The 1,122,631-nt window shown below is 47.5% G+C and overlaps 1 protein-coding gene across 1 annotated transcript; it reads right to left on the bottom strand.

Moving 5' to 3' along the window:
• Window positions 1-147,825: 147,825 nt before the first annotated feature.
• On the bottom strand, window positions 147,826-711,412 carry STRN4 (striatin 4). Its single transcript, XM_069644583.1, has 17 exons — window positions 711,186-711,412; window positions 616,136-616,239; window positions 615,228-615,301; window positions 595,339-595,417; window positions 593,619-593,822; window positions 561,884-562,028; window positions 561,343-561,487; window positions 487,251-487,364; window positions 409,561-409,682; window positions 409,150-409,325; window positions 351,562-351,609; window positions 351,201-351,322; window positions 344,179-344,346; window positions 316,924-317,064; window positions 316,160-316,258; window positions 315,779-315,865; window positions 147,826-152,155 (listed from the first exon to the last, which is right to left on the bottom strand). The coding sequence occupies exons 1-17, from the start codon at window positions 711,357-711,359 to the stop codon at window positions 151,986-151,988; spliced, it is 2,172 nt and encodes a 723-aa protein (XP_069500684.1). The 5' UTR covers window positions 711,360-711,412; the 3' UTR covers window positions 147,826-151,985.
• Window positions 711,413-1,122,631: the final 411,219 nt, after the last annotated feature.

Here is a 1,122,631-nt window from a genome sequence, read left to right as displayed (position 1 = left end):
TCAGGCATGGCTGGAGTCTTCCCCTTGTCTTGCAATGTGGGTCTAGTGCATGCAATTGCCACATTCGCCGCACAGGCCTTACACCTATGATTACTAATATCTAAGCAAAGTAGCAATATTGCTCACGCCCTGCGCTACACTATGTGGGTTGATTATATTGAAGTGGGGTCCTTTATAATGGGAGCTGGTCCCTTTCACCATCCCCCTACTGGCCCACCATAGTGCTTAGAATGCATCTCGCCTCACTCTAAAGCACTGAGGGTGGTGGGATGGGGCTGCCCTCTTTCCAACACAGTTTCAGCTGACGTCAATATGATTTGTGTGGCACAAGTAAACATTCCAGCAAAAGGAAGGGTTAATATCAGGGCTAGGCTAGAGGTTCAGTTACCTCCAAGATCATATGGGAGGAGCTGCCCAAAATTCAGTCCATCGCTACTCAATTCAGTGGATGCAAAAGCCAGGGCTAGGGATGATTCTAGTGGGTTGATGCAAATCATCCAGGCTAAAGATGGATAGGCCAACTAGATCATACAGGTCTGAAACCCTACAGCGCGGTTAAGATGTTAAATTAACCCAAAACCCTGCGATAGCGGAGAAGATCCTAAACCCTGAGAGCCTTGCATCTCAGACCACAGACCCTCCAGTATACAAGAATAGCTTTAATAATGGAGACCCCTTTTGCTGTTTTACATTGCACTGGTCGTATCTGTAATTGAAGGGGCACAGAAAAATCAGGTCCCTATTTTGTGGAATGGAATGACTTCTACATAGGTCAGAAAATAATGTGAAAGGAGTTGGGAAATAAAGACACCAACTGCTGGTCAACTCCCCTTTCCAGGAAGTCATGACGTTCGCATCGCAAGACTCCATGTTCTCGCCTGATTTTACTGGCCTGGATTACATAGCTGTATTAATACGTATGTAACATCGTGCCAGATCTTCCAGAAAACTGCGGCTGGTCTGTCCAAAATGTTCCCCTTGAACTGCTACCCATAATCAAATTTCTATTAAGTATTTTAATTAATATTAAATGTGGTTATAGCTCAAAGAGCTTTAACATGATATATTTAAAATCAAAATCTTAAAACAAACTGAATAGCAAATGAGCAGACAAAACAAGAAGAATTCATACACTACAAGGAGTGTTATTTACATTAATTTCATAGATGAGTGATTTCTTCACATTTAAAATAGTTGCTACAATGTACTTACAAGTTATAAAATGTATCTGAATGTAGTCTCATCAATACATTGCACAAAACATTAATAAAAATGGCATTCATAAAATGTCATACTTCGTATCATAGTTTTGTTGTGGTTTCATAAAATTACATTAAGGTTAGTACTAACTGCTAAATCTAATAATAGATTAAAGATTTATAGATTTGTGTAAATTGTAAGCTGGTTGTGCTGTCCGTGTCATATATTAGCAAAGTCCTCAAATGCCAAGGGCACAAGTGTTAGATTTTATAGAGGGTACTACTTTGCCCAGTTGATTCAGCAATGGGCAAGTCGGGAGCTTACAGGACTTTAGATACAATAGGCAACTTTTTTTTTATTACCAGAGTCGACAGGGAAAGTAGTCCCAATTTAACGCGCAAGATCTCTATTGGGACACCAGGCATAAGACGCAGCATTTTTCTCCAGAATCTTCCCTACAAAGGTTTCAACCATGTTAAATCCTCCATACTCGGTGCCTCCAGACCATAGAGCAGTGAGGTACTAAAGCATTGATCATAAAGGGTCAAAATGCCTTTAGGCTAAAGCCCAAAGCGGAACGTACACATCTAGAAATCATATTTAGTTTGGAGATAGCCTTGCACTTTCTTACCTGCCTCAGCACTGCATAGTCAGGCTTCGTGGTAAACTCCACTCCCAGGTACTTATAGCAATGGACTCGCTCTATGACTTTTCCACCAATAACCAAGGTGGGGATAGTCGCGGGTTTATATGGAAAGTGCATTAACTTATTCTCTAAATTAATTTGGAGTTCATGCTCTGCAGCATATTTTAGCAATACATCCTAACTCTTTTTATCCCTGAGATGGTATTGTCAAAGATGATGAGGTCATCAGGGTATGATAAACAGCAGATGCTGACCCCCATGATCTTTAGCGTGCAGGTGTATGCGGCATGTAATGCCCTAGGGAGCTCTGAAAGATATATATTGAAAAGAACCGGGGCAAGGCAGCAGCCCTGTTTTACTCCACGATTAATGCTCATCAGTGCCGAGATTAGGCCCTTATTATCTAATCTAATCTGGAGAGAAGTATTCTCATGAAGGCCCATAATGGCCAATAAGAGGTCGTTTGGGCAGCCCAAATGTGTCTTTTTTGCCAAAGTTTCCCCCTATTGACCGTGTCAAACGCGGCCTTGAAATCAATCATTACCACATAAAGGCCAGGTTGATCTATAGTTTTAGCTGCCGTAATCAAAGAGTCGGGTGTCCATCGACATTGGGCAGTCCCTGAGACAGAGCAGAAGCCCATTTGGAAGTTACTAAGCAAACAATTGGATTTCACCCAGGTTATCTGTCTTTCCAGCAATAGAGACGCGCAAATGTTTCCAGTTGCGTCTAACATTGCTAGTAGCCTGAAATTCTCTGTGGCAGTTCTTGGGTCCTTTCTTATGAATAGGCTCCAAAATGGACTTCCACCACGGATATGGGAGTCGGGCCTTCCTGGCTTACTTTGTTAAATAAGTGGTAAAGTATATCTCCCCTGAAAGATGTATTCCTCTTCAATAAAACATTAGTAAGTCCATTAGGGCCGGGGGCTCTGGAATCTTTCAGGGAAGTGATTTTTTTCGGCTGATTTCCTCGCAGGTGAAATTAATAGAGAATTTCTCTACCACAGCAATGTAATGCAAACTCGGGACTGTGGGATCATAGAAGTTTTTCTTAATATGGTTTGACCACTCATTTTCCCCAATTGCACAGATCTCTTGGGAGGGAATGTCAGAGTTAAACCCCTTAAGTAATTTCCAAAATTTACGGGAGTCCCCATTATTCACAATTGCAACCAAGCATTGTGACTGTGCAGTTCTGCTTGAAGCTAGCCAATCCTTCACCCACCTTCGATATCTATTTTTGGCTTTCTTTAGTTCCACCAATGTAGCTGCCCGATCGCAGTGCAGCTTCCTGATCTTGTTTGAGGGATTTTTTTGCCTCTTTAATAGTCCTACAAATCGGTATTTCTTGTTACAGATCAACAAAGGATTGATTTTATATACCGCTAAAGGTAGGGTGGTAGCTTTAATCTTTGCTTTGATTCCATCAGCCATTAAGTCGACAACAGCATGTAGCCAATCTTCACTCTGGGAAGAAAGAAATCTTCCTGCAATCTAAATGCTCGAGTCTGTCCAGCGGATTCTGCATCCTGCATGATTTTTTTCCAGTTCCCCAACTGGCCCCAGGTATGGGTCAGTGTTAGTTCCCGCTATGTGGAGTGATAGCATTGCATGATCGCTGAAGTTAGTGTGAGAGATGTCCATCTTTCGAACATAGGGTATTGCCAGCAAATTACAAAACACATAATCCAGAGTGGAGGACTTCGTCCCAACCCTCTAGGTACTATTTCCTGGGATATCAGCCTTAACTCTTCCGTTCATGAGGAAACAATACCAAATCATACAAGAAGTCAACCCAGGAGTTACCGTTACGATTACTTTTAGCAACCAAATTAATAACCGACTTGCTTTCAACAAAATCCGTTTAATTTATTGCATGGGAGCAATTGCAACGGGATTTCAAATCCCCTCCTATATAAATCTGTGCAGAAATGTCCCGTTTTGGATGTCACTGATGTCAAGAACCAAGTCTAGATCGTAAACAGTTATGACATTAATATCCCCTGCTTTGCCGTTTCCTCTCACACAAACCGCCAAAACATAAAGGACTATCAATTCTTCTCTGTATTTTTGTGGCTGTCAAATGATTTCAAGCCCCCACAACGAGGCCTCCACAGGGACAGCCCGAAGGCCCTTCTTAGCCTGTACTTTCAATATTTGAAAACCATCGATCAGCAGTTCAGACATTAGCCGCACTTCTTGGGAGTAGAAAAATGTCCTTTATCAAAAGGTCTTTGAACCCCTCAGGCTCAATGAGATGGGAGAAGCCTCTTGTATTCAAAGTACAGGGCCTCATTACGACTTTTGCGTAATGGGTTAACGGGCTCCGCTAATGGAGGCAGACCCGTTAAACCCATTATGCAAAATTACGAGGTCCCCTCGTGGGACCCGGTAATTTTGCATAATGGGTTTAACGGGTCCGCCTACCGGGTCCCGCGAGGGGACCAGGGAGCTAACAACGGGCCGGTCGTAATCGGCCCGTTGTTAGCTCCCTCTCCCATTCCCATTGAGCCCTATGGGGGCTCAGATGGGGAAGGGCCGGGCCCGTGCTCCCAGAGAGGAATTACCGGGCCCTCCAAACTCGGAATGGCCCGGTAATTCCCCATTCTGGGGACCCGGTTTTGGTGGCAGCCATGCCGCCAAAGCCGTAATGAGGCCCACAGATTACCATATCACAGTTTACAGCTCGTAGGCTTTTGCCACTATTTCTGATCAGCCAGTTGAGGATGCCCAAAATGTTGGCTTGCAAGGCAGAACTGGTGTTAGGCATATTTGCAGAGTTGTTAATAGTGGTGATTTTGTGTTTTAGAGTTCTAATTTCAAACTGCTGAGAAGGTTTGATAATGGTCACCTCAGCCGCATCCAGCTCATACCCCAACTCTGCATTTCGGGTGCTATATGTTCTAATCATTTGGGCAGTTTCATCACAGCCACAATAGAGTTTGCTGGATTGAAATTTAGGGTCCTTGATTGGGTCAACAAAGTCAAAATATTTAGTATCCAAGATACTAAATGGTAGTATTTTGTGAGTTAGGGAGAGGAAATCCGCTCCATTAATGTGAGGGTGTAGTTTAGATTTACTGGGGGATTTTTTCCGAATAGTGATGGTACGAGGCAGGTTATCTGCTACTAAATCCAAAGTATTGTCGGAGATGTTTTCATCATTTCCAAAGTCTATTGGTTGTAGCTGTATATTATTATTGGAGCTAAGGTTTTGAGCAGACATAAGATTATCCTGTGAGGACGGGGGTAAATTCGGAGACGCAAGCTGTATTCCCAACTTGGCTTGTAGAATCTTTTTTGGGGTTTTGTTGATTATCATTCAGTAACCAGCTAGTAAGTGTGCCGATGGACACAGCGGGATTCTTCTTTTTCCTGGTGATCTTTTTTGCTCTTTTAGTGAGGGGGGCTGTCTTAGGGGCCTCTTGTGAGTCATCTAACTGAATTTGTGTGGGGTGTAGATTGATTATTGCCACCTTTCGATTTAGTTGCTTTCTTTTCCTCTGCTGTTTGCGGGTCAGGTAAATAGTGGCGGATTCACTGGGGAGTTCAGCCACCTCCTCCCCCTCAATCACAATGGAATCAGTGTTTACTGCAATCCCTATTTTTCTTATGGAGGCATAAAGATGAACCCGATTTTCAGAAGCATAAGGTGTTGCTGCAGCAATCCATTCATCTAATGCTCAGTCATCCTCATAATCTGGGGTACTGCGGCTGGTCAAGAGCATGACCTCCCCCAAAATCTTGCCACACAACTTCAAGAGCGCCTCCATGGCATACTGCAGTACAGAGATCTGAATGGGCCGTGCAGTGGTTATTACAATTGCCACTAGAGGATACATTTGAGTCCACTTGGTCGACAGGGCACATGTTGGGTGATGCTGAAAGTTTGACACCTGTCCTATGCTGTTTCCAACACTGGGTTCTCCAAGGTAGGCAAATAGTCCTCAACCCCCTTTATATGGTCTTGTTGCTCCCCAAAACCAGGTAACTGTTGAAGTTGTAGGTCGTTGGGTGCAAGAGAATTCCTAAGAGCGTAGCATTGGGCCAACTAGGAGTCGTTATTGTCCATAGCCGTAAAAAAGATGTCTGAGTGAGTAGAATTAGTAGTTCCACTACGTGGTTCATCATTAATTGGTTGCTGTGTAAATACGGTCGGTACCGTAGGAGGCAGGTTATATTTAGGGGCAGAGGAAAAATGTACATCAATGGTGCCCGATATACCTTCTCTGTTAGACTAGTTGCATGTGCAGAAGAGCCATTTGCTTTGGATCCTTTAGCTCAATTTTGCACCCCCGAACATTAGGGGTTCTTAAGATTTGGCATGCTTTTTTTCTGTTTATAGTTGTTCGATCTTAAGCCCATTTTCCCGTGCATGTTCAGGCTAGATTTAAATGGATTGGGGAAATCCCAAAAGTTAGTATCTGTTTGGACACTGCCACCAGCATGGAGGGGACAGATATCTCGCACTGGGCAGTGTAGAAAGCTGCGCTTAAAGCAAGTCACACAACAGAAGGGAATAGTTTACCTGTAACTCCATTTCTCCAGCATTGGTATCTTTCATGGATTCACATGCTTAGAATATTCCCTGTCGTCAGGCTGGGAATCCCCGGTACATTATATAGACCCTTTCCCGTAGGAAAATTTTTTCGACGCTTATGCGTCCTATCCACCTCGTTTTGTATCATGCGTGCCCGTACCGTCAGGACGTCATGATATAAATACAGGACCCGCCCCCGCGCTCCCTCAGATTTCGGCCCCCAAAGTAGAGGGGGAACCGGTTTGCATGTGCAGGGGAGGCAGGCGGGCGCATGTGAATCCATGAAAGATACCAATGCTGGAGAAATGGAGTTACAGGTAAGAAACTATTCCCTTCTCCAGCATTGGATCTTTCATGGATTCACATGCTTAGAATAGATTACATAGCAGTATCACCCCCAAAGAGGAGACGTGCATGCAAACCCATATACTTTCTTCACAAAGCCCGTTCCTTATCATCATGTATACATTAGAAAACGTTAACATAGGAGAATGAACCACATACAGTCTTAAATTCCACAGGATGCGACCCCTCAGCCGGGGCTTACCTTATTGGAATAGGTGTCGGAGCACCGCCTGTCCCATCCGGGTATCTTCGGCATGTTGCTGCGACAGGCAGTAATGGCGGGTAAAGGTGTGTGTAGCCGCCCAGGTAGCCGCCATGCAGATGTCCCCCAGAGGGACTCCGGCCCACAGTGCCGTCGACGATGCCGCTGCTCTAGTTGAATGAGCTCTTGGCCGTCGTAGAAGAGGTTTCCCTGCCTTGGAATGGCAGTACGAAATGGTAGATGACACCCATCTTGACAGTCCTTGCTTTGAAATGGCTTTTCCTCTAGCACCAAGACCATAGGCCACGAACAGCTGTCTCGTTTCTCTGAACGGTTGCGTACGATGAAGATAAAACTTGAGAGCCCTTTTTACATCCAATGTGTGCAACATGCGCTCCGCTCCCGAGCATGGCTCCGGAAAAAACGTAGGCAACACAATAGAGGAGTGTTTATGGAACACCGAAGGAGCTTTTGGTATGAACTGTGGGTTAGTGGCTAGGACTACCTTGTTCTTGAAAAATCGTAAGTATGGTGGGTCTACCATTAGAGCCTGAACTTCTGAAATACGTCGGGCTGAGGTGATGGCCACCAGGAAGGCCAATTTCCACGACAAAAACTTTAGAGACGATGATGACATTGGCTCAAAAGGAGCCTTCATAAGAGAGGTTAAGACCAGATTGAGGCTCCACTCCGGCGGAAACTTCTTCTCTGGAGGGAAACTCCGAAAGAGGCCTTTAAGGAAGTGTTTAATCAGGCGGTCGCTGAACAATGGTGCCGAATGCCGTTGACGAGTAAACCTGGAAATGGCTGCTAGGTGTACTTTTATTGACGATACCGACAGGCCCTTTTGAGCTAAGAACAGCAAGTATGGAAGAAGCTGTTCCGGCTTAATCGATTGCGGGGCCAAACCTGGTTGATCTTCGCACCATTGACAGAAACTTCTCCATTTGTACGCGTATGAGGCGTTTGTGGAAGGTGCTCTTGCCGCTTGCAGGATACGCCGACAGTCCTCCGGAATCGTTAGCCGACCAAATTCGGCAAAGTCAGGAGCCAGGTCGTCAACTTGAGGCTGTCCGGGTCGTGATGCCAAACGACACCCTCATGTCGAGACAGAAGGTCGGGGGTCTTCTGGAATCTTATCGGTTCCGCCACCGCGAAGTGTAGCAGGTCTGAAAACCACACCTGTCTGGCCCAATACGGGGCCACCAGAATTACCCGACATGGGTACCTGAGGATCCATTGCAACGTCCTCCGGACAAGGGGAAATGGAGGGAATGCGTACAGGAATTTGTTCGTCCATGGGAAGGAGAACGCATCCCCCAGCGAGCCCTGCTGCGGCCATCTGCTTGCGTACTGATGGCATTTCCTGTTGTTCTTCATCGCAAACAAGTCTATGGAAGGGTGTCCCCATTTCTTGAATACTTGTTGTAGTAGTTGGTCGTTCAGCACCCATTCGTGAACTTCGTTCATTTCTCTGCTGAGGGCATCGGCTTCCACGTTTCTCACTCCTGGCAGGTGGAACGCTAAGATTTGCATGTTGTGTTGCAGGGCCCAGTGCCAGATTTTCTGTGCCTCCGTCGATAGGGACCTGGAACGTGTCCCTTCTTGTTTCCTCAAGTAGAACATCGTAGTGGTGTTGTCCGTCATGACACGCACCACCGAGTCCCTCAGTTGGGGAAGAAAAGATTTCAGAGCCCATCGTACTGCTCTCAGTTCTAGCAGGTTGATATGCAGGGAGGACTCCTCCAGCGACCACTGGCCTTGTACCTGTAACGTATCCAGATGGACTCCCCATCCGCTCAGCGATGCATCCGTCACCACCGTCTTTTGGAACTCTGGTTCCAGTAGAGGCATTCCTTTCGTTAGATGAGTAGACACCCTCCACCAGCAGAGTGCTTGAACTAGTTGTTCGTCAACGACCAGTCTGTCGGACCAGCGTCCTCGGCTCTGCCCCCTAGCGGTCCGCTAGAAATTCCTGGCAGGGTCTCATAAACAGACGGCAATTGTTTATCAACGGAATGCAGGACGACATGGTCCCTAGCAGAGACATGTACTTGCGCACTGAAACCTTGGTACCGCCTTTCCATTCCGACGCCTTGCTTTGAAGTTTCTGAATTCTTTCGCTGGATGGTCTCACCAGGCTTGTGTGTGTATGAAACTCCGCTCCTAGAAAGACCAAGGTCCTCGAAGGCTCTACGGAGGACTTGTTGAAGTTTATTGCGAAGCCCAGTTCCTGTAAGAGGGACATTGTGGCCCTTAGACTGTCTCGTGTTTGTTCCCTGGACGAACCTCTGACCAGCCAGTCGTCTAGATATGGATAGACATGGTGACCATCCTTCCTTAAATGGGCCGGTATAGGGGCCAAGCACTTGGTGAACGTCCTGGGGGAGGACTTGAGCCCAAACGGGAGGACCTTGAACTGAAAATGCTTCCTCCCGACGACGAACCTTAAATATCTCCTGTGTCGTGGGCGTATTGGGATGTGAAAATAAGCATCTTGAAGGTCTAGTGACGATAGATAATCCATGGGTTGCACCGACCTGATAACCTCTTGGAGCTTTAGCATTTTGAATTTTAGGCTCTTTAGCGCCACTTGTCGAGTACCCTCAGGTCGAGAATGGGCCTCCATTTGCCGTTTGGCTTCTTGACAACGAAGAACCGGGAATAAACCCCTTGTCCTTCCTGTGCCACAGGAACTCTCTCTACCGCCCCTTTTCGCAACATAAGCGCCGCCTCTTGTCGTAGGATTAGGAGGTGGGGCTGTGTCGAGAATATAGGCGGAAGACGCGGAGGCTTGTCTTTGAATTGTAGCGCATGACCCATGCGAATCGTGTCTAGAACCCATCGATCTGTGGTGATGCATTTCCATCGGTCGAAGTGATGAGAGACTCGACCCCCCAGGACGTTCCGAAGGCCGTCATTGGTTGCTGGTTTGCTTGTTCTTCGTCGACGACGGACCCGAGCCTCACCGCCTGGAGGCTTGATAGTCCCTGTTTCTACGTGCCGACTGGGACGCTCGTCTGAACCCTTGTGAAGAGTACGAGGGCCTGTTAAAACCACGGTCCCTCGAGGCTCCGAAGCGGGAGTTTCCAGAAGCACGCCTAAAGGGGCGAAAAGAGCGAAAGTTTCTACCCGTTTGAAGGGCGCCGAGGGACCTAGCAGTATCCGTGTCTTCTTTCATCCCCTTCAACGCTTCATCAACCTTTTCGCCAAACAGGTGTTCCCCTTCACATGGCATGTCAAGGACTTTGTACTGGACTTCAGGACGGAAAGTAGTACATTTGAGCCACGCTTGTCGACGAAGCACTACTCCATGGTTGATTTGTTTGAAGCCAGACTCTGCTAGGTCAACTGCAATATTAATTGCGTGGTTCGAGGCCTCTTCGCCATCCCTCACCAGTAACATAGCTGCTTTCCGGTGTTCGTCTGGCAGGTGTTCTAGGATAGGGGCCAGTTTGTGCCACATTTCTCTATCGTATCGTGACACGATCGCTAAGGAATTGGCTGCTCTTACTGTCGTCGCTCCGACCGAGAGCACCTTTTTTCCAAAGGCGTCCTGCCTCCTAGCCTCGCTTTCCGGTGGCGTTGAACATTTTTGCTGTACCCTGGCCTTCCTAGCCGCTGCCGCCGACACCGAGTCAGACAGAGGCTGTGATGTTAGACATTTTGGAGTGGACTCCGGAGCTTTAAACTTTTTCTCAATCCGTCCCTTTATAGCTGGCTCCGAGAACGGATGGCGCATCGTCTTGAGACCTTCTTGCCACACGTGGTCCAGAATTGGGATGGCAAAAACCGATTTTCTCCTTTGACCCATATGGTCAAAAAGGAAACAGTCTTTCTTCTGCTCCTCAGGAATCAAGCCGAACTCGGAACAAGCTTTTCCCATCATTGCATGGAAGGCTCCCACATCATCCGGGGGAGATGGCTGTGTCTGGCTCCTCGTAGACTCTACCTCTACATCCGAACTCCATGTTGTGTCCCTCGACGGTGACAGGGAGATGTCTGACCCTGAGTCACCCAGTATCGAGTCGGACTCCGACAACTCACCCTCCTCCTGAGCTCGAGGACGATCTTTTACCGCCTGGGGAGCCGATGGGTGTTTAGTCGTCGAGCGAGCCGTACAAGTTCGCTCGTCGACGGAAGGTACAGAAAAAAGAGACGATGACGTCCCAGGTTGAGGGATCTGCGTATCCAGCCGCTGCAGGAGCTTCTGAAGAGTATTAAGCACATCCAGAGACAAAACCGTCTGAGGGGTCAGTAACGTGGATGACATAGGTACCATACCCCCACTCGCACTCGTCGTCGTGGAAGGCCGTAAGCCTAAATCCGATGGCTGCAGAACCGTGTCACCTTCAGCTTCCGCCGAGCAGGCCGTGTCTGGCTGCAGTAAGACCTCAGGGGGGATCGGGTCATAGACCTCTGGCAGCCAAGCCATAGACTGAGTCTCCGTCGACGAAGGAATCCCAACCGCTGCTGCCTGAGTGGTAATAGGCATCGTCAATGACACCGGGGTCGACGAGCAAGTCGTCGTCGTCGAGCCCTTAGACTTCGTCGCCAATTTCGATGCCGACTTCCCGGCTGAAGCATCTCGACTCATGGAAGACCTGGGACAGTCCCTTGAGGAGGATTTTGACAGCGCCTGCCTCTCCGTCTTAGATGATGAGGAGGAGGAGGGCTTTTTATGTGATGAGGAAGATCCAGCGTGCTTCCCCTTATGCTTGTCCTCAGTGCGACTTTCCGCTGGCCGTACCTTTTTCGATGGAGGCTCCGACTTGCTCCTGGAGGCCGTGGAGCCAACTTCCGAAGCCGGGTAGGCACCCGCTCCGTCATTAAGCCAGTCGACCAGCCTTCTTTTACGGTCCTTAAGGGTTTTTTGGGAGAAACCCTGGCATATCTCACATGTATCCGCCGTGTGGTGCGGGTGGAGACAGTAGATACAGTCCATGTGGCCATCTCCTTCATAAACTTTTTTGAGGCCACATGTCGCACAAGGGCGAAATAACGCTTTTCCAGACATAATTCACCAGAATTTGAGCGTCGCCGAAGCGAAACAGAAAAAAAAACAACCTAGTTTCCACTAGTAGTAATCACGAGGATCCCACTACTTTGAAAGACGGTTGAAATCTGAGGGAGCGCGGGGGCGGGTCCTGTATTTATATCATGACGTCCTGACGGTACGGGCACGCATGATACAAAACGAGGTGGATAGGACGCATAAGCGTCGAAAAAAGTTTCCTACGGGAAAGGGTCTATATAATGTACCGGGGATTCCCAGCCTGACGACGGGGAATATTCTAAGCATGTGAATCCATGAAAGATCCAATGCTGGAGAATACCAAGTGTTCGTAACGAACTAGATGAGGTAGAAGAGCAAAGGTAGCTGAGCAGTCCGGCCCTGGATTCTTATTATGGGCGTTCAGGTACTGTGAACAATCACTGAGGTGAATTACACAGGCTGCGCCAGATTATGGCTCTCGGTTCTCCTTGAGAGGTACACTTCTGGAAACGCACTCCCGCAGAAACAGAATAATCAGGGACTTACCTGGATGTGATTCGGTGAATTAGTAACACCTCCTGCTTCCGCTCCATAATTATTCCAAGAAGTGTAGTTGGAAGCCCCCACTTCAAGTGAGATGTTCAATCACAGTTGCCAGGCTCTCCAGCGCAGTCCAGCTTTCCCACGTAGACTACGGCAACTGCAGCACAACTCTACCACAGCTCCACTTGTAGCTGAGATTATGTAATGGGTTCCCCCCTCAGTCAGCTGGGCAGGCAGGCGAGGAAAGAGAAAAAACAGACCGCAGCGACTGCAGCACAACTCGACCACAGCTCCTCCATGGTCCTCTTGGAGCAGAGATTCTGTAGGGGCAGGTGACGAAAGAGGACAACAAAACACAGGCTGTAGCGACAGTAGCACAACTCGACCACAACTCCCAAGTATTATAATGGACATCGCTGGCCCCATGAAGCCATTTTTTTATTGGTTATATGTCTAACTAAAATAACCTTCAACCTATACAAAAAAGAACAATTCCTAAAAACAAGAGTTCAAACAAAGTTGCTTAACACATCAATATAAAACTAGCATCAGAACAATTCATTCATGATACATACAATAAAGTAAAAGAAAGAGGGAAAACAATTAATTTAAAAAGATTTCATAAGGAAACTGAGATTGCATAATCATTTTGCATCATACTTTGTCTCCAGGTTCAGGCTTTTCAATAAACCCCATCACTGAGAAGACCAGTGTAGTGGTACGACCGGCTAAGCAGGTCTTCCAGAACTCGCCTCCCTTTTCACAATATGAGATGTCCCAATCAGTATGTTTCTTAAAGACAACCATCATTTTCGCATGTTGCAAGGTACACTCACTCAAATGATAGAGTTTCCTTTGCGGCACTTTCCTCACAAAAACAACAAACCACATTTCCCCTTGGTATTTGTTTATACTTAACCAATACCGCCTTTTTTAAATAGGGGTTCCATTTGAATTTCAGCAAAGCTCCCTAATTTATCTGTTCGGATATTTCAACAGATACGGGCGAGCATTCACATCTTCTTATATACATTTCTTGACCATTTGATATGAGAGGATAGGTAAAGTTCTCACATTGTTCTTGCCCAGTCATTTTTGTAAAGTTTAATTTTGACCCTGACCAGATGCTCACCAAGATCCATCTCACTCATACCTTGGTTATTTAACACCTTAGAGCAGAATGACAAACTCTAAGATAACCTGGCCTATTCTCCTTCAACAAACTATTCAAATTACAGAATAGAGATTATTGCAACAGAACGATTATCTTTCTGTAAAATGAGAGAAGCCTGCATAGCGCTCTACTTCAGGAGAGTTAAATCCCAGTTTGTAGCGGATCAGTGGGAGTGGGATAGATTAGGGAGCATGCAGCACTCTTCCCAAAATCAATCCCTCCAGATGCTTTAGAACTGTCAATACCCATAAAAATGAATTCTCTATTCCATAAAGGAGTCTTGTCTTCATAATATCCTATCATAGGAATGACTGAGAATTTACCATTTTTTTTGTCCACACTTCCCAGTATGTTAGCCATTGCTACAGTACGAGATTTCAACCACTTTTATATGCGACTTAAGGGGATTGGACAATGCCAAGAAACCAGAGTAAATGAAATGATCTACCCTCTCCAGCAGGTCATCGCCTGCTTTCCACTGAGGCCGTTTCCTTCCTCTTCATGGAGCAATGCATATTTTGTTTTTTTGGCATTTATTTCAAGAGAATTAGAACTTGCATAATTCTCAAAAGCATTTAAAAAATACTGCAGACCCATTTTGGTACCGTCGAATATAAGGAAATCAGCCGCATAGCTTAAGCAAGTGACCTTTAGATCTAACAGTCTGGGAGAAGCAAAAGCCGCAGATATCAGATCTCCTATATCCATACCTTGACATGTGCAAATTAAAGAGGCTATGTGCCAGAATACAGCCTTGTTTTACCCCCTCTTAGTTGGTATGCGGTGAGAGAGCAACCCTTCTTGGTTCAACCTAACCTGCATTAGGACTGCTCATGTATCCAATTATTAACCTTAATAGGCCAGAAGAAATCCCCCATCCTTGTAATTTACTCCAAAACAGGCCCCTATTTATTATACCAAAAGCAGAGGAGATTGATCATTGCCAATTTGAATCAGAGCATCTAGACCATTCAAGAGATTGTACACATTTTAGCATAAATCCATTGATCGATGTTCCCGGGGATTTCTGAAACTGTTTGCAATCGACCAGTCCCAAACACCCAAGTCTCAAGATGGCCCAACAGCAAAGTCAAACACCTTGCTGTCAGCATCAACGATGGATATTGGCCAGTAATTCTTTGGGTCAGATCTTGGGCCCTTTTTATTATATTGGCACAACAGGTGCAATCTGCCAAGACGCTGGAAAGACTCCGCTCTCCAGAAAATCCTTGAGTAGATAGGTTAGAATCTAGTACCATACCTACAGCGTTGCTCTTAAGCAGAAGAGCAGACAATTTGTTAGGACCTGGGGCCCAAGAGGTATTCATCTTACTCAACATTCCGAAAATGATCTCTTGACTGAAAATGTTTCCAGTCATCCGATATCTCTCTACAAAGGATGGTTCACTATTATCATTGGAAAAGAGATTTTCTAAATGATTTGCCCAGTCAGATTCCTGGACTACATTAGTCTGCATTACTGCTTGTGAAAGGGCACTACCATTTATTAGTTTCCAAAATATTGAGGAGTTGTTACTGCCCAAAGTCTTCAGCAGAGTTCGACTGTCATTCTGAAGCACGAGAGCTCTCCTACACTCAAAACCCAGTTTTTATAGAGAAGTGTAAAGCTCCTTTTTGGCTAGCACAACTGACTCGCAGTTACCACCACCCCTGCACCTCAAAGCCCTAATTTCTGCTCTCAACGTGGACTTCCAGTCAGCAACTGGTTTGTCAAATCTATGTAGATGTTCATTCTGCTGACCCTGGGGCTTCAAAGTCTGTTTCAATACATATTGTACAAATCGATTGAATATTTCAACAGTGAATGCGCTAAACTTAAAATCCAGGGAGGTCCCCCTCAGCCACTCGTCAAACTCTGTGTTAACTTCATGGATCCGGCGAGAATTCCGGGATATATGATCGCCTGCCTTATTAACCCTGTCATCACAGGGAAATACTGAAGATTCATATCCACTTTCTATGCTGATTTCAGTTGTCAGCATACAGTGTTCACTATGTGGGGAGGGCTTAATTTGTAAATCCTTACATCTATCTAACAAATCCTCCTCCACGAAGAAATAATCAATCACTGAGGCAGACCACCCATTATTCTACGTAATGTACCCTTCTTGGACATTCCGAAATGAATGAAAACATTCGGACCCAAACCCTCCAAACATGTTAGCCATTAATGTGCATTCAGACCTTTAACATTATTGATGTTCGGGATGGTGCTGCTGAAAGTATCTCTAGCCGCTTTAAGACGGGGGGCATTTAGATAGCCAACAAGAATAACAAAACCACCTGGTACCATATATCACCATTAACACAAGTGGTTACAGAATTCAACATATCCTCCAGAACGCAAATGCCCTTATGCCAATACATGTTAAGCAATGGTACATTCAAGGTCATCATTAATTTTGACCTGCACAGCTAATAGACCTCTCCTTACATCATCACAATTTACCATCTTCATTTCCTCAGAGAATTTCAATAATACCATAAGCCCCCGGATGGTCGCCCCAGCAAATTCTTCCATGCATGGTGGGAAACTGAGGCAAACCCATCCACATATGCGTCAACAAGCCATGTTTCGTGTAGACATAGGATACTATATTCTTTTAGCACAGCCCCTAACGTGGGGTCAGTAAACATTGTGTCCCCTGGTATTCCATGACAATACTGATAACACTTTTTCCACTAAAGATTCTGATCGCCTCCTTGATCAAACCTCGGACAATTCAGAGGACCAACTATCCAGGACCAATCCCCATAAACTAACCCACCTTTTAGGAGATCTTTTGATAGAACAACCTTGCATGCTGTATCCACATGAACATTTGTAGAGACGACAATCTCCCTAGATATAGGTCTTGTGGCAAAGTCCTGCTTTTCCATTCCCCTTGACTCACTATACGAAGTATATGGGTAAGCTCAAATCCCACCTGATGGAGTGACTGCTCTTCCTGAATAATATGTTCATACACTGGTCTTGATTCGGTGTACATAGGTGCATGATCAGTACAATGTAAATCAAAATCAACCCTAGCAATATCCTTGAACGATAACACGTATGTTTAAGACTGAATCAAAAAGTCTATGAATATTAGTCCTATTGAGTATCAGCTCTCAATATTCCGGCAGAAGACACTATCAAAATCTGATGAGATGATACAGTAGAATGCCTAGGAGCTTTGCGCTACTGAAAGCCACCAAAAGTTGGGTGGGAGCCCACTGACCCATTTATCACAGGGTACATGGGAATCTCCTCCTCACCCTTGGCACTTTAAGATTTGGTTGCCCTACTAACTCCTTTTTCTCTTTCAACACCTTGAGAGAAGTGTGGGTGACCAATTTCCTCAGTACCCTTTACGGTACAAATGTCCAATACAGGAGGAGACCAAGTCATTACTGATGCAGAGGATTCTGGTAACTTATTTCTAATCTTAGAATGCCTTATGCCATTTATTCCGTCTGCACTTGCGTAACTTTTCATAGAATTGAACGAAGCAAAGGTAATCAGATTGGTTAACACAGCTGGATGCGCATCCCTCTGAACCACAAATGAGAAAACATTTCTCACGATAGTCAATGAGTTGAGATGATTTAGTCTGGGAGCAAAAGTCCTGTATATTCCCTGCTCTTACATCAGAACGGGGTAGGTGCTGAGAACTTTCGGTCTCTGTTCCTAATACCATACTTCTACTCACAATCTGATCAACCTCTGTGACTGGTCTTCAATCAACAAATGCACCGTTATTCGCCTTGGGACGATGCAACTGCTGATTCCTCCACACCGTCCTTACTGACTCTGATTTGACAACCTCCTCAAGAATTACTTTCATAATTGACTCAATTGCTTTTTTGGGGGATTCCCTTTATTCAGAGCTTCCACCTGGTGTTTGCTTTTACCCTTTTTACATTTCTTGTTCTTTTTGTCCCTTGGAGCAAACAATGTTCGTCAAATTGAAAAATTGACCTGTTCAACCAGTTCTTTATTCCTAATTGGTGAAGTCAGAGAAGATGGAAATTAATGAATGAAGTCAAGAAAAGACATTATCATTAACCATTTCCTCCCCAGTGTGAACCACTACAGCATAAAGCTCCATCTCTTGTCTGAGCTCCACAGTTTGTGTTCTTATCTGAACATTTTAAACCAGCCGGTTTGTGCTAGAGGTTGTCTTCCGATAGCTTGTCCAATGTTTTTATAGAATAATCTAGCAATCGTGTCTGTTGGTCGCGGGACACGGCAATGGTTAACCTCTGTTGTAATCTGTTAACGATTACAACATGGTCGAATGGTTCTTAGATTCAACTTTTAACCCTTCATACAGAGCTACCAAAATTGACAACACTTGATACATTTCATCCAGTACTGGGCTAATAGCCTCATCTGGATCCTCCAAGATTCTTTGGTCCTCATGTCTCATCATAAGAGAGCCTTCTAGGTGGGCAGGTGTGGATGCATAAGCAGAATTAAATGAGTCTGAACCGTAGACTAAGCTTAAGTATGGGTACTGCAGAGGTTTGTTGGCTGCCACCCTTGCATTCTCCCACTGCTCAGTAGTTATTTCACTTATTATTTCCTTGTTACCCTGTTGCACTCCCTCCCTCAGAATTTGGTCCTAAGATTCCTTAGATCTGTCGATTTATTACCTCATCTTCCTCACCCGGATCCAAACAAGTGGAGAGAGCACTCCAATACCAGCAAGGAAACACAACCGGGTGCTGGGGAAAGGTATGCTATCTGATCAGTGTCTTTATTTGTGTTTTTCTCCCCAAGATGCTCTTAGTACCCTCCCCGTCACCCACAGGAGCCAACTGTATTGTATTTTTCCCCACTTTCTTTTCACTTTTGTACCTTCCATGGGACTTTCTACCATGGAAATTGAATATGAAGGGACCCGGATGTACCTTCCCGGGGTGGGAAGGGGAATGGGAGGTATAGGGACATTTGTAACAGGTCTTGATCCGATACAAAACAGTCTTGTGACATATTATCCAGTGGTATCAATTTTGATGCACTACGAAGGTCGTAAATGTGCAAGTGTTCTGGAACAAACACTAGTAGGATAAGAGAAGTTTGCCATTGACTTCTATATTACTTAACTCAGAGGGTGTCTCACTCCGCTCACCTAACTTGCTGCAACAGTCCTTTTGCAGTGCTTTGCTCCAGAACGTGGCTTTTAAGCACACCCACTGCCTCAAAGTTTCCACACTGCTGTCGATGCACTCCTCGTAGTTTTCGGTTACATTTTGGTAGCTTCTTTCAGATTGTAATGCAAGTGTCCACAGCTCAATCCGATCAAATCTCGTCACAAGAATCAGAACACTGCTTTTTACAGGTGCAGCAACTCCTGCCGCAACTGTCCTTCCATGTCCTAGGGAAATAAGGAAACGCATACATCCTTGTCATAGCAGATTAAGACACTAGATATGCTGAAGATTTTCCATGAAGGGCCAACACTACACAAATTGTGCAGCACCTTTTACCAGTTAGGGTTCCCATGGGAGTTTCTTAAAGTCTTACGTCCAAGCTTACGTGCGAAACAGAAACAAACACTGTTCCGATTAAGACCCTGAGAACATCTGTATACCACCCACAGACTGCCAGCTTGGAGGAGAGATTTAATAAAACACTCAAGACGCTCTTGAAGAGGTTTGTCAATGAATACTGGAAGAATTGTGACTTCTTGCTTCCATGGGCCCTATTCTCCATGTGACTAACTCCGCAAAGTACTCCTGGCTTTGCAAGATTTAAATTTTGTGCATGGAAGACAACCGAAGGATATATTAGTACTAGACATGCTTCAGGAAAGGTGGGAAGGCCAAAGAGATCATGTGGCGAATTTAGCCCAGTTCACTCAGACCAGTATGAACCTCATACAAGTTAGTTAAGAACCACCTGACCCCTGCCCAAGAGAAGCAAAAGAACATACATGACCAGAGTCCCCCACTCCATAACATTGTGGGAAACATGGTTCTAGTTTTGCTAAATACTTCCAAAAATCAGCTCCTAGCAAAATGGCATGTACCTTATGAAGTCAGAAGTAGTAGGGCAATTGAATAGGACTAAATCAACCCAACACGACATAAAAAGACCAAGTCTATTTTGCAAATCTGAGTGTAAAGAACCTGAGATCACCACGACCTATGTGGTAAGTCCCCAAAAGAAAAGAAAACTCCAGGATATATTAGAACAGTCTCCTGATGTATTTTCTGCAGATCCTAGGAGTCAGTGGTTTTTCCATCACATTCAGACAATGCTAGATACACCTATTCTTGTCCAAAAAGAGAAGAGTGGGCACCTCTTGTTAATTGTTGAGGTAATCTATACTTAGTAAGATATTTAGTCCTGTCGCCAGATTCCTCCCCGTTGCTTAGGGAGGTAGGAAATACTAATATGCTATTGACTGGTTAATTGTCACCAGTCTGCTGGATAGACTTGCGTGGGTAACCCACTAAATTTCTTTTGAAAGTGTTTTGTATTTTGCAATAATTCTTGAAAAAGTACTAATAATTTCGATGAATTTGTAGTAAAAGATATTTTTATTTGACAATATACATCTTTCTGAGGCCTTTGGCATACGTTATATTGTTCAATGCATTTCGGTCAATATTAGACCTTCATCAGGAACTGTTGATAATGAAGAAATGAAAAATGAAAATGAACTAAGGTATTTGTATAACCTTACATTCACAAATAAACTAATCCTGTATTTTAAATTGTGCTTAGAATCAGCTCGGTTATACATATTACAAAAAGTTACCTGTGTAAAACGTTGCTTTTAGTCTTTGGCCTTATTTATTGTATTTCCTTGTTGGATATTTATCCAATTCTTCACTCAAGCATGCTAGTTTATGTTAGCTGTTGCGTGTCCTTAATATGGCTTCTTCTACTTCCTAGTAATGAAAACATTAACCAATAAGAGTTTTAATTCTGACAAATGTTATTTACAAATTACTCTGTGAGCTAGAGTTTCATTGAAGAAAATGGCGCCGGCATGCAACGTGGTGACGTCATCAACGTGATGACATCATCACGCGCCTGCCGCCATTTTGGATTGGTAAAAAACGTCAATTGAACATTACCTGATCTCATATGTACTTGTGCTCATGCATTGTTTACACATATGTTAAACATCTTAGATAAGAACTTCTCATTATTGAACTGGAGAACCAGCTGAAAATATCTTTGACAATTCGGTATATGAATAAACTCAAATTAAGAATATGATCTGATAATAATGTTGACTGTTATAACTCTACTTAAAGTTATACATGTGTTTTCTAAATCATTAAAGCACACCAGTATACTTTTGACGTTCTTCAATATACACTCCTGGTAATACAAACCAATTACGTACTTGTTCCAACTCTATTGCCATATGGCTCAACCTTCTACACATATTGTTAGACATTCAATAGTTAACAGCATACTCACGTTCCAGCATGCAACATATAATTTCAACTTAATCTTTTTAAATGTACTTTAAAGAAAGCACGCAAAATTGCATTCCTCATCGAGACCATCCGGCTGCAAGAAGTTAAGCTTTTCAATCCAGAAGGTTTCTTTCTGGTTTAAGAGTCTGTTAATGTCCACTCTCTGTCCTTGTGAAACTTCAAGTACATCCAAAATTTGGAATTTCATTTGCGCTATCTGGTGCTGGGCTTCTTTGAAATGTCTCGCTACCGGAGATTTGAGGTTGCCTTAACGAATGTTCGAACGATGTTCGTTCCATCTGATTTTCGCTTTGCAAACAGTTTGTCCCACGTAGAATTTGCCACATGGGCATTTAATGCTGTATATAACATTCGTGGTATCGCATGTTGCAAATATTTTCAAATAGATTTTACGACCTGTGTTTGGATGAAACACAACATCCCCCTTCTGAACCATGTTGCAATTTGAACAATTTAAACATGGATAAATTCCCTTTTTCTTTGATCTTTGTCTTCGTTCTTGGGCATCGCTACGTATGAGCGTATCTTTAATGTTCTGACTTCTGGTGTAAGCAAACATTGCTGGAGTAGTGTAGAGATATCCCAATGTCCTGTCTTCAGATAAAAAATACCAATGTTTCAAAATAATTTTCTTGACTTTATTGCTTTCTATAGAATATTTAGTCACATAGATAAGCGGAGTTTCTTTAATTACTGGGGATTTTTCAAGGATCTCTTGTCTATCCATTGTTGCCACTTTAGAAATGGATTAATTGATCTCTTGTGTTGGATATCCTCTTTGTGAAAATCTCATTGCCATCTCCTGTATTTGTTTTCCACATTCTACTTCGTCTTGTACCATTTTCTTAACCCTTAGCATTTGACTGTAAGGGAGACTAGTAAGGGTGTTCTGAGGGTGAAAGCTCAAACGATGTAGCAAATTGTTACGATCACTGGGTTTACGATACAAAGTGGTAACAAGCTTGGAATCTCGATGTGACACGGTAACATCCAAAAAACTAACTTCCTTTTTACTGTGAGTTGTCGTAAATTGTATATGTGTATCGATGGTGTTAAGAAATCCTGTAAATTGTATAAACTGTTCTTCACTTTCCTGCCAAATTCCGAATACATCGTCGATGTATCTTCCCCAATATTGAAGGTGTTGTTTCCAAGTATCATGATTTAGGATGTGCTCTGTTTCGAATTTGTACATGAAGCTATTAGCATAACTTGGCGCCATTGTGGCTCCCATGGAGGTGCCACTTGTCTGCAAATAATATTGATCACGGTATCTAAAGTATGAGTTTTGTGAAATGAAATCCAAAAGAATCATTAAGAATTCTTTCGATGCTTCTACCCCTCTGGTGTTTAATAAGAGCCATCCTAATCTTAACATAAAAAACTGAACTTGAGCCTTTCTTAGGGATATATCGGATATTGTTCATCCATTCATCCATTTCTAGCATAGTGACCCCTTTAATAGATTTAATAACCAGCAGCCAACAAGGCTAATTTGGAGAAAATATCAAAAAGCTTTTGAAAAACAGATGGTCTCTGCAACAGATCACCCTCATTATGAATGCCAGACTTCTCTGGACTATTTTACTACAAACAGATGCATCTAAGATTGCCTTGACAGCATTCTTATCCCAGAGTTAGGATGACAAGGACCAGATATTATACACCAGTCGCATGATCTTCCCAAGAGAAGAAAGAATGATGCAACAATCGAACTGGAAACCCTTGCCATCATGTGAATCATCAAAACCCTATGCTATCTGGCGAGAAGGAAGTTTACCCTCACCACAAACTACACACCATTCTCCTGGAAAAGGTACATCGACGATGTGCTCCTCATCTGGCAGGGGAACCAACAAGACCTAACTGCATTCCAGGAATGGCTCAATCTATGCAATCCTCACATCAACTTCAAGATGCACTGGGACTTCCACGGGATTGACTTCCTAGACCTCCACATCTACAGGTCAGGAGACTATCTACACGGAACTATTTCGGAAACCTACACACCGGAACACCTTACTACACTTTGGAAGCCATCACCCTCAAGGTCTGAAATATAACCTGCCCTACGGACAGTTCTTGAGGATTAGGAGGAATTGCACCAACCATGAAACACATGAGAAACACCACAGATCTACAAAACCGCCTTCTCAACAGAGGCTACCCGAGGAAATCCGTGAAACACGCATGCAAACGAGCAGCAAACACGGACTGTACTATCTGCCTCACCAAAACCACCAAAAAAGAACTGGACAGACTGGTATGCGTGACAACCTACAGTCCCCTCAGCAAATTGATAAAAAAAACAGACAATCAAGCAGCACTGGCCACTGATCAAGAACACTGGATCTCTCCAAAAAGTGCCCCTTTTTGCCTTCAAGAAAAACCGCAACATCAAAGAGTCACTGGCCATACGTTTCTTGAAACTCCAAAACAACCCAATACTCTATGGAACTTACCACCTGTCCAAGGACACTACCCATGTGGCAAATGCATGGCCTGTCAGTTCACCGAGACAACCAAAGTATTCACACACAAAGATCTCTTGGACCTTACAGGATCACACGAACTGTAATACCAAACAAGTTATTTACACCATTGAATGCCCATGTGGACTTCTATACGCTGGGAAAACCATGAGAGCTGTGAAGACCCGAATTGGCGAGCACCGGTCTTGTATAAAAAACAAGGTACCGGACAAACCACTAGTGGAAGACTATGTTAAGAAGAACCACACCAACATGGATATAAAGTGGTGTGTCTTACAGAAAGTGAACACCACCCGTAGAGGTGGAGACATTGACAAAACCCTGACCAGACTAGAACAGAAATGGGTCCACAAACTATGAACTATCAAAGAGGGTTTGAACATAACTGTAGAGTGGAAGCATTTCCTGTACAATATGGTATGTATGTCCTATGACAGAACACCAGTCTACAGCAATGGCTTTTATACAATATGGCTGCAGATGCTCTCTGAGAAACCACATCCACCTTGCATCTGGCCAGACTTTCATACAGATCCTTTTCATTTTCTAAGAACAAGAATTTGCACTGTGTAACAATTTGTTTTTTGATTTTGTGTCAAATCTTTTTCTTTGTTAAAGTAATTACATCTGTAAATTGATATAAACCATTGATGTCATATACCTGTCATGAACAACATGTGGGAATGAAGTAACAGGCCTGATTCTATACTACGTGACAGCTGACACCCAAAGGGATTGACAGTGGCTGACGACATGCGCCACGCCTTGCATGACTTGCATTTTGGCCCTACTGACTGCCTGCATTAACTCCAAACAGGCATCTAGGTAGTCACCCCACCACAGGGCCCTTGTTCTTCAACACGGCCCTAGCCCCAGACACCCAATGGGATTGACAGTGGCTGACGACATGCGCCACGCCTTGCATTTTGGCCCGACTGACTGCCTGCATCAACTCCAAACCGGCATCTAGGTAGTCACCCCACCACAGGGCCCTTGTTCTCTAACATGGCCCTAGCCTGCATTCTACACACTTGCATCCTCAACATCCGAGATGACACTGCTGCTTCAACGATCTTGGCAGCTGAATGCACTGGCAATAGGTAAACTCTACTGCATGTGGCTTTATGCACAGAAACTGGTAGGCCTACCCTCACTGTAAGGAATCTCTAAACAGTATGACTCTGCACATTTAAACGCCCATAGCCCTTCGTGCCACCTACACCATAGGCTCAATGACACGTGTTGTGGCACCGTAATCTAGAACTGGCACGGCCCACATAGATCACGGTCCACCCTTCCCCCAGGACTGTTAAGTGGTACTCTTTTTAATCACATTATATTAAATACAGATTTGCACTAATTTCTCCGTGCACTTGATAAATGGCATTTGTGATTCCACAGAAGCCCTTTTTATTCCATTTAAGCACACTCCACGTTTAGTGGGACCACCACGAGGTCTACTCTCATCAAATCTGTTAAGACCTACACCACCACCTCCCTAGTCACACACTAACTATGGGCTAGAGAGGAACCGCATTTTTGGGGCACCGTTTAGTAATCCTACCTCCTTATCCCCTGACAGGCGTGACAAGATGACTGCATCCTAAAGAAGTGGATCCTTCCACCTCTTAATCTGAGCCACTAAGCTCCTCGGATTCGGTAAGCACCGGCATCTGCCTTATACAGTATTCATAACTTCTCTCTGCTAGATCTTTTGCTGACCACGTACATCCTGACACGTTCTTTGTCTGTTGTCCTACAGACCACATAGGACCCTCCACTCGTAAAGACACTCCTGTCCTGATGAAGGCCTACACCATTAGAGCTCACCTAGCTCCACGCAAAATGGTTGAAACACTGTTGTGTTGACATGTATTATATGTTGTTGTTCAACTCTTGATTGTGCCCACACTGTATGGGCCCCATACATGTCTATGATTCCACTGAATTCTCTAAGCTTCCTTCCCAAGAAACCTATAAAGAATGAACAAACTGTACAAGTAGATGTCTCAAATATTGACTACTTGATCATTCGTACTTAGGTACTTCACCTTGTATGTCCTCAAATGTGAATGTCCTATGTTTTTGGAAAAATACCAGTGTATTACTACACCACTGCACTTCAAAATAAACCCTTTTGTGCAGAAGAACAGTTTCATGAGAATTCTGTGACCACCCACACAAGGGGTTATCCACTCAGGGTGTAGCAGTGGTTACTCTTCAGCAGAGATTGACCTGACCTTGCTCATTCGTTTGTTGATATTATGGCTCAAAATAAAGACGTTAACACCAGAGTAATGGACTGGTTGCTCGCTCGCTCGACAGCCAAATTCCTTTAAGGTGGAGCATTGATGAAACAAAGACGAGGGTAACTTGGACTATGTAAGTAGTTCCCATTAGAAAACATAAGTGAGAGTCAGAGAGAAAGAGTAGGGATGTGGTGGGTTAGAGGCAGTTCCCTATTCTTTGGTAACAGCGGGTTAAGCCACAGAGGACTGTTAGGGTGAGGCTGCTACCAGTTTAGTTTTCATTTTTTCTTGCCCACATCCTGCTTTACTGAAGGATCCTGCGCACCATCTAAGAGTCCTGCCTGCAGAACGAAGCCCCCTCGGCCTATAGCATACAAGACTATGCATGGAAGCCATCTGGAGAACAGGGATTGGCTCCCAGAGGGACATTTGACACTGCACACTTTAGTTCGTCCTGGGAGTCTAGCCAAGGGCCAAAAGCAGCAACGGGCAGCTCCCTGTTTTAGCCCAGAAAGGACCTAGAGTAAGAATCCTTGCTCACACCAGGACTTCACAAAACTCACCCTTTACCTGACTTCTGCTTGCACACATTGACTATCCACTCACCGCAGAGCTTCGATTACTTCAAAGGACTAATGAACAATACTGTTTTGGGCCTGCTGTCTTTTGGTTATCTTTAACTCCAATCTAGCCCAACCTTGTTCTCAGCCAACCATTCACCACTACCCACTCATGGGCTACCTTTCATCATGCATCTCGACTTCACTCCATTCCTCCTTCAACTCTTCTTCCCTTCTCTCATATCCTTCAGCTGCCTCCATGTGATGTAACTTCTGCATCACCAAGTCCTTCCCATCTTTCTCCTTCCATCTGCACCCCTCAAATTAGACGCACCTGTTTTCCAAGGATCTCAAACCTCATCTATCCCCCTCGCATACCTCAACACGTGCTCCTCTACCGAACCCATCACTCACTTGGGCTCTGGAATGCACAATCCCTTTGCAACAAGTCTTCCTGCATCCCTCATCACTTCAAGTCTCATCACCCTCACTGCTATCACAGAGATCTGAATCTCCTTTCCTGACTGCTACATGTATAGCTCTCCATACTGACTGCTACCTCCTCCCACTGTCTCCAAACTGTTGGGAAGGATGCAGGTGTCGTAAGGTCCAGAAACTGCCACCCTAACCCAGTCTGACATCAACACTGCTTCTTTCGAATTAGCTTTTATTCAACTCCTCCTATATTTCTGGCTCGCTATCAAGCCCCTAGCCCTCATCTCCTTACATGGCCGGACCCATCCTCTTGAGTCACTTCCTACAGACACCCCCTTTGTCATGCTCTGGGACTAACCTCCAAGCGCTCTGCAGCTACCTGGCTTGAACGTAACTCCCTCCTATCGGACCACTCCCTCTATCTTAACGACCAGCCTATCCACTCTGGTGATAACTGTCTTGACCAGGTCTTTCTCTCCAATTCATTCCACTCTTCTCAGCTCCCCTTTGATCACTCCATTGTTCCCCAACATCTTGAGTCCCTCCACCTACTTTTCCGCCCCCTCTTCAATGAATAATTGAACATTGAGGTAGAACTCTTGTCCCTTAACTTAATGCAAGGACCTCTCACCTGCCTCTTTCCCCAATTGATGCCTCTTTCATTTACAGTGCTTTCTCCAACTTTAACTATGCACTTATGACTCCATTTGACCAACACTATTCTGCTTGCACAGTCACACATACCCATCCCGGTCCTCAGTCTTGGAACACCTCTGAAATGTAGACCCTCAAAACAAACGTGCACCATGACCTACAGCCCTGATACACATTACAGACACCTACCTTACTCCCGGCTTACAAAAATGCTCTTGCTGTCCTAATCTCTGCACTGGACTGCCAAATCCTCCCACTTCACAAATCTGATCTCATCCCTTCACAATCACCTCCACAAACTCATATACACTCCAATCTTTGTGCACACCTACCAGGCAAATATTCGAAGTCTCCTTTTCTGAAAATTACTTGGCACACTACTTTTCCTCTAAAATTGGTGACTCAGCCTTTCTTCTCTCCCTCTCCCCAACCATCCTTCTGTACACCAACTCTCCACCCTACCTCTTCTACTCTCCACTTCATATCCCCTACCTCTCCAATTAAAATCCCATCCATCCTTCACAGTGCCAACCCATCTTGCACCATCAACCCTTTTGCTCTCCAAATGGTTAAAAACTTAGTTTCAATCACTTGACCTTTTCTATGGGCTCCTTAACACCTAATCCACTGGACCGTTACCTGCCTCCTTCAGACACACAACATGCTTATCCCTATTGAAGAAACCCTCTGCTGACCCAAATGTCCCAGCATTCTATTGTTCACTTTCTCTCTTTCCCCGTTATTCAAAAGTCCTTGAGCGGGTGGTCTTTGACCAGATACCCAGGTACCTTGAGGATAATGGCCTTGGAGATTCACCAGAGTGTTCGCCAACTTTCTCTCTAATACTCAACACCCCAATCTCTCCTATACTCATCCTTTTGGACCTTTATGGTGCATGCGGCACGGTCAACCACTCCTCTCTCCTCCTCACTCTCCAGGGCCTTGGTTTTCACACATCTGCTCTTGCCTGGAGAGCCTCCTACCTGGAAGGTCAATCCTTTAAAATCTCTAGGAACTCAAACCTCCGACACCAAGCCTCTCCCTGTGGGCATCCCATTCTCCACACTCCCTCCACCCCCAAGAATTAGATTTTGGACATCTGAATATCTCTGCCTTTGTAAGTCTTCTCTCATCCTTTGGCTTTCACAATCACCTTTTTGCTGTTAAATATTTTCTCCTTTCTTTCTCAGATTACAAACTGTCTCACTGGATGGCTCTCTGCCATCTCATACTGCTCTCATCCAAAACAAAAGTCCTCTTTCTACCAGTTTCCAATGCCATGCCTAGCACCCCCTCTCTTATCTCCTTCTTGCCTGACCGTCTTTATCTCTCACACAAGGCTTGTAATCTTAGGGTCCTCTGATAATGTCGTAGGACTGTAACAAGTCATGACTGCAACATTTCATCACTACAACTGCCTCTGCTGCTCGCATTAACCTCTTTGACATTCCGAAAATGTGCCCTTTTCTTACTAACCACTCTACAAATACTTTAACCTCCACTCTTGTGCTCAGCAAACCTGACTACTTTACAAGCCTACTCCTTGGCCTTCCGCTCTACTTCTTCCTCCTTCTAGAAAGAGTCCTCAATTTTGCTACCTGCACTATCTACAAACTACCCAGATCCTCCCCCACTCTCAGATGGTTGACATGCTGGTTGGCTCTCCATGCACAACCGCTCTATTTTTAAGTTGCTTCTACTAGTGTACAAAGCCATCAATGGTCTTGCTCCTAAGAACCTGTCTGATTGTATCTTAGTTTACTCACCATCTTGTTTCCTCCTCGGCACTCAACCACACCGCCCCATACCATTTTTGTGCCACCACTCTTTCTCCCTTCTTGCTCTGCTCTGCTGGGATCCACTGCCCATAACAACCAACTGCACACCTCTTCAAATCTCTGCTTAAACTTCACTTTAAAAAAGTGATCCCCTTGCTTCTCCCTAATCCTCCCTACCTGACCCCACCACTGTTTACAGTGACGTTTAACAATGTAATTTAGTATATTTAAATAGCACTCTTCTTGTCCACTGTTACCTTTGCAAGTCACCCGTTTTCAAATATACAGAGATATATAGAGATATATGATGATAGTCCATTTGAGCCAAGTCACATTCCACAACAACGCGTTGGCTCAAATGGACTATCCTACTTTCAGATGAAAAGTTTTTTTCAAATCTTTTTAAACCCACCATAACTTACTTGGTGTTGTGTATATATCAGAAAAATGCACACAAAAAAGGTACCAAAGTACCCAGAGTCTCGCTCCAACCCAGCAAGGACTTCAAATAAACTTCTCTGGAGTCTGTGTTCAATCAGAAGATATTCTTTAATTTCAAATCCTCATCCTAGAACCATAGGGATAAGCAGTATGATGCGTTTTGCAACAGCCTTGTTGCTTGTTCACATGACATATACAAAGTGAAAAGGTGTGGCTTTTAAAGAGATAGTGATTTGATAGCCCCATCTTAATGTTCACATTCAAATGATAATCAGCTACTTTGGTGGCTGGTTAGTGCTTTCCTGGCGGCCATCTTTGAAGGGATAGAAGAAAACCATTTAGTAAGGTACATCTATAGGACAACCTTCGTTTCCTTCTCTCAACAGCGATTTGCAAAATTAAATATATCTATGATGCAAGTTAGGCAAGAATTTATGTGGTAACCCTGTGAGAGACAACACAACCCTTGTCCTCTTGGTATATGCTAACCCACCTTTTGATATACACCTGTACTACACAAGTTGGTAGTTTGAGCAGCCAGGCTAATCTCGAGAGGGGTAAATGTGAGCTGTAGAGCTGCAGCAATGAAATTTGCAAATACAAGTAACACTTACACTCAAGGTTTTAGTTATAAATTGTTATTTATTTAACATCAGAATAAGCATTCTTTAAAAAAGGGCAATATATGTAACAATAAAATATACTTTAGAATACTTTGCCAGAATCAACACAAAGCTAGTAGATACGATTTAGAGGTGCTTTTTACACACTTCCTACACCCTGAGGTGACTTCACTAACAAGGACAGTAATGGCATTTATAGATCACCAGTACACTTTGTAGATTCTGAGGTTTGCAGAAAGGAACGGTTAAGGGAAGGAAAAAAGGCTAAACTGGTCCTCAGAGCATGTGAGTACTCAAACTCTTCCAATTAAGTCTAGACAGAAACCTTTCCCAGCAATAATAGTTAGAAACCAAGCTATCACCTCTGAGGGACAGTAAATATCAAAGTCAAATGGACTAGAAGAGTCTGCAGGGAGCCAGGACAGCCAAAGTCAATTGGAGCACAGTCTATGGAGCAGAGGCACTTCTTAGATAAAGTCTTGAACAAAGTTAGAGAGTTTCTAAAGAAAAATCACTGTAGGGTCACAAGCTGTTACACTTGTGGAGGTTAGAGCTGAAATCAACTCTAGCAAAAGTAATTACTGCAAGTCTCAACTGAGAAGAGCAAAGCTAAAGACATGGAGGCAAGTACTCTAAATCGGAACAGTACCTTTGGTTAGAAGAAGAGTGGTCTAGCTGGCTTCCGTCTGGTTGCAGCGATGCAGATCCTGGGTTCCTGGGCCTCATTTGTGGGCACAAGAGGGAGGACGTCTGGAGAACTCTGCAGCAACAATTCAGAGATCGGCAGCAGCTACGGGCACTTTGCGGTTTCAGCCTTCGGTAAACAGCACCACCACAGATCTTGGATACCCGTTGGGCTTCCTTTACTCCTTGAGTCCTGCACTCTGGTGAGGGGCTCCAGCTCTGGTTGTCCTGCTTCTGGAGGGTCTTTAGAAGACTCCTGGAGCTTCTGGCTGGATTGCAGACGTTGCACTCTACGGTGGATTTCTCGACCCCTGGGACTGCAGTAGTGAAGAAGTACAGCCAGTCTGGGAAGATGGTCCAGTGGAGTTAGTCTCAGGGTTAGTTGGTCCCACTAACGCAAGGGAAGAAGTCGTCCCTTCCAGAGCTTCTCTTGTCGATCAGAAGAACAAGTTACTTTCTTACCTGGTAACGTTCTTTCGATGGGATGGTCCGACGACGTATTCCATATCTATGACATGTAATCACCACAGCTGTGCTGCTTCGGAAACTTTTCCGGCGTCTGCGTCCTGCGTCGATGACGTCGATGCGCCAACGTCGAGGACCACGTCCGACGTCCGACGTCATCCGATGTGATAAGTAGGATGCACGACGCCCGTAGCCTCAGTTGTAGTTTTTTCCCCCCAGAACGTGTGACATAAGTCAACTGCCAGTCAGACACAAAGCCTTGCTGAACGTAAGCTGCAATCGCAAAAGAAATTCTGCAGCGGGGAAGGCAGGGCGGGAGCGATATGGAATACGTCGTCGGACCATCCCATTGAAAGAACGTTACCAGGTAAGAAAGTAACTTGTTCTTCGAGGGGATTGGGTCCTCCGACGTATTCCATATCTATGACAGACTCCCAAAGCAGTACCAAAACAAGGAGGAGGGAAAGAATTTAGAAGCAAAATTTTAGAATAGCCAATCAAATAGCCGAGCAAAGGACCGCCTTGCCAAAGGCCAGATCCTGCCCTCTGATGGAATCGAGGGAATAATGCCGTACAAATGTATGTACTGTAGCCCAGGTGGCTGCATCACAGATGTTGCGAATAGGAACACCCCTCTGCAGGGCAGTAGATGCAGCCACACCCCTGGTAGAATGGGCCCGCAAGCCAGCCGGTGGGTCCTTACCCGCCAAGCGGTAACACTCTGAGATGGCCAAAATAATCCAGCGGGACAAAGTCTGTTTCGTCACAGCTTGCCCCAAACGCTTTCCAGCGTAACCAATAAAGAGTTGATCGTCCACTCTGACCCGGGACATGCGTGAAACATAAAAGCTTAAAGCTCTCCTAGGATCAAGCCTATGGAGCCTCTCCTCTTCCTTACCAGGATGCGGAGGAGGATAGAATGCCGGAAGAACAACCTTCTGGGCTAAATGAAATTCCGTCACTACCTTCGGAAGAAAAGAAGGACGAACTCGAAGGACAACCCTGTCCTTGTGAAAAACAGTGAAGGGTGGCTTAACTGAAAGTGCCTGTAACTCACTCACTCTGCGAGCGGAAGTAACCGCAACTAAAAACACAGTTTTCAGAGTTAACAGCCTCAAAGGGCAAGAATGTAAAGGCTCAAACGGAGCACCCATAAGAAACCTAAGAACAAGGTTTAAATCCCAACCGGGCACCAGGAAAGGTGACGGAGGAAACACATTAGTGAGCCCTTTCAGAAACTGTGAAATTAAAGGGATTTTAAAGTAAGAACACTCTTCAGACGAGCGCTTAAAGATGGACAGCGCCGCCAGGTAACCTTTAATGGTACCCACTTGCAAGCCCCTGTGGGCCAGAGAAAGCAAAAAGGACAGAACCATGGGGATGTCACATGCAAAAGGATCCACATTCCGAACTCTGCACCAGTCGCAGAACTTACGCCAACGGCAACAGTACAGAGACTTCGTTGCTGGCCTACGGGCCGAAAGCAACACCTCCATCACGTCTTCAGGGAGGTCCCAATCCATATACCTCAACCTTTCAGAAGCCAAGCGTGAAGGTTGAGGGATCCGACCTCTGGATGGAGAACCTGACCCCCCTCCCGTGAGAGCAGATCGTCTCGGTAGGGAAGACGACGTGGAGGGCAGATGGACAAGTCGAGAAGGTCCGGGTACCATGTCCTCCGAGCCCACGCCGGAGCAATGAGGATCATCCGGGAACCGAACTTCCGTAACCTCCGCAGCACTTGCGGGATGACGGGGACTGGAGGAAACGCGTACAGCAGCGGGAATGACCACTCCACCACGAACGCGTCTCCCAAGGCTCCTTTCGGAGGAAATTCCCGCGAGCAAAACCTTTCGCACTTCCGGTTGACACTGGAGGCGAAGAGATCCACTTGAGGGGTCCCCCAAAGGGCGAAGATCTCCAAGAGAATCTCCTGAGCCAACTCCCACTCGTGAGAGATCGCGCTCTGCCTGCTCAGAGCGTCCGCCGTCACGTTTTCGTCTCCGGCCAGATGAACTGCCGAGATCGAAACTTCCTGCTGGATGGCCCAGAACCCGAGCTGCATCGCCTCCCTGCACAGAGGAAGTGACCCTGCCCCCCCCCTTTTTGTTGAGGTAGTGCATGGCCACTGTGTTGTCCGTCAGGATCAGGACATTCTTTCCTCTCACAGTCGGCAGAAAAGCCTTCAGGGCTAGCCTGACGGCCCTCAGCTCCAACAGATTGATATGGAGTCTGGACTCCGACGGAGACCAACGACCGCTGACTGTCAGCCCGTTGGCATGAGCTCCCCATCCCGTGAGGGATGCATCCGTCACGATTGTCACCTCCGGCCAGGGAAGCCAAAATGGAGCCCCCTTCATCAAGTTGCCTTCGACGGCCCACCACAGAAGGTCCTGGGCAACCAAGGGCGGCACCTGAACCGGGTCCGACATCCTGCCGGAGGACTGCGACCATTGCGTCTTGAGTGCCCACTGCAAAGATCTCATTCGCAGGCGAGCCTCTGGCACCTTAAGAATGCAGGATGCCATGAGGCCGAGCAACCTCAAGAACTCGATCGCTGGGAGCGTCTGGGCCTGCTGAAACTTGTGCACCAACTGCTGAATGTGAAGAGCCCTCACCTGGGGAGGAAAACACTGCCCCAGGGAAGTGTCGAGCACTGCTCCGATGTACTGGAGCCTCTGTGTTGGCGTCAAATGGGACTTCTTTAAATTGAGGGAGAAGCCCAGCCTGTGAAGGGAGTGGCAGGTGACGGACAGATGATCCAGGACTTGCTCGGGAGAGCTCCCCCTGATCAACCAATCGTCCAGGTAGGGGTAGACGTGAATCCCCCCTTGCCTGAGATGCGCTGCCACCACCACCATGAGCTTGGTGAAAACCCTCGGGGCGGAGGTCAATCCGAACGGCAGGACCCGAAACTGAAAGTGCGAGTCGCCAACCGCGAACCTCAGGTACTTCTTGTGCTTGGGATGGATCGGCACATGGAAGTAAGCATCCTTGAGGTCGAGTGACACCAACCAGTCCTGAAGCTGAAGGGCCTGGAGGACTTGAGAGAGAGTAACCATCTTGAACTTGTCCTTCCTGAGGAGTTTGTTCAAACCGCGCAAGTCCATGATGGGTCTCAATCCCCAGTCTTTCTTGGAAATCAAAAAATAAGGGGAATACCATCCCTTGTTCCTCTCCGCTACAGGCACCAGTTCTATAGCGCCCTTCTCCAGCAGGGCTTGAATTTCCTGCGCAAGGAGCGGATCCGGACACTTCAAAGAGAGGTTCCCCGGTGGATTGTCGCGAGGCCTGTGCCGAAAGGGAAGACAGTAGCCGTGGGTTATGATCTCCAGAACCCACACATCCGAAGTAATGGCTTGCCACTCTACAAGATGCTGCGCCAGCCTTCCCCCAACCGGCGAACCATGGGACCTGGCCTCATGACTGAGTAGGAGCGGCTGCGGCGTTACCGGAGGGCAAAGAGGCAACTGCCCGAGCGGCCCTGGCACCACGGGTACCCTGTCGTCCACCTCTGGTACCCCTGCGTTGGCCTCTTTGACTGCCAGCTCCCCTCGCTTTACTGAAGGACGAGTAATAGCGAAAGGAACCACCCCTCCACTGCTGTCCCCTAGGACGAAAAGGCGGAGGTTGGCGAACTGCAGCGCCCAACGACTTCGCTGCAGCTTTTGAGGTCTGCAACCTCTCAAGGCTCTCGTCAGCCTTGCTGCCAAAAAGGTGTTCACCGTCAAAGGGCATGTTGAGGAGCCGGGACTGCACATCAGGAGCAAACCCCGACTTCCGCAACCACGCAAACCTGCGTATCACGGTGCTCGCCACCATGGACCTACTGACGCATTCAGCCAAGTCCAGACCCGACTGAACGGACTCACACATGGCATCCTTACCATCCTGGACCATAGCAAGGAAACCATCCCGTTCATCCCCTTCGCGAATATGTTCAGCCGCTAACGCAACACAGTTCCACAGAGTGTGCGTGAAACGTGACAAGGCACAAATGGAGTTGGCCGCCTGAAGCGCCATACCACCAGAAGAAAACACTTTCTTCGCCCAGCCATCAAAACGTTTGTCGTCCCTATCAGGAGGGATGGTAGGGTATGACGCCTGCTTTGCCGGGGCCGTGGCCGCCTGCACCACCAAACTTTCCGGAGTGGGGTGCCTGGTCAAGTAGCAGGGGTCGCTACTGGCTGGACGGTATTTACGCGACAAGGATCTGCCCACCGCCGGGAGACTCTCCGGAGCAGTCCAAGCCGCCGCCACCCTTCTCTGTAAAGCCATATGGAACGGCAGTACCGGGTCAGTTGGGGGACCAACATCAAGGATGTCCGTCAGATCATCCTGCACAAACTCCCCTGGGGGAGCAGACCATCCCAGATACTCAGACACCCTAGCCATAAGGCGCCGGTACGAGGAATCGGCATGGGAGCCAGGCTCAGGCCTACAAAATTCCACCTCCGGAGAGGTGTCCAGTCCACTGGCATCATGCAGTGACTGCCTCAAATCGTCAAACTGACTATGGCCCGAGACAATTTCATCTGGCACCTGACTAGGAACCAGGCCATCAGAATCCTCATCCGCCTCTGAAATATATTCCAGGTGGCAAAAAGGCACCCGAGAGTGCTTGCTCTTAACCAGAGCCTTCCTAGGGGGTACACCCATGACACGGGGCACCTCCGACACGAAAGGCGTCGATGGCGTCGAGCGAATCAGCGTCGAGGAAATCGGCGTCGACGTCAGATGCAGCGCCTCCAGTATCGGCGGCGTCGACACAGCCCTCGAAGCCGGAGCCCCGAGCGTGTCCCTCGACGACCTGATCGTCGACGGCGTCGACGACTTCCTCGAAGCCGGAGCCTCGAGAAAGCCTGTCGACGCCCTCGACGCCTCAGACGTCGATGTCTTCCTCGAAGACTTCACAGGAGCACACGGTCTCGAACGCGTCGAGGACCGGGACCTGGAACGGGTACGGCGAGAACGAGCCTCCTTGTCCGAACGGGACCGCTCCCGTGACTCGTGCCGACCACTCTTGCGAGCGGTGTCTCTCGACCTCTCACGGCCGACCCCACTCGGGGGCGCGGACGGCTGAGTACCCTGCAACTCAAGAATCGCCAACATTTTCTTCCCGAAGGAAGCCCATTCCTCCGGCGTCGCACGGCTGGTGGGGTAACCGACGTGCCGTGCAGAATCCTCGGAAGAGGACCTGGAAGGCGACCGGTGACGGCGCTTCCGAGAATGCCTCGAAAAGGCTGAGGAGTGGCGAGACCCACTCCTAGAAGAAGACCGACGAGACTTCCGACGATGACGCGGAGAGTCACCCCTCGAATCATCCGTCGAAAGCCCCGCCGACTTCGACTTCCGGGGCTTGGACACCCGACCTACCGACAACTTCTTCTTACGTTCGCGTAAGGCTTTGGACGTGAGCGACTGGCAGTCGATAGTCATCCGTGTCGTGGGCCTCCCCGAGGCACCAGAGGCAGGCGTCGTGCGAGTCAGTCACCGACATCTTGGACCCACACTCCCCGCACTTCTTAAAGCCCGGACGCGGGGTTGAAGACAAAGTGGAAGACATCGCCGAAGGAAATTCACAAACGAACAGGTTCGAAGAACCAGAAAGAACAGAACTCCAAAGAGTCGAGGCTTAGAACCGAGAAACACGAAGCAACACGTTCGCGGAAAAAACGGAACTGAGGCTACGGGCGTCGTGCGTCCTACTTATCACATCGGATGACGTCGGACATCGGAGGAGGTCCTCGACGTCGGCGCATCGACGTCATCGACGCAGGACGCAGACGCCGGAAAAGTTTCCGAAGCAGCACAGCTGTGGTGATTACATGTCATAGATATGGAATACGTAGGAGGACCCAATCCCCTCGAAAAAGGAGTTTTAGCCTAGCAGCAGGACTTCACTGGGCAATTCAAAGGTCCAGGAGGATGCAGCAAGCTTCGTTCATGGTTTCTTCATCGGGTGTATTTCCCACTGATCAACTCTGTCTCTAGGACAAAAACCCTCGCCTTTTAGGCAGGTTTCTCCCATTCATGCACAGCCTAGCTGTCACTCGGACAGCAGGGTGGGTGTCCTGAAAGGACCACCAGCCAATCAGGACTGGGTGCATTCAGGCATTCCTAAAGACAAAGGACAGGGGAGTTTTGGCAACCTCCCTCCCATCCTGCCCTTCCAGTCACACTGGAGCCAGAGGCGGGTTTCAGAACTGAATCCAGCCAAAGGCAAAACAAACAAAGGGCTCAAACCTGGCTTGGTGCGCAGAGTAAAACCCAGGAAAGACCCCACCAACAGAAAATGATGAAAAAAGAAGACAGGCCATTTTGACAAAATGGTCAACCATCAGTGCTATACTGCAGCTGAAGATTCAGCCTGCAGTAGAAATGCACAATGGTAGTAAAATTCAACCACTGCCACCAGCCATTTAAAGTAGTGTGTAACAAAAAATGTTACATGAGTAGGTAGGATAAGGGACTACTAAGTAGCCCCCCAGCACTCCACATAATGTGTGCTGGACCTACAAAGAGAAAAGGTAAGAAGTCAATTTCACTTAACTATTCTTGGGAATAGTAGTTCACACAAGAAAAGGTATTTAAGGCACTGAAGGTGCTGTGTGTTACCATTCAAAGATTATATGCCTATGGAGTTTTGTCAGACTCCACAACAAAGGAAACACAGAATCCAAATCAGGTCAGAACACACGAGAGAGTGAGAAAAAGGGCCCACTCACTCCAGAGTTAAAATTAAAAGTCCTAAAGACCAGCAAAAGAGTTGGGGTCTCTAAAGAGGAAGGGAATTAGCACAGAAATGAGAATTCTCCCTAACAGTGCGCACCAACCAATTACATGAACCTCTGAAAACAGTGAAGTGCCTCATACGCGATCCACATGTTCTATTGAACATAATATCCCAATTAAAAAATATGTATGGTGGGTATCCATTGTGGAATGACAGATCTAAAGGGCATTGTGCCATGTATGATCAGAACAATGGGACTGACCCCATGATACAGTACATATAGGGAGAAATGCTTAGTACAGTGTAACATAAAGTGCCTAGCACAGTAGATTTTATGATCAGCAAAAAATAAAATATGGTAAGTCCATGTTTGGGGACACCAAATCTAAAGTGCACAGTGCAGTATGCAATAATGGCATGGGGGACAGGCCCCTAATACAGTACATGAGAGATCAAAATACCTTGTGCAAAGTACAATAACGTGCCTAGTGCTAATATGGTCTCTGATCACAAATGTATGTGTTCAAATATATGAACTCCCCATTTCGAAATTTAAATCAAATGTCTTCTTCCTAATACAAAGTGCAATCCTACAATACAAACTGAGCTCATCATGAGATACTCTACCATTCTAATGCCTACTGCAAATCGATCTGTGCGTACGCTGATTTTACATTCCAGGTTAAAAAATTTAATTTAAAGTGCAGAGTAAAATGTGCAATCTTGGCATGCATACTCAAACTAAAGTGCAAAGTCAGGGTAGAAGTATCTAATGCCCTATATACCATGAAGTGTCTAATGCAGTTTACATATTGAAAGGAAGCGCCCCCAATTTCAGCACGATCCTCCCCGCAATGAGAGACAATAAGGGACTCTCCCGTAGTGGGAATAAGACCAAGACAGAGTGCGGGTGAGCGTAAGTAGGAGTTTATCCAAAGATTAGGGCATGCAAAGAACTCTGCAACCTCCGAGAGCGCTCTGTCTGACAATAGCAAAGACAGGCGTATTTCTAATACAAAAAACGTCATCAGAACCTACACACTATAGGGGGCACAAGTTAATTGGGATTGGGTGGCGTCGACTAACTATAGGTGTTGCTGCAGCGTGGTTGGTCTTGGCGTGAGGACGTCACTGGTCAGCCTCGTGGGTTGGGTTGGGCCTGGCAGGCCAGCTTGAGGTCATCCGAGCGGTGTTGGTATGCTGGGGCAGCCTGTGACAAAGATGAATACCTTTCCTGACTCGTTTGCCCTAGGCCATGCACACTGCAGTTATTCAAGAAACGACATCTAAGTTCATCAATAAATCGCTCAGTAGTTTGTCTTACAAGATAAACGCAACACATGAGGAATGCACCTCGTGAGAGGTCCGGTGGTTGTCGGTTGGGGTGAGATTTACCTGTGTCATACTGACCGGTATTTTAGGTCGAGGGGCTGGGCTCTGGGGCCTGAGCCGAATGATACATGTCTGTCTGCCGCGTTAGAAGTTATTATATAAATGGGTCTCTGTGTCTTGTCCCAGTGATGGGGGTCGTCTTTGCACAGGGTCATGATTCTTGGGGTGGTCTAGGGGGAGGGTTGTGGAATTTACGAGAGGGTGCTGGTAGATCAGTGGATTCAAACGTGGGTTTATTACCGTGCTGTAAATAACACAGGTGGCGGGCTGTGGCCTTGGGTGCGGTACCGGGGCCTCTGACTCTCTGAAGCGGCTCCAGCTTGGTTGGGGGAGGTGAGGGAGCGCGGCACAGGCCTTAGCTTCCTTATCTGGCAGGCTTGGTAGGGTGGGAGGGAGAATGGCCTTGCATATATTCACAAAGGTTTTTTCCTCGTGCGTTGCTAACTTTTGAATGCGGAACTTTTATAATGTTCCGCCTTATTTTGATGTTTTTTAAACACACATATATATATTTCAATTTCGTTACACATTTCTTTAATACAGTCGGTCCGAGTACCTTTTCGTTACCTAACATTATATTTACTACATGGTGTGATTATTTTATGTACATTAAACGTTACACGAGGTAGTTCTAGGTTATGGCCTACAGAAATTTGATGCTCGCTGCTTTAGGTGATTGAGAAAACATATATGAGTTCAGGTTTCTACATAAAATTGTAAGAACACTTATACAGATAAAGGCTATACATTTGGTCGACATCTTTCTCTGTGGTTATAGCAGCACTAGTCCAGACCTGGGGTGGTATCATGTAACGTTGCATCTTTATAGTTCATTCACAGTTTGCAGGATCTGTTTAAACAGAGGTAGTTCATTAATACCAATACTTGAATTATTTTCTACTTTCTTCAGCTAACAATGCTTCAGCTTGTTTTTTCATCACCCTGGCCTCGCGGACCAGGTCGTGCGGGGTGCAATATTACATGGTGAACGATGAAATGTTACAGTGTTAACATCTCGGGTTAGCTCATACCCGGCTTTCTCATGGGAACGCGCTCGCAGCGGATCTACCAGGGCTACTGCGGCGGCAGGGATGCATGAAAGGCCCTCCAAAGGTGGGGGCCTCGTTACAGTGTGCTGAACTCACGCCATGTTTGCTAGACAAGATGGCTTCTAGGCCTAACTGAATTTTGGTATATGCAGGGAACGGATACGTGTGGGCAATGTCGTCGGCGGGTGAACCCTCCTCCACCTGGGCCCGGGTGGCATGAGGGGACAGCCACCGAGTCATGGTCCTCACCTGGGGAGAAGGCTGCAGGTGAGGAGGGCCTCGCGGCCAGTCCTCCCCTACATTTCCCCCCTTTCGTTACTAAAGTAACGAATTCTTTAGCTCTTCTAATCTTCTACATTCTTGCTCCTCTATCACTGCCTCATCCCATGCAGGTGTTCCTTTTCTAGGCATCCAAGCTCTGCATACCCCCCTCAAGCTCTCACCTCTTCTAGCATACTCATCTGGGGTACAGGTTAAATATATACAGTCACCAGTCCCTTCCAAGTCTACCCAGACCTCCTCATACCATTCCAGTTCCACATCTCGGGGCTCTTTGATAGTGGTGTGCCATAGTTTATCTACTATGTACTTATCACGGCACATAGGCACTAACTGGTATCTGGGAGTGTTATCTGTTCCTGTCTGTACATGTACCTCTTGTGTCGCCTTAATTGTACCACCAGAGTTGCCCATTGTCACCATCATCATCGCACCGTTAGGGACTGCATTAGCACAACATCGGAGGCCCACCTGGCATAGGCAGAACACCACGAGGAGGACCACCACAACTGGTATCAAGAACTTCATCGCCAGTCCAAGCCATGAGGGAACCCAGGAGAAGAGATTGTCGAACCATGAGCTATCTTCGGCCCCACCTTCCATCTTCATCTTCTCTCCCAGGTTATGTACCGCTTCAATGACGTGGGACAGGGACCCATTTTCTGCATCTTCAGAAGGTACGAACGTGCAGCACGCACTTCCTATTTTTCGGCAAACACCTCCATCGATCGCTGTTAGCAGGTCCAGAACATACCTGTTCTGCATGGTCATTAGTCGCAGAGCTCGTAGTTCCACCTTTATTATGTTGAACCCCTCTTCAGTGTCATTGGCCAGCTGAATCAGTTCCCACCGTGTGATCTGGAGCCATTTTGCATTTGCTCTTGCTTGGACACTTGAAACTAGTGAGGCAAAAAATGTTTCCACGGAGCTAAACAGGCGATACCTGTCTGGGATCTGTGCCAATAAATCGGATGATGCTTGTGATATGTAGTTTGATGTTCGCTTGTTCCGTAATAGCTCCTTTTCTTTCCCTCCGGAGGACAGGACATAGAGGTGCGCTTCTGCAGTGGGAGATGTGGCATCCTTGTTCACGTTTCCTTGCGTCCGCTTATTCTTGTCGACGTGACTTTCTGGAATCACCATTAAGGCCGAATGCAAAGTGGCCATTGAGCAGCTGCCACTCCATGCCTGGGGAAGGTGCAAGTAAGCCTGATTCCCGCATACCCAGTATGTGTCCATTAGTGCTGCTGTTCCTTTTTTCATGTCTGGGATGGTGAGAGTTTTGTTAAAGTTTTTATTCGTTCCCATTGCCACTTTTCCTTCTCCCTTGAAACATAGTTCGTTTTGTATTTCACTTTGTAGCTTGAAGGGTTTCTCCATCGCTGTTACCCATGTTAGTTTAGAGATGTGTTCTTTCCATATTGGTAAGCACGTTTTTTCCATCCACCGCAGCTTGTCTGGTTGGACACCTTTCAGTGCTTCCGCTTTGCACAGTACTTCTTCATCTTTCCATTTGTTTTCGGAAAACAGCGTCCCTTGTATTGCAAAGAAAGGTTCTTTAAGACAGACCACTCCAGACGCTTTTGAATAGCACGTTTTGCTGTCCTGTATCATTTTGAAAGAGACATCGTGTGCTTGAAAGGTGTTCTTTATTCTACACAGTGTGAGATGAAGGAGACATTGGGCATCCACAATGGGCAATTCTCTTGGCAACAACACTTTGGGCGTACCTGATGCATGGGGGATAAGCGAACAGACATAGCAGCTTTCATTGGTTGTCTGTTTAGCTGTTGTACTCATATCTGCATACCATTTATTTGCTTGGTGGGGGTGTCGTGGGTCTTCCATCTTATCTAATCCTAACCCATAATACTCATCATACCCCTTCCTGCTTGTCTCTCTTCTTCGCCTACTTCTCTCCCCTCTCCTATACCTTTTAGTTTCGATAGGTGAAAGAATAGGCCCCCCTTTCTCATTCCCTCCCCCCTTTTCCAATTCCTCATATATGAATTTGTGTTCTGTCATCGTAATTACTTTTCCATTTTCCTCAATAAACAACAAGTCGCTGTTCTGTATCGGGGCGGGAAGGGTAGTGGGGCTGTTATATATTTCAGGTAGGACCATTGTGTCATTTTTCATATCTTTATCTCTTGATTGTAACGGGGCAGCAGTGGATGGTGTAGTGTAGTAACCCCAAACAAGACGTGATCCATCCCAGACCAAAAAATCACCTTCTTTGATATTCATACTTGTAATTGAATTCGTGCCAGGGGCAAGGGTGGTGTTGCTCCCCCCTCCCCCCTCGTTCATCTCGGTAGAGATGAACGCTATGACCCAATATGTTACTAGGCAAAACATTGAGATGAAAAACACAATAACACACATTGATAAACCACATTCGTATGAATATGTCAATCTATCCACTAACATTTCTCTAAACCTAACAAATCTATTAGTTGCAGGCTGCCCATTCGATGCCATAGTAAATCCTGTTTGAAACATAAAAGTGCATTAAGTACAACAAGCATGTAAACATTTATAACGTTGTGACATTTTTTTTTTTTTGTCCGACAAAGTATGGGAGTGGGTGAGGGAGGGGGTGTGTCCACAGACAAGGTAGCTTTGCAATCATTATTATTCGTACATTATTTCTCATATGAAGAGGAAAGTTGAGAGAAAAACTTTTCTAAAACAAAAAACCCTACAAAACCCTTTAAAAAGTTGTAAAAAATTACATATATATATATATATACATATTCATTTCAGTACACTTGTCGTGTGCCAGTCGCGGCCAATGTTCATCACTTAATGCACACAAAATTTCCATCATTCATTCTGCACCACTTCATTGTCCGCAGTTGCCTGTGCCTCGTCCTGTACCTCACCTTCCACGGCGCTATAGGCTCTGCGTACGTCTGTCAAATGTACCCAATATCGTAGGCCCTTCACCTTTACTGCTGTGGGTGTACAAAACACTACTTCGTAAGGGCCATGGAAACGTGGGTGGCGCATTCCACCTTCGCACAAAACTTCTGACATATATGTGGTCACCAGGCATTAGTTGTAATGGGTTTTCAGGCAGTCTCTCTGTTTCTGTTGTGTTCCCCTCCTCTCTTGTAGAGGGGGGGGGCTAGTTGCTTTGCAATTACGCGCGCTGCCCGTGTCAGTTTTTTCAAATACTCTGTGAACTCCTCCCCCAATAACGCTGCATTTCTGTGTGCATCAGAACGTTCACGGAGAGGCGAATGCGCTGTGTGCATTCTCCTTCCCGTGACGATCTCATGCGGGGACAAATGGTGGTCTTTGCTGGGCTGGTTTCGTAACTCGAACAGGGCCAAGGGCAGGCAGTACATCCAGGTCTTTTTAAGGGAAAAACACAGTTTTGACAATCTGCTTTTTAACAGACCGTTCATCTTTTCCACTACGCCATTACTTTGAGGATGATAAATCGAACATAATTTGTGCTTTATTCCCAATAGCGTAGTCACTTCCTTGAATAGTTCATTAACAAAATGTGTGCCGTTGTCTGAGCGAATAACGTCGCAAATCCCCCAGCGCGGGAACACTTCCCGCACTAGGAACTTCGCGGCGCCCTTCGCGTCTGGGCGCGCACAGGGGCCTGCCTCCACCCACCTCGAAAATGGACATACAACCACAATCATGTAGCGAGCCCCGTTACATCTTTCTCCCATGTCTACATAATCAATGTGGAGCTCCCTGAATGGACCATTTGGTTTTGGTATCGTTCCTCTCAGTGTGCGCAATGTCATACCTGAGTTGTAAATTTGACATGTCGTGCATTCTAAAGCCAGCCTGGTGATGTGTTCATGGAGGCAAGGTGCAAACCAATCTTCTTGTATGTCTGCCATTATGTGTTGCTTTGCGTTATGTGCGGGAAAGTGTAGTTGTTGAAATGCTATTTCTAACAATGTAACTGGCATTACCGCTTTTCCTGAACTTTTTTGTCGCCACAATAAATCAGTCGGCGATTTGCTGCATCCCCTTTTAGTCCACAGCAATTTTTCTTCTGCACTAGCTCCCTCTTGCAGCTCTATAATTTCCTGCGTGGGCATCATGTTGTATCCTGTGGGGACCTCTTGGCTTGCTGTGTGGTGCAACATGTACTCTCCTACTGCACCTTTATGTAAATACGAAGCTTCTTTGGCAGCGGCGTCTGCTGCCGCGTTCCCCAAAGATATAAAATCTGTATTTGTGGTGTGGGCTTGGCATTTTACGATGGCCACTGCCGTGGGCTCTTGCAGGGCCTCAATCAGTTCTTTTAATAATTCTGCATGTTGAACTGGTGTTCCATCTGCTCGTCGAAACCCTCTCCGCCCCCACCGTGCCAACCCGCCGTGTACTGTTGTTGTCATGTATGCTGAGTCGGTATATATTGTCACTGCGCACCCCTTGGCGGCATGCAAGGCTTCTATTAGCGCTATTAGTTCTGCTGCTTGGGCTGAATAGTGTGATGGGAGGCGGTGTTGCACTAGTGTCTCGTATTCATCTTCTTCTAATCGTACAACTGCCATACCCACATGTTTCTCTCCTGTCTCCATGTCTATTGATGCTGACCCGTCCACGAAATACACCTCTCCCTCGTTCAGGGCATTCTCAGAAATTACTTGATCCTGACCTTCGTCACCTGTGTATGTAGCGCAATTGTGGTTCTGCATGTCCTCTACGGTGCACGCCTCTGTGATGAATGTGGCCGGGTTCACTGTTTTACATCTTACTATATGGATGTTTGCGCTGGACAGTATTATTTCATATGCTGTGGCTCGTTGTGTCGTCAATGTGCTCTTTGATCGCTCTAATATTGTAAATAGTGAGTGTTCCACAAACAGTGTCAGAGGACAGCCCATCACTATTGTGGCACTTTTCTCAATTGCGAACGCGGCTGCAGCTAGGGATTGTTCGCACGCGAAATGACCTTGCATAACTGCGTCTAGGGTGCCACTATAGTAAGCCAGTGGTTTGTGCCCTAACGATGTCTTTTGTGTCAGTACTGCTGTCATCAGTGTTCCTTTGCAGTGTGAAAATAAGAAGAATTCGCGCCCATAATCTGGATTTGCCAGTACTGGAGCGCTTGATATCAGCTCTTTTAGTGAGTTAAATGCTGTGTTCATCTCTTCTGTCCATTCTATGTGTTTGTTTTCCTGCTGTGCCTCTTTTAGTGCCTGTAACAAGGGCCTTGTGTATGCTGCGTAATCCAATATCCATGCTCGGCAATAGTTGCACATACCCAGAAATTTCTGCATCTCTTTTACTGTTTTGGGTACCCCCACTGCTCTAATCGCCTGTGCCCTGTCTGGTATGATCCGCTTGCCATCCTTTGATATCAGCTGTCCCAAGTATAGGACCTCTGTCAGACAGTATTGTAACTTCCCTTTGTCCACCTTGTACCCTTTATTGGCCAATAATGTCAGGAGTGTTATTGAGTCCTTTCTACACTCCTCCTCAGTTTGTGCACAAACCAATAAATCATCAACGTACTGAATCACTGTGCTTTCTACAGACAAATTCCCCAGATCTTCATGTAGTACTCTGTTGAATATGCTTGGGCTCTCGCAATATCCTTGTGGTAGTCTGCAGTGTTCGAACCTCCTCCCCCCTAGTGTAAACGCTGTTAAGTACCTGCTCTCTTCTGCTAAGGGAATCGAGAAAAATGCATTTTTTAAGTCAATAACTGTGAAGTGGGATGCCGTTTTCGGAATGTTGCACAGTATTGTCGCCGGGTTCGGGACTAAAGGGAACTCCTTCTGAATCACATCATTGAGTGGGCGTAAATCTTGTATCATCCTCCATGAACCTCCCTTCGCCTTTTTAATCGGGTAAATGCATGTGTTGCATGGGGAGTTTGAGGGCACTATTATTCCTTGTGCTAGCAGTGCATCTAGTGTCTCTCTGATCCCTTCTTCTGCTTCGCGTGACAATGGATATTGTTTTACCCGGGGTAGAATTGCTCCCTGTTTCAGTTTTATTACCACATGCTGAACCCCATGTAATAACCCCACATCATGGGGGCCATTTGTCCATATGTTAGTGGGTACTAACCTCATGTCGTCATCAAAAAATGCATGTGGTGCTCCTACTACTGCCATTAATTCAACTTGAGTTTTTCTGGCTGTAACTACAATGTCGCACGGCATTGCTAGTTCCATCACTATTTCGCCATCTGTCTCAGTGTCAGAAAATAGCTCCTCGTCCGAGAGCTCCCTCAGTGGGATATTTGCATTTGTACACAGTACTGTCCGCCACTCACATCCTTCCATGTCAACGCCAATCACACATATTCTGTTTGCTGACACGTGTACTGCGTGTAAATCCAACGATAGCACTGACCCGGGAGCAGTGTCGGGGCTTGCTATGGGGCGGAAAAGGAATTCGGCTGGAATCCTCCAATCCATCCTTTTTAGTTCTGGTACTATGAGAGCCAATGTTCTCATGCCCTCAACAAACATCTCCTCGTTTCTTGGTAACCCTCTGATCTCTTGCATGATTGTGTGGCCGTGTATTACTGTTAATATGCGGAGGGGGCATATTCCTGGCGTCGAACATACAATACCGCTCCCTGTGAATGATATTGTCATATTTAGTTTGCTTAAGAGATCTCTCCCCAGCAAATTAATGGGAGAGTGTTCATAGTACAGTAAGGGTGCTTTCACTGTTTTACCCCCCACTGTCACATCCAATGCCTCTGTGTAAGGAACTTCAATTACAGCCCCAGAGAACCCCTGCGTCTCTAACGTTCTATTAGATAACGGGAACCGGCCCTCTCTAATGCATGATTTCTCCGCTCCCGAATCCACCATGAATATGAACTGCTTGTCTCCTATCTGCGCCCCTATCAATGGTTCCTCTGATGCATTGTGGGTCGTAGATAGTACTGGACACGCAAGTGCTCTCTGTGGGCTGTCCTATGCGGGGTGTCTCATTGCCCCCCCTTGATCAAAAATGTTCCCCGAAACTACTGACACCCCGCTGTAAGGTGCGGGAGCAGGAGCTCCGTTAGCTACTGTGGCGAAAGTGTTACCTGGCGTGTATTGCATATTGTCATTATTCTGTGGGTGGTTTTGTGTTCTGTACTGATGTCCGTGTAGTTGTGCGTTACTTCTTTGTCCTACATTTTCCGGTTGTTGGTATTGTCCCATGGGGAGGCCATAGGGGCTTCCTGGGTGGGGGTGACCGTACTGTTCTATCTCCTGGAACCCGTTGTTTTGTCTGCTCCTGCACTCTCTTGAGTAGTGCCCCCATCTCCCACAATTCCAGCAGCTCCCCTGTGGGCCTCTGGGACCCTGCCACCCATTTCCTCCCATTCCTCCATACCCTTGTCCTCCTCTTCGGCCCCTGTACCCACCTCTTCCCCCTCTTGGGGCCCACTCTTGCCACGTTGGACCTCCGTTCTGCTCCTGCTCAGCCCACTGTCGTTGTCCTTGTCCTGCCCAATTTGCTGCTATTCTTCCTTGTATTGCTATTTGCCCCTCCTCTCCTTCTTCTCCCTCCCTCATGAGTGGGAGCCCTGCTACCGCTGCTGCAACCTTCACCAGTTTTGATTGTACCAACTTTGCCTCGTCTGCCAACCTTCTCTGTGCTACTTCCTTCTCTCTCTCTTTAATTCTTTTGCAATGGTGCACTATTATACTTTGGATCTCTGGCCACCCCTTTGCCTCAACGCCCGCTATTTTATCGAGTGCCTTCTGCACCTCTTTTGGGAGCCCTCTCTTAATGATGAAATAAAATAGAGATGTGGATTGGTGCCAGGGCGTGCCCGTTTCCGCTCTCCACATCTCCTGCACCCGGAGAATGTAATCCATAGCATCTTCCCCGTCATTCATTGTACATTGCATCACTGACTGTAAGTCACGGGTATCTGGGAATGTCTCCCTCAGTGCGTCCCACACCCTTGCTCGCACTGTATTAAAGGAAGCCCCATCATGGCGATCACAGTCCAACGTCACTGCCGGGAAACCAGCCTTAGCCCATACTCTGTCCGCTTGATCTCCTACTGCTGTTACTAGTAGGCTTTTCACATCGCCTACTGCCAACGGTATGCCAGCGGTATGTTTCTCAAATGCATATATCCACTTGCTCGCCCCTCCTGACAGCTGGGGCAATAATTTCATTAAATTAGCCTTATCCATCTGAGCCCATGGTATATAGTTTGGTCTTCCCCCCCCCCCCTGTGTATCAATGGAAGTTGTAGCTTCCCTTTTGAGGTTGCACCCTCCCTTTCCTTAGTCGCTGCGGACTCTAACGACGCCATCTTTCCCACCCTATTTCTTAGTCGTCCCATCCATTCGTCGTCTATAGTCCCTAGCGAACATGCACCGTCCACCTCCTCGCTTTCCCCCCCTACTGCCATACTCAACCTATCACTCTCATCCAATCCTCCTCTGACATCACATAACAAGTCCTCTCTGATCCCTCTCTCTCGTGATACATCACCAATGCTCCCTTCTACTGCTCCTATCTCTATTATTCGCGTCGGCTCTTCCTCAATTCTGAACAGTATTTCTCCCTTTTTCCATCCTTCCTCGATGTGCCTACTTTCGCTCGACGCTCTAGACGTGCGTCCCGATTGTATAGGGGTGCACGCCGTGCGCTCACATATGTCTTTTATTCTTGAGAGCTCATCCCTTGCCACAGTAAGCCTTGACTCTAAGTCACTTGTTAGCTTCTCTATATCCACCCTCTGTGTGCTTCCCTGGGCGCGCTCTCTGGTGTTTTCGTATGGTGGGGGGGCTGTTGGTCTTTGTAGTGTACCAGTTGTGGGGGGAGGCACATAAGTAGGGTCGCTATATCCTGCTGCGGGGGCTGGTTTAGGTAATATCGGGTACAAACTAATCACCTCTGTAGGTTGTTCCGTACTTAGCTGTTCCTTTTCCTCTCTTGGGATCATCAGTGGATTATCTGTGGTGGGAGGGAGATCACTATTTGGTGCCGGAGCTTTGGGTGGTGGTACTTCCTCAAACAATCTCCAGAGGTCTAATATCTCCTTCCTATTTTGCCACTGCTTCCCCTTATACTTGAGGCTGATGCATGCTCGTACCATATCAAGAACGCTTTTGTCAAAAGACCCTCCCTCGGGCCAAATCTGGGGCAGACCCTCCCCTTTCAATTCTGTCACCCATTGATCGTGATATTTATTTATTCGTTCAGCGTATCCCGGTAAGCTTTTACAAATATGTGACAGGGGAGTTTCGGCCCCCATATTCTAAATCTCTAACACAGTCGTGTCCGCCTTTTTTACTTTTAGTTAGGTGTAGATATGTATATGTATACCTGTATGGCACAGACAAGGGCGGACCTCTCAAAAATTATCACCCAGTTTTATTCACTGCGCAAGTCCTTTCTCACTTACCATAGCTCATCTCCTTCTCATTCCCATACACTCATGTGATTTCACTCGCAACTGATCAAATACCAGTTTTGGTCAACACTCTCTGGCGCCACCTCGCGGTCAACCGTTCGTCTCCAACACTCACACGGTGCGCGCACCCTTCGCAATGCTTTCCACTCACACCTCGTCTTTTTTCCTCCCTTTCCTCCCTGGCCAGCTGTCCCTGTTTTTCTGCTAAAGTTACTATGTTCACGTCTGTACGTGCCACTACTTAATCCCCACTCCTACAAATGTGCTCCCTATTTTATAGTTCTTCTACAAGTATATTCACCTTATACCCTTTTCGCTTTCTCCCCCTGCCCCGTGGAATGGAAAAAAGAAATAGAGAGTAGCTATCACTAAAAAAAAATATTCCCGGTGTCTCCCTCTGCCAGACACCAATAACTTATGTCTTACTTCTTCATATATTCCCAGTACTAGTTTAGATAGCACTATGCGGCGCCGCCTTCCATCCCCTTTCGGAGCTAGGTTTCCGTCACTTCTACCACTTCACTTATTTCTTACTCCTAATGGCCATATGCAAAGAAAAGATAAAGAAAGTTTCAAGACCCGTCTTTAGTAGACCCCCGTTATTCTTCTCCTCTACCTGTCCCCGTTCCTCTGTTCACAATTTCCCCTCCCTTCCCCTTTACGATCGCTCGCACTCAGTACTCACGTGCCCGTCTTGAACCGATAGTCTCCGAAACTGGGTCCGTCCAGGCGGTGTCACCGGTAACTCAACGGTCAGCCCCTGGCTCCGGCGAGCGGCACTCAAAGGGGATTTTTTTCCAATCGGGATCCCGTACCCTTTCTCATTGAGTGCGCACTTCTTATTGTGCCAGTCGCCGTTGGCGGGCAGCCTCCCGGAGCCGGCTCACCGTGCGTATCCCTTCTCGACCGGAGATTCTCGTGCTACAAGGGGGTCGTTAAAAGGGAGTTAGGAAAAATAATTTGGAGATATCACGCTATCGGGGTCACCACTGAAAGGAAGCGCCCCCAATTTCAGCACGATCCTCCCCGCAATGAGAGACAATAAGGGACTCTCCCGTAGTGGGAATAAGACCAAGACAGAGTGCGGGTGAGCGTAAGTAGGAGTTTATCCAAAGATTAGGGCATGCAAAGAACTCTGCAACCTCCGAGAGCGCTCTGTCTGACAATAGCAAAGACAGGCGTATTTCTAATACAAAAAACGTCATCAGAACCTACACACTATAGGGGGCACAAGTTAATTGGGATTGGGTGGCGTCGACTAACTATAGGTGTTGCTGCAGCGTGGTTGGTCTTGGCGTGAGGACGTCACTGGTCAGCCTCGTGGGTTGGGTTGGGCCTGGCAGGCCAGCTTGAGGTCATCCGAGCGGTGTTGGTATGCTGGGGCAGCCTGTGACAAAGATGAATACCTTTCCTGACTCGTTTGCCCTAGGCCATGCACACTGCAGTTATTCAAGAAACGACATCTAAGTTCATCAATAAATCGCTCAGTAGTTTGTCTTACAAGATAAACGCAACACATGAGGAATGCACCTCGTGAGAGGTCCGGTGGTTGTCGGTTGGGGTGAGATTTACCTGTGTCATACTGACCGGTATTTTAGGTCGAGGGGCTGGGCTCTGGGGCCTGAGCCGAATGATACATGTCTGTCTGCCGCGTTAGAAGTTATTATATAAATGGGTCTCTGTGTCTTGTCCCAGTGATGGGGGTCGTCTTTGCACGGGGTCATGATTCTTGGGGTGGTCTAGGGGGAGGGTTGTGGAATTTACGAGAGGGTGCTGGTAGATCAGTGGATTCAAACGTGGGTTTATTACCGTGCTGTAAATAACACAGGTGGCGGGCTGTGGCCTTGGGTGCGGTACCGGGGCCTCTGACTCTCTGAAGCGGCTCCAGCTTGGTTGGGGGAGGTGAGGGAGCGCGGCACAGGCCTTAGCTTCCTTATCTGGCAGGCTTGGTAGGGTGGGAGGGAGAATGGCCTTGCATATATTCACAAAGGTTTTTTCCTCGTGCGTTGCTAACTTTTGAATGCGGAACTTTTATAATGTTCCGCCTTATTTTGATGTTTTTTAAACACACATATATATATTTCAATTTCGTTACACATTTCTTTAATACAGTCGGTCCGAGTACCTTTTCGTTACCTAACATTATATTTACTACATGGTGTGATTATTTTATGTACATTAAACGTTACACGAGGTAGTTCTAGGTTATGGCCTACAGAAATTGATGCTCGCTGCTTTAGGTGATTGAGAAAACATATATGAGTTCAGGTTTCTACATAAAATTGTAAGAACACTTATACAGATAAAGGCTATACATTTGGTCGACATCTTTCTCTGTGGTTATAGCAGCACTAGTCCAGACCTGGGGTGGTATCATGTAACGTTGCATCTTTATAGTTCATTCACAGTTTGCAGGATCTGTTTAAACAGAGGTAGTTCATTAATACCAATACTTGAATTATTTTCTACTTTCTTCAGCTAACAATGCTTCAGCTTGTTTTTTCATCACCCTGGCCTCGCGGACCAGGTCGTGCGGGGTGCAATATTACATGGTGAACGATGAAATGTTACAGTGTTAACATCTCGGGTTAGCTCATACCCGGCTTTCTCATGGGAACGCGCTCGCAGCGGATCTACCAGGGCTACTGCGGCGGCAGGGATGCATGAAAGGCCCTCCAAAGGTGGGGGCCTCGTTACAGTGTGCTGAACTCACGCCATGTTTGCTAGACAAGATGGCTTCTAGGCCTAACTGAATTTTGGTATATGCAGGGAACGGATACGTGTGGGCAATGTCGTCGGCGGGTGAACCCTCCTCCACCTGGGCCCGGGTGGCATGAGGGGACAGCCACCGAGTCATGGTCCTCACCTGGGGAGAAGGCTGCAGGTGAGGAGGGCCTCGCGGCCAGTCCTCCCCTACAATATTAACGCCTACACATGGTAAAAAGTCTGAATGTATATATATTCTGTTTTGTCCCTGGCATATTTTCCACTTTTAAATTATTATTTTTTTACACCCTCAAACTGGTTCACCACTTGTTCTCATCTTTGTGCTATTCAACAGGAACACACTTCCCTTGCTTCTGGATCTCGTTTTTCAGTTGCCCCTCACCTTCTCTAGGGCAGGAGCCCCCTTGTCATCCTCTAGCTGCTGGAGCAGCTGAATACATGGAGCCGAGATCGATGCTGCAGGAGAAGCTGTACCTGCGAGCACTACTCCGACACAGGAGCAGAGATCACCGCCACTGCAGGAGCAGCATTCCCAGTAAGCATCTGCACTTTCTGCCACCATTTAGAGCTGTCCCCCACACTCATTGCCATTGCTGCCCACATGGAGTGCCCATTTTGTGGCATGAAGGCTGTCCTGAAATTAAGATAGCCACCGCTTTTCGATCCGTTATTCCGGACCTTTGTCGTCATTGTGGTTGCCTAGCAACCTGACCAGGCGGGTTATTTAGCCAATCCTGGCTAACTGGAGGCGGAAGCCGCCCTCCGCCAACAAAGGCCTACCTACTAAGGCCACTTACCTGTCTGCGCCTGTCCGTGCCGTAACGGCGGGGCTCTCTGCCGACCCATACGGTACGACCTATAATACTCATCCCGACTCCTTTGATAACTACCATACCACCTCTACAACATTTGGACTATTACCTGATTTTACATTGCGGTAAGCGACCTGTATCTGACACTAAAGCTCACTGGCATATCTACTTGTCGACCGTTCTGATTAATTCCTGCTTCAATACATCCTGATTCGTTGTTCCACCTAATTATGCAACCCTCCTCCCATTGCCACGCAACGATTCCGTGCCAGCCCACTGCATTAGGTCACTAACGTAGGCTAATGTAGGAGATTGCTGCAAGGTTTAAGCTCACCCAAGTTTATATACCTCATTTAGAACTACTGCAATTTTGAGCTCTATATCTGGCGTAACTGTTGTATGCTGTCACTATATGCCGCATCGAGACTGCCGCAACACTACACTCTGTAGCGAGCTTGCCTTCTAAACTCCTAACCTGCTTGCTACTATATTCGGCCTGTCCGAGTACCGTGTGACATACCAAGCCGCCTGTAATACTGTGTGATGTTCCTGATGGCCATACTCAGCTGGCAACACTACTGTATGCTGTCCAGAAATGCCCATCTAGTCTATAACATTACTGTATGCTATATCTGTTTTTCGTAGCTACTGTGATCCGGATTTAGCCTGTACACCACATCTAGACTGCCCGAATATTGTGTGCTGTTCCCGATTGCCTATCTAGATCATGGTGTATTGTGACCCACATCTAACCTTGCATCAATATTGTGCTTCCCTCACAATTTGCCTAGTCGGTGTACTGCATCCTGTCTGCCAGCTTTGTATGCCCCACACTCATCTACTTATTAAGTCAATGGCCTGCCACCAATTGCATATTTCTGCATATGTTGTTACTTATATATGTTGCTTGGATTAGACCCGCTCACCCTGCTAGTGTCAAATTAGTTTCTGCATGGACTGCCCTTGCTATAATGCTTGCTCAGCCACTTGTGCCTAACTGACTGAAAATCGTATAGCCTACTGCGGACACCCACATTGGTGCTATTTTAGTCCACTGTGCCTACTTTTGAACGAGCCTACTATCAGCCTACTGTGCCTAACCTGGAACGCCCCATTGCCATTATGCACTCTCTATGTCCTAATAGACTCCTACTAGGTGCTATATTTAAGTTAGTGTGGCTAACATTGCACATTGCCTTTCCTATTATCTTAGTAATACAGGCTAGTATCCTGACTACTATGTCCCCCTCTACAACGACTTTAAACAGTACTCCTACTCCTCCCACCATGACAGCCACACTACCACACAAGTCTAGCCCACAGCAAGAACCCTCCATCATACAGGTACCATGTAGTACTACTGACAGAAATATTAGACCGAGTGCACGCTTATCCAAATTGCATGAAATACCAGCAAAAAAATTAGATGGACTTAACTACCTCAAAAGGAACTTACCCCACAAAGTATCTATAGAGCCCAATACCGGCCTGATTTACACCAAAAGACTTAAACCAAACTCTGCTAGGCGCATTAGTACATACAATCTTGGATCCAATTTACCATATGCGTCAGAAACCCCTCTACCTAATCTTAAAGGGGCCCTAATAAATGCAAGATTCTTAGTTGCACATGCACCAGAGATATCTGACATCATCCTAACAGATAACCTTGACTTCTTGGCCATTACAGAATCTTGGATGCATGATGCTGCAGGCCCCGCCCTGTCCCAGGTAGTCCCTGACAACTACACCATCTTGAGGGTGGACAGACATGGCTCTTGAGGAGGTGGAATAGCAATTATTGCCAAAACTAACCTCTTCATGAGACTACCCATTTCACCTATTTTGAAATCCTGCAAATGCCTAACTGTCAAAATACCAACTGCCAACTCCCAAACGTTGAATATCCATCTTATCCTTAGACCACCAGGCCCAATTGGAACCTTCCTTGAAGATATCTAGATGTATTTGTCAAATAACTTAAAAAATACTTCTCAAACCCTAGTGCTAGGAGACTTTAACTTGGGATATAACTACACCAAGGATCCCCAATCCTCTGCCGTTGTAAATACACTGGAAGAACTAGGCTTTACCCAGAAAGTTAACTCACCCACACATGACAAAGGTCGAACCCTTGATTGGATCGCAGATTAAAACTGTAATGTCCATCACTACCATAGCTCCTCAAATCTGGACCGACCATTACCTTCTGTCATTTACATTGGTAACTAAATCGGCTATAGTTCAGACCACCTAGCCTGCCCCATCTACTCTCACGAGGAACAAACAAAATATTACAGCAGACAAATTACTTCCCTACATACTACCTAACCTCAACTCTTTACCTGACAACATGGACCCTAATTCTCTAGTTGAAGAATACAACAAAGCTATGACTACTGCCCTTGACGATATCGCCCCTCTCAAACTAAGGAAGAGCAAACCCAAAAAACATCTCAATACTTGGTTCACTCCACACTTAAAAAAATCTAAGGCTAGTCAAAAGAAAATGTGAAACTGCCTGGAGATACTCACCTTCAGCAGAAAACAAAACTAATCTCATCAACAGCTCAACCCAATATAAGAAAGCCATCATCCTGGCTAAACGGGAGACGTACAACAGAATATCACAGTCTAAATCTATTACTAAAGAACTGTTCATAATCCTAAAAACTAGAAACACATCTTACCGCAAGAAAATTTCTCCAAAGACAAAACTTGGTGTACTGACATTCAGCTTGCAGTAATAAGGTCTGTAGTTTACAAACTAAAATTGCCTTAAAGAAAGCTTCACTAGCACCGCTGTCCACGTCGAACAAAAGGCAGTTGCCACAATGCAAAGAAACACGCTTCAGCTTCTCTAAAGTCTCTGTTATTGAGGTGGAGAATATCATACTCTGTCTCAAAACATCCAATTGTAAGGGTGACCAATGCCCGGCACAACTTATCAAGGATGCTGCGAGAGAACTTGCACCCTTCATATCAAAACTTATAAATTCCTCTTTCACATCAGGTACTGTCCCTAATAACTTGAAAATCTTGGGTACTACCCCTCCTTAAAAAGCAAACCCTTGACCCAACCATACCCACAAACTACAGACCTATAACGACGGTGCCATTTCTCTTAGAAATCTTAGATAAAGTGGCATATACTCAAATTCAGAATTTCCTGGAATCCAACCTTTTACTAGGATCTTGCCAATCTGGTTTCTGTCCTCAACATGGCTAGGAAACCGCTCCAATTGATCTTAAGGCCCAAATAGATGAACTCAGAGATAAGGGTCAACTAGCCTTACTTCTCCTCCTAGAACTCTCGGCTGCATTCGACTTGGTAGACCATAAAGTCTTATGTAGCCACCTGGACTCTACAGCCCATTTTTCGAAGGAAGCCATAATATGGATAGTCTCATTCCTGAGCAATAGGACTATGGGAGTCTTTTCACCTTCGGCATCAGCAGATCCGATCCAGATTACCTGCGGTGTACCCCAGGGATCCTGCATCTCGCTGACTCTCTACAATGTATTCACCAAGCCCCTCTGACGAAATGGACTATTTGGGTATTGCCTACACGAATTATGCAGATGATACACAAATCCTCCTACCTCTTACCGGAGATTACATCATGGATCTGGCTCTGGTGAACAGAATCTATGACATTGTTCAGGCATGGATGGCCACCCATGGACTATGCCTGAACGATGATAAAACAGATCATCCTAGGCACCACGGCCCATTTATCCAAATTAAGTCCGGACTATGCATATCTCAACATTGATGGCAATTACATCAAAGTAGCAAAGGAGGTGAAGACCTTAGGCCTCTACCTAGATGCCACCCTTAACTTTACAAAACAAGTTAATTCTCTGGCATCCTCTTCTGCATACACGTGCAAACTAATCAGAGCAGGCAAAACATTTCTATCCAGGAACAGTTGTCTAATTCTATCCAGAGCTCTCATACTGTCCAAACTGGACTATTGTAATGCCCTATACACTGGTGCGAGCAAACAAAAAACTTTAGGTACTCCAGAACAATGCTCTGAGAGCAGCACTTAATATAAAAAGAAAGGAACACATCTCCGCCACCAGGAGAAAATACAAATGGCTATCTACTTTTGACAGAATTAGACTCAAAATTGCCACCCTCACCCACAAATGTCTAAATAATAAAGCACCACGTTACTTAACTGACAGGATTATCAGAAAAACTTCCCACAGACCGACCAGATCAGTCAATTCCAACTATATCCTTGTACCACGCTTTAAACTCTCTACCATTGGGGATCTAGCTTCCCAGTTAAGGCAGCTCAACTGTGGAACTCCTTGCCTCCTTTCCTAAGAGGACACCAAACCTTTGCCAAATTCAAACAGAACATGACTGATTGGATGAAAGATAATGACAAGTAAGTCAACATGCCTCAACGACCTTCAGTATTAGATGCTAGTTTAAATATTGTTGCTATACTGTGTACATGATTTTTCATGCTCTTTCTCACTGTATACTTCTTTGTATATTGACTCCTATTACTCTGTAATTAGACCTGTATGTAAATTGCGTGTGTTATATGATCCTCAATGTATACCTTGTACCCATGTAACCAAGCTGAACGTATTCTTACGTCTTGCGCCCTGATATCCTAGGGTCTGGTGCGCACTATAAATTAATAAACAAACTTGTTTTGAATATTTAGGATTTATCATAAGCACAACAATTCTCCCCCCCCCCTACAACGCCTTGTTTTTTATTAGAGGACTTGATACAACAAATGGCCATATTCGAGACATACACTCAATTAAGACGAACAAAGTTACTTACCATATCTGGTAACGTTGTTTCGATGGGATGTTCAAACAGACGTATTCCACATCTATGACAGGTAATGTCCGCAGCATACGTCGGAGGACACAATCCCCTCGAAGTGACAATACTGATCAGTCAGGACTTTTTTTTTATTTTGTTTAGAGACAAGCACATTGCACTTTAAATAAACAATGCCTACCCATTGTTAAGATATAAACAGTTTACATAGCATGCAGCACTTTAGTACCATAATGGATTTTGGCGCTTATGTAGTATTATCCACTGTTTAATATTCTCTCCCCGCTTCTTTGTGGGGTAATGCAATTGAATGTTTAATCATACATTTTACTTATTATGACAACATGTTGTATCAGTGGTGATACGCATAAACAAATCAGACTCAAAGCCCGTCGGGGTCAATTGCCAATATGTTCTTTCAGACACACATGTACAAAGCGTCTGCACAAGCCAAATAGTTTTAGATCTTGCTGTTGTGCACAGTGCACTTTACTCATTAGATTTAGGCGCCCGCAAGGGTTAACTTCTAGTATATTACTGCAGATATAAATTAATTAGTCAACATTATTTCTAATGTATACAAAGTGGGTATATGTTGCCTACAAAACTTTTATACATGTTCATGCAGGAGACAATATATTTGCACCGTATCATCTCTGCAGATTGCATATTGCACTTTATTCATTAATCACCCACTTGGGTAGATGTTTGAAAAAGATATCTTTTTATATAAATTGCACATTGCACTTTATTTATCAGTCACTCAATTGGCTAGATGTTTAAGATGTATGGGAATAGTTTCTTACCTGTAACTCCATTTGTCCAACATTGGTATCTTTCATGGATTCACATGCTTAGAATATTCCCCGTGGACAGACTGGGAACCCTCGGTAAGCTTATAAAGCCGTTTCCCATAGGAAAACGTTCGACACCTTCGTGTCCCATCTATGTTGTTTTGGGCCGCGCACGTATTCCCCACTAGGATGTAGCGGTATAAATGCTCCGCCCCCTGTGGCTCCCTTCAGATTTCGACCCCTCCAAAGCAGAATGGGGTGAAACCAAGAACTACAAGACAATTGCATTTAGGGGAGGCCGGCGGGCGCATGTGAATCCATGAAAGATACCAATGCATGAGAAATGGAGTTAGGTAAGAAACTATTCCCTTCTCCACCATTGGATCTTTCATGGATTCACATGCTTAGAATAAAATGCACAGCAGTGATCCTGAAAAAAGAAGGAGGTGTGAATGCAATCCGGCACCCACCCAATCCTGCGTATAGTGAACCACGCTTACATAAGATTTGAATTTAAAGTGTGCCATAGTAACTGCACAGAGCAATATCCATATAAAGCTATAACAGTATACATAAACATATATATGTCCAAATCAGCATAGACCCTTCTTGAAAAAGGGCTTACCTTATTGAAATAGATGTCACAAGACTGCTCTTCCCATTTGTATTTCGTCCGCATGCTGTCGTTCGAGGCAGTAGTGGCGTGTAAATGTGTGAGGCACTGACCATGCTGCTGCCTGGCAAATGTCTGTCAGTGGTACCCCTGCCCACAACGCCGTCGACGACGAAGTCGTCCTGGTTGAATGAGCTCTCGGACGTCCTTGTAGCGGTTTTCCCGCTTTTGAATGACAGAAGGCAATCGTCGACGAGACCCATCGGGCCAGTCCCTGATTTGAAATTACCTTCCCTTTTGCCGAAGGGCCATGTGCAACGAAGAGTTGCTGCGTAGATCGAAGTTGTTGAGTTCGATGAAGGTAAAATTTTAGAGCTCTCTTGACATCCAAGGTATGTAGGACTTTTTCCGCAGCCGATGAGGGGGTCGCAAAGAAGGTGGGCAGGACAATGGATGAGTGCTTATGATCAGTTGTAGGAACTTTTGGGATGAAAAGAGGACTTGTTGACAGATTCACTTTGTCCTTGAAAAATCTTCGGTACGGAGGGTCTATGACCAACGCTTGCAACTCCGAGATCCATCTAGCTGATGTTATAGCTATAAGAAAAGCCACTTTCCATGACAAGAACTTCATCGACGATGTGGCCATTGGCTCAAAGGGCGGTTTCATTAACCCTGCTAGCACTATATTCAGGCTCCACGTTGGTGGAAAACGTTTAACCGGAGGGAATGTCCGGAACAAACCTCTCATGAAGTGTTTCACTAACCTGTCGCTGAACAAGGGAGAGGACTTCCTTCTTCTTGTGAACCTAGAGATGGCCGCCAGGTGAACCTTTAGTGATGAAAAGGACAATCCGCTTTTTGCTAGGTGTAGCAGATACGGAAGAAGCTGTTCCGGAGTAACCCTCAGAGGTTGCACGCACAGAATTTTCTCCACTTGCACCTGTAGGACTTGTTGTTGGAAGGGGCTCGCGCAGCTTGTAAGATCCTCCGACAGTCCAAGGAAATGTTCAAGGCACCAAATTCTGAAAAGTCAGGAGCCAAGCTGTGAGCTTGAGACTGTCTGGATTGTGATGCCACACTGTTCCCTCGTCCCGGGACAGGAGGTTGGGAACCTTCAGGAACGTTATCGGATGATCCGCCGACAGGTGAAGCAGGTCGGAAAACCACGGCGGCCTCGGCCAACACAGTGCCACCAGGATGACTCGGCACTTGTACCTGCGTATCCACTGCAGAGTTCTCCGTATCAGAGGAAACGGAGGGAAGGTGCAGAGAAACTTGTCCGTCCACGGGAAGGAGAACGCTTCCCCCAGCGAACCTTCCTGTGGCCACCTGCTGGCATACATCTCGCACTTCTTGTTCCTCTTCGTGGCGAAGAGATCCAGCGGAGGCCGCCCCCATTTCTCGAAGACCTTTGACAATTGACTGGTGTCTATTTCCCACTCGTAAATCTGGTCCATATTTCTGCTGAGCGAGTCCGCCTGTTCGTTCCTTACTCCTGGAAGGTGATGAGCTATGATGGATATATCGGGTTTCAGAGCCACACCTTCTTAGCCTCGATGGAAAGGGTTCTGGATCGTGTGCCGCCTTGCTTCCTCAAGTAAAACATTGCTGTGGTGTTGTCCGTCAAAACTCACTGTGGACCCTCTGATGTGAGGCAGGAACGCCCTCAGGGCCCAGCGCACTGCCTTGTGTTTGCAGAGTGCCCATGTGTGCCCCCCAGCCAGTTAGGGACGCGCCCGTCACTATGGTTAACCGAAACTCCGGCTCCTGTAGGGGTACTCCTTTGGATAGATTCTGGATGCTTTTCCACCACTGAAGAGCTAGTAGGAGCTTGTCGTCGTAGACGGTCAGTTTGTCTGACCAGAGGCCTTGAACCTGCGTCCATCGGTCCACCAGAAACTGTTGCACTGGCCTCATGAACAGGCAGCAGTTGCCCACCAGAGGAATGCAGGACGCCATAGCGCCCAGGATCGACGTATATTTTCTCACCGACAGTCTGGTATTGATTTTCAACTGACCTGCCAATCGACTGAGTTTGGTGATCCTGTCGAGGGATGGCCTCACTAACCCCGACTGGGTCTCGAACTGTGCGCCCAGGAACACCAAGCTTCATGACGGTGTTAACAAGGATTTCTCGAAGTTTATCGCACACCCCAGCCGTTGTAAGAGGTTCATGGTGGCCTGCAGACTTCTGTGCATCGACATAGGGGAGGACCCCCTCACCAACCAGTCGTCGAGATACGGGTATACATGATGGCCTTGCCTTCTCAGCCAGGCTGCCACCGGGGCCAAACATTTTGTGAACGTTCTGGAAGAAGATTTCAGTCCAAAGGGAAGTACTGTGAACTGGTAGTGAGTCCGCCCTACCACAAACCTTAGGAACTTCTTGTGTCGACGACACATCGGTATGTGGAAGTACGCGTCCTGCAGGTCCAGAGACGCCAGAAAATCTCCTTGAACTGACCGGATCACTTCTTGGAGCGTGAGCATCTTGAACTTTATGCTTTTGAACAATTTGTTTAGCTTGCGCAGGTCTAGGATGGGACGCCACTTTCCGTTTGGCTTTTTCACCACAAAGTATCGGGAATAAACCCCTTGACCCCTTTGTGACGACGGAACCAATTCTATAGCACCTTTTTGTAGCATAAGTACTACTTCCTGCTGCAACACGCTCAGATGTGATTGAGCTACAAACGCCGGTGGAATGTGCAGAGGGTTGCTTTTGAATTGCAGGGAATGTCCGTATCTTACAGTGTCCAACACCCATAGATCCGTTATTTGCTCCCATTCGTTGATGTAACATGATACTCTGCCCCCCAGAACGTTCCGATGGCCGTCATTGCTGGTCCTTGGTCTGCTTATCCCTCGTCGATGACGAGTAACCTGCTCTCTTCTTGGGGGCCTGGTAGTCCCGGCGATGTTTAGCCACTTGTGAAGACCGTCTGTATCCCTGGGAGGGGTATGCTGACCTACTGAAGGATCTGTCCCTCGATGCCGAGAATCTGAAATTTCCCGATGCTCCCCTGAAGGGACGAAAAGACCGGAAACTCTGACCACTCTGGAGGGCCCCCAAGGAATGCGCTGTGTCAGAGTCCTCTTTCATGCCCTTCAGGGCTTCGTCCACCTTCTCGCCGAAGAGGAGGTCTCCTTCAAAAGGCATATCCAGTACCTTGTACTGCACCTCCGGTCGGAAGTTGGTGCATTTTAGCCATGCCTGCCGTCGGAGAACCACACCGTTATTCACCTGCTTAAACCCAGACTCCACGAGGTCCACTGCGATGTTTATGGCATGATTGGAAGCCTCTTTACCTTCCCTGACCAACAATGTTCCTTCCCTTCCACTTGCGATGTTCATCCGGAAGGTGTTCCAGTATAGGAGCCAGCCAGTGCCACATCTCCCTGTCGTATCTGGCAACTATGGCTAGAGAATAGAGCAAGTTTTCTGAAGGGTGGAATCTTAAGAAATCTTATAGGGTGCTGCACCGGGGCGACATATGCCCTACTTTGGAGTGCCTCACTGTAGGCTACTCCCCCCCCCCCATTCCCCACTTAAGGGATTGGGTGTGAGTTTGTTCCTTGCTAACCTGATGATTACAGCTACCAGAAGTCCTTGCAGCAGAATCATCACTGATTGTTAACACCTGCACTTGCTGTGAGCTGCAAGTTAAGACTGCCTCCTTGACGATGTGAAGAGCACAGAAACCGGAAGGAGGAGAACACCAGTGGTTGAGAAGGTTAACTGTGCAGGGCACTGGAGTGCGCCCCTCTCCTCTTTCATCATATATAAAAGTCTCCTCATCAGGCGGGCTCAGTCCCAAGAAAAACTATAATTCATACGAGACTCACCTAGCTACAAACAAAATAAGCAAATTGACTGGGGTAACCCAGGAAAACTGTGCATCATTTTCCACGGCACGATCTCAGACTCAGAATGGGCGATTATACTGAAGACTCTGAAGGGCCTCATGTTAGCGGTATGCGTGTGAGTCAAGTGATAGAGGATGGATGGTCCCAGTAGACCCTATGGAGAAGGAAGTGGCATAATTGGCTGCTGTGTCTCGGAGCTTTTCGGAAATGAACAAAGCATGCAGGGACAGAGGGGGAAGAAAGAGAAAGACCTGCAGGGATTGTAGCTCCCAGACCCCCTCCCCACCGGGTTCACCGCGCAAGAACAAAGTGCATAAGAGGAAGGTGAGGTCTTGTGAGAGACATAACTACAGTTCGGATGAATCATCAGAGGAATACTCCAGAAGCAGTCAAGTCTGACGGATATAGTGTGTCAGGAAACCAGACCTCCTCAGAAAGCGACGTGCGTGAGCCCAAGAACAAGAAGTCAGGAAGGAAGATGAGGAAACGCACAAGGGTGAATTTGACCCAGATGAACTGGTGCACCCGAGGTCCAATGAGTGGGAACTCCACCCTCGAGAATAGTACAGAATACATTTTTAAAAAAGAGACGGAGGACTGCCCTCAGCAAACAAGCTAGAAACAAGTTGAGAGTGGAATGCCCCAGGCCTAGAGTGCCGGAGGAGTGGCTGACACTCCAGAAATCGATGAGAATAATCACGTTCCTGGGGAGATACGGCAGAGACGTGAAGAAAGGAAATGACAGGTCATGGAGGGCTTGTCAAGACAAACTGCTAGACATGCTAGGCCCTATCACCAGGATATGGGAACTGGCTGAAGAAGCTAAGTCCAAGAAAGAGCCCATTGATCCTGAGATCATTGCGGGATGGGCGCAAAGGACCGTATGCTTGATGGGAAATGCCAACACAGCGTTGGAAAGGAGATCCATCCTAATGAAGATGGATTCAAGGCTAGGGGAACTGGCTTCTTCGGAACAAGCAGCGGCAGCAAAGTGTAAACTGTTTGGTGACCTATTCATTAAGGACATGGCAAAATTTGCCAACACGTACGCTTCCACGGAGAAGGCACAAGCATCACTAAAGAAAATCTTCAGAAGGAAGTTTTTTGACAAGGCTGGAAGAGGAATGGCCCGCTCGTCTAGCTGTTATCAATATAACAGGTCCTACAATGATAGATCCCACTGGAAAGAAAAAGAGGACCGGAGATCCAACCCTTTCTTCCCGTCCAGAGGAAGAAGTAGAGGTAGAGGCTGAAGAGGCAGCAGTAGACACGAGAATAACACAGGTGAAACAAAAAAAGCGCCTGCGAAAGGAATAGAAGAACAAGTTACTTCTTACCTTGTAACGTTCTTTCGACGGGATGTTCCTCCGACGTATTCCTTCTCTTTGATAATACGTTTCCAGCTTGCTGGCCTTGGAAATTTGTTCTGTAGAGTGCGCTGCTCGTCGACGTCCGCCGAGTCGATGTCCCTCGATGGCCACCGTATCGGCGCCGACGTCATCATGCCCATAAATAGCCATGCACTGCGTCCGTTGCTCAGTTCCGTTTTGTAGCATAAGAAAAGTCATGCCTGAATTGGTTTTTGACCTTGAAGGAGCATAAGCTGCAACCACAAGGGAAGTATCACTGCAGGGATGGATGGGAGGGGCGATAAGGAATACGTCGGAGGAACATCCCATCAAAAGAACGTTACAAGGTAAGAAGTAACTTGTTCTTCGAAGGGATTGTGTCCTCCGACGAATTCCTAATCTTTGATAGACTCCCATAGCAGTGGCATGTAATTGGAGGTGGGAGTGAGAATGTTATGTATCCCTTTAAGGCTGGACTGAATGTAATACGGCCTTGCCAAATCTGGTCTCTTGAGTAGTGGAGGAATCCAGATTGTAAAATTTTGTGAATGTATGTGCGGACGACCATGTGGCAGCCGCACATTTGTCTCGGACCGCTACCCCTCTTTGGAGAGCCGAAGAGGATGCGATAACCCTGGTTGAATAAGCCCTGAGATTTTGGGGTGGCTCTTTCCCTGCCAGTTTGTAACATTCCAGAATGGCCAAAATAATCCACCTGGAGATGGTTTGTTTTGTTATGGGTAGTCCCAACTTGTGACCCGAGTATCCTACAAACAGTTGGTCTGCTTGCCTGATCCTAGCCTTTCTGCTGATGTAAAAGCTGAGAGCTTGCCTTGGGTCCAGCCTATGTAGCCTTTCCTCCTCTTTGACCGGATGGGGAGGAGGGTAGAATGAAGGTAAGGTAATTTTCTGAGTAATATGAAATTCAGAAACCACCTTTGGGAGGAAATTAGGCTTCACCTGTAGGACAACTTTGTCCTTGTGGAAGATTGTACGTGGGGGTTTACAGGAGAGAGCTTGTAGCTCGCTCACCCTCCTAGCAGATGTTAGTGCCAACAATAGGACAGTTTTAAGCGTGAGAAATCTCAGCGCACTAGAGTGAAGTGGTTCGAATGGAGTGCCCATTAGGAAGTTTAAGACTAAATTTAAGTCCCATAAGGGAACCTGGAATGGTTTTGGAGGATAAACATTAGTTAATCCCTTGAGAAATTGTACCACTAGAGGAAGTTTGAAATACGATGGTTCCTCCGCAGTGCGCTTGAAGATAGAAAGCGCTGCGAGATAGCCTTTTACAGTGCCAACTTGAAGGCCTGAGTTTGCCAAGTAGAGTAGAAACGATAACACTGTTGGTGTACCACATGAAAAAGGGTTGATATTCTCTTCCCTACACCAGCTGCAAAATTTGTTCCAACGGCAGCGGTATAAAGACTTTATTGCTGGCATTCTGGCCGAAAGCAACACCTCCAAGACATCATCAGGGAGATCCCAATCCTTGTATCTCACCCTTTCAGAAGCCAAGCGTGAAGGTTGAGGGTTCTGGAGTCTGGATGGAGAACCTGACCTCCCTTCTGCGAGAAGATTCTCTTTAAGTGGAAGACGGATTGGAGGACAGACGGACATATCTAGAAGGTCCGGGTACCACGTTCTCTTGGCCCAATCCGGGGCAATTAGGATCATGGTTTTCCGGAATCTTCTCAACCTCCTGATCATTTGAGGAATAACATGGACTGGTGGGAACGCGTAAAGGAGTGGAAACTCCCAATCCACTACGAACGCGTCTCCTAGCGCTTCTCTCGGGGGAAATTCCCTTGAACAGAACAGATCGCACTTCCTGTTGGTGCTTGTGGCGAACAGATCCACCCGAGGGGTCCCCCAAAGGGCGAAGATCTCTTGAAGGACTTCCTGAGCTAGCTCCCACTCGTGGGAGACTCTGCTCTGCCTGCTCAGAGCATCCGCTGTCAAGTTCTTCTCTCTGGCTAGGTGGACCGCCGATAGAGAGATTCCTTCTTGGATTGCCCAAAACCAGAGCTGCATCGCCTCTCTGCACAGTGGCAGTGATCCTACGCCTCCTCTTTTGTTGAGGTAGTGCATGGCCACCGTGTTGTCCGTCATTATCAGGACATTTCTCCCCTGTACTGATGGCAGGAAAGCTTTCAGCGCTAGTCTGATCGCTCTCAGCTCCAATAGGTTGATGTGTAGTCTGGACTCTGATGGAGACCAACGACCGTTGATGGTCAAGTCATTGGCATGGGCTCCCCACTCCGTGAGTGAGGTGTCTGACTACTGTTATCTCCGGCCATGGTTGCCAAAACAGTTCTCCTTTCAAGATGTTCTCTGGATAGGCCCACCATTGAAGGTCGCGAGCTACCTTATCCGGAATCCGGAGGAGATCTGTCATTCTCCCTGAGAATTGCGACCACTGACTTCTCAGTGCCCACTGAAGAGATCTCCTTCTCAGGCGAGCCTCTGGCACAAGGACGATGCAGGATGCCATGAGGCCTAGCAACCTCAAAAAGTCGAAGGCTGGGAGACGTTGGGCATTTTGAAACTTGGTGACCATCTGTAGAATACCTTGAGCCCTCACCTCTGGTGGCGAGGCTTTTCCCAGGGAAGTGTCCAGGACCGCTCCAATGAACTGGAGTCTCTGTGATGGTATCATCTGAGACTTCTTTAAATTGAGGGAGAAACCCAGTTTGTGAAGGAAGTGGCAGACATAATCTAGCTGGGCCTGGGCCTGTTTCGAAGATACAGCCCTGATCAGCCAATCGTCCAGGTAGGGGTAGACATGGATCCTTTCCCTCCTTAGACTCGCTGCCACTACCGACATCAGCTTGGTGAAGACCCTCGGGGCGGAGGTCAGCCCAAATGGCAGAACTCGAAATTGATAATGAGAGTCGCCAATTGCGAACCTCAGGTATTTCCTGTGTTTGAGATGGATTGGCACATGGAAATAAGCATCCTGAAGGTCCAGAGATACCAGCCAGTCCTGGAGCTGGAGGGCCTGAAGGATCTGAGAGAGAGTTACCATCTTGAACTTGTCCTTCCTGAGGAACTTGTTCAATTCTCGTAAGTCCAGGATGGGTCTCAGTCCTCCGTCCTTCTTTGGTATGAGAAAGTAGGGGGGAGTACCAGCCCTTGTTCCTGTCCGCTACAGTTACCGGTTCTATGGCACCTTTCTCTAGCAGGTCTACAATTTCCTGCAAGAGGAGCGGATCTGGAACTCTTAGAGAGCTGTTCCCCAGTGGATGACTCTGAGGGATGTGTAGAAAGGGTAGGCAGTAACCCTGGGCAACTGTCTCCAATGCCCAAGCATCTGACGTTATAGCCTGCCATTCCGTCAGATGGTGAGTTAATCTGCCCCCTACAGGTGTATTGTGTGGAAAGGCCTCAGAGTGGTTTGGGGGCGGCTGATGCAGATGCCGAGGGTAAAGAGGCACCTGCTGCGGCCTTAGTACTTTTGACCCGTCCACCTCGGGTGGATCTCCTTTGGCCTCTGAGCCGGCTGTCCTCTGCCTTTCCCGAATGCGGAATAATAGCCAAAGGACTTTCCTCTCCCAGAGGTTCCTGAGGGGCGAAAAGGAGTTTGGCGGATAGCAGCTCCTAAAGATTTTGCTGCTGCTTTAGAAGTCTGCAACTTTTCCAGACTCTCATCAGCCTTTTTCCCAAATATTGAAGAGCCGTCAAAGGGCATATTCAAAAGTCAGGCCTGTACATCAGGAGCAAAGCCAGACTTTCGCAACCACGCATGCCTGCGGATTGTTGTACTTGCCGCCATGGCCCTGCTGATACTGTCAGCGGAATCGATGCCAGTTTGAAGTGATTCGCACATGGCATCTTTGGCATCTTTAATAATGTTAAGCAAGGCTTCCTTTTCCTCTCCTTCAGGTATGCAGTCAGCCGCTGATGAAGCACACTCCCATAGTGTGTGACTTAACCTGGCGAGCGTACAGGTGGCGTTGATGGACTTCAACGCCATACTACAAGCAGAGAAGACTTTCTTTGCCATAGAATCGTACCTCTTGTCATCTCTATCCTGTGGGACAGTAGGGTAAGCAGTCCTACTGCTAGATGAAGTTGCCGCTTGAACCACCAGGCTCTCTGGAGTCTGGTGTTTTGATAAGTATTCAGGGTCAGCAGCCGCTACCCTATACTTGGCTGACAATCTTTTATTGACCGCAGGGATAACTTCAGGAGTTTCCCAATTAGATGTAATTTTCCTTTGTAAGGCTGCATGGAAGGGGACCACAGGTTCCTCCTGAGGACCTTTGTCTAATATGTCTGTTAGGTCATCCTGTTGAAAAACAGGTGAAGGCGCAGACCAACCCATAAATTCAATAATCCTTGCCATAAGGGTTCTATAGGGTGTTTCGGCATGTTCTCCTGGGTCTGGTTTAACAAATTCCATTTCTGGGGAAGTGTCCAGCCCACTTGCCTCATGTAGTGACTCCTGTAGGTCCTTCAGTCTTCTTTCCTCAGAGGTGAAATCCTCTGAAATAGGCCGTGTGCTCCTCTGTAACCCAAATGTTTCCTGGTCAGAATCTTCCCCCTCTTCATAAATTGAAGATAGTCCAGGGTACTCTGACCTCTGAAATGGTGTAAAACCCATCTCTAAGGCAGAAGGAGCCAAACTCGTCATTATTGGGTGAGAAAACGTCAATGCCGATGTGACAGGCTTCGAAGGCACCGAGAACAGCGTCGAAAAAACTGGAAGGGGTCTCGAAGAACTTGAGAGGATCGGGATCCTACTCGAGGACATCGACGACGGTCTCTGCCTCGTGCCGGAGGCCCTTGGAATCATCGTTGGCTTTGGAGTAGCCTTGGTCTTCTCTTTCATCGGCGTCGATGTCGGCGTCGACGATGGCGTCGAGTCGATCGACCGATGCGTCGAGGAACCCTTCGACAACGGCGTCGATGGCGCCGATCCGTGCGTCGAATGCGAAGATGGTGCCTTCTTACCCAATGGCTCGTGGCGCTCTCGGGTGGAATGTTTCGCCGGGTGCTGCGACTCGCTGCGTTTTGATTTTTTGGGTTTTTCACCCAAGGTATCACCCTCAGCTGTCTTCGAGGGGGTCGAGACCACGTTCTCGAAGACGCTTAACATTTCTTTCTGAATTCCTCCCACTCAGCTTGAGACCTGTGTTTTGTGGGACAGGAGACCCTTTCTGGGGACACCGAAGACGAGGAAGGGGATCTTCGACGTCTTTTTTGAGTGTCTTGATCTCGACGAATGGTGGGAGCTACTTCGAGATCTAGAATGGGAATGTTTGACGGCGAGGAGACTAATGCCTCAACTCAGCCGAAGAAACCTTCAAGGAGGTTTTGACTGACTTACCTCTCTCGAGCTTCCCCTTGCGCTCCTTCAAGGCTTTCGCCATCATGGACATGCAGTCCTCACACTCCGAACAATGGTGCTCGGATCCCAAGCACCACAAGCAGATCCTGTGTGGATCCGTTATCGTAATTTTTTACCGCAGTCTTGACATTTCTTGAAGCCGGATCGCAGCGTTGTCCGTTCCGATGAAGATGCCATCGAGAACGAGTAGGTATTATTCAAGTAGATCTAGAGTTATCCTGACTGAACTGAGCAACGACGTTCCGAGGCCCCACGAAGCACAGAAAAACAGAACTGAGCAACGGACGCAGCGCGTGGCTATTTATGGGCATGATGACATCGGCGCCGATACGGTGGCCGTCGAGGGACATCGACGCGGAGGACGTCAACACGCAGCGCCCTCTACAGAAACAATTTCCGAGGCCAGCAAGCTGGAAACGTATTATCAAAGATAAGGAATACGTCGGAGGACACAATCCCTTCGAAACATGCATTCCTCCTGTAGGGGGAAGAGCAAGATTACATTTAGGAAAGTGGGAAGAGTTATCAGCAGACGTATGGGTGAGACAGACAGTGCAGGGTTTCCAATTGTAATTTTGTGAAGAACCGTCACAAAGATGCATTCCACAGCAGATAAAGTTCAGCAAACTAGACGAGGATCTGCTAGACAGAGGTAGAACTACTCAAACTAAAAAAGGCAATCGGTCCTGCCTCAGAAGGACTGGGAGCTTTCATAAGCAACTGCTCTTGGTAAAAGGCAAACACAAGGCAAGGCCAGTGATGAATCTTAAAGATCTGAATTATTTTCTAATATACATGCATTTCAAGATGTAAGGGATTCACCTGTTAAGGGACATCCTGCAGAGAGGGGATTGGTTAGCAAGAATAGATCTCAGAGACGCCTACCTTACAATCCCAATTCAACAGAATCAGAGGAAGCTACTACAATTCCTCTGTAAGGGAGAGAAATGGGCGTTCACAGGTCTTCTGTTTGGTCTAGCATCAGCCCCATGGTGCTTCACCAAACTGTTGAAACCAGTAGTAAATCACCTCAGGGGACAAGGAATCAGGGCGATTATTTACCTGGATGACATTTGTCTGATGTGCCAGGGGAGAGATTCTTGTAGAACAGATTCGGAAGACTTCAGACTTACTGCAACAGCTGGGATTTCTAATAAACTGGGAGAAGTCAGAATTAGAACCAGCATAGGAGATGGAATTTCTGGGTTTCATATTAGAGACACCGCAGGGCACTCTCAGATTGCCCTTAGAGAAGGTGAATTCCATAAAGAAGGAAATAAAGAGTATGACGAGACAGGTGATTTCTTTGAGAGAGATAGCGAGGCTGGTAGGTTGTCTCATCTTCAATACAGGCAATCTTTCCAGGACCTGCACTACAGAGCGTTGCAGAGGTTGAAGATAGATCATCTGAGGAAAGGTCTATCTTACGAGCAGAGAGTGCCTATATCTCAAGAAGCGAGAACTGAACTAGAATGGTGGTATTACCACATGAAGGTGTGGAATGGCAGGGCGATATTTGGCTCATCCCCGGACCTGGTAACAGAATCGGACGCCAGTCGATGGGGATGGGTGCCAGATGTGGCGATCAATCAACCGGGGGGAGATGGTCGAGTGAGGAATTGGGACTACACATCAATTGCCTCGAACTTCTGGCGGGATCCTTCGCTGTACGTTGTTGGACACAAGGAGCAAAATGTGCCATTCTACTGAAGATGTTCAACGTTTCGGCAGTCAGATACATAAATCAACTGGGCGGGACAAGATCCAAGAGACTGACAGATAGCTAAAGAGTTTTGGCAACTATGCCTCCAGAGAGGAGTCAGTGTGAAAGCAGAACACCTCCCAGGAGAACTCAATCAGGTGGCAGACTGGAATTCGAGATACATGAGGGACTCCAGCGATTGGCAGCTGGACAACTCAGTATTTCAGGATTTTACAGCTGGAGACCAGATCCAGAAGCGACAGATACGAGAATACGCTTTGCCTCCGTTCGCCATGATAGCGCGCACAGTGGTGCAAGTCAGGAGACAGGAAGCGACAGTAATTTTAGTGACACCAGATTGGAGGGGTTAAGCATGGTTCACGGACTTTCTGGAGATGTCGTACGATGTTCCAATTCTGTTACCACACATAGAGGACATAAATCCAACAGGAGAAATTCACCCATTGGTACAATCAGGGAACTTGAACCTGATAGCATAGGCAATTTGAGGAAGACCTGGGCCAAGCCAGGACTTTCGGGGGCAGCTCAAGAATTGATTAAAGCGTCATGGGCCCAAGCAACCGGGAAAGCATACAGAGTGGCATGTTATGTTACTTTGCATTTATATAGCGCCTTATGTACCATTGGTATGATCTCAAGGGACTGGTAGGTTGAACGCCCTCGGGAACCGAAGTTCAAGTCAGTAGAGAGAAGAGAGTCATAAGGTGCGTGTGAGCACCGGATGTGTGCAGCAGGTGTGGCATTCGTGTGATAGCTGCTTCTTAGAAGTAGGTGTGGTGGTTGGGAGATCAAGAGTATGTGTTCGTTCTGGCAGGTTGTTATCCAGACTGATTCTGGCTGCGTTAGGCCTGAGGAGAACACCTAGGCTGGAGGGTGTGTAACCAGCTGTGTTTAGTTAGGATGATGGGGGGCATGAGGCAACTGATGGCATGAGAACAGCTATACCGAATGGTGTCATAGTATCGCTGTGTTCTAATTGAGTGGTGGTGTAAAGACGAGAGTAAGCGTGGAGATGTGATATGGAGGTATACCTTAGGGGCTGGAGATCGAGCACACCCCAATAGTTCCATGCACTCCAAACCGTTCCATGCACTCCGTTTTATGCACTCCAACCATTCTATGTGCTTCGATCGTTTTATGCACTTTAGATCGTTCCATGCACTCCAATCATTTTTTGTACAGTGTCCATTTCATGCCCTCTATCTGTTGCATGCATTTGATCCGTTGCATGTACTCGCTCAGTTCTATGTACACTATCAGTTCGATCAGTTCTATGTATTCCTTCTGATCAATGCACTTCGTCCTATCTATGCATGTTATCCCTTCATCATCCAGTCTGATCATTTCATTCATTCTACCCACGTTCTGTTCTCCAGGCATCATCCATCCACATACTTGAACCGTTCCACACACCCTGTTTTACCTGTTCCATTCGTCCACCTCCTTCATCCGTTCCACCCACTTCACCTGTTCCATCCAGTTAATCCTTTCCACCCCATACTTCACCCGTTCCATCCACATACTTCAACCGTTCCATCCACATACTTCAACCGTTCCATACACCCACTTTCTCCGTTCCATCTACCTACTTCTCTCGTTCCTTCCACATACTTCACCTGTTCCATTCACCCACTTCCCCAGATTCCATCCACCGATTTTGCTCCATCCATTGACCTACTTCATCCTTTCCATCCACATACTTCATCCGTTCCACCCACTTCACCTGTTCCATCCAACATACTTTACCCGTTCCATCAATATACTTCACCAGTTCCATACACCCACTTCTTCCGTTCCATCCATCCATTTCGCCTGATCCATCGACATACTTCATGCTTTCCATCCACATACTTAATCTGTTCCACCCAGTTCACCCGTTCCATCCAACATACTTCACCCGTTCCATCCAACATACTTCACCCGTTTGCTCCACACTCTACACCTGCTCCACACTCTACACCCGCTCCATGGCGAAGATGGAATAATTGGTGTATGGAAAGAGAAGTTAATCCCATATGAATTGATGTAATCCACATAGTGAATTTTCTGGCAGCACAAGCAGCTCAGGCTAAAGCTTACAGAACCATTTACAACTACAGATCTGCAATATCGGCAGGTCACAAGTACATTGAGGAAAGACCAGCAGGTGAACATCCTCCAATATGCAGATTACTGAAGGGTGTCAGCTGCATGAGACCACCCACTCCTAGATATTCACATCTTTGGGACGCGAGTGTGGTGTTGAGGATGTTTGCGGCCTGGCCGGACAATGAGAACCTTACTAGGAAAGCTCTGTGGGCTAAGTCAACTACTCTATTATGTTTAATTTCATGCAAAAGAGTGTCAGATGCGAAGGCTTTAGAGACAAACAGGAAATATTTCTCACCTTCAGGGGTAATATTTTATATTGAGAAGAGGACAAAAACAAATATTAAATCCGTAGAGTACAAGGCATTCCTGGAAAAGCCCAGGTTATGTCCTGTTAGGTGTTTGAAAGTTTATGAAGCTAGGGCAAATATGGTAAGGTCCAATGGGAAATATCAATTACTGATAGTTATCAGGAAACCTTTTAAAGCGGTAGATTTGGCCATATTGGCGAGATGGGTAAGATGGTGCATGGCAGAGGTAGGCATCGATGGAGGACAGTTCGGAGCTCATTCGACGAGAGGTGCTATGGCGTCGTCAGCATTTATGTCTGGAGCCCGCCTGGAAGATATTTTGAGGGCGGCAGACTGGTCTAATTATTTTAGACCAATGGATCAAATTGCGTCGCCGGTGGTAAGTAAGCTTTAAATTAGCATAATCTGAACCTCCAAGTCTTGACATAGAATGGCGCAGCCAGAGGAGATTGCGCTCGGCCACCCTTGTTTGTCTAAGATTCAACTGCCCTCTCACTGCCCTATAGTCCCTTTTAATGGCTGCTGACTGTTTACTGCCCATCAGAGCCATAATATCTTTGAGTTTGGCTTCCAATTGTTGCTCCTCCAGTCTCAACTCTTGTTCTCTTCTGGCCTTGATAGCCATGATCCTCCCTCTGATCATTGCCTTGAGGGCATCCCACCAAAGTTGCGGGCCGAGCCTTCCCACTTGTGTTTAGCGAACTATGCTCCTTAAAAAGGATTGTATCTTTGAAAAGCGAGACCGGGTATTTCCACTGCCATAGACCGGTGGGTCCCTGTGGTCTACCTAGTGAAAGGGTAAGTGGACCATGATCGGGAAGGGTAATTGCACCTATATCCATGTCTGCAGCTCTCCCCACCCCAGTGGTTTTGAAAGCCATACGTAGTCAATACGCAAGTGCGTCCTGTGTGCGTGTGAGTAAAAAGTGTAGCCCTCTAAGTCACCATGGAGTTCCCGCCATGCATCGACTAAGGCCAGATCCTGCATCTTCTTTACCAGATCCCCGGTGGGTCACCCTTGCGTGGCCCATGAGGTAGCACTCCTATCCTTCGAGGGGTCTCATGCCAAATTAAAGTCTCCTGTTAGCAGAATGTTAGCCCTGGCAAATTTCTCTATGCAGGTGAGAATGTTTTGAATAAACGGGTCCTGGGCCTGATTTGGTGCATAGAGGGTCGCTACTGTAAAGGTCTCTGCCATTCCCTCAAGGATCACTGCCAAATACCCCCCCTGGTTAGCCTTCTGCATCCCCTTAATGGCCAAGTCGAGCCAGTCTTTCAGAGCAATCAAAATTCCCCCTTTTTGCTTGCTTGTGTGGCCTGTACCACTCTCGAGCACCCCCAGAATTTTATCCTCTGCGTGTCCCTAGAATGAACATGGGTCTCCCTGTAGAGTTACTATATGGTGTTCCCTCTCCACCTTCTTCCTTTTAACCTGCGAGTTGAGCCCGTTTTACATTTAATGAAAGTAACTTCAATGAGTCTCTGCTAGCCATATGAGGAGAATATAAATTCACTATTTTGCCTCGACGAGCGCCAATCCCCCCAACTCATCAACCCTGGGATGTCGCATCTTGTCATGCACCCTACTGGATGAACTTCTGTCTTGGGACCCTTGGCTCTTCCCTTCCCCACCCCCCCTTTCCCCTCAGCCCACCCCCCACTTCCAGGCGAATCCGGCCGGCGTAATGCTCCCCTCGTGATACAAAGACGAGAGCTGGACTCTAACTAACCCAGAACCACCCCACAGAGGATTTCCCAATCCCATTCCAAGACCCCAGCCCGTCCCGCCTCCCTGCTGCACATAAACTGATGAACCACCAGAAACAAAGCACACATCTTCATTGGCGAGCACCCTCCCTGGGCTCGGTCTTAGGCCTCAAAAAACTTCGATGCATCAGGATCTGTTGGGGGACCCACCTGCCACGCCTGGGGGGTCTGCATCGGCATTATTAGTAGATTTCCTGGGTGCAGTTCCCAGTTCCCCCTTTCTCCCTCGCTTGGGCCTGACCGTAGACCATTGCCATGGTTTGCGCACACTGGGTTGAGCCTCCACTGCTGCAGGTGGCCCTGAGGGCTGCTCCTCCAGGCCCAGCAGGGCCAGCCCTTGGTCGCAGGTTGTAATCTTGTGGTGAGAGCCATGCCAGGCAAAGGTCCAACCGAACGGGTGGGACCATCTGTAGCGGATTTGTTGTGAACGCAAATAGGACAATACAGGTCCCATTTGCCTTGTTTTGATTAGCATTATCTGGGCCAAGTCCTGATACAGGAGGATTTCGTGGTCGTTGTAGGTGATGTGTGCGGCCTTTCTAGCCTTTTCCAGAACTTTCTCTTTTATAGCGTAGTTGTGGAAGGCCACCAACACATCTCTCGGCCTCGAGCCTGGTTCCGGTCTGCGCGGACCCACCCTGTGGATTTTGTCGAATTGCATCTCAGGTTCGGACGTTGACTCGAGAAGGTCAGCAAATATTGATTCGAGTGTTTGAGTCAGCTCCTGATCTGGAATGTCCTCAGGCAAGGATTTGAGTCCAATATTCGCTCTTCTTGACCTGTTCTCCAGATCTTCAGCCTGTAACTCAAGATTTTGTGTAGCAGCGGCCAGCGTTTCCAGAAGATTGTCGACTTTCCTTGCATCCTCTGTCAGCTCTTGGATGGCACGCTCATTAGTGTCCACTCGCTCTTCCATTTTGTTGATATCCCTTTTGATTTCTCTTAGGCTTTCTGTCAGTCAGATGCTCTCGCAGCTTGTCTATCTGCTTCTGCCCCGCTGCTGTAATCTTGTCAACTAGTTTGCCCATGAATTGTGAGAGCATTGCCTGGGACACTGGCCTGTCTTGCTCCTCCTGGGAGGAAGGTGCGGCTCTATCTTGTGATCCGTTTCCCATCTCTTGGCACTCCAACGCCTCAGTTTCTTTTGCCCAGACCTTCGTGAGAGCATTCCATCCCTTTTTTGAAGCCTTTCCCGGAAGCTGGCATGTCTCACTTTATTTCTCCACATTTCAGACTGGTTTCTTGGGCAGGCTGGTGGCTGACTTTTGGGGAAGCAGCTTGTCTGGCGACGTGACTTCAGGTGAGGGTAGGGGGCCGACTTACCACTGCGGGGGACCCCCAGGGGCCATGAGGCATTGCTACTGTACTTCGCAGCCTGCCCGGGTGCTATCCCACTGCAGGACCGCTTGTAGTTACAGGATCTGTTTATGTCGGTGCGTGGACCAGTTTGCTGACTCACCTGAGGTGCCCCCAGGCGTGTGGTCCCCTAAGGTCGCTATGCCCTCCACCCTGCCGAGAGCCGCCTGGCCCCAGGTGTTGAGTTCTGCTGTGTGGACTGCCGTGGGGTGATACCTCTCCCAAAGTACACCTGGGAGGCGTGATGAGTATTCCTATGCAGGCCCAGGGACTGCTGCTTGAACCCTCGCTATAGTGGTGGGGCTCCCATTGCTGCCACTGCTTGTCTGCCTAGGCCCGCCTTCCGAGGGTGCGCTGTTTCACCAGTTATCCCCTGATCCCCATTGCGGGGATGGAAGTGTGTTCGGGGCTCGGTGTCCTTTCTTAGGCCAGATGGCCTGCCTGCGCAGCTCAGGGGCCCCGATTCAAATGGGAGTCGCACGCTCCCTATGGTCTGTGCTCTCCTCAACGGAGAGCACGGTTCGCACTGGCTGCTGCTGCCTGGCTAGTGGCACCAGTTCTTCTGGGCCAGGGGGGACCCCACCTCATCAGGGCAACCTCACCATGCGGGCGCGGAAGTCCGAGCCGGCACACAGCGCCTCCCCTGCCCGCCCGCTGCATCCTCCTCTCTACTTCCACACATCCAGGATCCGCCGGGGCAGCGCCAGGTGACTGCACCGCTGCAGGGATGGGCGGGTTCTCTCTGCTGTACCTCCGATCCAACCCAGCGGTGTCCGCCAACAGAGGCCCCCTCGGGGGTCCGACACCGGTGACCAAGTGCCATACGTGGGGCTTCTGGAGGGTCCCACGCCAGTCCCGGAGTTTTCCTCATGCACTCCGCCTCAGGGAGGTATGGTGAGGGCCGCAACGCGCAGTGATGCAGCTGGCGCCGACCCGCCATCCTCCGCTGCCCCACTCCAAGGTGCCGACTGTGGGAGGCTGGGCGTTCCTTCCCGCTCCGGGGGCCAACTCCGCAAGCTGCCAGTGCCGGGGCAGGCAAAAGCTGCTTCAGGTGGTGTTGCTGAGTTTAGTAGGTCGGGAGCCTGGGAAACGCTGACCTCACCAGAACGCGGCCATCTTGTTTACATATATTTTCTAATCGAAATGGACATCCCTAATCTTCAAATACAAAAAAATACAAGCGAGTTGGTGAGGAGAGTTGAGTCTGCTGGAGTCGTGCTCACAGTCTCTCTCCCCTGTCAACTACAGTGTGTGGGAGGGCTTAAAAACCCATACCCAGAGCGGAGCGGTGAGCGGAGTTGGTGAGGAGAGTTGAGTCTGCTGGAGTCCGCTGGGAGTCGCTGGAGTCCGAGGGAGAATGGACTCGACTCAAAGCCGATAAACGTCCCCCCAGGGCGAAATGGCACCAGAAACAAAAGACTGGAAGAGGCAGTGGGGGATTCAGATGCAGACCAAACCTGGAGGTGTCTAAGGAGTGTCAAGTCCCCAATTAGGAGGCTGAAAACAAAGTCGACTATCAGCGAAGAATGTGCCCAGGAAATAAAAAAAAGAGCAGCGGAAGATCACGAACATCGAGCTCAGGGAGAAGGCATGGAAGACGACAACCCTCCCAGGGCAAATGCAAGCTGAAACCACCCAAGATGCACAGGAAACACAAGACCTTCAAGAAGAACCAAGCGGGGTAAAGAAAAAGGACTTACCCGGACTCGAAGCGAGCAGCGCCTCGCGTACCGCCGGTGAGGCGAGTGGGTCTCCGGCAGCGGCAGCCGAAGGGCAGCCACTGACGGACCCTTAGCGGGCACGGGAGGAGACGAGTCGATCAGAGCCGTTGGAGAACCGCGGAGCAGGCACGTCAGGCTCACCTGACCAGGGGTGGTCCAGGAAAAGCTTGACCGCGGACGGAGTGTGAGGAGGGGCGTGTCCGCATCGAGAAATGCCGAGGACTGTCAGGCAACACCAAAGAACGAGAGGAAGGGGGGTTGACAGAGCAACATATGGAAAGCCTGACAAGGGAGCAGGAAAGGGCAGCTGCAGAAAGAGATAAAGTAACCGATGAAAAGGACAAAGGAAATGACCCAGTACCTCCTCAGGGGACGCATTCAGAAACATCTGTACAAGCAATGGTCCATAGGGGGCCAGTGTCCCCAAAAGCGGCAGTGGAGCAAGACACTAAGGAAAGTGCCATAGAAGAACACAAAGGTCAAAAGGAAAAATACCTGAACCAGGAGCAAAAAATCAACCCGAACAGAAATGACACGAAAGAGTGGAAGAGACAAAAGCACGAGAGAAAGTGAAATTATAACAGAGTCAGAGTCGGAGTCTGGGTCGGAGAGAAAAGCGTCACCACTGAAACAAAAACAAAGAAAAACCGTTAACAAAATAACAATTCAAAGAAAAAACCAAGATAGGATAAAAAAAACACGAAAACAACGAAAAACACTAAAGATCAAGGCGGCATGCACCGAGGAAAAGCGAAAATGGTAGGAGAAAATAGAAAAGTGCAATTACAAAAAAGAAATGAAGGAACACAAAAATGGGTGACATCAGTATCTCTGTCAGGTACGCTAAAAGCATTCTTTTTCAACCAAAAGAAGCGCAAATTGAATTCGAAAAATGAACTGTCGGATGGGGATATCCTAGAAGCAGTCCAGGAGAAATCAGCAGATAACAGAACGGTCCCCAGGCTTAAATGTCGCGCAAGAAGGACTGCCCAACGTAGGTCTGTTTCAGATCCTATTGGAAAAAAGAAATGCGGCTAAGGCAATCAGACGCCAAATAGAGGAAAGAGAAGAAAGTCGAAGGCTAAGCACTTTAAAAGAACAACAGGAGGTGCCCTCAGAAGGGCGGGAGAACACAATAAGAACCGAAGATGACCAGCGAAGACCGGAGCCGGCCCGAGAAAAGCCCCCCCATAATATGATGAAGCCGACAACTAATTTGCAACCGAAGCCTTCTGAAGAAGGCTCGGATCAGCAAAAACAGATGACACAACTAAAAGAGCTCCGCCTAAACCTCTCGCCCAGATGGGTTAAAAAGCCATCTGAATTTAGGCCACGTATTACGGACCCCTGAGAAAGTAAGATCTTCACGGAGTGAGCCTTCAAAGAGAAGGCCTGAAAGAACAACACAAATGGTCAGGGACAGAGGGAGAGCCATATAGGACCAGGCTGAGTGACAGCTTGTTTATGGAAGCAATGGCAACCCCGGGAAAATAGCAAGTACACCAAAATCTCCTAAAAACAGACGATTAAGTGAAATAGCCACGCCAACGCAAAAGGAGTCACCAAGCAAAAAAACTGACTTACTATTATGTCGGCCATAACGATCGCATTAGCTCCTTATTGCAAATTGTACGAAGCAATAAAAGAGGGAATACAGGACAACACATCAATCCTGGCTTCTATGTCAACAAAAATCATCCAAATAGAAGGCTACATCACTGCATCAGAAGAAAGGAATATCGGACATCAAAGGCTGGGAAAAAAGTGGAGGACCTTAAAAAACAAATTGAGTTTTTACAAAGGGAGAGAGGCCAAAAGGAGTTGAGAACCATGAGGAATCAATCAGAAAGACAGAACGACGAAATCATGGACAACGTGAAGAAAAAGCAAGAGATAAAGGAAGCAAATGAAGAAAGTCCAAAAATCCAACACTTATACCCAATTAAATCGGGACTAATTAACCACCCTCAAAGAAAAGTCCCAGTGGTACTAAAAATAGCGAATAATGACAAGATTCAGAAATCGCCACCGGGAGAGAGGGCGAAGCAGCCGGAACCATCAAAGGCAAAAAAAAAGTAAAGAAAAACAAGGAAAGCCAAGAAGATACACAGAGTGTGACAAACAGAGATAAAATGAGGAGCTCCCCACGATCGGTAGAAGATTTCATGTGCGATACGAACTTGATGAATCTATCCCAACACTGGGAGACCGCCTCAAACAACTCAGTGATTGAGGTGAATATGGACCAACAAACAAAAGAACAGAAAGAACCAGAGAAAGAAATCGAGAACATAGAAACCCCAAAAGCACAAACAAGTAAAGGATTACAAGAGGAACTTGAGGGACAAAAGAGACCAGTAGTAGGGGAACAAAAAAAGAAGAGGGAAGAGGGACTTCGGTCTCCTAGAGACCAAAGAATGAGACGACAAAGTCGACCACAGCGAATAGAGGCCTCTAAAAGCTCAGAGGATCATCGAAGAACAGATTCGCCCAAAGTAAAAAAACAGGGACATATTTTCAAAGTCGAACAACTTGATACAAAAAAAGGATACATGGTTCTGAACAGGAAGACCATCTTGAAATTAATGAGCAGAATGAATTCGCTGAAAAAGATAAAAACAGAAGAAATCTTGTAAGTAGAGCCATATCATAGAGGAAAGATCGCAAAGGCTTGCATCCATGTTAAAGAAACTAGCCTGCAACACACGGATGATAACACAATCAGAGAAATGGAACAAAACGGGTTTGGGCTGACAGAAATAAAGAGAGAAACGCCAAGTGATCAGAAAGACCACCTCTACAACCAGAAAGGAGAGAGAGAATACGACCATACATCACGAACAGAAGAGCGTTATCGAGACAATAGAATCGGTAAAGGCTTAGAAAAAAAGGGTTATGACTCGGAGAGGGAGTATGTACGACTAGAGGATAAAAAACACAATAAAAGATGGTATGGTGAGGAGAAAAGCAAAGATAATAACCAATCAAGGAATGAACATAAGGAAATGGTACCAGATAAATACAGCGCACGACCAAGAGCTGAAGCGCGACACTTCTATCGCCAACATAGCATAGAACGAACCACGTACCACAACCGAAACGAGAGGTCAGGCAAACCAGCCCCGGTGGAAGCAAGCAGCATGTCAGAAGGCACAGGTTCATTGGCATGGAGGAAGCAGCACTGAATTTTAAAAAAGAGAACTAGCAATCAAAGATGTTAGCGGCAGCTACGGTGGGTGAACAGAATGATGGAAAGCAAGATGAAAGTAAGAAGTGCTTTGTTTTGGGATCATGGAACACAAGGGGGCATGTTCATTTAACCAGACCTGGTGACGTCGATTTAGGTTCACTAGACATTATATGTCTACAAGAGACTTGGCTGCAAGAAAAACCCTGCCTTGACGGCTTTGTAGTTGAAATATCGTCAGCAAGCAAGGGTGCGCTAGGCCGCCCATCGTCAGGCCTGTTGACAGCCACAAAAACGGGAGTAGGCTTGGCAACACCGACTAAGCTACACGAATCGTATGAGATGTTAGTTACACTGACCTTGTGGACCGACCAATCTGAATCGGGGAAGAAGGTGGACAGAAATCAACTCATCATAATAAACACATATTGGAATCCACAGAAAATGACAACCAAAATCTATTGCGCCAAAATGGCGGAAGTAATAGACTCACTCGACGCGGAGTACAAGAATGCGGACATCATTGTCTGTGGAGATTTAAACGCGGATTGTAGTGATGGGAGTAAAGAAAAGAAGTTGGAGAAAGCACAAGGAGCGACCCGTGAAAGAGGTATTGCATGGGGGGCGTTGGTTAAACCAAGAAACCTTCATAACATCGCAGCGGTATTCCCGAACCAAAAGAATATTCCAACGTGGGAGAACAAACTGCAAAGCAACACTGGACTATATTTTTGTGTCAACTGAGTTCTTACCTATGATCGAAGAGTACGAAGTCCATAGAACCATGCACAGTGATCATAATCTCCTGACATGCAAATGCCGAGAAGCACAAATGCAGAAGCATGCATACAACTATAACCTGGAGTCTAATACCCAACAATCGAGAGTCCGTTTGTCGGAAGAAGACATTAGAAGAATAACAGAACAATACATACTCCCAGACGCAGCCAAGGTACAAGTGCCTGTAAATCGACCAAATTATCTTCCGCTGTTAATGCCATACAGAAAACCAGCGGGAAGTCAGGCGAGGAAAAAGCCAAGTGCAACACATGTCTATGACAAACAGGTGGTGGAAAAAAGAAAAGTGGTCAGGAGACTAAGAAAAATAGCTAAAAAAGAAGACCACAAGGAAGCCTGGGAAAATTGGCGTATAGAGACTAAGAGGTACAAACACTGGATAAAACACCACAGGCCACAGTTGTACCAACAAGACGCCGAAAGTATGTTGAAAAGTCTCAGTTCCAAGAAATTAGTGACTTCTGGTCAATAATCAAAGCAGCAAATCCTTCAAAGCCACCAGAATTGGTAAATGCGGTTTCTGAGAAAAGCTGGAAAATATACCTAACGGCCGAATTTGAGCGCCCCAAGCCGAAAACAACTATAGAAATTGTAAATCCAAAAGTCCCATGGATGGACGTGGCGAAGGTTACCGATATCTAAAGGACAATCAAAAACTTAAAAACATCGAGGGTGCCCGGGCCCGATGGATTGACCAACGTGGACCTGAAACAAGCTTCGAGCGCTTGGGCAGTCATAATAAGCAAAATCTTCACGCATTGCGCTCAAACAAAAATGGTCCCGGAAACATGGTTAAAGGCTATAATTGTGCCAGTGTATAAAAAAGGTGGAAGAGATAACCCGGAAAGTTATAGGCCCATAGCCTTGTTAGATATTGTGGGCAAAATCTACGCAACGCAACTGCTGGTCCACTTTAGAATGTGGGCTAAAAGCGCACCCTGCTTTGACACCTTCCAGACAGGGTTTCAGAAAAATGGAAGTACGACAATAAACATCTTGATGCTACATATTCTGAAAGCAAAAGTAAGAGAAGGTGCTCCTAAAGTTTACCTGGCGTTTGTAGACTTATCGAAAGCATTCGATAAAGTGGACCGAGAAAAACTATGGTCAAAACTAAGCGACTGGAAATGCCCAGCGTCCATAATGGGCCCGTTAAAAGCTTTACATGACAACACAAACATCAGGGTGAAACTGAGCAAGCAAGGCATCTTGTCGGAAGAGATTGCAGTCCAACGAGGTGTTAAAGAGGGCTGCCCATTAGCCCCGGCCTTGCTCATCGCTTTCTTGGGGGACTACCAGAAGGAGGAGGAAAAGATAAGAGCTTTCCCACCGAAAATTGGCAATAGTAACATCTCACGTCTGCTTTATGCAGATGATGCCATCATTATCGACCAAAGGCCTATCGGGCTGCAACGAAAATTGACAAATCTGGCAAGCTATATGAGAACAAATAATTTGGAAATCAATACATCAAAAACAAGAGTGCTGGTTCTCGAGGAAACCAGAAAGAAGATATTGAAGGAGCAGAAATGGCATTTGGAGGATACAAAGCTATAAGTAGTCAACAAGTTCAAATATCTAGGGGTGACCATGGACGGGTCACCGGCTGATAAAGCCATGCAAGACCAGCTCTGGGACAAAGTGAAAAGACTCACAGCTCAAGTAAGATTGATTGACCAAAAATGTGGGAAATTCTCCATAGTGCCAGCGATAAAGTTTTACAAGGCGAAGGTGGTGCCAGCTATTATATATGGTATGGAAGCTTCTCTCAACATGCCAAACTCCATATGGCAAAAACTGGAAGGCCATGTGTGGAAGTCAGTACTAGATCTACCTAAATCGACCTCCATGTCAGCAATTAGAAGGGAACTAGGCCTGGTCTCCCTCGCATCATCAGTGGAACAAAGCAAGATGAGACTTCACAGAAAAATCATAATGGCTGATTCTTTACCAATATATGCTATGATCGCGGAAGAACTCAAAAACGGAACCTGTAAGGCACTTAATAACTGGGCAACAACAATCAAAGAAGCTCTGAATGAAATATCTTGCTCAGAAGAAGATCTAAGAATAAATCTGAATCGAGTAAAAACAAAAGTCGAGCTAATGGATTGGATTCGGACAATTGATACTGCGAGGGAAAATAAGTTACTCACATCTCCCGCCGACGTTCAATAAGGTGAAAACGCCTTTGAATTACTGCATGAAATTTCTGAACAAAAAGATGCGAGGAACATTTTTGAGAGCCAGATTAAACCTGCTGATGACCCACCAAATCCTAGCAATTCGGTCACCGAAGATGGATAATAGATGTCGCTTATGTAAGGACAAAGGAAGTGGAAACACTGAAACATCTAGTCCTAAGATGCCCCAAGACGAGGACAACAGACATATCTTCAATCCTGCCTGCAAGGGGCAATCACGCTAGATGAAGAGGCGGTGTGGAATAGGTTAATCTCAGGAGAAACAACGAGATGGACAATCACAACAGTGAAATTGATAGATCTGGCATTCGAAAGGATAGCCAGCACACAGACTAATATAGTAGAAGGAGAGGAGGTGATGTCATCGGCATCTTCAGCCACCTTGTCTCTCTCTGGAACCAGCTAAGAGGAAACAGAGCCCAGACATTGAGGGTTTGTGTTACTCGAACTGTAACCCAAGATTGTTAACCCTGCAACCCCAGCATTGGAGCGCACAAGCGCATCTGTAGAAGAAAGGTTCTTGTAAAAATCGTTAAACTCTTTGATTAAATTCAAGTAAAAAAAAAAAAGAAAAAATAATACAAATGAGCCACCACTCAAATCCTCTTGGCAAAAACCACCCCTCGACTACTTGACGAGAACTAGACGTTCCAGCAGCCTGTGGCTTTGAGGGAAACCAACCACAAACTAATGCTTTGCCTGAACCAGGACTATTCAGCAGATAAAACCTATTTACATGTTTAGACAGAAGGAAGAATCCTGACTGCATTGCTGTGTCAGGTGAAACCACCATGTCGGCTCTCATCTAGCCCCCACCCCACCATACGCTGCGCGCATGTTTGTGTATGCATACTCCGGTAGATAGACCCCATAGCACTACGAACAAGTACGCTGGTTCCAAGACGGTGCTGAAGTCACGGCACATATTTAAAGGTCTCAAAGAGGTAATTGAGAAAAGTGGTCAAAGTGGACAGGACCATTTCTATATTTTTATTTTTAAAATAAACCGTTCCATAATGGTTTCATTTTAAAATAAATGTGTAGGAAATTGTTGAAACCTCCACTTCAAATGCACTGCGTCTCCGTCACAGCATTCCCTTAAGCAGCAAAACACATTTGTCTTTTGCTTTCGGCCTACTGGGGTTTTGTACCTGGGACCTGCTGGATCAGCTCCACCATCTCATCACAGATTGGAAATCCTGGATTGTGGTTATTTTTTCAGTGGCATGCTTGGGACAAAACCCATTCCCAAGTCCCCCTCATAGTCCTGCTCCTGCAAAATTTAGAAATGTTCTTTTGCATTTAAGCAACTTAATGTGAAAATGCTGCAGGCACAGCAGCACGTGCAGTTAATGGGTAGGTGGCAAGGTTGGATTTAATCTTTATTATACCCCTTGCGAATGGTGAGCGATTAGAATGGGGAGGGTGCATAAAGCTGCATGCGGTGGGTGACACAGAATAAAGGTAATATGGGTCGTTTAAAATACATTTATAAGTGGTGGGAGTGGAATGGTGGAAAGGCAGGACCCAGGACTTGGGTTCGTATTTTGCGTGGGATGGGGCGTGGCAATGGGTTTTGTGGCTGGATGGTGCATGCCTGCAATGAACATAGTTTCATTACTTCTTTTCGTACACTTCGATCACTGATGGAGAAAAATAGGCCAGTTAAAATCCACCCAATAAGAAGTGGGTAACAATAAGAGCAGTATGTAGTTCATAGGATGAAAATACTGAAGTCTACATGCTTTGAATGTTAAAGGATCTTTTTTCACTTCGCACACAATAAAATACGCTCTGTGTAAATAATTCTATTACTCAAGATTCTGATTTTCTTTTCAGCAGCTCTTATGTCAGAGTAATTGACAATGCGCCTTAATTAAAGTGAGGTCTATAACAAATAAAGCTCACATTATTTTGAATGTAATTAGTGACTTTAAATTAGACATTGTATGCATTACTGAAACATGGTTGTTGGATGATGCAGTAGCTACTTTTCACACCTTGGTCCCTGATAACTATTCTGTGAAATGGATCAATAGACAGCATAGGATTGGTAAGGGAATTGTTTATTTTTCGTTCAAAGTTTATGATTTCTCATTTTACTGAACCATCATGGGATGAGGTTCACAAATTAGCATTATAACCTTAATGTTGACCCCGGCAGATTTTTTAAAATGTTACTTGTTTATCGTCCCCTGGGGTCCGAGATCCAATTCTTAATTGGTCTGGACCAATTTTTAGCTACCACTACATTGAGCTATAGCACGTTTTTGATTCTTGGTGATTTTAACATATGCTTTAGTCAACTGACTCATCCAAACTGGAAGTTACTATTCAGACGTGCACTTTCTTCTGTCGTTCAAACCGCCTCCCATGTTGCGGGATCTTTAGACAGCTTAGGGTCCTTGAAGTTAACTTGCCTGTGTCTTCAAACGATCATGTTAAGTTCTTTACTTTAGCCAGGAAAACCCAAGGCCCTATAAGGGGTCAAGTGTAAGACTCGGACACAGTTGCATGTTTGTTGGTTGCTATAGACTTATTTCCCAAAAAATAATAGGAAGAGTTGGGGGAAATCCTATATTCCTAATCCTAAGAGGTGTTTCACTGCCTTAACAAAACTAAGTACCGTCTGTGTCCGGACGTTAAACAAGAGTGTCCTCCGTCCTGTGTCCAAAAATCGTAATCTAAACCTTAACATTCTAAACTCAATATAATGTGTACAAGGAGGCTCTGGTAAGCTATATACTCGTAGCTTGCTTCACAAGTTCTCAAAACAAAAGGTGCAGAACATAAAAGAAATACCAGGTTCTGCCGGGAAAGGGGTCTCCCTTCTCCTAGAGTTCTCCTGGCAGTTGAAAGTGTCTTTGTCACATTTAACAGTGTTCACAAGGGCATGAGTCTTCCTTTGAATTTCCTTCAAGCATGGGGTTTACAATGTTACACTGTGTCCACTTTCTACCCTTGGTGTACTCTCCTGCCAGGGTATTTAGGACTTTCTCTTCAATCCTTAATTATGGGTACAAGTCTTCCCTTTTGTTTCCACAACGTCAAGTTTATCTGCCTTTTCGCTCCTTGTTCACTCCCTTGCCATGATAAAACTTGACTTCTCCTCTCACTCCTGGTTTACATTCCTGCAAGGATATTGCTCCACTTCTCACTGCTCCGGGGCAAGAGTGACTCCCTGTTTGCCTGGTGCCCTAAACTGCCAGGGCTTTTTCCTTTATTCACTCCCTTTCATCTAGGACACAATAGCTTTCCACAGTTGGGTCACACACCCCTTTCTAATAGAGTTCATATTTACTTTGTCTCCTCTTTCCAAGGGTTGGGGAACTGTCAGTATGTTTAACAGTTCCTGTTAGTTTTGGGATGCTGTCTCACTTTCAACAATGTTCACATACACATAATCCCCTCCTTTCGAATACTGGCTTTAACATCAGTTCCTTTACTAGTTTCAACAGTTTTCTCTCGCATGCTCTGCAGGACGCGGAATTTGCCGTTAGGTGCTCCACTAACTCATCTCCCTGAGCTTACTGGGCATCTCTGGCAGTCCTCAAGTCTCCTCTTTGGCTCCTCGTTCGGTCTGCTGACGAGGCATACATTCTGTCAGCCAGTCAGTTTTCGCTCTGGTTTCTCTCACTCTGGGCAGCTCCTGCTGCTCCCCTTCACCAGGCGGCACGCTTCTTTCAGCTCAGTTCCTCCTCACACTGTCCGTTTGGGACTCCATGCTGTGATTCAATTTCCTTGTTTCTGGCATCTTTGTCACCGTTCGCCGAAGGCCTCGGACTCTGCCACACACTCCGCTGCTTCACTCTCTCATTGCTAATGTGTGGATGGACCGCGGACAACTATAACTCAAAGTAGGCCCACCTCTTAAGGAGTGAGTGCACATTTGTCCGTAAAGCAAGTTTATTGTACAGTCGGGAGGAGCTAGATAACTGAGTCGTCAAACTAATGAGTATTCTCAAAACACCCAAACTTAGACATTTTGCAACAGTTAAAACATTCCCACATATTTTATTACAAATCATCCTCCCACACATGATTTGCAAAACATTAACAAAAATGTAATCTCTTAAAGGAAAAGCGATCATTGGACATGCATTTAACTACAATGCTCTTTCAACATCTGCATCAGCTAATATTTACAGCACACTCCTTCTTGGGATCTTTCTGGGTAGGTCAGGACGTTCTCCCATAGTTACGCATTCACATAAACATAATTCATTACAAGTTCCAATTGGGCAGTGACCTCTAACCCCAATCGTGATCCACCCGGTCTTTGCAGGGACACTTCAAAGGGAATTTGTTTGTTCCTCCCCTTCCTCATATTGTTGAACTAGCGATGAAGATCTTATCCGTCCAGACTTGCTGGCGTCCTTATTTCACACTAATTTATACGACTACCAATTCAGCACACATGGCCTATGTGCACATCCTGAGAACCTGATCAAAACCCATAAACCATTCGTCAACTCTGCCCTTAAGCATCCCTTGCACCGGGTTTATTACTCAGTCCCAAAATGACTCTACCAGATGGTCATACTTCACTGGAAAAGGAATAACATGCTCCCATGCATTTAAAAAGATTGCATCTCCTCTCCACAATAGTACCAAGTCGTGAAAACACAAGCCTAGCTCTAACTGACCATCTGATATTATTGCAGCTGTGCGCTGCCTTTCCTCAACCTTCATCCTTGCTCAACCAGTTTTCCTAGACACAGAGTTAATCTCCCAACCCCAGGTTTCTGGGCCTGCACAATCTCTAGTGGTGAGAGGACTTGCAGCATACAGATTTGTATATTTACCATGTACCCAAACAGCTGCCCTAAAGACCTCCTATGTATGTATGTTTGTGCATGTATGTACAAGATTACCGTGGTGTCCTTTCACAGTGGTTTCTCCATTACAAATCTATCTGACGTGCAGATATTAATCTCCTCAATGCCCAACTTTAGCCACTACGTGGAACACCACACATTGTGATTATATTGCATTGGCACATTTGACATCTTGCGTGCGCAAATACAAAATGTATCAACTTAAACACAAAGTAATACTAATAGTAACACTTATCCCTTCCGTACCTACACTAGATACATGCTAAATCGCAACATCGTCGTCACTCCATTCACCAATATGGTGCACGCAACTTAAACCCCTTTCTCATTGGGACATTTATCGACCACCGCAACAATATCAGCTGTTGCAGTTTTAAACTTCCCGGTCTCGGTCAAAGGTTTCCAAAGACTAGAATGCAGCATTGCTTAATGCTTCTAGGCATCTTCATTGCTCCATCTCTCGTCCTCGTTTCAGTACTTAAATGGTAGTGCGGGAAAAGGAATTTGGCTAGAAAAACCTAGGATTTCTACCTCCATTTTAGAATAAGCCATACAGGTATTTTATACAGTTGTAGAAGTGTCCTCTGGAATTAAGATTGCCAGGTTATTTTGCTGTATGGTTTTCCTACCTCCCTGGAGTTGGTCTTCCCCTATGTGGCACTCCCGCAGATAGCCACCACCAGGGTCATTCAGACAGCTTCTGCCTTTCCCTGCCCACATAAGAGAAGCTTCCCTCCAGAGAATCAGTGGTGATATACCTAGGTTCGTCACAGCGCATAAAGCTACAGAAGCTTCTAAAGTTAGATCTAAAAATACCTTAATCAGTGCTCGTTAGTCCTGCAGGAGAGACCGATATCTTCTTAAATCAAAGCCTTGCATATCTATTGCAGGTAATTAATCATTCTGCTGCACTAAAACATGTAGCTCCCAAAGGAAATTACAACCCCTGGAAAGAAAAAAACAAGAACTTAATATAATTACAAATCTGATGGAGGGGGGGGGGCGCTGTTGAGCAGCCGACAAAACAGCTGCCTAGCTTAATAGCTCCTTGCACCGCCGCTCTTTATCTGTTGACATCTGCGGCAATCTACACCTCCCTGCGTTTGCACCGGTTCCCCTGCACTGCTGTTATACTAGGGGTCCCTGCGTGTGCAATCTGAGCCAAAATCGGTGCCCTGGGTCTGTTTTTCGGCCCATCCTGCCCTCCCCTGGTGCCGCCGAGGGGGCACGCGGCGGGCTGCTGGGGGCCGCCCCCTACATGGACAGAGACTCCTGCCAGGCTGACTCGCATTGGAGCCGGGGCCGAGCGCCTGCTGCTGCTGCCTACCGGCTCCAAGCTCCAACCCTGGTGGAGGTTGCGCTTTCAGGGGTGGGACGCGGCACCCCAGCCCTCCTGAGCCCCGCTGCGGTGTCCGCAAGGTCCCGGCGGGCCCCCTGTGGGCGATCCACGCTCGTGCGGCCGGACGGGCCGAACACACACCAGGTGAGGAGTTGGTGGGGGGGGAGTGAGCACACAGAGGGCCCTTCGCCGCCCTCCCGCACTACGTCTGCGCCGCCCTATGGCACCTAGCCCCCGTGTCCTCCAGGCCCTCAACACTTCTACCCACGTTGTGCCGTGTTTGCTGCAACACTGTATTAGAGCCAGCTGGACTGCTGCCTTCCCTGGCCTGCCTGCACTGGTCATCTGACACACACCACCACCATTGGCAACCTACATCCGAGGAGCTGTGGGGCCCCATTAACAACTGCATTGACAGCACTCATCGTCACTTTGAGACGCCCCTCTAAGCATTAGTTGCCTGCCTCACTATCTGCAACTTAACTGTGACACTGGAGAGGGCCCCTCACCCACTTGAATGATCAGTGGTCCTGTCTTGCTTTCATTTCCCTGTGCCACACATCCACTCCGCTGCTTGACACCTCACCCTTGCAGCGAAAGGACCAGTCTTGCGCGATGTGAAACAGATCCAGGAATGTAAATAAGTCCGGCGCAATGGACAAATTCTCCAAGGCGACCCAGAGGCTGGATGCAGCCCAAACATCTGGTGAACATACGGACGAGGCGGTCCCTGCTGAGGCATCAACCTTCGGAGTTAACTGTAATGATGGAGTCCATGGCCAGAAATTTTGCTTCCTTCCATGAGAAATTGGACATTAATGCCAATGTTGCATCACTCAAAGCCAAACTGGACCATCATGGCTCGAGAATCACCGAGGCTGAAACCAGGATAGGCGCCAACGAGGACAGCATAGCCACGTTGCAGGACATGGTGACCACGCTGGCACAGGATATGAAGTCAGTCAAAGCCAAATGCGATGATCTCGAATCTAGATCTCACAGAAAATGCACTTAAGGACCGGCTCGAACTGGCAACCGAAGATCTTCTAAAGGAACTCCTGGGCAATCCCGACCTATCCCCCTTTTTTACTGACGAGAGAGCTCAAAGTACTTGCTCCACGCCCCAAACTGGGGTATTTCCTGTGGCCCATCATCGTGAAAATTCTAAGCTTTAGAGACCGAGATCAGATCCTCCGGCTGGCGCGAGAGAAGGGTGAGCTTAGACGGGAGTCGCAGGTGATCAGGATATTCCTGGACTTTTCTACTGGAGTGCAGCAGGAGCGCAGCCAATTGCTTGGGGTCAAACAATTGCTCAGAGAAAGGAATATTCCTTACGCCATACTGTTCCTGGCACGATTGAAGCTTACGTTCAACAACAAACTATACTTTTTTACGGTACCTGCAGGGACGGTAAAATTTATAGAGGCACATATACCCTTGCATGCCCCTACTGACGACCGCATGGACAATGATTGAGCTCCTCTCTGTCCTCATACTTTGAATCTTCTGCTCACGTGGTGACCGGACATCATTTTTTTCACTGGCATTCAACCAGCGGCTGGGCTCAGCCACGCTAGGGACCTCGCTTCCCTGATCCTGCTGTTCATACCGCACAAATCCCTTGGGGTGCTGGCTGCTGGGTTTACGCTGCATTGGCCTATACCCTGAGTATCCCTACAGTTCACTAATGGCTAAGCTGCACTACCTTGTGTTCCATGTCTCCCAGGTGCCCTACTTACTTGCGTACTGGGAGTCTGTCCGAACATTGGCCTCACTCACTTGACTTTTCTGCCTCAATTGCAAACAAGAACGTGGGATCTAACCCTTTAAATGGTAAACTTTGTTTCCAGACTACACAATTTACGTGTCAAAATTATTGGAATGTGATAGCATCCTGCTATACAAAGAGATTTTTTACAAGAAACTTAATCATTAAAAGCTGAAATTTCTTATATAGATCTGAAAATAGAAGTGACAACTCAAGACCAAGCAAACTGAGTGATTCTTTATATTTCAAACTTGTGAATTCTAGTGATTTATATATGGGCCTTGAGAACGACCCAAGGTCGAAACACGTGTCGGCTGTTTTTCTTGGACAAATTAAAAAACATCTTTTGTTGGGAATCATTGCATTGATGGACTCTCTAAATTGAAATTGTTTCATTACATTAATATTATTGGACCAAAATTGATTAGAAACTTTGTTAAAGTATAGGTGTGAGCGCGAGATATCTTCCCGAATCAGGTTTTATTTGCATTGCTACACGGCCTTGGCTATGCACGTCACTTGCCATATTTGGAACACACACTACTGTATCTGTGCAGTGCTGAATTGTTTACCCTGATCATATTTCTGTTTATCTGTGTTTAAACTGCTGAGCTCCAATTCCATATTTAGATCCCCGTTTCCCACCTAAAAATGCAGGGACATGCACTAAATGACCGCTGACACTGCTTGTTTTGTAACGGAACCATTCGGTTCCAGGCGTGCTGGTGCACTGCAATGGCGCACCCCACTGCGATGCACTGTTTTTGGATACACCTTTGTTATGGGTTAGCCCCAGTTGGGCTTTCGTACAGGTTGGTCCAAGTTGGGGGCAGCTCAGCTGTGTACAGTTAAGGGTGGGTGATGTTCACACTGCTACTTTCGGGCTAGAGATGAGGGAGGTGGGAGGGAATGGGGTGTTACTAAAAATTGGCACACAAGGTTGCATGGCACACGCATTGAATGGCCACAAGCTCATCCTCAACTCCAATGCTGGGAGCTCACACTATTGCCTGATCTGGGACATTCACTAAACATATATTATGGGATTAGATTTCTGTTACTGAAATGTCTACCAACATAATGTCCTGGAACTTCCGGGGATTAAGCAATCACACCAAGGCCCGCAAGATTATGACCCACGCTAATAGGCATAACTGTAAGGTACCATTTCTACAGGAAACCCACTCAAGGATATATGCCAAGGACAATGGCCCCAGCATGGGGCCCCGCTAGATACTTCACTTCCTATTTCACCCAATCCAGGGGCGTCCTCACGATGGTCCATAAATCTATTAAATTTGTGCTTCACAAAAGCTACATAGACACTGAAGGACGCTATGTTATATTACATTGCATGCTGGTCAATAAGAAATATCTATGTTAATACCTACTGTCCCAACGTTGATTTCCCCTTCCCCAAGTTCTTTGACACTGTAACCACCGCTACATTGGAGTTCAGGTTATATGGGGGGTCTGGGGGGGGGAAGACTTGAATCTTATCCTGGATACTGTCCTGGACAGAACTGGTACTGCTTCCCGAGCCCTGTCCAGTGCTGCACGTAGGTTACATGGCCACATCAAGGCACTTAATATCTCTGATGTCGGGAGAGCGCTACACCCCCAGCGGCGAGAGTATATTTAATACTCATCTGTGCATGACAGCTCATCCAGGATAGACCTGTTCTTGGTGTCAAGCGAGATCATGGACAGGGTGGAGGAGTCCCGGATCCTACCCCGCACACTGTCAGACCATTCCCCAATTACATTAGCTGTTGGCCTGGGAATACCTATTCCGACATTCAGCACCTGGCGCTTTAAATCTGAGGCCCTCAAAGATATTGTGTTTAAGGCTGAAATACTGGCTGACATCGAATCCTTTTTTGAGCATAATTCCCTCCAGGACACGTCAGCTGCGGTTAGGTGAGACGCCTTCAAGGCGTTTATCAGGTGAATGTCTATCTCCCGCGAGGCTGGGGTGCTGAAAGCAATAAGCCGCCCTCGATCGCTCCAAAGCCAAACTGAAGCAACTGGAGCTGCAGTGCTCCACTGGTGCGGATCCCGCCACACTCGCCCAAATTCACGAACTCCAGTCGTACAATACACTTGCTACTAATGAAGTCCAGTGCTTTAGCCGTCCACAGGCCGCCAGGAAATACAGTGAGGGGGACAGACCGGGAAAACATTAGCAACACTTGTGAGAAGAGAATCTGGCCGGACCCATATTGCCTCTATCAAAGACGAGCACAGCGATGCACAGTGGGCGGACCAACAAATCCTAAATATATTCGCAGAGTTCTACAAATCCCTTTACTCCCAGCCTGCTGAGCACACCGAACACCACAAGCGTGAGCTTCTTGACCAGATCACCACCACAGAAATGTCCCCCTCTACATGGGACCAGCTGGACTCCCCAATAACATTAGATGAAATCTTAACGGCCATCTCAGATCTGCCCAAAGGTAAAGCGCCGGGCCCTGACGGGCTCACCACCGAAGTCTACCAGGAACACATCGCCATCTTAGCCCCCAGATTGCTTGAGGTGTGGGACGAATCACTCCGAGTCTCTATCCTCCCCCCCTCCATGCATGAAGCTGTCATCACAGTTCTGCTCAAGCCTGGTAAACCCGACGTCGAATACAGGTCCTATAGACCTCTCTCCCTCATGAACCTTGATACAAAAATCTTTGCTAAAATTATAGCGAATCGTTTCCTGCCTATTATGACATACTTAGTCCATGGGGACCAGGCAGGTTTCGTCCCAGGAAGATCCACCTCCCACAATATTAGAAGATTATTTGATGTGATGTCCCGTATAGATCAGGATGTGCAAGCTGTGGCGGTCACACTGGACGCTCAAAAGGCCTTCGATATGGTCTCTTGGAGATGTATGTGGTTGGTACTGGAGACAATGGGCGTTGGTCCAAACATGATTAGGTTCATTAAACTACTATACACCTCACCTGTGGTGCGAGTAAGAGCTAATTCATTGACATCTGATCTCTTCACACTCTTTAGGGGTACTCGACAAGGATGCCCCTTCTCACTGATCCTGTTTGCCCTAGCAATAGAGCCGATGGCGGATCATGTCCGTGCACGCCACGCCTGCAAGGGAATTAGACTGAAAGATAACCCTGAAATCATATCCCTATATGCGGACGATGTACTTCAATACATCAGAGATCCTGCAACCCATCTTGACCCTATACTGAGAGACATCACTCGCATCGGCACCCACTCCGGATTCACAATTAAACTACTCAAAATCTGAGATCTTCCCGCTTACCAAATCTACCCAACAACCCGCCACAGAATACCCTCTCTGCTGGTCCCCGGACGGTGTCAGATATCTGGCCCTCGGATATCCCCAACCAAATCCACCTTGCTTGCTGATAACTACTCTGTGGTGGCACAAATAGTCGAGACTAAAATCTCACAGTGTGGTACTCCTCCATTATCCATGGCTGGTCAGCTGTCCCTCATTAAAATGATTCTACTTCCCAAGCTCCTTTACACTTTCAGTAACATACGCGTATGACCTGGGAGGGAATACTTCGTCAAACTACATAAACTATGTGCACAGTTCCTATGGCACTCAGGCGCAGTGCGCAAGAAGTGGACTGACAGAGCTTTCATACAAACAAGGGGGACTCATCTATCATATTACTGGACCGCGGCCCAAGCCCAACATGCCACTCATTGGTACCCCAGCTCCCCAGCGCGTCCGCATGTTAAATTGGAGTGACTGACAGCCGCTGGCACCAACATAATGTCCCTTATACTGCATCAACATTATACACCCAACTCTATTGATCCCATTACCACGACCCTTCATGTCTGGTCACGCCTGCTATACCCGACAGCTGAATCCTCCCCATACTATAAATGGCTCCCGGTGTGGGCCTTCCCCGGTCTGGAACCTACGCATGACACCGCTCTGGCCCGACATGGGGGGGCGCTGGGATGCCGGGCACTATCTGACTTCTACCCCGAAGGCAGGTTCCTCGACCCCCAAACATGGAAACAAGGGCACACCGGATCCGCCCTGGAGACCCTCCAATATTATAGACTCCGGGCCGCATTTCGCACTAAATGGCCCTCCTTTCCAGATGAGCCCCCAGATAATCCAGCTATTGCATACATTGCTAATTCTGGCGGCGCCCGGGGCGTCATCTCCTCACTGTATAAGATCATACAGGACACTACCCCGATACAAGCTCTTAAAGCACGCAATGAATGGCCTGCAATAAACTGTTTGAATTTTGGGAAAGTGTTTTAGAAACACTCACTACAATTACTGAAACTGTGGTTGATCCCGATCCTTTAGCAGTTCTGTTTGGAGCCTGGAGAACAGATGACACTAGACGTTTGGCTAAATTCTTGAACATAAGTTGTATGATAGCTAAAAAATGCATACTCCAGAATTGGAAAAGCTCTTCCCCACCGGCCCATCAGAAATGGCTGCGCTTGCTCACCTGGTCGCGTAACTGTGAGGAGGAATACCTGGCCATGCTTCTGCCCCGATCCCAAGAACATATGGGTTGAATTCAACACTTATCTTAACAATCAAAGTGAAGGTACACCTGGGTCTGGCTTGTCCCCCGCCCCATCAGGAACTACTCCTACACCATGAACTTTGGTATCCTCTCCTCTCATGGGACGTTCTGTTGATATTGTTGTGATTGATGTATTATGATTGTTGTACTGCTCCACAACATCTGTTATATACAATGGTTGCCATGATGTATGTGCCTATTGCAAACCTCTGCCACCAAAAATAAAAAAAATAAAAAATAAAAAAAACACAAATCTGAGGTCTCTGGACTGTATTCAGCAATCAGCGTCAGTCACACTGGTGATGTTGAAAGTGGAGGCATGCAGTGATTCCACCACGTTTAGACCAGTACGTTTACCGGTGTAGAGTTTCTCAAGATGGCGCCGGCACTACCCATTCAGGCTTTGATTTATTTATTTATATAGCGCGCAAGCAGCCCAGGGGAATTGAGGCACTGTTACTTGCAATAACTTATTTACATGGTACAGGCATGATAGCGATTGTTGACACATTATGAATACTACAAGACATCATACTGTTACAGATATTGCATTTGGTCGTATATTACAACATATATGCTAAGTATTCGTGCTGATGTGTCAGGCCGTATGTGAAGAGGGTAGTTTTCAGAGTTTTGCGGAAGGTGGTGAGGGAGGCCTCACCTCGGATAGTGGGGCATTCCAGTGAGTGGGCGCGAGATGGGGGAAGCTGGATCCGCCCGCTTTTACTCTTTTTACTAGCGGCACAGAGAGCATGTTGGTTTACGGTGATCTGGTTGGCCTGGTAGTGGAGACGGGGTGGGTCCTTTGTGAGAGGTATGCAGGAGCAGTGAGGTGAATGCACTTGTGGGTCAGTGTCAGGGCTTTGAATACAATCCTTTCCTTTATTGGGAGCCAGTGGGCTAGTTTTCTGGCTTCAGAGATGTGTTCTCTTTTAGCAATGCCTTGGGCTGCCCGGAGAGCATTGTTCTGTATTATTTGTAGTCCCTCTAAGTTTTTGTTGGAGGTTCCTAGAAAGAGTATGTTGCAGTAGTCTAGCCTAGAGCCGGTGATGGCTCTGGCTATGTTGGTGCAGTTCTCTTTGGAGAGAAAGGGTCTGACTGCGTTGATAAGTTTGGCATGATATGCAGCTGTGGAGGCTATTGCGTTGACTTGTCTATCCATGGATAGGCTGGAATCGTGGCATGCCGATGCATTGCAAACCCCTGCCTCCCTGGCTAAGACGCTCGTTCTCCTTCTCCCTCTTGCTGGTTTCCCATTTGGACCCTCTCTGCTGTTTGCATTCCCTGTGTTCGCTCTGCTGCTCGCATTCCCCTTGTCATCTTGCTGCTTTGGCTTCTGTACCTTGTCCTCTTTCTCTTGCGCTCGCTCCGTTCCTGTTCATACCTGCTAGATCCTCATTTGCAATACTTGCTGGATTCTAGTTACTGCAGGGGTATCCCTACCTGTGCATAGTTTTATTTTTTTTAGCTTTGGCTTTTTCCCCAAAAGGACTTACCTTCCAGTTTTACTTTGGCCCTGCCTGTATCTTCAGGCATGCATTGTGGCTACAAGGATGGACCGTCCTTTCTCTTCAAGGAGAGTTCTTTTACAAAGAGGAAGACTGGAAGGAGGACTTCTAAGGATGCTGTTCAGAAATGAAAACTGGAAAGGAGGGTTTTCACCTTAGTGTTGATCCTTCATCTGGGGAGTTACATTTTTTCCTGGCAAAAGTAGCCGATATTCAAGACAATTTCAAGAAGAAAAAAACCTACCCTGCCTAGTTTGCTTACTATAGGCTCTTCGATTCACCCAGAGGAGAATTTTAAATGTTCCATGGTCACCCCAGAAAGTGTCAGACACCATCCCTGCTTTACTTCACAGTGTGGTTATTTTGAAATTTGTCGCCGATGTCGTAAACCTTTCCTTTAATCAAGGGAGTGTGCCTGACATTTTAAATCAGTACAGGTTGTGCCATTGTTGGGAAAAAAAATATAACCTTGACCCTACCCTTATGAAAAACTATCACACAATAGCTCAAACTCCTTGGCTTGCCAGGGTATTGAAAAAGTTGGTAACCACTCAGCACCTAAAATTTATCGAGCTTAGTGGTATCTGGGATGAACTCCAGTCTGTTCTCCATCCCAATCATTGCACTGGTCACGGTTTAGTACGATATTCTCTGAATGGCCGATGCTGGTCAATTAACTCGGTTGGTAATGCTGGATCTTTCCGTGGTATTTGATACTGTGGATCATGCTATTTTGGTATCTCTGCTGGAAGCCCCGAATGGAATGCTAGGTTCCACTTTAGCATGCTTTAAACACTTTCTTGCAAGGAGCCAGCAAGTGGTTAAGTTGGGACTGAATACATCTGGACCGCTATTCACTAATTGCGGGGTACAGCCATCTTCTCTTTCGCCTTTTGCAGTTCATGTGCAGCCTCTGACGGCCCAGATGCCTTTGGGCTTGGTGCACTATACAAATAAACTAAAACACAGATGACATGCAGCTCTATCTGAAAGCAGCCAGCTCTTCCTATTCTTGTGTGGCCCTTGAGTGTTTGAGAGCCCTAAAACAATGGGTGACCATTAAATGTCTCTAGATGAATCCATCTGAAACCGAGGTGATGTTGCTAGGCCCTTACTACCTTCTTAAAAATCCTCCGATTCCCCAATCTTTCGGGATGTACCCATTTCCTAAGTCAGCAAAGTTAAGAATCTGGGGTTTCTGTGCCTCCCTGTGCAGATCAAGGTAGATGTTAAGAGTATTTTGTTTAGTTTATGGCTCCTATATAAGACTCTCCAATTAGTTTCTGCAGTGTTACATGCCCAAGTGGTAGGACCACTTATAAATCCCCCATCTAGATTATGTGAACAGTCTCTACACAGGTATCGCTATGAACTTGTTACACAAGATGCAACTGTCAAGTAATTCAGAACGTGAAGGATGCGTACTTGATGTTGGTGGCCGCTCAGCAGGAAATGCCACGATGCAGTCTGAAGCAAGAGTAACACAGGAGTACTACCATATGCCTGTCCCCTGAAAAAGTAACCTCTCAGGGGAAGAAGGTAGGGTAGCTCTCACTACAGCTCTCACTACACCATGGGAGGTTACACCAAAATAACGCAGTGCAAGGAAGGTGCAGAGCACCAGACTGGGGCACCGCAAGAGATTGAAAAATATCAAGAAAAAGGAGCCAAAACTATGCTGGTAACAGAGCAAGGGAAGAAGAGGCAAAAAGTTAGCAGGCAGAACAAGAAAACACAGGGCAAGACACACCCAGAAAGGATGCAGAGAGAAAAGGAACAGGAGTGTGTCGTAACAAGAGGGTTGAGACGCACAGAGTCCATCTCGTCTGGTAATTTATGGCCGTGAATGAGGCCGTTGCTCATTGGTTTCTAGGTAACATTGTTCCAAGGTCCTGATCATGTGCGACATGCATTACTTACCGTAATAGCATTTCTGATGATTGTATCTGCTTGGATTCACATGCTGTGCATATAGTCCGACATCTACTGACAACCGCAGAGTATTGCATCTTGTCTTTCGAGGAAGGATCGAGAGGGGACATCGACATGGGGGTGCCTTTAACACTATCCATGAAGTGTAGTGTACCCAAAATCCCTCACGCATCGAGGTCCCTCCGATTGCATTTGTTCTGCCGAGAGGGAGCCTTACGACTATCGTGAGTGAGTACAGAAAAGAGAGAAGTAGTAAGATGTCTATGTTCCGTCCATCCGAGCAGGGAGTAAGTGTGGGCGCATATGAATCTAAGCAGATACAACCATCAGAAATGCTATTACGCTAAGTAATGCATGTCTTCTGATGCTTGTTAATCGGCTTAGAATCACATGCTGTGCATAGACTAGCGAGCATTAGCCGGAGTTGTAGGTGGGATGTGAGAAGGAACAGCAGTGAAAATATGTCTTGGTACCGCTTGTCCCACCTGAGAATCAGACCTAGAAGGAGTGTCTAGGCAATAGTGTTTTGTAAAGGTGTGTACAGAACTCCAGGTTGCCGCTTTGCAAATCGAGAGGAACATTTGAAATGAATGCTATAGAAGCCCCAGTGCCCTGAGTAGAGTGTGCTCTAAGCTTGAAGGGCAGATCTCTCTTGGCAGGAGTGTAGCAGAGTAAATTGACAATCCACTTTGAGATGGCTGATTTAGAGACAGGATCCCCTTCTCTACCAGCTGCCACTGAAACGAGAAACTGGTTTGTCTTCCTTAGTGGTTTAATTCTTTTCCAGGTAGTACATGACTGCCCTGCGCACATCCAGTGTGTGTAGGCTTCTTTGTGCCAAGTTAGTGGGGTTCTGGAAGAAAAGTTGGTAGTTCTATTGACTGGTTCACCTAATAAATTTGTAAAAATAAATAATAAATTTGCCCGCAAACCCGAGGGTGAGTGCGCAGAACCACCTGATCTCCGAGTTGTAACAAAAGGGTCTAGAATTGAAAGGGCTTGTAGCTCACTGACTCTCCTTATCAAAGTGACTGCCACTAGGATTGCGGTCTTGTAAGTGTAAGTGAGAGCTTTGAGACTTGCTTCATGCATAGGTTCAAAGGGAGACCCCATAAGTCTCCTTAACACCACATTAATAACTGGGATCTTCCACCACAACACTTTTAGTTGAGATGTGGTATAGGCTGAGAGTGCAGCTAAGTGAACCTTCAGGGAATTAAAAACATAACCCGAGTCTAGTAAGTGAGTCAGATATGACAAAATATGAGTAGGAGAGCAGTCAATGGGATTGATGCTCTTAGAATTGTACCAGATGATGAAGCGTTTCCATTTATTGGAGTAGCAATATCTGGTGTTAGGCTTTCTTGCTTCCCTAAGTATATCCATGCATCTGTGAGGAAGTTGGAGATGACCGAACTCTATGACCTCAGGAGCCACACTGCTAAATTGAGAGTCTACGGGCATGGATGAAGGGTTTCCTCCCTGTCTTGAGATAGCATGTTGTATGGGCAAGGCAGTTTGATTGGAGGAGAGAGACATCTCCATCAAATGGCGTGCCCACATCAGGGCCACCAATATCATGGTGACTGGTTCCTAGTCAGACCTTCCAGAATTTTGCGGCATGAAATGGCAAATTTTGCGGCACAAACCTTTATTTATTGCAGCATTTTTGCGGGACATTTTGTATTAACTGGAGGGAGTAAGATTGCCACATTGCAGGAAATGGGCAGAGTCAAGGCTACAAGAGAGCAAGTGTATCATTATTTATTTTAATTTAATAGCAAGAGTCCCAGATGTCTCTGTCTTGGCAGAACAGTGTTTGATTTGGTTACATTGTTGGTTTAATGTGCATGCCTATTTAATAGTATTAACTAAATTGATCATTATCAGTTGTAATGCTGAAAATATTCCCCTTCTATGTTCTCCAATCCCCCAAACACCCACACACCTCACTAACTCCTCATCACAACTTGCATTCCTGAACCTCTCACTCTGTCATACAAATACTCACGTGCTATGTCACACTATCAAGTCACAATTTACACTGCCCAGCCCCTGCCACACTCCAAATCATACTCCCAACTCACACGTTACACTCTACAATTCCTCCCGCAATATATCGTCCTTCATTCTTTTGTGCAGCTTCTGCATCTTGCATCCCTTCTCCCATTCCTTCGCACTCTTCCCTCATCCTTTTCCCCAATCTGCAGCTCACTGCCTCTTTGCGGCCAACTGCTTCCTCTCTGCTTTCTGGCTCACTGACCACACTCTCCCTCTAATTTCTGTACCTCTGCTCGCTCTCAGATTTCTGGCCCACTGCATCACTGCTTACTCTGCTCTATTGTGCACCACCTCCTCCTCTGACCCACTGCTCTCCCTCTGCTTTCTTGCCTATCACTTCACATCTCACCCATAACTCTCCCATCTCTCCTTTCCCTCTCATAGTAACCATTTTTTTAATGTAGATTTTGAGGCAGATCCTCAAAAAACGGGGCATTTTACAATAGAGCCGAGGATATGCCATTTTTAGACAACCCATTTTTGGAAATGAGCAGGTCACCTTATTCTCAAAGGTGACCGGTGCATTTCCACAGGTTTGCGCTGTAGGGCAAATTGTGCGCTGGCCAGCTGCCTTGAATGGTGTTCTGGGTTGTTTGACCGAAGTGTAATTATTTGCAGCAAAATTGACCGTAGTCAATTTTGCCGCAAATTAATTTGCACTTCAGAAAAACAACCAAAAATGTACCTTTCACCACCACCCCCCCCTCCCCTACTTAACTGCTTGGTCACTGCCGCTTCCCCTGCAACCTTGCGGTGTCAGATCCGTCGCTCTAACGGGGGTCGGATCAGAGTCCGCAGGGTCCCTTTTTCGTTAATTTCTTTTTTTTTCTGTCCCCGCCTCCAATTTTGAGGAAGCGGGGGACACCCCTGCAACCCCCTAATCCAAAAATACTGAACTTAGGGAGCGGTTGACACCCCTGCAACACATGTTCGGTATTTATAAAAATCGATCGAATAGTACTGGGCGAAATAGGTCAAATTGTACCATTCGATCGATTTTTGTCATCAAAATGGGTAGTACCTTTAATAGAATATCTCTCCCGACATTGTTCTGCAAGCTCCCAGCGCCTTTCACAGGGACAGGCCCTTCAGGGGCCTGCCACTGTAAAATGCGTCCCAAAAAATGCCTTTTTATCCTGTTTGAGCAACAGAAATGCAAGTAACAGCAGCGGTTCATACCTTAAAAGAAATGCATGACAGGGTCAGGAAAGACCCTGTCATGCAGTGGCACCCCCACATCCTGTGCGCGTAGGGTTGCCTACAATTTCTGCACATTTAAAAATGCATCTTGCTTGGAAATGAGGGATGTCGCTTTTAAATTGGCAGAAACGCCACTTTATTTGATCAAGGAGGTGAAAAAGGCCATTTGAATGGGCGTGCAAATAAAATGGCCTATTCATGTGTCCCTTGTGGATTGGGCTGCTCTTTTTTTGGGCGTAAGTGATGAGATGTGTTGATGCATTTAATTTCTTGCGTAAAAAAAAAGTAGAGAACCTGGCACCCCGAGTATTTTGTTTTTAAACTAATTTTAGCAGATTTGTTTAAAATTATTATTTTTTTTAAAGATGCTGTTTTTGCACAAAACGGCCGTTTTTGCGGCATTATGCGCAAAACAGCAGTTTTCGCTGCATTTTGCGGGATCGCAAAATCGCTATAAGCTGGAGGGTCTGCCTGGTGCATCTTAATAATAAGAATTTAGCATTTATATAGCGCTACGAACCCTCCGGTATCTGAGCGCTGCTTATTATTACCCACCGTGTGTGGTGCTCATTTATCGCCCTCAGAAGGATGAAAGGCTGAGTTTGGCCCTGCCGGAATTCGAAACCTGCGTCAGCAGGTTCTGCACAGATGTCAAAGCGAGCCCTCTACTCGCTGTGCTATCGGACTATCTTGTGAACAATCTTGTAGAATAAGGAGTCGGGGGTGGGAGGGGGAGTGCGTAAACAAGTTTCCCTGACCATGTTATCCAGAGACCGTTACCTTACATTGTGACCCCCAGAGTGCTTTGTAACTGCCCGCTGGCCAAGTCCAGGGATCTTAACCTCAGAAATGAGAAACAAAGTAACATTAAAGAGGAGGAAACTTTTTGAACAACAAACTAATGTAAAAGCAAAAGGATGCGATTATAACATAGTGGGTTATATTAAAAGCCAACAAGAAAGGGCAATAACCCAAGAGGAAAATACAAACCACTATTGCCAGAGCCAAAAGAGATAAAAGGTATTCAGGAGGAGCATAGCCTCTATTGCATGTGGCAATCACATGTGTAACAAACACCAGTGTGGTTCTTGTTTCCCTTGAAGAAATGATTAAACTTGATGTTTTGAAGCAAGCGGACCGTTACCATAGAAGTACTTGTAGTTAGTAGTTTGTTCTGGCCTGGCAGGCGAGTACACCAGGTCAGAGGACTTGGTGGTGGTAGTAGTAGGCATAGCAAGTGAGTGGACCAGGTGGAAGTACTGTGGTGTGGTTAAAATTCTTGAAGAAGCAGTTGAAGAACTACTAAAGTGTCTTTGAGGATTAATACAGAATTATGACAAATTTTGTATCACTGAAGCAAGTTTTGTATGAACCGCTGCAGAATTATTTGATATTGTCAAACAAGTGGTTTTGTGAACTGGTACAGAACTATCCTGACAGACATTTTGGTTGAAACTAAGGAAGTACGGAAATATGCTTTGCTGATGAAAACAAGTTGTTTCAAGACCATGGTTACAAGTGAAAAGAGGAAAACTTTGTTGAACATTTGTGAACTGTTGGCTGAATTCCAGTTGGAACTTTGTGTTAGCAAGTTGGAACAAAAAGATAACTGAAGTGGAACTTTTTGTTATGAGACAGCATTTCCTTATTTTTTTGGAACAGTTAAAATAAATCCTGCTTGAATCTGGGGAAGGGGAGTTCATAAGGAGAAAGTTACCATGCTGTGAACTTAACTGTTATATTTGTTGCTTTTGAACTGCCATATATTACCTTGCTGAGTTGGCGCATGTACAAGTGTGAGGGACAGAAACCTTTTGTTAGAGTGTTTCCTTTAGTTTATTTTTCAGTCAGGGAAATCCTCGTCAGGGTAGGGATAGTGAATAAAAAGAGCATCTTCTGAAAAACCTTTGCAAAGTTTACCGCTTCACATTTGACCACTCGCAGAAGCCAGTGAAATCCGCTGGAGCCCTGGTCGAAAAAAGGCAGGACACCCTTTTCTGCAGGCGAGGTCGGAAATGTACCACTGCCTCACCTGGGTGCACCTCGATGAGGCAGGCGGCAAAGATAGTAGAGCCGCCAGGCTCCCGATGTCCATGTGAGGCACCAGAGCCTGTGCGGGTGCATGACAGCAATCTGTCCAAAATGCAATGGTGCGTAAACTTGGTTTCCATCTGTCACAGGCAACTCCACTGGCTACCTGCCCAGCATCGGATCAAGTTTAAATTGATCTGCCTTATGTTTAAGTGCTTGCATGGTCTGGCTCCTCCCTTATCTATGTAAGATCATTTTCTGATACTGTCCAAACCCTTCGCTTCAATCTGGGGAGAAGAATCTGTTGGTGGTGCCTCGTTCTCGATTCCACTCTCGTGGTGATAGATTTGCAGTGGCAGGGTCAAATTTTTAGAACTTGCTTGTGCTGGATCTCTGCAACACCAATTCCCTTATAAAGTTTAGAAAACAATTTTTAAAAAGTTCCCTTTTCAGTGAGTCTTTCCCCTGGAGTAATTTGTAGTATCATCTGCACCCAGATACAGGTTTCCTGTGTGGTCCTCTCCCAGGAGGTATGCAGGTTACAAAAAGCAGACCTACAGACCAATTAAGGATCAATGGACAAAGGGCCAATCAAAAGATCATGGAAAAGAACGATTTTGAGCTGCTTTAAACACGGTAACCTTGAGGAAGGTGTAAAAAGGGCTGGGGAAAAGCCTTAAAGGGGAAAAAGCACAGGTGATGTCCACAGCTCACTGGGGAACAGTGAGACAGCTACCTGGACCAAGGCAGATCATCTGCTAGTAGTATTGGAATAAGTGGGCTACGAGATACAAGGCAGAAACACCACTATTAATAGCAGTGGTGGGTGGGACATGGTATCCACAGTAGGTGCTGTCACAGACACCAAAAGCATTGGGGAAAGCTGGAGGACCAAGCCCTCACAAAAAGAAAATGTGAGGCACCTGGCAGGAGGGTTTAAACAGACTCTTTGAAAAAGACCCAGATTGAGGGGCAAGAAACACTTCCTAATAAAGACAAGAGACACACATTACTCTCCTCAGCACCAAGACTATGAAACTGTCTTGGGAAGGAACAGAGCAAGAGGAAGGTCTCAAGCAATTAGAAGAAGCAAGACGACCCTGGAAAGATCAGCACTCTGTGGACTACCCTGGTCACAGTTTGATGTGCATGTTTGCAGAGTAGGTTGCAACATCGATAGACTACGATTTTGAACAGCTTTGTTGGCCAAGTTTGGAACACATTTCTGTTGGAAAGAATAGGGTGAGCCAGGAGGATAAAGAACTTGAATAAGAGTAGTTTGGCCTTATGTTGGGCACCACCTTGTAATGTTGGTTATTGAAATAGGGTATACTTGGAGGGATAGACTTATACAGTTAGGATTTGAGACTTTGAGCTGATGGAAAAAAATCCCCACTTTGATGTCCTATCTTTGAAACTGGTTTAGAGAACAAGCATTTGTTATTTACAGATTATTGCCTTAGTTTTTTTTTTAACTCCAGAGTGAAACTATGGATACTAAATAAAAGATCAGTTAACTTACAAGTTGGCCTGCTTTGCATCATTGTTAGATCTTCCCACACTTCACAAGAATTTCTTCTGAAGCCTTTAGACGCAGAAACATTTGCATTGGCTTCATGGTCTGTATTGTGTGAAGTGCTACCTTGACAGGACAAAACCCTTTAGTGTTTGTCACGTATGAGAATAACCAAGCCCTGAGACCTCAAACTGTCACAATTGCATGCCAGCAGGTTTGCTGCATACTAAACGCTTACAAAGTAAAGACATGGCACCTCTTAAAAGTCTCTGCACTCACGCTACAGCAGCATAAAAAGACTTAGTTGCATACACCAATTTTGTGATGATGGCCACTTGGCGCTAAACATCATCCTTTGGTAAACACTGCTAATTGGCGCCTGGGAACACTTGTGTGCCATACAAATGTCCAATAAAAAAATGATAAATGGATGACCTTTCAGATTGGTGGTCTGCTTGACTAAGGTGTGCTATATTTGGTTGAGTGTCAGAATTCCAACCTCCATTAAATTATTACTTCTTTAGGAATTTCACACTAATATGAGCCAGACGTAAACGTATACAAGTTATTCACCACGGCAACTACTCTACTCATAATCCACAGTCCCCTTTCCTCCTTAGCCCCTCCCCCAACACTTTTCACTGATCTTGTCTACAAATAGCCCCAGTCTAGCCAAATAAAAGGACTGGTCTTTGGTTACAGAGGACGTGTCATCGAAGAAGTTGGTGCAGGTGCATGCATGTCTGCATAGTAGCTCTACATGAATACTTGGGTTTGCTGTGTATTGAGATGGATTTCTATAATCCGTCCCTGGGAGGAGGATTTTAGGAGGCCATCCTATTTATAGTAAACAGGGAAGAGCGAGGTTAGCAAAAACCCAATCAAGGGAAGTGAACAAGCGGTCTATGCTTAGTATCAGCAAAGGTGTGAGAGTGGTCTAGGGTTACGAGTCCACGCAGAACACCACCAATAATTTGAGTTAGTCAGTATATAAAATACAGTTATTTATTTAGGCCTTTAGGAATACACAGCAAGTACTGTAGATTAAAACCATATACATTATAGTGCAGGGGTTGCTGCACTATAGTGAAGTATCAAGATACAAAGGAAAGCCGACACTTCAGAAATAACTTTTGTCCTGCATGACTGATTTCACAGAGATTTTGCAAACAAAAAAGTTTAAACCCCTGGTTCCCCAGCCCCTCAAACCCCCCCCCCCAAACCCCTTCACCTGATGCCCCTTCTCCCAAAATGAGGGCAATAGCCCCCATGGTGCTTTTGCAGGAGAGACGATTTTCAGAATCAAAAAGCTGCCATATTTTTTCCGATGCGAGAGATAACCGTGGTTATAACTAGAATAACCATATCTAGCTGAAAACGAAAAGAGGTAACAATTCCATTTGGAGGAGGAAAAAAGATGCAATGACATCAGGCTAGAGGTGGGGAGGGAGAAGAGGACACCATGTGAAATTGGGGAGCTGTGTGTGTGTGGGGGTCTAGAGAGAAGAGGACACCATGTGAAATTGGGGAGCTGGGGGGTGTGTGTGTGGGGGGGCTAGAGGTGGGGAGAGAGATGACACCATTTGAAATTGGGGAACTCGGTGTGTGTGTGGGGGAGGAGGGAGGGGGGCTGGGGTCCAAGTCAAGAGCTCTAACGTTTTTGCATAACTGCGGCTATTCAGCGGGATAACCACGGTTGTAATAGAAAAAACGATCAGGAATCAAAGTATGTCACACGAAACAAGTGTTTGGGGGGAATGGGAAAGGGCTAGGGAGGAGAAAAGGACTTGAGAACTTGTTGGAGTGGAGGGACATGGCAAGAGGAGAGAGGAACTTGTTGAGTGCCTGAGGCAGGGAAAAGTTTTGAATTTTGTGCACTTTTTAGGAATATCCGTAAGGAGTACACAAGGCTGGATGAAAAGAGGCACTCAGTGTTTTTTAATGTGGCACCTGCAGTATGTGCAAATATTCTCTTACTAAATGTAAAGAATTTGTCTGTGAAAATTGGTTAAATTCTAGCAATACAAGATCTAATTAACTGTAGATCCAAATTTGTGGTCTAGTCGATTGTGTCTGTTTAAAAAAGAAATGTGGGCAGCACAATATTTGAGTCACGCATTAGGATACGAGAATATATGGCGAGCCTTAACACTCAGGATATAAGATTACCACTGGCAGGAATTCCATCAAATAGACAATAAGAGTGATATCAGATTCATTGGACTAGTGAAAACGAAATGCAATATACAGGGAGGTGATCAAAAACGTCAGCAAGAAAACTTGAATCAAGAATGATTTGTAAACATCAATGTGTAACTACAGGTTTAAATTGTGAGCATGAGATGAACGTTTTCTTGTGAAGCCGCAATTATAAAAACACCTATTATGATTATAAACATCCTTTAGGAGTACAAGCAATTTAAATGCAGGCACAGTCATTTTGGAGCTTCGACCATATGACATCTAATTTGATACACATAATACATCCATTGTTTTTGAAGATTCCCATGTGAGGGGGTAGTTGCACACTCAAATCAAGAGTGTTGATCCATGAGGGTCACGTAATATTATGGGATATTAAGCATTCATTTATCATGTATCTTTACGTCTTGATATAGGTTTTGTCAAATCAATACGTAACTTCAGGAGACAAAACTGTCAAACAACAATGTAAATATTAATTGGGGCAACACTGTCACTCGCTGATAACCCAGGAGCGCTAGAGCGACAAAAAAACAATGCAAAAATGCACGATGTCACACGCAACGTGCATGTGACGCTATATTTTTAGAATTCAAAATGGCGACAGCGAGTTACAGAAAGGTGATTCCTGACAGGACACCAACGGTTCTAATAGCTTTAAAGAGGAAAGATCCTCTATCAGGTAAGAAGCAAAGTGATAATATTTTAAGTTTAGACATAATTTATAACTATATCTCAGTTTTACAAATATAGGAATAGCATTAAACATGCAGCTTTCATTTTTTTCCAGAGATAATAAACATCAAATCTAATCAAAGGTGCAAAAGCCTATAGATTAAGAAAACTGCCCCCACAAGAGACCTTACAGAAAAAGCCAGGGGTGAGAAGAACGAGTTACTTACCAACTGGTAACGTTCTTTGGACTGGATGTTCCTCCAAAGCATTCCACATCTTTGACATGTAATGTCCACAGCTGTGTACTTCGGAAATTTTTTCGGCAGAGGGCGTCCTGCGTCGATGGGGTCGGGCGATGTCCCTGGAAGTGCTCCGTCAAGGGTGACATCATCGGATTTTATAAATAGGACGTACAGCACCCGTAGCCTGTTTGTTTTTTTCCTCCATAACCTGTGACCTGCACATATCCAATGTCTGCTTGACTGCACATAGCCTTGAGGGAACGTAAGCTGCAATAGCATAGGAAATTCTCCAGAGTGGAAGGCTGTGAGGGCGATGTGGAATACGTTGGAGGAACATCCAGTCGAAAGAAGGTTACCAGTTGGTAAGTAACTTGTTCTTCAAATGGATTGTGTCCGCCAACGTACTCCACACCTTTGACAGACTGCCAAAGCAGTACCAGAAAATGGAGGAGGGAATAGAATTTAGAATACCCAATCAGAAGGCAGAATAAAGAACCGCCTTACCAAAGGCCATATCTTGACCATGGAGCGTATCCAAGGAGTAATGTTTGACAAAAATGGGGATAGAAGCCCATGTGGCTGCGTCACAAATATTGATAATAGGAACTCCCCGCTGTAGGGCTGTGGATGTAGCCACGCCCCTAGTGGAATGAGCTTTGTAAGAGGATTCAATTCAACACTACAGCTAAGTCAACGCCTAGTCTAGAATACTGAATGAAAACCCTTATTGATATATCCTTATGTCCAGTTCATGCGTTCTGGATGACTACCCCTATATAACACCCCTCTTGGAATCCCCCTGACCCCGCTGAGCCAAGAAGTAGTTCTGTTTTGCAAGTTTAAAAGGTTTATTTGATAATTTAAACAATATATATGTATCACACTTTATAATAAATTAATAATTGAATATCACACTTAATCTGAGCAGTAATCAATAATGGATAGTCCGGCATTAGCACACTTCTTTATAATCAATGATGAGTGGTTATAGGATGGATAAGATAGCAACAATACTTTGATGGTTTCAAATGGATGCAATGTGGAATGAAATGCAGTACAGAAAATAACTTGATAGGATTTCAGCAAAAGACAATGTAATCACTTTCTTGGACAATTCACCCCCCCCTTTTATGCAATGCAAGGAAATGGAAGGAAAGCACACAGTTCTCAGAAATGCAATCAAATGTAATTCAGTTCACCCCAGCAAGCTTAGACTAGAGAAGTTTGAAACACAGGCCCAAAATGCTTTTATATGTGCTGGCAATGAAGTGAAAAATATGCTAAAATGCTTTTAATTCCCTCTAGAGGTTCAGGGTGAGTGGTATCAAGTTAATATTAGTCCAGGCTCACTCTAGCAATGATTCAGGGATGGTTCTTAAGAAGCAAACGAATTTTTAGCAAGGAAAGCAAGGAAGCTGCTGTTTTCACACGTGGAGAAATTTGCAAATCGCGGTAAAATTCGCGAGTGCATTTTTCGCGATTGCGGCAAATGTATAGGGGGTAGGAATGCGGTTCTAGGTTCGTTGAAAAGCCAAGATTTCTCTAAGACAAGATGTCTCTAAGACAAACGGTCACTGAGATATGAGCGATATGGTAAAGGTCGTTTTTCAGATTTGAAAATCTGTTCAAAGTGACAAGTGACAGCTAGCAACTAGGAATGACAGGTGACAGCTTTGCAAATGACCAGTGACAGTTAGGAGACAGGAGACAGTTCTACTTAGATTAAAATAGCTTGGATTAGATTATTTTAACTAAGAGATTGGTTCTGCGCAGTTCTGCTAGGTACTCACAATATATTTAGAAATAGAATGGGCCTCGACACGGATCTGGTCAGGTTTTCTTCACTCGCCACGGACGGTCTCTGCGCACAGCGTCTGGGTCAGCGCTCTAGTTCTGCGAACAGCGGTCTCCGGTTCAGCTGGTCTCTCTCTGGATACAACACTGCTCTCTGGCAAATGGCAAGAGTTCTTGCAAAGAATTCAAACAACTCGCCTGGCTGTGATAATGGCAATGATTTGAGGCCTGCTAAAGAGGGATTTAGCTTGTAGTTGACCTCTCTGCTACAAATTCTGAAGTAAAGTCTTGGTCTCTGAAGGTGGATAGATTGAAGTCTCTATGTTGGCTCTCTGGAGGTTGATGGAGGTAAAGTATGGATTTTCCCAGCAGAGCGTCCCGCAGCAGATGGAATAGAATGTCCCTCTCTGTCCTGACTGTCTGCTTTTATGTGTTTTGAAAATGGGTGGAAAGGCTAGCTTCCTAGGCCCTACCCCTCTCCACTTGTCATTGGCCACTTCATCCTCTTCCCCTTGATTGGGGGAATGAAATGAAGTGTCATCGTGATGAGGTCTGTTTATGGTACAGAGAACCCACCCCTGTCAAATTACACACAATCTATATTTTGACCCAAAAGACATATTTGCACAGGTACACATTTGTTTAAAATTACATGCACCCATCACATATCACAGGAGGTATACCCTGTCCAAATCTGCTCTTCCTGGGAGCTTGCATTCAGAAATGGCAACATTTGCACTTTTTAACTGGTTTCGTAATATCGGACATTACCCCAAATTTATACACATGTGCGCAAGGAGTATGGACATTACTTGATGAAGTGTCAGATTTTTAACATGCATACATTTTAAGTAATACCCTCTTAACTGCTGGCTTGCCCCCAGATCATGCCACCGGTTCTAAAAACCTCTTAAAATGTGGGCAGAAAAATCACAAGAATTATGGTATCATTTAAATAATTATGACAAGTCCGTAATATGAGTTATTCATCTTTTTCTAAAACCATATTCTGGCTACAGGGGTGTGTCTTTTCAGGTCACATGGTACAGAAACCAGTTTTTCCACTTTCTTCAAGCTCAGCCTCTGTCTCTAGTTTCTCCCCCTCCCAGTTTCTGCCAAGAGGAAGCCATTTTTATGACCCCTGCAATAAACCATCTGCCTGGGCCCTGGACGGCCCATTGTTCAAGAGGAAGCCATTTATGGCCACTTCAATAAACCCTCTGCCTGGGTCCTATGTTTAGTCTCTAGCAGTCCCTTGGTAATTCAATCAGAGAAGTGTCATATCCCTTTTGGTGGGAACAGCAAAAGGCAGCTAGGCCTGGGAACACAGCTGTTGTGCAAGTCTCAACTCCTGTCGGGGGTAGCTGGTGGGCAGAATTCAGTTCCTTAAGCCAGGCCCCAGCTAATGTCACTTTTAGTTACCCAGTTTTCTGCATTCAAATAAAACTAACCATTTTTACACATGCAGCTAGAATGCTGATTCTAAGTTTAAAACTATGACATTTAAACAATTGCAACCTATGTGACACTCAAAAGTAGGTCACTCATTTCTTTTAAACATTTAGATTTTTAGTGTCTTTCAGTCCAAATTTACTTAAACTGCTGAAATCCACAGCTCAGCCAGTCTTGTTATAAACCTTCAAGTCATTTCAGAATATAACTTTACATTGTATCCACCTCTCAGTAAGTCTTTCTTTGGCCTGCTTTGGGTTCATTTATTCAGTTTTACACAAAAAAAAAGTCTGGTGTTTTAAAACGCCGGCTTTCTGATAGTGGTGAGTACTGGTAATGCACCCATTTTTGGGATTTTTCTTGGATTAATGCATTCCAAACAGGAATGGTTCTTACATGGTAGTAAATCCTTGCTTAACATTGTTTTGATGGGGCTCCTTACAGTAAGATGGTTATGTGGAACCCCACAAAAGGGTTGAATCTTTAAAGTGGTCCAATGAGTCACGATTTCAGCAACTTTTTGACATCAATAACAGTGGATTTTGTTAACAAAGATCTTTCTTTACACTGGTGGGTGGCAAGTGATGTAACCATGTTGGTGTGCGCACAAACTGCGTGGTTCTCCTGGATTCTGGCGCACTTGTGGGCTTTTTGGCCATCTTGGATTTTCTAAGCCCACAGCACCAAATGTTGCAGCATGATAGCTCAAACGTGGGTCAGGACACCCAACAGCTTGCAACCCTTCAGGAGGGTCCTTTCCCGCCAATCGGTAACATTCAGTAATGGTGAGGCTAATACACCTGGACAAGGTCAGTTTAGTAACAGCCCGGCCCAAACAGTGTTCAGCATACCCCACAAAGAGTTGATAATCCACTCTGACCCTGGACATCCTAGAAATATAAAAGCTCAGAGCTCTTCTAGGGTCCAACCTATGGAGTCGCTCCTCTTCCTTACCAGTATGAGGAGGATAGAAAGACGGAAGAACCATCTTCTGGCTTAAATGAAATTCAGACACTACCTTAGGTAGGAAGGACATACCCTCAGGACAACCCTATCCTTGTGTAACACAGTAAAGGGCGGCTTAGATGAAAGTTCCTGCAATTCACTCACTCTGCGAGCGGATGTAACCACAACCAAGAACACGGTCTTGAAAGACAACAGTTGCAAAGGCGAGAAAACATTAGTGAGCCGTTTAAGAAATTGGTAAATCAAAGGAATCTTAAAATAAGAACATTCTTCAGACAAGCGCTTGAAGATATATAGCGCCGCCAGGTAACCTTCAATGGTACCCACTTGAAGGCCCCTCTGGGCCAAGGAAAGCAAGAAAGATAGAACCATGGGAATGCAACACTGAAAAAGATCAACATTGTGTCCTCTGCACCAGTCTCAAAACTTACGTCAACGGTACAGGGATTTTGTTGTTGGCCGTCTGGCCGAAAGCAACACCACCATCACGTCATCCAGGAGGTCCCAATCCTTAAACCTCAACCTTTCAGATACCAAGCGTGAAGGTTGAGAGTCTTGACATCTGGATTGACTGTCTTGATCAGGACACTTCCCCCGCACAGACTGCAGAAAAGCCTTCAGGGCCAGCCTGATGGCCCTCAGCTCTAACAGGTTGATGTAGAGTTTGGAGACCAACGACCGCTGGTGGGCAAATCTTCGGCACAAGCTCCCCATCCTGTGAGGGAAGCGTCCGTCACCACAATCACCTCCGGCCACAGTTGGCAAAACGGCTCCCCCTTCATCAGCTTCCCCTAGTTGGCCAACCACAACAGATCCTGTGAGAGAGTGGAAACTGAAAGGGATCTGTCATCTTGCCTGAGAATTGTGACCACTTTATCTTGATGACTCATTGCAGGGATCTCATCCTCAGTCTGGCCTCTGGCACCAGAAAAATGCAGGATGCCATGAGGCCGAGCAACCTTAAGAATTCGAAAGCCATGAGACTGGGCACGTTGAAACTTGTCAACCATCTGCACAATGTGATGAGCCCTCACCTTGGGAGGCAAGCACTTCCCCAAGGAAGAGTCCAACACAGCCCCAATGTATTGGAGCTGTTGGGAAGGTGTCAGATGAGACTTCTTGAAATTGAGGGAGAAGCCCAGCTTGTGGAGGGAGCGGCAGGTGAGACTGAGATGATCCATCGCTTGCTCAGGAGCACGCACGCGGATCAGCCAGTCATCCAGGTAGGGGTAGACGTGAATCCTCCCCCCCCCCCCCTCGCCTGAGGTACGCTGCCACCACCATTAGCTGCAGGCTAAAAGACCCTCGGGGCGGAGGTCAATCCGAATGGCAGGACCCGAAACTGAAAGTGCGAGTCACCAGCCGCAAACCTCAGGTTCTTTCTGTGCTTTGGATGAATCGGCACATGAAAGTAAGCATCCTGTAGGTCCAGAGACACCAACCAATCCTGAAGTCGAAGGGCCTGGAGGACCTGAGAAAGAGTGACAATCTTGAACTTTTCCTTCCCCAGAAGTTTGTTCAACCAAGTCCAAGAGGAGTCTCAATCCCATCTTCCTTTGGAAAGAAAAAATATGGGGAATACTATCCTTTGTTCCTCTGCGCTACAGGCACCAATTCTATAACGCCTTTCTCCAGCAGGGTCAAGATTTCCTGCACAAGGAGTGGATCTGGAAGCTTGAAAGACTGATTCCCCAGTAGATTGTCGTGAGCCGCTTTAGGAAGGGAAGGCAGTAGCCGTGGGCTATTGTCTCCAGAACCCATGCATCCGAAGTAATAGCTTGCCATTCTTCGAGATGCTGAGACAGTCTGCCCTGAACCGGCAAACAATGGAACATGGCCTCATGCTTGTTTTGGAGCGGCTGCGGCAGTGCCTGAAGGCAAAGAGGGAGCTGCCTGAGCAATTGGCACCCCTTTTCCCCCTGACCACCATGGGTACTTTTAAGCTGACCCCTTTGACTGGCGGCTCCTCTCGTTCTACCAAAGGAGGAGAAGTAACAAAAAGAACCTCCCCCTCCACTGCTGTCTCCTAGGACGAAAAGGCAGAGGTTGATGCACAGCTGGGCTCAAAGATTTCACCAGAGCTTTTGAGGTCTGCAACCTCTCAAGGCTCTCGTCAGCCTTGCTGCCAAACAAATGCACGCCATCAAAGGGCATGTTCAAAAGACGGGCCAAAGGGCATGTTCAAAAGACGGGCTTGCACATCCGGAGCAAAACCAGACTTCTGCAACCATGCACATCTGCATATAAAAGGTGCTCGCAGCCATGGACCGGCTAACACTGTCGGCCGTGTCCAAACCAGACTGAAGGGATTCACACATGGCATCCTTGCCATCCTGCATGAGAGCAAGGAACCCATCACTTTCTTCCCCTTCGGGAATATGTTCAGCCGCTAGAGAAAATTCCACAGTGTGTGTGAAAATCTTGCTAAGGCACAAGTGGAGTTGGCTCACTTCAGCGCCACACTCCCCGCAGAAAACACCTTGCGTGTCCAACCATCGAAGCGTTTGACATCCCCATCAGGAGGGATGGTAGGGTACGCCGCCTGCCTCGAGATGGCCATAGCCACCCGAACCACCAAACTCTCGGGAGTGGGGTGAGATGAAAGGTAGCTGGGGTCGCTACCTCAAGGACAGTATTTTTTAGTTAATTTGTTAACTGCTAGAAGAGATTCCGGTGTCCGACAAGCAGCCACCACCCTTTTCTGCAGGGTTAGATGAAAAGGTAACACCGGGTCAGAGGATGGACTTTGATCCAATATATCTGTTAAGTCATACTGAACAAAAGCTTCTGGAGGACTAGCCCTACCAAGAAACTCAGTGACCCTAGCCATCAGTCTCCTGTAGGATGACTCTGCATGAGCCCCAGGTGAAATGTCCAAACCACTCATGAAAAGATTGTCGTAACTCTTCTGACAGTCCCGGAAAAGACAGAAGCCACATCAGGCTCAACAGGATCAGATTCAAAATCTGACCTATCCTCATAGATGTCATCCAGAGGAAGGAAAAACTCCTGCCTCGGGACAGAAGAGGGTGTCGAGTCCCTAAGAGGCCACACAGACTTGGAAGTAGCCTTCTTTGGAGGAACCACTGTACCAGGGACCTCCATCAGCAAAAGGCCCTGAAGGCAAAGCTTCGACATCCGTATCCGATGGACACAGCGTCAGAGTCGACCTCGAGCCATTACCAGACTTCTGCAGTCTCGCCAGGGACGAGCACCGGAATCTGGAAGCACGTCTCTGGCGATCACCCTGAACCTTGTCCGAACGGGACCTCGAAGGTTCCTGATGAATCGCGCCGAGGACCCGAGCCCGAAGGCGCACAAGCCACAGATCGAGACTGCTCCTTGCCAGCTTCTTGCGAAGGCGCGGATGGAACTGTGCCCTGGGAATGGAAAACCGCCAGCATCTGATTCCCTGAAGGCTGCCCACTCCTCCGGAGTCTAGGACTACATAGAACAAGCCACTTTCCTCGCGTAGCCATCCTCCGAGGATGACGGGGAAGGCAACCGTTGACGGCACTTCCTGGAATGCCGAGATGAGGACGACGAATGGCGGGAACCACTCCGGGACCGAGATCCCTGGGACTCCTGCCGACGAGGAGAGTCGCCCATCGAATAGTCATTGGACATCCCCTTAGGTTTACGAGACTTACTGGGTTTAGAACCCCTACCTACCTGTAGCTTTCTCTTACGCCCCTGCAAGACCTTAGCAGTCAGCGACTGCCGTTTGGAACAGTAGTCTGTGTCATGACTCTTGCCCAAGCACCACAAACAAATGTGATGCAGGTCCGTAATCGACATCTTAGACTTGCAGTCCCGGCAAGTCTTAAAGCCAGACCGCAGAGTCAGAGGGGTCGAAGAAGATGACATTCACGAGGAATACACGAGGCGTGCCGAGACTCTGAAGCAAACACGTTTGCAGATTAAACGGAACTGAGGCTACAGGCACTGTGTGCCTTATTTATAACATCTGGTGATGTCGCCCTCGGAGGACTTCAACCTAACTCCATCGACACAGGACGCCCTCTGCCGAAAAAGTTTCCGAAGGACACAGCTGTGGACATTACATGTCAAAGATGTGGAATACGTTGAAGGACAATATCCATTCAAGATATATATTAGAATCCTCTACAAGGAGATATGTAACGGCTAAAGTATGCCTCAACTACTGTAGTGTAGAGGAGGAGCCAAGTACCCCCCAACTCAACCATTCCGCACCTATTGCATGTATGTTAGAAACCAGAGTATGTGACATACATGGAGCAGTTGAAAAGACAAAGGCCAAAAGGAATCCTAGAGGCAAGATTCCCATTGAGGAAATCATACTTGCATACAAGGAAATACGATGGTTGTTTAAATGAGATTCCTGAAGAAGCAGAGCAAATAAATGGTAAGGAAGAATGGGGACGTCACCAACCATCACTCAGTCACACAGAGCTGAACTGACATACCTCGAAGAGATGCAGAGCCCAGAGAATGCAGATAATTCTATAAGGTATCAAGGATAAGTGACATCTTGGGATCAAGGTGAAGAAACCTATGCCACAGAAACAGATGAAGACATCAAGCTATATTACAAGTGTACAGATGCAAAACAGATGCAAGCAGACAAAGCATGGACAAGCAAAGGGTGGATGTTTCCACTACGCATTATAGCAGTGCTGGACCTTGTGTGTCGCAGTTGAAAAGCAAATTGAATTACAAAATGAAACTCAGCAGACAAGGCTGGATGAGCCAAAGAAGCCAAGGTCTTATCAGGCCTGAGTGAGCAGACATTGGATACAAATCGTGTGAAAGAACAGAACTCCAGTTCAGAAGGCATGAACAAAACAAGGAAGACGTCAGATGTCTATTAAATAAATAGTATCAAAAAGCACTAGAAGCTTGATTCCATGGTCTCCAGTTACGTGGAAGCATTAAGTTGGACGAACGAGACGGTCACACCTACGCACGAGGGTAGAGCATGCTTTCACTCCCTGAATTTCTCAGAGCTAGGAACACTCAAGGCCGAGCTTCAAAGCCTAATTGACAGTAGATCACTGAGGTGATGATGGATTGATATGCTAATTGATGGGAAGCAATGGTTAAAGCGAGCTCACCAGCAGCTGGATGGCCAGCCTGCATGCTGCTAGATGTAGGTGGAAAAGTACTGACGGAGGTTAGAGTGGCAACCAATTGTAGAGGACTGCGTAATTAGGGGTCCTATAGTTGTGTAAATCAATGGGACTTTGTGCATTTAGTGACCTTCATAGTGGTAACTTTTTAGGGGAGGCTTAGTTGCCCCACCTAATGTTAAGTAACCAATCACATTCACACTTCTTTAGACTAGTATGGATCGTATACTTAGATTTTCACTCAGAGCCAATCACCCATACTCATAGGTTTTTGTAGTTTGCCACATAGGATGACGTTAGTAAAAACGTAGGTGAACATCATTGATGACGAGTTTTGTGTATAAAATCTGTTTTTTCTAGAATACTTTAAGAGGATCGAGTGAATTAGTTTATGTTCGTTGTACTCCCCGTTTTAGATAATTGATATTAAAACAGTTTTCCCTTGGCCCACTACCCGAGTAGTCTTGATTATTGATGTATGAATGAATATCTATATCCCGTCCATCTCCAGGGTAATTGCAACTCATCTTAAAGGGCTGGGTTATCCAGTTCACTTGGTAGCGGAGAGGATGGTTCAGACCCATCGACATAAGTAAACTTAGTCCCGGCAATATCGAAGGACTTTTGCCATTCGGCTGAAAGGACAGGAATCTTCCCGTAGAAAGTGGTTAGGGTAATTTGAAAAAGCTTACAAGCGCGGAGAGACAGGTCCCCTGGTTTCCACAGAATCCCCTCCCATGTCTACAAAAAGCTGATCGAACAGAAGGTTGAAGAGGCGGTAAAAGAGGCATACGATCCCGAGAGTCGAAGAAGAAAAAAAAAAAAAAGAGTAATGGAGGGAAGCGGGATAAACAAAGTGAGAAGAAGAGTGTTTTATATATATAGTGAGTAGATATTGACTTGAGTGTGGCCAAGCAAGAGAGGCATCTTGAGAGGCCACGATAGAAGAATACGCCCCGGCCTGCGTTTTAAAGAACGTATTTGAACCTAGAGTCCTGTAGCGGATGATGTATAAGACTGATTCTATTAAAGACAAATTTAAAGAGGTTCATTTAAACTCTGTATGGAGTATCTTAGAGAAGAATACATGTGACCGGTCGAGCTTATCTGTTTTATGTGATTATAAAAATGATGTCATTAGCAGAAAAAACAAATTGATTGTTTTAAATTGAACTTGGTGGTTGTTATTTTAGCAAGATTAAATTAAAAAGAGTGATTAAAGGGATTGGAGCCTGCGACTATTAGTGCATGCTCATATTGTGTTATTTTTCTGAAACATACTTTTTAAATCTGTGATTAATGCAAGTGAGGGTTAAACAAGTTAAGAGTAACAAGTTGAGAATGGAGGATGTTACTCCACTTGTGCATCTCTGCAAGCAATTGCCGAGACAGGCACCCAAGCTCTGACAGTATAGTGCAGAAATGGGTTACAGGAACCGCAAACAAAATGTTTATGCCATGGCCAAAAGGAAGGTCACTATCAAAGGCAGTCCTGCAGCATATGACTACATATTTGCATGCAGTTTATACAGGGAAAAAGCTAGACAAGCGACTGGCGAGCTTTGGAAAATGTACCAGGAGGAACGAGATGAGCCACCAAATGCAGATTGGATACTTAATGTATGCAAAGATGGGGTGAGGAACCCTTTGCTCCTCTGCCCCAGCTGAAATAGAAGACAAAAATAAGAAAGATGATGGGTTATACCCATTAAGGGAGCTTATGGCAACGACAGGGTATAGCAATCCGGCATATGAGTCGCATACGCAAAGCAGCGACGAGGGTCCAGAGAAAAATACTGAGAGAGATGTAATCTCCAAGGTCCTGAGGGACAATGAAAGATGCGATAAAGAGAAAAGTGATTAAGCAAGCACATCTCTAGATATAGGAAGAGAAATAAAGAGATGGAAGGGAGAAAGAGCTAAAGCTGATGAGTTAGCACTTCTAAAGAACAAATGGATGGGTGGCCAGATTTTGCTTAAACTTGATGTAAGGCAAAGGGAAGATCAAGATAAAAAGGATAAAGCAAGAGGAACGATTGAAGGACGAAGAAGCGAAAAGGATAGACAAAGCAGTTATATCAAGAGGAGCAATTAAGGAAACGAGAGCAGAAGAGCAAAGAAAACGTGATAACAGACAAAGAGCAACTAATGAGCAGGGAAGTCTAGAACAAAAAAGAATAGGCGGAACAGAAGTTAAGTGACAAGAGAATACAGAGACAAAAGGATGAGGAAATACGTAGGGCAAACGAGAGAAGGGATATGAAGAAAAAGGAGGAAGACCGGGTAAGAGGAAGCAAGGAAGCAGAGAGAATTTGACGATCATATAGAACGTAAAAAAAAAAGCACACAATCTCGATCACTTGGAGAAGGAGATAAGGGATCCTGAACCTGAAGTAGCATGGGAGGACATAGAGGAGCATTGAAGAAGAGATTGATAAAGTATCCCATGAAATGAAAGCCCAGAAAGAATCAAAGGGGGGGTGGAATTGATCAACTTGAGAGTACGCAGTTATACGACACAGAGGGAGCCTCATGCAATACGAGGCATAAGGAGTTGTCTTTAGATAGACTGACTCTGAACAAAAGACAAAGAGGAGAGAAGTTGCATGAGTTGAGCACAAGAAATGTCAGACGAAGACAGATGCCTTTCCCGTGGGGCAGAGAAAGGGGATGTATGTGGTCCTGAGGGATGTTTTAAGATGGTCATATTTAAACCCACCTATATCTAGGGCATCAGACCCATTGACAAAGTCAGACCTACCTAAAGGGCAACTCCATGGTGAGAGGGGGCGGAGTCGCCACCATATATGAGAGCAAAGATCGCTGCCAGGGAGAAGGCGGTGCAGAATCTTGTCCCTGCGGTGGACAGACATGATGAGAAATGAGAATGAGTTTGGAGGTTCACAGTTTCCTTTGCTAGAGAAAGGGGGGCCAGACCACAGTATATACAGTGGCCCCTGATGGAGAAGGATAATTTAAAGGTGTAAACTTCTGAGTTTAACCTCTGGTGCTGGGAAATGGATACAAGAGTTAGAGAAAATGACGGGGGGAAACACATTGGCTATATGGGACATTAAGGGTCTCCTGATTGCCATACTTGGTGAGAGAGCTGATGAGGTTTGGTCAAGGGCAGGATATGCTGGTGTTACTACAGTTAACACTGTTCACGATGAAGCACCGTTCAATAACTGTAGAGCGGAGGTCTGGAAAGTATGAGTACTGTATCCAGACACGTCCTATATGGGAGCTACATTGACGAAAAAGATTCAGAAAGGGGAAGGCCCACTTGCTTACAGTCAGAATTTCCAAGAGCAGTGGAGCTTAGAGACACGCGAATCTTGGGGAAAATCTATACCTGTGTTTTATCATATATTGTGCCAAGGGCTGCCAGACCCTGTACAGAAGCATGCTCAAGAAGTTGGTGGGTATGGATGCCAAACCGTGGTCAAGAGATTCAGCTGACCATCGCGCATTATTGTAGACTCTTGCAGGAAAACAATTGTAAGAAAGATGATACTAGGAAAGGCAAAGAGGCAAAGGTAGCACCGAATAAATTGCCCCTTCAATGGCATATTTGGACAATGTTGACTAGTGTAGACGGATCCAATTCACAGCAGACTGAATATCCTGCAGGTGAATAACCAAAGGCAGTTTGATCAGGGCAATAAAGGATTTGCTCCGCGAGGAAGGGGAGGATTTCAAGAAAGAGGTTTTCAGAATAATCAAGGGAATTGGCAGAATAATCAGGGAAGGAAGCATCCAGAATAATCAAGGTGCGTTTCAAAATATGCAGAATGACAGTCAAAATATGCAGGATGGGCAGGTTAGGAGACCTCCTACATGTTGGATATGTGGTAGGCCAGGGCACTTTGCTCGTATTTGTAGAAGTGAAGCGCCCGTGCAAAACAGCCAATTTTTAAGAGGGGGGACTTCAAACCCGCCTGCGTATTCACAGCAGAGTGGAAATGGGTTTGCTCAGAACCAAACGATACAGCAGCAACAAGAGCTGAGTGCAGCAAGGCTTGCAAACACAGCAGGTAGCAGTTAATCCACCACAAGGGCATTCACAGCATTCGCCTATGCAGATTCAGCAGAGTACAAGCACAGGACAATTAATGACTCCTAGAGTAGGGGGTGTCACTGTCGATGGAGGGAATCCTTTTACAGGTAACGGAATGAGGCTGTACCCGCAATAGAACAGCTCACTGGGAGACATGATGTGCTCAATACTATCCGTGATGCCAAATCCTCACGAGGAACCAAGGGTAGACGTCAGTATAGGAGGCAAATCTTTGTTTTTAGTAGACACAGGTCCAATACGCTCATGTATACGAGAGGGAAAATCTTCGATGTCTGGAAATGCCATAAATACTCCAGGTTTTACAGGAACTACAAGTAGAGTTCCTTTCACTGAAGAATTATCATTCTCTATAGCAAAATGTGACATGTCGGTGCCATTGCTATATTAAAGACAGACACCTGTCAACATTGGGTCGAGATCTAAGGACCAAGTTGAACATGCCAATTTTGTTTACTGATGAAGGCATAGTGTGTTCAACACCAGGAATGCATTATTAAACGTGAGCAAATTTATTATGGCATTTGCAGGACAAATGGCCATGCAGGCAACGCCTTTAGAACCAGATGTTTTTCATTATGGAGTACGCATTCTATTGACATTGCTACCAGGCTTGGTAGGCAAAACTATGAGAATACCTGATGATTTTATGTTTAGACCAAAAATACCTATGCTTGAAGAAGAGGGATGAGTGTTTCCTTTAGAGCTACAAGCAGCCATAGTGCGGGGTGAAATGGCTTTGCTTGATGGGAATGATGAGGACAGACGGTGTGCAGTAATTGCCATCAGGGAAGGTTACAGATTGACGTCACTGATGAGGATCTATTTGGAGATAATCCATCTGATGACAAAGTAATATTTGAAATGAGCATCACTTATTGGGTGAGAGCAATCAAACAAGAAGTTCATCAGAAAATGATTTTAGCACAAAAACGTCCTGAGTATTTTGACGACGATATGGCAAAAGTGCCATATGGCAAAAGTGCCAGTGTCATTGTGGACCACAGGCCCCTATGACACAGGCCTGTTGAAGGGGGTTGTAGAAGGATTAAATTGAAACCAGGAGCAATTTTACCTCGAGTACGCCAGTATCCCATTTCTCGAGAGGCAGATGAAGGTATTTTTAAGACAATTTCCGCCATGATGGATCAGGTTATCTTAGTGACGTCAGAGTCACCCTGTAATAAGGCGATTTATCCTCTGAAAAAGGGGGGGGGTCGTGGAGGCCAATTTAAGATTTCAGGCAGATAAACCAGATTGTAGAGGCAGAGTTCCTTCTAGTTCCTAATCCTGCTACAATCTTATGTAATATACCTGTTGAAGCACAATATTTCACTGCGATTGATTTGAAAAATGCGATTTTCAATAAAGTCCTCCAGATGGACTTAAGCTATATTGATTTAGAAAGTGTTGTGTTGCAATACGTAGATGACATTTTAGTTTACAGCCCATCAGAGGAAGAGTGCACACGCGATTCTGTTCAGCTGATTACACTTGTTGACAAAGTGTATGAGGTTGACAAAGGGAAGTTACAGTATTGTCAACAGGAGCTGAAATTGATTTCACATGAAGGAAAGAAGGTTACTCCTGAGAGCGGAGGCTATTTTGAAAACAACAAAGCCACACACGATATAAAAAACATGCAAATATTTTTGGGTCTATGTAAGTATGTCAGAGCATGGGTCTTTGACTACAGTTCATATAGAAGGCCTTTATTACAGGCTTTAAAAAAAATCACAGGCAACAAGAGAAAATTGTGTGGACTGAGGAAATGGAAGAAGGGTTTGAAGAATTGAAAAAAGCTATCTGCACAGCTCCAGTATTAGGGATTCCCAATTATGCTGAGGAATTATTTTTGTTTTCGCACACGGACGGCACTGTTATGACAGCAGGCCTTATGCAGAGAAACACATTGGGGTACAAGCCTCTTGCATATTACAGTGGGATTTTTGACCCAGAGATGAGGTCATTTTCCGTGCGAACAATCTTTGACAGCTGCCGCGTTCGCCATAGAGAAAGCTGCAAGCATAGTGATGGGGTGTTGTATGATGTTATTTTTTGAACATGCACTGTTTGCCATTTTATGGAAACCAAAAGGCAGTTGACTTCTCAAAGGGCTTCTGCCTATGAAGTAGTCATATCAAATCCAGTGACAAAATAGTTTGATGCAGAAGTGTGAATCCTGACATGTTTGTAGCTGAACCACTGGAAAAGGATGAGCATGTGCATGACTGTTCGAACTATGAAGAGTTCTATGATGAAATCCCTAGGATAAAAGAAAATGCTTTAGCAGGAGGAGAACACATTACTTACCAAATGTAACGTTCTTTCGATTGGATGTTCCTCCCACGTATTCCTCATGTTAGATATATCATTACCTACAACTTTGCTTCTTCAGAATTTTTTTTCTTTCTCCACCAGAGGGTGCTCCACTCGAAGCCACGGCGTCGATGTCCCTCGGCGGCATCCGTCGAACACCGACATCATCCGCTGTATAAATGTCTCAAGTGCGCCCGTTGGCCTCAGTTCTGTTTTTTCAGGTCTCATAGCCCATACATTATAGTTGAAGGACATGCCTCTTGACCCAAGCCTTAAAAGAATTTAGAGTGTAAATCACGTAACCTGTACTGTGAGGTTGGCTCGGATGGTCGATGAGGAATACGTGGGAGGAACATCCAATCGAAAGAACGTTACAGTTGGTAAGTAACTTGTTCTTCGAATGGATTGTGTCCTCCCATGTATTCCTCATCTTAGATAGACTCCCAAAGCAGTTTTGTATTGGAGGTGGGAGTACAGAAATGTTCTAGTCATGTACAGAATGAAGTACAGATTTAGAAAAGAGACCTCCTTGAGAATAGGTAGAATCTAGAGCATAATGTTTTATAAACTTATGCATGGATGACAATGTGGCTGCTGCACAAATCTTGTACAGGGACAGCCGTTTTTAGTGCTGTCGAAGTTGCCATGCCCCTGGTTAAATGAGCCCTCAGCCCATCTGGTGGTTCTTTCCCAGCCAATCTATAACATTCTGTTCTAGCCAAAATTATTAATCTAGATAAGATTTGTTTAGTTACAGCAAGTCCTAATTTGCGGCCAGTGTATCCCACAAAAAGTTGATCACACTGACATATTTTTGACAATCTTGAAATATAGAAGCTAAGAGCTCTTCTGGGATCTAGTCTATGTAGCCGTTCTTCCTTACTTGCGTGAGGAGGGGCGTAGAAAGTAGGCAGTGTTATTTTTTGTGACAGGTGAAAATCTGAAACAATTTTTGGCAAAAAAGATGGTTTTACTTTAAGGACTACTGTGTCTTTACAAAAGATGGTGTTAGGAGGTCCGCTAGAAAGCACCTGTGACTCACTTAACCTGCGAGCTGATGTCAATTCTACAAGAAGTATTGTTTTTAAAGTAAGAAGCTTTGGTGGACAAGAATGTAAAAGCTCAAATGGAATGCATGGGAGGAATTTCAGGACTAAGTTTAAATCCCACACAGGAATTTGGAAAGGTATTGGAGGAAACATTAAGACGTTTTAAGAATTGAATTATTAAAAAGGTATCTTCAAATAAGATTCTTCCTCTGAGGAGCGCTTAAAAATGGAAAGCGCTGCCAAGTATCCTTTTATCGTACCAACCTGGAGCCCCAGATTAGCCAAGTGTAATAGAAAAGATAATATTGTGGGAATATTACATTCAAATGGGTCCACATTCTTTTCTCTGCACCGGTTACTGAAATTGTTCCAACGACACCGATACAGAGATTTGGTTGCTGGCCTTCTGGCCGAAAGCAAAATCTCCATCACGTCATCTGAAAGGTCCCAATCCTTATATCTCAACCTCTCAGAAGCCATGCGTGAAGGTTGATTGTGTTGACCTCTGGATGGAGAAAATGACCTTCCTCTCACGAGAGAAGATCCTCTCTTTTTGGAAGACGGATTGGAGGGCAGATGGACATGTCCGGAAGGTCTGGGTACCACGTTCTCCTGGCCCAATCTGGTGCAATTAGGATCATGGTTTTCCTGAACTTTCTCAACCTCCTGATTACTTGAGGGATCTCAGGGACTGGAGGGAATGCGTACAGAAGTGGAAATTCCCAATCCACCACGAACGTGTCCCCTAGAGCTCCTCTCAGGGGAAATTCTCTTGAGCAGTACAGTTCGCACTTCCGGTTGGCACCAGTCACGAACAGATCCACTTGGGGGGTTCCCCAAAGGGCGAAGATCTCTTGAATGACTTCCTGAGCTAGCTCCCACTCGTGGGAGACTGCTCTGCCTGCTCAGAGCGCCTGCCGCTGTGTTTTGCTCTCCGGCTAGATGAACTGCCGATAGAGAGATCCCTTCTTGTATTGCCCAGAACCAGAGTTGCATTGCCTATATGCACAGTGGTAGTGACCCTACTCCTCTCTTGTTGAGGTAGTACATGGCCACTGTGTTGTCCATTATCAGGTCATTCGTTCCCCGTAGAGGGAAGGAATGACCTCCGCGCTAGTCTGATCGCCCTTAGCTCCAAAAAGGTAGATGTGTAGTTTGGACTCCGATGGAGACCAACGACTGCTGATTGTCAACTCGTTGGTATGAGCTCACCACCCTGTGAGTGAGGCGTCCATTACTACTGTTATCTCCGAGGATATGTTGTCTGCAAGCCCACCATTATAGATCCTGTGCTACTTTGGCTGGAACCTGCAATACATCTGACATTTCCCCTGAGAATTGGGACCATCGAGTCCTGAGAGCCCATTGAAGGGATCTCATTCTCAATCTGGCTTCTGGCACCAGAAAAATGCAGGATGCCATAAGGCCGAGCAACCTGAGAAAAATCGAAGGCTGGTAGATACTGGGCATTCTGGAATGTTATTACCATCTGCAGAATGTGGTGAGCTCTCTTCGGGAGGCGAGGCTTTGCCCGAGCAAGTATCCAGGACTGCCCAGATAAACTGGAGTTTCTGTGATGGCATCATGTTTGACTTTTTTAAATTCAGAGAAAACAATAGTTTGTGAAGGAAGGGACAAGTCTTGGACAGATGATCCTGGGCTTGTCCTGGAGAACGTGCCCTGATCATCCAATTGTCCAGATATGGGTTGACATGAATCCCACCTCTTCTGAGACTCGCTGCCACCACCGCCATCAACTTGGTGAAAACTCTTGGGGCGGAGGTCAACCCGAATGGCAGAACTCGAAACCAATGATACTGACCACGCCTGGAGTTGGAGAGCCTGAAGGATCTGAGAAAGTGTGACCATCTTGAACTTGTCCTTCCTTAGGAACTTGTTCAAGTTTCTCAAGTCCAAGATGGGTCTCAGTGCTCCGTCTTTCTTTGGAATGAGGAAATATGGGGAATACCAGCCCTTGTTCCTCTCCGCTACAGGTACATGCTCTATTGCACCTTTCTGTAGCAGGGTTAAGACTTCCTGCAACAGGAGTGGATCTGGATGTTTGACTGAGTTTTATCCCGGTGGGTGATTGAGGTTTCTTTTGAAAAGGAAGACAGTGGCCTTGGGATACTGTTTCCAGTGCCGAGCATCTGAAGTAATGCCCCGCCATTCTTCCAGATGTGGCGAGATCCTGCCTCCCACTGGGGTCTTGTGGGTCGAAACCTCAGATTGGTTTTGCAGCGGCTGAAGGGATAGATGCTGCTGCTGGGGCAGGTCTAGCACCTTTTCCTCACCCCAGAGGAAATTTTCTTTGACCTCTCTGACTGGCCTGTCCTCTTCCAAATGAGGAATAAAATCGAAAGGGACGACCTCTCCAGGAAGATGAGCCTGTGTAGGGGCATTGTTGAGGTTGTCTTATAGCGGCACTGAGTGATTTTGCCGCCGCTTTGGAGGTCTGCAGCTTCTCCAAACTTTCATCCGCCTTGCTGCCAAACAACCTTGAGCCATCAAATGGCATATTAAGAAGCCTGGAGTGCAAAACCTGACTTTCTTAGCCACGCAAATCTACATAGCACCTTGCCAGATGCCATGGACCTACTGATACGGTCAGCTGTGTCCAAACCTGATTGAAGGCATTCTCCCGAAGCCTCCTTCCCATCCCTTATTATGGATAGGAACCCATCACGTTCCTCACCTTCTGGGATGTGTTCAGCTGCCGCTGACATGCAGTCCCACAGGGTATATGTAACCCTTGCAAGGGTGCAAGTTACATTAGTGGAATTTAAAGCCATGCTCCCCGACGTAAAAATCTTCCTGGACCATGCATCAACCTTTTTATCATCCCTATCTGGGGGAATTGTGTGGTATGCAGCATTTCTAGTAGAAGTAGTTGCTTGAACTACTAGACTGTCTGGAGATGGGTGTTTACTTAAGCATTCTCGGTCAGAATTACAGGGTCTGTATTTTGACACAAACTTTTTATTAACTGCTGGAATGGCTTCAGGATGTTGCCATGCAGTATTAACCCGCCTTTGTAAGGCTACATGAAAGGGAAGTATGGGGTCTTGCTGAGGTCCTCCTGAAACGATATCAGTCATGTCATCATCTTGATAGACAGGTGAATTTCTACCTCATCCCATGAATTCAGTAACTCTACTCAATTTTCTATAGCCCGCATCAGCATGTTCTGCTGGGTCAGGTTTTTCAAATTTGTATTCTGGAGAGGTATCCAGACCACTTGCTGATTGCAAGCATTCATGTAGGTCTTGTATTTTAGATTGTGGGTCAACTAACTCCTCAGTGAATAGTCTTGTGCCAAATTTAACACCAGCAGGAGAAACCTCTTCATCTGCTGAGGACTCTCCTTCATATATGGATGGCATGGTCCTAAAGAAATCAGGTCCACTCTCCGGATGAAAAACCTTTTCAGATAGTATAGGTTTTAACACTGGTATAGGCATGGGCGTCGACAAAAATGTTGATGGCGTCGAAGTTGTAGCAACAACCTTTGTTATTGTCGAGGTAGCTTTCGATGCCCTCGAAGGAATCTTCAAAGGAATTGTCGAGACCATCGACACTTTCGAAGGAGCCTTCGATATTGTTGATTGTATACTCAACGTGACCTTTTTAGGTTGAGTCGTCGACGTATTGTGCTAGACTGTCTTCGATGGCATTTTCGATACAGACCTCGATGACGCATGACTGACACCATTTTCTTTCCTTCTACCTATGGTTTATGCACCGGTAGGCCTCCTGGATGATACCCTAGACAATTTTTTGTCGGATTTTCTTGTTTTAGATCTTCCCCAGTCACCTTTCTTGTGAGCAGGGGTATGGTCTTGGTTAGACTTTGAGGGGGTCTGGGAACCATTCCCAATAATGTTTAACATAGAAGCTCTAAATGCTTCCCATTTTCTCGGGGAGTTATGTCTTGTAGGAAATGTTATTACTTCCTCAGATGGCATCGAGGAAGAAGGAGACCGTCCTCCAAAAAGGCGAAAAAAGAGACACAGAAGAAGAGGACTTCCCGGATCTGCTCCTCGACCTATATTTTTTATGGTGTTTTACTGAAGACTCAGCGGAGTCTTTTCTCCCCTTCGAAGAAGACTTACATGAACCCTCCCCCATCGCAAGTTTACCTCTTTGTTCTTTTAAGGCCTTATGGGTCATCGACTGACAAGAACCGCAGTCATCAATACAGTGGTCGGAACCGAGGCACCAGAGGCAATTTTTATGGGGATCAGTCAACGACATCGTCCCACATTTGTGGCATTTCTTGAATCCAGTCTTCGGTGTGGAAGGGTTCGATGAAGACATTTTCTCACGAAACTGAAGTGCCGTCTGTAACGATCCGAAGCGAAGCTAACGGAAAAACGAAACTGAGGCCAGCGGGCGCGTTTGAGGCATTTATACAGTGGATGACTGTTCGACGGATGCCGCCGAGGGACACAGACGCCGTAGCGTGGAGAGGAGCACCCTCTGGTGGAGAGAGAGAAACATTTTTCCGAAATAGCAAAGCTGAAGGTAAGCATATATCTAAGAGGAGGAATACATGGGAGGACACAATCCATTCGAAATTTTTTTTATTGAATGTTCAAGAATCGATCAGAATGGACAGATACACAGGTGCCGCTGTAGCAAAGCACACGGCCAATGGGGAGTTTCAGAAGATGGTAAGTGCTCGACTACCGTCTCATTATTCAGCACAGGCTGCAGAGCTAGTGGCGCCGATTGTCGCGCTCGAGATTCATGCAGACCAGGAAGTAACAGTGTACAGCGACTTCGCCTATGTAACGTCAGGGTTAGCACATTGGAAAAGGAGAGGCTACCTCCGAGCGGATGGCGGGCCAGTGCAGCATGCCGCCTTATTGGATAGGCCTATTAAGGCACTGCGACTCCCAGTAGCCATCGCAGTCATTAAATGGACAGCACATACTAAAAGGGCAGACTCTCTCACGGGGAAACCAACCAGCAGACGAGGCAAAACACGCTGCATGTTCAGAAAATGTCATTTGATTCGCCCGATGTAAATGAGAAAATGGTTGTAATGATGAACGTGTCTGAAGGATACAGTCATTTGTCAAAGACACAATAGAGGTCCAGGGGGAAGCACCTCAAGATGAGAAGGATTTGTGGACACGGAGAGGTTGTTTTTAAACCCCCCTGAAGCATTGTAATGACAAGACAGCACTGGTAAACCAGTGATGCCTGCAGCCTTAATAAGGGTGGCGCTGGAACAGCTACACTACCCTGCGCAAACAACTAGAGAGAACCTCGCTGCAACGATTGCAGAGAATTGGTTTGTACCAAATTTGTTAGAACATGTAGCGTTCTATGTAGTGAACTGCATCGTATGTCAAAAATTAACGGCTGGGCATACACTGCATGCAATTAGGGGATTTATTCCGAGACCCACTGGACCCTTTTAGCATTTGCATATCGACTATGTCGACATGCTGCATGTATGTAATGGGTATAGATACATGATTGTAGTAGTTTGTCCCTTTTCAAAATGGATTGAGGCAGGTCTGTGTACACACCCAGACTACCTGTGCAGAAAAATTCTTAGCACGAAAAGTGTTTCCTAGATGGGGAGCATGTGAAGTAATGGTCAGACAATGGCCCACATTTTGTGAATCATACATTTCAGCAGATCAGCTTGTTACGCTCACCTGATATCCCCAGGGGCGTCTGGAAGACTCAGATCTGGAACCCTCGACGCGTAGTTGCCCAGTGCTGAATAATGAATCTTAGTTATTTGAAGGGTGAGCTATCCGTCCTGCGTTTCTTGTGCAGGGGCGCTTGACGTTTGTTGGTGAGCTGCCCGAGTTGCTTCACTGGTGCAGTTAGCCTTCCTTGGGCCCAGGCATGCGGTGACCCAGAATCTGCTTCTAGGCAGGTAGGTTTGTCAATTGTAAGTCTTTGTTCTGTTTATGGTAGGAATTCGTTAATGTCTTTATCTCCTTTTCAGGTGTGAAGGTCTTGTTGCTGGCGTGCCGGATGGAGAGGCACGTTTTCTAGGTAAGAGAAAGCACGAAGCACAGCGCCTTTGTCTTTTAAAGCTAACCTGTATTTTCTTCTCCTCACAGGCTGCTGTGGTGCTACGAGTTGATGAGAGCGCAATGAAAAAAACAGGCCTCAGGAATCTGTTAAGGTAAGTACAGCGCTGTGCAGTTATTTAATATTGAAAGCGAACCTGAATAGATCTCTTTTCCGTTGCAGATGTTGCTGTGGTGCTCCGGATGGAAGCGTGGTGTAGCGCGATGGAATTCAGGTAAGACTGATGCAATTCGATGTTTTGGAAGCATGCGTTCTAATATTGTTTTTTCCCTTTCTCGCTATTCCAGGTCGCAATGTTCAAACAGCAGCTGTGGTAGCAGTTCGCTGGAAGTCCTTAAGCTAGTACTCATAGGTGAGATGTTTCTTCTCTCGGTTTCCACAGATGGAAGCCCAGTTGAGATGCTGAGTGCTGGATCGTGTTTTCTCAGGTAAGAGAATAATCTTGTTCTTGCAGGATTCCAGGAAGATGCTGAAGACCAGGAGCTGGACACAGTGAGCGTCACGCTGCGGGTTGCAGAATAACATTGCAGTCAGGGTGTGGTTTATATAGCCCAGGTAAAGTAGTACCAAGGAAAGTAGTTCCAGGCCTGCCACACCCAAAACACTAGACTGCATGGCTTGGTTCTTAGAACTAGACTGTGTGGGTACTTCCATGTTGGGTTTAAAGGCCCATGTAAATAAACGGGACCTAGTTTGAACAGCCCTTCCTTCCTACATATGCGCCTGGTGCCAAAGGCGCCAGGACTGGCTCCAGGAGCATTTTGCGAGTGGTTTTAAGGCCCTCTCTGGTGAGAACCTGCTTGTGGCACAACTTGTGCCTCCTCACAGTGGGCATGACACTTGTTGCTTGATATAAAGCACAAGTTTTCTTTGGCCTATCATCCACAAGGAAATGGGATCTGTGAACAGCTCAACGCCTTGCTTAAAGAAAGGATAGCCAAGTTGAAGCAAGGGTGGTTGCATTGCCTACCATTGGCATATGCATGGAGGAACCAACCAGGTTCGGACCACCATCTCACCCCCCATGAGATAGTGACAGGAAGACGGATGAGGACACCCTTCATGCCAGAGTTAGAAGTGATGCTCAGCCTACATCTGAACTGTTAGGAAAGGACTCTGTGATTATCTTGTGTATGACTTCAAGTATCTGTCATTTCAGGTCAGCTGCGGCAAAAAGGGTGTGGGGCAGTACAGAATACAGAAGGAGATGCTTCAACAAGCAGCGTTCAAGAATTATGTCTTCACAAACTATTCCCCAGAGATCCGGTCCTAATCCGTAATTTCACAAGGAAGTGGTACGAGCCCAGATTTAACAGCCCTTTCATTGTCGAAGACGCCACGCTGCCTCCAGTCAGAGTGCAAGGCCGACGCGCTTGGACTTTTCTAGGTGACATAAAAATCTATGCTGGAGTGACCCCTGCATACTTTGGAAGCAAGCATCGGGAAAGAACCTCAGCAAATACAGACAAGGTCTACGACTAGGAAGAAGGACGCAGAGGCTGTCGGATAAAAGAAAAGGATTTAATTGGACTGTGGCTTCGTTTGGGACCCTCTTTTGGCCACTTATGAAAGAGTTAAGGGAAGCTGATTTGAACAATCTGTGCAGTCATTTCAGGGTTAAGGGAAGACCTTTTGTTCTCAAAGCCACAGGAGTTGGTTGACTTTGGACTGAGGCATGTTTAAGCCTTGATAAGAAGAAAAATATGCCAAGTCGTGGGCTCATTTTCGACAATTGGAAGAGGGTGCAGTACCCAGATTCATTTCTCACCGAGTTCTTGTTTGGATTTGCCTATGGCGATTCCCAATGACAATGTTTCACGGATTATATTAGAAGTTTTTCACTTTATATTGCACACATATCCTGCAATTGTGGGGAGAACTACTAGTGTTTGTTTTTCTGCAAGATCCTAAGAATGGTCCAATTGTAAAGAGGTTACTCAAAGTAATCATTGAACAAATTCTGCAGCTACCAGAGTATAGTGGGGAAAGGACAAATGCCCCCATCAGCTAATGACGCACACAGACTGGTCAGTGTGGTCTTCTATCGTCCGATTGAAGAATACCTACATCTTGTTGGAAGACACATTGATGTGCGTAGATTCCTAAGGGATCCGAGAAACAATGCAGCACTAAACGAAATCTTGATAGGCATCATATCACAAGTGAGTACCTATTCCAAGTGAACTCCGAGATCAGAGTGAAACTTTCCTTCAAGGGACATATCGAGAGGTTTCTGGTCAGACAGAACTTTTGTTTCGTGCTGAAAGAAATTCATCATGTCATCTGGTCCAAGACAGATTCGAGGAATCGAATGGGAACTGGTGTATGCCGTTGAATTTATCTAGACTTACTGAAGTCCGTTTTCTTCTTGCTGGAGAGGAATCCACATTTCATCTGGTTAAAGACTGGTTCCAGGGATACATTGAGTGTTTGTTTTGGTATCCATTAAGCAGACAGCTGATCGAGGATAGGTTGTCAAGCCAGGATAGCAGCTTCAAGGAGCAGTACTTAATGCTGCTATATTAAAGTTATATTTTTCCTTCCCTATGCAATAAAGATGAGAAATGTTAGTAGCAACATCATTATGCCAGATGCAGAGAGACATCCACGTTGTCCGCAAGGTCAATGCCGCAACATATCCTATCTGTATTATTTACGCTTGCATTTTGTTCATAATTATACTGCTTTCACTCACAGTACGTACATCGTACTACATGGATGCGCATGGAGCCAAGACTCCTGTGAATCTTCCTGAGCAGAAGGAAGGTGCAATCATGGCAACTACAAGGCAGCCATGACCGTATGTAGTTATTCCTGTCCCAAAGAAAGATGACAAGTTGCCCGACTGAGATAAATGTCACTAACAATCATTCACATGCAAGAAGTTTCTTAGAGACTATTTTTGGATGCAAGAGACAGGCTTGGCAAGATAGGCAGGAGAAATGGTTGATGGAAGGTTAACCTACACAGGTAATGCATGCAATTACACCTGGTCCTGTGATAAATGACTCAAGGGTGATTCCTAAAAGAAAGTCACATTGAGATTCTGAAAGACATTTTCATGCCTAAAAGGTAGGATGCAAGAACAAACATTTCTGAACTTTCTCCTACTCAGATAACAGATGTATACATTTCCCTCATAAATGTACCTATGATTAGCCCAATTAGAAGGAGTTATGCTAAACACTTCATGAAATGATTATGGAAGGTCACATGAGAAGAATGAGGCCTAAAAGAAGCACCAAAGAGGATGATTTTGAACTGAATGATTACCTGGACAGTACAGCTCACCTGGGAAATAACATATGGTATCAACATATGAAGGAAGTGAGAAGAACCTCCAAGGAGGAATGCTTTGTGTGTGCACTCCTGCCTTACAGTATGGGAAAATCCAAGATCTTCATAGCTATCGAAATAGATGTCCAGACAGCTCATTGTCTTTCGCACATAGCACTTTGCATGTCAGGAATCAGGGCTGGCAAAGGTGTGGAGTGTGTAAAACGCCTATTGAGATTTATGGGCTGAAATGGATGTGAAAACTACAATTCCCAGCATCCTTGGTGGTTCTGGTAGTTCGGCCTGTGCGCGCCTTGTCAGCTGCAATGCATTAAGAATCAACGCAGCTTAAAGGCAGGCAACGGCTACCGGCAGGTGTGGCTTATTGTTTTTTCATTGTGAGGCGGAAGGCAGACGGCCGCATTTAGCCTCAAGGAGTTGGAATTCGCGTGCTACTGAGGCAAGGCACGCTCGGGAGTTTACGCGTTCACTGTGCAGCATGAAGCAGGAGGGGCGCTGAGTTACCGGCAATACAATGCTTGAAGTTCTTCGTCTGGGAAATTCCTCTGGGTTTCCCAGACTCCAGATAAGTACTCATGAGGGCAATACGGGGCACCATTGGCAAAACGGCTTGAAGCGATTGTTCAGCTATTTTCATTTGTGTCTGGGAGGTCACGAGGGGCCCCAAGATCTAAAATAAGTAACGACCGCATTTCTTGCATTTTACATGTTGGGAACAAAGCTAAGTGTCTTGGATATGCATGTGGCACACGAACATTCTAAAGTGTTTATTTGGGTCATTCCGGACTTATTGCAAATGGACCCTAGCTTTTCACTAGTGAATGAAACTAAGGGAAGTGCATTTTTGTGGTATGTTGCTAACGCTGCCCTAAGGGCCATGTGTGCTGTGTAATCATTCTGGGAAGTTTTCCCTTATGTGTTCATATTGCTTGCTTATGTGTTGTTTCAGTCAGAGTCTGATGTAAGCATGGTATAGTACACGTATTAAGGTGTACTATTCGGGAGTTAAACACATGTCAGGAGTACTGGTGAAAGTAATGTTTGTTGTATGTTAAACAGAGTAGGGTTTTTTCCTGGTGCTTCCCTGATCCCATCCACTGTAGGATTTCCTCATCCTCGTTCCGGTTTACCTAAATTCCCCTCCCTATCCACCTCTCCCTAACCCCCATTGGCTGACACGTGGTGACCTGTTATCAAAATCAGGCGCCTGTGCCATCCACGGTGGGAGGGTCGAGTTCATTCGGCTTCCGTGGTTTGGGGAGTGTCGATCTCTCTTCCCTCCAGTGACTGATTGTGACATAGCAAAACAAGAGGCCAGCGCATGGCCCGAGATGCCTAGCTCAAATGGGCAACTGAATGGACAGATCAAGATGAAGAGGACTACATCCAAGATACAAAGACAAGAAACAAAGCCCATACTAAGAATCATGTGATCAGATACGAGAAGCCTGGAGTGAAAGAAGCTGGAATTAGATGGGAGGTAAACAAAAAAACTGGAGAGTCCAGGAAAATCTGCAGAAGAAATTCGTAGATGGAAGAACAGAGGCCAAATGCAGATCTGGGGATCAGTGTTATCACCAGATGCATGGGAAGAAGTGGTAATTTGAGAGCCTGGGTGTCATTGGTTGTTACAAACCTGCTATTTATATTGTACAGAATGGTTGCAAGCCATTATGGCCAAGTCTTGCTAAGCTACTGACGTGGGTTGAAGACAGGAGGACCCTTGCAGATAGTGCCTCTGGAAAGTGCAAAACTGTGCTTCAGAAATAATGGCCTAAGAAAAGTTGGATATAATCAGAACTGCAGTCGAAACTTTGATGTACCAGGAATGATACATGGAATAGCAGTGATCATGGATGATTATTGTGCTTGTAATAATAAACAGGCTTATTATCTTCATCAGTATATATATATATATACACATGGAAGGATGAAGTTGGACCAACAAGATGGTCACACCTACGCACAAGGGCAGAACATGCTTTCACTCCCTGAATTTCTCAGAGCCAAAAACACTCTCAATGCCGAGCTTCAAAGCCGAATTGACAGACCACTGAGGTGATGATGGATTGATATGTTAATTGGTGGGAAGCAATGGTTAAAGCAAGCTCACCAGCACCTGGATGGCCAGCCTGCATGCTGCTAGACGTAGGTGGAAAAGTACCGACGGAGGTTAGAGTGCCAACCAATTGTAGAGGACCACGTAATTAGGGGTCCTATAGTTGTGTAAACCAATGGGACGTCGTGCATCTAGTGACATTCATAGTGGTCATTTTTTTAGGGGAGGGCTTCGTTTCCCCACCTGATGTTAACTAACCAATCACATATTCACACTTTTTTAGACTAGTATGGATCGTATACTTAGATGTTCACTCAGAGCCAACCACCCATACGCGTAGGTTTTTGTAGTTTGCTACGTAGGATGATGTTAGTAAAAATATAGGTTACCGTCATTGATGACGAGGTTTGTGAATACAATCTCAGTTTTTTCTAGAATACATTGAGTAAGAAGATTGAGCAAATTTGTTGATGTTCGTTTTACTCCCCGTTTTAGATAATTGATATTAAACCCGTTTTCCTTTTGCTAACTACCTGAGTCAGCTTGATTGTTTTATTATTTATAATGCATGATCATACTCTCAGGTAACAGGGCGCAGCAGTTACAAATATATGCAAAGCTTAGTTACAACAGCGAGATTATATACATACACCCAGTTATAGCATGGTTATATACATATATACACACATGTGGGTACCATATATGTAATAAGAGGGAGTACTGGAACAGGCAGACTACATACTGGCTTGGAATTGTGAGCAAGTAAAAGTTAGATAAAGTATGTACATGTAGGCAGTAGGGTGGAGTGCTATGCTCCTTGCGGCAAGACTTAACACCATGTAGCGTTAAGAGCCTACGTTTTCAACTATAGGACAACCTTAAACCTAAAGTTATGGTAGGGCAGGCCCATTCTGAGAGTGGGAGGTAGGGAATTCCACAGTTTAGCTGCTTTCACGGGGAAGCTGTTGCCCCCTATGGTGGAACGATTGAAGTTAGGGACAGAGAGGCAATCTTTGTAAGCTGTTCTTGTGGGTCTCAGGGAGGTCTGTCTGTGGAATCTGTCTACCAAGTAAATAGGAGCAGCGTTGTTGAGAGATTTAGGAGTAAGTGACAAGGTTTTTAGGAGAATTTTGTCTTTGATAGGGAGCCAGTTATTCTGTTGGCTATGTGTAGAAATGTGGTCTCTTCTAGAGATGCCCAACGGCGCTCTGAGGGCGCTATTTTTAAGAGTTTGTATTTTACTGGTGGTAGCTTTGGTAGACCCAAGATAAAGAGCATTAAAATAGTCCAGGCGGAACAGGATAAGGGCTCTGGAAAGGGTCGTGCAACTAGTATCGGGGAAAAAAAAAAGGCTTGGCTGCACGGATCAGTTTACACGTGTAGGCCGTGGAGGATGCTAAGGAGTTCACCTGTTTGAAAAGAGGTTTGAATCCAGGTAAAAACCCAACGTTTTGACCTCTTGCCCTACTTTGATACTGTTGCCATCAATTATAAATGAGGAATAGACAGGGCCTAGTTTCTTTAGGCAAGAGGTGGTGCCCAGGATGATCAATTCAGTTTTATCATCATTCAGGCATAGCCCATGTGTGGCCATCCATGCCTGGACGATGTACACTGTTCACCAAGGCCAAATCCTTTCCACAATCCCCAGAAAGCGGAAGGAGGCTCTGGGTATCATCTGCGCAGTTAGTGTAGGTGATACAGAGATGATCCAGATCATCGAAAAGGGGCTTGGTAAATATATTGTACAGAGTGGGCGAGGCACAGGATTATTGATGTATGAATACAAATCTGCATCCCCGTCCATCTCCAGGATAATTGCTACTCATCTTAAAGGGCTGGGTTATCCAGTTCATTACCCCGAGAGGGCTTCTACAATAAACTATTCAGGTTGCTGCAAGGAGAAGAATTTGGTAACTATAGCAAAGTTCCATTCTTATATGCATCACATAAGACCATTCATGGCCAGAATCCAAATATTGGATGCATATACTTTCAGTCAGAACACTTTTGAACAGCATGCATACACTGGGATGTAAACTATTTTCACTTACACAATTTAAACAAGGATCTAGTCATACATTGCGTGAAAACACTGGGATGTAAGTGGCCAACTACCCTCAAAGGCTTTGGTACAATAAGATGTAGTCACAAGCAGAGATGTAACAGATGGATCATTTAAGATACATATACTTTTAATGAAGTCACTTATAATTGTTCTTGTGTTTTTCTTTTGTCTTCCTTTTCTCAAAAGTTATTAATTTTTCAAAAATGTGTGTATACAATTAATTCTTTGTTCTTGATAACACGCGATTGAACATTCGTGAAACTGGGTACAATGAGTTTTGTTCTTACGTAAATGGATATAATTACTGCACATATCTCCAACTGTTCCACAAAATTCATTCAACATGTACAATTTGAACGATGGGTAGAATATCAACAACCTTTTTGTATGTATGATCACAAATTGTTTATGTATTTTTGGGTTATTTAATAATTAATGTGATGCAACATTTATTGAGATAGTGATTCTGCAAGCGCAATTGTAGCCTTCAGAACGACCCATGGTTGAAACACGTGTCGGCTTAGCAAGCAAATTGAATAAAGAACCACCATATGTTGACTTTTCGACTAGCGCCACAGACCCGAGAGCAATCAGTTTACATTTTTTATTTAGCATTTTTAAAGCGCTCACACAGCCCGCAGGCATCGAGGCGCTGTTACAGGAATTGTTTGTTTTTTAGTTGTGTAGCACATCACTGCAATCTTGCACTTTTCCAGCCTCCACCCACTAACCCACCTCTCCCTCCCTCTTTCAGAGCCGCCAGAGCGCCAGGGGACCACTCTGGTGGTGATAGTGCGCGGTACAAATATCCTTTAACATTAGTTGCATATTTATAACGCGCTTAAATACCCAGAGGTTTCTATGCGCGGACCCGGGGATCGAACCTGCGTTGCTTCGTGTCGTTTTGCTTTCAAAGCGAGCATGTTGCCGCTGAGCTATCCTCACATAGTTATTGTGTGGAGACAAGGGGGAGAAACTCAGCTCCCAAAGGTCAGGCAACTGTCTATTTTTTCCTTAAACACAGCCGATTGAAGATTCTTTAAAACTGTCCTAAGCACTTGATCAGTTCAGCCAGCCCCCAATTGTGTATTATCTTTAAAGATGATATATGGGTCATATTGGGCTTACAAATAGGTGTAGTCACCATCTTGGTTGGGATCCTCCTGGTCCTCCACCCACATTATCCTGGTCTGCTTGATTAGGCTCCAGATCCCCCAGCTGAGATCTTCACGAGCGTTCCCTGGGTATAATGGTTTTAGGAGGAGTTGGTGGCACTGGAGGCTGCTCCACATGTTTTAGCGGAGTGGGCAACCTGCTCATGAAGTGTACAAAAAAAAAAATATTTTCCCCATGGTTTCTTCCAACTGTTTGGGTGCAAGGAGTTTGATGAGATGGTTTTAGTTGCCTCAGGAGTAACCATAGAGGTTACTGGAGGTGCATCAGTAGGACAGTCTGCTGTGGGTGTCCCCTTGGGGCTATCACTGGGGTGTTTCTTGTTGAGGGCAGAGGATAAAGCAGAAGAATCCTGATAGTCCTCAAGGTCGCACGGGCCCGTTTACCATGAGCCTGATGCACCTTGGGGGGTTTTTCTGCAAGCAAGTAAGATTTGTGCTTTTGACAGCCATTTCTGCTTTTCCGGCTCAGCCGTTGAGCAGTGTTAGTCACGTCTTTTGCTGCAGTGTGAGCACGGGCGCCTTGTGGTAAATGCGGTGGCGGAATCACAGCTGGCTTGGTCAGCGGGCCTTTTGACATCTACCGCCGGCATGCGGCTGTCCGTCAACAGGTCCATCAAGGAGCGGCTGGGGGGTTTGGGCTTAAGTAAAAAGATGGTGTGTGTGTAGGCAGTCGTTGCCAGAGGTCGTCCTCGTAGCAGCGCACTGCAACTGACTTTCGAGGATGGGGTCAGGCGTGCAGGAACTAGTTTGTTCCTCTGCAACTTCATCGAGCTCTGATCGGGAGTCTCGGCTGCCTCTGCCTTTGTGATCTGACTCGAAGAACCCAGCGGCAGTCAGACTCCGTCGACATGGTGTATGCTGCCCAAGGTTTAGTCTGGCGCTCCATTAGGATTTTGGGCCTAAAGAATTTGAATAATCACGTGGAAGGCAGTGGTTAAACATTGTGTGCGTCTTTCCACAGCAATAATTATTACACATGGGGCAAAGCTTAAAAAGGAATGTGCTCCATAGTGGAAGGTGGACACACATAGGCAGCAGGACAAAGGCAGTAGGGGCAGGAAGTGGGGGTAGGCATTCTCTAAAAGAACAGATCAGTCCCCCCGCTCTCCCTAGTGATTAGGCCAAAGCCAGTTGTAGGCCGAAGAAAGTCGTTCGAACAGACGTCTGTTTCGGTGTTTGGAATCAGGCGTCGAGAAGCTCCAGAAAACAGCCGTCGAAGATGAAGGATCGGTCACCAACAAGAGGTTAGGATGCAATTTACTCTTAAAGTGTTTTATGCTACGGACTCTGAAAATACAACTAACCACAATGGCGGAACAAAATAATCTGAGGGACCTGAACAAGTGAGCGATCATGGGTACAGGATACGTCACACTAGGGATAGTACTACAGTCACGGCTTGTCAACATCCCTTTTTGAACTTCAAAAAACGTACTGTGCAATACTCTGCAACTTCCACCAGATGTCAGCCTATGCAAAGCATGTGATTCTAAGCAGATCCACAATCCTCAAATAGACATACATTACTTACAGTAATCGTAAGTCTGATGCTTGTATCTGCTTAGATTCACATGCTGTGCATACAATTTGACATCTAATGGAAAACAGGGTATTTTGATCTACAATACTTATGAATTTTTACATGCTTCCTGTATTCCTAAAGGCCTAAATAAATAACTTTTTATATACTTACTGGCTAACTCAAATTATTGCTGTTATTCTGTGAACACATACACATTCACCCTTAGAAATAGAAATTAGATACCAGTGCAATAGAGGGGATTAATCAGATGCAGGAAAACCAGAATAGCTAGAAAAGGCACAGAACTAGTTGTCTCTATTTTATGAAGTTCAGCCCTAAGATGTATGGTGCCTTGAACCCAAGAGTCACAAGTTCCAAACTAAAGTTTCTTCAGGGAAGGTATTTTAACGGACTGCTGCAGTGGGCTGTGGTGGTGCTGTGAAAGTTATTTAAAGTAAGGTTAAATATTTACCCCAAATCAGGTAAGTACCCCAACTCTAGCCTATTGCCAAGTTGAGCCCTAGGAAAGGCTCCTTAACCAAGGTTCGATGACCAGAGGCCAGGCCAGAGGGTGTTTAGTAACAATGGCTCCACACCCAATCTTAAATTATGGAGGACGGTGGGCGGGAGAAACAGGCATGTTCACTTAAAGTCATCCTCCCACCCCCGATTCAGATTTTTACAGGTGACCCTGCAGGTCTTCCAGAAGTAATGTGTGGACACAATCCTCTATCCTTTGTTCAACTGAGGGGTTCCGAGGGGTCGTGGAGTAGGTCGTTTTTTCTTGTTGGGACCTGGTCATGGTGCTCACCAGATGGTCCCAGTCGGCTTTAACGAGAAAATCCATCACCCCTCCTGCCAAGCCCCGAAATGAAGAAAAGGTGAAGACTTCAGTAGTGCAGACCCCTCAGGACACCTCACAGGAGTGCAGAAAGATTGTTCCAGCGGAGGTCACCACGGTCAGGCAGCGATAGGCAATCATCTAGCAGTGACCACAGAAGCAGTCCCAGTGCAGCTTACCGTGTAGTGAGATGGCTGAAATTGTGAGGACAGGCAATTTATGGCATAAGCTGAAGATCTTTCAAGTCCCAATGCTCTGCTCGGAATGACGAACTGCAGAGAGGTAGCCCAAAAGGGTGCTGGCCCACCGGGTGGTCCAGGGACACTTCCGAAGGCTTCCAAGCAGGGATCAAGACTGGTTGTTTGCATCAGTCCAAGTGTTGAAGCACCAAAGGCTGAGGAGTAGGGCTTCACCGGGAGGCATATCGCTGGAGTCCATGCTGGGCTGCTGCAGGAGTGGTTCTCGGGTCATCAGTGGGCTTCTCTTCTTCGTAGAAGTCTTGATGCCAACGGTGATCTGTCGAGTAGCTGTAGGAGCCCTCCTTTGATCCAAGATTCAGGCTGGGTGCTAAGTTAAGCCCACCAATGGTAAGGATCTGCAACATTCAAATACCCCAGGGTTGTGCAAACCTGGACAACCAACTTGTCTTCACATCCGTCCAGCATTAAACTTTAGTGTGTGGGAGGATTTGGACTGTGACCAGACAATCGCAGTTCCCTCCTCTGACTCACACACACATGGAAAGGGGTTACCATAGATGGCATTTCCTGACCCGAGAAAGCAGGAAGAAGGCCAAAGAACAAGATGGCCAAAGAAAAAGCAAAAATCTCGTGGCATGGTCATTTTAGGGAGCTAGCCACCATTAGTAGCCATTTGCGGTAAATGCAAAAGTGTATGAGAAAATGATCACACAAACTGTAAAACTCACAGCTGCCACCGGCTTGCCTTAAGCACATAAAAAGCCATTAGGTAAAATGTTCTAAGGATACAAAGTATCCTTACTGCGCTTCACCCTAAGATGAAGCGTGCAATTGTAAAAATACACAAATCCCAAAAGAGAAGCCTCCGAGTACTGCCCGTCTTAGGCACTAGTCAGTTTCCACATAAGAATGAGCAAAACAGGCAAAGGAAGTAAAGCAGAAGGATTTACAGACGTCCAAAAGTCAGGACTATGCAATCATCACTCCAGTCAGACAGATATACCACAAATATGGAGGAAAGAAAACGGGAAAGAAATACATGAGCAGCACCAGGCATAAAACCGAATGTGCAAAGGAAATCGCAGAGAGGAGCCCTGAAAAAGTTGACAAAGAAGAAACATCACACAAATGGACAGTCATGTTAAACTTTAGAAAACGACAGCTGTGAAGAACCAAATCGATGAGGTAGAAGAGGATGTAGACATAGCCCCAAAGTCAGTATACAACACAACTGAATAGTCACATCTAGAACCAAAACACTGCAATCGTGCAATGGCATTCCTCAGTTCACTTTGACCTACAGCACACACTGCTCAATTCAGCTATATAAAAGAGCACGTAGTCCGGACACCCAAGACGTAAGGGTCTTCGTTTCTTTGGACTATTAGTTTAAATGGATGTGATCCTAGAAAAGCTTATCCCTAGATAAACATGCAGCCCCCAGGAAAACCACGCCAATGTACCTCACATCATTCAGAGTCACTAAACCTATGAACGCACCACACAAGACAAACTCACTTCCCATTCATTGCCAGTCAACAACCCTGTCCACCAACCATACTCCTCCAGTTCCCTCTAAACCACTTCAGCCTGCTCACATGCAACACTTTATGACCAGCCAAGTACATAAACACAGAAAAGCATAACCGTCCACACACACCACTACCTCTCCTACAAGCAGAGCAGTGTCCCATGTTTGCCGTGCACCAGCTGCAGCTGTACTAAAAAACGTTAATCCAGCCCTCACACGGGGCCTGGCCTCGTTGGTACACAGACAGACCAGCAGGCCATCACAGCTTACCAGGGAAAATACTCACACAGCCCCCCACATGCACATAACTAAACTACAGCCAGCAAATCTATCCGGAAATGTCCCTACACATCGTTAACACCAAACAAATTATGTATACACATGCGCATTTACACACACACAAACACTTCCATGCAAGCAACAGCAAATCCCAACCTGCCATACTCCACCTAAATCAATCACATAGAGGTCAGGCAGAGAATACATTTCATGCCTCGAGTGCCAACACTCCTCGATCACAGGCGCCAGGTTCACCTGCGTTGCTTTTCCATGCCTCTTCGTGGGTGGAAGATCTTTGAACATCCCTGCCAGTGCCAAAATATCACCATGCAAACAATGACCTAATCTTATTTCAAAAAGTTTATTGAAGCAAAACTTTTCTGTCACATACAATTCAGTCTCATTGATTTTAAAGGACCAAAAAAAGATTAAATAAATATATCATAAAAGTGAAATTGCATTTAGAACTCCAAAACTGGTGACCCCTAAGCATTTGCTAAGCACAGCAAAGAGAATTATCACACAGTGATAAGATGTGGCCTCTGCATTTTCGCAATGGCAGCTCTCGGCTGTGCGAGGGGCGCTTGCTTTCTTTTCTTATCAGACGCTCCAATTTTACATAATGTACATTTTGAATTATAAAACAAAACATGAGGTTAAAAACTGTTTGTGGGTGGGGCCAAGTGTTTCTAGAAGGGGAGTCAAAAGTGCAGATTTTGTCTGGCTTTTGACCACAGAAGGTCTCAAGCCTGGTGACATGTCCCTTTATCTCCTTAGCTCACAAAACAGAACGTCATATGGAATGGGGTGGGAGGAAAGGGAGAGAGCAGAGGATGGGGACAAAACAAATACCAGGAGTCTACCACAATTCCACAACAAACGTTAGTGTCAAAATATAATGTATACAATGAATACCCCACTCGTGCGCATATCGATCAGTGAGAGACCATCGGTAACATGGGAAAACGAAAGCAATATTTTTCTTTTATACTGTAGCTCAGACTAAAGCCTCTAAACGCACTCAATCCATCTTATATTTAAACACCCCCCTCCAATGTGTCAAGTAGTAACACCCCACAATCGGTCTATATCCTAGCTCTTCGACCACTTTTCATCACAAACACAAAACCAACTCCATCAGCCGAACGCATTTTACTGAAAATGATTAATGCCTTCACTAAACTCTCACCCCGGCACCCGCTCATCCCATCATCCCATAAACACCCACAGATGACATCAGTGTACTTCCTATGTGTTGCTCTTACTTTAGACACATCTCTGGTGATCATATGCCATCAAGCGGTTCTGCCTTCGGTAACTAGAGCTGGGCTCACTGCCCTCCCAACAGTAACCATCGGGGTCAGGTTTTCAGAATGAACAGATTTGCAGATAAATGCCAATGAAACGAATGTGTAAAACATTGACTATTCATTCAGGATATTCCCCCAAAACCGATAGTTTGAAGAGACCAGCCCATGCGTCTTGTACCCCAGCAAACCTCCCTGATCTAAATGCTCACTGAAACCATAAATAAAATGCATTTCATTATGATCGATAACTCCTTCCCCAACATTGCACTCCCTACCTCCACTAACATTTGCTTTACTGTGCCCCTGTCTGCCACATTTACTCAAGCTCAGCAACAATCACCCCACACCCAATGGGAGCATGCTCTTTGCTAACTTGCGAATTTAACCGTAATCATGTTGACACTTCAACCCCAAGACTTCTATGAATGTCACAAGATTCTTTCTCTTCGATGTGCACTTAAGAAATTCACTGAGATAATCCAACTACAAGCATCCCTTTAATGCCAACAATCCCAAATCACTGAAGCACGCCGCTAAATGAACTCCCTTGATAACAGCAACTAATTTCTAATGTTGTGGTCTCCTCCCAATGCAGAGTATACTGGCATAATGCGCTGAAATGCTATGCCAAATAAGGCAAGTACCCTAGTGCAGCATCTTCAGGCGACCTGTTGCTTCATTGTCTCTTGTGCAATAAAAACTGCCTCCTGGAACATTACACTACCATCTTCTCGCTCTCATTCGGCAATTTTTTACCCCCGAAACTTACCTCTGCCTTTTACAGTGCTTCCAAACAGCCCTTCTAATGTCGGTCATCTGCTCTTGAACCTCTTTGGCCACACAGTGCCCTTTCCCTTCTTTTTCATCCTGGTCACTGGTACTCGCCTCAAACCAGTCCATCAATGACGGACCCATGCACTCAGTCAGTGCCAGGGACTCCACTCATACTGCCGTAGTTATTTCAAGGCAGTGTGCGCACACATCCCCTTTTTCAGTCAGTGACGGTTTCTCCTCGATCCTTCGCATCTATTGCATCCCTTGCACAAGTATCCCGATCCTGGCCAGTGATACTTTTCCGCGCTGTAGGGCTCCACAGACCACTGATACAGCAATGCTCTTTGGAGGGGGTTGGGGGTGCTCTACCCCCAATGTTCAGCTAGTTAAAATGCCCCCATTTCTGTTACTACTATTAGACTGTCACTTTTTGCTCCTTCAGCTTGTGACGCACTTCCGAGCTGTAACATTGCTTAATCCCTCTCCTGCTTGGAGGGACTAACTCTTAGACCCATGTTATGAACCCCTTTGTTTGGCCATTGACCATGCTCCCTCTTTGCATACCTTTGGCATAGCTCCTTTATCTTTCAAACACTGGTAACCCCCTCCTCTTCTAGATTTGACGATTGCCAACCCCCTTGGCAAATTACTATTCCACACTCTTCCCCTTTGGCTACTTACCATGCATTCCTCGGACCACCGAATACAACCATTTGAGTTTTCCTACTGAACAATTACACCCGCAGCCCAAACTCTCCTTCACCTATGGCCACTTTCAGTACACTGAAAAATTAGCAATACCTAATGTGCCCACTGCTAAGCCCCTCCACCCTCTAATAACGCCCCCCCCCTCGTTTCTCTTTATACCTCTGGCACCTCTTTCCCACCACCAGGGACCTCCCTTCCCCTTCCTGTGGCCAGCAACAATTGACATCTTTACATGGACACCGATTGCCAATCCCCCAATTTCTCTTTTTGCTTTGGTTACTATTTGCAACCTCTCTTTTTTTACCCCTTTTCATGCCCAGTCAGTATTTCCCCCTCTTAGCAATGGACACTGCCCACTCTTTCTTGGGCAGTGACTCGGCCATGCTCGTTTCTATTAACACCTCCCCCATTTCTCCTTTGGCAAGCCCCAAATTTTTCCTCGTAGAGCATCAAAAGTGCCACTTCTCTACTCTTTAGCCACCAGCATGGCACAATGATTTCGGGCCATACAGCATGCCCACTCTTTCACCTTTGGCCAATGGCACGTCTTTTGGCCACTGACTGGTTTACTACTGCACTGTGCACCCTTTGACCATTGATAGCATCTCACACTATGCTTTCCTTATTGATCATAAGGATTCACCAAACCCCTTCGGCACTTCAGTCAGAAACCATGCTGCACTCTCCTTCAGACAGTGACCATGAACCACACCCCTCTCCACACCATCTTACTTCCTCTCCATCTACCGTTTCCTCTGTTACAGAGCTGTAGTCACTATTTTTCTCACACTCTTTGGCCAGTAACGTGGCTCTCAACATATTAATTTAGCCAGCCAGACTTGCTTTCCAGAACCTTCGTCGACCAACAAGTGTGCCCTTGCTGTGTATCCGCATGTCTGGTTAGTGACACAATCTCCTCAACCCCTTCTAGTAATGCTACTTCTGTAGCCAGCAACATTTTCCACTCTCAGGTATCAAAGTTCGTGACATGAGCAGCTCATGGATATTACTACAAACCCTGTTGCCTATGACCTCTAAAATCTGCAGCACCGATTGTCTTCGGAGAATTAAAAGTCTATCGGACAGGAGCAAATCTATCCACTTACAGGTCACGGGTGGGTGCAGATATCGGAAGGCCCTGTGGTACACATCCGTGGCATCACGGAATTCTTTTTCCATTGCTTTGTTCTTCCCATCACAGGACGTCAGCAGTCCAATCACATTTAAATGTTAATAGCAGAAAAACATTTTCCAACCACCCCTCGTTCCCCTTCACTCAAGCAAACCACCTCCAAATGACCTAGGCAGTGGAAAGTCTCACTGTGCTAGTGGGAGGTTGGGACTGAGGCTCTACAGTTCCATACGAAGCAAAACACTGGCACACCTCGCAAACCAAGATCCCTAAAGACATGTAACGCCTTAGGACTCCATTTCATTACTTAACCCAGCAAGCCCTTCTTGATTAGCTTTGAGGGCAGGTGGTCAGGTCTGTTGTGTGCACTGAATCCAAGACTCTATAAAAGGGGACAGACATCCTCCGCTGTGCAGAGGAAATAGCACCACTGAGTGAGCACCATCAGCCGCTTCAGCAAAACGAACAGGCGCTCCAAGACTTTACAGTAGTGGTCAGGTCAACCGTAAGCAGGATGAAGAAAAGGGTGGGCACTGTTCTCCGCCACCCCAACCTCCTGTAGGTTCTCCTGCCCAGGATCATACAAAGACCTTTGCTAGGGCATCTGCTCCTGCGCTGGCTATGAGAGCTTTGCTAGGGTGAAATGCCACGTCATGGATGGCCTCCTCATGCTTCTTGCGGTGCGCAGTGATCTCCTGGACACACGTCCTGTTCTCTAGGTTCCACAAGCGCAGGGAGCAGTCATGACCTGAAAGTAAAGAAAGTGAGATGTGCCGGTAAACTACCATGTGAAATTGGAGTATAGCACTTTGAAATGCCACACACTGTAGAAAACCAACATACGGAGGCAAGAGTCCAGCGAGTGACTGCTTCTAATAATGGCTTCACATGCTCCAGAATCCCAGCAAACCTCTGAATAGCAAATCTAGTGACTTTCAAATCTCCCAGGTGGCCTCTGCCTACCCAGGATGAACGATGTACATGGGTGAAGGGCAGTCGCCCGCATTCCAAAGCACCCAGGACATTATTTTAGCCATCATTATATCTGTTCAACATTAGTCGTTTATTCAAAACCCACAAATACAATGCACACACAGCAAACATATTCAAGAGCACTAAAACCAGAGTACCAAATAAAACAAGTGAATACGGGGAGGAGCAACAATAAAATACCCTAAACAACGTAGCTAGTCATTAAAGGAAAAAGGATCTTCATTGCGATACACCCCCACACCAGTCACAACCCGGTTGAGTTATGCGCGCAATGCCAAGCAGGCCCAGGTTCTTCTTCCAATGGCTCAACTATCCATACAAATAAAGCTGCCATACACAACCCTTCTTTGCCCTTGCACCCAGATAAATTGGATTACGGCACATCGATCAGGCGAGGTGCGACAGAGAAATAACTAAAAGAACGTAAAAATCAGGAAGGTAATTTTTCTTCTCTGCCATTCTGGTATCCCTCCTTTTAAACCTGGTTGGGAATTAATTCAAACATTTATTCTCTAGACAGCAGTGGGGAGGCTTATGCGAGTCAGCATATGGAGGGCAGGTTCAAGCAAACGGGTTTCATGGACATTGGCAAAAGGCATGAGAGGTGGCAGATTCCCTAAAAATTTCAGAGGACATGCCAGTCTCTAGGAAGTAACCAATACTCCTCCAGCTCTTTTGGAGTATACCTGGAGTCATGGGGGCATCGAAATCGCATAGGTTTGAGAAACGCATACATAAGCTTTGCGAACCAGGATTTAAGTAGCACTCAACATACACTTTGTGGTACACCCACTCTCCCATGCATGGATCATCAGTAGCATGATCAAACTTAAATACATAGATCATGTGCTTGCACATTCAATATGAGAATTCAAAGCACATGTAATTGGTTTTCTCAACTTGCATACAGTACATAGAATTAGCATAGTTTTACCCGGTCGCATTTGTTTGCAATGGACTAGGCTTTCACTTGCACACGCCCTAACCTCAGAATTGCAATAGAGGCAAGTGTAGTAAATATTTTGGTGCTTGCTACTACTTGGCTGATAGTGTATTCAACTGTACATGGGCCTAACTACCCTCACTCACTTTAGCAACAGCGTCAAAGTATCATGACTGGTAGGCTGCTTTCAGAAATAGTAACCAACAATCAACCCACACACAAGGCAGCATGTATTCACATTGCCTCCTGCAGAGAAAATGTACTAAAAAACCAGGGTTAAGGTATACCCCTCTATGGTACGTCAGCTATATATCAACGCATTGCTTGATGATGCCATGTAACCATTTTAGTCTACAATGGATATATGAAATGCGATTTTTAAATCGATGTCGGACGGGCCAGGATTCTTTTGATTGAAACTCGCAGTCCCCAGCTCTACAGGACCATATAAATATGGCAAAAAACACATTACAGATGACTGCAATACTGACAGAAAGCCCCTACAGTTCAATATTAAGGTTAATTGACAAACATTTTCCAATGCCGCTATCCTTTAATGGGCAAGTCATTCTTTTACAATTTCATCTTGTGCAAATGGGACGGTAATCTCTCAGACTACTTACTACAAACATAATTTTGAAGAAGTGTTATGTCAGAAAAATTGAGGTATTATTGCCTGCATTTTCCGTGCTTTTGCCGTTAAGTACTCATTAGCCATCTCCACCGAAGTAGAAGAGCTTTCACCTTTCAATTAAGTCTCATGTCAACCCATGTGAGTACCCACACTGTGCAAAAAACAGAACTATTTGTGCATCCGACAAACTACAGCTTTGTGCAAACATGAACAACTGAAAAGCAGAATAGGCACCTTGGATCCAAATCTGTATTTGATCACTCTGCACATTTCTGGAGTTTAATTGATTTAATACACATTTAGCAACACGCTTTGTCTATACAACATAAAAGCAACAATATATGACATTATTCCCAAATTAAAATATTGCATACAAAAATACATGATATAGTTAAGCACATAATTCTAATCATTTTAAAAAAAGTTTAAAAAAACACATCTGTAGATAATACCACATTTTCAAGTTAGAGTCTTCATAATTTCAGCACACTGCCAATGACATTTTACTATATAAAATATCAAATTTAAATCACACCCTTTAATAAATGCAGGCCATATTTTAGTAAGATCATCTGTGCTGAATCTGTTACATTCTTTTAGATGTTTCCAACACAAGTCTGCTAGGCTTTCACAATCGAGTAAAAGATGTTCCAAACTCAAGAATATCAATTCAACACAGCCTGCAGTAACGTTCCTCGCGCGGAATCCCCAACTGGCCACCCTGAGTCAATAGAGCAATACTTACATTACATTTGAGCCTTACATATTGCTTTGCTATTGCTCTATTTGGGTATGCTGTTATATATTGAGGCTCATCTTTATTTGAGATATATTCACAGAAAAAGGTATGATTTTTAGTAGGAACAGATCGATTATATACTGTTCTTTACTATGCTCATACATCTTTTGTGAGCAAACCCTCTAGTATTCCATGACAATTATATTAGCGTCATCGAGACATTTGCACAACATGGGTTTTAAAGATTGTGGTAAGTCATTGCCAATACCTGCACTCTGCGTTGTTGCGGTCTACATGTTCTAAATTGGTCTGCCTCATATCTGCGTTAGGCTGGGGATTGTTGGGTAGTCTGTCACAATTGGAAGTTCTGTCTATCAAGGGACCATTAGGACAAGTTTTGTTTCTACAATTGCATTGATACATATTGTTTGTGTTAACCATCGCAGTCTGTCCAGCTGTATTCCTGCCATCTCGAGTCTTTGTCAAGGTATCTATCGAGGTTTGACTAATTTTAGGGTCAGCTATATTACATGTTAATTATAATTTACTCACAGGGATTTGTGAGATTATACTAGTATATCCCATTGTAAATAGTGCATCTTGATATGACATTACGTAGTCCAAAATGGCAACAGATTTGAAGCACACATTTGTAATATTTTTACCATGATCTACTTGATCAACTAGATGTATATCGTCCGATACACTTACACGCATGACCTAGGCAATATTATGGAATAAACTAAGTAATGCTGTCCTATTCAAAATGGGGGGGGGCAAATCCATTTGATGGTAAGGCTTATAGTTGTGCTACCTTTAACAATTCATCAATTTGCAGTTGCTCATCGTCTTGTGGGTTAGCCAAATTAGTTGTGGCTTGCTTATTTGTGACAGCCCATAAATCTGTAAAACAAATCTGAGGTTTGTCCAGCTTTATTATTCTTCACAGTTGTTATTCACCCACAAATCCTGAATGCTTGATGTCGCAGCCTCGTCATTTACCACAGAATTATTTTTTCCTGTACCTTTACTTTGTGATCTCTGTGTGGTCACTTTATATAAAACCTCAGCACCACTAGCTTGTTGGCAATGTATTCGTTTTCTGTCTGTCTCATGGTCTTTTAGAGCACATTGCCCCCTGTGATACCACTTTTTTTCCTTTCCATATTTTTTGTTTTAAGTTAATTCTTTTAGGCATTTGGTAGTACCTTTCCCCAACACGATTGCCTTCGCCAAAAAAATAAGGGGAACTTGGTGCTCTTTTTGGGGTACACAGGCAATATATATATATTAGTGGATTGATCTTGCATCATTTTCCTGCCTCTGTTTATGCTCTGATGCAACATTAGGGATTGTAGATCGATCTTAATTTCTAGTTTATTGCATTTATCAAAAAGAGTTGCTAGTAATCGCTCAAATGCTTGAAACATTTCATCCGATGTCATGCTGTCCATACTTGATGTGCTAGCTGATCTTGCTATTGTGGTATGCATTCACTCATTTAATATAATACCACTCACAGCCTCAGTGTTAGCTACTTTAGGTACTTCCTCATTAACAGGGCTGTTTCCCCACATTTTCGGTATCTCAACAACAGTCACAGTTGGCCCAGTACTAAGTTACCTAGAGCAGCAAGATTACCAGCGTTAATTTAATGCTAGGGTCACTTATAGGTTGGGATACTTCATGTATTGAGGGTTCATGTTTCAGGGCGCATAATCTAATATCAGGATCACAATGGCGGAAAGGAATTTTCCAGCAGAGCTCCCATATACTCCAGCTCCACCTCAATCATACTTATACTGAGATCAATTTGCTCACTCGGGGGATGCGTGTATTTGGGCATCCGTGATGACAATGCGTGTTGGTATGGTACCCATGGGGATATCTGCAGTTAATGCTACCATCTCCTGGTCCTGTTCACCCTCATGCATAAGTAGTGAGAGGTGTATCAAGTTTTGAACCAGGTTCTGTTCGTGGTCCGAGATTTACTTCATTACTCGGCTCACCACTCCACTCTAAATTCCCAACATGTACAGGATTCGATACTCCGATATTAGGTACCACAAGTACCGCTTTCGGTCCAACATCTTTCACATCGTCATTAACATTTGTACAGACACCAACAGGTATCACCAGATCTAATTTCGATCCAAGACAGCCGAGAGATAATTGGAGCTCGTTAGTCACATCTAGTGCAGCCTGCTCTGACTCGGCAGAATTGGGTGTGCTAATTTTGGAAAAGTAATTGGTAATTTTCAGTTTCCGGTCTACCATTTGTTTATCAGTGTGTGTAATAATTTGGGTAGGGTATACGCGCGACAGCGCTGTTTTGATTTAGTCTCTTAACTAGTATTTGTAACCGACATGTCACTTCTCCAATTAGTCTCGGCCATCTTCTAATATCAGCAGAGTATCAATGTGTAACAAGCAGAAGTAATAATTAAAATGTTTTTGCTATAGCTGAGTCCACTTTCTAATGATAACACCCAGCGTACTGTTTGCTATTAAGGCATGAGCTTTTTTTTTAGCTATCGCGCTATTTCACTGTCTTACACTGCGCCATGTATAGCTAGCAGTGACTTGGTCGACTTATTAACTTAGATCAACTAATTTGCTTCTGTCATGGAACGTATACCTCCTTTAGCAGCGTACAATTAACAAATATCAGTTGTCGTTGCTGAGGGTTTTAAAATCTCAATCAGATGGTCGTGCAGAACAAAAACATCGGGTTCAGCTCACTCCAAACACCCGGCTTACAACCTCTGGTTACCTTTTAACACAGCATGGTATCGGTTAGTCAATTCAGGTGATTTGATGGCAAACAGCAACTCGCTTACTGAGCACAGACAGCTCTTATTCAGCACAGCACAGCAATCACTCGTTTGTTTATTTAGTAATGCGAACCAATCCCTTAGGTAGCTGGGCACAGCAGTTCACTTAATACTGCATATCATTGTCTCCTACGTTCGAGCAACTCAATTAGTGTAAATGAATACAGTACCGTCAGATACCACAGCACACAGGCAATTCCGCGCACGCCTGTTTTTAATGGGAAGTCGGGATGAGGTGGGTGGAGCCTTCGTTAAAAGTGAAAAGAACACATTTTTAGTATTTTAAAAATCGCTGTTATGGCAATACAATATTGCCTTAAATCACCTAGAAGTATATTAATCCAAAAGTTTTTATGCAGACATTGATAGCGCGTACCATTCATTCACTGGTCTTCGTGTAGCAGTAGAAGGGCAGTCTTCCACCCAGACAGACACTTTTACGGACACTTCCAGCAGTGCGCGCCCTTGTTTTTCTGAGAAGTTGGGATGAGGTGGGTGGAGCCACACATTCACTTGTCCTTTTGTAGCAGTAGAAGGGCCGTCTTCAGTCTAGACACAGACACTTCACAGGTCTTTGAAACCATCCTGATTGCCAATCGAAATGAAGGTCCCCAGTATCTATTGTGCAAGTAAAAGTGTTCGGATAACGAAAAACCCACGCACCACTAAGATGTGGTGTCAAGCCGAGCTTTAAAAGATAATTTAGAAAGTGTCCCATGTTCTCTTCACAGAATGAAGAGAAGACAATTTATTCACAGGTTTTACCCGAGAACTACTTACATAAGCAGATTCAAGAACGACCTGCCTCCACACTTACAGATCAGAATTGAAAGAAAAAGGTCACCTGCCAACATAGTTTCGTAGTTTGAAAGCTGTTTAAGTTTCATTCTTTGCAATAGTCTGCCGCTGCAGACCGCTCAAATCCCAGAAACTATAGGCCAATTGCCTTGCTGGATTCGATTGGCAAACTATTTTCCTCCATTCTCTTTAGGGAACTTGAAAGTTGGGCAATAAAGGAAGGAATCCTGGACAAGCGCGAAATTGCCTTTATGCCTGGAGTTGGGACCTCATTGAATCTACTTCTCCTAAATTTGGAGAAGCTGCGTGCGCTGGAATCTAAAAGAAACATCTACCTAGGCTTTATTGACCTAGAACAAGCCTTTGACTGAATTAGCAGACAACGACTTTGGGATAAATAAAAAAAAAAAAATTGCACTGTCCGGAAGATCTCCTTGAAGCCATTCAGGCATTGTATTCCAACACCTCAATACAAATTGTGGTTTCTAAAGGAGGCGATGTCACCATAAAGATTCTGACCTTGAAGGGCATCAAACAGGGATGTGCCCTGGCTCCTTTTTTCTTTGCCTTAGATCTAGCGGACATTAAGGAGTCCCAGGGCAAAATACAGGCCTTTCCACCAATATTTGAAGATTCAGCATTGCCGTGGATACTCTATGCAGACAATGTTGTATTCTTGGACCAAACAGCGATAGGTCTACAGAGAAGAAGCACAGAATTCAAGATCTACCTTGATAACAGCATGAAGAAATCAATGGTCATGATCGTGCAGTCTGCAAGAGGTCCAAAGAGGAAAAAGAACCCATTTGTTTGGACAATTGATAATCAGGCTCTGGAAATAGTGGATACAACATATCTGGGGGTCAGGATCAACAAAAACATCAATGAACAGGCTCAACATAGTTGTATTAGGGAGAGGCTCATTAAGCTCTCAAATCAAGGGCGTGCTCTCCATCGGAGATATGGAGCCTACTCGATGATCCCAGTGATTACATTCTACAAACAAAAGGTGGTGGCCGTTTGGACCTATGGTGCTGAATCTCTGTTAAACCTGCCATGGGAAATATGGGATACACTTGAGGCTTTCTTTTGGTGCAAGGTCCTGAGGCTCCCGAATTGTCTACCTGTGAAGACATGAATTGAGGCCGAAATCCTTGGAAGTGATACTTCTTTGGAAAACCATCTCCCTATACCGTAAATGTATACTGGACAATCCACCGATTCCGTTTGAAATTCTGGCAAAGACAGAAGTGAGAAAGAAGGACAACATCTTCCAGGCAAAGAAGAAGAAGAAATGTGAAGAGGCTCTGCTACACTATAACATCAAAACGGAGCTGCTCAAGGGAAATCCTGACAAAGCGAAGAGCACTCTTCGCGAAAAAGACTGGGAGGCAACATCTACCTCAAAGAGCCTGAACAAACATTGTCATAACATCGTTTGGGAATGGAAATCATTGAATGACCTTCCATCATATTTGAGAACGTTCCGTCGTCCCGATATATGGACCCATTGATGCGATGTAGGCTAAACATTCTTCCATCCTTAGAGGTCCAATATCTGAGGAAACAGATTACACTTCAAAAAGCTTAATGCCGCTTATGCGGTAAACTGGAAACAAGACATCTGATGTTGTCTTGCCCAAGACTCTAAAGAAGGTTTTTGAGTGGGTGGAACGAATTAACCAATCTACGGAAGAGGAATACTGGGAAAGACTGGTGACAGACCGGATTGGGCGCTCTTTGGACGCCCTCAAATTTGTAGAATGGATTTTCACGGTAATAAACGATGGGCAATGACAAATTAAACAGACCGGAGTAGCTGTACAGTTACTTAAGGATCAGATGAGCCCCAATTTAAGGGTCATGAAAAAGGACTGTTAAAGGTTGAAAATAGTTTTTCTTTAACCAATAAAACATTAAAATAAAAAATAAAATAGTCTGCCACCTAGTGGCGGTATTTGGAATCGTGTGAATTATCAAAAGTAATAGGCAAATGGCACTGGATACTCTGCAGCTCGACCGACCAATAAAGACAACACAAAAAATATATATGTTTTGGGAAGGCCAGGAGGGCAACACACACGTATACATAAAAAAAAGACAGTATAAACAAATGTATTCCTTTGGCACCAGGAATAAGTTTGTATTCGTTTATATTGAGATGTATATAGCACTTTCACCTAAGTGCTTATCATAGAAAAAAACGGTACAAGCAATTAATGAAAGGGATAGATGAAATGAGGGAATGACCCTGTCAAGTTATGATCAGCAGGAGAGTTCAGGGTCATGATGGGGTTAGGATGTCCCAAAGTCTGTTTATTCAAAAGGAAATGCACCTCTCCAACAGAAATAAATGCAGACTATGCAAACGCTTGAAGTTGTAGGAAAGCAACTGCGATTATCAAAAAGTTTAGAAAGTTCTGAAAGTCAAATGTCACTGCTGTCAAAGATGGTCTTGGGTTAAGCAACAATGATTCCAGTGATGAAGAATCACCCGCCAGAAGGGAGCCTTTTGAATTACATGAGATGATGTTGGGTTGGAGACCAACATGATCCGACACTGGGGTACATTGCAGTTGCCCAGGGAGTGCTGACAATGACAAGAGATGTAGATCATAGAAGTCTGGGGTTCCGCAGAGTCAGAGGGCTTGAAGATTACAATTTCTCGATTTCTGATATTTTTTTTAACAGTGGGTCACGGGTTATACTTGATACCCGCCCTCTAGGACAAGTAGCAAGGGTTCATCTAGGAGCATAGGGTCTTGGAGGCTTTAACCCAGCTGGTGCTGCTGAGTTACTCGAGGGACGGTGGTTCTTGTTGGTCCATTCGGAAGGTTATTTGCAAACCACAAACCACATTTTATTTTCAGAGTGTAATCCTGGAAAGAATGCGACAGCAGGGCGTGTACACTTTGGAATTTGTGGTAATGTTCATTCTCAGTGCAATGGGATTTGTTCCAAGGATGTCAAAGGACTGGATGCAGCTATCCCAATCTTAGCAAACGGAGTACAAACTCCGCTTCAAAATCAAAACCCTGCATTCCTTCCAAGCATTTGGCAGCCAATCATTGGAGGGGGGGGGGGTTATCACATTCAAACATTACCAGGTTTGCTTTCAGCCAAACACTGATCCAGTCGTGCTTCCAAACATCCTAAATTAAATACTCCCCACGTCTGGTCTTGGCTGCACAGGCCATCATCGCCCTGCTCTTAAGGTAGCCCATACTACACCAGTTTCATTTTATACAAAAGTAGTACAGTTTAGTTCTGAAACTCCTTCAAAATGACTAATGAAAGAGTGCCACCTAGAGGCCTGGTGGCAGCAATGGCTAAACTCCCCAATTTGAAATGACTGGCAAGCGCTTGGGGGACTTGCTACAGATTCTCAGAGCGACCATGTTCGGTGGTTTATACAGAGAACTAGGCCAGGTTACAGGCCCAGAAAAACATGGGATAGCATTTGGGCTCTCCCACTCAGAGGCTTTACTCATCTCCAATAAATGTAGCTGTATGATTGAGACCTTGGTTGAGGACTTCTGAACTCAAAATGTGGTTACTATACAAAGTGATTACAAGTGAGACATTTGTTCTAGAAAAGAAAGTGGTTGCATGGGAAAGTTACAACTGCTTTGCTGCTGCTGAACCATCATTGCATCCTTTCCACCAATGTAATTATCGTTTTCTCTGGACCATCCTCATCCCAACACTACCCATCAGAACCAGACCCTGTTTCTTTCTTCAGCCGCCCTTTGATGGCCTTTCTCGGTCCTGCAGCTCGGGGGACCATACATGCCACTGGAACTGCCAGAAGAATCCAAATGACAGATTTTTCCACATCATCTATTTTAGTGGTGTGAAAGCATTTATCTTAAAGGCAAGACAGGTTTCAAACCAAAAGGTAGACCAAACTCTTTGGGAGCAATGGCAGACCAGTCATGGCTTCTCAAGGCAGCGGCAAATGCTAGGGATAGGCACAATAATGACCAATAGAGGACAAAGAGGCCACTAGACATGTAGATTAAAAAATATCTAAGCTAATAATTTGAAATGTGATTCATGTGCAACCCTATGAGTACACTAGAACAGTAATATATATTGTCTTGCCTGTGCTTGTACCGGTTTATAATCAAATGTTGAGCATGTTTCACTATCAAGTGGTAGGTCCGGAGATTTACTAGCTCTTTTTTTCCCCCACAAAGTGAAAGTATCCCTACCCTAGCTCTGTAGGTATCCATAATGCCCGTCGATGCCTACACCCTTCGAATGTTCACTGTGCACTTGAAGTACGGGAACAATTAGGTGAATGATGTGGGGAGTTTTGCATTGCTGATTTTTGTACCAATCTCTGGGGGTGCATGTAGTTCTAAAAAGATACAAACACATCAATGACTATTACTGGGTAGGTAACGTTTGGCGTTTGTTAAATCTGTTTAGTCATATGCTGAAACACAAAAAAAAAGAGGACGACCCAAAGTTTAATCTGTGCAGGTGTTCAACGGGTCAGCATAAACATGCAACTTAACAGAAACAAGGAACCTTAGCTTATTTAGCAAAGCCAATTTTTTGCAAACCACAATTAAGAGAAATTCATAGGCAGGCAAAGCGTCAATAGAAAAATAGAGTCGAGTTTATTCTCACAATTGCTCGAAGTCATTGATTCAAAATAGAAACAATTCATACAGCAATGAGGCACAATACAAATCTGAAGGACTTGTGTAATCCTCAAACTACCAGGTACAGAAAATAAAAAAATAAAAAACACCTATAGTGACCTATCAACACACACTATTCAAACAAAGAAACGTATGTTATTCTTTACAAACATTCTGCTAGCGGCACCTCTAGATATAGCTAAGGTGCAGCCTGTATTCACATCACTTAGTGTTATGATATACATCTTTGAATGGAGAAACAGACACATACTGACCCAACCAACCATTTAGTGATTTTGTATGCAACACCCTCCTGGTTAACAATTTTACTCTGCAAAGAAGTAAACTTAAGTTTTAGCTGGAGATGCAAAGGCAATTCGGATCAGACTTCATCAGGGCTAAACAGTTCAGTTCTTTAGGTGTTTCCTGTGTAGTGTACCAGAGGAGGTAGCTGCATATGTTAAATATCGTACAACAGGTGTTGCAAACTCTCCACGTATGCCACCAACTGCTATATTGAGCCAGAACTTGTAGAAACAAGTGATCAACCACTGGGTCATTCACAAATATGAACAGTCTGAGCGTGAGTCATTGCACTCGCAAGCTGTTAGTCAGGAGGTGAAAATCACTCGGAAAGTGCTTAGTAGGCGAGGTACCAGCGGTTGCCCGGTGCTCTGTCCCTTGACACCTTTCTGCCATCTTCAGAGACGGCCACCAACAGACAGATTCACATGTTGTGCATAAGTCAGTGAGCAGAGTTACTTTGAAGGTGGTATTTTGCTGGTAAGAAACCAAATGGATTGCGTAATACTGCGTGTGCCACCTGAACGTCTGTTCTGGTTTGAGAATGTATACAGTAAATTAGTTTAAGCCTGGGTACATAGCTCCATGAAGCTGCTTAACAGAGAAACTAGCTTAGCAGTAGGTAAGAAATCCAGAGAGGTGCTCCTCTCACATGTTCAGTGTGTCCTCGAAGTGTTGGCAAGACCTTTTGCACGTGTACTCCTGTATAAAGTGCACAATCCACTGACCAATACTTTATTTTAAGACTGTCCCAGTCCAAGAAGGCAATCCAAAGTGAACAAAAAATGCACTGGTCTTGGGTTTGGACACTACCGACCTAAAATCCAGGGTTTGATGTCCTTTTTCACTACTGTAGTCTCTGGAAGAAAGCAGGTAGTTCAATGAACGGAGTTACATGACATTTAGAAATGCATGTAAATGAGAACTTCTAATGTGTTCTGAATACCACTACATCCTTGTGAATTGCAACAAATCTTTGTCAACCGAGAGTTCTTGCAATTCACTCACTCGCTCTTCTGATGCAATTGACACCCACTAGAAATGTTGTCTGATATGCAAGATGTTTGATGGAGCTTCTATGTAAAGGATCAAATGTTTGAAGCAGGAATCTGCAGTACAACACTGAGATCCCGCATAGAGGATGTCTTTGCAATTTGTGGGTGTACTCTTTACACCATGAGATTTTGTTTTGTGTAGTGGTGTAAGCTGACGGGCGAACCAGATGGACATTTAATGAGTTAATACCAGCCCTGAGTCTAGGAGGTTTAAGAGGTAAGTCACCACGTTTGTGGGTGGCACTCAATGGGATCGATGGTAGGTTTGTTGCTGTGTACATTTTGGCTTACGTGCCTCCATTGGATGTCCATACAACAAGGTGGTACAAATCTCCACTCTAACTTCAGGTGCCAAGCTGCCAAGTTCATAGTTTCCTGCTGTAGGCATGTTATCAGGGTATCCAGTGATAAAGTCGACTGGGAAAAGAACGCCAAGGGGCGATATTTCCCAAGATTGGGACTTCCATGAAATCAAGCAATTTCCCCAAATATTCTAGGACTGGAGTAGAGTACGAATAGAAAACCCATCCTAGAATGTCAGTGGGGGAGGGGGGATGCTTTTAGGGATGCAGGTTAACAAAAAATAAAATACAAAATTCCCAATCTGGCAACTTTTTCCCAGGGGACATTTTCACATAGAACAGTCATCAGCTGGGATTTAGCATTAGCATGTTGTGTATTGAGCTTCATTGGTGGTTAGACATTTTGTAGCGGTGTGGGGATCATACCTGTCTGGCCCATGTTGGCGCTAATATTAGTGTCATGCTTTCTTGTCCTAGTTTGTGAACTACCATAAGTGTCAATGGCTTCAAGGGGAGGGCATGCAAACATCCATGACCAATATATGGACCACTGGTCCTGGTTGTATCTTAAAGTGAAGGTTTGGCATTCTGTGTTTGTATTTGTGGCAAATAAATCTATAGTTTGCATACCCCACCTGCGAGAAATCTGTTTTTGTACATCTGTTCAACTCATTCACGTTCCTGGTGCTCCCATCTGTTAGGGAGATTATCAATATTATGCGTCATCCCTTCTCCTGGTGAGGCCGCCCAGCATCTTTTGCTGGACTTCTGGCCCCTTTTCCTTTAATCCCAAATAAGTGGAGTCTTTTTTCCAGTCACTCATTCTTTTAAGATCGGTCTTTTGGAACTTCATTCTCGGTCTGTCTGGTCCATAGTTCTTAAAGGCATCTGTGTTGTACTACTGCAGCACACAGCTCCCTATGGGCAGTGTTGCTAGGGACCCTCAGGGTCCTCCATTAAGATTCTTTAATATCTTAAAGTAACGACAGTTCTCGGGGATATCTCTCCCAAAACTCTATAATCTGAGAGATTGGCACGCACACACCACCTTCAGTGGAGTGCCAAAGGGATACCAAGCATCCCCCTTCTCCTGTGGCTTTTTAGTCACAGGCAATCACCTAGTTATGTCTGGTGGCAGAGGATCTGTTCTACCAACTATTGTGTATTTTTTGGTACCCACAGGCTATGCCCATAGCCTTGGTGGTGCTCAAAAGGGGCACTAAAGTACCAACTTGGGATCCTCCTTTTCTCGCCATTACTAGCGTGGTTCTTTGTCAGCCCTTCTTCTACCACTCTGGGAGGGGGAGGCACGCGTGCGTTTTGCCTTTGGCAGGAACCTTTGGGTATCCTGTGAGAACCTGAAGGCTACGGAACAAGTTACTTACCTGTAACCTTTGTTCTCCAGCATGGGTCTGGCATGGATTCACAAGCTAATGAATATTCCCTGTCAGGCCTGGAATCCTTGGTAAAAGAAAAAACACTTCACTTACAAACTGTCTCTCTTATAAACCAATCACGAGCTCTGGGTCATACTGCCCCCAGCCAATGCCTGCCCTCCCCAAGCCCCTCTGGCAGCCATCTTCAGATTTGGTTGCACATAAAGTGGGAGTATGACCAAGAAGAGCCGCAGAGTGGCAGTAGGGAGGGCTCGCATGTGAATCCATGCCGGAGAACAATAGTTACAGATAGGTAATTTGTTCCATCTCCATGGGGTCTGCCATGGATTCACATGCACATGAATAATGAATACATAGCAGTAAAACATTACACACAACGGGAGGTGGCAAGGATCAACAGCAGTAAATACTCTTACCTCCGGAACAGGATCACCTTAAAGCAAACAGGTTGCGTAGCACTGCTTGGCCAACCCTGTACTCCTCTCTGGAATCCCTATCGACGCAATAGAATCTTGTGAAGGTGTACATGGACCACCACGTAGCAGCCCTGCAGATATCATCAGGGGCACACGAGACAGGAACGCCGTTGTTGCAGCGATCGCTCTGGTGAAATGGGCTCTGGGACGGGCGGGCAGTGGTCAGTTTGCCAAGCGGCGACAGTGTGCGATGCAGCCGGAGAGCCACCTGGAGATGGAAGCCTTTGACACGGCCTTCCCATGGTTCACAGGACCAAACTTCACAAACAGTTGAGATGTCTTCCCGAAACTCTTTTTGCGTGCCACATAGAACTTCAACGCTAGTGCCACATCCAGCAAGTGCAAAGTCCTCTCAGCCGGCGATAAAGGTTTTGGAAAAAAACAGGCAACGCCAAAGGCTTGTTGAGGTGGAATTCCGACGGAACCTTTGGCATGAAGGAGGGGTGCGTCTGCATCACCACTCTCGTGTAGTGATAAGTCAGATAAGGCCTTTTGCAGGAAAGGGTCTGGATATGACCTAGCCCCATAAGATAAATAAGTTTTCCACGAATAACTCGAGAGGGTCCTGATGCATAGGGTCAAAAGGGAGCCCCCATAAGCCTCATCAGCACCACATTGAGTTTTCACGCTAGGGCAGGGGCCTTCACCGGTGGGAATGATTGAACAGTCCATTGAGGAACTCCTCGACTAGACCGTGGGACCAAAGAGAAGCCCATCCTGGAGACCTTGTGTAGCGGGAGATTGCCGCTAGATGCTCCTTGATGGAGGCGTGCGCCAGCCCCGCCTTGTCCAAGGACAACAAGCATGGAAGAATCTCAGGAGGGTTGATCTTCTGCATCCGGCACCATGTCGCGAAACGTTTTCCCTTGTGCCCGTAGCACTTCAGAGTCGACGACGTTCGGGCAAGGACCTCCCTGCAGTCCGCCCGGGCGCTCGAACCCGCCGAACTCTATGGTTGCAGGAGCCAGGTGCAGCGATCCTGGGTCGTAGTGCAGGATTGCGCCTCCTTCTCTGGTTAGCAGATCTGCGACCGTCGGCAGCTTGACTGGAGGCGACGACAGGCTGAGAAGGTCTCCCACATTTCCCGGCTGGTCGAACCTGCTGGCGAATCGCTGGCATTTGGAGTTTGTTGCAAGCAGATCAATCTGGGGTCTTCCCCAACTGAGGTAGAGGCGGTCTGTTAGGGAGAATTCTCCTCAGAAATGTGCCAATTCCTCTCTACCTTAGAGACCCCCAGCAACCTTGCTGGATTTTGATGATTTTTAACCTGGAGAGAGAGAGAGACCAACTCTTGTTTCTTTTGGTTATGGAGTGTAGCAAACTCCATAGACCTTTTTTACATTGTGTCACACAGCACCTTCAGTGCAGTGGAACAGGGAAGTCTTTCAGATTTCCCAAAGGTTTAAATACCTTCTCTTGGATAAACTACTGTTTCCAAGAGCAGTAAAGTGAAATTGACTTTACTTACATTTGTAACTTTCTAGACCCAGCACACATCTTAAAATAGGGTGCTGGAGAGGTTACCTAGTATCCCCTTTGTCTAGCTTCTCATTTATGTTACCCTTTCCTCGATGAATGGCTAGTGGCAGCGATTTATTTTTTAACTACTGTGGTGTCTTTACCACAGACTGTTTGCATCCGCAGTAAAGCACCCATGGGTGCCATTTTTGGCAAAATGGTCCAGTCATTTTTCGCCATTTCTTTGTGGAAAGGTCCTTGAGATTAGGCCTTGGACCTCGATGATTCTTGGGCCTTTCCGGGGGCCTCGGCGCATCCCGGGCCTGCCACTCCTGAGAATCGGAGGCGACAATCCTGGCTAAGCCGCCAGCGACGTCCTCCAAGGTGGGGAGGTGCGTAGCTTCAGCCTGCGAGAAAGTTCTTTTCGCCGGTGTTGGGATCTTGTGCTCAACGGTTGCCTTTTTCGGCAGTGCTAGGGCCTTGTCTTTTGTAACCGCTTTCTTCAGCGGAACCGGAACCCTATCGTCGCCGGACGCCTTCTTGCGATGCGTGTCGGCGGAACCTGATATATTGGGGGTAGCGGCCATTGTTTTCGTTTGCCCAGTCGCTAGGCGCAATTGCGTCTGCGGGGAGGGTTGCCAAACCTGACAGTTGGTGGGTGTCGCTGGGGCTTCCGGTGCACCCGTTGGCACTGAAGTCTTCTTTGACCTGGCTGAAGACTGACTTGGGATTGTGTGCTTTGTGCTGTGTACATGTTCGTCTAGGTCACCAGGGTGCGATTTCCACATAGTGCCTAAGCTGTGCCTATCTGGGCCGGGGACAGACGAGCGTTCCGTCGAAAGGTCAACAACCTCCAGATCGGAGGTATGATCGTCACTCCCACCGTCACATTCAGTGGCTGCGGCAGAACATTCGGCCTTCAACATACCGTAGGCCGCCCACTGCTTGACTCTACGCTTCGTTAATGTCTTAGGACAGAGGAGTTTACAAGCCGGGCATCCTCCTTCCTTGTGATCGAGCAGTAAGCACCGGTTGCACCATCTGTGCCGGTCTTTCGTAGGGAATTTGCTCCTACAATTAAGGCAAAACCTAAAATGGAGCCCTTTCCACAGCTGAGGAAGGTTAGAGTGACAAAGACCAAAAGGGAAAGAGGAAGGAAAGGGAAAGGCATTCTCAATTTGTATAGAAATGTCCACCCCGACCTCACCCTCCCTACTGTATAGCCCGGCGGAAGGCCCAGCCACGCCGACTGGATCACCTTCCGTCGAGTTCTTGAAGGTTTTCAGCAGAGGTCTGTAACAGCCATTGAAACAAGGAACGGATAGGGTGATATTGATATTTTATATAATTATTCGTCCAAAGGTCTATCGGACAAAAAGCAAAGTCTTTAACGAGCTCTGCACCAAGGCGACCAGTATGCTGGGTGGAAAAAACAATCTGAAGGACCTCGACGCGTGAGGGATTTTGGGTACACTACACGTCACGTGGGGATAGTGTTACAGGCACGCCCATGTCGACGTCCCCTTTCGATTTCTCAAAAGACAAGATGCAATACAGTTACCACTGGATGTCGGACCATATGCACAGCATGCGATTCTAAGCAGATTAACAAACATCAGAAACTACGGTTTCCAAGAGCAGTGAGTGAAATTGACTTTACATTTCTAACTTTCTAGACCCAGCACATACTATCTTACAATAGGATGCTGGAGGGGTTACTTGGTATCCCCTTTGTCTAGCTTCTCATGTAATATTTTTATGTTACCCTTTCTCCGATTAATGGCTGGTGGCAGTGGTTTACTTTTAACTACCATTGGAAGTTTTTACCGCAGGCTGCATTCACAGCTGCAGTAAAGCACCCATGGGTGCACATTCTGTCAAAATGGCTCGTCTTCTTTTCTCACCATTTCTTGTTGGCCAGGTCCTTCTTGAGATTTACTCAGTGCGCCAAACCAGGTTTGGTCCCTTTGTTTTGTCTTTGGTGGGATTCACGAGTGACGCCCGCCTCTAGCTCCAGTATGACTGGCAAGGGCAGGAAGTGAGTGAGGTGCGCGAAACTCCCTGTGCTTAATCCCCTTGGTTACAGGAATGCACCCAAAAGTGATTGGCTGGCTGTCCGGCAAGGTCAGCCCCCCTGCTGTGTGATTGACAGCTAGGCTGGAATGAATGGGAGAAACCTGCATAAAGGGCGTGGCTTTTTGGCTTGGAAGGCAGAGTCGATCACCGGACAAAGGAATTCGAAGAAGAACTTGGAAGAGATGCCTGCTGCAACTCCTGGACCGTTGGTTTGCCCAGTGAAGCCCTGCTGCTGTGCTGAAGCTCCGAATTCGCCTAGACTAGAGAAGCCCTGCAAGGACGACTTCTCCCCTTGAGTTGGTGGGACCAATCAACTTCAAAGTGAACTCGTTTGGACACCCTCTTGAAGCTGGCTGTACTTCCACTGCTGCGGCTGCTGGAACCGAAGTGCCAGGGAACACCAAATGGTTTGCATTTAAGCCGGACCCGAGCGCTAGGAAGATCCTCCGGACTTCCCTGAGGCAGGACTGACCAAGCCTGAGCCACCTCAGAGGGCTGGACTCCAGAAGCAAGGAAAGTCTGACGTGGTATCTGAGAACCGTTGTGTTACTATTTGCTGTCAGACGCGAGGAGCTGAAATGCCGAAGTACCACTGAATTGAAGTTTGCCCTTTGCTGTCGCCGACTGCCCCGTTGCAGGAGTCCCCAAAAGTCCTCCCTCTTGTCCCCAAGACTGAGGCTCAGGAACAAAACGATCTGCCACACAGGAACAGACGCCAGCTGGAACCATTTCTTCTAACCAAAGGTACTGTACAGTCTAAGAACCTACCTCTTGTCTTGTAGCCTTACTTGTTCTCAGTTGAGAATAGTCTTGGTTGCTCCTGTAGAGTGGCTTGCCTCTTCTACACCTCACAAGCCTCCCAGCTTGAGGCCCTACTTTGATTCTACTTTTTCTACAAAGACTTCTAAAACGTTGTGCAAGACTTTTTACTTACCTGCAAGAAGTGCTTCAGCTCACCTAGACTTTTTCCCAATTGACATTGGCTGACCTGGCTTCTTGAATGACCTCGGTCATTATCTTCCTTACAGGAAATGGTTAACTCACTTTGCATTGGGGGTTCAAAAGTACTTACCTGCTTCAGAATATTTGTGTGATCTCTTGTCTTATTCTGAAACCTCTTTTCCTTGATACCAACTTTAGTATTGCTCTAAGTACCAGTGATCTGATAGGTTATTTATAACATGCTTAATACCCAGAGGTTTCTAAGCACGGACCCAGGGATCGAGCCTGTGATGCTCCGTGTCGTCTTGTATCCAAGGCAAGCACGTTGCCCTGGAGCTATCCTCCAGAGACTGGATATATTACTGTCCACAGTGTCCCACCTATTTAAGTCACCTGAGTGTGTAGGAAGTGTGTGTGCCATCACAAATGGGTACTTGCTGATCTAGAGAAACTAAGTGTGTATTTTGTAATGTATTTGTGCGGTACAATCATATTGCCACTTCTGAAGAAGGCTTACTCAAACTGACTGTTAAATTAACAATTGTTTAATCAAGAAACCTTGAGTGTGTTTATTTGGATACTTGTCACTGTTAATCTCCGTGGAACTCCCCTGCTGCTAACATTGACCCCTCTTGAGAAAAGCCTAGCTGCTCAGCCACACTACCAACCCGCGTGGTACAGAAGTATACCAAAGGTTGGGTTCCTATTGCCAGGAGGTCAGGGTTGTTTTAGTGCATCCAAAGGGTATTGCATACAATCTTGCCCAACATCCCTCATCTCCACACCCCACCTCTCACTGTGTCACTCTGCTCATACTGCCAGTCCGCTATTCAGACCATGCTGTTCCGCTTCCACCCCCCCCTCCCAACCCTACCCACAAAGGCATCCACCTAATACCTTGCACCCTCATCAACGCCAGGTCAGTTTCCAAAAATAAACTCCACATCTATGACCTCTTCACACAATAAAACCCAGACGTACTATTCATTAATGAGACCTGGTTCTCTGATGACTATGAACCCATAGCGCACAAGATCTTCCCACCTGGCTACATCCTCACCGCCCCAGATCACAAAGGGGAGGGTGGATTGCAATATTACACAAAGACTTATTCAAGCTAATAACCAAGGACACCTCCACCAGCACCACAGACTACTAATCTCTCCTGGTAAAACTCCAACTCGCACCCTCCACCTCACACAGCTTCCTTCTCATCTACAGACTCCCCCGCCCCTCCAGTTATAACAAAAACTTCAGACACCTTTGGTGAAGCACTGGCGGCCAACCTCCTCCTACACCCATCTCTCACCATCCTAGGAGACTTCAACATATGGTTTGACTCCCCATCAAACTCTATGATCAGGTCACTCACAGTCTAGAATGACTTAACCTGAAACACCACACCTCCACTCCCACCTACAGGAGAGGCCACACCCTCTACGCAATATTCAAAACTGCATATACCCTGCGCCCCGTCATGGACCGATCACTCAGCACTGCGTTTCACCATACCACTGAACACTGGTCAGTGGCCACGGACCCACACCAACCCCCCCCCCCTCTACTTTTTCACAATGGAACAAAGTGGTAATCACCCCAGACCTGGAGCGCTTACTCCGCAACTCCTTCAACCCACTCTTCCTCATGGTAGGACCCCCCCCAGTAATGGATTCTTTCAACCTTTGGCTTACAAATGCCCTCACAACATACCTCGCAGAGATATGGACCAACGCCGAGGTGGTTCACTCCTAATCTCAAACCACTAAAAACTCAAGCACCATCTGGAACGGGCCTGGAGAGCCGACCAGTCTGCCAAAAACAAAACCGCCTTACCAAGGACAACCAGAATTTACAGATCGGACATCAGAAAAAGCAAGCAATCATTCTATGGGAACCAAATCCAACATGTTTGCAACCCAAGTAAGGAACTGCATAAAATTATAGCAGAATTCAAATCCCCCTCATGCGCACGCCTGTCCACTCCAAGCTCCCAAGCCTTATGCGACACCCTCGCGCCCCATTTCTACAACGCAGCCAACGAAGGACACCTCTGTCATGGCTAAACTAAAACTCTTACCGCCACCTCCCAATCGCCCACAGTGCTCCGTCCAATCCCCCCTCCCCCGCAACACTCACAACTTTCTTTTCACTCATTTTCTCCCATCACACACCAAGAATTCCAGTCGTTTGTAGCAGTCAGAGGTAGCAGTCAGCCACCCGTCAGGCTCTCCTGAAGACCCGTGCCCACCCTCAAAGCTAAAAAAAATACTAACCTCGACTTGTGGAGGTAATGTCGCACATGGAAACCTTAATCACTCGCATCAGGATCTTTCCCGAAAGCCCTAAAAACATTCTACATCAAACCCGGTCTCAAAAAACCAATCCTTAACCCACTCCTCCACCAAAACTACTGTCCTATTTCCAATACACATTTCATTGCCAAACTGATTCAACACACAGCTTACCAAGAGCTTGGCCAATATGCCGAAGCCATCAACCTTCTAGACCCACAGCGCAATCAGGCTTCAGGCCGCTAAGGAGAACAGAATCTTCCCTAGTCTCTATCTGGGACGACCTAAAAAGAACAGCCGACGCAGACGGCTGTGCGGTTCTCTTCCTGCTACACCTCTCGGCAGCCTTCGATACCATAAATCACTCGATTCTATGAGTCAGACTACAAACATTAGAAATCAAAAGCACAGCCCTTTCGTGGATCCATCCTTTAGCTCTATTCGGTCGCAAATCATGCACCCGACCAGTTCACATCCATATCACGACCAGTATGTAAAGGTGTCCCCCCAAATAGCATCCACATCGCCCCTAATCTTAAACTTATACATACAACCCATTGCTGCAATCATCTGCTCGTACAACCTTACCTGCTACAACTATGCAGATGATACCCCAATCATCCTCAAAATCCCAAAGGCTCAGGCAGCCCAGAACTGTCATCTTGCCTCTCCGACATTGACAACTGGATGACGACCAACCACCTTATCCTCAACCCCGGGAAAACCAAAATCCTAGTCTGCAAAACTAAATTGCTCCTCTCCAACTAATCCTGTGGCCCAAACCACTAGGCACCCTTTAACGTGGTAAAAAAAAAAAAAAACCTTGGCTGCAAGTTGAACACAGATTTATCCCTCAGCCGTCACACCACCAGTGTATCAAAAAACTGCTTCCACCTACGGATTCTCAGGCGTATTTTCCCCGACATCACATTTCCCCACCGTTTCTCGGCCATCAAGTCCATCATCCTGTCCCGCCTTGACTACGCAATCTGCCTCTACCTAGGAGCCCGGCATCCCAACTAAGGAAACTTCAAAGAATCCAAAATGCGGCAGCATGCCTGCTCATTAATCTGCCCACCATAGAATCCATCAGCTCTACCCAGAAACCTCCACTTGCTCGACACACCACCTTTAAAGCCATGTATATCACCCACTGCACAGTCCACAGAACCTGCCCATAATTCCAGAGACAAAATTGTCACCTACCAACCTTCCAGGCACCTCAGATGTCGCACAGCGATTTGTCTAGTGATCCCACCACACAGCTCCACAAGACTTGGCAGTTCCTCCTTCTCAGTTCAAGCGCCAATCATCTGGAATTCCCTACCCCTAGACATTCGATACACTGAAAGCCACCTGAAATAAAGGAAGGCCCCTAAACCCTGGCTTTTGCCAACACACTCCTAATCCATTGCACCCCGAGAACACACCACTAATAATCTCCCTTTCATCAATTACAAAACAGGGGCCGGCAGCTCTCACAGCAGTTTCACCCGACACCACCTCCATTTGCTCAACACCACTGCCAGCCAACAAGTACCCCAGGTAAGCCAGCAGCTTTCGTTGTGGGACACCTGAACCACTTTCAACCCACCAGCAACAACACTCCCAGCTGACAAGCACTCCAGGTAAGCCAGCCATTTTCGCTATGGCACACCCTCAACTTTCTCTCCGTGCCCCCGGCCCACCAGTTCACATGAGACCATGAACATTGAGATAATTATCCCTGGGTAGTGTTAAGCAAAGTTTGTATGCAGTACCCTTTGGGACCACTACACACAACTAGGACTACAGGTGTAAGCAAAACCAACCTTTGGTACAAGTCTGTACTATACAGTTGTGGTAGTGTTGCTGAGCAGCCAGGCTTATCGCAAGAGGGAATGTGAGCTGTAAGGATGTTAGAGAGGTCTACAATCACAAGTACTCAAACTCTTAAACTCAAGGTTTGATAAAACATTTCACAGTCAGTAATAAAACATTCACTAGAAGGAGGCAATCTATATCTCAAAAATATACTTCAGAACTTCACACTATCAAGTAGTTCTGATGCATTTACACTACTTTGAAGGAGGAGCAAAAAGGCATAGGTTAATAAGAATAATACAGTTACTCTTAGACAGTGCAAATAGCTTGAGTTTGCCAGAGGGGTCAATTCAATGCAATAGTTTAGGCCAAATCAATGGGCTATGTCTTGTCCTATCCTAATAGGCAGTTCTAGTAGTTAAACGGAAAAGTCTTTGCCACGGTTCTCAGAAGTAGTTCGTAAAAGATTCACAAGCTGACTAGGCCTGCAAGTTGTCAAAGTTTCAAGCACTTTCGCAGTGAGGTACGTTCTTTCGGTCAGGTTTTCACAGTACCTTTACAATGAAGAAAAAGATGCAGCTGAAGACATCTGTTCCTGGCAGTTCCTGCAGATCTCACTGTTCCTGAGCCTCAGTCGTGGGGGCAAGAGGGAGGACGTTGGAGGAATTCCTGCACAGCACTGACTGGTCGCAAAGCTGGCAAAGACAAATCTTCAATTCTGGTAGCTGTAGACAAGCACACAAACTGGTGCCCCTCTCCCTGGTTATTCGGTTTCCTGCAGCACTCTGAGGAAAATACAACCAGCTCTGAGACTGGTATCCAGGTGGCTTACGGGTCGAGGTGATTGGTCCCACCAACTCAAAGGGAGAAGTCCTTGAAGGTCTTCTCGGTCGAGATGAACGTGGCAATTCGGACCTGCAGCAGGGGTTCACTTGGCAAACCAACGGTCCAGGAGTTGCAACAGCCGTCCTCTTCCAGCTTGTCTTCAGTTCTTTCATTCCAGTGGTCAACTCTGCCTTCCAAGCCAAGAGACTCGTCTTTATCCAGTTTCCTCCCATTCATTCCAGCCTAGCTACCATTCACCCAGCAGGGTGGCTGTCCTTGCCGGTAAGCCAGTCAATCACGCCAGAGTGCCTTTGGGTCTCCTAGGAGACTAAGCACAGGGAGTTTCGGGCACCTCCCTCGCTTCCTACCCACCCCAGACACTCGGGCGCCAGAGGCGGTCTTAAGTCCTGAAGCCTGGCATAGGAACAAAGTGACCCAACCTGGTTTGGCACGCAGAGACAAACTCTAGAAGGACATTTCCAAAATGAAATGGTGAAAAAAGAAGACTGGGACCTGTTTAAAGAAAGGGGGCTCAGATGCCATCTTGAAAGACATGGCTCCCGCGATTTTATGATACCGGTGTTCGCGGTCGGGAAAGATCATGGTAGTTTGTTGCACAACCACTGCCACCAGCCATTATGAGAGGAAAGGGTAGCATTTGACTGCCACATGAGTTTCTAGACATAGGGGATACCAAGTAACTGCTCCAGCACTCTATTGTAAAATAGGGTGTGCTGGGTCTAGGAATTTGAAAAGACTAGTAAAGTCAATTTCACTTTACTTTCTCTGGGAAACAGTAGTTTATCCCAAAGAAGGTATTTAAACCTTGGAACAGCCTAAAAGGGAAAAAAGGCTCACACTCAGTAAAAAAAATAAAGTCCTCAAAATCCAGCAAAGTTTCTGGGGGTCCCTACGGTGAAGGGAATTAGCACATTTATGAGAATTCTCCCCAACAGGTAGCACACGCCCATCACTAAGGAATCACTGATTGTTAACCTGCACCGCTCACTGAGGGAATTCTCAATACTAGCAATCTCCCACTACAAATGTACTCCCAAATCTAGGTATAACAAACCATTGATGAATGTTCCATTACAGAAACCCACTGTACTACATGCTGAAACTTATGGTGTGAAACCTAGGACTCTCTCCCACCATACAACTCTCTCCCACCATACAGGATTGTCGAATCTAGGCGTAGCCTCCATCTTTGTTTAATATACGCTAAAACCTGCTACATTGTGAAACCTAGGCTCATTGGTATAGGACTCCATTCTAGACCTGGACAAATAATGCCCCATCTGAAATATGTCAGAGCTTATGGTACGTATATCTCACACCACTACTGCGGACACAGGCCGCAGGCACGGCCAAGCATCCATGCACAATAGAATATGGCAATGGCTATGCACATCCGGTCTAGCATCACACAGCCAGCCAGACTTAAACACTCAACGTACCTCAACACCTCTGCCACTTGCATACAGTAACTACCACTCAAAAGGAACCTAGTATAGCTAGCCTCACAGACTCAACAATAGCAATCTCAAACCCTCAAAAGCACCCACCCACGGATCAGAACTCTTGGGGCTGTTTAGTCGAGCCTTGCCAGCCACCCAAGTCTTAGAACGGCAACATGCACACATGCATCTCCTAAACTAAACTCCCTAGAATTTCCCACCACATCGACTACGGTCACCAAGGGCGTTCCAACCGAGAAAAAAGCGCATTGAGGCCACACAAGTGGGGCAAGAGCGCTATATAAATAACGAAATACAATACAGACCCCCTCATCAGAGCATGGGACAGGACGAAGTGAAGAAGATTGACCAGGCGATCCGAGTCCTTTTTGGTGCTGCTGAAAAGGCTCCAAAACCGCAGAGGTAACCAAGAAGTTGCTCAAAGTCGTGCCACGGTCCTCCCTCGAGACTGCTGCCAAGAGATTGCATCCATTGTCCTGCTTTTAGTCATCAGACCAAGGAATCTGAGGTCTAGTCCAGAGCCGCAACATCACAAGGCATCCAGCACCAACATTTTCTTCTAAACTAAAGGTACTGTGGGGAAAAAGGTATTGCTTACCCAATTCCAAGAAGTCGCTCCAGAGTGTTGGAGTGCACGTAGAGGTATCCAGGGCAGCCCCCTCTTAACTCAGACCCAAGACGCTGCTTGTGCCCCTTCTTCGAAAGCATTTTAAAGCCTCTGTTCGTTGATAATTTGCTGCTTCAGTAACACTAGAGTGTGGAAGAAATCCACAGAAACTCCATAATTCGCTGCTTGTCAAGACTTCAAGTCCTCTCCGAACCTCTCTAGACCCTTGAACCAAAGTTATGTTACACTAACCATTTTCCTCCCTTTAAGTGACTTTACTATGTGTTAGCAGAGTAAATGCATTACCATATAAACCTGCATGAGTGTGCAATAACCGATAATACAATAATATTGTCTTTTCCCTTTCACTTTTGTGTTTGCGGTTACATTTGTAGCAACGTTAGAAAGTGCCTTTTGATGTGTATTATCAAATATTCCTAAGTGTTCTAGTGTAAACATCTAAAGTATTTAAAGTGATTGTAGTTTAAATGTAATAAGCATGACATGCATTACTTACCGTAAAAGCATTTCTGATGATTGTATCTGCTTAGATTAACATTGTGTGCATATAGTTGACATCTAGTGATAATCACGGAATATTTCATCTGGTCTTTCGAGGATCGAAAGGGGGACGTCGACATGGGCGTGCTTGTAACACTATCCTAACGTGACGTGTAGTGTAACCAAAATCCCTCACACGCCGAGGTCAGTCTGGTTGGGTTTTTTATGCCTTGAGGGAGCCTTATGATTATTGTGAGTGAGTACAGAGAGAGAAAGGAGTAAGATGTCTAAGTTCATTCTACTCATAGCAGGCAGGCAGGGTGGGTGCATGTGAATCGAAGCGAAAACAATCAGAAATGCTATTACGGTAAGTAATGCATATCTTCTGATGCTTGTGAATCTGCTTAGAATCTCATGCTGTGCTTAGACTAGCGAGCAATAGTAGTACCCTGAGAAGGTGGGATGTGTGAAGAAACAGTAGTAAAGATGTCTTCGTACCACTTTTCCCACCTGAGAATCAGACCTACAGTGTGTATCTAGGCAGTAGTGTTTTGTAAAGGTGTACAGAACTCCGGGTTGCTGCTATACAAATGGACTCAAGAGGAACATTTGCAATGAATACTATGGAAGCCCCAGTGCCCAGAGTAGTGCGTGCTCTAGGTTTGAAGTGTGATGCAGTTTACAATCCACTTTGAGATGGTTCATTTAGAGACAGGGTAACCCTTCTCTACCAGATGTCACTGAAACGAAAAACTGGTTAGTTTCTCTTAGTGGTTTTGTTTTTTCCAGATAATATAGGACTGTTCTCCTCACATCAAGTGTGTGGAGGCTTCTTTGTGCCACGTTAGCGGGGGGCTGGAAGAAGGGGAGGTAGTTCTATTGATGGGTTTATATGGAACTTTGAAATGAATTTTGACGCAAACCGTGGGCGAGTACGCAGAACCACCTTATCTGAATTGTGACAAATGGGTCTTGAACTGAAAGGGCCTGTAGTTCACCAACTCTTATTATTGATGGGACTGCCATGTTAGGGAGAATTCTCAGAGATGTACTCATTTACCTTCACCTTAGAAACCCCTAGCAACTTTTTTGGATTTTGAGGACCTTTTTCCCCTGGAGAGAGGAAGCCTTTTTCCCACTCTCTCAGGTATTTTGATGCGTTTTACTCTTGTGTTCTTTGATTATGGAGTTTTAGCAAACCCCTTAAGGTATCATCATTTTATTGTTGTGTAACAGCACCTTTAGTGCAATGGCACAAGGGTGTCCTTTGGACTCCCTAAGGTATAAATACCTTCTCTGAGATGAACTACTGTTCCCCAGAGAAGGACAATTTACTTACCAACTGGTAACGTTCTCTCGACTGGATGTTCCTCCAACGTATTCCACATCATTGACATGGAATGTTCACAGCTGCGCACTTCGGAAAGTTTTTCGGAAGAGGTTGTCCTGCTCGATGACGTCAGGTCGATGTCCCTCAAAGGCCTCCGTTGAGGGCGACGTCCCTGGATGTTATAAATAGGATGCACGGCTCCTGTAGCCTCAGTTTAAGTTTTTTACCCCAGAAAGTGTGGCACCAGTCCAATGCCTGCTTGACTGCACCTAGCCTTGCGGAAACTTAAGCTGCAACCTCATAGGAAATTCTCCAGAGGGGTAGGCTGGGAGGGCGATGTGCAATACGTTGGAGGAACATCCAGTCGAAAGAAAGTTACCAGTTGGTAAGTAACTTGTTCTTCGAATGGATTGTGTCCTCCAACGTATTCCACATCTTTGACAGACTCCCAAAACAGTACCAGAAAATGGAGGAGGGAAAAGAATTGAGTACCCAATCAGATGGCGGAATAAAGAACCACCTTACCAAAGGCCAAATCCTGACCATGGATCATATCCAGGCAGTAATGTTTAACATAGGTGCGGAGCAAAGCCCATGTAGCGGGATCACAAATATTCCCAATAGTAACTCCCCACTGGAGGGCGGTGGAAGTAACCACGCCCCTAGTGTAATGATCTCGCAACCCTTCAGAAGGGTCCTTACCTGCCAATTGGTAACACTTCGTAATGGTGAGGATAATCCACCTGGACAAGGTCTGTTTGTTAACAGCCTAGCCCAATCGGTGTCCAGCATATCCTACAAAGAGTTGATAGTCCACTCTGACACTGGACATCCTAGAAATATAAAAGCTCAGAGCGCTCCTAGGATCCAACCTATGGAGTCACTCCTCTTCATTGCCAGGATGAGGACGACAGAAAGAAGGGAGAACCACCCGACTCAAATGTAATTCAGATACTACCTTAAGTAGAAAGGAAGGATGTACCCACAGTACTACCCTGTCCTTGTGGAACACAGTAAAGGGCGGCTTGGAGGAAAGTGCCTGCAATTCACTCACTCTACAAGCAGAAATGACCGCAACTAAGAACAGTCTTGAAGGACAATCTCAAGGACAAGAGTGCAAAGGTTCAAACTGAGCACCCATGAGAAATTTCAAAACCAAATTCAAATCCCAAACCGGCACCGAGAAAGGGGACGGCGGGAACACATTAGTCAGTCCTTTAAGAAATTGAGAAAAAGGAATCTTGAAGTAAGAACATTCTTAAAAGATAGACAGCGCCGCCAGGTAACCCTTAATGGCACCTACTTGAAGGCCCCTGTGGGCCAAAGAAAGTAAGAAAGACAAAATCATAGGAATGGAGCACTGAAAAGGATCAACATTTTGCCCTCTGACCCAGTCGCAGAACTTACAACGGTACAGGGATTTTGTTGCTGGCCGCCTGGCCGAAAGCAACACCTCCATCACATCATACAGGAAGTCCCAATCCTTATATCTCAACCTTTCAGATACCAAGCGTGAAGGTTGACAGTCCTGACCTCTGGATGGAGAACCTGACCACCCCCGTCTCGCTAGAGCAGGTCCTCTCGGAAGGGAAGATGGCGTGGAGGACAGATGGACATTTCTAGAAGGTCTGGGTACCATGCTCTCCTGGCCAAATCCGGAGCAATGAGGATCATGTTGGAACAGAACCTCCGTAACCTCTGCAACACTTGAGGAATGACTCGAGGAAACACGTATAGCAGTGGGAATGACCAATCCACTACGAACGTGTCTCCCAGGGCTCCTCTCAGAGCAAATTTTGTTGAGCAGAATCTCTTGCACTTCCGGTTGGTACTGGTGGCGAAGAGAACCACTTGAGGGGTTCCCCAAAAAGTGAATATCTCCTGAAGGACTTCCTAAGCCAACTCTCACTCCTGAGACCGTGCTCTGCCTGCTCAGAACGTCTGCCGCCGCATTTTCTTCTCCGGCCAGATGAACTGCCAAGATCGAAATTCCCTGCTGGATGGCCCAGAACCAGAGCTTCATTGCCTCTCGGCACAACGGGAGTGACCCTACCCCCCACCCCCTTTTTTGTTGAGGTAATGCATGGCCACTGTGTTGTCCGTCATGTTCCGGACGCTCTTCCCCCGTACAGACGGCAGAAAAGCCTTCAGGTCTAGTCTGATGGCCCTCAGCTCTAACAGGTTGATGTGGAGTTTGGACTTCGATAGAGACCAACGACCAGTGGCAGTCAAGTCGTCGGCATGAGCGCCCCATCCTGTGAGGGGAAGCATCTGTCACTAAAGTCACCTCCGGCCATGGTTGCCAAAACGGCTCCCCCCTCATCAGGTTGCCTTCGTTGGCCCACCACAGAAGATCCTGTGAGACAGAGTGGAATCTGAACGGGATCAGACATTCCGCTTGATAACTGCGACCACTGCATCCCGAGGACCCATTGCAGGGATCTCATCCTCAGCCTGGCCTCTGACACCAGAAAAATGCAGGATGTCATGAGGCAGAGCAACCTTAAGAATTGGAAAGCCGAGACACTCTGGGCATGTTGAAATTTGTCAACCATCTGCACAATGTGATGAGCCCTTACCTTAGGAGGCGAGCACCTCCAAGGATGTATCTAATACAGCCCCAATGTACTGGAGCCGTTGGGAAGGTGTCAAATGCAACTTCTTGAAATTGAGGTAGAAGCCCAGCCTTTGGAGGGAGTGGTAGGTGAGACCGAGGTGATCCAAAGATTGCTCAGGACAGCGCGCCCAGATCAGCCAGTCGTCCAGGTAGGGGTAGACGTGAATTCCCAACCCCCACCCCCCCTACCCCCTCGACCTGATGTACGCTGCCACCACCACCATTAGCTTGGTGAAGACCCACGGGTGGAGGTCAATCCGAATGGGAGGACCCGAAACTGAAAGTGCGAGTCTCCAGCCGCAAACCTCAGGTACTTTCTGTGCTTGGCGTGAATCAGCACATGAAAGTAAGCATCCTGTAGGTCCAGAGACACCAACCAATCCTAAAGTTGAAGGGACTGGAGGACGAGAGTAACCATCTTGAACTTGTCCTTCCTGAGAAGTTTGTTCAACCAACGCAAGTCCAGGATGGGTCTCAATCCCCAGTCTTTGTTTGGGATCAAAAAGATATGGGGAATACCATCCCTTGTTCCTCTCCGCCATAGGCACCAGTTCTATAGAACCTTTCTCCAGCAGGGTTAAGATTTCCTGCACAAGGAGCGTATCAGGAAGCTTCAAAGAGAGTTTCCCCAGTGGATTGTCGGGAGGCCGCTTTAGGAAGGGAAGGCAGTAGCCGTGGGCTATAGTATCCAGAACCCATGCATTCGAAGTAATGGCTCGCCACTCTTCGAGATGCTGACAGTCTGCCCCCAACCGGCAAACCATGCAACATGGCCTCATGACTGTTTTGGGGCAGCTGCGGCTGAAGGAAAAGAGGAAGTTGCCTGAGCGGCTTTGGCACCTCCATTTCCCCGACCACCAGGGGTACTTTTCCGCTGACCCCTTTGACTGGCGGCCCCTCTCGTTCTAACAAAGGAGGAGTAGTAACGAAAAGAAACTCCCTTCCACTGCTGTCCCCTAGGATGAAAAGGCAGAGGTTGACACAGCTGTGCTCAAAGATTTAGCAGTAGCTTTCGAGGTATGCAACTCAAGGCTCTCGTCAGCCTTTTGACAAACAAATGTGCGTCAAAGGGCATGCTTAAAAGACGGGCTTGCACATAATGGGCAAAACCTGACTTCCACAACCACGCAAACCTGCTTATAACAGTGCTTACAACCATGGACTGGCTAACACTGTCGGCCGTATCCAAACCGGACTGAAGGGATTCGCACATGGCATCCTTACCATCCTGCACGAGAGCAAGGAACCCATCCCTTTCTTCCCCCTCGGGAATATGCTCAGCCGCTAGAGAAACAGTTCCACACAGTGTGTGAAAACCGTGCTAAGGCACAAGTGGAGTTGGTGGATTTAAAAATGCCATACTCCCCACAGAAAATACCTTGCGAGCCCAACCATTGAAGCATTTGTCGTCCCTATCCGGAGGGATGGTAGGGTACGCCGCCTGCCTCGAGGTGCCTGTAGCCGCCTGAACCACCAAACTCTCGGGAGTGGCGTGAGTCGATAAATAGCTGCGGTCGCTACCGGAAGGGCAGTATTTGTCAAATACTTGTTAACAGCCAGAAGAGATTCTGGTGACTGCCAAGCAGCTGCCCCCCTTTTCTGTAAAGTGAGATGAAAAGGTAACACAGAGTCAGAGGACGGACCTTGATAATGTGCATTAGATCATCTTGCACAAAATCTTCAGGAGGACTGGACCAGCCCAGGTACTCCGAGACCCTAGCCATGAGCCACCTCTACGATGACTCGGCATGAGCCCCAGGCTACGGCCTGCAAAATTCCACTTCCGGAGAAGTGTTCAACCCACTGGCATCATGAAGGGTTTGCCTCAACTCCCCCAATTGACTGTCTCCAGAAAAGACTGGAGCCACATGTTCAACAGGGTCCTCAAATTCAGACCTTTTTCTTCATAAATGTCATCTAGAGGGAGGTGAAAACATGGCCTGGGAACAGAAGAGGGCCTGGAGTCAAATACTGGCCTCACAGACTTAGCAGAGCCTTCCTTGGAAGATCCACCACATCCGGGTACTCCAATGGCAAATTACGGTCAAAAATCCCCAAAAACTTCAAAGCTGAGAGTGTTAACTTCGGCGTTGTGAGTGCCGAAGGCTTTGACGTCGACACTGGTGCCGACGGCACTGTGGGCTGATAAGACAGCAAAGTGCCGAAGTCCGAGTCGGACAGACAGTGCCGACCAAGTCGACGCCGGCTTCGAGTCCTTAGCAGGTTGCAGTGGTCTCGGCGGAGACTAGGACCGAGACCTGGAAGCACGTCTCTTGCAACTATCCAAAGCCTTGTCCGAACAGGACCTTGAAGGTTCCTGGTGCGAGTCGCGTCATGGACCCGAGCCCGAAGGCGTGCGAGCCACGGTATGAGACCGTTCCTTGCCGGCTTTATTAGAAGGCGCAACCTGAACCGTGCCCTGCGATTGAAATATCGCCAACATCTGTTCCTTCAAGGCAGCCCATTCCTTTGGAGTCGAGGACTTCGTCGGGCATGCCACTTTCCTTGCAGCTCCATCCTCCGAGGATGACGGGGAAGGCAACCAGTGACGGCGCTTCCGAGAATGCCAAAACGAGGATAGAGAATGGCAGGAACCACTCCGGGACCGAGAACCCCGGGCCTTTTCCTGACGCGGAGAGTCATCCCTCGAGTAGTCGGTGGACACCCCTTTGGATTTTGATTTACGGGACTTACTGGGCTTAGAACCCCTACCTACCTGGAACTTCCCTTTACGCTCCTGCAAGGTCAGCGACTGGCATTTTGAACAGTTGTCGTGTCTCTCGCCCAAGCACCACAAATGCGATGTGGGTCAGTTATCGACATTTTCGACTTGGAGTCCCCCTTGAAGCCAAACTGCGGAGTCAGAGGGGTTGAAGAAAAAGAAATCTCTGCGATGAAACACGCGAGGCGTGCCGAGTTCTCAAAGCAAACACGTTTGCGGAAAAAACAGAACTGAGGCTACTGTCGCCATGCGTCCTATTTATAACATCCGGTGACGTCGCCCTCGACGGAGGCCTTCAACCCGACGTCATCGACGCAGGATGCCCTTTGCCGAAAAGGTTTCTGAAGTGCACAGCTGTGGACATTACATGTCAAAGATGTGGAATACGTTAGAGGACACAATCCATTTGATGCAACGTTAAATTGACTTTACTAGTCTTTTTAAAATTCATACACCCAGCACAAACAATCTTCCTATAGAGTGCTGGAGGGGTTACTTAGTATCCCCTAAGTCGAAACACTCTTGTAACTGTCAAAAGCTACACTTTTCTATTGAAATGGCTGGTGGCAGTGGTTTTATAACTACCATGATTTTTCCCCCGGTAACTAGAAATCGGGGGCGCCATGTTTTTCAATATGGTGCCCAAGATCCCTATGTAAAAACAGACATCTTTTTTTCGTTGTTTCTTTGTGGAAAGGTCCTCGTGGTGCTTAACTAGGTTTGGTCCCTTTGTTCTTGAGCCTTTTGGCGGGCTTCAGAACTGAAGTCCGCCCATGGCGTCCGAGTGTGTGGGGTGGGCAGGGAGTGAGGGAGATGCCCGAAATTCCCTGTGCTTGGTCTCCTAGGAGACCCAAATGCACTCTGGTGTGATTGGCTGGCTGACTGTCTGGCAAGGACAGCCACCCTGCGGGGTGAGTGACAGCTAGGCTGGAATGAATGGGAAAAAAACTATTTAAAAAGGCGAGTCTCCAGGACTGGAAGGAAGAGTCGACCACTGGAACAAAAGAACCGAAGACGAGCTGGAAGAGGACAGCTGCTGCAACCACTGCACCGTTTGTTTGCCCGATGAAGCCCTGCTGCAACCCCGAATTGCCAGATCGCCAAAAGCTTCTTCAAGGACGGCTTCTCCCTCTGAGTTGATGGGACCAATCAACTCAGCAAACACCTGGATACAATTCTTGGAGCTGGTTAAGGTTTACGAGGGGGAAGGACACCAGTTTGTGTTTGGAAGCCACAGATACTTGAGCTGAAGTGATGCCATTTTCTTTGCTTGGACGACGATCCCGGGCAGTGCAGGAGTTCCCAGACGTCCTCCCTCCTGTCCTCACAACTGGGGCTCAGGAACACAGACCTGCAGGACCTGCCAGGAACCAATGTCTTCAGCTGCATCTTTTTGCTGCACTTTAAGGTACAGTGCCGTACGGTTGAGAGATCCCAACTCTCGAAGTTCGTGAAACTTTCCCAACTCACAGGCCTAATCAGCTTGTGACCCAGCAAATATTTCTTTATCATCTGAACTACTTCTAAAAATGTTCACAAAGACTTCTCCATTTGTACCAGAACTGTGCTGTCCCAAGAACACTAGACTATTGACTTTGGCCGGGCCTATTGAATTGAACTGACCCTCCTGGTACATTGAACCTTTACATTATCTAAAAGAAGTGTTTTCTAACCCTTTGTACCAACGTATGCTTTTTATTCCTATTTAAAAGTACTGAAGTGCCATTTGGATCCTTTTTCAGGGGAGTGCAAATTGTCTTTATAACTTAGAGATTGATACTGTAGTATATTGGTGTTTAATATTGAGTTGATTTCTACTAGTGATGGTTTTCTAAATGACTGTAAATAAATGTTTAAGTATTTTCTACCAAGAACGCTTGAGTGTCTACTTGAGCACACTGTGATTGTGATACTTATGTGTAACTTCTACTGCTCACATTCCCTCTTAAAATAAGCCTGGCTGCTCAGCTCGCTACCAAAAGTGTGCGGTACAGACTTATACCAAAGGTTGGTTTTTGCTTACACATTTAGTCCTAATTGTGTGTGGTGTTCCCAGAGAGTACTGCCTGCAATTCTGCTTAACACACCACCAGGAAGGCAGTCTTGTAAGAGAGTGCTTTAAGGCTAGCCTTATGCATAGGTTCAAAAGGGAGGTCCCATCAGTCTAGTTAATACCACATTCAGGTCCCATCCAGGAGCTGGGTTTGAAATAGTGGGATGAAGTCTTTTAACCCCTTCCATAAAAGCCTTGACTATTAGGATTTTCGACCACAAAACCTTTTTCCGGGACGCAGTATAAGCTGAAAGTGCCGCTAAGTAGACCTTCAGGGAATTCAAAACCAGACCCGAGTCTAGTAGGAGAGTCAGTAACAAGACAATATGTGACGGTGTGCAGTCTATGGGATTGATGCTTTTGGAATTGCACCAGATGACTACGCGCTTCCATTTGTTGGAGTAGCAATGTCTGGTGTTAGGTTTTTTTGCTTCTCTAAGTATGTCCATGCATCTTTGAGGAAGCTAGAGGTGTCCAAACTCTGCGACTTCAGGAGCCAGGCCGCTAAATTGCAAGTTTGCAGAGCACGGATGGAGTGTTTCCTCCCCTGTCTTGTGATAGCATGTTGTATGGGTATGGTAGCTTCCTTGCAGGGGAGACTGGCATTGCCATGAGATGAGAACCAGGGTTGGCGGGCCCACATAGGGGCCACCAGAATCATTGTGACTGGTTCTTGGTGCATATTGTGCACCATCTTGTTGAGTAAGGGAGTCGGGGGGGGGGGGGGGGAGGGGGTGGGAGTCTCCCTGACCATGTTCTCCAGAGACGTTCCCCTTGGAGCGAGTCTGCTGGAACCTGGACGCTTTATCTGTGCATTTTGCGTTCTCCAGAGTTGCGAAAAAGTCCATCTCTGGGAAGCCATATTCTGCAAAGACGTTGGAGATGATGCCTCCGTATAATCGTCATTTTTACTTTTACTCTGTGGGTAGCAGGAAATGTCTGCTGACCAAATCTGCCAGACGATCGACTTCCCCTGGAACGTTTTGAGACTGGAACATCTTGTGTTTGAGAGCCCACTTCCGTATGGTGCGAGACAGTTTGGATATCCCTAGAGAGTGCGTGCCCCCTGTTTGCTCAGGTAATACATGGCTGTGGTGCTTTCTGAGAGGATCAGTACCGTCTTTCCCTGTAGTTGTGTCTGAAAATCCTTCAGAGCTTTCAACACTGCTAACAATTCCAATAGGTTTATGCTGGGAACTAAACTCAGTGTGCCGTGTGAAGGAGGTGAGCCAGCCACCCCATCAGACATGGGTCCCTGTGGCTTCTACTACGGAGGTGGTGAAGGTTTTCCCCTGCAAGAGGTTTTCCCTCGATCACCACTGGAAAGAGCGAGAGCTGCCGAGATAACCACTAGATCGTCCCATTGTCCACTGGCCTGACACCATTGGCTGGAGAGCCACTCTTGCATGGGGCACAAACGCAAACATGCATGTGGGACTAGATAAATGCAGGACGCCATCATCCCCAACAGTCGAAAGGCTTTGCGTACGGCTACCTTGCAATTGGCTACACAGTGAGGGATCTAGAACAGCATCTTTTGAACCCTCTCGTTGGAGGGGAAGACGAGGCCGTCCTTGATCCGAATTAGAGCCCCAGAAACTGTTCGACTTGGCTGAGGTCCAAGGCTGGACTTTTTCACTGATCAAGAATCCCAGACTGAAGAGGAGCTCTACTGGCTTCTGGGCATTTGATAAATATAATCCATACAAATCCCCTGTTATTAGTCAGTCGTCGAGGTATGGATAGACTGGGATGGACTGTCTGCGCAGGTGAGCCACTACTATCGCCAATACCTTCGTAAACACCTTTGGGGCTGAGGCAATGCCGAAGGGAAGGACCTTGAACCGATAGTGCTTGTCCTCTATCATGAACCTTAGGTACTCTGTGCACTGGCAACATTGAAATATGAAAGTATGCATCTTTCATGTCCAGTGTTGCCATGTAATCCCCCTGTGGTAGCAGTGGGATTACTTACTGCAATGTTGCCATTCTGAACTTTTGTGGCTTGACAGACATGTTCGCTGGGCGCAAGTCTACCACAGGGTGCATGGTGAGATCCTTTCTGGGTACAAGGAAGCACACTGAATAAATACCCTTGTTTTCCTTAAGAAAGGGGACGACTTCGATGGCGCCTTTTTCTTGAAGGATCTCCACCTCGTGTAGCAGAATCTTCAGGTGTTCTGGCGATGGGCGTCAGGATGTTGGTGGATGGTACCGAGGTGGCCGGTTGAACTCGACAATAATGGTGGGCGACGGGCTTGAACACCCACTGCTCTTAAGTGGCCCCCTCCCATGCAAGAAGGAAAGAGGGTTTTCGTCCCCTGACCGGGGTGGGATGGGAGGGGACCCGGAATGGAGTGTCATTTTTGAGCAGAGGCCGGGTAGCCTCTTCGGGTGGAGGTCCTACTCCAGCCCGTGCCTCTCGCTGACACCTCTGTTGGTATGGTCATGTGGCAGTTATGCCCTGTCCAGAGATCCATGGTGCACTCCCTCTCCCATGCTGGTTTTGGGGGGAACGTGAGAAGGATTTCCCGAAAGGAACGGCAAGAGTTACCTCCTCGCTGTTGGTAGGGTCTTGCTGTTATTTGATTTTGAGACCGAGTCTCATGCTCCTTTTTTGCTGTTTCTAAGGCATCATCTACTGCCTTCCCAAACAAATTAGCTTCCTCCACTGGTTTGCTTATAAGTAGGCTTTCCTGTTTTCAGCGAAATCCGATTAACACTGGAAAAACACCCCTGGGCGAAAGTGTCTCCTAGGTTTAAACTGAAAAACACTGTTTCCCCTATCCCAGCGGTACCCTAGTGTGAGCAGGGATGGAACGAAGTTTGGTGGTGAAGGGCTGGCTGGAGAGGGTGCTTGGCAGACAATAGGAAAAGGGTGCTATTCTTTCCCCCCCCCGCCCCCATGTATCCTTGTTTGCTTTCTCCCATTGCTTCCCCTCCTGTCCTGTCCTCAAAAACACTGCACAATGTTACGTTATCTTTGTAAAACAAAATATTTGTATGTGGTCAGAGCTATTTTGAGGAATTGTAGACACTTTAGCCATTTTTGTGGTTGCCGATTCGCATCGTAAAATTGGTTAAAATTCCTCAAAATTACATTGACAAATATTTGTTTACAAAAAATTGTTTAACATGGATTTTTCAGCGTCTGTGGCCACACAGATCCTCTGTGTATGTGTATCTGTCTGGAGGAGAGCTGAAAAGTTTCAGCTGCCTGCCTGCTTTAAAAGAAAAGCTATGTGAGGCTTCCATGTACGATGCTCATGTGAGGCCACAGTGTCACGGTCACCTCCCAACCTCATGTGGCTCTCTAGAGCACCCTCACACAGTGGCCCATCAGAAGCTGCAGGGCCCCTTAATTGCTGCTTGGCACTTTCTTTCAAGGAGAGTTTTTAAATTAGGAGCGATATTTGAATGATGGTTCATTTAAGGGCCATTGTTTTGGACAAGACGTTCTTAACCTTTGTGTGAAGAAATGCAAATGGAAATTTCATTCTGAAAGCACAAGTTAGTTGCCAAAATCTACAACGTCATGAGGCCAATATGACAGAACAGTTTTAAACTAACTACATTATTTTCAGGTGTTCATATTCAACACCAAAATGTGTTTATTTTTGTTAGAATGTACTATTTTCACCACACCTTAGATGAACCCTGAATTTGTCAAACAGTTATCCCTTTCACACATTACATTTTGTTATAAGCCTTTCAAAACCCAAAGGCCATTTTTTGCCTTTTGCAGAGTTATTTTTTTCTTGATTGTGGCTGCTTTTCAGAGCACAAGTAAAGGTTACATGTGGGTGGAAAGCGTAACTTTTTTTCAGAGGGCGGACGCAACCCATTGTTTTTTTTTGTTGAGGTTGGCAAGCTTGCTCAAGTATTTGGTTGCCAGGATTTTACTGAGGTGGTCATGTTCTCAGTGCAGACGTGTACCCACAAGAAAACGAGCACTTGTCTCGTATTGGATTTTTGTTTTCCAGGGATATTTCACTAAAGATTGTTGGGTTTAAAAAGGTAAGCACCTTTTACACTTTGCCAGCATATTTATTGGAACATTTCCTCTCAGGTTGTTTTTCTGGTGTTCATTACTTTTCTTTAAAGTCCAATGCTCTTTTGTCTTGCTCACTTTCTTCTAAGAGAATGGTCAATTGAACTATATTTGCATAATTCACTTTAAGATATGTTCACTTACTGCGCGTGTATTCATCAGTGCCAGCTTTTGATTTTGGCTATGGGGACAAAGGTACCCACAGAGTGAAGCGAGAGAGCTGTGCTCATCCCCAGTCAAAACACATTTTACAGCACATGTTCAGCAGGAATAGGAAAAAAGCAACAATCACCCAACCTGATGAGTTTCCTTTGCAACCTGCTGCTATAGGATCCCCTAATATTTCTACACCAGGCAAACAGTTTGGACTTGCTCACCCCCTCCAGTTGAGCCTCAGGGGGTACATTGAGACTCCCTTCTCATTTTGTAGTGAGGAGCACTTGATAAACAGTTATTATACGCTTGGAGTTTATTTCGTTGACAGTCAAAATTATCCTCATCCCCACCAAACTGAGTGCTCTCAGGCAAATCCTTATATCACACTATGCCTTATCTGCGCAAATTAGAAGTCTCTACAAGGCGAAGCTCATTTTCACAAATCAAAGTCTTCATGGGAAGAAAAGAAAGGGCAAAGATGGGCAGAGTCCCTGAAACTGAATTGGAGGATTTAGTACAATAATTTTGACTTGTAGAAATGTTAGATATTACTGGATTAACACATTCATCTTTATTCTCCTAAAAGTGTTCATAATATCGTACTCTGAGAGACATTACCCTACAATGAAACAATATTTGTATGTTTACACACTGGAAAAAACATTTCTGTAATTTTTTTGAAGTGGGCAAACTGGAAAACGCTGATAACACAGACTCTGAACATTTTTCAAGACACTGGAAAAACACCACCGGAAGTAAAATAAACCCCTAAAACAGGAAACCCTACTTTATAAGGGATGCCTTTGTGTCGGGCTTAAAGCCCGACTTCTTGATCCCGGCGTGCCTCTTATGAAGGGTACCCTGGGCCAGGCCTGCTTTTTTGCTGCATCCAAGGTGTTCAAGATATTTGGGTTGACTTGTCTCTCTTCCGATAGAACCTCTTGAAATAGGTTCCATTGTACGTCATACCTTGTCAGCAGTGTAGTGTTGGCAATCCTGGTGGAATATGCGAACGACAGTGATGCGCTTTCTGAGGGCGTATAACTTTACAGTCTATCTGGTGGTGCCTGTGAAGTGGCCATCAGCACTCCGGCCCCCTTTCTTGTAGTAGGGACTACAAGGGAGTCTGGATTGGCATGGCCCCAGATGTACAGCGGGTCTGAAGGGGAGAGGAGAAAAAGCTGCTCTACCCTAGGGTTGACCACTCTTGTAAGAAAAAAGGACAACAATGAGGGTGCGAGTCACTTTTTGATAGTGTTTTGGAGGACAGGGGTCCTTAGGAGGTCTAGATTTGTCAGTCATTGCTGTGACCCTTCTGACTATTCCTCTCGACATTTGGACGTATCTTTAGACTTATTTGCCACCGAAATAATGGCTGGGAGACTCTCGCGGCGAACCTGTGGATCGGGGAGTGATTACAATGTGCCTGTAGGCCTGGTCAAGGTTTGCGGCTCTGCCAAAAAATTTGGCGCCGAAGCGGTATTATGAAGCGTCTCAGCGCTCGTGTTTGGTAGAGATGCCCTTATGGGTATGCCCGGACACATGCTGTGACAACAGTTGCAGGGAGGGTGGCCGGTCATGGGGGATCGGTGGGCACCGTGGAAAAATGTGACTTGCCCGTTGGCGCCTGTAGTTTCCTCGTCCATCATAGGGGCTTGTGGGGTTGTGCGCTTTACCTTTTGTGGTGCCGTTGTGTCCCTGTCGCCGGGATGTCGTCTCCCCATAGCAGAACCGGTGGCCTGCCTTTTGGGGCCAGGGATGGACACTTCGGAACCTGCTGGTTCTGCAGAGGTCAATGGCCTCCACACCAGAGCAATGGCTGCCGCTTGCATCCTCAAAATCGAGGCACCTGCGCAGACGGGGCGGGAGGGGGGGGGGGAACCACTCGCGGCCTGCTTGTTGTAGGCCGCCCACAGTTTCGTCCGCCGTTCTTTTAGCGTCTTTGGACAGATCCATAGACTGTGTCCCAAACGACTTTGGCTGTCTTGGCTACCTGCAGACTCTTCTAGTCCATTGACTGATACCGTTTATCCCTCATAGGTGGTAGCTTATGTACGGTTACTGTTGCGAAAGGCTTCTCGATTTCACTGCAAGATTTAGTTGTCCTCACATACTGAGAAAACGTCTATCCTCTTTCCTTCCCCAACCTTCCTTTCTGCAACCTCAGAATCTGCAAAGTATACTAGTGAGATATATAAATGCCATTATTGTCCTTGTGACTGAAGTCACCTCAGGGTGTAGGAATTGTGTAAGAAGCATATCCAAAGGTTCTCCACTAATCGATTTTGAAAATTTTAACCGTTTAAGTGCCAAGGGCGAGGTATCTCGTCCTTGGCAGTGCACACGCAGTGCCAAGGATAAGATAGCTCGTCCTTTTCGGCACCTTGTTTTGAGCGATCCCTGCAAAGCAGGGATCGCTCAAAACTGTAATCAACCCCCAGGCTATGTGAGGGGGAGGTCCCCCCTCACTGCCAGGGGGCTGGATTACCTTCAGTTTCACGTCGGCGTGCGTCACGCACGTTGCCGTGAAACAAAGTAAATTCCCTGCAGCAGCCATTTTCGGCTGCTGCGGGGAAGAGAAGGTAAGAGACCACCTTGTTCCGCCTCGATCTCCGGCTGTATTTCAAGCCGGAGATCGAGGCGGGTATCGTTGGAAAGCGGAGATTCTCCCCTTTACAACGATACCCATTGTGTGGCATTGCTGCCCGCTGATCGGGCGCAGGGCGCGCGATCCGCAGGCAGCAATGCCACCGGATCAATACAGATCCGTTTGTGACGCAGGGGAAGGGGGGGCTGCTTACTAGGTAAGCGGCCCCCCTCCCCCCGTGGCCCCAAGGCATGGGGCCACAGCACCAGAGACCCCCGGGGGAAGATGATCACTGCCCCCAGGGGTGAAAAGGGAAAAAAAAATGAATAAAAATTGAGGGAAGGGGGAGGTGGAAGGGGGTTTGGGGTCCTGGGGCCCACTAGACCACCAGGGATTTGGCAAAAAGTGGTGTCCTTGGAAAGGGGAGTTTCTCCCCTTTCCAAGGGGACCACATATATGAGGCATTGCTGGTCACGGATCGGCACAGAGCGCTCGATCCGTGACCAGCAACCCACTAGACCACCATGGATCTGTTTGTGAGGTGGGGGGGAAGGGGGATGCTTGAAGTAAGCAGCCCTCTCCAACCTCCCGGCCCCCAAAGCATGGGGGCACATGCATGTGAACCCTGGGGCAGATTGATGACCATCTGCCCCAAGGGAAGGAAAAAAAAAATGTGAAATGATGGGAAAAGGGGGTGGGGGAAAGGGTGGGGGGCCACTAGTCACCATGGTTTTTTTACTGAATGAAAGGGGGGTACCCCCCCCACTGAAGTAGAAAGGGGGCACCCCTTGCTGCCCCCCCCCAGGGAGGGTTGCATGAGGTGGGGCCCTCCATTTGGGGTTGGGGTGGGGGGTTGAGGGCCACCCCCCGGTTGCAGTACATCATTTGCTGCCAATTTAGGGTGGCCCTCAGCCCCCCCTAAAAAGCAGCCTATGAATTTGTATTCTTTTTGTTTACCCAACTTTGCTTGGTGCAGATGGCCACATTAGTGTGGCAATCTGCCCCCCAGGGTGCCCAAACCCTACTGCCCATCTATTGGGGGTCCTGCCCCCCTTTTGTGGTGGCCCTCTCCCCCCTACCCCACATGGCTGGGGGGACACCTCATGCTGCCCTCCCTGAGCCTCCTAGGAAGGGCTGCATGATGTGCCCCCCCCCATCCGTTCGGTGTGGGTGAGGAGAGGGCCACCACAAATGGTGGGACAGGCCACCCAATACATAGGGCCATAGGGTTTGGGCACCCTGGGGGCAGATTGGCACACTAATGTGGCCATTAGTTGGTCTGGAGGAGCGAGATCTGACTAGGGTGTCAGACAGGTAGGAGGGTGCGGTCAGGTTGATACACTTGTGTGCAGTGGTGAGTATTTTGAAAGTGATGCGATCTTTGACAGGTAGCCAGTGTGCTGCCTTTCTGGCTTGTGCAATGTGGTTCCTTTTTGGTATATTGAGAGCTGCTCTTAGAGCATTATTTTGTGTTTGGAGTTTAATGAGATTGGAATTGGAGGTGCCAGCTAGTAACGCATTACAGTAATCTAGTTTAGCTCCAATGGTGGCTCTGGCGATAGAGAGGCAATTGTCTTTGGTTAGGAAAGGTTTGATGGCATTGATGAGCTTAGTGCTCAGAGCGGAGGCAGAGACAATGGAGTTGACTTGTTTGTCCATGGAGAGTGTAGCGTCAATGTGTACTCCTAGTGTTTTTACAGAGGGTAGAACTGGGATGATGCAATTGTCTATGGAGAAGTTGGTGTATAGTGGGTCTAGGTTAGTGAGTGAGGATTTTTGACCAAGGATGAGAATTTCGGTCTTGTCTCCGTTAAGACATAGGCCGTTTGTGGCCATCCAAGCTTGGATGGTGGCGTAAATGTTCTGGAGGGTGGCTGTGTCCTGATGGTAGAGTCCTGTGAGTGGGAGGAGTACTTGGGTATCGTCGGCGTAATTGGTGTATGTGATCCCGAGGGCATCCAGTTTGTCAAAGAGGGGTTTGGTGAACAGGTTATATAGGGTAGGCGCCGTGCATGAGCCCTGCGGGACTCCGTGCTTGATGGTAGTAGGATCTGCATTAGCTATATTGGAGAACACTTTCATTACTCTTCCTTCGAGGAAGGAGGTGATCCAGTTGGTAGCTTGTATGGAGAAATGTGCGGCCTGAATGAGATGGTTCGTGAGGATGGCATGATCAACTAGGTCAAATGCCGCAGAGAGGTCTAAGAGGAGCAGAAGGGCCAATTTCCCATTGTCTAGTGTAAGGGTAATTTGGTTCTTCAGATCTAGTAGGGCGGTTTCAGTGCCATGGCCTTTGCGAAATCCGGACTGCCTTTTACCTAGGACAGAGTTGTTTTCCAGGTAAGTCTGTATCTGCATGTGAGCCGCTTTATCTAAGATTTTCAGAAGAAATGGGACCGTTGTGATGGGTCGGTAGTTGTTGGGTTGGGCAGGGTCCAGGGTTGGTTTCTTTAAGAGCGGACGCACCCAGGCCTCTTTAAGGCTATGAGGGACTATGCCCGTCTTGAATGAGGCGTTGATGAATGCTGTGATGATCGGTGTGAGGGGTGCTGCGCATTCTTTAATGATGTTAGGGTGGCATATATCGCCTTTGCATTGAGATGGTTTAATCTGTTTAAGGATTAGGAGAACATCTGCTTCGCTGATTGGCGAGAAATTGAATTTGGAGGCGTGCTGGTCGTTAGTGGGATTGGCGACAGGGGTCTGTTGGGGGTGCAAAGCCTTGAAATGTTCTGCTATTTTATTTTGAAGGTCTATTTTATTTAACATCGCTGTTTGGATGCTATTGCACCAGGCTTCATCCTTAACAGTCTCATCTGTGCAGATTGGGGGGATAGTGAGCTCTTTAAAGATGGTGAAAAGTTCTTTTGAGTGGGAGTTGGCTTCCAGAATACGTTTATTGTATGTTTCAGACTTAGCCTGAAATATAGCACATTTGTACTTTTTAGTAATATGCAGAAAGTCTTTTTTGGTGGCGTCACAGGGATTGGCCTGCCATGTTTTGAGGGCTTGGCGCTTGCACTGGCGTATGTTTAATAGGTCCTCTGTGTACCATGAGTTGGAATGAAATGATTTTTTTTCCTTTTTGCTTTCAAGAGGAGCTGCGGTGTTGATGGCATGAGAGAGTGTATCTTTGAAAATTTCTGCTAGAATGTTGGGGTCAGAGGAGAAGGGCGGTGCTAGGCATGGGTTGTTGAGAAAGGGGCGTATATTGTCTGCTGTAAGCTTTTTGGCACTTCTGGTCATCTTAGCTGGTGCAGGTATAAGTGGTTTGGAGTATGATGATATGGGGAGTGTGACCAACTAGGCAATGCCACTCCAACCAGCTCAGGGTCCCACGCATCAAACGAGCTAGAGCAGGAGGAATAAGCTTCCCCTACATTGCCCCTAAACTATGGAACGCACTACCTAGCACACTCAGAGCAGAAACTTCTCTCATTGCCTTCCGAAAAGAGCTGAAAACTATCTTGTTTAACTAATTCCTCTTCTAGTTCGCCTCGCTCTCCTCTTTGATCTCCTCTCCCTCTTCCTCCCTGTAGCTATTTCTCGCTTTCCTGCAACTAAGTAATGATTTCAATGTATGCACAACTAGCCATTTCTCATAGCTGCAATCTTCTCATGCAACTAATAAATGACTTCAATGTATGTACAACAAATCATATCTGTAACAAGCGCCACGATGCCTCTGGGCTGCATGTGCGCTAAACAAATGCGAATAAATAAATAAAATAAATAAATAAAGAGCTATCTACCTTGTCCGATTGGGACCTCAACGGCTCCAGATCGTGCTGAAAGCGTGTGAGCGGTGGCCCTAGCGCGTTCCTTGCTGGTGTCTCTTGAAGGAGCGGACGGAACGGAGCCCTGCGATTTGAAATCGCCATCATCTCCTTACGAAATGCGTCCCATTCCGCCGGAGATGAATGCTTGTTGGGACAAGCTGTCTGGCGGAGTCCTCGGACGAGGAAGGCGACCGGTGACGGCGCTTCCGTGAGTGCCTAGAAGAGGCAGAGGAATGACGGGAACCACTGCGGGACCAAGACTCCGTGGACTTACACCAACGCAGAGAGTCGCCCCTCAAAACGTCGGTCGAAAGCCCCGCGGATTTCGACTTACAGGGTTCGGAAACTCTACCTACAGATAGCTTCTTCCGCACCCGCAAGGCCATCGACGTCAAAGACTGGCATTCGTCACAGTCATCGGTAGCGTGGTCCTCGCCGAGGCACCACAGGCAGCTGTTGTGCAGGTCCGTAACCGTCATCTTGGAACCGGAGCCGCGGCACTTCTTGAAGCCCAACCTCGGGGTAGAAGACGAAGACATAATTCTCACAAGAACCGATTCAACAGTAGAAGAACCGAGGTGCGCCAAGATTTCGAAGCAAACACATTCGCGGAAAAAACGGAACTGAGGCTACAGGCATCGTGCGTCCTACATATAACATCCAGTGGCGTCGGAGGAGGTTCTCAAGGAGGTGTATCAACGTAGACATTTTTTCAGAGCAGCACAGCTGTGGACATTACCCGTCAGATGTGGAATACGTCGGAGGACACAATCCCTTCGAATAAGTGTTACTTGGCCACTTGTATTTACGGATTTCATTTGTACAGCTCTGAAGCTCACATTGACTCCTCTTGATATAGGCCTTGCTGCTCAGTCATACTACAAACGTGTGTATTACAGATTTATACGAAAAGGTGGATTACCCAATACCAAGCAGATACGGGTTGTGTAGTCTCACACAGTGTGACTGCATCAATTCTTACCTAAAACACGGTACAACTGATAGGGTCACTAAGCTCTCCTCCCCCCCCCCCCAAGATTAATCTGGGCATGCTTGTACACCATTTTTACAATACATAGTGGTTCAGTGTTCCTTTGGACCATATGTATAATACAATTTCTTTGTATTGATTCTACAGCCCTCTCTCCCTCCCAAAACAAGATAATCCTGGCTGTTCGGTCTATTCTACAAACATGGTATAGCCTTAAACTAAGAGTGGAGTCTTGTACTGCCTCAGCTGAATGGTTTTACTAAGCCCTTAGTTGGACTTCAGAAAAACTGTCCCAATACAAGGGCAAGTCAGTCCTGATTTGTATGTGGAATTTCAGAAGGTGTTTTCATACGGAGGAGTTTGAAGGTTGGCCTATGGATCTTGGGAAAAGGATTTCAATACCCTTCATAGGTGGATGAGGAGAATTATGACAATATGCCATGAGGGTATCAGGTAAGGGAGGGTTATCCTCAAGGGAAAACTGGGGATACCATGTCTCATCCAACAAAGTCATGCTATATCCCAAGGTTGACTCCCTCCCCGCCCCCACATGAACCTCCCTCATATAGCCACCCCCAGAGTCAAGATCAGGTAGCAACTGCCATCCCCATATCACATGGGAGGAGGTCACCGCCGGGAAAACAGTGATGACTTCATCTTATTCATCACATACCCTTCCAATCAAGCTCCACTGCACCGCTGGACCCCCCTCCCCAGTGGTATTTTGGCGTTTGTCTGGTTCCCTCTACATACGGGGGAATAAGAAACGTCAGAGTTGCTGACATTCCCTATGGTGTTCATTTCTCCAAGGAAATAAAGTAGGGGTTAGTTGATGCTTTCAAACAGAGGTTCACCCCTATGGGTTCTTATTTGGGCCACCTGTGAGACCCACTGGTCAAACTGGGGTACGCCACTCCCTATAACTATTTGGACTGACTAGCTGGAGATTAGTCACTGTCAAATATGCTTTTCGCACGATGGTAACAGGAAGTTGGGTCCGTTAGTGTTTTTTTTTTACATGGCCATGGAGACAGCCTCTTTCTTCTCCCATCCTTTTCCACCCGTGAGAAGTAATTCTGCCCGTATGGCACACCCTTTGCTTCCACTATACAGTTGGCCAGGATGAGTTTCCCCTCTAGAGCAACCGGGACTCTGTAGGTTTTCTTTCCTGTATAGAGGAAGGAACAAGTTACTTACCTGTAACTTTTCTCCAGCATGGGTCTGGCATGGATTCACATGCTCATGAATATTCCCCGTCAGGCTGGGAATCCTCGGTAAAGAAAAAAAATCAGTATCACTTTCGTTTCTGATCTGTCTTTCTTAGTAGTAACCAATCACTGATCTCTGGGTCATACTGCCCCCAGCCAATGACTGCCCTCTTCCTAAGCCCCGCCTCTTGCAGCCATCCTCAGATTTGATAGCACGCCAAGTGGCAATATGACCAGGTGAAGAGCCGCAGAAGGGTAGGTGGGAGGGTTCGCATGTGAATCCATGCCAGACCCATGCTGGAGAACAACAGTTACAGGTAAGTAACTTGTTCCTTTCTCCAGCATGGGGTCTGGCATGGATTCACATGCTCATGAATAAAAGAATACATAGCAGTATACACATGCACAACCACAGGAGGTGGCAACAGGCTCAACATTAAGCAATACAACCACTCAACATTAAGCATCTCTTACCTCCTCATTAGGCTCACCTTAAGCGAACAGGTTGCGCAGCACTGCTTGGCCGACCCTGGAGTCCCGATCGACGCAGTAGAATCTTGTGAAGGTGTGCGTCAACCTCCACGTAGCAGCCCTGCAGATGTCCAGCAGGGGCACACCAGACAGTAACGCCATGGTAGCAGCGATCGCTCTGGTCGAATGGGCTCTCGGACGGCCGGGCAGCGGTCGGTTTGCCAACTGGTGACAATGCATAATGCAGCCGGAGAGCCATCTGGAAATGGAAGTCTTCGAGAGAGCCTTCCCTTGATTCAGACCCAAAGTTCACAAATAGCTGTGACGTCTTCCGAAAACTCTTTGTGCGGTCCACGTAGAACTTCAGCGCTCTAGCTACATCCAGCGAGTCTAAAGTCCTCTCGGCCGGTGTCGAAGGCGACGGGAAGAAAACTGGTAGCACCAAGGGCTCGTTGAGGTGGAAGTCCGACGGCACCTTCGTCATGAAGGAGGGGTGCGTCCTCAGCGCCACCCTTGTGTCATGAACAGTCAAGTATGGAGGCTTGCAAGATAGGGCCTGAATCTCTCCCACTCGTGCAGAGGTGATAGCTACGAGGAACGCTGTCTTCCATGACAGGAACTTCAAAGGCACCGAATGCATAGGCTCGAATGGGGCTCCCATGAGCCTGGTCAGCACCACATTAAGTTCCCACGCCGGGGCAGGGGCCTTCACCGGCGGGAATTATCGTAATAGTCCCTTCATAAATTCCTTTACCAGGCGATGAGACCACAAGGACGCCCGTCCCGTAGTCCTGGTATATCGGGAGATGGCAGCCAGATGAATTTTTATGGCGGCGTGAGCCAGTCCAGCTTTGGCCAGCGACAGTAAGTACGGCAGCACTTGAGGGGCCGTAATCCGCAGAGGGTTAATCTTCTGTGCACGGCACCAGACAGAGAACCTCTTCCATTTATGACCGTAACACTTGAGAGTTGAGGACGCCCTGGCTTTTGCAAGAACCTCTCTGCAATCAGCCGGGATATCGTACCCTCCAAACTCTAGTGCTGCAGGAGCTAGGCCTGCAAGTTCAGCGACTGTGGGTCGTGGTGTAGAATGGCGCCTCCTCCTCTGGAGAGAAGATCCGCGTCCGCCGGCAGCCTGACTGGCGGGGATGTTGACAAGTCCAGACGGTCCGGGATCCAGACCAGCCTCGGCCACGCCGGTGTGACGAGGATCATCCTGCACCTGGACTTCTTGAGCTGGCTGATGAGGCAGAGCAGCAACGGCAATGGAGGGAACGCGTATAGAAACAGGCCGTCCCAAGGGAATGAGAAAGCATCGCCCATGGGAATCTGCTGGCGAACCTCTGGCACTTGGGAGTTTGTCGCCGTCGCGAACCGGTCAATCTGGGGTTTGCCCCATCGTTGGAAGAGTCGATCCACTTGATCCTGGTGCAGTTCCCACTCGTGGCACGAGCGCAGCTCCCTGCTGAGTGAGTCGGCGATGGTTTTTTTTTATTCCTGCCAGGTGGAAGGGAACCAGAAACATCCCCTGGGCGACGGTCCAGTGCCACAGATCCTGTGCCTCCTTGGATAGGGCTGGGGATCTGGTGCCCCCCTGCTTCCGTATGTAGAACATCGTGGTGGTGTTGTCGGTGAAGATCCTCACCACTTTGTCCGTGAGGGATGGGAGGAACGACTTGAGCGCCCAGAACACTGCACTGAGCTCCAAGATGTTGATGTGATGAGACCTCTCCTCCGGGAGCCAATGGCCTCTTGCGTGGAGATCTCCGGTGTGGGCCCCCAACCCTCCAGCCAGGCGTCCGTAGTGACCGTCTCCTGAAACGCCGGGGTTTGAAAGTCCGTGCCCATCGTGAGGTGAGCCCGGGTGCCCCACCATAGGATCGCCCGACGGAACTCCTCGTTGAGGGGGATCCTGTCCTCGAAGCAGCCCCCCGCCTGAAACTAGCGGGCATCGAGGATCTCCTGTAACGGACGCATCCGAAGTCTGCAAAGGGGCACAAGGTAGATGCATGAGGACATCATCCCGAGAAGGGACTTGATGGACCTCCCCCTGGCCACGTCTGTGGCTAACAGTCGCCGTACCTTGCCCAGGATGGTTTTGGTCCTCTCCTCTGAAGGGGAGGCCAATTGCTCCACTGTATCGAGCTTTGCCCCCAAAAACAGTGCTACTTGCGATGGAAGCAGGTGGGATTTGGGGTAGTTGGAGAACCCCAGCTCCGTGAGCAACCGGACGGTCCTCGCCGTATGATCGACGGCGAGTTCCTTTGACCTTGCCCGGATTAGCCAGTCATCCAGGTAGGGGTAAACGTGGATCCCCTGCAGGCGCAGCCGCGCCGCCACTGGTGCCAGGCACTTGGTGAAAACCCTGGGTGCCGACTTTAATCCGAACGGTAGGGCTCTGAATTGGTAGTGGCGTCCTTGAACCACGAACCTGAGGGACTTCCTGTGCCTTTCTAGAATGGGGATGTGGAAGTAAGCATCCTCCAGGTCCAGCGACGATAGGGGTGCTTCGGTGGGAGCCCAACCATCCGGCCGGGTCAGTCTTGCTTGTAAATGGTCTTGTCGCCTTGGCCTCCTTGGCGACGACGGCGGGAACCCCCTTGCTTGTCGCGACCTCTGTAGGCCTCCTGGGAAGAGGAGTGGGCCGCCTGGCGGTAGGTTGAAGAGCCACCGCTGGATCCTTTGGAGGCACCCTGTCTGCCTCCAGAGCTCCGAAAGGGCCGTCGCTGCTGAAGCACCCCAAGGGCCCGGGCCGTCTCCGAGTCAGTCTTGGCCTGTAGAGACTCATCCACCGCCTTACCAAAGAGGTTGTTGCCGTCGAACGGCATGTCCAACACTCTGGTCTGGACGCCCTGGGGAAAGTCTGTCGCCTTGAGCCATCCTAGTCATCGGAGGCAAACTCCGTTGCCCAGTTGGCGAAATTCGGTATCGGCAATGTCCGTTGCCACCGTAATGGCCTGATCCGACGCCACCTCGCCCTCCTGCAGAATTTCTAGGGCCTCTGCCCTTTTGTCATCAGGCAGGAAATCTAGCAGGGGAGCTATCTTGAACCAGAGCTCCCTGTTGTAGCGGGCCGCGATCGCTAAGGCATTGGCCGCCTTAATAGTCGTCGCCGCCGACCAGATGACTCGTCGTCCCATAGAGTCCAACTTCTTACCCTCGCTGTCTGGCGGGGAAGTGGAAGTTGAGGCCGTCGCGCCCGCTGCCTTCTTCTTAGCCGCTGCCGAGATGACCGAGTCCGGCGTGGGCTGGGCCCTGAGGCACAAGGGGGCGGTATCAGGGACTCGGTACTTCTTCTCGTACCTGTCCCTCTTGGCGGGTGTCATGGCAGGGTTCTTGAGGACAGCAAGCCCCTCGTCCCAGTTGTCGAGTAAAGGCACCGCGAGGACCGTCTTCCTCTTAGCCTCTCGTCGTTGGTACAGAAACCCCTCCTTTTTCTGTTTTTCAGGGCAGAGCTGGAAGAGCTCAGATGCCCTGGTTATGGCGTGGAAAGAGCCAACCTCGTCGGCTGGCGACGCCCGTGGGGGGGGGGGGGGCTGGTGAAGGACAGACGACGGGATGTCTACTGTGTCATTGCCGCCGTCATCGGCCGTCCCCGTATCCATCACGTATCCTCTCCCGGCGAGGGGGGATGAGGGGTCCACCGGTCTCGCAGGCACGAAGGGCGGAGCGGGGTGGACTCTACTCTGCTTGTTCGGAGGGCTTCCCGACGGGCCTGGTTCTGGCTCCTCCGTCGGGGTGCATGGTAATCTCGTCCTTATCTCTGTACATAAGGATTGGATTGCCAACAAAATGGCCGCCGAGCTATTCTGGGGCTCGGGCAATGGCTGCGACGGACGGGATGGCCGCTCCAGTGGGCCCTGTTCGTCGTCGCCATCCTCGTTGAGGTTTATGAACCTCTCGTTGAGGCCCCTCTCGGTCTCCACCAGTTCCTCCTCAGAGGCTGATTCCGAGTCTGTAACGGCCACCACCCCCCCCCCCCTCTTTTTCAGCCGGGGGCTTCACGGGGGTCTTAGCGATGGGCTGGAAAGAGTATTCCCTCCGCGGCGGCAGGGATACTCTGGGCCCAGAGGCCGTTTCCATTGGCGTAGTCTCAGCCGGCTCCGCCAGGGTCGCAGAGACCACTTCAGTAGAGGACATAGCCGGGTGGATCAAGGCCCTCACCACCTTAGGTGCGTCCTGGGCCTTCACCTTGGGGAGGGTCAACGCCTCGCTCCCCCTTCGAGATTGACCGGGTCCGCTCCAGCTGCCTACCCGGGTTCTCGGACTTCCTCTACCCCGACCCAGAGCGCTGGCTCGTGGTCTAACGTGCCGGGGAAGTAGAACCCTGCTTGGCAACCAAAGAGCCCGACCTTTCGGCGCTCCCGGAGCCAGCGGACTCGCGGTGCTTGGCCTTCTGTTGGGCCCCTGTCGCCGGGGCACCCTCAAAGGACTTAGAAGCCCGCTCAGACTTCTTCTTTGCCTTCTCACTTACTGTGCGCTTCTCCAGCCAGGTGGCGAGGCGGGAACGACGATCTTGTTTGGTCCGTTCAGAAAGGTTCTTGCAGAACGCACAGTCCTTCTCCACGTGCGTCTTGTCCCCATGGAGGCAGTAGAGACATCACGAATGCTCGTCCTCCTTGAAAACGTTACATAATCCGCATCCAGGGCAGTTCCTGAACAGCTTGTATCCGGGCGTCGAGCTCCCTTTGTCCTGGGCCATGTCCTTGAGGTAGGCCGCAGATCTTCCGGAATCCTCCGAGAACGTAAACTTCACCCTTGAGGGGCGTAGAAGAATTCCGAAACGGGTCCCCATTATCGGAAGTAGAAACGGTGGAGCTTGAGACTCGATCAAACGTAAAAATGAGAAATTCTCCTGGAAAAAACGTGAAAACGCAGTAAAAAAGCCTTAGAGCTAAACACAAGGACTCCCAACACTTGAGCGTGCGGTAAAAATCTGAGGATGGCTGCCAGAGGCGGGGCTTAGGGAGAGGGCAATCATTGGCTGGGGGCAGTATGACCCAGAGATCAGTGATTGGTTACTACTAAGAAAGACCGATCAGAAGCGAAACCGATACTGATTTTTTCTTCACCGAGGATTCCCAGCCTGACGACTGGGAATATTCATGAGCATGTGAATCCATGCCAGACCTCATGCTGGAGAAAGTATTGAATCTTCTCCTGTTCTTATTGTGCCAACCTTTAGGTAGGTATTTCTCTGGCCGCTTTTCCCAGTTTGCTAGTGTTAGGGAGAATTCTCAAAATGTGCCAATTCCTCCCACCTTAGAGCCCTCCAGCTCTTTTGCTAAACATTGGGACTTTGTGTTTTCTTTGGTTATGGAGTCTAACTCCATAGGTATCATCTTTTCATTTGTGTCACACAGCACCCTCAGTGCAGTGGCACAGGGAAGTCTTTCAGGCTTTCCCAACATTTGAAAACCTTCTCTAGGATAAACTGTTTCCCAGAGTAAGTAAAGTGAAATTGACTTTACTAGTCTTTTTAATTCCTAGACCCAGCACACCTTATCTTACAAGAGAGTGCTGGAGGGGTTACTTCGTATCCCCTGCGTCTAGATACTCATGTAGCAGTCAAATGCTACCCTTTACTCTCAGAATGGCGGTGGTAGTGGTTTCACAACAAACTACCACGATTTTCCCTGACCGCAAACTATTTGCAGCTCCGGCAATGTTAAATCAAGGGAGCCATGTTTTTCAAGATGGCGTCTGAGCCCCGTCTGTAAAACAGGTTCCGGTCTTTTTTCGCCATTTGTTTTTTGAAAAGGTCCTTCTAGAGATTGTTTCTGCACACCAAACCAGGTTTGGTCCCTCTGTTCATTCGCCTTTGGTGGGCTTCAGGAAGACTGCCTCTGGCGCCTGAGTGTCAGGGGGGGCGGGGGGTGGAATTGGTCAGGAAATGAGGGAGGTGTCCGAAACGCCCTGTGCTTAGTCTCCTAGGAGACCCAAATGCATGTGGTGATTGTCCAGCTAGGACAGCCACCCTGCTGGGTGAGTGACAGCTAGGCTGGAATAAATGGAAGAGAACTGAATAAAAGTGAGTCTCTTGGCTTGGAAGGCAGAGTCGACCACTGGAACGAAAGAACCGAAGACGAAATTGAAGAGGACGGCTGCTGCAACTCCTGGACCGCTAGTTTGCCCGGTGAAGACCTGCTGCCGCAAGCTTTTTGACTAGTCCCAGTGCAATGCAGGAGATCTGCAGGAACTGCCAGGAACAGAGGTCCTCAGCTGCATCTTTTACTTCATTGAAAGTTACCGTGAAACGAGACAGAGTACTTACCTCTCGCGGTGAAAGTGCTTGAAACTTTTGCAACTCGCAGGCCTAACATAGGATTCTTCTTTTTACAAACTACTTCTGAGAACTTGTGCAGAGACTTTACCGTTTACTTACCAGAACCGCTTTATGCTATCCAAGACTTTAGCCCATTGACTTTGGCCTAGCCTATTGAAGTGAATTGACTCTTCTGGTGAACTCAAAGTATTTGCACTGTCTAAGAATATTTGTAACCTTTCATGTTCTAATAATATTTGCCTTTTACTCCTCTTGAAAAGTATTCCGAAATAGTATCGAAGTATGTGTGTGTTATATAATTGCCTCCTTTTATAACTGACAGATAAATTAATAAGTATTTATCAAAGAAACCTTGAGTATAATTTTATTTGAACCCTTGTGATTGTAGACCTCTGTGTAACTCATTACTGCTCACATTCCCTCTTGATATAATCCTGGCTGCTCAGCTACGCTACCAAAACTGTGTAGTACAGACTTATACCAAAGGTTGGTTAGCTTACACCTGTAGGTAGTTGTGTGTAGTGGTCCCAGAGGCTACTGCATACAAACACGGCCCAACAGCTAGTATCTCACTAGGTTTGCTGCAAAGGATACTCTAAGATGGATCAGACTTCGATTCCTTACTTTGCCCATCCTGATTTACAAGAGGGCATGGTGGGGTGATCAATCCTATTCAGGGGGCAATGGTTCGTTGGATGACCATACTTCACAAGAAAAACCACCTCTGATCTTAAGTAGGATATGGGGGTATAATAGATGGTATGATAAGGGATGAAAACAGAGGTATACCAGTATACCAACAGAACCAGGTTCACTAACCTTTAGGTTTATTGGGTGTCTCAGATGCCTGTGAACCATTGATGGAAGTCCCCGAGGTGGCTGGCTTTTTTTGTTCTTGGTCAAAAGGGCAATACCCAGCAGGGAATCCACATTCTTCCCATGAGGGAAACGGCTCATCTTTTATAGGAGAGGATGGCCTCGGGGATAGTATCTTTTCATCCCCTTCTACTTCGAGGATCTCTTGCTTTTAAGGGGGAGTGGATAAGCCTAATAGGATATTTTCTTCTAGGGAAAACCTCTCATCCCCAGCTATAATGGACTGTTGGCCAAAGCGGAGAACAGGATATTTTGAGACATGGAAGCTGCAGTTTTCGGTCTCTAAAGGGCAAGATAGCTCACAATAAGGTGGAAAATTGGAAGACTGACATCGTTCCTAGGTATTTTGGAGGGCTGGGCAAGATAACAATACCAGTTGCACGGGTGTTTCCCAGTCCTCTGAGCATAGAGTGGTAGTCTAGTAGAATTTGGTACCTATTTCTCAGAGGGAGAAACATTTCAAAGATTAAGGTATTGGGAGGTTTGATCTTTTCTTTAAGGAGTCACCCTTGGTTAGTTCACAGTCCACCACCCCTTCTAAGGGAAAATCATTTTCTGGGGTTCCGCTCTCCCTGGATGAACTTTCAGGGTCATCTTTCTTTCGGTCCTTCATGGATCTCAGAGGGAGGTTCCCATAGGTTTTTGTACACTAAACTTGCCACCAACTCGCCCCTTTTGATTTTAATTGGGGTTGAAGAATGTAGAAGAGCAAACCTTAGTCTCCACAGGAGACGGGGGTAAATATTTTTATCTTTCTTTATGGGACATAATCGATAAAGCTGGTGGGGAAGCTCATCTGCAAATCAAAGGGATCATTGCCTTGTACCTCCCCTGCACCAGACCATCCCGGGGACAAAGGAGATAATACATGTTCCCTCCACGGCCTTCCTCATTGGGAGAATGGCCTATGAGTTCAAAGGATGGAAGGTGACCCCTATCCTAAGTCAATGGGAAAATGCAGTTGAAGTCCACCTGCAGGGATCTTCTACCACAGACCACAGGAATCCACGAGGGTGTGTATCAGGAACCAACCAACCCAGCAAGTAAAAGTTTTTTTTTTTTATTTTTTAAAAAGGGATGAAATGAAGGATACGGTCACCCAGGGACTCCAATCCTGAGCCAAAGATGACCCCAAAAGAAGAACAATTGTCCTTTGCAGGAAAGGGACTGTTGAGATGGATTTCTAAAATCAACCCTCGTGGGCAGATTTTAGGAGGCCACCTAGAACAGCGAGATTCAGAATTTAGCCAAAACGTAATCAAGGTAGTGTGGAAAGCAGTCAAGGCTTGTGGCCAAGGGCCCCAACAAATCCACACAGAATAACACACAATGATTCAGCTTCGTCAGTGATAAAGTTATTTTTTATGCCCATGCATGTTTACTTAAAGAACTGCACCAAACAGCCAGTAGTTGTCCAATCAGGGATAACTACTTGTTTCACACTCGCCCCAGCAGCAGACTTTCTGGTATCAGGTATGTGGACTGGGACTGGACATTCCCAGCCCCCTTCTTGTGGCACATACATGCAAAGTCTCACAAGCCCACGAAAGCAGCAGCTTTCCAGGGCAAGTACGTGACCGTACATGGGATTTTCTGACCCTGAGAAGGGTGGGTCGCATGTGAATCTAAGCAGATACAAGCATCAGAAATACTATTACGGTGAGTAATGTACCCCTTCTGAGACTTGTGGAATCTGCATAGATTAGCAAGCAGTGGAAGTAGGTGGGACGTGAGAAGGTTCATGAGCAAATGTGTGTTTTAGAACCACTTGTCCCACTTGTGTATCTGTCTTGGAATGGGTGTCAATGCAGTAGTGCTGAGTGAAAGTATGTATAGAGCTCCATGTAGCTGCTTTGCAAATACTGTCTTAAGGAACATTTGCAATGAAAGCCAGCACGGCTCCAGTACCTCTTGTGGAGTGGGCCCTGGGCGTAAAAGGCAGTGTCTTATTTTAAAGGGAATAGCGCAGTTGGATACACCAGACTATCCACCTTGAGATGGCGTTCTTAGAGACTGTCTGGCGCTAGGGAGACAAACAGTTGATCTGTTTTTCTTAGCGGTCTGGTCTTGTCCACGTAGTAGAGGACCGTTCTCCTCACATTTAGTGTGTGGAGTTCCACCTCAGCAGAGCTCTTGGGTTCTTGGAAGAAGGCCGGTAGCTCGATGGACTGGTTAACATGGAATTTTGAAATAAACTTAGGTGAGAACCTAGGGTGAGCGCGTAAAACCACTTTATCCTTATGAACAGTACTAAGAAGGCTGTTGTATAAGTCAGGTGTTTGAGACTAGCTTTATGCATGGGTTCGAAGGAAGGTCCCATGAGTTTAGCAAGCACCACATTAAGGTCCCAACCTGGTGGAGGGTTAGAAATTGGAGGGTGGAGTCTCTTCACCCCTTCCATAAAGGCTTTGACTACTGGCATTTTCCACCATGACACCTTGTTATCAGAGGTGGTGTAGGCTGACAGCAACGCCAAGTGAACCTTGAGTGAATTAAATACTAACCCTGCATCCAGTAGGTGGAGTATATAGGTGACAATATTGGAAGTACAATCAATTGGGTTGATTTGTTTATTCCGGCACCAAATAACGAATCTTTTCCACTTATCAAAGTAACAGTGTCCTGTGTTCGGTTTTCTAGACTCATAAAATGTCCATGCATCTCTGGGGTAAATTGAGATGCCCAAACTGACTTCAGGAGCCATGCTGCCAAGTTCGAGTTGGGTTGAGGGTGCACTGTCTGTCCTTCGTGCTGTGAGAGTAGAGATTGTACCAGCACGTGAGTTTGATGGGGTCGCAAACCGCCAGTTTGCATAGGTGTGGAAACCATGGTTGTCTCGCCCACATAGGAGAGACTAGGATGAGCGTCATAGATTCCCTGTGCATCTTGTTGACCACCTTCCTCATCAGAGGGGTTGGTGGAAAAGCATAGGCAAACATCCCTGACCAATTCATCCATAGAGCCTTCCCCTTGGAGCCTGGCTGGGGGAACCTGGATGCGAAATCTGGGCATTGTCTGCTTTTGCTTGTGGCGAACAGGTCTATAGTAGGGAAACACCACTGAGAGAAGAGATCTACGACTTCTTCGTGTAGTCGCCATTCGTGTTCCTCTGGGAGGGGATCTCTGCTCAAAGCATCCGCTAGTGAATTGAGATCCCCTGAAACATATTGGGATGACAGGTAAATGTTCCGTCTGAGTGCCCATTTCCAAATTTTCTGCGCAAGCTTGGACAGATTTGGTGAACAAGTGCCCCCTTGTTTGTTTAGGTAAAACATCGCCGTCGTGCTATCTGTTAGGATCTGCACTACAGGTTGGATAGGAGGAGTTTGAATGCCCGAAGCGCTCTGAAAACTGCCAGAAGTTCTAGCAAGTTGATGTGATTCTGAGCCACTGTGTGAGACCAGAGACACTGAGTGTGTGGTGAAGGTGGTGAGCTCCCCACCCTGACAGGGATGCGTCTTGTGACAACGGCTTGTATTTCTGGATTGTAAAAGGGTGTTCCCTTTGAAAGAATCTCTTGTTCACCAGCGAAGACTCTGTACGAGTGTTGGCGAAACGACCACTAGATCGTCCCACTGTCCACTTGCCTGAGACCACTGTTTTGCCAACCATTCCTGCATGGGTTGCATGCGCAGGCACGCGCGGGGAACCAGGTAAATGCATGATGCCATCATGCCTAGCAAACACATCGCCTTGTGCACCCTTATATGGCGACCGGACCGATATTGAGGAATTTGCAGCAACAGATTCCAAATTTTTTCCTCCGACGGAAAGGCCAACCGCTCTTGGATGTCTAGAACAGCTCCTAGGAACTGTTTTGAGGTGCTTGGCACCAGGCTTGATTTTTTCTCATTGTTTGAGAAGCCGAATTGGAAGGGGAGATAGATTTTTCTTTGAATGTTGGATCTGCAAATTACGGGGGTTTCCCCTGTGATGAGCCAGTTGTCCAGGTAAGGGTACACCGGGATAGCCTCCCTGCATAGGTGCGCCGCCACCGCCGCCTGTACCTTGGTGAATACCCTTGGAGCCGAGGCTATTCCAAAGGGCAGCACCGTGAACTCGTAGTGCTGGCAAGAATCTTCTGTGCGCTGTGAACATGGAAATCTGAAAATAGGCATCTTTCATATCCAATGTTGCAACGTAATCTCTTTTTAGTAGGGGGATTACTTCCTGGAGTGTAGTCATGCAGAATTTTTGTAGCTTGACATACTTGTTTGCAGGGTACAAATCTAATACTGGGCGCATCGTTAGATATTTTTTTGGTACAAGGAAGTAGGTTGAATAAGTACCCTTATTTACTTTACGTTACCCGGGACGAGTTATATTGCGTCCTTTGCAAGAAGAACGACGATCTCCTCGAGGAGGATTCTTTGGTGCTCCAAAGAGTGTATCTTCTGACTTGGAGGATGGTTGCGGGGGCATTCTAGTAGTTCTATACAGTATCCCGCGGACACTGTGGACATCACCCATCTGTCCGAAGTGATCACTTCCCATGAGTGGGTGAAGGTGGAAATGCGCCCCCCTACTGGGGATGCATGGGAAGGGACCCAGAGCGGAACGTCACTGTTTACTGGGTGGCATAGTGTCTCTACCTGGGCTGCCTCCCCCTCTACCGCGGCCCCTCTTTTGACCTCTGGTGAAACCTTTGCTAGCCTGTTGATTGCCGCCCCATGAGGTTCCTGGACTTTGATATTAATTGGAGTTTTGGCCGCAAAAGCGGCAAAAATGGTTATTTCCCCTTTGACCTGAGGGCTTATTTCATATTCGTCCATAGCAGTCTTCAGTGCTTCCTCCACTGCTTTCCCAAATATATTGGTTCTACCGGCATGTCTGAGGGTGGCTTGGGTCTCGGGCTAAACCCCTGATTGTCTTAGCCAAGTATGGCATTTAATGACTGTGCCTTCTGCTATTAGTCTCCCTGCATTATCTGCTGCATCGAAGTTTGCCTTAAGAATGCATCCAGAGACTGATCTTCCGTCTGATGCAATTTGGGCCAACTGGCTCTTTAGAGGTTCCAGTGCAGAGGCAATGAGGGCAGCTACCTGTTCCCATTGGTGGCAGTTGTAGCTTGCTAACAGTGGTGGTGTTGCCAATGCATGCTTGGTATGTGGATGCCACCTTTCTCCCCAGAGCATATATTCTCTTGCTCTTTGTCCGGGGGTGCTTCAGAAGAAGCTAATGTGTTCCCGCCCTCTTTCTGGTGGTAGCAACCACCAGTGAGTCGGGTTTTAACTGATCCCTTATGAATAGTGGATCGGAGGGAGCAGCTCTAAATTTTTCGACTCGTGGATTAACCGCCCGAGAATGATTAGGGGTTACCAGAGAAGGATCGATTCTGCACTGAATTGATTTTAAAATGGGGATAGTTTGGTCAATGGATTTCCTGTCCCCTAGAATTTCTTCTGCAAAATCTCTTTTTGGACACCCTGTGTGTCAATTTGAAAATGGGCTGCAACTTTAGCTAATATCTCATTAAGTAAAGGCTGATTGTCAACCGGTGAGTCATTCACAGGGGGATCCTTGGTAATGGGGGAGTCAAGACTATAGGTCTCTGCCTCGTCTTCCTCTTCCTGGTCCTCATCGTCCCCATAGTAAATCAACCCCTGCCTGTTCTTCCAGCATTTGTACTTCTGACTCCCCTGGCTGGTAAGGCTCAATTATAGAAGGGTCTGAAATCAAACCCTGAACTGGAGTCTCAGAACGGAGCCTCTTAGTAGGAGGTTGAGGGTCTTTGGATCCCGAAGGGGCAGAGGTAGCTGGAGTACTAGGACAGCTATGAAAGTAATTTGGGTCCTTTTCGTAGAAATCTACAAAAAAGGACATCCTCCTAATTACTCTATCAATGTCCTCAGAGTTCCATTGCTTGGAACTGGTGATAACCCTCTCCTGCTGTGGTTCTTCAATTATCTCTGTTTCCTGAGAAGTGGGAGGAGCTGATTTTTCCTTGGTGGCAGGGTCAGGGACCTTGGATTTTTCCTTGTGTTTTTCCATCTGAACCTTATGTGAACAGAAGTAGACGAACGTGCTACTTGGTGGAAGAGGTCGGATTAGTCTGACGACCGGGCCTCCGTGACTTTTGATAGTGTGGCACCCTTAGCAACCATGGATGGTTGCTGTGTGTCATGAGGCGACCGTGACCTGGAACGCCCAGAGGACACCGAATCGGCGGACCGCTTTCTTGGTGCCTTCTTCTGCAGTTCACCGGACATGCGTGTCGAATCTCGGAAGAGGTTAGTGTGTTTGGTGGAAGAGGTGCGTTGCGCTCTTGCCGCCGGGTGTTGTCACCATAACTGAAGCACCGGTCAGTCCTCTGAGGCCGGGGGCTTGCGCGTGGGTGCCCGACGACACCCTTGTGCCCTCGCCATCCGATAAGGCGGCGTCGCTACCATTGCTGAAGGAACCCACTGCGTCCATGGCCTCTAGCTGCCTGGCGTAGTGGGCCCAGCGCTTGGTCAAGCAGTCCTCTAGTCTCTTGGCTTTGAAACTTACAAGCCAAGAATTAGCCTCGGGATGGTCCCGCGGGAGACACAAGTTACACAGTGTTTGTTTACCCAGAGAAACTTACGGTTACACTTTGGGCAGAATATGTCACCATTTGGCAGCGGGCGGGTATATGTAGGAAATGTGTGCGACCCCCCCCCCACCCCGTCATTCTCCCTACTTGTACAGGGCAGAGGCCAGAGGCCTTCCGAGGCCCAAAGTCTGTCGTGTAGTCTCGACGGCTGTTCTTCCTCAGTCTCAAGTATCGATGTCGATCTTCAGCGATCTTTCGATGTAGGGTTGGAGAACGGGGAATATTTGTAATTATAAAGATAAATGGCTAAAGTCAAGGGAACTCTGCAATATGCTTCCGACAAGTATGCCGGAAAAAAACAATCTGAGGTTTCCTACACACGGGAGGGATCATGGGTACAGTGGACATCACACTAGGGATAGTATTACTGGCACACCCTGTTTCAACACCACTTTTCGATTCCACAAGCCTCAGAATATGAATATATAAATGTACGATATATATATATAGAAACCCCACCTTACACCTATACATTTTTATCAACCCCAACATTTACATATGTAAATAAATGGGGGGTCAGACTTTTGGTGGTCGAACTTTTCTACCTCAGTAATTTCGTCCTATTCCATGGCAAGCCGGCCCCAAGCAAATGAGGTAAACAGCAGGACAACAAAGACCCAGGAAGAATGTCCATCACCAGAAAATGGAAACTGGAGCACATGTAAAATGTCAGTCCCATCAGCATGGCCAGATTCAGTCTCAAAATTGGCTACAATGCTTTTCGGTGGCAACATCAACCCAGTAGGTTTACCTTCCAAAAATACAGCTAAACTGTGTAGGAACAGGGTTTCCCCAATATGTACTTTCACTCGCAGGGCTGCCTTCTACCAGCCCACCAATCCCATTAGGGAATTTAAAATCAAGTTTTTGGCAGCCAGACAATCAGGTTGGCCTCAAAAAACCACCAAGCACACAGGCCTCCCCTCAAACCCCATGTTCAAGGCCAGGGGCTAGTCAAACCACTACGGAGGTCCCCACATATACCACATATGCACAATGGACATTGCTGGACTGACTTGTGAAATTCCTAAACAAAGAGCCCCTAAACTAAAATGGAAGGACCCCAATGACTACCATAAATGTATATTGGGCCACTAATGTGGTAAATAGTCTTTCTCCCCTGATAAAGTCAAAAATATATTTTAGCTGCAACCAGCCTACTCCCTAAGGCAGGACCAGGAGAGTGAAGAGAATCCGACCGGCAATATTCGGTCATCAGGCTCCTGTAAAAGGGTTCCAAATCCACAGTGCTGTGGGAAACTGAAAAGAGTCCTTTGTTGGAAGCCATCCCCCGTTGACTGCTGCCAGTTTTCATTCAGTGGCCATTTATTCAGTCTCCAGACCAAGAACCGGATCCTGTGCTGCTTGTTAGGCAGAATTGCATACAGTACCCCCTGGGACCATCATATACAATTAGGGCTACAAATGTAAGCAAAACCAACCTTTGGTACAAGTCTGTACTACACAGTTTTGTGGTAGCGAGCTGAGCAGCCAGGCTTATCTCAAGAGGGAATGTGAGCAATACAAGAGGTTACACAGAGGTCTTACAATCACAGTGGTTCTAGTAGACACTCAAGGTTTCTTGGTAAAACTTATTAATTTATTACACAATCATTTAAAAAACATTTCACTAGAAGGAGGCAACTTAATATACACAAATACACTTCAGTAGCAAACCAATAACTTTCTGAACAAATTAGGCTCCCCTGAAATAGGAGTAAAATGACATTTGTTACTTTCAATGGGAGTAAAAAGGCACAAGTTAGCAGAATAGATCACACATACTTTCTTAGGCAGTGCAAGGGTTTTTGTTCACTAGAGGACTCGATTCAGTTCAACAGGCCTAGGCCAAAGTCAATGGACTAGTGTCTTGGATATGAAAGAGCACTTTTTGAAGTAAACGGTAAAGTCCTTGCCAAAGTTCTCTGAAGTAGTTTGTCCGAAAAATAATCATATGTTGGGTCACAAGCTGATTAGGCCTGCAAGTTGGGAAAGTACCACAAACTTTCACCACCAGAGAAGCTTGCTCTAAATCGGATTGGCACAGTACACGTAGTATGAAGCAAAAGATGCAGTTGAAGACGTTGGTTCCTGGAAGTTCCTGCAGATCTCACCGTTCGAGTCTCAGTCGTGGGGACAAGACGGAGGACGTCGGGGGGGGGGGGGGGGGGGGGGGACTCCTCACCAGGTTTGTCGGCAAATGCTCACGAAATGGAGTCACTTTAGTTCGAGTAGCTGTTCATCAAGCACACAAGCTGGTGTCCTTCCCCCTGGTTAATCCTAATCAGCGCCGAGAATGGTATCCAGGTGGCTTATGAGTCGATTGGTCCCATCAACTCAAAAGGAAGAAGTCGTCCTTGAACGGGCTTCTCTGTCGAAAGGAGCTTTGGCGATTCGGACCTGCAGCAGGGCTTCACTGGGCAAACCAACAGTCCAGGAATTGAAGCAGCCATCCTCTTCCAGCTCGTCTTCGGGTGGTCGACTCTGCCTTTCAAGCCAAGAGACTCGCCTTTAATCCAGTTTCTTCCCATTCATTCCAGCCTAGCGGTCACTCACCCAGCAGGGTGGCTGCCCTTGCCGGACAGTCAGCCAGCCAATCACACCAGAGTGCATTTGGGTCTCCTAGAAGGCTAAGCACAGGGAGTTCCGGGGCACCTCCCTCACTTCCTGCCCACCCCAGACACTCAGGCGCCAGAGGCGGTCTTCTGTCCTGAAGCCCACCAAAGGCGTACAAACAAAGGGACCAAACCTGGTTTGGCGCGCAGAGACAAACACTAGAAGGATATTTCCAAAAAGAAATGGCGAAAAAAGAAGACCGGGCCTGTTTAAACAAAGAGGGCTCAGACGCCATCTTGAAAAACATGGCTCCCGCAATTTAACACTATTGGTGTTCGCGGTCGGGAAAAATCATGGTAGTTTGTTGTAAAACCACTGCCACCTGACATTGAGAGGAAAGGGTAGCATTTGACTGCTACATGAGTTTCTAGACATACTAAGTAACCCCTCCAGCTCTCTAGGGTGTGCTGGTCTAGGAATTTGAAAAGACTAGTAAAGTCAATTTCACTTTACTTTCTCTGGGAAACAGTTTATCCCAGAGGAGGTATTTAAACCTTGGGACAGCCTAAAAACACTTCCCCTGTGTCACTGCACGGAGGGTGCTGTGTGACACATGAAAAGATGTTGAAAACTCCATAACCAAAAGAAAAACAAAGAAAACAAACAGAATTAAAATGTTCAAAGTCCCAAAGTTTAGCAAAAGAGCTGGAGGTCTCTAAGGTGGGAGGAATTGGCACATTTATGAGAATTCTTCCTAACAGGTGTTGACGGGGCGTGCAGGTAATACTAGCCCTAGTGTGACGTCCACTGTACCTATGGTCCTTCACGCGTCGAGGTCCCTCAGATTGTTTTGGTCTGACATGAGGTTGCATGAAGTGTAATGGGAGTACAGTTGTATCCAAGCAGATATAGACAAAGCTCATAACATCTATGCACCTTCTCCCATGGGAGGAAGGGTGGGTGCATGTGAATCCAAGCAGATACAAGCATCAGAAATACGATTATGATGAGTAACGGATCCTTCTGAGGCTTGTGGAATCTGCTTAGATCACATGCTATGCATAGATTAGCGAGCAGATTCATGAGAAGGTGGTGGGTCATGAGAAGGAGCAGCGGCAAATAGAGGTTTTAGAACCGTTTATCACACCTGTGTATCTGCTTTGGAATGTGTGTCAATACAGTAATGCTGAGTGAAAGTATGTACTGAGCTCCATGTAGCTGCTTTGCAAATGCTGTCTAGGGGGACATTTGCAATAAAGGCCAAAGTAGCTCCAGTGCTCCTTGTGGAGTGAGCTCTTGGTGTAAAAGGCAGTGTTTTATTAGATAATGAATAGCATAATTAGATACATCTTACTATCCATCTGGATATGGCATTTTTGGAAATGCGGTCTCCTTCTCTGCCTGGTGCTATGGAGACAAACCGTTGATCTGTTTTACTAAGTGGTCTGGTCTTGTTTACGTAGTAAAGGACCGCTCTCAACTCTAAATTGTGCAGTTTCACCTCAGCTGAGCTAGCTGGTTTCTGAAAGAAAGCTGGAAGCTCAATGGATTGGTTCACATAGAATTTAGAAATTAGTTTAGGGGAGAACCTAGGAGGATCTCTATGTGATAAAGAAAGGGTTCTGCACGGACAATGCTTGCAATTTACTAACTCTTCTTATGGCAGTGACAGCCACTAAGAAGGTAGTCTTGTATGTCAGGTGTTTAAAGCTCGATTTATGCATAGGTTCGAATGGGGGCCCCATGAGCTTTGCTAACACTACACTGAGGTTCCATTCAGGTGGTGGGTTTGAAATAGAAGTGTGGATTCTTTGGACTCCATCCATGAACGCTTTAATGACTGGAATTTTCCACCACAATACCTCGCTTTGAGAGGTGGTATAAGCTGATAAAGCAACCAGGTGGACCTTTATAGAGTTGAACACTAACCCTGAGTCTAACAAGTGGAGCATATAGTTGAGAATGTGAGAAGGAGCACATTCTATGGGATTTATTTGTTTGGACTGGCACCACCTTACAAATCTCTTCCACTTGTTGAAATAACTGTCTAGTGTTAAGTTTCCTTGCCTCCTTGAGGATATCCATACACTGCTGTGGTAGATTAAGGTGTCCGAATTCTATGACTTCAGGAGCCATGCTGCCAAGTTCATTGAGTGTGGCTGAGGGTGCACCCTTGTTCCTCAGTGTGGGGTTAACAGGTTGGTTAGGTACGGGAGCTTGATGGGATCACACATTGCCTGTTTGCGCAGATGCAGATACCATGGTTGTCTCGCCCACATAGGAGCAACTAGGACAAGCATCATCTGTTCTGTGCATTTTGTTCACAATCCTGCTCATTAATCGTGTCGGCGAGGTGGGACCGGCTTGATACTGGTGTATTTGCCAAAGCATGTTTAGCACTCTTATCATGGGCGGAAAAGCTAAGCCTGTTTGGGTATCTAACGCAGCTCCTAGGAACAGTTTCAATGTACTTGGTACACGACTTGACTTTCTCGTTTATACAGAAACCCAATTGATGGAGAAGATTTATGGTTCTTTGAGTGTTTAGTTTGCAAAGACGGGGAGTTTCTCCATCAGCCAGTCTTGCAGGCAGTGGTACACTGGGATTGCCTCCCTGTGTAGGTGCGCTGCCACCACCACCAGTACTTTGGTGAATACCCTTGGAGCAGAGGCTATTCCAAAGGGTAGCACCTTGAATTGGTAGTGCTGGTTCGCTACTTTTAAACGGAAAGTCTTCTGTGCGCTGGGAGCATTGAAATATGAAAATAAGCATCTTTCATATCCAATGTTGCCATGCAATTTCCCCCCTCCCACCCGCTTTAGCAGAGGGATTACTTGTAGCATAGTCATGCAGAACTTTCGTGGCTTTACATATTTGTTCGCAGGGCGCAAGTCTAATACTGGACGCCTTGTCAGATCTTTCTTTGGTACAAGGAAGTAAGTTGAATAGATACGCTCGTTTACCTCGCTGGACGGCACGATCTCGACGGCGTCTTTGAGTAGCGCGTTGACTTCCTCCATCAAGATGAGTTGTTCTTTTCGATTTTTTCCATTGGCGCGGGGGGAGGTTTGATGGCGATTCTAGGAGCTCCACACAATAACCTCCCGCTACTGTTGATAACACCCACTTGCCCGTGGTTATGCCCTCCCATGTGTGAGTGAAGTTTGAAATTCATCCCCCGACTGGGGAGGCATGGAAGGGGACCTGTAGCGGGTTGTCAGTTTGGGAGGCGTTCCTCCACCTCTGCCAGTGGAGGGTCTCCCCCAACCACGACCTCTGCACTGGCCTCTAGGATAACCTTGGGACGCTTGTCCTTAGTTGTAACTCCAAGATGTATTGTGGTTTTGGCTGTAACTGGAGCCTCTGATTTTGTCAGCAAAAGTAGTGAAAATTGTTTCCACCCCTTTGTGTGGTTTGTTAATTAGTGAGTTGGTTCTATTGGCATATTGAGCAAGGCTGCCCGAGTCTTTTAAAACCAGTGTCGAAGCCAGGAATGGAGCTTAAGGATAGTGCCTTCTGCGATAACACGTCCGGCATTATCCGCCGCATGCAGGTTGTTAAGCAGGCTGCTGGCAGTGGCCCTGCCTTCAGCTGCGACAAGGGTAAGTTTGGATTTCAGCGGTTCAGGAGCAGCGTCAGCTAGGGCAGTAACCTCGTCCTATTTAGTGCAGTCATAGCTTGCCAACAGTGTGGAAATGTTGGAGATTCTTGCTTGGTAAACTGCGGAAGTAGCCACCTTCCTACCCATGGCGTAGAGTTTTTTGCTCTTTGTCTGGTGGAGCTTCAGAGGAAGCCAAGGGTGTACCAGCTCTCTTTTGGGTTGTTGTGACCACCAGCGAGTCTGGCTTAAGCTGTCCTCATATATAAGGGGTCAGATGGGGCTGGGCGGAATAACTTTTCTATTCTTGGGTTAACTGCCCTTGTTTGGTTGGGCGTTTCCAGAGAAGGTTGGATCGTCCATTGGACGGACTCCAAAATGGGTATAAAATGGGTGGCAGCCTTCTTGTCCCCCAGGATGTTTACAAAATCTTTGTCTTGCTGAGTCTCACGAGTCTCAATACCGAAGTGCTCAGCTGCTTTGACCAAAATGTCATTAAACATGGGTTGATTATGCACTGGAGAATCGGGTAACAGTGAATCCTGTGGAAGGAACAAGTTACTTACCTGTTCTCCAGCATGGGTCTGGCATGGATTCACATGCTCATGAATATTCCCCGTCGCCAGGCTGGGAATCCTCAGTAAAGAAAAAACCAGTATCAGTTTCGTTTCTGATCTGTCTTTCTTAGTAGTAACCAATCACTGATCTCTGGGTCATACTGACCCCAGCCAATGACTGCCCTCTCCCTAAGCCACGCCTCTGGCAGCCATCCTCAGATTTGGTAGCACACGGTGGCAGTATGACCAAGTGAAGAGCCGCAGAGGGGTAGGCGGGAGGGTTCGCATGTGAATCCATGCCAGACCCATGCTGGAGAACAACAGTTACAGGTAAGTAACTTGTTCCTTCTCCAGCATGGTGTCTGGCATGGATTCACATGCTCATGAGTCTAATAATACATAGCAGTACACACATGCACAACCACGGGAGGTGGCAAGGCTCAACATTAAGCATTAAGTCCAAGACTCAACATTAAGCAATTCTTGGCTCTGCACCAGGCTCACCTTAGGCGAACAGGTTGTGCAGCACTGCTTGGCCGACCCTAGATTCCTCCCTGGAGTCCCAATTGACACAGTAGAATCTTGTGAAGGTGTGCGTCAACCTCCACGTAGCAGCCCTGCAGATGTCCAGCAGAGGCACACCAGACAGGAACACCGTGGTAGCAGCGATCGCTCTGGTCGAATGGGCTCTCGGACGGCCGGGCAGCGGTCGGTTCGCCAACCGGTGGCAGTGTATGATGCAGCCGGAGAGCCATCTGGAAATGGAAGTCTTCGAGAGAGCCTTCCCTTGATTCACAGACCCAAAGTTCACAAACAGCTGTGACGTCTTCCGAAAACTTCGTGCGGTCCACGTAGAACTTCACCGCTCTAGCTACATCCAGTGAGTCTAAAGTCCTCTCGGCCGGTGTCGAAGGCGACGGGAAGAAAACTGGTAGCACCAAGGGCTCGTTGAGGTGGAAGTCCGACGGCACCTTGGGCATGAAGGAGGGGTGCGTCCTCAGCACCACCCTTGTGTCCTGAAAAGTCAAGTATGGAGGCTTGCACGATAGGGCCTGGATCTCTCCCACTCGTCGTGTGGAGGTGATGGCCACGAGGAACGCCGTCTTCCATGACAGGAACTTCAAAGGCACTGAATGCATAGACTCGAATGGGGACCCCCATGAGCCTGGTCAGCACGACATTAAGCTCCCACGCCGGGGCAAGAGCCTTCACCGGTGGGAACGATCAAAATAGTCCCTTCATAAATTCCTTCACCAGGCGATGAGACCACAAGGACGCCCGGTCCATAGTCCTGGTATATCTGGAGAAGGCAGCCAGATGTATTTTGATGGAGGTGTGAGCCAGTCCAGCTTTGGCCAGCGAAGGTAGGTACGGCAGTACTTGAGGGACCGTAATCCGCAGAGGGTTAATCTTCTGTGCATGGCACCAGACAGAGAACCTCTTCCACTTATGACCGCAACACGAGAGTTGAGGACGCCCTGGCTTTTGCAAGAACTTCTCTGCAGTCAGCCTGGATATCGTACCCTCCAAACTCTAGTGCTGCAGGAGCCAGGCCTGCAAGTTCAGCGACTCCAGGTCGTGATGAAGAATGGCGCCTCCTTCTCTGCAGAGAAGATCCGTGTCCGCCGGCAGCTTGACTGGTGGGGACGTTGACAAGTCAAGAAGGTCCGGGAACCAGATCTGCCTCGGCCACGCCGGTGCGACGAGGATCATTCTGCACCTGGATTTCTTGAGCTGGTTGATGAGACGGAGCAGCAACGGCAACGGAGGGAACGCGTATAGAAACAGGCCGTCCCAAGGGAACGAGAAAGCATAGCCCATGCTCCTCGGCTGCGGGAACCTGCTGGCGAACCTCTGGCACTTGGAGTTCGTCACTGTCACGAAAAGGTAGATCCGGGGTTTGCACCATCGTCGAAAGAGCCGATCCACCTCGTCCTGACGTAGTTCCCACTCGTGGCACGAGCGCAGCTCCCTGCTGAGTGAGTCGGCGATGGGGTTTTCTATTCCTGCCAAGTGGAAGGGAACCAGAAATATCCCCTGAGCGACGGCCCAGTGCCACAGATCCTGGGCCTTCTTGGATAGGGCTGGGGATCTGGTGCCTCCCTGCTTCCGTATGTAGAACATCGTGGTGGTGTTGTCAGTGAAGATACTCACCACCTTGTCCTTGAAGGATGGAAGGAACGACTTGAGCGCCCAGAACACTGCTCGAAGCTCCAGAATGTTGATGTGGAGGGACCTCCCCTCTGGGAGCCAAATGCCTCTTCCGTGGAGATCTCCGGTGTGGGCCCCCCCCAACCCTCCAGAGAGGCGTCTGTCGTCACCTTCTCCTGAAACGCCGGGGTCTGAAAGTCCGTGCCTGTAGTGAGGTGCGCATGGGTACCCCACCATAGGATCGCCCCACAGAACTCCTCGTCGAGAGGGATTCCGTCTTCGAAGCAGCCCGCCGCCCGAAACCAGCGGGCGTCGAGGAACTCCTGTAGCGGACGCATCCGAAGTTTGCAAAGGGGTACAAGGTAGATGCATGAGGACATCATCCCGAGGAGGGACTTGATGGACCTCACCCTGGCCACGTCCGTGGCTAGCAGGCGCCGCACCTTGCCCAGAATGGCCTTCGTCCTCTCCTCCGACAGGCAGGCCAATTGCCCCACTGTATCGATCTTCACTCCCAGAAACAGTGCTACTTGCGACGGAACCAGATGGGATTTGGGGTAGTTGATGGTGAATCCCAGTTCAGTGAGCAGCCGGACGGTCCTCGCTGTGTGCTCGACGGCAAGTTCTCTTGTCCTGGCCCAGATTAGCCAGTCATCCAGGTAGGGGTAGACGTGGATCCCCTGCAGGCGCAGCCGCGCCGCCACTGGTGCCAGGCACTTGGTGAATACCCTGGGTGCCGACTTTAATCCTAACGGCAGGGCTCTGAATTGGTAGTGGCGTCCCTGAACCATGAACCTGAGAAACTGTGTCCTTTTAGAATGGGGATGTGGAAGTAAGCATCCTCCAGGTCCAACGACGATAGGAAGTCGCCCTCCTTCAGCTGTCCCAGCACGTGCTGGAGGGTGACCATCCTGAATTTCTGTGCCTTGATGTACTTGTTTAACCGACGCAGGTCCAGGATGGGGCGCCAGCCGCCCGTCTTCTTTCTGACGAGGAAGAACCTTGAGTACACTCGAGCCCCGGAGCCTCCTGGGGATGAGCTCGATGGCACCTTTCCTGATCATCGCCCTTACGTCCAACAGCAGTTGAGGGACGTGATTCTCCTTCCTGGCCACGGGAGGTATGCGAGGACACTTCTTTTGGAATTCCAACGAGTGCCCGTTGGCCAGGGTGTTCAGCACCCAACGGTCGGAGATGGACTCCCACACGCTCATGAACTTAGTCAGCCGCCCCCCCCACCGGGGTGGTTCGGTGGGGGCCCGCCGCCACGGCCGGTTCAGTCTTGCTTGGAGGCCTTGCCGCCTTGGCCTCCTTGACGACGACGGGATCCCCTTGCTTGCCGCGACCTCTGTAGGCCTTCTGGGACGAGGAGCGGGCCACCTGGCGGTATGTAGAAGAGCCACCGCTGGATCCCTTGGAGGCACCCAGTCTTTATGGCCTGGAGCGACTCGTCCACCGTCTACCCAAAAAGGTTGTTGCCGTCAAACGGCATATCCAACACTGTGGTCTGGACGTCCTGGCGAAAGTCTGTTGCCTTGAGCCATCCTCGCCGTCGGAGGCAAACACTGTTGCCCAGTTGGCAAAATCCGGTATCGGCAATGTCCGTTGCCACCGTTATGGCGTGATCTGACGCCACCTCTCCTTCATGCAGAATTTGTAGGGCCTCCGCCCTCTTGTCGTCCGGTAGGAAGTCTAGCAGGGGAGCCATCTTGAACCAAAGATCCCTGTCGTAGCGGGCCACGATCGCCAAGGAATTGGCCGCCTTAATCGTCGTCGCCGCCGCCGGCAAGATGACTCGTCGTCCCATGGAGTCCAACTTATTGCCCTCGCTGTCCGGCGGGGAAGTGGAAGTTGAAGCCGCCGCACCCGCTGCTTTCTTTTTGGCCGCTGCCGAGACGACAGAGTCTGGCATGGGCTGGACCCTGAGGCACAAGGGGGCGGCATCGGGGACTCGGTACTTCTTCTCGTACCTGTCCCTCTTGGCGGGTGTCGTGGAAGGATTCTTGAGGATAGCCAGCCCCTCGTCCCAGATGTCGTCGAGCAATGGCACCGTGAGGGTCATCTTCCTCTTGGCCTCTCGACATTGGTAAAGAAACCCTTCCTTTTTCTGTTCCTCAGGGCAGAGCTGAAAGAGCTTGGATGCCCTGGCTATCATGGCGTGAAAGGAGCCAATTTCGTCGGGTGTAGAAGGCCGAGGGGGGGGGGGGGTGAGGGGGAGGGGTTAGGGGGCATCGGTGAAGACGGGATGTCCGTTGTGTCATCGCCACTGTCGTTGTCCATCCCCGTCGCCGTATCCTCTCTAGGGACCGGCGAGGGGGAGGAGGGGTCCACAGGCCTCACGGGCACGAAGGGAGGAGCGGGGTGGACTCTACTCTGCTTGTTCGGCGGGCTTCCCGATGGGCCTGGTTCTGGATCCTCCGTCGGGGTCCGTGGTAACCTCGTCCTTATCTCAGTACATAAGGATTGGATCGCCAACAAAATGGCCGCCGAGATTTCCCAGGGGCTGGGTAATGGCTGTGATGGACGGGATGGCTGCCCCACTGGGCCCTCTTCGTCGCCATCTTCGATCACATCAGCGGGAACCGTCCCCTGGGATCGAACCTTCTCGAACTTCTCGTTGAGGCCTATGAACCTCTCGTTGAGGCCCTTCCCGGTTTCTATCAGATCCTCCTCAGAGGCGGATTCCGAGTCTAATGGCCACCGGCACCCCCCCTCCTCCCTTTTTCTGCCGGGGTCTTCATGGGGGTCCTAACGATGGGCTGGAAAGAGGATTCTCTCTCCGGTGGCAGGGATACTCTGGGCCCAGAGGCCGTTTCCACTGGCGTAGTCTCAGCCGGCTTCGCCAGGGTTGCAGTGACCACTTCAATAGAGGCCTTTGCCGGCTGGATCAAAGCCCTCACCACCTTAGGTGAGTCCTGGGCCTTCGGCTTTGGTGGGGAGGTTGCGGGGGGGGGGGGGGGGGGGGGTCATCGCCTCGCCCCCCCTTGGGTCCCTTCAAGATCGACCGGGGCCGCTCCAGCAGCTTACCCGGGTTCTCGGACTTCCTCTTCCCCGAACCAGAGCACTGGCTCGTGGTTGAACGTGCCGGGGAAGTCGCGCCCTGCCTGGCAGCTGAAGCCGACCTTTCGGCACTCCCGGTGCTCGCAGACTCGCGGTGCTTGGCCTTCTGTTGGGCCCCTGTCGCCGGGGCGCCCTCACAGGACTTAGAAGCCCACTCAGACTTTCTTCGCCTTCTCACCTGCTGTGCCCTTCTCCAGCCAGGCAGCGAGGCGGGAACGACAATCTTGTTTGGTCCGTTCCGAAAGGTTCTTGCAGAATGCACAGTCCTTCTCCACGTGCGTCTTGTCCTCATGAAGGCAGTAGAGACATCGCAAATGCTCGTCCTCCTTGAAAACATTTTGTAATCCGCATCCAGGGCAGCACCTGAACAGCTTGGATCCGGGCGTCGAGCTTCCCTTGTCCTGGGCCATGTCCGTTGAGGTAGGCCGCAGATCTTCCAGAATCCTCCAAGAAGCATAAACTCGACGTAAACTTCACCCTTGAGGGGCGTAGAAGAATTCCAAAACGGGTCCCCGTTATCGGAAGTAGAAACGGTGGAGCTTGAGGATCGATTAAACCGAAAAAAGAGAAAATCTCCTGAAAAAGCGTGAAAACGCAGCAAAAAAACTCGAGAGCTAAGCACAAGGACTCCAAACACTCGAACGTGCGGTAAAAATCTGAGGATGGCTGCCAGAGGCGGGGCTTAGGGAGAGGGCAGTCATTGGCTGGGGGCAGTATGACCCAGAGATCAGTGATTGGTTACTACTAAGAAAGACAGATCAGAAACAAAACTGATACTGATTTTTTCTTCAACGAGGATTCCCAGCCTGACGGGGAATATTCATGAGCATGTGAATCCATGCCAGACCCCATGCTGGAGAACTGAGGCATCCATAGCATAAACCTCTGCCTCATCGTCATCATTATCCCCCTCATCCTCTTCGTCATAGTACTTAGTATCTTCTCGATATTCATCTGTATCTACATGAATGTCAAAGATATGCAGGGATGCGCAATTTTTTTGGCAGTGGACGGATCATAAGGATCAGAAGAGATGAGAGATCTTTTCCTGGATGGCTGGGATGATTGACCGGGCTTAGCTGAGAAGTGGTAGCCTGATCAGTGGGAGGTGTATTTTGTGAGCTCTCAAAGTCTTGAGGGTACTCTTCAAAGAAGTTAGCAAAGAAAGTAATTCTGGACATTACTCTATGTCCTGAGCTGACCATTTGGATGAATTGGGAATAATGCCTGGGCTAGGAACAGCAGATGTAGGCAGGCCTTCAATAATTAGGGCTTGACTTAAAGTGCCCTCACTAGCCTCCTGTAGGGTATCTTCAATTTCCTTTAAGGTATCTGTCAGGGGTAGGCCTTTCACTCTGAGGTTTGTCCTTAGAGGACTTGTCCTTGCGGGACTTATCCTGGTCTTTGTTTATCCCTATGATCAAAGCTCTTAGAGGAGGATTTTTTCGAACTAGGAGTAGTTTGACGACACAGGTCGAGTTTTGGTATTGGGAAGGGCCTTCGCCGTGTCCTTTGACGTTCGGCGGTCAGGATGGTGTTCCGCCGCGTCTTGCAATGCTCGGTAGACGATAATTTATGGACAGAGTCTTCAGTCTTTTGGGGCCTGTCATGAGGCGACCGACCTAGAGTGCCCAGAGGACAGCGAATCTGCAGATCTGCCCCTAGACGCCGAATCGCGGCGTGTGCTTGACACATCACCGCTGGGTATGTGTTTAGTGTGGGGAGATGGGTGCCCTTGCCCCCGGTCGTAGTCCCCACAACAGAGCCGCTGGCCTGTCTTCCAGGGTTGGGGCTAGCACTGGGGAATGTGGAAGTTCCCCCGTTACCCTCGCCGTCCGAAAGGACAGCGTGGTCTTTCAGATCGATCGACGTCCATGGCGGCCTCAGCCTGCATGGCGTAATGGGCCCAGAGTTTTGTCCTACGGTCTTTAAGGGTCGAAAGAGTTTGCACGCCAGACAGTGCCCTTCGTCATGGTCCCGATTAAGACACAGGTTACACTCCTTGTGCTGATCGATCCATGGAATTTAGCAACAGGATGGGAAAAATTTGAAAGGTGTCCGATCCATGTATGGGGCAGGCAGCAGGGCAACAAAGGGAAGGGGAGGAGAAATACATTGTGATATGAGCTCCCCTCCCCCACTCTCCCTACTGTAAGGTCTTTCCAAGGCCGAAGAAATCTGTCGAAGTTTCTTCATCCGACTGTTGTTCTTGTCCTCGATTGTTGATTTTTCACTGCGGCAGTCGAAAAAGGACAGGAAGAGTAACTATTTTGATAAAGTCAATGGCATTAGCCGAAATTGCACGCTGCGATAAGCGACCGCTCACGATGGCAGGAAAAAAACAATCTAAGGGACCTCAACGTGTGAATGACCATGGTATAGTGGATGTCACACTAGGGATGGTATTACTGGCACGCCCCGTCAACGCCCCTTTGTACATTAAGATTGTAAATATTTTGGAAAATGTGTTTAAACGTTTGCAGATGATTTAACGCAGTTAGGGCTATTGGTTATTTTCTCTGAGCCATTTAATGGTATTAGATCTGAAGTTAGGAAATGTTTGATTCACCCTCAAGGTGGGGGCTAAGGAGTTCCATAACTGCGCTGCTTTGACAGGGAAACTCATCCCACCAGCTTTAGTCAATTTGAATCTAGGTAGTATTAAACAGTCTGAGTTGGCAGTCCTAGTGGGACGGCTGGTGTTTCTTCTGTTGATTTTCTCCACGAGATAACGGGGGGAGGGGGGGTGGGGGCAGCATTGTTCTGGCATTTGTGAGTTAGCGATGCAGTTTTAAGCAGGATTTTGTCTTTGATAGACAACCATTTGTTCTGCCTTCTTACCTCAGACATGTTCCCTTCTCGCAATGCCCTGTGCCGTTATCAGGCTGTTATTTTGTAAGATTTGGATCTTATTGATGTTTGCTGGCGCCCACATATAGTGAGTTACAGTAGTCTAACTTGGGGAGAATAAGTGCGCTGGCAAGTATGGTGCAACTGTCTTTGGATAAGAATGGTTTGCCAGCTCTGATCAGCTTATAGGTGTAAGCTGAGATTGAGGCCATGGCACCGATTTGTTTGACAAGGTTAAGGGAGGAGTCAAGGTAAAAACAGAGTTTTTACCTCTTTGGCAACTTTGATAAGGTTACCGTCTTTGTTGAAGGAGGCATATTTTGGGACAGGTTTGTTGAGGTTGAGAGCTGTCCCTAGAATGAGGAGCTCTGTTTTGTCGTCATCATTCAAGCACAGACCATGGGAGGCCATCCATGCTTGGATGATAAAGTATATTTCATTTACCAAGGCCACATCCTTGTCATAATCTCCAGTAAGTGGTATGAGGATCTGAGTATCATCTGCTTAATTAGTGTAAGTGACACCCAGATGGTCTAGATCAAATAATGGCTTGGTAAATAGATTTTACATTGTGGGTGAGACACACAAGCCCTGCGGCACACCAAAAGTAATAGGGATGGGATCTGCTGCTGCAGATGTCGAGAAGACTAATGGTCCTGTTACTCAAGAATGATTGAATCCATATAATGGCATCCTGAGCGAAGAGAGTCGCTGAGTCGAGGGGATTACAAAGTACTTTATGGTCCACCAGATCGAAGGCGGCCAAAAGGTCAAGGAGTAGCAAGGCTGTTTTCCCCTCGTCCTTCAGTTCGTCGATCTGGGTTTTAAGATCCATCAGTGCCGTGTTGGGGCCTGAAGCTAGATTTTATGATTCCTAGGAGCTCCAAGTACTCCTGTATCTGCAAGTAGGCCACACAGTCTAGAACTTTAAGTAAGAAAGGTACAGTTGTGATGGACCTGGAGTTTGTGACTATAGATGGGTTTAGAGTTTGTTTTTGAGGAGTGGAAGGAGCCACGATTTTTGGTAGCTGGGATGGTGCCTGATCAAAAGGAGGCATTCATTCGTTTGGTTATGAAGGATGAAAGGTCTCTTGCTGCATCTTTGATCATTTGCACTGGGCATATGTCTGACAGTTTGAAGGTTTTGGAGAAAGGATCATTTTTTCCACCTCGCGTTCTGAATGTTGGAACACCCGAGTGTGTCCTTCACATAGTTGGCTGTGGGGAGGGGTTTATTTCGTACCAGAGTTAGCTTGAAGAATCCGGTTATTGTACGTTTCCTGTTTGGTTTGTATTTCTTTATTTACCCGAAACAAGTTGAGCATCCACTACAACTTTTCCTAGATAATATACTGTTTCAATCAAGAAGAATACCAATATGGTTAACTAAGTATATATGATATGTATTTTTTTCTAACAAAGTTTAGATAGATGCATTTAGCCAGTGATGTGGCATTATGGTGTTCAGGGGACGGGAGGGCTCCTAGATTGGGCTCCTTCTCTATACATTTATATTGACTGCTTCGTGTCAGGGTCGTTATTCCCCCTCCACCCCGCACCCAAATTTTGTTATACTTTGCCTACTGAATATTTTTGATAAGGAACAAGTTACTTACTGTAACGGTTGTTCTCCGGCATGTGTCTGGCATAGATTCGCATGCTCATGTATATTCACGGTTAGGCTGGGAATTCTCGGTTATAGGAAAACAGTTTCATTTTAGTTTCCAAACTGTCTGTCTCCCATTAACCAATCACTGAGCTCTGGGTCATACTGCCCCCAGCCAATGACTGCCTTCTACCCAAGCCCCTCCTCTGGCAGCCATCTTCAGATTTGGTAGCACGTAAAGTGGCAGTAGGACCAAGAGTAGAGCCGCAGAGGTTCAGGCGGGAGGGCTCGCATGTGAATCTATGCCAGACTGTTAAGCAAAGTTTGTACGCAGTACCCTCTGGGACCACTACACACAACTGACTACAGGTATAGGCAACACAACCTTTGGTATAAACTTGTACTACACGTTTTTGGTAGCGTGTTGAGCAGCCAGGTTCATCTCAAGATGGATAAATGTGAGCTGTAGTGGAGGTACACAGATACACACTCTTGCACTCAAGGTTTCTTGCATAAACAATTATTAATGTATCAGTTATAAAGCCTTCTTTAGAAGGGAGCAATATAATAGTAACACACATACACTTCAATACTGTACACTCTTAATTTCTAAATCAGTAACAACCCTTTAAGGATGGCCCACAGACAACCTACACCCACAGGTGACTTCAATAACAAGGGTGCTGGGGACATTAATATCTTATGTTGGCATTTAGAATACTTTTAGGAATGGGCAAAAGGCAAAGGTTATTCAAACACAAGAGACCACAAATATTCTTAAGCAGGCAAATACTTTTGGATCCTCCAAGAAGAGTCATACAATTCAATAGGCTAAGCCAAAGTCAATGGGCATAAGTCTGGTATAGGTAGTATATGATGAAGCACTTCTGGTAAGTAAATGGAAAAGTCTTTGCACAAGTTCTTAGGAGTCTGATGAAAAGAATCAAATGTAGGGCCACAAGCTGATTAGACTTGTGAGTTGTAGACGTTTCAAGCAATTCTACAGTAAGAGGCACGTTCTTAGACTTGTTTTGCAGTACCTTAGAAATGAAGAAAAGATGCAGCTGATGACTTCTGTTCCTGTGCAGCTCTGCATATCTCACTGTTCCTGGGCCTCCATCCTGGGGACAAGAGGAAGGACATCTGGGATTCCTGCAATGCACTGGGACGGTCTAACCTTGCAACCGGCAAACTTCACTTTCAGTGGCTGTTCAGTGTTTCAGTTCCTCGCGTCTAACGCAAATCGCAACACTGCGATTCCTGGATGGTGAGGTGGACTTTCCTTACTTCTGGGGTCCCGCACTCTGTTGAGGGGGCTCAGGCTTGGTCAGTCCTGCTTCTTGGGAGGCCGGAGAATCTTCCAAAAGCTCTAGGCCTGATTAAAAGCAACGCACACAATCTGGTGTCCCTCTCCCTGGTTATACGGTTTCCAGCAGCAACTCTGTGGCAATTCAACCGGCTCCAAGATGGATGTCCAGGTGGCTTACTTTGGAGTTGATTGGTTCCACCAACTCAAAAAGGGAGAAGTCGTCCTTGTAGGGGCTTCTCTGTCGATGCAAACATGGCGTTTCGGCACTGCAGCAGGGCTTCACGGGGCAACCAAACGGTCCAGGAGTTGCAGCAGGCGTCCTCTTCAAGCTCTTCTTCGGTTTCTTCGTCCAGTGGTTGACTCTGCCTTCCAAGCCTATAGACTACTTTTATTCAGTTCTCACCCTTTCATTCCAGCCTAGCTGTCAATCACCCAGCAGGGTGGCTGTCCGTGCCAGACAGTCAGCTGGCCAATCACCACAGAGTGCATTTAAGTCTCCTAGGAGACTAAACACAGAGTTCCGGGCACATCCCTCACTTCCTGCCTACCCCAAACACTCTAGAGCCAGAGGTGGGTTTCACTTGGAAACCCTGCCAAAGGCGAAATAAACAAAGACCAAACCTGGTTTGGCACGCAGAGAAAATCTCTAGAAAGACCTTTCCACAAAGAAATGGCGAAAAAAAAAGGCTGGGTGCTATTTTGACAACGATGACTCCCGCAGTTGCTTTACAGCGGCTGTGAACGCAGCCTGCGGTAAATGCAAACCATGGTAGTTCAAACAAAACACTGTCACCAGCCATTCTATGAGAAAAGGGTAACAATGTTACATGAGAAGCTAGACAAAGGGGATACTAAGTAACCCTTCCAGCACTCTATTGTAAGATAGTGTGTGATGGGTCTATCAAGTTACAATGGTAAGTAAAGTCAATTTCACTTTACTGCTCTGGGAAACAGTAGTTCAGAGAAGGTAGTTAAACCTTTGGGAAATCTGGAAGACTTCCCTGTGTCACTGCACTGAAGGTACAGTGTGACGCAATGTTAAAGATTATGCCTATGGAGTTTGTCAGACTCCACAACCAAAAGAAACAGAGGTAAAATGCACATTAAAATACGAGAGTGGGAAAAAGGGTCTCACTCTCTCCAGGTTAAAAATCAAGTCCTTAAAATCCAGCAAAGTTGCTGGGGGTCTCTAGGGTGGAGTGAATTGGCACATTTGAGAATTTTCCCCAACACAGGCCGATGCTGGAGAACAGTTACAGGTAAGTAACTTGTTTCTTCTCCAGCATGGGGTCTGGCATGGATTCACATGATCATGAATGAGAAATACATAGCAGTACACACATGCACAAACATGGGAGGTGGCAACGCTAAACAGAAGCAATCTCTTACCTCCTCACCAGGTTCATGTTCAAGCAAAACAGGTTGCGCAACACTGCTTGGCTGACTCTGGACTCCTCCCTGGAAACCCTGTCAACGCAGTAGAATCTCGTGAAGGTATGCGCCGACCTCCATGTAGCAGCCCTGCAGCTGTCCAGCAGGGGCACACCACACATTAACACCATAGCAGCAGCGATCGCTCTGGTAGAATGGACTATCGGGCGGCCAGCCAACAGTCGGTTTGCCAAACGGTGACTGATACAGCCGGAAAGCTACCTGGAAATGGAAGCCTTGGACAGGGCCTTCCCATAGTTCACAGGACCAAAGTTCACAAACAGCTGAGAAGTTTCCCGGAAACTCTTTGTGCGGGCCACATTAAACTTCAGCGCTCTAGCCACATCCAGCGAGTGCAAAGTCCTTTCAGCCGGTGACAAAGGCGCCGGCAAAAACACAGGTAACACCAAGGGCTTGTTTAGATGAAAGTCCGACAGCACCTTGAGTGTGAAGGAGGGGTGCATCCGCAGCACCACCCTAGTCTCGTGTAAAGTCAAATGAGGAGGTTTACAGGATAGGGCCTGGATCTCACCCACTCGTCGTGCAGGAGGTGATGGCCACGAGAAAATGGGTCTTCCACAACAGAAACTTGAGTGGAACAGAATGCATAGGCTCGAATGGGGCACCCATGAGCCTAGTAAGTACCCTGAGCCCCCACGCCAGGGCTGGAGACTTCAGCGGCGGGAACAAGCAGAATAGTCCCTTGACGTATTCCTTGACCAACAGGTGCGACCACAAAGAGGGTCATCCTGGGGATCTGGTGTAGCAGGAGATAGCCACCAGATGAACTATGATCGAGGCGTGAGCCAGTCCCGATTTAGCCAACGACAGCAAATATGGAATTACCTGAGGGGCTGTGACCGTCAGAGGGTCGATCTTCTGTGAACGGGACCAAATTGTGAATCTCTTCCATTTAAGTCTGTAGCATTTCAAAGTAGATGACGCTCTGTCTTTGGCAAGTACCTCCTTGCAGTCTGCCAGAAGATCGTAACCCCCTAACTCTAATGCTGCAGGAGCCAGGCCTTCAGGTTCAGCGATCCTGGGTCGTGGTGCAGAATTGCACCCCTTTCCCTGGCGAGAAGGTCTACGACCACCAGCAGCTTCACAGGAGGTGACGCCGACATGCTGAGAAGGTGCGGGTACCAGATCTGCCTCTGCCACACCGGTGCGAAGGAGGATCATCCTGCCCGAGTTGATTGATGACTCGAAGAAGCAACGGTAACTAGGCAAAGCATACAGAAACAGACCATCCCAGGGGAATGAGAATGCATCCCCATGCTCCCTGGTTGATGAAACCTGCTGGCGAACCTCCGGCATACGACGTTCGTCGCCGCCGCAAACAGATCGATCTGGGGATTTCCCCATCTATCCAACAGGTTGTCCTTCTGGTCCTGCTGAAGTTCCCACTTGTGGCAAGAGCATAGCTCCCTGCTGAGAGTCGGCGACGGTGCTCCGGCTAGGTGGAATAGAATGAGTACCATCCCCTGGGTGACGGGCCAGTGCCACAAGTCCTGCGCCTCACTGGAGAGCGCTGGGGATCCGGTTCCCACCTGCTTTTGGATGTAAAACATTGTGGTGGCATTGACCGTGAAGACCCTCACCACCTTGCCCTTGAGGGACGGCAGGAATGAAATTGAGGGCCCAAAACACTGCCACTAGTTCCAGGATGTTGATGTGCAACGTATTATCCACCAGCCACAGGTCTCTGGCGTGAAGACATCCGGTGTGGGCTCCCCATCCTTCCAGGAACGCGTCCATCGTGACAGTCTACTGGTACAGGGGGCTCTGGAAATCCATGCCCCCCGGCGATATTGGAGCGCACGCCCCACCACCTTATTGCCTGACTGAACTCCTCGTCGAGCGCGATTGTGTCCTGGAAGCCTCCGGACACCTGAACCTAGTGGGCGCTGAGGAACTCCAATAGAGGCTGCATCCGTAACCTGCAGAGCCTAATCAGGTAAATGCATGACAACATCATACCGAGAAGCGACTTGATTGTTCTCGCCGTGGCGACCTTTAGTGCCAACAGCCGTTGCACCTTGCCCAATATGGCCGATATCCTTTCCTCCAATGGAGACACCAGGCCGGACACCGTGTTGAGCTTGGATCCCAGGAACAGAGCGTCCTGCAATGTAGTTCACCAGATCTTTGCATAGTTCAGCGAGAACCCCAGATCCGTTAGAAGACAAACGGTCCGTTCCCTGTGTTCGACGGCAGTGTCCCTTGACTTGGCCCGTATGAGCCAGTTGTCCAGGTAGGAGTAAACGTGGATCCCTTGCAGTCGCAGATGGGCCGCCACCAGCACCAAGCACTTGACTCTGGGTGCCGACTTCAGCCCGAATGGAAGGGCTTTGAACTGATAATGCCTCCCCTAAACGACAGTGCAGAAGCTTGCAATGTCCTTTGTGTATGGAGACGTGGAAGTATGTGTCCTCCAGATCCAACAACGACAGAAAGTCCCCCTGCCCCCAGCTGGCCGAGCACGTGCTGCCGCGTGACCATCTGGAACTTCTGGGACTATGCATTTGTTGAGCCGTCGTAGGTTGAGAATAGGCTGCCAGCCCCCCTCCCACACTCCCGTCTGACTTCGTACGAGGAAGTGCCTTGAATAAACAAGAGAGCCCAAGATCTGCTTTGGAACTAGCTCTATCATCCCCTTCTGTAACAGAGCCTGCACCTCCAGCAGCAGCTGAGGGATGCTGTTTTCCTGCCGGGCCACCGGTGATATTCGCAGACACTTTCATTGGAACTCTAAGGTTTGTCCGTGGGCGAGTGTGTCCATCACCCATCTGTCGGTGGAGATGTCTCCCACACACCGAAGTTCACCAGACGGCCTCCCACCGGGGTGCACGGGTGGGGGCCCGATGTTCTGGTCGGTTTCATCCTGGGTGGAGGTTGACTGGCCATTCTGTGGTCCCAAACGACGTCTGCTCCCGAAGGACTTGGGGCGACCCCCCATTGGCTTCCTGGGTCGAGGAGCGGGAAGGTTGGCGGCAAGAGGACGAACCCCCGCCAAAACACTTCAACGACCAGAAAGACTTCCCTCCTGGGGAACGAAAGGACGCCAGTCATTGCTGCAGGGTGGCTAGGGCACATGCTGTTTCCGTGTGAGCCTTGATGTTCTGAAGGGACTCATCCATTGTCTTCCCGAACAGGTTGTTCCAGTAAAAGGGCATGTCGAAAACCCTTGTCTGGATCTCCTGCCTAAAGTTGGTGGCTTTGAGCCAGCCACAATGAAGACTGACTCCATTGCCCATCTGGTGGAAACCAGTGTACGCGATATCCAGGGCCTTCGTAATGGCGTGGTCCGACGCTACCTTGCCTGCTTGAAGGATCTCCAAAGCTTCCACCCGTTTGTCATCAGGGAGTAAGACCTGCAGTGGGGCCATCTTGAACCACAGCTCCCGGTCGTATCTGGCCACGATTGAGAGGGCATTGGCACCTTGATCGTTGTCGCCGCAGAGTAAATAACCTTCCTACCCATTGAATCCAGCTTTTTTCCCCTTGTTGTCTGGAGGGGTGGAGGAAGAAGGGGTCTCCGAGCAAGACTTCTTCCTGGCAGCTGCAGAGACCAACGAGAGATGACAGCTGAGACCGCAAACACTTCGGTGCAGAGTCCGGCACCCTGTAGTTTTCCAGCCAGTCTCTTTTCGCTGGGGCTGTAGAGGGGTTCTTCATCAACGCCATCCACTCGTCCCAAACGTTGTCCAGGAGGGTGACCCAAAGCATGGTCTTTCTCTTCACCGCCCGGCTCTGATACAAGAAGCCTTCATTCTCCTCTGTCATGTGCTGAACAGCTCTGAAGCTCGGGCGATCATTGCTTGGAAAGACCCCACCTCGTCCGGTGGAGAGGCTCTAGGCGGAGGTGATGGGAGGTCCCCCATCCGGCTGTCATCCATGCCAGTTCTCACTGTGTCCCTCGGGTAGAGGGGCGATGGAGGTGGTGAAGGGTGGCATGGAGGCGTAGGAGCCTCCTTTTTGGCTGGTGGTTCCACTGGTGTCAACAGGGCAGCCAGAACTGGTGCCACGGGAGGAGAGGGAGCTGGTGTCGTCGGGATCCTCCTCTGCATCTCCGACACCAGAGAGTGGAGAGAATGCCCAGTGAGATGACTAGGCAGTACTTGGGGTGTAGGGATGTAGGCGATGGGGCCTAGTAGTCTTGGGGCCCCTCGTCATCGCCTCTGTGGACTGTATCCCTGTCACCGCCCCAGTCGTGGGGCGAATTTCCGGCATTACCATAGTCATCACCCTCTTGGACAGAGATAATATCTTCCTCCGCTGAAGAAATGTCTGCATCCTGCAGACCTTCGACACCTCACCCTCTTTCTTCAGGTCCAGAGGGGTTGGTTTAGGGATGAGGCCTGGCATCTTTTTTCCAGTGTCTTTTCCACAGGGATGCTAAACGCCTCCCTCCAGGGAGGAAGAGACACCCTGGCTGTCGCCTGGGCACCCTGCAGGTCCGCCCGACTGACATCGAAAGTGACGCCACCACCACCTCGAGGGAGGGCGACGGCTTTGCATGGTGCACCGGGGCCTTTCACAGAGGCTGGATTAGCCTTCTCCTTCCTGGCCGCAGACGCCTTGTCCTGCTTGGCCTTCTCCTTCGGGACATTGTCAAACCCCTGGTCTACCTTGGCCTTCTCTGTCGGGGGTGGGTCGGACACTGCACCCTGCCTTGCCTTCTCCTTGGCTTTCTCCGGATTCTCCATCAACTTCCCTAGAGTGTGACTTTCTCTTGGACGACAATCCAGAGTGGTGGATGGAGACCAATTCTGATGAGATCGTGCCCTGACCTTTCGAGGGACCCACAGCAGCGATGACACAGACGGAAGTGGACTTGCGGTGCTTGGCCTTGTGTTGGGCTACTACGTGTGGTGCGCCCTCAAAGGATTTAGAAGCCTGCTCAGGTTTCCCGGATTTGGGAGAGGCATGCCCCTGGGTGGCAACCAGGGTAGAGGCCTTGGACTGCAACAACGCTTCCAAACGTTGGTGACCATCCCTCAACGTGCGCTTCGAGAAGTCATGGCAAAACGCACAATCCTCCTTGTGCATCTGGTGCAAGCAATACAGGCACAGGGAATTATTGTCGTCCATGTACACATTCCGCAACCGCAGTCGGAGCAAAGAGTGAAGACCCGTCCTTCTCGTCCGACATGGTCCACACGGTGTAGGCCTGAAGAATCTTCTGGAAGCATCCAATAAAAACACTCGACGAAAATGGCCCTTGAGGGGCTGAAAGAAATCCAAAAACGGGTCCTGTTAGTCTGATGATCGATTGGGCACATGGGCACACTGAGTAACTCTCAAAAAAGCTCGACGAGCAAAGCATGAGGACTCCCAAAATGTGAACGTGCGGTAAAAATCTGAAGATGGCTGCCAGAGGAGGGGGCTTGGGTAGAGGCCAGTCATTGGCAAAGGGCAGTATGACCCAGAGCTCAGTGATTGGTTAATGGGAGAAAGAAAATTTGGAAAGAAAACTGAAACTGTTTTTTCTATTACCGAGGATTCCCAGCCTGACAGGGAATATTCATGAGCATGTGAATTCATGCCAGACCCCATGCTGGAGAAAGTGGATTACATTTTGGGTACAGTTTAACTTTCGATAGATACAGGGATACAATGTATCCCCTTTCTCACTTACCTGTAAACATTTTTGTTACTTCAATGGCTGGTGATATTGGTTTTAACTTAGTGACTTTAGTCTTATTACTTGCAGGCTGCTAAATCAGTCTCGATAAGGCACAGAAGGGCCACCATTTTGCTACAATGGTGGGCTCATTTTCTCACCATTTCTCATTTGCATGTAGTTTCAGAGGTCTCCCCCCCCCCTGCCATTCTAGGCGGGAACAACATCTGTTGAAGTTGTCTTCGGCGGGAATCCTTTGTATTCCCCGTAGAGGCTCCAGTACTCCACAGCCCTTTGTCTTCCATCTTGCCTGAAAGGAATCAGTTCCCAATGAGGGGAAGGTGAAGGGGGGGGGGGGGACTAGTTGGACAGCCAGACCACCCTGTTCTGTAAACTGCAGGGAGAGTTTATAGAAGTTGTGGTGTAGTTCCTGTTAAATACTCCAATCCTAGAAGCTACTGTTAGGAAAGAATGTGTAGAGTCCAACTGGAGTGGGACTTTCCAATACTTTTCTCTTGGTATTAGATAGCCCATCTTTTAATAAAGGCCTGTACCACACAAGTTGGTTGAGTGACTGAGCAGCCAGGCTCATCTTAAGAGGGGCAATGTGAGCTGTGGAGCTGTACAATGCAATTAGTAACTACAGGTATCCAAGTAAACACTTACACACTTAAAGTTATAGTATAAACATGCATGGGATACATCACACACCGTAATCATATTTCTGATGCTTGTATCTGCTTAGATTCACATGCTATGCATAGGAAGCACAAAGTACTGGATTGATTTTGTCGGAAGCGGCCTCAGAAACGAGGAAGAGGTGTGGCTTGACACGTCAGTGGGAGATCAGAGTGAGGTCCTTTACTCTAGCACGCGAGGCTAGGCTGTGTCGAACGGTCGGGAGCGGCTTGCGAGCATTGTTGGCTTTCCCGGTGCTTCCTCACGTCCTCGCTGTATCGGGGAGGTGGGCCCCAAGGAAGCCGCATTCACAGGCGTACGGTGCGGCGGCCCCCGTGCGACGGTGTCCCTGGAGAAACGATCGCACTCCTAAGCATAGTCGGAAGAGTGGAAGGGCTGCGGTGTACCGACTGGGCTGCGCCGGGCTGCACCAAGCGTGGCATAACGCCGGATTAAACCGGCGGTCTAAGTAAGTAGAGGGGGGCCCAGGGCACGGGGTCTGGGCACTGCCCCGGCTCTCTCCCCATAGCAGGCTTGATTTCTTTGCTCTGCCCAGGTTGCCCCTTGTTTTTCTTTTTTCTTTTCTCTGGGGCGCTTTATTAAGCAGGGCTTGAAGCCCAAGAAGCATTGGGAGCTCACCTTAGAGAAGGGCTGGCCCAGGACAAGTCTGTGGTGGCCTTGGGGGTCCCTTTAACAGTGTAACTGCCCTGTGTCCCAAGGGAGAAGGTAATTAAGAAGCTCTTCCCCGGACGTGGGGAAAGTTGCCCGGCACTGGGTCCTTGCAGCACATTGGATACCCTGTAGAAGAAATAACACTGTACTCTGAGGAGGAAGAGACTTGGGAGATCACCCCGGGGACTGCGGGCTAAGGCCTTTGACCCAGACTTCATAGCCTACGTTTCCCCCTCTGTGTGGTCTGGAAGACACAGAGTAAGCGTTAGGCAGCCCTCCCGGATCCCCCAATCTTTTCCCAAGAACTATTCCACGCGGAGATGCAGCGGGGGAAGAGAGCTCCTCATTCAATTTATAATCTGAGGAATAACAAGCCGCAAGCAATGAAGGAGATAAAGGAGTCCTATAGAAAAGGGGGCAAACGTAAGAAGAATGCTAAACATGATCTACCTGTAGCACAAGGAGCCATTACGGAGTTCTTCCCGGTGAACCCTCCCCCTGAGATCAATTCCACCATAATTGACGAAAGGGCAATACCGGTGAACAGGGATGGCCGGTCTATTAATTCTTCTAACTTTGATGATATTGATAACAATTCCCTCTTGGACCGGTTTCTGACAATACAGAGAGGAATGCAGCCTTACACCCCACAGACTATGGCAAGCGGCTTACCGTGTCAGAAAGAAAACGGCACGATTGCTGATGCAGGGGAGCATAACGCTGCGGGATATTCTGAACGTTTATCTACATCTCCGAACCTTGCTATGGCTTCGATGGAGGATGAGCCGGATCATGAGATAACGGGGGGCATGGGATCCCATCCCAGTACTACTCAATTAGCTGATCTCCAAACGTCGGTAGGTGCCCTCCAATTTGCTCTGAAAATACAGATGACGGGTCGTATCCTGGCAAACTCCAATTCCATTTCATTAGCATTGGAACGGAAGGATATACCGCATGAGGATGCGGAAGATAATTTATTAGTCGCTTTGCAAATAGCCGAAGAGATGGAAGGTCAAGTATCCGAGAGGGAGGAGAGTGTGGCCCAAGAGGCACCAGACAGTATCATCGCGATTGAAGAAGTCCCTATAGAGGCAGCAAACCAAGATCTGGAGCACAGTCCTCGGGGGCCCCCTCTCACGGAAACAGCGTAGACTGGCAAAGAAGGCCTCTAAACATAAGCCTGTTAAAATTGCCCTGCAACTCCCTACTATAGGAACCGACCCGTCAAATGAAACACGTTCTAAAAAAGTTCGGAAAAGAATGATGAGAGCGGCATCACGGTTGGCGATGAAAAAAGGCCAACTTTCAGACTGGCTGATGCCCGAAGAGAAGCCACATGAAGGGGACATCGACATAACAATTGGGGAGGGCTCAGAACCAGAGCTTGAATCAAGCATGTTCATTCAGCCAGAGTCTACACCTGAGGGACGGTTATCGGTGGAACTACTTGAGCATACACCGCCAGAGGAAAAGAAGGATGCGCAGGAAATCCATATAAACCGTATGTGTTTCATCAAGAATTTATATCCTAGGAATAACAACTCCTGGCTGGCACGCTCGGAGCTACTGACTAGGCTATATCATATCCCTCAACTCCGAGTGTTAAAATCTGAGGATTTTCTGTTTATTGAACCCGTCGGGCCCTAATCCCAATGTCTCTGCTCTACATTGTGTGTTTCTGAACACGGCACAACTGCTTAGGAACCACAAAGAAGAGTTGAGAGCGGTAGATATTGCCATTGATGTGGACCCGCAGGAGAAAGATCTTTCTGTAAACCCTGAAGTACCAGTCTTACCATCTAATTCGGCAAATGACCCCAAGATGGTGACAGGGGAGAGCCCTCTATTGGCTGAAGTACAACAGGCACTTAAGTCCTTATTGGAGTCTCTTCCCCAGTTGCTACAGAAGCACTGAAGCCTATCATTATTTTCCTGGAACTGCAGAGGCTTCTCCCATCTATTGAGGACGGAGGGCTCTGCAGGTCTTTTATTCCATCATAGCTGTATTTGTCTGCAAGAGACTTGGGCAGTGGACTCTCTCTTTCTGGATGGCTATGTTACATACCAATCACCTGCACAACGGGGAAGCAAGGGACGCCCCTATGGCGGCCTACTTACGGGGGTAGTTAACACCATGATGTCTCGTAAAATTCAATGCAGAGCGGAGGATCAATTATTGGCAGTGGAAGTTGCATACCCCCATGGGGAGGGAAGAGTCAAGTTTCTTCTTATCAACCTTTATAACCCTCCTGGAGCAGTAGCAAGAGACTCTCTACAAGACGCTTTACAGGATTTATTGACCTCTTGGTCATTGGGAACTAGAAATGCCGCAGTCATGGTAGTGGGTGACTTCAATTGTCACATGTCCGATGAAACTCCTATAGCTTCTAATCCCGGCCTCAGTTCCAGATGTCTGATGACGCATGGAAAGAGGGAGAAGGAAGGCCTGGGGTGGATGCAACTGTTTGAAACTTGTGACCTGGCAATGATCAATGGCCGCACCTCGGGTGACAGGCCAGGAAAACATACTTGGTCAAACGGATCATCCTGGAGTACATTAGACTATATACTGATGTCCCCCGAGATGCAGTCAAGAGTGGCTGATATGTGGGTAGAGCCCAACAGTTGGAGCGACCATGCGGCACTGCTATGTACATTCCAGACCCCGATTCCCGATACCCCTAAGCTAAACATCGGTAGTATTCTAACCAACTGTTCAGGAACTAGAATAGTTTGGACGGAGAAGAATGTAAGAGCGGCCTCTGATGCACTTAATCTGGATGTGGCTGATGGCTTGAGAGATTTCCAGTGTATGTCTGTAAATGAAATTGAAGGGTGGATATCAGGGTTCTCAGGCCATTACGCCGCCATCAAAAAGGGGTATATTATGAAAGAGGGAAGTGCTCCTCTCCCGTATAATGGGGAAATTAGAGATGCCAAGAGAGGGTTTAGAAGGACGATACGTAGCTGAAAAGGTCAGAACCTCTCTGGAGTCTCATATCGTGAGAAATTAAGAACGGCCAAAAATCGATATAGAGCTAAGATAAAGGGCATTAAGAGAATAGAGAGGAATAATTGTTACCAGCGACTTGTTAAAACTATCTGTTCGAGAAATTCCCGAAGTATATGGGCACTCTTAAATGAGAATAGAGCGAAGGTCATAGGATCTGTCACTAATCCAATCAACGAGAAAATATGGGAACAATTCCGCCTAAATCGCAATGCTGGGGAAGATGGGCCCGAGAGTAGCTCTATGGGGAAGCCTCCTATCCTTCCCCCTTTTGACGTTTCGCCTGGGGCAATATTTAACAAAATAGTCATCCTCAAGTCTTCTAGAGCTCCCGGGCCTAATGGTCTTGCGAATGTAGTGATAAAAAAAAATCCGTCCTTTTGGGCGGACCTATTCTCTTTACTTTTTAATAAGATCTTTGTACTGGGGAAAATTCCCCGATCTTGGCAAACTGCTATTCTGATCCCGGTGTTTAAAAAAGGTAATCGCACAGATCCAACCAATTACAGGCTTTTATCCATGCTGGATGTCACGGGGAAACTTTTTGCCTCTCTTTTGCTCAGTGAAATGCAAAAATGGATAGAGAACACTGGTATACTCAGTAGATTCCAATGCGGTTTCAGGCGGGATTTTTCTACTTCGCATAACCTTTTGGTAATGGACATATTGCGTACGAGGGCGCTAAGTAGGGGCCAGCCCCCGTTGTACGCACTCTTTATTGATTTCAAGGCCGCTTTTGATTCTATTCCGAGAGCGAGGCTTTGGAACAAGCTAGAAGTGTTGGGTAGCCCTTCAGGTTTGTTATATTACCTTAGATTGCTCCACCAAGATACATCTGTGTGCCTCAGACTCAATCAGGAGGGCAACACGACCCGAAATGTGATGCAAAATAGAGGGGTCAAGCAGGGCTGCGTCACAGCGCCTCTCATATATAACCCGTATGTACATGATATCCCTGCGACACTTGCTGAGGTAAATAATTGCCCTCCAAAAATAGGCGAGGTCTTATGTGTGGTCTTGGCGTATGCCGACGATTTGGTAGTCCTCGATAACACCATTGGTGGTCTCAGGCGTTCTGCCCATACTCTTTGGGAATACGCTAAGATCAACGGCCTGACCATCAATTTGGAGAAGACCAATGTGATGAGATTCACTAGGAAAAGAGTAACCCGTGTGAATTTAATAGTCCATAAACATTCTATTCTGTACGCCCCGTCCTATCGCTACCTAGGAGTCGAAATGGAGCCCCTAGGTGATTATGCTCTATGCAGACAGGGCCGTGTTACTAGGGCTCTTCAAGTGATCTCACTTATTGCATCCTTTACTAATAAACAAGGGGGTTTTACTTTGTGGGGGACCCGCCACCTTTACATGCAAGTTTTTGCACCCATGGTCATATATGGCCTAGAGTCGCTGCTGACGGCAAATCCGGCGTGGCTACAAGTGTTGGAGGGAAAGTTCTGGCGACGCATACTGGGGCTTCCCCCGGGTGTGCCGATGGCCCTGATAAGATTAGATCTGGGCCTCCCTTCACTTAGGGCTATGGTTTTGAAAAGAAGATCTGGGTTCTACCTTAAGATGACTAGTGGATCATCCAATCCTCTATTAGTAGTTTTACATCAGGAATTAAGCAAAAAATATACCACCTCGTCTTTTTATAAAGTCATGGGTAAATTCCTTAAAGAAATTGGCTGGACTCAAGGAGGGACAAGTGTTACTAAGGAAATGTTAAATGCACTTGGGAAAAAGGTGGACCTGTGGGACTGGCTGGAGAATTTTGCCCATTTAGACACCCTTAAATCATATCACTTTGTGAATTACAGAGTTTATAGGTTCATGAAACCGCAGGCCTACTTTTTTCTCTGTCCCACTAGAAGACTCCGCCGCTTCATCATTTTGTTCCGAATAGAACAATTACCGACCTTATCCATCACAGGAGCACGGGAAAACATTCATGCAGCAGAACGAACATGCCGGATTTGTAAATCCCCCTTGTGCTCAGAGACAGCCAGGCATCTACTAACTCAATGCCCGGCACTAAAGAAGACAATTGTCCATTTCCTGGGTGAATTTGTGCATGATCCGCTCACTATACATGAATTTTCATTCTGGCAGTATTGTACTAACACTTGCAACATGCACTTATTCATAGCACTTTATAATATCTGGCAACAGATAGAATCGGGATTGGGGCTTTAAGCATGCCCAATTAACATTTCACATGGAAGAGGCTAAGGATCCAGCAGGGCTCTCTTAAGTGTACAGGACGAGCGTAGTCACAGGTTTTGCTGTGACCTCCCAGGACTAACAGTAGTAAGATCCATCTAGTCATATTATGATTGAGAGCTGAACTTAGGCTCGGGGTGGAATTGGATTGTTAAAGCAAACAGAAGTGGCTTGTATTTGGGAATGTTACGGGTCATGGTGGGACTGCAACATACTGTTTAAAGGGTCTCGGAGGATAACATGCAAGTTTGTAAAAGTATCTACAAACAATATTAGGAATGCATCTAATTATTGTTTTCTCCAGCTTGGATCTCCTTTTTGTTTGTGATTTTTAATTTATGTACTATAAGTTATATGGAGTTTTTGATTTACGATTGATGATTTTATGAGTATGATCTTATGTGTATGATTTTATGCTTATGTTTATTATTATATGTGTAAAGTTTGAATTTATTTTCAACCTATAGCACATTAAAGAATTTGATTTGGTAGGCCGACATCTAGTGGAAGCTGCAGAGTATTACAGTTATTTTTGAAACTCGAAAAGGGACGTCGACAGGGCGTGCCAGTAATACTATCCCTAGTGTGACGTCCACTGTACCCATGATCCCTCACGCGTCAAGGTCCTTCAGATTGTTATTTTTCTGACATGAGGTAGCATGCAGTGTAGCTGGAGTACAGTTGTATCCAGGCAGATGCGCATCAGGCAAGCTCATAAGCATCCATGCGCCTTCCCTCTGAGGGAAGGGTGGGCGCATGTGAATCTAAGCAGATACAAACATCAAAAATACGATTACTGTGAGTAATGTATCCCTTCTGAGGCTTGTGGAATCTGCTTAGATCACATGCTGTGCATAGATTAACGAGTAATGTTAGGAGGTGGGTGTAAGAAGGTTCATGAGCGAATACATGTCTTAGAACCGCTTGTCCCACTTGTGCATCTGTCTTGGAATGCGTGCCAATGCAGTAGTGCTGAGTGAAAGCATGCATTGAGCTCCATGTAGCTGCTTTGCAAATACTGTCTAAGGGGACATCTGCAATGAAAGCCAGGGTGGCTCCTGTGTCTCTTATGGAGTGAGCCCTGGGTGTAAAAGGCAGTGTCTTATCTGATAGGGAATAGCACAGTTGGATACAACAGACTATCCACCTAGAGATGGCATTCTTTGAAATGCGGAAGACCAGGTAACAAACCTGGCCACACAGCCGCTCTCTGTATAAGCCCTACCAAGGGCAGTGCAATTTGCAAAATTAGAGTCAACTAGTAAATGTTCACTGTATTTACAGAATGTAACTCATCCAAATAAATCTCTTAGTCGGATCCAAAAGTAATATGCGTTTATCAAAAAGAAAATTCCAAGTTGGTCACTAATAAAATCTTAGTGAGGCCGCGGCTAACTCATCCCATAATTGTTATAGACATAAAGTGCCAATGCATTTCGGAGCATACAGCTCCTTCATCAGGGCAGGTCTAATTTACACAAACTGTGGAACATTTATACCAAAAGCATCAAGTTTTGAAAAACAAACAAAATCGTGATTGTGTTACAAAATATAACCATGCGTGAAATCAATATAAAAATAACATACCAATTTTCGATGAGTTGCAAGGTAAATGGAAAAGGTGAATTAAGCCACACAGTAGGGGGAAAAAAAAGAGATGCCAAAATAAATAATGTGTAGATGAAATAACAGTTAATTTGAACATGATCTGAAAACCAAGGAAAGTTACCTCAAGGGATCGAGGTAGCCCGTGGAAAAAATGTGCGGGGAGTTGACAACAACTTCACGCAAGATCAAAGGTCTGGAAACCAGACCAAATCAATTCTTCAATCTGTAGGTACAACAACCTGTGTTTTAGTGGGTTGTCTCAGAATTTGTCAGACACTAGTTGTAGAGGTCTGCAGACTTACCTGTACTCGTAAAACTACGAGTGTACTGAGGCTGGGATTGCGGTCAAGCAGGGGACGCCATTCCGCATTGCCAGGGAACAGCGTTCCCAAGGTTACTCATACTAATATAAACACGTGACCCAAATGTGTCCATTGATCGACACGATGCCGATAGGCAGTTGCACTCTATGCAATCAGGCAAAGAAGGATAAGAATCATAGAAATAAAGAATTTGCAGTAGAGCTGATAATAATTACGGAATTATAGAAGGAAAAAAATCGAAAATTAAATATGAGAAAAACGGCTGATAGACATAGAAAACATACTGCCGATTGCACTCCATGCAATCAGGCAATTCAAGCCAGGAATCCAGATAAAAAAGAATTTACAGTAAAGCTACTGAAATGTAGAATTATAGAAGGAAAATAACAGAAAATTGAATATGAGAAAAAAGGCTAATAGACATAGAAAACATACTGACAATTGTGTATAAATGAGTGAAAATGTCATAGATAAAATAAACAAACATTGTGATAATAATAATAATGATAATAATAAGCATATTAGACACACTGCGATATATGGAAAAGGTAGCGCCTTCCGGGGGCTACCGCATGCGACTGGTGTATTTATGATAAATGTACATGATATATCCACGATTACCCCCATTAGTTGTTTATGTAATGGTTTAGATACACATGCTACCCTTGCATGATTTTTTCCATATATCGCAGTGTGTCTAATATGCTTATTATTATCATTATTATTATTATCACAATGTTTGTTTATTTTATCTATGACATTTTCACTCATTTATACACAATTGTCAGTATGTTTTCTATGTCTATTAGCCTTTTTTCTCATTCAATTTTCTGTTATTTTCCTTCTACAATTCTACATTTATCAGTAGCTTTACTGTAAATTCTTTTTTATCTGGATTCCTGGCTTGAATTGCCTGATTGCATGGAGTGCAATCGTCAGTATGTTTTCTATGTCTATCAGCCGTTTTTCTCATATTTAATTTTCGATTTTTTTCCTTCTATAATTCCGTAATTATTATCAGCTCTACTGCAAATTCTTTATTTCTATGATTCTTAGCCTTCTTTGCCTGATTGCATAGAGTGCAACTGCCTATCGGCATCGTGTCGATCAATGGACACATTTGGGTCACGTGTTTATATTAGTATGAGTAACCTTGGGAACGCTGTTCCCTGGCAATGCGGAATGGCGTCCCCTGCTTGACCGCAATCCCAGCCTCAGTACACTCGTAGTTTTACGAGTACAGGTAAGTCTGCAGACCTCTACAACTAGTGTCTATGACAAATTCTGAGACAACCCACTAAAACACATGTTGTTGTACCTACAGATTGAAGAATTGATTTGGTCTGGTTTCCAGACCTTTGATCTTGCGTGAAGTTGTTGTCAACTCCCCGCACATTTTTTCCACGGGCTACCTCGATCCCTTGAGGTAACTTTCCTTGGTTTTCAGATCATGTTCAAATTAACTGTGTTATTTCATCTACACATTATTTATTTTGGCATCTCTTTTTTTTCCCTACTGTGTGGCTTAATTCACCTTTTCCATTTACCTTGCAACTCATCGAAAATTGATATGTTATTTTTATATTGATTTCACGCATGGTTATATTTTGTAACACAATCACGATTTTGTTTGTTTTTCAAAACTTGATGCTTTTGGTATAAATGTTCCACAGTTTGTGTAAATTAGACCTGCCCTGATGAAGGAGCTGTATGCTCCGAAATGCATTGGCACTTTATGTCTATAACAATTATGGGATGAGTTAGCCGCGGCCTCACTAAGATTTTATTAGTGACCAACTTGGAATTTTCTTTTTGATAAACGCATATTACTTTTGGATCCGACTAAGATTTATTTGGATGAGTTACATTCTGTAAATACAGTGAACATTTACTAGTTGACTCTAATTTTGCAAATTGCACTGCCCTTGGTAGGGCTTATACAGAGAGCAGCTGTGTGGCCAGGTTTGTTACCTGGTCTTCTGTATATTTTTGTGTTCCACGAGTCAGGGTGTCTCCAGACTCATCGTAGCCAGCTCCTGTGAATTTTTTTGAAAGATGATTTATAACCTCAACCTTTTTTGATCTGTTTGAAAGTGAATTTAAACAAGTGGTGCCCACTTACTTACCTTCCTGCTCTTGTTTTTCCTTTTTGAGACACACGTGAGCGGAGGCACACAGTGATAGAGATTGTAATTTATACTCATACGACAATTTTAAACAACATAATGTCCTTTGAAGACATCGAAGGTCTTTCATCCAAATGCGCAGAAACCCTAGGGTTTTCCACAGAGGAGGCGGCAGCCATTCTAGAACTGATTAGTGAAACAAGCATTGGCACATACTCCACCACAACTAAAGACCCGGCTAAACGCATTAAACAACTTGAATACTTGATACGGAAGGAGATAAACCGCAAACTACATGCGATCACTCTAGGCCGCTATTTCAAGAATCAACGTATACCAAGAGGGTTACGGATCCAACTTCGCCCAACACTTTGCAAGGAAAGCAAAGAATTTGTACGGAAATGGGAGGCTATTTTGAATAAGTGTTCCCTTGACCTGATTTTATTAACCATACAGGAATTATCAAAAAATTTGGTTACACTAAACACTGAAATTCAGGAAATTGAGAAAGAACTTGTAGGTTCACTAGGAAAAGAAGAATACGATATCATTCTAACTGACATCAATGCGAAACTGGAAGACTACAAGAACGAGTTGGAACAAAAGAAGGTGAAGAAGTTTAAAAGGGACACATATGATTATATCCATGAAGAGGTTTATACATGGATGGAGAAGTATGGCCCGATAGCACCAAAGAAACTCCACAGGTATCCATCAGATAACACTTCCAGCTCCGATTCAGACGCACAGAGGGAGACCGAGGTCCCGACAGAACAAGCATCGAGCGATCCCAACCAAACGGCCAGCCCGTCCACACGCACATCTACGACTGGACCTTTTTTAGGAGCTCGCCCAAAAGAACCCGCAGGGGGAGGAGGAAATCTAAAAAACAAACCACAAACAAGATTACAACTGAGGAAAACCTAGTCATAAATATATCTCATAAAACTCTGAATAAAACTGAAGAGGATACCCTACAAAAGGGGTTGAGTTTTGTACCCACTTACAGTACCACTCTATTTAATACCAAGATTGAGTTGTACAAATTCATAAGAAAAGTTAAATTGAAAGTATTCTTTGAGGAGTTAGAACCATACGAGAACACCTCGGATGCCCCAGATTTTCAAGAATTCAGAACTAAGAGTGGCTTCATACCACCAATCTCAGTACCATCAATTGATATTTTTCAAAAACTTGTTACTCGAGACATTGAACGGATCAGTTATAAAACTCCACCGCATAGAAACATGAAACCTCATGAAATGAAAATCATCAGAGATTTATATTGTGATAAGGATATCACCATACGCCCAGCTGATAAGGGAGGCGCCCTAGTCATCATGAACACTACAGATTATAACATTGAATGCATCAGACAACTGCAAGATCGGACCATTTATGCACCTTTAGACCAAGACCCCACTCTTTCTATCAAATTGAACCTTGAGATGTTGGATCAAGCCATGGAATTAGACTGGATAAATGAACACACCTATAAATTCCTCAACAACCCACACCCAAGGGTTCCCAATTTCTATACGTTGCCCAAAATTCATAAGGATCTTGTTAAACCACCGGGGAGACCTATTGTTGCTGGAATGAGTAGCATCAATCAACCATTGGGTGTGTATATTGACTTTTTTCTGCAACCTCTAATACAACAAACTTCCACATACGTTAGATATACCATACACTTCTTACAGCAACTATCACCTGATGTTTACCATTGATGTGAAGAGTCTATACACATCTATACCTCATGACCTTGGGATAGAATCAGTTGAATGGCTGCTGTTAAAAGCACCAGGAATTCGAGCACAGAAGGAATTTATACTATCTCTCCTTCACTTTATTTCAGAGAACTCATATTTTCAATTTCAGGACAAATTCTTCCTTCAAGTGTCTGGTACATCAATGGGGGCCACTATGGCACCATCCTATGCGAACTGTTTTATGCATAAGTATGAAATGGACCATATACTGAATAACCAGGAATGGAACAAAAATATACACCTCTGGTTACGGTTCATCGATGATATTTTTGGAATATGGACAGGCACGGATGAGAGCTTCAGTGACTTTTTCACATATCTTAACAACATCGACCAGCGCATCCAGTTCACCAAAGAGACCTCCAGAGACAGAATCACATTCCTTGATGTTCAGATTGAGAAAAAAGACGCCAACTATTCTACTACATTATTTCGAAAAATCACAGATCGCAATAACTTACTTCACCGCCTGAGTTTCCATCAGTCCAGTTTACTCAAAAATCTTCCTTACAGTCAATTGTTGAGAGTTAAAAAGATCGTGAGCGATCCTGAAGACTACTTAGCACAGCAATTGAACATGAGAGAGAAATTTGAAGCACGTGGATACAGAAAGGATGAATTGGATTTGGCAGTCCAGAGGGTTAATTCCCTTGATCGTGACAGCCTATTGAAAAGTACTACTAAACCCAAGAAAGAACTCAAAACTCCAGTATATGTTTCTAAATTTTCCATTCAGAGTAACAAAATAAAGAATTCCATTAAGAAACATTGGAGCATTTTTAAGAATGATGTAAGGGTCCAGAATCTATTTGAACAACTTCCAGTCTTTGCTTATCAAAGGAGCAAAAACCTACGAGATGAACTTGTCCACACGAGGCCACCGATGAAAGAACCCATTACTTCACGCACAGGAACATATCCGTGCTTACATTGCATCAATTGTAATTTGGTGATCAAGGGTGACACGATATACCATCCCAGAACAGGCAACAAGATTTTCCTGAAGACATTTGGTACGTGTGATAGTGTGAACATTATATATGGTATAAAATGCCCCTGTGGTAAGTATTATGTAGGACAGTCCACGAGATCAGCAAAGGCACGTTGGAACGAGCACCGTTCGTGCATACGTACATGTAACACCAACTCGGCGGTGGCACGCCACTGGCGTGATGAGAGCCACAACCTGACTCAAATTAGATTTGTCATTCTTGAAGTGTTAAAGAAATCGAATCCCCATGAGGATTTGGGCCTGCGACTCAACCAAAGAGAAACCTTTTGGATAGACAAACTTGGGAGCCTCTACCCAAATGGCCTAAATGAAGAGATTAACTATCACTGTTACATTTGAATCATTGTTTTCCATGCTTGACTTAAGAGGATTATGTTGATACATGAGTGACTGGTACATGATTCCCTTCCTCTACCAATGTACATTTATACCGGGACACTTTGGATGACCTCTCTCTTTAAGGGGGTCATTCATGTCTTTTATTTTAGGATTCAATATGAATTGTTATCACATTAGGATCCAATCACCAACGTTTACACACCATTTTTGCCCTTCCCGAACTTAGGTTTGGGACCCAAGGTAGCGCCTTCCGGGGGCTACCGCATGCGACTGGTGTATTTATGATAAATGTACATGATATATCCACGATTACACCCATTAGTTGTTTATGTAATGGTTTAGATACACATGCTACCCTTGCATGATTTTTTCCATATATCGCAGTGTCTAATATGCTTATTATTATCATTATTATTATTATCACAATGTTTATTTTATCTATGACATTTTCACTCATTTATACACAATTGTCAGTATGTTTTCTATGTCTATTAGCCTTTTTTCTCATATTCAATTTTCTGTTATTTTCCTTCTACAATTCTACATTTATCAGTAGCTTTACTGTAAATTCTTTTTTATCTGGATTCCTGGCTTGAATTGCCTGATTGCATGGAGTGCAATCGTCAGTATGTTTTCTATGTCTATCAGCCTTTTTTCTCATATTTAATTTTTGATTTTTTTCCTTCTATAATTCCGTAATTATCATCAGCTCTACTGCAAATTCTTTTTTATTTGAATTCTTGGCTTGAATTGTCTGATTACACAGAGTGTAATCGGCAGTATGTTTTCTATGTCTATCAGCCGTTTTTCTCATATTTAATTTTCGATTTTTTTCCTTCTATAATTCCGTAATTATTATCAGCTCTACTGCAAATTCTTTATTTCTATGATTCTTAGCCTTCTTTGCCTGATTGCATAGAGTGCAACTGCCTATCGGCATCGTGTCGATCAATGGACACATTTGGGTCACGCGTTTATATTAGTATGAGTAACCTTGGGAACGCTGTTCCCTGGCAATGCGGAATGGCGTCCCCTGCTTGACCGCAATCCCAGCCTCAGTACACTCGTAGTTTTACGAGTACAGGTAAGTCTGCAGACCTCTACAACCAGTGTCTATGACAAATTCTGAGACAACCCACTAAAACACATGTTGTTGTACCTACAGATTGAAGAATTGATTTGGTCTGGTTTCCAGACCTTTGATCTTGCGTGAAGTTGTTGTCAACTCCCCGCACATTTTTTCCACGGGCTACCTCGATCCCTTGAGGTAACTTTCCTTGGTTTTCAGATCATGTTCAAATTAACTGTTATTTCATCTACACATTATTTATTTTGGCATCTCTTTTTTTCCCCTACTGTGTGGCTTAATTCACCTTTTCCATTTACCTTGCAACTCATCGAAAATTGGTATGTTATTTTTATATTGATTTCACGCATGGTTATATTTTGTAACACAATCACGATTTTGTTTATGTTTTTCAAAACTTGATGCTTTTGGTATAAATGTTCCACAGTTTGTGTAAATTAGACCTGCCCTGATGAAGGAGCTGTATGCTCCGAAATGCATTGGCACTTTATGTCTATAACAATTATGGGATGAGTTAGCCGCGGCCTCACTAAGATTTTATTAGTGACCAACTTGGAATTTTCTTTTTGATAAACGCACATTACTTTTGGATCCGACTAAGATTTATTTGGATGAGTTACATTCTGTAAATACAGTGAACATTTACTAGTTGACTCTAATTTTGCAAATTGCACTGCCCTTGGTAGGGCTTATACAGAGAGCGGCTGTGTGGCCAGGTTTGTTACCTGGTCTTCTGTATATTTTTGTGTTCCACGAGTCAGGGTGTCTCCAGACTCATCGTAGCCAGCTCCTGTGAATTTTTTTGAAAGATGATTTATAACCTCAACCTTTTTTGATCTGTTTGAAAGTGAATTTAAACAAGTGGTGCCCACTTACTTACCTTCCTTCCCATTCTTTGAAATGCGGTCACCTTCTCTGCCTGGCGCTATGGAGCCAAACAATTGATCTGTTTTTCTTAGCGGTCTGGTCTACACAGTAGAGGAACGCCCTCCTCAAATCTAGTGTGTGGAGTTTTACCTCAGCTTAGCTGTTGGGTTCCTGGAAGAAAGCCGGTAGCTCAATTGACTGGTTTACATGAAATTTGGAAATTAATTTAGTGGAGAACCTAGGGTGAGTAGTAAAACCAGCTTGTCCTTTTGTACAACCAAGAAAGGATCCTGCACTAACAATGCTTGTATTTCACTCACTCTTCTTATGGATGTGATAGCCACTAAGAAGGCGGTTTTGCAAGTCAGGTGTTTTAGACTAGACTTGTGCATTGGCTCGAAAGGGGGTACTATGAGCTTAGCGAGTACCACGTTGAGATCCCATCTTGGCAGTGGGTTAGAAATAGGAGGGTGGAGTCTCTTTGCTTCTTCCATGAATGCCTTGATGACAGGTACCTTCCACCAAAAAACCTTTTTTTTAAAGCAATTTTTATTTTTAAACCACAAACACACCAAACATAACGTTTTAGGACGTACATAATCAATGACCAAGTATCACATTATACAGTGTCGCCCTCCGTCCTCCCCTCGAACTCGAGCCATCTCAGCTACATCATCTACATGAGCATTTCCGGGAGTCTCAGTGCTTGTTGCCCCATCTAAGTCTTCTATATCATGATTGACCTGGTGGGGGGTCAGCCATCGAGGTCACCAGCTGCCTCCAGGCTATCAGGGGACCCATTTCCTCCTCTCCCCCTTTGGTGACAGCTTCAAACCATACCGCGGTTTCTGTTTCCGCCCATCTCAAGAGATCCGCTCACCATATCTCCACCCTGTGCCTGTGGGCCGCTTTCCAACACATTGCAATTCTGCGTTTGGCCAAAATATAGGCCAGGTCCTTCATCTTACTGATATGCTTTGAATGACGCGGCCTGGGGAAGTTCCCAATTATGCAAGCCCAGGCAGACACTATGTCCAGTGCCACTGCCCCACCTGCCATTTTCATCTTTATTTCCTCCCAGAATCTATGTACCTCAGGGCAAGCCCAGAACATGTGTAATAGCCCTGCCACCTCTCCACACCTGTGGCATTTTTGTACAGCCGGGCCTCCAAACCTAGCTATTCTACTGGGAGTCAGATAAGCTCTATGGGTGACATACAACTGAATCTGTTGGAGTCTCGCATTCTGGGATACTTTTTTATGGTACCTCTGGGCTCTATCCCATTGTCCTTCCGTCATAGGTTCCCCCACCTCTTCCTCCCAGTCTTGCCTCGAATGAAACAGCTCCTTCCCCTCCTTTGCCTTCAGGAGCTCATATTCTAGATATTTCATGCCCACACTCATACATCGTTTCTAGGGAGGCATCAGGTTCTTCCTCTAGCACAGTCTCAAGCCATCTCTCTCGCACCTGTTTCATGAGCCTAGTATAAGTAATGAATTGACCTCTAGGCACCCCTGTCTCCTCCTGCAGCCTCTGAAATCCCAGCGCCTCCCCCTCCTGCCATATGTCTCCAAGGGTGGCCAATCCCACTGGTTCCCAGTATCTGCGGATTGCTTCAGAGTCGTCCCCGCACAGCGCCGCCAGCGGGGCCTGCAGAGAAAGCAGATCTGGGTCACCCACCGTTTTCCCTCTCCTGCGCCAGACTTCCCAGCCCAGCCTCAGTAATCTCCCCATCCTTGCTATTCTAGTTTTCTGCAGCCATACTGTCTCCCTCAAAAAGTAAGGTGCCAATTCACCTTGCAAAAGCCTAGTTTCCGCCGAGTCTTCCGCAGACAACCACCGAGACACATACAACAGCTGTCCTGCTAGGTAATACAGCTCGAAATTTGGTAGGTTTATGCCCCCCTTATCACATGTGTTCTGTAGTTTCCACTGGGCCACCCTATTTCTGGAATTGCCCCATATGAAGCCCCTGCACATGCTATGAAGTTTCACAAAAAAGCGTTTAGGGATCAAGTACGGGACATTAACAAAAAAGTGCAAGAGTCGGGGCAGGACCACCATTTTGAGCAAAGCTGCTCTCCCCATCATGGCTAGGGGTAATCTGGACCAGAACACCATGCTATTCTTAACTCTCTCCATCGCTTTCTCTGTGTTACGTTTGTGTTCCGTCTCTATTTTATCCACCAAAAAACCTTATTATGGGAAGTGATGTAGGCTGATAAAGCCACCAGATGGACCTTTAGGGAGTTGAATACTAATCCTGCATCTAGCAAATGGAGCATATAAATTAGAATGTGGGAAGGAGTAGATTCTATGGGGTTGATTTGTTTAGACAGGCACCAAATTATGAATCTTCTCCATTTGTCAAAGTAACAGTGTCTAGTATTTGGTTTTCTTGATTCTTTCAAGATATCCATGCATTTCTGTAGCAGGTTACGATGTCCCAACTATGACTTCAGGAGCCATGTAGCCTAGTTCATTGAGTGAGGCTGCAGATGCACTGTTCGCCCCTCGTGTTGAGTGAGTAGATTGTACGGGCACAGGAGTTTGATAGGATCTGCGCAAACCGACGATGTGGATACCAGGGTTGTCTTGCCCACATAGGAGCAACTAGGATACGCCTCATCGGTTCCTTGTGGATCTTGTTCACCACCTTCCTCATGAGAGGTGTTAGGGGGGAAAAGCATAAGCAAAATTCCCTGACCGGTTCATCCATAGGGCATTCAACCTTGGAGCCTGGGTGGGGGAACCTGGACACGAAGTCTGGGAATTGACTGTTTTTGCTTGTAGTGAAAAAGTCCATTGTGGGGAACCCCATAGAGGGGTGTTCTAAGACTCTTTCGGGTAGATGCCACTCGTGCTCCTCTGGTAGGGGATCCCTGCTCAATTAGTCTGCTAGAGAGTCGAGTTCCCCTGGAACATGCTGTGACGATATGAACATCTTCCGTTTGAGTGCCCATTTTCCAATTTGCTGCGCAAGCCTGGACAGAGTTGGAGTGTGCCCCCCCCTTTGTTGATATAGAACATTGCTGTAATCCTGTCAGGACTTGCACAGATTGATTCCTTAAATGGCATTCGAATGCCCGAAGGGCTCTGAATACTGCCAGAAGTTCTAGCATATTGATGTGGTTTTGGGCTGCTGTGCAAGACCACAGACCCTGAGCTGTGTGATAAAGGTAATGAGCACCCCCACCCCGCTAGAGAGGCGTCCGTCATGACAATTCCCTCCATTTCTGGATCATAGAAGGGTTTCCCCTTCAGCAGATTTTCCCTTGTCCACCAGCTAAGATTTTTCTACAAGTGTTGGCGAAACGACCACTAGATTGTTCTACTGACCACTTGCGCGAGACCACGGTTTCGCCAACCACTTCTGCATGGGTCGCAGGCGCGTATGAGGAACTAGGTAAATGCAAGATGCCATCATGCCTAGCAAACGCATAGCTTTGCACACCCTTAATCTGGCGGCCGGCCTGATAATGCAGTATTTGCAGTAACACATTTTTGACTCTTTCCTCTGATGGAACGACCAGCCCCTCATGTGTTTAAGACAGCTCCTACGAACTGTTTGGAAGTGCTTGGCACTAGGCTTGACTTTCTCGATGGAGAAGCCCAATTGAAAAAGGAGGTTGATTGTCCTATGAAAGTTGTGTCTGCAAATTAGGGGGGACTCCCCTGTAATGAGCCAGTCGCCCAGGTAAGGGCACACTGGGATTGCCTCCCTGCGTAGGTGCGCTGCCACCACCGCCAGTAACTTTGTGAATACCCTTGGAGCAGAGGCTATTCCAAAGGGCAGCACTTTGAATTGGTAGTGCTGGTTAGCTATGTTGAAACGTAATCTTCTGTGCGTTGGAACATTGAAATATGAAAATAGGAATCTTTCATATCCAATGTTGCCACGTAATCCCCTTTTTTAGTAGAGGGATTACCTCTTGTAGCGTAGTCATGCTGAACTTTTGTGGCTTGACAAACTAGTTTCCATGGTGCAAATCTAATACTGGGCGCATTGTTACAGTGTTAAGAGTGGCTAGCTCCTCGATGAGGATACACTGGTGTTCTCTTGAGTGGATCTTCAGTCGTGGGGGGGAGGGTGGTTGTGGGGTCGTTGGAGGAGTTCTATACAGTATCTGCCTGCTACTGTGGACAGCACCCATCTGTCTGAGGCGATTCCCTCCCATACGTGGGTGAAGCTAGAAACGCACCCTCCTACTGGAGAGGCATGGGAGGGCGCCTGAAGCGGAATGTCACTGCTTCTGAGGTGGGGTGCCACCTCTAGAGGTGTTGCCCCTCCCACGACCTCTGCGTTATCCTCTAGGATAGCCCTCGGAGGACTGACCTTGATTATTTCCCCAGGAGGAACCTTAGTTTTTACTGCAATTGGACCCCCGTTGAGAACCTTGGCTGCGAACACAGCAAAAATTGCCATTACCCCTTAGGCCAACTCACCAACAAGCCACGCGGCCACACGATTTAAGTGCGTCATACTCGCCTTTGGCTGTCTTAATGGCATCCTCAACACCCTTGCCCAAGAGCACATTTTGTTAAATAGGCATGTTTTAGTGTGGCCTGCGTTTCTGGCCTGAAACCCGATTGCCGCAGACATGCATGACATTTGATAACAGTACCCTGAGCAATGATTCTTCCGGCATTGTCCGCCGCGTCAAGGTTGGTCTTAAGTAAGCAGCTTGACACTGCCCTCCCGTCAGCGGCCACCTGTGCTAGCTGGGACTTCACTGGTTCTGGGGCAGACTATAGTAGAGCAAACACTTACTTACTTACTGTGGCAGTTATAACTGGCCAAAAGGGTAGCATTGTTTGCAATTTTGGTTTAATACGCCGCAGAGGAGGCGACTTTCCTACCCATGGTGTAAATCTTTTTGCTTTCCTTGTCAGGTGGGGCCTCAGAGGAAGCAAGGGGGTACCCGCTCTTCCTAGTTGTTACAACTAAAAAGCCTGGCTTCAGCTGCCCTCTAATAAACAGTGGGTCTGAAGGTGCAGATTAAAAAAAGATTCTTTACACATGGGTTCACAGCCCGTGTGAGGTTAGGGGCTTCTAATGACTGTTCTATCCTGCGCTGTACTGACTTGAGTAAAGGACTAAACTGCGCCATCATCTTCTTGTCCCCAAGGATCTTTTCTACAAAGTTGTTATCCTCCTGCACTGCTTGGGTGTCAATTTGAAAGTGCTCTGCCACCTTGGCTAGCACCTCATTAAGAAGGGGTTGTTGTCAATAGGAGAATCAACTATAGGAGGATCCTGATCGATAGGTGAGTCTATCAGGTACATGTTAGCCTCTGGGTCAGCCTTTTGGTCATCGTCCCCATAGTAAGGGTTTGCTGCCTCGTCGTACTGCGGGTCAGCTGCCTCTACAATTGAGAGGTCCTCGTTTTCGGCGTCCGGGTCATAGAGCTCCATGACTGCTATGCACTGGAGTTTCTGTACGAGACCTTTTAGAAGGGGGTTGAGAAGGCTGAGCAGAGACTTCAGACCCAGAGGGAGCTGTGGAGTATTGAAAACTCGAAGTATGCAGGGTCTTTTTCCTAGAAATTGGCCATAAAGGACATTCTCCTCATGACACTGTCTTGTGAAGACAATTCTACTGAACTTGGGATTACCAAGTCCTAAATCTTCATCTGTGGGAGGAATAACCCCAGATTTGTTAGGCCTAGTCTCTACCGGTTTGTCCTTATTAGGGATGGGCCTAGTTTCCTTAAACCTCTCTTTGAGAAGTTTTTTCCCTATGAGGGTTTTTATCCCTACAAGGGGTCTTTGAGGACTGTCCCCCCACACCCCTCACCAACCCCCTGGCGCCCAGAGCCATGTGTATCCAACTGTTAGGGCTGTTTGGTGCCTACTACCTGAATTGATGCAGAGCGTTGACTTTCGGGAGTGGGAAGGGTTGAAGACTCGTCTGCGGACTACTGGCCTTCGGGGAGAGTTTTGCGCACGGCACCCTCAGTCTTTCGACGGTTGTGTCCTGTCGTGCGGCGAGCTCGAATGAGAACATCCTGAGCAAAAAGGGACTCGACTGACCTTTCCCTGGGTGCCGTGCGTTGTCGAACACTCGACCCATGGGTCGAGTCTCGGCCTGGGGTTATACGTTTAGTGGTGTGTGATTTTGCTGTGCTTCCGCCGCCGGGTGTAGTCCCCACAACATGGCTGCCGGCCTGTGCTTCGGGGTTGGGGGCCTGCGCTTGGGTAGCCGGAGCTACACAGTCGCCCTCCGAAACAGCAGCGTTGCTGCCATCACTGAAAACGCTCTCCAACGCCATGGCCTCGAGTTGCCTGATGTAGTGGGCACAGAGTTTTGTGGAGCAGTCCTTTAAGGTCTTGGGCTTGAAGAGCCTACACATTCGACAAGACGTTTCGACGTGGTCTCTTGGGAGACAAGTTGCAGACTCAATGCTTGTCGACCCACTGGAATTTGGATTGCACTTGGGGCAGAATTTAAACAGGGTCTTGTCCATAACTACAAACTAAGGCAGCTGTGCGAAAGTAGTGTAGGAAAAAGTGGCATATACATCCTAAAATTACACCCCTCCCTCTCCGTACTGTCTGGGCCGAGACCAGGGGTGGCCTTCCAAGGCCGAACAGTCCGTTGCGATAGTCTTTCGACAGGCAGTTTGTCTTCACCGGCGTGATGTTTCGATGGTCGGTGAAGTAAAGGACAGAAAGAATGAACTACCGATAACTGAAATAAGTCAATGGCTCTACGCCGAAAGAGGAACTCCGCTATATGCGTACGTCTAGAATGGCGGAAAAAAAACAATCCGAGGGACCTCGACGCGCAAGGGATCATGGGTACAGTGGACGTCACACTAGGGATAGTATTACTGGCACCCCCTGTCGACGTTCCTTTTCAAGTTTACACAAGGATAATAGTAACATTAATATAGCAGTTTGGATTCAGTTCAACAAGAGCAATAAAGTAGGTGAATAAACCTCTTATGCTAAACCTATTCCAGCACACTGAGTCACGTCATTTGAGGTCCGTATTAGCATTTGTGATTGTTAGATAAGGATTGGTGCAGTCACACTGTGTGAGACTACACAACACTTGGTATTCGATAATCTACCCTTTGGTATAGGTTATTACTACACGAGTTGGTAGTGTGATGAGCAGCCAGGCCCATCTCAAGAGGGGTAAATGTGAGCTGTGCAAATGAAATTCATAAATACAAGTAGCCAAGTAACACTTACACTCAAGGTTTCAGTTATAGTTATTTAACCTCAGTTTTTAAATTAAGCATTCTTTAAAAGGGCAATTCATGTAAGAATGTAAATATACTTTAAAAATACTTTTCAGAATCAAGTTAGTGGATAATCTTTGGATATGCTTCTTACACAATTTCTACATCCGGAAGCGACTCCAATCACAAGGACAGTAATGGCATTTAGATTTGCAGATTATGAGGTTGCAGAAAGGAAAGGTTTAAGGACGGAAAAACGTTAAACAGGTTCCCAGTATATGTCAGGACACTTACATCTTCCAATGAAATCTAGACAAGCCTTTCCCAGCACTAACAGTCTAATACAAGTTGCCACCTATGAGGGACAAACAATATAAAAGTCAATGGGCTAGAAGATTCTGCAGGGAACCAGGACAGCCAAAGTCAATTTGAAACAGGCTATGGAGCTGAGGCACTTAGAATCAAAGTCTTGCACAAGGTTAGAGTGTTTGTTACCCTTCTAAGGTCACAAGCGGTTATGTCAGTGTAAAGAGTTGGAATCGACTCCAAAAGTAAGCCACTGCAATTCCCAACTGAGAAAAGCACAGCTAAAACGGTGAGGTAAGTACCCCAAGCCTAAACAGTACCTCTGGTTCAAAGAAGAGCGGTCCAGCTGGATTCTGTCCTGTTAGTGGTGCAGACCCTGTGTTCCTGAGCCTCAGTCATGGGGACATGCAGGGGGACGTCTGGAGGGCTCCTGCAGCAGTACTTGGGAGGGCATCAGCAGCTATGGACTCTTTTCAGTTCAGATGCACTTTGCGGTTTCAGCGCTTAGTAAACAGCACTGTTGCGGATCTTGGATACCTGATACCGGTTGGGCTTCTTTCACACCTTGGGTCCTGCACTCTGGTGAGGGGGCTCGTGCTCTGGTCGTCCTGCTTCTGGAAGGTCCATTGGAGACTCCTGGAGCTTCTAGCCGGATTTCAGATGTTTCACTCTACTACGGATTACTCAACCGCAGGCACCCGGTTCTTGCAGTAGCGAAGTAGTACAGCCAGTCGGGGAAGATGGACCAGTGGAGTTTGTCTCAGGCTTAGTTGGTCCCACTAACCCAAGGGAAGAAGTCCTTTCCGGAGCAGCTCTGTTGAAAAAGTAGTTTCAGCACAGCAGCAGGGCTTAACCGTGCATTTCAAAGGTCCAGGAGGATGTAGCAAGCTTCGTTCAAGGTTTCCAAGAGGACCCAGGGCCCGAACCACTGCCCAGATAACAGGTAAGCATGCACTAACATGTGTTCACTCCCTCTGTCCCCACAGGCATCAGGGGAGGAAAGGTGCTCCGTGGCACAGTAAGTTGAGAATATGTAAACCGGTATTCTCGTGCTGCAGCATGTGTGCCCCCGCTCCAACCCATCCCACTCCCATTACTTGGTAGGTCCTTTGAATCATCCAACCAAGTCAACCCCTGCTGTGACAGGCCCCTCAGCCAAGGACCAGAGGCTTTGCCCTTCCCTGCATTTCATCTCGCATTCCTTGATCGCGTACCCATCCGCGCCCCTCTATCCCCACTTCCTACACGCACACCCTTGCCAGCTCTATCCTAGCATCGCTCGCGCTTCGCCTCCCTTACCTGCATGGTGCCTCACAATCCTGCAATCGCTGGTGCTCTAGCTCCCTCTCCATCCTCAGCCACGCTCGCTCCTGCACGCCTTTAGCCCACGCAATCCTAGACCGTGTTTCCTTACAACTAGTGTGCTTCGTGCCCCCCTTCTCCAGCAACCTTCACACACGCTCTTCCACACCGACTGCCCTGTATTGTATTGCTTTGTGTTCTGCTGCATTCTTCCTTCTTCTAGGTGTACATTTATCTGCTTTGTTCTTCTGTATATTGTTCTGCTTTGCTCCACCATCCTCTAGGCTCTCTTTTTAATGACTGCTCTGTTCCAGTGACTTTCCTACTCTCCTCACTAAGTCTGGTAGGAAGAAGTTCAAAAAGGATATGCTGGTCTCCAACCCAGGCCTCCCTATCGCAGACACCTATACCAGTGCTTCCTCCAGACAGACGGTTAGGGAGAATTCTCATAAATGTGCTAATTCCCTTCACTTAGAGACCCCCAGCAACTTTGCTGGATTTTGAGGACTTGATTTATTTTTTTAAGCTGGAAAGTGAGCCTTTTTTAACCCCACTCATGTATTTTGATGTGCGTTTTACATTTGTGTTCTTTGACTTTGGAGCTTTAAGATAACTCCATAGGCATCTTTTCATGTGCGTTACACAGCACCCTCAGTGCAGTGACACAGGGATGTCTTTAGACTTCCCAAAGGATTAATACCTTCTCTGGGATAAACTACTGTTTCCCAGAGAATGTAAAGTGAAATTGACTTTACTAGTCTTTCCAAATTCCTAGACCCAGCACACACCATCTTACAATGGCGTGCTGGAGGGGTTACATGGTATCCCGTGTCTTAATACTCATGTATCAGTCAAATGCTTCCCTTTCCTATTGAAAATGCTGGTGGCAGTGGTTTTACAACTACCATGATTTTTCCGACAGCGAACACCGGTAGCTAAAAATCACGGGAGCCATGTTTTTCAAGATGGCGCCTTAAGCTCCTTTGTTTAAACGGGTCGCGGCCTTTTTTTGCTGTTTCTTTTTGAAAAGGTTCTTCTAGTGTGGTCTCTGCACGCCAAACCAGGTTTGGTCCCTTTATTCGTATGCCTTTGGCAGGCTTCAGGACTGAAGACTGCCTCTGGTGTCTGGGGTGGGCAGGAAGTGAGGGAGGCGCCCAAAACTACGTGTGCTTTGTCTCCTAGGAGACCCAAATGCACTCTGGTGTGATTGGCTGGCTGTTCGGCAAGGACAGCCACCCTGCCGGGTGAGTGACAGCTAGGCTGGAATGAAAGGGAGAGAAATGTTTAAAAGGCGAGTCTAAAGGACTGGAAAGCAAAGTCGACCACTGGAACTAAAGAACCGAAGAAGCGGTGGAAGAGGACAGCTGCTGCAACTCCTGGACGGTTTGCCAGGTGAAGCCCGGCTGCAGGTCCGAATTTGCCAAATTGTCCGAGTTTATCTCGACAGAGAAGCCCCTTCAAGGACGACTTCTTCCAATCAACTCACAAGCCACCTGAATACCATTCTCAAGGCTGGTTAGGATTAACCAGAGAGAGGGACACCAGTTTGTGCGCTTTAATTTACAGCTACTGGAACTGTTGTGACTCCATCTGGTTTGCTTTTTTTCAACGATCCCGTGCAGTGCAGGAGTCCACCGACATCCTCCCTCTTGTCCCCACGACTGAGGCTCAGAACAGCGAGATCTGCAGGACCTGGCAGGAACCAACATCTTCAGCTGCATTTTTTTCTTCATACTAAGGTACTGTGCCAACCAGATTGAGAGAATGCCACTCTTGCGGTGAAAGTTTGTGAAACTTTCCCAACTTGCAGGCCTAATCAGCTTGTGACCCGACGTATGATTCTTTTTCGCCTAAACTACTTCTAAGAACTTTCACAAAGACTTTACCGTTTGATACCAGAACTGCTCTTTCCTATCCAGAACACTAACCCATTGACTTTGGCCTGGCCTATTGACTTGAATTGAACTCTTCTGGTGTACTGAAACTATTTGCACCGTCTAAAAAGTATATATGATCTATTCTACTTACCTTGTGCCTTTTGCTCCCTTCTAAGTACTGAACTGCTATTTGGCTCCTATTTCAGGGGAACTCAAACTGTCTCAAAACCTTAGAATTTTGCATTGACGTGTATTGGTTTATAATATTAAGTTGCCTTCTTCTAGTGAAATGTTTTCTAAATAATTGTGTAATAAATTAATAAGTGATTTTACCAAGAAACCTTGAGTAGAAGTGTTTACTTGAACCACTGTGATTAAAAGTCCTCTGTGTAACTACTTGTACTGCTCACATTCCCTCTTGAGATGAGCCTGGCTGCTCGGCTCGCTACCAAAAACTGTGTGGTACAGACTTATACCAAAGGTTGGTTTGGCTAACACCTGTAGTCCCAATTGTGTATAGTGGTCCCAGAGGGTACTGCCTTCAATTCGGCCTAACAGACCCTCATCGACATCCTCTTTGTTGTTCCCTCGCCAGACCTATGGACTCTCCACATGGTCTCTGTGCGCTCTCCTTTCTCTTCTCCCATTAAAGGTGGCACCCGGTGGGAGGCCCTCCTGGCCCTCTTCCACTACACTAAGGTCATCATTAATGTTTACCTGAATGGCATAGTCTTTGTCCAAGGCCCTCAGGCCAACCTCCTCTTTGATAGACACTTCCCCGCACCTCATCAATTTCCTTGCTTCTCCTGTCCCTTCTCTCCCTTAATCAGCTTTCTTGCCCCCCACCTCTGCCTCCTTTGCTACCTTGCCCTCTCCCCCTTCCTCTTCTGTGCCCCCACTCCCCTTGGGCTCCTTCTACACCTCTGCAGGGCGTACCTCTGATTTGTAACCCTCTCCGGAAGTCTTTCAAGGTTGGCAACCTTCTCCATATTGCCACTCTCAACTCTTGCTCAGCTGTCAAACACTCCTCTGACATCTGCCGCCTCCTGGAAGAACTTTATCTCGATGTCCTCTGTCTCACCGAGACATGGTTCACGGCCAGCTCTGTCACAAGCTTTGACACTCTCCTCCCTGATGGCTACAAGATCCTCCCTGATGGCTACAAGATCCTCTGAGCCCAGAGCCAACTGTTCCAGAGGGGGTGTAGCCTTGATCTTCCTAGAGTGGATTCCTGCCTCATTTGCTATGCAGGCCTACTCTTTTGAATGCCTTGTCTGCAGGCTCTCCCTCTCCTGGCCACTGTTACCGTGGCTATCCATCGGCCACCTGGTCCAATCACCCCCTTCCTCTCCGAGTGGGCGGATAGTTCCTCCTCCCTCCTGAGCGCGACCACTCAACTCCCTGGGAGACTTTAACATCCACCTGAATTCTTCCTGTCCCTCCGCAACTCTCTCCTCCTATTCTCCCCTGTGGCCCGACTCACTCTGCAGGGCACACTCTGGATTTTCTGATCTCCTCAGACCTTCCCCCTTAGAACACCTCTCTCCTGGCCTCCCATCTCTCCCGCTCTACCCCTCAGGCCAAGGCAACTCTTGCACTGCCACCTACCTTCTCGGTCATCGGACCCATTAAGCGTGTCAGTTGAGGACAACTCTCATACTCTTGCCCCCATCATGAGGATTCACTTGAAGCCCAAGGCCAAGGGCAACTCCTGGTATGACTCGCACCTAGTCACCCTTAAACCCAAGTGCAGGGTGGCTGAGAGGAAAGGACTAGCTTCTTGTGCATCCTCTGACAAACTGGCCCGCCGCCTGCTCGAAAGGCAATATGGCTCTGTCAGCACTAAGAGCCCAGATTCAAAAATGCGTCACTGCGGCATCTAACAACTCGGCCGAAATCTTTCAAATCTGCAAGGAGCTGCCCAATCCGGCTGCAGTCTCTACCTCTCCTGCCCCCCCCTCCCAAACCCTCTGCATGGTCCTGGCTTCTCATTTCATCTCTAAAACATAGGACAACCTGTCCACCCACTCGTCCTTTCCTCTTCCCCCCCCCCCTACACTCTCCTCTACCTCTGGCCCCCCTGTGACCACCTCTCCTCCCACTTTCTCTTCCTTTCCTCTGTTCTCCCCAGACAAGGTTTCTAGACAAGTTTGATCTATGAAAATCCCATTAAAACAGGTTCTTCCCTGTTCTTCAAAACCCATCAAGGACCACACAGATACTCTCGCTCCTGCCCTGGCTGTTGTCTCCAACCACGCCATCAGTGTAGCCTTCCCTTCACTCCTGTAGCACTTGTGCAACCTCTTCAAGAAATCCTCAGCCGACCCCTCCTACCCAGCTAACTATTGCCCAATCTCCATCACTCCTTTCCTGGGCAAACTCCTGGAAAAGCTGGCCATCTCCCAGCGGTTTATATTCACACTGAATCGGTAGGTTGTCTCTATGACCATCAGTCTGGCTCCAGAGCAGCCAGAAGCACGGAAACTCTGCTCTTCTGAAAATCTGAAAACCTGCCCTCGAGCCTTGATTCTAATCTACCCTCTGTCCTCATCTTGCTCAATCTCTCTTCTGCCTTTGTCACGGTCAACCATTTCATCCTGCTCAATCGTCTTCGTGATAACCTGGGTATCACCGATCAGGCCCTGGTCTGGCTGATTTTGTTCCCCTGGTCGACCCTCCCAGGTCCAACTTGGGTCCTTCATTTCCTCCATCTCACCCTCTACCTGTGGTGTTCCCTTGGGGTCTAACCTCTGTCCCCGTCTGTTCAACCAATACCTGGAACCTCTCGCCCACCGCATTGCATTTCAGCGCTATGCGGATGACTCTACTTGTTTTCAGGCTCCCCTCTGCCACTTCTTCTCCCATCTCTTCTCCCATCTCGGAGTGGTGTGCCGCCAACGATCTCTGCCTTAATGCCAGTAAGGCAGATTCTCCTCATCGGCACACCTGCACCCTCCTTTCCTGTCACTCTCTGGCCAGCCTCCCTTGGCCCTCTTCCTGCTCCCACCTGTAAGGCCAAGAAGCCTAGGGATCACTCTAGCACTGAAATCTCTGCATTGGCTCCAAGTGGCAGCAAGGATTAAGTTCAAGACCCTATGCAGTGTCCACAATGCCTTCTGGGGCCCGGGTCCTCAATACCTCCAACTTTTCGTAAATACCCTTCTACTCTAGCTCTTCGCTCCTCCACCTCTAAATCCCTCCGGGTCAGTTGCTTGTAGATCTCTCTTCGACTGGGGCCTCCCTCTGGAACAGCCTCTCTGAAATTTAAGAACTATCTCCGGTTCCAGAAGCACCTCAAGACGTTCCTTTTTGCTTCTGCCTTCTCTTCCTCTCCCCTGCTGATTTACAGTCTGATACTGCACTGGTCACTGGGCTACCCTCTGATTTCAGGCCCAGGTCCCTGCCCAGTGTCACATCTGCACTGCCTACCGGCAACCCTTACAGCTGGGTTTGTATCTGTAACCCTACAGTCCCCCTACCTGCACTTTCGGATACCTGATGTTTGCAATTACCCTTGCACCTGCCACTTGCTGGCCACACTTCTTGCAATTGTTTTGATCCCATGTTCAGCACTGCCCCCTCCCCTTTCCCCTGGCACTTCTCCCCTCCCCCATCCCCTGCAATTTCACTTGGCCTAGTAAGATCGTTCTGTCCTCCCTCTGTTCCCCCTTCCTTGCCTCGTTGTGCCTTGAAACACTTATGTATAGGCGCGTTACAAATGCTATCATTTCTTCCAGCGGTCGACCCTGCTTCTAGTCCCAAAGCCCTCACCTTTTAAGCAGGTTTCTGCCATTCATGCACAGCGTAGGCTGTCAATCATGCAGAAGCGTGGCTGAAAGGACAGCCAGCCAATCAGGACCGGTTGCATTCAGGCACTCCTAGAGACAATGGACAGGAGAGTTTCGAGAAACTCCCTCACACTCTGCCTTGCTAGACAAACTGGAGCCAGAGGCGGGCTTCAGTGCTGAAGCACCACCAAAGGCAAAACTAACAAAAGGCTCAAATCTGCCTCGCCACACAGAGTAAAACCCAAGAAAGACCTCACAAACAGAAAATGGTGAAAAAAACGTCAGAATGGTCACCCTTGGGTGCGGTACTGCAGCTGAGAAGCCAGCCTGCGGTAGGAAAATTAAACCACCGCCACCAGCCATTTAGAGTAGTGAGGGTAACATAAAAATGCTATATGAGAAAGTAGGATAAGGGGCAACTAGGTAACCCCCTCACCCCCCCAGCACTCTACTTCCCTTTTTACTGTCTTATCTTATGTGAAATCAATTTCACTTTACTGTTATTGGGAACTGTAGTTCACACAAGAAAAGGTAGTTAAACCTTAGGAGAAATCTGAAGGATTTCTCTGTGACACTGCACTGAAGGAGCTGTGTGTCACCATATACAAAGTAGATGCCTGTGGAGTTTGTTAGACTACAAAGAAAACAAAATCCAAATCAGATCAAACCACGTGAGAGTGAAAAAAGGGCTCACTCTTAAAATTGAAAAGTCCTAAAGTCCAGCAAACGAGCTGCGGGTCTCTAAGGTGGGATGAATTCAGCACGGAAATTAAAATTCTGCCCAACAGTGACCACCATTACAATATTGAGTTAGATCAGAACATACTTTGTAAGTAGTAAAACAGTTAGATTCTCCCAGAGGGATTGTAGGCATTGTTTTATCCCAGCAATAACAATATTCAACAATTAAAACTTGTAAGGGAACAAGCACTGGCAAAGCCAATTGGTTTAGAAGGGGGCCTTCAGGGAGCCAGGACAGCCAAAGTCAATGGGCCAGTTCAAAGTTCTGATGCACTCTTCTTAGAACAATGTTTTTAAATAGTCAGTAGTTCAGTACAAAAATCACAGAAGCTCAAGAGGAGTCACCTTGAAGAAGCACAAGCTGGGAGGCCTATGCATGTGAGTTGGCGTCAAATCAAAAGGGTTAAAAAAATAGTACTCCCCCAAGCTAAGAAGCACCAAAATTGGCAAAAGGTACATGTACTCCAACCCGACAGTACCTGAGAATTGTACAATTGGATCCAGCTGGATGCCTTCCTGTTGCAGTCTAGCAGACCCTAGTTCCTGGTCCTTGGTCGTAATGACAAAAGGGAGGACGTCTCATGGGCTTCTGCGGCAGCAGTCGAGAGAGTGACTCTGCAGCAATGGATTTTCCTTGATTCAGCAGCCTTTTGTGGTTTCTGCGCCTTTCTCTACACCAAAGAACGAACAGCTCTGGTCGAACGTTACTTAATCCATCAGTCCTGGACTTTGCTGAGGTGACTCTGGATGAAGATTTCCTGCTTCTGTATGGTCCTCTGGATGCCCACGAAGTTTTGTCCGGATTCATACTTTAGAAGACAGTGCACTCATTGATGGTCCGGGGTCCCCGGGCATTGGGATTCTGAAGCCTTGGAAAGTCACAGCAAGTTGCGCCAAAATTAAGCTTGTCTCAAGGCTAGTTGTCTAACCAGCCCAAGGGAGGAAGTCAGCCCCTGCAGGTCTTCCCAGTCGAAACACAAACGGGTTCAGCACAGCTGCAGGGCTCGACAGGGCACTTCGCTGTACAGGAGGATGCTGCTGGCATCTTCACATCTTCATCAGATGATGCCCTCCAGTGATAGAGTGCCTCTAGTCCCAAACACCTTGCCTTTTAAGCAATTTCCCATTCATTCACAGCCCTAGAAGCAGGGTGGCTGTTCTCCCAGACAGCCAGCTGGCCAACCAGAACTCATTTCACTCAGGCACACCTAGAGACAAATGACAGGGAGGTTTTGGGACCCTTCCTCACTTCCTGCCTTTCCAGACACACTGGAGCCTGGCTGGGCTTCAGGACTAACGCCTGCCAAAGGCAAAATGCACAAAGGACTCAAACCTGATTCAGAATAAAAGCCCAGAAAGAATTTACAAGAAATGGTGAAAAAAGACGGGCCATTTTTGGAAAATGGACACCAGTGTGTACTCTATTGCAGCTGAGAAATCAGCCTGCAGATACATGGCACAAAGGTAGTAAAAAAAGAAACCACTACCACCAGCCATTGAAGTAGTTTATGTAACAAAATGTTACATGAGAAGTGGGATAAGGAGTTACTATGTAAACCCACCAGCACTCCACATAGGGTGGGGTGCGCTGGACCCACAAAAGAAAAAAGGTAAGTAAGGCAAAAGTCAATTTACTATTCCTGGGAACAATAGTTCACCCAATAAAACTCTCAGTGGCAACGCACAGAAGGTGCAGTGTGTTGCCATGCAAAAAGCAGATGCCTATGGAGTTCACTAGACTCCATTAAACAGTAAGAAACCAAAAATTCTAGTCAGAAAAACACACGAGGGAGTGGGGGGTGGACTCGACTCACAGGAGTAAAAATTAAAAAGCCCCGAGTCCAGCAAAAGAGCTGGGGGTATCTAAGGTTAAAGGGAATTGGCACAGAAATGAAAATTCCCGCGAACAGCTGCTGACAAGTCGACCACTGGAGCCAAATCCATTAAGGAAGATAGAGAAAAGACATCCATAGCGATTTCCAGTGACCGGAGAGCCTGCTGTGTAACCAGAGCCTGATGCAACCCTTGCTACCAATTGAACTGGGGTTCCCGAAAAAGATGACTCCTCCCAAGAGGCTGCTGAGACTCACTAGTCTTAAGACCACCTGCATTTTGAGCCATCCCACACCATGCTGCGCTGCAAACTGCCAATTTTATTAATTTATTTTATTGCTTATAGTGAAACCAGGGCCAGGACAGCCAAAGTCAATTGAACAATGTCTAGGGAGCTGAAGCACTTCTACAGATAGCAAAAAAGTCTTGCACAAAGTTATTCAGAAAGTTTGTAGCAAAAGAATCACTGTAGGGCCACAAGCTGTTAGGCATGTGAAGGGCAAAGCTGTAAGCAACTCAGCAGAAAAAGCAGCTACTGTAAATCTCCAGTGAGAACAAGCTACAGACCAAAAAGGTAAGTACCCCTTTAGTCAAGACAGTACCTTAGGTTGTAAGAATTGGATTCAGCCGGCTTCTGTTCCGGTTTCAGTCCTGCGAATCCTGTGTTCTTGGCCTTCAGTCGCGGGGACAAGAGGGAGGATGTCTGGGGACTCCTGCACTGCGGTTTGATGGTTGGCGACAGCAATGGGCTCTTTCCAAATCAGCAGCACTTCGCAGTTTCAGCTACCAGTCAATAGCACCATCGTGTTTCTTGGACACTTGGAGGTCTCCCCTTGCTTCTGGTGTACAACACTGTTGAGGTGGCCCAGGCTTGGGTCATCCTGCTTCGGAAGGCTCCAGAGGATCTTCCTGGAGCCCGGGTCCAGCTTAAAGACGATTTACTCGTTTCTGGTGTTCCTGACCACTGGCCCTCTGTTCCAGCAGCAGCAAGGAATTGCAGTCAGCAAGGAGAGGGGTTCCAGCAAAGTTAGTCTTGGGGTCAGTTGGTACCACCAACCCAATGGAAGTAGTAGCCCATTCCGGGCTTCTCTAGTCGATGCGAAATTTGAAGATTCAGCACTGCAGCAGGGCTTCAACGGGCACTTCAAGGGTCGAGGAGGGTACAGCAAGCTTCTCTTCCAGTTTCTGTGTCGGATGTTTCCTTCCAGTGGTCGACTCTGACCTCTGTTCAAGAGACCTCACCTTTTATGCAGGTTTCTCCCATTCATTTGCAGCCTGGCTGACACTCGCATAGGAGGGTGGCTGTTAGGGAAAGTTTGAATGAAGTACCCCTTGGGAACACTACAACAACTATGACTACAGGTATAGGCAATCCAACCTTTGGTTTAAGCTTGTACCACAGTTTTTGGTAGCGTGTTGAGCAGCCAGGCTTATCTCAAGAGGGGAAATGTGAGCTGTAGTTGAGTTACAAAGATTCACAGTTACAGGTATTCAAATAAACTTACACTCAAGGTTTATTGCATGAACAATTAATGTATCAGCCAGTTCTAAAGCCTTCTTCAAAAGAGAGCAATAGAATAGTAACACACAAATACACTTCAATAATGTACACTCGGTGTAGGTTGTGTGTGGGCCATCCCAAAAGGCCTTGTCTGATCCAGAAACTAACAGGTGACTACATTAATAAGGGTGCTGGGGACATTAATGCCTTACTGTTGGCACACAGAATAGTCCTTAAAACGTTTTTTTTTTTTTTTAAAAGGCAAAAGTTATTACAAGACAAGAAATACAAATAGTCCTAAGCAGGGCAAATACTTTCAGAGAGCTCTGAGAAGAGTCATTCAATTCAATAGGCTAAACCAAAGTCAACAGGCCAAAGTCTTTATAGGATGCAGCACTGCAGGTAAGTAAATGGAAAAGTCTTTGCACAAGTTCTTAGGAGTCTTCGGTAAAAAGAATAATCAAATGTAGGGCCAAAAGCTGATTAGACTTGCGAGTTGCAGAAGTTATGAGCACCTCCACAGTAAGAGGTACGTTCGCTTAGGCTAGTTGTACAGTACTTTAGTAAAGAAAAAGATGCAGCTGAAGACTTGTTTCTGTACAGCTCTGCAGATCACACGGTTACTGGGCATCAGTCGTGGGGACAAGAGGGAGGAAGTCGGGGGACTCCTGCACTGTACTGGCACCGTCAAAGTAGGCAACCGGCAAACTTTACTTTTCGTGGCCGTTTCGCTTTTCAGCTCCTTGCAGTTCAGCAAATAGCAATAAGCACGGTTCCTGGCTGTCAAGGTGGACTTTCCACACATCTGAGGTCCCGCACTCAACTGAGGGGGGGTCAGGCTTGGTCAGTCCTGCTTCGTGGGTGTCCAGAGGATCTTCCAAAAGCTTTAGGCCAGCTTACAAGCAACGCACACACTCTGGTGTCCCTCTCTCTGGTTCTACAGTTTCCTGCAGCAACTCTGAGGAAATTCAGCCAGCTCTGAGATAAGTGTCCAGGTGGCTTACTTGGGAGTTGACTGGTCCTACCAACTCAAAAGGGAGAAGTCTGTCGATGCGAACTTGACTATTCAGACCTGCAGGAGGGCTTCACCGGGCAAACCAGCGGTCCAGGAGTTGCAGCAGCCATCCTCTTCTAGCTCTTCTTCGGTTCCTTCATCCAGTGGTCGACTGCCTTCCAAGCCAAGAGACTCCTTTCATTCAGTTCGCTCCCATTCTTTCAAGCCTAGCTGCCACTCACCCAGAAGGGTGGCTTCCCTTGCCGGACAGTCAGCCGGCCAATCATCACAGAGTGCATTTGGGTCTCCTAGGAGACTAAACACAGGGAGTTCGGGCACCTCCCCCACTTCCTGCCTACCCCAGACACTCTGGAGCCAGAAGCGGTTTCACTCCTGAGGCCCGCCAAAGGCGATTGAACGAAGAGACCAAACCTGTTTTGGTGTGCAGAGAAAAAACTTGAGTAGGACCTTTCCACAAAGAAATGGCAAAAAAAGAAGCCTGACCAGTTTTAACAAAGGAGGCTCAGGCGCCATTTTGAAAAACATGTCTGCTGCGATTTAACATTACCGGAGCTGTGAACCGTTCACGGTCGGGGCAAATCATGGTAGTTCACTGTAAAACCACTGCCGCCAGCCATTCTGAGAGGAAAGGGTAACATTTGACCGTTACATGAGTAACTAGACCTACTACTAAGTAACCCCTCCAGCACTCTATTATAAGATATATGATCTGGCATTTATAACGCGCATATACAAAAGTGTTTGAAGGCGCGACGAGGCAAGGGAGGGGAACAAAAGGAGAACGGACAGCGATCCTACTAGGCCAAGTGTTATTCAGATCACGCAAGTGCGTGGGAAGGGGGAAGGGAAAGTGCAGTACATGGCAAGATGATAGCAATAAGTGGCTACTAGCGTGTGGCAAGTGCATGAGTAAGTGCAGACATCAGGTGTCAAGGGCTGGGAGGGGGACTGTAGGGATACAGAGACAGTCCAAGTGCGGGGGTTGCCAGGTGGGCAGTGCAGGTGTGATACACTGGCGAGGGAGGACCTGGTCCTGAGATCAGAGGGTGTCCAGGTGGCCAGTGCAGTTTCCAGTTACACTAGGTCAGCAGGATAGGTAGCCAGTGCAGTTTCCAGTTACATTAGGTCAGCAGAGGAGGGGAGGATAAAAAGCAGAAGCAAAGAAAGGTTTTGAGGAGCTTCAGGAACTGGAGATGGTTCTCCTCAAGTTTAAGGGAGGCAGGGAGGCACCAGCCGAGGAAAGATCTACCACAAACTTGTTGCTTGGAGAAGCAACTGACCCTGAGGGAGATGGAGGCGGATGAGCGAAGAGCTCGAGAAGGGAGATATTTAGGAAGAGAGAGTTGAAGGTATTGAGGCCCCAGAAGGCCTTGTGGATGATGCAGAGGGTTTTGAACTTCATCCTCGCAGCCACTGGGAGCCAGTGCAGAGATTTCAGTCCTGGAGAAATACGATCCCTGGGCTTGAGGCTAAGGACAAGTCTTGCAGTTCTGTTCTGGATAAGTTGCAGAGGTTGGAGAGTAGAAGCAGGCAGATTTAGAAAGAGGCTGTTGCAATAGGCCAGCCTAAAGAGAACCAGAGCTCTGGAGTCCGTGAGCTTCTGGGGGAAGGAGAATAAAGTAATACCTCTAAGGAGGTGCAGCTGGTAGTGTGACTTCTTAGAGACATCAGAGATGTGAGAAGAGAAGTAGTGTGGGGAGTCGAAGATGACCCCAAGGTTCTTAGCCTTGCAGGTGGGAGCAGGAAGAGGGCCAAGAGGCCAGCTAGAGAGCTGCAGGAAGGAGGGAGCGGGTGTGCCGATGAGGAGAATCTCAGTCTTACTGGCATTAAGGCAGAGGTCATTGGCGGCACACCACTCCTGGAGCAGACAGATTTGAGAGAGGGAGAGGAGGCCAAGGGTAGCCTGAAAAGGAGCAGGACGTCATCCGCATAGTACTGAAAGTTGGGGCAGAGCGCGGCGATGCAGTGGGCGAGGAGTGCCAGGTATGGGTTGAACAGCCAGGGATAGGTTAGACCCCTGAGGGACACCACAGGTAGAGAAAAAGATAGCAGAGGGGAAGGACCCAAGTTGGACCTGGGAGGATCAGTCAGAGAGGAAAGAAGTCAGCCAAGCAAGAGCCTGACCAGTGATACCCAGGTTATCACGTAGACGGTTGAGCAGGATGGCATGGTTGACAGTGTCAAAGGCAGAAGAGAGATCAAGCAAGATGAGGACACAGGGGGTGTTAGAGTCAAGGTTGGAGAGCAGGTCTTCACAGATGTTCAGGAGAGCAGTTTCCGTGCTTCTGGCAGCTCTGAAGCCAGACTGATGGTCATGAAGACAACCAACAGATTCAGTGTGGAGATTAAGCTAGGAGATGGGCAGTTTCTCCAGGAGCTTGCCCAAGAAGGGAATGATGGAGATTGGGCGATAGTTGGCTGGGCAGGCGGGGTCGGCAAAGGGTTTTTTAAGAAGAGGGTGCACAAGGGAGTGCTTCAGGGGGGATGGGAAGACTCCAATGGCGAAGGAGTGATTGCAGAAATCAGCCAGAGAAGGAGACTTCCTGTCTATGTGGTCCTTGATAGTTTGAGGAACAGGGGTGAACCCGTTTCGACAAGACTTTCATAGATTGGACTTGTATAGAAACTTTGTCTGCAGAGAAAAGGGGAAAAGGCAGAGGAGGGAGGTGAGGTGGCTGCAGAAGGGCCAGAGGAAGAGCAGGGAGTTGGTGGTTTGGGGGTTGGTGGCGGGGGGGGGGGGGTCAATAGGAGTAGAGTGAGGACAGGATGTCCTGTGAGAAGCCAGTGCCGTGTGGAGGGCATGGGAAGCAACAGGAGAGGTAGAGACTGCGGCAGGATTGGCCAATTACTTGCAGATTTTAAAGAGTTCAGCTGAGTTTTTAGATGCCGCAGAGACGCAGGCTTGGATAGGAGCTCTCTTCTTGGTGAGGACGGAGAGCCGGTGTTGGCTTTGCTGCAGGCGATAGGCCAGTTTATCAGAGGATGTACATGAAGCATGCCATTTCCTCTCGGCCACCCTGCACTTGCGTTTTAGGGTGACGAGGTCGGAGTCGTACCAAGAGTGAACTTGGCTTTTGGCTTCAGGCGGATTCTCATGACAGGGGCAAGGATAATCAAGAGTAGCAGACACAGCTGAGTGGAGAGGGCTGTGTCAGGGTGAGAGTCAGCCAAAGGGGGGGGGGGGAGAGGGGAGAGGAGGTGGCGGTGAAAGCCTCAGCTGACACACGCTTGATGAGTCGGATGACCGAGAAGGTGGGTGGCAGTGATGGAGGAGGCTTGGGCTGAGGGGTAGAGAGGGCGAGATTGGAGGAAAGGAGAAAGTGATCACTCCAGGAGAGGAGTGGTGAGGGACAGAAAGGGGGAAGGAAGATCTGAGGAGATCAGAACATCCAGAGTGTGCCCTGCAGAGTGAGTCTGGCCAGAGGAAACAATAGTGAGTGAGAGAAAGTCAGAGGTTGCGGAAGAGTCCAGGTGGATGTTGAAGTCTCCAAGGAGGAGTTGAGTGGTTGAGGGCAGGAGTGAGGAGGAGAGGTCAGCCCACTCGGAGAGGCAGGAGATCATCTGACCAGGTGGCCGATAGATAGTAGCCACAGTAAGGGAATGGCTAGGTGAGAGCCTGCAGACGAGGCATTCAAAAGAGGAGTAGGCCTGCGTAGGAGTCAGAGGCAGGAATCCACTCGGGGAAGATCAGGGCTACCCCCCACCAAAGCAGTAGGGTCTGGACGCGGAGAGGATCGTGTAGCCGTCAGGTAGGAGCGCGTCAAAGCTGGCCGTGAACCATGTCTGTGAGACCGAGGACATTGAGGTCAAGTTCTTCCAGAAGGCGACAGATAGAGGAGTGTTTGACAGCAGAGCGAGAGTTGAGTGGCAATGTGGAGAAGGTTCCCATCCTTGAAGGACTTCCGGGGAGGGGTACAGATCAGAGGTATGCCCTGCAAAGGAGTAGAAGGAGCCTGAGAGGGGGCAGAGAGGGGGGGGGAGGCAAGGTAGCCAAGGAAAGGGGAAAGGGGACAGCCGAACAAGAAAGGAAGTTGATGAGGTGTGGCAAGTGTCCAAAGAGGTGAAGGTTGGCCCGAGAGCCTTGGACCAAGAAGGTCCCATTAGAGTAGATATTAATGATTACCTTAGAGGAATGGAAGGAGGCCAGGAGGGAGTCCCAACGGGTGCTTCCATTAATGGCAGAAGAGGAGAGAGAACAGAGACCATATGAAGGGTCCATAGGTCAGGCGAAGGAACGACAAAGAGGATGTCGGTGAGAGTTTCCTTGGAGGCGGCAGTGGTGTAGGTGTCAGCGATCGGGAGGCCTGGGTTGGAGACGAGGATGTCCATTTGAAACTTCTTCCTACTACATTTAGTGAGGAGAGCAGGATAGTCAATAGAGAAGCAGTTAGAAAAGATAGGAGACAGAGCACCATAGAGTAGGTGGGAGAGGAAGGGTGGAAGGAGAGGAGGAGACACTAGCGAGGGACACTAGAGTAGGCGGAGAGGACAGCGAGAGGCAAGCAAGTTGAGCAATAGGGAGAACACACCTAAGTTTGAGAATCCTGAAAGGGGAGAAAAGGCCTAGTTTTCACAATGCAATTTTTTTTAAATAAATACTGATAGTGCATATTATAGCAACATGAGGAGAACCACAGCAGTGTTTAGGAGTCAGAAGGTGGAAGGGGGGTAAGCCAGGAAGCTAGTGGGACTATCTTGGAGGGCAGAATAGCGTCCCCTGCGAACACCTACAGACACAACAGGAGCCGCTACCGTGGGAGCAGCCCTTTGCCTTAAGGGCCCTTGGCCATGTGGCTGCCAGGCAGGGGCTGCCCTGGTAACGCCTTTTATGAGGGAAAAGGACGTGCCAATCAGGTTGGGTAGGAGGCGGAAGGGAGGGAACACATGGTGAAAGGAAGTAACCAACAATTTCACAAGAAACACGGACCACAGAGGGTCACAATACCTTGATAAGCAGCCTGCAGTCACCCGCTCGGCCCAGGATGGAAGTGGTGAGCATGGTGAACTGCTGGCTACCTAATCTGGCCTGGGAAGGCACACCAGCCAATCAGGGTGTGTAGGAGGGTTGGGAGATGGGTTGGGAGGTGGGAGGGAGGGAACAGCAACAAGGATCACGGAAGGGGGAGAGGGGGCAGGGGTGCACACAGGGTGAAAAGAAGTAACCAACAATTTCACAAGAAGAAACACGGAGGGTCACAATACCTTGTTTAGCAGCCTGTAGTCATGAAGTCAGGGTGTGCTGGATCTAGAAGTTTATAGGACTAAGAGAAGTCAATTTCACTCCACTGTTCTGGGAAACAGTAGTTGATCCCAGAGAAGGTATTCAAACCTTGGGAAATCTGAAAGACTTCCCTGTGGCACTGCACTGAAGGTGCTTTGACAATTGTAAAAGACAATGCCTATGGAGTTTGTTAGACTCCATAACCAAAAGAAACAAACACAGAAAACACATTGAATTGAAACGTTCAAAGTCCCAAAGTTTATCAAAAGAGCTGGAGGGCTCTAAGGTGGGAGGAGTTGGCACATTTTTGAGAATTCTTCCCAACAGCTGTCCTCAAAGACAGCCATCCAGCCTGTTAGGCAAGACTGTATGCAGTACCCTTTGGATACACTACAATAAACCTTGACCTCCTGGCAATAGAGACCCAACCTTTGGTAAAGTCTGAACTACACAGGTTGGTAGTCTGGCTGAGCAGCCAGGCTCATCTCAAGAGGGGTCAATGTGCGCAGTGACGTAGAGTTTCACAGTAGCAGTTATTCAAATAAACACTTACACTCGAGGTTTCTTGATTAAACAATTAATTAATTTTTTTCACAGGGAGTTGTACAAGCCTTCTTCAGAAGGGAGCAATATATGTAACAATTAAAATACACTTCAAAACACACTTAGTATCCCTAAATCAGACGATACCCATGGGGATGGCACACAGACGCTTCCTAAACCCTTAAGTGACTCAAATAGATAGGACACTGGACATTGATTTATCACTGGGACACTTAGAGCAATACTGAGTTTGGTGTAAAAGATAGAAGAGGAATAAAACAAAAAGTTTAACAAATAATTGACAAACCGGTAAGCACTTTTTAAAAACTTCTAATGTGTTAAGGAGAATTCTCAGAAATGTGCTCATTTTCCTTCACCTTAGAGACCCCCAGCAACTTTGATGGATTTTAAGGACTTGTTTCTTTCCCCTGGAGAGAGTTTGAGCCTTTTTCCCCACACTCGGGTATTTTGATGTGTGTTTTACTCTTGTGTTCTTTGGTTATGGAGTTTCAGATAACCCCATAAGGCATCTTTATTGTTGTGTCACACAGCACCTTCAGTTCAGTGGCACAGGGGTGTCCTCTGGACCCCAAGGTTTAAATACCTTCTCTGGGATGAACTACTGTTCCCCAGAGAATGTAAAGTTAAATTGACTTCACTAGTCTTTTTAAATTCGTAGACACAGCACAAACTATCTTGCTATAGAGTGCTGGAAGGGTTACTTAGTTACTTAGTATCCCCTATGTCTAAAAACTCTTGTAGCTGTCAAAAGCTACCCTTTCCTATTTTTTTATTTTATTTATTTTATTGTGTTCCACAGTACAAAAGTACTTTTTTTTAAAATTTGACTTTTATTGATTTTAACATGGAATGTGAACATACAGGTGGGTACACGTTATGCATTGCGAGCTGCTTCATTAGAATATCCCAGTCCACCTTAACAACAGTTATCAACATTAATGCTCATTATTCCAGGAAAAAGCAAAGAGAAAGAAAACCAGCAAGGGGGAAAAAAAAAAGGGAAAAGAAAAGCCCCGCCCCCCTCCCCCCTCTCTACCCCCATCTTTCAAGTTCACTTCCTTCGGGGCATTGACATTCTGAATCGTAGTAGGCTGCGTGGCGCGCATCTTGAAACGTCCTATGATCATTGACCTCCTATATGGTCTGTGACATGCAAGGGTTGCCAACAAAGGGACTTTCGGTTTTCCAGTCATTGGTAGCATGGGTCAGGAGCTAGTTTCCTTGCTGTGTCGAGCCTTCCATGGTTGAACGCGAGATGTATTGCGTAGTGAAATCGAACCACGCTTCCTCTTGTCGCGCGGCTTTGTCATGGAGTATTGCTGTTATTTTTTCCATAGTGTAAATATTTGTAGCGATATGTATCCAGTCCCTCTTATCAGGTAGGCGAGGGGCTTTCCATTTTATCACGAGGGCAGCTCTTGCCGCAAGTAAGAGGGGAGATATCAGACCTTTTACCCTTATTTCATCCTCTTCTTCTTCGAGGCCAAATATGATCAGGAGGGGTGACAATTCCCCATCTATGCCATCCAGCTGTTTGATCCATCCCAGGACCTCCGGTCAGTAAATGCGGACCTTGGGGCAGGCCGACCACATGTGCCAGTAATCGGCGTTCATCCCACAATGTCGCCAGCATCTCGGGCTGGAGGTCTGGAACATTTTGGACAGTCTTTGTGGGTCATATTGCCATCTATGTAATAATTTTATGGCATGCAATTTATACTGGCCGCGATTGATATTTTGGATGGTGTCTCACATATTTTGTTCCAGGCTTGCTGGTCGAACTCTCTGGCGAAGTCTCGTTCCCATCTTGCTTTGAGACGATGGTTTGGTGCGTCGTCTTTGGTAATTAAGGGTCTGTACATTCTCGCTATGAGGCATTTAGAGGTAGTAGTGTCTAGGATCGTCTCAAAGGGCGTTAGTTCTCTCTGCGTGGTCTCTTTCCATTACTTTCTGGATATGACGCCTTTCAGACGTAGGTACAGGAAGACTGGTATCGGGTGGATTTGGAGGGCCTCCTCCAGTTCCGTTATCGATATGAATTTCCCCTTTCTCCAAAGCGGACCGACCCTCTCAAGGCCGGCATCAAACCAGGATTGGTATCTGGCATGTTCCGGGATTTTCTGTGATTCCAGGGGACCAAAGATGGCTCAGTGGCGAAGGCCACGTGGTGACTCCCGACATTGCTCTCCCCTTCCTCCATATGTTCCACAACGTGCCCAGTATCGGGTGGTTGCGCAGTTTCCTCGATAACTTCGATCTGGGGACCCATAACCACTCTGCCAGAGTCACATTGTATAGAACGTTGTTGTCTAGCTGGACCCATTGAGGTCCTTCTTATCCCGCAGATGTGGGATTAAAATTCTGAGCTGTGTGGCCTGATAATAGCGTTCTATGTCCGGTAGGCCAACCCCTCCTAGCTCTTTTGGTAGTATTAAGACATCGTAGGGGATTCTGGGTTTCTTCCCATTCCACAAAAAGTCTAGGATGGCCTTTCTGACTTGCTTGAAGAATTGGTCCGGAATTGTGATAGGCAAGACCTGAAAGGGGTAGAGAAACCGTGGGAGGGACACCATTTTGATTGCATTCAAGCGTCCCATCCAGTATATTGTTAGCGGTTTCCATTTCTTGAGATCGGTCTTGAGGGCCTCGAGGAGGTGGGGAAAGTTGGCTTCGTAGAGGCCGTCAAGATGTCGCGTTAAGTTAATTCCCAAGTATCTCAGTGTCGGGCCTCCGATGATCAGTCCGAGATGTTCAAGGGCGCTTTGGTGTTCCAACGATGGTTCATGGAGTGGAAAAAGAGTAGATTTGGATTTGTTGATTTTAAATCCCATCAGTGCGCCGTACTCCTCTATCAGCTGGATCGCTCTCGGAACGGAAGACGTTGGGTTTGACAGGTGAAGCAGAATGTCGTCTGCATATAAGGCTAGCTTATATTCTTTACCATTCACCTGGATTCCTTCCACTGCAGGATCAGCTCGCAGCATCACAGCGAGAGGTTCTAGGGACAGTGCGAACAGTATTGCCGACAGGGGGCAACCTTGTCTTGTACCTCTGCTGAGGGGGAACCACCGGGAGAATTGGGCGTTCACCGAGACCGATGCTCTTGGGGACTTATAGATTGCTTTGATCCCTCGGCGGAGTGTAGGGCCTAGGCCCATCTTTTGCAATGTGGCCTCGAGGAAGTGCCATTCGACTATCGAATGCCTTCTCGGCATCAATTGAGAGTAGCGCTGGGTTGCTCAGCGAAGTTTGGGGCGCGTGGATTAAGTGAAGAGTTTTCTGGGTAGAGTCCGCTCCTTGTCTCCCTAAAAAGAAACCTACTTGGTCGTTGTGGATTATTGCAGGCATGTGTGACTCCAATCTTGCAGCCAGGATTCTCGTATAAATTTTGGCGTCGATATTTAATAGAGATATTGGGCGGTAGGAGGTACACAACTTTGGGTCCTTGCCCTCCTTGGGGAGGACTTATCAGCTCTTCAGGGAAGGAGTCGGGTGCCACGCCGGAATTTAGGATATTGTTAAATAGGGTGACCATGAATGGGAGAAGGGCATCTTTAAAAGTTTTATAGAACCCTGCCGTGTATCCATCGTTTCCAGGGGCTTTCCCCGTTGGAAGCCTTTTGATAGCTTCTTCAATTTCTTCTCCTGTGATGGGGGCTTCTAATGTAAGTGCTGTGTCAGTTGGGAGAGTGGGCAAGGGTACCCGATCCAGATATTCATTTATAGCTTGTGTGTGCAAGGGGGCGCTCGCTGAATATAATTTTTTGTAAAAGTCGGCAAAAGCTTCAGGGACACGGGGGGGGGGGGGGGGGAGAAGTGGTTCACAAGAGTTCTCTTCTGTTTGAATCGTGGGCACCCACCTCTCTTGGCGTTGGCCTTGCAGTCTTGCGGCAAGCAGGGCGCCCGCTTTGTCCCCGTGTTCATAGTGTTTCTGCTTCAGATGCTGTAGCATGCGCGCTATGCTTCCCGCCTCTAGTTGTCTTAATTCCTCTCTCTTATCGTTCGCCTCTTTAATCTTTTGTGGTCTATCTTGATCTGCCGTTTGTGCCATGAGGTCCAGTTGGGCGATTTCGTTCCAGATCCTATTTTCTGTTAGTCGTCTCTCTTTTTTTGGCTGCTCCTTCTCCAATAAGTAGCCCTCTCCAGGTCGCCTTGCCTGCCTCCCAAACTCTGTTCACGGAAGTTTCCCCTGTGTTATTGATCTCAAAGTATCGGGTAATGTCCTGTTCTAGTTGTTCTCGAAAGATGGGGTCCTTAAAGAGGGTTTCATTACAGCGCCATTTGGAACATCTTCGAGGCAGGGCCATTTGGTCAAGGGTGACCGTGACCATGTCATGGTCCGACCATGAGACAGGGTTTATAACGGCTTTGGTCATTGCCGTGATGAGGTCTGCGGTTAAGTATATATAGTCTATTCTGGAGAAGGTTGCATGTGGCGCTGAGAAAAAGGTAAAGCCAGTTCGGTTGGGGTTGGCATGTCTCCATGCGTCGGTGAGGTTGTAGGCGGCCATCATGTCTGCGGCTAGTGGGCGTCTAGCACCGGCGATCGGGGGCGTAGAGGGGCGGCCCGATTGTCTATCCTGTTCCGGGTCCATCCACGTGTTCAGATCACCTCCGAGAATTACTTCGCCTTCTGCTTCGCACATGATTTTAGGTATTATCCTCTGTAGGAATCTGTCTTGTCCTGTATTGGGGGCATATATTGCCACAAGAGTAACAACCGTGCCCTGTATCCTGCCCACCAGAGCTAGTGCTCTGCCACTGACGTCCGTCCATGACTTCAAGAGTTCAAATTGGATCTCCGTTGATTAATATGCCAACGCCTGCCTTCTTTAGCGGGCCAGAGCCCCAGTATTCCGACCCCAGCTTGGCTTAGAGAACCTTCCTCTCTTCTCCCTTGCTATATCGAGTTTCTTGTATGAAAAGTATGTCCAATTCAGCCCTCCTGAACTCTCTCGTCACCAGCGATCTTTTGGTGGGGGAGTTAAGACCCTTAACATTCAGCGTGCCAATTTTAAGTTTATCCTGCGTGTCATTTGATTCATCATGTCTGTGTGACATCAGTGCGTCTGTGGAGATCCTACGCAGAGTCTTGGAGCCCATTGTAAGAAATTGCCATGTTGGAAGTAGTATTGTAGCTGCCTCTATTTAACAGAGGCTTTGTCTGAGGCTGTGCCATTCCCCATTTCCCTCCCCTCACCCGTCCCCGTAGGGTATTGAACTTCATACCCTTCACCCTCTGATCTATCGCGTTGATCTTTAGTTCTACGATGAGGGTTTGTGACTGTTCGTGGTGGCGTCCTAGTTCTAGTTGGACTGGATGTAAACAACCCGTCTACTGTCGGACCACCAGTAAGGAATATCTGCCAAATTTACCATCAAATATTCGCAGCTTCACAAGTGCCCCTAGGAATTTTACCATAAGGTCCTCCTGCGGTTCTAGCCCTGAAGGTAGTGTTTTACAGCTTTTCCTGCCCCCCTTAAGTACAAGCACCTTTGATTTTGCTGTATTTAATGTAGAGTCCAGGCTCCCCAGGAACACCCCCACAGCTGATAATGCTCTCTGCAGACCAATAGCTGTTAAATCGCATAAAACAATATCGGCCACAGAGTAAATATTGGATAACGATAGAGCCCAGCCAGTCTTGGAGTGCGGGGGGGGGGGGAGAGGTATTTAATGTTCCTAAATGGCCTCCCAACCCCAGCAAACAGAAGCAAAAAAAGGAAGGGGGCCAAAACACAACCCTGTTTTAGGCCCCTATTTGTCTGTATCCAGGGTGAATAATTTCCAAGGTCAGCCTAAACAACCTGATCCTCATCTTTATGTAGGGCCACCAGAATGCCCAATAAAGCAGCCAGACACCCCCTTTCATATAGTTTTTTTCCAAAGGAAAGACCTATTCACCAAGTCAAAAGCTTTGCTAATGTCTAGAAAAGCAAAAAATATGGGCCGAGATTTAATCTTGGCTTGGTGCGCTAGTAGGTCTAGAACAAGGCAATTTGTAGCTGTACTCAAACCTTGGTGAAAGCCTGATTGAAAGACATCCAAAGATTCAGATTCCAGTGCCCATTTTTGCAAAACTTTCAATAAATTTCCGCAAATATTTTGTTAGAGGCGTCCAACAAGGATATTGGTCTATAATATAAGGGTGAAGACCTGTCGCCCCCTTTAAAAAATCAAAATTAAAGTAGCTGCAGACCAAGTGGAGGGAAACTATTTGTTTACAAATATGTCAGCAAAGAGGTCCGAAAGCACCCTTGACCATACCATCAAATTGTCTTTCCAACCCATCTACCCTGTACAAATCATAGAAGTGCTTGACCCAAGTAGTATCGCTAACCGCCTGTACCTGTAAGAAATCTTGGGTTCCTCTCGGTTTAATCAAGTCCCAAAATGTTTCAGTCTTATTCCCAGACATACATTCCAGCATTCTCTCAGCATCTTTAATGTACAGCAAAAATTGCCTTCCTTTCACCCAATTCCTGCAGGTTTGTCTTAGACGCTGCACTTCTTCCTTATAACCAACAGCTAGGGACTTCTTGAGCTGCCTCACTTCTTGATGTAATTCCTTTTTATGTACCTGTATTGCACTTCAAAGGAGTGAGTGCCCTTCATCTTAGTTGTCCCCGGAATTAAGCCTCCATCTTTGGTTAACCTACCCAACAACTCTCACAGTCCCCGGGAATCCCTCTGCTGTGCATAAAAGAGCCATCTTATCTAATGGTAGATTTACTATCTCACCCAAAAATGCCTTTGCTATTCTTGGGACCCATTTTACCTAATTGCTTCCCAAATTTATTTCCACCCTCAAAGAATCATATTCTCCTTTCCTTACCAAACCAAACAATTTAAATAACTCCAAATCAGGGGTTTTACTTCCAGGGTTTCCCCTCATGACTAAATCTTGCGAAACAAAAACATAATCAAATGTCGTCTTCCACAACCCATTCTGCCATGTGAAGGCTGGAGGAATATCCATTTGCATATTGCCATTCACAATTATTAAATTCCATGCCTCAAATTCTTGGATAATTCTTTTTCCCCTCTCCCGGGTCTCCTTACCAACAGACTTCCTATTTTGCTCCAAATACCACTTTTCTTCTAAACATTCTGCATTAAAGTCTCCAACAATTATCACTGAGGCCCCATCCACGGGAAACTCACCCAGTAATTTGAAGGACATGGCTGTCAAGGCCTCCTCCAGTTGACCTTTATCGGACAGAGGTAGACATTCACCAAAGAATATTTACTTGGTGGTCCCCACCCATACTCCTGCCATTCTAACACCCAAAATATCCGGCCTGTCTGTTACAATTGTCTGCATGGTAGCTCCAAAGGACCATTTAACGGCCGTTATAAACCCACCATACGGCCTTCCTTGACTCCCCATTGGGCCTTAATGTATGCAGTGTCAAAGCCATCTATTATTGGTGTATTCTGCAGGAAAATTTCCTGTAAGCAAATTATGTCGAATGTGGAAAAGGGGTCATGATTATTCATAATATTCTTGTAACCTCTGGAATTCCACGTAATCAGTGACCAGTTAGACCATCATGTGCATTAAGTGTGTGTCTTCCCTCCCACCCCCCTGGCCCCAGGACATTCCCTCTCCTAATTGGATCTAGAGTGTAACCTCAAGAGCTATATATCATCTTATTGTATCTGTTACTTTCGTCGGGCCCTTCTTCGCTTGATAAATTGGCGCCCGTCTTGACAATATCGAAGGCCCTGTGTTGGTTACCTCAAAACCCAAAGCCAGAAAACACTCCCTCAGCCATAATTATTTCTCTTGTTAAAAGTGACCTCAGGTGGAGCTTTACTGTGTCTAGGCAATCATACAAATTCAACCATTCTAATGTCCCCTGAAGACATCAATCTCAATTTGGGAATTTCCTGCATTAGGGCCAGAATGTAATGTCTGTTCAAGGGGTACCTGAGAGAAATTTCAAAAAGCCGATTCAAAAAGATGCATAAGTGGGCATCTCCCACAACAGATTTTTGTGAGGTGTTAGCCTGTTGCTGAGATGGCAATTTTTTAGGTGACCTTTGTGTATCCTCCCTGCAGGAATGGAATGGGAATGAAGAACAGTGGAAGAAGTAGGCATGGGGGAACCAAAAAGCAAGTTTGTGGAAGCACGGGGAGGTGGGGCAGGTGGGGGAGGGGGGGGAACTGTTGCTATTTCAGATTCATCGACTTCCGGGGGTTGAGCTGGGCCCCCCTCCCCTGGGCACCTCATTCACAACCAAAGCTTCCATGCTTTTTGACACTGCCCCCCTTCTTGAGGTATATCTGCCCCTTCCGTTCCATTCCTTTTTAAATTCAAAGTATTCAAGACTGATACTGCCATTATGTAGCCTTCTAGTAAATGTACTTTATTCAGAACTTCCTTCACTGACTTCCTAAGGTCCCGAATTTCAAAGTTCACTGTATCATAACCTCTGTCCATAGAATCCATAATTCTGGACAGAACTGGAAATGATAGCTCGTCTATTGGTGGCAATTGGTCCCGTCTCTACCCCTAGTAGTTACGTTATCTTTCACTCCCCCATCTCCTTGTTCACCCTGGTCTGGTTCTAGAGAACCATAGCCCTGATATCCGTCTGTTACAGCTTTCCTGACGGATTCCCCAACCCCACTTAGGCATGCCTCTATACACGCTGTATTATTCAACCAGGACACCCCCAAACATGGAAGAGCCGGGAACTTTCCGCAGCGCTCTAGCGTTTCTCGCTTCTCAGTACAAGCAGGTAGCCACGCCCCCGAATTCTGGGATCATATATCCGGATACCCGGACATCGGATTGGCGCGTTTCTTCTCTACTCAGTCGCGCTGTGCTATGTAAGTTCGCTTACTCTCCTCCTTCCTGACAATTGCTTGAATTGTAGTCCCCTAGGCTTTCTTTCTTGTAATTATTGACATCTACTTCTCTGTCCCCTTTTTTATTTGTGTGATTAGACTCTTCTGAGCACTGCCTCTACACGCGTGACTCATAGGCACGTCAATCAACAATCAGCCTTTCTTCAAGACCCATCCGGTGTGTAGTCTTATGTAGATAGTCGTTATTTAGTACGCTTCCCTAACTTAGCGGGCGTTCTATTTACCTTGTTATTCTCTTGCCAAGCGTTAGGAATCAGCCACAGGAATACTCTGCAGTTTTCCGCTCGAAGCCTCCTGAACTGTTTCTCTTCATGTCAACAGAGTGACGAATATCTCGGTAGGCTAAGCCTTCCCTTGCCTCACGGTCGTCCGCTCTTATTTTGACTGTATCGAACACATTTGGGTACAATTGTTTCACCGTCGACTCCATTAGGTCCCCCATTCTTTAGTTCTGCTGTCACCATCGACTTGGCTGATAATAATCAGGGAACTATTGTCAACTCTAGGGTAAGCCCTTCTTTCTACCAGATGATATACAATATCTCTACATTTCCCCTTTCACCTATAATTTCATTCTGCTTCATTAGAATTCTTCACGAGAAGTCTTCAATAAAGGACCCGCTTAACATAACGGAAACACCACTGCTGCCTACAGGAGTCCACAAACCCTAGCAGCTCACCACAGGGGCCCCCGCCCCCTCTTTGGGGTTTTTCCCTGGAGGCTTCACTACTTCCTAGCCTTTTCGGCTGAGCGGGAGAGGGGTTTCTAGGTGAGACTCACTATTATCCTTCTACAGACTACTGGATCAGTGAAAACCCATGTAGCGGTGGGTGCCATTTATGAATGAAAAACGTATATTGAAAATTGCATTTAAAACCATAAAATTTAACACCGTCCTCCCTACCTTGATTACAACTAAAGTGGTGATTGAGTGGGTTCCCTTTATAACCCAATTCTCTTGCTGGAGATTCAGGAAAAAGCCATTCCTTCGATTTAAAGTCCCTTGACCCATACACTTTTCTGGCCAACTCGTGTGAAAGCAGTGGTGCCAGAATTGAATTGTCTGAAACTAAATCTCTCTCCACCACCCCTGTCTCATCCACCATAAAATTCACCTTTGATTCAATGTTGGAAAGGGCCCGATTTATAACCCCCACCACCTCAGCCATTGAATCCACTTGTTTTGTTGGGTCCTGGCTGATAATCTGCAGGACCTCCCTCTGTTTTAGGGGTTCTTAACAGAGACCCCGATGAAATATCCTCTACCATAGTTGGTAATAAACCCCCTCCACCCCCATCTGATAAAATCATTGGAGGGGGGGTGGCGGGAGAGTAATTACCACCTGGGGGGTGGGGCCTCCTCTGGAATACTTCCCATACTTCTAAGTGTACCTCCCATTTGCGAAGCCTTACAGAACCCCAGTCCTTAGGTACTTAAATCAGGGAGTCAATGTATGCCCTTGAGCAAAGTAAATGCCGGGGGAAAACAAACTCACAACCCCAGTCACTGAGACCTAATCTTTTTTTCCTAAATTTCAAAACACCCTCTTTAACACACCTCCAATATTTGTATGGCAACTGCCAGAATGAGTCTTTCAATCAGAAAGTAGCCACCGAATTGGGGAGAAACTAGCTCGCAACCCCAAACAGCAGACTGTTGCCACACAAAGAATATCCGGAGTATCAAACAATTTACCCAAGAACGTTGCAGAAAATAACGAGTAAATGTGTAAATGGGCATATAAAGGCACCTACGGAGAAATCAAGGTAAAAACTTTAACTGTATGAGTGCCTGGCGGACACAAGCTCAGAGCCCCAGTCACCAGTACTTCGACCACTGACAAATACTTAAAAGTAATTATGCTGTGTTGTATTGCACATTTCCTAGATCTTAAAAGCATTTAATTTCCCAGACCCACGATATGTGTAGTGAATGCGGGAATACCTCTTTGAATCAAGACTAACGGTCCCGTAGATGGGGGGAGACTTGCTCGCAACCCCAATCAACAGACCAGAACCCACAAATAACGGTATTATAAATAACAATTTTCGTGCTACAGGTCACACAGGCAAAAAAACACGTGGGGAGAACCTTGCTCACAGCCCCGGTGCCGGAAAGCAAATCAATGTCTGCACTTAAGCAAGCACAAACAGCAGCATTACGGCTCAGAAAATAGTCAGAACCTGGGGAGAACATACTCGCAACCCCAGTGCCGAAAAACAAGTTAATCAAACAGCAATGCTGTTCGGAAAGTAATCGGGGGATAAATGTTGTCTCACAGGCATGGGGAATGCCCGACAGCTCAAGGAGCCGCCCGAGTCCGACCTCCCCCCGCCCCTCCCCCAACCTGGAGAACACGATGTAGCAAGGCAGTCTATATCCACTGAATCACAGTACCTGCCTCCTTTATTTCCTTCTTTCTTTCTTCTTCCGTCATGCTGGAAGCCGGGAAGCAACGAAAGCCTTATGTCTGTAAATCCAAATCCAGCTCAGTTTGTGTTACCGTATCATGAACAGGGAGCCCAACCACTTTACTGAGTTTATGGACTCCACGTAACACTCAAAACACGAGCCCCCAGCACGGCCAAACACTTGTTCAACACTTCTGCCCGGGCAATTTAAACACCCCCTTCTCAGCGTTCAGTGTTCCTTAAAAGAGCCCAATTTTAGCAGACAGCTAACAGGCAATCCAGCAGTATTTCTCCAACGTTGCAAGGGATCACACTTGCTCAACATTTCCGCCACCCTTTCCTATTGAAATGGCTGGTGGCAGTGGTTTTATAATGAACTACCATGATTTTCCCGACTGAACACTGGTAGCTAAAAATCGGGGCCGCCATGTTTTTTCAATATGGTGCCCAAGACCCCTCTGTAAAAACAGACTCTGGTCATCTTTTTTCGCCGTTTTTGTGGAAAGGTCCTTCTGGTGTTCAACTCTGCGTGCCAAAGCAGGTTTGGTCTCTTTGTTCGTCAGCCTTTGGCGGGCTTCAGGACTGAAGTCCGCCCATGGCGTCTGAGTGTCTGGGGTGGGCAAGAAGTGAGGGAGGTGCCCGAAACTCCCTGTGCTTTGTCTCCTAGGAGACCCAAATGCACTCTGGCGGGATTGACTGGATGACTGTCTGGCAACGACAGCCAACCTGCTGGTTTAGTGGCAGCTAGGCTGGAATGAATGGGAGAAAACTTAAAAGGCAAGTCTCCAGGACTGGAAGGCAGAGTCGACCATTGGAACGAAAGAACCGAAGATGAGCTGGAAGAGGACAGCTGCTGCAACCATTGGTTTTTCCGATGAAGCCCTGCTGCAACCACGAATTGCCAGATCTCCAATCAACAGAAGCTCCTTCAAGGATGGTTTCTCCCTTTGAGTTGGTGGGACCAATCAACTCAGCTAATGCCTGGTTGACATGCATTACTCACCGTAATAGCATTTCTGATGATTGAATCTGCTTAGATTCATTCACATGCTGTGCATATGGTCCGACATCCAGTGGTAACCGCAGAGTATTGCATCTTGTCTTTCGGGGGCCGAAAGGAGACGTTGGCATAGGCGTGTCTGTAACACTATCCCTATTGTGACGTGTAGTGTACCCAAAATCACACGCGCCGTTGTCCCTCCGATTGGATTTTCTCTACCATGAGGGAGCCCAAGGCTATTGTGAGTGAGTAAATGAAGAGGGAAAGTAGTAAGACGTCCATGTTCCTTCCACCCCGAGCGGGGAGTTAGGGAGGGCGCATGTGAATCTAAGCAAATACAATCATCAGAAATGCTATTACGGTGAGTAATGCATGTCTTCTGATGCTTGTTAATATGATTAGAATCACATGCTGTGCATAGACTAGTGAGCAGTACCCGGAGTTGGAGGTGGGTTGCGAGAAGGAACAGTAGAGAAAAGATGTCTTAGTACCGCTTGTCCCAACTGAGAATCAGACATAGAATGAGTGTTTAAGCAATAGTGTTTTGTAAAGGTGTGTACAGAACTCCAGGTTGCCGCTTTGCAAATGGACTCTAGGGGAACATTTGCAATGAATGCTATGGAAGCCCCAGTGACCAGAGTAGAGTGCGCTGGGCTTGAGGGGCAGTTCTCTTAGCAAGAGCGCAACAGTGATGCATTTGACAATCCACCTTGAGATAGCCAATTTAGAGACAGGATCCCCCTTTTCTACCAGCTGCCACTGAAACGAAAAATTGGTTTGTTTTCCTCAGTCGTTTCGTTCTTTCCAGGTAAAACAGGACTGCCCTGCGCACATCTAGTGTGTGTAGGCTTCTTTCGGCCATGCTAGTGGGATTCTGCAAAAAAGGTAGGTAGTTCGATCGACTGGTTCACATGGAACTTGAGATGAATTTAGGCGCAAATCTGGGATGCGTGCGCAGAACTACCTTATCCCTGTCGACCGTAACAAAAGGGACTAGAACAGAAAGGACCTGTAGTTCGCTAACCATTCTAATAGAATTGATAGCCACTAGGAAGGAAGTCTTGTACATAAGGTCTTTTAGACTTGCGTTATGCATTGGCTCAAAGGGAGGTCCATGAGTCTGGTTAAAACCACATTTAGATCCCATCCAGGAGCTGGGTGGGAAATGGTGGGATGAATTCTCTTAACCCCTTCCATAAAAGCCTTAACAGGTATCTTCCACCACAACACCTGTTGTGACGTGGTGTAGGCTGAGAGAGCAGCAAGATGAACCTTTAGGGAATTGAAGACCAACCCTGTGTCTAACAAATGGGTTAGGTACAGCACAATGTGTGTGGGTGAGCAATCTATGGGATTGACGCCCTTGGTATTACTCCAGATGACAAAACGTTTCCATTTGCTGGAATAGCAAAAGCGGGTGTTCGGTTTCCTAGCTTCCCTGAGAATGTCCATACATCTGAGGGAGTTGAAGGTGTCCAAACTATGACCTCAGGAGCCAGGCTGCTAAGTTCAGAGTTTGTGGGCATGGGTGTAGGCCCCACCCACTGTCCCGAGACATGTTGTACGGACAAGGTAGTTTTACTGGTGGGAGAGGGACATTTCCATTAGATGAGCGAACCAGGTTTGGCGGGCCCACATGGGGGCTACCAATATCATGGTGACTGGTTCCTGGTGCATCTTGTGTACTCTCTTGTTGAGTAGGTGAGTCAGGGGGAGGGGGTTGTGGGGGAGGGGTATGCATAAACTAATTTCCCTGACCATGTTATCCAGAGTTCATTCCCCTTGGAGCGGTTCTGGGGGTACCTGGAGGCATAGTCTTGGCATTGGGCGTTCTCCTGAGTTGCGAACAGGTCGATCTCTGGGAGGCCCCATTCTGCGAAAACATTGGACATGATGTCTTCATGCAGACGCCATTTGTATTCTATGGGAAGTGGGAAATCTCTGCTAAGCACATCTGCCAGAAGATTGAGTTCCCCTGGAACGTGTTGGGACAACAGAAACTGTGTCTGTGTGTCTGTCCTTGTTTGCTCAGGTAATACATGGCTGTGGTGCTGTCTGTCAGAACCAGCACCGTCTTCCCTTGTAGTTGTGCCTGAAAGGCTTTCAGTGCTTTGAACACCGCTAATAGCTCTAGCAGATTTATATGATTGGATGCTACTTGTTGGGACCACACTCCATGCACTGTATGCTGAAGCAGGTGAGCCCCCTTGCACCATCCCCCCCCTGTGAAAGAAGAGTCTGTCGTGAGAGTGGCTTCCACTGCAGGGGTGGTGAAGGTTTTCCCCTTCAGGAGGTTTTCCCCTCGACTACCACTGCAGAGAGAACGAGGGCTGGCAAGACAACTACCAGTTCTTCCCATGGTCTGCTGGCCTGACACCACTGGCTGTTGAGCCATGGGGAACCAAGTATAGGCATGACGCCATCACACCTAGCAAGCGCATGGCTTTGCGTACCGTCACCTCCCGACTGGCAACAAACTGAGGGATCTGAAAAAGCATGTTCTGAACCCTCTTGTTGGAAGGGAAGACGGGGCCGTCCTTCGTCCAGATTAGAGCCCCCCAGAAATTGTTTTCCCTGACTGGGGACTAAACTGGATTTTTTCTCATTGATGAAGAATCCCAGACTGACCAGTAGGTCTAGGTCTTCTGGGTGTTCAAAAAGCATGAGTCGTAAGAGTCTGCTGTTATGAGCCAGTCGAGGTAAGGGTAAACCACAACAGTCTGCGCAGGTGTGCTGTTGCTACTGCCAGGACCTTTTCAAACACCCTTGGTGCCGAGGCAATACCGAAGGGGAGCACTTTGAATTGGTAAGGCCTGTCCTCCATCATGAACCTTAGATACTTCCTGTGCGCTGGCAACATTGAAATATTAAAGTATGCATCTTTCATGTCCAATGTTGCCATGTGGTCCCCCTGTTTCTAAAGTGGGATCACCTCCTGTAACGTTGCCATACGAAACTTTTGAGCTTTTATACATTTGTTCGCTGGGCACAGGTCTAGAACAGGGCACATGGTGAGGTCCTTTTTGGGTACAAGGACATACACTGAAAAAATACCCTTGTTTACCTGAAGAATAGGGACTGCTTCTATGGCGTCTTTTCCCAGCAGCGCTTACACCTCTTGATTCAGGATCTGCAGATGGTCCGGTGAGAGGCACCGTGAGCGTGGCGGTCTGAACTGTGGTGGTCGGGCGAATTCCACACAGTACCTGTGGGCGACCGTCTTTATCACCCACTGGTCTGAAGTTATCCCCTCCCATACTATGAGGAAAGATGTTCAACGCCCTCTGACCAGCGTGACATGGGAGGGGAACTGGATCTGTTGGTCATTTCTGACCAGAGGCTGCGGCTCCTCTGGGATTGGGGCTCTACCTCTGCCACATCGCTGACCCATAGGTGGGTAGTAGGCGGGGCTTCCTGATGTTTGTCCAGAGTTATAGTTTCCCATGCTGTAGTTCTGACTTGCATGGGACTGCGCTCGAAAAGACCGACGAGAACCACTTCCCCTTTGGGGCGAAGGTTTCGGAGTTATTTGTTGCAAGGATTTAAGAGTCTCAAGCTCTTTCTTGCCCGTCTCCAGGGCATCGTTGACCCTTTCCCGAAGAGATTGGTATCTATGGGTTTGTTAAGAGCTGCCTGTGTTTCAGGCTTGAACCCTGAGTTGCGAAGCCAAGCGTGCCGCTTGAGTAGAGTGCCCTGGGCCAGAGACCTGGCTGCTGTCTCAGCAGTGTCCAGAGTGTTCTCGATTATATTCAAATTTACCTGCCTTCCCTCGGCCATGATGGTGAAAAGCCTGGCCCTAACGGGTTCAGGAACCAGCTGGAGACGTTCTTGTACAAGGTTCCATTGTGCATCTGCATAACTGGCCAGCAGCGTCGTGTTATTCACTATGCGTGTGGTGTATGCAGCTGCAGAGGTAACACGCTTGCCTAGGGCGTCCAACCTCTTGGCTTCCTTATCCGGAGGTGCCTCCCCCACAGCAAGGGGTACTCCTGCCCGTTTCCGGGTGGTAGTCACTACCAAGGAGTCAGGGGTGGCGTGGCCTTTAATATATTGAGGGTCCAAAAGGAGCTGGTCGAAATAGTTTTTCCACTCTTGGTTTCACTGCCCGGGTCTGAGCTGGCGACACCAGTGAGGGGGCCAATAATCTTATCAGAATTTAGGAGGGGAATGGCTTGGCTTGAGGGGGGTTTCCCCCAGGGAATGTTCTCCACAAAGTCTTGTTCGGGTACCGCCTCCTGAGTAGTGATATGAAAGTGGTCTGCTGCCTTCCTTAAGATGGCATTGAAGGCCATTTGGTAGTCTAGAGCGAGGACTGGGTGGATGGAGGAGAAACCAGGCATAGAACAGTGTCCTGATCGTGCCTGGGGAGCGTCCATGGCTCTGTTTCCTCTTGCTGGGTTTCCTCCCAGTTGTCCATGGTATCCACCTGGTCCTCAGTGTAGTCCTGCAGGAAGGAAGGAAGGGTCTTCTTCGCTGTAGATGTCCTGGTAAGTGTCCTCTTCATGGTGGACAGAAAGAGGGCTGAGAGTCAAGATTTTCTTGGAAACGTGAAGCTGATCTTAAAAGAGGGTCCTCACAAGATCTTTTAGGGGAAGGATTCTCAGAAAGCGAGACAATCCTTTCAAGACGAGCCATGCACAAAAAAGTGGTTTTCTGCCCTTTGTCTCCAAGGGTGTTGGACGGAGGGCTGCTGACTGTCCTCCTAGGTTTCGCGCGTATCGGGGCACCATGGCGCGTCTTTAGACTTGTCCGTGGCCTGCTCCATGCGTTTCGACGGTGTAGGTACTAGCCCAATTGCTTAAGTAATTCTTGCAATACTGTCTTCAATCTCCGCCGAATCGGGTTAGAAGGCCTATCAGTAGATTTATAACCTATCGCAGCGTTAAAGGGCCTAGCAGTAGATTTTTGCTGGAGGCCTAGTAGTATGTTTCGGGCCTACCGGGCCTTTAGGGACCGTCGGAGAGACAAATGACCACGATTCGACATGTAAACACTATTTAGGGGTAGCGCCCTTGTTTTTGGAGTGCCCAGTCGTAAGACGCTGCTGTGGGGGAAGGCTGCGGATCTACCCAATCAGAGTAATCTGCTGAAATTTGACAGCCCTGTTGGCGCTTTCACCATTTGACAGAACCGTCGAAATTGGTGGTGGGTTGTGTGCTTAGTGTGATGTGGTCTTTGTACGCCCCTGTCGCCAGGTGTTGTCCCTGAAGCGAGACTTGCGTCATGCCTTGAATGGTGGGGGACGGGCGTGGCGGACCTAGAGTGTCCGCCTCAAGGTCTATGACATCCGATACGGATGTTTGTCATCGGAGGTGCCCCCGTCACTTTCGGCGGATGTGGGGGTGGGGGGGGGAAGAGTTCTGCCCGCGACATACCCTACGCGGCCCACCGATTTACACAGCACTCCTTAAGGGTCTTAGGCCGAAGGAGCATACAAGCCACACACTGCTTATCGTCATGATCTAAGGGGAGACAAGAATTGCACGTTCTGTGCTCGTTTTTCCATGGGTATCTCACCCTACACTTAGGGCAGAACCTAAATAGAGTCCTTTCCATAGCGAAAGGTATAAACAAAGAGGACCAGACCTAGAGGGCAAAGAGGGGAAAAGAGGAAAGACATAACTAAAGCTGTGGCCACCCTGACCCCCACTCTCCCTACTGTGTAGGCCGGCCAGAGGGCCCGGCCACATGGATGCCTCAGCCGCCGGATCTTAGTCGGCGAAATCCACCGCCATATAAACTTCATGCAGTCTTCGAAGTTCTTAATCGCCGAAGGGGGGGAATAACCGACAAAGTAGGTATAAAGATAAACAATGTCTCTTATGCAAGAACTCCTCTATAGGGCGACCATTTATCTGGGCGGAAAAAAAACATAATCTGAGGGACCTTGGCGCATGAGGGATTTTGGGTACACTCCATGTCACGATAGGGATAGTGTTACAGACACGCCTATGCAGATGTCCCCTTTCGGTCCCCGAAATACCAGATGCAATACTCTATGGTTACCACTGGAACTCGGACCATATGCACAGCATGTGATTCTAAGTAGATTAACAAGCATCAGAAACCATTCTCGGAGCTGGTTAAGGTTAACCAGGGGAAGGACACCAGTTTGTGTTCGGAAGCCAGTTACTTGAGCTTAAGTGACACCATTTTGTTTGCTCCAAAGACGATCCTGTGCAGTGCAGGAGTCTGACGTCCTCCCTCTTGTGCCCACGACTGAGGCTCAGCAAGATCTGCAGGACCTGCCAGGAACCAACGTCTTCAGCTGCATCTTTTTTGCTCCACTTTAAGGAACTGTGCCATACGGCTGAGAGATCCAAACTCTCGCGGTCGAAGTTTGCGAAACTTTCCCATCTCGCAGGCCTCATCAGCTTGTGACCCAGCATACCTTTCTTTATTGTCTGAACTACTTCTAAAAACTTTTACAAAGACTTCCCCATTTGTACCAGAACTGTGCTGTGCTGTCCTATCCTATCCAAGAGCACTAGACTATTGAGTTTGGCCTGGCCTATAGAATTAAACTGAACCTCCTGGGTATATTGAACCTTTGCATTGTCTAATACAAGTGTTTTATAACCCTTTTTACAAACCTGTGGTTTGTATTCCTATTTAAAAGTAATGAAGTGCCATTTGGCTCCTTTTTCAGGGGAGCGCATACTGTCTTTATAACTTAGAGATTGATACTGTAGTATATTGGCGTTTAATGAGTTGATTTCTACTAGTGAAGGTTTTCTAAATGACTAAATAAATGTTTAAGTATTTTATACCAAGCAACCTTGAGTGTAATTGTCTACTTGAACCACAGCGATTGTGATACTTCTATGTAACTACTTCTACTGCTCACATTCCCTCTTGAGATAAACTTGCCTGCTCGGCTCGCTATCAAAAGTGTGTGGTGAAGACTTATACCAAAGGTTGTTTTTTCCTTACACCTGTAGCCCTAACTGTTTGTGCTGTTCCCAGAGGGTACTGGCTGCAATTCTGCCTAACAATGCAGAGCAAAATTAACCCTTTCCTGGGGGAAAGGGCAAAGCACAAATTCAGAGGTAAAGAGGAGTCACTCAAGGAGCCAGGACAGCCAATGTTAATTGCACAATGTCTAGGGAAGCTGAATATCCTTGTAGGTAGGTAAAAAGTCTTGCAATGTTTTTAGAAATGACCCCAGGTGAAATTACAACTTTGCAGAAAGGACTAAGTTTTGTCCCGACATACAACAGCACCTTGTTTGACTCTAAAATCGAACTATACAAACTGGTTCGGAAAATGAAATTGAAGGTGTACTTCAGTGAACTAGAAGAAAACCCGAGAGAGGTAGAGGACTCTGACCTTAAAGAATTCAGAGGGAAGAGCAATTTTATTCCTCCGATTTCAGTTCCTTACGTAGACATCTTCCAAAAACCTGTCACAAGAGACCTAGAGAAGATCAAATTCAAACAGCCTAGGAATTCCAACATGAAACCACATGAGCTTCAACTCATAAGAAACCTGTATGGAGATGACACTATAACCATTAGGGCTGCAGACAAGGGAGGAGGTTTGGTTCTACTAAACACAAGTGATTACGAAGAAGAATCTATGAGACAGCTTAGCGATATTAACACCTATGCTATACTTGATTCAAATCCCACAGAAGAAATTCGATGCAATCTTGAAAAACTTCTAGAAAGGGCAGAGGAACTCAAATGGATTAATCAGAACACAAAGAAATTTCTAACCAATGAACATCCGAAGATAACTAATTTTTACACTCTCCCGAAGATACATAAGGACATGCAAAAGCCTCCGGGAAGACCTATAGTAGCAGGGATCAATAGTATTCTTGAACCACTTGGCAAATGCATAGATTATTTTTTACAGCCATTGATTCAAAAGACAAGTACTTACATCAAGGACTCCACACATTTTTTGCAACCTCTCAGAACCATTCCCTTCAACAATAATAACATCTGCTTCACGGTAGATGTTAAAAGCCTATACACATCTATTCCTCACGATCTAGGCAGAGAAGCGGTGGAGTGGATGCTTCTGAAGGAAGGAGAAATAACGGCACAAAAAGAATTCATGGGACTTTTTGAATTTATTAGCAACAACTCATACTTCCAGTTTAAGGACTCCTATTATTTACAAGTTGCTGGCACTGCGATGGGGCAACCATTGCCCCATCATATGCAAATTCATTTATGCACAAATTCGAAACGGAACATATCCTTATGAACAATCTGTGGAACCAAGACCTCATGATTTGGATATGATACATAGACTATATTTGTCATTTGGAAAAGTTAATAATCTCATCTTCTAGAATTCTTTGGCTACATCAACAGCATAGATCCTCGGATACACTTCACATACGAATATTCATGCAAGTCCATCCATTTTTTAGATGTGGAGATTAAGGTCACAGAAGAACAAGTTACTTACCAACGGGTAACGTTCTTTCGATTGGATGTTCCTCCAACGTATTCCTCATCTTAGATGTATTCCATCCAGCTGTGCCGCTCTTCAGAAATGTTTTCGGCAGATGGCGCCGTGCATCGATGTCGTCAAGTCGATGGTCCCTCGAAGGCCTCCGTCGAGGGTGACGTCATCGGGTGTATAAGTAGCACGCGCAGCGCCTGTTGGCCTCAGTTCTGTTTTTTCCCCCTTTTTTTGCCTCTGATCTTGTACTGTGAAGATTGTGCCGGCAGACAGGTATCAGCCTTGCGAGATTTGAGATGGCAATACCCCGGAAAAAATCTACAGAGGGGTAGGTTGGGAGGGCGATGAGAAGTACGTTGGAGGAACATCCAATCGAAAGAAAGTTACCAGTTGGTAAGTAACTTGTTCTTCGAGTGGATTGTGTCCTCCAACGTATTCCTCATCTTAGATAGACTCCCAAAGCAGTATTTTGTTACTTTCTCTAGAGGAGGGGGTCAGATTATTTTTTTTATCAATGCCTTTAGATGGCGGAATAAAGCACTGCTTTTCCAAAAGTCAGCTCCCTAGACTGGGAAGCATCCAGGCTATAGAATTTTGAGGTGGTGTGAAGTGAAGACCAAGTTGCTGCTTCGCAAATGGACCTTATTGGGACACCTCTTTGAAGGGCCGCGGAAGAGGCAATGCCTCTGGTGGAATGAGCCCTCAACCCTTCTGGTAGGTCTTTTTGTGCTAGTCTAGCATTCTGAAATGCAAAGTACAATCCAGCGTGAAATTGTCTGTTTTGTTACCGATTGACCCAGTTGCCTTCCTGTGTAGCCTATAAACAACTGCTTGTCCACTCTAAGCCTAGAAAGTCTAGAGCTGTAAAAGCTTAAAGCTCTTTTCGGATCCAGTCTCTAATCTTTCTTCCTCCTTAGGGGGATAGAATGAGGGTAAACATTTTTCTGACTTAAATGAAAATCAGATATTAAGTTTGGTAAAAATTATGGTTTAACCCTCAATACAACCCTGTCCTTATGGAACACAGTATAGGGTGGCCCAGAAGACAGTGCCTACAATTCGCTCACTTCTTGCCGATGTTAGAGCAACTAAAAAGGCAGTTTTCGATCCATGTTAGTAATCTTAATGGACACGTGTGCATAGGCTCAAAAGGGGCACACATTAACAATTTTAGGACTAAATTTAGATCCCAAAATCGGTACTTGAAATGGGCGAGGAGGAAACATTAGTGAGATCCTTTAAGAATTGTGTTATCAAAGGAATTTTCAAGTAGGAGCATTCTTCTGATGAGCGCTTGAAAATGGAAAGCGCTGCAAGGTAACCTTTTATTGTTCCGATATTCAGACCTCTATGTGCTAGGGTCAGAAGGAAAGATAGTACTTCCGGAATAGAACATAGAAAAGGATCGACATTCTTTTCCCTGCACCAGTTGCAAAACTTTTTCCAACGGCAACAGTATAGAGACTTTGTTGCTGGCCTTCTTGCCGAAAGCAACACCTCCATAACATCTGGAAGGTTCCAATCCCTGTATCTCAGCCTTTCAGATAACAAGCATTAAGGTTGAGTGTTCTGACCTCTGGGTGGAGAACCTGACCTTCCATTTGGAAAAGAAGTTTCTCTCTGAGGAAGACGTACTGGAGGACATATGGACATATCTAGAAGGTCCGGATACCACGTTCTCCTGGCCCAATCTGGGGTAATTAGGATCATGCGGTTTCCGTAGCGTCTCAGCCTCCTGATGACCTGAGGAATGACGGGAATCGGAGGGAATGCGTACAATAGTGGGAAATTCCAATCCACCACAAACGCGTCCCCCAGGGCTCCTCTTGGGGGAAATTTCCTTGAATACCTTTCGCATTTTCGGTTGGTACTGGCTGTGAATAGTTCTACCTGAGGGGTTCTCCAAAGGGCGAAGATCTCTTGAATGACTTCCTAAGCCAGTTCCCATTTGTGGGACACCGTGCTCTGCCTGCTCAGAGCATCTGCCGTCATTTTCTTCCCTGGCTAGATGAATTGCTGTTAGAGATTCCGTCTTGAATCGCCCAATACCAGAGCTGCATTGCCTCTGCACAGGGGTAGGGCCCCACACCACCTCTTTGTTTAGGTAGTGCATGGCCACTGTGTTGTCCGGCATTATCAGGACATTCTTTCCCTGACAGATGGGAGGAAGGCCTTCAGCGCTAGTCTTATTGCCCTCAGCTCGAAAAGGTTGATATGTAGTTTGGACTCCGACAGAGACCAACGACCGTTGATTGTCAAATCGTTGGCATGAGCTCCCCACCACAGGAGTGAGGCGTCCGTCACTGTGATCTCCGGCCATGGTTGCCAAAAAGGTTCTCCTTTTAGGATGTTCTCTGTACAGGTCCACCATAGAAGGTGGTCTTGTCTGACCTTGTTCGGAATCTGAAGATCGGTCATTTGACCCGAGAACTGGGACCATTGAGTCTTTAGGGCCCATTGAAGGGATCTCATCCTCAAGCGTGCCTCTGGCACCAGAAAGATGCAGGATGCCATGAGGCCGAGCAACCTTAAAAAGTCATAAGCCTGGAGATTTTGGGCATTTTGGAATTTCGAAACCATCTGAAGAATGTCTTGAGCCCTCGTCTTGGGAGGCAAGCTCTTTCCCAAGGATGTGTCTAGTACAGCTCCTATGTACTGAAGCGGTTGGGAAGGTGTCATTTGAGACTTCTTGAAATTGAGGGAGAAGCCCAGTTTGTGGAGGAAGTGGCAGGTGACTTTCAGATGATCCAGTGCTTGCTCGGCAGAGCGCGCTTTGATCAACCAATCGTCCAGGTAGGGGTAGACATGAATCCCCCCTCTCCTGAGGTGCGCTGCCACCACTACCATTAACTTGGTGAAGACCCTCGGGGCGGAGGTCAACCCGAATGGCAGGACTCGAAACTGATGTTGAGTCGCCAACTACGAACCTCAGGTATCTTCTTGTGTTTGAGATGAATCGGCACATGAAAATAAGCATCTTGGAGGTCCAATGACACCAACCAGTCCTGGAGTTGAAGGGCCTGAAGAATCTGAGAAAGGGTAACCATCTTGAATTCGTCTTTCCTGAGGAACTTGTTCAAGTTTCTTAAGTCCAAGATGGGTCTCAGTCCTCCGTCCTTTTTGGGGATCAAAACATACGGGGAGTACCATCCCTTGTTCCTCACAGCTGCAGGTACTGGTTCTATAGCACCTTTCTCCAGCAGGGTTAGAAATTCCTGCTGTAGGAGCGGGTTTGAAGACTTCCAACGGGTGTCTCCCTGGTGGATTGCTTTGAGGTTGCTTTAGAAAAGTAAGGCAGTAGCCTTGGGCTATTATTTCTAGAGCCCAAACATCTGAAGTAATGGCTCACCATTCTTGCAGATGCTGCGACAGCCTGCCTCCTACAGGTGTTTTGTGGTGGAAGTCCTCAAAGTGGTTTTGTGGCGGATGTTGCAGCTGCTGATGGCAAAGAGGCTGCAGCTGGCTTAGTACGTTTGCCTCGTCCACCACAAGTGGCCTTTCTTTGGCCCCTTTGACTGGCCATTCCTCAAGTCTTTCCATATGAGGTGTAATAACGATATGATCGTCCTCTCCATGATTGCCCTTGCGCACGAAAAGGCTGAGGTTGCCTAATAGCAGCGCCTAAAGATTTGGCCGCTGATTTTGAGGTCTGCAACCTCTAAAGGCTCTCGTCAGCCTTGTTGCCAAAAAGGTGAGACCCGTCAAAAGGCATGTTCAGAAGGCAGTTCTGTACATCCGGTGCAAAACCAGACTTCTGTAACCACGCAAACCTGCGCATTACTGTGCTAGTGCCCATGGACCTGCTTACACTATCCGCAGTGTCCAATCCAGATTGAAGGGATTCCTGCATGGCCTCCTTTCCATCTCCAACGATGGCTAGGAAACCTTCTCTTTCTTCCCCTTCTGGTATGTGCTCCGCCGCCATTGCGATGCACTCCCACAGAGTGTACGAACATTTTGCCAAGGCACATGTGGAGTTGGCAGATTTTAATGCCATGCTCCCGGCTGAAAATACCTTCCGTGCCAAACCATCCATATGCTTATCGTCCCTGTCTGGAGGGATAGACGGGTACGCAAGTTTGTTGGAAGCTGTGGCTGCCTGTATGACCAGACTCTCGGGAGTTGGATGTTTTGACAGATAGCCGGGTGTCGCTACTAGCTGGGCGGTATTTTGATGCGAGGGACTTATTTACCGGAGGAATAGAATCCGGAGTTTCCCAATTCTTGGCCACCCTGTTTTGTAAGGCTACATGAAAAGGTAGTACTGGGTCTTCAGTGGGACCATGGTCCAATATGTCTTAAATCGTCTTGGACGAATTGGGCTGGTGGTCTAGACCATCCCAAGTAATCTACCACCTTGGTCATTAACTGACGGTAAGATGGACTGGCATGCTCTCTTGGATCTGGTCTACCAAAGTCATTCTCAGGAGAAGTGTCAATGCCACTTGCATTATGTAAAGACTCCAAATCCCTCATTCTGCTTTCCTCTGAGATCAAGCATTCTGGGACATTTGGGGTGCCATATTCCAATCCAAAAGGTACATTTTCCTCCTCGAATCTCTCCTGTTCCTCAACAATGGAGGTCAAGGATTTAAAACATCTTTCCTAGGGAGAGGCTTGAAAACCTTCTCTGGGAGAGGAGGAGGAAGAGGTGTAGTACCAGGCTCTGAAGAAACTACATGTTTAGTAACTTTCTCCTTCTCTTTTTCTGGCTGCCCTGGCTTGGTTGGAGCCTTTGGCACCGAGGGTTTCGACATCGACGACAGTGGTCGACAGGGTCTGCTTCGAGGCAGTCTTCAACGATTTTCCCTTCGAGGTGTGACAGGTCTCGGACGGCGTCTGAGACCTCGAGTAGTCGACTCGAGCGTTTATCGCTCAGCGTCCTGGAAGGTTCCCTATCCTTCCTTTTACGATCACCCGGGCTTGAGGGTGCGCGAGTGTCAGAGCGATGATGCTCCCGCCCGGCTTCCGAAGAAGGCGTGGACCGAGGCTTCGCCTTCTCAAACACCTCCATCATTTTGACCATGAATGCTTCCCACTCTTCGGAAGACGAATGTTTCGTGGGGCATTTCATTTTTTTCAGAGATTCGTCTGATGAGGTGGAGGGAGACCTGTGGCATCGTTTCTTCTATTTTTTTTGACGAGCGATGGGAATCGCTTCGGGATCTAGATCGATGCCTTTCGCGTCGAGGAGATTTCTCCTCATGGGGTCTCGACTCAACGCTATAGGCTTTTCGATCGTTCCGACCTACCTGTAGCTTTCCTCTTTCTCACAAGGCCTTCCCTGTCATCGCCTGACACTTAAAACAGGCCTCCATGCCGTGGCCTTCTCCGAGGCACCACAAACACTTGCGGTGCGGGTCCGTGATCGATATTCTTTCACAGAACTCGAGGCGTGCCGAATGTCCGAAGCAACGTTAATTGTGGAAAAACAGAACTGAGGCCAACGGTGCCGCACGTGTTATTTATACACCCGATGACGTCACCCTCGACGGAGGCCTTCAAGTGACCATCGACGCACGGCGCCCTCTGCCGAAAAAATTTACAAAGAGCAGCAAAGCTGGATGGAATACATCTAAGATGAGGAATACGTTGGAGGACACAAACCACTCGAAACAGGATACCAAACTACGATTTATCGGAAAAGCACAGAGAGAAATAGTTTGTTACAAAGGTTGAGCTTCCACCAACCGAGTGATTAAAAATGTACCCTATGGCCAAATGCTCAGAGTAAAAAGCATCGTCAGCACCCAGAGTGAATATGAAGCAGCAGTAAAAGAAATGGGCAAGACATTTCTTGCACAAGGCTATTCAGAAGAAGAAATCACATTGGTTGAGACACGTACAGCTACACAAGACAGAAGAATTTCTTAGACCAAGAGCAACTAAACAGGATACCTCACCTCCATTAGTCTTTGTATCAAAATACTCACGCCAAAGCAATCAAAGAAAAATCGGAACACTAACATGTGACAAAAGGGTAGAACACTTGTTCAAAGAAACTACATTTGCTTACCAAAGAAGCTCCAAACTGAAAGACAGATTAATTAAAAAAAAACACAGAAGAAGAAAAGAACTGAACGTATAGGCACATTTCTGTGCTTGAACTGCAGTAACTGCGGTTACATTATGAAAGGACAAACAATAAATCATCCCCACACTGGAGAAAAGATCAAGATTAAATGTTATGCTACATGTGACACAGCTGGTATATATGGGATCAAATGCCCATGTGGGTTGTATTATGTCGGCCAAACAACGCACAGCAAAGATGAGGTGGAATGAGCATAGATCCTGCATCAGGAACAAGACAGAAAGCTTGGCGGTGGCAAGACACTGGCAGAAGAAACATAGCTTGGCCCAAATTAAGTTTGTATTTCTTGTAAAAGTCCAAAGAAGGGAGAAACACGAGAATCTACAAAAAAGAATGGATCAACATGAAACATTTTGGATAGACAGACTTAATTCTCTGGCTCCCAAGGGAATCAATGAAGTGATTCATTTTATGTGTTTCTTTTAATAACAGTGAAAATACTAAATTGAGCTGAGATGAGTCTCACCTTCAGTGGGACTCTTGCATAGATTATGCTTTGTGATGCTTCCTCTAACATAGCCATAATCATTTGTGGTGCTACAAGGAGTTATCAGTAGTGAGACCCTAGCACAATAATGCTCCGTGAACGATATAACACTAACGAGGACATGCTGAGTATAAGCAATTGATTCCTAACTTATTTTGAATAATCTGGACATGTGTAATGTTTTCCTCGCAATGTTTTCCTTGCAAATCAGTTTTCCGATTACTTATTGGCACTGCCGTTTGTATTTTAGTTTGTATTGCAGTTAACAGAACGTAAATCGCACAGTAAGCTATTAGAGTTCTTACTCGAGTAAGACATACCCTGAATAGACACATGTATCTGAATAGATGCCCAGTTAATTCATAACACGCTTCTACGTTGTCGCCATGGTAACAGTCCCGCCCGCCCTGCATTTATACTGGGCGGTGGGGCCGGAGGTGTACGCGCCGTTGCGCAACGCCCCGCCCACGTTCCCATGGTGATTTAAACTAGCATCGGCGTTCACGCGCGATTTACTTTGAGCGAACGGTTCTGCGCATGAGCGACCGCAAGCAGGTAAGAGCTCTCTGAATATGATCACACAAATGTGCTACCGTAGTTTATGCTATAGTTACTTACACATTCACTCACTGTTATTAACAGGAATGTTGGAGAATTTTCTCCAAGAGCACTTACAAGAGGAGAACTCGAACCAGCAGGTACAGGGTATTGAACATAAGGGTGACACACGATCAAGTATAGGTATGGTGAAATGACTATGTTGATAAACTTTTCTTTACATCTCTCCCTTATTTCCTCCACTGATTCGAATCCACTTGGGGTATGTGCATTTCAAATTATTTCTGAATAATGGTCTACATTGATGTTTTGTATTGACACTGCACAGTTGATTTAAGTTTCACTTAAGAACGGCCCTGAAGATGGTCAAGGACCGAAAAGCATTGGCATATGTACTTCTGAATGAAGGACCTAGATTTTGTTGAGTTGCCTCATGATACAAGAACTAATAAACCAAGGGACATGGGTCCTAGAAATGTGAATTGAACATTTCTTTTTGAAAATCAAGTACCATCATTTGTTTTATAATATGATCACTTTATGATAAGATTGGACCGAATTGTGCAACCCTGTTTAGGGTCAACTGAGAGCACCAGTCTTAAGTAGGGCATACACACCCTAATTTTTATTTCTGTACAGTGAGATCTGGATGCCATAGGATCTCTTCCAGACTGGGAGCACCAGGTTAAAATATTTTGTATGAACATACAATGAACAATTTCAGCAATTAAATATCAACCACTGTGGTGCCCACCTACACTTCGTACTTTTAGAAATGAAGGGCCACAAGCTGGGAGGCTTGTGAGGGGCAAAGCTTTGGCAACTCAGCAAGGTAACCAAGACAGGTCTCAACTGAGAGCAAGTAAGGTTACACAACAAGAGGTAAGTTCTTAGACTTTACAGTACCTCTGGTTATAAATGGTTCCAGCTGGCTTTTGTTCCTGTACAGCTCTACAGATACTGTTCTTGAACCTCAGTCGCGGGGACAAGAGGGTGGACGTCTGGGGACTCCGGCTCTGCAATGGGAAGGTCAGCGGCTGCAATGGGCAAACTTCAATTCAGCGGTTCTTCAGTGTTTCAGCTCCTCGCATCTGAGAGCAAATATCAACATTGTGGTTCTTGGATACCACTCTGGACTTTCCTCGCATCTGGGGTCGGACACTCTGTTGAGGTGGCTCAGGCTTTGTCAGTCCGGTTGCAGGGGATTCTGGAGGATCTTCCTGGCGCTCAGGTCCGACTTAAGAGATCCACTCGGTTTGGAGTTCCTCTCCCTGGCACTTCCGTTCCAGCAGCAGAGGTACAGCCAGCTCCGAGAGAATGTCCAAATGAGTTCACTTTGGGGTGGATTGGTCCCACCAACCCAAGGGGAGAAGTCGTCCTTGCAGGGCTTCTCTATTTGAGGTGAATTCAGAGCTTCAGCACAGCAGCGGTGGCTCAGGCTTGGTCAGTCCTGCTTCAGGGAAGTCCAGAGGATCTTCCTGGCGCTTGGGTCAGACTTATAACCAAAGAACAAAATCTGGTGTTCTTCTCCCTGGCACTTCGGTTCTGTTAGTTAAGATTTTCACAGAACTGGTAAATTTTCCTGACCTGGTTCAACCCCAGAAATGTTTGCTTTATTAGTGGGATATTTTTCCATAATACCTCAGGGAGTGCGAACCTTTGTCCACACTCACAATCTTTAATTCTTTATGGGTGTCATTTTTAAGACTATCCATAGTGTCTTTTTAAAGTTATCCTCTTTAACAACTTATTGGCAATAAGTGCATGTTGTTGCTGGGTTGACCTAGGGGCTCCCCTCTTAACTTTTTCTCACCTTGAGAGAACTATAGTTCCCAAGGGTAGAAAGGATCTTTGGATCCCTTTTACATTTTGTTAAGTGAAACCAGCACACCTTATGTGGAGTGCTGGGGCAATACAGTTTTAATGTGAAAGGGGATACATTGTACCAATTCTGTTACAGTGACAAGCTTACCTTCAATGGCTGCTGGCAGTGATAACATGTATTAATTTGGTGCACCTTTACTGCGGGCTGTGTTTACAGCTGCAGCAAATGCAGCAAAGGGTGCTCATTTTACCAAAATGGCACGGGTCTTTTTTTCGCCATTTTAGTGTTTGTCGTTTCTTGTTCCTTTCCCCGACATCCAGGGTGGGAAATTCTTGTGTGAATTTTGTCTTCGACGGGAGTCCCCTGGACTCCCTGCCCAGGCCCCAGTCTGTCTATGAAAGCAAGAAGTGAGTGAGGAGTCCAAAGCTCCCCAGCCCTTTGTCTTACGCCTTGCTTGACTATGACAAATCCCAGTGGGGGAGCTGGCTGTCCTGATTGGACCACCAGACCGCCCCTTCTTTTAAAATGCGGGGAGAGAATGCAGTGGTTGTGCTGTAATTCCTGATAAATACTGCAAACCTGGAAGCTGAAGAAAAGTCGACCACTGGAACCGAAACCGAAGAGTAAGATGAAGGGAACTTGGATGGAATGATTTCCAGCGACTGGAAAGAGCCTGCTGTGTAACCGGAGCCTGCTGTAGCCCTTCCTTCCAATTGACCTGGGGACTCCAAAAAACGACGACCCAGAGCCTGGTGAGAACCATTAGTCTCAAGAACACCAGCATTCTGAGCCATCCCATGCATTGCTGCGACCTTGCGTTGTTGCAATACCCCAATACCCTGGGACCTCAAGTCATTGTGCGGTGCACGGTCTTCCAAATTTCGAATCTCGAAGAATCTTCGTGGGCATCCTGGTGGATCTCCAGAGACACGAATCAAGCCTGAAAAGTCACATCACCAGTGCTGGACCTTTGTAACAATGAGAATTCAACTGCGATTTTCTGTCTTCTTCTATGCTCCTTGAAAAGGCGCCAAATCCTTCATCGATCCCTGCAGCAAAGTCCCTTCTGAGGTCTTTACAGTCTCCACGAAAAGGAATCCACTGACCAGGTATTTGGCTGCAGCCTTCTGAAGTTCTCCTGCTACAAAATCCACAATGCTGAGGTACTGTGTTGGCTTGGATATGTACTTACCTCAAGCCCTTTAGGATTTCTGTGTAGCTGTGGGTTGTTTTGTAATGTGGAGGCCTCTAATCCAGTGCACCCAGTCCCACTGCTAGAATACTGTTAGGGTGTCTTCTGCGAAGCCCCTGGACCTTCTTCTAACCCTAGAAGTAAAGTACTCACCTGTTTGCCCAGTTTTCCTAAGGAACTCTGACTTTTGCTACTGAAGAACCTAGTCTGACACTGCCTGTTGGTCACTAGTCCTAGTGACCCCTCCCCCCCCTTCTGCCATTGAGAACACTCATCCTCCAAGAATAAGTGAAAGACTTTCAAGGGATTGGGACTTCTGCCTAGAAAAGTGTTTAAAGTTACTTACTTGTGAAGAGTTGGTTGGTAACTGTAATTCCAAGAGTGAACAGTTACAAATGTTCTTACTGATCTTGAATGTGTGATGCACTAGTCTTAAAAATATGGTTCACATCTTTTCTTCCTTAGCCACTGTTTTGCCAGCCTAATAGAAAGTAGATGTGAACGTATTTTACTCTCCTGTGATTAGGTTGTGCCTCTTCCCAAAAGTAAAGTGTTGGTTTCATTAGATTAGTCCTTTGAGTATAATTGTATGAGTGTCCCCCCAACTGGGTCTTGCTTATATTGACTTGCTGCTAGTCTGTCCAGATTACATCTGCATTAGGTTGTTGCCTACCTAGAATAACTGAGTCATTCAGTAAAGTGCGACATTGGGTTTTACTTTCCCCTTCATTGTGAGGTTAAAAAAGTATGTGGGTTTTACTTACCTTGTGTTAGCTGTGTGCCATCCAAAAATAATTTACAAGAGTTACTGCTTACCTGATTTCAAAAGCATCTGTAATTGTACATTACATCCTTCGGTTTTACTCACGTAGTACAAGTGTGTGAACACAAAACTAGTTGTAGGATTTTACTGGAAGTAGAGTGTGTTTTTATATTGCGATTTCATATAATGTGTTAGTACTTACTCTAGATTTATCTGGGCCTACTTGTATTTAAATAAATCCTTTATTTTTACAATACAAAGTGTTTTTGGACCATTTGTATGACAATTACAGCCCTCTCTCCCTCCTAAAATAAGCCTGGCTGCTCCGACTACGCTACCATGAACTCAGGTGGTACAGCCTTCTAAGAGTTGAGTCTTGTACTGCCTCAATTGAATGGTTTTACTAAGCCCTTAGTTTGACTTCAGAAAAACTGTCCTAACAGGTTCCAACAGCAGCAGCAGAAGTACAGCCAGCTCCGAGAAGATGTCCAGACGGGTTTACTTTGGAGTTTATTGGTCCCACCAACTCAAAGGGAGAAGTCGTCCTTCCATGGCTTCTCTAGTCGAGGCGAATTCGGATCTTCAGTGCAACACAGCAGCAAGGCTTAATAGGGGAAACCAACGGACCAGTAGTTGCAGCAGGTGTCTCTTGCAAGTTCTTCAGATTCCTTCATCCATGGTCGACTTTGCCTTCCAAGCCAAAAATTCTCGCCTTTTATGCAGGTTTCTCCCATTCATTCCAGCCTAGCCGTCAGTCACCCAGCAGGGTGGCTGTCCTTGCCGGGCAGCCAGCCGGTCAATCAACATTGGGTGCATTCCTGTAACCAAGGGGATTAAGCACAGGGAGTTTCGGGCACCTCCCTAACTTTCCTGCCAGACATACTGGAGCCAGAGGCGGGCTTCACTCAAGAATCCCGCGAAAGACAAAACAAAGGGTGTCTTGTTAGGGAGAATTCTCAGAAACGTGCTAATTCCCTCCACCTTAGAGACCCCCAGCAACGTTGCCGGATTTTGAGGACTTGGTTTTTTTAACCTGGAGAGAGCGAGACCTCTCCCACTCCGCCCCCCTCCCCCACGCTCATGTATTTTTAAATGTGATTTTGTACACTTTCTTTTGGTTGTGGAGTCTGACAAACTTCATAGGCATCATCTTTTACATTGGGTCACACAGCACCTTCACTGCAGTGCCCCAGAGTAGTCTTTTAAAAATTACCAAAGGTTTAAATATCTTCTCTTGGATAAACTACTGTTTCCAAGAGTAGTAAAGTGAAATTGACTTTACTTACATTTGTAACTTTCTAGACCCAGAACACACTATCTTACACTTAGGTGCTGGAGGGGTTACATAGTATCCCCTTTGTCTAGCTTCTCATGTAACAATTTTATGTTACCCTTTCCTCACTGAATGGCTGGTGGCAGTGGTTTAGTTTTAACTACCGGGGTGTGCATTTACCGCGGGCTGCGTTCGCCACTGTAGTAAAGCACCCAAGTGTGCCATTTTTGTCAAAATGGCCCTGGTCTTTTTTTCCATTTCTTTGTGGAAAGGTCCTTCTTGAGATTTACTCTGCGCGCCAAGCCAGGGTTGGTCCCATTGTTGGCTTTGCCGGGTTTCCAGAGTGAAGCCCGTGTCTGGGTTTGGCAGGGAGGGAGGGAGGGAGGGAGGTGCCCAAAACTCCCTGTGCTTATTCTCCTAGGAGACCCAAATGCACTTGTGTGATTGGCCAGCTGACTGTCCAGCAAGAACAGCCACCCTGCTGGGTGACTGACAGCTAGGCTGGAATGAATGGGAGAGAACTGACTAAAAGGCAAGGTTTTTGGCTTGGAAGGCAGAGTTGACCACTGGACGAAGGAACCGAATAAGAACTTGAAGGACGCCTGCTCCAACTCCTGGACCGTTGGTTTGCCCGGTGAAGCCCAGCTGCAGTGCCGAAATGCCAAGTTCGCATCGACAGAAGCCCCTGCAAAGACAACTTCTCCCCTTGAGTTGGGGGGACCAATCAACTGCAAAGTAAGCCACCTGGATATCCTCTCGAAGCTGGTTGAGTTTCCACTGCTAGAACCGGATCGCCAGGGAGAGGAACACCATTTCGTGTCCGTTGTTTTTAAACTGGCCAAGAGCTCCCCCCGGAACTCCCAGGAAACGGGGCTGGCCGATCCAGAGTCCCCTCAACAGAGTGCGGGACCCCAGATGTAAGGAAAGCCCATCTCGACAGCCACGAACCGCAGTGTTGCTATTTGCGGTAGACACGAGGAGCTGAAAAACCAAAGTGCCACTTATTTGAACATTTCCGGTTGCGATAGCTGACCGTCCCATTGCAGTGCAGGAGTCTCCAGAAGTCCTCCCTCTTGGCCCCACGGCTGAGGCCAAGGAACAGTGAGCTCTGCAGGAAGAGAAGTCATCTGCTGCACTTTTTCTTCAACCTAAAGGTACTGTAAAGCCTAAGAGAACTTACCTCTTGTTGTGTAGCCACTTGTCCTCGTTGGTGACTTGCTTGGTTGCATCTGTAGAGTTGCTATCAGCTTCTTCAATTCACTAGCCTAATCAGCTTGTGGCCCTACTTTGATTTTCTTCTATTCTACAAAGACTTTAAGCATTGGAAAAGACTTTCTACTTACCTGCAAGAAGTGAGGCCCGGAACTCGGGGGATCTTCAGCTTGTGCAATAAGACTTACCGAGCATCAAGGGGACCTGAGATAGGAGGCGGAGTCTGACCACGGCAAGTGAATCCCTTTGCGTCACTGTGCATCGTTGGTCGTCCGAAACTGCTTACCTGCATCCAGTCCTGAGGGGCCCTGCATCGAGTTCCAGTTGATAAATGCAGCAGAAGACCTTGCACGAGCATTAGTCGTCAACCTGAGAAGGGCTCAAACGTGCAACTCCTGGGGGCTGAGGCTGACAGCGGGAAAAGTGACCTTGGACCCTCTTCAGCAAACCTGCCAAGTCCCATGAAGAATCGAAGTACAGGGGTGAGTTGTAGCAATACTTACTTGCACCCCCATCTCCGTCTTAAAAGTTTTGATGACTTATTAATTTTAACTACTTTGGCTTTGTCTTTGTTTGTTCACACAAGCACTCAAAGTTGAGGACATGTTTGTAAGATTAACTTGTCCCCCAACACTTTGAACTGTTCATGGGAACCCAGAGACCCTACCTTAATTGTTTCCAGCTTCACAAAACTGTATGGAACTTTGCTGAACTTTTGGGCACAAGGCCCCATACATCGGAAGAATGGACTTCTGAAGTTAAGATTTTATCTCTGTGGACCTGTAGTGCTTATACTAATCTGTAGATTCCTTTTCCAGGGGTTGATATGCATTTTGCCCTTCTCCAGTGATTGTGCATATGCATCTATTAGTGTTGTGTCATAGTATTACCTGTTAGTAGTCATTTTTCACTGTCATTTGGCCATAAGTAAAGAAGTATTTGTATACCAGTTTGTCCAAGTGTGTTCCTTGACGGTTTCACTGGGTGTGCTCATTGTGGACCCCTTACAAGCTCACCACCTCTTGAGACTTAGTCTAGACCACTCTCCTTGCTACCTTTAACTGGTTTGGCTACAGCTCGAGAGTTGTCCCCGTCACAATACTAGGTTGGCCTTCAATACACAGGTCAGGGTATAGAAAATCATTCCTAACAAATGTCAGACAGTAACTTGTGTAAAACTCCCCAACATGGATCCAGGAAAACTAGAAGGGAAAAAGCAACACGTTTATGTAGGGGTTCCAAAATATGGGACAGGAAAACACCAATCGAGGAATTCAGCCCTAGCAGAAGCCTTAAGTGCTATGCTGGCGAGCACAGAGTGTCAGGAAAAAGTAGGAAAGGGAAACTCTGTCTAGCACCTACATGTTCATCTTCTAACGTTCTCACAAGACCTTTGGTTTACTGTACATGCATTAAAAGGAACACAAACCTACACGCAGAATTGCTCACAGACCTCTGGATAGAGATCAGCCACTAAATATCAAAAGCTGGGAACTCAACCTAAAAACAGTCAAGCAAGGTGTGTTTACTCATTCAAAAAAATAAGGTTCCCCTAGAGGCACCATATTTACACAACCGTTGACTCTTCCAACCCCCTCTGCGTGCCAACATTTCAAGACAAATAAATACACTTACTTCCTGAAATAAGGAACGTTGCATTGGGGTCTACAGCAAGGCAAGTGACTGCATCCAAGTGTGCAACCATCGAGTGAGCCACTTTACCTGGTTAGGAAAGGAAAAAAAAAAGATTAAATTTACTTTAAAAAAGCACCAACTCCAGACCTTTAGATATGAAGTCTAAACAGAAAGCCATCAAATAGACCTTTTCCTACTTACATACTGCATCGGAAAGCAGGTAACAAAGGACAGAATGCACATCTTTTCATAGAGGATGCAACAACTACATTTTAAAGCAAAGCTTCAAAATATCAGTCAACTCTATTGTGTGCAGCTGCCTATGCTACCACTTTCTGCAAATCCATAACTCTTCCACACCCCTTGAGAAGCCAAACCTACCTGTTCGGTTGTCGAGAAAGCGGATGCCTCGATCTTCGTGTGCAGTAATGGTGATGGGTTCGGATGGATGGCTCACTAGACTATTGATTGGATTCAATCCTGCAAGGAAAAGAAATCTAGTCTATGAACTAGCAATATTATATTCTATGGCAAGTTGGAGTTGCTATAAGTACCATGCAAAACTGTTATATCTTCCACCAGAGGCCTCATCTTAGAAAGTACCCTCTCCCCGGCCTCCTCAAACTATACTTTATTCCTCTCCTTGCCTGCCCCCTCTGTCACTCTATGCCAGGATGCAGGTCTGGGCCACAAAACACGTGTCCAGACTCCCCGTGTTGAATCCAAATGTTTGCCTGATCCTTGGTTCTCAGGTTGTCACCAGAGCTTGCACCCAGTCTCTTCACATTCAGATTTCTAGTTTTGCAAGGCCTGCTGCCACCAGTGCCATCAGTTATCCCAGGTGCGTTCCACATATTACTTTTCTGAAAACCAGGCCCCTCACAGCATCCAAACTTTAATGCTCCAACTAACCACCAAATCCAGACCCCGCACGCCTGTCCCAGTTCCCCAAAGGGCCTCAGTACATGCCCTCCAACATCCCTCATTGTGTTCAATCACAGACCCTCAATATGCTGAAGCTACTCATGTCCAATTCTACACTCTTCAGTATGCAGTCAATTGCTTTTTCAGCCCCTACATTAGAAAATAAGACTATGCTAATTCAACAGCTGTAAACATATGCAAGAATCCCAACACCAGCTCACCACCACCACAGCGTGCATCCAGTGCTAAAAGAGCAGTTGAAGTTTGCATGTCATAAACCAATGCATCTCCAGTGTGAAATGATACCACAACCTGTTCAGGAACAGTGCTGCCAAAAGCGACTGCAGTGGGAACCCCATGTTCTATGGAGAAAAAAAAAGTGATCAATATGGACAGCATTGAAAACATTCTTATATACAAACAAAAGGTGCAAACCCAGCAACTCAGTTTATATGATGTGGAAAGTGATGGCTAAATATAACTAGCGGGTGGCTATATGAACGCAGTAGGCACGTGTTCATGGAGAGATTCTGCTCCTATTTCAGTGTACCTGCACAACCAGTCAGGGCCGTGTTAGGTTTAACTCCCCCAACCCTCTTATTCAATGTATATTTTATTTCCTTGAATCTTAACCAGAGATCCAACACTTTGCCCCCACCTCCTCCTCCATTTACTGCAATGTAATCACAAGCAGATGTGCGATCTGATTAGGATTATTTCGAGGAAGATGTCGGTACTTGTGAATCAGGTCAGGTACCACACTCTTTTGGGCTCTCTTCTGGCTTTTTGAGGTCAAGTGAAGACCTTGAGTAAAAGAAGAAAGCCCTTGATCATGCAGCAACTGAGGGTTTTGGAAGGATACAAGAGTCTCTGGTACAGACACAGCTGGGTAATAAGTGTAGGTGTGTTAGGGAGATTTATCATTGTTACGCTTCATCCCCTCTCCTGGTGAGACTCCCAGCACTTTTTGCTGGACATCTGGACCTTTTTCTTTCATTCCTAAATGAGAAGCCTTTTTCCGCTCATACATTGTGGGCTCTGTCTTCTGGGGCTCTATTCTTTGTATTGAACCTACACTATGGAGCCTGCTCCATAGCTCTTAAAGGCATCTGTGGTTTTACCATTGCAGCACAAAGCTTCTTATGGGCAGTGTTTCTGGGGACCCTTGCCGTGCCCTCTATGGTCTACACAGGAACAACATGCCAGGTCCCATTTGGGCTTTAACTAAATACAATGGCCTTGAAAATGACCCTAGAGGTCAAAAACCCATCGGCTGACCACACAAGGCTATACGTCTTTATCTTAAATAAAAACAAAAATTGGGTTTCACTCGAACAATTGTGTGGATATTCATACTTCTTATAGATACAAGGGCAAGTTATTTACCTGCTATTACTCCTCACAAAAGGACGTAAGGGCACCACCTCCACCAACCCGTGACTTACCAGCTAACTAACCAATTCACCACATCTCAGAGCGAAGCACTGGAAGTGTTCCATACTAGGGCCCACCTATTTCCTTGTACTCCTGTAAGACTTTCTGTATGATATGATAGGTTATTTATAACGAGCTTAATAACCAGAGATTCCTAAGTGTGGACCCGGGGATCGAACCTGTGTTGCTCTGTGTCGTCTTGCTTCCAAGGTGAGCATGTTGCTGCTGAGCTATCCTCCCGGGACTTCAGCAACTACAGTTCTTAAGGATAATTAATCTCTTCCAAAATTCTATAGTCTAAGATTGGCACACACCACCGTCAGTGAAGTGCCAAAGGGATACCTCTTGGGAGGATAGCTAAGGGGCAACGTGCTCGCCAGGGAAGCAAGATAACAAGGAGAAACACAGGTTCAACCCCCGGGTCCGCGCTTAGAAATCTCTGGGTATTATAAGCGTTATAAATAACCTAACATATCGTATCCCCTTTTCTCTGCTCATGTGACTTTTTAGTCACAAAGACAGTTACCTAGTTATGGCTGGTGGCAGTGGACGTGCTCTACCAACTGTTGTGTATTTTCTATACAACAGGCTATGTCCATAGCCACGGCAGGGGTCAAGAGGGGCACCCAAGTACCAACTTGGGACCTACCTTCTTTCTTCGCCATTACTAGCATGATTGTTCTTTGTTTGACCTCCCCCTCCCAGAATGGTAGAAGGGCTGTGTGTGTGTTTTGCCTTTGGCGGGAACCAGTAGGTATCCCTGCATAGGCTCCAGAGTGTCTGGGCAGGCAGGAAGTAGGGAAGGCGTCAGCCCCTCCACCCCCACCAACACCCTGCCTCTGTCTGCCCGAGTGCCTGAATAGGTCCAGCTACCACAACCAAACGCTCATTTCTGTAAAACGCTGAGAGATTGTAGAAGAGTGTGTGCTGGAACTGTATAAAAAGGCGAGGCTTCTGGAGTGTAAATCAAATCGACCACTGGAAACCAAAGTAACCGAAAGAGACTACTGTTAGGACAGTTTTTCTACAGCTTAGTAAAACCATTCAACTGAGGCATCACAAGACTCCACTGTTAGTATGAAGCTGTACCACCCGAGTGCAGGGTAGCATAGACAGAGCAGCCAGGCTTATCTTAGGAGGGAGAGAGGACAGTACACATGAAATAGTAATATAAATGGTCCAAAGAAACACTACGTATTGTAAACCTAAATGGTTTAACTACAAGTAGGCCCAGATAAATCTTCGGGTAAATAAGTACTATTACATTAAAGAAAAGCACAACACTATGCTTCAAGGTACACAGACCAAAGCATATAACCTTATTTGGCACACCATAGCGCATATAACCTTATTTGGCACACCATAGCCGGTCAGATAACAGCGAGCTAAGCGCTCGACTCCGATACCTGTGTGCAGCCTGCTGTGTCAAGTTCGAATCCCGCCTGGGTCAACTCAGCCTTTCATCCTTCCAAGATCGATAAAATGAGTACCACTCTGTGGGGTAATAAGGTCTTCTGTTATTTGAGCGCTCTGAGACTACCTTCAGTAATATCAGGATAGTAGACCCTGTTAGGCAGAATTGCATGCAGTACCCTCTGGGACCACCACATACAATTAGGACTACAGGTGTAAGCAAAACCAACCTTTGGTATACATCTATACTACACAGTTTTGTGGTGGCGAGCCAAGTAGCCAGACTCCTCTCAAGAGGGAATGTGAGCAGTACAAGAATGTTACACAGAGGTCTTGCAATCGCAGTGTTTCAAGTAGACACTTGCACTCAAGGTTTCTTGGTAAAAACACAATTACACAATCATTTAGAAAACATTCACTAGAAGGAGGCAACTTATTATACACAAATATACTTCAATACCAAACCAATACGTTTGAAATGCCATTTTGCTCCCATTTTAGGGGAGCCTAATTTACTCAGTTTGAATTGGAGTAAAAAGGCACAAGTTAATAGAATAGATCAAATATTTTTCTTAGGGAGTGCACATAGTTTCAGTGCACTAGAGGACTTGATTCAGTTCAATAGGCGTAAGCCAAAGTCAATGGGCTAGTGTGTTGAACAGGAAAGAGCAGTTCTTGTAGTAAAAGGTGCAGTCTTTGCCAATGTTCTCAGAAGTAGTTTGTACGAAAAAGAATCATATGTTGGGTCACAAGCGGATTAGGCCTGAAAGTTGGAAAAGTTTCACAAACTTTCACAGTGAGAGGTAAGTTCTCTCAATCGGGTTGGCACAGTACCTTAATATGAAGAAAAGATGCAGCTGAAGACGTTGCTTCTGGGCAGTTCCTGCAGATCTCACCGTTCCTGAGCCTCAGTCGTGGGGACAAGAGGGAGGACGTCGGAGGACTCCTGCACTGCACGGGAATGGGTCAAACAAACTGGCAAAATGGAAGCTCTTCAGTTTGAGTAGCTGTTGTCGAGCACACAAGCTGGTGTCCTCCCCCCACCCCCTTGTCAATCCTAACCAGCTACGAGAATGGTAACCAGGTGGCTTACGAGTTGATTGGTCCCACCAACTCAAAAGGAAGAAGTCGTCCTTGAAGGAGCTTCTCTTGAGATGAACTTTGCGATTCGGACCTGGAGCAGGGCTTCACCGGGCAAACCAACGGTCCAGGAGTTGAAGCCGCCATCCTCTTCCAGCTCGTCTTCGGTTCTTTCGTTCCAGTGGTCGACTCTGCATTCCAGTCCAAGAGACTCGCCTTTTAAGCAGTTCTCCCTTTCATTCCAGCCTAGCCCGCACTCACCCAGCAGGGTGGCTGACCTTGCTGGACAGTCAGCCAGCCAATCACGCCAGACTGTATTTGGGTTTCCTAGGAGACCAAGCACAGGGAGTTTCGGGCACCTCCCTCACTTCCTGCCCACCCCAGACACTCAGGCGCCAGCGGCGGTCTTCAGTCCTAAAGCCCGCTAAGGCATGGAATGGAAAAAAAGGGACAAAACCTAGTTTGGCGCACACAGAAACTCTAGAAGGACCTTTCCAAAATGAAATGGCGAAAAAAAAGAGTGGGACCAGTTTAAACAAAGGGGCTTAAGGCGCCATCTTGTAAAACATGGCTCCTGCGATTTTTAGCTACCGGTGTTCACGGTCGGGGAAAATCATGGTAGTTTGTTGTAAAACCACTACTAACAGTCATTTCGATGGGAAAGGGTAGCATTTGACTGCTACATGAGTTTCTAGACATAGGGGTTACTCACCCCGCCAGCACTCTACAGTAAAATAGAGTGTGCTGGATCTAGGAATTTAAAAAGACTAGTAAAGTCAATTTAACCTTACATTCTCTGGGAAACAGTAGTTTATCCCGGAGAAGGAATTTAAACCTTTGGGAAGTCTAAAGAGACACCCCAGTGTTACTGCACTGAGGTTGCTGTGTATCAAACATGAAAAGATGCATATGGAGTTATCTTAAAACGCCATAATCAAAGAACACAAGAGTAAAACACACATCAAAATACATGAGTGTGGGGGGAAAAAAAGGCTCACACTCTTTCCAGGTAAAAAAAAAAAAATCTAATCCTCAAAGAACAGCAAAGTTGCTGCGGGTCTCTAAGGTGAAAGGAATTAGCACATTTATGAGAATTCTCCCTAACAGACCCCTACAGTTGTACCGGATGCTCAGAAAGTAATCCCATACTAATATCAACTGGACAATATACTTTTCTGATCCAGTGAAACAGATTCTAGGAACAGTATAAAAACCTACACCTCCGATTCAGGATTACAGTTATTCTATGGGAGTTGGACCTTGGGGTATAATATTCAATTACGGTTGCTTTTCAGTTCACAGACTAAGGGAAACCATAACAAACTTATTTTACAATAAGTTATACCCAAGGTAAGTAAAACATACACTTTACAGGAGCTATAAGCAACTTAAACGAGGGTATAAACCAAAGACTGTTTTTGTGTCGGTCTACAACAGACTAGGTAAAGCAAACCCCAGTGTTAAGCAAGATTGTGTGCAATACCCTTCGGGTGACTGCAGCAACCTGGTCCTCCTGGCAATAGGTAACCCAACCTTTGGTCTAAGTCTGTACTACACAGGTTGGTAGTGTGGCTGAGCAGCCAGGCTTATCGCAAGAGGGGTCAATGTGAGCAGTAGGGCTCTTAGACAGAGATTCACAATGACAAGTATTAAAATAAACTCTTACACTCAACGTTTCTTGATTAAACAATTCTTATTATATAAGCCTTCTTCAGAAGGGAGCAAAACATGTAACTTCAAAATATACTTCAAAACACACTTAGTTTCTCTAATCAGATGATACCCTTTGGGGGATGACACACAGACACTTCCTATACCCTCAGGTGACAAATAGCTAGGACACTGGACATTGATTTATCACTGGTACATTTAGAACAATACTGAGTTTGCTCTAAAGGTTAGTGGGGAATAAAACAAAAGGTTATCAAATAATTCATAAACTGGTAAGTACTTTTTGAACCCTCCAATGCAAAGTAAATTTAACCCTTTCCTGGGGAAAAGGTAAAGCACAGAGTTAGGGCAGAAGAGCAAAGTCCAGGGGAGCTGAAGATAGTCTTTGCAGGTAAGTCAGAGTCTAGCACAATGTTTTTAGAAATGTTTAGAAATAAAAATCATTCGAAGTCCTACAAGCTAGGCGGCACAATGCTGCAAGCAATTCTGCAATGGCACCAAGACAAGTCTCAACTGAGAACAAGATAAGTTACGCAAAAAGAGGCAAGTCTTCTTAGGTTCACAGTACTTTGGTTAGAAGAACAAGTTACTTTCTTACCTGGTAATGTTCTTTCGATGGGATGTTCCTCCAACGTTTTCCACATCTATGACAGGTAATGTCCACAGCTGTGCTGCTTTGGAAATTTTTTGGCATCTGCGTCCTGCGTCGATGACGTCGATGCACCCCCTCGAGAACCTCCTCCGACGGCCGATGTCACCGGATGTTATATGTAGGACGCACAACGCCATAGCCTCAGTTGTAGTTTTTTCCCCAGGGCGTGTGGCACCAATTTTCTGCCAGTATGACTACAGAAAGCCTTGTGGAAACAGAAGCTGCAATCACATAAGAAATTCTGTAGAGGCTGGGAGGGTGCGATGTGGAATACGTCAGAGGAACATCCCATCGAAAGAACGTTACCAGGTAAGAAAGTAACTTGTTCTTCGAAGGGATTGTGTCCTCTGACATATTCCACATCTATGACAGACTCCCAAAGCAGTACCAACGTATGGAGGTGGGAAAAGAATTTAGAATGCCCAATCAAATTGCAGAATAGAGGACCACCTTACCAAAGGCTAAATCTTGCCCATAGATAGAATCCAGGGAGTAGTGTCTTACAAAAATATGAACCTAGGCCCATGTGGCTGCCTCACAGATATTATGAATGGGAACACCCCTCTGCAGAGCAGTAGAGGCACCCACACCTTTAGTAGAATGGGCCTGTAAGCCTACCAGAGGGTCCTTACCTACCAGACGGTAGCATTCAGAGGTTGTCAAGATGATCCAACGGGACAAGGTCTGCTTAGAAACAGCTTGACCTAAACGTCTTCCAGCGTATCCAACAAAAAGCTGATAATCCACTCTGACCCAGGACATCTGTGAGATGTAGAAACTTAAATCTCTCCTAGGATCCAACCTATGGAGCCTCTCCTCTTCCTTACCAGGACGTGGAGGATAGAATGCCGGAAGATTTACCTTCTGGCTCAGATGGAATTCCGACACAACCTTCGGAAGAAAGAAAGGCCGTACCCTAAGGACAACCCTGTCCTTACGGAACACAGTGATGGGTGGTTCGGCGTAAAGTGCCTGCAACTCATTCACTCTGCGTGCGGAAGTAAATCGCAACTTAAAATACAGTTTTAAAGGACAACAGTCTCAATGGACAAGAATGTAAGGGCTCAAACGGAGCTCCCATCAGGAACTTTAAAACCAAATTCAAATCCCATTCCAGCACCTGGAAAGGAAACACAGTTAGCCCCTTCAGGAACTGAGAAATCAAAGGAATCTTAAAATAAGAACACTCCTCAGACGAGCGCTTAAATATGGACAGCACCGCCAGGTAACCCTTAATAGTACACTTAATTGCAGGCCCGTGTGGGCTAAAGAAAGCAAAAAAGACAAAACCAAACGAATAAAACATTGGAAAGGATCCACATTCTGTACCCTGCACCAGTCGCAGAACTTCTTCCAACGGCAACGGTACAGGGATTTTGTTGCAGGCCTTCTGGCCGAAAGCAACACCTCCATCACGTCTTCAGGGAGGTCCCAATCCTTATATCTCAGCCTTTCAGATACCAAGCCTGAAGGCTGGGAGACTGGACCTCTGGATGAAGAACTCGACCCCCCCTCCTGTGAGAGCAGATTGCCTCGGTAGGGAAGACGGCGTGGAGGGGAGATGGACATGTCTAGACTGTCCAGGTACCACGCTCTCCTGGCCCATGCCAGAGCAATGAGGATCATTCGGGAACCGAACCTCCGTAACCTCTGCAACACTTGCGGAATGACGGGGACTGGAGGAAGCGCGTACAGCAGTGGTAAGGACCACTCCACTATGAACGCGTCCCCTAAGGCTCCTCTTGGAGGAAATTCCCGCAAGCAGAATCTTTCACACTTCCTGTTGACACTGGTGGCAAAGAGATCCACTTGTGGGGTCCCCCAAAGGGCGAAGATCTCCAAAAGAACTTCCTGAGCCAGCTCCCACTCGTGAGAGACCGTGCTCTGCCTGGTCAGAGCATCCACCACCTTTTTTCGTCTCCGACCAGATGAACTGCCGAGATCGAAATTTCTTGCTGGATGGCCCAGAACCAGAGCTGCATTGCCTCTGCACAGTGGGAGAGAGTCTGCCCCCCCCCCTTTTTTGTTGAGGTAGTGCATGGCCACTATATTGTCCATCAGAATCAGGACATTCTTCCCCCTCACAGACGGCAGCCTGACGGCCCTCAGCACCAACAGATTGATGTGGAGTCTGGACTCCGACGGAGGCCAACGACCGCTGACTGTCAAATCGTTGGCATGAGCTCCCCATCCCGTGAAGGATGCGTCCGTCACAATCGTCACTCCCGGTAAAGGTTGCCAAAACTGAGCCCCTCTGAATAGATTTCCTTCGACGGCCCACCACAGAAGGTCCTGGGCGACCAAGTGAGACTCTGAACAGGGTCCAACATCCTGCCGGAGAACTGCTACCACTGCATCTCGAGTGCCCACTGTAGAGATCTCATCCGCAGCTTAGCTTCTGGCACCAGTAGAATGCAGGATGCCATGAGGCCGAGCTATCTCAAGAACTCGAACGGCGGAAGACTGGGCATGTTGAAATTTGTCCACCAGCTGCAGAATGTGGTGAGCCCTCACCTGCGGAGGCGAACACTGCCCCAGGGATGTGTCGAGCACTGCTCAGATGTACTGGAGCCGCTCGGTAGGTGTCAAGTGGGACTTCAAGTTGACGGAGAAGCCCAGCCTGTGAAGGGAGTGGCAGGTGACTGACAGATGATCCAGGACTAGCTTGGGAGAGCGCGCCCTTATCAACCAATCGTCCAGGTAGGGGTAGACGTGAATCCCCCTTTCCTGAGATACGCTACCACCACCATTAGCTTGGTGAAGACCCTCGGGCGGAAGTCCATCCGAAGCAGCAGGACCCAAAATTGAAAATGCGAGTCGCCAACCGCAGGTACTTCCTGTGCTTGGGATGAATCGGCACATGAAAGTAAGCATCCTTGAGGTTGAGAGACACCAACCAGTCCTGAAGTTGAAGGGCCTGGAGGACTTGAGAGGAACCATCTTGAACTTGTCCTTCCTGAGGACCTTTTTCAAACCACGCAAGTCTATGATGGGTCTCATCCCCTGTCTTTTTTGGGGATAAAAAAATGGGCAATACCATCCCTTGTTCCTCTCCGCTACAGGCACCAGTTCTACGGCGCCTGGACGCTTCAAAGAGAGCTTCCCCGGTGGATTCTCGTGAGGCCTCTGCCGGAAAGGAAGACAGTAGCCGTGGGCTATGATCTCCCGAACCCACATATCTGAAGTAATGGCACACCATTCTACAAGCTGCTGCGCCAGCCTTCCCCCAACCGGCGAACCATGGGACATGGCCTCATGACTGAATGGGAGCGGCTGCGGCAGTGCCTGAAGGCAAAGAGGCAACTGCCTGAATAGCTTTGACACCTCGAGTACCTTGTTTTCCACCTCTGGTACTCCTACGTTGGCCCCATTTGACTGGCAGCTCCCCTAAATCTACCAAAGGAAGAGTAGTATCGCAAGGAACCTCCCTTCCATTGCTGTCCCCAAGGACGAAAAGGCGGAGGTCGACGTACTGTAGCGCTCAACGACTTTGCTGCAGCTTTGGAGGTCTGCAACCTCTTAAGGCTCTCGTCAGCCTTGCGGCCAAAAAGATGGACACCATCAAAGGGCATGTTGAGAAGCATGTTGACTGTACATCAGGAGCAAACCCCTACTTCTGCAACTTAGCAAATCTGCGCATCACGGTGCTCGCAGCCATGGATCGGCTGACACAGTCTGCCACGTCCAGACCCGACTGAACGGATTCACACATGGCATCCTTACCATCCTGAACGAGGGCCAAGAAAAACATCCCGTTCCTCCCCTTCGGGAATATGTTCAGTTGCCAAAGATACACAATTCCACAGAGTGTGCGTGAAATTTGCAAGGGCACAAACAGAGTTGGCTGCTTTTAAAGCCATACCCCCCAGAAGAAAATACCTTCTTTGCCCAACCGTCAAAGCGTTTGTCGTCCCTATCAGAAGGGATTGAAGGGTACGCCGCCTGCTTTGGACGTGCCGTAGCCACCTGTACCACCAAATGCTCCGGAGTGGGGTGCGTGGACATATAGCAGGGGTTGCCACTGGCTGGACAGTATTTTTTCAGCAACAACTAATTTCCCGTCGGAAGACTCTCTGGAGCAGTCCAAGCCGCCGCCACCCTTCTTTGTAAGGCCATATGAAATGCCAACACCGGGTCAGTGGGTGGACCTTGGTCAACGATATCCGTCAGGTCATCCTGCAAAGAATCCGGAGGTGGAGCAGATCACCCCAAGTACTCTGTCACCTCGACATAAGACGCCTGTACGAAGACTCGGCGTGTGTACCAGGCTCAGGCCTGCCAAACTCCACCTCCGGGGAGGTGTCCAGACCACTGGGTCATGCAAGGATTGATGCAGGTCTACCATCTGGCTATGACCAGACAACAGTTAGTCAGGAACCTCATGAGGAACAACCCCCTCAACCTCTGACCCTTCATCCACCTCTGAGATATAATCCAAAGGCTGGAATAAATCCCTGGATGAGGGCAAAGAAAAAAGGCTCAAACACAGGCCTAACTGATTTACTCAGGGCCTTCCTCGGAGTTTCCACTGTCCTCCGGGGTACCTCCACAAAAGGCGTAGACTGAATCGGCGTCGAGCAAGGTGCCGATGACCGTCAACGGCTTTGAGGCCAGAGCCCCGAGCGAGTCCTTAGACGGCCTCTGCGCCGATGACTTCCTCGTAGCCTCGAGAGAGTCCTTCGACTGACATGGCGCCGACGCCTTCTTAGAAGGCCTCACAAGCTCCAACAGTCTCGATGGCGTCGATAACCGGGACCTGGAGCGGGCATGGCTAGAGCGTTCTACCTTGTCCGATCGGGACCTCAACGGCTCCCGAGGATCACGCCGACCGCCCGAGCCCAAAAGCGTGCGAGCTGTGGCCCTAGCGCGTCGCTTGCCGGCTTCTCTCAAAGGCGCGGACGGAACGCAGCCCTGCAATTCGAAAATCGCCATCATCTCCTTACGAAATGCCTCCCATTCCGCCAGAGATTAATGCTTGTTGGGACAAGCTACCCGCAGTCTGGCGGAGTCCGAGGACGGGGAAGGCGACTGCTGACTGCGCTTCCGCAAGTGCCTAGAAGAGGCAGAGGAATGGCGGGAACCACTCCGGGACAGAGACCCCCTGGACTTACGCCGACATGGAGTCACCCCTCGAATCGTCAGTCGAAAGCCCAGCAGATTTCGACTTACAGGGTTTGGAAACCCTACCTACAGAGCTTCTTCGGCTCCCGCAAGGCTTTCGACGTCAGAGTGGCATTCAGTCATCGGTAGCATGGTCCTCACCAAGGCACCACAGGCAGACGTCAGGCGGGTCCGTAAGCAACATCTTGGAACCGCAGCCGCGGCACTTCTTGAAGCCCCGACCTCGGGGTAGAAGAAGAAGACATAATTCTCACAAGAACTGATTCAACAGTAGAAGAACCGAGGCGCGCCGAGATTCCGAAGCGAACACGTTTGCGGAAAAAACGGAACTGAGGCTACGGGCATCGTGCGTCCTACATATAACATCAGGTGATGTCGGCCATCGGAGGTTCGAGGGGCGTATGGACACAGAACATTTTCCGAAGCAGCACAGCTGTGGACATTACCGGTCATAGATGTGGAATGCGTCGGAGGACACAATCCCTTCGAAAAAATGGTTCCAGCTGGCTTCTGTTCCTGTACAGCTCTGCAGAGCCTGGTGTTCCTGGGCCTCAGTCGTGGGGACGAGAGGGAGGACGTCTCGAGACTCCTGCACTGCAATGGGAAGGTCAACGGCAGCAATGGCCAAACTTCAATTCAGCGGCACTTCGCGGTTTCAGCTCCTCGCGTCTACATCAAATAGCAACACAGCGGTTCTCGGATACCACTGGTCTTTCCTCGCATCTGGGGTTGGGCACTCTGTTGAGGTGGCTCAGGCTTGGTCAGTCCTGTTGCAGGGGAGTCCGAGGATCTTCCTGGCGCTTGGTTCCGACTTAAGAGATCCACTCGGTTTGGAGTTCCTCTCCCTGGCACTTCAGTTCCAGCAGCAGAAGTACAGCCAGCTCTGAGAGAATGTCCAAATAAGTTCACTTTGGGGTTGATTGGTCCCACCAACCCAAGGGGAGAAGTCGTCCTTGCAGGGCTTATCTAGTCGAGGTGAATTCAAAGCTTCAGCACAGCAGCAGGGCTTCACCGGGTAAACCAATGGTCCAGGAGTTGCAGCAGGTGTCTCTTCCAAGTTCTTTGGATTCCTTCGTCCGGTGGTCGACTTGCCTTTGTTAGGGAGAATTCCCAGAAATGTGCTCATTTCCCTTCACCTTAGAGAGCCCCAGCAACTTTGCTGGATTTTGAGGACTTGTTTTTTCCCCTGGAGGAAGGGTGAGCCTTTTTCCCCACCCTCTCAGGTATTTTGATGTGCGTTTTACTCTTGTGTTCTTTGGTTATGGAGTTTTAGATAACCCCATAGGCATCATCTTTTTATTGTTGTGTCACAGCAACTTTAGTGCAGTGGCATAGGGGTGTCCTTTGGACTCCAAGGTTTAAATACCTTCTTTGGGATGAACTACTGTTCCCCAGAGAATGTAAAGTTAAATTGACTTTACTAGTCTTTAAATTCATAGATCCAGCACAAACTCTCTTACTAGAGAGTGCTGGAGGGGTTACTTAGTATCTCCTATGTCTAAACACTCTTGTAGCTGTCAAAATCTACCCTTTCCAATTGAAATGGCTGGTGGCAGTGGTTTTATAAATCGGGGCCGCCATGTTTTTCAACATGGCGCCCAAGACCTCTCTGTAAAAACAGACACCAGTCATCTTTTTTCGCTGTCTTTGTGGAAAGGTCCTTCTGGTGTAGTGCCAAACCAGGTTTGGTCCCTTTGTTCGACCGGCAGTTTACGCTCCCCTGAAAAAGGAGCCAAATAGCACTTCAATACTATTCAATGGGAATATAAGGCATAGGTTTGTACAAAGGGTTATAAAACACTTTTAGGTAATGCAAAGGTTCAATGTACCAGGAGAGTCAATTTGATTCAATTGGCTAGGCCAAAGTCAATAGACTAGTGTTCTTAGATAGGATAGCACAGTTCTGGTACAAATGGAGAAGTCTTTGTAAAGGTCTTTAGAAGTAGTTTTGACAAAGAACGATATGTCGGGTCACAAGCTGATTAGGCCTGCGAGTTGGGAAAGTTTCATAAACTTCCACCGCAAGAGTTGGGATCCCTCAACCATATGACAGTACCTTTAAGTGAAGCAAAAAGATGCAGCCAAAGACGTTGGTTCCTGGCATGCCCTGCAGGTCTTGCTGTTCCGGAGCCTCAGTTGTGGGGACAAGAGGGAGGACGGCGGGGGAACGTGATCGTCTGAGTAAACAAAATGGTGTCACTTCAGTTCAAGTAGCTGTGGCTTCCAAACCAAACTGGTGTCCCCCCCCCCCCTGGTTAATTTTAACCAGCTCCGAGAATGGTATCCAGGCGTTTGCTGCGTTGATTGGTCCCACCAACTCAAAGGGAGAAGCTGTCCTTGAAGGAGCTTCTCTGTCGATTGGCGATCTGGCAATTCGGGGCTGAAACAGGGCTTCACCGGGCAAACCAACAGTCCAGTGGTTGCAGCAGCCGTTTTCTTCCAGCTCGTCTTTGGTTCTTTCATTCCAGTGGTAGACTGCCTTCCAGTCCTGGAGACTCGCCTTTTAAACAGTTTTCTCCCTTTCATTCCAGCCTAGCTGCCATTCACTCAGCAGCGTGGCTGTTCTTGCCGGACAGTCAGCCAGCCAATTACGCCAGAGTACATTTGGTCTCCTAGGAGACTAAGCACAGGGCGTTTCAGGCACCTCCCTCGCGTCTGAGGGTGGGAATGAACTCAGAGGCGGTCTTCACTCCTGAAGCCCACCAAAGGCTCACGAACAAAGGGACCAACCCTGGTTTGGCGTGAGGAGTTCAACCCAAGAAGGACCTTTCCACAAAGAAACAGCAAAACATGATGACCGTTGTCTGTTTTAACAGAGGGGTCTTGGGTGCCATATTGGAAAACATGGCTACCCCGATTTTTAGCTACTGGTTTTCGCGGTCAGGAAAAATCATGGTAGTTGGTTATAAAAATCACTGCCACCAGCCATTTCCATAGAAAAGGGTAACATTTGACTGTTACAAGAGTGTTTAGACATAGGGGATGCTAGGCAACCCCTCCAGCACTCTATACGAAGATAGGGTGTGCTGGGTCTATGAATTTAAAAAGACTAGTAAAGGAAATGTAACATTACATTCTCTGGGATACAGTAGTCTGTCACAGAGAATGCATTTAAACCTTGGGGAGTCTAAAGGACACCCCTGTGCCACTGCACTAAAGGTGCTGTGTAGCAAAAATATGATACCTTATGGGGTTTGCTATAAATCCATAGTCAAAGAAAACGAGAGTAAAACGCACATCAAAAAGTTGCTGGGGGTCTCTAAGGTAAAGGGACATGAGCACATTGCTGAGAACTCTCCCCAACACTCGTCTCCCCAAAACTAAGGGACAGGAGGATTTAATCCACCCGTGGACGAATCTCCTTACGCCAGGCGGTCAAATATTCTGGAAAGACCATCAGCATTTTGGCGATTCCACCCAGACCTGTGTTCAATGGTAAAATCAAACCCTTGGAGGCTGATTGACCATCTCAATAGTTGTGGGTTCGCCCCTTTCATCTGCATTAACCATCTCAAGGTTTGGTGGTCAGTCTGAATACAAACGTAGATCCATACAAGTATGGTCTAAACTTCTTCAGTGACCAAACAATAGCAAAAAACATTCCCTTTCAATGGTTGCCCACCTTGTTCCTTGAGCTCCCTGCTAATGAAGCAGATGGGGTGCTCCCTACCCTTCTCATCCAGCTGACTCAAAACTGCACCTATACCTGTATTGGAGGCATCTGTCTGCACAATGGTTTGGCTATAGTCAGTAGCTCTTGTGAGTGGAGCATGACAAAGGGCTTTCTTATGTCCTTCAAATGCCTCACTGCAATCCTTATTCCATCTGACCTTTTTTAGGAGGTTTGGGTGAGTAGACTACATTTAAGGGAGAAGCTATGGACCCATAGTTTTCAATGAAGTTCTTATAATAACCAGTGAGACCTAAGAAGGCTCTCACTTGGTTTTGAGTAGTAGGGGTGGCCCAGTCTTGTACAGCTTGTACTTTGCTAGGCAATGGCCTTATTTCACCACCTCCTACCTCATGTCTAAGGTAGGCCACTTTACTCTGACCAATTTGACATTTACTTGCTTTTATGGTCAGATGAGCCAGCAAAACATATCCTAAGTGGTGAATATGTTATTTCCAAGTAGGGCTGAACACTGCAATGTCATCCAAGTATGCCATGCAGAAGTCCTCCATCCCATTCAGAACTTGATTAACCATCCTTTGGAATGTTGCATGTGCATTCTTTAGTCCAAAAGGCATTACCTTAAACTGGTAGAGGCCTGCTGGAGTTGAAGATGCAGTTTTCTCCTTGGCATGGTCTGTCAGGGCTATTTGCCAATAGCCTGACGTTAGGTCAAATGTACTGAGGTACTTGGCTGAACCACGACTATCCACCAGATCATCTGTCCTAGGTAAAGGATGGGCATCAGTCTTTGTGACTGCATTAAGAGCTCTATATCCCACATAGAATCTCAACTCCTTGGATCCTGCCTTTGGTACTAGCACAACTAGACTAGACCATGGACTTGTAGTGGCCTCTATTACCCCGAGATCAAGCATCTTGTTGACCCCTAACCTTTATGTAGGTTCTTACATTATCTGACATCCTGTAACTTCTGCTTTTAACAGGTAAATCGTCACCAGTGAGAATATCACGCTGGCGTCAAGCCTGGTGATAGTGAAAACAGTGAAGCAAACTGATTTAACAGAAACCTGCACTCCTGTTCAGTGTCAGATTAGAAGAGATTAACTCCTATTTTCTCATCTAAAGGCTGTTCTCCGAGTATGTCAGGTAGAGGTTCACTATCCTCCTCCTCTTGAGGTGAAGCTAGAAGCAAAGCTCTTACTTCTGGTCTTGAGGCATAAGCTTTTAGACTGTTGGTGTGAAAGACTCTGGGAGCCTCCTTAGGATTGCCTAAATCCACCAGATAGTTGACCTCTCCAAGTTCCCCCCACAAGGGTCCTATCTATTTGTCCTGTAAGGCCCTCTGACTTGTAGGAACCATAACTAAAACTAGCTGGTCTTGAATAAATTCAACCATGTTGGCCTTCTGGTCATACCAATGCTTCAGCAGAGCCTGACCTGCTTTTAAGTTATGACGTCATGTGTGTCATTCTCCTCTGGAGACCTAACACATAGTCAGTGACTCACTGGCTTGGGGGAAGGAGCACTCTCCAACCCCTCTTAAATTAGGGCCAATTGACCTCCAACTGGATGACCATAGAGAAGCTCAAAGGGACTAAATCCAACTCCCTCCTGAGGGACTTCTACTGTCATGCCTTCACTTTGCTTATAGAGAAGGTCCCACTTTCTTCTAAGGGGTTCCACTAAAGCACCCATCATGCTCTTCATAGTACGGTTAAACCTCTCTACCAATCCATTCGTCTGAGTCACTCCACAGTTCTTCCACATGGCCTGCATGTAGTGGGACATAAAATTAGATCCCCGGTCAGATGACCTCCTTAGGAAAACCTACTATGGTAAAAATACCAAGTAGGGCCTTAGCAACAGCCTGAGCTGTAACAGTCCTCATTGGTATGGCTTCAGGATACCTAGTAGCATGGTCTACTAAAACCAATATAAATCTGTTGCCTGAAGAGGTTGGAGGGTGTAAGGGACCGACCATGTCAATTCCTACCCTTCCACCACTGGGAGAGGCATCAAGGGTGCCACATTCTTGGCTCTATTCTTGCCAGATGTCTGACAAGTGTGACAGCTCCTACAGAATTTATCTACATCAGACCCCAACTTAGGCCAGTAGAAATGAAGAGAAAGCCTTTCCTTGGTCTTCTTGAAACTCAAGTGATCAGCCAAAGGAATCTCATGGGCTAACTTTAAAAACGGTTTGCTTTCCAGAGACACTATAAGTCTTCCGTAGTCACCTTGAATAGACTCAGTAGGTTCACTGTAGAAGAGGCAATCTTCCCAGTACAACCTATGCTTCCCTGGCTCTTGCCCTTCCAGCTGGGAAGCTGCCTGTTGGCGATGACCTTCAAGAGTAGGACACTCTCTGACCTCTGCCCTACCGGGGCCACCTTCTGCCAGTAAAGACTGCAGTTCAGTATGGTCTTTAGGCTCCAGATCTCCAACAGGGGCAAGGTTTTCTTCCAGCGCCGATTACTCAGCAGCTGATTCAACCTTTCCTGGTTGGTTCTCCCACTCAGCTTCAGCTGGTGGAGTAGTCACATGTGTTACTTTGGACAGTCTCGGTGATGCCCTGGTTGGTAGCACAAGAGTGCTTTCTGGTTTCTTCGACACCTTGGGTTTCCCCTTTGGCTCTTTCTTTTTTGAAATTGCAGTCACTAACTCCTGTGGGCTGGGCGTTACAGTTTCCTCTACAACAACCTCTGGAGAAACATCTAATGTACTCTCCCTGGCGCTCCTTGTCTGCTCCCGTTTCCTTTTGCTCGGAGGCCTGGGGGTGCTTGATACAACTCCTAGAGTTTTTAAGTCATTCCCCAACAGGACTCTCCCAGGGCACCTCACTCTGCACACTAACAGGTATATTTACAGTCATGTCATTGCACTGGATAAGAGCTGGTAATTGTGGAAGCATTTGAACAGGGTCCCCAGCAAGCTTAGTGAGGTATTTGGGTGCCTTAGCAACAGCCTCTACCTTGAAAAAAGGTGCATCAACTTCAGTAATGCTGGCCCCAGTGTCTCTAATGACGGGGGTCTCCTGACCGTTGACAAGAACACTGTCTTTATAACACTCTTTAGAATTGTCTGGGATGGAATTAAAGACATCTAAATTCTGTTGCTCCCACAGACCCAGGGACATTGTTTCCACTTACCATTTGTACTTCTTCCTCTGGGGAGAAGGCTAATGAGAGTGTGGATCCATGAACGTTTACCTTTGCATCTGGGATCCCCTTTCACATGGTCAGTAGATCCACAAGCATAACATTTTCCAAATGTTTTGACAAATGAGGGTTTCTGCTGACCTCCCTCTGGTTTGGCACCAGAGGTTTCACTAGCCTGATTCGGTTTCCCTGGTGGCTTACCCTTAGGTTTGTGGCCCTCTTTTGGATGGGAGGTATTAGAATTCTCTTTTGTATCTTTCTTCTGCTGTTTCCCCTCATCCTTCTTCTGAGTTGCCCCAGATTCCTTGTGAGTAGCCCCGTTGGCAACCCACAAGTCAGCAGCCTTTGCTAACTTCTTTGGAGTCAGCCACATGTTTTATCAGCTCAAGAGAGCAGGCATCAAAAATAGATTCCAACACAAATAGTTCTCATTCCTTCAAAGGTGGTAACCCTGTAACCATTTACCCAAACGTCTAAGTTTCTCATAAATTCATACACCCAGGTAGCCCAAGGGGTACCATCATGCATTTGAGGGTCCTAAACCTATTAAGGTACTTGGAAGGAGTTTTGCTAAATGTAGCTATTGAAGCTAGCTTAACATTTTCATACTCTAATCTTTCACGTTCTCCCACCTCCATTACAGCATCAGTGGCAACCTGGGGGAGCCTAGACAAAAGCCAAGGAATCAACCGATTCCCTGTGAGACCCGGAATCCCATGATTGTATTCAAAAGCAGCCAGCCATTTGAAAATATCAAGTTTCAAATCATACATACGCACTGCTTCTTAGGGCAGGCAACGCCCCTCGAGATTGCAAGACCTAGAGGACTCTGGGAGGGAAACCTTTTCAGGAGACAATCTTCATTTCAAGAACATGTTCCATTTCCAATTCCCCTAGTTTGATATCCTGATGTTTGGCTTCAGCTTGAGCTTGCAACCTTTTAAATTCCAATTCCAGTCTCATTTCCTCAAGAGACACATTCTGGACTCAGTGATGGACCTTGTGGGGTACCAGTGGACATAAGTTGAGGTAAAAGGGCCTGCTGAGGCAAAGAGGGGCTCCCTTCCTGGGACTCCTCTTTCTCCTCTAACTCTTCTAAGACAGAGTTAAACTCTTAATTATCATCCTCATACATTTCCAAATTTTCTGGATTAGTAGGAGTTACAGGCATACTATCCAAACCTTTGTGATCTAACAACCTTGTAATTAGTTCATTTTTCTTTCCTTTAACAGAGATCCCTCAACCTACACATTTCTTTCAGTTCTGTTAAAATTATCAGGGCTTCCTGTTTGAAGTTATCCATACTTGGCATGTAACAATTGCTGTTCTAGCGGAGCTTAGCCTTGTGAAGGTTTTAGTTGAACAAAAAGCAAATACTCAATGTAACAACTCTACAATAGATCCTCACCGCCTGCTACCAATGTTAGGCAAGATTGTGTGCAGTACCCTTTGGGAGACTACAGCAACCTTGTCCTCCTGGCAATAGGTAACCCAACCTTTGGTCTAAGTCTGTACTACACAGGTTAGTAGTGTGGCTGAGCAGCCATGCTCATCACAAGAGGGGACGATATGAGCAGTAGGGCTCTTAGACAGAGATTCACAATGACAAGTATACAAATAAACTTACACTCAAGGTTTCTTCATTGAACAATTATTAATTTATTTAACAGTCCGTTGTATAAGCCTTCATCAGAAGGGAGCAACACATGTAACAGTTCAAAATATACTTCAAAACACACTTAGTTTCTCTAATCAGATGATACCCATTTGGGATGGCACACAGACACTTCCTACACCCTCAGGTGACAATTAGCTAGGACACTGTGGACATTGATTTATCACTGGTACATTTGCACCAAACTCAGTATTGCTCTAAAGGTTAGACTGGGGAAAAAAACAAAGGTTAACAAATAATTCATAAACTGGCAAGTACTTTTTGAACCCTCCAATGCAAAGTAAATTTAACCCTTTTCTGGGGAAAAGGTAAAGCACAGAGTTAGGGCAGAAGAGTCTCAGGGAGCCAGAACAGCCAATGTTAGTTGAGCAAATTCTAGGGGAGCCGAAGATCTTCTTTGCAGGCAAGTACAAGTAAAAATCTTGCACAATGTTTTTAGAAAAGTTTGTAGAAATAAAATCACTTGAAGGGCCACAAGCTGGGAGGCTTGTGAGGAGTAAACCTACAAGCAACTCTACAATGGGAACCAAGACAAGTCTAAACTGAGAACAAGTTAGGCTACTCAAAAAGAGGTAAATCCTTTTAGGTTCAGTTACTTTGGATAGAAGAAATAGTTCCAGCTGGCATTTGTTCCTGTACAGCTGTGCAGATCCAGGTGTTCCTGGGCCTCAGTCATGGGGACAAGAGGGAGGACGTCTAGGGACTCCTGCACTGCAATGGGAAGGTCAGCCGGAGCAATGGGCAAACTTCAATTCAGTGGCACTTCGCGGTTTCAGCTCCTCGCGTCTACAGCAAATAACAGCGGTTCTCGGATACCACTTCAGACTTTCCTCGCATCCGGGGTCCAGCACTCTCTTGAGGTGGCTCAGGCTTGGTCAGTCCTGCTTTAGGGAAGTCTGGAGGATCTTCCTGGCGCTTGGGTCTGACTTAAAAGCGATCCACTCGGTTTGGTGTTTCTCTCCCTGGCACTTCAATTGCAGCAGCAGTGGAAGTACAGCCAGCACTGAGAGTATGTCCAAACCAGTTCACTTTGGGGTTGATTGGTCCCACCAACCCAAGGGGAGAAGTCGTCCTTGCAGGGCTTCTCTAGTCTAGGTGATTTTGGATCTTCAGAACAGCAGCGGGGCTTCACCGAGCAAACCAATGGTTCAGAAGTTGCAGCAGGCATCTCTTCCAAGTAGTTCTTCAGATTCCTTCATCCAGTGGTCGACTCTGCCTTTCAAGCCAAAAAGGCTTGTCTTTTATCCAGGTTTCTCCCATTCATTCCAGCATAGCTGTCAATCACACAGCAGGGTGTCTGTCCTCCACGGACAGCAAGCCGGCCAATCACCTTTGGGTGCATTCCTGTAACCTAGGGGATTAAGCACAGGGAGTTTCGGGCACCTCTCACTTCCTGCCTCTGCTAGACATTCTGGAGCCAGAGGCGGGCTTCACTCCTGAATCCAGCCAAAGGCGAAATGAACAAAGACCAAACCTGGATTGGCGCGCAGAGAAAATCTCAAGGACCTTTCCACAAATAAATGGTGAAAAAAGACTGGGCGCCATTTTGACAAAGATGGCTCCTGTGTATACTTTACTGTAGCTACGAACGCAGCCCTGCAGTAAATGCACACCATGGTAGTTCAAACGAACCACTGCCACCAGCCATTCAATGAGAAAAGGGTAACAAAAAAATGTTACATGAGAAACTAGACCTAGGGGATACTAGGTAACACCTCCAGCACTCTTGTAAGATAGTGTGGGCTGGGTCTAGTAAGTTACAATGGTAAGTAAAGTCAATTTACTGCTCTGGGAAACAGTAGTTTATCCCAGAGAAGGTAGTTAAACCTTTGAGAAATCTGGAGGACTTCCCTGTGTCACTGCACTGAACGTGCAGTGTGACACAATGTAAAAGATGCCTATGGAGTTTGTCAGACTCCACAACCAAAAGAAACAGAGGTAAAATTCACATTAAAATACGCAAGTGGGAAAAAGGGTCTCACTCTCTCCAGGTTAAGAAAATCAAGTACTCAAAATCCAGCAACGTTGCTGGGGGTCTCTAAGGTGGAGGGAATTAGCAAATTTCTGAGAATTCTCCCCAACAGTTACAGGTAAATAACTTGTTTCTCATTACCTACCTTAGAAATGTTTTGCCATTCTGAAAAATATATGCAACCTCTTCCTTTCCTTAAACTACTATACATCATCATTCAACCAGAACACCGCTATAGCCCTGATAATTCGGCCTTGCTGTCCACATACAAACACTACCCCATGAACACCTCATCACCCTAATAAAACGCAGCTAGCTGAGCACATTCCGGCCAGCTGCTCACATAGGCGTTCCTGTGGCCTAACGCAGCCAGAACCCAGTCTGGGTGTCCACCCACCAGACTGCACACATCCAACTGATACCTTCAGCACCACACCTATCGCTAGGAAGCAGCCGTCATCCGACAACTACACCAGCTGCACACATCCGGTGCACCAACCATACGACATTATCTCTACTGACCTGACCTACAGTTCCCGAGGGCGTTCAACCTACCAGCACTTTGAGGTCATACCAATGGTGCTATATAAATGCCAAATAACAAAACATGCCATTCCAACAGTAGATGCAAGGGTATATTACTCACCCGTTATTTGGTTGTGCCGCTTCCCAAAAGTAATGCTGTTGGTTTCACTTCACTATTCCTTTTAGGATAAAATGTAGGATTGTCCCCAACTGGGTCTTGCTTCCCCTGACTTGCTGTTAGCCTGTCCAGAATAAGTCTGTCTCAGGTTTTACCTACCTAGTATAACTGAGTCATTCCTAAAGTGTAACACTGGGTGTTGGGGAGAATTCTCAAATGTGCCAATTCCTTTCTACCTTGGAGACCCCCAGCTCTTTTGCTGGACTTTAGGACTTTTAATTTCTAACCTGGAGAGAGCGAGACTTTTCCCACTCTCGTATTTATTCTGTGATTTGGACTGTTTCTTTTGACCTTGGAGTCTGGCATACTCCATAGGCATCTTTGCATTGTGACACTCCGCACCTCCAGTGCGGTGGCACAGGGAAATCTTAGATTTCCCAAAGGTTTAAATACCTTCTCTTGGTGAAACTACTGTTTCCAAGAGCAGTGAAGTGCAATTGGCTATTTACATTTTGTACGTTTCTAGATTTCTACTTGTAGGAGGAGGGCTGTTTGACCTTCGCCCCGAAGCTCATCTATTTGGGCCTTCAAGACGATGAGGGCAGTCTCAGTGCCATGTTGGGGGCGGAATCCCGATTGCGGTACTCCCAGGAGCTTGTGGTGTTCCAAGAATGTTTGGATTTGGGTACATGCAATCTTAGTAAGGATTTTTAACAGGAATGGGACTGTTATAGGTCGGTAGTTCGTGGGGATGAGGGGGTCAAGGGTTTGTTTTTTCAATTGTGGCAGTACCCAAGATTGTTTCAAGTTGGTCGGCACAGTGCCTGAGGCGAATGAGGCATTGACAAGTTTGGACATCAAGGGGGAAGAGTTCTCTAGCGGCATCTTTTATGAGTCGTGCAGGGCACATGTCGCCTTGACAGTTAGAGGGTTTAAGAGATAAAATGACTTTCTCAACCTCCAAGATGGACGTTCTGGTGAATCTGAATTGAATAGCTGGGTTTTGGTCTTTGGGAGGTGGGTTAGTGTTGACTTGGGGTGATTAAGTGAGGCTTTCTTGGTAACTATTTTCTTTTGGACAATGGCTACTTTGTTGGCTAGTGCATGTTGTATCTCAGTAACCACGTCTTGTCTTTTGTGCATGAATCTGGAATGGGAGTACGCAACTAATTCTTTGAGGATGGAGAACAGTTCCCTCATACTCGAGTTAGTCAGAGATTCTCTTGTTATATGAGTTGCGTTTGGCCAGGACGATTTCCTTTTTATAAAGCGAGGATATTTCTGTACGTTTTTTTATGGTATATTGATGGTGTTAGCCTCCAAGCGGATTCACAACTCCTCTTAAGTTGTCGTAGGTCCTTCAGTTCTGGAGTGAACCAATTATTGCAGTGGGATTTGGGTTTTACTTGGTCTAAGTTTTAACGGGGCAATGCTGTCTAGAGTGGTTAGCATGATTTTGGTGTATTCTTACACAAGCAGCTCCGGTTCTAGGTATTCCTCAAGTTGATATAGAGTGGGTAGGATAGTAGGAATCAGTCTACCCTTTGTGATACTCTTGGTTCCTAGTTGGACATTGTGGGGCAATAATGGAGACTGGCGGGAGTGGTCTGATGGTGGATAGTTCAAAGGTTACAATGTAACGATCTGTCCAGAATTGCGGGGAGATGGAAGAAATGGTGGCAGTACAATTGTACTCCGCTAACCAGTCAAGGATTCTCCCTTTGCTATGGGTAGGTTCTAGAATTTTTTGAGTTAAACCTAGTTCAGTGAGGGTGTTGGCCACAGTGCTGGCATGATTGTTTGATGGGTCATTATAGCCTTGATTAATATCCCCTAGAATGAGCAGTGAAGTAGATATTCTAAGATTGTTGATAGTAGGCTGCTAATATCTTCCTCGAATGATCCCACAGGGCCAGGGGGTCTGTAAAGGAGATAGTCAATGTCAGAGTTGTGAAGAGGAAGTTTGATTACGAGCACTTCACAAGAGTTGGAGACTAGAATGGAAATGGTTTTCACACTTAGGCTGATTTTGGCTATAATGGCAATGCCGCCACCTCGCATATTACTCCTGTCTTGTCTCAGAATGGTGTAACCATCTGGGATTGCTAGAGACAATAGAGGTCCTGCTGCATCGTGCAGCCAGGACTCCGACGGCGAGGAAGTCCAGTTTATTGGACAAAATAAGTTCACAGATGTCAGTAGCATGCGCAGTCAAGGATCTGGCGTTTATTAGTCCGCCTTTGAGAGGGGGGCGGGGGGGGCAGTATTGTGGGTTTAGTTTCTTTCGTTTTGGTAAAAGAGGTTTGTGGTATCAAGATTTTGCAGTTGACGGTAGATACTTTGACTATTGGTTCTTATGTTTGTAGCAGGGAGGGATCTTGTAAGTGGCTCATGGAGTCTGGTGAGTCTCGCTCTAAGTCTAGAATTCCTAGAGGGAATACTGCATGGAATGCTAGGAGGTCCACTAGTTAGATTGGGGTGGAGGCTAGAGTTATAAATACGAAAGTTATGTTATGTATGACTCTTGGTAGTTGGGTGGAGGCTATTGTCCGGTGTTTGGTAGGTAGTGAGCAGTAGGTATGATGGACCAGAGGCAGTGGGATAAGATGCTCATCGTGTGATCGTGCTAGAGCTATAGCTTTAGTTTGGGATAAACTTGTTATATGAGGGCTAGGATAGAGGTCGTCAAGGCTAGTGGATGGGCGTTCGGGGAGGCTAAATACGACTTAAGGTAGGTATGGGTTTGCTCTAGGCGCCATGTTGCTTGAGTCAGGAAAAGCTGGGTTGCATTCTAACCGAGAGATGCCAAGCAAGCCATGCTAAGCAAAAGTGCAATGTTGGGGGGTCTAACCTAGTCGACCAACAACCTAGTCGATAGGGTCAAGAGCTGAAGGCTAGGTCATATTCTGACCAGAGGCATACTGGATATGAATATTGGTCGGCATAAATCACAGAAAAGCACACATTTGGTGAATGGTAGAATAGTTTGTGTGCAGCCCGCAATATGTGCAGCTTATAGGTAACAAGTTAGCAGAATAGATAAGGTAGTCTGTCTATATAACGACTATGGTGACTAGTTACACTTGTGAAGCTGGTGAGGGGGGCGTTATGGACACGTACACATGAGTATTTGGCACCTGGTCTCATATTAAAGATTCAAGCATCACAAGATTGCATCAAATGACAGGAGATAATAGGTGTATGATTAAAACATTAGTCAGCATGCTGGTATAGACATGTGGCTTGTGTGCAAGCTCATACTGTGCATAATGTATATACAGCCAATAGGAGAATCACATAGGAGGTGGTGTGGCAGGTACTGGCATAAGAGGCATGTCTGAAACTCACAGTTCTAACAAACAGAACATAGCGGTAACTGTCGGGGAATCCTATAAATTATGGCCTATCCTATAAATTACCAAGTGACAGCTAGGCTACGAATGTGGGAGAAACCTGCATAAAAGGGGAGGTCTTTTGCTTGGAAGGCAGAGTCAACCACTGGAAGAAGAAATCCAAAGAAAAAATTGGCAGAGAGGTCTGCTGCAACTCCTGGACCGTTGGTTTGCCTGGTGAAGCCCTGCTGCTGTGCTGAAGCTCTGAATTCGCCTCGACTAGAGAAGCCCTGCAAGGACGAATTCTCCCCTTGGGTTGGTGGGACCAAATCAACCTCAAAGCAAACTTGTCTGGACATCCTCGCAGAGCTGGCTGTACTTCCATTGAACACCAGATCGAGTGCATAGTTTTTAAAATCGGACCCGAACTCCAGTAAGAACCTCCGGACTCCCATGAAGCAGGACGGATCAAGCCTGAGCCACCTCAACATAGTGTTTGTCCCCAGATGCGAGGAAAGTCCACTAATGTATCTGAGAATTGCGGTGGTGCGGTTTGCAAGAGAAGGCTACTGATCTGAAGTTTGGCCATTGCTGCTGCAGACTTTCCATTCCTAGTGCAGGAGTCCCCAGAGGTACTCCCTCTTGTCCCCACAACTGAGGCCAAGGGACACAGGATCTGCAGACCTACACAAGAACAGAAGCCAGCTGGAACCAGTTTTCTTCAACCCAAAGAAACTGTAAAACGAAGGGGATTTACCTCTTGTGGTGTAGCCTTGCTAGCTCTCAGTTCAAACTTGCCTTGTTGCCCTTGCAGAGTTGCTTGCAGCTTTGCACCTCACATGCCTCCAATCTTCAGCTCCCTAGTCTTTGCTCAATTAACATTGGCTGGCCAAGCTCCCTGAAAGACTCTTCTTACCTCAGACTTTGTGCTTTAACTATTCCCCAGGAAAGGGTTAATTTACTGCGCATTGGGGATTCAAAAGTACCTAACTGCTTAAGAATTTGTTGATCATTGCTTGCTCTCTAAAACATTTCCTTTGACATCTCACTCAGTATTGCTCTAAATGTGCCAGTGATAAATGAATGTCCATCGTGTCCTAGTTATGCACCTGAGGGTGTAGGAAGTGTCGCCTGTGTGCCAGCCCCAATGGGCATTAACTGATTTAGTGAAACATAGGGTGTAAAGAAGGCTTATTCAACTGGCTGTTTAATAATTGTTCAAATCAAGAAACCTTGTGTGTAAGTGTCTATTTGAATAACTGTCATTGTGAAACTGTTACAACCTTACAGCTCACATTGACCCCTCTTGAGATCGGCCTGGCTGCTCAGTCACTCTACCAACTTGTGTAGTACATGCTTATACCAAAGGTTGGGTTAACTATTGCCAAGAGGACAGGGCTGGTGCAGTCTCTGACAGGATACTGCATACAATCTTGCCTAACATTATTGAACCATAAGCTGTATGCGGATTTAGACCACAGATCCACATTTTACTAAAAGTTCATATTTAAATTATTCTTAACCACCTGTTGCATGGATATATAAAATACTTTGTGCTTCAACACAATAATCTAACTCTATTTCAGATGTTTGCTATGCATCAATTCATTCTCTGTTGTATGGCTTTATATAAAGAAATCCAGAAAAAAAATACAATGATCAGAGTGACCTAATCCCCATTACAGCTCACCCTTCACTGGGTTGTAGGTGCTCAAGCACGAAGGATTGGTGCCCACGTCCCAGATCTTCACTGTGCCATCAGCTGAGCAGGATGCAAGCCGTTGTCGACAGGAGCTGAATGCTAGGCCCCAAACACAATCTGTGTGCCCCTCAAGTACGTTGCTTAAGACACCAGGATCTGTACCAGACAAAAATGTTTCAAATAAACTTGACAGAACTAAATTAGGCTATGATTTCCCCACCTCCTGTAAAATATTAATTTTCATTAACTAGGAACACAAAAACCACCAGTAAACCGCATCCCATCCCAAAATGGCATTTGACCAAATTCAACTGTCCTTCAGGTCTCCAGTCATGAACATTAAGACCGTAGAATTCTTTTCAACAGACTAACACATGTTAAATTTGAAGTTTAAGCATTTGCCATAGAGGATACCTACATGCTGACTGTAGTTTAGGGTCTATTACCACATTAGAAGACTCAGGTTGATCGGTTGTAGGGGATATTGTGATCCAAGGTTTAATTTGGATTTAAATTCGCCCTCGTGAGGTACTTGGGATTGCTTCTTTTTGTTAAAAACTGCTTCATAGATGAAAAAGGAATTTATTAAATTTCTCTATCCACAGGATGTAGGAACACATACATATGAACAAGTTACTTTCTTACCTGGTAACGTTCTTTCGATGGGATGGTCCGACGACGTATTCCATATCTATGACATGTAATCACCACAGCTGTGCTGCTTCGGAAACTTTTCCGGCGTCTGCGTCGATGACGTCGATGCGCCGATGTCGAGGACCTCCTCCGACGTCCGACGTCATCCGATGTGATAAGTAGGACGCACGACGCCCGTAGCCTCAGTTGTAGTTTTTTCCCCCCAGAACGTGTGACATAAGTCAACTGCCAGTCAGACACAAAGCCTTGCTGAACGTAAGCTGCAATCGCAAAAGAAATTCTGCAGCAGGGAAGGCAGGGCGGGAGCGATATGGAATACGTCGTCGGACCATCCCATCGAAAGAACGTTACCAGGTAAGAAAGTAACTTGTTCTTCGAGGGGATTGGGTCCTCCGACGTATTCCATATCTATGACAGACTCCCAAAGCAGTACCAAAACAAGGAGGGGGGAAAGAATTTAGAAGCAAAATTTTAGAATAGCCAATCAAATAGCCGAGCAAAGGACCGCCTTGCCAAAGGCCAGATCCTGCCCTCTGATGGAATCGAGGGAATAATGCCGTACAAATGTATGTACTGAAGCCCAGGTGGCTGCATCACAGATGTTGCGAATAGGAACACCCCTCTGCAGGGCAGTAGATGCAGCCACACCCCTGGTAGAATGGGCCCGCAAGCCAGCCGGTGGGTCCTTACCCACCAAGCGGTAACACTCCGAGATGGCCAAAATAATCCAGCGGGACAAAGTCTGTTTCGTCACAGCTTGCCCCAAACGCTTTCCAGCGTAACCAATAAAGAGTTGATCGTCCACTCTGACCCGGGACATGCGTGAAACATAAAAGCTTAAAGCTCTCCTAGGATCAAGCCTATGGAGCCTCTCCTCTTCCTTACCAGGATGCGGAGGAGGATAGAATGCCGGAAGAACAACCTTCTGGGCTAAATGAAATTCCGTCACTACCTTCGGAAGAAAAGAAGGACGAACTCGAAGGACAACCCTGTCCTTGTGAAAAACAGTGAAGGGTGGCTTAACTGAAAGTGCCTGTAGTTCACTCACTCTGCGAGCGGAAGTAACCGCAACTAGAAACACAGTTTTCAGAGTTAACAGCCTCAAAGGGCAAGAATGTAAAGGCTCAAACGGAGCACCCATAGGAAACCTAAGAACAAGGTTTAAATCCCAACCGGGCACCAGGAAAGGTGACGGAGGAAACACATTAGTGAGCCCTTTCAGAAACTGTGAAATTAAAGGGATTTTAAAGTAAGAACACTCTTCAGACGAGCGCTTAAAGATGGACAGCGCCGCCAGGTAACCTTTAATGGTACCCACTTGCAAGCCCCTGTGGGCCAGAGAAAGCAAAAAAGGACAGAACCATGGGGATGTCACATGCAAAAGGATCCACATTCCGAACTCTGCACCAGTCGCAGAACTTACGCCAACGGCAACGGTACAGAGACTTCGTTGCTGGCCTACGGGCCGAAAGCAACACCTCCATCACGTCTTCAGGGAGGTCCCAATCCATATACCTCAACCTTTCAGAAGCCAAGCGTGAAGGTTGAGGGATCCGACCTCTGGATGGAGAACCTGACGCCCCTCCCATGAGAGCAGATCGTCTCGGTAGGGAAGACGACGTGGAGGGCAGATGGACAAGTCGAGAAGGTCCGGGTACCACATCCTCCGAGCCCACGCCGGAGCAATGAGGATCATCCGGGAACCGAACTTCCGTAACCTCCGCAGCACTTGCGGGATGACGGGGACTGGAGGAAACTCGTACAGCAGCGGGAATGACCACTCCACCACGAACGCGTCTGCCAAGGCTCCTTTCGGAGGAAATTCCCGCGAGCAAAACCTTTCGCACTTCCGGTTGACACTGGAGGCGAAGAGATCCACTTGAGGGGTCCCCCAAAGGGCGAAGATCTCCAAGAGAATCTCCTGAGCCAACTCCCACTCGTGAGAGATCGCGCTCTGCCTGCTCAGAGCGTCCGCCGTCACGTTTTCGTCTCCGGCCAGATGAACTGCCGAGATCGAAACTTCCTGCTGGATGGCCCAGAACCCGAGCTGCATCGCCTCCCTGCACAGAGGAAGTGACCCTGCCCCCCCCTTTTTGTTGAGGTAGTGCATGGCCACTGTGTTGTCCGTCAGGATCAGGACATTCTTTCCTCTCACAGTCGGCAGAAAAGCCTTCAGGGCTAGCCTGACGGCCCTCAGCTCCAACAGATTGATATGGAGTCTGGACTCCGACGGAGACCAACGACCGCTGACTGTCAGCCCGTTGGCATGAGCTCCCCATCCCGTGAGGGATGCATCCGTCACGATTGTCACCTCCGGCCAGGGAAGCCAAAATGGAGCCCCCTTCATCAAGTTGCCTTCGACGGCCCACCACAGAAGGTCCTGGGCGACCGAGAGCGGCACCTGAACCGGGTCCGACATCCTGCCGGAGGACTGCGACCATTGCGTCTTGAGTTCCCACTGCAAAGATCTCATTCGCAGGCGAGCCTCTGGCACCAGAAGAATGCAGGATGCCATGAGGCCGAGCAACCTCAAGAACTCGAACGCTGGGAGCGTCTGGGCCTGCTGAAACTTGTGCACCAACTGCTGAATGTGAAGAGCCCTCACCTGGGGAGGAAAACACTGCCCCAGGGAAGTGTCGAGCACTGCTCCGATGTACTGGAGCCTCTGTGTCTGCGTCAAATGGGACTTCTTTAAATTGAGGGAGAAGCCCAGCCTGTGAAGGGAGTGGCAGGTGACGGACAGATGATCCAGGACTTGCTCGGGAGAGCTCCCCCTGATCAACCAATCGTCCAGGTAGGGGTAGACGTGAATCCCCCCTTGCCTGAGATGCGCTGCCACCACCACCATGACCTTGGTGAAAACCCTCGGGGCGGAGGTCAATCCGAACGGCAGGACCCGAAACTGAAAGTGCGAGTCGCCAACCGCGAACCTCAGGTACTTCTTGTGCTTGGGATGGATCGGCACATGGAAGTAAGCATCCTTGGGGTCGAGTGACACCAACCAGTCCTGAAGCTGAAGGGCCTGGAGGACTTGAGAGAGAGTAACCATCTTGAACTTGTCCTTCCTGAGGAGTTTGTTCAAACCGCGCAAGTCCATGATGGGTCTCAATCCCCCGTCTTTCTTGGAAATCAAAAAATAAGGGGAATACCATCCCTTGTTCCTCTCCGCTACAGGCACCAGTTCTATAGCGCCCTTCTCCAGCAGGGCTTGAATTTCCTGCGCAAGGAGCGGATCCGGACACTTCAAAGAGAGGTTCCCCGGTGGATTGTCGCGAGGCCTGTGCCGAAAGGGAAGACAGTAGCCGTGGGTTATGATCTCCAGAACCCACACATCCGAAGTAATGGCTTGCCACTCTACAAGATGCTGCGCCAGCCTTCCCCCAACCGGCGAACCATGGGACCTGGCCTCATGACTGAGTAGGAGCGGCTGCGGCGTTACCGGAGGGCAAAGAGGCAACTGCCCGAGCGGCCCTGGTACCACGGGTACCCTGTCGTCCACCTCTGGTACCCCTGCGTTGGCCTCTTTGACTGCCAGCTCCCCTCGCTTTACTGAAGGACGAGTAATAGCGAAAGGAACCACCCCTCCACTGCTGTCCCCTAGGACGAAAAAGCGGAGGTTGGCGATCTGCAGCGCCCAACGACTTCGCTGCAGCTTTTGAGGTCTGCAACCTCTCAAGGCTCTCGTCAGCCTTGCTGCCAAAAAGGTGTTCACCGTCAAAGGGCATGTTGAGGAGCCGGGACTGCACATCAGGAGCAAACCCCGACTTCCGCAACCACGCAAACCTGCGTATCACGGTGCTCGCCGCCATGGACCTACTGACGCATTCAGCCAAGTCCAGACCCGACTGAACGGACTCACACATGGCATCCTTACCATCCTGGACCATAGCAAGGAAACCATCCCGTTCATCCCCTTCGGGAATATGTTCAGCCGCTAACGCAACACAGTTCCACAGAGTGTGCGTGAAACGTGACAAGGCACAAATGGAGTTGGCCGCCTGAAGCGCCATACCACCAGAAGAAAACACTTTCTTCGCCCAGCCATCAAAACGTTTGTCGTCCCTATCAGGAGGGATGGTAGGGTACGACGCCTGCTTTGCCGGGGCCGTGGCCGCCTGCACCACCAAACTTTCCGGAGTGGGGTGCCTGGTCAAGTAGCAGGGGTCGCTACTGGCCGGACGGTATTTACGCGACAAGGATCTGCCCACCGCCGGGAGACTCTCCGGAGCAGTCCAAGCCGCCGCCACCCTTCTCTGTAAAGCCATATGGAACGGCAGTACCGGGTCAGTTGGGGGACCAACATCAAGGATGTCCGTCAGATCATCCTGCACAAACTCCCCTGGGGGAGCAGACCATCCCAGATACTCAGACACCCTAGCCATAAGGCGCCGGTACGAGGAATCGGCATGGGAGCCAGGCTCAGGCCTACAAAATTCCACCTCCGGAGAGGTGTCCAGTCCACTGGCATCATGCAGTGACTGCCTCAAATCGTCAAACTGACTATGGCCCGAGACAATTTCATCTGGCACCTGACTAGGAACCAGGCCATCAGAATCCTCATCCGCCTCTGAAATATATTCCAGGTGGCGAAAAGGCACCCGAGAGTGCTTGCTCTTAACCAGAGCCTTCCTAGGGGGTACACCCGTGACACGGGGCACCTCCGACACGAAAGGCGTCGATGGCGTCGAGCGAATCGGCGCCGAGAAAACCGGCAACGGCGCCGAGAGGATCGGCGTCGAGGAAATCGGCGTCGACGTCAGATGCAGCGCCTCCAGTATCGGCGGCGTCGACACAGCCCTCGAAGCCGGAGCCCCGAGCGTGTCCCTCGACGACCTGATCGTCGACGGCATCGACGACTTCCTCGAAGCCGGAGCCTCGAGAAAGCCAGTCGACGCCCTCGACGCCTCAGACGTCGATGTCTTCCTCGAAGACTTCACAGGAGCACACGGTCTCGAACGCGTCGAGGACCGGGACCTGGAACGGGTACGGCGAGAACGAGCCTCCTTGTCCGAACGGGACCGCTCCCGTGACTCGTGCCGACCACTCTTGCGAGCGGTGTCTCTCGACCTCTCACGGCCGACCCCACTCAGGGGCGCGGACGGCTGAGTACCCTGCGACTCAAGAATTGCCAACATTTTCTTCCCGAAGGAAGCCCATTCCTCCGGCGTCGCACGGCTGGTGGGGTAACCGACGTGCCGTGCAGAATCCTCGGAAGAGGACCTGGAAGGCGACCGGTGACGGCGCTTCCGAGAATGCCTCGAAGAGGCTGAGGAGTGGCGAGACCCACTCCTAGAAGAAGACCGACGAGACTTCCGACGATGACGCGGAGAGTCACCCCTCGAATCATCCGTCGAAAGCCCCGCCGACTTCGACTTCCGGGGCTTGGACACCCGACCTACCGACAACTTCTTCTTACGTTCGCGTAAGGCTTTGGACGTGAGCGACTGGCAGTCGATACAGTCATCCGTGTCGTGGGCCTCCCCGAGGCACCAGAGGCAGGCGTCGTGCGAGTCAGTCACCGACATCTTGGACCCACACTCCCCGCACTTCTTAAAGCTAGGACGCGGGGTTGAGGACGAAGTGGAAGACATCGCCGAAGGAAATTCACAAACGAACAGGTTCGAAGAACCAGAAAACAGAACTCCAAAGAGTCGAGGCTTAGAACCGAGAAACACGAAGCAACACGTTCGCGGAAAAAACGGAACTGAGGCTACGGGCGTCGTGCGTCCTACTTATCACATCGGATGACGTCGGACGAGGTCCTCGACGTCGGCGCATCGACGTCATCGACGCAGGACGCAGACGCCGGAAAAGTTCCCGAAGCAGCACAGCTGTGGTGATTACATGTCATAGATATGGAATACGTCGGAGGACCCAATCCCCTCGAAATATGTATTTGTCGGATACTTGTGTTCGTTTTTCTTTGGAAGAATAGTATCCGGATGTTTCCAAAAGCTCTTAAAAATATAAATATTAATCTCCCATGTTATATCTTCTCTTCTGGTCTTTATATTATTTTTTATTTATTCTTTTGGATCCAGAGCGAAATGTTACCGCTTTCCATCTTTATTCTCGACGGGAGTCAGAAAAAGGGGGAAGGAAATCCGACGAGTTTCAGAGAAAATGTCTGCTCGTCTGGATTTTTTCCTGGTAACAAAGCCACAAAGAGCCTACCGGTTTCAGTGGCACAGACAAGGTAGGGGCCACATTCAACAGGGCTGGGCGGACACTTAACGTTTGCTGTGTCAACAGTCTGGTAGTTTAGGCTCACCACAATGCAAAGATAGGTCAGACCTAATGATAGCTACACAGGATAGAGTAAGATGAAAACCAAAGAGCAAGTGGAGGATACCAACCATAACTATCGTATGGATCCATGTTCAAATCCGGAACCTTCCAGCAACATATGCGACTATCTACTCCTCCACTGTAACAGTATTCACTGTTAGTACCCATAGCTAGCGACAGCACTGCACCGCTGGAGAAAAAAGGCAAATGTAATTGCTAAAGGTGAATTTGAAGACCGAATGGGAAAGTAGGTGGGGGGGGGGGGTGTTGTAGTTGTGCTAGTCAGGCAATCTAATGGGAAAATGATAGTGGAAAAGTAGATATGGGCATAACAATGTACAAGAACATGAACAGCAAGTAGTGTATTGAAAACAACTTACATGCAGATAATAAAAACTGCGAAGTACGAATGTTAAACAGATTACTAACCGATGTGCTCGAAAAGCATAAACTGGCTCCACATCAAGTGAAGTGGTCCTGCAACAAGAGAAGATTATATTTTATCCTAGGGTTAGGGTAAAATGAACTCCATCCAAGTCTTCCCCAAGGGAACATTTCAAAGGTCAGAAAAGATGAGATGCGCATTACTTACCGTAAAAGCATTTCTGATGGTTGTATCTGCGTATATTCACATGCTGTGCATATGGTTCGACATCCAGTGGTAACCGCGGAGTATTGCATTTCGTCTTTCGAGAATCGTAAGCGGACGTCGACATGGGCGTGCCTGTAACACTATCCCACATGTGTATTGTGCCCAAGATCCCTCGCGCGTCGAGGTCCATCCGATTATATTTTTTCGGCCGAGAGGGAGCCTTAGGACTATCTTGAGTGATTACACAAAAGAGAAAGTGGTAAGACGTCTATGTTCCTTCCATCCGAGCGGGGAGGAAGGGTGGGCACATTTGAATCTAAGCAGATACAACCATCAGAAATGCTTTTACGGTAAGTAATGCATATCTTCTGATGTTTGTTAATCTGCTTAGCATCACATGCTGTGCACAGACTAGTGAGCAGTATTCAGAGATGGAGGTGCGTTGTGAGAAGGAACAGTAGTGAAAAGATGTCTTAGTACTGCCTGTCCCACCTAAGAATCAGACCTAGAATGAGTGTCTAGGCAATAGTGTTTTGTAAAGGTGTGCACAGAACTCCAGGTTGCTGCTTTCCAAATTGACTCAAGGGGAACATTTGCAATTAATGCTATGGACGCCCCAGTGCCTCAAGTAGAATGTGCTCTAGGCTTGAATGGCAGCCCTCTCTTAGCAAGACTGTAGTAGAGTGATGCATTTGACAATCCATCTAGAGATAGTAGATTTGGAGACCGTCTCCTCTTCCTGCCACCACTGAAACGAAAAACTGATTAGTCTTTCTTAGTGGTCGAGTTCTTTCCATGCAGAACATGACAGCTCTGTATACATCCAGTGTGTGCAGGGTTCTTTCTCCCAGGCTTGAAGGATTTTGAAAGAACGTTGGTAGTTCTATCGACTGGTTCACATGGAACTTGGAAATGAATTCAGGCACAAACCTGGGGTGAGTGTGCAGAACCACCTTATCTTTGTGACTGTTATAAAGGGATCTAGGATCGAGAGCACTTGTAGTTCACTTACTCCCCTCATGGAGGTAATAGCTATTAAAAAGCAGTCTTACAGGTGAGGTCTTTAAGACTTGTTTTGTGCATGGGCTCGAAAGGAGCCCCCATAAGCCTAGCCAACACCACGTTTAGGTCTTATCCGGGAGCCAGGTTAGAAATGAGAGGGTGAATTCTCTTCGCTCCCTCCATGAAAGTTTCAATAACTGGTATCTTCCACCATGACACTTTCTGTTGTGATGTAGCGTAGGCTGAAAGCGCAGCTAAGTGCACCTTTATGGAGTTAAAGACCAGGCATGTGTCAAGTAAATTAGTTCGGTACAAAACAATGTGTGGGAGAGCAGTTAATCGGGTTAATGCTCTTTGAGTTGCACCAGAAGACAAACGTTTACATTTACTGGAATAGCAATACCTGGTGTTCGGTTTTCTTGCCTCCCTGAGTATGTCCATACATCCGAGGGAGCTGCAGGTGCCCAAACTCTGACCTCAGGAGCCAGGCCAATGTCTGTGGGCATGGGTGAAGCATCTCCTCCCTGTCTTGCGACATGTCGTATGGGCAAGGAAGTTTGACTGGAGGAGATGGGGACCTCTCCATCAGATTAGCGAACCAGGGTTGGCGGGCCCACATGGTGGACACCAGTATCATTGTGACTGGTTCCTGGTGCATCTTGTGCACAATCTTGTTAAGGAGAGTCAGGGGGAAAAGCATAGACAAATTTCCCTGACCATTTTATCCAGAGTCTGTTCCCCTTGCAGCGGTTCTGGGGGTACCTGGAGGCGTAATCTTGGCATTGAGCATTCTCCAGAGTTGCGAACAAATCGATCTCTGGGAAGCCCCATTCTGCCAAAACGTTGGGGGCGATGTCTCTGGGTAATCGCCATTGGTACTCCCTGGGCAACGGAAAGTCTCTGCTGAGTACGTCTGCCAGAAGATTGAGTTCCCCTGGAACATGTGATAACAGGAACAGGTTACATTTGAGAGGCCACTTCCAAATGTTTTGGGACAGTTCTGGGACAGTTTTGGAGAGTGAGTGCCCCCTTGTTTGTTCAGATAGTACATGGGCGTGGTGCTGTCTGAGGATCAGGATAGTCTTCCCCTGCAGATGTGTCTGGAAAGCTTTTAGTGCTTTGAACACTGCCAACAGTTCCAACAGGTTTATGTGGTTGGATGCTATGTCCGACGACCAAACTGTGCTGCTTGTTGCAGCGGGTGAGCTCCCCACCCTGTAAGAGACGCGTCTGTAGTTAGAGTGGCTTCCACTGCGGGGGTGGTGCAGGACTTCCCCTTCAAGAGGTTGTCCCTCTACCACCACTGCAGCGAGAGAACGAGGGCCGGCGAGACAACCACTAGATCCCACTGTCCGCTGGCCTGACACCACTGGCTGTTGAGCCACTCTTGCATTGGGAGCAAGCGCGCGTGAGGAACCAAGTAGATACATGATGCCATCATTCCTAGCAGTCGCATAGCCTTTCACTGGCTACATACTGCGGGATTTGAAACATGTTTTGAACCCGTTTGACCCGACTGTAGTCTAGACTGGACGTTTTCTCATTGATAAGACAATCCCAGACTGAATTAAAGATCTATCGTCTTTTGGGAATTTGACCGACATGTTTCGTAAGAGTACACTGTTATGAGCCAGTCGTCGAGGTAAGGATAGAAAGAGATGGATTGCCTGTGCAGATGTGCTGCTGCCACCGCTAGTACCTTTGTAAATACCCTTGGTGCAGATGCCATGCCGAAGGGGAATACTTTGAACTGATAATGCTTGTCTTGCATCATAAGTCTGAGGTACTTTCTGTGCGCTAGCAACATTGAAATATGAAAGTATGTATCTTTCATGTCCAGCTTTGCCATGTAATCCCCCTGTGATAGCAGTGGGATTACTTCCTGCAGAGTGACCATGCGGAACTTGTGGCTTTACAAATTTGTTCGCTGGGCGCATATCTAAAACAAGGCACATGGATAGATTCTTTTTGGGTACAAGGAAGTACACTGAATACATACCTTCTCTTACCTGTGACAGAGGTACGATTTCTATGGCTCCTCTCTTGTAGTGTCTCGACTTCGTGCAGAAGTATGCAAAGATGATCTGGTGTCAGTAGTCTTGCTCGTGGAGGTCTGAATGTTGGGGACCAGTTGAACTCTATACAGTACCCGTGGGCAACGGTCTTTAGCACCCACTGACTGTGGTTAACCCATCCCATACCGGAAGGAAAGATGTTAGCCGCCCCACGACTGGGGAGGCATGGGAGGGGACCCGAATATTCTGGGTCATTTTGAACCCGAGGCCGGGGAGCCTCTAGGGGTAGAGACACGGACCCTTCCTTTCACACGACGCTGACCCCTTTGGGGATACAGGGTGTTGTATCCGCCTTTTCCCTGTGGAGAGTTCCAATTATTTCCCGAGGAGTATTGTTGAGGCGCATTGGCCACAAAAAGGCTGTTTGGACCCAGATCGTCTTGTAGAGGGTCTTTGTGTAATTTGGTCCAGTGTTTTCAGGGTGTCGTGCTCCTTTTTGCGGTCTCCAGTGCCTCATCGACCGCCTTCCCAAACAGGTTGGATTCTTCCATGGGTTTATTTATAAGTGACGCTTGCGTCTCTGGCTTTAATCCAGAGTTCCGTAGCCACCTATGTCTCTTCAGGAGTGTGCCCTGAGCCAGGGATCGACCAGCCGTTTCGATAGAATCCAAAGTGTTCTCAAGTATGCTTTGGTTCACTTGATTGCCCTCAGTGACAGTGGTGAGGAGATGACTATGTAGTGGTTCAGGAACCTTCTGTATGCCTTCCTGTAGTAAGGCCCACTGAGCATCGGCGTAGCTGGCCAACAAGGTAATGTTGGCAGTACGTGATGAAAACGCTGCTGTGACCATGACCCTCTTCACAAGGGCGTATAGTAGTTTACGTTCTCTATTGGGGGGTGCCTCACCGGTTGACAAAGGGACCCCTGCCCTCTTTCTTGTAGTAGTCACCACCAGAGGGTCTGAGGGAGGACGACGAAAGAGTTTCTCTATTCTTGGGTTAACACCTCTTGAGAGAACAGGTGTTGATAAGGAGGGAGCCAGACGTTTAACTGAATTAAGGACAGGAATAGCCTGGCTGGCCGGTGGCTTCTCCGAGGAGATCCTCCACAAAGTCAGCTTCAGGGACAGCTTAATCTGAGGCAATCTTAAAGTTTTCAGCTGCTTTACTCAACATGACGTTGAATGTCAATTGATCATCCACTGGCGAGGGTTGTCTGGTGGGGGTGGACTGGGGAGAATCCAGAGACAGGGAATCAGGATCTTGTGGATCTGGAGACTGCCATGGTTGAGGGTTACCCACATCTGGGTTCTCCTCCCATCCCTCTGTGATCATGCAAGTCCTCAGGGTTGATGAATTCCTCATCCGGATTGTCTGCAGGAATGTCTTCTTCAGTTAGGTCGTAGTTGTATGTATCCTCTTCCAAAGATGGGTTAAAAAGCCTTGGGAATTTTGCTTTGGGGTCCACAGGGCTCTCATCCCGTGGCCTTCTCGGTGTGGGTTGTTCCGAACGGGAAACAAACCTGTCCATGCAGTTTTCAAATGTCTCTCTAGTCCAAACCGAAGACCTAGAATGGTCTAGAGGTGGAAAATGGTCCTGAACATGCTCTTTCATCATAAAACGTCGAGATTTTTGTCTCAATGTCAAAGACAGCCCTTCCTCAGCCTCAGAGAACTCCTCCTGAGGGACCGACAAGGTGGGACATCCCTGTGCTACTCTATTGGCTATTGGATGTGTTCCGGTACTCCCCTCGGGCCATCCTGACCTCGAAGAATCCCTTGACTGCCGTTTATGAGAATCGGCGGAAACAATCCTAGCTAAGCTTTCAGCGACGTCCTCTGCAGACTGGAGGCACGTAGCTTCAGCCTGCGAGGGAGTCTTTTTCAGCGGAGCCGGGGCTTTGTCTTCAACGTCAGCCTTTTTCGATGGTGCTGTCTTCAGCGGAACCGGAACCCTATCGTCGCCGGACGCCTTCTTGTGGTGCGTCTCGACGGAACCTGGTATATTAGGGGTAGTGCCCTTTGTTTTCGATGGCCCGGTCGCTAGGCGCATATGCAGCTGCGGGGAGAGCTGCCGATCCCGACTGTTGGCAGGTGCTGCCGGAACTTCCGGTGTACCCGTTGGCACTGAAGTCTTCTTTAACTTGTCCAAAGAATAACTTGGGGTTGTGTGTTTAGTGCTGTGTCCATGTTAGTCTTTGTCACCGGGGTGTGACCTCCCCATAGCAGTGCCTAAGCTGTGCCTAGCGGGGCCGGGGACAGACTATGCGGAACGAGAGCGCTCCGTCAAAAGGTCAACAGTTACGCTCACCTGGTATCCACGGGGACGCCACCAAGCCGTGGTTGGATGATTTGCACCCTCAAACCCTCTCCCGGTCCCTTGGTAATGCCTCTGGTTAAAGATGGGTCTGCAATATAGGAGAGCAGGATTCAATACCCGATTGTCTTTATGTTTTCCCACCTCCTTGGCCTCAACTCCTTCCTCCCCCTTGGGCCTTCTCCTCACCTTAATATTGTAAAAGGTGGATTCTCCGTCCTGCTCCTCGTGGCAGGGGCGCGTAGATGTGGGGGCGAGCAGCGACCAAGTTACTTCACTGGTGCAAGCCCCCTGTGGGAATCCAGGTTTGCTGCTTTACACTCTTTATATGCAGTTCTTATGTTCCCCTTAGTTCGAATAATAATGTCTTGCTTCTTTCCTTTTAGGTATGGAAGGGTATTTTGGTGTTGTCATGCAGTTTGAAGATGAGCATGGGCCGGTAGACGAAAGCGCAGTGTGCGCGATGCTGTCCGGTGAGTAATGCGTGATGTGCAGTGCTGTTTCTCCTTTCTATTGCTAACCTGCATCTTCTCTCCTTGCAGGTTCCGATGTTCCTCACTGAGCGCCGTAATGTTCCAGCAATGATACTGACCAGGAGATGACTATCCAGGTAAGAATTGTGTGGCTTTCTTCATTCGGGAGGAAACGTGAGTAAACGCTTACTAATGCTGTATTTCTTTCTCCTCTTTCCAGGAGATGGTATTCCAGGATGCACGCGGTGCCGGATGATGGAGTTCGTACCTTCACGTGAGTGGAACTGAAGTCTGCGATGAATTGAAGGCAGGATACTGTTCCAGTTAAGTTTTTGTAGTGTTCTTTCTCTCTCTGCAGGTCCTTGGTTTCAGGTAAACTGGCACCAAAGAACTGGACACAGTGAACGTTACGCTGCCCACAGCAGAATAACGCAAAGCATGTTCTGCTGTTTGGGTGTGGTTAAATAGTCTCAGGTAAAGTAGTCCAGGTAAAATAGTCCCAGGCCTGCCACACCCAAAGTAGTCCACGTAAAGTAGTCCCAGGCCTGCCACACCCAAAAGACTAGACCGCATAGCTCAGTTCTTTGTAACTGAGCTATGCGTGTGCCTCCATGTTGGCTGTACCAACCCCACCCCCCAAATCAAGTTAGTCCCAAGTAAATAGTCCCATTCCAATGTTGGTCTTCATGATGGTTATGAGCAAGGCGCCAAAGGCGCCAGGACTGACTCCAAGAGTCTTGGATGAGGTTTTAAGGCCTTTGACCTGGCCCTACCTGGAAGGCTGACTTGCTAGTGAGGGCCAGGGGAAAGGGTCATGACAACAACCTCTGCTTCGGAGGTCCGATCGTCACTCTCGCTGTCGTTACATTCGGTGGCTGCGGCGGCGGGAGAAAACCCGGCCTTCGACATACCGTAGGCCGCCCACCGATTGACTCCACGCTCCTTTAATGTCTTAGAATGGAGGAGCTTACAAGCCGCGCAGCATGTTTCCTTGTGAAGGAGGGGCAAGCACCGGTTGGAACGTCTGTGCTCATCTTTCCAAGGAAATTTGCTCTTACAAATAGGGCAAAACCCAAATGGAGGCCTCTCCATAGCAGAGGATGGGTAGCGTGACGAAGACCAAAAGGGAAAGCGGAAGGAAAGGGAAAGGCATTCTCAGATTGTACAGAATGTCCACTCCAACCCCACTCTCCCTACTGTGTAGGCCGGCGGAAGGCCCGGCCACGTGGTTGGCAGTGCCGACTGAATCCTGTCCTATGTTCTGAAGGTCTTCGGCGGAGATCTGGAACAGCCGTCGAAATAGGGGATGGATAGGGTGAACTATTCGACCAAAGGTCGAGGGGACAATAAGCAATGTCTTTGATGAGCTCTGCATAAGGCAACCAGTATGCTGGGCAGAAAAAATAAATCCAAGGGACCTCGACACGTGAGGGATCTTAGGTACACTACATGTCACGTAGGGATAGTGTTACAGGCATGCCCATGTCGACGTCCCCTTTCGATTTTCGAAAGACAAGATGCAATACTCTGCAGTTACCACTGGATGTCGGACCATATGCACAGCATGAGATTCTAAGCAGATTAACACATCAGAAACTAAGTTTACTTTCTCCCTACCCACATCTTCAGTACACAGTCAATTACAGACAACATCCTCATCATGGATGATGCACTTTTGGTTGGACCCAAAGGATGAAGTAATATAGTTCAGAGTTAAGTCGACAAGCTGAACCCCTCTTCTACCTGCACCGGCTGCCCATATTTGAGGCACGTACTGGATGCCATGCTCTACTTCAACCTTTCCCCGTCTAACATGACAAGGACCTCAATGCCTTGGTGAGACAGATTCTGTCCTGACCCTCATAAGTTGTTGAGAATGCTCATGCGAGCCACCAACTGTGTTCAGATGGATAGTCATAATCCTGGGGGTGGGCTGCAAGAGGCCACCCTATTATGAACAGGCAAGACACTGAAGGCAAGCCAAACGCAGTCAAGGTAGGGTAGCAGAATCAACAAAAGAGGGGCCACTCCGTGGGGGCGTCGGTCTGCCCATAGGGAAACATAACAGTCAGGGGCACATGTGTATTGTATCAAAACAAAAAAGGGTGCTGTTACGTAGAGGATTGGTCACTTGGATTGAATCCTTCAGGCAAAGTTTCCTAGTCCAATCCGTTTTTCAAATGAATTTCATGTATACATTCAATCACAGGGAAAAAGAACACAATATCAGCCCCAAGTGTACATTTTTTTGCATATTATTAATAAATATTGAAGTATTTAGTATGACAATTTTACAATCAAAAAAGGAAGAATAAAAAAGGAAAAAAAGAGAAAAGGGAAAACAGCAAATAAGACCCAATTCATAGGGGCACACTTGATTATAGTAACATCTACATCAACATATTTTTGATCACGTATATAAAATATATACAATTAGCACGAATAAGAGTGAAGACACCATTAATTGGAAAAGGCATAATTACAAAGATACTTAGACATAATTGCTTCAAAACACAGTGAATAAGAAAAACCAGCTCAGGTTGGCCGTTATGTAGAAGAAAGCGCACAGAGCCTGTGACATCTACACTCTAGTTCTGTTTTCCTCCCAATTAATGAAGAGGTTTTCTTGAACCCAGACTCTGTAATTAGTTCGGAGAACTGGTTTTGAAATGAAGGAAGGAAATGGATCCTTCTTAATGTTCCAGGGTCAACATGATTCTTATCTGGGATCAGGTCTGCCAACGCAGAAGGGGGAGCGCCGAAGAAACCAGAGAGAGTTCCTTCAATTGGTGAACCTGCTGTTATTCATGGTCCATGATTGCATTATGGTCTATAAAAAAACCTTCAATCCCCTCTTTTAACAATGTGTTTCGGCGGTGTAAACAAATTCAGAAAAGAAATCCGCCTTAGTCAGGGCAGTGGGTAACAGGACCCTTAAACATTTTGAGGTTAGAGCGCAAGACCTTAAAACCGAGTCAGACTTCGGATAAGATCTATGAAAATTTAGAGTTGGAGAGGCCATTAATGTGTGGCATTCATGGGTAATCCAACAAGTGCAATGCACCTGTATTTCTAAAAATCGGTATGTTCCAGCTGTCCGCAGTCTGGTGAAGCGTGTGGCTGGAGGTGCCTCTCAGAGGAGCAAATCCTATTCAAAGTGGGACTGAGGGGGCAACGAGGGAGACCCAGTCTCCTATGCAGAGGTCTGCCTGGAGTGAAGGACTCCCATGATCAATTCAGGCGCGGTGCATCTGGAAGTTTGCCGAAAAACTCCAACTGGTAATTCTCAGGGGTGGGCGCTGCAGAGCCCCAAGTGCTGCAGAACACTGGTAAACCCAGGAAGGTAGGGTAGCAGAGCATTAAGACTTCGACTCATGAGGGATGCGAGAGGGGTCTATGCCAACAATGAGAGAGACACACAGCTCTATTAAGGAGAATTTTCATTTCTGTGCTAATTCCCTTCAATTCTGGAGACCACCAGCTCTTTTGCTGCACTTTAGGACTTCCCCCTCCAACCCTGGAGAGAGAGAGACCTTTCTCACTCATGTGTTTTACCCGATTTGGATTGTGTGTTTTCACAGTTTTTGGTGTCTGACAAACTTCCTAGGCATCTGCTTTTTGTATGGTGACAGCACCTTCAGTGCAGTGTCACTGAGGAATCCCTTTATTTTTCTTATACGGTTTGAATACCTTTTCTTGTCTGAACTACAGCTCCCAAGAACAATAAAGTGAAAGATTTTACTTATCTTTTCTCTTTGTATGTCCAGCACACACCATCTTATGTGGAGAGCTGGGGGGAGGAGGAGGAGGGGGGGGGGGGATTACCTAGTAGCCCGTTACCCTACGTTCTCATGTAGCATTTTTATGTTACCGTCACTACTTTTAATGGCTGGTAGCAGTGGTTTAAATGTCCTACCATTGTTTTTTCTACAGCAGGCCGAATCCTCAGCTGCAGTATAGCAGCCATGGGTGACCATTTTGTCAAAATGGACCGTCTTTTTTCGCAATTTTCCATTTGCGAGGTCTTTCTTGGGTTTTACTCTGCACGTCAAGCCAGGTTTGAGCCCTTTGTTCGTTTTGCCTTTGGCAGGCTTCAGTACTGAAACCCGCCTCTGGTTCCAGTGTGTCTGGAAGGGCAGGAAGTGAGGGAGTTTCCCAAAACTACCCTGTCCTTTGTCTTTAGGAATGCCTAGCTGTTTGAATGACTGCTAGGCTGTGCATGAATGGGAGAAACCTGCTTAAAAGGTGAGGGTTTTGGGACTGAAGACAGTGGGAAGAACGACCAGACGATGAAACAGTGACCGTAGCTTGCTGCATCCTCCTGGACCTTTGAATTGCCTGGTAAGCCCTACTGCTGTGGTAAAACACCTTTTTCTGATCGACAATAAAAGCTCTGGAAGGGACGACTTCTTCCCTTGGGTTAGTTGGACCAGCTAACCCCTAGATAAACTCCACTGGACCATCTTCCCGACTGGTGGTACTTCTCCCCAGTACCCTCCAGCAGCAGGACAACCAGAGCTTAATAGCCTCACCAGAGGGCAGGACTCGAGTGAAGGAAGACCAACCGTTGACAGAGATCTGCGGTGGTGCCGTTTACCGAGCCCTGAAACAACAAAGTGCTGCTGATCTGAAAAGAGCCTGTAGCTGCCCCTGACCTCCGAATTGCTGCCGCAGGAGTCCTCCAGACGTCCTCCCTCTTGTCCCCATGACTGAGGCCCAGGGACCCAGGATCTGCATCATTGCAACCAGACAGAAGCCACCTGTACCACTTCAACAGCCTGTGACCCACCAGCAATTTTTCTTTAACAAACTCTCTAACTTTGTGCAATACTTCATTATCTAAGAAGCGCCTCGGCTCCATAGACTGCTCCAATTGACTTTGGCTGTACGGGCTCCCTGCAGACTCTTCTAATCCATTTTACTTTGATATTTACTGATAACTTGGTTTTAAACTATTACTGGGAAAGGTTTTTGTCTAGACTTCATTGAAGATTTAAATGTTCACGTGCCCTGAGAAACAGTTTAACCTTTTTCATTCCCTTAACCATTCCCTTCTAACAACCTCAGAATCTGCAACTCTTACTAGAGATATACAAGGGATACATTGCTCACCGTAATCTTATTTCTGATGCTTGCATCTGCTTAGATCAGATGCTATGCATAGGCCGACATCTAGTTGAAACTGCGGAGTATTGCAGTTGTTTTCGAAACTCAAAAAAGGGACGTCGACAGGGCGTGCCAGTAATACTATCCCTAGTGCGATGTCCACTGTACCCATGGTCCTTCACGCGTAGAGGTCCCTCAGATTGTTTTGTTTCTACCATGAGGTAGCATGAAGTGTATCGGGAGTATAGGTGTATCAAAGCAGATAAATCTCATTAAACATCTGTGGGGAGGCCACCAGGGGGCACAGGCAAGATGGCAGCCTGATCCTTCTGCTCCCTGCGAAGCCCCGGGAAACTAGCAGAGTCATGCAGAGATCTATCTTCGGATCCCAGCAGACCATGAGATTCGGGTGTCTGAACCCGTAAGGAGCCCACCGGTCCTTCGAAGATTTGAGGCCCCCCCAGGTCCAAGATCTCATGGCACGCGGCGAGGCTTCCCCCCACCCCATGCGGCTCACCAGCACCAACAGGAGAGTCGACCACGGAGCTTCTCGCTGGCTTGAAGGGGGAGGAGCCCAGCACCCCGCCGTGTCCGCTCGCACAGGGATGCTACCGCGGAGGAGCCCTTCCAGCTTTGAGCGGGCATCCGACTGCGGCCCGTATCGCCTTCTGCTCCGGGAGGCAGTGTGGAGAGGTGCCGCACGGCCCTCCAACTAGTAGGAGCAACGCCGTCCTTTTGCGCTCCCCGCGGGGACATTGAGGTACAGACCTGGGCTGACGTTGGAGCACGCCCAGGCCCTTTGAGGCAGCAACACAACAGGGCTCTTAAGAAGCCTAGGCAACCACACCCTTCTCCCAGGAGGGCCCCCCCCCCCCTCGTGACCTAGGCCGAAGCGGGTGGGCACCTGGACTCCCTCCCTCCACCCAGAACTGAACTTCGGGGAGCCTGGGCTGGGTGGATACCAGCCAGCACCATCTCGGCATACTTTGGTCCCCCCAGCCAGACCCCACCACCAACTTGGGCCGACGCGGGAGCATGCCCAGGACCCACACACGCCCCTTTTCCCCTCTCCACCCATTTGAGCCACGGGTTTTGGAATGCCCATCTAAGTACATAAGAGGACATGAGCCCTGGGTCCATCCTTGGGCCCACACGAGAGACATCGGACCGGCTCCCCAGCACCCTAGACTCGCCGGGACCCGCCTTGGGTCACCCATGCAGGCAGCGGTGATTGGGTGGGCCCCAAGGAGACCGCCTGCCGGGCTGACCCCATTCGCTCCCCCACCAGCCAGGGCTCGATACAGAGGTGCCATTAGTGTCAGGTGGGCCACAGGCAACCCCATGGAGATACTGCCGCCCCGACCCTCCTCAACACATGGGGGAGGCGCAGGGGAGATAAAGACGATAAGGTGCTTTCAGAGGCAGAGAATTCTTAACCTTTGAACCTAAAGATCCCCCGGTAACCCACAGTGGTGACTTAAAGGGAGCCCCTAATCAGCCCCAGGGAATCAATCTGAGCCCAAGACACCACCGGCGACGATTCCTTGACAACTGGAGAGATCGGGAACAGGGGCAAAATAAGGTCTGAAGGGAAGTGTCGACCCCAACCCTCCTGTGGAAGAATAGACCCTGGTGGTGGGGAGAAACCACGAGGAACGTGAGGAAACCAAGGCCGCTTGGGGTGAACGGCACCTCATGAGTTGGAAGGAAACTCTAGCCAAATACCAATTTACACCAGGGCACCCAGATATGGACACTGGTCCCTCCCCCACCCCAGACTTGCATGCCATCCAAGGCAGTATCCAAACCATTCTGGACGAAATAAGAGGGATGCAGTCCGATATGGGGGCTAAACTGGCTGACCTCACCGCAAAGGTTTCAACGTTGGAGGACCGAATCGAGGGGGTCAAAAACAATCAAGCCTCCACCGACCTCCGAGACACAGACGGAGGCTAGATTCAAGGAGATGCAATGCCACAGAGGACCTCCGCCTGAGGGTCGATGACATGGAAAATCTCAAAAGGAGAAATAATCTATGGCCTGGTGGAGGCAGAAGGAGACTCAGGAAGGCCTGGAAGCCAAGGAAAGGTACAGGACATCAGGATTGTCCTCGGAATTGACTCTGGGGAAACTGTCTTGATTGACAGGACCCACCGAGTGGGTGGAGGTTTCACATGTTGCCACGGTTGGCGAGCGGTTTTGTCTGGTAAAGGTGGGAGGGGAAGTGCAAAGTTATATGATGGGAGGCACGAGAAGTTATGTAGCTCAAAGTTTTCAAACGTAACCCCTAAGTTCAAAGGGTGTCTTGGGGCCCGCAGGAAACGCAGCCCCACCGAGGGGCTCAAAATGAGGGGGCTGAACTGCTTTTGCATGGCCAGGAAGGGGGTAAGAAGGGCAGGGGGCCCTCGAGGGACCCCGAGTGTAATTGATACTTGGGGACATCCTGGAGACAAAGATGGGAAGATATGTTATGTTGTTAGGGAAATTCCCAGGGCCAGGGTAGCAACCCTGGCGGTTCATCGACTAACTCCGACGCCAGTTGGGCGAAGGAGATGAACGCCTTGATGGATGGGTAAGGGGGGGGGGGTTGGGGAGAGGGGAGGGCGACGGGCAAAGGGAACACGTCATGGAACAACGAGTTACGCGAGGAAACGGACCATGGGGACCACACTTATTCAAAAGGGCATGGGTAGCGACTACCATGGTTGAAGGTCGAATCGGCACGCTCAACATAAAGGGCCTAAATTCCCAGAATAAGCGCTCCCTTACAAGCAATATGTTTTGTAAGCAGAAACTGCTCGTTCTCTTCTTGCAGGAAACACTATAGGAGGGGGGCGGAGTCGACGATAAAAGTGAAGAAAATAGGCAGGAATTTCTGGGCCTCCCATAAGTCTTCCAAAAAGGAGGGGGTGGGCATTCTCTTGGGTAAATCAATGCATCTTAGCAAGGTGGAGACGAAAAGGGGCTTTGGGGGCAGATTTCTTGGTATAAAGGGGCTCTTTCAGGGCAGCCGAATTACTTTGGCCACCTTATATGCGACCAACACCGGTCAGGTCAAATTCATCCACAAGGTATTTCAGGTCATGGGCGGAGGGGGCAATGATTCTTGGTGGAGACTTTAACCTCATCACAGATCCCCGGCTAGACTGGTGGACCGCTAAAGGGGTAGGGACAAAGGAACCCACAAAGGATAACCTCGCTATGAGGGATCTCCTGCAGGAATGCTATTGGGTGGATGTCTGACGAAAGTGTCATCAAGCTCCTGGGGGGGGGGTACACATTCTTCTTTCCCCCATACCAAACGTATACTAGAATTGACCTACTATTGGTATCAGGAGGGATGATAAGCAGCCCATCAATTGAGTCCGTCACCTGGTCAGACCACAAACTACTTGGCATGGACTGGCGACTACAGGATGCCACGAAATCATACAGATGGTGCTGTAATGACTCTCCTGAGAGATCAGGTATTTAAAGAATTCCTGCGAAAGGAGATTGAAGCCTACTTTATAACAAATGACACGGGAGAAACACTGATGGTCGCAGTCTGCGAGGCGGCCAAGGCCACTTTCCGGGGCCTCCTAATTGCAGAGGGCTCGAGGAGAAAGCCCTAATTGAATCTGGACTGCAGGGAGATTTGCGAGCCCTGAGGACACAGCTCACTAAGGGAGACAGAGCGGGCAACCCTCCTGGGGGAAATGAGAAAAGAGGCAAGCCCTGCATACAGTCCTAATTTGTGAAGTGATTTAAAAAAAAATGAGATATGTCAAGCAGAGATACTATGAAAAGGGAGACAGAGTAGGGACCCTTCTAGCACATAGGCTGAGTGGGAACAGGGCAGACAGACGGGTTGAGGGTATCGGAGAGATGGGAGGTAATATCCAAACCAAAACTGAACATATAATACAGTCTTTTGCGGGGTTCTACCAAAAACTATATGCCAAACAGGAGAGAGGGTCCCCGGACGAGTTCCGGAAATATCTTGAAGATCACCATCTCCCTCGGCTCACAGAACTAGAGAGGGAGGCCCTAGAGGGGGACATTACGGAGGAGGAGGAGGAGGAGGAGCAAGCCACCAAGCGACTAAAAGTAGGCAAGGCCCCAGGGGGGGATGGATATACAGCTGATTTCTTTAAACAATACCAATCGGCTTTGATACAGCCGATGACTAAGCTGTTCCACCAGATTAGGACCCCAGAGACCATCCCGCCAACATTCCTACAAGCCTTGATTACGGTCATACCAAAACCAGGCAAGAACCCTACAGAGTGTGGATCTTACAGACCCATTTCACTTTTGAATGTGGACGCAAAAATATTCACCAGAATCCTGGCTACACGCCTGGAGAAGTGCCTGCCCTGATTGATCGACCCGGACCAAGTAGGTTTTGTACTCAATAGGCAGAGCGCCGATAGTATGCGCAAAACCTTGCACATACTGAGCTCGAGGGAGGTTAGAAAGAAGGGCGCCCTTCTCCTATGCGGAGAAGGCATTCGACAGGGTGAGCTCATCCTTTATGAAGCGGTTGTGTAGTCTCTGGGGATGGGGCCGAGATAGCGGGGGTGGCTTTCCGCCCTTTACTCCAATCCCTCTGCAAGAGTAGTGGTCAATGGTGGTGAATCAGCAATGTTCCCATTGGAGAGGGGTAACAGGCAGGGGTGTCCTCCATCTCCCCTCATTTATGCACTAGTGATGGAGCCCTGGGCCATAGCGATTAGAGCCAATGAGAAGATTAAAGGCATTGGGATGGGGGAAATGAATTGCAAAGCAAGTCTATTTGCAGATGACGTACTGCTCTACCTCTCTAACCCGTCCCAGTCGGTTACCGAACTCCTGAACAGCTTACAGCAATACGAGGCCCTCCCGGGTTACAAAGTAAACCTGGGAAGTTGGTTGCATTTGTGGCAGGGCAGCTCAATGAAGTGGATAGACAATACATTGCGGACCTCCCATTTTGCAGCCGGGCGGAAGGCTTCTGTCATTTGTGGATCCAGATACCGCCAAATTTGGCTGACCTTTTTACTGCCAACTATCCACCCCTGTGGTCCGCAATCAAATGAGATATGGAAAGATGGGCAAAATCCGGTTTATCCTGGATGGCTTGGCTCAACTCAATTAAAATAATTCTCCCCAAATTCCTTTACCTGTTCCAAATTCTCCCAACCCAGATACCAAGGCCATTTCTCCTTGATATCAGACGCGCCCTCCTATGCTACCTTTGGGCGGGGAAGCCCCATAGAATTGCCTATGACGCACTCACAAGGCCCAAAGACGAGGTGGGGGGGTGAACTTCCCGCACCTAGACACATGCTACAAGGCAGCCCAACTGAGAATCTTGGTTGATCACTTGGTTGATTGCACATGGCACAAAGAAACAATGGGTAGCATTGGATAAACTTTTTCCTCCGGTTACCCGCGATGAATGGTTGTGGGTCCCCAAGACACGTATCCCGAAAAGTATCCTGAATCATCCAGTCCTGGGTTTATTGTGGCCCATATGGAAAGAGGGAGGTTAATTTAGATGGCTCACGACATGGCCCTCGTCTCTGAGCTGCATTTGGCCTCCTCCACTGATGGACGGGATTGATGAACCACTAGCTTTTCAGTAATGGTATGAGGCGGGCCTGAGCAGGGCAGGACAGCATTTGGTGGACGGAGCATTCATCTCCCTCGGAGATCTCAAGGACCTCCTGGGCTTGAGCAACCTCTCCCCATTCTGATTCTTGCAACTGAAAGGGGCCCTCACCAAAAATAGATGGGGAGACACTCTTAGGAGTGACCTAACAGACTTCATGAAACTCCCGATTACACACAAAGGTACCAAAGGGGTAACATCCAGGCTTTATGGCCTATTACTGTCCACCCCGAGGGATCCCCCTCCCGCCCAGGTGCAGGGGGGAAAGACCTAGGCACACCCATCACTGACAGGAGGTGGACCAAAATGCGTAGACAGGCCAACCGCTCCACAGCTGCACCCCAGTATCACCACCAGGCCTTGAAACTAATCCACAGATAGCATTACCCACCGCAGAGGATAGCCAGAATGAGGAAGGTCTATGACCCACATTGTTGGAAGTGCCGCACTGAGCGGGGGGACTATGTACACATGTGGTGGAAATGTCACGTGGCACAAACTTACTGGAGTGAAGTCCTGTCCTGGATAAAAGAGGTGGATGGTATTGAAAGATCTATCCCAATGGTTGGTCTTGTTCGGCATGAAGGTGGCGGGAGGCCCGAAAGTGACACGTGACCACATGCTACAGGTCATGCTGGTGGCAGCCAGGTGTTGTTGGACTCAAAGGTGGAAGGCTGCCCAACCTCCAGGGGAAAAGGAGTGGGTTGTCAAACTCCACGCCATATACGACATGGAGTTCCTTACTCACTTGATTGACGAATCCAAGACCATTATTGAGGGTCTATGGCTCCCTTTCTTCAACAAATATGGGAGGGCGATCTGAGCTCAAAGGAACATTTTAGAGCGACCACTTGAACTAAGGTTCAGCCTCACCGGACCCCACCCCCCCCAAGGATTGGCAGGGCTTAACGAGGCGGAAGACTCAGCCCTGAGGCCCCAGGCCCTTCGTTCTGAGCGCCTACACACGGACTGCCCATTATTCGTAATACATTTCATTATACTGTGTTGGACCCTTGCCGTATCTGTTATTTTATGAACCATGATGGGGGAGAGGGAGGGGGGGTAGAGGGACTGTAGGGGGTAAAGGTTGTGCATGTACTTGATTCTATTTTTGAGGATGTATGATTGTTTTATTAATGTCATAACCCAAATGTTTCAATAAAACTAAATTTTCAACAAAAAAACCATATGTGCACTTTCTCTCAGGGGAGGAAGGGTGGGCGCATGTGAATTTAAGCAGATACAAGTTCAGAAATACGATTACAGTGAGTATTCTATCCCTTCTGAGGCTTGTGAAATCTGCTTAGATCACAGGTTATGCATAGATTAGCGAGCAGTGTTATAAGAAGGTGGTGGGTTGTGAGAAGAAGCGACAGCAAACATGTTTTAGAAGCGCTTGTCCCACCTGTTATCTGCTTTGGAATGGGTGTCAATGCAGTATTGCTGAGTGAAGGTATGAACTGAGCTCCATGTAGCTGCTTTGCAAAAGCTGTCCAAGGGGACATTTGCGATAAAGGCCAAGGTAGCTCCTGTGCTTCTAGTGGAGTGAGCTCTTGGTGTGAAAGGCAGTGCTTTGTTTGATAATAAATAGCACAGTTGATTGCATCAGACTATATCTGGAGATGGCATTCTTAGAAAAGTGTTTTGCTTCTCTGCCTGGCGCTACGGAGACAAAGAGCTGGTCCATTTTCCTTAGCAGTCTGGTCTTGTTTACATACTAAAGAACCGCCCTCCTTACATCTAATGTGTGGAATTTTATACGTCAGCTGAGCTAGTTGGATTCTGAAAGGCGCTGGTAGCACAATGCATTGGTTTACGTGGAATTTGGAAATGTATTTAAGAGAGAACTTCAGAGGGTTATGTAAAACCAATTCGTCCTTATGAATGATAAAGAAAGGATCCTGCACTGACAATGCTTGTAATTCACTAACTCTTCTAATGGAAGTAATAGCCACTGAGCCATGAGCTTAGCGAGTACAACATTGAGATCCCAGCCTGGCGGTGGATTAGAAATTGGAGGGTGGAGTCTCTTTACCCCTTCCATGAAAGCTTTAACGACTGGACTTTTTCAGCTGGATACCTTACTCTGAGAGATGGTGTACACCGATAAAGCTGCCAGGTGGACCTTTATGGAGTTGAAAACTAACCCCGAGTCGAACAAGTGGAGCATATAGTTGAGAATGTGGGACGGAGTACATTCGATAGAGTTTATTTGTTTAGACTGGCACCAGATTACAAATCTTCTACACCGGTCGAAATAAAAGTGTCTAGTGTCAGATTTTCGAGCCTCCTTGGGGATATCCATACACCATTGTGGCAGGTGAAGGTGTCCAAACTATGACCTCAGGAGCCAAACTGCCAGGTTCATTGATTGTGGTTGAGGGTGTACTCTTATTCCCCTGTGTTGGGTCAATAGTTTCGTCTGACACAGGAGTGGATACCATGGCTGTCTTGCCCTTGCCCACATGGGAGCAATTAGGTTGAGCATCATCTGCTCCCTGTGAATCTTGTTCCCTACCCTGCTCATTAAGTGAGTCGGTGGGGGGGATAATTGTGAAACAAATTTCATTCCCCTTAGAGCCCGGTTGGTGGAACCTGGACGCGAATGCTGGGCATTGCTTGTTTTCTCCTGTAGCAAGCAAGTATAGCCGGGGTAACCCCACTGGGAAAAGATTGGGTCTACTACACATGGGTCTAGTTGCCACTCATGTTTTTCTGGTAGGGGATCTCTGCTCAGAGAGTCGACTAGGGTGTGGAACATGTTGGGATGATAAGAACATCCCTAAGTTTGAGTGTCCACCTCCATATTTTCTGTGCCAGTTGACAGATTTGGAGAGTGTGTGCCCCCCTGTTTGTTTATATAGATCATTGCAGTTGTGCTGTCAAGATTTGAACCCTCTAGTTCGTCAGCTGCGCTTAGAATGCTTGAAGAGCTTTGAATACTGCTAGTAGTTCCAACAGGTTGATGTGGTTCTGTGCCGTGATGCGAGTCCACATACCATGTGCTGTGTGGTGCAGGTATGTGGGATGTATTAACCCACTTATGCTCTGACCTGCAACCTCCCTGTGTCCCGGTGGTGCCAGAAATAATAAAATGGCCGCACAACCCTTGTGCGTGCCAAAACCTATGAAAATGGCGCTCTGTAAAGCACAAAAAGATGGCTGTCAAATCTACAATGCATGTGGTCAGTGGTGGAACAGAGATCTCACTCCTGAAACATGTCACTGGGCTTCACAACAAGTAAAAATGGAGCACAGAGGGGAAAAGCAGTGCTTGCTGAAAGATCCAAAATCTGGCATTTAAATCCTTTTTCTTGGTTGCTGAAACTGCAGAATGCCAGTACAAAACACCCTCAAACATCCAATATTCTTGCTGGGTGTCACAATTTACTGAGTTCAAGAAATCATTGTGAAATTGCAGTATCCTGAAAAGCTGAATTTGTCAAAAACATTCACAGGCAAAATACCTGCCTGTGGGATCTGTCAAAATATGGGCGCAGTACCCTCAGCCGCCTGAATGACTGTTTTCAAAAGCCTGCATTAAAACTGTAAACTTGTACAACTGAAATCTAATGTCTCAAATTGAAGTGACCCGTTATTGAGAGTAACCTAGGTTGTAACTATTTAAATCCTATGGTTTAGAATCTGAAATAAGTGTTGTAGATGCCCGTTTGGAAATTACAAGTTTATTCTACAACAAGGAAAAAATGCAACAAAATGACATTTGAATTTAAGCCTGACTCAAAGCCAAACCAGTATCCCCCACAAAGCCCAGGCCCCTCTCTCCATCAGGAACTCACACCCATGTGATTAAGGGGTGGGAGGAGAATTTGGGCTGCTGTGGGAAGGAGACAATGGACTTCCTCCAGCTCAAGGAGGTGCTAATTAGGAAGGATCGTAAATGGCCTCTGCCAGAAGGAAATGGGAGGAGATTGCTCCTGAGCTGCAAGAAGAGGAAGGAGGCGGGGACAGACAACCATTTGTTGATTCAAAGCACATTTTTAAAAAAAGACTGATAATTTACTGTCTAGAATTGTGAAAAATATGTAAACCCCGGATTTATGAATCTAATTTTTGGCTGCACATTTTAAGAGGCGCCAGAACTCTATTTTCTGGGAAGTAACAGTGGAAATTATGGTTTTATACCAAATGTATTTATGTCAAAAGCATGAAACTTCACACACTTATGCCTTTATACAATGCGCACATTTGTGGAAATTTGCTCTGAAATTGGACCATGTGTTCAGGACATGAAGGGCAGACTTCTGTCAAAAGCAGACCCAAGATCCTACAGCAACGGGGCTTGGAAGAGTATTCTGCTCCACAAAATATGTAATCTATATATGTTATTGTTCGAAAGGTTGCACATTTCTAAATATGTATTGTACAAAAAGTAGATTTTATGTCCAAATGCCAAGGGGAGGATTCTGACTGAAAACCACATCATGGTGACACCCTGTTTTCTCCTCCAATCAAGGGAGAGAGGAGACTCTAGCCAATAGCCTGCCAACGGGGCGCGCTTAGGATAATACAGCATACACACCCCCTTATCATAAGCATAAATAGAGACAGCTGAGGACTAAGATGGACAGGTTCACCCACTAATCGATTGCTGGCAGAGCACCCTGCAAGAGAACCATCCATTTTCCTTGCTTCAGACTACAGAAGCTTGGCAAGCAGAAAGGTCCATTCTATAGCTGAACCATTTTCAGCCAGGCCTTCAAATCCCAGAAACCAGAATTCACCCCAGGAAACCTAAGGGGAACAAAAGAAACAGCTGGGCTGTGCTGTAACTGCTTCCCTGCTAAAAGAATTATTACTAGAATCAAAAGACCCAATCCAGTTGTGCTGTGACCAGAGAGTCATTGCAGACCCAGTCCAGTCGTGCTGTGCCGTGCAGACCAGAGCACCTTGCTGTACACAGTCCGGTGTGCCCAGCAGTCTGTCCCAGAACCAGAATCCCTGACGGTTCTATTTGAAATCCATATAGTGAGTATCCATATAATAGGACTGTCACTATCCATAGTTTATCCCCATCTAAATCCATCCTATTTGTCTTTAGAACCTGATATTGTTAGGAATACTTTTGAATTGTCAGAACTTTGTGTCAAGTCTAATTTGTTTTCTAAATTCATAAAATCAATTGTGTTGTGAATAAATAAATTGAATCCCAGAAAGAAATGGATTATCCACCACATAAAGGGTCCCTGGCCAGGAACGATGGATTCATATGTGGCATTCTCTTTTTCTCTAGTCATAATCTAGTGTAAAGAAATTCCATTTGTCTTTTCAAATGCATTCCCGTTTTCCATTTTTGTGCCCATTTGAAAAAACGACCTCTACTAAAACGTCCATAACTTCTTCAAATTTTAAGCTAGAAACAAACTTTAAACGTTTGTTTGTAGCCAACATTCTCGGATTTCCATAGAACCAAAAACGGCATTCCAAATCCCTATAGTTTTCCCGCAATCGCGATTACCACGCATTAAAATGTTTGCCGCAAATTTTGTTTTAGGTAGAATTCTGTCACGTGTAAAACAGCCTTCAATTGCACCCGACCTCAGTTTTAAGTTTTCACATTGCTTCTTACTAACAAATCATTGCCAGTGTTTGTCTGCAACCATATAAAGCGACTCCCATTAGAAATTAAACAATTTTAGCAAGTTACACCATATTTAGTGTCTTACCCAATCCATTCTTCAGATAACTTTAAAACCGTTGTTTACAGTTTGCCAATCAGTTCCGTTTCTCTCTTGGGTTTGCTGGGGGGAAATTGGGATTGACATTTTGTTTGAATTCTGCATTCCTGAATACCTGCTCTCTCTCCTATCTCTATATTGGATATTGTGGGGTTGAGGGGTGGGCAGAGGGAAATAGTAACCAGATTGCCATTTGATTGAACACACACGCAAAAGTATTAATTCTGTGCTGCATTGTTTTTGCTCATTATTACTCCTTGTGATTAAAGCGATTGCTTATTGTTGCATCACCCCATTGGTGATTATTGTATGCCCATTAAACATAGTGTGATAACATTGTGAATACATACATATTTTGACTTTGCAAACCAGCCCGATTCAGTGTGACCGGGGGGAAGGGGTGCGGGGGTTAGGGGTGTTCCAAGAGAGGGGCGTGATATAAGTGGTACATCGTTCAGAATAAAATAACTTTTAGACAAAAATAAACAAATAAGGATTTCAGTTGTACATTACATGCTAGGCGTTGACTTAGGTGAAGTGCCGGATTTTAAATCACTTACAGGTAGAGCGCCCCCCACACGAAGAGAGATGCATCTGTCGCAATGATCGCTTGCGCCTCCGGATCATGGAAGGGTTTTCCCCTTAACAGATTTTCCCTTGCCCACCAGCCTAGGTTTTGAACTAGTGTTGGTGAAATGCCCATTAGATCATCCCACTGACCACTGTATCGTCAACCACTCCTGCATGGGGCGAATGCGCAGACGTGCATGTGGGAACAGGTATATTCACGATGCCATCATGCCTAGTAAACGCATTGTTTTGCGTACGCTTATCTGGCGACCGGCGTGCTAATGGGGCAAAACTGAAATCCAACCCCCGGGTTATGTGAGGGGGAGGTTCCTCCTCACGGCCCAGCGGTCGGATTTCTTTGTTTTACATCGGCGTGCGTAATGCACGCCGACATGAAACTGAAAGTAATTTTCACAGCGGCAGCCATTTCGGGCTGCCACAGTGAAAATGAAAGGAGAGTCTCCACCTTTTGCCCACTTGATCTGTGGCACTATTGTGCCTTTCAGATCGAGGGAGGGGTCGTTGGAAAGGGGAGACTCTTCCCAACACCTTTTTTTGAAGCATTGCTGGGCGCGAATCGGGTGCAGATCGCTTGATCTGCACCCAGCAATGCTACTGAACCACCAGGGAACAGTTTGTGACGTGAGGTGTAGAGGGGGCTGCTTACTATGTATGTAAACAGCAGTCTTCCCCCAGACCACAAAGCATGGTGGCACACGTAGCGAGACCCCTGGTGGCAGATGGGTGATAATCTGCCCCCAGGGAAGGAGGCACACAAAATAAAGGAGTTTTGGGTGAGGGGGCCACTAGCCACCAGGATTTTTTTGAGAATGAAAGGGGATGGGCCCACTCCCCCCACCATACGTGGATGGGGCGGCACCTCATGTAGCCCTCCCTGGGGCAGATTTCTGACCCCCCATCTGCCACCAGGGAGACTACATGAGGTGCCCCCCACATCCATTTGGGGTAGTTGGGGTGGCAGGACCCCACCAAAGGATGGGGCCGCAGGTTTGGGCCCATCTGCCCCATAGCGAAAAGGTCAACAATAATTAAAAAATACACAAAAAACATACATAAATTCGGATTTGGGTGAGGGCCACTAGACCACCAGGATTTTTTTTCATAATAATTTAGCATTTATATAGCGCAGGCCCTAGGAGGGGGAAATAGGTTTATACTGGGGGTGAGGGTCAGTAGACCACCAGGGATGGCTTGAAAGGGGGGCTGTGATCGGAGAGTAGTAGTTATGGTTTGTTTTTGCTAAGGTGACCATAGGTAAATACTTTTAGTTTCGTTTACAACTTTTTCTATGCGAGCAGCTGCAACGTTCGAGTACTGGTTTAATTATTCTACGGTTAAGGCCCATTGCCAGTGGGGTGGGTGAGACTGGGGCTGGATCGTTGTTGTGGGCAGGAGTGGGCGGTCTGGGGAGATATTTTGGTGGGCTGGGACACAATTGCAGGGGCAGGCCACAAATTGCCCCCCATGCCAGCAGAACATTGCTGTTTCCCTGGGAGCGGCTGCCTCCCATGTGGGTTGACCGTCCGCAAGCCAGGCTGCACCTCTGGCTGTGCTGCGTTACAGATGTTACCTCCGGGCAGGCCTGGGGCTCCTGCCGGGGGCTTCCTGGGACTGCCAGTGCACTTGGGGATGGTGAACCCACATGGGAGACGAGTGCCCAAGGCGCGGAAAGAGATCCCCCAACCATCCTGGTATTCTGGCTGGCCTGCGTTACAGCTTTTCCCTCCAGCAAAGGACGGGAAATGTCCCAGCCTCCCGGGAATGTTCAACCCACACTGGGAGTCAGCCACCCAAGGCCAGGAATATCACCCCTATAGACATTTGTTGTGTTAGCATGGTTCTTATAATGTTTCGACACACTTGCTGCTGCACTTCGACACACAACCATTTCATTTCCCAAATGTGACCTACATTTAGTTGCTGCTTTTGGCACTACGCTTTTGTAACCTGCACAAATCACCTACCCTTCAAAAGGTCTGCCTGTGCCCTTTCAAAAAATGTATGCTTGCCCTTCCTCACCACATTTGTTTTCGTTATTTACACAGGCTTACTACGTCTGTTTAGACCGTAAGCATAAAAATAATGTGTACCATGGCTCCGTTTTTGACTTGTGGTATTGCTTGCTTTGTGAAACACTATGAAAAATGTGCGATTTCTTAACTGGAAAAGTCGGAGGTATGTAGCAGAGCATTGTTTTCAAAATTCACAGAAGCATATGCGCCTTACCAGATCAATCATGTCCACCCCATACATTTTTTTCTGTTATTCTCCCGATTTTCCCACAAACTATGGAATTTTTCCCCAACATAGTTGTTGCCTGACCTGCGCAAATCACCCCTTCATAAACTTGGAATTTTGTCTACTTTTCAGAAATGTATGCCTTTCCGCCTTCCCATTCAGCTTTCCTTCTCTTCCATTCCATACACGCATGTCCTATTGGACAAAAAAGGCCAAAATCGCCTACCTCTCACAAAACGTCTAGTTAGCATATCAAAATATGTTCTTTTGGTTTCCACTCAACCCGTTTTTTGGAAGCCTGGAAAATGGTGAATTCAGCACAGCAAACCATTTGTTCCTAGCTCTTACAAAGAAAAGAATACAGGCTTCTTTGTACATCATTTTATTGGCATGGTCTGAAAAAACCCAAAATGTTCTACCTTGGTTATTTTCTCTCACCCCCCTACAGCAAACTAGGATTTCTTGGCAGCGTTACGACCACCTACATGTAGAAAACAGGGGCCAAATTTGGCTGCGATATCTCATGTAACAAAAAAGTTACAAGGGATTGGATGGCGGAAAAAAAAATAAAAAAAGGCCTTCGCACGCGGGGGGGGGGGGGGAGGTGGTTTCGGGAGGGGGCATGGCAGTTAAGGGTCTCAACTTATTTCCAATAAGTGCCTGTTTTTGCTGGGTTGCCCTAGGGGCTCCCCTTTTAACTTTCTTTTGCTATAGTTCCCAAGGGTAGAAAGGATCTTTCGATCACTTTTACATTTTATTCTTATGTGGAGTGCTGGGAGATACACTGTATCCCCCTATCACATTAAAACTGCAACAACTTATGAAAAACTGTCCTAACAGATAATACACAAACTGGCTTCAGCAGGTTGAGTGTTTGCATGAGTTTCACCAAAAGTGGTCCCGATGGGACCACTGCTGGGGTGTGTGTGTGTGGGCAGATCTTCATTGGATGATAGTCTGGGTGTCTGCTCACCTGGGCTTTACCATAAGTAGTCATGCAGTCATTCCACAGATATCCTGTGAGGAACCAAGTATCCTGCATAGCCGTGAAGAGTTAGGTAGACATGACCTGAGGAGGCCTGGAAACCAACCTTTGCTGCAGTCCCGCTGGAGCCCTGCCTGGCTAGTGCCCTTCGAAGACCTTAATCGGTGCTTCAACCCGTAGGAGTTTCTCGACTTCGTCTTAGTGCCCGTCGACTTGAGTGTTCGGAAGGATTCCCGAGCCATCCAGTGGACTAAAACTCGAATTTGGGCTACCGTGGTAGTAGAGTTCTTCATTTTGTCCCCAGAACTCAAGGGGTCGCAAGCTTGTCCTGCAAGAGTCCTTCCTGCGAAATCTGTGTACTAGCATCGACCAGCTCGAGATAGACAGATGTCAACCGTGACATCTGTGTCCCCTGCTGTTGCTGTGCATCTTTGATCATCCCTGAAACCGGCTTTCTCGTTGTTAGACAAGATTGTATGCAGTAACCCTGTGCAAGACTACACCAGTCTTTTCCTCTTGGTAATAGTTAACCCAACCTTTGGTATAGACCTGTACTACACAAGTTGGTAGAGTGACTGAGCAGTCAGGCTTATCTCAAGAGGGGTCAATAGCTGAGCTGTAGAGGTGAAACAGAGTCACAGGTATTCAAATAACACTTCTACTCCAGGTTTCTTTTTAAAATAATTATGTATTAATTTAACAGTCAGTTTTAAAATAAGCCTTCTTTAGAAATGGCAATATGTAACAAAATACACTTCAATAACACTCCTTCAGTTTCAGTTAAGTAGATACCCTTTTGGGATGTGTCATACACACTTGCAACACCCTGGGGGGGACTTCGATTGCTAGGACAGTGTGGACATTAATATATCACTTAAACACTTCATGCAATACTGAGGTTTTGGAAAAAGAAATAGGTTAGGAAAGGAAACAAAGGTTAACAGGTTTCTCCGAACAAGTAAGCACTTCACAATCCACCAATGAAATATAGGTTAACTCTTTCCCAGCTATACAAGTATCTTATGTATGACTTTTTGAGGGACATATAAACACAAAGTCAGAGGGTAAGTGTCTTCAGGGAGCCAGGACAGCCTATGTCATTTGAGCAAAGTCTAGGGAAGCTGAGGCACTTCTTGAAGATAGCACAAAAGTCTTGCAAAATGTTAAAGAGAGTTTTGTTGTAAAAATAATCACTGTTGGGCCACAAGCTGGGAGGCTTGTGAAAAGCAAAGCTGCAAGCAACTCTGCAAAGGGCAGCAAATGCAAGTCCCCAGTGAAAGCAAGCACACTACACAAAAAGGTAAGTACCCCTAGTTACACAGTACCTTGAGTCTGAAGAAACTGTTCCAGCATGTTCCTGTTGAAGTCCTGCAGATCCTGGTGTTCCTGGGCCTCAGTCTTGTGGACAAGAGGAAGGACGTCTGGGGACTCCTGCACTACGGTTTGAAGGTCAGTGGCAGCAATGAGCACACTCCAGATCACCGGCACTTCGCTGTTTGTTACTCGCAAACAGCACCACTGCGGTTCTTGGACACCTTATGGGCTCTAGTGGCTATTGGGGTCCAGCACTTTGTTGAGGTGGCACATGCTTGGATATTCCTGCTTCGACTGAGTCCTTAGGATCTTCCTGGAGCTCAGGTCTTGCTTAAAAACGATGTACTCTATTCTGGTGTTCCTGTCCCCAGGCACTCTGTTCCAGCAGCAGCAAAGTACAGGCTGCAGGGAGAGGGGATCCAATCAAGTTAGTCTTTGGGTTGATTGGACCCACCAACCCAAGGGGAGAAGTCGTCCTTTCCGGGCTTCTCTAGTCGATCAGAAATTCGAGCTTCAGCACTGCAGCAAGGCTTCACCTGGCACACCAACAGTCCAGGATAGTGCCGCAAGCTCCGCTTCGTTTCTCCTTCGGTTCCTTCGTCCAGTGGTCGACTCTGCCTTCCTTGCAAAAGACCTTGCATTTTATACAACTTCCTCCCATTCATTTGCAGCCTAGCTGTCACTCACACAGCAGGGTGGCTGTACTCCAAGGACAGCCAGCCACCTTTGGGTACATTCATGTAACCAAGGAGACTAAGCAAAGGGAGCTTCGGTAACCTCCCTCACTTCCTGCCCAACACGCTAGAGCCAGAGCCGAGCTTCACCCTTGAATCCTGCCAAAGACCAAACAAAGGGAGCAAACCTGGTTTGGCGTGCAGAGTAAATCTGAAGAAGGACCTTACCAACAAGAAATGGCAAAAAAAGAAGACTGGGCCATTTTGACAAAATGATCACGCATGGATACAATACTGCAGCTGAGGATTCAGCCTGCGGTAAAAACGCACAATGCCAGCCATTAATTGTAGTAAGGGTAACAAAACATGTTACATGAGAAGTTAGACAAAGGGGACACTAAGTAACCCCTCAGCATTCTACACATGATGGTGTGTGCTGGCTCTGCAAAGAGAAAAAGGTAAGTAAAGTCAATTTCTCTTTATTACTCTTGGAAACAGTTTATCCTAGAGAAGGTATTTAAACCTCAGAGAAATCGAAAGGACTTCTCTGTGACACTGTACTGAGGGTGCTGTGCGTCACAATACAAAAAGATGATGCCTCTAGAGTTTGTCAGACTCCAAAGGAAAAGCATGGTTCAAATTAAAGAAAAATAATTGGAGGAGTGAGAAAAAGGTCTCTCTCCAGGATAAAAATTAAAAAGTCCTAACGTCCAGCAAACGAGCTAGGGATCTATAAGGTAGAAGGGAATTAACAAATAAATTAGAAAACTTGCATCTGGTCGACCGTCTGAAGAGCCTTGCACTGGTGCCTGCTTCTTAGGTAATATTTGGAACAAGTTACTTACCTGTAACTGTTCTCCAGCATGGTTCTGGCATAGATTCACATGCTCATGAATATTGCCCGTCGTCAGGCTGGGAATCCCCGGTAAAGAAAAAAATCAGTTTCAGTTTAGTTTCGGAACTATCTTTCTACTAGTAACCAATCCCTGGTCTCTGGGTCATAGTCCCCCCCAGCCAATGACTGCCCTCTGCCTAAGCCCTTCCTCTGGCAGCCATCTTCAGATTTTTACCGAACGTTCACATGTTGGGAGTCCTCGTGCTGTACCTCTCGAGCTTTTACTGCGTTTCTTCAAAGAGTTTACTCTTATATTTTCTGTCAATCAAGCCTCAAGCTCCACCGATTATACTTCCGATCAACGGGGACCCGTTTTTCGAATTTTCAACACCGCTCAAGGGCATCTTTTTGTCGAGTTTCCACTTCTTGGAGGATTCCAGAAGGTCTGAGGCCTACCCCGCGTGGACATGGCCCAGGACAAAGGAAGCATGATGCCTGTTGGATCCAAGCTGTTCAGGAGCTGCCCTGGATGCAGATTACAGAACGTCTTTAAGGAGGATGAGCACTCTCGGTGCCCCTACTGCCTTCACAACGACAAATCGCACATGGAGAAGGACTGTGCGTTTTGTAAGAACATGTCCGAACGGACAATGAAGGATTGTGATTCAAGGCTCTCGTCAGCCTTCTTGCCAAAAAAGTGAGACCCGTCAAAGAGCATGTTCAGAAGACGGTTTTGCACGTCTGGTGCGAAACCAGACTTGGGTAACCACGCAAATCTGCGCATTACTGTGCTAGTGCCCATGGATATTCTACACTATCTGCAGTGTTCGATCCAGACTGAAAGGATTCCTGCATGGCCTCCTTTCCATCTTTAACAATGGCTTGGAATCCTTCCCCCTTCATCCCCTTCCGGTATGTGCTCCACCGCCATTGCTATGCACTCCCACAGAGCATACGAACATTTTTGCCAAGGCACATTTGGAGTTGGCTGATTTTAGCGCCATACTCCCAGCTGAAAATACCTTGCGTGCCCAACCATCCACACGCTGGTCTCTATCCGGAGGGATAGAAGGGTATACCACCTTATTTGAAGCTGTGGCTGCCTGGACCACCAGACTCTCGGGAGTAGGGTGTTTAGACAGATAGCCGGGGTCGCTACTGAAGGGCGGTATTTGGAAGCAAGTGATTTATTCGCCGGAGGAATAGAATCCGCAGTCTCCCAATTTTGGGCTACCCTATTTTGCAAGGCTACATGGAAGCGTAAAATTGGATCTTCGGTGGGACCATGATCCAATATATCGGTTTGATCATCCTGGATGAATCGAGTTGGTTGTCTAGCTCATCCTAAATATTCGACCACCTTTGTCATTAGTTGACTTGTGAGGGACTAGCATGTTCCCCTGGTTCTGGCCTGCCAAAATCTGTTTCAGGCGAAGTAACAATACCACTTGCATTATGTAAGGTTTCCATCAGGTCCCTCATCCTCCTTTCCTCAGAAATCAGGCATTCTGGGACATTTGGGGTGCCATATTCAGTCCAAAAGGAACATTCTCCTCATCAGACCTCTCCTGTTCTTCAAATATTGAAGTAAAGGATTTGAAAAATTATTTCCTTGGAAGAGGTTTAAAATCCTTTTCTGGTAAAGGTGGGAGAGGTGTATCAGTGGAACCTGAAGGCATTACAGCCTTTGCAGCCTTCTATCTTGCTATTATTTTTACAGCTTCTCTGAGTCGGCGAGTTGGAGCCTTTGGAATATTTGGCGCTGAGGGCTTTGGGGTCGACAAAGGCGTCGATGGCGCAGACAAAATAGTGGTTGACGGAGCTGGCTTGTAGGGCGTCGAGGCGCTCTTCAAAGAGTTACCCTTTGAGGTGTGTTGGGTTTCAGACAGCGTCTGTGACCTCGAACGGTCGACAGGAGCGGTCTTTCAATTGGTGTCCTGGAAGGTTCCCAATCCTTCCTCCTTCGGTCACCCGGGCTCGAGGGCACACGAGTGTCGGAACGATAACGCCCCCGGCCGGCTTCTGAAGAAGGCGCGTAAGAGGCTTAGCTTTTTCAAACACCTCCATCATTTTTACCCTGAATGCTTCCCACTCGGAGGAAGAATGTTTTGTGGGGCATTTCATTCTTTTTGGGGATTCGTCCGAGGAAGAGGTGGAAGGGGACCGGTGGAGTCTTTTTTTGGACTTTTTTCGAAGACTAGGCGCAATGAGAATCGCTACAGGACCTAGACTGATGCCTTTCGCGTCAAGGAGATTTCTCCTCACGGGACCTCGACTCGACAATCGAGGCTTTTCGGTCGGATTTACGACCTACCTCCAGTTTTCCCTTGCAAGGCCTTCCCCGTCATCACCTGACTTCGTACAGGCCTCCATATTGTGGCCTTCAACCAAAAGACACCACAGACATTCCCGGTGCGGGTCCATGATGGACATTTTCAAACCGGAGGATTTACACTTTTTGAATCCCGATTGTGGGGTCGTAGTCGGGGGTCGACGACGAGGACATATTGAACATCTTCAGTAACTGCGTCACAGAACTACTCGCAGCACGCTGAGTCTCTGAAGCAACATGTACTGCGGAAAAATGGAACCGAGGCCAACGGGCGCAGTGCGTGCTACTTGTATACCTGATGACGCCACCCTCGACGGAGGCCTTCAAGGACCCATCGACTCGACATCGACGCATGGCGCCCTCTGCCGAGAAAAAAATTCCGAAGCAGCTAGATGGAATACATCTAAGATGAGGAATACGTTGGAGGACACAATCCATTCGAAGTGGTCTTACTATTCTTGGGTACTGTAGTTCACACAAGATAATGTATTTAAACATTTAGAGGAGTCCAAGGGACTCCTCAGTGGCACTGCACAAAGGGTGCTCTGTGTCACTATATTAAGCAGATGCCTATGGAGTTTACCAGACTCCATTAAAACACAAGGAACACAAAATCTTAAGAGGGAAAAGGCATGAGTGAATGGCAAAAAGGCCCACTCACTCAGGAGATTAAAATCAAAAGGGTCCCAGATTCCAGAAAAGGGCTGGGGTTCTATAATGTTGAAGGGAAATCGCACAGAAACTGACAGTTTCTGTCCAACACTGCTCCATTGTTCCACGAGAAGAGGTTGCACACAGCTCCTGGAGGACACGACTGGAACTCTTCTTGCAACCACAGCTCCTGGAATTCTGAGTTGTGAGACTGGAAACAACGGTTGGAAAAGCTAGCTCAGGCAACCTTCCAACGATCTGTCAAGTCTGGAGAAAAAAAAAAAATGGGGTGGGGGTGGGGGGGCAGTTACAGTGGAATTTACCTGCTCCCCTATCTCTGCCCTTTTTAAAAGTTTGAAAACTTTTAAACTGTTTTACAACTGTTTCGCTTTGCCAATACTTGTTGCAGAAAGCCCTCCAAAATCTAGGAACAGTGTTACTCACCAAAATACATGGTCTTCTGACTTTTGGAACTTTCTTCACATCCACAGGGACCTCCTAACTTTTTCCCTGCTCCTTAGAACTATTGGAATCTGTGAAGTTCTGGGCACAAGGCCCCATACAACTTCGGGTTGGACTTTACAAGTTACGGTTGATATTCCTGAGGACTGTTGGTGTAATAATTAGCAAATAAGCTCAAAGCCGGCGAGCCATTACCACGTAAGCTAATGCCCCGTGGCCCATACTTATAGGCCCGAGCATAGCAAGGGCCTTAACGAAGGCCTCGGGGCATTACCTTACGCAGTAATGGCCAGCCGGCGAGGGGCTTATTGCCATCAGTACCCTGGTCTAACGGTCCGGGGTACTAACGTTTTTTTTTTCAGTTGCAAGAAAAGAAAATTTAAATGCCATTTAAATGCCCGCTGCGGCCTGGTTAGCCTAGTCCACTTTCCTTTAACGTGGCAGCCATAGTACACAAAGAAAATGGCTACCATGGAAGGGGAGAAGTGACTACACCTAGACCGAGCTCCCTTTCCATGGTGGATTGAAAAAAATACATACAATAGCATCCCCAATGCGCTGCATGGTGAGATGCTGTGTGCACCGTTAAATAACCAAAAAGGTAAAAAGACAAGATATACAGTTTCCCAGTACCATAGTCTGAAAGACTGATCAGTTTCCCCCATAACAAAATGAGCAAAAGGCCAGGGGAGTGAAGCTGAAATCTGCACTTGTTCCCTGAAAAAGAGTCAGGACTGGGTCAAAAACAAAAGAAAACCATTTTGGGGGTCGGGGTCCATAGAATATGGAGGTAAAGTTGTATAAAGAGATCTTTTCTAACAACCATCTATTGAAAGTAATACATTCAGGCAGGCAGGGATGATCAACTGAATATGTGTACTCTGAAAATAAAAATTGAGTTATTTAAAATAGGGCATCGCAACCAAATAAAGGATATCCCTAAGATCTGGTCAGCCAGTTCCTGCTACATGCAAAGTTCTTTGTTAGGGCGTTTTACTTAAGTCCACCTATGGTATGACTGTAAAAGACTCACTCTTAAGAGGACACCCAACTCTTAGGTTAGGCCTGAACTATGCAAAAGGATTGGTAGCTATAGTCTAGTAGCCAAGTAAAGTTTAGGAGGGACAAGGGCTGTTGAGTTGAAAGACCTTTAAGCACACTTCTAGTTAAGGAAGCAATTGTGGTTTTATAACAATATGGTTATTATATATACTAGGACAATGTTAAAATCACTACAGCTCAGTTAAGTAAAAATAGTTCACACAGATATATACATTAGATATTTGCTGTGACAATACTAAGTTCAATAGTAGACCTTAAGTATCAAGAGTAGCTTTAGGTTAGCAAAGAATTCATCAACCAACATTTACTAACAGCAATACTATAACTTAGTGTAGGCCTAAAGTTATAAGTTCAACCCTATCTGGGGAATGTGAGTCTCAAAGGTCAGATGGAGGCACTGGGGGACCACCGAGTGGCAGAACAAAGGAAGGCAAATGTAGTCAAATATCAGAAGAAGCGTTTTCGTAACAAGGGAATTGGATTCAAAAGGGTTTGTGGAGCTATATAGGCCACCTGAAGGATTTCAGCCTCTAGGACGGATGTCCATCGGCCCGGTCATCCACCTAGCGTGACTCAGGAAGCTTGGGCGGTGTGAACAGCAACACAAAAACTGCCCCGGCAAGTACCCAGGAGTCAGATAGTACCTTCTATGATGAAACACAGGTGTCACTGGCGAGTCCCCACCAGAAGACAAGAGAAGCTGTGGTCCGGGTCTCTGGCCTTGGTGGCTGAGGAGGAACTTTTGGCAGGAGCAGACAGTCTGACTCAGTCCCAGAGGTGCCCAGCAGACTATCTTTGCGGCACTTGGTTGTGGAGGCTCGACACAGGCTTTGTAGCAGAGACGGTTGTCACCCAGCAGACTTGCTTGCTTCTCTCGGTCCTCAACTCTGAGGGGACTTCTAAGATCAGGGTGGAATCCCTGAATTTGTGGGCAAACTGGAGCAGCACCTCAGGTCCCAGGGTGTTGGGGTATTGCAGGCCTGGAAGGTCGCCGCACTTTGTGAGATGGCTCAAACTGTAGCTAGTAGAGACTGGTTAGGACCACAAGTCCAAGTGAGGAAGTCGTCCAGTCTGGATCTTCCCTGACGAATAGAAGAGGGCTGGAGCAGCAGCGGTCATTTAGTCCGCTTTGGCGGTTGCTGGAGATCGCTGCAGGCGTCATCCTTCCGAATGGATCTTCCAGTGGTCAATTGTGGCTTCAGCATCAAGATCCCCACCTTTTATGAAGGAACCCAGCCAATCAGCATTTAAGTAAGGTAAGTATTGATATAGTCTTATCTGCTTGGTATTAGGTAAACCCACCTTTTGGTATAGGTCTGTACTACATAGGTTGGTAGTGTGACTGAGCAGCCAGTCCTATCACAAAATATGTGAGCAGTAGAGCTGTACAAATGAAATCTGTAAACACAAGTAGCCAAGCAATATTTGCACTCAAGGTTTCAGTTATAAATGGTTACTTAATTAAACAAAATAAATGTTTATTTTAAATACAATTAAGCCAAGTTAAGTCTTGGGGTAAGTACTGGTCAAAGTCATAAACACATTGTAAATAAAACACATTGCTCGAAGGTACACAGACCAAAGCATATAACCTTATTTGGAACACCAAAGAGTAGTTCTAGAGAGAAGTGAAACCTTTTTAAGCACATTCACTATAGGACACACCTATTCTTGGGGAGTAAAAACAATTGTTACTGTTAGGTAAGATTGTATGCAGTACCCTTTGGGTGCACTACATCCCCCCTAACCTCCTGGCAGCAGGAACCCAACCTTTGGTACTACACAAGTTTGTAGCGTGCTGAGCAGCCAGGCTTATCTCAAGAGGGGTCAATGTGAGCAGTAAGGGAATTACAGAGATTCAGTGACAAGCATTCAAATAAACTCTTACACACAAAGGTTTCTTGGTTAAACAATTATTAATTTAAGAGTCAGTTTGAGTAAGCCTTCTTCAGAAGGGGCGATATATTAAGACACAAATACACTCCAAAATACACACTCTAGTTTCTCTAAATCAGCAAGTAACCATTTGGGATAACACACACGCTTCCTACACCCTCAGGTGACAAATAACTAGGACACTGGACATGAATATATTACTGTGGCATTTAGAGCAATACTTAGAATGTCAAAGAAACAGGTTATTAGAACAAAACAAGATTGCTCACAAATATTCTGAAGCAGTTAAGTTGTTTTGGTAACCCCCAATGCGAGTTAAGTAAACCCCTTCCTGCGAACGCAGCCTGCGGTAAAAAAAACACACCATGGTAGTTAAAAGTAAACCACTGCCACCAGCCATTCATTGAGGAAAGGGTAACAAATATGTTACGTGAGAAACTAGACAAAGGGGATACTAAGTAACGGCTCCAGCTCCCTATTGTAAGGTACTGTGTGCTGGGTCTAGAAAGTTACAAATGTAAGTAAAGTCAATTTAACTTCACTTCTCTTGGTAACAGTTTATCCAAGAGAAGGTATTTAAACCTTTGGGCAATCTGAAAGATTTCCCTGTGCCACTGCACTGAAGTTGTGAGTGACAATGTAGCGATGATGCCTATGGAGTTTGTCAGACTCAATACTTAAAGAAACAAAGCTCAAATCGCATTAAAAATACAAGAGTGGCAAAAAGGGTCTCAATCTCTCCAGGTTAGAAATTAAAAGTCTGGGATCAACAGCACCACTGGGACCAATGTATCTACAAGTGTCAATATGAGAGAAGGTGATTTTCTGGTATGGGATGGAACTAAACTTGTATGGGGTTATCACACCACCCAATGCTGTCATATCAGAAAAGAAAGAGCCACAGGGTGGAATGCAAAACAACACAGTATCTCCACCAGTGATGTATAGGTATAATGCTCGCAGTTTAAATGACCGAAACCCGTCTGCCATATCGTGGTTGTATGATACCCCCACCAGTCAACCTGCCCCCGTCTTAAAAAACAACCTGCAAGATAAACTCAGGGACGAAAAGGAAAAGATGCTAGCAGCACACGAAATCTTATACGATGAATGGGCAAAGGCGGGCGGGAATGAGAAAGGGGGGGGTCTATTTTTTCCCTCGCCCAGGAGGCTGGGAAGTACATAAGGAACAAGAACAACAGACGGAAAAGGGAAACCGGGAGGAGGAAGTATGATGAGTACTATGGGTTAGGATTAGACAAAATGGAAGACCCACGACATCCCCACCAGACAAATAAGTGGTATGCAGATATGAGTGCCACCGCAAAACAAACAACAAATGAGAGCTGTTATGTCTGCTCCCTCATTCCTCATGCTTCAGGTACACCCAAAGTATTGCTACCCAAAGAGTTGCCAATTATAGATGCCCAATGTCTCCATCTCACGTTATGCAGGATTAAGAACACCTTCCAGGCACATGAAGTTACTTTTAAAATGCTGCAGAACGAGAAAACTTGCTACCCAAAAACGGCAGGGGTGGTATGTCCGGAGGAACCATTTTTTGTAATACATGGGACACTTTTTTCAGACAACAAGTGGAAGGATGAAGAAGTAATGTGTAAAGCTGAAGCACTGAGAGGTGTGGCACCAGAGAAACTGCAGTGGATAGAAGAAACATGCATACCAGTATGGAAGGAACACATTTCAAAACTAGCTTGGGTAACCGCCATCGAAAAACCCTTCAAACTACAGAGTGAAATAGACTATGAACTATGTTTCAAAGGAGAGGGGAAAACCACCATGGGAACAAACAAGAGCTGCAACAAGACCCTCACCATCCCAGATCTGAGAAAAGGGACAGCGGCCCTAATGGACACGTACTGGGTATGCGGCAATCAGGCATACCTGCACCTTCCCCCGTCATGGAGTGGCAGCTGCTCAATGGCCACTCTACACTCAGCCCTAATGGTAATACCAGAAAGCCACATCGATTGAAGCAAAAGGACACAGGAGCGCATACAACAGAGTGCAGCCCAGCCGACTGCGGAGTCACAAATGTATGTCCTGTCCTCCGGAAACAAGGGAGAGGTGCTGACCCGTAACAGAAGAGCATCAAATTACATATCAAAGGCATCATCAGAACTGTTGGCTCAGATCCCAGACAGATATCGATTGTTCAGCTCAGCAGAAACATTCTTCGCCTCACTCATCTCAAGTGTCCAAGCAAGGGCAAACGCAAAATGGCTCCAGATAACACGTTGGGAACTGATTCAGCTGGCCAATGACACTGAAGAAGGGTTCAACGTAATAAAAGTGGAACTAAGGGCTCTACGGCTGATGACAATGCAAAACAGGTATGTCCTGGACCTGTTGACGGCGATGGATGGAGGTGTTTGCCGAAAAATTGGAAGTGCTTGTTGCACTTTCGTACCTTCCGAAGATGCAGAAAACGGCTCCCTGTCCCATGTGATCGAAGCAGTGCACAACCTAGGAGAAAAAATGAAAATGGAAGGTGGAGCAGAAGACAGCACGTGGTTCGATAACATTTTCTCCTGGGTCCCCTCGTGGCTTGGAATAACTGAAATTTTTGATGCCAGCTGTGGTGTTCCTCCTTTTTGCCTGTGTCAGGTGGGTCTTCGATGTTGCGCTAACGCAGTACCTAATGGTGCAATGATGTGGTGACAATGGGCAACACTCGTGGGACAATACAAAACATGCAGGAAGTGCAGGTACAAACAGGAACAGATGACACCAAGATATCAGCTAGTGCCTATCTATCACGACAAAGATATCATAGATAAAGCGTGGCACACCACCATTAGAGAGCCCCGTGTACTAGAATGGTACCAGGAGGTGTGGGTAGATTTGGCGGGAGATGGCGGATGTATATACCCGACTTGTACCCCAGATGAATATGCCAGAAGAGGGGAAAGCTTACGGGGGTTGTGCAGAGCATGGATGCCCATAAAAGGCACACCTGCATGGGACGAGGCAGTAATGGACGAGGAAGAATGTAGAAGGCTGGAGGACTTAAAGTATTTGTTACTTAAGTAACGAAAGGGGGGAAATGTAGGGGAGGAATGGTCCAAAAGACCCCCCTTGCCTACATCTCCACCCCAGGTGAGGGCCATGGCTCAGCAGGCGTCCCCTCCTTACCACCAGGGCCCAGGTGGTGGATGGCTCACCTGCTGAAGACATTGCCCGCACGTATTAAATTTAGCTAGGCCTCAGAAACCATTTTGTCTACTAAAGATGGTGTGAGCTCAGCGCACTGTAGCGCGGCCCCCACCTTCGGAAAGTTTCAGTTCTCCCCGTCTCCGCAGCACCATGGCAGATCCGCTGCGGGCCCGTTCCCACGAACAAGACGGACATGATCTAGCGTAATACACTAACATTGTAACAGTTCACCTTCCGCAGTGTATCACTGCTCCCAGAATGACCCGGTCAGCAAGGCCTGGGCGATGGGAAGATCTGTAGAATGGTCATCTGATGAAAGCAGAAAGGTACCCAAATGTGAATGTCGAAAACCACTTTTTCCTTTCCATACAACCACTTTTACTAAAGAAACCTGCAAAATTGTGTAATTATCGTACATGATACCAGCCGTGAAGGATCCACACCCCTGCAGGGGTGTGCAAATGATAAAAGCATTCCGGAGGATTATTCTTTATATGCATCATTGAAAGCCGTACACCCCGCGGTCCCGCGCCATAACTGAACTAATGCTGCTAGGGTACGCAAGAAAACGAATGTAACCATACAGAGGGCACATGTGAAGAGTGTGCGAGAATGCACTCGTCACGCGTGTATGTCTAAGCCCCTTATGTACCACCACCGTCACGTACAGTGGCGGGTTACTTTCTATGTACTCCACCAACCCTGCTACTACCTCACTTACTGCAAATGTATATGCATATAACTAAATACTGTAGTTGTTAAAACATAGTGTACGAATAAGGTGCCCAGACTGAATATAATCGAGACACATTCAGCAAAGTTGAAATGCATGTTTTAAAGTGATTTGAATAAGTATTATAGAGCGTTCAAATGTTTGTGATGTTTTTACCTAAAGTCGGCAACACACGAGGGAGATACCTTTGTGAATATGTGCAAGGCCATTTCCCCTCCCATCCTGCCAAGACTGCCAAACATGAGAGCAGAGGCCCGCGCCGCGCTTCTCCACCTCCCCCAACTAGACTGGAGCCGCTTCAAAGATGTGTAGCCCCCTCTGCAGCACCCAAGGCCACGGGCCGCCACCTGCATTATTTACAGCACAGCAGTAAACCCCTGCCTGAACCCACGCTTCCAAAGGCGCCCCCTCGTAAACCCCACAACCCACCAAATCATCTTAGACTTATGGCCCTGTGCAATCAGGACACCCAACACTGTGGCAACACACAGCGGCACATTTATAACCACATCTAACAAGACAGGGAGGCATGTACCGTCCGTCCCAATCCCTGAAGCTTAGCCCCTCAACCTATGGCCCCGGTCAACAGGACACTGGTAACCTTGCCCTGACGAATGACCATCAGACCCCTCACAAGGTGCATTCCTCCTGTGTTGCATTAACCTGTAGAATAACCTATTGGAAGATTTACCAAAGAAGATAATATTGCAATGACTGAATGACTGCGGTGTGTATGGCCTAGGGCAAATAAGTCAGGAAAAGACATTCATCTGACACTGGCCGCGATGGCACAACACCGCCCGGATGAACTCTGCCAACCTGCCAGGCCCAGCCCAACCCACGAGGCTGACCAGTGACGTTCTCCAGCCACGGCCAACCACATCGCAGCAGCACCTATAGTTAGTCGTCGCCACCCAATCCCATTGAACTTGTGCCCCCTATAGTGTGTAGGTTCTTATGACGTTTTTTGTAAATATATACGGCTGTCTTTGCGACAGAGCGCTCTCAGAGTTTGCAGAGTTTTTTGCATGGCCTATTATGGTTGATAAACTCCCATTTAAGCTCACCCGCACTCTGTCTTGGCTTTATTCCCAACCTGGGAGAGTCCGTCATTGTCTCTCATTGCGGGGAGGATCGTGCTGGCTGGGGACACTCGCCTTCAAGGTCTCTAAGGTAGAGAGGAATTAGCACATTTCTGAGAATTCTCACTAACAGTTACTTTCCGATTACATCCAGTTTTACCAGGGTAGTAGACCCTAACATTTGTACCGTGATGCGCAGCAAGCAATCACATAAGTCAACTGGACAACATAATTTGTGAATAGTGGAACATTTATTCTAGTTACAGTAAAAACCTACTAGGTGAGTAATACCTAAGGATCTAATATTCAATTACAGGTGCTTTTGAGATCAGTGATACAGATGGAGATCAACAGTAACTTGCAACTTATTTTAGGATGGCACACAGCTAACTCAAGGCAAGTAAAAACCATATACCTTTTCAAAAGGAGTTATCAACTTGGGGCAGGTATAAACCTAAGACTTTTGGTCCCCGTCTAAAACAGAACAGGGAAAGGAAAACCCAATGTTACTCTTTATAAATGACTCAAGGTTATTCTAGGTAGGTAAAACCTAATGCAGACTAATTCTGGACAGGCCAACAGCAAGTCAGGGGAAGCAAGACCCAGTTGGGGAACACTCATACATTTATCCTAACAGGAATAGTGAAGTGAAAACATTACTTTTGGGAAGAGGCGCAACCAAATCACAAGTCAGTAATTTACCCTTACATCTACGTTGTTAGAATGGCGAAACAGTTTCTAAGGGAAGAAAGAGGTTACATATACTTTTCCCATTGGCACAACATTTCTAAAGTAATAACTTTAGTAACTGTTCACTCTCAGTTACAGTTACCAACCAACTCTTTTATAAGTAAGTAACTTAAAAAAGCATTCTCTTTTCTAGGCAAAAGGCACAATCCTTTAAAAGACTTTCCCTTACTCTTGGAGCATGAGTGTTCTCAGAGCAGAAGGAGGGGGGGGGGCACTGGGGTCTAGTGTCCAACAGGCAGTGCCAGGATAGGTCCTTAAGTAGCAAAAGTCAGTTTGTAAGGAAGACTGTTCAAACAGGTGAGTATTTTACTTGAGTTAGTTGGGGGTCCAAGGGCTTCACAGAAGACCTAGGAGGAATCCAGCAGTGGGCCTGGGTGATTTGGACGAGAGGCCACCCAACCACAGACAACACCCCACAACTACACACGAATATCAAGAGACTTAAGGTAAGTAAATACCCAAGCCAGTGCAGTACCTCAATGTTAGGCAAGAATTGATGTGGTAACCCTGTGGGAGACTACTCCACCCTTGTCCTCTTGGTATTAGGTAACCCACCTATTGGTATAGGTTTGTACTACACAAGATGGTAGTGTGACTGAGCAGCCAGACTTACCTCAAGAGGGGTAAATGAGAGCTGTAGCATCGAAATTCATCAATACAAGTATCCAAATAACACTTGCACTCAAGGTTTTCTAGCAAAATATTCAACCGTCGGTTTTAAATAAGCATTCTTTAAAATAGGTAAGGTGCGACAATAAAATACACTTCAAAATACTCTCTCAGAAACAAGTCAAAGCAAGTAGATACTCTTTAGAGATGCTTCATATACACATCCTACACCCTGAGGTGACTTCACTAAATAGGACAGTATTGGCATTTATACATCACTTTTGTACTTGGTAAATTCCGAGGTTGGCAGAAAGGAAAGGTTAAAGGAAGGAAAAGGGTTAAACAACTTCTCAGAGCATGTGAGCACTTTAAATCTTCCAATGAAGTCTAGATAAAGCAATATTAGTTAAAAAACAATGCAACTGGGGGGCGTTGTTGCGCACAGAGTGGAAAGCTCCGTCTTGGGGATGATCCTTGAGCGCATTTCCTTGAACTGGTGCTGCGTTAGCGCTTGTGCTTCTTGCGACAAATGCCCACAACTCTGCTGAAGGCACTACCAGAATAATTGCAGCCTGGGGGAGTGGGTTGGTGGGGGAGATGGGGGGGGGACTACCGCTGCGGAATACACTTTGCTTCCAGATACACCACCTGCCCTCGTTGCGTCATCCTGAGCCCCGGCTCCGCAGGTGGCGGACCCCTGATCAAGCGGGTGCTGGGCTTGCGGGCCTAGCGGGGGGAGGGGCAATCACTACACATTATTATGCGTCTTACTTGGTAGCCCTCACACCGATGTGGCTCGGCCCCCCTGGATCACCTTGACCACTCGCAACGTATACTCACGAGTCGGATGGACACGACTCCATACACTGCCTGCACCGTGCTCCCGCACCCGACCTGCTGCCCTGGATTGGCCTCCCGGAGCCTGCGGATGCTGCATTTTACATCGAAGGTGCTGGGCTGACACTACACTGTGGTCCCCGGTGAGCCCCAGACACCTTCACCCCCTCGCTGGCGCTGGGGGGCCCTGCTGACCGCTGCATCCACCCGGCAGCAGAGCCGACACGTACATCCCTCATTGGGATTCCAGGTACGGGCCCCTACTACCTGCAATAGAGAACTGACTAGTTGCACACCAGCCCGCCTGCCTCACGGGCGGTGACGCCATCATTAAAGTGGCGCGGGGGCGGCATTCTGTGCCTGGTTTGGGACACACCACTGGATTACCTTTATCATAAATTGCATCAGTTGTATTGCCCCATTAAAGTTCAAATCGACAACGGCATCCCAAAGATTTGAGAAGTAACGACTACTTGTGACCCTGTTAGGCAGAAATGCATGCAGTAGCCTCTGCGACCACCACATACAATTAGGGCTACAGGTTTAAGCAAAACCAACCTTTGGTATAAGTCTGTACTACACAGTTTTGTGGTAGCGAGCTGAGCAGCCAGGCTCATCGCAAGAGGGAATGTGAGCAGTATAACGATGTTACACAAAGGTCTTACAATCACAGTGGTTCAAGTAGACACTTGCACTCTAGGTTTTTTGGTAAAAACACGTTAATTTATTACACAATCATTTAGAAAACATTCACTAGAAGGAGGCAACTTATTATACACAAAAAAACTTCCCCACCAAACCAATTTGAGTAGATTAGGCTCCCTGGAGAAAGGAGCAAAATAGCATTTCAGTCACTTTAAATAGGAGGACAAAGGCACAAGTTAATAGAATAGATCACAAATACATTCTAAGGCAGTACAAAGGGTTTTTGTTCACTAGAGGACGTGATTATGTTCAATAGGCCTAGGCCAAAGGGCTAGTGTCTTGTATAGGAAAGCAGTTCTTGAAGTAAACAGTAAAGTCTTTGCCAAAGTTCTCAGAAGTAGTTTGTACAAAAAAGAATCATATGTTGGTCACAAGTTGATTAGGCCTGCAAGTTAGGAAAGTTCCACAAACTTTCACTGCGAGAGATACGTTCTCTCAATCGGGCTGGCACAGTACCTCAATATGAAGCAAAAGCTGCAGCTGAAGATGTTGGTTCCTGGCACTTCCTGCAGATCTCACTGAACCTGAGCCTCAGTCGTGGGGACAAGAGGGAGGACGTCGGGGGACTCCTGGACAGGATCGTCGGAAAACGCGGACAAAATGGAGCCACTTCAGTTCGAGAAGCTGTTGTCAAGCACACAAGCTGATGTCCTTCCCATCTGGTTAATCCTAACCAGCTCCGAGAATGGTATCCAGGTGGCTTACAAGTTGATTGGTCCCACCGACTCAAAAGGAAGAAGTCGTCATTGAAGAGGCTTCTCTGTCGAGATGAGCTTTGGGGATTCGGACCTGCAGCAGGGCTTCACCGGGCAAACCAACAGTGCAGGAGTTTCAGTAACCGTCCTCTTCCAGCTCTTCTTCGGTTCTTTCGTTCCAGTGGTCGAGACTGCTTTCCATTCCCAGAGACTTGCCTTTTAAACAGTTTTCTCCCTTTCATTCCAGCCTAGCTGCCACTCACCCAGCAGGGTGGCTGTCCTTGCCAGACAGTCAGCCCATCACGCTAGAGTCTAGGAGACTAAGCACAGGGAGTTTCGGGCACCTCCTTCACTTCCTGCCCACCCCAGACACTCAGGCACCAGAGGCGGTCTTCAGTCCTGAAGCCTGCCAAAGGCATGGAAACAAAGGGACCAAACCTAGTTTGGTGCGCAGAGACAAACTGTAGAAGGACCTTTCCAAAATGAAATGGTGAAAAAAGACCGGGACCTGTTTAAACAAAAGGGGCTTAAGGCGCCATCTTAAAAATCGCAGGAGCCATGTTTTTCAGGTACCTTTGTTTGCGGTTGGGAAAAATCACGGTAGTTCGTTGTAAAACCACTGCCACCAGTCATTTTGATAGAAAAGGGTAGCATTTGACTGCTACATGAGTTTCTAGCCATAGGGGGTACTAGGTAACCCCTCCAGCACTCTATAGGAAGATATTATGTGCTTGGTCTAGGAATTTAAAGTGACTAGTAAAGTCAATTTAACCTTACATTCTCTGCCAAACAGTTTATCCCAGAGAAGGTATTTAAACCTGTGGGAAGTCTAAAAAGACATCCCTGTATCACTGCACTGAAGGTGCTGTGTAAAACATGAAAAAATGCCTACTGGGTTATCTTAAAACTCCATAATCAAAGAACGTAAGAGTAAAACACATCAAAATACGAGAGTGGGAGGGCTCACACTCTCCCCAGGTAAAAAAATCAAGTCCTCAAAATCCAGCAAAGTTGCTGTGGGTCTCTAAGGTGAAGGGAATTAACACATTTATGAGAATTCTCCCTAACAGAACCGCCCCCCCTATTGCTGGCTCACCTGGCCAGCAGCCCAAACTTTCTTGCCGTGATCTTGCAGGGCGTATCCCTGAGATATTTCATCTGCCACCTCAAGGGGGACTGGAGTACTACGGCTGCCAGGGTCGTACGCGCTGCCCGTCCATCTGCCCACGGCTGCTGCGCCATCCCTGGGCCTGTCAGCCACCCGTGCTGTGGAGCCTGAATCCATCGAACAAGGCACAGCCTGGTCCACCATCATTGCTGCCCTCACCCTACAGTACGTGGGAGAGAAGTGTCCATATGCTGGGGGAAGAGATCGTTCCTTCGGGCCACACCAGCTCCCGTTGATCCGCCCTGCACTGCCTCACAGGCCTTGCCTCCACTGCGCTCCTGATGGCGACTGACAAGGGGGCTGTCCCCCATTGTCCTGGGTACCCGAAAGTCCCTAATACCACCCAGTGTGAAAGGATCCTTCCGCTACGGCACCCCCACATTGAGACCTTTCAACCCCGCCACAGCCTGCTCCACGGGACTTGGAGGGGGCCCTCCCCCTACCCCCCCCCGACCACCTCAACTCACCCACACAGCCTGCTGGTAGCTTCATTTCAGGGCATGACGCTGGATGCACGACTTGGGCAGCAGTGCGGGATAGCTGCGTTTCCTGGGTCCGGGCACGGGAGAACTTCTCCCAAGCACCCTGGCCACTAGGGTTACATTCAATGTCTCATTCACTCTGTTGTACGGGTGAGGCCACAGTACACCAGGGCCCGTCCTGGACGCGGCCTTGGTGATGCGAACAGCGCCACGATCCGGTTCCGACCAACCTGCTCTGTTGAAGCAAGCCAACCCCACCCCTGCTGAGACCATCCTACTCTACCCCAGCCTGCGAGAAATATCAACTTGAGACCTCTTGCCTGCCTACTGACTGTGCCGGATAACTACGATTTACTGCTACCGCCTGGTCCTTCAGCCCGAATCTGCCGTTGACGCTCTCTGGGCGCGGCACAGCTCACCATCCTTGAGAGTAAGTGGGACCAGGACTAACGGGGCAAACACGAAACAGAGCTCCATCAATAGGTTTACAAAGGTGACCCCGAAGCTGGGCGAATCCGTGACCAAACCTGAGCCTGCCACGTCGGCATCCTCCCGAATACCAGAAGATGATGGATTACATGCACAAGGAATTCACAGCGTTTCATTCCAAACTAGATGACATGAATGGGACCATATTGTAGATTAAGGCCCATATGGAAAAAAACTGACAACCGAGTTGCTGAGGTGGAGACAAGAGTCGGGGTGGTTGAAGATCACATTGTCGCCCTTCAGGCGGAGGTGACTGTCCTATCCAGACAGGTCCTGGACATTAGCAAGAATAATGAGGACCTCGAATCGCGCTCCAGGCGCAATAACCTTCGCATCATTGGGGTCCCAGAAGACAAAATCGACAGTCGCATGGAAGACTGTCGAACGCACTCTGCTAGACTCCCCAAAACTCTCCCCACAGTTTGCAATTGAGAGCCCATCGCGCCCTGACACCAAACCCAGACCGGGGGCACCTCCTCGCCTTATCATTGCAAGAGTCTTGAACTACCGGGATAGAGACTCACTCCAACGTGCAGCGAGAGCCAAGGGGAAGAGGGGGGGGCGGGGGAGGGGAGAGAGAACTACTCCTTGGCTCCTCCAGAGTCCACCTACATCCTGACTTTTCAATGTCTGTCCAACAAGAGCGCAAAACCATCCTTGCCACCAAGAAGAAGCTACAAGACTTGGGGGTCAAATACTCTATGCTTTACCCTGCTATGCTCAGGATTGAACATTCAAATTAAGTCTTCTTTATCATCCCTGAGGAGGCCTCCAAGTTTATCGACAAACACTTCCCGGGTTGACCTTGTTCGTACCAGATACGGAAGCCACTCCGGTCTGATTCTTGAGGATTGTGTGACAACACCTAGTGCAGGGCTAGATCTGGTCTACGATGGACCCCACAGTCTGCTGCATTTTCCGAATTGCCTAATATATCTAGCTCTGTCTTACAGGACTGCCCTTCGCTTCTACCCGTTATTTACGGTCTTAAACTGAGCACCATATAATGCCTAGTCAACCCCCTATCACGGAAGCATTATGGCCAGTGCCCAGCCCCCCAGGAGATGCTGCCACTGTCCTTTGTTCCGTTAGAAGTTATTTGGCGTTTCACCTGTCTGATTGGGAGAGGGGGGAGGGAGGGTAGCAGGGGGTGTTATGTTGAAAATTGCTTGACGTGCAACAGGAGGTTGGAGTACCCAAACATGCTTAGATTTACACATGGTAAAGGACCCTAGTCACATGCAGCTGGATCCAGTGTCCCGGCTTTTAACTGACTATTCGGCCCTATTAATTCCCTCTATTGGATCTAATGGCTGAAGTCGGCCTTGTTTGCATGAGCTGGAACGTCAGGGGACTGGGTAACTACGCCAGAATGCGTAAATTGAGTTGTATGCTGAGCGGTACAAAGTCGATTTTTTAAAATTTTTACTGGAAACCCATGCTCGTGCTGAGGGATGCGAGAGGTTTGCTAAAACACGGGGCCCCAACATTACTACACAGATTACTCCACTCAGAACCGTGGAGTCATAATTCTGATACAAAAGAACCTCAAGTTCCAGCATAAGGCGGTCCATGTCGATCTTCTAGGTCGCTATGTCCTGTTTGGGACCCTGCTGAACAGAGGTTGTACTAAACATATATGACCCCAACACGGATGATCCAGATTTCTACACGTATGTCATCCCTACTTCTCCCATCCTCTGGGGTGGAGACTTCATCATCATTCTGGACATAAAAAGAGGACCAGGGCCATTGTGACAAAAATGGCACCCTTGGGTGCTTTACTGCAGCTGCGAACTCAGGCCGCGGTAAATGCACAACACAGTAGTTAAAATGAAACCGCTGCCACCAGCCATTCAGTGAAGAAAGGGTAACATTGTTACATGAGAAGCTAAACAAAGGGGAAACTAGGTAACCCCTGCAGCACCATATTGTAAAATGGTGTGTGTGCTGGGTCTATAAAGTTACAAATATAAGTAAAGTCAATTTCACTTTACTGCTCTAGAAAACAGTAGTTTATCCCAGAGAAGGTATGTAAACCTTTGGGAAATCTGAAAGACCTCCCTGTGCCACTGCACTGAAGAGGCTGTGTGACAATGTAAAAGATGATGCCTATGAAGTTTCTCAGATTCCACAACCAAAAGAAACAGTGTTAAAAATCACATTAAATACGAGAGTGGGAAAAAGGGTCTCACTCTCTTCAGGTTAAAAAAATCAAGTCCTCAAAATTCAGCAAAGTTGCTAGGGGTCTCCAAGGTGGAGGGAATTAACACATTTCTAAGAATTCTCCCTAACATGCAGGTCCTGGGTTCCTGGACCTCAGTCGTGGGGACAAGAGGGAGGCCATCTGGGACCTCCTGCACAGCAATTCAAATGTCAGCGGCAGCTACGGGGATTCTTTGGATTAGCAGCACTTGGCGGTTTCCGCGCTTGGTAAATAGCACCACTGCGGATCTTGGACACCGATTGGGCTTCCTTGAGTCCAGCACTCTGAGGTGACAAGCTTGGGTTGTCCTGCTTCAGGAGGGTCCTCAGGAGTCTCCTGGAGCTTTTGCCTGGCTTACAGGCGTTGCACTCTACTACGGATTTCTCGACCCCTGGCACTCGGTTCCAGCAGCAGCAAAGTAGTACAGCCAGTTGGGGAAGGTCTTCCAGCAAAGTTTGTCTCAGGGTTAGTTGGTCCCACTAACCCAAGGGAAGAAGTCGTTCCGCTAAAAGAGCTTCTCGTCGATCAGAAAAAATGAGTCAGCACAGCAGCAGGGCTTCATCAGGCAATTCAACAGTCCAGGAGGATGCAGCAAGCTTCGTTCACGGTTTCTTCGTCTGGTTCTTCCCAGTTGTCACGGTTTTATTACATGGCATACTCCAGCCAGGGACTCTTCTCTCCCCCCCACACCCCCGCCCCCCCGACAATGAATGTGGCATACAATAAAGGGCGTTTTTATTTTTAATGAACCACGGGCTGTTTTCTATTTGAGTAGGCCTCCATCTCGTCTCGCACCCAACCTCCACAAACACCCTGTGTCACAATGGCCCAGGAATCAGGCAGGTGTGTATCAGACATTTATTAATTTAATATTTAATGAAAAAGGAAAAGCAAACAATTGAACAGCCACTAATGTTGTGGTACACAATTGAACTAATGTCTACAAAACAATTAGGTTAAGATATCCTGTTACAATTCTCACAATCTTTAATGGCAACACAGAAAAAAAGCAACTTTAGAAAGAGATAACACACCAACGTTTTAGCACTCCCCCTGCAACACTGACCCAAAACATTAGCCAACTTGATTCCTTTGAATGGAAGGCAGAGGAAAGGAGTAGGGATAGAGAGAAACATCGGCTTTGGAGTAAAGCCCACCACCCCAAGATGGGAGGCCAGCAAAGAAAGTGAAAACCCATTTTTGGAGCAAAACAGCAGAATTGGATTATGAATATTACTCCAAACGGCTAGGGGACAGAATGAAAGGAAATTTGTGTTTATACTTCAGGAGATTGGGAAGCTTAGAGACTACTAATCAGCACACCAGGACAACAATAGAAATAAAGTAGGAAAATTGGTTTAGGAAGGAAGCAAATGCAAAAGGAAAGATACTATGGCAAATTGAAATTCGTTTTTACACAGGATTTACAATGACAGGCAGCCCAAGGAAGGGGTTTAGCTCAGAATAGGAACATCAGCTTCCACTGACAAGGACGGAGACACATTACATATAGACTTGTAGGCAAAAAGGGATTGCTCTCAATGGGACTACTGTTTGGGTTTTTACTAGGAAAGATGCAAATAGGAATTTGTGGGGTGATGCACAAAATACATGGACAAGCTCGGTTTTCAGTTACAAGGAGACTAATTCTTTTGATGCAACACTTTAATGACTGATAATTAAGGGACGACAACAGGGACAAAGTGGTTAATTTCGAATTTCAACCAACTTGTACAGTGAATTTCAATGGGAGGAATTAATTGATTTACTTAAGACATGCTAAGGATTTACACAGACCGAGGTTTACCAAAGGGAATATGCGAACATACACAGGCTAAACACAGATTCTTCTATGGGAATGTCACTGAATTACACTGGCAATTTGGGGTTTTCAATTGGGTCCTCAATGGGGGAATTATTGGGTGCAATGCTACAAAAAAAAGAAAGGCTTGTGGAATTTAGGGCTGGGGCTATTTGCTACTTACCAAGTAAGCCTTGGTTTGGGATTCTGGACAGCTAGTTGGATCTCAGGACACTCTGGACAGCTAGGCAAGGGGCCTGGTCACTGCACTCTCAAAGATGTTATGGTTCGGCCACCTCCTCTCCGTCCCCCTTTTCCTGTCTCCCTGGATTTTGTGTCTCTTGACCTAGTACAGTCCCCCTTATATTGCACAAATGACACTCACTTTACAATCTAGGGGAGTACTCTGTAATTACCCCTACCGCTCGGATAGGACAGTTTACCATTCTTCTCTCCACCCCCGGGCAGGATTGGTGCAAGGGGAGAGCAGGATCCATATGTCTATTACAGTTTTGTTCTCTTGGCCACTTTGACAAAAACTAGTTATGTCTCGTAACTTCATAACTCTACTAGTTTCACTTGTGGGAGGGTTGCTGCTTTCCCCACAGCCAACTGGATTCCCCTGGTGACCAAAGATTTTTATGACCCCCCTTTGAAGTTGTCAGTTTGTTCTTTGTAGTGGGTGCATGAAGGCGCTCACAGCCCCTATTCAAACTTTAGCCACACTTGCTTCTTTTGAAATCCATGAGCCCCTGCCTAGTCCGTCAGAGCAGGGAATAAGGACACCCTCAGTAACCTCACATTTGACTGCGTAATGGTTCACTGGTAGGTGCGACTTCCAGTGGAGAGGGGTTTTAAATTGTGAAGTTTCCTGCCTTAGCCCCAAACTGGTTTTTCTGGTATTGTGAGCCTCTTCAACAGCGACTGAAGTCTTGTGGGTGGAAACAAGGTAGATTCAACACCAACAGCATAGTTCCCTGACATTTTTCTTGTGCAAGCAGTGCCATCTTTTCAGTCTGGCTTTTTAAAGTCATTTTTCTTTTTCACATGCGTGCAAGCCGTTTTTGCATTTAATGTTTGAAATCCTGTCTTTTAGGTCACAGGGTTTTTTTAAATTTCTCCTTTTTGAGCGAGTTGGAAATCAATATCATTTTCTGAATTTAGTGTTGAAAGTAAAGCAAGGCAGTTTTTGAAATGCAGTTTTTCAGGTGAAAGGGATTTCTGTTTAGGGCCTTTAAATGCACCCTAGAGAAATTGGGTGAACAGCAGGGTGAGGTTGCTTACAATTTGAAATGCACGAAGAAAGTGGTTGACTGTCTTCAGTCCAAGAATCCTCGCCTTGTAAGCAGGTTTCTCCCATTCATGTACAGACTAGGTGTCACTCACACAGCAGAGTGGCTGTCCTGCAAGGAAAGCCAGCTAGCCAATCAGGACTGGGTGCATTCAGGTAACCAAGGAGACAAATGACCGGGGACATTTGGGCACCTCCCTCACTTCCTGCCCTTCCAGACACACTGGAGCCAGAGGCGGGTTTCAGTACTGAAGCCCGCCAAAGGCAAAACGAATAAAGGGCTTAAACCTAGTTTGGCACGCAGAGTAAAACCCAAGAAACAAGAAATTGCGAAAAAAAGAAAGACTGGGGCCCTTTTGACAAAATGGTTGCACATGGCTGCTATACTGCAGCTGAGGATTGAGCCTGCGGTAGAAAAGCACAATGGTAGGACAATTAAACCACTGCCACCAGCCATTCAAAGTAGTGAGGGTAACAAAATGTACATGAGTAGGTAGGAAAAGGGGCTACTAAGTAACCCGCAGCACTACACACAAGATGGTGTGTGCTGGACCTACAAAGATTGTTAGGGAGAACTGTGTACAATACCCTCTGGGACCACCACACACAATTAGGAATACAGGTGTAAGCCAAACCAACCTTTGGTATAAGTCCGTACTACAGTTTGTTAGCGAGCCGAGCATCCAGGCTTATCTCAAGAGTGGATGTGAGCAGTACAAGTTAGAGGACTTTCAATCATAGTGGTTCAAGTAGACACTTATACTCAAGGTTTCTTGGTAAAACTCAATTTATTGCACAATAATTTAGAAAACATTTCACTAGGAGGAGGCAACGTATTATACACAGATACACTTCAATACACAACTAACATTTTAAGACAGTTTGAGTTCCCTAGAAATAGGAGCCAAAAGGCAGTTCAGTTACTTAGAAGTGAGCAAAAAGGCACAAGGGTAAGTAGATTAGACCACATATACTTGTTAGACAGTGCAAATAGTTTGTTCACCAGAAGAGTTAAATTCAAGTCAATAGGCCTGGGCCAAAGTCAATGGGCTAGTGTTATGATGGGAAAGGGCAGTGCTGGTATCAAAGGGTATCAAAGGGTAAAGTCTTAGCGAAAGTTCTCAGAAGTAGTTTAGGCGAAAAAGAATCATTTGTTGGATCAGAAGTTGATTAGGCCTGCAAGTTGGGAAAGTTTCACAAACTTTCACCGCGAGAGTGGTGTTCTCTCAATCGAGTTGGTACAGTACCTTAGTATGAATAAACAAATGCAGCTGAAGTCGTGGGTTCCTGGCAGTTGCTGCAGATCTCACTGTTCCTGAGGCTTCAGTCGTGGGGACAAGAGGGAGGACGTTGGGGACTCCTGCACTACACGGAATGGTTGGAAAAACGCAAACAAATTGAGTCACTTCAGTTCGAGTAGCTGTTCTTCAAGCAAACAAGCTGGAGTGTCCCTCCCACCCCCGGTTAATCCTAACCAGCTCCGAGACTGGTATCCAGGTGGCTTACGAGTTGATTGGTCCCACCAACTCAAAGGAAGAAGTCGTCCTTGAAGGGGCTTCTCTGTTGAAAGGAGCTTGGAAATTCGGACCTGCATGAGGGCTTCACTGGGTAAACCAACGATCCAGGAATTGCAGCAGCCGTCCTCTTACAGCTAGTCTTCGGTTCTTTCGTTCCAGTGATCGACTCTGCTTTCCAGTCCAAGAGACTCACCTTTTAAACAGTTTTCTCCCATTCATTCCAACCTAGTTGCCACTCACCAAGCAGGGTGACTGTCCTTGCCGGATAGTCAGCCAGCCAATCACGCCAGTGTATTTGGATCTGCTAGGAGACGAAGCACAGGGAGTTTCAGGAACCTCCCTCACTTCCTGCCCACCCCAGACACTCAGACGCCAGAAGCAGTCTTCAGACCTGAAGCAGGCCAAAGGCATATGAACAAAGGGACCAAACCTGGTTTGGCGCGCAGAGACAAACAGTATAAGGACCTTTCCAAAAAGAAATGCCGAAAAAAGACGACCGGGAACTGTTTAAACAAAGGGGCTTAAGGCGCCATCTTGAAAAACAAGGCTCCCGTGATTTTTAGCTACCGGCGTTCGCAGTCGGGCAAAATCATGGTAGTTTGTTGTAAAACCACTGCCACCAGCCTTTTCAATAGGAAAGGGTAGCATTTGACTGCTACATGAGTAGTTAGACACAGGGGATACTATGTAACTCCTCCAGTACTCCATTGTAAGATGGTGTGCTCAGGGTCTATAAATTTGGAAAGACTAGTAAAGTCAATTTCACTTTACATTCTCTTGGAAACAGTAGTTTATCCCAGTCAAGGTATTTAAACCTTTGGGAAGTCTAAAAGACAACTCTGTGTCTCTGTACAGAGGGTGCTGTGTAACACAAAAAGATGCCTATGGAGTCATCTAAAACTCCATAATAAATGAACACAAGTGTAAATCACATATCAAAATGCATGAGCGTGGAAAAAAAGGCTCACTTTTTCCAGATACGAAAATCAAGTCCTCAAAAATCCAGCAAAGTTGCTGGGGGTCTCTAAGGTGAAGGGAATTAGCACATTTGAGAATTCTCCCTAACAGAGATAAGTGAAGTCAATTTCACTTTACTATTGTTGGGAACAGTGGTTCAAAGAAAAGGTATTTAAACCCTATGAGAAATCTAAAGGATTGCCCTGTGACACTGCACTGAATGTGCTGTGTGTCACCATATAAAAAGTAGATGCCCGTGGAGTTTGTCAGACTCCAAAAACAAAAGAAACAGATAATCAAAATCAGATCAAAACACATGAGTGGGAGAAAAAGGGCCCACTCTCTCCAGGGTGAAAATTAAAAAGTGCTAAAGTCCAGCAAAAGAGCTGGGGGTCTCCAAGGTTGAAGGTAATTAGCACAGAAAATTCTCCCCAACCCCGAGCGCAGATCAAGGTTTTGCAGGCAAACTTCAGGACCTGCAGCCAAAACCCTGTCAGTGAATTCCTTGTCATGGTGACTGAAAACAGGACCTTGGAATGGATTTTGCAGCAGGGATCAACAGGGAAGGCTCTAGGCAAGGTTTTCCTCATGGCTGCATGAGGCTCTGTGGATTTGGCCCTTTTTCAGGTGCACAGAAGACAGAATATCACTGGTCGGATTCTCGTTACAAAGGTCCAGTACTCTGGTGAGGGGACTTTTCAGACTGGATGTGTGCATCTGGAGTTCCAGCAGGATGCCCATAAAGTTTCTGCAAGATTCGGAATTGTGAAGACCGGGCACTGCACAATAGCTCGAGGTCCCAGGGTATTGGAGTATAGCAGCTCTGCAAGGTCGCAGCACGCAGTGTGATTGCTCAGAATGCAGTTCATCATGAGTCGAGGGTCTCACCAGGCTCTGGGTCGGACCGTCCTTTCCAGAGTCCCCAGGTTGACGGATGGAAGCACTACAGCAGCTCAGCTAACACATCAGACTCTTCGGTCGCTGGAAATAGTCACAGCCACTTTTCCTTTATCATTCTCTTCGGTTTTGGTTCCAGTGGTCGACTTGTGTTCAGCTTCCAGGTTCTGAGTATTTAACTACTACACAGCACAACTTCTGCATTCTCTGCCTGCATTTTACAACAAGGGGCGTGTGGTTGTCCAATCAGAACAGCCAGCCCACCCACTGGCATTTGTCCCCTTTCAGGCAAGGTGGAAGACAAAGGTTTGTGGAGTTTTGGACTCCTCCCTCGCTTCATGCCTTCACAAACAGACTGGAACCTGTGCGGGTGTCTAGGGGGCTCCAGCCAAAGAAAAATCGCAACAAAGGAATTTCCCACCTTGGATGTCAGGGGAAGGAAAAAGAAAGGACAATAAACACTAAAATAGCAAAAAAACAAGACATGGGCCATTTTGGTAAAATTAGCACCCATGGGTGCTTTTACCGGGACTGCACAAATAGCCGTAGTAAAGGTGTACCAAATTAATAAAAAGGTATCACTGCCACCAGCCATTAAAGGTAAGCTCGTCCCTGTAACAGAATTGTTACATTGTATCCTCTTTCACACTAAAACTATCCCCCCAGCACTCCCCATAAGGTGGAGTGTGCTGGTTTCGCTAAATAAAATGTAAAAGGGATCTAAAGATCCTTTCTACCCTTGGGAATTTTAGTTCTCTCAGGGTTAGCCAGAGAAAGTTAAAAAAGGGGAGCCCCGAGGGCAACTTAGCAACAACTGGCACTTATTGCCAAAAAGCTTTCAAAAAGGATAACTTTAAAAAGACTATGGAGAGCCTAGAAAAATGACCCCCATGGTAAAAATAAAAGATTCTGCGAGTGTGGAAAAAGGTTCCCACACAGGTATAGGGAAAAATAATCCACCAGTAAAGCAAAAAAGTTCTGGGATTGACACAGGTCAGGAAGATGTATCATCAATATGAAAATCTTAACTAACAATGCAACATTCAAACTTTGGGTGTGGGCTGTCCCCACGGGGACAGCCAGGCACCCAGTCAGAACTGGATCTAAGCAGACTTACTGCGGACAAAGACCTGAGGGGTTTCGGTGTCTGCCCAGCTTCCTGTCCTTCCAGACTCTGGAGCATCCGGGTGGGCTTCTCAATGGGAGCCTGTCAAAGAGAAAGGAGTGAGCAAGCTCTACCACCCAGGTTAGCAGAGCAAGGCGAAAAAAGAAGACGGCCACCTTTTTAGGTCAATGGTGACTCATGTGCCCCCACTTGCTGCAGCTGCAACAGCAGCCTGCGTGTAAAATTCATGAAAATCAGTAGAAAATATCCACTGCCACCAGCCAGACTTGCCACTAACTAGAAAGTTACAGAAGTGAGAAAGGGGATACAATGTTTCCCCCTCAGCACTCTGCATAAGTTGGGGTGTGCTGATCTCACAAAAGAAAAGCATAGGTAGGATAACAAAAATATCCCCTTAACCTGGTAACAGTATGTTATCACAGGAATGTAAAAGAAAACCAAAGAGTGAAGCTCAAGGAGCTTCCAGCAACACTGCACAAAAGGTGCTGTGTACTGCAATAGGAAAGCACAGATGCCTTAAAAAGATGGGAGGAAAGCAGCCTCCATCAAGAGAAACCAAAATGTGTTCTCCGACTCACAGAAAAGAATGCGTGAGCAAAAGGGTTACCACTCGCTCAGTAGTCTGACAAAAAAAATCCAATAATCCAGCAAAAAGTGCTGGGGGACACACCAGGTGGGGAGAATTACACACAAAATGAAAATTCTACCCAACAGTGTTTAGTACATTTTCATAGAACAAGATTCATGGTGCAGATTATTAATTTCTGCTTATTATTAACTTACTTCTGTACAGATCTTCTTAATCACAATGAGTGTGCTGGTCTCAAAATTATTTTCACAATCATCTTGTAATAGTGGGTTACACTGCCACTGGAGACAGAGCTCCGTCCCGCGTGGCATCTCAAAGGACAGGGCTTACACCACAGAGCTTTCTTTAGTATATGGTACTCTAAAATACATCATGCAGTAAAGAAAATGGTGCTCAGAGATATATATATATATATATAACAGTTCACTGCCACCATCCTTTCTTAGGCACATAAATGCACACTGTTGCTCAGAAAAAAGGGGATACAAAATACCCCTGCAGCACTCTACTATAACATTGTGTGTGGTATAGTAAATCAATACAGAAAAACATGACTGCGAAACAGTGCCCCTGCTTTGCTAGCCTTAAAGATTCACCTGTGCCCTTAACTTAAATGAGATGAGCAGGTAAGTAAAGCTATTAAAAAAAAAAAAGACTCAAAAACTAAGGCAATGGTACACCAACATAGGAAAATAAGATGAGATTGCATTGAAACCTATGGTGGAAAAATAACATGGCACCACAAAGCAATCCTTGTAAGTGTCACAGAATCTCCAATTACTTGCCAAACACACAAAGGGACCCCCCCCACTAGCTCCAACAGCCAGTCGAGGAAGCATATGCAATAGACCTTTTAACGTACAATTAACGGCCAGCTGCAGTAGCTCTAGAAAACAATACATAGAAATAACTTTTCTTGGAGGGACACAAACTGGAAACAAGTATTCAGCAGTGCATACCCACAAGTTACAAATTGCCTTAAATCCAAAGATCAATCCCACATTCATAACATTCCATCAGCCCCTACTTTTTGGTAGTAACAGTCTTCTGAAGGTTCCAAAGCTTCAGTGTACCATCCTCAGAGGCAGTAATCAGAGCAGACTCCATATGGTGAAAACCCAGAGCTCGAATGCCGTCATAGTGACTGCGCAGCGTGAACTTGGGGTTCCAAGTCTTCTTGAAGGCGTCCTTTCCATCTGCAAGCTGAAAGAAAGGGAATCCTCTTTCTATATTGTGTAAATGTATATCCAATGGGATTGAGCACAAACAAACAAAAAAAGTCAAGTTTCTATTTGTGGACCGGCAACATGCCAAGAAAGGACCACAAAATCAGCGTGGGAGGGGGAGACTGAGCAGAAACGCATGCAAAAAAATGAAAAATTAAATTCAGGCAAAATAAGTAAAGAGCCACGGAGATTGGAGTGTTTCTGAAACTTACATCACAGCTGAGGTCATTGTCATTAGTAACCGTCAAATCTGCAAGGTCCCCAAGACTCACTTCACCACCACCAATTGTGTCCATGATGAACACATCAGGAGGGAAATTCATAGCGACAGACCCTGCAGGAGGAAGTGGAAAGTAAACATGAAAAATGCACATGATGGCAAGAATGAAACAGTGAAAGGGAAAAAGACCCCCTCCACTGCATACATTATGTGAAGGATAGGCATATTTCTGCACAGCCCAGTACCAATCAGTCAAACAGAAGCCAATGTCAAGTGTATATTTGGTACAAGTTAACTTGTAATTACTGTTAGGGGAGTTTTCCTAAAGTCCACCTGGGGGTATGATTTAAAATATCCCTTTGTATACATGTCCCCAACTCGTACAAGTCTGTATTACCCAAAAGATTGTTAGAAAGACAGAGCAGTCAGGCTTATCTTGTGAGGAGGTTGTGAGCTGTAGGTAAGTAGAATTAACCCAGTCAATACATGAGCCCAAAGAAACACTTTCACACTGGAAGTTACACTAAAATACACATTTAATTTATATGCACAAGGCATGGGAGGCAAGTACTATTTTAGACTAACCAACACACAGGAAATATCAACAACACTTTTCATAGGTCACTGCTTCAATAGTAGTTGGTCACGCTTACAATTTTTACAGAAAATGGCAGTAATGACAGTTCCACTGTTTAAATAGTAGTGGCACACGCAAGCATTTGTTACAGAGAAATGGCAGTTTGATTAATTTACAAAGTCACTCAAAGTTTGTAGGAAGGAAGAGGGGGGGTTATTCAACACCAATAGCAGTGAGCTACTTCTTAGCAACACTTCAAGGCTCCTAATGCTTTACCAGTTCAATCCCAAACTAGTCAAGAGTTCATCAGTGTCCATGTAGGAAAAAAAAGAATACCAGGGCCATTTTTGACAAAATGGGCACCCATGGGTGCAATACTACAGCTGAGGATTCAGCCTGCAGTAAAAACGCACAATGGCAGGAAAATTAAACCACTGCTACCAGTTATTAATAGGAAGGGTAACATAAAAAAATGTTACATGAGAAGGTAGACATAGGGGATACTAAGTAACCCTCCCCCCAAACCCAGCATTCACATGAGATGGTGTGTGCTGGGCCTACAAAGAGAAAAACGGTAAGTAAAGTCAAATTCACGTTACTTCTCTTGGAAACAGTAGTTTATCTAAGAGAAGGTATTTAAACCTTGAGAAATCCAAAGGACTTCTCTGTGACACTGCACTGAGGGTGCTGTGTGTCACAATACAAAAGGTGATGCCTATGGAGTTTGTCAGACTCCACAACCAAAAGAAACAGTCCAGATAAGATAAAATAGAGTGAGAAAAAAGGTCTCTCAGTCCAGGATAGAAAATCAAAAAGTCCCAAAGTCCAGCAAAAGAGCTGGGGGTCTCTAAGGTTGAAGGGAATTAGCACAGCAATGGGAATTCTCCCTTACAATGCTTTAGTGGGATGACATGCATTGCTTACCGTAAAAGCATTTCTGATGGTTGCATCTGCTTAAACTCACATGCTGTGCATAGTCCGACATCCAGTGGTCACTGCAGAGTATTTCATCTTGTTTTTAGAAAGTCGAAAAGGGGATGTCGACATAAGCCTGTCTGTAATACTATCCCTATAGTGACGTGCAGTGTACCCAAAAGCCCTCACGCGTCGAGATCCCTCTGTATTTTATCTGCCATGAGGGAGCCTTATGACGAACGTGAGTACAGAAAAGAGAAAGTAATAAGAGCGGGGAGGGCGGGCGCATGTAAATCGAAGCAGATACAACCACCAGAAATGCTTTTACAGTAAGTAATGCATGTCTGATGTTTGTTAATCTGCTTAGAATCTCATGATGTGCATAGACTAGCGAGCAGTACCTGGAGTTTGAGGTGGGTTGTGAGAAGGAACAGTAGAGAAAAGAGGTCTTAGTACTGCTTGTCCCACCTGGGAATCAGATCTAGAATGGGCATCTAGACAATAGTGTTTTGTAAAGGTGTGTACAGAACTCCAGGTTGCCCCCTTGCAAATGGACTCAAGGGGAACATTTGCAATGAATGCTATGGATGCCCCAGTGCCTCGAGTGAAATGTGCTCTAGGCTTGAAGGGCAGTTCTCTTAGCAAGAGTGTAACAGATTGATGCACTGGACAATCCATCTAGATATAGTGGATTTGGAAACTGCATCTCCTATTCCTGCCGCCACTGAGACAAAGAACTGATTAGTCTTTCTTAGTGGTCGAGTTCTTTCCATATAAAACATGACCGCCCTGCGCACATCAAGTGTGTGCAGGCTCTTTTCTCCCAAGTTTGATGGGTTTTGAAAGAACGTTGGTAGTTCTTTAGACAGGTTGACATGAAACTTTGAAATGAATTTCGGTACAAACCTAGGGTCTGTGCGTAGAACCACCTTATCTTTGTGAACTGTTACAAAGGGATCTAAGATAAAGAGCACTTGTAGTTCACTCACTCTCCTAATGGAGGTGATAGCTATTAAGAAATCAGTCTTAAGCGTGAGATCCTCAAGTGTCGCTTTATGCATGGGCTCGAAGGGGGAGCCCATTAGACTGGTTAATACAATGTTCAGGTCCCATCCGGGAGCTGGGTTAGATATAGGAGGGTGAATTCTTTTCACTCCTTCCATGTAGGCTTTAATAACTGGAACCTTCCACCATGACACCTCACGTTGAGACAGTGTAGGCGGAAAGTGCAGCTAGGTGAACTTTAATAGAATTAAAGACTAAACCCGAGTCCAGCAAGTGAGTCAGGTATAGAACAATGTGTGGGAGAGCAGTCAACGGTTGATGCTCTTTGAGTTACACCAGATGAACCGTTTCCACTTACTAGAGTAGCAGTAATGAGTTTGGTTTCCTTGCCTCCCTGAGAATGTCCATGCATCTCTGAGGGAGCTGCAAATGTCCAAATTCTATGACCTCAGGAACCAGGCTGCCAAGTTCAGGGTCTGTGGGCATGGATGCAGCATTTGGCCTCTGTCCCGTGACATGTACGGGCAGGGTAGTTTCACTGGAGGAGACAGTGACATCTCCATCAAATGAGCGAACCAGGGTTGGCGGGCCCACATGGGGGCCACCAGTATCATGGTAACTGGTTCGTGGCGCATCTTGTGCACCATCTTGTTGAGAAGGGGAGTCAGGGGGTGGCCGGGGAAGCGGAAGCGTAGACAAATTTCCCTGACCATGTTATCCAGAGACCGTTCCCTTTGCAGCGGTTCTGGGGGGTACCTGGAGGCGTAATCTTGGCATTGGGTGTTCTCTAGAGTTGCAAACAAGTCGATCTCTGGGAAGCCCCATTCTGCGAAAACGTTGGACGATGTTTTCGTGTAATCCCAATTCGTACCCTGCGGGTAGAGGGAAGTCTCTGCTGAGTTCGTCTGCAGGAAGATTGAGTTCCCCTGGTACATGTTGAGATAATAGGAACATGTGCCTGAGAGCCCACTTCCAGATATTCTGGGACAGCTTGCACAATCCTGGAGAGTGAGTGCCCCCTTGCTTGTTCAGGTAGTACATGGCCGTGGTGCCGTCTGTGAGGATCAGACCTGTTTTTCCTTGTAGGTGTGTCTGGAAAGCCTTCAGTGTTTTGAAGACCGCCAACAATTCCAGCAGGTTTATGTGTTTGGACGCCACACTTGGGGTCCAAACCCTGTGTGCAGTCTGATGGGATAGGTGAGCCCCCTCATCCTGTGAGGGATGAGTCTGGTTAGACTGGCATCCACTGCGGGGTGGCGAAGGATTTCCCCAACACAAGGTTTTCCCTCGACCACCTCCGCAGCGAGAGAACCAACGCTTGCGAGACGACCACTAGATCGTCCCATTGTCCGCTCGCCTGACACCACTGGCTGATGAGCCACTGCTGCATTGGGCGCAGGCGCGCGTGAGGGACCAAATAAATACATGACGCCATCATTCCTAGCAATTGCATGGCTTTTCGTACCGTCACCTCTCGACTGGCTACATAGTGAGGGATCTGAAACAGCATGTTTTAGACCCTCTCGTTTGAGGGGAAGACAAGGCAGTCTTTTGTTGGAATTAGAGCCCCTAGGAATTGCTCGACTTGGCTGGGGTCTAGATTGGACTTCTATGTGATGGAGAAGCCCAGGTGGAACAAGAAGGTCTACAGTCTTTTGGGTATTTGAGAAGCATGTTTCATAAGAATCCCCGGTTATGAGCCAGTCGTCGAGGTAAGGATAGACCAGAATGGACAACCTGCGCAGGTGTGCCGCTGCCACTAGCTTCGTGAATACCCTTGGCGCTGAGGCTATGCTGAAGGGTAGCACTTTGAACTGATAGTGTTTACCTTCTATCATGAAACTGAGGTATTTCCTGTGTGCTGGCAACATTGAAATAGGAAAGTATGCATCTTTCATGTCCAATGTTGCCATGTAATCCCCCTGTGTGAGCAGGGGGATTACCTCTTGCAAAGTCACCATACAAAATGTGAGGCTTTACAAATTTTGTTCGCTGGGCGCAGATCTAATACAGGGCGCATGGTTAGATCCTTTTTGGGTACAAGGAAGTTCAATGAATAAACACCCTCCTTTACCTGTGATAGAGGCACAACCTCTATGGATCCTTTTTCCAGCAGCAGTTCGACTTCCTGAAGAAGGATGGAGAGGTGTTCTGGTGATAGCCGTCTTCCCTTTGGGGGGTTTGAATGTTGGGGACCGACTGAATTTGATGTAGTAACCGTGGGCTATTGTTGACAGTACCCAACGGTCTGGTAATTCCCTCATAAGCCTGCAGAAATGTTAACCGGCCCCCGACCAGAGATGCATGGGTGGGGACCTGAACTTTCGTGTCATTTGGTGGTGGTAGCCGGGGATCCTCTAGGAGTGGGGCCCCCGACCTCTTCCCTTGTCACAACGTTGTCCTCTTTGAGCATACTGTCTACTGGTTCCCGGAAGGACCAGTTGCTGGCTGAGGTGTATTGTTGCAGAGTTTGTCGTTGGCCACGAAAAAAAGAGCCTGTTGCCATAACCGGGCTCATTAGGAGGTCTTGTGATTTGGTCCAGGGTTTTTAATGTTTCACGCTCCTTTTTAGCTGTTTCCAGTGCGTCATCAACCGCCTTACCAAACAAGATGGAGTCTTTAAGGGGTTTGTTGATGAGGGACGCCTGTGTTTCTGGCTTGAAACCTGAGTTTCTGAGCCAAGCATCTCACTTGAGGATTACGCCCTGGAGTAGGGAACGCCCAGCAGTTTTTGCAGCATCTAAGGTGTTCTTGAGGATGCTCTGGTTTACCTGGGTACCTTCTGTCACAGTGGTTACTCGGGTTCGCAAGGGCTCCGGGACTTCTTGTAGGCCTTCACGCAACAGTCCCCATTGGGCATCGGCGTAACTAGCCAACAAGGTTGTATTGTTGGCAATACCCGTGGCAAAAGCTGCCGAGGATGTAATCCTCTTCCCTGAGGCATAGAGATTCTTCCCCTATTTGTCCAGAGGTGGATCACTAGTAGATAGAGGAACACCCGCCCTTTTCCTTGTGGTGGTTACTACCAGGGAATCTGGTATGGAATGACCCCTAATGTATAAGGGATCAGAAGGTAAGGGGCTAAAAAGCTTTGATTCTTGGATTGGACACCTCCAACCAATGCAGGTTTAAAGAGGGAACGAGGCGTCTCTAGATTGAGACGAGGAGGGGTATGGTTTGGCTAGCAGGCGGCTTTTCCTCGATTATTCTTTCAACAAAATCTACTTAAGGGGTAGTCTCCAGTGAGGTCATGTGTCTATTTCCTCCTCAAGTGGGTCAAAAAGTCTTGGGAATTTGGCTCTAGGGTCTTCAGGGAGCACCTCCCTTGGCCTTTTAGGTGAAATGTGTTCAGAAGTAGATACAAACCTATCTAGCCTGTCCATACAGGATTCAAATATTTCCCTAGTCCACTGGGATGACCCTGAACGGTCTAGTGGCGGAAAGGCTTGCTCCTCCACCTCTAGGCTTCGAGATCTCTCCCATAGAGTGGAGGATCTACCCCCGTCGCCCTCTGAGAAGCCTTCCCGTGGGCCCGACAATGGGGACGTATCTCTGGGTCTTCCCTTCTACGTGGGGGAGGTTCTGGCGTACCCTCTGTAGATTTCGGCATCTCCCAGACCTGAGCGGGCTTTGGTGACTCCTTCACCAGCCGTTTGTGAGTCTTTGGAGACTAGCTATGCTTTCCATGACTAACTTCTCTGTCAAGGGCTGGTCGTGAATAGTTTGGCAGAGCTGGAAACTTACCGTCGACGGACACCTTCTTCCGAGGCATATCGACAAATGTTTTGGTGGTAGCGCCCTTAGTTGTAGACGGCCCAGTCGCTAGGTGCGCATGTGACTGCGCAGAGGGCTGCCGGCCCTTCCAGTCGGCGGAGGCAGCCGGTTGATTGGGCACCTCCTTTGGTGCTGAGGCCTTCTTCAATTTACTCGACGAATGGCCGTGGGTTGTGTTTTTATTGACTTTTTCGTGTGCGTCAGCGTCGCCGGGGTGTACATCCCCATAAACTGGGCCGGAGCCAAGCTTTTCGGGGCTGGGGATAGATGCGATGGAGCGGGAGCGCTCCAATGAGAGGTCAACAACCTCTGTTACGGAGGAAGCGGCCGCGGGTGAGGAATCAGCCTTCGACATGCCGTAGGCTGCCCACCTTTTGACCCTGATTTCCTTCAAAGTTTTTGGACGAAGGAGCTTACAGCCCGCACTCCGCTTCGTTGTGGTCGAGGGGTAAGCAGCGGTTACACCGCTTATGCTTGTCCTTCCATGGAAATTTGCCCTTACGTGGGCAAAATCTAAAAGGAGTCCTCTCCATAGCTGAGGATGTAACCAGTGATAACGCGGAAGGAAAGGGGGGAGAAAAGGAAAGGCATTCTAGTACAAGCAGATATGTCCACCCCGACCCCCACGCTCCCTACTGTGTAGGCCGGAGAGGCCGGGCCACGTGTTCGGCAGCGCCGATAGGATCATCTTCGTTGAAACCACTGCAGTCGAAGATCTTGACTCGGCGGGGAAATTGAATGGATGTCGAAAGAGGGTTGGAGGTGGTATAAGTTAACAATAACTAACAAATCGACCAAGGGTCGAGTAATGGCAATGTCTCTTTCGAGCTCCGCATAAGGCAACCAGTTTTCTGGGCAGAAAAAAACAATCTGAGGGATCTCGACACGCGAGGGATTTTGGGTACACTACACGTCACTATAGGGATAGCATTACAGACACCGCATGTCGACGTCTCCTTTTCGACTTTCGAAAAACAAGATGCAATACTCTGCAGTGTCCACTGCATGTTGGACTATGCACAGCATGTGATTCTAAGCAGAATAAACATCAGAAAACAATTTATAAACACCCTGCAAAGGAATGAGCACAAGCTATTAAGCCTGGGCCAAAGGTATGTGTGGACACCTTTTATCTTACTCTGGTCACACTGGAACGACTATTCGGCATCAGGTAAATTCTACCTTAAGCCCCACAGTACCTTTAGGGTGGCTGAAGAAAATGCAGCTGGATTATTTACTGTGCAGCAGCAACGGACCAGGTCTCGTGATTCCTCGGTCTGGTGACGAAAGGAAGGCCCCTGAATGGGATGTCACAGCAGCAGTCACAAGAAAGGACCCTCAGCAAGGATTTCTTCAATTTCCCACGTCTGCTGCGGTTTTGGCTCCTTTTATCAGCTCCAACAGAAAAGTTACCGCCCAGTCGATCATCCTTGATTCTGCAGTCCTGCACTCTGGTGAGTGGACTTGGATGAGTGGGATTGTGCCTCTGGAGGTCCAACTGGGGCTCACCAAAGTTCTAGGAGGATTCATTCACGCAAAGACGATGCACTGCAAATGATTTGGAGGTCCCCTGCTAGTCTCGGTTTGCAGCCTTTTAAGGTCACAGCATCTCGGGGGATGGTGCGATCTGCAGTTAGTCTTTGGGCTGTTTGGTCCCACTAGCCAGAGGGAATGAGTCCTTCAGAGTTCCTCTGTCGATAAGAAAATGGGGTCAGGACAGCAGTGGCGCTTCATGGTTAGGTGTCTGGTCGTCTTCAGCTTTGGACCTTCTGTTCCAGTGGTCGACTTGCTTTCTGTCTCAGGAACCTCACCTTTTATTCGATTTCCCATTCACTGGGAGTTTTCCTAAAGTCCAATTTAGAGGTAAGACTTTAGAAGTGATGTGCTAAATTTCCACTGTCTTTCTAGATATGGTGCGTGAATATCGCCGCATTTATATTAAAATAGATATATTTACACAAGAGTCACTGTTAAATACTTAGCACAAACACACGCGGGTATACTTTTCAATACTTTCAAAGAGTCACTTAGTTGGTGGTTGGTGTACGCATAGAATTGTTACAGGGGTTTGACAGTTCCATTGGTAATAATGGGCACCCACAAAGTAATAAGCTAATTGTATTTAGTCTGCATACACCTACAAGAGTGATTTTGGGGAAGGAAAATAGTTGGTTAGTTGTATCTGTTGGGTAAGAATTGATGCAGTCACACTGAGACTGCACAACACTTATCTGCTTGGTATTAGGCATCCCACCTTTTGGTGTAGGTCTGTACTACACAAGTTGGTAGTCTGAGCAGTTCAGTGGTCCCACCAACTCAAAGGTAAAAGTCTTCCTTGAAGGGGCTTCTCTGTCGAAAGGAGCTTTGGCGATTCAGACCTGCAGCAGGGCTTCACCGGGCAAACCAACGGTCCAGGAGCTGCAGCAGCTGTCCTCTTCCATCTCTTCTTCGGTTCTTTCGTTTAAGTGGTCGACTGCCTTCCAGTCCTGGAGACTCGCCTTTTAAACAGTTTTCTCCCATTCATTCCAGCCTAGATGTCACTCACCCAGCAAGGTAGCTGTCCTTGCCGGACAGTCAGCCAGCCAATCACACCAGAGTGCATTTGGGTCTCCCAGGAAACTAAGCACAGGGAGTTTCGGGCACCTCCCTCACTTCCTGCCCACCCCAGACACTCCGACACCAGAGGCGGTCTTCAGTCCTGAAGCTCGCCAAAAGCATACTAACCAAGGGGCCAAACCTGGTTTGGCGTGCAGAGAAACACTAGAAGGACCTTTCCAAAAAGAAACAAAAAAAAGACCGGGACCGGTTTAAACAAAGGGGCTTAAGGCGCCATCTTGAAAAACATGACTCCCGTGATTTTTAGCTACCGGTGTACGCCGTCGGGGAAAAATCATGGTAGTTCGTTGTAAAACCACTGCCACCAGCCTTTTCAATAAGAAAGGTTAGCATTTGACTGCTATATGAGTAGTTGGACACGGGATACTTTAACCCCTCCAGCACTCCATTATAAAATGGTGTGTGCTGGGTCAATTTCATTTTACATTCTCTGGAAAACGGTAGTTTATCCGAGAGAAGGTATTTAAACCTAGGCGAAGTCAAAAAGATAGACCTGTGTCACTGCACTGAGGGTGCTGTGAGACACATGAAAAGATGATGCCTATGAAGTTATCTAAAACTCCATAACCAAAGAACACACAGGTAAAAACACACCTCAAAATACATGAGTGGGGAAAAAAAAGGCTCACTCTCCAGGTAAAAAAATCAAGTCCTCAAAATCCAGCAAAGTTTCTGGGGGTCTCTAAGGTGAAGGGAATTCGCATATTTATGAGAATTCTCCTCAACAGGGTCCTGGTCTTTTTTCTGCATTTCTTTTTAGAAAAGGTCCTTCTAGTGTTCGTCTCTGCAAGCCAAACCAGGTTTGGTCCCTTTGCTTCCATGCCTTTGGCAGGCTCCAGGACTGAAGACCGCCTCTGGCGCCCAAGTGTCTGGGGTGGGCAGGAAAGGATGGAGGTGCCCACAACTCCCTGTGCTTAGTCTCCTAGGAGACCCAAATGCACTTTGGCGTGATTGGCTGGCTAACTGTCCGGCAAGGACAGCCACCCTTGCTGGGTGAGTGGCAGCTAGGCTGGAATGAATGGGAGAAAACTGTTTAAAAGGCGAGTATCTGGGACTGGAAAGCAGAGTCGACCACTGGAACTAAAGAACCGAAGACTAGCTGGAAGAGGGCAGCTGCTGCAACGCCTGAACCGTTGGTTTGCCCGGTGAAGCCCTGCTGCAGGTCTGAATCGCCAAAGCTCCTTTCGACAGAGAAGCCCCTTCAAGGATGACTTCTACCATTGAGTTGGTGGGACCAATCAACTCGTAAGCTACCTAGATACCATTTTCGAAGCTGGTTAGGATTAACCAGGGGGAAGGACACCAGCTTGTGTGCTTGATGAACAGCTACTCTAACTCAAGTGACTCCATTTTGTCCACGTTTTCCGTCAAACCCGTGCAGGAGTCCCGACGTCCTCCCTATTATCCCCACGACTGAGGCTCAGGAACAGTGAGATCTGCAGGAACTGCCAGGATCCAACGTCTTCAACTGCATCTTTTGCTTCATACTAAGGTACTGTGCCAACCCGATTGAGAGAACGCTTCTCACGCGGTGAAAGTTCGTGGAACTTTCCTAACTTGCAGGCCTAATTAGATTGTGGCCCAACATGTGATTCTTTTTCGTACAAACTACTTCTGAGAACTTTTGCTACGACTTTATCGTTTACTTCAAGAACTGCTCTTTCCTATCCAAGGCACAAGTCCATTGACTTTGGCCTAGGCCTATTGAACCAAATCAAGTCCTCTAGTGAACAAAAACCCTTTGCACTGCCTTAGAAAGTATTTGTGATCTATTCTGCTAACTTGTGCCTTATTACTCCCATTGAAAGTAACTGAAATGCCATTTTGCTACCATTTCAGGGGAGCCTAATTTGTTCAGAAACTTATTGGTTTGCTATTGAAGTGTGTTTGTCTATAATATTAAGTTGCCTCCTTCTAGTGAATGTTTTCTAAATGATTGTGTAATAAATTAATAAGTGTTTTACCAAGAAACCTTGAGTAGAAGTGTCTACTTGAACCACTGATTGTAAGACCTCTGTGTAACCTCTTGTACTGCTCACATTCCCTCTTGAGATAAGCCTGGCTGCTCAGCTCGCTACCACAAATCTAACTGTGTAGTACAGACTTCTAACAAAGGTTGATTTTTCTTACACCTGTAGTCCTAATTGTATGTGGTGGTCCCAGAGAGTACTGCATGCAATTCGGCCTAACAACTTCTTAGATGAAAGTCTTGCACAAAGTTAGAGTTTTTAGAAAAAAAAAAATCACTTTTAGGGTCACAAGCGGTTAAGCCTGCGAGAAGAGAGTTGAAATCAACTCTCAAAGTTAAGCCAATGCAATTCTCAACAGAGAAAAGCACGGCTAAAAGGCAATGAGGTAAGTACTCCAAGCCTACACAGTACCCTCTGGTTTGAAGAAGAGTGGTCCAACTGGATTCTGTCTTGCTACAGCGGTGTAGACCCTTGTTCGAGTCTGTCGTGGGGACAAGAGTGAGGATGTCAGGAGGGCTCCAGCAGAGGTACCTGGGAGCTCGCCGGCAGCTACAGGCTCTTTTTGGATCAGCTGCACTGTTAGGCAAGATTGTATGCAGAAAACCAGTGTGAGACAACACCAGTCTTGTCCTCATGATATTAGGTAAACCACCTATAGGCATGTACTACACAGGTTGTAGCCAGACTTGTCTCAAGAGGGGTAAATGTGAGCTGTAGCAAAAATATACTTCATAAAACATTCTCAGAATCAAGATAAGCAAGTAAATACTCTTTAGAGATGCTTCATACAAACTAGACACCTCGAGGTGACTTCAATTACTAGGACAGTACTAGCATTTATATATCACTTGGTAAAATTCTGAGGTTGTATAAAGGAAAGGTTAGGGAAAGGAAAAAGGTTAACAGGTTCTCAGAGCACGTGAGCAATTTTCAATCTCCCAATGAAGTCTAGATAAGATCTTTCCAAGCGGTAACAGTTTCAAAATAAGTTACCACCTATGTGGGACAGTTAGAATCAAAGTCAATGGGTCAGAAGAATCTGTATGGAGACTTGACAGCCAAAGTCACTTTGAACAATGTCTATGGAGCTGCAGCACTTCTTAGATAGCACAAAAGTCTTGCAAAGTTAGAGAGTTGGTAGGAAAATCACTGTTGGGCCACAGGCTGTTCGGCTTGTGAAAGGTAGAGCTGGGATCAACTGCGCAAAAAGCAGCTACTGCAAGTATCAAGTGAAATCATGCAAGCTACAGACACAAGAGGTAAGTACCCCTTAGTCAGCACATTACCTTCGGTTTGAAGAAGAGGAACCAGCTGGCTTCTGATCTGGTTGCAGGGTTGCAGATCCTGGGCCTCAGTCATGGGGACAAGAGGGAGGATGTCTGGAGGACTCCTGCACTGCAGTTTGAAGGTCGGCAGCAGCTAAGGGCTATTTTTAGTTAAGCGTCTCTTTGCATTTTCTTGGACACTTGATGACTTCCTTTACGCCTTCAGTCCAGCACTCTGGTGAGGTGACACAAGCTTGAGTCATCCTGCTTCGGAGGGTCCTCAGGATTTTCCTGGAGCTTCGGTCTGGCTTAAAGACGATGCACTAGACTATGGATTTCTCAAGCCCTGGCACTCTGTTCCAGCAGCAGCAAAGTAGTACAGCCAGTTGGGGGGAAAGTCCTTCCGCAAAGTTAGTCTTGGGGTTAGTTGGTCCCACTAACCCAAGGGATCGTTGCTGGGACCTGGAGGCCGGGTCTGCCTGCGCTTGCACTGCAACCATATGTGACTTCCTGATTCCTGCCCACAATTGAGCAGCAGCTTGCTCGCTCTGCTGCCCTACAGGCCCCCCATTTGCATTGCGGCTGCGACGGGGGGCTGCCAGAGCGATTGTCACCCCCCTGGGCCGTCTTGACAACACCCGCCGGTTGCGTCTTCGACAGAGGGCCGCAGAGAGCCTACCTGCCACTGATATCATACACTACAGCTGCTGACCTGAAGCACCCCCACTGCCCTGGCGCCCACACTGCGTCGCTATGTTGGGGCCGAGGCTGAGCGCCGAGCCCTCCCATTGTGCTCCTACTGATCGCTGTTTGAGTTTGGCCCCCCCTGCTGCCACCGCAGGCGGGGTAGCATGCAAGAGATTTGTATGGGTGAGCAGGGGGCCCTGCGCTGACACCCCCGCAACACAAGTCATCAATGCTGGCCAGAGGGCAAGGCTCTCTGTAACTGATGCAAGAATAAGTGCAGGGGTTGGGGAGCGGCCGGGTCACCCCAAGACCCTATAGCTTTCCATGTGTTGGGCGGATCTGAACACAGTGGGTCTAGTAAACTCACCAGGGCTGGTGACTGCGACCCGCACCTCTGGAGGGATGCACCTACACACTACCACATGGTAGTTGTATCCACTTTGCAACCGCACCAAGTGCACCGCCTGGCCCAGCGCCGTGGTCGCAGCCATATTGAATCAGTGGCCTCGCCCACATTATAGCTGCCCTCATAACCACAGTAACACACTCTGGCTGACTGCTGAGGTCCAGGCTACCAGGGAGCCTGTCATACGCATTAGATCTACTGGGCACATCTTTATCCACCACTGGGTCTCAAAGCTGCTGTCATCTGATGCAGTACTTCCAATGCTGAGTAATAGATAGTGTGCTCCCACAGAAACCAACATACCAGTACAGTGGAGATTAACCCTGCTGTGTCCTAACATTCTAAACCCCCAACACCAAGTTGGTCAACACGAGCCTGCCCTGCGCCGATCTCCTAGAGGCGACTGAAACTGATGCCCCCACCATTGCAGCACCACTGACTCTCCCCCTTCTGCCAACGAACCAGATGGTGATCACCCGTCTCTCGTAACGACTACCACAGCACTGCTAATTTACTGTACTCGGGCAGTCTTTCTCCTGCGTGGGCCATCCACTGTTTGATCTGCGTAACAGCCTGACACATACCGATCTCTTGACTGCGCGTAGGGGCCTCATGTGAGCCACCTCCCTTAACAAAGTCTGTACACTACTGGCCTGATTGTAACCACCGCGCCACACGGGCGTGCTGAATGTGAGCCAGACCGTGGTCCTCCCCCTTCCATGGCCGTGTCCTCTACCTTGAAAACCTATGGACCTCCCGGTCTTCCCGGGCAAGAAACTGTACAATTCCCCCCACCTGGCTTGCTCGCACTGGGGAGCTGTCCAGGGGCTGCACGCCAGGCACAGAACTGTGGACTGCGCAACTCCTTACGCTGATATAACTCTGCCTTGACTAGAGTTTGGGACACTTAGGTGCTGTTGTGTAGAGCAGCTCAACGGAGCCTGGGGAACTATCGGCCAACCAAGCGAACACACTTGCCTGCCCTTACCAGGTCGAACAGATCTTGAGAGACCAGCAAGACCAGAGCCATGGATAGGTACGCCAAGGTGGCACCCAGGCCTGACCAGGAGCGCTCTCCTGCAGACCAAGAGAATACAGACATATCAGCGGATTCCCCTCCCACCCCTCTGATTTAACTGCCATGATGGAATCCATGGCGAAGAACTTTGCATCCTTTCATGAAAAACTTGACATAAATGCTAATGTGGCATCACTCAAAACCAAACTTGACCAACACGGAACTAGGATCACTGAAGCCGTAACCAGGATTGGTGCAAATGAGGACGTGGTGCATGCACTACAAGACACTATTGCCACACTCGCCCGGGATATGAAATTTGTCAAAGCCAAGTGTGATGACTTGGAATCTAGGTCACAAAGGAACAATATTCACATCATGGGTGTCCCTGAAACCGTGACCAAATGGTGCATGGCGCTCGCAACAGAAAACTTTCTTAAAGACCTACTCGACAATCCCGAGCTTTCCCAGTTCTTCACTGTTGAGCGCGTGCACTGTGCGCTGGCCCCTCGTCCAAAGCCTGGTGATTTCCAAAGGCCGATAATTGCGAAGATCCTGAGTTACAGAGACCACATACTCCGGCTGGCACGTGAAAAGGGGGAACTCAGACTGGACTCTCAAGTTATCAGAATCTTCCCAGATTTTTCCACAGGAACGACAGCAATTTAATGGAGTGGAGAAAATTCTTAGGTAAAGGAAGGTGGACTATGGAATGCTGTTTCCCGCTTGCCTGAAGTTCACCCACCGTAATAAGCTTTACTTTTTTACAGTCCCAGACGAAGAGGTAAAATTCATAGAGGCACATATCCCACTGAACGATCCAGCCGACGACTTGATGGATAATGACTAAAGTTTATATTACCCAGCGTCTACTGTGCAGCCCTGCTCCTGCATTCTTTTGCCCCTCTTTTCACGGCTCACTGGCGCCTCTGACATACATCTCCAGCGGTAGTGCTGGCTCCGATAAGTTCCCCTATCTCAGACACAGGCCGATTGGTGGACGCCACTGATCCTGCCACCATCCTACCATGGGCTGAGGCGGCGCCGCCGATTAACGGGAGCGGGCATTGGCCCCAATGTTAATATCTCAAATATCATGTTTTTCTTGTATTCTGTGTTTTAGTTAGTAACTTCGAGCATTAACTGCCTCACTGAGTAATAGGGTGTGGCTTACACCACACTATAGTAAGAATGAAGCCCCGCTCAGCAGGTGGTCCCAGATACTGGGAGACGTTATCCCACGCTTTCATGTGTTACGAGTACCCCGTGCAGATGAGACCTGCCCTTTAGACTGCAAGTTGAATGTTGGTTGTATTAGCTGCTCTTATGGCAATGACCCATTGTTGGCGCCCAAGGTTGTTTATGTGTTATATGGGGCATGTTACAGATGGCTTCTAGCCTGCACCCTGAATCTAATCCACTATGCTGTGTATGAGCTGTCTATAGGAGAGCTTAGGTCAACATTTTATACTCTTGGGGTCTGGCACCCAGCTCGAAAGGTCCCATTAGGCAATGGGGAAGGTCAAAATCGCCAAAATGTACAACACGTAGTGGTGACACTACGTCCACTTAGGAGTCGGCTACACAGCAGCAGTGTTTTGTTTGGAAGTTGTACTGCGCACTGGCCCCTGTTGGGCCCTAGATGCTAGCGGGCCAAGTTGGAGGTGGCTCGCCAGTATACTGACGCAGGGAGGGGAGCGAGACGCAATGCTAGTTGGGGGAAGGGCGGGGGTTTTAAAGTTGGGGAACATTATGCAAAAAATGGCAGAAGTGTTGTGGCATTACACATAGCGGGCAGACAACATGCCCATACTGCTTGCAGTCTTGCACATAAAATGCTGTTAAGGTTGTGATGGGAGCGGCCCGAGACCGCACAAGCGGTGTGCGGTCTAGGATGTGCCTTGAGATAGCGACATGGCTGTACAAATAATTTCCTGGAATGTTCGGAGGATAGGGAACTACACCAAGGATCGTAGACTCACAGCATATGCCCGGAGGCACAGCGTGAAGATACTATTACAGGAGACCCATGTTCAGGGCCACCTCGCATCATGCATAGCAGCAACCTGAGGGCCCAGAAGGTTTTACACCACACAATCGAGAGGGGTTCCAACGCTAGTACATAAGTCGGCTAAATTCAAGCTGAAGAGGAGCCACATAGATTCTGAGGGCAGGTACGTCATTCTACACTGTTGTGATGGGTGTTGAGTACCAACTGGTGAACACATGGCCCAAATGTGGACACCCCTGATTTCTTTGATACTGTGGTTTCACTGCTGATGGGATACATCGGGGTCCCAATAATATGGGGCGGGGCTATGAACTGGATATTGAATACGGATTTTGATAGGACAGGAACGGCACCCAGGGCTCTATCCCGTGCTGCTAGGAGACTACACTCACATATCCAATTGCTTGGCCTGCAGGATGTATGGTGAACTCTTCACCCCTTGATCGTGAATACACCTACTACTCCTCAGTGTATGATAGTTTGTCGAGGATAGATCTTTTCCTGGTAACAACGGTTGTGGTGGGCCGGGTTGTAGATTCTCAAATACTCACTCGTACATTATCCAATCACGCTCCAGTGACTGTTCTGGTCGAGCTGGGGCTTGCACGCCATCCCGCTCCACCTGGCGCTTCAAGTCGGAAGCTGTACTAGGTAGTCATTAAGGCGGAGATCCTCAGACATAAAACATTCTTCTAATACAATGCGGAAAAGGGCACTACCATGGGGGTCCGCTGGGAGGCCTTTAAAGCGTACATAAGGGACATGTCCATTTCCCTGGAGGCAGGAGTGCTAAAAACCATCAGAAGCGATCTGCACTGCTGCAAGGCCAAACTCAAAGACCTAGAACGCGAGTGTGCGACTGCTGCCAGCCCCCTTAAGTTAGCGCAAATTAGGGAGGAAGTGGATGTGTTTGAATCGCATGCCCTAAGGGAGATACAATACCTCTCCCACCCCTATGCAGTGAGGAAATATGGGGAAGGTGATAGACCTGGGAGGACTGGTCCGGGCGTAGGGCGGCAGGGTCCAGATTGACTGTATTAGGGATGAACATGGCACCCAACAATAGTCTGATCAAAGGATTAGAGAAAGGTTTTCTGATTTTTATGCCAAACTATACATGCCATCTTGCGAACATAGCACACGAGACATTCAAGAACTCCTAGACCAAATCCCCATGACATATCCCAATCTACTAGGGAACAACTTGATATGCCGATCACACTGGATGAAATAGTCACCGCTATAACTGACCTTCCGAAGGGTAAAGCCCTGGGTCCATACGGGTTCACCTCTGAATTCTATCAGGAGCATGTGGCGCTGTTGGCGCCCAGGCTACTGCAGGTCTGGTCCGAGCCGCTTGGCGAGTCCATTCTCCCTCCATCGTTGAGCGAGGCGCTCATAACAGTTTTACTAAAAGCCTGGAAAGCCCAGCAAAGACTGGGTCCTACAGGCCAATGTCACTTATGAATACTGACACCAAGATATTCGCCAAGACCATTGCGAATAGGTTTCTCCCAATCATGCCACATCTCGTACATGAGGACCAGAGCGGATTTGTTCCCGGGCGATCAACGTCTCACATCAAGACAGCTTTTCAATGTCATGTATTGGATCGACCAGGGGGCCTCTGCCGCGGCGGTCACACTCGATGCCCAAAAGGCATTCGACATAGTGTCATGGGAATGCATGTGGCAGGTCCTGGAGAGGATGGGAGTGGGCCCTTACATGATCAAATATATTAAATTGCTGTATCCGTGCCCCACCGCCAGAGTACTGGTCAACTCCATGACCTCGGCATCCATCACACTACTTAGGAGGCACCCGACAGGGGTGCCCTTTCGCTCCCATCCTATTTGCACTGGTCATTGAGCCAATGGCAGACTGTCAGGGTGAGGCATGCTCAGAAAGGTGTATGCTTAACGGACACCCCAGAAATAATTTCTTTGTATGCAGATGACGTGAGATTATACGTTAGAGACCCGGCCTCCCATCTGAATTCTATCCTTCGGGACTTAACGAAAATTGGCACTTTCTCAGGCTTCAACGATTCAAAATCGGAGATATTCCCGCTCATCACATCGACGCAACAACCACCCTGTGAATATCCCCTCCGTTGGTGCACGGGGGGCATAAAGTATCTGGGGGTCCAGGCGTCGGTGTCCAGGTCGTCACTGCTTACTGATAATTACACTGCACCCACACAACATTTCGAGTCAAAGATGCTGAGATGGCGATCTCTAAACCCCCCCTCCCCCCAATCACTGGCAGGGAAGTTGTCCCTATCAAGATATTGGTCCCCAAGCTCCTATACATCTTCACTAATGTCCCGATATGGGCTGGGAAAAAATACTTTGACTATTTACACAAAAAGAGTGCACAATTCCTATGGCACGCGGGCACAGTCCGGAAAAAGTGGGAACACATGACATTACCGTATGAGAAGGGGAGCTCCACAGCCCCCGACCTAACCCTATACTGGTACGCGGCCCAAGTCCAGTATGATACGCACTGGTACAAACACCCAACAGCCCCACCTCACGTCAAACTTTAAAAGCTGGTGGTGCTGGGATGCACACTAGGTACCTAGTCCTTAATTGCAACTATACAACTGAGGCGGCTGCCGATCCCATAGCATCCACATTAAGGGCGTGTCACTGTCTTATTGATATGTCAGCCCCGCGCCCATACTATAGATGGCTCCCCATTTGGGAGTTGCCGGGGCTTGAACCCACACAAGCTTTTATCTCACTGGTGGCAGGAATTGGGATACCAGGCTTTATCTGATCTATTCCCCGAGTGCAATTTCATTACTCCACAAACATGGTGACCTGGCCACTCCAGATCGGCAATGGAGATGCTGCAGTATTACACACTGCATGCGGCGGTCCATGCCATGTGGTCTTCTTACCCGGACGAACCCCTAGAAACACCCGAATTGCAATACATAACCAACTCTAGCAATAGTCGCGGCTTAGTCTCCTCCATATACAAAATGCTACTGACAAAGTCCCTGGACCAGCCAGTCATAGCCTGCAACGAGTGGGCAGGAGAGCTTGACCTTGAGGTCACAGATGGCTCATGGAAGAGGATGTGCTCACATATGCGCAGAGTCTCCCTTAACTTCAAATTCCGATGTATGCAGTATAAACTATCGAACAGGGTATATTACACTCAGCACAAACTAAATAGGTTCGCCAGGGCCCCGACACACCTGCACCAGATGCCATCTAGAAGAGGCAGATCACATACACATTGTAACGCTCACCTGGCTCCCACGGAGGCGCTGGTCTGGTCAGGGTTGCTGTGGCCTCTTCAAGCGTGATGCGCAGAATTCGGACCACCGATTGAACAGGACCCCCAAATCTTGCTTGTCTGGCCCGTAGGAATATCCTTCTGCAGATGAGAAAGGGGATTAACTGTCTGCTGAATAGTCTGCTTGCTCCCCCCTTTCCTCCTTCGTTCTTCTCTGACTTCCTCCAAAACCCCCGGTTTAAGCTCACCTTATGGTTTGGAAGGATGAACTCTCCATCCTGCTTCTGGTGCAGGGGCGCGCGTTCGTCCAGTTACTTCACTGGTTTTCAGAATGGCGCTGGCAAATCCACTTGACTTTTCTGAGCGATACGCTGTAAGTATGAAGATGCAAAAGTTCAAGTGTGAGCCTCCTTTTATGTTTTTCCTAACCTGTGATCTGTCCTTTATTTCAGGTGCAGAACAAAGGCGATGCGTTGAGGGGTTAAATTGCCGGTGGTAATATCAGGTGAGTTAGTGATGAGGACCCCTCTAAATGTCTTTATAATTCCCCAGTAATGTCTTTTGTCCTTTCCCCATAGGGGCCGGGGGGCGGTACCTGCCAAAGATGCGGCGCCGACCCGAGATGTGGAATGGTTCACCAAGAAAAGCCGGCAAGTAATATGGCTGAAAATTCGTCTTTCCTCTTGTTTTCCCTTGCTCACCTTTTGTCTCTTCTTCTCTCCCCTAGGTAAGAGATGTGGCAACCGGTGCCGAGAGCCGCGATGGAGCCGGGCGGCGTCTCGGGAACAGGTGAGTGAAGCGCGGGGCTGCAGCGAGCAACGCGGTGCTTTTAAATGGAAGTCTTCCTTCAGGAATGCTGGCGTGAAGATTCCGGATGCAGGTAAGAAGGTTGAATAAGTTCTTGGTTTTCACCTTTCTCTTCTCTTCTTTCCTTACAGGTGTTCCAGGTTCGAGGCGGGCGTGGCTGGAGTCCAGGTGCAGGAGCAGACACGGTGAGCGTTCAGCTGCTGGGATGCAGAACAACGCAAAGCATGTGTGGCTGCACGGGCGTGGCTTAAATAGCCTTGTGAGTATTCTTCCACAGCCCCACCCAAGTAACAAAATAGTTCCTTCAGAAAAATAGTCCCTCCTAAGCCTCATTTGGCTTGGTTCTTCATGCAGCATGGTCTGCATCAGGCGAGTGTGCAGCATGGTCTGCTTCAGGTAAGTGCACCAAACACGTCCCCTTATGAGCCTGGACTGATGTCCAACATGAGCTTGGCGCCAACGGCGCCAGGACAGAGTCCAAAGAGCCCCTATAAAGGGCTGCTGGGCTTTTACCCGGGGGCGTGATGCCTGGCCTGGTGCTCCGGGGATATGCATCATGACAACATGTTCTGGTCATGTCGAATGCTGAATTAATATTGGACTGAGATCTTGGGGGCTCTTTCCGAGACAGTGGACACTGGAGGTGGACCCGGACCCGTTGGGTGCGCTGTTCGGGGTATGGGACAATGACAATGTCAAGAAAGTGTCCAAGTTTCTAAATATAAGCACTATGGTGGCCAAGAAATGTGTAGTTCAGTTTTGGAAACGTTCCTCTCCACCTACCTTTATAATGTGGTTAAATGCACTTACTTGGACGCAAACCTGCGAGGAGGAGTACATTGCGTCGTTGCCAGCGCATTCACGTCCCAAAAAATGTATGGACTGCATTCTGTAGCTATCTTCAGAAACGGGCCGAAGTGGCCCTGGACCCCCCCCCCCCACTTCTCCGGTCACGAATAATAGAACTGAGCCAGGCTGTAGCTAACACACCCCGCACCTGCTGTATTATATGCTAATTTACCTATATACCTGTGCAACGAAATGTAAAATGCAGAGTTTTATTGTAAATGTTTACTGTATGGAATTGCTACTAATTTTTGCCAACTGAAAATAAAAGTTTTAAAAAAAAATCTTCCTCCTTATGTGTCGGGTGCAGGCAATACAGACACTGGGAATGCTTGTCGTCCATGTATACATTCCACAAACCGCAGTCGGAGCACAGCTTGAAGAGGGAAGGTCCGTCCATCCGTCCTCGCCCGACATTATCCTCGCGGTGTAGACCTGAAGAATATTCTGGAAGCCTCCAAGAAGACTCGACGAAAACTGCCCTTGAGGGGCACTGAAAAATCCAAAAACTGGTCCCATTTAGAAGGAAGCATGATCGATGGAGCATAGAGGCTCGATTGACCAAAAAATAGACTAACTCTCAAAAAGCAAAAAACGCAGCAAAGAGCGAGGCATGAGGACTCCAACACTTGAACGTGTGCTCAAAATCTGAATATGCCCTCTATCTAATCCCCTGCTGTGGCAGCCAGTCATTGGCTGGGGGCAGTATGACCCAGAGTTCAGTGCTTGGTTTATAGGAGAAAGACAGTTTAAAAAGGAAACTGAAACTTTATTTTACAGAGGATTCCCAGCCTGACAGGGAATATTCATGAGCATGTGAATCCATGCCAGACCCCATGCTTGAGAACAGATTGTCATTCTTAAAGTGTACCAGTGGGCTTTGCTTTCTCAGACCCGCTTCATACAGATCTAAACAGTCTTCGAGTTAATACTGGTCTTTGAGTTGCTTGTTGCCACTCTCGTATACAAGGTGCTTTACTTACCTTGAACAGCTGCTGCTCTTTTAAACGTCTAACAGTGGGTTGTGCTTTCCCTGAAACTGCTTTAGAGCATTTCTAATCGTCATAACATCCATTACTTACCATGAAATACATTGCGTCTTAAACTAATTGCGTTTTGCTTTCCCTGAATTGCTTAGGGCATTCTAAAATAATTGAGTGTTCATACTTCTCAGTGAGTAGTTTAAGGCCCCTCTAGAAAGTATGAGTTACTTTACTAGCTCTGAACTGTGTCCTACAAAGTAATATCCGTTACAAATTGTACACTTAACTGGGTTGGTTTATTACGTGATTTCTGTAACTGAGTGTCACTGCATAACGACAGGATCTACTACCCGTGAATTACAGTTTGTATTCTAAAAGTATATATAACCTGGCTTTAGTCCCCAAGAAAAGCTGACTGCCATTCTGAATGTGTTGTAGTGTTGACTCACCTTGACTGCTGCTTGTGATCTAAATAAGGTTATACTTTGGTTGTAACCCCTAAATTCAGTTGGCTTTTAAAATTGTGTTTGAGATTTTATAGTACTTAACCAAGATTTATCTTCGCTTACTTGTATTTAAATAAACCCTTTATATTTACAAATAGTGTTTGCGTTTGTTTGGACCTATGCACGCTACAATTTCTTTGTACCAAACTACAGCCCCCTCTCCCTCCTAAGATAAGCCTGGCTGCTCCGTCTATGCTACCAAATGTTCTCAGGTGGTACAGCCTTATACTAAGAATGGATTTATGTACTGCCTCAGATGAACAAGTTACTTACCAACTGGTAACGTTCTTTCGATTGGATGTTCCTCCAACGTATTCCTCATCTCAGATGTATTCCATCGAGCTTTGCTACTCTTCGGAAATTCTTTCGGCAGAGGGCGCCGTGCGTCAATGTCGTCGAGTCGATGGTCCCCTCGAAGGGACCTGTCGAGGGTGACGTCATCGGGTGTATAAGTAGCACGCGCGGCGCCCATTGGCCTCAGTTGTTTACCCCCCCCCCCCTTTTTTTGCCTGTGATCTTGTACTGTGTAGATTGTGCCGGCAGACAGGTATCAGTCTTCCGAGATTTGAGATGGCAATAACTCGGAAAAGATCTACAGAGGGGTAGGTTGGGAGGGCGATGAGGAATACGTTGGAGGAACATCCAATCAAAATAACATTACCAGTTGGTAAGTAACATGTTCAAGTGGATTGTGAATTCTCTGTAAGGCTAATTTCCCAAACCTAGTGCTGGATTTTTGGGCTTTATTTTTTTCTCTCCTGCTAAGCGCGAGATTCTTTTGCTCCCACTCTTAGACATGATTTGGAGGTGTTCCTTTAACTTTCCATGTGTTTTATGGGCTATGGGGGCTTTTCCTCCATAGGGTCTCATGTGTTTTTTGATGTGGGTTACACAGCACCCTCGCTGCCATAACCCAGGGGTGTCGAAGCGACCCCCCCAACATAGACTCCATACCCTGGGACTGACTGTCTCCTGACAGTCTCCCAGGGCATGTAAAGTCACCATTGGCTTTGCTAGTCCCAAATTAAGAACAGAAACCAGTACAAACCATCATATTGTGGACGTACTGGTCGGGGCAATTCGATTGTCCCGGGGTCTGTTGTTCGAGGGGGCACGTCTGTCCCCCCTGATCGAGTTTTGGCTGGTCGCAGTGGATACTACTTTTTATATTCGACCGCGAATATATATCTCTATGGGATTTTCCCATTGTTCGAGGCTACCAACTTTAATTATTTAATTCTTATAGCCTCGAACATACCACTGGTTTATTTATTTAATATTAATTCGCCGGTTGGCATTTTTTTGCCAGAACTCGATTCTAAAATGGCGTTTGTGTTCCCTTCTGTGACTCCAACCCAAGTCGAGCCCTTTGTTCCACTTTTTGGCAGGCTTTTCCACAGAAGCCTCCAAAAATGGTGCCACTGTCTGGGTACCACAGAGGGTGTGGGAGGAGGTTTAGGCACCCTGGACTGAGTTACCTTGGTAACTCAAGTCACACTCTTGTGTGATTGGCCCAAGTGGTGAGCCGGCCGGCTCACCACTTAGCATGTTTGACAGCTAGGCTGAGTGAATGGGGGTGTGCTGCATAAAAGCAGGGCTTTGGGGACTGGAACTTCAGAAGACGCCACAGGACCTAAGAATCCGAGGAGGGAGAAGCTGAGCCGGCCTGCAACGACAACACCACCGGTGGAGCCCTGCTGAACCGTCTCACCACTATTCCCAACGACAGAGGAGATCACCAGCCCGGAGAGTCTTCTTCCTTCGACTGGTGGGGATAACCAGTCTACCTTATTTTCGCCTTCCTGGAGTATCTCGTGGCCGCCTTGCCTGTACCAAGCACCCCAGCAACCGGGATACCACGTTTTCACCACTACCGCGCACCGAAAGGGTAGTACCTTTGTACCGGAGAACTCCGTGGCTGGTTTCTTCCCTGGCAGCGCAACGACCTTCATCCTTCCTCCACGACGAGATCTTCTCTTCCTCTGGAAGACGCTGTGACTTGCACACCCTGCCAGGAACAACTGCCCCCGCTGGAGGATCCTCTCCATTTAAGGTACCGTGTTCCGCCTGGCTCCCCTTGCAACCGTTTGAACGGGGTGTATTAAATCCTCGTCTCTCGAACCTGGGTTAACCTGGGACACCTTAGCTAACTTTTCTGCACTGAACTAAACCTTTTTCAAACTACCTCCACAAACTTTGAAGACTAACTGTCTGATCTTGGGCATCTTCCGCCTGGCTCCCTTGAAAGTGGGCCTGGCACCCAAACTTCCTTGCTCACCAGTAGACTGCCTTCCTAAACTTGCTGTGGATCTTTAAAAAGTGTTTAGTGTGTATGCTTCCATAATTCTGCTTTTCTCTCCCTTTTTATCTAACTTGTTGGAGTTAGACCTCTGTCTGGAAATAAGTGGTGTTAACTAAGACTTGTCCAACAAGTAGTCAGGGATGTACATATGATAATAGTGATTGTGTTTTGAACTTATCTTACCAATTTAGTGCTAGTGTGTTTTACAAGTGTGTGTTAAATAAGTAAGTATATACTTTACACCCAAGCTCTAGTCAGTGTTTGCTTGTGCTACTGTATTTCTGTACCTATTTTGTATGCTCTGTATACTGCCTAACTCTTCTTGAGGGAGGTCTGACTGCTCAGCCACAGCTACCAAGTGAATCTGTGTGGTACAGACTGCTACCAAGTGGGTTTACTGCCATACACCTGTAGTCTTAAATCTTTTGCAGTGGTCCCCAAGGGAACTGCATAGGTTTCTGCCTAACAGTGTCCTCCAACGTATTCCTCATCTTAAGATAGACTCCCAAAGCAGTATTGTGTTACTTTCTCTGGAGGAGGGGTCATTTTTTTTTCTCCCCTCAATGCCTTTAGATGGCGGAATAAAGCACTGCTTTTCCAAAAGTCCGCTCCATAGACTGGGAAGCCTCCAGGCTATAGAATTTTGAGGTGGTGTGAAGTGAAGACCAATTTGCTGCTTCGCAAATGGACCTTATTGGGACACCACTTTGAAGGGCCGTGGAAGAGGCAATGCCTCTGGTGGAATGAGCCCTCAACCCTCCTGGTGGGTCTTTTTGTGCTAGTCTGTAGCATTCTGAAATGCAAAGTACGATCCAGCGTAAAATTGTCTGTTTTGTTACCGATTGACCGTTTCCTTCCTGTGTAGCCTATAAACAACTGGTTGCCCACTCTAAGCCTAGAAAGTCTAGAGATGTAAAAGCTTAAAGTTCTTTTTGGATCCAGTCTGTGTAATCTTTCTTCCTCCTTAGAAGGATGAGGTGGAGGATAGAATGAGGGTAAAACAATTTTCTGACTTAAATGAAAATCAGATATTACTTTTGGTAAAAATGATGGTTTAACCCTCAATACAACCCTGTCCTTATGGAACACAGTATAGGGTGGCCCAGAAGACAGTGCCTGCAATTCGCTCACTCTTCTTGCCGATGTTAGAGCAACTAAAAAGGCCGTTTTCCACGTTAGTAATCTTAATGGACACATGTGCATAGGCTCAAAAGGGGCACACATTAAGAATTTTAGGACTAAATTTAGATCCCAAAATCGGTACTTGAAATTGGTGAGGAGGAAACCCATTAGTGAGATCCTTTAAGAATTGTGTTATCAAAGGAATTTTGAAGTAGGAGCATTCTTCCGATGAGCGCTTGAAAATGGAAAGCGCTGCAAGGTAACCTTTTATTGTTCCGATATTCAGACCTCTATGTGCTAGGGTCAGAAGGAAAGATAGTATTTCCGGAATAGAACATAGAAAAGAAATGACATTCTTTTCCCTGCACCAGTTGCAAAACATCTTCCAACGGCATTGAGACTTTGCTGCTGGCCTTCTTGCCGCAAGCAACACCTCCATATCATCTGGAAGGTTCCAATCCCTGTATCTCAGCCTTTCAGAAACCAAGCATGAAGGTTGAGTGTTCTGAACTCTGGGTGGAGAACCTGACCTTCCATTTGAGAGAGAAGGTTCTCTCTGAGGAAGACGTACTGGAGGACAGATGGACATATCTAGAAGGTCCGGATACCACGTTCTTCTGGCCCAATCCGGGGCAATTAGGATCATGCGGTTCCTGAAGCGTCTCAGCCTCCTGATGACCTGAGGAATGACAGGAATCGGAGGGAGCGCGTACAATAGTGGGCAATTCCAATACACCACAAACGCGTCCTCCAGGGCTCCTCTCGGGGGAAATTCCCTTGAGCAATACCTTTCGCATTTTCAGTTGGTACTGGGTGCGAATAGGTCTACCTGAGGGGATCCCCAAAGGGCAAAGATCTCTTGAATGACTTCCTGAGCCAGTTCCCATTCGTGGGACACCGTGCTCTGCCTGCTCAGAGCATCTGCCGTCATTCTCTTCCCCGGCTAGATTAATTCCCGTTAGAGATTCCCTCTTGAATCGCCCAATACCAGAGCTGCATTGCCTCTCTGCACAGGGGTAGTGACCCCACACCTCTTGTTTAGGTAGTGCATGGCCACTGTGTTGTCCGTCATTACAGGGCATTCTTTACCCTGACAGATGGCAGGAAGGCCTTCAGCGCTAGTCTGATTGCCCTCAGCTCTAAAAGATGGATATGTAGTTTGGACACGGATGGAGACAAACGACCGTTGATTGTCAAATCGTTGGCATGAGCACCCCAGCCCAGGAGTGAGGCGTCCGTCACTACTGTGATCTCCGGCCATGGTTGCCAAAAAGGTTCTCCTTTTAGGATGTTCTCTGTACAGGTCCACCATAGAAGGTCTTGTCTGACCTTGTTCGGAATCTGAAGGAGATCCGCCATTTGACCCGAGAACTGGGACCACAGTCTTTAGGGCCCATTGAAGGGATCTCATCCTCAAGCGTGCCTCTGGCACCAGAAAGATCGGGGATTCCATGAGGCCGAGCAACCTTAAAAAGTCGTAAGCCTGGAGATTTTGGGCATTTTGGAATTTGGAAACCATCTGAAGAATGTCCTGAGCCCTCGTCTTGGGAGGCAAGCTCTTTCCCAAGGATGTGTCTAGTACAGCTCCTATGTACTGAAGCGGTTGGGAAGGTGTCATTTGAGACTTCTTGAAATTGAGGGAGAAGCCCACTTTGTGGAGGAAGTGGCAGGTGACTTTCAGATTATCCAGTGCTTGATCGGCAGAGCGCGCTCTGATCAACCAATCGTCCAGGAAGGGGTAGACATCAATCCCCCCCTCTCCTGAGGTGCGCTGCCACCACTACCATTAACTTGGTGAAGACCCTCGGGGCGGAGGTCAACCCAAATGGCAGGACTCGAAACTGATAGTGTGAGTCGCCAACTACGAACCTCAGGTATCTTCTTGTGTTTGAGATAAATCGGCACATGAAAATAAGCATCCTGGAGGTCCAATGACACCAACCAGTCCTTGAGTTGAAGGGCCTGAAGGATCGGAGAAAGGGTAACCATCTTGAATTTGTCTTTCCTGAGGAACTTGTTCAAGTTTCTTAAGTCCAAGATGGGTCTCAGTCCTCCGTCCTTTTTGGGGATCAAAAAATACGGGGAGTACCATCCCTTGTTCCTCTCCGCTGCAGGTACTGGTTCTATAGCACCTTTCTCCAGCAGGGTTAGAACTTCCTGCTGTAGGAGCGGGTTTGAAGACTTCCAACAGGTGTCTCCCTGGTGGATTGCTTTAGAAAAGGAAGGCAGTAGCCTTGGGCTATTATTTCTAGAGCCCAAACATCTGAAGTAATGGCTCGCCATTCTTGCAGATGCTGCGACAGCCTGCCTCCTATAGGTGTTTTGTGGTGCAAGTCCTCAAAGTGATTTTGTGGCAGATGTTGCAGCCGCTGATGGCAAAGAGGCTGCAGCTGGAGCTGGCTTAGCACGTTTTCCTCGTCCACCACGAGTGGCCTTTCTTTGGCCCCTTTGACTGGCCATTCCTCTCGTCTTTCCATATGAGGTGAAATAACGATAGGATCGTCCCCTCCACGATTGCCCTTGCGCACAAAAAGGCTGAAGTTGCCTTATAGCAGCTCCTAAAGATTTGGCCGCTGCTTTTGAGGTCTGCAACCTCTCAAGGCTCTCGTCAGCCTTGTTGCGAAAAAGGTGAGACCCGTCAAAAGGCATGTTCAGAAGGCAGTTCTGTACGCCCGGTGCGACTTCCGTAACCACGCAAACCTGTGCATTACCGTGCTAGTGTCCATGGACCTGCTTACACTATCTGCAGTGTCCAATCCAGATTGAAGGGATTCCTGCATGGCTTCCTTTCCATCTTCAACGATGGCTAGGAAACCTTCCCTTTCTTCCCCTTCTGGTATGTGCTCCGCCGCCATTGCGATGCACTCCCAGAGTGTACGAAAATTTTGCCAAGGCACATGTGGAGTTGGCAGATTTTAATGCCATGCTTCCGGCTGAAAATACCTTCCGTGCCCAACCATCCACACACTTATCGTCCCTGTCTGGAGGGATAGACGGGTACGCAAGTTTGTTGGAAGCTGTGGCTGCCTGTATGACCAGACTCTCAGGAGTTGGTGGTTTTGACAGATAGCCGGGGTCGCTACTGGCTGGGCGGTATTTTGATGCGAGGGACTTATTTACCGGAGGACTAGAATCTGGAGTTTCCCAATTCTTGGCCATCCTGTTTTGTAAGGCTACATGAAAAGGTAGTACTGGGTCTTCAGTGAGACCATGGTCCAATATGTCTGTTAAAACCTCTTTGACGAATTGGGCTGGTGGTCTAGCCCATCCCAAGTAATCTACCACCTTGGTCATGAACGGACGGTAAGATGGACTGGCATGCTCTCATGAATCTGGTCTACCAAAGTCATTCTCAGGAGAAGTGTCAATGCCACTTGCATTATGTAAAGACTTCACCAAATCCCTCATTCTGCTTTCCTCCGAGATCAAGCATTCTGGGACATTTGGGGTGCCATATTCCAATCCAAAAGGTACATTTTCCTCCTCGGATCTCCTGTTCCTAAGAAATTGAGGTCAAGGATTTGAAAAACTCCTTCCTAGGGAGAGGCTTGAAAACCTTCTCTGGGAGAGGAGGAGGAAGAGGTGTAGTACCAGGCTCTGAAGAAATTACTTTCTCCTTCCCTTTTGCTGGCTGCCCTGGCTTGGTTGGAGTCTTTGGCGCCGAGGGTTTCAGCGTCGACAGGGTCTACTTCGAGGGCGACGAGGCAGTCTTCGACGATTTTCCCTTCGAGGTGAGACCGGTCTCAGACGGCGTTGGTGACCTCGAGCGGTCGACTCGAGCGTTTATCGCTCAGCGTCCTGGAAGGTTCCCTATCCTTCCTTTTACGATCACCCGGGATTGAGGGCGCACGAGTGTCGGAGCGATGACGCTCCCGGCCGGCTTCCGAAGAAGGCACAGACCGAGGCGTCACCTTCTCAAACACCTCCATCATTTTGACCCTGAATGCTTCCCACTCTTCAGAAGACGAATGTTTCGTGGGGCATTTCATCCTTTTCGGAGACTCGTCTGACGAGGTGGAGGGAGACCTGTGGCGTCGTTCCTTCGTTTTTTTTGACGAAGACGAGCGATGAGAATCGCTTCAGGATCTAGATCGATGCCTTTCGCGTCAAGGAGATTTCTCATCATGGGGTGGGGACTCGATCCTTCCGACCTACCTGTAGCTTCCCTCCTTTCTCGCAAGGCCTTCCCCGTCATTGCCTAACACTTCGAACAGGCCTCCATGTCGTGGCCTTCTCCGAGGCATCACAAACACTTGCGGTGCGGGTCCGTGAGACATTTTTGAGCCGCACGACTTGCATTTCTTGAAACCCGATCTCGGGGTCGGTGTCGATGACAAGGACATATTTCTTCTTGTTTATATACATTTTCTTCACAGAACTCGAGGCACGCCGAATGTCCGAAGCAACGTAACTGCGGAAAAATGGAACTGAGGCCAACGGGCGCTGCGCATGCTACTTATACACCCGATGACATCACCCGATGACGTCACCCTCGACGGAGGCCTTCGAGGGACCATCGACTCGACATACGGCGCCCTCTGCCGAAAAAATTTCCGAAGAGCAGCAAAGCTGGATGGAATACATCGAAGATGAGGAATACGTTGGAGGACACAATCCACTCGAAAGATGTTTTCTGAAGCCCTTCGTTGGACTTTAAAAAGTCTGTCTTAACAGAGCACGCTCAGGGCCGAGTGGAACCACAGGGATGCAGTGAACTGGCCTGGTAGCTGGGTTGCCCTGGAGGGTGCACCTGGCTTGCTCTGGAGGGGGCAACTAGCTTTCTCTGGAGGGTGGACACCCCGCAGGCCAAAGCACTGGAATTATTGTGCGGTGCAGATGTGAAGAGAGGTTTGTGCGACCCCTCACCCCCCCTGCTGACATAGGCTCCTTGGCAGTGAGAGGGTACATAACTGCCTGAAGCCAGACAAGCACAGTAGGGGCAAGGCAAAGCAGACTGTCATTGAGGCCTTGACCCAGAAGAATTGTGGTAGCAAGGAGCAGTCATTACCGCCTAAGGGTGCAGAGCCTGCCCATGAGCCAGCAAGGTGAAGACCGGATATTGGCTGCAATTGCAACACTACAAGCGTCCCTGGAACATAAGATTGAGACGGTTACCATTGAGGTCTGCCTTTTGCGACAGGCTATGCGCTTGCTCGCGGATTGGCTTGGTACCACAGAAGTCCAGGTGCAGGAGAACAGTAGTGGTCTTGCTGAGGTACAATCGGATATTGCTATACTGACGCAGAAGGCAGGGCAAGGATGGCTACAATATCCTCTCCAAACCCAGAACCAAACATCCCGATGGGGGGGGGGGAGGGGCAGGGGTGTCAGGGGTGGGGTGCAATCCTTGCTTCCATCATTCCAATGCAGCACTATTCCTTTGAATGCCTGGTCTGCAGGCTCTCCATCCCTCCTGCCCTCTCACTGTGGCCACTATCTACAGGCCACCTGACCAGGTCACCCTCTTCCTCTGAGTGGGTTGACCTCTCTGCCTCTCTCCTTGCCTCTACCTTTCAACTTGTCCTCCTCTGAGACTTTAAAATCCACCTAGATGCTACCAGCCCTTCAGGACTCTTGCGCAGCCTATGCGATTCTCTCCCTCTCAATTCTTCCCTCTGGCCCGACTCACTCTGCAGGGACAGCCTCGATGTTCTGATCTCCTCAAACCATCTCCTTTCTTCCCACCTCTCTTCCCCGCAGGTCAAGCAGACTCCAGCACTGCCACCTACCTGCCTGGTCATCCGACCCATGAAGAGTTTGTCAGTTGAGGCTTTCCCCGCTACTTTCCATCCTCCTTCTGCACCTTTGGCTGACATACCCTGATACAGCACTCGCTAACATTCACCTCTCTATCTCCAACACTCTGGATGTCCTTACCCCCGTCATGAGGATCCACTTGAAGCTCAAATCCAAGTGCAACTCTTGGTACGATTCTGATTTTACTGCCCTTAAACGCAAGGTTAGGGCGGCAGAGAGGAAGCGAAGGGGAGAGCAAGTGAAGGGCATCGGGCGCACCCCCTGACAAACTAGCCTGCCGCCTGTCCCCTCTACGAAGAGAGCCTACATCCAAACCCGCATCTAACCACTCAGCCAAACCTTTCAAAATCTGCTAGGAGCTGACCAATCTTGCTGCAGTCTCACCTCTCCTGTTCCATCCCAGGGCCTCTGCACAGCCTTGGCATCTCATTTCACTACTAAAACTCAGGGCATTCTGTCCACCCTTCCTCTACCTCCCCTCTCTACCACTACTGGCCCGTCTGAGGCCATTCCTCCTCCTCCTCCACCTGCACCCCCCCGGACAATGTTTCTAGACAAGTGCAATCTATGAAAGTCTCGTCAAAGCAGGTTGTTGCCTGCTCATCCAGAAAAATCAATTCCTTCCTTCCACTCCACCCTCTCCTTCTCTCCTCACATCTGACGTAGCTAAGTCAAACTATCAGCTGTACCTCTTCAGAAGTACGTTTCCTTTTCTCTTTCCCCGAGAAGCTCACTGTCACCAGACCTCTGGTCCCCTCTAAGCTGGCCTATTGCAACAGCCTCTTTCCAAATCTTCCTGCCTCTACACTTCAACCTTTACACTTATCCAGGACTGCGCGACTGGTCCTTACCCTCAAGCCCTGAAATTTCTTCACTGGCTCCCTGTGGCTGCAAGGACCAACTTCAAGACCCTCTGCATCATCCGCAAGGCTTTCTGAGGCCTGGGACCGCTCTACGCCCCAACGTTCTCTTACAAAACATTGTTCTTCTCAAGCTCACCGCTCATCCAACTGTGAGGGTCAGACGCTTCTCCACGCTGAGAGTTGGGGGCAGCTATATCTCCTCGGCTGGGGCCCCTCTCTGGAACAGCCTCCCTGCCTCTCAAACTTGAGCAGTACCACCACTGGTTACGCAAGCAACTCAAGACCTTCCTTTTCACTTCTGCTTTCTCTTTTACTCTCCCCTGCTGATGCTCCAGACTGCTCTGTGCACTGATCACCCTCTGAACTCGGGCCCAGGCTCCTGCATGCCCAGTTGCCCTTGCACTGCCTCCAGGCGCCCCAGCACTTAAGGGTCTGTATCTGCAACCCTACAGCACCTTCTCTCTGCACTTATGAGCCACCCGATGGCTGCACTTGCTAGTTAACTGCACGTCCCCCCACCCCCGACCCCCATGGCACTTCTCTTCCCTGCACTTCGGCAACCTGAATGACAATTCCTAGTAAGATCGTCATTTTGTCCTCCCTTTGTTTACCCTCTCCTTGACTTGTCACGCCTAGAAACACTTACAGGTGCGTTATAAATGCCATATCATCTTGTGTGCTTGCTGTTTCTGAAGTCTTCCCCTGCCATTCTAGTGAGAACGTTTTCAGTTCGTATTCGGCAGGAATACTTTAGATTCCCCACTCCAGCTTCACAGACGGTCTGGAAAGGCAGGCTGCGAAGGAGGAGGAGTCCAAAACTCTGCAGCCCATTGTCTTTCACCTTACCTGAAAGGAACAAAGTCCCAGTTGGGGGCGGGGGGTCCTAATTGGACAGCCAGACCGCCCCCTGTAATGAAATGCAGGGAGAGAATGCAGGGGTTGTGCTGTAGTTCCTGATAAAAACTCTGAACCTGCTGACAAGTCGACCACTCGAACCAAATTCAAAAGCGGAAGATGACGAAGAAAACTCAGCTGAGACCATCATGATCATCTATTCTTGGTGCAGATCTGTGGTGGATATTAGCATCGCAAAACCGGCATTCTCATTCCTAAGTACCAAAATTAAAGTGGGTTCACAGAGATCAATGGTTAAAAATTTCCCTTAAGATGGCCGCCCTGCGGGTCACCGACTAAGTGGCAATTGAGAACAAGTAGTTGAGCATGGAGGACTAAAAGCCCCCCCCCCCCCTCCCCCCCGCTGTAACACACGCTTTGCCTTAGTTCTACTGACAGCGGTGTAACGCTACCGGCGCTCGGCTCACAGACCTGTAAAGACAATACAAAAGTCACGTTATGAAGTTGAGTTAACAGAAAATCCACAGACGAACAAGTTACTTTCTTACCTGGTAACGTTCTTTCGATGGGATGGTCCGACAACGTATTCCATATCTGACAGGTAATGTCCACAGCTGTGCTGCTTCGGAAAATCTTTGGCGTCTGCGTCCTGCGTCGATGACGTCGATGCGCCGTCCCCGAGCCGTCCCCGAGGACCTCCTCCGACGGCCAAGTTCACCCGATGTGATAAGTAGGACGCACGAATCCCATAGACTCAGTTCTAGGTTTTTCCCAGAACGTGCGCCACCAGTTTTCTGCCAGTCAGACACACAAGGCCTTGCGGAATGCAAGCTGCAATCGCATAAGAAATTCTGCAGCGGGAAAGGCAGGGAGGGAGCGATATGGAATACGTCATCGGACCATCCCATCGAAAGAACGTGTTAGGCAGAAACCTGTGCACTGCAAAAGATTTAGGACTACAGATGTTGGCAGTAAACCCACTTGGTAGCAGTCTGTACCACCCAGATTTACCTGGTAGCTGTGGCTGAGCAGTCAGACTTCCCTCAAGAAGAGTTGGGCAGTATGCAAAGTATACACAATAGGCACTCAGATACAACAATACAAGCAAACACTGACCAGAGCTTTGGTATCAAAGTATATAATTATTTAAAAACACACTGTTTGAAACACTCCAGCACTCTTATTGTAAAATATTCTAAACAGTTATTATTGTAATATATACACCCCATTTTCCTTATCAGATAAGTCTTAGTAAAACACCACTTATTTTCATATAGAGGTGAGCGCTTGACTAGATAGCACTCCAATAAGTTTGTAAAAAAGGGAGGGGAAAAAGACAGAATATGAAAAGATACACCACTCTAAGGTTCATGAACACTGTTAGCAAGGCAGAAGAGCATAAAATCACTGGTGAGCCAAAGTCCAACGGCTGGGCCCACTCTTAGAGAGAGCAGACCACAAATGCGCCCAAGATCACACAGTTACACTAGGCTTAGAAAGTCTTGCAGAGGGTTCAAAAGAGTTGAGGCGCTTAGGAAAGTTTAGCCAGGGTGCCCCAGGCTAACCCAGGTTCGAAAGCTGGGGGCTAAATCTACCCCGTACAGTCGGTAGCAAGGGAAGCCAGGAGGGACACGGTACCTTAAGTGGGAAGGATACTCCAGCGGTGGCAGTTGTTCCTGGTAGTGGGTGCAAGTTGCGTCGTCGTCCAGGGGAAGAGAAGATCTCGACTTGGAGGAAAGATGAAGGTCGTTGCACTACCAGGGAAGAAACCAGACGCAGAGTTTTCCGGTTAAAGGTGGTACCTTTGTTTCGCGGTCGTGGTAAAACGTGGTATCCCGGTTGCCGGGGTGCTTGGCACAGGCAAGGCGGCCACGAGGTACGTCGGGAAGGCGAAAAGACGGTGAAACTGGTTATCCCCACCAGTCAAAGGAAGAAGACTCTCCGGCGGGAGATCTGTCGTTGGGAAAAGTGGTGAGGCGGTCCAGTAGGGCTCCTCCGGTGGTGGTGTCGTGGCAGGTCGGCTCAGCTTCTCCCTCGTCGGATTCTTAGGTCCTGTGGCGACTTCTGAAGTTCCAGTCCCCAAAGCCCTGCTTTTATGCAGAAAACCCCCATTCACTCAGCCTAGCTGTCACTCAAACATGCTAAGTGGTGAGCCGGACAGTCTCACCACTTGGGCCAATCAGGATGGAGTGCGACTTGAGTTGCCTAGGCAACTCAGTCCAGGGTCCAGGGTACCCCAGACAGAGTGGCACCACTTTGGAGAGCTTCTGTGGAGAAGCCCGCCAAAAAGTGGAACTAAGGGCTCGACTTGGGTTGGAGTCACAGAAGAGAACACAAACGCCATTTTAGAATCAAGTTTTGGCAAAAAATACCAACCGGAGAATTATTAATTAAATAAACCGGTAGTATGTTCGAGGCTACCGTAAATAATTAAAAAAAGATAGCCTAAACAATGGGAAATCCCATAGCAAAATATTGAATATAAAAAGTAGTATCCACTGCCACCAGCCAAAACTCGATCAGGGGGGACGGAGACGTGCCCCCTCAACTAACAGACCCTGGGGCAATCGAATTGCCCCAGCCAGTACGTCCACAATATGATGGTTTGTACTGGTTCTGTTCAGAATTTAAGACTAGTAAAGTCAATGGTGACTTTACATGCCCTGGGAGACAGTAGTCAGTCCCTGGGTATGGAGTCTATACTGGGGGGTCACTGACACCCCTGTGTCACTGCACTGAGGGTGTGGTGTAACACACATCACAAAAACACATGAAGCCCTATGGAGTAAAAGACCCCATAGCCCATTAAACACATCTAGATTCAAAGAAACACTCAAATCATGCCCAAGAGTAAGGGTAAAAGAGTCTCACTCTTAGCAGGAGAAAAAAATAAACCCCAAAAATCCAGCAAAGCTGTTGGGGGACTCACTGGGTTAGGAAATTCAGCCTTAACAGAGAATTCTCCCTAACAGAACGTTACCAGGTAAGAAAGTAACTTGTTCGAGGGGATTGGGTCCTCCGACGTATTCCATATCTATGACAGACTCCCAAAGCAGTACCAAGCAAGGAGGTGGGAAAGAATTTAGAATACAAATTTAGCATGCCTAATCAAATTGCGGAATAGAGAACTGCCTTGCCAAAGGCCAGATCTTGCCCCCTGATGGAATCAAGGGAATAGTGACGTACAAAAGTATGTACTGAAGCCCAGGTGGCTGCATCACAGATGTGACGAACAGGAACTCCCCTCTGCAGGGCAGTAGACGCAGCCACTCCTCTGGTAGAATGGGCCCGCAAGCCAGCAGGAGGGTCCTTACCCCGCCAAGCAGTAACACTCGGAGATAGCTAAAATAATCCAACGAGAGTGTTTCGTCACAGCTTGTCCAAAACGCTTTCCAGCGTAACCAATGAAAAGTTGATCGTCCACTCTGACCCGGGACATGCGCGAGATATAAAAGCTCAACGCTCTCCTAGGATCAAGCCTTTGGAGCCTCTCCTCTTCCTTACCAGGATGTGGAGGAGGATAGAATGCCGGAAGAACAACCTTCTGGCTCAAATGAAATTCCGAAACCACCTTTGGAAGAAAAGGACTAACTCTAAGGACAACCCTGTCCTTGTGAAACACAGTGAAGGGTGGCTTAACTGAAAGTGCCTTGTAACTCACTCTGCGAGCGGAAGTAACCGCAACTAAAAACACAGTTTTCAGAGTTAACAGCCTCAAAGGGCAAGAATGCAAAGGCTCAAACGGAGCACCCATAAGAAACTTAAGAACAAGGTTCAAATCCCAACCTGGCACCAGAAAAGGTGACGGAGGGAACACATTAGTGAGCCCTTTCAAAAACTGCAAAATTAAAGGAATTTTAAAATAAGAACACTCTTCAGACGAGCGCTTAAATATGGACAGCGCCGCCAGGTAACCTTTAATGGACCCCACTTGCAAGCCCCTGTGGGCCAAAGAAAGCAAAAAAGACAGAACCATGGGAATGTCACATTCAAAAGGATCCACATTCTGAACTCTGCACCAGTCGCAGAACTTTCTCCAACGGCAACGGTACAGAGACTTAGTTGACGGCCGCCTGGCCAAGAGCAACACCTCCATTACGTCTACAGGGAGGTCCCAATCCTTATACCTTAACCTTTCAGAAGCCAAGCGTGAAGATTGAGGGATCTGACCTCTGGATGGAGAACCTGACCCCCCCCCCCCCTCCCGTGAGTGCAGATCGTCTCGGTAGGGAAGACGACGTGGAGGGCAGACGGACAAGTCTAGAAGGTCTGGGTACCACGTCCTCGGGGCTCACGCCGGAGCAATGAGGATCATCCGGGAACCGAACCTCTGCAGCACTTGCGGGATGACGGGGACCGGAGGAAACGCGTACAGCAGTGGGAACTACCACTCCACCACGAACGTGTCTCCTAAGGCTCCTTTTGGAGGAAATTCCCGCGAGCAAAACCTTTCGCACTCAAGGTTGAAACTGGAGGCGAAGAGATCCACTTGAGGGGTCCCCCAAAGGGCGAAGATCTCCAGGAGAATCTCCTGAGCCAGCTCCCACTCGTGAGAGATCGTGCTCTGCCGGCTCAGAGCGTCCGCCGTCTCGTTGTCGTCTCCGGCCAGATGAACCGCCGAGATCGAAACTTCCTGTGGGATGGCCCCGAACTCGAGCTGCATCGCCTCCCTGCACAGCGGAAGTGACCCTGCCCCCCCCCTTTTTGTTGAGGTAGTGCATGGCCACCGTGTTGTCCGTCCGAATCAGGACACTCTTTCCGCACAGTCGGCAGAAAAGTTCAGGGCTAGCCTGACAGCCCGCAGCTCCAACAGATTGATATGGAGTCTGGACTCCGGAGACCAACGACCGCTGACTCAACTCGTTGGCATGAGCTCCCCATCCCGTGAGGGATGCATCCGTCACGATCGTCACCTCCGGCCAGGGCACCCAAAATTGGGGCCCCCTTCATCAGATTGCCCTCGACGGCCCACCACAGAAGGTCCCGGGGGCTTTCGAGGGCGGCCCCATGAACTGGGTCCGACAGCCTGCCGGAGGACTGAGACCACTGGAGCTTGAGTGCCCACTGCAAAGATCTCATCCGCAGACGAGCCTCTGGCACCAGAAGAATGCAGGATGCCATGAGGCCGAGCAGTCTCAAGAACTCGGACGCTGGGAGATTCTGGGCAAACTGAAACTTGTGCACCATCTGCTGAATGTGAAGAGCCCTCACCTGAGGAGGAAAACACTGCCCCAGGGACGTGTCGAGCACTGCTCCGATGTACTGGATCCGCTGCGTTGGTGTCAAATGGGACTTCTTTAAATTGAGGGAGAAGCCCAGCCTGTGAAGGGAGTGGCAGGTGACGGACAGATGATCCAGGACTTGCTCGGGAGAGCTCCCCCTGATCAACCAATCATCCAGGTAGGGGTAGACGTGAATCCTCCGCTTTCCTGAGATGCGCTGCCATCACCACCATGAGCTTGGTGAAAACCCTCGGGGCGCGGAGGTCAATCCGAACGGCAGGACCCGAAACTGAAAGTGTGAGTCGCCAACCGCGAACCTCAGGTACTTCTTGTGCTTGGGATGGATCGGCACGTGGAAGTAAGCATCCTTGAGGTCAAGGGACACCAACCAGTCCTGAAGTTGAAGGGCCTGGAGGACGAGAGAGAGTAACCATCTTGAACTTGTCCTTACTGAGGAGTTTGTTCAAACCGCGCAAGTCCATGATGGGTCTCAATCCCCAGTCTTTCTTTGAAATCAAAAAATAAGGGGAATACCATCCCTTGTTCCTCTCCGCTACAGGCACCAGTTCTATGGCGCCTTTTTCCAGCAGGGCTTGAATTTCCTGTGCAAGGAGCGGATCCAGACTCTTCAAAGAGAGGTTCCCTGGTGGATTGTCGTGAGGCCTCTGCCGAAAAGGAAAACAGTAGCCGTGGGTTATGATCTCCAGAACCCACACATGCGAAGTAATGGCTTGCCACTCTACAAGATGCTGCACCAGCCTTGCCCCAACCGGCGAACCATGGGACCTGGCCTCATGACTGAGTGGTAGCGGCTGCGGCGTTGCCTGAAGGCAAAGAGGCAACTGCCCGAGCGGCCTTGGCACCTCGAGTACCTTTGTTTCCACCTCTGGCACTCTTACAATGGCCTCTGACTGCTAGCTCCTCTCGCTTTACTGAAGGACGAGTAATAGCGAAAGGAACCTCCCCTCCATTGCTGTCCCCTAGGACGAAAAGGCGGAGGTTGGTGAACTGCAGCGCCCAACGATTTCGCTGCAGCTTTGGAGGTCTGCAACCTCTCAAGGCTCTCGTCAGCTTTGCTGCCAAAAAGCTGTTCACTGTCAAAAGGCATGTTAAGGAGCCGGGACTACACATCAGGAGCGAACCCAGACTTCCGCAACCACGCAAACCTGCGCATTACGGTGCTCGCCGCCATGGACCGGCTGACACAATCCGCCAAGTCCAAACCCGACTGAACGGCCTCACACATAGCATCCTTGCCATCCTGAACCATAGCAAGGAAACCATCCTGTTCGTCCCCTTCGGGAATATGATCAGCCGCTAATGCAACACAGTTCCACAGAGTGTGTGTGTGAAACGAGACAAGGCACATATGGAGTTGGCCGCCTGAAGCGCCATACCCCCCCGAAGAAAACACTTTCTTCGCCCAGCCGTCAAAACGTTTGTCGTCCCTATCCAGAGGGATGGTAGGATACGATGCCTGCTTTGCCGGGCCGTAGCCGCCTGCACCACCAAACTCTCCAGGATGGGGTGCCTAGACAAGTAGCAGGGGTCGCTACTGGCTGGACGGTATTTTCGCGACAAACACTTGGCCACTGCTGGAAGACTCTCCGGAGCAGTCCAAGCCGCCGCCACCCTTCTCTGCAAAGCCATATGAAAAGGCAAGACCGGGTCAGTGGGTGGACCGAGATCAAGGATGTCTGTGAGATCATCCTGAACGAACTCCCCCAGGGGAGCTGACCAACCCAAGTACTCGGTAACCCGAGACATAAGGCGCCGATATGACGAATCGGCATGAGTGCCAGGCTCCGGCCGACAAAACTCCACCTCCGGAGAGGTGTCCAGACCACTGGCATCATGCAGCGACTGCCTCAAGTCATCAAACTGGCTATGGCCCGAGATAAGGTCATCTGGAACCGTAACCGGAACCAGGCCACCATCAGAGCCTTCATCACCCTCTGAAATGTACTCCAGGCGGGGAGAGGAAGACCTCTGCGGACCAAAGCAGTGCCGGACCTTAACCATAGCCTTTCTAGGGGCAAACCCTGTGCCACAGGGCCCCTCCGACACCACCGCCGCCTCGAAAGGCGTCGAGGGCACCGAATGAATCGGCGCCGAGCGAATCGGCGTCGACGTCAGCTGCAACGCCTCCAACATCTGCGGTGTCGACAGTCCTCGAAGCCAGAGATCCGAGTGTGTCTCGACAACCTGGTCGCCGACGGCATCGACGACCCCCTCGGAGGCAGAGCCTCGAGAGAAGTCGACGACCTCGGCGCCACAGGCGTCGACGTCTTCTTCGAAGACGGCACAGGATCACACGGTCTCGAGTGCGTCGAGGACCTGGAACGGGAATTGCGAGAACGACTACCCTTGTCCGAGCGGGACCTCTCCCGCAAGCCGTGCCGACCACCCGAGCCCGAAGGCGTACGGGCGGTGTCTCTCGACCAGTGCTGACCGACCCCACTCTCAGGCGCTGACGGACCGGTGCCCTGCGATTCCAGAATCGCTAGCATCTGCTTCCCGAAGGAAGCCCATTCCTCCGGTGTCACTTGCATGGAGGGATAAGCGACCCGCCGACGGGCGGAGTCCTCAGGAGGCGCTTCCTGGAGTGCCTAGAAGAGGCAGAGGAGTGGCGAGACAGACTCCTGGAAGGAAACCCACCGGACTTCCAACGATGACGCGGAGAGTCACCCCTCGAGTCATTGGTCGAAAGCCCTGCAGACCTCGACTTCCGGGGCTTAGACACCCTGCCTACCGACCGCTTCTTCTTGCGTTCCCGCAAGGCCTTTGCCGTGAGCGACTGGCAGTCGACACAGTCGTCCGTATCGTGGGCCTCCCCGAGGCACCAGAGGCAGGCGTTGTGCGAGTCCATGACCAACATCTTGGACCCGCAGTCCCCACAGTTCTTGAAGCCAGGACGCGGGGTCGAAGATAAAACATCGCCACGAACAGGTCTTCACAACAAACCGAACAGGTTCAACGAACCGAGAATAGAAAACAGCAAACTCCAACGAGTCGAGACGTACCGAGATTCACGAAGCGAACACGTTCGCGGAAAAAACGGAACTGAGGCTATGGCCGTCGTACGTCCTACTTATCACATCGGGCGACGTCGGCCGTCGGAGGACGTCCTCGGGGACGGCGCATCGACGCAGACGCCAAAGATTTTCCGAAGCAGCACAGCTGTGGACATTACCTGTCAGATATGGAATACGTCGGAGGACCCAATCCCCTCGAACTATGGTTTTTCAACTTACCTGACAAGAATTTCCGTAGCAGCAGTCTGTAGACAGTGGACTTCTTTCTCCGTAGTTCTGCAGTTCAATCAGCAACTTTCTGCCTGAGCCGCGGCTTCACCGTGGAATCATCCAACAACCTGCAAAGACATGGTACAATAGTTTAAGAACGAACATTAATGACATTGTAGCGAATGAATGAAGCTCCGAAGAACTCGCAAGCATTCCAAAGCCTGGCCTCACAGAGAGTACCATAGCTTGGTAACAAATTCACGTAGCACTGCGCGTCTTTCCCAATTACACGCGCTTTCTTACCTCAAGAGAAGAATTCATGTTTTTTTCTTCAACGACATCCAAGTTCCTCAAGTGAAACTGCTCTTCAACGAACCCGCACAATAAAGAGTTGTTCGATTTTTACATCAAGAGAGCTCTCTCCTCAGAACCTTTTTTCTCTCAGGCTCCAACACCCAACTGACTTAAAAAAGATCCCGCCAAGAATCATGACACTTACCTTCAGAGGCCTTTAACATTTTCCAGCCGGAGTTGTTCTTGTGCCTCACCACCAACACACCCCTGCACGAAAGCAGGATGAAGAGCGCCCTAATATCAAAAAACAGGTGAGGAGGAAAACTGGGCAAATAGAACTATAGGGCAGTCAGCAGGGTGGGAATAGGGGTGAGCCATAGTATAGTGACCACATAATATTAATTCCAATACACCTCCTATATTTTTTCTCTCCATGATAACAGAGAAAATTCCAGTTTAACCAGTATTGGCAGATCACGAGGGTGCCCAGACCATTTATGCTCCTGAAGGGACGAGGTAAGCGTTACAGAGACCATTTCCAGCAAAGGAGAACCTGCTGTGTACCCAGAGCCTGCTGTTAGCCTTCCTCCAAGCGACCTGGGAACTCCGAAAACGACTAACCCGACCCAGAGCCTGGCGAGATCCACTAAACTCAAGATGACCTGCATTTTGAGCCATCCTACGTCATGCTGCCACTTTGTGGGGCTGCAATACCCAAAAACCCTGGGACCTCGAGCCAGTGTGCAGTGCACAGTCTTTCAAATACTGAACCGAGCTGAAACTTTGGTGGCGTCCTGCTGGAACTCCAGAGACACAATTTGAGTCCCTCAGAGTACTGGATCTTGCAAACCGAGTATCCGACAGGTGATAGTCTTCTTCTGGCTCCTGAAAAGGGCGCCAAAAACCACAGCGCTGCATCCAGCTGCAATGAAACTTTTGCCTGGAGCCTTCCCCGTTGATCCCTGCTGCAAATTCAGTTCCGAAATCCTGTCTTCATGACAAAGGAATCTCTTGACCAGGTTTTTGGCTGCTGATTCTGAAGTCTTCCAGCTGCAACTCTTTTGTGCTGAGGTACTGTGTTGCCTGGGGTATTTACTTACCTTAAGCCTGTGTGATTTCTGTAAAGCTTTGGGGCGTTTGTGATTGGGAGTCCTCTCATCCAGTTCACCCAGGCCCACTGCTGGAATCCTCCTAAGGTGTCTTCTCAGAGGTCCCTGGACCTTCAACTAACTTTAAAGTGAAATACTTACTTGTTTGAACAGTGTTCCTCAGGAACTTTGAACTTCTCCTGCAACTGAGCCCCATCTCACCCTGCCAACAGTTGGCTCCAAGACAGCAGAGTCCTCTTCTGCCCCCAAGTGAACTCCATGCGGTGTCTAGTCAAAGGATCGACACCAAAGGGTCGACAGGTCAAAGGATCGAATTTTTTTTTTTAGGTTTTCGTTTAGGGAAAAAAAGTGGTTTTTAGCAACAAAAAAAAAAAATGGGGGATGGGTGACCCCCCCCCCCCCAAACAAAATGTAAAAAAAAAAATCATTCGATCCTTTGACCGGTCGACCCTTTAGATTTGATTCTTTGACTGGCAACCAACTCATGCAATAGAATTGGGAAGGAATGGATAAGAAAAAGATTCTGCCTTGAAAAGTATAAGGGTTTAAAAGTTACTAACTTGTGAAAGAGTAACAAAAGCCCTTACCTTGAATGGGTGTTGTGCCATTGTGAAAAGTATGTATAAAGTTAATGTACTCACCTGTGCCTCTTTCCCAAAAGTAATGCTGTTGGCTTCAAGTTAGTTGAGAATTGAAGTAGTAACACTGAGACTACACAACACTTATCTGCTTGGTATTAGGTAACCCCACCTTTTAGTATAGGTCTGTACTACACAAGTTGGTAGTGTGACTGACCAGCCAGGCCTCTCTCAAGAGGGCTAAATAGGAGCTGTAGCAAGGAAAATCGTAAATTCAAGTAACCAAGTAACACTTACACTCAAAGTTAGTTATTTAACATCCATTTTTAAGTAATCATTCTTTAAAAAGGGCAATATATGTAACTATCATATATATACACTTTAAAATACTTTTCCAGTCAGCATACGTTTAAGTAGATACTCTGAAATGCTTTTTACACACTTCCCACACCCGGATTTGACTTCATTCACAAGGACAGTAAAGGAATTTATATATCACTAGTACACTTCGATTCTGAGGTTGCAGAAAGGAAAAGTTAAGGGTGGAAAAAAAAGGTTAAACAGGTTCTCATGGCATGTGAGTATAAATCAATCTTCCAATGAAGTCTAGACAAAACATTTCCCTGCAATGACAGTCTAAAACCAAGTTATCACCTCTCAGGGACAGAAATTATCAAAGTCCATGGACTAGAACAGTCGGCAGGGAGCCAGGACAACCAAATCCAATTGGAGCACAGTCTATGGAGCGGAGGCATTTCGTAGTTAATAAAAGTCTTACAAAGTTAGAGTTTGTTGCAGAAAATCACTGTAGGGTCACAAGTTGTTACCCTTGTGGAGGGTACCGCTGATATCAAACAAAAAAAGTAGCTAATGCAAGTCTCAACTGAGAAGAGCAAAGCAAAAAACACTGAGGTAAGTACCCCAAGTCTGAACAGTACCTCCGGTTTGAAGAAGAGTGGTCCAGCTGGCTTCTGTCCTGCTGCAGCAATGCAGATCCTGGGTTCCTGAGCTTCAGTCGTGGGGACAAGAGGGAGGACGTCTGGAGGACTCCTGCGGCAGCAATTCGAAGGTCCGCGGCAGCTACGGGCTCTTTCCGGATCAGCGGCACTTCAGTTTCAGCGCTCGGTAAACTACACCACTACAGATCTTGAAAACCGGTTGGGCTTCCTTCGCTCAGGTGAGGGGACTCGAGCTCTGGTCATCCTGCTTCTGGAGGGTACTTCGGAGACACCTGGAGCTTCTGGCCGGATTGCAGACGTTACACTAGACTACGGATTTCGACCCCTAGCACTCGGTTCCTGCAGCAGCAAATAAGTACAGCCAGTCGGGGAAGATGGTCCAGTGGAGTTCATCTCTGGGTTAGTTAGTCCCATTAACCCAAGGGAAGAAGTCGTCCCTTCAGGAGCTTCTCTTGTCGATCAGAAAAAGGAGTTTCAGTACTTCATCAGGGCTTCAAAAGGAAATTCAAAGGTCCAGGAGGATGCAGCAAGCTTCGTTTACGGTTTCATCGGGCGTTCTTCCCAGTGGTCGACTGCCTCTAGTCCCAAAACACTCGCCTATTAGGCAGGTTTCTCCCATTCATGCACAGCGGAGGCTGTCACTCAAACAGCAGGTTGGCTGTCCTAAAAGAACAGCCAGCCAATCGGGACTGGGTGCATTCAGGCATTCCTAGAGACAAAGGACAGGGTAGTTTCAGGAACCACCCTCACTTCCTGCCCTTCCAGATACTCTGGAAGGGCCAAAGGCAGGTTTCATGATTGAAGTCCGCCAAAAGCAAAACAAATTAAGGGTTAAACCTGGCTTGGCGCGCAGAGTCAAATCCAGGAAAGACCTCACAAACATAAAATGGCGAAAAAAAGAAGACCGGGCCAATTTGACAAAATGGTCACCCATGGATGCTCTACTGCAGCCTAGGGTCCAGCCTGCGGTAGAAAACCACAATGGTAGGAACAATTAAACCACTGCCACAAGCCATTTAAAGTAGTGAGGGTAACAAAAATGTTACATGAGAATATAGGATAAGGGGCTACGAGGTAAACCCCCCAGCACTCCACATACAATAGTGCGTGCTGGACCTACAAAGAGAAAAAGGTAAGTAAAGTCAATTTCACTTTGCTATTTGTTAGGGAGAATTCTCAGTAATGTACTAATTCCCTTCTAACTTAGAAACCCCCCAGCTCTTTTGCTTGACTTTAGGACTTCATTTTTATCCTTGAGAGCGCGTGACCTTCCCCCCGTCCCCCACTCCCTCATGTATTTTTCTTTGATTTGAACACGGTTTCTTTATGCCTTTTGGTCGCCTATTAGACCACATTTACCTTTTGGTCGCCTATTAGACCACACTTACCATTGTGCTGTACCTCTTGGTCACCTATTAGACCACATTTACCATTGTGTTGTGCCTTTTGGTCGCCTATCCGACCTCATTTACAGTCGTTGTGCCTTGGTCACTCGGCCGCCCACAGACTACGTTGCCTGTTATGATGCCATGCATAGCTACTCCGCAATCAAATTCAATCAATTTATGCTGTTCCTCTACTCGCTAATAGACCACCCCCGTCACCTTGTGTACCAGTAACACCTTAAACATCATGTATTGGTACCTATCAACGCTCATACACCTACTGTACACTCACAGTAGTTATTGGTCTAGCCAGCCTGACCTACACTCTAAACAATACACTTCCACTAGATTAGGCATGGCACCCACCACTTCCTCCCTGAGGCCTAGCACCATGACACCCGCAAATCTATACTTGGATGATCCAGCACTCTGGATACGACACTTTGCCTCCAAACCAACACCCAACCAACCCTGTACTATCACCATCAGAAATTCTAGACTTAACTCCAGAACTAGACCACCCACCTACCCAGGCTCGTTCCACCCTAGCTCACTGAAGAGAAATACTAGTCTGAACATCCGAACCAGTCCACCTACCTCCCCGTACTCTCACCACCCTAGTATCTTAAGCAGGAACTCCAGACTTAGAGCCCGTACTATAAAACACTCGCATCTTGCCCATAATCATGCTGCTCCCCCCTTTGACATCAACAATCTAACCCACAATCCACCGCCAACATCTGAAAAAAACTTCAAAAAAGATAAACTCATCAAAGCAGCACTAGTGAATGCCAGGTCTCTTCCTGCCCATGCTCTCGACATTGCTGACTTTATAACCTATGAAAACCTTGATGTCCTCGCAGTCACTGAAACCTGGCTCAATGCCGCATCCGGCCCATCTCTGGCCCTCGCAATACCTAATGATTAAGCCATTATAAGATCTGACAGAAACACCACTCAAACAAAGGGAGGCGGACTTGCCTTCATATACAGAAATACCTTCGACATCAAAATCATCCAAGATGCACAAATCCCGTCTGCCGAATCCTTGTCAATTAAGCTACCCCTCTCACCCAACCACACGGCCACCGTGCACCTCATTTATCGACCACCAGGACCCATCGCCTCTTTCACAGAGGACATTGCATCACTTATATCCATAAACACCAAACCTAACTCGCAAACCATCTTACTTGGGGACTTTAACCTCGGTCTCAACGATCCTAAAGACACCAATGCCCTTGACTTAGCCAATACATTATCTGATTTGGGTCACACGCACATCATCCACGAATCTACCCATATCAAAGGTAGAACTCTAGACTGGCTTTCACACATCAATTGCTCTATTGACCTATCTAATGACCCATGCATCTGGTCAGACCACCACAAACTAACCTTTACTATCAAAGCGAACATTACTCACTTAGCGCCTACCATCGCCCCCGCCATCTGCACGAGAAACAAGAAAGACATTCAATATGGGGAGTAGAATAGGTAGGAGTTTGTCGGGAGTAATAATATTGATTCAGATGCAGACCCTACAGCTCTAGTGGACACCTACAACCAGGCTATACTTAAAGCTCTGGACTCCATTGCCCCGCTAAAACTGCGGAAACCGAAACCACAGCGTCACCTCAACACATGGTTCACGCCACAGTTAAGAGAACTACGTAAAGCCAAAAGAACCGCTGAGGCACTCTGGAAAAAACATCCCACAGTTCCGAACAAATCTGAACTAACCTTAGTATCCTCTAGCTACAAAGAAGCCATAGTCCTAGCCAAAAAAGACTCCTATAACAAAAGGATTACACAAGCGGAATCCAATACTAAAGAACTCTTCAAAATACTCAAAGAATTAGAATCCCCTATTACACGACTGACAAAGGTATTACTGACGCACTATGGTGTAGCAACATCCAGAAAGCCTTATTAGATAAAATAGCTTGTCTACAATCCAAAATTAACGCAAAAAAATCTGTGCTATCTGCAGACCCTAACCACAAACAACTGCCTAACATACCTCCAACCTTCCAAACGACTTGCAAACCTTTCAGCTTCTCACCCCTCTCAACGTGGGAAGTAGAAAACATCATCAGGAAACTGAAACCTTCAAATTGCCAAGGCGATGCCTGCCCTGCCCCGATTGTTAAAGCAGCTGCACACGATCTGGCGCCATTCATTACCACTCATCAATGCCTCTTTCAAATCTGGAATAGTTCCTGACAATCTTAAAGACGCTTGGGTCATTCCACTCCTTAAAAAACCTACGCTTGACCCAGCTAACCCGTCTAATTACAGACCAATAACAACCGTACCTTTCCTATTAAAAATACTGGACAGAGCAGCCTACCTACAAATACAGGCTTATCTAGAAACCAACAATCTCCTAGGGCTCAGGCAATCAGGCTTCCGACCAAGACACGGTACGGAAACTGCACTTATTGACCTTACCACTCAGATCCAAACCTTGAAAGACCATGGCAAACTTGCACTCCTTTTATTGCTTGACCTGTCAGCAGCGTTTGATTTGGTTAACCATCAAACACTTTGCCAACACCTGAAATCTGCAGCCCACTTTTCAGATGCAGCCACGGCATGGATCAGCTCCTTCCTGGCGAACAGAACTATGAGGGTCTTCTTTCCCACAGATTCCGCCGAGCCGGCCCAAGTACCTTGTGGTGTCCCGCAAGGCTCATGCGTGTCCCCGACACTTTATAATATATTCACGAAACCCCTTTTCGATATCCTAGACTATCTGGGTGTCACGTATACCAACTACGCAGACGACACCCAGATACTCTTTCCTATCACGGGTGACTACGAAATAGACAGCACGACCCTCAATGAAATCTACTCTGTTATACAAGCATGGATGGCACACCATGGCTTGTGTCTTAATGACGATAAAACCGAGCTGATTATCTTGGGCACTCATGCCAAACTTAAAAACCTCAATCCTTCATTCAAAGCATTTACCATAGATGGCAATCTCATCTCAGTCTCTAATAACACTAAAACTCTTGGTATTTACATCGATGCTACCTTATCCCTCTCTAAACAAACTAACGCAGTAGCGTCATCAGCTGCCTACACCTGCAAGCTTATCACTGCATGCAGACCATTCATCTCCGCACCTAACTGTATCACTCTAGCGAGAGCTCTAGTCCTCTCCAAAATAGACTACTGCAACGCCCTTTACTTGGGCACCAGCCATAAAAATATGAATAAACTACAAGTAGTCCAAAACAACGCAATCAGAGCTGCCCTGAACATCCCCAAAAAAGCACACATATCTGAGACCAGACGTAACCTACGCTGGCTCCCTGTCAAGCACAGAATATCACTGAAAACGCTTGCCCTCACACACAAAGTCAGCGCTAACCTTGCTCCAGCATACCTCACTAAGCACTTCACACCACACTCCGCCTTGAGACCTCTTAGAGCAGCCCAAACTAACACCTTGACCATACCAAGATTTAAACTCCTCAACTCGGGTGGAGCTAGCTTCCCAGTACAAGCTTCCAAACTATGGAACACCATCCCCCCACATCTACGCGCAGAACCTTCATTCAGCCGGTTCAAACATAGCACGAAGTGTTGGCTCCATAACACGGACTCCTGACAGCTTAACTTCTGCACATGCACTTGCTTATTATGCCAGTTCCTACCTGTAACCATTTTGGAACCTGGCCGACCGTATTGTTTTGATTGCACACTTATGTAACTGTAACCTTCCTGTAACTGTAACGCATCTGTTTAACTGCTCCCCTGTAACCAGCTCTACCTTACGCGCCCATATGCCCCAGGGCCTGGCTGCGCTTTATAAATAAACTAAATACAAAATACAAATACAAATGGAGCCCGACAAACTCCATAGGCATCTTTTTAAATTGTGACACACAGAACCTTCAGTGCAGTGGCACAGGAAAGTCCTTCAGATTTCCCAAAGGTTTAAATATCTTCTCTTGGTTCAACTAATGTTTCCAAGAGCAGTAAAGTGAAATTGACTTTAATTACCTTTTGTAACTTTGTACACCCAGCACACACTTACTTGGAGTGCTGAAAGGACTATTTAGTATCCCCTTTGTCTACTTTCTCATGTCACATTTTTATGTTACCCTTTCTACAATTAATGGCTGGCGGCAGTGGTTTACTTTTTCATAACATTGTGTTTTTACCGCAGGCTGTGTTCGCAGCTGCAGTATAGCACCCATGGGTGCCCATTTTGTCAAAATGGCCCCGGTCTTTATTCACCATTTCTAGTTGGAAAGGTCCTTGAAATTTACTCTGCGTGCCAAACAAGGTTTGGTCCCTTTGTTCAGTTAGTCTTTGTCGGGGTTCAATGGTGAATCCCCCCCCCCTCTTGCTCCAGTTTGTCTGGCAGGGCAGGAAGCGAGGGAGGTTCCCAAAACATCCTGCGCTTAGTCTCCTTGGTTACAAGAATGCACCCAAAAGGTGATCGGCTGGCTGGGTGTCCTGGGAGGATAGCCACCCTGCTGTGCGAGTGACAGCTAGGCTGTGAATGAATGGGAGAGACTTGCATAAAAGGCAAGGTCTTTTGCAAGGAAGGCAGAGTCGACCAATGGACGAAGGAATCTGAAGAACTTGGAAGAGAAGCTTGCGGCAACTCCTGGACAGTTGGTTTGCCCGGTGAAGCCCTGCTGAAGCTCTGAATTCGCATCGACTAGATGAGCCCTGCAAAGGGCGACTTGTTCCATTGGGTTGGTGGGACCAATCAACCTCAAAGCAAACTTGTATGGACATAGTCTCTCAGCTGGATGTACTTCCATTGTGTAACGCTCACCTGACTCCCACGGAGGCGCTGGTCTAGTCTGGGTTGCTGTGGCCTCTTCGAGTGTGATGCGCAGAACTCGGAACACCGACTGAACAGGACCCTCATATCTTGCTTGTCTGGCCCGTAGAAATATCCTTCTGCAGATGAGAAAGGGGATTAACAGTCTGCAGAATAGTGTGCTTGCTCCCCACTTCCCCCATTCGTTCTTCTCTAATTTCCTCCGAAATCCCCGGTTGAAGCTCACCTTATGGTTTGAAAGGATGAACTCTCCATCCTGCTTCTGGTGCAGGGGCGCGTGTTAGTCCAGTTACTTCACTGGTTTTCAGAATGGCGCTGGCAAAATCCACTTGACTTTTCCGAGCGGAACACCGTAAGTATGAAGATTACAAAAGTTCAAGTGTTGAGCCTCCTTTTCTGTTGCCTTCCTAACCTATGATCTGTCCTTTATTTCAGGTGCAGAATGAAGGCGATGCGTTGAGGGATTGAATTGCCGATGGTAAACTCAGGTGAGTTAGCAATGGGGGCGATCCCTCTTAATGTCTTTATATTCCTCCAGTAATGCCTTTTGTCCTTTCCCCATAGGGGCAGGGGTCCGGTACCTGCCAACGAAGCGGCGCCGACCCGAAATGAGGAATGGTCCACCAACAGAAGACCGGTAAGTGTTATGGCGGAAAATTAGGCTTTCCTCATGTTCCTTCTGTTCACCTTTGGTCTCTTCTTCTCTCCTCTAGGCGCAGAGATGTGGCGAACGGTGCAGACAGTCGCGGTGGAGCCACAATAACTCCCGAGGACAGGAGAGTGAAGCGCGGCGCTGCAGCGAGCAACGCGGTGCTTTTAAATGAAAGTCTTTTCTCAGGAACGCTGACGTTGAGGTTCCGGATGCAGGTAAGAAGTTTGGTAAAATTCTCTGGAATCCCTGTCGACAGTAGAACTTGGTGAAGGTGTGCGCCGACCTCCACGCAGATGTCCAGCAGGGGCACAGCAAATAGGAACACCGTTGTAGCAGCGATCGCTCTGGTGGAATGGGCTCTCAGACGGCCAGGCATCGGTTGGTTGCCCAACCGATGACGTGAGTGATACAGCCGGAGAGCCAACTGGAAATGGAAGCCTTGGACAGGGCCTTTGTTGGGGACAATTCTCATAAATGTGCCAATTCCTCCCACCTTGGAGCCCTCCAACTCTTTTGCTTAACTTTGGGACTTTGAACTTTTTAATTCTGTGTTTATTTCTTTTGGTTATGAGTTTAAGACAACTCCATAGGCATCATCTTTTCATTTGTGTCACACAACACCCTCAGTGCAGCCTTTTAGGCTGTCCCAAGGTTTAAATACCTTCTCTGGGATAAACTGTTTTCCCCAGAGAAAGTAAAGTGAAGTGAAATTACAGTAGAGTGCTGGAGGGGTTACTTAGTATCACCTATGTCTAGAAACTCATGTAGCAGCCAAATGCTACCCTTTCCCCTCGAAATGGCTGGTGGCAGTGGTTTTACAAAGAATTACCATGATTTTTCCCGACCGGTAGCGTCATATCACGGGAGCCATGTTTTTCATGATGGCGCCTGAGCCTCCTTTGTTTAAACAGGTCCCAGTCTTCTATTTTCGCCATTTCTTTTTGGAAAGGGGTCCTTCTAGAGTTGGTCTCTGCCTGCCAAAAAAGGTTCGGTCCTTTTGTTTCTACGCCTTTGGCAGGCTTCAGGACTAAACACTGCCTCTGGCACCAGAGTGTCTGGGGTGGGCAGGAAGTGAGGGAGGTGCCCAAAACTCAACTAAGACTGTACCGGTGCAGGATGATCGCCGCACCAGCGTGGCCCAGGCAGATCTGGTACCCGGACATTCTCAGCATGTCTGCGTCACCGCCAGTGGGTGCGGATCTTCTCACCAGGCAAGGAGGTGCCATTTTTCACCACAACCCAGGGTCTCTGAACCTGAAGGCCTGGTCCCTGCAGCATTAGAGTTCAGTGGCTAAGATCTTCCGGCGGATTGCAGAGATTCTCACCAGGGCGTCATCTACCTTAAAATGCTACGGACACAAATGGAAGCGTTTTGCAATTTGGTGCCGTTCTCAGATCATCAACCCTCTGCGGGTCAGGGCCCCTCAAGTACTTACATATTTGCTGTAATAAGCTAAATCGGGACTGGCTCATGCCTCCATTAAGGTACATCTGGCACCATCTTTCACTACACCAGATCTCCGGGACGTTCTTCTCTGTGGTCGCACCGTCCAGTTAAGGAGTTCATCAAGGGACTGTTCCGCTCGTCCCCGCTGGTGAAGGCCCCAGCGTGGGAACTCACGGTGGTGCCGACTAGGCTCATGGGGGCTCCATTCGAACCTATGCATTCAGCTCCGCTCAAGTTTCTCTTGTGGAAGACAGCTTTCCTCGTGGCCATCACCTCTGCAAGACGAGTAGGTGAGATCCAGGCCCCGTCATGCATGCGGCCTTACTTGACTTTTCACGAGACGAGGGTGGTGCTAGAGACACACCCCTGCTTCATGCCCAAGGTTCAGTCGGAATTCCAACTCAAACCCTTGGTGTTACCCGTGTTTTTTCCGACTCCTTCGTCGCCGGCTGAAAGGACTTTGCACTCGCTGGATGTGGCTCGAGTGCTTAAGTTTTACGTGGCCCTCACAGTTTTTCTGGAAAACTTCTCAACTTTTTGTGAACTTTGGTCCTGTGAACCGAGGGAGGACGTCAGGGGACGCCTGCACTGCAAAGGAATGTGGGAAAACACAAACAAAATGGAGTCACTTCAGTTCGAGTAGTTGTTCAAGCACACAAGCTGTCCTACCCCCTGGTTAATCCTAACCAGCTTTGAGAATGGTATCCAGGTGGTTTACGAGTTGATTGATCCCACCAATTCAAAGGAAGGAGCTTGGCAATTCAGACCTGTAGCAGGGCTTCACCGGGCAAACCCAACGGTCCAGGAGTTGCAACAGCTGTCCTCTTCCAACTTGTTTTCGGTTCTTTCGTTCCAGTGGTCGACTGCCTTCCAAGCCAAGAGACTCGTCTTTTAAACAGTTTTCTCCCATTCATTCCAGCCTAGCTGCCACTCACCCATCAGGGTGACTGTTCTTGCCGGACAGTCAGCCAGCCAATCACACCAGAGTGCATTTGGGGCTCATGGGAGACTAAGCACAGGGAGTTTCAGGCGCCTCCCTCACTTCTTGCCCCTGCCAGACATGCTGGCGACAAAGGCAGGATTCACTCGTGTATCCCGCCAAAGACCAAACAAAGGGACCAAACCTGGTTTGGCGTGCAGAGTAAATCTCAAGAAGGACCTTTCCAGCAAGAAATGGTGAACAAACAAGATAGGGCCATTTTGACAAAATGGGCACCCAAGGGTGCCTTACTGCAGCTGCAAACGCAGCACGCGGTAAAAACACAATGGTAGTAAAAAGTAAACCACTGCCACCAGCCATTAATTGTAGAAGGGTTAACAAAAATGCTACATGAGAAGCTAGACAAAGGGGATACTAAGTAACCCCTCCAGCACCCTATGGTAAGAGTGGGCTGGGTCTAGAAAGTTAAAAAATGTAATTAAAGTCAATTTCACTTCACTGCTCTTGGAAACAGTTTCACCAAGAGAAGGTATTTAAACCTTTGGGAAATCTAAGAGGCTTCCCTGTACCAGTGTGACAATGCAAAGATAATGCCTATGGATTTCGTTAGACTCCACAACCAAAAAAACAGTTCAAAATCACGAAAGAGTGGGAAAAAGGATCTCGCCCTTTTTAGGTTAAAAATTAAAGTCCTCAAAATTTAGAAAAGTTGCTGGGGGTTGCCAAGGTAGCGAGGAACTGGCACATTTCTGAGAATTCTCCTTAACAGTTCCTCAGGAGGGAAGTCTAGCCGGTATAGCTAGGTGATTGGCCGGCTGGCTGTCCTTGGAGGACAGCCACCCTGCTGTGTGATTGACAGCTAAGCTGGAATGAATGGGAGAAACATGCATAAAAGGCGAGGATTTTTGGAAGGCAAGAGTCGACCACTGGCCAAAGGAATACATAGAAGAACTTGAAGAGGACATCTGCTGTAACTCTGGACCATTGGTTTCCCCGGTGAATCCCTGCTGCTGTGCTGAAGCTCCAAATTCGCCTAGACTAGAGAAGCCATGCAAGAACGACTTCGCCCCTTGGGATGGTGGGGCCAATCAACCCCAAAGTGAACTTGTTTGGACATCCTCTCTGAGCTGGATGTACTTCCACTGCTGCTGGAACCCAACTGCCAGGGAGAGGAACACCAAACCGAGTGGGTTGCGTTTAAGTTGGACTTGAGCGCCAGGAAAACCCTCCGGACTCCCCTAAATCAGGACTGACCCAGCCTGAGCCACCTCAACAAAGTGCTGGACCCCAGATGAGAGGAAGGTCTGAAGTGGTATCGGAGAATCACAGTGTTGCCATTTGCTGTAGACGCGAGGAGCTGAAACCGCAAAGTGCCGGTGAATTGAAGTTTGCCCATTGCTGCCGCCAACCTTCCCATTGCAGTGCATGAGTCCCCAGAAGTCCTCCCTCTTGTCCCCACGACTGAGGCCCACAAACAGCAGGATCTGCAGAGCTGTACAGGAACAGAAGCCAGCTGGAATAATTTCTAACCAAAAGTACTGTGAACCTAAGAGGACTTAACTCTTGTTGTGTAGCCATACTTGTTCTCAGTTGAGATTTATCTTGGATGCCCTTGCAGAGTTGCTTGCAGCTTGGCCCCTCACAAGCCTCCCAGCTTGTGGCCCCTCAAGTGATTTTATTTCTACAAACTTTTCTAAAAACATTGTGCAAGACTTACTTACCAGCAAATAAGATCTTCAGCTCCCCTAGACTTTGCTCAACTAACATTGGCTGACCTGGCTCCCCGAGAGACTCTTCTTACCTCAGACTTTGTGCTTTTACCTTTCCCCTAGGAAAGGATTAATTTATTATGCATTGGAGGGTTTAAAAAGTACTTACCAGTTTATGAATTTATTTATGAATTATTTGTAATGGATATCATCTGATTAGAGAAACTAAGAGCGTGTTTCGAAGTAGCGTTACATGTGTTGCTCCCTTCTGAAGAAGGCTTATATAACTGACTGTTAAATACATGAATACCGTTTAATCAAGAAACCTTGATATGATGTGGCATTTATAACACGCCTATACACAAGTGTTTCATTCTTAAACCTTGAGTGTAAGTTTATTTAAATACTTGTCATTGTGAATTTCTGTGTAAAAACCCTACTGCTCAAATTGACCCCTCTTGAGATAAGCCTGGCTGCTCAGGCACTCTCCCAACTTGTGTAGTACATGCTTATATCAACAGGTTGTTTTAGCTATTGCCAAGAGGACAAGGCTGGTGCAGTCTCCTACAGGGTACTGCATACAATCTTCCCTAACATTCGTCAACTGGCCAAAGGATTTGAGTGTCATATACCTCCTTAGCACTCTTAAGGGCGTCTTCACGAATAACACATTAGGCTCCAACGGCATGTTTAAGAGGGTTGTCTGAGTTTCCAACTTAAACCCAGATTGTCCAAGCCAAGCGCGGCGCTTGATGCGCGTACCCTCTGCTATGATGCGTCCGGCATTATATGTTGCCTCAAGGTTATTTTTTAGGATGCAGTTTCATATCTGCTTGCCTTCTGAAATCATTAACAATTGAGCCTTGAAGGGGTTCTGGGACAGCTTCGGTTTGGCGTTCCAGGTCTTCCCATTTGAAGCAGCCATAACTTGCTAAAAGCGTAGTGTTGGCGATTCTGGTCCAGTATGCCGCAGAGGCGGAAACCTTTCTCCCGCAAGTATATATTTCTTTGCTTTCCTTGTCTGCCAGGGCCTCTGCCAACGCCAGGGTAGTCCCTGCCCTCTTTCTGGTGGTGGTGGGCACCACCAAGGAATATGCGTTAAAGTGACCCCTAATATACAGGGTGTCAGTGGACACCGGGCTAAATAGATTTTCTATTCTGGGGTGGACAGCCCTGGAGACTAGGCGCTAGTAGGGATGGCTGGATGAGTCTTTGTACTGAATGCAGGAGCGGAATAAACTGGGTGGAGGACCCTTTGTCCCCCAGTATGACTTTCACAAAGTCTTTGTCGATCTGTGTTTGTTCATTTGTAATGCACTCCAGACCAAAGGGCATCAGGGTGTGACGGTTACAGGCAGGTTCTCAGCTTGGTTACACAGATATATAAGTTAGCAATACAGGTACATACATGCATAGAATAGACACAGACAACAGTGGACATAGAGGTTATACATTGCGCTACTGGCCACTTGAAGGTGTTGGAATCTAGTGGGCATACGGGTGGATTTAAATATCGGAAGATTTGAGCCAGTTGGTGCATTTAGATCTGAAGTTCTGATACGGCTGATCGTCTTGGACAGCAGGAGGCAAGGGATTCCAGAGCTGGGCCGCTTTAGTGGGGAAGCTGCTCCCACCTACCTTAGAAATTTTGAATCTAGGGACAAGGAGGGAGTTGCTATGGGCTAGTCTGGAAGGTCTAATGGAGGTCCTTTTATGGAACCTCTCGGCCATGTAGCTGGGGACGGCTTTGTTCAGGGATTTGAGAGTGAGGGATACAGTCCTTCTCGACGTGCGTTTTGTCTTTGTGAAGGCAGTAGAGGCATCTTGAATGCTCGTCCTCCTTGAAGACATTCTGCAATCCGCATCCAGGGCAGCTCCTGAACAGTTTGGATGAGGGCATCGTGCTCCCTTTGTCCTGGGCCATGTCCACGCAGGGTAGGCCTCAAAGATCTTCTGGAATCCTCAGAGAAGCGGAACTAGATGAGAACTTTGCCCTTGAGGGGCGTAGAAAATTCCAAAACGGGTCCCCGTTGATCGGAAGTAGAAACGGTGGAGCTTGAGGCTCGATTGACCGAAAAAATTAGATTTAACTCTTAGAAAAAAAAATTGCAAAACGCAGTAAAAGCTCGAGAGCTATGGCACGAGGACTCCCAACACTTGAACATGCAGTAAAAATCTGAAAATGGCTGCCAGAGGAGGGGCTTCGGTAGAGGGCAGTCATTGGCTGGGGGCAATATGACCCAGAGACCAGCGATTGGTTATTAGGAGAAAGACCGTTCAGAAACGAAACTGAAACTGATTTTTTGTTTACCGAGGATTCCCAGCCTGACGATGGGGAATATTCATGAGCATGTGAATCCATGCCAGACCCCAAGCTGGAGAACCCGACCTTCCTCCCGCAAGAGAAGATCCTCTATGGGGCAGACATATTGGAGGACAGATGGACATGTCCAGAAGGTCCGGGTACCACACTCTCCGGGCCCAATCTGGGGCAATGAGGATCATGCGGGTCCCGAATCTTCTCAAACTCCTGAGAACTTGAGGGATGACGGGTATTGGTGGAAACATGTACAGTAGCGGAAAGAGCCACTCCACTACGTGTCTCCTAGAGCACCTCTCGGAGGAAGTTCCCCTCGAGCAGAACCTTTCGCACTTCCAGTTGGCACCGGTTCCGAACAGGTCCACCTGTGGGTCTCCCCAAAGGGGCGAAGATCTCCTGAATGACTTACTGAGCAAGCTCACTCGTGGGAGACTGCGCTCTGCATGCTCAGAACGTCTGCTGCCATGTTCTCCTTGCCGGCTAGATGAACAGCTGATAGGGACATTCCCTCATTGATCAGCCAGAACCAGAGCTGCATGTCTCCCTTGCAGAGGCAGTGACCCTACAACCCCTCTTTTGTTGAGGCAATGCAAGGCCACTGTGTTTTCCGTCATTGTCAAGGCATTCCTCCCCCGTAGAGACGGCAGGAAAGCCTTCAGTGGCAGTCTGATGGCTCTCGGCTCCAAAAGACTGATGTGAAGTCTGGACTCCGATCGATCGAGACCAGCGACCGCTGATGGACACATCGCCAGCATGAGCGCCCCATCCTGTCCGGGACGCATCCGTCACCACCGTGACCCCCGGACATGGCTGCCAAAAAGGCTCCCCTCTCGAGATTCACCTCGTCGGCCCACCACAGGAGATCCTGCGAGACCGAGGGAGGACCATGAAGGAGATCCAACATCCTGCCCGAGAACTGGGACCACTGAGTCTATAGAGCCCACAGAAAGGATCTCATCCTCAAGGGCTATGGCACCAGAAAAATGCAGGATGCCATGACACCGAGCAACCTTAAGAATGCGAAATCCGGATCACTCTGGGCTTGTTGAAAATGACCATCTGAAGGATGTGATGAGCCCTCACACCATGGGTGGCGAGCACAACCTCAAGGACTTGTCCAAAACCGCCCCCATGTACTGGAGGCGTTGGGATGCCGTCATATGCGACTTCTTGAAGTTGAGGGAGAAGCCCAGCTTATGAACGGAGTGGCAGGTGACGCGTAGGTGATCAAAGGCTTGTTCTGGAGAACGTGCCCTGATCAACCAATTATCCAGGTAGGGGTAGACGTGAATCCCCTTTCTCACGAGATGCGCTACCACCACCATGAGCTTGGTGAAACCCTCGGGCGGAGGTGAGTCCGAATGGCAGGACCCCAAACTGATAGTGGGATCCACCGACTGCAAACCTGAAGTATTTCCTGTGCTTGTGATGGATTGGCACATGAAAATAAGCATCTTGCAGGTCCAATGACAACAACCAATCCTGAAGTTGGAGGGCCTGAAGTATCTCAGAGTGTGACCATCTTGAACTTGTCCTTCTTGAGGAACTTGTTCAAGTAACGCAAGTCCAAGATGGGCCTCAGTCCTCCATCCTCCTTGGGTATCAAAAAAATAAGAGGAATACCAACCCTTGTTCCATTCCGCCACAGTCACCAGATCTATAGTGCCTTTCTCCAGCAGGGAAAAAATCTCCTGCACAAGGAGAGGATCTGGAACCTTCAAAGAGTGTTTCCCCCGGTGGATTGCTGTGAGGCCGTCGTAGAAAAGGGAGGCAGTAACCATGGGCTATTGTATCCAGAACCCACGCAATTCTTCGAGATGTTGCGACAGCCTGCCCCCCCACCGGAGAACGGTGAGTCATGGCCTCATAGCTGCTTAAAAGGGGCAGTGGCAGTGCCGGAAGGCAGAGAGGCAGGTGCCTGAGCAGCTTTAGCACCCCTACTTCATCCACCACGAGTGCCTCTACGGAGGCCCCTTGGACTGTGCATCCCCTTCTCCTTTCCAAATGAGGAGTAATAGCGAAAGGAAGCACCCCTCCATTGTTGTCCCCTAGGACGAAAAGGCAGAGGTTGACAGGGGGCTGTGCCCAAAGATTTGGCGGCCGCCTTGGAGGTCTGCAACTTTTCAAGGCTCTCATCAGCCTTGCTGCCAAAAAGATGCGACCCGTCAAAGGTGAGAAGACGAGCCTGCACGTCGGATGCAAAACCGGACTTCCGCAGCCATCCCTTTCTTCCCCTTCTGGGATATGCTCAGCTGCAAGGGAAATCCAATTACACATGTTAGGTAAGATTTTCACAGAACTGGTAAATCTTCCTGACCTGGGTCAACCCCACAACTTTTTTGCTTTACTAGTGGGATATTTTTCCTTAATACCTCAGTGAGTGGGAACCTTTTTCCAAACTCGCATAATGATCAACCCTTTTTATGGGTGTCATTTTTAAGACTCTCCATAGTGTCTTTCTAAAGTTATCATCTTTAACAACTTCTTAGCAATACGTGCCTGTTGCTGGGTTGCCCTAGGGGCTCCCCTCTTAACTTTCTTTTGCTAACCTTGGGAGAACTACAGTTCCCAAGGGTAGAAAGGACCTTTGGATCCCCTTTACATTTTCTTAAGTGAAAACTAATAATTTGGTTAGTAACAAGCTTACCTTCAATGGCTGGTGGCAGAGATACCTTGTAATAATTTAGTGCACCTTTACCACGGGCTGTGTTCATAGCTGCAGTATAGGGACACAAGCGTGTCCATTTTTACCAAAATGGCCCCAGTCTTCTTTTCTCACCATTTTAGTGTTTGTCGTTTCTCGTCCCTTCCCCCGACATCCAGGGGGGGAAATTCCTTTGTGTGATTTTTATCTTCGGCAGGAGTCCTCTGGACTCCTCCGCCCAGGCGCCAGTCTGTCAGAGCAGGAAGTGAGGGAGGAGTCCAAAACTCCCCAGCCCTTTGACTTGTGCCTTGCTTGAATAGGGACAAATCACAGTGGGGGGCTGGCTGTCCTGATTGGACAACCAGACCGCCCCTTCTTGTAAAATGCGGGGAGGGAATGCAGAGGTTGTGCTGTAGTTCCTGATAAATACTACAAACTTGGAAGCTGAAGAAAAGTCGACCACTGGACCCGAAACCAAAGAGGATGATGAAGGAAAGCGTCTGAAACTATTTCCAGCGACCGGTGAGCCTGCTGTAGACCTTCCTTCCAATCGACCCGGGCACTCCGAAAACGAACCCGACCCAGAGCCTGGTGAGACCCGCTAGACTCCAGAAGTCCTGCCTTTTGAACCACCCCACGCGCTGCTGCAACCTTGCATTGTTGCAATACCCTGGGACCTCAAGCCATAGTGTAGTGCATGGTCTTCCGAATCTCACTGAAACTTCGTGGGCATCCTGGTGGATCTCCAGAGACACTAATAGAGTCTGAAAAGTCCTCACCAGAGTGTTGGACCTTTAAAACAATGAGAATTCAACCGCGATTTTCTGTCTTCTTCTGTGCTCCTTGAAAAGGCACCAAATCCGCAGAACCGCATTCAGCCACAAGGGAAACCCTTGCCTAGAGCATTCATCTATCCCTGGTGCAAAGTTCCTTCTGAGGTCTTGTTTTCAGTCACCACAACAAGGAATCCACTGACCAGGTATTTGGCTACAGACCCTGAAGTTCTCCTGCTGCAAAATCATCTTTAATGCTGAGGTACTGTGTTGGCTTGGGTATGTACTTACCTTAAGCAAGTTAGGATTTCTGTGCAGCTTTGGGGTGTTTTCTGTGATGGGGAGGCCTCTCATCCAGTGCATCTAGTCCCACTGCTAGAATCCTGCAATGGTGTCTTCTGCAAAGCCCCTGGACCCTCTTCCAACCCTAGAAGTAAAGTACTCGCCCATTTGCCCAGTTTTCCCAAGTAACTGACTTTTGCTACTAAAGAACCAATTCTGACAGCCTGTTGGGCACCAGTCCTAGTGACCCCCCTTCTGCCACTGAGCAAGCTCATGCTCCAAGAATAAGGGAAAGACTTTGAAGGGATTGGGACTTCTGCCTAGAAAAGAAAATGAGGGTTTAAAAGTTTCTTGGAAAGAGTTGGTTGTAAACGTGTTCTAAGAGTGAACTGTTACAAAAGTTCTGGCTGATCTTGAAGGTGTGATGCAGTATTCGTAAAAGTATGGTTAACATCTTTTCTTCCTTAGTAACCGTTTTGCCAGTCTAATAGAAACTAGATGTGAATGTATTTTACTCTCCTGTGATTAGGTTGTGCCTCTTCCCAAAAGTAAAGCGTCATCACCAGATTAGTCCTTTGAGGAGAACTGTATGCGTGTTCCCCAACTGGGTCTTGCTTCCCCTGACTTGCGGGTAGCCTGTCCAGAATACGTCTACATTAGTTTGTTGCCTACCTAGAATAACATTGAGTCATTCAGTAAAGTGGGACATTGGGTTTTACTTTCCCCTTCATTGTGAGGTTAAAAAAGTATGTGGGTTTTACTTACCTTGTGTTAGCTGTGTGTCATCCAAAAATAAGTTACAAGAGTTACTGCTTACCTCAATCTGGGGTTGCCAGATTTCAAAAGCACTTGTAATTGTATATTACATCCTTAGGTTTTACTCACCTAGTATAACTTATCACAAAAGTAGTTATAGGTTTTTACTGCACCTAGAATAAGTGTTCCACTATTCACCAAAGGTATATTGTCCAATTGACTGATTAAGTGATTCATACTGAGAATCATACAGCTGGAAGGGTCTACTGCCCTTGCATTACTGAATGTAATTGTAAAAAGTAACCATTGGTTTTTACGCACCAAGAATAGGCTTGACCTATACTGAATGTGTATGAAAAGGTTTGGACTTCCCTAGAGCTACTGTTAGGTACTTCAAATAAGGTCTATACTTGGGTCTGTGTACTTTCAAGTATAGTGTTGTGTTTTATACTGATTTCATATAATTCTTTAGTGTTTACTTACCCCTAGATTTATCTGGGCCTACCTGTATTTAAATAAATCCCTTTATTTTTACATACATATTGTTTGTGTTTCTTGGGATTAGTTGCATTACAATTTCACTTGTACTGATTCTACAGCCCTCTCTCCCTCCTAAGATAAGCCTGGCTGCTCTGTTTACGCTACCATGAACTCCGGTGGAACAGCCTTATACTAAGAGTGCAGTCTTGTACTGCCTCAGTTGAATGGTTTTATTAAGCCCTTAGTTGGATTTAAGAAAAACTGTCCTAACACCACAGAGTGCTAAAACTTCACCAAGGCACAGGTGAAGTTGGCCGATTTCAGGGCCATACTCCCAGCAGCAAATACCTTGCACGCCCATCCATCCATGCGTTTATCGTCCCTGTCCGAAGGGATGAGGGGTACGCTGCTTGCTTTGGGGTGGCCGTAGCCGCCTGAACCACCAAACTCTCGGGAGTGGGGTGGATGGATAAATAGCTGGGGTCGCTACTTGATGGATGGTATTTCTTCGACAAAGACTTGTTAACCACCGGAATAGATTCCAGGGAAGTCCAAGTAGCAGCCACTCTTTTCTGTAGTGCCACAAGAAATGGCAACACCGGGTCAGCGGACGAACCCTGATACAAGATGTCCATAAGATCATCTTGTTGATACTCAAACTGAGGCATGGACCAACTCAGGTACTCAGCCACTCTCAACATTAGTCTCCAATAGGAAGATCCTGCATGCTCACCCGGATCCGGTTTCCCCAATTCCATCTCAGGGGAGATGTCGAGGCCACTGGCATCATGTAAGGAGACTGATGCAAATGCTCAATCCTACTATCCTCATCAACGAGACATTCCGGAGCATTAGGTGTCCCATAAGGCAGACCAAAAGGCACCATCAGACCTCTACTCATCATCCTCAAATGTTCTGGAGACTGGAAAAACTCTTTCCTAGCAAGAGGAATGCACCTCTTATCCGGAATAGGCTTCACAGTCTCAGTAAGAGCCTTTCTAGAAGGACCAGGAGCTACAGGGGCGTCCGACAGCAACTCCAGCCCAGCAGGCATTGACGCCTCAGACTATTGGCGTTGAAGATTTGGAAGGCCTCGAAGGGCCAACTGCAGGGAGAGACCTTGCAGACGCCTTCGGATGGGCATGGCGCCGAAGGCATCGACACCTTCGACAGCATCTCAGGGTTCCTGACCCTGGCACATCTCTGGCGATCGCCCGATGCCTTGTCCGAATGAGACCTAGACGGTTCCCGATGCTTATCGCGCCGCTTGCCCGAGGGCGTACGAGTATCAGACCGAGACCTAACCTCGCAAGCTTCAACTGAAGTTGCGGACGGGGCTGTGCCATGAGACTGAAAAATCTGCAACATCTGCTCCTGAAAAGCCTCCCATTCCTCGGGGGTAGAGGACTTATGTCATGACACCCTTTTCAGGTATCCGTCATCCGACGAGGATTGGGAAGGCGAACGGTGACGTCGTTTCCGAGACTGCCTCGACGAAGAGGAGTGGCGTGAACCACCGGGACCTAGATCTGCAGGACGGCTTCCGACAAGGAGACTCCCTTGACTCGTCGGTCGACCTCCCAGCCAATTTGGATTTATGATATTTGAAAACACGGTCTACCCTTAACTTCCCTTTAGGCTCCTGTAAGGCCTTGGCAGTCAACGACTGGCACTTCGAGCAGTCGTCCGTGGCGTGGTCGTCGGCCAGGCACCACAAGCAAAACTGGGACGGGTCCGTTATGGACATTTTGGACCCGCAGTCCCGACACCACTTAAAGCCAGACCGGGGTTGTCGGGGTGGAAGAAGACAGTCGTAAAACATGAAGTTAAACAAGAGGCGCGCAGAGCTCTCGAAGCAAACATGTTTGCGGAAAAAACAGAACTGAGGCTACGGGCACCGTGCATCCTACTAATAACATCCGATGGCATAAACCCTTGACGGAGGCCCTCGAGGGACATCGACCGACGTCATTGATGCAAGGGCGCCCTCTGACGAAAACATTTCCGAAGCAGCACAACTGTAATAGATGAGGAATACGCTCCATTCGAAAAGCCCTTTTGTACGTTAGGTATTTAAGGCTAGATTTATGCATTGGGTCAAAGGGAGGACCTATGAGCGTACCACCTTTAGATGCCACCCTCGAGGCGGGTTTGAAATGGAATGCCTTAATAATAGGGACTTTCCACCAGAAGACCTTACTTTGAGAAGTGGTGTACGCGGATAGAGCTGCTAGGTGAACTTTGATGGAGTTGAACACTAGGCCAGAGTCTGGTAAGTGAAGCATGTAGTGAAGAATGTGTGATTGAGTACATTAGATATGGTGCCATCAAAAAATGTAAACCCTATTACAAATCTTTTCCATTTGTTAAAGTAACAGTGTCTGGTGTTTGGTGTTTGGTTTACGTGCCTCTGAAGATTTCCATACACCATTGCCAAACGCTAGGACTTCAGGAGCCAAGCTGCCAAGTTCATAGAGTAGAGAGGGGGGTGACCCCATAGTGAGAATATTTTGTTTAGGATATCTGTCGAGTTGCCACTTGTGTTCTTCTGGTAGAGGGTGTCTGCTTAGAGTCTGCCACAAAAATTTAGCTCCCCTGGAACATGTTCCGCTTGAGTGCCCACTTCCATATTTATTTGGATAGCTTGGACAGAAAGTGTGTGCCTCCCTGCTTGTTCAGATAGAACATGGCCGTCGGTGAGGACCTGCTCCGTTTGACACTTGAGATGTTGAAAGGCTTGAAGAGCCTTGAGGAGTTTAGCGAAACGAAAAGGTGATGGCTGGAAGATTTTGAATAAATCATAACCACGGGCACAGCTCTGGGCAACCCTCCAGACCATCGTTTTTCAGCCTTCCAAGCCATTATAGAAGGGTAAAAACCATATGCTAATTAGGCTTGGTCCTACCCCAAAAGGGGCAGTCCAGCCCAAACTGCTAGGTCACATCCCTTCTGCTCAAGACCACAAGCATCCCCAGACATTTTTCAGCCTTGTTGGGCATCATCAGTGAGGAGCAGCTTGGGTCTCTAGGCCCGGCAGACTCGGAACTCACGTCTAGGCATACCCGTCCCACTCAGGGTGACTTTAGCAAAACGAAAAGGTGATGGCTGAAAGGTTTTGAATAAATCATAAACCATTGGCACAGCTCTGGGCAACCCTCCAGACCAGTTTTTCAGGCTGCCAAGCCATTACAGAAGGGAAAAAACTGCCAAGAGTTCCAGGAAGTTCATATGTCTCTGAGTTGTAGCGTGTGCAATGTCAGTCGGCTGTGTGGTGGAAGAAGTGTACCCCCACCATCCGACGAGTGAGGTGTCTGTAGTTAGGATTGCATGTGCTGGTGGAGCATGAAGAGGTTTTCCTTTTTAATAGGTTGTCCTTGGATCACGAGCGAAGAGCCTGAACCAGGGGCAGCGAACCAACAACTAGATCGTCCTACTGTCCGCTTGCCCGAGACCACCGTTTTTGGCTAACCATGCCTGCATTGCACGCATGCGCGCTTGAGTAACTAAATAAATGCAAGAGGTCACAGCCCGAGGAAACTCATTGCTTTGTGTACAGTTGTCTGGCGACTGACCTTGTATTGAGGTACCTGCAACAGCATATTTTGTACTCGCTCGTTTGAGGGGAAGCAAGCTCCTCCTTTGTGTTCAGAACAGCCCGTAGAAATTGTCTTATTTGGCTGGGCACTAGACTATTCTTTCTCGTTGATGGAGAAACCCAGATAGAAGAAAAGGTTTATTGTCTTTTGCGTATTTAACTTGCAAATTTGAGAAGATTCCCATGTGATTAGCCAGTCGTCCAGATAAGTGTATACTGGGATGGACTTTCTGAGCAGGTGTGCCGCTAGTACTGCAAGCACCTAGGTGAATACTCTTGGTGCTTAAGCGATGCAGAATGGGAATACTTTGAATTGGTAGTGTACTCCCGCCATCTTGAAGCACAAGTATTTTCTGTGGGCAGGGTGCATAAAAATACTAAAGTATGCATCATGTCCCATGTCGCCATGTAGTCTCCCCGTTTCAGGAGTGGAATCACCTCCTGGAGCGTTGTTATGCGAAACCTGTGGTTTGACATTTGTTCACGTGTTGCATATCTATTACTGGACGCATGGAAGGGTCTTTCTTTGGCACAAGGAAGTAAGTTTAATAAATACCCTCGTTTACCTCGTTTGCCAGGGCGATCTCTATGGCGTCCTTGTCAAGTAGTGCCTTTATTTTCTGCAGCAGTATTGTTTGTTCTTCGGTCATCTTTTGTCTTGGCAGGCGGTAGGGAGGTCTTTGTACCAGCTCGATACAGTAACCGCCTCCCACGGTGGACAATAGCCACTTGTCCGAAGTTATGCCCTCCCATGCGTGGGTGGATTGAGTGATTAGGTCTCCTACTGCAGTGGCAAGGGAGGGGATCATAAACAGCAAGTCATTGTTTGTGAGAGGCTGAGCCTCTCCCCAGTGAGGTTCTACCTCTGCCTCTTTTATTCCCTCTTTGAAAGTTGGATGAGGAACCTTGGCCTTGTGACTGGCCACAGGACGAGGCCTGTCCTCCCCGAGAGTAGCCTGAGGAGCGTTGCACACCTTGGCCCCAAAATCTTAGTTTGGGGAACCCCGTTGGCAATAAGGTGTTAGTTAACTGCCCAAGGGACTTAAGAGTGTCATACTCGTCCTTAGCACTCTTGAGGGCGTCTTCTACACCCTTCTCAAAGAATACATTTGGCTCTATTGGCATGTTTAAAGGGGTCGCTTAATGAGCGTTCTCTCCGCTATGATGTGTCCTGCGTTATCCACTGCATCAAGATTCTTCAGGATGTAGCTAGCGATTTGTTTGCCCTCAGGCAGTCTTAAGCAGTTGAGCTTTCAGTGGTTCTGGGACGGTTTCCATTTGTTGTTCCAGCTCATCCCATTTATGGCAGTGGTAACTCGCTAACAGTGTACTATTGTTAGAAATCCTTGTCTGGTATGCTGCAGAGGAGTTGACCTTTCTCACAAACCCAAACATATAAATCTTCTTGCTTTCCTTGTCTGGCAGGGCTTCTGCCGACGCCAGGGGAGTGCCTGCCCTTTTTCTTGTGGTAGTGACCACTAGGGAATCTGGCCTAAGATGGCCCCTAACATACAATGGGTCAGTGGGCGTGGGTCTGAATAGCTTCTCTACCCTTGGGTTGACCACCCTCATAAGATTAGGTGTTAGTAGGGATGGTTGGATAAGTCTCTGGTCGGACTGCGGCAGGAGAGGTATAAACTAGGTAGCAGACTTCTTGTCCCCCAGGATATCTTCCACAAAGTCAGTGTCTACCTGTGTCTCCAGAGTGTCGATATTGAAATGTTGCGCCACCTTCAGTAGCAGTTTGTTGTACTGAAGTTGGTGGTCAACTGGCAAATCTGATACTGGCTGGTCCTGATGATCTGGCGACTGTACTATATAAATGTTATCATAAAACTGGTCTTGATCATAGAGGTCCCCCTGAGACCCTGTTCGACAGAATTGCAGAAGTATCCTCTGGAATCACTACACACAATTAGGACTACAGGTGTTAGCCAAACCAACCTTTGGTAAAACTCTGTATCATACAGTACAGTTTTTGGTAGCGAGCCAAGCAGCCAGGCTCATCTCAAGAGTGAATGTGAGCAGTACAAGTAGTTACACAGAGGACTTTCAATCACAGTGGTTCAAGTAAAAGCTTATACTCAAGGTTTCTTGGTAAAAACATTTATTAATTTATTACACAATCATTTAGAAAACATTTCACGAGAAGAAGGCAACTTATTATAAACCAAGGTAAGTAAAATAGATTATATACTTTTTAGACAGTGCAAATAGTTTTAGTTCACCAGAGGAGTTCAATTCAAGTCAATAGGCCAGGCCAAAGTCAATGGGCTAGTGTTCTGGATAGGAACGAGCAGTTCTGGTATCAAACGGTAACGTCTCTGCAAAAGTTCTTAGAAGTAGGTTAGGCGAAAAAGAATCATGTCTGGTCACAAGCCGATTAGGCCTGCAAGTTGGGAAAAGTTTAACAAACTTTCACCACAAGAGTAGCGTTCTCTCAATCAGGTTGGCACAGTACCTTTTATATAAAGAAACAAATGCTACTGAAGTCTTGGTTCCTGGTAGGTCCTGCAGATCTCGCTGTTCCTGTGCCTCAGTCAAGGGGACAAGAGGGAGGACATCGGGGGACTCCTGAACTGCACGGGATCGTTGAAAAAAAGCAAACGAAATGGAGTCACTTCAGTGCCAGTAGCTGTAGATTCAAGAACACAAGCTGGTGTCCCTCTCCCTGGTTAATACTAACCAGCCTTGAGAATGGTATCCATGTATCTTCTGAGTTGGTTGGTCCCACCAACTCAAGGGAAGAAGCCTTCCTTGAAGGAGCTTCTGTTGAATGGAGTTCGGCAATTTGGACCTGCAGCAGGGCTTCTCTTGGCAAACCAACAGTCCAGGAGTTGCAGCAGCCACCCTCTTCCAGCTCGTCTTCGGTTCTTTCGTTCCAGTGGTCAACTGCCTTCCAGTCCTGAAGACTAGCCTTTTAAACAGTTTTCTCCCATTCATTCCAGCCTAGCTGTCACTTACCCGGCAGGGTGGCTGTCCTTGCTGGACAGTCAGCGAGCCAATCACGCCAAAGTGCATTTGGGTCTCCTAGGAGACTAAGCACAGGGAGTTTCGGGCACCTCCCTCACTCCTGCCCACCCTAGACACTCAGATACCAGAGGCGGTCTTCAGTCCTCAAGCCTGCCAAAAGGCATAGAAATGAAGGGACCAAACCTGGTTTGGCCCACAGAGAAACTCTAGAAGGACCTTTCCAAAAGGAAACAGCAAAAAAAGAAAACCGGGACCCGTTTAAACAGAGGGGCGTAAGGAGCCATCTTGAAAAACATTGCTCCCGTGATTTTGAGCTACCGGTGTTCGCGGTCGGGAATTTTAGCTACCGGTGTTCACGGTCGGGAAAAATCATGGTAGTTCATTGTAAAACCACTGAAACCAGCCTTTTCAATAGGAAAGGGTAGCTTTTGACTGCTACATGTGTATTTAGACAGTCGATACTATGTAACCCCTCCAGCACTCCATTGTAAAATGGTGTGGGCTGGGTCTAAGAATTTGAAAAGACTAGTAAAGTCAATTTCACTTTACATTCTCTGGGAAACAGTAGTTTATCCCGGAGAAGGTATTTAAACCTTTGGGAAAGCTAAAAAGGACATCCCTGTGTCACTGCACTGAGGGTGCTGTGTAACCCACATGAAAAGATGTCTATGGCGTCATCTTAAAACGCCAAAGTCAGAACACAAACGTAAAACACACATGAAAGAAAATACATGAACAGGTGGGAAAAAGGGCTCACTCTCACCAGGTAAAAAAATCAAGTCCAGCTAAGGTCTCTAAGGTGAAGGGAATTAGCACATTCATGAGAATTCTCCCCAACAGACCCCAGGTTTGGGTTGTCATAATAGGAGTCCTGATGGGTGTCTTGGTATTTTGGGATGCCGAGGCCGGAGTGCCTAAAGCAGAGGTGCTCGGCTGTGGCTCAAGGAGAGCCCTTTTGGCAGGGTGTGGCTCTGCTGATACGCCCTGTCTGTGAGTCGTTTTAGAGCCGTCAGTCAGGGTGTCTAGTCTATGGGGGTAGAAAACGGTCTGGGTGTCCTTTGGGGTCAAGGGTGTCAAAATGTTTTTTCGGCAACCTCGACTTTTAGTAGTGAAGCACTAATGTGTTCCTTAATTAGATCTTGTATTTTCAGCGTTTTCTTTGGGGACACCAAAATGTCTTTCACTGCCTGTTCTTCGGCAAGCGAAAGGAGGGCCTTTTTATATGCAGTGTTCGAACCGACCTTCGCTTTCAGTTTTTGGGAACTGCCATGAGGTGAAAGCATGTACGATGGCCCAGAGGACAGCGAGTAACCCGAGGCTCTCTCCCCGGTCACCACATGGGCCTCGATTCTCGACAGGGTCGCTGAGATTCGGCCATGGCGTATGTCCCTGGGGTGGGTGTGTGCGCGCGCTGGCCGCCAGCGGTCTTCTCCATCACAGGAACGCTGGCCTGCTTCACAGAGTCGGGGCCCCACACTTCACCCTCGGCATCACTAATGACCCAGATACTGGCCACGCTTAAGTCTTCTGTCATGTCTACGGAGTCCTCGGCCTGCATGGTGTGAGCGGCCCAGCGTTTCATCCGCTGATCCTTTAAGGTTTTCGGCCAGAAAAGCCGACAGGATTTACAATGCTTTTCAGCTGGATCCCGCGGGAGACAGTGATTGCACAATCTGTGCGTGTCCTTCCACAGGAATTTACGGTTGGCAGGATGGTGGAAAATTGAAATGGGCTATTGTCCATTATATTTTAAAAGGGCAGATGGGCAAAAAAAGAAGAAAGGTAAAAGGTCAGTATAAAGAACCTCCCCTCTCTCCCTATTGTAATGGGCTGAAGCCAGAAGAGGCCCATAAAGGCTGCGTTTGGTCATTGATCGAACAGTCGTCAATGGTGTTGGTGTTCGTCAGGAGCCATCGAGTGGTAGCAGTCGTGCACCGAGGCAAACAAAGGAAAGGAAGAAAATCTACAAGTACAAGACTAGTTAATCAAAAGCATCAGCCTAGAAGAGAACTCTGCATTTGCGACCGACTTCAATGGCGGAAAAAAACAATGAGGGACCTTGACACGTGAAGAACCATGGCTACAGTGCACGTCACACTAGGGATAGTGTTACTAACACGCTGTGTCTACGTCGGTTTGAGTTTCGAAAACAGATATTGTAATACTCTGCGACTTCCATTAAATGTCGAACTATGCAGAGCATGTGATCTATTCAGATCCACAGACTCAAGAAATACATATACACACGCAGGCCTCAACATCACATCAGGCGTTTAATGGCGCAACGTCGAGCAGACTGATTGGCGCTGCACCCCTGGGTGGTCAAAAAAGTTTAAGAAGGCATTTGGAGATAGGATATCAGATGACGAATCAGTCAGGAAATAATTAATTGAAACAATACTACTTCATATTGGGATTTAGGAGCTTAGGGGTGGGGCAAGTTATGATTGAGTACAAAAAAAAGAGCCACACTCAGTCAGGCTTTGATTTAAGCCTGGCTAGGAGAAAACTAGTCCAAAACCCAGAAAAAAAACAAACAGTCAAAAGTGGAGGCGGATACGGTTAGGGAGGCATTTCATTTTTATGCCAAAACCCCACCACTATTTGCTCCATTTTCTGGTCTGTTCTGAGTGTGAGTCTTTTTCCCCACTGATTCTTTTACTATCATTATGGGAACCTTGTTCATTATTTTGACTATTTTATGGAGTCATGGTTTCCTCCATATTTTCTAAAAGGCATCTGTAATTTACCTTTGCAGCACACCACCTTTTGTGCAGTGTTGCTAGGAGCCCTTTGGGCTTGTCTTTTTATATGCTTTTATTTTCCTTGTGAGAACACAGGTTCCCAAGGATAGGGGGTACTTTTTATCCTTCTTACCTCTTCTTTTGTATCAGAACACACAACCTTACATGGAGTGCCGAGTGGTTACACTGTATCCCCCCCTTCTCACTGTTCTTGTAACATTTATGTTACAGTGGCAAACATACCTGAATGTCTGGTGGTAGGGGACGTGTTCTACCGACTTGTGCATTTTTTCCTACCCTGGATGTGTTCACAGCCGCGGTAATGCACAGAAGGCTCATCATTAACTCAAAATGGTGGCTGTATTTTTTGTGCCATGTGTGTGCTTGTCCTTTCTTGGTCCTTCTGCCATGCTAAGTGGGAGAGATCCTGGTTAGACTTGTCTTCGTCTGCAACCCTTTGTGAAGTCGGCCGAGGCCACAGAGTGTCTGAGGACAGAAAGCAGGGGAGGATCCCAAAACTGTGCTGGTCTTCGTCTTCTGGCATGCCCGCCTGGAACCAGTTTGAATGTAGCATGAGTGTCGATTGGCTGGGTTCTTGGATAAAAGACTGCAATTCTGAGGCGCAGGGTGGACCACTGGAACTGAAGATATGAAGACTACGACCAGAGACGCCTGCAGCACCTTCCAGCAACCGGAGAAGGCTGCTGAAGTGGCGGCTGCTGTCCTGACAGTTTTCAAACCAACAAGGAAGCGCCGAAGAGGACATCTTCCTCCCTTGGACTGGTGGGCATAATCAGTCATAAGACTTCCCTCAATTTGAGCCATCCCACGACAACCTGCAACCTTCCTGGGCTCCTAGCTGCCAATACCCTGGGACCTGCGATCATCCTGCGGTGCATCGTCTTGCCACAAACAAATCCTCCCAAAACTTTGGTGGACTCCTTCTGGACATCCAGATGCAACATCCACCTCCTCAAAGTCCCTTCTCCAAAGTGCAGGACCGAGCAAGCGAGGCAGATTGACCTGGCCATAACAGTTGGTCCTTTGTGTTGGTGAAAAGGTGCCAAAACCACAGATCTGTGTTGAGCACAAAGAATCCTTTTCTGGGAATTCCCCCTCTCGACTGCTGCTGGGAAATCCCTTCCAGAGTCTCTCCTTTCATCGCAACGACCGAGGAACAGGAGACCGGGTATGCAGCTGCTGCATCGTGAAGGTGTCTTGCTTCATCCTCTTCATCACTCCCAAGGTGACGCCCTGATGCTTGTCGAGTTATCGGTATGTAACAAAACAATATAAGATAAGGTACTGTGGGACTCGTGGTAATACTTACCTTGAATAAGTATTGCTCCTTTGTTACTAGAGTGCTGATTCAAGTGTTTGGGTGTTGGCCCATACACGTACACCCAGGCATAATGCTTCTGCGCATTCAGGGAGCTTTCTCCAATATTTTTTTTTGTTATCATGGAAAGCTTGCTACTTACATGTATCTGAAGAATCCTCTGGAACATTGACATTTTACAGCTGTGCCTTAACTTCTATTCTCTCCAATCTCACTTTGAAGAGCTCCTAGATGGGGATGGACTGCTAAAGCCTTAAGGCCTCTGAAAAGTATTACATGTCTTGAAAACAGAACATTTTACTATAACAGTGGTTTTAACTTACCTTTGAATTGCATTCATCTGCCTTATAAGTTTTACACTGTGTTTTACTCACCTGAAATATTGCATTGGTTTTCTAATGGGTTTATTAGTTTTGAAATAGTACTTACCTATCTGAAGAGTTATCTATGCACTAGGGATAGTATTACTGGCACGCCTGTGTCGACGCCCATTTTCGAGTTTCGAAAAACAAACTGTAATACTCCGCAGCTTCCACTAGATGTCGGCCTATGCACAGCATGTGATCTAAGCAGATTCCACAAGCCTCAGAAATATATATATAAAATACATGACTTGATACAAGTCTAATAAGCATTTCTTTGGGCCTATGTATATTCCAAGTTCTTTGTACTGACCTGAAGTTCACATTTCCCTCCTAAAATGAACCTGGCTGCTCCGACCTACTACAAATACCTTGAGTGGTACAGGTCTATACTAGAAGTTGGAGCTCTGTACGCCAAGGGGATAGTTTTTATAAAGTCCTACCACAGGTGGACTTCAGAAAAACTCCAGATAAAAGTGGACTTTCAATCAAACATTCACCTTAGCAGCTTCCAACTCTAGCTTCTTCAGATCAGGTCGTTCTAATGTGTTTTGTCCTTCTCAGACAGTTCAGTTTCACATTTTTCCATCAGGGTCAAAACTGTTTTTTCCAACTCACTAGCTTTTTTTCTACCACCTGATTCTCTGGATGGTGAGCGCCATCTCCTTGAGTTGCAGGGATTCCCCCTGCCAAGTTAGGATTACTGGTAGAGTGAAGGGTCAAACAGGGCAGCCAGGTACCAAAGTGGACTATCTAGTTAATGTGGCCCAAAGTCCGTTTATTCGGAAGAGAAGAAAAGTTCAAATGATTAAATTCCCATTTCATAGTACTCATGGTCATGGCAGAGCAAGATGTCAAATTTTGGAAATCGTTTTTTAAAAAGTGAGGCAGAGAGCCTTTGGTTTGGCAATTAAAATTGTAGTGATGAAAAAGAAAGAATCCAAGCAGGAAGGATAACACTTTATTACAGGGTATGATGGGCATGAGAAACGTGACCAGATAATGGGGTATTGCCAGCTGTACTTTGAATTGCTTCGCACTCCTCGTAACTATCGACATTTACTGTTCAGCCATAGCCACTGTTAGGGAGAATTCTCATGAATGTGCGAATTCCCTTAACCTTAGAGACCCCCAGCAACTTTTCTGGATTTTGAGGACTTGATTTTTTTCCTGGAGAGAGTGTGACCCTTTTCCCCCCACTCATGCGTTTTGAAATGTGTTTTACTCTTGTTTTTCTTTTGGTTATAAAGTCTAAACAACTCCATAGGCATGTTTTCATTTGTGTCATGCAGCACCCTCAGTGCAGTGGCACAGGGAATACTTTTCAGGCTTTCCCAAGGTTTAAATACCTTCTCTAGGATAAACTACTGTTTCCCAGAGGAATTAAAGCGAAATTGACTTTTACTAGTCTTAAATTCCTAGACCCAGCACACCCCATCTTACAATAGAATGCTGGAGGGGTTACTTAGTATAGATGTGTCTAGATACTAACGTAGCAGTCAAATACTGCCCTCTCCTCTCAGAACGGCTGGTGGCAGTGGTTTTACAATGAACTACCATGATTTTTCCTGACCACGAACACCGGTAGCGTTAAATCGCGGGAGCCATGTTTTCTCTATTTCTTTGTGGAAAGGTCCTCCTAGAGTTTTGCTCTGCACGCCAAATCAGGTTTGGTCTCTTTGTTCATTCGCCTTTGGCAGGCTTCAGGAGTAAGGTGCCAGAGTGTCTCGGGTGGGCAGGAAGTGAGGGAGGTGCCCGAAACTCCCTGTGCTTAGTCTCCAAGGAGACCCAAATGCACTCTGTGGTGATTGGCTGGCTGACTGTTCGGCAAGGATCGCCACCCGGCTGGGTGAGTGACAGCTAGGCTGGAATGAATGGGAGATAACTGAATAAAAGGCAAGTCTCTTGGCTTGGAAGGCAGAGTCGACCACTGGAACGAAAGAAGCGAAGACGAGCTTGAAGAGGACTGCAACTCCTGGACCGTTGGTTTGCCCGGTGAAGCCCTGCTACAGGTCTGAATCACCAAGTTCAACTCGACAGAGAAGCCCTGAAAGGACAACTTCTCCCTTTCAGTTTGTGGGACCAATCGACTGGACAGTAAGCCACCTGGATACCAATCTCAGAGCTGGTTGCATTTTCCTCAGAGTGCAGCAGGAATCCGTATAACCAGAGAGAGGGACACCAGTTTGTGTGCTTTACTCACAGCCACCGGAATTGAAGATCTGCCAAGTGCAGCTTTTTGACCAGTCCCAGTGCAGGAGTCCCCAGACGTCCTCACGATTGAGGCCCAGGAACAGCAAGATCTGCAGGCACTGCCAGGAACAGAAGTCAGCAGCTGCATCTTTTTCCTCATTTGCAAGATACTGTGGAAATAAGGCTGAGAGTACTCGCCTCTCGCAGTGTAAGTGCTTGAAACTTTTGCAGCTTGCAGGCCTAATCACCTTGTGACCCAACATATTATTCTTTTTACAAACTACTTCTGAGAACTTTGGCAGAGACTTTACCGTTTACTTACCAACAGCTTTATCCTATCCAAGACTTTAGTCCATTGACTTTGGCCTAGCCTATTGAACTGACTCTTCTGGTGAACTCCAAGTATTTGTACCGTCTAAGAATAATTGTACACCTTTCATGTTCTAATAATCTTTGCCTTTTACTCCTCTTGAAAAGTATTCTGAAATAGTAAGTATATTTTTGTGATTATATTGCCTCCTTCTTATGAATGTTTTATAACTGACAGGTGAATAAGTATATCAAAGAAACCTTGAGTGTAAGTTTACTTGAACAGTTGTGATTGTAGACCTCTGTGTAACATCATTACTGCTCACATTCCCCTCTTGAGATAAGCCTGGTAGCTCAGCTCCGCTACCAAAACTGTGTAGTATGAACTTATACCAAAGGTTGATTTTGCTTACACCTGTAGTCCTAGTTGTGTGTAAAGGTCCCAAATGGTACTGCATACAAACTTTGCCTAACAGCCACCCCTCGATGAGCCAGGGAAAGCTAATGCAAAACCTGTCTGCCAAGAGGCAGGTCAGTTCATCCATTATCTCCTGAACACAGGGCTGAGAGAATCAGTCCAAACAAGCTGCATCAGATGTCTAGGGTATCAGGTAATAATGTCCCCATACATAAGGTCGCCGGGAAAAGACATTGGCAACATTATATATGGTGAATTATGTATGGGCACGGGTTGCAGGGATGTCCCCAGCTCCCATAAAAAAATAAAAACAGGGTTGCGGGGCTATCCCCCGCATGTTCAATGTAATGTCTGCAAAAAAGCCGACTTGTCAGGGGACATTTCTGCAGGATCATCACATGGAACCATGGCTAGTTTGTTTTAAGTTTGAACAAGATGCAACAAGAGTAGGGCATATGGGGCCAGTTTGGGATATAGAGTCCACTTTTATTAATTGGCTTGCTTACTTTGAACTGTGTTTCCAGGGTGGCGAGCAAGAAAGCATGAGTAAGGCACTTGCACACATACTGGAAAGGGAGGATATACAAAAATACAGTGTTACCTTCATGGGGGCGAGGCTGATTTGTGATGGCTGATGGAATGGGCGACTTCGGTGGTAATCCATCCACATCTCTGAAATCAGCTAGCATTCCCTGCAGCTTTACTCTCCTGGATTCTGCAAACAGAAAACAATCTATAAGGTGTGAGCATTACTATCATAGGCAAAGACATGGAAGCAAATACTAACAGTGTGTGGGAACAGCACCTCAGCAAAATAAACGCATAAGATCAACACCAATAAATTCCATATATGAGAACTATACAGCAGATACATGCTGCATGTAAAGGAGCCATTACATGGGAAAGCTCAAGTGGGAGCTTGATCATGTGAAAATACTGCTTGCATGGAAACCAGTGACATACATGAAAACATTGTATCTTGTGGTTTTATGAGGCATACTCCAGGCAAGTGTTGCACAAGGATACAATATTTGTACATCAATCACTGAAACACAGGTCAGCAATCACTACAACCAATTGGAATTTAAGCCATAGGAAATTAGAAGCATGAAAGAATGTTCATATGAAGGATAAAGAAAAAAACAGGAACAATACTGAACCAGACTTCTTGGGAGATATATAGTTCGGTGTGACAGGGCCGTTGATCCAGCCCCACCTGGGCTGGGAGGGAGCTCGACCCAAACAACCCTGGGGGCCAGAGAATGTGTAGGCCGGCCTCCTCCATTATCTCCTTATCTGACAGGAGGGTACCATGGCAGGACCTTGCGTCACGCTGCACATCCTTGCAAGAAAAACCACAGACCAGCAAAGGAGAAGAGCCAGCTCACCAAGAGAAACTCCCCAATACAGCAAAGCCGTGTAGAAAAGGGGACGTGCTTAAAGCCCTTATGTAACCTCCCAAGCTCCCCAGTGTTACACCCTTTAAAAGCAAGGTAAGCCACTAGTAGGTTAAGTGGTCAATCATGATAGGGGGAGGGGATATATAAGCGGGAGCTTGGGAGTCGTTCGGTGTGGGCTGCAGTTGGGCGGGGACCGATGACTGATGTCCAAGAGACCAGAGGAGGCGAGAGCGTCTGGAGTGCAGAGGCTATTGTTAAGGTCATCTGTGGAGTGTTTGTGTGAAAGGAGAGAGTGAGTAGTAGGGGTAGAAGTAGTGGTGGAGTAGTGGTAATTGGGAGCAGCAAATAAAGGAGATGAAAGGTAGAGTGGTAATTGGTAGTAGAGGGGTGAGCAGGGCACCATATCCCTGGGTGTGCTAAATGGGTACGGGTAGTAAACCAAGACTGGTAGTAGCAGCATAGGAGCAGTAATAGACAGGGGGAGGGTCAGAATAAGCTGTTATTGGGAGAGAGAGGAAGGAGGGAGAAGAAACAGTGATAGTTGGATGTACACATTTTTGTAGATACAGAAGCTGGAAAGGAAGGTCAAAAGGGTGGAAATACAGAGGTTGCAGCAACAGTGACATGGTGGAAAGAGAATAATTTAAGACAACAATATAGCGAAGGGTCAGGTTCGAGAGGATCTGAAAGGAGTGACTGATGCTGGGCGTAACAAGGCACCATATTACTTTTTGAGATTACTAAGTCAGTCTAGGACAGTTGGAGCATCCATAGGGAGTCTGTCATTGTATTAGGGCCCTTACCAGCAGTTTTAGAAAGAGGACAAACTACAGGGTTACCGTTGGCAAGCACCAACATCCCAGATAAGGACCACTGGGCTAAGGAGGAGGAAAACCCGGGGAAAGTTGAGAGCGGGACAGCTCTAACGCCAAAAGCCCCAAGCCATGTGAACCATTATAAACATTCTCTCCAAGATTATCAAACCAGTCTGTAAACCAAAAATGAAAACCCTTGGACTTGTCGGCGTAGTTCTTTGTGGTGGGTGACCCGGTCACATCTCGTAAAGTTGGTGGGTCAACCCTGAGTCTATACATGAGGGTGACATTTAATACCTTACGGAGAAGGTTTTCAACAATTATTTTCTTTTGAATTAGTATAACTGATTTGTAAAGCATTTACATGAAAATTAAAAGCTAGCTTTACTACGGCATTAGCATCTAGATTGAGGACAGAACAGATTCAAGCAGGTGAAACATATTTGAGAAAGGTTTGGACCCCTGAACAAAGGGAATGAGATTGCAATTCTATTCAGTGTTTATAAATATTGTTGACCATTCCATGATGGAGAACGAAAAGTACGATGCATGAAAACCTAGTTCTACTTCACCAGTATCTTCAATAATGTAAAACTGATGAAGCGACATCTTTAATACGTCCAAAATGGCAGACTTTTTGTCCCTTTTCAGAGGCACATGGTTGAAGATGCATCAGTGCAGGAACAGCCTACTCTGAGAAAGAAGAGCCAGAAGGAAGCCAGATTATGAGACAGGCAGAGGTTAGTTGTTGAGACGCTGAACCACTGTAAGCCGATGACTTAGAAACAGTGAGTGCAAGCTAATTTATTTAAATGTCAGTGAAAGTGGAGAAGTCCAACTGCGAAATCCATGTACAAGAGAAATAGGTGTCTGAATTCATCCCTGACAGGCCTACAAAGCACATGGCCCTTGCGAGGTCGGAACAACCCGTCATTGCCCACATAACACCACAACCCTAGACCTAGAATTTTTAACCATTACCGAAACTTGGCTACATGCCGCTTCTGGCCCAGCCTCGATTCTAGCAATCCTGCCTGGGTTTACGGTTCACTGAAATGACCGCCCGAAGCCAGAGGGTTTGGGGTAGCATTGATCTCAAAAGACTGACTGATAATTAGGCAATACAATGTTGCAATGGAGGGAAACTGATCTGCTATCGGTTAAACTCACTACCTCGCCAACATACTCAATGGGCCTCATTACGGGTCCGGCGGTAACCCTGCCGATGCTACCGGTGGGTTGCCGCCAGACCCATACAAATTTACCGGCGCCTGACTTCCCAGTGCCACCAGGCTATTACAAGTCCAACGGCCAGGAAGTCAGGCGCCGTTATATTTGTAAATCCCCATTCCTATATAGTCCTATGGGACTCTTATAGGAGTGGGGACACGGGAGGACCAGCACCGTTAGCAACGGTGCCAGGGCTCCCGTGACAATTCTGCCTGTGCATGCTGCGCCTGGCAGGATCAGACCTGTTGGGCACAGTGGCTCTGGCAGGCAGACTTTTGCCGGTCCAGAAACAAGGATGCATGTGGGTGAGTTTACCGTTCCCCTGGCTTCCGGACTGGCAACATTATAATGAGGCCCAATGTCTTTCCATGTTGTCGGTGGCCCACCTGGTCCACCTTTAAAGTCCTCCAACCATTCCCTTGGTTCCAATGTGAAACCTTACACAAGATCTATCCTCTTAAAGGGATTTTAACCTGGGCCTCAATGACCCCTTCGATAATTATGCTACTTCTATGGCAAATTCGCTCAGTGCCCTAGGCTTTACTCACTCAGTTAGCGCCCCTACCCATGTGAAATGACGCACGAGCAAGTTCACGTTGAAGTTCCGCTTTGCCGCTGGGCTGCTCTTGTTGGACTTGCGCTTCGGGACTGCTTTTGGATTGACTGTTAGAGCCTGCTGTCAACTCATCTCAGTGGACTACTGCACTGATTGCGCTGTGATTGACACTCAGACTACACTCGCCCAGGAAACAGTGCAGGTTATTTTTCATAAATTGGGCATGCACACGCAAGTTCACATCTAATTTCTGCTTTGCCGCTTCAAACGACTTGCTTCATTTCTGCAAATATGCCCGATAATGTTGCAACATGTGTCACAGGTACCATTCTGCAAATGTTTCACTCCCAACTTCCACCCTTCACTCTTTCCCCAAGGTTTAGAGACCCCCCTCCCAATAATCTGCATACCGCCGGTTTACCAAAAAGTCTTCATTGAGCCAGATGAGTGTACCCCATCACACAGAGTTGAAGGTGGCAGTCATGCTGCTCATTCCACTCCGCTTGCATCTTTAGCACAGACGAACACTAGTCTGTTTGTGGTGGGCACATATACTATAAACATCATTTCGGACCAAACTATTCTAGCCTCTTTAAAAGCTAGAAGTGTCAAAAGAAAATACAGCAATAAGTCTTTACCAACCAAGCATATCACCTATTCCATCTTTATGCTAGGTTGCAAACAGCACTAGCATATCAATATATGCAAGCCAGTGCGTTTAATCGGCCTTTATCTATAGGTAGTGAAGGACATTATACACCAGTCGAGGAAGTGTCCCACGACTCCCTTTCAACGCTGGACTCTTCCGTTGCGTCTTTTGCTCTTCCTACACCAAGGGCTTTGAAGCTGCCCCTATAGGTTCCTCCACATGCAGCTTCTAATAAGAAAGGACTGCCTCTTACTGCTGTTAATACCTCGGTCTTAAGCTTACACAAATTATTTGAATTGATGCATGATAAACTGAATAAACAAGCCCTACAATTGGAAGAGCTTATGCTGTAGACTCAAAACCAAAAACAGTTGCCTATGGCAGCTTCTCCGCCACCTTCTACCCAACCCTATGCTTTGGAAGACCCAGTCATTGTTTGTGGCAATTTGTCTGACCAAACACATTCCATTCATGTGTCTCAACAGCAAAATACTGATACTTCCTGCCCTGGTAATTCTGAAGTAATTATGCATTTTCCACAGTTCCCTAATAACATCCGTCCAATTGAGGACGAATCGGATAATCATAGTGTGAACGCGAGATCTCGCAATGAAAACTCTGAAGGCTTACCTGTCGGAGGAGAGTCTGATGCCCCCCCTCCTCCGATGCAGCATGTTCTGGGACCAGGGGCAAAATACCTCTCCAGCAACAGGTCCAAAGACACTTGTCAACTATGAAAAAATCTAAGAATCTGCCTTCCCGCAGAGGGGTCAAATCTACTCTTGATGCTTTCTTTAAAGCAACAGGAGGTTGTGTCCCTATGGCTCAAACAGAACGTAGTCAGCCGTCTGCCCACAACATTGTGGAAGATGTTGCAAATCCATCTATAAGGGAAATATTGCCTATTGATCTTGCAAAAAAGCCTGATCCAACACGGGATGCACCTACATAAACACAAACTCTTCCATATTTGCCCTTGGACACTCTTGTAGAGACTAGATCACAGTCTTGTCACCATGTGTTTGCAAATATTGTCCCTCGTGAGAAAAGTCTTCAAGAGACATAGAACAGATTGAGTTTATTTCTGATGCGTCACGTTCCATTGTCAGACTATGGATCCCGTCAAGGGTGGTGGCAAATACCATTTGGCAGGCGAAAACGTCTATTCGAGATGGGTTTCTTGTTGGCACAATATCCGAAATGCCCGCAAAATTAGACCAAGGGGCAAATTTCTAAACCCAACATATACCGGAGCGTCCAGGTAATCAACACCGGTAATGTAGGAATGCAATTTATCTCAATAAATTAACCACTAACGACAGACCACCAACATGTCCAAAACATTGCAAGTTGGAACACGAGAGGGCATATACATCTCCAAGTCTCTATTAAGAATTTGCCTGTTCTCTTCCACATATTGGCCCGACAAGAAACATAGTTAATCACGCCCCCAATATGGGATGGTTATGATGTTGCACTCTTGCCAGCTTTGATAACCAGAGGTACACACTTTTCGGGACTCCTTGTGGCTGTAAACTGTCAAATGGGGCTGTCCATCAACCCTTGGGCATCTGAAAACATTAATCTCCAATTGGTTAAAGTTACAATTGCAGAGCAGTCATCTGCTGTCTTGAATATATATAGAAACTCAACTGCCAGGGTAGATGAAGCATTTTATAATGGTTTGAATAGACTATTAGAGTTAATCAATATATCAGCCTCCACCACACACATCATCATTATGGGAGACTTGAATCTAGATTGTTGCAATGCAAAGAAGTCATTACTTGGCAGAATGATATGGCGGAAAGGCACTTTCTAATGGTTAATGATGTAGTCGAGGGTGACATACCAGCCCAAACGATGTGGTTTTGCAATAATAGTGCGAGCACCATTGATTACATTTATGTTGATCTGAGTCTGTTTAGACAGGCACAAAAGCTAGCCATTTGCGCTCAACCTTGTAGTGACCACAAGCTGCTTGCCCCCTCTATTGCATGGAATGTACCAAAGCCTAGAGATCTAACAGTGAATAGTGGCTTGGGGGTTAATAGTGCAAAAACAAAACTGAAATGGTCCAACTCCAAAGTTCTTGAGTTTGAGCGCTTGATCCTGCGAGATATGACTTTTGTTGGAGTCCAATATACAGAGATCCTTGCGCCGTTTGCTCAGGCGATCACCATACCAAGCAAAGCATATATAAAACACAGCCATGCCTATAATCAGGTAATCAGAGATAAAAAGGAGAATTCAGGCAAACAAAAACACACGATTCTTGCATTACAGAACAGTAATCTATGGCAAGCACTAAAATCTGCTAAAACCGGGTATAAAAACTCGGTACAGAGTCACAAATCGATGTTTCAAAGAGATAGTGAACAAATGGCGAAAGCAATGTGTGACAAGAACTCTGCTGAGATAATCACCTTCTTGGAAATCACTCGAGTAACATCCGGCCCGGATGGCATCTGAAATGCTATGCTTAAATCTAATTCAGTCGCGTGCGCTCACATCTTATAACACATCTTTCAGGTAGTATTCCTTCATCGTGGCAATCTTCAGTTATCATTCCAATTTTCAAGATGGGGGATAGATGGGGCATAGAACTATGGTGCAGAATTATCAACCAATTGCGTTTTTAGACTCCCCTGGAAATATCTTCTCGAAAATTGTGCTGAATGACTTCAATAAATGGACACTGGCCAATACTTGCGAGACCCCATCAGACAGGGCTCATTGTGGGAATGGGTGCTCAGATCAACTTCATAGCTTTAAATGCTATGAACGATCATTGCCAAGATACTAAGCAAGCATTATTTCTAGCTTTTGTTGATTTGCACTCTGTATGCAACTCCATCTCACAGGTACTTCTTTTAGATAAGCTGAGGCGTGATTGCTGCCCGCTAACTCTGATATTATTCTTGCTTGACATTCAGGTACTTCCATTCGTGTTAGTTTGTCTCTGGATGGGGTCCTATCATCACCCATACCAACAGCCCGTGGGCTAAAACAGGGCTGCTTATTAGCATCTTCCATTTTCAATTATTTCATCCACGACACCTCAAAATGTGATCTGATTCACCGAAAATGATCAATCAACAAGTTAAGTCTGATGTACGCAGATGGCATGGTACTCATTTCAAAAACCCAGCGTGGCCTCCAGACCCTTCTATCAGCTCTTAATACTACAGTGGTTAATGAATTAAAGGTTAACACCAATAAAACTCATAATTGTGTACTCTCCTAAAAGAAATGGTCACAATAAATTCTCATGGTCCATAAACCAGACGAAGTTAAGCATAGTCTTTGTACACATATTTGGGCATGATATTTGAAACCTCAAGACAACCAAAAACACACTTGGAGCAAGTGAAGAAGAAATTGGACACAGCCATATCGCAAACCAGGATAATCATGCATAGGTATGGGACATTTTCAATTAGACCTCCCTGGTCCTACTGGAACCAGAAAGCAGTGCAAAGCATACTGTATGGCTTGGAAACTTTACCTGTAAATTCCAAATTCACATTTGATAAATGGGAAGCAAAATTCTGGAAAAAGGTTTTAGCCTTACCGCCATCCCTCCCTAGCTCCTGGCTTGGCTATGAGATGGGTCTAATTTCTCTTCTAGCTCTATACAACTGGCGTTTGTGTTCATTATTTAGGAAACGTTTAATATCTACTGAAAATAATGTCATCCTAAAAGAACTGTATACATGTTTACTTCCAGACAAGTTTATTCTGCATTGACTTAATGTTGTTTATACTGTCTTGTTCAATGTGGATGTGACAATTGACATCTTGATTAACAACCCAGATGATGCGAAAACCCAAATTTATAATACCGATTGGATCAAAACATGTGAATCGTGTATGCCCTATGTAGATGGAGATCCACAGCGGTTTCCTCCAAAGAAAATGCGAGGTCTCCGAGGATACCTTAATGGAGTACCTTCAGCAAAATATTGGACCGCAATTTTACGATTGCGTTTTAATATCTGGCCCACTAGAACCCTCCTAATGAAACGCAGGTTAAGATCAATGCAAGAAAATTATTGCCACCAGGCACACCTAATCCCCCCCCTTCCCCAACCCTCTGCCTAACAGGGATCACAGCTCCCGTAAACACATTAAAGACAATATCGTATTGATCAAAAATCCATGCTAGACCCCCTCAGCCCCCAACAACTACAGCCTGATCACAACATTCCCCTACTTAAAATCCTTGACACAGCGGCATACATTCAAATCAAGCGCTACCTTGAAAACAACCACATCTTGGGAATTGAGACCCAGCACACACTATCTTACAATAGAGTGCTGGAGGGGTTACCTAGTATACCCTTTGTCTAGCTTCTCATGTAACATTTTTTTGTTACCCTTTAATCATTGAATGGCTGGTGGCAGTGATTTTGTTTGAACTACCATGGTGTGCATTTACCGCGGGCTGCGTTCACAGCTGCTGTAAAGCAACAACAGACGCCAGATGGCTCCCAGTCTTTTTTCATTATTTCTTTGTGGAAAGGTCCTTCTTGAGATTTACTCTGCGTGCCAAACCAGGTTTGGTCTCTTTGTTCATTTTGGCTCCAGTGTGTCTGGGGTAGGCAGGAAGTGAGGGAGGTGCCCGAAACTCTGTGCTTAGTCTCCTAGGAGACCCAAATGTACTCTGTGGTGATTGGCCGGCTGACTGTCCGGCAAGGACAGCCACCCTGGTGGGTGATTGACAGTTAGGCTGGAATGAATGGGAAAGAACTGAATAAAAGGTGAGTCCTTTGACTTGGAAGGTAGAATCGACCACTGGACAAAGGAACCGAAAAAGAGCTTGAAGAGGATGCCTGCTGCAACTCCTGGACTGTTGGTTTGCCTGGTGAAGCCCTGCTGCAGTGCCGAAACACCAATTTCGCATCGACAGAAGCCCCTGCAAGGACTTCTCCCTTTGAGTTTGTGGGACCAATCAACTCCAAAGTAAGCCAACAGGATATCCATCTCAGAGCTGGTTGAATTTCCACAGAGTTGGTGCTGGAAACCGCATAGCCAGGAAGAGGAACACCAGATTGTGTGTGTTGCTTTTAAGCTGGCCCAGACTCCCAGGAAGCAGGACTGACCAAGCCTGAGGCCCCTCAACAGAGTGCGGGACCCCAGAAGCAAGGAAAGTCCATCTCGACAGCCAGGAACCGCAGTGTTATTTGCAGTAGATGCCAGGCGATTAACCACTGAACAGCGACTGAAAGTGAAGTTTGCCGGTTGCAAGTTTTGACCGTCCCAGCGCATTGTAAGACTTCACCGACGTCCCCACAACGGAGGCCCAGGAGCAGTGAGATCTGCAGAGCTGCACAGGAACAGAAGTAATCAGCTGCATATTTTCTTCATGTTTAAGGTACTGTAAAACAAGTCTAAAACAAGTATAAGAACTTACCGCTTACTGTAGAGTTGCTTGAAACTTCTACAACTCACAAGTCTAATCAGCTTGTGGCCCTACATTTGATTCTTTTCATCAAAGACTTCTAAGAACATGTGCAAAGACTTTTCCATTTATTTATCAGAAGTGCTAGACTTTTGCCCATTGACTTTGGATTAGCCTATTGAATTGTATGGCTCTTCTTAGAGGATCCAAAAGTATTTGCCTGCTAAAGAATATTTGTGGTCTCTTGTGTTCGAATAACCTTTGCTTTTTACCAATTTCTAAAAGTATTCTAACTGCCAACAGTAAGATATTAATGTCCCTAGCACCCTAGTTATTGAAGTCACCTGTGGGTGTAGGTTGTGTCTGTGGGCCATACCAAAAAGGTCTTTACCGATTTAGAAACTAAGTGTACAGTATTGAAGTGTATGTGTGCGTGTTACTATTATATTGCTCCCTTCTGAAGGCGACTTTCAAACTGACAAATTAATAATTGTTTATGCAAGAAACCTTGAGTGCAAGAGTGTATATCTGTGTACCTCCACTACAGCTCACATTTACACCTCTTGAGATAAACCTGGCTGCTCAAACACGCTACCAAAACCGTGTAGTACAAGCTTATACCAAAGGTTGGGTTCCCTACACCTGTAGTCAGAGTTGTGTGTAGTGGTCCCAGAGGGTACTGCATACGAACGTTGCCTGACAATATATTCACCAAACCTCTTTATGACCACTTTGAATCCATCGGTATATCGTACACAAACTTAATCAATGACATACAAATCCTCCTACCCCCCCTCTCTCCGGCAACTATACGGAAGACTTGCACACCTTAGATGGCTACAAACACCCTCTGTCTGGACGAGAAGACAGATCTTGATGGGAGGGCCACCAGCAGTAATCATGAAACTAAATTCACTATATTCCACCTTCAACATTGACAGCCTTCAGATCCTGGTCTCCTCCGGGAAGACCCTGGGTGTCTATCTTGATGCTACTCTCTCCTTGACACTCCAGGTTAACGCCGCTGCCTATACTACTAAGCTGATCAATGCTTCTAGAGTATTATCCGCAAAACGTTGCCTCACCATTGCCATAGGCATCACTGGGTCGAGGCTAGATTATTGGAACGCTCTCTTTGCTTGTACCTCCTCAAACATCCGCAAGTTGCAGGGGATCCAGAACAATGCCATCAGAGCTGCCCTTAACATTCCAAAACGAGAGCATATCACCGAGGCAAAAAGAGATAACCACTCGCTGTCAATCCGTGAACAGATTATCTTCAAAACATTTCCCATTACACATAGATGCCTCTCAAACGTAGCTCTGCCCTACCAGACACAGAAGTTCACAAACGTCCAGTCATCCAGGCCAGTGAGATTGACATGCTCATCCAACCGAAAATCAAAACGAGCTAAAGGTGGTGGTACAAGTTTCCCCGCTGTGGCAAAAAGCCAATGGAACTCTTCCGCCCAGCCTGAGAGCTGAACAATCAGACTGGGCCTTGAGAAGAGCCTTAAAAAGCTTGGTCGTTTGATAAAGGTCACCAGGAGCCTTCTATTGCATGGTCCCCTTCGACATTCACTTGTGAGTAGCTGGTTTGTAACAGTGCCTTGATGCCCCAGGGTTTTTGCACGCTTTATAAAAGTAAAAATGAATAAAATGGTGGCAGGCTAGGAGCCGCATGATGTGATTTGTGGTTCAGTCATACCCCAAAAGGCCTGAGCTATGCTGAAGAGCCTAAAAGAGACCGAAAAGTATAGAGTGGGGTGCACTACTGCCCGATCGGAGTTGAGATTGTGTCACCACCCTCTACTTCTGTGAGGGAACATTGTTAGGGAGAGTTGAGCGTTATGCCAAGACCCCTCTTTGTGAGACCTTCACCCCCACCCAACACTTTTTCCGGAACTTCTGAACCTTTCGCTTGTTCTGCTGAAAGAGGAGAGTCTTTATCCCCTCATTCATTCTTTTTACTCGGACCATGGGAACCCTGTTCAATGTATTGTTACTTTGTTTTATGGAGCCTTGCTCTCCTCCATACTGTTTAAAGCCATCTGTGTTTTACTTCTGGGCTCTCCTTTTTATATTCTTTTTTAACTACGGTTTTCAAGGTTGGGGGGATACTTTGTATCCTCCTTAGCTTTTCCTTTTTGTGAGATCAGCACAGCACCCTATGTGGAGGGGTTACCCTGAATCCCCCTTCCCACGGCTCCTGTAACATTTCTGTTACGACAGGCATACACTTATGGCTGGTGGCAGTGGACGTGCTCTACCAAAAGTTGCAATTTTTACCTGCAGGCTGTCTCACAGCTGTGGTCATGCACAGAAGGGTCACCACTGACCCAAAATGGTGGCTTTTCTTTTATCGCCATTTCTTGTATGCTTGTCCTTTCCTGGTCCTCCTCCTGCCATTCGGGGTGGGGGGAGGTCTGGGTTTGAGTTTAGTCTTCGGTAGGAACACTTTGTGTAGCCCACTGAGGCTCTAGTCTCTGCGAGACTAGAAAGCAAGGGAGGGTCCCGAAACTATGCTATACTTTGTTTTCTGGTGTGCCTGAGCGAAACCAGTTCCCAGTGGAAGTCTGGCTGTCCCCATTGGATAGCCACCGACCGCTTTCTGTGAACTGCAGGGAGAGAGTCTGCAGAAGGAGTGTAAATTACTGATAAAAGACGAGTATCCTGAGGTAGAAGACAAGTCGACCACTGGAAAAGAACAACCGAAGAAAAATACTACCAGACGCCCCTGCAGCCCCTTCAAGCAACCACGAAGAGACCACTGCTGTCCTGACCCAGTTTTCAAATCGACAGAGTAGCTCTGGAGAGGACAGTCCTTCCCTTTGGCTGGTGGGATCAACTAGCCATAAGACTAACTGAAAGGCAAGCCATCTCGCCCACCCGCCCCAACATGCTGTGACCTCCCTGGGCTGAAAACCACCAATACCTGGGGACCTCCAACCATATTGCAGTGCATCATCTTCCCAGAACTTTGGTGAGCTCCAGAGACAAGATGCCCCTCCTAAATGTCCCCCTGTTAGAGAGATATATCAGTTTTATGCATATCCTAGTGGTGCTGGACTTTGAGCTTTTTCTTGTCCTGAATATGGGGAGTCTTTTTCCCCCCTCATTCATTTTTTCATGCTCAGATCATTTTTTTTTGCTCAGTCCACCTTCTTGTGCTTCTCCCTCTAATCTAATCTCTAATCCCTCTGGCTACCTCTCCTCCCTCTTTCTCTTCCTTTCCTCTGTTCTCCCCTGACAAGTTTTCTAGACAAGTCCGATCTATGGAAGTCTTGTCAAAACAGGTTCTTCCTAGTTCTTAGAAAACCATCAGGGAGCACAGATACCCTCGCTCCTGCCCAGGCTGACTTCTGCAACCACTCCTTTGCCACTAGAGAGCCCCCCTGCCGAAGCACTCTTGTGCACCCTCTTCTCAAGAAACCCTCAGACGACCCTGCCTGCCCAGCTAACTATCACTCAATCTCCATCACTCCTTTCCTGTGCAAACTCCTGGAAAAGCTTGCCATCTCCCAGCTTAATCTTCACACCGAATCTGTTGGTGGTCTCTATGACCATTGGTCTGGCTTCAGAGCAGCCAGAAGCACGGAAACTGCTCTCCTGAACATCTGTGAAGACCTGCTCTCCAACCTTGATTCTAATCTCCCCTCTGTCCTCATCTTACTCGATCTCTCTTCTGCATTGGACACGGTCAACCATGTCATCCTGAATCGTCCCTGCGATAACCTGGATATCGCCGATCAGGCTCTGGCCTGGAAAACCTGGTTCCTCTCCGATTGACCATCCCAGGTCCAACTTGGGCCCTTCCTTTCCTCTATCTCACTCTCTACCTGTGCAGTTCCCCAGGGGTCTAACCTCTCTCTCCATCTGTTCAACCAATACCTGGCACCTCTCGCCGACCGCATTGCTGGTCTCTGCTCCAACTTTCAGTGCTATGTGGATGACACTCAGCTCGTTTTCAGGCTCTCCTCTGCCACCTCTTCTCTCCTCTCTGAATGGCTGCTATCCAGGAGTGGTGTGCCGCCAACGATCTGCCTTAATGCCAATAAGACAGATTCTCCTCATCGGCACATCTGCACCCTCCTTTCCAGTCACTCTCTGGCCGGCATCCCTTGGCCCTCTTCCTGCTCCCTCCTGTGAGGCCAAGAACCTCAGGGTCATCTTCAACTCCACACTCCTTTTCTCCTCACATCTCTGAAGTCAAACTACCAACTGCACCTCCGCAGAAGTATTCTTCCTTCGGCCAGAAGCTCACCGTCTCTAGAGCTCTGGTTCTCTAAGCTAGACTAGGTAAAGGATTTCAAAAAGGCACGATACACTCCAGACAAGGACTCTTTCTACTGGCTGGGGATGCAGCGAACAATTAGAAACATTTTATTTATTACGAATTCAGTCAGAGAAGGCACCCAACCCGTCTCACACCCACCTTTACAAACAACCTGGGTCGCAATGGACCATGAATCAGGCCGGTGTGTAATACAATATTTATTTTTAAATTCCAATGAAAATCACACACATTTAAGGGCAGCCATCACCAGTGTGGTGATAATTACACTTTAAAATGATAGAGAACACACTTAGTTTGACCTTTTAACACAAGATAGCTATGCCGGTAAGATAGCTCAGTGGGTTGAGCGCTCGCTGCTGCGATCTGAGCGTGATCTGCAGGTCGCAGAGGTTCAAATCCCGGCAAGGCCAATTCAGCCTTTCATCCTTCAGAGGTCGATAAATGAGTACCAATTTCGGTTGGGTGATACTGTATGTAAATATGTGCTCTGTAAAGCGCTTTGGATTAAGGCGCTATATAAATAACATTAGATATACAATGCACTATTGAATAAAGGCAATATTACTTTTTGGGAGGTGTTTCCTGATAGCACCACAGTTAGTATTCCCCCCTGCAATGCTCCCTCAAACACCGGTTAACCAAATTTTGTGTGGGTAGAAACGAGTCAGGTATACTAGGCAACAACCAGAATGCAAATCGACCGTCCCCCTCAGAATGGAAGGCAAATTTGGATTGAAAAACCCTTGAAATTGAGCAAAACATCACTCTGAATTGCTAAATACTTGTTTTACATATGCGCTTGAATGAATGAGGTAGAAATGAGTATAGCAGTATCAAAGATATAAGAACACTAGCAAACTACAAGGCAATGTACAAACGGCCATACAGTTCAGAAAATCGACTTTGGAAGGAAAAACACAGTGCCTCCAAATCACACGTGGAGAAATTGCATTTGCTTAGTTTCATGGGTTTAAAATAACAAAACTTGGAAAATGGGTTAGACATAATGGGAATGCGGTTTTGATGCTAAGGGACAAAGGCCCATCACAGGTATAATATGAAAGTGAAAGGGTAACTCTGGGTGGATAACAGTATGGGATTCTTGGAGTGGAAGGCAAACAGCGGCGGGCACTCCCAGAAGGGGACAGCTGGGCCTAGTCTGGTCACTGGATAGAAAAGTGCATCAGCTGGGCTCTCCTTGAAATATTGGGATTTTTCTAGATCAGTGGTTCTGCCTCGATAGGGTCAGCTAGCTCTGGCCTGGCAGTGGAATCTGGAATGTCTGGATCTCTGGATGTGCGGGAGCTGGAAAAGTCAGAAGAGTCTCCAGAGCTCCCAATGCCTCCCCTTTATGTAAGGAGCAGGACATCAGAGGATTCCACAATGTGGGCTGAACTAAGCTAGACATAACTCTAAAAAGGTATAGGTCAGCCTATGTATGTCGCCTCCTCCCTGGAAGCAGATTGAAGGAGGTGACTCAGTTTTATGGTGGGTGTTTTTAACAATGTGCTTTGCTCTACCAAAGTTACTTTTGCCAAAATCAGTTATGGAACAAAACACTCATGTACAATTGTCATCAGGAAATTAATACGGGCAGACTACATATTTTACAAGACACATGCTAATCCAAATCCCAAGACGGTGTGATGCTGTTTAGTCATTCTGGCAATCTTTCGCCATTTCCAAGGAAAGTATTTCACCTAAAATGCGACAATTTTATATATGTATACATATTATCACTGGTCATGTTCTCATTAATTTTCAAAGTTCTACCATTTAAGATTTCCGCAGAATTCAAATTTTCCTGGCGTTTGCATTCCCAACATGCTGGAAAAACCAACATCTTATTTAATGGCGTAAAAAGTACATTTAAACGGTCCTAATTTCACATTATGTCTTTCGATTGCTGAAATAAAATAAAAACTGAAGACTGAATCAACTGGGCTGGCTTTGTTTTACAAACATGGGCATTACATCCAACCCCCAGCCAAATGTCAGGCTAGCCAAGTGCTGCCATGGATTCGCCTTTGAAGTCCTTCAGCTTGAGGTGAGGTGTCACCAGGAATTCACACCCATGTGCCCTGGGTCCATTGTCTCATGCTGGAGCAATGCAGCTTCGTCTGACGAGGGTGCTAGATTCTCCCCCTTGGCCCATTCATAGTTTCCAGGGGCTGGTCCACTTGGGGGAAGATGATGCTGTTCCCGGGAAAGGAAGTGCCCTGTGAAGCCAGAGCCTCCCAAACCTGTTCTGCTGGCCTCAAAGTACTGTTATTTATTTATTTTTCTTTCCTTAACCGGAAAGCAAGTCTTTTAGAAATAAATATCATGTACATGTTTAAATCAAGCCCCCCCCCCATCACATTTCTATGCAAAAACAGAGCCTTCATTTAACATTTCACTTTGTAAAATGCATTTTCTTGTTGGTCAAAAGCACACTTTTACACGTGGGTTAATTCTTCTGGGGTGTCACTTTCACAAATGTGGCTGTCTCTCGCATCTATATTCTGATTATTATTTATAGCCCTAGTCAATTTCTAATACACAGAAATCTGTCCAACACAAGGGCCTATGAAACTGACATAAGCAAAGAGAGTGGGCTTCTTGTGAAGAGTTTGCCTGTGTTATTTTGTTGCAAAAAGTAAAGCGTTTGCCGTATGGCCTGGAGTGAAGTTTGCCATTTTACAGATTTGGCCTTACACAACATGCCATTCAGTGAGGAATGCCACCATTTGCTGGTGTAGACCCTGAATATGGGTGTACATGATTGCGTCTTACTGGAACCAAACTGGGTAATGTTGAAAAGGTGAAAAGGGCATCAGTGAGCAGTCATTTTAAATGCAGAACATTTTCTTTTTGAGTGGGAAGTTGAACTGGCAGCATAGCAGTGCTGCCTTTGAATTCTTTTCTTTGGTGCACATGAAGAAAACACTGGCAACCATTCCCGGGGTGTTCCATGTTCCACCTCGCTCCAGATGTGCTTGGCAAAGACAGCGCAGCCAATATTTTTGTAACTGCAAAATGGAGTTTTAATGCAAGGGAATAGCGCTCATCAGAGCCAGCGCAGCCACTTTGCTTGTAACTGCTGTAATGTAGTTTAGTGATGCAGGGGAGTTCTGCTAGGCCTGGTAAATGTACCCCACAACAGCGGCTTTCTATATCTGCCTGCTTCTACTCTCCGCCCTCAGCAATTCATTCAGAACAGGAATGCGAGACTTGTCCTTGGCCTCAAGCCCAGGGATTGTATCTCTCCAGCACTGAAATCTCTGCATTGGCTCCCAGAGGCTCCAAGGATAAAGTTCAAGATCCTCTGAATTGTCCACAAGGCTTTCTGGGGCATGGGTCCTCAATACCTCTAACTCTTTGAAAATACCTTCCTACTCAAGCTCTTCACTCCTCCAACTCCCTCAGGGTCAGTCGCTTCTCCAAGCAAGGAGTTGGTGGTAGATCTTTCTTCGGCTGGGGCCTCCCCTGGAACAGCCTCCCTGTCTCTCTGAAACTTGAATACCATGTCGGAAGCACCTAAAGACATTCCTTTTTGCTTCCGCCTTCTCTCTTCCTGCTCATTTTCTGTCCAGTACTGCACTGGTCACCTTGCTATCCTCGGATTTCTGGCCGAGGTCCCTGCCTGCCCAGTTGCACACCAGCACTGCCTCCCGGCAACCCTTGCACTTGGTTGGGTCTGTATCTGCAACCCCTACAGTCTGCACTTGCCCTTGCACCTGCCACCTGCTGACCACACTTGTTATTGTTTTGATCCCATGTACACCACTGCCCCCTCCCTTTTCCCCTGGCATTTTACCCCTCTCCTGCACTTGCGCGATCACAGGGTCACTTGGCCTAGTAAGTTAGTTGTCTCTGTACTCCCTCTGTTCCCCCTTCCCTGCCTTGTGGCGCCTTGAAACACTTGTGCAGAGGCGCGTTACAAATGCCATACCATATCCCGTTTTGTGTTTTACTTTAAATTTACAGACTCATGCTTTCCACCACAACGTAAAAGGCATCTGCTTCACTTTGGCAGCACAAAGCAACCTATATTCCTCAAGAACTACTGTTCAAGGTTATAGGGATACTTTAAGATTTTCATAGTAATGGTAAATCTTCCTGACATGCGTCAACCCCAGAACTTTTTGCTTTACTGGTCGATTATTTTTTCTTACATCTCCGAGTGGGAACCTTTCTCCGCACACTTCATGTAACAGTATCAGCGGCTTCCTATTAGCCACTAACATACCTTAGTCTCACTTGAACACTTTCTATGTATATGCTGTTTTGATTCCCAATGGCATACTCAAGTCCCCCTTGAACAGTTACCAATCAAAAGTTAAAAAGATGTCATAGAGGATGGCAAAATCCATTTCAAGTGTGTATGGACAGGGTTGGTTCCTATGTACTGTTAATTTCTCGGATACACTGGACAAAGTTTATAACCATTCTTAGGGATGATTGTTAAACAAGATTATTTTTGCTTTTCAGTTCTAAAATTTGGCTCAGGAAGAAGAGAATGGATTCTCGAAACACGTCAGCCATTTTCACTGTTCATCTACCTACAAAATCCTTTCTTTGTGTTGATCTTCAGCATCCATGAAACTAATGTGAAAGAACTTTATTAAACAATTGTCTTTTCTTATGAAGATAATGCTTGTAAGTCTACATATTCAAAATACGCTTATTGAATAACACTTAGTTATGAATAATTATTGAACCGGTTCACAAACGGACTAACAATAGTGTGCAAGGGACGGGAGGGTTCCAGAATTTGGGACCTTTTCCTCTTTACATGTGTAGCAGTGGACCTGTGCCAGATCCACTTTTCCTCCCCCGCACCTTAAAAAACGTTCTAATTTAAAATTCAATTTATTTTTGACCGCTCACTGAACAAACTTGGAGTGCATCCACATATTCCTTTTTTTTTTAACCTTTCTCCACACTCACAGAATCTCGTACTCATTATGGGTGTCATTTTCTTAGACTCTCCATAGTGTATTTTTAAAGTTATCCCCTTTGACAACTTTATGGCAATAAGTTGTTGTTGCTGGGTTGCCCTAGGGCCCCCCCTTTTAACTTTATCTGGATACCCTTGAGAGAAATACAGTTCCTAAGGGTAGAAAAGATCTTTGGATCCCCCTTTACAAATTATTTGGTGAAACCAGCACACCCCACCTTAGATGGAGTGCCTGAAGATACAATGTATCCCTTTCACACTAAAACTACAATTCCATTACAGGGAAAATCTTACCTTGGCATTGATGGTGCACCTTTACCACAGGCTGCGTTCACAGCTTCAGTAAAGGCAACCAAGGGTGCTCATTTTACCAAAATGTCCCCGTCTTGTTTTGTTCTTTTTCTTTTCTTTTCTCCGCTTTTATATATTGAAGACTCATCACTATATCAGTTTGGTCAAGTATAGTTTTTATTTTATGTAAGGAGATTTTTCCTGAATTTTGTAAGCTATATTTCAGAATCAGAACGCATTGATTTATGTGTTAATCCTAAATTAGATGATTTAGGTAGTGTTACGATGCACATTTGAATTTTCACTAATATTTACTCTAGATAGGTAGTGAACACACCACTCTAATATGGACGCCATATTCGGTTGACTTAGCAAAGGTACTATTACCATGGGGACCCATGGTTACCTTTCAACAACATTAGATATTCAGTGAAACGCGCGTTTCTGAGTTTGATTTGAGTTGCTTTCTATGTGAATGTTTTCGTTCTTTGAGATGCTATAATTATGTGTTAGAATTCATTGAAAGTCCAGGCTAATATATATATCCTATTCTCGCATTTTCAATTTTTGATCTTACCACTTTTTTTCTTTATTGTACTACATGCACGTGAGAAGCGAATAGTCATTTTTCTTCTTGTTTTCCTTTTCTTTCCTTTTTTCTGCATTTGTATATTGAAGACTCATTACTATATCAGCTTGGTCAAGTATAGTTTTAATTTTATTTTATGTAAGGAGATTTTTCCTAAATTTTATAAGCTATATTTCAGAATCAGAATGCATAGATTTAAGTGTTAATTCTAAATTAGATGATTTAGGTAGTGTTATGATGCACATTCGAATTTCCACTAACATTCACTCTAGATAGGTAGCGAACATACCACTCTAACATGGCCGCCATATTTGGTTGACTTAGCAAAGGTATTATCACCATGGGGTTCCCATGGTAACCTTTAAACACTAGATATTTAGTGAGATGCGCGTTTCTGCGGTTTCACCGTGTATTGAGATGAGTTTGTATACAGCACTAGGTAAGCTTGTGCCTACAGCCGTAAGGATGATAAGAGTAGACCTAGAGTACCACCTAATGGATACATATATTTACAGATTGTTGTTTCGAGAATTGTTCGTGTCAGAGGAAATACTGCGATCTCTGCTAGCGAACGCGCAGCCATTTTTGGAGGCTTCATTTTGTTACAGGGAGACCAGGCCCTGATGAAGGATCTAGTCCGAAATGCATTGGCCTATCCCAGAAAGCATTTGCATTAAGAAGAAATATTAATTGATGACATTTGTTTGTTTTTTTGTTCGAATAAACAGTATATATATAATATAAGCATTTTGCATCAGATTGTGAGTACTAGTGAGATGGTTTTTTGACTCACTGAAAATAAGCCACTTTGCAGTGGACATAGGAGTGCAGCCCGCACCGCTGGCCTCACGGCCAAGGTCTTTGAACCCCGTCTTGTTTTTTGCCATTTTAGTATTTCTTGTCTTTCCTTCCCCTGACATCCAGGGTGGAAATTCCTGTGTGCGCATATTCGGCCCTGGACTCCCCACGCAGGCTCCAGTCTGTCTGTGAAAGCAGGAAGCAAGGGAGCAGTCCAAAAATCCACAGCCCTTTGGCTTCCTCCTTGTCTGAATGGGGACAAATACCAGTGGCGGGCTGGCTGTCCCAATTGGACAACCAAACCGCCCCTTGTAAAAATGCTTGGAGAGAATGCAGAAGTTGTGCTGTTGATCCTGTTAAATACTCCAAACCTGGAAGCTGATGTTACGCTCACCTGGCTCACACAGGGGCGTCGGTCGGACCCGGACAGCTGCGGTCTCCACCCATGTGATGCGTAGTGCAGCGATGACTGACTGGATCTGCCCTCCTAATCTGGTCTGCTTAACCCGTAGAAATATTCTCCGGCAAGTGGAGAGAAGGATTTAGCCACTTGTGGATTCAAGTGATGGCACCCCCACAGTCCTCCCCAACTAATCCCCTCCGAAATGCCCTCACAGCAATCTCACCTTATATTCTTGAAAGATGAGCTCTCCATCCTGCGTGGATTTGCAGGGGCGCGCCGATTCCAGTTACTTCACTGGTTTGAAGGCTCGGGAGATTTCCGGAGAGTATGGACTCGGGTTCCTGGTGAGGACCAGTAAGTATTAAGTTCATAGAGTTCAATATGTTCGATTTTCACTCTTGTTCCCCCCCTTCCTTTCTGGTCTTGCATCTGGCTCGTGAAAAGATGCTCTTGTGGCAGCTGGTGGCGCTCAGGTAAGAGTGTATTACCAAGGCGCTGTCCGGTAAATGTTGCACGTGGAAAACGTGTTTGGTCTCTTTACAGATGCGGCACATGAAAATATGGAGAATCTCAAAAGGATGCCTCTGGTGGTAAATCAGGTAAGTCTATGGTGGTAAGAATTATATTTGTTGGTTCCCTCGGCTCACCTTGTGGTTTTCTTTTGTCTCCTAGGTGCCGAAGTTCGGCGAAGAAATGATGGAGGCAGCGCCGACCCGAAGGATGCTGTGAAGCCTGGTGAGTATGGCGCGGTGCTGCAGCTGGAGGTGCAGCGCGTGCAGAAATGATTTTCTTTACAGGTCCGGAGACGAGATGGATCCAGAATCAGGTGTGGAATAGAAATAAGTTCGTTTTCTAACCTTGTCCCTTTCTTTCCTCTTTGTTTTAGGAGCTCCGGATTCGAGGCGGGCGAGGCAAAAGACTGGATGCAGGCTGCAGGCACGGTGAGCGTTACGCTGCTGGATGCAGAATAACGCGAAGCGTGTGTTGCTGGTCGGGCGTGGTTTAAATAGCCTCAAAAGTAGTCCCAGGTAAGAAGTCCCTAGAACCACACCAGAGTAAAAAATAGTCCCTGTAGAAAAATAGTCCCTTTCAGGCTTCATGTTGGATTGGAGTCATTTGCAGCATGGTCTGCCTGAGGTAAATAATGACTATGAGCCTGGCGCCTTAGGCGCCAGTACTGAACCCAGATAGCCCCTAGCCAGGGCTGCTGAGGTTTTACTAAATGTCTAGATGCCTGCTCCCGGGGCTGATGGGCTTGGTTCCAGAGGATGATGAAGGAAAAGCGGCTGAGACGATTTGCAGGGACCAGCGAGCCTGCTGTGTAACTGGCGCCTGCTGTAGCCCTTACTCCCAATAGACCTATGGAGTCCGAAAATGACGACCCCGACCCAGAGTATGGCAAGACCCACTAGACTCAAGAAGACCTACTTTTTAGCCACCCCACGCCGTGCAGCAACCTTACAGGGTTACAATACTGGAATATCCTAGGACCTAGAGTCATTGTGCTGTGCACAGTCTTCCGAATCTTGCTGAAACTACATGGGCATCCTGCTGGATCTCCAGAGACACGAATTAAGTCCGAAAAGTCCCCTCACCAGAGTGCTGGACCTTTGGAACAATGAGAATCCGACCAGCGATATTCTGTCTTCTTCTGTGCTCCTGAAAAAGGCACCAAAACCACTGATCTGCATCCAGCCGCGAGGAAAACATTGCCTAGAGCCCTCCCTGTGGATCCCTGCTGCAAAGACCCTTCCAAGGACCTGTTATCAGTCACCACGACAAGGAATCCACTGACCAGGTTTTTGGCCGCAAATCCTGAAGTAGTCCTGCTGTAAAATCATCTGTGCTGAGGTACTGTGCTGGTTTAGGTATTTACTTACCTTAAGTCTCTTGTGATTCCTGTGTAGGTGTGGGGTGTTTTCGGTGATTGGAAGGCCCCTCATCCAGTTTACCCAGCCACACTGCGGGAATCCTCCTAGGGTATCTTCTGTGAAGCCCCTGAACCCTCAACTAACTCTAAAGTAAAATCCTCACCCGTTTGAACAGTCTTCCTTAGGAACTCTGACTTGCTACTTAAGAACCTATCCTGACACTGCCTGTTGGACACTAGGACCCTAGTGACCCCCTTTCTGCCACTGAGAAATGCTCCAAGAATAAGTGAAATACTTTTAAGGGATTGGGCCTTTCACCTAAAAAAGAGATTAAGTGTTTAAAAGTTACTTACTTGTAAAAGAGTTGGTTGGTAACTGCAACTCACAGTGAACAGTTACAAAAGTTCTTAGCTTGAATATGTGTTGCACTATTCTATGCAACATCTTTCCTTCCTTACAAACTGTTTCGCCATTCGAACAGAAAGTAGATTTAAGGGTATATTACTCACGTGTGATTTGGTTGTGCCACTTCCCAAAAGTCATGCTGTTGGTTTCACTTCACTATTCCTGGTAGGATAATTGTATGTGTCCCCCAACTGGGTCTTGCTTCCCCTGACTTGCTGTTACCAGTCTAGAATAAGTCTGCATTAGGTTTTACCTACCTAGATTAACCGAGTCATTCATAAAGTCTAACATAGGGTGTTGCTTTCCCTGGTCTGTTTTAGACACACAAAAGGAGTCTGTTTTATACCTGCCCCATGTTGCTGATCGATACTTGAAAAAGTATGGGTTTTACTTAGTTAAGTTTGCTGTGTGCAAATCAAAAATAAGCTAGTGTGGTTGAGCGTCAGGTGTGTCTAGGAAGACATTGTAGAGTAGCTGCTGCATTCTATTTTCTTGAGGTATATAACCTACGGCTGAGTACTTCGCTGCTGATAACACTTGCCGAGTCTTTCTTTCTTGCAACAACAACCTCCACAGACCGCCGAGTCCGCTTTTCTGCTTTCCACCTAGACACCCCTCTTCCAGCTGCGCCCGTACTCAAAAACACCTCAAGTAGCAGAGTGGTTGTGTGGCAGGTGTCAGGTGTTCGATGGACGAGGCCATGCTCCTGAGGAGCTCCAAGAAGTGGACTATGGCGGAACCTAGGACGCCCTCTCTCGTCCGAACACCATGATCATCATCACCACCACCACCACCATCACCACTTTCCATTGATACAGACTCAGCGACCAAAGACCAGTTGGTGCGTAAACAAAAACAAAACCTCAAAACTAACTACATGGCCCTCACGAACCCCAGCCCCTTCTGCCAAAACATACCGGGCTGAATCACCATCTATCATTGTGATAAGTGATGGCCCAGGGCACCTCCTTTTATGCCCATTGTTCTGCCTTTCAAAAACTAATGGTAACCTTCCGATAGGAGGCCCGCCCGGCTTGCCAGAGGTGGAGCATGCCCAGGATCTTGTGAGGGGTTGGTGTGGGGGAGGAGGTGGTTGGCCGACTGGCAACCCACTGCCATGACCACCTTGCCTAATGACTCAGACATCCCAGACCTTCATGGTTCTAACGCACCGGTCAGCTCTGACTCTACTCCTAGCATTCCATCTATAGTGATGCCAGCGAGTGGCCAGACGCCCACGGTTGCCAAGGCGGTCAAACTTTTGGACTTAGCTGAGCAGGCAAACCAGCCCAGTGGCCCGCTTATCCCCCCCCACCCCTTATTGTCATTGAGGAATAGTTCACAATAGCTTGCCAGCTACCGATGAACCCTGGCAGACTTATTGTGTCAGGTATGACCAATGATTGTTAGCATGACGCTTCGCCTGCTTCACTAGAGTCAGACTCACCCTGTCCTGGAAAGAGCGTGGCTCAACCAGCCTGGGCGGTGGCCGTAAGCCTTGGCTTGGGGTCAGCCCACTTGGAACCTGTGAACAGAGGGCCAAGTATCGGGGCCAAAGCAAATCAAGAGGGTATTAGGATATGTCCTAAAGGGGCCACACTACAGGGAAGGGCCCATCTGCCCAAATGCCCACAGGCCTCTAAATATAAACTAACTACCTTGAAACCACCCTCGAACTCGGCACAACCCACCCGAATCTTTCAAACTAAAAACGAGGTGCGGGCCCAGGCGTCTGTGCACTCCATGTTCACAAAAAAAGCCAGCCCCACCCCTCTTCAACCAATTTGGGCGATCTATCCGATACCGACATCTTGGAGGGAGTGTAATCCTGGATCTGGCCTCCCAGAGACGCGTAGGATCAAACAGTTTACATGGTCGTGGCCCAGACGTTTATTTCATTCAACTTTACTACCCCTACAACCACACTTGAACTTTGGCCTTTTACCACCCCTGTTGAGGCCAAATGGGCATGGTAACGCCTCGCTATTGAGCCCAAACGAGTCTCACTCCCTGATCTCGAACCAGACAACACATCCAGCTTTGGAACCACCCAGCCCGCCCAGGCTTCCTTCGCGCCCCCTCTCAGGGCCACCAGTGATAAGGACCTAAATGAGGTGGAGCAAAGGGAGCCCTTCACAAGTGGTGCTTAAGGCCAGGACATACAGAGGTATTGGGAGCATTACGGCCCCCCTCAGATTCATCCCAACCTGACACGGAAGCAGCCCCATTGCACCACCAAGTTGAGCCCGTACAAAGGACTTCTGAATGACTAATTTTCAGTACAGAGGAATTACCAAGCATATCCTCTGACACTTCCTCCCCCATCCCCACCCCCCCAAAGTCCAACCAACCACCGGCTCCCAGGAACGTGGCGGGACCCCCAATTTGGCCCTCAAAAAACTACTTTGGGGCACAAGGAGAAACTGGAGCTGTTCTCTCTCATGTCGACAATCACAATTGCCCTCGTGCCCTTCGCCAAGGTGTATGTACAATTGAACGACACAGCCAAAGATCACACTACTTTATTGGCCAGGATACATTCAAAAGTCATCTACTTGGAGGGATTTGTCACGGCTAATGCAGAAAGGACACCAGGGCCAAACCCACAATGTGTGCCGCCTCTGTGTTTTGTGACTTGCCGAACAAGTCACAAAACACAGAGCGGACTACCAGCTCAAAGTCCATCCAGACTACCACTGTTTCTTTCCCAGAGGACCAGATGGGCGATCGTCCGGTTAAATAGGCTCTCTCAAAAGCCTCGATAGTGGAGAACGAAAGGAATGGTTCGTGTATTTGCGAGAGGCTTCAGAACATTACACCAGTCAGAGAGACGGAGGGGGGCCTCAGGTAGCGTGGCCTTTCCGATCTTCATCCAACCAAGGCTGCCCTCAGCCAACACAGGGGGCAGAACCATCAGCAAACCTTGCCCAGCAGCTCTGACCCCATGCCAAAAGTTGAGCGTATTCTCCCAGGTGGGTGCTCCGAACCCTGCACCTCGAAAACTGCCTACGGGGCCTGTACTCCGGGCTCGGTCTGGAGTGAGTGCTCTGCCCAAAGTAGTAAGGCACTCCTCCCCCCCACCCCACGGCTCGTCCACTGGCCGAGCCCCCAAGCCCAATCTCGCTAGACCTATCTACTTACTCATTGGATGCTTCCACAAGTAGCCAGACATCGGAGAAGTCTGCGGGGCACGAAGGAGACCTATGAGCCAATAAGGAAGGGACACTGGGGCCTAGCTAGTATTCACCTGCATTTTTGACCATGGATGAGGAGAGAACAAACCAACCCGAATGTACAGTTCAATATGCCTAGGGACCAGCAGCTCGGATCAGAATCACCTTTCAAGAACAAAAGTTACCAATCAGCCAAAGGCGGCCAGGGAAGGTGGGCGGTATGAGTAATAGGAAGACTAACGGCTACCGCCCACAGACCTGGGAATAAAATCAGCCAGACTCGTACAAACTGGAAAGAATACTTCATCAAAATAATTTAATCATCCTTAACCAGAGAACGGTTCTGGACCACCTTTACGCAATTCCAAACTTGAAACAGCTGCGTTCCTCTGATCTGTCGCTGATTGAGTTCTGCGATGAAAGACAATGACGCCATGTTCCTCCACATCAAGTCACCAGTGGTTAAAAACATGGAGGCGTCAGAGTCTGTTGATGTTTGGGTTCGACTGGACGGCGGGATGCAAACTGTCCAACCCATACGCACTGCACCGAAAGCATCAATGAACACTCTTCCAATGCCCCCCACCAGTCTCTAAGAGAGGCCTTCCCAGCTCATAACCCACCTCCCCAATCCTATGAGGAAACAGGGATGGGACGGACAACAGGAACTTCCCGGGACGAGGTTACAAGAGAGATTGACCTCTGTGAAGGACAGAAAAGAACACCAAAGACCCAACCCCTAAACGCAACAGGGGTCACTTCAGTTTACCCGCCTATTGCACCAAACTATAAAGACCTGCTGGAAGTGGGCAGAGACCATCTGGCCCGGCTGTAGAAATATGCGTTTTTCGAAACAGTATCTTCAACTCGCCTTGTAAATTGTGTTGACCTGGAAACCAACCCCAAAAAAAAACCTAGCTTGGCCGGCGCAGATTGGTCTTGGCATTCCAGTGCTCCATCTGCCCATAAAAGCCTGTAGCAACTCAATGGCAACATTGAGGGGTCAACTTCTACTATCACCCTAATCCCTTAACAAAATAAGCTAAAACTGATCTCATGGAACACCTGGGGATTTGCCCACTTGACAAACCCAACCGATATAAACTTGGGAGATTATCACCTGATCTGCTTGCAGGAGACCTGGATGGCTGTATTTGAAATCGCCATTAATCCAGCAAAGAGTATGCAGGCCGTCCCTCTGCAGGTCGCCTGACCGCGGTTAGGTCAGGTAGCACCTTTAATCTCTGAAACTCCATAAAGAAGAACTTGCTTATCTAAGCGTCGACGATCGGATAGGAGACAGTGCAACAAAGCGGGCGAAAAAACTCTGGTGCACTTAAGATGAATCAATGTGTACTGGAACCCTGCCCCGATTGGAAACTTAAGTTTATAGACCAGATCGCAGAGCTCTTGGACAACACTTCTATCCACCCAGAGCCATCACACATTATCTTATGTGGGGACCTTAACATCTTGGACCTAGCCAAAACATGGCAAGACCAAGGCTGGAAACTTGACTACCTGCGCTACATCAGACGAAATCTATGGAGCAATCTCATGGATTCACGAGACATGCACCTATTGAACGGCAAATGCATAGGCAACATCCCGTCTCAACCTACGTGGGAAAACCGGGGCACTGCATCAATCATAGATTAGGTCTATGTATCAAAATGTTACATACCCCTGGTTAAGAAATTTCAAATCATCAAAACTGCACAGTGACGACAACCACCTTCTCCTGCTGGAATGGTCGCCTAAGGGCTTTCAGTCCCGTGAGCAATTTCCAACAGTTCGATACATGCAACGGGGCACTTAATCTGAAACTTCATCTACAGGGATCGAAGCCCTGTCAACTGAACAGGAACAAGACGGAGCAATGGCCAATTATTCTCCTCTATTAAAGCAATTCTGTCTCTGCCCAGAGAAGGGTAGACTGATTCGCAATCACAAGCACACCTGGGACCCCAAATTGGTGGCTCGAAGAAAAGCGGCAAGGAAATTTGCACACATAGCATGGAAGTCTGGCCTACTAGAAGACCATCTAATAGCCCAATCCACGAAGGCCAGCTACAAAAATTGTGTTTGCCATCAAAACATCTAAGACACCAGCGTGATGCAGAGGCGATGCCATTAGCCCTGGGAGGTAAAGACCCGAACAGATTCTCGTCACTAATCAAGGTGGACAATCCTACGCTAAAGACAGACCAAACAAACCCCATAGGCAAAGACATCTGGATCGCACACTTCCAAAAACTGTACGCACCAGTTGGTGAAAACCTAGACTCCATCGAGCTCAGTGAATGTCCTGATCCTTGCGCTTCTACCAGTCCAAACAACGTATCAAGAAGAATCAAGAAGCTGAAAAGCTCAAGAGCACTGGGGCCCGATGGTCTGTCGAACCGGATGCTTAAAGAGTTCCCTGACCATTGGGCCATGTTCATAGCGATTTTATGTTTGGGCAAATAGCCACGTCTCGCCATCTACCACCCCATGGCTTAGAGCGATAGTGGTCCTGATCTATAAGAAGGGGGACTGGAGTAAAGCCAAGAATTTTCACCCCATCGCTCTCCTCGATGACATAGGCAAGCTATACAGCTCCATTATCCTGGACCAGTTCAAAATGTGGTTCAGAGACTGGCAGCCGCGATAAATTTCAAACTGGTTTTGTCGGGGGCCTGGGTGCATCAACCAACATCCTTCTACTACAACTGCTGAAGGGGAACTTCGGTCCCTCCAAACCAAAGATTTACATAGTGTTTGTCGATCTAGTACAAGCTTTTGACCAAATCCACAGACACAAGCTATGGTCAAAACTGGCAAAGAAAAACTGCCAAATGCCAATATTTCATCTGATCCTAGCAATGCACTCCAGCACGACGCTACGAGTTAGGCTGAACAAAGCCAGCATGCTCTCGAATGAAAGGAACAAGTTACTTTCCTGGAACTGTTCTCCAGCATGGGTCTGGCATGGATTCACATGCTCATGAATATTCCCCCGTCAGGCTGGCAATCCTCGGTAAAGAAAAATGACCAGGTTACTCACCGTAGTGACCACCTTACTCCTAGTCCATAGTCCCCTTTCCTCATACTAGTGGGACATCTCTCCGTCCTGTGTGACGGGACCGGAGCACTTTGTAAAAAGCATCCACATTTTTCAAAAAATGTGTCCTTCCTCTCTTTCCTGCGCGGGGCCCGGCACGCGGCCGTAACCCCGCCCACCTTGGCTCCGCCCCACGCATCGCCCCTCAGTCCTTTTCTTTGCCAGGTCAGAGACCCATTACCAATAACAGAGGAACCTTATTAGAGGGGACGGCGGGCGTATGGAGGAAAGGGGTGTATGGACTAGGAGTAAGGTGGTCACTACAGTGAGTAACCTGGTAATACTCCTACGTCCCGTCCCCTTTCCTCCATACTTGTGGGAGATTCCCAAGCAACCCCTACAGGAACTACGGGTGGATAGAAATACCCCTTACTGAAAAAGGTTCTTCAGCACAGCCTGACCAAACTGAGCATCAGCTCTAGAACTCATATTGAGGCAGTAATGCTTACAGAAAGCAGATGGAGGCCCAAGTAGCTGCCCTAGCGATGGACTCCCAGGGAACATACTTCTGAAAAGCAACCACAGCTGCCTTGCCCCGCACCAGGTGTGCATGAATACCTTTAGGAGGTTTCAGCTTTTGGATAGTGAAAAACTCTGATGCAGGCGGCAATCCACCTAGAAATAGTTGCCTTAGACGCCCGCTTGCCTTGAGGGTTGCCGAAAGTCACAAAAAGTTGAGCAGAACTTCTAAGCTCGGAAGTCCTATCCAGGTAGAACTTAAGAGCTCTTCGGACATCAAGACAGTGTAGAACCCTCTCCACCTCAGAGGCGGGGTTCGGAAAAAAGACCGGTAGGGAGATCGATTGATTCAAATGGAATTCGATCACTACCTTCGGCAGAAAAGCCGGATTAGTTCGAAGTACTACCTTGTCCTTGTGAAAGGCCAAGAAAGGATGCTCCACCGACAATGCCTGGAGCTCACTCACTCTCCCTGCCGATGTGACGGCGACCAAAAAGGACGCTTTCCAAGACAAGTACTCGAGGTCCACCGTAGCCATTGGCTCAAAGGGTTTATGGCACAGCGCCATCAGGACAACATTCAGGTCCCATGGCGGGTGCGGATTACGAACTGGAGGGTAAAGGCGTGTTAACCCAGCGAAATGCCTCTTTACCACTGGGTTAGTCAGAGAAAAAGAACACTGATCCGTAGAAAGATAAGCAGAGACCGCTGAAAGGCAAGTCCTGCATGACAGAACATGAACCCCTGACTCTGCTAGGGAGGACACGAAGGACAGCACTGTGTCAACCGTGCCCCCCCCCCCCCCGGATCCAATTTCTTCTCTAGACACCAATGACAGAGCCTGAGCCATTTACTCTTGTACTGAGATCTGGTTGAGGGTTTTCTGGCTGCCTGGATAATATGCATGTTATTCGCAGACAAATTCAGATGCTCTAAAGACCTGAACTGAGGCACCATGCCACCAAGCTGAGCGATTGTGGGGAGGGGTGCCACATCTGCTGCTCCCCTTGGTGAAGAAGATCAGGAGTTACTGGTAACCTGATCGGCGGACACACCGACAGCTGTTGAAGTTCTGAGAACCAAAACCTGGCCGGCCAGCACGGAGCTATCAGTAGAAGAGAACAGTTGACAGAACTCTTCAACTTCCAAATTGCTCGATGAACCAGAGGAAGAGGTGGGAAAGCATAAACTCATGTTGTGCCATGGGATCTCGAGTGCGTCCCCCAGAGAGGAGGCTCCCAGACCCCTCTGGAGGCGTACGGAGGAAGCTTCTTGTTAATCGCTGTGGCAAAGAGGTCCACCTCTGGTGTGCCCCAACGCGAGAAAATCCATGATAGGATCTCCGCCTTCAACTCCCACTCGTAGCTGACCACTGTCCGCCGGCTGAGGGCATCCACGGTGACATTCAGCCGGCCCGGGATGTGCACTGCAAGCAGCCAGACCCCATGAAGCACGGCCCACTCCCAAATCTGACTGGCCAGATCCACGAGGGAGAGACTTCGTTCCCCCATGCTTGTTTATGTAGTACATTGACACCACATTGTCCGTTCTTATGCGGACCACCTTGTTGACAATGAGAGGTCTGAACGCCTTGAGCGCCAGAAAAATCGCCAGAAGCTCCAAATGATTTATGTGCAGGAGCTTGTCCTGCGGCGAGCAGAGGTCCAAGACCTGAAGGAGATCTAACGTTGCACCCCACCCGAGGAGGGAGGAGTCCGTCGTGATCGTCACCATAGGCACCGGGTCCTGAAACCCTGCGCCCCCAGACAGATTGCTGAGAGTTGACTACCAGTCCAGGTCCACTTTGGGGTAGGGGGTAATGGTAAGCGGAAGCCCGAGCGACTGACAAGACCCATCTGTCTTCTGTGATGGTCTGCCACGCCTCCCAATGAGACGCAATGCGCCCTCCCACCGGGGTCTCGTGCGAGCGCGGAAAACCCTCATTTGGCAGGTTTTGAACCTGATGAGGAGGCTGAGGAGCGGGAGAAATACCACGTACGCTGTTGTCTACGGCGGTTATTCCCCGCAGGAGTATCCACTCTGCGATTCTTGCGGTCGAGGAATCCCCTAAAACCAGAGGAAGGTTGCCCTTGCGACAACGGCCTTTGAGCCTTGAAGGGAGGTTTAACCAGAACAGAATGATTTAGCCGTCTGAGTGCTATTCTTGGTTTTGGTGAGCTCTACATCAGTAGAAGAATGAAAAAGCTCCTTACCATCGAATGGAAGGTCCAATACTTTGTCTTGCACTTCCTTCGAAAACTTAGTAGCATGCAACCACGCTTGCCTCGAGGAATCAACCCCGAGCCGAGGTGTCTACGTGATGAGCCGCAGCCTCCAGGAGATCCTGGGACAAGACCCTGGCATCGGAAAGGCCACCTCTGAAGTCTTCCAACTTCGACAGGAATGTGCTCCTCAAACTCCGACAGACCTTTCCACATGTTAGCTCCCGCCAAAATCAATTCGGCATTGGCCTGCCTGAGCTGCAAGGCCGAATTGGCAAAGATCTTCCTCCCTAGGGAGTCCAGGAGCTTGTCCTCCTTTCCTAAGACCTGAGTAGCCGTCGCGGAAGAGGATGCTGCAGGTCTGGACTGCAACGTGGCCGCAGCCACCACTGTGGAGGAGGGAGGTGGACAAGACGAAAAGGCCACTTCCTCCAAAGAGTGCAGCCTGTACCACGCGTCAATCTTTTTATTGACAAAAAGTCCCGAGTGTGGCTTCTCCAAGAATCTTCGGACCTCGGCCAAAACCTCGTTCTGCAGGAAAAGGCCGGTACGCTCCAAAGGAGACAGGGTGAACGCCCCAGAAAGCACGCCCTCCTGTGGAGCAGGTGTCTCGGGAACTGGAACATCTAAGAAATTCATCATGTCCAGTACCCGGTCATGAAAAGCGGGGAAGTTCCTCGTTGTCCTGCTCGCCTTGAGGGTCATCTGACAGGTCAGGATCCTGCTGAACCGTGTCAGGCACTGCCTTGTCCACTGGGGACAACGGTGGCAAAGGCAGAAGAGCAGGGGCAGGCACCACATGCAAAGGAGGCGCCGGCAGAACCACCAGAGAAACGGGTGGAGCCCGGGGCGCTGGTGGACACATTTCCTTAAAAAGCCCTTTGAAATACACTCCCTCATGGGGTTGGTGCGCATAAGCGCTTGAAATTTACCTAAAAGAGCATCCTCAGGAGATTGTTTCGGAACCTGAGGAGGCCTCTCATGAGGTGGACAAACCCAGGGACGTAACGGAGAAGGGTGCCACGCCGGGCCCTCCGTCGATGTATCCACATAAATCAAAGGGGCCGCCCATGCAGGCAACGAAACATTGTGCGGTAGAGGCATCCGGGCGTTCCAATCAGACGGGCCGGTAAGGATACGCACAAGTGACCTTAGGTTCACCCAAAGGACCGAACCCTACACCAGGGGCCGATGGCATAGTTGTAGGGGTAGCACCTAAAATGGCCGCCGTGGTCGTGGCGGGAACGGCCGCCATTTTGTCTTCATCTGAGGGGAACAGCGGCACGTGAGGAGGTGAGACAGGGGTCCCCGTCGATGGATCAGGGGTCTTAATTTTAGCCTTAACATAAGGAACCTCGGCAGAGCCGGTACTGTGAGGCCTGGAATGTTTCTGAGACATACCAACCGCCAACTGAGCCTTCGAAGGAAGGACCTCGGCACTGCCGGTAAGAGAAGAACCTTGCTTCTTTGCCCCCTCAACAGATCTGGTATCACCACAAGAGCGGGAACGGTGAGAAACCGCTTTCGACAGGGCTCTGCCCGGCCCCTCAGAACTGTTGGTAGCCTTAGACTCTGTACGAGGGACCTCGGGCCTAAGCCTGGTAATAGCCTTATCGGCGCGGGCCTCGAGCATCCGTTCGGTAAACACAAGCCCAGCCAAGGCCTCGGGGCGCACCCCGGTCTTGTTTTTGAGGGAAGCCGAAAGAGAGGCCTCAGAGCATGCTCCGGTACCCTGTAACTCAGCAGAACTGGGTCTACACACAGCCCCCACAGGAGGGGCCTCGGAAGTTACTCCGGTGTACACAGGCCCCTTACGGAGACCCTCGGAGAAAACTCTGGTGGAATTATTAGGCCCGACAGGCAGCTCAGGGCGAACCCAGGTGACAGAGCGATCAACGCCCCTCCCGGCTCGAGAGGAACCCAGGAAGGTATCCCCCGAACGGGGTGCTCTGAAAATTAAAGAACTTACCGGGCGTTTGTTCTTCTCGTCGATGAACGCCTGAAAATGAGATTTTGGGGGGGAGGGAGGGGTGGTTGGGGAGTACGTCTGAACACCTCCTCCCACCGTTCCAACCGACGCTGAAGAGCCCGGACCGAAAGGGAGTCACAGTAAAAACAGGAGTCCCAACGGTGTTCCGGACCCAAACACTCTAAACAAAGAGGATGGGGGTTCGCCCTCACGAAGTGACGCTGACACGAAGAACAGTCTGGAAAGTCTAATTTAAAAGACAGACAGACTAGAAGACGAACGCTAGCGAGAGCCAGAGGGGAAAACAGGGAAGAAAATCTTCCGAGGATGCAAGTGCGTCCGGCCCCGATCGAGTGGAGAAAAGGACTGAGGGGCGATGCGCGGGGCGGAGCCAAGGTGGGCGGGGTTACAGCCGCGTGCCGGGCCCCGCGCAGGAAAGAGAGAAAGGACAAATCTTTGGAAAAATGTGGATGCTTTTTACAAAGTGCTCCGGTCCCGTCCCACAGGACGGAGAGATGTCCCACAAGTATGGAGGATAGGGGACGGGACGTAGGAGTAAAATCAGTTTGTTTCACTTCTGAACTGTCTTTCTCCTAACAACCAATCACTGGCCTCTGGGTCATACTGCCCCCCAGCCAAAGAATGCCCTCTACCTAAGCCCCTCCTCGGGCAACCATCTTCAGATTTGGTAGCATGTAAAGTGGCAGTAGGACCAAGAGAAGAGACGCAGACGGGCAGGCGGGAGGGTTCGCATTTTAATCCATGCCAGACCCATGCTGGAGAAGGAACAAGTTACTTACCTGTAATTGTTCTCCAGCATGGGTCTGGCATGGATTCACATGCTCATGAATAAGAACACATAGTAGTACACATGCACAACCACAGGAGGTGGCAAGGCTCAACATTAAGCTCCTCTTACCTCCTTAGCAGGTTCACCTTCAAACTAACAGGTTATGCAGCACTGCCTGGTCGACTCTGGACTCCTCTCTGGATTCCCTGTCGATGCAGTAGAATCTCGTGAAGGTGTGCGTCGACTTCCACGTAGCAGCCCCGCAGATGTCCAGCAGGGGGCACACCAGACAGGAACGCTGTAGTAGCAGCGATCGCTCTGTCCGAATGGGCTCTTGGACAGCCAGGCAATGGTCGGTTTGCCAACCGGCCACAATGAGTGATGCAGCTGGAGAGCCACTTGGAAATGGAAGCCTTGGAAAGGCCCTTCCCAGTATTGACAGGGCAAAAAGTTGCAACGTCTTCCGGAAGCTCTTTGTGCGGTCCACATAGAACTTCAGCACTCTAGCCACATCCAGCGAGTGCAAAGTCCTTTCAGCCGGCAATGAAGGCATCGGAAAAAACACAGGTAACACCAAGGGCTTGTTTAGATGAAAGTCTAACTGCACCTTGGGCATGGAGGCATGCGTCCTCAGCACCACACTTGTGTCGTGAAAAGTCAAGTAAGGTGGCTTACAGGACTGGGCCTTAATCTCTCCCACTCGTCGTGCAGAGGTGATGGCCACGAGGAACGTGGTCTTCCACAACAAAAACTTCAGCGGTGCTGAGTGCATAGGCTCGAAAGGAGGACTCATGAGCCTAGTCAGAACCACATTAAGCTCCCATGCCGGGGCCTTCACCGGTGGGAACGAATGGAAAAAAAGTCCTTTGATGAACTCCTTGACCAGACGGTGGGACCATAACGACAACCGTCCCAGAGCTCTGGTGTAGCGGGAGATAGCCACCAGATGAACCTTGATGGAAGCATGAGCCAGACCTCCTTTGGGCAGCAACAGCAAATTTTGCAGCACCTGCGGAGCTGTAATTCATAGAGGGTCGATCTTCTGTGCACGGCACCAGACGGCAAACCTCTTCCACTTATGTCCGTAGCATTTCAGTGTAGACAAAGCCTTGGCCCCTCCTTGCAGTCCGCTGGGATATATCCCCCAAACTCTAGCGCTGCCGGAGCCAGGCCTGCAAGTTTAGCGACCCTGGATCGTGGTGCAGAATCACGCTTCCTTTTCTGGCGAGATCTGCGGCCGCCGGAAGCTTGACTGGAGGGGATGCTGACAAGTCCAGAAGGTACTGGTACCACATCTGTCTCGTGAGACGAGGATCACCCTGCACCAGGACCGTCTGAGTTGATTGACTAGTCGAAGAAGCAGCGGAGGGAACGCATACAGGAACAGGCCATCCCAGGGGAATGATAATGCGTCCCCCATGCTCCCTGGCTGGGGAAACCTGCTGGCGAACCACTGGCACTTGGTGTCCGTCGCCAATAGATCGATCTGGGGATTGCCCCATCTTCGGAACAGAAGATCCACTTGGTCCTGCCGAAGCTCCCACTCGTGGCAAGAGCGCAGCTCCCTGCTGAGGGAGTCGGCGGCTGTTCTTCACTCCTGCCAGATTAAATGGGACAAGGAACATCCCCTGGGCAATGGCCCAGTGCCATAGGTCTTGCACCTCTTTGGAGAGTGCTGGGGATCTGGTGCCCCCCCCTGCTCCCGATGCAAAACACTGTGGAAATATTGTCTGTGAAGACCTGCACCACCTTGCCCTTGAGGGACGGAAGGAAGGACTTGAGGGCCCAAAACACTGCTCGAAGCTCTAGCACATTGATGTGCAACAACCTCTCCTACGGCAGCTACAGGACTCTGGTGTGAAGACTTCCGGTGTGAGGTCCCCATCCTTCCAGGGAGGCGTCCGTCGTGACCGTCTCCTGGTGCCATGGTGTCTGGAAATCCGTGCATCCGGAAGAGGAGAGTGCACTCCCCACCACCTTATCGCTCGCCGGAAGCTCTTGTAGAGTGTCATCTTGTCCCGGAAGCTTCCTGACACTTGTATCCAACAGTCGTCAAGGAACTCCTATAATGGACGCATCCGTAGCCTGCAGAGGAGATCGATGCATGGCATCATGCAGATTAGAGACGTGATGGTCCTCACTGTGGCGATCTTCAGTGCTAACAGCCGTTGAACCTTGCCCAAGATGGCTACCATCCTTTCTTCCGACGGTGATGCCAGGCACGACACCGTGTTGAGTCGGGATCCCAGAAACGGCGTGTCCTCAGATGGAGTCAAGCAGGACTTCGCATAGTTCACAGAGAACCCCAGATCCGTCAGTAGGCGGACGGTCCTTGCCGTGTGGTCGACGGCAATGTCCTTCGAACTGGCCCAGATGAGCCAGTCGTCCAAGTAAGGGTAGACATGTATCCTTTGTAATCTCAGATGCGTCGCCACCGATGCCAGGCACTTGAAGACACTTGGCTCTTACTTCAATCGGAAGGGAAGGGCCCTGAATTGCTAATGCTTCCCCTGAACGATGAAGCACAGATATTTGCGGTGTCCCTTGTGGATTGGAATGTGAAAGTACGCATTCTCCAAGTCCAGCGACTACAGAAAGTCTCCCTCTTCCGGTAGTACTTACCTCAAGCCATTTTGCTGCTCCTGTTACTGGAGTGCTGATTCCGGCGGGTGTGTCCAGGCCTAATGCTCGTGCACCACAGGGAGCCCTTTCCAATGTCCCTGATAAAAGCATTCTACTGGCTTATAATCAAAGTGGACTTTACCTTGTCTGCTGCTGTGTCTTGCTTGCAGTCCCTCCAAACTGACTGTTAAGGACTGCTAAAGCCCTGTGGCCATTGGAAAGTATTAAAACCCTACGAGAGTATTGAACTGCTATTGCCGTGCTGAATAATCCTTTTATTCCTACAAACAGAACATTTTCTGAGTGACTATAACAAGTGATTTTACTTAACATTGAACTGTGTTCATGAACTGTATACTTCCTTAATATTGGTTTACTCACCTCAAACATTGTTGAGGTTTTCTTGTGTGGATTAGTTTAAATAGTACCGACTTACCGTGAACGTAACTGCCTTATCAGACCATCCACCTTATGGCGATTTTGCGATTTGCAAAAAAAAAAACCCCGCAAAATTTGCCATTTCCCGCAATAAATCATTAAATGAGCGCAAAAAAGACACGTTAGCTTAGTGTGTCTTTTTTCGCGCTCATTTAATGATTTAGAGCGAACACAGCTGGCTGCTGATTGCAGCAGCTTGAGGGTTAACACCTCGGCTCTGCGTTGCAGGCCCAGAATTGGGGAGGGTCACGCAGGCCTGGGAGATGCACAGCATTTGGCTGTGACCCCAGGCACCTCCAAGGCTCATTGAGTGCCCGAGCTGACAGTTGGTGAAGCTAGCCAGGTAAGCACTGGCCTGTCCACTCATCTGCCCCCAACTCAGAGCACCCAAAGAGGCCACTGAACTGTTTTCATTCCCGGCGCTCGACAGGAAAGTAAATTACTTTCCTGTCGAGCGCCGGAAAAGAAGGCATAAACTTAATGCTTCCCAACGCTCGTCTACAATTGGTATCATGCAGCCCAGCCTCAATTGGTATCATGCAGCCTCAACGCAATTGAAGACTCTCGTAGCTGTATTAATTTCAAATTGCTTTACAATTGGTATCATGGGCTGCATGATACCAATTGTAAAGCAATTTGAAAACGAATACAGCTACGAGCGTTTGTATCATGCAGCCCAGCCTTGAATCAAGGCTGGGCTGCATGATGCCAATTGAAGACTCTCGTAGCTGTATTTGTTTCAAATTGCTTTACAATAATTGTAAAGCAATTTGAAACGAATACAGCTACAAGCGTTTGTATCATGCAGCCCAGCCTTTAATCAAGGCTGGGCTGTATGACACCAATTACGCACAAAATTGGGTGTTAAAATTTATGAAAGGCAAATGCCATTCGTCCTGTGCAATTTTGGTGGTTATGCAAAGCCAATTTAATGATATATGCATATTTCAACTTGATATGCTAATTTCTGATGACATCACATGCCATTGCATTTGTTAATGAGTTCCCTCCCCCACTTTAATTTGTATGACTTGACCCCTGGTAGTGTTGTGATGTTTCATTTCTGTTTGTGGGTGTGTTTAGTCACCATGTGTGGGTGGCATAACCAAGGAATTATGACCACCCAAGAGAGTTCATTGTTTGGCTAGGTATTATGGGCTTGCAGTTACTGCCACTGCATTGCCCCTGTGTCTTGGCCTCATGGATTCCTTCCATGGAGAAGTGTAGAGTTGTTCCCCCTCTCTCCTGGGGTCATAGGACAAGCGAAAAGCAAACCTATGGGCTTCAACCAGGGTTACACTTTTGAATTCAAGCCTATCTGTTTATTTGCTTTCCACTTGTCTGCTGGAAGTAGTGGCACAGCACCATTTCCTTGGAGCTCATCAGGCTGTATCCCCCTTCCCCCACCACAATCCAAAATGTTAGGCTGTGGTGACTCGACCTGGCTGTCCTACAGAGCGCAGCCAGACAGAACACATTTTGTTCCTCACTAACAAAAGCCTTGCAATTACTTGGTTTTAGGCTAAAAAAGATGTTAAATGATATATTTTTCAACGTTAGAAAATGCCGCAAAAAACAGTTGGGTGCCGTAATTTTTTTCTTTTTTGTGCCGCAATATTTTTCATTTCATGCCGCAATTTTCTGGAGGGCTTATGTATATAAAATAAATGTCAATTTTACTGTTAGGGAGAATTCTAAGAAATTAGCTAATTCCCCTCTACCTCCAAGAGCCCCAGCTCTTTTAGCTGGACTTTGGGAAATTTAATTTCTAACCTCGGGAGAGTGAGGCCTTTTCCCCCCCACTCATGTATTGCTCTTTGATTTGGACTCTGTTTCTTTCAACATTTGAGTCTGACAAGCTCCATAGCATCATCTTTCCATTGTGACACAGCACCTTCCGTGCCATGGCACAGGGAAGTCTTAGAATTCCCAAAGGTTTAAATACCTTCTCTTGGATAAACTACTGTTTCCAAGAGCAGTGAAGTGAAATGGACTACTTACACTTGTAACTTTCTAGACCCAGCACACACTACCTTACAATAGGGTGCTGGAGGAGTTAATTAATATTCCCTTGGTCTAGTTCCTCATGTAACATTTCACATTACCCTTTCAACAATTAATGGCTAGTGGTAGTGGTTTACTTTTTACTACCATTGTGTGTTTCTACCGCAGGCTGCAATTGCAGCTGCATTAAGACACCCATGAATGCCCATTTTGTCAAAATGGCCCAGTGGTCTTTTTTAGTCATTTCTTGTTGGAAAGGTCCTTAAGATTTACTCTGCGCGGTAAACCAGGCTTGGTCCCTTTGTTCATCTCGTCTTTGGTGGTATTCACTGGTGAAGCCTGCCTCTGGCTCCAGCGTGTCTGGCAGGGGCAGGAAGTGAGGGAGCTGCCCGAAACTCTGTGCTTAATCCCCTTGGTTACAGGAATGCACCCAAAGGTGATTGGCCGGCTGGCTGTCCTTGGAGGACAGCCACCCTGCTGTGCGAGTGATATCTAGGCTGCAAGTGGATGGGAGAAACCTGCATAAAAGGCGAGGCTTTTGGCTTGGAAGGCAGTCTCGACTACTAGAATGAAGGAATCCGAAGAGGAACTTGGAAGAGACACCTGCTGCAACTCCTGGGCCGTTGGTTTGCCTGGTGAACGCCTGTTGCTGTGCTGAAGCTCCGAGTTTGCCTCGACTAGAGAAGCCCTGCAAGGACAACTTCTACCCTTGGGTTGGTGGGACCAATCAACCCCAAAGTGAACTTGTCTGGACATCCTCTGAGCTGGCTGAACTTCCATTGCTGCTGCAGGAACAGAAGTGCTAGGGAGAGTAACACCAGAATGAGTGCATCCCTTTTAAGTCAGACCCCGCGCTTCAGGAAGATCCCTGGAAGCAGGACTGACCAAGCCTGAGGCACCTCAGAGCGTTGTACCCCAGAAGCGAGGAAAGTCCAGCGTGGTATCCGAGAAACCGTTGTGGTGCCATTTGCTGTAGACGCGAGGAGCTGAAACCGCAAAGTGACGCTGAATTGAAGTATGCCCATTGCTGCAGCCGACCTTCAAATTGTCATGCAGGTGTCCTCCGGACGTCCTCCATCTTGTCCCCACGACTTAGGCCCAGGAACAAAAGGATCTGCAGAGTGACACAAGAACCAAAGCCAGCTCAACCATTTCTTCGAACCAAAGGTTCTGTAAAGTTAACATGACTTAACTGAGAACAAGTAAGGCTACACAACAAGAGGTGAGCCTTGTCTTGGTTGCCATTGCAGAGTTGCTTATAGCTTTGCTCCTCACAAGCCTCCCAGCTTGTGGCCCTTCAAGTGAATCTTATTTCTACACATTTTTATAAAAACATAGTGCAAGACTTACTTACCTGCAAGAAGCTCTTCAGCTCCCCTAGACTTTGCTCAACTAACATTGGCTGTCCTGTGATTTTGCCTTTCCCCCAGGAAAGGGCGAGTTTACTTTGTATTCGAGGGTTAAAAAGTGCTTACCAGTTTATGAATTATTTGTTAACCTTTGTTTTGTTTTATTCCCATATCTAATCCTTTGCACCAACCTCAGAGGGTGTAGGAAGTGTCTGTGTGCCATCCCCAATGGGTAGCATCTGAATTAGAGAAACAGTGTTTGAAGTATTTTTTAATTGTCACATGTTTTGCTCCCTTCTGAAGAAGGCTTATTTAACTGACTGATCAATTAATCGTCTTTTTTAATCAAGAAACCTTGAGTCTAAGTGTTTATTTGAACAATTGGCAATGCGAAGCTGTTACAACCATACAGCTCACATTGACCCCTCTTGAGAAAAGCCTGGCTGCTCAGCCACACTACCAACCTGTGTAGTACAGACTTGCACTAAAGGTTAGGTTCCCTATTGCCAGGACAATAATGTTGCTGCAGTCTCCTACAGGGTACTACACACAACCTTGCTAACAAAGGTAGTGTATGGCTCAGAAGCCACTAGAGCTTGGATCTCATTGACACAACATACAGATGGAAGACCAACCAAAAGGGCAGTTTTCAACCTGTCTTCAGGCTTAAACCTTTTCAGCATGATGTCCGTGGATGCCATAGTCTGAAAATGTTTATGCGCCAAGATGCCCAACACTATATTGAGGTCCCACAAGGGTTGTGGCTTCTAGGTGGAGGGTAGAGCCTAGCGAGTCCCGTCAAATATCTAAACCACTGGTTTGGCAGACGAGAAAACATACTCCTCCGAATTCCGACATAGGGGCGGCATGCGTCTATCTGCACCCCAGAGTGTGCTAGGTGTGCAGAGAAGGATAGCACATCGTCCACTAAGCAAGTGAGGGTCTACTGCCTTGGACTCAGCCCAGTGGCAAAACCTAGTCCACTGCTCCTAGTGGCATCGCTCCTAGCACCCTGAATGATGCCTAGATTAACCTGCGAGAGGCGCAGATGCTTCAGTGTGACCTGTTCAGGAACCACTCTGCAAGAGCCAACTTCTGCGAGGCGGAGTGCATGACCGCGCCCCCCTGCTGTGACAGTAGATGAGCTGGGTCCAGTGGAAGGTAAAAATCAGAGGTTGGTCCAACAAACTGAGTAGCTCCAAGAACCATGGCCTCGCTGGCCACCACAGAACTATCTGAATGATGCATGGGGGGCTGGGACTCTTATCTTGCAGATCACCCTGTGTACCAGTGGAGCGACAGGGAAGGCACAGGCGTTCATGCTGTTCCACTGAATCTGTAACACATCATCCAGTAAGCATACACTGTCCCTAGCAGGATGTGAACTGATGTCACTTCCTGTTGAAGCAGGTGGCAAAGAGGTCGACCTGAGGATGACCCCATCTGTTGAAAATCTGCTGAAGGACATGCTCGTTCAACTGCCATACGTAATTGTCCGCCTCCAGGTTAGATTCCCCCGGAAGGTGGATCGTAGTCAGGTGAATGTCGTTCGCCAGGGCCCATTCCCAGATGCTGACCAGGAGGGGACCTGGTGCCACTCTGCTTGAGGCAATACATGCTGGTGGAGTTGTCTGAATGAGGATCACCTTGCTGCTGATGAGCGGTAGGAAGGCGTGGAGAGCCAGCCAGATGGTCTTCAGCTCTAGTCAATTGATATGCTTTCTGTTCCTGCCAGGACCAAACTCTGGATGTTGTGGTTATCCAGGGTAGCTGCCCAGCCCTCTAGTGACAAATCTGGTGAGGGCAACCTGCTGTGCTGGTTGACAGAAAGGCCTGCCTATCCTCTGATTGCAGTCTGTGCTCCAACAGACCAGGTCCTGGTGTAGGGGGGGGGGGGAGGAGTGCTGACTAGTTCCACCTGTGAACCCAGCTCCCGATTCCATGAGGCCGCGAAGTGCAGCTGTAATTTCCTCAACTGGAGTCTTGAGCCAAGACAGCCAAAGTCAATTGGAGCACAGTCTATGGAGCTGAAGCACTTAGTTAATAAAAGTCTTGCAAAGTTAGAACCAACTCCAACAAAAGTAGCCAATGCAAGTCTCAACTGAGAAGCTCACAGCTAAAGACACCCCAAGTCTAAACAGTACCTCTGGTTTTAAGAAACCAGCTGGATTATGTCCTGCTGCAGCGATGTAGCTCCTGGGTTCCTGAGCCTCACTTGTGGGGTACAAGAGGGAGGACGTCTGGAGGACTCCTTCGGCAGCAAATTGGAGGTTGTTGGCAGCTATGGCTTTTTTTTTGGATCAGCGTCACTTTGCGGTTTCAGCGCACAGTAAACAGCACCACTGTGGAGCTCGGATACCGGTTGGGCTTCCTTCACTCCTCGAGTCCTGCACTCTGGTGAGGGGACTCTAGCTCTGGTCGTCCTGCTTCTGGAGGGTCCTTAGGAGACTCCAGGAGCTTCTGGCCGGATTGCAGACATTCACTAGACTACGGATTTCTCAACCCATTCTAGCAGCAGCAAAGTAGTACAGCCAATCGGGGAAATTGGTCCAGCGTAGTTAGTCTTGGGGTTAGTTGGTCCCACTAACCCAAGGGAAGGAGTCGTCCCTTCTGGAGCTTCTCTTGTCGATCAGAAACAGCAGCAGGGCTTCACCAGGCGATTCAAAGGTCCAGGAGGATGCAGCAAGCTTTGTTCACGGTTTCTTCGTCGGGTGTTTCTCCCAGTGGTTGACTGCCTCTAGTCCCAAAATCCTCGCTTAAGCGGGTTTCTCCCATTCATACACAGCCTAGGCTGTCACAGCAGGGTGGCTGTTCTGGAAGGACAGCCAGCCAATCAGTACTGGGTGCATTCAGGCATTCCTAGAGACAAAGGACAGGGGAGTTTTGGGAACCTCCCTCACATCCTGCCTTTCCAGACACTGGAGCCAGAAGCGGGTTTCAGGACTGAAGCTAGACAAAGGAAAAAAGGGTTCAAACCTGGTTTGGCTCACAGTAAAACCCAAGCAAGACCCTTCAAACAGAAAATTCAGAAAAAAGAAGTCTGGGCCATTCTGACAAAATGGTCACCCGTGGGTGCTATACTGCAGCTGAGGATTCACAATGGCACAATGGTAGGAAAATTAAACCACCGCTACCAGCCATTTAAAGTGAGGGTAAGATACATTTCTTTACATGAGGAAATAGGATAAAGGGCTACTAGGTAACCCTCCCCCCCCAGCACTCCACATAAAATGGTGTGTGCTGGACCCACAAAGAGAAAAGAAACAAGTTACTTACCTGTAACTGTTCTCCAGCATGGGTCTGGCATGGATTGACATGCTCATGATTATTCCCAGTCATGTCTTTTGCCTAACAACCAATCACTGAGCTCTGGGTCATACTGCCCCCAGCCAATGACTGCCCTCCACCTAAGTCCCTCCTCAGGCAGCCATCTTCAGATTTGGTAGCATGTAAAGTGGCAGTAGGACCAAGAGAAGAGCTGCAGAGGGGTAGGCAGGAGGGTTTGCATGTGAACCCATGCCAGACCCATGCTGGAGAACAGTTAAAGGCAAGTAACTTATACCTTCTCCAGCATAGGGTCTGGCATGGATTCACATGCTCATGAATAAAGAATACATCTGAGTACACATGCAGAACCACAGGAGGTGGAAAGGCTAAACATAAGCATCTTTTACCTCCTTACCAGGCTTACCTCTCAAGGATGCCGGTCACTGCTGTAGCGTGCCCAGGGCACGCGCCGTCAATGTCAACCTTGATGGCTTGTAGGGACTCATCCACAGCCTTCTCGAAAAGATTGTCCGTAGGGCATGTCCAAAACCCTTGTCTTGACCTTCTGTCAAAGGTTGGTGTCCTTGAGCCAGCCGCAACGGCAAACGCCATTGCCCATCTGGCGGAAACCTGCATCTGCAATGTCCGTGGCCACCGTGATGGCGTGGTCCAAAGCCACCTCGCCCTCTTGTACAATCTCCAAAGCCTCTGACCTCATTGTCGGAGGAAGTCCAGAAGAGGTGCGAGCTTAAACCATAGCTCCCGGGCGTAGCACGCTAAGATAGCGAGAGCGTTGGCGGCCTTGATGGTCACAGCTGCAGAGTAGATAACTCTCCTTCCCATTGCATCCGATTTCTTCCCCTCATCAGGAGGGGTGGACGCTGCCGAAGACTTAGAGCTCGACTACTTCTTGGCTGCTGCAGAAACCACAAGTCAGGCGACGGTTGGGCCCGCAAGCACTTTGGCGCAGAGTCTGGCACCCTGTACTACTTCTCTAGGTGGTCCCTCTTCACTTCCCATCTCGTCAGGCGGAGGGGACCTGGGCAGAGGCGAAGGGACGTCTCTCCAGCCCGCTGTCATCAACCATGCCAGTCGTCGCTGTGTCCGATGCCGTCTCACCTGTGGGGGTGATGGAGGAGGCGGCGGCAAATGGTGGCAAGGAGGCAGCGGGTGCCTCTTCCTCTTGGATGGCGGTCGGCATCGGCACCGCTGGGAGAACAGGCTGCGGTGTCACCGGCATCCTCTTCTGTATCTTGGAGATCACTGTATGCAGGGTGGAGAGAATGTCCATTGAAAGATATCTAGGTGGCAGCTGCGGCGTAGGGATAGGCAGCTAGGGCAGGACCCCCGTCCTGAGGCCCTCCATCACCCTCAAAGGTATCATCGTCGGCGCCCTTGTTGTAGGGCGCGACTGACGTTTCCCTCATTGCCACCGTCTTCCTGGATGGTCTGGAGGTAGACTAGTTCCTCCTCCTCAGCCGAGGAGATATCGTGCCGTGGAGGACTTAAACACCCCCCACACCCCTTTCTTTGCGCCCAGAGGGGACCGTCTCAGGGCGATGATAGGCATCCTCTTCTCTGGGGTCTTATCAATGTACTGGAACGGAGTCTCCCTTCTGGGAGAGAGGGACACTTGCCTTTGGAAGGGCAACTTGCGGGTCCGCCACCGCAGCCTTCCAAAGGGACACTACCACCACCTCGATGGAAGGCGCTGCCTTTGTCTGGTGCACCTGGCCCTTCACGGTCAGGCCGGGCCCCTTGGCCTTCGTGGTCGCCACTGACACCTTGTCCTGCTTGGCCTTCTCCTTAGGGGTCAGGTTGGAGGCTCGTTCCCCTTTGGCCTTCTCAGACGATGGTAGGCCGGACTCTGTACCCGTTTGGTCATCTCCAGGGCCACCTTTAACTTGCCTGTGTGATCCAACTTCCTCTTGGATGAAGATCCAGTGCGTTGACTGGAGACAGATGCAGCTGGGGAGGTCGACTCGCGGTGCTTGGCCTTTTGTTGGACCCCCTGCAGGAGGGGTCCCCTCAAAGGACTTAGAAGCCCATTCAGCTTTCCCAGATCCGGGAAAATCATGCTCCTGGGAACCAGCCTGTGCAGAGGCCTTGGCCTGCAGCCACTCCTCCAGCCGTTTACGCCAATCCTTCAACGTGCATTTCAAGAGTTCATAGCAAAACGCACAATTCTCCTCAAGCATTGGGACAAGGCAGTGGGAATGTTTATTGTTCATGTAAACATTCCACAAACCCCAGTGGGAGCAAAGCTTGAAAAGGCAGGGGGAATCCTGGTCGTCCGACATGATCCACCCGGTGTAGGCCTGAAGAATCTTCTGGAAGCTTCCACAAAGAAACTTAATAAAATCCGTAAACTGGTCCCCGATAATCGGAAGGATGATCGATGGAGTACAAGATTCAATTGGCTGAAAAATAGAGCAAAACTCTTCCAAAAACCGAAAAATGTAGTAAAAGCTTGAGAGCTAAGCATGAGGACTCCCAACACTTGAACGTGCGGTAAAAATCTGAAGATGGCTGCCTGAGGAGGCGCTTAGGTGGAGGGCAGTACGACACAGAGCTCAGTGATTGGTTGTTACGAGAAAGACAGTTCAGAAATTAAACTGATTTTTTTCAGTAACAAGGATTCCCAGCCCGACGACGGGGAATATTCATGAGCATGTGAATCCATGACAGTCCCCATGCTGGAGAAGTTAAGTAAAGTCAATTTCACTTTAGTATTCTTGGCAACGATAGTTCCCACACAAAAAAAAAAAAAAAAAAAAAATGTATTTAAACCTTAACACTGAGGGTCCTGTGTGTAACCATACAAAAAGTAGATTACGTAGTTGTCAGACTCCAAAAACTGGAAACACAATCCAAATCAGGTCACAACACATGAGAGTGAGAAAAAGGTCCCACTCAATCCAGGGTTAAAATTAAAAAGTCCTAAAGTCCAGCAAAAGAGCAAGTGGTTGCTAAGTTTGAAGGGAATTAGCACAGACATGAGAATTCCCCCCCCTATACCCACCCCCCGCGCAACACTTACATATAGCTCATATCTTCCTAAGATAAGTCTGGCTGCTCTGCCATTCTACCAAACCTATGGGTAGTACAGACTTTTACTAAGAGTTGTGGCCTGTAAACCAATGGATCATTTTATTTATTTGTAGGTTTATAGAGGGTTCTATGCGATAATTTCACTTTTTGTAGGTCACCCAACAAAAAGACTATTTTTTCAGCCAATTTTGGACAGCCTACAAAAAGCAAAAACCCACATTGCCTCCCCCAAAGGATTTGTTCAAAATCAGGGGGTTTCACCACCAGACAATACACCCCCTCGACACCGCCCACACTCCTCAAAAATAAACACAATTGCGCAACACACACTAACCTGTTCTCCGTCGCGGCTGCTTCTGGGTCCTGGCGTGCCAGTCAGCTCCTGCGCGGGCTCGTGTGCGGGCTGACCATTTGATTTAGAAAGACCACTGTGTTGTCAGAGCGGTCTTTCTAAATACTTTTTTTTTCGGTCTGCCTAAAAAGGTATATTGAGCCAATACGGTAAAAAGGTACCAAAACTGCAGACCAACGGAGGATGAAGAATCCTTTGAGAGTCCCTTCTCCCAACAGTTGCAACATTCCTTCCAGAGTCGCACCTTTCGTCACCACGACCAAGGAACAGGAGACCGGGTCCAGCACTGCTGTACCGAGAAAGAATTCAGCTGTATCTTCAGGTACTGTGGGACTCATCGTAGTGCATACCTGAAGTCATTCTATTGCTCATTTGCTGCTGGAGTGCCGATTCCGGTGTTTGGGTGCATGACCATAACGTTCACCGAGGCCTTATGCTTGAGCACCCATAGGGAGCCTTTCCCAAGGTCCCTGAAACCTTTGACCCATAAAAGCATCCTACTTGTAATTTAAGAATCATCTGGAACTTTGCCTTTTCTGCTGCTATGTCTTACCTGCTTTATCTCCAATCTGACTTTGAAGAACACATACCTAGATAGGGATGGACTGCTAAAGCCTCAAGGTCTCTGAAAAGTAATACACTTCTCTTAAAGTATTGCCCTGCTATTGTTCGCATGGTTTGACCTTTTTATTCCTACAACAGAACAATTTCTACAACAAGTGATTTTACTTGCGTTGAACTGTGTTCATGAATTGTATAATTCCTTACTTATATTTTACCCACCTGAAGTATTGCATTTGTTTATTTGTGTTGATTACTGTTAGGGAGAATTCTCATAAATGTGCTAATTCCCTTCACCTTAGAGACGTCCAGCAACTCTGCTGGATTTTGAGGACTTGATTTTTTTTACCTGGAGAGAAAGTGAGCCTTTTTTCCCCACTCTTGTATTTTGATGTGGGTTTTACTTTTGTGTTCTTTGATTATGGAGTTTTACACAACTCCATAGGCATCTTTGCATTTGTGTCACACAGCACCCTCAGTGCAGACACAGGGAAGCCTTTTAGGGTGTCTCATGGTTTAAATACCTTCTCTGGGTTAAATTACTGTTTCCCAGAGAAAGTAAAGTAAAATTGACTTTACTAGTTTTTTAAATTCCTAGACCCAGCACACCCCATCTTACAATAGAGTGCTGGAGGGGTTACCTAGTAACTCAGCAGTCAAATGCTACACTTTCCTCTCAATGGCTGGTGGCAGTGGTTTTACAACCAACTACTATGATTTTTCCCGACCACGAACACTGGTAGCGTTAAATTTCTGGTGCCACGTTTTTCAAGATGGCTTCTGAGCCCCCTCTGTAAAAACAGGTCCCAGACTTTTGCCATTTCTTTGTGGAAAGGTCCTTCTAGAGTTTTTTTCTGCACACCTAACCAGGTTTGGTCCCTTTGCTCCTACGCCTTTGGCAGGCTTCAGGACTGAAGACCGCCTCTGGTGCCAAAGAGTCTGGGCTGGGCAGGAAGTGAGGGAGGTGCCTGAAACGCCCTGTGCTTAGTCTCCTAAGAGACCCAAATGCACTCTGGCATGAATGGCTGGCTTACTGTCCGGCAAGGACAGCCACCCTGCTTGGTCAGAAACTGTATAAAAGACGAGTCTCTTGGCTTGGAAGGCAGAGTCGACCACTGGAACGAAAGAACTGAAGACGAGCTTGAAGAGGACAGCTGCTGCAGCTCCTGGACTGTTGGTTTGCCCGGTGAAGCCCTGCTGCAGGTCCGAATCGCAACGTTCATCTCAACAGAGAAGCCCTGCAAGGACGACTTCTCCCTTTGAGTTGGTGGGACCAATCAACTCGACCCGTAAGCCACCTGGATACCATTCTCGGAGCTGGTTGTATTTTCCTCAGAGTGTTGCAGCAAACCAAAAAACCAAGGAGAGAGACACCAGTTTGTGTGCTTTACTACAGCTACCGGAATCAAAGATTTACCAGTTGCCAGCTTTGTGACCAGTCTCTGTGCAGGAGTCCGCCCAACGTCCTCCCTCTTGTCCCCACGACTGAGGCTCAGCGAGATCTGCAGGAACAGAAGTCTTCAGATGCACCTTTTTCTTCATTGTAAGGTACTGTGAAAACCCGACCGAGAGAACATCTCTCACTGCGAAAGTGCTTGAAACTTTGCCAACTTGCAGGCCTAGTCTCTGTGCTTCCTCACCCGATGAAAGGTGCCGGATGATTGGCTTCTGCAGCCTGCCTCTCCACCAATCAGACGTCGAGGTGTGAGCCAAGCCCCTTGAAAGGCTCCGTGAATTAAAACATTGCTCGGAGACCAGGTCACTCGAAAACCATCCGAGCTGGAGCAGGAACTCCAAGCCACTGCTGGAGCAGTGGAACATGGCTGCCACACCTAGTGCAGGACTGCACTAAGGTATTTCACCCTCAGCCATAGAAATATCCTATTCTCTTGGTTATTCTTAGCGTGTTAGGCGCGGTAACCGTTTATATTGCTTTATTTTTTTTTACACTTGCAATTGTAACGCTAGTGTTTCAACATATTTGCAATATCCTCAAAGCTGTGGCTGTCCATCTGGCTGAGCCACAGCCACACGACCGCCATTGCTAGACACGAGCTGGGAACCATTCCAAGATGGCCACCCGTGCCTTTTGAATCCTGCCCTCCTCTGTGCTTCCTCACCCGACGAGAGGCGCCGGATGATTGACTTCTCCACCCTACTTCTTAACCTATCCGACGCCGGGAGGCGTGAGCCGGCCCTTCCTGGAAAGGCCCTGAAGGCAAGGCCAGCAACTGTCCCGAGACTGTCCCGAGCTGACCAGAGCCCAGGGCCATACCCACTGTTCATGCTCCAGAAACTAACTTATGAAACCCGGAACTTACCCACTTACCCAACATTCAACTTGTATTTACTTGGCCGCCTTATTGCAGCGAAAATCCTAGCTTCAATAACCTGTGCTCACTTTGACCTAAATGCCCGTTTGATGATTGTGTACTATTTGCCTACTACTATCACTCCAAGCCCACAATGTACAATTGGGCTCAGGTGCTCCTTCACCACACGGTAATGGAGTACTGAGTACCTTTCAGTGACAACCTCCATTACATATCGTGACTCCAATTGCATATCTGAGCTTGCACTCTGCATCCTGTTGTACACCCACACCATTGCTCTATCCTCTCTGCAAAAATTGAATCTAGGTGATCCATTGCCTATGTATTTGAACTGCTGTAGGTGTATTTGTACTTGCATTTTTGATTTTTGCACTTAGTCAATTTTGCGCCCTTTACAAATACTGCATTTAGATTACTCCCATATTTGCATTTTGAACTCTGCACTCAGCCACACAGTTTAGTCCAGACCTAGTTAGCACACCAATTCAGAATTTGATACAGGCTCCCCCGCCTACAGCACCCATACCAACAATACACACCCCTGTGCATCCTGCTCCCCACCTCATACACAAGTATCATACACATCCTGCTCCTAGCACTAGCAATGTACTAATACCACACCACTCACTACAACACCATGTCACTACCTCTCAACCATGTTAACAAACCCTGGCCAACTGACTGCCACCTGCAACGCCAGACACAAAACACTCTACCTTGCAATACCCTCAAGAGGAACGGCAGACTCCGCTCAAGACTTGCAAAACTATGAACCACTAGCTAGAACCCTGGCATCCTCTAACAAACAACTAAACACTGGCCCACTCTGACCACCACCAACAGCCCCCACTCCAAGACCCAAACTATAGCTAGTCCCCACCTTACCAAAGATAAACAAACCTAACCTCAAGGGCGCCCTAATAAACTCTAGATCGCTAGTTGCACACGCTACAGAGATAGCAGACATCATCCACTCTGAACAGCTAGACCTCCTAGCAGCCACCGAATCTTAGCTACACGCCGCAGCAGGACCCGCCCTTTCACTGGCCATACCAAACGGATATACCATATTGCAATCAGACAGAACCATTACTCGGGGTGGTGGCATTGCACTCATAACAAGAAACAATCTACCGTGCAGACTAGTGCCATCCCCGGTCATCAACTCATGTGAGCTCATGACAGCCAAACTAAACATAAATGACACCCAGACTCTCACAATATACTCGGTCTATAGACCTCTAGGCCCCACTGGGACCTTTGAAGACGATATATCAAATATCTCGAATAATCTAAAAATTCCTCTCAAGTCCTACTACTAGGCAACTTGAAGTTAGGTTATAACGACCCCAAAGAGACACATGCATCCAATGTGGCTAGTATCCTAGCAGAACAAGGATTTACCCAAAGAGTGCTCAGCCCCTCACACAACAAAGGTAGAACCCTGGACTGGGTAGACCACAACTGCAACGCCACGATAGCCTCCATTTCCCCCCAGATTTGGACAGATCACCTCATAACCTTTACCCTAACTACCGCCAAACCCACCCTGGAACCCACACCTCTAGCTCCGTCCATTCCTACCCGGAACAAACTGCTACCCCCTCATCCTTCCTACACTCAACGATATCCTGGAAAACCTGGACCCCGAAGCTATGGTTAAGGAATTCAACCACATCTCTAGACTCTTTGCACCACTCAAACTTAGACAAAGCAAACCCAAAGCCCATCTCAACTAAAAAAGGCATTGAGACATCCTGGCAAGCACACCCTTCTGACGAAAACAAAACCAATCTCAGCTCCATCACAGCCATATACAAAAAAGAAATCATCCTAGCTAAGCACAAAACTTGCAACGCTAGAATTGGCCAAGCCAACTCTAGCACGAAAGAACTCCGTCATCCTCAAAGAGCTAGAAGCACCGATACCTGTGCCAGACAATTGCATCAAAGACCAACTCTGGTGCTCCAACATACAGCAAGCTCTAGCCAACAAAGTCACTAACCTTCAAACAAAAATTGCCAAGAAAAAAGCCACACTCTCTGGCAACAAACCCATTAGCGTCAACATAGAGCAACCAAGTAACTCTACCAATCACCCCAGATGAACAAGTTACTTCTTACCTTTTAACGTTCTTTCGATGGGATGTTCCTCCGATGTATTCCTCATCTTTGGTAGATCATCTCCCAGCTTGCTGGCCTCGGAAACATTTTTTCAGTAGAAAGCGCTGCGCGTCGACGTCCCTCGAGCCGATGTCCCTCGACGGCCTCCGTATCAGTGGCAACGTCACCACGCGTATAAATAGACTCGCGCAGTGTCCGTTGCTCAGTTCCGTTTTGACGTTAACAGTTGTTTTAAACTAATTTGTTGACCTTGGAGCGTAAGCTGCAACCACAAGGGAAGTATTACTGCAGAGATGGATGGGAGGGGCGATAAGGAATACGTCGGAGGAACATCCCATCAAAAGAAAGTTAGAAGGTAAGTAACTTGTTCTTCGAAGGGATTGTGTCCTCCGACGTATTCCTCATCTTTGATAGACTCCCATAGCAGTGGTGTGCAATTGGAGGTGGGAGTAAAATGCCATGTTTCCTTTTAGGAATGAACCAAATGTAATACGGCTTTGCCAAACCTAGTCTCTTGACTAGAGGAGGAAACCAGGTTGTAAAATCTTGTGAAGGTACGTGCAGATGACCATGTGGCAGCCGAACATATGTCTCAAACCGGAAACCCTCTTTGGAGGGCCGAGGAGGCTGCGATACCCCTGGTTGAATGAGCCCTAAGATTTTGAGGAGGCTCTTTCCCCGCTAGTTTGTAACATTCCAGAATGTCCCAACTTGTGCACTGAGTAACCCACGAACAGTTGGTCTGCTTGCCTAATCCTAGCAAGTCTGCTGATGTAAAAGCTTAAAGCCCGCCTTGGGTCCAGCCTATGTAGCGCCTTTCTTCCTCTTTCCCCAGATGTGGAGGCGGATAGAATGAAGGTAAAGTAATTTTCTGAGTGATGTGGAATTCAGAAACCACCTTTGGGAGGAAATTAGGCTTCACCTGTAGGACAACCTTGTCTGTATGAACAATTGTATGAGGGGGTTTACAAGATAGAGCTTGTAATTCGCTCACCCTTCTAGCAGATGTTAAAGCCACTAATAAGACAGTTTTAAGGGTGAGAAATCTTAGCGGACAAGAGTGGAGTGGTTCGAAAGGAGTACCCATCAGGAAATTTAAGACTAACTAAGTCCCATGAAGGAACCTGGAAAGGTCTTGGAGGGTAGACATTAGTTAATCCCTTTAGAAATTGTATTACTAAGGGCAATTTGAAATACGAAGGCTCCTCCGCAGTGCGCTTGAAGATAGATAGCGCTGCGAGATAGCCCTTGATAGTGCCAGCTTGAAGGCCTGAATTTGGCAAGTTGAGTAGAAAGGATAACACCGTTGGTGTACCACATGAAAAGGGGTCGATATTCTCTTCTCTACACCAGCTGCAAAATTTGTTCCAAAGGCAGCGGTAAAAAGACTTTGTTGCTGGCCTTCTGGCCGAAAGGAACGCTTCCATGACGTCATCAGGGAGGTCCCAATCCTTGTATCTCAAGCTTTCAGAAGCCAGACGTGAAGGTTGAGGGTTCTGATGTCTGGATGGAGAACCTGACCTTCCTTCTGTGAGAGAAGATTCTCCTTGAGTGGAAGACGAATTGGAGGGCAGATGGACATGTCCAGAAGGTCCGGGTACCACGTTCTACTGGCCCAGTCTGGGGCAATTAGGATCATGGTTCCCCGGAATCTTCTCAACCTCCTGATCATTTGAGGAATGACAGGGACTGGTGGAAACGCGTACCGGAGTGGAAACTCCCAGTCCACTACGAACGCGTCCCCTAGAGCTCCTCTCAGGGGGAAATTCCCTTGAACAAAACAGATCGCACTTTCTGTTGGTACTGGTGGCAAACAGATCCACTTGAGGGGTTCCCCAAAGGGCGAAGATCTCCTGAAGGACTTCCTGAGCTAGTTCCCACTCGTGGGAGACTGTGCCCTGCCTGCTCAGAGCGTCCGCCGTCAAGTTCTTCTCTCCAGCTAGGTGAACTGCCGATAAAGATTCCTTCTTGAATTGCCCAAAACCAGAGCTGCATTGCCTCTGCACAGTGGCAGTGATCCTACGTCTCCTCTTTTGTTGAGGTAGTGCATGGCCACTGTGTTGTCCGTCATTATCAGGACATTTTTCCCCTGTACAGATGGCAGAAAAGCGGTCAGCGCTAGTCTGATTGCTCTCGCCTCCAACTGGTTGATATGTAGTCTGGACTCCAATGGAGACCAACGACCGCTGATGGTCAAGACTTTGGTATGGGCTCCCCACCCCATGAGTGAGGCATCCGACTACCATTATCTCCGGCCATGGTTGCCAAAACAGTTCCCCCTTCAAAATGTTTTTCTGGCAGGCCCACCACTGAAGGTCTCGAGCCACCTTGTCCGGAATCTGAAGGAGGTCTGTCATTCTCTTCAGTGGGCACTGAGAACTCAGTGGTCGCAATTATCTGAGATCTCATTCTCAGGCGAGCCTCTGGCACAAGGAAGATGCAGGATGCCATGAGGCCTAGCAACCTCAAAAAGTCAAAGGCTGGGAGACGTTGGGCATTTTGAAACTTGGTGACCATCTGCAGAATATCTTGAGCCCTCACCTCTAGTGGCAAGGCTTTTCCCAGGGAATTGTCCAGGAACGCTCCAATGAACTGGAGTCTCTGTGATGGTATCATCTGTGACTTCTTTAAATTGAGGGAGAAGCCTAGTTTGTGTAGGAAGTGGCTGACATAATCTAGCTGGATCTGAGCTTGGTCCGAAGCTACAGCTCTGATCAGCCAATCGTCCAGGTAGGGGTAGACGTGGATCCCTTCCCTCCTTAGACTTGCAGCCACTACCAACATTAACTTGGTGAAAACCCTCGGGGCAGAGGTCAGCCCAAATGGCAGAACTTGAAATTGATAATGAGAGCCGCCAATTGCGAACCTCAGGTATTTCCTGTGTTTGAGATCGATTGGCACATGAAAACAAGCATCCTGGTGGTCCAGAGATACCAGCCAGTCCTGGAGCTGGAGGGCCTGAAGGATCTGAGAGAGAGTTACCATCTTGAACTGGTCCTTCCTGAGGAAATTGTTCAATTCTCGGAAGTCCAAGATAGGTCTCAGTCCTCAATCTTTCTTCGGTAAGAGAAAGTAGGGAGGGGGGGGGGGGTTACGGGAGTACCCGCCCTTGTTCCTCTCCGCTACAGGTACCTGTTCTATGGCACCCTTCTCTAGCAGGTTTACAATTTCCTGCAAGAGGAGCGGATCTGGAACTTTCAGAGAGCTGTTCCCCGGTGGATGACTGAGGGATGCGTAGAAAAGGCAGGCAGTAACCTTGGGCAACTGTCCAATGCCCAAGCATCTGACGTAATAGCCTGCCATTACGTCAGATGTTGAGTTAACCTGCCCCCCTACTGGTGTTTTGTGAAAAGAGTCCTCAGAGCGGTGTGGAGGCAGCTGATGCAGATGCCGAGGGTCAAGAGGCGGCTTTTGTATTTTTACCCCTTTCTGAATGCGGAATAGAAGCGAAAGGACTTACTTCTCCAAGAGGTTCCTGACGGGCGATATGGTGTCTGACGGATTGCAGCTGCCTTGGATGTTTGTTTGGTAAGAAGACAGTTTAGAAAAACTACAAACAAAGAGTCGTCGTCAAAGGGCATATTCAAGAGTGTGCTTTGCACATCTGGAGCAAAACCCGACTTTCGCAACCAAGCAAATCTCCTGGTTGTTGTACTTGCCGCCATGGCCCTGCTGATACTGTCAGCAGAATCGATGCCAGTCTGAAGGGATTCGCACATTGCGTCCTTACCATCCTTAATGATGTTGAGAAACGCTTACCTTTCTTCTCCATCCGGGAGGCAGTCAGCCGCTGATGAAGCACACTCCCAAAGTGTGTGGCTGAACCTTGCGAGCGTACAAGTAGCATTGATGGATTTTAACGCCATGCTACATGCGGAAAAGACTTTTGGCCATAGAGTCATATCTCTTATCATCCCTGTCCTGTGGAACAGTAGGGTAAGCCGATTTACTACCTGCTGAAGTAGCTGCTTGAACAACCAGATTCTCCGGAGTTGGGTGTTTGGATAAATATTCAGGGTCAGCAGAAGACACCTGATATTTAGCGGATCATTTTTTGTTAACTGCCGGGATTACCTCAGGTGTTTCCCAGTTTGCCAATATTCTCCTTTGTAATGCCACATGAAATGGCACCACAGGATCCTCCTGTGGACCTTTGACCAAGATGTCTGTGAGGTCGTCTTGCTGAAAAGCAGGTGTGGGTGTGGACCATCTCAAACTCCATTATCCTTGGCATCAAAGTTCTATAAGGGGTTTCAGCATGTTCCCCTGGGTCTGGTGTGGCAAATTCCACTTCTTGGGAAGTGTCCAACCCACTTGCTTCCTGTAGCGTTTCATGAAGGTCTTTCAACCTACCTTCCTCGGAGGTAAATTCCTCTGGTGCAGGAGTTGCAGATCCCTGCAACTCAAAAGTTCTTTCCTGATCCGAATCCTCCCCTTCTTCATAAATAGAAGATAAGACCCTGGAGTGATCAGGTCTTGAATATGGTATAAATCCCATTTCCAGAGCAGTAGGAGCCAAATTTGTCATGATTGGCTGAGAAAACATTAAGTCGTCGACGTGGATGTTAAAGGCTTCGAAGCCATCGAAAAAGGCGTCGAGAAAGGTGGTAGAGGCCTCGAACTCGAGAGTATCAGGATTCTACTCGAGGTTGTTGACATTCTCGTGCTCGAGGCTCTGGGTATGGCCACTGGCTGTGAAGTGGCCGTGGGTTTATCCTTTCTCTGCGTCGACGACGGCGTTGACTGGACTGACCTGTGTGTCGAAGAACCCTTCGATAACGGCATTGACGACGCCGATCTATGAGTCGAAGGGATCTTTGAAGACGCAACTCTGCCTTTACTCGAGGGTTCGTGACACTCTCGAGTGGCTTCTTTCACCGGGTACTGAGACTCGCAGCTTTTTGATTTTTCGGGTCTTTCACCCAGGGTATCACCCTCAGCAGTCTTCGAGGGGGTCGAGGCCGCTTTCTCGAAGACACTTAGCATCTTTTTCCTGAATTCCTCCCACTGAGCCTGAGAGCTATGTTTTGTGGGGCAGGAGACCCATTTTGGGGAAATGGAAGAAGACAAGGGGATTTTTTTTTTGTATTTTTAAAGCGCTCATACAGCCCGCAGGCATCGAGGCGCCGTTACAGGAATTGTTTGTTTTTTAGTTGCATAACTGTTTTTGTCTTAGTTGCATATTTATAACATGCTTAAATACCCAGAGGTTTCTAAGCGCGGACCCGGGGATCGAACCTGTGTTGCTTCGTGTCGTCTGGCTTCCAAGGCAAGCACGTTGCCGCTGAGCTATCCTCCTATCCTCTTCAACGTCTCTTTTTTGAATGCTTAGATCTCGAAGAGTGATGGGAACTGCTTCGAGACCTAGAACAAGAATGTCTTGTGATGGCGAGGAGACTAATGTCTCGACTCTGCCGAGGAAACTTTCGAAGAAGTTTTAACTGCCTTACCTCTCTCGAGCTTCCCCTTACGCTCCTTCAAGGCTTTCGCCGTCATGGACATGCAGTCCTCGCACTCCGAACAATGGTGCTCGATTCCCAGGCATCACAAACAGATCCTGTGAGGATCCGTCAACGACATTTTCTTTCCACAGTCGACATTTTTTGAAGCAGGACCGTGGAGTTGTCGGTACGGGTGAGGAAGCCATTCCTATCAAAGATGAGGAATACGTCGGAGGACACAATCCCTTCGAATTAAGTTTTCCAAAGTCACCATAAAAGAAACCGAAAATACCATACTATCTCTCAAACCCACCAACTGTCAAGGCGACCTATACCAATACCATCCCATCCAACCTCAAAGAATCATGGCTGCTTCCTCTACTGAAAAAGCAGTCCCTAGGCCCGCTAATAGCCACCAACTACCGCCCGATTACTACAGTGCCTTTTCTCTTAAAGATCTTAGATAAAATGGCATACTCCCAGATACAAAAATACTTGGAAACCAACGCTCTACTAGGAACTAGGCAATCAGGCTTCCGACCCCAACATGGGACAGAAACAGCCCTCTTAGACCTCAAGTCACAGATAGATGAACTCCAGGATGAATGGAAATCAGCCCTCCTACTCCTGGATTTATCAGCTGCCTTCGACCTGGTCGACCACAGGGTCCTATGCAGCCACCTGGACTCGGCAGCTCACTTCTCCAAAGAAGCCATAACATGGATACAATCATTCCTAACCAACAGGACTATGAGAGTCTTCTCTCCTATGGCAGCAGCCAACCCCATCCCCATAACTTGCAGAGTGCCCCAGGGATCTTGCGTCTCACCCACCCTCTACAATCCAAGCCCCTTTTCGATAATGTGGACCTTCTGGGCGTCACCTACACCAACTATGCATATGACGCACAGATCCTCCTACCGCTTACCGGTGATGCAAGGATTTGGCCTTGGTGAACAGGATATATCTAATCATCCAAGCATGGATGGCCACTCACGGTCTATGCCTGAGTGACGACAAAACAGATCATCCTGGGCACTCCCTCGACCCTCAAAAAAACTCAGCCCCGAATACTCAGCCTTCAACATAGACAATATTACTATCGCCAAGGAGGTTAAAACTATGGGTTTCTATCTGGACTCCACTCTCTCCTTCAACAAGCAGGTCAATGCCTTGGCCACGGCATATACATGCAAGTTGATTAGAGCTGGCAAGGCCTTCCTGTCACAGGACAGTTGCATCACCCTAGCCAGAGCCCTCATCTTATCCACGCTGGACTATTGCAACGCTCTATAAGTAGGAGCCAATAAACAAACCACCCAAAAAATCTAACTCCTACAAAATAATGCGCCGAGAGCAGCCCTAGGAATCCCCAAGAGAGAACATATATCTCGAATACCAGAAGAGCCAACAACTGGCTCTCCACTCATGATAAAATAAAACTAAAAACTGCCTCCTTCACCCACAAATGCTTGAACAATACAGCATCCAGTTACCTATCCGACAGATTCACTTTGAAGCCTACCACAAGAATTACCAGACTCGCCAACACCAACTACCTCTGGGTCCCCAGATACAAATGTGCCAAAATCGGAGGCAGCAGCTTCCAAGTCAAGGAAGCACTCCTATGGAACTCGCTACCATCCCCTCTAAGAATCGATCAAACATATCACAAGTTCTGCCAGAGCATCACTAGTTGGCTCAAAGATGCAGACACCTAGGCATATGCCTTGCTGACCTTGCCCGGCACCTGCCTCTACACTGCATGCACCAACCGCATCAACTACTTTGTAAAACTATGCATGCCTTCAATGTACCTGCCTGTATATATCGCAACCTTCTTGTGCCCATATGTAACCAATCGGCACCTGCACACAAATGTATTTTACATGTTGTAACCAAGCTTTGAATATCCTTATGCCTTGTGCCTGAATACCCTCTGGTCTGGAGAGCATTACAAATAATAAACTAAACTGGTCAGCTTGTGACCCAACTTATCAACCTTTCTTTTACAAACTTCTTCCGAGAACTTTGGCAAAGACTTTTCCGTTTCACTACCCGAACTGCTTTATCCGATACAAGACTTTAGCCCATTTACTTTGGCCTACCCTATTGCATTGAATTGGCTCCTCTGGTGAAAAACTATTTGCACTAAGAGTAACTGTAATATTCATTTTATTAACCTATGGCTTTTTGCTCCTCCTTCAAAGCAGTTTAAATGCCTCAGACCCGTACTGTGTAAAGCAGTGAAGTATATTTTTGTGCGATATAGATTGCCTCCTTCTAGTGCATGTTTTATAACTGACTGAAATAAATTAATACTAGTTTTACCAAGAAACATGGAGTATAAGTCTGAGTACTTGTGATTGTAGACCTCTGTGTAACATCCTTACAGCTCACATTCCCCTCTGGAGATAAACCTGGCTGCTCAGCAATGCTACCAAAACTGTAGTACAGTCTTCTACCAAAGGTTGGTTTTGCTTACACCTGTAGTCCTAGTTGCGAGTAATGGTCCCAAAGGGTACTGCATACAAACTTTGCCTAACAAATGCGTGATCCGAAGCCATCCATCCCTCCTGCAGAATCTCCAAAGCTACTGACCTCTTATCGTCGGGGGAGGAAATCCAGTAGTGGAGCAAGCTTGAACCAAAGCTCCCTGTCGTAGCGTGCCACGAGGGCGTTGGTGGCCTCGTTGGTCGTCGCTGCAAAATAGATAACTCTCCTCCCCATCGCGTCCAACTTCTGTTAGTTTGTATGCAGTACCCTCTGGGAACCCTACAAACAACTCAGACTACAGGTATAGGAAACAACCTTTGGTATAAGCTTGTACTACACAGTTTTGGTAGTGTGTGGAGCAGCCAGGCTTATCTCAAGAGGGGTCAATGTGAGCAGTAGGGGAGTTACACAGATTGACAGTGACAAGTATTCAAATAAACACTTACACTCAAGGTTTCTTGAATAAACTATTTAATCAGCCAGTTAGAATAAGCCTTCTTCAGAAGGGGGGCAATATAATAGTAACACAAATACACTTCAATACTGTACACTTATTTTCTAAATCAGCAAAGACCCACTTGGGATGGCCCAAAGACAACCTAAACGCTCAGGAGACTTGAATAGCTAGGGTGCTGGGGACAATAAAATCTTACTATTTGCATTCAGAATACTGTTAAGTTGGTAAAAGGAAAAGGTTATTAGAACAAGAGACCACAAATATTCTTAAGCAGGCAAATACTTTTGGTTCCCTACCACAGTCATTCAGTATACCAGGCTAGGCCAAAGTCAATGGGTAAAAGTCTTATACAGGATGAAGCACTCTGGTAGATAAGAAGAAAAGTCTTTGCACAGTGTTTTAGAAGTCTTTGAAGAAAAGAAACAAACAAATGTAGGGCCACAAGCCATTAGACCTGCGAGTAGTAGACTATGCAAGCAACTCTACAGCAAGAGTTAAGTCCTCCCATACTTTGTACAGTACCTTTGAATTGAAGAAAAGATGCAGCAGATGACTTCTGTTCCTGTGCAGCTCTGCAGATCTCACTGTTTCTGGGCCTCAGCCGTGGGGACAAGAGGGAGGACTTCTGGGGACTACTGCACTGCAATGGGACGGTCACCGCTCACAACTGGCAATCTTCAAATCAGTGGCTGTTTAGTGTTTCAGCTCCTCTCGTTTACCGCAAATAGCAACACTGTGGTCCCTGGCTGTCGACTTTCCTTGCTTTTGGGGTCACGCACTCTGAGGGGGCTCAGGCTCGGTCAGTCCTGCTTCCTGGTAGTCCGGAGGATCTTCCTGAAGCTCTAGGCAAGCTTAAAAAGCAATGCACACAATCTGGTGTTCCTCTCCCTGGCTATACGTTTCCAGCAGCAACTCTGGAAATTCAACCAGCTCCGAGAAAGATGTCCAGGTGGCTAACTTTAGAGTTGATTGGTCCCACTAACTCAAGGGGAGAAGTCGTCCTTGCAGGGGCTTCTCTGTTAATATGAATTTGACGTTTCAGCACAGCAGCAGGGCTTCACCAGGCAAACCAACAGTCCAGGAGTTGCAGCAGGTGTCCTCTTCAAGTTCTCCTTCGTCTAGTGGTCGACTGCCTTCAAAGCCAAAAGTCTCGCCTTTTATTCAGTTCTCTCAGATTCATTCCAGCCTAGTGGTCACTCGCCCAGCAGGGTGGCTGTCCATGACGAACAGTCAGCCGGCCAATCACTACAGAGTGCATTTGAGTCTCCTAGGAGACTCAAGCACAGGGAGTTTCGGGCACCTCTCTCACTTCCTGCCCACCCCAGACACCCTGGAGCCAGAGGCGGGCTTCACTCGTGAATGCCGCCAAAGGCAAAAGCGAACAATGGGACCAAATCTGGTTTGGCGCACAGTAAATCAGAAGGACCTTTACACAAAGAAATGGCGAAAATACGACCAGGGCCATTTTTATAAAAATGGCACCCTTCGGTGCTTTACTGCAGCTGCGAATGCATCCCAAGGTAAATGGACAGCACGGTAGTTAAAACAAAACCATTGCCACCAGCCATTCAGTGAGAAACTGGTAACGAAAATGTTACATGAGCAGCTAGACAAAAGGGGATACTGGGTAACCCCTCCAGCACCCTATTGTAAAATAGTGTGTGCTGGGTCTAGAAAGTTACAATGGTAAGTAAAGTCAATTTCACTTTACTGCTCTGGGAAATCAGTAGTTTATCCCACAGAAAGGAATTTAAACCTTTGGGAGATCTGCAAGACTTCCCTGTGCCACTGCACTGAAGGTGCAGTGGGACACAATGTAAAAGGTGATGCCGTTGGGAGTTTGTCAGGCTCCATAACCAAAAGAAACCCAAAGCTCAGAAATCACATTAAAATACATGAAAGAGTGGGAAACAGGGTCTCACTCTCCAGGTTAAAGAAAATCAAGTCCTCTAAATCCAAAGTTGGTGGGGGTCTCCAAGGTAGAGGAAATTAGCACATTTCTAAGAATTCTCCCTAGAAACTTCTTGCCCTCGTTGTCTGGAAGGGTGGCCGCCGCAGAAGACTTCAATCGCAACGACTTCTTCTTGGCCACTGCGTAAACTACCAAGTCCGGTGACAGCTGGGCCCACAAGCACTTAAGTGCACAGTCCGGCACCCTATACTTCTCTAGGCAGTAGAAAGGTTCATCAGAGTCGGACCTTCATCCCAAAGGTCATCCAAGAGAGGAAACGAGAGGATGCCCTTTCTCTTCGCCTCACGGCGCTGGTATAAGAACCCCTCCTTCTCTGGTGTGAGCTGGAACAGTGCCAATGCCCTGGAGAGCATCGCATGGAACGATACGATCTCATCCGTAGGGGAGGATCTGGGGAGAGGAGACGGAAGGTTCCCCCCCGTCCCGCCATCATCATCCATGCCGGTCGTCGTGCCTGTCCCAGTCTCATCTGCATGGGGTGGTGGTGAAGGGTGGCAGTGGGTGCTTCTTACTCTTCGCCGGCTGTTCACCCACCGACCGGATGAAACCGGGGCCACAGGTGAGGTGGGTGCCAGAGCTACCGGCAATCCTCATTGTTATCTCAGATACCAACGTAAAGAGTCGAAAGGATGTCCAGAGAGGTCTCTAGGAGGAGGCCGAGGGGCAGGCGTAGGCAGCTGGGGCACAAGAGCAGGGCTAGGGCCCTCGTCCTGGGATTCCTTAGCGGAATCCTCGTTGCCGCTTTCATCGTAGCGAGTGACTCCGCCATCACCCTCGTCGTCAACGTCCCTCTGGATGGTCTGGAGATAAACAAGCTCATCCTCCTTGGCGGAGGAGATATTCATGCTCTTGAGGGCCTCAATGCCCCCCTCAACCCCTGTCTCTTCACGTCCAGCGGGGTCGGCCTCAGGGAGATCAGCATCTTCTCGGGGGTCTTCTCAATGGGTAAGAACAAGGTCTCCCTCCTAGGAGGGAGGACACCCTTGCCAATGGAGGGGTGTCCTGCACGTCCGCCCCTGCGGTCTTCGAAGGTCCCTTGTCTGGCTTGGTCGTCTTCTCCGGCTTGGCCTTCTCCTTAGGGGAAGGGTCATGCCCACACTCCCCTTTGGCTTCATTCATTGCGGGTAAGCAAGACGCCGTACCCTGTTTGGACTTGGTCGTCTCCGGAGCCACCTTCAGCTTGCCCGGGTGATCCGACTTCCTCTTGGATGACGATCCAGAGTGTTGCGATGCAGCAGGAGATGTACGCGCCCTGGCCGCCGAGGATCCTGCTGCAACAGCGCTCCCAATGGTAGTGGACTCGGCCTTTTGTTGGAACCCCCCTGTGGGAGGGGCGCCTTCAAAGGACTTCGAAGCCCGCTCCACTTTCCCGGATCCGGGAGAGGTATGCCCCTGTGAACCACCCGTTGCAGAGACCTTGGCCTTACGCCGATCCTTCAGCGTGCGCTTAGAGAGTTCACGGCAAACGCACTATCTTCCTCCATATGCATTGGATACAGGCAGTGCAGGCACTGGGAATGTTTGTCGTCCATGTAAACATTCCACAAACTGCAGTCGGAGCAGAGCGTGAAAAGGGACAGGAATCCTTCTCGTCTGACATGATCCACGTGGTGTAAGCCTTGAAAAATCTTCTGGAATCTAACGCAACAAAATACGCCCTTAAGGGGCTCTGAAGAAAGACGAAAATGGGTCCCCATTAATCGGACAGATGATCGAAGGAGTACGAGGCTCGATTGTGCGAAAAATAGAGTGAAACTCTTCCAAAAAGTGAAAAACACAAAAAAGCTTGAGAGCTAAGCACAAGGACTCCAAACACTTGAACATGCGGTAAAGGTTTTAAGATGGCTGCCAGAGGAGGGGCTTAGGTAGAGGGCAGTGATTGGCTGGGGGCAGTATGACCCTGAGACCAGCGATTGGTTGTTAGGCGAAACAGTTCAGTAATAAAACTGATTTTTTTTCTTCAATGAGGATTCCCAGCCGGACGACAGGGAATATTCATGATCCATGCCAGACCCAATGCTGGAGAAATTCATGAAACTATTTATAATAGCACCAACGCAATTCAGGGAAGCACAACCCAGGGTTGCAAGTTTAGATGAGCAGCATCCAGGACATATATACACTTTTCAAAAGAACATCCAGCTACTTAAAAATGTTAGGCATAAAACCTAAAACTTTTTTCAATTCTGTATAAAGCAAAACACAATGCTACACTTTAAGAATGACAAAGTTATTCAAGGCAGGTAAACCCTATTGGTAAGATTTTATGCTCAGTCAAGCAATGATAAAACAGTACCAATACTTACTACTTTTCAGAAGTGGGGAAACACCATTCAAAGTAAAGCAACATCTATACTTTTTAGAGAGCACACTGCAACTCAAAGGTAGGTATAACCCAAGGACACTTTGTAACTTCTTTCACAGAGATACAGTTACCACACTTATTCTTTTAGCAAGTAAGTACTTTTGTTTTACTTTTCAAGACAGAAGCCTTTTCTTATCCAATCCTTCCATAGTCTATTGTATGACTTCTCAGAGGCAGAAGAGGGACCCTAGTGGTCTAGGTGCCAGATGCAGGCAGTTTGAGATTGACTTTCCTGCAACAGAGGAGATTATCTTAAACAAGTATTCTATTTCAGAGTTAAAGTGTTCAGGGACTTCAGAGAAGGCTCCTGTGTGTGTTCCAGCATTAGGGCTTGGCAAGTGGTATAGGCAGACTACCAACCACACAAATCACCCACTCAGCCGCACAGGATGCACACCAGACTTAAGGCAAGTATTACTCAAGCCCACACATTACCTTAAGAGAAAATAAGAGCTACTGGGTGGCTGCCTTAAGGATGCAGCAACACAGGACCCAGTCCCTGGATTCTTGGTCTGGAGACAAAAGAACTGGACACTGGATGGGAACTTTTAGTAGTCAGGAGGCTTCCAGCAACGGATACTTCATGGATTCTCACAGCTCTGGATTTGGCGCCTTTTTACAGCAGCCAGATTAAGAACGAATATCGCTGGTTGGATTCTCTTCACCTACTCGGCACTGCATTCTGGTGAGGGGACTTCAGAGATTTGAATCATGTCTCCGGAGAGCCAGGAGGAGGCCACCAAAGTTTTGGACGGATTCAGTCTTCAGAAGACCACACACTGCAGAATGGCTCCCAGTGTATTAGGGTATTGCAGCCCAGCAAGGTCGCAGCACGTCGTGGGATGGCTCACAATGCAGGTCTTATTGCGACTAGTGATCTCTCACCAGCCTCTGGGTAGGAGTCGCCGTGCTCGGGACACCCGGGTTGACTGAAAGGAAGGGCAACAAATGCTACAGCCGTCTTTTCATCTTCCTCTTCGGTTTCAGCTCCAGTGGCAGACTGGTCAGCAGCTTCCAGGAACAGAGTATTTATCGGGAACTACAACAACTTCTGCAATCTCTCCCTGCAGTTTATAGCAAGGAGCGGTCCGGGAGGACAATAAGGACAGCAACCCCACCCCCCCCCCCCCCATTGATACTTGGTTCCTTTCAGGAAAGGTGGAATACAAAGTGCTGCAGAGTTTTGGACTCCTCCCTCGCTTCCTGCCTTCTCAGAAACTCTCGAGCACAGCTGGGGAATACAAAGATTCCCACCAAAGACAAAACTTCCACCGAGGTCGCTCCTGCCTAGAATGGCAGGGGAAGACCTAAAACGACAAGCAAATGCGAAATGGCAAAAAAAGAAGGAGCTCACCATTTCAGCAAAATGGTGGCCCTTAAGTGCATTATCAAGGCTGATTTAACAGCTTGTGAGGAATAAGACTAAAGTCACTAAGTTAAGACCACTGCCACCAGCCATTCAAGTAAACTTGCAATTCTAACAGAAATGCTACAAGTAAGTAGGAAAGGTGATAGATTGTATCCCCCAGCACTTCACACAAGGTGGGGTGTGCTAGCTCACTCATACCAAATGTAAAGTGGATGAAAATCCCCCTTTACTACTTGGGAACAGTAGTTTACCCAAGTACATGAAAGAGAAATCAACAGGGGAACCCAAAGGGGCAACTAAGCCTAACCCCAAAAGTTATATAAAACTATAAATCCAACCACACACTATGGAGAGACATAAAAAGGTCACCCATAAAAAGAGTAAAAGGCTAGGTGATCGGGGGGGGGGGGAAATGATTCACACCCCTAGGGACAAGGTAAAATAATGACCAAGTCCAAGCAAAATGTTAAGGGGTTGACACAGGTCAGGAAGTTTTATCAAAAATATGAAATTCTTACCCATCACATACCGCGAGGAGACGAGAGCCTGCAAGGAGGGACATGCCAGCAGAGATAAGGCGATGGCGATCTGGGACAAGCTTTAAGGTCCCAGAGTAGCATGTCTCCCAAAGATGATGTTCTTCAAAGCCGAAGGCAACGGGAACCACAGAGGGCCCAAGGGAATCATACCGTACAACCAACTTGTCTCAGTAAAAGTCAAGATGCAAAGTTAAACTAGAAATCCATGAACTTAAAATGTTGTGATGGCAGAGAAAGAATCATGGACAATAAGAATGAGAGAGAACAGTGTATAACACTCTGGGAAAAGGGGAAGTGTTAGGCAGGATTGTATACAGTGCCATGTGGGAGACTGCACCAGCCTTGTCCTCTTGGCAATAGTCACCCCAGCCTTTGGTATAAGCATGTACTACACAAGTTGGTAGAGGGATTGAGCAGCCAGGCTCATCTCAAGAGGGTTCAATGTGAGCTGTAGGGTTGTAACAGTTTCACAGTGACAAGTATCCAAATAACACTTACACTCAAGGTTTCTTGATTAAACGATTATGCATTAATTAAACAGTCAGTTTGAATAAGCCTTCTTTAGCAGGGAGCAAATAAGTAACAAAAATATACTTCAATAAATACACACTCGGTGTCAATAAATCAGTAGATACCTACCCATTCGGGGTGGCACACAGACACTTCCTACACCCTGAGGTGACAAACACTGGGCACTGATATAACACTGGTACATTTAGAGCAATGCTGAGCTTGGTGTCAAAAGGAAAAGGTTCAGGGAGAAAACAGTTAACAAGTTTCTCAAACAGGTAAGCACTTCTAAACCCGCCCTCCCACCCCCAATGCAATGTAGATTAACCCTTTCCCAGCTACACAAGTAAAGAATGTGTGACTTTTTGGAGGGACAGATCAAAACACAAAGTCAGAAGTTAGAAGAGTCTTCGGGGAGCCAGGACAGCCAATGTCACTTGAGCAAAGTCTAGGGGAGCTGGAGTTCTTCTTGAAATTAAGTAAAACATCTTGCACAATGTTAAAGAGTTTGTTGACAAAGAAATCACTGTTGGGCCAAAAGAGGGGAGGCTTGTGATGGGCAAAGCTGCAAGCAAATCTGCAAAAAGTAACAAAGGCAAGTCTCAACTGAGAGCTAGCAAGTTACACATCAAGAGGCAAGTACCCCTTAGTTTACAGTACCTTGGTTCTGAAGAAATTGGTTCCAGCTGGCTTCTGTTCCTGTTGTAGTATGGCAGAGCCTGTTCCTGGGCCTCAGTCATAGGGACAGGGAGGAAATCTGGACTCCTGCACTACGATTCAAAATGTTAGCGGCAGCAATGCGCAAACTTCAGATCAGCTGCACTTCATGGTTCCAGCTTCTCCCGAATAGCACCACTGCGGTTCTCGGATACCTTTTCTTTTTAAACTGGCCTTTCTTTGCATTTTCCATACAACAAACTGCCTGTATATTGTTCTAACTTTATTATCCTACCACACTTTCCCTGGTTCAGTCTTGTGTGTTTCAGGTAGTGCCATCACTCATTTTGATTGAACAATGCAATGTCAGGCAATCCATTGGAGAATGTCTGTTCCAAGTTCCTTTTTTTGTTCCCTCATTGCCTTTTCCCACACAACCGTTTCTGCTGTTGACCAATTTCTCAGGTCTTCCCACCATCCATCAATACTTGGCTCCTTAGTAGCTTTCCACTGCATGGCTATGCTACATTTGGCTAGTATGTAAATGAGGTCTTTAATCTTTACAAGGGACTTCTGCTTCGTGTTTTCTTAAACAGGCCCAGCATACAAGTATCCAAGCATCGGAGATCCCGATTAATACCCCCTTGAGCTACTTTACTCGCCACCCTCCTCCAAAAGACCTGCACCACCTGACAGTCCCAAAACATATGCATCAATCCTGCATTCTCTTCATTGCATTTGGGATCTTCCCTTACATTTCAATTGAACTCTAGGTGGGATCAATCATACCTCAAATTCTGGAAATAGCATGCCCCCCTCTCAGATGTTGGTGTAGTCTCCTCCGTGACGGCTGGCCACCTACCTTTTGAATAGTACTTCTAGTCCTGTGTAGCAGGAACTGACCCTCATGAATATTTGTGGCCTCTCAGTTCAGTAAAATCCAGCAAACTCTTTTCGTTCCTCAAATCCCCCATCGATGCAATCCCGCTCGCTCCCAGTGTGTCCTTACTCTCATTCTATAACCATGAATTACCGCAGCCAAGGGAGTCTGTGGCGATATCAGGTCTCCTAGTCCCATGGTTTTGCAGGTCCTCCGCCATATATGTATTCCTAACTTCACTAAATGGGGGTGGCTGTTCCCTCTGAAAGTCCAAATTAAATCTGAGTTGTCTTTTTAATGCTGGTTTTAGGACAATTGTATCTCTGGTAGGGTCACCTGCCATCCATTGCACTACATACTCTAGCTGGCACGCCAGACAGTATAATTCAAAGTTCGGGATCTTCAATCCTCCCTGCGCTTAGGGCCTTTAATACCATAAGTGCAACTCGATGCCTACCCCCCTGCCAAAGGAATCCCCTGCATGTTTTGCCTAGTTCTATAAAGACTTTAGGAATATTGTAAGGGAAATTTCCAAAGCAGTGCATTTCTCGGCAATGCCACCATTTTTAATAGTGCTGCTTTTCCTGCCATTTACAGGGGAAGATTGCTCCAAAACTCCATTGATTTAACCAAGCCCTCCTTAACCAGAACTGGTTTAGATTCATGTTCAAGCTTAGGATCATGGTGTAGGTTCAGCCCTAGATATCTAAAGGAGTCCTTTTATGGTAAGCATAGAACCGGCAGATCTGCTTCTCTAAGAGTCGCCATCCCTGCCAGAGGGAATAGAAATGACTTGCCACTATTAATTCGGATCCTCGTCAGTCTACCGAAGTTGTCCAACACTTCCAACACGTATGGCAAATTCACCTCCGGGTTACTTAGCTAGAGCAACAGATCTGCGTGCATTGACACTGTGCCGCACCACAGTTATTTCTATGCCAGCATTGCTATATTCCTGTCTCAGAAACGCGGCAATGGGTTCTGCTGCAATTATGTATAGCATTGGGGACAGTGGGCACCTCGGTCTCGTCCCTTTATGCAGTTCGCATTTGTCAGACATGAAACCAGTCCGGACCATAACGGTTGAGAGTATATTAATTTCACCCATTTCATGTAGTTTGGCACGATTCCCATCTTAACCATGGTGGCATATAACCAGTCCCAGTGGACAGAATCAAACGCCTTGGTACCATCCAGTGAGGCAACAGCACTTTGCTCAGCCCTGTCGCTCGTGCAATGGATGACATGATGCAGTCCTCTCAGATTCCCAGCAATACTCCTCCAAGGAACATATCCAGTCTGGTCATGCTTGACTAAGGTTGGTATTACTTGCCTAAGCCTATTTGCCAGGAGTGCCGTAAGAATCTTAATAACTTGATTTAATAGAGACAATTGTCTGTAGGAACTACAGTCCGTGTCCTCCTTGTTTGGTTTGAGGCGTTGGATTATTACAGCCTCACGCATACTTCCTGGGAGGATTCCCAATTCATATGCTTTATTGTATACCCTGGCTAGTAGTGGCGCCAATGTGGCTACATAAGCCTTAAAGAAGCCTGTCCGTTCCTGGCCCCCCCCCCCTCCAACCTCCCAAGGGCAATGTTCTTGTAGTGGCCATCGCTTCTTCAGGGGTTATGGGCTCCGCTAGTATATTCATTTGTTGTTCCTCTAATCTCGGCAGGGTAATAAGGTCCAAGGCATCCCGTATCTTCCTCTCGCACTATACATGCATCGGTGTACAACTCCCTGTAATATTCTGAAAAGACGATCAATACCTGCTTGCATGTTTACTTCCTCCTGGTCTACGTTTAGGATGGAATGTATCGGAGATCTTACATTCCTATTTTTATATAGCCAGGATAGCATTCGCCCTGGTTTATCCACTTGCGCAACATTTCTTTCAAGATATCTTGCGTAGCTAAACTTACCCAGCCTATCCCAGTGTGTTAAACACGCTTGCCTCAATCCAATTTCTTCCTCCAAATGTTCCTCTCTAGCATCGCCCGCTGTTCCAGTTCCAATAATTTACTTTCCATATCATTTAAGTCTTTATTAATTAATTTCTGCGCCCCCACTCCCCCCCACCCTCCACCTGCTGTGGCTATCATCTCGCCTCCGATCACTACTATATGTTCATCAGATACTGCGAACTTGTTTTACACTGCCCTCCACTGACTCATGAAATCAACCAGGCTTTTTTCTTATATGTTCTTCATACGCTTTAACCTGCAACGATTCGCTTCTCAATCTCCGAGTGGGTATGGGCGGTCTCAGGGGGACACCTTCCATACTGAAAAGAGGAGCATGGTCTGACAAAACCCTAGCCTGATATTCAGCCTCGGTAAATTCCCTCACGCGTTCTTCCACCATGAATAAATAAATCAAGCCTTGTGTGAACTCCACGTGGGGCAGAGTAATGAGAGTATTCTCTTCTATCCCTGTGTAGGGTCCTCCATACGTCTTCCAACTGAAAATGGTTCAAGAGTGTGCTCAAGACCTTGGCCGAAGGTCTTTTATGCTTTGTGTCAGACCTATACATAATTGGATTCAGGGTGCAATTGAAATCTCCACCCCCATATAATTACTGTCTGTTCTGATACCTTGTGGGCTTTCTGGCTTCTGGGGTCCAGCACTCTGTTGAGGTGGCTAAGGTTTGGTAAGTCCGGAGGATCTTCCTGGAGCTCGGGTCCGACTTAAAAACGATGCACTTGATTCTGGTGTTCTTCTCCTCGACACTCAGTTCCTGCAGCAGCAATGGAAGTAGAGCCAGCTGCGAGAGGATTTCCAGATTAGTTGGTTTTGGGGTCGATTGGACCCTCCAACCCAAGGGGAGAAGTCGTCCTTTGCAGGTCTTTTCTAGTCTAGGCGAATTCAGAGCTTCAGCACTGCATCAGGGCTTCACCAAGCAAACCAACTGTACAGGAGTTGCAGCAAGCGTCTCTTCCAAGTTCTTCTTTGGATTCCTTCATCCAGTGGTCAACTCTGCCTTTTGTCTAAAAGACTGCGCCGTTTATGCAGGCTTCTCCCATTCATTCCCAGCCGAGCGGTCACTCACAGCAGGATGGCTGTCCTCAAAGGACAGCCAGCCAATCAACTTTAGGTGCATTCCTGTAACCAAGGGGGCTTAAGGACCGGGAGTTTCGGACCCCTCCCTCGCTTCCTGCCAGACACGCTGGAGCCAGAGGCGGGTTTCACCAGTGAACCCCGCCAAAGACAAAGGGACCAAGCCTGGTTTGGGGCGCAGAGTAAATCTCAAGAAGGACCTTTCCAACAAGAAATGGCGAAAAAAAGAAATGGGCCATTTTGACAAAATGGGCACCCATGGGTGATTTACTGCAGCTGCAATTGCAGCCTGCGGTAAAAACAAAATGGTAGGAAAAAGTAAACCACTGCCATCAGCCATTAATTGTAGAAAGGGTTAACACAAAAATGTTACATGAGAAACTAGACAAAGGGGATACTAAGTACCCCTCCAGCACTATTGTAACAGTGTGTTCTGGGTCTAGAAAGTTACAAATGTAAGTAAAGTCAATTTCACTTCACTGCTCTTGGAAAAAGTAGTTTAACCAAAATAAGGTATTTCAACCTTTGTGGGAAATCTATTAGACTTCCTGGTGCCACTGAACTGATGTAAAATGATGATGCTTATGGAGTTTGTCAGACTCCAAAACCAAAAGAGTGTTGAAATCACAGAAAAATACAGGAGTGGGGAAAAGGTCTCACTCTCTCCAGGGTCAAAATGTAAAGCAAAAGAGCTGGGGGTCTCCAAGGTAGCAGGGAATTATCACATTTCTGAGAATGCTCCCCAACAGGAAAGCAACTATATTCTGAAGAACATTATATCCAAGAGAAGGTTATGAGCCAGAGTTTTGAGTAACTAGTCAATTGTACTATATTCAAACTCAAGAAGACCAAAGGAAGCTGAACCAGAATTTCCCTGGCGGGAGAGCCCACCAGAGCAATAGTACCTTCCAAGAATATGCTGAGATCAACAATCGGATCTTACAAAAGATCCCCAAAAGGGATTCCAAAAGAGGGGTGGGGGTATGCAAGTCCATTTGCAGTGTTACAGAGACGGATCCAAGAAATCATGAGAGAATATTTGAGGATTATAGAATAAAGAATCCTACAGACTGTTACAAGTACACTCAGGAGAAGGGAGTCATTTGCCGGACCCAAGTTAGTTTTCATAGGAGAGGGGAAGTTAGGTTAGTTTTGGACTGCAGACTTATTCCTTTGGACATTCACGAATGACGAGCACCTTAGTCAGTAACATAGGCAAGGACCACGCATAGTAATAGGGAAAGTTAAGCCATATAATTTTACTTTAATGAACTATTGCGAATGTCCTCTGTGTCCATGTCCTTCTTGCCACACTAGACATTAGCGTTTGTCCCTATTCATGAGAATAGGGTGGCCGCTCAGAATCTGTCCAAAAGGAAGATTCTGAAAATCCATACTAACAATTTTCCATACTGCAACTTGTAAGTGCACTCCTCCACTGTGACACGCTGTAGCCATCACATTGCACTCATTGACATACCTCTTAAATCACCAAGTTCGTTGCTGTCTCCTGCAGGTCTGTTTTCACTGGAGCTTTCACCGTCTTCACCAGAACCCAGAAAATGAAACTCGTTTAGTGCATCCTCAGAGTCTTCATCATCTGGCATCAGTGGTTCAGCAGAGATCTAGGAAACAAGCACACCACATTGAAATCAGCCACTTTATCATAGCTGACCTACCCACAACAACCCTAGTACACCAAACAAAAATGAAGAGGATAATGGGGGTTACTAAAAAAAAATGTAAAAAAAGTGTAATAGACCCAGAGATGGTTATTCTGTGTTTCTCGTCACCCCAGCCTAACAGGAATTGGGAATTAACCAATGCCTATCGCAAAGGGATGTGGAAGGCAAATTCAAAAGAATGGAAGGGCCCCTGAAAATGAGGGCCTTCAAAAAGGAGATACCAAGATCTTCTGGGTGAAAGATCAATGGTTTACACGAGGGCGGAGGGGTAATCATTCAGGGAAGTGACATTTACAAACTGCTCTTCAACATTCTATATATTCCATGCAGTACTGCCTTCATTCGGAGTTCCTTGTGCTGCGGCCGCGGGCTGTTCAGATCGTCTTCCTCATCACTATCCTCATCCTCACAGTTCTGTAGGAAAGGAATCTTGTCCAGCACAGAGCTGGAGAGGCTGTCCTTAGTCTCTTTCCCAGCATTCCTATAAATGAAGAAAACTCAGTGACAGCCATTGTGCAGGTGCCATGCCTTTGACGCAATCATTAATCACAAGGTTTTGTAACCGCATGATGCACAGGTCCACACACACATAATCAAAGCTGCAACAATGTGGGTACTCCAGCTAGCAAGAGCATTGCAGCGGATTATGTAAACATATGGCAGAGGGATAAGAGAAGTACCATTCTCATGAAGGTTAATTAACTCTTTAGACAGAACCACAGAGACAAACTAGCTGAAGATGCTGCTTGCCAAAATACCAACCACAAGAATCACAACAGCAACAAGCCAGATTTGGGTCCAAAAGGTTCATCTATGGACAACAAGGCAGCCCAAAGTGTCCAGTGACAAATGGAGCACCAATGTCCAGAAGGCAAAGTATTTACCACAGAAGTTTTCCAAGCAGCCCGAGATTGATCAAGTAACATTTATGCAGCCTAATGACAGATGAAGGTCCATATACTTTCAGTACCATCACAATTTAGTAGTATGCTACTGAATAGGCAATAAATATTTCTAAAACAAGCTAGAGTATCGTAGAGAGGAAATCTGTAAGTAGACGAAATACCTTATGGTGCAACAGAGCGTCCACAAAAGCCTAGGATTAAAACAAGCATTTAAATAAGGTTGAGCCTCATCAGTTTTTTTTTTCATACACCATCACCTAGGGATGATGGGTGGGTGCCACATTACTATATAATCAAGCTATTTAATAATTGCTAAACAAATTGGTTATACATTTGCAAACTTTCCATAAAGTAAGTAGTAGGATATTACTAAGCGGGGGCAATCTCAGTCCAAATCGTAGCCCTTAACACGGTAAATAAGGAGTACCACGCCACTGATCATAGCAATAGGTTATGTTATAAAGCTTTCATACCGCATCAAATCACCACCGCATTGATCTCAGAGCCCTTGGCTTGTCTAGGAGTAGGCATATTGTGCTCCCACCCCTGGTATCTAGACCTTACTATGTAGAGGAAAAGCAGGGAGAAGATTAAGAGAAGGATCATGCAGGTGAAATGCAAAACTTGGATGGGACAATTTAGATGGGTAAAAGGAATTCTTTGTGACGGATGGGTGAATGTGGCTCCATTAAGGTGGACCATAGATTGGTATTGCAGAAAGGAAGGAATGCTCTAACCAGGTCAGTCATCAAAAGAATAATCTACAGTAAGCGGTTTAGAGCATGGAGGTATTTGACAACACATTTGGTTGCATGATCAGTGTGAGAAATGCATCCGTCTCACATTTGGTTCTATTGCATGGGGCAAACTACGAAATAGTAATCAGAGACTGCCAAGTCAAGCCAAGCCAAGACAAGCCTTTGTAAGGTGAAAGTAGCTGGAGAATAAAAAGGTACGATGTGCTGCTATGCATCTGTGGACACATTCAAGTATCTGCTGCAAACCTGAAGGGGTGGGGGTCTTTTCGTATTCTAATAATTTATTGTCTGAAAGAACAGTCACTGCAAAGCTCAGGGCTCCTGAAATTGCATAAGTTACATGACTTGCTGTTCGGCTACGACACTAGTTGATTGTACAGCACAGTAAGGCCACATCACAGAACTAAGTAGCTGGGAGGGAATCTTTCAGGCTTCAAGCCAAAACATCAACACTAGCGTGCCAAAGGCAGCACATTAAAATACATCCTCAGTAAAGGATTTGCCAAATATGGGATACATTACTCACCGTAATCTTATTTCTGGTGCTTGTATCTGCTTAGATTCACATGCTCTGCATAGTCCGACATCTAGTGGAAGTCGCAGAGTATTACAAGATTTGTTTTCGAAACTCGGACATTGACAGGACGTGTTAGTAATATTATCCCTAGTGTGACATGTACTGTACCCATGGTCCTTCACGCGTCAAGGTCCCTCAGATTGTTTCCGACATGAGGTTGCATGAAGTATAGCGTGAGTACAGATGTGATAAAAAGCAAAAACAGTGATAACAGAAAAAAGATCTATGCACCTTCTACTCCAGATGGGAAGGAAGGGTGGGCGCATGTGAATCTAAGCAACTATAAGCACCAGAAATGCAATTACAGTAAGATGGAGTAGAGTAATGTATCCCTTCTGGAGCTTGTAGATCTGCTTAGATCACATGCTCTGCATAGATAAGCGAGGAGGTGGGAAGTGAGAAGGTACAGCGGCAAAGATGTTTTAGGAACGCTTGTCCCACCTGTGAATCTGTTTTAGAGTGCATTTCAATGCAATATTGCTGTGTGAACGTATGGATGGAACTCCATGTAGCAGCTTTGTAAATGGCATCTAGAGGGAAGTTTGCAATGAAAGCTAAGGTAGCTCCTATACCCCTGGTAGAGTGTGCCCAGGGTGAAAGGTAAGCCTTTCTTGGCTAGTGAATAGCAGAGCTGTATGCACTCGACTATCCATCTGGAGATGGCGTTCTTTGATATGTGATCGCCTTCTCTTCCAGGTGCTATGGAAGAGTTGGTCCGTTTTCCTTAGAGGTTTAGTTTTGTTCACATAGTACAAGACCACCCTCCGTACATCAAATGTATGGAGGCTTCCTTCTGTCGAGTTAGATGGATTTTGGAAGAAGGTAGGGAATTCTATGAATTGGTTAACATGGAACTTTGAAATAAATGAACTTCGGGGAGAACCTAGGATGCGTTCTGAGGTCAAACTTGTTCTTGTGTATCAAGAAAAAAGTCTTGTACGAACAAAGCCTGTTGCTCACCGACGCGCCTTATAGAGGGGATAGCTACTAGGAATGCAGTCTTGTAAGTCAGATGTTTTAGGCTGGCCTTTTGCATAGGCTCAAAGGGTGGAGCCATGAGCCTGGAGAGCACAACATTGAGAACCCAACCCGGGGTAGGGTTGGAAATTGGGTGTTTGGGTAATGGCAGGAACTTTCCACCAGGACACCTTGTTCCATCTAGTGGTGCAAGCTGACCGGGCCGTCAGATGCACTTTGATGGAATTAAATACTAGGACTGAGTCTAGTAGGTAAAGCATGTAGTGTAGAATGTAAGTGGGGAGACATGCATAAGCAAATTTCCCTGACCAGTTCAGTCACAGGACGTTCACCTTAGAGCCTGGTTGGGAAAACATGGACGCACAGTCTGGGCATTGTGAGTTTAGGCTTGTGGCAAACAGGTCTAATGGTTGACCCCATTGTGAGAATATTCTGTCTTCGATATCTGTTGAGTTGCCACTTGTGTTCATCTGGTAGAGGGTATCTGCTTAGAGTGTCTGCCAGAGAATTGAGTTCCCCTGGAACATGATGCGATGTTAGGCACATGTTCTGCTAGAGTGCCCACTTCGATATTTTTTGGGATAGCTTGGACAGACCAAGAGTGTGCCTCCTTGCTTGTTCAGGTAGAACATGGCGCTGGTGGTGTTCGAGGTCCTGCACTGTTTGACCTGTAAGATGTTGAAGAAAGGCCTGAAGAGCCTTGAGGACTGCCAAAAGTTCTAGGAAGTTGATGTGTCTTTGGACAGTAGCGTATGTCCACTGGCCCTGGGCTGTGTGGTGAAGGAAGTGAGACCCGCCACATCCAGCGAGTGAGGCGTATGTAGTTAGGATTGCTTGTGCTGGTGGAACGCAAAAGGGTTTTCCTTTTAGCAGGTTGTCCCTGGACCATCAGCGAGGACCCTTTAGCAGGGTTAGTGAAACCAAAACGAGATCGTTCCACTGACCGCTTGCCCCGAGACCATTGTTTTGCTAGCCATTCCTGCATTGGGCACCCACGCAGGCGTGCGTGTGGATCCAAGTGAATGCAGGAGGCCATAATCCTGAGCAAGCGCATTGCTTTGTGTACAGTTATCTGGCGACCGACCTTGTAGTGAGGTACTTGCAACAGCATGTTTCGTACTCTTTCGTTTGTTGGGAATGCCAGCTCCTCTGTCTTTAGGATAGCCCCTAGAAATTGTTTCATTTGTCTGAGGACTAGACTGGATTTCTTCTCGTTGATGGTGAAGCCCAGATTCAAAAGAAGGTCTATTTTTTGCGTATTTGGTTTGCAAATTTGAGGAGATTTCCCATAATTAGCCAATTGTCCTGATAAGGGTATACTGGAATTGACTTTCTGTGCTGGTGTGCTGCCACTACTGCGAGTACCTTTGTGAATACTCTTGGTGCTGAGGCGATGCCAAAAGGGAAGTACTTTGAACTGGTAGTGAACTCCTGCCAACTTGAAATGCAGATATTTTCTGTGCGCAGGGAGCATTGAAATATGAAAGTATGCATCTTTCATATCCAATGTTGCCATGTGGTCCCCCCGTTTTAGGAGTGGGATTACCTTTTGAAGCGTGGTCATACGGAACTTGTGGTTTGACATTTGTTCGCATATCCAATACTGGGCGCATGGAAAGGTCTTCCTTTGGCACAAGGAAGTACGTTGACCAAATACCCTTGTTCACCTGATTTGCTGTGACAATATCTATGGCGTCCTTCTCCAGCAGGGCCTTTACGTCTTCAAACGATGTGTTTTTCTTCAGTTGACATTTTCCTGTTTCTTGGCGGGTGGTAGGGTGGTTTTTGTAACTAGATACAATACCCACCTGCCACAGTGGACAACGCCCACTTGTCCAATGTTATCCTCTCCCATAGGTGGGCTATAGCCAGAGGAACGTTAAGCACCCTCACCCCGAAACCTTCTAGAGTTTGAGAATCCCCGGTGAACATAGGGTCTGTCGGTCAACTGGCCAAGGGATTTCAGTGTGTCATATGCCTCCTTTGCACTCATAAGGGCGTCTTCGACAGCCTTCCCGAATAATACATTAGGCTCCACTGACATGTTTAGGAGGGTTGCCTGGGTTTCTAACTTAAAATCCGATTGTCTGAGCTAGGCGTGGCACTTGATGCGCATACCCTCTGCTATGATGCATGCTTCATTATCTGCTGCTCAAGGTTATTTTTCAGGATGCAGTTTGATATCCGCCTGCCTTCTGTAACAGTCTTCAACAATTGAGCCTTTAGGGGTTCCGGGACAGCATCTATTTGGTGTTCCAGGTCATCCCATTTGTGGCAGCCGTAACTAGCTAGAAGCGTAGTGTTGGCGATTCTGGTTTGGTATGCCGACGCCAGAGGAGTGCCTGACCTCTTTCTGGTAGCAGTGACCACTAACGAATCCAGTTTAAGCTGACACCTAATGTACAGGGGGTCAGTGGGCACGGTCCGATTAGTTTTTCTATTCTGGGTTGACCGCCCTAGTGAGACTAGGCACCAGCAGAGATGACTGGATGGGTCTTTGTGCAGACTGCAGGAGTGTAATAAACTGGATGGCAGAACTTTTGTCCCCCAGAAGAACAAGTTACTTCTTACCTTGTAACGTTCTTTCGACGGGATGTTCCTCCGACGTATTCCTCATCTTAGATATATCCTTCCAGCTCTGCTGGCCTCGGAAATTTATTTATTTTTTCTCCAGAGGGCGCTGCGCGTCGACATCCCTCGAGTCGATGTCCTTCGACAGCCGCCGTATCGACGCTCGACGTCATCCTGCCTATAAAGGCCGCGCGCAGCGTCCGTTGCTCAGTTACGTTTTGTAGCCCACAGTATTACTGTCTGGACTAGACTAATCACCCTGAAGGAGCGTAAGCTGCAACAACAAGGGAAGTAGAACTGCGGGGATGGATGGGAGGGTCGATGAGGAATACGTCGGAGGAACATCCCGTCGAAAGAACGTTACAAGGTAAGAAGTAACTTGTTCTTCGAAGGGATTGTGTCCTCCGACGTATTCCTCATCTTAGATAGGCTCCCATAGCAGTATTCTATATTCGGAGGAGGGAGTACTGACTTCACGCTGTCTTCTATTGATGAATAGAATGCAGTACAGCCCTTCCAAACCTAGTCTCTTGACTAGAGGAGGAATCCAGATTGTAAAAACGTGTAAAGGTATGGACAGACGACCATGTAGCGGCCGCACATATATCTTTAATCGGCACGCCTCTTTTGAGGGCCGATGAAGCTGCAATACCTCTGGTCGAATGAGCCCTAAGGTTTTGAGGGGGCTCTTTCCCTGCCAGTTTATAACATTCCAGAATGGCTAGAATGATCCATCTGGAAATGGTCTGCTTAGTTATTGGTAACCCCAGCTTGTGACCTGCGTAACCTACAAACAGCTGGTCTGCCTGTCTTATCCTGGTTAGTCTACCAATGTAAAAACTTAAAACCCTCCTAGGGTCTAGTCTGTGTAACCTCTCTTCCTCTTTCCCCGGGTGAGGAGGAGGATAGAAAGATGGTAGGGTAATCTTCTGAGAGATATGGAATTCAGAAACTACCTTTGGGAGGAAATTAGGCTTCACTTGCAGGACAACTTTGTCTTTGTGAAAGATTGTATGAGGGGGTTTACAAGAAAGAGCTCACCCTTCTAGCAGATGTAAGTGCTATTAATAAAACAGTCTTAAGGGTAAGGAATCTTAACGAACAAGAATGGAGAGGTTCGAAAGGTGTACCTATCAGGAAAGTTAGTACTAAGTTTAAATCCCATAGGGGAACTTGGAATGGTCTTGGGGGATAAACATTGGTTAACCCCTTTAGAAACTGTATTACCAAGGGTAATTTGAAATAGGATGGTTCCTCCGCAGTACGCTTAAAGATAGATAGCGCTGCGAGATAGCCCTTAATGGTGCCAACTTGAAGGCCTGAATTTGCCAAATATAGTAGGAAGGACAAAACCATTGGTGTACCGCATGAAAATGGGTCGATATTCTGTTCTCTACACCAGCTGCAAAATCTGTTCCAACGGCAGCGGTATAAAGACTTTGTTGCTGGCCTCCTTGCCGAAAGCAACACCTCCATAACATCATCAGGGAGGTCCCAATCCTTGTACCTCAGCCGTTCAGAAGCCAAGCGTGAAGGTTGAGGGTTTTGATGTCTGGATGGAGAACCTGACCTCCCTTCTGTGAGAGTAGGTTCTCTCTGAGCGGAAGTCGAATTGGAGGGCAGATGGACAAGTCTAGAAGGTCCGGGTACCACGTTCTCCTGGCCCAATCCGGGGCAATTAGGATCATGGTTCGCGGGAATCTTCTCAACCTCCTGATCATTTGAGGAATGACAGGGACCGGTGGGAACGCGTACAGAAGCGGAAACTCCCAGTCCACTATGAACGCGTCTCCCAGAGCTCCTCTCGGAGGAAATTCCCTTGAGCAGAACAGGTCGCATTTCCTGTTTAGGCTGGTGGCGAACAGATCTACCCGAGGGGTTCCCCAAAGGGCGAAGATCTCTTGAAGGACTTCCTGAGCTAGTTCCCACTCGTGGGAGACTGTTCTGCCTGCTCAGAGCGTCCGCTGTCAAGTTCTTCTCTCCGGCTAGGTGAACTGCCGATAGAGAGATTCCTTCTTGGATTGCCCAAAACCAGAGCTGCATCGCCTCTCTGCACAGGGGTAGTGATCCTACGCCTCCTCTTTTGTTGAGGTAGTGCATGGCCACCGTGTTGTCCGTCATTATCAGGACGTTCTTCCCTTGTGTTGAAGGCTTTCCTGCCAGCTGTACAAGTCTGATGGCTCTCAGCTCTAACAGGTTGATGTGTAGTCTGGACTCCGATGGAGACCAACGACCGCTGATGGTCAAGTCGTTGGCGTGGGCTCCCCACCCCGTGAGTGAGGCATCCGTGACTACTGTTATCTCCGGCCAGGGTTGCCAAAACTGTTCTCCTTTCAGAATGTTCTCCTGACAGGCCCACCACTGAAGGTCTCGAGCCACCCTGCCGGGAACCTGAAGAAAATCTGTCATTCTCCCTGAGAATTGTGACCACTGAGTCCTCAGTGCCCACTGGAGGGATCTCATTCTCAGGCGAGCCTCTGGCACAAGGAAAATGCAGGATGCCATGAGGCCTAGCAACCTCAAAAAGTCGAAGGCTGGGAGACGTTGGGCATGTTGGAACTTGGTAACCATCTGTAGAATATCTTGAGCCCTCACCTCTGGTGGCGAGGCTTTTCCCAGGGAAGTATCCAGGATCGCTCCTATGAACTGGAGTCTCTGCGATGGTATCATTTGAGACTTCTTTAAATTGAGGGAGAAACCCAGTTTGTGAAGGGAGTAGCACACGTGATTTAGCTGGATCTGAGCTTGCTCCGGAGAAACAGCCCTGATCAGCCAATCGTCCAGGTAGGGGTAGACGTGAATCCCTTCCCTCCTTAGACTTGCAGCCACTACCGACATTAACTTGGTGAAGACCCTCGGGGCGGAGGTCAGCCCAAATGGCAGTACTCGAAATTGATAGTGAGAGTTGCCAATTGCGAACCTCAGGTATTTCCTGTGTTTGAGATGGATAGGCACATGGAAATAAGCCTCCTGAAGGTCCAGAGATACCAACCAGTCCTGAAACTGAAGGGCCTGGAGGATCTGAGAAAGAGTGACCATCTTGAATTTGTCTTTCCTGAGGAATTTGTTCAATTCTCGCAAGTCCAAGATGGGTCTCAGTCCTCCGTCTTTCTTCGGAATGAGAAAGTAAGGGGAATACCAGCCCTTGTTCCTCTCCGCTACAAGTACCGGTTCTATGGCACCTTTCTCTAGCAGGTCCAAAATTTCCTGCAAGAGGAGCGGATCTGGAGCTTTCTGAGAGCTGATCCCCGGTGGATGACTGAGGTATACGTAGGAAAGGCAGGCAGTAACCTTGGGCGACTGTTTCCAATGCCCAAGCATCTGACGTGATAGCCTGCCATACCGTCAGATGTTGAGTCAACCTGCCTCCTACAGGTGTCCTGTGAGGGGAGTCCTCAGAGTGGTTTTGGGGCGGCTGATGCAGATGCCGATGGTAAAGAGGCACCTGCTGTTGCTGCGGCTTTAGAATATCTACCCCGTCCACCTCGGGTAGTTCTTCTTTGACCCCTTTGAGCCGGTCGTCCTCTACCTCTTCCGAATGCGGAGTAGAAGCGAAAGGACTTGCCCCTCGCAGAGGTTCCTGTGGGACGAAAACGAGTCTGACGGATTGCAGCTCCTAGGGATTTTGCTGCTGCTTTTGAAGTTTGCAGTTTCTCTAAACTGTCATCCGCCTTTTTCCCGAACAAAGAAGAGCCATCAAATGGCCTGTTCAAGAGCCTGGCTTGCACATCTGGGGCAAAACCCGACTTTCTCAACCAAGCGAACCTCCTGGTTGATGTACTTGCCGCCATTGCTCTGCTGATACTGTCAGCCGAATCAATGCCCGTCTGGAAGGATTCGCACATAGCGTCTTTACCGTCCTGTATAATATTCAGGAACGCATCCTTTTCTTCTCCCTCCGGGATGCAGTCAGCCGCTGTAGAAGCACACTCCCAAAGTGTATGGCTGAACCTAGCAAGGGTGCAAGTAGCATTAACAGACTTTAACGCCATGCTACATGCTGAAAAGACTTTCTTTGCCATAGCATCATATTTTTTATCGTCCCTGTCCTGTGGGACTGTAGGATAAGCCGTCTTGACATCGGTAGAGGATGCTGCTTGTACCACCAGACTTTCTGGGGATGGATGTTTAGACAAGAACTCTGGGTCTGTGGAAGATACCCTGTACTTTGCAGACAGTTTTTTATTTACTGCTGGTATTACATCTGGGGTTTCCCAGTTTGTCATGATCTTTCTCTGAAGAGCTTTATGAAAGGGCACCACTGGATCCTCTTGTGGGCCTTTGTCAAGAATATCCGTGAGGTCATCTTGCTGGAAAGATTGTGAAGGTGTAGACCACCCCATGAACTCTGTAATCCTGGCCATTAAGGCTCTGTAGGGGGTTTCAGCATGCTCCCCCGGGTCTGGCTTAGCAAAATCCACCTCAGGGGAAGTGTCTAACCCACTTGCCTCATGTAAAGAATCATGAAGATCCTTTAATCTGCGCTCTTCAGAGGAAAATTCCTCTCTAACTGGGGTTACAGGTCCCTGTAACTCAAATGTGTCTTGTTCAGACAAATCACCCTCTTCTAAAATTGAGGATATAGTTCTCAATTGTTCTGAACTCATAAAGGGAGTAAATCCCATTTCCAAGGCAGAGGGTGCCGAACTTGTCATTATTGGCCTCGAGAACGTCGATGTCGCCGACGGCTTCGAGCGTGGCGTCGAAAACAGAGGTGGAGGCCTTGAGGACCTCGACAGAATTGGAATTCTACTCGACAATATTGACGCCATCGACGTCGAGGGCCTGGGGATCGTCACTGGATGTGTGGTCACCGTGACTTTTCTCGGCATCGACGCCGAGGCCGGCGTCGAGTCGACAGACCCGTGTGTCGAAGGTCCCTTCGACAACGGCGTCGAAGACATCGACCTCGACGTCGACGGAACCTTCGTCGACGGAACCTTCGAGGAAGGTTTGGAGGTCATAGTCCTACTCGAGGGTTCGAGACGCGCTCGAGAGGTTTCTTTCGCCGGGTACTGCGACTCGCGGCGTTTTTGACCGTCGGGTCTTTCGACCAGAGCATCGCTCTCGGCAGTCTTCGAGGGGGTCGAGGCCGCTTTCTCGAAGACGCTCATCATATTTTTCCTGAATTCCTCCCATTCAGCCCGGGAACTATGTTTCGTGGGGCAAGGGATTCTTTTTGGCGAAACAGAGGAAGAGGAAGACGGAGAAGGGGATCTTCGACGTCTCCTCTTCGAGTGCTTCGATCGAGGAGTGATGAGACCCACTCCGAGACCTGGAGCGTGAATGGTGACGAGGAGACGAATGTCTCGACTTCGTCGACGAAGAAGAAGCTTTAAAAGTCTTACCTTTCTCCAGCTTCCCCCTACGCTCCTTCAGGGCCTTAGCTGTCATGGACATACAGTCCTCGCACTCCGAACAATGGTGTTCGGCTCCCAAGCACCACAGACAATTTCTGTGAGGATCGGTCAACGACATCTTTTTCCCACAATCTCGACATTTTTTGAAGCCGGATCGAGGAGTTGTCGGTTCCGAAGAGGAAGCCATCGAGTACGGATCGAATAACTCGAGGTAAATAGGTATTATCTGACTAAGAACTGAGCAACGGTATTCCGAGGCACCGAGTAGCGCGGAAAAACCGAACTGAGCAACGGACGCTGCGCGCGGCCTTTATAGGCAGGATGACGTCGAGCGTCGATACGGCGGCTGTCGAAGGACATCGACACGAGGGACGTCGACGCACAGCGCCCTCTAGAGAAAGAAAAAAAAATTCCGAGGCCAGCAGAGCTGGAAGGATATATCTAAGATGAGGAATACGTCGGAGGACACAATCCCTTCGAATGTCTTCCTTAAAGTCTTTGTCAATCTGTGCTTCCCGGATGTCAATGTTAAAGTGTTGTGCAGCCTTTACTAACAGGTCACTGGGCCTCATTACAAGTTTGCCGGTCCAGAAACAGTACCGGTAAACTTGCCGGTACTGTTTCCAGCATACTACGAGTTCTGCGAGCTGGTGCCTTTCAGGCCGCCAGGGGGACTCCAATTAGACGTAATATTTTCCGCCGCCCGGGAATGGGCACATACTGGGTCCGCAATGCCCGTAATTGCCCAATACCAGGCGCCGGAAAATTCATGACACCTGTATGTACCGGCACAGGTGCCGCCAACATCATAAAGACCCCCCCATTGTATTGTAGTTGGTTATCAATGGGAGAAATTGCTACTGGCTGGTTCTGGTAGTCTGGCACCTGGATTACGTAAATGACATGGTCGTCATCGGGGGGGCGCCGGCAAGAAATTGCAGCCTGTGCGCTTTGAGGGCAAAGACGTCAACATATGCAACTTTTTCAACGACCTCAGTTTCAGCAGGAAGCACTGACATCCTTCTTGATTAACTCCTGCATTTGCATCCTTTTCATGGGGGGACACCGAAACGCCCAGAAGACAGTGAATAACCGGAGGCCCTCAGTGGATACTGTGTGGGCTTCGACGCGATGGTACCATCAAAAGTCAGCCGTGGGGTATGTGTTTAGTGTCTCTGTGCATGTGTGCCACCAGCTGTCTTCTCATCACAGAGAAGACAGACTGCTTGTTGGGAGTCAGGGGCTGGCACATGGGGTCCTGTCAAACCCTGCTCGCCTTCTGCATCAATCATGACCCTGATATTGCCCTTGCTGGAGTCTTCCGTCACGTCGACTGAGGCCTCGGCCTGTACGGCCTGAGCGGCCTACCGTTTGGTGCGTCGATCCCCTTAAGTTTTAGGTCAAAAGAATTTAAAAACTTTTCCAAGGTGATCCCTCGAGCGACAGTAATTGCACACTCGGTGCATGTCTTTCCACAGGAATTTTCACTGGCAGGTATGGCAAAATTTAAAAACATATTTGGCCATTATTTTTTAAAAGGGCAGATTGGAGAGGAAAAAGATAAAGGGGATGACAGAATATGCATTCTCTGAAGAGTTCATTAAGAATAAATCTCCCCCCTCCCTCCATACTCTAATGGGCTGAAGCCCGAACAGGCCTATGTAGAGCGCGTCTCATCTATCGGTAAGTAGTCTATGAGGTTGTTCGTCGAAAGCTGCCGAGCACTCTGCTGCCGTGCGGCAAAGCGAACAATAAGGAAAGAAGGAGTCTACAAGTAAACTTAACTAATTAGAGGCATCAGCCTGGAAGAAAACTGCCCATTTGCAATTGGCATCGATGACAGGGCAGGGGACCAATCTGAGGGACCTTGACTCATGAGGGACCATGGATACAGTACACGTCACACTAGGGATAGCATTACTTACATGCCCTGTCGATGTCTGCGTTTCGAAAACAAATCCTGTAGTACTCTGCGACTTCCACTAGATGTTGGACTATGCAAAGCATGTGCGCTAAGCAGTTCCGGAGTGGCCCATGAGGCTGCGCTTGACTTGGAAGAGAAATGCTGCCTAATGGACCCTGGCATGCTCCACATGGAGTCCCATGCACACGAGCCTCACAAACTTTAAATATGATTGTGCGCATTCCGCGCTCTTCCTGGCTCTTTTCACCCAGCCTGGTGTGTGCGTGCCACATTATTTGCTTTGTTTGCAGTGTTTGTAGTGCTCAGCTTCATTGGAGCCATGTGCTTGAATCCACCTTCCAAGATGGTGGCTACTTTCTTCTTTGTCTGCTGTCCGACCACAGCTCCTGCTGCACTGCGATTGGCCTTTGTGTTCCACTTAAGGGCCAATCCCGACGCCGGCAGGTGGACGCCGGCCCGCCTTCTAAGGCCCAGTTTGTTTCCCTGTTCGTTTTGCCGGTGAGTCCCTCCCTCTTCATTTTTCCAGCTCCATATTTCCTCCCCTTGTCCCCCCTCTTTTGCTCCTTCGTTTCTCCGTGTTGTGCCCGTTCCCCCCACCCCCCCTCCATGCTCCTGTGTTGCTCCCCTGTACCCCCCACCCCCCTCCATGCTCCGTTGTTTCCCCGTTGTGTCTCCGAAGGTCCCCTGTCCCACCCCCCCTCCATGCTGGTGTTGCTCCTGTCCCCCCCACCCCCCTCTATGCTGCTGTTTCCCCGTTGTCTCCGATGTTCCCCTGCCCCCCCCCAACCACCCCTCCCTGCTCCGTGTTGCTACCCTGTCCCCCCCAACCCCCTCTCCATGCTCCGTGTTGCTCCCCTGTCCCCCCCACACCACCCATGCTCTGTTGCTCCCCTCATCCCCCCTCCCCACCTGAATTGTCCCCTTGCCCGCTCTCCTCCTCTCTCCCTTTTCTTCTCCTACCCCCTCCATATCCCATGCCCCTCCCCTGTTATTTGTCTTTATGACCCTCTTGCCCTGTTTCTCCTTTGGTGTGGTCTCTCTCCCTCTGCACTCTGCTACCTCATATCCTTGCTTAGACATGCTCGATGGCTGCAGGTCTTGTCCCCCCCCCTCTATCACCCATCTCCCCTCTTACCCCCTCTTTCTGTCCCTCATGCCATTGGCACTTACTCCTATCATGTGTCCCTTGACCTTTGATAGCAGCCCGTCTGTCCATCCTCCCCTTCCTCTTGTTTTTCACTTTAACACTTGCACTACATCAATTGTCATCATGCATTAATGTTACTGCTTGTTTGTTCTCATGTTCTTTCTCTCCCCTCTCCTCCATAAATGTTTCAGCACTTGCACCATCAGAAATGTCGCCAGGCCTAGTACGATAGTTATTTTCACATTCTGAGTTGTTTCAAGGACTTGTAAGAATGTAATTTGTTTCTCTCATGTTCCCTCCCTCCTTGAAGCGCTTTGAAACATTGTGTATAGGCGCTATACAAATAATCAATCCACAAGCTCCAGAAATGCATTTAAATTTCCTCACCGATTGTGGTTGATACTTGGCCAAGCTCTCTTGATCTTTGATCCCAACACCTCCGTGTCTGTATTCACTGTACTGTCTCGGGTCACTCTTACCAATTTACTTCTGTATTTGGGATGCCAGCTAGTTCCCACACCAATCACTAGGCTCACAACCCTGTCCAGTACTACCTGTTTCAGCCATCTCAGGAGGTAGGCTGATGGAGGCATCCATGAACGACAACTACTGCAATCAGCATCTTGTGAGGGTAGGGAGGTGAAAAGACAACAGTTTCCCTTAGCCACTGCCCTTCACCAGCCAGCCTTCAGGGCCAAGTGTTAGGGGAGCAGAGCTGCATGACCCAGTGTACCATTCAGGACGATCCTGTGGGTGTTGAGCGGGATGAAAAGGCACTTGGGAAAGAATTTTGGCAGCTGTGTTATTACTCTGGTCCAGATGTTAGTATTTTTGACAGAGTGGCTGTTCAGGGACTTGTTCATCAATGTGCTAGAGGGCAACACTAACAATATTCCTACGGAATCTCTACACTGCAAAAATAGCCACTATTTTATAAAGGAGAAAAAATCATTTAAGGGCCAATTTTGACAATTCACCATGTTGATATACAATTTGCTTTGAAGGCTCAGAGTTCATTTGAAAGTTATGTTCAGGTAAAATGGGGTAAAGCAAAATCTAGCAACACAAGCCCAGTTTGCACAAAGTGTAGCACACAAAGAAATGGCATTGTAACCCCAGCAATTTTGATAACTAACCTTCAAAGATGTGGAGGAAGGTCCCTAGAACCGGGGGGCCAGATGCCTTAGGTAGGCCGGGACAAAGTGCTCTGGGATAACAGACAGCAAGAACCATTAGACTGGCTCAGTGCCTTCAAAATGGCCATGATGGTCCCATCGAGAGCTTGAAGAGAATGGTGCCGAGGGGGCCCACTCCTTTAAGTCAGCCGCTGTATTTGAGAATAGGCTCAGCGAGATGTACCATGGGTGTTTTGAAATACTGATTTCAGATGATCCTGTATGTTAGGACTGATTTTCTATACTGTGGCCTGGTGGATAGATGTATAGAAAGCAACCTAGTATTGCGACAGGGGACAACTCTGGGAGCTGTAACCAAACCAGTTCAAGGTAGCAAGGCAAGTGGTCTAGGCAAAGTCTCAAGCGGTGGTGAACTTGTAAGGGGTCCACAATGAGCGCACAGAGTGAAATAGTCAAGGAACACATGTATAAAAATACTTATGGCCAAATAACAGTGAAAAATGAGTACTAACTGGTAATATCACACAACACTAATAATAGATACATGTACACAATCACTGCAGTAGGGCAAAATAGTTAGCAATCCCCTGAAAAGGAAGGTACAGATTAGTATAAACACTACTGGTCCACAGAGATGAAATACTAACTTCACAAGTACATCTCCAAGACGTATGGGACCTTGTGCCCAAAAGTTCAGCAAAATCCCATACAGTTTTGTGAAGCTGGAAAAAAATGAAGGTTTGGTCTCTGGGATCCAACTGTTCCAATGGTTAGGGGACAAGCTAATCTAACAAACTTGTCCCTTACTTTCGGAGTGCTTGGGTGAATAACCAAATGCTAAAGCCAAACGATTACAAAAGTTATCAAAAAACTTAAGAGGGAGTTAGCGGTGCCGCTAAGTATCACTACAACTCACACACCATACTCCAATTCTTCATTGGACTTGGCAGGTCTCAAGAGGGTCCACAGTCGCTTTTACCGCCGTCAGCCTCAGCCCTTGATCCCCAGGGGTTGCAGGTTAAAGCACTTCACCAGTTGGCAACTAATGCTTGTGCAAGGTCTTCCAGTTGAAAAATGCAAAATAACTATGCAGGGCCCCTCAGGACAGGACGCAGGTAAGCAGTTTGACAACGGTCACCAATGCTCGGCAACGCAAAGGGATTAACTTGCAGCAGTCAGACTTTGCCTCCAATCTCGGGTCCCCTTGATGCTAGGACCACGATATTTCGCTTGGGTAAGTCCTGTTGCACAAGCTGAAGAGTCCTCCATTTCCAGGCCTCATCTCGGAACGATGTCGCCAGCACGGCAGCCCAAACTCAGAGCTGGTCAGACACTGGGGGGTTCAGAGGACTTTCGGAGGCTCTTCCTTGCAGGACTCCAAACCAATGTAGAGAATGGATGTCCATCCACTCCAAGGGTTGCAGTTTCCTCGCAGGACTGCTGGAGATCGTCCAACAGGACAGAGCCCTACCAAGACAACAGCAGAAGTTGGTCACCAAGCCTTCTTCCAACAGACCACTGGTCTCCTCGCAAGTCTTGCAGCCGGACAGGATTCTTGTCTCCCTCGGTTTCTTCCAGGATCTCTAGAGTGGGTTCAGGGGTCCCCTTATCCTAAAAGCCAAGTAACTGACTTCTGCAACTGAACCCTATCTCATCCTGCCTACAGCTGGCTTTTAGACTTCTAGGGACCCTCGTCTGCACCTGAGTGAGCTCATGCAAAAAATACGGAAGGACAGTACAGGATTCGAGTATAACAAGTGTTTAAAAGTACTTACTTGTAAAAGAGTTAGTTGGTAACTAACTCCGAGTGAGCAGTTACAAATCGTCTTACTTGCCTTGAATATGTTGTGTTCCATTCGGAAAAGTATATGTAAGATTAGTTTACTCACCTGTGAATTGGCTGAGCCCCTTTCCCAAAAGTAATGCTGTTGGCTTCACTATTTCTTTCAGAGAATAGGTTTATACGTTTCCCCAATTAGATCTTGCTTCCCCTAACTTGCTGTATAGCCTGTTTAGAATAAGTCTGCCTTAGATTTTACCTACCTAGAACAACATGGAGTTATTCATAACGTCCAACATTGGGTTTTGCTTTCCCTGGTCTGTTTTATAGAGATTCTAAAACAGTCTTAGATTTATACCTTCCTTTAGGTTGCTGGTAGCTCCTTTAGAAAGTATATAGGTTTTACTTAACTTGAGTTAGCTGTGTGCCATCCTAAAATAAGTTAGAGTTATTCCTTACCTCACTCTGGTTTCGAGTGATGTGAAAAGCAACTGTAATAGTAGATTACAACATTAGATTTTACCTGCTTAGAATAGCTGTGTGTCATGCATAAAGTCTTCTTAGGTGTAGCCGACGTGGTCTGCCTGGTGCAATGCTAAATAGTGTAAACAGTTCTCGTTTATCTTCGACTGTTCCACTGAACAGCAACTGAATTGGATATTACACCAAAAAGGTCTTACTCACCTAGTAGAACTTATCCTCAAATTGGTTCTAGGTTTCTACTGTTCCTTGAATTAGTGTACCACTGTTTACGAAAGTATACTTGCAGGCTGGTTTACTAAGCGATTTCTTTGCCGAGCGTCACAGTACAACTGCTACAGTCTACTACCCTTGTACTACAGAAAGTAATCTGAAAGTAACTGATGCTTTTTAACTCCCATGGCTAGGTGTGGCCTATACTAAATGTGTAGGATAAGGACCGACCTCCATAGAATAACTGTTAGGTATTCTGAAAAGGTTTTATGCTTTGGTTTGTGCACCTTCAAGCATTGTGGTGTATTTTTTTATAAAATGTGTTCATGACTATGACCAGTACTCACCCCAAGACTCAACTTGGCCTGCTTGTATTTTAAATAAACCTTTATTTTGTATAATTCTTCTGGTTGCAATTGTTTCAGTTGAATCCTTCTTGGTATACTACAGGTGCTATGTACTTTCCTACAGCCCTCTCTGCCGCCTAAGATATGCCTGACTGTTCTGTCTACGCTACCATAAACTTAAGTGGCAGAGCCTTATACTAAGAGTGGAATCTAGTGCTGTCTCCGTTGAATGCGTTTGCTAAGCCACAAGATGGACTTCAGAAAAATTGTCCTAATAGGTGGCAATCCCTGTTGGTCTTAGATGAGAATGACGCAATATGTCGCATCCATTCAAGTCGTGGTGAGGATGAAGACAAAGAAAACTGGAAGTGCCGGTCCTCGACAAAGATGTTCTTGATGCCTCTGCTTTAACAAGTCCTGAAGAGGCTCTACTTCGTAGCATCAGCCAGTCGAGGTGTCTAGATGGAGGCCTATATCTGGGCCTGTTGGTGCCATGGGTTGAAGATCCAACGATGGATAGACGATCTTCGCCAACAGGTCCTCTCTGCCGGTAGTCACTGCATGACGGTAGATGAACAGATGGAAGATTTCTTCTGAAAAATGTGGGGAAAGAAAATTGCAAAAAACCTATGATTGGAGGAGCAAAGCAAGAGGGCTCCCAACACGCACTAGAAATGTGCTGTAAAAATCTGAAGATGGCCACCAGGCGTGGAGTTTAGGAGGACAACTGTCATTGGCTGTGGGCAGTATGACCCAAAGAACATAGATAGGCTATAGAGGAGACTAGCAGTTAAAAGCAATACTGCTTTTTTCCTGCGGATTCCCAGCCTGGAGACAGGGAATATTCATGAGCATGTGAATACATTCAAGTCCCCCATGCTGGAAAACTAACTATTCCTGAAAGAGGATAAGCATAAGGGATTATTACCAATAGGTTTTTACTTGCCTTGAATAAGCTTATTGCCATTCTAAATTTGTATCCAGAGTCCCTACTTATCCCTGGAGTGCATACTGCCACTCTTTATAGTAATTCATAGGTTCTTGCTTACCCTAGAATTGTGTTCCACTATTCTGAAAAGTAATGCAACTATCATTCATGACCGAAGATAAGTTACCTATGTTGCAAGGTGCTTACGTTAGGTCGGTGGTGTAATTGTATTATTCCTGAAACAGAATAACTTCTACAATTGGGAAGGTACTTACCTGTAACAGTGGTGGTATAACTATGGTATTCCTGAAACAGAATAACAGCTTATTAGCAAGAGGGTATGCTTACCTTTAATTACATACTGTCATTCTAAAAGTTTACTATTGTGGTTTTACTCCCCACGAAGAGTATGCTGCCATCCTAAATGTGTATCACTAGCTTTCACTCACCTTGAACTGCATACTGCTATTCTAACTAAGGTTTATACTTTGGTTTGCATGCCATAAGTATAGTGTTGGTTTTTAATAATTGTGTATTACTTATAAGAGTAATTACCTCTCTAAAGAATTCTCTATGCCTATGTACATATAAAAGAAACCATTATTGTTAAAATACATCAGCACAGTGTTTCTTTCGACCATATGTATATTACTATGCTGTGTGTGTCCTGAAGGAGAGGCGTTTGTTGATATGGAACTCGAGGCCCTTTGTGCAGGAGGTGAGCTCAGGTGTGAAGCCCTCAAGAGTTCATGGTTGATAGCCAGATGTGTATGTTGTGGGATATTTTGACCAACTCAGCTGTGCTATGCTACATCATTTTGCTGCAGTGGTGCAAGAAACAGCAAAATGGCCGCGTTGATTCCAGTGCGCGACAAGATCTCTAAAACTCGGAGTACTCACTGCAGGAACATGCCAGTGCGCTCTGCAACATTTAACATGGAGTGAAGTGAAAGAGGCAGCATTATTTTGCTGAAAACCCAAAATGCCTCTTAAACATTACATCTTTTCAGCCTTAAAAGTGCTGCTTGGAGCTAAATCCATTTCTCATGAACCACTGTAGTTAAAAAGGCCCTGCAATACCCAGGATCATCCATTATGTCTCAAAGGAAACGGGCCTCATTTGAATGACAGCTCCTGTCAAAAGAATCTTTAAAGAATCAACCAGGGGCTTTGTTTTCATTTTACATGGAAAACGCAACTCTATGCAACTGTATCAAGAATCAGCTGTCCAGAGAAAGACTCTAAATAGATGCCTGTAACTGTAGCCATGCTGCAAATCAACTCCAGCACTCAAGACAAGCACTATAGTTGCAGAAAGTGTATATTTGCTGGAGATGAAAACCAGATTAAAATAAATAGTAAAATGTGTTTTCCTGACTGAAGGGGGAGGAGAAAAAAAAAATAAACAAAAATAAATAAAATAAAATCGCCCATTTAACCATTTAAAAGTATATTGTTGTTTAAAGGCCCGATTACTTAGAAATGTAAAAGGGTTTGTTACTGATAGAAACGCCTATAAACTGTTTTAATTCTATAGGTTTAAAGTCAAAATTTCAAAGGAGAAAATCAAAGCTAAAACCCAGGCGGAGTTGGCAAACTATACAAAAAAAAAAAAAACTTGCTCTACCAGTTGCTAGCCCTGAGAAAGGGTGACACCTCAACCTTCTGGAACAGGAAAGTGGCCAATTGCTAGCATGGAGGCTTTGAATACCGGGGACAAAGGGACTTCACAAGTCGCAGACATTCATCTTTGCTCCAGGCTGGAACAATAGCAGGCCGAGACACTCACCTGTCAAGTGTGAAGGGCAGAAAACTTCAATCATAAGCGAGGCCCCTCATCCTGCTTCAAAGGAATTAACATTTGCTTACAGTTGGAAGAAAGGGGAAAAAACTGACTAAGTGACTTCCTGTTGGTTTTAAAAGGCCTATTTTGTAACTGAACTTTAAAGACATTTAACTTTGCAGCAAGAATGAGGAACAATATGAACCGTTTGTAGTTTTGAATGTAATTTTATGCTCTTTCTTTGAAAGCTTGGTAGAACTCATTACTGCATAAGAAACAGAAGTTGTAAAGAATAACAGATTGTGGGGAAAATATTGATGTTGCAGACATAACATTTTGTACACACATCCCAGGGGTAAATGTGCATCTGTGTACAAAGTTGGGAAATGTTAGGCCAAATCTTTCATGGTTAAAATTGGCAAAATGTAGCAGAAAGGCAAAAACCAGTTCCCACAGACTTGGGGTTTGGATTGAAATGTGACCAACAAAATATGTAGCCGGTGCATCTGATTTTCTCAGAGGTTATAACTTTATAAATATGTATTGGTAGCAAAATGAGATTTTGGTGCCAGTGGCTAAGGGAGGTTTCTAGTCATTGTAAAAATTATCCCATAAACATGACATACTTTTCTGTGATTCAATCAGAGAAGAGCAAGGTGGAAACCATGCTCTTGCCCAATCCTAGCATTATGGGTGTGGGTAGTAATCCTGTTCCTGCTGTATACTGTAGTGATGTCATTTGGCATGATAAATAAGGGAACCTGACAACACACAGGACACAAACTGATTACGGACTTTCTTCCCGATTTCCTGCGTGGCGTCCTGTTCCCGATTTCTTCATCCTGCTTGATCCCAATTCCAGATTTCATTAAAAAGCCAAGGCCTATGCATTGCTGAAGCCCTTTTCAGTTGGGCCTCAAATTCTAAAAACCCAAAAAACCCAAGGGAAGCATCCTGATCCAGTCTGGTTTGCTACTGCTAGTTGCATGCCTGCAAACTCGTCACCCCACTGATCTCCAATCTCCCGTAACCAGAAGGTGCAGTGCAGTCTGGTGACCGGAATGGCCTAGATGATCCCGCCCCGCCTGATTTGCCCAGCTGTCCTTGGTAAGACCCGATCCATGTGATGACCAGAACCCTGGGCGGTCCAAAATCCTAAATTAAAGTGGACTTGTAAGTATTAATAGAAATCATAGAAAACCATAGCATACCTTGCCTTGTTGTATCCCTATCTCTAAACCATCCTATCCTTACCTTGTAACATTATCAGAATCCTTATTGCAATACAGTCTTTGATTCATCTTGCTAAGTGCCATTTCTTTAGTCATCTTGTGTAAATCTTAAACTATCAATCCTACTTCGAGTGATCCGACTGGTTCCGCCAGGGCGGGCGCTGTGGATCTGGTGTTGAAGTCATGAATCAACTCTAGAGCTTACTTTGTCCCTCCTTGGTATTCTGGCCGGAATGCTCTAGCATAGAGTAAAACTATAGTAAATGTTTGCTTATCCAGTTTTTGTTCTTACTACCCGATTTTTCTAAAAACGCCCCTCATTCAACCTTGCATCTCTTACTCAGTTTAATAGCTAGAGGCATCATTTTAACTCTGGCCCAAGACCCACAGCTACATACCAACCGCACTCAATATCAGTGTATTTCACCAGTTTTTCTTAAAAACAGTTTGGTTGATTTTAGGCAAGACTCCACAATTTTGCAAAGTTTTACACGTATGTTTTTTATTTAAAATTATTTTCAACCTTCCATTCAGATTCAAAGTGTTTACTTTTGCTCAAACTATAGCTCATGATTGTTAGTATCTTTTCAATGTTGCTCCCATAGAGATTTGTATTGATTTAAGGATTTTTGCATACATTCATGGTTTTACTCAGCCATTTATGAAGTGTCATTTAAACAGTAGGGTTTCAAATCCGTTTCCCTCTTGTTTGGGGAGGGAAGGTTGGATTTGAATACTGCTTTCTATTCCTTATTCCCGATTACCTGCTGATTCATTATATCTATTTAGAATTGTTTATTTGTGGGTTGATGAGTATTGCAGGGGGAAATCCTAATTTAAGTGCTATCTTTCCAAACAAGCCAAAAGTGTTCTTTTCTCTGGTGTTTTATATTTTGTGTTGCTAAAGAGTGAATTTAAGTGCATTGTTCACATTCCTATCTGTTATTGTCACCACTTTGGTGATTGCTGCCCCATATATTAAAAAGCATATGTTTGATTTGAATTTTAAATAAATATAACCTTTACCAACCAGCCTGATTCCTGGTCCATGGTGACCCAGGGAATTTTAATAAGGGGTGTGATATGAAATACTTAACAAGGTTTAGGTCTTCGGTGTTATTGGCGAAGAGTAGGAATTGTCTTGATGAGTTGAGATTCAAGTATGTACTGGACGTCTAAGACTGGATCAGAAAGAGGTGAGTTTTGAGCCTATGGATGTCCTTGATGGAGTTGATCTTGAGGCATAACTGTGGGTTGTCGGCGTATTGATGGGTGTGTGTGGCTACGAGGGCTCCCAGCGACTCCATGAGTAGATTGAAGATCACTGGGAGAGGATGGGACCCCACAGGTGACCGGTAGAATGGCAATCTAGAGGAGTACATCTGAACAAACTGCTGGTGGTGGGCGAGGTAGGACTTAAACCAGCGTAGGACAAGGTTGCTGATCCCCATGCACCGATGTGGGTGTCCATAAGTGCCTGGTGGTCTACTATGTCGAAAGCAGCCAATCGGTCAAGTAGAACCAGAAGGCAGGGGTGGCTGTCCAGGATGTTAGACGTCAATCACCTGTATGGTTGACGTCTAACATCCGTGCTGTATTTGGGTCTGAACCCGTATTGGTAGGTTTGGAGGAGATTGGTGGTGTCAATGTGTTTTAGCAGTTGTGCTGCTACCGCCTTCTCAATAAACTTAACTAGGAGGGGAATATGGATGATGGTGCGATAGTACCTAGGTTGTCAGGATCCAGAGAGGGTTTCCTTAGTAGAGCGGTTTTGTCCCGTTTTTTGGGTTGATGGGACAGTGTTTTGACTTAGGGAGTGATTGATTATCTCCATGTAGGGAAGGAGAGCTTCTGCAGGGAGAGCCTTGCAGATGGATACTGGGAGGATGTAGTCTATATACAACGTGGTTTTGAGGATGGCCAGGGTTTCTACCAGGTCATCTGTCGAGTGTGTCTTTCTTGAATGTTATACAGGATGTGGAGAATTGTTTTGCAAGGAGGGACGTGAGGTTAATCTATGGATGCAGAGCTGGTGTATATGTGCTGGCGAATCTTGCTGATTTTGTCGATGCTAATGTGTCGATGGCGGTGGGTTTTTCGATGTATGACAGGGGCGGGTAGCGGGTCGATACAGTGCTTGGCTGCTTTTTAGTGTGCTTGTCCTTTTCTTGGTCCTTCTGCTATCCTGGGTTTGAGAGGTCCTAGTTGTACTTTGGTCATTGGCAAGAACCCTTTGTGTAGCCTGCCGAAGCTTTACAGTGTCTGAAGGCAGGATGTGAGGGAGTTGTACGAAACTCTGCTCACCTTTGTCTTCTGGTGTGCCTTGGAGAAATCCGTTCAAACTGGGAACAGCCCAGCTCCTTTCTATAAACCACAGGGAGAGTTTGCAGAAGTTGTTTGTGGATTCCTGTACATCTAAGCCTGAATCTTGGAGCAGAACACAAGTCGACCACTGAAACAGAAGATCGGATTAAGAAGAGAAGACTGCTGCAGCTACTTCCAACGACCGGAGATGCCTGCTGTGTAACCGCTGCCTGTCCAGACCCCTTTTTTGGTGCCACAGAGGAGTCCCAAAGAGTACTCCGACCCATACACTGGTGGGACTAATCAGCCATCCCACCAAGAGCTGACACCTTCCTGGGCTGCAAACCGTCAATACCTTGGGACCTCGAGACAGTGCTGTGCAACGTCATCCAAATAACGAATCTTGCAGAAACTTTGGTGGACTCCTGTTGAACCTCCAGAGACAAAATTTCACTCCTTGCAGTCACCTCACCAGAATGCTGGACTGAGATAGCGAGGCGAATCCGATCAGCGCAAACAGTCTTTCATCTGGTACCTTGAAAAGGGCACCAAAATCAGCTGCGAGAAGCACAGAAGAATCCGTTGTTGGGAGCCTTTTCTGTCGACTGCTGGTCCAAGTTCCCATCCAGTGCCCTTTCTTATGTCACCAAGACCAAGAATCCAGAGACAGGGTCCTGGACTGCTGCCTCGTGAAGGCATCCGTCTGCATGCTCTTCACTGCCGAGTGTTAGTTGGACTTCATAATCACTGTCCTAAGGGCTTAGTAAAATCGTTCAACTGAGGCAATACAAGACTCCACTCTTAGAAGGCTGTACCACCTGAGTTCATTGTAGTGTAGACAGAGCAGCCAGGCTCATGGCGAGCGAGCGGGAGGGGGCGAGCGAGCGGGAGGGGGCGAGCGAGCGGGAGAGGGCGAGCGAGCGGGAGAGGGCGAGCGAGCGGGAGAGGGCGAGCGAGCGGGAGAGGGCAGCGAGCGGGAGAGGCCAGCGAGCGGGAGAGGCCAGCGAGCGGGAGAGGCCAGCGAGCGGGAGAGGCCAGCGAGCGGGCTGTAGAATCAGTAAAAGTGAAATTGTAATACAAATGATCCAAAGAAACCCTGAGACATTTTGTATTGTAAAAATAAAATATTTATTTAAATACAGGTAGGCCCAGACTAATCTAGGGGTAAGTAAACACAAACATATGAAATCACAGTATAAACACACTATACTTGAAAGTATACAGACCCAAGTATAGACCTTATTTAAAGTACCCAACAGTAGTTCTGGGGAAATCAAAACCTTTTCATACACATTCAGTATAGGTCAAGTCTATTCTTGGGGAGTAAAAACCAATGGTTACTTTTTACAATTACATTCAGTAATGCAAGGGCAGTACACCCTTCCAGTTGTATAATGATTCTCAGTACAAATCACTGTTAGGCAAGGTTTGAATGCAGTAACTTCTGGGAACACTATAAACAACTATGATTACAGGTATAGGCAACCCAACCTTTGGTATAAGCTTGTACTACACAGTTTTGGTAGCTTGTTGAGCACCCAGGCCTATCGCAAGAGGGGAAATGTGAGCTGTAGTGGAGTTACAAAGATTCACAGTTACAGGTATTCAAATATACTTTTACACTCAAGATTTCTTGCATAAACAATGAATAATGTATCAATCAGTTATAAAGCCTTCTTCAGAAGGGAGAAATAGAATAGTAGCCCAAATATACAATACTGTTTCAAATATACAATTTATGGATCAGACAAGGCCTTTTTAGGATGGCCCACAGACAACCTACACACCCACACACACAGGTGACTTCAGTAACAAGGGTGTTGGGCCCATTAATAACTTAGTGTTGGCATACAGAATAGTCCTTACAAAGTAAAAAGGCAAAAGTTATTAGAACACAAGAAATACAAATAGTCATAAGCAGGGCAAATACTTTCAGATAGCTCTGAGAAGAGTAATTCAATTCAATAGGCTAAGCCAAAGTCAATGGGCCAAGATCTTTGCATAGAATGCAGCACTTCAAGTAAATGGAAAAGTCTTTGCACAAGTTCTTAGGAGTCTTTGGCAAAAAAAAAGACTCCAATGTAGGGCCACTAGCTGATTAGACCTGTTAGTTGCAGAAGTTACAAGCACTTCCACAGAAAGAGGTAAATTCTCTTAGGCTAGTTTTACAGTTCCTTAGTAAAGAAGAAAAAGATGCAGCTGAAGACTTCTGTTCCTGTACAGCTCTGCAGATCTCGCTGTTCCTGGGCCTCAGTCGTGGGGACAAGAGGGAGGCCGTTGGGGGGACTCCTGCACCGTACTGGCACCGTCAAACTTTACTTTCAGTGGCTGTTTCGCGTTTCAGCTCCTTGTGGTTCAGCAAATAGCAATAAGCGCGGTCCTGGCTGTCAAGGTGGACTTTCCTCACATCTGAGGTCCCGCACTCAACTGAGGGGGGAGGGGTGGGGCGCAGGCTTGGTCAGTCCTTCTTTGTGGGAGTCCGGAGGATCTTCCAAAAGCTTTAGGCCAGCTTACATGCAATTCACACAATCTGGTGTCCCTCTCCCTGGCTCTACGGTTTCCTGCAGCACTCTGAGGAAATGCAACCAGCTCCAAGATGGGTGTCCAGGTGGCTTACTTGGGAGTTGATTGGTCCTACCAACTCAAAGGGAGAAGTCCTTTGCAGGGATTCTGTCGATGCAAACTTAGCGATCCGGAACTGCAGGGCTTCATCAGGCAAACCAATGGTCCGGGAGTTGCAGCATCAGTCCTCTTCAAGCCGCTCTTCGGGTCCTTCGCCCAGTGGTCAACTGCCTTCCAAGCAAAGAGACTGGCCTTTTATTCAGTTCTCACTCGCTCTTCCAGCCTAGCTGCCACTCACCCAGCAGGGTGGCTGTGCTTGCCGAACAGCCAGCCAATCGTCAGAGTGCACTTGGTTCTCCTATAAAACTAAGCACAGAGTTTCGGGCACCTCCGTCACTTCCTGCCTACCCCAGACACTGGAGCCAGAGGCGGGTTTCACTCCTGAAGCCTGCCAAAGGCGAATGAACAAAAGAGGCTCAGGGGCCTCTTGAAAACCATGGCTCCCACGATTTAACGTTACCGGCACTATGAACAGTTCACGGTCGGGGTAAATCATGGTAGTTCATTGTAAAACCACTGCCACCAGCCATTCTGAGAGGAAAGGGTAACATTTGACTGTTACATGAGTAACTAGACATCGGGGATACTAAGTAACCCCTCCAGCACTCTGTAAGATAGGGTGTGCTGGGTCTAGAAATTTACAGGGCTAAGTTAAGTCAATTTCACTCCACTGTTCTGAGAAACAGTAGTTGATCCCAGAGAAGGTATTTAAACCTTGGGAACTCGGAAAGACTTCCCTGTGGCACTACACTGAAGGTGCTTTGTGACAATTGTAAAAGATGATGTCTATGGAGTTTGTTAGACTCCATAACCAAAAAGAAACAAATAGATTTAAAAGTACAAAATCCCAAAGTTCAGCAAAAGAGCTGGGGGTCTCTAAGGTAGAGAGGCATTAGCACATTGAGAATTCTCCCTAACAATCACTTAATCAGTCAACTGGACAATATACGTTTGGTGAATAGTAGAACACTTATTCTAGGTGCAGTAAAAACGTACAACTACTTTTGTGATAACCGTTATACTAGGTGAGTAAAACCCATATACAATTACAGGTGCTTTTGAAATCAGTGAACCCCAGATAGAGATAAAATTCTTGTACCTTATTTTTGGATGGAACACAGCTAACACAAGATAAGTAAAACCCATATACTTTGTTTAACCTCACAATGAAGGGGAAAGTAAAACCCAATGTTACATTTAGTGAACAGTTATTCTAGGTAGGCAAAAACCTAATACAGACTTATTCTGGACAGGCTAGCCGCAAGTCAGGGGAAGCAAGACTCAGTTGGGGGACACTCCTACAATTATCCCCAAACGACTAATCTGGTGAAACCAACAATTTACTTTTGGGAAGGGCACAACCTAATCACGGGAGAGTAAAATAACTTCACATCTACTTTCTATTAAACTGGCAAAACAGTTGCTAAAGAAGAAAAGATGTTAACCATACTTTTAAAAATAGTGCATCACACATTCAAGATCTTTACGAACTTTTGTAACCGTTTACTCTTAGAATTACAGTTGCCAACCAACTCTTTACAAGCAAGTAACTTTTAAAGACTTGTTTTCTTTCCTAGGCAGAGGTCCCAATCCCTTGAAAGTCTTTCCCTTATTCTTGGAGCACGAGTGTACTCATTGGCAGAAAGGAGGGTCACTGGGACTAGTGACCAACAGGCCGTGTCAGAATAGGTTCTTTTGTAGCAAAGGTCAGAGGGCCTTAGAAAAACTGGGCAACCAGGTGAGTACTTTACTTCTAGGGCTAGAAGAGGGTCCAGGGGCTTCGCAGAAGACACCCTAGCAGGATTCTAGCAGTGGGACCGAGAGGCCTCCCCATCACAGAAAATCACCCACAGCTACACAAAAATCCTAACAGGCTTAAGGTAAGTGCATACCCAAGCCAACACTACCTCAGCATCGAAGATTTTGCAGGAGGAGGAGGAGGAGGACTTCAGGGTCTGCAGCCAAATAGCCGGTCAGTGGATTCCTTGTCGTGGAGACTGAAAACAAGACATCAGAAGGGACTTTTGCAGCAGGGATTGATGAAGGCTCTAGGCAAGGTTTCCCTCGTGACTGAGTGCGATTCTGCAGATTAGGCACTTTTTCAAGGAGCAATGAAGCAGAAAATTGTGGTTGAATTCTCTTCGTTTTAAAGGTCCAGCACTCTGGTGAGGGGACTCTTCGGACTCGGTTCGTGTCCCTGGAAATTCACCAGGATGCCCACGAAGTTTCAGCGAGATTCGGAAGACTGTGCACCGCACAATGGCTTGAGGTCCCGGGGTATTGCAACAACGCAAGGTCGCAGCAAAGCATGGAATGGCTCAAAATGCAGGTCTTCTTGAGTCTAGTGGGTCTCACTAAGCACTGGGTCGGGGTCATTGTGTTCGGAGTCCCCAGGTCGATTGCAAGGGAGGGCTACAGCAGGCTCCGGTTACACAGCAGGCTCTCCGGTCGCTGTAAATAGTTTCAGCCTCGTTACCTTCATCTTCCTCTTTGGTTTTAGTTCCAGTGGTCGACTTTTCTTCAGCTTCCAGGTTCGCAGTATTTATCAGGATATACAGCACAACATCTGCATTTTCTCCCTGCATTTTACAAGAAGGGTGGTTTGGTTGTCCAATCAGGGCAGCCAGCCCCCCCCCCACCCACTGGGATTTGTCCCCATTCAAGCAAGGCGCAAGAAAAAGGGCTGGGGAGTTTTGGACTCCTCCCTCACTTCCTGCTCTCACAGACTGGAGCCTGGGACTCCCACCAAAGATAAAAAAATAAATAAAAAAAACACACAAAGGAATTTCACAGAACATGTAAAAGGTATCAAAAGATCCTTTCTACCCTTGGGAACTGTCGTTCACTCAAAGTTAGCACAAGAAAGTAAAAATGGGAGCCCCTAGGGCAACCCAGCAACAACAGGCACCTATTGCTAAGAAGTTGTTAGAGAATAACTTTAAAAAGACACCGATAAAAAAAAAAAAAAAAAAAAAAAAAAAAGAAGATTATGCGAGTGTGGAAAACGGTTCCCACTCACTGAGGTATTAAGGAACAAAATCCCACTAGTAAAGCAAAAAAGTTGTGGGGTTGACCCAGGTCAGGAAGATTTACCAGTTCTGTGCAAATCTTCCAACACCGAGGTACTGTGTGGCTGAGTCCAATACTTACCTAAAGTCTTGTGTCACGATTCGTGTGTTAGGGAGTTCGCCATGCTTAATGCTGGAACGCATCTAGGGAGCCTTCTACAAAGTCCCTGAACACATTCATCTGTACTTGTTGGACGAGCAATCCTCTGGAACACAGACTTTCCTGCATCTGTGACCAGAAAAGTGATGGGTGGAAGGTTTTGAATGAATCTGTACCACTGGCGTTGCTCTGGGCAACCTTCCAAACAACCGTTTTTTAGCCCGTCTGCACCATTGCAAAAGGGGTCCAGCCATATACAAATCAGTCTGGTACTGCCATCAATGGTAGCAGACCAGCCTGAACTGCTAGGCCAGGTCCCCTAAGCACGGAAACACAAGCAAGCCCAGACATGTTTCGGCCTTGTTGGGTCTCCTCAGTGAGGTGCAGCTTGGTTCCCTATGGCGCAGCGAGCAAGGGACCCACGTCTGGGCATACCCTCTCACATAGTGAGACAAACTGACCACAAAAACGGACCTTTCTGTTTTGCTAAAGTCACCCCGAGTGGGACGGGTATGCCCAGACGTGTGTCCCGAGTCTGACGGGCCTAGAGACCCAAGTTACTCCTCACTGATGACGCCCAACAAGGCTGAAACATGTCTGGGGATGCTTGTGGTCTCGTGCAGAAGGGATGTGACCTAGCAGTTCAGGCTGGACTGCCCCTTTTGGGGTAGGACCAAGCCTGATTTGCATATGGTTTTCCCCTTCTGTAATGGCTTGGCAGGCTGAAAAACGATGGTCTGGAGGGTTGCCCAGAGCTTCGCCCGTGGTTATGATTAATTCAAAAGCTTCCAGCCATCACCTTTCTGTTTTTCCCCTTTCCTGCATCTGTGCCTTATCCTGGCCTGCCTACTGTTGGCCACAGGACTAGCAGTGTTCCTCTTCTGCCTCTGAGAACATTCAGGTCCTAGAATAGAGGAGGATTTCTAAAGTCTAAGGCCTATATCCAGAAAAAAAGAAAAAAAAAGTGTTGCAGAGTACTTACTTGCTGTGCGTTAGTGCTGTAACGGATTATCTCTGGAGATAGTTACAAAGTGTAACTTACCTTTGAATTGCTTACTTCCACTCTGAAAAGTATACACAGTTATTTACTTACCTATGAATTGTGTTCCACTATTCTAGAAAGTAAGGTAAGTGTTAACTGCATATTCCTGAAACAGAAAAAGTTACATGTGTTGCAAAGGACTTACTATTGTGGTAGGGCAACTATTATTCTTGAGCTAGAATAAGTTACTTAGTATTGTACGTACTTGTAACATTTGTAGTATAAACTGGATTATTCCTGAAACTAAATTAAGCAGCATAGTTTACTACCAATAAGGTAGTCTCACATTGAATTGCCCATTGCCATTCGAAATGTCTACTGTGGTTTTACTTCGCTTGAATAGCATACTGCCACTCTAAATGTGTAACAATAGGTTTTACTGACCTTTAACTGCACAGTGCTACTCCAAATATGGTTTATATGTTGGTTTACTTACCGTAAGTATTGTTTTGGTTTTTATAATTGTGTTACTTATAAATGTGCTTACCATTTAATGAATTCTCTTTACCCATGTGTATTTTGGGGCAGATGTATGCTACAGGTTCTTTGTGCCTTCCGACAACCCGCTTTCCCTAATAAGATGAGCCTAGCTGCTCGGTCATAGCTACACATACTTTGAATACTACAGCCTTCTACTAAGAGTTGGAGTTTCTGCATTTCTGTATTTCTGTATTTCCCATGGTGTAGTTTTATAAATTGTTCTAACAATAAGCTTCTTGATTTCTTGGTGCAGGTGGTTCACATGTGCCAGCAGAACACATTTATTTCAGTGACAGTGGTGGTAATGGGTGTGCATACAAATGGTGAAAGCCTCACCTCTTTATCTGCTCTTCAATCTGTCGCATGAGTGGTGATTGCCCCTCGGCCAACCCTGGACAAGGGGTCAGCGTTGGTACCACTCCAGAGTCGCTCTGCTCCAATGACCCATTTTGCTCCTCTGGGCAGCGTGACAATAAAGCACGCACTCGCTTTGAGCGCATGTCAAGGATAGTGTCTGTGTATCCAAATTCCTCGAGATACCTGGGGAAACAAGAGGGACAATAAAACCCAATTTCAGAAACCAAAAGGCAAACAAAAGATAGCCACAGAAACTGGGCAGGCACATGGGCCACAAAGGGAAAAGCAAAATGGAGAAGGACACCAAAATAAAACGGGAAGGCAAAAAGAGGAAGGCAAGACCATGGACCGCAGAGGACTACATTGTGGGCTTCACAAAAAAATGTGAACTGAAACTTATATTGGAGCTACAAGAAAAAGAGCCCACCTGAAGGAGAAAAAGTAATGACACAATGGCATAAGCAGAAGTGAGCCCCAGAGGCTGCTGGTATAAGAAAGAAACCCACTTGTTCAAGTGCACAGTGTGCAAGACCACCGATAAAAGATTGAACGTGCATTGGGTAAACAAAAAGTCCTTTGAGTCGCACAGTTATGAATAGGAGGATTCTAGAAAAAAAAAAGTTAGCCACAAGGAATAGAATGGTGCCAGCGCTGGCAGATGCTCCCACACTCTATTCTCCCTTTTGTGCATAAGTAGAAGGAGTGAATATGGCTTCAACGCCTTTGTGGGGGTGAGGCAGACATGGCCGTTAACACCAAGGAAGAGAGGGTTTTGGCCCGTTACTGGCCATGTCCACCCACCTGCCAAGGGGGTGGGAAGAATTCCCCCTCGCCCCCCCCCCCCCCATCAAGAGAATCACACAGCCAATCTTGTGAGGAGAAGAAAAAAAAAGAAAAAAAAAAAAGAAAAAAAAAAAGATGCATGCCGCCATAGGGAAAAGGGACAAAGTCCTAAAGCAAGTAAGTTGGGCGGGAACGGGTGTGGTTTGTTTTGGGGGTGGAGGGAGAGGCTCCCTATGTTAAAAAAAATTAAACAAATGCTGCCACCCAGGGAAGGGCCTCAGGTGGCTGGAACAGCGGGCATAGAATGTATATTCTCACCCGCTGTTCCAGTCACCAGATTGGCTCCCAGGGAAGGGCCATTAGCCAATCATTGATTAAAACAAAGGCTAAGGAGAAAAGATCACGTCGCCACTGGTATAGGGACAAAGACTACCACATGGGGCAGTGGTACATGCTAAAGGAGCAACACAGGCCAACTTGTATAAGAAGAACATGATGTTATAAGGAAACGGGAGGCAAAGGTGACACAAGCATAAGGAAAAGGAACCCAGAAAATACCAGCCTAACCAGGTGAAAACAACCTAAGAAGGAAGGAAAAGATTGGAGTAGTGTCACAACTCCAGGAAAAAGGTGGGTCCCATTGGGGGGGATGGGGCAATATGGAGACCAAGAAAAACACTTCTGAGAGCAAAATGAAGAATTGAGGCTGAGGCAATACCTTTAATGGGAACCAAAAGCTCAGAGCCTTAAAAGGATTGATGAAGTATTTTCTAAAGCATCCCTAAAGCTAATTTCAGAGGACCTCAAAGGACCCAAATGTTGGTGCTGCCACTTATCATCAAACACACACATTAACAGGAGCAAGTAAAAGAGGACGGCTTGATATTGAATGGCAGTTTCCACCCAAACTACTCACTGGCGCAAAAGCTGCCTTCCTTCCTTCAAGACTAGTTGGTTATTTTCCAACGAGGCAGTTTCTGCTGGGCCATTGAGAACTGGGAATAAACAGCAAGAAAATACTTTAAATAAATAACAAAAATATTGATTATTATACCTGCGTCAAATCCTTTGCATCCAAGTCAACTGTATGTTTATTAGAGAATACAAACATCCATAAAAACAGGTCATAAAATAAAGTACAAATTCATAGGTACAGCAATATATCATTCTTAGAATGAACAAGTTACTTACCAACTGGTAACGTTCTTTCAACTGGATGTTCCTCCAACGTATTCCACATCTTTGACATGTAAATTCCACAGCTGTGCACTTCGGAAATTTTTTCGGCAGAAGGCACCCTGCGTCGATGACGTTGGGTCGATGTCCCTCGAAGGCCTCCGTCGATGGCGACGTCACTGGATGTTATAACTAGGACGCACGGCCCCACGTATCCTCAGTTTATGTTTTTTTCCCCCCAGAACATGTGGCACCAATCCAATGTCTGCTTGATTGCACATAGCCTTGCGGAAACGTGAGCTGCAATCTCATAGGAAATTCTCCAGAGGGGCAGGCTGGGAGGGCGATGTGGAATATGTTGGAGGAACATCCAGTCGAAAGAACATTACTAGTTGTTAAGTAACTTGTTCTTCGAATGGATTGTGTCCAACATAGTCCACATCTTTGACAGACTCCCAAAGCAGTACCAGAAAATGGAGGCGGGAAAAGAATTGAGTACCCAATCAGATGGCGGCATAAAGAACCACCTTACCAAAGGCCATATCCTGACCATGGATCGTATCCAGGGAGTAATGTTTAACAAAGGTGTGGATAGAAAACCATGTGGCTGCATCACAAATATTCCTAATAGGAACTCCCCGTTGAAGGGCTGTGGAAGTAGCCACGCCACTAGTGGAATGAGCTCGCAACAGTTCAGGGGGTCCTTACCCGCCAATCGGTAATGGTGAGGATAATCCACCTGGACAGGGTCCGTTTGATAACAGCCTGGCCCAATCGGTGTCGAGCATATTGCACAAAGAGTCGATTGTCCACTCTGACCCAGGACATCCTAGAAATATAAAAGGTCAGAGCTCTCCAAGGTGTTGTGGCTGAATAGAACATGGAATGTTTGGTGAGTGAAACGTGGAAATGGAATGGGGAGAGGGCAGTTGATTGAGGACAATAAAGGAGTGTAGATGCACAGAAGGCATCCTGTCGTTATTTGAAGCTATTTGATTATATATAAAATGGTATAAAAGGAACATAATTGGCGACGAGGTAGTGACTCGAGTAACCCATGGAAATGACTGAAGGAAAGCAACCAAGGCTTGCGAGAATAACCTGCAGTCCGGCAGAGGGAAAGGAACTACCATAACAGGACATACGCAGCCTGCGGAGGTGCTGAAGTGACATCATGGAAATAAGGAGATATTGATGGCAAATATAAGGAGGGGTCGTGAAGAAAACATAACACAGCAACAGGCAACAATGGACAAGGACGACAAATGAAAGCAGTCCGTTGAGGAAAACAAACAAGTAAATGGAAGGAAAGAAAAACGCGGCAAGGCGCAGGGTGCGGTCGATGTATTGGGACTGTTTAAGATTTAAAACATAAAAAGTAATAGCTGGCATTATAAAGCATTTGTTTTTAATAATGTGGTGAATGAACTTACTCAAGGCGCAACATACAGCGTGAGCGTTAGCTAGGAGTGCTACGTCAGCTGAGGAGGGCTGAAGTACTTGGCAACGTCAAAGGATCATTAGAGGAACGGACATATTAACGTACCACCATATTCGTTTACAGCCGAGGCAGACTTTAACAAAACAAAAAGGTATCTGGATGATGAAATGCATATGGTGTGGAAGCAAAAAGTCTCTCTTGATTTTACTGCATCAGCTGCAAGTCTCGAACAAATGCAGTAATATTTAAACATGTAAGTGAACACCATCTAGAAAGAAGATAACCAACTGCACTACTGGAAAGCACAAAGGCACTAGGAAGGCCCAAAGGCAGCAAACAGCCAAACCGCTACGGTTGTGTCTAGATGTGATTAAGAAATAGTATATCTGAACAAGCACTGCACTAATGAGCGCAAGGGTTTGCTACATGATCTTCATGTTATATCTTAATGCAATTTAGCTGTTGCAGTGTCCTGGACACATCACATCACACGGGACCAGCAATCATCATACAAGTGATAAGGTGTTTAAAGCGGTATTAAGTTTTAAGGTGTGCTTCAAGTGCATTCACATACAGATGCTTATACAGAACAACAGATGAAATTGAAAGAAGCAAACTCATGAACTTTGCTGTAACAATGCTTAGATACAACTAAAAACACATCTCCAAGTGGCACTACAAATGCTATGAAATGAAGCAATATAAATTGTTGGCCAACACGTCAAAACCTGGAAACGGACCGGAAGAGAAACCGATGACCGCATAGAGGACACAGCAAACGGTAAACCAGAGAGGAGATTGAAATAAGCCTGGACGGAGAGGGAGGGGAACCTAATGAGCCTGGAGGGAGGGGAAACCTTGGAACCCACGACCAAGCCCAGATCTGCTCTGGCGAATGGGACGCTGGGGGAATCAAGGGACCCAACACTCCGAGGGGAACCGGGAGGAGGCGCAAAGACTCCTTGGTCCTACCACAGTGAGGGTGAAACAAGTTTGTAAGTTTATAATTGGTTCGGTTATGTTGGGGTTTGTTCGAGGCATGGTCCGCCACTACACACTGTACACCATTCATTGCTGAAAGAGGGCACACCGATGAGGATTTCTTCACACAAGACTCATGCCTGAGTTAACAGTCATGACTCTGAACGTACAGGGCCTAAAATTACCCGTGAAACGACACAGTATACTAACATGCTTGACGGAACATCAAGCTGTAATAGTGTTCCTACAAGAAACACCTGCTCACGATAGATGAGAACAAGTTACTCTCTTACCTGTTAACGTTTTTTCGATGACATATTCCATATCTATGACATGTAATCACCACAGCTGTGCTGCTTCGGAAAATCTTCAGCGTCTGCGTCGATGACGTCGATACGCCGCCCTCGAGGACCTCCTCCGACGGCCGACGTCACTGGATGTTATAAGTAGGACGCACGATGCCCGTAGCCTCAGTTGTAGTTTTTTTCCCAGAACGTGTGGCACCAGTCTTCTGCCAGTCTGACACACAAAGCCTTGCGGAAACGTAAGCTGCAATCGCACAAGAAATTCTCTAGCGGGTAAGGCAGGGAGGGAGCGATATGGAATAAGTCGTCGGACCATCCCATCGAAAGAACGTTACCAGGTAAGAGAGTAACTTGTTCTCTGAGGGGATTGGGTCCTCCGACGTATTCCATATCTATGACAGACTCCCAAACCAGTACCAATGCAAGATGGTGGGAAAAGAATTTAGAAAACAAATTTAGAATGCCCAATCAAATTGCGGAGTAAAGGACCGCCTTGCCAAAGGCCAGATCCTGCCCACGGATGGAAACGAGGGAGTAGTGGCGTACAAAAGTATGTACCGAAGCCCAGGTGGCTGCATCACAGATGTTCCGAATAGCAACACCCCTCTGTAGCGCAGTAGAGGCAGCCATACCCTGGTAGAATGGGCCTGCAAGCCGACCGGTGGGTCCTTACCCGCCAAGCGGTAAGTCAGACAGCCAGAATAATCCAACGAGACAGTGTTTCGTTACAGCCTGTCCCAAACGCTTTCCAGCGTAACCAATGAAGAGTTGATCGTCCACTCTAACCCGGGACATGCGTGAAATATAAAAGCTTAACGCTCTCCTAGGATCAAGCCTATGGAGCCTCTCCTCTTCCTTACCAGGATGTGGAGGAGGATAAAACGCCAGAAGAACAACCTTCTGGCCTAAATGAAATTCCAACACCACCTTCGGAAGAAAGGAAGGACGAACTCTAAGGACAACCCTGTCCTTATGAAACACAGTGAAGGGTGGCTTAACTGAAAGTGCCTGTAACTCGCTCACTCTGCGAGCGGAAGTGACCGCAACCAAAAATACAGTTTTAAGAGTTAACAGTCTCAAAGGGCATGAATGCAAAGGCTCAAACGGAGCACCCATCAGAACTTGATAACAAGGTTCAAATCCCAACCGGGCACCTGGAAGGGTGACTGAGGGAACACATTAGTGAGCCCTTTCAGAAACTGAGAAATTAAAGGAATTTTAAAATAAAAACACTCTTCAGACGAGAGCTTAAATATGTACAGCGCCGCCAGGTAACCTTTAACGGTTCCCACTTGCAAGCCCCTGTGAGCCAAGGAAAGCAAAAAAGACAGAACCATGGGAATGTCACAAGCAAAAGGATCCACATTCTTAACCCTGCACCAGTCGCAGAACTTACGCCAACGGTACAGGGACTTTGTTGCGGGCCGTCTGGCCGAGAGCAACACCTCCATCACGTCTTCAGGGAGGTCCCAATCCTTATACCTCAACCTTTCAGAAACCAAGCGTGAAGGTTGAGGGATCTGACCTCTGATGGAGAACCAGACCCCCCCCCTCTCCCATGAGAGCAGATCGTCTCGGTAGGGTAGACAACGTGCAGGGCAGATGGACAAGTCGAGAAGGTCGTGGTATCACGTCCTCCGGGCCCACCCCGGAGCAATGAGGATCATCCAGGAACTGAACCTCTGCAGTACCTGCGGGATGAGGGGGACTGGAGGAAACGCATACAGCAGTGGGAATGACCACTCCACAACAAACGTGTCTCCCAAGGCTCCTTTTGGAGGAAATTCCCACGAACAGAACCTCTCGCACTTCCGGTTGACACTGGAGGTGAAGAGATCCACTTGAGGGGTCCCCCAAAGGGCAAAGATCTCCAGGAGAATCTCCTGAGCCAACTCCAACTTGTAAGAGATCGCGCTCTGCCTGCGCAGAGCGTCCGCCGTCTTGTTTTCGTCTCTGGCCAGATGAACTGCCGAGATCCAAACTTCCTGCTGGATTGCACAGAACCAGAGCTGCATCGCCTCCCTGCACAGAGGAAGTGACTCTGCCCCCCACCTTTTTGTTGAGGTAGTGCATGGCCACGGTGTTGTCCGTCAGGATCAGGACATTCTTCCCTCGCACAGTCGGCAGAAAAGCCCTCAGGGCTAGCCTGACGGTCCTCAGCTCCAACAGATTGATATGGAGTCTGGACTCCGGAGACCAACGACCGCTGACTGTCAACTCGTTGGCACGAGCTCCGCATCCCATGAGGCATGCGTCTGTCACGATGATCGCCACCGGCCAGGTTAGCCAAAATGGAGCCCCCTTCATCAGATTGTCGACGGCCCACCACAGAAGGTCCTGGGCGACCGAGGACGGCACCTGAACAGGATCCGGCAACCTGCTGGAGGACTGAGACCACTGGAGCTTGAGTGCCCATTGAAAAGATCTCATCCTCAACCTGGCCTCTGGCACCAGAAGAATACAGGATGCCATGAGGCCGAGCAATCTCAAGAACTTGAACGCTGGGAGACTCTGGGCAAGCTGAAACTTGTGCACCATCTGCAGAATGCGATGATCCCTCACCTGGGGAGAGAAACACTGCCCCAGGGACGTGTCGAGCACTGCTCAGATGTACCTGAGCCGCTCGGTAGGTGTCAAATGGGACTTCAGCTTGTGGAGGACGTGGCAGGTGACGGACGGATGATCCAGGACTCTCGGGAGATCGCGCCCTGATCAACCAATCGTCCAGGTAGGGATAGACTTGAATCCCCCTTTCCTGAAGTGCGCTGCCACCGCTACCCTGAGCTTGGTGAAGACCCTCGGGGTGGAGGTCAATCCGAACAGCAGGACCCAAAACTGAAAGTGCAAGTCGCCAACCGCGAACCTCAGGTACTTGTGCTTTGTATGCATCAGTACATGAAAATAAGCGTCCTTGAGGTCGAGAGACACCAACCAGTCCTAATGGTGAAGGGCCTGGAGGACTTGAGAGAGAGTAACCATCTTGAACTTGTCCTTCCTGAGGAGTTTGTTCAAACCGTGCAAGTCCATGATGGGTCTCAATCCCCAGTCTTACTTGGAAATCAAAAAATAAGGGGGAATACAATCTCTTGTTCCTCTCCGCTACAGGCACCAGTTCTATGGTGCATTTCTCCAGCAGGGATTGAATTTCCTGTGCAAGGAGCGGATCCGGACTCTTCAAAGAGAGATTCCCCAGTGGATTGTCTTTAGGCCTCTGTCGGAAAGGAAGACAGTAGCCGTGGGTTATGATCTCCAGAACCCACACATCTGAAGTAATGGCGTACCACTCTGCAAGATGCTGCGCCAGCCTTCCCCCAACCGGCGAACCATGAGACATGGCCTCATGACTGAGCTGAAGCGGCTGCGGCATTGCCTGAGGGCAAAGAGGCAACAGCCCGAGCGGCCTTGGCACCTCGAGTACCTTGTTTTCCACCTCTGGCACTCCTACGGTGGCCCCTTTGACTGGCAGCTCCTCTCGCTTTACCAAAGGATGAGTAATAACGAAAGGAACCTCCCCTCCATTGCTGTCCCCTAGGACGAAAAGGCGAAGGTTGGCAAACTGCAGCGCCCAACGACTTCGCTGCAGCTTTTGAGGTCTGCAACCTCTCAAGGCTCTTGTCAGCCTTGATGCCAAAAAGATGTTCACCATCAAAAGGGCATGTTGAGGAGCTGGGCCTGCACATCAGGAGCAAACCCCAACTTCCGCAACCATGCCAACCTGCGTATTACGGTGCTCGCCGCCATGTACCGGCTGACGCAATCTGCCATGTCCAAACCCGACTGAATGGCCTTACACATGGCATCCTTGCCATCCTGAACCATGGCAAGGAAACCATCCCATTCGTCCCCTTCGGAATATGTTCAGCCGCTAAGGAAACAGTTCCACAGAGTATGCGTGAAACGTGACAAGGCACATACGGTGTTGGCAGCCTGAAGCGCCATACCCCCTGAAGAAAATACTTTCTTCGCCCAGCCGTCAAAAAGCTTGTCGTACCCATCAGGAGGGATGGTAGGATACAACGCCTGCTTTGCCGGGGCCGTAGCCGCCTGCACCACCAAATTCTCCGGAGTGGGGTGCTTGGTCAAGTAGCAGGGGTCGCTACTGGCAGGGCAGTATTGTCACGGGAAATACTTGCCCACTGCCAGGAGACTCTCCGGAGCAGTCCAAGCCGCCGCCACCCTCCTCTGTAGAGTCATATGGAACGGCAGTACCGAGTCAGTTGGTGGACCTTGGTCGAGGATATCCATAAGGTATCCTGAAGAAAATCCCCTGGGGGAGCAGACCGCCCCAAGTACTCGGTGACCCTAGACATAAGGCTCCGGTATGAGGAGTGGGCACGAGAGCCAGGCTCAGGCCTACAAAACTCCACCTCCGGAGAGGTGTCCAGCCCACTGGCATTGAGCAGAGACTGCCGCAGGTCCTCAATTTGGGTATGGCCCGAGAGAATCTCGTCTGGCACCGTATCAGGAACCATGCCATCATCAGAGCCCTCATCCACCTCTGAAATAAACTCAAGATGGCGCTAAGAAGGCACAAAATGTGGAACAAAGCCATGCTTGACCTTGGCCAGAGCATTTCTAGGGGGTTCCACCGAGCCACGGGGTACCAGAGTCGACACAGGCCTCGAGGCCGGAGCCCCGAGCGTGTCCGACAGCCTGGGCGGGGCCTCGAAAGACCTTGGCGTCGACGTCTTTTTTGAAGACACCACAACGGGCATGACGAGAACAAAAGTGAACCACCCGAGCCCGAAGGCATGAGAGCGGTGTCTCTCGACCGATCACAACCGACCCCACTCTGAGGCGCGGACGGACCAGTGCCCTGCGATTTGACAATCGCTAACATTTTCTTCCCGAAGGAAGCCCATTCCTCCGGCGTCGCATGCTTGGTGGGATAAGCGACCCGCCGACGGGCGGGGTCCTCGGATGAGGACGGGGAAGGAGACCGATGATGGCGCTTCCGGGAGTACCTCGAAGAGGCAGAGGAGTGGCAGGACCGACTCCGAGACCCTCTGGACTTCCAACAACAATGCGGAGAGTCGCCCATCAAATCGTCCGTTGAAAGCCCTGCAGACCTCGACTTCCGTGGTTTGGAAACCTTACCTACCGACAACTTCTTCTTGCGCTCCCACAAGGCTTTGGACGTGAGCGACTGGCAGTCGACAGTCATCCTTGTCATGGGCCTCCCCGAGGCACCAGAGGCAGGCGTCGTGCGAGTCCGTCACCGACATCTTGGACCCACAGTCCCTGCGCTTCTTAAAGCCCAGACGCAGGGTGGAAGACGAGGTAGACATCTTCACGAAGAAATTCTTCACAATACGAACGGGTTCGAAGAACTGAGAAAGAACAGAAACTCCAACGAGACGAGCCGTGCTGAGATCTCCGAAGCGAACACGTTCGCGGAAAAAACAGAACTAAGGCTACGGGCGTCGGGCGTCGTGCGTCCTACTTATAACATCCAGTGACTTCAGCCGTTGGAGGAGGTTCTCGAGGGCAGTGTATCTACGTCGACGCAGGAGCCGAAGATTTTCCGAAGCAGAACAGCTGTGGTGATTACATGTCATAGATATGGAATACGTCGGAGGACCCAATCCCCTTCAATCGGATGACCCATAAAGCCTTCCCTAAACAGTACTTGCTTCCAGGGGAGGGCTGGGGGGGACGAGGAGTCGCAATCCTATTAAACGCCAACTTACCAGTCAAGAAAAAGGCCGTTTATAGGAACACAGAGGGTCGGCTCCCGTTACTTAAGGGGATCCTGCACAAACATACTCTAATAGCACGATATGCCCTGAACGACAGACCAGACATTTTCCTGGGTGAAATTCTGCAGACCCTGGGTAGTTGGTGCGAGGGACAAATTATATTAGGTGCAGATTTTAACTGCGTAATGGACCATACTCTAGATAAGACCCTCCCCCCTACTGCAGCAGACGGCTGGAACAGACAAGCACTAGGCAAACTGTTCAGGGATCAAGGGGTAGTAGAGACATGGAGATTCTTCCATGGTACGGGAAAGGAATTTACCCATTATTCACCATTACACAGGGGTTACTCAAGGCTAGATATGATCCTGACTTCATCCACACTCATCCCACAAATCGAAGACGTACAAATAGGAGTACAATATCTCACCGACCATGCCCCAGTCATGCTAAAAATGATCCCCATTAAAGAGACACCCCGCATTAATCGAACAAGATCATACTCGAAGAGGTCGCCCTTAGAGCCCATATGGAAACAGCGCTGAACAACTATTTTCTGGACAATGCCAACGGCGACACAAACTGGGGGTAATATGGGATGCAGGGAAAGCAGGAATACGGGGGGAATTTATATCACAAACCATGGCATACACACGAGAGAGAAAGCTACTCAAACAAACAACAGAAACTTGACCTGGAACTGAAGGAAGCAGAGACACAACATAAGGCAAAACACCCAAAACAGTAAGAAACCTTTGAAAAGAGAGCCCAACTAGAAACCCACATGGCAGATCACATTGCACAATCCCTACTGCGCATTAAACAGTCCTATTATGCACACGGAGGTAAAGCTAACAAGTTCCTAGCAGCTAAACTCAACAAACAAAAGACCCGTAATTACATAGTGAGCCTTAAGAACCCAAAAGGGGGGATAAGCACTTCAGAGGATGAAAAGTTAACCATGGAAAAGTTCCACTTAGGCCTCCTCGAAAGAGAGGAACTATCCCCACAACTCCAACTAGACTACATGGCCAAAAGAGAACTCCCCAGATAACGGAAGAAGACAACCTGAAGCTCCAAGCACCCATAACAGCCCAAGAAATAAGCTATGCCATAACACACCTGCCGCACAATGAGACACCGGGGCCAGACGGTTCGTGAACGGGTACTCCAAAACCTTCAGGAACCAGCTACTGGGCCCGCTAATGAACCTTTTCAACCACAGAGAAACTGGGTCAGTCACGCCAGACATGGGAAAATCGACCACAATCCTAATCCTTAAACCAGGGAAAGACCCCACAGATTGCGCAAGTTACAGGCCAATTTCATTACTAAACAGCAACGCCAAGTTATATGCAAAGACCCTGGCAACCAGGTTGGCGAAGGTTTTACCCCAAATAATCCACGAAGATCAAGCAGGGTTTATTGTAGGGAGGCATACACAGGACAACATCAGGCGGGCGGTAGACATTATAGAACTAGGGAACAAAACTAAACAGAAATTTTCCATAGCAGCTTTGGACGCACGTAGAGCATTCAACAGCTTAGACTGGGCGTACATGAAGCTAACCTTGAAGCAATACGGCTGAAACCCTACCTTCATAAGGATGGTCTTGTCGAACTGCAAACTCCCTTCAACTACATTTAAAATCAACGGGAGACCAACTACAATACAAATTCGGAGAGGCACACGGCAGGGCTGCCCGCCATCTCTTCTTGTATTCGCAATGGCAATGGAACCAGTGGCACAAACCATAAGATGGGACCTAGACCTAAAAGGGGTATTAGCAGGAGGGATAGAGCACAGAATAGCACTATACGCAGACGATATTCTATTATTCGAGAGACACTGCCATATCACTACCCAAAACCTTAGAAAGATTGAGAATTTGCCAAGGTATCGGGGTTCACGATCAATTACGCAAAATAAAAAGCCCTAAACTTAACAGAGGAGGAGATACCCAAAGACATGGTGGCACAACACCCACTAACCCGGGAACCCAAAGCCATAGACTACCTAGGCGTCCAACTAACACGGGAATATAGACACCTTTATGGGGAGAACATAGGGCCGCTGTGGAAACAATTAAAAGAGGACCTCTTGAGATGGGATGGCCAGGAACTCTCATGGTTCGCACGTATAACCGCACTCAAGATGAGTCTTTTATCCCGCCTCCTCTATCTAATTAGCTCCCTCCCGATAGAGATCCCCTAAAAGGAGCAGAAAACTACAAAAGGATTTGGTAACCTTCTTATGGAATGGTAAAAAACCCAGAATTCAAAAAGGAATCTTAACCAGGCCAGTATTATTGGGGGGAGGGGGGGGGGGAACCTGGCACTCCCCGACGTGGAAAGATACGCACTAGCAGCCCAGATATCCCCAATGCTGAAATGGATGGGAGAAAACGAACACAAAAGGATTTTGGGCAAAGTGGGGGTGACCACACCCTATTCACCTGAAAGGATTTTACCAGGAAGGAACCCCACTACAATTAGAGGAATGGAAGCAGAAATTCGGTATAGGGGAAAAGGATAGTTACACATATATACAAATCAGGCACTGGATTTCCCAGGAAGAGGTTAAGAAGGCGGCCACCAGGGCTCCCATAGGATTGGAACTCCCCCTACAGGAAGGACAGACCCACAAAGCAATAAGAATATACAAGCTGCTAGACAATGCACGAATTGAGAGAAAGACCTGGGAGCCCCCATCACGGAGGAGGAATGGGGTCAAATCTGGAGGAGGGCTCAGAAAGCATCCAAATGCACCACAATTAGAGAGGCTTCGTATAAGCTATACACAAGATGGTACCTAACCCCACACAGATGAAATAAAATGAACCCTGCATATCCCCCCGCCCCCCCCCCCCCCAACTGCTGGAGACAATGTAGTATCAGAGAGTACCTACATCACATGTGGTGGACCTGCCCTAAAGCTGAAATATACTGGAAGGAAATATTGGGACATTCACAGGGCGACAACTCCCACACAACCCAAAGGTAATATTGCTAGGAACTGCAGTTGGAGTGTACGCAGAGACAGATAATAATGCAACCATGATCACGCAGCTACTAAATGCAGCAAAAATAAAAAAAACACTGGCCCAGGGATGGAAAAACCCTGGGAGTCCAGTGGTCGCATGCTGGTGGGTTAAAATATGGCACATACTGGCAATGGAAAAGGTGGGGCCATAAAAAAGAACAGTTATTTGAAATTCAGGGAAGTGTGGGGTCCATTCATAGACTTTATTGCAGATAGGGAAGCCTACTTCCACAGACCAAACGTGATGAGAACGATTCTGAACTAAAACTCCCTGGAAAAACTGAAGCTCGAATGGGCCCATAACAATCGCTAACACAGGCCGACAATGCCCGAAACACATTTGCACTGGGTAATGATGTAGAAAATGGAACCAGCCCAGTTGGGGGGAGGGATGAAGGGGGGCAAAGGCTACCTGTTCTATGGTAGACACAGGGTGGAGTATGGGCGGGAGTTATAAATGTTAAAACTCATGGAATTCCTGCAGGATTGAAATGAGAACTGGAAAAGAAGAACAATGATAAGAATATTGCATACTGTTTCTCACATATATGTTGTAACTTGAGTCCATGAGAAGAAAAAGTTGTCGGAATCATCTTCCTCATATATAGAGGACAATGCTCTAAAATAGTCAAACCTAGGATATGGCTTAAAACCCATTTCTAGAGCAGAAGGAGCTAAATTTGGCGTCACCGTCTGAGACAACGTCGAAGTTGTGGACGTCATAGGCTACGACAATCTTGGAAAAGACGTCAACAAAGTTTGAAAAGACCTTCATGCACGTCATGGTCGGAGCTTTCGACATCTCTACTGCCTGTGATGTAGTGACAGTTGTAGGTTTATCTTTTATTGGGGTTGACAGTGGCGTCGAAGAAACAGATTAATGTGTCGAAGGGCCCTTCGACAAAGGCGTCGATGAGGCAGATTTGTTGATGATGCGTTCTTATTGCTTTTACTAGAGGGTTCATGACGCTCTCGAGTACTTTCTCTCGCCGGGTTAAACGACTCGCTGCGTTTTGATTTTTTTGGTCTTTCACCCAGGGTATCACCTTTAGACGTCTGAGGCGGACGAGGCCGCTTTCTCGAAGACACCAAACATTTATTTACGGAATTCCTCCCACTTAGGAGCTGTGTTTCGTGGGGCAGGTAACCCTTTCTGGGAAGTAGAGGAAGAAAAAGAGGGAGATCTACGACACCTCTTCTTAGAGTGTTTTGATCTCGAAGACTGACTAGAACTGCTTCTAGATCTTGAACGGGAATGTTTGTCGACGAGGAGACAAATGTCTCGACCGAAGAAACTTTCGAGGGTGTAGAAGTTTTAAAGTCCTTACCTCTTTCCAACTTCTCCTTACGCTCCTTCAAGGCTTTCACCGTCATGGACACAGTCCTCGCATTCCGAACAGTGATGCTCCGATCCCAGGCATCACAAAAAGATCCTGTGAGGATCCATTAACAACATGTTCTTCAAACAATCACAACATTTCTTGAAACCGGACCATCGAGTCGATGGTTCGGATGAAGAAGCCATCGTTGTAATGGAATAATCTTTGAAGAATAAGAAGGTTTTTCTGAAGAAACGAACTGAGCGTTAAGTTTGAGGCCCACAAAGCACAGAAAAACAGAACTGAGCAACGGACGCTGCGCAAGTCTATTTATACTTATGTCATCTCACGTCGGCACCGATATGGAGGCTGTCGAGGGACTCGAAGGACGTTGACACGCAGCGCCCTCTACTGAAAGTTTTTTCCGAGGCCAGCAAGCTAGAATGGATAACATCCAAGATCAGGAATACGTCAGAGGACACAATCCCTTTCAAATGTTATTTATAACGCGCCTGTACACAAGTGTTTCTAAGCGCGAAAGATGCACATAAAATTACAACATCGCTCCAACTTCACTGCTCCCCAATCACAAATATGGCGAGCGCACGCAACACAAATCCCTCTCACTGGAACCTTTCCTGATCACTGTGTGTGGGAGTTAGTTGCTGTTTAAGTAAAGACACTGGAGAATCTAGCTTTGCTCAAAACTGGTCTCCATTTAAACCTAGCTGCCTTGAGGAGAGCCACAGTGCTCCATTTAGCCAAAACTAAATGATAGCCACTGTGCTATATTAAGCTGCATTTTTGATTATATCCACTATCATACTTCACAACTTTTTAAAAAAAAATCTAACCTTGCTTAAAACACGCCTATTAGCTGCCTTGGAGTATAGCCACTGTTATACGTAGCTGCATTTTTAGTATAGCCACCGTTAGATTTAGCAGCACCTTTGATTATAGCCACTGTCATATTTAGCTGCTTTTAAATATAGCCACTGTATAGAATTTAGTTGTGCTTTGAATGTACCCACTTCTCACACTCCATGCTTAGGAAACGGTTGAAGGCATGGCCACCCACCTGCAGGCATCTGCCATCATACACTACGTTAAGGCACAACACCTCTGCCATAAGAATGCAGCCATCCAGCCACGACATTGTCTAGCTGCACACAATACATAATGAGCCTCCTACTCTTGCATCCCCTCAGACTACCTCACAGCAACCATCCACATGCCAGCTAGACGTGGGCAGCTCGCTGGGATTTAGCCACCCCCACCTACCTTTGTATTGGCTAAAATGTACAAACGCATTCTGACGAATTTCCCATACCTGGACTACAGTCCCCCCCGATGGTGTTGCCCCACAGCATGTCGAGACCATATGTTAAGGAGAATACTCATTTCTGTGCCAAATCCCTTCAACATTAGAGACCCCAAGCTCTTTTGTGCTTTGCTTTTTTTTTTTGTTTTTTTTTTTTACTTTACACCCTGGAGTGAGCCTTTTTTCTCACTCCCTCATGTGTTTTGACCTGACTTGGATTATGCATTTCCTTAGTTTTTGGAGTCTGACAAACACCATAGGGATCTAGTTTTTATATGGTGACACACAGCACCTTCAGTTCGGTGTCGTAGAGAAATCCTTTCGATTTCGCATAATGTTTAAATACCTTTTCTTGTGTGAACTGTTCCCAAGAATAGTAAAGTGAAATTGACTTTACTTACCTTTTCTCGGTGTGTCCAGCACACACCAGCTTAAGTAGAGTGCTGGGGGGTTTACTTATTAGCCCCTTCTCCTACCTACTCATATAACATTTTTAATGTTACCTGCACTAGTTTAAATGGCTGGTGACGGTGGTTTAAAATTCCTACCATAGTGCTTTTCTACTGCAGGCTGAATCCTCAGCTGCAGTATAGCACCCATTGGTGACCATTTTATCAAAATGGCCCTGGTTGTCTTTTTCGCCATTTTCTGTTTGTGAGGTCTTTCTTGGCGTTCACTCTGCACGCCAAGCCAGGTTTGAGACCTTCGTTAGGTTTTTCCTTTGGCGGGCTTCAGTACTGAAACCCGCTTCTGGCTCCAGTGTTTATGGAAGGGCAAGAAGTGACAGAGGTTCACGAAACTCCTGTCCTTTGTCTTTAGGAATGGATGAATGCATTCAGTGCTGATTGGCTGGCTGGCTATCCTTTCCGGACAGCCACCCTGCTGTTTGAGTGACAGCCTAGGCTGTGCATGAATGGGAGAAACCTGCTTAAAAAGGCAAGGGTTTTGGGACTAGAGGCAGAGTCGACCACTGGGAAGAACACCCAACGAAGAAACTGAACAAAGCTTGCTGCATCCTCCTGGAACTTTGAATTGCCCGGTGAAGCCCTGCTGCAACCCCTTTTTCTGATCGACAAGTGAACCTCCAGAAGGGACGACTCCTTCCCTTGGCTTAGTGGGACCAACTAAACCTGAGACAAACTCCAGTAGACTACCTTCCCAGACTGGCTGTAAGGCTTTACTGCTGCAGAAACCGAGTGCCAGGGGTCGAGAAATCCGTAGTCCAGTGAAAGGTCTGCAATCTGGCTATAAACTCCAGGAGTATCCTAAGGACCCTCCAGAAGCAGAATGACCAGAGCTTGAGTCCCCTCACCAGAGTGCAGGACTCAAGGAGTGAAAGAAGCCCAACCAGTATACAAGATCCGCAGTGGTGCCGTTTACTGCGCGCTTAAACGTTGAAGTGCGGCAGATCCAAAAAGAGCCTGTAGCTACTATCAAATTGCTGCTGCAGCAGTCCTCCAGACATCCTCCCTCTTTCCCCACGACTGAGGCTCAGGAACACAGGATCTGCATTACTGCTACCAGACAGAAGCCAGCTGGACCACTCTTCTGCGAACCAGAGGTACTGTTCAGACTTTGGGTACTTAACTGAGAAGAGCAAAGCTAAAGACACTGCAGCAAGACTTGCAGTGGCTATTTTTGTTGGAGTTGATTTCAACTCTACGTAACAACTTGTGACCCTACAGTGATTTTCTACAAAACTCTTAACTTTGTGCAAGACTTCTTATCAAAGAAGTGTCGCCGCTCCATAGACTGTGCTCCAATTGACTTTGGGTGTCCTGGCTCCTTGCAGACTCTTCTAGTCCATCGACTGATTTTCAAAAGGTGATAACTTGGTTTTAAATTATTATTGCTGGGAAAGGTTTTGTCTAGACTTCATTTGAAGATTTAAGTATACTTGCATGTCTCGAGAACCCGTTTAACCTTTTTCCTTCAACCTTTCCTTTCTGCAAACCTCAGAATCTGCAAAGTACTAATGATACATAAATGCCATTACTGTCATTGAGAATGAAGTTACCTCAGTGTCTAAAAAGCATCTCTAAAGAGCATCTACTAGCTTTAAAAACTGATGTTAAATAACCATTTAAAACTAAAACCTTGATTGTAAGTGTTACTTGTTATAAGTGTTTCATTTATGCAGCTCTAGAGCTCACATTTACCCCTATTGAGATAAGCCTGGCTGCTCAGTCACACTACCAACTTGTGTAGTACAGGACTATACTAAAAGGGGGGTTACTTAATACCAAGAGGACAAGTGGTGTGTAGTCTCCCACAGGGTTACTAAATCAATTCTTGCCCAACACCATACCAAATGGAAAAAGGCAATAGACAAGTGACAAATTACACTAGATTCTAAAATTGCTTTACTCAAGGAAAATTTGCCTTTACCATCTTGTATAGCGTCGGGGGTTTAAAGGCCATTTTAGTTTTTTTGGCCTTGTTTTTTCATTTGATTTGGGTTGGTGTGGAGCAAACCTCTAGGGGAAAAAAGTATTGGTGCACCTTTTGTGACAACAAGAGCTTCTATTTGTATACAAAAAGAAAGACAACAGGGTATTATAGGTTCACTGCCACAGTGCTCCCTCTCTTATGTGCAAACCGCACATTATAACTGAAAAAAGTCATTTATGATGTGTTCAATATGCAGTGTTTATTCCCCGACCCTAATTGGCTACCGCATACTTACATAATAATCACATATAGACTGCTAGTTCATTGGTCCAGTCTTCCGACTCCAGTATCTTCACACATGGTTGACCATCTCTTCAGCTTGGGTCACTGGAAAATGATTGGTTACATTTCTGAAAGCACTGCCCTGAGACCTAGTCATGTGATGTGCACCTGGCTGGCAACATGAGCTCAGTGGATAACTTCGAGGTCAGTCTGACCCTTGCGAATAACATTCCTTTTCTCATCCCAGCCACACAGGCGCCCCAGTCATGCATCTTCGTCGTAATCTTATAAGAGTTGGCATCATCCTTTGCTCTCCACGGTACAAATCACAGACTGCTGTCCTCCGCTCCCCACCTTATCACCTACCCATCCTGAGGGGGAAGGCCTAGGTTGCCTGCATGCCTACTAACCAGTTCAAATAGTGAAGGATTTAGGAGTTCTATTCATGGGAACCTGGTAGTACAAATGAAATTACCATTATCATGGGGGGCGCTAGTGTCGTAAATCTGTTTTGGCAGCTCAAGACCTCTGGCTGGTTGTGAAAAAACCCATGGGAGCCGGGGTCACAGCCCTTACTTGTGGTGGGCCACTCCCATTCCTTTCTAAATTTTGCAAACCTCTAAATAAGATAAATCTGTGTGTTTGTGTTCTCTACCTGGTCTTGAGGGAGGGAATATTCAACCATAAGGCCTTGTTTTGTGCTTCCACAGCCTGCGATTATCCAGGCCTACCTTCCAATATGGGGTTCAAGATCCATTCTATATGTATGTCGTGAGCATGCAATGTATCCACCTATGATGCTATCAAATTTATGTTATTATCCTTATGAAGTCCTAGAATAATCGTGCCCGGTGCCATTCACCAATACCCAAAAGTCTCCCCTTCTCAACTGGTACCCACTCATGTGCATCTCCCGCATATTAGTACACTTTCCGTAATCGGAATCGTTTGGGAAGGGCTAGGATCTTAACGTGCATCCCAACAACCATTATAAAATTAAGGTAATATTTGCCAGTTTAGATGAAGGGCAATCGGATGGTGGCCACTCTGAACCCAAGTAAAAATCTTTAAGCAGTAACCAATGCGAGACTGAGGCAAAAATAATCTATAGTAGAGGTTTGATGACCCCTGAAAGTATATTTCCCAGGACTATCATTGGTTAGGCGTCCATTAAGATATCTAGTGATTTTAAGGACTACAAAATAAAGAATGCATTGTAAACTAAACAATGAAAAAATAAAAAAAAATGCTCTAAGAAATATCTGTGGGGGTCGGGCAGGGTTTTAAACAAGGGGGAATCCCCCAAACAAAGATTTTTTTTGTTTCGGTAAAAATTCATTATTTATTAGTTAAATTCATATAGAACCACCCATTAATAGTCCTAAGCCCCCATTTGTTTAGCCAATTGCATAATTTAAGTCCATTTGCGCACATGCAGGGGAACAAGCACAGGAGGATTTACAATGCCCATTAAGATGTCTCCATTGTTATCAAAGAGATAGGTAATGGCCCTTCCTCTCCCCGCCCCCAAGTTGAAGTCACCGCCAATGATAAATGCATTACTCGAAAATGTGGGTTGTAGTAAGAGATCTAAAATACCATTCATAATTAACAAATAGCTTGAGCCCTCACATTTAGATTGTCCGTTATAAAAATGGGCTAATAGTGGGTTGCCAGTTCTTGCCCTATTTACTACTTGAACAAAATGTACATTTGGCTCCAGTTTGACAAGCTCACATTCTAACTGTTTTGACCAAAACTGCCATTGCCCCTTAAGAGTGACCACCCCCCGGGTCGTTCTTGTGCAGTCACTTGTAGTGTGACATACCCATCCAATACCAAATCCACAGTTGCCCAAGTCTCTTGAAGTAACAAACTTTCAAAAAGTCCATGGTTTCCATCTTTTTCAACTTATTCAGGGCCCCTGCAATGTTCCAGGATATAAACAAATGTGGGTATGGCTTAATCCATGTGCAGGTAAAAATAAGTGAATGGCAAGTTGTTAAAAATTGATGTACTTGTTACATGTTCTGTATTGGTACCAATGTCTGTTCGTATTAGTTCCAAATACGTAGAGTGGATCGATACAGAACTGTAACCAGGTGAGCCACAGGAACCAGCGGAGGGATTGAGAAATACTGGTTGTATTGGCGATTGTATCGATATTAGATGAATGTTTGGGGAGTGACGCCCCTCCAGACGAGCTAGCCCATAATTAAGACATAGCAGGCAAGAGTTCCATATCATGGCTCATAAAACTAAGGGCCCACTCCGCCCTAAGAATGTGTGGTTCCAATTTAACAGTCCTCTTTGAAGTAGCTATCCAGTAGTGTAGGGGGCTTCTCTGGCGGTTTTGTGCCACCCTTCCTGAATCTATCGAGGAAAGATCACTACCAAAGAAGCGACTTTTGGCATCTGCAAGGATGTAAAGCCCAATTTCTCAGGTTGTGTGACCAATGAAGGATACAACCCAAACACTGCAATAACATTTGAACCATTTCATTTCTCAAGAATTACTGTAGAATTGCTAACCAAAAAAATAGAACTGAATTTGTGTCGTACAATTTTCAGTGATGGACTGAAATAAAGGGTGGATATGAAACAATTACATACGAATTTACAAGGCAGATGCACTAACATTCCCCTCAATAGCATACCCCAATATACCCAAGGCCATAAAGATGCAGCTATCCCAATAAAGTGTACGCAAAAATGTCTCTCCACCATGTAAACCCACAAATTAACTCCTCCTGACTTTCTCTTCTCCCCTCCCAGATGTTTTGAAAAAGTGCCTGAATATCTGAACACAATGTGGAATCTAGCAAAAGAATTCTGTGCAATCAATACCTGTCTCCATTGGGTCAGGTTTCTTCTCCCCCGGGCTTGGATCATTTCCAAATTTCAGTTTGTGATATTTTGTCCTGGAAGAAGTGAAAGATGAAAGCAGTGACAGGTAGGGGTTTCACCCAAAAATCAAAAAATGATGCATGTGCATGTGTGCACATGACGCAGTCCCGCAGAAGCTGCAATGCTAAACTAACAAAATGCAGGCACTCTGATGAGCAATCTCCAGACACAAGGACAACTTACAGAACAGTGCTAGCTACAGTGCTTAAAACCAGGCCACTGCCTCGATACATGGTACAGTACCTCAGAAAGCATATTTCAAAGCACCAGGTTATAAACGGTCATTAAGCACAAGGCAATCCTGCATAACTTGCAACATATACTGCTTCATTATTTTAATAACCACAAAGCAAAATAGAATAACCAGCAACATACTACAACAGACCTCAAAATGTGTACTAGCCAGGCTAGTATTACCCGACTCATTCAGAAATTGTGCATGTTAAGGATTAAACAGGTGTTGGGCGGGGGAACAGTGATTTGAAATTGAGCCCCCCCCCCCCCAACACTATAATGCAGGAGTACACTTTATGTATTACATGGTAGGAAGACAAGAAGCAAACGCTCGAAACTAGCAAGCAAATGGTCAGGAAAAAAAAATAAATAAAAAAAAACCAGGACACACCCACAAGGAGTCCATAGTAAAAACCGCCAAGTAGACAAGTGACAACATCCAGAGGGACAACACCACAAGAAAAATGTAGAGGTGGCGAACAGTGCAGCCAGGGCGGCAGCATTTAAAGGAAACCAACAGTACAGATAAAAGAGCAAGCACATAGATCACTCAATTGCAAAGATATTCCCACCAAATGCAGATCACAAATGCTTGCCACAGATTCCATTCTCACCTCTCCTGCTTCAAGGCATACTCCAACATCTTTATTCTTCGGACAAGGTCTGTCTTGAGATTTTCTTGCCCTTTTCTTTCCCCTTGAAGAAATGCCACCTGAGCCTGTGTAATACAAGACATTGGGAAAACAAATTATAACTAGAAGAGAAACAGACTTTTGTATGTGAGAACACTACAACTTAGCAAGATGGATGCAGGTATACATTCCATTCCAAAAAATAAAATCCTAAAATACGCTCAGTTATGTACACAACTCAATTAATTCTGAGACATACACCAGCATTACTAATCAGAGCTATGAACGCAACATCTACTCCTATAGGTGTACACTATTCCAGAAACAGCATACACTTCAAAGAACTGCAAAAATACGCCATGCCGTTCCATGGTAGAGAATGCCAACAGTAACTGTCCAAGTCAACCTACACCAAACGTATAAATTAAAATGACACTGGCACTCAAATAATTTAATTCATAAATAACTGCAATGGCTTGCCACAAAAGGACAGCAGGTTCCCCTGTATCGAATAATCCAGCTAGATTTAGGTAAACCGATTCGACCAGTTTACCTCATGCACATAAGAATGCATGTAAATGAGGACACTAAGTGCAGCTCTGTAAAGTGGGGCATCTCCATGCGCTTAGCAATGGTCATCTGGACCTTCAACCTACTACTGCAATTCTATCCACTGGCTTTTAAGCCACTGTACAGTTCACGAATGAAGCTTTCAGGAGCTACAGCAATCACCAGCTTCGCTCTTACACCCTGTGGCAATATTTAGGCGTCAATGATCACACCTGGACTTCAAAAGGTACTATAGCAATTAGCACCTTTTTTTCTGGACACTACAGTACATTTGACATGTAAATATATGTCCTTTAAAAAAACACTTTGGCATGCATATATGAATTCCCGCGTGGGTTTTGAAGTTCTGTGGCTTACACACTACAAAGTAATTACAACTGGGACTCTAGTGGTTAGAGCAAATCACATTTGAGATCAGTGTGGTGTATGATAGCGCAAAAAACGCTGGGATTCAAGAAGCTTTTAGGGACTGTTGCTAGACCAGTTACCAAATTACCATCCAGACTGTGGCAATAACCACTTGGCATTGTGGGCACTTAGGCAATAGCCATATCATCTTTTTTGCCACTGCAACTATACAGATTACCACTTTCGGAAGCTTTACCTGACGCGAGTAACATTAGTGATTTTGTCACTGCATAATTTCTATAAACAAAACATTTCGGTAATATAGGGAGCAGGTTACAAATCTTACATAAACCCTGAGGTAAGTGCCCTTACCTTTGGTGGTGGGCACGCTGGCCACGAAGAAGAGGGCAGGAGAGTATTCCCAGGTCACAATGAGTAAGCTGTTGCAAAGTGTCGAGAATGTAGTTGTCGGCCTGAAGCACTTCCTTAACTTGTCAAGGGCAGACTAACTATCCAAGTTGGACCGGTAGGGCACGCTAGCAGGGCACTTGAAGTCTTGCACAGGTCAGCCTTTAGGCCCCATAAAACCATGGAACCCAGGACCACGAAGAGCAGATTGTGACGGGGAGAAGCTAGGAGTTCCAAGTGGGAGGTAGGAAATGCAAAGTAGTCATAAGGATCCTGAGTGTAGTTGGCGATCATTAAAAAAATACATAGTACTTCCAACTCGCCGCGGACCCCATGCGGTCCATACCCGTCTCCAAGGCAGATGTCACCACTCTACCCTTGGAGTCGTTCAACCACGTTGGCTCTGTCAGATGACAGCCTTGGCGCCCAGGGGCTATGCCGATAGTTTAAAATCGGCCCCCCTGGTCACAATTTGGACCTCCCGTTGGAGGTCATTGTTGAATGTGTATTTCTCCCGTTGGAGACCAATTCTAAAACACTCAACCACAGGAGTACCCGAAACAACTATGCTTTCACGTCCATGGCTGACTTAACTCCCCCACAACCCTCCCCCCCTCAGCAAGCGAATCTTCCGAACCAACCCCGCATTTAAAACTTAAGTTCACCACCTTGAACGTTAGGGGCCTGAATTCCCCCCGAATAGGAAATCCATCCTACAAAGGTTACAAGACGATGGGACCTCGATCGCCTTCTTACAAGAAACACATTTAATCGCAGCAGACTTTCCTCCCCTGCGAAGCAGATTCTTTCCACTACAATTCTTCACCTCTAACGGAACTAAGAAGGGTGGCACCGCTATTCTATTTGCAAAAGATCTGAAACCCCCAGATCCTGGACTCGCGACGATGCCAGGAGGGTCGCTTTATTGCAATCAAGTGCACCATCCATGGTCAGCCCTATACCCCGATCTCGGTGCATGCTCCGAACCAATATCAGGAGGGCTTCTACCAGGACCTGGAGGACTCCCGCCTTCCATTCATTCATAGAGGGGCTTGTAGTCATGGGATGGGACTTTAACAGGGCCCCGGACTCCCTCAAGGACAGATCCCAGCCCCCAACATCCAGAGATCTGAAGTTGGCCACTGGTCTGCTCCACCTATTCCGCACGCTGAACATTGTAGACTCCTGGAGTGTATGGTCCCCGGATGAAAAGGACTTCACCTTTTACTTGTATGTGCATCGTACCTTCTCCAGGATCGACCTGCTCCTGACCTCCCCACAGATCCTGACTTTCACAGATGTGTAATTGGCCCCCGGATTCCCTCGGACCGCGCACCTTTCACACAGACCTTGCGGTCCCACGACCCGGAGCCCCCTCCACGCCGCCGGTGGTGCCTATACGACCCTATTCTGGGGGACATGGCAGTAAGACTCAATCGCTAGTTCCATAAAGAACTTCTTTGCTGAAAACCAGGATGAGGACACTTCCCCGGCCAACACCTGGGATGCTTTGAAAGCGGTCCTTAGAGGAGAACCGATTACCCAAGGCGCCGCATTCCATAAAAGAAAGCAAGCGACTCGTGCCGTTCTGGAAGCCGAAGTCCGCGAAGCCGAAGCCACTCAAAAGGAAGGGCTGGGGCCCCCAAATCTTACAGGATCTTACAAATGGCTAGGAAAAAGCTCAAAGCCCACTACGCCGATGCTACAGCGAAGCTGCTGACCAGAACCAAGCAATGGCATTACGCCCATAACAACAAGGCGAACACATTTCTGGTTAAACTGGCCAAGGAGAAGAGTAGGAATTCTATCATGGGCCTTCGCGACCCCGTAGGGGGGTGATCCACTACGGACCATGAGAAAGTACGCCTGGCAACCGCCCACCACCAAGAAATAATGACGGCGGCCCCGAGGGACCGGTCAAGCAGCGTTCATACATTCGAGGGGTGGCCCTCCCGCATCTGACCCCGGCGGACAGGGAAGACCTTAAAGCGCCAATTCTCCACCGGCTTCTACGAAGTCTTCCAGCCCCAATTAGTGGCCCCTCTCTTCAACTCAATCGTGGCCACTGGAACGGTCACTCCAGCAATGCAGGAATCCATCGCAGTCCTTATCCCCAAGAAATCAGCTCGTATAGACCCATCGCTCTGTTGAATTTGGATGCCAATATATATATTCTAAGATCTTGGCCAATCGTCTAGCACCTATCCTCCCAAGCATCATAGACCCGGATCAAACGGGGTTTATAAGCCACAGGTCGACAAAAGACAACATCCGCAGGGCACTGGACCTAATAGAGATCGCCAATTGGGACTCCCAACTACTGGCCCAGCTGGTGCTGGACGCAACCAAAGCATTCGACAAGGTGGACTGGTCTTACCTGCGCCTCACTCTAAAGGCCTTTAGCTTCGGCCCGACTTTCTGGAAAATGATCCTCACGAATTATCAGGCCCCTAGGACTAGGTTGAGAATCAACGGCCGCCTATCGGACTCGATCTCCCTTACATGTGGAACGAGACAGGGATGTCCTTTGTCCCCACTGTTCTTTGCTCTGGCCATGGAGCCGCTGGCTCAACGAGTTCGGGAAAACCCCTGAATCCGTGGCCAGAGGACCGGCTCTGCGCAACACAAAGTGGCCCTCTATGCGGACGACATTCTGTTCACCATTACTAATATTGAGGGATCCATGAGGGCGGCCTTAACTGAAATCCAACGCGTCGGGATTGCATCAGGTTTCTCCATTAACTTCCAAAAGTCAGCGGCGCTGGGAGTGAGCTTCACCCCGGCCGAACGGGAGGCCTTAGAGAGATGTCCGTTTCAGTGGAGCATCAAATCGATCCCCTATTTGGGGGTCACGATCCCCGCACATCCAACAAAAGTTTCAGGCTAACTTTCCGTCACTCTTTGAGTAACTAGAGAAGTACTTGGCCCGCTGGCAATCGCAAGAGAACTCCCTCCTAGACCGCATCACGACATGCAAAATGAATCTACTCCCTCGCTTCCTCTATGCCTGCGCCTCCCTCCCAATCACCATTCCCCCCCCTACAGCGGCTCCAAAGAAAGATGGTGGACTTCATTTGGAGTTGGAAGAAAGCACACATCCCGCGAAGATCAATGATGGCCAGCACGAGACTGGACTGGGGACGCCCAACCTCTGTAAATACAAAATGGCAGCACAGCTGGCCCACCTCCAAGCATGGGGGCTCGCTACAGGACGGCCGAAATGGGTGGAGATTGAATAATCCTGCCTCTCTCTCCCCCTTCGCTTACTCACGTTCCTACCCACTGCCTTACGTCGAAGCTAGCCTGGAATATTAACGGCCACAAAACAAACGATAAAGGCTTGGGAGTGGGCCCGCAGACACTGGGGCGTTCCAGGAGACCCGAGTGCGCTCTCTCTCCAATCTTCCTCAACCCAGCTTTTCCCCCGAGCCCATCCAAAGAACTTTAGGAACTGCCACTCTGGGGCAACTCTACGATGGGGACTCCCCCCTAACCTTCGAACGCTGTAAGATGACTTTCCAGTTAGCAGAGACGCATAGGTACTCCTACGCCCAACTTAGGCACTGGTGCTCCCACCCCCAGACCCGTGCAGCGGCCACAAGACCCCTTACCTCACTAGAACTGATGGCCAACGACCTACCTGCCCGGGGAAAAATCTCAGCCCTCTATAGACTGCTGCTGGACAACCCCCTCCAGTCCAGGCCCTCCTACATGTCTCAATGGGAGACGGACCTCGGGCACACCATTGAGGATCACATGGGTGGACATCTGCACAAGAACATGTACGGCATCCCGCTGTATCACCAACCGGGAGTGTGCCCATAAGCTGGTCCTGCGTTGGTATTACTTCTGCCCCCCCCCTCCCGCCACCATCACTTCCAACCTGCACTAGACCCAAACCGCGCCTGATAGCGCGAGCATTTCACTTTATGGACGACCCGCTACCGCCATCAAACCAGACCGAATGAGGCCCGAGAACTATGCCCACCGAGAAACGCATGGGGTGGGAGAAGGGGACTGAGTGTTTATGATCTGAGAACCTACATGCAATGTGACTGTTTATTTTATCAATCAACACACAGGAGAAATTATACAAACAAAAAAAAATAAATAAATAAAAAAAAAAGAATACACATAGGAGAAAGACTTCCATTCACCGTGAACGGAAGACGTACTATATCAATGCTTAATGTAACTGTATGCAAAACCTAATTTTTAACACTTTCTTTGGCTTAAGATGGATTTCTAAAATCAACCCTAAGGGGTGGGTGGGGGCTAGATTTTAAGAGGCCACCCTAGGTTTTTAGTGAAGAGAGTGCTGAGGAGCCAACACACAATTAAGGCATTAAGGTACGTGGAAGTGCAGCCAAGGCGTCGTGTCAGAAGTGAGTGGTCTAGGGCCCTAATGAGTCCATACAGAATAAAATAATTCATCATAGGCGTTATTTATACAAAACAGTTATTTATTGGGCCTTTCAGCACACGCAAAGAAATAAATTAGCAGGTATTATCGCACGAAAAAAAAACACCAATACATTCACCAGTAGGTTCACTTACAATACAATCAATCACTAACCAAGAGAAACACACTTGTACTTGTGATTGGTTCTAATTTTTTTACTTGCATCAAAGTGCAATTCCCTTTACCTAAGGAACCCCCTAAGATGTGTGGGGCCTAGTGCCCAAAGGTTACGGGTTTCTCCAGGAAAAATATCCTCTAAAAGGATGCAATGGGCTTGATGGCGATCGCAAACAGTTCAAAACTATTTAAAAGTGGAATAAATATTTGTCAGGCGAGATCTCTACTCCAGTCCAAAGGCTAGCCCAGGGGTCGGAGGCTTGACCCTTGTTCGACAAACAAAAGAAAGTAGTCAAGAGACAAAAAGGTCTTTGCACCCAATGTTAACCTATGGAGAACAGGGCGAGAAGAACAAGTTACTCCTTACCTGGTAATGTTCTTTCGATGGGATGTTCCTCCGACGTATTCCTTATCTATGATACAAGTATCTCCAGCTTGCTGGCCTCTGAAAAAAAAATTCCCAGTAGAGGGCGCTGTGTGTCGACATCCGTTGAGTAGGTGTTCGACAGCCACTGTATCGACGCCGACGTCATCATGCCTATAAATGGCCACGCGCAGCGTCCGTTGCTCAGTTCCGTTTTGTAGAGTAAGGTAGTTATTGCATGAATGGTTACTACCTTTGAAGGAGCGTAAGCTGCAACCACAAGGGAAGTATCACTGCGGGGATGGATGGGAGGGGCAATGGGATGTTCCTCCGACGTATTCCTCATCTATGATAGACTCCCATAGCAGTGGTATGTGATTGGAGGCGGGAGTAAGAGATGCCATAATGAACAGAGTGTAACACAGCTTTGCCAAATCAAGTCTCTTGACTAGAGGAGGAATCCAGGCTATAAAATTTGGTAAAGGTATGTGCACGACCATGTGGCAGCCGCACATATGTCTCGAATTGGTACCCCTCTTTGAAGAGCTGAGGAGGCTGCGATACCCCTGGTCGAATGAGCCCTTAGATTTTGAGGGGGGCTCTTTCCCTGCCAGTTTGTAGCATTCCAGAATGGCTAAAATAATCCATCTGGAGATGGTTTGTTTGGTTATTGGTAATCCCAACTTATGTCCTGCGTAACCTACAAAGAGTTGGTCTGCTTTTCTAATTTTAGCAAGTCTACTGATATAAAAACTCAAGGCTCGCTTACGGTCCAGCCTGTGTAGTCTCTCTTCCTTTTTCCCCAGAAGGGGAGAAGGATAGAATGAAGGTAAAGTAATCTGAGTAATGTGAAATTCAGAAACTACCTTTGGGAGGAAGTTAGGCTTCACCTGTAAAACGACTTTGTCCTTCCGAAAAATTGTATGAGGAGGTTTACAAGATAGGGCTTGTATCTCGCTAACCCTTCTAGCAGAAGTTAATGCTACCAATAAAACAGTTTTGAGGGTGAGAAACTTCAATGAACAAGAGTGGAGTGGTTCAAATGGAGCACCCTTTAGGAAGTTTTAAACTAGATTTAAGTCCCAATGTGTACCCTCCAAGACCATTCCAGGTATTGTATTACCAATGGAATTTTGAAATATGAACGCTCCTCTGCAGTGCGCTTAAAGATCGATAGCGCTGCGCGATAGCCCTTAATAGTGCCAACTTGAAGGCCTGAATTTGCCAAATAAAGTAAGAAGGATAAAACCGCAGGTGTACCACATGAAAAGGGTTCGATATTCTTTTCTCTGCACCAGCTGCAAAATGTATTCCAACAGCAGCGGTATAGAGTTTTAGTTGGTGGCCTTCTGGCCGAAAGCAACACCTCCATGACGTCATCTGGAAGGTTCCAATCCTTGTAACTCAACCTTTCAGATACCAAGCGTGAAGGTTGAGGGTCTTGATGGCTGGATGGAGAACCTGACCACCCTTGTGCGAGAGAAGATTCTCTCTGTACGGTAGACGAATTGGAGGGTGGATGGACAGGTCCAGAAGGTCCGGGTACCACGTTCTCCTGGGGCAATTAGGATCATGGTCTTCCGAAACCTTCTCAACCTCCTGATCATTTGAGGAATGACAGGGACTGGAGAAAACGCGTACAGAAGTGGGAACTCCCAGTCCCCTACGAACGCATCTCCTAGAGCTCCTCTCGGGGGAAATTCCCTTGAGCAAAATCTGTCGCACTTCCTGTTGATACTGGTGGTGAACAGATCCACTTGAGGGGTTCCCCAAAGGGCGAGGATCTCTTGAAGGACTTCCTGAGCTATCTCCCACTCGTGGGAGACTGTTCTGCCTGCTCAGAGCTTCCGCTGTCAAGTTCTTCTCTCCGGCTAGGTTCATTGCTGATAGAGAGATTCCTTCCTGAATTGCCCAAAACCAGAGCTGCATCGCCTCTCTGCGCAGTGGCAGTGACGCTACGCCTCCTCTTTTGTTGAGGTAGTGCATGGCCACTGTATTGTCCGTCATTATCAGGATGTTTCTCCCCCGTACAGACGGCAGAAAAGCCTTCAGTGCCAGTCTGATGGCTCTCAGCTCCAACAGGTTGATATGTAGTCTGGACTCCGATGGAGACCAACGACCGGTGATGGTCAAGTCGTTGGCATGGGCTCCCCACCCCGTGAGTGAGGCATCCGTGACTACTTGTAACGCTCACCTGGCTCCCACGGAGGCGTTGGTCTGGGTTGCTGTGGCCTCTTCAAGCGTGATGCGCAGAATTTGGACCACCGATTGAACAGGACCCCCAAATCTTGCTTGTCGGGCCCGTAGGAATATCCTTCTGCAGATGAGAAAGGGGATCAACTGTCTGCTGAATAGTGTGCTTGCCCCCTCCCCCTCTTCGTTCTTCTCCGATTCCTCCAAAACCCCCGGTTTAAGCTCACCTTATGGTTTGGAAGGATGAACTCTCCATCCTGCTTCTGGTGCAGGGGCACGGGTTCGTCCAGTTACTTCACTGGTTTTCAAAATGGCGCTGGCACATCCACTTGACTTTTCTGAGCGATACGCCGTAAGTATGAAGATGCAAAAGTTCAAGTGTGAGCCTCCTTTTATGTTGTCTTTTCTGTCCTTTATTTCAGGTGCAGAACAAAGGCGATGCGTTGAGGGGTTAAATTGCCGGTGGTAAAATCAGGTGAGTTAGTGATGAGGGCTACCCCTCTAAATGTCTTTATAATTCCCCAGTAATGTGTTTTGTCCTTTCCCCATAGGGGCCGGGGTGCGGTACCTGCCAAAGATGCGGCGCCGACCCGAGATGTGGAATGGTTCACCAAGAAAAGCCGGTAAGTAATATGGCTGAAAATTCGGCTTTCCTCTTGTGTTCCCTTGCTCACCTTTTGTCTCTTCTTCTCTCCCCTAGGTGCAGAGATGTGGTGACCGGTGCCGAGAGCCGCGATGGAGCCAGACGGCGTCTCGGGAACAGGTGAGTGAAGCGCGGCGCTGCAGCGAGCAAAGCGGTGCTTTTAAATGGAAGTCTTCCTTCAGGAATGCTGGCGTGAAGATTCCGGATGCAGGTAAGAAGGTTGAATAAGTTCTTGGTTTTCACCTTTCTCTTCTCTTATTCCCTTACAGGTGTTCCCGGTTCGAGGCGGGCGTGGCTGGAGTCCAGGAGCAGACACGGTGAGCGTTCAGCTGCTGGGATGCAGAACAACGCGAAGCACGTGTGGCTGTCCGGGCGTGGCTTAAATAGCTTTGGAAGAAGTTCCAGGTGAGTATTCTTTCACAGCCCCACCCAAGTAACAAAATAGTTCCTTCAGAAAAATAGTCCCTCCCAAACCTCATTTGGCTTGGTTCTTCATGCAGCATGGTCTGCTTCAGGGAAGTGCACCAAACACTTCCCCTTATGAGCCTGGCGCTTGTGGCGCCAGGACTGATGTCCAACATGAGCCTGGCGGCAACGGCGCCAGGACAGAGTCCAAAGAGCCCCTATAAAGGGTCGCTGGGCTTTTACCCCGGGGGCGTGATGCCTGCTCCCGGGGGTGCTGGGCCTGGCCTGGTGATCCGGGGGTAGGCATCATGACACTACTGTTATCTCCGGCCATGGTTGCCAGAACAGTTCCCCTTTCAGAATGTTCTCCCGACAGGCCCACCACTGAAGGTCTCGAGCCAGTCTGACCGGAATCTGAAGGAGATCTGTCATCCTCCCTGAGAATTGTGACCACGGAGTCCTCAGTGCCCACTGAAGGGATCTCATTCTCAGGCGAGCCTCTGGCACAAGGGATATGCAGGATGCCATGAGGCCTAGCAACCTCAAAAATTCGTAGGCTGGGAGACGTTGGGCATTTTGAAACCTGGTGACCATCTACAGAATATCTTGAGCCCTCACCTCTGGTGGCGAGGCTTTTCCCAGGGACGTGTCCAGGACTCCTCCAATGAACTGGAGTCTCTGTGATGGTATCATCTGTGACTTCTTTAAATTGAGGGAGAAGCCCAGCTTATGAAGGAAGTGGCAGACATAATCTAGTTGGATCCGAGCTTGTTCCGAAGAAACTGCTCTGATCAACCAATCGACAAGGTAGGGGTAGACGTGAATCCCTTCCCTCTTTAGACTTGCAGCCACAACCGACATTAGCTTGGTGAAGACCCTCGGGCGGAGGTCGGCCCAAATGGCAGAACTCGAAATTGATAATGAGAGTTGCCAATTGCGAACCTCAGGTACTTCCTGTGCTTGGGATGGATTGGCACATGGAAATAAGCATCCTGAAGGTCCAGAGATACCAACCAGTCCTGAAGGATCTGAGAGAGAGTTACCATCTTGAACTTGTCCTTCCTGAGGAACTTGTTCAATTCTCGTAAGTCCAGGATGGGTCTCAGTCCTCAGTCTTTCTTTGGTATGAGAAAGTGGGGAGGGGGGGGGGGGGGCGGGGTGGGGAGGGGAGAGGGGGGGGTTCGGGGGAGTACCAGCCCTTGTTGCTGTCCGCTACAGGTACCGGTTCTATGGCACCTTTCTCTAGCAGGTCTACATTTTCCTGCAAGAGGAGCGGATCCGGCACTTTCAGAGAGCTGTTCCCCCCCGGTGGATGGCTCGAAGGGATGCTTAGAAAAGGCAGGCAGCAACCTTGGGCAACTGTCTCCAATGCCCAAGCATCTGACGTAATAGCCTGCCATTCCGTCAGATGGTGAGTTAACCTGCCCCCTACAGGTGTCTTGTGATGGGAGACCTCAGAGTGGTTTGGGAGCGGCTGATGCAGTTGCCGAAGGTAAAGCGGCTCCTGCTGATGCGGCTTTCTTTCCTCTACCCCGTCCACCACCGGTAAATATTCCTTGGCCTCTTTGAGCCGGCCGTCCTCTGCCTCTTCCATATGAGGAATAATAGCGAAAGGACCTTCCTCTCCAAGAGGATCCTGAGGGACGAAAATTAGTTTGGCGGATTGCAGCTCCTAGTGACTTGGCTGCTGCTTTAGATGTTTGCAGTTTTTCCAAACTGTCATCCGCCTTTTTACCAAACAGGGAAGAGCCGTCAAAGGGCATTTTAAAAGTCTGGCCTGTACGTCAGAAGCAAAGCCGGACTTTCTCAACCACGCATGCCTGCGGATTGTGGTACTTGCCGCCATGACCCTGCTGATACTGTCAGCAGAATCAATGCCAGTTTGAAGGGACTCACACATTGCATCTTTACCATCTCTGATATTTAAAAATGTGTCCCTTTCTTCTCCTTCCTGGAGGCAGTCAGCCGCTGATGAAGCACACTCCCAAAGGGTGTGGCTGAACCTAGCGAGCGTACAAGTCGCATTAATAGATTTTAAAGCCATGCTACAGGCCGAGAAGACATTCTTAGCCATGGCATCATATTTTTTATCATCCCTATCCTGTGGAGCAGTGGGGTATGCAGATGTACTGCCTGATTAAGTTGCAGCCTGGACCACCAGACTCTCTGGAGTAGGGGGTTTAGAGAGGTATTCAGGGTCAGAAGCAGATACCCTATATTATCGCTGACAACTTCTTGTTAACCGCAGGGATAACTTCAGGAGTTTTCCAGTTAGTTAAAATCTTTCTCTGTAAGGCAGCGTGAAATGGAACCACAGGATCCTCCGGTGGACCTTTATCCAAAATGTCAGTGAGGTCATCCTGCTGAAAAACAGGTGAAGGTGCAGACCAACCCATGAATTCTAAGATTCTTGATATTAGGGTTCTATAAGGGGTTTCAGCATGTTGCCCTGGGTCTAATTTGACAAATTCCACTTCAGGGGAAGTGTCTAAACCACTGGCTTCCTTTAATACATCCTGAAGGTCTTTCAACCTGCTTTCCTCAGGGTCAAAAGTCTCCGGTTCAGGTGATGTGGTCCTCTGCAGGTCAAAAGGCCTGTCTTGATCTGAGTCTTCCCTTTCCTCATAAATTGAGGTTAAAGGGGGGTTAAGGGGGGGGGGTGTTCCGAGTGAAAAGGGACAAAACTCATTTCTAAAGCAGAAGGAGCCATCACTGGCCTTGAAAAAGTCGATGTCGTCGACACAGATGTAAAAATCCTCGAAGGCGCCGTCAAAGGCGTCGAGAAAACTGGAAGAGTCCCTTTAGAACTCAAAAGGATTGGAACCCTGCTCGAGGATGTCGACGACGCTCTCGGCGTCGTGTCGGAGGCTCTTGGCCTAACCGTTGGCTGCGGAGTAGCCGTGGTTTTTTCTTTTATCGGCGTCGGCTCAATCGACGGATGCATTGAAGAACCCCTCGATAACAGCGTAGATGGCGCCGATCTATGCTTCGAAAGGGCTTTCGAAGATGGCGTCGAAGATGCTTTACTTCCCGATGGCTCATGGCGCTTTCGGGTTGACTCTTTCGCCGGGTGCTTCGACTCGCAGCGTTTAGATTTTTTGGGTATCGCCCTCAGCTGACTGAGGGGGTCGAGGCCGCTTTCTCGAAGATGCTTAGCATCTTTTTTCTGAATTCCTCCCACTCAGCCTGAGAGCTGTGTTTTGTGGGGCAATGTACTCTTTCAGGGGTACTAGAAGACGACAAAGGAGATCTTCTACGTCTCTTTTTCGAGTGTCTAGACCTAGACGAGTGGTGGGAGCCACTTCGAGACCTAGAATGCTTTCGACTGTGGAGACGAATGTCTCGACTACCGCGGAAACTTTCGAGGAAGTTAAAACCGACTTACCTCTCTCAAGCTTCCCCTTACGCTCCTTCAAGGCTTTCGCCGTCATGGATAGGCATTCCTCACACTCGGAACACTGGTGTTCGATTCCCAGACACCACAAACAGATCCTGTGAGGATCTGTCAACAACATTTTCTTCCCACAGTCTCGGCATTTTTTGAAACCGGACCGAGGAGTCGTCGGGTCGGAGGAGGAAACCATAGAGAACCAGTCTGTTTTCTCGAGGAAATATGGATATATTTCGACTGACGAACTGAGCAACGGTATTCCGAGGCACCGTAAAGCGCGGAAAACGGAACTGAGCGACGGACGCTGCGCGTGGCCATTTATAGGCATGATGACGTCGGCGTCGATACGGTGGCTGTCGAGGAACACCTACTCGACGGACGTCAACGCACAGCGCCCTCTACTGGGGAAAAAAAAAAATTCCGAGGCCAGCAAGCTAGAGATACAAGTATCATAGATAAGGAATACGTCAGAGAACACAATCCCTTCGAAAGTATTGCTCACTTACACCCCAGACACAGATTTTCCCAGGTCACACGCACAATGGATTGCCTGGTATGGGATGGTGGTTCACTGGGGACACATTCTTCCATACTTTGTTTGGGTGAGAGGCGTCCAAGGGTTGCAGGTTCGAAGTTTTTTCCAGTCGGATGCAACGTCAAGATACAAGCTCAGAAGAAGAATGCAGATTTGCGATGCAGACCGCTTCAGGGCACTTCACAGGATGGAAGAAGATGGGCTGCAAAGAGCGACCGTCACTGGAACCATCTTCCAGTTGTGATCACAGATGTAGCTCCAGGAGAGATTCCCTTGTTGCTAGGAAGCTGAAATTCGGGAGAAGGCAACTTATGGCACAAGCGGTCGACCACCAATGTTCAGCGGAACGGCAAAGTCTCTGGCAAGATATCAGAGGGAGCTGGTCATTCCAGGGACACTTCCAAAGGCTCTTGGGGTAAGCAACCTAGAGTTAGTATTGAGACCAATGGGTCCCACTAGTCCAAGGGTCGAAACAACAACAAGGGTCTTTCAGGATCTTGGCGAGCAGCAGGGTTTCACCGGATTGTCACTGGAGGGGATATAGGTCCACTGCAGAAGTCCTCCTCGGGTCGTCAAGAGGCTGCTCTTCGATGCAAGATACTTGGCTCCAATTAAATCTGAAGAATGGCTGCAGGAGTCATCCACTTATCCAGATTTAGAACTAGAAGCAAGTCCAAGCGCACCAATGGTAAGGATCTGCAACAACTATTAGTTGGACAGACGCAGCAGCTTTCCTGGGCAAGTGCATGACCATATACAGGATTTGATGACATGGGAGGGTAGGAAAGTGGCCAATATGGCCAAAGAAAAAGTGAAAATCTCTGGCACAGCCATTTTAGTGCACTAGCCATGTTTAGAAGCCACACGCGGTACACACGTGTGCACAATAAAGAAACAGTACAAATTGAACTGCCACTACAAGCTTGTCTTAATGCACATATGATAGTAGCCAAACATCCCAAATATTAAAAGTTAGGGAGCTACAAAGTATCCCCATTGCACTGCACATGTAAGTTGCTGTGTGCAATTGGCAAAAATACAGGAATTCAAAAGAGAAACAAAGCTTCTCAGTACTGACAGTCTGAAGTACTAGTCAGTTTCCACATAACGAGCAAAAGGGAAGTGCAGCTGCAAGTTATACCTTCCTTAAAAAAGCCTGAGCAGGATCAAAAAGAAAGAAGAATGGGGTCCCACAGAAAACTATGGACGTAACGTTGCAAAAAGAAAACAAGCGGGGAGACCTTGTTTCCCGGTGTCTACTGCCCCCTCCCTTCCTACTCCATCGGCTCTGCTTTAAGGCTCCCAGTTTTTGTCTGCCTGGAACTGGTGGCAGGCCAAGAGCCAGAACCCTGCTTCACTTTCCCTTGGGTCGTCATCAAGGGTACCAACTCTCGTTCCAGCAGCTCTTGAATATTTTTAGCACGGTAGTCTTGCTATCCTGCAATATAGCAATACTGTTAAGGCCTCTGTCATCTTACAATTGATAAGGTGTATTGACAGGAGCTCAGCTCAAGAGCTCAGCTCAAGGTAATCATCTGCTTGCATCAGGACACATGCTGACACCACTAGAGGAGCCTTTGGAGAAACCACTTTTTTAACAGGCTGTATTAGTATCTTTCTCATATTCCTATTTTGTAATTACTCAGCTCGTAGGGCGAGCAAAACAACAAATTTCATGTGAAGTCAAGCGTTAGAGTGTACTAATGACCTGGCATTCAGTATGTGGCAATCCTCTGCTAACAATGGTCTCAGCAAAATTGGAAGAGAATATAGCATCTCCCTTATCAGCAGAGGCACATAAAAGACTAGGGGGCGGAAAGAAGATAAAATGGACGTTCTCCGTATTAATCTTGGTGAGCCCCAGCAGGCAATTCAGAACTTTAAACAAGCAGTGGGAAAGCATCAAAACCTAACCCCGCTGCTAATGACCCCAATACCTGTCCAAAAAAAAAAATTGATTTTTTCCTCAAATCTGGAAAAAGTGCAGAGGTTAGACCTATTGTACCCACCTTAGCTATAACTAATGAGGGAGGGATGAACAATCTAAGCATTATGGAAGTGACCAAGGGGATACAAAAATCCACATGGACCAGATCTTCGATAGTTCACGTTCTACCATTCAAGATGAACTGTAGTCAGGAAAGCCGACCCTCCTTACGGAATTAATATCTCATGACAGTGACATCTATGCAGACCTCTATGGATAGAAATAAAGCCTGTTTACATCAGACTCTAAGGGGCAATGGATGAAAAAATTAAATGTACATCACATCTATATCAGTTTTAAACTCCGTCCTTAGTTCATTTGTGGAGCTTTATGAGAACATCGGGATGAGGGGCAGGCATACACCCTAATGGTGAGAGAGATTGGCATAAAGCTAGAAGAGTTGCCCAAGTAGAATCATTGCAGCAGCACTAACATCGTTAGGAGTCATCTACAGGTGGGGAGAGCTCCCATGCTAGATAAACCTCCCAATACTGCTGTTTTAATTGATGCGCATATTACCCCCCCCCACCCAGCCTTCCATGGGGGTTGCTAATGAACCCAGTTAAGTAATGCAACAGGAACTCAGTCTGCAATAAGGGAGGAAGTCCTGGAGACGATTAATACCTTGGACAAGTAGGAGGGGGCAGCTCACGTGGGGGGCAAATAACAGGCTAAGAAGCATAATAAGAGCAAGTTGCAAGATAGCCCTTGTAAATTCATACGCCATATATGAGACACATTACTCACCGCAATCGTATTTGATGCTTGTATCTGCTTAGATTCACATGCTGTACATAGGCTGACATCTAGTGGAAGCTGCGGAGTATTACAGTTTGTTTTCCGAAACTCGAAAAGGGGCGAACAAGTATGTGCCAGTAATACTATCCCTAGTGTGACGTCCCCTGTACCCATGATCTCTCACGCGTGTAGGAACCTCAGATTGTATTTTTTCTGACAAGAGGTAGCATGAGGAGTAGCGCTAGTACAGAGTATCCAAGCAGATAAGATATATAAGACCGCAAGGATCCATGCGCCTTCTCTCAGAGGGGAGGAAGGGCGGGCGTATGTGCATCTAAGCAGATACAAGCATCAGAAATACAATTACGGTGAGTAATGAATCCCTTCTGAGGCTTGTGGAATCTGCTTAGATCACATGCTGTGCATAGATTAGCGAACAGTGTTAGAGGAAGGAGGGGGGATGTGAGAAGGTTAATGAGCGAACAAGTGTCTTAGAACCGACTGTCCCATTTGAGTATCTGTCTTGGAATGAGTGTCAATGCAGTAGTGCTGAGTAAGCGGCTACATAAACAGAATAAACAAAGGTGTGAATAGAGCTCCATGTTGCCGCTTTGCAAATGCTGTAAAGGGGAAAATTTGCAATGAAAGCCAGAGTGGCTGCAGTACCTCTCGTAGAGTGGGCCCTGGGCGTAAAAGGCAGTGTTTCATCTAAAAGGGAATAGCACAGTTGGATACATCAGTCTATCCACTTAGAGATGGCATTCTTAGAGACACAATCTCCCTCTCTGCCTGGAGCTGTGGAGACAAAGAGCTGATCTGTTTTTCTTAGTGGTCTGGTCTTCTCTACATAGTAGAGGACCGGCCTCCTCACATCTAGTGTGTGGAGTTCACCTCAGCAGAGCTTTTGGGTTCTTGGAAGAAAGCCGGTAGCTCAATAGACTGGTTAACATGGAATTTGGAAATTAACTTAGGTGAGAACCTAGGGTGAGTGCGTAAAACCAGTTTATCCTTATAAATAGTAAAGAAAGGATCCTGCACTGACAGAGCTTGAATTTCACTGACCCCTTCTTATGGAGGTGATGGCTACTAAGAAGGCCGTTTTATAAGTCAGGTGTTTGAGAGTAGATTTGTGCATGGGCTCAAAGGGAGGTCACATGAGCTTAGCAAGTACTACATTAAGGTCCCAATCTGGTGGTGGGTTAGAAATTGGCGGGTCGAGTCTTTACCCCTTCCATAAATGTTTTGACAACTGGTACTTTCCACCACGACACCCTGTTATGGGAAGTGGTGTGGGCTGATTAAGCTGCCAGGTGCACTTTAAGTGGATTAAACACGAACCCTGCATCCAATAGGTGGAACGTATAGGTGACAACATTAGGAGTACAATGAACTGGGTTGATTTACTTATTCAGGCACCAAATAACGAATCATTGCCATTTGTGTCTTGTGTTAGGTTTTCTTGACTCTTAAGATATCCATACATCCAGGGCTCCAGATAAGGTGAGTACTAGGCCTTTTTACGCATGAAAATCTTGTAAATACGCCAGCTTTATTATTTTCCAGGGTACAGCAGAGGGCAGTGCAAAGGTCCGGTTACTTGACAGAAACCAGAAGGCTTCTTGTGATTATCTACATGGATGTAATTGCAAGCCACCGCTGAAACAGAATGCATTTCTCTGAAGCCTTTCAAAAAAATAAAGTGCACACTGATAAAAGGAATGGTTTCTTTCCATTCAGCTTCAGAAGCACTGTGCATGTTTTCCTAGAATTGTAGAATTAATAAGATGGAAAACTAAGTTGCAATTGATAATAATTTAAGTTATGCTTTTTTTTCCCAGTGAAAGCAAACCAGTATTGCACAATTGTATTTTTCAGAGTTCCGGTGCGGTGTGCATAATCATGCAGAGGCAGATCATTGACACTTCTAATTTAATTTACAGTCTAATAAAAACAGTGTAAAATGGTGACTATGCACAGTCTAGTTTACATCCATTCAACCTTGCAGTCAATGGGGTACATTACTATAAATGGGCAGTGGCAGCAGAGTCTTTGCTCAAGGGTGAGTATTGCCAGGTTACTCACCGTAGTGACCACCTTACTCCCAGTCCATAGTCCCCTTTCCTCCATACTTATGGGACATCTCTCCGTCCTGTGGGACGGGACCGGAGCACTTGTAAAAAGCATCCAATTTTTTTCAAAAATGTGTCCCTCTTTCCTGCGCGGGCCCCGGCACGTGGCCATAACCCCGCCCACCTTGGCTCCGCCCCGCGCATCGCCCATTAGTCCTTTTCTATCGCAGGGTCAAAGACCCATTAGCAATAACAGAGGAACCTTATTAGAGGGGACGGCGGGCGGGCGTATGGAGGAAAGGGGACTATGGTCTAGGAGTAAGGTGGTCACTACGGTGAGTAACCTGGTAATACTCCTACATCCCGTTCCCTTTCCTCCATACTTATGGAGATTCCCAAGCACTCCTTACAGGAACTATGGGTGGATGGAAATACCCCTTACTGAAACAGGTTCTTTGGCACAGCCTGGCCGAACTGAGCGTCAGCCCTAGAGCTCATATCGAGGCATTAATGCTTACAGAAAGCAGATGGGGAGGCCCAAGTAGCCGCTCTAGCGATGACCTCCCAGGGAATATACTTCTGAAAAGCAACCGCAGCTGCCTTGCCTCGCACCTGATGTGCATGGATACCCTTAGGAGGTGTCAGCTTTTGGACGGTGAAAGATTCTGTGATACAGGCAGCAATCCATCTGGAAATGGTTGCCTTAGACGCCGGCCTGCCCTGGGGTTTACCGAAGGTCACAAACAGTTGGGAAGAGCTCCGAAGCTCGGTAGTCCTGTCCAGGTAGAACTTAAGAGCTCTTCAGAAATCCAGGCAGTGTAGAACCCTTTCCGTCTCCGAGGCAGGGTTCGGAAAAAAGACCGGAAGGGAAATCGACTGATTCAGATGGAATTCGGTCACTACCTTTGGTAGGAAAGCTAGGTTTGTCCGAAGGACTACCTTGTCCTTGTGAAAGACCAAGAAAGGATGCTCCACCGACAATGCCTGAAGCTCACTCACTCTCCTCGCTGACGTAACAGCGAGCAGAAAGGACACTTTCCAGGACACATACTTGAGGTCAACCGTAGCCATTGGCTCGAAAGGTTTATGGCACAGCGCCGTCAGGACTACGTTTAGGTCCCAGGGCGGGTGCAGACTACGAACCGGAGGGTAGATGCGTGTCAAACCAGCAAAATGTCTCTTCACCACCGGGTTAGTTAACGAATAAGTACACCGGTCTGTAGAGAGATAGGCGGAAATCGCCGAAAGATAAGTCCTGCCGGACAAGACATGAACCCCTGACTCTGCTAGGGAGGAGACAAAGGACAGCACCGTGTCAATCGTCGCCACCCTCGGGTCCAATTCTTTCTCCAAACACCAATGACAGAACCTGAGCCATTTACTCTTGTATTGAGATCTGGTCGAGGGTTTCCTGGCTGCTGTGATAATGCGCATGTTATCCGCAGACAAACCCAGATGCTCTAGAGCCGTGAACTCAGGCACCATGCCGCCAAGTTGAGAGATTGTGGGGAGGGGTGCCACATCTGCTGTTCCCCTTGGTGAAGATCGGGAGTTACTGGTAACCTGATCGGCGGACACACCGACAGGTGTTGAAGTTCTGAGAACCAAAACCTGGCCGGCCACCACAGAGCTATCAGTAGAAGAGAACAATTGACAGAGCTCTTCAACTTCCAAATTGCTCGATGAACTAGGGGGAGAGGCGGGAAGGCATAAGCTCTCATGTTGTGCCATGGAATCTCGAGTGCGTCCCCCAGAGAGGAGGCTCCCAGCACCCCCTCTGGAGACGTACTGAGGAAGCTTCTTGTTTACCGTCGTGGCGAAGAGGTCCACCTCCGGTGTGCCCCAACGCAAAAAAAAATCCACGAGAGGATCTCCGCCTTCAACTCCCACTCGTAGCTGACCACTGTCCCCCGGCTGAGGGCATCCGCAGTGACATTCAACGGGCCGGGGATGTGCACTGCAAGCAGCCAGACCCCATGAAGCACGGCCCAGTCCCAAATCTGGATGGACAGGTCCACGAGAGGGGGAGACTTCGTTCCCCCTTGCTTGTTTATGTAATACATTGATACCGCATTGTCCGTTCTTATGCGGACCACCTTGTTGACAATGAGAGGTCTGAACGCCTTGAGCGCCAGAAAAATCGCCAGAAGCTCCAAATGATTTATGTGCAGGAGCATGTCCTGCGGTGACCAGAGGTCCGAGACCTGAAGAAGATCTAACGTCGCACCCCACCCCAAAAGGGAGGAGTCTGTCATGATGGTCACCATGGGGGCTGGGTCCTGGAACCCCGCGCCCACCGACAGGTTGCTGAGAGACCAGTCCAGGTCCACTCTCATGGAATCCGGAATCATTATCCGCTTGGAATCCGGGTCCACAGCCTGACGCCAGGAATTCCTAGGAGCCATCTGGGTCCGTCTCATTTTGAGACGAGCAAGAGGAAGAGCCAGTACACACCAGGCCATGAGGCCCAGAAGCCTCTGGAACCACCAGGCTGACATGCTCTCCGACTGAGCAAACATCTGACACATGGCCAACAGATCCGCCATTCTGCCCCCGGTCAGACTATCGTGTTCCAACGAAAACCCAGGAAAGTCAGGTCCTGTGAGACCGTCATGGAGGATTTCCGCCAGTTCACCGACAGCCCAAGATGGAACAGGAGCTGAAGGAGAGACTGGAGGTTGTCCGCTGCTGCCAACGGACTAGGGTTGCGTAGGTGCCAGTCATCCAAATAGGGATAGACATGGATACCCTGGAGACGAAGATCGGCCGCAATCACCGAAATCATCTTCGTGAAGACACGCGGCGCCGAACTGAGGCCAAAAAGAAGCACCCGAAACTGGAAGTACTCCTCTCCCAAAGAGAAGCGGAGGTATCTCCTGTGTGGATTCCAAATCAGGATATGCATGTACGCATCCTGAAGATCCACCACGCTGAGCCAATCGCCCATCTGCAATCTGGCCGGGCGTGATCATCTTGAATTTCTCTTGGGGTAGGAAAAGATTGAATTGGGAAAGGTCAAGGATGGTGCGCAGGCCAGCCTGGTTGGGTTTGTGCACTGTAAACAGCCGGGAGTAGAAGCCCTCCCCTCGCTCCCCAAGGGGAACAGGTTCCACAGCTCTGAGGTGCAGAAGTTTCTGAACCTCGGCCTTGAGGGAGGGTGAGCCCGACAGCTGAAAAGGAGGGTTGAGGGGTGGGGTATGGGGTAAAGGTAAGCGGAAGCCCGCTCGAGCGACTGACAAGACCCATCTGTCTTCTGTGATGGCCTGCCACGCCTCACAATGAGACGCAATGCGTCCTCCCACCGGGGTCTCGTGCGAGCGCAGAAAACCCTCATTTGGCAGGCTTATCGGTGGCGGTGCCACCTGAATCCGAGGAGCGGGAGAAATACCGCGTACGCTGTGGTCTACGGCGGTTATTCCCCGCAGGAGTATCCACTCTGCGAGATTTGCGGTCGGGGAAGCCCCTAAAACCAGAGGAAGGTCGACCTTGCGACAACAGTCTGAGCCTTGAAGGGAGCTTTAACCAGAACAGACAATGATTTAGCCGTCTGAGTGATGTCTTTGGTTTTGGTGAGCTCTACATCAGTAGAAGAGGGAAAAAGCTCCTTACCATCAAATGGAAGGTCCAGAACCTGGTCTTGCACCTCCTTCGAGAACTTAGTGGTCTAACTTAGCAGCCACGCTTGCCGCAAGTTATCAACCCCAAGCATCAGACCGCGAGCTGAGGTGTCTACGTGATGAGCCGCAGCCTCCAGGAGATCCTGGGCCAAGACCCTGGGATCGGAAAGGCCTCCGCAAATCCTCCAACTTCGACCGGAATGTGCTCCTCAAACTCCGACAGACCTCTCCACATAAGCATGTTAGCTCCCGCCAAAATCAATTCTGCATTGGCCTGCCTGAGCTGTAAGGCCGAATTGGCAAAGATTTTCCTCCTTAGGGAGTCCAGGAGCTTGTCCTCCTTTCCCAAGACCTGAGTAGCCATCGCTGAGGAGGATGCTGCACGCTGGATTGCAACGTAGCCGCAGCCACCACTGTGGAGGAGGGAGGCAGACAAGACAAGGCCACTTCTTCCGAAGAACGCAGCCTGTACCTCGCATCAATCTTTTTATTGACAAAAAGATAGTGTGGCTTTTCCCAAACTCTACGGACCTCGGCCAGAACGTCCTTCTGCAAGAACAGGCCGGTACGCTCCAAAGGAGACAAGGTGAATGCCCCAGAAAGCACGCCCTCCTGCGGAGCAGGTGCCTCGGGCACCGGAACATCTAAGAAACTGATCATGTCCAGCACCCAGTCATGGAAAGCTCCGATAGAGCGGGGAAGGTCCTCGTTGTCCTGTCAGATGACCCTCAAGGCGATCAGGTCAGGATCCTGCTGAGCCGTGTCAGGCACTGCCTTGTCCACTGGGGACAATGGTGGCACAGGAGGAAGCACAGGGGGAGGCACCAGCGGGACCACAGTCAGAAAGGGTGGAGCCGGAGGCGCGGGTGGACATATCTCCTTGAAAAGCCCTTTGAAATATTCCCTCATGGCGGTCGGTGCGCAGAAGCGCTTGAAATTTACCGAAAAAAGCGTCCTCAGGAGATTGTTTCGGAACCTGGAGGAGGCCTCTCATGAGGTGGACAAATCCAGGGACGTAACGGAGAAGGGTGCCACACCGACCCCTCCACCGACGAATCCACATAAATCAAGGGAGCCGCCCCTGCGGGCAACGGAACATTGTGCGGAAGAGGCATCCGGGCGTTCCAATCATAAACCGGCCGGTAAGGATGCGCACAAGGGACCTTAGGTTCACCCGAAGGACCGAACCCTACACCAGGGGCCGATGGCGTAGTTGTAGGGGGGGTCGTACCTAAAATGGCCACCGTGGTCGTGGGGGGAACGGTCGCCATTTTGTCCTCATCTGAGGGGAACTGCAGCACGTGAGGAAGTGAGGCAGGGGTCCCCTTCGATGAGTCAGGGGTCTTAATTTTAGCCTTAACGCAAGGAACCTCGGCAGAGCCGGTACTACGAGGCCTGGAATGTTTCCGCGACATACCAATCGCCAACTGAGCCTTCGAAAGAAGGGCCTCGGCACTGCCGGTAAAAGAAGAAACTTTCTTTTTTGCCCCCTCAACAGATCTGGCGTCACCACAAGAGCGGGAACGGTGCGCTGTCACCGACAGGGCCTTGCCCGGCCCCTTAGAACTGTTGGTATCCTTAGCCTCTGTACGAGGGACCTCGGACCTAGGCCCGGTAGAAGCCTGATCGGCACGGGCCTCGAACATCCGTTCGGTAACCTCAAGCCCAGCCAAGACCTCAGGGCGCACACCGGTTTTGTTTGAGGGAAGCCGAAAGAGCGGCCTCAGAGCAAGCTCTGGTACCCCCACGACTCAGAACTGGGTCTACAAACAGCCCCCACAAGAGGGGCCTCGGAGCGTACTCCGGTGTACACAGGCCCCTTACGGAGACCCTCAGAGAAAACTCCGGTAGAATTATTAGGCCCGACAGGCACCTCAGGGCGAACCCCGGTAATAGAGCGATCAATGCCCCTCCCGGCTCGAGAGGAACCCGGAAAGTTATCCCCCGGCCGGGGTGCTCTGAAAAGTAAAGAACTTACCGGGCGTTTTTTCTTCTCGTCGATGAATGGCTGAAAATGCAAAAGAAATTTGGATGCTTTTTACAAAGTGCTCCGATCCCGTCCCACAGGACGGAGAGATGTCCCATAAGTATGGAGGAAAGGGGACGGGACGTAGGAGTATATGTGAAAACACCTGAGCCCAGAAACACTGCAAAGGAAGAGTTTGAGCAGGAGATCAAGGTTAAGCTGTTTGAGAAAAAAGAAAAAAAAAAAAAAGCTCAGAGCGCCAAAAATTCCTCTAGTCTTTTAGACTGCAGTGAAAAATCTGAAGATGGCTGCCTGGGCAGAGCTTACACCCTGCCACCTCCAAGGTTAGGGTCATAAGGACCAAAGTGAGGTGGAGGGAATACACAAGTAAATGACTAATAGGCTATAAGGGTCAAGCTAGATTGTATTTAAATGGACATAATGTATCTTCAATAATTAAATTTAATATAATCACTGAGGATTCTTAGTCAGACGACAGGGAATATTCAAGCATCTGAATCTATGGAAGATCCAATGCTGGAGAACTCAGACAATTTTGAGAAGGAAAGAAGGATGAGTTTGAACCACAATCTCATCCTTGTGGAATGTTAGGAACGGATGTTCAACAAAGCGCTTGAAGCTCACTTTTCTTCTCGCAGATGTTACTGCAATCAAGACGGACACTTTCCAAGAATGTACTTGAGCTCAGTAATGGCCATAGGTTCAAATGGATTATGACACACAAAGGGGCGAGGACCACAATCAGATCCCATTTTGGATGAGGAGGCCTAACCTGAGAAAAGATGAAGGCCTGCAAAATGTCTATTGATGACTGGGTTTGCCAGTGAAAAGGAGAAACTGTAGACAGATAAGCCGCAATGGCAGCTAGGTATGTCCTGTATGAGAAGACATGGATGCCAGAGGCTGCAAGGTCTGACATAAAAGACAAAAGGCACTCAATCGAAGCTTGTCAGGATCAAGCTGTTTAGCTAGAGACCAATGACAAAAACAAAGCCATTTCCTCTTGTACAGAGCCCTCATTGAAGGCTACTTGCCACCTGAATTATCCTCTTAAAGGTTAAACTGCGTTAAGGAGCGGAACTCAAGTACCAGGCCACCAAGCTGAAGGATTGTGGGGAGGGGTGCCACACTGGCAATTGCTCTAGTGGATAAGGTTGGGAATCTGCAGCGACCTGATTGGGTTGCGCACCAACAGGTGCTGCAGCTCCGACAACAAGAACCTGGCTGGCCACCAAGGAGCTATGAAGATGAGTGCAGTTGGAAGCGCCCATGAGTTTTCAGAGCGACTGATGAATCAATGGCCAAGGTGGGAAGGCTTAAGCCTTTTTGTTGCCCCAAGGGATCTCAGGAGCGCCACCCAAGGAAGACACTCCGAGACCGTACCTGGAAGCATAAAGAGGAAGTGTTAAGAATGTTGTCACGACATTTTGTGGTTTGACAAATGTGTTCTCTGGGCGCAAGTCTAGAACGGGGCGCATGGTGAGATCCTTTTTGGGTACAAGGAAATACACTTAATAAATACCCTTGTTTACCTGTAGACTGGGACGACTTCAATCATGCCCTTTTCTTGCAGGATCTCAACCTCTTGCAGTAGGATCTTCAGATGTTCTGGCGACAAGCGTCTGGATGTTGGTGGTCGGTATCGAGGTTGTCGGTTGAACTCAATACAGTAAACATGAATGACAGTCTTGTGCACCAACTTGTTTTATTCCCTCCTATGCATGAAAGATTATCCATCCCCCAACCGGTGTGGCATGGGAGGGGACCCGGATCAGAGTGTATTTTTGATTTGAGGACAGGGAGCCGCTAGGGGTGGGGTTTTACCCCTTCCTTTGCCGCAGCACTGCACTCTTGGCCGATATTGGCTTGTGACAGCTGCCCCTTGTCCTGAGGACCAGGATGCATTCCCTGTTCCATACTGATTGTGGGGGGGAGGGGGGAGGGACCTTGGGAAGGACTGTCCCCGAAAGAAGTGGAGAGAGCTACCCCCTTGCTGCTGATAAAGTCTCTAAACCAGATTACCCAAAGACCCCAAGGTTTCATGTTCCTTTTTTGCAGTCTCTAAAGCCTTATCAACTGCCTTTCGAAACAGGTTAGTTTCTTCTACCGGCTTGTTGATGAGGGATCCCTGGGTTTCAGGTTTAAATACCAAAATTCTTTAACCATATGTCTGTTTAGAAAGGTACCTTGGACCAGTGTTCATCCCGCTGTTCCTGCAGCATCCAGGGCGTTTTTAAGAATGCTTTGATTGACCTGCCTTCCCTCCGACACAACTGACAGCAGGAGTGATCATGTTGGCTCTGGAACTTCCTGGAGCAAATTCCACTGGACATCGCTGTAACTGGCCAGAAATGTGGGTTAGCTATCCTGGTGGAATAGGCAGCTGATGTTGTAATGCACTTCCCAAGGGCATACAACTTCTTACAAATCCTTTTCTGGCGGTGCCTCAGCTGTAAACAAGGGTACCCCTGCTCTCATCCTAGTAGTTGTGACCAGTAGGGAGTCGGTAGTGGCATGTTGCCAGATATAAAGCGGGTCTGTTGGAGGGTCGAAAAAGTTTCGACTCGTGGGTTTACTGCTCTTGTCCGAGATGGAAACAAAGAGGGGGCGATCCAGCATTTGATCGAGATTAACAGAGGTATCGCCTGATTTGAGGGTGGTTTTTCTTTCAGATATCCTATACGAAGTCTGCGTCTTGTACCGCCTCTTGAGTGGCAATCTGAAAGTGTTCAGCCGCTTTAAGGATAGCATTGAATGGCATCTGGTCATCAATGGGAGAGGCTGGTCTAATAGGAGGTGAGGATCTAGTGTCTCTGCATCAGGAGGTAGTGGACGGTGACAGCCATGGTGCCTCGCCCACTGGTTGTTCATTTCCCCAATCTGGAGAGTGGTCTATAGTCTCGTCAAAGGGATCCTCTCCCTGGTCATAAGGGTCCTGACTGATATCTTCTGGCTCAGTTATATCAAACAACCTCCTCATGAGGAGTTTGACAGCACATTTTTTTTAATTTGGACATAGGGTAGGAGTCTTCCTCTCTTGGCCTTTTAGAGTCGATAAATTTTTCAGAAAAGCCCAAAAACTTGGAAAGCTTGTTCATATACCCTCAAACATCTCTGGTCCAGAAGGATGAACCAGAGGAGTCTGGAGGGGGAAAAGACTCTTGAGGACTTGGGTCTGTAGGCGGTCAAGATATGACTTAGACAGAGGTTGGGAACCCTCAGAATATTCTTCCCGACCGCCTCGATGCCTCCTTCGACGGAACCGGTCCTTAGGTTCATTAGCCGCCGAGATGATGTGCCCGAGGCTCTCGCAGATCTCTGGCATATCTGGGAGAGATTGAGAGGTCTAACAGCTTTGTCGCCGTTTTCAGTGCCGGAGAAAAATGATGAGGCGTCTGGGCGCTCCGTGGCGTTTGGTACCGACGCTGCGTGGAGGGCAGCCGATCCAGAGGACTTGTGGGTTCCGTCGAGAGTTTCAGCTTACCTGTTGGAGTCTGTGGCCGTCCCGATGAGTCAGTCCTGGAGACTGCGGTGGGGGTGGGGGTAGAGGGGGGGACTGGGGCAGGGGAGGGGGAGACTTTGGGAGATTGTGCACTTTCCTTTATGTGATGTGTGTCCTTGTCGCCTGGGTGTCCCTTCCCCATAGCAGAACCGGTGGCCTGCCTGACGGGGACAGACATCTCAGAACTTGGTTGTTCCGTAGATCGGTCAATGGTCTCCCGATCGGAGCCGTCACTTGAGGCGCCTGCGCCGAAGGGTGATCTACTCTCGGCCTGCTGCAACGCATAGGCCACCCAAAGTTCATCCTTCCATCGATTTTTTAACGTCTTCGGATGTAAAAGTCTACAGGACTTGCAGGACTGCTTGTTATGATCTTGAGGTAGACACTTATTGTACCTCCGGTGTGTGTCTTTCCAGGGATATTTGCCGTTGCAAGAAGTGCACAATTTAAAAAGGTGTCTTGTCCATAGCCGAGGTTAAAAGCGACAGCAAAACCAATAGGGAAAAGAGAGGGGAGCAGGAAATGCATTCAACAAAAGAGTCAGAACCCCGGGCCCCACTCTCCCTACTGCATAGGCCTGGCCGGAGGGCCGAGGCCATGCAGTGGACTGGAGCACCAGCCGCCAAAATCTGCAATCTTCAGCGTTGGTTCTGAAGTAGTCGTCGGTGAAGAACCGGAGGTCGTGGACAAAGAAATATATCTTAGCAATTTGAGCTCCGCATAAGGCGACCAGCTAGCTGGGTGGAAAAAAAACAATCTGAGGGACGACTAGGGAGGGATTTTGGGTACAGTACACGTCACATTAGGGATAATGTTACAAGCACGCCCATGTCGACGATCCTTTCGATCCACGAAAGGCAAGATGCATTACTCTGCAATTACCACTAGATGTCGGACTATATGCACAGCATGTGACTAAGCAGATTCACAAGCATCAGAAAAATACATATTTAGACAAATCAGCTCATCTACCAACCACCTATGGTACCAGCACATGAAAGAGGTGGGAGAAACAAACCAGTTTGGCATGAACAGTTATTGTAAGTGAATGGCCTGTCACATGATGCAAAATGTCTATTATCTGACAGCATGTACCACCAGAGGACAATTCAAAGGAAAATGGGCAACTCCAAGATGGTGATCAAGACAGATTTTCCCATATGAAAAAAACATGTGAAAACAAAAAATGGAGACTGGAATGGGTTGGACAAGTACACAATTAATCTGTCCCAATATGGAGAACAAATTAACTGTTGAGATGGTAAGAATGAACTGCTCAGACAGGACTGAAAAAAATCAGGAGAGCCAGGATGCTGGGAAGAAACCGCTGTTTATGGGTGTGCAGCAAACAGTACTGGGTGGGAAGATAGCCTAATATGCCCTGCACTAAGGAGGAAGCATTCCGCAGGGAGCAAAAGGTGAATGATGAATGCCTGGAATCATGGGCCAAGCATGCAAAACTGCTAACCTGGGTTGAGAACGAAACAGGACCAGCGCATATATTGCAAGTCAAGAATCTATAAGGAACTCATGGTGGCAACAGTAAAGACAGACACAAGTGATCACAGTTCAAGAGTGTTGTATTGAACTATAAATGGCTTGGAAAAATGAATCCAAAATGGGAGAAAACTACGACCATCAACTAATAAAAAGGCAGTCCTAGTGGAGTCTTGTCAAAATAAAAGGGCCTACTAAAAAATGCCTATTGCCAATCCTTCCAACTAAATGCAGAAAAGTGTGCGATAATGTCCTTCAGAAAGAAATAAGTGTTCACAAATGATGAGTCAGGATGTAGTAGCCGGGGTCTCCCTTCCCAATGTTTTTTAGCACGGGACAAGGTGGGATTCCGGAGCACAGCACACTCTAGCTTCTGTCAGCACAAGCATACAGTTCTGTGCTCAGGTACCAGGACCGCTGGCGGTTTTTCGAGCCTCCGACCTGCTGCATACAAAATTAACAGAGTTCCTTTCGGTCTATATGCTGGGTGACGACCTTTCACCCCGGGATCCCCCCCTCTTCCGGGCTCAGATCCCTCTTGAATCTTAGCCCCCCGCCGCCGGGTTCAGTATGGCTTGTATTCCAAGGGATTTTTAAACAATCTTTTACATTCACGATTCTTAATGTCTTTAAACAGTTCACAATGAACCTCCCTTTATCAGGTTCACCCTGGTCAAAACCGAGGTTCGTTGAGGATTCAGGCTTCACCACTTTATCGGCATACCTCTGTCGGGTTCACTCTAGCCAATCTGTTCTCTCACCATGCAGGATTAGTTTCTGTTTTTCATTACTTGCTGGTCAAAGACTTTCGACTGTACAGCAGATTTTGCTAGACCCCTGTATGACCACTTTGACACTCTTCTCACAGCTCTCACAAAGCATCTGGTATTGGTAGTTTCAACAAAAATGGGGAACCAACTAGAGTTTCACACGTACACTCGCGACCTTTTCAGCTGGCTGTCCCCTACTACCTTTACAGTCCTTTGGACTTTCTTTAACTTGCAAATTCATTCAACGCGGTTCGGTTTCTTATCGGTTCTCCCCTCGACTCATCTGCTGTGATAATTGCTTGATTTCCTTGTATCGGGAGTCAAGGAGGGTACCACGGTATCAAGTGCCTTCTGTTCTCCTGCTCATCAGCGTAGGCACGCTCCATGTACAGTTGACATCTGCTGCAGCACACGTTCGCTTTTGTTTGCGGTCTTATGATTTCTTCCACATAGGAATTGCGGATCTGGGTCGGAAAGGGCAAGGTTGCTTCTCTCCTTGTCACACCTGCGGTTCTCGCCACCTTTCTCCTACTCTTAAACTGCTGCCCTGGCATAGCTCTCGTCGTGCTGTCTGCCTCGCTTGTAGTGTACTCCACCTTTTATCCCTGTGGGGGAAGGGAAAGGGCAGTCGGTGTGAATTTTTCAGTTAAATTGCCTGACCATCGTGTTGGGATATGTCAGGTTAAAAAGGCCCCAATGGTCGTCTGTTGTCTATTGTGGTGTGCAAAAGTGTTTGTGTTAGAAGCGAGGGTGGGAGTGGTCAGAGAGGTGGAGTATCCTATGTAGTAGGATAAGAAATAGGGGTTATGAGAAGGGGAATACCGATCCACTGCCCGAGGACTCCCCCTCCCCTCATTCAAGTGATCCTCCCGCACTGGTCCACCCCGAGGAACTGGATTAAATAGCGAAGGTGGTGTCCTGGCCACCTGGATGTCAGATCCCCAGGGACTAGTCAGGGAGACGAGACACCTTCAAGCAGGTTGTCACATTTGTGAGAAACCTGAAAAATAATGGCAAGATCTATATCTGAAAGAAAAAGGCTGTGGAGACATAAATCGACGTGCCAGGAATGAATGGAGGAACTGCAGTGCTAATGGATCGAAATTAAGCTTGCAAAACCAGAGCTTCCATGGAATTGCCAAAAGACTGCAGAGGCGTGCAATCCATTGTAATGGTACAAGTCCCAGCGTTAGCTATTCCCCAAAGTGACCTCCATATTGAAGAGCTTCCAAAAAATGAATGAATACCAAAATGAGGAAGAGACCGTTTTATCATTAACTAAAAAATAACTATTTTTCATCAAAATCAATTAAGTCTTAGGAGGCCATCCTGATGAAGACCAATTATTCAGCAAGAATGCCATGATAATGACATCCATACTCATACCAGGACTCCAAGCAACAGTGAATGCCAAGTGGTTGCAGATCAGTAGGTGGAACTTGCTGCAGACGGTCAATGCAACAATAAAAGGATTCAATGCAATCAAAGAAGAATTGAGAGGCATTGGGCTGATAACCCTCCAGAACATACTGGATGTAACAGCACTGAAAGGAGGCGTTTGTGCCAAGGTCAAGGCATCTTGCTGTACGTTCATATCATCCCACGATGGAGAAAATGGAACCCTGACAAAAGTAATAAAGGAGGTTAACATCCCTGCATACATAGATGGAAGAGGAAGCGGACGAGACGGCAGGATAAGATTGCCTCATCTCAGTTTTCATGATTTTCATCTTGGTTGGTGAATACTTTCAAATCACTTGGAGCTATATTAGTGTTAAGTGCTGCTAGGATTCGGGGTCATCTTGGGACAATGCCATAAGACAGCCAAAAAAGGTATTGGCATGAATATAATGATTGATATTAACAGTGGCACTGGAGAAAAAGAAAACATCAAGAATAGTTCTCTTGCACCGACAGAAACAAAGTTTGACAGTCCCCAAGATCGGAAGAAGTATGTTGGACGATAGATATCCTGTTCGCCAGCTGGGGATTATTGATATATGACCTCGAGTGTCGACGAACATATAAAAAACGCAGGTGAAGATATGGGTGTTGAAGAAAAGAAAATATGAGTAGGTGAAGCAGGAATTATGGCAGAAGAGGCAAAGAAGGGTATGGTCGAATATTTGCCCAGAGGACAGTAAGGTGGGCGGGGGGGGGGGGGGGAGAAGAGGAGCAGGTGGATGCCTCGCCTCCGGTCCTCGCCCCATCACCACCATTGGAGTAGCAGAAAAAGGGCTACAATTGGGAACTCGTTCATGAATCTATGGAACAGTCATATACTGCATTGAGTGTATGAAAGACGATATGCACTCAGGCAGCCATTCAGAATATACCCTCACGTAGAGGCGGAAGGATGCTACCAAGAAGGATGTCCACTGCCAAGATGCCAGAATTCGGCTGTGGGTAATATGGACGAACTGCAAGTAAGGTGTGATGACAGAAGAATGACAAAAAAGATGTATGAACCTATGCCGAAACGATATGAAAATACTTAAAACTGACAAAGTAACTGAAGCACTAAGAGAAACTTGTACCTAAAGACAAAGTAATCGTGAATATAAGAAGATGACGTAACATGCTGACCAATAACTGTAAATACGCTGTAATGCAAGTTAGAAAAGTAATATAGAAGCTAAGGTATAGACACACAACATTTAGGACAGCCATTGGAAGACAATGGACAATGCCCAGTGTTAAGAATCAACCCTGCTACCTCAAATGACAAGCCTAGGATTGCAAATTTAAGAACTGAAGAAGGTGTTTGTGTGCAGAATAAGGGAGTACCTTGGCCTAGGATCAGGGAGGCCATTTCAAGGGAGTCGAATGAACAATCCATGTGCATGAGACATATTTCTGCTAAGATTACGAGAGACAACGATATCTGCAAGAGCCAAGTGTTGAATAAGCACAAGGGCAAAAGCCTATGTGAGGTGGAGTGAGCAAGTCTCTAAAGGCCGGAAAGGGTAATGGCACCCTGTTTAATCAAATAGTAAATGAGGGGCCGAAATGGACAAAATTGTGGTCTGTTAACGCGTGACTCAGAATTCGTTAAAAGCTCAGATATAGATAGTGTTCTACTCACACTTGCTTGAATGTTCCAGGACAGTTAGACTACGAGGTCAACAAAAAACGGAAGGCCTTGGCTAAGGATCAGGTCGATGACATACGATGGACTAATTGGGAAAACAATGAATGAATTGACGAATCTCGAGCACATAGGTTTCATTTCCACTCACGTGCTGCTAAACAAGCAGCAAGTCCAAGGTTGGATGGGGTTGTCAACCGATCAAAGCCTGCCATGCACTTTTCATACAATGTTGCATTTACCAATCCACTGACACATTCTCTGCTATAATCGGCATATTACGTATGTAGAAGTAGCTCAGGGCGAGTCCTGCAGACAAGGAACAGCGAATGAGAGATAGATATTAACTGTATAAATTGAAAGTAGACATGTTCCCCTAATCCAATCCCTTCTGTTAATAGGTTTTGCAAATGCCATGCAGGATGATGTCATAGATGACATGTAAAAGTATATAAACTCTGTACAAACAAGATACAGTGTGAATACTATTTTGATAGCCGTTTCATTGCCCTGCTTTCTTTCATTGAGATTAAAGCAGTATTTTACCATCTTCCTTTGGTCTGTCCAGTTATTTGGTCTAAGATATTTACTGGCAAATCCATCTAGCGCATAAGTGCCAGAGAACAATACAACTCCCCGCCCCCCCCCCCCCCTCCAAGCTCCCCTGGAGGATTGAGGATTTCGTCTTTCGGGATGTAGCAATGAACAACTCACAGAAATCCCTGGCCAACTGTTTGAGAAAATGATACAGGGGATCTGGTCTTCCGGGGAGTATGGAATGCTGGAAAGGCAGTGATGGGGGGGTGGGGGGGTGGAAGAACCATAATCGAACAAACAGCAGCCCATGGGAGGGTTAGGCAGACCCATCGCTCCCAGTTGGAGGCGGAGGTCAAGGAGAAAGAAAGGGAGCATGCACAACACAGATCCTGATCTATCGTTGCAAGATCGCCAGGTGGCGCAGCAGGCTCTGGAGGCTCATTTAGTAGAGAAAGCTGTCGTCCTATCCTCCTGATGAAGCACTTTTAATTACTGTAAAGACAACAAAGCCAACTAATTCTTAGATGCCAAACAGCAAAACCTTGCTTCCCTCAATTACAGCGGGCCCCTAAGGGATGAAGAGGGCCAAGAGAATTACGGAGGCTGGAAAATTGGGAGTCAGGAGTACTTCTTCATGGTGTCGGCTAGGTATCAGGGCGACCTTGCATACAATCGACACTTTGTTGCCATGGGGAATCTCCCTAGTGTCCCTAGGGACATACGTGATGCGCTAGAAGCTCGGATAACAGAGCAGTAGGTGGCACAGGCAATCCGAGCGTTTCCAGTAGGTAAGGCTCGGGCCGTGATGCATTCTCAAATTCTACAATGTATGCGCCCAGGCTCTAGTCCCACACCTCACCAAGTTGTTCAATTCCATTCTCTACAAAAGGCAGGGTGACAGACTCGATGGCTGAGTCGGATACTTCCCTCCTTAAAAAAAAAAAGATCCGGAGCATTGCACTGCCTATCGCCCGATGGCTCTGCTGAAGACAGACGCCAAATTATATACTTAGGTGCTCGCTATCAAGCTGAGTGATGCACTTCTTTTTGATAAACCTTGTCTGATCATTATTGATTAGGAGGGCACACGAGATCATCATGAGGATGGTTGACCTCGTAGCCGTAGCCTCCAGCACTCAGGACAAATGTTCATCTTATCATTAGATGCTCACCATGCTTTGGATAGTATGTCCTGGGAATACCTGGATGTGCTACTCGCACCAGATGGTTTTGGCCCAAACAACTCTAAGCACATAATGGCAAACTTCCAGATCCCCTTGCGAGGGTCAAGGTAAATGGTCACTGGTTGTGCCCAATTAGGCTTCAGAAGGACACCAGGCAGGAATGCCCCTTGTCCCCACCCCCTGGTGTTTGCTTCAGCAATGGAGCCCTGAAGCCAGATTCGCCTGCACCCTCAGATCAAAGGGTTTGAGTTCAGGGACATGAAACTAAGTCACACTACATGCCGACAGGGTCTTCCACTTCCTTACGGACCCCACCGTCGTCGCTGCCAGAACTGGTAGCATTGCTGGGCGAGTTTAGCTATATTTCAGATTTCTATATAAATCATACAAAATCGATTGGCTTAAAAATAACAGGCGCCTGAAACATTAGACAGCAAACTCGAGTGCAGTCCCGCTGGGCAGATGGAGATATTTCTAATCTGGGTGCTTGCATCACGTCAAGATATGGTTGCAGCCCTATATCCCTGTCCGCCACCCAGTTATGGAAGAAGGAGAAACTGTTAAAGCGATGGTATTTACAAGAGATCTGGTTGGGAAGGATCAATGCTATTAAATGATACTGCTCCCCAAATATCTCCAGTCATTTCCAATCCGGGTTCCAAAGCACTACCTCAGATCTTCAAAAGTAAATTGGGACATTTGTAGGGAGACATAAGCCCCCCAGCCCCTGGTCTCTCGTAGGGTTCAGCTTAGGTCCAAGGGGATGGGATGCTTTAATGTCCCATCCATACAAAGGTATTTTCAGGCTGCCCAGCTGGCCCCGGTCCTAGATTGGGCCTCTGATGAGAGAACCCCAAATGGACTCCGCAAGAACAGAGTTCTGATCTTCAACTTGCCCATCTCCCGTTCCTCCCGAGAAGGGTCAAGCACTCCAGTGAAGGTCTCCTGATCGCATTGTGACAAGGCCTGTAGTCAGTAAGGGATTAGGGCTGGGGCCTCTTCCCCCGGTTCTCGAGGATCCTGGACTTCACGTCAGGAGTGAACAGCAGGGCCTACAGGAATTGGGAAACACTAGCTAACGAGATTGGGAGAGCTGTACAAGGATGGGGTCCCTTCATTTGTTGATTGTAGAAAAAAGTTAAATCTACAAGAAGAGGGGCACTTTTGCCATTCCCAAATACACCACTGGATTACTAATAGTGGGGTGAAGTTACCTGGATCTCGGTTCCCGACATGTGAGGGATGGGCAGGAAGCAAAGACAATCTCTTCGTGTTACTGCTTGCTGGAGTATGCACCCCCTGATGAAACTCCCATATATGATACAATGGGGAAAAACAGGTGCAAAACACTGCTTCCGCTGGCACATGACCACTATGAGGTTACACAGGATTCACCCTGAATATTTAGATCGATGCTGGCATGGTTGTGGTTAACTGGGAGATTTGACTCATATGTGGTGGTTTTGTCCGATCATACCGACTTACTGGAAGGGAATTGGCTCGAAAATTCAAGACATAACTGTTGGGGAGCATTTTCTGTAAAGGCTAATTTCCCAAACCTAGTGAGTCCCCCAGCTGCTTTGCTGGATTTTTGGGGTTTATTTTTCTCTCTCTCCTGCTAAGAGTGGGAGCACTCTTAGACATGATTGGAGGTGTTCCTTTGACTTTCCATGTGTTTTATGGGCTATGGGGTCTTTTACTCCACAGGGTCTCATGTGTTTTTTTTTTATGTGGGTTACACAGCACCCTCCATGCCGTAACCCAGGGGTGTCGTAGCGACCCCCCAACATAGACTCCATACCCTGGGACTGACTACTGTCTCCCAGGGCATGTAACGTCACCATTGACTTTGCTAGTCCCAAATTATGAACAGAAACCAGTACAAACCATCATATTGTGGACGTACTGGTCCACAGTACCCCGGGGTCTGTTCGAGGGGGCACATCTCCGTCCCCCCTGATAAGAGTTTGGTAAGAGTTTTGGCTGAAGGCAGTGGATACTACTTTTTATATTCGACCGTGACTATATCTCTATGGGATTTTCCCATTGTTCGAGGCTACCAACTTTAATTATTTAATTCTTATAGCCTCGAACATACCGCCGGTTTATTTATTTAATATGAATTCGCCGGTTGTTATTTTTTTGCCAGAACTCGATTCTAAAATGGCGTTTGTTCCACTTTTTGGCGGGCTTCTCCACAGAAGCCTCCAAAAGTGGTGCCACTCTGTCTGGGTACCAAAGGTGGGGTGGGAGGGGGTTTAGGCACCCTGGACTGAGTTACCTTGGTAACTCAAGTCACACTCGTGTGATTGGCCCAAGTGGTGAGCCAGCCGGCTCACCACTTAGCATGTTTGATTGACAGCTAGGCTGAGTGAATGGGGGTGTGCTGCATAAAAGCAGGGCTTTGGGGACTGGAACTTCAGACGTCGCCACAGGACCCAAGCATCCGAGGAGGGAGAAGCTGAGTCGGCCTGCAACGACGACACCACCGGTGGAGCCCTGCTGAACCGTCTCACCACTTTTCCCAACGACAGAGGAGATCTCCAGCCCGGAGAGTCTTCTTCCTTTGACAGTCTACCTTCTTTTCGCCTTCCTGGAGCATCTCGTGGCCGCCTTGCCTATGCCAAACGCCCTGGCAACCGGGATACCATGTTTTCACCACTACCGTGAACCGAAAGGTTAGTACCTTTGTACCGGAGAACTTTGCGGCTGGTATCTTCCCTGGCAGTGCAACGACCTTCATCCTTCCTCCACGACGAAATCTTCTCTTCCTCTGGACGCCGCTGCGACTTGCACCCGCTGCCAGGAACAACTGCCCCCGCTGGAGGATCCAGTCCATTTAAGGTACCGTGTTCCGCCTGGCTTCCCTTGCAGCCGTTTCAACGGGGTGTATTAAATCCTCGTCTCTCGAACCTGGGTTAGCCTGGGACACCTTAACTAACTTTTCTGCACTGAACTAAACTAAACCTTTTTCGAACTACCTCCACAATCATTGAAGACTGTAACTGTCTGATCTTGGGCATCTTCCTCCTGGCTCCCGAGAGTGGGCCTGGCACCCAACCTTCCTTGCTCACCAGTAGACTGTGCCTTCCTAAACTTGCTGTGGGTCTTTAAAAAGTGCTTAGTGTGTATGCTTCCATAATTCTGCTTTTCCCTCCCTTTTTGCCTAACTTGTTGGAGTGCCATCGAACGTTAAGCGCACCTCTGTCTGGAAATAAGTGGTGTTAACCAAGACTTGTCCAACAAGTAATTATAATAGTGATTGTGTTTTGAACTTATAAAACACACTAGCACTAAATTGGTAAGATAAGTGTGTGTTAAATAAATAAGTATATACTTTACACCCAAGCTCTAGTCAGCATTTGCTTGTGCTACTGTATTTCTGTACTTATTTTGTATGCTCTATATACTGCCTAACTCTTCTTGAGGGAAGTCTGACTGCTCAGCCACAGCTACCAAGTGAATCTGTGTGGTACAGACTGCTACCAAGTGGGTTTACTGCCAAACACCTGTAGTCTTAAATCTTTTGCAGTGGTCCCTAAGGGAACTGCACAGGTTTCTGCCTAACAATAACGGACAAGCTCCTCCAGATGTACGTGCTTACTTTGATCCTGGGCGATGTCCCAGACGCAGAGGTCTATCCTAGGACAGGTCCTACAGCAGAGTTGGTAACTCACCTCATGGCAGCGAGAATAAAGAGCGACAGGTTTTGGACTACGCCGGAGGGGCAGAGTTTGGCAAATTGGTTGGTCAAGGTGTGTGAGTTAGTCGCAATGGAAAAGGTTGGGGATTTTTTATATGGAAGCGTTTGAAAGTTGAGAAATACACATCTCATCGTTATTAGTTTAAAAAAGGCTATAAAAAAAATTAAAAAATCAGCTAAAAAGAAGGATAATACATTTGAACCAAGTCATATTCCACAATGCTACCCATTAGCCAGCCCTGGAAGTTCCCCTCCAGTTCAGAGCCATATCAGCAAGGTAGTTTTAGTATGCAAATTAGCCCAAATTCAAGTGTTTTACTCCAGGAAATTGTGTTCGCCTTAGGGGGTATGGCTACTTTACACATGGCTTAATAAACTCAAGAAAGTTACTACTGGTTGAGCCCGCACAGGGCAGAATCTCAACTGCCACTGCAGTGACAAGCTTTTCAAATGCCTTTCTTGGAAAATAGCTTTCTGCGATACTTTACAAGAGATAATCATTTATTTTGTACACACTAGAGCAGAAATCTGTATATTCCCTTTTTTAAAAGCACAAAACATTTTAAGATGCAGCGCTTACATGCATTTTTGCTGCAACACATTAGAAGCTGCATATTAGTTTTTCTTTACCCAAACAGATTCTACATTGATCATATTTATCAGGAACTGGAAGATTAATGTAATCTATAGGAGACTAAGTATCAAAGGGGATGGCAGTGTATGGCCATGTATCCTACTGTGCGTAAAATAAAGGATATTCAATCAAATCTTGATTTAGAAATATTACATTTTCTTCACACATACACAATACCAACGACCTTAAAAATCACAAATAACACCAAATAAAAAATTTTGAGTAGGATTTATTTTTAGTAAGGTGATATTCAAGCAGTAATTAAAAAGGAAACTGTTACAAAACAGCATAGGAAATTCACAACAAGGAATTCAAATTCATGTAACCATGGCGTTAAAACCAAGCAGCATCTAAACAAATCTACAACATGTAAAAGCAAAATCGGGGAACCTGCAGTTTGTCCAACTTGTTCTCTCCTGAGAGAAAGTAAAATCCAGCTCTGCTTCGATATTTTATTAACATACATATCAGAATAAAAGTGAACTACCGATCGATTATGGTACATTACTGATCAGGAAGCATTTGGAATCTCCAAGGTACAATATTGATGTCAGGCTAACAACGTTCAATGGACATTTTAAAAAGAAACTTTTGGGAATTTGTCATCCATTTGAAATATGTCTACGCCCCTAAGCAGATTTTATATTTCACATAGTCAGCCACAGTTGTACCTGGGATGTTTGTAAAGTAAGTAAAAATGTCTCAGTCCCACACACTATGAACAGATTTTACTGCAATCTCTTCACGGGTAGCTTTCATTCGACAAGTGCCCAAAACCTTAACATCGCCTTTTAGCTAACCATTTCCAATTAGCACCCTGACGGGGTCGCTAGGAATGCAGGCTTGAACCGCCGGTACAAGTCCACGTGCCATGCTGCCTGTCGGCCAGCTCCCCCGTCACCCTCTTCCGCCCACCCTGTCCCAGTTTTTTTGTGTTCCCCCCCACCCGCACTTAACCTTATTGCGGTGGCACTTCCGCTCCTGCTCCTTTCCTCTGGCAGGCTGCAATGGAAAGGGAAGAGGGGCTCCTCCCCTTTCCAAGGCGGCCATCTAGGTAAAGGATTCATTAATTGAAGAGGCGTCCCGTTCAATGTTAAAAAAAAAAAAAAAAAATTTTTTCAGCACCTTTAGTTTACTCTTTAGTTACTAAAGAGCTATCCCGGGGTGCCAATGAGGTCCCAGAAACCTTGTTATCCACCCTACCTACACTCGGGCCGATACTCTGTGCTGCCAGGATATTAAGCCCTGTTCCAGCCCTTGGAACGGAAGCTTAATGCCACATTATTGCCCCCTCCCCCTTATGGTAACACTTCTCCCAATCGATCAGTCTTCAGTTATTCATGCAAGTCAAAATAGGGCTTGGATGAGGTTCATAACGGGCGTAATCCCAGTCCCAAAATATACCATTAAACTTGAAGCATCCTTGGGTAAGCAGTAAAAAAATAAAAAATAAAAATTACAAAAAAAATGTAAAGAGCATTTTTTTAGCTCTAAAATAGTATGGTCTACATTACCCAATAGCTGAGTCCCAAATACGGCCACTGATCTAGCTAGTGCCATGTACCCCTATAATGCTGTATACAAGTAGCTCTTGTTTTTGGGACATAAAACTTGGCTACGTTCAATATTCTGCTGCCACTTACCACTAGCAGATGGACTATTTTGACTAGCTAGGGAGAAGGCCAAGGTAGTCAACTTGCTTAATTATCTCCCCCAGTGAACTCACTTTTTCCCGGGTCACAGTACTACGCTACTGATGATACATCTATATGACAATGCATTACTTACCGTAAAAGCATTTCTGATGGTTGCATCTGCTTAGATTTACATGCTGAGCATAGTCCGACAACCAGTGGTCACTGCAGAGTATTGCATTTTGTTTTTCGTAGTCAAAAAGGGGACGTCGACAAGACGTGTCTGTAACACTATCCCTATAGTGACGTGCAGTGTACCCACAATCCCTCACGCGTCGAGGTCCCTCTGTTTGTATTTTTTCTGCCCGGAGGGAGCCTTAAAGACGTGAGCGAGTACAGAAAAGAGAAAGATAAAGGGATGTCTATGTTCCTTCCATCCAAGCGGGGAGGAAGGGTGGGCGCATGTGAATCTAAGCAGATACAACCATCAGAAATGCTTTTACGGTAAGTAATGCCTGGTATTCTGATGTTTGTTAATCTGCTTAGAATCACATGCTGTGCATAGACTAGCGAGCAGTACCCGGAGTTGGAGGTGGGTTGTGAGAAGGAACAGTACAGAAATGTGTCTTAATACTGCTTGTCCCAGCTGTGAATCAGATCTAGAGTGGGCATCTAGACAGTGTTTTGTAAAGGTGTGTACAGAACTCCAGGTTGCGGCTTTGCAAATGGACTCAAGAGGGACATTTGCAATGAATGCTATGGAAGCCCCAGTGCCTCGAGTAGAGTGTGCTCTGCTTCGCAAGAGAGAAACAGAGGGTGATGCATTCTACGATCCATCTAGATATAGTGGATTTTGAAACCCCTCTTCCTGCTGCCACCGAGACAAAGAACTGATTAGTCTCTCTCACTGGTCTAGTTCTTTCCATATAAAACCTAACAGCCCTGCGCACATCCAGTGTATGCAGGCTTTTTTCACCCAAGTTTGAAGGATTTTGAAAGAATGTTGGTAGTTCTATAGATTGGTTCACATGGAACTTAGAAATGCATTTAGGTGAAAACCTAGGGTGTGTGCGTAGAACCACCTTATCTTTGTGAACTGTTACAAAGGGATCCAAGATAAAGAGCACTTGTAGTTCACTTACTCTCCTGATGGAGGTTATAGCCATTAGAAAAGCCGTTAAGGGTGAGGTCCTTAAGCGTTGCTTTGTGAATGGGTTCAAAGGGTGAGCCCATGAGCCTGGTTAGTACCATATTTAGGTCCCATCCGGGAGCTGGGTTAGCTATGGGAGGGTGTATTCTTAACTCCTTCCATGAAGGCCTTAATAACTGGGACTTTCCACCACGACACTTAGTTGAGAAGTGGTGTATGCGGAAAGTGCAGCCAAATGAACCTTAATAGAATTAAACACTGGGGGGTGGAAGCGTAAAGAAAGTTCCCTGACCATGATATCGATAGACCGTTCCCCATGGATTGGTTCTGGGGGTACCTGGAGGCGTAATCTTGGCTTTGGGAGTTCTCCAGAGTTGCGTAGAGATCCATTTCTGGGAATCCCCATTGTGTGAAGACGAAGACGATGTCTTCTTGTAACCGCCATTCGTATTCTGCGGATAGAAGTCTCTGCTGAGTTCGTCTGCTAGCAGACTGAGTTCCCCTGGTACATGTTGTGACAACAGGAACATGTGTTTGAGAGCCAACTTTCAGATGTTCTGGGACATCTTGGACAGTCCTGGAGAGTGCGTGCCCCCTTGCTTGTTCAGATAGTACATAGCTGTGGTGCTGTCTGTGAGGACCATCACTGTCTTCCCTTGCAGGTGTGCCTGAAAAGCCTTCAGTGCTTTGAAGACCACTAACAGTTCCAGCAAGTTTATGTGTTTGGATGCTACACTCGGAGTCCAAACTCCGTGTGCAGTCTGATGGGATAGGTCTGTGGTTAGAGTGGCCTCCACTACGGGGGTGGCAAATGGTTTCCCTATGACAAGCCTTTCCTTCGACCACCACCGTAGCGAGAGAACCAAGGCCTGCGAGACCACCACTAGATAGTCCCATTGTCCGCTGGCCTGACACCACTGGCTGTTGAGCCACTCTTGCATTGGACGCATTTGCAGTCTCGCGTGAGGTACCAAATATATACATGACGCCACCATTACCAGCAAACGCTTTGCGCACCGTCACCTCTCGACCGGTCACATATTGAGGGATCTGAAACAGCATATTTTGGAGCCTCTCGGCGGGGAAGACGAGGCCGTCCTTTGTTCGAATTAGAGCCCCTAGGAATTGTTTGATTTGGCTGGGCTCTAGGCTGGATTTCTCGTTGATGGAGAAGCCCAGTTGGTACAAAAGGTCTAGTCTTTTGGGTATTTGAGAAGCATGTCTCGTAAGAATCCCCCGTTATGAGCCAATCGTCGAGGTAAGGGTATTCTGGGATAGACAACCTGCGCAGGTGGGCCGCTACCACTGCCAGTACTTTCATGAATACCCTTGGCGCTGACGCTATGCCGAAGGGTAGTACTCTGAACTAGTAGCGTTTGCCCCCTATCATGAACCTGAGGTATTTTCTGTGCGCTGGCAACATTAAAAGATGAAAGTATGCATCTTTCATGTCCAGTGTTGTCATGTAATCCCTTTTGATAACAGGGGGGATTACTTCCTGTAATGTCACCATATGAAGTTTGAGGTTTTACAAATGTTTTCGCTGGGCGCAGATCTAGTACAGGGCGCATGGTTAAATCCTTTTTGGGTACAAGGAAGTACACTGAATAAATGTAATCCTTTTACCTAGGGCATACAGCTTTTTACCTTCTGTATCTGGAGGTGCCTCCCTGGTTGATAGTGGGACCCCCCCCCCTGCCCTTTTTCTTGTATTAGTTACTACTAGGGAGTCCGGTACTGAGTGGGCCCTGATGTACAACAGGTCCGATGGAGACGGACTAAATCATTTTTATATCCTTGGGTTGACCCCTCTGACCAATGCGGGTGTAGAAAGCGAAGGAGTGATTCGACTCTTTACTGAGGCAAGGAGGGGAATGGTTTGACTGACAGGGGGTTTCTCCTTGATAATCCTTTCAACGAAGTCTATGTCAGGAGAAATTTCTCTCGATTTCAAAATGCGCTGCTGCTTTACGTAGTAGTGCAAAGGTAGGTTGATCGTATATAGGTGACGTATTCCTGATTGGGGAGTCTTTGGGTGACAGGTTTAGGGTGTCGGGGTCTGTAGATGCTGATGGGGACTACCAGGGCTGTGAAGCACCTTCTTCAAACCCCCTACCCCCACACACCCCCCCAATCACCCATTTCTGGGTCATCCTCGAAACCTTCCTGGTCTGTTTTCTTCTTGTTCGTTACCCAAGAACTCCTCATCTTCATGAGAGTGGGAGTCCTCTTCAGTGAGGTCATACAACTCTACATCCCCCTGTGGGGGGGGGGGGATGTAAACAGCCTAGGGTATTTAGCCCTAGGATCCTCCCGAGGCCCCTCTCTTGGTCTTTTGGGTATGGGCAGGTATTGGGTAGATATAAAGTTATCCATTTTGTACATGCAAAATTGGAGTCTCTCCAAGGTCCCTTGTGGTAGCCCAGAGCGGTCTTGGGGGGTGGGGGGGGGGGGCTTGGGGGGTCAGGGAAGGCTTTCAGCCTGTAAACGCTTTGACCTATCCCATAACGTCGAGGATAAGCTCCCATCACCTTCTGAAAAGCCTAGTAGGCTAGGAGTCCCTGTCGACAGAGGGGGCGGTTCCTGCCTTCCTTCCATCGCTGGTCGCATCTGGGGTTGCGAGGGGGGGGGGGGGGGGGCTTTGGACCCTTACGGTCCATGGAGGCCGCCGTTAGGACCTGCATCTCCGTTGGCGCTAATGCTTTCTTCATCTTCGACGAGGAAGAGCCGTGGGCTGTGTGCTTATGTGTGTGCATGTCGCCGGGGTGTTCATCCCCATAAGCAGGGCGTGAGCCAGGCTTGTCGGGGCCAGGGACAGACGAGGAGCGTGACCGCTCCCTAGAGGGGTGTACAACCTCCGATGCAGAGGTCGGGTTATCACTTTCCGCTCCACTTTCGTTGGCGGCGGCTGAGGAATCAGACCTAGACATGGCGTAGGCTCCCCACCTCTTGACCCTGCGGTCCTTTAAAGTCTTGGGCTTAAGAAGCTTACAGGCCGCACAACCGTCTTCCTTGTGGTTGAGGGGCAAGCAACGGTTGCACCGTTTGTGCTGGTCTTTCCAGATGAATTTACCCTTACAGCGCGGACAACACCTAAAGGGTGTCCTCTCCATAGCTGAGGGAACGGACAGACGTGATAACAACCCCGAAGGAAAAGGTGGGGACAGAGAAAGGCATTCTTAAAAGAGACAGCAAGAAATGTCCGACGACCCCACTCTCCCTACTGTTTAAGGCCGGCGAGGCCAGGCCACGTGTTCAGCGACGCCGAAGGGTCTCCTCCGTCGAAGGCACAGCCGTCGAAGATCTTGTCGGCAGAGAACAGCTTTGTCGAACGAGGAACGTTACATTAAATAACGACCAAAAGGTCGAGTGAATATTTGCAATGTCTCTCGAGGAGCTCCGCGTAAAGGCGACCAATATCTGGGCGGAAAAAAACAATCTGAGGGACCTCGACACGCGAGGGATTGTGGGTACACTGCACGTCACTATAGGGATAGTGTTAGACACGCCTTGTTGACGTCCCCTTTTCGACTATGAAAAACAAAATGCAATACTGTGCAGTGACCAATGGATGTCGGACAATGCACAGCATGTGATTCTAAGCAGATTAACAAACATCAGAAATCTATATATATCTCAACATCCAAGAACTGTGCAAAGGCACCCTGCTTGCGCATTCGGCTTGTAACAATTCAGTGGCAAACAGAAGCTCAAATACATGATCCAAGACCAAGTCGTTTAATCCTTAATCCCCACGTCCAGGGCGATTACATCAGCATAAATCAGACGTGTTTCGCTACACATATGTAGCGCATACAAACCTTACGTGGTTTGTCCGCCTACTTCTATTACTCTCTGGGGTTACGACAGATGTTCAAGAAATCTATTATTGCTGTTAGTGACTGGTTAGCACTTCTCACAACTATGGAGTAAACGGTCAGCCTTCTTAACACTGTTTAAATAGACGTTATTCTCCCTTTTCACTACGATGGGAGACACCGACATGATAATACCCCCGCCTCTAATACTCCATTTATCCTTGGTTTCCCCCAATAGCATGTCACATTGCACATTAACTAAGATGTTTCCTTTAAAATTGATAAGATAGACAAAAGCACACATTAGCTCATTAAACGTGTAAATGGGGGGTGGAGAGGACAAAAAAAATAAATAAATTGTTCCTGCATTCAATGAAGTCGGAAGTGCAAAGTGCATTTACATGTTCATCATCTTTGCCAATATCAACACTGTGGTAGAGTATCCCAATGATACATTATATTTCAGTCCACAAAGCATATTTCTGCCCAATCAAAACATGATACATCCTTATAAAATTCAACATTAAAAAGATTCTGGTTTCGGGGGCGTGGCTTGAGGCGCCGGCAATGCGGTCGCCTCATTAGGAGCTCCGTGGGACGCCCAAAAACCCACCACTATGCCCTTAGTTTAACCATTTAATTCGGCACGTAGACAACCTATAGCTGAATAAACCTCCCCTGGTCCAGCTGAACCTGATTTTTCAGCGGCGAAAGAAGTTCCGCCGTACCTCACCGAAAACAAGATGGCGGCGGCCTATGCGCCCTCGGAGTGAGGAGGAGAGGGCTGCCCACCTCGCTGCTGCATACCCTGCCCCAGCTATCCCAGGTGTTGGTAGGCTGCAGAGCCGTGTTGCAGCTGCCCTGCCCTCCCCCCCCCCACCAGCGCTGGAGAACAGGACCCGACAAGCAGAGCCTTGCCCCCATAACCCCGAAGGAGAGTTGTTGCCCCGGCCGGCTCTGGTGTCGCAGCATCGGCGGCCAGGACAGTGCCCGCCTGGGAGTGCAGGCGCCCTCCCAAACTATATAATGCATCCCAGAGCAACCCCCAGGGGAAGGGAGACTCGAGCTGCATGGAGGGGAACTCATCCCCCACGCTCCATACCCCTGCACCCCCAACCGTCAGCCTTCCCAGCCGCATGAGGGAGGTGTGGGGGGGAGGAACCCTTCGCCTGGACAGAATGCTGTGACCGCCAGTGGCAGACGAGATGTTATTCCCCCTCCCTCCATGCACTGAATTGAAAGGTAGGACTGCAGCAACGGACTGAAACAGCGTACCCAACCCCCACTTAGGCAAGGGCTCACTCAACACCAGCAACACCCAGGGGCCCCACGCTGAGAGAGAGCCCCCGCACCCCTCTTATTCCAGCATATGCTGGCAATAAATCAAAGAGGAAACTATTCACACAAAAAAAAAAAAGGGGGGGTGAATGAACAGTCGACGTGGATACTTGTGGGGAAGGGGCTAGGCAACCAGGGCCCCCCCACACTGCCCCATTCCCCTCGACACACTAGGAAGGATCCGGTGGCTCCAAAGCACACACCTTTTGGGGCAGCACAGGCCCCAACTATAGCGGGGTCCAACCGACACTACACACAAGGCCTCCTCTCACTGCCATCATATACTGGAAATTGGCCCCTGGGGACATATAGTCTCGAAACGAAACAGCACAGCAGCAACACTCAACCTAGCTACCCTAGGCATCCCGAACCATGATGTGCGGCACAGCACCTAAAGTCTGAGGAAGGGCAAGGGAATACAGGACAACCCGGCACCGTTTGCAAGATCTGGGGGAACAGCATTAGTTAGCCTGAGCTTCTCCAAACACCATAACCGAGCTGAGGAACTGGCACAACACCAAAGCGAACCATATTACTCCGCACCACTGAACCTGGGGGAGATAATATCGACCCCCATCACGGTGTCATATGAGCTAGGAAAACGAAGCAATTGTAGGACTTCGGAGGCCCCAAGTACTTAACAGCAAATAGAGGCACAACCCAGAGACTTCAAGCAGTCCAAAACTAAAACTATCACCCCACCTCCGTAGCGCAATGGCCAAACAGAAGTCCACGAAGTCGGCAGACATTGCCAGCATGCTACACCTACAGGAGAAGCCAATGAAAGCAGATCTCATTGGTACCCATGCCAGGTCGCCCGAGAGATCCCAGGGCCACTAGTCCACGAAGGATGACATCCAAGCACCTTTAGCGGATATTAAAGGAAAAGTGCGCTCAGAAATATTTTTATCCCGAGGGTTCGGGCATGTGTTTTTAAGCATACGTTGATCGATCACACAAACATTTACAATGCACCTTAGCGTAGTTTTCCTCTTTGGTACACCTGCAAAGTCAGGCAGCAGGGCGCAGCCATCTTGTGATGGTCTGATTAGTTGCCGCATCGCCCAGGGTGGACTGCCCTGGCGGCACTAAATCATATCCCCCGCCACTGAGCCTGACATCACTAGACGCGTACTGCCCATTTCACAACGCCAAAGCACGTCTCGTGTCAACATTCTCTGCGCCTCAGCTAATGACGTGTCGCCATGGAAAAGGCAGGACGCCTCTTTACTCAATAAGTATAAACAGATTGCTTCACAACAGACATCAGATTTTCTTTTCCATTCCTCTCACTGTATTTCTTTGAGTATTCTGTGCCTCGTTTCTGTGCTCTGGTCACCTCCCTTCGTGGCTTGTAGCCCATGCAAACAGATACCAGTCCCATTACTAAAAAATTATTTTAGTTTGTTTCCCCGCACAATGGCAACAATACAGCGCTACCAGTACGAGCTGGAGTATTCCGAGGCAGAATTACTTGAAAGCAAAAGATGCAGAAACGATGGGGTTTCGGACTACAGTTGGGAGGACGATTCAACAGATGAAGAGCCTGGTTCTAGTCGCATGGACGGCTTTTCCACCTGGTGTACCGGCAATCGGTGCGCGCTAATGCCAACCGAGGAGGAGAACTGCTGCTGCCGAGAAAACTCTGGATGCTTGTCTTACATATCGCAAAGCAAGCCACAATGCGTTACCAAGCTGCCAGACTTCAGGGCAGCCTGCCTCACATAGTCCGTGTTGAGGATTTTGATGGTGCTTATGCACGAACTTCGTGCAACAGTTCTCCCTCGGAATCCAGGTAACGACTAAGTATACTCTGGTTGTGATGTCACTTAGGCCACTACTATTTCAAGGTGGTCTCCTATATTGTCGTCACTTCAATACATCGTTGTCAAACCAATTTAGTCTTGCAATTCTCTAGTAATATTCGTATAATAGTCGTTGAATATTGTACAGTGTCTAGATAGCATTTGCACTAGCAACAATGCCATTGTATACAAGAATTGTCATTGGCAACTAAGGTTTAATACACTGATCTTGGTCATTTAAAAACAGTTTGTATCTTTCTCTTTCACAGGTGGTACAGGCTGGTGGCCTATCGTTCATACACATGGTGACTTCATGGGAGGCTTGCACACCGCGTTCGACGAGTAATACCCGCCTGTGCCATTGGTGCCATTAGAGACACATTCCCCAGTGACAGCGGTCAATACTGGGAATTTTCCCTCACTGTGATGCAACCTGAACTTTATAATGTGTGGTACATTTGTGCCATAAAATTAAGAAACAAAATAAAGCACTACAGAACTTTGGTTGTTTCAGTTTTTCAGTGAATCAAGTGTGTCTCCATTCAGCAGTGTTTCGGCCCTTGTCTGCACGCCTCAGGCCCATCCATCCCCCTCCATTATCAAAAGGCAGTTGGCACCAGTGGATGTGCGCTGCCAAAGGGGGCTGGCAGGGGTGGGAACGGCCAAGGTGCCAACCACCATGTACACTTCAAATGCATCTTACGCCCAGGGGTCAATGTTCACATGCCCACCTCAGACCCTGTGTCTCCAGGCAGGATCCCCTGAAGCAGGCCACGCCCCTGCAATCCACATAAGACCACAATATATTAACGTCATTCATTCACATACACACCCTCTTTTCTAATTCTTTATAAACCACTTGATATTGATCATGAGATCATATTTGAGCACTGCAAGTCAACTTGTGAACGTGCTACCTGAGAACCTCGGTGACCACTGCGAATCTGCTGGACGTCGTGCTACCCGAGAACATCTACCTGTTCTCCTGCCACTAACTACCCTGCTTGCTGAATCTAACTGTTTGTTGGTCAAGGTAAGGGCATGTCTCCTAATCACATCTCTAAATGTCCATCTATTTCGAGCGAACATACCCAGTAGTGTTATGTTCATTCGTCTCATTGCCTATAACTTGAAATTAATTTGCTATGTTACCAATATATCAATTGTCATCAGTGTCAATTGGCATCGAATTGCATCCTTAGCGGACTGTGTCAATATTATAAGCATGTTTCCTTTTGATGCACAATAATACATTCAAGGTACAATTAATATGTTCTGATTTGTCACATCAAAGAATTGTTTATGAAAGTTATCCTATAATACAGCCGCCCACGCTATACTGGTTTTGCTGTGGTGACCAAAACATACCTTGCATAGGAGAATGTATGGTATTATCTTTCTCACGTTTTTATGCAAAGTAATTTTCAAATAATGTTGACTTCTTGCAGAATTTACAATGCCTGCATGTGCGATTTTCGGTTGCCCTTCTAAGACCCATGAGAAATCTGAAGGCACTACAATGCAAGTATTCCCAAAGACTGTAGCTCGAATAGGAGAATGGGTCAGATATTGCAGATATGCGCTGGCAGAGCTTGAAAGTAGAGTCAAAGATGTCTTGGAGGACAAGAGGGGTGAGCGATTCCGCATCTGCAGCCTGCAATTTACCCAGAATATGTACGGCCCATCCATGTATACAGAATATACTCGGAACAACTCGAAAATTGCTCCCAAATGCAATACAGATTATACGTTCACATGTTCCCACAGGTGAGTCACTGTTTCGGATTTAGCTGTAGCCCTTGGAGTAGTGCACAGGTAACTAAATGGACGGATTGGTGTTTTAGGTGTTTGTCCCTTATAATACTTTTCATATTAGTAAGATTGTATTGCTTTTTAAATAAAAGGCCTTTTTGCTGCCCTTTGTTTTAGAAGCCTCATAGAAAATTATTTTATGGGCACAGATAACTATGCTGTAGTGTACTTTGAAATAAGCATAATGTTTCCTAATTTGTCTACTTGCATGCCGATTTTTAAGATTAGCATTTCTAAATTAAATATTTTCCCTTTACAACGCCATCACTATGCACCGAATATGAAGGAGCAAGATTCAGCATCCATGTCTTGCCTGGAGTCAACAACCACTTCGAGCGCGTATCAGGTAGTCTTACTTAGCTATTCAGTTCTGGAATTGTTTAATGCATGAAATTTGAGATAATCTGCTCATATTTACGTACCGTGTCATTCGTTTACACAATGTTTCATTTGTGGATTGCCATGGATATGTACCAATGTCTGCGTCACAATGTGTGTGTGTTCAATTGTTTCATCCATACTAAGTACTGTGTTTCAGGGAGATGTTGAAGCTTCGACTACAATTACATGATCCCTTGTAGCTGATCCAGAGCCAGATGTATGCGTACTGACAGTTCCATCGAATGAGATAATTTCATCATATTTACATATCATGTAATTCGTTTACACAATGTTTCATTCTTTTTTTTTATAGATATGCACCATTGTCTCGGTCACATTGTGTGTGTTGAATTTCAAATGTTTTCAATCATACAAGTACTGTGTTACAGGTAGATGATGAAGCTTCGACTAGAATTACATCATCCCTTGAAGTTGATCCAGAGGTATGCATACCGACGTTTCCCTCGAATGATAGAAAGTCGGTCCTAGATCTGATACTATTAGACATTAACAGCATTAGAAACAAGCAGTTTTTGCAAATAGCTTGAGTGCAACATTTCGAAGAGTGTGCTTCGGACAGTCAACTTTGATCGAGTAAACTAGCCATCAATCAGGTGAAATCCCAAATGTATATTTTGACTAAATGACGTACACGATGTACGGGTTGATCTGTGTAAGCCATGTGTGCGAAGGAATAATGTGATTTTGAATACAAATGACTTAAATTAATTTGGATACTCTTTTCTAGGGATATACAAGATCTAGATATAGAAGGAGGCACGTGGATCCGAGTCGGTGGACCAGCTTGCTGTTGCTGAAGTCACAGTAAAGAAGGTTTCAACGAAAAGCAAGAAAAATAAGGTAATTTATAAACAATTTCAATTTTTAACCAGCGTTTTGTGCTGGGGCCTTCATAATATGCTTTTTTTAATGTAAAATGTCCAATACTGTATGTTGGATTTACATTGAACATCTTTTTCCAACCTGTCTTCTAGTTGCCCGATGGTGTACGGACTATGCAGACATGCAGACAGCGACACAAATGAGAGATGCCGCTTGCCAAACTGTTTTCACCACTGAGCAACTGTTAATTGAGGTGCGGCATGTTCAGACTTGAGATGCATATGCCCAATGGCCAGAAAATTAATTTAATGTGACGGGCGAAGCCAGCAAAGTGTTTTTGGACCATTGCTACAATGCTTCTGCTCCGCCAGATGAAGATGAAACTTAATGTATTGAAGATGCTTTTGAATTAGTCGCAGACCACTTAACACAATCCACACCCGCCAAAAAAGGGCCACCCAAAAACCAGTCGACATTGAGGTTTTCTCCGATTCAGGTTCAAGTAACAGATGCTGAAATGACAGATTGAAGCATCAATACAATTGACCGAGGAACTCGACAAAGATCTCGACTACAGTATGTCCAGTTTGGCTGATGTGTCAACCACAGTTCAGTCAAACATTAATGCAGGATGACAGTCTAATAAAGAAGGCCAAATAGATAGTATTCGAAAGCAGCTTGATGGCGGTTATAAAGATGCTGAAATGTGTGCATTCAATGAGAGGGGAAATATGTGGTAAGCAATTGGTGAATGTGACTCGTGTATCAGAAGGCAGTAACCTCAAATACATGCCACCTGCGAAATGTTCCATGAAAAATGTTCATTGTCCGCTCAACCAATACTGGGGAAACTGCCAGCCGGCAATCTGTGTGCAGCAGCTTTACTTTTCAGTGGCTCTAGTTTCATTAAGTAGTCCAGTTTCTGTCAATTTGTGGGACTCATTTCATTTCTAAAACGCAGTACTACAAATATCAACGTCAATACCTATTCCTTGCCATTAGTGAAGCTTGGAAAATTGAACAATTGTCTATTCAAAGTACATTCTCCGAAAAACGGTTCAGGCTAGCTGGCGATGGATAGTGGGACAACCCCGGATTTTCAGCAAAGTACTGCACATACCACTTTCAGGGCATGGAAAGTAAAACAATTGCGAGTTCGGTGGTCATGCAGGTCTCTGAATGTAAATCCTCAGTGGTCATGGAGAAACTTGGTTTTCTTAAAATCACTGGAAGATCTACAATCGGGGGTAATGCATATCGACCTCATAGCCACAGATAGACACGTTTCAATAGCCAAGACAATGAGCGAGCAGTTTTCAAATATTCGCCATCAATTTGATGTATGCCACGTTGCCAAATCCATCAATAAAAAGCTCAGCTGCAGGAAAAAAGAAAAAAAAAAGTTCTGAAAGTATTTCACAGTGGTCCCAGTCTTTCAGCAACCATCTTTGGTGGAGCTCCAAAACTTGTGATGGGTCTATGGAAATTCTACTAGAAAAATGGCGGTCACTGATGCACCACTGTTCCAACATTCACTCTTGGACAGAAAACCAACATTTCCAACAATTTGAACATGGCCCTTTGTCGCGGAGCAGGAAGGGAAGAAGTGGTTGATACCATCTTCGCCTCCACACAAAGCCCTTGAGAAGATTGTGTTTGATAAAACTCATCAAGAGATCTGAAGGGACTCGCAGCATTCTGTCACACGGGAGATTTGAAGGTGTTCCACTATATGTGCCTAAAGTACAGGCCAAAGAGATTGCATTTCGGCATTACGAGAATGTAGGCCGTGAACAATCGAGGACTGCGGGAAACCTTGGGATGCTTTGCTACACTATGGCCTTTACAAATAGGTGGTCAAGCCAGTATATGAGGAAATGGAATTTGATTGTGAAATATCTTAATGTTTTGGAGATGTATAAGCATGGAATAACGTGCGAGTTTGTTCCAAGTACACATACATTGCCACAAAACATTGCCAACGTGCCCCGTCCACCTAAAGCAGAGCTCGTGGACAGTTCAAATCCACGTACAAATGATTACCATCTGTTTTTTTGATCAACAATGTTTTTATGAAGTGTCCAAATAAAGCATCCAATTTGTCTGTTAAAATGTATCCTCTTAATTTTTTTTCTCAACTGGTGCAGTTTTTACAATTTCCTTACAATGTAACGCTGTGCTTTCACAGTTGACAGTTTCGTCGAGCTACTGTGGGACCTTCACTGATCATGGGCGGGCCAGATGGATAAAAGTGAAAGAAACTTTGCGGTTTGGAAGTTGCCTTACCATACAGTTGCCCAAATAGCTAAATAACTGCTTGTCCCACAAAACTGATGAGACCTAAGTTACATAAGGGATGGAGGCTGCGACATAAGCAGAGGTGGGTCTATTGCTGGACACACTTTGACTCCATTTTGTGTACCCTCGACTCCCAATTTTGGAGTAGGGTGCATTCTGTCATTGCCAAGGTTTCCCCACCCATAAGCAGCGCCACAAACATCGAGCAAGGACAGCCCCCACATTTTTCCTCCTGTGTCCGTGCTTCACAACTCCAGTTCTCATGGATGCGGTGAGCCAAGATGTTGCAAACTAAGAATGTATCTTCATTCTGAGTGAAGGTCACCAGCTTTGAATTTTTGCTTGCGAGCTGAGGAAGCCCACACATCGCACACACAGTATAAGGTTCAATAGTTTTTTTTACCTTGAGAGAAAGGGACCATTCAAAAAGGAATTGAATTAAGGAGGGGTGTAATGTAAGATATTACAAGGTTCTCCATTCCAAAATGGGACTAGGACCATGTTAGTTCAGTTTATGAATAATCGTTGATGCAAACGGAGTCTGCGTTACGCCAAGAGAATGAAAATGCCGAATATAAAGCAAGTTTGACTATCGACTATTGTATACCCGAACGCGCATCAACTTATTAGCTGACCGTTATTGCTGGGTTACATTGTACTCTGGTTTCATTGCAATATGCCACACAGAACAAACAAGTACAACCTTTGCGTGTAAAGGTCTTTCTACCAGGCACATGGGCAGTGCAGCATCGAGATGCATGTAGACCACTACTCTGTTCCCCCAGGTTCAACGCCATTTCATTAAAATGCCATCTATGTGTACCTCGAATTGTAGCGTCAGCTTCCGTATCCCATTTAGAGCTGAACATACTCCATAGCACCATCCTCTGAAGCAAATTCTGTAGTACTTGCACGTTGTTTTCTCTGTTCACATTGTTTCACGTCTGTGCTAATCGTTAGTTTTAACTCTATGCCGAATTAATAAGTAAAATGATAAATTGTAATACTACTGAGACACATTTCCATTAGGTTTTCTAAACAGGTACATCCTGCCATTTTGCGACTGTCATCGATTCCAGATACCAACTGATGGGTTTTTCAACCAGCAGCTGCAGATACATGTCAATAACTGGATATATTTGACTCAGACGATCGCCAAGGGCCGATATGCCCTCACACGTTACCAGCCATTAGGAGCAACATAACATCCTTTACGGTGGTCTAGCCCAAGTTGATGCACAAGCCCTGCAAATCACTGTGCGACCAACGCGCTTCTTTTACCCAAAACGAACACCTTTTGTACCCAAAAGGAACACCGGGTGATTCACGATAAACATTTTCGGATAGAGAGCAAAGAAAAAACGAATCCAATTTGATTGAATATAGCAATAGCCAGATGTTCCAATCATTTATTGTGAAATAAAAGTAGTTTACAAGTTGTACAGTCTTGCCGTTTCCTTTTAAAGTACAGTTTTATATTCCGAATTGTGACGTGCTGTGTTGTGAGACGATGTGTGTTTATTTCCGGGTTCTGCGTCACCTAGGTGATGACTGGGCGTGTTTGGCTACGCTGCCCAGTAACGTCACGGAGAAAGGCAGAGAATATCACTAGGTTTGGTGAAGTCAGGCTCAGGGGTGGGGGATATGATTTAGTGGGCAGTCCTGCTTGGGCGACGCGGCAACGGATAAGATGATCACAAAATGGCTGTGCCCCGTTGCTTGATTTCGCATGTATACAAAAGTGGGAAACTACGGGAAGGTGCATAGGAAATGTTTTTACGATCGATCAACGTATGCTTAAACACATGCCCGAACCCTCGGGACACTACTATTTCTGAGCGCACTATTTCTTTAAGACAGAATTACGGAACTGCATGAGAGGTATGGACTAAAATTGAGGGACTGGACAATCGCATGAAGGAAGTGGAACATTGGGTCGGCAAAACAGAGGACCAGGTCCTAGAGCACTGAATGCAAATTGCGGATCTGGAGCAGAGAATCCAAACCCTAGAGGAGAACAGCAAGAATATGCAACGTAAGCAGGAGGATTTGTAAAATAAAGACCGCAGGAACAGAATTCGTATTAGAAGGGTCCCGGCCACGATATCAGACTGTGCCCTGTCAGCGATCTCTTCCAAACACTTCTCCCGGACTGCGACAAATCACTACTCATGCTGGATTGCACCCACAGACTACTAGGTCATAGAGGCTCCTCAAAGGATGCACCCGAAGTCATTACCAGGGTCCACTTCTTTTCTACCAAACAAGAAATCATGTCAGAAAGTCTGACACAATGGGACCCGACATTATAGGGGGGGCCTCCGTACAATTCTTTCAGGACCTGGGGCGCACCACCGTTTAATGACAGAGCCCCTAGGCCACTAGCGATCTTTCTCCAGGACCAAAAAATGTAATACCAGTGGCTCTTCCCGGCAGCACTTCAGTTTTCATTCGATGGCCAGACACGCATAATCCACTCCCATGAAGAAGCAGGAGGAATTATGGGAGGCGAACTGGCAACCCCAGAAGAAGGCTCAATGACTCCATCCCCAGACAAAGAATGAGGCTCGACCCCGAAATCTCAACAAAACTGCTGGATAAAAGTCCCCAAAGGGTGAAAGCTACATGCCTCCTAAAACCAAGCACAACCAGCAAGAAGTAACCTGGTCTCCGTGCCGGAACACACTCTTGGGGTTCGGGCGTCCCACAATATGCCCCAGCCTAGTGAATGGACACTTCGGCCTGATGCCCACCGTGCCTAGTTTGGTTTTGCTTTTGATTCGTTTGGACTGGTCTACTGTGGAGTCGTTTTTCAGGGCCAGGTTTGTTCCCAGCTGGATAAAACTAAAACCTGAAGGTGGCTTATCAGAAACCAAAGCTTAACACTAGAAGGTAAACCAATACAAGCGGCTTCCCCCCCACACCCTGACCACTGAAGAGGGACGACAGGAAACCACCCCCCCACACCCCCCAACCACCCTTAAAATGACGCTTTGCCTCACTGAACATTAGAGGCCTGAACTCCCCAGAGAAGCATAAATCCACATTCCGGCACCCAAAAGATCCACAGTTCGGTGGTGTTCCTCCAAGAAACACCTGCTTCCTGCCGATTTTCCACGGCTGCAAGACCATTCCCAAAGCAATATCTGGCATCCAGGGATCGCAAGGGGAGGGGCACAGCGATTTAGGCAAAAGGGATGCCATTCAGAAAAGGGGGGGGGGAATACATTGCAATAAAAGGAGACTTTAGATTTAGAGGGAACATTACTCCCTTTCCTCGAGGGCCAGGTGGTTATAGGTGGCCATCTTAATTGGGTCCCAAACCCTGTGGCAGACAAATCCAGTTCCCCTCGCCTAGAGACTTTCAAATCGCAGTAAGCCTTCATCCATTCAAGAGACTTTCGGGGTGAGACACTTGGATGGTTCTCCACCCAGAAACCTCAGACTTGTCATTCGGGTCACATGTCCACCGCTCTTCCTCTCGGATCGGCACGATACTGGCCAGCCCACAACTGCTTTCCTTCACAGATGAGGTGAAAATAGGCACTAGGATCCTCTCCGACCATGCTCCAATCATACTAATCACCAGAGCTTTTGATGACGACCTCCCACCCCTCCGCCCCCCAAGAACACCCATCTCTATGAACCAATGATACACGACATGTCAGTCCGAAACGCCATAACGAAAGCAATTCACAACTAGTTTAAAGAGAACCCGCCGGATCTCACCTCTACAGCAATGAGATGGGAGGCCATGAAAGCAGTGATAAGGGGGGGGGGGGGGGCCCTATTCGCTCAAGCAGCGGCATACAGGTAAAGGCGCAACAAGAAGAGGGAGCTCCTCGAAAAAGAGGTTGCATCAGCGGAAGCACTCCACAAGAAGAAATGGTCATCCAAAGCAGCTAAACTCTTCAGGCTGGCCCACACCAAACTGGAGGCACACTATGCGAAAGGCGCAATATCAAAACAGGGAAACTGATTACCCCCCTCTCCACCCTAACAAATCTGACTGGTGACACTTAGTTAAACACCAAGTCCAAAAAAAAATAGATGTATACAGCATACTTATCCCGGCCACGAGACATAAGACAGAATATATCCAAAATATAATTTTTATTACGTATCAACACATCTCAAAAAGGTACTTGAATCAATCAGGACCAGGAGAGTCAAAAACAATTAATAAAAAAAAATTTAAAAAAAAGCACACAATACAACAGGGTCATTCAATTGTAATTAGGTTGTTGTCTTATAATTCATCATCACTTAAAATTGATGGACAATTTACCACAACATGAGACCATATTTCAATTGTTTCCTATGGGATTCATAAATGACATATTATTGCTTGTTCACATAAAACACAGCAAAACCGTCACCTAGAACCTTCACTTGGCTTCTAATCGTAAGTAGACTTTACTAATTCCTAGTTTTATAGATGGTCAACATGTGTTTCGGCCATCATCAATGAGACAATGGGGAACTACATCCTCAGCCTCTCTCAGAATACATCTGGTTGCAGACCCTAAACCGCTATATGCAGCAAACTCCCTCTCTCCCCCTTGCCATCCCCCCCTACCCCCAAACCCCCCTAACCTTTCTTTCTGCGTATCACTTACACAGGCTATGTATGGCAGCACCCTGTAAGGAACTCCTGTTGCAACAGTAAAGACAGACAAGTGATCACAGTTGAAGGGTGTTTATTAAACAGTATATGCGGGTTGGAAAAACACAGTCTAAACCTAAAATGGGAGCGAGCTACAACCATCAAATAATAAGCCAGTCCTAGTAGCATCTAAGAAAAACCTATTGTCAATCCTTACACTAAACACAAACAAAGAGCGTGGGATAAGGTAAGAAAGAAGTGTTCACAAATATATATCAGGATGCAGTAGTCTGGTTCTCCCTTCCCCATGTTTTGACCACGGGACAAGGCGGGACTCTGGAGCACAGCACACGCTTTAGCTTTCCCAGCACGACCCAACAGTTATGTCAGAGCCTTCAGTGGTAAAGTCTCGACAAAAAGTCTCTTGCCTCCGAGGACCTGATGTATTGCAAAAATAGTTCCTTTCTGCTTACAGGTTGGAGATATCCTTCACCTCTGGATCTCCATCTTCCGAGGTCAGATCCACAAATGTTCTTGGCAATATCAGAACCTTTGGTAGTTAGGTTTCTTGCTTCACAGGGCCTGATGCGCTCAAAATCAGAATACCAAAGTCCTTGCCTGTTTGTACTAAGGTGATAATTCTTTGCCCCTGGGTCTCCCGTCTTCCGGGCTCAGACCCCTCTCGAATGTCAGCCCCCCTCCATTGTGTTCACCCTGGCTTGTATTGAAAAGCTTTCTCTGTGGTACTTCACGTTTTAAGGGGGGTGGGGGGTAGCAGATGGCTTCTCACTGCTTGGTCGCCCTCTTCCGGGCTCAGATCCCTCTCGGATGTTTGCCTCTCTCCGTCAGGTTCACAAATCTTAATGTCCTTTTTAACATTTCACTGTGGACATCCCTCAGCCTGGTTCACTCCTAACACACTGTTCACTGGGACTTTAGGCTTCGCCCCTTTCCATCAGCATCCCTCTGTCGTTTCACTCTTGCCAACTTGGTCAATCACACAGTTTCTTCAACAGTTCTTACGATGCAGGATTCGCTTCACAATCATCAGTCAAAGACTTGACTGTACGGAGGATTTTACTAGACCCCTGTATGACCACTGACACTTTTCTCGCCTTTCCCCAAGGCCTTCTGGTAATGGTAGTTTAAGAATAGGGTAGTCGCCCAGAGTTTCCGAAAGGAGCACCCACGTGGTGCCAGACTCCACTCTGGTATTAACTTTCTTCAATTAGTTCAGTTTATCGGCTCTCCCCTCGACTCATCGGCTGTGATGAACCGCTTGACTTTGCTGGTCTCTGGAATCACTGTCTGTACCACAATGGCAACCATCTCTCCCCGGCTTGGTTATCAGTGTAGGAGGAGCTGTGTACCGTTCACATCTGCAATACACGCTGGCTATTGTTCGCAGTCTTAAAATTCCTCCTCCTCCTCCTCCTCCTCCGTGCTGAGTTAGCTCTCTCGTCGTGCGGTCTGCCTTGCTCGATTTGGGCTCTCGTGCTCCACCTAAGGGAAAGGGCCGTCAGGTATGTGTGATTCTGGTCAATTGCCCGATCCTTGTGGTGGGACATGTCAGGTAAACGGTTCTGGTGTTTGTCCCTCCTTCATGGTGCACCAAAATGTTTGCGTCGGAAAAGGGGGCGGGGCGAGTATCCCACGGGGTAGGATGGGGAAAAGAGGTTATAAGAAGGGGGATACTGCATCTCACCCGTCGGTGTCCCACTTCCTCTCCCCAAGGACCCCCTTCATGTTTCTCACAACCTCCATAAATCATGGAGCCCACTGGTGACAGCCTGGCTAGCAGCAGCTTGCAAATCCACTGCTTAGCGATCAACGGTTCCTTGAAAGCAGCAACTGGGATGAGTCCTGGTAATTTTAACTCTCCTCTGCTAATTATTCTATCAAGATAATACTTTAGTTAATGTAAAAGGGAAATTGTATTTTGCTCACTATTCAACTGCCTGCCTTTTGTAGGTTACTGTGTTATTAAAGCATCTTGAATCATGAACATGCTTTTCACTTTGCTTTAGGACACATGTAGTATTGTGTAAAATTAAAATGGTTTTAAACAAGGGTTGCATTTTTGCTTACTTTTCCTCGGTCTTAATCCACTTTAATAGAGGCAGAGCAGCTGCAGCAGCATGGGCATTTCATACTTTGTTTCTTTTCATCACAGAGGCACATCAATGGCATTAAATGGCTTGGGGTTCTGGATCTCGTGCAGTTTTTAGGATAGCCTCAAGCAAGCAGTCGTTTGGCTTTTGTGAGAAAGCAAAAGAACACTTTGGTGTTCTATATGAAGATGTGATTTCTTTGTTTTAGGATTGCATGTGTTTGCGTGCATGAAAGGGCAATATAGTTTGTTTTCTTAGAGAGCAACAAATAGCTAGGCATGTGGTCTGAACTTTAACTCGTTTCTGACCACCCACTGCAAGCAGGTATAATGGATACATGTAGAAGCAGTGCTGTATATATTTTCAGTTTCACAGATGATACTGGTACCCCTCAACAGTTCCATGTAATGTCCCCAGCAAAAATGTAACAAAAAAGTTGCTGTTTTATGCGGAGACATTGAACATGCATTGTAATATTTTTTGTTTAAACTTGTCTTTATTGATTTTCACATATCAACATATCATGAAACCGTTGCAATTTTCACGCCTGTCACCACCCCCCACCCAACACCCCCATCCCTCTCCTTGGAGCAGGAGTGTCCATCTTTCGGGGATCGCATTATGCGCCGAAAATATCCACTACTTTAATGTTATGGAGGCACCACTGTTCCATAAATTTCGATTGAAGATATTCTTGGACCCCTCCCCATTCCTTTGCAAACATGTCCCTCGTTCCTTGAATTGTGTGGGTGACTTTCTCGATCGCCATTTGGGCCCATACGTTTTGTAGCCATGTCAGTGGGGTGTCTTTTTCCAATTTTGGGCGATTGTTGTCCATGCCGCAATAAGCAATCCCATGAATCTTCTCCATTGTGTCCTTTTGTATGACCACTTGAATTCTTCCTCCTGCGAGTTTATGAAGGAGTAAAGTGTCGATACCCATTTCTTAGCCCCTGTGTTGGAGAGGACATATTTCTCAAACGGCGTGAGGTTTCTCGTTGCTGCTTTGGCTATTTCCGGGGATTTTAGCCAGTGCCCGAGTTGTTCTCATCTGTACTTATCCCGTTTGGAGAGTGATGAACATGGGTAGCAGGACTCATGCGACCCGATTTCATTGTCAATGAACATTTCCCCTATTTTCGTAATTCCTGCCTCCTCCCAACTTTCATATGCCCCTTGCTTCTTCCCTGGTGGGAATTGGGAATTCCCACATATGGGCGTGAAAGGGTCTAACGAAGTGTTCATTATACCTTTACGTGTTTGGCTGTCCCACGCCTCAATTGTGGTCTTCATTACTTCACTTATCCCTATGTTGGGGTTTCTGATGTCTCAGTTTCCAGAGTAGTTCCACAAGCGGTGTTCTTGCTACTGCCCTGTCTTGCCCAAATCGGCTGTGGGTTCCCCCCCCCCCCCCCATCAATTCCCGAAGAACCTTTAGTTGCGCTGCATGGTAATATTTCTTAAAGTGGGGAAGCGAAACCCCCCACCCCCTCCCTGGTTGGTGCTGGGAGGATCGATCTAGCAATTCTCTGGGTTTTCCCTTTCCATACAAAGGATGAGATCACCTTAGATAGTGTTTTGAAAAAGGTGCTAGGGATTCCCACCGGGAGAGCCTGGAAGTAGTATAGACGCTTTGGGAGGATGTCATCTTGACAGATTGTATTCTGACCCGGCAAGATATCAGAGGGTTCCATCTTTCCAGGTCTCTGCGTATGCTTGCGAGAAGTTGCGGGTAGTTTTTCCCGTACAGTTGGCCTACCGTGTGTGTTAAGGTTATCCCCAGGTATTTAATGCCCTCTACTGCAATCTTAAGGTCCAGTAATTTTGCTCCTCTTTCTATTCTTTCCCGATCTCCCACCAGTATTAGGATTTCCGATTTTTTCCTATTAATCTTTAGGCCTGAGATGGCCCCAAAGTATTCTAGCTCGCTCACAACTACCGCTAGTGTTCTCCCCGGATCTTCTATGGTAATTAGCATGTCATCCGCGTATGCTATCACTTTGTGTTGCATTCCTGCCATTTCAATCCCTTTAATGTGTGGACTCCCTTATTCTCATTAGCAGGGGTTCTAGGAAGATAGCGTACAGTAATGGGGAGAGCGGGCAACCTTGCTTTGTTCCCCTTGAAATTATTACCCTTTCTGTTACCTCCACGTTGATGGCGACTCTGCTGATTGGGGAGTTATAGTTCGCTCTCACTCTTGCAATATATTGCTCCCCGAATCCCATGCATTTTAAGACTTTAAATAACATCGACCATTCCACCCGGTCGAAAGCCTTTTCGGCATCTACAGAGCGTCTTATCGCCAGGGTGTGTGTTATGCCCATCTTTTCCACTAGGTGGATGAGCCTCCTGAGGTTGTCATGGGTTTGTCTACACGGGGTGAAGCCCAATTGATCTAGGTTGATTAGTTTTGGGAGAAGCGGGGATAGCCTTGCGGCAAGGATTTTTGTGTGCATCTATATTTATCAGGGAGATCGGTCTATACGATGCAGGGTATGTCGGGTCTTTCCCCGTTTTGTGGAAGACTAGCACCTTCGATTCATTCATTGTGGGGGTCATGTTGCTGCTATCTTTGAATGATTTTAGGAGCCTTGTTAAGACTGGGATTAGCAAGTCCGCATATTTTTTATAGCATGGGGCCGTGAAGCAATCGGGACCAGGTGCTTTATTTGTTGGGAGTTCTAGTATTGCTTTCTTAACAACTTCTTCCCTTATCAGGATCTCCATGGCCAGTCTATCGTCTTCTGTTATTTGTGCGATGGGAAGCGATTCTAGGTATGTGTCCTGTGCTTCTACATCCGGAAGGTCTGTGGAGTAAAGTTTGACGGTATTCTCTAAAAGCCTCCCCGATGTCTTGTCTGCGCATGAGTAGTTCCCCTTTCATGTTTCGTATGCTCTTAATCATTGTGTCTTTGTTTTGCGCGGAGTTGCCTTGCTAGGAGTCTGTCTGCTTTGTTCGCTTTTATGTAATATCTTTGTCTTAGAGTAGATTCCTTTCTGCTCCTTTTGTGCGCAGCATGTCTAATTGACCCTGTGTGCGTTTCAACGATTTCTTTAATACCCTAGTGGGGTCGGTCAAGATTTTCTCTTGTATTTCTGCTACTGAAGTTTCCAGTTCCTTTTCTCACTGGTACCTCTGTTTCTCCTTCGTAATTTTCATCTCCATTATTTTCCCCCGGATAACTGCTTTGAACGCCTCCCAGACTGTGCCCAAAGACTTCCCCCGTATCGTTTTGTGTGAAATATTCTATCATTTCCCTTATGGATTCCCCGGCTAACGGGTCTTGGATTAAATCCAGGGGTAGCTTCCACCTCCAGAGCCCCTTTTATTCCCCCAGGAAGTTCAGCTCAGGCCACAGCGGTGCATGGTCCAAGAGTGCAATAGCTCCCAGCTCCAGCTCTTGTATCTTGCCCATGAGCCCCACTGATGCCCAGATATAGTCTATCCTCGACAGAGTTATGCACATATGAGAAGTATGTATACCCCCTTTGCTCCCCCTTCAGTTCTCTCCACACCGTTTAGGGTCATGTGGTCCATTTGTTGTTTGAGGTGTTTGGATGGTGCCCCGTGGCCATGCATACTCCCTGTGCTTCTATCTAATTGTGGGTTCCATGCCATATTGAGATCACCTCCCCCCCCTTGCGAAGCCTTCTACCCTCCCCAGGAGATCCCAAAGGAAGCCATTCTGCCCCGCATTTGGTGCGTATACCGATGAAAGGGCGATGCTGTGTCCTTCTATCACCACATTGGCAAACATCGGTGAGTATCTTCCAGTTTGGCTTCTCTCCCTTCCCTTATCGCCATCAGCACCCCCGCTCTTTTTTCGGTTGAAGTTGCTTGCGCCCATATTTTGTATCCCCTTATGCGAGTTTTCAGTTTGTCCCTCGTTCTGAGATGTGTTTCTTGGAGCATAAGTAGGTCTGCTCTTTCCCTTTTGAGCCGTTTCTCCAGTTTTACCCATTTGGTTGGGAGATTCATACCCCTAATGTTGAAGGTTAAAATGCATATCTTCCCCATTTTGTTATGTATTCTTGTCTTGTCCTTGGGGGAGCTGTCTCTTTGGCCCCCACTTAGCTGCCACTCTACTGAGTGAGCCTCGCTTGTCAGGCTTTTTTTAAAAATAAATCCCCCCCCCACCCCTTGGGTGTCTCCCTCTGGCTGGAGTGCGTGGGAGAGCACTGGGGGACCCCCTCCACCCGGGCTCGCCGTGCCTCTTGCTCGTTGTCTATGTCCAGTTGTCGACACGTCCCTCGGCATAGCCCGACTTGTCGCAGTGGTGGAAGGGGCAGCCCCGCGTAGCCCGCGCCTCCGCTGTCCCGAAGTTGTGGGTATTATGGAACCTTGTCCAGTGGGTGGGGGGGGGGGGGGACCACCAGCCTCCTTAGTTGCGCTGCTGGGTCCCCCCTCCCCCCCCCCCCCCCCCGACTCCTCCTCCAGCTTCTTCTCCCGTCTCCGGCTCCAAGCGAGATCTCAGTCCTTCCTGATGGGGGAGGGGCGGTTCGTTCTCTGTCCCCGTCTGACCAGCTGCAGTGGTCCGGGGCTGTGGTGATTTCGCAGGGGGGTGGGAGGCAGGGGGGTGTTCAATATGCTCTGCTCACAGCTGCTTTGCTAGGTGCTAGTTTTCGGCGGCACGGGCGCAGAGCGACTCACGCGCATCTCAACGCCCCGGCAGCCATCTTGGAATCCCCCTGCATTGTAATATTAACAGTCATATGACAATCCATACAGAACTTGAGTCGCTAGTTTATTTTTAATACCCATATTTTTTAATGAAAACATTGGATTCCTTTTTTTCGGCCTACTGTAAACTGTGTCACAATCAAGTGTTCTAATAAATTCATCCAACTGATTAACACAGCAAGAATAAACGGGGGTGAGGCTGCCCTGTTTGACCATCACCTCAACATTGAATGGCTTTGTACACTTGCCACCTTGGTCATAGCTAACCGGTGCCATGTTGTTATAAGCTGCATTTCTCTAACAATTATTTTTGTAATAAAGTCAAATGTTTATTTGATAAATATGCTAGTCGATCCATTTTTTCTTGGAAGTTGTGATCACCAGCATTATGGTGAAGGTTTTCTTTTTCTTCCTCATGTGTACATTGCCGTCTCCCAGACGGTAGAGGAAAGGTTTTTTCCCCTTGTTCAGGGAAAGTCTGGGTGTCTTTTACCATAATAATATTGCTAGTAACGAAGCCATGGGCCTTCCTAGAGAATACATTTGGTCGTAGCACCTTCCTCTCCATGCACTTTTAAGATCTATAAAAAGCATGTAGAGAAAAATGCACCATTTCTGAATAAAGATTTGATTGATGGATATTCCAAGTCACAGACTAGTTCTGTGACCGTATAAAAGAAACTCTACCGTGTTCCTCCATTTGGTCACAGAACTCCTCTGACTTCCAATATACTTCTATTGTACACTAGGGGGTACTTTAAGCACTTTTGCATAGGTATGGGATTCGCATGTTCTAGGAACTGCCATAATGATACTACCTGGCAAACTATGCGAGTGCCGAGGCTGGGCATATTATGGCAATGCCTGGTAACTGCTTGTACAATGCTGGTTTTTAACAGATTGACTGCAAGGACACGGCCATTGCAAATTAAGTGGTTGAAGGCACACCTGGTTAAGACAGTGGTCTTGCATCACTAGCTGGTTTGAAACTGCAATTACCCTTCAGCAGGTTCTTGATCTAGAGCCACAGGGACAGCGATCATAAGCCAGAGGTGGTCAATGTATGGGGATAGCGATCATAAGCCAGAGGTGGTCAATGTATGGGGATAGCGATCATAAGCCAGAGGTGGTCAATGTATGGGTAAATGTATGGGTAAACCACCATACACAGGCTGTTTGTCCCACTTCACAGCTCATCCTTCTCCTACCTTCACTTCCCCATTAGAATAGTTTCAGCTTCTAGTCCGGTCTTTCAAGGCCCCTTCAGCCAAAACTAAGAAAAGTAATGTACCCTTAACCTCTCCTTGTCACAGTCAGTCGTTACTCTTCCCCCAACATTCCTGCATCCATTAGTCTCATTATCCTTATGAGGACACCCCTCATCCTCACCATCATCATCACAACCACATCCCCCCTCCTCCTCCTCATAGTCCCTCATCACGGTGGCCTCCTAAATCAGTACAGCATTACTGATGCATCCCTCATCAGCACAATACATTATTGCATCATACCCAATCCTCATAGTCCCCAATTATCATTGCATGCCAACTCAGACCCTCGTCCCGCATCATTCATCGTAGTCCCTTCATTAGCACTGCAACCCCATTATGACCTCCTCCCAGTCTCTAAGGACCACTGCATCCCTAACATGCATCACAGGACCCCATCCTTGTATCCCTAATCCTCCAACTGTACAGTAACAGGAAACATTGGCATTGCTAAAACGTTTGAAAGCTTTAGTTGAAGGAACATTCTAGCCAAGCTCATGCTGTGGGGAAAAATAAATATTTAAAAAAGAAATGGTATTGTTGCTGAACAGTAAAACCGCAATCTGGGATTAAAGTGTAAAGCTCCCAGAAGCCCGGGTTCTCCCAAAAGCAGCACCGAAAACGCTTTGGGAAAAGGAGACTTGGAGCCTTCTGAGCTCCTTTGTAGTGGGGTTATGGGGGGGTGGTGGTGGGCGGGGATGACCAGACATTGAGAGTCAGAGGAATTTCTGATTGCGTGTGTATCAGCTAGTGAGCTGGGGCTGGTCGTTGGGGGGTTTGCAGCAAGGCTCCTGCTTGCTTGCCTCTGCACTCCCCCCCCTTAATAGTACTGAGCACCGAGTATAGGGGACCAGCACCTCCATTGAGAGGAGAGTCTACACTTAACCCCACAGGCACCCTTGTGGTTCGTCCTGGATGAAGCTCTGAAAAGCTCAAAAGAATGCCAAAATATACCCAACAAGTACTGGTACTGTGGTTACTTTTTTTTTCTTGGTTTCGCAGGCTCCTCTATCAGGTCTCCACTCAAGAAAAGAAAATGGAAATAAAAACCAAGTATTTCTGCAACAAAACTGTTAGCAGGAGAGATAAGGAAACGGGTCAACACACCTGCCTCCGTGCCACATATAGCACGCACCTGTTTAAGGCTTCTATAAAATATTCACAGACTACTATAAAATGGGCACCTAAAAGTATGGCAGGAGGGGGGGGAAGGAGGGGGGGGGGGGGAGAAGAAGCCGCCAAATTGGCTGAGAGAACACCCGAAATTAAAGAGTCTGGTGTGGTGATGTGTGCACAGCCTTTTCATCTCCAATCACACTAAAGTCCTCAGGGGAAAACCCATTCGCAAAAATCAACATCTCAGCTGCCAGCATTGCTGACCCACAAAGTAAATGAGAAGATCTCAACCCTAAGCTTGGAGGTTGCTGCGCAAATCTCTACTAATGGTGTTGTGCTGTCGCCTTTACAAGGGATGAATGGTTCGGAACAAGGGCCTAGAGGAATTGAGCCTTCCGATAGATCTTTATTGGAGGATTTGGACGAGGTCAACTGATCGATTAGGCAGAGAATTGCCTGGGACTGGAGCACCTAATTCAGGGGCTCGAGGCCATCAGAAATCTCCCCCGCCCCCCAAAATGGGTCTGATGGCCTATTGGCTGACCAATACCAGTTCCTCTGTGGTAGACATTAGGGATGGGATCTGTGCAGTCCAAGCATCCAGAGTCAGGGATGAAAAAGTGTTTGGATAAATGCATAGGGATCATTCTGAAATTAATTGGGGCAGGTATCTTGCAACCATTAGCAGGACCCAGGGCACAGTCTAGGAGGCTTGACGTTGGAACTCAAACAAACAGTACCCAAGTCAGTAAACAATTTCATGGGCCATTGTTGGCCACATTGGATAGCCACCTCTCTTCGGAGCTGAATCCCTGGGCTACTCTTCCCACTATACATTTACCAATAGGTAAAGGTATGTTAAAACCCTCAAAGGTCTTGCATGGAGAGTTACTGCTAAACACAGCAAGATTAAAAAGCCAAGTCTCATCGGATATCTGCAAAAGTTCTATTGCAACAAACAGGAAGCTGCAAGTACGCAGAAAACCGCCAATTAATCTGTGGAATTAAAGATCATACATGGCGTCCACTTTTGACATCTTTAATGCCTGTGGAAAGCATGGACAGAAGTAATTTGAAGGAGTCAGCACAGATTGATCCCGTAGCAGATTGGAGGGATGGGAACATTCTCTGCTGCTTCAAGGGTCGCAATCATGGGAATAGGAACTTCTACAAAAGATAGTTTAAAGCTATGTCGAAAATTGAGAATCCCTCCCTTTTTTCTGTCACAAGGATTCTTTGTCTGCATGTACTGTGGTGGTTTCAGCTGAAGGTTTGGGATGACCAACCAATACTTGAGCAGTAGTGCTTAATTGTGCAGAAGCAATGGCATTTAGAGGTATAGACGTGTATCCTGATACACAACATAATATCGGTAATCTCACAATACCTGGCCTATACCATTGTATGACATTACACTGAACATGCAAGAACGATCTCTGCAGTAAAATAATGTTGGCTCTAACGGTTCTCAGAGTTTGATGAATGTGATGGATTTGAACCAAGCTGCTCTAGAAGGTGTATTGACCAGACCCCTTCTGTCCATTCTAACTACCGGTGCAAAGGACACAGGTTATAGCTACATCACATGTCACCCCTGTTAAAGCCCCAATATGAATAATCACGTCCCAGAATGGTTTCATGAATATTGCTTGGCATGGTAGCAGATGCAAAGATATAGAATTAATGGATTTTTTGAATTAGGCAGATGGTGTGCTATTCCAGGAAACAATCTGCAGATAGGATTCATCTGGACATTTTCGAAGAATGTATTGTTGGGCATTGGCAAGCACAAGGGGTAGGAAATGTGGTTGATTGGCAACCTATGTATCGAGAGCACTGAATTGCAAACAAGTGCAGGTCTACTTTAGTTTACTCATGCTATGGATTATAGAGATTGTGCTAGAAAATTACACATGGTTGAGCATTGGGAATTTTTATTTATTTAATTCAGTGAGAGGTGATGGGGCCCTTTGGCAGAAGTAATAAAGGTGTTTCATGCGGTGAGAGACTCAAGTATCCATTTTAAGGGGTGGCGATTTCAATTTGAAAACTAGTACTCGTAGTGAGACCATAGACCGTATTAAAGAAGGACATTGCTTTTGGTATGCGCCCTAATTGGTTAGAGACTACCTCGGATCGTAAGGGCAGGAATTTTTTACGACACTTTGTTGAGCTGGGGTTAAGGGCAGTAAACAAGAGATTCTCTTCCGACGTTCCGGGTAAGCATACTTTCGTAAATGCCAGATCCTGCTTAATGATGGTCTATTATATATTGGGGGCGAGGGGAACATCGGTCTTGTGTTGACGAATGAGGTAGTTGGTAGGATCAAAAGAGATAATCATCCTCTCGTACTGAAATTAAGGTTGGGGAAAAATCTTCAGTGTCATTAGAGAATGAAGATGAATGTGGCATTCGCAAAATGATTTTTTGAGAAAACATCAACCCAGAGCAACAGGCCCCAGAGGTTATACATGTGGTCTTGAATGAAATAGAGACATGTCTGCATGAGGGCAGTGCTCAAACCAAAAGCCAGGCATAGAGTACTATCAGCAAATAAAGGGAGTTTTAGGAGAATGTACTTGGGACAAGAACGCTAACACATAGGGCATTGTGGTTTAATAAGGATTGTGGTTTAATAAGGATTGTAAAATGGCCAAGCAAATGCTTTTGACAGGGTTAAGAAAGGAAAGCATAGTACAGGAGGAAATAGTTTGGTTAGGGGCCACTATAAAAAGACATTAAACGCTAGAAAATCAGAACTAGTAGAGCAGGCATGGGTGCATTTGGAAAGGGTTGCTTTCTGATCACCTTCGATCACATACTGGAAAATGTTTGCAGATGGGTTAAGCAGCAGCCACGCATCCAACAGCTTAAATTGACTTGGTAGGTGAGAACAAGTGGCTGCAAAAATGTTCGCGAGTGTACAACGCATCAAGTGACGAGCCGAGAAACTGACCCTATACCGAGGAATCATACCCTTTGGAGTATGAGGCAGGAATTTGAAGCAATGTCACTACCATCAGTGTGACTGGAGTAGCTAAAGCATTATCTGTGATAGCAAATGGTAAAGCTGTGGGTCCGGACTCAATCCTGATTGAATTCTTCAAGTATGAAAGGATAGTGTGGGTGCCTACAGCCACTGATTCAAAATGGTATTACACCAAAACTCAAACCAGATTCTTGGAAAGAGGCAATCATTCTACCAATTTTAAGAAAGGCAACACATTTTTCCTCAATTTCTCTCATCGATACTTCGGTGAAGTGGTTCGGCCGAGTATTGCATAAAAATTATGGCTTGGACAGCAGATAACCAAATCTTGACGGAGCATCAGTATGGTTTCCAAGAAGGCATAGGCACTTCAGTCCTAATTTGATCCGGTTTGGTCCTAATACGTCAGAGGCTATAAAAGGCACCTTATAGTTGGGATTCATGGATCTTTCCATGGCTTTTATTAATCGTGATAAACTCTGGAAGGTCTCATGGGATTTGGGAATGCCAGAACAGACTTTGCAAGTTTTGGTTTACAATGCACTCCGAATTAAGGGCAAGAGTAAAAACAGGGGCACGAGGCAAAACAATGCAAGCATTTCAGGCATTTTAAGGTGTAAAACAAGGATGCGTTTTGGGACCTTTACTTTTTATCCTGTATATAAATTTGTTGTCGCACATGCCGTCTAATTTGACAAGCGATGTACCCAAAATGGCCGGTCAAAAGGTTTGTGTGCTATTGTAAGCGGATGGCCCAATTTTGATGGCAAGGACAAAGCATGCTCTGCAAATATTGGTTAATGGGTTCAACAATTACATGGGATAAAAAGGATTGGTGCAAGTGTGGTTGTCTTTGGTTTGACACTAACAGCGTATGGCATTTCATGTTTTTCTGCCCCAAGTATGCTGTTTTCAGGAAGAAATTCCTTTTTCCTACATAGAGACATTTTATGGCTTTAAATGTTTTTCAATTCCAGATATGTCTATTGCACATTGTGTTTATTCTTATATTGAAAGTTAACTTTTATTGCCAAATCAGATGTTCTAGATTTATAGTGCACATCGTATTTTTACTTTGAAGAATGTTATAATACGTATGTTAATTTTATCTTTGATAAAGCATAGTATGGGTTTTATATGGTTGTATTCTTTGATGGGATATACATTACCGAATAGTGGTTTTACCTTGTGCTTTTAGAGATAAGCAAAGAGACGGCCTTTAAATACGTCATAAATGCACATTATTTTTTATTGATTTTTAATTGCATTGTAATCAATGTTTGTCTTGCTTGCAATAATACACTTTGTATCAAGGTATTTTTTTATATGTGTGTATTTGAATGTTGGGGCATTGACATTTAATTTGATCATACAGGAGTTCATGTCTACATGGTCATGTAAGGGTTTTATAGAATAAAAAGTAATAAGATTTAAACTTTAATATGGTACCTCGGTTTGATGTCTGTTTGGGAGATATAAATATGGGAGGTGTTTTCATTTTTTGTTACTGTTAAGCTATGCAACCATAACTCACAACCCCACCATGCACTGCTCATGCTGCAGGTGGAGCTCTAAAGGTCTTCATCGGTACGAGGCCAAAAAGGGGCCAGGTCGTATCGCAACTTATGTGCCTTCAGAACAAAATACTTCAAAGAACAGGAGGTGGGAAGAAAAAAAAATCCCATTAATAAAATAGAAGAAAAAAACAAAAAAAACACTATCAAAGTTACTACAAGCATTGGAAATACCAACTTTAATGTAAAAAAATAAATAAAAAAAATAAAAAAGCCTCTCACAAGGAAGAAAAAGAACTAACTACTTTAAGGCTGCCATTGATGCAACCTTATTTCACCTATAGAAAAAGGCTTCAAAATATAGGCAAGGGGGAATCATCACCCCACCCATATGTACAATAAATCTAACATTTCCTTGCATTACAAACAATGATGCATGTATTTTTTGCTGGTATCCAGTTATACTTGCTTCCTTCAAAACATCAACGTCAGGGTACCTAATGCACGCAAACAAACTAACATATCAATAATAATTATCATTCTCACAAAAGTAAGACTTTAAATAGTTGTAAGGCAAAGGTTTTACAGAAAAACAAATTAGTCCTTGGAAAAAATATTTGATTATTTCTGAGCATTCACATTGCTAACCAGAACAAAGATCAATCACAGCAATGAGAAGAATAAGGTGGAGGAAGGGTGAAAGACCAAAGCATTTCAGGAGGTTCCATGTATCCTTTCCCATGCCAGAGGCTAATGGGTGACCAAACAAAATGCATTCCTAAAGAGGATTCAATTTTAGAGGCGAAGAAATTGGCACTGGAAATTAATTATGAAAGATGCGATAACCACAGTTTTATTCCATGTAGGTGAAAAGACAGTCCCTGGGTCTAGGTAGCGTCTCTAAATATTTTTATTACTCGAAAAAAAAAAGTAAGGACTGCTGGTAAACCCATTTAAAATCACAGACTAAGGGGCAGTGACTCTGGCATTAGCAGAAACCTCTGCAATGATTTTACCAAAGCCAAATGAGGCTCCCACTATGTGCTCCTACACTTCACTGAGACAATCTTAATATAGATGCCACATTGTATGCCAAAGCATTGGCCAACAGAATGCAAGTAAGATAATGTAATTTAAGAAGTTCAAGCCCCCTTTGCTTTTAACGCAAGCCCCACAAAGTAGACTAGTCAAATTTAGACATAGCACACACAAATGTATGATTAACCCTTTAGGCTGCAAAAGCATTTCACAAAATGAGCTTTCCTGCAGATGACCCTCAACAAGATGGGCTTTGGCAAGAACATCATAACTGTTGTAACGACAATTTACTGAGGCTCTGCTCCCACAGCAAGAGCATGAGTTAATGGCCACCAGTCTTCTTCCTTCTTACTGTCCAAGGGGAAATGATAGGGATGCCAAACATTCCAATACTCTTTGACCCAGTGGTTTGACCACTATCACAGTTAACATGGGAAGACAAGAAAGAAATAAGGTACCACCATTAAATGTCCTCATTTGGCAATGATTTCATACCATCACGCATTAATCCCACTTAGTCCAATGCTAACCTAATACAAGTACTATACTGAGACAAGCCTTTGGGACTGAAATCAAATAAACGTAGACAAAAGCAGAGTAACTCAATCCAGTGCTTGGTATAGAATGCAACTTTTGTATGGGTGCCTGCTATGTTAACAATTTGGGCACGAAGAGAATGGTGAATAACGCAGGTCTAATGCGAATTATCGTAAGTACTCGGCCATGTCAAGGGAGACAAGACACCATAGAATCAAGCACGGGCAAAGCCAACAGTTTGGGATTTTGTAAAGGAATTTGCCAGGAACTGCCACGATAGTGCTACCTGGCCATAAAATGCCAAAATCTGGCAAATGGTGCAAGTAATCTGGCCATATGACGAAAGTGCCTGGCAAAAGCCAATAAAGGAATCAAAACAGTGGCAGTTTTAAGAGTAGTTAACGGCAAGTAAGACACTGACGCACATTGGTGAAGACATTTTATTACATTAGGACAAGGATCAGCAGCTTGCAGCTCTCCAGTGGTTTGAGTAGGAGCCCATCAGGATTGCTCAGCATGGACTATGCTGGCTAGTGCTGATGGTAGTTGTAATACAAAACATCAGAAGAGCCAAACGTTGCAGCCTGCACTAGGAGTTAATCTACAACTGCAAAAGACTGCTTATAGAGAACAAGTGCAGCCTAGTAAAAGGCAATATTTTGATGTTGCTACATGATGGCACTAGCTCAAAGAGATCCCCACGGGGGTGTCTTTTCGTCAGGGGCCAACAGCTTTAGGGATTAGCATGAGTAAAAATTCAAACACCCACATGCCGTTTGTCCCTCCCCTCATCACATCCCTTTCTTCCCCCCCCCCCATTTGTACTTCGGTGATAGTTTTAACCTTATAAATGACTCTTCAGCACCACCTCATAGCCAAAACTAAAAATCTCTTGGATGCGTGTTCCAACATGAGTCAAGATGAACATACAGTCCACAGTACCAGGATTCGTAATTGCTGTGAGCCATTTACCTCCTGCTTCTACTCAAGGAGAGTCCGGTTAGCTTTTTAACAAGAAATATGTATGTATTTTATTTCAAATTTTTGGTCTAAACAGAACATCATATATAAAGGAAAACATAACTGCAGGTAAGAAAGACAAGGTGGAAAACATAATAATAAACTACGAACCCCCCTTAGTAGGTATTGCACCAGATACGAGTTACTCCAAGTCCACCTCTAGAAATCTGCTCCATACATCTTCAAACAGCTTGCTCTTCTTCCGACTCCGAAAGGAAACTCAATATTAGGAAGGATATACATCTTCTGAAGCCACACCGATTTAGTGGGCAAGGTGGCACATTTCCAGTTAAGCAAAACAATTCTCTTGACCACCAGAGAGGCCCCTCCCAAGGAGTCATATCGGAGTAAGACAGGTCCTCAGGATAGTATCTCTCCCAAAATCAAAGTTATACCCCATATCCACACCAAGAACAGAGTTCAGAATGCCCAAAATCTCACTGCAAAAAGTCTTTACCTTATAACAGTCCCATAACATGTGCTCCAATTAACCTGATTTTGCTTACTGCTCCAACAAGCATTGGATGTACCAAGACCTTGTTTGCGCATCCGTTCTGGTGTCCAGTATACCCTGTTCAGAAGCTGGATTTGTCGCAGCCCCCCTCCCCCATATTAATAGAAATAGGAGGGATGTTTCTACAAAGATTCCCACATGGGTCTCGCCATTTCAGATATAAGACAGCGCAACCATTTATGTAATAACTGAGTATGCCTTGCTGATCAGCCACTCAAAGGTTTGTAGACAGCCGAGGCCACATGTTCCTGCTCACAGACGAGTAAAGGGCCCAAACAGAACATCCTCGGGTAGCTCTTCTAATAGAATAGCAGACCCAAGGGACCTGTACTCCCCATATATACACACAGTCTCCAAAGCCATGTTTGTCTTGGATGTTCTGGAAGGAGAGCCATGATCCATTCTGAAATAAATCCCCAATCCACCGAATCCATCCCAAGTACCAATTCGGCCAGAAAACCATCCGGATGTTGATTGAGGGATTCAACGATATCGAAGCCCCACTTGCAAGCAGTGCTTCCATTTTCAAAAAATTAGACATCTCCTGCCAGGATGTATGTAAGAATTCAGTAATAAAAGAGGAGTCTTTCTTCTTGTCATTCTTTGTTGTCAGAAAAGCAGTTTGCTCCAACCGCCCTACTGAGCTTACCTCAGCCACTGTCCACTCATCGAAAGGTTCTCGCATGAAAAGCACTATGTGGTGGGTCATAAAAGCAAGGAGATATTTTGCAAAGTTAGGCACGCCCAGACCTCCTCCATCACTCGGGAGCTGCAGCTTCCACAGTTTCAACCTTGGAGGTTCACGATTCCATAAAAATGCCTGGATCAAACTGTCCAACTTCTTCATCAAAGACTTATTCTGCGGGGGGTCGGGGGGTAAATCATGCTCATGATATGTGATCTGGGGTGCCGCAGTCATTTTTAAAACCTTAACTTTGCCTCCCAGTTAAAGATGGAAGTAATCCCAACTCAGTCTGCTGAAAATGTCTACAGCCATTTTCAGATTAGTCCCCACCATACTTTAGATCATTAGTTAGCCATATTCCCAGGTACAACATCTTAAAATCGGACAACATCTGAATCCATAATTTGTCAAGTCAGATTTACTCCACAAATGGGTACAAGGCATGGCCTCTGATTTGAGCCAGTTTATATTGTAACTTGAAAAAAACTGCTGAATATTTCAATGTGATCCATCATTGAGGGCATCAAAGATGAACAGTCCTGTAATACCACCAGGTCATCAGTGTATAGCTACAATTTCTGCATAACACCATGAAACTGGACACCCTCGATTTAGTCTTCTGCTCTGATGGCAGCTGCCAGTGGTTCCAGCAATAGAACAAACAGCCTGGTTCGAAAGTGGACAACCTTGTTTGGTGCCCAGTCTTACATCGAACTTGCAGGACAGACACCATTGGTCGACACATCTGCAGTTGGACCTTTGTAGAAGAGAATCACCCAGAATGGACGTGGTTGAAATCATTTTCAAAGTCCAAGGAGATTGCTGCCACACCAGTCTCCAATTTCTTGCCTTCAGATAGTGTCAGTAACAATTTCTGCACGAGTGACTCCCTTTGACAAGGCCAGTCTGTTGTAAAGCCTGCAATATTTCCATCTCCCCCCACGCCCCCCATCTCCTCATATATTAGGTCTGTAAATTAATAACATCCCAAACGGTTTTGCTCATTATCATTGGCAACCCTCACACGGCATTCTTCAAAACATAGTACTGCTGTGCATTGCGATCTCGCACCTGGCTTCAGCTGCATCACACATCCAATCACTCCGCCATTAATGCTAGTGCCCGACTTATCAACAAGGTCTTGCAGTCAAACACTGTTTCCCCTTCCCTCAGAATGCAATCACACTTCGTAAACTCGTGTGTGAATGCACACTTCGTGAAGACAGATCATCAGGCAGAAGTTGTGTTAAATGTCTTGGGAGATCAGCAAGACACTACAAAGAATCTTTCCCAGAAGTCCCCAAACAATGTTCACTTTCCCTTTAAGATCCTTAATACATATGAAAGAAATTCAAGCGCTCGTGTCCACTTGAATCGTCAGTTCTGCTGGTTATTATATCATTGCAGCTCCATGCATGACCCAAGAGCTAGGTTTGCCTCGAGCCCCTGATCGCATTAGAAACAATCTTTTACAGAGATGCAGCTACCGGCTCATCTCTACTTTTGAACGACGATCCTGAACACTTGTGAAATCTAACGGCACGCCCAGCTAAACCACAAGGTAAACATGCCACGCAATGTGAACTGATAAAAACACCACGTTTCTGCAGAAATCATAACTAAACTCTTTGCCTATTTTTTAACATTCTGTTGCAGAATATATATGTTATCTCTACGGCGATCCCCACCCTGAGGGAGCCTCTACTTCTTGCATATTGCACAGTATGAAGCCAGTTAAGATGCTTCACATAAATGCCCTTCAAGTAATCCACCAAGTGAGATAGCCAGTAACACTTTATGAATATATATATATATATATATTTTTTTTTTAAATCGATCTTCAGCACCCTTGATGCATTCTTACCAGGTGAATGTCTAAGTGGCAACATGAGCGCAATAAAGCATAAGTACAGAATGAATTGAGTTTTTTGAATTTAGCTGAACGGCTAACCTACCTCCTTTTTAGACTATTACCGTCAATGGTCATTTTGAGAAGTACATTGTATTCCGAGTTCCAGTCACTTGCACAATTAACACTTTCGCTGTGAAATTACTTTTGAAATGTGTATGTTTTTTATGATAAGAACATCCATTTGATGAAATCCGATTACAATGGCTGAATGTATTGTATACATGCAACTTCTTGAATGTCAGATTCACATTGAAAGAGAAATGAGAGAAAGAGAAATGAGAGAATGAAAGAGAAAAGAGAAATGAGAGAGAAAAAGAGAAATGAAAGAGAAAGAGAAATGAGAGAAAGAGAAAGAGAAATGAGAGAAAGAAAGAGAAAGAGAGAAAGAGGTGGAAAACAACCACACTCCTTTAGTCCCCAATCATTTATTGATAAAGAACCAAGGCATAAAATAAGCGGTGTTGCATAGCAATTTGCTATGCAATTTTGGACTTTTGCTAATAAAATTGACACTTGTGTAGCAAAGCTAGCTATGTCAGTTGTCCTGTTCAATGAAAGCACAGCTGGCCCTGCATTACGCTCTTGCCTTGAGAGCCCTCTCCATTTCTCATTAAGTTCCAAGGGTCTAACAGAGTACAGTAACCTCCGAACTCAAGTGGCCTGTGTGGGAGTGCTGGGCAAGTTTTTATGTTTCAAATAATTGCAAACCAGTAGTAATCGAGCTGATACTTTTATCAAGCTAGCTATATCCTGTATGGCAAAGACCAGTGTAATATTATGACCAAGTTGTGCACAGGCGCACAACCTGCTGAGCCAACTACACAGCCTGTCAAAGCAGGATGAGTTAATAGCTTATCGAGGCATGTATGGAAAGCTTGCAACTTGCAGTATATAATAGCATTATAGAGCCTAGATGCCCAGTCTTGCAATGATATAATAACCAGCAGAACTGACGAATCAATAACATATATACATTAGACAACATAAAATGTTCAATAATATACAAACGGATGTTGTGCAAAATCATTCCAAAAATGTTCAATTGTGCATAAAGTGCAAAGTAGCTGTTATTACTGTTAACAGTTTCACTTTCTCAGTTCTAAAATATTGAATACTACAACATGTTCCCTTATTGCACACATCCCTGTCAAAAAACTTATTTTAACAGTGCATTTGTTTCAACAAAGCTCAGTCATTACATCCTCTGTAATGTTATAGGATATTTATACTGCACACTATCACCGCCAGAGTGGTCGCCTGGCGCTTTGGCGGATCTGAATGGGAAAGAGGGTGGGTTAGCAGGACTGAGCAGGATAGGAGCAAGAGAGCTATGATGTGCTGTTCGCAGCATCAGTTATATTAACACTTTGTCGAGCTCCAGTGTGCTTTTCGGCTGGTTGCCGTCATGTGCTGTTGTGCGAGATGTGTGGTTTTATTTGTTGTTGCGGTGTAGTGAAGTCCATGCATTTTGTTGTGCTTGGTGCAATGGTTGTGTGTGGTTTGAGTACGAGAGGTGTATGCACAGGGGTGAGATGTTTAGTAGGGTTGGTTAATGGCATCACTATCTGGATGTGACGCAAGACTATCTTCACAGTTCACAGGCCAAAGGACAAGTGAAACAATGTGGCACAGCCACGTTTGGACACTAACCACAGTTAGTAGCCAAACGCAAGCTAATCTTCGCAGTTCTGTCTAAATGTGAAGCAATGCTAAGCTTCCCAATTCTGTCCAGATGCAAAGCAATGCTAAGCTTCACAATTCTGTCTAGATGCAATGCATACATTAAGTTATCAAAATTTAACAGTTTGCCAATTAAAAATGTCAGGATAACAAATCTACATATTTGATTAGCAATGGTGTACTAATATTTTTAATGTCACCATAACTTATTTGTACCCAAGACATAAAATGAGCAATAGTACAGCATTGTGTGTACTGCTGAAACAAGACATAGTCTCTGTAAAACGTAAAGATTAGCTGCATGATTGGACCCAAACTAAATTAATATGAAAAGAAAATTTGAAGAAAAAAAAAAAAAAGGTTCAGTGCAAGGCTCTATGCCGCTGCTCCAGTCGGTGTTGTATAGGGCAGTGTCCGTATATTGTAGGATTCACACGCTTGACCTATGATTTGCTCTGCAAGGAGAAGTTCAGATGTTTCATGAAAAGTTCAAAGTTAGGAAAGTCATAGCCTGAGACGAAGTATGTAGTATGCTGTTCCAGCAGGCAGGGCAATTGTCAACTTCAGGTGTGATTTTCAATATAGCGTTAAACACCATTTTCAGGGGAAGGCAGGGCGGCTAATCACCTTAACCCCAAGCCAGGTAGGCCCAAGGACATCATTTCAGCCCTATACACCCATAAAAGTGGCATTTATCACTATTATTCAAAGCCAACGTTTCCATGGGATATTAACAAATTAAAAATAACGAAAACCTTTAACACATTTTTACTGAAAAGAAAATAGATTTTATTTTTGCATTTATTTACAGCGCACATAACCCGTAGGTATCTATACGCTAGATTCATTGTAGTTTCAGATGTTTTATTTAGGGAGTCCTCCCTCCAAGCCCCCCCCCCATTCCTCCCCTAGGTTTTAAAACACACCAACGCCCTCCCCACCCATTTTAACTCCTTACCCCACTCCCAAATGTATATTCAATACTAATTTGGTATTTTTCCGGTAATGATTCGTTAACAAGGTTTTTCGTTATGACCTAATCGGTAATCACTGGATACCAGAGCCACCATCTGTGGTACCAATACTTTTTAATGGCCTTGGCACTTACTGTTGAACTAGCAGTTAACAGGGGAAAGAGGGTGGAGGGGACCCGAGGGCAAGAGAGAAATGCAGGGTAGCTGTGCTTTCTTTGAACAGGTTAATTTAAATAGCAAGCAGTGCTACACAAGTGTCAATGAAATACATAGCAAATTTCTGGGCGACACTGCTTATTTTATGCCTTGCAATGCTAATTTTCACAATTCTGTCTAGATGGACACAAGGCTAATGTCCACAATTCTTCGATCAGAGTGTGACACATGGCTAAACTTCACCCGGACAGAGAGTGAACGCCTAAATTGTAGGCACAACTTTAAGTGCAAAACACCTAGATTTGAGGTATCTGGATAGCGGGAGAATGCCCAAGTATGGGACACAACAGTAAATAAAAACCACTGAACTGTTGTTATACAGCAGTGTTAGGGGTAGCAGCGTTAGGGGTATTCTTTACTAGCTGGCTGATTTTGGTATGCTAGGTTGTGTAGGTAATGAGAGGCAGGGCTTTTTGTAATACAGCGATAGCTGCACTCCCCACCCAGCCCACACTGATCTTGTCAGTCGCTGCTGGTTGACGGCTGGCAACTGGCTCCTCAGGCGAACACGGGGAGCTGCCCTTTGCGTTGGGGCTCTTAGCCGAAGGGGCTGAACGGGCAGTGGGCTGTCCTATGGGGTATTAAGAGCCTACCTCCTGGAGGGAAACAACCAATCGCAGGGCAGGGGGAGGGTAGAGGTCACAGGTGCGGCAGAATTTTAAAGAACACTGCTAAGTAACAGGCAGCAAAGCAAGGGAGGGGATGAGAAAACGAGCAGGGAGTGGAGGAAAGGAAAGGCAAGAAAGGGGAAAGATAACATGGAGGGGGGCCACAGGGGCAAAAGTACAACACCTACCGCATCAAGGTCAGGACTTTGTTGAAAAAAAAAAGTACTGTTAAAACAACAATTGTCTGTTTGATGATCTATATTATAGAACATTTGATATTGTATTGGTCCAATGTATACATGTTGAATCGTCAGTCTATTATGAATTAATAAATATTCTATATTCACATTTTTGCCTGAACTGATCCATGACCCTTATCCAAGTTCTGGAAATGGACATAATTGACTCAAACACCACCATTTCTGATAGAATTTACTCTGATCCAACGAAGGCATACCTACTCTGATCCAATATTTTAAAAAGGACCTCTTCAGGGGAAATTGCCCCCAAAACTCAGGTGTCTCCACCTCTAACAAACTGCACCTCGTGTTCCACTGGTGCAGGTCCCTAAGCTCAAAGAGCCTGCGTTTGAGTCTCCTGCTCCACACTCTCCACCACTAATGACTACGGGCTTGAGGAAGACTACGATCCTCTCTTCAGTCAAAGCCCTTCATGAAAGGGTCCTGGATCTTATGGCGTTCTTGGACATTCCAACTTCTGAACCTCCAGTGAAGCAAACCGGAGTGTTTTCAGGGGTACTTACGTTAAAGTCTCAAGAGCGCTCTGGTCTTTTGCTTCAAAAAGGAATTTAGCCTGCAAGGTTTTGGACAAGCAACACACGGGCCAATATGTAAATAAAAATTAAGAAATACATACATTTTAAAAAGACACCAGGTACAGATTGCAAGCGTCTGAAGATTTTCCCCCCCCATCCATAGGTCCTTTGCAGTCTTGACACATCTCCTTAGATAAAGTCCTTCTGCGGGAAGAGGGCATGGGTTTTTATGCCTGCATTTTTTGCAGTGCTGAAATCCAACCAAGCTGACCTGCACCATGCCCTCGCAAATCCGATCCTCCCTTGCAAAGACGATTGGCTGTGTGTGGCATATCTTCAAGATGCATAACTTCATATACACATATGGCTGCAGCACCGCAAATCCCTTTGTTTTCCGGTAGGGGGCATCCATTTGCAGTACCGAGTTCTCCATATAGGGGTTTAGCGCCACATTTTTTATGAAGATGATGGCTGTGATACAGCGTTTCTCAGGCTTCAATTTCACATCCATCCATACTTGAACGATTGGCTCCTCTGGAGTCACTGTCCTCATCCAGCAGATTCTCACATGGGGTGGTCAGTGAACTTGCGAAAATCGTCGTTATTGACGATCTCGCAGGATCCGTTTTTCTTGAGATTGATGAATACAGTCCATACCAGTTTTTGTCTAACCAGCAACAGAATGAGAGACTATCGTACACATGCTCGCTCTTTCTCAATTCCACCCACAGGTTTGCGTAGTGATTTCAGAGGCTTCTGGACCTTCTGGCATTCTGTGCCTTAGCCCTCCCTCTAGCGAAGTTGAAGATCAACGTACCCAATTAATGCTCAGACAGGCCTGGTCCCAGGCGACGGACCAAAACACTCAATTCCAGTGCCTCTGGAAACGGCAGTCTACCTCCTCAGCTGGTCGGACTTCACCAATCTTACATTAGGAACTCATTTTGAGATCCGTCCCCACAGGTCATGTTAACAAATGACTCCTCTCTCTCTCCTTGGATGTGGCCAGCCAGGTTCTGGTTTTTGGAGTTGATTTGCCGTCAGCCTTCCCTCCAATCCAGTTGCCAGAGATTCCCAATCTCCGGCACCAGAAGGAGCAGCGAGTGTGGCATCCCTTTACTGAATCATTCAGCTTAGCTGCCTGGTTCCTGAGGTCAAGTCGCTTGCTCAGTTCAATCTCTCAGGACACAATATGCGCGTCATCCAAGCAGCACACAGACTCAATACAGCAGCAAATGGCTTTGATTCCATCACTTGTATATCACTTGATGCATGACGAGGTGGGCCCTCGTCATGCATCCATCGACTGTCCTGTCCTTCATGTCGGACCTTGCCTCTACATACATATACACTCATGCCAAACATACTTGTCGGCTATTGGGACTTAACTCATCACAGACTCTTGTTCTTTAACCATAAAAAAAACATCACTTTGCTAATCTTTTGCATCTTTTTCCACCAGTCAGATCACCTCAGGCGAAATGGGACCTCAAAGTGGTTCTCAATGCCCTTTGTCATAAGCCCTTCGAGCCCATGGCAACGGTGGATGTAAAGATCCTTACCTGGAAAGTGTTTTTTCTGGTTGCCATTACGTCGGCTAGAAGAATTGGTGAACTGCACGCTCTAATGAAAGACCATTTCTTTCGTTCCATAAGGACAAGGTAGTGCTCCGCACGCACCCTTCCATCTGAAAATTGTCTCCGATATTCACATTAACCAGTCCGTTTCCTTACCAGTGTTCTTCTCAGACCCAACATTGGATGTGGAGCAGATCTCCACCACCTTGATGTTAGGAGAGCACTCAAATCTAGAAAGGACTAAAGACTTCAGAACCTCTCACATTTGTAACATTCGGAAGTCCGAAGGGAACACATACCTTTAAATCCCACTCGATATCCTCTTGCATTTCAGAAGCTTTTACAGTAAGGGGCTGCAGCCCCTCCCTGCCTCCTCCACCCCCCTCCCCAAGGGTATACATGCTCACCTTGTTGTGCCCTGGGAAACCATTGCTAAGGCTGCTACCTGGGACTCTCACTTAGCTTTTTGTAAACACTATTGTCTCAACCTCCGTTCACAAGCAGATGCCATTTGGTCAAGCTGTTCTTAGAAACCTCTTCAAGTACAGGAATGTTTCCATCCACCCAGTTCTATACATCAGTGCTTGTGAATCTCCCACAAGGATGGAGGAAAGGGGATAGGACGTTACTCAACGTAGTGACTTACGTACTTCTAGTCCATAGTCCTTTCCTCCATATGCCTGCCCACCATCCGTGCTAAAGTACCCTATTAATGCTAAAATGTCTAGCAACCCCGGCGATAGAAAAGGACCGAAGGGCGATGCACTGGGCAGGGCTCAGGAAGGCAAGACTAAAGCCAAACGTAAAAAAGATTTATTTTTTTTTAAAGTTTTTTTTTTTCTTTTGATGCCATTAAGAAGAGCTCCGGTCCAGTCCCGAAGGACAGAATAACCCACAAGTATGGAGGAAAGGGGACTATGGACTAAGAGTATGTTAGTAACTTTGTTTATTGCTACTGTAAAACAATGCATTGTCTCAATGCTTTTCAGAAATGTTTAGGTTTGTGCATCTAAATCTCAGTGTCAACTAGGCTTCATTTTGTTGGGGAACACGATTCATATTGACAAGTGAACACTTATGAAAACGTACATGATCACACAGCCTAATGATTTGATGGCAAAAATTCTGTGGCCTGCAACTTACACACCTCATTCAACTGGTGCCCATGAGTTGATCCCATTCGCCTTCACATTCTAGCTTACCACCCTGTTGCTTTATACCAGCTACCCTGAAGGCGAGATGGCCACAAACTACAATATTCCACCTAGTTTGTCCAGTTATCTGCCTGCTACGCCATGCAATCTGCTTAGTCTTACTTTCTTTCACGTAAAGGACTACATAAACTCACTAGATGTACGCAAAAGTAGCGATCCATAGATCGAGCCAGTCTGTACATCTACTGCATAAGCATACACTGTAGTTAGCGTCCAGTGCTTGCTTTGCTATATGATTAGGATTGCATTATATATTAACACGTGTTTCATATCTGTGTCCCGTCATGCAGCTAACCTTTTACATTTTATAGGCACTCATTCAGGGTTCGCAAAGTCCCTTTGCCCACTCGAATAGAGTAGGGCAAGTACCTTGGAAAGGGATGTTTGAAACTTTTTTTTTTAACATGTACTTTGCAGTAAATGTAAACTAGATTTCACAATGCGTGGCTGGCCTCTGGGTGGGAGCTGTGTGCCAAACAAAGTCATTTTACAGAAAGCACATTTCACTTCGTCATTCATTGCTGTGGGTAGAGTGCATTTCTTTTTGGTCGAGTAGGTAATTAAGTTATTCTACTTACAGGTAGAGTGGAATTCTACAATATTTTCAGGGCCCGACTCATCTCACTAATGTCTTCAGCTTTACACAAAACCGCTGTATTGTTGCGCACATTGTCGAGTTAACAAATAACTTTAATATATTAGTACAACATTGCTAATCAAACAAATTTTAATAAGCACACTCTGATAATCAATGTTTTAAGTTTTAATTTACGCCTCGAGAATTATGGCGTTTTATTATTGATAATATGCGGTCTTGTGTGCAAGAATGATTAATGTAGATTAGTGACATTTTAGTGGTGTGAGTGAGGAAAAGGCAAGTGATGTTTTGAGTTGTTTTTGGCAGGGAATTTCTTGCATTTGCAGGTTTGGCTTTGCATTTAGATTTCTAAGAGTATGGAGAGACTGCTTGATCATCTGTGCCAGTCACTTCCAAGATACATGGAAAAACTGTAAAGTATTATAGACAATGGGTAAAAGAAAGGTTAGAATTTTTAGGTACACATGATGTAGGGATGTTGGAGAATATACATGTATACGTTCTGATCAACGAGGTGTAACAGTAAGAAATTAGAAAAGAGGCAGAGCATTTTGGAATTGTGGAGGAGGTTCAAGGAGAAAGGAAAGGCCCAGGAGGGTAAGGCTGTGGAAGTAGGGCAGATGCAGGAGGGCTCAGAGACCCCTACCGCCCCACCACCATATGGGCGTTATCCCTTCTCACCCGAAGTAGGATATATTAATCCCCAGTATTTGTCTCAATTCTCCACCCCCGTAAATATGAGGAGGAAGCGAACAATGCCTCTAGCGGCTAGGATAGAAGAACAACCAAGCGTGCAAACGCTTGGAGGAAGCACAGCAACAGGCGGAGGGAGAGTTGCCACAGTTAAGGCGGCAAGGAAGAGAGGCAGGGAGAAGGAGACAGGTGAGCAGCAGGAAAAGGAATTGATCAGTTGGGCAGTTCCCTTTTGAAGTAGATAGTGCGCCATGACAGACCTTAAAGAGGATTTTGCCCAGGTAGGTATGTCCTTACAAGAGGAACTAAAGACATTAGTCCAAGAGACAGTGCGGCGTGGTAGTGTGGGCAACAATTCGGTGCTGTCAGAAGTAAGGAACACAGTGGAGGGAGATGAAAAGGAATGGGAATAAGCAACAGGGAGAGCAAGGTGCCTTCGCACCAGAGACAGCCGCTAGGGCAATTAAACCATGGGGTCTTAGGACACTGTGGTGGTCTTGTAGCAGCGATTAAGCATAAATGGGTAAAACAGGGAAAACCCAAAAAAGGTACAGGGAAGACAGTTTGCTACTACAGAAAGGGCTGGGTAGAGTACACCATGTTCCTTGGCCGCCTATGGACCGGAATAATATCATGAAGTCCATACGCTCACTCAGTGCAGGGTCGGGGAGGTGGATTAATGCACTGGAATAACAGACAGCAGGCATTATGCTGGCCATGGGAGATATGACTAATGTGCTTGCAGCCCTTATAGGAGAGTAAGCAGACGAAATTTGGATGAAAGCAGGTTATCCAGGGGTACAGCTATACACAAAGGATATATATATGTTTGCGGTTTATCCTACTCTACATATGCAGCCCCAGGACCTGAGCAAGCGCGGTTAGGACAGAACCCAGAGCCCGAGGCTGTAAAGACCCATGTGCCATAGTCAGTTGTGCCAGCACAGGCACTGGTACAGCCATGGGAAAGTAATAGTTTGCCCCAAAGTACTGTTCCACATTACACAGGAGCATCTGTTTGGGGGATAGCCCCTTTCTGCTCCCGGATACAAGTTCCTACTGGACTAAGACAGCGCACAGAGAGCTCAGACTTTGAGTCCATTACCGCCGATCCGGATGAGGAACCCCATATATATGTCTAACAATAGGTGATCAAACATGTTCATTTATGGTCAATACAGGGAAGAAAAAAAATATATATATATATCTTACATCAAGGATGCCAAATTTCCACTTCAGGAAAAATGCTGGAGAAAGGGTATTCTCTTGGGCTATTAGGTCCGTTCCATACACAGAGGATTTACTTATTAAGGTAGATACTCAGGATTTATTAGCTCCTTTTTTGTACTGTACAGAAACCCCAGTGAATCTCTTGGTCAGAGACCTGTGGAGCAAACTGAATATGAAAATCTCATTCACAGAACAAGGTATAGTAAGCTCAACCCCAGGGTTGCATCATGCAAAAACGATGGCGCCTTCACAAGCAGGTTGTAGCAACAGCACAATAAAGGGGGGGGGGCACGGTTGGGGATGCCTATACATTTAGATTTGGTTTTCTGTGGAGCAATTGTAGTGCTGGTGTGGATTTCTGGGATTCGAGAGAGCATTACAGATACCATCAGAGTTCTTGTTTCGGCCTGCTGTTTTACCAAAGAAGGGACCAGGTACTGCGGTCACGACAATTTTGGAGGCAGTAACTGTTAAAAAGCACAAAGTGGTTCTCGCGGGTACTGAAGAGGAAGGGTTCAGAGTTTTGTGCCTCGATCCAACATCATCATTAAGGGAGGTGTCCGACTTAATTTTTCAAGGATGCGGAGGACACATGAGAAATGGTCTTTGAGGTTGGTATACCTTGCCAGATAAAGAGCATAGAGCGATGCCTCAGAGTATGTGTATTATTAGAACTACATCAACGTATATGAAGGAAGATTTGGAGAAGGTGCCTAGTCACTTGTGGACTACCGATTCTCATTGTGTGGGGCTGCTGGAAAGAACAAGGATACAAGTAGCCTAATGCAATACTGCCACGTGTGATACAGTACCCCATGTCTAGGGAAACGGATGAAAAGATGTAGGACACCATTATGGCATTGTGGAAGCAAATTATCCAACCTTCTGTGTCCCCATGCAACACTGAGGAAGGAAAAAGGGTCAAGCTGGAGGATTTTGCAGGATTTGCGCCCTTTGAATAATAGCATGGAGGAGTTTGCAGTGGTTCCAAATTCTGCTACCATTCTCTGCAACATCCCTACTGGATGCTCACACTTTACTGCAATTGATCTGAAGAAAGCATTTTTCTCTGTCCCCTCTACACACGGATTTTGTATCAAGACCGGAGGAGACAAGATTACAACAGGGTTATTTTGTATCCCAGAGTAAATTTAAATGAGTGGTACAGATGGATATGGGGAATCTGCATGCGTCTCATACAGTGATTAAGTATGGAGAGGATTACCTAGTCTGTAGCACTTAAGAGAAGCATTCCCTCAACGCTGCTCATCTTCATGCGCACGCACAAGGGTACAAGGAGAAATTACAGTATTTTCAGTATACCTGGGGCAAGTAATATCACCAGCAGGATGCCCAAGAGAGCCATGGCAGTTCAGAATCTGGCACAGCCAGTTACCATAAAGCAGATGCAGTTTCTGGGACTATTGTAGGTCTTGGATTTTCGACTATTTAAGTTACACAAGGCCCCTGTTCAAAGTACTAAAGGGAGCACAGAAAGAGAAAGGTTGGATTGAACATAAGAAATGGAAACTGGTTGCCAGGAGCTCAAGAATGCGATTAGTAACGCTTCAGTCCTGGCGACCCTGGATTATAAGAAGTCATTCTATTTGTTTTCACATTCCAACGGGCAGATAATGACGGCGATCCTCATCCGGAAAATGTTGGGTCATAAGCCTTTGGATTATAGAGAACTCCTAGATCCAGTTATGCAAGGGCACTTTCAGGTGCAAACACGTTGCGGCATTGGCTTTTGCCATTGAAATATGTTTTCAACCATACTATGGGCTGCCCGGTGACACTGTTGATCATGCAGTTTTTGCAATTTGAACAATCCAAATCGAGCCTCACTACGCAGAGAGCATAAGGATATGAATTCATCTTGTCAAATGTATCTATTCATCCAGTGAGGGGTCATAGTCAATACTGCGACTTTTGTAACTGAGCCAGTGAAACCTGATGTTGTACATGATTGTGTGGTTTATGAAGGGGAGGAGTGCATGAATGTCAAGGAAGATATACTAGAGGTACTCTTTGTCGATGAACCATCGACAATTTATCAGGACACAGGAGACAGGCATACGGGTGTGGCAGTTGTGGGCCTAGTGGATGGTGGGTACCAAGGCGAGTGAAAACAAGATTGTCACATTATTCTGCGTAAGCGGCGGGATTGGTAGCAAAGGCATTAGAGAGTAGTAAGGGGAAGGCAATTATTATTCATTTCGACTCTGCGTACGTCACATCCACTATGCATTCAGGGTTGTCGTGATGGCAGAGAAGAAGGCTTAGGAGATTTGACGGGTCCCCTGTCCAGCATGCTGCGACACCATCCAGATTATTGAAAGCGTTCACACTACCAGCAGAGATATCCATTGTTAAATGTGCTGTGAATACTAACAATACTGACCTACTTGTGCATGGGAAAATGTGTATTTACCATTTACAGACAGATACCGATCACAGAAACCCTGTAATTTTCATTATCTCATCATTGTCGTTTGTCCATTTTCCCGATGACTCGTAGTCACACTGTGGGAAACTAATCTGCTTGGTATTAGGTAACCCACCTTTTGGTATAGGTGGGTACTACACAAGTTGGCAATGTGCCTGAGCAGCCAGGCCCATCTCAAGAGGGGCAAATGTGAGCTGTAGAGCTATACAATTGAAATACGTAAATACGGGTAACCAACTAACACTTACACTCAAGGTTTCAGTTATAAAATTAACGTCAGTTTTAAAAAAGCATTTTTTTAAAAAGGCAAGAGTTAGTAACAATACGAATAAACTTTGAAAAATACTTTTCAGAATCAACAAGCCAGTGAATAGTCTTTGGATATGCTTCATAAACCCGGAGGTGGCTTCAATCACAAGGATAACATTTGCATTTATATATTACATGTTTATACTTTGCAGATTCAGAGTTGAATGGGGAAAATGTAAGGGAAGCAAAAAGGTTATAACAATAATAATTGTGAGGACAACTGAATCATCCAATGAAGTTTCCAACAAGCTACCACCTCACCTATGAGGAACAATCAAAGTCAACGGATTTAGAAGAGTGCCCTTAAGTAGCCAGGACAGCCAAAGTCATTTGGACACAGTCTATGGATCTGATACACTTCTTGGATTGAAGTCTAGCACAAAGTTAAGAAAGTTCAGAAAAATCACTTGTAGGGTCACAAGCTAATAAGCCTGTGAGAAGAGAGTTGAAATCAATTAGAAGAGTGTAAGCCAAGGCAATTCCCATGCAAGAAAAGTGCAGCTATACGCAATAAGGCAGGTAGCCGATGCTTAAACAGTCCTCTGCTTAGAAGAGTGGTCCAGCTGGATTAAGTCTTGCGACAGCGGTGCAGAACCTGGTTCCTGAGCCACAGTCGTGGAAACTAGGAGGTAGGACGTCTGGAGAGCTCCTGAGGCGGTACTTGGGAAATCGTCGGCAGCTACGGGTTCTTTTCGGTTCAGCAGCACTTTGCGGTTTCAGCGCTTAGCAAACAGCACCAATGTGGATCTTGGACACCGGTTGGACTCTTCGCTCCCTCAGTCCTGCACTCTGGAGGTCCTGCTTCTGGAGGATGCTTGGGAGTCTCCTGGAGCTTCTAGCCGGAGTCGCTCTGTGGCAGACCTTGCACTCTACTACAGACACTCGACCCCTGGCTTTGGGCTCCTGCAGCAACAGAGGCGCAGCAAGTCGGAATGTTGGTCCAGTAGAGTTAGTCTCTGGATTAGTTGGTCCCACTAACCCAAGGGGAGAAGTCATTCCGTCCAGAGCTTCTCCACCGATGTGAAAAAGGAGGTCAGCACAGCAGCAGGGCTTCACCGGGCAATTCAAAGGTCCGGCAGGTTGCAGCAAGCTTTGGTGCCCCCAGTGGTCGACTGCCTGTAGTCCCAAAACCCTCGCCTTTTAAGCAGGTTTCTCCCATTCATGCACAGCCTAGGCTATCAATCACACAGCAGGGTGGCTGTCCTGAAAGGACGGTCAGCCAGCCAATCAGGACTAGTTGCATTCAGGTATTCCGAGAGACAAAGGACAGGGGAGGTTTGAGACTCTCCCTCAAATCCTGTCCTTCCAGACACTGGAGCCAGGGGCAGGCTTCAGGGCTGAAGCCAGCCAAAGGGATCAAACCTGTCAGCGCACAGAGTAAAACCCAAGACCTCACAAAAAGAAAATGGGGGAAAAAAAAGACTGGGGCCATTTTGACAAAAATTGTCACCCATGGATGCTGTACTGCAGCTAAGGGTTTAGCCTGTGGTAGAAACGCACAATGGTAGGAAAAGGTAAACCACTGCCACCAGCCATTTAAAGTAGTGAGTGCAAAATGTCACATGGGAAAGTAGATAAACCCCTCCACCCGCACTTCACATAAAATGGGGTGTGCTGGACCTACAAAGAGAAAAAGGTAAGTAAAGTCAATTTCCCTTTACTATTCTTGGGAACTGTAGTTCAAACAAGAAAAAGTATTTAAACCTTATGAGAATTTAAAGGATTTCTCAGTAACACTGCCATGAAGGTGCTGTGTGTCACCATACAAAAAGCAGATGCCTATGGAGTTTGGCAGACTCCAAAAACAGTAGAAACACAATCCAAATCGGGTAAAAACACACGAGTGAGAAAAAGGTCTCACCGCAGGGTTAAAATTAAAGTCATAAGTCTGAAGGTCTCCAAGGTTGAAGGGAATTAGCACAGAAATGAATTCTCCCCAACAGCTGGACCCTGTGCACACCCGGATGCTAAATCAGCAGCGAAATTCTTGGTGTGGGAGGTATTCCCACAGTGGAGTATATGTGAAGTTTTGAAGTCTGATAATGGAACGGACTTTAACATTTCGCAGAGATTACTTCTTTGTTTGGCATAAAGTACAGGTTGTGCTAAGAGTTTCACCCACAGGATCGTGGAAAGAATGAATGGGCTGTTAAAGAAAAATCGGTCATCTAAACGGTTTTGAACTTATGTAAAAAAATAAAAACAATAAAAAAAAATCATGGTTGTTTTGCCTTCCCCTGGCAAAGTTTCATTTAAGGACTCTGGGAAGGATCATCACCAGTCTCCCCCATCAGATAGTGAGAGAGAAGGATACACACTTTCACCATCCCAAACCCCCCCCCCCCACCTCCAACGCCCCATCCCTCCCCCACCACACACACAGCATCAGATGCTCAGAAGTGCTCAAAGATTCTAGAAGGGGTGTTTAGGGCCTTCCTTGGGGACTAAACTCGAGCGGTCAGAATTATATCCGCGCAGGTTGCTTCCTCACACCAACAGCCAGCTGCTACAGAGGGCATCGATCAAGAATCTAGAGTTATTCCACAGCCAACGCTCTTCCTTGGAGACTTTGTGTATGTCCGTTCATTTGTCCGGTGCTGGAGTGGAAGCCCCTTCCACGGGCCGTACACCGTTTCCACTCTCGCAGAGCTTGTGATGGCGTAATGAAATATGTTTGATGCACCTTACCAACATGCAGAAAGTTTCCAGCACTTCACCTACTGAGAGGTCGAGGCTCATTCCAGCTAGGGCATTTGAACGGACAGACATTACGTTTCTTGTGCTCATATTGAAGAAATGGTATGCAGTCATTGCATCGACAGCTAAACCATCTAAAAAAAGCATCTTAAAAAAATATTTATAATGCATTTTTTTTTAGATGGTAAAGGGTTTATTCATAAAAGTGGATTTTAAAGGGGGACCCCTCCTCCCCCCCCCCATTAAAAAAAATAAATGCATTAGATGATTTTTATTTTAAGATGCTATGGCATAAGGTGCTTTGGCTGTCGATGGAATCACTGTAAACCATCCAAGGGCCATCGGGTGATTATTCCTTTCCACTTGCAGAAATGTAGACGGCTCTCAGAGGGGTAAGAAAGGCTGTACAAAACGCTCAGTCCCCAACACACAAACATCCCGAGAGAATTATGTATAAAAGGATTTAATGACAGTTCCCACCATTTAATGAAATATGTAAATTGGGATGAGATTTGACCAACTGCACTTCCAAGAATAAAGGACCTGGGAACAGAAGGAGGTGAGGGACAAAGTAAATAGCCACTTAGGCATTATGTTATCCAGAAATAACAACGAAGTTCCAACTGTGGCCATTTATAAAATAATTGCACTACAAATGTCCAATAGCTTTTTGCCACTACATCAAGAGCAGTCCCAACAGTAATGGATAGAAAGCAACTCGAATTGTAGAACAATCTGTATAACCAACAAAACTGCAGCATGAGCATAATGAACTATTCCAAAGTTATCCAGAAATGTATTTTTATAGACGGGGGGGGGGCGTTGCACAGAAAAAGACGGCACATGTCATTAACAAAGCATCAGTGAAATAGTCAGAAAAGGGAAATATCATCTAATACGAACACTTCAACTAAATCATAATCACCTCCCTTCCCACAACACTTTGTATACACACCTGTACCAACAGTGAAAGAAAATTACCACCATTACTTTCAGACATTTACCCACACAGCATGCAGCTTTATGTACTCTTCCCCTGTCCAAACACCTCAAGGGACATTCCACTCTACCCCACCAACACAAACCAACATTGTTGCCTTTGCCAATTCTTGTTGGTTTTTAACAGGACTTTAGTGCAAGGAACAGGTATGATACTGCTTATAAATCAAGTGTTGGAAGGCACATTTGGTCAAGCCATTATTATCACACCAGGAGCACATTTACAACTGCAATTAACTCTTGTAAGACAGCTTTGAAATAACACCAGTAAGCCCTATAAGGCGCAAGGGTTGATGTTAATACTTGATAGAGCTAGCAGGAGGATGTTTTTTAGGCTGTGAGGTGCAATTAGCTGGCGGGATGACCATGAGAATTTGCCAGTCAATCTGTGTGTAAATAACTAAACAAAATCCACAAGCTCGGTGTCCCCACCCCCCCCCAAACATCCTATTTCTCTGTTATCTATGCTCCAATGCAATCTTTTCGGCGGAGCCAAAACGAAATAGGTGGTCGTTCCCGCATATTACCTTCCATAGCTCTGCTAAGTCGAATGTGCCGTTATTTTGGAGAGGACTCAAACCCACTTCCATGTTCTTCTCAGTCATCATCTTGTACGGTTATTTTCTATATGGTGTCAGTGTGCATATATTGCTGATCGAGTTGAAAAGGTATTTTTTGTCGCGGCAGGGAGCGAGTCTCTACGTGACGGGATATCACCCACACGCCAAACACACTTACTTCGACGGAGGCATCACGGTGTGCATCTAATGTGAGTTTTTTTCCTAGGTCTACGAGAGGTCCCGGGTCCACTGCTGCAGGATCTACCCTCATAGTTGTGTTGGGACGGGTCGCTTTCAGAACCTTCACGCTACGTGCTACAACGAGAGCTATGATTGTACCACACCTGTCTAGGCAAACTTGCCCACTCCAATATGCCTCCGGTTGGTAACTTGGGAGTCATGAGAATTCGGGTCTACCTGATAGTTTTTCCACCAGCCAATGTCACTCGGGAGATACAATTGCACCACTGCTACTTCTTCTCTTTGACGAGCGTGTCAGCATAATTGGGTTAGAATGTCTTGGCCCCTCGGTCCATTTCTATAAGCAAGTGTGACGTAGAAAGTAGCAATACCGTGATTTTTCGCTTATATACTCCTCCCCACTCAGCCACCTTCCCTTGCACTGCTTACCTGGAGCTCGGCCCGCTCCGCCTCCCATCGGCACTTCTCTGCTTCAAAGCGCGCCCACTCATGCTGAATGTAGTGCAGAATACCCGGCACGCTGAGCTCCTGCCGTCCTCCCTGCTCAGAGGCCGCTGCTCCCCTGTTGGGAACGGCCCGGAAAGCCGCTCTCTCCTCCATCATGGAAACCACAGCCTTCTGCCTTCGCCTGCCAAATAGCGATCCATCTGAGGGAAGGGAGCGCGCAAGCGTATTATGAGTTGCTACAACTTCCTGCCAGATAAAGAGCCTATAAGAACAGCGGAACAGGGCGAAGCAGTGGAGAGGAGACACTATGGAAAGAAAAGAGGGACAACAATAACAACGAGACGAGAACATGCACTCAGCGAAGTTGACAGAAAAGTGCAAAGCAAGCTGCGGCCTCACTATTGAAGGCAAAGGAAATGAAAGATAAATGAGAACCGACAGTTCTGATGTGGAACATATCAAAACATCACCCATTGTTAGTTTATTATGTTAAAAAAGTCTTATTTCTGAAGTTTTGTTATTCATCACCAATTTATTCCCATACGTCTTCGAAGTTGCTTTCTGAAGTTGGCTTCTTATTCACCAGTTACTTGTTCTCATACTTAGAGGTTGGTTTTGTTTTCAACCAGCTACTTAGTCACTGGCTAAAGCAGTTGGTTAATTGAATTTAGGATTTGGGCTTCTCATTCATAAACAGTTTTAAACCACTGTGGGTAGAAACACCCCTGCTTCATGCTGCTTATATTACATTGACATAGGCGTTTCTGTTTGTGAGGAATTCGACCATCCATGTGGGCGCTCGCCTGGCCTTTTTTTAAATTTAAAATGAAATTGAAGAGTGGTAGCTCAACCTGCGGAAAATGTGTGGGGCTAATCCGCACACATTTTCCTATGCTCACTGCATGACATACGCATAGACTCAAGTACTCTTATTATTATTTATTATTTAGCATTTGTAGAGCGCGCAGCAGCCCTTAGGCATTGTGGCGCTGTTACAGAGGTACTTGCAGGTTACGTAGAATAGCGCACAGTGTTTACAGGAAAATACATAAGAAGAGTTAGTTACATGATGTTGGTGTAAACAGAGTATGCGTAACAGAAAAACTTAGTTACATTTATTTATTTAGATTTGTAAAGCACACTGCAGCCCACAGGCATTGGGGCGCTAAAATGAGTTTAGGAAGGCTAGATTATGGTTTACATGAGTGCCGCCCACGCAGGGTTCTTGAACATAGTAAAGGTTTCTACAAATATAGGAGTGAAATGCTGCATGGTTACAGGAACAGAAGTCGTGAAAACAGGTTAGCACAATATATTCAAACAAAGAGCCTAGTTTTGATCGCTTTACGGAAGGCTGTGTGGGAGTCAATGCTCCCGATGTGTGGGGGTAGGGCGTTCCAGTTGTACGCAGCCTGAATGGGGAAGCTACTCCCACCGCAACGATTTTTGTGGGTTTTGGGAATGGTGATTATGTTAATGTATGGCGTTCTAGCAGGCCTGGAGGAGAGAGGTTTGGTAATCCTCTGGACCAGGTAGGGAGGGGCGAGATGATGGAGGCACTTGTGGGTAAGGGCCAAGGTCTTGAAGATGATTCTCTGCTTAATTGGAAGCCAGTGGACCTGTCTCCTGAGTCCTGAGATTTGGTCTCTGCGTGAGAGACCTGTGGCGGCACATGTTCATAGTGAAGGGACCTTCCATGGGTGGTATGCAGTGGGGGATGAGGAGGGCTAGTTGCTAATTGTCGTTTTTAGAGATTTGTGAAAGGTGGATAGTGAGGGTTCTGCTCTGAGAGCATTGGGAAGGCCATTCCATAGTTTGGGAGCTATGTATGGGAAGCTGATACCGCCCGCATTTGCTCTTTTGATGGGGGGAACACAGAGTTGATTTGCATGGTGTCTTATTTTGGGGCGGGTGGATAAGTCTTTGGTAATGGTGTCTGGCAGGTAGGATGGGGCAGTGCGATTGATGCATTTATGTGTTATGGTGAGTATCTTGAAGTTGATCCTTTCCTTGACCAAGAGCCAGTGGGCGGCTTGTCTAGCCTGGGTGATGGGGTCCCTTTTGGGAATGCTGAGGGCTGCGGAGTGCGTTGTTTTGTACTATTTGGAGTTTGTGCAGATTTTGGTTTGAGGTGCCAGCGAGAAGAGCATTACAGTAGTCTAACTTAGCTTCTATCGTGGCCCGGGCAATGGAGAGACAGTTTTGGGAGGTAAGAATTGGTTTTATGACATTCATGAGTTTGGTGGTGTGGGCAGAGGCAGAAGCAATGGCGTTGACCTGGCGATTCATTGAGAGGGACGAATCCAGATGGACTCCTAGAGTTTTTACGGCATTGGATACAGGTATGATGGAGTTGTCAAGGGTGAAGTTGTCATATTTTTTTCACAGCCTACAGGCTCCGCCCCCTATTATATTTAATTGGGATCTGACAGGTGGAGTACACGGTGCATCTCCAGAAGAGGGAGGGCCAAACCTTCCCCCTGCCATGGCCAGCCTAATTAACTAACAATGGCTCCATGGATCCGCCTTGTCCTTTTGTTGAGCCCTGTAGCTGGTGGCAGTATTTGCATACTAGTCAGAGTTTAATTCAAACAGGCCCACATGGGGCCTGGCTGCAGAGGCTAACAAAGGAGACAGGAAACCTCAACAATCTTGCAAATGCACTGTGTCAACTTGAAGCCAGCTCCCGCTCTTAGTATCGATTGACAGTGAAATGTCTGGTCTGGGACTGCATGTTTTCTAGCAAAGTGGAGTAGTCACAGCAGTTATCCTGGACCTGCTAGTCTGTTTCCTCTGTCTACAGCAAATGGGAGAGTTTTTGCTCAAAACCCCTTACTAGCGAGGAGAGCATGGAGTCGAGCAGAGTGGAGCAGTCATAGCAGTTATCCAGGTCCTGCTAGTCTGTTCGCTCTGTCTACAGAGAAGGGGAGTGTTTCTGCTCAAAACCCCTTCCTAAGGCGGAGTTGAGCAGAGGGGAGAAGTTACAGCATTCTCGGCAGGGTGAGGAAGGCGTGGAATCATTCTGAATCTAACTGAACATAGAGAGTCGGTGACGATGAATGGTCCCTGTACACGTCGAATGGGGAAGCTGCGGGAACGACGTTGTCCAGCGTCTACGAGTATGGGTGAGGTGAGTGCTTCCTCTTCTCCTGCTAATAGTCTGATAATGCTATCAGAGTCGGCAGAGATACCAGAAGAGCAGTCTTTCCTTTTCCCCCTTCCCGCAGAGACATTTTACGATACAGGAACCTTGTCGGTTAACAAAGTGGTTAATGAAGATGTTATATTATTCCTTCTGCGGGAGGGAGCGAGGCCGGTTAGAGCGGGGGATCTTTACTCTAAAACCCCCAAAACCTATAATTCTTTGGTGCCTGCATGGATTGATGTTACTGGCCTGGAGAGAGTTTTAAGACCTTGCTCAGATCTCAAGACAGTTTCACAGAGCGAGATTGCCAGGGAGGGGAGTGCTACAAGGGCCCCTCCTTTAAGGGATATGAAGAACTTAACATCAGGGGGGGGTGAACTCAACTCCACTAGAAGTAACAAGACCTCCAGCCTCTTGACTGGAGTGCCTCCGGGTTCTTCTAGTGGGGTCCCAGGAGAGTTGGGCAGGGCAAGCTAGCCGCCGCCCTATTCATGGAACTCATTAAATGAGGCAGAATAGGGCTCTGCATTCTTGGAATAAATCTTTACCCACCCAGAATCACCAGAGTACGGACGCTTTGTAAGGGAGACACTATCTATTATTTGTGCCAGCACCCGCCTGAACAAAGGGCAGTGACTGACTCACTGTCAATTCAACACTTAAACTTGGCAGTGCATCTTTCGCGTAACATTGCAGGTATTAATGTTAAAGGTATTTGTATCGCACACCGTCACCACCGGAGTGATCCCTATCCGCACATATTAAAACAACAATTGCCTGGCAGAGAAGATTCAGTGCCCCGGTGAATGGAACTTCCCAGTCCCCAATCCAGGGAAATAAATTTGGGGCAGAGGCTGTGGTAAGTCCAATTTGGCAGCAGGAACTCACGGACAACTAGGGGATAAGACTCCTCAGGCGACTTAGGAATGTATATTCCAGCAAACACCCAGGAATTCCGGCACTCTTCTAGATCTTTCTGTGCCTAGGAGAAGTGTTAGAATCGAGACAAGCTCCTCCTCTTCGTTGTCTTCAGAATCCCCTGCAATTACCATGCCCCGACATTCACGTATGGAATGTAATCACTGATTATGGGAAACAGCAACAGCTCAGATTCAGTCTAAAATAATGTCTGCACTGACAATTGCTTTAAACCCCTTTTCCAAATTGTTTGAAGTCATGAATGAAATGATAAAAGACTGAGCCACTTTATTGGCCATGACTCACATCAAACTGATATTCTTGGAATCTTTTACAGTGGGAGTACAACGAAGATTGGACAACGGCGGCAGAATTATCAGCTCAATGGCAAGCTAGATTGTACGATCTGGCAAGAGGAGAGGAGGGGGATAAAAACATTATGATGGCTGCGATCTGAGTCAGTGAAGTGGCTCAGAACCTCTCAGGTGAAAGACACCTCTCAGCAATACCACACCACTGCAGGCACCCTGACTTCGACTACACGGCCTCCTATTGTACAAGAGCACCTTGTGACCCAAAAACCGACGCAATCTCAGAGGCCCCCACAGACTCGATCTCATAATGCTATACCCTGAGCTGGTGAGGAGGATGTGGGGGAGCTCCAGGAACTCCCTGTTAATCAGGAAATACCTCTATTAGATGACAGTAATGCCCTTAGACAGGAATAAGTCCCGGGAGGATAGCTTAGCGGCAACGTGTTCACCTTGGAAGCAAGACGCCACAAAACAATATAGGTTTGATCCCCGGGTCCGCGATTAGAAACCTCTGGGTATTTAAGCGCATTATAAATACGCAACTAAGACAAAAAAAAACAATTACGAAACTAAAAAACAATCAATTCGTGTATGAGCGCCTCAATGCCCGCGTGCTGTGTGAGCGCTTTAAAAATGCAAATAAATAAAATAAAATAAAAAATAAGGGCAGAAAAACCCTTCCACTATGCTGCCTGTCTCTACCAAATCCCCTGTAATGCGGGGAAAGGACACTTCTGACTTATTGAAGAAGAACCAGCCAACCGGTAACCTATCACCAATCTTCAACAACCTAAAACATAAGCAAGGGTCACCAGAGAGACAAAGAGGACCAAAAGGGCCTCAACAAAGAAAAATGAAAATGCAAAATCCAAACAAATCCAAGTCGAATGACTCTCGAGGATTTTTGAGAAATGTCACCACCCCGCCTAGAGATATGATAGATCCTCTGCAAGTTAACAGGCGGGAGAAAAGGAGGCTAAGCCGCAACCATGAAAGAAGATCCACCCAAGCGGAAGAAAGGGGCCCCCAAATTATCGGGGAGCGGTTGGCGACCAGTTCCAGGATACTGCAGACTCTTGAATGGTGGCGCTGTTGGATCTCACGACTTACTCAGATGAAGACCCCCAGGCTGTAGGATGCGACTCAGGGCCTTCTGCCTTTGGGTTTTGATCTAAGTGAGGAATCAACTTTACAGCATAGACAAGTCGACACAGAACCATACAAAGCCATAACCAAAACAATACCGAGTGGCGTGCAAGTGAAATTTAAAAAAAGGTTTTTATGGACCTACCTTTGCCTAAGCCCACAGGTTTCAAGGCTAAAGCCTGGGATGGGTCTCCCGAAATAATTCAAACCAGGATAAAAGTCTCCTTCAATGTGGCTGATAGCCAGGGGAGGAAAGTGACAGAGACCGTTAACACCACATTGTCAAGATGTGCGTCCCTAGGACGCTGCGTACCTGTGTTTCCTGTAGGCTTGCGTGCCGGGGTCGCCAGGACGTTGCTTGTAGAAAGAAAGATGATAGAGTAACACCAAGAACCGGCCCAGGTCCCGTCCTGATTACAGGATTGAAAATGGGTCCGATTCCTAGCGCCACGGATGGACACTTCCCTGGATTTACGTGGCGCCAGAACAGTGCGAGCACTGGACAGGGAAGGCCGGTAGATGTTGACAGCGGACTTGAGTGCGTAGTAGATGCTGCAATAACCCTCTGAAGACGGTGAGTGAAGGCAGCCGAAACTGAGGTTAGGCAGCAAAGGCGGACAGCAGAAGTGGCCGAAATAAGGCACTGGAGGCGCTGGCACCCAAGCACTGGGCAGAGGAGTATACAGGCAATGGAAGGGGATGGCCAGGAAGGGAAAGGGAAGGTACCGGAGGCACAGACCAGGACCGGACAAAACCCAACCCCGGGAAGCCAGACCCTAGACCAAAGGAACCAACCACCAGGACAAGGGAAGGCAGGAACCAGAAAGGAAGCAAGGAAGGACAAGGAATTACAGTAGCGAGCGCGAGGTCAGGACCAAACCGCGTTGAGACGCGGCGAGTACTGATCCGGAAGCGCCTTTATAGTGGCTCGGCCTGGAAGCGAGGCTTGACCCGCAATCCGAGCCGGCGCATGCGCGGAATGGCATTCACGGAAACGAGGCTTGAACCACAAGCCCGTTCCCATTGCTTCCGCGTATGCCTGAATGCACCCCGACTCGCCCGGGGTCGGGCACGCACCCCAAATGAACGATGCGCTCGTAAAGGGCGCCCGCGGCCAAGGCGAAACCGCGGGTACAGCCGCCAAGCATCTCCCCGCCCACGAGGACACGGGCGTTCCCGATCCCGGGTGAGTGTCCTAACACCATGCTCCCTCCCAGAAAGACCCGGGGCCCCCGGCTTACAAGGATGGCGTAAATAAAACTCACGCACCAAACGAGGAGCGTGGACATTCCCAACAGGTTCCCAAGTGCGGTCACAAGCCGAATACCCCTCCCAATCCACCAGGAACTGCAATTGGCCCCGATGGAAACGAGAATCACAGATCTCCCGGACCTCATATTCAGGAACCCCCTGCACCTCAATGGCCGCAGGACGAGAGCCCGTGCGCCCATAGGGGTCATCCAGGTAAGGCTTGAACAAAGAGACGTGAAACACGGGATGTACCCGCCAGGACGGGGGAAGATCTAGTTTGAATGCCACCGGGGAAATCCGTCTAGTTATTCGGAAGGGCCCTAGGAAACGAGGAGCAAGTTTCGTAGGTAGGTTGCGAACAGGTAAGTTCTTGGAAGAAAGCCACACCTTCCCACCAACCCTGAATATAGGTTCCGGGGTACGCCTCCTGTCTGCCTGGACCTTCATGTCCTCACGTGCCTTAACCAGGGTGCCAGTCGCCTGAGCATGTAGTCTTCGGATTTCTTGAATCAGCTGATCAGCAGAAGGAACCGTGCTTGGTCGTACAGGAACAAACGGAAAAAGTCTAGGACTGAGTCCATAGGAACAAAGAAAGGGGCTTAGTCCTGTCGCAGAATGGATCGAGTTGTTATAAGCCACCTCAGCTAAGTCCAAGTGCAATGCCCAGTTGGTCTGAGAGGCGTTGGAAAAACAGCGCAGATACTGTTCCAACGTCTGGTTGGTCCTCTCCGTCTGTCCGTTGGACTGTGGATGATAGCCGGAACTAAGTGCCCGATGTATGTCCAGGTGACGACATAACTGTTTCCAAAAGGATGAGATGAACTGGGAACCACGGTCCGAGATGATCTTATCAGGTAGTCCGTGTAACCGGTATATGTTGTGCAGAAATGCTCGGGCCATGGAACTCGCAGAGGGAACTTTTGCGAAGGGGATAAAATGAGCCATCTTGGAAAAACAGTCAACTACAACCATTATGCATGTGAAGCCCTCGGAAGGTGGTAGTTCCACTATGAAATCAGTAGCTATGGTGTGCCAAGGATAGGGCGGTGTCTCGATGGGTTGGAGTAGACCGAGTGGTTTCCTTCTTGGTATCTTTACCTGTGCACATACTGGACAACATTCCACGTATTGTTTGACTTGTTTGGCCAATCCTGGCCACCAAAACTGTCGGGCGACAAGTTCTTGTGTAGCACGTATGCCCCGATGGCCCCCGATCTTTGAATCGTGGAATGCTTGTAAGATGGCAACCCGATGAGAGTTGGTGGGTGCATACAATCTCCCACTGAAGAAGAGCAACCCCTCGTTCTCACTAACTTGGGGTAGTTTCAATAGTTCCGGTCTATAAGGGTCTGCCAATGTTTCCTGTAAGAACGTATCCAGGCAATGAGACACGGAAAACAAGAAATGTTCTGGGGCTAGTAATAGCTGATTCTGGCCGTCTTGCTTGATGTCTTCCAAGGAGCGAGATAACGCGTCAGCCTTCAGATTCCGAGCATTAGGTATGTAAGTGATTGTAAAATCGTAATGGGAAAAGAAAAACGCCCAACGGGCCTGGCGGGAAGTACGACATTGAAGAGACCGTAGGTACTGGAGATTCCTATGGTCGGTACGGACCTCAACAGGAAATCGACCTCCCAAAAGGTGATGACGCCATTCCTCAAAGGCTAATTTGATGGCTAAAAGTTCTTTCTCGATCACGGCATAATTCCGTTCGCTCGACGTTAATTTCCGGGAAAAATAGGCCACTGGGAATTCCACATCTGACTGCGGGTCCTTCTGTAGCAGAACGGATCCAACGGCGAAATTAGACGCATCTGCTTCCACAATGAACGGTCTGCTCTCATCGGGATGATGAAGGATGGGAGAGGTGCTGAAGGCGTCCTTAAGACGTTCGAACGCATTACTAGCTTCCACGTTCCACACAAACAACGTCTTACTGCTGGTTAAACTGGTTAGAGGTGCTGTGAGACTGGAAAAACCAGGTATAAAGCGCCTATAGAAATTGGCGAATCCAAGGAATCGCTGAAGGGCCTTCACATTATTAGGACGTTGCCATTCTTGAATTGCCCGTGACTTAGTAGGGTCCATCTGTATGCCAGAACGGCAAATCACGTACCCAAGAAACTCAATCTTGTCTTGATTGAAGAGACATTTCTCAGTCTTGGCGTATAAGAGGTTCTGACGTAAACGGTTGAGAACTTCTTTGACATGTATGATATGTTCCTTCTCATCTTTCGAAAAAACCAGTATATCATCTAGATATACCCACACTGATATTCCGTATAGATCCGAAAATATATCATCCATCAGACGCTGGAAAACGGCTGGGGCATTGCATAGTCCGAAAGGCATTACTCGATATTCATAGTGCCCCAAGGGTGTCTTGAAAGCCGTTTTCCACTTGTCCCCAGCCTTAATTCGCACCAGGTGGTACGCCCCTCTTAGATCCAACTTAGAGAACACACAGGCGGAGTGCAAGGATTCCAGGATATCACGTATTAGAGGCAATGGATATCTGTCCTTCCGGGTAAAATCGTTTAACTGCCGATAATCCACACAGGGACGTAACGTACCCTCCTTTTTCTTGACGAAAAACAGTGGAAATCCCGCAGGAGACTTGGAAGGGGTGATATACTGTTTCTGAAGACAGTCGTTTAAATATTCTTGTAAGGCTGTTCTTTCTCGTGGGGATAAGGAGTACACTCGTCCATGTGGAATCACAGAATCCGGCAATAGATCTATGGCACAATCAAAACTTCTATGGGGAGGTAGTGGAATGTCCCCTGGTTCCGAAAACACTGAAGAGTAATCTAAATATTCAGGAGGTATGGTAGACGTTTGGTATACATAAGATGTTCCGTTCACCTCTGTCTGTGTGGCGATAGTGGATATCCCAACAGATATTCCTGAAGAGGAACATTCCAGCAAACAACGATCCAAATTAAACGTCAATGTCCGGTTTACCCAATCTACTTTAGGGTTGTGGTACAACAACCAGGGTAAACCCAACACAATCGGGTAAGACGGTGACTTAATCACATCCAAAGATATGTGTTCCAGATGTTCATTGATCCACAACTGCAGGACTCCGGTGTGATGTTGAATGGGACCAAAAGACAAAGGTGTCCCATCAATGACCTCTATCGGTGTAGCTTGCTTCTTCTTAAGAAGAGGGATCTGGTTCTTCTTGACGAACTCAATATCGATATAATTGCCAGATGCTCCACAATCTAGAAGACCCATGATTACGGTTGACTTATCCTGCCACAGTACTTTGATTCGGAGTACCAAAAGGGCTGCTGGTGACATGGGCAGTAAGAAACCATCGGTATCCGGAAGGACTGGTTTGAACGATGGGCCTGTCATTGCCTTCCTTACACCTGACAGGCCAATTAGTTTTCCGACTTCCTGAGTGGACGTAAAGGACAAGTACCCAAATAATGCCCGGAGGCTCCACAATATAGGCATAAGTTCAAGTCCCTTCTGCGTTTCCTCTCTATCGCAAACAAAGGTCCTCTGAGTGCCCCTAATTGCATGGGTTCCGGACCCGTTTCCGGTGTATTTGAAGCACCAGCAGGTGATGTAAAAGACCTGGAGTACGACCTCTCCAACCGACGTCTTTCTCCCTTCCGCTCAGTCAAACGGTGATCAATTCGAAGGACCTGTTCCTGGAGTACCTGTAAAGTATCCGGTTCTGGTATATGGAGAAGCTCGTCCTTGTACTCCTCTCTCAGACCTCGCCGAAAGAGCGTCTTTTGTGTTACTTCAGGCCATTGAGAATCCGCCGCCAATTGACGGAACCGACCGATGTACGAGATCAGATCACTTGAACCCTGCCTTAAATCCATTAATTGATTTTGTGCGGTAGCGGCCAAGTTGGGTGACTGGAATACTTCCAGAAACGCTTTCTCAAAGGCGGCAAAATCACCCAGTATTGGACTGTTTGCAGAAACCAAAGGAGCTGCCCATGCAAGCGCATTTCCGGTTAGATTCCCTAGAATATACCCGATCTTCGCCTTCTCGTCGGTGAAATGGGAAGTCCGGAACAAAAAATGAATCCTGCAGTGGTTACAGAATTCGGCCACTCTTCTAGAATCCCCGTCGAACTTCATGGGTGTCGTCTGTGCCATGGCAGAATCAGCCTGGGTTGTGGTGCTAGTCCTATGCACCATCATCTGACGTAGAGTCTCGTTTTCCAGACGAAGTGCTGTCATTTCAGCCCTTAAGGACCTGATTTCGTCTCTCAAATCAGAGGCTCCCTCCATCTCTGGGTCCGAACCGGAGGTTGGCGTCTCAATCTGTCAAGATGTGCGTCCCTAGGACGCTGCGTACCTGTGTTTCCTGTAGGCTTGCGTGCCGGGGTCGCCAGGACGTTGCTTGTAGAAAGAAAGATGATAGAGTAACACCAAGAACCGGCCCAGGTCCCGTCCTGATTACAGGATTGAAAATGGGTCCGATTCCTAGCGCCACGGATGGACACTTCCCTGGATTTACGTGGCGCCAGAACAGTGCGAGCACTGGACAGGGAAGGCCGGTAGATGTTGACAGCGGACTTGAGTGCGTAGTAGATGCTGCAGTAACCCTCTGAAGACGGTGAGTGAAGGCAGCCGAAACTGAGGTTAGGCAGCAAAGGCGGACAGCAGAAGTGGCCGAAATAAGGCACTGGAGGCGCTGGCACCCAAGCACTGGGCAGAGGAGTATACAGGCAATGGAAGGGGATGGCCAGGAAGGGAAAGGGAAGGTACCGGAGGCACAGACCAGGACCGGACAAAACCCAACCCCGGGAAGCCAGACCCTAGACCAAAGGAACCAACCACCAGGACAAGGGAAGGCAGGAACCAGAAAGGAAGCAAGGAAGGACAAGGAATTACAGTAGCGAGCGGGAGGTCAGGACCAAACCGCGTTGAGACGCAGCGAGTACTGATCCGGAAGCGCCTTTATAGTGGCTCGGCCTGGAAGCGAGGCTTGACCCGCAATCCGAGCCGGCGCATGCGCGGAATGGCATTCACGGAAACGAGGCTTGAACCACAAGCCCGTTCCCATTGCTTCCGCGTATGCCTGAATGCACCCCGACTCGCCCGGGGTCGGGCACGCACCCCAAATGAACGATGCGCTCGTAAAGGGCGCCCGCGGCCAAGGCGAAACCGCGGGTACAGCCGCCAAGCATCTCCCCGCCCACGAGGACACGGGCGTTCCCGATCCCGGGTGAGTGTCCTAACACACATACACAAATAAGCAGCAAGATTGGTCATGGCTTGCAACAGTATTGGCAACATCTACCGCACAATGACATAAAAAAAAGAGAACGGAAGGACCTTTCAAATGGTCTCCAGGAACAACAGAGGATTTGCACACCTGTTTAACAAGGAAGACCAGGGCCTGGCAGCTTACGATATTCTTTGATTGCAAGAAACTTCGATTTAGTCTAAACCAATCTTCAAGGGTTTTAATGTTTTCTTGAAACCAGCCCCAAAAGGTCGGGCAAGCCAAATTCTATTCTGGCCTAATGGTGAAAGTGGGATTGGGCTTAACGGTATTGGAAGAGAGAAATCCTAACCCATTTGTGCAAAAGCCAGAGGCCTCGACTGTGAAAACATCAGTTCTGCAAAATTTGTACTGGAACTCGGCTAAGGTTGCGGATGAATGTTTTCTCAATTGTGTAATATCGCAAATTTATGAGTTCTACATCAAGTTTAATGCCCCCATATAATGATCTGTGGAGACTTCATTATTGAGTGTTTAGATAAGGAGAGGGTGGCAATTCAGACTTCAGATCTAAAAACCAGACCCAGCCTATGGTTCAGGGAAATGGGAGCTCGGGATCTCTTTATGCTAAATGGGCAAAGAATGGGAATATTCCAGGGAAATTCACGTGGACCCGCAGGGAGCATAGAGCACACCTAGATTATTGGTTTGTGTCTAGAAATATGATTGACCTAATTGACACTCTGATAGTAACTTTAAAGGAACACAGTGATCACTGGTTCCTAACGGTTACTTGGAATGGTGACTCTGCTCAGCCAACTACTAGAACCACACACTTGCTCCAGGTCTCTTATGGAGGCAATAGACTGAGGGTCAACCCCACGGAGGTTAGATCTATTACCGAAGTTACCGAATGAAGGTGGCGCTGTGGAAGGGGAATTTAAGTCTACCTACTATCAAACCGACATGAGGAAATTAACCGAGCTTCACGATGATCAAACAGGCCGATTACGCAAACAAAGAAGACAGCAATGTAAAAATTGGCTGATATCTTCTAAGGGGAATCATCCAAAGTGACCAAGTTCAAAAGCCTGAATGCGTGATTTGGCTGAATTCCGGCCGTTTCAAACAAATTCAGAACGCCTGAAAAGTTCAACCAAATCACGCATTTGTTACTGAGGGCTGTGGGGGTGTCCCCCGCACCTTTGCTCACTATATTGTGAGTGGTATCCCCTGCACCTGGCCCCGGAAAAAAAAAGAGGGGACCCTGTGGCGCCGGTTCCCGATCACAAAAGTGAAAGGGGACAGGCATTGCAGGGACACAGCGAGCCGGCAGCAAGGTAAGTAGGGGGTTGGGGGTGTGGTGGGGTTGTGGGTAGGGGTATGGGCGGGGGCCAAGTCGGAAATGTTCAGTGGAGAAAAGGCCGAAGGTTATTTTGATCTTTTCTCCCTCAAACATTTCTACCTCTGGCTTTCAAATCCCTTTAAGGCTCAAAGAGTACAATATGACGTGGAGCATATCAGAACTATCTGTAGAAACAACACGCAGAGCCTATGGGCCTTAATGAATAATAATACATCTCATCAATTAGCGGCTCTCTGTAATACGGTCCCTGAGAAGATCTAGATCGATAATTCTTCGACTCTTTTTGCGCGTCCCAATGCGGGGTACCTATTAGAGGTGGCTGCAGAGCAAGAAACTGGCTAATTAAGTTTGAAAACGGAAGACATTATAGCCTGAATAAAAACTGAGCTCCTCGTATGCTACAGGCCCTGATGGCCTCACAAATGCAATCTTGAAGCAAAACCCGGAGGCATGGGCAGACTTCTGTGTTCTCCTGTTCAATGAGATCTTAGCAGCACACAATGACCTGGCCTCGTGGAAGACGGCATTAATAATCCCAGTATTTAAAAAAGGTGACAGGGGTGATCCATGCAACTACCGTCCAATTGCATTGCTGGACATCTTTGGGAAAGTTTTTGTGACACTGCTGCTTCATCGCCTGGGATCTTGGTCGAACAAGTTAGACCGATTCGACCCCAGACAGGCTGGCTTTGTAAAAGGAGTGGGCACACATCTCAACCTCTTCCTGTTAAACCTGTAGAAATTAAGAACCATTAGATCAAAGACCAAAATATATATGTCTTTTATTGACTTAGAACATGCGTTCGACAGTCTGAGCAGGGAGAGGCTGTGGTGAAAGATACAATCCTGAGGATCCCTGCATTACCTGGTTGATGCAATAAAGGCTTTATACACTTCAACATCAATCCAGGTGAGATTATCCAAGGATGGACTCTTCTCTGAGGCAATTAAAACTTTTAGGGGATTAAAGCAAGGGTTTCCCCTGGCTCCGGCTCTATTGAATATGTACCTGTCTGACATGGGCGAGAGTTAGAAATTGGGAAAAGCCTTCCCTCCAAAAATACATGGCATCCCAGTCCCCTGGATCCTATATGCTGATGACCTGGTAATGTTTGATCAGACAGCAATAGGATAACAGTGTAGATTAAACCTTCTGGAGGGCTATATGGAGGAGAATGACTTGAGAGTCAACGTAAAGAAAACTAAAATTATGGGGTTTAACAAATTTACTGGCGCCTGACTTCCCGGGCACCAGACTTGTAATGGGCTGGTAGCACCGGGAAGTCAGGCGCTGGTACATTTTTACGGGGCCAGTGGCAACCCGCCGGACCCGTAATTAGGCGCTGAAGTCAAAACCATGGCTTCATTAGCCTTGATGTTAAAGGGGATGTGCGTTAAGTTCACTATGTGTCCAATCCTGACCTTCTACAAGCAGAAGGTGAGGCCTTTTCTAACTTACGGAGCGGAAGCAGCCTTGAATCTCTCTTGGCAATTTTGGGAACTCCTGGAAGGTGACCTTTGGAAAAAAATACTACATCTTCCCTCATGCCTCCCTATAGCATCAATCAGATGTGAACTTGGATTGCAATCTCTCCAATCCATCTTCCTGTGGAAATCACTAGTTTTATATTGCAAATGTGTAATGCTAGACTACCCGCCTCCATTTGAGATTCTGAGGAGTAGCCATAACCAGAGAAGTAAGGGGCCTGTGGATAAATGGAAGAAGAGATGCCTAAACTGGTTGGTATCTCTTGACATATCATAGGAGATCCTAGTGACCAACCCTGATAAGGTCAAAAACAAGATACAAATACAAGACTGGATCAGTACTCAAAACAAACAGAGTACGTATAAACTATCCCTTGATTTGTCCTATGAAAGGAGAACTATTGGTCAAATTCCCTTATATCTGTCCAAATTCCCCTGTGGGGTTTTGAGAGATCTATTTATGTGCTTAAGCCTAAATATATTACCAACAAGAGAGGTGCTAAGCATGCATGGGCAGATTCCTAGAGGTGAGGCGTACTATAGATTTTGCACAAATCAGGCAATGATAGAATCTGGGAAGCTCTTACTCCTGGAATTCACAGCTCCAACATGGCTGCAAACAACATTTTTGGTTGATATTATGAAGGCAATGTGGCAACAGAAGATTGGTGGGGACAACTTTGATATGATTTTTGCGGGAATGACATTTTTAACTAAAGTTATGACTTTGTAATAAGGAGAGACTTGGTTTGATCTGATGTTGTGAACAGGACTAGATTGGTGGTCAGTTTTAATTTTGATGTATTAGATGAACTGGAAGAAGATTGAATATTATGAAAAGTTTGCAATAAACGAAATCATAAAATAAAAAAATAAAAATAACTGTATGTGTACAGTAGTCATCCGTACAGGGAGACCCCATTCAGAAGGTATGAGTATGTGGTTTGACGGAGCCAGAATGTCTGGTCTCGCGGCAGCTTCAAGGGAGATCTGCTGCTTTAATCGGGAACCACAGAGAGCTCCATTAACCAGAGGGACCCTTTGATCCACAACAGACAGGAAGATGAGTGGGACTTAGTATTACATGTTTTCACCCTTTACCATTTCTGTTGCAAAGCACCCTGGTTATGACCTCACGCATACAGGAGATTGTTGGTGGGGACCCAGGGTTGGTTGATTAAGGAAGGCTTAGCCTACACCAATCCCAGTGGCTAAGTCCCTCTTTTGGGGAGATAATCTGAAGACTTCGCAAGGAGTAACAAGAAGACCTCAGCATTGAACCCTGGCTGAAGGTACAGTATGCCTTACATCTTCCGCCAGTGAAGGAAAGTCTTGACCCCCAAGAGGCAAGCAAGATCCCTCCCCTAAACATCTCCCAGAGAACAGATGGAGATAACAAATCCAGCGAACCCTCCAGCAGCTCCAGAACTGATACCCAGCCAGCACACAATGTGGCCTGCTAGGCTCTGCAGCATGCTTCCTAGGTGGGACGTGCCAGAGAGTCTCTGAATCAAACCAAGGACAAGGCAACACGTCTGCCTTAAAGGACATTTTCGAGCCAGTTGAGCCCCTCGAGCTGCAACCGACTGCATCACAGACTGTTGTCAAGCCGCAGTCGCTGAAGCCATCCGAGATGCCACGACCAGTGTTTCAGAACCGCCGACCAGCACTGAGACAACGATTCAGGACCCCGAGCCGCCGTGTAGACCAGCCTGCAGCCGTCCGTCCAGCTTCGCTCGCCGAACTGCCTGCCGCCTCATACCTGCACCTGTCTCCCTTCTTGAACTCTGTCACACAAGCTGCAAAGTGCCCTGAAACGGACCTAACCCTATCGAGCACCAGGAACTCCTACATCACAAGGCACATTGTGGTTCTGTCCACCTGGTTCTTCTCCGAAGGGCCCTAGTGACATTTTACAACTGTGAGGGGTCAGAAATGTGAGGCAGACAACTTTTGGATGATTTCTCAAAATATGCCATTTTATTAAAGTAGAAGTTTCAATAAATGCCTCACTATCCCTACCCTGACGAGGATTTCTATGTCTATCATAAACTAAAGGAAACACTCTAACAAAGGATATCTCTCCCTTACACTTACAAAAAATGCAAAAGAAAATATATGGCAATTCATAACGTCAGCAATTGCATTTATAATGTATTTACAGTCTTTCTGGGTGAACTCCTCTTACCCAGGATTTACATTAGATTCAGTTCCAATGTTCAACAAAAAAGAAACAAGGAAATCTGGTTTTGCAACAAAGTTCCAACACAGTTCATGGCTCCTCCACGTTGTCAAAAAAAGTTCTGTTGTTCAATGTTCAACCAAAAGAACAATTCTTCTTCTTCAAATAATAATTCCACTTCATCAAACAGCACCAATATTCATGATCAAGGTGCTTGGCCACATTTTATGAATTTCAAAGAAAATACAACTCCATGTCAGATTCAAAGACACAGCTTCTGGCAAGGGTTAAAGAAACACAACTTCTTTTCCGCTCTCTTCTTGATAGCAACATAAATCATAGTTTAAATCTTTGTCAGGATGACTTCTTAGCACCTTTGCTTCCACCTGGTTAACTCTCACCATAGGTTAACTTCTACAAATATTCACCATGCGGGTTTACTCGAGTGCGCGATAGTGTTTCACACTCAACAGTGCTTTTGAGTTCTAAAATATATTGACAGCCAAATGTTTTTACCACAGCTTCAGCCGTTTGCAACTTTGTGACTTTCAACACATTTTCAGAAAAGAAAAGATTCACTTTGGTGCCCCTCAACACTTTCAAGTAAGCAAAGCACCCTTCTTCTGAACATTCACTTTCCAGAAAGGCAGTCTCTTTGCCACTCTTGTCGTTCTGCCACAGCAACAACCAAAATGCTTTTAAGGATGTGTTTCTACCTTTCCTTCTGGCTTTGGCAATGTGAGTTTCTATACCAGTGTTTAGGGAACAATCATAATCAACAAGCTTCACCCTTTTACAATCTTGCATTCGCCCCTTCTCTTCCTGCAAACCAGAGCAGCTTAACTGTATGCCTTGTTGTTAGTCTCTTTGGCTTTGGACAGTGCTTGTACAATTCATTAGGCTTTGGCAATACTTGCACCACTCTTAGTTTGTGATAATGCTTGCGCCAGTCTTGGCTTGGGATAATGCTTGCACCACTCTTGGATTGGGATAATGCTTGCACAACTCTTGGTTCTGGGCAATGCTTGTTCCCTGTAACTCACAATTTAAAGTTCAGTCACTTTGGTACAGTGCTACAATGTTCTTCTGCTTTATAAATGATTGTTTTGTTAGTCTTCACTTTCAGGATAATTTTTAAGCACAGCCGATTAGTATTTCAGCCTCTTTTTTAATAGTTTAATATTCAATTTTAACTATTCCGGCAGTTTCACTTCTATGCCAGTGCTACTTCGGTCATCTTCATTCTTTAACAATCAGCAATCGGTTTGCTTCGCTTTTACTCATATACGAGTGCTACTCTTGTTGCATTGCATTGTCCGACAATTAACGGTCAGTTTTTACAAGGCTTTCAATCACATGCAAGTGATTCTACTTGGCTACAGTGGCCTGCCTCTGTTCACGCAAGGGATCAGAACGCTCTGTAACACTCACAGGCTTCTGTGTTTGCCCCCTTGACGTTCCGCAGGACTTTAGACTGCTTCTGGCTTCTTTGAACATACACTCTTCCTCAGTGAAGGTGTCTTTGTTCCCGCCATGCAGTCACAGAGCTCGTCTCGTGCGTAGGACCTTCGGCTGCACACCAACTTCCAGCCACGGTCTCTGGCACGCTTCCTGCTGCACAATCTCTGCAACCAGGTTCACATGGAAAAAAACAGTCTTCCTCCATGCTTTCTTCTGCGCAACATCTGCACTTCAGATTCAGGGGGAAAGGGACCCTCACAGGACCGGCAGCTGAAATCTGATTCACAGTGGTCCCGAAACCCTCTCTTTTCACCTGCTTCTGCTTGGATTGCCAGAAACGTACTCGCCTTCTGCTGCTAACGCTGCTACTATTCCAGCTGCACCTCCGTCTAATGGCTTCTAACGGAGTGGGCCTTTTATGCCTCTCTGCCGCCCTCAGGTGTGGTCATTATCCTTAAACTGACTACTCCTGCAACCAACATGGCTCTTGAGCACTCTTCCTTGTCCCAGCACTTAGGGAATTATGGGACTTCTAGTCGCCTACAACAGAATTAGGCTTTTGTCCGCTTTCTATTTTTAAATGCCAGTTTACTTCTCCTAAATGTATTTACTGAACGATCACAAGAATTATTTTGAAAATGAGAAGGCAGGTCACTTAGGCCATTGTTTGTAGGTTCCCTTCACTGTACCTCTGGGAGTTTGTTTAAAAAAAAACTTTAGAACTCTCAAACAGTATTTACTTTCTTAGGATGTTTAGGGATTTCATATTACTTTTACCCACATCAAGAGGTGCAATGTGTATTTTTGGTACATCATAACGACAATAAGCCATTACATGCCATGGTACCTGTAAAAGGTTCTTCCCTTTTAAAGACAAATACTGTGTCCCACCCCATGGGATCTCCTCACTACCCTGGGCCATTACTGCCACTAATACCGACAAGCTCTTGAAAGTGAGAGACCACCAATACAGCTGGCAAATCACCCAACAGAGTCAATAAAGGTACATCCCAGGAGGCAATAAGACCAAGACCAAGTGAGAGTGCGATTAAAGGCTTTATCCAAAACTAGGGCAAACAAAATCTTCTCTGCTCACGCCGAGAGCGCTCTGCAGGAAACATGTTACAACTCATTCTTATACAGTTCTTGTCGTCCTAGAAAGGGGAGGCCTAAGGCGCACAGAATCAGTCGGGATTGGTTGCTAAGAGTAGGAACCTATAGGTGCTATAGGGTCGGCGATGGCTGATTGGTCCACGGGAACGTGATGAGATGATATGGTGCTTGGGGTCAAACGTTTGGCTGGGCTCATCAGCCTGGCATTTCCATATTGATTCTTTGACATCCTATCTTGCAACATTTTGCCCTTGTGGCCACACAGTCTCACCCATTCAGAGCTCTGACCTATTCATCCGGGGCAAGGCCTGTATCTTAAAACTTGCGAAAACAGGGTTCTGAGACAGGCTTATTTATTGCTGATCATGAGTTACTCGCCTTTATCAAAGGTATTACTCCCCTGTCCAAACGTGTTCGGGATATACTAGGCAAGGGGTGGAGGTTAAGGGGACAGTGTATGCTTGAAGGTGTCCATTCAGCATTAACAAAAGGAAATTCAGGATATACTGCTAGCATGACCGGGTTCCAAAAGATACATATCATGAAAACTATGCATTTCACTGTGGGGGTTCAGTGTCTGAATGTCCAAACATCACTAACTCTCAGTTGACACCAACCTGATCTGGGCGGGTGGAGGCCCCCTTTGCTGTTTGACCCCATATTATACAAGGACTTAAGGCTCTTCAAAATATAACTAACATATGGCTTTTTACACGTGGCTGGCTGTTTTGCCCTTGAGTCACATAGATTTGAAGTGTGCCTTCATCTTTAAATGACTAAACATTTTCACTACAACAAGAGGCAAGAAACCTTGGTGATGAATGACTAAGTGTTAAAACATTTCTTTGACCTGAAATTCACTCGTTCATAAATGTGCTGGTTACAGCTAAGGTTCTTTATGTGGGTACCAGCTAGGAGCGACTATTTTCTGCAGTATTCTTATGCAACATTACACACTTACATTCAGATTTGTCAAAAGATGAGGTAGCATGTGCTAAAAAGTACAGATTTATATTTAGTTAAACATTATGACGTTGCAACTATTTGTTATGAGCATTTCAGAATCATAGGTGAGCATACACTGTGCTTTCACATAGCAGTTTATCATACGAACTTCCAGTTATGCACATACATGTGCCTATATCATATTTACATTACTTATTCATAGGCCCCATTATTTATTTCACCATCAGGTTTGTACATGTTTGCTTCGATTGAGGGAGATGAAGGCTCACGGGTTTAAGGGTCTTTTCCAGCTGTTGACTTTGCCCCATAGTGCACAGGGATTATGTTTTTATTGCCGGGGTCTGCGGGGTGTGGGCCAGGTTTACAGAGATAGCTAGCCCTTGCTCTGGCCCTTGCTCTGGGTTGTATCTGAGTCAGTGAAGGGAGTCAGAAGGCAAATGATACAGTCTGGATTTTGTTGCGTTCTCGCAGCCAACCTTCTCATGGGAACCAAGCAGTTGCATGGACGGCAGAGGGGAGGAGGTGGGGGGAGGATCTCACTCACTGTGTGCACTCGATGGGGAGGGTTGCACGCTGGAGTGGAACCCTGATAGCCATTTAATATTACAAAATGGAGTCTGTGATTTACAAATTGTTGTCTTGATCTCCCCTGGTTCTGCTATGCAGGATGTGTACAGAGATAGTTCCGTATGAAAGGGTTCACGGTTCCTGAAGGTGTTCCTGCATGGGTGCCCTGGGGCCGGGGCCCTGGACCCAAAGCAGCTTTGGCTGGGCCTACCCAAGAAGCGTAGGAATAAGGGAGGGGGGGGTCTCAGGTGCCCTCTCCTTCCACTCACTCTTCCCTAGAATAGTTACCTAAAGTGTAGTCAATAGATGTCCTTCTGTTTAACCATGGACACAACTTATTTTTTTTCCCTATGGGTTTCCAATTCGGTGGAAGCATGTTAGCTTGTACAGAATAATCTTTGCTTCCAGTGTTCAACTGAGCCCAAATTGATTTCCTTGAAATATTACAGGGACCCAATCACTATTATTTTCTCCTGTACAAAATATCACATCTAGGTGTTTGCCTACCTTGTCGTTAGAATAATTTGTGGATGGTATACTTTCCTCAGATACTTCTTGTTTCTCCACTTCCCACTCATCCCTTATTATACCATGGGGAAGTTGTGACCCACAGCTATATACAGGATGTTCAAAACTCCTACATTGTAAACAACCCAACTCAGGAGGAACCTTTTCTGAAAAAACTAGATCCCTGAAACATGATATTTTTCTCTGGTGAGTCTCTGAAATGGACTTGTATCTGAACCTGGAGATAACACTTTATAATAATCATCAGGTGGAAAAATAAATTCAGTTCAGGGCGGAAGATTCAAAATAATGTCTTATGTTACCAGATCTTTTTAGCTTCCATATTAGGTTGAAGATTTTGTTCATCCTCTAAACTCCATGAATCATCTAGATGTTCTTTGACAAGGGGTTCAAGATTGGGACCGGAACCTTCCCTTTCAAAACAATATAGCACGTTTTCCCTGTTCTCTTTCTCTTATCAATTTACAAGGAGTGTCATTAAGTTTACAAGCAGTTTTTTTCTGTACTAATTTAGAGGGTTTGTAGGTTTAACTTTCTCCACATTTCAGGATTTCCAAGCCAGATCATACATTAACCTCCCCACTCTATCTCCTCTATTTATTTCACGAGGATTGGGTGAGTGATTGAGAATCAAATTCCTTACCACTAGAGATGAGCAGATATGTTTTAAATTTAGCTCCTTGATCTGCCATAATATAGGCATATATATATATATATATATACACATACATATACATATATACATACATATATGTATATGCATACATATATGTATATATATATATGGGAAATTCCACCTCCAGCATCAGAGAAATGTGAAGTTTATCTTTCCCAGGTATAGTGTAATTCCTAGGAAAATGCAGTTGGTATACATTCCCTTCCATTGATTGCCTTTTGGGAATAATAGCTTGTCCCAAGATTGAAAAAAATGATTCCAATGTTCATTTTAAGAGGCCACTGGTTAGGGACCGCTCTTATCCTCTCGAGTTCCTTTGATGGAAAACAAATCTGAATTAATTTCCTCCTCAGTAAGGGAGGTGTCAGAACCAGGGGCAATAAGGGAAGTATAAGCTTCAAGAAAAGGAGGAGTATGGCCGCGCCAATCCTCTTCTGACTTAATCTCTGTCTGACCTGAATCTGCCATATACATAGTGGACCCCCAGTTTGTTTTAACTGACTACGATCCCACTTTTAACACCATATATGAAGGGTCGGAAATGTGGAGCAAACAATTTATGGATGATTTCTCAAAATATACCATTTTATTAAAGTATAAGTTACATTAAACGCTTCACTATCCCTACCCTGACAAGGATTTCCCTGCCTATCATAAACTAAAGGAAACACTCCAACAATGGATACCGGGCCCTCACCCTTATACATAAAATACACAAAATGCAATGGAAATTCACAACAATATCAGCAGCTGAACTTATAATGTATTTACAATCTTTCTTTATAACCTGGGAGAACTCCCCTTCCCCAGGATTTAGGTTAGATTCAGTTCCAACGTTCAACAAAAAGAAACAAGGAAATCTGGTTTTGCAAAAAAGTTCAACATAGTTTGTGGCTTCTTCACTTTGTCAAAAGACAGTTCTGTTAAATCAGTGTTCAACTAAAGGAACAATTCTTCTTCTTCTTCGAATAATAATTCCACTTAATCAAATAGCACCGATGACATTCATGGTCAAGGTGCTTGGCCACATGTTATGAATGTCAAAGAAAATACAGCTCCTTGTCATATTCAAAGAACATAGCTTCTGGCAAGGGTTAAAGAAACACAGCTTCTTGTCAGCTCTCTTCTTTATAGCACCATAATTGACAGTTTATATCTTTATCAGGATGATTCTTAGCACCTTTGCTTCCACCTGGTTACCCCAGGTTCACTTCTAAAAAAGATTCACCATGCAGGTCTACTCACCTGCCTGATAGTGTTTCACACTCAACAGTACTTCTGAAGTCTTAAATCTACTGACAACCAAAGGTCTTTAGCACAGCTTCAGCAGTTTCCAACTTTGTGAATTTCAACAACTTTTCAGAAAAAAACAAGATTCACTTTAGTGCCCCTCAGCACTTCTAAGTAAGCAAGGCACTCTTATTCTGAACATTCATCTTCCAGAAGGGCAGCCTCTTCGTCACTTTTGTCTTTCTGCCCCACAAACAACCAAAATGCTTTTAAGGATGTGTTTCTATCTTTCCTCCTTTTGGTTCTGGCAACGTGAGTTTCTATGCCAGTGTGTAGGGAACACTCATAATCAACAAGCTTCTCCCTTTTACAATCTTGCATTCGCCCCTTCTCTTCCTGCCAAATGATCCTCTCAGGACCGGCAGCTGAAATCTGCTTCACAGTGGTCCCTTCATCCTTTCTTTCCAACAACATCTGCCTAGATTGCCAGCTATGTGCTCTCCTGCTTCTGCTACTGTTCCTACTATTCCAGCTCCAACACCATCTAATGTACTGCACCTGAGGAGGCATTTTAAGCCCCTCTGCCTCCCTCAGGTGTGGGTCATTATGCTTAACAAGCTAACCACTCCTGCAACATGGCTCTTGATCCCTCTTCCTCGTCCCAGCACTTAGGGCATTATGGGACTTGTAGTCCCCAACAACAGAATTAGTCATTTAGTCAGCTATTTATAAATGCCAGTTTACCTTTCCTACATGTACTTAAGGAACGATCACAAGAATTAATTTGAAAATGAGAAGGCAGGTCACTTAGACCATTGTTTGTAGGTTCCCTTTCACAGTACCTCTGGGAGTTCCTTTTTTAAAAAAAATGTTATAACTCTCAAACAGTATTTCCTTTCTTAGGATGTTTATGGATTTCATATTATTTTTGCCCCCATCAAGAGGTTCAATGTGTATTTTAGGTACACCATAACGACAATAAGTCATTACAAGCCTTGGTACCTGTAAAAGATTCTTCCGTTTTAAAGACAAATACTGTGTTTCACCCCACGGAATCTCCTCGCCACCCTGGGCCTTGTCTCATCTAAGGTGATCCTCTTGCAGAACACCATCCTGTGAAAAACCAGAGGGTGTTTCGCAACCTGGTCCCCCGGGATCCCATACTCAGGTGGCATGGGAAAGGCCATCGCTTTCGTATCCTGACCGTGGGAGTGGACAAGCGAGGGAGGATCTCCTGGTTAGAGGGTCCTCAGGGAGTGGGGGAGAAGCACCTGAACGTGAGACATGGGAGCCCCCCCCCTTTTTCCACAACCCATATAACCCCTGTCCCTGCTTATTCTATGGTAAACTACAACTTCCATAATTCCTCCCCACTTCACTTTTACAAGACTACTGAGCCGAGGAAGATGAGGAATGAGGCCAGGAAGATTACCTCTACTGACTTGCACTGGCTCTGTCCCTTTAATGAGACCAGGCAGAGTCAGGCACGCAATATTAACTATACACACCTGCCACTTGGTAACACTCCCAGTCGGGAGAAAAGGTGGCGGGCACAGCCACACTCTGAGCGAGGTTGGATACAAGAAGAAGCAGCTCTTTCAAAGCCGATGCGAACCAGGCTATGGAAGTTGGAACGCCAAGGGGTTGGTCAGCAGCAGCAAAGAACGAGAGAGCCAGGCGAGACTTCACACTTTTGGGAAGCCACACTTGTTCAAAGATTGAAACCGACAAGCGAGCGGAAGGGAGAAACCTTCAAAAGTCTTCAGTACAACCCGCTACCCTCCAGGGTGAATGACAGAGTTGGGGAGGAGCAGAGGAGGTGCTGGTAATGGCCTTGACTGATACATGAAAGATGCTGAAGGGAGAGCCCAATTAACACAACTGGTGAGTTGTTGAAGGCAACAAAAGCCTGGTTTGTGTTAAAAGCAAAAGTGACTGTGATCAAAATTGAAGGTTGCGTGTGTGCCGATAAACCACGCAATGGAAAGGACAATTGCTGAATGATGGAAAAGTATATAAAGCAGTAGAGTGGTCCTGCAGGGCGGAATTGCACATTCAAAAGTCTCTGTGAAATGTCCTGAGTTGAAGTGTATTAACCGGGAAACGAAGGCAACGATGTATCCGTGATCCCGAGCAAAAGTTAAATAATTGAAAAGCAAAGTATGTGAACCCTGAATATGCCAAGAGAGCAAAGTATATGAACTTTGAAAAGAGGCCAAGAGGGCAAAGTAAAGAGAATAAGAAATTATAAATATCGAGTAGTATTGATGTTACATAGGAACTTTGAAAGAGGCTGAGAGGGCAGATGAACTTTGAAAGAGGCCAAGAGGGCAAAGTAAAGATATAAGAAACTACAAGTACCAAGAAGTATTGCGAGATGAGGAAGATTGTTGATTGTTAATTGTGTAAGCAGAGGTAGAAGTGGTCATGCAGAGGTCTACACAAAGCATTGCAGTTTAGAAAGTCTTTCACAGCGAAAAGATAAAAGGACAAAATGAGGGGAAGTCAATCCCCCAGAAAGTGAAAGACAGGCTTGAGTCTGGCGGAGGGAAGCCTGTGTTGAATTGTTGGATGAACTGTGCTAAAGTAGAGTGAAAGTTAAATGTGAAGAAAAGTGGTGAGGGGAACCCCCACAAGGAGAAAGACAGGCTCGAGCTTGGCGAATGGACGTCTGTGCTGAACTGTGATTAAGTAAAAAGGTAAATGAGAAAAGAGAGGCAGGCTCAAGCCCGACAGAGAGAAGCCTCTAATGGATTGTGGCACAGTAAAAATCAAGAATAGAACTTTGTGTTTATGAGAAGGCAGACAAAGCCTAAGACTGCCAAAAGCTTTTAGCGCAAGCCTGAACTGTTGAATCGTACCAGTAGGCCAGAGTGTGCAATGCTGATGGAACTGTGCCATCCACCTATCCTTTTTAAGAAACTCTCGAGACCCTGTGCTGCTGAACGTGGGGAAGGGAGTTGTTACCTAAGCCATTCTGACATTTCTTTTAAGACACTATTTTTCCTTTTGTATTCCCTTAACACATTTTTTAATTTTTTATTTGTTTTAATTTTTTTTTAATTATTTGCATTTATAAATTCAATGATTTTGCAAAAGAAGATGAAGACTTCAATATTTCTTTTTCCTTCCTTTTTTTTCCGACCTTGTTGCAACTTTCAGAGTTTTTAGGTTCAGGTTCCAGTTTAGGTTTAGACCTTTTACTAGTCGGAGTCTAGTCACTCTTCTTCATTTGTTTTAAGGGAGCATGCCTCTAGGGGCTATCTTTCAAATTTTGGCGGTCGCTATTGACCATGTTGTCCTAGATCCGCTCATTAGTCGATTCCACCAAACTTCTTCTTCGTACAGGGAGTTAGGGTTAATCAACGATCTCAAATACGCCCTTCTTCATTTTTTCATTTTGGAACAATGCATCAGGAGGTGCTTTATTGATTCAGGCTCGTGTTTCGTTTCACATAAGCGGCAGAGGTTTGTTTGTGATTGTCCCCTGATGGCCCTTATTTCATTGGTCGGAAGTAGATTAAGACGAGATCGCAGAAAAATGGATCTTAGAGCCTTGTCCGGGAATCTTTTTAGGACTTCATTGGGTGAGTGTAATTTTTTGGGCTGGAAGTTCAAATGGGTGAGGAGTTTATTATTTCCTGCTAGTGTAAGAGTCTCCACTTGAGGGGTCTGGCTGTTTTCCAGAGCCTGACCAGCTGAAGGCATTGGGCGAGGGGCTGCCGACTTAACTTGAAGGGTGGGGTTTTTAATTGCTCCATTCGGTTTACTTGGCTGGACTGGTGTTCCTTTTGTTGAAGCTTTCGGTGTACACATCTGGAGTAGCAGGTGAGTTTGTTTCGAAGCTTTCTCTTTCAGACATGATTTGGCCATTCCTTTTTTTTCTCCTTCGAATAGAAAATGACGAAGGGGTTCAGTATTTTCTTTTATTTTCGGGTTTGTTGTGGACTTTTTCCCAAAATCAAAACAAATTTAGTTTGAAGTCCGCTTATCAGCTGACTGTGTCTGCTTCCTCATTTCTATTCCTTTTTCAATAATTGGATCTGTTTGTGATGCACAGTCTCTTGAGTCTTTTATTAGAATTGGGTAGGGTAAAGGAGTTGAGATTGCAGGATTGGCTCGTATTGAATCACCTATAATTTTTTCATATATTACACTGTCAACTTTTTCTTTGGCGGTTATGTAGCCCTCAAAATATGTCATTGTGGTATGGATCATTGCGATCAGTGTAGTTTGATCCTTTAACGTATCTTTTGTAGCTTTGTATAGTTTTCCGAATGGAGCGAGCAAAATTGTCAATGCTGACATCAATGTTGTCAGGTCTCGCTTTTTCGGTGGAGTCTCCTTTGTCACTTCCTCTGTTTGACCCGCACCTGTGCTCTTCCTACGGGGTGGAGTATGGGGGCTACAAGGTTGGATAGAAGGCGGAGTTCGGACCTTAGGTTGGTGGGACTTTTTTTCTGGCGAGGCGGCTGATTGACCCTGTAATGATTGAACTTTGACTGGGGTCTGAGCAGAGAGCGGGAGTGGCTTCTCAACAGGAAAGCCTTTAACTCCCTCTTTTGTTGTATTGTCTATTGGCTGGATCTCGATGGTTTGAGGTGCAAACGGGGGGCACAAGAACTCCTTGGGGCTGCACGTCAATGAGCTCTCTGAAGGGGGGACGGACTGACTCGTTGGAGAAAGATTGAAAGGAACACATCTTGGGCTATCCGATGGTGTGGAGGGATCTTCTTTGGGGCTTTCAAGAGAAGAAAAGTCTGCATGTGTACTTTCTTTGCCGTCAAGATGTGGAATAACCTCTTTTGGTATATAGGGAAACTTGCATGCTTTTGGACCACCTGCTAGGTCAGACATTGCGTCCAGCATTTCTGCATCTGTCAGTTCAAGGAGTACATCATATTTCCGTTTACCTTGGCTGGCAAAATATGCTTTTAACGAGTTACAGATTGCTGAATTGGCCAGAAGCTTGTCTGAAGAATTCTTAGTTTTTTGATGTGGTAGATTGTCCAATGTTCCTTTCTTTTTCCTCTGATTTTTGTGATTTTTTTGTTTGTTTTATAAAATATGTATTTTTTGTGGGATTTTTTGAAAAATTAAATGTTGACAGATGTTCAGAGGAAGAGGCTACACTGGCTTTACTTCAGTGAGATTTTGGCATATCAAATTGAGAGTCTTCTTTTGGCCTGTCACCTTCTGGCTGTCAGGTGTGCGTAGTTATTGTCAATTGTCTGACTATGCTTGACCCTTGTGTTGGGACATGTCAGGTAAACGGCTCTGGTGTTAGTTCGTTGTCTTTCACAGTGTAGGAAAATGCTTTGTGTCACAAAAGGGGGCTAGAGCTTCTAAGTATCCTATGGGGTAGGATGGGGAAAAGGGGTTAGATGGAAGGGGGTACCGGGTACCACGTCTCGCCCGTTGGTGTCCCACTTCCACTCAACAAAGACCCCCCATCCAGGTGATCCTCCCACACTAGATCACCCCCAGGAACTGGATCCAATAGCGATGGCCGTGTCCTGGCCACCTGGATGACAGATCTCTGTGGACTAGCGAGTGAGACACCTTCAGGCCTGTCAAACTACTTGTCCACCTCACATTTCTGAAACATCACACTACACTGTCTGCAGCTGCAAAACTGATTCTAAGTCACACAGCCATGCCGATAAAGAAAGACCTTTCAGCATTATAAATAAAAACTAAAATTCAGGCCAAATCTTTCCATCAATAAAACTCTTCCTTCTATTCTGAAACATAAGGTTAATAATTTACATGCTTTGGGTTTATACCCAGCAAGCAACGTTTGGACAGAGCCAAGGAAGTAACGTGGGAGTATAAAAAGGGGCACAGCAGTAAACAGGCAGACTATTATAGACAGTACATAGTATTTATATAGCTACATAACTTTGTTTGTGAAATCAATGCAAATATCACTGTACTACAACTGTACCAAATACTAATTATTCAAATAAATCCCAAAGTTGAGCATGTCGATAGACTCCCACAGTTTTGTGAATATTGCGAATCTATTGTTGGAGACAAATTCATTTTTTACCATTGATATGTGAATTCTGTGAAGTAGTTTTCTTTCTCTGTTCTTTGTGCTCACACTCAGTGTTTTATGGACACTTTTAGGTAAGTGGAAGATTTCTTTTTGTAAATGTGTATTTACTGATGTCATTGAAATATGTGCACAATCATTGAAGACTGCAGTTGTATCATATGATAGTCGCTTTATTAAGCCGGGTGCTAGATCTGTGCGTGATCCTGCTAAATAGGATCTGGTTGAGTGAGGGCTGAATGCTTAGTCTCAAGTTATTCATATTTATCCCCTAGTTATGCCATCATCTCTTCTCTGTGGATTCCCAGATTGCATGGCCAGCATCCCTTCCCTGTAGATTGCCACCTTCCATGCTCCCACCTCTTCTCCAGAGATTCCTAGGTTCCATGCTCAGCATCCATTCACTGTACATTCCGACATTCAATACCCAGCATCTCTTCACTATGTACTCCTTTTCCATACCCAACATCTCCGTAGATCCACAGGTTTCATGCCCAGCATCTTTTCTCTGTAGATTCCCAGATTCCATGCCCAGCAGCTCTTCTCCATTTACTCCATTTCCATTTACAGCATCTTTTCTGTGTAGATTCACAGGTTCCATGCCCAGCATATCTTCATCATGTACTCTGGTTCCATGCCAAGCATTTCTTCTCCGTAGATTCAGAGGCTCTGTGCCCACCATCTCTTCACCATGTACTCTGGTTCCATGCCCAGCATTACTTCTCCGTAGATTGCCAGGTTCCATGCCCACTCTCTCTTCACCATGTACCATAGTACCATGTACTATGTTTCCATGCCAAGCATCGCTTCTCTGTAGATTCCCAGTTTCCGTGCCCACCATCTCTTCACCATGTACTCTGCTTCCATGCCCAGCATCTCATCTGCAAAGCCACCATGGACTTTCAGGTTCCACACCAACATCTATTTTACACAAACCCCATATTCCAACGTTGTGCATCTTTTGCACAGACCCTAAAGTGCCCCCTCCTCCAAGGCTCTTTTCACCATGGAGCCTGATGGTCCATCTCCACATCCACAACAGCTTTCATCAACAGGCCAGATATGGGATGGCAGAAGAAGGGCAATGTAGGAAGTGTTGTAAAATGCATATGTGCAGTTATTTATGCCGTAGGAAATATGTATTTGGATATATTTTGATAACACTCCTATAGATAACTTTTCCACATTGTTCACGTGTTTGAAAGCCTGTGAATAAAAGAGGTGTATTTCTTCTAATATCAAAGTTTGAGTAGCAGTATTCTAAGATAACTAAACAGTGTCCAAAGTAAAATGTGGAGCTGATAATAGCCCCCTTTCGTAAGTTCTGGATACAGTTCCAATGCTTGCTGGTTTCCAAAATGGTTCAACAAATCTCGGAATTCCCTTCCCTAAGTTCAGAGCAAATCGATTCACAAAGTTACAAAGGCTTCCCCAGGTTCCTTTTCCCCAAGCTCGAGCCTCCTCTTGGTTTCACACAGTTCAAAAGGCTTCTCAGGGTTCCCTTTCCCAAGCTTAAGCCTCCTCTTGGTTTCACACTCTGTGTTGGGTTTCTGTGGTTCTCCTGGGTCACTCCCCTGCCTGGAAATATTCGCAATATATATCTACAATCTTGTGATGGGGCCTCTGCGGCTCTCCTGGATCACCCTCCGGCCTTGTGGCCATCGCAATATTTAATTATATTCTTGTACTGGGGTCTCTACGGCCCTCCTGGATCATTCTCCCGCCTGGTGGCCACCCTAATGCTTAATTATATTCTTGTCATTCGCATTAGTTTGTATTTCACTCTCAATAGTCTTTTCTTGGGGATTTTGTGCACACTTTGTTTCTCGAACAGCTCTCCGTTTTCGGATCTCTATTTTGCTCCTAGTTCGTTTCCGTGCCCAGTTCCCCTTTTCTTGTGAGGCTTCTTTGATTCATACAGAGGCTTTTGAAAAAACGTGTTTTTATACACACGACCACTCTGTAACATTGTAACTTATCAGTTTTCATACGCGCACCGGATCTCCTACACTCTCAGAGACTTACCAGTGGCATTGCTGTTTTCCTTGGGATCTTTATTCACCACCTGCCCCTCAGGCACTCCTGGGCCGGCCTCTCTGCCCAAGGGAATGAGCACCTGCAGAGTCATGTGGGAAAGGCCGCCAATGCACACGGCTTTCTTCCTCTGACCTCACCGGCTCCCTGGAGACACAGCTCCCTCGCCACGCTTCAGCAGGCCTGCTCTGCAGCTTTCCAGCATTCTTGCATCCCGTTCTCCTGTGGCTCACCACGGTCTGTCTGCTCTCCTCTGCTGCTCTCCCAACACCTTCCACGAACTGATCTGCAGTCTCTCCTTCTCCCTTTGCTATTTTTGGACTCCACCTTTTATACACCTGTGAGTCTCTAACAGGCTGCACATGTGGAGTCAGTCCCAGGCTTACTTGCCTGACCCCAATTAGTTCAATAATTTGGACATGCCTGACCTTCAGTCCTGTAGATTTTAAGAGCCCTCTTCTTCGTCCCAGTACTATAATGGTGCTTCCTTTGGGAGGCAAACATTACTCCCTGAGGCTTCTTCCTCGTCCCAGTGCTATAGTGGTGTTTCCTATGGGAGTTACGCATTACTCCCTGAGGCGTCTTCCTCGTCTCAGTACTTGGTGTAAAGTTAGAGGGAAGAACTTTATTAGATGTAGTCCCTTTTGACTCTGGTTGTTCTTTCCTCACTCTCCTGTAGGAATGGGGTTTGGTAAGAAAAGTGGGTGGTATTTCAGGGAGTCTTTTTCGGGTTTCCGTATTCTCATGAGGTGTATGATAGTGAGTGGATGGTCTTTCCGGGTGCCTTATCCTGACTTCAGTGTCCTGTAGGTTGGAAGAAAGGGACATAGGACAGTATTGACAATATCCCAAGAAAGCTAAGGGGGGTAGGGTATGTTGGTACAAGGAGAGGGGGGATACCATCTCCACCCTTGGGCACCCCCTCTCACACCCCAAGGACCCCCTACTCAGGTGATCCTCCCTTGCTAGTCCACCACCAAGGTTGGGATAAAAAAGCGATGGCCCTTCCCTGGCCACCTGAGCAAGAGATCCCCAGGGAGTGGATGTGGGAATGCCTTCAGGTTTCTCACAACAGCCAAATGGGAGGCTCTGAACTGGCAGCGGGATGAAGAGGCGGTCTAGATGCCAAAATAATCCAAAGGTTGCAGGCAAATCAATGCTCAAGTGACTGGGATAGGAAAGCAAGAAGATCCACTGAAGAACATTGCCAAGCGATTCTATAATGCTCGTCTTGGTTATATTCAGTCCAATATAATTCCCAAGCATGCTAGCCCTTTGTATATGTTGCTATTAAAGAGTCTAATCGGGGGGCCAACTTAGAATGGTGACTGACTTACAGAAATACCTTTCCCAGAACATAACAGTGCCACCCACCTATGCTGCCCCCCAGATCAATGCTACCCAGGCCAGATTTTCCATCCTCTACTTAGACCTTTTGCCATCAAATTAGTTTTCCGCCTATCACCTGTTCCCTGGATCCCGACACCACATCGGAGCAAATTGCACATGAAGCTCAACACAAATGCCAAAGAGCAGTTCATCACAGTGCCAGGCAGCAACCTACGGAAACATTACAAAGTGTTCAACCCCACCACTGGCATCCTGAAGGATGCATGCATTGGGCAAGTGGTATGAAATAGACAGTTACTTCAATAAGTCCACATTTACCTTTAGTTCAACAGTAAAGCTTTCATTTTCTATCTTCGGGTGGTTATATCTCGTTCAGCTTTGTCAACAGTCTTTGTTGTATTTTAATTCTTCTTTTATGGAATGTTAATCCCACAATGTTTCCTTTCACAAGGCCACATGGATTGGTATTGACTGTTTTAGAGCCCCACCCTTGACTCTACATTTATTATTATTTAATCTATTTTACATTTGTTCCAGTGTTGCTATCACATTGGTTCTGGTATTTCTCTCTTCCCAAGTTGTTAAAGAAAAATAATTCTTCCCAGTCTCAGCAGCTTTTGTTTCTCTGTTGAATCTTCCTGAACCTTTCAGTGTTCAGCTATATCATCTAAGGCTCGCTGAATCAATAAACTCCTTTTTGGATTTCTAGTCTTGTATAGAGCATATATCTTAAATATAATACCTCTTCCTTCAATTCGGGTGCTTCCCAATTTTCTTAGCACGTATTGATTTCAATTAACTCGCATGGTCGTGAACACCATTTGCTGTTCCAGCACCTTTCATGTTCAAATGGCTCTTAAGGTTCATGTTACCTCCATGGTTCAAGTCCTTTTCTAGATTCTTATCATCTCCTCTTCGAGCACTTCTTAGGTTTCTCAGCATTGCTTACAGTAAAGCCTTTTCCTAGTGTTGTGTTGTGCTTTTCCCTGGCCATGTAATGGAACACCTCTAGCTTACCTGTTCCCATGCCTTCTTGCACAATAAATATTTGGGCTCAGACAGGCAAATATAAGACACATAACACCCAATAACTGTGATTACAAAAGGCTTGCTATAGGCCATTGATTTTACCATACACATATCTGTTGGTATATATATATATATATCCTTTTTCTTCACACTGATGGAATCAGGCAAAAACAAGCAGCGCTCTTCACTTCTCCTGAAAAAATAGTCCGGACATCCAGTTCAAAATTAAAATGCAGTCTTTATTAGTGCCTTGCAGAACGGCACAAACAAATTAAAAAGCCGTTAACATGAGGCTCCCCCAAAGTGCAAGAATAGTGTGCGCGTTGGGAACGTTAACGCGTTTCGCGGCTTTCCCTGCCGCTTGATCACAACAATTCGTCCCCTTGGAACCATAGAGTTTAAAAAACAGTGGTGCAGAGCAAGACGGCGACCATTACCGCCAAAATAGAAGAGGGACTCCACTGGAAAACACACCCATCCGGAGCGAGTCAAAGGCGGACATGTTTGACTGTTAAAGCCACTGTGCTGGCGAAATCACAGCCAAATGGAAATAACTACTCTTATCCCCATAGGTATTTCATGTACATATACTTTCTATATAGATTTTGAACAGACTACTCGTCTGTTAGGTCCCCATAATGGACTCACCATAACTCGCCCCTAATGATGAGTGTTTGTCATTAGAATCCCTGTATGCCATGTGTGAGCTTCAATACCTCATAACTATTAATCGTCCGTCCCGTGCAATCCTTGGAACGTCGAATGAGCATATGCTTTGTTGACAAGTCCTCAATATTGCAGTTAGTTTGTTCTCGCAATCAATGCCACTTGTGATTAGATGAATGCCAAACCATAACAGAAAAACGCATTGTAGTGGTTGTATTGGTGGAACATAGGTCACTTTTGGGATTATCCTGGATGGCGCATAATACATACTGTATGCCGCCCCCATATGGGAACTCCCTTTCTGTTGCTGAAATGAAAAAGTGTTCAACAATATTGGATATCCCCGTGATCAACAAGATACATTGGTCATTTTACAAGTGTAGTACGCCAATGCCTATTGGAATGTATTAACCACTTTTGAATGCCTTGTATGGCTAGCATAATCCAATACATCAATTAAGTGTATCAAACATTATAAAGTGCCTAGTGCATAACTATTAGATGATAAAATGTACCAGTTCCTGTATAGTGCAAAATGCATAGATCTAAAATTCAGAGCTTAACACTTTTAATAAAATGCGTCAAACCAAATCACGTGCACCACTCGTTTGTCCAATGCATAGTGCAGCAAAGTAATACTAAAATTGAAATTCATTGTTGTACGGTGCATAGTATATAGAACTGCAAAGGGGGGACTTCGCTCATTTAATCAGGACCCTATCCTGTCAACTCCTCAACCTTCTAACATGGCAGAAATTTCCACAAACTCTGCATCAACTGTTAAAATAAACTCTGATATACAAAAATATATATAAAAAATGTGTACAATAACAATCAATGTAAACGTGTTGGTGCACAGACAATCACCTATTGAGTTAAAAACATATCAGGGTAATTCATAGAATTTCGCAGAAAAATGTCGCAAGCGGCTGGCACAGAGTGTCCGCGTGCGATTGTCTGCGCCAGGCACGTGCGCTAAAACCGATTTCCGCGCACAGCGTATTCATGGATTTTAGGCTCCCAAACCAGCCGTGGCGCAGAGTATCGCAGCGACCCTGCAGCAGCGCCAGTAACGCCCCCAAGAACGCCCTAGCGCAAGGAAAAGCCATCAAAATCGCAAAATCATCGCAAAGGGCTGCGCTAACCCTGGACCAGTTTACAGGGCTGCCAAACAAGGAACGCAAAGCGGGTAACGTGCATATCAGGGGTACGCGTGAAGCAATACACGCGATTAGCCAGGGTACGTGTATTACAGGGGTACGCGGGAAGTTTAACACGCGATTGGCCAGGGTACGTGTATTACAGGGGTACGCGTGAAGTTTTACACGCGATTAGCCAGGGCATGTGTATCACAGGGGTACGCGGGAATTATCACACGCGATTTGGCTGGGTACGTGTATTACAGGGGTACACGGGAAGTTGTACACGCGATTCGGCTGGGTACGTGTATTACAGGGGTGCGCGGGAATTCTCACATGCGATTTGGCCAGGTACGTGTATCACAGGGGTGCGCGGGAATTATCACACGCGATTTGGCTTGGTACGTGTATTACAGGGGTGCGTGGGAAGTTACACACGCGATTAGGCTGGGTGGGTCCTCACAGGTGTTCCCTGTACACCCTCCACGGCCCCTGCAGGCAGCCCACAAAACAGGGGACTACCCTGCACACCTGCTCATGTCCCCCTGCACCCCCACCCCCCAGCAGTGCAGGGGCACCCTCCACCAGGCCCCCACTCATGTCTCCCACCACCCCCACCCCCCAGCAGTGCAGGGGCAGCCTCCACCAGGCCCCCACTCATGTCTACCACCACCCCCACCCCCCAGCCACCAGGGGCACCCTCCACCAGGCCCCCACCCATGTCTCCCACCACCCCCACCCCCCAGCAGTGCAGGGGCAGCCTCCACCAGGCCCCCACTCATGTCTCCCACCACCCCCACCCCCCAGCAGTTCAGGGGCAGCCTCCACCAGGCCCCCACTCATGTCTCCCACCACCCCCACCCCCCCAGCCACCAGGGGCAGCCTCCACCAGGCCCCCACTCATGTCTCCCACCGCCCCCACCCCCCAGCCACCAGGGGCAGCCTCCACCAGGCCCCCACTCATGTCTCCCACCACCCCCACCCCCCAGCAGTGCAGGGGCAGCCTCCACCAGGCCCCCACTCTTGTCTCCCACCACCCCCACCCCCCAGCCACCAGGGGCAGCCTCCACCAGGCCCCCACTCATGTCTCCCACCACCCCCACCCCCCAGCAGTGCAGGGGCACCCTCCACCAGGCCCCCACTCATGTCTCCCACCACCCCCACCCCCCAGCAGTGCCGGGGCAGCCTCCACCAGGCCCCCACTCATGTCTCCCACCACCCCCACCCCCCAGCAGTGCAGGGGCAGCCTCCACCAGGCCCCCACTCATGTCTCCCACCACCCCCACCCCCCAGCAGTGCAGGGGCAGCCTCCACCAGGCCCCCACTCATGTCTCCCACCACCCCCACCCCCCAGCAGTGCAGGGGCAGCCTCCACCAGGCCCCCACTCATGTCTCCCACCACCCCCACCCCCCAGCAGTGCAGGGGCACCCTCCACCAGGCCCCCACTCATGTCTCCCACCACCCCCCAGCCACCAGGGTCAGCCTCCACCAGGCCCCCACCCATGTCTCCCACCACCCCCACCCCCCAGCAGTGCAGGGGCAGCCTCCACCAGGCCCCCACTCATGTCTCCCACCACCCCCACCCCCCAGCAGTGCAGGGGCAGCCTCCACCAGGCCCCCACTCATGTCTCCCACCACCCCCACCCCCCAGCCACCAGGGGCACCCTCCACCAGGCCCCCACCCATGTCTCCCACCACCCCCACCCCCCAGCAGTGCAGGGGCAGCCTCCACCAGGCCCCCACTCATGTCTCCCACCACCCCCACCCCCCACCCACCAGGGGCACCCTCCACCAGGCCCCCACTCATGTCTCCCACCACCCCCACCCCCCAGCAGTGCAGGGGCAGCCTCCACCAGGCCCCCAGTCACGTCTCCCACCACCCCCACCCCCCAGCAGTGCAGGGGCAGCCTCCACCAGGCCCCCACTCATGTCTCCCACCACCCCCACCCCCCAGCCACCAGGGGCAGCCTCCACCAGGCCCCCATTCATGTCTCCCACCACCCACACCCCCCAGCAGTGCAGGGGCAGCCTCCACCAGGCCCCCATTCATGTCTCCCACCACCCCCACCCCCCACCCACCAGGGGCACCCTCCACCAGGCCCCCACTCATGTCTCCCACCACCCCCACCCCGCAGCAGTGCAGGGGCAGCCTCCACCAGGCCCCCACTCATGTCTCCCACCACCCCCACCCCCCAGCCACCAGGGGCAGCCTCCACCAGGCCCCCACTCATGTCTCCCACCACCCCCACCCCCCAGCAGTGCAGGGGCAGCCTCCACCAGGCCCCCACTCATGTCTCTCACCACCCCCACCCCCCAGCAGTGCAGGGGCAGCCTCCACCAGGCCCCCACTCATGTCTCCCACCACCCCCACCCCCAAGCAGTGCAGGGGCAGCCTCCACCAGGCCCCCACTCATGTCTCCCACCACCCCCACCCCCCAGCAGTGCAGGGGCAGCCTCCACCAGGCCCCGACTCATGTCTCCCACCACCCCCACCCCCCAGCAGTGCAGGGGCAGCCTCCACCAGGCCCCCACTCATGTCCCCTATCACCCCCACCCCCCAGCATCCAGGGGCACCCTCCACCAGGCCCCCACTCATGTCTACCACCACCCCCACCCCCCAGCAGTGCAGGGGCAGCCTCCACCAGGCCCCCACTCATGTCCCCTATCACCCCCACCCCCCAGCAGTGCAGGGGCACCCTCCACCAGGCCCCACCCATGTCTCCCACCACCCCCACCCCCCAGCCACCAGGGGCAGCCTCCACCAGGCCCCCACTCATGTCTCCCACCACCCCCACCCCCCAGCAGTGCAGGGGCAGCCTCCACCAGGCCCCCACTCATGTCTCCCACCACCCCCACCCCCCAGCAGTGCAGGGGCAGCCTCCACCAGGCCCCCACTCATGTCTCCCACCACCCCCACCCCCCAGCAGTGCAGGGGCAGCCTCCACCAGGCCCCCACTCATGTCTCCCACCACCCCCACCCCCCAGCAGTGCAGGGGCAGCCTCCACCAGGCCCCCACTCATGTCTCCCACCACCCCCACCCCCCAGCAGTGCAGGGGCAGCCTCCACCAGGCCCCCACTCATGTCTACCACCACCCCCACCCCCCAGCAGTGCAGGGGCACCCTCCACCAGGCCCCCACTCATGTCTACCACCACCCCCACCCCCCAGCAGTGCAGGGGCAGCATCCACCAGGCCCCCACTCATGTCCCCCTGCCCACAGGCCCTGACAATCCTCAAGCATGTGCCTCATGGCCAGCCACCACAGCCCAAAGACACAACCAAGTATTACATGTGCCCATGATACTACTCCAATGGAAACAATGTAAATCAACACATGTGTCTCACACACACACAATGGTTGCAAGGGAACCTGAAAACCCATATCATGACATGCATGAAAACAATGAGATGAAACCACACAATGAAGAATGAAAAAATAAAAATAATGTATTAAAAACAACAGCAATGGCTATCAAAATCAACCAAAAAACACAAGTAAAATAATTAAAAAATCAAGCAGGCTGTCTCTTTTCAAAATGAAATCAATAAATGACAATATGAAAAAATATCTTCCAAAGTTCAAGTCCATGAAAAGTAAATGAAGGTAAAAAAGAAATAGAAAACCATTGCTCCATGGCAAAAAATATTCATAGTTAAAAAAAATCCAAATCCAAAGTCCAACTATGTACAAAGTATTCAGGGTCCATCATCCCAAGAGAAGAAATGAAACCTACCAAAAAACCTATCTAAAATGGAACTATATACAAAAGGTGGAGCAGTGTCCGTCGACTCCAAAGAAAAATAAACTGCAAAGGAAACCTATCACTAAATAACTATATACAATGGCGGCGGGCCAGTCCAGCGGCTCACTTAGTGGCGTTCCGGGCCAGGGCATCATCGAACTCCTCGTCTATGTCCCGGAGGCGGTCCTGTTCCATGGCCCCGAGGGTCCGCAGGGACGCCGACATGTTCACCTCCAACTCCCTGCGGATTGCCTCGAGGCATTCGGCCCGCCTCAGGGCCCTCCGCATGGAGTTCTACGCCCTGACCATCGTGAGCTGCGCCTCTTCTGCCTGCCGCGGCTCCGCATCTATGGCGTGGCCCAACCGCTGCCACACGGAAGACACTTCCCGTCCAGGGTCCTCCTGCCCTCCGGCCGATGCCTGCCCCTCCGATGTTGAAGGCCCCGAGCTATCGTGGCTCCCACCTACAGCCTCCTGCTGCTGCAGCTGCTGCTGTCCATGTGCCCTGTCCGATGGTGCCTGCACATCCTCCTCCAGCTGGGGTGCAGTCGTTGACGTGGCCACCCCTGCTGTACGTCCGACTCCCGACTGTGGCAGGGATCTGTTGTCCACCAGCCTGGCCGCACGGTCGGAGGCAGCTCCACAGGGCACCCAGGTGACACATGGGTGGGAAGATGGCATGGAGGACGACTGGGGCATAGGGGGTTCTGTGGAGAAGGGGGTCGGAACAAGGTCCAGGAAACGGAGGAATCCAGCCCTGGTGAGCTGTCCCAGTGGGTCAACGCGGTCAACGAGCCATGCGAGAAGACGTGCAGACTCATCATGAAAAGACTGCAGGTCAGCTCGCATGGCCCGTTGACGCAACGCCACCCCACCCTGGACAGGCACAACCTGGTGCAGGATAGCCACATCCGCAGGGAGTGGAAGGCCAGGTGTCGTAAGCCAATCCTCTCCCTGAGAACGGGTCTGGAGGTAGGCATCCCCGCTGGTGCAAGATGATGCAGTGACAGAAGCAGGAACAGGATTGCACACAGGCACCTCCGCGGCGGCCTGTGCTGCCTCCTGTCCCTGATCCTGCACTGCACCACTAGCACCAGTGGAATCCCCACCTCCAGACCCCGCCACTGTCGCTTGCACGGCCTCCTCCACCACCAAAACCCCCACCAACCTGGATGACTCCGTGCCATCTTCCCCCGTTGGGCCCTGTGGGGTCCCAGCTGCCCCTTCTGCTCCAACCTCTGCCTCTTGGACCTCCCCTCGGCAGCTGCGGCCTGGGACGCGGCACCGGACTCCTCACTCCCCGACGAGATCACAACCTGGGAGGGGATCCGGGCCTTGCGTCTCCGGCTGGTGGTGCGACCCCTGCCGCTGTGCTCCACAGCACCTTCTCCGCCCTCTTCATCAGTTGACGCTGCAGACAGGGAGAAAGAAAACACAGGCATCAGGGCACTGTAAAATGGACTCATACACACATGACAGTTATACATGAGTGGCATTGGTAAACCTCAGACATGGCATCACAATCCCCAACACACATGTTATTTCAACTTGCACACATGAGCCATACCACAGCCATAATGCAACAGCCAGCACCATCCATTCACATACAACAGCATGAGCAGCCAAAGGTCATCCACACATCACATGCAACATAGGGAGTACACTACACATGCACACACAACACCAAACTTGCATGCATGTGTACACCTCCGCCAACTGTCGCAGTGTCATGATCGACATCCATGTCACACCTGACAATCATTCCTCCACATCCTGTGCCATGCAAGCCCACACACACAAGCACCATCCATGTGTCACACATGAGACCCCTCGCATGTGTCACCCTCACGGCCCTGTACACCCCCCCCTACTTGGCCACATAAAAATACATGTTCAACCTGCACACTCCTGGCACACCACCACACGCACAGCTTACAATCAGTATGCATGTACAATTACCGCTCGACTCCAGACGGGTCTGCTTCTCAAGGACCTGGATGTGGAGCGCTGGGGATATGCGTTCCAGGACCCTCATCTGATCTTCCGACAAGTGGCCCCGGCGCCCCTTAGCATCCGCTGCCTTCAGGAGGCGCCGGGCCTTGTTGAGGGTCCTGGACCTGAAGTCCTCCCAGCGCTTCCTGACACGTTCGTAGTCGCGGACTGCCACCTCCTCCGCGTTGATGGCAGTCACGATGTCCATCCAGATCCGACTCCGTCCTTCCTTGTCGGCGCGCAACCTTCCGAAGAGGGCATCATACTGCCTCAGGACATGCTCCACCAGGACACCAACTTCGGTGGCAGTGAAGCTGGTGCCCCTCTGCCTCCTTGGCCGGGGGTTGCCACTGGTGCCAGATGTTGCAGTGCCCGAAATGGCAACCCCAGAGGCAGGAGTGGGTGGGCAACTGGGTCCTGGGGCTGGGCTGTGGGGCGATGGAAAATCAGTCGGGAGTCTTTGGTTCCAGCAGGGGTGGTCACAGCAACAGCACCCATGGCTGATGTGCAGGCAGCAAATGGCAGGGCACGTGGACAGCAGGCAGTCAGGCAGCAGCAGATGGCAGGTGGGAACGTGCTCAGGGCTCTGGGGGGCAGTAATTTGGCCTTCTGGGCAGGAGCGTGGTCTTCCGTGTGTGAACGCGTGGCCAGCTTGATACGGAGTGATTTGGCACGTGAAAATCCAACACGTCTGCGTGTAATTCGAGGAAAGGCCCTTAGCGCGTAAACGCGTCGCCAGCGTATGCGCGTCTATGAAGTCACGTGCACGTTGAATTGGGCACACGTTGGAAAATGTTGCGTGTGAAAAAAATGAAAGACACGTCCGATTGTCAAAGCGTGCAATTGGTGGGAATGGTCCTAGCGCGTACACGCGGCAGTGACAAAGCGTGTAATTGGTGAAAATGGCCCTACACGCAGAAGTGACAAAGCGTGTAATTGGTGGAAATGGCCCTACACGCAGAAGTGACAAAGCGTGTAATTGGTGGAAATGGCCCTAGCGCGTACACGCCGCGTAAGTGACGCTGGACGTGTGGGCCTGTATAAAAGGTACGTGTAGAACACCATTTCCTTGTACGTGCTTTTCGTGGAGAGCGAGTGGGTGAATTCTGTACTTCTTGTCGTTTCACACGCGATTTACTTCACAGCGTTTCAAGTTCGTACTCCCTGTTACCTCTGACAGCTTTTTCTCTTTTTTCTCTTTTACTGGTTTACCTGGGCCTGTTCCCTCAAACAGTGTTCCCTTCTACTGTTGTCCTGTCTCCTCAGACAGCGTAGAAATCTTCTTTTGGCGGTGGTCTTGCCAACCAAACGCGCTCCTTTTTCACGCTCTTTTACCTGGCAGACGGTGAGTCATGCACGTATCTAACATCTGTGCTTGCCCCGTGTGTAGCCTACCCCTTCAGAGGTCATTCTAGGCTGTGTGTGACACGCATACGTTCATTCTTGTGTTACTGGGTGCCACAGCGTAGTGCAGGTTTTTCTTTCTGCATACGTGGTCTAGGAGGGGTGCGTGCACGTCATCTCCCTTTTTTGGGCCTCCTGTGCGTAGCGTGACCCGTCATCTTTCCCCAGGGGTTACATTCAGCCTTGCTAGAGCACTAGGGTACAATTACCATCTGGTACCCAACCCCTTTGACCCCCAATTGCCCAGGACAATAGTTTACAGCCACTCCCATACGCACATTAACATCAGTGCCATGGCTGGGAGGCGAGGATTCCGTAAGGGTGGCAAAGGTCGAAGAGCCACAAGTGGTGGCCGTGGTGGATCCGGTAGGGGACGTGGTCGTTACTTGCAGGGTGAGCCTGTCCCCCCATGTGTGGAGGACCAGTCAAGGGCACCCATAATCCCCCCCCTTCCGTTGAGGCTGATGTGGCTGACACCATCCATGCTCAGCCCTTGTTGGACCAGCCCATTGTGGCACCAGACCTGGCTGACTCCATGGCTGACTTCCGGGTCAGCAGGCCTATGACACGTGCGCTGGTGCACGTTGATGTCATCATGCCACGTGGATCTGGGGCAGCAAGGTCATCTGCTGCCCCAAGTAGGCAGGGCGGAGAGGCTGCAGGGGCAGCTGTGGCTCCATCCACCCCAGCTCTCACACACCCAGCCAGGACAGTGTCGGTCCTAGTCCATCATGCTGACATTCCCCCTGACACCATTACACTTGAGCCAATGCCTGCACCAACTCCCATGCTGAGTGTGCAATCCCACACTCCTGATACAGAGTCCACCAGGGCTCCTGCCCCTAGTGTCCAGAGCGGCGCAGGACACTCAGGATCACCACCACCTTCCAAGCGGAAGAGGAAGAGTGCTCGTCCGGCACAGGCTGATGCCCCAGACACGGCTACACAGTCCGGCCCGTCGAGGAAGCCCAGCTTCACGGATGACGAACTGAATGCACTTGTCGAGTATGTGTCCGGACATGATAACGAGATGGTCATTGTTGCAGGATCCAAGATCACACCTGCACAACGCCAGGCACACTGGCAGACCGTTGCGGACATCGTAAGTGCCCTTGGAATCGTGAGGCGCACAGCCAATGATTGCTATAAGCGCTGGAATGACCTAAAGCGCATGGCAAAGAATAAGCTGGCCTCAAGTCATGCCGCAACTCTAGTGACTGGAGGTGGGTCTCCAGTAGTGGACATGGAACTCACTCCACATGAGTCAGTCGCTGGGACCTACGTCACGGAGGAACAGATCCAAGGCGTGGGAGATCTGCCTGATTACGAGGCATTGTCCGGTGAGTGCACATGCATGTGTGTGTCATCTATGTGCATGGTGTGTGTGTGAGGGCTTCTGTTTGTGTGCCAGGTGAGAGTGTGTGCGCCTGAGTCGTATGGGTCAGCCATGTGCTTCATGCAATACATCCTGCGCAGCTGCATTTGGCCATAGCAGTATCCCTTCTGCCAACAGTAGACATCTAGCCCAACAGCACGCCAGTTGCCCTTGAAGTGTCACCGTGCCACAACATTGTTGCTTATTTTTCCCTGTTCATTCAGGCAGATTGTTTGCATTCCACCACTTTTACTAGGCATTTCTCAGTCCTCTAGTCACATGTCTGACATGGCTATGGTAAAGTGGAGTGACTTTGTTACCTGGATATCATTTGTTCACACATGTCCCTGTGCAATTGGACCATTTTGGACTGGCAGCTCCAGGTGAAAAATCTGACCTGTTTGAATTAGAAAAGCTATTACATGCGGGAACTGGACTGAATGAATAGGTGCTGCCCTCCTCTCCATCTTCACTCAATAGCAATGGTACATGCCATCTGTGTGATGGCATGTGTGTTTCACCTGGCAATCACAGGCCAATGTGTTATGCCACTGCCAGGCAGCATGCAGAAAATTTGTTCATCTTCCATCTTGGTGTCATCAGTGTGTGCCATTTGCCTGCCCTTCATATGCAGTGAGGGTGCATGCATGGGAGGGTTATATTCATGTGGGACATGTGTCAATCAAGTACTGGTTCTCTTGCTTCTCAGCCCTCATTGTGTGCCATGGTGCTAATGCCTGTTTCCATTTCTTTGTTTTTATGTCTTTGCAGGGGAAGACGCACCTGATACTGCTGGGGTTGTGGAGATGGTGCAGACCCAGGAGGGGTCCGAGGGCCGACCAACCACCAGTGAGGGACGTGGTGTGGTGGTGGGTGAGAACCCACAAGTGCTGCAGGTCGTGCTCTCAAGGGGTGTCTCTGGCTGCACCTCCCCCGAGCTGTACTCAGGTGTTGATTCGGATGATGAGACCTACGTGCCGACGCAGATGAGTGTTCCAGGGAGGGATTCTGTTCTGTCCCACCCACCTGCACCAGGGTCAGAACCCTCAATGGGGATGTCAGTGTTGGCAGCTACGCCTTTGGTGGTTACGGATGCAGGGTCACACTCCGCGACATCTGATCCTGTTCCTGGGCCAGCAGATCAGAGGGGGAATGCAGTCCTGCAGCCTCAGGCAGTGCCGGCACAGCAAGGCGCAGTTCGCCTTGCCCCAGACAGGTGTGGTGCCCGCCGACGTGGTGGCCGTACGCCACCTGGCAATACCGCATGGGAGCAATCCATTTACGGTATGGCAACCCAACAGGCAGCATCATCCGAGATGATGGCTCAGGCCATGGATAGGGTGGCCACTTCCATTGTACCCCCTGAAAGGCTGATGGAGCGACTACAGCAGGCAACCGACTCCATCTGCCAGTCACACAGGGAGGACATGTTGGCGTCCAACAGGGACAGGCGGGCGGCACTGGCGACTCTGCAGGAGGCCATCTCCATAGAGTCCCAGGGCCACAGGGAAGCCCTGAGGCAGGAGCTCCTTCACCTCAGGACGACTCTTGTTGAGCTTGAGGCTTCAACACACCAAAGGACAGAACAGCAGCTGGAGCGTCTCACCCGTACGCTCTCAGCTGAGATGCAGGCAACGAGGGCGGAGGTCCGGGCATCCCGTGAGTTGTTGCATGGGGACCTCCGCACACTCATCCTCCAGAACGAGACCTACCACACCCGCATGCTTGCAGCCATGGAGGAGCAGACTAGGGCCTTGCGTGGGCTGCCTCCCATAGTGCAACCACCTCCGGATGCAGCTGCACAGGGTGATAATAGCGACAGCAGTGATACTCCCACAATAGGGTAGCCGTGTGGGCCATGAGCCCATGCAGGTGGTTTTTTTTCCCAGGATCCACACAGGTGGGTTTTGGTGTGCACCCTGTCCTCGGACCTCCTGGGTGGCGCCCCCAACCCCCCCCCCCCCCCGGGCCCATCAATGGCCATTTTTTATTTTTTTTTATTTTTATTTTTATTTTTCCCAATTTTTTTGGGACAATTTGTTGCCTTCCGTGGTTCCTGTGGGCATACGCTACATTGTGGCTGGGCACATGCAGGCTTGTCATGTATTTGGTTCAGATGCTTGGGTTTGAGTCACACACACCCCTCCTGGATCCCGTTTCCATGGGCTTGCAAAGGGTGTGCCCAAGTGACATTGACGTACATGGTGACATTGGACTCCCACTACATGTGTGGGTAGTCTAGTCAATACTGTGTATACATTCCTAGTGCATATTGCTGTTGTGTTGTACACTGCATGTTGCATTGATGTGTAACTCATCATCTGTCTCTACCTCCCAATTTGCAGGTCCCTTACTCATGTCTACACAAGGCCCTCTAGTTTGGAGATGGGGTCCATGTTGGCATCAGTGCACCTACAACTCTACATGGTGCCAACACTGTACAGTTGGAAGTGGTGGGAGTGCAGGCATTTCCAGGTGGTGATACTACTAATTTATTACATTTGTGATGTCATGTTAATGGTAGTACCTGCTCAAGTTTGTTGTTGGTCCTGCATTACTGTGAGCATTTCAGGTGTTGCAAGTTTCAATTAGGGACACTGTACATTGTGACACTTGTGTCATGTTGTGGGGATTACTTTGTTTACCTGCAAATAGCATGACATGGCACGGTGTGTCGTGTGGCGGTGCTGGGGATGGGTTGGCTGACATGGCACTGTCCTCTTGTTGCATTTTGCAAGTGGGTATTCATTTTAGCTGCTTGAATGTGTTTCTTCACGAAACTACCTTGGTGGTGTCTGTGTGGGTAGGGATGCACACATTGTAACACTTCCAGGTGAACAATCTCAGGCTGATATGGTTTTCACGGTTGATTCTCCAGACATTCAGGATCAGTGTCAGGTTGAGTCATCATTGATTGTCAGATGGAATGTGCCAGGGCAGTGTGCACTCCACAGGGGTGTGATTTCTATGTGAAGTAATTAGCCACTAGCTGTGTACGGGCTGCCTCCCCCCGTGCCCTTTCCCCTCCCATGCGCAGCGGCTGTGCATGTGGTTGGGGATGTGGGGCCAACACCATGTCCAGGGCCAGGCCCCGGCGTGTTGCAACGTTGTGCAGGACACATGCTGCCACTATGATCCTGCACACTACTGGGGGAGCGTATAACAGCTGCCCGCCAGAACGGTCAAGGGAGCGAAAGCGTGACTTTAGCACTCCGAATGTGCGCTCCACTATGCCCCGGGTTGTAATGTGGGCTGTGTTATATCTTACCTCGGGTGGCGTGGTGGGGTTCCGAATTGGCGTCATCATGTAGGGGCTGAGAGGGTAGGCACTGTCCCCTGTGGAGGTGGTGATTGGTATCATTGGTGGGGTTGTGACCTTGCTCAGTATCTGACATGCATGCATGTGCAGTGGCATTCATACTCACCAAGCAGCCATGTATCGCCATGCCGCCCAGCTTCTATGTCCCGGTTTAGGGTGGACATTCGGTAAATGAAGCTGTCGTGGGTGGACCCGGGATAGTTGGCATATACTGAGGTGATGATTCCCTTGGCATTACATACTACCTGCACGTTGATGGAATGCCAGTGCTTGCGGTTCCTATAGATGTGCTCTGATGCCCTGGGGGACGTAGAGCCACATGGGTGCAGTCGATGGCACCTAGCACTTTGGGGAATCGTGCCACACCGTAGAAATCCAGGGCGGAAGCATGCCTTTCTGCAGGTGTTCTGGGCAGGTATATGTGCCTGCGGACTGATGGGCGTGCAGTGATGATGTTCAAGACCTGGTGTAGGCAGCGTGACTGGGTGGCCTGTGATACCCCACCCACTATGGCACTTGTCCGCTGAAATGATCCAGTGGCTAAGAAGTGCAGTACATTGAGGACCTTCTCCAGGGGGCTGAGTGCTTGGGAGCACAGGGTGGGTGATGTGAGGTCATCCTCCCACTCACTCACCAGGTCCAGTATTATGTGTGGTGGAAACCTGTACCTCCCATACACCTGGTCATCAGGCATCCCGAAAAGGCTGGTTCTGGGTGTGAATATTCTGGCCCTGACTATCCTCCTCCTCCTCCTTTGGTAGCCCACGGCCACTGCTGCTAAGAACGGTATGTTCATCCTGGGTCTGAGCTTGTTATTTTGTTAGCGCGCAAATGTATGCGTTGCGCGTGTTGTAGGCGAGCGTGTGACCCGCGCACCCCTGAAATCCAGTACCCAGTCCAATAGCGTGTGGAAATTCCCGCGCACCCCGGGATACAGGTGCGCTGACGTACTTGCGTGTGTAAGTGCCCGCGCACCCCTGAAATACACGTACATAGGCCAATCGCGTGTACGCGCACTTTTGTCCAATTACACGCGATGACACTCTGACGTGCAGTCTTTCCATGTGTGCTCCGTCATCACGTGCTGTGTGGGAAACACCCGTGCGGGTCACGTCACAGACGCGCTTACGCGCTGAGGGTCTTTGGTCCAATAGAATCGCGTATGCGTGCTGACGCGCTTACGCGCTAAGGGCCTTTCCTCGAATTTCACGCTGATGTGCAGGATTTTCACGTGCCAAATCACTCCGTATCAAGCTGGCCACGCGAAAACACACGGAAGACCACGCTCCTGCCCAGAAGGCCGAATTACTGACCCCCAGTGCCCCGAGCAGCCTCCCACGTGCCATCTGCTACTGCCTGCCTGCCTGCCTGCTGCCACCGTGCCCTGCCATTTGGTGCCTGCACATCAGCCATCTGCAGGGGTCCAGTTGCTGTGTCCACCCCTGCTGGAACTGAAGACTCCCGACTGTGATTACATCGCTCCACAGCCCAGCCCCAGGACCCAGTTGCCCACCCACACCTGCCTCTGGGGTTGCCATGTCGGGCACGTCCACATCTGGCACCAGTGGCAACCCCAGGCCAGAGGGGCAGAGGGGCACCAGCTTCACTGCCACCGAAGTTGGTGTCCTGGTGGAGCATGTCCTGGGGCAGTATGATGCCCTCTTTGGATCGTCCCGCGCCAGCAAGGAAGGACGGGAGAGGATCTGGGCCGACTGTGTGGTTGCCATCAACGCAGAGGGGGTGGCAACCCGCGACGTCCAGAAGATCAAGAAGCGCTGGGAGGACTTGAGGTCCAGGACCCTCGTGAAGGCCCGGCGCCTCGTGGAGGGGGGCCGGGGCCGCATGAGTTCCATCCAGATGAGGGTCCTGGAACGCGTACGCCCAGCGCTCCACGCCCAGATCCTTGAGAGGGAGACCCGTCTGGAGTTGAGCGGTTAGTGTCCAAGCATTGCTGTGTGAGACAGGGCATGTTGCGGTGTGCTGGTTCTTTGATACTTGCCTGTATGTGTGACATAGGCCATGTATGCATGTATGTGTGCAGGGACATCATGGTAATGCATGTGCGACCAGTGATGTGTGAACCACATGGTTGTTGCATGTGTTTAAATGCCACATGGGGAGCCCTATGCAGATTTTAAACATGAGAGCATGCCAGTCTCTGTTCCTGGACATGGGTGGGGGTGAGGGATGGGTGCTGATGCCAGGTACATATATGGTAGCCATGTCTGTGTGCCTGACCTGCGTGTCTGTGACTTGTGCATGCCATGGATGCATGACACATGTGTGTGCCAATGCACAGATTCACTGATGCAGCCTAGTTACCCTTGTATCCGCTGTGTTTGGGGTGTATGGGGCCAGATGGATGTGACTGAGGTGAAGTGTGTGCATGTGATAGGCATGACCCATGATGCATGTGAGTTCCATATCATTGCATGTTTCAAGAGTCCATTGGACATGTATGGAAATGTCCATGGCATGCACCATGCCTGTTACTGTGTGTGTTTTGCCTGGACTGACCCATATGTTGTGGAGGGACATGATGGAAGTGTACTTTGACAGTGGTACTCATCTGCTATTGCTTCCTGTCTAGGGGACCATTGTACAGTACCCTGATGCTTGTGTTCTTTGTCTCCCTCTACGCAGCGGCTAGTGAAGAAGAGGGCGGAGACGGCGCTGTGGAGCAAGGCGGCGGGGATGCCCCCACGGCTGCAGCGGAAGGGGTGGGTGAGCCCCCACAGGGGCCTGCTACGGTGGAAGACGGTGAGGAGCCATCCAGGTTGGTGGTTTCCACAGAGGAGGAGGAGGCCGCCACAGGGGCACACATGGGGCCTGGTGGGGGCATCCCTGCTGGTGCAAGTGGTGCAGTCCAGGGCCAGGGGCAGGAGGCAGCACAGGTCACCGTGGAGGGGCCTGTGCATGTCGCTGTCCCTGACCCTGTGAGTGCACCACCATGCACCAGCAGGGATGCCCCGTCCCAAGCCCGTCCGCAGGTAGAGGGGATGTCCATGTCACCTGACTCCCCTCCACCTGCGGACGAGGGGACCCGTGTCCGTATGGAGAAGGTCCTGATTGGGGTTGTGATGCGCGCGGGTGCAATTCGTGATGACGTGCGTGCTTCCCGGGAGGAGCACGCACATCATCACGAAGAGCACCGTGCCGACGTGGCCCAATTGGGATCTTCCATGTTCGGGGGTTTCCTGCATGTGTCGGCCAATCTGGCGGGCTTCTCCTCCTCTGTGGAGGCTATACGCCGGTCGTTCTCCTTGCCGTCTTCCGGCCCAGATGCCACCAGGGCCCCCTGTGGACCTGCCCTGACCTATGCAGCCAGCTCGGTGGGGATCCCATCCCTGCCACAGTCGGGAGTCGTAGGTCAAGCAGGGGTGGACACCACAGCAACTGTACTCCAGCAGATGGAGGATGTGCCGGCATCATCAGGCAGGGCACGTGCACGACGGCGTCGGTGGATTCCATCAGCCTGGATGCCGTCGTGCTGGCAGAGGCAGTTGCGTCGGAGGCAGCAGCAGAGTCAACGTGGGTGGCATCATGGCTCGGGGCCATCAACATCAGAGGGGCAGGCATCGGCCGGAGGGCAGGAGGTCCCAGGACAGGAAGTGTCTTCCGTGTGGCTGCGGTTGGGCCAGCAGATAGGTGCGGAGCGGCGGCGGGCGGAAGAGGAGCGGCTCACGATGGTCAGGGCGGAGAACTCCATGCGGAGGGCCCTGAGGCGGGCCGAGTGCCTCGAGGCAATCCGCAGGGGGTTGGAGGAGCAGATGGCGTCGTCCCTGCGGACCCTCGGGGCCATGGAACAGGACCGCCTCCGGGACATAGACGAGGAGTTTGATGATGCCCTGGCCCGGAACACTACGGAGTGAGCCGCTGGACTTGCCCGCCGCCTTTGTATATAGTTCTTTAGTTTTAGGTTTCATTTGTTTATTCTTATGATTTGGAGTCGACGGACACAGCTCCACTTTTTGTATATAGTTGCATTTTTGGTAGGGTTTTTTGTAGGTTTCCTTTGTTCAGTTGGGCTCATGGACCCTTGGATATTTTGTACATAGTTCTTCATTGGATTGTTTTATTGTTTAATTTTTTATTTCTTCTCCATGGAGCAATGGTGTTTGGATTTAATTTTTTTCTGTCGGATTAATTTCATTTTTAATGTGACTTTGAAGTACATTTTTTTTGGATTTGGTGTTTTTAATTTTTTGGGACGGACATGCACCTTTTCTTTTTTTCATTGGCATTGTAGTTTGTTACATTTAATTTGCATTCATATTTTTTTAATACAATTTTGTTTTCATACTTCACTGTGTGGTATCATCTCATTGGTTTCATGCATGTCATGTTGGGTGTTTTCAAATTCATTTGCAACCATTGTGTGTGACAGACATGGGTTCATTTGCTTTATGTACGTTGGGGGTGTAACATGTAATTTCCATTTCCATGTGGGTGAATGGGTTACTTGGTAGGGCCTTTTGGCTGTGGAGGCTGACCATTACGCACATGGTTGGTGATTGTGAGGACCTGGGTGCAGGGAGACATGGGTGGGGGCCTGGTGGAGGGTGCCCCTGGTGGCTGGGGGGTGGGGGTGGTGGGAGACATGGGTGGGGGCCTGGTGGAGGGTGCCCCTGGATGCTGGGGGGTGGGGGTGATAGGGGACATGAGTGGGGGCCTGGTGGAGGGTGCCCCTGGTGGCTGGGGGTGGTGGGAGACATGGGTGGGGGCCTGGTGGAGGGTGCCCCTGCACTGCTGGGGGGTGGGGGTGATAGGGGACATGAGTGGGGGCCTGGTGGAGGGTGCCCCTGCACTGCTGGGGGGTGGGGGTGGTGGTAGACATGAGTGGGGGCCTGGTGGAGGGTGCCCCTGGTGGCTGGGGGTTTGGGGTGGTGGGAGACATGGGTGGGGGCCTGGTGGAGGGTGCCCCTGCACTGCTGGAGGTGGGGGTGGTGGTAGACATGAGTGGGGGCCTGGTGGAGGGTGCCCCTGGTGGCTGGGGGGTGGGGGTGGTGGGAGACATGGGTGGGGGCCTGGTGGAGGGTGCCCCTGCACTGCTGAGGGGTGGGGGTGGTGGGAGACATGAGTGGGGGCCTGGTGGAGGGTGCCCCTGGTGGCTGGGGGGTGGGGGTGGTGGGAGACATGGGTGGGGGCCTGGTGGAGGCTGCCCCTGCACTGCTGGGGGGTGGGGGTGATAGGGGACATGAGTGGGGGCCTGGTGGAGGGTGCCCCTGCACTGCTGGGGGGTGGGGGTGATAGGGGACATGAGTGGGGGCCTGGTGGAGGGTGCCCCTGCACTACTGGGGGGTGGGGGTGATAGGGGACATGAGTGGGGGCCTGGTGGAGGGTGCCCCTGCACTGCTGGGGGGTGGGGGTGGTGGGAGACATGGGTGGGGGCCTGGTGGAGGCTGCCCCTGGTGGCTGGGTGGTGGGGGTGGTGGTAGACATGAGTGGGGGCCTGGTGGAGGGTGCCCCTGGATGCTGGGGGGTGGGGGTGGTGGTAGACATGAGTGGGGGCCTGGTGGAGGGTGCCCCTGGATGCTGGTGGGTGGGGGTGATAGGGGACATGAGTGGGGGCCTGGTGGAGGGTGCCCCTGGATGCTGGGGGGTGGGGGTGATAGGGAACATGAGTGGGGGCCTGGTGGAGGGTGCCCCTGGTGGCTGGGGGGTGGGGGTGGTGGGAGACATGGGTGGGGGCCTGGTGGAGGGTGCCCCTGCACTGCTGGGGGGTGGGGGTGATAGGGGACATGAGTGGGGGCCTGGTGGAGGGTGCCCCTGCACTGCTGGGGGGTGGGGGTGGTGGTAGACATGAGTGGGGGCCTGGTGGAGGGTGCCCCTGGTGGCTGGGGGGTGGGGGTGGTGGGAGACATGGGTGGGGGCCTGGTGGAGGGTGCCCCCGCACTGCTGGGGGGTGGGGGTGGTGGTAGACATGAGTGGGGGCCTAGTGGAGGGTGCCCCTGGTGGCTGGGGGGTGGGGGTGGTGGGAGACATGGGTGGGGGCATGGTGGAGGGTGCCCCTGCACTGCTGGGGGGTGGGGGTGGTGGTGGACATGAGTGGGGGCCTGGTGGAGGGTGCCCCTGGTGGCTGGGGGGTGGGGGTGGTGGGAGACATGGGTGGGGGCCTGGTGGAGGGTGCGCCTGGATGCTGGGGGGTGGGGTGGTGGTAGACATGAGTGGGGGCCTGGTGGAGGGTGCCCCTGGTGGCTGGGGGGTGGGGGTGGTGGGAGACATGAGTGGGGGCCTGGTGGAGGGTGCCCCTGGTGGCTGGGGGGTGGGGGTGGTGGGAGACATGGGTGGGGGCCTGGTGGAGGGTGCCCCTGGATGCTGGGGGGTGGGGGTGCTGGATGACATGAGCAGGTGTGCAGGGTAGTCCCCTGTGGTGTGTGCTGCCTGCAGGGGCCGTGGAGGGTGTACAGGGAATACCTGGGAGCACACAGCCAAATCGCGTGTAGAATTTCCCGCGTACCCCTGTCATACATGTGCCCAGCCAAATCGTGTGTGGAACTTCCCGCGCACCCCTGAAATCCACGTACCCTGACAAATCGCATGTGGAACTTCCCGCGCACCCCTGCAATCCACGTACCCTGACAAATCGCGTGTGGTACTTCCCGCGCACCCCTGAAATCCACGTACACGGCCAAATCACGTGTGGAACTTCCCGTGCACCCCTGAAATCCACGTACACGGCCAAATCGCGTGTGGAACTTCCCGCGCACCCCTGCAATCCACGTACCCTGACAAATCGCGTGTGGTACTTCCCGCGCACCCCTGCAATCCACGTACCCTGACAAATCGCGTGTGGAACTTTCCGCGCACCCCTGAAATCCACGTACACGGCCAAATCGCGTGTGGAACTTCCCGCGCACCCCTGCAATCCACGTACACAGCCAAATCGCGTGTGGAACTTCCCGCGCACCCCTGAAATCCACGTACCCGGCCAAATCGCGTGTGGAACTTCCCGCGCACCCCTGCAATCCACGTACACGGCCAAATCGCGTGTGGAACTTCCCGCGCACCCCTGAAATCCACGTACCCTGACCAATCGCGTGTGGAACTTCCCGTGCACCCCTGCAATCCACGTACCCTGACAAATCGCGTGTGGAACTTCCCGCGCACCCCTGAAATCCACGTACCCTGACAAATTGCGTGTGGAACTTTCCGCGCACCCCTGAAATCCACGTACCCTGACAAATCGCGTGTGAGACTTCCCGCGCACCCCGGTATGCACGCACACGTATTTTTTGTCAGCGGGTGTCCGTGTTTGTGGGTAGCCCTTTGCACGTCATTTGTCCTGGAGGGCCACAGTATAGGAAATTCATCATGGCTGTATATAGGTGCTATTTGTTGGCGCACCTTTTGGCGCACATTTCTTACAGGCGCAGAGACGCTACCGCCTGCTTTCTTGTGGCGGTCGTGTTTGTGCCTGTGCGCTGGTTTGAGCGTGCGCTTTTTTGCCCTATTCTATTCCATGAATACGTGTTGTAGGCAAGCGTGTGGGCGTTCCGCGCACTTGTACCCTGTACTTCCCCCGTGACGCCCACATTTCGGCAAGTTGTTCCCCATTCCGAGTGTTACGCCCCGTGTTCCGCCTACTTTTGTTGTGTGCGCCGCGCTATGTGCGATTTTCGCTGTGGCCTGTGCGATTTTCGTGCAGTTAGATGGCCTGCGCGCCAACGTGCGCCGCGCACTTTTTTATCGCACATCCGATCGTTTTCTCGCGCACGGCCTTCCATGAATCGGTGTGCGCTGCTTTTCGTGCGATTTTCGCACTGCGATTTTCGCTATTCCACTGCGATTCGCACGTTTTTGGCCACTTGCGCCGCGCTAATTATTCCATGAATCGGCCTGATATATGTGTATATGTGCTGACGAACAAGTTAAAACCATGTTAAAATACAAACTTTGAGCATCTCTCAGTATTTGCGGACTAGATAGTTCCAACAATTTGTTGTCTTTCTCAATTCTCGATGTTTGCTGGAAGATTATAAGTTGGGAAGAACCAAGGAAACCTCGGGAAAAGGAACCATAAGGGGAACAGGAAAGAGAGGGAATAAGGATTATATCTAACACTTAACAATCATTGTCCTAAAAATGTATAGAGTTCCTCATCTATGTTGTGTCCATTTGGCAATTTACTTTCGAAATCCAATATGCAGCGAGTCTCTTTTTGTCTCAGAATCTTTTCTTTATGTCCTCCTCTTGGTCCCGTCTCAATTTTATGTATGCCAAAAAACCCAAAACTACTCATATCCTTTTCATGATATTCTGCGAAATGTTTAGCCATTGGGTAATTGGCATCGTTGTTCACAATTGCTCTTATGTGTTGTTGAATAAGTGTTTTGAGTTTACATTTGGTGCTTCCTATATACCACTTGTTGCACGCACAGGTCAGCACATAAACAACGTATTCCGTTTCACAGGTGATTTTTCCTGATATGGGAACCAATTGACCAGTGATCGGATGTTTAAAAGAGCCTTGTGTTTTGGCATACCTGCAGATGTTACACTGGGTACATTTGAAAAAAACCCTCTTTTTTGTTGTTAACTAGCCAGCTCATCTCTCTGCTGTCCTCTTCCTGAGTCATATAACTTTGAACCAAGACATCTCTTATCGATCTATTTCTTCTAAAGGTTATCTGTGGATTGTTATGGAGGTTTTTATTGAGATCCTGATCCGCCATGAGGATTCTCCAATGATTGGTTAAGATCCGTCCAATCTTGGGTGCTTGAGTGTCAAAGGTTAGAATTAGTCGTGTACTGTCTTTCTCCATGTTTTTCCTCTCATTGTATTCGGTTCCTGCTATGAGCTTCGAGCGTTCCTTAGCTCTTGCTTTTAGGCATGCCCTCTCCACAACTCTCCTTGGATATTGTTGTTTGGAAAAACCTTGCGCGGTGATTCTGCTCTCCATTTCATAGGTTTTCAGGGTGCTATTGTTTCTTTGTAGCCGGATGAATTCTTCATAGGGGACACTCCATATCAGATTTTTCGGATGTCCACTGTGTGCGTGGAGTGGTGAGTTAGTCCCTGTGATTTTTCTGTGTAGTTCACTGGTGAGTTTGTTGTCTACTATTCTCACATTGACGTCGAGGAATGTAATCAGAGTACGACTGTGTGTTTCAGTGAACCGGAGATTATTTTTATTGATGTTAAGATACTTAACAAACTCCAGCCATCCTTGTTCGGTCCCTTTCCATATTATGAAGAGATCATCGATATATCTCAACCAGAGAATGATGTTGTCTGTATATTTTTGGTTCATCTCCATCCACACCTCCCGTTCTTCCCAGGCGCCCATTGTCAAATTGGCATAGGACGGCGCAAAGGTAGTGCCCATAGCGGTTCCTTGTAACTGTTTGAAATATTCGTTATTGAATAGGAAGATATTATTAGTTAGGCATAGGTCTATCATTGACAGTACCATTTGTGTATGCTCCAGATAATTTAGAGATCGAGTTTGTAAGAAGTGTTGGCATGCCTGCCTTCCATATTCGTGGCCGATCGAGGTGTACAATGAAACCACGTCCATGCTTGCTAACAAATAATCTTTCTCCCAGGGAATGTCCTCGATTCTAGATAGAAAATCAGTAGTGTCTCTGAGGTACGATGGTAACGTCGAGACAAATGGAAACAGGACCTCAACTATGTACTTAGACATGTTTTTCAGAGCAGATCCTATCAAACAGTCAATCGGTCTTCCTGGGGGCTTTTTCATGTTTTTGTGTACCTTGGGGAGGAAATAAATAGTTGGTGTAATAGAGTTAGTGGTTGTTAGGAATTTGCAACTTTCTTCAGACAGAAGGCCTATTGCTCCCCATTCTGTAAGTGACGTCCTGATTTTGCTTTCAAGTTCTTTGATGGGATTGTGAGCAATTTTCATGTAACATTGGTTATCATTAAGCTGTTTGTAGGCTTCTCGTACATAGTCCTCCCCATTCTGCAGGACTATGTTGCGTCCCTTATCCGAGGGTTTAATGATGCAGTTTTTTAATTCATGCAACTCTTGCAATGCCTGTCTGTCTGTGAATGATAAATTATCATTACAGATATTTTGCTGTTCCTTTCTTCTGAGTTTTTTCAGAACTTCAATCACTAAACTTTGAGATGCCTCTATGTTATTGCCAAGGTTTGCCACGGTATTAAATTTGGACATAGGTTTCAATTGACTTTTGGGTGTCCAGTCTGTTCTGATGTCTAACTTTTGTAGAACTACGGGTTCACCTTGATCTCCCACGGATGTGCCTCTCTCCAGGTCAACCAGGTCTGTCAAAGCGGTTAACTCCTTGATTTGAATATATGAATTTAAAACACCAAATAAACATATATTTAGTTATACTAGAACATAGAAAAGAAACATCTTAACATCTTCACCGTCAATGCTGCTGCAGAAGACACCTTCATCTTAACCACTACAACACTGCTTAGTCCCAGAGCAGGTAGGCAAAGAGATCACACACAATAACGGGATCTGGAGCGGAGCGTCCTCCCAACCAGCGAGACTACATCACCCGTGGGTCCAAGTTCTGACTGCTTTTTTGGCTTCCAAGCCTCTTCTCTTTATGGGGGGCTTTTCCCCGCCTCTTTCAGTTATGGCTGCCCTTGGCCAAAGAGCAGATCACAAGTAAAAGTGGCAAAGAGAGTAAAAAACCAGTGAGAAGTGGAAAAATCCATCTTCCCTCTCCTCTCATTCATTCCCAGGACCCTTTATCACTGCACCTGCATTGCGCTCCGACTCCCTTTTCAGTTTGTCCTTCAGCGGTCAATACCATAACTATTCTCCACAGTAAGCCATTCAGCAACAATATTTATGTGACCTTGCTTTGCCTTCACTACCAAGCTGCATGTCTACTCTGCTGAGATTGCAAAGCTTACGAAAAACGTAGGCTTTATTACAGTGATGGAAGGTGAATGTCCAAGATGGCTGCACGCTGACGCCATATTATTTTAGCGCATAAGCAGTACTCTCCACCCCTTGGACAATCAACTTACATAAATTGAAGGAGGAAGAGCTGGAGGCACCCATAATTGTCGAACCATACAAATGCGGGATGCAAGAAGCGCAACAACAAAGGCATACCATTAATGTAGAGGCACCAAAAATCCAGGCAAGCGCCGCCTGCAGGTCTTCAGAAATCCAAGCAAACACTTCCTCCCACCAACTTCCAGCCCTACTTTGTGTGACTCGGGCCACCAATTCTTGCAAGGTTTTAATATGCTTTTCCATTGATCTAGAATGGTCCCCCAGATCAAAACAACACATGCCTCCATTGCTTCGCAACCCAAATTATGTTTCATGAAAAGGTGATCTATTGCCGCTCTGTTTTGCAAAATAGTTTCTATTATCTAATAACAGCTCAGTCAAAGCCTGTGTAGTCTCATTTAGACCCTTATCTACAAGGCATGCTAGCTTAATCATAGTTTTATAACCCCAGCAGCTAATCCCCAGATCCCAATTATAGACACCTCAGCCTCAGAAAGCAAATGCACTTCAGAATTACAGTTGGGTGAGCCATATAGGAGGCAGCACGTATAAATCGCCCAACTGCAGGCTACAAGGGGAACATCATTAAAACAAGGTGGGACAAAAAAGGCCACCTGAAATGTTAGCAGGAATATATGAGTAAGTAAAGTTACCTCAGGAAAATAACCAACCCGAAGAAGCTTTACATGATTCAGGTGAGTAGCAATTAAAACAGTAAAATTAAACGACATATCGTTGGATACATCCATACAAACACTCATTGATCTCGCACATAAACATTGTTAAAAATTGTCCTTTTTCCCCCCTTGTCCAAATTGCGTTGCTGGCATTTGCCAATATGAACCGGATCACAAGTCATCTGATAACAGACATCAGCAGGAGAAATGTCATGAGTAAGAATACAAGTCATGTTTTTCCATCTGTTGGATATTTCCACACAGAATTTATAGTACTCATACACAGAAAAAAGATTCCTAACATCGTAATGCTCCACCAAAGAATCATTATGTAAAACCCCGAATAACACGTGTAAGACCGGGGCGGGTGTCGGAATGGCTATCAGACAAGTTGGAATCAAGTTTGCAGAATTAGGTACGTCTGCCAAACAGAAATGCAAGATGTTCAAAACATGCCTGGCCAAATACATCCAAACTGTTGGTTAACAAAGGCTGAATAGCCATGATGTGTAAAGGACGTCGAGATTCTAGAAGGTAGAGTATTTTGTCGCTGCCCCCGTCGTTTTCTCAATACACCCTGATACGCTGCCAAAGATGCATCATCTGGCACGAGACTCATAGCAAGTACATCAGTTCTCCTTCATATCCCCACATTCAACAGGAGAATAGAGACATCTGCCACATCCTCTGACATGTTCCCGGACTCTCCCAAAAACTCTCCACCGTGCCGCACAAAGACACTCAGCATACGCAAGATCTAGAACGACATATTTAAAAAAATAGCATATCAGCGGGGTATATTATTCACGCAGATAACATTTGTCAGCAGGGACATGAGACCATTTCCATTTCCCGGTTCCAATACAAGCACCACCTGATCCTCACCTGCTGCAATTACATCCGCCAGAGAAGGTGGGCCATTAGGCTTTTCGGGATCATTGCATCTGATGAGCCAAAACCCTTGTCCCCCCAGATAGTTAATATTGTGGGAGGCTCTCCTTTCTGTACCGTAGGTAATTTGACAGGTACCAATGTTAACTGGGCCACTCCATCCCCTTCATGTATAGGCAGCATGTTTTCACCACTGTTAATGCGGATAACCTTAATCACGCCCTGGTAGTCGGCATCCACAATCCCATCTAATACTTGAATGCCTTTTAAAGCCTTTTAAAGCCAATCCCAATCTAGGGGCAATTAATCCCATATGTTCAGACGGAATTTGTACCCCAATGCATATATCAATCACAGCAATGCCTCTTGGTTCAAGACAAATCTCTTCCCTTGCATGCAAATCCACCCCAGCAGACTCAGGAGTGGGACGGTAAGGAGCTAAGGCGCCAGGAGATATTTCCCAGTATAGCAAAGTTTCCATTGCTCTATTGGGACGTATCTGCAAGGCTGGCATCAACATGCGCATCAGTAGACTTTCACTGTTCGCAATGGGACGGTTATTTAGAATTTGCAACGCTTCTTGTACATGTTCTCGCCATCCCTTCAAAGTACCATTGCCTGTTTTGCATAACTGCGTTTTCAATCATCCATTCATTCTCTCAATCAACCCCAAAGCCTCAGGGTAGTAGGGGACGTGAAAAATCAATTAAATTAGTTTTTCCTGACAATAATGTAGCACCACCTTCCCTTTAAAGTGGAATCCATTGTCGCTTTGAATTTGTAGAGGAATACCATAGTATATAGCCACTTGATCCAGTAATTTTATCATGTTCAATTGGGTAGCTCTTTTACATGACAATACCATTAAGTAGCCAGAGTAAGTATCTACAAAGGTGCACACATATTGACACCCCGTTCTAAGGGCATGTGACCAATATAATCAATTTGCCAAATCTGTCCAGGTAATTTCCCTCTCTTTAACATGCCATGAATTATGTATGGAATAGCTCTCTGTTTTTGGTGTTGACACATAGGACATTGTAGGATAATTGTCTTTACAATTTCTAAAGGAATACTGATTCCCCTGTCTTGCGCCCACCTGATCGTAGCCTTCTCTCCAAGATGTCCACTTTTCAGGTGGGCCCATTTTCCATCCCTTCCAAATCCTCCTCCTCAGCCCTCGCATCCATGCTCGCAATTTTTGCATGTTCGTCTGCAACAGAATTGAACCATTGTTCTAATGAATCTGGTGCACAATGTGCATCCACATGATATACAGTTACGGTTGTATGCATTAGCATTTCGGCAATATCTTGCCACAATTGTTTTCTCCACACGTCTTTTGCGTGAATTTTCCATCCATTCTTTTGCCAATTAGACAACCATACCACCAACCCATTCGCCACAGACCATGAATCTGTATACAAGTAACATCTACCAGGCGTCCCCTTTTTTAAAGCCTGATATACCACATACAGCTCTGTAAACTGGCTACTCTTCCCATTGCCTGAAGTTGTCAATACCTTTTTCAATTTGGGAGTGTATGCGACTGCTCTCCAATATCGTTCAACACCCACGTATTTAGCTGAAACATCAGTAAACCATGCATGTTCGACTTGATCATTGGTTAATTCACTGTATGGGATCCCTCATTTAACTGAACATTCTTCAATAGTTATCCCTCCCTCTGGCTCAAAGTCTACTAGTGGCACTCCTGCCGCCTGCTCATGTAATTTGGCCATACCACTCTTCCCAGTCTTAGCACGGACTTGTATGTACCATTTCCATTTAATGATACTGGCCTCTTGGGCACGGCCTATTCGATGTGGTTTAAGGGAGCTTGATACCCAGTGCATAATTGGTAGTTCAGGTTGGATCAATACATCATGACCCACCGTCATCTGTTCGGTATCTATTAGTGCCCAATACCATGCTAATAGTTGTTTCTCAAATGGAGTGTATCGGTCACCAGCATCAGGCAACTTCCGACTCCAAAATCCCAAAGGCACATGCTTTCTGTCCTGTTTCTGCCACTTCTCTGTCCCTTAATGGCCATAAATCAAGTACTTTTTGGAAGGTATCTTTTGCCAGTTGGAACGCTTTTTCTTGCTCCTCATCCCATTCAAAATTCAATTTTTTGCATGTCACTTTGTAAAGGAGTGCCAAAATTGGTCCCAAATGTGGGATATTTTGTCCCCATAATCCAAACAATCCTATGAACTGTTGAGCCTGTTTTTTCGTTCTCGGAGTTGTAAACTCGAGAATCCTTTGCTTGGCCTTTGGCACCATTTCACGGTGTATTTATGTCATTGTATTCCCAGAAAAATCACTGTCTCTGCCGGACCTTGTGTTTTGGCATCATTAATTTCCCACCCTCCTTATGTAGACCATCTCTAAAAAGTTCCAAGTGTACTCGGACACTGTTCTCATCTTTGCCTTGAATCAAAATATCATCAATGTAATGCACAATTTGTACATCCGGTTTGCATGGAATTGTCTCTAAATGTTCTGCCACCAGCTGGTGACAAATTGTTGGACTATGCATGTAAGCCATTGGTAAACGTTTAAAAGTATACTGCCTACCATTCCAGGAAAATGCAAATTGTCCTTGGCATTCATCTGCAAAGGGTACGGTGAAGAAAGCATTAGCAACACTGCATACCACGTACCTTCAAATTTGTGCACATTTTCCACTAAAGTCACTGCAAGTACTGCCGGTACGAGCGTAGGGGTATGTTTATTCAATTTGCGATAATCCACTGTCATCCTGTAGCTACCATCTGGTTTTTTAATAGGCCAAATCGGATTGTTCCAAGCCGTGGTTACAGGATGTAACACACCAACTTCCACGTATCCTTTAATTGTTTCAGAAATGTCTTTTTGGCCCCTGGGAATTTGGTACTGTTTCATAGACACTCTTCTAGTAGCTATTGGGACCTGCACTGGGGCATATTTAACTGTCCAACCATTACAGATGTGCAAGTGAAATCACTAGCCCCAAATTTGTATAATTTACCTCCTAATCCTAGGGTCAAGCCTTCTAGAATATCAAATCTAATAATGTATTTGGGACGGGGAACAAGCAATACTTGATAAGTGTCCTTTTTCAAATGACCGATTTTCATATCAACCTTGGTGTGGACTGTAGGGGTCTCCTTGCCCCCCAATCCTGTAATCATAAAACGCCTTCCTTTGAATCTGGAAGGATTCCAGTGTATCAAGGATTCCTCCGCCCCGGTATCAATTAAGGCTCGAACCTCTTAAGTGTTTCCCGATTGCCAGAATAATTTGACTTTTACATGAGGTTGTCTGTCTACCTTAATATGGGATGTTCTTACCAGAGTTTGACCCCCATCCTATTCATACTTGGAGTGCAGGTATTTGGATTCTCTTTCCACCATTGCACTCACCATCTTTCTTAAATCTGCATAAGTCGGTTGAGAAGTGGTGGATTCGGCAGTACTCTCCCCATCACCCTTATCTGGGGGTGGTCCAAACGGATCCTCCTCCCTCTTTGGTTTAAGTATTTCCTGTTGTTTTACTTGTTTTTAGCTTTCTTTCCCATCTAAACCCCTTTTTTTATACAATTGGTACATTTCCCACCTTTCGATCCCATCGATATCCCCCTGCAGTACTCCATCTTTCAAAAGGGCTAGAAACATATCTTTTATGGATACGCGAGAGTCTCGGCTATGAAACCGCTTGCCAGGAGTACGCCTTTCACTACGCCCCTACCTCACTCACTCCCTTGGCCGTTCCTCTGGTTTTTCCCATTCGCCTAGGTCTGCCAATTGCCTAATAGCATCCACCACCTCATCCATTACTTTGCCAGTCATTCCTATTAACAGTCATCATAATATTTTTATATGCCGTGGGGTAGTTCGGATAAGGGTTTTTCTAGTGGAAACTGATAGGTTTACTAAACCCATATGTTCTGGAGTCGCCACATGAATGGCTTTCATAGCATGTTCCCTTACCCTTTGAATGGCCTCTTTTAACGTATAGCCCTTTCTCTCCTCAGTTTGGCCAATCTGATGTAATTGGATAGTTGTGATTACAACCCTGGGTCGCTAACTGCAGGAGGGACATATGACCCTCATCTCCATTGTACTCACGAGGCGTACCTACACGTAGAATTTCCTGTATCTGTACTTCATGGGTTAAGGGTAGAAACTTAGGAGAATCGGTTGCATCTACCAGAATACCCGCTGCTCCCTCCATCAAACAATCGGACCATCCATGCTAACAGAGTTTCACGAGTTTTCTGTTTTAATCGAATGATAATCTCCCCAACCTCTTGTTGTGAATAATCCTCAAGCACGGTCAGATCTACCACGCCTCCTCCCGGAACCATCGAATGACGACCCATCCTTCTACGCACTACTGGTTTAGCCAATACCTCCTTTCGGTTAGGACCTGGTGTGGGAACAACCTCTGGTTCAGAACCACTATTGGTACTAGTGCTATCAAATACATCTCCATCCCATCTATCTGTGTCCCAATCCATTCCTGTGGAGACTATCACTGTTGCCACCTTTTGCAAATTCACCCTTCCTCATCTTATCCAGTATTTATAATGGGCAACTCTAACCGCCGCCCGCTAAGCAACTGCTTGATATTTATTCGCTTCATCATGATACAATTAGATTTGAAGTTGCTGCATCAGCGCAATCTGCTCTTCAGTAGCCACCTCCTTATCTAACTGTCAACTTCCACGTGTAGGTCTACATTCTGCTGATGCATTTTCCAAAAAGCATGCAATAGAATCCAACCCCTTCTTCCCAGAGCTGAGCACTCTTTCCCTTTTTCCAACGGCACTTGAAATAGGCATTTTATCACTTCATCCGAACTTGCCTCTCCTATGGTAATATCCCAGGTCTCAACCAACTCCGCAACACATGCCCACGTTTTTGCAACTTGATCGTATGAGCTCTTAATCCAACCTGGAATGGTTACCTTGGGACAGTTTCCGCCTGCGGAACTTCCCTTTTTCCTAAATAGGGAACTCATTTTTTTCTTCTTCAAAAAAACAAATATTTTTGCAGTACAAACAACTGTTAGAATTTAGCTTAGCAAGGTTCCTTGGCATCAAAAATCAGCACAAGAACCCTGCTCACAGCGCCAAAATGTTGTGCTTTTACCTGGCCATGTAGGTGAACACCTCTAGCTTACTTGTCCCAGCCCTTCTTGCACAATAAACTGTTGGACTCAGACAGGCAAAAATAAGACCCATAACACCCAGTAAATGTGATTACAAAATGCTCGTTATAGGCCGTTTATTGTACCATACACAGGTCTAGATATCTATTGGTATATATGTATATAGATATGAATATAAAACACCAAATAAACATACAGTTAGTTATACTAGAACATAGAAAAGAAACATCTTCACCGTCAATGCTGCTGCAGAATACACCTTCATCTTAGCCTCTATGACAATGCTTAGACCCAGAGCAGGTAGGCAAAGAGATCACGGGCAATAAAGGGATCTGGAGCGAAGCGTCCTCCCAACCAGCAAGACTACATCACCTGGGGGTCCAAGTTCTGACTGCTTTTTTGGCTTCCAAGCCTCTTCTCTTTATAGGAGACGCGTTTCCCCGCCCTTTTCAGTTATGGCTGCCCTCGGCCAAAGAGCAGATCACAAGTAAAAGTGGCAAAGAGTGGAAACATCCATCTTCCCTCTCCTCGCATTCATTCCCAGGACTCCGTTCTCAGTGCGTCCTTCAGCGGACAATACCATAACTATTCTCCAAGGTAAGTCCATTCGGCAACAATATTTACTAACCTTGCTTTGCCTTTGCTACTAAGCTGCATGTCTACTCTGCTGAACTCGCAAACGTTACCAAAAAACGTAAGCTTTATTACAGGGATGGAAGGTGAATGTCCAAGATGGCCGCACGCCAATGCCATGTTATTTTAGCGCATAAGCATTACACCTAAGTTGTCATCTGTTAGGATCAAGTACATGTCGCGCTCCCTGCGAACCTCCTAGAGTGCTTATCCAGCTTTCTCTGTGCCTCTGAGTGTCAAGTGCTTCTCAGCAACTTTGGGGGTCATGTGCTCCTTTTACTTTCTTAGAACCTCTTAGGTACAAGTGCTCCTGTGGCTTCCTCTGCATCTCTTAGGATCAAGAGTTTCTTCAGCTTTTGAAGCACATCTTCAAGTCAGCTTCTCTAGCTTTCTCAGCACGTCTTGGGATCAGGTTCTTCAACTGTCCACCTTTACTGCCAACCACCAACACTTCAGTCTCCACATCCTTCCTTCTACATGTGGTGAGTTCACAGAACTCCCCTTATTAAATTGTGTGGGGAGTGAGCCACCAGGGATTGGGGTAGTCCGGCCACTGCCTGATGTTTACCCCAGAGGGAGGGTGAGGAGGGACCCTGCTGAGTTGCCGTCCCAATATTATTTATCTTCCAGGCTCTTTGTATGCTAAAATGAACTATCTTAACCCGGACCAGTCCCCAGACATTAAAATGGACCGGAATGTTAAAATAGGCCCAAGTTTACAAATAAAAGAAAGTACTCAATAATAGGGTAACTCCAAGTGCATGAGAAACTAAGCTTTATTCTAATACAAACGGCCCCTGGGAGAGCGTACAAAAGACAATCCCAAAATGCTGATAGGGACAAGTTTTTAAACAAAGAAATCGTCATAGCTGACGTCATGGTTAGTAATCATCATAAAATCTTCTACTCTCTGACTTGATTTGTTAGTAGAGTATATAACATATAGTTACATATAGGTGGACTTTTTAGTATTGGTTCTTACTACAACTTATAACTCCTAGGTACAACCGCTAACAAATGATACATTTCAATCTAACGTGTTATTGGTTGCCATTCTACTACACTAGTCGATAATAAGAACAGGGTTTGATTGGCCAGTCATGTGCCCATTTGGCATGGCACTTTTATGCGGTGCCAAGATATGTGGTGAGGAAGGAGAGATGGGTGTACCACTATTATAAAGTTTAAAGATGTTACTCCCTCTCGTTCCCAGGCCTGCAACCTTTTCTGCCAGTCTTGTTCATGGCCTTGGCATGTCGTCACTATGGGCCTCATCACGAGTTTGGTGGTAACCCTTAAATCCGGCACTAGCGCTATTACCAGCTGATTTAAGGGTCCGCCAAATCAGGGCTTTGGCGGATTTCCCCCCAGCTCTGAGCTGACAGGAAATCTGCCGAAAATTCACACTCATACCGCCGGCGGTATGGGGCATTCCTGAATGGGCTCAATGGGGAATGGGGATTTCCAAATCTGCCAAACCCGTGATCTAGTGCTAATAGCACCGGTGGGTTTGGCGGTAGGGCAGATATAGCACTCGTGATGAGGCCCATGTCTGGATGTACTAAGTAAATAGCAGGTGCACTATCAATTGGGCTTGGAATAAATTACAATTTTTCGGAATCACGTGATAGAGGACCACTGTTCAGAGCTCAATTTCATCTATTTATTGGATTTTCTGCTGTTCTAACATGGGTGTGCTTTCCTTCGGCAGCCACTTGAGGCGTTATATATTAATTTGTTATATTATCAATTGGCATGGTAGCTGCTTGCACATGGTATTTAAGGACATGTGTTTCTTTTGAGCAATTTTATGTCAGGCTGCATTATTTCAGAATTGAGGTCTTGCAGTTTTTGTTTTAAGTAATGGTGGTACTTCTGGTCATTCCCCGCCATGTTGTGTTCTTCATGTCTTGCATACATGCCACCATTCGTCGCTCCCTGCTGTGAGAAAGAAGAAGGTGTCTCACCCGCTGGTCCTCGGGGATTTGTCATTCAGGTGGCCAGGACACAGCTTTCACTTTTGGATCCATCTCCTGGGGGTGGATCAGTGCGGGAGGATCACCTGGGTGAGGGTTCCTCGGGGAGTGGGACACCTGATGGTGAGACCCAGTTTCCTTCCCTTCGCTGTAACACCTTATACCCCATCCTACCCAATGGATATTTAGAAACTCCACCGCCCTGCCCCTTTTCCAGCACAAACACTTTTACACGGACAGCCCACTTTGGGAGAAAACAGACTCACACCTGAGCCGTGTACCTGACATGCCCCAATACTATATTCAGGCGAGGTCAGGCAATTATCGACAATCACTCACACCCGACTTCCATTACACCTCCCCACACCGATAAAAGACGGAGCATGAGAGCACATTCTGAGCGAGGCAAAACACACAAAAGTACAGCAGTATCGAGTCGGCAGCTGAACGAGGCGAGAAAGACGGCCAGGGACGACAGGTTCGTGAGAAGGGCAACGCCCTTGACCTTTTTGTCAGGAAGCAGTTACATTCAAGAAACCTTCAAGGCAGAAAACACAATGCCAGAAAACCAGGCGGAAGACTCCTGCATTGCGTGTCAGAGATACCGAGGGTACTCGGGAGGAGCAGCAGACGCTGTGGTATTGTCTTTGGCTCCAAGAACAAAGAAGCAACAGAGAACAACACAGCCGGTGAGTTGGGGAGACCAATGCCAGACCGGTCTGTGTTGAAGTGAAGGTTGCGGCAACACCGTGACACAAGCACTGGAACGCACATTGTTAAATGCATGTGATGAAAGACGCGAGTGAAGCTAAATTGGTGGTGAATATTTGAACATTAGAAGGAAAGATACGATACCATTGACAGAGTGGCCCAGCACTGTGAATGTGCCCAGTCGAAGGTCTCTGTATAGTATCCTGACAAAAGAAATGAAAGCAGAAGATTGAATTTGAAGTTTAAATTTTGTGAAGTGAATCAAAATAGTCCTGTGACGGTTTAAGTAAAACCCATCGCACATTTGAAATTCTTCGATTCTGGTATCAAAAGGGATCTGAGCTCGGATGAGGGAGATCCCTGGTCCAAGCCTGAACGAGGGAGACCAAGTTGTGAACATTGTGGAAAAGAGGATCTGAGCCTGAGTGAGGGGGATACATTATCCAAGCCCAAATGAGGGAGACCAAGTTGTGAACATTGTGGAAAAGAGGATCTGAGCCCAAATGAGGGGGGTCCATGATCTGAGCCCGAATGAGGGAGACCAAATTGTGAACATTGTAGAAAAGGGGTCTGAGCCAGGACGAGGGTGAGCAGTGGTCCGAGCCCAAAGGAGAGAGACCAGTCTTGAACTTGTGAAAGTGAAAATCCTGACAAAGGAAAGGAACTTTTGTGTTTTGTTTGTTACTTCAGGCCCTCTTCAATAAGAGACTGTCATTGCGAGAGAGACTTTGGCGGAAGGCCTTGATGCCTATGTGTTGAACTGTTACCTCGTGGCAAACAAGCCAGAGTGTGTGTGAAGCCTGCACGTGCCACCTTGCCCTGTGCTGAAAACGCGGGGAAGGGAAGAAAACTGCTCAACTATCCTGACATATCATTTCTTGAACACTTTTTGTTTCCATACATTGTTATCCCACACCATTTTGTTTTTAGAAATAAGGATTGGCAATAGGTTTATTAGTATAGGCCCTTTTATTTTGACAGACTCCACTTGGACTGCTTTATTATTATTTGATGGTTGTAGCCTCCTCCCATCTTTAGATTTAGGTTTATATAGGCATTCTACCAACCCATTGAAGTTCAGTAAACACCCTTTAACTCTGACACTTGTGTCTGTCTTCACACTCACCTGGATTCTGCAGGAGCGATGGATGATTCCTCTGGCGCGTGTAATGGTTCTACCTATCCAAATGAGGTCCTGGACTGCTAGGGCGGACCTGCGGACACAACAACTGAATTAGTGCTCTGCCCCTTGTTTTACCTATCTACCCCTTCCCGAGTACCTGGTGTGCATATGTGTATTCTACTGGGCTCACCCTTAATGCTGATTTGGTGAGCTCTCCATCCTGAGCTATGCAGGGTCGTTGAGTCTTGAGCTGACTTGAACCCAGTTACTTCACTGGATCGGTGGGTATTTGCTTGCCAGGTAGATTTGTCTATTATGACACTCAACTGTCTTTACAGTTCTTACTTGTACACTGTCTTTTCAGGTTGAGGGCTGCTGACGCTGCCAGTAATTGTTCGGGTGGTTCAGACTGATGCGATGCAACCGTTTCAGAGATTGGTAAATTTGCTTCTCTCTAGCTAGAGTAGTCTGTGGTAATATTTGGTTACCTTCTTGTTAAAGTGTCCCTTAATAGTCTTTCTCTTTTGCAGGACCGGAGTCGGAGTGTGCTGCGAGGGACTTCAGGCAGAGGGAGCCGCGCGCGACTGGAGACGTGCAGAACGAAGATCCAGCGGCGAGGAATGCTGAAGAGGTCTTGCGTAGCTGCAGGTAAGTTTACGACTGCCGTAGCGCAGAACGGACAAAGAACCTCTGAAGAAGAGGCTGGAGAGGACTCACGTCCCTGCAGGTAAGCTGTCAAGCGTTGTAATGATGAACGAAGGAAGGAAGGCAACCGCTGCAGAGGATGAGGAAAGGCAGCACGTTGCTGTATGCTGAAGCTGAAAATGTCCTGGATTACTGGCAGAAAATCTTCAGAGCTGCGGTGAGTGTGGGAACAGAAAATCACACGAAGCAGGAGTTGCTGGCTGGGTGTGGTTTACATAGGCAGCCACACCCAGAAACTAGACCGCAACTCTCAGAATGGGTACAAGAAACAGGAAATGGAACTCCTTACCCAGGAAGTGTGTCTATAATACTGTGAACACAATATTTACCTGGTATTATAAGGGTGAAAGAAACACTAAGAGTCACTAAAGTGTCTTGTGTGCCAGGCCCTTGTCCACATAGCTCCTACCTGTCTACTTAATGAAGACGGATGCTTGCTTGGGAACTTAGTGCTCATGACAGTTCTCCCTCTCAAGGCCCCTCCTAAGGGTGTGATTCTTGGCTTAGTGGGGTTGTTTCGGTGAAATTGGTTCTGCAAACGAGGGGCGTGAATGTTTTAACTGGGTTCCCAGGACCTATCTTGTGGCCCGTACCCCTTCCAGTTTACCAAGTAGTATAGCTTATTTTTCACCAACTTGGGGTCTAATATCTTCTTAACTTCATACTCGGGTTCATCTCCGATTATCACTGGAGCCGGGGGTGTTGGCAGGAGAGTTTCGGGGTACACTGGTTTTAATAAAGACACATGGAAGACCGGGTGGATGCGTATATGAGATGGCAGAGTTAGTTTTATAGCAACCGGCGACACCACCACTTCAATAGTGAAGGGCCCCAAGAACTTAGGTTGGAGTTTCTTGGATCCTTTTAGTAGAATGTATTTAGATGCCAACCACACTGAATCGCCCATCTGGTAATCAGGTGCTTGTCTGCATCGATGGATGGCATATGTCTTCTGAGCTTCTTTGGCCGTCTTTAAATGGCTCATGGCATTTTGACAGGCTTGACTAATGCACTCGTGCAAGGTCTTGACTACAGGCATTTCAATGGCCTCTGGTGGGTCGTACACTGAAGTTCGTGGGTTCTGACCATATCATTTATAGAATGGGCTTGACTGAGTGGAGGAGTGTACCGATTTGTTGTAGGCATATTCTGCCATCCATAAGACTTCTGTCCAGTCTTGGTCTTTCTGATGTAAGAGACAACAGAGGTATTACTCGAGAGTTTGACTTGTGCGCTCCGTTTGACCATCGGTTTGTGGGTGATGGCTCGTGGAGAGGTGAACCTTGACTCCTGCTAAATTACAATAGTTCTTCCAGAATCGTGACACGAATTGACTGCCTCTGTCAGATATTACTACTGATGGAAAGCCGTGTAATTTAACTATGCGATCCAGGAAAACCTGAGCCATTTGTGGGCTGAGGGAATTCCTTTTAATGCTATAAAATGGACCATTTTAGAAAATAGATCAATGACTACGAAGATGGTGTTGTACGCTGCACTAGGAGGTATGTCCGTGATGAAATCCATCGAAATGGTATGCCAGGGTGCATTTGGTATCGCTAGTGGTTGTAATAGACACGCTGGTTTCAATTTTACTGCCTTATTTTGAGCACAGATTCAACATGAATTCACAAAGTTGGTAATATCGTCTCTCCAGCTTGGCCACCAGTATGACTTCTTGACCTTTTCCAGGGTTTTGGCTATTCCGGGGTGGCCTTCCAGGGGAGCATTGTGGTAACTGGTAATTACTTGTTCCTGTAAGACGCGCGTAGGAAGATAAAGGTGTTCTTGGTAATACGGCAGGCCGTCCTTGATGGAAAATTGGTCTCCTTTCTCAGTCCATGTCTGCAATTCAGCGGTTGGCAAGTTGTTCTTGATTTCTTCTTTCAACTTCTCCAATGAAGTGTTGGTAGATCTGCATATCCCTAGTATCTTGTGGCCTGGTATTATGTCTACTGGTTCCTGCACAATATGCATCTCCGCATTTACCAATTCTCGATAAAGCGTCTGCTTTGCCATTTTTGACTCGAGGTTGGCATGTTATTATGAAATCATATTCTGCAAGAAACAGAGCCCAGCGATGCTGTTGGGACAACTGGGCCTTGGCGGACCAACGGTATTGTAGATTTAGATGGCCCGTTATGATTGTCAGGGTGTGTTTAGCTCCTAACAAGTAGTGCCTCCACTCTTTTAGGGCGTCCCTGATGACTAATAGCTCCTTGTCAGTAACTGCGTAGTTCAGTTCTGCTGGAGAGAACTTTTTCGACCAGAAGGACACTGGATGAAGATGACCAGTTTCTGGGTTCCGTTGGTATAGGACCGCTCCCATGGCTACACTTGAAGCATCTGTCTGCACGGTGTAAGGGAGTTCAGGTTATGGGTGTTGAAGAACCAGAGTGGAAGTGAATTTGTCCTTGAGAGCTCGGAATGCTTCCTCAGCAGCTGATGTCCACTCAAATTTTCAATGTTTTCGTAACAAAGTATTGTGAGAATCCCGGTATGAATCGCCAGTAGTAGTTTGCGAAGCCGAGAAAATTCTGAACCCCTTTTAGGGACGTAGGTGAGAATTGACTCTACCTTCCTGTTGTCCATTCATATGCCTTGGGGTGAAAGTACAAACCCAAGAAACTCCACTTCAGTAACATGGAATGAACACTTCTCGAGTTTGGCATATAGATGGTTGTCTCGCAATTTCTGGAGTACAGCTCGTACATGTGATATGTGCTCCTGTAGGCTCACAGAGTAGATAAGTATATTGTCGATGTATACTACCGCACATACGTCTAGTAGTTCACGCAGTACATCGTTCATGAAAAATTGAGATGCCACGGGTGCATTGCACAAGCCGAAAGGCATTACTTGGTACTCGTAGAGACCGTACCTGGTGCGAAACGCAGTCTTCCATTCATCACCCTCTTTTACGCGCACCAGGTGGTAAGCTCCACGAAGATCTAATTTCGTGAAGACCTGCGCTTGTTTCACTTTGTCTAATAGTACTGGGATCAACGGAAACGGGTACCTATTCTTGACCGTGACTTGATTTAAAGCCTGGTAATCTATGCATGTCCTCAGGCCCTCCTCCTTTTTAGGGACAAAGATGAGGGAAGAGGCTGCTGGTGATTTTGACGGCCGAATAAAATGGTTCGCCAGATATTGATCTAGGTAGGTTTTCAGGTGATTATTTTCTTTTTCCGTTAGAGCGTAAATCCAGCTACACGTACTTATGCCCCTGGTATCTCAAGTCAATTTGGCAATCGTAGGAACAATGGGGTCGCAGGATAGTGGCTTGCTCCTTAGCGAAAAAATCTTGGAATTCCAGGTATTCGGAAGGGAGGCTTCCCACTATTCCCAACATAGATACTGTCTTGGGACTGATTGGTAACGGACATCCAGAGTTTTGTTCTTTCCAGTAACAACTGTCACATTTGTCAGTGAATGGTAAGGTTCTTTTACGCCAGTTAATACTGGTATTGTGTTTTCTCAACCAGGGCATCCCGAGGATGATCTGGAACTGTGGAGCTGCGATAAGATCAAACAATAGTTTTTCTCTATGTCCATCTTGGAAAATTAGTACGATCTCAGCAGTACATCGTGTTACTGGGCCAGAAAGCAATTGCGTTCCTTCTACCATCGTAACATTCTCTGCCACCGCCTTGGAGCAGACGGGTAATCCGATTTTACCAGCTATCTCAAGGTCCATGTAGTTACTGATTGCTCCACTGTCAATAAATGCCTCTAGAGCGTGCATTCTGGAAGGGTGTTGCTGGTTGATCAGGACCAAAGGTATAGCAAAATGTGAGGCCATGGAGTTCTTTTCTGTGCTCGGCAGACTGACCTCTAGGTCTGCCGGGCATTGGAGTTTCCCTGACTCGTCTTTCTAGTCACAGTTGTCCATGGCCCCTACTACTTTACGAGGAGGTTTAGCCGGGCAATTCCGTAAAAAGTAGCCGGACTGGTCACAATGCAAACATAGCTGCTCCAATCGCCGATGGTCTCTTTCTGCTTTGGAAAGAGGTCCTCAGAGAACGACTAATTGCATGGGCTCGGGATGTGATTCTGCCGGATGTCTGACAGGTGGGTCTTTAGTGCGCATATAGAACACTCTGTTCTCCGAACGGGAGTGATCAGCCTTTCCGATCCTGTAACCGGTGCTCTAACTGTATAGCCAGATCTATATATTCTGAACACACCTCGGGGGGGTTATCCACTTGTGCGAGGACATCTTTTAACTCCCCCCGCAGGCCCCTGTAGAACAGGGTGGGGCGCTTCTCCTTGGGCCAGTTTGATTCAGTTATTAGATGATTAAAATTTGCCACGTACGACAGAAGGTCCTGGCTGTCCTGGCGGAGAGATAGCAATTCGTTGTCTAATGCCTGTCCCTGGGTGTGGCGAGCAAAGAGTTTTTCAAGTTCTCGCTGAAAGCCCGGGAAGTTCCATAGTAAGGGGTCATCCCTGTTCACTAATGGGACCGACCAGTCTGCTGCATGACCCCCTATATATGACAGTACAAACACCACTTTTGATTGGTCCGTCGGAAAAACTCCAGGCCTGCACAAAAAGTGCAAATGACATTGATTCATCGATACCCCAAACTTCCTTGGGTCCCCTGTAAATCTCTCGGGGGATACTAGTGGTATACTGCCTGGAATAACTACTTGTACTGGGCCTGAAGCTTGTGAAACTGGAGTGGACAGAGCCCCCCCTGGCAGAGGGGCTTGGCCTGCCTGTGTTTGCAGTAATTGACGTGCTAATTCCTCAGTCCTATCTCTGTTTACGACTAACTCCTGTCTGAGGGCGTTTGTTTCAGATTGGGCAGCATGCACCTCAGCCCGTAACTCCCCCAAGATTTGTGATAACTGGTCCACTTTTGAGGATTCTTTCACTCAGACAGAATGGTTTGAGTTGGCTTTGTTTTCTGTCACTCTCACCTAGATTCTGCAGGAGCGATGGATGATTCCTCTGGCCCGTGTAATGGTTCTCCCTAATCGACTGATGACCTGGACTGCTAGGGCGGACTTGCGGACACAAGAACTGAATTAGTGTTCTGCCCCTTGTTTTACCTATCTCCCCATTCCCTTCCCGGGTACCTGGTGGGCGTATGTGTATTTTATTGGGCTCACCTTTAATGATGACTTGGTGAGCTTTCCATCCTGAGTTATGCAGGGGCGCTGAGTCTTGAGCTGGCTTGAATTCAGTTACTTCACAGGATCGGTGGGTATTTGCTTGCCAGGTAGAATCATCTGTTATGACACTCAAATGTCTTTACAGTTCTTACTTGTCCACTGTCTTTTCAGGCTGAGGGCTGCTGACGCTGCCAGTAATTGTTTGGGTGGTTCAGACTGATGCGATGCAACCGTTTCGGAGATTGGTACGTTTGCTTCTCTCTAGCTAGAGTAGTCTGTGGTAATATTCGGTAACCTTCTTGTTAAAGTTTCCCTTAATAGTCTTTCTCTTTTGCAGGACTGGAGACAGAGTGCGCTACGAGGGACTTCAAGCGGAGGGAGCCGCGCGTGACCGGAGTTATGCAGAATGAAGACCTTGCTGCGAGGAATGCTGAAAAGACCTTGCGTAGCTGCAGGTAAGCTTACGACTGCCATAGCGCAGAACGGACAAGGAACTTCTGCAGAAGATGCTGGAGAGGACTCACGTTCCTGCAGGTAAGCTGTCAAGCATTGTAATGATGAACGAAGGAAGGAAGGCAACCGCTGCAGAGGATGAGGAGAAGCAGCGCGTTCCTGTATACTGAAGCTGAAAACGTCCTGGATTAATGGCAGAAAATCTTCAGAGCTGTGGTGAATGTGGGAACAGAAAATCACACGAAGCACGAGTTTCTGGCTGGGTGTGGCGTATATAGGCAGCCACACCCATAAACTAGACCACAACTCTCAGAATGGGCACAAGGAACAGGAAATGGAACTGGACATTCTGAAACCCTCCTACGTATGTGAATGCAAACTACTTCCCGCCCTACTTGTGTCGCACAACCTATTCTACTCTTAATGATGGCTGCCACTAGAGTTTTATTAACACTTTACTGAACCCGTCTCAGCTTATGCTTTCATTTGTCATTGGTAACAGGTGGGGGACATAGCCAGTACCAGTGCAACTATCATCTCCATTATTACTCTCCCCCTTCTGGGGAATTTATTGAGCACATTTCATTTTTCTTCATCCTGTCTTACCCATCTTTAGGTATCAATATTTGACCCACCCCCCTGAGACTGCCTCCTTTTTCTACGTACTCTTCTGGCCCACATGTCATGAAGCAGCACTCCTGATCACCTTCACAATCGACCCAGTGCTCAGTATAATTTTCTAGGTTGAAAGGGTACTCAAACATAGTACCTGGGGTCCTATCGTTCATTCATTGACTTGCATTTCATGTGGCTCATCTGTTTAAGTGTGGATGTGTAGCATTGCAATGGATCACTATGAGCAGGAGTTAAATTAACAAAAATGTGTCTTTATTGACTTCAAAATCGTAACATATATATAGGACAATTCCACCCAATCAGGATGCTTCCCTGCCCGAAAGTTTGAAAAGCCCCTCCAAGCCCCGCCCCCTTCCCTGGAGGATCCTGGTTGCCATAATGGAGCCCGCACTGGTGCCTCGTGGAGAACGCTGGTTTTCATTGTAAAAGTACACGGTAACTTCTGTGATACAGTAATGCTGTTTTCTACAGTTTTCTGTGGTGCGCTATTTTGTTTATTCACACGCTCGTGTGGCTTTCTGTTCCGGTCATTATAACTGCGGTTTGACTTCGAAAGGAACTTGCCAACCTTAAACTGGAAACAAGTTTTTCCCTCGGCTGCCTGAGCCGGCGTTGACTTCAGAGGGAACGTGTTGCCTTTGATGTGTAAACTATTTACATGAGTCATGTCTTTTCCTGCGGCTGCCTGAGCCGGTGCTTTTATGAAGTCTGTACTTGTACGGCCGCAGCTGTGAATATCAGGGCCTGTGTGTGTTTCGTTTTCATGACCCAGCACTGTTTTATTTTCTGTCTCTTGTCCCCACCAATCCTCCTTTGGGTTTTCCGTGTCTGGCGCTTCTGTCAGGTTGTCACAAGCACTTTATCTTTACCTAATATTACTGTCATCATGTGCTGCTCTACAACCTTTTCCCCTGTTTTCTTACACTGTTCTAATATTATTTGCAAGACGCAGAGACCTGTTAGTACAATACGAGGACTGCTATTAGTATTTAGAATGCATTACCTAGCTAGGTTTAGCTAGGACTGTGTACTGGTGGAGTGTGGAGGTAGCACCCTCCCTGCCTTCCTAAGACATTGTAAATATATTCCCAGAGGATCCACTAACTGTGATTTGATTTTGAAATGCGCTTGACTGCTGGGGGCTATCCTCTTGCTTTTTTCCCTGTTATGTGTAAAGTCATGATGCTATAGTCCATTGCCATGTCATATTGTTAGATGCCATGCTTGTATGTTTCTTTTATTGATTAATGTGAAGTCCTTTTTGGCACATGTTCATTTATCTGTTTTTATGTGTTTGTCTTGTATGCGCTCTCACACCTACGGGTTTATTATGCGTGATATAAATGAAATAAAGTAAAGTAAAGTAAAAAAGGTAGGCACCCATGAGAATAGAGCCGTGAACCAGTCCTCATCTTCAGCTTCAATAGTTTTCTGGACCATTTCTGTGTGCACATTTTGTAGGGAAGTTATCACTTTTGTCAAGCTCTCAATTTGCTCATCATGAGCTGGTGTGAATGTGCAACAGCATGAGCCAATTTTCGCACAAACTCCTCTCTCCATGGCAGTGAGGAGGTTGAGGACATACCTATTTTGAAGAGTCATCAATCTAGTATTTTTAATGCATTACCTAGCTAGGTAGTGTAAGGAAGGCATGCTATCAAACAGTGAAGACAGACACAAGTGATCACAGTTCAAGGGTGTTTATTAAACTTCAAATGGGTTGGTTGAATGCCTATCTAAACCTAAATCTAAGGATGGGAGCAAGTTACGACCATCAAATAATAATAACAAAGTTCTAGTCAAGTCTCTGTCAATAAAAGGGCCTATACCAATAAACATATTGCCAAGCCTTACTTCTAAATACAAAAGGGTGTTGGTGTCATGCCGCTATCTTTTGGTGGTCGCTGGCGGTTATGGAAGGCTTGGCGTTGGCGGTGCCATTAGAATGTTCCGTGTTTTTTCTCTTCACTTCCTGGTTTGACGGTCTAGTCTTTTTCTCTTGTTCCTGTATTTAACCACGCCCTCCCCTGGGCTCTCTGCGTTGCAACTTTGTTTCCTGTGCCTTGTTGCCGTGCTACTTTGTTTTCCTTACCTTACTCCTGTTGCCATTTACCGCGACCTCTATCGCGGTATCCTTTCGCTCTACTTCTCTCCTCTCCTTCCTTTCTCCCGTTCCTGGTTCTTGGCGGTATCTCCACTCCGGTCTCTCGCACTGCTCCTTGTTCAGTATCAGCTTCACCGGACTCTCCAGCTTACTGCTGCACCGAGAAACTTACCTTGATTATCCTGCTCCGGTTTTTCCTGCATTCCCGGGCTCACAGTCATCTCTTCCTGCTCAGCATTGGTACCAACTACATCCGTAGAGAGGTTTTTTTAAGCGGCTGCTTTTTTCCTCTCATCTTGGTTTCTGCGGGACGGGGGCCGGCTGCTTCCCTGTTTGTCAGGGGATCAGGGTGGCTTCTTCCCGCGGACGGCCGTACCTCTTCACAAAGAAGAAGAAGCCCAAGAACAAGACCTTCAGACGAAACCCCGTTCCGGAAGAGACAGGTGAGGAGAAAGGGGAGGTGGACATTGATTTATCAGATTTGGAGGATAATACGCTGGTTCCCAACACTCGTGACAGTTTGCAAGGCCAGAAAGAGATTACAATGTCTATTCCGGAACAGGTCCAAGAGCTGCTCACAGCAATGCAGAATGTGACATTAGAATTACAGGCTGTGAAAGCCGAAAACGCTGCTCTAAGACAGCGAGTCGACCACTTCGAACAGTCCCGGAGTGATCTGCCTCCCATGCCCTTACCCTGCGGTAAATATAACGGTTCACCTACTGGATTTAAAGAATTCATGGAGGCTTGCATAATATATTTCCCCTTCAGACCTCAGACATATGCCTCAGATGCAGCCCGCATAGGGTTTCTGATATCTAACCTTACGGGTAACGCTCTTTCCTGGGCTACTCCGCTTGTGACCAGTGCCAGCCCGTTACTACACGATTACGCCGGGTTCACCGCCCAGTTCAAATCGGCCTTTGAAAGGCAAGAGCCTGCGGTAGTCGCCAGTGAACAGTTACTGGATATTCGACAGGGAAGTTCCGATCTTCTGTCCTACATCTCCCACTTTAAACGAGTGGCTGCAGACGCAGGCTGGCAAGAGAACGCTCAGTACACCATTTTTCGCCGAGGATTGAGGGAAGACCTTAAGGATGAATTAGCAAGGGTAACCAGACCAGCTACTTTAACCGACTTGTGGTCTACAGTGGTACAGCTGGATTTCCATCTCTCAGAACGGCGGTCTGAACGTAGAAAACAGCGTGGATTTCCTGCTACGCCTGATCCTGGGATTACCTCTCCTTCTCCTACCTGTAAGTCGAAAGAGGAGCCAATGCAGATTGGGACTACTCGAGGACCACTCACCTCGGAAGAAAGAAGAAGACGCAGGGAGAACAACCTGTGTATGTATTGTGGATCTAACCAACATATTCTTGGAGACTGCCCTAATGTACCACCAAGACGTTCGGGAAACGCCATTCCTCGGAGCTAGTAGGGACGAGTTACCGAGGGGGATTTACTGGTCCCTTTGTTTCTTTATCAGTCGTACCCATGCTTACCACAGAAGACAACCGTCTCATGGTAGTCGGAGTAGAGTTGTTTATCTCTCAGCAGTCCTATGAGGTTCTGGCACTACTGGACTGCGGCGCTGCTGGTTGCTTTATGGACTTGGTTTGGGCGGAAAAGGTCGGCATTCGCCGTTTGCAGAAAGACGAGGACCAAAAGGTGGAAGGTGTAGATGGTAGACCACTCAGCTCGGGTCTAATCACCCATACCACACCTCCGATGCAGATGAAGATCCTACATCATAATGAAACCATTCAATTCGACCTCATCCGAGCAGCTCATTTTCCAGTAATCCTGGGGGTCTCTTGGCTTCGGAAGCATAACCCGACCATTGATTGGACAAAGAACCAATTGTCATTTACCTCAACTTTTTGTCGTCAGTCATGTTCTTCACAGACCCTGCATACTTCTGTCCACATTTTACCAGATGTAACCTCCAGTTTAGATGTGTTGAAGGTAAACAGCATCCCTAAAGAATATCTCCGCTACCAGGAGGTGTTTACGGACGATGGCCCGCAGGAGTTACCTCCTCATAGACCAGAGGATTGTCAGATCATTCTCCAACCCAATGCTGTTGTTCCTTTTGGACGAATGTTTTCCCTTTCCCTCTAGGAAAAGAAGGCTCTCAAGGAATATCTGGATTCTAATTCACATCATGGCCTGATCCGACCTTCATTCTCCCCTGCAGGGGCTTCACTTTTTTTTGTTCCAAAGATAGGTTCCAATGAACTTCGTCCTTGCATCGATTATAGGGGCCTAAACCAAGTCACTCTTAGGGATAGGTATCCCATGCCACTGATCGGAGACATTCTGGAAGCAGTACAAGGAGCAAAAATCTTTTCTAAAATCGATTTAAGAAGAGCCTACCACCTTTTGCGGATACGATCCGGTGATAAATGCAAGACTGCTTTTCACACTCCCTTCGGACACTACGAATACTGTGTCATGCCCTTTGGCCTAGTCAACGCTCCAGCAATATTTCAAAGATTCATGGATCGCATCTTTTCTGATCTACTTTTTCATTGTGCCGTCGTCTATCTTGACGACATACTGGTCTATTCTAAAGACGCCCAACTCCATTCGGATCACCTCCAACAAGTCCTTCAAAGACTGCAAGACAATCTACTTAAAGCCAATGCTGATAAGTGCATTTTTCAAGCCTCCGAGGTCAACTATCTTGGCTTTATCCTGTCTTCGGAAGGAATCCGCATGGATCCCGCTAAGATCGACGCCATATTGCAATGGCCTACACCTCATTCCATCAAAGACGTCCAAAGGTTTCTAGGGCTAGCCAATTTTTATCGCAAATTCATCCAAGGTTTCTCGGATCGAGTTCTTCCCATTACAAAGCTGTTAAAAAAGTCTTCAATGCCCTTTATCTGGTCTTCTGAGGCAAACCGAGCTTTCCAACGACTTAAGGAGGAATTCTGCTCGGCCCCGGTACTTCATCAACCAGATCAGAATCTAAGATTCATTGTGGAGACTGATGCCTCCTCTGCGGCGATTGGTGCAGCCCTTCTACAGGAACATGAAGGTTTGGAACATCCGGTTGCCTACATGTCCAAGACACTGAATGACAGCCAGACACACTATTCAGTGATAGAAAAAGAACTCCTGGCCATGAAATCTGCATGCGAAGAATGGAGACATCTCCTACAAGGGGCTAACCATCCCTTTGAAATCAGAACTGACCACAAGAATCTTAAAGTACTGCAAAAGATGGAATGTGTCAACTCCCGTCAGGCTCGTTGGGCGCATTTTTTCTCCCAATATGATTTCACATTGACCTACTTACCAGTTTCCAAGAACATACTAGCTGATGCTCTTTCTAGAAGGCCTTATTCAGACATGTCTCAGAAAGAATTTCCCAGTCTCATGCTTCCTGAAGTCAAGGTAATCTGTTCGGTGGAGTCTTTCTTAGAAAGGGTCCGCAAGGCCACGCGGTCCACCTCTCCTCTCTCAAAGGATCTATCCCTTAAAGATGGTTTATGTTTTAAGCAACAGAGATTGTTTCTGCCAGACAGATTCACCCGTCAATCGGCTTTAAAGTGGTGCCACGATGATCCAACGGCAGGACACAGAGGTGTTAAGAACACTTTGGAATTGCTTCATCGCAGGTTCTGGTGGACCGGTATGGCCAAAGATGTTTCAACCTACGTCAAGTCATGTCCGGTATGCTGTCGATCCAAACATTGCACTCAAAAGTCGATTGGTTTTCTCCAACAACAGGACCTTCCCAAGAGACCCTGGAGCCTTATTTCCACAGATTTTATTGTGGATCTGCCACCTTCGGAAGGTTCATGCATCATGGTAACTGTCGACTGCTTCACTAAGATGGCACATTTCACTCCCTTGGCTGGTCTTCCCACTGCCGCTGAGATGGCGGCTGTATTTGCCAGAGAAATATTTCGCTTACATGGTACTCCGGACAAGATTATTTCTGACAGAGGTTCTCAGTATACGTCAAGGTTCTGGAAAGAGCTATGTGAGAGACTGGGAATGGAACGGGCCTTATCATCTGGTTTCCACCCTCAGACTAACGGGCAGACTGAAAGAACCAATGCCACGCTGGAGTGGTATCTTCGATGCTTCACAAATGCCCAACAGGATAATTGGGTTAGTCTGCTGGTCACCGCGGAATTTGCCTATAACAATGCCGAGCACAGTGCCACTGGTCTCAGTCCTTTTTTTTTGTTCCTATGGTTTCCATCCCAGCTTTATTCCTTCTCTCTCCTTTCCTCCTTCTACCACTCCATCTGTGGATGCCTTACTTACCAGTATCTCAGAGGCTCACAAGTCTGCCACGGGAAGTTTGCGGGCGAGCAGTCTTCGGTATCGATCATACTGCAATCTTAAGCGCCAGCCCGTTCCAGCTTGGCGAAGGGGCACCAAGGTCTGGTTGTCTACTAGGTTTCTGCCTCGCTGGCTTCGCCCCTCTAAACTGTCTCCCCGGTACCTGGGTCCTTTCCCTATACTTCACCAGATCAACCCCGTGGCCTTCCGCCTTCGGTTGCCCAAACACATGCACCGTCTCCATCCTGTATTCCATTCCTCTCTCCTGAGGGAATGCAAGGGTGATCCCTACCATCGCCCTTTGCCACAGGACCCGGTCCCCAAGGCGGTTCCTTCCGATGAGTATGAGGTGGCCTCCGTTCGTGACTCCCGCTATCGGCGGGGTCGCTTGGAGTATCTCATCCACTGGAAAGGGTATCCACACTCGGAGGACTCCTGGGAACCGGTGTCTCATGTTCACGCTCCTGCGTTGATTCAGCGGTTTCACCGTCTGTTCCCGGGGAAGCCGGGGGGGGTGTCCCTTGGGAGGGGGCATACTGTCATACCGCCGTCTTTTGGTGGTCGCTGGCAGTTATGGAAGGCTTGGCGTTGGCGGCGCCATTAGAATGTTCCGTGTTTTTTCTCTTCACTTCCTGGTTTGACGGTCTAGTCTTTTTCTCTTGTTCCTGTATTTAACCACTCCCTCCCCTGGGCTCTCTGCGTTGCAACTTTGTTTCCTGTGCCTTGTTGCCGTGCTACTTTGTTTTCCTTACCTTACTCCTGTTGCCATTTACCGCGACCTCTATCGCGGTATCCTTTCGCTCTACTTCTCTCCTCTCCTTCCTTTCTCCCGTTCCTGGTTCTTGGCGGTATCTCCACTCTGGTCTCTCGCACTGCTCCTTGTTCAGTATCAGCTTCACCGGACTCTCCAGCTTACTGCTGCACCGAGAAACTTACCTTGATTATCCTGCTCCGGTTTTTCCTGCATTCCCGGGCTCACAGTCATCTCTTCCTGCTCAGCATTGGTACCAACTACATCCATAGAGAGGTTTTTTTAAGCGGCTGCTTTTTTCCTCTCATCTTGGTTTCTGCGGGACGGGGGCCGGCTGCTTCCCTGTTTGTCAGGGGATCAGGGTGGCTTCTTCCCGCGGATGGCCGTACCTCTTCACAAAGAAGAAGAAGCCCAAGAACAAGACCTTCAGACGAAACCCCGTTCCGGAAGAGACAGGTGAGGAGAAAGGGGAGGTGGACATTGATTTATCAGATTTGGAGGATAATACGCTGGTTCCCAACACTCGTGACAGTTGGACAATGGTGTATGCAAAAAGGATAGTGTTCAAGAACTAATATGTCAGGACGGTGGAGCAGTTGGCTTCCCTTTCCCACGTTTTCAGCACGGGGCAAGGTGGCATGTTCGAGCTTTGCACAGACTCTTGCTTCACGGCCACAAGGATACAGTTCAAAGCACAGATATAGGGGCCTTCTGCCAAAGAATCTTTTCCACTAACAGTCTCTTACTGCAGAGGGTCTGTCATAACAAACAAATAAATCTCAAAGTTCCATTCCTATCCAGATCTTCACATGCACAGGTTGTCACTTTCATTGTTCATCATGGATCTTCCTCTTCAGACTGAGACCCCCTTTTTATCACAATGTTCACGCTTGGTCTCCCTCATTCAGGCTTGGACCATGGATCTCCCACATTCGGGCTGGGATCCTCTTGATATGGATCTCCCTCATTCGAGCTTGTATCCGCTTGATATAGATCTCCCTCGTTTGGGCTTGGATCCTACACACTTAGGGCCTAATTCACAGAAGCGTTTTATAATGGGGCAATCCCAGTGGAAAACGTTCTGTGCATCAGGCCCTTAATATCTGATTTGAAGACTTTCAAATGTGCAATGGGTTTTGCTAAAACCGTTGCAGGACAACTACGATTCTCTTCATGCCATTGTTCTCATCAATCTTCTACTTTCATTTCTCTTGGTGGAATATCTTACAGAGACCTTCGATGGAGCACATCCACAGTGCCGGACCACTCTGTCAACGGTATTGTATCTTTCCTTCTCAAGTTCAAACATTCATCAGCACTTTAGCTTTACTTGCGTCTTTAAACACACACGTTTAACAATGTTCGTTCCGCTTGCAACCTTGACTTCAATACAGACTGGTCTTGCATCAGTCTCCACAACTCACCGGCTGTGTTGATCTCTCTGGCGCTTCTTTGTTCTTGGAGTGAAAGACGATACCATGGTGGCTGCTGCTACTCCTCCTCCCCACCTTGGTCAGTTACACAGGAGGGCCTTTGGTATCTCCAACCACCAATGCAGGATTCTTCAGTCTTGTTTCCTGGCCTTACGCTTTCTGCCTTGAAAGTTTCTTGAAAGTAATAGCGTCTTACCAAAAAGGTCTAGGGTAATTCCCTTCTTACTAACCCTTCTTGGTTTGCCGTCTTTCTCCCCTCGTTCAGCTGCTGACTCGAAACTACTGTAGCTTTGTGTGCTTTGCCTCGCTCAGAGTGTGCTCTTGTGCTCCGCCTTTTATCCGTGTGGGTAAGTTTAATGGACTTCAGGTGAGTGATTGTCAGTAATTGCCTGACCTTGCCTGATCATAGCAGTGGGACATGTCAGATACACTGCTCGGGTGTGAGTCTGTTTTCTCCCAGAGTGGGCTGTTCTAGTGTTTCTCAGTATTGGGGAAGGAGAGATTGGTTGTGAACACGAATATTCCCTGATGGTAGAAAAAGGGGGGAGGGTGATGGGTATTACAAAAAGGACGAATATCGTGTCTCCCTTTTGAACATTCTCCCCTGAATTCTCCACTCAGTAGGTTGTCCTTTTTTATTCTGTCTTCAGAATTGGGACTTGAAAGAGATGGAATTTCTTTGGTACTTAATGCAGTAGAACCCTGGGGAATAAGGTGAGGAAAATCTGTGGGTTTTCCACAGTAGGAATAGAGAATAGAATAGAGCCATGACCTGTCCTCATCTTCAGGTTGAATAGTTTTGTGGACCATTTTTGTGTGCACATTTTGCGGGGAAGTTATCGCTCCTGTTAAGCTCCCATTTTGCTCATCGTGAGCTGGTATGAATGTGGAACAGCTTGAGATGAATTTGGCACAAACTCCTTCCTCCATGGCAGTGAGGAGGCCAAGGGCATACCTATTTAGGAGAGTCATCAATCTGATACCGCTCAGCTCTTCCTTAATTGCATTGAATCCCTTTTCAGTTTATGGCCTGCAGTAACTCTCAACTTATTATCTGCAAGCATTTGTCACTTGCTGCCGTTTGCAAGCCTTGGGCGAGGACAGACACAAAGAACATGTGCCTTGTTAAGCAGCCTGTGTTCATATGGGATATGGTCCAGTACATGGTTAGTATTCTTTGAGAAATAATTGTCTCATTTTGTATTTTGTGCGTTGTGACCTTTCATATCCTTTCACCTTCTGGTCATTTTTTACCATAGGGTAGTCTACTATTTGCACCACATTACTTTGGGGCACCACCAGTGCTGGTGCGTGTAACACCGCTAGTGAGCAGATGCCACCCAATTTGGTGGGAACTGCATATAAGCCTGTGAACCACAGGCCCAATAGTGGTCCATTAGTACTGCTGTGTCTACTTCCATGCCTGGCAAGTCCATGATGCGTTACATCCCACATTGTTCCCCATTTGCACTGTGCCATTATTTCTAATATACAGAGATGGGCTCTCTAATCTTGTTATGTGTACTGGTCCTTCTTCGTCCTCAACCCATGTCAACAGTCTGGCATATTGTTTCCATTCTTCTATACATTTTGTGTTAGCATTTTCTAGAGGATGCCATGAGAATCCTATAAGTGCCTCTGCTCTACATCCCATTATCCCTTCTAGCCAACCCTGAGACATAAACTACTCTCCTGTTATGTGTAGCTGTGTTATAACCCAGCAAAAGGATATCTCTTTTCCTTGATTGTCAGTACAGCTCAACAATGGATGGGCCATTTATAGTACTTCTCCCCTTTGTGGCCCCGACAGTGTATATTTCATCACTTTATTCACCATTGTCTTTTCCTTGATAAAGTAATCTTCATAAGGTGAATCTGCTTTTATCACCTATTTTAAGGAAGCTGAACCTCCCTGGAATTGTCCCCTTGTTTTTGTAACAGCGCTTTGGGACCATATCCATGGTGAAAGGCACTATACAAATGACGAAATGAAAACATTGAATTTGAGTTAAGCAATGTGCCCTGTTTACTGGTATTTCCATGGCCACAAACAATTTGGAGACACTCAAGGCATACGAAAGGAGTGAGCACACGAAGCAGTTTTCATCTGATTTCTCCCTTCCCACCTTAGTCATATGCCTGCACCAAAGGTTTTCTATTTTCTTAGTATAACCTTGGAAACGTATCTCAAAAGATGTTCGTCATTAACCACTTCTTGCCTAAAGCATGTCATTCCTTCCCTCATGTTAGTGGCTACATCGGTAGTATTACCACTAAAACACCTTACTGCTATTGTTTAGGAAAACCAAAAACAATAAAAGGAAAAGAAAAAAGCGCCGGTCATAATTGTGATGGAGTACATTTTCTCCAGATATCTCTTTCTCTTCACATATAGAGATCTCAAAGCAACAGAGTCTTTAGCTCTTGAGAAATACATTCTTGGTAGTGTGGTGTCACATGTCACGCTGTAGGTCACCTCTCTCTCCCTCGTCTGGTCACCTCTTCTTTCTTATGGCTCCTCTGCACCCAATGGGGGCCATGCCTTCAAACCTTTTGACATCACATATATGCATCCACGCTTTCTTACTGCACACTTTTACCGGGTTTGGGGTTGCATACTGGACAGTAAATGGCCCCTCAAATTGTGGCCTGTGCCACTTGCAGATAATGTTCCTCACATAAATTAGATAACTTGAAAAGAAAGACAAGGGGGAGGATCACAGCATGCACATCTACAATTCCCCCTCTGTTGTCGTTGGTGGCTTCTTGCTGACCCCACTGCTGCTTGAGCTGTCGAGAAATACATTTCAAACATTTAGTCATGGCAGTTAACTAATCATGCATTTCTGCATCCAATTGAGCTTGCATGGGAGGAACAACAGGGACATGCATCCTTCTGCCCGTTACTATTTCATGTGGCATGAGGTGGAGTTCTGAGCCTTGCTGATTGCGTAGTGCATAAAGAGCCAGGGGAAGGCAGTGCAACCAGTTTTTGTTCAGTGTATCCTTCAATGTTGCAATGCATTCCTTTAATAGGCCGTTTAAGCGTTCCTAAAAGCCATTGGCCTGGGGGTGTTAAGCAGGACAAAGCTTGTGCTTGATGCCAAACAGGGATGTTACATCAGAAAATAGCTAATGTGCAAAGTGTGGTCCATTATCTGACTGCAGCATTTCACACACTCCTGATCGGGGAAACACCACATGTACGAGGAACTTTGCAGCCGACTTAGCGTCTGCATGAGTACATGGTCCTGCTTCTATCCAGCATGAAACGGGACAAACCACCACTATCATGTATTGGTATCCATTACAACTTTGAAGCATATCGACACAGTCTATATACAAATGCCAAAAAGGGCATGTAGGGTGGGGTATTGCTCCTCTCACTGTCCTCAGGGTATGTTAAGTAGTATATTGCTGGCACGTGGCACAATTGACAATAACATTCACAATATTTTCATGCAGGTTTGGGACGAACCAGTGTTCTAAAACATCTGCTGCCACATATGCTCTTGTGTGTGCTGGGTAGTGCAGCTGTCATATTGTGTGGTGTGATTGCTATATCTGCTATTTGTGGGAAATATGCTGCCCTTTTTGCTTATTTATCTGCTGCTTCATTGCCATGGGAAACCAAATCTGTGCCCCTTATATGGGCAGCGCAATTCACCATGGCAGCCGCTGTGGGATATGACAGTGCATCTGGAAATCTTCCTATTAATGGGGCCTGCTGTACTGGTGTGCCGTCTGCGTGCTGTAAGCCCTCCTTCTTCCCCATGACAGCCCTGAGTGTACTGTAGATGTAAAGTAGGCAGAGTCAGAATATATTGTCACTATGCGGTCCTCATGCTCTTCAAATGCTACTGCCATCGCTGCTAATTCAGCTGTCTGTGCAGAAAACTGTGATGCTAATCTGTTGCTTGTTACAATCTCAAAGTCATCTCCCCTACCCCTCATCACTGCTGCTCCCGAATGCCTCAATCCCGTGCTCTGATCTATCAACGATGAACCATTAATGAAGACCACCTCTCCCCCTCAAACTTAGTTTCTTTTACTAGGAGCATATCGTCATGTCTGTCTGTGTATATAGAACAGTCATGGACCCATTGTCCTCCCTCTACTGGTTCAGAAATAAATCTTGCAAGATTCACTGTGTGACATCTAACAATGATTATTGATGGATTGGACAGTATAACCCCGTATTCAGAAGCCCGCTGTGTAGTGAGCGTGGACTTTGGTTTCTCAAGAATGGCAAATCGGGCATGCTCCACATATGTTACTGCACAGCCCATAGTTATCGCATATGATTTCTTTATTGCAAAGAGAACTGCAACCAGTGCTTGTTCACATGGGAAATGTCCTCTCAATACTGGATGTAAAACCGCACTGTAATTTGCCAAGAATGTGTACCCCATTGAAGTTCTTTGCGCAAGGACAGCTGGCATCACATATTCTTTTGAATGTGAGACTAAATAAAATTCTTCCTTTAATCTGGTATCTCTAGCACAGGGGCTGTACTTAGTGCTTCTTTCAGGGCCTCAAATACATTGATCATGTCCACATTATGGGGCTCTTCTCTTTCTGGGCTTTCTTCAGTCCTTCTAGAAGGGGCATACGTATGTGTTACGCTCAACTGATATCCCTAGGGGCGTCTGGAAGGCACAGAGATCTGGAACCCTGGATGCGCAGTTGTCCAGTGCTGAATAATGAATCTGCAATGACAGAAGCGAGGATTTGTGATAACTGTCTCTAATGGGCGAATCTCCCACCTTCTTCTGACCAATTCCATTCCCACTGGGCTCTTTTCTCACCTTAGTTATTTGTAGGGTGAACTATCCATCATGCGTTTCTTGTGCAGGGGTGCTTGATTTTTGTTGGTGAGCTGCCCGAATTGCTTCACTGGTGCAGTACGCCTTCCTTGGGCCCAGGCCTGCGGTGACCCCAAATCTGCTGGTAGGCAGGTAGGTTTGTTAATTGTAAATCTTTGTTCTGTTTATGGTGGGAATTTGTTAATGTCTTTATCTCCTTATTTTCAGGTGCGAAGGTCTTGATGCTGGCATGCCGGATGGAGAGACACGTTTTCTAGGTAAGAGAAAGCCCGAAGCACAGTGCCTTTATTGTCTTTTAAAGGTGTTTTCTCCTTCGTCTTCTCCTCACAGGCCGCTGTGGTGCTGTGAGTGGATGAGAGCACGATGAAAAACAGGCCCCCAGAATCCGTTAAGGTACGTACAGCGATGTGCGGTTGTTTAATATGGAAAGCGAACCTGAATATGTCTCTTTTCCTTTTCAGATGTTGCTGTGGTGCTCCGGATGGAAGCGTGGTGTAGCGTGATTGAATTCAGGTAAGACTATTGGAATTCGATGTTTTGGAAGCGCACGTTCTAATATTGTTTTTCCCTTTCTCGTTATTGTAGGTCGCAATGTTCGAACAGCAGCTGCGGTAGCTGTTAGCCAGAAGTACTTAAGCTAGTACTCACAGGTGAGTGATGTTTCTTCTTCTCTTGGTTTCCACAGATTGCAGCCCAGTTGAGATGCTGAGTGCTGGATGGTGTTTTCTCAGGTAAAACAGAATAATCTTGTTCTTGTTCTTGCAGGATTGATTACAGGAAGATGCTGAAGACCAGGAGCTGGACACGGGGAGAGTCACGTTGTGGGTTGCAGAATAACATGAAGCGTGTTCTGCAGTCAGGGTGTGGTTTATATAGCCCAGGTAAAGTAGTACCAGGGAAAGTAGTTCCAGGCCTGCCACACCCAAAACACTAGACCGCATGGCTTGGTTCTTAGAACTAGACTGTGTGGGTGCTTCCATGTTGGATTTAAAGGCCCATGTACATAAATGGGACCTAGTTTGAACAGCCCTTCCTTCCGACATATGAGCCTGGTGCCGAAGGCACCAGGACTGGCTCCAGGAGCCCTTCTGCAGTGGTTTTAAGGTCCTCAGGTTTCTGGTGGGAGTCATAGTCAAGTCTCTGTCAAATAAAAGGGCCTATACTAATAAACATGTTGCCAAGCCTTACTTCTAAATACAAAAGGGTGTTGGACAATGGTGTATGCAAAAAGGATAGTGTTCAAGAACTAATATGTCAGGACGGTGGAGCAGTTGGCTTCCCTTCCCCACGTTTTCAGCACGGGACAAGGTGGCATGTTCGAGCTTAACACAGACCCTTGCTTCACGGCCACAAGAATACAGTTCAAAGAACAGATATCGGGGCCTTCTGCCAAAGAATCTTTTCCACGAACAGTCTCTTACTGCAGAGGGTCTGTAATAACAAACAAATAAATCTCAAAGTTCCATTCCTATCCGGATTTTCACATGCACAGGTTGTCACTTTCATTGTTCATCATGGATCGTCCTCTTCAGACTGAGACCCCCTTTTTATCACAATGTTCACACTTGGCCTCCCTCATTCAGGCTTGGACCATGGATCTCCCACATTCGGGCTGGGATCCTCTTGATATGGATCTCCCTCATTCGAGCTTGTATCCACTTGATATAGATCTCCCTCATTTGGGCTTGGATCCTACACAGTTAGGGCCTAATTCACAGAAGCATTTTATAATGGGGCAATCCCAGTGGAAAACGTTCTGTGCATCAGGCCCTAAATATCTGATTTGAAGACTTTCAAATGTGCAATGGGTTTTGCTTAAACCGTTGCAGGACCACTTCGATTCTCTTCATGCCATTGTTCTCATCAATCTTCTACTTTCATTTCTCTTGGTGGGATACCTTACAGAGACCTTCGATGGAGCACATCCACAGTGCCGGACCACTCTGTCAACGGTATCGTATCTTTCCTTCTCTAGTTCAAACATTCATCAGCAGTTTAGCTTTACTTGCGTCTTTAAACACACACGTTTAACAATGTTCGTTCCGCTTGCAACCTTGACTTCAATACAGACCGGTCTTGCATCAGTCTCCCCAACTCACCGGCTGTGTTGATCTCTCTGGCGCTTCTTTGTTCTTGGAGTGAAAGACGATACCATGGTGGCTGCTGCTGCTCCTCCTCCCCACCTTGGTCAGTTACACAGGAGGGCCTTTGGTATCTCCAACCACCAATGCAGGATTCTTCAGTCTTGTTTCCTGGCCTTACGCTTTCTGCCTCGAAAGTTTCTTGAAAGTAACAGTGTCTTACCAAAAAGGTCTAGGGTAATTCCCTTCTTACTAACCCTTCTTGGTTTGCCGTCTTTCTCCCCTCGTTCAGCTGCTGACTCGAAACTACTGTAGCTTTGTGTGCTTTGCCTCGCTCAGAGTGTGCTCTTGTGCTCCGCCTTTTATCCGTGTGGGTAAGTTTAATGGAATTCAGGTGAGTGATTGTCAGTAATTGCCTGACCTTGCCTGATCATAGCATTGGGACATGTCAGATACACTGTTCGGGTGTGAGTCTGTTTTCTCCCAGAGTGGGCTGTTCTAGTGTTTCTCAGTATTGGGGAAGGAGAGATTGGGTGTGAACACGAATATTCCCTGATGGTAGGAAAGGGGGGGGGTGATGAGTATTACAAAAAGGATGAATATCGTGTCTCCCTTTTGAACATTCTCCCCCGAATTCTCCACTAAGTTGGTTGTCCTTTTTTATTCTGTCTTCAGAATTGGGACTTGAAAGAGATGGCATTTCTTTGGTACTTAATGCAGTAGAACCCTGGGGAATAAGGTGAGGAAAATCCTTGGGTTTACCACAGTAGGCACCCATGAGAATAGAGCCATGACCCGTCCTCATCTTCAGTTTGAATAGTTTTGTGGACCATTTTTGTGTGCACATTTTGCGGGGAATTTATTGCTTCTGTTAAACTCCCAATTTGCTCATCGTGAGCTGGTATGAATGTGCAACAGCTTGAGATGAATTTGGCACAAACTCCTTCCTCCATGGCAGTGAGGAGGCCAAGGGCATACCTATTTAGGAGAGTCATCAATCTGATAGCGCTTAGCTCTTCCTTAATTGCATTGAACCCCTTTTCAGTTTATGGCCTGCAGTAACTCTCATTTTATTATCTGCAACCATTTGTCATTTGCTGCAGTTTGCAAGTCTGCGGCGAGGACAGACACAAAGAACATGTCCCTTGTTAAACAGCCTGTGTTCGTATGGGATATGGTCCAGTGCTTGGTTAGTATTCTTAGAGAAATAATTGTCTCATTTTGTATTTTGTGCGTTGTGACCTTTCGTATCCTTTCACCTTCTGGTCACTTTTTACCCTAGGGTAGTCTACTATTTGCACCACATTTCTTTGGGGCACCACCAGTGCTGGTGCGTGTAACACCGCTAGTGAGCAGATGCCACCCAATTTGGCGGGAACTGCATATAAGCCTGTGAACCACAGGCCCAATAGTGGTCCATTAGTACTGCTGTGTCTACTTCCATGCCTGGCAAGTCCATGATGTGTTACATCCCACATTGTTCCCCATTTGCACTGTGCCATTATTTCTAATATACAGAGATGGGCTCTCTAATCTTGTTATGTGTACTGGTCCTTCTTCGTCCTCGACCCATGTCAACAGTCTGGCATATTGTTTCCATTCTTCTACACATTTTGTGTTAGCATTTTCTATAGGATGCCATGAGAATCCTATAAGTGCCTCTGCTCTACATCCCATTATCCCTTCTAGCCAACCCTGAGACATAAACTACTCTCCTGTTATGTGTAGCTGTGTTATAACCCAGCAAAAGGATATCTCTTTTCCTTGATTGTCAGTACAGCTCAACAATGGATGGGCCATTTATAGTACTTCTCCCCTTTGTGGCCCCGACAGTGTATATTTCATCACTTTATTCACCATTGTCTTTTCCTTGATAAAGTAATCTTCATAAGGTGAATCTGCTTTTATCACCTATTTTAAGGAAGCTGAACCTCCCTGGAATTGTCCCCTTGTTTTTGTAACAGCGCTTTGGGACCATATCCATGGTGAAAGGCGCTATACAAATGACGAAATGAAAACATTGAATGTGAGTTAAGCAATGTGCCCCGTTTACTGGTATTTCCATGGCCACAAACAATTTGGAGACACTCAAGGCATACGAAAGGAGTGAGCACACAAAGCAGTTTTCATCTGATTTCTCCCTTCCCACCTTAGTCATATGCCTGCACCAAAGGTTTTCTATTTTCTTAGTATAACCTTGGAAACGTATCTCAAAAGATGTTCGTCATTAACCACTTCTTGCCTAAAGCATGTCATTCCTTCCCTCATGTTAGTGGCTACATTGGTAGTATTACCACTAAAAAACCTTACTGCTATTGTTTAGGAAAACCAAAAACAATAAAAGGAAAAGAAAAAAGCGCCAGTCATAATTGTGATGGAGTACATTTTCTCCAGATATCTCTTTCTCTTCACACATAGAGATCTCAAAGCAACAGAGTCTTTAGCTCTTGAGAAATACACTCTTGGTAGTGTGGTGTCACATGTCACGCTGTAGGTCACCTCTCTCTCCCTCGTCTGGTCACCTCTTCTTTCTTATGGCTCCTCTGCACCCAATGGGGGTCATGCCTTCAAACCTTTTGACATCACATATGTGCATCCACGCTTTCTTACTGCACACTTTTACCGGGTTTGGGGTTGCATACTGGACAGTAAATGGCCCCTCAAATTGTGGCCTGTGCCACTTGCAGATAATGTTCCTCACATAAATTAGATAACTTGAAAAGAAAGACAAGGGGGAGGATCACAACATGCACATCTACAATTCCCCCTCTGTTGTCGTTGGTGGCTTCTTGCTGACCCCACTGCTGCTTGAGCTGTCGAGAAATACATTTCAAACATTTAGTCATGGCAGTTAAGTAATCATGCATTTCTGCATCCAATTGAGCTTGCATGGGAGGAACAACGGGGACATGCATCCTTCTGCCCATTACTATTTCATGTGGCATGAGGTGGTGGTCTGAGCCTTGCTGATTGCGTAGTGCATAAAGAGCCAGGGGAAGGCAGTGCAACCAGTTTTTATTCAGTGTATCCTTCAATGTTGCAATGCATTCCTTTAATAGACCGTTTAAGCGTTCCTAAAAGCCATTGGCCTGGGGGTGGTAAGCAGGACAAAGCTTGTGCTTGATGCCAAACAGGGATGTTACATCAGAAAGGAGCTAATGTGCAAAGTGTGGTCCATTATCTGACTGCAGCATTTTACACACTCCTGATTGGGGAAACACCTCATGTACGAGGAACTTAGCAGCCGACTTAGCGTCTGCATGAGTACATGGTCCTGCTTCTATCCAGCATGAAACGGGACAAACCACCACTATCATGTATTGGTATCCATTACAACTTTGAAGCATATCGACACAGTCTATATGCAAATGCCAAAAACGGCATGTAGGGCGGGGTATTGCTCCTCTCACTGTCCTCAGGGTATGTTAAGTAGTATATTGCTGGCACGTGGCACAATTGACAATAACATTCACAATATTTTCATGCAGGTTTGGGACGAACCAGTGTTCTAAAACATCTGCTGCCACATATGCTCTTGTGTGTGCTGGGTAGTGCAGCTGTCATATTGTGTGGTGTGATTGCTATATCTGCTATTTGTGGGAAATATGCTGCCCTTTTTGCTTATTTACCTGCTGCTTCATTGCCATGGGAAACCAAATCTGTGCCCCTTATATGGGCAGCGCAATTCACCATGGCAGCCGCTGTGGGATATGACAGTGCATCTGTAAATCTTCCTATTAATGGGGCATGCTGTACTGGTGTGCCGTCTGCATGCTGTAAGCCCCTCCTTCTTCCCCATGACAGCCCTGAGTGTACTGTAGATGTAAAGTAGGCAGAGTCAGAATATATTGTCACTATGTGGTCCTCACTGCTCTTCAAATGCTAATGCCATCGCTGCTAATTCAGCTGTATGTGCAGAAAACTGTGATGCTAATCTGATGCTTGTTACAATCTCAAAGTCATCTTCCCTACCCCTCATCACTGCTGCTCCCGAATGCCTCAATCCCGTGCTCTGATCTATCAACGATGAACCATTAATGAAGACCACCTCTCCCCCTCAAAATTAGTTTCTTTTACTAGGAGCATATCGTCATGTCTGTCTGTGTATATAGAACAGCCATGGACCCATTATCCTCCCTCTACTGGTTCAGAAATAAATCTTGCAAGATCCACTGTGTGACATCTAACAATGTTAATTGATGGATTGGAAAGTATAACCGCGTATTCAGAAGCCCGCTGTGTAGTGAGCGTGGACTTTGGTTTCTCAAGAATGGCAAATCGGGCATGCTCCTTATATGTTACTGCACAGCCCATAGTTATCGCATATGATTTCTCTATTGGAATGACAGCTGCAACCAGTGCTTGTTCACATGGGAAATGTCCTCTCATTACTGGATCTAAGATCGCACTGTAATTTGCCAAGAACTTGTGCCCCATTGAAGTTCTTTGCGCGAGGACAGCTGGCATCACATATCCTTTTGAATGTGAGACTAAATAAAATTCTTCCTTGTAATCTGGTATCCCTAGCACAGGGGCTGTACTTATTGCTTCTTTCAGGGCCTCAAATACATTGATCATGTCCACATTATGGGGCTCTTCTCTTTCTGGGCTTTCTTCAGTCCTTCTAGAAGGGGCACACGTATGTGTTACGCTCACCTGATATCCCTGGTGGCGTCTGGAAGGCACAGAGATCTGGAACCCTGGATGCGTAGTTGTCCAGTGCTGAATAATGAATCTGCCATGACAGAAGCGAGGATTTGTGATAACTGTCTCTAATGGGTGAAGCTGTCATGATGCCTACCCCCGGAGCACCAGGCCAGGCCCAGCACCCCCGGGAGCAGGCATCACGCTCCCGGGTAAAAGCCCAGCGGCCCTTTATAGGGGCTCTTTGGACTCTGTCCTGGCGCCATTGGCGCAAGGCTCATGTTGGACATCAGTCCTGGCGCCATAAGCACCAGACTCATAAGGGGAAGTGTTTGGTGCACTTACCTGAAGCAGACCATGCTGCACACTCACCTGATGCAGACCATGCTGCATGAAGAACCAAGCCAAATGAGGCTTAGGAGGAATTATTTTTCTGATGGAACTATTTTGTTACTTGGGTGGGGCTGTGGAAGAATACTCACCTGGAACTTCTTCCAAAGCTATTTAAGCCACGCCCGGACAGCCACACGTGCTTCGCATTGTTCTGCATCCCAGCAGCTGAACGCTCACCGTGTCTGCTCCTGCACCTGGACTCCAGCCACGCCCGCCTCGAACCTGGAACACCTGTAAGGGAATAAGAGAAGAGAAAGGTGAAAACCAAGAACTTATTCAACCTTCTTACCTGCATCCGGAATCTTCACGCCAGCATTCCTGAAGGAAGACTTCCATTTAAAAGCAGCGCATTGCTCGCTGCAGCGCAGCGCTTCACTCACCTGTTCCCGAGACGCCGCCCGGCTCCATCGCGGCTCTCAGCACCGGTCGCCACATCTCTGCACCTACGGGAGAGAAGAAGAGACAAAAGGTGAGCAAGGTAACACAAGAGGAAAGCCGAATTTTCAGCCATATTACTTACCGGCTTTTCTTGGTGAACCATTCCACATCTCGGGTCGGCGCCGCATCTTTGGCAGGTACCGCACCCCGGCCCCTATGGGGAAAGGACATTTTTAGCCATATTACTTACCGGCTTTTCTTGGTGAATCATTCCACCTCTCGGGTCGGCGCCGCATCTTTGGCAGGTACCGCACCCCGGCCCCCCATGGGGAAAGGACAAAAGACATTACTGGGGAATTATAAAGACATTTAGAGGGGTCGCCCTCATCACTAACTCACCTGATTTTACCACCGGCAATTTAACCCCTCAACGCATCGCCTTTGTTCTGAACCTGAAATAAAGGACAGAAAAGACAACATAAAAGGAGGCTCACACTTGAACTTTTGCATCTTCATACTTACGGCGTATTGCTCAGAAAAGTCAAGTGGATGTGCCAGCGCCATTCTGAAAACCAGTGAAGAAACTGGACGAACGCGCGCCCCTGCACCAGAAGCAGGATGGAGAGTTCATCCTTCCAAACCATAAGGTGAGCTTAAACCGGGGGTTTTGGAGGAATCAGAGAAGAACGAAGCGGGGAAAGGGGGAGCAAGCACACTATTCGGCAGACAGTTAATCCCCTTTCTTGTCTGCAGAAGGATAATCCTACGGGCCCGACAAGCAAGATTTGGGGGCCCTGTTCAATCGGTGGTCTGAATTCTGCGCATCACGCTTGAAGAGGCCACAGCAACCCAGACCAGACCAGCGCCTCCGTGGGAGCCAGGTGAGTGTTACAGAATCTCCCACCTCCCTCTGACCAATTCCCTTCCCACTGGGCTCTTTTCTCACCTTAGTTATTTGTAGGGTGAGCTATCTGTCCTGCGTTTCTTGTGCAGGGGTGCTTGACATTTGTTGGTGAGCTGCCTGAATTGCTTCACTGGTGCAGTACGCCTTCGTTGGGCCCAGGCCTGCTCTGACCCCTAATCTGCTGGTAGGCAGGTAGGTTTGTTAATTGTAAGTCTTTGTTCTGTTTATGGTGGGAATTCGTTAATGTCTTTATCTCCTTATTTTCAGGTGCGAAGGTCTTGATGCTGGCATGCCGGATGGAGAGGCACGTTTTCTAGGTAAGAGAAAGCACGAAGCGCAGTGCCTTTATTGTCTTTTAAAGCTAACCTGTGTTTTCTTCTTCTTCTTCTCCTCACAGGCCGCTCTGGTGCTGTGAGTGTATGAGAGCGCAATGAAAAACAGGCCCCCGGAATCCGTTAAGGTAAGTACAGCGCTGTGCGGTTGTTTACTATTGAAAGCAAACCTGAATATTTCTCTTTTCCTTTGCAGATGTTGCTGTGGTGCTCCGGATGGAAGCGTGGCGTAGCGTAATAGAATTCAGGTAAGACTGATGGAATTCGATGTTTTGGAAGCACACGTTCTAATATTGTTTTTCCCTTTCTCGTTATTGCAGGTCGCAATGTTTGAACAGCAGCTGTGGTAGCGGTTCACCAGAAGTCCTTAAGCTAGTACTCACAGGTGAGTGATGTTTCTTCTTCTCTCGGTTTCCACAGATTGCAGCCCAGTTGAGATGCTGAGTGCTGGATGGTGTTTTCTCAGGTAAAACAGAATAATCTTGTTCTTGTTCTTGCAGGATGACAGGAAGATGCTGCAGACCAGGAGCTGGACACGGTGAGCGTCACGCTGCGGGTTGCAAAATAACACGAAGCGTGTTCTGCAGTCAGGGTGTGGTTTATATAGCCCAGGCAAAGTAGTACCAGGGAAAGTAGTTCCAGGCCTGCCACACCCAAAACACTAGACCGCATGGCTTGGTTCTTAGAACTAGACTGTGTGGGTGCTTCCATGTTGGATTTAAAGGCCCATGTACATAAATGGGACCTAGTTTGAACAGCCCTTCCTTCTTACATATGAGCCTGGTGCCAAAGGCGCCAGGACTGGCTCCAGGAGCCCTTTTGCAGTCGTTTTAAGGCCCTCAGGGTTCTGGTGGGAGCCTGCTTGTGGCACAACTTGTGCCCCCTCACAGTGGTCATGACAGTGTGTGCAGTAGTCAAAGAGCCACATACAATAATTACATAGCCCCAGGCATTGCTGTAAGTCTTTCACTGTCACGGGGTGGAGTGTTTTTGCAATTGCCTCTGCTCTGTCAGGTGTCTTCCTTCCTTTGATTATCTGGCCCAAACATAGTCCTTCTTCCTGGCAGTACTGCAATTTTTCCTTGTCCACTGTGAAGGCATCATGAGGGAAGACACTGTCACGTTTCCGGTTCCAGGACCCTGTGTCTGTCATTTGCGTAAGTAGCTCACTTCCCCAAAGTGCATCCGACGCTCCTGGCGGTTGCCATGGCGCCTGCATGAACGTTGCGGCTTCAAGCAACGTAATGTTCCTAGACTTCTGAGCGTCTCCACCATTGTCATGGTTGCGCGACACCCATCCAGTACGTGGCGCACACACATACGTCACCACGCCAGGCACACAACATGGCAGCATAAAGAAGCGAGGAATCCATTCGGCTGGTGCTTCTGATTAAAGTAAGTACCTTTTGTTCCATTGCCTCTAGTTTCGGTATTCTGCTCTGCTGTTACCGACCCTTGCTTTGTGAAACGACTTGCCTTAGGATTACGATTTTCTTGTACTTGCTAATTTCCTGGTTAACAAATCCTTCTCAGCTCCACAGACTGCCTACTGGATCTTAAAGTGATGGATTTGGTTTCATGTTATCTATCTTACTGACAGAGTTCTCTGAACTTTGGACGCTATGCTGATTTCCAGAGCGCCCTCTGTCTCACGTTAGAGTGCCCTCGTTCCGCCCGGGAATACAGGACCTTACTAACCATATTATCTCCTTCCTCCTTTCGCCTAGCCATTCCCCTTTAGTCTTTTATTTTGTTATATGAGTCTAATCTGGGAATCCCAACGAGTAACATCATCCAAGTTAGGAGTTTTTTGCCACCAGCCATCCTCTTTACTTCAAAGCCCATTCCCAGTCTACCCAGGTTAGTGTCTAGCAGATTACTTGCTTTATGTTTTCAAGCATACTCCTGTACTAAAACTATCCTTCATTTTTCTTGCAGCCTTGTGAATACCTGGTGGTATTTTTGCTCTTTCAGGTGAACCTCTATCCTGTCCATTACAGTTCAAACGGATAGTGTGGTATTTCACTGGGAAGGTCAAAATTGACAAATTCAAACAGCTGCTCTTCTCTATTTCTCGATGGTGTGACATTCCTTGGTAGCGTAAGTATTGACAGACACAGACAACAGATTCAATTTTCTTAATAAAGTGGTTTATTTTTCTTAAGGTTCAGGATGGAGTAAAGCCTAACGTGCCATATGCTAAGGTGGGATTTCCCTAACTAAAGAAACTAAGGATAGTCTGTGCCAGTAAATTCAATTAAAAGTCTGTCTGTGTCCAAAACCTATACTTGCGCTCACAACTAAAGATATACATTGTGCAGGGATGTCAGCAATCAAAAGAAACAGTGGTCCAAATAAAGTTCTGAGCTTCTTCCAGCTCCTGGATAACTTTCCAGCTTCCCCTTACCTAATTTCAAGACAGTTCCAAAAGGCCTCGGGGGTTCCCTTCCCCAAGAGGTAAACACAGTTCACAAAGTCTCTGGGTTCCCTTCTCCAAGAAGTCAGCTCTTCCAGCTTCAAAAACAGTAATCAGTGCAAACCGCTTGACTCTCAAACACCAGTTCCAGTTCAACTTGGTAATCATTCAGGCTTTTCAATAGTTCACACAGATTGCTCTCCTTCTCATGCATTTTAGCAATCTGTTATTCAATATAACTACTTTATCTTTGCTTTTCCAGGCTCTTTCCAAGCAGGGGGCAATTGGTCTAGGCACAATTGTCAGAGCACACGGTCTACACATTACAGGTCACACAACCGATAACCCTTGGCACTTTGTGATGCTTTGTATTCTTCAGGCTTTCTTGCCACCATAGGTTTTTTCTCTTTGAACCTGTGTCGTGATCCTTCAGTTCTGATTCTCCTTGGTAGTCTCTTGGCTTTGCCAGAACATGTTTTCATACAACTCGCTTTGTGGTGTTTTACCCTTTTCCAGCACCTTGCTTTCACATTATTCATAAGTGCTCATCACTTGCTTTTCAATTTGCTCATAAGTGTTCATCACTTGCTTTCGGTTTACTTTGCTCATAAGTGTTCATCACTTGCTTTCTGTTTACTTTGCTCATACGTGTTCATCACTTGCTTTCTATTCACTTTGCTCATAAGTGTTCATCATTGCTTTCTGTTCGCTTTTCTCATAAGTGCTCATCACTTTCTTTCCACTCATGCCATGTTTTCAATTGCTCATTATATCTTTCCTTTAGTTCAGTATTCAATAGTACTTGTTGCAATCTTTAAAAGTATTGTTAACACCTTGCAGCTTATTCGTTATTCAAGAACCCTTTAACTTGGTCTCCAAAACCAATTGTCATATTTTCCAATTCGTTCAGCATTTACATATTCCTGCTTCCCGCCCCTGAAACACTCCTGTTCAAGTGTTCCCTTTCTCATACTCACTGGTACTTAGCCACTCCCCCAGGTGTCTTCTCTCACCTTTCCATCTTTCGCTCGCTCCGTTTGTGGTTCTCGGGAGCTCCAGCGAGCAGCGCTCGCCGTCCTCGACCCTTGTTGCAGCGGCCTGCGGCGATCGGAAGATATCGGTGTCCCACAGCTCTCGTTCTGGACACACGGCAAGGGGAACTGCAGGGGACTCAACCCTCTCGCGGCCCACTTGGGCCCCATTGTCTCCTTCACTGTTCTGCTGCACACAGCATCCTTCACGCCGGCCCTTCTCCAGCCTGCTCTACGTCTGTCAGCTGCATCCTTCTCTCCTGGCGGATTTCTCTCCTTTTGACTGGAGGTCTCTCCTATTATGGACCTGTGGCCAGTTAAAAGGTTGCAGGTGCAAGCCTTTTACTTTAAGTTCCTGACCATAGTTAAGCCTAGCAGCTGAACATGCCTGGCTATTGTAATGGTACTCCTCCACAGTCCTCTTCCTAGTCTCAGTACACAGTGGTGTGAATAAATGGAAGTGTGCTTAACTCCCAGTTGCCTCCTCTCGTCCCAGTCTTAAAGTTAAGTGATTGAGGGACATTTGGTGTATAAGAAAGAGGGAAAGACTGACAATACCCTATAAAGGAAGGGAGAGGGTAAAGTTCATTCTGATATTTCTCTGTAGTTACAAAAGGAGGTTGATGTGCGTTTAACCTGCCCATATAAGGTGTCCTCCCAGCTGATCCTTTCCTCATCCCAGTGTAATAATGACATCTCTGAGGGAAAGTTTGAAGGGAAGGAATGGGGAAAGGTTGACAGTAGCCTATAAAGACTGCTTGGACTGGCAGTTCATTGTGAAAAGGGTATGGGGGATACCATGTCGTACCCAAGGGCATCCTTCCCCAACTCCCCAAGGCTCCTCCACTCAGGTGATCCTCCCTCGGATGTCCACCCCCCAGGGACAGGATCCAAAAGCGATGGCCTTTCCCTGGTCACCTGAGCAGAGGATGTCGGGGAAAAGGAAGTGAGGATGCCCCGGGGTTCGTCACACCACGTTGTAACCATTCTCAGCCAATGCTGTTAATAACATTACTGAGTCTGTCCTGCACTCTTCTTGTGTGGAGCTGCACACTAATAAATCATCGACATACTGTATAATTGTAATGAGTGTCTGTACGTTTCCCAAGTCCATCTGTAGCTCTCTGTTAAAAACATTGGGGGACACACAGTACCTCTGTGGGAATCTTATGTGTTGAAGTCGGACCCCGCGATAAGTAAACGCTGTGAGATATTGAGAATCAACGTTCAAATGGGATGGAAAAGAAAACATTTTTAAAATCAATCACTGTAAAATGTGTGGCTTTTGGCAGCATTTTACTAGAATCGTAGCCGGGTTGGGCACAACTGTAAATTCCACCTCTACAATATTGTTTAAGTGGTGTTAATCTAGTATGGATCTCCAAGCCCCTCCTTTCGCCTTTTTCACTGGGTACACTGTTGTGTTACACGGGAATTCAGATGGCACAATGATACTGTTTGTGCCCACCCTGACTCACACGTGTAAAAATGAATAAAACAGACACTCCCTGGGCAGGGAATAAGGCACAAAAGCGCAGGCTGCGAGAGTTCAAGGAAAAGTTTATCTAGATCTCTCAGAGCGCTCTGACCACATCAAGGTTACAACACATTTATATAGTACATCTACATTTTTAACATATGATGCTACGTTGGACCAGGATTGGTCAGCCGTGGTGGTGACTTAGGTGTGGGCATCATCTCTTCCTCCGGGTTGGTTGCTTTGTTGGCGGGAGGATTGACGTCAGACATTTGTGCTCCGGATGGGTGAAGGTCAGGTTGCTGTGAACCACAGTGGTCACTATCTAAGCTAAGAAAATACATTCTGAGTAATGCATGCACTAAATAACAGTTGATCAAAAGACTCTCAGTAGTGTATCATGTCGTTATACAAATCACTCAAGGGTTTATACCATCTACACATTTGGGTTACACAGGTCACAGGTTTAAGGGCCTTGACCATTATAATACTGTCATTGAACTATAGGGTTAGTCTCACAAGAATCTCAGGTATGTGGCACTTGTTAGTATTGGGCACGATATACTGCACAAAGGTCTAATGTTAGTTGGGGGTCTGCTGGGTGGGTTTCATAGTATGGTTGGCAGTCTGGCACATGAAAGGGATGCCTTGCAAGGACACAGGGTTAGAATGGCAAAAAATTTCAACTGGCGAGGGTAAGAGGGCACGGACACTTTCGTGGAGATGGACGAGCCCTGTGCTTGGCTAATGTTGGTTCACATGCAGGACAGTGATCTCAGAGGAAAAGGGATGTGTTACATTTATTATTTGTTGCAAGTAGCTCCGGCCTCAGCGTGAATATGGAGTCGCAGAGTTTTCCAGTTGGAGTAGGGACAAGGGTGGGGGCCATGTGCTCCGAGCTACAGCGGCGGGCAAAAGAGAGAGATTCTTTTTGTACTATCGCAGTGAGGCCTAGTTACCAAGATGGAGTCGAAAGGGGGTACAGAAAATGGATGCCCTGTGTCCTGCTCGGTGGTCCCATCTACGCAAATATAACCAAAAGTTAGTATTGCATAAGGACGAGGGGCGTACCCACCACTAGAGGCACTTGGTCCAAGTTTTGTACTGAGAAGTGATGGTAGAGAGGGGCCCATTGGCCCCTCGCTCCCACACATTACCCTGTCGGATGAAGGCGGCAATCGTTTCATAAATGCCTTTGTCTGCCTCTCTTGACCCAGGATATTGTTTAACTCAGTGTAAAATAGCTCCCTCCTTCAGACCCCGGGGATCCTTTGTTCAGGTGGCCAGGGGAGAGCTATTGTGCTTGGATCCCGACCCTGGGGGGCGGACAAGTGAGGATCACCTGGGCAAGGGGCCCTTGGGGACCGCAGAAGGAATGCCCTTGGGCACGATGCGGTATCCCCTTTTCTGTGCTACACCCCTACCCGACAACCACTCCATCTTTATGGGAATTTGTCACCACAGTCCCATCCTACCCCAGTACTTCCGTTTAAGAAAAGGAAGGAGAAAACATATTTATCCACAACAACCCATCTCATCTGTTCCCCCCTTTCTGACAATAACATTCCCTCCTCTTCAGTTGAACACTATAAACCCTATAATCCCTTTTATTTTGTTGACAAACATTTTTTGAAATATCCAATGATTTTCTTCTAAAATCTACAGCTCACTACATTTCCCAGAATCCCCTTCATTCACCCTGTCTTTCAAGTACTGCGAAGCAGAGGAAGCAAAAAGGAGGAATGAGGATTACCCATAGGAATCCCTGTACCATTTACTCCTATGTACGATCTCCATTTTGTCCCACTAACGAGGACAGGTGAAGTCAGGCATTCCCTTACAACCAGGCGCACTTGAACCAAATCACCACTCCCAGGAAGTATAAAAGGCAGGGCAGGAAAGTACACTTTGAGCGAGTTGGGGATACTGCAAGCTGCACAAAGCCAGAGGAGGACCATTAGAGCTGCAGGGACCCTGGGAGACCTGGACTAGGAAAGAACTGCCCTGACACTGGCCCTGTGAGTCCAGAGGAGACTACGCTGTGAAGAGGGAGCTGTACCTCCAGAAGGCAAGACTAGGGGCATCTGGATTTGCCTGGCAGTACCCACAGTAAGACTACTCTCCTGGGCCAGTCAGGTGAACCCAGGTCTGTGAGGGTCAGCGAAAGAGACCCTGACCCTACACCAATATCCCCTTTTAGCTCCTGCAGCTCCCAATGCCAAATGCTGTTTTGGGAAGCTGAAAAGTGGGAGCAAAATCCTGACAGTGCATTGTGGGACTGGAAGTCCCAAAACTCGTTTTGAAGATTGTGGACTTTGTGAGAGGGTTCCCGAGCCCGACAGAGGGAAACCCTTGAGAACCTTGTGAGAGGGGACCGAGCCCAGCAGAAGGAGAACCTTGTGAACTTTGTGAGAAGGGTCCGATCCCGGCAGAGGGAGAACCCTGTGAACTTTGTGAGAGAAACCGGCACCAGAAATAGTGTGGTCCAGTGCCACGTGGGTGCTCATTCGAAGGTCTCTGGCTGGTGCCCCGTCTCCCGAACCAGGAGAAACAACGGGTACCAAGATGCCATAGGGAAGGCTGATGTGAGGTGTTAAGGTGGTCATACAAGGGTCACGTCAAACCCCTTGTACAATCGAACATCCTTGACACGTTGTTGAAGGTTTGACACGTTGTGGAGTCAGAAGTGAACCTGACTGAGGGACGCTTGCGTATACCTTGTGATGAATGAACTGTGCAAAGCCTGACTGGGGGCTGAGACCCGTACTTGAGTAAAAGCAAGAACCTAAGGGATCTAGAATGTCTTTTTATTGTAAAGTGAACTGTGGCAAATGTGAACCCGACAGAGGGATACCTAGAGAAAGCTAGGGGAAGGGAACCCCCGCTTTCTGATGAGTGTTAGAAATTGTGAACTGTGGAAAGTGTGAACCCGACTGAGGGAATTGTGAAATTGGCGATTGCGCCCAGCTGAGGGAAACGCTGTTCGAATGAAATGGTAACAGGCCCGATCCCAGCTAGGGGAGGCACATTGAACTTTGTGGAATAGTGAAAAGGTAATAGGCCCGATACCAGCTGAGGGAGGCCTATTGTGAATTGTAAATTTTGAGAGACTTGAAGCTGGTGAGAGGTTCAATCTGGCTGAGGGAGAACTGTGAGAAATAGTAAAGCCTGAAACATAAGGAACTTTGTTTTATTATAAGCACTGCAGACATCCTGCGATTAAGAGTCTGTGGTGTAAGCAAGAGACTTTATCGCGGGACATCCTGAACTATGTTATGAGTTACACCCTTGTGCCAGAAAAGCCTTGGAGTGTGCCGTGCTCAAGTGTCCTGTCTTGCCTGGTGCTAGAAACGTGGGGAAGGGAGGGCCGTCCTACATATCCTGATGTATCATTTTGAGAACACTTCTTTCTTTTTGTGAACATTATACCACACCATTTTTGTAACATAGCGGTAAGGATTGGCAATAGGTTTTTTAGTATGGGCCCTTTCTATTTGACTAGACACTTCTAGGACTGTATTATTATTATTTGATGGTCATAGCTTGCTCCCATGTCAAATTTAGGTTTAGATTAGGTGTTAATCTCTCCCATTTTACAGTTTAATAAACACCCTTGGACTGTGATCACTTGTGTCTGTTTTGCTTTGATACCCATGCATTCCTTAAAGGACTTCTCCAATCCCTTTCAGTAGACCTACATCATTAGGGCCGCGAGACCATAGAACGCTTGATACTTTTGCCAAATCTTGTTGCAAAAATGATGGTACCTTTTTATCCAACAGTATTATCGGAGGCCCTTCCCTGTACTGTATTTACAATGTCTTCAAATAGCTTGTCATCTGACATGTTGCTCAATTGCTGCGTTGAGTCTAGTGCTATGGCTGTGCACCTGTTAACACCTTCTTCGTCTGTCCCGTGTAACATCACTGTTGTGTCTATGACCTCCCCTTCTGCCACATCCAAGGGCACTTCTGCTCTGAACAAAAATTCTGTTGGTAATCATAACAATTTATCCTGTATTCGCGGGAGCCATCCTAGCAACAGCTGTATCCCATAAAGGAATAATTCTGGATTGAGGGGTACCCCTCAGAATGCTTTCCACCTGTGGAATGCTCGTACGAACTCTCTTGCATTTGCACAATGAATGCCTGGTGTTGAACATATTATCCCTTCCTCAGTAAATTAAATTGTCATGTTTACTCTAAGGGCCTCATCACGAGTTTGGCGGTAGCCTTTAAATGCGGGGGTAGCGCTGTTACTGCTGCATTTAAGGGTCCGCCAAATCACGGCTTCGGCTGATTTCCCCCCAGCTCTGAGCAATCCGTCGAGAATTTGCCGGCGGTAAAAGCGAAAAATGTCCCCATTGAGCCCAATGGGGAATGGGGAATTCCCGAATGGGCTCAATGAGAATGGGCAATCCCTGTTCCGCCAAACCTGTGATCCGGCGGTGATCTAATAGCGCTGGTGGGTTTGGCGGTAGGGCTAATAACGCCGGCGCTATTAGCGCCGGCGTTATCGCCCAACTCGTGATGAGGCCCTTAGTCTCTACCCAGTATGTTAACCAGTGTCTTCTGAGAAAACACCAATGGCGCAGCCATCGTATCTTCTCCCACTGTTATAGGTAGCTCTTCTGTGAATGGAAATAGTTTCTTCCCCAGGATGTTGATGGGATTTGGATATGGGAATACCCCACCTAGTGACGATGGACACATCAAACTCTTTCTTTCCTTATTTTCATCCACCCCTGGGGAAGTAGCTCCAATCGTTTGGCGCATCCCGTAGTCGCACTATCTAGTTGGGCCCAGATTTTTTTTTCTATAAAGTGTAGTGGGTACTCTGTACAGAGTTTTACTCTCAGTAAATAAAAAGATGTTGGGGTCTTTCCTTCCTTTATTTTACCTCTTATTATTAGAATTAGAATTCTTGGATTTCCTTACCACTGTGTTGTTATCTCACAGGGTTGTGCATGGAGGATATTAGCGAAGGGTAGTCTGGTAACCAATTTCTTAACTTCCTCCTCCTGACCGGGTTCTTTAAACAAGGAGATGGTGGGGAAGTAAATTTTATTTGAGGGACAATCCCTCGCCTTGTGACCCAACTTCGCACAAGAGAAACATTTCTTATCTAGAGTAGGAGATGGTGTTATAGAAGATGGGGTCTCTTCCTCATCTAATACTTTGAGGATGTTGTGTGATGATATGTGGTTCACAATCCATGGATTTAGTAGGAGTTTCTAACTGCTGGGACTTATGAGGAGGTTTTAATATGGCAAGTGGTTCTCCCTTCTTCTCCTGTCCTATCTGGAAGACGTATTGGTGTTCTGTCTTAGCGGGAGGGATTTCAAGGACCTCTTGTCTATTTGCAGGGAAGAACAGTTCTGGATCTTGTTCCTCTAGTATGAGAAACTGTACTGGTGTAGATGGGTTGAACAGATGGTAGGTCTCGTTTTCTTGCTCTTACCCTGTATTATACACAGGTTCTCCAACACAGGGCGTTACTGGGGATATATGAGGGCTAATGTTTTCCTTGGCAGGTTTCATCCCTAGGGTATCGCTGGCCTGGTGTTGCGACTTGATTGTCGTGTAGGCAGAAGAGTCCTCTGTCCCCAAACGCCACACAGAGAGAACTCAAAGTCACTCCCTGGGCAGCTGTTGAGGCCACAGGTGGAGAGCAGTCCGTGTTCAAGCCAAAGTCAATAATCCAAGGTAACAAAGCCAGTAAGGGTAATCCAAGCGAAGTCCAAGAATGCCAGCCAAGGTCAGAATCCAAGAGGAAATCAAGAAATCCAAACGAACGCGTAACGCCAAACAGGTTGCAGAGAACAGCTGTGAAGCAGCGAGTATGTGGAGTGTCTTGTTTAAATACTCGCGGTCTTGGCCTTTCTTCCCATCACGTGACGCGCCATCGTATCACGTGGATGGATTTCTGAGTCACGTGAGCGCACAGCGTTAGTCACGTGACGCGGAAGCATCGCAGCGTGGCGCCGATTGCCCAAGCGCCAGGGAAGCTGCCAGTGCAAGAAAGGACGCAGCCTGCTGAGCCTTCTGTTGTGGGAGAAGCGCGCATGTAGGCGCGAGTCATCAGGATGCTCACGTGAGTGCTGGAGCGTGAAGTGGGGACGAGAAGGGACAGAAGGAACTAGGTGAGCTATGGTGGTTCGGGCAGTGGCAGGAGTGGCAGTACCGTCAGGTGTGTGTGTAGGAGAGGGTATGACAGAGCCCCCCCCCATTAGCCCACGACCCTGTGGGCAGGAAGGATGATCTCGGTGAAAACGGGCCACCAAACGAGGAGCGTGGACATCAAAAGCAGGGACCCAGGACCTCCCCTCCGGACCATAACCATCCCAATCAACCAGGTACTGCAAGCAACCCCTGCAGACACGGGAATCCAAAATGTCAGAGATTTCACAAACATCCGGGGCCGACAGGGACACCGGGGCAGCAGGGGAGTGGAGACGGGAGGAACTCGGACAAGGCTTGAGGAGGGAGACATGAAACACAGGATGAATCCGCCAGGAACTCGGAAGCACCAGACGGTAAGTAACAGGGTTGATAACCCGGGAAATCACATAAGGACCCACAAAATGGGGCATGAGTTTCCTGCAACCCATCAGGCGCAAATGACGAGTGGAGAGCCAGACACGAGAACCCACCGAAAGAACAGGAGCCACCACATGCTTCTTGTCTGCATGCGACTTCATGTAAGCCTGAGCCTCACGGAGGTGCGCCGAGGTCAGGGCATGTATGGCAGATAGATCCCTGACGCAGGCACTAGCGGCCGGATTGGAGGAGGCCGCGAGGTCAGGGATGGGCAGAACCCTGGGATGCTGGCCATATAGGACATAAAAGGGGGAGAACCCAGTGGAGGCATGGACCACATTGTTATATGCAAACTCAGCGTGACGGAGGGAATGCAACCAGTTAGACTGTTGTTGGAGAGTCAGACACCTCAAGTACTTCTCCAAAGTCTGATTGACCCTCTCGGTCTGACCATCCGTCTCCGGATGATAGGCTGAGGAATATCGGACATCGATACCCAATAATTTAGACAAGGCCCGCCAGAAACGCGTGGTGAACTGAGAACCCCTGTTCAATATGAGAACCAAAGGGAGGCCGAATAAGCAAAACACTGAGTCAAAGAACAACTTGGCCAGGGTGGGAGCAGAAGGGATACCCTCACAGGGGACAAAACGAGCCATCTTGGAAAAAGAGTCCACCACTACCCATATGGTATCAAAACCTTGCACTCGAGGGAGGTCAGTGATGAAGTCCATGGTTAAGGTATGGCAAGGCCTAGGGGGTACTGGTAGGGGAAGCAAGAGGCCTAAAGGGCGTCCCCTACGGGGCTTACATTGTGAGCATATAGAACAGGTGTTGACATAGGAGTCCACTTTTCATGCCCGGCCACCAGCACCAACGCTTCAGGAGGGCCAACGTGCGTTGTTGACCTGGATGACCGTGCACCGGGGCGTCATGTGACCATTCAAGGGCTATGTTACGTGTATCCGTTGTGGGCAAATATAGACGGTTCAATACAAAGGGAAGGCCATCATGAATTACAAGATCCCATTCTGTTAACTCGTTAGGGTGGAGTGATACCCATTTTCTCACTGTATCCAGTAAAAACATTGAAGGGATGCAAAGGCAGACTACCTTGGTGCTGTCTAAAAGCGTGGCAGGATAGATAGGCAGAGAAACTTCCCCAGGAGAGTGTGACAACGCATCAGCATTCCCATGGGCCAAACCAGAACGATGATGAATCTGAAAATCAAAAGCCGCAAAGAATAGGTGCCACCTCACCTGTCGACTGTTGAGGCACTTTAAGGAGGCAAGGTCTTGCAGGTTTTGGTGGTCAGTGAAAACCGTGACCTGATGCTTTGCGCCCAGAAGATGATGCTGCCAGACGCGGAAAACATCCATGACTGCCAGTAGCTCCTTCTCGGTCACGGTATAATGCGTTTCAGGGACAGTGAATTTGCGAGAATGGAAAGCGACTGGATGCAAGCGGCCCGAGGACCGACAAGACTGGGAGAGGACTGCACCCAGAGCAAAGGAAGAAGCGTCCGCTTCAACGATAAATGGGAGTTCTGGGTCGGGATGTTGACGGACGGGGGCCGTAGTGAAGGTGGTCTTTAGTGTTGTTGAATGCGTTTTGGTGAGTGTCGGTCCACAAAAAAGAGGTATGAGGACTGGTCAGGGCAGTAAGGGGAGACACATGGATGAGAAACCTGAGATAAAACGCCTATAGAAATTTGCGAATCCCAGGAATGATTGTAACGCCTTTAGATTCGCAGGTACGGGCCAATCTAGAACTGCCTTCACTTTTGAGTGGTTCATGGACAGGCCGTCAGGGGTGATGCAGAACCCAAGGAACTCTACACTCTTGACATGGAATTGGCATTTCTCTGGTTTGGCGTATAAAGAGTGTTTCTGTAATCGGGAAAGCACTTCGCAGACATGGTGTTCGTGTTCTTCGGGGGACTGAGAAAAGATAAGAATGTCGTTGAGGTATACCACGACAAAAACGTCCAGGATGTCGCTAAGAACATCTTTCATGAAACTTTGGAATGTGGACGGGGCATTGCACAACCCGAACGGCATAACTGTGTATTCAAACAAGCCATACCGGGTGCAGAAAGCGGTCTTCCATTCATTGCCAGAACGGACGCGGACCAAAATATAGGCCCCACGGAGATCCAGCTTGGTGAAAATGGTTGCATGTGCAAGGTGGTCAAGTAAAGGCGTAATGAGGGGAATGGGGTACCGATTCTTTCTTGTAACAGCGTTGAGTCGTCGGTAGTCCACACTAGGACGAAGGTCGCCCTCTTTCTTGGGGACAAAAAATATGGGACTTGCTGCCGGTGAGGTGGACGGGCGTATGTGTCCCAGCTTCAAGGCCTTTTGGATATAGTCTTTCAAGGCTAACTCTTCCGATGGTGAGAGGGAATATATACGCCCTGTGGGTATCGTGGCGTCGGGGAGTAGGTCGATGGGGCAGTCATAGGGTCGATGTGGTGGTAGGACCTCAGAGGATATTCAGGGGGAATACTCGTGGCTACTAGCCCCACTACGTGTTCTGATGATGGTTCCTGCGAGTCGAACACAGTTAACAGAGCAATAGCTTGGGCCGGGTTGTCTCTGTTGGTATCTGTAGGTAAGCAGAAATTCTGGCAAATTTCTGATTCGAAGTGAACCGTACCCAACTTCCAATCAATGAGTGGGTTGTGCTGCTGGAGCCAAGAGATCCCCAAAATGAGACCAAACAGAGGCATGGAAATGAGATCAAAACTTATGGTTTCTTTATGTGTGGATTGGATTACCAATGACATGGGTGCCGTTTGTTGTTTAATCGGCCCGGATACTAGAGCGGTACCATCCACTGCCTGTACGGGCTCTGGTCTTGTCTTGGTCAGGAGGGGCAGGTTTAGGGTACGGGCCAAGGTGATATCAATATAATTACCCGTTGCCCCCAAGTCTATTATAATGGTAACAGGATGTGTGATGGTTGGCGTAGGGTGAAGTGAGGCTTGCACGCATATAGGCCTAATGCAACCAAAGGCAGGAACCGGATTCGGGGTATGGCAAGAGTAGCTCGATCCGGTCCCCGGGTCTAAGATCGAGCTGTCCGAAAAACCTGGAGTCAAGGTCAACTAATTCTTGATAGGCTGTTGGTAGTGATGGAACAACAGACAGGGTGTCCTTCATAGGATTACTGAGACCCCTAAAGAATACCACCGCCTTCTTGCTTTCGGGCCATGATGTTTCAGCGGCTAGCTGGTTAAACCGAGTGATGTACTCAATAGGAGGGCCTTTGCCCTGATTCAACTCTAACAGCTCCAAATCTCTAGACTGAACCTTATGTCTGGTGTCAAAGACTCTGGACATTTCTGTGACAAGGAGGTCAAAATCATAGAGAGTGGGGCTATCATTTTCCAGAAGAGGGTTGGCCCATGCGGCAGCAGTGTCTGCTAGATAAGAAAGAAGAAAGGCCGCTTTGGCAGTAGGGTCTGGAAAGGCCATCGGTCGACACAAAAAGTGTAGCTTGCACTGATTCAAAAAGGTTCTGAATTTCCTGGGATCTCCATGGTACCTTTCGGGAGCCGCTAATGGGAACAGAGAAGGGAGTACCATGGGGAGAGGACTTTGGGGCGATGGAGCTGGAGGTGGGGTGTGTTGAGAGACCGAGGGAGTACTATCAAACTTTGTGTCTGGGGGCAATGGATGTCTGGTGCTCGGTATGTGGTCCAGCCGCTGGTGGATGGTGGTATTGGCGGCAACCATATCTGCCTGTAATACCGTGATGGCTTGGACTATAGCGGACATGGGGTCTTCGACGTTCCCCTCCATTGCCTACCCGACAACAGGCTTCAAAGTCTGTTGCGACTTGATTGTCGTGTAGGCAGAAGAGACCTCTGTCCCCAAACGCCACACAGAGAGAACTCAAAGTCACTCCCTGTGCAGCCGTTGAGGCCACAGGTGGAGATGGTCTACCCCGTAACCTCGAACCTCGGGGACCCCAATCCGCTGCAAGGAAAACACTGATAAAATACCAAGCCGATCACAATAACGGACGTTGTTAATATAATGTAAAGCGGCTTACCAGTGGAGCCAGGAAGAGGGCTATGGACCTAAGAGGTAGGGATCCGGGACTCATGTGGGCGAGACCACCCTAGACGGAGCAGACAGGAGTAGTCCTGAAGTGCACGTGAGCACCACCTGAAGACAAGAACGTGGTTGGTAGCTGTGGAACTTGGGAGCAGAGTATCCAAAAAGAAACCAGATGCAGAAGGGGAATTCGTATGCAGTCCAAAGAGCAGTCCGTGTTCAAGCCAAAGTCAATAATCCAAGGTAACAAAGCCAGTAAGGGTAATCCAAGCGAAGTCCAAGAATGCCAGCCAAAGTCAGAATCCAAGAGGAAATCAAGAAATCCAAACGAACGGGTAACGCCAAACAGGTTGCAGAGAACAGCTGTGAAGCAGCGAGTACATGGAGTGTCTTGTTTAAATACTCGTGGTCTTGGCCTTTCTTCCCGTCACGTGACGCGCCATCATATCACGTGGATGGATTTCTGAGTCACGTGAGCGCACAACGTTAGTCACGTGACGCGGAAGCATCGCAGCATGCCGCCGATTGCCCAAGCGCCAGTGAAGCTGCCAGTGCAAGAAAGGACGCAGCCTGCTGAGCGTTCTGTTGTGGGAGAAGCGCGCATGTATGCGCGAGTCATCAGGATGCCCATGTGAGTGCCGGAGCGTGAAGGGGGGACGAGAAGGGACAGAAGGAACTAGGTGAGCTATGTGGTTCGGGCAGTGGCAGGAGTGGCAGTACTGTCAGGTGTGTGTGTAGGAGAGGGTATGACACCTGGAGAGTGATTTGGACATTCTCTCTTGGTTCAGTGTTTTTAACTTTCTTGTGACATGGAATGGGGGTGTCCTCTCCAAATCCCATGATGTTGTCACTCCTTTGGGAGGACATTGAGGCTCTAGGCTCCCGAATGTTAGAGTTTTTACGTCTAGAGGGAAAAATAATTCTAAAGATGTTAGGGTATGGGGAAGGTTGGTATTCTCTCACTAGGACTCGCCCTCTGCCTAATCATAACCTCCTCTTCTGAGGGATAAAAAAAATGTCTTTCTTGGGGTCCCACTGTCTGCAGGCTGTTTCTCAGGGTGACCTTGTATATGGATCTGACTGAATGAGAATTCCCACAGGCTTTCATATATCAGATGTCCCATTACCTGGACCCTTTAAATCTTTATTGGGCTTGAAGAGAAGTTAAAGAGAGCAAACTTCACCTTCACTTCACAAGATAGGAGGGGTCATCATTTTTGCTCTCTCCTTCCGCCAGGTTCCCAAGTACGTTTACTATAGATGACAAAACTATAGGGAGGTTCTATCCATAGATCTAGAGAAATAATAATTTTGTCTCTAGCAGGAACCAGATAATCTCGGGGACAGAAAAGATTATAACTGTTCCCCTCTATTGCCTTCTGTACTGGAAGAATATCCTGGGAGTTTAAGAGTTGAAATAATACTGCCATTCTAGGGCTCAGGAGTTTTGGGAACTACCCTGGCTGCCATAGAGGGGCTGGCAGCTTTATTACTAAGATGGGAACATTCTAGGGTCCCCCGGTTTGTGTCAACAAGGCCAGATCCCATTTCTGACACCATATATAAGGGTGCAGAAGTACAACTCTGACACAGAGGTGTCATTATTTTTGTTGGCTAAGACTTAAAAGTAAAGAAAAGGAAAACCTATCTGGCCCTAATTCTAAGAAGGGTTTCCCTACCTCAACAAAAAGGCTAAGGTCTCTGTCATGATATCCATGAATTTAAAATGTCTACCATCCTGCATCCAAACCTATTTCTGTCCCGTACACGCTAAATCAACTAAGGAAAACGGGGGTCTTCTTGATCCAGAAGGATGCGTCTCTCTTTCTGGATTACAACTAAAATGTTCACTTCTTGGTGAGGAAACACAGCCAGTGTTTCTGTAACTAATATGTTCCTGGTGTTGGATGCTCTTCCAACCATATCCAAAACCTTAACAACGTTAGCAGGAAATTGCCTTCCCTCCTCTTTCTCTTTCTCTTTCTCTTTTGTCTTGCTTTCAGAAACACAGTTCCCAATATCTGGGGTTGGGGCGGGACTCCCTTCTGCTGTTCTTTTTCCACTTTATCAATGTCGTATTGTTGTATTGGGTATCCAGCGACACATGGAACCCTCTTTAGTTCTATAGCATGTTTCTGTATGAACAGCTGTTGAACCCAGTCAGTTGAGTGGGCTGGGGTCACGGCGCACGTTCTTAATGGCAATAAATCAAAGTTACGCTTACCTGGAGTTGTAGGTGTCTTTGCTTCACTGGCGACGATGGGTACGAGCCCTCCGTGACCCTCGGCATGTCCATGCTTCTGCCAGGGGCCTGACGCAGCCTCCAGAACAGCTGACCCTCTGTGTACCACCTCCCTGTCATAAAGTAGCTGCAACTTGGTTGCTGAGGTGTTGGCAGAGGACCCGCATGGTCCAGAAGAGCGAGCAGAGCCATGGGGTGTGTGCGGAGGGATTTTGCAGCGGTCTCCAGAGTTCAGCGCTGCAAAGCGACTTCAATTGCAGAGTCGACACTCTGCCCGCTTCCAGAATGTGAGCGGACGGTCGCAGGGTGAGTTGAGGAACTGCAGGCATCCTCATAAGTAAAGTACCCAAACTTTCATCAGTGTGGTGGTGTGTCTGCCCACCCCAGCGCACATTGGGGGTCAGTGCCATCCTGCTCGATGTGAGGACAAGGAGCGAGTGGTGACGTCGACGCTCGGTGCGCCAACACACCCAGACACGTGCTAGGCAACACCTGCGGAGCTCAGAAAAGAAAAGGAGAAGTGACTCAAGAGCACACAGTGGATAGAAAGTCCTGGAGCTGCTGTACTAAAAGTGATCTACAATTATTGTTTGGGCTGTGGAACTGAGCACTGTGCGGCTTGCTCCAAGTGAAGGAACATGTACAGCTATTTTGTCCAGGCTATATTAGTGGTTTGTGCAGAAGCAGTGCTTTCAGTATAGCTATGCCAGGAGTGCCTGGTCCTACCACATTTATGTCTAGTCATGGCCCTGTGAAAATTGAGCTGGCTCAATGTAAAAAGGGATTTCTTCTCTATATGAGAGCAGGATATGACAATACCATTTATAGAGATCGCAAAGTTTCTCTTTTAATTAGGGGTGTAGCGAACTTCGGCTTTGAGTAAGTATTCATCCGAATTCCGACTGAAAAAAAGCCATTCAGCTCTGGCCGAATAGTTTCTTGCTATTCGGCTATTGCCTAATACTTTGTCATTCTCATTTGAATACAATGCAACAAGAACTCAGAAAGGCAATATAAACTTCAGTTTGAAAAAACTGAATAGAATTAGACCAGACACTTAGCCACAAGACCAGACAAATTGCTATCACACAGCTGTAAAATATCATAAATTGTAATCTGCTCTTTAGGGCAGGTTTTGTTACAGATTCTTAGACATAAAAGGTGCTCACCTTTTATACTTAGCTAGCAACAATACAGGAAAATTCTTTCTTTTGGCGAATGCTCATATGCAATGGGCACTTTCTACGGTTGAAAAAGACAAACTGAAAGAAATGACCATATTTTACTTAAAGGTACATTGGGGGTCATTACAAGTTTGCCGGTAAACTTGCCTGTACTATAGTTCCCGGACCGGCAAACTACAAGTTCTGCTTGTGGGTGCCATTACGGCTGCCAGGTCTGCCCTGGCGGCCGTACCGGTACCCGCAAGCAGAACTTGACGGTAGCGCCAGCAGCGTTATTAACAGTGCCGGCAGTACCGTGCTCCGCATTCCCATTTGAGCGCTATGGGGCTCAAATGGGAATGGGGACTGACAATTACCGGCACCCACGGCATTCCGCCCCAGTAATTACCCATTGCCGGAAAATAAACGACTCCGGCGGCAGCCGTGCAGGTAATTACCTGCATGGCTACCGCCATAGTAGTAATGAGGCCCATTCAGTTCCTGTCATGTCACTTCCCATTGCATACGTCATAGTCCCCTCCCTTTTCTTTTTTTAAGGACTTGAGTCCTGAGTTTAATATTATCTTGATATTTTATCAGGTATAATAAGGTGCATATGTTGGTGTATTGGTGAGAAGGAGTGGCGAGGATAAGTGAAAAGTGAGCAGCATTTGCTCTTAAGGGCCATGCCCATGGAGAAACATTAAGAATTCACAATTGGTAGTGGAGAATAGCAGGGCTCGGTTATGTCAGGCAGAGTGATATGCCCCCACCAAACAGGCCTCTCAGAGGAATTTAAGTTGGGTAATCTCTCCAGTTCCAAAGTGGGTCAGTGTGTGACAGCGGATAAAGATAGGTTTGAAGACTCGGTATTAGACAGTCTGAGAGCTATGTTCTGTTGGTGGAATTTGTATGATGTAGAGTTGCGAGAGCCAGAGAATTCCTGGGATGGGCCAAGTCAGGGCCAAGCCTTAGAGTCCGGCTTGGCTCCAAGTGGCAAACGTGGGCTGAACTGGCAAAATTAGCATGTTAGTCTTGGAACCAAGGACACCATTGCTGACACTCTGCCGGCATACAGTTCAAGCCCCATTATTGGTATCCTGCCTCTCAGCAACCCCACAAACTTCCTACTTGGGGCCTGCCACCCCCTAACTCAAATACCATACATGGCATTCCACCTCCCACCCCAACAACACAAATCCCATACCTGGAATTCTGCTTGCCCATCCCTCCTAAACATAAATCCCTGCATGGCCTCCCACTTCCCCAGACCATGCAGAGAGCCAACACCCTACACCTACTCGGAGCAATCAGACAATGAAGGCAGCCATGTCCAGAAAACTATTCTGCTTTAATGAGGAACACAAAAATAAACTATCAGGTAGTAGTGATTAAATTGCCTTTTTGTTCTGCAAAACATAGGACTATTCCTCCGAAATGTTTCCTTTAAAGAGTTTTTAATTTGGTTTGGCTAGTGGCAGTGGGTTCATAACTAGTGAGAATGTGCATTTAGGGCCTTTCTAACATATGAAAGGGGTTTGGATATGTGCTTTGGCTCTCCTAAATGTTAAGCCCATTCACACGTTTGTTTCTCAAAATGAGCATTTTACACTTTTGACAAACATATTAACAGCTGGTCTAGGTACTGCCAAGGTGACAAAGGAACAGACCAGGCTGCGACACAACACCTTTCCATCAGCACAAGGGATTGCGGACCATTGTTTACTCAGAAATGGGTGACGGTCATAATTATTGTTTTTATCACTTCTAGCAGCATTTGAATGCAGGGGCAAGAGGGATACCGCCAGAGCTCAAGAGAAGGGGTCAGGTCAGACTAGCCTTTTTCAAGGAAATGGGTGTAAATGCTACAGCATGAAGACAACTGGACGAGGGAGTGGAGACAGGGCGATCTTGCAAAGCTCACTCTCAAAGCCACCAGAGGGCTGCAGTTCAATATATGGGGCAGATTTCCTTGGACGTTTGCACGCCTGAATATGTTTCTTTAATATATTGCTTTGTAGTAAAAGTGTGATGCTTGTGAAATTGCCCTTTGAAGAATTAAAGGCTGAATCGTGTGAGACCTGCAAGCCACTCAGATTAATTCAGAGTCGCCACTGCTTTAACACACCAGACTATCCAAGCAGCTTTATATATTGCCCTAAGAAATCAAAACAAAACAAAAACAGCACTACACAGGCAAAATGACTAAATTGACAAAAGCAACAGCAAATTTGGTGGAAAACTGCAGCAAATATGTTGGTTTGTATTTCGTTCAAGTATGTAAATGTTAAAGTATATTTTATTGCTGCTATGATTTGTTTAATTGTTTTGGTGGCCATCAGAGTTACATAAAAAAACTTCCCCTATGTATGATCCAGAATTGTTATATATATATATATTACACAGCCCATGGTAGTGGCCGTGTAGTTATGGTTAAATTGCTAAACCCATAGGAAGAACACTTTTTGGGTGGCTTATAACTTCGCTCCCCCTGGATGAATCTTCACCAACCTTTGCAAAAAAAGTATATGGCCCACTCTGAATTTGTTTGCAAAGTTTGGTGAGGTTTGGTCCGGGGGGGGCAAAGTTATAAGGGGGGTCCCAAAATTTCTTTATTTCCCATAGACTGAATGGAGAAAACATTTCTGTTGCACCTACAGCCCAAACCGCTGGACGGATTTTCACCAAATTTGTGGCAGGAGCGGCGGCTTGTCCCCAAATCGTGCTTTTGTAAATTTGCTGAAAATCCGTCCAGTAGTATTTTATTTAAAAACGACCAAAAAGTAGGTCTCAAAAAATTAGTGATATCTATGTCCGCTCCACAGACACACTTCCCTGTTCGCTCCGCGGACAGGACACCGATTGGATAATCGGCTTGCGTCATGTCCGCAGACACGCAATGTGTTCTCTGATTGGCTGGGATGAGGCGTGAGGTGCGTCAAATAGTTTAGATGCGTCCGCCATATTGGATGTACGGACATGCGCTGGAATTGAGCATAAATCCAATTTTGGGGAGTGTGTTGGTGTGTATGAGTGCTTGGAGATGGTGGGGGAGTAAGAGATGGGTCAAATGCTGTATTTATTTAGGTGGGAGAAGGCAGTGATGTGTTCACGGTGTCCGCGGTTGTCCGCGGACATACTAGACACTGGGCACACTACTAGCTATTTTACTTTAGTATGATGTTGGTTTTGGGTCATTAGAAGAGCATTGGGTGAAGAGGGTATGTATTGAAGAGTTTGTACGTTGGTTGTAGTTATTTTTAGAATGTTAATTGAAGTGCACAGTTTTGAGGTGGATGTTTTACGTTTTTGGGTTGTGGTCGTTTGTTAGGTGTTTGTTTCTATGGGTGTGTTATGCTGCAGTGGTTGTGGCCAGGGCCTGGAGTCTTGGGTGCATTGCCGAAGGCCGTAGGTGGTTTCATTCCGTTTAAAACTAAAATAAATAATTTCCTTTTGAGAAGGATTGCACTGTCTGTGAGAGCTTCTAGGAGCTTCTAGGATTAATTTTCTACGGTAGTTTTAAGGGTTGTGGATGATTTCTCTTGGTATGCTTACTTGCCGCTAAATCCAGATATATAGGTGCAGTGTTAGCACTATTGGTATCTGCAGTCCTGTTAATCACTTTCTGTTTTGTTTTACATTTTGAAAGAGGAGGTAAAGTTTCTATACTGGAAGCTTGTTTTGTTTCGCTTAATGACTGTATTAGCTGTTTTGTTTGAACTTTTTGTACACATTCTGCTAGAGGTGGATGCTTATTTTGGAGAGTTTTAGTTTGATTTTGTTTACTTTTCCGGAGCTTTCTAGGGAGTTGCTTTTTGACAGGCAATCTTTGGAATCTGTTGGAGAAAAAAACAAAGTGTGGATTGGGATCTTGTGCGGTGTATGTGTGCTTTGTGCATGAGTGTCTGAGTATGATGGTAAGGATGTATGTAGAGGTGTGATTGTGCAATGGGCTGCTACATCAGGTTGGGAAGGCTATTGCATTTGTGTGTTACTATACTGGTGTTCAGATTGCAATAAAAAGTATGGAGCTTGTGAGGGGAAGCACTAATACTGAATCTAATGTTGCAGGGTTAACACAATTGTTTGTTGTAGAATACTAGAATTCTACAGTGTTTGAGTAACAGTTAGAACGTTATGGCAGTATTGTACTTACTTTTTTGTATGGAAAGAGTAGGTTTCTTCTGAGTTCTCGTTCGTACTTCAGACGCTGTTGCTTTTCAGGAGAGTGGTCTTCACTGCAATTGTGAAAGAAAGAAATTAGTAAATATGTCTATTAATAGCACTATTGTTAATGTAGACATGGATTTCTTTGTTTTTGCAGTAGTAGTGCTTTCTGATAACTGTGCATAGCATGCACATGCACTTTTCTTTGCCTATGTGCATTCTGTATATTTTATTTAGAACCTGTTAGTTGAATGTGCTTTAGAAATGATTACCATAGTAAGCGCGCAGAGCACACTTGGCTTTGTAAGGCAGTGTTATTGGATGTTAGGAGATTGAAGAAATAATCGTATGCTTTGTTTGCTATTTTTACAGGGTAAATGAGAGGAACTGTATGGAAAAGTATGCAATGTATCTATTTGTGAAGGTGTAGGAAATACATCAGAAGGATTTGATTGGGTCAGCAGCTTATTACTCAGTAGGTGATTACTAAAGTAGTGGGTGATTCTGTGGTGCTTGGAGATGGAAGAGTCTGAAATAAAGTAAGGGTTGCAAGGAAGGACCTGGTGGTTGTGTTGCAGACTGAAAGGAAGGGGGGAGATGTTGTATTTCTTGCTTTACAACACTGTACATAGTTGTAGATGATGTGATAGATATGACTGCACTTGTGCATAGATGAATGCTGTTGTAAAATCTAGAACGAAATGGACAACCAGCAGGAATGAGAGAGTTGTCTAGATTGAAGAACAGTTGTAGAGGCAGTGGTGTTGTTTCAGCTGGGAGCCTTTCAAATGATATTGGCTATCTGTATGCATAAATAAAGATGCATGTACTCATCCTGGATGCGTGCCATTTTATAGCACACTAGAAAGCCTTTTTCCATATTTATACTGTTATTTCTCCCATCTTGTAACATGAATTGACACTTTGTTAGATCGCTGTATGTGTTGTGTCTGATTACTAATATAGTCATTTGTAAAGGAAGTTGAAATGATCGAATGTATGTGAAATATGCAGAATGTGTAGAAAGGAAATTGTACATCGAATACACTATAATGCATTAAATGCTATCATGGTTGAAATGTGGTTAAATATGTGGCATTGGTTACAGAAATGATAGAATAAATGAAGAAAATATCAGTTTGCACATTGCAGTTAATAATATGGGTAAATAAAAATTTGGAGAGCAGAGAACTTTGCAAGTGACACTTGATCATAAGCTTGTTTTACAGGTTGCATGGGGGTAAGTGGCAGTTACTCTATTTATATGCATTTATACAAGAGATGTACATGTACCATACATGCCAATCTTCCCGATTTCGGCGGGAGACTCCCAATTGTTCTGTGAAAAATATTGTTAATTTTCACGTTTTCCCGCCGAAAATACATCTTTGCCCAATGCATTCTTATGACACAAATGTTGTCTCCCGATTTTTTTCAGAGGAAATGTTCCTCCCAGGTGGGTCGGAATGTTGGCATGTATGATGTACTGTGCAAAAAATATTCATACCTGTACTTTGTGTTCATGCATGTGGATGTACATGAATCTGCAAGTAGAAATGTTGGAGAGTTTACTAGTAGTTGCTGTAGGTGCTTTGCAGTCACAGCGCAATTGTACTCGGAGTGATCAACAGTACATCTAAAGTGCTGAATTGTGATGATGGAGTTAGATGTAGAGGTCTTGCATGTGATTGGTGGATGATTGTGTGACTGGTTAACAGTAGCCAATGAGGGAATGGTGCAGAAAGTGAAGTGGAAAGGGTAGAAGAGCTGCTCCATTGTTACTTACGTGCTCCGTGGACAGCGCGGCTGTTCGCAGACAGGACATGGCACATCCGGGGCTTCCGAGCATGAAATGGGAGTGTATTTCGAAGATAAGCCAATCTGGTGTTGAGGTTCTGCTTCGTATTGAGAGAGGCTCTGTGTAGTGAAGATGGCGGAGGTGGAGAAAGTCACGGTGGTGGTGCTTGGAGATATGTTTGTGAATGGTTTGGAGCAGTATGCAAAATGTAGGAATGTGGGAAAGAATTTTGATGTAAAAGGAGTGGAGGTGGTGTGGTGTGGAGCACTGTGCCTGGTTTCAATTTGCAGGTAATAGTAGAAGTGTGCCAAGATATGGCTAGGGTTAGCAGTCCACATGTGGTTGTCCTGCACTGTGGTGCTTTGCATTTGGGTTATGTCAGTGCCCCTACTTTGTTGGAAGATCTGCAAAACCTGGTTCAGGCAGTAATGAAACTACTTCCAAATGCCGAGATTATTTTTTCTGGTTTGATTCCTAGGGCAATATGGGACAATGTTTTTTGTCCTCAGCAAAATGTTGCTAGGTGCTTAATCAACCGAGGCATGTTTGCTTTTATAACTAGAGATGGCATGTTCTTTTGCAACAATGAGAACATTGACTCTGGTAATGTTGATTACTTTAAAGAAGATGGCATGTCTTTATCTTTTATGGGAAATGCCATTCTGTTTGGAACATAAGGGTTGCTTTGGAGAAGCTAATGCGAAGATTCTTGGAGGAAAATAAGGAAAGAAATGCAAAAAGATACAAAATGAAAGGTGTTTCTGAAACATCTGCAAAAAACCCAAAAAGAAGGCTCTTTTCAGAGTCAACCTCATAGGGGAGATGGGGCACACTATTTAAATTTTAATTCCCCACGCTCAGATTTTACAATTTGTCTGCGGACAGCGCTGTTGTCTGCGGACAGCGCGTATTACATACGTGATTTTTGAGGTTGAGAGGGATGCAAATGCGACGTAGCACAGCAAGGGATTGGTCAATAGGGTTTACTGGGTGTGATGTGTGAGCAGAGAGTTTGTTAGAAAGTCTTTTCCCTGAGAGGAGAGGAGATAGCTATGGCTGTGTGTTTCAGAAAGCAGATTGCCTGGACTTTGGGAGATTCGTTGATAAATTGATTGGAGCTGCATGCAGATCGCTGCAGAGTGTCTGTACATCTTGGATTCCCTCATGTGGAAGTTCACTGGCATGGAGTGCGTGGAATGAAGTGGCTGGATTTGGTACCTCTTTGTGCTACTTTGGTGACACAGTGTCATCCAGATATTATTATTCATTGTGGAGGGAACAGTTTAGGGCATGTGTCTGGAATCTCTTTGCAATTTTCAATGAAAGAAGGACTTGGGAAAGTCATGGACATGTATCCAAACTCCAGAGTAATTTTTTGCCGTATTGCGCAGAGACAAATGTGGCTGCGTTCTTCTTCATTTGGTCCACAAATGGAGAAAGAAAAGCGCAATGTTAACAAGGCTATCTCTGTCTTTTTGAGAGATGTTGGTATGTCCTCTTTTCACAATGAAAACATCATGTTTCATAGTCCTGTCATGATGCCTATCACCGGGCATCAGGACCAAGCCCATCAGCTCCAGAAGCAGGCATCCAGATACTTACTAAAACCCCAACAGCCCCGGCTGGGGGCTGTTTGAGTTCAGTCCTGGCGCCTTAGGCCTGGATGGGACTATTTTTCTACAGGGACTATTTTTTACTCGGGCGTGGTTCTAGGGAACTTCTTACCTGGAACTACTTTGGAGGCTATTTAAACCACGCCTGAACAACAGCACACGCTTCGCGTTATTCTGCATCCAGCAGTGTAACGCTCACCGTGCCTGCAGTCTACATCCAGTCTTCTGCCACGCCCGCCTCGAATCTGGAGCTCCTAAAACCAAGAGGAAAGAAAAGGACAAGATTAGAAAACGAGCTATTTCGAATTCATCACCTGATTTCGGATCCCTCTCGCCTCCGGACCTGGAAAGAACATCATTTCTGTATGCGTCGCATCTCCAGCTGCAGCGCCGCGCCATACTCACCAGTCCTCGCAGCATCTTTCGATTCGGCGCTTCCTCCATCATTTCTTCCCCGAACTCCGGCACCTGAGGGACAAAAGAAAACAACAAGGTAAGTCGAGAAAACCAACAAATAAAACACTTATCATCATAGACTTACCTGATTACCACTGGAGGCATTATTCTATAACTCTCCACATCTTCATGTGCCGCACCTGCAAAGAGAGAGAAAACAACACGTTAAACACCGGCAACATTTACCGGACGGCGTCGGGTAATACAGACTCTTACCTGAGCGCCACCAACTGCCACGAGGGGTATCTTCTCACAATCTTAGTTGCAAGACAAGGAAGGAAGGGGGGACAAGAGTGAATCATCAGACATATTGAACTCTATGAACTTGATACTTACTGAACCTTGCCAGGAACCTCAGAGTCAATACTCTCCGGAACTCTCCCACACCTTCAAACCAGTGAAGTAACTGGCATTAATGCGCCCCTGCAATCCACGCAGGATGGAGAGCTCATCATTTAAAAACATAAGGTGAGGTTCCTAAAAGGGGATACCGAAGGTGAGTAGAAGGGAGAACGAGAACAGAGGGAGGGGGCTATCACTCATATCCACGGGTGGCTAAATCCCTTTCTCCACTTGCAGGAGAATACTTCTGCGGATCAAGCAGACGAGATTAGGTGGGCCAGTCCAGATAGTCATCTTGGCACTACGCATCACGTTGGTGGAGACCGCAGCTGTCCGGGTCCGATCGACGCCCCTGTGGGAACCAGGTGAGCGTAACAGAACGCGAAGCCTATCTACAAATCCCCACCCGGGCGTCATAGAAATCTCAGAGACCGACCAACTAGCCCTATTGTTAGGGGAACTTAGGGCAGAAGTGCACTCTGCGCGCCAAGAAACTAATGCCCTCAGGAGAGAACTGATTGTGTCAAAGGAGCGCACTGATGATCTTGCTAGACAATTGCTGCAAAACCAAGCTGGGCAAACATCATTACCTGGACTCGGGGGGAATCCAACTCCTGTTTCATCGAGCAATCCTGTGCAAGTTGTTCTACCAGGGAACATTCCTTTAGCTCCACCCGAACATTTTGCTGGGGACCCGAAAAAGTTTGCTGTGTTTATGAACCAATGCCGCTTGCACTTTTTATGCAGACCTGGGGCTTTTCCGAACGACCAAGCCAAGGTAGCCTTTGTACTATCATACCTTAGTGGAAGCGCAGCGGATTGGTCAATTCCACTAGTCAACCAGGATGACCCTCTTCTTCGGGATTTCCAATGGTTTCAATTGAGCATGGAGAGACTATTTGCCAGACATTCACAGGGACAGGCCCTGGATAACGAACTCTTATCCTTACGACAAGGTAACCAGGATCTACTAACCTATATCGCAACCTTCAATAGGTTGGTAGTGGAAACCGGATGGCCAGAGGTAAAACGAATTACATTATTTCATCGTGGACTTCAGGGTGAACTCAAAGATGTTTTGGCCCAAGTTGTGAACCCACCTCAGGATTGCGCAGAATATATAGACTTAGTGGTCCAGTTAGACCATCGACTTCAGAATAGAAAGGCTGATCGAGCTAAGTTCGAGAATCGGGTATTGGTTAAACCCAATGTTACCCTCAAAGGAACAGATGCACCAGAACCGATGCAGATCGGGGGGTCAAGGGACCCTTAACTCAAAAGGAAAGAGAAAGTAGACGGCAGATGCAATTATGTCTGTACTGTGGGGCCTCAGGACATTTTCTACGGGATTGCCCTATAAAACCAGCCAAAAAAGTAGTCGGAGTTGCTGATAAAAATCAAACAGAGCCTGATTCAGGAAACGACCACGCCCGGCAAGCGTGGAGGTCCGCTTGCTGAGCTTGAAGAAGGATACTCAGACCTCGCACTTCATCATACCAATGGTCCTTGTGGATCCAAGGCAGCCATCACGTATGCACGCAGTAAGGGCATACATTGATAGCGGAGCCATAGGAAACTATGTGGACCACGAATTGGCTACTAGGATGAATCTACCTCTCTGCAAAAAGACCACTTCGGATGTCATCACCACAGTCGATGGAACTGAAATTGCCTCTGGGCCTGTAACTCATTCCACCGCAGAGATGACATTACTGGGTCAAGATGGGCATTGAGAGACTATTGTGTTTCATTTAATCAAAGCCCCGCAGTTCCAAATAATACTGGGGATACCTTGGTTTGAAACACATAATCCTTGTATTGATTGGCGAGAGAAGAGAATAACCTTCCCGATTGTGCACATACTTGTTACCCGGAAAAACCCTTGAACCAAGGCCTGGCCATAGTTGCTACTCCAGTTGTGCAGTTACCTCAGGAATATCAAGAATTCCAGGATGTTTTCCAAAAATAACAGGCCAACACCTTACCACCTCACAGATCTTACGATTGTCAAATCGATTTCATACCCGGTGCACAACCTCCATGTAATAGGATCTACGCCCTTATGGAACCCGAAAACCTTCACCTGCGACAATACTTGGACCAATACCTTGCTAATGGCTTCATTCGTCCATCCAAGTCCCCTGCATCTTCAGCTTTGTTCTTCGTGCCTAAAAAGGAAGGTGACCTCAGAACGTGCATAGATTACCGTGAATTAAATCAGATCACAGTTAAGAACCGATACCCATTGCCTCTGATCCCCGAATTACTAGACCAAGTAAAGGACGCTTGCATCTACACTAAATTAGATCTCCGAGGGGCATATCATCTGGTACGTGTAAAGAAAGGCGACGAGTGGAAGACTGCGTTTCGCACTAAGTACAGGTTATTCGAATACCAGGTGATGCCCTTCGGGTTGTGCAATGCACCAGCAGCCTTCCAGTATTTTATTAACGATGTCCTTCGTGATCTCATTGACGTCTGTGTTGTCGTATACATAGATGATATTCTAGTGTACTCCTCCTCAGAATCAGACCATGTGAAGCACGTTCGTGCAGTCCTTGAGAAACTAAGCCTGCACAAATTATATGCAAAATTGGAAAAATGCGTTTTTCATGCTACAGAAGTTGAATTCCTTGGATTTATCCTGACTCCAAAAGGAGTCCGAATGGACTCTCGAAAGGTGGACGCAATTCTCAAGTGGCCATCACCCAGTTCAGTTAAAGGGGTACAAAGCATGTTCGGATTTGCTAATTTCTACCGCAGATTAATTCCGGATTTCTCACATGTTGTACACCCTATCACAGCACTTTTGCGAAAAAACAAACGCTTCTTGTGGACCGAAGAAGCTGAAAAGGCCTTCCAAGAGCTGAAAGCGAAATTCACGTCTGCACCTGTCTTAAAGCATCCACGCCCTGAACTTCCATACATAGTTGAAACTGATGCATCCAGTTTAGCCATGGGAGCTGTCCTGTGCCAGAAGGATCCTGAAACCGGTCAACTTCACCCAGTAGCATTTTGGTCCAGAAAGTTCTCGGCACCCGAATTAAACTATGCGGTTACCGATAAAGAGTTATTAGCCATCAAATCCGCCTTCAAAGCTTGGCGGCATTATCTTCTCGGTGCCAGGCATACCATTACTGTAATCACTGATCACCGAAACCTGCAGTATTTAAAAACAGCTAAAGACCAATCGTCGCGCCAACTTCGATGGGCATTGTTCTTTACCGAGTTCGATTTCGTGATCACTTATCGACCAGGCTGTAAAAATGGCAAGGCAGATGCCTTATCCCGAATAGGGATGGGAGAAGCATATGTGAACCCGGAACCGGTGCCTATAATTTCAGAACAAAGAATTCTTGGCATAACTACTCTACAGACACTAGAGGATATTCAGGTAAAGATCCAACAACTCTTCGATCCAACAGCCCTGCAGGACTGGGTAAAGAAAGGCCCGGGCTACTCAGTCATCAATGACCTACCTTATTATCAAGGGCGACTATTTCTACCACACAAGGAACTACAATAACTAGTCATCTCCAATTATCATGACACCCTGATGGAAGGGCACCCAGGTATCGCAAAAACTGAAGCTAAAATTAAGAGACAATTCTTGTGGCGTACCTGGCGAAAAGACGTAAAGTCATTTGTGATGTCTTGTGGCATTTGCGCCCAAAACAAAAGTCAGAAGAAAAAACCAGCTGGCCTTTTACAACCTTTGGATATTCCACCTACACCATGACACACCTTATCTTTAGACTTTATTACAGATCTACCTCCATGTAATGGATTTAACACCACTTATTTCTTTAAAGGGATTACCTTCTGCTTCAATTCTGGCCAAGGAGTTCCTCGAAAACATTGTTCAAATACACGGATTTCCTTCGGTCAATTCATTTCACATTTTTGGAAGAAATGTTGTCAATTGGCGCAAATCGATGTGAGGTTATCAACCAGTCACCATCCCCAGACCGATGGTCAGACGGAGAGGACCAACCAGACCCTTGAACAGTACCTACGTTGCATGCTACACCAGACCGAAAGTAATTGGAAAGATATTTTATGGATTTCCGAGTATGCATACAATAACTCTGTACATTCAGGAACCGGACAACGCCCCTTTTATACCATATATGGACATCACCCTCGAACCTCAGAACTAGATTCGCCTCAGCATTTAGAAATGCCCGCAGTTAGTCATTTGCACTCAACTATTAAACAAGCCTTTAAAGAGGCAACAGAACATTTGAAACAAGCAAAAGAGAAATATTAGTAAAATTCTGATCAACATAGAAGTGAAACTCCACAATACCAGATAGGGGATCAAGTTTGGCTGGCTACAAAACACATACCTCTGAAGGGAACTCAGACTTTTAACCCTAGATATTTGGGACCTTGCACCATTAAGGCCATTATCAATCCGGTGGCCGTCAAATTGGAATTACCCTCTAATATGCGAATTCATCCTGTCTTTCATGTTTCACTTTTAAAGCCAGTTCAACCAGGAACAAGATTAACCAAACCACCCGACCCCATCTTGATAGATGGAGAACCTGAATTCGAGGTAAAAAATATCCTGGACTCCAAGATGGTTAAATCAAAACTTTTTTATTTAATCGATTGGAAGGGCTACGGACCACAAGAAAGGTCATGGGAGCCTAGTTACCACGTTAATGCACCTCGATTAGTGAAGAAATTCTACTTTGGAGGCTTTTTAAACCACGCCCGAACAACAGCACACGCTTCGCATTATTCTGCATCCAGCAGCGTAATGCTCACCGTGCCTGCAGTCTGCATCCAGTCTTCTGCCACGCCCGCCTCGAATCTGGAGCTCCTAAAACCAACAGGAAAGAAAAGGAAAAGATTAGAAAACGAACTATTTATTCTATAAGGCATTATTCTATAACTATCCACATCTTCATGTGCCGCACCTGCAAAGAGAGAGAAAACAACACGTTAAACACTGGCAACATTTACCGGATGGCGTCGGGTAATACAGACTCTTACCTGAGCGCCACCAACTGCCACGAGGGGTATCTTCTCATGATCTTAGTTGCAAGACAAGAAAGGAAGGGGAGACAAGAGTAAATCATTGGATATATTGAACTCTATGAACTCGATACTTACCGAACCTTGCCAGGAACCTCAGAGTCAATACTCTCCGGAACTCTCCCACGCCTTCAAACCAGTGAAGTAACTGGCATCAACGCGCCCCTGCAATCCACGCAGGATGGAGAGCTCATCATTTAAAAACATAAGGTGAGGTTCCTAAAAGGGGATATCGGAGGTGATAAGAAGGGAGAACGAGAACAGGGGGAGGGGGCTATCACTCATATCCACGGGTGGCTAAATCCCTTTCTCCACTTGCAGGAGAATACTTCTACGGATCAAGCAGACGAGATTAGGCGGGCCAGTCCAGACAGTCATCTCGGCACTACGCATCACGTTGGTGGAGACCGCAGCTGTCCGGGTCCGATCGACAACCCTGTGGGAACTAGGTGAGCGTAACATGTACACACAAGCTGGAGTACATCTTACTTATGCTGCAATCAGATTTTTCTGTGAAATATACAAAATGCATTGCGACCTTTTTTGGAATTACAGCAATCTATTTTGCAATAGGTGTTGACCATATGAAGTTTTCGAACCAGAAAAAAACACCACAAAAAGGCTCTTTTCAGAGCCACCACTTCCTCGCAGAGAAAAGTGCAATGGTTGTGACAGAGCAGCACTGCACAGATTTTAGATGTCCACAGACTTCTAAAAATGCACAGGGCCCTGCGCATTACAGTGACACTTCTCTTTTTGAACTGTGAAAGGCGGCTATAAAAATAGCCTTTTTTGTTTTGGTTTTTGTTCTTTTATATTTTTTTTTGTTTTTTTTAAAAATGACACTGTTACGCTCACCTGGTCTCTGTGGAGGCGTTGGGGCACTGTTGCAGCCCTCCCGGGGGTAAGGTCGCTCGGGTCCGACTTCGCCTTCTGTGCTTATGTGGTGAATGGTGGTAATAGGTGATGCTGCTCGGTACTGCTCCTGCGTGGAGCTTCTGAATCCACGCCCACCAGGTTCAGCCTGCCTGCCACACCCTGCCACACCCGATGAGTCAGCACCTGAAGACCAGGCCTAGGGAGCCACACCTGATGAGTCAGCACATGGGGATGTTCTCTGCAATAAAGGCTTTCAGCACCTGGAAAGTTCTTGTAAAATAAAAGCACTCCTGCACTGAAATAAAGTGTGCACTGAAGTAAAATAAAAGCACTCCTGCACAGAAATAAATTTTTCTTTTAATTTTTACATTTTTTAAAAATTTGTTTGGGTCAACTCTGACCTTTACAAAAACATCGAACAATATTTACAGCTTAAAAAAGTACAAACAACAGAAAGATCAATGAGAAAAAAAACAGTCAAAGTTAATGTAAGGATTTAAACAGGCAGTTACTACACAGCAGAACAGAAAAAAAGAAGAAAGAAAGAGATGGAAAGAGAAAAGAAAAGAAAAAGAAAAGAAAAGGAAAGGAGAAGAAACCAGGAGATCGCAAAACATGAAAAGCGTGCGAGGAGGGTGGGGGAAAGATAAAGCAGATGAGAATAGCCAAGTTGTAACTACACGAACATCTATGCCTTAATGACTACAGTTGCCATTTCTTTGCTAATTCTCAGTCTGTGATGATAGACCTACACATTGTCTGTCACCCCAAGATTATTTTGCTGCCAAACCCCCAACCCCCAAAGTTCCTTTACTTCCACTTTCAATTAGTGCCTCCGTTAAATCCAACTGCTGTTGGAACACTCCAATTTTTCCTAGGACCCGACTAACTGCTATAGTTATGGCAGTGTTATGTCCTGAAGTCATTAGGTCCAGAAGTTTTCTGATGTCAGCCATTCTATTTTGTCCACAAATTTATGGAAATAGTTGACTCTTATATCCCATGTCCCTTTACACTCCCGCAGCAGAGGAAAAAGGCTTTGCTTAGATGGCTCTGCACAGCTATCGCATAAAGGGGTGGTTTTAGAGTGTTGTCCCCGTATACTCAAGATTTCTCCTGTATGTATTAGATTTAGGAGAGCCCTCAGCAATCTGTTTCGTGAGTCAATACTTGGGTGTTTTTGTAGATATTTCAGCAGTTGCCGCAGCTTTTTGTCCATTGTGAGAAAACTATGTTTAGGTTTTATTTGGCTCATGTTAGCCCCTGTTCTAATCCAGTCAAGTGTTTCTGTTTCTTTTTTTACTTTCAGGGGGTTGAACATCAACACTTCTGTCGGAGTGTCCACTGCCAGCAGAGTTGCTGAAACTTTCGCTTCTAGGTGTTTAAGTGAGTTTGACTTCTTCGCTTGCATCTGGAGTTTTATATCCTCATATAGCGAGTTATATTGTGGATCTTTTATCAGCCTTTAGAGTGATAGCAATCTCCAGTTTACTTGTTGTTCCAGGGATTTCAACCCGAGCTCAAACCTTAGGGCCGACATGGGCAAACAATTTGGCAGGCCTAATGCTCTCTTCCATACCTGACCTTCAACTTTTTATCAATCTATCTCCCAGAGGATTGGGTTGGCCTCCAAGCCATATAGTAACATAGGTGTTATTTTTGCAGTGTAAAACTTTACCAGCGGTATAATAGAGCTCCCATAAGATTTTTTTCAACTGTGTTATTGCTCTCTCCATTTTCTGTTTTTACTTTGGCTTCAATTTTAATCATTGAAGGAGAAGCATATATCACATACCCCAGGTACACTAGCTCTTCCGTTCTCTGGATCACCTCACCTTCAAAAAACCATCTTGCATAGTTTATGCGCTTGTTTGGGTGCTTCATTATCAAGATTTTTGATTTCTTAGGGTTTGCTCAAAGACCATTCTGTTTGATGTACTCGCTTAGGCCATTCAGGAGATGTTGTAGTCCTACCGCTGTTCTATCGATCAGGACTATGTCATCCGCATAGGCGAGCCACAAAACCTTGGTTGCATGTAGTTTTGGGCTCGCCATTGCCCATGATTCCAAGAAGGGCCCTAGATCTGATATATACCGGTTGAAAAAGAACAGTGCTCCCAAGCATCCTTGTCTCACTCCTTGCTCGGCCTTTATGGAGCTACTTAGGTGTCCAGCCTCGTCCAGGCATACCATCAATGATGTGTCCTTGTCTAATTCAGATAGAATGGCCAGCAAGCCTCCACAGTTTCTCATCTTCTCCCACAAGCGTTCTCTACTCACTAGGACAAAGGCCCTGGAGAGATCTATCAGCAAGAATCTTAGCCCATTTAGTGTAGTGGACATTCCCTTTCTGAATCCAGTTTGAAATTTAGAGATTGTTTTTGCATGCTTGGCCCAGTCCTCTAGCTCTATCATGATCAATCTCATGAAAAGTTTACTTTCGATATCGAGGAGGGCAATTGGCCTGTAGCTTTCTGGCAGCGACCGATCTCCCCCTTTGAAGAATGATATGATCAGTGCTTGTTTCCAGGACGGGGGGAACATGCAATTTTATAATATTTCCGTGTATAAGATTTAGGAGGTTCACCCAGGTTTTAACATTGTTTTTTAGTACCTGGTATGTTTGGGCCTGCTGCCTTTGAGGATGAAGATTTTAGAATTAAATCCTCTATTAGTTGTAAATCAAAGCTAAGCTCCTATTTTGTGTTAACCTCTTCTCCTCTTGGGTTCTTAGATGTATTTTTAAAGTTGTTTGTGAGATAGTCCACCCAGTTCTTTTCCAGGATTAAGTTACATTGGGTAGTGTTATCATCTTGTTTCTTGCCCAAGTTATTTATAATGGACCAAAAATTGCGGGAGTTATCTTCACAGAGAACCTTGAGCATCTGTTCATTGTCTTGCTGATGTCGCTGGAGGGTTCTTGCACAAGACCACTGTTTATAGTTTCTCGCTAGATTTTTTAGTTCTCTGTGCAGTATTAATGGATTTGTTATAAGCGTTTTTTCAGACGTCTACTTTCTCTTCTTAGACCTTTTTTGTGCTCCCAAGTTTCTTCATCAAATAGGTGCTGATGGTGAGTTATTTTCCCAGGCCCACCTGTATTTGGATGATGTATAGCCCAAATGAATTTCTTAAAGCCTTCGGGGTTGCAGTTTTCCCTTAAGTCCGTGGCAGTGAGGCATGACAGTTTATCATTTAATTTCTTCCCCTCTCTCTTATACTTTACCATCGTTGCTCTCCCTTTTTTCACAGAGAGGTTGTGTGTGTACATCGCTGGTCGAGTTTTGTTAATACTAGGTATGTTGATTTTAATGCAGGCATGATCACTCCCTTCTCCCCATATAGTTTCCATCGAAATATCTTTCGCCTGTAGAGCTTCAGATGCAAAGAAGTAGTCTAATGTTGAGAGGGAGTTGCCCCACAACCAGGTTGGTTTTGCTGGCCTGTCACCTGTAACTGATTCATTTAACATACAGAGGCCCCATTGGGAACCTACCTTTGTTTGTTTAGCCCATTTTGAGTTGTTTTCCTTGTTCTGTGTTGCACTGCAATAAAGTGTTCCTGCTCACATCTCTTTATGAGCCTGGCGCCAAAGGCGCCAGGACTGAGTCCAGCCAGGGTCCCTGTATTTATGAGTCCAAAGGGACATAAGTGAGTCAAGTGACCCATTGCCCCATCACTAGATGGTGTGGTTTTTGTGTTCTAGGGCCTGTGGCCATGACAGCACTCCCCCTCAAGGCCCCTCTCAAGGGTGGTTCCCCCGGCCCTGTTTTAGTGGGGTTATTGCGCTGGAACTGCCTGATTAATCATGGAGTGTGGACATGCTGACTGGGTTCCCAGGTCCGATCTTGGGGTCTATAACCTTTCCAGTCTATAAGGTAGTATAGCTTGGACCGGACCATCTTCGAGTCTAGGAACCTTTTAAATCGTATTCTGGTTCTCCTTCAACTATTTCGGGATCTGGTGGAGTATCGATCCCCGTACCTAGTCTCAAGGGAGACATGAAACACCGGATGGCTCCGCATGTGGGACGGTAATTCTAATTTCATGGCGCAGGGTTGATCGCACTCTTAATACTGTAGGGTCCCAGATTTCTGGGACGGAACGCCCGTGGTCCTTCCAGGGGGAAGTTTTTGGAAGCTAACCAAACCTTGTTTCCGACTTGGTAGTTGGGAGCTTCCCTTTGGTGATGATCCGCAAACTGCTTCTGTTTCTCTTTGCTCTGGCAAGATGCTCTGCTGCTTCCTTAAGAACGTGGGTGATGGTTTTCTGTAAGGTCATTACAGCGGGCATTTCTAATGATTCGAGTGGGTCGAAAACAGATGTCCGTGCACGTCAACCGCATACTATGTAGAATGGGCTTTGTCCCGTACTGGTGTGAATGGAGTTGTTATATGCATATTGTGCTAACCAAAGTATGTCTTTCCGGGTATCCTCGGTTTGTTGCTGCATACACCTTATGCATTGCTCGAGGGTCTGGTTAGTCCGTTCGGTCTAGCCGTCGGTTTGGGGGTGATGGCTTGTAGATAACCGGAGGTCAATTTTGGGTATTTTACAACACCTTTTCCAGATTGCAGAGACAAACTGAGTTCCTCGGTCTGATATCAATATTGATGGGAATCCGTGTAGCCGAACAATCTGTTCCAAAAACACGGTAGCCAAAGAATAAGCAGGTGGGAGACCTTTCAGGGGAATAAAGTGGGCCATTTCGGAAAATAGATCTACGATGACTAAGATGGTATTTTGTCCAATACAGGAGGGAAGGTCTGTGATAAAAATCCATTACTAGCGTATGCTAAGGTGCTGGGGGTATTTCTAAAGGTCGTAGCAGACCTGCAGGACTTTATTTTTGGGGCTTGTGTTGTGCACAGGTGCCACAGGTCGCGATGAACTGGACAATGTCCTTTCACCAAGTTGGCCACCAGTAATTTTTCTTTATTTTAGCTAGGGTTTTGGCTATTCCCGGATGCCCTTCTACTAATGAATCGTGATAGTTTGCGATGATTTAATTCTGTAATTTGTTATCTAGGATGTACAATCGTCCTTGGTAGTATGGTAGGTTGTCCACGGTCGTATACCGGTCTCCCTTCCCTAGCCATTACTGTTGCGCTGGTGGACTCATCAAGTGTTGCAGGTAAGATTTTAAGTTGTCTAGAGTGGTGGTTGCGACAATCATGCCTTGGATTCGTCCTTCAGGGATGATGGCCATGGGATCTGGTGTAGTGAATGCCTCTTCTCCCTCACTCAAGCTCGACAGGGCGTCCACTTTTCCATTGCGTACTCCGGGTCTATAGGTGATGACAAAGTCGTATTCCGCAAAGAAGAGAGCCCAGTGGAGTTGGCATGATGATTGCGCTTTAGCGGTCTTCAGATATTGTAGATTGCGATGATCCGTGACGACTGTGACTGTATGTCTAGCTCCAAGAAGATAATGCCTCCAGGCCTTGAACGCTGTCTTAATTGCTAGCAGTTTGTTATCAGTGATCGCATAATTCAATTCAGGGGCTGAAAACTTGCGAGACCAGAATGCCACGGGTTGCAACTGACCTGTTTCGGGGTCTCGTTGTGACAGGATTGCTCCCATTGCTATGTTGGAAGCATCAGTTTCAACCAAGTACGGTATTTCTGGTCATGGATGCCGTAGAATTGGTGTTGTGGTAAATACTTGTTTTAGCGCCTGGAAGGTTTTCATAGTAAAGAGGTGATTGGGTGGACGATCTGGAGAACCCGGGAATTAACTAGCGATAAAAGTTGGCAAACCCGAGTACACTCTGTACTCCCTTTATGCATGTCGGTGAGGGCCAGTTAAGGATAGTGTCTACCTTCTTCTCCAAAACTGGCCGGACATGGTTGACGTGGTCCTCCTTGGTGGTGGAATGGATAAGAATTTGATCAATAGAGACAAGAGCGTAGACGTCCAACAGTTTGCAGAGCACGTCATTCTTGAACAATTGGAATGCCGCTGGTGCATTACATAGTCCAAAGGGCATAACCAGATATTTATAAAGACCATCTTCCACTTGTCTCCTTTTTTGACCCTTACTAGATGGTAGGCCCCCCGTAAGTCTATTTTGTATATATCTGCACGTTTTTTGACTTGATCCAAGAGTTCGGGGATAAGCGGTAACGGGTACCGTTTTTTTACCGTGATCTAGTTAAGTGCTATGTAGTCAATGCAAGTTCTCAGGTCTCCTTTCTTTTTAGGCACAAAAAAGAGGGGCGAGGATGCAGGGGACTTGGATGGACGAATGAAGCCATTTGCCAGGTACTGATCGAGGCAGGTTTTTAGATGCTGGTTGTCCTGTTCTGTTAGGGCATAAATCCGGCTGCAGGAAACTTGAGCTCCAGATACCAGATCAATTTGGCAGTCATACAGTCTGTGCGGAGGTAAGGTGTTTGCTTGCTCTTTTGAAAGAAATCTTGGTAATCCAGGTGTTCAGGTGGTAGTGACATGGTGAGGCCCAGTATGGTTTCTTTCTTCGATGAACCTGGGTTGGTAAGACCTTTTAACGAGAAGCCCTTGCTATAACAGGTGTTGGCACAGTGTTGGGGAAAGGTGAGAACTCGTTTACGCCAATCAATCCTGGGATTGTGGGTCTCCAGCCAGGGCATTCGCAATATCATCTGGAACTGAGGAGCGCCAATGAGATCGAAGGTGATGTCCTCTTGGTGGCCGTCCTGACACAGAAGCGTGACCTTCTCGGTGTAATGCCTCACTGGGCCGGATGATACTGAGATCCATCAACTGCTGTGACGTTTTCCGAAACCTGCTTCTGTCGGAGATGAAGGCCTATCCGGGTAGCCAGATCTTGGTCCATGTAATTTCCCACAGCCCCACTGTCAATGGATGCCTCCCAGGCATGTATTTTCGACGGTTGCTTGTGGTTTACCAGGAGCACAGGGATGACTAGATGTGAGGTCTGTATAGGTTCCTTTCCACCGCTCGAGTTGGAGTTTCCCCGAGTCCTGTTCTTATTCTTCACCCTTGTCAGTTGCTCCAACTGCTTTCCTGGGTGGTCTCACCGGGCATTCTCGGAGATAGTAACCTGCCATACCACAGTAAAAACAAAGCTGCTGCTGTCTCCTTTTCTCCCTTTCTGCCTTGGTGAGTGGGCTCCGCAAGCCTCCGATTTGCGTTGGCTCGGACTGATCGTGTTATTTGGTTTGATTTTCACAGGGTCACACATAGACAGACCTCCCCTCAGCCTTGCCCTGATCCATCTTCCCATCCTGCAATCTGTGATCGAGCTGCACTGTCAGGTCGATGTATTCAGCACATCTTTCCGGGGGATTTACTACTTGGGCTAATACGTCCTTAAGTTCCCCTTGCAAGCCTCGGTAAAAGAGCATAGTTCTTTTCTCCTATGGCCAGTTAGTTTGTGCTATCAGATGATTGAAGGAAGCAATATATATTAGTACGTCTTGATTACCCTGCCGCAGTGATAATAGCTCATTGCCCAGAGCCCACCCTTGAGTATGCTGTGCAAATAGTTTCTCCATTTCACGCTGGAAACCTCCGAAGTCTCGAAGCAAAGGATCATCCTGGTTTACCAAGGGTATTGACCAGTCCGCTGTACTACCTCCCAAATATGAGAGTACAAATGCCACTCCCTCTTGATCATTGGGGAATGCCCCAGGTCTGCACAAGAAATGTAGGCGCCATTGATTCATAAAGATGGCATACTTATTCGGATTGCCTGTGAAGCGTTCTGACGGGGCCAGGGGAACCCCCCCTGGAAGAACTACCTGTACTGTCTTGGGCTGTGGAGACGCGGCAGGAGGGGCATACCCAGGCAGTGGGACCTGGCCTGCCTGTGCCTGGAGCATTTGCCTTGCTAGTTCATCTGTCCACTCCCGGTTCACAATTAGATCCCTCCTTAGGGCATTGGCTTCCTGTCTTGAGGCATGAACTTCAGCACGTAACTCTCCCAGTAATCGGGCCAACTGGTCAGTTTCAGAAGTTTCCATAATGCCCAGGCAGAGATTCAAAGAGGCTTTGCATTCTGTTACGCTCACCTGGACTCTGCAGAGGCGTTGGGGCATGGTTGCAGCCTTCACAGGGGTGCAGTCACCCGGGTCCGACTTCGCCTTCTTTGCTTATGTGGTGACTGGTGGTAATAGGTGAGGCTGCTCGGGACTGCTCCTGCATGGAGAATAGGGGACGTGAGTATGCCAGCTTGTGAGCCTGATCCCCTTCCAGACCCCTTCTCCCAAACTGCGGTACCCGTCGTATGCGCTGCCCCTGGAAAGCTCATCTGTTGATTAGCTTTGGCGAGCACTCCATCCTGCTGCTTCTGGCAGGGGTGCGTGTATGATCTGGACCGAGTTCCTTCACTGGTCCCTTGCATGTGGTAGTCCAATCCAGCTGCAACTAAGCCACTATACTTCAGGTAAGTGTTCCTGTTTGCCTTTGTCTTTCTTTGTCTGTTTTTGTTGAATTGTAAAGTTTGTTGTCTTGTATTGCAGTCCGTTCCACCTTTGATGTTTGCTCTTTCGCTTTCTTCCCTTGCAGGTGATGTTGCAGGCCCAGCAGAAGCTGCGGAGCTCGAGGCGGCAGCCGGAGGGAACGAGGAACGAAGCTGCAGCAGTACAGTAGCTGGTAAGTTGTTAACTAGGGGGCGCGCGGGTTCAAATGAAGCACGACCCTAGGACGGATGTTCTAACCTTGTGTTTCTTCTTCACAGGGTCCGGGTTCGTGGATGCGGAGCGCGGTGCTGCGGCATCGGGATCAAGATCACTGGATGTCAGGAGATGAGTCTGCAGATGAAGCGCCGGTTTCCTGGAGGTGAGTATGCAGGAGAATGCCTGGTTTCAAAGGTATGTAAACTGGTCTAAGCGGCGGGGAGCGTCACGTTGCACACAAGTGCACAGTACCGCGAAGCTCCGGCCTTAAGGATGGAGCAGCTTATATAGCTGTGCTTCTGAAGCCACGCCACATCCTGCCACATCCTGCCACACCCTGCCACACCCGATGAGTCAGCACCTGGAGACCAGGCCTAGGGAGCCATACCCGATGAGTCAGCACACAGGGATGTTCTCTGGAATAAAGGCTTTCAGCACCTGGAAAGTTCTTGGAAAATAAAAGCACTCCTGCACTGAAACAAAGTGTGCACTGAAGTAAAATAAAAGCACTACTGAACTGAAATAAAGTGTTCCTGCTCACATCTCTATATGAGCCTGGTGCCAAAGGCCAAAGGTGCCAGGACTGAGTCCGGCCAGGGCCCCTGTATTTATGAGTCCCAAGGGACATAAGTGAGTCAAGTGACCCATTGCCCCATCACTAGATGGTGTGGTTTTTGTGTTCTAGGGCATGTGGCCATGACAGACACACAAGGAAAGGAAGGGAAAGGAGGGTAGGGAAGGGACACCAACCACAGGGATAAGAAAGGGCAGGCGGAGAGAAGAAGATATAGGGTGGGCCTTATTCAGGTAGGTAGCAGTTCATCTCATGCTCCTTGACCACAGTCTCGAAAGCACTTCGAAAGTTCTCCCCTCTGCAGAGTACTGCGTCGCAGTACATGCACAATACTTTGACCCTCGAAAGGTAAGGATCAACAGCATCATGTATGGCCTGCGAGGCAGCTGGAAGGATGCGCTGCCCACAGAAGTGTCTCTTGTGGTGGCAGGAGCGGAAACAGAGGATGCTGCAGGGGAACTCAACCTACTACATTTATCACAATGTACAAAATTACAAATAGCCCCACCGCGGAACGATTTTAGGTGTCGCTTCATTGAGGTATTACCATAGCTGTACAAACCTGGTTTATCATGACTCAGCACCATCTTGCACTGATTGCAGGTCACCTTGTGTTCACATGCTTTTGGTACTCCATCAACAGTGGTAAATAACCTCGACACCCAAGATTCATGGTAAGAACTAGTAGTAGGGACTTCCACTACCTCATCTTCTTCATCCTCTTCATCACTCTCCTCTGTATCCTGACGCCTGTTCCCCTCTGCAGGCCCTCAGGGAGATGTTGGTGGTGGAGGGGGTGGGGTTGTTGCTGAGACAGCAGTAGCACCAACAGCAGCCATGCATGCCATCAGGACAACTGTTTCAAAGAGCAAGAGCAATCCAATGCAACAAGGAGCAGTCTCTGTCCTGGAAGCCCAAAAACAGAATAAGGAGCAGCTCTGGGGTGTGGCCTTTTATAGGGGTGCTGGGGCGCACTTCGCAGACACCCGCGCTGTCCCCAAACATTTTGAACACCAAGAAAGGGCTAAAAAAATTCCAAAAAGTATGCAGCTCGCCAGGGACATAGTGTGGGACATGTGCAAGGGTGAACTTTCCCAAGAAAGTACCTTGGATAGCTGAAAAAAAACACTTTTTAGGTGTCCGGGGGCCCGGACAGTGTTCGCTACGCTTAGCGCGGGTGCGGTCACATGATGACGTTGAGGACACATTGGCAAATGGGACGGCTGTCTGTAGGACACCAAATGCACGGGGTCGGGTGTACGCATGCGTGCGGGTGTTCTACAGACACTGTTCCAGTCCCCAAACTAATTAAAAGTGCGACACACGTCCAGCGGACAGGTGCGGACAGGCACGATGTTCGTAGGGGCAAGGGTGTGCTACGCATGCATGCAAGTGTTCTACGGACAGTGTTTAGGTCCCCGAACAAAACAAATGTGCGTCACAACTTTGCGGACAGGCGGACGGGCTATGTGTTCTACGGACATATTCATTCTGGTTATGGACAATGTGAACAGGGGAATGTTCTTAGGACACTTTATTTTGCATAGCTACGAACATGCAGACGTCTTTAGTGTTCTGCGGACACGCCCATTTTGACTACGGCCAATTCGAACAGGTATAGTGTCCTTAGGACACCCCCATTTTGGTTAATGGCGGACAGGTGGACATCTTGTGTGTCCTAAGGACACTTCCATCTTGATTGAGGACAGTGCGAACAGGTATAGTGTCCTTAGGACACCTCCATTTTGGTTAATTGAGGACATCCCGAACAGTTGTGCTGTCCTCAGACAACCTAACTGCCTTTTTTTAAAAAATGAGACACAGAGGAATATTCTAACAACACACTTAATATTTTATTATTGTATAACAATTACGAAAGAGAGGGGGAAGCAGAAACTGAAAAAATACAGGGGAAATAGGGGTTTGGACATGATGGATGGTAGGGGAGGAAGGGATGGAACGTACCGTTTTTCTTGCTGAGGAGGGTTTGGGGATAGTTGGCTGGGACATGGAGAGGGGGAGCAGGTACATGTGGGACAGTGATATTTAATGTTTTCTTTTATATGGTCCTCCACAAAGTTTTAAAAAATAATTACATTTTTCATTAACAGATCAATTTGTAGCTCCATTCGCTGCAGAGGATTTTCTAGCGTCCCTCTTGGAATATTTTTATGGTCTGTATGGTCTGGAAAAAAAAGAATTTGTTAAGTACACATAAAGTAATTAGTTGGCTTATATAGAGAAGTGTAGTGTCTACCATTAGTTTCACTGTCTTCACTCATTTCATCCGGAGGGAAATTTTCTTCCAGCCATTCCAAAGTACTGGACATTTCTGTGTAAAAAAATAAAATATTAGTTTTAGTGTGCCTAGTACAGAAAGATTATAAATATATACAATAAATGTAGTGTACTCACTAGTTTCTTGCTAAATTTTGCTGTTACTGCTGCGTAGGTGTCCTGTTGATTTTTGCTATGCAATTTCTGTGAGGTAATTCTGTTGGAGGCATATTTATTGTGTTTTGGTATATTCCATTATGTTGCATATGCTATGTAATTGGACTGTTAGTGTCTTACATACACAGTTTCACTTCTCATTTATTATTGAATGTAATTTATTTATGTGCTGCTTTTTGAATATGTTTAGTGGTTTTTTTTGGATGATATAACAATGTAAGATACCCCCTGAGTTTTTGGATAGTTTTGATGTTGTCCGAGTCCGTCAGGTGAACAGGTGCATGGTCCGCTGATATCCGACCCACTAGCGCAGGTAGGGGGTTCAGTATATTCTACGTATATAAATTAAGGGCCCCCTAGTAAACATTTATCAAATTTACATGATCTTTATATCTATATTCAGTGAAAAAACTTTGTTATAGGAACGTTATGATTAAGTTGCGCTACTAGAAACCTTTGATAGTCAGTGAAAGAAACGTTGTTAAAGGGACATTATGGTTCCAAGTAAAACTGAAAACCCCCTGAAATTCGCCAGTTATGGTAAGCTAAGCAGCCATAACTTGCGCCACCTCCGTGCACTGCTAAGACTAACACCCAGGACATCAAAGATGACTTCACAAATGTCATTGATATCATCACTGATGATATCACATGTGCATTTACTTTTCATGAAAAGGCTGTACAAGGGGTTCTCATTGTAATGTTGATAAAAAAGTGTCAAGGATCATTGGAATGAATATCATGAGGTACGTAGTGCATTAAGCAATGCATTGATATAAATAGCATTCTATTATGAAGTTCTTTCCAGTATATTAAGCTACACATGTAGAAACATAAGCGTTGTGTGCCGCATACATGATGGAGGTGAAATATTCATAATCTTGCCATGTTGAATAGTGAAATGATAAATGCTTTCTTATTAGAGTTTTGCGTACTGTGAAACATGTAATAAGTAGCTAATAAAACCCACTTACTACATAATTGCATTATTACAGACAAAACACAAAGAGACAACAACACATACAAATATGAGCATATACAGGGAAAGTGAAGTAAGCAAAAAAGCAGTAGTACTACGAAACGATGTTCGTAACCTAACTGATTATCCTCATGCACAGAAATGTTTGATCTGCTTCAAAGCTGCTACTTCCCCTATTTATAAGTATCACATGATGTAACTGGACCATAAGGAAAGTAGTGTGAGTACAAAGTATACAAATATGAGCATATCCAGGGAAAGTACAGTAATAAAAAAACAGCAGAACTATAACAAAGTGTTGATAACCTTACTGATTATCTTCATGCATAGAAAGCATTGCTGTCTTTCAAGCTTGTGCCTTTCCCTATTTATATGTTTCATATGCTGTGAGTGGACCCTAAGGCAATTACTGTAAACACATATTTGAAGGATAAGTCTACAAATATAGTACCTTCTGAATTGTTTGTTCCTTACTGATACTGAAGAAAACCATGTGGCCTACATATGGCAGTAAAGGAAAAAGAGGGAGCTAGACATGTGATGTCATCAATTTGTGATGAGAGCTTAACAAATGTGTTGTTGTGGAAAGACATCCCCTGCCCAATATGACAGCACTGTAAAGAAACAAGTGTCTAAAACTTGAGATACTTCCGTCCCCTGCACACCATATCAACTGAAAAACACAGTCAAGGACTTTCTGAAAAAATATTGATTTTTGACTAATGATTTTAACAGTTGAGCCTGCTATCACAGGCACTGGCACTGTAATAGTAATACAGATTCAATACAATATAAATAAAATATACACAGGTAAGTTATACAGTGTAACCCCTATAACCTTTGGGGTACAGCTTAGTGGTACATATATCTTGAGCTCAACGCGTTTCAGGGTGTGAACCTCTTCTTCAGGACCAAACAGTTCTGAAAAAATATATACAAAAGAATAATCAGGATTCATTTAATTACAAACTCCACACGATTCAACGGCCACAATAGTATACACATACGTGAGACTAAGTGGAAATCTATGTGCGTATAGTAAAATAACCATTATGTTTCCACAAGACATTTCTCTCAGAGACAAATCAAGGTTACATATGTGCAGTCGTGCAGACTATATTGGCCGAGAGATTCCTCCTCCATCAGACATGATTTTAAGTAAAAAAGTTAGAGGAGACTATAACATTTTCATACATTTTCATATATTTCTGTAGTTCAGTCACCTATGTTGCATGAGGGGAGCTCCCCCGATTAGGAGACACTTGAGTTCTGTCATTAGAAGACTGTCATTTCTCTATGCACTACGAAACCTATACTGCTTTTCCGTTAGATACTTGGGACGTTCAACTGATGTTGGTGGTTTACTAAGGTGTTTATTCCCAGAAGAATTCGCTGTCAGTTCTACAAATAGAAATTTCATGAGGCTAGGCATGCACTTAAGACTGGGCTTAGTACGAATGCACATCTTGAGCTAGCTGGTTATAATTGTTATCCACAGAATATTATGAATTACAACCCCCACCATTCTCAAGCTGTTGGTAAACATGACGTTGCAGCATTGAGTATGTTCAATCGACTTTGGTGTGGCACTGAGCTAGGAAACTTTAGAGTATTCTGCTAACAGTATCATGAAACACCTTATAAGGTTTGGAATGGATTAGATGCCGCTTCGAATATGAACTAATTTTGAGCTAGTTGGGCATGAGTTCCTCTTTACACATGGTTTCGAATTGCAACTCACTTTATCTTAAGTTTGCCACATGATTTTGTCAGGTTTAACAGAGCGTTAAGGCAATGCAAACGCTTTGATATCCTCTTTGTAGATGGCTGTGAACTACAATTCCCATTACTCTGAGTATGCCACATGTCCTTTCCACGTGACATACATCACCAAGACGTTGTTCAACATGACGTTACACATTTCCCAGTCGAGAGCCTTCCACTTCATGTTCTAGCCCGAGACGTTACATGGGGAGGAGTTTGTTGATATAAATAGAGTCACGTGGATCTCCACGTTGTTACTCACCGGCCGGCGAGTGATCCGGGCAAGCGACCAGGAAGATTGTACTGGATGTTGCTTGAAGAGCTCGAGATGGAGCCTCCACCTGAGCCTCCTCTCTGTTGAGGGAAATAAGCTCTTTTTGATGATATGACTCTCAGCTGCACTAAATTACAGACTGAGAGACCGATCACCCAAAAGAGCGGAGAGAACACACCGCCACGGACCCAGCTAAAAGAAAAAGACAATTGGTAAATATTTGGGAAGAGCAAAGATCACCACAAGAAAAAAGCCCCTCAAAAGCAGAAAGTACCTGGGTCACCCACTCCCCTTGTAATTGAAAAGGAACAGAAATGGAATTTCCCCTGTAAGTACAGAAAAGAGATTAACCTCTATTTTGATTATTCAGATAGGAATTAATAAAGAAAAGTTAAGGAAGTCTTACCAGAACAGGAATTGAAATAACCTAATCAATCCAGGTTAGAACAACAGAGGTACAAACAATAAACAGGAAGGTTAGTAGGGATGCTATACCCGGGAGGCACGAGGGGCGCACTAGATACGTGTAGGTGCACTTCTCAGCAAGGCGTCCCTGTGTGCACTTTCAGAAATGAGTCTTTGTGTACAATCAGCAAAGCGTCCTTGCGTACACTTGAGGGAGCAAATCCAAAACAACGGGATGGAGTCGGAATCCACAAAAGAACACTGGAATTGAAGAAGGAAACAGTACCCAGTACTTGGAGTCAGCTGGGAAGGTGAGGAAAACCAGTTGAAGGCGGTGGTAGGTAAATCAGGACAGAAGTTTCTGTACGGTAAGAATTTAACGGAAGGCAATCCAGTAAACAGGCAGCGAGATCTGATACACAGGCGGGCTAAGGACAGTACAGAATCAGGAAGTAAGCAATCCGTAGGACAGGCAAAAGTCCGGTACACAGGTAGGCAGAAGACAGTACAGAATCAGGAAGTAAGCAAAACCGTAGAGCAGGCAAAGGTCCGGTACACAGGAAGGCAGAAGAATTGAGAAGTCTCAAGGCAGTCCGTAATTGGAAAAACAGGAATTGGTACACGGGAAGGCAATGATTGGGAAGGCACAGAAGACGAAACTTCGGATGCCGGTTGCAACTTTAATCAGAAGCAGCGTCCTTCCCGCTGCAGTGCCTAATATACCCAGGAGGCGGAGCGCCGTAAGCCCGTCAGAGCTCACGTTCCGAATAGTCGGAACTACATGCAAAAAGTAGGTTTCCTGGGAGTTGTAGGCAAAGGCTGGGTTGTCGATATCTTTGATGTTGTTGAGCCCAATCTCCAGGATAGCCGCCACCGAGAGAAGTAAGGGGCTGAGAAACGTCGGATATTGTGGCGAAGCATCACGACTTTGGTCGGTACCTTGAAAGTGGTCTGTTTCACCTGGCGTGATGAGGAGGTGCGCGGGTCATTCAGACCCCGATGTCTGACAGCATCCACCCCCAAAGGCAGCGCCAACCCCTTGCGGGCATGAAAGCGGCCCAGAAGCACAGGAGATCGGATGTTCCCCAATGGTTCCCAGGATCTATCCTCCAGGCCGGATCCCTTCCAATCAACAAGGTAGTACAGATGACCCCTGCGCAGCTGGAAATCCAGGATATCCGCCACCTCGTATTCGACATCGCCATCCACCCTGATCGGGGGAGGACGAGCAAGCAAACGAGTAGAAGGAGGGCAAGGCTTGACCAGGGAAACATGAAAAACCGGATGCACTTTCCAAGATGAAGGCAAAGAAAGCCGCACAGCAACCGGACTAATCACCTCAGTGATGGCATACGGACCCACGAACTTGGGAAGGAGCAAGAGTTTTCCAGGGATCTTCAAGTTGCGAGTAGACAACCAAACTTTTGCACCCACTTTATAACTGGGAGCAGGAATCCTATGCTGATCCGCATATTTTTTTAGCCTTAACCTGAGCATGGAGGAGATTTTCCAGAACAGATTTACGAACAGATTTGAGATCTCGAATACAAGCTTGTGCAGCCGGGTTGTCAATAGGAAGTGTAGAATCAAGGGGCAAAGACCGAGGATAGTAGCCATACAAAGCAAAGAAAGGAGAAACACCAGAAGCCGAATGTCGCAAGTTGTTATAGTCGAATTCGGCGGGTGGCAACATCGCCAACCAGGCGACTGGAAATGAAGACAGAGACAACGCAGGTATTGTTCAAGAGTTGCATTGACCCTTTCGGTTTGCCCATCCGTCTGCGGATGATAAGCAGAACTGAACCTGTCATCAACACCAAGAGACGATGTCAACGCCGTTGTCATGATCTCTGCTTCCAAAAGGTCAGGGTTTTCCCAACTCCCTTGGAAGCAGATCCATAACCCAGGTTCCGAGTGCCAACCAGTCCCAATTGGGACCTTTTGGACCCAGTCCTGGCGCCAGTGGCACCAGGCTCATAAATATGCCCAGTCCCAGCGCTGGAAGCGCCGGGCTCATAATGCTTGGGTGGACTTACCTGCAGCAGACCATGCTGCTTACTTGCCTGCCAGTTGAGCCTCTGATCCTCTTCTGTTTGGAACTACTTTTCCTGTTGGGTGGGGCTGGAGCCACTCCCTAGATTCAGAACACTGGAACTCTTCTGGAAGGCAGGAACTCTTTTCTTACCAGGAACTCTTTTCTTACTTAGGCGTGGCTGTGGAAGGAGACACCTAAGCACTACAGGAGGCTATTTAAACCACACCCGGTGGATGAATCTTGCTTTGCGTTATTCTGCACCCTCTGCAGCAGAACGCTCATCGTGTCTTCTGCATCCGGTCCTGGGCCTAAGGAAAAAGGCTTACCATCCTGAATCCAGTCTTCAGCAACACCTATAAAGACAAGAAAGAACAGGTTAGCATTCCGGCATCTGAAAGGCAAAGGCTTACCTACTCTTCGTGCGCTCCGGAGGTCTTCATACTGCATTCCGGCATCTGAAAGACAAAAGCTTACCAACTCTTCGCACGCTCCGGAGGCCTTCGGCTCTGCATCCCGCATCTGAAAGACAAAACAAGGTGCGTTTAAAGACATTGGGGAACTTTAATACTCACGTGCCATTACTCCTTTCCACATCTAATCTAGTGGGTATTCCGGCACCCTGCAGCCGCTCCGAACTCGTACCTGCAAAATAAAAAGACAGTTAGAGCGCATCGTGAAGCAGGCAACAAGCGCTTACTTACGTGCTTCCAGGCGCTTCTATTCATCACACGGGCTCCATCTTCAACTCACTTCAGCCCGTCATCCGCCATCGCCGGAACCCTGCAAAACAAGAGACATCATTACTAAACACTTTAAAGACATTTGAATGACTCGAAACTTACCGTTCGTGCAGTAAACGACGGACAGCAGTCCTCTGAAGTCAAGAGGCCTGCGCTACCTATCCAGTGAAGAAACGGGTTACAGCACCCTGCCCCGAGGCAGATGGAGAGCTCGGCATTCACTTACCTAAGGTGAGAGCGTTAACCTTTGGGGGTCTACAGGAGAGGAGAAGAGGAAAGAGATAGGGACACCCCAATAACCCCAGTTCATTAACCCCATATTTTCTATCTGCAGACATCTTACTCTACACGTCAGGCATACAGTGCACAGAGGTCCAGCCCAAAGAGCCAACCGGGTGCTACACATCACCTTTGAAGATACGGTAGTCGCCCAGTCAAGACCGGCGCCTCTGCGAGAATCAGGTGAGCGTTACAGCCGTCCAGAAGCAGGACGTAAACTGAGGGCCGCGGTCCAAAACCACAATGGAAGGGAGCCCAAAGAATCGGAAAACATGCTTTAGAAACATGGAGGCCAATATAGATGCAGAAGGCAACCCGGAACACGGAATGAACAGTGCAATTTTAGTGAAATAATCGATGACAACCCAAATAGTATCAAAACCATCCACAGAAGGTAGATCGACTATAAAATCCATAGAGACCATATACCATGGTTTATGTGGCACTGGAAGAGGCTGCAACAAACCCATAGGTTCAGGCCTAGAGATTTTAGACTGAGAACATACTGAACAGGAGGCCAAATAATCAATGACGTCGCTGGACATAGAAGGCCACCAAGCCCAACGGCGTAAAGAGTCAAGGGTCTTTTGTTGTCCCGGATGAGCCGCCATCAGCGAATCATGAGACCAAGCAAGTGCACGTAAACGCGCATCACCAGGAGGTAGAAACAATCTGCCCTAGATGTAAGGCAAACCCTGCACTATATCGAGGTTGAGAGCCTCACACTCCCTTGCATGTGAGGAAACCCACTCAGAGATCATGGAGCGTAGTGGAGGTTGAGGAGTGCACCCACAGACCACTCTACAGGGTAGCAAGAGAGAGTGGTTGTTAATTTTATCACCGGAATTGGAAGACAAACGTGACAAAGCGTCAGCACAGGTTTCTAATCGGGCTAGCCGATAAGTAATGGTGAAGTTAAATTGTGAAAAGAAGAGATGCCAGCGAGCCTGTCTAACGGTAAGACATTTCATAGACTTGAACCCAAGAAGACTCCGATGAGCTGAAAAGACTGTGCAAGGATGATGCGCACCCAGCAAATGATGTCTCCATTCAGAAAAAGCATCCTTGATGGCCAACAACTCTCTTTCCGTGATAGGGTAGTTCTGTTCATATTGAGTCAACTTCCGTGAATGAAAAGCAACTGTCATGACGCGTGCTCCATGGAAGCTATGGAGCCGATGGAAGAGCTGATTCCGTTCCTCCACCAGCGGTCTAGTCTCCCACGCACTGCACGTTACCGTCATGACAAGACCGCCTTTCGTACTCCATTAGGTCATTTCGAGTACAAGGTAATGCCCTTTGGGTTGGTTAACGCGCCAGCCCAGTTCCAAAGGTTTATGGACAAGGTCTTCAGTGATCTTCTGTTTAAGTCCACTGTAGTTTACTTGGATGACATCTTGGTTTACTCTCACACATTCGAACAACATCGTCTACACGTAAGAGAAGTGCTCAAGAGACTCCGAGACCACCACCTATTAGTCAAGCCAGAGAAATGTCTTTTTGAGGTTTCTACAGTTTCATATCTGGGCTTTATTCTGTCAGAAAACCGCATTGAGATGGACCCTAACAAGACTACATCTATTAACAATTGGCCTGTTCCCAGCTCAGTCAAGGACGTCCAGAGGTTCTTAGGGCTGACAAATTTCTATCGGAAATTCATCACGGGCTTCTCCAACATAGTCCTGCCTATCACAGCTTTGCTAAAGAAAGGGGTGAAGTTCCATTGGACACCAGAAGCAGATTACGCTTTTCATCAGCTCAAACAAGCATTCACCTCCGCACCTATCCTCAGGCAGCCTGATCAGTCTCAACCCTTTATCGTAGAAGCTGATGCCTCACAAGGGGCTATTGGAGCAGCTCTACTACAAATGAAGGAGGATCAACTCGAACATCCCATTGCCTTTTATTCCAGAACACTCACCTCCAGTGAAAGAAACTATTCGGTGATTGAAAAGGAACTGTTAGCAATTAAACAGGCTTGTGAGGAATGGCGCCATTTGTTGCAAGGAGCGAAATACCCGTTTCAGGTACGAACAGACCACAGGAACCTAAGTATTCTCCAACAGATGGAATGCAGGAACTCTCGTCATGCTCGTTGGGCTTATTACTTCTCCCAATTTGATTTCATACTCACATACCTACCGGGTAAAGACAATCACTTAGCTGATGCACTCTCCCGCAGCCATCAAGAAGGATCAGGGAATCACCCCGAACAGGAATGGCTGCTCAATGGGAAGAGATTCATAGGAACAGTAAATAAATATCTACAACAGGTTCTGCAAGCTCAAAAAACCACCTCTTTTCCAAGAGACCCTTCTCTAACCTACAAAGGAGAATACCTGTTTAAAGATGACTTGCTTTACCTACCCACCCAAGATCTCCAGAACCAAGCTCTTTCGTGGTGCCATGATCTGCCCATGGCTGGTCACAAGGGCCGTACTGCTACCCTGGAACTACTGAAGAGGAATTTCTGGTGGCCAAAGATGAATAAGGACGTAGTGGAGTACGTCTCTTCCTGTCCCATCTGTGCTCAAAGCAAGCACAGTTCGGCTAAACCATTGGGGCTGCTACAACAAGATGAACCACCTGCCGGACCTTGGCAACATATATCTATGGATTTTATCGTTGAGTTACCCAGATCGGGAGGATGTTCTGCTATCATGGTAGTGGTCGACTCCTTCAGTAAGCTGGCTCATTTTATTCCTCTTAAATGCACTCCTTCTGCCACTACCACTGCAGACGTGTTCTTAAAGGAGATAGTCCGTCTCCATGGTCTACCTGCATCAATTGTGCCTGATAGAGGAACACAGTTCACCTCCAAGTTTTGGACAACCTTGTGTAAACAGTTGCAGATTCAGAGAGCGTTGTCTTCTGGCTTTCACCCAGAAACAAACGGACAGACCGAACGCCTCAACGCTACACTTGAACAGTTTCTAAGATGTTACTGCAACCAGATTCAGGATAACTGGTATCATCTCTTATCGGTTGCAGAATTCTCGTATAACAACACCAAACATACTGCAATAGGAATGAGTCCTTTCAAATGTACTTATGGGTACGATCTCAAACACATCCCATTTCCTACTGTTCAACCCACTAATGTCCCTACCATAGATTTACTACTGGACACTCTGAAACAAACTCATAAGTCTGCTCAAGAAACCCTGTTAGCCAGTCGCCAGACTTACAAGAGATGGGCTGACAAAAACAGAAGACCTAATCCTGATTGGAAGAAAGGAAGCAAGGTATGGTTATCCACTAAATACCTTCCCCGGAGAGTCCATCCAGGTAAATTCACTCCGAGATATATTGGACCGTTTTCCATAAAACAACGGATCAATCCTGTGGCCTTTCGGCTAAACCTCCCGCACTCTCTTCGAAGAATACATCCAGTATTTCATACCTCGCTTCTTAAGGAGTATAAACCTGACCCTTTTTTGAGAACCTCCAGAAGAAAGATACCCAGGGGGGATGATGACACCCAAGAGTATGAGGTTTCACGCATCTTAGACTCTCGTTACAAACACGGAGTCCTACAATACCTCATACTGTGGAAAGGATACCCTTGGACGGAAAGATCTTGGGAACCAGCCAAAAATCTACATGCCACCAGACTCCTACGCATATTCCACAGACACCATCCAGGCAAGCCTGGAGGACAGCCTTGGCGAAGGGGTTATACTGTCATGACGCGTGCTCCATGGAAGCTATGGAGCCGATGGAAGAGCTGATTCCGTTCCTCCACCAGCGGTCTAGTCTCCCACGCACTGCACGTTACCGTCATGACGCTTATAAATAGGCGTCACACGCGGTAGTTGATGCGTTGCAACCTTGCTTTCCTCGCCAGGTTCGTACGCTAGTGCTCCTCTCTGACTCCCCTTCTGAATTCCCGCTTGTTTTCTCTTCTCAGTCCACAGTGATTGCCCGCTCAGCTCCTAGCCTTTGTTCTCTCATGGTGCCTCCTCCACTCCTCTGTTCCTCCCGCCTTGTAGTCCTTGTTCCTTCTTCCGCTATAGTGCTTTTCCCTACCTTGTTGTACTTATTTCTACGATTGTACGCTCCTTCCCACCGCAGCCTTCTGCAGACCTCTTCCTCATTCCTCGGCTACAAGCAGCGCTCATGATATGCACGCTAGCCCGACTCCAGCAGTGTCTTCTGGGAATTGAAGTCCTCTCATCTACTTCAACGGAAAGCCTTCAGCCTTGATATTCGTAGTGCTACTACATCCAAGCACACCAGGGTTTTTCAGCCACGCTTTTCCCTGGAATTGGGGGCGGACTCCCTGAGGGCCCCTTCTGCCTTGCTGCCTGAAAGCGGGCAGGGTGGCTTCCAGTGGAGCTCGTCCCAAACTCAACAAGAAAGGACTGGACCTCTGGAGAGAAAGGAGAGCCATAGACACAGACAGTTCCTCAGGAGAACTCAGTACAGGTGAGGAGGAGGAGGAGGGAACCAAGGAGGGTATTTGTCAAGCAACCAATACTCCATCGCATGACAGCAACAGGATGGATTTCACCTGAATCGGGACAACGCTGAGATAGTACTGCTCCAATGACGGAACCTGAGGCATCGGCCTCCACTAGATGTGGTAAAAGCGGATTTGGATGTTGCAGTACTGGAGCAGTCGAGAAGGCGGCTTTCAGAGCTTTAAAGGACTGTTGCGCCTCCGGACTCCATTGAAATGCCCGTTTAGAGCTGGTCAACGCTGTCAAAGGAGCTGAGATGGATGAAAACGAGTGAATGAATCGTCTGTAGAAGTTTGAAAAACCCAAAAAGGATTGTAAGGCCTTGGTAGTAGTAGGCACAGGCCATTCAAGAACAGCTCTGACTTTAGAACGGCTCATTCTAATTCCGTGATTAGTAAGATCGTACCCTAAGAACTCTCCTTCAGTAGAATTGAATACGCATTTTTCAGCTTTAACAAATAAATGATTGTCTCGTAGTCTCTGAAGCACGAAACGAACATGGTCAATGTGTTCCTCCATTGAAGAAGAGTATATCAAAATGTCGTCTAAGTAGACAATGACAAATTGATCCAGACAGTCATGAACAATATCATTCATGAATGCCTGGAAGGTAGCAGGCGCATTACATAGCCCAAAGGGCATCACCAGGTACTCAAACAGTCCATACCGGGTCTTGAAGGCTGTTTTCCACTCATCCCCCTCTCGTATTCGAACAAGGTTATATGCACCTCGAAGGTCCAGTTTAGTGAAAACTGCCAAAGAACCAAGCTGATCCAAAAGAACAGATATCAGCGGAAGAGGGTATTGATTCTTTACTGTTACAGCGTTCAAGGCCCTGTAATCAATGCAAGGGCGAAGATCGCCTTCTTTCTTAGGGGCGAAAAAGAGGGGAGATGCCGCAGGAGACTTAGATGGTCTGATGAACCCGGTGATCAAGGCCTTGTCGATGTATTCCTTAAGTACTTTGTCTTCGGGCAGTGTAAGCGAATACACCCTTCCTGCTAGTATCTTAGCTCCTGGCACTAAATCAATAGGGCAATCGTAGGGTCTGTGAGGGGGCAGAACATCTGCACCCCCTTTGTCAAAGACATCCCAGAAATCACTGTATTCTGAGGGAACATGAACTTCTTTGGCAGTAGTAATAGCACCGATAAATGCTTTGGAGGCTGCCAATGCCTGACAAGAAGACACCGGACACACATTCGAGTTCTGAAAACATTTTTCATTGCAGACCGGGGAAGGAAATTGGACAGTTTTTGCAGCCCAATCAATGGCCGGGTTGTGATAGTGTAACCATGGAACTCCCAGGATGAAGGATGACCCGAAACTGGGATGCTTTGATCAAATCAAAGGAGATAGTCTCCACATGTCCGTCTTCTGTTTGCATACGGACGAGAGACATGTTTTGGGTTACCAACCCAGAAACCAGAGAAGTGCCGTCCACTGCGTGGACCGCCTCTGGTTGGGCCTTATATAATACCGGAACCTTGTGATTGATGGTGTAATCATAGTCCATATAATTCCCTGTTGCCCCAGAATCGATGATAGCCAGAGAAGAAAAAGAAGTCTCAGCAGTTGCAGTAAATACTACTGGCATTGACAGGGGTGGAGGCAGTACCATGAGAGTCCAATGATAAGATTCCCGGCGTAGGGACTCTGTCTATCGCCGGGATTTGGCATTTCCCGCCTTCTTGTTGGGTTTCTTTGGACAGTCTTTCAGCGGGTGATCGGCCGAACCGCAGTACATACATAGATTGTGATAACGTTGATACTCACGTTGTGCAGGGTTTAGAGGGCCCCGCACTGCCCCCACTTGCATTGGCTCTAGAGCGGAAAATTGTGTTGGCACAGGGTCAAAGGTGGGAGTTAAGTTTGCTTGTGGCTTACGCTCCCCCTTCCTTTCGGACCTTCTGGCATCTATCTGCAAAACTAAATCCAACAGCTCCCCAAAAACAGTAGGAACCACGGGTACAGTAGCTAGGGTGTCTTTTAATTCCTCAGATAACCCTTTATAGAATACTGCCGACTTCTTCTCCTCGGGCCAATCTGTTTCAGCCGCCAATTGGTTGAAACGAGTAAGGTAGGTAAACAGAGAGGAAGTGCCCTTGCGTAGGTTCAGAAATTCTAGGTCTGTGGCCTGTGATTTGTAGCAGGTATCAAAGACCCTGTTCATGGCTGTGATAAGAGTGTCACAGTCATATAAAACGTAACTGTTAGATTCAAGTAAAGGATTAGCCCAAGCAGCTGCCGTCCCCCCCAGATGAGAAAGAATGAAAGCCGCCTTTGTCGTGGAATTGGGGAAAGAAGTTGGGCGGCATAGAAAGTGTAGTTTACACTGATTAATGAAGGTACGGTATTGTTTTGGATCACCTGTGAAACGTTCCGGGGTGGGCAACGGAAACTGTGTAGCCATGAGCACAGGGTTTGCGGAAAACCCAGAGGCGGCAGCCGTAGGGGCGCCAGAACCTGAAGCCGTAGCACCGGAGGAATCTATGCCCAGAGTCTGAGAAGCTGGAAATCTCTGCAGACTGTCAATCCTGTGATGCAATGCATCATGCGCTGCCGTCATATCCGTACGGAGTTCGGACACCAAGCGAACTAAAGCGTTCAGAGGGTCCGTCTCATCCATGGCTTCTGATTTTGTTACTCACCGACCGGTGAGTGATCTGGGCAAGCGACCAGGAAGATTGTACTGGGTGTTGCTTGAAGAGCTCGAGATGGAGCCTCCACCTGAGCCTCCTCTCTGTTGAGGGAAATAAGCTCTTTTGAAAAGGAACATGCGTCCGTTTGTCATCAGAGAACTGTTGAATTAGGGCTAGACGAAATTGTCAGGAAAATATGATCTTCTCAACCGAATGTGATCTTCTAGAAGAAAGATTCAAGCAAAAGGGATATTCACCAAAATGCATAAATGTGGCAAAACGAAAAAAGCTGTGAAAATGACCAGGGAACAAACCCTTAAAGCGAAGGACCAAAAAAGCAATCAAGTTGATGCCAAAGTGAACTTCATCACCACATATTGTACGGATAATATGAGTACAGTGAGCTCCGTGATCCCTTCCAGCCCGAGGCCCTTATTCCCCCTTGGAAGTATCGACACCCCTTATAAAAGCGACTCAGGCAACTATGAATATCTGAGACTTCTTAAGGTGCTGAAACGTAGCGGCGAAACATATCGGGGAAGGAGTTTGAAGCAGTCTTCCGTCGCGCTCCGCTTTGGATTCGGATTCCAGTGGGGGAGGAGTACGAGGTGGTATGCCGCAACTATAGAAGTTCCTGGGCCTGTAAGTTTGTGCGGCATGCATATGAACGTTTTGTTCGTTAATTTTGCAGACTGCGTGTGGTGAAGGAGAGCAGGTGTTTGAATGGGCATATTGAGGCCGTGCATGTGAAGAGATTCCTGAGGAACCAATTGTTGAAATCAATCAGCTACGTTGGGCTGAGAGGAACGAAAGAGGCGTTCTCTAATCCTGATTCTAACTTCACATATTGTACTTCCAGTATACAAACGTTTACATATACATATTATAGCATATATGATGTATTTAGATCTGCAGTTCATATTGTCATTAATTGTTATTGTTATTCCTCTAGCATCCTGGAAGCTCTTGGTGCTCGTATGTGCGTACTGGCTAAGTGTACACGTCCCACATTTCCTAAATCCCACAGTTTCTGGATCTAGCCTGGTCCTTGTTTTTTTTGTCTGGTGCTGTTCTGGAATTAACAAAGGGCTTAGGTGCATTTTCAATGTCTTAGCTTTTCTATAAATGATTTTTGGTTGCTTGTCAATAAATTTAGTGAGATGTGGGTTCAGTACAAGGAGGTGCCAGTTTCTTCGGAGAATCTTTCTCAGGTTCATATTATTTATTAATTTATTTTTATTTATTTATTTGCATTTGTATAGCGCGCATCGGCCCTAGGGCATCGTGGCGCTTTTAAGGATACTTGCTTAGACAAAGAGCATAGCTTATAGGGTTACAAGAGCATACAGCAGTTTAGACATACATTTCAGTTACGGATTGGGCAATTAACATGGAGGAATCCACAGGTAAGGTATGTCTGAAGTGTCTAAGGTGGTTGGCCTAGTGGAATAGTTGAGTTTTCAGAAACTTGCGTGAGGTCTCTTTCCTGAGTGTTAGTGGCAGTGCATTCCAATTTTTTGGTGCTAAGACTGCAAAGCTGGCGCCTCCAGCTTTGGCTCTTTTAAAGGTTGGGATGGCGAGCAGGTTGCAGTGTTGGGTGCGTGTAGGTCTTTCTGAAGTGGCGCGGTGAATGGTTTCTGAGAGGTACGGAGGTGCTGTGTTTGCTAGGCAGGCGTGTGTAATGGAAAGGGCTTTGAATAGGATGCGCTCTCTGACTGGGAGCCAAACGGCATCTTTCTGGGCTTGGGAGATGTGCTCCCTTTTTGGAATGCTGAGGGTTGCCCTGAGGGCGTTGTTTTGAGTGGTTTGGAGTTTCTTTAAGTTCTTAGCTGAGGTGCCTAAGAAGAGGACATTGCAGTAGTCCAATCTAGCCCCTACTGTGGCTCTGGCTATGGACAGGCAGTTTTGAGGTGAGAGATAAGGTTTGACAGCATTTATGATTTTGGTGGTAAGAGCTGATGAAAATGTGATGGCGCTGACTTGTCGTGACATGGATAGGGTGGAGTCTATGTGCACTCCCAGTGTTTTGGCTGTTTTTGATGTGGTGATGGGAGTGTTGTCTATGATGAAGAAGGAGTATTTGCTGTCCAATTTATTGAGTGTTTGTTTGGTACCTACTATGAGTATTTCAGTCTTGTCTCCGTTGAGACAGAGGCCGTTAGCTGCCATCCAGGCCTGGATGATGGCATAGATCTCACTTAGCTTGGCAGTGTCCTGTTCATAGGAGCTGGTGAGTGGGAGTAGTACTTGCGTATCATCGGCATAATTGGTGTAAGTTATGCCGTGATGATCGAGGTCGTTGAAGAGAGGGAGGGTAAAAATGTTGTAGAGAGTCGGTGACGTGCAGGAACCCTGCGGAACTCCACAATGGATGGGTGTGGGGGTGGCGCATGCTTGGTCTGAAAATACCCTCATTAGCTTTCCCTCAAGGAAGGAGGTGATCCATGTGGTAGCTTGCTGTGAGATGTGAGCTGCCTTCTTGAGGTGTCTGCATAGGGTCATGTGATCTACCAGATCGAAGGCTGCAGATAGGTCAAGCAGCAAGAGTAGCGCTGGTTTGCCTTTGTCTGTGGTTTGTTCAATTTGCATTTTTAGGTCGAGTAGGGCGGTTTCGGTTCCATGCCTTGGCCGGAAACCTGATTGCCTCTTACCCAAGATGTGGTTTTCTTCCAGAAATTGTTGTATCAGAAGGTATGCTGCTTTGTCCAGTATCTTAAGCAGGAATGGGATGGTTCTTATGGGTCTATAATTATTGGGCATGTCCGGGTCAAGTGAAGGTTTTTTGAGTAATGGGCGGACCCAGGCTTTTTTGAGAGCAGGGGGGACTATGCCGGTGGAGAGAGAAGCATTAATGATGGCTGTAATCAGTGGTGCTAGTGGTTCTCTGCACTGTTTGATGAGTGCTGCGGGGCAAATGTTGCCTTTGCATGAGGAGGGCTTGATGCGTTCCATGATGGCTGTGACTTCTGAGTCAGTGACTGGTCTGAAGGAGAAGGCTTTAGAGTCTTTGCTGTCATGAGCGAGAGCTGGGATTTGGGGGTGTTTGGTCATACGCAGGGCACTGAGGTGGTTTTTTATTTTCTCTTTGAGTGTGTCTATTTTAAGTAAATGGCTGTTTGTATATTATTACACCATGTTTCGTCTTTGACTGTTTCCTGAGTATTGGTGGGTGGGCAGGCAAGCTCTTTGTAGATAGCGAATAGTTCCTTCGCCTCAGAATGAGCGTTAGTAATTCTGGAGTTGTATGATGCAGCTTTGGCTAATGTGATTTCTTTTTTGTAGCAGGCGGCAAGGGATTTGTAGGCCTCTAGCGTGGGTTGGGTCGGGCATGCTTTCCATGTGGTGAGTGCCGTTCGTTTTAAGGATCTCAGGTCTAGTATCTCTTGGGTGAACCATGAGTTGGAGTGCTTCCGCATTTTGGCTTTTTTCTTGGTTAGAGGTGCAATGGCGTCCATGGTCGTTTTGACAACTATGTTGTATGTGTCAACTAGTGCTACCGGGTCTGTAGAGAAGGGAGGCCTCAAGGCTGATGCAGCCTCTAGGACGGGGAGTATTCTTTCTTTAGTGAGGAGTCTGGCTGATCTAGTAGTAGCTGAGGGTATGGGTGCCATGGGTTTGGGTGGCGGTTTTGTTGGGATAAAGAAGTGTATGAGGAAGTGGTCAGTCCAAGGGCATGGCGTGATGGAACTGATGTCTATATCACAGGTATGGTCTGATATCCAGTCCAGTACTCGCCCTTTGGTATGTGTAGGGTCGGTGACTCTTTGGATGAAGTTTAGGTCATGAAGAGCTTTGTCAAGGGCTTTGCTTTGTTTGTCCTTGGGGTCTCGGAGGCCAAGATTAAGGTCGCCTAGGATGATAGTTTTGCTATTGTTTTTTAGGTTGTGTCCTATCTGGTAGAGCAGGTTAGCTTGGAATTCTAGTAGTGGGCCTGTGGGCGGTATATGGCAAGTATGGTGATTCTTTCGTTAGCAGAGACTGCAAGCTTGATAGATAGAGCGTCTGTGTGTTCTTCGAATGTAGTGCTGATTTGTCTTATGGTCAATGATTCTTTGGCGATGATCGCCACCCCCCCTCCTTTGTTGGTAGTTCTGTCTTTGTGGAACATAGTGTAGCCTGGTGGGAGTGAGAGGCAGATCAAGGGGCCAGAGGCTTCATGAAGCCATGTTTCAGTGAGGGTAAGGATGTCTAAGTCAAGGTCGGTGATCAGGTCATGAATCTCTGTGGCGTGAGTCTGGAGTGACCTGACGTTGATTAGGGCGCACTTGAGGGGTGCGTGTGTAGAGGCTATAGGTGCAACTCTGTTTTTGCTGGGCTTGGCTGCTATAGCTGTGGTGTCAGGGGAGGGTGTGGATGTAGAATTGGATGGAGTGGGAGTTTTGGGCTTGTGTGCGGCAGGTGTGGTGGCGTGTGATTTATCTGTGGTGGGAGCAGATTCCTAGGAGTTGGTTTCTCATGGATGTGGGTCTGGGGTGGGAACTGGGAGTCTGGGAAGTGTTAGAGCTGCAGCTGGTCTTGGTTTGTGGCCCATTATGTGAGTTGGTAGGCAGCGCGTGTGCTGAGGGTGTTTGTATGAGCAAGCCAGTCGGGGATCTGTGAAAGGGGGGTAGAAAGGGTGTAGGGGGTATGTTCTCAGAGAGTGGTGGGGCCTGTGGCGCCATATGGGAAGTGAGGATTCAAACAGGTCCGTGTGGCAGGTGGGCGGCCGTAGGACCTAGTAGAGCCTAATCACATCAGCACGTTTGAGCTAAGACGCACAGTTTGCAGACAGGGCAGAATCACAATAGTGCATTCTGAGTTGGAGGTGTAGGGTGCACACAGTGCAAAATCACAATATCACGTTTTGAATTTGAGGCACAGGGAGCAAACAGGCAAAATCACAATAGCACGTTTTGAATTTGAGGCACAGGGAGCAAACAGGCAAAATCACAATAGCACGTTCTAAATTTGGGGCATGCTCCTGCGGCGCAGTGATGTGGGACCTGAAGGGAGATGCATGTAGCTGCACAGATCGTAGACAATTTGATCGACAAGGCAGAACAGGACAGTCTCGTCAGCAGAAGGTGTGTATCAATAGAGCAAATATGCTATGGCATAGTTGGTGACATACAGGTGACTAGTACATTCATGCATGTTAAGATAATGGCATTAGTGATAATGTTTACGAGCAGACTGTGCGAGATAATGCAAATACACAGGACGCATGGTACATATCACAACTGCGTGCACTCGAGGATCAGTAGAAAGAGCATTACAGTAGTTTGAATCTATGCTGCCGCGCGGGCAGAGGTAGGGTAGTGTGCTGGAGATGGAGCGAGTCAAACAGGGGAGAAGGACAGTAGATCCGAGTGTAGAGCAGGTGGGGTGCACCTACACGCGTAATGCGGGCAGGAGGCACTCAGGCAGAAAGGGAGGTGGTTGGGTGCACGACTTCCAGTGATGCAGGCAGGAGATGTAATGTCAAGTATGAAGCTGAGAGGGTGCACCACGAGACGGCGAGCAAGCAGGAGACACACAGTTAGTTACGGCCTAAGAAGAGCCGGCTGAAATAGAGCGCAGGTTGAAAAGAAGTTGCCAGGCTTGGTGCGGGTTGTAGGGTGCAGCACTAGGCAGTGTGCATGCAGGAGCCACACAGTCAGGAGCAGTCCAAGCAGAGTCGGTTAAAGTCAAGCACAGGAAGAGGAGACTTAGCTGGATTATGTGCAGGTTGAAGGGTGCAGCACTAGGCAGTGTGCTTGCAGGAGCAACACAGTCAGGAGGAGCCCAGGAAGAGCTGGTTAAAGTCGAGCACAGGTTGAAAAGAAGTTGCCAGGCTTGGTGCGGGTTGAAGGGTGCAGCACTAGGCAGTGTGCATGCAGGAACCACACAGTCAGGAGCAGCCCAGGAAGAGTGTTGAAGTCGAGCACAGGAAGAAGAGACTTTCCGGGATTATGTGCAGGTTGAGAATGCAGCACTAGGCAGTGTGCTTGCAGGAGCTACAAAGTCAGGCGGAGCTCAGGAAGCGCCGCTTAAAGTCGAGCACAAGAAGAGGAATCTTTGACATATTTGTATTTAGCACTTACCTCGCCTCTGGGTGTCGTGCGCACTGGAGCCGGTAAAGCAGGTGGATGTAATCTACAGCGTGGTGGAGAGTCACTTTGGTATCTAAACTGCTGCAGAAGGATTATCCTCAGGTATGGGTCTTTCTGGCTGTAATGAGTGGTGCATCTGCATGTGTCGCGTGATTGCCGTCGACTGGAGCAAACCAGCAGAGCGTGGATGTCATAGGTACCAGAGGCCACAGGCAGCGCTGGGATATGTTTACTGCGTTGCCCCTGTGCCAGCTCGCAGGAAGTGGGCAGTAGGGTGTAGCATAAATCAGAGCTGGTGCGTCATCTGGCTCGGGATTCAAGCAGTGGCAGAGTGGGCAGGTGGGGACCAGTCCCTGCACCAGGAGGAGCAGCCCTCCTTTCAGCACTCAGTGCACCAGGCAATGCAATCCGCTAGGTTTGATGAAAATGTTATTCACTTGCTTGTATATAAATATAACGTGGCTCGTGGTATCAGTCTGTTTCAATAGAGCCTTTCCCTTGTGATATCAACCACACACGTTAACTTTCATATGGCCGATTTCACCTGGTTTTGTTTGTTTACATTGTCATTTCACTTCCCCTCTCTGAGACAGGACAAGCGTGTCAGTTTAACTTCATTTTCCTCTGCAGCCGATGTTGTGTTCACAGTGTTTCTAATACCGGCAGCCACGGGCGTGTTCATAGTGTTTCCAATCAGGTCAGTTTCACTGTGTTAACCATTCTGAAGCAATTTAAAAGCATAGCTTTAGTTATTCACTTCTTCGACGCCAGTCGGAACTTGTAAAATATATTATTCCTTTCTCCTCAGCACTCCGCCTCTGATCACAAGCCGTGTCAGTTACGCCCCCTCTGTCTCCTATGACAACCTTCCTTCAACCATTCATTCAGCTGTCATTTCTCTGCCGCGTCAGAGCGACCGGGAAGCCCGAACCTAGAAGGACGTGTCTGTGTGAGTCCTTCGGTGCCAGGGCTTGCGGCGATGCGCAGGGGGCGCCCGCAACCCTCAACAGTGGCGACGAGGGGGGGAAACGATGCCCGGGCCCGGCGGTGACTATGCATATAATTTTTTCACCGAAACGAAGTCGGATTGAAAACTTCGTTTCACGCCGCGGGTAGTGCGTTACCCACGTGGCTGGCGGCCATTTTGTCAAATGGTTGTGGGACTTCACGAAGCTCCGGTTTGGGCTCTGAAGCGGCCCCAGGCCTAATTTTTGGAACTCTTGATTGCAGGCAGGCATACCTGCATGCACATATGCCGGAAGAGGATTTTTGCCATTTCCTTGGGTCTTCTACGTTGAGTGAAAGCAAGAAGGAGTGCCATAATGTCTGAGTTTGTATAGCCCACGCATTTTCTTCTTCCAATTTTTGGAGCAGCTGAAGACTGGGGGGGGCCTTCTTCATCCTCTTCATCATCCGACTGGTGGCCCCACTGATCTTCATCCTCTTCATCATCACAGAGGTGTGTTGCAGGAGCTGTTTTCTCCATTGGTGCTGGCTAGAGGTTTTTGGACTGGATGTTTGAGTTGCGGCCCCTGTCTTCCACCCTGGGGTGCCTGTGCGCTCGAACTGATGAGCGATACTGAGGACCAGGTCGGAGCGGCGGTGCAGCAGCCTCCACGTGCGCCAGCAGCACCTCCAGTTTTGCAGCCTCCAGTGCAGCCGGCACAGCAGCCTCCGGTGGGTCAGGCAGGCCTTCAGGGTCCTCTACTTCCAGCGCAGCCTGTGGCAGCACCTGTTGTTCAGCAATTTCTCCCTGTTATGGCCCAGGTACGTGCACATGCGGCTCTGCAGCCCATCCCCGAGTTTGATGTATCGGGCCCACATTCCAGTTTGGGGCCCAGATGGAGGAGGTGGGTGGACCGCCTGGACATGTACTTTCGGGCTGCCCAGGTGGTGGATGATGATACCCGGCTGGCAACCATGCTGTACTCGGCAGGTTCATCTGTCCAGGAGACTTTTGAATCGCTTCCGCCTGGGGATGGATCCTATGGCCAGGCGAAGGCCGCTCTGCAGGCCTACTTCCTGCTTCTCGCCAATGCAGATTATGAACGTTTTGTCATGCTCTCTGCTAAACAGAAAGACGATGAGACTCTGGACACTTTCTACGGGCGCCTAAAACGTCTCTCGCTGGCTTGCGCTTCAGCACATCCTTGAACTGGGGAGGTGCCATGAGGTGTCGGAGGCGAGGGCAGCTAGAATGGAGGCCGGGTCGCGCCCCATCAAGACCGAAGAGGTATGTGCGATGTAGCGAGGTGGCAGGGGCACCCGAAGACCTGGCAGCAGTCCCCGGGATCGATCCGGGAGGGCAGGAGAAATCTGCCAAAAGTGTGAGTATGACCTGCCCCACCCCGCTGAATGCCCTGCGGCTGGAAAGGCCTGTGGACGGTGTGGGCTACCCGATCATTTCTCGAGAGTATGCAAAGCAGCAATGCCGGTATTGGTACCGAGGGGCCCGGGGCGGTCCAGTTTCAATCACCAGGGTCGACCATCCAACGTCGCTCAGGTGGATCAGACTGAGGAGGATGCCCAGGTGGAGGAAGCGGATGAAGAAGACGAAGAGAACGTCTTCTTTGTCTCGAGTGTGGGGATCCTGAAAAGCAAGAACAGGAGACAGCCAAGGTGTGTGGTCGAGGTGAACCGGTCTCCAGTCCCCGTCCTCATGGACACTGGGGCGTCAGTGAATGTAATGGCCCGTGGACACTATGATGCCATGGACCAGCCCCCCAAGCTGGCTACTCCCAAGGCCTGCATCTTCGCCTTTGGTGGTGTTGACCCCATTCCTCTGGATGGTGTGTTCGTGGCAAAAGTGGAACATGAGGGCTCCCAAATCACTGCACGATTCTACGTGACGCCCCTGAGCACCAACACGCTGTTAAGTTGTGCTGCAGCAGAGGCTCTGGGTATCGTTAGCTTTGCATACTCTGTCTATTTAGAGGACATTAATGACCTGCTCGAGAAGTATGACGCACTTTTCAAGGGGATCGGGCAGATGGCTGGTGACCCAGTGAGGTTACACATTGATGAGTCGGTGCAGCCCATTGCCCTGAAACATCGAAGGGTGCCGTTCCACCTCCGTTACCTTGTCGACAAGGAGTTGGACAATTTGGTCAATCTTGACATTATAGAAAAGGTGGAAGGCCCGACGCCCTGGGTGTCCCCGATAGTGGTGGCACGGAAGCCTAAACAACCCGATGCTGTGAGAATCTCCGTCGACATGAGGCTCCCAAACAAGGCCATTAAGAGAGAGAGAGACACCTCACCCCGACGATCGATGACATCATTGCGGAGGTACAGGGTGCTCGTTTCTTTTCGAAACTGGACCTTCGAGCAGGCTATCACCAGGTTGTCCTCCACCCCGAGTCGAGGTACATTGTCACCTTCACGACACACCGAGGGCTATACCGCTATAAGAGACTGAGTTTTGGTGTGTCCTCGGCGGCGGAGGTGTTCCAGAACATTATTCGGGGCGCCCTGGCTGATCTACAGGGCGTTCTGAACATAAGACATCCTGGTGTTTGCAAGAACAGAGGTGGACCACCTGAGGCGGTTGGCGAAGACGTTCAGAAGACTACAATCTTTGGGACTCACCCTCCACAAAGAGAAGTGTGAATTTCTCTGACCATTGATAGAATTCTTTGGATCCAGCACTACCATCAGAGATCATCGTTGACGCCAGCCCTTTCGGCCTGGGCACTGTGTTGACACAAATTGACAGTGGGGGGGCGTCCGCCCGGTGGCATATGCCAGCAAGGCCCTGTCCGATGCGGAGCAGCGATACTCGCAGATCGAGCGCGAAGCGCTGGCAGTGCTGTGGGGCAGTGCTGTGGGGATGCCGGCATTTCCGGCTCTACGTCCTCGGACGCCCGGTGACGGTGGTGACAGACCACAAGCCGCTGTTTCCCATCCTAGCAGGGTCGTCATCCAAGCCACCGGCACGCATTGAGAGGTGGATGCTCGCCCTTTTGGAGTATGGAGTCACCTTGGTATACCGGCCAGGGGCGAACAACGCTGCTGACTATCTCTCCAGACACCCTGGGGCGTCCGCAGGCGATGTCCAGGATGCCTGTGCAGAAGAAGCAGAAGAGCACATCCGCGTGGTGGTGGAGGCAGCCACCCCAAATGCCATGCCTCTCCAGGAGCTGGAGGCAGCTGCAGCGCAAGATGAGTGCTTCCAGATCCTAAGGCACTCGATGCAACAGGGCTCGTGGAAGTCGGTGCTGGAGGCTCTGGCTGGGCACACCCAGGAGGCCAGAACCGGACTGGAGAAACTATGGAAAGTCCGGGAGGAATTATCGTTCTCAACATCTGGTCTTCTGCTTCATGGAGATCGGATTGTGGTGCCCCAATGGAAGGTGGACGAGGTGATCGCATTAGCTCACCGCGGTCATCAGGGTGCCGCCAAGACCAAGGCACGTCTAAGGCTGAAGGTGTGGTTCCCGGAGCTGGAATGCAAGGTGGATGACTTTGTGGCAGCCTGTGTGTGGTGCCAGGTGGCATCTCCCCTGCAGCGGGAACCTGCAATAGAGACAATGCCTAGGGGGATGCATCCGTGGGAGATTGTTCATGCGGACTTTGGATCCACCACCATGGGCACCCACTTCCTAGTTCTGGTCGACGAGTACTTGAGATACCCCGAGGTGGAGTTTATGGACTCTGTTGCGTTCGAGCACGTTGTGGTGGCTGTGGAAAAGGTGTTTGCGGCCCATGGGTTCCCACGCACGCTGTGCTCGGACAATGGGGCGCCTTTCCAGAGCGAACGCTTCTCGGAGCTGATGGAGAGCTATGGGGTGGTGCACAGGAAGATCATGCCCCTCTGGCCCTGAGCCAATGGTGAAGCAGAACGGCTCATGAGGACTCTAAATAAGACTTTTAGAATTGCTCAGGGACAGGGGCAGTCACTCCAAAGAGCCCTGTACCAGTTTCTGAGGGTGTATCGCACCACGCCACATGCATCCACTGGAGTGGCCCCGGCAGAGGCATTTTTCAAGCGGTGTCCTCGGGGTTTGCTACCGGAGGTAGGAGAGAAGGAACCGGGGGTGATCAATGACCAACAGGTTGAGATGGACAGGCGGCTGAGGATCGAGCAAGAGAACATTCGGAGAGGGCTTCGCCCGCAGCGGCTGGAGCCTGGCGATGAGGTCCTCCTTCGGAATAGGCATCCCCATGGGAAGCTCGCCCTACCGTATGAGCCGGAACCACTGGATGTTGTCGCGGTCCGGGGATCCATGGTGACTGCATCGGATGGAAGGTCGGCGGTAACTCGCAATGTGAGTTTCTTCAAGAAACTGCGGGATCCAAGAACTGATCCACCTCCTGATCCAGACCCAGGAGAAGTCCCTGGGGATGAAGGGGAAACACCATGTCTGCCAGAGTCCCCGGCCCGGGGCATGCCCGTGGACAGATCACCCGTGCCGGAGGTGAGCAGGAGGTACCCCCAGAGGGCTGGGCGAGGGAAACCTGCTCACCTCAGCGACTACGTGTTGGGTCACCTGGCTGATTGTCCTGACGATGAGTACTGTTAAGCAGGGGGACCCGGGTGGATGTCAATAAAGGGGTGTTTTGAACATGGGGCCTTGTGAAATGCTAAGTATTTGTTTTAGTGTGGTTTGCAGTGTCTAGTATTAGCATTGTTATTGTTCTCCTGGAAAAAGGAGGAGTGTGGCGTTGCCCGATGACTGGGCACGCACGCGGCGGCGTGACGTTGCACGCCGCTGCGTGCAACATAAATAAACAGGGCGTTCCCGGCCGCGTCAGAGCGACCGGGAAGCCCGAACCTAGAAGGACGTGTCCGTGGGAGTCCTTCGGTGCCTGGGCTTCGGGCGATGCGCAGGGGGGCACCAGCAACCCTCAACAGGTAGCACAACCACATGAGGTGAGGCACTCTTTTGGTGTGTAATATCTCCAAAAGGCTATTGAATACATGAACGTTATGCTAGGTTTGAAAATTTAACTGACTTAATATACATATAGGATGGAAACACTAGTAATGTACAATAAGTAAAGGATATTAATTTTGTAACATACAGTGATAGAAGGAAAGTAACAAATGTGGTACGATTCGACTTGCGAGTGCATCATTAACATTAAAGACTGAAACCATTCAAAGATGGCGGACCGCTCTGGTTCGCCGAAAAATGAAAATAGAGAAAGGACCCGATGCGTCTTCATGGTAACGAAGGTATATACACAAAGGGAATACTCGCGCTCACGTCCAGTGAAGCTACAAGGCCGACGCGTGTTATTTTGGAAAACCATAGACTTAAGTTAGAAAACATAGAGATTCCCTTAGTAGCTAGGTGCACCGAAGGCTAGACCATGTAACTAGGAATCGAACTGTGAGTGTAGCAAAACAATACAAACATTAGTAATTGAATCGCTGAGTGTGTGCTACATTAAAAGGTAACGGGATCGCAGCATTTACCATAGACTTGTAATGCTGCGGCTGACTTTTGCAAGCTAAAAGCCATACGAGAAAGGTGAAACTAAACGACATAATGGGAGTAATTGGGAACAATAACAGAGTAATACAATATATATAACTGTGGCAACACATTCGAAGAATCGAATATATGAATTAGTGCCCATTTATTTTTCTGTGCATGTATTCTCTAAATCAACATATTGTAGGAGTGATCCTAATTCCACCACTTTGCAGTCTGCCAACGCAAGCAATTTGGAATACCTGGACCTTAACCAAGAACATGACATTATACTACCTGGTAAGAAAGTTACATTTATTACAGTAACGGGCAAGCCCTCAATAAGATATTTAAATAATTCAAGTTCGCAATGCAGAATACATGTTTAGTGTAAATGGAGTCACTACTATTACGCGCACGTTTGGACACGTTATAAACTCTTTAGATGGTTTTTGGACTTAGAATGACTGATCAAACGTAATCAGAGAAGTTTTCAGACTTTGTGAGATGATATGGACCACAACAAATAAAGCAATGTAAAATATGTATACTAATCTGCATATTGTATATATTGATTTTTCTTTTTGTTTACCGGTTTTCTTTTTAATCCATCTGATCCGACCACTATCCCCGTCCTATCTTTCTGTCAAACACTTATAATTTCAATTTTTGACATATGTCATTGAATATGTGAAATATGACATGGAGAATTATTTGAAAGGAAATGGGGACTAAGTGTTTATGCCCTACTGTTTTGGAAAAGGCTTAGTGTAAAGCCGAAACACGTGTCAACATATTCTAAGGGCAATTTTGTGATTTCATACATTTTGCAATTATAAGTGGTGTTAACCTAACTAAGTTGTGGTGCAGTTTTTTCATGTGTGTCTAATCATAACTTGGGGGATGCTTGACAGAGTTAATTTAGCATAAGGGACTATACAGGTTTAGCTCGAGTTAGCAGAGGGAATACATGTTAATATCTACGTTGACCATTTATCAGAGTTGTGTGAGATGGATTGTGTTAAGTTTAAAGATCAGATAGAATAAGTGCAGGGAGTCTCTTAACTTGGGTTCAAACGTTTACTAGGTTAGCACAGAAGGTAAGTACACATGTAATAATTAAGTCAAGTATATAACAGGGAGAGACATCCACCGGCCTCTTATCCTTTAAGTTTCAGGCCCCAACTGACAAATGTAAAACACATAGGCACACAGCATTCATAACATTCCACACCAACATTCTGTCAGGGACTCAGGCATGTATACCAATCAAACAAAGGTAAACACAGACATAACACATCTTCCCCCTTTATAAAATCAGGAACACAACAGAGGATGAAACAAAGGAAGAAGACCAAAGAACTCTAGAGAAACAATCCATGAGAGACATCCAACCCAGACTGTACTCTCCACCACCAATACTTCCATACCTAACAATATGCTAAGAGCAAAACTGCTCAACTCCACCAGACCTTAAACTAGCTTACTAATAAGCTAAACTCCAACACATACATGCATCCAACTCCGTAGCGGGCCCACAACGGACATCAAACACAGGGAACCAGCCCTCACTCACAAAACCAATCCAAACCAACAACTAGGACACCATACCATCATCATCCATAATCCCTTAACAAGGTGTGCAAGGACACCATAAGAAGTTAAACACCTCCAACTGTTTCCACCAACACAGGATACAAATTTCTACAAATAACAACATCAGCATATTTCACGCTCCCAAAGTAGCGTGAGTGGGACACACATCCCAATACACTAGAACAAATGTCGGACCACTAATCCCAACACTACTCAGCAACAGTGTAAGAACCTCAAATCACCACAAAGCTCGTGGTGCAATTACACCAAGTCACTGAAGTGCACCTAGTATGAAGGATACAAATTTCACCCAACTTGCACCTTTTTACCGGGACCACACATCCCATCACACACATCTCACCAAATGCACCTAGTGCGAAGGATACCAGTTCAACCAGAACCAGAACCTTTTACCGGGACCATACATCCCACCGAAACACCAAATTGTCAGAATGCACCTAGTGCGAAGGACACTAGTTCAACCAGAACTTGTACCTTTTACTGGGACCACAAATCCCACCAAAACACATAACTCACCAAATGCACCTAGTGCGAAGGATACCAGTTCAACCAGAACCAGAACCTTTTACCGGGACCATACATCCCACCGAAACACCAACTTGTCAGAATGCACCTAGTGCGAAGGATACCAGTTCAACCAGAACCAGAACCTTTTACCGGGACCATACATCCCACCGAAACACCAAATTGTCAGAATGCACCTAGTGCGAAGGATACCAGTTCACCCGGAACCAGAACCTTTTACCGGGACCATACATCCCACCAAAACACCAAATTGTCAGGATGCACCTAGTGCGAAGGATACCAGTTCACCCAGAACCAGAACCTTTTACCGGGACCACAAATCCCACCCAAATAACCAAAATATTGTTACCACCACAACACAAACACTTCACTCACCACAAATCTCTTACCATGCAAGCAAAGATAAATTGGGAGTATAAAAATGGTAAGCGGGAGTTTAACACTACTACCGAGTCCATATTCTTTACCCTACAAAGTCCTTTGTGTTTGATGAACCTGTGAATGAAAATGTGGTTAACCAAAATAACATACATAATGCAACTCATCATGTCACACATGAGAAACTGAAACAGAGGCCACGACAACCAACCATAACATCAAACCTCTCACAGTCACCCAACCCTGAAAGCCATAGCAACAATTCTGCAACGAAATGATCTAACAGGCCTCACATGACATTTTAATACTTTGCAATCTAAATGCCACATTAACGTTTTAGTGTAACAGCACTGTAATATATATATATATATCACCATTTCTTATTAACCAGAATAAAACAAAGACCCCATCAGCAGAGCGTCTCTGAACTTGTCGAAATGTAAAAACTAAACTGGTATGGCAGATTATCAGCATGAAATCCATAGCTCCTCCAAAAAAAAATATGCAGCACTTTGCCAATGAAGACATCTTAGATAACACATTTGCTTCACTGTCTCAACACCCTTTATGACACCCGGAGATTTGAAATGAGAAAAACCCAAAACCGACAGTAGACTGCGCCGCATTGCAGCCAACCAGCCACAGAAATAATGTAATGTAAATCACCACAGCTGCGATATTCTCCTCACAAGCAGCTTCACCACCTTCACTGATGCCAGAACACTTTGAGCGCCACCAAAATAAACATGAAAAGTACCTTGCATCACCAAAACGGCAACAGCCGATGTTGTTTTGATTAAAACAAAAGAAAACAAACGGGTCCACATTGATGGCTAGCTCCGTTGCTCCATATTGCAGTTCCTTTACAATCACAACGAAACGAAAGAAAAAAAACAAAACTCTGATCCGTTTTCAATTACTTTTGGCATTAATCCAAATCTTGCCGTCTGAAATCCAAGGCAAGTTGCAATGTTCTTTTCTGCGAACTCCTCATCCGCTGCAAAGCTCCTTCACACCCGGAAACATGGCACGTAGCACGCACGTTGGAAAATGCTTTTCCACACTGCAAAACTCCTCCAGACCCGGAAATAGGGCACGTACATAGCACGTTGGGAAGTGCTTTTCTCTAAACACACAGAAACTCGTGATGATTGACGCCATAGACAGCTCAGTCCTGGAACACCGGCATTAGAATTCCAACCAACGAATGACATCGCCAATACCCCAGGGATTCACTTGACGTCATCATTGGGACAGAGGGAGCAGCCATGGACATAGCTCTCTTCTCCAACCGTCACCTATGGCACCACCACTGGGGTTTCTGCCCGACACGACAGACGACCCTTTCACATCCCCAGCCAGGCACACGTTAAATGAGGCAACTCTCAGGGCAACAAAACGATATCACTTGCCGCGTAAGTTATAACTGTAACTTCATATGGAGCCAATGAACATTTTGCAGCGCCGTGATATGTTGCAGCGTCAACCTGCATATGCTACAGAGTTTTTTTTTTTCAGCCCCTGCGCGCTGTTAGAAATGGGCTGCCCCTGTAGGCACAGATGAGCCTGTCTCCATAAATCAGTCACAGGGCGCGCTTACCTCGGAGCCGGGGGGTGGCCGGTGGATGTCTCCTCTGGGACTCTGCTTTTTTCTTAAGCTCAGTGTCCCTTCCGTTGCTCCGATTTCCCTTTCTTTTGTTTTTGTTTTGCTGTGCTGCTTCCTTCTTCTTTTTAGAAATTGGTATCCTGTGTTGGTGGAAACAGTTGGAGGTGTTTAACTTCTTATGGTGTCCTTGCACACCTTGTTAAGGGATTATGGATGATGATGGTATGGTGTCCTAGTTATTGGTTTGGATTGGTTTTGTGAGTCAGGGCTGGTTCCCTGTGTTTGATGTCCGTTGTGGGCCTGCTACGGAGGTGGATGCATGTATGTGTTGGAGTTTAGCTTATTAGTAAGCTAGTTTAAGGTCTGGTGGAGTTGAGCAGTTTTGCTCTTAGCATATTGTTAGGTATGGAAGTATTGGTGGTGGAGAGTACAGTCTGGGTTGGATGTCTCTCATGGATTGTTTCTCTAGAGTTCTTTGGTCTTCTTCCTTCTTCTTTTCCTGTTTCTTTAGCACACAACCTCAATGTACCCCCAAGATCCTCGTCGCCAATGTTCAGTGTAAAGATCAGATAGAATAAGTGCAGGGAGTCTCTTAACTTGGGTTCAAACGTTTACTAGGTTAGCACAGAAGGTAAGTACACATGTAATAATAAAGTCAAGTATATAACAGGGAGAGACATCCACCGGCCCCCTTATCCTTTAAGTTTCAGGCCCCAACTGACAAATGTAGAACACAGCATTCATAACATTCCACACCAACATTCTGTCAGGGACTCAGGCATGTATACCAATCAAACAAAGGTAAACACAGACATAACAGATTGCTATACCATTATGTTTTCAATAGTGCAGTGACTTGTAGTGACTCACATTTGTAACGGCCGGCGAGAATAACCTCCCTTCCATGCTTGGACGACGTTCTCTTGCATATTTTCCACACTAACAGCTATAGGTGAGTTTTTTGATTTTTCTATCCTAATGCTCACTCAGATTCAGGACTTGTATTTTTTATATTGGACTCTGCCTCCATAGAATTGTTCTCGACCAGAGATACCATCCATAGACCATTGACACTGGATGGTCTATACTACCTCAATAGTCAACTCCATGGGACCATATGCTATATAAATCCATGCTGGAACTGATGCCAGTCATTCGTGTTTTCAGGTATCAGTTTCACGATTATCCCTTATAAAATGTTTTTCGAATTGACATAGTTAGCCTTGAGTAGTTAAGGACATTACATCATAGTGAGGTATGGATATTTGGTTGAGCCTGAATAGAGGAATGAAAGCCATGATTGCCAGTTGTTTTACTTAAAATTATGTCTGATGGAGGAGGAATCTATCAGCCAATGTAGTCTCTAATGTCAGCAATAACATGCACTCAGAATAGGGTCTTTTTTTCGCATATATGCACATGGTGGAAAACCTTTCAGTTTAATTGAGCGAATGACTGCACATATGTAACCTTGATTTGTCTCTGAGAGAAATGTCTTTTGGAACCATAATGGTTATTTTACTATATGCACATAGTTGTCCACATTAGTCTCATGTATGTGTATTCTATTGTGGCCTTGTTGTTGAATCACATGGAGTTTGTAATTAAATGAATCCTGATTATTCTTTTGTTTATATTTTTTTCAGAACTGTTTGCTCCTGAAGAAGAGGTTCACACCCCGAAATGCGTTGAGCTCAAGACATATGTACCAATAAGCTGTACACCCAATGGTCATAGGGGTTACGCTGTATAACTTACCAGTGTATATTTTGTTTATATTGTATTGAATCTGTATTACACTACCAGTGCCTATGATAGCAGACTCAACTGTTAAAATCATTAGTAAAAAAAATATTTTTTCATAAAATCCTTGGCTGTGTTTTTCAGTTTATATTGTGTGCAGGGGATGGGAGTGTCTCAAGTTGTAGACACTTGTTTCTTTACTGTATGTTTATCAGACCCCGTGTCAGAGTCTGTATGCCTCCCCTGCACCCGAAGCTTTACATTTACCTTTTAAAGACAGTAGTTACCATGCATTACATTGGTGTGCGCATATAGATTCATCTATGTGTCAATATGACAGCAATGTCACTACTCCTCTCAACTTTTCCACCACCTGCACATGGAACCCTCTTTAGTTCTATAGAATGTTTCTGTATGAAGAGCAGTGGAACCAAGTCAGTTGCAGCTAGTGCTGTGAGCTGACTGGAGCTGGGGGTCACAGCACATGTTCTTAATGGCAATAAATCAAAGGTACGCTTATCTGGAGTTGTAGGTGTCTTTGCTTCACTTATCAAGTCTGGTTTCTTTCCTGCCAGACTTGATCTGTAACTCTTATTGTTCCAGAAAGTATTGTCATGAACTGTTGTGGACGATGGTCTGTGTGACACCGGTGGAAGCACTTACCTTGTGGTTTTCTGTCTCCCTTGCTGGGTGTTCCTGACACATCCTCTGGCCTTCTGTGTAACGGTGTAGTGTTTTCCAAGCTAAGTGCTATGGCTGATGTATCTGTATGTCGGATCCCGAGCAAGGACTTGCTAAAATGCAAAGGAGACACAGAGACTAATGCGTTGCTACTCTTTTGGCATAGACTCTCCTAGTAAGTTCTCTTACGACTCTCTTCCTGTGTTACTCTCTGTCCCAGCTTACTGTTCTCCTCTAAACTCTCTCTGCCTGTTTGCAGAGTGCGTGTTGGTTCTGTGTGTCATCATCTTTACTCCAGCATTTGTCTGCTGTCTCTATTACCTGGTCCCGTACGGCTGTTGCCCATGAGATCCTCTCTGCAGTCTGGTTCTGATCCGCTGGTACCTGTGAGAACCTGTTATCGGGGTCCCCCGCCCCCACAGGGATTGCCTGAGGCTACTGTGATGAATCCAATAGTGTCATTAAGCCTTTACTGGCGGTGACCTCCCCCATGTGGCCTGATCCTGACCCTGGGGCAGCAATATGAGGGAGGATCAAATGGGCGAGGCAGCCCTCGGGAGGGTGTCAAGACAACATTGGACGAGACATGGTATCCTCCTTTTTATTTTGTGGATACCCCCGCCTTTCCCCATGGCTTAATGGCATCTTGTCATACCTCCTCTCACCCACCTAGGAAAGGTACTGGAAACACTTTCACAGGATCTGTATACAAGTCCTTAAAATATGACTTGCCTTTCAAGACTCCTGAAAACACTCCTGAAAACACCTTTTCCAGACTCTGCATACACGTCCCCAAAGACTGACTTGCCTTTTAAGATCACTGAGAACCCTTTTTCAGACTTTGCATACATGTTATCAGAAACAGACTACCATTGCCCTAAAAACGAAAGTATTGTGACTCAGAAGATGAGCCGTGTATTGAATATCACTGGAAGCACACTCTGTGCTCTAGTTGTTGCAGGAACAAGTCTGATGCTGGTAGATTTAAACCAACAGACCAGCTGACAGGAAGATGCTGGCTGGAGAACGCAACTTCTCTTGGTGCTGACCGAGAGACCATTGGGCTGGTATTTGCTAAAATAAGAGATGGCAGTATTCTAGTTGAAACCCATTCAGGGGATGTTAAATTTATTTTTGTGGAAAAAAGCTCCTTGGACCGATGTTTTGTAAGATTAATTTGCTTTTGGAAAAATTGATCAATGGGGTCCCTGGTATTAAGTCAAATCTTCTCTTTCTTATGGTAGTTTTGTTTCAAGCTTCTTAAATAGTCTGAAAACCAAGAATTGTTTTTATTCCTAACTTGTTTCTTAGTTTTCAAAGGTGCTCTCAAGTAACAACAACTCTTTAAAATGGACAGGTTGGTCTGGTAATAATCATTACTGTTAATGTCAGGGCAAAGAGGTATTCATTCCAAAACTAATTGTAATCCTGTTATTGCGTCAAGATCTTTTTTACAACGTGAAAGGATGGCAGTCATCGGAGGAGCTTTAAAGAAACCCACAAGGTCAAATAAAATAGAAAATACAACAATAACATGGTCAGACAAGGTCACTGCCATATTTTCTTGATCAGATAATATCAACCCATTTGGACAAAACTTGATCCAAACAGTGTCCTAGATTGTGAGAGGCAGATGCTGTAAGTAATCATAAGTCATGGGACAAATGTATCTCATTCAATTTAAGACAATCTGGATTGTCAGAGATATTACACCAACCATTAGAGTCACCAGCACCAAAAATATGGGAGAGTGTAAAGCTTCAGAGCCTGAGTACCACTTTACAGCAGTTATAGCATTTGTCAATGCTACCCTTAGATGGGAGCTATGATTATGAACAGTAGCAAAATAAGCAGGTTGTAGCACTACCCAAGATTTACAAATGGCCTCATCACAAGTCTGGCGGTAACCCTTAAAAGTGGCGGTAACAGAATTAGCCCTGCCAATACCACTCCGCCGGATCATGAGCCGGCGCAAATACAGCTGACTGTAAAATCAGCCGGCGCTATTACAGCCGGCCACACGAGGCGCAAACACAGCCACATCACAGTGCATGTCCATCGGTATTAGTCCCGAAAACCGGCGCTAATACCACCAAAATCATGGCGCAGTTATGAAACAGCGGTGCCTGAAATAAAGTCACAGGTGATCCCAATCCACCTCCTAGTGCTACATAGAGCACACCCCTACCATAAACTCGGTTTCCAACACCATGCTGCCACTAGCCATTGTGAGCTGGGACAGGAAGCTGCTCATGCTGCGGCTTGAAGCAGATAGGCAGGACAACCAGGCCAGGGTACAGGGAGTACATGGGGAGGTTGGGGGGAGGAGGAGGAGACCCCAGGCAATGTGTGCACTGATCCCCAGGGTTAGGCCCTCACCCTGGACCCTCACCAACAGCCAGTTGGTTACCCTGTACCGCTCCAACAGGGAGACCATAACAGAGCTTTTCACCACAATAGAGGACAACATAGAGAGCAGGATCAACATCCAGACAGCTGTGCCCCCACTGCTGGTGCTATTGTCTGTCCAATAATTCCTCGGAACTGGCACCTTCAAGCACTCAGGGGCCATGATGAAAGGCATGGCACAGCCCACATTCTGCGCAGTGTTGGGTCAGGTGCTTGAAGCCCTCCTGCGGCAAGTGCAACGCCACATCTCATTGCTGTAAGGAAGGCATGGTATCAAAGTAAGATGGAAACAAGTGACCACAGTTCAAGGGTGTTTATTGAACTTTATCAACGGTGTGATAAATGCCTATCTAAACCTAAATCTAAGATGGAAGGAAGCTACGACCATCAAATAATAATAATACAGTCCTAGTGAGTCTCGTCAAATAAAAAGGGCCTACACTAAAAAAAACGATTGCCAATCCTTACCGCTAAGTTACAAATAGTGTGGGGGTAATGTTCATGAAAAAGAAAGAAGTATTCACAAAATGATAAGTCAGGATGTTCAGGCCGTTGGTCTCGCTTCTGTGAATTACCTGAGGGTATCTCACCAAGCAGACCTCAAGAGTCCCTTATTCAGGTGGACAAGAAAGGGAGGACCAACCCGAAAGGCAGACGAGCGGGTAAAGATCACCTGGGTAGGGCAGCCCAGAGTTATGCTCAGGAGAATGCCCAAAGGGGGACGCGGTGTCTTGCCAGAGAAGGAGAGTAGGGCAAGATATCTGTGGCTTTCATGGGCTGTATTGCATCTGCCTCCGATCCTCCCGTTAGAACTCTCCTGCCCCGATCCAACATCCCCTCCGTACTTAATCAATCCTCTAAGGTCCCAAACCTGGTTACACCCAAAAAGCATAACTCCCAGAATCATCGTTTCACTGGTCTCCGTTCGAATACTCCCCATTCTTTTTCTGCCCGTCCCTCTGATTATCATTTTCCGCATTCCCAACCTGCTTTGACAACTCACTACCGTCCCCACAATCCCCTCTGTTCTTTTTTACATCCCAGTCATTCTCTAAAGACTATAATTTCTGATACCCACACTTTTCCCAGTCAGGCTATTAACTTGAATGACGCACACCTGACGACATTTTCTTTCCCCCACAGGGATAAAAAGTGGAGCGTTAGAGCACAATACGAGCACGTCAGACAGCACGATGAGACGGCTATCCACGGGCGGCAGTTCAAGAGAGAGAAAGGCAGCGGGAAGCAAAAGGGTGATGAGGAGAGAAGTGACCTTGCCCTTTTTGTCCCAGACGCACAGACCCTTTGTGGAGGGGAACCTAAGACCAGGGACAATAGCACAAGTGTCTAGCAACAGATGTCAATGGTACACGGAGCGTGTCGACGCTGATAACAGAGGGAAACTCTTGCTACCATGGTACCGGCCTTGACTCCAATAAAGCAGAAAGCCAAGCGGTTCATCACAGAGTCGAGGGGAGAACTGATAAAAGCCGGTCTGTGTTGAATGAGGAGCACAAAGTGGCAAGTGTGAACTGCATTGAACTATGAAAGGACTGTAAAAGCGTTGAGGGGAGACCAAATGGAGAGGGAATCATCACTACGTGGGTGTTGCTTTGAGAGACTCTGATCGAGCCCCATTTGAGTGAAACTACAGAAACCAGAAGGCTGTAGGAGAGCTGCTAGAACAGGTCAAAGTGGTCATACTGAAGGTCTAGTAAAATCCTTGTACAATCAAAATACTTTAATCTGCAGACTTGAGGAAGTAAGGGAAGTGAATCCTGTATGGTGAAAGCAAAAGGGGAAAGTGAATCCCATGAACATTACAAGTGAATGTGAAGTTGGCAAAAGTGAACCCAGAAGAGGGGTGCTAACGAAAAGGGGCAAAGCCTAAAGTCCTGAGAAACAGGGTGTTGACAAAGGCAAGGAATTTCCGCTATGAACTGTTTTAAAAGACGTTAAGGAGCGAACAGGAGAAGTACACTGTCCCGCTAGTCGTTTTGGAATCGGAGCCTGACGGAGGGAGAAACCAAGGGACAGTGTAATATAGGAGAAGTACACTGTCCCACTTGTCAAAGAAGGGTCAGACTAGATGAGGGGTGCCCAGGGGTGAGCCGTTATCACCCTGATCAAGTGAACCTGAGAAAGGGAGGTTAACAGCGAACTGTTGAACAGACTTTTGTGAGACCCATAGTACGAAGACTTGTTGAAAGCCATAAGGAACCTGGCGTAGGGAGGCCAACAGTCGAGAAGGGTCCGAGCCCGACAGAGGGAGATGCAGGGTTGAAGTCATCACCCAAAATGCATTGAGAAGAGGAACTGTTTTTGAAGGGTCAGCCCCAGAAGAGAGGGACCCAAGGGTGAAACCTTCACCCAATGTGAACTGCAAGAAGAGCTTTTGTATTTGTTTGTTTTGTGAATAACTCAGGCCCTCGAAGGCAAGAGACTTTCAGGAAGAAACAAAACTTGGCCATTGACGGTCCTGATTGCTGCCATTGTAACTGTTAACTCATGCTGGGAAAGCTTGAGTGTGTGCTGTGCTCCAAGCTCCCATCTTACCCGCGCTTCAAACCTGGGGAAGGGAGTTTCAAGCTACCGCATCCTGACATATTATTTACGAACACTTCTTTCTTTTCTTAAAAACTATCCCACACCCTTTTTGTATTAGTTGTGAGGTTTGGCAATAGTTTTTTTTAGTATAGGCCTTTATTATTTGACACAACGCCAAAAGGACTGCCTTATTTTTCATTTGATGGTCAACGCTGGTTCCCATCTTAGATTTAGGTTTAGATTAGGAGTTTTTCCACCCTGCATACAGTTAAATAAACACCCTTGAACTGTGTTAACTTGTCTTTCTTACTGTTGTCACCATGAGTTCCTCTCACTTCCCCATGTTTTTAGCATGGGACAAGGCGGTTCACTCGAGAATAGCACACTCTTGGGCTTTTTCGGCACAAGGACACAGTTCCTTTTACCAACATCAGGTATTTCTGTGCACAAGTCTCTTAGGTTCAAAGTCTCTTGATTCAGAGCGCCTAATGTACCAAAAACAACAAAAAAAGATTCTTTCAAATATTCAAGTCGGGCGATTCACTCTTCACCCTGGATCCCCCTCAGCCGAACTCAGATCCTTTTAATACAATTAGCCTCCCTCAGCCGGGCTCAGACTAACTTTAGTTCGCAGGCATCTCTAATTCGGGTTCACATTTGCCACAACAATATCTTCTCAGGGGATACACGGTTCACCCCTTTTCCCCCTCTTCTGGGGTCAGATCCCCTTTTATACAATTAGTCTCCCTCAGCCAGGCTCAGACCAATTTCAGTTCATAGGCTATCAAATGTGCACAGGATTTAGCTTGACATGCTGCAGGAACACTTCGATTTCACAGTTAAATAACTCGCATATGCTCAGTCAGATACCAAACAGAGACCTTTGAGTGAGCACCCACGTGGCACCGGACCACTCCGTATCTGGTGCCTATTTCGGCTTCATAAAGTTCAATCACATACGCCTCATCTTTCTTGATACAATGTTGCCATTTGCAACCTTCAGCGGAACAAAGTCCGGTCTGCTAACAGTCTTTCCGACTCACCGACTGCTGACTTCACTGGCACTGCTTTGTTGTCGGAGCCAAGGACAGTACCACAGCGGCAATCACTTCTCCCCGCATTGGCTATCAATGCAGGAGGGCCCTGTGTACCTTCCACACACACACTGCACAGTTCTTCAGCTGCAATTCCCGGTCTTATGTTTCTTTTCCTAGAGGCCTCTTGAAAGTAGCGTTTCTTCTCCAAAAAGGTCAAGGGCAGTTCCTTCCTTGCAGCCCTCTCTGGTCTCACCGCCTTTCTCCTCGGTTTGAACTGCTATCACGAAATTGCTGCTTCCTTGTGCGTTTTGCCTTGCTCAGAGTGTGCTTTCGTGCTCCGCCTTCTATCCGTGTGGGGAAGTGTGATGGAAGTCAGGTGTGTGTATTTATCAGTAATTGCCTGACTCTGCCTCACCCTTGTGTTGGGACATGTCAGGTATACGGCTCTGGTGTTAGTTCGTTGTCACACATAATGAACTGTCCGTGAGAAAGTGTTTGTGTCAGGAAAAGGGGGTGGCGGTTTGAGCTTCTAGGTATCCTACCTAGTAGGTTGTGGAAAATGTGTTACAGGGAAGTGGATACTGCACCTCACCCTTCGGTGTCCCACTTCCACTCCCCGAAGACCCCTCATCCAGGTGATCCTCCCGCATTGGTCCATCCCCAGGAACTGGATCCAATAGCGATGGCCGTGTCCTGGATGACAGATCCCCGGGGACTAGCGGGGACCCCTTCAGGTTTCTCACACTGCCTACCACACCAGCCCAGGTCAACGCCATGAAGGCACAGTTTTATGCCGTTGCCCAAATTCCAAATGTGATTGCTGCCCTGAACTGTACCCATGTTGCACTGGTTGCCTGCTAGGGCCACAAAGCAGTGTACCGTAATCGCAAGCACTACCGCTCCCTGAATGTTCAGATGTCCTGCGACCCCAACCTGTACATCACCCACTGCTGTGCCCACTGCCCTGATTCCACCCTTGATGCCATGGTCCTACGGAACAGCACATTGCCAGAATACATGGAGAGGCGCAGAGGACAACAGACCCAGATAGTGGGTGAGTAGAAAAGCCAGCACACATGCGCTGTGAACCACATGCCCGAAAGGGCGAGGGATGCAAATGACTACACAAAGGACGCTGTGACAAGCGAATGCGAAATCCGTACCTGACCGCCTCCCGCACCAACGTCACAGTACAGGCCAGGGGGCATGAACATGTCAGACTTACCTGCATGGAGAAGCTGAGGTATACATACAGTTGCAACTATAAACACCAGCATGACAACAGGTACCACAATGCAACATGCACTCACCAAAGCAATGGTGGGAAAGGACCACATCACCTCACACAACAACCTTGCCAGTACCACAGCCATGCACGCAAGTGCACCCAGCCCGCAATTGCGACCCGGCTGAACCGTATGCTCAGGGAGGGTCCATGAGAAACCCAGCATGCCATATGCACAGTGGAAAAACACAGCCACATGACAGCCACCATGTCAGCTGCACATGTCATCGACATACACCTTACATAACATATGCTGCAAGGGAACAGGGTGCATGCGATGCATTAACAATGCATGATACGAGTGACACTGGATGTAGACAAAGAATAGATACATGCAGTGAAATGACGGCCCATCTGCATGCACAAGTAGTCCATCGACTTGATATTGCGTAAATCCACCCCCAAACATTACACCGTGACTAATGTCTGTGCCTTCCCTCATGCAGGTGACTCCGATAACCAACAGCTGCCCTGGCTAATGACACCTGTGTGAGATCCACAAACACTGCAAGAGAATGCCTACAACCACACTCACAGCAGGACCATCTGTGCATCGAGTGTACCTTCGGCCTCCTGAAGGCACGTCTCCTCTGCCTCGACCATAGTGGTGGAGCCCTGATGTACACTCCAGAGAAAGTTGGCATAATTGTGCTTGTGTGTGCAATACTGCAAAATATCTACCTGAAGAGAAATGTTCTGCTACCCCCTGACGTACACATGCCACCCCCAGAGAAGAAGAATGCAGTACCGGTGGCAGAGGCAAATGAATGCATTGCCAGAGATGACATGAGTGATGGGAGAATGGCACACCAGGGACTGATACACAATTTCTTTTGACACTTTCCCATGGCACAAGCCATGCATCACTGTGTGACACCACCACAATCAATAAACACGACAATGACACAACCAGGAATGTCCTTGCATTGAATTTTAATGATTTTTATGGAATGAAGTGCCCCAACCATCCCCCCTACCACCACCAACACCTCATCAAACTATCCCCCTCCCACCACCAACACCCCAGCATGGACACTCATGGTAATCAGTCCTACAGTCCTTCCCAACAGTGGCTCCCTCCCCACCACCCTGCCCTGCCCATGGAGATTTTGAGCACTGAAGGTGCATTGACTGTCGCCATCGCATGCCCTACTGTGACCCCTCTGTCTGTGTGGTGGAGGTGGCTGCGACGGAGCCTGTCCCCAGGTTCTACTGCTGTTTCACCTCTGTGCTCTTCCGGATTGCTTTTGCTAGTGCTGTAATTTCCCTGTCCTGTTGCGCGTAGTGTCAGGGCAGACTTATTGGTGGTAGTCTCAGCCCTCTTCTGCACCATGGCAAACACAACCCTGCGGGTAGCCCCCTGGTACTGTCCTGAATGCCCTGCAGGTGTGCAGAGTGAGTGGGGCCAATCCCCTCCATCTCCTGCTGTCTGCGCTCCATGTCTCCAAGCCTCCGCAACACCATTCTGCATGTTGGACTGTGCTGTGTGGGTGAGGGGCTCAGCACTGGCCCAGGGCTCAATGCAGGGGAGCCATCTGATGGAGTGTTTACATCCGGCTCTGGTGTCTGTTTGCGCTGGCGGTGTGGGGGGCTCTCTGGGGAGTGAGGCCCTTCGGCAGGTGGCAAAACCGGGTTGGTTTCCCCCTGTGGCTCCTCAGTCACCCTGCCACCAGGTGTGGTCTCAGTGTCCGTGTCTACAGCTGCAGTGTGCCCAGCACTGCTCCTGGTGGCCTGTGGCATGGGCGTTGCCTTGGCCCTGCTCTGCTGTGGTGTTGCGTGCCGGGACATAGGCTTTAGTGTGGCCTGTGTGGGCCTTTGCAGGGTGGTGATGGAAGACATTGAGGGCCTGGATGTGCCGCTACTTGATGGCTTTGCAGCCTCCTTCATCAGTTATGGTTCCCCCACCTGTGTTGGCATGCAAGACACACTTGCTATGGTACAGAGTGTGACCCCCCCACGCATATGGGCAAATGGGAATGGTTGGTCATGGAAGGATGCATGTGTGCCCAGCGTCATAGGATGGCTTGTAGCGATGGGTGTGTGATGCATGGGCTATTGGTCATTGGCCTCTGTTTGGATAGGGCATGGGTCCATGCTGGGGCAGCTTAGGTCTGACATGCATGCATGAGGTCCTTCATGGCCCTGCATCCCCTCCCCGGGTGTTACTCACATGGTGAGGGGGTGGGGTGGCTTGTTCCATGGCACTGCCATCGATCTATGGGGCACTGCTGCGCCCACCGTTGATTGCGCCGGTTTACCACCAGACTTGTAACCATCAAATGTCAAATTTAATTCAGTGGGCCTCATCACAAGTTTGGCGGTAACCCTTAAATGTGGCGGTAACGCTATTACCATCACATTTAAGGGTCCGCCAAATCATAGGCTTGGTGGATTTACCCCCAGCTCTGAGCTGGGGGCAAATCTGCTGCAATTTTTGGCACTATTAACGCAGGCGGTAATAGCGCCAAACGCTGAACATTCCCCATTGGGCCTAATGGAGAATTGGAAATTCCCGAATGGGCCCAATGGGGAATGGGGACTTACCCTTCCGCCAAACCTGTGATCCGGCGCTAATAGCAATAGCCCCGGGGTGTTTGGTGGTAGGGCTAATAGCCCCGGCGGTAGTACCGCCGGGGATAGCGCCCAACTCGTGATGAGGCTCAGTGTGTGGAGGTTAATAGAACCGAAGTGTTCTTAAGCCCAAGGAGCATTTCAAGTGAGTACATAATCGTAGACAGTTTAAAAACTCTTATAAAACATAAGATTTAATGTCCTTTTAATAAAAAGAACAAGAAATAAAAAGCTAGACAAAGCAGTAGCACCAACCATGTCCTGAAGCTATATGAAGGTCAGAAGGTACCACTGACAGTCACACAGCCCAAACAGGCCTGACACATGGATGACGGAATCTGAAGGCGCCGGCAGAGAAAGCCAGAAAACGTAATACAAAGTGAAAATACTCTTGCGTTTCACAAGGCAAAAGTTAAAAGCCCACAGAAATCCGAGAAAAAATAAATGTAACCAATCATTCAGCACAACCCAAATCACCAACACAAATACAATGTGATCTCTGTTTCCCGCTTCCTTCAAACATGCTTCTCTTCTTATTCTATGAAAACCTTTCTCCTGATCCGGTTTGGCCTCTAACTTTCGTCCTATTTCTCTCTTACCAGATCTTTCTAATATACTTGTACATCTTGTTTACTCTCAAGGTTTTACCTTTGACTCTAATAATTCTATTCTTCCTCGCTTTCAGTCAGGGTTTCAGCCTTTTCATTCTACAGAAACCGCTCTTCTTTATGTCTCTCTACTATGCACGTTACTCTAAACAATCATCTTTGCTTATTCTTTTAGTCTTGTCTGCTTGATACTGTTGATCAACCTTTTACTTTCTTCTCTTTCTTCCTTTGGGTTCACAGGGTCTGTTCTTTATTGGTTTCGGTCATATCTATCTCAAATAACCTTTTTCAGTCTCTTCGACTGGATCAACTTCTGACCTTGGTCCATTTCTCTTTTCTCTCTATACTTCCCCTTTGGCGGAAGTCATCTCATCTTTTGGTCTTTCTCACCACTTATACTCGGACGACACTCAACTTTTCTTATCTTTCTCTTCTTTCACTCCTGAAATTCACAGTAAACTCGCAACATGTCTATTAGCCATCAATTCTTGGATGACAAAACACTTTTTGGTACTAAATGCTGCCAAAACCGAAGTACTTTTTCCCTTCTAACACTATTCCATATCCTCTTCCTCCCTCATCAGATTCTTTTCCTCCTACTCAGCTCCCTATCTCCTCCACGACCCATAATCTGGGACTTTACTTGGATTCTGAACTATCTTTTACACATCATTTCACTATCTTCACAAGACTGCCATTATCACTTACTTAACATCCGTAAAGCTCTTCTTTCTTAACTTTTGACACTACTAAATTTTTTATTTCTTCACTTATCTTTTCCTGACTTTTTTATTGTTCTGTTTCTCTTTTTTTTACACTCTTTATTTAGATTTTCAATAACCATAACACATCAACAAAGCAGTACATAAGTAACAAGTTCAACATACAAGGTAAATACCATCATGAAAACCAGAAATCAATAAACACAATAATCATAAAACAAACAATAGTAGAAGCATCAATTTGACAAAGATTAAATGATGATATAACAGTAGAGTTATACACTAATTTGGCAAAAACACAAGACACAGGACATGACAAACACCACCTCCCATGACAAACCCCCCTCCTACCATGAATTGTTAAACCATACCGTATACACTCTAGCTTATTATTGTTCATAACATTCGTTAAATGGTCCCCACTGTTCCTTGTAAGCATTCTCTCTATGTCGTTTACCAAACTTTATCTTCTTAAAGATCGAAAGCAGCTGTACATTCACGAGCCAAGAACTGTGCTTCTGAAATCCCCGAAATGTAGTCGATATGTTGATTATACAATATTGGGTTGGGTTTACAAGTTCTGTCGGTAGCAACCAGACAAATACTAACAGTTTGGATAACCAGGAAAAAACCAAGTGTTGAGGAATGGCTCTACTGTTCGTTTCCTATTTGGTCTTTTTCTCTCTTATCTTGCCTCACTAAAATCAGTCTTCAATGCTTCTGTTCGTCTTCTTTATCTCTTTCCTCCATGTGATCCCACTTCTCTTTGCTTTCTACTCTTGGTTGGCTTTCCATTCATTCTCGTCTTAAATTCAATTTTCTGTGCTTAGTCTTTAATCTCTACGGACCTGTGCTGACCTATCTTTCTTCTCTGGTATGTTTTTATACTCAGATTCGTTTGCTTCGCTCGCAGTCTTAATTTCTTTTGGTAGTACCTCATCCCCCATGCTAAATCCTGTTTTCATTCCTATTCATTGATAGCACCTTCTCATTGTAATTTTCCTTTCTATTTCCCTACACTCTTTATTTCATTCTTCACTAAAAACCATCTTCTTGAAGCTGATTTACGAGTGCTTTATTCTGTCATTTGCATTTTCTTTTTATTGTACCGTTTTATAATCCATGTACAGCGCTTTGAATTAAAGCGCTTTATAAATCCCAAATAGAATTTAAAAAATACAAAATCAAAATAAGATTTGGCTGATGGAGAGGTAGGAAACTGAAATAGAATAGACCATCTTTTTATAATACTACTGACACTTCATCCCAGTGCTTGTATTCCTAATATAAATGCACATGTCTTTTCAGCGTGAGGAAAAAAAAAAGACCACAGAATTGTTTGGAGGCAGGAAGGACATTAGAGTACATTCAGCAACAGAAAAACAGTGTTTCATATTGAAATAGCAGGACCAAAAACTTGATGTTTGCAAAATATCTAATATCAAATCTTAGAATTATTTGAAGGCAAGAGAGTGCATTAAGTTTCTGTTACAGAGTGTGTTTCCGTTTTGGGGTTAGAACAAATACTAGTTACAGAGAAAAAAGCATAATTTTTATGGTAGGCTTGAGGACACTATACTCAGTGGTTGTGCTGTATTTTAGTGTCCAGAAGAAATACTAGGTGAAGAGAAAAAGGTTTTAAAATTATGTGTAGGCAGGAGATTATATTCAGTGACTGTAAGTGACTGTGCCAGAGATATTTATTGTAAGTTGGAAGAAAAGAACAGCACATAATTGACTGAAGGCTGGCAGGAGATTAGCTCATATTCAGTGGCTGTGAATAACTGTCATCTTTTAAAAACTGAACCAAATGCGTGTTGCTAATGAAGTTGTGAACAACACATCTTTGAATTATTTTGAGGCAAGAGAGTGCAGGCAGTGTCTGTAACCGAGTCTGAAATGTGTCATATTCTTTTGGATAAATAGGGGCGACCATTTTAAGTGCCAACGTGTTCGGAGCATCACAACTTTGCAGTGATAGAGGGAGGCATGTGTAGGAGATTCAGCCCCCAATCTCTGGCACAGAATGGGGAGAGCAGTCACATATGCCATCTGCTGATGGATGAGCAAGGAGAAATTAGTGCAAATGTTCTGGAACAATCACTGATGAAGGATAATGGTGGTAATGACAACCAACATTAAGGTGGTGACCGATCGGAGTCCAGGTTGCAACACATGAATTTGGAAACCAGTAAGACAAAGAAGGACATGGAAGACGATACTACTGCTGTTACAGAGACAGAAGGGAAGGACGAAGCTGCTTTTACACCTTTGTACAGGGACTTTCAAAGATATCCCACCAAATCCAAAAGTTTGACACATTGATGTGTGGCAGCCTCATCACCAACTCCGCCAGCACCTTTGCATCCAGAATAGCAAAGGAGTAGACACCCTCTTGCTCCAGCAAGAAAGTCCAGAAGGTGTACGTTCTACATAATAAAAAAAAGAACATCTCACCACCTGCACTATGTGCAACACAACTGTGAGCCTGGCAAAATCAAACTACATTGGGCACCACATGTTTGCAGTGCCACAGTAATGCACATTTATTGGATCCTGCAGTCCATGACAGTCAAGAAAGCAAAACAGCCAGAACAACCTGGTTTGACTTTCAAATGTAAGGAACAAGTTACTTACCTGTAACTGCTGTTCTCCAGCATGGGTATGGCATTGATTCACATGCTCATGAATATTCCCCGTCGTCAGGCTGGGAATCCTCGGTAAAGAAAAAATCAGTTTCAGTTTCATTTCTGAACTGTCTTTCTCCTAACAACCAATGACTGAGCTCTGGATCATACTGCCCCCACCCAATGACTGCCCTCTACCCAAGCCCCTCCTCTGGCAGCCATCTTCAGATTTGGTAGCACGTAAAGTGGCAGTGGGACCAAGAGAAGAGCTGCAGAGGGGTAGGTGGGAGGGTTCGCATGTGAATCCATGCCAGATCCATGCTGCAGAACAACAGTTACAGGTAAGTAACTTGTTTCTTCTCCAGCATGGGATCTGGCATGGATTCACATGCTAATGAAAAAAGAGTACATAGCAGTACACACATGCCCAACCACGGGAGGTGGCAAAGGCTCAACATAAGCATCTCTTACCTCCTCACCAGGCTCACCTTCAAGCGAACAGGTTGCACAGCACTGCCTGGCCGACTCTGGATTCCTCCCTGGAATCACTGTCGGCGCAGTAGAATCTGAAGATGTGTGTCGACCTCCACGTAGCAGCCCTGCAGAGGTCCAGCAGGGGCACACCAGACAGGAACGCCGTAGTTGCAGCGATTGCTTTGGGCGAATGGGCTATCGGACGGCCAGGCAATGGTCGGTTTGCCAACTGGTGACAATGGGTGATGCAGCTGGAGAGCCACCTGGAAATGGAAGCCTTGGAGAGGGCCTTCCCTTGGTTCACAGGGACAAAGTTCACAAAAAGTTGTGATGTCTTCCAGAAACTCTTTGTGTACTCCACGTAGAACTTCAACGCTCTAGCCACAACCAGTGAGTGCAAAGTCCTCTCGGCTGGCGACAAAGGCGTCGGAAAAAACACAGGCAACACCAAGGGCTTGTTTTGATGAACGTCCGACGGCACCTTGGGCATGAAGGAGGGGTGCATCCGCAGCACCACCCTTGTGTCGTAAAATGTCAAATAAGGTGGCTTACTGGACAGGGCCTGAATCTCACCCACTCGTGCAGATGTGATGGCCACTAGGAACGCTGTCTTCCATGACAAAAACTTCAGTGGAACTGTCTGCATAGGTTCGAATGGAGGGCCCATGAGCCAAGTCAGCACCACATTGATTTCCCACGCCGGGGCTGGAGCCTTCACCGGCGGGAACAAATGGAACAGTCCTTTAATAAATTCCTTAACCAAATGGTGTGACCATAACGACAACCGTCCCGGAGATCTGGTGTAGCGGGAGATAGCCGCTAGATGAACTTTGATGGAAGGATGGGCCAGTCCTGCTTTGGCCAATGACAGCAAATATGGTTGCACCTGCAGAGCCATGGCCCGCATAGGGTCGATCTTCTGTGCACGGCACCAAACGGCAAACCTCTTCCATTTATGTCCATAGCATTTAAAAGTAGATGATGCCCTGGCTTTGGCAAGCACCTCCTTGCAATCCGCTGGGAGTTTGTAACCCCCGAACTCTAACGCTGCAGGAGCCAGCCCTTCAGGTTCAGCGATACTGGGTTGTGGTGCAGAATTGCGGCCCCTTCTCTGGCCAGAAGATCTGCGACCACCGGAAGCTTGACTGGAGGGAAGCTGACATGTCGAGAAGGTCCGGGTACCAGATCTGCCTCGGCCACACCGGTGCGACGAGGATCATCCTGCACTAGGACCATCTGAGTTGATTGGCTAGTCGAAGAAGCAACAGCAACGGAGGGAATGCATACAGAAACAGGCCGTCCCAGGGGAATGAGAATGCCTCCCCCATGCTCCCCGGCTGGGGAAACCTGCTGGCGAACCTCTGGCACTTGGTGTTCTTCGCTGTCGCAAATAGATTGATCTGGGGATTGTCCCATCTGCGAAAACAGGTGATCCACTTGGTCCTGCCGAAGCTCCCACTCGTGGCAAGGGCGCACTCCTGCCAGATGAAACGGGATGAGGAACATCCCCTGGGCGACCGCCCAGTGCAACAGGTCCTGCGCTTCCTTGGAGAGCGCCGGGGATCTGGTACCGCCCTGCTTCCTGATGTAAAACATAGTGATGATATTGTCCGTGAAGACCCGCACCAACTTGTTTGTTTGTTTGTTTTATTATTTGTAATGCGCACCTAACCCAGAGGTAGCAGGGCGCAAAAGCAACAAGAGGATTGTATAGCTTAGGTTACATAAGGCACTGCAGATAGAGTACAGCAATGGCTACAGTGATGGACACATCATCAACATTAAACAGAATACAATAAGTCATATTTACATAGAATATACAGGAGTTACAAATGTTGTACTATAGCCGAGTATACAGGGAAGCATAGGAGATCAGTGATATATAACTTAATTGCCATGTTCCTTAATCCAAAGGATAAGACTGGATCTAAATTGTAGGTAGGGAAGGTTTTCCATTAGGGAGGGTGGTAGGGAGTTCCAGTGTTGTGCTGCTTTGACAGGAAAGCTACTCCCCCTAGTCATAGTACGTTTAAATCTTGGCACCAGTAGAAGGTTGGAGTTAGCCTTTCTGGAGGGGCGGCAAGATACTTGTCGAGTGAATCTCGTTATGAGGTATTGAGGGGCAGATTGGTGGAGACATTTGTGGGTCAGGGAGACAGATTTAAGGAAGATCTTGGGCCTCATTACACGGATGGCGGTAAGGATTTACCGGTACCGGTAAAATACTGGTACCGGTAAATCCTTACCACCTTACTACGAGGTCCCTTTGCGGGTTGGGAGATTTAACGCCTGCTGTTTGCAGGCGTTAAAAACCAACCCGCAAATGGACCCAGGGAGCTAATTACGGCACTGCAATTTGCGGTACCGTAATTAGCGCCTTCCCCATTCCCATTGAGCCCTATGGGGCAAAAATGGGAAAGGGGAAGGGCAATGGTGGAAGGGGGAATTACCGCCCGGTCAACCTTGGAATGGGGCGGTAATTCCCCTTTTCGCCAAGGCGGTGCCGGTATTTTACCGGCATGAACCATGGCGCTAATAGCACCATGGTTCTCCGCCATCCGTGTAATGAGGCTCCTTGTCTTTCGTAGAGAGCCAGTTGACAGATCCTCTGGTATCTGAAATGTGGGCTTTCTTCGGGAGACTTAAAGCTGCAAGATTTGAATCTTGTTCATAATGTATTTATTGCTACCTTCGTAAAGAGCATTACAATAGTCCAACTTGGACAGGATCAAAGCTCTAGCTAAGGTAATACAGTTGTTAGGAGAGAGGAAAGGTTTGGCTGCTCTGATTGATTTGCATGTGTAGGAGGCCATAGCATTTACTTGTTTTTTGAGGGTTGGTGTGGAGTCCAGATGTAAGCCAAGGGTTTTAACCTCCTTGGCCACAGCAATGATGTTATTATCGATTACGAACAAAGAATAGTTCTGGCCTAGTTTGTTGAGATTAGATATCGTGCCTAGGATGAGGAGTTCCGTTTTGTCATCATTCAGGCATAGACCGTGTGAGGCCATCCATGCCTGGATGATGAGGTACACTCTATTTACAAAGGCCAAATCCTTGTCATAATCCCCCGTCAGCGGGATGAGGATCTGAGTATCATCAGCGTAGTTCATGTAAGTGATATCCAGACCATCAAGATCATCAATAAGGGGCTTTGTGAAGATGTTGTACAAAGTAGGAGAAACACAAGAGCCCTGTGGCACACCACAAGTAATAGGCATCGGGTCAGCCGCTGTTAATGGGGAGAAGACTCGCATTGTTCTGTTATTGAGAAAGGACTGAATCCAGTCAACTGCCTCTTGGGAGAGGTGGGCTGCAGACTTTAAATGGTTAGAAAGGATCTTGTGGTCAACCAGATCGACTGCTGCTGAGAGATCAAGGAGCAAAAGTAGTGCCGTCTTACCCTCGTCTCTCAGCTCATCTATTTGTGCCTTAAGTTCTATGAGCGCCGTCTCAGTTCCATGTTGGGGTCTGAAGCCTTACTGTCGGACTCCTAGAAGGTGGTTGTGTTCAAGGTAATGTTGGATTTGTAAGTATGGTATTTTGTCAAGGATTTTAAGTAGGAATGGCACTGTGGTGATAGGGCGGTAATTAGTTGGGATGGAGGGATCTAGATTTTGTTTTTTAAGGAGAGGGAGGACCCAGGATTGTTTCAAGTTATTGGGTATTGTGCTTGAAGTAAAGGATACATTTATTAGTTTGGTGATAAAAAGGGGAGAGTTCACGAGCTGCATCTTTTATGAGTTGTGCTGGGCATAAGTCACCATGGCAGTTCGAGGATTTGCGAGTGAGAATGACTTTTTCAAACTCTTTGGTAGATACTTTGCGAAAGTTAAAGTGGGGAATAGTGTTACGCTCACCTGGCTCCACAGAGGCGTCGATCTGAACTGGACAGCTGCGGTCTCCACCAATGGGACGCGTGGGGCCGAGATGACGGACTGGACTGGCCCACCTAGCTTTGTTTGCTTGGCCCGTAGGAATATTCTTCTGCAAATGGAGAAAGGGAATTAACCACCCGTGGAGTTGAGTGTAAATCCCCCCACCCCCGCTGTTCTCCCCACGGTTTAACTTTGATGTCCCCTCTTATAGTCTCACCTGATGGTTTGAAAAGATGAGCTCTCCATCCTGCATTGAGCGCAGGGGCGCGTTGATAACCAGTTGCTTCACTAGCTCGAAGGAATTGGTGAGTTCCAGAACAATATTGACTCCGAAAAGTATATAGTTCGTAAGAGTTCAATTGCCTGACTTTCACTCTTGTCCGATTCCTTGCAGATTGCAGCTTGACCCTAGTGAAGAGTTCCTCGTGGCAACCGATAATATTCTGGTAAGGATTTGTATTTCCAACACAGTTCGATAAATAATGTCAATATGTAACCTGTTGCTTTCTCCCTTATTCAGGCACTGAGAGAAAGTATGAAGTCTCGGGGAATAATAACTCCAGCGGTAAAATCAGGTAAGTCTAATGTGGTGAGGAGGGTTCCCCTTGATAGTCCCTTTGTTTCACCTTGCTGTCTTTTTGTTTCCCCTTAGGGGCAGGGGTTCGGCGAAGATGCAGTGGAAGCTGTGCCGACCCGTGAAGAGGAATAGTACCCCCGGTGGTAAAATCAGGTAAGTCTATGGGGGGTTACTAATATTCATCTGTGTATTCCCTTGGCTCACCTTGCTGTTCTTTACTACTCCTTAGGTGCCGGAATGCGGTGGGAACATGCAGGAGGATGCGGTGGAATGTGAAGATGCTGCGAAGGCCGGTGAGTTCAGCGTGGCGCTGCAGCAGGCGAGGCGACGCGCATAAAATAACTTCTTTCTTCCAGCTCGAAGGCGCGATGGATCGGGAATTCAGGTAAGGATCAAAGGTATTGCTCTTGTTCTAACCTTTTCTCCTTCTTTCTCCCTTTTTCTAGGAGCTCCAAACTCGAGGTGGGCGTGGCAGAAGACTGGATGCAGACTTGCAGGCACGGTGAGCGTTACTCTGCTGGATGCAGAATAACACGAAGCGTGTGCTGCTCTTCGGCGTGGTTTAAATAGCCACCAAAGTAGTCCCAGGTAAGTATTCCTCCCCAGCCCCGCCCGAGTAAAAAAATAGTCCCTAGGTAAAATAGTCCCTTCCAAGCCTCATTTGGCTTGGAGCTCTTGCAGCATGGTCTGCATCAGGTAAGTTCTACTCTATGAGCCTGGCGCCTATGGTGCCAGGACTGACTCTCCATATGAGCCTGGCGCCATAGGCGCCAGGACCGCACCCAAACAGCCCCTAGCAGGGGTTTTTGGACTTGCCCAAAATAACTTGATGCCTGCTTCCGGGGTTGCGGGACCTGGTCTGGGTTCCCGGGGGTAGGCATCATGACAGCACTCCCCCCCAAGGCCCCTCCCGTGGTCCGTAACCTTTCCAGTCGATTAAATAAAAAAAAGTTTTGACTTCACCATCTTGGAGTCCAGGATGTTTTTAACCTCAAATTCTGGTTCCCCGTCTATAAGGATGGGGTCTGGTGGCTTGGTTAGTCTTGTCCCTGGTTCCACTGGCTTCAAAAGTGACACATGAAAGACGGGGTGAATTTGCATATTGGCAGGTAAGTCCAACTTGAAGGCCACCGGGTTGATAATGGCATTAATAGAGTAAGGTCCCAAATATCTAGGGTTAAAGGTCTGTGTTCCCTTGAGAGGTATGTGTTTTGTGGCCAACCATACTTGATCCCCTATCTGGCACTGTGGAGTATCACTTCTATGCCGATCAGCATCTTTCTTATATTTCTCCTTCGCTTGTTTTAAATGTGCAGTTGCCTCCTTAAAGGCTTGTGTAATCGTAGCGTGTAGATGGTCCACTTGTAACGCTCACCTGATTCCCACGGAGGTGCAGGTCTGGCTTCGAGTGCTGATGCTTCTTCAATGGTGAAGCGCAGGACTCTGAAGATGGACAGGAAGGGCCCTCTACTCTGGCTTCTCCGGCTCGCAGGAATATTCCCCTCTGCGTGAAAAGGGAGTATTACCTACTCACTGAGTTATGCTCAAGCCTCCCACTCTCTTCCAACCCTCCACGATACCCTTCCACGATTCCCCGTGAAGTCTCACCTTAGGGTCTGAAAGGACGAGCTCTCCATCCTGCTTCTGACGCAGGGGCGCGTTGAACCCAGTTACTTCACTGGATTGAGGTTGGATGGGAGTTCAGGTAAGCTTGATTATACTGGTAAGGCGCTGTAAAAGTTCTGTAGCAAGTTCAAAAGTTCAAGCTTTAAATAATAATGTTCATTGTCTTTTTTCAGGTGATGAATGAAGATTCCTTTGGAGACTTCTTGTAACAAAGCGCTGATGTTGATGTCTTTTCCCCATAGGGGCCGGGGTTCGGAATGCCGGAGATATGGCGCCGGCCCGAAGTGAAACGTGCAGTTCTAGTAAAGATCTGGTAAGTCCTAGATGAGCGCTCAGGTAATGTTTTTGCATTCGCTCATCTAATGTCTTTGTCTTTTTTCCCCATAGGGGCCGGGGTCCTGCTTGGAAGCAGCAAGACCCGAAATGAAATGGGTATGACCCAACAGGGTAACTGAGCTTTTCCTATTCCCTTCCTTCTCTCACCTCTTGTTCTTGTCTTTTTCTCTAGGCTCTGGGAAGTGGCTGTGTATCCGGATGATTGCTGCTGAAGATGGAGGAACCCAGGAAAGGTGAGTGAAATGCAGCGCTGCAGCGATCGTAACGAAATGCTTTTAAAAATGATGTCTTCCCTTTCAGGATCGTCGGTGATGTCTCTGTGGTGCAGATTAGCTGGTAGGTCTCTTGTCTCCCTTTGCAGGTGACCCAGGATGCTGACAGGCGTGGCTGAAGTTCAGATGCAGGAGCTGACACGGTGAGCGTCCAGCTGCGAGGAGCAGAACAATGCGAAGCGTGAGTTGCTGATCGGGTGTGGTTTAAATATCTTTGGAAGAAGTTCCAAGTGTGTATCCTTCCTCCAATCAGGTATGTATCCTTCCCCGACCACACCCGGGTGGAAAGTAGTCCCACAGGTAAAGTAGTTCCTATTCAGGCCTCAAGAGGGCCTGGATGTGGCAGCATGGTCTGCATCAGGTAAGTGCACATTAAAACACTTGAACACATGTCTAGCTTTATGAGCCTGGCGCCTAAGGCGCCAGGACAGAGGTCCAACATGAGCCTGGCGCCTAAGGTGCCAGGACTGAGTCCAAAGGGCCCCAGCTTGGGCCCGCTGGCACTCCCCTGGGGGAAATGATGCCTGCCTCTGGGGTTGCTGGGTCGGACCTGGCTCCTTGGAGGTAGGCATCATGACAGTACCCCCCTTCAAGGCCCCTCCCAAGGTTCTTCCCTCCGGGGGTTTGGGCTTGTTCGGAAATCTCTGGTGAAACCTTTGTACTAATCGAGGTGCGTGGACATGGTTACTAGGCTCCCACGATCTCTCCTGAGGTCCATATCCCTTCCAGTCAACAAGATAGAAGAGTTTCGACTTTACCACCTTGGAGTCTAAAATGTCTTTAACTTCGAATTCCAATTCCCCTTCAATTTGAACTGGATCTGGAGGCTTTGACAATCGGGTTCCTGGTTGTACTGGCTTCAAATGTGATGCATGAAAAACTGGATGAATACGCATGTTGGACGGTAGATCCAGTTTAAAGGCCACTGGGTTGATTATAGCTTTGATGGGATAAGGTCCTATGAATCTGGGATTGAAGGTTTGCGGGCCCTTGAGGGGTAAATGTTTAGTTGCTAGCCATACCTGGTCTCCTACTTGGTAAGGAGGAGTTTTACTTCGGTGCAAATCAGCGTTTTCTTTATACTTTTTCTTGGCTTGCTGTAAATGAGTTGCAGCTTCTTTGAAGGCTCGGGTTATTGTGGAATGCAGATGATTTACTGCGGGCATTTCCAGGGTCAGAGGTGGATCTAGATCAGAGGTCCGAGGATGGTGACCATACAAAGTATAAAAGGGGGTTTGTCCGGTTCCAGAATGCACTGAATTGTTGTATGCATATTCTGCGATCCAAAGGATGTCTTTCCAATTTAACTCGGATTGGTGTAACATGCACCGAAGATATTGCTCGAGAGTCTGATTGGTTCTCTCGGTTTGTCCGTCGGTCTGGGGGTGGTGGCTGGTGGATAACCGCACATCTATTTGTGCTAGTTGGCAACACTTCTTCCAAAAATGTGAGATAAATTGACTTCCACGATCCGAGACTAAAATGGACGGGAAACCATGTATGCGAACTATATTCTACAGGAATTCCTTGGCCAAGGTGGAAGCTGAAGGCAAACCCTTTAAAGGGATAAAGTGGGCCATTTGGAGAATAGGTCCACAATTACAAGGATTGTGTTGTAACCAGCACAAGGAGGCAGATCTGTTATAAAGTCCATTGACAGGGTGTGCCATGGTGCCGGTGGAATATCCAAGGGTTAAAGTAGGCCAGCTGGCCTTTTCTTTTGAGCCTTGTTTTGGGCGCAAATTCCACAAGACAGTACAAAAGACTTTATGTCTTTTCTCCAAGAAGGCCACCAGAAGTGGCATTTGATTTTTTCCTCCGTTTTAGCGATACCAGGGTGTCCTTCCATTAAAGATTCATGATGATGGGCAATAACAAGTTCTTGCAATTCTTTACTTGGCAGAAACAACCGCTCCTGGAAGTAGGGTAAGTCATCCTTAACGGTGTAATGAGGACCCTTTTGACTCCATTCCAGTAAGGTTGAAGAGTCTACAAGTTGTTTTACTTGCGTTTGGATATCCTCAATAGATTGCAATGAAGTTAAGCCTAAGATTCTTTGCTCAGGTATGATGGGCACAGGTTCTAAGCTCAAATTAGGTTCTTCCATGCCAATCCGGGATAAGGCGTCTGCTTTTCCATTCTTGCAGCCAGGGCGATAGGTAATTACAAAATCAAATTCTGCAAAGAATAGAGCCCATCGGAGTTGTCGTGAAGATTGAGCTTTGGCCGTCTTTAAATACTGTAAGTTTCTGTGGTCCGTAATTACGGTGATGGCGTGTCTTGCCCCGAGAAGGTAGTGACGCCAAGCCTTGAAAGCAGATTTGATGACCAGTAACTCTTTATCGGTAATTGCGTAGTTGATTTCAGGAGGAGAACATTTTCTGGACCAAAAGGCCACTGGGTGTAGTTGGTTAGTTTTTGGGTCTCTCTGCGACAGGACAGCTCCCATGGCCGAACTGGAAGCATCGGTTTCCACTATGTACGGGAGATCTGGGTGCGGGTGCTTCAATACAGGTGCAGAGGTGAATTTGGTTTTCAGGTCCTGGAAGGCTTGTTCGGCCTCCAGAGTCCATTCAAAGCGTTTGTTTTTCTTTAGGAGAGCGGTGATGGGTTGGACTGTTCGGGAAAATTCCGGGATGAATCTTTGATAGAAATTAGCAAAGCCGAGCATGCTCTGAACTCCCTTCACCGAGCTTGGAAATGGCCATTTGAGGATGGCGTCCACCTTTCGCGAGTCCATTCGGACTCCTTGAGGTGTCAGGATGAATCCGAGAAACTCAACTTCTGTGGTATGAAAAACGCATTTTTCGAGTTTTGCAAATAGTCTGTGCTGGCGCAGTTTCTCAAGAACTGCCCTAACATGTTTTCTGTGATCAGATTCTGAAGAAGAGTACACCAGGATGTCGTCAATGTAAACAATGACGCAGACATCGATAAGTTCCCGAAGAACATCATTCATAAAGTACTGAAAGGCGGCAGGTGCATTGCACAAACCGAAGGGCATCACCTGATATTCGAAGAGCCCAAATTTGGTGCGGAATGCAGTCTTCCATTCGTCGCCTTCTTTTATGCGCACCAGGTGATAAGCTCCTCGGAGATCTAACTTGGTGTACACACAAGCGTCTTTCACCTGGTCGATAAGCTCAGGGATCAAGGGCAGAGGATAACGATTCTTAATCGTTATTTGATTTAGGGCGCGATAGTCTATACACGTTCTAAGGTCGCCTTCTTTTTTTGGCACGAAGAACAGAGCTGAAGAGACAGGAGACTTGGACGGGCGAATAAAACCATTGGCTAGGTACTGATCTAAATACTGACGCAAATGCAGGTTCTCAGGTTCCGTAAGAGCATAAATCCTACTACAAGGTAGTTGAGCATTGGGTACCAGATCGATCTGGCAATCATAAGACCGATGGGGAGGTAACGTGTTAGCCTGTTCTTTCTGAAAAACGTCTTGGAATTCTTGGTATTCTGACGGTAGCTGTACAGGGGTGGAAGTTGCTGTGGCTAGACCCATAGCTGGATTTCTTGGATAACAAGTTGGTTCACAATCAGGAAAACTTATCTTCTTTGCTCGCCAGTCAATTCTGGGATTATGTGTTTCTAACCAAGGAATTCCAAGAATTACTTGAAATTGTGGGGCCTTGATCACATCAAACACGATTGCTTCCCAATGTCCATCCTGACCCACCAGTGTCACTTCAACAGTGGAATGCGTTACAGGCCCTGGGGCTATTTCGGTTCCATCTACTGTAGTAATGACATCTTGGGTTACTTTCGGGCGGAGAGGAAGCTTAATCCTGGAAGCCAATTCACGGTCTATGTAATTTCCAATAGCTCCACTGTCGATGTATGCTTTTATAGCATGCAACTGCTGAGGCTGTTTTGGGTCCACGAGCACCATTGGCATGACGAAATGCGAGGTCAAAGAGTTAGTTTTCAAGCTCGGCAAGCGGACCCCTACGCTTGCCGGGATAGGTCGTTTCCCGAATCAGGTGTCTCTAATTCATTATCAGTAGCTCCGACCACCTTCTTAAGTGGTTTAACTGGACAATTTGGAAGAAAGTGACCGGAAGTCCCGCAATACAGACAAAGTTGCATTTGCCGCCTTCTCTCTCGTTCTTTCTGCGTTAATGGTCCTTTAACACCACCGATTTGCATAGGTTCAGATACGTCGGTACTCTTGGAGGTAGCGTGGGTTTTGATCGGTGCTCGGTTTTCATACTTGAACCGATCTGCTTTTCTGTTTTGAAGTCTGTGATCAAGTTGAACCACCAAGTCAATGTAGTCTGCGCAGACCTGGGGTGGGTTTACTATCTGAGCTAGAACATCCTTAAGCTCTCCGCGCAGGCCTCGATGAAACAATGTGATCCTTTTGCTTTCTGGCCATCCAGTTTCCACAACCAGTCTGTTAAAGGTGGCTATGTAGGACAGAAGATCCTGATTACCTTGTCGTAAGGATAGCAGTTCATTATCAAGGGCCTGTCCTTGAGAGTGTCGAGCGAACAATCTTTCCATGCTGGCCTGGAAGCCCTGAAAATTCTGGAGAATGGGATCATCCTGATTTACCAATGGAATAGACCAATCGGCAGCACTCCACTGAGGTAAGATAGTATAAAGGCTACCTTGGTCTGGTTGTTAGGGAAGGCTCCGGGTCTGCATAGAAAGTGTAAACGACATTGGTTCATAAAGACGGCATATTTCTTGGGATCCCCCGCAAAACGTTCAGGCGGGGCCAAAGGCAAGTGTCCAGGTAGATTAATTTGTACCGGGTTACTCAAACCCATTGATGTGGAAATGTCTCCGGAATTAGGTAAAGGAGTGTGCCCTGCCTGGGCCTGTAATAACCTTTTGGCTAGGTCATCAGTTCTTTCCTTAGATAAGATCAGTTCTCTTTTGAGAGCGTTAGTCTCCTGGCGGGCTGAGTGCACCTCTGCCCGTAATTCCCCCAAAAGCTGGGCCAGCTGGTCAGTCTCGGAAGTCTCCATAGCGCCCGGGTGGGAAATTGTGGGTAGGCTTCGCGTTCTGTAACGCTCACCTGATTCCCACGGAGGCGCAGGTCTGGCTTCGAGTGCTGATGCTTCTTCAATGGTGAAGCGCAGGACTCTGAAGATGGACAGGAAGGGCCCTCTACTCTGGCTTCTCCGGCTCGCAGGAATATTCCCCTGTGCGTGAAAAGGGAGTATTACCTACTGACTGAGTTATGCTCAAGCCTCCCACTCTCTTCCAACCCTCCACGATACCCTTCCACGATTCCCTGTGAAGTCTCACCTTAGGGTCTGAAAGGACGAGCTCTCCATCCTGCTTCTGACGCAGGGGCGCGTTGAACCCAGTTACTTCCCTGGATTGAGGTTGGATGGGAGTTCAGGTAAGCTTGATTATGCTGGTAAGGCGCTGTAAAAGTTCTGTTGCAAGTTCAAAAGTTCAAGCTTTAAATAATAATGTTCATTGTCTTTTTTCAGGTGATGAATGAAGATTCCTTTGGAGACTTCTTGCAACAAAGCGCTGATGTTGATGTCTTTTCCCCATAGGGGCCGGGGTTCGGAATGCCGGAGATACAGCGCCGACCCGAAGTGAAACGTGCAGTTCCAGTAAAGATCTGGTAAGTCCTAGATGAGCGCTCAGGTAATGTTTTTGCATTCGCTCATCTAATGTCTTTGTCTTTTTTCCCCATAGGGGCCGGGGTCCTGCTTGGAAGCAGCAAGACCCGAAATGAAATGGGTATGACCCAACAGGTAAGTCTTAGAAGGAAACTGAGCTTTTCCTATTCCCTTCCTTCTCTCACCTCTTGTTCTTGTCTTTTTCTCTAGGCTCTGGGAAGTGGCTGTGTATCCGGATGATTGCTGCTGAAGATGGAGGAACCCAGGAAAGGTGAGTGAAATGCAGCGCTGCAGCGATCGTAACGAAATGCTTTTAAAAATGATGTCTTCCCTTTCAGGATCGTCGGTGATGTCTCTGTGGTGCAGATTAGCTGGTAGGTCTCTTGTCTCCCTTTGCAGGTGACCCAGGATGCTGACAGGCGTGGCTATCCTTCCTCCAATCAGGTATGTATCCTTCCCCGACCACACCCGGGTGGAAAGTAGTCCCACAGGTAAAGTAGTTCCTATTAATGCCTCAAGAGGGCCTGGATGTGGCAGCATGGTCTGCATCAGGTAAGTGCACATTAAAACACTTGAACACATGTCTAGCTTTATGAGCCTGGCGCCTAAGGTGCCAGGACTGAGTCCAAAGGGCCCCAGCTTGGGCCCGCTGGCACTCCCCTGGGGGAAATGATGCCTGCCTCTGGGGTTGCTGGGTCGGTCCTGGCTCCTTGGAGGTAGGCATCATGACACCACTGCAGGCATTTCTAAGTGTTGGGGTGAGTCAAGGTCTGAGGTTCGAGGATGGTGCCCATATAAGGTATAAAAGGGGCTTTGTCCAGTTCCAGAATTACTGAATTATTGTATGCATATTCTGCAACCAAAGAATGTCCTTCCAATTACTCTCAGTTTGATGTAACATACAACGCAGGTATTGTTCAAGAGTCTGGTTGGTCCTCTCCGTTTGACCATCGGTCTGGGGGTGGTGACTGGTCGATAATCTCACGTCGATTTGCGCCAATTAACAACATTTCTTCCAAAAATGTGAAATGAATTGACTGCCCCGGTCAGAGACCAACACGGACGGAAATCCATGTATGCAAACAATGTTTTCGAGGAATTCTTTGGCCAGGATTGAGGCTGAAGGTAATCCTTTTAAAGGAATAAAGTGGGCCATCTTGGAAAAAAGACCCACAATAACTAGAATGGTGTTAAACCCATTACAAGGAGGTAGATCAGTAATAAAGTCTAACGATAAGGTGTGCCATGGTGTAGGCGGAATGTCTAAAAGTTGTAAGAGTCCAGCTGTTTTTTTCTTTTGACTTTTGTTTTGGGCGCAAATGCCACAAGACATCAAAAATGATTTAATATCCTTTCACCAGATGGGCCACCAGAATTGTCTTTTAATTTTAGCTTCAGTTTTTGCAATACCTGGGTGCCCCTCCATTAGGGTATCATGATAACGGGAAATTACTAGCTCTTGTAGTTCCTTGTGTGGCAGAAATAGCCGCCCTTGGTAATAAGGCAGATCATTGGTGACAGAGTAGTCCGGGCCTTTCTTTACCCAGTCCTGCAGGGCTGTAGGATCAAAGAGTTGCTGGACCTTTACCTGAATGTCCTCTAGTGTCTGTAGAGTAGTCATGCCAAGAATCCTTTGTTCGGAAATTATAGGTACTGGTTCTGGGTTCACATCTGCCTCTCCCATCCCTATTCGGGATAAGGCGTCTGCTTTACCATTCTTACAACCTGGTCGATAGGTTATCACAAAATCAAATTCGGCAAAGAACAATGCCCATCAGAGTTGACGTGACGATTGGGCCTTGGCTGTTTTTAAATACTGTAAATTCCAGTGATCAGTGATCACATTAATGGTATGCCTGGCACTGAGAAGATAGTGCCGCCAAGCCTTGAAGGTGGATTTAATGGCTAATAACTCCTTGTCGGTAACCGCATAGTTTAACTCGGGTGCCGAGAACTTTCTGGACCAAAATGCTACTGGGTGAAGCTGGCCAGTTTCAGGGTCCTTTTGAGACAGGACAGCTCCCATGGCTAGACTGGATGCATCAGTTTCCACTATGTATGGAAGGTCAGGTCGCGGGTGCTTTAATACAGGTGCAGACGTGAATTTCACTTTCAGCTCTTGGAAGGCATTTTCAGCTTCTTCAGTCCACATAAAGCGTTTCTTTTTTCGCAAATGTGCTGTGATGGGATGTACGACGTGAAAAATCTGGGATGAATCTGCGGTAGAAATTGGCAAAGCCGAGCATGCTTTGTACTCCTTTAACTGAACTTGGTGATGGCCACTTAAGGATTGCGTCCACCTTTCGTGAGTCCATTCGGACTCCCTTTGGGGTCAGGATAAACCCAAGGAATTCAACTTCTGTGGCATGAAAAATGCATTTTTCTAGTTTTGCATATAGTTTGTGCTGGCGCAATTTCTCAAGGACTGCTCAGACGTGCTTCACATGGTCAGATTTTGAAGAGGAGTATACTAGAATATCATCGATATATACGACAACACAAACGTCAATGAGTTCACGAAGGACATCGTTCATGAAGTATTGGAAGGCTGCTTGCACAACCCGAAAGGCATCACCTGGTATTTGAATAACCCATACTTAGTGCGAAAAGCAGTCTTCCATTCGTCCCCCTCTTTCACACGTACCAGATGGTATGCCCCCGGAGATCTAATTTAGTGTATATACAAGCGTCCTTTTCTTGGTCTAGTAGTTCAGGGATCAGAGGCAATGGGTATCGGTTCTTAACAGTTATCTGGTTCAATGCACGGTAATCTATGCACGTTCTGAGGTCACCTTCCTTTTTGGGCACGAAGAACAAAGCTGAAGATGCAGGGGACTTGGATGGGCGAATAAAGCCATTGGCAAGGTGCTGGTCTAAGTATTGTCGTAGGTGAAGGTTCTCAGGTTCCGTAAGGGCTTAAATCCTGCTACAAGGGGGTTGTGCACCGGGTATGAGATCGATTTGACAATCGTACGATCTGTGAGGAGGTAAGGTGTTTGCCTGTTCTTTTTGGAAGACATCCTGGAATTCTTGGTATTCTGGAGGTAGTTGCATGACTGCTGTGGTTACTGTGGCCAGGCCAGCGTTCTGATTTTTCTTTGGGTAACAGGTATGTGCAAAATCCGGGAAGGTTATTCTTTTCTCTCGCCAATCAATACAAGGATTACGTGTTCCCAACCAAGGTATCCCCAGTATTATTTGGAACTGTGGGGCTTTGATTAGATCAAACACAATAGTCTCTCGATGCCCATCCTGACCCAATAGTGTCATCTCTGCGATGGAATGAGTTACAGGCCCAGAGGCAATTTCAGTTCCATCGACTGTGGTGATGACATCTGAGGTGGTTTTTCGGCAGAGAGGTAGATTCATCCTGGAAGCCAATTCATAGTCCACATAGTTTCCTATGGCCCCGCTATCAATGTATGCCCTTACTGCGTGCATACGCGATGGGTGCCCTGGATCTACGAGGACCATTGGTATGATGAAATGCGAGGTCTGAGTATCCTTCTTCAAGCTCGGCAAGCGGACCTCTACACTTGTCAGGCGTGGTCGTTTCCTGAGTCTTACTCCAAATAGCTTTTATCAGCAGCTCCTACCACCTTCTTGGGTGGTTTTACAGGGCAATCCCGTAGAAAATGCCCAGAAGTTCCACAATATAGACACAATTGCATTTGACGTCTCCTTTCTTTTTCCTTCTGGGTTAAGGGTCCTTTAACCCCTCCGATTTGCATGGGTTCTGAAGCATCTGCTCCTTTCGGGTTAGCGTGGGTTTTGACCAACACCCGATTCTCAAACTTGGCTCGATCAGCCTTTCTGTTCTGAAGTCTGTGATCTAACTGGACCACTAAGTCAATATATTCAGCACAGTCTTGAGGTGGGTTCAAGACTTGAGCAAAGACTTCCTTGAGTTCTCCTCGAAGCCCTCAATGAAATAACGTGATTCGTTTTACCTCAGGCCATCCAGTTTCCACTATCAACCTATTAAAGGTCGCGATGTAGGATAGAAGGTCCTGGTTGCCCTGTCATAGGGACAAAAGTTTGTTATCCAGGGCCTGTCCTTGGGAGTGCCGGGCAAATAGTCTTTCCATGCTTGTTTGAAAGCCCTGAAAATCCCGAAGAATTGGGTCATCCTGAGTAACTAGTGGAATTGACCAATCAGCTGCACTGCCGCTGAGATCTGACAATACAAAGGCTACCTTGGCTTGATCGTTTGGGATGCTCCAGGTCTGCATAAAAAGTGCAAGCGGCATTGGTTCATAAACATGGCAAACCTTTTGGGATCTCCGGCAAAGCGTTCGGGTGGCGCTAATGGAATATTTCCTGGTAGGTTTATTTGCATGGGATTACCCGATAACACAGGAGCTGGATTTCCCCCGGAACCAGGTAGGGGTGCTTGTCCAGGCTAGCTTTGCAATAGTTGACTAGCAAGGTCATCAGTTCGCTCCTTTGACAAAATCAGTTCTCTCCTAAGAGCATTGGTTTCTTGACGGGCGGAATGCACTTCAGCCCTCAATTCCCCTAGTAATTGGACCAATTGGTCAGTCTCTGAGGTATCCATAACGCCCGGGTGGGAATTTGTGGGCTGGCTTTGTGTTCTGTTATGCTCACCTGGCTCCCACAGAGGCGTCGATCTGAACTGGACAGCTGCGGTCTCCACCAATGTGACGCGTAGGGCAGAGATGACGGACTGGACTGGCCCACCTAGCTTTGTTTGCTTGGCCCGTAGGAATATTCTTCTGCAAATGGAGAAAGGGAATTAATCACCCGTGGAGTTGAGTGTAAATCCCCCCACCCCCGCTGTTCTCCCCACGGATCACCTTTGATGTCCCCTCTTATAGTCTCACCTGATGGTTTGAAAAGATTAGCTCTCCATCCTGCATTGAGCACAGGGGCGCGTTGATAACCAGTTGCTTCACTGGCTCGAAGGAATTGGTGAGTTCCAGAACAATATTGACTCCGAAAAGTATGTAGTTCGTAAGAGTTCAAATGCCTGACTTTCACTCTTGTCCGATTCCTTGCAGATTGCAGCTTGACCCTAGTGAACAGTTCCTCGTGGCAACCGGTAATATTCTGGTAAGGATTTGTATTTCCAACACAGTTCAATAAATAATGTCAATATGTAACCTGTTGCTTTCTCCCTTATTCAGGCACTGAGAGAAAGTATGAAGTCTCGGGGAATAATACCTCTGGTGGTAAAATCAGGTAAGTCTAATGTGGTGAGGAGGGTTCCCCTTCATAGTCCCTTTGTTTCACCTTGCTGTCCTTTTGTTTCTGTCATGACGCGCGCTCCATGGAAGCTATGGAGCCGATGGAAGGGCTGATTCCGTTCCTCTACCAGCGGTCTAGTCTCCCACGCACTGCACGTTACCGTCATGACGCATATAAATAGGCGTCACACGCGGTAGTCGATGCGTTGCAACCTTGCTTTCCTCGCCAGGTTCGTACGCTATTGCTCCTCTCTGACTCCCCTTGTGAATTCCCGCTAGTTTCCTCTTCTCAGTCCTCAGTGATTGCCCACTCAGCTCCTATCCTTTGATCTCTCATGGTGCCTCCTCCACTCCTCTGTTCCTCCCGCCTTGTAGTCCTTGTTCCTTCTTCCGCTTTAGTGCTTTCCCCTACCTTGTTGTACATATTTCTACGATTGTACGCTCCTTCCCACCGCAGCCTTCTGCAGACCTCTTCCTCATTCCTCGGCTACAAGCAGCGCTCAGGATATGCACGCTAGCCTGACTCCAGCAGTGTCTTCTGGGAATTGAAGTCCTCTTCTACTTCAACGGAAAGCCTTCAGCCTTGATATTCGTAGTGCTACTACATTCAAGCACACCAGGGTTTTTCAGCCACGCTTTTCCCTGGAATTGGGGGCGGACTCCCTGAGGGCCCCTTCTGCCTTGCTGCCTGACAGCGGGCAGGGTGGCTTCCAGTGGAGCTCGTCCCAAACTCAACAAGAAAGGACTGGACCTCTGGAGAGAAAGGAGAGCCATAGACACAGACAGTTCCTCAGGAGAACTCAGTACAGGTGAGGAGGAGGAGGAGGGAACCAAGGAGGGTATTTGTCAAGCAACCAATACTCCATCGCATGACAGTTTGCAACGCCCAAGGATGGCTAGCTTAGAGCAGTATCAAGAACTGGTCAATGCCATACAGGGGATAACTGCTGAGCTCCAAACCATGAGGGTAGAAAACACCGCCCTTAAGGCTGACAATGCCGCTCTGAGACAACAAATGATTCTGAGAGAAGAAGTTCGGAGAGATCTTCCACCTATGCCCTTACCCTGTGGGAAGTATGAAGGGAACCCCAGGAAGATTAAGGAATTCCTCGACGCCTGTAGAGTATACTTCACTTTTCGCCCAAAGATGTATGAATTCGACAAAGCAAAAGTTGGCTTCCTCGTCTCAAACCTTGGGGGTAACGCTCTAGCATGGGCCACCCCATTGGTCACAGAAGCTGACCCTGTGCTGAATGACTACAATGCCTTTGTACTACGATTCAGAGATTGCTTTGAAAGGACCGAGACTTTGTACGCGTCCTATGAAAACATACCAGACCTCAAACAGGGTCTTGTTGATGTACAAACTTATGCCTCGAACTTCCAGAGGATAGCTTTGGAGACAGGATGGCCTGACTCCGTTAAGCAGACTCTCTTTCGGAGAGGGTTACATGAAGACTTGAAGGATGAACTCTCTCGAGTAGCAAGACCCTCCTCCTTCCAAGAACTGGTCGCTCTGACCCTCCAGATGGAATTTCGAATTTCTGAGAGACGAGCAGAAAGAAGGAAGACCAGACCCAATCCGCCTTCTACACCATATCTTACACGCCAGCTGCTCCAGACAGATCTCTTCCCCAGACTGAAGAGCCCATGCAAATAGGTGCAGCAAGAGGTCCACTCAGTGCAGCAGAAAGAAAGAGACGAAAAGACTACAACTTGTGCATGTATTGCGGGTCTGAGAAGCACCTTCTAAGAGACTGTCTGGAGGTACCTCCCCGAAGATCGGGAAACGAAAGACCCCGACCCTGAGCAGGGACACGGAAGGGGCTTCTCTTGCTAATCCCTGTGTTACAAGTCCACCTATACCAGGTACCCCCTCAAACCAACTTATGGTCCTTAAGATCGTCCTGGAATGGACCTCTACCCAAGCAGTTGAGTGTCTAGCAATGCTAGACTGTGGTGCAGCTGGGAACTTTATGGACGACCAATGGGCCAGTAGATACGCTATTCCTAGGAGAGAAAAACCACAACCCATACCTGTAGAAGGAGTGGATGGTACCCCCTTGTCTTCCGGTCTTATCCGACAAGAAACCACCGAAGTCTTGGTTAAGATGAAGACTCACCATGAAACCGTGATATTTGATTTGATAAAGGCTGCCCACTTTCCAGTGATACTCGGGATACCCTGGTTAAGAAAGCACAATCCGGGAATCGACTGGGTAACTAACATTATAGAGTTCAGGTCAGACCTTTGTATGCAGTCCTGTTTGAAGGAGGAAGGGCAACGTTCACTTCAGGTTGACACAGTGCCAGCGAGGAGTATTAACTCCATTCCTGTTGCCTATCAAGAATTTACCGACATCTTTGCAGACACTCTTCCCAGACCTCTTCCTCCACATCGAGCCGAGGATTGTAAGATCGACCTTATACCTCATGCTGTGGTTCCATTTGGGAGAATGTATCCCTTATCCCTCCCGGAGAAGGAAGCATTAAGAGACTACCTAGCCAGCAATTTACAGAATGGCTTGATACAAGAATCAACTTCCTCGGCTGGAGCTTCTCTGTTCTTTATTCCAAAAAGGGGAACCAAGGAACTCAGACCTTGTATTGACTTCAGGGGCCTAATAGCCAAACCATTCGTGATCGATACCCGATGCCTCTGATAAAGGAGATCATGGAAGCAGTACAAGGGGCAAAATGGTTTACCAAACTAGACCTCAGAGGGGCCTATCATCTCCTACGAATCAAACAAGGGGACGAATGGAAGACCGCCTTTCGTACTCCATTAGGTCATTTCGAGTACAAGGTAATGCCCTTTGGGTTGGTTAACGCGCCAGCCCAGTTCCAAAGGTTTATGGACAAGGTCTTCAGTGATCTTCTGTTTAAGTCCACTGTAGTTTACTTGGATGACATCTTGGTTTACTCTCACACATTCGAACAACATCGTCTACACGTAAGAGAAGTGCTCAAGAGACTCCGAGACCACCACCTATTAGTCAAGCCAGAGAAATGTCTTTTTGAGGTTTCTACAGTTTCATATCTGGGCTTTATTCTGTCAGAAAACCGCATTGAGATGGACCCTAACAAGACTACATCTATTAACAATTGGCCTGTTCCCAGCTCAGTCAAGGACATCCAGAGGTTCTTGGGGCTGACAAATTTCTATCGGAAATTCATCACAGGCTTCTCCAACATAGTCCTGCCTATCACAGCTTTGCTAAAGAAAGGGGTGAAGTTCTATTGGACACCAGAAGCAGATTACGCTTTTCATCAGCTCAAACAAGCATTCACCTCCGCACCTATCCTCAGGCAGCCTGATCAGTCTCAACCCTTTATCGTAGAAGCTGACGCCTCACAAGGGGCTATTGGAGCAGCTCTACTACAAAGGAAGGAGGATCAACTCGAACATCCCATTGCCTATTATTCCAGAACACTCACCTCCAGTGAAAGAAACTATTCGGTGATTGAAAAGGAACTGTTAGCAATTAAACAGGCTTGTGAGGAATGGCGCCATTTGTTGCAAGGAGCGAAATACCCGTTTCAGGTACGAACAGACCACAGGAACCTAAGTATTCTCCAACAGATGGAATGCAGGAACTCTCGTCATGCTCGTTGGGCTTATTACTTCTCCCAATTTGATTTCATACTCACATACCTACCGGGTAAAGACAATCACTTAGCTGATGCTCTCTCCTGCAGCCATCAAGAAGGATCAGGGAATCACCCCAAACAGGAATGGCTGCTCAATGGGAAGAGATTCATAGGAACAGTAAATAAATATCTACAACAAGTTCTGCAAGCTCAAAGAACCACCTCTTTTCCAAGAGACCCTTCTCTAACCTACAAAGGAGAATACCTGTTTAAAGATGACTTGCTTTACCTACCCACCCAAGATCTCCAGAACCAAGCTCTTTCGTGGTGCCATGATCTGCCCATGGCTGGTCACAAGGGCCGTACTGCTACACTGGAACTACTGAAGAGGAATTTCTGGTGGCCAAAGATGAATAAGGACGTTGTGGAGTACGTCTCTTCCTGTCCCATCTGTGCTCAAAGCAAGCACAGTTCGGCTAAACCATTGGGGCTGCTACAACAAGATGAACCACCTGCCGGACCTTAGCAACATATATCTATGGATTTTATCGTTGAGTTACCCAGATCGGGAGGATGTTCTGCTATCATGGTAGTGGTCGACTCCTTCAGTAAGCTGGCTCATTTCATTCCTCTTAAAGGCACTCCTTCTGCCACTACCACAGCAGACATGTTCTTAAAGGAGATAGTCCGTCTTCATGGTCTACCTTCATCAATTGTGTCTGATAGAGGAACACAGTTCACCTCCAAGTTTTGGACAACCTTATGTAAACAGTTGCAGATTCAGAGAGTGTGTCTTCTGGCTTTCACCCAGAAACAAACGGACAGACCGAACGCCTCAACGCTACACTTGAACAGTTTCTAAGATGTTACTGCAACCAGACTCAGGATAACTGGTATCATCTCTTATCGGTTGCAGAATTCTTGTATAACAACACCAAACATACTGCAATAGGAATGAGTCCTTTCAAATGTACCTATGGGTACGAACTCAAACACATCCCATTTCCTACTGTTCAACCCACTAATGTCCCTACCATAGATCTACTACTGGACACTCTGAAACAAACTCATAAGTCTGCTCAAGAAACCCTCTTAGCCAGTCGCCAGACTTACAAGAGATGGGCTGACAAAAACAGAAGACCTAATCCTGATTGGAAGAAAGGAAGCAAGGTATGGTTATCCACTAAATACCTTCCCCGGAGAGTCCACCCAGGTAAATTCACTCCGAGATATATTGGACCGTTTTCCATAAAACAACGGATCAATCCCGTGGCCTTTCGGCTAAACCTCCCGCACTCTCTTCGAAGAATACATCCAGTATTCCATACCTCGCTTCTTAAGGAGTATAAACCTGACCCTTTTTTGAGAACCTCAGAAGAAAGATACCCAGGGGGGATGATGACACCCAAGAGTATGAGGTTTCACGCATCTTAGACTCTCGTTACAAACACAGAGTCCTACAATACCTCATACTGTGGAAAGGATACCCTTGGATGGAAAGATCTTGGGAACCAGCCAAGAATCTACATGCCACCAGACTCCTACGCATATTCCACAGACACCATCCAGGCAAGCCTGGAGGACGGCCTTGGCGAAGGGGTTATACTGTCATGACGCGCGCTTCATGGAAGCTATGGAGCCGATGGAAGGGCTGATTCCGTTCCTCTACCAGCGGTCTAGTCTCCCACGCACTGCACGTTACCGTCATGACGCATATAAATAGGCGTCACACGCGGTAGTCGATGCGTTGCAACCTTGCTTTCCTCGCCAGGTTCGTACGCTATTGCTCCTCTCTGACTCCCCTTGTGAATTCCCGCTAGTTTCCTCTTCTCAGTCCTCAGTGATTGCCCACTCAGCTCCTATCCTTTGATCTCTCATGGTGCCTCCTCCACTCCTCTGTTCCTCCCGCCTTGTAGTCCTTGTTCCTTCTTCCGCTTTAGTGCTTTCCCCTACCTTGTTGTACATATTTCTACGATTGTACGCTCCTTCCCACCGCAGCCTTCTGCAGACCTCTTCCTCATTCCTCGGCTACAAGCAGCGCTCAGGATATGCACGCTAGCCCGACTCCAGCAGTGTCTTCTGGGAATTGAAGTCCTCTTCTACTTCAACGGAAAGCCTTCAGCCTTGATATTCGTAGTGCTACTACATCCAAGCACACCAGGGTTTTTCAGCCACGCTTTTCCCTGGAATTGGGGGCGGACTCCCTGAGGGCCCCTTCTGCCTTGCTGCCTGACAGCGGGCAGGGTGGCTTCCAGTGGAGCTCGTCCCAAACTCAACAAGAAAGGACTGGACCTCTGGAGAGAAAGGAGAGCCATAGACACAGACAGTTCCTCAGGAGAACTCAGTACAGGTGAGGAGGAGGAGGAGGGAACCAAGGAGGGTATTTGTCAAGCAACCAATACTCCATCGCATGACAGTTTCCCCTTAGGGGCCGGGGTTCAGCGAAGATGCAGTGGAAGCTGCGCCGACCCGTGAAGAGGAATGGTACCCCCGGTGGTAAAATCAAGTAATTCTATGGGGGGTTACTAATATTCCTCTGTGTGTTCCCTTGGCTCACCTTGCTGTTCTTGTCTACTCCTTAGGTGCCGGAATGCAGCGGAAACATGCAGGAGGATGCGTTGGAATGTGAAGATGCTGCGAAGGCCGGTGAGTTCAGCGCGGCGCTGCAGCAGGCGAGGCGACGCGCATAAAATAACTTCTTTCTTCCAGCTTGAAGGCACGATGGATCTGGAATTCAGGTAAAGATCAAAGGTATTGCTCTTGTTCTAACCTTTTCTCCTTCTTTCTCCCTTTTTCTAGGAGCTCCAAACTCGAGGCGGGCATGGCAGAAGACTGGATGCAGACTTGCAGGCACGGTGAGCGTTACGCTGCTGGATGCAGAATAACACAAAGCGTGTGCTGCTCTTCGGGCGTGGTTTAAATAGCCCCCAAAGTAGTCGCAGGTACGCATTCCTCCCCAGCCCCGCCCGAGTAAAAAAATAGTCCCTAGGTAAAATAGTCCCTTCCAAGCCTCATTTGGCTTGGAGCTCTTGCAGCATGGTCTGCATCAGGTAAGTTCTACTCTATGAGCCATAGGCGCCAGGACCGCACCCAAACAGCCCCTAGCAGGGGTTTTTGGGCTTGCCCAAAATAACTTGATGCCTGCTTCTGGGGTTGCTGGACCTGGTCTGGGTTCCCGGGGGTAGGCATCATGACAAATAGACACGTAAGGTGGAGTCAAGATGGTTTGCAGTGCTGGCGCATTAGTGTTACTAGACTTTGAACTGGTGAGGAGAGTGTCTTTTTTGTTATTGATCTTAGTCTGCAAGGTTGTAATTTTATTGGCCAGAGCATTTTGTATGCCCGTGCACCAGTTTTTGTCCTTGAGGCAGGAATCTGGGGTTTGGATGGGGGATTCTACCTCTTTCAGAATTGCAAAAAGCTCTTTGGTATTAGACTTAGCTTGAGAAATTCGGAGGTTGTAGGAAGTTTGTTTGGCTAGGATGATTTTTTTTTTGTAGAGGGAAGCTAGTTTACTCAAGGTTTTCTTATTAGTCTCTGATGGATCTAGCCTTCAGATTTTTTCACATCAGCGTTTCTCTTGTCAAATAGCTTTCAGGTGAGGAGAGAACCAGGTATTCACATGTTTGCGAGGTTTGCTCTTTCTAATTTTCGATGGTGCTATGGCGTCAAGGGATGATAAAATCACTTTGTTGTACATATCTACCATAGTGATGGGATCTGTATTCTCCGAGATAGAGTTTAGAGTGGGTAGAATCAAGGGGATGAGGTTTTCGGGCATAATGTTTCTTTTGATTCTGGTGGGGACAGCTGGAGCTATGCTGTCGATATGCAGGGGCGTTGAGGCCTCTAGGGAGAACATAATCAGATGGTGGTCAGACCAGGGCTGTGGCATTATGGAGGTGACCGTAGTTGGCCAGTTCTGCTCAGCAATCCAATCAAGGGTTCTGCCTTTGATGTGGGTAGGACCTGTGATCTTTTGGGTGAATCCTAATTCCTCTAAGGAGTTGTTAATTTGAGTGGCATTAGAGTCTAAAGGGTCACTGAAGCCAAGGTTGAAATCTCCTACTATGAGACTCTGAGAGGTGTTCTTAAGGTTGTTGGATAGGATGTTTGTTAGGTCCTCTTCAAAGGATCCTAGAGGGCCTGGAGGTCGGTAAATGAGGTGGATAGATACAGACTGGGTATTAGAAATTGTTAACTTGGCAGTGAGAGATTCACATGAATCTGTTTTATGAGCCAGAGAGAGTCTTAATGTTATGTTGGTTTTAGAGATTATGGCGAGACCTCCACCTCAAGAGGTGGTACGATCAAGTATCAGAAGGGTTTAACCATCTGGGATGGCTAGCAGAATTGCTGGACCAGCTGCAGGGTGGAGCCAAGATTCAGTAATAGCTAAGAAGTCTATATTTTCACTTTGTAGTAGGTCTGCTATATCTGTTGCGTGGGCCACCATAGAGCGGGCGTTTATAAGTGCGCCCTTAGTCCCGGACTGTACTGGTTGGGCCAGTGATAACTGTGCCTTGTGATTGCATTTCGGGGCAGAGATAGGCTCTCGGAAGAGTCTGCTATTAAGCTGAAGAGGGTGCTGGGAGTGGCTGGGTTTGCAGGGACCAGTGGTAGCATTATTCAACACTGTTTTGGTTAGAGGGTTGTATAATCTTGGGAGTCTAGCACGTAATTTGAGGTTCCTCTGTAGTAGAGTACAAGGTCTGGTAATCATGTCAACCTGCTTAGGGAGGTCATGCGCAGGCGCTGGTAGAGGTAGGTATTGTAGCATAGTGAAGTCTTGTAGGGTGATTATATAAAGAAGGGTCCTTAGTAGAACAGTGCAGAGTGGTTGAAGATACATATTGTGTGCATGGAGCTAGTTGTGGGGTGGACAGTAGATGGTAGTGATGTGTAGGCTGCTATCAAAACCAAGTTCATGGAGGGTATTAGAAGTAAAATTGAGCATGTAATCCCGTGAATCCACAGGGCTATAATTGGGCAACTAAGCATATAACACACATATTAGATTAATACAGTGTAAGGCTGCAGTCTATTGGCATGCAAGACATAGTAATCTAACAAATCTAGTGTGGTACAGGTACATAGGAGCCTAGGGCTATATAATAGTAAAGATGCACATATGGAATAAAACAATCTGGCATGAGGATAGTATACTGGGTGGCACGTTAAAAAGCAGGCATTCACAGGCAAGGTGTACAGTGATACAAGGCACAATGGCAGGGCACTGTGGGCTAAATGCAGTTTGGCAGCATAGGCACAATGATACGACGTAAGGCACAATGAAATGGCACTATGGGCTAAATGCAGTTTGGTAGTATAAGGCACAAAGATAGAGCATAAGGCACAATGAAATGGCACTTCATTTATAGCTATTCATTTATAGCTAATCATTAATAGCTATTCATCAGTGATGGACTGGATACAATTTACCAATGTACGGCACAGTGATAGCCTAGATACAATTTACAAATGCAAGGCACAATGATAGGCTAAATACAGTTACCAATGTAGGGCACGATAGGCTAAATACAATTTACCAGTGTAGGGCACAGCGATAGGCAGTGTGGGCTAGGTGCAGTTTGCCAGTATGAGGTATAATGTGAGGCACAGGGGGCTGTAAGCAGTTTCTGAGATCAGGGACAGTATGCTGGGGCTATTGGCTAGGTTAATGCACAGGGGTCAATGCGCTGAGCTTCAGAGGACGGGATGGAAGGAAAGACTCGAGGGCCCAAAACACCACCACAGCTCCAACACGTTGATGTGCAATGTTTTCTCCTCCAGTAACCACAGGCCTCTTGCATGAAGACTTCCTGTGTGAGCTCCCCCTCCCTCCAGGGAGCCGTCCATCGTAACCGTCTCCTTGAGAGGTGGGGTCTGTAAATCTGCACCTCCGGACAGATGTGCGCGAACACCCCACCACCGTATCGCTCGACGGAAACTCTCGTTGAGTGTAATCTTGTCCTCGAAGATTCCCGACACTTGTATCCAACGGGCGTCGAGGAACTCCTGTAGTGGACGCATCAGCAGCCTGCACAGACGAATGAGGTATATCCATGATGGCATCATGCCGAGCAGAGATTTGATGGACCTCACCCATGCGATCTTCAGGGCCAACAGTAGTTGTACTTTGCCCAAGATGGCCGCTATCCTCTCCTCCAACAGAGACGCCAGGCACGACACAGTGTTGAGTCGGGATCCCAGAAACCACGTCCTGTGATGGAATCAAGCAGGACTTTGTATAGTTCACTGAGAACACCAGCTCCACCAGCAGGGGTACGGTCTACGCTGTGTGGTCAACGGTGATCTCCTTTGAGCTTGCCCGGATGCGCCAGTCGTCCAGATAAGGGTAGACGTGAATCCCCCGTAGCCGCAGCTGTGCCGCCACTGGTGCCAGGCACTTGGTGAAGACCCTTGGCGCCGACTTCAATCCAAAGGGAATGGCCTTGAATTGGTAGTGCTTCCCTTGCACCACGAAGCGCAGGAACTTGCGGTGTCTCTTGTGAATGGGGATGTGGAAGTATGCATCCTCCAACGATGACAGGAAGTCCCCCTCTTCCAGCTGTCCGAGCACATCCTGAAGAATAAACATCCAGAATTTTTGGGACCTGATGTATTTGTTCAGTCGACAACGGTCGAGAATGGGCCTCCAGCCTCCGGACTTCTTTCTGACAAGAAAGTACCTTGAGTACACTCCGGAGCCCCAGAGCCTCTTGGGGATGACCTCTATTGCGCCTTTCCTTAACATGGCCCGCACCTCCAGCAACAGCTGAGGGATGTGGTTTTCCTGCCGGGCCACCAGAGGTATTCAGGGAGGGCATTAAGGGCTCCAAGAAGTTCTGGACCAAACTGCCCCTTTCAATGATCAGTAGGGCAGCTTTGCTGAAGATGGTGGTCCTACCCAGGCTATTACACTTCTTTGTGAATGTCCCGTTTTACATAACAAAACCCTTTTTTAAGAACATGGAGGGTATCTGCAGAAACCTCCTGTGGCAAAATGGGGGAAATAGAATAGCATTATCATCACTATACAGGCCGTACGCAGTAGGCGGTATTAGGTTCCCGCATTTTTAATTATATTACATAGCAGGGCAGCTGCAATTTGTAGTAGATTGGCTTGCGGATGACCCGTCCCCAGACACGCTGATGTTGCAGGCCACTGGGCTGCGCTATTACCTAAAGGATTTATTGTGGTTCAGGAAACCACACGGGGGCCACTGGTCACACCTGGTGTCCCTGGGAGTGAAAGTGTGGGACAGGGCTCTGGCAGAGATGGGGCTGACAGACCCCGTTTCAGCGCAGATCCCTTTGGTCTCAATAGTGTCAACCTCAACACAGGTGAGAATGGGCATACGCACATAGTGGGAAACCTGTGGAGTGGCCACCATGGGGGATTTGTTGCAAGACAGTGTTTTTATGCCGTTTTTAGAGTTGGCAAGACAGACGGCATGCATATAGGGCAATATATGCTCCATAGTACTGTTCAGAGATAAATCACACGTAGGTGGCCTGCACACAGCAAACTAATGGAGAAACACTCGATAGTGGATGTTCTGTATGATATAGCTGAGGGTGGGCATACTTTATCACGAATATATAAACTATTACTGTCCAATGGGCCTCTTTCCCCTCTGGTGATAAGGAGCAAATGGGAAGAGGATCTAGGGGTACCTTTTACAGAAGCACAAGGGTGGGGATACTGGGGTACCACAAGAGGGTGTCATGTAATGCGTGACTTCAGTTTATACAATTACTAGTGATGCATAGAGCATACATGACACCTCAGAGGATCTCAAGGTTTCCAGGTGCAGCAGCACAAACGTGCCCCATAAATACAAACTATAAGCCCCAGTCCATCAATGACAACAAGATGGAAATTCACAGAACTCTAAGAATGGTGTGCACTCACTCTTACTTACCTATCCGTTTTGAAATATCACCTTGTAGAATCCAAAATGCTCAAATGGCGCAATCTCCCACTATCCCTTGCGGGCAGACTCTCCCTAATAAAAATGATAGTGGTTCCCAAGCTCCTCTACATCTTTGGTAACATACCAGTGTGGCCCGGGAAGCAATACTTTAAGAGACTTCACTCGGAGTGCGCTCAATTTTTATGGCACTCTGGTGCGGTTCGGAAGAAGTGGCAGCACATGACCCTACCTGATGAGAAAGGGGGTTTCACAGCCCCCGATCTGTTATTGTACTGGAACGCGGCGCAACCCAACATGCTGCCCACTGGTATACACACCTGAATCCACCCCCACACGTAAAGTTAGAAAAACTGGCTGGCGATGGTACCAACATCATGACCTTACTACTACACCACACGTTCCAGTCGGATGCGCCGTCAGACCCAGTGGCCACTACGATCAGGGCCTGGAGGAATATAGTGCATACTAGGCAAAAACAACACCCACACTATAAGTGGCTTCCCATATGGCAATTCCCCGGACTCCCCCCCCCCCCACGCACGACCAGCATCTCCTGCGGCACTGGGAAAACCTGGGCTATCGGGCTCTAACAGACCTATTTCCCGATGGTACGTTTATCACTCCTCAAACATGGCGGCCCGGGCATGCCAACTCCGCGCTCGAGATGCTACAATATTATAGACTGAAAGCAGTGGTACGGATGTTGTGGCATTCATTCCCGGACGAACCCCCTGATTCACCTGAACTCCAATACATATCGAATTTCGCAGGAAGCAGGGGCATGATATCCTCACTGTACAAAATGCAGCTGGAAAAGATGGAGATTATATCCCTTAAACTACGAGAGGCATGGGTGGGGGAGCTGGAAATGGAAATCACTGATGAACTGTGGAGCAAAATGTGTGCACACACACGTAAAGTCTCTCTTAGTGCCAGATTCCGCTGCATACAATATAAACTCCTCAATAGGCTCTATTACACGCCGCACAGAGTGGCGAAATTTACACGCACCCCGACCCACACATGCCCTAAATGTTAATCCAGCGAGGCGGATCATATACACATGTTTTGGTCTTGCGCCGCGCTGAATCTGTTCTGGAGGGAAGTGACTGAGGCGCTCTCAGAGATAATTGGGTCCCCAGTAGATCTAGACCAAATGGCCTTGCTGTTCGGAATCTGGGTAGGAGAAAATGAGAGGAAAATGTCAAAATTTTTAAATGTAAGTGCAATTGTCACCATGAGATGCATATTGCAATGCTGGAAGCACCGCACCCCCCCACCTTTAGAATGTGGTTGAAAGCCCTCACCTGGGTGCAAATGTGTGAAGAAGAGTATATCGGATCCCTACCCAAGTCATCCCGCCCAAGAAATGTATGGTCTATATTCTGTAGCTACCTGAACAATAGAGATGAGGGCGAATGGAGCTCTACCCCCCCACTGGTCCAACCCAACTCTTTATAAGAAACGTGACATTTGTCCCCTTCTGTGCCTTCAAGTCTCCCCCGCCTGAAATGTCTGTAATAGTTACGATGTACTGTTTTTTGTGCGCTGATATGATGTCTGTTGTCGCTGCGCATTCTGTGATGCACCTGTCTTGAATTCCTGCCAATAAACAAAAGTTAAAAAAAAACAACTCTTTAATTGAAGAAAGGGTGTGGTGGCCTGCACTATGGCCCATCAGTAGTAGTTGTGAAAAGAAGTTATGTCGATGTAGATCCAAGAGGTATGACAATCCAAGGTTAGGTAGTAATTAGCAATGAAGAAGTTACCAAAGATTTGCTAATGCAGGTATTGTCCCAAAGATGTCATTCTTAAAACATCATCCAAGTCACCAACTAATGAAGAACATACTAATTGCAAGCAATGTCAACTAAACCAGTTTCTCAATATTTTCTGATGAAAATAACGAAGCTGTACATGTTTCTCTTCTTATTTTAGCTGTAGAAAAAGTTCTAGTCAATGGTTGGAGGTTAACAGAAGGAATCTAGAACTGTAAGAATAGACCCCCAGAGAACATAAGCCAGGTAAGAACAAGGAATGTCTGGCCCGCATTTGGTGAGACCTTTTATAGCTTCATGCTGTCTGTGACACTGAAGTCTTGCTGGACTTACAGGGATTCTGGGTTTTGATGAGAGAGTTTGCTTACCAGCACATCCCATTGGTCCTTCGCAAAATTTAAGAAAATAGCATGCCCAGATGATGATGTAAATGGAAGGAGTTGCAGCAATCCTTGGAGTGCCAGATGCATGCTTTTGTTCTGAGCATATATGTCACAACTATTTCACATCCTGCGCTATAGTAGGCCACCAATTATGATGCAAGACTAGTTGAGCTTGCTGGTTTCCAGAGCTGTGGCACCTGGGCTGAGGAGGATGTCCGCAAGAGCGATATCGGCAGACATACAGAGCCTGGTACAAGTCATCTTACCGTTAGCCTAGCACTCATATCTGGCCCACCTGTGTTGCAGAAGTCATTCACTGTGGAGTACGAAGCCATACCGTCCACATTTATAGTAGCAAGGGCAGGCCTTTATGTTCAACTCTATAGAGAAAGGGCCCAAGTCACAGGACCAGGCTGCTGTAATTTGCAAGACTCTATGGCCTCATCACGAGTTTGGCGGTATTCCGGTGTATTTTCCGTAGAGCGCAAGTAGCTATTTGCGCTAACGCCACGATGTCTGGTGGATAAAAGGCAAGATCATGAGTCAGCGTGCAAGCGCACATGGCCATGGCATTAACGCAAATAGCGCCCGGCAGAAAAAGTGGCGATGAACCCGTAAATCCAGCGCACATTGCACTACCACCGAGCCAGGGCGCTAGTAGCGCGTGCTATTAGTGCCGCGGGAAACACGTCACCGCCGGAATGGGAAATAAAGCGGTGGCCGTCTTGGAAATAACAATCCGCCGAGAATCGCAGCTCCTGTAAGCCATCCACTCCTCCAAAGCTTGGAAAATGTCACAGGTACGTACCAGGGGCAAGTCAGCCTTAGACAGGGTGCAGAAACCCAAGTTCACAGACCAGGAGCTTGCCATACTTGTTGAGGAAGTTTTGGGACATAAAGAATAGCGGTATGGCCCCCAGCAGCGCAAGACAAGTGCATAGCGGCGAGTACAGATCTGGAGACAAGTGAGCCCGAAGGTGTCAGCGGTGGGCCATGTGACCAGGGATGGGAAGGACTGCCGCAATCAGCTGAATGACTTGCGAGTCTGTGGTCTCCTGGCTCAGCACAGGAGAAAGAGCAGGGGGACTGGAGGAGGGCCAGCATCACCACCACCTGAGTTGACACCCTCGGAGGAGCAGATGACCACCCTGATTGACATGGGCACATTTGAGAGAGTCGGCGGAGTGGAGACAGGCACCGGTACCCAGGAGGCTGCCCCCTCGTACCACCATACCCTAGCGCCCCCTGGTACCCTAAGTACCGATAATGTATCAACCAAAGGCCAAAGGGAAAGGAATTCATGGGCATGGCACAGCAACGTTATGAGTGGGTGTGTATCAAAGCCCCCCCACCCCCGGCACAGCGACATGGGAGCTGTGCATTCACAACAGTCATCTGAAGATGTCACACCAACATGTCCAAGCAGTGTCCCTCCCCTGTAGCACGTTCCACCAATCACAACATGAGTAATATGCAATATGCAAGCATGATGAAAACTGTGCCCTAACCCACTGTAAGGAATGAAATGCATGATACAAATGTAAGCTGCCCTCAACTCATACAACACCCTATGTACTCCACAGGCACGCAGCGATCATCGCAGGGCAATGATGATGATGTACATGCATCCACATCCAGCCGCAGGTGCCGACGTGCATCAACCAGCAGCACCGCCACCCCGCACATGGAGCGACATGAGAAGGAAAGACAGGCCACATCCTAGGTCATCCCACCGGAGCCCACTTAGACCCACGCAACGTCCACAAGGCCGCAGGGCGTCACTGACACAAATGCCGGGAGCCACCACAGGCATTCAGGATGTGGAGGGAGCCACTAGTGGGTCTAACTCAGATGAGGGCCACACAACCACTGCGTTATGACACACTGCACTGGTGTCCTCACCCAGCCACAGTGCCACACATGAGATGGGCACACCCCAAGGGAGCCTGGAGCAGATGTCAGTGAAGCACACACTCCCCATGTACCTGTGCGTGTACGTCGTGCCTGCACACCTGTGCCCGATGTGGACACTCCTTCCTATGGTTCCCCTGAAGGCCCCCCTTCCAACCGCAGTAGCCCCATCATAGATACCGCCATGACCCCCAACAGCTCCCCTGCTGCCCCCCACAGACCGGTCAGTCCACTCAACAGCACACCTGACAGACCCATCGTCACAGTACCTGCTGTAATGGGCCAGCTGGATGTGATAGAGGCTCGACAGCTGAGTATTGAGGCCATGTCAGCTGAGCACAACCGTCACATCAAGGCAATAAGCCGTGCCATAAGCAGTGCTGCCAAGAGCATGGCACGTGATAATGTGTGCAACAGTAGAGTGGTGGAGGGCTGTACAGCGGCCCTGACAAGATTTGGACAAAGTGTATGTGAGCTGTGTGAGGGCCAATCTGCACATGCTGAGCAGATGCGGGAGGCAAACAATCTGCTCCGCCAGCAGCTGCAGTTATCAGGAGCCATTCCATCTACCTCTACAACACCCACAGAGGGATCCCTGGAGGTTTCGCCCAGGCGACGTTCCCTGCCCAATCTCCCACGCCGCTCACCGGAGGGACCCAGACGTGGGAAGCGCCCACGACCATCCTAGATGGACATAGCACAGTTGTGCCAGGGACCCACTTGCACTGTTTGGGGGAGTTTCAGGGGGAATGGGGTGTTTGTGTGCTGGGGAGGTTTGAGGGGTTAGGGGGGATTGTGTGCTGGGGAGTTCACAGGGGGGAGGGGGATTGTGTGCTGGGGAGTTCACTGTAACTCTTACCTCTGGGGCCCTGCAGGAGTGCCTGGTCCGGTCTGTCGACGAGCTCAGGTCCGGTCTCTAATTGCCTTCTGAAGATGCCAAAAACCTGTCCCTCAACTCTGCTCGCTGCAGGTGATACCACCCAGCGGTCAGAGGGGCAGGAGTGATCTGGAGGTTCAGGATCTGGATCTGTTGCGCCTCAGAGGCGTATAGCACCAAAGTCACTCTTAGTCTCTGCTTATATTGATGCTTCTGCCCAGTTTCCTCACTGGACTAGTACCAGTCCTGCTCAGTTCTATCACTATGAATTAGCTTTTCCCAGTACACTCGCCTCCAGTTCCTTCACTGGGGCGTGGCGGTTTACCAGTTACTCCACTAGTTGTATGGGAGTCCAGGCCTGCTGCGACCTCCAAGCCGCCTTCCGTTGTGTAAAGGCACCTTCCCACTAGCCAGTGGGTAATATGTCCGAGTGCCTATTGTTGCGCTGTTTTACTCTATTGTCTATTTTCTTCCCAGGCTTAGTATGCTGATGGAAGAGTTCAGCATGGACGATGACGGGCACTGCTGCTGGAATGCAGTTCAGGTAGGGCAATGCGCGGGTGGCGGGTGGGGCTGTTTGATTAGACCGCCACTTACCAAATGTCTTTCTTTTCAGATGCTGAATGCTGACTTCGCGGCGCGGTCGGAATCCAGCGGGAGTTACGGCTCGGGCGTTGCAGAAGTAGTCAGAAGAGTACCAGCGTTCAGGTAAGTAGCAGATCTTGACTCGCGTAGTGAAGTCTTTGGCTTCTCAGGTAGTGCAAATCTGGAAACACGTCTTGACACGTCGTGCAGATCTGGAGTTCCAAACTTGATCCGACGTGCAGAACAAAACGGACGGTGACAAGCAAGCGTCACACCTGCAGCCGAAGAAAATGCTAAGCACCGGGTGTGGCCAAGGGCGGGGTTTATATAGCCCTGGGCCTGCCCAGAACCACTAGACCACCATGGAAATCAACCCGGTGGCCCTCTAGGGGCCATGTTGAATATCACTGTTGGGCTCAGCCTGGGGGCCATCTTGGAAGGGGCCATAGGCATACATAAGCCTATGTCTGCTCCAAACAGCCAGTTTCTGGGTCCAGGTGCTTCTTTGGGCCCTTGGGATTCCCGGAATCGTGACAGCACTCCCCCTCAAAGCCCTCCCAAGGAGAGCCACTCCCGGGCCGGGTTTTTCCGGATGTTCTCTGTGGTAACGAGCCACCAAGCGAGGTGCATGTACATTTTCAACTGGTTCCCAAGTCCGATCCAGTACTCCATAGCCTTTCAAGTCCACCAGGTAATAAAGGTTCCTGCGGATAATCTTAGAATCCAGAATTTTCCTGACCTTGTATTCAGCTTCTCCCTGCACAACTATAGGTGGAGGTCTTTCAAGAGTGTCTCGAGTTCCAGGATGGAGCGGTTTCAACAATGAGTCATGAAATACTGGATGTATACGAAGCACAGGTGGTAAATCCAGTTCCATGGCCACTGGGTTAACAATGTTCCTTATTGAGTACAGACCAATGTACTTCGGGTGGAATTTCCTGGGTCACTTTAGCTGAATATGCTTTGTAGACAGCCATACCTTATCAGTGATCTGATACTGGGGTTCAGGTGTTCTTTTTCTGTCTGCAAAACGTTTCTGGTTCATTTTAGCTTCCTGAAGAGCTTGCCTAGCCCTTTCCAAAGTTTCTTTAATATTAGTGTGAGGGTGCTCACGGCTGGCGGGTCCAAAGCCTCGGGTGGATCTAAAGTTGAAGTTCGTGGGTTCCGCCCATACAGGAAAAAAAAGGTGAGATGCCAGTGGAACTGTGGACTGTGTTGTTATATGCATATTCCGCTGCCCATAGTAATTCCTTCCAGTTCTGATCTGTTTGGGCAAGCATGCACCGAAGGTACTGTTCGAGTGATTGATTTGTCCTCTCGGTCTGTCCATCAGTCTGTGGATGGTGGCTCGTGGATAGACTGACTTCGATCTGGGCCTTAGCACAGCAAGCCCTCCAAAATTTGGACACAAACTGGCTTCCTCGGTCTGAAATTACCACAGAAGGAAATCAGTGTGATCTAACAATGTTGGTCAGGAAGGTTTGAGCTAACTGTCTGGCATTAGGTATTCCTTTCAAAGCAATGAAGTGTGCCATTTTAGTCAAGAGATCCACTACGACCAATATGGTATTGTACCCTCCACAGGGGGGCAGGACTGTAATAAAGTCTAAAGATATCGTGTGCCATGGAGTCGGTGGGATTGATAAAGGGCGAATCAAACCTTGAGGCTTGGTTCAGGACGCTTTGTTCCTAGCACACACATCGCAAGACTTTACATGTTGCACAATGTCTTTCCGCCAAGTTGGCCACCAGAAATGTCACTGAATCTTTGCCATGGTTTTAGCTATGCCAGGATGGCCTGCTGTAAGAGCATTGTGAAAGGTTTCCATGATTAGTTCTCGCATTTCATAATGCGGCAAATAGAGACGCCCTCGGTAATATGGCAGGTTGTTAACAGTGCGTTGTGGACCTAGCGCGGCCCATGCTTGTACTTGCATTGGGGTCAGGGCTTCTTTGATTTCTTCATGTAGCGTTTCCAGTGTGGTCTGGTGGTTGCTCAGTAATCCGATGAGTTTCTCTTCTGGTATAATGGGCTGGGGAAGAGGGGATGCATAAGCGTCTTCTTTTTCAGTATTCCATCGATCCGTGACAGCGCATCCGCCTTTCCATTTTTTACTCCAGGACGATAACTGACTGTAAAATCGTACTCTGAGAAGAACTGGGCCCATCGCAAATGTTGTGGTGTTTGCGCCCTGGCCGTCCATAGAAATTGCAGGTTGCGATGGTCAGTGAATACAGCGATCGGATGTCGCGCTCCTAAAAGATGGTGCCGCCACTCTTTGAAAGCTGCTTTTATGGCAGGTGTTGACTTGTAGTCTTTTAAGTAAGACATTTACTCAAAAGCTCTTTAATTGAAGAAAGGGTGTGGTGGCCTGCACTATGGCCCATGAGTAGTAGTTGTGAAAATAAGTTATGTCAATGTAGATCCAAGAGGTATGACAATCCAAGGTTAGGTAGTAATGAAGAAGTTACCAAAGATTTGCTAATGCAAGTATTGTCCCAAAGATGTCATTCTTAAAACATCATCCAAGTCACCAAGTAATGAAGAACATACTAATTACAAGCAATGTCAACTAAACCAGTTTCTCAATATTTTCTGATGAAAATAACAAAGCTGTACGTGTTTCTCTTCTTATTGTAGCTGTAGAAAAAGTTCTAGTCAATGGTTGGAGGTTAACAGAGGAATCTAGAACTGTAAGAATAGACCCCCAGAGAACACAAGCCAGTTAAGAACTAGGAATCTCTGGCCCGCATTTGGTGAGACCTTTTATAGCTTCATGCTTTCTGTGACACTGAAGTCTTGCTGGATTTACAGGGATTCTGGGTTTTGATGAGAGTGTTTGCTTACCAGCACATCCCATTGGTCCTTCGCAAAATTTAAAAAAATTGCATGCCCAGATGATGATGTAAATGGAAGGAGTTGCAGCAATCCTTGGAGCGCCAGATGCATACTTTTGTTCTGAGCACATATGTCACAACTATTTGACATCCTGTGCTATAGTAAGCCACCAATTATGATGCAAGACTAGTTGAGCCTCCTGGTTTCCATAGCTGTGGCACCTGGGCTGAGGAGGATGTCCGCGAAAGCGATATCGGCAGACATACAGAGCCTGGTACAAGTCATCCTACCGTTAGCCTGGCACTCATATCTGGCACACATGTGTTGCAGAAGTCATTCACTGTGGAGTACAAAGCCATACCGTCCCCATTTATAGTAGCAAGGGCAGGCCTTTATGTCCAACTCCATAGAGAAAGGGCCCAAGTCACAGGACCAGGCTGCTGTAATTTGCAAGACTCTATGGCCTCATCACGAGTTTGGCAGAATTCTGGCGTATTTACTGTCGAGCGCAAGTAGCTATTTGCGCTAACGCCACGATGTCTGGTGGATACAAGGCCAGATCATGAGTCAGCGTGCAAGCGCACATGGCCATGCCATTAACGCAAATAGCGCCCGGCAGAAAAAGTGGCGATGAACCCGTAAATCCAGCACACATTGCACTACCACTGAGCCATGGCGCTAGTAGAGCATGCTATTAGTGCCGCAGGAAACACGTCACCGCCGTAATGGGAAATAAAGCGGTGGCCTTCTTGGAAATAACAATCTGCCGAGAATCGCAGCTCCTGTAAGCCATCCACTCCTCCAAAGCTTGGAAAATGTCACAGAAACGTACCAGGGGCAAGTCAGCATTGGACAGGGTGCGAAAACCCAAGTTCACAGACCAGGAGCTTGCCATACTTGTTGAGGAGGTTTTGGGACATAAAGAATAGCTGTATGGCCCCCAGCAGCGTAGGACAAGTGCATAGCGGCGAGCAAAGATCTGGAGACAAGTGAGCCAGAAGGTGTCTGCGGTGGGCCATGTGCCCAGGGATGGGGAGGACTGCTGCAATCGGCTGAATGACTTGCGGGTCTGTGGTCTCCTGGCTCAGCACAGGAGCAAGAGCAGGCCGGACTGGAGGAGGGCCAGCACCACCACCACCAGAGTTGACACCCTCGGAGGAGCAGATGACCACCCTGATTGACATGGGCACAATTGAGAGAGTCGGCGGAGTGGAGGCAGGCACCGGTACCCAGGAGGCTGCCCCCTGGTACCACCATACCCTAGCACCCCCTGGTACCCTAAGTACCGATATTGTATCAACCAAAGCCCACAGGGAAAGGAATTCATGGGCATGGCACAGCAACGTGATGAGTCGGTGTGTATCAAAGCCCCCCACCGGCACAGCGACATGGGAGCTGTGCATTCAGAACAGACATCTGAAGATGTCACACCAACATGTCCAAGCAGTGTCCCTCCCCTGTAGCACGTTCCACCAATCACAACATGAGTAATATGCAATATGCAAGCATGATGAAAACTGTGCCCTAACCCACTTTAAGGAATGAAATGCATGATACAAATATAAGCTGCCCTCAACTCAGACAACACCATATGTACTCCACAGGAACGCAGCGATCATCACAGGGCAATGATGATGGTGTACATGCATCCACATCCAGCCGCAGGTCCCGATGTGCATCAACCAGCACCACTACCACCCCGCACATGGAGCGGCATGAGAAGGAAAGACACAGGACACATCCTAAATCACCCCACCAGAGCCCACTTAGACCCGCGCAACGACCACAAGGCCACGGGGCGTCACCGCCACAAATGTCGGGAGCCACCACAGGCATTCAGGATGTGGAGGGAGCCACCAGTGGGTCTAACTCGGATGAGGGCCACACAACCACTGCGTTATGACGCACTGCACTGGTGTTCTCACCCAGCCTCAGTGCCACACATGAGATGGGCACACCCCAAGGGAGCCTGGAGCAGATGTCAGTGAAGCACACACTCCCCATGTACCTGTGCGTGTACGTCGTGCCTGCACACCTGTGCCCGATGTGGACACTCCTTCCTATGGTTCCCCTGAAGGCACCCCCTCCAACCGCAGCAGCCCCATCATAGATGCCGCCATGACCCCCAACAGCTCCCCTGCTGCCCCCCGCAGACCTGTCAGTCCACTCAACAGCACACCTGACAGACCCATCTTCACAGGACCTGCTGTAATGGGCCAGCTGGATGTGATAGAGGCTCGACAGCTGAGTATTAAGGCCATGTCGGCTGAGCACAACCGTCACATCAAGGCAAGAAGCCGTGCCATAAGCAATGCTGCCAAAGAGCATGGCACCTGATAATGTGCGCAACCGTAGAGTGGTGGAGGGCTGTACAGCGACCCTGACAGGATTTGGGCAAAGAGTACTCGAGCTGTGTGAGGGCCAATCTGCACATGCTGAGCAGATGCGGGAGGCAAACAATCTGCTCCGCCAGCAGCTGCAGTTATCAGGAGCCATTCCATCTACCTCTATAACACCCACAGAGGGATCCCTGGAGGCTTCGCCCAGGCGACGTTCCCTGCTCAATCTCCCACGCCGCTCACCGGAGGGACCCAGACGTGGGAAGCGCCCACGACCATCCTAGATGGACATAGCACAGTTGTGCCGGGGCCTGAGCACATGGACCCACTTGCACTGTTTGGGGGAGTTCAGGGGGGAATGGGGTTTTTGTGTGCTAGGGAGGTTTGAGGGGGGAGGGGGGATTGTGTGCTGGGGAGTTCAAAGGGGCAGGGGGGATTCTGTGCTGGGGAGTTCACTGTAACGCTTACCTGTGGGGCCCTGCAGGAGTGCCTGGTCCGGTCTGTCGACGAGCTCAGGTCTGGTCTGTAAACGCCTTCTGAAGATGCCCACAACCTCTCCCTCCGCTCTGCTCGCTGCAGGTGAAACCACCCAGCGGTCAGAGGGGCAGGAGTGATCTGGAGGTTCAGGATCTGGATCTGTTGTGCCTCAGAGGCGCATAGCACCAAAGTCACTCTTAGTCTCTGCTTATATTGATGCTTCTGCCCAGTTTCCTCACTGGACTAGTACCAGTCCTGCTCAGTTCTATCACTGTGAACTAGCTTTTCCCAGTACACTCGCCTCCAGGTCCTTCACTGAGGCGTGGCGGTTTACCAGTTTCTCCACTAGTTGTATGGGAGTCCAGGCCTGCTGCGACCCCAAGCCGCCTTCCGTTGTGTAAAGGCACCTTCCCACTAGCCAGTGGGTAATATGTCCGAGTGCCTGTTGTTGCGCTGTTTTACTCTATTGTCTATTTTCTTCCCAGGCTTAGTATGCTGATGGAAGAGTTCAGCGTGGATGATGACGGGCACTGCTGCTGGAATGCAGTTCAGGTAGGGCAATGCGCGGGTGGCGGGTGAGGTTTTTTGATTAGACCGCTACTTACCAAATGTCTTTCTTTTTAGATGCTGAATGCTGACTTCGCGGCGCGGGTGGAATCCAGCGGGAGTTACGGTTCGGGCGTTGCAGAAGTAGTCAGAAGAGTACCAGCGTTCAGGTAAGTAGCAGATCTTGACCCGCGTAGTGAAGTCTTTAGCTTCTCGCATAGTGCAGATCTGGAAACACGATGTCTTGACACGTCGTGCAGATCTGGAGCTCCAAACTTGATCCGACGTGCAGAACAAAATGGACGGTGACAAGCAAGCGTCACACATGCAGCCGAAGAAAACGCTAAGCACCGGGTGTGGCCAAGGGCGGGGTTTATATAGCCCTGGGCCTGCCCAGAACCACTAGACTACTTGGAAGGGGCCATAGGCACATATAAGCCTATGTCTGCGCCAAACAGCCAGTTTCTTGGTCCAGGTGCTTCTTTGGGCCCTTGGGATTCCTGGAATCGTGACATTCACAGGGGCAGGGAGGATTGTTCAACTAATAATAAATCATGTTCATAATGCATACAAAGCATGGTCATTCATGATTGTATGAAAGTGCTCTTTATTTTACAAGTGATAAGTGTTACATGTACCCATCCAGCGGATCAAAAATAATTGTCAATCAAGGCCTGTCTGGCCAACCTTCCCTTCCTCACCCCATCCCTGTGTACATGTGCCCCGGCTTCGGGCACATTTTCATCATCACTCCCATCCCCAGGTGGCTGCCCATCAGCATCGGGGGGCAGTGGGACATGCCTGCGACAGCAAATGTTGTGCAGCATGGCACAGGTAAGTATGATTTTGCCAACTTTCTCTGGTGCATACATCAATGCCCCTCCCGTACGGTCTAGGCACCGGAAGCATGCTTTCAGCAGTCCAAATGCCCTTTCCACACAGATGCGTGTATGCCCATGGGCATTGTTGTATGCCAGCTCAGCTGGAGTGTGTGGATGACACACAGGGGTCATGAGCCATGTATACTGTGGGTATCAAGAATCACCTTCAGGGGAGAGAATGCAGACATTACGGCAAGGTTGGTTCAGTGGGTGTACAAGGCTCAGTCATAAGTGACATTGCAGCAGAATCAAGTATGTGTTGAAAAGGTTCATGCTATCTCAGTGCAATGTTGGCATACATCCTTCGTCTTCTGGGACATGCATGGGCTGAGGTTTACATGCAGCAGTGTATCAATTAATATGTGAATGCTTATGTGGGTCACCCTCATGTAGTACGCGTACACTATTTTTCATAAAGTTACTTTCATTGTGGTGCGTGCTGTGCAAGGTGCAGCATTCAATCAATGGACTATTTACTGCATGCACCACCCCTGTGTCTAAATGCCACAGTAATCCTGTCCCTTATTACTGGATGAGTGTAGCCTTATATCTGCATGTTCAGGCAACATGTTGTTAGGCCATGTGTCATGGCATTCGCTATGGCTGGTGTTGCGTTTGCTACTTGGCACAATCATGTACATTTGGGCAGGCATGTGATTAGCCAATCAGGGGTCAGTATCTCAGGGATGGTCATTGTCGTTACTCCAACTACTTGTGTATAGTGGCTTTGTGGATGTGCCTACATTAGGACTCCATTGGCATGACTGTCTGGTGGCCAGGGTAGGATATCTCTTCTGTGTCAGGGTGAGGAGCAGCACTGTGACACACACAAGATGCTTTGTGGTAGTTGGGCTTCCATATGTGACTGTGCTTTAACAAGTGTGTGCCATTCAGACTGGGTGTGTTCTGCTGTGTTGAGCGTGTGCACGGTTTCACGTGCGAGGCACATGCATGGAAATGTTGCAGTGCTAGTGCTACCTGTGTCTCCTGCTGGCATGCAGGGATTCCTCTGTGTATGTCCCGCCCCCAACAGATGTCATTTGGCATGCATTTCAGGCTAGATTTGTACTCACCCAACATCCATGTGTTTTAGCCTCGGTGCCTCTCCATGTAGGCTGGCAGGGTACTGATGCACAGGACCATGGAGTTGTGGTTGGATCTTGGGTAGCGGGCGCAGCAGTGGGTGAAGGTTAGGTCAGGGCTACACATCATCTGTATGCTCATGCAATGGGAATTCCTACGGTTCCTGTAGGCTGCCTCATATTTCCGGCGTGCTACTAGTGCTACATGTGTGCAGTTCAGGGCTGCTAGGACGTTCAGTACTTGGGCAATGGCATGGAACTTGGCTTGAGCTGGTTGACCTGTGCCTGTGTGGCTGGCAATGCAATGTGCTCATTGACATGGAGCAGCAGTGCATCCAGCACCTGTCCCAGCACGGCACTGAAGGTGGGCTGGGCCATGCCGTGCATCCTGGAAACGGTGTGTTGGTAGCTGCTAGTCCCAGTCCCGAGGTACTGTAGAACGGACACAAGCTTCACAAGTGGGGGCACATCAGTGCTGATGGCTATACGGCTGCCTATGTCAGCCTGGATTGTGTCCAGCAACTGGGTGATGGCTGCCCTGTCCAGCCTGTACTCGGTCCCCAGCTGCTCATCAGTCAGGGCCCAGGGTGTTGGCCTGACCCTGGGGATGGCTGGCCGCCTTGCTGGTGCTGGTGCTGGTCTCCTCAGCCCCACCACCCACTGTGCTCCCAGGGCACTGGGCCGGTTGGCAGGCCTCTGTAGCTCCAGGAGCAGCAAGTAGATGTCCACATCAAGGCTCCCGGCTCCAAATGGCAACATGGTGGTGGGAAGGGTGTGTTGTGCATGGGTGGGTCCCCTTTGTAGGCCTCTGGTGTGCATTGTTTTCACCCGAGCCCTTATTGCTGTCTCCTCTCTGCTCCTGATGGTGAAATGGTGTTGGGTGGGTGTGTTGTGCATGGGTGGGTCCTTTGTAGGCCTCTGGTGTGCATTGTTTTCACCTGGGCCTTTATTGCTGTCTCGTGTGTTATTTTACCTCCAGCATTTGGCCACGGGTATTTTCAGTGGTTTTACCACCGGTTTTCTGGCGCTAATAGCGCCAACGCCGGACTTGTGATGGTTCTGTAATAGCGGGTTTGGGTGCCGGCACTATTACAGCTGGCTGTACTACCGCCCGCAGGATTTACAGTTGTGATCCGGTGGAGCGGTTTTGGCGGCACTAATACAGTTTCCCCGGATTTAAGGGTTACCGCCCAACTAGTGATGAGGCCTCATGAGTCTTAATGGCCGTGCAAAGCACACAATGGCTGTCAACTTACTTGCACATTTTTGCAAATTTACGAAAAAAGCAACGGTTATGTGTATTCGGTTGCTCTAGACCATAAGTGTATGTATATCGGTCACGGGAACGTGCAAAAGTCCTCAGTAATACGTTTGTGCAGGGAATTTGGCGACAAGCTGGCGAAAAGGTCCACCGACATTACAAAAATCTGTAGCAGCGAAAAATGCACAAAAGTAGCATTTTCTCCAGTAGCAAATGAAATGCTGCCAATTCCAGTTTTCCATTTTGTGAATGGATTGTCCACCCCTAACAGTCGTTAAGGGGAGGATCTGGATGTATTGTAAGGGTGCCCTTCACAAAGTTGAGGACTTTGTTGTGGGGAGTTGAGGGTTGGACCAAGAAGTGGCCTTCTACTTTCTGAGCACAAGAGTTTTAGTTGAGTGGTGAGTGAGCTGTTGGTGGATTTGTCTTTATGATCTGGTAGAGTTTCAGGACCGCCTTAAAGAGAATGCCAAATTTGCATGCCATGGGTGTAGGAAAGTGGCGATCAGGATTAAAGGTGGAATATGACAGAGGGGTGAGAGAAGTTGGTATCAGAGGCAGGGAGAAAATGTACTTTGTCTTTGAATAGTTGGGAATGAGGCAGCATAGAGCCATCTAGTATCAAATGGTGGTTAGTGTGACAAGGCCAGCATGCTGGCCTTGTCAAAGGGGTTAGGGACGCCTCTTGTCAGAGGATGGGTATATAGCAGTGGTCTGCAACCTGTGGCTCTCTGGATGTTCTGGACTACGACTCCCATGATTCATCACCATTCACGGTACAGGCAAAAGCCAATGGGAACTGCAGCCCAAAGAATCTGGAAATCCAAAGGTAGCAGACCCCTGGTATACATGGAGATGTTCCGAGATAGTCCTGACTCCGAGTACGACAGCAGTTGAGAAGGCCCTATAAGGGGGTCAAGAGTAAGACTCGGTCAGTGGCATGTTATGTTTTTGGTTATAAACTTTTATTGTAAAAATTATAAGAAAGGCTGGGGAAATCCTATCAATCTCCAACTATATGAGGGGTTTCCATGCTTCAACAAAACTAAGGAACGTCTGTGTCAGGATGTTAAGCAAAGCGTCTTCAGTCCTGTGTTCAAAATCCTAATCCAACCCGTACACTGTAAACTAAATACAAGGTGAAAATGGGGATTTTCTGAGCTGTAGACTTATAGCTTTCTCTTGAAGTTTCAAACATCAAGTTTTAAGGTGCAGAAAAGAAAAGAAATAAGGGTCCACTAGGAAACTAGGAAAAGGTGCTTCCCTTAGCCTAGATTTCATCCAAAAGTCTTCAGTGATACGTTTGTGCAGGGAATTTGGCGACGAGCTGGCAAAAAGGTCCACAGATATTACAAAAATCTGTAGCAGCGAAAAATGTGCGAAAGTTGCATTTTCCCCAGAAGCAAATAAAATGCTGCCAATTCCAGATTTCCATTTCGTGCATGGATTGTCCACCCCCAACAATCGTTAGGGGGAGGATCTGGATGGATTGTAAAGGGTGCCCTTCACAAAGTTGAGGATTTTGTTGTGGGGAGTTGAAGGTTGGACCAAGAAGTGGCCTTCTACTTTAGCCCAGTTTTCTGAGCACAAGAGTGGACATAAGGGTTTTAGTTGAGCGGTGAGTGAGCTGTTGGTGGATTTGTCTTTATGATCTGGTAGAGTTTCAGGTCGCCATTAAAGAGAATGCCAAGTTTGCATGCCATGGGGGAAGGGGTGTGGCGTTAAGGGGGAAAAGGAATATGACGAGGGGTGAGTGGGGCTGGCATCAGAGGCAGGGAGAAAATGTACTTTGTCTTTGAACAGTTGGGCATGAGGCAGCATAGAGCCATCTAGTATCAAAGGTTGGTTAATGTGACAAGGCCAGCATTCTGACCTTGTCAAAGGGGTTAGGGGCCCCTCATGGCAGAGGATGGGTATACAACAGTGGTCTGCAACCTGCGGGTCTCCGGATGTTCTGGACTACGACTCCCATGATCCATCGCCATTCACATTACTGGCAAAAGCAAATGGGAATTGCAGCCCAAAGCATCTGGAAATCCAAAGGTAGCAGACCCCTGGTATATAAGGAGATGTTTCGAGCCAGCCCTGACTCTGAGGACGACAGCAGTTGAGAAGGCCCTTTAAGGGGTCAAGAGTAAGACTCAGACACAGTGGCATGTTATATTTTTGGTTATAAACTTTTATTGTCAAAATTAAAACAAGGGTTGGGTAATCCTATCTATCCCCAACTCGATGAGGGGTTTCCCTGTATCAACAAAATGAAGGAACGTCTGTGTCAGGATGTTAAACAAAGCTCCTTCAGTCATGTGTCCAAAATCCTAATCTAACCCGTACACTGTAAACTAAATACAAGGTGAAAATGGGGATTTCTCTGAGCTGTAGACTTATAGCTTTCTCTTGAAGTTTCAAACATCAGTTGTAGGGTGCTGAAAAGAAATAACGGTCCAGTAGGAAACTAGGAAAGGGCGCTTCCCTTACCCTAGATTTCTTCCAATGGGGTTTCCACTGATTTTCCATTACTCTTCAGAATATTGTCACAATCGTTAAGGAGAATGACTGTTCCCCCTTTTCACTCCTTCAGTTTGTCCTCCACTGATGTATTTCTTACTATTCACAAAAAGAGGGGGGGGAGTTTCGTGTTCCTCTTTCCCCTGATTAACATTTAATATTCTCTTTTCTCTCAGTATGTTTCGATATGATTTCGTCACAGTTCCAATTTGCTCAAGAGGGAAAACTCTTCCCTTTGGCATCCTCAAAAGTACACAATTCTCTTGAATCAAAATACAGTTCTCTTGAATTACAACATAGTTCTCTTGATTCCTTAAAAGGGTATAAGTCTACCCTTTTCTTTTACACACTTTCATATATAGAGGTTTTGACCCCAGAGGTTTCTCAATCCTCCTTATTTCCTCTGGTATACTCTCCTGCCAGAGTATTGTGCCTTGTTCCTGAAACAGGGGTATGAACCTTCCCTTTTTGTATCCTTTATCTTCTTGCCCCTGATTTACTCACCTGTCAGGGCATCATTACCTTCTTGTTTGGATGTGAGTCCCAGACTCACTGTTTGCCTGGTTCACTAACCTGCCAGGGATTCCCTGTTCTCTGTTCAGTTTCTCTTTTAGCCAGCTCACAACACTTTTCCAATATTGGGTCAGCAACCCTTTCTCATTAACTCCATTGCCTTTATTCAGGTTCTTGTTCTCAACAATGTTCGTATCTGCAATAGTTCTACTGCCTTTGCTTAGGATCTTTCTCTCAACAGTGTTTGTACTTGCAGAAGTTCCACTGTCTTTGGTTAGGCTCTTCTCCTCAACAATGTTCATATCAGAAATAATTCTACTGCCTTCATTTGGGCTCTTTCTCTAAACAATATCCGTATTGGTAAAAATGTCTCTGTCTTTACTTGCGCTCTGTCGCGTAGTACGCGGTGCACAGCATTCACCCAGAAGCGCCCTGGTAACCCACTCACTTTCCCTGGGTTTACCGGCTCTGTGCGGTGTTTTTAGCATTCCTTGTGTTTCACCGGCATCTGCGCTGCCAGGCCATGACTGGCAGTGCGACTTGCGAGTTGTTCGCTTCCCGCTTTACCTTCCTTTGTGTTTGCAAGCTCTGGCTGCGCAAAATGGAAAAGCATTGCACTACGTCCGACCTGGCTCCTCTGCACACTGTGACCGTTGGCCTCTACGCTGTGCTCTGCAGTCTGCTGGCCTTTGCTGTCCTGCACAGTGTCAGCATTCGTCTGGTGTCTATCCAGTCTCTGGTTCTCTTGAATTCGGTTCACCTGTGTCCTTTTTAAATGTCCTGGTCTTTCTCTGCAATTTCCAATTACTAGAACGGAGCAGTGTTTTAACGTGTCCAGTCATCATCATTACTCCATCCCTCTTCCTCATCTCAGTACCAAAAAGGATGGGCGGAAGTGGTAAATAAAGTTCTTGCTTAGAGAAACCTGGGAAGTCTGCCCCTATATTACAATAAACCATGTAGGAATGATGCAATGGCAAATGGTTGTTACTAAAATGTATGACTGAAGGGTTGTCTTGACTCAGTCTTTTCCTGTCTCCCTGGAGCTTGTCCTCTCCCACGTGATCCTCCTGCAGATAGCCGCCCCGAGGGTCAGAGTCAGGTAGCTTCTGCCTTTCCCTGACCACGTAAGAGAGGCTTCCTTCCAGGGAATCAGTGACAAGCTTGTCAGATTCATCACAGCCCCCATTCCTGTCCCCCCCATGTGCCAGAATGTTTTTGTACTGACCACATTATTCTGAAGCCATGCCTCTGCTGCAAAATAATTGTCAGTCTTTCTGTTTTTCCTAGAAAATCAACATGAGAATCCACTATGGTGCAAAGTGAAGAATGCGCCAGCCGAAAGCTCCACACCAACGAAAGAGAAATGTGATGAATCCTCTTCCAAAGGGGGGAGCCAACCCGTTTGGGACTAAGAAGATGAGCCAGCCAAGCTTAAGACCCCAGGGAACAGGGCAAGTGCGATCTCAGGGCGGGTGAACCCTCTTTAGAGGACAGAAAATACCTAGAATGGGATACAAGTTATCCTCCCTTGTCTCAAGATCCTGATATTGTTGTTGGCTATATGGGAGTCAAACTGTATGACACTTTGAGACTTCCTATACAAATGTCTGGTATAGTTTCTGACTCTTTACACACTGTCTTTGCCTGGGATGGATGAATGGTGGATGGTCCCACCCCCTAGCAGAGTAGAGGATAAAGAGCCAATCAGAATAGGACAAAGTGCGGGAGAGCGGCAGAGCCCAAAGAATGCCTCCTGGGTGGTGTGGTCAGACAGAGAACACACGCCAAATGTGGCGGATCGAGCATCAGCAGAGTCCATGGAATTCCTATGACCGTGCTGGCCCTAAGTTGGAGCCACTTCGCTGAGAAGAGGGCCCGGGACCAGATGCTGAGGAAGATCAGTCAACCGGCACACCAAGAAGAAACAGACCTAAGTCCGCAGGAAGACAGATCCCACTACGCCAGCTGCCGTGAGCACTGTAGAGAAGCCAAAGAAGTAGTGCCATGGCCGTCCAGCTCTCTGGCTCTCCCGAGGAGCACCGGCAGGAGACAAGAGGTATGTGCTGCTACAGGGAACCGATAGGAAGGCGGCGAGAACCCTGAAGACCCCAAGTCAGGGTGAGAGCAGTACGACCCCAATGCTGGGTGAGAGAAGTACGACCAAAGTGGGATAAGAGAAGCAAGACCCCAAGACGGGGTGAGAGAGAATACCACAGTGCAAGGTGAGAGAACCAAGACCCCAATGCAGGGTGAGAGAAGTAAGACGCCGAAGTTAAGCTACAGAACCAAAACCCCAGTGCAGGATGAAAGTGATAAAACTGCAAGCCGTGGTGAACAAACAAGGACCCTAAGGCGGGGTTAGAGAGGCAGGACCCCAAGACAGGGTGAGAGTAGCACAAACCTAAGGCAGGTTGAAAGAAACAAGGACCCAAGGCGGGGAGAGAGAGCCGAGACCCCAAGAGGAAAAAACCCCTTATGCGGGGTACAGACCAACAGGTGCCAAACTGGAGAGAATACCAGGACTTACCTTGGTGAGGAAGACCAGAAGAAAACCTAGAACGATCACATGAAGCAGTGCTTCCAAGTGGGAAAGAAGGCAAGAGAAATTCATGATAATCACTTCAACTGTATCTGGGCGAGAAGACCATTCTTTTGACCTAGAGACACTAGGGTGGGTATCAGAAACCAGCCACCATCCTTTTGATTGGGCGAGCACCCTAATTGTATATTTGTTGAATTTATGTTTTGGCTTTTCTTTCTTTAGTGGTAGCAACAGAATTAACATTAGCATAGGATTCTGGACTGAGGACTTCTTTCCTTGTTTGTACGACACCCTGAGAAGCACCCCATGAACTTCCTTTGTTTATAAAGTAGGGCCGAGAAACGTAGTCTTTGGGATAGCTTAGGCCTTCTGTGTAATAATAAAGGAAAATTTCACAAATATACGCAACGCTGTCCATCTGCAGATTCTGATCTACCACTGAAACCTCATGCAGAACACAGGCAGCATGACCCCATTTACAGGGATTAATCATTCTCCGGAGTGAAAGAGGAGAGAGAGACTCACAACCCCGATATGCTGTGTCTGAAACAGCCACACACTATGGCTTGGGAAGTGTGGTGTTCAGATCTCTGGCTGTTGGGAGTCAGGGAAAGGGGGCACGTCCGCATTGAATTCCTTGCCGACTGTTGGCCTGTGTGGCCATGCCATGGACACTTTGGGGGATGTGGGGAAAGTGGATTGTGTGCTAGGGTGTTGGTGGTGGGGCGCGGGGGGGGGTACGTTTAAGCAAAATGTTACGTAAAAGTTAGTTGAATGACAAAAATATATTGGGAGTGTCCACTCTGGCTCCTGCTTCATGCTGTTCCTCCGCCTCTTCGTCTGGGTGTGGCATGTCTGCGTTCGGGGTAGTGACACATTCCTCCTCAAACAAATGGTATGGAGCATTGCACACACCAGGTCTATTTTACCAACATTGTATGGGACATACATCAGGGCTCCACCAGTGCAATCTAGGCAACGGAAACGTGCCATGAGGAGTCCAAAAGTGAGTTCTATGCATACACAGGTCCGGTTGTGGGCATGGTTGTAGGCGGTCTCATGCGGTGTACGTGGATCACACACAGGAGTCATCAGCCACGCCGGCTGTGTATATCCAGTCACCTGCATGGGGTGAAACACTGGCATTAGTCACTTGTGACATACCTGGATATGCTCACACACTGTGTCGGGGAGCTGGTCGACGTGTGCATGCATGTGTACATCCCGCCCATGCAATGTGTGCTGTCCATGCGGCTTTTGTGTATGGTGACATGCATACTTTTGCCTATACATGCATCCTGTGGGAATGTGGCGTGTGTTCTGTGCCGTGTCCCAGGTGACTGCCGTCAGCGTGTGTATCCAGGAGTGTCTGACGGGTGCATGCTCCCATGGATGCCCTCTATCGTTAGTGCTGATGCTGCCTGGGTACAGCTAGTCATCCACTTGTCATGTCATGCTTCATTTCTGTGTTGCCTCACCCACAATCCAGGTCAGTTATCCTCTGTGCCTCTCCATGAATCCTGGCAGTGTGCTGTTGCGTAGGACCATGGAGTTGTGGGTGGATCCTGGGTAGGGCACAGCAGTGGGTGATGATGAGGTCAGGCCCGCAGGTAACCTGCACGTTGAGGGAGTGTTAATGCTTCCAGTTTCTGTACACAGCCTCATGGGCCTGGGGTGCCACCTACCTAGAAGACCTTCATGGAAGTGTGGTTTACACTCCGCATTGCTGGACTGTATGCTTGTAGACAAGTTTCTTTTTATTTTAGTTTGTGTGCATTATTTGGTATGTCACCAACTCCATGTAGTGATCCTTGTATGCTACAAGCTAAATTTGCTGTGGCTACAGTTGAGTCTGAGGTAAGTCCGCAGCTATGAGGTACGGTGAAGCCTAGCCAAACCCGTTTTGCATGGAATACCCACAGAATGACTTTGGTGAACTCGTATGTAGGTGGAACCTTGATGGGCACTTCCTATGCTTGGAAAACTGACACCTTTAGTCCCACCCGTTTTCCATTATTTAATCAAATCTGTTTTGAATAAAGTCACTTGTAAGCCTAACAGTGTTGGTACCAGAAGAAACGTGATAAATATTAATTTGATTTCATAGTAAGAGAGAAGAAAAGGAAATTAAGATATAATTTAAGGAGGTTACAAATCACTATAGTACCAGTCACTGTAGATGAACCTCTCACGCCATCCATAAAACAAAAAACTTATTGTAAATGGGTTGAACATCATCAGAGAATTGCTCTTCAAAGAGACACAGAAAATATGCTTAATATCTTAATTTAAAATAAGTGATGTGAGCTTTTGGACGATGGTAAATGCATGGGATGAACATCAAGTTCAAATATCCGAATTTAGCTGGACTGAGCATTATTCCATATGAAATATTATGCATAAGGTAAACATCGACCCGATCATAATAGAGACCTAAGGGACGCACCCCTCATCCCCACCCCCAACTATTCTTTGTATTTGACCTCAAGGGATCTTGGAAATGATCAAAATGGTGAGCTCTTCCCGTGCTCCCGGCCCTAATCGATTGGCCAATTGCTTATTTAAGTCTGCACCTGATACATGGGCCACTATATTAAGACTGTATTTCAACAATATTTTAGATTCTTAGAACATTTTGGAAACTTTCCAAAATCATGGGAAACTTTGTACATAGTCGCCATGTTTGAAAAGGGACTGCGCTCGGATCCCATCAACTATCGCCCTATTGCAGTCACGGATACGAACAGCATATTTTTGCATCCACGTTTTTGACGCATTTTGCGTGGGCCGCATATTTTTCAGACCGGGTTCCGGAAATTAATGGGAACTTCAGTGAATGGTTTCATCCTTAAATGTCTATTTGAGATGGTCAAAGGGAATAAATACTAAACGATCAACATACCCTCAATTGACCTCTCAATGACGTCTGACCTCGTGAACAGAGAGAGAGGTTAAGGTCCAAGTTAGTCAGATGGGGTATACCACCTGGTTTCTTAATTCTTATCATTAAACCGCATTCAAATTCAAACATCCATGTAAGGCAGGATGTTCAGGGTAGATTAGCAAAGCAAATTTTGACTACCTCTGGGCTTGCACAGGGTTGTATTTCAGCCCATGTTTATTTAACTTATATGTTTCTGACCTGGACGAGTACTCCGAGAAGGCCTGACGTATTTCCCCGAAATTGGCTGCTACTAAAATAATGTATTTAGCACACGCAGACAACTTTTTATTGGTAGACTGTGTTAAGGTTCCGCTTCTCTGCGAAGCGTCCCCACAGAAGGCCCTGCTTCGTCCTGTAATGATACGCGGGAGCCGGGGTATGTTTCAATCTTCTTTATTAACACCTCGGCGGAACTGCCAAGCCCACCTCCCCGTCCCTCCCCTTCCCCTGACGTCACGTCCTGGACGTCATGTCCTTTGGGCCCCAACGGAGGCCCGCCCACACAACGATGTGGGCAACCTGACATCTCCCCCCTTTTTAACATGCGAGTTCAGGGGCTCCCTTCTTACCCCATCTCCTCAATGAGTCGTGTTGGCTTCATGCGGCTACTCTGCGGTCGTTTTGCCTTAGTCAGGGTTGGTACTTCCCTGGCGGGTGTGGGGAGGTGCGCCTCGCCTTCTGACTGTTCCCCGTCTCCTTGGTACGCTTCTTCGCGTGGTCTTTCCTCATCGCTGTCTCTGTCCCATGTCCATTGAGCTTCTTGAGTCAGTCTGACTCGTTTGAAATGCGAGCTGTTCCTGGTCACCATTGAGCAGTCGTCCCTTTGTGCTGTGACCATGGAGCCCTTCTTGTGCGTCACGACCAGGGGTGTGGGTGCAAAGGTGGCTTCTTCTTTCCGATTCTTGGGTTGCCTGAGCCATACTTCGTCTCCTGGTTGCATTATGTTCTCGCAAGCTCTCCTTTTCCTGTCCGTGATCTCTTTCGTCTTTGCTTTCCTCGCGGTGTCATTTGCTTTTGCTTCTTGTTCTAGTGGCGTCAGTTCTTGTGGCCTTGGGTCTTCCGGTAGTCTCGTGGTGATCGGTCTTCAGAACAGCAGGTCGGCTGGGCACACTCCCGTCGTGCTGTGGGGCGTGTGCCTGTATTCTCGTAGTAATTGATTAAGGGCCTGCTCAAATGGCTTGTTTTGTACATGGGCGATTTGGAGGGTCCTCTTTATGTTGGCCATGATCCTTTCGACCATGCCGTTGGCCTGAGGCCATCGGGGGGTTATACGTCGATGTTGAAACCCCATGTATTTTGCGAATTGCTGGAAGTCTTGACTTATGAACGTAGGACCGTTGTCGGACTTTATGATCTTGGGGATGCCATAGGCAGAGAGCATCCTGTCAAGTGCCGGAATGACGCTCGATGTGGCGCTGCTTTCTACTATCTGGGTGTCCGGGTATCTTGAGTGTTCGTCCATAAGTACGACCACGTGTGTCCCATTGTTCAGTGGTCCGAATAGGTCTACTGATAGCTCCTCCCACACTTTGTTTGGCAGCGGTGATGATTGTAATGGGTTTGGGTGTGGCGGGGCGCCACTTGCGCGCACACGTGGCAGCTTCCCACAATGGTTTCTACCAAGCGATCGAGTTGAGGGAACCAGACTTTCTGGCGAAGGAGGCGCTTTGTGGCGACTACGCCTCGGTGTCCTTCATGCGCTAGGTGCACTATCCTCTCCCGGAGCGTTCTCGGGATGACGACCTTGCATCCCTTTAATATGATGTTGTCCTCTACCACAGTCAGCTCTTCCCGGACCTGGTCCAGCCACTTGACGTCTTCCTTCGTAGTGTCCGATTCTCCTCTGGCCTGATGTTTCATGAGGGTCGTCTTGTCCATCTGTAGGCAGTGTCGAGCGATTCGCAGTGCTGGGTCCGCCTCTGATTGTATCAATAGTTCCTGCCACCCTACTGGGAGTGGTTGCAGGTGATGTATGATGTAATTTATGTACGCGTCCGCTATGGACGGTTGAGATGCTGTCGTGGACATGGGATGCCGGGAGAGGTAATCCGCTGGGTTTTCTTCCTTCCCTGGCCGGTGCAGTATTTGGAACCTGTAATCCTGTAGGCGTAGGCCCCATCTGGCTATTCTCGGCGGCATCCTGGCCTTCGGGCTGCCGTATATGGTGAGCAGTGCCTGGTGGTCCGTGATGATGGTGAATTCCTTGCCAAACAGGAAGAGATGAAAATATTCGCAGGCCCAGACGACCGCGAGGCTCTCTTTTTCTGCCTGTGAGTGTGCCTGTTCCGTGGTTGTCAGGCTCCGGCTGGCATATGCTACCACATGTGTGATGTGTGGCTCCCTGGGATCTTTCTGGGTCAATATGGCGCCGAGTCCCACCGGGCTGGCATCCACTATTAGATCGGTGTCGCGGCTGGCATCAAAATATGCCATGTCTTCCGCCTGTGCGATGGCCTTCCTTATCGCCTCAAACGCTGCTTGACACTCTTTCGACCATGTGAATGGCGTGTCCTTCCGGGTGAGTAAGCACAGGGGGTTACTGACTGTGGCGTAGTCTTTCAGGTATCTGGAGCAGTAGCTGGCCAATCCTAGAAACAACCTTAGGTCTGTGGTGTTCACGGGGGGCGTGGCTGAGTTGAGGGCTTCTACTTTTTCCGGGTCGGGTCTCATGCCTTTATCAGAGAAGATGTGCCCGAAGAACCTCAAAGATCCTTTCGAGAACTCACAGTTAGATTTGTTCAAGGTTAGCCCTGCGTCGTCCAGTGCTTGGCATACCCTGTGCAGTGCCAGGTCGTGTTCTTCCTGTGATTTGCCGTAGACCAGGACGTCGTCCGAATAGTTCAGACAGTTGGGGACGTGTCTGATAACCTTGTGAATCTCCTCCTGAAAGATCTCAGCGGCAGAGGATATGCCGAAGCTGAGTCTTTTATATTGAAACAGGCCGAGATGAGTGACAATTGTAGTGATGTAGCGGGACTCCGGTGCAATTTCAATTTGGTGGTATCCTTTCGTAAAGTCCAACTTGGAGAAAACTCTCGCCCCGTGGAGAAGGTGAATCATGTCCGTGATCCTGGGCGCCTGATGCCTTTCTCTTTCAATGGCTGTGTTGGCTCTGCGCATGTCTATGCATAACCGTATGGATCCTTCTGGTGACTTCTTGGGGACGGGGACGATGGGTGATACCCATGGCGTCGGGCCTGACACAGGTTCTATGACGTTCATTTTGATGAGCTTGTCCAACTCTTCTTCCACCTGCCTCTGGATATTCAATGGAATGCCTCGATAATGTTGGGCCACTGGTTTGACCTGAGGATTGATGTGGAGGTGTACTTTCCCGTTTCGCAGTTTGCCTAGGCCAGTGAAGAGCTTTGGGAATGAGTTTTCGATTGCGTCTGGTTTTGCAAAGTACTTGTGGGCCATCAGCTGGTATAAGATGTGTACTAGTCCCATGTCTACTGCTGTCCGGAAGCTCAATATGCATCCGCTGTTAGCTTCTGTGTCTAGAATGTATAGTGGGATCTTTGCGGAGTGCCCTTTATGTGTACACCAGGCTGTGATCATGCCTTTGCATGGCAGGGGTGTCGTGGAGCCATAGGGATATATGTTTACTGTGGCCTTCCTAATTCTAGGCCGAGTGGTCAGGGACTGATATGCGCTTTCACTGATAATGTGACCGTCGCCCCGGTGTCTACGAGAAATTTTAGTGGGGTGTCATTCACTTGAAGTGTCAATATGGGGCTGTCTTGGGTGGCCGCAGTGTTGTCCTGTAGGGCCCACACATATCCTTTCCTCCTTTGATCCTCCTCTGACGATGGGGTGTCACTGCTAGTGGGGGACCTGGTCTCAACATACCTTACAAAATGCCGTCTGTGTGATCGTCTCATGTCCTCTGACGAGTGTTTATCTTCGCGCGTGTACCGGCTTCTGCGGCCGCTGTCTTCTTTTCGGGCGCGCCTTCTTTCGTTGTCCACTGCGGGTCTGGTAGGACTCTGGTTGGTGGGCCGGCGCCTGTCTTGGTAGCAATGTTTAGGTGGTGTGTGTGTTGGAGCGTTTTTGCACATGGCCCTGTAGTGGTCCATTTCCCCACATGCGGCGCACTTTTGACCTACAGCCGGGCATGTCCCTGTGTGTGGGTATTCGTAGCCGCATTTATAACATGTGGCTTCGAGGTGTTTGTTGCCTTGATTGGGGTGGGTATACAGTTTGTTGATCGACTCAGTGTTTTCACTGTGTTGATGTATGGACACTTTTCCTAGGCTATCTAATTGAGAGTCCACCGCTGCTTCCATGCGGGCCAGCGCTAGGATTTCTTCTAGGGATCGTTGTTTCTGTAGGAGCTGCTTGCGAAAAGGCTGCGAGAGGCACCCGGCGATTACTTGGGACCTGAGTGCCTCTTCATTGGAGTATCTGTGGAATTCACAATGTTTCAGTTTGATGCGGAGGCGCATCACGAAATTGTCTATTGACTCCCCTTTTTCCTGTCTTGTTGTGTGGAACATGTGGCGTTCATAGTCTACGTTTGTATGTGGCGTAAAGTATTCAGACAGTTTGGCGTGTAGCTCCCCGTATGTGACTGTTTCTACGTCCAGCAGCTCCCCCGCAATGTCTCTTACCGCCGGTCCCACTGCCATGAACAGTGTGTTTTTCAATCTTGTGTCGTCCGTCAATCCTATGGCACCTGTGTAGAACTTGAAGTCCCGTAGCCATATATTCCATCTGGGCCCTAGATTAGAGGTATCTCTAATCTCGAAAGGGTAGGGCATGTGCATGACTTGGGATGCTCCTCCCTCCTGGTGTGCATGTTGGCTGTTGTCTTGCGCGGTATCCGCGTTTCCAGGCGCTGCCGCCGCCAATCCTGCCCCTCCCGAGGAGGATGCTGGCGTGGTCGCCGTGTCCGACATGTCTGTGTTGCTGTGATGAGTCTGTGTGCCCGTGGATGACTATGGCGCCTGTGACTGGGCTCGGGCAGCTCTGGCAGCGCTGCTGCTGCGTGTGGGGGACCTTCTTCCTCCACTCACCCTTTTGTTGCAGTGCGGCCTTGTTTTCCTGGTCTGCGCGGTCTCACACCGCTCGTGGGAGGGAGGTCGTGGTTTATGAAGTGGCTCAAGAGGACGGCTTCCTCCACATGCCAATCTCTCGTTAGCCAGTCTCACAGGGCATGCCAGCACTCCCTCATGCGGGATGCCCGTGTGTTGTCCTTGGGCCCTTGTTATGCGGGAGGCGGGGCCACACAGAATCAGCGCTCCTGTACTCGTGGGGTGCCCGTGTGCTGATCCCGTGCCTCTGTCACGCGGGAGGCGGGTGCCCGTGTGCTGATCCCGGGCTGCCCGTGTGCTGATCCCGGGCCTTTGTCACGCGGGAGGCGGGGCCGTGCAGAGTCGCCCGCCGTGTCCGATGCGCGCCGACGCGCTATACTGCTCGACCGCAGACCTCGGCACGGCGCCAGCGGGAGTCCGTGCCCGCTCGTCGCCAGTGTTAAGGTTCCGCTTCTCTGCGAAGCGTCCCCACAGAAGGCCCTGCTTCGTCCTGTAATGATACGCGGGAGCCGGGGTATGTTTCAACCTTCTTTATTTACACCTCTGCGGAACTGCCAAGCCCACCTCCCCGTCCCTCCCCTTCCCCTGATGTCACGTCCTGGACGTCATGTCCTTTGGGCCCCAATGGAGGCCCGTCCACACAACGATGTGGGCAACCTGACAGACTGTACTTTTGTCAGATTACAAAGATGTTTATGTGCCTTTGCCAATTTTACAGGCGATAACGGTCTGAAAGTAAATCTGAATGAAACTAAGATTTTTCAGTTTAATGCGAGGAAGAAAAGGAATAATCGGGCTGGCCAATATGTGTTGTGTAAGGAAACCTTAGAAAAGGTAGAGTGCTTAAAATACCTCAGATTCCCTATTAGGACCAACCCTACAAAAAGGAAGGTTGATGAACATTTAAGACAACAAGCTGTCCTTCTGGCCGGCCAAATGTCGAGGATTATTTGCAAATATTGTAGATTTTCAGTGCGCTCGCTCGATAAATTCTACCAGGGCAAAGTGGTCCCCCCAAAGATTGTTTATGGAACAGAGGTCTGTAAGGAATTCATGTTGGCAAAAGTAAAGCCAGAGACAAGTGATCACAGTTCAAGGTTGTTTATTGAACTTTATAATGGGTGAGATAAACGCCTAATCTAAAACTAAATTTAAGATGGGAGCAAGCTACGACCATCAAATCATAATAAGGCAGTCCTAGTGGTGTCTTGTCAAATAAAAAGGGCCTATACTAAAAAAATAATATTGCCAATCCTTACCACTAAGTTACAAAAAGAGTGTGGGATAATGTTCACCAGAAAAGAAAGAAGTGTTCATAAAATGATAAGTCAGGATGGTATGGCTGGGTCTCCCCCACGTCTTTAGCACGGGACAAGGCAGGACTTCTGAGCACACCGCACTCCCGGGCCTCTCCAGCACAACGCTCACAATTCCAGTTCAACGATATTTAGAACATTCAGGGACCAAGTCTCTTTTCTACAAAGTCTCTTGCCTTAGAAGGCCTGATGGATCAAGACAACAAACAAACAAAAGTTCCTTCAGTAATCTTACACCTTCGGCGATTGCTTTTCGCCCCTTGATGTCCCTCCTCTGTGCTCAGATCCTTCTTGCAATGTGGGCCTCCCTCCGTCGGGTTCACTACGGCCTTTCAAATGCAGCTTGCAATATTCAAGAGCCTTAATTTCTTTTTAAACAACTTCTCACTGTGGACAACCCTCAGCCGGGTTCACTCTTATTGACACAATGTTTACAGATGAATTACTCTTCACCCCAATTCGCAGACATCCCTCAGCCGGGTTCATGTTTGCCAAATACACAGTTCACTTTGTTTTATCACAATACGGGATTCATTCTCATTAGCATTTCCTTGGCATCACTCAGTCTAGTTCGCATAGCCAACTTTAATACAGTTCATTAACGTCTAACACAGTTCATTGATTTGCTTCATCTCATCAGAAAGCGTGGTTTCCCTTCTTCTAGCTTTTCTCTTGGAAATGGGTCTGAGACTTTCGAGTGTACAAGGGATTTGACGTGACCCTTATAGGAACAACCCGACACCTCACGCCGCCCTTTCCTAGGGCCTTCTGGTACTTGCAGTTTCAACACAAAACAAAAGGGGCCAGCGGGAGTCCTTAGAATGAGCAGTCCTGCTGCGCCTGACCACTCTGCAGCTGGCCCTTCTCTGGGCTTTCTCAAAAGTCCTAAGTCGCCAGTTCCTCTTGCCCAAATACTGTACACACTAGCTAGGGCCCTGATATTATCCAAGTTGGACTACTGCAACATACTTTTACTAGGTACTTCCAACGCCAAGCTGGTGAAACTACAACTAATGCAAAATAAAGCACTACGTGCAGCCTTGGGAATAAAAAAGTCAGACCACATTTCCAACATTAGGAGGGAGACCCATTGGCTACCCATCAAGGCCAGAATCATATTCAAATCATGTGCGTTGCCCATAAATGTCTCGCCAAGAAAGCACCCACATATATTAACAACTCAATAGTTAAAAAAGAAACTAAAAGAACACTCAGATCCAATACAAATTCTCTCCTTGTGGTCCCACGTTACAAAAGCTCTAGAGCAGGAGGAAGCCGCTTCCCAGTAGTGGCTCCAAAACACTAGAACACACTCCACAAACATCAAAAATGAAGACTCTTTCCAGTGCTTCAAAAAGCTACTAAGAACTTGGCTAATTAACCAATTATAGTTAGCTGCCACCTAACTATCTCTCCTACCTAGTTAGCTAACTGCTACCTTACCAACCCCCCATTACTCAGTCACCAATGTTATGATTACCGCTACCTGAAACATGCAAATGTGAAAACCTTCCGCCATGTAATGACGATTGCTTTTTTCTATATGTTATCTCCTGTATTATTGTCTCATAATTGAATGTATTGTGAATGTCACCTAGGTTTAATTAAGATGTCTTTAACTACGCCGTGATACCCCAGAGTTTTGGCGTACAATAAATACAATAAATAAATTAAAACATACAGGTTTTCTGTTCTCAAGTTACTTGTGTTCATATAATGTTGCAACTCGCAACCTTGGGCTCAACACCATTCGGTTTACTATCAGCTTCCTCCGACTCACCGGTTGTGCTCAGCCCGTTTGCTTGTCTTGCTTCTGGGGTGAAGGACGGTACCACTGTAGCCAGCATGCCTCCCCCCTGTGCTATCAATGCGGGTGGCCCCAGTGCACTGTTGACATCTGTTACTCCACACGCCAGCTGTAAATCCCGGTCTTATGTTTTCCCTTTTGGAGGCTTTGCAGGTCTGAGTTGAAAAGGGCAAGGGCAGTTCCCCCCTCGTCATCCCTTCAGGTGTCGCCGCCTTTCTCCTCAGTTTGAACTGCTGGTCCGGTGTAACTGGTTCCTCATGCATTCAGCCTTGCTCGTAGTGTGCTCTTGTGCTCCACCTTTTATCCCTGTGGGAATGGCAAAAGCTGTCAGATGTGTGTGGTTACTGTCAATTGCCTCACCCTGCATGACCTTTGTATTTGGACATTGTTATGCAAGAATGAATGTAGTAACACTGTGTGAGAATACACAACACGTGTCCTCTTGGTATTAGGTAACCCACCTGTTGGTATAGGCCTGTACTACCCAAGTTGGTAGTGTGACTGAGCAGCCAGGCTTATCTCAAGAGGGGTACATGTGAGCTGTAGCAATGAAATTCACAAATACAAGTAGCCAAGTAACACTTGCACTCAAGGTTTCAGTTACAAATCAATATTTATTTATTTTTTATTTTTTTTAAACAATTTTTATGGATTTTTGCAAACAAACAAAACAACCAAAAGAAACCAGACAGTGAATATCAGTCATTACTTTCAAAAATTATATACAGTATCATGTTATATCCACTGCTGTCTCGTAACCCTCCCTCCAACCTGAGCTTTACTCCCTGTCACCACCATCCACCACCCTATCTTGGGGTGTCTTCTTCCTCTCACCCTCCGAAGAATCCTTGTCTTCCAAGCAGGTCAGGGCAGATTCAGATAAAGTAGCCACTAGGTGCCTCCAAGCCCTCAATGTCTCTGCTTCTTTCTCTCCCCCTCAGTTAGCTGCCTCACTCCACACCACCGTTTCGCCTCCACCGACCTCTGAGGGTCGTGCCACCAAACATCTACCCTTGGTCTATTACTTGCTTTCCAACCCAAGGCAATTGTGCACTTGGCCAGTATATAGGCCAAGTCTTTAAGTTTACTTACATGGGCCAGTTTATGCGGTCTGGGAAACCCCCCCCCACCATGCATGCCCACAGAGATTCTACCTCCAGTTTAATTCCTTTCTTGGCCAGGAGGTGGGCCACTTCCCCCCAGAATCTATGAATTTCCGGGCACGCCCAGAACATGTCATTCCTGCATCCACCTCCCCACATTTAGCGCATTTTTGAATTCACGCATTCTTGAACCTTGCAATCCTCTGAGGGGTCATGTATTCCCTGTGGGTAATATATAACTGGATTTGCTGCAACCTAGCATTCCTCAACACTTTTTTATGGTATCTCTGAACCCTCGCCCACAGCCCGTCACTTAGAGATACCCCGGCTTCCTCTTCCCAGTCCCTCCTCAGTTGTGACACCTCCTTCCCCACCCTCGACTTCAACAGCTCATAAATTTGGGAATCCTCGTGGCCACCATCTGAGATATCGTAAAATGTTTCTATGGCCATGTCAGGAGGACCCTCCAACTCTATTTCTGACCATGTATCTTTTATCTTCCGCTCCAGCCTAGTATAAGTGATGTATTGTCCTTGGTGTAGTCCAGTATCTTCCACCAATATATCAAACCTCACTGCCTTCCCCTCCTGCCAAATGTCCCCCAGCGTTGCTATCCCATTTGGTTCCCAATGCTTCCGGATTATCTTTCTCAATTGCTCGTCTACTCTCAGTGCCACTAGTGGCATTTGTGGGGAACAAGGGGTTGGATTCCCCATGGCGCGACAAGCCCTTTGCCAAATCTTCCATCCTAATTCTAACATTCTTGTCCTCCCATCTTGCTGTGGCTTCAGCACCCACACCCACTCTTTCAGGAAAAACTGGACACACTCAGCCCTCAACAATCTGAACTCTGATGTTGAGTCTTCCGATAACCACTTAGCTACATATTGCAGTTGGCTAGCCAGGTAGTATATCTCGAAGTTGAGCAATTTAATGCCCCCTCGGTCATATGTGTTTTGCAACTTCCACAATGCAATCCTATTTCTGGTGCAACAACCTAGGCAGCACCACCATCTTTAGTAATGCCACCCTCCCCATCCTGGCCAAAGGGAGCTTAGCCCAGAACCTCATGCTGTTTTCAATATTAGCCACTGCCTTCACTGTGTTATGTTTGTGTTCGGCCTCTACTGTATGGTATATCTCGATCCCCAGGTACCTAAAGGTCTTGGTCTCCCATTGTATTTGTAGTACCAACAGTTCCTCTCGTGGTATCCCTCTATATCTACCTAGGGGAAATATACATGATTTCTTGGGATTTACTGTTATGCCAGACAACATAGCATATCTTCCCATCACTTCCAAAATATACTGTATGTTCTCCTCAGGATATCTCAGATACAATAGCATGTCATCAGCGTACATTGATATCAAGTGTTGCCCTCCTTTTCGTGCTGATTCCCACCTCTCCATATTGCTGCCTCATGCATATCGCCAGGGGTTCCAGTGCTAAAATAAACAGCATCGGGGACCACGGCATCCCTGTCTGGTACCCCTGCTAAGATGCCATCGGTCTGAGACGATCACTCCCGTTTTAACTCGGGCCAGAGGGGCGCTGTACAGCAGTTGTGCCCACCACAAGTACGTGGGCCCCACCCCATATTCTTTTAGAGCCGCCTGCAACCAAGGCCATTTGACAGAGTCAAAGGCCTTCACTGCATCCAATGAAATTATAGCCACCTCCTGTGGGTCCTCTTCCATGTGTTCTATGATGTGATGCAGCCTTCTGAGATTATCTGATATACTTCTGCACGGTACATACCCTGTCTGGTCGGGATGTATAAGTTTGTTGGTAACCGGTCTAAACCTATTCGCCAGCACTGCCATGAGTATCTTGCTATCCTGGTTAAGCATGGAGGGCGGTCGGTATGGCCTGCAGTCCATGCATGGTTTGTTTGGTTTAAGGAGCGGGATGATAATCGCCTCCCTCAGGGACTCCGGTAGCATCCCCCTTTCTAAAGCTTCATTTAGCATTGCTAATAGCGGGTGGAGCACCTCCGCCTTGTATGTTTTGTAGAACTCGCTAGGGAGTCTGTCCCCCCTGGAGCATTACTAGTAGGTAAAAGCTTGATCACTGTTTCCAGTTCCTCTGCCGTAATTGGGGCCTCTAGGGTCACTCTCTCCATAGTCCCTAGTTTGGGGAGACCAATATCCGCCAATGTGTCCGTCACATCCTTCCCTTGTCCCTCTTCAACATCTCTATATAATTGCTGGTAAAACTCTAGAAAGCCCTTGTTAACGGCTTCTTGGGTATCAACTATTTGCCCATTCATTCCCCGTACTGCTATGATCATTTTCCCGGGTGTCTCACTCTTGTACAGCCAGGCTAACAGCCTGCCCTGCTTGTCTCCCCCTGCATGCTGTCTTTCCACATATTTTTTATAGCTCAGGTTACATAATCTCTCCCAATACTCCCCACAGTCCTGTTGCAACTGTCTTATAGTCCCAGCCTCCTCAGGGGAATTTTGGTTCTTATGCATGATTGTCTCTAGTTTCTTCTCTGCTTCATGTAGTTCATGTGTTATTCCCCCCTGCAGACCTTTGGATTTGGATATTGCCACTCCCCTCACCACCACCTTAAATGCCTCCCACACTGTGCTAGCTGAGCCCACACTCCCTGTGTTATGTTCAAAGTATTCCACAATTTCTTCCCTCAGATCCTCCCTAAATATTGTATCTTTCAGAGCTTCGGCCCTAAGTTTCCATGTCGGGATCCGTGCCCTGGGTGGCAAACATTGCCATGCTATAATCAGTGGTGAAAGGTCAGAGAGGACTCTCGCTTTGTATTCCGACCGCACTAGTTCTCTCGTCAACTCCTGTGCCGTAAATATGTAGCCTAGCCTCGTGTGCAGGTTATGTGGGGCAGAATAGTGGGAGTAGTGCCTATCATGTGGGTGATGCATCCTCCACATGTCTACTAGATTAAAGTCCCTCAATAGTGTCCTTAGGGCTTTAGCCGCCGGGGTAAGCTTGTCCATCTTCGTGCCTGATCTATCTATGTTGGGTTTCAGCGTACAGTTAAAGCCTCCCCCCATATAAATGCCTCTCCCATGTATGGACCAATCTCTTTGTATAAGGTCCGGAGGAAGCCTGTAGCGTTGTGATTCGGGGTGTAAACATTGATAATGCTCAGCCCCCTATTTTCCACTAGTTCCCTTATTAGCACCATCCTCCCATCTGGCTCTGTAGTAGACTGTAACAGTTTAAAGGGGACATGCAGTGCTATCCACGTGATAACGCCTCTGGCGTACGCCGAATATGTTGCTCCTATGGTGGTCCCTTCCCACCAATTCCTGCTTTTCTTTTGTCAAGTGAGTCTCTTGTAATAAGGCAATGTCAATTCTCTGTCTCTTTAAGTACATCATGACCTTATTCCTTTTTATATAACTATTGAGCTCCCTGACATTCCAGGTCACTATCTTGAGATCCCCCATCGTATCCATACCCTGTCCCGCTCCTTGTTCCCCTTGCCTTCCATAGTGACGTATAGGTATAAACTCGCCCCCCCAACTTCCAACACCCCTTCAAACACCCCAAAACCCCTCCCCCCACCCCTACCCCCTCTCACCCATCCCCAACTGAACTTCCGCGCCCCGAACCCCAACAACCCACCCAACTAACCCCAACTGTAGCCCAGCTCCATTCCTGGATCTCAGGCTGTTCCACATCTAGCCTCTTTCCTGGTGGTATCGCTACTCGGAGCTTCGCGGGTAGACACTGTGCTACCAGTGTCAACTAATCTACCTAAAGGGGGGGTGATAGTGTGTCTCTCGGCGCCGCTTATATTGTGCAGCGCTCGCATCTCCTGCATTGAGCTAACATTGTGTTGCTCTGTTACTCCACTTAGTTGCATGCAGTGCTATATTCAAGTCCCAAAAACCAATTTCCATTCAACATCACATCCCAGGAATAATCCATTTACCTATCCGTCCCGCTCTCCGTCTGATCGTCCGCTTCCGCACATCGTGTTGTGAAACACCTTCAGCTTCGCTGGATACATCAACATATATCTGTAGACCGCTTCACGTAGCCTCTTTTTGATCGCCCCATAGTTCCATCGCCGTCTTTGTACCAGGAAGGTGTAGACTGGATATGCCGTGATGGTTGCTGACGCTCTGTTTATTGTTCCCCCTTTTCGGAAGTGTTCCAGGATCTTCTCTCTGTCTCTATACTTCAATATTTATTTGGGAAAATCATATTTTATTAATTTTTGTGTTATAACATTGCAGAGCATAATTAAACATGGGTTAACATAGAACCAATTATAACACGTCCCTCCCCCCACCCACCTCCAGTTCAAGTTCTCGTATACGTTTTGCCTAACAGATTCTTAAAGAGCATAGCGGTGTTGTTACGATTTGTCACATAGCACGCCAGAGTTTTGGGCCGAGCATTAAGCAGCTCTCAGTTAGTCCAGTGGACGGGGGCCTGGCGCATCTGGGGGGAAGCCCTCAGTATGAGTGTGTCTCACTAGGCAGGGCGTCCGTATTTATCGAAGAAGGGGAGCCATGTTTCCTCGATATTTGACTTGGACTCATCAATCAGATGCGTGAGGAATTCCATATCATAGATGGCCCGTACCTTGGTGACCCATACCTTTTCCCCCGGGGCATTTTCCATTTCTGTGCTAGACAGCACCTGGCCGCTACCAACATAACCTGTAACATGTGGCCCTGGGTGCCCTCATGACCGTTTCTAGTGTCAACTCCAAAGAGGAGGAGCCAGGGACAAGGCGGCCTCTCAACCCCGTCAACCCCCTTAATCCAGGATAATACCTCCCCCAATATGTTTGGACCACTGGGCACCCCACCACATGTGAATATAGTCTCCCCTCACCGTCCTGCACTTCCAGCAATGTGGGTCGTACCCTGGCCTCTTTCTAGCAATCCACTGTGGGGGGTAGTGCCATCGGTGTAGTATCTTGAGGGACTGGTGATGATATTGAAGCGAGGCTGTGGAGCGATTGGCCCGCCTACACATTTCTGACCACCTTTCATCATCAATTTCCTCCCCCAGGTCCCTCCCCCATTGTGTGCGTGCCGGTGGTGGATCCCTTGGGGCGGAGAACAGAAAGAGTCTGTAAAGGCGAGATATCACCCCCCTGAAGCCCCGAAAGGAGGAGTCGCTCGAAGTCTGTAAGTTCTCTCCTAAAGGTATCCCCCCAAGATGGTTCAGTAAGGACTCCCTTGAGTTGGAGGTAACGGAAGGGGGACAGGGTACATATTCCCAGAGCCTCCTCCAAATCTCTCAGGGGTAGGAACGAGCCCCCCACCCAGAGATGGCCGGTCCTATTAAGGCCGGCCTCAAACCACTTTTGATATGCGGCTGGTTCTGCTATTTTGTCTATGAAGGGGGCCCAGATGCGATAACGGTCTGAAAGTAAATCTGAATGAAACTAAGATTTTTCAGTTTAATGCGAGGAAGAAAAGGAATAATCGGGCTGGCCAATATGTGTTGTGTAAGGAAACCTTAGAAAAGGTAGAGTGTTTAAAATACCTCAGATTCCCTATTAGGACCAACCCTACAAAAAGGAAGGTTGATGAACATTTAAGACAACAAGCTGTCCTTCTGGCCGGCCAAATGTCGAGGATTATTTGCAAATATTGTAGATTTTCAGTGCGCTCGCTCAATAAATTCTACCAGGGCAAAGTGGTCCCCCCAAAGATTGTTTATGGAACAGAGGTCTGTAAGGAATTCATGTTGGCAAAAGTAAAGCCAGAGACAAGTGATCACAGTTCAAGGTTGTTTATTGAACTTTATAATGGGTGAGATAAACGCCTAATCTAAAACTAAATTTAAGATGGGAGCAAGCTACGACCATCAAATCATAATAAGGCAGTCCTAGTGGTGTCTTGTCAAATAAAAAGGGCCTATACTAAAAAAATAATATTGCCAATCCTTACCACTAAGTTACAAAAAGAGTGTGGGATAATGTTCACCAGAAAAGAAAGAAGTGTTCATAAAATGATAAGTCAGGATGGTATGGCTGGGTCTCCCCCACGTCTTTAGCACGGGACAAGGCAGGACTTCTGAGCACACCGCACTCCCGGGCCTCTCCAGCACAACGCTCACAATTCCAGTTCAACGATATTTAGAACATTCAGGGACCAAGTCTCTTTTCTACAAAGTCTCTTGCCTTAGAAGGCCTGATGGATCAAGACAACAAACAAACAAAAGTTCCTTCAGTAATCTTACACCTTCGGCGATTGCTTTTCGCCCCTTGATGTCCCTCCTCTGTGCTCAGATCCTTCTTGCAATGTGGGCCTCCCTCCGTCGGGTTCACTACGGCCTTTCAAATGCAGCTTGCAATATTCAAGAGCCTTAATTTCTTTTTAAACAACTTCTCACTGTGGACAACCCTCAGCCGGGTTCACTCTTATTGACACAATGTTTACAGATGAATTACTCTTCACCCCAATTCGCAGACATCCCTCAGCCGGGTTCATGTTTGCCAAATACACAGTTCACTTTGTTTTATCACAATACGGGATTCATTCTCATTAGCATTTCCTTGGCATCACTCAGTCTAGTTCGCATAGCCAACTTTAATACAGTTCATTAACGTCTAACACAGTTCATTGATTTGCTTCATCTCATCAGAAAGCGTGGTTTCCCTTCTTCTAGCTTTTCTCTTGGAAATGGGTCTGAGACTTTCGAGTGTACAAGGGATTTGACGTGACCCTTATAGGAACAACCCGACACCTCACGCCGCCCTTTCCTAGGGCCTTCTGGTACTTGCAGTTTCAACACAAAACAAAAGGGGCCAGCGGGAGTCCTTAGAATGAGCAGTCCTGCTGCGCCTGACCACTCTGCAGCTGGCCCTTCTCTGGGCTTTCTCAAAAGTCCTAAGTCGCCAGTTCCTCTTGCCCAAATACTGTACACACTAGCTAGGGCCCTGATATTATCCAAGTTGGACTACTGCAACATACTTTTACTAGGTACTTCCAACGCCAAGCTGGTGAAACTACAACTAATGCAAAATAAAGCACTACGTGCAGCCTTGGGAATAAAAAAGTCAGACCACATTTCCAACATTAGGAGGGAGACCCATTGGCTACCCACAAAGGCCAGAATCATATTCAAATCATGTGCGTTGCCCATAAATGTCTCGCCAAGAAAGCACCCACATATATTAACAACTCAATAGTTAAAAAAGAAACTAAAAGAACACTCAGATCCAATACAAATTCTCTCCTTGTGGTCCCACGTTACAAAAGCTCTAGAGCAGGAGGAAGCCGCTTCCCAGTAGTGGCCCCAAAACACTAGAACACACTCCACAAACATCAAAAATGAAGACTCTTTCCAGTGCTTCAAAAAGCTACTAAGAACTTGGCTAATTAACCAATTATAGTTAGCTGCCACCTAACTATCTCTCCTACCTAGTTAGCTAACTGCTACCTTACCAACCCCCCATTACTCAGTCACCAATGTTATGATTACCGCTACCTGAAACATGCAAATGTGAAAACCTTCCGCCATGTAATGACGATTGCTTTTTTCTATATGTTATCTCCTGTATTATTGTCTCATAATTGAATGTATTGTGAATGTCACCTAGGTTTAATTAAGATGTCTTTAACTACGCCGTGATACCCCAGAGTTTTGGCGTACAATAAATACAATAAATAAATTAAAACATACAGGTTTTCTGTTCTCAAGTTACTTGTGTTCATATAATGTTGCAACTCGCAACCTTGGGCTCAACACCATTCGGTTTACTATCAGCTTCCTCCGACTCACCGGTTGTGCTCAGCCCGTTTGCTTGTCTTGCTTCTGGGGTGAAGGACGGTACCACTGTAGCCAGCATGCCTCCCCCCTGTGCTATCAATGCGGGTGGCCCCAGTGCACTGTTGACATCTGTTACTCCACACGCCAGCTGTAAATCCCGGTCTTATGTTTTCCCTTTTGGAGGCTTTGCAGGTCTGAGTTGAAAAGGGCAAGGGCAGTTCCCCCCTCGTCATCCCTTCAGGTGTCGCCGCCTTTCTCCTCAGTTTGAACTGCTGGTCCGGTGTAACTGGTTCCTCATGCATTCAGCCTTGCTCGTAGTGTGCTCTTGTGCTCCACCTTTTATCCCTGTGGGAATGGCAAAAGCTGTCAGATGTGTGTGGTTACTGTCAATTGCCTCACCCTGCATGACCTTTGTATTTGGACATTGTTATGCAAGAATGAATGTAGTAACACTGTGTGAGAATACACAACACGTGTCCTCTTGGTATTAGGTAACCCACCTGTTGGTATAGGCCTGTACTACCCAAGTTGGTAGTGTGACTGAGCAGCCAGGCTTATCTCAAGAGGGGTACATGTGAGCTGTAGCAATGAAATTCACAAATACAAGTAGCCAAGTAACACTTGCACTCAAGGTTTCAGTTACAAATCAATATTTATTTATTTTTTATTTTTTTTAAACAATTTTTATGGATTTTTGCAAACAAACAAAACAACCAAAAGAAACCAGACAGTGAATATCAGTCATTACTTTCAAAAATTATATACAGTATCATGTTATATCCACTGCTGTCTCGTAACCCTCCCTCCAACCTGAGCTTTACTCCCTGTCACCACCATCCACCACCCTATCTTGGGGTGTCTTCTTCCTCTCACCCTCCGAAGAATCCTTGTCTTCCAAGCAGGTCAGGGCAGATTCAGATAAAGTAGCCACTAGGTGCCTCCAAGCCCTCAATGTCTCTGCTTCTTTCTCTCCCCCTCAGTTAGCTGCCTCACTCCACACCACCGTTTCGCCTCCACCGACCTCTGAGGGTCGTGCCACCAAACATCTACCCTTGGTCTATTACTTGCTTTCCAACCCAAGGCAATTGTGCACTTGGCCAGTATATAGGCCAAGTCTTTAAGTTTACTTACATGGGCCAGTTTATGCGGTCTGGGAAACCCCCCCCACCATGCATGCCCACAGAGATTCTACCTCCAGTTTAATTCCTTTCTTGGCCAGGAGGTGGGCCACTTCCCCCCAGAATCTATGAATTTCCGGGCACGCCCAGAACATGTCATTCCTGCATCCACCTCCCCACATTTAGCGCATTTTTGAATTCACGCATTCTTGAACCTTGCAATCCTCTGAGGGGTCATGTATTCCCTGTGGGTAATATATAACTGGATTTGCTGCAACCTAGCATTCCTCAACACTTTTTTATGGTATCTCTGAACCCTCGCCCACAGCCCGTCACTTAGAGATACCCCGGCTTCCTCTTCCCAGTCCCTCCTCAGTTGTGACACCTCCTTCCCCACCCTCGACTTCAACAGCTCATAAATTTGGGAATCCTCGTGGCCACCATCTGAGATATCGTTAAATGTTTCTATGGCCATGTCAGGAGGACCCTCCAACTCTATTTCTGACCATGTATCTTTTATCTTCCGCTCCAGCCTAGTATAAGTGATGTATTGTCCTTGGTGTAGTCCAGTATCTTCCACCAATATATCAAACCTCACTGCCTTCCCCTCCTGCCAAATGTCCCCCAGCGTTGCTATCCCATTTGGTTCCCAATGCTTCCGGATTATCTTTCTCAATTGCTCGTCTACTCTCAGTGCCACTAGTGGCATTTGTGGGGAACAAGGGGTTGGATTCCCCATGGCGCGACAAGCCCTTTGCCAAATCTTCCATCCTAATTCTAACATTCTTGTCCTCCCATCTTGCTGTGGCTTCAGCACCCACACCCACTCTTTCAGGAAAAACTGGACACACTCAGCCCTCAACAATCTGAACTCTGATGTTGAGTCTTCCGATAACCACTTAGCTACATATTGCAGTTGGCTAGCCTGGTAGTATATCTCGAAGTTGAGCAATTTAATGCCCCCTCGGTCATATGTGTTTTGCAACTTCCACAATGCAATCCTATTTCTGGTGCAACAACCTAGGCAGCACCACCATCTTTAGTAATGCCACCCTCCCCATCCTGGCCAAAGGGAGCTTAGCCCAGAACCTCATGCTGTTTTCAATATTAGCCACTGCCTTCACTGTGTTATGTTTGTGTTCGGCCTCTACTGTATGGTATATCTCGATCCCCAGGTACCTAAAGGTCTTGGTCTCCCATTGTATTTGTAGTACCGACAGTTCCTCTCGTGGTATCCCTCTATATCTACCTAGGGGAAATATACATGATTTCTTGGGATTTACTGTTATGCCAGACAACATAGCATATCTTCCCATCACTTCCAAAATATACTGTATGTTCTCCTCAGGATATCTCAGATACAATAGCATGTCATCAGCGTACATTGATATCAAGTGTTGCCCTCCTTTTCGTGCTGATTCCCACCTCTCCATATTGCTGCCTCATGCATATCGCCAGGGGTTCCAGTGCTAAAATAAACAGCATCGGGGACCACGGGCATCCCTGTCTGGTACCCCTGCTAAGCTGCCATCGGTCTGAGACGATCACTCCCGTTTTAACTCGGGCCAGAGGGGCGCTGTACAGCAGTTGTGCCCACCACAAGTACGTGGGCCCCACCCCATATTCTTTTAGAGCCGCCTGCAACCAAGGCCATTTGACAGAGTCAAAGGCCTTCACTGCATCCAATGAAATTATAGCCACCTCCTGTGGGTCCTCTTCCATGTGTTCTATGATGTGATGCAGCCTTCTGAGATTATCTGATATACTTCTGCACGGTACATACCCTGTCTGGTCGGGATGTATAAGTTTGTTGGTAACCGGTCTAAACCTATTCGCCAGCACTGCCATGAGTATCTTGCTATCCTGGTTAAGCATGGAGGGCGGTCGGTATGGCCTGCAGTCCATGCATGGTTTGTTTGGTTTAAGGAGCGGGATGATAATCGCCTCCCTCAGGGACTCCGGTAGCATCCCCCTTTCTAAAGCTTCATTTAGCATTGCTAATAGCGGGTGGAGCACCTCCGCCTTGTATGTTTTGTAGAACTCGCTAGGGAGTCTGTCCCCCCTGGAGCATTACTAGTAGGTAAAAGCTTGATCACTGTTTCCAGTTCCTCTGCCGTAATTGGGGCCTCTAGGGTCACTCTCTCCATAGTCCCTAGTTTGGGGAGACCAATATCCGCCAATGTGTCCGTCACATCCTTCCCTTGTCCCTCTTCAACATCTCTATATAATTGCTGGTAAAACTCTAGAAAGCCCTTGTTAACGGCTTCTTGGGTATCAACTATTTGCCCATTCATTCCCCGTACTGCTATGATCATTTTCCCGGGTGTCTCACTCTTGTACAGCCAGGCTAACAGCCTGCCCTGCTTGTCTCCCCCTGCATGCTGTCTTTCCACATATTTTTTATAGCTCAGGTTACATAATCTCTCCCAATACTCCCCACAGTCCTGTTGCAACTGTCTTATAGTCCCAGCCTCCTCAGGGGAATTTTGGTTCTTATGCATGATTGTCTCTAGTTTCTTCTCTGCTTCATGTAGTTCATGTGTTATTCCCCCCTGCAGACCTTTGGATTTGGATATTGCCACTCCCCTCACCACCACCTTAAATGCCTCCCACACTGTGCTAGCTGAGCCCACACTCCCTGTGTTATGTTCAAAGTATTCCACAATTTCTTCCCTCAGATCCTCCCTAAATATTGTATCTTTCAGAGCTTCGGCCCTAAGTTTCCATGTCGGGATCCGTGCCCTGGGTGGCGAACATTGCCATGCTATAATCAGTGGTGAAAGGTCAGAGAGGACTCTCGCTTTGTATTCCGACCGCACTAGTTCTCTCGTCAACTCCTGTGCCGTAAATATGTAGCCTAGCCTCGTGTGCAGGTTATGTGGGGCAGAATAGTGGGAGTAGTGCCTATCATGTGGGTGATGCATCCTCCACACGTCTACTAGATTAAAGTCCCTCAATAGTGTCCTTAGGGCTTTAGCCGCCGGGGTAAGCTTGTCCATCTTCGTGCCTGATCTATCTATGTTGGGTTTCAGCGTACAGTTAAAGCCTCCCCCCATATAACTGCCTCTCCCATGTATGGACCAATCTCTTTGTATAAGGTCCGGAGGAAGCCTGTAGCGTTGTGATTCGGGGTGTAAACATTGATAATGCTCAGCCCCCTATTTTCCACTAGTTCCCTTATTAGCACCATCCTCCCATCTGGCTCTGTAGTAGACTGTAACAGTTTAAAGGGGACATGCAGTGCTATCCACGTGATAACGCCTCTGGCGTACGCCGAATATGTTGCTCCTATGGTGGTCCCTTCCCACCAATTCCTGCTTTTCTTTTGTCAAGTGAGTCTCTTGTAATAAGGCAATGTCAATTCTCTGTCTCTTTAAGTACATCATGACCTTATTCCTTTTTATATAACTATTGAGCTCCCTGACATTCCAGGTCACTATCTTGAGATCCCCCATCGTATCCATACCCTGTCCCGCTCCTTGTTCCCCTTGCCTTCCATAGTGACGTATAGGTATAAACTCGCCCCCCCAACTTCCAACACCCCTTCAAACACCCCAAAACCCCTCCCCCCACCCCTACCCCCTCTCACCCATCCCCAACTGAACTTCCGCGCCCCGAACCCCAACAACCCACCCAACTAACCCCAACTGTAGCCCAGCTCCATTCCTGGATCTCAGGCTGTTCCACATCTAGCCTCTTTCCTGGTGGTATCGCTACTCGGAGCTTCGCGGGTAGACACTGTGCTACCAGTGTCAACTAATCTACCTAAAGGGGGGGTGATAGTGTGTCTCTCGGCGCCGCTTATATTGTGCAGCGCTCGCATCTCCTGCATTGAGCTAACATTGTGTTGCTCTGTTACTCCACTTAGTTGCATGCAGTGCTATATTCAAGTCCCAAAAACCAATTTCCATTCAACATCACATCCCAGGAATAATCCATTTACCTATCCGTCCCGCTCTCCGTCTGATCGTCCGCTTCCGCACATCGTGTTGTGAAACACCTTCAGCTTCGCTGGATACATCAACATATATCTGTAGACCGCTTCACGTAGCCTCTTTTTGATCGCCCCATAGTTCCATCGCCGTCTTTGTACCAGGAAGGTGTAGACTGGATATGCCGTGATGGTTGCTGACGCTCTGTTTATTGTTCCCCCTTTTCGGAAGTGTTCCAGGATCTTCTCTCTGTCTCTATACTTCAATATTTATTTGGGAAAATCATATTTTATTAATTTTTGTGTTATAACATTGCAGAGCATAATTAAACATGGGTTAACATAGAACCAATTATAACACGTCCCTCCCCCCACCCACCTCCAGTTCAAGTTCTCGTATACGTTTTGCCTAACAGATTCTTAAAGAGCATAGCAGTGTTGTTACGATTTGTCACATAGCACGCCAGAGTTTTGGGCCGAGCATTAAGCAGCTCTCAGTTAGTCCAGTGGACGGGGGCCTGGCGCATCTGGGGGGAAGCCCTCAGTATGAGTGTGTCTCACTAGGCAGGGCGTCCGTATTTATCGAAGAAGGGGAGCCATGTTTCCTCGATATTTGACTTGGACTCATCAATCAGATGCGTGAGGAATTCCATATCATAGATGGCCCGTACCTTGGTGACCCATACCTTTTCCCCCGGGGCATTTTCCATTTCTGTGCTAGACAGCACCTGGCCGCTACCAACATAACCTGTAACATGTGGCCCTGGGTGCCCTCATGACCGTTTCTAGTGTCAACTCCAAAGAGGAGGAGCCAGGGACAAGGCGGCCTCTCAACCCCGTCAACCCCCTTAATCCAGGATAATACCTCCCCCAATATGTTTGGACCACTGGGCACCCCCACCACATGTGAATATAGTCTCCCCTCACCGTCCTGCACTTCCAGCAATGTGGGTCGTACCCTGGCCTCTTTCTAGCAATCCACTGTGGGGGGTAGTGCCATCGGTGTAGTATCTTGAGGGACTGGTGATGATATTGAAGCGAGGCTGTGGAGCGATTGGCCCGCCTACACATTTCTGACCACCTTTCATCATCAATTTCCTCCCCCAGGTCCCTCCCCCATTGTGTGCGTGCCGGTGGTGGATCCCTTGGGGCGGAGAACAGAAAGAGTCTGTAAAGGCGAGATATCACCCCCCTGAAGCCCCGAAAGGAGGAGTCGCTCGAAGTCTGTAAGTTCTCTCCTAAGGGTATCCCCCCAAGATGGTTCAGTAAGGACTCCCTTGAGTTGGAGGTAACGGAAGGGGGACAGGGTACATATTCCCAGAGCCTCCTCCAAATCTCTCAGGGGTAGGAACGAGCCCCCCACCCAGAGATGGCCGGTCCTATTAAGGCCGGCCTCAAACCACTTTTGATATGCGGCTGGTTCTGCTATTTTGTCTATGAAGGGGGCCCAGATGCAGCTCAGTGGAGAAGGCCAGGTTGCAAGCCAACGGTAGTAACCTCCCTCCCTCCATAGGGACCACAATACTTTTAGGACTGGGTGGTTTAGGACCCTTCTAGGGATGTTTTTTCTCGGGACCCAGAGCCATTCCTCTACTGTAACAGGTGTGAGGACTCTGTTGTCCATGGCCACCCATTGTTTTTCTGTACCCGGGGTGAAGTGGTCAATCAAAACCCTCAACTGGGAGGCTCTATGGTATGTTTCCAGGTCCGGGTATCCCTCCCCCCCGTCTTCCTTCGGCCTGGTCAATACCTCGTAGGAGATCCTATGTTTTTTACCCGACCAGAGGAAGTTAAGGAGGACTTGCTTTGTTTCCGTGAAGAATGCCTTGGGGATTTGTACTGGGAGCATTTGGAAGAGGAATAAGAACTTGGGGAGGATTACCATTTTTATAAGATTGAGGCGTGCCATCCAGGTGAGGCCCGACCTTGCCCATCTCTCTATGTCCTTTCTAATTACGGACCAAAGGGGGGGGGGAAATTGCCTGGAAATAACCCATCGGGGTCACGCATCACCTGGACCCCCAGGTACCGAAACCCATCCTCCCGTAGTCTGAAGGGGAGCCCACGCACATAAGATGCCTCTAGATCTGACATATCTGCTTCGAATGCCACCGATTTCTCAAGGTTAACCTTGTACCCTGATAATTCCCGTAGCACGACAGACCCTGGAGCATCCTAGGGACCGTCTGGGATGGTCTTGTGATGTAGAGTAGCGCGTCATCCGCAAAGAGGCAAATTTTGCATTGTGTGTCTCCTATTTGTACCCCCCTAATGGCCTTGTCGTTGCGGACAGAGATTGCCCATGGTTCCATCACCAGTGCATAGATTAAGGGGGACTATGGGCATCCCTGTCGTGTACCTCGCTCAAGGGGGAATACTCTCGACTCCGTCCCGTTTGCGACCACTCTAGCCGAGGGAGAGGAATAAAGCGCAGACATCCAACCAAGCCACCTCAAACCCATCCCCAGAGTCGGGAAGACCTCCCCCATGAAAGCCCAGCTAACCCTGTCGAAGGCCTTCCCTGCGTCAAGAGCCAATAGAAGTACACCCTCCTCGCGAACCTCCCTGGAGCTCAGCACATGGAGAGTTTTCCTCATATTTTCAGAGCACTGTCTATTTAGGACGAATCCCGCCTGGTCAGGGTGTATTCAGCGTGGGAGGCAGCCTTCCAATCTGGAGGCCAGGATTCTAGCGAAGATCTTGGTGTCTATGTTTAAGAGCGAGATGGGTCTGTACGACCTGCACTCTGTCTGGTCCTTGCCTGGTTTGGGTATTACGGTGATTAGGGCCTGCAGGAACGTCAGTGGGATCGAGTCTCGGTTTCTAATTTGATTAACCAGTTTGGCCAGTGGCTTCACCAAAACAGATTGGGTCTGTTTGTAGAAGTCCGCCATGTAGCCGTCTCCCCCTGGGGCCTTTCCTGCCTTTAGTCTCTTGATGGCGCCCTCCACCTCTTCCTCTGATATCTCCCCCTCCAAGGCCTCAAGCTCAGAGTCAGACAGCCAGGGCAGGGGGTGTTCTGCCAGGTAGGCCCGGATGTCCTCCAATGATTCGCCTTCCTGTCTGGAATAGAGTTTGCTATAATAGTCGGCGAAACACTCTGCTATGTCATCCCAGCCACTGTGGATCTTACCCTCCCCATCCCTAAGGCGGGTTACCCCCCTCTCCACTCTGCAACCACGGGCCCTTTGCGCCAGGAGGGTCCCCACCCTATCACCCCATTCATAATACCTTTGCTTGGTGTACCTCATTTTCTTGATGACTTCCCCTATGAGGACCGTGTGGAGCTCTTGTCTTTTACCCTGCATCTCCTCTAGGAGAGCCCCACGGTCCTCCCCGGGGAGGCCCAGTCTGGCTCAGAGAACCCCCAATTCTGTTTGGATCTTTTTCTCGATTAGACCCCTATCCCGCTTGTGTCTCGAGCCCTCAGCTATTAGGAGGCCCCTGAAGGTGGCCTTTGCAGCCTCCCACACCACGGCCATGTCAGTCTCCCTATTATCATTCGTCTTGAAATAGGCCATGATTTCTTTCTTCATGAAATCCCAAAATATGGGGTCTCTAAGGAGTGTGTCATTACAACGCCATCGGGAAGACCTCGGGGAAACGGGCAGCGACCAATTGGCTATGAGTAGTTCATGGTCTGACCATGTTATAGCTTCTACCTTCGGTTGATCAATCTCCCCAATCCCCTCCTTGGAAACTAATAAGAGGTTGATTCTAGTGTAGGTGCAATGCGGGGGTGAGAAAAAGGTGTATCCACCCTGGCCCGGATGTGTTTACATCTACCCAGTAGTGTTCTTTCAGGAGGGTCTGCATGGCCAAGTTATCCTTGGAGATTCCCTTGGGTGCTCCCCCCTTTGCCGACCACCAATCCAGACGGGGGTCCATTATAAGGTTGAAGTCCCCACCAAGTATCGTGGTCCCCTCTGCCCATTCGTCCATTACACTGACGATCTGAGTGCGGAAACGTACCTGGCCGGAGTTAGGTGCGTATAGGGTGGCCAAGGTGACTCGCTCCCCCTCACAGGTACCCTTAACACCCAAGAATCGCCCTCAAAAGCCCCTCTTAGTTTCTGCTCCTGTGAGATGGAACACCCTGCCCAGGAGAATGCCCACCCCTTCCTTCTTGGAACTCCTGTGAGAGGCCCAATAGTTACTACCAATCTTCTTCCCCTTTATTTTCGACTCCTTCCCTTGTTTGTAGTGTGTTTCCTGTAGGAAAAGTACCATTAGGCGTTGTTCTGGGAGTTAAGGCCCTTAACATTCAACGTGCCTATTTTTCCTTCAATCATGATCGTTTTTCATGTTGTGCTCTGTAAACCCCTTTCAGTGTTTGCTATGTAGAACCCGTTGTGGAACAGATATCCATGTTTCAAACTGGTTTTCCCCTTTCCCCTTAACCCCATCAAAAACTCCCCCCAACCCCTCTTCTGTCTCCCTTACCCATTTCGTAGGGCGTTCATCGCCGGCTCCCCAGATGGGGTTGAAGCAAACAACGAACCACCAGGGTTGCTACCCTAGCCCCGGGAAAATGTTTGATGTAACACTTTCCATCAAGCCCTTTCATGCTAAGTGTTAGCCCCTCAATGCTGGGGGCGGGGGACCTGGCGATGGCGCTCCCTCTCCTCAATTCCCCCCGACCCTGGTATATGGTCCACTCCGCTTGACCCTCGTGGCACGTGTCGTGGCACAGGGCCACAAACCTCCGCCATTTCTCAAATGCAGGCTGCCAAGTGTCACTCTTTAGAACAACAAAACAGCCTCTGAATAGGCAACATTGCAACTTTGACCTGGGTCCTTCAAACAAAAGCCCGCCAACCGCAGAGATTAAGCCATAAATGCTACACGTGTGATCATGTGGGGCCTCCCCGGTCCGTGGGGGGGTGCCTAGTTTTCAGAAATTTTCGAGAGCCCTTGACTTTTAGCTTCCCTTGAGAGAGATCCGGGCCCAGAGGGGCACGGCCGTGATCCCTGTCGCCTCCGTCATGGTCTCTCGATGTTCCCGCGAGGTCTCCCGTGAGGTCATCTGTGGCCCTCTGAATGTCCACATCCGTAACTAGCTGGTACCTCTGGCCCTGCAATTCGAATGCCAAGTAGAATGGATGTCACCAGCGGTAGCGGACCCCCTTCTCCTGTACCCATCTGGTGATGGATCTGCATTTCTTCCTCATCTGGAGTGTGAGGGCTGAGAGGTCTTGATATATTTTCACCCTGGAGTTCCCATATTGAATATCTTGCAAGGTTCTCGCCCTCTCCAATAGCTTAGCCTTGTCTCTATAATAATGGAATCTTGCCAACACTGATCGTGGGCCCCTGCCGCCCCTGCCCGCCCGATGGACCCTGTTGAGCAGGAGCGTCTCACCAGAGTCTGATCCCAGGACGATCCTGATGATGTCTTGAACTTTGCTTTCCAGTCCTGCCTAGGTCTCCCCCTCTGTCTCCACCAGGCCGAAGATCCTCAAGTTGTTCCTCCTCTCACGATTTTCCATATCATCAACCTTGAGCCGGAGATCTTCCTCACGGTGCTGGAGCTCCTTGAATCTAGTCTCCATTTGCGTTTCAAGGAGGTCCGTTGATGCCTGGTTGTTCTCAACCCCTTTTGTTCGGTCCTCTAGCGTGGAGACCTTGGCCGTAAGGTCGGCCAGTTTGGCGCCCATATCTGTCCTCATACCTCTGATCTCCTCCAGGATCGTCTGAATATTACTCTGCATGGTGTTCATGTCTGAGGTCTGCATGGTGGTGGGACCGGTCTCCATTTTAGGGTGTCTTGGGGTGAACTGGTACTTCGCAAGAGTTTCTCTCCAGCTCATGGTATTTCACTCGCCTTGGGGTACGGGAATCTCTCGGGGCTCCTCCTGGTGTCCTCCTAGGGCCCAAAGTTGTTAATTTGCCCAATTCCTTGGGGTATCTTCAGGTGATTAAGGTGTGCGTGGATCTCTGAGCCCTGTTCCGCGGCCTACCACGTTGGTCTCATCGAGAGCTTATTCACCTCTGTCCCGACCCGGGGTCGATGGAGCTCGTAGATCTTCTTAGGTGTCCCTCCTGGGGGGTCTGGGTGGGCCTTGGTTAACGACAAAAAATTTTGTGCTGGGGGTTCCCCTCCGGGAGTAGGTCCAATCTGCTTTGCTCCCTTGTGCCCCCTTGATACAGTGAGGGGGGGCAGCAGTGCCGTATGGCCTCTTGCGTAACCCCCAGTGCTGATTGTTAATTACAGGGGGCTGCTGATAGGTGTATGGGCTGCAGATGGGCCCCCTGGGCAGACAGTGTCAGAGTTTCTCGCCTGGAGTAGCTGCAGATGGGCAACTGGGTGGGGCAGAGCCCCAGACGTGAGGCAGGGTGCTGCGAGAGGGCCCTGGTGTGGCCCTCCAGTGTGGGGTGAGGAATCTATAGCCCCAATGTTCATAGGGCAAACTCCCCCATGTGGGTTCTGCTCTGGCCACTGAACAGGAGGAGAGGTGGGGGGACCAGGCGCGCTCCCGCGACGGCCAGAGCCTGTCCCAGTGTTGTCGTAGGCTCCCCTACCCTGTGGTGCTCCTTAGGGGTCATGCAGGGTGGGCCCCCGCTGTCTTTGCGTTGGCGTGGAGATGTAGAAGTGCAGGCCGCAGGGGGGGGCCCAGGCGCGCTCCCGTGTCGGCCGGGCCGGCCTGTGTCCGTGGTGCTGGGGGCGGTGTGCGGCTGGCTGTAACGGGCCCTCCCCTGGTCACCACCCTCGTTCTAGAAGCCGAGCGCCGCTTAGCTCTGGTGTCTCCGGTGGCGGAGGGGCGGGGAGAGGGCCGCCGGCAGAGACCTCCGTGTGGCCAGCGGGTCCCCAGGGGGGAAGCCCGGCCCTGCTGCGGTGTGTCGGGTGACGCTCCTGGTGCGGGCGAGCGCGGATAAGGTGTCCGGCTCCTCCTCCTTCAGCGCAGCCGGCCACCACGCAGTACCGGCTCGGAGCTTCTACAGAGGTGCCTGAGGGAGGGGGAGGCCGTGAGCCTCGAGTGAGCGAACGAAAGCACCCTGCGAGACCGCTCCAACTCCTACACGTTCCTCGCCGGGTCCCCTCTCCAGGAATTTCGCCAGCAATTGGGGCTCGCTATACTTTAGGGCATGTTCCTTGGCTTGTTTCCCAGGGCCATGTGGGGAGCTTGAAGTTCAGGCAGCCATCTTGCCTGCGCCCACTGGTGGCCTCATAGTTCAATATTTTAGCAATGACCATGCGTGGGGGTGCTCCTGGTGGTGGCCTTTTCACCAGGGCTCTGTGCGCCCTCTCTACTGCAAACCCTTGGGTGAGGGCACCCCCTTTGATTTCCTGCAACAGCATGGTCTCGACATAGTTGGTCAGGTCTGGTCCTTCTTCCCTCACTGGGAGTCCCACGATTCTTATGTTGTTTCTGCATGCCCGGCCTTCTGCTTCTTCCCCTCTATCCTCTAAATTGTGCACTTGCTGACGCAATGTATGTACTTCGGTGGCGTTTGCTGAACATGTGGCAGTGTTTGACTTCAACTCCGTTTCCAAGGCACTTGTACATCCTGTCTTAATAACTTCATGTCCACCTGTACAGCGTCTATCTTGAACTCCAGTGAGGTCTTTAATTCTGCCATTGTAGCGTCAAGCTTAGCCCTCCATGTTACCTTCAAGTCTGCAATTGCCTCCAATATCTGCCGGTCGCTTCGTGCCAGGACTATTTCACTCTGCATGTGCTGTCCCTTGCTCTTGCCACCATCTGTCATGTGTGGTGTCCTGGCAAACACTTCCATTGTGGGCTGCTTCCGTTTCACTTTAGTTTGTTTAGAGGCTATGGCGACCCCAGGGGTGGTGTTTGTGTTCAGGGTTGCTGGTTCCATTCTGCTGCGGTGCCTCTCACCCCCCAGGCTTGCCCCTTCTCCATATCCATCGGGGGTCTGTTGTCCGTCTAGTGAACGGCACAGGGGCTTCTCCCAGCATGTTCTTCCAGCTGCCCCTGTGTTCCCGTTGCTTTCAGTACCCAGCTCAGCGGCCTCCATCCTTCATTATGGGTTTATCTTCTCTGCACAAGCATTCTTCTTGTGTCTAGCTGCAGTCTTTTCGATGAGCCCCCTGGCTCCCTGCCACTTTACTCGTGGCTCTCCTTTGCCCTGTGGATCTGCCAGTGTAGTAGTTTATTCCGCACCCCAAATGTACCTTGTCTGCCCCAGTTTGACAGGCAAATGCTTTGTGAGAGGGGCCTCAGCTGTGTCCCCTCCGTTGCATTAACAGCCCTCTTGGAGCACGAGCATCACGTTTGGGAATCATGTGCTGGGAAGAGCCTTTCAGTAGCACGCTTCTGAAGCCAGCTGTGCCCTGCTCCTCGCATCCATCTGAGCCGCTCTCCCTGTGTTATGAGTAAAGTTTGCCAGACCGCTACATTACCAGCTTTGTTTTGTGTGTGCCACAGTTACAGTGTCCCCCAGATACACTGTATCACATCTTTTCATCACGTCTTGACGTGCGATTCCGTTCTTGGGATCCTAGTGCCGCTTACAGGGTGGGGGTGGCGCTGTTTAGCCTCCAGACCTGAACTGCTCGGGGGCTCGGATGCGCACACGCGGACAGACACAGAGCTCCGTCCGACCCGTGCTTGCGTGAGACCACTGCTCCGGTGCTCATGCTATCCACATTCAGGTCCACACCTTCCCCTTCGCCTGCAACAGTTGTACCTTTACTGCTCTCCGTCCAGCTTCATTTTGCCATTGCAGGAACCTTGCGCGTCTTGTGATCTCTCTGGTCTCTGTGTTGGTGCACGGTCTCCGATCCACGTCCGATCTGTCCTTGTTGGGCAGCTAGTGTTTCCTCTGCATACCGTAGCAGATCGCCAGGAGTGTCTGCCAATTCCTTTGTCTTTAGACTGCGGCCATTTTGTTGCAACTTTTTCGGGACCCCAATTTCTTCATTTCGCCCATAACTTCCTCCATGATGGTCAGAATGAGCTCTGAGATAGTATGTTGCATGCAGCGTCCATTCGCATGATTTCCCATCCACTTTAATGGTGCGCACACCGCTCCCATCCGATGAGCTTTCCAGGATTATGTGCGCATCAGCAGGAGCTGAAGAGATTCCCATCTTATCCCATGGCTAGTTAGCCATGCCCCCTACTAAATCGACATTTATTTAACATCAGTTTTTAAATAAGCATTCTTTAAAAAGGGCAATATATGTAACAATCAAATATACTTTAAAATACTTTTCCAGAATCAGGATAAGCTTGGTAGATACTCTATAGAGATGCTTTTTACACACTTCCTACACCCAGAGGTGACTTCATTCACAAGGACAGTAATGACATTTATATATCACTAGTACACTTTGCAGATCCTGAGGTTGCAGAAAGGAAAGGTTAGAGGAAGAAAAAAGTATAAACGGTTCTCAGGGCATGTGATTATAATGAAATCTTCCAGTGAAGTCTAGATAAAACCTTTGCAGTCTAAAACCAATGTATCACCTCTGAGGGGCAGAAAATATCAAAGTCAATGGACTAGAAGAGTCTGGAGGGAGCCAGAAAAGCCAAAGTCAATTGATGCACAGCCTATGAAGCTGAGGCACTTCGTAGTTAATAAAAGTCTTGCACAGAGCTATACAGTTTTCTGTAGAAAATCACTGTAGGGTCACACGCTGTTACACTTGTGCAGGGTAGAGCTGCAATCAACTTTAACAAAAGTAGCTACTGCAAGTCTCAACTGAGAAGAGCAAAGCAAAAGACACAGAGGCAAGTACCCCACATCTGAACAGTACCTCTGGTTGGAAGAAGAGTGGTCCAGATGGCTTCTGTCCTGTTGCAGCGATGCAGATCCGGGGTTTACTGAGCCTCAGCCGTGGGGACACTAGGGAGGACGTCTGGAGGACTCCTGCAGCAATTTGGAGGTCGGCGGCAGCTACAGCTCTTTTCGGATCAGCGGCACTTCGCGATTTCAGCACCAACGTGGATCTTGGATACCGGTTGGGCTTCCTTCACTCCTTGAGTCCTGCACTCTGCTAAGGGGACTCTAGCTCTGGTGATACTGCTTCCGGAAGGTCCTTAGGAGACACCTGGAGCTTCTGGCCAGATTGCAAACAGTGCACTCGACTGCGGATTTCTCGACCCCTGGCACTTGGTTCCTGCAACAGCAAAGAAGTACAGCCAGTCAGAGAAGATGGCCCAGTGGAGTTCATGTCTGGGTTAGTGGGTCCCACTAACCCAAGGGAAATGTCGTCCCTTCCGGAGCTTCTCTTGTCGATCAGAAAAAGGAGTTTCAGCACAGCAGCAGGGCTTCACCGTGAATTTCAAAGGTCCAGGAGGATGCGGCAAGCTTCGTTCACAGTTTCTTTGTTGGGTGCTCTTCCCAGTGGTCACTCTACCTCTAGTCCCAAAGCCCTCGCCTTTTAAGCAGGTTTTCGCCCATTCATGCACAGCCTAGGCTGCCACTCAATGGACTGAAAGGACAGCCAGCCCACCAATCAGGAGTAAAACCCAAGAAAGACTTCACATACAGAAAATGGCGAAAAAAAAGAAGACCAGGGCCATTTTGACAAAATGGTCACCGATGGGTGCTATACAGAAGCTGAGGATTCAACCTGCGCTAGAAAAGCACAATGGAAAATTAAACCACTGCCACCAGGCATTTAAAATAGTGAGGGTAACATAAGAAATGTTACATGAGTAGGTAGGATAAGGGGCTACTAAGTAACCCCCCAGCACTCTCCATAAGATGGTGTGTGCTGGACCTTAAAAGAGAAAAGTTAAGTAAAGTAAATTTCACTTTACTATTCTTGGGAACAGTAGTTCACACAAGAAAAGGTATTTAAACCTTATGAGAAATCTAAAGGATTTCTTTGTGAGACTGCACTGAAGGTCCTGTCGGTCACCATACAAAAAGTAGATGCCTATGGTGTTTGTCAGACTCCAAAAATACATGTAATTCAAATCAGGTCAAAACACACGAGAGAGTGAGAAACAAATGTCTCACTCACTCCAAGGTTAGAATTAAAAAGTTCTAAAGTCCAGCAAAAGAGCTGGGGGTCTCTAAGGTTGAAGGGAATTAGGACAGAAATGAGAATTCTCCCTAACAGACATGCCAGGTACACGGCTCTGGTGTTAGCCTGTTGTCTTTCTCTGTGTAAGAAAGTGTTTGTGTTGGAAAAGGGGGTGGGGGTAGAGTTTTTAAAAGGTGTTACAGGGAATGAGGTACCGTGTCTCGCTCATCAGTGTCCCACATCCACTCCCCAAAGACCCCTCATCCAGGTGATCTCCCCCACTAGTTCATCCAATAGCAATGGGCGGTTCCTGGCCACTTGGATGACAGATCCCTGGTGACTAGTAAGTGAGACACTTTTGGGTTTCTCACAGGTCATCCAGGTGGACGCCACAGGTGCTTTAGACTTTTGTGTATCCCTGCTCTGGCACAGAGCGCTAAAAAGACCTAATTGCATTCCTTTAGTTGCGATTAGGTATAAACTCAGCCTTAATTCTTTGGTCGCAAGAAAGAAGTGGTAATTTTTATTGCTTTTTAGGAAAAATCTTATCTTTACGTGAGGATTCCATTTTTTGTTTTGTTTTAAACTTCTCTTTATTGGCAAGAAGCAGTAGCAGGTGGATCACATATTACATCAACAAAAGCATATTGCATAAACAAGGGTATGGACAGACATTCAATACATTAGCGGCAGAGCGGGCACATTCAAAGAAAGCAGATCGAGTCTCGTGGGAAGAGTCACAGTACAGCTTCCACCTCTGCTCGATCCGGCGTTGGAGGCGAGGATAAAGGTTCCAGATCAGCTTTAGCGTTCAGGTAGCTACAAAACTCAGTCCATATGTTTTTACGGCGAGCATTCACAGGCAATGTGTTGATATAGTCCTCCTCACACACCTGTGTCCAGGTGAGAGCCTTACGCCACATTTCTAGCGTAGGGGGGGATCGCCGCTTCCAGCACTGCAGTATGCATCTCTTGGCCACTATGGCTCCCATGTTCAAGAATTTTACAACCCGTCTAGCCCCCTCTCCCTCCCACCTCCCAAACAACACAGCCAAGGGGTCAGGATCTATCCGGAATCCCACCATCTCCGAGAGGGCCTCTAGCACAGCTTCCCAGAACGGGGCCAAAGCCCTGTAGGCCTAAAACATGTGTGCGTGATCCGCCTTGCTGGATTTGCATCTATGACATAATGAGGTTGATCCCGTGCGAACCTCCCAACCACTTGAGGAGTGTAGTACAGACGATTAAGGAGTTTGAATTGTATGCATCTAAATCTAGAGTTGAGGGAAACCTTACGCGTGTGCGCACACATCTTGACCCACATCTCGTCAGTGATTACCAACCCCAGTTCCTGGCTCCAAGCATCGCGAACTTTGCAAGATGGTTCCGCAGAGCGCTCAGCCAACATTTTATAAAGTGCGCATATCATGCCCCTACCCCCCGCTGAATTAGCAATGTAGCAAATTTCGGTGGACTCTGGGGGTTCGTACCGGTATGAGGGCCACATGTCCTGCACAGCCGCTCTAAGCCTAAAGTACTGCAGCAACTCCAGTGGTGAGCCTGAGTGTCCTGACCTCCATGTCTGCGGGGTGATGAATTTCCCCTCCGGGAACAGGTCAGAGAGTGCCCGATACCCCAAGTCCTGCCAGTGTTGCATGAGGAGCCTATCCTGCGTGGGGGCAAGGCCTGGGAATGACCATATGGGAAGCCATTTATAGTACGGACGGAGGTTAGAATGGGGTTGCAGCATATGTCTCCATGTCCTGATAGTGGTGGACACTGAATCTTCCGGGGCGTCAGACTGGTACGAGTGGAAGAGGATCAATGACATAACATTTATCTCCTCAGTTGCCAGGATCTCGAGTTTGACATGCGGAGGTGGGTCTTGGTGTTTGTACCAATGGGTCGCGTGTTGGGCCTGTGCGGCTATCCAGTATTATTGTGCTATGTCCAGCGCATTGAGTCCCCCTCTCCCGTATGGTAAGGTGATATGCTGCCACTTCCTGCGAACGGCCCCAGCGTGCCACAGGAACCGGGCGGACCCTGCGTGCAAGTTTGTGAAATAGTGCTTCTCAGGCCAGAGTGGGACGTTGGCGAATATGTATAGGAGCTTTGGAACTATAATCATTTTGATTAGCGACAGTCTTCTCGCTAAGGACAGGGGGAGATTACGCCACCTCTCCATTTTTGCCTCCGCGTACTGCGCTGCAGCACTGTAGTTGTCTGCCAAGAGGTAAGCCCTAGCCAGTGAGACCTGGACCCCGAGGTATTTGATGCCTTCTGGGGCCCACCTGAGTGGGAATTCGCATGATGGTTGGGGGGTTGCCGGTGTGAGAGGGAAGATGTCTGATTTGATGTAGTTTATAGTGAAGCCTGAAAATAAATGTGCCAATTTTGATGATCTCTCGGATGATTGGGTCTAAGTGGACCGAGGGGTCCCTGACATACAGAAGCACGTCATCCGCGTACAAAGATATAATTTCAGGAATCCCCTTACGAGTGTGTTTGTCTCTGCACTGTCTGTAATTGGCTCGATAGCCATTGCAAATAGTAGGGGGGAGAATGGACACCCTTGGCGCGTCCCTCTGTGGAGGGCAAAGGGAGCCGAGATATGGAAATTAACCAGGACTCTGGCCATTGGGTTTGTGTACAGTAGCTTCATATAGGAGAGCATGCGTGGGCCAATTCCCATCTTTTTCAGCATGGCCCACAGGTATTGCCATGACACCATGTCGAACGCCTTTTGGGCATCCAGTGTCACCACGACCGCATTAGCGTTAGGGACAATTCTAGACATGACGTTGAAGAGGCGTCGGATATTTAAGGAGGTAGAGCGGGCAGGGACAAAGCCGCTTTGGTCTGGGTGAATAAGGTACGACATGATGGGAAGGAATCTGTTCGCAATTATCTTGGCGAAAATGTTTGTGTCTGTGTTAATAAGGGAAAGAGGTCTGTAGGAGCCACATTCCTCCGGGGGCTTGCCTGGCTTTGGGAGTACAGTGATTATAGCCTCGCGCAGGGACTGGGGGAGAGTGGCAAGGCGAAGGGACTCGTCCCATACTTCATGCAAGCGCGGGGCCAGTAGAGCGACATGCTCTTGATAAAATTCAGCGGTCAGGCCGTCCGGTCCGGGGGCCTTGCCTTTTGGGAGGGCGGAAATAGCCTCAGTGATTTCATCTAGGGAGATGGGAGCGTCAAGCTGCTCTTTGGTGGCGGGAGATATATAGGACATGGGGATATTATCGAGGAGACGATCCAGATCCTGAGGACTGTGCTCACTCTGCAGGGCGTAAAGGGTTGCATAAAAGTCGGAAAAGGCCTCCAGAATGGGTTGGTCAGCCCAGTGACGTACGCCGTCCTCGCCCCTAATGCTATCAATACGGGTTCTGCCCCCCTCCATCCGGGCCAGCCTGGCCAGAGTTCGACCGGGTCTTTCCCCCTCGCCACATTTGCGAGCCGCAATGGGTCGTGCGTAATATCTTATTTCCCTGAGGGCATGCGCCTCGAAGCTCTCCAATTCTGCCCGTATCTGTGCCAACTTGGGCGGGGAGGGAGCAGAGTTGTATTCACGCTCTAGTTCCTTGAGTTTTGATTCAGATCTTTGTATAGAGTTCTTCATGTCTTTCAGGACCCCTGCTTCCCAATAAATACACATCCCTCTGATGTACACCTTGAAAGCCTCCCACCGGACCCCGTCTGTTGTGTCATGACGTTTATTGGTGTCAAAAAAGGTGTTGATGTCCGCAAGGATGTCGGCCTTGAAAACTATGTCATGTAGTGCCTCAGATTTGAAGCACCAGCCGGAGTGGCACGGTAGTGTGTGTTGTAGGGTAATATCGAGTGTCACTGGAGAGTGATCTGAGAGTGTGCGTGGCAAGATCTGCATGCTGAGGTTCCTCCCCATCAGCCCGGCTGACAGGAGAAAGAGATTGATTCTGTAATGGCTGTCGTGTGCCGAGGAATAAAATGTGTTTTCCCTAGCTATTGGGTTGAGTGCTCGCCAGACATCTATTAGGCCAGCCGGGCCCAAGTGTTCCTGGAGCCGACGAGCGGCTCTAGACAGTATCCTTTGTGCAGCGCCTGATCTGTCTAGCTCAGTGTTCAGTATGAGGTTCATGTCCCCCCCACCAGAAAACCGGGATCCCTATGTATCTCGAAAGTAGGGTATTGATATCATCGAAGAAGTCGGGGGTGTCTGTACTCGGGGCATAAGTGTTGACCAGTAGGCATTCCGTGTTAGCCAACAGGCAGTGGAGGATCACATATCTAACCTCTCGATCTATGTAGTTAGTACGTAAGGTAAACTCCACTGATTTATGAATTAAGGTTAGCACCCCCCTGGATTGAGAGGAGTACACTGTGTAGAATGTATTGGCTCCCCATGCCGGCGCCAGGGAGGCGGAAAGGTGCGCAAGTGCATGGGTTTCCTGCAATAGAAGAATATTGACCCCATGTCTCTGTGCGTATGCAGTTATCCTACGAGCCTTGGTGAAATTACTGAGCCCCCGGACATTCCATGACATTAGCCTAATAGCCATGTTACAAGCTTAAGGAACATCCCAGAACCGCGTAGCATTGATCGTTGACCATGTAGTAATCTTCGATGCAGGGGCACCATCTACCACCCTCCAAGCCACACGCTCCTTGCCATTTTCACAATAACATCCCTCAACATTACCACCCCCACCCTCACTGTCCTCCCCAACCAAGCAGTGTATAAGACCCCATCCCAATACCCAGCGGGGGCACGCCCTGCGGAACAAGGGCGCACACAGCTGCGCGCCCAACTGGGGCGCGTACAACGGCCGTAACATGCCAAACTCGGCATTGCAGCTGCAACGGGGGTCGCTGTTGCCGTGAACCCAACTTGAATGTGAGATTGGTGCAGCGCACCGTGTATTATGCAACGGTAACAATTAGTACATTACGGGGAGCTTTAACAATAGGTTACACTTAGCAAAGGATATAGATGATGCGAGATTCATAAGTACCACAAAGGAAGCGTAAAGGGCGCGCTTAAGTAGCGCCCATGGCGGCCCACATGTATGGGTCAATGTTCACCTCTTCAGTTACCCGCTGCTGGCTCCTCGAGTGGGTTGGGGAGAGGAATGTGGGCTTCGATGAATTACACTGCCTCCTCGGGTACCGTGAAGAAGTACAACTTGTTGCGATGAGTAAGCTTCAGGCGTGCCGGAAATAGCATGGCATACTCAATTTGCCTTTCCCTGAGCAGTTTTTTCACGCCGTTGAACTGCCTACGCTCCATTTGCACACCCATGGAAAAGTCTGGGAAAACTCTGATGGTTTGGGATTTAAATTTCAGTTCCCCTTTCTCCCGGGCCAAGCGTAGTATGTGGTCTCTGTCCCGAAAGCTCAGAACCTTGGCAATGATCGGCCTGGGCAAGTCTCCCAGTTTGGGACGTGGGGCAAGCGCCCGATGGGTTCGTTCAATCGTGAAGAACGGGGAGAGTTGGGGGTTGCCCAGGAGTTCTCTCAGTAGATCCTCAACTGCCTGCTCCATCTTACCCTTTAGTGCGGACTCCGGGACCCCCACGATACGGAGATTATTCCAGCGGGACCTGGATTCCAAGTCGTCGCACTTTGCCTTGACTTGCCTCATATCCCGCACTAGTTCAGAAACAGTGTTTTGAAGAGTGTGCACGCCATCCTAGGTGGTCCCAATGCGTGTCTCGGCCTCCGCCAGTCTGGTGCCGTGCGGGTCCAATTTGGCTTGCATAGAAGCAACACTTGCATTTATGCCGTCCAATTTTTCGTGAAATGAGGCGAAGTTTTTCGCCATAGTTTCCATCAGGCTGGTGAGGTCAGGCTGCGGAGATCCGGATGGTGGGTCAGAGTCGTCCCGGCTCAGAGGTGACCTCCCCTGCTCCTGTCTGGGGAGCAACCTAGCATATTTGTCCATTGCTCCCGCCTTGTCGGTTCCGCATGATTTACTTGGCATACTACGGGAGTGCAATGAAGCACCACGGGGCAGCTCCTGCCAATTGTTAGGACAGTAATCCTTGGGCCCCTTGGGTGCAGTAGTATCAGGACAGGCAGGGGAGTCCCACCCCTCCGCCAGCAGGAGTCTAAATTCGGTGTACGGGTAGTGCTGAACTGCTCACCGGGAGACACCGCTCCAGAGCAGGATCACATGTCCCGGTAGTTGCAGCGGCAGAGAAGGCTCAGACGGAAGCTCGGACGTAGGCCGCAACTCCGGCACCTCGTGTGAGCGGCCCAATGTAATCAGGGCAGGCCTCAAGGGCGGTGGGTCTGCGATGGTAGGTCTGGATCCCCAGCAGTTCAGTTTACCGCCCCAGGGCTGCAGCTCCACAGCAGTTGACAGCCCCCAACCTCCTCACCCGCAGGGGCATAGCTCGGATCTTTCAGCCGCAGGCCAGCAAGCAACCAGGAGGCACACAGGATAGGAACCGCTTCAGACACCGGTCAGCCCATAAGGAGAAGCTTGGGAGGAGGGCACCGCCTGGGCGGTTCGTAGAGGGTCAAGTGCGCAGGTGGCAAGGCCAGGAAAAAATATAGTCTGCTGCTCCGGCGGCCTCCAGGGGGGCCTCCCCCCTGACGATGTTGCGCGGCTCCGCAGGGCACCAGAGGTAGGCAGCCGCTCCGCCAGGCTTAGGCAGTCACAGTGGCATCTAGGGCCGAGCCCGCCGCAGCGTCACGTGGCACGTTAGGCCTCAACGAGCGGGGAGCCTTGTCGGGAGGAAAAAGGGTCCTGCTCGGTGAAAACGTCACGGTTTTCACCACGACTTGGATCAATATGTCGCTCCGAGGGCAGCCAAGACGATGAGCTTACTCCCAGCGACGGATGGTACAGGGAACCGGTGATATAGGCGTATATACAGCAGTCGGCACAGAGCTTGAAAGCTAGGCAGCCATCTTGCAGGCTGCTCAACAGCGCCCTGAGGATTCCATTTTTGAAATGTTTTCAACTAATGGTGCACTATGTAATGAGCCATCTGTAAACAAGTTTACAGATTCTTGTGATGGTTGGTAAACCAACATTGGCGGTAATCGACATGATTTAATTGAGAACTCCAATAGCGTTAAATACATTTTGTACAGACATGACTGGATAGCCACATTGGAAAGTATGCATTCCTTTTCGTCACTTGCCCATTTGAGTAATGAACATAAGCATTAGGGCTCATTGACTCCTTATTTATACATATTTCCTGACAGTCTTGCCTATTACCAATTTATGCATTTTAGGTTGGATATTATAAAAACCAGGTCTACACTTTTACGTTGGAAATTGAATTCCTTGGATGCAGCATTCTGTAGATTCTGTAAGGACCTGAATGCAATGGAAACTTTAAAACACTTAATCCTTGAATGCCCGGCTTTGTTAGCACAAAGAAATACTTATTATAGAAAATTGCAATGTCACTTTTTATATGGTAGCTCGGAAGGTGTTTGGAGTAGATTGCTGCTTGGTTATCCTATCTTTGTGGCTTTGGCCACAGTGTTTTTTTTTGAGAATTCTTAAACTCTTTGTAAGATGTAATTTGAGGGACAATGAAGCAAATTTTAACCTTACCTGTTTTGTACTTGATTTCAGGTTTTATTGTTATTCATAGTGTGCAATTATTATCTCATGTTTTGATATGTTTTATTGCTATAATTAATTAATGTTTTGTCAGGTTATATTGCTAAAATGAATGATTGTATGTGGATCATTGTTGTTTTAAAATGTTAACATGTGATCATTTTAAAATGTTAACATGAGTTCATTTTAACATGGGATAATTGTGTTTTTTCTCATTTTTTGTATTGTGCTTTGTAAAGGTTGAAATTATTTTTAACCGTATACAATAAAAGAATAATAATAATAGTCCATTTAAAGGCTTCTGAAAGATTTCAGTTGTTCCTCTGGGCAAAGGCCCGATCCAGTAGGCTGACGGTACCATCCTGGTCTGCCTGGGGTAGAGGGTTTGTTTTTATCAGCCTGCCCAAATCCTAGGTTGCACCTCTCAGTGGTGGAGAGCTCTTCAACTTCTTGTAAGTGAGTGGTCAAGGCCCGCTCTAGGGTCCCCTGTGGTACAGGATCAACAGGTATTACTTTAATACTCTGATCCGCTGCATTGTGTACCACTATTTCTACTTCTCCCCTATAGCCTGGGTTGATGGCCCCGACGTCTACATCCAAGGAGTGTTTCCAAGCCACCCCAGACTTAGCAACCAACCGGATATAGGTCCCTTTTGGCAGAGATGGTTAGTCCCATAGATATTAATATTCTTTCCTGAGTGGGGATCTACATCTTTCAGGCTAACTAGGTCAGACTGATGAGTAGGTATTTTAGGGAGTCTAGCACTGGGTCTAATTGTGTTACTGACATGTGGGTCAATCCTGTGTCGGGTTGTGCACATCCCACTACTGACACCACTTGTGGTAGGTCAGAATCATGAGACAGACCAGCAGGCACAATTTTCAAAAGGTTTATTTTCCCTTCCGATTCTAAAAACCTAATCTTTCCTCAACTCTGCGATACAAAGCCCTACTCTATACAAATGAAGATAACAAGGGTGTTTGTCAGTGTGTCAAGATGGTCAACATAAAATATGTCCTCTGTCCAAAAATCCTATTCTAACCTACTTTCTCTCTCTGCTGCTCAAAAGAAAAATATACAGCAAGAGGGATGGGATCACCCACATGCCTTCTTCGAAGACAGAATGAAAAGGACACGAGTACAAAGAGAATGGTCTGTTATTGTCAAATAAAAAAATTGCAAAGCACTGGAAAGTTTTGGAACAAGGATCTAATTAATTACCTAATTTGCCTTTTGCTTATAGAAAAAGGAAAAGCATTCGGTGATGAATATGAGGATGCCGTCCTTTCTCCCCTAGAGGGGAGGCCCTTTCCCATGGGGCCAGGGCAATGCATCCACAGTATAATAGTTCCCCTGAGGGTGGTGCACTGAGGGAGAAACACATGGGGGAGGAACCCCCTTATGGGGTTATGGACGACCATGTTCAGAGAATGCGGAATGTCACCACGTTAGTACACCTAAACCTTTTGCCAATGTTCAGTCCTCTCCTCCCTTTTTTTGATAAGGCCAATATCTGTTATTGCTAAATCGTTAACCTAATATACTTGACAAGATTCAAACCTTAGAAAAATGCAAAGTAGTTACATCTGACTCTATGGCATGTACTGAGAAGATGACCAGGAGTCCAAGGATCAGTCTGGAGAAACAGAGTGAGAGCTTTAGCTTCTCAACGAATGTGATTGGCCCAAAGCAACTCCCTTTTCCAATGCAGGAGTTTAAACATACCACAGCTCAGATGCATCAGGAGCGCAATCCTCCAAGGGGGAAACCGGCAAGCTATGCAGCGGCGAACGGGATGAGAGGCAGCAGGAGGGAAGCCGAAAAGTGGCAAAAGCGAAAGAGTGATAAAAAATTGTGAAATCAAAGTGGTCCTACAACGGGTCAAGCAAAACACTGTGCACATTTGAAAGTCTTCGATGTCAATGGCATAAAGACAGTTGATGACAAAGTAGATGAAGTTGGTCCGAGCCCAACAAAGGGAGACTGATTGAATATTGTGTTGAAAAGGATCTGAGCTCGGCTGAGGGGGATCTGGGGTGAACCGTGAATCACCCGAGAAATTGAATGTATGAATATCCTGCGAACATTGTGTTATGAGCATCTGAGCCCGGCTGAGGGGAATCAGAGATGAATAGTGGGGACCGCCTGAGAAATTGAGTACTTGTGAAGTCCGAAGAGGAAAAGAACGTGTGGTTTGTTTGTCGCATCAAGCCCTCTGAGAGAAGAGACTTTGAAAGGCAAAGGGACTAGGATTGTACTTTATCCTCGTGCTAAAGAAGCCAGAGACTGTGCTAAGCTTGAGTGTACCGCTTTGTCCTGTGCTGAAAATGTGGGTTAAGGAGGCCAACGGCCTGAATCTGACATGTCATTTTGTGAACACTTCTTTCTTTTTCGTAACACTGTTTCCCACACTATTTGTATTTAGAATTTAGGATTGGCAATAGGTCTATTAGTATAGGCCCTTTTATTTTGACAAGACACCACTAGGACTGCGTTATTATTATTTGATGGTTGTAGCTTGCTCCCGTCTGTAGATTTAGGATTAGGTAGGCATTTTTCAAACCCTTTTTGAAGTTCAATAAACACCCTTGAACTGTGGTCACTTGTGTCTGTCTTAATGTTGATACCATGCCTTCCTTACAGAGTCCTACAGTTTTGAACATTTCGTTATTTTTGCCACTTTTGATTACCCAAGAGACTGGGGAACTTTTCTGTTGGCTAGATCTACAAAGAACACTTTACTTTAGGAAGAGATCATCCCTGCACAGTTGGTATAAGTTAATAGTTTTAGGGACAGAAGTAGGCTTTTTGAGACGACAGTGATGGACTTTCTTATTTGGACATTTTGACAATGTTCTTAGTTTTCTTAGAGGCAGGGAAACCCTCTTAGTTTTAGGGACAGAGAGGCATTTTTCCAACCAAAATATAATAAACGCCTCTACCCAAAAACATGCCACCATTGTGTCCAAGCCTTGCTTCTGCATCCTCACATATGGTATCAGGAGCGAGAGCAGACCTGGTTCATACAAACGGGGGGACTCTTACCAAACTTAGTGAGTGCGCTAGTCCTCTTTCAGTCGCAACTAAGGAGTCAATAGGATTTCATCTCTCCAGTAGTAGGGAAGCAGTCCTAGAACCCAGCTAAAGACAACTAATTGTCATGATGCCTACCCCCGGGAAACCAGACCAGTTCCAGCAACCCTGGAAGCAGGCATCAAGTTATTTTGAGCAAGCCCAAAAGCCCCTGCTAGGGGCTGTTTGGGTGCGGTCCTGGAGCCTATGGCACCAGGCTCATATGGAGAGTCAGTCCTGGCGCCATAGGCACCAGGCTCATAGAACAGACCATGCTGCAAGCTTACCTGGTGCAGACCATGCTGCAGAGCTCCAAGCCAAATGAGGCTTGGAAGGGACTATTTTACCTAGGGACTATTTTTTTACTCGGGTGGGGCTGGGGAAGAATACTTACCTGGGACTACTTTGGAGGCTATTTAAACCACGCCCGATGAGCAGCACACGCTTCGCGTTATTCTGCATCCAGCAGCGTAACGCTCACCGTGTATGCAAGCCTGCATTCAGTTTTCTGCCACGCCCGCCTCGAGTCTGCAGCTCCTAGAAAAAGGGAGGAACAGAAGGAGAAAGGTTAGAACAACAGCAAACCTTTGATCCTTGCCTAAATTCCGGAACCCACCGCACCTTCGAGCTGGAAGAAAGAAGCATTTACGTGCGCCGCCTCGCCTGCTGCAGCGCCGCGCTGAACTCACCGGCCTTCGCAACATCCTCACGATCCACCGCATCCTTCTGCACGTTCCCGCCGCATTCTGGCACCTAAGGGGAACACAAGAACAGCAAAGGTGAGCCAAGGAAATAAACAGAGGCAATAGTAACTACCCCCATAACCTTACCTGATTACCGCTGGGGGTACTATTCCTTTTCACGGTTCGGCGCAGTCTCCATTGCATCCTCGCCGCACCCCGGCCCCTAAGTGGAACAAAAGGACGACAAGGTGAGACAACGGGACAAATAAGGGGAACTCCTCTCACTGCAATAGACTTACCTAATTTTACCGCCGGAGGCACAATTCTCCGAACTTCATATTTTCTCGCCACACCTGAATAAGGGAACAAGCAGCTTACATTCTGGCCTTATTTTATTGAACTGTGTAGGATAAGCCAAATCCTTACCTGAACTTTGTCAGCTACCATGAGGAACTCTTTGCTGGGGTCAAGCTGGAAACTGCAAGGAATTGGACAAGAGTGAAAGTCAGACATGTGAACTCTTACGAACTACATATTTTTCGGAGTCAATATTGTTCTGGAACTCACCAATTCCTTCGAGCTAGTGAAGCAACTGGTTATCAACGCGCCCCTGCGCTCAATGTAGGATGGAGAGCTCATCTTTTCAAACCATCAGGTGAGACTATAGAGGGGACATCAAAGGTGATCTGTGGGGAGAACAGTGGGGGTGGGGAGAATTTACGCTCAACTCCACGGGTGGTTAATCCCCTTTCTCCATTTGCAGAAAAATATTCCTACGGGCCAAGCAAACGAAGCTAGGTGGGCCAGTCCAGTCCGTCATCTCGGCCCTACGCGTCACATTGGTGGAGACCGCAGCTGTCCAGTTCAGATCGATGCCTCTGTGGGAGCCAGGTGAGCGTAACAGAACGCGAAGCCTACCCACAAATTCCCACCAGGGCGTTATGGATACCTCAGAGACTGACCAATTGGCCGAATTACTAGGGGAACTGAGGGCTGAAGTGCATTCAGCCCGTCAAGAAACTAATGCTCTTAGGAGAGAACTGATTTTGTCAAAGGAGGAAACTGATGACCTTGCTAGGCAACTATTGCAAAGCCAGGCTGGACAATCACCCCTACCTGGTTCCGGGGGTAATCCAGCTCCTGTGTTATCGAGTAATCCTGTGCAAATAAACCTACCAGGAAATATTCCATTAGCTCCACCCGAACGCTTTGCCGGTGATCCCAAAAGGTTCGCCGTGTTTATGAACCAATGCCGCCTGCACTTTTTATGCAGACCTGGAGCCTTCCCAAACGACCAAGCCAAGGTAGCCTTTGTATTGTCATATCTCAGCGGCAGTGCAGCTGATTGGTCAATTCCACTAGTCACTCAGGATGACCCAATTCTTCGTGATTTTCAGGGCTTTCAAACTAGCATGGAAAGACTATTTGCGCGGCACTCCCAAGGACAGGCCCTGGATAACGAACTTTTGTCCCTACGACAGGGTAACCAGGACCTTTTATCCTACATCAAGACCTTTAATAGGTTGATAGTGGAAACTGGATGGCCTGAGGTAAAATGAATCAAGTTATTTCATTGTGGGCTTCGAGGAGAACTCAAGGATGTCTTGGCTCAAGTCGTGAACCCACCTCAAGACTACGCTGAATATATAGACTTAGTGGTTCAGTTAGATCACAGAACAGAAAGGCTGATCGAGCCAAGTTTGAGAATCAGGTGTTCGTCAAAACTCACGCTAACCCCAAAGGAGCAGATGCTTCAGAACCCATGCAAATCGGAGGGGTTAAAGGAACCTTAACCCAGAAGGAAAGAGAAAGAAGACGACAAATGCAATTGTGTCTATATTGTGAAACTTCTGGGCATTTTCTATGGGATTGCCCTGTAAAACCACCCAAGAAGGTGGTAGGAGCTGCTGATAAAAGCCATATGGAGTCAGACTCAGGAAACGACCACGCTCGACAAACGTAGAGGTCCGCTTGCCGAGCTTGAAGAAGGATACTCAGACCTCGCATTTCATCATACCAATGGTCCTCGTAGATCCAAGGCAGCCATCGCATATACACGCAGTAAGGGCATACATTGATAGCGGGGCCATAGGAAACTATGTGGACTATGAATTGGCTTCCAGGATGAATCTACCTCTATGCCGAAAAACCACCTCAGATGTCATCACCACAGTCGATGGAACTGAAATTGCCTCTAGGCCTATAACTCATTCCACCGCAGAGATGACTCTATTCGGTCAGGATGGGCATCGAGAGACTATTGTGTTTGATCTAATCAATGCCTCACAGTTTCAAAGAATACTGGGGATAACTTGGTTGGAAACACATAATGCTTGTATTGATTGGCGAGAGAAGAGAATAACCTTCCCGGATTGTGCACAAACCTGTTACCCACAGAAAAATCAGAACGTAGGCCTGGCCACAGTGACCACAGCAGTCATGCAACTACCTCCAGAATACCAAGAATTCCAGGATGTCTTCCAAAAGGAACAGGCAAACACCTTATCTCCTCACAGATCGTATGATTGTCAAATCGATCTCATACCCGGTGCACAACCCCCTTGTAGCAGGATCTATGCCCTTAAGGAACCTGAGAACCTTCACCTACGACAATATCTAGACCAATACCTTGCCAATGGCTTTATTCACCCATCCAAGTCCCCTGCATCTTCAGCATTGTTCTTCGTGCCCAAAAAGGAAGGTGACTTCAGAACGTGCATAGGCTACGAGGCATTGAACCAGATAACTGTTAAGAACCGATACCCATTGCCTCTGATCCCTGAATTATTACACCAAGTGAAGGACGCTTGTATATACACTAAATTAGATTTCCGGGGGGCATACCATTTGGTACGTGTAAAAGAGGGCGACGAATGGAAGACTGCTTTCTGCACTAAGTATGGTTTTTTCAAGTACCAGGTGATGCCTTTCGGGTTGTGCAATGCACCAGCAGCCTTCCAATACTTCATGAACAATGTCCTTCGTGAACTCATTGACGTTTGTGTTGTTGTGTATATCGATGATATTCTAGTATACTCCTCTTCAGAATCTGACCATGTGAAACACGTCCAAGCAGTCCTTGAGAAATTGCACCAGCACAAACTATACGCAAAACTAGAAAAATGTGTTTTTCATGCCACAGAAGTTGAATTCCTTGGGTTTATCCTGACCCCAAAGGGAGTCCGAATGGACTCAAGAAAGGTGGACGCAATCCTTAAGTGGCCTCACCAAGTTCAGTTAAAGGAGTACAAAGCATGCTCGGCATTGCCAATTTCTACCGCAGATTCATCCCAGATTTTTCACATGTCGTACATCCCATCACAGCACTCTTGCGAAAAAATAAATGCTTTATATGGACTGAAGAAGCTGAGAAAGCTTTCCAAGAGCTGAAAGCAAAATTCACGTCTGCACCTGTGTTAAAGCACCCACACCCTGAATTTCCATACATAGTGGAAACTGATGCATCCAGTCTAGCCATGGGAGCTGTCCTGTCTCAAAAGGACCCTGAACCTGGCCAGCTTCACCCAGTAGCATTTTGGTCCAGAAAGTTCTCTGCACCCGAGTTAAATTATGCGGTTACCGACAAGGAGTTATTAGCCATTAAATCCGCCTTCAAGGCTTGGCGGCACTATCTTATCGGTGCCAGGCATACCATTACTGTGATTACCGATCACCGGAACTTACAGTATTTAAAAACAGCAAAGGCCCAATCGTCACGTCAACTCCGATGGGCATTATTCTTTGGCGAGTTTGATTTCGTGATAACCTATCGACCAGGTTGCAAGAAAGGTAAAGCAGACGCCTTATCCCGAATAGGGATGGGAGAGGCAGAAGTGAACCCAGAACCAGTACCTATAATTTCCGAACAAAGGATCCTTGGCATGACTACTCTACAGACACTAGAGGACATTCAGATAAAGATCCAGCAACTCTTTGATCCTGCAGCTCTGCGGGACTGGATAAAGAAAGGCCCGGACTACTCTCTCACCAATGATCTGCCTTATTACCAAGGGCGACTGTTTCTGCCATACAAGGAACTTCAAGAGCAAGTCATTTCCGATTATCATGATACCCTAATGGAGGGGCACCCAGGTATTGCAAAAACTGAAGCTAAGATTAAAAGACAATTCTGGTGGCTCACCTGGCGAAAGGATATTAAATCATTTGTGATGTCTTGTGGCATTTGCGCCCAAAACAAAAGTCAAAAGAAAAAACCAGCTGGACTCTTACAACCCTTAGACATTCCGCCTACACCATTGCACACCTTATCGTTAGACTTTATTACTGATCTACCTCCTTGTAATGGGTTTAACACCATTCTAGTTATTGGGGATCTTTTTTCCAAGAAGGCCCACTTTATTCCTTTAAAAGGACTACCTTCAGCCTTAATCCTGGCCAAAGAATTCCTTGAAAACATTGTTCGCTTACATGAATTTCCGTCTGTGTTGGTCTCTGACCAGGGCAGTCAATTCATTTCACATTTTTGGAAGAAATGTTGTCAATTGGCGCAAATCGACGTGAGATTATCGACCAGTCACCACCCCCAGGCCGATGGTCAAATGGAGAGGACCAACCAGACTCTTGAACAATACCTGCGTTGTATGTTACATCAAACTGAGAGTAATTGGAAGGACATCCTTTGGATCGCCGAATATGCATACAATAATTCAGTACATTCTGGAACTGGACAAAGTCCCTTTTATACCCTATATGGGCACCAGCCTCGAACCTCAGACCTTGACTCACCCCAACACATAGAAATTCCCGCAGTGGACCATCTACACGCTACGATTACACAAGCCTTTAAGGAGGCAACTGCACATTTGAAACAGGCGAAGGAGAAATATAAGAAAGATGCTGATCGGCATAGAAGTGATACTCCACAGTACCAGATAGGGGACCAAGTATGGTTGGCCACAAAACACATACCTTTCAAGGGAAAGCGGACCTTTAACCCTAGATATTTGTGACCTAACTCTATTAAGGCCATTATCAACCCGGTAGCCGTCAAGTTGGACTTACCTGCTAATATGCGAATTCATCCCATCTTTCATGTGTCATTTTTGAAGCCAGTGCAACCAGGGACAAGACTAACCAAGCCACCAGACCCCGTCCTTATAGACGGGGAACTCGAATTTGAAGTTAAGAACATCCTGGACTCCAAGATGGTGAAGTCAAAGCTTTTTTATTTAATCGACTGGAAAGGGTACGGACCACAAGAAAGGTCTTGGGAACCCAGTGACCACGTGCATGCACCTCGATTGGTGAAAAGATTCCACTGAAATTTCCCAGACAAACCAAAACCACGGGGAAGAACGACTTTAGGAGGGGCCTTGGGAGGGAGTGCTGTCATGATGTCTACCCCCGGGAAACCAGACCAGTTCTAGCAACCCCGGAAGCAGGCATCAAGTTATTTTGAGCAAGCCCAAAAGCCCCTGCTAGGGGCTGTTTGGGTGCGGTCCTGGCGCCTATGGCGCCAGGCTCATATGGAGAGTCAGTCCTGGCGCCATAGGCACCAGGCTCATAGAATAGAACCTAATGCAGACCATGCTGCAAGCTTACCTGGTGCAGACCATGCTGCAGAGCTCCAAGCCAAATGAGGCTTGGAAGGGACTATTTTACCTAGGGACTATTTTTTTACTCGGGTGGGGCTGGGGAAGAATACTTACCTGGGACTACTTTGGAGGCTATTTAAACCACGCCCGATGAGCAGCACACGCTTCGCGTTATTCTGCATCTAGCAGCGTAACGCTCACTGTGTCTGCAAGCCTGCATCAGTCTTCTGCCACGCCCGCCTCAAGTCTGCAGCTCCTAGAAAAAGGGAGGAACAGAAGGACAAAGGTTAGAACAAGAGCAAACCTTCGATCCTTACCTGAATTCCGGACCCACCGCACCTTCGAGCTAGAAGAAAGAAGCATTTACGCGCGCCGCCTCGCCTGCTGCAGCGCCGCGCTGAACTCACCGGCCTTCGCAGCATCCTCACGATCCACTGCATCTTTCTGCACGTTCCCGCTGCATTCTGGCACCTAAGGGGAACACAAGAACAGCAAAGGTGAGCCAAGCAAATAAACAGAGGCAATAGTAACTACCCCCATAGACTTACCTGATTACTGCCGGGGGTACTATTCCTCTTCACGGGTCGGCGCAGTATCCATTGCATCCTCGCCGCACCCTGGCCCCTAAGGGGAACAAAAGGACGACAAGGTGAGACAACGGGACAAATAAGGGGAACTCCTCTCACCACAATAGACTTACCTAATTTTACCGCCGGAGGCATAATTCCCCGAACTTCATATTTTACTCGCCACACCTGAATAAGGGAACAAGCAGCTTACATTCTGGCCTTATTTTATTGAACTGTGTAGGATAAGCCAAATCCTTACCTGAACTTCGTCAGCTACCACGAGGAACTCTTCGCTGGGGTCAAGCTGCAAACTGCAAGGAATCGACAAGAGTGAAAGTCAGACATGTGAACTCTTACGAACTACCTATTTTTGGAGTCAATATTGTTCTGGAACTCACCAATTCCTTCGAGCTAGTGAAGCAACTGGTTATCAACGCACCCCTGCGCTCAATGCAGGATGGAGAGCTCATCTTTTCAAACCATCAGGTGAGACTATAGAGGGGACATCAAAGGTGATCTGTGGGGAGAACAGTGGGGGTGGGGGGAATTTATGCTCAACTCCACGGGTGGTTAATCCCCTTTCTCCATTTGCAGAAGAATATTCCTACGGGCCAAGCAAACAAAGCTAGGTGGGCCAGTCCAGTCCGTCATCTCGGCCCTACGCGTCACATTGGTGGAGACCCCAGCTGTCCAGTTCAGATCGACGCCTCTGTGGGAGCCAGGTGAGCGTAACACTAATACCAACTGACTTAGTATTGATCCCCCCACTCTTGGACTTACATCAGGTTGGCCACACAATCTGGCCTGGCTTGGAAGTATGACCTAAATGTAATGGTGGGGGTAATAGACGCAGGCTTTAGAGGGGATGTCAAAATACTATTACAAAACAATAGGAAACAACCCTATGGCATCAAGCCCGGGGACAAAATAGCTCAAAGTATTTTGTAGAAAGCCATATTCCCCAAAATAGTAAACAAGAACGAACCAGAAGATACAGAGAGAGGAACCAAGGGTTTTGAGGAGGCTGATATAGAACCAGAAAGTACCCTGAGCTGAGAAAGATCCCCCCTATCGAAGATGACACAAAAAGCATCCCTGACTTGGCCTTTGCACAGCGTAATGACCCAGTGTTAGCAGAGGCCTTCTTTAAAGTCATTCTCGAGGAAGAAGGAAGAAATATAGAGTGTCAATGTTTTTCTCTTAAACATGGATTGTTGTATAGGGGTGATGTTGGACCGGATGGAACTCCCTGCTTCCAAATTGTTGTACCACACAGCCATAGGAGAGTGGCGTTACAAATTGCACACCCCCACTTCATAGCTGGACATCTAGGGGCTGCTAATACCCAGGCACAAATACTAAACTGCTTTTGCTGGCCAGGTGTGTCTGCTGAGGTTACACATTTTGTCCTGACTTGTCCACTCTGTCAGAAGACCAGTGTTCACACACCCCCACCAGTTCCCTTACAGCCACTTCCCATTATTGGCATACCCTTTTCAAGGATAGGAATGGAATGGATATTGTTGGCCCACTGGTACCTTCCAAACTGGGAAACTGGTATATCTTAGTCATATTGGACTATGCCACTAGATATCCATAGGCTTTCCCTATGAGATCAAACACTACCCAACATATTCTGAAGCACCTACTTCCCTTCCTGTCCTGAGTAGGCTTTCCTAAAGAGATCCAAACAACTTTCATGAGCCGGCTTATTGGTTAAGTAAAAGAAATTCTACAGATGAAGACCGTCAGAACTTCAATATATCACCCACAAACTGACAAGTTGGTAGAATAATTTAATAAGACCATAAAAACTTCACTTAAAAGCTGGTAGAGGCCGGGAGAAATTGGGACACTATTATACCGTGGGCCCTATTTGCTGTTCGGAAACCCCACAATCCTCCCTAGGTTTCTCCCCATTGGAACATCTATATGGTTGAGACCTTAGAGATGTTCTCGATATGTTAAGAGAAACATGGGAAGAACGGGAAGAGGTCATATTACCCCTATCCCAGACTGCCCAGCGCTTAAAGGAACATATGGCAGTGGTTAAATCTATAGTTCACTCACATCCTAGTAAATGCCAAGAACATCAAAAGACCAACTATGACCAAAATCCCATCACTCGTTCCTTTTCTGTTGGTCAGAAAGTGTTGGTACTCCTTCCAACCTTGGAACATGAAATTCTTTCCCATTGGCATGGTCCCTACGAAATCCTTGAGGAAACAGGACCCTGTAATTATCGGGTGTCACTGCCAGCCAGGAGAGCTAAAACACAGCTTTATCACATAAATCTGTTAAAGGAGTGGAGGGAGGATCTAGTTGAAACAACTTCTGCATTGACGGACAGTCTCCTGGCAGAGGAAGCAGATGGGATAAACTTAATTCCTGCTGATCTATCACCCAGTAAGAATTCAGACTCTGTTAAAATAGTTTCCTGAAGTTTTTGACAGCGAACCAGGGGGAGTAAAAGGGTTTTCCACTACACTAGTACCCCCCACCCCTGGATAAGGTTGTCAATCTAAAACCCTATCGAATTCCAGAAGCCCGTAGAGAAATAGTCCAGCAGGAAGTGGATAAAATGCTAATAGAACCATCACAAAACCCCTGGTCCTCGCCAATAGTCCTAGTAGCAAAACCAGATCAATTTTGCAGATTGTGTATTGACAGTTAAATTCTATTATCCCAGTTTGACAACTATCCTATGGGCAGGATCGACGAACTTATTGATCGACTGGGATCTGCAGTTTTTCTTTCCACAATTGAAGTGCTATTGGCAAATACCAGTGAATCCAACAGACCGGGAGAAGCCAGCTTTCTCCACTCCTGTCTGGCTATTTCAATTTAGGTTTCTACCATTTGGTCTCCACAGGTCACACGTGATCTTTCAGAGGTTAACGGGTAGGGTTCTTCAGCCATTCTCTACGTTTTGCGGGGCCTACTTGGATGAGTTATTCATAGTAGCACTTGGGAAGAACATTTGAGACACCTTTATGATGTTACCGTTGGCCTGAGGAAAGGTGGTCTTACTGCTAACCCAAATAAATGCCATTGGGCTCAATCTACAGTCAAGTGTTTTTTGTTCCTGCCAATGGTCTTCTACAACCCCAAACTGAAAAGGTTAGAGCAGTAAAGGAGACCCTGGTACCAAAAACTAAATGGGATTTAGAGCTTTTTTGGCACTGGTAGGATATTATCGGCGCATCATACCAAACTATTCCTCCACCACCTCCTGTCTTCCCGACAAACTAAAGGACACGGAACCCCAAAAACTCAAATGGATCAAAAACAGTCAGGCTACTTTAATACCTTAAAGTTTATTCTTTGTAGTGCTCTGGTATTGAAAGTACCTAACTTCACCAATGAGTTTATTCTTCAAACCGACGCCTCAAAAACTGGTCTTGGGCCCGTCTTGTCCCAGTTATATGAGGCAATAGAGCAACCAGTAATATACTTCAGTAGGAAGCTCTTTCCCTACGAATTTTTTTTTGCAACAATCGAAATGGAGGCTCTAGCCATCAAGTGGGTGGTGGGGTATTTGAAGTATAATCTTACCAGTAGAAAGTTTTGACTAGTTACTGACCACTCACCCCTCAACTGGAAGAGCCTCCATGAAGACCCAAACCCCAGAATGATGTGCTGGTTTCTTGATCTCCAACCTTATTACTTTCGCGTGGAACACAGAAAGGTAAAGAAGAGGGTAATGTGGACTTTTTGTCTCATTTTCCACTTGGAGATGAGGAAACCAGTAGCATACCGGGAAAGATATGTAACGAATCTGAGGATGTCATCCCTTCTCCCCTTTTCCCATGGGTTAGGGCAGTGCGTCCGTACAATAGTCCCCCTGGAGGTGGTACACCAAGGGAGGATCACATGGGAGGAAACACCCTTATGGGATTAGGGAGAACTATGCTCAGAGAACGCAGTATGCCCCTTCGTTAGTACACCCAAACCTTTATCCAATGTTCACTCCTCCCTCCCTTCTTTTGTTAAGGCCAATATCTGTTATACGTCCCGAGTGGTGTTGCTGGCCAGCTCGAGGATCTCAGCAGTCAGATACTCGATCACGGCAGCCAGATAGACGGGGGCTCCAGCTCCCACCCGTTCAGTGTAGCCCCCATTCCACAGTAGCCGGTGCACACGGCCTATTGGGAACTGCAAGCCTACAGGTACGCAGGTTACCTGAGTGGTGCTAGAGGTCGGGGGGAGCAACAGGATGAAGGGAGAGGGTCTGGGACCCTGGAAACGAAGTGAGAGTCTGTGACACACACCTATATGAGAAACCAAAACAAAAGCTAATCCGATTATTGCGATTCTAGGACCCGCACTCATATGAGAAACTGAAACAAAGCCAAACAGAATATTGCGAGTCTGGGGCCTGTAACCAAAAAGAGATAGCCCATGTTGGGACTGTTGCTTGGCAGGAGAGTAAACCAAGCAACTGTGAATGTTACAAGTCTGGGACTCGCACCCAAAGAGGGACAGTCCATGAGAGGAGGAAGGTTTGGCAGGAGAGAATACCAAGCCGGTATGAGTATTGCCAGTCACCCAAATAGGAAGTTCATGAAAAGATAACTGCTTGGCAGGAGAGTGAACCAAGTAGTTATATTGTGAGTCTGGGACTCACACCCAAAAGAGGGGCAGTCCATAAGAGGACCTATGCTTAACAAGGATGAAACCAAGCCATTTGGAATACTGGGAGTCTGGGACCTGCACCCAAAATAAGTGAATAATACATTGTGCATAAAAATCAAGAGGTCAAAGCCAACAGATTGATGGGTAGTTATTTCAGGGAGTCTAGCTCTGCGTCTAATTTTTTTTACTGACATGTGGGTCAATCCTGTGTCAGCTTGTGCACATCCCACTGCTGACACCACTTTGGTAGGACAGAATCACGAGACGGACCACCAGGCATAATTTTCAAAAGGTTTACTTTCTCTTCTGATAAAAACAAAAATCTTGCCCATCTCTGTAATACCAAGCACTACTCTGTACAAATGAAGGTAACTGGGGTGTTTGTCAGTGTGTCAAGATGGTCAAACATAAAAGATGTCCTCTGTCAAAAAATCCTATTCTAACCTACTTTCTATCCCATGCTGCCCAAAAGAAAAAATATACACCAAGAGGGATTGGAATAATCACCAACATGCCTCCTTAGAAGACAGAGTGGCTCATTACAAGTATGCCGGTCCAGAAACAACATTGCTGGTAAGCTTACCAGCATCGTTGTTTCCAGAACGGCATACTACAGGTCTGCCTGCCGGAGCCGCCGTGCCCGACAGGTCTGACCCTGCGGGCACAGGGGCCACGGTAGGCAGACCGTCACAGAAGCATCGGCACCATTAAGTACTCTATGGGAATGGGGACTTACAATTTACCACCACCTGACTTCCCGGGCCGGGGGTTGTAATCTCCCAGTGGCACCAGGAAGTCAGGCACCGGAAAATTATTTCATGTCTGGCGGCAACCCGCCGTTAGCACCAGCAAGGTTACCACCAGACTCAGAATGAGGACCAGAATAAAAAAAGACACCAGTACAAAGAGATTTGTCTGTGTTATTGTCAAATAAAAAATGACAAAGCATGGCAAGTTTTGGAACAAGGATCTAAGAAATTACCCAATTTGCCTTTTTCATATAGAAAAAGGAAAAGCATTCTGTGATGAATCTGAGGATGTTGTTCCTTCTCCCCTAGGAGGGAGACCCTTTCCTGTGGGTCAGGTCAGTGCGTCCACAGTACAATAGTGCCACTGGGGTGGTTCACCAAGGGATGATCACATGGGGGAGGAACCCCCTTATGGGATTATGGACGACCATGTTCAGAGAACGCAGTATGCCACCACGTTAGTACACCTAAGCACTTCTCCAATATTCAGTCCTCCACTCCCTTCTTTTGATAAGGCCAATATCTGTTATTGCTAATTTAGTCAACCTAATATACTTGACAAGATTCAAATCTTATAAAAATGCAAAGTATGTTACATCTGACTCTGGCATGTACTGAGAAGAAGAAGATGACCAGGGGTCAAGGGATCACTCTGGAGAAGCAGAGTGAGCGCTCTAGCTTCTCAATGAACGTGATTGGCCCGAAGCAACTCCCTTTTCCAACCCAGGATGGGTTTTTAAACATCCCACAGCTGATTCGCATCTGGAGCGCGATCCTCCAGGGAGGAAAATAGCAAGCCATGCAGCATCGAAAGCGATGAGAGCCAGCAGGAGGGAAGCGGGGGAGAACACGAGCGGGGTCCCAGAGGCAAGAACTGCTCACATTGCTGGCGTGTGGAACCTTTGGGCATCCAGAGCTCTGGCGAAGAGTTCAAGAGAGAGGACGCACCGCCGGGGAGACGCAGACATCAGGAAAGCCACTGCTGACCGCGACGAAGCCACAAATGTGACCAGAGCCTCCAGAGACGCAGCAGCTGCTTGGGAAACACCAGTACCAACCAGAAAGTAGCGAACAGGTACGCAGGTTACCCGAGTGTTGATGGAGGTCCAGCCGAGCAACAGGCTGAATACGCAAGCCGGATTAAGAGGGTATGGGACCCTGGGAACGAAGTGAGAGTCTGGGATACGCACCCATATGAGAAACAGAAACAAAAGTCAATCCGAATATTGCGATTCTGGAACTCGCACCCATATGAGAAACTGAAACAAAGCCAAACAGACTATTGCGAGTCTGGGACCTGCACCCAAAAAGAGATAGTCCATGTTGGAACTGTTGCTTGGCAGGAGAGTAAACCAAGCAACTGTGAATGTTACGAGTCTGGGACTCACACCCAAAGAGGGACAGTCCATGAGAGGACAACGGCTTGGCAGGAGAGAATACCAAGCCGGTTTGCATATTGACAGTCTAGGATTCACACCCAAAATAAGTGAAGAATACATTGTGCAAACAAATACTACACTTGGCCAAAGGGAGTGTGCCAAGTTGGTGGGATAAATAGGAGAAGCTCAACAAGTACATTCTTGTGAACTGCCTATTGACATTTGGTTTAGCAAGTACAGGCCAGAGAGGCCCCAAAAGGAGAGAAAACCTATAAGAAGGATTCTATGGGAAAGAATTACAACCCTAACCTTGGAGTCCTATATTTGTGAATATTTCTTTATTATCACTAGTTCTGATTACCCAAGAGACAGGGAACATTTCTGTTGGTTGGATCTACAAAGAACTCTTTACTTTAGGAAGAGGTCATCCATGCACAGTTGGTATAAGTTAATAGTGTTAGGGACAGAAGTAGGCTTTTTGAGACACGACAGTGATGGACTGTCTCATTTGTACATTCTGACAATTTCCTTAGTTTTCTTAGAGGCAGGGAGCCCCTCTTAGTTTTAGGGACAGAGAGGCATTTCATTTTTCCAACCCTTTCTTCATATAATAAAAGTATCTACCCAAAAACATGCCACCACTGTGTCCGAGCCTTACTTCTGCACACTCGCAATTCAGAATGTACTAGTTTGAACTAAATATCAATTTCTTAGATTGCTGTGTAGGAAATAAAGACAACTTTCATGGATGGCCTCAACAATCTGCCAATTCCCAGATGTGGTTCAAGGGTTTTTTATTTTAAAATTAGCAAAGGGTCTAATGGCTGTTCTCTCCTTAACCAAGGAGCCGGTGATCAGCAAATCCTACTTTCTCAAATCTATTGATCTTCGTGTGATGGCCGAAAGGTAAATGTCTTATCTTTGCAGACTTCTTCTGAGAACAATCTAGGTGACATCTATCAGGGATCATGGATGGATTGTGCCTTTCAATCACCATGGGCACTCGCCTGGTCTTCCACGCCTTCTACTACTTTCCCTGATTTTATACTCTCTCTCTTCATGCTTTGCTAGTCTCCTCCATTCCCTTCCTTCCTCTCATCTTATCATTTCCCTCTCTCTCTAGTTATCCCTCCGATGGTATCTCTCGCTCTCCCACCTGGACAGACTACTCTCCCGTCCTGCACGGCTACCACTCTACCTACCCTATTTACACCATAACTACTCTTCCATTGCCGCACCACTACTCGGCCTTCTCTATATCACTACTACTATGTGTGAGTGGTCAGAAATGTGAGGCGGACAATTAAGTAGGGTTTTCTTAAACTTAGGCATTTCTTAAATAATAAAAAGGTAAGGAAAACGCCTCATTTTCTTTAATCTAACAAGTACTTCCCTGCCTGTTAAACCAAGAATAAAGGAAAACACTCTAAAAGGATTTATGTCCCCTCATACTTTTATATACACAACAAAATTATAGAGACGTCGCACGGCCAAGCAACACTTAAACAAAATAATAATTGTTTTCAAGCATAGCAAACCATCTTGTAACTGGGGTAGGATCCCCTTTTCCAGGATTATTACAGGATTTCCAAACCAAAGGTTCCAAACACGAAAGTTCGTTTCAATAGCCAACTATCATTTCAAATGTAACAGAAAGTTTCTTCTTCTCCAAAAATCTTTTACTTGGTTTGCTAGAAAAGATGTATAGCTTCTGCAAAAGATTGTTCAAGGCTTCAACAAGCTTATACTTCATAAACAGAACAGCATATTTGTATCTTCGCGTTTCTTCCAAGTATTCAAAATCACAATATCTTGGTCTGGAAGGATTTTACCATAGTTAATCATAACACAATAGTAGAAGTACCACTTTCTTCCAACACAATCTTCAACCACAATGCAGTAATTCTTCCTGCTCCACTAATCTGCCAGCAGGACTAACTACTAAAAAGACCATTTTCTGATATACTCTCCTGCCAGGATAAATCTCCTACTACTACTATTAGTACTTTGGATGAGTGGTTGCTTTAACTTTAGAAAAGCTTTTGACTTTCAACAGTGTTGTACTTAATGTCTTTGGCTTAGGCAATACTGATTTCCAATTGCTCTTCTTTGGCTTAGGCAATGCTGATTATCATCTTTGTCAATAACTGCCTCATCTTTACTTTGGCAATCTTTATCACAACCCTTCATTCGATCTCATTCAACACAAGCAGTATTGATATGATATGATATGATATGGTATTTGTAACGCGCCTATACACAAGTGTTTCAAGGCGCGACGAGGCAGGGAGGGAGGGAAACAAGGGGAAAACAGACAAACGATCCTACTAGGCCAGGTGTCATTCAGATCGCGCAAGTGCAGAGGTAAGGGGAAAAGGAGGAAGTGCAGGGGGGAGGAGGTGGGGGGGAAGTGCAGTACAAGGTAAGTAGCGTAGAAAATAATAATAAATAATAAATAGAAAGGGCCAGCTGGTGGCAAGTGCGAGGTAAGTGCAGAGCAAGTGCTGGGAAAGGGGCTGTAGGGATACAGTGACAGTCCCACAGTGCAGGGGGAGCCGGGGAGGCAGTGCAAGTGGAGAGTGGCTGGGCCCTGGACCGAGGTTGCTGAGAGTGGCCCAGATGCAGGTTTAGTGCTGAATTCAGTGGGGAGTTAAGCAGGATTAGCAGGGGAGAGGGAGAGAGAAGGCAGAAGCGAAGAGGAAGGTTTTGAGGTGCTTCCGGAACCGGAGATGGTTCTCCTCAAGTTTCAGGGAGGCAGGAAGGCTGTTCCAGAGGGAGGCCCCAGCTGCGGAGAGAGATCTACCCCCAGCTCGTTGCTTCGAGAAGCGGCTGACCATGAGGGAGTTGGAGACGGATGAGCGAAGGGCTCGTGAAGGAAGATATTTAGGAAGAGAGAGTTGGAGGTATTTAGGTCCCAGGCCCCAGAAGGCCTTGTGGACAATGCAGAGGGTTTTGAACTTAATCCTCGCAGCCACTGGGAGCCAGTGAAGAGATTTCAGTCCTGGAGAGATACGGTCCCTGGGCTTGAGGCCAAGGACAAGTCTCGCAGTTCTGTTCTGGATAAGTTGCAGAGGGCGGAGAGTGGAGGCAGGCAGATTAAGATAGAGGCTGTTACAGTAGTCCAGCCTTGAGAGAACCAGGGCTCGAGAGACAGTGAGCTTCTGGGGGAAGGAGAGGAAGGGAAGAATACCTCTGAGGAGGTGCAGCTGGTAGTGTGACTTCTTAGAGACGTCAGATATATGAGGAGAGAAGGAGAGTGTGGAGTCGAAGATGACCCCGAGGTTTTTAGCCTTGCAGGTAGGGGCAGGAAGGGGGCCAAGGGAGGCCGGCCAGAGAGCTGCAGGGAAGGAGGGAGTGGGTGTGCCGATGAGTAGAATCTCAGTCTTACTGGCGTTGAGGCAGAGGTCATTGGCGGCGCACCATTCATGGATAGCAGACAGACAGTCGGAGATGAGGGAAGGAGAGGAGGAGGCTGAGGGTAGCCTGAAAATGAGCTGGGTATCGTCTGCATAGCACTGGAAGTGGGGGCAGAGAGCGGCGATGCGGTGGGCAAGGAGTGCCAGATACTGGTTGAAAAGCCAGGGAGAGAGGTTGGATCCCTGGGGGACACCACAGGTGGAGAAAAAGATGTCAGAGAGGAAGGAGCCCATTTGGACCTGGGAGGGTCGATCGGAGAGGAAAGAAGTCAGCCAGGCCAGAGCCTGACCAGTGATACCCAGGTTATCACGGAGACAGTTGAGCAGGATGGCATGGTTGACAGTGTCAAAGGCAGAGGAGAGATCGAGCAGAATGAGAACACAGGGAGTGTTGGTATCGAGGTTCAGGAGCAGGTCCTCACGGATGTTCAGGAGAGCAGTTTCCGTGCTTCTGGCAGCTCTGAAGCCAGATTGATGGTCATGAAGATTACCAACAGAGTCAGCATGGGGGTTAAGCTGGGAGATGGCCAGTTTCTCCAGGAGCTTACCCAGGAAGGGAGTAATGGAGATTGGGCGATAATTGGCCGGGCAGGAGGGGTCGGCAGAGGGTTTCTTGAGGAGGGGGTGCACAAGGGAGTGCTTGAGGGGGGATGGGAAGACTCCAGAGGCGAATGAGTGGTTGCAGAAGTCAGCCAGGACAGGAGCCAGGGAGTCGATGTGGTCCTTGATGGTTTTGGAGGAACAGGGGTGAACCTGTTTAGACGAGGCTTTCATAGATCGGACTTGTCTGGAGACCTCATCAGCAGAAAAAGGTGGGAAAGCAGAGAAGGAGGGTGGAGGGGTGGCTGCAAGAGAGCAAGAGGAAGAGCTGGGAAGAGAGGGAGGGAGGAGAGAGGAGGAGAGCGAGGACAGGATGTCCTGAGTTTTTGAGGTGAAGTGCGAGGCCAGTGCAGTGCAGAGGGCCTGGGAGGGGACAGGAGAGGTAGAGACTGCAGCAGGGTTGGCCAGCTCCTTGCAGATTTTAAAGAGTTCGGCCGAGTTGTTTGATGCCTCAGAGATGCGGGCTTGGATAAGGGCTCTCTTCTTGGTGAGAACGGAGAGCCGGTATTGCCTTTGGAGCAGGCGACAGGCCAGTTTGTCAGAGGATGAACATGAAGCACGCCATTTCCTCTCTGCCACCCTACACTTGCGTTTTAGGGTGACGAGATCCGAGTCATACCAGGAGTTACATTTGACTAATGATTCATTAGTTTGATATTCAAATCATGGCTTTACTGCTTCATTCACTGACTGGAATGCTTTGGAACCTCCTCCCCCAACTTCCATGGGCGGACTCATCAGTATCTGGAATTGCCTCTGACCAGTCTCACATAGCGGCTTTGAAGCGTACATCCTGGGTTGGCGTCTTCTGGGATGTAGACCTCCCTCAGTGAAGTCCACATGCATCTGACAGTAAGTTTGCTGTTTGTGTGCACGATCTTGTTGCAGGTAGCCTCTTTGCTGCTGCTTTGCTCGCAGTCCGAAGTCTTTAACTGTGGCGTCTGAGGTCCAGCACCTTCCCAGTTCACGTTGCCTGCCCACTGCAACTTGGCAACGCCAATTTGCAGCAGTGCGACTTGTTCTCGGGCCTCTGCCCTTCGCTGTGGCTTTGCTTCCTTTCTCTGCTGCCTCACTTCTTTCCACATTCATACGGCAGCAGTCCCCTTCTCTGGCCTCACCCTGAAGGGGCCTTAAATATTTGAAAGTCTCACTCTGTATCAGGGTCTGATGGATCCAACAGTTACACCACTTGTCACAGATAAGTGCAGCCGCAAGAATATACCAACTCAGATAAGATTCCAGGGTTTGTATGGCCCTCCCTCTCTAACCCAGGAATGGGCAGTCCCACCCCAACCCAGGTGACCCATGAACCCCAGACTGGCAGTAGTGATCGGTAACCATTTCGATCTAAAAATCTATCTTCTTGTAATGGCCTAGAGGCAAATGCGTTATTTACTGAGACTTCCTTTGGGAACAATCTATGGGACCCCTATCATGCACCCGCTTTGATTGTGCCTTTCAATTACCCTAGGCACTCATCAGGTCTTCAACGCCCATCTACTGCATTTCCTGATGTTACATTCTCTCTCCCTGCTTCCCTACTTTCATCCCTTCCCTTCCACACTATCGTCTCACGCTTTCTCTCTCTCTAGCTGTCCCTCCATTGGTATCTCTCTTCCAGCTAGCTATGACTCTCTCCCCCTACATCACTACTATTCTCCCTTCTCTCCACACCACTACTACTCCCCCCTCTCCACTGCCTCGACTCCACTATTACTCCCACCTTCACCTGATCACTACCCCCACACAACTCCCCTTCGACACCACTACTAGCAGCACACCACTACTACTCCACCTCACTTTCTCCTCAGTCACCCTCATTTCACTACCGCAGTCACCTTCTAACTAACTCCCTACTCTCATACTACCACTGTGGGGGTCACACAACTTATTTGCACACTCATACCACACTAACGCTTTCTCACCAACCAATACCCCACCTTCGCTATAAACCACCGTCATGTTCCGTCCTCTACACTGTCCTTCCTCTTTTTGGTCTATTGTTTCACCTCCTCCTCCTGTGACCTCACGCAAACACTGACAACTTCCTGTGTCCATTTTTGTCCCCCCACCATCCATTTGTTGCCTGGGCCAATGTATCTCTGTCTGCCCCAGCTGAGAGTTAGCAGATCACATATGAGGGGCTTTAAGCCCTGCCCTTTTTTCTCATACAGGCATGCCGAAACTTGTCAATGGTGGTGTGTAACAGCAAAAACTGCAGTTTGTGTGATGGTTTCCAAAGTCTTAGAGATTACAGTCTTTGATGGAACTTGCTCCATGGCTCTGTTACATGTGTGACAAATCCAGCACTGTGGCTTTGTCAAAAGAGCACCCAGTATAAACTATAAGGGGGTGGGGTGGCTACCTGTGAAATACGCAAGTCTGCTATACAGCCCCTCTATCAGTTAGTGTGTGCGCAGACCCTTGCCTCCAATCCTACCTCGAAATAGAAAGCGGTCAGGCCACCGCCATCCCTTGGCAAGATGGGAAGCCATGGCCTTCACCCGAGGCTTCCAGACGAGAGCCGGAGGCCACATGTCCATCAACAGAGGAAGAGAGATGACGGCAAGAGGGGGAGGGTGTTGCAAAGACAACCGGCGCTGCACCAGTAAGAGCAGTGGCTCACAGCTCCGACACCAGGCTGCCCACAACGACCTTCACGGAGCACCGAATGGACCATAAACTCAAAGCTTGTACTGCTGACCCACCTCCGTTAATCCTGAGATCAACTGGTTCCGCCTCCTGAATGCCAGTCCCGTTATGCACCTTCCCGTTACGCACCTGTATTCTCCAGATGTCTGAGTTGCATGGAATAAATGGGGCATGGGGGGTGTTGTATTAAACCCCTTTTTGAAATTTCTGCCTACAGACACACACGCCCCAGCTGGGTAGGTTGGCGCCAGATTGGCAAGGGAGATATATCCAAATAGGATGATATCAGTTGCGGGTGCTAACCGGATGATATCAGTTGCGGGTGCTAACCGGACAGTCTTGGATCTCACAAATTACTGATACTGATCATCCACAACAGTTGCAATCTCGACAAATGAGACAAAATATTAGTACTAATATGGACCGGCATCCCTTAAATGGAAATAAGGGAATACTGGATTTATGGTTGAACCATATAAACTCATCTGTGTCTGATATTAGGGATGAGATTCTAAGATCCCGAGATGACCAGCGCCTTGATAAATGCCTAGAAATCATTATGAAACTGGTTGAGGTCAGTGCTCGTGGAGCACTCCCTGGAGTCAATGGGAGAGACTGACACTGGAACCCAGATTGTAAACCCACAAGATTATGATTGAAGGCCCATTTCGCTGCGAAATCAACCTCACTCTGAATCAAGCACTCGTCATACAACCTCCATAGTGCTTACAAATATAATTAAATAAAGCTATTCCTATGGCAAATAAACATCAAAAGGGTCTGCATGGAGAAGCATCCCCGAAGGGCACCAGTGGGAGAAATCACCATTACTGGTTGATATAACAAGTACTAGCAAGGGCAGACAAGAAGCATCAAGCAAACTAAGGGTTCCCAACACCTGTCGAAATGGAGCATAATCATCCCAGTTGATTCTGACAAATCCTAAGCCACCTGCAAGAATTGTCCAAGATAAGACAAAAGAGCCAGTATCACCGGTCTATTTGCACGATGAAGGAATGATAAAAGTCATTTACTGCGTCAAAGGCCTTCATCATGGGAATACCAACGCCTATAAAAGAATACTGATTAAGGCGTTGACAGAAATCTTGGGGATCTCTGAGCTATCGTTTAGGGTCTTCACAGTTACACTAACTATCAGACTGCATGTATTGTGGTGGCTGTATTGAGCGGTTTGGGATGTCAAACTAATATCTAGGAGCAGTCATAATGAACTGTGCATATGCGCTGGCATAGAGGGGCGGTACCTGGATTCACAGCATAATATATGTAATTTACATGATACTTGGCATGCACCACTGTGACGTTTTTACTACAAATATGCTCACTAATGAAATTGTGCAGCCAAGACCATTGGTACTAGTGGCCCTCAAAGCTTGGCAAAAACATGATGGATTTGAGTCAAATCGCTCTAGAAGACACATTGATCAGATCTGCCCCACTTCCGCTAACAACTAGGGCGAAGGACACAGTATATAGCTGTATCATACACTATCCGAGACCTAACATAGACAGTAATCATTCACGTATCATAAAAATTGTTGTCGTATTGGAAAACAGACTGAAAGACCCAAAATGAGTGGACATTTTTTATCAAGCAGACATTTGCTTCGGCAGGAAACATGGCCATTGGATACGATCCACTTGGACACTTTTGAAGCCTTTAGTGAAAAGGCGTTACCAAGTGACAGGGGTAGAAATCACTGTGACCTAGTAACCCATGTCTCAATTGCAATGAAATATAAGCAACACGTTACTTACCTGTAACTACTGTTTTCCATCATGGGTCTGGCATGGATTCACATGCTCATGAATATTCCCCGTCGCCAGGCCGGAAATCCTCAGAATCCATATATCCCTTGTAGACGCAGATGGGCCGCCACTCGCGCCAAGCACTTCATGGACATCCTGGGTGCCGACTTCAGTCCGAAGGGAATGCGCTTGAACTGGTGGTGCCTTCCCTGCACTACGAAGCGCAGGAACTTCCAATGCTTCCCGTGAATGGGGACGTGGAAGTATGCGTCCTCCCGATCCAGCGACGATAAGAAGTCTCCTTCCTCCAGTTGGCCGAGCACGTGCTGCATTGGGACCATCCTGAAATTTTGGGACTTGAGGTATTTGTTGAGGCGCTACAGGTCTAGAATGGGCCTCAAGACCCTGGTCTTCTTTACCAAGAAGTATCTGCAGCAGACTCCAGAGCCCCGGAGTCGCTTTGGAACCAGCTTTATCGCCCCTTTTCTTAGCATGGCCCATACTTCCTGCAGGAGCTGAGGGATATGCTGCTCCTGCCGGGCCACCGGTGGTAGCCGCAGACACTTCTGCTGGAACTTTAGAGTGTGTCCATGGGCGAGAGCGTCCAGCACCCATCGGTCGGTGGAGATCTTTTCCCACTCGCTGATGAAGCCCGCCAGCCGGCCTCCCACTTGGGTGCATGGGTGTGGGGCTGGCGTCCTGGCCGGTTCAATCTTGCTTGGTGGCCCGCATGCTGCATTGGGAATGACGTCGACCACCACCACCGAAAACCTTGGAGCGGCCCCTGTAGGCCTCTTGGGTCGTGGACAGGGAGAGTTGACGGTATGAGGAGGATCCTCCACCAAACCCCTTCGACGATCAGCCTGAAACGATGGACGATGCTGCTGAAGATTGCCCACAGCATAGCCATCGCTGTGTCCATCTTAATGCCCTGCAACGATTCGTCAGTGCCTTTCCCAAAGAGGTTGTCCCCATCGAAGGGCAGGTCCAGCACCCTCGTCTGGACCTCTTGACGGAAGTTGGTGGCCTTCAACCAGCCACAACAATGGAGGCAGACACCATTCCCCATCTGTCGTAACCCGTGTCCGGGATGTCCAGGGCCACAGTGAGGGCATGGTCCGATGCCACCTGACCGTCCTGGAGGATCTGAAGAGTCTCGGCCCGCTTGTCATCAGGTAGAAATTTCAGCAGCGAGGCCAGCTGATACCACAGCTCCCTGTCGTATCTGGCCAGGATCGCAAATGCATTTGTTGCCTTGACTGTCGTCACCGCCACGTAGATCACTTTCCTACCCATAGCATCCAAATTCTTCCCCTTGCTGTCCGAGGGAATGGAGGTGGAAGATGAGGGATTAGAAGACTTCTTCCTCGCTGCCGCCGAGACCACTGAGTCCAGGGAAGGCTGTGACCATAGGCATTTGGGTGCAGACTCCGGCACCCGGTACTTCTTCTCCAGCCTATTAGCTGGGGCTGAGGCTGGGTTTCTCATCAGCGCCAGGCCCTCATCCCAAATGTCATCCAGGAGAGGCACCGCCAGAATGGTCTTCTTTTTGGCCTCACATCGTTGGTAAAGGAAACCTTCCTTCTTGGTCTCTTCTGGCATCAGCTGGTAGAGCTCCGACGCTCAGGCGACCATGGTGTGAAATGACCCCACTTCGTCCAGGGGAGAAGCCCTCGGCGGCTGTGAAACGCTGCCGTCGTCGTCCGTGTCTGTAGTTGCTGTGTCCGTCCGCGTAACCCTAGGTGGGTAGGGGGTTCATGTGCAGTGGTTGATGAGGTGGCATAGGGTGCCCCTTTCTCTTCTTTGTCAGAGGTGGGCCAGGTGCCACTGGTGCCAGAGGTGCCGTCGGCATCCTCTTCTGGATCTCTGACACTAGGATGTGGAGAGTTGAAAGGATGTCCAGTGATACATCCCTGGGAGGTGTCGGGGGCGGGGGGGAAGGAGGCTTGCTGGGCCCAGCCCCACATCGCTGTCGCCAGCATTCCTGCCGTCGTCATCCCCCTCAGCGTTTCTGCCGTCGTCATCCCCCTCAGCGTTTCCACCGTCGTCGTCCTCCTCAGCGTTACCGCTGTCATCATTCCCTGCATCCTCCGGGAACGTGTGAATGGATACCAGGTCCTCCTTGTCCGAGGAAGAAATAACCTTTCCCTGGAGCACGGTTGAGGCCTCCGCTCCCCCCTGCTTTTTTGCATCCTGAGCGGTCAGTCTTGGGCTTAGAGATGGCATCCTCTTCTCCGGTGTTTTCTCCAACGGCTTGGCCGAGGCCTCCCGCCTCGAGGGTAGGGTCACTCTGGGTGGCGCCGGGGTTCCCTGAACCGGGTCAGCCCCTTTCGCTTTCGAGAGGGCACCTGCCACCAGCTCGATCATTGAGGATGACTTCATCTGGACCACCTGGGCAGGTCGGACACGTTTCCCTGCGCCTTGGTCTTCTCCGGCTTCTGGAGCAATGACTGGAGATGGAGGCAGATGGCGAAGATCAATGCGCCCTGCCCATTGTGGACTCACTTGCGCGGCGACCCCCGACAGAAACGGACTTGCGGTGCTTGGCCTTGTCTTGGGCCCCCACGGATGGAGCGCCCTCAAAGGACCTAGAAGCCCGCTCCTCAGACCGGCCGGTCCTGGGTGAGGAATGCCCCTGCTTGCCGCACGGAGTAGAGGCCTTGGCGTTGAGCCACGCCGCCAACCTACTGTGACGATCCTTGACGGTGCACTTGAAGAACCCAAGGCAGATTTCACAATCAGCTTCCCTGTGGTACAGATGGAGACAGTAGAGGCACTGGGAGTGTTTCCCCACAAATCCGTTCCTCAATCCGCAGCTGGAGCATATCTTGAAGAGGGAGCATACCTCCTTCTTCTCCTCCGATCTGGTCCGGTGTGCAGTGTAGGCCCGATGGCCTTCTGGAATCTTCGATGAAACTCTCGATGATTCTTGCCCTTGAGGGGTATTGAAAGATGCTGACAAACAGTTCCCTGCTTGCCAATAAAAGGAACGAAAGAGCACATGTGCTCTATTTGACAAAAATAGGAACTTTTTTTATCGAAAAAGTGTGAAAACGTAGAAAAGCTCTCGGAGCAAAACACGAGGACTCCCAGCACTTGAACGTGTGGTAAAAATCTGAAGATGGCTGCCAGAGGAGGGGCTTATGGAAAGGGCAGTCATTGGCTGGGGGCATTATGGCCCAGAGCTCAGTGATTGGTTTATAGGAGAAAGACAGTTTGTAAGTGAAACTGTTTTTCTTTTTACCAAGGATTCCCGGCCTGACGATGGGGAATATTCATGAGCATGTGAATCTATGCCAGACCCCATACTGGAGAATATCCATTTTCAAGAAAAGTAGCAGATACGATCCCGCATGCTACCAGCCTATTTCTTAAAATCGATAACACAGCAAAGTGGTTTGACCGGGCATTGTATGGAAAGATAATAGACTGGGTAAAAGATAATCGAATCCTGTCAGAGTACCAGTATGGTTTCCGGGAGGGCATAGGCATGCCTGATCAAATAACAGACTTAAGACTAATTTTGGATACATACGTATGAGGGTACAAAAGCACAATTTATCTGGGATTCATGGACCTGTCAATGGCATTTGACAGTATAAATTGTGACAAGCTGTGGACTGTTATGCGTACACTAGGAATGCCAGAGGCGATCCTCCAAGTCTTGGTCGCAATGCATACAAACTTATTGGCAAAAGTGAGGGCGGGGAATACAGGGAAAGAAAACCCAGGCATTTCAAATATCTCGACGCGTGAGACAAGGGTGCGTTTTAGCCCCACCACACTTCAATCTTTACATAAACTCACTATTGTTTTCTCTGTCTAAATTGACAAGTGATGTCTACAAGATGGCAGGACAGAAGCTATGTGTGCTTATGTACTGTGACGAATTGGAGGTTGTTGTCCCTTCTCCCTTGGGGGGGACCTTTCCCATGGGGCCAGGGCGATGTGTCCACAGTACAATAATCCCCCTGGGGGTGGTGCACCGAGGGAGGATCACATGGGGAAGGAATTCCCCTATAGGATTAGGACGACCATCACCAGAGAACACGGTATCACCCCGCTTTACCATATTCAACCCCTTCTCCAACTCTAAATAATCCTGCCCCCATCCCTGGGTATAACTAATATATTCTGTTGTCAAGTAAGTCAATCCACCCTACATGACAACCCTGAAAAAACAGATATGCAAAGTATCCTGCATTTAGCTTCAAGGATGGTACTGTTACGAAGAAGATGGCCGAGAGCACAAGTATTACTTGCGAGGAACCAAGCGAGCGGTCTAGTTGCCCAAGACCAGTGATTGGCCAAAGCAATATTTCAACCGTAAGCGAGAGTTCGAACGAAGTCCAGGTTCAGGCACAAGCTCAATTAGAAGTGCAGGAGAGACCAGAGGGGGAGAGAGATGTCCCCCAAAGAGGAATGGGGGGAGCCGTGCACGGAAGCAGCTGATGCAAGACGAAGTGTGGAGGAGAAAGAACGCACAGGGCATCAGTCTGCAGAGACGCTGCAGACCACGCTCTAAGCTCGAATGCTGCCATAGCTTCCAGAAGAGTTACAGCTGCCTGGGAATCACTGGTATCTCCAAGAAGGAAGCAAACAGGTTTGTGGGTTGCCCGGGGGCTGTGAGAGTTCGGGGGAAGCATTGGGGTGAGCTCAGGAACTGTAAGGAAAGGGTCTGGGACCCTGTAGAGAGACAGTTGTATACTTGGCAGGAGAGTGAACCAAGCGGATACAACACAACAATGTGAGTCTGGGACCCGCACCCATATGAGAAATCAAAGTTTAAAGCAAAGAGGGTCTGGGACCCTGTGCGAAGAAAAGAGACAGTCTAAGAGAGATAACTTGCTTGGAAGGAGAGTGAAACAAGCCGTGTAAAGTATTGTGAGTCTGGGACTCACACCCACATAAGAGATCGAGAGTAAGAACCTTAAAACTGACAAAATGAGTCCTACGCTTGGTAGTGGACTGTGCCAACTCGTTAGTAAAAAGGCCTATGAACAGAAGAAGCATTACATCTTGAATTGTTAGTGACATATCAAAAGCAGAAAGACGGCACAGATGCCTAAAAGGACAGAAATAAGGTAAAAAGAATCCTATGCTTGGTAGCTGAGCGTGCCAAGGTGTAAGGATAAGGATACAAAAACTGTGAAGTTAAGGAACAGTTCCTTGTGAATTATCCAACAACTTGAGATAAGAAGTCATCTAGGGGAAAGTAGCACAACCCTAAAATTGGAATCTTGTATTTTGGAACATTAGTTTGCATCACTTTTGTTACCAACAAAACTGGGAACTTTTCTGTTGATTGAAAGCACAAAGAACACTTTTTAATTTAGGAATAAATTGTTCTCGCACAGTTTTCTTAGAAAATGAGTGTTAGCGACAGCTGTAGGTGTTTGGGACACGACAGTGACAGACTTTTTAGTTTTGGACTTCCTGACAATTTCACTAGTTTCCTATGAGGTAGGGAAACCCCTTAGATTTAGGGATAGAGAGGCATTTTTCCAACCCTCTTTTTATTGATAAAAGTCTATATCCAAAAACATAACATTGCGCCTGAGACTTACTTCAGCACAGTACAAAAATGACTCAGTCCTGCTGGCAAGAACGAAACATGCCCTTCAAATATTGGTTAATGGGTTCAATGATTTTATGGGACACAAGGACTTGAAAATCAATATAGACAAATCGAAAGTGATTTGCAGTGGTAGTATCAAACCAGTTGGGAATGCACTATTGATTGAAGGTAAGAAGATGGATTGGGTTTGTTTCTTTTGCTACTTCTGTGTCACGATTTCCCACAACATGAGGTGGGATTCACTAATTAAAAAACAAAACAACCAAAGTGTTGCAGATCAATGGTTCAATCCTGAGATATGGCATGAAAATAGATGGGTTACCACTAGATCACATCGTGCAGATTCACAGGGCTAAAGCAGTAACGCTTATGACATATGGGGCAGACATAACACAAAGGAAGCACAAGTTAAAGAAAATCAATTACGAAGGAAAATAATGGGTGTGTCCCAGGGTTTTCCAGGATATCTTCTACACGAAGAATGTGATATGATATACATTGAGGGCCATATATCATTTCAACCATTACTTTAGTGGTTGCGTCTATGGGAAAATCCACATTTGACATTAAATAGACGCCTGGAAGAAGATGCCATGTCCAAAGACATTGGCAGTACATCTCCTTGACTAAAGTATATACAATGTTCTTTGAACACTCTTGGCTTTGCAAATCTTTTAATCAAGAAGCTAATCGTCAGTAACGTAGCGTGGAAAACATTGGTGGAACGTTTTCTTCCCGTCAAAGGAAAGACAGAAGAAAATTGAATTAAAAAAACAGATTGTACAGTTTTATCACAAACATATATCTTTTATGTGCAAGTCAAATTACGTCCAATGGTTTAAAAATCCAAGCAAAGGGGCAATCTTCCTTCATCTAAGAACAAATGAGTTATTCTTCAAAGGTATAGTACCATACCCTCATAATGATTCTACTAAAGAACGCAAATGCAACTGTAACCGACCTAATGCAGATGACTTACAGCATTTTATGCTATACCCTGTGTGACAAATTCTTGGATGTCGTCACTTCTCCTCGAGCGGGAACCAGGGAGGTGATGCTGCTACCCAAGTGTCCCCCTGGGGGTGGCAATCAGCAGAAGGATCTCATGGGTTCAGATTGCTTCCCATTGCTATGGAGGACCAGGCAGGGGTGCCCACTCTCCCCGCTGTTTCTCTTAGCGATAGAACCACAATTATATGAAAAGACCTGCTACAGACTGGGTTTGTGTGGCCTGGAAGGACCTCATCTCACTATTCACTGATGACTTACTGCTCCTTCTTGGGAGACCCAAAGAGAACGGGCCCCAGGGCCATAGCTATGAGCCAGGAGTTCGGGGCCCAAAGTGGGGTGAGGATCAATTGGAACACGTCTGTCCTGGTATGGGGGGGCGTTGAGGGGGTCTTCCGGAGGGGCGCCCCCCTCTTACCACGGAGGAGTCCTTCACTTGCCTGGGGATCAGGATCCATGTGGACCAAAGCCGGTTTCTCCGGGACAACTTAGACCCGGTATTGGTTCGGCTACAAGAGAATGCCATGCATTGCGCCACCCTGCCGCTGCCCGTGGTAGGGAGAGTCAATCTTTTTTTTAAATGCTGACTCTCCCCAAACTATTGTACATATTGCAATAACACTCCAGTGAAAGCGCCCAAACCTGTTTGACAGAATCAACACCACGCTTCTAGGCATATTATGGGGGCGCAGTAACCCACGGAAATTCCTGACTAAATCGGTGTGGGAAGGGGGCTTGGGGATACCAGATGTGTGTAAGTAATATAGGCAGGGACGTCATTTAGGGCTCACCCTTGCGACCTTTAGAAAAAAAAAGAAAAAAAAAGTATTTTTAAAAAAAAATTAATCTTTGTAATGCAAGCTCATGGGCTGTGGCTTGTTAAAGCCCCTTAAAAAATTAAGAAAAAGAAGAAAAGCCCCTTAAAAAAATTAAGAAAAAGAAGAAAAGGAGTGACACAGTCTAACACTTTCAGCACTGACCCTAAATAAGAAAGATTAGGAATACCAAATAATGTGTCTTTCTGGAATTCTATACAATAATTGCTAGACTCAATAAAGGTTTATTTCAGGCACACTTCAGGGGGTGAGTCACTGATTTTGTCTGTTCTTAAACGCCTCAAATCAGCCTTTCATCCTTCTGAGGTCGATAAATGAGTACCAACACAGGTTGGGTGATATTGGGTGTATATTTTTTCGATATAAAGCACTTAAGCGTAAGTGCTATATAACAACACATCATTATCATTTGGTTATGGTGCTTGCATTCACAGTCATTTGGTAATATGGGCCTATCACACTGATCTTAACGATACATATAGCGATCCATTCTTGTATGAAATGTACATCACATTATAGTGATATCGTAACCATATTTTTCGTAGTGTACAATGCTATGAGATAGCACTTCCTGTTTTGTCAACGGGTGAAAGGTCATGTTCCATCGCAACCCGCGATATCACTTCCGGGTGGGATCAAATGACATCACTTCCTGTGATGTCACCAGGGGGTCAAGGGTCGTGTGATGTCACTTCCTCCACCCCTGGCATTTTGGTGAAATGACGTCCCTGACTATAGTGCAGCTCAGTTAGTGGCGGCTAACGAGTGGATACACAGGGAAGCTGGGCTGGCCCACAACAGGCTGGACATCGAGACCATGGGCTCTATAACCTCTTTACAGGCACTGTATGGAGGGTCGAACACCCATGCCCTACCGCCTGCAGCGAGAAGAGTGATAAAAGCCAGAGTAGCAGTTACGAATGCCATGGGTTGCAAAGGGGTGATAACAGGCCGCATGCCACTTGGAGCAACGGACACATACTCAAGGTGCGCAAGTTCGGAATGCACGCCAGATGGACGCGCAAGGGAATTGAGAAGGTGGGGGACGTCATTAAAGGGGGCCAGGTAATACCTTTTCGGGACCTATGTAAGGTGCATGGGAGGCCAGGGACTGGTACATGTATATGCGCTTGCGGCACGCTTTGCACAGCCAATTGGGGGCAGACATCAATATTCCGGACCATACCCCTCTGGAAATAAATGTATTTGCTGGCATAATTGAGAGGAAAGCCAGAACACTACACCATGCTATCAACAACTTTACATCTCAGCCTCTAGAAAGGTGTTAGGCGATCCTCAGCACATCAGGCCTCCCCACATCAGAACACTGCTCACATTCCCCAAACATCTCCACCCCAGCTTCGAGGCTCAAGGGATTCGGTGAACCCACAGAACCGAAAACACCGTACCTTCTTTGGTGTACGGGCTCGTTTACAACCTTTCCTGCATTGGCAACTGCCTTGGAGGATGTATCGCAGAAGGGACGGCGTTACGTCATCACGTCGGTCACGTGATACAGTGTGGCGTTCCTCACGTGATCTTGGTGGACGTCACATGGCCCAGAGACGTCACATGACCCAGGGGCACACAGTATAAAGATCTGAGAGGCAGGACGATCATTGCTTCTCAGCTGGCTTCGGACCCTGTTTGGCGTTATTACTTGCTCCTTGCTACCTCGACCACGGAACTCTATCTTGGACTCTCTTGGACATCCCTTGTACCTTTGCTTGGAACTGTTTACCTGTTGCCGGATTATTGGACTGCATATCGACTTGTCTTTGGATCATCCCTGAATATCTTGCGGTACTTCTACGCCCAAGTCAAGCCCTATTTTATAGGTGGCCTACCTGTATCCACGCTTACCTGCGGTTCTACCACTCCAGGGACCACTGGATCTTTTTGAGCCTCGAACCTCCCTACTAGGTTACCTGGGTCTCCCTTACACCAGATAGGTAAGACACTTTAGATTCTTTTGTTTACCTGCCTGTATTGTGATTGCCTGGTGCTTAACCTCATTCCTTCTTGACAGCAGCATCGGTGTTCCAGAGGCTCCGTGGATCTGGGAAGACATCTCTCACCTGTGGCCTCAAGGGTCGCACAGCGGGTTTCTATTTTGTTCCCCTGTGCGTCACTTGGGGACGGAGGTCTCATCGGTCTACACGACACTCAAGTCAGAACAAAAGGGCCACAGCCAGGTGGGTGTAGGATGTGGGTGAGTTGGATGAGGAGGAATGGGTGGAGGCTGAAATGGCAGTGAGGGAGGTTAATATGTCTACTAGGCTACGCCTGGTTCAGCTCAAGATCTTGCATCGGGTTTACTATCCTAGGACCCGTTTATACAAAAATGGGGAGGGCGGATGGTGCAATCTGCCTCAAGTCCAAGGAGGGGCCCTTCTTTCATATGATTTGGTCCTGGGAGATGGCATATTGGGACAAGATTCTGCGGATCCTGTCCAGGCTGGATATAAGCAACATCCCAGGGTGCCCCAAAGTGGTTATACTACACATATTGGAAGGGGAAGTGAGCGCTGGAGGAACTCAAAAACTGATCAGTGCAGGGTTGGCCTTGGCCAAGAGGAACCTGGCCTCAAAGCGTGGATCGGAAGACATACCAACGGTGGCTCAATGGAGGGAAGGTATGGAACGATGCAGGTCCCTGGAAGAGGCGATTTATTGGAATAGAGGTCCCGCCAGACATTTTTCAAGATTTGGTAGAAATGGGATGCCTTGGGGCAAAGGGAGGCCATACCAGGACTGTAGAAGTGAGGATGGGGTTAAGAGGAGGAGCGGGGAGGGTCGGGCACTGGTGACTGTACCCGTTGGCTGAACAGTATGAGCATTGTTTGCGTTTCTGACATTTCCTTTTTTTGTTTAGCTTTTATCATTCAAACAATTTTTTAAAAAGTTTAATTTTAAAGGGGGCGGGGATAGAAAGGCCCTACTCTCCCTATTCTAAAGGGTTTCCCTACCTAAAACTTAAAACTACGGAACTGTCTTTGTCGGGATGTCTGATAACAAGAAACTGTCCTATTCTGACCCACACACTACAAATGAAAAACCACAAAGTGAAAAGGTACAATTTTTTCAACTTGGTTATCACCAGAGAAAGTGTTAATAAAGGAAAAGGTTCAAGCTCCTTACCTTTAACTATTGTTCTCCAGCATGGGTCGGGCATGGATTCACATGCTCATGAATATTCCCAGTTGTCACACTGGGAATCCACAGTAAAAGAAAAAACAGTTTCACTTTCACTTTAAAACTGTATTTCTCCTCTAAACCAATCACTGTACTCTGAGTCATACTGCCCCCATTCAATGGCAGTCCTCTCCCTAAACTCCACCCCTGGTGGCCATCTTCAGATTTGGTAAGAATGTAAAGTAGCAGTATGAAGCAAGAAGGGTCACAGAGGGGACAGAGGGAGGGTTCACATGTGAATCCATGCTAGACCCATGCTGGAGAACAATAGTTACAGGTAAGTAACCTAAACCTTCTCTAGCATGGAGTCTGGCATGGATTCACATGCTCATGAATAACAATTACACATCAGCACATATATACAACAATGGGAGGTGGCAAGGCTCAACAGAAGCAATAAACACTCACCTCTGGAACAGACTCACTTCAAACAGGTTGCACAGCACCACTCGGCCAACTCAGGACACCTCCCTTAAATCCCTGTCGATAGAGTAGAACCTCGTGAAGGTGTGCATGGACCTCCACATAGCAGCCCTGCAGATGTCGAGCAGGGGCACACCAGAGAGAAACGCTGCAGTTGCTCGCCAGTCCATGACAGTGCATGATGCAGCCGGAGAGCCACTTGGAGATGGAAGCGTTCGCCAAGGCTTTTCCTTGATTTACAGGTCCAAAGTTGACGAACAACTGAGAAGTCTTTGGAAAAGTCTTAGTACGTGCCACATAGAACTTCAAGGCATGAGCAACGTCCAGCAAATGCAAAGCCCTTTCCGCCGGCGACAATGCCTTCAGGAAGAAGACAGTTAGCACCAAAGGCTCGTAGAGGTGGAATTCCAAAGACACCTTTTGTATACGCAGTACCACCTTTGAAGCGTGGAAAGACAAGTAAGGTTGCTTGCAAGACAGGGCCTGAATCTCCTCAACCCTCCTAGCCACGAGGAAGCCGTCTTCCACGAGAGAAACTTGAAGGGGATCTCATGCATAGGTTTGCAAAGGTGCTCCCATGAGCTTAGTTAGCACCACATTGAGCTCCCAAGCCGGGGGAGGAGCCTTCACCAGAGGGAAGTCCTGAATAGTCCCTCAAGGAACTCCTTGACGACTGTGTGAGATCACAGCAAAAGTCTGCCTGGAGACCTGTTGTACCTGGATATGGCAGCGAGATGCACCTTGATAGAGGCATGAGCCAGTCCCGCTTTGGCCAAGGAAAGCAAGTATAGCAGAAGTTGAGGGGTCGTGACCCACAGCAGAATAATCTTCTGAGTCCTGCACCACACGGGGAAGCGTTTCCATTTATGCCCGTAGCCCTTCAATGTTTACGAGGCCTTGGCCAGGATGTCCTTACATTCGTCGGGAAGAGCATAACCCTCAAACTCTAGGGCTGCAGGAGCCATACCCTCAGGTTCAGAAACTCTGGATTGTGATGCAGAATCGCCCCCCGTCCCTCTCAGGCGAGAAGGTCCAGGGACAGTGATAGCCTGATGGACAGGTCCACTGAGATGCAGCAGGTCTGGATAGCAGATCTGTCTCAGCCACGCTGGGGCTGCGAGTTTCCTCCTGCAGTGGCCTTGTCTGAGTGTGTTGATTACATGGAGTAGGCGATGAAAGGGAGGAAAAGCATACAGGAACCGCCATGCCCCCCTCGGGAACAAGAACGCATCCCCCATGTTCTTCGGTTGAGGGAATCTGCTGGTGAACATCTGGCACTTAGTATTCCCTGCTGTCGCGAAGAGATCCATCTGGGGCCGTCCCCATTTGTGGAACAGAAGATCCACCTGGTCCTGGTGAAGCTCCCACGCATGGCAAGAAAGCAGTTCCCTGCTAAGCGAGTCAGCGATGGTGTTCTTGACTCCCGCCAGGTGAAACGGAAAAAGTGGCCCACTGCCACAAGTCCTGGGCCTCTTTGGAGAGTGCCGGTGAGTGGGTCCCCTGTTTCTGGATGTAGAACATGGTGGTGGTGTTGTCTGTGAAGATCCTCACCACCTTGTCCTTCAATGACATCAGAAAAGACTTGAGGTCCCAGAATATAGCCCAAAATTCCAGGCTGTTGATGTGTAGGTCCTTTTCCTCCGGTTGCCAGATGCCTCTGTCGTGCAACTGTCCGGTGTGGGCTCCCCATCCCTCTAGAGAGTCGTCCATGGTGAGCATATCCTGGTAAGGAGGAACCTGAAACGGAGCTCCCTGGACGAGAAGCTGCTGAACACCCCACCACCGTATCGCCCGACAGAATCTTTGTTGAGAGCGATCTTGTCCGCAAAGTTCCCTGACATTTGCATCCACCTCGCATCCAGGAGCTCCTGGGGATGTCTCATGCTCAGTCTGCAGAGGCTAACGAGGTTGATGCATGAGGACAATATGTCCAGAAGAGACTTGATGGACTGCACCGTCACTGTCTGGGCCGACGACAAGCGTGGCACCTAGCCTTGTATGGTTTTCAAACTCTCCTCTGAGGGAGACGCCAAGCACGTCACTGTGTTGAGTCGTGCGCCTAGGAATACAGCATCCTTAGATGGTTTGAAGCAAGACTTTGGATAGTTTTTGTCGAACCTTAGCTCTGTCAGCAGATGTATGGTTTTCGCTGCTTGCTCGCTTGCCAGGGATTGTGAGCGGGCACGGACCAGCAAGTCATCCAGCAAGGGGTATATGTGGATGCCTTGTAGACAAAGATGCACCGTCACCTGGCTCAGGGACTTCGTAAATACCCTTGTGCCGACTTCAGGCCGAAAGGCAGAGCCTTGAACTGGTAGTACTGACCTTGAACTACGAATCGTAGAAACTTGCAGTGCTTCTTGTGAATGGGGATGTGGAAGTAGGTGTCCTCCAGGTCTAACGACCATCAGAAAACCTCCTTGTTCCAGCTGACCAAGCACGAGCTGCAACATGTCCATCTGGAACTTTTGGGACTTTAAGTACTTGTTGAGACGACGTAGATCCAGAATTGGTCTCCAACCTGTGTCTTCTTTCGAACGAGAAAGCATCTGGAATATACTCCGGAGTCCCGGAGCCGCTGGGGGATGGGCTCTATTGACCCTTTTAGTAACATGGACCGCACCTCCTGCAGGAGCTGGGGCAGTGCAGTTCCTTTCGATGAATCAGAGGGATACAAGGACACCAGCGTTGGAACTCCAAGGTGTGCCCCTGTATGTGAGCGTCCAGCACCCATCTGCCCGTGGTGATCTTTCGCCAGCTGGCTTCCCACTGGGGTGCACAGGTGGGGGCCCGGAGCCACAGCTGGTTCAGGCCTGCTTGGGGGACGGGGCTCTCCCCTGCGGACATCGCTGACCCCTGCTGCCTTGAGACCGTCCCCTGTATGCTTCCTGCGTGGAGGAGCTTGAAGGCTGCCTGTATGGGGTACCATGAATCTTTGAAGATCTACCTGATTTTCCTCTGGATGAGTGAAAGGACAACGATCATCGCTGTTGCAACCTTTTGAGGGAGCATACCATCTCCATGTCATTCTTTATCGTCTGCAAAGACTAGTGGGCTTCCTTTCCGAAGAGGTTTTCCCCGAGCGGCATATCCAGCACCTTGCATGAATGTCCTTGTGGAAGTTTGTAGCCTTTAACCAACCTTAACGGCGCAGAGACATTGCGTTCCCCAACTGGCAAAAACCTGTGCCCACGATGTCTACTGACACCTTTGATGGCTTGATCTGAGGCACTGCCCCTTCCTGAAAGAGCTTTAGTACCTTGACCTTCTTGTCTTTGGGCAGGAAGTCCAGGATAGGGCACAGCTTGTACCAGAGTTCCCGGTCATAACGGGACAAAATGGCCAGGGCGCTCGCTGCCTTGATGATAGAGGCTGCCGTGTAAACTATCCTCTTGCCCATTGCATTCAGCTTATTCCCCTCCTGGTTTGGGGGTGCCATGGCTGCTGATGACGGTTTCGCTGAGCATTTCCTAGCTGCGGCCGAGACCACCGAATCCAGGGAGGGCTGAGAACTTAGACACCCGGGAGTCGAATATGGCACCCTTTACCTTTTCTCCAATATGTCCTGATTGGTCGGGCCGTACTTGGAGTTTTCATTATGGCCAGGCCTTCCTCCCAGATGTCGTCCAGGAAGGGAATGGACATGATGGTCTTTCTCCTCGATTTGCGTCATTGGTACAGGAAACCCTCTTTCTCCGTCTCCTCGGGAACCAACTGAAACTGTTCTGAGGCCCTTGATGTGACCGAATGAAAAGATCCAACTTTGTCCGGTGGAGTAGCCCTATGGGGCTTTTCCGCATGTAGAGTTTCTCCAGTCAGCCACAATTAAATCATCGTCCTCGTCGGTACCAGTGGCCGTGGTAGGTTTGTCAGTGCCCGTGTGCGGATCTGGGGATCCGGGAGGAGTCTACTTGCGACAAAGTGGTGACGGCGGTGGAGGAGTTGGATGATGCCGAGGACCAGTGCCCCCCTTTGGACTTCCTTTTCTGCAGGGGAGAGTTCAACCTTGGAGGCTCTGGCGCCTCCCATGGAGGTGTAGGCCCCGATGGAGGCATCCTTTGCTGAATTTCAGTGAATAACGTATGTAGAGTAGATAGAATGTCCAGAGACATGTCCCTAGGTCTAGGTGTGAACGGAGCCAGAAGAGTGGGATCCGGGCTGATGCGTCTCCTCTTCTGCACAGAGGACTGAGGTCCTCCTACCCAGATCTTCCTCCTTCGTTTTCTGAGCAGCACCCATCATGCAGATCATTGTCTTTTTCTGTACTCGAGTATATCTGCTTCAGTCTATCTGCAGTAGCCTGCTGGTCCACATATCTGGGAGGCTCCACAGGTGGGACTGTTTCCCTCTTCCTCTCAGGAGGTTGCTGGGTTTACCCGGCCCCGGTTCCTTCGTGGCCATATCTCGCCTTGGGGGAAAGGACACCCATGGAGTGGTTGCCACTTCTTTTCTGGACTGCTGTGGACGTCGTTGACTTAGACGACAAAGTGCTCATGGTTGCCTTCGTCGACGGTGCCGTCTTCAACTCGGTTGACTTGGTCTCGAGCAAAGTCTTAGCCGGCTTTGACGAGTCCTCCCTGGACCTTTCCCTCGTCAGATTATCCACACACAGAGTTTGGACAGGGTTAGTGACTTTCTCTTTGAAGACGCTCCTTTTGTTGGCAGTCTCACCGTGGAGGATGACGTTGATGGCGATCGCCTTTTGTCCAAATCGGGGCCTGCATCAGCGGCGACCTTGCAGACCTAGCGTCGTAGACTTTGCCTTCTCTTGGACCACCCAAGTTGGGCATCCTCAAAGGATCTCGCTCCTCAGACCGGCCGGTCAAAATGAGGCTTGACCCGGCCCAGAGGCTGCATCAGTGGACTTGCTCGACTTGAGCCACGCCGACAGTCTGCTGTATCAGTCTTTTTGGGGTTTTTTCGAGCATCCACAGCACACCTCACATCTATCCTCGTCATGGTCCAGATGCAGGCAGTATAAGCAGGTATGGTGCTGATCCTCCACGAAGATGTTTCTTAAACCACACTTTGTGCAGAGTTTGAAGAGGCTTCGACCTTCCTTCTTCTCCTCAGCCATGCTGAAAAGGTGCAAATTAGGCCCACGGTCGGGCCTTCCCCAAACTTCAATGATCCGCTGGTGCATGAAGATCTTCGCTGGTAGTGGAGGCCCGCTGCCGGTCTCTGTCCTTCGTCGAAGATGATAAAGCAAGATTCGGTCAAAGTTTTTACTGTTTTGTAAATAATTTGAAAAAAAACACATAACTACCTCAGAGTGCAACTTGAGAATGCCCAACACTGAAGCGTGAGGTAAAATCCTGAAGATGGCTACCTGGGGTGGAGATTAGGGAGAGGACTGTTATTGGATGGGGGCAGTATGACCCAGAATACAGTGATTGGTTTAGAGGAGACATAGGCCCTCATTACGACCCTGGCGGAATTCGGAAAACGATGGCGGAAATGCAATACCGCCATCGAATAGCGCTCGGTGCGACTATGACCCGTCACCGCAAAGTACGATGCCATTAGCGACACCGTAGTGAACGCCAACGCTAACTGCACCAAGCACGCGCGCGCGCGCCATGCCAAACCGTAAACACCACCATGGCGCAAGGGTACGCCAATTCCGACCCTAGCGGACATGTACCTAACGCCATCAAGCATGGCGGAATGCACCATTCCGCCATGGTGAGAAGTACGGCATCGCGAATCAACCGTAAACGGCCCCACTGAGTGCCCGTACACCGCTCCCTGCCCACAAAGTACAACTCCCCGTAGGTGCAATGAAGTCACAATGCAACCAGTGAAATGTACAAGTCACCCATGCATGCCAACGAACAAAAGAAACACAACAGGGGCCAATGGGAGCTGCAGGGCACAGATGGCACGAATACAGAAGCCATCCCAATGGACATGACCACAGTCCCCCACCAAGAAACGCACGCAAACACAGGCACCTGTGACCAGCAATATTCCGAAAATCACATCATTCCACCAGTCCACCTGGCTGACCGGCATCTGTTACACAAAACCCAATCCCCCGCCCCTGAGCATGACAACATTCAAACTGTCATATTGGCAGCCCCCATCCCTGACCTCACGGGCTTCGTAGGCAAACGCGCCCAGTACAGTACCACGCAACTAAACTCCGAAGCTGGAACCCAGTGCAGATCTCCTCACAATACATCGCCCCCCAAATAGGCATATGCCACATCACTTGCAAAGAAGAACGCTACACGGGCCAAATCAGAATAGAAATTTAATGCACATCAAAATCACCAAGCCCATACAGCCATCAGGCCATGAACTCCAAAACACATTTCACCATTGTGGGCTGCATTCGCAAGAAATGACCAGCCACTACTTGTGTGACGCCCTGTTCCCTCATGGTACACAGAGCCACATTCACGTACGAAAAGGCAACATGGAAGTGCACAGAACCGCAGGGCCGTCCCAATGGGGAGGCACTAGTCCAGCTGAAAGGCCGAAATGTTGCTCCGAGCCACCAGTACTGCATAAGGGCATGTGGCCCATTGGCGATCGTCCCATAAGATCGTAATGCTGCTCCACTGATTAACACGAAGCAGCAGGTGTCGGGAGTAAAACCCATCTGCAGGAGTGGCATACAGATGGCAGTGGCAAAAGGGGAGGAGATACCTGTCAACCAAAAGAAAAGAAAAAGAACAGAATGGCCATCAGTACTACATTCCAACAACTCACTGCAATGATCACACTAAATCCACAGCCACATGCATGCTAGCCCACTCCAAAGGTCCATCACCACCCAAAAACCACTTGCGACTCATAACTATCTATATCGAGGTGTAAACACCATCACAAACGAGTGTACCTGTGCATGCGCCTGTGAAAACAGAATCCATCTGATGGGATTGGTAACGTGCATGGAGACAAGTGTCTGAGGGCGCGTCGAGACAGGGAGGGCTCAACAAGGCCAGATAGACGATGGTCCCACTATGGCAGCCCTGCATCACATAGCGTAGGGGAGGCGGATAGATCCCAAGAAGCCCTGTACATGGCAAACTCTGTATCAAATCACCTGCCCATGCATCCATTCATCATTCCCTCATCCCGGGATTAAAACGCCTGAATATTTACTCACATAACATTAGAAATATCCATTGAGTCTGTGCGTTATGCAGCCTGCAAAATCCACAGTGCCCCAGCCCGTAATTCCAGTGTAGTGAAGTAACATGTATTTGGGAACGTCCGGCCTCATCGCCCACGTCGCTATTGCGCATCCCAAACCATTCATATCAATCATTGCATTCTCGCCATGGCCCCTGTCTCAAGGACATTGAACAATAGAACGTTATATTTGCAGTCAGACCTGTGGGCATTTCCTCGCCGCTAGCTGAAAACCGAAAGCGCCGCCCTTCGAATTCCTCATTTGCAACATCACGTCGAAGAGGCATCTGTGGCCGTTTGAAAACACTAATTAATCCATCGAGTGCGGCTGTGTGTGAAAATGGCAACTGCCTTCACCCACGAATGGGACGCCCCGCCCGTCGTTGCAACTCGGTACAGTGATGAATGAGGGCCCACCGTTACTCGAGTACTACGTTCCACTGACCCTTCACAACTCTGTTCGCGACTGCACAGATAGTATGTGAAACAATGGGACCACAGCAGAATGAACATATCAACCAATGTTACACGGCCATCGGGTACAAATACATGATTGCAATAGCAAGATGCCATTCCACGAATTGCAGCGTTGTGCGCGGGACGTGCTCGGCCAAAGGGGAGAGCAGTTTGCACAGGTGGAATGAATCACCACAGGTGGAGGCCATTCAGCCTGAAAACACATAAATTGCACAGCCAGTCTCCTCCCACAACCACACCGAAATGCTACCGGCAGGACTCGCGATGTTGGCCCTGGGGGACCTGATAGCACTGCAAGTACTCCAACTCCAAGAAGAAGATGAACACCAACTACAACCGGCCGCACGGAGGAGACGCAGGAGGAGGAGGAGGCCAAGGCAGGGCCAGCAAGGGCCGCCAGCACAGCCACTACCACCACGCAGGCTGCCCGCAATCCCACGCCTCCGAGCGCATCCGTTCAACCTCACTGATGAGCAGATCCACACCCTCTACCGTCTGGACCGGGACACCATAGCCGCCATTGTGGACATGACACAGGCTGACCTTGTCAGCATGATAGATAGCCCAACCGCCATCCCACCCCTACTGAAGGTGGTGTCTGTACTCCACTTCCTGGCCACAGGCACCTACCAGCACACAGTCGGACAGTTGCATGGCATTTCTCAGCCACTGTTCTCACGGACACTATTGCAAGTGCTCGATGCCCTCCTGCAGCACGCAGACGACTACATCTCCCTACCACGCTCGGAGCAGGAAATTACCAACACAAAAGTGGGATTCCATGCACTTGCCGGCATACCGGGTTGCATTGGTGCCATCGACTGCACCCATGTGGAATTGGTCGTCCCACATGCCATGGAGGCCCAGTACCGCAACCGAAAACAATTTCATTCTCTGAATGTACAAATGGTGTGTGACTCCAACAGGATCATTACACATTGTTGTGCCCGATTCCCTGGATCAACCCATGATTCTATGGTCTTGAGGAACTCTACAATACCACGCTACATGGAGCGACACGCAGGGAACAGATCCTGGCTACTCGGTGAGTCTCATTACATGCATGATAATGTGGGGTATGTGATTCGGCAATGACCTGGCAGGAAGGGGGGGGGGGTGTGCGTACGTAGCAATGGCATTCCACATCATACGTTTCTCGTCCACATACAGGTGATGCTGGATATCCACTGAAGAGATGGCTCCTCACACCAGTCCGGAACCCACGGGACCAGCATGAGGAGGACTACAACCATGCCCACTCACGTACCCGTGTAGTCATTGAACAGGCATTCGGCCTACTGAAGACTCGTTTCCGGTGCCTCAGCAGGTCTGGCGGGGCACTCCTGTACCGCCATGAGAAGGTTGCAAAGATGGTGATGGCATGTGTCATGCTCCACAACATGTGCGTACGTAGAAATGTGCCCATGCCCCCTGACGCAGAACTGCAAGCACCTGATGATGGTCATGATGAGGGTGGGGATGTGGCAGCACCTCAAGGAGTCTGCGAGGCACCGGAGGGCCGTGACATTCGTCAGCATCTCATTGATGTATGCTTCTAGCACTCACGCCTGGTGGCTGATACATGGACACGGGACTCGTGGCACTGTGTGTGTCTGGGACATGCACAATATGGACTGTACGCCTATGATGGCCTAGTACACAAAGATCAATGTCCACACATCTCATTGGTTGATCGTGCACTTTTTATGGCATATGTGATATCATGTTGTACACCCTATCGACCCGCCACCCAAGTGAGCCCAACACACCCCCTCCACCCTCCTACCTCCCCCCCGAACACCAGTGTCCAAAGATGCTCATTGTCAGTGGGCAGTCGCTATTGCAAGCCCCCTCTGCGGGTATCAGGGGCACCCCTGCCTGTGGAGCGCAGGTTCCTCCCAGATCTACGTTGGGGGCTGCCCTGGACGGAACTTGCAACGGATGATGTCTCTGCCTGCTCACGTCCATGCATGTCCCTAAGGGTTTGCGAGAGCTCAGTGAGCACACGGCGCACTGCGGCAAGTTCGGCACATACGTCCTTGGACGTCGCATGCAGTTCCCCCCTCAGGCTCTCGGTGCTTCTCTCCATTTGTGCCCTTAGTGTCTCTGTACCTCTCTCCATTTCTGCCCTAAGTGTCTCAGTTGATGTTTCTATGTCTGCCTTAGTGCCCCCACATTCATCGGCATGGTCCTTGAGGAGCGTGGCCAGTTGCTGCTGTTGCACGATTAACTGGTCGAGGGACTGTTGCCTCTGCTGGGCCATGGCCATTTGCGGGGGTGTCACAGAGGGGCTGTTGTCCTCATGTTGCCTTGCCACAGGGCTTGTGGGGGATGGCCAGTCGTCGTCTTGTGGGTGCCCCTGCGTGGTATCCTCATGTTGTATGGGATGGGACAGACAGGGGGATTGGGACAGGTCATGGATGGATCTGACTTCGACATCCCCGTCTTCTGTGTCGGAGCATGCTGCCATCAATGGGGTGTCACCTATGGTGCTGCTGCCACCGGAGGCAGTGCCTTCTGTGGCATCCGTTGGGGGGACCTGTGGTGGTGGTGTTGTGGGCATGCTGGCTGCTGGGGTGCCTGTTGATGTTCCCTCCTCTGTGCTGCCACCTGATTTGTGCTGCTGCCGTGTCTTGATGCGTGCAGCTGAGGTGGAGGGTCTTTGGCCGTTGGTCTTGGCCCTCTTTGCAGGTGTGCTGGTAGGGGTGTCCTGAAGCTCGTCGTTTGGATCGGACCCTGTGGTGGAGTAAAGGAGGGCGAGGGTTATTGATGGGTCTGTGGGAATTGGAATGGCATTGTATCACATGCATTGGGGTGGTACCTGAGGGTGATTTGGGTCGGGGCCTTGGAGGTGCTTTCATTTGTGTGTGGAGTGAGGGTGCAGTTGTTTGGCAGCCTGGAGTTAGGGTGTGCCTGCTGCACGTGTAGTGCGTGTTTTAGGGGTTTTTAATTATTTATGTATTTATTGTGGGTTTTAACGTGCGCTATCAGGCCGATGTGTGTGGACGTTCTCCTGGACATGTGTTTCTGTTGCACTATGTGGACGCATGGTACTTCACATGGATGGACTTTGTGGATTTGGCATTGTTTTATTTGGCCCACCTACCTGAATCTTCGGATGTCTGCACTCCTTTCTCCATCCCTCCGACTCCCTCTATGCTCTCCATTCCGATGGTGGAGGCACAGATTTCTTCCCAGGGGGTCAACTTGATGGGTGATTCAGGACCTCCCCCGGTGGCTGTGGCAATGTTGCGGTTGGCAGAGAGTATGCTGCGGACGCGTATCCGCAGGTCGTCCCATCGCTTACGGCATTGCTGTGGGGTGCGGGGTGCGGTCCCCACCGCACTTACCCGCTGTGCCACCAGAGCCCATATGGCCTTCTTGTTTGCAAGTGCCGTCCTGGTCATTTGCGTGCAGAAGACGACGGCAGCATTCTCCTGGAGGGTCTCTGTTAGCACGGTGAGTTCCTCACGGGAGAAGTGGACCTGCCGCTTGCGGTCGCACGCTTTCTTCGCTACTTTTCCCATTTTTCTTGGTTTCGCTAGGGTGGATGACGGGTTGGGGTGTGTCTCAGGGTAGTGATTTTAGTGGTTGTGTGGTTTTAGTGGTTTTATAGGTGTACGGCGGGATGTTTCCCGTTCCGGGCCCATGTTTTAACTTCCGTTTCCGTATATTTCCGGTCACCGTACTTTCCGGTAGGCGCACACTGCGGTGTCCGCTGTGATGGGTGGCGGTATTGCACCTAGGGCGCCGTACGGCGGCGGTGTGGGCCGTTTTGGGGTCATTTCCGCCATCGCGGACTTTGCACTTCTGCCATGCCGTGGTGCTCGTGCCCGATGGGTCGGAATGGGCCGCACTTTGCTCCTTCGTGCAATGGCGGAAACGCTATTTACGCTGTGGCGGTCCGGTCAGTCACTTTCCGCCAGGGTCGTAATGAGGGCCATAGAGTTTTAAAGTGAAAGTGAAACTTTTTTCTTGATTCCCAGCCTGAAGACGAGGTATATTCATGAGCATGTGAATCCATGCCAGTCTCTATGCTAGCGAAAGTAGTACAACTCCAACAAAAAGTATTCTCTTATGATAGAGTGTCTTTCTTAGTTTCACAGAGGGGTTTCCCTTTCTCAGGTTTCTTTATAGAAAAATGTCTCTGGACGTTAACACTGTTCATCTTTCTCAAACCCTTCCTCAGGTTTCTTTATAACAAAATTGTCTCTTGACTTGCACACTGTTCAACTTGCTCAAACCTTTCCCCAGGTTTCTTTATGACAAAATTGTCTCTTGACTTGCACACTGTTCAACATGACTTGTTTCCTTGCTTTATAAACAAAGTATTTTTTTATCCTTTTCCTCAGATTCTTGGTATACTCTCCTGCCAGAATTTTTCTCACATTTAGTATTGCCTGGTATTTTCTCCTGCCGGGGCTTTTCTTTCATAAGATCACTTCTTGTTTTCTCACTTTGCCTGGTATACCTTCCTGTCAGGACTTTCTTTTACTTGCATCTTTCCCCCTGGTATACTCTCCTGCCAGAGTATTTCTCACATTCCGTATTGCCTGGCATGCACTCCTGCCAGGTCTTTTTTCATAAGCTCACTTCTTGCTTTCTGTTACCTGTACCTTTCCCTCTGGTATACTCTCCTGCCATGGTCTTCTCTTTATTTGTACCTCCCCCCATGGTGTACTCTCCTGCTAGACTTACATTCACAGTCTATTTTCTCATCAATATTTTGCTGCCCGTTCCATTCTTTACCCCCTTTGGTATTGTGGGCAACTAAACTCTGCACATTAAAGATTTTCTCAAGGGATGAATATGCTTTCCTTTTCATACATTCAGTATCAAGGGACAATTTCCTCACTGTGTTTGTCTTAAATTGCTCAATGTTCAACATATGGCATGTTTGCCAATACGCCCCAGTGTTCTCTGTGTCCCAATGCGGAATCAACGGCTGTTCGTGGTGTCTCGTTCAGTCTGCGGTTCGCTGGCAACAGCTGCTGAAGTTTCCTCCCTTCGCGCTGCTATGCTCTCACTCTCCATGGCTCTCGTGGCGCTGGCTGGGCTTCTCCGTTCCTCGTGACTTCCTGGTAGGTTTCCCTTTTTCTTCCTCTACTGGCAAATGCCCAGGCACATTGCTCTCGCTGTTCCCACACGTACGATTCTTCGCGTCTCTGCGCTCCGCTCTCTGCATGAGCCGTTTGGCTCCAACAGGTTCTTCTCTAGTCTACGGCCACTCAAGGAGCAAACGCCTGCTCCCGCCAGCAGTCTACAATTCCTTCTTGGAATACTGTTTCAAAGTTCCCGGGCACGGGTGTATGCTCATAGTAACTAAAGCGTTCCCTGTGCTTGTGGCTTCCTCTCATCTGCATTCCTCCATTCCTCTGCCTCGTCTCAGTACTTGGGGAATTCTGGTAATTGAAGTTCCCAGAAGTATTTAAACAGTTTGTTTTGTTAGTTTTATAGCAAGACGTTTTGGAAGAAAAGGGTGTTTTGTTGCCTGTATGTGTGTTAAGGCTGTGCTCAAGCACTTTGAAGCATCTATGGTGCTAAATGATTCTTACAAATAAATTACTTCAGACCCAATAACCGGACTGACTCAAAGGTGATGGTAAAATATTTCTTTAAAGTAAAGCAGGGCGAATAAACACTCAGTTCGACTCATGCAAGATCACAATGTCTTATCATTTAGTATACGTTGGTTGGAGTTGTCGGTGTCGGGATTTCCTATCCCCTGCGCACCTCCTATTGGTGATTTCAGATTCAGCCTGGAGCCAGGATCATAGTTTGTCTGGGGACCAACTCCAGGGTTCCCGATTGGTTGAAAGATTGGTGGGGATGACAAACCTACGGATCTGTGTGGGCGCTGGTTGGATGTATTAGTCCAAGAAGTTGCAGTTTTGCCAGTGGTTTTTAGTCATGGTCGAGTCAAGGGGTTATTGGTGCATGTGATTTTTTTATTTTTATTTTTGTTGGTTTACCAGAACCAAAACAGCATCAATGTGGCAATTATTGCCAATTAATCAATATAATTGAGTGCAAACAGCCGACGCGCGTTTCAACCTAAGTCTTTTTCAAGGCCAATTGAGTATTGTGGTGGGCTCTAGGAGAGCTAGAGTCTGGTCCTCCCAAGACCGGGTGCCAGTAGGGCTGAATAGCCTGGTCGGTTGCCGGGTTCGGTGAGCAAGTCGTGGTTCGTGTGTCAGGAAGCGAGACACACTATCCATGGATTGGCCCTGGGTGTGTCGGGCAAACAGCTTTTCCATTTCCTGTTGGAACCCTCCAAAATCTCGCAAGAGTGGATCGTCCTGTTTCACCAACAGTACAGACCAATCTGCGGTGCTGCCACTCAGATATGACAGAACAAAGGCAACCCGTGACTGATCATTCGGAAAGGCTCCGGGTCTGCAGAGAAAATGGAGGCGGAACTGGTTCATGAACACTGCATATCTCTTTGGGTCCCCCGTGAAACGTTCTGGTGGGGCCAAAGGAATCGCCCCAGGGAGAATCACTTGCAATGGATTAGCAGATGCGGCGGAAACTGGCGGGATAGTTCCTGGCAATGGGGCATGACCGGCCTGAGTCTGTAACAACTGCCTGGCTAAATCATCGGTACGGTCTTTGGCGACTATCAATTCCCTTCTAAGAGCAGTAACTGGGCTAATTGATCAGTCTCAGATGTTTCCATGAGGTCCAGGTAGATGTTTGATGGAGGCTCCGCGTTCTGTTACGCTCACCTGATAGCCATCGGGGTGCCACACGATGCTGGATGGGAGGCTGTGCACCGACCTGGACCCCTCTCCGCTGGTTTGTGTGTTGACTGAAGGGCAGGTTCTATAACAGGAGAGTGGAGGTTTAGATGCTGAGCCTGTGATGGGGGTTCCCACCTCCCACTGACCAAGTCCCTTCCCTTAGGGTTATGCCTCACCTTATTTTCTTGTGCGTGAAGCTCTCAGTCCTGCGTCTCAGTGCAGGGACACGTGTAGTTGAGGGTGTTCTGAAGGCCTAGCTACTTCATTGATCGGGTCGAGTCCGGCTGTGACACCGACTTGTTTAAAGTGCACATGTGAGTGTCTTTTAGTCTTTCGTTCCCTGTACTTTTCGGTGTTTTTCCCTTTCTTGGCTCTTAATGTCTCTTTCTGCCTTTCACACTAATTGTTCCTGTTATGGAGCCGTAACGCCGGATGATTAAGGCTGAGGTAAGTAATTTAGCGAGAAGCGCGGCGCTGCACAACATAGGCCAGTTTGCTAACCTGTATTCCTTTCTCTCCTTCACTCAGGAGACCATGCACTGACCTCCCGGAATGCAGGTCGTTCGGTGGCCGGGTATGCAGGTAAGTGGTTAAAGGGTTTTGTGTGTCTTTCCATCGCTGTTGCAGCTTAGCGTAGCGCGATGTCAAAACCTGCTGCTAATGTTGTCTTTTATCTTGCAGGTCGCTGAGCACTCCGGAGATGGCGAAGCCACCGAGCGCGAATGGAGGAGGAGGCTCTTACTCAGGAGAAGCAGATGAGCTGGAGCTGGACGCGGTGAGCGTTACGCTGGAGTGCAGAATAACGCGAAGCATGAATCCCAGTCCGGGTGTGGCTTATAAAGCCAGCCACACCTGAAGATTGGACCACACCCAAAAGACTAGCCTGCATGCTTCAGTTCATGGAACTGAGCTACAGGAAGTGCCTCCATGTTGGATTTAGGCCAGAATGGGCTTGCCTTCTACTGGAAAATGAGCCTGGCGCCAAAGGCGCCAGGACTGTCTCCATGTCTGCTGTTGATGGGTCTTTTGGACCCTTGGAGTCACTGTGGGGGGCTGCAACCTGACTGCTGCCAGGGGGCTGTTGCAACTGAGGGGGTCAGGCATAGGAATCATGAAAGGTGCTGCCTATTGCACCAACACAAAGGATTTGTTTTAGTATAAAAAGATGGGCTATGCTTTTCTTACCTCTCAGGAAACTCATTGTTTGTTAAAGTCAGTGTGAGGGTCCTCTCTTTATTGTTATCGTCCTCTACAGACACATTGCAATGTCTACAAAACAGGCAAAGAGCAACTGATTACCCACAGCAATGTGCTTAAGTGGCTGGAAATATTTATCCCACCGGAACGGGTAGGAGAAATATTACTGCCAGCCACTTGCTAACAACGAGCCCTGCAATCAGGGACATCATCCGGGCCTTTCAACCTTTTAAGTTGATAAGGGACATGAGCCTCAGGGATGTCCCCAGCAACTGCCTCATGTTGCCAGTTTGCAGTGTTATATAATAAAACAGCAATGTATTTATCTGTATATACTTTTGTTCTGGGGCTTAATGCATTAGCTGCATTCGCGGGAGCCCTTTTGGCCGTCACTTCCCTTGGGGTATACAGAAGTGTTATCACCTCGGTGCCTTTTCACGTGGGTTCCTCCACAGCAGACACTTGCTGACATAGGCTTTATATAGGATTCATAGCTTTTCAGTGGGTATTATTGTTTTCAGCTTCCTGCTGCCTGGCCGTTTAGTGATAATCATTGGCTGTTAACCCCCAGATTATTCTTTGTCATTTCATTGGGTAAATTGATGTGACATCTACTGTGATGTCATCATATGCTACTTACTATTTTTGAAACTGGTCCCACAATGTTGGCATGTCACAGTCTTCTATCAGATTATCTAGATGGATAGCAGTGTGCTTTAAAACTGCAGTTATCTGCCATACAAAGACGTTCCAAAATGGATCAGGTTTCACTGGAACTCTGGCTTTCAGTCTCGTGATTAAAGTGCTTATGGCACCTTAATCACGAGACTGAAGGAATATTTAAAGGCATTCTGCAGCACCATGATGTTATTAGTGCAGGCCTGGGTGCTTAGAAAGTAGCAATTATTTCCACCCACTTTCTAACCACCCAAGCCCCTTGTGGATGGGGAATTGAAAGTAAGCATCCTCCAAGTCTAGCGACGATAGCTGTCCTAAAACGTGTTGAAGAGTTACCATCCAGAACTTTTGGGACTTGATGTACTTGTTCAGACGACGGAGGTCTAGGATGGGCCTCCAGCCGCCGGTCTTCTTTTTGACGAGGGAGTAACGAGCGTACACTCTGGAGCCCCAGAGCCTCTTTTGGACGAACTCTATCGTGCCCCTTCTTAGCATGGCCCGCACCTCCAGCAGCAGCTGAGGGACGTGGTTTTCCTGCCGGGCCACTTGTGGTATTCGCAGACACTTTCGTTGAAATTCCAGGGTGTGTCCGTGAGCGTCCCGCACCCAATGGTCAGTGGAGATGGTTTTCCACACGCTGATGAAGTTCGCCATCCGGCCTCCCACTGGAGTGCACGGGTGGGGGCCCGATGCCGCGGCTGCTTTAATCCTGTTTTGACGTCGAAGGGCCGCCTTAGGGACCTGGTGATGACGACATCCTCCTCCGAAGGCCTTGGAACGGCCCCTGTTGTTCTCCTGGGTCGACGAGCAGGAGGGTTGATGGTAAGACGAGGCACCTCCACTGAAACCTTTGGAGGATCCTTTGGATTTGCCACTTGAGGCCCGAAAGGAAACCCACCATTGTTGAAGCGTGCCCAGGGCACGAGCCGTCTATGTGTCCGTCTTGATGGCCTGAAGAGACTCATCCACTGCCTTCTCGAACAAATTGTCCCCGTCGAAGGGCAGGTCCAACAACCTCGACTGAATGTCTGCCCGAAAATTGGTGGCCTTTAGCCAGCCCTGTCGAAGGCAAATGCTGTTGCCCATTTGGCGGAGCACCCTGTCGGCGATGTCCATGGCCACTGTGATGGCGTGGTCCGACGCCACCTCTCCTTCCTACAGGATGTCCAAAGCTTCCGACCTCTTGTCGTCGGGAAGGAAGTCCAGGAGAGGAGTGATCTTGAACCACAGCTCACAGTCGTAACCCGCTACAATGGCGAGCGCGTTGGCAGCCTTGATGGTCGTCGCCGCCGATGTGATAACTCATCGCCCCATGGCATCCCTGGAAATCATGGCGTGGAACAAACCTATCTTTTTTGTTTTTTCTTCTGTTTATTTGTTTTTTGTTTTACAGAAAAAACCTTCACAAACAGAGTCATTATCAAAAATTAACAAATGAAAAAAGAAAGTTAAATACAACCAAAATAAAACATGAATAAGCTTACAAAAAATGATCCAGAACACCAAGGGTGAAAAAGGAAGACAGTTCAAACTCGACTATATTGCTCACTAGAAGTCCTATAGATTAATAATTCACAAGTATGGAAAAATGTTCTAAAACTTGTACTATTGCAGCAGTGAGCATGATTTCTTGACCAGTGATCAGTCTATCCCAAAAGGAATCCTGTGATAAACTCTCCTCTCTGGTTACAAATCTCCCCAATAACAACAGTCTTGTGTCCTAGGTACCTTCGCACTCCAATAACAGATGTTTAAGTGATTGTAATTTCGGAGAGTCACAGTTCCTACAAAGTTTTTTTGCTTTATCACCCTGGTTTCTTCGGGCCAAATTTTCCCCCGTATAAGCTATATTCAATCTAAGTCTAAGAAAGTTATTTCTTATACTTTGTTCAGGGAATTTCTGGAGATAGCGTGGGAGAGTACCAAGCTTTCTATCTACCTTCAGAAAGAGATTTGGTGGATTAAGATTCCTTACTCCATCTATTGTTTGGATCCAATCGCTCATTTCAAGTTGTTTTTTGACTTTCATAGGGTTTTGAATGAGCGTTTCTGTTGTTAAATCCAACCTGAGTAAGATACCTCTCACTTTTCCCTCCAAACCAAGGAGTTGTTTCGACTTTGCTTTTTTGAGATGTTCGTTTACGTCGAAGTAAAGGGTGGTCGCAGTTGCTGTTGTTATATTACAATAGAGAGACAGGAGTTTCCAGTCCGCTCGACAGCCCAAGGAAATCAAACCCAATTCAAATCTCAAACTGACGAGTGGGGTACACATTGGAAGATGTAGAGATGTTTTCCACAGGAGGCCCTCGATTTTATTCCAATCATAGTTCCAAAGCAAAAGCTTCGCTTCAAGGCCATAGAGGAGAACCGGGACTGCTTTACCTATATAGAATTTGATAAGTGGAAGTATTGAGAATTTGCAAAATTTTCCATTCAAATTCTTCATCTGTTCAATAATTGTGGAGGTCTTTTCATAGATAACCGGTATCACCTTGTTCAGGGCTGGGGAGGCTAGAATTTCGTAGCCCAAATAGGAAAGCTCATCAAAACGAGGAATTACCTTGCCATCCAAGATCCAGTTCCTGGAGGACAGATTTTTTTTAGGATGTTTGAATTTGAGGATCTTGGAGTTCAGTGGATTAATTATGAGTCCATTTAGTTTGGCATATTTGCTTAATTTGGACAAGAGCTGCTGCAGACCAATCGCTGAGCCATCCAACAGGACAAGGTCGTCCGCATAGGCCAACCAGTGTAGTCTTCTACCATTTATCCTAGGACAGGCCATCGATGCAGAGGCAAGGAAATCTCCGAGATCTGACAAGAATAAATTGAAAAATAAAGGTGCACCCAAACATCCTTGCCGTACTCCCTTGAGAACCTGTCTTACCTCCGATAGATTGCCGAGATCATCCAACCTCACCCTAATGGTAGTGTACTTATGTAATTCTATGAGCATAGCCAAGAGGGGAGCTGGAATCCCCCAGCTATAGAGCTTCTGCCAAAGGTGGGATCTGTCCACTAGATCAAATGCTTTGGACAGATCAACCCAGGCCCCATATAACGGAATACCCTCTTTCTCATTAGATCTTTCGCTAAGTAAGTTCAGGAAAAGTCCGTTTAAGCTGGTAGAGAGGCCTTTCCTGAAGCCTGTTTGATGCTGGGAGAGGTTCTGCCTGGAGTCCACCCACGCCATAAGTTATTTCAACAACAATCGCATAAAGAGTTTACTGTCTATATCCAGGAGGGCGACAGGTCGATAGCTTGCTGGGTTTAACCTATCGCCCCCCTTGAAGAATGGAATGAATAGTGCACTCTTCCACGATGGAGGGAAAACCCTGTTCTTAAGGATTTCCTGAAAAAGATGATACAGCAGCTTTGCCCATAATTTTGGCTGATTTTTTAACACCTGATAGGTTAGTCCATTAGGGCCAGCCGCCTTCGACGTAGAGGAAGATGCTATGAGATCCTCAATGTCTTGTTCGTTGAATGTCAGGGACCAGCTAATATTAGGCGAGATGAAATCTCTAGATCCCGATAGTTCAAAGTTTTTGGACAGATAGTCTACCCATTTGTGCTCTGGGACCAGGCTGCAAAGGGAACTGTTATGGCCAGTCTCAAGTTGGTTTAGCACCGCCCAAACATTTCTACAGTTGTTAGCATTGAGGAGATAGAGCATTCTCTCCCCATCTTCTTGCAATTTTTGATGTTCATGGTTCTTTGTCCAATTTCTATAGGTTTGTTTAGCCTTCTTAAATTTTTGCATGCAAACAAGGGGGTCCTCAACTCCCTTTTTTCTTATATGGTGGAGGGTTTGTCGCAGGATTCTCTTCTTATTGTGTGTTTCTTCATCGAAGTGGTGGAGATGTATTTGTTTGCCTGCGGCCTTTACCTCACTTGGAAGACAGATGGACCACGCAAAGTTCCCGAATTTCTCCGGGTGAGATTCCTCTGACCACATTGAAGATGGAACCGCTTCGAGAAGTTCATTCAGCTTTTTCCCTCTGTGTTTGTGTTTGACAACTCGTAGTTTACCCTTTAAGCCTTCAAGTTCCTGGGAGGTATATTGATTACAGCGTTTCTGTATTTCAGAGAACAGGAGTTCCAGACTTGCGTGGTCACTACCCCCTTCCCAGTTTAGAGTGAGGTTAGGGCAATTAACTGTGAGGCCCGAAGAAACAAAGATATAATCTAGAGTAGATTGAAGAGACCCTTGACGCCAAGTTGGTCCTACTATTTCCACACCCCTATTTTTCTCATAAATCATTTAAAAATCCAAAGATGAAAGAAAATCCCACCAGTATTTACCCTTCTGCAGTGTACTTGACTTGGATTGCCCATTCCTTACACTCCCTGGGTTGATTTGATCTGTATTGAAATCCCCTGCTAGGATAATGTAGGCTCCTGTCAAGCCCTGAGGTCCACGTGGATTAGTATACCTCTGTCCCCAAGCACGAGTCAGAGAGGAGGAAGAATACTCACTGACCGGTTATTGGAGCCACAGGTGGGGGGTAAAGGAACCACCAGGTCCCGTGTGGCTGCAAAGAAAATACCAAGTTAGCTAGTGGCTACACGGTATTCACAAAAAGCATCAACAGATATAAGGAAAAAGACACCTACCCTTGGGATGAGTGATGAATGCTTTGAACCTAACTGTTTCCCCCCTTGGGGTCAGATGGGTGGTGCAGAAGAGAGGATGGGACCACGGGATCTGAAGGGAGAGGAGTGGGTCTGGATAGAAGGCAAGCAGTACTTGATACAGTTCCAGGAGTCTGGACCAATATAGCTGAAGGTTTACCATACGCCAAGTCCAAAGGTTAATCCATAAGCAATCCAAGAATCAGTCCAAAGTCCAGGTAAACAGGGTATACAGTCCAGTAAAAATCCAGGCGTCAAAATCGAGGGCAATCCAGAAGAGAAAACAAAGTCCAAAATCCAAGAGGTCGAAAACCATGAAGTTCAGAATGCAGAAATCGCTAAACGCCGTAAGATCAGCTGAGAAGCAATGTGTGTAAAGGCCAATCCCCTTTTATTGCAGTCTTCCTGGTTTGTTGGCCAATCGTGGACGATTTCCTGGTCACGTGATCATTCCCTTGATCACGTGACCAACTGCTTCCTGGAGGCGTTCGCTCGTGTCACATGACCCTCCTTCGTGACATGCCGTGCCGAGCGGAGGACCGCAGCATGGAATGGCACTCCCCTCCGCGCCTGCAATCTCCAAGGCAATCCCCAATGCAGGTGCGGAAAGCAGCGCCAGGGATGCCTCGGAGCACAGTGTCCCCCCAAAGGTCGAGCGGAGGTGGCTGTGGGAAGGGTCGACATTTCGCTCCGCCGCCTGCACACCACGCGATCGTGATCGGGTGAGTCTGAGGGCGTGACAGCTCCCTCATAGTCGATCTTCACCGCCGTGAGTGTAGAATACAAAATTTCTATGAACTCTTGAAGGTTTGTGCTGGCTGGGTTCCAATAGATATTAACAAGCACCAAAGTGGCACGGGGGACATCCAGTTCTATCTCTACTTTACAGGCTTGTATGCCCGCCGCATTATTGCACAGGGGTACAATTTCTTTGATACTAGAGTTTTTGAGTACTATTAATAGTCCTCCTGCCGGTCTCCCTTTCAGCTTTTGCGAGGCCCCGAGATTTAAGACTGTAAAACCCTCTATCTCAATAGGGTTAACAAGCCAGGTCTCCTGGAATAGCAGATGTCATTATGTTCCAGTAGATCCTTTTTTAGCTTCTTTTTTTTCAAGAAGCTGGGACCTCTCCTGTTCCAGGAGACTAGTATTAGACCCTTTTGTCTAAAGACTATTTTGCTCCTCGCCAAGTTTGAAAAAGATTTGGGAGATGATCTCGGGGAGTTTTGTTATAAGATTCTCATTTAGCTTAAACCCGGATGCCGTACTCCTTGATAGCTCTCTTGATGTTCCGGCAGCTCCTACAAAGTTGACTGCATCCTCTGACCCCTTTCGTTTTGTATTAGGGTAGTTTCCGAGCCTGCCTTCCTCTTCTGATTCATATACCAGCAGGCCTGCTTTAGCCAACTTACTTTTGTTGTTGAAAAGAGCCTATTGGGCTCTTCTTGAGTTTAGACCGATCTCCACATAAAATGTATCATCAATTGCTGGAAATTTGACGTACTCTATGTCTTCTGAGGCAAAGAGAAACAGATTATGGTTTTTCTTAATTTCCGACAATAAGACTGATCTGCAGAGTGATTTGTTCTTATTATGTCTCTACAGTCTGATCCAAGCCTTTGGGATTGAAAAGTTGTCTGTCTCTGGTTCCACTTTTCTTGCAGCTATGTTATGATGGATTCCATCTAGCTCCTCTCTTTCTCCGCTCTTGGGAAATGGCTCGAGATTTCTAGGTTTCCCCGAGCCATTCCGACAATCAGCTTCACTTGGCATAGGCCTTGGTAATACCTCATCTTGAGTATGTGGGTGAAAAGGGACAGTGGAAGGTATTGAGAATGCTGGATTTGACACTGGTTTTAAGAAGATTGGAGCCAATTTAACTTTGATGTTTGGAGTTTCTTGTGGGGTCTCCAAGCTGGTCTTGACTTTTTTCTCCTTTTGTATCTTGTTTTTTAAAAATATTGGGGCTATCTTGATGTTTGTTTGGTCCAATTTTTGATTTTGATTGTTTGAAGCTGCGATGTTACGCTCACCTGGCTCCCACAGGGGCGTCGGTCGGAACCGGACAGCTGCGGTCGCCACCCACGTGATGCGTAGTGCAGCGATGACTGACTGGATCTGCCCTCCTAATCTTGTCTGCTTAACCCGTAGAAATATTCTCCTGCAAGGGGAGAGATGGATTCAGCCACTTGTGGATTCAAGTGATGGCACCCCATAGTCCTCCCCAACTAATCACCTCCAAAATGCCCTCACAGCAATCTCACCTTATATTCTTGAAAGCTGAGCTCTCACTCTCCATCCTGCGTGGATTTGCAGGGGCGTGTCGATTCCAGTTACTTCACTGGTTTGAAGGCTCGGGAGAGTTCCGGAGAGTATTGACTCTGAGGTTCCTGGTGAGGACCAGTAAGTATTAAATTCATAGAGTTCAATATGTTCGATGTTCACTCTTGTTCCCCCCTTCCTTTCTTGTCTTGCAGCTGGCTCGTGAAAAGATGCTCTTGTGGCAGCTGGTGGCGCTCAGGTAAGAGTCTGTATTACCCGGCGCTGTCTGGTAAATGTTGCACGAGGAAAACATGTTGTTTTGTCTCTCTTTACAGATGCGGCACGTGAAAATATGGAGAGTCACAAAAGGATGCCTCCGGTGGTAAATCAGGTAAGTCTATGGTGGTAAGAATTATATTTGTTGGTTCCCTCGGCTCACCTTGCGGTTTTCTTTTGTCTCCTAGGTGCCGAAGTTCGGCGAAGAAATGATGGAGGCAGCGCCGACCCGAAGGATGCTGTGAAGACTGGTTAGTATGGCGCGGCGCTGCATCTGGAGGTGCGGCACGTGCAGAAATGATGTTCTTTACAGGTCCGGAGACAAGATGGATCCAGAATCAGGTGTGGAATAGAAATAAGTTTGTTTTCTAACCTTGTCCCTTTCTTTCCTCTTTGTTTTAGGAGCTCCGGATTCGAGGCGGGCGTGGCAGAAGACTGGATGCAGGCTGCAGGCACGGTGAGTGTTACGCTGCTGGATGCAGAATAACGCGAAGCGTGTGTTGCTGGTTGGGTGTGGTTTAAATAGCCTCAAAAGCAGTCCCAGGTAAGAAGTCCCTAGAACCACCTCCGAGTAAAAATAAGTCCCTGTAGAAAAATAGTCCCTTTCAGGCTTCATGTTGGATTGGAGTCATTTGCAGCATGGTCTGCCTGAGTGAAGTAATGACTATGAGCCTGGTGCCTTAGGCGCCAGGACTGATCCCTACTATGAGCCTGGCGCCTAAGGCGCCAGGACTGAACCCAGATAGCCCCTAGCCGGGGCTGCTGAGGTTTTATTAAATGTCTAGATGCCTACTCCCGGGGCTGATGGGCTTGGTCTGGATGCCTGGGGGTAGGCATCATGACAGCACTCCCCCCCAAGGCCCCTCCTAAAGTTGTTCTTCCCCTGGGCCCTGGTTTGTCTGGGAAGTTCCGATGGAATCTTTTCACCAACCGAGGTGCATGGACGTGGTCACTAGGTTCCCATGACCTTTCTTGTGGTCCGTAGCCTTTCCAATCGATTAAATAAAAAAGTTTTGATTTAACCATCTTGGAGTCCAGGATATTTTTTACCTCGAATTCAGGTTCTCCATCTATCAAGATGGGGTCGGATGGTTTGGTTAATCTTGTTCCTGGTTGAACTGGTTTTAAAAGTGAAACATGAAAGACAGGATGAATGCGCATATTAGAGGGTAATTCCAATTTGACGGCTACCGGGTTGATAATGGCCTTAATAGTGTAAGGTCCCAAATATCTAGGGTTAAAAGTCTGAGTTCCTTCAGAGGTATGTGGTTTGTAGCCAGCCAAACTTGATCCCCAATCTGGTATTGTGGAGTTTCACTTCTATCTTGATCAGCATTTTTCTTATATTTCTCTTTTGCTTGTTTCAAATGTTCTGTTGCCTCTTTAAAGGCTTGTGTAATAGTGGAATGCAAATGACTAACTGCAGGCATTTCTAAATGCTGAGGCAAATCTAGTTCTGAGGTTCAAGGGTGATGTCCATATATGGTATAAAAGGGGCTTTGTCCGGTTCCTGAATGTACAGAGTTATTGTATGCATACTCGGAAATTTCATAAAATATCTTTCCAATTACTTTCGGTCTGGTGTAGCATGCAACGTAGGTACTGTTCAAGGGTCTGGTTGGTCCTCTCCGTCTGACCATCGGTCTGGGGATGGTGACTGGTTGATAACCTCACGTCGATTTGCGCCAGTTGACAACATTTCTTCCAAAAATGTGAAATGAATTGACTACCTCGGTCAGAGACCAATACGGAAGGAAATCCGTGTATTCGAACAATGTTTTCGAGGAACTCCTTAGCCAGAATTGAAGCAGAAGGTAATCCCTTTAGAGGAATAAAGTGGGCCATCTTGGAAAAAAGATCCACAATAACTAGAATGGTGTTAAATCCATTACATGGAGGTAGATCTGTAATAAAGTCTAACGATAAGGTGTGCCATGGTGTAGGTGGAATATCCAAAGGTTGTAAGAGGCCAGCTGGTTTTTTCTTCTGACTTTTGTTTTGGGCGCAAATGCCACAAGACATTACAAATTACTTTACGTCTTTTCGCCAGGTGGGCCACCAGAATTGTCTCTTAATTTTAGCTTCAGTTTTTGCGATACCTGGGTGTCCTTCCATCAGGGTATCATGATAATTGGAGATGACTAGTTCTTGTAGTTCCTTGTGTGGTAGAAATAGTCGCCCTTGATAATAAGGTAGGTCATTGATGACTGAGTAGTCCAGACCTTTCTTCACCCAGTTCTGCAGGGCTGTTAGATAGAAGAGTTGTTGGATCTTTACTTGAATATCCTCTAGTGTCTGTAGAGTGGTTATGCCAAGAATTCTTTGTTCTGAAATTATAGGCACCGGTTCCGGGTTCGCATATGCTTTTCCCATCCCTATTCGGGATAAGGCATCTGTCTTGCCATTTTTACAACCTGGTCGATAAGTGATCACGAAAATCGAACTCGGCAAATAACAATGCCCATCGAAGTTGACGCGACGATTGGGCCTTGGCTGTTTTTAAATACTGCAAGTTCTGGTGATCAGTGATTACCGTAATGGTATGCCTGGCACAGAGAAGATAATGCCGCCAAGCCTTGAAGGCGGATTTGATGGCTAATAATTCTTTATCGGTAACCGCATAGTTTAACTCGGGTGCCGAGAATTTTCTGGACCAAAATGCTACTGGGTGAAGTTGACTGGTTTCAGGATCCTTCTGGGACAGGACAGCTCCCATGGCTAAACTGGATGCATCAGTTTCAACTATTTATGGACGTTCGGGCGTGGATGCTTTAAGACAGGTGAAGACGTGAATTTCGCTTTCAGCTCTTGGAAGGCCTTTTTAGCTTCTTCGGTCCACAAGAAGCGTTTGTTTTTTCGCAAAAGTGCTGTGATAGGGTGTACAACATGTGAGAAATCCGGAATGAATCTGCGGTAGAAATTAGCAAATCCGAGCATGCTTTGTACCCCTTTAACTGAACTGGGTGATGGCCACTTGAGGATTGCGTCCACCTTTCGAAAGTCCATTCAGACGCCTTTTGGAGTCAGGATACATCCAAGGAATTCAACTTCCGTAGCATGAAAAACACATTTTTCCAATTTTGCATATAACTTGTGCTGGCGTAGTTTCTCAAGGACTGCACGAACGTGCTTCACATGGTCTGATTCTGAAGAGGAGTACACTAGAATATCGTCTATGTATACAACAACACAGACATCAATAAGTTCATGAAGGACATTGTTCATAAAATACTGGAAGGCTGCTGGCGCATTGCACAACCAGAAGGGCATCACCTGGTATTCGAATAACCCATACTTAGTGCGAAAAGCAGTCTTCCATTTGTCGCCTTTCTTTACACGTACCGGATGATATGCCCCTCGGAGATCTAATTTAGTGTAGATGCAAGCGTCCTTTACTTGGTCTAGTAATTCGGGGATCAGAGGCAATGGGTATCGGTTCTTAACCGTGATCTGATTTAATGCGCGGTAGTCTATGCACATTCTGAGGTCACCTTCCTTTTTAGGCACGAAGAACAAAGCTGAAGATGCAGGGGACTTGGATGGACGAATGAAGCCATTAGCAAGGTATTGGTCCAAGTATTGCCGTAGGTGAAGGTTTTCGGGTTCCGTAAGGGCATAGATCCTACTACATGGAGGTTGTGCACCGGGTATGAGATCGATTTGACAATCGTATGATCTGTGAGGTTGTAGGGTGTTTGCCTGTTCCTTTTGGAAAACATCCTGGAATTCTTGATATTCCTGAGGTAACTGCACGACTGGAGTAGCGACTATGGCCAGGCCTTGGTTCAAGGGTTTTTTTGGGTAACAAGTATGTGCACAATACGGGAAGGTTATTCTCTTCTCTCGCCAATCAATACAAGGATTATGTGTTTCCAACCAAGGTATCCCCAGTTTTATTTGGAACTGCAGGGATTTGATTAAATCAAACACAATAGTCTCTCGATGCCCATCCTGACCCAATAGTGTCATCTCTGCGGTGGAATGAGTTACAGGCCCAGAGGCAATTTCAGTTCCATCGACTGTGGTGTTGACATCCAAAGTGGTCTTTTTGCAGAAAGATAGATTCATCCTAGAAGCCAACTCGTGGTCCACATAGTTTCCTATGGCCCCGCTATCAATGTATGCACTCACTGCATGCATACGTGATGGCTGCCTTGGATCTATAAGGACCGTTGGTCCTTATAGATCCAAGGCAGCAACTCTGCCTACTTTTTTAGATGTTTTTATAGGGCAATCCCGTAGAAAATGTCCTGTGGCCCCACAGTACAGACACAATTGCATCTGCCGTCTTCTTTCTCTTTCCTTTTGAGCTAAGGGTGACTTGACCCCCCGATCTGCATCGGTTCTGATACATCTGTTCCTTTGAGGGTAACATTGGGTTTAACCAATACCCGATTCTCGAACTTAGCTCGATCAGCCTTTCTATTCTGAAGTCGGTGGTCTAACTGGACCACTAAGTCTATATATTCTGCACAATCCTGAGGTGGGTTCACAACTTGGGCCAAAACGTCTTTGTGTTCTCCCCGAAGTCCACGATGAAAGTTTGTTATCCAGGGCCTGTCCCTGTGAATGTCTGGCAAATAGTCTTTCCATGCTCAATTGAAAACCTTGAAAATCCCGAAGAAGAGGGTCATCCTGGTTAACTAATGGAATTGACCAATCTGCTGCGCTGCCACTAAGATATGATAGTACAAAGGCTACTTTGGTTTGGTCGTTCGGAAAAGCTCCAGGTCTGCATAAAAAGTGCAAGCGGCATTGGTTCATAAACACGGCAAACTTTTTTGGGTCCCCAGCAAAACGTTTGGGTGGAGCTAAAGGAATGCTCCCTGGTAGAACCACTTGCACAGGATTGCTCGATGAAACAGGAGTTGGATTCCCCCCGAGTCCAGGTAATAGTGTTTGCCCAGCTTGGTTTTGCAGTTATTGTCTAGCAAGATCATCAGTGTGCTCCTTTGACACAATCAGTTCTCTCCTGAGGGCATTAGTCTCTTGGCGCGCGGAGTACACTTCTGCCCTAAGTTAGTTGGTCGGTTTCTGAGGTTTCCATAACGCCCGGGTGGGGATTTGTAGATAGGCTTCGCGTTCTGTTACGCTCACCTGGCTCCCACAGGGGCGTCGGTCGGACCCGGACAGCTGCGGTCTCCACCCACGTGATGCGTAGTGCAGTGATGACTGACTGGATCTGCCCTCCTAATCTTGTCTGCTTAACCCGTAGAAATATTCTCCTGCAAGTGGAGAGATGGATTTAGCCACTTGTGGATTCAAGTGATGGCACCCCCATAGTCCTCCCCAACTAATCACCTCCGAAATGCCCTCACAGCAATCTCACCTTGTATTCTTGAAAGATGAGTTCTCCATCCTGCGTGGATTTGCAGGGGCGTGTCGATTCCAGTTACTTCACTGGTTTGAAGGCTCGGGAGAGTTCCGGAGAGTATTGACTCTGAGGTTCCTGGTGAGGACCAGTAAGTATTAAGTTCATAGAGTTCAATATGTCCGATGTTCACTCTTGTTCCCCCCTTCCTTTCTTGTCTTGCAGCTGGCTCGTGAATAGATGCTCTTGTGGCAGCTGGTGGCGCTCAGGTAAGAGTCTGTATTACCCGGCGCTGTCCGGTAAATGTTGCACGAGGAAAACGTCTTGTTTTGTCTCTCTTTACAGATGCGGCACGTGAAAATATGGAGAGTCACAAAAGGATGCCTCCGGTGGTAAGTCAGGTAAGTCTATGGTGGTAAGAATTCTATTTGTTGGTTCCCTCGGCTCACCTTGCGGTTTTCTTTTGTCTCCTAGGTGCCGAAGTTCGGCGAAGAAATGATGGCGGCAGCGCCGACCCGAAGGATGCTGTGAAGACTGGTGAGTATGGCGCGGCGCTGCAGCTGGAGCTGCGGCGCGTGCAGAAATGATGTTCTTTACAGTTCCGGAGACAAGATGGATCCAGAATCAGGTGTGGAATAGAAATAAGTTAGTTTTCTAACCTTGTCCCTTTCTTTCTTCTTTGTTTTAGGAGCTCCGGATTCGAGGCGGGCGTGGCAGTAGACTGGATGCAGGCTGCAGGCACGGTGAGTGTTACGCTGCTGGATGCAGAATAACGCGAAGCGTGTGTTGCTGGTCGGGTGTGGTTTAAATAGCCTCAAAAGTAGTCCCAGGTAGGAAGTCCCTAGAACCACACCCGAGTAAAAAATAGTCCCTGTAGAAAAATAGTCCCTTTCAGGCTTCATGTTGGATTGGAGTCATTTGCAGCATGGTCTGCCTGAGGTAAGTAATGACTATGAACCTGGCGCCTTAGGCGCCAGGACTGATTCCTACTATGAGCCTGGCTCTTAAAGCGCCAGGACTGAACCCAGATAGCCCCTAGCCGGGGCTGCTGAGGTTTTATTAACTGTCTAGATGTCTGCTCCCAGGGCTGATAGGCTTGGTCCGGATGCCTGGGGGTAGGCATCATGACATGCGATCAGGAAAATTGTAGGTTCAGTTTGCATACCAGTGTTTGAGGTTTGCACCTTAGGGCCATTTGGGCCTTCATTACATCTTGCAGGAGCCCCTTTTCCCATTTTTCCCAGAAACATATTTGCTGATGATAGGTTTAGTAGAGTTTGAGCTCTGAAATGATTCTGTGGCTGAGGATGCGGCAGCAGTGATTTCAGATAATTTCTCACCAGATGGTATTGCCAAATTTTTCAGGAATAGATTTTTTTTTTTTTTTTAGGCTACATTTTTCTGGTTCTTTGGTTTTTTCAGAGTTTTTTTCCAGCTGCGAGTGTGAAATGATGTCCTTAGCACTGCCCCCTTTTTTCCGCTTTTGCCGCATTCTTCTCTGGGAAGCCCCCAGACTGTGGTTTGCTTCACCAATCGAACAGTCATGACAGCTTTCGGCATTTGCTTTCAGTGGGCTCTCGAAAATCTCTTCTATTTCTTCAATGTCTACATTTGCCAGTTTTCTGAATTCCTCTAAGACTGAATCTGACAACGGGGTATCATCAAAACAATCAATAGGACCCTCTTCACTTGGAATCTGACTCTGGATTTTAAGATTTTGAATTTCCAAGGGAAGATTTTTTAAAAGCTCATGTGTTGCAACATTACCCTTTGCCTCCTCCTTTAATAAAATGTGGATTTGGGCAATGTCCAACCCTTGCTTAATTCCCTCTATTTGTGATTCTTTTAGGGTCGGAATCAGAATAGTATTCATGTTGTTATTCAGCTCTGTCATTGCTGATTCATTTTTTGAAACTTCATTAGAAAGTTCCAGCAGAAGACCTGCTTTAGTTTGTACTTCTGTTTTTAGGAGTTCAAACACTGAGACCAAAGAGTTAAGAACAAAACTCAAAGCTGCCAGTGTACTTTCACTAGCTGAAGAGGGTCCGTCTAAAGAGGTGTATATGGGCCCTTCTTGTTGGTCCTGAGATGTGGGCGATCTTGCGCTTTTTTCTGGAATGATGTCGGATGGCAACAGGATGATCTGGGGACATTCTGTAGAAGAGGTTCTTTCATCGTCCTCTTGATTGTGATCAGAAAGCTGCCAAGTAATATCAGTTAAATCAGCTAGATCATTGCGCTCTTATTCCTTTTTCTGAGAAAATGGTCATTGATTCTGCTCTGGATCTTTTTTGTCGTTAATGTGTATACCAACCCTCGTTTCCATCCCTTTTGAATGAGGAGTGAGGGAGCGATTCCCTCTGTTATTTGCTGTCTGTCTGAATGGATGAGGGCGTGAGTAATCATCGGGGCTGGCAGAGATGGAAATGGAGCAGGAGTATTAGATGCTAATAGCCCTGCCTCACCCCCTCCGCCCAGATATGAACCGTCCTGGTCAGCCATGTCTTCCATAAGGGGAGAGCTCTGCAGTCTCATTTAAGACCTAATAAGCAGAGTATAAATAGATCGATTAGGTAGTAATAGCACATAAATGAGTTGATTTGGGTTATGGGCAGCGTAAATACAATGAGGTGTGATCGGCTGCAACAAAGATGACGACGAAGATCTGGGAGGTGGAGACGGGAGGTCTCCCAACCTGCTGTCGTCATCCGTGCCACGTTGGTACTTGCGCCATGGGAGGGGCCGCCGGTGCAAAAGGCATCCTCGTCTGGATCTTCAAGACCACATTATGCAAAACTGAGAGAATGTCTGCCGAGATATCACCAGGTGTCCGCTGAGGCGGCTGCGGTGACGGAGGGGATACCGGAGACTAAGGCGCAGGCTGGTCGCCAAGGCCCCCACCGTCCTTGTTCCTCGTCGGTCTCGTCGTCGCCCTCATCAGAATCCTTGCCGTAGGGTCTGCTCCCCCTTGGCCTTCTCAGGCGTCCAGTCTTGGGCTTCTCCTTGAGCTTGTCCGGATGGTCTGACTTCCTCTTTGACGAAGATCCCGAGTGTTTTCTGGTGACCGAAGCCGCTGGGGACGCTGTACTCGCCCTGACCACCGAGGAGCCTGTTGCAACCGCACCCTCGGTGACAGTGGACTTGCGGTGCTTGGATTTTTATTGGGCCCCCGTGGGAGGAGCGCCCTCAAAGGTCTTGGAAGACCGCTCGGTTTTCTTGGTAGCAGAGGAGGCATTCTGCTGGGACCCACCCAAGGCAGTGGCAATGGCCTGTAGCCACTCCTTGAGCTGTCAATGCCGATCCATCAGCATGCGGGACACCATCTGCTGACAAAACGCACAGTGCTCCTCCATGTGCATTGGGTCCGGGTACAGGCAGTAGAGGCACTTGGAATGCCTGTCGTCCGAGAAGACATTCCGCAAGCTGCAGACAGAACAAATCTTGAAAAGGGGAGCCGAAATCTTCTTTTCCACCGACATGTCAACACGGCTTAGGCCTTGATGAAACTTCTGGAATCCTCCACGAAGAAACTCAATGAAAATTCGCCCTTGAGGGGTGCTGAAGAATCCGAAAAACGGGTCCTTGTTAACCGGAAGGATGATCAATGGAGCACATGGCTCGATTGACTAAAAAAATAGAGTAAAACTCTTTCAAAAAGTGAAAAACACAGTAAAAGCTCGAGAGCTAAGCATGAGGACTCGCAACACTTGAACGTGTGGTAAAAATCTGAAGATGGCTGCCAGAGGAGGGGCTTAGGTGGAGGGCAGTCATTGGCTGGGGCAGTATGACCCAGAGACCAGTGATTGGTTGTTAGGAGAAAGACAGTTCAGAAATGAAACTGAAACAAATTATTTCTTTACTGAGGATTCCCAGCCTGACGACAGGGAATATTCATGAGCATGTGAATCCATGCCAGACCCCATGCTGCAGGACTAATCAAATACAATAATTCAAATTAGATCAGCATACATATCAACAGATAAACAAATTCTCACAAAGCTTTAAAGTGAAAGCTTTTCGATAACATGTTCAAAATAACTATATAACAATTAACAGACCATAGTCGGACATGTTCATCACGGTCAACATTGAAAAATTAAACATTCAAAAAATGTGACCTTCAAAAAAGAATATAATAAAATAATCAGAAAGGTGTTAAAAACATTTACAAATGAAAAGTTCATAAAATGTCCACAAATTGTTTCAAGGAACTAGTTACATATTGTCCCTTAAAATGTATGAATCATGTGAGATTTGGAACTCAAAACTGAATTCACTCCTTATTAAACCTAACAACATTGGCAGAAAATGGACAAGTGTCCTGTCATATGTCCACTTTTCTGATATTCCCAACGCATTTCGGATGAAATAAGCCATCCTTTTTCCAAGAGCCACAGAAATGTTGCTGTCAGACTCCGCTGTATAATACAATGAATCCATATAATAAATCAAAAATAAATTCAATTAGCTCAACTATAGTCTAGCATCAATTCCTCTATTACCCAAATTAAAATTAAACATACTGACTTTGCCAGAAATCGTAACACTCTTGGCAAAACCTATAACCGGTTCAAACCGAAACTCAGAAAGAGACAAAACAAAAGTGACGTCGGTTTGGGACCCGAACTTACAGAAGAAGATTCCTACACGTAATCCAGGTTTGCCACACCTAACCAAAAGAGAAACAGGGGTCTGGGACTCACATACATTGAGGAAGGACTTTTGGCAAGTTGTCTTCTTCGTGGCAGTACCTGGCAGGAGAGTGAACCAGGTCTGCCAAAATCAAAGCCTAGGAGGGGTAAGAGGAAGGGAGACATTACCTCTGGCGTTGTGAACTGTGAAAGTAAGCCTGAGAAAGGCCAGGGGAAGCAAGCCATTCCCCCGGTCATGCAAACTGTAAAATAAAGCCGGGAGAAAGGCCAGAGAAGGGCGTCATTCCCCCTGGCAGTGCGTATTACCTGAAAAGGGCCAGGAAAAGGGTGGCATTCCCCCTGGCAGTGTGAACTGTGAAAGCAAACTGGAGAAAGACCAGCGGAAGGGAGACATTTTCCCTGTCACTGTGAAACCTAAAGAAGGTTAGGGGGAGTGAGTCATCAGGGGAAGGACATGTGACTAATATGTGGATGTCGTCACTTCTCCCCGATGGGGGAAACCCTTTCCAGGAGGCAAGGAGGTGAGGCCGCAACCCGAGAGTGCCCCTGGGTGTGGTACTCAGCGGGAGGATCACATGGGGAGAGACTCCCCCTTTAGGGACAAGGACGACGAACCAAGGGGAATACAATATACCAACCCTCCACCCACCCCCTGTACGTCCTCTTACCCATAGACCACAAACCTCTAGGTATGTCTCTGAGATACTAGAATGAAGAAGACCTGCAGAGTCCTTATGAGAATTGGAATGGGCAGTCTAGATGTTAGTGCACATCAAGAATAAGAAGGACAGACTTTCCTACTTGAGAGACCCTCCCTCGAGGAGCAATGAGCAGGGAAGCTGTACTTTGTGAGAAGGGGCTGCAAACTGGGTTGCCTACAAGAGAGATAGAGAAACCTTGAGAGCCGGCAAAGTGCGGAGAGCAGTGGGAACCTGAGAAACCTAAGAGGATCGGAGAAGCTGGAGAACTACAGAAAAGACAAAGAGGTCTGAGAATCCGGGGGCCTGACGGTCATAGCACACATGGGGGTGTCCTTTCCTGTGGGGACAGGCAACCATTGTTGGAGTTCTCCAGCCAGGGGAACTCAGTTGTGGAATGGCACCAAGGGAAGAACAGAGTCTGGTGAGAAGACGACAGAAGAGTGTTTTGCTTGCCCCAGGGGAGCCCGATGCTACAGATCCGACATAGCAGACGCGAGAGTGGAAAAGGCAATATGAGATGCAAAGAGAAGCAGGAAGCTCCAGAGACAATACGAAAAACAGGTTGAATAATTGCTTGGTTTGTGCTATGACGTATAACACACATTGACGCCAGTCACATGGCATTTCCGAAATGGTAGCTGTAATAATTGCAGATTTACATCTCCATGTACTTCCGGTACTATTGTAAGGAAGGCATGGTATCAACAGTAAGACAGACATAAGTGACCGCAGTTCAAGGGTGTTTATTGAACTTCAACAAGGGTGTGATAAACGCCCATCTAATCCTAAATCTACAGATGGGAGCAAGCTACGACCATCAAATAATAATAATGCAGTCCTGGTGGAGTCTCGTCCAAATAAAAGGGCCTATACTAAAAAAAAAAATGATCGCCAATCCTTACCTCTAAATACAAATAGTGTGGGGGGTAGTGTTGATGAAAAAGAAAGAAGTGTTCACAAAATATGTCAGGACATTCAGGCTGTTGGCCTCCCTTCCCAAGTTTTCAGAACACGACAAGGCAGTTCACTCGAGCAAAGCACACACTCTGGCTTCTCCAGCACGAGGACACAGTTCCATTACCAGAATCAGGGCCTCTCGTGCACAAGTCTCTTTACTTCAAAGTCTCTTGATACGGAGGGCCTGATGTACCAAAACAAAACTCAAAGTTCCTTTCCTTATTTTAAGCACTCAGTTCAGGTGATTCACCCTGGATCCCCCTAAGTCAGGCTCAGATCCCTTTTATATCACAATCATTACTGTGGATCCCCCTCTTGCAGGGCTCAGATACCCTTCTTACAATGTTTCTCGGGTGACTCATGGTTCACTCCGCATCCCCCTTAGGCGGGCTCAGATCCTTCCTCTTACACAATTAGTCTCCTCAGCCGTGCTCGGACCAAACTAGTTGCATCAAACTATCAAAGACTTTTAAATGTGCACAGGGTTTAGCTAGACCCGTTGCAGGACCACTTCAATCTCAAAATTCCACTTTTCAGTGTCGCCAACCAGTTCGATACCTAACAGAAACCTTCGAATGAGCACCATGTGGCGCCGGACCACTCTGTCTGCGGTATCTTTCTTGGCCTCCAAAGTTCACTCACTCCTCTGGTTTTCAATTATATTCACATCGCTCGTCCCACATGTTTCACACACTGATCCCTTTAGATTTCTTCATACATGCTGCTTGCAATCTTGGTTTTAATACATGCTGGTCTGGTATCAGTCTCTCTGACTCACCGGCTGCTCTGTCTTTACTGGCGCTGCTTTGATATAGGAGCCAAGAACAGTACCACAGTGGCAAACGCTCCTCCCCACTTTGTTATCAATGTGTGAGGACCCCGGGTACCTCCGACACACAATACAGGTTTCTTCAGCTTTAATCCCAGGTCTTAGGTTTCTTATTTTCCAAGGTTCACAAAAGTAACGGTCTGAAAAGGTCCAGGTCACTTCGCTCCTTGCAACCCTTTCTGATCTCGCTGTATTACTCCTCGTAGTAAACTGCCATCTTGGAACTGCTGCTTACTTGTGTGCTGTGCCTTGCTCAGAGTGTGCTTTCGTGCTCCGCCTTTTATCAATGTGGGGAAGTGTGATGGAAGTCAGGTATGTATAATGATCAGTAATTGCCTGACCATGTCTCACCATTGTATCGTGACATGTCAGGTATACGGCTCTGGTGTTAGTCCATTTTTCTCATGGTGAGCTGTCTGTGAGAAAGTGTTCGTGTCGGGAAAGGGGTGACTGTGGGGGGTTGAGTTCCTAAGTATCCTACCTGATGGGATGGGGAACAGGTGTTACAGGGAAGGGGATACTACGACTCACCGTCCGGTGTCCACTCCCCTAAGACCCTCCCATCCAGGGGATCCTCCCACACTGGTCCACCCCAGGAACTGGATCCAAAAGCAATGGCCGTGTCCTGGCCACCTGGATGACAGATCCCCGGGAACTAGCGGGTGTGACACCTTCAGGTTTCTCACACTATTAACAATAAAAATGGACTTTAAGAATCCATACTACAAGCAACAGCAATAATGCGATCTACGCAATAAAAATAATATTGGAAAAACCTTTAGGCCAGTGAAAACCAAGATCACTGAACATAGGTCTAGGATTAGGATGCAGACTCTCACATCGCCACTGGTTGCCCATTTTTAGCAGAGAAACATGGCCCGGATAATCTTAAATGGTGGGCAATTAAAATATTTTGGGAATGACAGACAGAATACCTCCACCAAACTTGCCCAACCAGAACAATGGTGGATGGATCATACTCTGAGTTATATAAATGGGATTAATAACCAGGATGAACAGAACCAGTCTATTTGAATATCATTAACAGGGCTGGCTCCTTTCAGTTTATTGGTTTGCCAACTGTAGAGTTCTATAATAGGAGGTGAGAGCAGTTAGTTACACCACGTGCACATGATTTCCCTGACCTGTTCTCGCTAGCTTATTCACAAGCCAGCCTGGAGTATTTTTCCTATTATAGTGTCCTCATACCGAGTGTTAACTGGAGAGGTTTCACAACAGGAGGCACGAGCAGCTAGTTAAATTTTGAGGATACGAGTTCCCTGAACTGTTCTCCTTGACTGATTTTCTAGTCTGCCTGGAGTATTTTGTTATCCTACAGTAGTGTCATTTGGACTCTCTGAGTGGCTTTCAACAGACAATGCTTTGCATTGAAGTTTTGGCTTTTACTTGGAAGCTCTGAGTGCCTAATGTTGCACCATGTTGTGACATTTAAACTGCGTACATACAGAATGACGCTGTTCTAATGGAACAGAATTCTGTTCAATCAGTGAATAAACACCATTGTGTATGTATTTTTCACTAGCCGAGAACATCATGGTGTTTTCCTCACTTGTTATAGTTATTAGGCAATCTAGTGGGTAGACGCCCTGTTCTGAACATCAATAAAGATCACACTATAGACAAAACATGGGGCCTCATTACAACTCAGGTATTAGCTGTGGCGGTAAAAACGGCAGGCTGCCACTGGAGTTTCAAATTTTTCCAGCACCTGGCTTCCCGGAATTATCGGGGTATTACGACACTGGTGTTCCGGGAAGTCTGCACTGGAAAATGATATTTCCCATTTGAGTCCCATAGGACTCAATGGGAATGGGGAAGACGGTAGCACCGGCACCACTCATAATGGTGCCGGTGCTACTGTCAAAATCTGCGGCCCGGTGCTTTCCACCCGCCAGGTCAGACCTGGCGGGCGGGAGGGCATCTGGCCCGCAAACTTGGGGCCTCATTACGGGTTGGGGAAATACCGGGCCATTCCGACCTAGGAGGGCCCGGTATTTCCCCATTCAAGGAAGCCGGACCCGGTACATCCCCATTCTCATTTGAGCCCCCATAAGGCTCAATGGGAATGGGGAGCATGCTAACAACGGGCCCGTTAATGACGGGCCGTTGTTTGCATGCTGGGCTGCTCCCGGGACCCGCTAAGGACGTCTGGTAAAACCAGGCGTCCTGAGCGGGTCCCGCGAGCGGGCCTCGTAATGAGGCGTTATGGGGTTAACAGCACTGGTAGCTCTACCGGCGCCGTTAACCCCATAACGCCAGGGTCGTAATGAGGCCCTTGTACTCTGCCGGTCCGGTAACAACAGTGCCGGCACCATTTGTACCGGACCGGCAGGGTCGTAATTACCCCCACGGTCTTTGCACAAAGCTGTGATGTCCGTATGTTAGGTGACTAATTGTATAACATGGTGCTTGCTAATTCAGTTGAACGCACACAGTGGACATATGCTTTCTAGATAATCCGTGCGTTGGTTCATTGATGGGATAACTTTAAATAGAACAACGATAAATAAGGTATGTATTCTTTCAGATGGCGTGTTTCTATCGAATAAATACATACAATCTTGTTCCTTCCTTCATTATGGATGGTACGTTCCCCTTTCAGCAGAGAACGGTATTGTTTATGCATACGTTCGTTTTTTCAACTTTAGGTGCCTGTGTGGGTGAACGTGCCATTTTTGTAATGGTACATTAAAGGAATGCTTTTTGGAAAAGCTGTGATGTTGACAGTCTGGGTGGCACACTTACTAGGACATATATGGATACACCATTTGCACAACATGACGCAAGGTCTAACTAATTGAATGTGCGTCTGATATTACGAGTTTCAGATACGTGGAATCTAGTGCGCTAGTATTTTAAATGAGATAATTTGCATAGTTTGGCGTCCGCCGACTGGCTCCCATGTGGAATGACTACTGGTGTTTGTGGTATACATACAGTAAGCACTGGGATCCATGCAATTTGGAGGAAAGACACTGGGCCTAATTACAAGATTTGCTGTAAGCAAAAAAGGAAGGCGGAATGGTAATACCGGCATGGAGTACCGGTCCAGGCCATTACGAGCCGAAAACCCGGCATTACCGCCATCGTCTGTACCATGCCCCTTCTTACCGGCATGCGCGCGTTCACGTGCCCCTCGTGGCGACAATACCGGGATGGCTCGAACAGGAGGACACCACAAGTCATGCAGGCATGCACCTACCGGCATCCAGAAGGCGGTAAATAGGGTCAGGACGATGCCGGTATTACAGGCATCGCGGATCACCCGTAAATAGCAACCTGCTGTGTATCCAACTGCTACAGGTGCATACAATCACCACAGGTGGAGGCAATGAAGCCTGTCCCAGCACAAAAGGAGCACGCCCACACACCACACCCCTTCCTACACCAAAATGATCCCACTTGCTGTTGTAATCTTGGGGCTGGAGGACATGCCTGTATTGCTACACCAGCAACAACAACAACAGGCACCACAGAGGAGATGCAGGAGGAGAAGGAGGGTGAGACAGGCCCAGCAAGTTCCACCAGTGCAGGCAGTGGTACCACGTAGGCTGCGACCAATCCCTTGCATCAGAGCCAGTCCATACAACCTAAGCCCTGTGCAGATCCATACAACCTAACCCCTGTGCAGATCCACACCCTGTACCGGCTGGCCCGGGACACCATCACCACCATTGTGGACATGATACACGACGACATTGTCAGCCTGATTGAAATCCGCACTGCCATCTCCCCTCTACTGAAGGTAGTTTCTGTGCTCCACATCCTGGCCGCAGGCACCTACCAGCACACAGTGGGGCAGCTGCATGGCATATCACAACCTTTCTTTTCAGCATTCTGACCCAAGTGCTGGATGCCCTCCTGAAGCACGCAAGCAACCACATATCCCTACCACGGACTGCCCAGGAGCTCGCTGACATTAAAGTTGGCTTCCATGCAGTGGCAGGCATGTCCAATTGCATCGGTGCCTTTGACTGCACCCATGTTGAATTGGTGGTCCCTCATGCCATGGAGGTGGTGTACCGCAATCATAAGCTATACCACTCCATCAATGTGCAGATGGTATGTGACTCTAGCAAGATGAACACACATTGTTGTGCCTGATTTCCCGGATCCACTCATGATGCTATTGTGCTGCGGAGCTCCTTGCTACCCCGTTACATGGAGCGACATGCTAGACGATGTGCCTGGCTGCTTGGTAAGTCGCCTGACAGGCCCATGGCAGTGCAGTGGGGGGGATGCATACACCACCTGGGTGGGATTGGGGGGATGCATACTCCACCTTGGTGAGATTGGTGGGGGGGATGTATACTCCACCTGGGTGAGATTGGGGGGGAATGCATACTCCACCTGGGTGAGATTGGGTGGTGAGTGGACAATTCACATACAGCAAAACACTATGGCCCTAAACATCCCAACCTGAACATGACACATCAATGCCATACATAAGACCAATTCTGCAGTGCAGTGGGGGGGTGCATACTCCACCTGGGTGCGATTGGGGGGATGCATACTCCACCTGGGTGGGATTGGGGGGATGTATTATCCACCTGGGTGAGATTGGGGGAATGCATACACCTCCTGGGTGAGATTAGGGGGGATGCATACTCCACATTGGTGGGATTGGTGGGGGGGATGTATACTCCACCTGGGTGAGATTGGGGGGGATTGGGTGGTGAGTGGACAATTCACATACAGCAAAACACTGTGGCCCTAAACATCCCAGCCTGAACATGACACATCAATGCCATACATAAAACCAATGCTGCACACCAATGCCAATATGCCAGATGTACAAGCAGGCCACATCCCTTGACGCGTCAACTGCACATCATCTGAGCATACCCTCTGCAACACAATCCAGCAACATGCAGTGAGTATGCATAACGGACATGACTGCAGCAAAGCCCAACACAGGACATGCACCCATGAGTGGCCACAAAGAAATCCCACCGAGGGAATACACTGATTGTCACGGGCCCACCACCACAGTTGTGCTGCATGTCACCATGGGAATGGCAACTGATGGATGACAAATCATGATGACACCTGTGCCAATGCTGCTAGTGGGAATAGATACAGAGTACTATACATCAACAATATGGGTGCAAATACATTATTCGCAATCCACAGTACATCTGCAACAGCATGCAAGTGAACACCCTGCATCATCTGGGCAAGGCAATCCACACCTGCAGACCATAGTAAAGCACACATTGCGACAAATGAACCTGTGTGCATACATCCAGGGACATGTGCATGTCAACACCAAATAGCTGCAGGCATGACAGTGTCATGTCAGTAATCGACTCACACATACCTCATTGTGCTCCCATGCAGGTGATGCTGGCTATCCCTTGAAACCGTGGCTCCTTACCCCTGTTCGGAACCCACAGAACAGGTACGGAGAGGACTACAATTGGGCACATACCCGTACCCGTGTTGTGATTGAGCAGACCTTTGGCCTGTTGAAGGCACGGTTCCGCTGCCTCAGCAGGTCTGGTGGAGCACTCCTTTACGAGCCTGAGAAGGTGGGAAAGATCACCATGGTCTGTGCTATGCTGCACAACATGTGCATCCGGAGAAACGTACCACTGCCACCTGACATTGACCTGCATGCACCGAGTGAGGATGGAGGAGAAGCAGCACCCCTACCAGGTCGCGATGCACAAGATGGCCGTGCTGTGCGCCAATCAGTGATTGACGATTTCATCTGAGACACTGGGATGCTGATGGTCCTGGTTTAGTGCTTCACTGGGCACTGGGATTGTGTGCATATGGACACAGGGTGTGTGGGGAGTTGGGCACTGTGCACTGTCATGAATTGAATAAACACACACAAAATGAAAAATGTCCAAGCATGATATGATATTGCACACAACAGACGTATTGAAAATTAAACACATTTGTAGTTGAACCCTCCACTTCACACACACCCTCCCAACACCCCAAACACCCCCAACACCCCATACCCCCTCCCCCAACACCCCATATCCCCTCCCCCATTGACATCCCACACCTGATGAGCTAATCATGTTTTTCCTCAAGATGCAGTCAGCACATGCAGGGTGGTCCTGCTAGTGGCGGCCTCTCTTTTGTTCTGGGGGCTGCATGTCTGTGTGGCATGCGCTGCGCCTGGTCAAGCGCACACGGCTTGTTGGAGCCGAGCTGGCAGGTGTGCTGGATGGAGTAGAGGTGGCTGCCTGTGCATCTGTTGGTGCAGGACGTTGCTGCTGCAGTTGTTCGACAATCCTGCCCAGGACCTTGATCACTGCTGCTAGTCTGTCACGTATCACCATCGTGTTATTGTTCATGGCAAGGATGTTTGCAGTATTGGCACCACAAATTTCCCAGAGGGTCAATTGCCCCTCCGCTACGTACTGCCTGACCAGCTCTATCATCCAATCTTGGCAGGCCTCCATCCTCGTGATGTGGGCCGCCTCCATGTCACCGGTGGCTGTGGAGGTTGACGGGGCAGATGCAGGGTGGCCCAATGCAGGGCTGTCCTCTGATGGGGACCAAGGATGTGGACTTCCCAGTACTCCGGACTGGTGTTGATTGGGGCTGACTGGGGTGCCCTGTGTGGTGTGCAGGGGGGAGTGCTGGGAGGTGGCCTGGGGGCTCGGGTATGTGCACATTCCCCATGGAGGTTGCCGTCCATGTCAGATTGTTCTTCAACGTGGCCCTCTACATCGCTAAGGGGGGCTGAGGCAGCTACCTCCCCGATTGAGTTGGTGGCAGCAGACTGTGCGGATCCGCTTCAGCTTCCACAACAGTGGACAACTCCGGAGTGGCTGTGTCGTCTGGTGGTGTCTCGGTTGTTTTTTGCTTCTCCAGTGGCTTGCCCTGTACTGCTGGTGCTGGCCTGTGTGGCAGTCTGGGCATTGATGTTGCCCTGGAGGTAGATGGTCTTGTGCCTTCTTGGTTGGGCCTGGATCCCCTGGAGGGTGTTGTGGTCTGTGCAGCAGCCTCCTGGCCTTCACTGTTAGCATCTGTGCCTGTGGGGGACCAAGAGAGGCAGGGCATCAGTGATGGTGGTACGTGCATGATGCATACATTGGTGTTGTTCAGTTGTTCACGTTTGATGCATTGCATACTTGTAGGTGTGACACACAGGGTGCTTGCAATAGAGGGGCCATATTGGCATACGTCGAGTACTCTCCTTTTTGCACTGATGTGTGCTGTGTGGCCTACCATTGTATTGTGGTTTGCGTGATGTGTGATATTTGATGTTTTGCTGTGTGTTGGGTGTCTATTGGTTATGGAATTGGCATGCAGCACGCATATCAATGTGCAGTGTGTGGACCAGCATCTGAACATGGATCTGCTAATGTGTGTATGATGGGCCCTGCATTGCCTTGGTTCACTTTCACATTAGTTGTGCTACGTCATGCTTTGGTTCTCTGTGGTTTGTGGGGACACTCACCTCCATCTGCCGATAACGGCACCCCCAACTCCATGTCTCCAAATCCCTCTACCGACTCCATGCTGATGGTGCTGTTACAAGTCTCCTCCCACCTTTTTCAGTTTTGTTTGAGAGTGGTCCCCACCCCCTGTTGCCAGGCCCTCCCTGCGGTTGGCAGACAGGATGTTGCGAACGTGGAGACGTAGGTCGTCCCACCATTTCTTTACGTCCTTCACAGTGCGGGTGGTGGTGCCAACTGCAGTGACCTTCCTTGCCACCTCCTCCCAGATTTCTTTTTTCCGGAGTTGGGTTGGGCGCCTTAGGTCTGTTGCAAAAACTTCATCTGCATGGGCAACCAGCGTGTCAGCTAACATATTTAGCTCTCCATCAGAGAACCTCTTCTTGCGCAGGCAGGGGGTGGATTTCCTAGTAGCCTTGGACATTTTCTGGTGATTTGGCCTGCTCTCAACTCAGTACCAATGCTGTGTTCGGAGGATTGCCATGGATTGTGTCTTTTAAGGTGGCCGCCGGCGTATTCCCCGTTCTGGCGCAATGACGTTACTTCCGGGTCCGGTATTACGAGCCCGGTATTAACATGATGGTATTGCCGGGTATGTTATTTAGGGGTTGCTCCTGGGCGGAGGTGGTATCAGCGGGTTCCGTGATGCCGCTACCAGAGGCTTGGGGGGTCTTTAGCGGCATGGCGGTGCAGCCATTACTGGCAAGGGTAGTTCGCACGTGCTCGCGCTCTCATAATCAGCCGCTATTTGTGGAATTGAGGGAACACGGACGCGCTACTACCACCATGCCGGTAATGACTGTGTTTTTACCGTGATTCTCATAATGAGGCCCGCTGTTGCATAGCTATTTTTAAATCTAACATCTTGTTTGCACATTGTTGTAGATGTTCCAGCTAGTGTCTGTGTAAAATCATAGCACACAATGGGCCTCATTAGGACCCAGGCGGTAAGGGGTTTACGGCGGCGTAAACAGCGCCGACTCTTACCGCCTGATTCTGAGGTCCCTTAGCGCCATGGAGGATTTAACACCTGCTTTTAGCAGGTGTTAAAATCCCTGGCGCTAAGGGACCTTGTTGTTAATTACGCCACCGTAAATTACGGTGGCGTAATTAACGCCTTCCCCACTCCCATTATGCCCTATAGGGCAAAAATGGGAATGGGGAAGGGTAAATGGGGATTGGGGGACTTACCGCCCCGCCAACCTCGGAATGGGGCGGTAAGTCCGCCAACCACCATGGCGTAAACATAGTTTACGCCATGGTGGTAAAGGTACGACCCAGGCGGTAACTTACCGCCTGGGTCGTAATGAGGCCCAATGAATGTTTGGCTCTAGAATGCCCGGCTGCCATGTGGACAGGGAATTCAGTTGAGGTATGTGTGGTTCAGTGTTTGATCAGCCTTGCTTATGCATGCACTGTAAATTTGACTGTTTTGATGATAACCTGAGATTAGTTACCCTAGTTTTTCGTTATGTCGTTGCAGAACAAGCTTATCCTGCCAACACAGTTATAACGAAGGAGGAGTCCACGTTAGGAGTTTAAATGAGATATAATGGTAATCGTCTTCTCCTTGTACATAATAGGGGCATTATAATTGGGGAATGGTTGAAAGGCAGAGGGAAGATTAGATTTCTAATTGTTTGTTTCTTGTGTTTTATTAGAACCAAAGTGGGAACAGTCATGTTGGTTGGAGTTAAAGATTATTGCTGGAAGATGCATATCAAGGATACCCTGCCGACACAGTTAGGTCCCGAGGAAGGCGGACATCATTTCGTTTTTTGATTTAAATGATTGCCCCGTCGAAACTAGGAGGGAAGGTTCACACTAGGCCATAGGGAACAATTTAGATGCAACTTTGTTCCTTGAAACACCCGCTAGTTGACTATTGTGCAGAGTTATCCATTGTGACTTTGCAAATTAAGTCTGGATACATATTTGCATTTATGTCAAGACACATTGTTTTGATCATTGTTTAGAATTTTGTTTTGTGTTTTTGCAAATTAAGCCTGGATACATATTTGCATTTATTATAAGAAATACTGTTTTGCACATGGCAATTCTTAGACCATTTGTGCAATCATGCAAGGCTAAATAATTGGCCCAAAATACTGTGGGTCTTTCGCATGAATTTACACATTGGTGTAAATTTGCACAATTTTAGCGGCTTTTGCACATTGTTTGTTTGTTTTTGCAAATTTGCACAATTGACTGCTGGTTTGCTTTTTGTGTAAAATATTGTTTGTTAAGGTCTAAAATATTTTTATGTAGCCATCAAATGATTTGTATCATATTTGTATATTTAAGAAACCTGATTCTATGAATTAAGTCATTTTGTATTGATTCCCTCGTCTGGACTATTAAATTGTTCCTTGCTTAGCCCCAGCAGATGAATTATTCTTAAATAACATTGGAATAACCATAACGTTTCTCACGAGGCAACATTTGTGCAGTTCTTTACTAGTCGAGAGGACTAACGGATTTATTAAAGGAGCACTACAGCTGGCCAGAGCCTCAGGCATGGACCCGTACAAGACGGTAAAGGAGGATATTGAGGCCCCTTGACTTACGTTAAACTGAACCACAAATTTGTCACCGTTCCACATGCTGTGAGAAAGAAGAGCAGAGTCTTCACTAGTACCCCCATGGTTAAATAAACTCAGAGAAGATGAGAAGGTGGCCATGGAGGAAGTCTTATGGAGGATTAAGAAGAGTATAGACCATGAAGAGCAGAAGTGGCAGGAGGAGAGCTGTCCAGCAGACAGAAGAGCAGCTAGGAGACATGATCAAAATGTGCCTGCCTCATAAGGATCAAGTAACTGGATCAAGGTCCAGCAAACCGATTCAGGTGGGGCGAAAAGGAGAAAATCATGTATGCACCCAAGATGACAAACGATGGAACCTGGAAAGGGTTGGGTGTACCAAAGGACGGCAGAGAGACCAAAAGAACCTTGAGAAAGAGATCCCAATGAGCGAGAAAGAAAGGACACTAGGGTGCCCAAAGCAAGTGACATAGAACCTGTGAGAGAGAGCACCTTTGCGATGGAAGAGAACAGTTCCAGCATAGGAGGTGAAAGACGCAGAAATTACTTGGTAGAAGGAATCTGCAGGAGAACATCAGCTACAGAGTTGCCTGTCAGAGAGAGTCCCGAAGGGCCCGCCAGGTATGAAGACTACACGATGGAATGGGACATCCCTGCTCAACCAAAGGAGGTATGTGGCGAGCGTGTCTCGTGAGAGGATTTGACACCGGAGAGAGAGAGGGAGAGAGAGAGAGAGAGAGAGAGAGAGAGATCACGCGAGTGAAGGAGCGGCATGAGCCGCGAGGAGACATATCCCTGGCGTTCTTTATTGAGAGGACCTTATAGGACTAAAGGAGCCTCCTCCTGGCTTGCCATTTATCATATAGACTGGCATTGACAGTGAAGCAACTGTTTATCATTTTGGAGGATTGCAAATAAAGCAACCTTTCTACTTTAAACCCACTGCGGCTACACATAATTTCACTACAAGTTAACTTGAGGAAAAAAACGGAGAAGTGCTCTCTGAACGTGACCAACGTGGTCCCAGGTGCTTAGGAACATCACTAACAGTCTCACGCACCCACAACCTCCCTTGCCAATATCTTTTATGCACAGGCAAAAAACCTACAAACGCTGCAGGCTGCACACTGCACCGCTACCTCCCTCCCCCCACTCAGCGTTCTGAACTCCACAAAGCCGGACTGCAGGAGCAGGCCGATACATAAGGGTTACTGCCAAACTCGTGATGAGGCCCACATGGCGCAAGAAAGCGGGGGTGGGGAAATGTAAAAGTCCAGCAGTATAATGACATGTCACCCCACTCATTCTATATAGGAGAATCACAGTGAAAACCAAATCATCCATGGACTGTGCTCATCAGTATAAAAACATTGAATGCAGCAGATAAACGGGGCGATTAGAAAAACGCATGCATGTTTTAATACCTCGTAGCTCAATTAGGCAAACATACGGTAAATGTTGCTGCTTAAATTCTGACAGCACCAGCCAATTCCTTACTTGGGCTGTTCGGGATGCGAAGTTGCATTGCTGCCCTTATTGTCAACTTCCAGTGGTGTTTTGTTTCAAAGTTACTATGGCCAGACTTGGGAATCGGCCAAAATGAGTCTTCGTAATTACATTTCAATAGGAGTATTCCCAGAGTTCTATATGGTCGCTGCATTTGTCGAACATTCTGCTTAACATTAAGGATTTACAGTCTCCGTTTCTGACTGCAGGTGCAGTTTTCTAAGCACAATATATACCATACTTTCAATGGCAGTCAGTTTATATTGTAGCTGGGTCGCAAAGGTTTGCTTCATAGGTTACTATGGGTTACTAGTTCCCATCTGAGAAACTGACCTTTGGTTGTTAGGGCCATTTCTCAATGGGAAATAACTCCTTTATTGTGAGTAGGCTAGTTCCCATTAGAGAAATTGCCCTTTTTGCCCCCTATTGGTAAGGTCCTGCATAATAAAGGATTTTAGATAATTCTCACGTCTCTGATGGGAAATATTTAATAGTATGATCATTTTATTGATGATAAGATAAGCTTTTACAACTATAGACCACTCCCTGCTGCAGAAAAGGATCCTTCTGTGCTTTAATAAATGTGGCCAATTTCTTTTTTTCAGAAAAGACTAGTTCCCATTAGACACGACCTTGTGGTTGTCCCAAGTTGGAGGTCTATGAGAAATAGCTGTTTCATTGTGAATAGGCTAGATCCCATTATACGCAAGGACCTTTCTGCTTCCTCAGGTTGGAAGTCTGTTTGACTAATGGGAAATAGCCTACTTCCCATTAGCAGCGCATTGAGACTAGAATAATGGTAAAAGGTGCTATATAAATGACTCCTACTACTACGTGGTGGAAGGTTCATGCGCTGTTCCACGGGTAATACTGATTTTAAGTCTGAGATTGGCATATCCTCCACTTCATTGTTTTTCTCATATCCACTTTTGGAGAAATATACACTGTCCAAAAAAAATATAGATCCTGAGAAAATGTTGAAGGGCATTTTTCCCAACTCCACTCAAGTTAGTATATGGGCCTCATTCCGAGTTGGGTGGTAAGGGAAAAATGATGCCGGTAAAGGAATACCGGCATCGTTTCCCTTTACGGCCCATTCTGACCCACCACACCGTTATTTACGGCGTCGTAAAGTACGATGCCGTAAATAGCGGTTTAGTGGCACGCGCACGACACGCCATGCCGTAATTAGCGGCATGGCGTAAACCGGAGCTGATCCCAAGTAAAGCGGACATGGAAAAAACGGCCTCCACAAGACCGCAAAGTACCTTACCGCCATGGAGTAAATACCGGCATCGCTGAGAAGGTGTAAAGGACCCTGAGCAGTGTTTCCAAGAGGAACAGGTGCACTCAATCAGCACAGGTGGAGGCAATGGAGTCTGGCACAGCACAAAAGGAGCACACCCACACACCACACCCCCTCCCACACCAAAATGATACCGATTGTAGCAGCATTCCTGGAGCTGGCGGCCCTGCTTGCAAGGCAAGAACAACTACAACAGCAACAACAACAACAACCACAGCCACCACCACAGAGGATACACAGGAGGAGAAGGAGGGTGAGACAGGGCCAGCATGCCCTACCGGTGCAGCCACCATTACCACGCCGGCAGCCCCCAATCCCCCGCATCAGAGCCACCCCTTCAACCTCACACCAGAGCAGATCCACACCCTGTACCGGCTTGACTGGGACACCATTACCAGCATAGTGGACATGATACATGATGATATCGTGAGCCGCATAGAAATACGCACTGCCATCCCCCCTCTACTGAAGGTAGTGTCTGTTCTCCACTTCCTTGCCACAGGCACCTACCAGCATACAGTGGGGCAAATGCATGGCATTTCTCAGCCCATATTTTCACGGATACTCAAAGAAGTGTTGGATGCCCTCCTCACCCACACAAAGGAATACATATCCCTACCCCAGACTCCCCAGGAGATCTACGACACCAAAGCTGCCTTCCATGCACTGGCAGGCATGCCAAATTGCATAGGTGCCCTCGACTGGACCCACGTTGAATTGGTGGTCCCGCATGCCATGGAGGTGCCGTATCGCAACCGCAAGCAATACCACTCCATCAATGTCCAGATGGTGTGTAATGCCAGTAAATCCATCACACATTGCAATGCCCGATACCCCGGATCAACTCATGACTCCTTGGTTCTGCGGAACTCAACACTACCACGCTACATGGAGCGACATGCCGGACGTCGTGCCTGGCTGCTTGGTGAGTCATCTGAATGGGCCATGGCGTTGCTTTGGGGCTGTGAGTAGTTCTGGGAAGGGGGGGGGTTCATACTCCACCGGCCTGGGAAGGGGGGGGTTCATACTCCACCTGCCTGGGAAGGGGGGGGGTTCATACTCTACCTGGCCGGGAAGGGGGGGATGCATGCTCATCCCAGTAATCATCTGTGGCCATGCATGACCAGTACAATTTTCCACCATGAGGGCACACACGATTACCTCATTTCCACTTCCATGCAGGTGATGCTGGCTACCCTCTGAAGCCGTGGCTCATGACCCCCGTCCGCAACCCACAGAACAGGCACGAGGAGGACTACAACAGATCCCATACCCGTACACGCGTGGTGATAGAGCAGACCTTCGGGCTCTTGAAGGCACGATTTCGTAGCCTCAGCCGTTCAGGTGGGGCACTCATCTACAGCCACGAGAAGGTGTCCAAGATCACCATGGCATGTGTAATGCTACACAACATGTGCATCCGTCGGAACGTGCCACTGCCCCCTGACGTGGAAATGCCACCACCAGATGACGATGAGGGGGAGGAGGTAGGAATGGCAGGACAGCAGCCGGGTCCCGATGCACAGGAGGGACGTTCTGTGCGTCAAGCATTGATTGGACAATATTTCTGACTAAAAAGTCAGCTGAGGGTTTCAGGATGAGAGGACATTGGGCACGGGGTGTGGGGATACATGTACACCATGTACTGTGCGACATTAAAATACACAAGCAAAATGATCAATGTCCACTCTGTTTTAGTGAATGAACAACCAGTGTATTAAAAAGTTTAAGTTTGAACGTGTACAACAAAACCACCACCCTCACCCCCCTCCCCCTCCCCCCAACTCCCAATGACACACCCTCACCCCCCTCCCCCTCCCCCCAACTCCCAATGACACACCCTCACCCCCCTCCCCCTCCCAAATGTGTGTGCCAGGATGTTCATTGGCCACTTCCGGAGCCAGGGGGATTCATGTTCTGGCGGCGGAGTGTCCGCATTGACCGGCGGACAGGGCTGGTCTGTGTGGATGAACTTTGTGATGGTGGGTACTCCCACTGGGGCTGTGGTCTTGGGTGTGCTGCCTCCAGGGCATCAGCAATCCGGCCCAGCACCTCACAGAGGCGGTTGGTGTTTGAAGTGATTACCTCACCCAGGGCCTGCAGGTCATTGTGGCATTGTGAATGTGATTGACGGTTGTCCCGTAGGAAGTCCTCCAGCAGGGCTGTGATGCGCTGCCCGTGCACTCCATCCATGGATGGTGTGGCAGATGTGGTAGCCAGCCGTGGTGTTGATCGTGCAGGGCTCTGTGGGCTTTCGGCAGGGGAGGAGGATACAGGACAGGCAGGTGGTGCTCCTTGGCCTGTAAGGATTGGGGTGTCACTCTCCCCAGAGTCGCTGAGTGCGACTTGTGTGTGAGATGGTGTTTCCGGCCTGTACGCTGTGTCACATGTCTCCCCCACGTCAGATAGGTGAACCGATGTAGGGCTCTCCGGCTCGTCGATGAGGCACATGGCAGCGTGCTCCCCTGCCACACTGGATTCCTCCGAGTGGACTGTGGGGTATGTGTCCGTTCCCAGTGCAGGCATGGGTAGGGGTGTGGGTGGGGGTTGTGCAGCCTCCATGGGGGTTGCTGGTGCAGATGGTGTTGCCTGTGGCCTCCTCCTTCCTACAGGCTTCCGCTGTCCCCTGCCTGTGCCCCTGGAGGTGGAGGGCTGGGTGGCTTCATGGCCCTCAGTTTCATGTCCGCTGCCTGTGGGGTGGAAGAGAGAGATGGCATTAGCTATGATTTGGGGGTCAGCATCGCTTCAAGGCTATGGTATGAGAATGGTGTTGCAGCGTTTGGGTGACATTTGGGTGGTGAGTGGGACATTGATCTGGGCTAGGATGGTAAATGCATGCAGGTGTCTGGGTCAATCAAGCTGGCAGAGTACTGTTCTGACTCACAGTGACTGCCTCTTTGTGTGCTATGGGCAGTATGGGTTGTAGCCTTGCAAGTGGCATCAGCCTGGGTCTCACTTGTTACGGCATGATTGGGGGGGGGCATATGTGACATGACTGCTTGCCCATCCCTTGGCGGTGGCTTGAATTGGGAATGCATTTACTGTCTTCACTCATGACACTCACCTCCATCTGCGGATGACGGGGCACCGCACTCCATCTCGCCGACCCCCTCGATGGATTCAGGGCCCATCATGTCGGCACAAGTCTGCTCCCAGGGCATCATCTTGATTGGAGATGCTGGGCCTCCTCCTGTCTCCAGGGCCTGGGTCCTGTTGGCCGATAGGATGGCCCGCACCCTGAGACGGAGGTCGTCCCACCTTTTGCGGCAGTCCCTTGTTGTGCGGGGGGTGTTGCCCACAGCGCTCACCCTCTGGGCAACCAGGTCCCATATTTGTTTTTTTCTTGCTATGGTGGCCTTGCGCATATCAGTGCTGAACACCACTTCTGCATTGGCATGCAGGGTGTCTACCAGGACCTGTAGCTCATCCTGTGTAAAGCGCTCCTTGCGGAGGCGTGCGGCTCCTTTTTTGAGTGCTTTCGGCATGATATAGGTGAATGCTGGGAAGTCTCAGGTTCAGAATCTTCCTCCGGGTTCTGTATCAAGGGGATGGCAATGGATTGTGTTTTTAAAGATGGCCGCCGCGCTCCTTCCCGTTCCTGTGCGATGATGTAATTTCCGTATCCGTTAATTAGCGGTGACCGTAATTTACGGTGTCCGTAAATTACGGTCACCGCTAATAACGGATAGCAGAGCTTCGGTGGCGGTGTTGTAACGACCATCTCGCTTCATGCCGCTAAGGGGTTTTACGGGCCCTTTAGCGGTATGCCGCTAGGGGATTTACCGGCATGGCGGAAAGCTCGTGCCCGCGAAGTCGGAATGGCCTGTAAATTGCGGCGTTGTACCAGACCAGACTCGGTCTTTCCGCCATGCCGGTAAAAACCCATACTTACCGGAAACCTCGGAATGAGGCCCAGTGTCATTACTGGCATCGAGGAACTAGCGGGTGCGTGCTCGTTTGACTCCGCTTATAGCGTGTGATTACGAGTGCGCGAGCATGCGCAAACCCCCATGGCGGTAATGGCCATACCACCATGGCGCTAAAGGCCCTCCAACCCCCCGATAGGGCCATCACGGGACCCGCCGATACCGCCTCCACCTAGGAGGCACCCCTTTATACCGACCCGGTAATAACATCATGCTAATACTGGGCTCGTAATACCGGACCCGGAAGTAACGTCATCGCGTCGGAACGGGAAATGCGCCGATGGCCATCTTTAAAAACACAATCCATTGCAATCCTCTCAAACCACCAGTTGTGTACAGGAGAGAACAGTGCCAATCTATACAACATGTCTAAGGCCACCAGGAAATCAACCCCCCACTCCCTGAGCAAGAAGCGTTTTTCAGACGAAGAACTCAACATGTTGGCGGACACCCTTGTTGCCCATGCTGAGGAGATTAACCAGCACAACCTCAAAAGGGAGGTGCAGCAGAGAAAAAAGGAGATTTGGGAGGAGGTAGCCCGCAAGGTCTCGGCAGTCGGCACCATCCCACGGACAGTCAAAGATTGTAAGAAAAGGTGGGATGACCTCCGCCTCAGGAAACGGAACATCCTGGCCAGCAATAGGAGGGAGGCCCTGGCCACAGGCGGGGGTCCCCACTCACCCACAAAACTAATGCGCTGGGAGGAGACGTGCAGTACCTTCATCCAGATGCAGTCCATCGAGGGCTTCGGGGGGATGGAGACGGGTGCCGCAACATCTGGAGATGGAGGTGAGTGACCCTGCAGATCCCAGTAGGGGAAACCATAACGTAGCACAAGTGATCTGGAATAGAGTCTAGGCAAGGCAATGCATGTCCCAACACACACATCAACATATCCTTGTCCAGATGGAGGCCCAAACCCTGCCACACTGAAATGCATGCTGAGTGCCAATCTCATTACCAACAGACAGCCAACACACATGGACCGTGCCCATGCAACACATCACACAGACCCCAATACAACGGCATGCCACCTGCCATGCAGCATTCCTGAATTGAGACGTCGCGGCAAATGCCAAAATGCCCCCTTCATACTACCCTGTGTGACACACCTGTAAGATATGAATGCATGATAAATGAAATTCTCCGAAGCACCATATAATGCATCTTGCATGTAACACCATCACTGATGCACTGCATCTCTTCAACCCCCCCCCCCCAGGCACCGTTGGAGAGGATGCCAGTGAGGAAAAACCCACAAGGGCATCCACGTACCGGCACAAGACAACTCCCAGAGGCAAGACCACCTCCAGGGCAGCCTCTCAGGCCACACCAAAACCCAGGGTGAGTGCCCAGGCCATGGCCGCACATGAGGGCCCCACATCTATGCTTGAGACCGAGACCACAGAGCTGGCAACACCAGTGGAAGGTGAGGCCAGTGGCACACATTCGGCAGCAGCCACTGCCCCACTGAGCGACATTGAAACTGCAGTGGAGGAGTATGTGGACGAGGATGGACTAACCCATGTGGCATGTCCACACTCCCCAAGCCCTGTGTCCACCCCCCACCCCCACACTCAGGCCACACCCACCAGCAGCATTGCGGATCCTTTAATCCACGATTCGGACCTCAGCAACCCCCCCCCCCCGCGGACAGCCCTGCCAATGCATGCCTGGTTGCAGCACCCTCAACCACTGCTGCTCCCACCAACCTTGAGGCACGGCTAGCAAGGGTTGAGACTATAGAGGACTCAATGCTGGACCTTGTCCGACAATATGTTGCGGGGGGAGAGGACACGAGGCGTGAGATTGCGCAGGCCATAGCGGTGAACACAGCCGCCATTAATGCCTCTGCGTTGATGATGCGAGACAGTCTGGGGGCCGTCACACAGGTCCTCACCTCAATCCTGCTGCACATGCAGCAGCAACAACCCGCACCAATCACCACGGCTTCCACCCCATCCACCACACCCCTATCCTCCACACCCGCTTCCTCTGCACTCTCCAGCCCTGTGCGTCCGACAAGACGGAGTGCGAGGCAGTCAGAAATGCTGCCCCCAGACAAGAAAGCAAGGAAATAGTGTGGGACAACAATGGGAGTGGGTCAGATGGTGTCGGTGGTGTATAGGTGTATTAGGGGGAGTCCATTGGGGTTATGGGAGTTCATTGGGGGTATGGGGTGTTCATTGGGGGCATGGGGTGTTTTGGTGTTGTCGGGGGGTAGCACATTTCTGTAGTTGATATTAATACACCCGTTGTCAAAAAATCATTCAATGCCTGCACATTGTTCATTTCGTGTGTATACATTTTATTCATGACAGTGCACAGTGCCCAACTCCCCACATTCCCTGTGTGCATGTTCACATGGACCCAGTGTACAATGTGTTACTGACACATATCCATCAACGTCCCTGTGGGTCAGAAGTATTCGTCAATCAGTGATTGGCGTACTGGACTGCCATTTTGTGCATCACGTACTGGCAGGGGTGCTGCTTCTCCTCCGTCTTCATCCTCATCATTCTCATGCGTTGCATGCATGTCAATGTCAGGTGGCAGTGGTACATTTCTCCGGACGCACATGTTGTGCAGCATGACACAGGCCATGGTGATCTTTGCCACCTTCTCAGGCCTATAAAGGAGTGCTCCACCAGACCTGCTTAGGCAGCGGAACCGCGCCTTCAACAGGCCAAAGGTCTGCTCAATCACAACACGGGTACGGGTATGAACCCGATTCTACTCCACTTCATGGCTGTTCCGCGGGTTCCGCACAGGAGTAAGCAGCCACGGCTTCAAGGGATATCCTCCATCACCTGTAAGTGAATACAAATAGGTCTGTGTGAGTCACTCTGAGCTGCCACCTTCAGGATTCACAACCATGGCCGCAGCAATTTGGTGTTGACATGCACATGTCCCTGTACGTATGCACAAATATTATTTAGATGCATTGTATACTGCAATATGGTGTGGTAGTCTGGATGGCGTTGTACAGATGATGCAAGGTGATTTCTTGCATGCTGATGCGGATGTACTGTGGATGCAGGACGATGTTTTGCCTCCCATTATTGCTGTGTATACTACACTGTGCATGATCACACTAGCCACATTGGCACAGTTGCAATCATGTTTAGTCATGTATTGCTTGACATACCCATGGTGGCCAGGTTGTGCGTCTTACATGTTGTCATTGATATATGGCATTGGTCGAATTGGTGACAGTGATGTGTCATGTTCGGGTTCGGAGGTTCAGGTCAGGAGTGTTTAGCTCTGCGTGCATTTTCCACTTACCGCCCATTCCCACCCTGCTGGAGTATGCATCCCCCCATCTCACAACCCCGATGCACTGCCATGGGCCAGTCAGACAATTCACCAAGCAGCCAGGCATGTCGTCCAGCATGTCGCTCCATGTGACAGGGTAGCGTGGAGTTGCGCAGCACCAGGGCATCATGTGTTGATCCGGGATATCGGGTGCAACAATGTGTGATGATCTTGCTGGAGTCACATACCATCTGCACATTAATGGAGTGGTATTGCTTGCGATTGCGGTACACCGCCTCTCGGGCATGGGGGACTACCAATTCTACATGGTTGCAGTCGAGGGCACAAACGCAATTGGGCATGCCTGCCAGTGCATGGAAGCCTACTTTGGTGTTGGCTATCTCCTGGGCAGTCCGTGGTAGGGATATGTGGGTGCTAGCGTGCTTCAGGAGGGCATCCAGCACTTGGGTCAGCATGCGTGAAAATAGTGGTTGTGAAATGCCATGCAGCTGGCCCACTGTGTGCTGGTAGGTGCCTGTGGCCAGGAAGTGGAGCACAGACACCACCTTTAGTAGCGGATTTCTATGAGGCTGACGATGTCGTCATGTATCATGTCCACAATGGTGGTGATGGTGTCCCGTTCCAACCGATGCAGGGTGTGGATCTGCTCAGGGGTTAGATTGAATGGACTGGGTCATATGCGAGGGATTGGTGGCTGCCTACGAGGTACTACTGGCTGCACTGGTGGTAATTGCTGGCCCTGTCACACCCTCCTTCTCCTCCTGTGTCTCCTCTGTGCTGCCTGTTGCTGTAGCTGTTGTTGTAGTTCGTGTTGTTGCTGTAGTTGTAGCAGTATAGGCATGTCCTCCAGCCCTATGATTGCAACAGCTAGTGGTATAATTTTGGTGTAGGAAGGGGTGTGGTGTGTGGGTGTACTCCTTTTATACTGGGACAGGCTCTATTGACTCCACCTGTGGTGATTGTGTGTACCTATGGCAGTTGCCTTGACTGCAGGTTGCTGTTTACGGTTGGTCCGCAATGCCTGTATGGCCGCCATCATGCAGGCCCTAATTACCGCCTTCGAGATGCCGGTAATTGCATGACCGCGTGAGTTGTGATGTCCTCCTATTACCGGCATCCCAGTATTTACTCCACGAAGGGGCACGTGTACCGGCGGTGGCGGTATTGGTGGGTTGTCGGGTTGTAATGGCCCAGACCCGTTAACGATGCCGGTATTACCATTCCGACTTCCTTTTTTGATTACCTCCATTCTCGTAATGAGGCCCTATGTCCTAAAATGCAGCACATTTGCTTACAAGGTAGAAACTATTTTTGCGAATCATTACAAGTGCTTGATGGTGAACTGCCAATTCCAAAATTCACAAGGTACTGTTTTCCTTTTTCTGATTCGCTGTTTACTCCAAACGTTCCTTTGTGATTATCCACAACATTAACATCTTCTTTGTCATGATTGCTGCTTAATCTCTTGATCATGTTTGTGACAAATTCTTTTCGACGATAAAAATGTAGACACATCCTTACTGTACTTACTATACTGCTCAGACCTTTGTAAATTCAATTCCACATATCGAGATAACATGTAAATATAAATACGTTAAACAGTGATCACATTTGAAATTATATCACAACAGAGCATATTTAAAAATAAGTAGTCAAATGAGTTGTCTTTAGTTCGCCTTTCAAAATTGTGAATACAAACTATAATAATAGTACCACTCTCTACATCTTTCTTACCTATAATGCAGTAACAATAAGATTCTCACAAGTCACAAAAATGACTAAATGCAGTGTTGCGGTGATGACATAAAATTTGAAACTTGCCTTGCCATAATCAGTGTCAGGATTTCTCAACCCAATTATGCTTCATGAAAGCGCAAGGTCTACACCTGCTTTAATTAAGGTCAATGCACCTCCCAAAATACTACCTGAGAGGTGCTGAGATTTCCAATTCACGAAAAGAAAGATGCAAAAGCCTTCTTGTTTAGCATTACTGATGCGATTGCCCTTGGAGCAGATTGATAAAATCCAGCCATAGTGAAGAATGAAGACATGAAAGGGGATTTTGGGGGTAGTAGAAAGTGAGAGTAGCGAGAGACAAAGGAGTTCTATAGGAGGGAATGGGTAGAGATAGAAAGACTGGTGCAAGAAGACAGGAGGGAGATTAGGGGAAAGGGGTGGAAGGAGAGCGGAGGAGAGGGGGGGCACGAGACAGAGAGGGAGAGAAAGGAGTGAGAACACAGAAGTGAGTAGGGGAGTGAGGAGATGCTTGGAGGATATGAGAGAGGAAGTAGGAGGAGAAAGGAGAGTAGTGAGAAGGGAAGCATAAGATTAGGAAAAGAAGCGAATTGGAGAGCAAGAAAGTGTCTAGGAATATAAAGCCAGCATTCAGGACAGTACTTAATTAGAATAGGTGACCCTGGAGAAACCCCAGATGGAGTAAATTAGATAAGGCCTTAGACTTTAGGCCCTAGCAACACAGAGGCTAGCTTAGACAGGGGTTACCAAGCTATATAATTCCTGCTAACCGTGTGTGTTAGGGATCTCTGATTTAGGGGAAGGGAGCCCAATGGTGGTGGAGGAACTAGCCAGAAACGCCACTTGCCCAGGTCCACCTGCAGTCTTGAAAAGTTTGAAAACCCTGTTTAAAAGTACTGTAAAAAAAAAAAACCTTTATCCATCAAACACTTGGTTTGTTTTTTTATTTGTATAGCGCACATCACCCTTGGGCATCTTGGTGCTTAGCTTGAGAACATGGTTACAGTAAGTGCCATATAAAAGTTAGACAACAGCATACATATGAAGGATAATGCATACAGAAGAGATAGTGCGAGACAGCAACGTACAGGGGGAACGATAGCTTTGCCTCTTGAGTGCAAAGCTTAGACAGATACAAAAGGAATTATACATGGATACAGTTCCTCGATACAGGCAAAGCATACCTAATGTGGCGGGTAGCTCTAACGGGTACAGCTCAGGACATGATCAAAAATAGCGGACATGTGCAAAAGGTAGCTCACTGCTCACCTCTTATAACATAGCTACATCAAATACATAAAAGACATAATAATGGTAGTAGGCATTTCAAATGGAAAAGCTCCGCTCTTATAGCGCAGCTACATCAAATACATAAAAAGTCATAAGGGTAGCAGGCCTATGCAATGGAGAGCTCCGCTCTTATAGCCAAGCTACATCAAATACATAACAAGTCATTGTGAAGGTAGCAGGCATATGGAAAAGCTCTGCTCTTATAGCAAAGCTAAATCAAATACATAACAAGTCATTGTGAGGGTAGCGGGCATATGCAATAGAAAAGCTCCGCTCTTATAGCGAAGCTATGTCAAATACATAAAAAGTCATAATCAGGGTAGCGGGCATGTGCAATGGAAAGCTCCGCTCTTATAGCGAAGCTACATCAAATACATAACAAGTTATAGTAAGGGTAGCAGGCATATAAGCGAAGCAGCAAGGACAGATATTGATGTAGTAAGGCATATGGAGCCAGTCAGGCATGGTACGTAGCAATAATAAAGAAATGGTGGCAGTTGCAGTGATAGCCAAATAATAGCAGCGTCTGAGGAACGAGATTTAGAGGTGGTAACAGATTTAAGAGTAATAAGTTAGGCATGGACTGTTCGTAGCAATATATACAATCAGGAGCAGTTCAGTGCAATAATTGCCAAGTTGATAATGTTATGACCATGACGGCTTAACTTGTAGCACAGGTCGGTAAAAGTTCAGAATATTTCGGTGGTGTAAAAGCACAGATGTGGACATAGGTCGGGAGGGAGGTTCGCTTGGAGAAAAGTAACGCAAAAGTATACAAAGTTTACAAAAGGACGGTAACGTCTGAGTAAATGGCAGACGCTCTCAAAATAAAGGAGAAGGAAAGTGTGAGCAATAGAACAGCGTGAGTGATAGCAGAGGGTGGCTTGTCCACCGCGAAAGTGCGCCTCTTAGCTGATATCGATCAGGATCAAGTAAGCAGATGTGTAGGCCTCAGGCGAGCGCAAGCATTGAGCTCAAGAACCGGGAAAGGGCAGGGAAAAGACAGGGTTTGCCCTTGAGCGCGGCCCTTAAATGTGTGGACCCGGCTTTGCCTCACGACTCAGCCGGGCCTCTGCATTTGCTGGGGGCTACAGACAATCAGGCTGAAGGGACTTGAGAGGTGCCTCCAGGCAACCAGGCAGCATGGTCAGCTGCAACAAAGGACGAAAACACGGCAGACATCTTGGTATGTCCTCAGCGACTGCTACTGCTGATGGAAAGTGTAGCAGTCGTGGTCCCACGGTGGAGTAGGGGACATCCTTCTTGCTGGAGTGAGCAGGGAAAAGACAGATTCTGAAGGCTGCAGGTGACAATAACAATATCATCCCTTCAGAACAACTGTTGATTAAATACATTGTAGACCTCAAGAATCGCTATGGGTAGAAACCACATTTGTATTAATGTGACACTATTCATTAAAATAAACTGATGTCAGTGTGCAGAGCCTATTTAATCATGTAAACATAAATTCAGTGCTTTGGTGTGGCTATCGATATAATTTTCGATTACTTCATAAATTGTGGGGATGCTCTAGTATTTTGTATGTGGAAGAATTGCAATTCTTACTTTTTGTAGGTATCTGAAAAAAACTGGAATGATGAACAGAAATCAATTCGCTGAGCGTGCAGTTTTTGTAACCATATAGGTATGTGTACTTGTAACGCTCACCTGATTCCCGTAGAGGCGCCGGTCTTGACTGGGCGTATACCGTATCTGCAAAGGTGATGTGTAACACACGGCTGGCTCTTTGGGCTGGACCTCTGTGCACTGTATGTCTGACTTGAAGGGTAAGATGTCTGCAGATAGAAAATATGGGATTAAGGAACTGGGTTATTGAATGTCTCTCTCTTCTTCCCTTTCTCTTCTCCTGTAGAACCCCAAAGGTTAAAGCTCTCACCTTAGGTAAGTGAACGCCGTGCTCTCCATCTGCCTCGGGGCAGGGTGCTGTAACCAGTTTCTTCACTGGATAAGGGGAGCAGGCCTCTTGACTTCAGAGGACTGCTGTCCGTCGTTTACTGCACGAACGGTAAGTTTCGAGTAATTCTAATGTCTTTAAAGTCTTTAGTAATGATGTTTCTTGTTTTGCAGGGTTCCGGCGATGGCGGATGACGGGCTGAAGTGAGTTGAAGATGGAGCCCGTGTGATGAATAGAAGCGCCGGGAAGCACGTAAGTAAGCGCTTGTTGCCTGCTTCACGATGCGCTCTAACTGTCTTTTTATTTTGCAGGTACAAGTTCGGAGCGGCTGCAGGGTGCCGGAATACCCACTGGGTTAGATGTCGAAAGGAGTAATGGCACGTGAGTATTAAAGTTCCCCAATGTCTTTAAACGCACCTTGTTTTGTCTTTCAGATGCGGGATGCAGCGCCGAAGGCCTAGGGAGCGTGCGAAGAGTTGGTAAGCTTTTGTCTTTCAGATGCCGGAATGCAGCGCGAGGCGTTGGTGACAGCCGATGGACCAGGTAAGTGAAGAGCTGTCACTGAAGACCGTAATGCTAACCTGTTCTTTCTTGTCTTTATAGGTGTTGCTGAAGACTGGATTCAGGATGGTAAGCCTTTTTCCTTAGGCCCAGGATCAGATGCAGAAGACACGATGAGCGTTCTGCTGCAGAGGATGCAGAATAACGCAAAGCAAGATTCATCCATCGGGTGTGGTTTAAATAGCCTCCTGTAGTGCTTAGGTGTCTCCTTCCACAGCCACGCCTAGGTAAGAAAAGAGTTCCTGCTTTCCAGAAGAGTTCCAGTGTTCTGAATCTAGGGAGTGGCTCCTGCCCCACCCAACAGGAAAAGTAGTTCCAAACAGAAGAGGATCAGAGGCTCAACTGGCAGGCAAGTAAGCAGCATGGTCTGCTGCAGGTAAGTCCACCCAAGCATTATGAGCCCGGCGCTTCCAGCGCTGGGACTGGGCATATTTATGAGCCTGGTGCCACTGGCGCCAGGACTGGGTCCAAAAGGTCCCAATTGGGACTGGTTGGCACTCGGAACCTGGGTTATGGATCTGCTTCCAAGGGAGTTGGGAAAACCCTGACCTTTTGGAAGCAGAGATCATGACAGTACTTCAGAGTCTCATTTTGAAGTTCCAGGCCATTGTTCGTGTTAATGCCAATCAGCAAGACACCTGATCTATTGGCATGAGCCCATTGCTGTTTGTAAAATATGAATAAATCAAACTAATCATGCCATGTATAAGTTAGACATAATGAAGTAACAATGCTAAAAACATGCGAGAGAGAGATTACATCTACTCCAAATCAAGAGCAGCATTACAAGCACTTTCTGTTGGAAAATTAGATTAAATAAAACGTGTTGCCCATTGTGTACACAGAAAATTATTGCACATATATATGACATACATTACTTACCGTAATTGTATTTCTGATGCTTGTATCTGCTTAGATTCACATGCTATGCATAGGCTGACATCTGGTAGGTGCAGAGTACTGCATCTTGTTTTTGATGTTTGAAACGGGACGCTGACTGGACGTGTTTGTAATACTATTCCTAGTGTGCCGTGAACTGTACCCATGATCCTTCACGTGTCAAGGTCCCTCCAATTGTTTTGTTTCTGACATGAGGGAGCATGAAGTGAATGCGTGAGTACACGAAGTAAAAAGGTGAAAGATGTCTATGTACCTTCAACTCCAAGAGGGAGGAAGGGCAGGCAAATGTGAATCTAAGCCAGTGGTCTTCAAAATGTTTGTGCTTGGGCCCCTCCTGATAATCTGGGCAGGCTGCCCTCCCCACCCCCAAATGCCACATGGTCATAAGTCTAAATGTCAATGAACTATCTTATGCCGTCGCCGTAGCCTGCTCCCAGGATAGTGCCTCGGCTCCCCCACCTGCTCCCACCAGTCTCTAGTCTCCTCATCCCACTCCTAGCTCAGTCCCTGGGCTCTTCCCTACCCCACCACAGACCCTGTGCGCTCCCCACCCTGCTCCCAGCAAAGTCCCTGGGCTCTCCCCAACCTGCTCCCACCGCTATCCCATCCCCCATCCTGCTCCCACCACAGTCCCTTGGCTCCTCCCACCCTGTTCCCAGCACTGTCCCAGGGCCGCTGGCGGGTGGTAATTTCTTTACATATTTCTCCCAGATATACAATAGCGAACAAGTGTAGCGAGGGAGCCCGAGCCAATCAAGGGTAGTTCGGGGTGGGGGGGTGGTTCAGCGAGGTTCTAATAGTTATTTGCACAAGTTTTGTTCCAATGCTACACTTTACAATGAAAGTATTCTTAGCAAGGACTCAGGTTAACCTTGGAATAAATAACAAAAAGACTGGCCGGGCTTTTGCCACAAAACCACAGCCCTTCGAGGCACTCCAGGGTTAAGAGGCAGTTTGATTAAGATGGGACAACGGGCTGCCAATCACGTTTCAAAATGCCACAGTTCAGCAGTTCCGCTGAAAGGGGTGAGGTGGTCTCGGAACCCAAGCCCTTTTACTGCAAGCAGGGGTTCCCGGACAACAAAAGCTGCTCCACGTATTGACAATGTCTTGGGGGAGAAAGGGAGCGTCCCTTGTGTTACTCTTCTGTGAGACTTACCAAGTCATGCTCCTGGGCACCCCGTGGGAAATCGCCCGTCTGTTCACAAGGACTGGCCACTCACAGGGATTTTGGCTTGAGCAAGTGTAAGAGGCGCATAGTTAGGGGCTCGCGTTCTGAATGATTAACTGCAACCTGTGTCTATGTGGTGTTCCTTTCACTTTTCAAAACAATGCCTTCAAGGCAAATAGTGTCAGGAAGATATCCCTCTAATACAGTGTTCTCTAGATTGTAGACAAAAAACACGTTTTTTTCAGACTGTGGTTGTACGACCCCCTGAACATGAGGCTGAGGCACCCAGGGGGTTGTGACCCACAGTTTGAATATCGCTTATCTAAGCAGATACAAGCATCAGAAATATGATTAGGGTAAGTAATGTATGTCTTCTGAGGCTTGTGGATCTGCTTAGAATCACATGCTATCCATAAACTAGCGAGTAGTACCAAGAGAAGGTGGTTAGTTGTTTGAAGGAACAGAAGCAAAAAGATGTCTTAACACCTCCTGTCACACCTATGAATCACCCTTAGAATGTGTTTCTAAGCAGTAATGTTGTGTAATGCTGTGAAGAGAACTCCAAGTAATGCCTTGCAAACAGCGTCTAAAGGGACATTTATAATGAAAGCTAAGGTAGTCCCAGTGCCTCGAGTAGAGTGTGCTTTAGGCGTGAAAGGTAAAGTTCTTTAGAGTTGTGGTTTTGTTTTATTGAGGTAATACATCACAGCTCTCCTTACATCTAATGTATGGAGGCTTTTCTGTATTGAATTTGTAGTATTTTGGAAAAAAGATGGAAGCTCTATAGACTGACTACATGGAACTTCGAGATAAATTTAGGAGAGAAGCGTGGATCTGTGAGCAAAACCACCTTGTCCTTGTGAATGGTGACAAATGGGTCCTGAACTGAGAGCGCCTACAGATCACTCATCCTTCTTATTGACATAATGGCCACGAAAAAAGAAAAAAAACAGCCTTGTAAGTGAGACACTTAAGACTGGTTTTATGCATTGGCTCAAAGGGATGGCCCATAAGTTTAGTAAGGACAACATTCAAGTCCCAGCCGGGAGTTGTATTTGAAATGGGGGGTTCAATCTTTTGAGCACTTCTACAAATGCTTTAATGACAGGCACTTTCTACCATGAAGCTTTACTTGATTTGAGAGGTGGTGTGTGCAGAAAGAGCAGCTAGATGAACCCTCAGAGAATTAAAGACTAGCCACAAATCTAAGAGGTAAAGCAGGTATAGAACAATGTGTGAAAGCGTGCAGTCAATTGGATTGATGCTATTTGAATTACACCAAATGACAAAGCATTTCCATTTATTGAAATAGCAATGTCTGGTATCAGGTTTACGTGCTTCCTTAAGGATGTCCATGAATCTTTGTGGCAGGTTTAAATGTCCAAACTCTATGAACTCAGGAGCCAAGCAGCTAAGTTCAGTACTTGAAGGCCATGGATGCAGTGTTGAACCCTGATCTTGGGATAGCATGTTGTAAGGGCATGGTAGTTTGACTGCAGGGCAAGGAGACAGCATCATTAGGCGTGAGAACCACAGTTGATGGGCCTACATTGGTGCTATTAGGATACGTTTGACTTGTTCTTGGTGCATCCTATGAACTATCCTGTTGAGGAGTCCGGGGACGGGGGGGAGTGTAAGCAAATCTCCCTGACCAATTCATCCACAGGGCGTTCCCCTTGGACTTTGTCTGGGGATACCTCAAGGCGTAGTCTGGACATTGTGCATTCTCCCGTGTTGTGAAGAGATCGATTTCTGAAGACCCCAGTCTGAGAAGATGGTGTGTAAAATGTCTGTGTGCAACTGCCATTCGTGAACTACGGAAAGTTGTAAATGTCTGCTTAGCACATCTGCTAAATGATTGTGTTCCCCTGCAACATGTTGGGAGAGGTGGAACATGTTGGGACTTAGTGCCCAATTCCAGATGGTCTGGGGTAGTTTGGGCAGCCCTGGTGAGTGTGTCCCACCCTGTTTGTTTATATAGGACATGGCTGTTGTGCTGTCTGTTAGGACTAGGGCTGTTTTCCCCTGCAGCTGATCCTTGAAGGCTTTGAACACCGCCAGTAGTTCCAGAAGGTTGATGTGTGCTAGTGCATCACTCCACATGCCGAATGGTGGAGGAAATGTGACAGGGATTCGTCTGTGGTAAGAGTGGATTTTACTGCCCGTCCTTCATCCGCATTAGAGCGCCAAAAATCTTTTCACGTGGCTGGGAACGAGAATTGATTATCTTATTGTTGATTGAGAACCCTAGTTGGAATGGTTGGTTGATTGTATCTTGGGTGTTTTTTAGATACTCTTCAGGTGTGTCTCCTGTAATTAGCCAGTCACCCAGATAAGGGTACACTGGAATGGATTCCCAGCACAGGTGGGCTACCACGACTGCCTTGAACCTTGGTGAACACTCTTGGCACTGAGGGAATGCCAAAGAGAAATACTTTGAACTGATAGTGAGTATTCTCTACTTGGACCCTTAGGAATTTCCTGTGTGCTGGCAACAATGAAATAGGTAAGTATGCATCTTTCATATCCAATGTTGCCATGTAATCCGCCTGCTTTAGAAGAAGGATAACCTCCTGCAGAGTAGTCATCCAGAATTTTTGAGCTTTGACATGCTAATCCAGGATGTAATACAGGGCACATGGTTAAGTCCTTTTTGGGTACAAGGAAGTACACTGAAAAGATACCCATGTTTACCTCTAGAACAGAGACGAGTTCTATTGCTCCTTTTCGTAGAAGGGTCCCAACCTCTGCCTGTAGGATGGGTAGGTGTTCTTACAATGTCCTCCTGGCTATTGGCGGATGGTAAAAAGGTCTTTGAAGAAATTCTATACAGTATCCGTTGGCTAATGTTGTTAGCACCCACCAATCTGAAGTTATCTCTTCCCATGCATGGTTGAATGATGTAATTCAAACTATTACTGAGATGCATGGGAGGGGACCCTGACACGTAAATCATTTATTGGCAGGGGTAGGGGAGCTGCTAATGGCTGCACTGCCACATTTATCCTTGCCTGAAATCTTGTGGTGAGGTTTGGAAATCGGATGATGTACCCTGTGATGAGTACCAGGGAGAAGAATCTAAGGAGAACCCTGATTGCGTGGGTTTGGAACATGTTTGGGAACTAAAGAAACGGCGGGTGTTGGACAAGGAACAAGTTACTTACATGTAACTGTTGTTCTCCAGCATGGGTCTGGCATGGATTCACATGCTCATGAATATTCCCTGTCGTCAGGCTGGGAATCCTCAGTAAAGAAAAATTCAGTTTCAGTTTCACTTCTGAACTGTCTTTCTCCTAACAATCAATCACTGGTCTCTGGTTCAAACTGCCCCCAGCCAATGACTGTCCTCTACCTAAACCCCTCCTCTGGCATCCATCTTCAGATTTGGTAGCATGTAAAGTGGCAGTACGACCAAGAGAAGAGCCGCAGAGGGGCAGGCGGGAGGATTCACATGCTCATGTATAAAGAATACATAGCAGAACACACATGCACAACCACGGGAGGTGACAAGGCTCAACATTAAGCATCTCAACATTAAGCCTCTCTTACCTCATCACCAGGCTCACCTTCAAACGAACAGTTTGCGCAGCACTGCCTGGCCGGCTCTGGACTCCTCTCTGGAATCCCTGTCGACGCAGTAGAATCTCGTGATGGTGTGCGTCGACCTCCATGTAACAGCCCTGCAGATGTCCAGCAGGGGCACACCAGACAGGAACGCAGTAGTAGCAGCAATTGCTCTGGTCGAATGGTCTCTCGGATGGCCAGGCAGCGGTCGGTTTGCCAGCCAGTGACAATGAGTGATGCAGCCGGAGAGCCACCTGGAAATGGAAGCCTTGGAGAGGGCCTTCCCAGTATTCACAGGGCCAAAGTTCACGCAAAGTTGTGATGTCTTACGGAAACTCTTTGTGCGGTCCACATAGAACTTCAGCACTCTAGCCACATCCGGCGAGTGCAAAGTCCTTTCAGCCGGCCACGAAGGCGTCAGTAAAAACACAGGTAATACCAAGGGCTCGTTTAGATGAAAGTCCGACGGCACCTTGGGCATGAAGGAGGGGTGCGTCCGCAGCACCACCCTCGTGTTGTGAAAAGTCAAGTAAGGTGGCTTACAGGACAGGGACTGAATCTCTTCCAATCATCGTGGAGAGGTGATGGCCACGAGGAACGCTGTCTTGCACAACAAAAACTTCAACGGTGCTGAGTGCCGAGTCAGAACCACATTGAGCTCCCACGCCGGGGCCTTCACCAGTGGGAACGAACAGAAAAGTCCTTTGATGAACTACTTAACCAGACAGTGTGACCATAACGACGATCGTCCCAGAGCTCTGGTGTAGTGGAAGATAGCCGCCAGATGAACCTTGATGGAAGCATGAGCCAGACCTGCTTTGGCCAGCGACGGCAGTACAGCAGCACCTGCAGAGCCGTAATTCGTAGAGGGTCGATCTTCTGTGCACGGCACCAGAAAGCAAACCTCTTCCACTTATGTCCGTAGCATTTCAGTGTAGACGAAGCCCTGGCCTTGGCAAGCACCTCCTTGCAGTCCGCCGGGATATTGTATCCCCCAAACTCTAGCACTGCAGGAGCCAAGCCTGCAAGTTCAGCAACCCTGGATCGTGCAGCAGAATCACGCCTCCTTCTCTGGCGAGAAGATCTGCGGCCGCCGGAAGCTTGACTGGAGGGGACACTGACAAGTCCAGAAGGTCTGGGTACCATATCTGTTTTGGCCACGCTGGTGCAACAAGGATCATCCTGCACTGAGTTGATTGACTAGTCGAAGAAGCAATGGCAACCGAGGGAACGCATACAGGAACAGGCCGTCCCAGGGGAATGAGAATGCGTCCCACATGCTTCCCGGCTGGGGAAACCTGCTGGCGAACCTCTGGCACTTGGTGTTTTTCGCAAACAGATCAATCTGGGGATTGCCCCATTGTCAGAACAGAAGATACACTTGGTCCTGCCGAAGCTCCCACTCGTGGCAAGAGCGCAGCTCCCTGCTGAGGGAGTCAGCGACGGTGTTCTTCACTCCTGCCAGATGAAATGGGATGAGGAACATCCCTTGGGCAACGTCCCAGCATCATAGGTCCTGCGCCTCTCTGGAGAGCGCTGGGGATCTGGTGCCCCCCTGCTTCCGGATGTAGAACATTGTGGTGGTGTTGTCCGTGAAGACCCGTACCACCTTGACCTTGAGGGACGGAAGGAAAAACTTGAGGGTCCAAAACACTGCCTGCAGCTCCAGTATGTTGATATGCAATGACTTCTCCCCTGGCAGCCACAGGCCTCTTGCGTGCAGACTTCCGATGGGCGTGCCACATCCTTCCAAGGAGGTGTCCGTCGTGACCATCTCCTGATGAGGTGAAGTCTGGAAGTCTGCGCCCGACAGATGCGCGCAGACTCCCCACCACTGTATCTCTCAACAGAAACTCTTGTCGAGAGTGATCTTGTCCTCGAAGCTTCCTGACACCTGAATCCAATGGGCGTTGAGGAACTCTTGCAGTGGGTGCATCCGTAGCCTGCACTGCCGAATGAGGTATATGCATGACGACATCATGCCGAGAAGGGACTTGATGGACCTCACCCTTGCGATCTTCAGGGTCAACAGCCGTTGTACCTTGCCCAGGATGGCTGCTATCCTCTCCTTCGACAGAGATGCAAGGCACGACACCGTGTTGAGCCGAGACCCCAGAAACAGCGTTTCTTGCGAGGCCACCAAGCAGGACTTTGCATAGTTCACCGCGAACCCCAACTCCCTCAGCAGCTGGACGGTCTTTGCTGTGTGTTCGACGGCAATCTCCCTTGATTTCGTTCGGATGAGCCAACCTTCCATGTAGGGCTAAACATGGATCCCTCATAGATGCAGCAGTGTTGCCACTGGCGCCAGGTACTAGGTGAAAACCCTTGGCGCTGGCTTCAATCCAAAGGTGAGGGCCCTGAACTGGTAATGTTGCCCTTGAACCACGAAGCGCAGAAACTTGCGGTGTCCCTTGTGAATGGGGATATGGAAATAGGCATCCTCCAAGTCCAGAGACAATAGAAAATCCCCTTCTTCCAGCTGTCCTAGCATGTGCTGAAGGGTGACCATCCGTAACTTCTGGGATTTGATGTACTTGTTCAGACAGCAGAGGTCCAGGATGGGCCTCCAACCGCCCATCTTCTTCTTGATGAGGAAGTACCGAGAGTACATTCCGGAGCCCCAGAGCCTCTTTGGGATGCGCTCTATCGCGCCCTTCTTCAGCATGGCCCGCACCTCCAGTAGAAGCGAAGGGAACGTGCTTTTCCTGCCTGGCCACTGGTGGTATGCGAGGACACTTTTGTTGGAATTCCAGGGTGTGTCTGTAGCCCAGCGCGTCCAGCACCCAACGGTCAGTGAAGATGGACTTCCACACACTGACAAAGTTCACCAGCCGGCCTCCCACCGGGGTGCGCGGGTGGGGGCCCGACGTCACGGTCGGTTCCATCCTGCTCCGCCATGGAGGTGCCGCCTTGGGAACCTTGGCGACGACGGGACCTCCTCCAGACTTGTTGCGGCCCCTGTAGGCCTCCTGGGTCGAAGAGCGGGACGGTTGACGGTAGGATGAAGAGCTTCCACTGAAGCCTTTTGAGGAACCTTGGGATTTACCTCCAGAAGTCGTAAAGAACGGCCGTCACTGTTGAAGCGTGCCCAAGGCACGAGCCGCCTCAGTGCCCGCATCGATGGCCTGAAGGGACTCGTCCACCGTCTTTCCAAACAAATTGTCCCTGTCGAAGGGCATGTCAAACACCCTCGACTGCGCATCCTGGTGAAAGTTAGTGGCCCTTAACCATCCTTGCCAACGAAGGCAAACGCTGTTGCCCATTTGGCGGAAACCTGTGTCGGCAATGTCTGTGGCCACTGTAATGGCATATTCCGATGCCACCTTGCCCTCCGCAGGATTTCCAACGCTTCCACTCTCTTGTCATCGGGAAGGAAGTCCAGGAGGGGAGCGATCTTAAACCAGAGCTCCCTGTTGTAGCGCCACGATGGCGAGGGCTTTGGCCGCCTTGATGGTTGTCACTGCTGACGTGATGACTCGTCGTCCCATGGCATCTAACTTCTTCCCTCACTGTCCCGGGGGAGGAGGTTGTTGACACGGGAGAGCCAGAAGATTTCTTCCTCGCTGCCGCCGAAATCACCGAATCCGGGGAAGGCTGGGACCTCAAACACTTGGGTGCAGAGTCCGGCACCCTGTGCTTTTTCTCGCAATGGTCCCTCTTTGCCGGGGCCGATGATGGGTTCTTCATAAGGGACAGTCCCTCGTCCCAAATGTCGTCCAATAGCGGGTTTGAAAGTACGGTCTTCCTCTTAGCCTCGCAGCTTTGGTACAGGAAACCCTATTTCTTAATTTCCTCAAGGGTCAGTTGAAACAGTTCCGAGGCCCTAGAGATCATGGCATGGAACAAACCTATCTCGTCGGGTGGTGAGGGTCTGGGCGGCGGAGACGGGAGGTCTCTTAACCCGCCATCGTCGTCCGTGCCTGTTGTCGCCGTGTCCGTATCCTCTCTCGGTGGAGGGGAGGGAGGTGAAGGGTGACAAGGCGTTAGAGGCTGAACTCTCCTCTTCTTGGCAGGGGGATCCCCTGATGACCCAGGTGCTGTGGGGTCTCCCACCGGCGGTAGGGCCATCCTCGTCCGGATCTCTGAGCACAAGGTGTACAGTGCCTGGAGAATGTCCACCGAAATGTCCGCTGGGGGTTGCGGTGGTTGCTGAGGTGGCAGAGGTGGGAGCGATGGCAGCAGCGGTGTAGGGTCCACCAAATCCTTCACACCCTGCTCCTCCTCGTCAGTCTCGTCCCCACTCTCGACATCTCCTTTGTATGAGTCCCTCCAGTAGGACTTGGCCTTGACAAACTTCTCTTCCAAAATGGTCTGAAGAGTAGAAAGCTCCTCCACAGAGGAGATGTCCGTGCCCTGCAGGACTACCATGCCCCCCCTTCTCTGCGACCAGTGGAGACGGTTTCGGGGAGATGTTGGGCATCGTCTTCTCCGGTGTCTTCTCTATGGGCTGAAAAGACGATTCCCTCCTGGCAGCCAGGGAAACTCTTGCCTTGGGGGCCGTACCCTGTGAACCCTTATCCGCGGCCTTAGCTAGGGAGGCCACCACTCCTTCAATGTAAGGCTTTGCCGGGTGAATCTGGGCCTTCACGACCTTGGTTGAGCTCAAGGCATTCACCTTGCGGGGAGGGTCAGCGCCTGCTCTGCCTTGGCCTTCTCCACCTGGCCCATCCGGGGCTTCTCCAGAAGCTTACCCGGGTGGTCCGACTTCCACTTCTTCGCTGGACCGGAGCGTTGGCTCGTGGTTGAAGGTGCTGGAGACACTGTGCTTGCTCTGGCCACCAGGGAGCCTGTTGCAACCGCTGACTCGCGGTGCTTAGCCTTATTTTGGGCCCCCGCCGCCAGTGCGCCCTCAAAGGTCTTAGAAGACCGCTCACGTTTCTGGGGGAAGCATGCTGCCGGGATTCATCCGTAGCATGGCCCTTGGCCTGCAGCCACTCGGTGAGACGCCTGCGCCGATCCTTCATGGTGCGGGGGACCATCTCCTTGCAAAACACACTGTCATCCTCCACGTGCGTTTGGTTCGAATGCAGACAGTAGAGGCACAGGGAGTGCCCATCATCTGAGTAGATGTTCCGTAGGCAGCATTCTGGGCAAACCATGAACAGAGGCGTCTAGGCTTCTCTCTCCTCCGCCATGACCACGCGGTCTAGGCCTCAAAGAATCTTCTGGAATCCTCCAAGAAGCGAACTAAATGAAATCTCGCCCTGGAGGGGTATTGAAAGTCCGAAAACGGGTCCCCGTTAATCGGATGATAGATTGATGGAGCTTGAGGCTCAACTGACTGGAAAAATAGAGCAAACTCTAAGAAAAAGCGCAAAATGCAGTAAAAAGCCTGAGAGCTAATCACGAGGACTCCCACCACGCAAACGTGCGGTAAACATCTGAAGATGGCTGCCAGAGGAGGGGCTTAGGTAGAGGGCAGTCATTGGCTGGGGGCAGTATGACCCAGTCTCATGATGCATGCCTCCAGACGTCAGGATCAGACCAGCCTTCCTGTTAGGCGATCCTCTGCACACCGATCCACTGCACACCAGAATACTGCTCACATTTCCCCAACACCTCCCTCCAGGGTTCGAGGCTCATGTGATTCGGTTTACCCAAAGGACCGAAAGCTCCATACCAGGTATGATTTACGGGCTCGATTGCAACCCTTCCTGCACTGGCAGTTGCCATGGAGAACATACAGCAGAAGGGGCGGCGTTACATCTCCACGCCGATCACGTGATCCAGAGTGGCGTTCCTCACGTGACCTTGGTGGACGTCACATGACCCCGAAACGCACAGTATATAAGGCTTGAGACACGGAACACTCATTGCTTCTCAGCTGTCTTCAGACCCTGTTTGGCGTTACGTTTTGGTTTTCTTTTCTGGTTTACCTTGATCTTGGAACTCTCTCTTGGACTCCTTCGGATTACCCCTTTGTACCTTTGCTTGGAACTGTTTACCTGTTGCTGAATTTCGGACACGAACCTGACTTGCCTTCGGATCATCCCTTGGTACCTTGTTGAACTTCTACGCCATTTCCCTTTTTTGGGATTCAAGTCACGTCTTCAGTCTTACAGGTGGTTTATCCTGTATCCACACTTGTCTGCGGTCCTCGTGTACTAGGGACCACCTCATCTGAGTCTCGAACCTCCCTCCTAGGTTTCCTGGGTTTTCCAAACACCGGATAGGTAAGGCTATTCAGATTCTTTGGTTATTGTACTTATATACTGTAATTGCCTTGTACTTAACCTCGTTCTTTTTGACAGCAGCATTGGTGTTCCAGAGGTTCCGTGGATCCGGGAAGTAACATCTCCCACCTGTGGCCCCAAAGGTCGCACAGCGGGTTTCTTTTAGTTCCCCTGTGCGTCACTTGAGGACGGAGGTTTCAACGGTCTACACGACACTCAAGTCAGAACAGACTGAGAAGCCATATAGTCGTGTTAGACAATGCAGGGGTCCACGGAAGAACCCATAGCTGCTTTAGTTCAGGCGATTACAGTATTAAGGGCAGATATGGCCGCCGCTAATACGGTGATTCACCAAAGGTTAGATTCCATACAGAGTGGTCAGCATTCTCTCCCTGCAGACCCTGAATTCGGGGATGCTAGCACTTCAACCACACCGCCTCCGTTGGCAAGTACCCCAACTCCAGCTCCGGTGGTCCTCCCAACCCCTTCCCCTTTGGCTGCTCCTGAACGTTATCAAGGTGATCCCAAGAAGTTCAGGACTTTCATCAATCAGTGCAAGTTACATTTCTTGTGCAGACCTCTGGCATTTCCTAATACCACCGCCAAAGCCGCTTTTGCCCTTTCCCACCTGGCCGGGACGGCTGCCTCTTGGGCTAACCCTTAATTGGAGAACAATAGCCCGGTTCTCTATGATTTTGATTTGTTAGTTCTAGAGATATCTCGAGTCTTTGATACCAGACACAAGGCACAGTCTAGGGATTTGGAGTTGTTAGAACTAACCCAGGGCAGAGGGACTTTGATAGATTACATAACCCGGTTCAACCAATTGGTCACCGAGACATCATGGCCAGAAAGCAAGCGGGCGGTTATATTTTATAGGGGGTTGAATAACGCAATGAAAGATACCTTAGCAGTGATTCCTTCCATGCCCACTCAGTATCAGGAACTAGTGGATCTTGCCCTGCAGGTGGATGCACGGCGATCAGAGCGTAGAGCTGAGTTGGGGGTTTCTTCCCACCCTACAGTTGTCAGTACCCCTGCTTCCAGTACTGAAGAACCTATGCAAGTAGGAGGATTACGTAGCCCTATCACAACATCTGAGAGAGAACGTAGAAGGGTGGATAATGCATGCTTTTATTGTGGCACCACAGGACATTATGTGAAGGAATGTCCTCGACGTCCCAAGAAGAGTCAGGTTTTTCGGACAGCTCGACCTTAGATCCGGAGACCAGGTCGAGTGTTCAGTCTTCATCTCCGGGTACCCCTCTTGCCTTTGCTCGTGTCCAGCCCATCTTTGTACAGGCGGCTCTTTGTCCCTCTACAGGTATTTCTCATGCAGTCACGATCATCATTGACTCAGGTGCCACTGGGAACTACATAGGCATTGCGTTAGCCCACTCCCTCAATCTACCTTTAGTGGTAAAAACTCGACCTGAACCTGTTCAGGCCGTAGATGGCACTGCACTAGTCTCTGGTCCCGTTAGACACCAAACTGCACCTCTATTATTGACCATACAAGACATTCACACAGAGACGTTAAGTTTTGACTTGATCACCACACCTCAATTCGGTATCATATTAGGAATACCATGGTTACGTGAACACAATCCTTTGATTAACTGGCAATCAGGCACGGTGCTCTTCGAGTCTGAGATTTGTCAGAACTATTGTCTCCCAACCCATCAAGCAACCGATACTCCTTCTCGGGCCTTGGGAGCTGTAGCTCAACTCACGCTGAATGATGATGGATCGGAGGTTGTGAATTCACATACCGTTGGGGGGGTGGTGTCAGGGATTCCATCTGAATATAAAGCATTCGAATCAGTTTTTGATTGCGGTTCTTCCGAGGTACTTCCTCCACACAGACCATATGACTGCCCAATTGAATTAATCCCTAATTCCACCATTCCTTCGGGCAGGATTTATTCTTTGTCTCCCTCGGAAGAACAAGCATTGAAACAGTATGTACAGAACGCCTTACGACTCGGACATATCCGCCCCTCTACTTCACCAGCTGCAAGTCCCATATTTTTTGTACCTAAGAAAGAGGGGGACTTACGTCCTTGTGTGGATTATCGGCGTCTTAACGCTATCACGAAAAAGGATAGATATCCAATTCCGTTAATCACACCTCTTCTGGACCACTTATCCCATGCTTCTGTTTTCACCAAGCTGGATCTTCGCGGCGCATACAACCTAGTGCGCGTTCGCGAAGGCGATGAGTGGGAAACTGCCTTTTGCACCCGTTACGGCTTGTATGAATATCTAGTCATGCCCTTCAGTCTATGCAACGCCCCGGCAACATTCCAGCGTTTTATGAATGACATATTCAGGGACATTCTGGACGTATACTTGGTTGTTTATTTGGACGACATCTTGATCTTTTCACGGAATCTTGATGACCATGTAAAGCATGTCCGGGAAGTATTATCCCGTCTGAGGGAACATTCCCTATTTGCCAAACCCGAGAAATGTCAGTTCCATAAAACGTCTGTTGAGTTTCTGTGCTTCCACATTACCCCTGGGGCATTATCCATGAACGAATCCAAGGTTAAAGCAGTCCTAGACTGGCCAGTTCCTCAAACACTCAAGTCCTTACAGGCCTTTTTGGGCTTCGCCAACTTTTATAGACGCTTTATTTCCTCCTTTTCCACAATTGTAGCCCCACTCATGGCCCTGACCAGCCCTCAGGTACCCTATCGATGGCAGAAGGAACATCAAGAATCTTTTGAGGCTTTGAAAACCGCTTTCACTACCGCACCGGTGCTCCAGCACCCCAATCCCGATCTTCCATTCATAGTTGAGGCGGATGCCTCTTCTTTTGCTCTTGGTGCGGTATTGTCTCAGACATGTCCTACAACAGGCAAGTTGCACCCGGTGGCATACCACTCCCGTAAATTTTCCAATACTGAGACCCATTATACTGTAACGGAGAAGGAACTCCTGGCTGTCATGGACGCTTTTCGTGTCTGGCGCCATCATCTTCTGGGGGCTAAGCATCCAATCACTGTATACTCAGATCATCGAAATCTACAGGATTTGGCCTCCTTAAAGTGCATCAATAGTAGACAGGTCCGGTGGCATCTTTTCTTTTCCGCTTTTGATTTCCACATTATGCATCGTCCTGGAAACTCACATGGAAAAGCGGACGCCTTGTCACGTTCTCCGGGTGGGGTCGAATTGCCAATCTTCCCTGACACTGTTCTTGGAAAGGGTCGTGTGATTTGTCTCTGCACTCCCTCTTTGTCATTGTTAGATTCTGTACGAGCTTGGACGAGCAATCATTCCGACCAACTGCGGGATTGGGACCCCGTTTATTCTGATGGTTTGCCTTTCGTGCATGAACGTCTGTTTCTTCCCACGCCTGACACTCGTAACTTGGCCCTTGAGTGGTCTCATGATGCTCCCTTTAATGCCCATCCCGGTCAAGAGCGCACTTTGGATCTCCTAAAGCGCTGGTGCTGGTGGCCCTCTATGAAGCGCGATGTGGAATGCTATGTCAATTCATGCGCTGTTTGTGCTCAGGCTAAACATCGGAGGACGACCAGTTGGGCTGCTGCTTCCGCTTCCGGTACCTCCAAGACCTTGGCATACACTGACAATGGATTTCGTGACCGATCTCCCCAAGATACGAGGTTTTGACACCATCTGGGTGGTGGTGGACACCTTCACAAAAATGCTCGTTTTATTCCTTGTAAGGGTATTCCTTCGGCCCCAATCTTGGCAGACTTGTTTTTTGAACATGTGTTCGTGTTATTTGGACTCCCTTCGGTCGTTGTATCTGATCGAGAGTCACAATTCACCTCTCGTTTTTGGAGATCATTGACTAAATTACTTGGCATCGATACCAGGTATTCTTCGGCCTATCATCCTGAGACTGATGGGCAGACCGAAAGGACGAATCAATCTATGGAGCAGTATCTTCGGTGTCTTATATTGCAGCAGCAGGCCTCCTGGTTGAGCGCTTTACGGCTTGCTGAGTTCGCATATAATAACGCGGCTCATTCGGCTACAGGTTTTTCTCCTTTCTACGCCCTCTATGGCCAACACCCCAAGGTCTTGCCTGTCCCTGATGCTTCTGTCTCTTTGAATCCTGCGGCCACGGCTTGTTTTAGGGATCTGTCTGCTGTTCATGCTAGTACTGTGGTCCATCTTACTGAAGCAAAGGCTTCTATGAAGGCTCGTGTTGACGGCAAGCGCCTGGCTGCTCCTCCCCTGGTGGTGGGTTCTAGGGTGTGGTTGTCTTCACGTCACCTTCGCCTGGTGGGTTGCCGGAAACTTCTGCCTCGTTTCGTTGGCCCGTATGTTATCTCTCAGGTTGTGAATCCAGTGGCTTTTCGTCTGGTTCTCCCGAGTTCTTCGCATATCCGTCCTGTTTTTCATGTCTCTCTCCTCAAGCCTTGTCCTGATTCTTCCCAACTCCGGGCCCCTGTAGCTCCGGTGTCCCCGGCCTCTCCTGATGTTTTTGAAGTGCGGCCATTTTGGGTTCCCGTTGGTTTAGGGGTAGGCTCCAGTATTTAGTGGATTGGGAGGGTTATGGGCCGGAGGAGCGTTCTTGGGTTTCCGCTTTGGATCTTGACGCTCCTCGGTTGGTGGCTCGCTTCCATAGGGATCACCCGTCCTGCCCACGGGGTCGTGGGCCGTTGGGGGGGGCTATGTTAGGCGATCCTCTGCACACCGATCCACTGCACACCAGAATACTGCTCACATTTCCCCAACACCTCCCTCCAGGATTCGAGGCTCATGTGATTCGGTTTACCCAAAGGACCGAAAGCTCCATACCAGGTATGATTTACGGGCTCGATTGCAACCCTTCCTGCACTGGCAGTTGCCATGGAGAACATACAGCAGAAGGGGCGGCGTTACATCTCCACGCCGATCACGTGATCCAGAGTGGCGTTCCTCACGTGACCTTGGTGGACGTCACATGACCCCGAAACGCACAGTATATAAGGCTTGAGACACGGAACACTCATTGCTTCTCAGCTGTCTTCAGACCCTGTTTGGCGTTACGTTTTGGTTTGCTTTTCTGGTTTACCTTGATCTTGGAACTCTCTCTTGGACTCCTTCGGATTACCCCTTTGTACCTTTGCTTGGAACTGTTTACCTGTTGCTGAATTTCGGACACAAACCTGACTTGCCTTCGGATCATCCCTTGGTACCTTGTTGAACTTCTACACCATTTCCCTTTTTTGGGATTCAAGTCACGTCTTCAGTCTTACAGGTGGTTTATCCTGCATCCACACTTGTCTGCGGTCCTCATGTTCTAGGGACCGCCTCATCTGAGTCTCGAACCTCCCTCCTAGGTTTCCTGGGTTTTCCAAACACCGGATAGGTAAGGCTATTCAGATTCTTTGGTTATTGTACTTATATACTGTAATTGCCTTGTACTTAACCTCGTTCTTTTTGACAGCAGCATTGGTGTTCCAGAGGTTCCGTGGATCCGGGAAGTAACATCTCCCACCTGTGGCCCCAAAGGTCGCACAGCGGGTTTCTTTTAGTTCCCCTGTGCGTCACTTGAGGACGGAGGTTTCAACGGTCTACACGACACTCAAGTCAGAACACTTCCCCAGTTGCAGGCTCCGATGGGGAACTTTAAGGCCCCAAAACGTTGTCTGAAGCCTCCCTGGAGTCAGTCCTGGCGCCGTTGGCGCCAGGCTCATATTATTTCCTTATGTGAACAAGGATTCAGTGAACATGGAGGCACACATAGCCCAGTCTGGAGGATCTGAGCCATACAGTCTAGCTTCCAGGGTGTGGCTGGGATTGGGATACTTTACCTGGGACTACTTGTTCAAGGCTATATAAACCACACCCAAAGGACAGAACACGCTTTGCGTTATTATGCACTCCTGCAGCGTAACGCTCACCGCGTTTGCTCAGCTCCAGTTACCAGGTCTTCAGCCACGCCTCAGGAACCACGGACCATCAGCACCTGTTGGAGAAAAGGAAAGGAAAGAGAGAACAAGCAGAAGAACAGCAGTGGTATCCGTACCTGAGAAGCTGTCCATCCGAAAAAGGTCTTCTCTTCTGCCGTTCTCCTGAACCACCGCATCTGCAGAAAGAAGGACAAGAAAGGAGAGCTAATACTCACCCGGAGGCTACAGTCTTCCAGCAATCCATCAAAGCGGTTCACGCGATCGCCGCTCCGGAGTCACACCGCACTTGCAGAATAGAAAAAGAAACATCAGGTTAGTTGCGCAGAAAAAAGGAACCATTTCTAAATACATTTCGGCGCCACGCTCTCACGCTAACACTCACCTGCAGGAATACTGCGCAGCGTCATAGTGAGGAGTCTAATTCTTCATCTGGCACATCCAAAACCGCACCTGCAAAGGAATAAGCACAATAGTGAAAACCTTGGCAACAAAAGAACACTTGAGCAAACTGATACCAAGAATCGATTGGTGCAAAGACTTACCTACGCAGTCACAGCTGTTCAGGACTCCTCTACAGGCCGCAGGATCAGTGACGCAACTAGACCCAGAGAAAAGCCTATGACCATTAACGCGCCCCTGCATTCAGACGCAGGACGGAGAGACCACCATTAAAACACCTAAGGCAAACGCCCACTCGTGAAAGAAGTAGTGAGACAGAGAAAGACACGTGCAGACGTTCATCGCTCAGCTTCGTGCGACGCCACCGTGGAGACCAGGTGAGCGTAACACCCAGAGACCAGTGATTGGTTGTTAGGAGAAAGACAGTTCAGAAGTGACTCTGAAACTGATTCCTTCTTTACTGAGGATTCCCAGCCTGACGACGGTGAATATTCATGAGCATGTGAATCCATGCCAGACCCCATGCTGCAGAACCTGCATTGAACATACGACTTATTGGAGATTTCACTTAAGGTTTCATTTTCCTTCTTTGCTGTTTCCAGTGCATCATCCACAGCCTTCCCAAATAAGACTGATTCAATGGGATTATTAATAATAATAAGAGGGGCTTGAGTTTCTAGTTTAAAACCAGATTCGCAAAGCCATAAGTGTCTTTTTAATAAAGTACCCTCTGCAAGGATCCTGCCCACTCTTTCCGGAGAATCAAGAGTATTTCTTAAGACGTTATGTGTAACGAGTCTACCTTCTCTGATAATTAGGCTCAACGACATTATCGAAATTGTCCTGAAGCAACCCCCATTGAACATCATTGTAACTAGCCAAAAGAGTGGTGTTGTTCGCACTGCAAGTAGAATAGGTGGCATAAGTAGTTACTCTTTTCCCCAAAGCGTAAAGCTTTTTGCATTCCTCATCTAGAGGTGCTTCTGCATTGGATAAGGGAACTCGAGCACGCTTTCTAGTAGTTGCAACTAAGAGAGAGTCGGGACTAACATGGCCCTGGATGTAAACCTGAACACACCACCGTTTGCTACTGTAACACCACTCCCAACACTCAACAAAACTCAAATCCACTGAGAAGAGTGAAGAAAGCATGAAGAGTGCCAACAGGTTGGAATCCATCCATACTGGGAAGAAGATGATGGGAGGAGTAATGCTGATCACTTCTCCCTGGAAAGTAGGCAATACCATGAAGAGTCTGAACCACAGAGTAATAAAGAATACTTTGTGGCGAGTGAGGAAGGACTGTGATCCTCCGCTGGGGAGGACCCAGTTAAACTGTATAAAAAGTGAAAAGGGACTGATGCTTGGGAAGTTCAAATCTGAGAGAGAAGCCAGGAGAATCTGGGAGGTCCTCGCGAAGCAAGAAGAGAGGTAGTTACGTGTGTGCCTGGCATTCCAAGGTCGTGGCGTGTCCTGGATGACGTGTACCGTGTGGTTTGCAAACTACACCGTAAACGCTGAGCAGAGGGCTCCGTGGAGCCGCAGAGAGTGAGAGAGATGAGAAGATGGAAACGCGAGAAGTGCTTACCATCACAGAGCGAGCCCATCCCCACAAAAAGAAGCTGTGACACTGACACAACCAAGTAAAGGTAATGGGAGAGGCGGGATACCCAGGAGGGGAACCGGATAGGCAGATTGCAATAGCGCAATTAAGGAATACCACAGGACTCATCACACTTGTCCCAGTATTTCTGAAACTAGTAAAGCAAATAAGGAATACTACGAGACTCCTTGCATGCGCCCTGTTGTTTGTGAAGCCAGTAAAGCAAGTAAAGAAACTCACAGGACTAAATCGCACTCATCCCGATATTTCTGAATCCAGCCAAGTTAGTAACGAATATCAAGAGACTGATCGTACTCATCTCAGTAGTTGGGAATATCAGAAAGTTAGTACAGTATGGCAGGAGAATCTTTGTACTGATAGCCCCAAGTGGAATTGCTAGTAAACACAGTGAGGAATACTTTGATAAGGGTTGAAAGTGAAACCAGATTGTGAAAGTGAGAAAGAGACACTGCAGGAATCCCGTAGGAGGACCCTAACGTGGGGAAACGAGAAACTGAATAAAGACTGGGGATATCCAAGAGAAGGTGGCAAAGTCCCCTTGAGGAATTAAAGGAACCGATTGCTAAAGTTACCAGGCACTATCTGACGATAGACTGTTACGGCTAAGTAAGCTGTCCAGAAAAAGGGAGTCATTCTCCTGGACCCCGTTTTTTTTGTTTGGTGAACCTTTTGATTAGTGGTTGGGGCAGCGTAGGTTTGTTTTTGGACAGAGGACAGACTATTTGATTTGAATTACATCACTGGCGACGAGCACCAGTTGGATTTATGCTAGGTAGGGTAAACACCCTTTGTATTGGATAGGCCTTTTTTCTATTATTTAAATAAAGTCTCTGATAGAAATGCCACCACCTTTTCGGCCTCCTTCTTCGGACCGACCAAACAATGTAATGAACATTTTAGTAACTGCAAAATAAAAATGAAAAACAATTAAACTGAACTCCACGATCGCGTAGTGTTAAAGTGTTGTAGTTGCATAAAGGCCTACAGGGCAGGGTTTTAAATTAATGGGAGTTAGTTTGCAACTGCCTGAAACCTAGAAGAGCCTACGTGGCTTGATACCATCAGGCATCAAAGAGAAGAGAGCAAGGGAACACTTACAGGAAGCGAGACAGAAGAAAAAAGCAACGGGTGGGGGAGACTTCTAGGGAAGAGAGGAGGAAATAATGTAAAGGAGTAGGCAGAAAGAGAAGAGAAAACACATGGATTTCACAAGAGAGAAAGTGAGGAGAGGAAGCAAGAAATTGCCTGCAGGCAGCTATAGAGGAGAGAGAAGAAGGAGGAGAAAGAAAATGGGTAGAGCACACCTCCGGTGGAAAAAGAAAGAAGAGATGGGAAAGCAAAGTAGGCAAGAAAGTAGAGGACGAAAGGTAGGGGGTGGAAGAAGGGTGTTGAGGCCAGTGCAAAGCAGCATTAAGAAGATGGTGGTGACAGCTTCCACTAAGGTTTTTCAGGGGCAATGCAGCCCAGTGAGGAGGTGACGAAGTACCCTGGGGTCTATCCCCATTTAGGAGTCTGATGCCTGAACCTGGTCAAGACAGCCTAAAGGCACGATGGTGGACTTGCCAAGTAGCAAGTCCAGGAGGATCAACATGACATTGTGACAAAAAGATTGCAGAGACCAAGAAAAATCCTAGCAACGTCCTAACTAAGAAAGATCTAAATGGCCAACAAAGAAGTGTCAGGAACCACTTTAAAATCACAGGGTCTGCCTGTTTATTCTACACAGAGTAACAAAGCCCTGATCCAGACTAAGGGACGGAATAGGGATCACGGGCAATAAGAGAAAAGAGATACAACATGAAACATCACCATGTGTTATTTTACTTGAAAACCCCTACCAGTTTCTTTACTTGAGTCCTCCTTTTATTTTACTCGCTACAGAGAAATCCCATATACCTTACTCCTTTCCCTGTTCCTGCAGTGATAGAATTAAACACAGAATTTAATCAAGAAACCAGTTCAGTGTGTTCTGTTGATCCATTGGCCATTATGGTATTCACCTTTCCCACATAAGGGTGAACAAAGATTTATAGCAGGGCAGTGGAGGACACACACAATTGTTGGATACGTTTCTATGCATTAGCCATGCTATAGCGCCTGCTCAAGACAGGAAGTTCAGTACAGAGGCCAAAAAGGCCAGCATTCTAAGAAGAATAGAGATTTATCACCCAATAGTCGAAATATTGTAAATATTAAAGTTACTCACTGTAGTGACTAGACTACTGATAGTCCATAGTCCCCTTTCCTCCATCCTTGTGGGCATCTCCCAACATGGGGATGGTATCGGAACCTTTGGTGGTGAACAATTAAGCTTCCCCTTTAAATGTAATATTGCATGTTGGCACCTCACACCAGTCCCCTTTTAAAACATCAGACAAATAGATACCTGGCTAAACTGAACATATTAGCCCCTAGCAAACAAACGGGGAGAGGTGGGTGGGACGTATGGAGGAAAAGGGACTATGGACTGAGTACTCTAGTACTCTAGACGCTACACTAACTTCATACGTCCCGTCCCCTTTCCTCCATCCTTGTGGGTGATTCCACCACACAAGACCATTGGGTGGAGCTGTCACATCCTGCCTCATATCTAGGATGAAGCAAAAAGGTTCTTCAAAACTGCCTGACCAAAACCAGCATTGCGCCTGGAGCTGGTATCCAGGGAATCGTGCTTACAGAGGGCAGACGGAGTGGCCTGAGTAGCTGCCTTGCTGATGACATCCCAAGAAGCATGTCTCTGAAACGCAATGGCCGTGGCCTTTGCTCTGATCACATGGGCATGAATCCCCTCAGGAACTGATTTGCCCATGGCCATATACACCACCGAAATGGCCTGGACCATCCAACAGGCGAAAGAAGCTTTGTAAGCCTGGGTGCTGGAAGAGGAGCCGGCGAAAGTGATGAACAGGGCCTCAGACTTCCTGAAGGATTTGGCTGAGAGAGATAGAGCTTGAGGACTCTTGAGGTCCAAGGAATGTAGAGCCCTTTATGCCTCTGACTGAGGGTTTGGGAAGAACACCGGGAGGCAGATTTCCTGTTCAAATGGAACAGAGAGACCACCTTGGCCAAAACATGCGGGTGACTGCGCAAGATGAACTTGTCGTTATGAAACGCGGTGAAGGCTTTGCATGATGACAGCGCCTGCAGCTCGCTGACCGTGTACGCAGAGGTGAGCGCCACCAATAGCACTGTCTTTAGTGTCACCAGCCAGATGTCCACCGAGGCGTTCGGGTCAAAGGGCCTGCACTGTAAGGCCACAAGAACCACATTGAGGTCCAAGCACTCATGCGGCCTATGCACCAGAGGAAAAAGCCTGGACAACCCCTTGAGGGGCGTCTTAACCACCGGGTTAGCTGCTGAAAAACTTTGCTCTGGGTAATTCTTGTAGGCCCAATGGCCACCGAATAGGTGTGGCAGGTATCCACCTGCATGCCAGAAAGAGCCAAATGTGCGTAGAACTCCAGCACATCGTCCAGGGAGCAGGTGATGGGGTCAAATCCCTTGTCCCAAGCCCATTGGCAAAACCTTGTCCACTTGCTCTTATATTGGGATCGAGTGGACAGCCTCCTGTATGATGTCCCAGTTACCATCCGAAAGTTGAGCATGCTGTAGTCTCAGATGGTCAGGAATTAGGCTCCTAGGGCCAGCCTGGCTGGGTCCAGGTGCTCCACTGCCCCGCCCTACTGCATCAGGAGGCTCCCGCTGGGGATCGGAAGATGGACAGGCACAACTACAGCAGATCCGAGAACCAAGCCCTTGAAGGCCAGTGGGAGGCAATCAGGATGAGGCTGCAGACCATCAATGCCTGGAATTTGCAGAGGGTCCGCCTAAGCAATGGGGGAGGAGGGAACGCATAACACCTGCGGCCGTGCTAGCAGAGCTGGAAGGCATCTCCCAGAGACCACTGACTCCATCCTGTCCAAGAAGCAAACCGGGGCCGCTTGTAATTCAGAGGAGGTGATGTGTAACTCCCACTTGTAGGTGTTGAACACCAAGCAGCTCAGCTGGTCCGCTTCTGCATTGCTGTCCAACGGAAGGTGGACCGCTGAAATCCAAATCCCCAATGTCAGGGCACTTTCCCAGATCAATACCACCTCCATGCACAGGAGGGGGGATGGGTGCCACCCTTCTTGTTCAGGTAAAACATTGTCGTGGAGTTGTCTGTCATGACCAGAACAGCCTTATCCCTGATGAGGGGCAGAAAAGCCTTGAGAGCCAGGCACACTGCCCTGAGCTTGAGCAGATTGATATGCAGAAGGGCTTCTGCCCTAGACCATGCACCATTAATCGAGTAGCGCATCAGCCCAAAAGAGAGGAATCTGTTGTTACCACCAGAGTGGGCTCCGGCTGGGTAAAGGGGGCTCCCACTGCCACATTGTCATCCATCAACCACCAGCGAAGATCTGGGAGGAGGACGGGGGGTATTGGGATCCTGTCAACTGCAACCCTGCCTCCTGGTCCCAAATGGCCGCCAGGTGGAGCTGAAGGCGTCTCATATTGAGGCAGGTGTGCTGCACCGTGAGCATGCAAGATGCCATCAGCCTCAGGAGATGCTCGGAACCACCATGCTGGAATTGACCAAGGAGTGCCCTATCGCTTTGCGGAGGGAAAGAATCCTCTCGGCGCAGGGAACATCCACTGTACAGTTGTGTCGCAGTTCACCCCAAGGAAGACTAAATCCAGGACGGGAGCCAGCAGCGACTTCTGTCTGTTGAGGGAAAAGCCCGGTTGGTGAAGAACGTCCACCAGACGCTGGCAAGAGTGCACCGCCCCCTCGGGCAAGCTGGCCCCGACTAGTCGTCCAGGTATGGGTACAAGGGGTGGCCCTTCCGGGCGGAGGAGATAAGCCATCACATTCATCACCTTCAGGAACACACTAGGGGCTGAATTGAGGCTGAAAGGCAGCACCTTGTACTGAAAGTGGTACAACACAATCATGAAATTCAGAAACTTCCGATGCGGCTGGTAGATGGGGAACATGAAGGTATGCATCCTTGAGGTCTATGGAACACATCCAGTACCCTGCACAGAGATTCTGCTATGTGCGCAGGAGTAATCATCTTCAAGTGCTCAAGCGATAAATACAGGTTGAGATGTGACAGGTCCAGGACTACCCTCAGCCAGCCTGGTTGTTCTTGGGTACCGCAAAAATCCTGGAGTAGAAGCCGGAGCCCCTGTCTGACTGAGGAACCAGTTCCACCACCTGCATCTTCAAAATAGAAAGGATCTCCCGTAAAAGGGTTGTGGACACCACCTGACGTACAGGAGGAGAGGACAGTAGATGAAGAGGAAGACTGAAGCCCATGCAGACTATAGAAAGGACTCTTGAAATAACGCTTACAGCTGTCCTGGAAGAGAGCCAGCCGGCCCCCTGCAGGCGAGCTGTGTACCCAGACTGTAACATCAGTGCTTCTTGGAATCTGAGGCGGGAGAGGAGATGGGGGAGTGATAAAGAAAACCTGCAAAGTCCTCTGCTGCTTTCTCCTGTGGTCACTGGGCGACCTGTCAGGCCTATGTGCACCACGGTCCCGAAACCCATGAAGCCAGTGAAAGCATGGGGTTTGAAGTCAGTACTGACTGGAGACTGAGGGAAGGACTTCTGCCCTGTCTTAATCAGGATGGCCATGGACTTGGTGGTTTGTGTAGAGGTCTTCTTTTTTGTCAACTCGTCAATAGTGGACGAATGAAAAAGGTCTGATCCTGCGAAGGGAAGATCCAGGATCCGCTCTTGCACATCTGATGAACATTTTGTGGAATGCATCCACGCCGTCCTTCTCATCTCGACCCCCAGGCACAGCCCTGTGCAGGCTGTGTCGATGTGGGAGACCGAAGACTCCATGACGTCCTACGCAAGCGCCCGGGCGTCTGCTAGGCCAGCCTTGAAGGAGGCTTGCCTCTACAAAGGGAGGGCAGGCAGAAACTCCCTGATCTCCCGCCACAGCTTCTGGTTAGCTGTGGCTAGTAGGGCGTTGCATGGGCCTGTCGTTAATGCAGCCCCGAGATGGAGTAGCACCGTTTGCCAAGAGACTCAAGGACATTGTCATCCTTGGACAGACAACTGGAGGTGCCTCCCGCAGAGGAAAACGTCAAAAACGATGGTTTAGAAAACAGCAAGGCCGCAGCCACCATTGAAGAGTGCAGCTGGGGTGGGAGGCCTGACTCCCCGACCGCAAGCCTGAACCTGCTGTTTAATTTCTTGTTTATCTGGGCGTTGGCCTAGGCTTCTCCCAGACTTTTCTTGCCACCCGCAGGACATCCTTCTGTAGCGGAATGCCTGAACGGCTTGGGGTGCGCGTGCCCAACACTTACGCTAGCACTCCCAACTCATGGGGGGCCTCCTCTGGCTGTGGGACCCCCAGGAACTCTGCAAGGCCCTGAAGGTGGTCATGAAAGGCCTTTACAGATGCTGAGGGTTTGTCATCCTGGGTGTCATCGCCACCCCCCTCTTTTCCAGACTGAGGGGAGTCCGGGCCCTGGGACACAGGTGCCAGTGGGGTCTCCCCATGATCTAGACCTGAAGATAGAACCAATGGTTGCTGAGTCGGAGGTGTTGGTGGCACATGAGGAGGGTTCTGGATAACCGTTAAGGCCTGGACCAGAGGAGGAACAGGCACTGGCACCGGCAGAGCACCCAGAGGTGGAGGCCTAGGAGGCACGATGTGCGGGATCACCTCCTTGACGGGTCCCGTCTTCTGCACGGTATGCATGAGGAGAAGGAAGCGCTCGAAGAAGCGGTCCTCGCAAGCTGTTGGATCTCGAGGAGGCCGGCCCTCCACCGTGCTGCACCTCCGTTCCTGATCGAAGTGCTGAGGCGCGTGAGGGGTGTAGCCTAAGGCTGCGATGGGTAGATGTATCCCTGAGGAGACCACCCACCTGTAACTCAACATTTACTGCTGCTTCCAGAGGGAAGGGGACTAGAACCTTCTTGCATGGCCCACTCAAAGGGAGAGGAATAGGTTAGGCCTGGAACCGAATCCAAAATGGATGCCGGTCTAGCAGGCTCCACCGTGTGAAGGCCCTGTGCCCGGTCAGAAATGGGAGGACACACCTTGGCTCTTGAACCCGAAACAGAAGCGTCAACCTCAGAGATCGCTTCGGTAGGACCTGAGCCCTTGGCCTGATGGCTGGTAGCCAAATCGCCCTAACTTGCAACTTCAGAGGTGGCTTCGGTAGGCTGTGCGCCCTCAGCAACTGAGATGGTAGTCGTGCTGGATTGTGCTAAGGACTGACTCTTGAAGGTAGAACATGACAATCCTTTGCCACTCTGGGCCGATGAGGAGGACGAACTTGGTCGCCACTCTGTGGATCGCCCATAGAGCCCCCGGGCCCCTCCGCTTGGGAGCCAGTAGCCTTAGCAGCGTCAGGGCTGCCAGAACCTGAATCCAAAGTGCCCGTGGAAACCCCTACAAAGGAATCTCTGCACTGACGGGGTTTCATACACAAGACAGGAACACCTTTTGTCCACAGGGTGGTAGCAGAGCATGTTGAGGATCTGCTTTTTCTTCGTATGATGGGAGGTATTCTCCCGCTTCTGACCAATTCAATATTTTTTCAGAAATTAGTTCAGAAATTAGTTATGGGTCTCCAGAGATACCTAGGTGCTAGGTATGAGGAGAGACTATCACAGAGTTTCTAGGGGAGCATTCCTCAAACACCCCGCTTGACCCCTCCTCCTCTTAGGCTCAAACTAGCCCAAAGAATGGTGGTCCATCTGGTCTCACAACTGTTGCAAGAGGGCAACAATACTGTGCACTCAAGAGTTCCCGTTTCCTTAAGCAATCTCTTTCTGGCAATCTCTTTCTGGTTCGGAAGAAGGATCACTCTCATGGGCCTTCAACTTGGGGACACTCAATACATTTGTTCTGTATCATCATTTCAAGATTGAGATGATTGGATTGTTGATAGACGTGTTGAAGCAGGCCTATGGTGTATGTTTCCTTCCTAAAATAGGGATGGCCTTTAAAACAGTATGTTTCTGAAAGGTTTTATTTGCCAAAATTGGGAGTACTTTTGTTGCAGGTTAGGGTTATCAGCACAGAGGCAAAAGGACATGCTGGAACATGTAGGCCTGGTTAATCTTTTCAATTTGAGATGAAGCTTTCTGAATTGGGAAAATACTGTGCCCTTTAGGGGAGGATGAGCCCAGGGAATACCACTGCATCTGCCCCCTGAAATGGTCATCGGGTAGTAGTCCCCTATGGCCTCGGCCCACGCATACAAAGTAATGGAAAGTTTATCCAACGCACCACAACTGTAGACATGGGGCCTCATCACGAGTTGGGCGGTAACGCCGGCGGTATTAGCCCGCTATTAGCGCCAGATCACGGGTTTGGCGGTAATGGAATTCCCCATTCCCCACTGAGCCCATTTGGGAATGCCCCATTCCCCATTGGGCTCAATGGGGAATTTCCACGCTCTTACCGCCGGCGGTAATAGTGCGAATATTCGGCGGATTTCCCTCCAGCTCAGAGCTGGGGAGAAATCCGCCGAAGCCCTGATTTGGCAGACCCTTAAATCCGGCTGTAATAGCGTGACCGCCGGTTTTAAGGGTTGCCGCCAAACTATATACATCTACTCACCCTCTTGTTGAGGTTCTCTTTTGATAAGTGATGAAATTTGATTTGCTATTCTCTTCAAGTTCGAAAATGTCTTCTGCAATTGTTGAAACTAGCAATAGACCTGTACTGCTGAAGGGTCACACACACTCTCAGTATTCGGAAGTGCTGTAGTTTCCATGGCACTTAAACCCAATAACACAAAATAATGTTTCTTGGGAAGTATTTGGTGGTATTTGCAGAGTCTTGTCTAATTACTTTTTTATTTTTTTTACTTATTAACAAGAAATATTTATTTCAGCCAAATACGTTCTACAACAGTACATTTCTTTAACAGAATTCATGTTTGCGGAGGAAAAATGCAAAAATACCAAAACAAACATTCCACAGTTCATTATTAGTATGGATGAAAGTTCATACTACGCATGAATGTAAACTTTGTACCAAAGCCCAGTGAGTTCACTCATTGCATACTTGCCAACATTTTCTGACCAAAAATATGTAGGATGTTTCAAGTTTCAAAAATAATAATTTGCATAACGCATAACAATTATATCACAGGACAATACAAAACATACATTGTTGGCACCACTGGAGCATTCTAAAATACACAACCCATCAAACAGCACAATATGGAAAGATAGTCAAATGTTAAAAATTTGAATGGTAAGTTAGCACCAAATTCAATTACCTAACTTCACAGAAGGTAATCACACAGAGCTGGTAGGCAACGTTGGCCACTGCTCTGTAGCAGCAGCCTGGGCAGTACATATGTATTGCAAGTTGAACACTGAATGACATGGAGACTGATACCCCCTCAGTCTGATAGGCAGATGCTCTGTGATGGTGGTATGCTCTGCCACTTGCCTTCACTGGTAGTTCACCTAAGGTCTGTCACAGCCAGAGTGCAGGACAGAGTCACGTAGCTGTCAGGTCAGTGGATTGGTTTGAGCCCAATCAAAATAATCACCTACTACCCCACTGCACAGACTAATTAATGTGTTGCATGCTTTGTCCTGCAGCCTGCCTTAGAGTCACATACATTACCTACCACTGTAAAAAGCAGTAGGATCTGTCACCCAAATCTGTAGGCGGTAAGACTGCGTAAAATTCAGTAGCCTACTGCCTAAATCTGTAGGGTTGGCAAGTATGTAATTGCAAGATCTGTGTACAACCAGACGTTCACGAGTAAGTAGCTTTGCAGCTCAAATGGACCGTACAGTTTTCCATGGTGCTGAGTGGGGAGCGGGTGCTGAGTGGGGAGCGGGTGCTGAGTGGGGAGCGGGTGCTGAGTGGGGAGAGATGAGCGAATGCTAAGTGCGGAGCGGGTGAAGAGCGCGGAGTAGGTGTTGAGCGTGGGGCAACCGTGTGATGTATGTGGATGAACGTGTGAAATGGTTGGAAGGAATGGATATAGTAAAGGGAGGAAACGGGTTGTGGGTGGCAAGAACCAAGGATGGATCTGGAAGAACAGGCGATGTAAATAGATCAGACGGGCAAAGTATGAGGAAGGAACGGGTGAATTGTGTGGACAAAATGGGTCAAATATATTGAATAGAGCGATTGAAGTATGTGGATGGAACGGGTGAAGTAGTTCGATTAAATAAAAAATGTAATTAGAACGAAGGAAGTATGGAAGTATGTGGTTGGAACAAGTGTAGTATGTGTATGGAATGAATAAGCTTGGTGGAACCGATGAACCGGGGGAAACGGATGAAATTTGATTTGCTATTCTCTTCAAGTTCGAAAATGTCTTCTGCAATTGTTGAAATTAGCAATAGACCTGTACTGCTGAAGGGTCACAAACACTCTCAGTATTCGGAAGAGTGTACTAGAACAAATGGCGTACATGGAACTATCGGAGCGGGCCCGATCTCAAACACTTAATGTAAACCACCATATCACATCTCCACGCTTACTCTCTTCTTTACACCACCACTCAACTAGAACACAGCGA

Source organism: Ambystoma mexicanum, chromosome 2p, assembly GCF_040938575.1.
Source record: "Ambystoma mexicanum isolate Mex_15411 chromosome 2p, UKY_AmexF1_1, whole genome shotgun sequence".
Lineage (NCBI taxonomy): Eukaryota > Metazoa > Chordata > Amphibia > Caudata > Ambystomatidae > Ambystoma > Ambystoma mexicanum.
The sequence above is the reverse complement of the archived record's forward strand: the minus strand, read 5'-3'. Positions and strand labels throughout refer to the sequence as shown.

Coding starts and splice junctions, on each gene's coding strand:
- STRN4 (XM_069644583.1), bottom strand. CDS start 711,359: ATGATGGAGGAGAGAGCGGCTTTCCGGGCCGTTCCCAACAGGGGAGCA. Junction 593,823..595,338: donor GGAAGGCAGCTTTTGCGCCA/GTGAGTAGTTTG, acceptor TTGTTTCCCCAG/GTATCTCGAGGAATTTGGAT. Junction 317,065..344,178: donor CACCTACAACCCAGTGAAGG/GTGAGCTGTAAT, acceptor TTTTCTCCATAG/AACATGGGGTTCCCACTGCA.